The sequence below is a fragment of the Mesoplodon densirostris genome, chromosome 10, assembly GCF_025265405.1.
Source record: "Mesoplodon densirostris isolate mMesDen1 chromosome 10, mMesDen1 primary haplotype, whole genome shotgun sequence".
Classification (NCBI taxonomy): Eukaryota; Metazoa; Chordata; class Mammalia; order Artiodactyla; family Ziphiidae; genus Mesoplodon; species Mesoplodon densirostris.
Window position 1 is genome coordinate 54,461,803 of NC_082670.1, and position 1,148,724 is coordinate 55,610,526.

A 1,148,724-nucleotide genomic window follows, 5' to 3' on the forward strand; every position below is an offset into this window, starting at 1 on the left:
TTTTTCCATTAATTAAATGTGAGCTAGGAGACCACCAGAGTTTTTCCTTTAAACACAGAACTGATGGCACATTGTGGTTTCAGTCATCATGATTACGCAAATACAAACCTCTTTAAGAGCATTATAAATAGTGTGGCTTAGAAAGAAGAACCTCTTGACTTTTTTCCTCACAGTTCTTTTTCTTTCTCCAATGAGTTCTTGACCGTGTAAAATATTACATCCTGATTTCCTAACATGAGAAGCAAGTATATTTCTGGATCTTGTTTCTTGCTTATTATGAGTAGTATTTATATTACACCCAGAGGATAGTTTTTTGTGTGTTATTCTTATAAATGACTTGAAAGATCCAATAAAAATGGGAAAGGATTTCAGGATAATGGTTCCTTTTCAAATGGAGATGAAGCTTTTTGATTACACAGGGTTGCCTTTCTCTGTTTACAAATACTTTGTCCTTTATCCTTGCCCCTGAACTTCTGTTTGCAGTGATCCTGTATGTAATGAGGCCCGGCATGCCTGGTGTCAGGGAAAGGTCCAGATAAGGGAGAGAGTACCATCAGATAGTCCTTGTCTAACATACAGTATTTCCCTCCATTATCCTTATCTTCATACTTACTTCTGTTACTACACCTTCTCCTGTTTTCAGAATCAGCATGAAACCGTGGAGCTCTTATTCTGCAATGACATATTTTAATGGCAAGATCTGTTTATGTATATTCTGTGAATTAAAGAGTGGAACAGTTTTCATTAAATTATCTAAATACATTTCCAAGATTTAGAGTCAACTGATTTGTAGGGACACTTGCCTTCCTTATCTTCTTTGAGGTGACTTTCAAAGTCTAGCTCTAACTATTATATAGAGACTAGGTAACTATATTCAATATCTTGTGATAACCCATATATATATATATATATATATATAAATAATATATATAAAATATATATAAAACTGAATCACTTTGCTGTACAGCAGAAATTAAACACAGCATTGTAAATCAACTATACTTCAATAAAATTAAACAACAACAACAAAGGCTAGCTCTTACTACACTTTGTATTTATATCCCTTTTTTACCTTTCCAAACTCCCTAGCATACACTTCCTAAATTTTACTCCTAGATTTGCTCAGAGTGTTATTTTTTTTAATTTATTTTTTAACATCTTTATTGGAGTATAATTGCTTTTCAGAGTGTTATTTTAATAACACTGCTTCTGTTTTTAGGAGAATAATTTCCCTGGCAGATTTATTATATTCATATGTTTGAACAAGTTCATAGAAAGGCAAAGTCTTAAAACATGAATAGTCATTTATTTTTATTTTTATTCAGGCATAATCTACATTCAGTAAATATCACCCTTTTTAGTGTCCAGTTCTGTGAGTTTTGACAAATATACACAGTAACATAACCATGGTCACCTCCCAATTTTCCACAGCCCTCTGTAGATAATGCTGCAGTGAACGTGGGGGTACATATATCTTTCTGTGCAGGTGTTTTTGTTTTCTTCAGATAAATACCCAGATGTAGAATTATTGGATCATATGGTAGTTCTATTTTTAATTTTCTGAGGAAGCTCCACTGTTGTGCTTGTACCATTTTATATTCCCGCCAACAGTTCACAAGGGATCCCTTGCCTCCACATCCTCATCAACACTTGTGATTTCTTGTCTTTTTGATGCTGGCCATTCTAACAGGTGTGGGGTGATATCTCATTGTGGTTTTGCTTTGCATTTCCCTGATGATTAGCATTGTTGAGAGTCTTTCCATGTACCTGTTGGCCATCTGTATGTCTTCTTTGTAAAAACGTCTATTTAAATCTTCTGCCCATTTTTTAATTGATTTTTTTCTTCTTTTTGTTTGCTGTTGCTTTACATATTTTGGATATCAATCCCTTATCAGACATATGATATGAAAATATTTCCTTCCATTCCTTCCATAAAAAGTAGGCTGCTTTTTATTTTGTTGCTGGTTTCCTTTGTTGTGCAGAAGCTTTTTAATTTCATATAGTCCTACTTGTTTATTTTTGCCTTCATTGCCTTTACTTGTGGTGTCAAGTCTGAAAAATTGCCAAGATTGATGTCAAGGAGTTTATGGCCTATGTTTTCTTCTAGGAGTCTTATGATTTCAGGTCTTACATTCAAGTCTTTCATCCATTGCTAATTAATTTTTGTTTTTGGTGGAAGACAGTGGCCTAGTCTCACTCTTTGTTGTCCAGTTTTCCCAGCACCACTTATTGAAGAGACTATCTTTTCCCCATTGTGTATTCTTGCCTCCTTTGTCAAAAATTTTATGGTATTAATAATTTCTCTTCTGTCTACCAACATTTTACTAAGTCCTTTTTATATACTATTTCACCTAATTCTCAGAGAATGCTATGACACTTTTCTGAATATCCCATTTTCCTGAGGAGGCAACTGAACACCCCTGAGGTTAATAGGATTTCATGGGGCAACATAGCTAGGTAGAGACAGGAGATTGGCCTATTTTCAGGGCTATCCTACCTCAAAGCCCTTGTCCATTTTTCTAGGCTTATAACCACTTCTCCAACCTGGCATTTTAAGTCAGGAACCCAGAGATATTGCATTCAGTCAAGTTGACGTATTTAATTACTGTTTTTTGAGGATTTTTAAGTTGCTTGCAGACATGTTATGAAGCATCTGTAGACAGCATTCTTCCATCAGATGAACTTTCCCAGCTGGAAGGGTCTTGCTGATATTTTCATGGATCTGTCATAAAACAATCTCTATTTTCATAAGAGTCCCTGAGACTTTTTCTTCCGTGTTCATTTCTGTTAGGAAGTGGTACAAAGAGCTGCTAGGAGGATCAGAGGCTGCAGATTTAAGTTTGGGGGTCTTTCATCATTGAGGAAGGCTTTCTTTGTTGAGCAATGTTTGGCTTTGATTTGCATCCACAAACAAACACACGTGCATACACGCATGCATCCCCACACACACATCCGTACATACATGCCTGGGTATACCCATATTACCACCACCCATGTCCAGATATTAAACATTTCTACCTCCCGCAGGAGGCTCCCTCATCCCTTCTCTAGTCTAAAGGGACCCCTCCCACCCTCAGCCCCCATGTATACATATATATACACACGTAGAGGTGACCCAGTCATTTCACTTCTATCCCCATATATTAGTTTTCCATGTTGTATTGGGTGAAAGTGGAATTATGTAGAGTGCATTTTTGGGAGTCTGACTTCTTTCACTAAACATAGTTTTGAGATTCACCCATGATCTTTTTCAGTTGTTATTTATTTGCTTTTCATTTTCATAGCTTTGTAGTAGTTCATTGTCTGAATCTCTTCCAATCTGTTTATCCATCTTTCTGTGAATGGATACTTGGATTAAAGCTGCTAAGAACATACTTGCCATGATCTTCGTGTGGACATAGGCACTCATTTTTCTTGAGTATGTACCTAGGAATGGTATTTTGGTGTCATAGGGTCAGGCTTGTATTTTCAAAAAGTGATTTGGAATTCTGTTCAGAGTGAAGGAGCACAGCAAATGATTAAAATGAAGTGAAATAGTACTTATGATTGGAGAAAGAGGAATTAGGGTTACTCAATCTAGAAGATATGGCTGAGAAATGATTTCCTAATTCTCTTGAAGTATATAAAGTCTAAATTTAGGGAAGAAAGGAACACAATATCAATTTATACAAAGTACAGGGAGAGAGAAAATGGGATTAAATTTTAGCAAAAGAGTGCTTAGGCAGAGTATTATTATAATTAACATAGAAATAGGTTCCCCTCCCCAGGGTGTCTTCAGAGAGAATGCTCTCTCCTATGGTAAAAGGTAGATAGAAACAAACCCTTCCTGCTATCTCATGAGTCCTTATTCTTGATTTGTCTTCTGGAAGATACAGTTTTCTTGCTACTGTGTCTTATGGGTAGGGTGACGATATTTTTTTCAATTCTTGAAGCCCAAAAGCTCAGTACAGTAAGATGTTAGATTGGATCGTATGCCAGGACAAAGGCTTCAATCTGGACCCTCGGAGTGACACCTGGACACATTTGACAGAAGTGAAGCTAGGGATGATTTCTGCTTCCAGTATGATAGAGCAACTCATATTAGACCAACCTTTCTACAGATAACACTAAACTCTGGGCAAAATGTAAAGAACAGCTATCAGAAAGCACTGAACAGAGACCCAAAACAGGGAAATTCTGGAGGGGAGTCCACACTTAGAATAAGGGAATGGTTCTGGGTGGATTTTCCATTTTCATGCCTTCTAGCTTGAGAAAGACTGTACCATGCACTGTGGAGGATGCCTTAAACTCCTGAAATTATATTTGGGTTCTACCTGGGACAGAGACTTAAGACCTCCATAGGGTTTTTTGAGAGTGGGACACTGAGACCACTTTCTTTTCCCCACAAACTCAAGTTTAGTGTCCTTTTTTACTTTTCTATATCTGGCTACAATAACATAAAAAGCAAACACATATTTCCTCTATGAGGCTGAACCAGAGCCACTGTTAGCATATGTGATGTCATTACAAGAATTAGAAAACACTAACCTTCTGGGGGAAGGCAGCCTGCCTGGAGAGTTCTAGGCAAGCACACAACAAAACTACATCTAGGGCCACTGCATAGCACATCTTCAGGTGATGCTGTTCTTGCAGTCGACTTTGTGAAGTTGTACCTTACATAATCTGTTCAGCCTTAGGATGTTGCCATCAGGAGGCCCCTTCCTCTGGGAGGTCACTGCCTCAGGCCACAGCACATGGCTTGGTGAGCAGGTGTGGCCTGCATTTTAGCTACAACTTGCCCATTGTGATCTACACAGATGTAAATGGCAGCCTGGTGCCAACTTGTTCTTTCATGGCTAAGGAAATTTCCTATTTAATTCATAGCCTTGTGCTTCCTTACATGCTTTTTGTTTAGTTGAAATATAGTTGATTTACAATGTTGTGTTAGTTTCAAGTGTACAGCAGTGATTCAGTTTTTTATGTATATATATAAATTCAAATTCTTTTCCATTATAGGTTATTACAAGGTATTGAATATAGTTCCCTGTGCTATACAGTAGGTCCTTGTTGTTTATCTATTTTATATATATTAGTGTGTATCAGTTAATCCCAAACTCCTAATTTATCTCTACCACTTTGGTAACCATAAGTTTGTTTTCTATGTCTATGAGTCTGTTTCTGTTTTGTAAATAAGTTTAATTGTATCATTTTTTTAGATTCCACATATAAGCGATATCATATGATATTAGTCTTTGTCTGACTTACAAAATGTCATTCTTGGGCCATTGTTTTGTGGTTCTTTTCTGCTAATCTCTGGACTGAGAAGAAAACTGTAACTCAGAATCTCCCTGGTGTCAAAGTTAGCCTTCAAGGACATAAAAATTTGAAAACACATTTCAAAGGCTACTTATATAGAGATTTTTTTTAGTACAGCTTGATGTCCTAGGACACTAATGATTCAATAAGCCATCGTCATTTTGGAAAATGGTTTACCTAAATTCGGTTTTGGAAGAACACTTTTGTTTTATCTGGAAATGTAGCTAATTTTCTGTGTATGTCCTTTGCAAGAAATGTTGAGATTGTACTGTCAGAATTTCAAGGATGATAGTTTTCTTTTTGGTCACGGGAACCCAAGGCAAAGGTTCACTTTGGCCAGTCTTCCAAAGATATGGCGAGTTCTGTATTGGTTTTCTACTGCTGCCATAACAATTGCCACAAACTCAGTGGCTTAAAGCAACACAAATTTTGTAGGTCATAAGTCTGATAAGCATCTCAACAGGCTGAAATCAAGGAATTGTCAGGGCTACATTCCTTCCTGGAGGCTCCGTTTCCTGCTCATTTGAGCTGCTGGCAGAATTCAGTTCCCTGCAGTTAGCTGTAGGACCCGTTTTCTTGTTGACTCAGCCGAGGACTGTTCCCAGCTTCTAGAAACCTCCACATTCCTTGGCTCTTGTTCCCATTCCTCCATCTTCAAAGCCAGTGATGACAAATTGAGTTCTTCTCAAGTACTTTCTCTCTGACTCCCTCTTTTTCCCTCCTCTTCCACTTTTATAGGCTCATGTAATTAGAATGGGCTCCCCTGGATAATCTGGTATAATTTCTCCCTCTCCAGCTTCCTAATCTTTAATCACATCTGCAAATGTTTCACCTTTATCATGTAATGTAACATATTCACTGGTTCCTGGAATTAGGATCTGGTCATATTTGGTGGGGGTGGGGTGGAAGATTATTTTGCCTACCACAGCCTTCAGACATTCTGCCCTAACTGCATTCTTAGCTTAATTTATTTAGTAAACATTTAATGAACACTTAGTTTGCAACAAAGGATATACAGATCAATGAATTATGACTCTGCTTCCTACAGAAACCAGAGTGATACGTACAGATACACACTGAATTCATTAGAAATGTCAATTTCACTGGCCAGCTCCTTAAAAATAGAGACAATGGCTTTCATCACAGATTCCCAATGCCAGGCTCTCTATGTCACACATAATAAGCACTCAGCAAGTTTGCTGAATTTATTAATTCTAAAAATATCGGTTAAGCATCTACCTAATGCCAAATATGTGTCGACTGAAAAAAATGCACAACCTAAAAGTTGAGAGTTATGTTTTATTTGGTGGACAAAACTGAAGGCTTAAGCCTTGGACACAGCATCTCAGATAACTCCAAGGGACTGCTCCGAAGAGGCAAGGGGAGAGCCAGGATATACAGGAGTTTTTGCAACAAAGATCAGGTAGAATATCAAAGATTACTGTTAATTAAAGAAAACCAGACATCTCAAGTTAAGGAATTTAGCACTTTTCTATGTATAGCAAGATTCAAGAGGCTGGGCTCACTGAAATCATTCCTTTGAAATGTACCTCAGCTATCTGGGGCCAGTATCCTGTGCTTTCTCATCCTGAGTTTCCTTAGGTGCACCGTGGGTTGGGGGGTGGTTGCAGTGTCTGATGATTTGATGGTAGGCATTACGTTTCTATCCTGAGTTCTCTCAGGGCTCACCGTAGGGGTGGCTGTAATGTGATGGCTTGATGGTTGCAATATGCTTTGTCTACTGATATGACAGGCAATATGTTTCATTCACATAGTGTTCTAGATGTTTAGTAGACATTAGTGAAAGAAATAATCCGAATCCACACCCTTGTGGAGCTTACATTCTTCTGGGCAATAAATATTTTAGCAGGGGCACTTTCATCCTATTGCTGACTGATGAACACACAAATGGATGAGGCTGAGTAAATAAATTAACAACAGGTTATCAGAGATTTCGAATGCCATGTCTGGGTGTTTGAATCTTTTTTCATAGTTAGTGAGGGAAGAGGGAATTTTCTTAAGCAGAGGTGAATTGACAAGATCTATGTTTTAGAAACATATGATGGTAGAGTAGAGGATAGATCTGAAGATGGAAGGTGTAGAATGGTTTGCCAAAGGTTTAAACTGAACCAATGATATTTGGAATAGAGCAGAGGACGTGGGCTCAAGAGATATTTACAAGACGTAAATCTGGAGAAGGGAAGAAGTTAGGGAAACTAACCTGGTATACGGTAGACTGGTAACAACAAAGGACATACTTTTACAGTCTATTTGAATATAGGTGATAGTCACTCTCCTTAAATTAGTTTAATGAACAACAGTTTTTCCTGTTAACGTATTATAATGTACATACACAGAGACACCTCCATGTAAAATATTTTAGTATTTTGTATCATACTACTAACATGACCAATAATGTGTTGAGCATCTGTGGAACATATAGCATCCTTCAGCATTCAAACAGGGAACTTAAACAATCATTCTTTTGGAAAGCAATAGAATTTATGTGCAGAGCCATCAGAACTGAAAGCTTGACATGGGAAATTCAGCAGTTGAAATGCAACCAAGAACACATCAGAGGTGACCTACATAAAGAAACTTAGTACGAATGATTCCTCCTTTGGGGAATCTACTTTTGTTCTTTCTTGTTCAACTGGAGAGAGAAAAAAAATTCTGTCTGTAAAAATGCTGAGGAAGAAACTAGGGTGGAGAATTGTTTGAGAGAGCCCATTTTCACTGTGTCTGTGAGAATTTCCAATAGTTAGGTGTTAGAAATTATTGACACCATCTGAATATATTTCTTTCTTTAATGGCTTTGCAACGATGGCTCTCTTAGGACTGTCTGGCCAGCGTCCTGCAAGTGTGAAACCATTGATCAGGAAATATTCCTGCAGCAGAAAGGATCTGGAGGCATCCAGAAAGTCCAGTGGAATCTTTGAAATAAGAACCTGTCTCTTGACCCCTCTACTGACAATTCAGAAACTTTTCACGCTAAAAGAAAGAAAGCAACCACTTTTGACTTTATATTTGCTTAGGTAAATACATACATACACTCAGATATATTAGTAAGATCCCAACATAGCACTGTAAGTGGTGACCAAAAATTCAAATGCACAAAGTGTTTGTTCATATTATTGAGAGCTTAATGAGATGTTTGGGATGACCTGGCTCAGCTGGCTGACTGGGATTTTTAGGGTCCAAGAATCAATTACCAAAGTCTTATGTCCAAATTAAATTTATTGCAGGATAAGAGATGGTAAGTTTTTAATATTTTTCATACAAAGCTACACACAAACACACACACAAACACACACATACTGCTTAAGAAATAAGCACATAGAAAAGGAATTTAGCTATTATTTTAAAAATTATAAAGCTGTGTCAGATAATCTCAGCTTCTTCCTAGGCCATAGAGATACTCTATACCCAGTAGCAATGGGCTACTGAAAAGTTCTCTAAACTTCCAATCATGGAGTTGTGAAATCTTCGAGCTGAATAGAGGTTAGTCCAATCCCCTCATTTACAGAGGAACAACAATTACCAGAGAATTTTCCAAATTCTCAGAAGCTGAATGATTTCTGAGCTGGAATAGAACTCAAAAATTTTCTCCTTTCTTGAAACATGTCCATTCAGTTTTCTTGTATTTATTCATTTTTCAAATGGTGTTAATGTTTATAATGGGGTAGGAAGATGGGCATTTCAGGAATTTAAAGTACAGAATGAAATCAGGAATCCATCTATCTTTCTCTGGTCTTTGTCTCTTGCCCTTATTCTCTCCCGCTGTCATGCTGACTATTATGTCATTCTGGGAAATTTTATTCAAATAGTCTGCATATCTAAGTTTTATCCCTCCCAAATATCAAAACCCCTGGTCTTTTGCTTATCAAATAAAGACATTATGATAACTGGAGAGTCAATTTTTTAAAGAATTGGAGATCCTCCAGGGAAAATTCCTGTATTTTTAAATTAAATATTTTATAAACACTTTATCTACTTGCTGATCTTAATGCTTTAAGGAAGACAAACAGTCAAAATAAGCAAAATCAAAACACTGCAAAGCATCAATTTTCTAAAATTGAAAGGTGAGTAAACTTGAAGTATGAGGGTTACTTTTTTTTCTTTGCCTAAAACTGCTTATTGTTGTTGCATTACTCATGAAGCTGTAATATTCCAGACAGGTTAGAAGGTGATATAAAACAAACAAACAAACTGATTGCACTAAGAAAATATTTATTCATCTTGTTTTTATATTTCAAGTCTTCCACTTTCCCCACTTGCTTAAAATTTGTCTTAAAAGGCACAGTTCCTGAGAAAGTTGAGGATGATTGAAAAAATGACCTGGTATGTCAAATGGAGGGGATTTTGTCCCAACATAATGTGTTGAAAGAAATGTTGTTGAAATAGTTCTTGCTATTATTCCTGGATCAAGAAGTTAAGGGCTAAATAGATTATGAGCCACTTAAGGATAGGAGCTGTATCTTACTCAATTCTACTTAGTCTTAGGATTTTTAGAGAGAATGTTCAACAGTTATTGTTATTCTCAACTGTAATTAGCCTGTAGTTCAGTGGTAGTAATTGGAAAGAATGAATATATACTATTCTGCCAATTTTTCCATTGCCCTCAATTGTATGGACCAATTTTCCATAGACCAGTCAATGACTTTGGATTTAAGTACTAAACCTTTAAATGGGCTTAACAATACCAACCAGCCATCAAGTATTGCTTCTATGAATTAAAAGTTATAGGAAAGAATTTTACAGAGAAAACTGTGAAAAAAAAATTTAAGTAACACTTGCATTCATTATATAACTAATTTTAACTTACATTCAGATTTTAACCACAGTGTTATATTTCCAGTTCTCACTGACTATTTGTAATTTTCCAGAAGGTATTATAGTTGAAAGGAAAAAAAGAAAACAGTATCTTCTTCTCTTCCCACCTTTTTTTAAAGGATGAGATAAAAGTGAGGTGTTTTTGTATTCTAATTAATTTCTTAATTTATTTCCATCCTCTTTCAGGATTATAATCAAGGAAAAGTGTGATGACTCTTAACATTGTTGTTAAAGGATATGCTCTGTGAAGCTGCAAGGCTTGGCTGGAAAGTATCTGCATTTTAGACATAGATTCAAATGATAAATTGGCACATATTAACCTTGAGTATTTGAGAAATGATACTGAGAATTACATTTGAGAATTTGAGCTCCTGAAACTTAAAGGATCTTCCTGAGTCTCCATCGCTCCTTACAAAATAATGAGGTTTTCCTGAGGGTTAACTGAGAAAACAAATACAAGAATATCCAGCATTTTGTCTGGCATAAATATTTGCTCATTACATGTAAGTTTCCTTTCCCAGGATTAGCTGGGGACACTTATTTAAAGCAAATGATTGACACTATGCATGGAAGAATCCACTTTCTTTGATCACTGAAATAGAGGTCTGTATATCATGTTCTACTCACACTATGTTCTAACTCTTCTCCAAAGAGTTATTGCTGATGGAAACTGGCCCCAGTTGCTTGTTTAAGATGAGTGACACACACAGTGTCTTCTTTCACTGTCACTGTTACTGATGTCCCTATGGTTCCAGAGAGCCATCCACCTTGAATGTTCCTAAAGGGAGTAGACATTTTTTATGCACATTCTGTAGAGTGGCTACTCCCACATTTTAAACAGCAATAAGAGATTAATGTAGAGAAGAATTAAGGATGGAAGAAGCTGGCAAAGGCTGTTAAGAATTGTGTTGGTTAAAACCAAAAGCCACTTTCTTAACTAAGTGATCAAACTTAGCATCACCCATAATCAGATCCAAGTGCCTCTTGACTGATACCCTAAGAAGGTAATGGTATCACCTAGGTAGTAATCCTGCCAAAGTTTGCCTTCAATCCAATCATGAGGAAACAATCAGACAAATCCCCATTGAGGAGCTTTTAACAGGTTTGTACTATTCAAAAAAAGTCAAGATTGGGACTTCCCCGGTGATCCAGTGGGTAAGACTCCACACTCCCAATGCAGACGGCCAGGGTTCAATCCCTGGTCAGGAAACGAGATCCCATGTGCATGTCGCAACTAAGGATTCGCATACTGCAACTAAGAAGCCCACATGCCACAACAAAGATCCTATGTGCCACAACTAAGACTTGGCACAGCCTAAATAAATAAATGTTTTATTTTTGATTAAAGGAGACTACAGATACATGAGAAACAAATAATCCTTCACTACTGGATACTGGGTTTCCTTTTTTTTTTTTTTTTTTTTTTTTAGTGCCCTAAGGGCTATGAGAGACATTTTTTTTTTTTGGAGGAATATCAGGGAAATTTGAATAGGAGCTGTTTATGTTAGCTAATAGTGTCACATGAAAGTCAAAATTCATGGGAATTTTGCACAGTTCTACAGGAGAAGATCCTTGTTCTTAGAAGATTTATGCTGAATAATCAAGAGGAGAAGTGTCATTGGCTGCTTCTTTCTTATAAATGTTTCAGTAAAAATCTGTGTATGTACGTGTGTGGGGTTATAGAGAGAGAATGTAAGACAAAACAGGTGTAGCAAAATGTTAAAATGGGTGAATCTAGGCAAAGTAAAATGTGGATGTTTATAACACTGTCCTTATAACATTCCCAGAGGTTTGAAAGTTTCAGACTAACACATTGGGGAATGAAGCAAATATTTATTTATACTTTATAATGGTTAATATCCATGTATGAATACTTCTCAAGAAAAGAAAGTTAACTCAAGTAAGGCAACAGAAATATGTTGAGGAGTGGTTTTTGGTTTCAGTATCCATCTAGCTGCTCAGACATCACAGTCATTTTGAGCTTTTCTATATAGAATGGATAAACAAGGTCCTACTGTATGGCACAATAAACTATATTCAATATCCTATGATAAACCATAATAGAAAAGAATATGAAAAAAAGACTGTTTATCTATACATAACTGAACTACTTTTCTGTACAGCAGTAATTAACACAAAGTTGTAAATCAACTATACTTCAATTAAAAATGTAGAATAAGAAAGTGGATTGAAACAAACAAACAAAATAACAAAAAACCACATCACAGTCACTTTGTTCTTCTCTTTTTCTTACCATCAGCATCCTGTCTGCTGCCCCTTCTGACGGTGGTTAGACAGCCACCCTCTCCACCCTCGTCCAGCCATCACCACCATAGTCACCTGGCAACAGAGGTGATTCCTCTCTCTGCAGTCACACTGCCCTCTCTGAACCCACTCCCCAAAACACAGTCACAGTGATTTTCTAAAACTGTCAAGTACTCATGACCCCTACTGCTGCTAAAACTCTCCAATGTTTTCCAAACCCACTTAGAAAAATAAAATTCACACTCTTACCTCCATGATCAGCCTTCTCCCTCCACCCTGACCTCTGCCTGATCTTCCAAGCTTTCCCTTCCCTGCTCCTCTCTCGCTCCACTATTCTAAGCTCCTTCTGCTTGAGTTTCTTTGTCTTTGCCTGGAATATATTTTCTGCTACGTAGCTAGGCCCCTCTCATCCATCACATCTCAGGTCAAATGGAGTCTCCTCAGAAACTCTTGCCCTGACTCTCCCAGCTAAAGTCGTGCTCAGTTCCACCCTCGCATCGCCTGGTGTTCCTTCTCCACCCTTCACAACGATTATCTATTATTCTACATTTTTTGTTTTTTGCCTCTTTTCCTGGAACTTATGAAGCTTCATGAGAACAGCCACTGCAGGATCTCTAGCAACTAAAATGGTACGTGCCTCATACAGGTACTCAAGAAATGATGAATGAATGAAGGAAAAATGAGTAGTCTGTCAGTGACTATGGAGCTGTGTCAGTGAAAGTCCAGCCAGAAATACAGAATCTATGCTAATTTAAAAAAAAAAAAAGGAATGTGATGTAGGGAATTGTCCACACAGATGATGAAGGAACTGAGGAACCAAACAGGGATCCCTGAGATTGTCAACAGCAGGAAGCCACCATCCCCCCTGCTGAGGCAGATGGGAAAACTTATGCTGCTGTGGCCTTGAACCAGTGCCAAGTGGTAAAAGCTGAAACTACTTGCTGACGGAGAAGCCTCCAAAAGCAGGGAAGAAGGAGGGAATAACGTTTTCCTTCTCCTTGCTATCCTGTCTCCAGCCAGATGGAAACCAGGTAGAAGCCAGCAGGCCCAGGAACCTGGGAAACACAAGGAAACTGGGAACCTGTGCACCAAGGCACCTCTCTCGTGGGGGATGGGGGAGGAGGGGCTGCAAGGGACAAACAGGTGGGCAACCTGACCAGGGACCTACCTGCACAGGAACCTTTCACTGAATGAGAAAATGCAAATCCACTTAGGAGCATTTGTTCTCCATCAGTGCAGCTCTGTTTATACTTGGAGGACCAGGAACACTTGAGAGTTTCCAAAGTATCTGGTAATGGGGAAATGGTATAATCATTGTGCTTTTTCTGGAGGAGCAATTGACTCCATTGTTTTAAATTTTGAACTAGTTCCCTGAAAATGTGTCTGGAGGTTAACAAAAATCATAGTTATCAAATTATTAAAAAATGTAATTCATATTTTAAATCCTGTTTCCTGACTTGTTTGGTACGCTATGGTGTTCTGGCCCACATGTTTCTAAATCTAAGTAGCATCATCATTAGCACGTGAAAATCACCGGGTGGGGATTATGCTTAATCATATATTGCATTTATTCCAATCTATTTAAACACTGGAATTTTTTTAATTAAATTAATTCTTTTATATACAGCAGGTTCTTATTTGTTATCTATTTTATACATATTAGTGTATATATGTCTGTTCCAATCTACCAGTTCATCCCCTGCCACTTTTCCCCCTTGGTGTCCATACGTTTGTTCTCTATGTCTGGGTCTCTATTTCTGCCTTGCAAACCAGTTCATCGGTACCATATCTCTAGATTCCACATATATGTGTTAATATACGATATTTGTTTTTCTCTTTCTGACTTACTTCACTCTGTACGACAGTCTCTAGGTTCATCCACATCTCTACAAATGACCCAATTTCGTTCCATTTTATGACTGAGTAATATTCCATTGTATATATGTACCACATCTTCTTTATCCATTCAGCTGTCGATGGGCATTTAGGTTGCTTCCATGACCTGGCTATTGTAAACAGTGCTGCAATGAACATTGGGGTGCATGTGTCTTTTTGAATTATGGTTTTCTCTGGGTATATGCCCATTAGTGGGATTGCTGGGTCATATGGTAATTCTATTTTTAGTTTTTTAAGGAACCTCCATACTGTTCTCCATAGTGGCTGTATCAATTTACACTCCCACCAACAGTGCAAGAGGGTTCCCTTTTCTCCACGCCTTCTCCAGCACTTGTTGTTTGTAGATTTTCTGATGATGCCCATTCTAACTGGTGTGAGGTGATACCTCATTGTAGCTTTGATTTGCATTTCTCTAATAATTAGTGATGTTGAGCATCTTTTCATGTGCCTCTTGGCCATCTGTGTGTCTTCTTTGGAGAAATGTCTATTTAGGTCTTCTGCCCATTTTTGGATTGGGTTGTTTGTTTTTTAATATTGAGCTGCATGAGCTGTTTGTATATTTTGGAGATTAATCCTTTATCTGTTGATTCATTTGCAAATATTTTCTCCCATTCTGAGGGTTGTCTTTTCATCCTGCTTATAGATGAAAGTTTTTGCTGTGCAAAAGCTTTGAAGTTTCATTAGGTCCCATTTGTTTATTTTTGTCTTTGTTTCCATTACTGTAGGAGGTGGGTCAAAAAAGATCTTGCTGTGATTTATGTCAGAGTGTTCTTCTTATGTTTTCCTCTAAGAGTTTTATAGTGGAATTTTTTTTCTTATAATTTGCAAAGACAAAAGTCAGCAGTTGAAGGAGGCCATGTGGATCCTGCCCATTTCGTATCCTTGAATCCCCTGGCCCAGCTGTGAGGTCGGAAAGGGACCCCTAGCTCCTTCTAACAGCTTCACACCGACTCCCATCTTCCCTCCCTCTCTCTCCATGCCTGTCCCCCATTTCTCTCACTGCTCCCTTTCAGATACCAAAAGAAATAGAAAGTGCAGGGTCTCATTTCCTCCTCATGCCACTTTTCCCGAAGCCACTCTCATCTCTCTCAAATATCATGAAAGAAAGCAAAACACAGAAAACATCCTGGAGAAGCAGCTGTTCTGAGGGAAGGTACACTTCTACAAAAAGAAAATAAATGAGTTTATATTTTGGTACTGAAACCTAATCCGGCCTCTGTACCCCAACACTGAATTAAATCTCAGAGACAGAGTTTTGGGTGAAGTAGAAGAGAATAGCTCTATTGCTTTGCCAGGCAAAGGAGGCCACAGCACGCTAATGCCCTGAAAACTCTGTGTCCTGACCCGGAGAGGGTAGTGAGGAGTTTTATAGGAATGGTTCAAAGAGGGCATCATTAGCTCATGGACATTCTTCTGATTGGTTGGTGGTGAGGTAATTGGGAGTCAGCATCATCAACCTTCTGCTTCCAACAGGTCTGGGGTCTATGTGCTTGTGGGCAGCATACAGTTAACTTCTCCCACCTGGTGGGGGTTTCAGTATCTGCAAAACAGCTCAAAGATATTGTTATGCGTATCACTTGAGGGGGGAACCAGGACCCTGCCCCAAGGCTGCACTACTGTTTCTCTTGACTGCTCCTCCTTTGTCTCCCTGTCCCCTCCCTTCCCTGATTAACAACTGTTTGGACCTGCCCTTTGGAACTCAGGGAAGGTCATGGAGGCTGAATGAAGCCTATTTCCTGTAATCAAGAAATGGGGGACACAGTAAAGCTTTTGTGCCCAGGAGACTCACAGGGTCCTGTTCAGTTTCAATACCCTGTGATGTTATACAGAACAGACACAGATTCTGTTTAGGGTTCCAATTCCCCTGGCTCAATAAGGAACAGAGGTGGGCAGATAGAGGAGACACTGTTGACAGGGGACATTAATGTACTTTTTAAAGTAATGGGTCAGACATATGTAAATCATGGGAGGAATGTCATACAAAATAGTGAGTGAAATATTTATACATTCCACTGAAGTTTAGTGTATGTTCCAGAGGGAGTTGCCCTAGAGAGACGGGTCTCCCCTTTGTTCTGAATCTATTTTTTCACTTGCTCTGACATAGCTGTCGACTTCACAGTCATTCTGAAGTTGATTAGATCAGAAGGCAGAGACCGGCCTGCCCAGCATGACCAATGACAAACATCAATGTTGTGGGGATTCCAGGCTTGTAGTCTGTATACTGAAGTTGTTTTTGGTGTTCTGTGGGCCTCTAAGTGGTTTGCTGAATTTTAGTGCTGCTGTATTTGTTAGTCATCTGTGTTCCAAACAGGGCAGCATGATGTGCATACACTTCCCTAAAATCCAGCTTGAAATTGGCTGTCAGATTCATGGAGCTTGATTATAATTATGTGCCCACCAATGCTCAGCTAAATGCAGAACCTTATTACCTTTGTTTTGCTTGTTTTAATAAAACCAAACACTTTAACTTTAAGGAAGTAAATTGTTACCTATTGAGAACATCTTTGGACCTGCTGTTGAAATGATTGTGTTTCTAAAACATATGGTATAGGTGGACCTGCATGCAGATTCTTTTCTGTCTGAAAGTCAGAGAGATCTATAAAAACTGCTAAAAATGATGAGATATTATGCTAAGTGATTTTCAACCACTATTTAACTTTCACAAAAACCCAAGGAGGTGTATGGTTTTCAGTGCCATCTTATAGATGTGGAGATTGAGGCTTACAGATGTCTTCCCCACATCTGGGTCGGCTCTCAGTACAGGTTCTGATCCTATATCCATCTGAGCACAAAGCCATAGGGCAGCGTTTTAGTGAGCATTACCCTCCTTCACAAGGACTTCTGAGTGTTGGTCTCTGGGTCATGTGACTATGGGCACAGCCCCGGATGCCTGGGGGCCTCTTCGATGGAGAACCATCGTGCTTCTTTACCAGCAACATCAACAATTCCCCTTGGCTTCCTCATCTCACTGCCAGCTTGGCTCCTTGAAAGCTTTATCTTGCCAGAGGTGCCAGTAAATATAGACTCCAAAGCCAGCCTCATTTTAACTATGTAATTAAGAGTAGACAGCTGAATTACCGAGTCATACAATTTTAGAGTTGGAAATGACCTTCAAGTTCATCTGATCGGAACCTCTCTTTCTCCAGGTGAGAAGGCTGACCTCCAGGGAATTGGAGGAATTTGCCAAACAGGTAGGGAATGTGACTATACGTGAATGAGAAAGCACATACATTCATTCCCAGTCCTGAACTCTTTCAACCATGGTATTGTCAGAACACAACATGTAAATTCCCTTGGCCATAGATAGTGTCCTTTTGATACTAATATTGATATTAATATTATTAATATTGATACTAATGCTGATATTATATTATAGAAATAAATATTGAATATCCATGATGTAGTCTATGATAAGATTTTATTTTTTAACATTAAAAGAAAGAGCTGGTTGTTCAACTATTGTTTTAAAATTCATACCTGAAAATTATCATCTCTTGTCAAAGAGAGAAACAGAAAACAAAATCATTGTCTTAGAATATCTAATAATAAAGATAAGCTTGTAGGAGATCAAGATTAGTCCTAAGTTTTTCTTTCTCCAGTTTTTCAAGTGCTACCTCTTTGTAGGAATTTTGGCTAAGAATCCAGAGGCCAAATCTAGGTGCACAATTCCTTTAAACTGATAGAATTGCAACAAAAATGGGAAGGGGATACTGAGGGGAATATCATATCCTAGATACTGACTATTCAAATAGGAGGATTCTCTTCACAAGTGTAGATCCTACCCCTTAGTGCATTCTGAGAATCTGACATTAGATTCTTTTATGGCTCTGAAAAAACTCTATTTGGAACCAACAGAATGACTTTAGAAAGCACACCATTTTTTTTCCCTGAAATGCTCAGAGACTGTACCTCATGTTTTGTAGTTTCCAGAGGCATCCTGCCTGAATGTGGTATGTATGAGTCCTTTTCATTCAACAAGGGAAATAAGTGAACATTTATGTAAATGCCTCAATGTATGTGGCTATTGTATTATTTTCCATTTTGAAAAACTGGCTCTTCAAATTGTTTTCTACATAGGAAAATTTTGTTTCAGATATGTGATATGTCTAAAGCCCTCTTTAAAAATGGTACTGTTTCTGTGTTTGGAAATAGTTAAAGTGGGATTTGGGAAAAGCAATGAGCTCTTTTCAAGAGATTGAATTCTAAAGAAGGAGCAAGAGTACAAAATATCATGCAAAGTAAATTCAGTCTTCCAAGACCATTCTCCGGAGATTAGGTTTGGAGAAGTGAATGGAGAGAGAGTGTGAGGAACATTTCCTCCAATCTGTAATATTGGATCAGGCCCATTTTAAACTGCACTAATTTATTTATTCTTCATTGGACCATAGAGATTAATTAATCCTTTGTTTTGCTGGAGTAATGAGTAATCAATATGCCAAAGGGGAAAAAAGAGAATGATTTCTTCTCAAGGAACAAAGCATATCAGGTAGCCAAGTCATTTTATCTTTTATGTTTACAAAGCACACTGCAACCCACATAAAATGTGTGGCTTCGAGGAGATTTAAGATCTTTTTTTAATACTAAGATATCCTGTGTTTGTGTGTTTCAGATAGATACAGGCCAGTGGGACACATACACTAAAATAACCAATGCATTGTGGCTGTATTTTGGTGGCCTCTGCTCTTCCCTCCAATTTTAAGTCAGTTTCTATAGTTCTTTGACACCTTTATAGGATAAGAAAGTCACTTCCCCTGAGAGTCCCTCCCGAACTACCAAACTTAATTCTGACCATCCTCTTTGGTCACCAAACCAGCCCCTTTCAACCAACTCATCTTACTTATTTTCTTCATAGTGCCTATGACTACCTGAAATTGTCTACTTAGCCTATTTATTTACCTGCTTCTTGCCCATTCCTTCCCCACCCCCACAAATGTAAGAGTCAGGATTCTGTCAGTTTTGTTCCCCATTGTATTCAGTGAGTCTAGCTGGGATCCTTGCACATAGCTGCCAAGCAATACGTGTCTGAATGAACGAATATCAGTGAATGAATGAGTTTGCAATGGAATGGACTTGACCTGAAGTGGTTTCTCTAAGAGAAACAGAAGACGTAAGGGATTGGGTAGGAGAACTTGGAGCATAAAACCGAAGAGAGAGATACTGAGAATGTCACAGCACCTTAGAAACCTGTACTTGGTGTCCAGAATACCATGGGCTTTCTACATTTCCATGGACCAGGAACATTCCTGCTGAATGTTCCACGGAGGCCCTCGTGTCTTTGTTGCCTGTCTAGTCTAAGCATATTTGCATGCAGCCCAGTGGTGGGATTGCATGTTGGCAATAAGGGTGGGATGGATGGAGGGCATGTTTGGACAGATGCTTCTCTTAACTGTGAGAATCATCCAGGTACTAGTCGGGGTCTGCTGCTACCATACTAATTCCTATTTGGCAGATTAACAATAGATACTAGGACATACCCTGTAAAATAGTGCATTGTTAGCTTCCTAGGAATTCATCTGTAATCATAAGGTCTGCGATAGTCTTCCATTCTGCCATAACTTAGTTATAATTTGAAAATACCATTAATATTTGTATTTCTAACCCCAAAGGTAGAGATACTAAAGTCTGTTAATATATTAATTTTTAGATTGAGCAGGGGCTTATGTTATAAAACATATCAATGGAATATAAAAGGGGTATAAAGTGGTACCTGAACATTTATATAATATATTTCTAGTGTCAAAAAGGTTTAATTAAGATATGTAATCCATTGGCATCAGAACTGGCAAGTGATTCTGTACATCATATATATTTATGAATAATTATGATATTGATCCCTTCAAGTAAAATTGAGAATGGTCTCTTCATTTGCCTTTTCTTTAAACCATTCCCCTTTAGAATGTGAAGTCATAAGTCCCTCTTTAAAGACTTTTTGAAATTATTAGATTTTTTTTTTTTTTTTTTTTTTTTTTTTGCAGTACGCGAGCCTCTCACTGCTGTGGCCTCTCCTGTTGCGGAGCACAGGCTCCGGACGTGCAGGCTCAATGGCCATGGCTCATGGGCCCAGCCGCTCCGCGGCATGTGGGATCTTCCCGGACCGGGGCATGAACCCGTGTCCCCTGCATCGGCAGGCGGACTCTCAACCACTGCGCCACCAGGGAAGCCCAAATTATTAGATTTTTAATTTGAGTCATTGTAGTAGGTCTTTTGGTTGCAGGCAACAGAGACTATCTCTGTCTAATAACAACAGAAGCAATCTATTGAAATGATATGTAGATTGAAAAACCAAAGTCCTGCCAAAGAAGAGCTGAAATTGAGAGATCAAGGAACAAAAAATAATGAGGACTCCACTCTCTTCTGGGCATTACTGTGGTCAGGAAGAAATGCCACATATTGTCCATGATGAGGTCACCCAAGACAAGCATTTTTTTTTTTTTTAGACAAACATTTTTGAGAAATGAATCTGACTGATTCAGTTGAGTCAGTGCTCAACCCTCCTGTGAGTAGGAGACCATCTTTAATAAAAATTCATAAATGCAGAGGGACTGTTTCACAGGGAAAAAATAGGATGCTATTACCAAACAAACAAACAATAAATAAAAAGGATGCTGGGCAGGTAAAAACACAAATATCCACTACAGTAACTGATCTAATCCCATCCCTCTCTAATGTTGGTTTTGTTTTGTTTTCCCGGAAGCATGGGAAGTAGTCACTCATACTGATCACAGCATCTTCAGCAATGACAAAAGAATAAACTTGGATTAAATCTTAGTGTTGATTAAGGTATAATAAGCCAGCACATTAAAAAGAAATATTAATTGATGGTGACAAGGTAGGTGAGTGGAAGGAAATTAATATTTCAAGAGAGCCAGGTACTATGCTAATTGCTTTTCAGGACCCTCTCATTAATATTCATCCTGATCACAGGAGGAAGGCATTCTTATACTGATAGGGAAGCTGAAGATCAGAGAGTTTATGCAACTTTTTTTCAAGGTCACATACTTAATGACATACAAATATGATGATGTGGTGTATTACTGGGAATACAATTCCAAAGGAAAACAACATGCAATTGTTAGTTGGCTTTGCTGATGTAATGTTGCTGTTGTCACAGATAATTAGTACATAACGCCTCTCTGTTGGACCATTATGTTCTCTTGAGACCTAATAAAATAGAAGCATCTCTTTTTCTACCAGTATTGTTAGGATTATGAATATTATCACTAAATAGTGTTCTCTTTTCTTGCTAAAAATCTCAGTTGACAGTTTTTATTTGAAACCAGTCATCTTGGTTTTAACCCATTTGTCTTAGGTCAGATTTCCTATCAGATCTTGAGGCAGGGGTTTGGGTTTAAGTGATTTATGTTAGGAGTGCTGTTCAGGAAACAGACAAACAGAAATACTTGAAAGGAAGTGAGGGAAACAATAGGAAAGAGGATGTGCTCAAGGGTGGAAATAATGAGCCCTGACCTCATCCTCAAGGGACTCCAGAGCTTAAGTCACACTATGAAGTCCTTCTCCCTGACAGCAGGGTGTCACCTGTGGGCAGTTATGCAAAGCTGGGCAACTGTGAGTCCTTAGCAGATGGCATGCAGAGGAGCTGGAGGATGGGGGTTACCAGCTCTGTATAAGGGATCTGGGCCAGCTGTGAACAGTCAACTCTCATTTGACATTCAGGAGTTGAGTCATTGCCAGGTGCAACCCTTTGGTCAAAGGGAGGATAGGTCTTTGCTGGCTCTTTCCTTGCAACAAAAGTTTTCACACCTCAGCAAACCTCCTTCCTAACAGAAAGAGCTCCTAGCTGAGCCTGCTCATTTTTGGCAGGAGGGTGTGTGTCATTGGATACTTAATGACAATACTTAGCCATTGGCTAGGTTCGGACCTGCTTTCCTAATGTCATGGGATGTGGCTTTGCCAAGAGGAGACTGGAGTAGCATCAATGCCATGTAGCTGAAACCTCACTCCTTCTTGGGTGGGACTTGAACCCAGCCAAAACTCAGATTGGGACTCAAACCTACGAGTTGGGACTTGAGCCCACTTGCACCTCAGATTGGGACTTGAACCCACAATCCCTGACTAGGAGAGGACTCGAAACCACTGTCGTTTGATTAAAACTGCTCACCTGGTGTCAGGACTTACTGAAGCTCAGGTCCTTTTGTCTCGTTGCAGAAAGAATTCAGCATGAGGCAAAGATGCAGGCAAAGAGTGAGTTTATTAGTATAGGATGCTTGTGAGAGATAGAAGCAGACAGGCAAGGGAGCACAGCACCGAGAACAAAAAGGGCTACATTTTTATAATCAAAGAAAAAGTGGGGAGGGGAGAAGGTCACCTTCTTCCTCATTTTTAGGTAGACATCAAGGTTTACATGATTAATTCCTCCTTTGACCCTATATGGTCTAACCAGGACTGTCATGGTGCTATTTAAATCATATGTGTATTAGCAGAAGTGTGGTCACATATACTAAAATATGGTAATTCATCTTGGGCTCTGGTATAATGTCCCCTTTCTCCTATATTTCTGTCTTGGCTGCATGCAGAAATGCTAGTCTTCAAGGACTATCAACTCTGACTTCATGTAACAAGATTCAGACCCTGTATCTGTTGTCTTATGTTTTATCAGGGTTTGTGACTTGAGTGTGTCTGGCACTTGGATGCACCTGGTCTTCCTTCAAAGTAGTGTAGATTGTTGCTAGGTTACTGGATTCTTGAGTGGTCATTAGTTTACAACAGTCTCCCAAACTCCCTTAAAATTCCCTTTCTGTCCTTAATCCCCTCGTGGGATTTCTAATCTGACTCTTTAATTATCCTACTCTATGCCTACCATAGCTGTGATTCACAACTGTAATTAGTGCACCAGTAGTTTAATAGTGAAATTTTGCATGGGAAAAATAGTACCTTTCTGTTTGTTTTCCTAGTTTGCAGGTCTAGCTTAAACATTTGTATCTTGTTTTTATGCCATAGGTAGATAGCTCTTGTTCTATTTCCCTTTTCCTTATCTGCCCCTCTTGAATTGAGTTTTGTGAACTGATACACTTTTGTGATTTAACAAATGTTAGGCTATTTAATATCATTTTAGTGGATGAACGCTGAGGCATTTTTAAGGTGGCATAAATAGGTATTTGCTGCTTTCTTCTATCCTTCCTTCAAAGGATAGTCAATTTTGCATTTATTTTATTTTTACCAAATAAATCTTCCTGTGTCCTCCCTATACCCTCACCCCTTTCTCCTTCAGTAGATCACTGTCTTAGTTTAGACCTTTATCGCTTCTTCTCTGGGCTCTTGTTACATATCTTGCTATGTGCTCATCAAAAGCGTAATGGTGATTTACAGAGAAATCGAAAATATGTGACTCCGTCAATTTCATGGAAATGGCTTTACCGAGCTGAGATTCAGAAACATCCACTTCAGTGGAGAGACGAGTATCTCTTATCTTCACAAAGGGACCTGACACCCATTACAGGGCCGAGGGATGTGTGAGCCCATCTATTCCTTGAGAAGTTATCCTGGGCTTTCTCCATGAAGTTTTATAGCCTGACCTTGTGTGTCATAGAGGGTCTGTCTATGTGCCTGCCTGCTTACCTAGTAAGTGCAAGAGACAGAACAGGCCCAACACACAATGAGTGCTTGTGACCAGAATGAAGGACAGACCAATCCCCCAGGGGCCTGTGCTCCCCTCCCTCCTGAGGTTTGGGTACCTCCATTCTTGCATCTCTCAGCTGGCTGCCCTCCCCACAGCATCCACTCTCTTTCCCCAGATTCTCTGTGCTGCAGTAGAGTCCTCTTTATCAAACCCAATTTTTATTTCTTTTTATACCTTTTGAGTTCTTTTCTTATGCATACTTCACATAAAGTGAAACAATTACAGTTTTTAAAAATCGAATGATGTCCTTTTCCTACTTACATTTTACTGGTTCTCCATCATGTGATTGATCATGAATTGTATATAATTCTGTGTGTGTGTGTGTGTGTGTGTGTATTCACACACTGATCTCATACCAGTTTGTGTCTTTACATCCTACATGCCAAACCACTCGCAGATTTGGGAACACAACATGCTTTCTCAAACCTCTGAGTGTTACCACTTGGCATTTTCTCTTTATTTTAGAAATTCAGCATATGAATCTAGGGGAACCCATTTCAGTTCATAACACACTTGTTAAAAACATTTCTGCCCAAAGGAAAAACAAACATTTTAACGCTTTTCTCAACTTCGCTCATTTCCACTCTACTTTTCCCTGACAGATTTCCTTGAGAGTTTTCGATTTCAATTTCAATAGTTTATGAATATCCACTTGCTTTCAGAGTCCTAGCAAGTGATTCAAAGAGTGCGGGATATGTACTTTTCCTTCAGTTGGACGATAATTTTTCAAAGCGAGCTCACGTATTACGTAGGCTTTTATTTTTTATTGATTTCTTTGCCTTTTCCCTCTGTCTACCTGAGCCAGTCTCATGTCTTCATGAATGAGCTCACATTTCACCTCCTCGGTGCAGTTTTCAGTGGCATTCTGGGCAGTGTTATCACTCTTTCTCCTGTGTTTCTGTAGCATCTCTTACATGTGTGCCTTTTACTATTTGTGTTTGCCTATATATAAAACAGATATTTACATATCTGTTTCTCCTCTGAGACTTTGAGGGCAGACGTATAAACACATACGGTTCCCCAGGGTTCAACTGGTTGTTTTCACAGGATTATGTTGGCCAAACACCTCATGGAAACCAGTAGAAATCCCACACCCAGCTGAAACAGGAGGAAACAGACTCTTAGGTGGGACTCTCTCCAAGCAGACTGGGCAGTTCCTCTGTGAGTGATTTATTGAAGGCAGGCTCTTAAGAGAAACCTTTAAGGGGGTGAGGGGAGCCCAGTAGGAAACGGACGGAATTGGAGAGGTGTGGTTTCAGGAGTCCAGCTTCAGCCTGGTCCCAGGGGAAGCTCTGGATCGTGAGAGAGCATTGCCTGCCTTTAGGCAAATGAGCTGGGCTTTTATGCCTTTGGTCATGAGTCACCCCAGGAAGTGGGTAGTTGTAACCTCCCAGCAACTCTGGACAGGGTGCCTTCTGTAGGCTAAAGGGGAGCCTCCAGAAAAGGTGGGGGCATGGGAACACTGGCTTGGTAAAGGAGATCTGGGCAGGGGACAGAAATAGCATCTGCTACTCATACTCAGATATTTGATGGCTATCAAAGAGAGGGATAGTTCACATGCGTTGAGATCTCACTTTTTGCAAGTGCTGTGCTACGTGACTTAAGTGTGAGGCTTGGGCCACTTGGCTATCTATCCTAGATTCTATTTAACCAGCTTTCAGTCAGGGATAATATCATACTACAGATCTAGGTATTGAGCCAGGGAAACAATGTCTATTCCTGTGTTTCATCGAATTCAAGAAGCACTGATTGCAAAACACGTCTTTATTTTATATTTCACTGTTCTACTATGAAGGAAAACACAATAATTCCTATTAACTTATAATGCAGTGCTTTCTTATCTTCCATTTTGTGACACAGCCTGCTTTCAGAGATGTTCAAAAACCAAAGTGTGCATGAAATTTGGAAATATATAAATCTTGATAGCTAAATGGCAAGTAGGAAGAAGTTTGTATTCCAACTTTTACAATATTAGATTATTAACTTAATTTCTAAGATTAACTCACAATGGGTTATTTTAAATGACTTTAACTTTAAAGTAATACAGTACATACAAGAGTTTGTAAGAATTATTGTACTTCTAAGTTGATCATAAGGATGGACTTTTGATAGAATCTGCATATACTTTTTTGAAACTTACCTTTGGTCGAGGACAAGTATATGGTATTCTCATACATAATCATTATGTGTCATATCTGAGAAGAGGTTATTAACTACATTTATCAATAGTTATTCAGTGACTACTATGATTTGCTAGAATGGTATATACAATATTGAAACTAGTGTTTTCTTGTGCATATATATTATATTTATATATATTCTTTTGAAGTATAGCTGAGTTACAATACTATGTTAAAGGAATGAAATTGGGTCATTTGTAGAGACATGGTTGGACCTAGAGACTGTCATACAGAGTGAAGTAAGTCAGAAAGAGAAAAACAAATACCGTATGTTAACACATATATTTGGAATGTAGAAAAATGGTACAGATGAACCTGTTTGCAAGGCAGAAATAGAGACACAGACCTAGAGAACAAATGTATGGACACCAAGGGGGCAAAGTGCGGATGGGATGATTTGGGAGATTGGGATTGACATATATACACTAATATGTATAAAATAGATAACTAATGAGAACCTACTGTATAGCACAGCGAACTCCACTTCGCTGTACAGTAGAAAGTAACACAACATTGTAAAACAACTATACCCCAATTAAATAAATAAATGCCTGTTGAAAAAAAAACAAACAATACCATGTTAGTTTCAGGTGTACAGCACAGTGATTCAGATTCTTTTCCCATATAGGTTGTTACAAAATATTGAGTGTACCTCTCTGTGCTATACAGTGGGTCCTTGTTGGTTCATCTATTTTATATATAGTAGTGTATATATGTTAATCCCATATATTTGTTAATCCCAAACTCATAATTTATCCCTTCTCCACCTCCCACTTTGGTAGCCATAAGTTTGTTTTCTATGTCTGTGAGTCTCTTCCTCTTTTGTAAATAAATTCATTTGTATCATTTTTTTAGATTCTACATATAAGTGATATCCTATGATGTTTGTCTTTCTGTGTCTGGCTTACTTTATTTAGTGTGATAATCTCTAGGTCCATCCATGTTACTGCAAATGGCATTATTACATTCTTTTTTATGGCTGAGTAATATTCCATTGAATGTATGTACCACATCTTCTTTATCCATTCATCTGTCATTGGACACTTAGGTTGTTTCCATGCCTTGGCTATTGTAAATAGTGCTGTAATGGACGTTGGGGTGCATGTATCTTTTCGAATTATGGTTTTCTTCAGATATAGGCCCAGGAGTGGGATTGCTGGATCATATGGTAGCTCTGCATTTAGTTTTTTAAGGAACCTCCATACTGTTGTCCATAGTGGATGTACAAACTTACATTCCCAGCAACAGTGTAGGAGGGTTCCCTTTTCCCCATACCCTCTCCAGCATTTGTTATCTGTAGACTTTTGGTGATGTCCATTCTGACTGGTGTGAGGTAATACCTCATCGTAGTTTCAATTTTCTTTTCTCTAATAATAGCAACGTGGAACATCTTTTCATGTGCCTTTTGGCTATCTGTGTGTCTTCTTTGGCAAAGTGCCTATTTAGATGTGCATATATTTTTTAATCTTCAGCACAAAGTATAAACTAGTGAGGCTATTGACAACCTCAAAAGATGAGGCTCATCCACATGACCTGGTATGCTGCATCGTCTTCAGTCCCCACCCATTGCTTCCTCAGCACCTGTCTCACTTCAGGAGGTAAAAAGCCAAGGACAAAACCATTAATTCAGTGAAAACAAGACTTTTTTGGCTGATGTAATGGGTCATTCTATTACAGACTGATGTTTTTCTAATTCTCCAACATTAGTGTGAACATCATAATATTAGTGTGAACATTATACATATTAACAATGAATCATTTTTAAATGAACCTTCTTTGAGCAACAGCCAAGTGAAATGAAACAGTCATACTCATTATGGTTTGGTTTAGTTCGTTAGTTGAAACATGAGAGATTTCTTTATTTAGTCTGTGATAGAAAGGGCTTATTGCCTTAGCCAGCTAGTCGCTATTACCAAAATTAAAAACTGTATAAATTATACAAAGCTATTCACAGAGGCTAGCATCAAAATTACTGTCCCTGCTGAGGACAAAATGATGTCTTCAGTTGAACTTCCAGATACAAAATAGCAGCAAGAGATAAATCAATTTCTGGACCATTATTAAAGGATTAATGGTGGGTCCCAAGTCTCTGTTGACCAGACTTATTTTCTCCTTTACGGTTGGTATGTCTTTGCTTGGTTTTGAGTTGTTATTACAGAGAAAATTGCTGCCATGTTAAAGAAAGCTAAGAGCAGCCAAAAAAACAAATATCATTTATTGTTTTTTTGTTTGTTGGTTTGGTTTTATGTACCATTGTCGGACAGTCAGCTTTGAGATATTTTACAAAATAACAAAATTTTCAGTTGGTTGGTGTCTAAACTGATAAAAATAATATTTTAAAGTAGATTTAAAGATAAGTTCAAATTCACTTGCAGTCATTAACATTTTTAGGACTGAAAGTATAAGTCTTCAGAATTGTTTCTCCCTTGGGTGAAGGTAACAGAGAAAAGTTTTCATCTCATAGTTTGGTCCTCATATATAAGTTTCAATTTTTCTCCTATCTAAGAAACAATATCTCAAAGAAAGCCAAAAGGATAACCTTTTAAGAGAATGTGAGAACATCTCTCCGCTGGACCATTCAAGTTGGCTCAAGATGGAATTGTATCATAGAAAAATTGAATAGCTTCAGATGTTATGAAACTGGGTCATCTCCCACCATCATGATTGATCAGAAACTACACGAGAATCAGTGGGAGTGGGAAAACCTGTGGAAATAACCACAGAGCTTAGATGTATTTTACTGGGAGTTTGACTCAACAATAGTTTAAACAGGTATTCTTCTTTAGTTTGAGTTCAGGAAATTTATTTTCCAAGCTAAGAAAAGGGGCAATGAAAGGGTCAATGTTATACAGTTTTTTACTTTTTATATTTTTTCTGGTTTTAAAAATAATAGAGAAAATATAGCTCATTGATGGAATAAAAGAAAAATCACTTTTATTTCTACTACCCTGTGATTCATTCATTCATTCCATGTACTGTGTGCCAGGCACTGGTCTAGGAACTGAGGCTCTAGCAGTAAAGTGACTCCTACCCTCACAGAGCTGACAGTCCCATAGGGGGAGATAGACAACAACAAAAGTAAAGGATACAGTGTGTTAGAAGGTGATAAGAACGATGAAGAAAAGCAAAGGATGGTCTTCGTACTGCACACAACTTCAGAGTGTACCATCCACATTCTATTTTATGAGAATCTCATTTTCTGGAACAATACCACGTGGCCCTAGGAAGGAAGACTGGAGACTCTTGGTGAGAACAGAAGGAGGAGGTGGGGTTTGGGGGCAATGGCAGGATTGCTCCAGAAGGTAACATGAAAATCTTGAAGGGGGTACTATTTAAAGGAAGAGGGTTCCAGGCCATGGAATCAGCCTATGCAAAGAGGAGAGGGTGTTCAGCAAGCATGAGGCCCAGGAGGGAGGCCAGTGTGATTGGACGAGCGTCAGATGAGGAGAGTAGCTGGAGATGATTTCTGGAAAGTACTAGAGAGGCTTATGAAAGGAGTGTGAGATGCAGCCACTGGAGAATCTGAGCAGGGGAATCTGACATTTTCCACAGTCACACTAGATGCTGTGTGAAGAATAGACAATGGGTCACTGGGTAGCCAGGAAGGAAGCCAGGCACCCTATCAAGAGGTGAATGAGGGGATCTGATGAGGATGATGATGATCTAGGAGAAAATGATGGTGGTTCAGACCAGGGTGGGGACAGTGGTGGATAGTGTTTGGATTCTGGATATATTTTGGGATAAAGAGCCAATTAAAATTTTTTTCATACAACATATGATGTAGGAGAATAAAAATAACTTCAAGTTTTGGGGCACTGTTACCATAATAGAGTATATTTATCTAGTACTTTTGTATGGATTAGTGTATGTGCTATTTATATAAAATATTTTAAGTTTGTAATTCTATACTACCTACTAGTGCATAAATTTTTCGCTTAATATATGTTATGACATAAGGATATATTCTACATTCTTAAATATTAGTTGAGAATATGATATTTAGAACAAAAGTTTTATAGCATTCCAAAAATAGAATATATTACCCAATGTACAGAATTGAGAATTGGGATGGGGTCTGTCAGAGGTTGGGGAGCAGTGGGCAGAAGTCTTTCAGGAAGGGACCTGTTTGGGTTTGCTGTTTTTTCATCTTGTCATTTCAGAGCTCCTTAGCTTGGGAGACTCACCAAAAAATTTCCTCTCTGAATTTGGTATGGGAGCCAACAGTTAGCTGGGCAGAACTCTGCTCGTTGTCAGGAAAGGGTGCCCTTGTTCTAAGTTGGAGGTTACCCGATCTTCCTCCAACCCTGCCTGGGCTTTGCTCACCTAATGCAGACCTAGAGAGGCCATTCATCATGCTCTCCTGTATCCCGTGATCTCCCCAGAGATGCTTGTGGGTTCTAAATATATACACACTGACCACCACTGTCCCCGTGCACAGCACAGTGGGTGTTACCAGGTTCTGCTGGAATCTCTTCCATGTTTATCTCAGACAGGCTGTCCCCTCACCTGTCTGTCAGTGCTGTCTGGTTGCCTTCAGGTCCATCCGGTATATTTATACCACAACTAACAGAAATCACTTCTGCTCTTTGGTAGGTAGCTGCAGTTCCTAGTACATCCTTTTCTTTTTTTTTTTCTTTTTTTTTTTTTCTTTTTTTTTTTTTTCTTTTTTTTTTTTTTTTTGCTGTACGCGGGCCTCTCACTGCTGTGGCCTCTCCCGTTGCAGAGCACAGGCTCCGGACACACAGGCTCCGCGGCCATGGCTCGCGGGCCCAGCCGCTCCGCGGCATGTGGGATCTTCTGGGATCAGGGCACGAACCCGTGTCCCCTGCATCGGCAGGCGGACTCTCAACCACTGCGCCACCAGGGAAGCCCCCTAGTACATCCTTTTCTGAACTCTAATATGGGCTTTTTCATAGTTCATGGCGGCGATCATGTCCATGTGTGCATGTTGTCTGAAAGTCTCTGAAACATTGTGTGTGTGCGTGTGTGTGTGTGTGTATGTGTGTATCAAATACAACATCAAATGGAAACTCCAACTCATACAGTAACTTACTTCTTATATTACTGTTGTATCCTTATATTTCTCATGGCCTTGAGATATGGTTTTATGACTATTTTTGGCATGCAAAATAAATTTTAATCAGAGTTAAAACACGTTTTATTAATTAGATAGTATTACAATTGTATGATGTATCTCATTTCTCTAAGTTGGAACTCACTTTTTATTTCATGTTAGATAGATACTGTGTAGGTTTCAAAATATACAGATCAGCCTAGAAAATGAAGGCCTTGCCTAGAGGGAAGTAGGTTAAATAAGGGAAATCTTGACTAACTTGGACTTACGGACACCACTGGTTATGACAGAGAATGATGCCTGTGCAGGATTAGGTCTTACTTGACTTCTGCTATGATCCAGGTTAAGCAAGAAGATGACCATTTAGTTTCGTGTTGCCAAAGTATCCATCCAGCCACCAATTTTTTCTCCACAATTTTATGGAATGCGTATGAGGAGCCAACAGTAAAAAAACAAAAACAAAAACAAAACACAACAACAAACATAAATTCCATCCTCATAGAATTTACTCTCTACTTAAAAGAAAGACAATAAACACAGATATACCATGTCAGGTGGTTAGTAGTGCCATAAACATGCATAAAGCTGGGTAATAGGGTAAAGAATGAAGTGAAGGTGCTATGTTATGTAAGATGATTAAGAAAAGCCTCTTTAATAAAGTGGCATATGTGCAGAGAGCTTTAGAAGTGAGGGATTAAATCAAGTGGCCATCCAAAGAAAGCCTGTTTTAGGCAGAGGGAAGCAAAGTGCAGAGGCTCCAGGACGAGAGTCAGCTGGCCTATTGGTGGAAGGGCAGGAGGCTGGTGAGCGGGGCAGCAGGAGAGCAGTCAGAGATGAGGTGAGGAGGGCCTTGAGTCCTTCAGTGCCTGCCAGGCCCCATTCTTTCTTTGTTCTTGTAGATCTTGAAGATGTTTTTTGTTCTTGTAGATCTTGAAGATCTTCCAGAACTTCCTTTTAGAACAGAAATGCCCCCAAGGAGAGCAAGATCTCAAGCTCATTATCATTGTCATGTTCATTTTTCTGTTAACTTCTTGAAGATCCGTGGAGAACCAGCAAAGGTCTGATTTAAGGAAAACAAAGTGCCTAGGTGGTGAATTAAGGAAGGTTAATATTATCAGAGAAAAGAGCATTATAATGTAGGTGAGAGGGGAACAAACAAGTTTATTTGATGTTGGAGACAATTGTGTTTTGCCTACCCAAATTAATTCCCCTTAAATCCCTCTTTCTTTTCTGGAGGGCTCTAATTTTGATCTATAGTACATGCTCCATTCTTAAGCCATATGCAGCCATTTGCTCTGAGAAAATGACCTTTCTCCCATGCTCAGGACGGTAGTATGTCTTGTGTGGTTTGAGCCAATCATTGTAATTCCCTTTTCCTCATTAGTGAATGACTTAGGAAACAGTATGTGACCAATTCTGTCCAATAAGACATGAGGAGAAGACTGCTTGAGGCAGGAGCTTCTAGTAAAAGTTATTTAAAAGGTACAGGAGGAAAAGGTAGCTAATTCCAGATATTGGCGGGTGAAGATATCTGTAGCCATCTTGTGACCATGAGGACAGCTATCAACATGCTGAGGGTGGCTTGCATTGTTATGTGACTGACCCTGGCACTGTCCACTGACGGGCATTTTCTTTGCCTCTTGCTACAGCAAGGAGCTCCAGAATCCACACCAAAAGGGAATAAACCCCAAGAATATATATTATATATATATTTGTGATAACAAACATATGAAACAACCTATATATCTATCAATAGAGAATCATAAAATATTATAATTAAAATTTATATCCCCGTTATATGTTGTTTTCAAAGAAAATGCTCACCATGTATTGTTGGAAGAAACAAGTACAAGAAGATATAAATACAGTATTTTCTCCAGATGTCACATATGTTGACAGAGAGTCAGAGAGATAGACACAGAGAGAGAAACATATATTCACTATTCATAGAGAAAAGAAAATCCAGAAACAAATAGACCAAATACTAATAGCAGTTGCCTCTGGGTTGTAGAATCAGATGAGATCAGATATGTGAATTTGTTTTTATACAATTTTGCATTTCAACATTTTACAGGAAAAGATAGAGCTTTTATAGTCAGATGAAAACTTACTAATTTTACAAAAATCGAAGGATAATCCATGTGCCTCATAGGCCTTCTCTAATATAACTTTTAACCTGTCAGAGTCTTTCCCATGAACTGAGAACCTCTGCGCCCCTTTGTCCAGCTTTGCCTCAATCTGGCTGCTACATCAGGCTCTTGCCTCAGTTTGAATACATTGCGGCAGGCAGGGGTCTAAGCACCAGTGTCTCCAAAACTGATGAGAATTCCTTGCAATCCACCTGTCCGCTACCTTCCTCTGTCTCATGTGGCCAGTGGGGCAGGCCTGCAGCAGGTAGGACACTGGTAACTCCCGGGTAGTCCCCTTGGGCGACACCCTGCCCTTGGTTTCCGCAGCTGCCTGGGTGTACGATGGTGGCCTCTGGGCTTCATCCAGCCCTCCTCTTTGGTGAGGGCACTACACACTGATGATCTACACAAAGCAGGGATGCCAGTGACTGGTCCTACTACATAAACCTTCCACCCCATGGACCAGGGCGGTGTGAGACCAACGCACGCATGCAGATGGCATCGGCAACATTGCTGCATAGTCCAAATTAGGATGCAAGTCAGCTTGAGCCATTACGGAGGCTTGGGGCTTCTAAGCTAATTCATGGTGACCTGCAGAGGCTAAAATGAGGCAGAATCTGGATTGTTCCCCTATTATGAGACTCTGGGAATGACTCCTACCTCATTGGTAAGACAGGATATTTAGAGCTGAAATCTTTAATATTTCAGAAGACATATCAAGGAACAGTCTTAGTGGACCCCCTATTTCCCGGCATCAGCATCACCTATAATCTGTCAGCCTATATGTGTTGGGGTGCTCCTCATATTATTTTTCTGTCCTATGACAGGGAAAGGAAACGGAGGGTGGAGGAATAGGTATATTACATGTGCACACGTGGGTGGTGTGACTGTCAGTGTGGGGATGCCCCAAGCTGCCACCGTTCAGGTTCCCCCCCAACTCAGAGACTGAGGCAAGGGCTTGTGTGCAGAAAGTGTGTCTGGAGGTGATTTCCTGAAGCAAGAGGAGAGTGGAAGGAGGAGAGTCCACGGTGTTATCAAGGTCACGCTAAAACGTTTACAGGGGAAAAAAAGGCTGAAGTTGGTCAGTGGGGATCAGTTTCACTGAGGCATCCTGAGAAGGGACAGAAAGGCTTGCAGATTGTCTGCCTGAAGGCTGAGAGGCAGGAACGTGTATCTACTAGCACCTGTCCTCCGCTGGTAGCTCAGCGCAGCCTTTGTGCTACCACCTGGCCCTCGGCTTCCCTGGTCCAGCCATTGGTGCCATTTGCTGGAGGAGGGGCCCTCCATGCAGAGAACCTGTGCTGGCAGGAGCTGTTCCCTCGAGCAGAGGTGGCCACGACTATGTGACATGGTGACCTGGACCACCAAGTTCCCAGGGTTTCGTCCAGGTGTATGAACCTGAAAAAAACACACCTTGATTCACAGCCCTTAGAAATAGTATTTTCTGGATCAGAACTGAAGACTAATTAGATTTGGCCTATGCAGTCTGTATTTAATTCATTTATTAAGCACCTATTATGTTTTTGGTGCTGGGGTAACAAAAATGGATGGGGTAGTTTTTAGATTCCAGTTTGGTACAGGAGATAAGCTCATTACGATTAAATGTGTTACCTACTCGAAGGAGGTATGCATAGGGCACCTAATGTGGTTTCCTGGGGAAACCACATTTATTCCAAACTGAGGAAGACTCCAGACGGAGGTAAGAGCCGGGACATACGTGTGTGTGTGTGTGTGTGTGTGCATAAAATTCTTCCTTTCAGAAGAGTTGTCTGCTTTATGTGAATTATTTCTTCTTCTTGTCAAAATTCAAATCTAGAAGAATGGTAAGATTCATGGAGTCCAAAATGATCACACAATAGACTGGTTTTAGTGAGAGTGTATTTTCATCCCAATTCATATTTATGCTTTGGATACTTTCATATTTTTGGTTTCCCGGTAGTTACTTAAGACGCAGATGTAGAGAATGGACCTGAGGACACAGGGAGGGGGAAGGGGAAGCTGGGATGAAGTGAGAGAGTGGCATGGACATATATACACTACCAAAAGTAAAATAGATAGCTAGTGAGAAGCAGCCGCATAGCACAGGGAGATCAGCTCAGTGCTTTGTGACCACCTAGAGGGGTGGGATAGGGAGGGTGGGAGGGAGACAAAAGAGGGAGGGGATATGGGAACATATGTATACATACAGCTGATTCACTTTGTTATACAGCAGAAACTAACACAACGTTGTAAAGCAATTATACTCCAATGAAGATGTTAAAAATAAATAAATAAAGAGCATCCATGCAGCTCATTCCTAGGTTAGAATTTGTATTCAGCCAAAGAAAACCTTTGCACCTGCCACTAAAATACGTCCACTTCTGGGTGGAATGCACCAGCTGCTCCCCAGCCTCCGACGGCACGCCAGGCAGCTCAGGGCTGAGAATGAGGCATCATATCCCAGGCAGATGAAACTGGTGGGGAAATTTCAAGTCAACAGAATGCAATTACCCAAACTGAAAGGAGGCCAGGGGCATATCAGGAGGCCCATCCCATCTGTTGAGGAGAAGGATCACCAGATATTTAACAAGGGCAAGTGGTCAGGATCTTAGTTCTAGGAGTCATTTAAAAGACAGGCACTTACACAAAGACTAAAGGAAAAGTGCACCTGGTATGCAAATCATATTTCTTCATTTGAAAAGAAATATCATAAAAAAAAGACGACATTCCCCCGCCCCCCCAAAATAAATAAATAATTTTTTTAAAAAAAGAAATAACATTAAGACCTAGAAGATCAGCCCTTTCTTGCTCTGGGAGGAAAGAAATGTTTATGGATGGGGAGGTGAAATATTTCTACATCAGCTCCTCTTAACAAGGACAATTGGTTATCCTGGAACTGACAGAAAGAGATTTCCCAAACCAAACTTATTGGATCCAATACATTTATCCCTGGTTGTAATGGACAGGTCCTTCCATTACCAGCTTATGGAACAACACTGTATGATTTTTCTAGGGGTCTTGACACAGCATTGTTTTTTACCAAGAAACAAACCTACTTTTTAGACTTTGCAGCAAAAAGAAATGAGCTGGGCTTGGACAGCAGCCTCTAACAGCTGCTGTGTGATGGTTGCTCATCGGAAACGTGTAATCCATAGGTCCGTTTCAGCACATGGATCCCCTGCCTGTCTCCCCGTCCTGAGTAACATGTGTATCTTTCTCCCGGAGAGAACAGAAAAATCTGTCTCAGTCTCCAAGCCAATATAAACCCAAGTATTGCTACAAGCCCCCCACACCCCTTGTCAGATAGAGATGAAGAGTGAGGCATCTTGTACCAAATCTGGTTTGATGGGAATCCATCACACTGAGAAATAGACTGGCTTTCCTATTTTCCTCTTAATAATCTGCCCTCTTTGTGGACCAAGAACTCAGCATTTCCAACCTAAGGGAGAAATAACAGAAGGCATCACTGGGCCAGATGTCTCCTTTTCCAACCGTTGCTTTGTGGAGCTGTGCTGTCCCCAGGTTCCTTTGTGCTGCTCCCCAAAGTGAGGTGCTACGAGCCATCTCTGTATCCTCACTCAAGGGACTGTTCGATGCCATGCTGCTGATCTGGCAACACTCACTTCTCTTACCCCCTGGAAGTAGAGAGGAAGGAAAAGAGATGAGCTGGTAAGGGATCTTATTCAGCATTGGAAAAAAGAAACTTCCTTTGTTGGGGTGGTTCGCTTTTAACTCTGTTTGCAAAGGCAGTGATCTGGGGAACCTGAGAGGTGGCCGGGGCTGGAGGGGCTGAGGCAGTGAGCTGTCATGTTTCACACGGCTTCCACCGTGGGAAGGAAGGTGCCACAGGCGCCCTGACAGGCTGAGTTATTTGCAGCATCTCTCTGTGTCGCCCCCCACCCCTCGCACCCACTGTGGGACAGCACACAATGTCATCATTTACCTGTCACAGCGGCAGTTAAGGTAGGAGATCAGGGTCCCAAAGTCCCAGGGTCTTCACACTGGTTTCTCCACCCTGCAGTGCCAAAGCTTCCCAGAAATTCTCCTAAGATGAGCCCAGTCTGACCCATGGCCCATCCGAGCCATAAATGAGCACTGTTCTTAAATTCCTAACTCTGAAGAGGTGTAGGTATTTGATGGCTCTTGCTAAATTCTGACCTGAGCTTTAACCACTTTTCTTTACTAATTGGCCAGAACAGATTTCTTAACTTCATTCATTCTTTCTTTTTTTTTTTAATTTCTTGATAATTTGTAACAACGTTTATCTCTCACAAAGGAAAACAGAGAATTTATTAGTAAATGTTGACCTAGGGCTCTGCAAAAGTTAAAAACTTGGCATTATTACTTAGAGGTTTAGCTTATACTAATTACCTCTGAGTTTTACTAGCCCTATATAACAAGCTACCTTTTGCACATTTTATGTGAAAGCTGCTTTTCTGAAAGGATGAAAGTGGTTAGAGCCGGGAATGAATTAGGTGCTAAGTTTTATTTCCGACTAAATAATTCTCCAGGTGGGGAAACTTTTAGTAGTTAAATTGCTAAAAATGAAGATTCTACACGACAAAAACAAATCTCCAAGCAACAATTATTTGTCTGTGTTCTTAGCATTTATGAGTCTCAGTAAGCAGTCAGTATGTTTATGTTCCCCCCATTACCTTTGGTCATAAACTTCCTTAAAGAAAAAACGAATAATTACATTTCCTGACTGCAGAATGAGCATAAACATTCAGAATAGTGAAAAACCCTGGGTGGGACAGTTGGTGCATCTCGACTTCCCGGGATTAAACTATTTTCGAGGCATTGACTAAAGAGTCAGGTAACTGTTTGGCCTTATTTTAGTTCTGCTCAGGGATGTCATCTCTAGAAGGCAAATCATAATCCGTGCGGGGCTGTTACTGAATGCAAGTTCATGCTCGACACACAGTGAGGCCAAACAAACCGAAATGTTTGGAGCAGAGAGAAGTTTATTGCAGGGTCACGCAAGGAGAATGAGAGGAAACCCCAAACTCCCCGAAGGGTTTCAGCAAAAGGCCAGGTGAGGGAGAGGCGTGGTTAGTTGTTGCAGACTTCTTGGTGTCAGAATCCTTTGTTCTTGCATTGGTCCAGGTAGGTCAGGTCATGATGTTCCTGTAAACCTCCAACAAGAAAAATGTTATTTTTCAGTTCTGCAACTTTTTGTCTCTGTATGAATAGAAAAGAGTTAAACCCTTAAAGGTCAGAGCCTTGAGAACGGGCTATCCTGTATATTTCAGGTTATACACGAGGCAAAGTCAATCAAATACAAAGGTTAAAGTAAAAGAAACAGATCTAATATGGAGTCAGATTTGTTCTTCCCTATGACAGGGCAGGCTGCTTTTGGATTTGGTGTCTCCCAGCACACAGCTGCTGGGAATGGCTGGGAGTCACACAAAGCCTGTGGCTCAGGTGTGTCAACCTCAGGTGTGATGCTGGTGTGAGTCTCCCATCCACTCTGGGGCCAGCCAGTGTACCCCTGCAGCCAAAAAGATGTCGTCGCAACTTGGTATAACAAGTGTATCCTGGGACCGTGGGATACTGGAGTCAGAAAGGGACCTTAAATGACCTAATCACAACCTTCATTTTACACTTGGGAAAACTGAGGCTCCAGCTAGGGAGTTGATTTCTCCAGGGTCAGTCACTCACAGTCAGAAGCCCTGCGTACCCTGGGTTTGGTACTCTTAAGTGTCATCCCTGGGGTCAGGAAGGTGGCATAGGGTAGAGGGTAAGGAATAGACAAAGAAAAGAGAGTGAGTTAGGAAATTTGCAGGAATGAATATTTTCCTTTGTAGTTCATGTGGGTTTCATTATTCTTTGTATTGCAATTGGAAAAGACATCAATGCAATGTTTTCGCCACTAGAAATGTGCAAATAGAAATGAGAGGACATAAGACAATTGTGTATTTCCTAGATCAGCACTTTTCAAACTCTCCAGTGAGAGACTGGTTTTTGTTTATTTCTGACTAGCTGATATTTCTGTAAATTACTAGAAAAATGAAATGCAAAAAGCAGACTTTCAAACTACAAGTCCACACTTTCATTACTTAGAGACAAGAGACATAAGATTCTTCCTATAAAGTTGATGGACACTCAGCCTCAAGCCCTGTGCTCAGTGGACATGGTAGTGTCTGCCCATCAGCACTTGTCTGGGGACCACACTCAGGTAGCGCTGTTCCTGACCGCCTTTTCCCTTGTATTTTGCACATTTGTCTGGTTTCTCTGAATTGGACCTTTATGATATCAGGGATGGGGATCTGGGCATGTGTTATTCTGGACAGGCACTTTTTGTGCTGAATAACAATTTAAGAAAATAAATATTTCCTTATGCTAAAAAGACACAAGTTCATAATTATTAAAAAAGACAGAGCTCTTGGAACACTGTATGGATTCATATTGGGAACATAACTGTGGTTTAAGTCTCTTGAAGGGAGGCTCAATTTGGGGACATGTTTGCTTTACTTGGTTTGAGTGTAAAGACGATTGAAAATATTAGGTGTTGCCAGTTGTCTGTAAATTTAAACTCTATCAATCCTTGTGTCCTCTGAAAGGCCTGTGAACTGTGTCAGTGCATCGGTTAGGAGTAGGTTTGGACAGATTTAGGAACTTAAAAATACAGAACACCCAGATAAATTTGAGTCTCAGACAAGCAATGAATAATTTTTATAAGTATGACCCAAATATTCCATAGGACATATCATATGCAATATTTGGAATATAGTTATATTAAAAACGTACTCACCATTTTTCTGAAATTCGAATTGAATTGGGTGTGCTGTATTTTATATGGTAACTCTAGTTAGTAGTATCCTTTCAGCTTAGACTTCTGCAACTCTGGATTTTTTTAGCAAGAGAAATCAGTCTAGCCAATCAAATCTGGCCATATCAAGCCAATTTGCTTAGCTATTGGCAGGTGGAAGCTGGACGGTTGATACAAAGTGATGATCTTCCTTTTAGAAAAATGTGTTTCCCATGTAACAAAGCAGCTATTCATCCTTCTCTACTTTGAGGCTTTTAGTTTGGGGTTTTCCAAAGCTCTGGTCCCACTAATGACACAAGTCATGGCAGATGGTATACTTGTAAGAACGGCCTCTAGAATCTGCCAGTTATATCAAGACCAAATTGACTCAATGGACTGGAAATAGTGACATTCTTTGCATGGAAATATACAGGGAGGCATAGTGATAAACCAAAATAAAAAAACATTCTTGGTTTCTACAACATATTGTAAACAAGCTGGCAGAGCTGCATCAATATTTTTTACAAATAAATTCAATGAGAAACTTAGAAGTACAAAGGCAGAATTAGTTGAAGATAAAAATAAAATCTTAGATACGATGCAGTTTTATTTTAATCCTTTTGAAGCTATGTCCTCTGCCTTAGGTTGCCGTTATTTTTTCATTATCCTCATTGAATAAGAGAATAGGTCTTTAGGTCTTTTTTTTTTTTTTAAGACAATGGCTTTTTAATATTTTAAAATTAAATTATTTTTAAAATATTTATTTATTTATTTGACTGTGCCGGGTCTTAGTTGCAGCATGTGGGATCTTCATTGCGGCATGTGGGATCTTTAGCTGCAGAGTGCAGGATCTAGTTCCCTGACCAGGGATCGAACCCCGGACCCCTTGCATCGGGAGCACAGAGTCTTAACCACTGGGCCGCCAGGGAAATCCCAGTCTTTAGGTCTTAAATGAGAGTTTTGAACTTTTTTTAATGTAGAATTGATGCTTCCAGACTTTAAAGACTTAAACTTTTCTTAAATTGCTGTCTCAGGTAAGAAGTAAATGGCTACTTAAAATACACATGTAATTTATTTTGATGTTGTCACTTCTGGGAGTTTAAAAATTTCCTCTCAACTAATAATAAAACCCTTACTTAGAAATACATATATATATATATATATATATATATTTTTTTTTTTTTTTTTTTTTGCGGTACGTGGGCCTCTCACCGTTGCGGCCTCTCTCGTTGCGGAGCACAGGCTCCGGACACGCAGGCTCAGCAGCCATGGCTTACGGGCCCAGCCACTCCGCGGCACGTGGGATCCTCCCGGACCGGGGCACGAACCCGTGTCCCCTGCATCGGCAGGCGGACTCTCAACAACTGCGCCACCAGGGAAGCCCTAGAAATACATATATATTTTAAAACAATGTTTATTTCACTTAATGAAACATATGCTGATTTTAAGACAAGTTGGAAAATGCCAAAATTTGTCAAAAAGAAAAGTAAAATCACCAATAACCCCACCAGAAAGGGAAAGTTTCACTGTTGCTATTTTGATGCAGTTCTTCTATTGTCTATGTGTTTATATTTCATAGTTTAAAACCTACTGCATGTACAATGTTCTGTTTTTTTCTGAATTTTTATTTTTTTCCATTAGCTATTCAAGTTAAGCATTTCCCATATTGTTAAAATGTTTTCTAAGGATCATTTTAATGGTTGAATTATACTTTATACTGTAATTTATTTAATCACGTAGAGTTGGACATTCAGGTTTCTCTAGTTATTTACCATTAAAATGCTATGATGGGGCTTCCCTGGTGGCGCAGTGGTTGAGAGCCCGCCTGCCGATGCAGGGGGCGCGGGTTCGTGCCCCGGTCTTGGAGGATCCCGTGTGCCGCGGAGCGGCTGGGCCTGTGAGCCGTGGCCGCTGGGCCTGCGTGTCCGGAGCCTGTGCTTCGCGATGGGAGAGGCCGCAGCGGTGAGAGGCCCGCGTACAGCACAAAAAAAAAAAAAAAAAAGCTATGATGATCTCTTTTAGATTCTTAGAACTGAAGTTACTGGGTGAAAAGGATGGAGGTTTTTAAGGCTATACATTTTGTTCAGTAGACATTTAATAGAAATGTATGAGTGTCCATTTCATTGACCTTCACTGCTGCCATATTTTCTTTCATTTTATTAATACATTCTCCAGAGAAACACAAGTAGTCAGATGTGTATTTGCATATATATATATATATATATATATAGAGAGAGAGAGAGAGAGAGAGAGAGAGAGAGAGAGATAGCAAATTATTTTCACGGATTGGCTCACATGAGTGTGGGAGCTGGCTAATCACAAAACTGTAGGGCAGGCTGGCAAGCTGGAGATGCAGAGAAGAGCTAGTGTTGAGTCTTTAGTCCAGCTGTAGTCTGGAGACAGACTTCCTTCCTTCTCGAGGGACCTCAGCCTTAACTCTTAAAGCCTTCAACTGATTGGATGAGGCCTACCCACATTATGGAGGGTAATCTGCTTTACTTAAAGTCTACTGATTTAAGTGTAAATCATGTCTAAAAAATACCTGGCAACAACATCTAGACTGGTGCTGACCAAACACCTGGGCACCATAACCTTGCCAAGTTGACACATGTAACTGTGTATTAACCATCACATCTGTCATCCAAATAGAGTTTATGCTGTATGACAGACAGCCATGCTCTTTCTTTCCAGTTTGCTATGAAGACATAAGTGACTTATTTAGGATGTTTCTGTATACTGTGAGTTTTATGTTTTAAACACAAAGGTTTTCTCATCCGATTTTGGAGTAAAGCATTTAAGATTTCAATCAAGGACACTGAGGAAAGAGCCTGAGTTTGGACCTTATACAGAAATGAGGCAGAAGTGTTCCTCTACTACATGATACCTGGGTGAGTGTGGATCAGGTAGTTAAACCTGATCCTTCTCAATTTTGTAAAGTGAGAAAAATCATACCCAGTTCCCAGGTACTTGTGCGTTTTCACTGAGGAAACATTTATAGGCATCTCCTCCAATGTCTATTATGTAGTTGGCCATCTATATCTGTGTTGGTTTACTTCTTTGCCTTCTTTATCTCTTAACTAGTTAACACCACACCCCAGTACTTACTCCAAATAGTCAGTGAAAGAATACTTTCCTTCTTCTGAGTGTTCAGTATGATAGCAGTTCTCCTCGTATGAAAAAAATTTTTTTTTAATTTTATTGAAGTATAGTTGATTTACAATGTTGTATTAATTTCTGCTGTACAACAAAGTGATTCAGTAATATATATATATATATATATATATATATATATATATATATATAGACATCATTTTTCATATTCTTTTCCATTATGGTTTATCACAGGATATTAAATATAGTTTCCTGTGTTATACAGTAGGACCTTGTTGTTTATCCATTCTCTATATAATGGTTTGCATCTGCTAATCCCAAACTCCCAATCCTTCCCTCCCTCCCCCTTGGCAACCACAAGTCTGTTCTCTATGTCTGTGAGTCTGTTTCTGTTTCATAGATATGTTCATTTGTGTCATATTTTAGATTCCACATGTAAAGTGATATCATATGACACTGGTCTTTCTCTGTCTGACTTATTTCACTTAGTATGATAATCTCTAGGTCCATCCATGTTGCTGCAAATGGCATTATTTCATTCTTTTTTATGGCTGAGTAATATTCCATCATATATATGTACCACATTTTGTTTTTATGCTATGATGGTTAATATTTATTTATATCTTATATTCTACCAATTTCCAGAACATTTTTGAGTTAGGTTACAGTAAAAACATACACACAGTTATTTAAAAGTCATGTTTTGGAAAAATATTTAAGGATATGGAAAGGTAATTGTTATATTTAAAAAGTTACAGAGTTTCCACAATATTCTCACAGCTTTGTAAAAGAGAATACATACCTAACCTGGAAGAACATATACCAAAATTTTAAGAGGAATGATTATCTTTGAATTGTAGTATTTAAAAATTTTCTTTTCCCTTTTCTGCATTTCAAAAGTAAAATGTATATCATTATTTTTGCAATCAGAAAAACATAATGTTATAAACGTACATGCATACATATAATAGGATAGAGGTGGGAAATAGCATAGAGAAAAGAAATTCAGTATATTTTGTTCTCCTGAATAAATGAATCTAAAATTTACAAGACTTGTTCATTTCCTGAGGCTTATAAAACAGCTACAAATTGTTCATGCTTAGTGCTTTAATTAATACATACAAATATTTTTTAACATCTTTATTGGAGTATAATTGCTTTGCAATGTTGTGTTAGTTGCTGCTGTATAACAAAGCAAATCAGCTATATGTATACATATATCCCCATATCCCCTCCCTCTTGTGTCTCCCTCCCACCCTCCTTAACCCACCCCTCTAGGTGGTCACAAAGCACCAAACTGATCTCCCTGTGCTATGTGGCTACTTCCCACTAGCTTTCTATTTCCCATTTGGTAGTGTATATATGTCCATGCCACTCTCTCACTTTGTCCCAGCTTACCCTTCCCCCTCCCTGTGTCCTCAAGTCCATTCTCTACGTCTGCATCTTTATTCCTGTCCTGCCCCTAGGTTCTTCAGAACCACTTTTTTTTTTTTTAGATTCTATATATATGTGTTAGCATACTGTATTTGTTTTTCTTTTTCTGACTTACTTCATTCTGTATGAGAGACTCTAGGTCCATTCTCCTCACTACAAATAACTCAATTTCATTTCTTTTCATGGCTGAGTAATATTCCATTGTATATATGTGCCACATCTTCTTTATCCATTCATCTATCCATGGACATTTAGGTTGTTTCCATATCTTGGCTATTGTCAATAGTGCTGCTATGAACATTGGGGTGCACGTATCTTTTTGAATTAGAGTTTTGTGCAGATATATGCCCAGGAGTGCGATTGCTAGATCATATGGTAACTCTATTTTTAGTTTTTTGAGGAACCTCCACACTGTTTTCCGTAGTGGCTGCACCAATTTACATTCCCACCAGCAGTGTAGGAGGGTTCCCTATGAAACTTCAGTTTTTACTTTTTGTGAATATGTTTCATTTCACCTTCCATGATTTCCTAAAGTAGCATGCATTAAGCACTGATAAGTAAATGAGATGATTTTAGATAATCATTTTATTTATTCATTTATTTAATGCACATTTATTAAGTGTGTATTAAATTCTAAGGACTGCTCTAGGTGCTGGGGATATAACAGGGAACAAGACAAATATGCTCCTTTCCCTTGTGGAGCTTAGATATTAGCGGGGGTGCTACTCAAGCAAGGAAACCAATGAATACAGAATCAAACGACAAGTAATGTTGGATTAGTCAGGGAAGGCTAGGTGATGCTGTGGTAAGTCACCAAATCTCAATAGTATAATCCAACAAAGGTTTACTTCTCATGCATGGTAAATCAGTGGCTGGTCTAGGTGACTATTCAAGGCAGCTGTTCTCACCCCTCTGAGATGCTTACTCCATATCAGCACATGCTTGCCTCAGAGAAGAGTGGACTGGAGAATTAAACAGCAGCAGTTAAAGCTTTTGTGGGTGTCGCTCGTAAAAGCTTCATATTTTATTGGGCATAGCAAGTCATGTGGCCGTTCCTACTTTCAATGAAATGGAGAAGTGTGAGTCTTGCTAATCCTAGTGGTAAAGGAGATCCAGATGTGCCCGCCACAGTATTGAGTGCTACGAAAAATGTATATAGAGAGCTGGTGGATAGTGTGCATTTTTTAAAAGATAATAGAAGCAAAATAAACAAAATATACATAAAGTATATTATTGCTTAGAATTCTAATAAAGTTCACATGGATTTCAGGAAAAATTGAGTCAACTTAAAGAAAATTATTTTTATTGTTTCAAATTAGTACTCAGATATGAGAAAAAACATTAAGGTCATTTGTGAATGGTTGAAGTTTGAGACATACTGATTTGTTAAATCTCCTTGAGGACATGGATGATGATACCGTATTTATACTGGTACCCTCAATTTTTTAGGCCCAGAATAGAGGCTCAATAAACTGTTGTTGAAGTTAATATTGTTTATTGTTTTAAACTGCTCTTGCTTTTCTACTTAACTGTTTTGAACTATAGTCCATTGTAGTTTTGTCTTGAGGCTTGAAATTTTCTTCCAAGGCCAATTTTTATTGTCTTTATATACATTAATATTTTTACATTCAATTATCATTTAAGTTTGGGCCACACATACTTGAACAGTAGTCTCTTTCTTCTCATTTGTCTCAGACATTTTCTTAAACCATTGTTAAGGATTCAGTAGGAGAAAGGAAAGTTGTAACATTAATGTTGGAATTTGCAACCTACCATCTTGTCTTTAAGAAAACAAACAACTTTTATGTTTCATACTCATGTGGCAACTGCTGGGTTGGAAAGAGGTTTCACAAATTTGAATAAAGTGGGCAGGAAATGCCACAATTTTTGCCTTTTATGTTTTACTCAAGGTCATGGATGTCTTTCTTAAAGGTAAAATAGAATACTCCTTTTGAAGATAGTATGATTATGGTTTTTCCTTATATCTCTACTGTTCTTTTACTTTTGACTAAGTCTTTGTAATTTACAAAAATAAATCAGCCAGGGCTTCCCTGGTGGTGCAGTGGTTGTGAATCCGCCTGCCAATGCAGGGGACACGGGTTCGAGCGCTGGTCTGGGAAGATCCCACATGCCGCAGAGCAACTAAGCCCCGGCGCCACAACTACTGAGCCTGCGCTCTAGAGCCCGTGAGCCACAACTGCTGAAGCCTGTGTGCCACAACTACTGAAGCCCGCGTGCCTAGAGCCTGTGCTCTGCAACAGGAGAGGCCACCTCAGTGAGAAGCCCGCGCACCACAATGAAGAGTAGCCCCCCGCTCGCCGGAACTGGAGAAAGCCCGCGCCCAGCAATGAAGACCCAACGCAGCCAAAATAGAAAAAATTAAAATAAATAAATAAATAAATAAATCATCCAGAGAGGGGACCCAGTTCTTCTCTGAGTGGCTAGGTCAAGGGCAAACCAAAAGACTTTCTGCCTCTGTCCAATTGCCCCTTATTTCAATACCATCACTTCCCCATCTCTGGATGTATGTCTGAAACATCCTCTCAATTCTGTTAGCCAAGAACTTGTCTTAAATGAGTGCCTCTCCAGTCTGTGCTGTGAATCACGTGAATCTATAAGAGTCCATGCCCTTTGATGCAGTTTGCTGCTTTTGGATTTGTACAAAATTTGTTTATTTGGCAAATGGCACACAGCTGGCTTCTGATTTAGAGAGTGCCTTAAACTAGTTCCCTCCTACCTTAACTTGATCATTTAAATGGAAAGTGCTGCAGCTCCAACAGAGTAGACACGATATAAAAACTATTTCTGACATGACTATCTTGCCCCCCAAATCTCCATGGCTACTGGGATCTATGAGGGAAAAAATAAATTAAAAAATGAATAAAACACAGGTTTTACCATCCTCACAAGGGCTAAACTGTCTTTACATTATTTAAGAAAAGCTTTAAATGTTCAGTGAATGTTCTTAAGCTATGACAATTAATGCCCAGAAAATACCGATAATCCAACGGAATAGAATAGATTTTGGGAAGTGGCAATTTGTGTAGAAATTGCTCATAGTATTGACACATACTGGGAACTTTGCATATAAGTGGGCTATAGCGTGCACTGAGAAGAGTTATTTATTTGGCTTTTTATTTGTAAATAAGACAGTAGTCCTTTCCCTTTAAGGAGCATCTTAGCAGTTATGAATGAAAGAATACTGACGTCCTTTGTCCAAAGTGGCCACGTTGGCAGAAGCATCTTGGCAGTTATGGAGGAGCATCCTGGCAGTTATGAATGAAAGAATACTGATGTCCTTTGTCCAAAGTGGCCACGTTCGCAGAAGCCATCTAGGATCCTGATCCTAGGTGTCTTATAATTTGGAGGAACCCCAATCTTTCATTTAGGAAGACAGCATTCTGTAGTTGAAGATGATTTGGATAGAGTCCTGGCTGTACTGTTAACCATCACTAATTAGCTTTCCCCACCAAATTCCACCAAGGCTTGTAGATCTTGTCCCAGCCTCATTCTCTACTCTTTACTCCTCTACTCTTTACTTGCTCCCTTCCAGCCCCTGCACTATATCTGGCACATTCCAAAGACACATGCTTGCTGCCAGGCTTTCCGTTCTTACTGGTCCCTCAGCCTGGGATGCTCTTCCCCAGGTGCAGGCTTGTGTTTATTGAGCAGATCCAATAAGTACCAAGGTGTTATCAATGCTTCACATGTTTAACTCAGTGAATTCTCATAATAACTATGAAGTGGGCAGTGGCATCGGATGGATGAGGCGCCTTGTTCTGATCTGTGTAGCACTATATCCCCTGCACCCAGAAATGTACTGAAAGATGGATATGAGTTGGGTTAGAGTTGTTTCTGATATTTAAGATGTCTTATTCTTCAAACATTTACGGAGCAACCATTTGGTGCCAGATGCCATGCCAGTTTTAAAAAAGATGAAGGTAAACAAGAATGATGGGACCTCCTCCTTGCCTGCTTTTCCCGATGCTTTTAGAGCATCGTAGAGAAAACAAGCAATTCATAGGCAGTGACATAGGATGAACATTATATTAGGGTAAATACAGGTGCTGTGGGAAAGCCAGAGTGCATAGGAAGCCACTGGGTGTGGGTGGTGCTGAGACCAAAGGGCGGGCTGGAGGATCTGCTGAAGGTGGGTCTGGGAGAGCCCCGCTGGCAGAGGGGATGACCAAAGACTGAGAGCACAGCCCAGACCTGAAAGCAGGGCAGTGTCACTCAGGCATCAGATGTGGGGGACAGGGTCTACTGCCTGCCTCTGGAGAAGGAAGTTAGGTTTTTAAGTGACTTGAAAAGTATACCAAAAGTCAGGACTCTATTGTCTGAGCAGTGAGATGCTGCAAAGAATTTTGAAATCAATGGGATTTTTATTTAGCATCTGATTCAGTTGACTCTCTCCAGCTAGGTAAGTTGGAAGTAGTTCCATTTTCTAGATGAGACCTCTGAGTCCCAGAAGAACACATAGACACTGGCAGACTTGATTTAATTTTCTCAGTGACAGGACTTCTACCTCCTACCCTCCACCCTCTCCCCTTCCTTCCTTCCGATCGTCGTTCTTGTCAAAAGTCAAACATAAAACTATGTGCCCACCATCCTGATTTGTCTCCAAGGAACCTACCTGCACTCACAGGGCTCCCAGAAACCAGAGCCCTGCAGGAAGCCCATTGCCCCAGGGGTGGTAGGGCTTGTACATGGGACCACATTCTCTGGTCTTCTTGCCTAGGAAGCTGGATTTGTACCAGGAACCTTTTATCTGAAAAGGCGACTCAGGGCTGGGGAGAATACAGCCGACTTGACAAAGTCGAGAGGAGTTCAGTGCTGGTCTGCCCACGCTCTGGGCATGCGTGAGCCCTCAGCAAAACACAGCTGGCACGTCTAATTTTAGCCTCGCCTGCCTTGAAAAGGGACCCTTTAAGGAAATATATTTCCTCTGAAACAATCTGTATTATAATGTAGCAGCTGATAGACACGTCAGAATACTACTTATTATTGGTGGAGAAACACCCTGCCAAGTGATTATGATTTTTGTTCTTTGTGTTTGTATATGATGATGTCAGGAAAGTGATTAAAGCCTCCATGAATCATAAAGAGATAGACAGTGAGAGAAACAGTGATTTTATTTATCAAGACGATCATACACGGAAGGGGACACCTCTTTTGATTTTTACAAAATGGATGTAATGATCAGATTGATTATTTCTGCTATGATAAGTTGCTAATTGTGATCTGATGATGCCTGGCTTGTTACGAGCAGTCCTGGAGTAGAATACAACATTTCTTCAATACTTACCATCCTCCACGTTCTCCGAGAAGTAAAAGGTTAGTTTCTAAAGCAGGTCTTGGATTCCTTCGGCTTTAGTGCGTTCACAGGTTTTGAAAGCATCCGGGACACACTTTTTCCATTTTCTCCAGCAAGCTTAGCCCGTCTGCCTTGATTTTTTCCTTTCTCTCCCTTCCTCCCTTCGTCCTCCTGTCCCTCCCGGGGTCTGCTGTGTTTTGTTTCGCAGTGTGGCTTACCTTGAAACTTGGCAAGCAAAGCAAAGAAGGCAGCTCTTGTGCGGGGTTGATGGAGGGAAGGATAAGGAATCATCCGCCGCCCACATTTGAGTTCCCCGGGATCAGCGGCAGCGGCAGCAGCTTTGCTGCAAAAACCGCTTTGCTATTCGAGATAGCCAGTAGAGGGAATCGGAACTTTGCTTGCAGCAGGGGTTGAAGCAGCCTTTTTTTTTTTTTTTTCTTGGAGGAAAGACTGCAGCCTTCTGGACTGCGTACGCTGCTCCCTGGAGGGGCTCTCCGGGTCCCACCCACTGGCTGGAAGGAGGGGACGTGAATGAAAGGACAGGACAAGCACCGAACACCATGTCACTCTGGGAGGGACACAGCGGCAACTGAGCTGTGAGAGGTTTTTTTTTTTTTTTTTAGTTTTTCTTTTCCCCTTTCTTTTTCTTTCTCCCCCCCTTTTTCTTTTTCTTTTTTCTTTTTCTTTCTATTTTTTTTTTTTCGTTTTCTTTAAGGTGGGGAAAGAGACACACAGGAGACAGGAAGCTGATCTGCAAGATTTCCGAGTTGTGCTAAAAGGACTTTGATTTTTTTTTTTTTTCCTTTACAAACGCTGGCAATTGACATCACTACGGACAGCCGGGTGGAGAACAAACTGCCTCATCCCAAGTGGACCCCAGGCGAGAGCTGGGGAGGCTGTGTGGGGTTTTTCCTACAGATCCCCCACCTCCCTCTTTTTTTGGTGTGTTTCTTTTTAAAATTCTTGCTGTGTTGGAACTAGTGAGTGGTGGAAGACTCTCCGAAGCCTCATCAGTCATCGGGACTGTCAGGAATAGTGGTTCCAGAGGAAGCTCGGCCTGGGGCACATACCCTGTCATCCAGTTCCCTGCCTCGGAGATAGAGATTCCAGCTACATGGGCAAACGCCTGGATCAGCCACAAATGTACCCCCAGTACACTTACTACTATCCTCACTATCTCCAAACCAAGGTATGGCTCGCTCCACAGTCTGGCAGCAGTGGGGTGTCCTTCTGCACTTGGGATGGGAAACAGACAGGCATGTGAATTATTATTTACCGCCTCCCTCCCCTTACCCCATCACCTCTTCCTGCTTCTTTGAAATTAGTAACATAGCAATGGAGTTAATGAAGCAGAGAAGGATATAGGAAGAAAGCAAGCCTGGAACTGGTGCTTTCCCTTTAAGAAGAGATAATAGTTTTACTTGAGTTCCTTTGTTGTTATTTGGCTGCCTAGGTGTTCCTGATATCCATCAAGTCCTTGGCAGATGGGCAGGGTTGTTAAAAAGGAGATCATAACAGTGATGATCAGGCACAAGAATACAATTTCAGGGGCTTTTCTGGTGAGCTGTTCTTTGTTTGTGGCTCTAAAAGGTTTTTTCCCACTGGATAGGACACGCCGGGGTGGGGGCGACTCAAACTTTTAACCGCTGAGCGTAGAATGAAAGACGGGTGTGGGAAGGGACACGATATCTAATTCAAGTCTCTTAGAGTTTGTTTGGGTGCATTTTTGTGTTTTTTTATGGCCTTATTTTATACTGAGGATGGTCAGGATGCTAGAGAGTGAATTTAGGAGCTTTACAATAGATGTTCTTTACTTTTAGAAGCTAGATGTTGGCTGCCATCAGGAGGCCTGGGTCTTGAAAAAGGATGAACTATACTGATGATAATTGGACATGAATTGGTTAAATACTTTAGGCTTTATGTGTGTGCTCAGATGATCATGAGGGGGCCAGTGGCAAGACCACGTCACTGAACAGTGGGTCATGCCAATCATGAACTTTATCCTGCAGTTCAGACATGGAAGACTCTCAGGTGTGAAATCACTGCTCCAATTTGTCAATTACATCGGACTTAATTTTGGGGGAAAAATGTTGGTTGTTCCCCCTTGAATGCATGGATTGTATTCCTTTATGGATGATATTATTTTATATTGCATTAGCCAGACTCTACCGTGTTCTTGGTAAATACGCCGGGAGTGAACAAGGCATGCCTGAGTGATCTGTGCTGTCACCAGGACTGGGTGCTGTGATTTGGGTTTGGTAATTCAAGCCGTAGTTAGCTCTCATTTATTCTCTCTCACCAAACAATGCTGATTTGTAAACCAGATCAGGCAGCAGACTTTCAGTATTATATTAAAGATTGTTCTTTTTTTCCCTTCCTTTCTCAGTCGCTTTACAATTTGCCCTGCCCCTCCAAGGTCGACTCACACTGCTTTTTGCCTTTGTGAGCATTTAGTTTGGGCTGCTGCTGAAATAAATAGACCAGCCTGCCTGCTCCAGTGGCTAGAGTTTTAACTCTTTGGGGGATTGGGAAGAGAACGCTGCCTGCCTTCCTCAAAGAAATGGCAAAGCAAGGACAAGTTAAAAGGGGAAATTTATAGTCATTTCTCATCCCCCAAAGAAACAGAAACAACAAACAAAGGTTGCATGAAAAATATCACACATTCCATCCCCTTTAGTCATTTGGCTAAATTTTTCCAAATGTTTCAAAATTCATGCTTTCTTTTTGGTTCTTGTTTTCTCCGATGAAGTCTATTCAGAAAAGAAACTTTAGATCAAAATGAATGGAATAATTGCTTTTTGGTTTGAGATTTCTTTTAACCTATTGCTAGGGGGAAATAATGTCGGGCACATTATATTAAAGACACAGGACCAGCTACACTGGTGGGAAGTTTGTGTGTGTGTGTGTGTGTGTTGTTAGGGGTAAAGAGGAAACATGGGGTGTTGAGGGAAAAGAGAGCTAGAAAAATAGAGAGAGAATTTAAAAATAAATCTGTTTTGGGGTCCTATGTAGTTTAGTGTTGTGTAGACAGGCAGCATCTGGATCTTGTTACTTTCAAGCTAGTCAAAGCCATCAACTTCTGGAACATTTTTAAAGAAGTTAGATCCATTAGGCGACCTCAGCTGATATTTGGGTAATCAGATCAGGGTGGTAGGGAGTATAAGATCAGCTACTTTGGCTATCATGGTAGTTCATATTGATTATTACGTTGTAAAATTTCGACAGTGCTGTGAAGTTGTCAAATATCATTACAGGGGCTCTGAAATGACAGACATTAATGACATTCCTGGAAGCTGAAGATATGAAAATGTGCCCTGTTTGGGAACTTAGACACTCAGGGAATGGGAGGAAGGGTCAATGTGCAATATTTTAAAATACGGGAACTTTCTGACAGCGTTCGCACTGTACAATAAAGTCCCATCACACCCCAGCATAGCATGAAAACAACTGGGTTGTTTCGGTAGCACTTTTTGCTCCTTTTACACTTATAGCTCAAAATATAACCTATAGTAATTTTGAAGGAAATGCATGCTGCTTAGATTTATTTGCTAAGCCTAGGTGGAATTCCATAAAATCCACTGTCCTTCCAGCCTTGGCTTGTAGTTTTAATCCAATTTTTAAATCATTGCTTTTTAAAATGATGCTGATATGTAAAGAACATTTATGGTTGATAAAAATAGAATTCTGTGGTTGACAACAAAAATCATATTCTGGTGATACCCCATGCCTTAAACTGTTCTCTAAATTCAGGTGTTTTTAACTCACCCACAAAAGCTATTTGCTGACATTAGTTTTGGTTGGAAAATCTTCATGGGATGTTTATTATTGTATTCATTCAGAAAATGCCAAAATACTGAGCCTTCTCTTTCTACCTAAATATGTGTGTTAAATGCAGCTGCTATTTTCTTATGATAAAACAAAATGAAAACGGAATTTGAAATAAATGCAAATGTCTTCCATTTCCTCAAATGCAATTTAAGTTTTAGAAAAATTTGTGACACTTCCCTGCTTTGTCTGCTCCCCTTATTACCCATCATATTAGAACCAATCTCTTCACTTTGTTGTTAAAAAGAAAAAAAATAGAAACAAGATATTTATGCTTTTGTTTCTTTGAATAAATTTCCAGATGCTTAAAATGTTATATTAGAAAAATGTATGGGTAAGTCAAATAAAAGGAAAACCCATGGCTGACTTGTAGCTGTTGTACCTTGTAGTAATGTGGGTATAACATGCTTACTCTCCCAGACCTCACATTAAAAGTTGTCACTTGTCAATTTTCCTTTTTACCAATTTTGTTTTCCTAGCCAAAGAAGCAATTTCTAAAAAGAACATTACTTTTATTTAGAAGTAATGAAGAAATTTTGGTGACATGTCATAATATTTCAATAAGAGACATATTGGATTTTAAAAAAAGTTTCATCAAAATGAATTTGCTGTTGGAAAAGCCACCCATAATAATCAGCAAGTTTTGGAGAAAGGAGACCAAAAAATAGTTTCTTAGCTTAATGATAATATATGTAATGATGTTTGCTTAAGTTGTAACATAATATTTCTCAAGAATTTTGTTACAGCCAGTCCAAATAACCAACCTGTTGCTATTGCATTATGAGACCCAGGGTGAATTTCAATCTGAATTTGAGGTACTTTGGGGGGGTCTTCTTGGAAAAACAAATGAGTTGAACTGGGAAAGCTAAAGAGTAAAACGTGGTCACAGCCTGATGAGTTGATATTTTGCAGTTGAGAAATAGATATTTCTCTCATATGTGATATTTAGAAAACTTTAGTCATCTTCATGAAACTTTAAAACTCACCCAAGCACACACAGCAAGTTTGTCTTTTCTTCCTTTCCACGCCCTTGCCAGATCCCTCTATTTCTCCGAGTTCAGTGCAGTTTCTAATCACTCTGCTTTTTCATCAGTCTGCTGCCTGCCCTTCTTTGGCCATCTGCTTCCCCAGAAAACTTTGAAGAAAGGGGTTCAGACCATGGAACCCTGACCAGGTCTCCCTGGCTGGTGGTACTCAAATTCTGTTCAGAGCCTGGTGTGAAGTTGGGGTCAGGTGGAGGAATAATTCATCACCAGCACACTGATTTCAGGCTGAATTTCCAGCCATCTGCAGCTGGACAGCCGCCCGGCTCTGAAAGTCTAGCTGGACCCCAGTTGTGCCATGAAAAGAGCAGACACTTGAAAACACAAGGCCAGGGTGGCCTGCAAAGGAAGAGGGAGCCTCCCGTGGGGCCAAGGGTATTCTTAAAGATGTGAATGTACAGGTCTTACAAAAGCAAAACAAAACAACCCTTCACACATTCCTCACACATGAAAATGTAGAAAATCTTGCAGAGGGAGGGAATGAGTTTAGAATTTCCTTAGTACTTCCTGCCTCAGATTTGCATTGATAGTCAGAGTTGGTAACTTGCCAGTTACCAACCAGTTTTGTATGTTTCAGCCTTGAAAACTTCCAGGTACTGTTTTCCTTTGAAAGACTGAAATATATAAAACTAGTTTTCTGAAAATCTTCCAGCAAGAGAATTTTTAGGAATAACTCCACATATTTCTTTTACTGCAGGGGGGTTATATGATAGCATGAAATGATGATCGATCTTATCTCCTGTTAGAATGTATTCTATTTTAATTGGTTTTAAATGAGAGAAACAGAAACAACAGGCTACCTTGCCTTTTCAATTTGTTTTTTTTTTCATTACTTCTCCAAATCTTTGTTTGCATTGGGATTTTCTTTCTCTAATGTCGTCACTGTTTTCACAACACTAAGTTTGGTGCCTACTAAAAGGAGTAGAAATGTAAAAAGTTCATGTTTTTTTTTTTTTCCGGAATAATTCCAAACTTAAGGGAAACACCATGTATATTTCTTTGAACAGTACCTTTCCAACACATTTTCCTTTCACTTTCTCTCAATTTGGAAAAAGAAAAACAGAATTATAACTCAAACCTATTTCCATGAAGTACTAAAATGTATTCAAGGGTTGGAGGTAGGGGCCACGTGAAGGAAGAGGCCAAAGAGAAGGAAGGATGCACATCATTCCAGGTCTTTCTGGCTCCAGGAATTCTGGAAAGCTTCGTTTTTGCACTAATATGATTTACACAATCCTTTTTGACATTATCAGTCTTTTTGGCAGAGAGAAGTCTCAGTCACAATGATGCCCATGCCAAATTCTAAGAAAACCAGGGTTTTCCTTTAAAAGAAAATCTTTGGAGTGTTGGACTTCTTATTCAGAGTAAATGGTTGATGTTTATCCAAAATTGACTTCAAGTACTACATTAAAATTGTGTTTTGTAACAGCCTCATAAGCCACAGCTGTATGTGATTAAATAGTGTAATATCAAAAGCATGTGAGAAGAGACATTTTTATGCTATAGCTGTTCACAGCAAGAGTACAGATGGGGCTGAGGGGAGCCCAAGAGCAGAAATGTGTGTGGTGATGCGTGTGTTGTTGAGGATATGTTATGATACGTTGTGTTGAGGGTACGTGTTGCTATTTTTGGCAGTAGTGGGAAAAATGCTGAACTATTTTGGATGTGATTAAAAATATGCTCTTTGAAAATGGAAACCAGCATAAAATACCAATTTTTATTTTAAATATGGAATGCCATTTCATTGCAAAACACATAGTTACTGAATGGATCTGAAAGAAATACAGATGGAAAGATGAAAGTTATTCCCGTGAAGCACACGTTCAAAAAGCAAAAGTGAAGTTTTTCCTTTCTGTTTTGAAATTTTAAATGGTTTTCTTCTCTGTTTCTTTGCTACGTTAATCTATGGAACTATTGTAAGAAAACCTTCAGGCCATTTATCCCTAAACAAAAGAGTGATACATAGTAAGGATCAGTGACATAGAGCAAAATAGGTGGCAGTGTGATTCTTTTTTAAGATGTTTGAGAATATGATATTCAGTTTGGTATGAATATTAATATTTTGTTGCTGCTGTTAAAAATTACATAGTCACACAAGGAGACAACTTTTGTTTCTGTTTCTTTAGCAGGGATGTTATAGTAAAGAGGCTTTAACTACAATGTTTTTGAAAGACTGTTCATGAAAACTATAATCTCTCATCTTCTAGAGATTATCAATCTATAGGATTACTAATACTAAAGATTTATTACTAAGTGATCATTTTCAGGGCCTTGAAAAAGCCTATAGAATTGGCTATTTATTTTCAGATTTCAAACATTCAAAAGCAATTTTCAAAAGGCAAGAAGAGGTGTGGACCGAGGTAAGTTGGATTCTGTTTGTTTTGGTTTTTAATTTTTCTTCTTCAAGTTGATATTGGCAGGGAATTTGTTCACATAACTTTATTTTTCCATGTAGATTTATTGGTCAGGAAATATATACCATGTAGAATCAGATATCTGAATGAAGTTTTGCTGCTCAGAACATCAACCTCTAACATACATCCAATTTCTAGAGGATGGAGAGTAAATTATAAGACATTCATTCTGCTTTTCTCTGGGAGAATTCTCTGATTTGTGTGTCAGTAAGTTAGTTTCTAGGACAAGTTCCCTAAGATCCCTTCCAGTCTTAGCATTTGTAACTCTTGCTTTGAGATGGATGAGGCTGCTTTGATATATTAGGGATATTTGGGAGATGACCTAGGATTTGTGCCACTGATGAGTTTTTGTTCGGGTCCTCAGCACTTTCTACAGAGCAGATCAAGCGCTGCTTTGACGACTCTGGAGGCTTGACACATGAAACTGTCTGCATCCTTCACCACATCTAAATCCAGGGCACCCAGCGAAACACCCCCATCACCCAGGAGTGGGTAGAGGGCAGCTCCCAGGGGTGAGGCCAAGTGACAGGCACTCTTTAATCATCATTGCTGGCTTTGTCGTGGTTCAAGTTTTCTTCCTTGAGTGGGTAAAATTAGGCCTTATGCAAAGACTTGCTCTCTCCAGGTGGCATAAGAGCTGAATAGTGATGCATGTGTTTGGCTAAACCAGTTGATCTCATTAAGATCCTGACAGCCCTAGTTTCATGAATGAATCTAAGAGCTCGTGTACATGTGGAAATAACAATTGATAGATGAAATGCTATTCTGACTGGAGTTTGCAAAACCTTCAAATCCCTGAATTTCTGTATAGTAACCTTTAAAGTGCAGGGGAAAAAATACTCTAGTAACCAGAGTGCACAGTATTGTAGGAGAAAAATAATATCTTCTCCAGGACACATGAACAAAAACATTCTCTTTTCCTCTCTTTCTCACTAGGTACTCTTCTTGGTCCCCCTCAAAGCCCCTGTTACCTGAATTAATGAAAGTAAATGGAACCCTGAATTTTGTTTTTATGAATGACTAACAAATACCAAAAATAAACTAGACTACATACACAGTCAAGGCAACCCTGATAATATCCTTTCCTGTTGTGTGGAAAGTAAGTCATAATAGAAGTAAAATAAATCTCATGATATTCTAAATATTGGTAGTAAGTGTTTTGGGGAACTGATTTTTAACTTGTTCTAGAATTAGTTTTCCTATCATTATACCGTAGGGTTAAGAAATTGGCATGTATTGCCAGATGCAGGTGACCTTCTGTTTATCTCATTCTTAACTGGTGGTTTTCAAGCTGAATATGGATCATGTATAGAATTTAATGAGAATTTTGGAGAAGTCTTCCTATTTTTATCTAGGAGCTGCTATTTATCTTAGTCATATTTCTGATTGATGACAATTTAGTGAAAAGGAAAATGGGAAACAGAATGCTATCTGGTTTTCTGGAACTGTTTAAGATTTCTTAAAAGGTTTTCTTATGTATACAAGTCATATTTGAGGCTATTACTGATGACTGTAAACTCTTAGGTTGCCCCTTTTAAAACTTATTCACACAGATTGGATGGTGGCATCCTGAATATAACTTAGAACTAAGGTAACTTAAAATTCAAGCAAATATACATTTTTTCTCTCTTTCTTTATTTTTTCATTTTTTAAGCAAATATACGTTTAAAGTCCCAAATAGTTTTTTAAGATCTTTCTTTCTTTCTTTCTTTTCTTTCTTTTCTTTCTTTCTTTCACTATGCCAGGTCTTAGCTGTGGCATGCAGCATCTTTTAGTTGCAGCATGCAGGATCTTTAGTTGTGGCATGCGGGATCTACTTCCCTGACTAGGGATTGAACCCGGGCCCCCTGCATTGGGAGCACAGAGCTTAGCCACTGGACCACCAAGGAAGTCCCCCAAATAGTTTTGAGTAGATAAAGTATTTGAAGAAGTGTGTACAAAGCTTGGAAGAACATTTTAGACTGTTTTCAGGGATATCATACAAGAGAACCATATGACATACCCATGAGGTTGAATTTCTTCTTGAGAGATGAGAGAAGCAGATTTTTTTTAGCTTGATGCTAGTCTCTTGAAGGGTTGTGACAGCTCCTGTGTTAGCCTTGGTCTTGGCTTTCGGCCCCTCGGTCTCTTGTCCATTGCCAGGCATACCAGTCGAGACTGTGCCTTCAGAAGTAGGGATGTTGTGTTGTAATCTAGGTAGGCAGGGAAATCTGAAAAGAATAAAGTTCCGATGTTCTTTCCTCAATTTATTCCAAAAAGTTAACCAATGACTTTATACTTTATTATTCATCTGTTAGGACAACTAGACTTATGTTAGCAACAGGGAATTTTCCCTTTCTGGCTTGTTCTTGTGTTTAACTTTGTTGATAAGCTGGAAAAGGATGAGGAAAAAGTGCAAGGGAATAGGTCAGTGAACAGGGAAGAATTCTGATCTTTTAAACTTTTTTATTGAAGTATAGTTGATTTACAAGGTTGTGTTAATTTCAGCTGTACAGCAAAGTGATTCAGTTATACATATATATATTCTTTTTCACATTCTTTTCCATTATGGTTTGTTACAGGACACTGAATATAGTTCCCTGTGTTATACAATAGGACCTTGTTGTTTATCCATGAACAGGGAAGAATTTTTCTCCAAATTTAGTGATGTCCTTTAACAATGGGAGAAGTAAAGGGTCACTCTAAAACCTCCATATTTTCTGAACACTTTAGGAGCCTCCCACTTCTCAACAAATATATTAAACATATTAAAGTGTACTCATATTCCACATAAAATTATGTTTTTTGCAATAAAATATGGGAAGAGTTTTTATTATTTTGCCACTAAAACTCTCTGAGTATGAGTAAATTCATTTATGTGTGCTTGTGAATTTATGTGCACTTACCATCTTGCATATGTAGGTGTTCCTGCAAATGAAAAAAATCTAATCTATAGATCTTCTTGAGGTACAAAGATTATTTCGGTCTCTACTAAATAGAACAATGAATAAAGTTGGCAATGTATTATGCTTTGTAGAAACAAGTGTTTGCTAATTTTGGTTTCACAGTTTTCTTTTTTGTTTGGATGCAATACATTTTTCTCATCTTGTCAGTGCTTTTGTGGGTCCCTAAAGTGGTCGGAGAGCCTGAAAAGCTGGCCATATCTCTACCTACTGTGACATTTTGGCATTCAAGATATCTCTGTATTTTAGTAATCCCAAATTTCCAGGGTGGGACATGTGTTAGAACAGGACAGTGTATTGGAAAATGTCATTAACATTCTTTGGCTAAAATATGTCACAAGCAGATACATTGGATTGACCTTTGGTGGTGAGAGCAATTGAGAGTTCCAGATCTGGGTGCCAGGGTCACAGAATTTTTTCATTGTGCAATTGGTAGAATTGTTTACCAATTGGAAAGAAAAAGAGCTTGACTGTAACAGGTGTTTCCCTGGACTCTCAGCTTAGGGTCCAAGCAGGAGGCAAGTTCCTGGCACAGTACTTATTTTATGGCATAATCTTTCTAAATTCTTCTGTTTCTAAATAGGGTCATGGGTTTTTTACATGTATTAAAATGGCCACCTCCTCCTGTTCCCCAAGTCCACGATTATTCACCTTGGATGACTTCTCTTGGTTTCCAGAGGTCCCTGTCAACACTGCAACATCTGTGTGCCTCTGAAAGCAGACATGTCTGCACATATGCACACCCCAGTCAGACCCACCATGACTCTCACAAGTGGGTGAGCACCCTGAAGATACTGCTTCTCTAGCCCTAAGCCAAGCACGATGCTTCCTTCATTTTTATTCTGATTTTTATTATTTTCAGTAATATAAGAAAACAAGGATGCCAGGTCCAGAGCAGGGCCTTCTCTCCCCACCTCAGTCAAGAAGGACTTTTCTCTGTCTCTCTAGACCCCTGCATATGCTCACACCCGAAAACTCCCTCCCCTCCCACAATCTTGAAGGGAGAATTCTCATAATTACCCAATGTTTTGATTCTCCTCCTAATTACTCAGTTTTCCTTCCCAGCCCTCTAGCCAGATCTCACCAAATTTCATCAGCAGATTCAATGAATAAGCTTTGATTTCTCTTTCACAAACATAAAACACACACACACACACACACACACACACACACACACATTTCTGGAAACTTTAAGAATTGTTTCGATGGTTCTGATTTTCTCTGAGGCTAAATGACCACTGAGAAATATGGAGGGGCAAAGTGGTCTTAAGGAGACATATACTCATTCTTTTCAGGTCTAATAAGTGATTTGCTGCTAGCTGATGGCAAAAAGGGACGAGTCTCACCAAAATACAGATGACTAATAACTTTTACTTTCTTTCAAAAATGTAGTATCTTCCCATGATCTGAGATATATTGATAATGTATTATGCAAATTAGATATATATTCTTTTTCCTCCATTATTCTTGATAGAAATTTTTAGAAATCTTATTGATAGATTGACTCTAATTTTTCCCCAATTTCATTGTTTATTGTTTATATTGTGGAAATTCTAATGATCCTCAAAGCTTGTAATGATGAGGCTGTCAATAGCATGGTAGAAAAAAATGGCAGTTCCATGATTTTAATTTTACAAGTGATTTAGGAGAAGCACCAAGAAAGATAAAACAAAGAAAAGAAGAAAGAGAAAATAAGAGGCTAATGTTATCAAGTTCTAATTTATTTTTGAAAATGTCTGGAATTTGACTATTTTCCTTTCCAAAGGCAAAGGATAAGAGCTGTTTGCAAAGAAAGTGATAGTTTAGGAATCAAAGAACCATCTTTGGGAAAAACTTTGATGTGAATATAGAACTTGATTTGGAGGAGCCATATAGTTGAGACTTTTGGTGTCTTGTGAAAAAGTGAAAAAATCAGTGCTTCTGAGGACAGCTTAGTGCTTTGTTCTAGGACAGCTTAGTGCTTTGTTCTGCTTCCACATATCAATGCACTTGATAACTTCCAGCACCTGCTTTTCTTGTTCTGGTTTACCCATCACTCGTTCCTACCAATGACCTGGATAAAAGCCTTATTGTTTTTGACTGGAAACAAGGGTGTTTTATAGAAGGATATTGAAATAAAAGTTTTACACATATTTGAAATTTCTATGTATAAAATGTTCATATAAAATTTTTATCTGCTCAAAAATATAATCATGAGTGAAGCTCTGCTGTTCTATGTAGAAAGGATCTGGCTTTGAGTGGGGTAATCCAATAGAATAAGTTATAAAACCAGCAAAGCTGTATTGGCATAAGAATTGTACAATGCTAACCAGATGGCAGTGATGTTTGAGGGCCACTGATGTGCCCAGGGATCCACAGAGCAGTTGAATTGAAGATATGAATGCAATCGTGCTTAAGTGCCCTGGCTCTCAGCACATTCATATGTTAGAGGGTGGATCCTGGTGAAAGAGTGTCTAGATTTCAACATGGTCATTGCAGTTTAGGTCAATAGAGGTCCAAGAAAAGTTAGCTATTATTGTTATTATTTTCATGGTCTGTCTTTTCTGCCAAGTTCATTTTACTGACTTCTCCATCCTTATTCCATTTAGGATGTCTGTCTGCAGTGACCTCACATTTACACTGCATCCTCTCCATCTCTCTGCCTTTCCCAAATTGTCCTTCCTGAGAAACTAACTCTTTTCTTTCTGTTTCACAACTTCCACTCCCCTTCCCCTTTCCCTCTCACCCCTTTTCTCCTATCCTCAACTTGTCTGCTATGGATTTGCCTTCTTTGCCTCCCTGCCTTTAGCTCCTAAACTTCTTCCTACTTTTTGTTCTCTTTGCTCTCAGTTTCCTCTTATCTTTTTAGTTATTGCTTTTTATTTTTTCCCATTTCTTTCCAAGGTAGAGTGGATTGGATTTTGACTTTCTTTTCTTGCTTGGTTGTAAATCTATTTTTGGCTTTCAAATATACCTTTACTTATCAGGATCAGATTTGTTTCAGAGTTAGTCTGTGAACCCCCTGAAGACTAGGACCACGGGGTCTTCATCTTTGAATGTCCCGCAGGATCCAGTAGAGTGCCTAGTGAAGGCTGAGTGCATAACAGAAGGTTTTTAGCATGTATTAATCCGTGTTGTTCAGTGTGTCTCATGCAGCCCTCTGTTGCTGAAGGCAGTGATTTTTAAAACCAGAGTTGCTGAACGTTCCCTTCACCTCTGTGATGCTTTTTGTCAAAAGGCATTTTGTATAGCAGAAATAAGTCTTACTAAATTCTTTTACATATACCAACTGATATATCACTCCTTACCCCACCTTTATCCCCTGAAACCTGTGGGCCACTAGGACCCCAGGATTGTTGGTTAGAGTTAGGTTATGTACGCAGCTAATGGGACACACTGTGATAGCAGGTGAGCTAAGTCAGAAACTGCAATAGGAAAAGAAGAGAGAGAAGGGAAGAGAAGAGAGAAGAGAAGAGAAGAGAAGAGAAGGGAAGAGAAAAGAGAAGAGGAGAGAAGAGAAAAACTGACACAGTGTTGCTTCCCAAGATGCTGGCAAGAACATCAGAATGCATGCCAACTTGGAAGGACAGAAGTGGATTTCAGAGACAGCCAGTATTTGGAAATTGGGGATGAGAACAAGCAAGGAGGTCAGGACTAAATGGCAGTGGTGGTGGTTTGAGGGGACGGGAGAGGCCATTCTTGAGCAGTTGCCAAGACTGTCAGCTTGTATATGCAGCTTCCTTCCTTGGGTTGGCGGAGAGTTGGACATATCAGGAGGTGAACTCAGAAGACACAGCTAGGAGATGGATTGAGTGCTAGGCCCATCTTTTTGTCTATTTTTCTTATTTGAGACAGAGGATCTTGAGTATATTAGTCATATATTATCTCCCTATGCCATGTAAATATCCACAGCAATATGGATTATTTAACTCAAAATTTTGAAAAGACAACTTCAAAGATCAAATAAGACTGACAATGCCTATTTTGGGAAAAGAAAGCTCTAGTTTCCCTATACAATTAACTAAGCAGGTATAAAGATACGTCCGAAGTAGTGATAGATGATATAAGATGGGATTCTGATGTCAACTTCAAAGGCTTCCCCACTAAGGAATGTATGGAAACAATAGCCCAGTTGTGGCTGCAAACTGTGTTTTTGGTTTGGATGCCTCTTGATTTTTCCAAGTTGTGTTGAATCTCTTATGTTTGTTTTACAGTTTTGTATTTTTTTTCTCTACCATGTTCTTTTTTTGCATCAAGGCTCTTATTACCATTTGTAGAAAATATAGTCTCTATATATGTAATTCCTCAACATTTAGTAAAATTTTCTATTGCAAAGTAATCCAGACTAATCGTATCTAGTGAAACAACTCAAGATGTATATTGAAAATATTAATAATCTTCTGCACACCACACTGGTCTGTGAAGAACTCTCAGAAATAACATATGTTAATAAAAAAATCATATGTGCCCTTCTATAACATTCTTTATGCTCATACAAACATACAATCAGACCTATGGTATCTGAGATCAAACTGAGCAGGTTATTTTACTCCTTTTCTCAATGGAATACATACTTTGTGCATTCTCCCCAGTTCACGAGACATGTCCTTTTTATTAATTGTCAGGGTAATTGTTTCTAGTGTGTTTGCATCACATTTTATGCAAGTGTTGCCCGTCGATGGGCACGGATTTTTTTTGCCACCATTTTGCCATTATGAATAATTTTACAATAAATGTATAAGGTACTAATTTCAGTACTGAAAATTGAATCATTTATCTTCTAAGCAGGTTTGCTTCCTTTCAAACACTGAAAAATGCCTTGATGAGTTCCTTATTACACAAGGATTGACATCAGTGCTTGGATTCTTTTTTTTTTTTCATTAAGCAATACCCACCATCATTTCCTCATTTCTTGGCATTGCTCTACCCTTGATCATTTTTTTAACATCTTTATTGGAGTATAATTGCTTTACAATGGTGTGTTAGTTTCTGCTTTATATCAAAGTGAATCAGCTATACATATACATATATCCCCATATCCCCTCCATCATGCGTCTCCCTCCCACCCTCCCTATCCCACCCCTCTAGGTGGTCACAAAGCACTGAGCTGATCTCCCTGTGCTATGCAGCTGCTTCCCACTAGCTATCTGTTTTACATTTGGTAGTGTATATAAGTCCATGCCACTCTCTCACTTCGTCCCAGCTTACCCTTCCCACTCCCTGTGTCCTCAAGCCCATTCTCTACATCTGCATCTTTATTCCTGTCCTGCCCCTAGGTTCTTCAGAACCTTTTTTTTTTTTTTAGGTTCCATATATATGTGTTAAGTGCTTGGATTCTTTTTTTTTTTTTTTTGACAATTTTGGCTTTTTCTAGTTTATTTTTTTTTTATTTTACAAATTTAATCAGTTATACATATACATATGTTCCCATATCCCCTCCCTTTTGCGTCTCCCTCCCACCCTCCCTACCCCACCCCTCCAGGCGGTCACAAAGAACCGAGCTGATCTCCCTGTGCTATGCGGCTGCTTCCCACTACCTATCTACCTTACGTTTGGTAGTGTACATATGTCCATGCCGCTCTTTCACTTTGTCACAGCTTACCCTTCCCCCTCCCCATATCCTCAAGTCCATGCTCTAGTAGGTCTGTGTCTTTATTCCTGTCTTACCCCTATGTTCTTCATGACATTTTTTTTTCTTAAATTCCATATATATGTGTCAGCATACAGTATTTGGCTTTCTCTTTCTGACTTACTTCACTCTGTATGACAGACTCTAGGTCCATCCACCTCATTACAAATAACTGAATTTCATTTCTTTTTATGGCTGAGTAATATTCCATTGTATATATGTGCCACACCTTCTTTATCCATTCATCTGATGATGGACACTTAGGTTGTTTCCATCTCCGGGCTATTGTAAATAGGGCTGCTATGAACATTTTGGTACATGTCTCTTTTTGAATTATGGTTTTCTCAGGGTATATGCCCAGTAGTGGGATTGCTGGGTCATATGGTAGTTCTATTTGTAGTTTTTTAAGGAACCTCCATACCGTTCTCCATAGTGGCTGTACCAATTCACATTCCCACCAGCAGTGCAAGAGTGTTCCCTTTTTTCCACACCCTCTCCAGCATTTATTGTTTCTAGATTTTTTGATGATGGCCATTCTGACTGGTGTGAGATGATATCTCATTGTAGTTTTGATTTGCATTTCTCTAATGAGTAAAGATGTTGAGCATCCTTTCATGTGTTTGTTGGCAGTCTGTATATCTTCTGTGGAGAAATGTCTATTTAGGTCTTCTGCCCATTTTTGGATTGGGTTGTTTGTTTTTTTGCTATTGAGCTGCATGAGCTGCTTATAAATTTTGGAGATTAATCCTTTGTCAGTTGCTTGATTTGCAAATATTTTCTCCCATTCTGAGGGTTGTCTTTTGGTCTTGTTTATGGTTTCCTTTGCTGTGCAAAAGCTTTGAAGTTTCATTAGGTCCCATGTGTTTATTTTTGTCTTTATTTCCATTTCTCTAGGAGGTGGGTCAAAAAAGATCTTGCTGTGATTTATGTCATAGAGTGTTCTGCCTATGTTTTCCTCTAGGAGTTTGATAGTGTCTGGCCTTACATTTAGGTCTTTAATCCATTTTGAGCTTATTTTTGTGTATGGTGTTAGGGAGTGATCTAATCTCATACTTTTACATGTCCCTGTCCAGTTTTCCCAGCACCACTTATTGAAGAGACTGTCCTTTCTCCACTGTACATTCCTGCCTCCTTTATCAAAGATAAGGTGACCATATGTCCGTGGGTTTATCTCTGGGCTTTCTATCCTGTTCCACTGATCTATCTTTCTGTTTTTGTGCCAGTACCATACTGTCTTAATTACTGTAGCTTTGTAGTATAGTCTGAAGTCAGGGAGCCTGATTCCTCCAGCTCCATTTTTCGTTCTCAAGATTGCTTTGGCTATTCGGGGTCTTTTGTGTTTCCATACAAATTGTGAAATTTTTTGTTCTAGTTCTGTGAAAAATGCCATTGGTAGTTTGATAGGGATTGCATTGAATCTGTAGATTGCTTTGGGTAGTAGAGTCATTTTCACAATGTTGATTCTTCCAATCCAAGAACATGGTACATTTCTCCATCTATTTGTATCATCTTTAATTTCTTTCATCAGTGTCTTGTAATTTTCTGCATACAGGTCTTTTGTCTCCTTAGGTAGGTTTATTCCTAGATATTTTATTCTTTTTGTTGCAATGGTAAATGGGAGTGTTTCCTTGATTTCACTTTCAGATTTTTCATCATTAGTATATAGGAATGCCAGAGATTTCTGTGCATTAATTTTGTATCCTGCAACTTTACCAAATTCATTGATTAGCTCTAGTAGTTTTCTGGTAGCATCTTTAGGATTCTCTATGTATAGTATCATGTCATCTGCAAACAGTGACAGCTTTACTTTTTCTTTTCCCATTTGGATTCCTTTTATTTCCTTTTCTTCTCTGATTGCTGTGGCTAAAACTTCCAAAACTATGTTGAATAAGAGTGGTGAGAGTGGGCAACCTTGTCTTGTTCCTGATCTTAGTGGAAATGGTTTCAGTTTTTCACCATTGAGGACGATGCTGGCTGTGGGTTTGTCATATATGGCCTTTATTATGTTGAGGAAAGTTCCCTCTATGCCTACTTTCTGCAGGGTTTTTATCATAAATGGGTGTTGAATTTTGTCAAAAGCTTTCTCTGCATCTATTGAGATGATCATATGGTTTTTCTCCTTCAGTTTGTTAATATGGTGTATCACGTTGATTGATTTGCGTATATTGAAGAATCCTTGCATTCCTGGAATAAACCCCACTTGATCATGGTGTATGATCCTTTTAATGTGCTGTTGGATTCTGTTTGCTAGTATTTTGTTGAGGATTGTTGCATCTATGTTCATCAGTGATATTGGCCTGTAGTTTTCTTTCTTTGTGACATCCTTGTCTGGTTTTGGTATCAAGGTGATGGTGGCCTCATAGAATGAGTTTGGGAGTGTTCCTCCCTCTGCTATATTTTGGAAGAGTTTCAGAAGGATAGGTGTTAGCTCTTCTCTAAATGCTTGATAGAATTCGCCTGTGAAGCCATCTGGTCCTGGGCTTTTGTTTGTCGGAAGATTTTTTATCACAGTTTCAATTTCAGTGCTTGTGATTGGTCTGTTCATATTTTCTATTTCTTCCTGATTCCGTCTTGGCAGGTTGTGCATTTCTAAGAATTTGTCCATTTCTTCCAGGTTGTCCATTTTATTGGCATAGAGTTGCTTATAGTAATCTCTCATAATCTTTTGTATTTCTGCAGTGTCAGTTGTTACTTCTCCTTTTTCATTTCTAATTCTATTGATTTGAGTCTTCTCCCTTTTTTTCTTGATGAGTCTGGCTAATGGTTTATCAATTTTGTTTATCTTCTCAAAGAACCAGCTTTTAGTTTTATTGATCTTTGCTATCGTTTCCTTCATTTCTTTTTCATTTATTTCTGATCTGATTTTTATGATTTCTTTCCTTCTGCTACCTTTGGGATGTTTTTGTTCTTCTTTCTCTAATTGCTTTAGGTGCAAGGTTAGGTTGTTTATTCGAGATGTTTCCTGTTTCTTAAGGTGGGATTGTATTGCCATAAACTTCCCTCTTAGAACTGCTTTTGCTGCATCCCATAGGTTTTGGGTCGTCGTGTCTCCATTGTCATTTGTTTCTAGGTATTTTTTAATTTCCTCTTTGATTTCTTCAGTGATCACTTCGTTATTAAGTAGTGTATTGTTTAGCCTCCATGTGTTTGTATGTTTTACAGCTCTTTTCCTGTAATTGATATCTAGTCTCATAGCATTGTGGTCGGAAAAGATACTTGATACAATTTCAATTTTCTTAAATTTACCAAGGCTTGATTTGTGACCCAAGATATGATCTATCCTGGAGAATGTTCCATGAGCACTTGAGAAAAATGTGTATTCTGTTGTTTTTGGATGGAATGTCCTATAAATATCAATTAAGTCCATCTTGTTTAATGTATCATTTAAAGCTTGTGTTTCCTTATTTATTTTCATTTTGGACGATCTGTCCATTGGTGAAAGTGGGGTGTTAAAGTCCCCTACTATGATTGTGTTACTGTCGATTTCTCCTTTTATGGCTGTTAATATTTCCCTTATGTATTGGGGTGCTCCTATGTTTGGTGCATAAATATTTACAATTGTTATATCTTCTTCTTGGATCGATTCCTTGATCATTATGTAGTGTCCTTCTTTGTCTCTTCTAGTAGTCTTTATTTTAAAGTCTATTTTGTCTGATATGAGAATTGCTACTCCAGCTTTCTTTTGGTTTCCATTTGCATGGAATATCTTTTTCCATCCCCTTACTTTCAGTCTGTATGTGTCTCTAGGTCTGAAGTGGGTCTCTTGTAGACAGCATATATATGGGTCTTGTTTTTGTATCTATTCAGCCAGTCTGTGTCTTTTGGTGGGAGCATTTAGTCCATTTACATTTAAGGTAATTATTGATATGTATGTTCCTATTCCCATTTTCTTAATTGTTTTGGGTTCGTTATTGTAGTTCTTTTCCTTCTGTTGTGTTTCGTGCCTAGAGAAGTTCCTTTAGCATTTGTTGTAAAGCTGGTTTGGTGGTGCTGAATTCTCTCAGCTTTTGCTTGTCTGTAAACCTTTTAATTTCTCCATCAAATCTGAATGAGATCCTTGCTGGGTAGAGTAATCTTGGTTGCAGGTTTTTCTCCTTCATCACTTTAATTATGTCCTGCCACTCCCTTCTGGCTTGTAGAGTTTCTGCTGAGAGATCAGCTGTTATCCTGATGGGGATTCCCTTGTGTGTTATTTGTTGTTTTTGCCTTGCTGCTTTTAATATGATTTCTTTGTGTTTAATTTTTGACAGTTTGATTAATATGTGTCTTGGTGTATTTCTCCTTGGATTTATTCTATATGGGACTCTCTGTGCCTCCTGGACTTGACTGACTATTTCCTTTCCCATATTAGGGAAGTTTTCAACTATAATCTCTTCAAATATTTTCTCAGTCCCTTTCTTTTTCTCTTCTTCTTCTGGAACCCCTATAATTCGAATGTTGGTGCGTTTAATGTTGTCCCAGAGGTCTCTGAGACTGTCCTCTGTTCTTTTCATTCTTTTTTCTTTATTTTGCTCTGCAGCAGTTATTTCCACTATTTTATCTTCCACCTCACTTATCCGTTCTTCTGCCTCAGTTATTCTGCTATTGATCCCATCTAGAGTATTTTTTATTTCATTTATTGTGTTTTTAATCGATGCTTGATTCATCTTTAGTTCTTCTAGGTCCTTGTTAACTGTTTCTTGCATTTTGTCTATTCTATTTCCAAGATTTTGGATCATCTTTACCATCATTATTCTGAATTCTTTTTCAGGTAGACTGCCTATTACCTCTTCATTTGTTAGGTCTGGTGGGTTTTTATCTTGCTCCTTCTCCTGCTGTGTGTTTTTCTGTCTTCTCATTTTGCTTATGTTAATGTGTTTGGGGTCTCCTTTTTGCAGGCTGCAGGTTCGTAGTTCCCGTTATTTTTGGTGTCTGTCCCCGGTGGCTAAGGTTGGTTTAGTGGGTTGTGTAGGCTTCTTGGTGGAGGGGACTAGTGCCTCTGTTCTGGTGGATGAGGCTGGATCTTGTCTTTCTGGTGGGCAGGTCCACATCTGGTGGTGTGTTTTGGGGTGTCTGAGGACTTTTTATGATTTTAGGCCACCTCTCTGCTAATGGGTGGCGTTGTGTTCCTGTCTTGCTAGTTGTTTGGCATAGGGTGTCCAGCACTGTAGCTTGCTGGTCGTTGAGTGAAGCTGGATGCTGGTGTTGAGATGGAGATCTCTGGAAGATTTTCGCCGTTTGATATTATGTGGAGCTGGGAGGTCTCTTGTGGACCAGTGTCCTGAAGTTGGCTCTCCCACCTCAGAGGCACAGCACTGACTCCTGGCTCCTCAATTTGGGATGATGTGTTGTCTATTCATGTATTCCACAGATGCAGGGTACATCAAGTTGATTGTGGAGCTTTAATCCGCTGCTTCTGAGGCTGCTGGGAGAGGTTTCCCTTTCTCTTCTTTGTTCTCACAGCTCCTGGGTCTCAGCTTTGGATTTGGCCCCGCCTCTGCGTGTAGGTCGCCGGAGGGCGTCTGTTCTTCGCTCAGACAGGACAGGGTTAAAGGAGCAGCCTCTTCGGGGGCTCTGGCTCACTCAGGCCCGGCGGGAGGGAGGGGCACGGAGTGCGGGGCGAGCCTGCAGCGGCAGAGGTCGGCGTGACGTTGCACCAGCCCGAGGCGCGCCGTGCGTTCTCTCAGGGAAGCCGCCCCTGAATCCTGGGACCCCGGCAGTGGCAGGCTGCACAGGCTCCCGGAAGGGCGGTGTGGACAGTGACCTGCGCTCGCACACAGGCTTCTTGGCGGCGGCAGCAGCAGCCCCAGCGTCCCACGCCCGTCTTTGGGCTCCGCGCTTTCAGTCGCGACTCGCGCCCGTCTCTGGAGCTCCTTTACGCGGCGCTCTTAATCCCCTCTCCTCGCGCACCAGGAAACCAAGAGGGAAGAAAAAGTCTCCTGCCTCTTTGGCAGCTCCAGAGTTTTCCCGGATTCCCTCCCGGCTAGCTGTGGCACATTAGCCCCCTTCAGGCTGAGTTCTCGCCGCCAGCCCCAGTCCTCTCGCTGCGCTCTGACCGAAGCCCGAGCCTCAGCTCCAGCGCCGCCCGCCCCGGCGGGGGAGCAGACAAGCCTCTCGGGCTGGTGAGTGCCGCTCGGCACCGCTCCTCTGTGCGGGAATCTCTCCGCTTTGCCCTACCCAGGTATGTGGGGAGTTTCTTGCCTTTTGGGAGGTCTGGGGTCTTCTGCCAGCGTTCAGTAGGTGTTCTGTAGGAGTTGTTCCACGTGTAGCTGTATTTCTGGTGTATCTGTGGGGAGGAAGGTGATCTCCGCGTCTTACTCTTCCGCCATCTTACCCGGAAGTCCTGTGTGCTTGGATTCTTAACCTGAAGATTCTGTGTCCTGTGGGACTGACCTGCCCCTTTGTGTTGGAGTGATAAGGGTTATTAAAGTCTGTTCCTTTTGGTGAGAAGATGAACTTCTGGATTGAGGTTTGAGCTGAAAGGGAACCTCTCACATTTGGCAGAAAAAGAAATGTCTCTTTTTTTGTATGTGTGACACCCTCATGGGGATCCCAGCCATGCTTGGGGTGAGCAGGGCCAAACATTTCTTTGCTTCTTGTCCATCCCATGGGGCCACACTTGTGTTCCACGTTGATCTGCTTTGTCTGCCACTCATATTCCAATTTGAAAGAGCAATAGCAGCCGAGGACAGCTTCAAGCAGCCCAAATCTTCCGAAGTGGTTGGAATCTAGCTGAGGCCTTTTTGTACTAGAGCAAATATTCGTGTCCCAAGAGTTTGGACATCAGGATTTTCCTTTTTATGTTATTATCTTGGGAATACTGCAAAATTATATTTCGTGATAGCCCTCATCTGGTGCACTTGTTTGGTGCTCCTTGACCATAGGAGGAATATCCTGGTATATTAACTGAGCTGGAAAAGTGACTCTGGAAAATCTAATGAACCTCAGTGAAATCTGATTTTGTTTCTTTTATCCCCCTGTACTTGTCCTGTTTCTCACTTCCAACATAAATTTTAATTAAAGTTAAAACATGGCAATGAAAAGAAGAGAGCAAAAGATGCAGAAGATGCTATGCTGGGCTGGTATAGAAATATTTACCAACTGAAATCCATCTAGAAGATAGTAGGTCATAAAGCCTCAACTGTTTGCTCTTCCTATAAAAAAAGTAAATCGAGGACATGTATTTCTAATAACACTTAATTCTATTTAATGTATTTATATTTCATAGCCTTTTAAAGTTTAATGATCAAGTTCCACATGCTTCTTTGGAACCTCAGGGAGTATCCTAAACATAGACCTGCAAGGATGACTTTTTTCTCTTATTTTGTGTATGAGATGAGAAGGAGAGCTTAGTTCAACACAGGAAGGCCAATTTAGCATTTTCTCTTTTTACAACTAGAATACCGACCTTTTTTTTTTTTTTTTTGAGGTACGCGGGCCTCTCACCAACGTGGCCTCTCCTGTTGCGGAGCACAGGCCCCGGATGCGCAGGCCCAGCGGCCATGGCTCACGGTCCCAGCCGCTCCGCGGCATGTGGGTCTTCCCGGACCGGGGCATGAACCCATGTCCCCCGCATCGGCGGGCAGACTCCCAACCACTGCGCACCACCAGGGAAGCCCCCGATCATTTTTTAACCCATGCTTAAAAAACAACAGTATACCATACTTCATATATATTTAATGCGAGTTGAAACATTTTAACCAAGTCTGGAAAAGGAATTTAATAATCAGAAATGAAAACAGCGCTTTGGTTAGGTGAAAGGATTCTGAGAGAGAGGTCTGGGAGGCCAAATTTTTTGATTCTAGAACTTGCTTTAATACCATATCCCCAGGGTTTCCTGACCTTTTTATATTTCAGTTTCCTGCCACTTCTTCCCATCATAAGAATATTTAGTTATTTGGTAAGAATGTCCTAATGATCAATATTAGACTAGTAGTAATGTGTTTCAGGGTTCTGTAAAGAATGCCAATATATTAACATATTATGAAAATGATAAAATATAAATAAGAACGGTTAACTCCAAGAGATTGTTATAAGTGATAACGGTAAGAAGAGGGGGACTAAGAGGCCTAAAATTGACTTGATACATGAATATAATGGACCACAAATCCTTACAAGAGCTCAGATCAATGCCCTTCACTGAAACATTTCTTTGCACTTCCATTATGTTTCTCCGGCCTCCATTTCTGCCATCAGTTGGATTGAAATCATGTAGAGAGATTTGCTTTCAGTATTTCTCATACTTCTTCCATGATTTTTTTTAATTGTGGTTTTGTTTTGGAAAGCAATGCAGGTCTGTTTCAGTGCTTCATAGAAAACTCACCCTGCAGTCTGAGATGAATCTATTGAGAAATTGTCTGGTTTTTACATTGCTATATTTCACAATACTTTCACTTTTCTCATTTAAGTTCCCAGGATGCTTTTTGTCCCCAAAAGTAACTAAATTAGAGGAGGGAGGGGTGTCATTTTCTTGTAGCCAGCTTATAGAGTGTCAGCCCTTGCTTCCCTAGAGCTATAGCTCGTGTTTAAAAATGCTTTGAGTGAGGCCAGCACTGGCTCTGGGTGTGGTATTGGGTTTTAACTAGATAATTTTCCAGACTTGTTCATTGGGGAATGAAGGAATTGAAGGTTTTTAGTTTCTCCAGCTTACACTGGGCTTTCAAATATTCTCAAACTTGCTCACATGTAACATCACTGAACTTAATTGTAATTACTTGTTAATCTTCACCCAACTGTAACGGCTTCCCTCACCTACATCTTCATGCTCAAAACCCAAGGGCCATCTCAAAGGTCTTCCAGCTGGGTGACCCTCAGTCCTTGCCCAGCATCTGGTAGGTGCTTGATAAGTGTCAACTGATGACATAGAAGTTGTTACATATCCTGAACTCTAGTAACACTTATTGATAACACTTATGCTTTCTGGGCACTTAACCAGTTTTTCTTCCCTTTGTTTTTTTCCAAATAATTCATCCCCCAGAGGAAAGAATCCTTGTGCTCCTCTTCCTTGTCTCGCTCTCAGACCCTACAACAATGACCTGCATGTAGGCCGTGCTCTCACTCTCTAAACATCCTTTAATTGATTGTAGAATCTTCTGGAAAGTTGAATGAAACTACTCCATATTTATCTGTGCTTCTGCTATAGTTTTCTTTATTCCTTTTTAATTTCAAAATAATACCACACTTTCAATTCCAAAGATACATAACACTAGGAAGGAAGTATAAAGGTGAAATTCTCCTCAAGGTGTTTGGCTTTTTTTTTTCTGTAAAGTATTTGCTTTATTCTTGCTCATTCTCATGCTTACTCTCAAGTCAATATTGACTTAGCAAAAAAAAGGTGTCTATGTACACCTGCTGTCTCCCACACCTTCGTGTATGTTTGGCTTGAAGATGCTTTGGAAAAGGAGGAAATAAGATTTTTCAGTGTTTGTGCACTGTTGAATTATAATATCTTATAGTCCAGTGCTGTGCCAATTTATTTCGTATCCTATAGTTATTAAGAAGTGATTTGGAATGTGGAATTTCTGAATGTGAAATCCAAGGTGTCAATCAATGCACGTTCATAGAGCTCTTCCTTAGGCTGGCCCTGTATAGGGGGTTTTGAGACAGTCTGGGACCTGGGACCCTTTACAACAGTGCTTGCACATGGACAAAGGTCTTCTTAAGCAACAGGATACAAAGAAACTGTACGTGATTAAAAATAATTGCATGCGTGTGCTGTTGGGGCAAATTATAAACAAGGTACAAAACGGCCACAGATCAACTGCCATTTGTGAGTTGCTGGGAGCCAAAGCAGGGTCCTGTACATGATCCCTGCACCACCGGAGCGGTGGGCAGACCATCTAAGCCACACCTGCTGCCCCACCCACCAATCTGCCCCGTTGTTACCCCACTTAAGGACCCAAGCAGGGGAGTGGGCGTGGGCACCTGACTCTTGCTTCTGCTGTCTTGAGCCTTGGCCCAAGTCCCCATAAAGCTTTGCCTGCAATTCTCTGGTGGCCTCTCATCAGTTTCTATTGATTAGAGAGTCTAAGGACTGGGGCTGGTAACAGTCTGTTCAAGACAGAAGGAGGTTATACTATGATTCTTGCTCTTCAGACGACCATTTATTTGAGAAAACAGAGGTGACACATGGAACAAAAGGGAGTAATTGAGTAATTAGATGCTAAATTGTGTGACACTGACTTAAAGAGAAGGGACAAGGGCTGTTTGGGCAAGAAGAGCCATGAAGGGAGAAGAGAGTTTAGGGTGAGTCTGGAAGAGAACAAAGGAATTGGACATTTGGCATATTGGTGAAGTCAGGGAAGGATGGGTGGGCACTCCTGCTAGAATTAGAGCCGGAACATAACATAGGCATGAGGTACAACTGGGGGGATAACAAACAGTGAGGAATCAGACTTTGCCGGAACAGAGAATGGGTGGCAGAGGGAATTGGTTGGGTTCCCAGAACACAGCAATGACTGAAAGTCCTTCGAGGTCAGGAAAGAGAAACGTGAACTATTGTTTAATCTTTGTAGAGGGAGTAGATTTATACGATTCATTCCAGAGGCATAAACTATAAATGAAAAGAATGATAGACTTAAAATTCTTTATTTTTAATGCAATTCCCACATTATGACTACAGACATATTTATGCACCTTCATCTAGCACAACCCTACCATAATTTAAAGTAAAAAGCAAGTAAACAGTCTTATAAAGAAGGTTTGCAGTATAATATTACTAAGGTTGAATACTCTGGGTATAAAACAGGCTCCTACTATTCAGTAGGACAAAAAGAAAATGAAAACACTCCAATAATAAAAGGGAGAAAAATTCACAATGAAAACAATAGAAATAGCTAACAAGCACTCAAAAGTATGTCACTAATAATCAAAGAAATGGTGACTAAAATAACAGTGAGATATTATTTTCACCGGCTAGATTTTTTAGAAGTTAAACATTTCTTAACAGCCAGAGTACATTGAATTATAGGGAGGCAGTGGCTCCCAACACACTGTTCATACTCAAGGGAATATTAACACATAGGTACCTTTTGGATCTCAGTTTGAAAGAATGTATCAAAAGCTTTCAGAATGTACATGCCTTGTTATACAGCAAGTTCAATTCTAGAAATACCTGCTAAGGGATAAAAGTATGGGTGTATAAAGGTGCTTATTGCGGAACTGTATTTAATAGAGAAGATTGTAAGCAATCTAAATGTCCATATATATGGTGTAGCTTAAATAAATGCTGTTATATCTTTACAAAAAAACACTTATGCAGCCATGAAATCTATGCATATGGATATATTGACTAGGGAAGATGACATATTGTTAGGTTTTAAAAATAAGGTATAAGACAGTGCTATTATATGATTCCAAACCTATTTTTAAAATCCTGTATGTCTGTGTGTGCATGTTTATGCTTGTCCTGTGTTCACCTGTTCCTGAAAAAACATAGGAATGATTTTGTCTGGGTTTTTGGATGACATATTTTTTAAGGCTTTTGAGTATGAGTTGATGATCACTCAAACAATTAACACTGGAAATTAAGTTGTTTGCAAAAAACAATGATGACAAGTTAAGAGGGAGCCACCCAGTTAGTAGAGGGAAGCACTTACAAATTGTTTCACTGGGAGGGAAGAAACATTCATAAAAGGAGTATTTTGGATTGATTACTAGTATGTTGCAAGATGTAGTGGCGCAGAAGGGTAACATTTAGGATATCAAGCTAAACCTGGGTGAGCATAGACAGGAAAGCAAGAAATATCAGGGACTGGAAAAAGGGCAGGTGTGGTGGGTGACACGGAGGCTGGAGAAAGGGGCTGAGAGTGACCTGAAAATAGACTATGATCCAGTTTGAAATGTAACTTCAGGGTGACAGTGGGACTCCCAGATGAAGATGTGCTGTAGACAAGGAGGAAGAGCTGAGCATGAAGTGAGTCCAATGGCAAACACAGATTTAGGTGTCACCTACACGGAGGTGACATTTGATGTGGTATGCGTGAGTGAGATAACCAGAAGTGAGGACAAAGCTGAGATTGTAGAACTAAACAGAGTTCAGGCTCCTTCCTCCCTACCTGTGCCCCGCACGTACTTCTGGGTTAAGGTCATCTTCCGTATGGCAAAGCTCTTGCAAAGGTTAAGAAGAGAATTCGTTACTAGCAAGAGTATTGAAGTGATAAACCTCAGAGAGTTTAGGAAACGGGGCTGGCAGAAACTCAACCTATCTTAAAGTCTGAAATTGTCTTTGCCAGGTTTTAATTTTATCTTTACATGCAGTTGTCCTTGGCCATTCACTTCCTGTTTTGTTGCAGTGATTCTTTTGTGTGGACCTATTTTTGAAAAGTTTTATTTAGAGAGCATGAGATAGTTGGCGATGTTTCATTTGTTTGTGGCTTTGCTTAAATGATTAGTTTTTATTTATTTGTTTATTTTATTTGTTTGACTGACCAACTGATTATTTTGTGGGATTTCTTTCTCAAGTTGTACTTTAGGGTACTGGTTCTCAAACTTTAGCATACATAAATAATCCCCTGGTGGATCTTCCTTCCTCCCTCCCTCCCTCCCTTCCTTCCGTCCTTCCTTCTCAATAGGTTTGGGGTAGGGCCTAAGAAATATTTCTCATGATCTCCTAAGTGAAGCTGATGCTGCTAGCCTGCAGACCACACATTGAATAACACTGTTCTAGGAAACATGATTTTGAAGCCCACTTTCATTTTCACTTACCGTCCTTTCACAAAGAACCAACCAACTACAACACCAAATAGTCTGTTGAAATGTATTGACGGTGGCACTTCCTGATTATTATAATGTACTCTGTAGCCATTTATCCAGATTTAAACTTGCCTGTAATTTAAGTAATTAAAATTATTTTTGTGGTTTACCTCTCCTGACCCTGGTACCTTCATACATTCATGATACGATTGGAAAGAGACTTCAAGGGAAACACAGTGAGTTATCCCCAGGATCTTGGCAAAAAGAAAGACTAGTTTGCCTTCTGATAGTTAAAATTAACTGACTTTGCCAGTACATATGGAAAAGCAATATTTATGCAAGAATGTATGAAAATCTAGTTTAATCAGTGAGTTATTAAAGCTATCTAGAGAAAAAACTATGTTACAGAAAAGACTGACAGTTGAACACATGTGTGGTGCCCTGTCCAAGGGGAAGGAACTTTGTATCCTGAAATCCAAGCATTCTTGCCAATACAGAAGGGGTCTCTGCTATGTGACTCAACCTGGTCTGGGGAAAAACATCACTTTTGCCTGTTTATTTCTCTGTTGTTTTTTTAAATGTATTTATTTTTATTATTTATTTTATTTTTGGCTGCGTTAGGTCTTTGTTGCTGCACACGGGCTTTCTCTAGTTGCGGCAAGTGGAGGCTACTCTTTGTTGTGGTGCGCAGGCTTCTCATTGTTGTGGCTTCTGTTGTTGTGGAGCATGGGCTTAGTTGCTCCGTGGCATTATTTCTCTGTTTTTAAACTGCATTTTATTAGCAAGCTTCCCATGTTATTATTTCTGCAAAATGTGAATGTGCTGATCATAATATGTGTGTTATCTATGATAAATTGGCCTTCTGGTTTATACGTTAGTCTCATGTGAGTTGAGTTAGGTTGCATCTGTCCCCAGGATTCTGCTCATCTCAGTGTGTGCTGAAAAAGTCCAGTTCCTAAATCTGCAAGGCTGGGGAACAACCATGATCCACCATAAATTCACCAAGACAGCAAAATGCTGGGTCCTATGAACAGCCAACAGCCAGGCCTAAATGGACACTCCTCTGCTTTTCTGAGCACTTTACCTGCAGTGCATTTGTTCATTCACTAGGAAACAGAACTAGAGAATTTTATAAAACTGAAAGGAACTTTGAAGTCATTAGGGCTAGCCCTTTCATTGTAAAGTTGAGACTATAACCTTCCACTGGAGTCCGATTATCTCTTGAACCTGGCAGTTGACAGGATCCAAAGGCTAGGTTCACTGTCAAAATATTCCACTGCCTGTGGGGTGTTTCTCCTTTGTGGTGTCTTAGTCTGAAGTGTGGTGCTTGGCATCGGGTTCTGGTGCTAAAGTCAGAGTGAGAATTGATCAAACCTTAACCTCGAGGCCCCTTCCTTAATTTAATTTAAGAAGCACATATTTGCATTAGAAAACCTGTCTGTTTTGCTTACCTTTGAAAGTGAACTTCACTTTCACTGAATTTCTCTTTTTAACCTTTGTAGCACAGGATGACACTTCTTTATAAAAACCTCAAAGAATAAATCCTGGTGATGTGACTATATTCTTAAAAACGTGCCAGAGGGAAAATATACATCAGAGTTCCAAATAAGGCTGAATGGATTGTGGGCCTATTGTACTAGGTCCATACATTTAAAATTATACTTTCAAATATGCATTAGTTGATAGAGGGGAATAGAGTAATTTTTTTTTCTTTTCATAGAGAACTCCATATATGTTTGCTTTTATGTTCTGTCATAATGGGAAAAAGTGATCATAAACACTTGATTCTAATCATTTACTATAATTTTGGGGTTTCAGTTTTTTTCCTCTCTGTAATTGGAATCAAGGATTAGGAATAATGTTTGCAACTTGCCCAGTATGTGGTTCTTTGTATGTATTTGAGTAATGGTAGTTATTCTTAAGGAATATTTTAAATCTAACTGGTATTTAGAATGGGTGGTAAGACTCCAAACAAAGGCACTGAGAGAATGTCTGGACTCACCACCCTTTAGTGCTTTCTCTGCCTTCTTCAGCTTCTTACAGTTGGATCCACTGAGATCATTACCCTGCAGACAAAGCCTGACCCAATCTTGGCTCATGTAAGAGGGCTATCATAGCTCTCACCTCACCACTTGGAGGATCCTGGGAATAAGTTGCCCACCCAAGTATGGGATGTGGTAACCTGACCACAGTACTTCCAATGCCTGGCACTTTTGCATGAGACCACCTCTGGGTAGCATGCAGAGCCATGCTTCTCCCTCACCCCAACCTCACTAACTGTTCAGTTATTCTGTGGGACCTTCCTGTCCTGATGGTGCACCATGTGGTTTCATGGGGAGATTCTGGATCCCCAGCAAGATTCAGACCCATCCTCTTCCTCCTTACAGAAATCTAATCTTTTGCTGCATCCCAGGGACCTGAACCCTCCCTTACATCACTTCCCAAATTCCCAGATATGGCTCTTTACTGACTTGACTGCCTTCCTGGTTTCCCCACTATCCTAATAAACATCCACAGTGACTGCTTCTGGAAACATCCTCTGAGTTTTCCCTTTAGAAACCACCCTTATGACCAACCGCCCACCTGGCCCCTGCCCGCCTCTATGAACTCATCGCCTACCCCTCTCTCCCTCACCCTTTCCTATTCCAGCCACAATGGCCTTCTTTCTGTTATTCCAACACACCGAGACCTTGGCAAGAGCTGTTCCCTTTGCCTCAATTCCTCCCTTACTGTGCCCAATCTGAACAGGAATGGTTTCTTCTTGATGGTCAGATCCTAGCTTAAACCACCCAGTATAAAAGCATCCCCCAGTCAAGCTTCATTGCTTCACCATATTTTCATTCCCTGCAACACACAGAGCTCTTACCGTTACTGGATATTTTTCTTCTTTTTTTTCTTCTTTGTTTACTATCTGCCTTCCCTATTAAAATGTAACCTCTGCAAGAACAGAGATCTAGTCTCTCTTGTCCTATGCTGTATCCCCAGAGCCCAGAACAAGGGTTGGCACATAGTACGTGCTCAATAAACATTCACTAAGTGAGTAACTGGCTGCCGGTCAGGTTTCTTTCTGTATCTGGCTCTGTTTTCCCAGTGCCTGTGCTAGATTATAGGCCAAGATCATGCTTCCTTTGTCTGATAACAATAATGAACCTACGTACCTCAGATACATTGGCCAGTTTCACCATCCCATCCTTCTCAGCTAGAAAGATACAGATAATTGATAGCGGTGCCTGCCACCTCCTTGGGACCCTCCTAGTTTTCCAGGAGGCTCCACCAGCTGACCAGAGCATGAAATCAAAGCAGCATGTCCTCTTTGATTCTTGAAGTTGTTTCTGAATTTCCATTCTACCAGAATTGGATTGATGGTACCTACAGTGGATTATCCACATTCCTTTTAACTAAACTGGCTTTTCAGAGGAAATTGTTTAGGGAAAGTTTGCTCTTCTTTTTAAAAACACCTGAAGGTACTTAGCAAAAGATAAAATGCAGAGATGCAGAGTTTGGGTCCCATTAGAACTCAGTGGTCAGAGTGGTCCAAAGGAAGCAAGAACCTCAACAGATCAGGGGGGTGTTCACCAGCTGGTCTAAAAACACATGAGGGAGCAATTGCACAAATGTGTGTGCACACTCCATGCCAGTGTGTTGTTTGACACTTCTTTCCTCTTCTCTATGCTGAAATCTGCATGCCGTGAACATTGGATTTCACTAGCCCAGCACCCATTCTTCCTTGTTTTTATAATTGTACCCCAGTTTCTTGGGAAACTAATCTATTGGATCTAGTTTTGGTTAAATTACTTATCATGGGGCAAGGCATCTGGACATAAGGAAGACTCTTGACCAAATCTAAGAAAGCAGATGTTCTTTCCCTAGAAGATGTGTCTTGATTTGTTCATGTTGACTGTAGCTAACTGTCCATCAGCTTCTTCAGCTTAGATTCCCGCAGCTTCTCTGGTTCCTATCTTAGATGCTTGCTTCTTTAGGTTTGCTTTTGCTCTAGTCAGTCAGATGTTTCTGCTTTGACAATAAGAATCAATCACTGTTACCTGCAACCATGGAACCCTAACTCATACAGAGTAAGTATTTAATAAATGTCGACTAATAATAAGACAAAGAATTGATATTTCATATTATGGGGAAATAGAGCAGAACCTCAGATTTATCCCTCCCTTCCTTGTGATGTGAATGTTTATATAAGGAAGAAGCAGTCATTACTTCTAAAGAATGCAGTGTCTCCCTTACCAGAAAGGTCCTTTCAGTTGATCAAGTTGGGGTTCTATCTGCTTGACCTTGCTGCACTGTCTCCTTTGTTTGGAGTCTTCCTTAGGCCTTCCTGCCCCAGCTTCATCTTCTAAGTCCCGCTCACATCCTACCTCCTAGGATAAAAATGAATCTCCTTTTCCCTTCCCCTTCTTTCTTCCCCCTGCCCTTCACTGAGTCTTGTTGGTTTTATAGCAGATACAGTACATAACCACGGGCCTTGTGTCTTGCTGCTAGACAAAAAGCCATATATTAACTCAATCGTTAAATAAAGAAAACACACAGTTAAGAGGAAACTCATCTTTTAACAATATATTCACCACTACATGTGGTGACCTTGTTTAAAATAGCTGCTAGTTCTGCTGCCACTATTTCCATTTCATTCGTCAAACTCCGGCAGCCTGAGAGCATCCTCTCCTCTCTCTCTGAATCTACTCCCCTCCGCAAATGTCTCCACCTGCATTCGTGTCCTTTCCATGACTGGTCACTGAGCTAAATGACACATTGTACTTTATCTAAAGAAATCGTAAGTGGAGGATTGCAGGAAGGTCGAGCTCTCTCCAGTGTCAATATTTTTGCATTGCTTATAAGCAGTTATGCATGTGTGTTCATCGTATTTTGAGTAATTCATTTACAGCTGCGGCTGCGAAGAATAGGCATGTGATTCTCTATTTATAAAGTAGCTCACAGTCCCTTCCCGTGCTTGGCTAGAAGTGGTGGTCTATATTGGGAGAAGGGTTTTCTGGAGGTCAGGATTGTGCTGGGAATGAACAGGGAAACCCAGAAGGATTGGGGTGACTCATCACTGCACTGTTTGTGTTTCCTGGGATGGTGATATTGTTCAGTGCAAAGGTGAAGCCTGAGCAGAACAAATGAGATGCCTCGGGTAGAGCACTGAACACATAGATGGTGTCTGTCTTTGGGGGTGAAATTTTAAGAGAACATTAAGGGGAGCAGGCCACCTACAGGGTAGAAGAATAAGTGAATTAATAAATCATTAAATGTATAAATCAATTAAATGTATAAATGTAGAAAAATACGTGAATTTATAAATCATTAAATGTATAAATAGGTAAATTATATGGATCAAGAAAATTACAACTCATACTTTGCTTTTGCATTAGATTTAATGAAAATATGCCAGATTCTTCACTGCTTTAAAAATGTAAGCCTATATATAGGAAACCCAAGTTTTTGTGTAATAACATTTTTGTAGACCAGTAAAGTAGTGTAAAACTTTTTATAAAACTCTTTTTTAGGGCCTCCCTGGTGGCGCAAGTGGTTGAGAGTCCGCCTGCCGATGCAGGGGATACGGGTTCGTGCCCCGGTCTGGGAGGATCCCATATGCCGCGGAGCGGCTGGGCCCGTGAGCCATGGCCGCTGAGCCTGCGCGTCCGGAGCCTGCGCGTCCGGAGCCTGTGCTCCGCAACGGGGGAGGCCACAACAGTGAGAGGCCCGCATACCGCAAAAAAAAAAAAAAAAAAAAAAAACTCTTTTTTAACAGTTGTGGGATGGCATGCTCTGGCAATTGAAATGAATAGATAAAACTGATAAATGCAGAGTTCCACTAGTTACTAGCTTGTCAGGAGATTCAGAGAAGTCTTTGAATTCACAGTACCTTTATTTCACCTGTGAGGTTAGGGACAATTCCATTCTACACATATTTACTCAGCACCTGCCATCTCCCAGGTACCCTACTTGGTTGAAAGAGTTGGCTCATTGGAGGAGATAAAGAGATTTTCATATTGCATTTCCAGGGTCTGTCATGGAAAGCACTCTGTCAATACTGAATGAATAAGGGGGATGAAATTACTAAATAAGATCTCAGTCTATAATTTGGGAAGGGATTTAAGACAGGAGCATATTGCCTAGTATGTGATATAGAACGTGTTCAGTCCTACAGTAGGTACAGAAACCTGCCAGGGCCAGAGTTTATGATTATGTCAATCCAGAACCATTGGTGAAAACATCATGGAGGATGTGTTATTTGAGATGCGTTTTGAGGAATGCCTAGACTCCTGTGGCAGTGTCTGTAGGGCTGGCATTGTTGGAGGTCTAGAGTTGGAAAGGATGCACTTGAGAGGAATAGAGGATAGTGGTGGAAAACAGGGAGAAAAAACTGGAAAAGAAAGTTTGGTCGGAAATCAGGAAGACTTTGAACGCTACAGTAAGGATTCTGTATGTTCTCATGAAGATCATGAGCTGTAGTCTTGTTTTCAGTGTGGGATGATATTATCAGACAACAATTGTTGTGAACAGTTACTCTATAATTGATTAGGATGGAGATGCTAAAGAGAGCTTGGAGGCAAGAGGTCAGGTTGGATGTTATCAAATTAACCCAGGTAACAGATTATGAACTTCTGGCTTCAGAAAGTTCTGTTGGAAGTGAAGAATTGTCGAGGGAGTGTTGGCACACATTGGGTTCGAGGAATGGGGGTAAGGGGTAGAGAGGTTTCCAAGGTGAATCTAATGCTTTATTGCTGGTGTGACCCTGAAGATGGGACATTCTCACCTGAGGAGGAGGCTTAGGAGGAAGAGCAAGTCCTGGGGAGGTGACAGTGAGCTGAGTTTTGGACATGCAAGCATGGAAGTGTTTGTCGGTTTGTTGGCTACCTGGAGCTGCCTCCAAGCCTGTTAGAAATTTGTACAGAGACAAGAAAAAAAAAGTACTGAAGCTTATAATAAAGATCTGGAATAAAGATTCAGATTTAATAAAATTAAGAATAATACCAGCAACAGGGCTTCCCTGGTGGCACAGTGGTTGAGAGTCCACCTGCCGATGCAGGGGACACGGGTTTGTGCCCCGGTCTGGGAAGACCCCACATGCCACGGAGCAGCTGGGCCCATGAGCCATGGCCGCTGAGCCTGTGCGTCCGGAGCCTGTGCTCCACAATGGGAGAGGCCACAACAGTGAGAGGCCCGCATACCCCCCCCAAAAAAAGAAGAATACCAGCAACAGCTAACACTTTTTCAAGGGTTTTGTGTTGTATTGTATTGACTCATTAAATGCCTACAACAACCTATGAGGTAGGCACCAGAGTTATCATTTTACTGATATTTGGGAGTCATCAGCAGAGCTTTTAGAGCAAACAAGATTAGAATGGAAATAGAAAAACAATTCAAGGACAGAATCCTAGGGAATATTAAGGAGCTAGTCAGTGAAGTAGCAAGAATTGGTCAGAGACATACAGAAAAGACTTGTAGTTGCCAAGGAGGGTGGTGGTGGGGAGGAATGGATTGGGAGTTTGGGATGAGCAGATGCAAACTATTATATATAGGATGGATAAGCAACACGGTCCTACTGTATAGCACAGGGAACTATATTAAATATCCTGTGATAAACCATAATACAAAAGAATTTTTAAAAGAATGTATATATATATATATATATATATATATATATATATATGTGTGTGTAACTGAATCACTTTGCTATACAGCAGAAATTAACGCAACATTGTAAATCAACTGTACTTCAGTAAAATAAATTTTAAAAAATAATTAGTCAGAGATTGAAGAAACAGAATTGAGTATTATGATAGCAAAGGGAAGAGGAAATGTCATAACAAGAAAAGTATTTAGTTAGTTCATGTATTAGAAAGAGTTTAAGGTATGATTATCCCTCTGTATCTGAGGGATATAGGTTCCAGTACACCTCACCCCTTCCCCGCTGGGCGGTGGATACCCGGGATACTCAAGGTTCTTACAGTTGGTCCTCTGTATCTGCCACTTCCACATCTGAGGGTTCAACCAACCATGGATCCAATATTTTTTCTTAATGTCTTCCACCCAAGCCTTGATTGAATATGGAGAGCCGACTATATTTGAAGACAGAAAACAATGCATTGCATTTAGTAATTTGAGGTCATTGTTGACTTTTGGGAAAATAGTTTCAGCTGGAGGGCAGGTGAAGAAGACTTTGAAAACTTAGTGGAAGGCATTAGTGTTGTCCACGCTTTCTAGAAGTTTGAGACTGAAAATTGGGAGATAGGCAAACCCTAAACTGGAATCATGTAATTAATGGAAGGTGTTTTTGAAATCAAGAGGCTTGAGAATATTTGTGGTTTCAGTGAAGGGAGGAGGTGGCCGTGAGGGATTGGAGGTGAGAGGAAGTAGGTAAGAGATGCCATTAAACACACATCCTGAATCCAGGGGGCAGATAATGAACAGATCATGGGCACCAGTGGGACAGTTGGTCTTAGAAACCTAATCTATAATCACTTCTTCCTCCAAGAAAGGAGGAAAGAAAGGGTAGATGAGGACAGAGATAAATTTTGCGTTGGGACAAAGTAGAAATAGATCATGTCTGAAAATTTTAATCTCAGAAAAGTAGGTCATCTTCTGTGAGAGAGCCAGGAGGGCCTGAGAGAGGTCATATCTGCAGAGGCAAAGGCAAATTTTTCTTCCTAGTAGAACTTCTTGCTTTACAGTTCCAATAATTGAGGAATTTTCAAATAGAGGAAACTATTACTAAGTGTACAAGAAACATGTGTGGTGGAATTGGATGCTTTCCATTGGAATTCTTAAAAATACTTGAATCCAAGAATTTCGGCTTCTGTATTTTTTTAAAAGCCTTTATTTTTAGTGAATTCTCAAGACCACGATTGAAAGGCTTAGAAACCATATTTGTGTGTGAACAAGTTTTTGTTTGTTTGTTTTGAATTTTATTTATTTTTTATACAGCAGGTTCTTATTAGTTATCCATTTTATACATATTAGTGTATACATGTCAATCCCAATCCTTCAATTCATCCCACCACCACCAACAACAACAACCCCACCCCCGCTGCTCTCCCCCCTTGATGTCTGTACGTTTGTTCTCTACATCTATGTCTCAATTTCTGTCCTGCAAACTGGTTCATCTGTACCATATTTCTAGGTTCCATATATATGCATTAATATACGATATTTGTTTTTCTCTTTCTGACTTACTTCACTCTGTATAACAGTCTCTAGATTCATCCATGTCCCTACAAATGACCCAATTTCATTCCTATTTATGGCTGAGTAATTTTCCATTGCATATATGTACCACATCTTCTTTATCCATTCGTCTGTCAATGGGCATTTAGGTTGCTTCCATGACCTGGCTATTGTAAATAGTGCTGCAGTGAACACTGGGGTGCATGTGTCTTTTTGAACAATGGTTTTCTCTGGGTATATGCCCAGTAGTAGGACTGCTGGGTCATATGGTAATTCTATTTTTAGTTTTTTAAGGAACCTCCATACTGTTCTCCATAGTGGCTGTATCAATTTACATTCCCACCAACAGTGCAAGAGGGTTCCCTTTTCTCCACACCCTCTCCAGCATTTGTTGTTTGTAGATTTTCTGATGATGTCCATTGTCACTGGTATGAGGTGATACCTCATTGTAGTTTTGATTTGCATTTCTCTAATAATTAATGATGTACAGCAGCTTTTCATGTGCTTCTTGGCCATCTGTATGTCTTCTTTGGAGAAATGTCTATTTAGGTCTTCTGCCCATTTTTGGATTGGGTTGTTGTTTTTTTTTAATATTGAGCTGCATGAGCTGTTTATATATTTAGGAGATTAATCCTTTGTCTGTTGATTCGTTTGCAAATATTTTATCCCATTCTGAGGGTTGTCTGTAGTTTCCTTTGCTTTGCAAAAGCTTTTAAGTTTCCTCAGGTCCCATTTTTTAATTTTTGTTTTTATTTCCCTTACTCTAGGAGGTGGATCAAAAAAGATCTTGCTGTGATTTTTGTCAGAGTGTTCTTCCTATGTTTTCCTCTGAGGGTTTTATAGTGTCTGGTCCCTCATTTAGGTCTCTAATACATTTTGAGTTTATTTTTGTGTATGGTGTTAGGGAGTGTTCTGATTTCATTCTTTTACATGTAGCTGTCCAGTTTTCCCAGCACCACTTATTGAAGACTCTGTTTTTTCTCTATTGTATATCCTTGCCTTCTTTGTCATAGATTAGTTGACCATAGGTGCGTGGGTTTAATTCTGGGCTTTCTATCCTGTTCCATTGATCTGTATTTCTGTTTTTGTGCCAGTACCATACTGTCTTGATTACTGTAGCTTTGTAGTATAGTCTGAAGTCTGGGAGCCTGATTCTTCCAGCTCCGTTTTTCTTTCTCAAGATTGCTTTGGCTATTCGGGGTCTTTTGTGTTTCCATACGAATTGTGAAATTTTTTGTTCTAGTCCTGCGAAAAATGCCATTCATAGTTTCATAAGGATTGCATTGAATCTGTAGATTGCTTTGGGTAGTAGAGTCATTTTCACAATGTTGATTCTTCCAATCCAAGAACATGGTATATCTCTCCATCTGTTTGTATCATCTTTAATTTCTTCCATCAGTGTCTTATGGTTTTCTGCCTACAGGTCTTTTGTCTCCCTAGGTAGTTGTATTCCTAAGTATTTTATTCTGTTTGTTGCAGTGGTAAATGGGAATGTTTCCTTAATTTCCCTTTCAGATTTTTCATAATTAGTGTATAGGAATGCAAGAGATTTCTGTGCATTAATTTTGTATCCTGCAACTTTACCAAATTCATTGATTAGCTCTAGGAGTTTTCAGGTGGCACCTTTAGGATTCTCTATGTATAGTATCATGCCATCTGCAAACAGTGGCAGTTTTACTTCTTCTTTTCCAATTTGTATTCTTTTATTTCTTTTTCTTCTCTAATTGCTGTGGCTAGGACTTCCAAGACTCTGTTGAATAATAGTGGTGAGAGTGGACATTCCTTTTCTTGTTCCTGATCTTAGAGGAAATGCTTTCAGTTTTTCACCAATGAAAATGATGTTTGCTGTGGGTTTGTTGTATATGGCCTTTATTATGTTGAAGTAGGTTCCCTCTATGCCCACTTTCTGGAGAGTGTTTATCACAAATGGGTGTTGAATTTTGTCAAAAGCTTTTTCTGCATCTATTGAGATGATCATATGGTTTTTATTCTTCAATTTGTTAATATGGTGTATCACATTCATTTATTTGCATATATTGAGGAATCCTTGCATCCCTGGGATAAGTCCCACTTGATCATGGTGTATGATCCTTTTAATGTGTTGTTGGATTCTGTTTGTTTTTATTTTGTTGAGGATTTTTGCATCTATATTCATCAGTGATATTGGTCTGTAATTTTCTTTTTTTTTGTAGTATCTTTGTGTGGTTTTGGTATCAGGGTGATGGTGGCCTCATAGAATGAGTTTGAGAGTGTTCCTTCCTCCGCAGTTTTTTGGAAGAGTTTGAGAAGGATGGCTGTTAACTCTTCTCTAAATGTTTGATAGAATTCACCTGTGAAGCCATCTGGTCCTGGACTTCTGTCTGTTGGAAGCTTTTTAATCACAGTTTCAATTTCATTACTTGTGATTGGTCTGTTCATATTTTCTGTTTCTTGTTGGTTCAGTCTTGAGGGGTAATACCTTTCTCAGAATTTGTCCATTTCTTCCACGTTGTCCATTTTATTGTCATAGAGTTGCTTATAGTTTTCTCTTAGGATACTTTGTATTTTTGCAGTGTCTGTTATAACTTCTTCTTTTTCATTTCTAATTTTATTGATTTGAGTCCTCTCCCTCTTTTTCTTGATGAGTCTGGCTAAGGGTTTATCAATTTTGTTTATCTTCTCAAAGAACCAGCTTTTACTTTTATTGATCTTTGCTATTGTTTTCTTTGTTTCTATTTCATTTATTTCTGCTCTGATCTTTATGATTTCTTTCCTTCTGCTAACTTTGGGTTTTGCTTGTTCTTCTTTCTCTAGTTCCTTCAAGTGTAAGGTTAGGTTGCTTGTTTGAGATGTTTGTTGTTTCTTGAGGTAAGATTTTATTGCTATAAAGTTCCCTCCTAGAACTGCTTTTGTTGCATGCATCCCATAGGTTTTGGATCATCATGTTTACATTGTCATTTGTCTCTAGGTATTTTCTTATTTCCTCTTTGATTTCTTCATTGATCTCTTGGTTATTTAGTAACGTATTGTTTCGCCTCCATGTGTTTGTGTTTTTTACATTTTTTCCCCTGTAATTGATTTCTAATCTCATAGCCTTGTGGTCAGAAAAGATGCTTGATATGATTTCAATTTCCTTAAATTTACTGTGGCTTGATTTGTGACCCAAGATGTGATCTATCCTGGAGAATGTTTGTGCACACTTGAGAAGAAAGTGTAATCTGCTGATTTTGGATGGAAAGTCCTATTAATATTAATTAAATCTATCTTGTCTATTGTGTCATTTAAAGCTTGTGTTTCCTTATTAGTTTTCTGTTTGGATGATCTGTCCATTGGTGTAACTGAGGTGTTAAAATCTCCCACTATTATTTTTTTTTACTGTCGATTTCCTCTTTTAGAGCTGTTAGCAGTTGCCTTATGTATTGAGGTGCTCCTATGTTGGGTGCATATATATTTATAACTGTTATATCTTCTTCTTGGATTGATCCCTTGATCATTATGTAGTGTCCTTCCTTGTCTCTTGTAACATTCTTTATTTTAAAGTCTATTTATCTGATATGAATATTGCTACTGCAGCTTTCTTTTGATTTCCATTTGCATGGAATATCTTTTTCTATCCTCTCACTTTCAGTCTGTATGTGTCCCTAGGTCTGAAGTGGGTCTCTTGTAGACAGCATATAATGGGTCTTGTTTTTGTATCCATTCAGCGAGCCTGGGTCTTTTGGTTGAAGTATTTAATCCGTTCACGTTCAAGGTAATTATCAGTATGTATATTCCTATTACCATTTTCTTAATTGTTTTGGGTTTGTTTTTCTAGGTCCTTTTCTTCTCTTGTGTTTCCCACTTAGAGAAGTTCCTTTAGCATTTGTTGTAGAGCTCGTTTGTTGGTGCTGCATTCTCTTAGCTTTTGCTTGTCTGTAAAGCTTTTGATTTCTCCATCAAATCTGAAAGAGATCCTTGCTGGCTAGAGTAATCTTGGTTTTAGGTTCTTCCCTTTCATATCACTTTAAACATATCATGCCACTACCTTCTGGCTTGTGGAGTTTCTGCTGAGAAATCAGCTGTTAACCTTATGGGAGTTCCCTTGTATGTTATTTGTCATTTTTCCCTTGCTGCTTTCAATAATTTTTCTTTGTCTTTAATTTTTACCAGTTTGATTGCTATGTGTTTCGGTGTGTTTCTCCTTGGGTTTATCCTGTATGGGGCTCTCTTCACTTCTTGGACTTTGGCAGCTATTTCCTTTCCCATGTTAGGGAAGTTTTTGACTATAATCTCTTCAAATATATTCTCCAGTCCATTCTGTCTCTCTTCTCCTTCTGGGACCCCTATAATGCAATTGTTGTTGCATTTAATGTTGTCCCAGAGGTGTCTTAGGCTGTCTTCATTTCTTTTCACTCTTTTTTCTTTATTCTTTTCTGCAGCAGTGAATTCCACCATTCTGTCTTCCAGGTCACTTATCCATTCTTCTGCCTCAGTTATTCTGCTATTGATTCCTTCTAGTGTATTTTTCATTTCAGTTATTGTATTGTTCATCTCTGTTTGTTTTTTCTTTAATTCTTCTAGGAGTTTGTTAAACATTTCTTGCATCTTCTCAATCTTTGCCTCCATTCTATTTCTGAGGTCCTGGATCATCTTCACTATCAGTATTCTGAATTCTTTTCCTGGAAGGTTGCCTATCTCCACTTCATTTAGTTGTTTTTCTTGGGTTTTATCTTGTTCCTTCATCTGGTACATAGCCATCTGCCTTTTCATCTTGTCTCTCTTTCTGTGAATGTGGTTTTTGTGCCACAGGCTGCAGGATTGTAGTTCTTCTTGCTTCTGCTACGTGCCCTCTGGTGGATGAGGCTATCTAAGAGGCTTGAGCAAGTTTCCTGATGGGAGCGACTGGTGGTGGGTAGAGCTGGCTGTTGCTCTCATGGGCAGAGCTCAGTAAAGCTTTAATCCACTTGTCTTCTGATGGGTGGTGCTGGGTTACCCCCCTGTTGGTTGTCTGGCCTGAGACGACCCAACACTGGAGCCTACCCGGGCTCTTTGGTGGGGCTAAAGGTGGACTCCAGGAGGGCTCATGCCAAGGAGTACTTCCCAGAACTTCTGCTGCCAGTTTCCTTGTCCTCATGGTGAGACAGAGCCACCCACCGCCTCTGCAGGAGACCCTCCAACACTAGCAGGTAGGTCTGCTTCTGTCTCCCCTGGGGTCACTGTTCCTTCCCCTGGGTCCCGATGCACACACTACTTTGTGTGTGCCCTCCAAGAGTGGAGTCTCTGTTTCCCCCAGGCCTGTCGAAGTCCTGCAATCAAATCCCGCTAGCCTTCAAAGTCTGATTCTCTAGAAATTCTTCCTCTCGTTGCTAGACCCCCAGATTGGGAAGCCTGATGTGGTGCTCAGAACCTTCACTCCAGTGGGTGGACTTCTGTGGTGTAAGTGTTCTCCAGTTTGTGAGTCACCCACACAGCAGTTATGGGATTTGATTGTATTGTGATTGCACTCCTCCTACCATCTCATTGTGGCTTCTCCTTTGCCTTTGGATGTGGGGTATCTTTTTTGGTGAGTTCCAGTGTCTTCCTGTTGATGATTGTTCAGCAGTTAGTTGTGATTCTGGTGCTCTCACAAGAGGGAGTAAGAGCACATCCTTCTACTCCGCCATCTTGAACCAATCTCCTGAACATGTTAATATTAAGATTCGTTTTGGGGACTTCCCTGGTTGTGCAGTGGTTAAGAATCCACCTGCCAATGCAGGGGACATGGGTTCGAGCCGTGGTCTGGGAAGTTCCCACATGCAGTGGAGCAGCTAAGCCCATGTACCTCAAGTACTGAGCCTGAGCTCCAGAGCCCACGAGCCACAACTGCTGAGTCCTCATGCTACAACTACTGAAGCCCGCACACCTAGAGCCCATGCTCTGCAACAAGAGAAGCCACTGCAAGGAGAATCCTGCACACTGCAATGAAGAGTAGCCCCCACTCACCACAACTAGAGAAAGCCTGAGCGCAGCAACAAAGACCCAACACAGCCAAAAGTAAATAAATAAAATAAATTTATTTTTTAAAAAAGATTCGTTTTTTCGTTTGTTTTGTAGGAAGATTTTTCTCTCCCTGGGGAAATGAAACAAAGGAAAGTCACAGGACCCATCTCCTCCTGCCCCATCTTCTCTCATTGCTATTAGGCTAAAGCTGGAGGGGAAAATCCCTCAAGATAGACTCCTTGGGGTGACTTCATGTGATGAAAATTTACTGTCATGTGGCATTTTGAGAAGCAGCATCTGGCATATTTGCTCATGTTTATGGCTCTGATGGTCATGTGTTATTCTGTTTGTTTTATATAAACTAATGTTTTATCTCCACTGAGTTTTTCTGTTATTAAATAAGAGTGAAGCAAAGCAAAACAATATATAAAACCTTTTACTTTGCATTATGCAACTCTCAGTGAGTCCAAATCCATGTCTGATGTTACATATCGACGGTGCCCCTATGTTAGTACACCTGAGTGCTGCCTTTTCTGTGGTCCATGCCATAGGCACTTTTCAATCCTATCCCTGATTCTGTAGGTTAAGAAGGCTGCTGAGTGTGGTCCTGGTTGATAAACAGAGCTAATAAGCAAAACTAGACATTACCTGTTATGTGCAAACAGACTCGAGCTGCATTTCTTTGTTGGGTTCTCTTATTATCTTTAGAGAGCCTGGCCTGTTCTCTAATATGGCTCTCCTCTTAAATGAAATTGAGATCGCTGATCAATCCGGGTTGGAAGAATGTAATAACAGTTTCTGTAGACTACTTTATGCTCCATAGCCAGGCCTCAAGAAGGAAGGACACAGGTAGGATGGAAAATTGGGCTGACAGGTCATGGAAGCAACCTAAATGCCCATCGACCGACAAATGGATAAAGCAGATGTGGTGCATATATACAGTGGAACATTACTCAGACATAAAAAGGAACGAAATTGGGTCACTTGTAGAGATGTGGTTGAATCTAGAGACTGTCATACTGAGTGAAGTAAGTCAGAAAGAGAAAAACAAATATCGTATGTTAACGCATATATGTGGAATCTAAAAAAATGATACTTGCCAGTTTGCAATGCAGAAATGGACACCAAGGAGGGAAAGTGGTGGTGGGGGGATGAGCTAGGAGATTGGGATTGACATATATACACTAATATGTATAAAATAGATAACGAATAAGAACCTACCATATAAAAATAAATTTTAAAAAGTTTAAAAGAAAAAGAAAAAAAAAGAAAATTGGGCTGAAGTCTGAGTGTGATGGGCACTGGCTGCCAGATTGATTGAGGAATAGGTACTTGTTATTCTGAATGTGTCTCTCATATCATGATATACAAACCATCAAAGGAAGCTGGTATTGAGCCAGAAGATTTGTGAAGCCAGAGAATAAATATGGAATATGTTCCTGGGTTGTCCGTTATTCCAGGTGTTTAGGGAAAGTTTGAGATTTATAGTTTTAGGCAACTGGAAACCACAGTAGGGTATGAAGCACGGGAACATGCAATGAAATGTCCATTTAGGAAGATTTGCTTGACGATGGCATATATACTTGGCTAGCAGAAGGCAAGAAAAGGGGACATGAGAGGGCTTGCATTGGATCAGAGATTCCTAAAGTGTGCTCCACAATGCACTTGTACTCTGAGGTGTACTTTGTAAAAGAAAGGACTCTCCAAGTCTGCTTGGGCAAGGCTGCACCATCCACTGACATCATGGAGAACTCAGTGTCCATCAGTGTATACCAGGCTCTGAGAAGGGCTGAAGGGAGGAAGCCTGTTTCAGTTGGGTGAACCCACCATTTCCTAAACATTTTGTCCACATCACCTTGTGCAGAATAACACCTCCAGGGTTATAGTCTAACACTGGAGTCACATTCTAAATTATAAGACAGTGATCAGAAATTAACATCCTAAACAACCAGCTACGTTTTTTCCTCTAGAATTCTATTTATTTGGTTGAGCATAAGATAAAGTGATTAATTTGCATTTAGGGAACCCGTTTTTTGAACAATATATGCTCTAGTTTAAAAAACCTGAACTGCTCAACTTACATAGAGACATAAGGGAACCAAGGATGACCAGGGGAACAGAAATTCCTCTTTCAGGACCAGAGCTCATCCTCTATTATAAGTTCCTGGTCGTAGCAAGTGGCCACAAACGTAGATCACTAATCCCTTCTCACTCTTCCTGCTTCCTCTCTAACTCTCTGCATTTGTATTTGTGTGTCTTTTCTGTCTCGTGTCCTGTATATTTGCATGTCCTGGTTTATTTCTGTCTCTTCATCTTCATCTCTTGACCCCTTTCTCTCTCTCTCCTTCTTTATCTTTCCCCCAAACCAGCACATTGACAAGCATAGAGTTGAGTTCCCATGAATTAAATGTGCATGTGCTGTGTCTCCCTGCACTTACTTTTTGCTAAACTGCTATTCCCTGGAAACCATGGAATATTCTAGGTGCCTTTGATCTGCCCCTCTCGTCGGCTCTGCTTTTCTGGACCCTCACTCTGCACGTGTCATTCTCCCATTTCATGACAGAGGCATCAGAGGGTCGAGAGTCCCCCCCTTGTTCCAACCCCTTTGCAAATAATCTCCACATTTCTCAATGCTGACCTGGAAGGCATTTTCTCACCATCTGTGGATCATATAATTAATGACACTTTTGAAGGAATGTCCACATTTCTTATCTCACTTGTTACACACATCATTTTTAAAACCTTGGAATGATGAGCTGGCATTTCACGTAAGGGTGGTCCCACAAATCAAATGCAGGGTGACTGGTTTCATTTCTTTGTTGAAACATCTGGTCCTGTTTAGTGCATGACAAGAAAGAGGTAGGAAGCATGTAAAGGCTCTCACTGTCCTCAGCACTGATGTCTTTCTCTTTCTGCAACTGTATTATGAAACTTACTGCCTCCAGAAGAGAAAAGAAGTTAAGTCTATGACCATTACATTTATCAAGACTCATTTTCAAGTCTGTGGGCCTGAAAACTCTGTGTGGCCAGCTTTTCCAGACTCCAGTCTGGGACCCCTGCCTGGAGCGAGGAAAGTTGGGGTACAGGTCATGGGTGTCTGTGGGGACGTGGTTTACTTGCAGCAGTGTCACATTAAATGTCATGATGTTAATAACGGAGATGTAAACCACCACCACCTCCCAAATTTCCTAGCTACAAAGCAATACTTTCCCCCTCAAGGATCCTACAACTCTCTCATGGGAACATCTGTAGCTGCTGGTACATAGACATCAGGTAGACAGTATTTTGTTAGAAAGGCACAATGCCCATTGGAAGGAGAGCATCTGTCTCCAGAGCAAGCAGTGGGTACCAAGCAGGTGATGAGTTTATAGATGGACAGTGTGCTTAATATCCACCCAGTCTCTTTTATAGAGACTCCCTCTTAAATGCCAACCTCAAGTCTTGGCCCTATTCCCTCCCAGAGTTTGTTTATAGTTTTTGGCAAAACGGAAAATTCAGCATAAGTGGAGAATAGTCAGTAAAACCTAGAGGAGTTACCCTTGAACAGATACATGGAAATCTCCTTTCTGCTCCTTCTTGCCATCCTCTTGCTGCTTTGTCATCGGCAGATTCTTTCTTTGGTTTTCTCTACTTGGTGGTGCTGCAGCAGCGGCTGTGTAGGGTCATAGTCATGGAAGGAGCATACATAGCAATAATAGCAAACATTGTCTATGTCACTGACTCCATGACAGGCCCCGCTCTAGGTATTTGACATATTAACTTTGTCCTCACAGCAAGATCATTGCCGTGACACTGTACCCTACAAATTTGAACCTCGTGTAATGGGGAATTAGCTCCAGGATCCCTGGAGCTTTCAGCCAGCTAGCTAACTCTAGTCATCCCATGACTCTCACAAAAATGCATGCTCATATTTTACTTTTCTTTTTTTTTTTTTTTGAGGTACACGGGCCTCTCACTATTGTGGCCTCTCCCATTGCGGAGCACAGGCTCCAGACGCACAGGCTCAGCGTCCATGGCTCACGGGCCCAGCCGCTCCACGGCATGTGGGATCTTCCCAGACCGGGGCACAAACCCGTGTCCCCTGCATCGGCAGGCAGACTCTCAAACACTGCACCACCAGGGAAGCCCCCATGCTCATATTTTATTGGATTGAATATTTAGATCCCATTTAAAAGGGTACGACAGGGGTTTACTATCCTGTTAGTATCCTTAGCTTACAAATGAGGAGACTGAAGTACAGAGTGTTTAAGTAGTTTTCGATGACCACAGAGCTAGAAGGCAGGAGGCCTATTGAGTCGTGTGGCTTCTGAGCCCAGTCCGGTACAACCTGAGGTTTATAAAAGGTGTCTAGGGAATCAAGTTGTTGCCTAAGAGTCAGGAGACCATGGCCATGATCTTGGTTCAGTTCCAGGTACCCTGTGTTTCAGCCTTGTGTTCTGCTTTTCCCCAGGTGCCTGGGGGTGGAGGGAGCCAGGTGTGCATAAGGCTGGGAGCTGGCTCGTTGAGGGACCTCCAGTTTGAATTCAAGTTTCAAGTTTTATCTCAAAATGAGTTTTATGAACTGGAGGGGTTATATTAAACCTAACTTCATGTATCAACCATGAATGTTGTCTTATGTTGCATTTTTCTGAATTAGTCTTTCTTTCCTAAAGTGCCACAAAAGGCATGCGCTTTTCTTGGTAAAGTGATTCCAGTAGCTGGAATATAAGATCAGTAAGAAATATACCAAAATAGCATTATATCGTCTATCTGGATTTGACTTTGGGGAATCCAGGACTGGGAAAAATTCTAAATGCCTTCAGTCAGAAATATAGAGCTTGAATGTTTACAGTTGGAAGCTTTTAGGCCTAGGAGCAGGGCCATCTCTGGTCTAATCATAGCCCTTGCTAAAATCTAACTTGAAATTTAACTTGGAAAAGAAAACATACAAATTAGACTCTATTGGCACTATTACAAAGCAATGTGGCATTATTTATTAAAACCTTAAAATGTTCATAAGCTTTTATCTAATTATCCTGTAAGTAGAGATGGAGGAGGCATTTATATTCTATATATCTATGTATCTATCTATCTATCTATTTTCTACCTCTCTATGTATTTTCTATCTATCTATTTTCTATTTTCTTTCTATATTCTATCTATATTTATTTTCTATCTATCTATCTATTTTCTATCTATCTATTTTCTATCTATCTATCTATCTGTTTTCTTTCTATCTATCTATCTATCTTGCTAAGCAATAATATTCTGGTTGAAAAGTAGTCAAACAGAAATGTATAGAATAAAATGTCAAAATGCTCCTTACTCCCATTCTACTACCCAAAATTCAACCACTCTTTTTTTTCCCCAGATTTATTGAGGTATATATAAAGTTGTATATACAATGTGATTTTATATATATATATATATATATATATATATATATATATATAAAATGTGATATATATATAAATATATAATGAATTAATTACCACAATCAAGCTATTTAACATATCCATCACCTCACACAGTTATATTTGTGTGTGTGTGTGAAGAACATTTAGGATCTATCCTAGCAAATTTCAAGTATACAGTACAGTATTATCTTCTATTCTGAACTATACACTTCTTGGAAATGAGCCTTGTGTAAATGGCTATGAGGATTAAATTTTAATTCCTATGCACTCAAGAGATGTTTATTGAATGAGTGAAAAATACTAATACCATTATTACTCATCTGTAGAAATGTTAGTGATTCTAATGTGAACAATGAATATTGATATATTGACACACCAAAGTAAAGTCGGTCTAAGACTCTAATTTGGTGTACAGTTTTATACTTTCATTGCTCTTTTGGTCATGTACCAGATTTAGTTTATTCTTTGAGATTCACTCTTTTTTCAAAACGTTTTTAGAGATAAAAGGAGTTTAGAAAAGACTCAGTTCAACATTTGAGAAAAGCCCTAAATCAAAATACAATAGGTCTAAAAGACAGCCTATTCAGTTTGAGTATGGTGACATTTATTCTTGTTTAGAAAGGTTTATGTCTGTTGCTAATATGTTTTTGGCTTATCTAAACTAAGCTATGATAGATCTGAACAATGATATATTCAGAAAGCAAATGCAATATAATGAATAAAATTATTTTTTTATCCTTATATTTCAAAGAGTAAAATGGGATGTCCATTAGGAGAACTACAGTAGCATGTTGAGTTTTGTTCATTCTGTCTCTCTGGTTTTAGGTTTTATCTGAACCTGAAAGCTTTAAATCATCTATAGTGGAAAAATCTCACCTGTTGTGTCCCTAGTGTGATAAGCTGAGGAATGTGTAATGAATTTGCAGCCATTCAGAAGCCACAGAGGCAACACATAAAAGCTAAGGTTAATTGGATAGAAAAAACAAGAATCAATAAATACATATAATGAACACATACACACACACAGAAATACATGAAAATAAAGGAAACTAAACATAAATAATTAAGGTATTTAAGAAATTAGGAAATGTGAAAGGGATTTTGTGTTTATGTACTAAAGATTTGAGAAGGAATACTTCTCCCTAATGACTATAAAAGGTCCAGAACACAATGACGTCATATCAGTTAAACTACAGAGTTCTTCCAGAGGTAGTGGGACTACGTTTTATATTCACCTTTAGTTTTCTTCTTACAAGACTACACTTGTTCCTTCCACTCATGGAAAGAACAACTTGTCTTATTACCCTCCAATGGAAATGAGTTATGAACCTTTTATCTGGAGATTACAAGACAGCTTTAACCTCTTTATAGTTGAATTTCAGTGATGAATGCAGTATCTTATTTCATCTTAGTTAATTTTTTTTTTCAAGAATTCCTTTTCCTCTTCTGATTTGTAGGTACATACAAGATAATAATGGGAAAGATCAAATTACCCTGTTTGGGATCCTGTTAAACACTTTTCTTTTGTCCTGAGAATCTTCAGCATTAATTTCCTGTTTTTTCTTCTGTATATGTCAATCCAACTAGAAAAGCAGGCATTTGTGACATTCATAAAAATTTGGTGTCTTTACGAGATTGTAAGCAAAGCTTATATTTTATGCCGTACCCATCCCTCCTGATTAATTTTACTAACTTTTTCTTAGGTTAGTAAAATAGGTAGTCAGGAATCCTGTGAATTAGGACTATAGGAACTGAGGTCACTTAGGCATCAGTTGCAAGTTGAAATGAAGATTCCTAAAGATGCAAAAGGTCCTAACATGGGTACCAGAAACAGCACCATTAGGAGAGGGAGATGCACTGTGCAAGAAAGATGGATGCCCCCGTGTGTCAGCTGGCTGGCCAACATCACACTTTTTGAAAGCCCTCAAAAGGCAGGTCCTCATTGTTTTAGCTCCTCAAATACAAGAGCCCCTTACCTTGAAATATGTCATCCTCTGGCACTGATTCATGATTAATTCTGAATGATGACCTTTGGATGATTGGATAGAGTTTGTGACTTGCCCAAAGTCAAACCAATGTAGACAATCATGGACCAGCCCCTTCCCTTTGGACATTTCATTAATTCATTGACACATTCATCATTTATCGAGTGCCAACTGTGGACCAGGTATAGTGTTATGTGCCAGGGATATGAAGTTGAGTGAGACAATATCCCAAACCTCCAGAGGCTTAGAGTGAGTAATAAATATGCAAATCAATGATTACAGTTTTATCAGTGCTATAATAGAAACATGATCAGAATACTAGGAGAGCGTAAGGGCATCAAAATCAGGAATCAAGGAAATTACCCTGGAGAAACCTAAATTTAGACTGAATTTTGGAGAAAAACTGGAATGTCTAGTTAAAGAGGCAATGAGACAGCCCTGAGACCTGTAAGAAGTCAAGGAGAGGGCTTCCCTGGTGGCGCAGTGGTTGAGAGTCTGCCTGCCGATGCAGGGGACACGGATTCGTGCCCCGGTCCGGGAAGATCCCACATGCCGCGGAGCGGCTAGGCCCGTGAGCCATGGCCACTGAGCCTGTGTGTCCGGAGCCTGTGCTCCGCAATGGGAGAGGCCACAACAGTGAGACACCCACATACCAGAAAAAAAAAAAAAGAAAAAAGAAAAAGAAGTCAAGGAGACAGTAAAGTGTTTCAGGTATTTGTGGAATGGCAAACACTTTCACTGGACTTGAGCCATGGGAGCTGAGGGTAGGGGGTAGGTGTGGAGGCTGTGGACAATGCCAGAGGCCAGATCGCAAAAGGTTGGGATGCTAAGCTAGGGGATGCTGCCCTAACTGGGAGCAAAGTGCGTAGGTTAAGGGAAGAGTCCACTCTGCCCATTCCTGAACATCATGCAGACCCCAGAGCCTCAAAACTCTTCCCTTGCCTCATTCAGGGCATTTCCTCGGGGTCTGGCCTTCAAAGTAAAGGCAGGCCTCCTCTCCCTAAATGGAATTCCCATGCCAACTGCTGAGAGATATCTCTTCCTTTCATTTCGCTTGTATCTCCCCTCTGGAAGTGAGCTCTGGGGGCCTGCACTGCCTGCCTGGCTCGTGTGATCAATTTCCCTTGATTGATACTCATTTGACTGTATATGAAAAGGGGCAGAGATGCCATCAGCATAGGTATAGGAGGTAATGACTCAGTCCCCATCAAACCCTGCCCTCTGAAACCTCCTCCACAAATACTCAGGAAGGCACACTGTCAGAAAAAGCAGCTTTGAGATTCTGAACACTCAGGTTTTAAATCTGACCCTGCCCATGACAATCTCTGAGATTGGACTCGATTCAATCCCTACTGTGTAAAAGGATCTGACTTACCTCATTAAGTCAATGGATTTTGTTTTCTCAGATGAGACATCCAATTGTCTATCTAGATGACCTTTGCACAAGATACTGAGTTATTTTTAGATAGCAAGGAGATAATCTCGTGCTGGGATTAGACTTAAGTTGACTGTGGATTGGAAGGGATGGGGGTTCTACCAAATAAGAGGACTTTGTAAATTCAGGGTTCTCTGAAAGGTTCAAAACGCCTGGTTTTGTTTTAACTCTTAAATATTAAACTCCTTAAAAATGTCTTCAAGGGGGCTTCCCTGGTGGCGCAGTGGTTGAGAGTCCGCCTGCCATTGCAGGGGACACGGGTTTGCGCCCCGGTCTGGGAAGATCCTACATGCCGCGGAGCGGCTGGGCCCGTGAGCCATGGCCGCTGAGCCTGCGCGTCCAGAGCCTGTGCTCCGCAGCGGGAGAGGCCACAACAGGGAGAGGCCCACGTACCGAAAAAAAAAAAAATGTCTTCAAGGTATGTCATGAAAAATGTTCTTTCCAGAGGTGAAAGGAGCCATTCATTGCTTAATAAACTGGATCATCTTCCTTCTTAGAAATATTCTGTGGCATATAAATGGAGACATTTATACTATCACAGAGGAAAAACTTACAGTCATGACATACATCACTTCAAGATGCTTAATCCCTGGGAATCATAATCAGAGAGAGTTTTATTTGCTTATGGAGGAATATTTTTAAAAGAAACTTTTGCTAACAGGTGGATTTTCTATTTTATTAACTACTTCTTATCAGTCATGATTTTGCTACTTGGGCAACTCGGAGTCACCTGAAATGAACTGGAGAAAGGATATTAGTTTTAGTTATGAATTAAGACTTTGAATAAATAACTTTTTTTTAAAGTAGGAGGCTTATAAGAGTTTCTGAAATGCCAGATAAAAATAGCCTTTCATAGAAAGGTGAGGTAAATGTAATGTGACATAGTGAAAAGAATAGACTTTGAAGCAGAGAGGATGGAATAGGAACCAAGGCTCTGGTGTTCTTTATTTCTAAGACTTTGGGAAAATCTTTGAGCTTTGTCCTCTGTCCTGCACTACCGGTATGTTTTGAGGAATAGATTGAGTTAAGATATAAAATATTTAGCCAGTGCAGGTGCCAAATGACCCCTAGATGTCCTATTCATGTCATAGGTCAAGAATCTGAAGAGAGAATTCCCTTGAGCTTTCCCTCATTTACAACCTGAATAGGCACCTAGCAGTCACTTGAATTAAGTGTTTTATTGTACCAGATAAAGGTTTCCCAAACTTTTTAATACAATAGCCCATTTCCTTGAATAAATGATCCTAGGAACTTCCTTATGAATTAAAAATAATCATTTTGACATGATTATCTGGGGCAAAATAAAATGAAATAGCCAGACAATTTTTTACTGTTTCCCATTTAACCAATGATGTACACTGGTCAGTTACCTCAAAGTTAAAAAATTTTTAAACTTACAGAAAATAGGAAAATATAGGAATAATTTGACCACAAGAGATTTCTGATGGTAGCGTGTTTTGTGTGGCTAAATTATGTAATTTTCACAAGTTGTTTCTAAATGATGAGATAAGGGACACATTTTAGTTTGTGAGCTTTTTTCAACTTGTGAAATATTCCTGGCATGTGTAGCTTTTTATTCCTTACAAATGAAGATCCAAATTGGAAATAGCAGTATATCAACCTGTATTTTTTCTTCTTACAGTTGACTATGGACTACTAATATCATCTTGATGTATTATGTAACATGATAGCAAATTGTATCTCAACACCAGTACTGATTCCATATACTTCCTGCCATCATGGATACAATAATCAGTTACACGGCTAAAAATGAAAGCAACTTACAAATTTATAAAGGTCAAAGCCACCCAGCGGCTAGAGGTGTTCAGCTTAGGGCTACAACTACTGCAGTCTGAGTCCTGGCAGCTTCCTCCCTCCTCTGTTAACTGCTCCGTTCCTCTCAGTAACTCTAAGTGGCTTTGCATGGTTTCCTTTTAAGAAAAAAACAAAACATGTTTAATGCCTTATTTTATTTATTGACTTTTAAAAATTAGATATTATGGTGGATCCCAGTAGTGGTATATTTTTTCCTTTTTTTTTTATTGGAGTATAGTTGATTTACAATGTCGTGTTAGTTTCTGCTGTACAGCAAAGTGAATCAGTTATACAGATACATATATCCGCTCTTGTTTAGATTCTTTTCCCATATAGGTCATTACAGAGTATTGAGTAGAGTTCCCTGTGCTATACAGTAGGTCCTTATTAGTTATCTATTTTTTTTATAGCTCTTTGTTGGAGTATAATTGCTTCACAATACTGTGTTAGTTTCTGTTGTACAACAAAGCGAATCAGCCATACGCATACACGTCCCCATATCCCCTCCCTCTTGAGCCTCCCTCCCACCCTCCCTATCCCAACCCTCTAGGTCATCGCAAAGCACCAAGCCGATCTTCCTGTGCTATGGTTCTGCTTCCCACCAGTCAACTATTTTACATTTGGTAGTGTGTATATGTCGCTGCTACTCTCACTTCACCCCAGCTTCGCCCTCCCACCCCATGTCATCAGATCCATTATCTATGTCTACCTGTTTATTCCTGCCCTACAACTAGGTTCATCAGTACCTTTTTTTTTGATTCCATATATATATGCATTAGCATTAGGATACAGTATTTGTTTTTCTCTTTCTGACTTCTCTCAGTATGACAGACTCTAGGTCCATCCACCTCACTACAAATAACTCAATTTCATTTCTTTTTTGTGGTTGAGTAATATTCCATTGTATATATGCACCGCATCTTCTTTATCCATTCATCTGTTGATGGACACCTAGGTTGGTTCCATGTCCAGGCTATTGTAAATAGTGCTTCAGTGAACATTGTGGTGCATGTCTCTTTTTGACTTATGGTTTTCTCAGGGTATATGCCCAGTAGTGGGATTGCTGGGTCATAGGGTAGCTCTATTTTTATTTTTTTAAGGAACCACCATACTGTTTTCCATAGTGGTTGTATTAATTTACATTCCTACCAACAGTATAGGAGAGTTCTCTTTTCACCACACCCTTTCCAGCATTTATTGCTTCTAGGTTTTTTAATAGTGGCCGTTCTGACCAGCCTGAGGTGATACCTCATTGCAGTTTTGATTTGCATTTCTCTAATAATTAGTGATGTTGAGCATCTTTCTGTGTGCCTCTTGGCCATCTATATGTCTTCCTTGGTGAAATGTCTATTTAGGTCTTCCACCCATTTTTAAACTGGATTGTTTGATTTTTTGATATTGAGCTCCATGAGCTATTTGTATATTTTGGAGGTTAATCCTTTGTTGTTTCATTTGCAATATTTTCTCCCATTCTGAGGGTTGTCTTTTTGTCTTGTTTATGGTTTCCTTTGCTGTGCAAAAGCCTTTAAGTTTAATTAAGTCCCATTTGTTTATTTTTGTTTTTATTTCTGTTACTCTAGGAGGTGGGTTGAAAAAGATCTTGTTGTGGTTTTTGTCAGAGTGTTTTTCCTATGTTTTCCTCTAAAAGTTTTATAGTGTCTGGTCTTATGTTTAAGTCTTTAATCCATTTTGAGTTTATTTTTGTGTATGGTGTTGGGTAGTGTTCTAATTTCATTCTTTTACATGTAGCTGTCCAGTTTTCCCAGCACCAATTATTGAAGAGGCTGTCTTTTCTCCATTGTATGTTCTTGCCTCCTTTATCATGAATTAGGTGCCCATATGTGCGTGGGTTTATCTCTGGGCATTCTATCCTGTACCATTGATATATATTTCTATTTTTGTGCCAGTACCATACTGTCTTGATTACTGTAGCTTTGTGGTGTAGTTTGAAGTCGGAGAGCCTGATTCCTCCAACTCCATTTTTCTTTCTCAAGATTGCTTTGGCTATTCGAGATCTTTTGTGTTTCCATACGAATTGTAAGAGTTTTTGTTCTAATTCTGTGAAGAGTGCCATTGGTAGTTTGATAGGGATTGCATTGAATCTGTAGATTTTTTTGGATAGTATACTCATTTTCACAATATTGTTCCTTCTAATCCAAGAACACGGTATATTCCTCCATCTGTTTATGTCATCTTTGATTTCTTTCATCGGTGTTTTATAGTTTTCTGAGTACAAGTCTTTCTCCTCCTTAGGCAGGTTTATTCCTAGGTTTTTATTCTTTTTGTTGAAATGGTAAATGGGAGTGTTTCCTTAATTTCTTTTTCTGATTTTTCGTTGTTGGTGTATAGGAATGCCAGAGATTTCTGTGCATTAACTTTGTATCCAGCAACCTTACCAAATTCATTGATTAGTTCTAGTAGTTTACTGGTGGCATCTTTAGGATTCTCTATGTGTAGTATCATGTCATCAGCAAACAGTGCCAGTTTTACTTCTTCTTTTCCAATTTGTATTCCTTTTATTTCTTTTTCTTCTCTGATTGTTGTGGCTAGGACTTCCAAAACTATGTTGAATAAGTGTGGTGAGAGTGGACATCCTTGTCTTATTCCTGATCTTAGTGGAAATGCTTTCAGTTTTTCTCCATTGAATATGGTGCTTGTTGTGGGTTTTTCATATTTGGCCTTTATTTTGTGTTGAGGTAGGTTCCCTCTATGCCTACTTTCTGGAGAGTTTTTTTTTTATCATAAATGGGTGTTGAATTTTGTCAGAAGCTTTTTCTGCATCTCTTGAGATGATCATATGGTTTTTATTCCTTAATTTGTTAATGTGGTGTATCACCTTGATTGATTTGCATATATTGAAGAATCCTTCATCCCTGGGATAAATCCCACTTGATCATGGTATATGATCCTTTTAATGTGCTGGATTGAATGTGTTGGATTCTGTTTGCTAGTATTTTGTTCAGGATTTTTGCATCTATGTTCATCAGTGATATTGGTCTATAATTTTCTTTTTTTGTGATATCTTTTTTCTGATTTTGGTATCAGGGTTATGGCAGCTTCGTAGAATGAATTTGGGAGTGTTTCTCCCTCTGCAATTTTTTTGGAAGGGATTGAGAAGTATCAGTGTTAGCTCTTTTCTAAATGTTTGATAGAATTAACTGAAACCATGTGACCCTGGACTTTTGTTTGTTGGAAGATTTTTAATTACAGTTTCAATTTCATTACTTGTGATAGGTCGGTTTATATTTTTTAATTCTTATTGGTACAGTCTTGGAAAATTGTACCTTTCCAAGAATTTGTCCATTTCTTCATGGTTATCCATTTTATTGGCATATAGCTGTTTGTAGTAGTCTCTTATAATCCTTTATATTTCTGCAGTGTCAGTTGTGATTTCTCCTTCTTCATTTCTAATTTTACTGATTTGCATCCTCTCCCTGTTTTCCTTGATGTGTCTGGCTAATGGTTTATCAGTTTTATTTATCTTCTCAAGAACCAGCTTTTAGTTTTATTGATCTTTGCTATTGTTTATTTTTTTCTATTTCATTTATTTCTGCTCTGATCATTATGATTTCTTTCCTTCTACTGCCTTTGGCTTTTCTTTGTTCTTCTTTGTCTAGTTGTTTTAAGTGTAGGGTTAGATTGTTTATTTGGGATTTTTCTTGTTTCTTGAGGTGAGATTGAATTGCTATAAACTTCTCTGTTAGAACTGCTTTTGCTGCATCCCATAGGTTTGGGGTCGTCGTGTTTTTGTTGTCATTTGTTTCTATGTATTTTTTTCTTTCTTCTTTGATTTCTTTAGTGATCTCTTGGTTACTTAGTAGCGCCTTGTTTAGCCTCCATGTATTTGTGTTTTTACAGTTTTTTTTTCCTGTAACTGATTGCCAATCTCTTAGTGTTGTGGTCAGAAAAGATGCTTGATATGATTTCAATTTTCTTCAATTTTCTGAGGCTTGATTTGTGACCCAAGATGTGATCTATCCTGGAGAATGTTCCATGTGCACTTAAGAAGAAAGTGTATTCTGCCACTTTTCGGTGGAATGTTGTATAAATATCAATTAGATCTATCTTGTCTATTGTGTCATTTAAAGATTGAGTTTCCTTATTTATTTTCTGTTTCGATGATCTGTCCATTGGGGTAATTGGGGTGTTAAAGTCCCCTACTATTACTGTGTTACTGTCAATTTCTCCTTTCATGGTTGTTAACCTTTGCCTTATGTATAGAGGTGCTCCTATGTTGCATGCATAAACATTTATAATTGTTATATCCTCTTCCTGGATTGATCCTTTGCATTATGTAGTGTCTCTCCTTATCTCTTGTAACAATCTTTATTTTAAAGTCTATTTTATCTGATATGCGTATTGCTACTCCAGCTTTCTTTTAATTTCCATTTGCATGGTATATCTTTTCCCATATCTTCACTTTCAGTCTGTATGTGTCCCTAGGTTTGAAGTGGGTCTCTTGTAGACAGCATATATATGGGTCTTGGTTTTGTATCCATTCAGCCAGTCCGTGTCTTTTGGTTGGGGGATTTAATCCAGTTACATTCAAGGTTATTATCAATATGTATATTCCTATTATCATTTTCTTAATTGTTTTGTGTTTGTTTTTGTGGGTCTTTTTCTTCTCTTGTGTTTCCTGCTTAGAGAAGTTTCTTTAGCATTTGTTGTAAAGCTGATTTGGTGGTGCTGAATTCTCTTAGCTTTTGCTTGTCTGAAAAGCTTTTGACTTCTCCATAGAATCTGAATGAGATCCTTGCTGTGTAGAGTATTCTTGGGTGTAGGTTTTTCTCTTTCATCACTTTAAGTATATCCTGCCACTCCCTTCTGGCCTGCAGAGTTTCCCCTGAAAAATCAGCTGATAATCTTATGGGGATTCCTTTGTATGTTATTTTTTGTTTTTCCTTTTCTGCTTTTAATATTTTTTCTTTGAATTTAATTTTTGTTAGTTTGATAAATATGTGTCTTGGTGTGTTTTTCCTAGGGTTTATCTGTATGGGACTCTCTGTGCTTCCTGGACTTGGGTGACTACTTCCTTTCCCATGTTAGGGAAATTTTCAACTGTAATCTCTTCAAATATTTCCTCAGACACTTTCTTTTTTTCAGACCCTTTCTTTTTCTCGCACCCCTATAATTTGAATGTTGGTGCATTTAGTATTGTCCCAGAGGTCTCTGAGATTGTCCTCAATTCTTTTCATTCTTTTTTCTTTATTCTGCTCCTCGGCAGTTATTTCCACCATTTTGTCTTCCAGCTTACTTATTCATTCTTCTGCCTCAGTTATTTTGTTGTTGATTCCTTCTAGTGTATTTTTCATTTCAGCTATTGTTTTGTCATTTCTGTTTGTTTGTTCTTTAGTTCTTCTAGATCTTTGTTACACATTTCTTATATTTTTTCAGTCCATGCCTCCATTCTATTTCCAAGATTCTGGATCATCTTTACTATCATTATTCTGAATTCTTTTTCAGGTAGATTGCTTATTTCCTCTTCATTTATTTGATCTTGTAGATTTTTACCTTGCTCCTTCATCTATGACTTTTTTTTTTTGGCCATCTCATCTTTTTTTTTTTTTTTTGAGTGAGATTGTGTTCCTGTCTTACTGGTTCTTTGACCTGAGGCTTCCAACACTGGAATCTGTAGACTATTGGGTAGAGCTGGGTCTTGGTGCTGAGATGAGGACCTCTGTGAGACCTCACTCTTATGAATATTCCCTGGGGTCTGAGGTTCTCTGTTAGTCCAGTGGTTTGGACTCAGAGCTCCCACTGCAGGAGCTTCTGCCCGACCCTGGGCTCACGAACCAAGATCCCACAAGCCTCATGGGGTGGCAAAAAAAAAAAGAACAATAACAAAGTAAAAAATAAAATTAGACTAGGAAACTAACAGATATGTTAGAAAGAATGTAAAAATAAAAATATAGATGAATCAATAACTGGAAGGTACATGAGTACCACAATATTAAAAAAAGAGGAGGAGGGAAGAGAAAAAAAAGGGGGGGGTGGGAGAAAGGCCTTGGCTGTGGAGGGCAGGGCCTAGGCAAGGGCAAGGTTTGGGTGGTGGGCTACCAATACTCAGGAACCACCGGGCTGTGGGGGGTGGTGCTTACGCTCAAGGAACAGAAGGGGCCCAGGCGTGCCCCCCATCCCTGGTCTCAGAGGGCAGGGGACCTCATCTGGGAGCCCAGGGCTCGAGTGGGCGGGGCAAACACCCTCCTCTCCTCTCCTGCTCCTCTGGTCTGGGGTCTGGGAGGGCCTGTTCCACCTGCCTCTCCTGGTCTACCTGGCCTCCCTCATATGCCTCCAAGGACCCATGCAGCCTGGAGGGGTCTTGGAGGGCAGGGGACTGGACTGGGAGCTCAGCAGTCTCCCTGTGCCCGAATGGATGGGGCAGTCACCCTCTACTCCTCTCCCACTCCTCCCGAATGGCTCCTCCCACCTGCCTCTCCTGATCTCCCCATCCTCAGGGGCGCAGATCCTCTGTCCTCCACCTCTCCTCCCCACCTCAGTCCCCGTACATCCTACCACTTCACTTTAGGGTTCCTCCCCTCTCCTTGGGTGTCAGAGTCCCTCACCAGCTGCCGGCAGGCACCCTAAGTGTGGGGGGACACTAATTCGTGTCTTCCCACACCGCCATCTTGACTCTGCCTCCCCAGTAGTGGTTTTTAATTACAAGATTGTCCATGATAAAACGTGGAAAAAGAGTTAACAGTGATTTTGCCAGGTACTATGGTTAGTGTTTTATAGAATTTTCTATGGGATACTCCCTTTGTGGAGAGTTCTTCTCCTACCTTTTCTTCTTTTCTTTTCTTTTCTTTCCTTCCCTTTCCTTTCCTTCCTTCCTTCCCTTCTTTCCTACCTCCTTTCTTCTTTGAGTCAACCAATATTTACTGTATCCCTACCAAGAGCCAGACATACATACAAGGCACCAGGGAAATGAAAAGTTAGAATTTCTAATCTAGTGAAAGTATTTTCTGTTTCTTTGCTTTGAATTTACCCAGAGTTGTCTTTATTTACATATAAACATATAAATTCTAATTAAGCTATAATCATATTGGATACATTACAATACAGTATTTTGGAAACTTTATCAATTAACCTAAGCCTCCACATGCCATAGAGAAAATTAGAAAGTTCATTCTTAAAAAATAAAAGTAAAAGACAACAACAACAACAACTAAAAAAGTTCATCCTTTAACATTCAAATAGATCTGGTGAATATAAGAGGTACATTTTATGAGTAGAAAATCTGAGTCTTGCAATTTCTTGATTGCAGTTCTCTTAAACCACCTAGTCCAAACAAAGGCAGTTGCCTTGTTAATCATTTTTCATATGTGGGGGGGAAAAATGGCCACACTCCAGCTACTGGTCTTTGTATTTCAGGAAATATATCATATAAGGAAACCCCACTCTATGCAAAGGATTTGTAGATAGTTCCTTGGAGTTAATTTTCATGAGCATTAGAAGGTACTTAAACTCCATGCCAGGGAGAAGGTTTATTTATAAATGATTGCCATAAGCTCTTTAGCGACTTTAGTTAAATAGAGTAGCACCTCTTTGCCACTGAATGAGTAGTGTGCAGAATTGTTGGGACCACTTGGAACTCTGGAGCAGCCCATTGTTTGAAGATTATGTTTTTGATGTTTCTTGCTAAAAGTCATTCATTCATCTAATAAGTATTGTTTAAGAGCATACAGTGTGCCAAGATGTAGACTTGGCATTGCCATGGAGACCATCAAATTCCAGTTTCATTTTTCAGAACCAAGCAGGAGTTGGTGCTGGCAAGTCAAGAAGGACTGAGGCTCAGACTGAATGTCACTCATGAAATATCTGGGTTTGAATATGCAAATGTCATACGTAAATGTCAATGGTGGTCAAAATAACAGATATACAGCTTATATGTATATATAATATATACATAAATTATATATATATAATTTATATATATAAATTAAATATATATAAATTATATATATATATAAATTATATATATAAATTATTTTTCTAAAGAAAAATAGAAATATACTTCAGTTTATTTTTTCATGTAAAGTTGACTTTTATAATAGGCCTGCGTGACACAATGGAATTTACAATAATTGCAGAATTATGCACAATTACCACAGTGAACAAATCAAAGCCGTACGCTAGCTCATGTTACTGCCTTGATCTTTTGAATTTTGTGACAGAGCAGTGTTGATCATTCGGTGAACTGGCGACTGATGTAACTGAAGGTTGGGAAATGCTGAGATTCGAATCTTCTATGTTTTTTCCATTATTCTCATCTTTACATGACCTAAAATGCATGCTTAACTCCAGTATTGAAGTCAAATTAACAACAGAAAGAAACGAAAGTCAGAGGCCACGTGTAACATGTCTGTTATACACTTGGATCCCTTCTTCTCTTCTCTTCTGAAATGTGTCTCTTCTTAGATGAATGAGTTTGAGAGGAAATTTTTAAAATCAGCTATTTAGTATCTCTTAATATCATCCACATCCTTCCTTGGCATTTCCCCCATGGTTTTCATTTAAGCATATTTGCAGTCTCAGACATGAAATACACTTTTTAAGGCATTTGGCTGTTGGAGGCATTTTGGGAAAATGTGAATGAAGCCAACAAAATGGCACAGCTGGTCAGAGATTCCCCTTGTTCCAACAGGGTTCTGATATAGGGATTGTTTTCTAGGATTTTCCCAGTCTGCTGGAAATACATTCACTGCAAGAAAAATCACTATCTTTAACGATACCTATAGATTTCTTTAAAAAAAATTTTTTTTTTTAACTCTGGACTTTATTAAGAGGACAGAGAAACTCAGTGGAGTGGGATGATGTAGATGTTACTGTGTGCTGAACTTAAATGCACTCACTTCTATAAAGCAAGTCATGAGCACTGCCTCTACCCTCTCATTGCCTCTGGGGGGACCCAGTTGAGAGGATTAGCCACTGATGCTGAGCAAAGAGGCACAGCGTTTTGTTCTGGTCTGGGTTCTTCTTTCTCCCTTTCTATGTGCACTATTCTTGCGAGCTTCTTTTATTTTTTATTTTAATTTTTTTAGAAAATTGAAGCAGTGAGTAACTTTTCAAAGGCTGCATGGCTTGTAAGTGAAAGTTACTAGTAGAATGTTAACCTATTAGTGGGTTTGGAACCAACGGAAGTAGTAGAACTTGTGAGATTGGAACTTAAAATTCTGTTTCCATATTCCATACTTTAAAAAAAGTTATTACTGTTATTTTTTAAGTTTTCTTTTATATTGGAGTATAGTTGATTTACAATGTTGTTTTAGATTCCGGTATAGAGAAAGTGATTCAATTATACACGTACATGTATCTAAAGAATATATACTTGTGAGCTTCTTTTAAAACCTCTTAACTATTTATAGATTATGCACCATTTTGGCTCTTATGATTTACAATGGCCTCAAGAGCCAGGTCTTTACATGTAGTTGGTTCTTTTTCAAAGCATTTGGCTTTTGTCTGGAAGGCTCACTCTTATTGCTGTATAACCTGGAGTGGCCACATCTCGGGTTCTGTGCGCTGTATTTTTTTAGCCTTGGGGTGTATTTCCCTTGTGTTGCCGTAGTGGGTGGGTTGTTTGGACAGGAAGAGCGGCTTCCTTGTTCTGTTCTCCCAGCATTGAAGGGCTCCCTGACGTTTCCCATTAAGCCCTCCACCCCCTGAATTACAGTTGAATCATTCCCCTCCTAGAATCTTGCAGAAGTCAACAGCTTTCCCCTCTCTTCATTCTTTTCTTCTCTCCTTTTTCTCCTTTCTCATTCCTTCCTTCTTTTGGTTTTCCTCATCTGCCTGTCTTCCTTCTTTCCTTCTTCTCATTATTTCTTTTGTTTTCTTCTTGTCTCTCTGTTATGATCTTTCTTTTACTTTTATATCTTTTTTGTTATGAAAATGAGATCCCAACTTATGGAAATTTATCCCACAGATCTGTTTGCACACAGGTGAAAGGTTGCATGCTGGTGATTATGAATGGCAGCATGGTTTGTAATAAGAAAGATTGCAAACAACTCAAAGGTCCATCAACAGAGGACACGTTGAGTAAACAATAAATATTCATATAATGAAACATTATGCAACTCTAGGAAAGAATCAGAAGGTGCTCTGTGTATTAATTTGGAAATATCTCCAAGACATTTTGTTAAGTGAAAAAAGCAAAGTGCAGAACAATTTGAATTTTATATTTCCTTTTGTGAAAAGAAGTGGTGGAGAATCAGATTCTATTTTTGCTTTTATTGTAACTAGTAAACACACAAAGAAATCTGTATAGGAAACCCAGGAAGCTACTCATAAGTGACAGGGGATGGGTGAGCTGAAGAATAATGGGAGGAGGAATTTCATTGTTATACCTTTTTGTAATTATTAAATTTTAAAAACATGTTAATATATTATCTATTCCAAAAATTAAATCTAAAAATGTAAACCTCAAAAGCCAAAGTAAGATTCAGTTGAAAGAAAACTACTGACCCATTAAGTGCTAAAAAATATATAAAACATTGCCATGACTGGGACATTTGTCCAAACTCATGGGTGCCCTTCTAGCCTCTTAGTTGCTTATGGCTTGAATCATGTAAAATTGTCATTTTCATAGACAAAAACGCTTTTGAACATTGGCAATTTCATATATTTCAATAGAATATTTATCTTAGTTAAGGCATCAAAAATCTGCCACCAGATTGCCTGCGCTATGATGCCCTTAAAGTATTATTTTATTTCTCTTTTGTGCTCTAGACACCCTTGAAGTCTTAGTTCATTCACTTTGCTGGGCCACCTGGGTAGTACTGTGTGGTGGGGCATTTCTCTCTGGAATTACCTTTCCATCCAAGCTTTATGAACTTTGTGCACAGCTGTAGGTTAAGCCCTCATGATCTACCACTGGGATTATAGCCTTCTTCTGAAAAGTCACTCTGAATTCCAGGCTTTCCTTGCGGGTCTAACGTTCTCACTGCCACCAAATTTATCTTCCTACAAGGCAGTTTGGATCATGTTTCTCCTGAGTAAATTTATCCTGTGTTAATCAGGGTTCTCTGGAGAAATAGAACCAATAGTATATATAGAGAGAGACATAAGAGGAAGTTTATTACAGGAATTAGCTCAAGCAGTTTTGGAGGCCTAGAAGTCCTGGAGATACAGGAAAGCCTGTGGTATGATTCAGTCCTAATCCAAAAGCCTGAGAATCAGGGAAGCCCATGATGTAATTCCCAGTCAGAGTTCCAAAGACCTGTGATGGAGTCGGGGGAGAGACATGTAGGTCAAGTAGAGAAAGAGAGAATTCACCCTTTTCCACCTTTTTGCTCTATTCAGGCCCTCAAAGGATGGAATTATATCCACCTGCATTGGTGAGGTTGGATCTTATTTACTCAGTCCACTGAGTCAAATGCTAACCTCTTCTAGAAACATCTGCACAGACACACCAAGAAATAACCTTTTACCAGCTCTCTGGGCATCCTTTCCTCCACGTAACTTGACCTATAACAGTAACCATCACAGATCCCATCTCTCTTCACTGCTTATAGACTAAATACGGACTGAACTCCTTAGCAAGGCATGTCATTCACCTCCAGTCACTGAGTTTTTTTCACAAACACCCTATACCTGTTCTTTGCCCAAATTGCCCTCCCCTGTAGGTCATGGCTTTGAGAATTACATTGTTTACCAAGAAGAACCTTCTTCAACCTCCGTACCTTTCAGACATCTCATTACCAAGTAAAGTTTCCACACAAGTAAGTCTTTTCTCTGTAGCTCTGACCCCAGCCATCCAAAATTAATTTTCTCCTATTTATGTTTCCATGGTCCCGTGTACCTACTCCTATTTTAAAGGTACTTATTATAGTGTATTCCAGATATTTGTTTATGTGACTGTCCTGCTACCAACTAGTGAGCACTTGACATCAGAAACCCAGGTCCTGGTCACCCTGTACTCACTCTCCTTAGCCCAGTGTCTGGGCTACAGTAAGTCTACAGTAGTTTTATGCTTAGTAAATATTGTCATATTTAGCAATGCTTCAGTCTTACTCTTGGACTCCTTTTCTATATGGAAGAAGGTTTTTATAAATCTTTTTTAAAAAGATGGGAGACTAATGTTCAAGAAGATCTTGAGAGTGGGGAAAGAAGTGCTTATCCACTATGACCTGAAAGTTGAAAGTCTAAAGCAAACTTTCCAATTTCTTTACTATTTGCAATAAGGTTAAGATTTAGTCTTGAATGTAGTCTACACGTTCTCTTTGATCATCTCCTTTGCTTCATATTTGTGTTGATTTTGATGATGATGAAAGCAATAGACTCACATGAGTTGAGTCTTTTTTTTAGTTATGCCTTTATGTTAATTGATCTTTTCTGTAGTTTTGAAGGCCTGTGCTCATATTTAATTGTAAAAATTCAGGCTATCTCAAGACCATAGACAGAATTGTGTGTTCTCCAAAAAATAAATCTAAAACTTTGGAGTGGAGGATAAATGAGAGGTTTTGTTCCTCCTACTTCTCCCCCTCCTCCTTTTCCTTCCCTTTCTGTTTACTTAATATTATTTCTATTTTTATTATTTCCTCTAATCTGGAAAAATAATAGCCTGTTAGCTTAGACTATCTAAGTGGGACTTTTACCTTTGTTGAAAAATATTAAATTATCCCAGTGGAGTAAATACTCGTCCTGGGATGTGAATTCTTTGTTGGTGTGTGAGTACTGTTGATCACACAGATATTGGGTTGGCCAGAAAGTTTTTTCAGTTTTAAGTAAAAATAAAAGACATTTTTCATTTTCACCAAGAACTTTATGAACAACGTATTCACTAACCGAACAAACTTTTTGGCCAACCCAATATATTACTAACCGGTACTCGGGGTTGGAGAGTTTTATCACAAGAGGGTGTTCTAGTCATTGTATCTTTATCTCACCTGAGGATTGGGCTCCCTGTTTTGTAGCTGATAATAAAAGCTAATATTTATGTGTGTAACTCACTATTGCCTTTTCAGTTAATCAAAATTAGCACCAAAGAACTATCATTCATCACTTTGGAGTGTTTTTTAGAGTATGAGAGAAAGCAATATTAGTCCCTGAATCTTGATTCTTGGGTGCTTTCCTTCTTCTTTTATCAATAAATGATTATTCATGAACAAAGAAAGAAAAGAGAATGGCATCGTTCTGTAGTGTGCTCACTTAGTGGGACCTACTCTGATATCGTCTATTATAGCATCAGTATGGCTTGCCCATGGCCCCTTATACTGCAATCACCCTTCAACTGTTTTCAGAGTGCCTCTCCAGTTAAACAGTGAGCACATTCAAATGGTTTCATTGTACTATAAAATCTTTGGCTTACTGGACGTAAGATTTTTTAAATTAGCAAATTTTCTATTGAACCCAGGAGTATATGAGAGCAGGCATGACTTTGACTGTTGAAATGAAAAGTCTCTAAGAACAGTGAGATCATGATTGTTAGAAGTGGTTACTGTGATTTGTTAGAAGTGTTTACTGTAAATGTGAATAAGTGGAAATGAAAACTGAAAGCTTGCAAGATTAACACAAAATGGATATTTGGTATTATTCACTTCTTTTTAAATTCCATCATCCCCTACCACCCAATTCTTCACCCCAGAATTAGGGTGACCTGTTGCTTTCCACAGATTCCATGCAATAGGTAGATGACTTAAGAACTCTGGGATCTGTCTTCCTTTCCCCCAACATCTAGGTAAGTGTTTTGGCAGCTAATGCCACCAGTATGTTAACGGCCTAGAAAGTAATCTCTCCTTCCTTCACTTGTTAGCATCTCTATCCTTCTAGTCTCAGTTCGGGTCTCCCGTGCTCCTACAAGCCTTCCCTGCCCTCTTTGGTTTGGTCAGACTCTCCTGTGTGGTGTTCAGAGCACCACTTCCTTCCTAACACTTGTCACAACTTCAAGTTCACAACTTCAAGTTCACATTCGTTTACATGATTATGTGATTCCTCACTAGTCTAAAACCTGTGAAGCTGAGGACAGTGTTCGACTCTCTATTGTATCATTAGTCCCTAGTCTAGGGCTTTACACATAATAGGTGTTTAATCAATTTTTATTAATTTTCTGAAATTTAAACCAAAAGCATTTCTTTACTCTGAAAAGTAAACTAATGTTTTCAATGCCAGTTTGTAGGTAATATAGGTATTTTTAAATTTTTTATTTTATTGAAGTATAGTTAATTTACAATGTTGTGTTAATTTGTGATTCTGTTATTCATATGTATATTCTTTTTCATATTCTTTTCCACTATGGTTTATCGTGGGATATTGAATATAGTTCCCTGTGCTATACAGTAGGACCTTGTTGTTTAGCCATTCTAGGTATTTCGGGTTTTTAATTCCACAATATATTATCTCTTTTCTCCCTATAATAAAATTAATATTTCTCCATGTTTTTGAAGGTAACCCTACATCCACATCTTCATGAACCAATTACCAGTGTAAGCATACGGACTTTAAAATGTATATACAATCCTCCAGAGCTCATGGTGTAATTAAAATTTGGAAGGGCAGGTGGCTGAGAGGTTTCAGTAATTTATTGTGTTGCTCTAAGATCAGAATCGAAAATTTTAAAATCACAGCAGATTCTATACTTAGCTTGTGTCTGACGCATATACAATGAAAGCCACAGAATTAGTTCCCCAGCAAGAGGATTTAGCGAAAGATTTAGAATGAAACTGAAAGAAATAATTTATTGAGTTGAATCATAGAAGAGCATCATAGAAAAAGTGGATAAAGGGTAGAGAATCTCTTAGTCTCTGTACTTCGTTTGGCCAGAGGTCACTTCAGAGAGTTAAACAGGTAGATTTATCATTGTCTCAATTCACTCATTCAAAGAAAATCGAGTGCTTCAGTGTGCCGAGCTCCAAGCCAGACAAGATGCCTAATTAACCAGACCCAGCATCTCAGTGGAAAGCTGGCCTTCTACTCCCTGATGGAATTTTAAAATTTTGTTCCTGACCTAAAAAGACCATGATCAAATCTGGAAACTTGAACCCCTTCTCACATTCCCAGAATGCTGTAGAAGTGTGTTCATTCCTCCAACTTCCAGAACCATCTGTCCCATGTAACCCTTCTGATCTTTGTGAAATTTAGCTAGCCCTCTATGACATTACTAGGCTCAGTTGCCAGGATAGACTAGGTCTTCAGAGCTCTATATCTGCATAATAGACATCAGTGTTTGAACAAAGCACAGACTCAACACTTGAAACTGTTACTTCAGGTTCCAAATACCTGAAGTTCAAATACACCACAATGTGGTATTTTGGTCTCTATTTCTCCATGGTAGAAACCTGCCTTCCTGGATTCTCCTGGTCCTGTTTTAAGAGTGGGTGTTTGTTTATAGGTGCCAGCCGGGGTTTATCGTTCCAGCTATATGTGTCACTCAATAGCTTCTGCCTTCCACCACCCCTGTACTGGATACACTTTGGAATAAGTCCTACTTAATAAGTGCTATTTTAAACTAAATGACTTTATCTAATTTATGAAATCATTTGGGCTGGAAGAGACCTTGAGTGAAACACATAGCTCATCTCCGTTCTGAGAGGAGCTGGATAGATTTTTATTGTTCATGAAATCCATTCTGGGTGGGTATCTATTCTCAGCCTTCATTATCTCCAGTGTAATAATCCCACAGCCTCCTTGGCTATCTTCCCTATTGCTGAACTAGCCTTGCTTATTAATCCTGTAATGATACCTTCTGTCTTGTAAATATTGCAGCTGTGCTGAAGTTTCCCTTGATAACTTTTTCCTCCCTGCCCACCCTGTGGAATGCTTCTAGAAGGAGGGTAATTATGGGAGCAAACAGCACCAAATGCTGTGTTATGCAGCCTTATCCTGAGCCTGCTAGGATGGTGCTGTCAGTCCTTAGAAAATTAAGCTATTAAATCTGCCGCCCAGGGTGGTGATTGAATTGGTAGTGCCACTGGCATGAAATTACTTCGCAGATGTGTGAATTTCATAGCCAGTAATGTTCCTCCCTACCTAAGTGTTCTAACTGTAGCATTACATTAACACAATGATTTAGGGGCTATCCTGGCATGCTTGTGGTAGTGTTGGGACAAGGACATTGGCTGGACAGGCCCTAGGAGAGTGTGGCTCAGGAATTGTTCCAGAAAAGAACTGGCTATGGAGACTGGATAAGGAGCTTCCTCACCCATTTTTTCATCCACCTGTGCTACCCAGCATTGGCACCGTACCCACATCTCCTTGATTTCGTTTTACCATTTCTGAGCTCCCATCACCCAGGCCCTGGATGCTTTGCTTCTGCTGGCCAGCATTTGGGACTTTCTTTAGAGTGCTGCCTTTGGGCTGCTGAAAAGCTGAGGTGCCTAAGGGTTCATGTCCTCCCTGATGTGTATGAAAGCCCAGCTCCCTTGCTTTTAGGTGGGACAAGCCCTAACATGCAGCCTGCAGTCCTTAGGTCTTCAGTGAGATCAAACTGAAGTTACCCCTTGTAGCATTTCACCTTGCTTGGTTTCTTTTCCTTCCCTGGCAGGTTTCCCCCACTCCCTTTCCAGTTTATCCTGGGAACACTTCTTCAGTAAATCGTGCCCATCCTTGTCTTGGATTTTGCTCCCGCGAACCAGGCTCAAGTTGTTGCTCTGTCATCCACTGAGAATGGGAAGTCAGGCTTTTCCACCTCGTGTGGTAAATGAGCTGATTTCCATGCATGCTTTTTCGTAACAAACCCATCTGATCCTGCCCACGGAAATCACAAGTTTTTTCCAAGATTGAAAGGGGCTTGTCTATAATATTGCTTTGCATTTTTTGAAATAGCAAAGCTTACTTGGTATTCAAACCCATAGTGGGTCCCCTTTCCTGGAGTTCTCCTCAAGTGCTGCATCTCTCGTGCTCCTTTTGAAAGCAGCTCGTCCACCTATTAGAGCACAAGCTACGTGCTGCCTCCAACTACAAGATTTGTCCTCAAACTCGACTGTGAATTCCTAGGGGGTACCAGCTTGTCAGAACCCATGACAAGCAACTCATACATATGGTGTCTTCTACTCCAAAGCTGCCCAATAGTTGTTTGTTGCCTTCTACTGATGAAAGGACTTAAGTGTATCCATACTGATGGTAAAGTCCCCATGGCTGGGTCACTGATTTGCCACTTTTGCTTCAGTTTACTTAGCTCAGCTCCTGCAACACTGTCTGACTTATCTCTTCTAAGTCCAATAAAATTTTATATCCCCAATAAATAAATATCAGAATATCAAGGGTCAATGGCAAGGTAGGAAGAAGTGATGCATTTGGGGACAAAACAACAAGAACAAGTCATGATCATTCACTCACCTCCTTTGCTCTTTCCTGTGGGTCTTTATCCACAAATAGAACTTTTTTTTTCAGCCTATTCTCCTCTCTCTCTCTCTCAAATACTTTAGGAATATTAACTGAGAAACATGCTTTATCTTAGAAATGAGTATCTTTCTGAGAACGAGAGCTGACCTGACTGCAGTGTTGAATTAGCCTGGAGGCACCAAGGATAGCTTGTCTGTTCATGAATGTTCCAGAAGTTTTTGCTGCAACTGAGAACAACACATTCATTGTGGTGTCAGTCTCCTTCTGTTCTCAACTCTTCAAACATCTCCTACTGTTCTCTACTCCCTAACCCTAACCCTAGCCCTATCTGAAACAGCCAGTTAACCACCCTCCTTCTATGTGTGTCTTGCACACAGTTGGAGCTCCATAAATATTTTTCAAATTAATATTGAATAAAGCAAGGAGCAAACGAACTTGGGACTGCATTTCTTGTAAGCACAAAAAGCTATTTTCAGAACCCATAATTGATAACACTGAAAAATAAATAAGGAGGTTGTATTTACGTTGCATGTTCTTGCAATCATTAGCAGGCTGACACTGAAATGAGAATTCAAAGTATAATTAAATCATGACATTATTCTAGGATGACTTCATACCCTTGCTGTAGACTAGCACATGATTTTGCTTGTTATTATTTTCTCAGCTACTCTTTTTTTTTTCTTTTTGCGGTATGCGGGCCTCTCACTGTTGTGGCCTCTCCCGTTGCGGAGCACAGGCTCCGGATGCGCAGGCCCAGCGGCCATGGCTCACGGGCCCAGCCGCTCCGCGGCATATGGGATCCTCCCAGACCGGGGCACGAACCCGCATCCCCTGCATCGGCAGGCGGACTCTCAACCACTGCGCCACCAGGGAGGCCCTCAGCTACTCTTTTAAATATGAAAAAAAATTCAGTAACAGAAAATAAATATTGAAAAATTTTAGTAGCAGGAAAACCTAACCTTTTACTCAGTGACTATGTATTTTTTTCATTTGGTTGATATCCTATTAAATTTGTATATGTGTATGAATATGAAGTCTATGTGTATAGTAATATTTACATATGCTGCTTTTATATCAGAGAGAGATTAAGGAAAATGGTCTTGGTAAATATGGTCTAAAATTGCAACTTGGACTATCTTCAATCTCTTGTCTGCCCCTTTCATGGCATGATAGTACTTGGTAGATTCTGTCCCTTATTCTTACGACCAAAGGTGAGATAGTCCATGGCCACTGGCATCCAGGATGCTCTCAAGGTTTTCTGCCCAGGTGGAAATCAACACATGTAACATTCAGTGCTGAGGAGGTGGTCTAAAGTCACGGGTCTACATAAAAAATGTTCATTTGAAAATTCCACCACATGAACCCATTCTTCTTGAACTCTAGACCATATTGGATAGAGAGAAATCAAAACAAAACAAAATGACTTTCAATCTGTTGGATAATTGACTAGCTGTGTCTCCTCAGGGTCATTGTAGAATAAGAGCAGAGATGCAAAGTTGTCTATGTTATTTTAGTATGACTAGGTTAAGATCTTTGATAGTCTGACAACCCCATCTAGTCTTCATTTGTGTGAGGAAATACAGTAAAAGAGTAGTTACGAGGTCAGTGCTTCAGGAATCAGAGGGACTCAGGTTTGCTCTTAGCCTGATGGCCTTAGGCAAGTTGTATAGTTTATGGGGTTTTTTTTTCTCCCTCATCTGTGCAATGGCTCTGCACTAGAGAGTTGATATAAGAATGAAAAAAAATTGTGTCCAAATTTCTTAGCTTAGTACCTGACACCTAGCAAATGCTTATTAGTGGAACTAGTTCATGATATTAATAGTAGAGTCCTAGTTGTCATCTTTTTGTTTTTATTATACATGATTAAGCTTTTTACAATTCTTGTTTGCAATACAAATATAACTTAGTGTTTTTAGTTCATATCCAGATTGAGCGTAAATGTGTCTTCAAGAATATGAGGAAATTAGGAGGCTAGTCTGCTTAAATTACTTTCTACACTTGATCTTAGCCAAAAGGGCAAGAAGCGATGCTTGAATTACTTTCTATTCCCAATTTTGATTACATACACTCTTAAAGTAATCTTTTGCATTATTTAATAGTTTGTTTTTTCCCATCATATGAGAAGGTTTGTAAAGTCCCTTATGTCTCTATATTTTTAAGAAAAAGTGGTCTGTTTTTATATCCAGTTTAATAGCTTTTTTGTTTTGCAGCTGTGAGGCAGTAAATGATAAATCAAAAACTAATATTTCCAACTACCTCAAAAAATTAAAGTCTGTGACAGACTAAATATGGGCTCAATGAGGCTTATGGATGATTTGTTCTAATTAGATATAAGGTAAATGTTCCTGCAATTGTGACTTTTATTAAAGTCAGAACATGTGGTTGTTCTGGCTTTCCCACATTGCCCCTTTAAAAAATCATTTGAAAATATTTGGGGTCTGCTGTTGCTGAGACAATATGGCTTGACAGTGTGTTGGTAACTTAATAAGCTTGCCACATTTGTCATGCAGAAACTGTTCTTTATATGCAAAGCTGTCAGATTGAGTATATAAGTCTTCTTCGCATGAAATAATATGATAAAACTCCAGTATCAAATTGAATGCTGTACTAGCATTTGGAATCTTTCATGCATAGGGTGAAATTGTTTTACAATGGAAGCATTGTTTGATGACAAATACTCTTTTTGTAACATTCATCAGTTATGTTTTAATAGCAGGCATTATCCTCCTGACTGTAGGTCCGCCTTTCTTGCTGTTAACATACTGGAGAGTGAGTCGGCTTCTAAGTTATGTTTGGCATTTTTTAAAGAGTTCATGGCTGCAGTGAGACTCCACTATGGGTGTCGTAGGTGTTTTCATTCTTCCTTTTCTGCCAGGTTTGTGATAGAGCCGACAGTATTTTCCTCCTTCCTGGTTTTGATTTAATTCCCTACGAGAATGCTTACTAATATAATATTTCAAGGCTCAGCTCCCCACAGTGGAAAATGTGGGATATACACCTATAAGGCATGTGGGCATGAAGAGCAGGAGAATCGGTTAGCAGAAATTGTGGACACAGCCCATGGGGCAAATTCTAGAAAGTCAGGCTTTTGCTTTTTGTTCAGTGGTGGACGTCCTCAGAGAACTGGCCCACCCATGTCAGTTTCAAGGGGCTGGAAGGGAAAGAAATGGCTCCAGATATACACACAGCAAATGTGTTTCAAGCAGCTCTTTGCCAAGCAAGTTCCTGTTACAGGGTGGCCCCGAGCCAAAGCTCTTCCAAGCACTCCAGGGCTACTTCATGTATTTGGTATGTGGGAGAAACTCGTAACTCTGGGACTGCCCATTGTACAGCGCCTGTCACGTCTGAAGTGTGAGCATTCCAAAGCCCCAGTGGGGCAGTCACCAACCCAGAGATCGACAGAGAGATGCGTTTTCACCAGGAAGGGTTTAACTGAAGGTAGATTAGACCAGAAAGCCCTGAAGTTCTCTCTCTGTCTCTCCCCCTCTACCCCTCTCCCTCTCTCCCCTTCTCCCTCTCTCTCTCTCTCCTTCTCTCCCTCCCTCTCTCTCTCTCCCTCCCCCTCCCTCTCTCTCTCTTCCTCCCCCTCCCTCTCTCTCTCTTTCTCCTTCTCTCTCTCCCTCCCTCTCTCCCTCCCTCTCCCTCCCTGTCTCTCTCTCTCCCTCTCTCTCTCTCTCTCCCTCTCTCCCTCCCTCTCTCCCTCCCTCCCCCTCCCTCTCTCTCTTTCTCCTTCTCTCTCTCCCTCCCTCTCTCTCCCCCTCTCCCCCTCTCCCTCTCTCTCCCTCTCTCTCTCTCCCCCCTCCCTCTCTCTCTCCCTCCCCCTTCCTTTCTCCCTTCCTCTAACTCCTCCCTCCCTGTCTTTGATTTTGTGTTTTCTTTTTGAAGGGAGCTGTTTTCTAAACGTATGAAAAATGATTATAAAATATTCATGGACATTCTCAGTCCTGTGTTGGCCAACCTGAATTTTTCAGCTGATCAGGCTTTCTGGTTTTTCTTAACAAAGGAAAACCAGCTCTTTGCAGCCCGTCACTTCACAGTGAAGCCTCCATCTGGAATGAATTCGGCGTCTTTAACAAATATGTGTTCTCTATTCAAAAACCATCTAAAAATAGTGCTCCAACAAGTAGGAAAAAATATTTTGACATTTTCTTCATGTCTTGTGGGGTAAGCACAGTTGGAAACAGGCTTTCTGTTAATTTTCACAGGCTTAAGAGTTGATGTACTTTTGTGTACAACTTATTCTGCTCAAGGATGCTTTCTGATCTGAAGTATTATATAGTAAGTATGTTTGTTATCAGGGCCCCACTTATGTTACCGTAAGTCAACCTTCACATAAAACTCTAATTCAAGGAGTGAAAATGATCAATCGAGGCCTGCTGACCTATGCCAATGCTGACTTTTCTTACGTAGTTTTACATGAAGAACTACACAGCCAGCCTGTAAGGTTCTGTTCACAGCCTGATCTGCAAACAATCCTGGATGGCACTGACTTCGGTCCCAAACCAAAGGATTGCCTTCTAGGAGAGCTGAGCCCTTGTAAGAACAATAACCACGCCTCTAATTTAGTAATTGACTACCACAAGTTAGGTTCACAAAAGGGACTTTATATCTTCTCATTTAATCCTATAAAGATTAAATTATAGGATTAGTATATCCAAGTAATCAGTTACTCTAACTTGAGAAAACGGAAACTCAGAAAGTTTAGCAAATTACCAAAGGTAAACTGGCTGATAAATACTAACAGACATTCAAACCCAGGCCGGACACCTTCTACTTTGCCTTTGTGTTCACCCTTAGAAGAGGAAAAAATGGCAAAATCTTGATCTTTTTGGTCAAATTCATATTTAAATAATTTGAAAAAAATGAAGCTCAAATTCTGTGTACCTTCTTTTTCCAAGCCTTCTAGCACTATTTGGTGTTTTAATGTACAGAGTTTCAGAAAAATCTGAAGCTGTTTTTAAAAAATGCTATCACAATAGTTTCATGGCAACATGCTTATTCTAAAATTAACCCTGGAACAATAGTATAGATAATATCTTTGATTATTCTTAACCCCCCATACCTATCCTTTTCGTTATTTTGTGGAGATGATTAAGGAAAATACTTCAATCTAAAGTTGATAGACATTTACAGAGGTGTTTATAAATTAATGAAACCATTGTTATCTCAGGATTAACTTCTAGCAATCCAGCATATGATTTTAGGAATATCTGATAAAAAATGTTGAAAACTTCTCCCAGATGATCAACATTATTTCTTAGAGAAACGGTTGCTGCGAGGCCCAAGTTATCCATAGTCTTTAGGGACACGCTAGGGAAAATTCTGTTGCAGATTTCCACATGTGTTCTGATGTCATATGTAGCTGCACAGAACCAAGGACTGATGTGATGTTAAAACCACGTTATAAACCTAGGACACAATTACGAAATGACCTCTCAACACTGCTTGTCTCTACTGATGCTTTGTGTTCCAAGGAGCATAGTTAAGGGACAGGTCTGGCAAGACTGACCTTTCCAAATTACATTTATGGTACAAAATAGTATTTGGTCATTGTGCTTTAGGAAAGAGCAAGCAATTTGAAAAAACAGATAGCTCCAGTGACAGCCGGTGTCCCAGGTTAGAATGGTGCACGTGGAGGGAACTTAGTTCTTCTGCTCTGGCCTTCCCATTTTTTAGATGAGAAGACTGAGGCTAACAGCATGAAGTGACAGGCCCAAGACCTAAGGCCAGTTTACAATGGACAGAGTGGAACAAAATCCATGTGCATGGTCTGTGTTCTTTTTCTTTGAGTCCTGATTGGCCCTCCTTAGGCTTTTTTGAACAATCTTTACATCTATTTTGTCTTTCGTTTGCATTCACTTTTATGGTCCAGCTATAAAATATCAATTCCAGCATCTTAACTATCATAAATAAGGCTTAGCACATTTTAAACTTCATCTGTGAGTTATATAAAAGCAAATAAAATGTTTGGTACTCTGCAGATTGACATCGACTGAGGCACAAAAAAAGAGTAATTGGCTTGCCTTCCACCCAACAATATGTCCTTTGTAAACTAGAAGATAATCTTTCCTATAAAGGTTTAGAGTGGTGGTTCTCAAAGTGTGGTCCCTGGACCAGAAGCTTCAGCATCACCCTGGGAACTGGTTAGAAAAGCAAATTCTCAGACTCCTCCTCAGACCTACTGAATCAGGAAGTGTTGTGGGGGGCCCGGCAACCTGTTTTAAAAGGTCTCCAGGTAATGCTTATGCAGCTTAATGTTTAAAAACTACTGGTCTACTTATTCAGGTTATACAGGTCTAACTTCCTTCCTTCCTTCCTTCCTACCTTCTTGCCTTCTTCCCTTCCTTCCTTTTTTACTTCTTTTCTCCCTCCCTCCTTCCCTCCCTTCCTTTTCTCTTTCTTATTACATAAGTACTTTAGTTTTCATTTTTTCATAAATTACTACCTTTTAAATCTAGAGTTATTAAGCAACCACCATATCAGCCATTATTCTGGACTTCCAATGCAGTTTAGAGCCAGTTTTATCACCTCTTTGTGGATAAGTGGACCAGCATTATCAATTTCGATACGATTCTTGGCCAGTGTTTCCCTTGCAAATTTCAAATGATTGTGTCTCTGCCATGCTTGTTGCTAGCTGGCATCTCTTTTGACAAGCTCCCCTGCGAGGCCAGCCATTGCAAGCTCGGAGACTCTGAGCTCCTCTCTCTCTTGTTTCCCTCTCATTCTGCCTGAGACCCCTCCCGGGCAGGAGTGTGGAGTGGGGTTAGTTGGTTGGGAACACCTGCTTTCTCTAGAGCCCAGGCCATAATTCTTCTGGAGATGAGTAGGGAAGCCTCATTCCTCTAGCTCTAGACCTGGATTCCCTTTTTGCCAACCCTAGATTCACTTCATTATCTCTGTCTGGCAGAAGTCAAGACTAAGACAAATGGCATTTGCAAATGAAACCATCTTGGGGACAAAGGCTCTGGAGCATGCCTGATAAGAGATCTGTTGTTCTGTCTGGTTTCAGGTGCTGATGGGGGCACCTGGAAGTGACTGCAGGTCCTCACAGATGCAGAATTTCTGACCTTTTGTTGTTCAAAAATGTCTGGAGAGCAGAGTCATGAATCATGATTATTAAGCAATGGTGGGGAAAGCTGCGTGACTGTTATTTAACTCCTGGCAGCGCTGTGAAATAGATGGGCTTCCGGTAAACCTTGTTACTTTTTAAAAAAGAACAGCAAGATGTTATCAGGAAAGTCACATGTCTCGAGTGAGGGGACCAGTGGTATTAAGTAAGCAGTTGCCTTGCAACTACAATTCCAAGAGTTCTCGCAAGAATCCCTATCTAGAATAATACGTTCCTGATACATCACAGGTGCCAGAAATTTCTTTTACAGAGAAAATAACTTAAAAAAAACTTTTATTGAAATATAGTTGATTTACAATATTGTGTTAATGTCTGCTGTACAGCAAAGTGATTCAGTTATACACATATGTATATTCTTTTTCATATTCTTTTCCATTCTGGTTTATCACAGGGTATTGAATATAGTTCCCTGTGCTATACAGTAGGACCTTGTTGTTTATCCATTCTATATATATAGTTTGCATCTGCTAACTCACTCCAAACTCCCAGTCCTTCCTTCCCCCACCCCCCTACCCCTTGGCAACCACAAGTCTGTTCTCTCTGTCTATGAGTCTGTTTCTGTTTCATAGATAAGTTCATTTGTGTTGTATTTTAGATTCCACATGTAAATGATTTCATTTGGTATTTGTCTTTCTTTTTTCTGATTTACTTCACTTAGTATGATAATCTCTAGGTTCATCCATGTAGCTGCAAATGGCATTATGTCATTCTTTTTTTATGGCTGAGTAATATTCCATTGTATATATATACCATATTGTCTTCATCCATTCATCTGTCGATGGACATTTAGGTTGTTTCCATGTCTTGGCTATTGTAAATAGTGGTGCTGTGAACATTGGGGTACATGTATCTTTTTCAATTATAGTTTTGTCTGGATATATGACCAGGAGTGGGATTGCCGGATCATATGGCAACTCTATTTTTAGTTTTTTGAGGAACTCCATACTGTTTCCATAGTGGCTGCACCAGTTTACATTCCCACCAATAGTGTAGGAGTGTTCCCTTTCAGAGGAAAGAACTTTTAATAAATTCGAGGAAGACCTGAAGTAGAAATACCTCGAGAAGACACAAACTATTGACTGCATAGCACAAAATGGTGCAGAGTTCTGATTTCAGGTGATGCTCTGGGGTGGGGTGAGGGGCATATTGTGTTGGTTGCAGGAAGGAGGGAAATAAGAGCCCCTAAGAAGATGCACCAGGGGAATGGTGCAAAAAGATGAGATAGAGCTGATGTAAACATAGTCTTGCGTTTTTGTTGAGGACTGGTCTTTACTAACAGATATTTTCTATCAAGGCAGTGTTCTCCAACAATCCTAGATAAGAGAAACTTCAGCCCCATCTAAGGAGAGATTTTAGCAGTTTCTCTGTCTTCCCTCAGGACTGGTTAAATAATTTGAAAGGTGCAGTGCAAAAGATAATATGAGTCCCCTTGTTCAAAAATTATTAGGAATTTCTAGACAGCAGCAGCAGAAAATTAAACCAAAGGCAGTGTCCTTCTAAGTCATAGCCCTGTGCACAGGTCTTGTGCCCATGGAGACTGTCTTCCTTTATTAATCTTTTCAAAGTATTTGTCCTCTTTTTTGACCAGTGTGCATCACCACTGGACTGCCACCTTATGAAAGAATGCAATTTTGTAAAGTCTTTTTTCAACACTGTGTATTGAAAGTTCCCTCTTGACTTAATGGAGGATTTTGAGAATGGAGTAATACCTTCTTTAATGGCCAAATAAATTGAAAGTTGAACGTGTCTCAAAATCTATCCTTTCTTCATAGTCTTTCTAAGATTAATTCCAAGTTTGTACTAGGGAGATTTGGTAAAACACCAGTTATTTTCTTCTGCTCCAAAACGGTGTCCTTAGAAGAGAGAATGGCTTTTGTCTGAATCCATCATATCAAAAGCAAAGATGGTTTTATCACAAAATCTCTTGTAAGCAATTCTACTTTTTAGGAGATATCAAGTATCTCAGTTTCTTCTATGTGCTTTTGTTTTGTTGTTGTTTTGGTTTGGCAGGATAATTATATCACAGTATTTCAGTGGTATAACAAAAATGGTAGCAAATAAAGTATATTTTGTGTTTTTGATCATCCTGTTCCTTTATATATATATATATATATATATATATATATCCTTAAAAAATTAGATTAAGGGCTTCCCTGGTGGCGCAGTGGTTGAGAGTCCGCCTGCCGATGCAGGGGATGCGGGTTCGTGCCCCGGTCCGGGAAGATCCCACGGAGTGGCTGGGCCCGTGAGCCATGGCCGCTGGGCCTGTGCATCCAGAGCCTGTGCTCCGCAACGGGAGAGGCCACAACAGTGAGAGGCCCGCATACCGCAAAAAAAAAAAAAAAAAAAAAAAAAAATTAGATTAAGCTAAATCCTTTTTGAAAAGATAAAAGGTGATCTTTATTTGATGCTTTTTAATCATATTCTTCTATGTTTTATTAGTTTGCAACCTGCGAGGTATTGTCATAAGCTCCACAGCACTCATGCAGTGAATAGGAAGAGCTGACCACTGGCAGTACTCCTATTGGCTTGTTAGAGAAAGATAAATAAATTACCTATCCCTCCATGCATGCATCATGCATGCATGCATCCATCTACAACACTTTTATACATATGCATATATAAAATAAAAGAATAAACAGTAAAATCTTTCATTAATAATATATGTAATTAAATTAATAACTAATAATTACATGAGAGCGATATTAAGAAATACCGAACAATCAAAATGTTTCAAATATTCTCTCCTTTAATTGTTAACAGCTCTGTAGATTTATCACCCTTCATTCAAGTAAAGGAAAATTCAGGAAAATTAAGTTATGTTGCCCATTTTCACATATTGGAGGGTTCAAAGCACAGATCTGTATTAATTTTAAAATCCATGTTCTTTCCATATTACCCTGCAGTCTCAAGCAAAACATTTTGAATTTTTCTTAGTATGTTTATTCTATGATCTTTCTTTATTACTAGTTTTTTATATAAAGTAAGCCATGTAATAACTATTTGATTTGATCAACAAGATTATTACAGCTCAAGAAGCTAGGCCGACTTGCTCAGTTCAGGAACCCATTAGAGACCAGGACACTGCACCAGTGACCCGGGTCTTATTTCTTGTCCCTGGACTAGCCTGGCTTCTCCTGTGGTCACTACTCTCAAGTAACAGGATACATTTATCCTCAGTAGTTTATGATCCTATATAAATCTCTACCTACTTAACAAGTGTAGAATTATGATTTTCCATCTCTGACCATCTAAGGGCTTCCCTGGTGGTGCAGTGGTTGAGGATCCGCCTGCTGATACAGGGGACACAGGTTCATGCCCCAGTCTGGGAGGATCCCACATGCCGCGGAGCGGCTGAGCCCATGGGCCATGGCCACTGAGCCTGTGCATCTGGAGCCTGTGCTCTGCAACGGGAGAGGCCACAATAGTGTGAGGCCTGCGTACTGCAAAAAAATAATAATAATAATAATTACCCTTAAACAAGGAAGTAAACTAGTCATTTTCATTCTGAGAATGTAGAACTCAGCTCTTCATTTTAGGGACCATGCCAAACACTGCTAATTGGATTAAAACCAAAGAGGCATTTTTTTTTCTTGTCTGTGGAGCCTCACCTCTTTGGTTTAATTTTCATAAAACATCATGTGTTTGGTAAGATTGCATCCCTGGGGATACAGTTGGGGTAGCTGGGGTCTAGAGAAGGCTGAAAGCTGAAGGATTCCAGTGTGATAGGGGAATGCGTTTCCACAATAATAATGTGTAAAAATCGAGAAGAGATTCTGCTGAGTTCTGAGTTGTTTCCTAGAAAGGAGGCTTCAAATGTGAACAGAAAATAGATACTTGTGCTCTTTACAAAGGACTAAGTGGCTCATCCATGGGGATTTGAGACCTAGTTCTTTTTACCACTCACTGGTATACTGAAAAGCTGACCAATTGTAAAATCAACTTTGAAGGCAATTTCCAATGGATAGAAAATAATGAATCTTTTCTTGGTTTTATTATATTTTTACCTGGTTGCTTTTCTGGATTTGGAATATGCAAAAATTAATTTTCCTGTGCATTTCCCAATGTTGTCTGCTAATCTGCACTTTTGTCTCATGTCTATTTGCCTGAGGTATTGAAAGTTAAGAATCAATGAAAAAAAAATGTCTCTTCAAGTTTTTCTTTAAGGATCAGAGTACAATAAATAAATAATTTAAGATTTAGATTACAAAACCATAATGGATCAGTTAACCATGCCTCAGTATTACCAAGTGTGTGAGGAATTTATTTCCATAGTTGTCAAAAATATAGCATCGAACCTTATGTTCTACTCATAATCTGACCAATTGCTTAGTTAGGTAAGTGTACATTAAAAATTTACAAATTGTGATTAAATCAGGAAGGTTTCCACACATTGTAGAAACAGCTCATGCATTTGAGGAAGAGTTGGAGACAATTCGCCAAAGACCCTTCTCACTATAAAATTTTACTGCAATGATTCTAAATTTGTAAGATGAAGAAAATGTTGAGAAGCCAGTAACAAATTTCTGTTGGGCTAATTTACTGGTGGGAAAATTGATTTATTGGTATGTGTAAAGTGGAGACTGAAATTCTAATCAGAGGAATGTCATATAGTATATGTTTAAGCTGTATATGTTTATGTTTAAACATATATGTATATGTTTAAACATATACTGGTTTCTTATATAGTTGCTATTCAGTAGAAGAGCAATTTCTGAAAAGGTGAAAAGTTTGTATCTGTATATGTAGCTAGATTCAATAATGTGCTTGCATTGATGTTTTTAATCTAATAACGTATTGAATAATATATATAAACAACTTAGGGCTACCCTGGTGGTGGAGTGGTTGAGAGTCCGCCTGCCAATGCAGGGGACACGGGTTCGTGCCCCGGTCCAGGAAGATCCCACATGCCGCGGAGCAGCTGGGCCCGTGAGCCATGGCTGCTGAGCCTGCGCGTCCGGAGCCTGTGCTCCGCAACGGGAGAGGCCACAACAGTGAGAGGACCGGGTACCGAAAAAAAAATAAATTAATTAAAATAAATAAATATATATCTATATATATCTATCTATATATATATATAGATATATATAGATATATATACACACATATATATAAACAACTTAAAAAGAGCATGTGTGAGTCCATTCAATAGAGGTTATGATTTCTGGTCTGAGTGAACTATCTTATAGAAATGGACATAAATAATGCTGTAATGAGACTTCTGTTTTTCTTAAAAAATGCAACCAATTACCTGAGGAAGCCATGTGTTTTCTGCTTAAGTCTACTAATACCAACGTTGATAAATGTAGCTAAGTCTAAATAAACCACTTTAATAAGCAAAGAAGGACACTGATATTTAAAATCTTAAGTGTTTTAGTCTGAGTGAATAATTTGAGAAACTTTCAAAATAAAACTTAAGACTTGAAAATAATTTTACACATCTGTATAATTAATATTTTGTAGTTTCTCTTAAGTAGATGGCTCATATATTCCCCTTACTTATGAGCAAGGTTTTCTTTTGTATATAATACCAAATTGCAGAAAGATTTTCGTAACTTCAAAGGTAGAAGATGATGTTTCCTGCACTGGAATAGCACTTAGGTCTTGGTAGGAATGTTGATGAATTGAAAGCACCAGGAAAGCTGATTCTAACTCTCTGCCCCTCAGAAAACATCTCTATTTTAATGGTTCCTTCACAAAACAAAGAATCCGTTATAGAGGCATAAATTTAATTTCTCTGCTGCCTTTGATCCAAAGGTCATGGCTGGTAAGCGGCAGAGCCCAGATTTGAACTGGGACCACCTCTCCATCCCCAGTTGGGTGTACTAGTAGTGGGTCCCTTTGTCTCCACTGTTCTTGTTCTTTACTAAACAAGTATGCAGTGCTTCAGAACTACACTGCAGGCATAGGCAACAGTGTTCCCATTTCACTGGGGGTGTGTATGGTGAAGGCACGTGTCTAAGGGACTTGCCCAAAGGATGGGTGGCAAACCTGGGATTGATATCACCTACACTAATCCCAGACAGAAAATCACATTTTTCTTTCCTCCCTCCCTCCTCCCCACTTCCCTCCCTCCTTCTTTTCCTACCTTCCTTCTATTAAAGCAAAGAAACTAAACTCAGTCATATTTGTAAAGGTAAGTCTTTCTTATATTTATCCATCCATTATTTTTTTACTGAAATATAGGTTATTTACAATGTGTTAATTTCAAGTGTATAGCAAAGTGATTCAGGTATATATACATACATATATATATGTATACATATGTGTATCCTTTTTCAGATTCTTTTCCATTATACGTCATTACAAGGTATTGAATAGAATTCCCTGTGCTATATAGTAGGACCTTGTTGTTTACCTATCTTATATATATTAGTGTGTATTTGTTATTCCTAAACTCCTAATTTATCCCGCCCTCCCTCTCCCCTCCTCCACCCCCTGCTATCCCCTTTGGTAACCACAAGTTTTTTTTCTATCTGTGAGCCTATTTCTGCTTTGTAAATAAGTTCATTTGTATAATTTTTTAGATTCCACATATGTGATATCAGATGATACTTGTCTTTGTTTGAATTCCTTCACTTAGTATGATAATCTCTAGGCCTATCCATGTTGCTGCAAATGGCATTATTTCATTCTTTTTTATGGTATCCATCCATTATTTTTGATGGCATGATGTAGACCAGGTGCTGTGCTGGGCCCCACAGAGGCTAAACAGTTTCGACCATACAATGTGGTCAGTAGAGTTTTATCACACGATAACAGTTGCTTGATTCCTGGAAAGTATAATGACACTGTCTTCTAAAAACTTTCCCTTCACTAAACAAGGGCAACTGGAAATTGTCCTTGGTTTTGCTTGGGTTCACCAGTTCTGAATCTTCTTTTGGGAATTGCTGGTAGAGAGCAAGTTCCCAGAGCTACTATTTTTAGTTTCATAAGGACTGTCATGTCTATAAACTGTATTCCCTTTGTTGAGGCCAATGTCTTAAATGCAGTCCAAAATCAATGAGCTGTTATGTGCAAGAAGGCTACTGATTCGAAGGGTAAAATTTCTGTTTTGTGTATGTTACCAGTATTTGGTACCTTTTCTGGAACTAGTTTAAGCCAACGATTTTTATGTATGTGGTTTCCTTTCTCTCTTCCCAAAAAGGATAATTTAAAATTTTAAACATGTATTCACAGAGGAAATGAACAAAATAGATTATTTTGCCATCCCCCCATAAGGGGCTTCTCCAGAAAATAGAATACAGACACCGCCAGTGACTGTTGTCTCTGACTCCAAGCCCAGGACCTGAAGATTTCTCTTTGAGAACTTCAACCCCAACCAGAAGTCTTTTCACAAAGGGCTGTAGGATTGTTAGTTATCCAATGTCGAATTTCAACCATCCTGCAAACACCATCTAGCCAAATGTGATGTCAGTGATATTTGTCTTGTTAAAAACCTGAAGTGAAATCATTGGTGCACTATTTTCCTTCCAGGACAGCCTCTAAGTTATGGTGGAAGTGAGCTATTGACTGGGGCCTTCGCATCCATCTAGACTTCCTTTATGATGATAAATGATCTCATGTACTGAGGGACAGCAATTTCCATTCTTCGTTCAATGAATTCTACCTGAGAATCCTGTCTATAATTTTCCTTGTGAGAGGAACAGAAGGACTGAGAATGATAAATTGTCCCCTGAAAAGTCATGGCTTTATCTAATTCTATCACAGAAAGCTATAGATTTAAATTTTCTTGACTGAGGAATGTTTAATAATAGGAAGTACTATATTCTAACATTTTTGGAGGAAGAAGGATATTTTATCTCCCATGCATCCTCTTTCACTCTGTCTTGCTTGATCTATGCTTGATCTAAAACCTTGGTTTCTCCTCTTGCTTTGATGGAGATTCCACTAAAATAATAAAATGCCTCTCCCCATAGGAAGCCCTTCATCAGAGACAGCCCTTTCTGTCTGTCCTTTTTTTGACTTGCATGATTTTCTCATCCAAATATAAAGCTCATCACGCTGTAATGCAACTTACTAGAATATCCCTGAAAATTCATGTTATCCAGCATATGTGTGGGTCTGACGTTTTAAGGGACGTGCTGGCAGTCCATGGCCAGAGGGGACCATTAAGGAAACAGGTTTGATGGAAGTCTTGACACAGGCGTTGACAGCAAAATCAAATGATTAATTTGGAGTAAGAGAAGTGTTTCAAACTAATGAGAAACATGGTTTGGGCATACCTGCAGACTGTACACGTGGCCAGGGGAAACCAACTTTTTGATACAGAGAGGGGAAAATGAAGATGTATGTTCAACTTGGGTTATTCTTTTATGGAAAGGATGCTACAAAGTGAAAAAGTATGTTATTTTTATCCTGGTGATTTTTCTGTGAGTCTTTGGGTCTCTCATCCAAGCCTATTTTGCAAATTTGCTGCCTGGGATGACAGGTACAAAAACAGAGAGAACATTTGTAAACCTGGAGTTGGCCATGTTAATATAAATTAATTCTCAACCAAAAGGACCACATATTTACTTGCTGCTACTTAGAGGAGTAAATGGAATACAGAAGCACCAGCAGAAGACACAGAGTAGGAACTCACTATTTGTGTGGGTGTTGAGGCAGCTAGAGCAGTGCTTCTGAATATGGCAAAGTGAAAAGACTATGAAGTTTTGCTTTCTGTTCACACTTTGGTTTTATCGGCCTTTTCTATTCTATGAATTCTGGTGAAGGCAGTTCAGTCTTACGGGTTTGGAACTCCTGAATTATCATAGACCCATTGGTGTGTGGATTACTAATAAGCATTAATGGAACCATATTTTCAGGCCTCTTTGCACACATAGCTTAGTTAAAATTCTTAGCTTCTAGAAAAGCTGATTTTTGACACTGTGGGGATGGTGTTCTTACTGCAGGAAAAAAATATTACCAGAAAGAATTTTGGGGGCTTCAAACATAACATGTCAGTAGCTGTTGACTGGAACTTTCTAACCAGAAGTACATGAGAACTAAGTTCATGCCAGAATTCAGGCTTTCCTGCTCTTTGTGTTCTGTAAAGCCTAGTGGTGGATTTTCAGTTAATGCCTCAGGCTACATGAAAAAGGAGTTCCTCCAAGAATGTCGGGAATTCCTTTGGTGCCCAGGAGGAAATATGAGGACTCTGGACGCCAGTGAGAGAATGGAAAATGAGGATGGGTGCCGTAATCATCATGCCGACTCCTGTAGTTTACTTCGTGTTCTTTTAAAATAAGATCTTAAAGTGTTTGAGAATTTTTATAAAGCATAGGTCAACTTTCTAGCACTTTCAAGCTGAATGCAAGTTTGTGTTCTTCAAGTGACAAATAAGTGTAGGTAAGGCCACTCACTCCAGGTCTGTAATTTTTAAAGATACTTAATAAATGGGTTCTATTTGTTACTCGCAAAATGCAGACAAAAATTCATAGGAGAAAGAGTGGTTTAGGGATCTGTTTGTTTTAATTGAATGTAACTAAACACACTTGTAATCCTTTTAAACTATAGTCTATTTGTATATTCTTGATAATTAAAGTTATCTATGGTATGTTTGTGTGTGAGTGTACGTGTGTGTTCATGATGGGGGAAAAAATGGCCTCTTGGGAAGAATGGCATTTTGATGAATCACAGGAAATAGTAAATTATGCGGATTCCACACAGTTCCCAAGGCTGTGACCATTTTACCTCTGAAATTCATGAACCAAGGTCTGAAGGGAGATTGGCTGGAATTACAATTCAGATGCTTTACTTTGGGAGGAGTGCAGGGTGGGGACAGAATTAAATTTTCAGTTTATTTCTCCAAACAAAACCCATTGTGACGGCCGCCCTTAAGGGGGAGGGAATGCATACTTTTATGATAAAAATTTCTAGCAATGTGAAGCACAGAGGCATTTATTTTAGATGATACTGGCTTTAAAAATGTTTAGATTGATGGTCATAGTAATAGCCTATTCAAAACATTTCAGGAAAGAACATAACTGCACAGGGTAAGGTTGACCAATTATGTGAAATGCTAATGAACTCAGTAATAAGTGAACGTTCCAGATTTGCACGTTCTTGCTACACACTGAGTTTCAGGGGCTCTTTATAAATAAAGTGGGAAACCTTATTTTTTTTCTAAATATTCTTGTTTTTCTCTCATTTTAATTCTCTTGGTTGCCTTGTCAATTAAGTTAATTAAGGCTGAAAATAATTCCCCCAAGGGGGCATTGAACTAAAACATTTCAGGCAAAATCATCTCTAAGACTTTTAATCTAGTCAGGAAATATTAATAATATGCAAGTGGGGTTATGCATAAAAGGAATGGTATAAAACGTTGCATTGTTCATGGTGCATATATTCAGACAAAACACTGCATTTACTGTCTCCAGAAAATGAAAGTTAATTTGTGCGCTTCATCAACAGGCTTTATTACAGTGCCACATATTTGTGGTGGCCCTCAGGCCATGGGAACTTTTCACTCTTGACTCCTCTCATTTAAAAAAAGGTCAGACTCTTAAAAAGAATGGATATATGTATATGTATAACTGAATCACTTAGCTGTACACCTGAAACGAACACAAAGTTGTAAATCAACTATACTCCAATATAAAATAAAAATTAAATTAAAAAAAAGAAAAAGATACAGATTGGTTTTAAAAAAAAAGCTAAAAAAAAGGTCAAATCAAATCACTCTTTATTTTTTAAAAGGGGTTCCATACAATAATGGAAATGCAGTTGAGAGTGTTAGCTTTTTGTTAGTCAGTTGAAGAGTAATTGGCAAAAAAATCTTAAACTCCCTGAGCTCCAGTTTCCTCCTTATTCAGTGAGGTCACAGGGATGTGGGATGGATTTTAGCAAATTGAGGCTTGATTCAGAAATTAGAATATATAGTTCCCACCCAAGAATTAATCTTTAATAAAAATGTAGATTCACATTTGATTGCATCCCTTCCTCCAGCTCAAGTCTGTAGTGGAATGGACGCTTCAGAGTAAAGAAGGAGGCACCGTGTTTCTCTCTGCCTTTCCCTCCAGCAGATCCTTGCTGTCCTGACCCTGGTGGGGTCAGCGTGAGAGGGAAAGGTGGGTGAGAAAGACAGAGAAGTTCTCACTTGACCTCTGTCGTAAGATGGCTCTGCATTCTCTTCCCAAGTCTCTTTCTTTCTTGGGAACGTTCTTAGTATCTTCAGAGGCGTCTGAAAGCCCGACTGTGACACTGATGATCATTGTTCTCTAGCCCTGTGCTCCCAGCTCAGCCCCTGGAGGTCCAGCCTGTCCAACATGGACAGGAGACAGAAATGTTTGCACTGGTTCTGTCCCCCTCTCCTCTGTAACCCATATCTTGTCCAGGGAAGACAGGCAGCCTTGGCCCCAACAAAGTCTGAGTATGCAGGGCCACCCCCAGACCACCCCCACCTTTAATCTGCACCCAAAGCAGTTTACCAGCTGTTCACTTTCTCCATTTTCTAAGTAGGGACTAAGCACAGTCCTTCTGGCCCTGTTAACTTAGAGCCAATGCACTCAGCCCTTGATGGGTGCTTCCAAGGCTCCTCTGTCTGCTTGAGTTGAGGGGTTAGCGCAGAACTACTTTCTCCAAACACATCTTCTCACATGTCCTTCTTCGATCTCAGTTTCCTTGGCCCGCACCATTTTTTTTTTTTTTTTTTTTTTGTGGTACGCAGGCCTCTCACTGTTGTGGCCTCTCCCATTGCGGAGCACAGGCTCCGGACGCGCAGGCTCCGGACGCGCAGGCTCAGTGGCCATGGCTCACAGGCCCAGCCGCTCCACAGCATGTGGGATCTTCCCGGACCGGGGCACGAACCCGTGTCCCCTGCATCGGCAGGCGGACTCTCAACCACTGCGCCACCAGAGAAGCCCCCGCACCATTTTTTAACACTCAATGTACATTTAAGCCCATCTAACCAGCTTCCTGTCATTCTGTTCTGACATTTCCTTTTTTATATAAATTTATTTATTTATTTATTTTTGGCTGCGTGTGATCTTCATTGCTGTGTGCGGGCTTTCTCTAGTTGTGGCAGCGGGGGCTACTCTTTTGTTGCGGTGCGCAGGTTTCTCGTTGAGGTGGCTTCTCTTGTTGCAGAGCACAGGCTCTAGGTACATGGGCTTCAGTAGTTGTGGCACATGAGCTCAGCAGTTGTGGCTCATGTGCACTAGAGCACAGGCTCAGTAGTTGTGGCACACAGGCTTAGTTGCTCCGCAGCATGTGAGATCTTCCCGGACCAGGGCTTGAACCCGTGTCCCCAGCATTGGCAGGCGGATTCTTAACCACTGTGCCACCAGGGATGCCCTGCTCTGACATTTCACAAATGTTATTACAACTTGCTCAGCGGTCTGCTATCTATTTTATCTTTGTACCTCGGTTTTACAAGAATATAATTTTTCCCTTTAAATTTATTTTTTATTGAAGTATAGTTGATGTATAATATCATATGTAACAGGTGTACAATATAGTGATTCACAATTTTTAAAGGTTATGCTCCATTTATAGTTATTATAAGATATTTGCTATGGCCCCCATGTTGTACAATATATCCTTGTACCTTATTTTTTTGTGGTAGTTTTTTTTAATTTAATTTTTATTTTATATTGGAGTATAGTTGATTCACAGTGTTGTGTTAGTTTCTCCTGTATAGCAGTGTGATTCAGTTATATGTATACATATATACGCTCTTTTTCAGATTCTAAAATAATATAATTTAACATACCATTACAAATAATTTAAATTCTAATAGCTTTCAAAACTTCTTATTCCATTCTGTCTTTGTGAAGCCATCCAGTGAATCCCTATTTACTCATATAATTCTAACAGTTCATTTTAAACATTTTTGAAAGTAAAGGAATTTTTAAAATTGTCATTATAAAACTGTGGCTAAGAATTAAGGGATGCATGTTCCTATTCATTAACACTGTTGATTATTTGTTTTGTTTTTATAAATTGAACAATTGATTGTTTTAGGACTGATTCACTCTGGAGATTACTAATTTACTTACAGATGTTTCCAGGTCTGGATTCATGGAACAGAAAATTCTATAGGTAGATTTCAGTTAAATGACCACATATAGAATAAATGAAAACTTAATACATTCTTAAAATGTCTTCATTTGACAAAATTGCAATGAGCATCTTATATCTGCAAGGCAGTGTAGTAGATGGTACAGAGGCCATGAAGACGCATAGAACAAATCTCATAGTCTGCTCTAGGACAAGGTGGTTGCCTAGGATGAGCCTTAATCAATATCACAAAAGAGAAAGACAAATACCGTATGCTAACACATATATATGGAATTTAAGAAAAAAAAATGTCATGAAGAACCTAGGGGAAAGACAGAAATAAAGACACAGACCTACTAGAGAATGGACTTGAGGATACGGGAATGGGGAAGGGTAAGCTGTGACAAAGTGAGAGAGTGGCATGGACATATATATACTACCAAACGTAAAATAGATAGCTAGTGGGAAGCAGCCGCATAGCACAGGGAGATCAGCTTGGTGCTTTGTGACCATCTAGAGGAGTGGGATAGGGAGGGTGGGAGGGAGGGAGACGCAAGAGGGAAGAGATATGGGAACATATGTATATGTATAACTGATTCACTTTGTTATAAAGCAGAAATTAACACACCATTGTGAAGCAATTATACTCCAATAAAGATGTAAAAAAAAAAATCACACATGTGGAGCAGCTTAGTTTCATTTGGACGGTAATTGATTATTTGGAGAATTAACTTCAAACATAATATTAAGTAGTGTGTTTAATATTAAGGAATTTAAAGAGAAAACAAAAAATGGTCCATAATCTACTGCACAGATAATGCCTTTTGACAAAAAAACAAAAACAAAAAAACAAAACCAAAATATAAGTGCATGTTAAGAAAATTTTAATAGGATGGAAAGCTATGAAAGGAAAAGTGAACATCTTCTATCCTGTGTCCTGTTTCCTCTTTCCAAATCTAACTATGCACTTCTAAGAGTTCTTGCCTGTTCTTCTAGAGAATTTAATGTGTACATATTTATATTTACATATATGTATACAAAGCTATCATTAGAGATATGTAGATACCAGCTACTTCTTCTTTCCCTCATTTCTTCACCTTTTCAATCTCTCCTACAGCTCTACCTCATCCCTGTTAATAGCAATAGTACATTCCTTGTAATCTGGGTATCAGAATGTCGTCAATCAGTGCATTCTTTTTTTTTTTTTTTTTTTTGCTGTACGTGGGCCTCTCACTGTTTTGGCCTCTCCCGTTGCGGAGCACAGGCTCCGGACGCGCAGGCCCAGCAGCCATGGCTCACGGGCCCAGCCACTCTGCGGCATGTGGGATCCTCCCGGACCGGGACACGAACCTGTGTCCCCTGCATCGGCAGGCGGACTCTCAACCACTGCACCACCAGGGAAGCCCAATCAGTGCATTCTTGATGACTGCTTTCATTGCTAATACAAACAATGATGTGATGAATGTTATTATGCATATATCTTTGAACCTTGTGATAAAATCCTACGTCTCAACACTAGATCAAAGGAACCCTGAGGTTTCTGCTATTTCAGAGATTGCCAACTTGCCTGTAGGAAATGATCCATACATTTATATTTTAACGAGTAGCATCTGCTTTTTCTCATAACCTCTCTAGCATTTGGACTGCTGAACTTCCAAATTTTTTGCCAATCTGAACTGTGAAATATGCAACCTCATTTTTTATACATTTCTTTCATTATGAAGGAGCTTAGATCGCCTTTATCCATCATTTGTATATTTTTCTAGAAACTTACTCTTTTTTTTACAGATTTTTATTTTGGATTGTATATCTTTTTACTGACATTTTTGAGTTCTGTATAAATTAAGAAAATAACATTCTATCTGACGTAGCACATATATTCTCCCCAATTTCTTTTCTGCATTTTGATTTCATGATATTGTTGCCATACAAAAGTTTAAAATATGTGTGTATAAAATCTAACATTTTTTTTCTTTTGAGCCTTCTAGGTTTTTAGACCTCCTTAAAATAGCTTTCCCACTAAAATATTATGAATAAATTCATCCATACTTTCTTCTAGACCTTTTGAATTTATTTTTATATTCTAGTGTAAAGGGTAAAATACACAAACACATATGCATATACACACGTACATTCATGTTTATGATATATATATACACAAATATACATTATAGTTCATATATGTAAGTTTAAAAATCCAATCAACTGGATCTACAGTCCCAACATTAATTATTGAATAATTCTTTCCACAGAGATTTGAAATTTAGTTGTACCATGGATTTTATTTCCATATGTTTTTGCTATATTTTTGAATTCTTCTAATTTTATTCCATATACTATAAGTCCATTTTTTCTCCCCAAAACAATTTTAGTAATTATTATTTTGTAATTAATTGTATACCATTTAGGTCTATTCTCCTTTCTTTAATCTTCATTTTCAAAAATTTTCTTCAAGTTTTTATGTCTTTTCTTTGAGATAAATATTTTGTTCATTTTCACTAACAAGTGTCACAGTGTTTTATGGGTCTTTTGGGGGACTCATTTGTATTCATAGGTTAATTTTGAACAATTTAACCTTTTTATACTATCCTGTTTTCCTTTTATAGTTCATGGCATATCTACCCACTCACCAAATTTTGCCATGGTATGTAGTAGAATTTTAAATTTTCTTCACATAAGCAATGTGGATTTCTTTTAGATTTATACCAAGTATTTAATATTTTTGTTTACTATTAAAAATTGATTTATCTCTTCATTATATTTTCTACATTTAGATTATAACTTTACATATCACTCTCTTACAGAATTCTCCTAGTGTTCCTAATATATTTTTAAATTAATATTTCCTTGAAGCATAATCACATTACCTAAGATTAATGATAAACATGTCTGTTGATACCCTATTTTTATAATTTTTTCTTTCTCTTATCTGATTGTATTATCTAATACCTACAAAGCAGTTTAAAATTACAGCATATTCTTGTTATATTCTCAATTAAATGCGACTGATTCTTTTTACCCTATCAACAGTGATGACAGCGTTCGACTCTGTGTGTGTGTGTGTGTGTGTGTGTGTGCGCGCGCGCGCACACGCATATGCGTGGGTGCATTTGACTTGGTGTAAAGAAAGCAGATATTTCTATTGTTCAGGTTATTTTAGCATCAGTATTGGACTTGAACTGTGCCTTTTTTGTGTCGATTAAGGAATATAGATTCATAAGAGCATTTATTTCTTAAATGGCCACCAGCTTCTTTTTTTTGCTTGACTGCAGCTGGGCATTTTTTTTTCTTCCTTTACTTACTATAATTAGGCTTGCGGGAAGGAAGATTTTGAAATCATGCTTCATTCTGCCATCTGAAACCAGAAGTCCTGGTGGGGATGCTTTAATTATTCATCATGGAATCTCTGTATAGCAAATCAAATAGAGTTATGTATTTTTCACTTGATGATTTTGCTAATGGGTTTCTAATCTTCACAACTTAAGACACCCAAAACAGCCAATAATGTTTTAAACAACATAATTAATTATTGCCTGGAAGTTTCTACCAAAGGGCATGTGGACTTTGATGAGATAAAATTATAAACCAGAAAAAAGAGATTAACACTTGTATTTTAATACATATGCAGTTTCTTATTAGCAAATCTCATTGATAAACGTATGCAGAGTTATTTTAGGTGTGAACCAAAGTCCTTTAGAAGTAGATTAGCTCTTCATCTGGACTCTACAACATTTGAAATCCTGTTACCTGACACAGATTAGTATGAGATCCAGATGCTTTGCCAGCAATCCTAGTCTCCAGTAAAAGTGAGAGGGGTTTTCATTTGTTTTTGGTTTCTTTCTGTTTCTGGTTTTTACTTAATGGTAAGTTTTCTTAGGAAGTATGCCTTAAAATTGCTCTTACAATGTGTTGATTAGTCATTGACATTTTCGACTTTTCTTAGAGTTATTATCCCAACTCTAGAATTAGGAAATACTCACACATTTGAACATCCCTTTGCTCTCTTTCTTTCATTCCACATAGATGTTTGTGAAAGGTATATGTACCTGTTTACATGTGTGTGCATATTAATTTCCACAATATTTTTGCCAGATATTCATGCCATAGTACAACTTTGTTCATTTATGGTGTGAAATATAACTCTCAAGCAGACCATAGCCCTGGTTCTCACAGTCACACCATGTCTGTTTGTCTCTTTGTCTCTCTCTCGGTGTCTGTGTTTCTCTCTGTGTGTCTCTCTGTCTCTGTCTCTTCCTCTCATTCTGTCTGTCTGTCTCTCTCTCTCTCTGTATATATCAGCTACATAGTGATTCAGATTTTCATGGATTTCCATGGAGTTAATACAAGAGGAGATAGATTGTGCTTCTGTTGAGCAGTATCAGGCTATGCAATCATGATGCATTCATTGCCAACATCAGGACACCTGGCAGAGTGGACGCTGACCAAGAGGAAGTACCCTTGGCGGCCACGTGTTTCCCTGTTACTTACATAGCACTCACTCTCTGCCAGGTTGTGTTCTAAGAACGTTACATCTGTGAATTTACTTAATCCTTCAAAACCGTGTGAGATAGATACTATTTATCCATTCCATTTTCAGATGTAACACTGAGGCACAAGGTATGTAAACAACTTGTCTAAGATTATACATCTAGTAAGTGCAAACCAGAATTTGAACAGTTTGGTTCCAGAGCCCATACTTTTATCCACAGCAGCCCTGCCTCAGTTTTTATCTGTGTTGTAATTATTCGTTTCAGGGCCTGGGCTCCTGCCAGACTGGATATTCTCTGACTAAGGAAACACACAGACTTGTCTACCTTTCTGTTCCTGGTGTCATCACAATGCCCACCGTGTATAGGGAATACATAACTTATTTTGTTTTAAATTGAATTAAAATAAAAATTTGTCTCTGTAATATCCCTTCTCTTATGCCTCTTCATAAACAGCCTTCATAATAAACTCTGAAAAGATGAAATTTGGTTAAGAAAAAGCAATATAGAAAACTACTGTATGTTTTTCTAACACATGCTTCATTTGGCCTACTGCTTAATTCACATTTGTCATCAGTGCACTTAGAATGTTCATTACAAATGGCCATTCTCATAACTTGGAGCTTCCTAACACCTCACTCTTTAGCCAAACAAGGTAACTCTTATGGGGAAACCTGCACATTAAAAAAAAAAAAGTAGATGTTCTGTTCATCTTCTGATGTCACATCCCAGAAAAAACATACTCCTCATTACAGCAACATTTAGTTTTCCAAAACATCAATGACTACACAGTGTGCTCCTTTGTTTCCAAAATCAAAGGGAAAGCTTTGGATAAATGGCAATTGCTTTTTTTTCCAAAGAAGAAATCCTAATGGAAATTACACTGAAGAAAAATTTACGTAAAACAAAAAGCACAGATCTTAAGTCTACAGTTCAATGACTTTTGTAAAAGTATATACCCTTAACTATCACCCCAATCAAGATATAGAACAGTTCTGTGGGTCCAGAAATTTCTCATATTCCTCCTTCCAGCCAGTGCTCCGCACTCTCACCTTTCAGCAGGCCCTGATATGATTTCTATCAAGATATCGTAATTTTGTCTGTTCTTTCTAGAATTTTATGTGAACCTTGTAAAAACAAAAGTTACTAAAAAGAACTGTAATCATGATCACTTTTATTTTTGTAAGGTCCACTCATTGGTTGCATGGTAGGTACGTCATCCAGAGAAACACGCTGATGAAGTAGGACCAGTACAAGTTGAATTCACAAGTCAGATGATGTTGAACACAGACATTTAAGTGTGTTTCAAGATCATTCTTGAGAAGCAGGCTTCACACTGACAGTTTCTCTCACCTCTGTTACGTTGTCTTTTTATTTCACAAGTCTCTCAATAAAGTAGTGATGGGAAAATCCATTTACTCTATGTTTTGTTGCCCTAGTGGCAAATTTTGTGGTGCTCAGATCTCAAGCAATTAGATCGTAATTATCCCTCAAGAGGCTATTTTCTTAAGGCAGTTTATTGGGCCAAAAAGTCCTCTGGAGAAATAACAGTATTTCTTAGTTTCAGAGAGCATGGTTAACCTCCATCTAAAATGTGATCTTTATGACCTTCATTCTATTAAATAAATATTCATGAGTGTTCTGGCCATTATTGCTAAATATGCATATGAAAATATTTACAAATAACTGTCATTGTTAAGCATATCAATTTTTCTTTGTGACTGTATTGCTTTAAACAGTAGGTAATTTGTACACACTCCTGTGATCAGTCTGAAGTTTACATAGTAAATAATATTTACTGGGAAATATATGTGTGTGTTTCAGTGAGTGTGTGTATGCGTTCACACGCCTACTACCTCCTATGTGAAAAGAGACCATTTTCCCCCAGAAATAGAGAGTTAATGATAGCACTTATGGCATCAAGCTCCTTGGAGGACCAAATGAGATAGTATACTCAAGAAAAGCTGGGTATTATTTGGTTGGAAATGTATAAAGAGGGGTGGTCTTACATTGGATACAGCCTTTACAAGATCTTACACATGAGTGGTTGCATACAAATGTCCAGTTTCCAAAGGGGAAAATAGTGGGTATAGTGACAATTTTAACCTATATTGTTACTTCCCAAATGCTACAGCTATTTTCCATGTTGGACCATGTACAGTGTACTGTACAAATAACATCAGGTATTTTTAACATTTAGTTTTGACTATAGTTGGGCCTTAATATTGACTTTAGAACCTACTTCCGGGTAAGGAGCAACTCCACCCCATTGCAGTTCTTTGGTCCTTTGGGCAGTGTCCTGTTTGGAATGTCATTCCAATATCAATACTTTCTGAGATCTTCCTGCAAGCAAAGGAATAAATAAGTGGTTCCCATTCTTTTACATCCTGGGCCACATAGAAACTCTGCCTCTCTCTTGTCTTCCCTGGAGACAAGTCTGTTCCAAGCACCTGATAGTAGCTTCAGCTTCTAATTCTGATTTATGTTCTTACCTGCTAGGACTTTTGGTTGAATTTGGTATGTCCTCATGCTCTGGCCTAAATCTGGGACTGCCTCATTATAATCCCTGAGGCAGCTTACGACTTAATTCAGAAGCAGTGGGACAAGAGGGAGGAGATATGGGGATATATGAATATGTATAGCTGATTCACTTTGTTATAAAGCAGAAACTAACACACCATAAGAAAAAAAAAAAGAAGGAGTGGGACATGATACATTTAATTTGGAGTACACTTGGGCAGACACGAGCCTGGAAAGAATTAGGAGTAGACTGTTTCTTATTTGGGTTTGCCTACTTTGTGGACCAGGATCTTCACTGTGAATAATCACAAACACATTAGCGAGACCTGATGACTATATAAAGTAATTCCTACTGAGGCTTTCTAACCCAAGGTTTCATGAAACATCAAGATGTAAAATGAATGATTGAGGTTAAGTTCTAATCTAAAACAACAATGAGAAAACTTTTTTGCTATCAAATGGATTAAAAATATAAGACCTGTATCACCTCACATGGATAATGATGATGTCCAGGAACGGTTACTTTCACAGACTAAATCAGAAAAGCCACTTGGATGGCCACTTGGAAATGTCCCTCAAAATATCTTAGGTCCAGAATTTCTACTTCGAGGAATTATGTGCACGTGGACAAAATGATATATGCACAGGGATGGCCTATGTAGACACATTGGAACCTACTAAAGGCCCCAAGTGGAGGAGGTTTGGTTAAATATGATACAGCTACATATATGACACTGGAAAACCTCAGGTATATCATTTACTGAAAAAAAAAGTACTAACCTGGCAAAACAATGCATGTAGAATAACACATTATTATATACAAATATATTTATGGGTATATGTCCATAAACATTTATAATTGCATAGAAGGGCTGGTAAAGTGGAGAAGGATGAACTTGGAGGGACGTAGATGTTGTAGACCCAGTTATATACGCCATGGAAGTGAGACATTGCAGCGAGCCTGATCTAGGATTTCTCGTGCTTCAAGAACAAAATATGAATAAGCATTTAAAACAACCTAAATATTTTAATTAGAGCTTGCTGGCCAAAATTGGCTTCATTTCCAAGGAATACATGTGAGGGTAGCTAGCAGCAAAGCAGTGTAGATAGTAGCAGTCCTGCACCCTTTTCACATACTTTGTGTTTTCCCATCTATAAAACGCTGCTTTGGAAAGAGCCACGGGAGTCCTTCAGGAATCCCCGATCTCTATGGCCTTATTAGATGCACAGACATGTGTCTCCTGGTGAGAGTCTCATGCTGGGAAAGTCATTAGAATAATAAATTTCACTTCTCTGTGCACTGGCTTTCTGAGCTTCAGGTGCATATGCCTTTTGTGCTTTTTCCATTTTCCTGTAGCTTGAAGTATTGGGATTGCCAACCTATCCCTTCCTGCAAAGTTTTGCCAGCATCATGAGTTCATGGAGTCACTGATGCCTAAAATAATTTGTGGAGTTCAGATTGCCATAGCCTTACACAGTCCTGTTTATTCTCGATTTTGAAGAACTCAGTGAAAAATAAGACCTATTTAATGAAAATAGACTTCACAAGGGCTATTAAGGAAGATCCCATAAAATACTTTTCGATATTTTGTATTAGAGTCTGACCCCAGCTTCCATTAATACCACTATCAAGAGCATCTGATAGCATCTATTTATATGGATGGAAATTATTACATTAAATTGCAGTTTTCAAACAGAGAGATTCTGGAAAAGGCCTTGCCACACTAAATGGCAATTTCTATGGGTGGGACAATGGCAATTTCTGTAGGTGAGGAAGGCTGCAGAAAGCAATAACATGTAAATTCACCATTAAGCTTTGCTTTTTCAATGTAAGGATATCAAAAAGATTTAGGAAAAGTATATTGTATAGTAGATATTCCTTTTAGAATTTTAAGGAATTGCCATTCAGTTTAGAAATTTAGCATAACAGCATTTTCCCATAATTCAAATATTGTTAGAATTGGTTAATCCTCCTGTCTGTATCAAACAAGGAAAAATAAATAATACATATAAGTGGCAATAAACATTTGGATCTCCAAAAATAATGCTAGGCTGGGACTTCCCTGGTGGTCTAGTGGTAAAGAATCCGCCTTACAGTGCAGGGGACATGGGTTCGATCCCTGTTCGGGGAACTAGGATCGCACATGCCACAGTGCAGCTAAGACCACGCACCACAACTACTGAGCTCTCGCGCCTCAGCTAGAGCCCATGTGCCGCAAACTACAGAGCCCACACACTCTGGAGCCCGCATGCCACAACTAGAGAGAGAAAATCGGCACACCACAACTAGAGAGAAGCCCGTGCACCACAACAGAAGATCCCACACTCCTCAGTGAAGACCCCGCCTGCCACAACTAAGACCCAACACAGCCAAAAAAAATAAATAACATAAATAAATAATAAATAAATCTTTTTAAAAAAAGAGAAAAAAAATGCTAGGCTGAAATAAGAGTTGAACCAACTTTCAGCTTTAAGAATATTCCTAACTGTCATATGCATCTAAATTTGGGACAGGTAAAGAAATCACTCTTTGTAAAAATGTAACTGAAGTCAGGTTTATTTCTTTTAATATAAAAAGTAAAATAGGATTACTTAGGTGACAGTTCTGTTATTAGTGATATGCAGACATTACCTAACCACACATATCTATATTGATCTATTTGAAAAATATTTAAAAAGAAAAACAACTTAGGGTAATGAAAGATTTCTCCAAATTTGTTTTTCTGGCCTAACTAGAGGGAATTTTTTATTTTGCGGGACAAGAATTTTCTAAATACCCCACAGAGCAAACCAAATACTTTGACACAAATAAAATTAAGCTCATCTCTTTACAGTCTTTTATCCTTTATCTAGTTGAGCTGTGACATTTGTCGATGACTTCTTTGCCATTGTTTCTGTATCTACAGCTTTAAAAATGAAAATGAAAGTCAGTCTTTACTAGAAAAGCATGTTCATCCTTGATCAAGGAATCAAAAACAATTGTAAAGGTTAATTAGCAACCCAGATGTCCAATAGTGGTGGAACTATTTTGTAAAAAATAAAATGATATTTGGAAACACATGGAAAAGCTGAAAGAGAAAAATACTATATATTTGTATGGACTTTCTGGTGAAAATTGTGTAAAAGCTTTCTGTTGAAATATGTGATATTTATGAGAAGTCTTCAACATGCTTAATAATTTGATGTGGTATTCCATTTTACGGATAAAGTTATAGTGTAATTTTTTTTAAATTGATGTTTATCCCATCAATAATTACAATAGAAAAATAATTTAATTCTAATATGTAAGCATTCCATTACTTTACATCTATATGGTGAAATATTGTCTCCACTAAAACTTACCTTTAAGAAAATCATTTAATAACTTAAAAAACAATTGTGATATGTTAAGAAAGCAACATACAATGTGTGTGTGAATGTGTGTGTGTGTGAGAGAGAGAAGAAACAAAGAGACAGACAGAGGGAAAGCAAGACAAAAATATTTTAGTTGATGTGGGAAGGCAATGTGTCAAAACAAGAACACTGCTAGAATCAAATAATGTATCTTTAATAGAATTCTGTATATTCCAAATTTTCTGTTATTAACATTTATTACCCTTATAATCAGGAAAGCACCATAAATGTTATTTAATCACCAACAAAGCATAGCAAAATTTAAAGGATATACAGCTTTTAAAACTTGTGGTTGTATTTGCTTGATAGGAATATAATTACTTTTTATTTCTTTCTGACTTTCTATGTTTTCCATTTTTTCCTATAAAGAATATGTACTGTTCTTGGAAGAAAAGATAAGTTTTTTGTTTTGTTTTTTACAAAAGAGGCAAATAATATTTCCCCATTCTTAATCAAATATTTTGGTGAAACTAGAAAATAAAGGACAGTAATGCACTTTCTCTACAACTAGATTATAACTAATCAGGAAGGACAAGAGTGCACTTGATTTTATTATGTTTCTTCCTCTGTTCTAAGCCAGTAAATGAAAAGAAATATTGAGGGTGATATGTTGAAACATCCATAAACCAATGATCAAGATGTCACCTTGGATGAAAATAAGAGAGTCACTGTGGCATCTCTCTTTTAGACACTGAGACTACTTTGTGCGTGGAATTAATTGAAACCGTAACTAATTCTTCAGACCCTGTGCTAGTCATAGAATTGCAAAATGTCTCTTTGTATGTGGATTCCGGATACTTAGACGGCCATCAATTGAGTTAACTTTTTATTAAAATAGAGAAGTTTCAGCCTGAACTAGCTTGCCATTAGAAATTAGGAAGGAGTCTAACATTGTATCATTTAGTAAAAAAGACCACCAAGGTCCATGGAGGGATGTATGGAGTGAAGCTGGTTCAGCAAACCCTATTGTTGGTACTTGGCCTGATCACCCAGAGAGATGGAAGTGTTTATACTGATATGTGGAAAGCCAAAAGAGCAGATTGATCTATGTTCATTGGAGTGACGGCTAGGGAGCAAATTTGTCATCACTTTTCGCACAATGCCTAGTACATTGCCTGGCACTTAGTAAGTGCTCAATAAATATTGTTGAATGAATTAATGAATTCTACAGCTTCAATCTGAGCTATCTTTCGCATCACTAATGAAAAACAGGAGTTCAGTAGAGGCTGTTAAAAAGTAAAGCTTCATTGAAATTTAAACAGAACAGAAAAAAAATACGAGAATTGTTCTAAATTTCTTGAATCAGAGATATCCCCAATTTGTTTTTCTCTTTTACAATCTCACAAGTGTTTGTAGTAGTTCAGATGAAACTTCTTAAGCCACTGTCCTCGACATACCCACACACAGTTTGAAGATGGGGAAGAGAGAGCGGGCAGTGAAGAAAATTATGGTGTGTAAATTAAGAAAACTGTTGAAATTTCCTTTTGGCTTGTTTTGTTGATGGTTGGGACAGGGTCAAGGAAGGAGGGAATATTGGCATAACCAGCAGAAACGTGTCCCAGCGTCCAGAGCTAAGGGGCAAGAAAGAGAGAAATATGGGAAACTAGTGTAGAATGGATTATTGGACCTAGAAATGAATGTAGCTGAAATTATTCTTTCTGTCCAGTAAAAAGGTCCCCAAATGGTGACAGTGAGGACTCCCCAGTTCCAACCCTGATTTACAGAAATAACTTTGCTCAGTAAAAAGGCAGCTCTTTCTGAAACTTCAACGCCAAACCTCCAAGGCTCTGGCTTAATTAATCTGAGGATACAATGCAGGCCCAGGTCTTCTTTCAGATGTCATTTTCTTGAACCCTACAATTACGTCTCTCTAACAAATAGCCCAGAGAAATGGCTTTGTGGTTTTCCTTTCATACATTCGGAGATGATGGACAGACAGGCCTTATGACATGCGATTCTGGGAAGTCTTTTTAATTGACTTGTTTACAGATGTAAAGAACTTGAGCAGCTAAGTGGTCTGCTGTTTATTCTATTGCTTTCCTGATGGGCTTTTCTCAAGAGAAAGTGAGTAAATCATGACATCATTTGTTGATTTCACCTGGGCATCATTGAGTCAGGGTGGAGTATAGTCGTAGTTGACCCTGCATCTCATGTCTTAGGTTAAAATTACAACTTACATAAACATTTTATCAAAAGTTCCCTGCAAGTTGGACATTCATTTTTATGTTAGATAACCTATTTAAGAATTCCTGACTCCTGCTAGATATATTGCTTTGGATAATCTGTTGGACTTTTTTAAATTTCCGTATTTTATGTCTCTTTGAACTCAACTATGCATACTCCTTGGATTTTAGTATTTGGTTTTTAGTGCATTTGCCGACCAGAATGTTTCTGTTGATTAATGGTGATATAAACCGGGATCTTCCACTCATGCAATTCCTAGATTCAGGCTGTCTAATAAATTACCAGAGGAGGAATAATTAAAAGCTTCTTTCAGTTCTATTATTAAGTTACCAAGGATGCCTGGATGCTGCTTCTAGATGTGCTATAATTTATACTATTAGTGTGGATTGTTTTGGTTTTCTAAAAATAATAAATGACCCAGTGAATAGCATTTGGCTAGAGACATACAAGAAAACAATCCATAGTATATAGATTTGTTCAATGGCACTTAAAAGACCTTGATTAGAATTCAGTCTGGGCTGGAGTGATGAGAATGCTGTTTACTGATGGCTGTTTGAAGTCGTCCTCCGTGGCAAAGGCAGAAGGGGTTCACAACTCGAAACATTTCTTACGTCCAGTGGCTGGATGCAGCTGTCAGGAGGAGCTGACATTTTAAAGAGAGGAATAAAAATGTCTGTGTGTCCCGATCGCTGTTACCATTTCTGTGTTTTGGTTTTTATGCTACCTTTGTTGGCTCAGAGCTCCAGCAGTGACCTGAATGGGCCTCTTCCCAAGATGCTGTGTCCTCATGGTTCCTTGAGCAAACGCTGGTATTTTGTACGTGGAGCAGGAAGTATCTTCTCTGACATAGTGGTTCCCCTACACCTGTGTTCCTTTCAACCACCCTAAGAATCATCTCAGCATGCTTAGTGTTTGGGGATTGGGAGGGTTTACTTGTATGGTGCAGGGATGTGGACTGGAGAAAGGCAGGCACAAGGTGATACGTTTAAATAGTTCATCTTTGAGATGGAAACAGACATTTGATTGGTTTTGCCAGTGGGGTGGGGCAATCTCTGGTGTTAGAAAGCCAAAAAATTTGCCAGGCAAATTTATTCACCAGGTTCTGGTTTAAATATCTCTCTGTAGAATTATGTTGGAAACACATACACACAGCATTATTGAGTGAGCAAATGTGGTCAGTGCTGTCAAGAAACTGAGAGGTAATATACACAAATGAATGCCATTACATTAAAATATGACAGTGATTTTATTAATTCTGTGTGTGTCTGTGTCTGTGTGTGTGTGTGTGAGAGAGAGAGAGAGAGAGAGAGAGCATCATACAAAACAGGGGCAGTAGACAGCACAGATCATTTTGCCATGGTAGATTCAAGGAAGGCTCTACATTTGATCTAGGTTTTGCAGGAAAGGTCCAGCCTGAAGATGGAGATGATGTTCTGAAGGAGAGAGACCAGAAAACTTGACTAATCTAGAGTTTGGAGAATCAGGCTGCGTTTCAGTCAGTTCTAAGTACAAAAGGTCTTACTGACTTATTTTCCCATAGCCTCATCACCTTTAAAAGATTTCTTGCTTCTTTCATTCATTAATCCTTTAAACATTTTGTATATAACAGTCATATATCAATATTCTCTTAGGTGTGGGGGATTCAAAGAAAAGTATACAAAATCATGGAATAAAAAACACTGCCCAGGGCTTCCCTGGTGGCGCAGTGGTTGAGAGTCCACCTGCCGATGCAGGGGACACAGGTTCGTGCCCTGGTCCGGGAAGATCCCACATGCCGCGGAGCGGCTGGGCCCGTGAGCCATGGCCGCTGAGCCTGCACGTCCGGAGACTGTGCTCCGCAACGGGAGAGGCCACAACAGTGAGAGGCCCGCGTTCCGAAAACAAACAAACAAACAACAATAAAAACACTGCCCAAAAGCATACAGTGGGGGTGAGGTGGGGGGCACCAAGGAAGCAGTTGTAATGTTCCAATGATCACCACTAGTACTCACAGTGTATTAAACAGTTAAAGTATGAAAGTTAGCCAAAACGATGCTTTCATTTTGAGAGAAAAGATTAAATACGTTGTTTAAAAAAACTTTATTAATTCTTGGTTGTATGTGTTTGTAATAACATAAGCTAGCTAAAGTGCCCTTATTTTCCTTTTCTGACAAATAAGAAAATATTCTAGTAAATAATCAAACAGGAATATTTCAGAAATTTAAGTTGCAAACTATTGTGAGAAAAAAATTTAAAATGCCTTCGTTGGGAGCCAGAGTTTCCAATGTCACCATAAACTGATAAGCAACAAAATAATTCTACTTGCTTCTTTTAATTGTAGTGTTTCTCAAGTATTGGATTTCTGTTTCTTACTCCCAGTTGTACTGTGGTTCCTCTAGTAATAAATGTCTTGGGGAAATCAAGCACATCTGTCTTCCCAATGAGAAAAGAGAAACTATTAATGGGCCTAGAATTACTATTGCAAAAACACAAAAACAAAAGAGATTTGTCTTCAAGTTTACCCATCTGTAAAATGGGAATGATAACAGGACCTACCTCACAGCCTTACTGTGATGTTTCAATGAGAAACAAAAAATTCACTTGAAGCCATTAGAACAGTGCTCGGAATATAGTAAGAGCTCAATTATGTTCCTTCTATTTTGTGCTTATACATTAGTAAACCTAATTCTAAATTTTAAAAAACTAGCAGGCAAAATTCTAAGATATAGGCACATATATAACTTCCTCTGAATGTTTAATTCCATAAGGCAGGATGCTTGGACTTATTTTCTGAATTAGTGTCTGGGGTTTCTCATGTTAGAGTGTCTTCTGGAGGCCACATGCCTGTAGTGGTGATGTCATGGCCCCTTGTGGGTTAATATTGAATTTGTTCTGTCTGTTTAACCCAGTGAATCACAGCACTGCTATTCTGGGTATAAGCAGCTTCTGAAACTAGGCAAAAAGTTAAAAAAAAAAAAAAAAAAAAGAAAAAAAAAGAAAAAAAAGAGAAAAGGATAATGTTGGGTCACACCAAGGATAATCTTCCCCCTAAAAGAAATTCTGGCTTCCCGATAATACCAGCTGGGTGTTCTCCCTAACCTCCTGGCTGCACATATGTGATGAATAATTGTGATTTAGCAAAAGAAAGTGAATGGGAATGGAACAAATTGAAGCAATTAACTAAAAGATGTAAAAGGGAAACAAGAGTCAGACTTGGCCCCCGGACCTTGTGGGTAGGAAACCCTCGGTGTTGGTTAAAGGAATGGTAATGATGACTTTCCCTGTTTGCAGACTGTTATCAGTGGTTAAGGCCCTTATGATTTTCGCTGGAGACTGCGAAGGAATGCTAACATATGAAACCAAGCAAAGAAGTGGCAAGTAATTGAGCCTTGAGGGATCCTTTGGAAAGCAGCTATCATTTAGGGGAATGCACTTTTGATATTCATCTAGCTGGTTTCAGAGTGCCTGTTTGCAGGAAATGAAATTCTAGACTTTGCTGTTTGAAAAGGGGAGGAGAGGGGTGGGTAGTGTTCTCAGAAGTAATCAAAGCCTTTTTAGCATTAAAAATGACTGAGGAATGTTTGGAGCTGGAGGCACAATGATGCAAATCAAATGCTGTATTAGTATCCTGCCTGGTGACCCTGGAAACCTTAAAAATTCTGCCTGGAAGTGGGTGGTTAGCATCAGAGCATTAGACTCAATGCACTGAGGCAAGGAAACCCAGGGTGCTGTTCACTTTGCATAGAGAGAGGGTTTAGTGCTGGGGCGGTGGGACACCAAGTGCTTACAGGGAAGAGAGAATGAGTGAGGGTGGACTAGGGCCCTTTTGACTCACCTCCGTCTGAGTGTAGCAACCAGTCCAAAATGGCAGAGGGCAGCAAGAACAAGACCATAAACTTGTGAAGGTGGGTCTTTCCCGACCTGAATCAAGAGCCCTTCAGTCAATGTGAGTTGCTTTACTTGTTTTATTTTTTTCCCATCTGATATTTTATTTTTTTAGTTTTTAATTTTTTACATTTTATGGAAGTGTAGTTGATTTACAGTGTTATGTTTAATTCCTGCTGTACGGCAAAGTTACTCAGTTATACGTATATATATGTGTGTGTGTATATATATATATATATATTCTTTTTCATATTCTCTTCCATTATGGTTTATCACAGGATACTGAATACAGTTCCCTGTGCTATACAGTAGGACCTTGTTGTTTATCCATCCCATATATACTAGTTTGCATCTGGTGAGTTGCTTTATAATGAGAATACATCCCTGAAGTTGTAAAAGGTATCGATGGTATCCTACAGAGAGCTCCACCTGGCTTGTGTCAACTACAGTTGGCACTCGCCATGGGCACTTGCCATCTACCTCTACAAGGATTAAATCATGTGCTGCTGCAGCTGCTGATTTTCAGCACCGCCCTGAAAGGAGTTCAGGGTGGAGAGCTGAAATGAGACACTCTGTGCTCTGGGAAAACAGGTCTTCAGATAGTTAGATATTTTCAGGAGCCAATTTTATGAGCCCATTTCTTGTATCTCCTCATATCTAGAAAAACACTAAAATCCTTCATGGTGACGACTGCTCCTCGTGACTAGCAGAAACCTTCTGCCAAAAAAATATGTGCTTGATTGCATGTACTCCCCCTTCACCGAAGTCACGTATATACTGATCTACCCCCCTACCTCTTTGGAGCAGTTTCTCAGAGCTATCTGAAATGCTGGCTCCTGGGTTCCAGTCCTCATTTTACCCCAAATAAAACTAAACTCGCACTCTCACGTTGTGCATTTTTTTAAGTTGATACTTGTGAAAACCAATTTTTAAATTTTCTAGGAATTTCGCAAGATGGTTTTTAAACACAGTCATTATTTGAAATCACACCATAGAAACTTGTAATTAAATAAATTATAGTTTAGAAAGGCAATACTCAAAATTCACCACTTCGTAATGATTTTACTGGGTTTTGCTATTATCTGTGCTCTTGAAGTTCTTAACATTTATTATATCCATATGGTAAAAATATCATAAAATGGGGTGCAACTGCTCATTTCTCCCAACTGCATTTTGTGATGTGATGTTGGTAGCTTGAAATTGGCTTCAACTGGCCTTACTCCCACCCACAGGAAAGCAGCAGCAGGACAGTGATTCTGAAGCCTTCACAGGAGCAGTTGAAAAGATACAGTGTGTTAAATGCCATGCTATTTGGGTCTTCTGCCCATTTTTTGATTGGGCTGTTCTTTGTTGCTGTTGTTGTTGAGTTGTGGCAACAGACTCACAGACAAAGGGAATAGACTTGTGGTTGCCAAGGTGGGGGTGGGGGAGGGATGGACCCGGGTTAGTAGATGCAAACTATTACATATGGAATGGATGGACAATAAGGTCCTACTCTATAGCACAGGCAACTATATCCAGTCTTCTGGGATAAACCATACTGGAATAGAATATGCAAAAGAGTGTATATATGTATAGCTGGGTCACTTTGCTGCCCAGCAGAAACTAACACAACATTGTGGACGGCTATACCTCAATTTAAAAAAAAAAATCGTGGGCTTCCCTGGTGGCGCAGTGGTTGAGAGTCCACCTGCCGATGCAGGGGACGCGGGTTTGTGCCCCGGTCCGGGAAGATCCCACATGCTGCGGAGCGGCTGGGCCCGTGAGCCATGGCCGCTGAGCCTGCGCGTCCGGAGCCTGTGCTCCGCAATGGGAGAGGCCACAACAGTGAGAGGCCCGCGTACCACAAAAAATAAAAATAAAAAAAACAAAATAAACGCAGTGCTATCTGGTAAAGTCCGCCTCTTGATCAGCCCTCTGCTGGCTTCTTTCTTAGTGGCTCCATTTCTTAGTGTTTAAGAACCAACTTCTACTACTACTGCAGAACCTCTGCCAAAGCCAGAAGACCTCGGGCACCACTGGTGGTCAGATGTGCTGCCCTTGGGCAGGAACGTGGACATGGGTAGAAGCAAAGTCCTGGTTTAGCTGATCCGGGGGGAGGTTTGGACAGCGGGGGTTTGTAAGACTCCCCAGGGATGCTCCTATGGAGGCAAGGTTGAGAACTACTAGTCCAGGGAAAACTAACATTTATTTTCGCTTTTCTCCTTCCTATGGATTTCTCCTTCTCCCAGTTATGCAGCTGCCTACGTGACTCACCTGTGTCCACTTTCTTAGTAATTCTGCCCTCACCTCTGTGTTGATGGAGTGGCTTCAGTATTGCAGAAGCCCCAGAGCTGCCCATCACCAAACCAGACAGTGACTCTTTCCCAAAAGTTCCATTAAAAACCTCGGGAGAGGGGCTTCCCTGGTGGCGCAGTGGTTGAGAGTCCGCCTGCCGATGCAGGGGACACGGGTTCGTGCCCTGGTCCGGGAGGGTCCCATGTGCCGCGGAACGGCTGGGCCCGTGAGCCATGGCCGCTGAGCCTGCATGTCCAGAGCCTGTGCTCTGCAACGGGAGAGGCCACAACAGTGAGAGGCCCGCGTACAGAAAAAAAAAAAAAAAAAAAAAAACTCGGAAGGACTTGAATGGGTGTGGTTTGGGGCGTGTGTGTCCACCTCCCAAGCAATCTCTGTAAGCTGGATGGTCACCTCCCTGTCCAGTGATGCTCCTATACCATGGCCAAGCCCACCGAGACAGGTGTCGAGCACGCTGATGTACGTCTGCTTCACTGGCTTGGATGACCCTTGTTGGAATCATGTGTTAAAGGCTTCATTCTAATCATCAGCAAAAAAGTGATGGTAGTCCTAAAATTGTTACCAATTTATTTCAAGTCTGGCCTTTCTGCAAGGATTTTACTAGAATAAAAGTGACTCTTGTTGCATATATTTTTGATCAGCATATATAGATTGATATAATTTCAAATATTGTAACCTTAACACGCAGAAGTCTTGATTCTGTTTTGGGCTTTGGTGGCCAGGGAAAGCCAAAAGTTATAGTGGAATAACTGCTGAGATCTCATCTCTGATCTGCCTCTAGCTCGCTTTGCAGCCTTGGACGAGTCCCTTAACACTTCTCTATCAGCTGACTTGTCTGTGAAATAGAGATTAAAATACCTGTCATTGTACCTCACAGGGGTATTATGGGGATTAAATGAGATCATGTTGATGAGATAATTTTGAAAAGAGTCTCATCCTACAGTTGTAAAGTATTATTCATATTTACTGGCTAGCCAAGTGGTGTTAGCTGTTACAAGTAAAGATGATAAACATGCAAATGCGTGTGTTCAGCTGATTATTTGTAACATAAATAAGTATTCTCCTGATATATATTCTTTTAGTTACAGCTCTGATTTGGTTGCAGATGCTGTCTTTGCTAAGACAGAATTTTACTGAAACTCTTAGAATGATTTTTTGTAATCTTATCATTCTTAACTGTTAAGTATGACACCAAAATTAAAACAAAAATGTATAAAATCAAAGTGCAGGCATATAGGAATAGACAGAATTTATTTTCCAAATAAGCTCGATTGGGATTTGGAATAAGATCGCTCATTTATTTTATAATTTCTTTGAAATAGGTGTCCTGGTTTAACTATTTCTCACCTTCAGAGTATCATCTTTGTCTTGTATGCCTAGAGACTTTCTCTCAAGGTCAGCCTCAAATTTGTAGCCTTTTGTGAATCCACTGTGATAAAATTCCTTGTGCCATTCTCTGTGTTTTTCTCTCAGTTTTCTGAGCATCACACACACACACACACACACACACACACACACACACACACAGACACATATAGAGCACATGTCAGTTTTTGTTGTTGTTTTTGGGTTTTTTTTTCGGTACGCGGGCCTCTCACTGTTGTGGCCTCTCCCGTTGCAGAGCACAGGCTCCGGACGTGCAGGCTCAGCGGCCATGGCTCACGGGCCTAGCCGCTCCGCGGCATGTGGGATCTTCCTGGACCGGGGCATGAACCCGTGTCCCCTGCATCGGCAGGTGGACTCTCAACCACTGCGCCACCAGGGAAGCCCACATGGCAGTTTTTATAAGGTTTATTTGTTCATCATTTTCCCCTAATCCTTAAAAGCAGCAACCCAATGTATTATTCCATCCCCCTTGCACCTAAGGGTGCTGGTATGTCCCTGTAACCTAGTAAATACTGAATGAGTGATTGAATGAGAGTACATTTTTTGAAGGTGGAGAGAAGATAGAGTAACAAGGAAAAAAGATCAAAGGGAAACTACTAAATTTTATTTCAGATTCATAGAGAAATATACTTCATCGATTCAACAGGTTTTTACTGAATATTTACTACATGTCAAATATCAGGGTGCAGATGAGGGTTAGCAGTGAAGACTACAGATATCGTGTGATCCACACCGAGGTAGACAAACACATGATAAATCATTTCAAAATGGAGAAGACTTGATTCAGAGCGGTCAAGGAAGGACACAGAAGAGACAGCCTTTCATCTGAGACCTGTGGAAACAGGAGTAAGTTTTACAGGGACCTAGAGGGGAGCATTTTCAACAGAGAGAAGGAGCAAGAGAGCAAGGGGACCAGAAAGAAGAGAGAAGGAGGGAACAAGAGACCCCCAACTAGTGGTTAGAGTCCTGCCTCAGGACCTCTCAGGCAGGTTACAAAGGACAGACCGTGGGGATGGACTGGGCTTTCAGTTGGGGAAAGACACCCACCCCGTGTGTGTGTTTGTGTGTGTGATAAATATGGCTTGTTCTGACAAGTGGCAAGGGCTACTAATATTCCACCATCTTCTTTATGGCTCTACCCCTTTTGAGGTGTACAGGTGGCAAAGCCAGTTGGGCTATGGATGAAAACACACAAGAGAAATAAAATCTCACACAGAGGGGCTCCTGTGTGCCTGGTATTGTTGTAGCTGTCCTGGTGGCTTTGTGTATGTTAACTCATTTCAGTCCTCACCACAAGCCCATGAGGTGGGTATTGTTTTCATCCCCATTGCACAGATGAGGAGACTGAGGCACAGAGGATTAAGTAAATTGTCCACGTCACACACATTGGCAAGTAAGCTGCAGAGTCAAGGTCAAGGCCAGGCAGTGAGACTCCAAATCCCATATTCCACATAGCGCGATGCATCTGTGAACTGCTTGTTCTAGGTCTGCAGTGAGTATGGAATTGGGAGCAAGTGTGTGATCAATGGTCTTGTCCCCTTGAACAAAGTGTTGTGAAAGTTGTGTGGGCTTGCATCTGACCTGCGTACAGTCCACATTATGTTTCCATGATGGATTGGGAGGAAAACGGTCCTTCAGGTAGTTCCAAAAGCACAGGTCTGAAGTGTACACTGTCCTGCCCTAGATGAATTATGTGGTAAATCTCCTCTTTTGTGTCTCTTGGTAGCCCACGCGATACATCATGTGCAAAAGTGTCATTTGTCATTTACCTTGTGGAAGCTTGTCTTATTTCCTTCCTGCCCCTTGGGCCTCTGAGGAAGTGTGAGAGAAAGGTCCAGAAGGGGACGAGGTCATGTGACCTCCTGCTCTTCACTGTTACTGCTAAGTATGACTGTCACCTTGCTACAACCATCCTGCAGCACCTCTGGAAATTGTGAGTCTATGGGAGGAGCAAAGTGGTCTGAGTGCTGGGTGCTTATCAATGTTCTCTCTGGTCACGTGGTCCGGGAGATTGGTGTTAAGTGGACCAATGGTCTGTGCTGCCTTTTTTCTCTACTAAGGCAATAACCGGAAGCAGCCACAACCTACCAGCCTGGTTAAATGGGATTGGTTATGAAATTTGGATGGATTCCTATAATGTCACCTCCATGTGGTGAGGGGCAGGAGGATACATTGTTTTGACAATAGTAGAAAAGGAACTGAAGTAGTAATGTTCTTAACCTTATACAGCAAATCAGTGCCAGCAGCACATTGCCCAGAAATCTTTATCTTTTAATCCACGTGATAACCCTTGAATCATATCTCCCCCCTCCGCCCCCCACCCCACCCCAGCTTTAACTGCAGAGGTTCATTTTGTTCCTGAGCTAATGACTCTCTGGGTCAGATATCAAGCATGTGGTACCTGGGTGGAAGGGATATGTTCATTTTAGTCTTAGTTGTTGTTGTTATTAATGTTACCTCATGTGTTTGGTATTCTGTGTTGGCTGTGGAATCAGATTCCTTTCTCGTTCCTGAAAGAAACAAAACAGTGCACACAGCATATGTGGGGAAACTCTTGTCCATCTTCCCTCCCTCCCTCCCTTTTTCTCTCTCTTTCTTCCTTCCTTCCTTCCTTCCTCTCTTCCTCTCTCCCTTTCTTTCTTTCTTTCTTTCTTTCTTTCTCTTTCTACTGGTGAATTAGAAAAACTTATGATAAAAAAATTGTTAAGTGAATGTTGCCATTACACGGGCATTTCTCTGCAGTTTTGAATAAAATCAGAGCCGTGGTAAAGATGTCTGAAGGCTCACAATACTCACAAAGTACAGATGCCTCCACAAACAACTCACACACAAAGAGAGATGTGGAATTTTTAGAAGACATTTAGTTCTCATGTTGTCATAGTCAAAAACAATGCCAATTTCATTTCAAGTAAATCACCTACTTATGCCAACAGAGGACAGAGTATTTGCCTTGACTGGCTTGCTTCATGGATAGTAAATGGGAACAGGGAAGCAGTCGCTGTATGGTGCACGGAGACATGAATGGCCTCACATATATGATAATGTACATGGAGAAGCATAGACCTGTACTTTATTGATCTCTTCCTTAATGTGTATTACTTCCTGCATCTTCAAGGTTGCAAGGTATCTGTTGCTTTATCTAAATTGTCTTGCTTAAGAAATTTGCCTACTGTGTATGGGGCTGGGGAAGGGGTATATGGGGTATGTGTGCTCTGAAGTATTAAAAGTTCTTCAGTTAACTCTTGGGAGAACTAAAAATCAAACAGTTTTCATCAGATGACTGCTCTGTTCATTGAGGTCCTGGAAACAACACATTCTTTTGACTTGAGGAGGCAACACCTAAAGTACAATCCACTGAAATACCTTTCCAGTTTTACTATAGACTCTAGATATGTGGCAATACGGGTTTAAAAAAAAATTATACCCCCTTTCTGTTCTATCATCATTCAAACAAACTAATACAATCATTTACAATTTAACATAGAGTTTAGATAGATAGCATTCTGAATTTTGATATTTTTCTCCTATTTCTTTTACTAACCCTCTTTAAGCAAATAAACAAAATCTAGGGTTGATTAAAGAAAAAAAATAACACACACACATTCATTTACACACATTATTAGATGAGCCTTATGATGAGAAAACAAAACAGGATGTTTAAGGTACAAGGTGTTGAAGAGAGAATGGCTTAGTGAAGCCGACCTTCACTTGTACTCAGGCCTCTAGGCTGCAGTGTCATAGATGATATATTCTGTCAAAGTAACAATGCCTTTAATTGGGGGATGTTACGTATAAAAAGATGCTACTTATGAAGGGAAGCTGATCTCTGCCATGGCAGCTGTTACATTCTGATTTCATAAATAAGTCAAGGTTGTGTTTTTCTTTTGGTTTAGTGTGTTTCAGTAAGAATTGAAACTTAAATGGAAATAGTCCTTTTTTGAGGATAGCACGTGGGCCTCTCGCAGCTCATGGTTCCCTGTAGAAGACAACCTGCTCTGTCCTACTCTGGCTCTGGACGCCCATCTCTAGGATCTCCGTGTTTGCTGATGCTGCTGACTCCTTTAAGATGGGGAAAAGGCTGCAGAAAGTTATTTCTCTAACACTAATCTTTCTTCTATGACACTTATAAATTGATTTGCCAAGAAAGATTCCTCTCAGCCTACAAGCATGCTTTAAAAATCAATATTGGTGGCTAGTTACATTTATGGTGATTCAAAATGTTGTGTGTGGGTAAGCACCTAGGCGTCAGATGATAGCATGATATTGTTAGCATAAAATATCTAATTCCATACTGGACTGTGAGCTCCTTTAGGTCCGTTGTCTTAATCAGCTTCCCCACCCAGCGCCTAACTCAGTATCTGGCAGTGTATTGTAGTAGCTAAGAATATGTATAATCAGGAATCAACACCCAAGTTCAAATCCTGGCTCTGCTACTTACTCTAGGATCCTGGGGTCATAAGTTTTCAATATTTTCGTGTCTCAACTGTAAATTGTAGGCAATATTACCCCTTACCTCCTAGAATTATTATAAAGATCTAATGGGATAATGCATGTAAGGTACTTAGCCCAAGGTGAACAACTAATACATGTTAATTTAACCATATAATACGTATTATACCCACCAAACTTTGAGGTAAGCCATTACCCTGAGGTGGTTGGTAACTATGAAATTACAATGGAAAAGAATCTAAATGTGAGATGGAATTCTAACTTTGCTTGGAAAGTGAAAACACATAAGCCAGAAAGATTCCAGACGTATTCTATAACCCCTGACGGGATTTGAAGGAGGGTCGTGAGTGAGACAGAGGCCAACAGCTACTGCTTTCTGGTCTGGAATGTTTTATTAAACCACCCAGGCCGTAAAACTAGGAGGGAAGTTTTGCTATCAAGGACAATCATCTGACGTCTTGACCGTATTAATATATAAGTGTGATTCTGTGCCGGTGTCTGGAGTCTACGTTGGAAAGTCTGGAAGGAGATGGGCACTTCAGAGGGTAGCGCTGGCAACCAGCAGGCAGTCTCCTTCCTCTCCACGCTGCTCAGCATCACCATCCTGCTCCCGAGGGCCTCGGACATTCCTCAGTGTTGTGAGCCGGCAGGAGAGACATGCTTTCTAGCTGGCTCAGATTACCTTGTTCTGGTTAAATGAAAAAGTATGAGCATACGTTCCTTGTCACCACAATTCCAGCTGTCCCAGGCAGTGCTCTTGGAGCGGAGATATACGATCTGGTAACTCCTGAGGTTAGAAAACAGAAATGTTGTGGTTGCCAAGGGGGAGGGGGGTGGGGGGGAAGGATTGGGAGTCTGGAGTTAGTAGATGCAAACTATTACATATAGAATGGATGGACAACAAGGTGCTACCGTATAGCACAGGGAACTGTAGTCAATATCCTGTGATAAACCATAAGGGAAAAGAATATGAAAAGAATGTATATTTATGTATAACTGATTCACTTTGCTGTACAGCAAAAATTAACCCAGCATTGTAAATCAACCACACTTCAATAAGAAATAAATAAAAGTTTTTTTAAATGTGTTGCTGGACAGACCTTCCCATCTCTGACACAGGGCTTCCTGCCTCCTGTGTGGGACAGGAAGGTAAAGAGGGGAAAATCCTAATAACAGGCGGTCTTCAGTGTGTGCTCAGCCCAGCCCAGCTGAGGGCACAGAACACTGCCATTCAGAAGGACAGGATCAGAAGACAGGCTCCTTCAGGAGAAAAATGAGCCAGAGTGTTTGACGTGTTGTCCCTGAGCACATGTTGCAATGACCTCAGTTGTTTGTAACACCCAGCAGACCTTCAGGGCTAATGCCAAGCCACACGCTGCCCCAGGCTGTCTGGTTCACACTCACACCCTTATCGCTCATAGCTTTGTCCACTCCTCCTTCTGACCCAGATCCAACTCCTTTTCCTGGGTTCTCCAGAACTCCAGAGTTGTAGACAACATCTCGTTTATCCTCAAACTCTTCTTGGTCTCTTTCACTTTCTCACTCACACTCAAACCTGATATCCCAGAAGACACTGCTTCCCTTCAAACCACCTCAGATCGGGAGACTGCACTCCAGTGGTGCCAGAGGGCCTTCCCAGGTGCCATGTTCACATCATTCTCACTCTCTTTTCTGTAACCACCTCCATTTTTGAGTCTCATGAGTCTTCAGACCATATCACCTACCTCCCCTCCATCCTTCACCCACACCCCTTCCCTTCCAGGTCACTCATGTATCCCACATCGATCCTGCCATATTCTTGGTGATTTTAGGACCCTGGCCTCTTCTCCAATGAGTTTCCTCTCTCTTCTCCCTCAGCCACTCATCCAATGGCCATATCCCAGATCTTGTCATTACCAATTACTAAAACCCATCTGTAATCCCAGTTCCAGGGGTCCTACACTTGGGTAATTTCTTCCTATTTGTCTAGCTCACTACTTTGGGGATTCTGATTCTAACCCTTAAAAAAAAATCTCATTAGGAGCAATGAGCCATTGCTTCAGTAGTTTTTTCTTTGTCACTCATTTCCTCATTCCCCCTCATCCCTCCATCCTCTGCTTAGGCTTCATGGAAGACCATTACGACTCTCTTACATATAATTATATAAATTTCCTTATCCCATACTCCCTCCTTTGAACGACTCTGGTAAAATTCTAATCCTGGCTGTCTCCAGCTCTCTCTCTTTCTCTCTTTTAACTCTCATGAACCTGACAGGAGAAAAACACTCTACCTGCTACCTGGTCTCAGCTGAAATTCACAACCCCTCCCCTCAAACCATCCTTTATTACTACCATGCAATATTGGATTTCCCTGTTGTATTCAATGGTCCCACTCCTCCTGGATGACGAGTTGGTACATTTTCTCTTCTCTTTCTTCCTTGCTTGCTACTTCATTGAAACCATAGAAACAAACAAGCAAACAAAAGAAAAATTTTTAAATGCTCCCACCACCATATCTTCCAATGGAGTTATTCCTCTCAGCTCACAAACATGCTGTAAGTTTTCTCATTTTAAGAGAAAAAAAAAATGGAAAGTTCTCAACTTCACTCTCTTTTCAGTGACTGCCTAATCTCTCTGCCCATTTATTTATTTATAATTTTTTATTTAATTTTTAACTTTTAAAATTTAATTATTTTTTAATTTCAATTTATTTTTAATTTTTATTTATTTATATATTGTCAAGTTTTAAGTAATTTTTAATTTTTATTTTGTATTTTTTTTCTCTGCCCAATTACAAAGTAGAACTCCATAAGAGACAAGTCTCTTCACTGTTTCCACTCGCCCTCCTCCTGCTCTGTTAAGGCCACTGTCATCGTGTCCTAATCACCCCTACTTTGTGAGGGTCACCTAGGATGTCTTGTTGCCTGGTCCAATGGGCCATTTCCATCTTATTGTACTGTTAATACTGGGCAACATTTGACACACTCGACCCACTCTTCCTTCTTAAAACGAGGATTGTTTGACACTGTTCTCCTTTGTGCCCCTACTAGCTCACTATCTGCTTCTTCTTTTTTTTTTTTTTTTTTTTTTTTGCGGTATGCGGGCCTCTCACTGTTGTGGCCTCCCCCGTTGCGGAGCACAGGCTCCGGACGCGCAGGCTCCGGACGCGCAGGCTCAGCGGCCATGGCTCACGGGCCCAGCCACTCCGCGGCATATGGGATCCTCCCAGACCGGGGCAAAAACCCGCATCCCCTGCATCGGCAGGCGGACTCTCAACAACTTGCGCCACTAGGGAGGCCCTATCTGCTTCTTCTGTGTCTTCCTGGCTAGTTTCCCCTTATTTCCATACTAGAGGACTCCAGAGCTCAGTGCGGGAATTTCTGAATGTCTTGATCATGTCCTTAGTGAGCTTATCAAAATTTGCATCTTTAAACATCATCTGTATCTTGATGATTCCCAAATGTATATTGCTAAGCTTGGCTTCTCCACTAAACACCAGACTTTGTAGAAAACTGAAAACCAGCATTTCCACTGTGGATATTAAATAGAAATTCCACAGTTAACATGTTCAAAACAAGTCATTCTTTGCCTCTCAAACTTGCTTTATCTTTAATCCTTACAACCTCCATAAAGGGCAACTCTGTACTTCTATCTGACCCAGGTACAACCTTGACTTCTCTTTTTTTCTCATATATCACATGAGCAAATATTAATGGCTCTATTTGATCATTTCTCACCATTTTCACCTCTATAAGCCCAGTCCAAACCAACTCTTTGCCTATATTATTACAATAACTTTTTAACTAACGACCTCGTTTCATTCCTGCTTCCCTAAGGTCTGTTCTTCACCCTACAGCTAGAGTAAACTTTTAAAAACACATATCAGTTCGTGTCATTTTTCTGCCCCAAAGCTTTCAAAAGTTTCTCATCTCAATCAAGGTAAAAGCAGAATGTTTTTTCTTTTATAAACATCTGTGAGGCCCTGTTACGTTTCTGCCTTGCCTTCTTCTTCTCTCCTAGGTAATGCATCTTAGCTACGCTGGCCTCTTACCTATTCCTCGTGCTAAGAGGACCCCAATCCCACCCTCTTGCCACCCCCACTTCCAGTTATGCTTGTTTATTTCTTCAGGTTTCTGACAAAATGTCACCCTTCAGAGAGAGCTTCCCCAACCGAACCATATACAATACATAGGTATACATATATACATATATGTTTTTGTATGTGTGTGTATGCACACATACATATATAACACATATGTCACCTTTCTCTCTACTCCTAGCTTCCCATATACCTTTCTCCTAAGTAGTAGGTAAATAGTTTATTATCTGACTCTCGACGATAGAATGCAAGCTTCAGGAATGTGTGCTTTGTTCCTTGCTGGATTTCTAGCACCTAGAAGAGTGCATGGCACAGAGCAGGTGCACAATAAATATTTGTTGAATGAATAACAAACATTTTTGCATAGCTTTGACTTTTGTCTTTAAATCACTTCAATATTTAACCCCTATTTGCTTTCCAGGAAGGCCAATTAAAGAAACACCATTTCGAGTAAACACCATTTTGTGTCCCCTGTTCCCTCCTCAATCTGTAGAGTGGTAAAATTTTTCTGCTGCAACAAGGTACCATTTTTTTTTCCTACAGAAAGAGCTTGCAGACTGGATGTCTCCCTTCCTTTTAATATGGACACATTGTTAGGCAAGTTCCTGCAGTGCTGGTTGGTCTGAGCATTTGAGAGGAATTGGGTAGAGGGGGATAGCGCTTACCTAAAACTTAAATCCTCTCAATTTTTAAAAAATTTAAAAGTGTTGTTTAATTGAATCCCTTTGGGGAATTATTCTACCTCATGGAGAATAGTGATGTGATCACAACAGAATCAGTTTGACTCTCCCTCTGGATAAGAAAAAAAATTAAAATGTACAAAAAGATCAACTCTCTGCTTTCTTTCCCCCCAGTGCCCAGGTATGCCCCTAGCATGGCTTGTTATTTCCCCTCCTTGCCTTCAGCTTAGCTTTTTATTTTCTATTAAAACAGCCTACTTTTGAGATTGCTGGAACAGTGATTCGAATCTCTGATAAGACAAGTTTACAATTTAATAAGAAAAAAAATGGCGGAAAAGGCCACTCTTGAGCTACAGAGCTGCTTGGCTCTGTGATGGCTGCCTGTACATTGGTGTTTAAATACCTGAATGAGAGTTTTGTCATAGAAACTGAACTGTGGAGGGGTGTGCGCAACCCTCTGAATGTCCTCAGGCATAATTTAATTGTGGGCTGACACCCTTAAAGACATTCCAATTTGAAGGTCAGATTAGCAGGCATTGCAGGTCTTATTTCAGCATCACTGGTCAAGTCAATGTTTAAATTTCACATCGAGTTGGATGGTGATAAACATATTTAGTGAAAATGTCTTTCTTGCTTCTACAGTTCTCTGTAGTGACAGACACCGGGTAGGACCAGAGAAGTGCACCAAATAAAATAAGAGCCATAATCCTCTGAGTTTTGAGTAGTTGCAACCTTCATTCTTGTCCACAAATGGAGGCTGTAGAGTAGTTTTGTTTCCTGCTTTTGGGGCTTCACCAGGGGTAAGTAGATCCTTACTCAATTACAGGCTCCAGAACTGCTCCCTGGGGGTGGGAGTGGGAACTGGAGTGGAAGGATGGGTGGGGGATTTCTGGTGAAAGTAGCCGGCTCACTCTCTTTGCTTACTTTCTCGGGGCTTTGGTGAGAGTGTGATGGAGATGGAGAGGTTTTAAGGGACTCCTATAAAAAGTCCCCTCGATTCCACCCCTGCTAAAAACTAAAGTTTTAATTTATGTTTGCACAGCTTTCTCTCAGATTCCATTCTGAATGAGTAATAAAGCTATGGAGATTTTTAAAATTCTTTTGAAAATTGAAGATTACAAAAATCCCTCTGCCACTGTTTTCCCCTGTCTTGGTAGATAGGTTGGCGATTTCCAAATTCAGGATAAAATTTCACTGCTCCAAAATAAATAGATTTAGCAAACATGGCTTTTACACAATATTTCCCAAAATATGTTCTGTTGCCACACATTCAAAGAGATATTGGGTTGGCCCAAAAGTTCATTCAGGTTTTTCTGTGTGATATTATTTTTTGGCCAACCCAATATGTTATGATGTAATAAAATTTCCTGGTGAAATAAGCTTGGAAGACACTGCCTATTACTATGTTTTATTAAATCTAAGATGCTGTTGACCTTAATATCGACCACTTTTTAATGTACAGCCAAGAAAAAAATTCCTGCCAATTAAACTATGATTTGATTATAGAAACATCTCCATCTCAAAGGTCTTTTTTTGTAGGAAAAAAATGCATGTCTTCGAGTTTATGAAATACAATGTGTACAGCCTTTTTGGAGAGTACTGGAGTATACTAGTGTACGATAGATGAGAGATACCACAGTAAAATTCTCTGCTGAAATTCTTTTAAACCATCTGAGTCTCTATCACACCACTCAACTTTATATTTGTTAAAAATTATTTGGTGGAGTATTATCCAATACAACATGGCAAAGACAGGTGATCTATTGAAAGATTTAAAGAAATAGTGAGAAAAATAAAAGAGGAAATCAAAGGTGACCTTGAAAGAAAATAGATGCAACAAGTCCAGTAGAGAAATTGTTAAGTATATAGAAAAAAATGAAAAAAAATATTTCGAACAAGCTATTGAATTTGAGCAAAAGCTGTCTTTGATTTTACTAAGAGGAGTTCAACTGGAAAAGGGACAGAAAGAAGGTCGTCTGAGCTTGTGATTGGTGAGAGTGTATGGGGAGAGACACAGATACAAATGCTGTTATTGCCATTGATATAATCTTAGTTACGATCATAGAACTTTTCTTGAAATGCTGTTCAAATCTAATGCCAGTTGGTGGCCCAATATACTTGTGAACATTATACGGGCAGGTTTGGGGGAGGAAGAGGTACGGTTCAGATCCTTAGAAGAAGATGTTCAACTTTGCAGTCACTGCTTCCTCAACGGTCAAGAGGGAGGGATGAACAAAATCAAGTAACTGAGGACCTCAGTGTGTAACTGCTCAGTGACTTAGGCACTTCATATTGTCATAGTCTGTCATTCTGGAGTGTGTAAAACTATCTACAGAAATCTAAAGTAATGGAATTATGCAATTCGCTGACCACTGAATGATAAATATAACTATGAGACTGATGTTTAGCAGAATAAATGAGTTACACCTATGACAAATACAATTAAATTAAGAGAATATAGAGAAAAATAAAGAAAAGATTAGGTGGACCATGAGACATAACCAAATGGAAATGTGTATTACTATATCTGGAATATTTTGGCTTACTTGTTCCTTCTCTGTTTCATCCATTTGGAAGGTATCACTCATGAGAGTAAACTGTCTTTTTCATCATTGTATCCTGGCTCTTATGTTAATGGCTGGATTATAGGAGTCACTCAGTAAATATTACAAAATATTTACAAAGTGGATGAATAAACAGAATGTAATTTAATCCATCATATTCACTCCTAATAATTAAATAGTGTATCATCTTTAAAGCTTTTAAACCTTTGCCCAGTGGATAATAGTCTTCTAGGTAATTTATTAAAATTTCAGATAATAAAATATTTTAGACAGCAAACTATGACTGCCACAGTAGGGGAAATATTACATGTGTATATTAATTGGCTTAATGTGATCAGTCATGACTACATGTCTATGCTGGCAAGGGTAACAGAGAAGGATCCTTCTGTGACCTTTCCTCAGGTGGAAAGAGGTCCTGCCAGGCATCAGTGTTGCAAAATGGCACAGTGTCTGCAGAGAAACCACAAAGGAACCTTCTCTTTTCCCTGTTAGAACTTTTCTTCCAAAGCTTAGCTTTAAATTCACCCTGATGACATTTTTCCTCTTTTTTTTTTGAAAGAGCCACTATTTTCACAGATTCCTTTAACAAAGAGTAAACTTTTGCTGTTTTATGAGTGAAAACTACACTACAAAGGTGAAGCAACATCTTTGATGAACATGAAATGATGTCTTGGCATCCCAAGGATAGGAGCCACTTTTTTTTATCATTAGACTTTGAATTGTAAACTTCTAATACATACCTATGTGAGAACACATATAAGGGGATATATTGAGATCTCTGTCACTTTGCATTCTAATGCTGCCCCAGAAGAAGTCAGCCTTTTAAGAGTTTTCCTTCCTTTTTACAAAACCTGAAAGTTGATTTGAAATTTAGCATTTTTCAGGAACAATCCTCAAAATAATATATATTTTTTAAAAATATTGATGTTTTTATTTAACACTTAGCAGGACAGAATCTTTTCCATGGCTTGTAATATAATATACCATGTGATAATATGTACAGATATATCCTCTTTCTTTTTTATTGAAGTCTAGTTGATTTACAATGTTGTGCCAGTCTCTGCTGTACAGCAAAGTGACTCAGTTACACACATACAGACGTTCTTTCTTATATTCTTTTCCATTGTGGTTTATTACAGGATATTGCATATAGTTCCCTGTGCTATACAGTAGGACCTTGTTGTTTATCCATCCTAAATGTAATAGCTTGATAGGTTGCATCTACCAACCCCAAACTCCCAATCCATCCCTCTCCCTTACCCCCGCCTCCTTGGCAACCACAAGTCTGATCTCTATGTCTGTAAGTCTGTTACTGTTTTGTAGATAAGTTAAATTGTGTCATATTTTAGATTCCACATATGAGTGATATCATATGGTATTTGTCTTTCTCTTTCTGACTTACTTCACTTAGTATGATCATCTCTAGTTGCATCCATGTTGCTGCAAATGGCATTATTTTGTTCTTTTTTATGGCTGAGTAGTATTCCATTGTATATATGTACCACCTTTTCTTTATCCATTCATCTGTCAGTGGACATTTAGGTTGTTTCCATGTCTTGGCTACTGTGAATAGTGCTGCTATGAACACAGGGGTGCATGTATCTTTTTGAATTATAGTTTTGTCTGTATATATGCCCAGGAGTGGGATTGCTGGATCATGTGATATATCCTACTTCTATGTGTAGTCATTCAATCAACATTATAGAGACCCATTCTGTGACCTAGAAACTAAGAATTAAAAGATGAATGGGACTTCCTTCAAGGAAATTATGATCGCAGATATAACACCAATATGTAAATATACACAGTATAATGTAGGAAGGAAAAGGAGTGGACCTTTTCAAATTATTGTTGATGAACAAAGGAGAAAGTTGAAGAATGAAATAATTCAAGTGGAAATGATTTATGAGGCATATATCCCAAGTTTTACATACATACACACACATACAATAAATTAAATTAAATTAATTATGGAATGCAAAACCATCAGGGTAAAGAGAGAATAACAATTAGCTACCCAGATACCCATTTAATAGTATCAGGTTTAGCAAAACCAGGTTTACCATATAGAATGAAAATATCAACCCTACTGGTCCTACTAAAATGTAAGTCATCAGGTCGTGTGACTTTGGTACCCCAAACCCTTTAATGATTCCTTATCACCCTCACATTGGCCTCTGAGACACCCCCCCACACACACTGCAGGCCCGTGAGCTCTCCATCCCTCACCTCTTTGCATCTCCTGGTACTTTTCTGGTCCATCCACCCTGTTGCTCCAGCAACAGTGGCCTCCTTGCTGAGCCTCAAACATGGCCTGGCTGCAGTTCTCTCGCACTGTCTATTCCTTCTGTCTGAAATGCTCTTCCTTTAGGTAGTCATACCTCCTTCAAGACTTTGTTTAAATGTTAACTTATTAATTAAATCTATCCAGACCACCCTGTTTTAATTTATGAATTGCCCCTCCTGCGCCTTCCCTCAATCCCAACTCACACTGAGGCCACAATTTACCAATTTACCCTTAGCTGGCTCAGAAAGACATGTCTGAGAAAGAGATGGTTGGATGAATAGAGAGGTCTAGATAGAGAGAAAAGCAAATTTAAGGTAAGTGCAGTAGAATGTGACAGGTGAGAATGAGGAAAAGGCAGGGGTATCTTGGATATTCTTTGTACTATTTTTGCAACTTTTCTATATTTGAAATTACTTCTAAAAAAAAATTAAAAAATAATGAGGCACTCGCTTACCACCTAGGGCCACAGTGGAGACTTCTTGACTCCTCTGAAGGAGATTATTTTCTTTTCTAAATACCTAACTTACAGTCAGGCAGGGACTTGGTCTTTTGGGAAGGGAAGATGTTTCGTGCATAAAAATAGCACCATGGAGGTGTTTGATATGTTAATATTTTACTGCGTCTTCATTTTTATTATTTATTATTAATGAAATGCAGTTGTCTTTGAAGCCTGCTGAGTGTTTAATAATGAAATTGTACAAAGTTCATTTTCAAATGTCTGCGTCCCATATGTGTTAGGAACACAAATGCAATATGTGCTTCAAACCACTTTATAAGGGGAGGACTGCAGGCAGAGTAAACCAACTGATGCTTTGTAAATTCCTGTTTACATACACAATGGCCAGGTTGCCTAGGCACCTTATGAGTTTGCCTGCTATACACAAAGTGCCCATTCATTCACTGAGCTTTTGGTTATGTGGTCTAAGACATACACTTATAGGCTCATACTATAGCATGATTTGGTAACATGTTTCCCGTGGTCCGCACTTAAATTTATTCACTTTCAAATACTGATTATATTATTCTTTAATATCCCAGGGTTCTTTGCATAAATTAGAGTCAATTAGTTCTCAATTTGTGGTGGTGCTATCACGAAAATTGACCTTGATCTTAAATGGTTCCTGTGTTGAATGTTTGCCCACAACTTTTTACCATTTCTGCTCAGCATGTGCAGTGCAATCATTGGCTTGGGCTAGTTTGGAAGGAGGGAGGCAGCCTAGCTTTAGTCAAGAGAAGCATGAGCTCACCTAAGACAGCCGTGCCCCTAGAGTCCTATCCCTCACTGGCCGCCTTTCTCTCTCCTTCCTTCACACCCTCTAAGCTCCCCACTTACAACTCTTCTCTTCCAGGCTTTTCTCCATTTTGGCCACCAGAGAGTTACAGGCAGGCAATCCCATAACCGCAGGGTCTTGCTCTGGGATCAGTGACAGAATAAATAGAAGAAATGCCTCCATGATGACCAAGTCCTGGAAGTGTAGTGAGAAAGGAAGGATGTGGGAGAGGCTTTGAAATCTCCTCGTGGCCTTTGGGGAATTACACACGCAGCTACTCTCAGCACCATCAATGAGAGTAGAAAGTCTGTAGACCCAAATGGACCTGAGTTTGTCTCTTCTCTACCCCCTGTTAGCTGGGTGAGCATCATAAGCCAACCTCTGAACCCTGGACTCCTCATCTGTCAAAAGGAGGTCATTACAATACCATTCAGAGGATTCTTGTGGGGATGAAATGAGATGACACAGATACAATAACTCCTGCTGTGGCTGGCATGCTATTATTTTATTCAGCAGTGTTATTTCTTTAATTTTTGGAGACTTCACCCTCCAGCTCTAAGATGGTCTGTCCAGAGCTTTTTTGGGTTAGTGAAGGAGCTTATGGACCAGTGAGGCACATCTCTCTCCCATCTCTTCAGTCCTCGAGATGTCAGTGGCCAACATCTCATCAACTGTACTTCCTAGAACCATGTGACAGCTATGGGAGTAAACAAAATCGTCTTGTAACTGACAATAACCAGATCTTAGGCTGGCAAAAGCCAGAATTACTTTTGTGACTTGAAAATTCTTCTGAATTAGAGATGAAAAGATCTTTCTCAGCTCTTTCCTGTTGGCAGAATTCCAGAGAGAACACATGGCCGTTGCCCATATGACAGTTTGTGACTAGGATTCTGGAAATGCTGTTAGATGGGTACACAGTAAAAGAGTGCTTTAAAGACCCTCGCCTCCCAAGACCATCATGTGCTGCAAGTGTCAAGTGACCCGAGAAATGTTTACATAGCATGAATAAAGCCAGGCACTGTGAATCTCCACCAGTCTATTTTTTTATGGTGTGTCACCGTGCAGGAAGACACTTATAAAGGAGAGAATGTGATTTAGGCTCTTGGAACTCAGCTTTGAAGAGAAGGGCTTTGGTGTTTTTGTGACAATTTTCTGCTGTACATCTGGGAAATGTTTGTTGAGGGTGTGAATCACTGTGTAGATCTCAGAAAGGCGTTTCTGTTTTCTGTGCTCCCAGGCTGCCAGTGCTAAGGCAGTGTTTCTGGCTGACTGCCAGCCTTGGAAATTCACTTCTTTCTAGATCAAGCCTCCTCGCTCCTTCTAGACCTGCCTCATCTCCTTTTCTTGTCCCCAGAAATTTGAACTTCTTTTCATAAATTACAGGGCATAATCATTTGGAACAAATAAACAGACAAAGGCCAAATCTCAAACAGCTGTGGCCCCATTCATATACATATATGTATATGTTATGTACATATACACGTAAATATGCACACACATTGCTATATATTTTCTCATCTCACAAGCTCAGATGAGTAATAATTTAGTAGTAAAGCACTTGAATTTGAAGGTCGGCTTAGATGCAATTTAACTGAGCATCCTGCTTAAGAAGTAAATGCTCTTGCTTATAAGTAAAAGAATGTTTATCAGGAGCTTTAAAAATTGTGGTTTGTTTGTCTTTTATAAAAGAAAGCTGAGAGAATCACTCTAGGAGTGAGGAGATGCTCAGAAGTTTCAGACACCCATAGCCCCTTGGCTTTAGCCTCATGGTCTCAAAACAGCTAAAGAATCTCCAGCCATCATACCCTGATGACATCAGTATCTCGAAATGACCATGTTCCAAGGCCCCACTTAAGCTGAGAAGAGAGGAACAAAAGCCAAAAATTTGTGCCAGATGAGTCTATTATCTTGATTAGAGAAGTAAGAATTTTCCTGAATACTTGCTCAGCCGACTTCCACTTATACCTTTTTGGCCAGAAATATCCTGAAGCCACTCCCAGATGGAAGGCTGCTAGGCAGGGAAAGAGGTAGAATGAAGGATGGAGGCTGCATCAGGGAACCAACTGTGTTTGCCAGATATCCCAAGAGAATAGCGAATTTTATGTATATATATATATACATATGTATATATATATTTTAAAGAATGGTTGGGTGGAAAGATTATAAAAGGGAAACTAATCTGTGGGGGTCCCTATATATGCACCAGGTTATTGTATTCAGAAATAGAGCAAAGGATAGCCCAATTTTTGTCAACTCAGAAGCAGAAAAGTTGTACAAGCAGAACACTTAGCTATTAGCAATAATTAAAATGTTTAAAAGTCTAGTTGCCATCTCTTCTGGGGAGAAAACTTGATAAACCTACTAAGTCAATGAAATGCTGTTGTCTGTAATTAATTCTGAGACAAATAGTGAATTCAAGGAATATTTATCGGGTATCTACTAAGTTCAAAACACTGTGCTGATGCCATAGGAATTCTGACATGTGCTACAACATAGATGAACCTTGAAGATGTTATGCTAAGTGAAATAAGCCAGCCACAAAAAGGCAGATATTGTGATTCCATTTATATAAGGTACCTACCATAATCAAATTTATAGAGACAAAAAGTAGAATACTGGTTACCAGGGGCTGGGAGGAAGGAGGTTGAGGAGTTTTTGTACAATGGGTACAGGGTTCCAATTTGGGATGATAAAAATATTTTAGAGTCAAATGCTTCTGTGTACTCACAACAATGTGAGTATACACTTAAAATGGTTAGAATGGTAAATTTTATTCTATGCCTATTTTACCATAAAAAATTAAGTCAGAAAACCAGAAAAAACCCAAAACAAAAGCAAATTACCTGCTGTCAAGGACCTTACAATTGCATGGCAAGTAGGAGAAGTATGCTACTTAACTTTAGACCAGATGAAGAGTAATACATAGTCCAAAATGGAACCAATGTCTGTAGGGATCAACAGGTTGAAAGATCCTATTTGGTCAGCCAAATGAGGTCATTCTTCTCCATTCCTATGACCTTTCATCATTTAAGATGTTTCTCCATGGATGTGTTCAAGTTTTATGGGGAAAAATGGTAGGAATCATGGTGAAAAATACAAAGAAGACCATGACATTTCTAAGGGAGAATTAGTAGATGCATTTGCCCGGAGCATGGGGTATGGACTATAAATAGAAGAGTTGGGACTGGAAAGTTCATTTTGGAGAATAGGTGAATACTAAAGTAAAATGATCTATGCAAGTCTTTGTGTCATTAGAAACCACTGAAGCTTTTGGGGTAGGATATTGATGTAATCAGTATTGCTCTGCACTCAGAGAAGAAGCAGGGCACACAGAGTGAGGGAAGGAGAGCAAGATGGTGTTACAGCTCTTGATTTTATCTGCTGTTGTCATATGGGGTCAGACAGTGAAATTCAGTGGTGATTCAGATTTGAGTCCAGTTGACTGGTCTTGTTCTTCCTCCCCCCGCCCCCCAGTAGTCATACCTGAGGAAGATAGTATGTTAAATTCTATTTATTTCAGTAGCATGGCAAACAAGTAACAGGAAATACCAATCTGCTCTGGATTTGGTATTGGGAATCATTGTCCCAAGCATTACAAGCAGGAGAGAGAGAATTGAGAAAGGAGCCTTTGAGATATGCCTTCCTGGATCACATGGCGGTGAGGGAGGTGAGGAGCAAGCATCCCCAAAAGGACAGGGTTGGGCAGTCAAACACATTGTGGACAGAAGGTAGCAGAATGGAATGTTGGAAGCCGCAGATGTAGTTTCCAGAATGTCGAGTGATATGGAGTGCAACCACTTCCAAAATCTGAGAAAGATGACAACCGAGAAAATCCCACTGGCTTGGGTGATCAGAGATCTCAGATCTCACCGTACAGGGCAGGGTGATCCTAGAGTGCTTACAGCACAACTCAGATGAGGGGAGTTTGAGAAGGGGAGCAGATGGAGGGAATAGAAGAAACACATGGGGATGACCCTTTAAGGAAGTTCAAAAGTTAAAGAGAGAAGACGAAAACAGAGCCTTGGGAGGAAAGCAGGATCCAGTGAAGGATATTAAACACTGGAGAGACCTGAGCATTTTGCCAGGAGCCAATGTAGGAAAAGGGAGAGATTAAACATTATAAGAGAGAAGGAGGGCAGTCAGAAGGGGCAGGAATATTTGTGGGAGCATGAGATGAGGCCCTTATAGCCCTACACTGGCCAAGGTTGGAAGGGACCAGGGAAAATCAGAGGAAGAGTTAGGAGTTCCAGGTGGAAGTGTAAATGTCATAATGGCTGAATAGATTGCTTTAAAACCCAGGTGAAAACAGCAGAGTAAAAACAAGCAAGGAAAACCCATAGAAGATAATATGAGGAAGGATAATAACTTTCACCATTTATCTTCCAATGCTTGTGTCACTGGGTTTCTGCCATCTCTTTTATTTTTCCAGCTTTATTGAGATATAACTGACATGTAACATTGTGTAAATTTAAGGTGTGGAACATGACGATTTGATACACGTATATATTGCTAAATGATTACCACAATAAAATTAGTTAACATATCCATCACCTCACATAATTACAATTTTTTTGTGTATATCATGTGAGAACATTTAAGTTCTACTCTCTTAGCAAGGTGCAGGTATATGATGTGGTGTTGTTGACTGTAGTCACCATGCTGAATATTACATCCCAGAACTCATTCATCCCTTTCGGCAACTTTGTTATCTTTGTCTTTTTGATAAACAGCTATCCTAAAAAGTGTGAGGTGATATCTTATCATGGTTTTGATTTCTGTTTCCCTTATGATTAGTGATGTTGAGCACCTTTTCATGTACTTGAGGACCATTTGCATGTCTTGTTTGGAAAATTTTGTATTTAGGTCATTTGCCCTTTTAAAAATCAGAATTTTGTTGCTATTGAATTGTGTGAATTTCTTATATATTTTGAATATTAATCCTTATCTGATATGTAGTTTGCAAATATTTTCTGCCATTCCTTAGGTTGCATCTTCATTTTGTTGATCACTTGATCATTTCTTTGGCTGTGCAGAGCTTTTTAGTTGGATGTAGTCCCACTTGTTTTTTTTTTTGCTTTTGTTGCTTGTGCTTCTGGTGTCATATTCAAACTTGTTCTCAAGACAAGTGTCTAGGAGATTTTCCCCTATATTTTCTTCCAGGAGTTTTATAGTTTCAGGTCTTACCTTTAAGTCTTTAATCCATTTTGTGTTAATTTTTGTGAGTGATGTAAGATTTCATTCTTTTGCATATGAATATCCAGTTTTATCGACACCATTTATTGAAAAGACTGTCTTTTTCCCACTTAGTATTCTTGGATCCTTTGTCAATATTAGTTGACAGTATGCGCATGGGTTTATTTCTTCTGGGCTCTTGATTCTATTCATTTCCATTGATCTATGTGTCTGTTTTAATGCCAGTACCATACTGTTCTGATTACTATAGCTTTATAGTATAATTTGAAATCAGGAAGTGTGATGCCTCTAAATTTGTTCTTCTTTCTCAAGCTTGCTTTGGCTAATTAGGGTCTTTTTTGGTTCCATATAAATTTTAGGATTGTTTTTTCTATTTCTGTGGAAAATGCCATTGGAATGTTGATAGGGATTGCAACAAATCTGTAGATTGCTTTGGGTAGTATGGACTTTTTAACAATATTAATTCTTCCAATCCACAGCACAGAAAATCTTTCCATTTATTTGTGTCTTTTTCAATCAATATCTTATAGTTTTCGGTGCACAGATCTTTCACCTCCTTGGTTACATGTATTCCTAAGTATTTTATTATTTTTAGTACTATTACAAACCAGATTATTTTCTCTGTTTCTCATTCAGATGTTTCATTGCTGATGTATAAAAATGCAACTGAGTTTTGTTTATTGATTTTGTACCCTGCAGTTTTACTGAATTTGTTTGTTAGTTCTAACAGTTTTTCCATCTCTTTAAATTCAGTGGAAGGTAAATGTTCTCAGTGTTTTAATCATTTCATTAATTACAGTTAAAGAAACTCTGAAATCTCAATAAGAACTGCCAAGAAAAATGAAAGAATCCATGACTGAATCCTAGCTGAAAAAAAAATTAAACTAAACAAACAAATAAGTGAATAAAGAAAATGCATAAATGTCTATAGCAACTTTATCCATAATTGTCAAAACTTGGAAGCAATCAATGTGTTGTTTGATAGGTGAATGGATAAATAAATTGATACATCCAGACAATAGAGTATTATTTGGTGCTTTAAAAAAATGAACCATCAAGTCAGGAAAAGACATGGAGGAACGTTAAATGCATATTACTAAGTGAAAGAAGCCAATCTGAGAAACCAATTATACTGTATGATTCCAACTATAGGATATTTTGGAAAAGGCAAACTATGAAGATAGTAAAAAGATCAGGGATTGAGGGCAAGGAGGGATGAATAGGTGGAACACAGAATTTCTAGGGCAGTGAAACTATTCTGTGATATTACAATGGTGGATATACATCATTAAATATTTGTCAAAACTCATAGAATATAGAACACCATGGGTGAACCCAAATGTAAGCTATGGACTTTGAGTGACAATTACTTGTCAACTCAGGTTTATTGATTGTAACAGGTCTCTCACTGTGGTACAGGATGCTGATAATGGGGGAGGGTGTGTGTGTGTAGGGCAGGAGGTATGTGGGACTCTCTGTACTTTCTGGTCAGTTTTGCTGTGAAACTAAAATGCTCTAAAAATAAAATCTATAATAAAATCTATTATAAATAATACATAGTACTGGATATAAATAAGTCAAATAGAGTTTCCAGAAACATCTATCACTCATTGTTAAAAATAGCCCATATTAATTACAAATGTTTAAAAATGTTATGTTCTGTATTTAACATTGGTTCCACAAATATTTGAGCAAGATTCCACCATATCACTGGTAAAGTTAAGTTATAAACTATTATGTGTACTTCTGTGAAAGAGGCATGAAATCTGACTCAGGCCTCTGCATTTACAGTATGTGCATCTTCAGTCTAACATTTGTCAGGCAAGGTGGAGGGTTGCAGAGCAAAGCACCTTTTCATCATGAGAGAGTATGTGATGCCCTCATGGATGCAGAGCTTCAGGAAGGAGGATTGCTTATGTTTACTACTGCTTATTTAAACCCTGGGCAGAATTTAAGAAGAAAAGTTATAACCCAACTAGGTTGGCTTTTAATTTAAACAGTGATAGTCACTTTAGTGTCATAAAGGAGCGTAGATGTGTAATAATGACATCGTGGGAAGTTCTAAATGAAACTGAGGGATAGAAATTTTTCCTTCTTTCAGAGACTGCTTATAAGTAAGACTGAACTTGAATTTATCCTTTAAACTTTCTTAAACAGAGAAACTCCCTTTACAGAAAAACTTCTGCGTTGTGGTTTTATTCTTCTCAGTGTTCGGACAGCTGCTACAGTTCTTTTCTCTCTTGTGGTCATGGTATGACGATTGATGTTTTTAACCTGGAAAAGGGGAAATTGCTTCAAATTAAAGAAAGACAGCTTTGAACAAGTTGCCCCAGAGTGAAACATTTCAAACATCAAGCACGTTAGTGTAGCTGCCTATACTGTAATTTCGATAACAGCACAGACACCAGGCTGGTGTGTGTTGCTTGTTGGATGATAGCCACTTTCAGTGTGCTCCATTTTATGCCACAGTGATGACTTTACAGTGACAATGATGAAAAGAGCTCTTAGTAGTATACTGAAGACTAGGCTTTTAGACATATATCTGAAAAAAATAGTAGATGCTATGGCCCTCCAATCATTAAAGACAGGGGTGCAGGAAAAATTATTCTAATGAAGGAAGAGGTTATCTGGAATGTCTACAACCAAGGATTCAAGTTAGGACTGAAGATTCCAGCAGAACTGTATATAGCCAAATATACAAACAGCTCAACTGCCTGTGTTCGAAATCAGTCAAAATATTTCAGGGCATTGCATCTTATTTATTTTTGTATTCCATGCAGAGAGTTTTGTTCAATAACTGTTCCACAAGTGAACAGATTAAGCAATGATGTAGGTTTTTATAACACCAAAAACCAAAAATGTGACTAACATAATAAAGTAGTTGTGAGATGTGCTTTGACTATCTTTTTTGTTTTCTAATCGTGCTAGCCGTGGGTTAACTATATTGATCTTTTCAGAGAGATCTTGGAACTATTTTCCCGTTTGATGGCAAAGTAGTCTTGAATAGAATTATAATTGGTCAGAGATCAGTTTGGAGGCCCCCCTGTATAACCTGTACTGACTCCGAAAAGAAGCATATTTATGGATTTGGAAGTGAGATTAAATTTTATATTTTTCACGGGGTGGGGGCAGTGTTCTACATACACGGTTTGCAGTCTGTAGCACAGAACTTTACAGCAGAGGATATTCAAGCTGGGTCAATAAAGAATTCAGATGGAGGGCTATGAAAATGAATGTGAATGTATTGACAAAGTAACTCCACGATTCCAAACAGAGGGAGACAAAAGCCACTATGATCTCCTACAATAGCTATTTATACTTTATTTACTGAGCATTTAATTTGTACAAGGCCCTGGAACAGTGAAGAAAAGTATAAGAGGATACTTTAATGTTTTAAAATAGGAGAATTTAAAAAAAATAAAATAAAATAAGTAAAAATAAAATAGGAGAATAAAAGGGAGGGGGGATTGAGCTGTTGATCATAAATCAATCAGATATGTCCTATTCTCAAGCAAAGTAAAAGATTACAAAGTTAAAAATTCAGACAAACAAACAAAGAAGCATACCTAATCTCCTACTTTCCTATAATTCTTTCAGAATCATAGCTGTATTTGAATGTATTTCCTTATCCTGACAGGGGAGTGCCCAGCTGTGCCAAAGCTGAAGTTTGGGAGGAAAGGTCAAAGGAAATAAATGACATGACATGAATGGATTCAGTTCTTTTCCTAAAAGCTATTGGTCTCATACATTTAAGGTACTTGTTTAGAGCGAAACATGTGGAGCATCTTCTGTCAGTTTAAGTTGAAGGGTGGGTGAAGGAAGTGAATATTGTGTGTATCCGACCAGATCTGGCTCTAGGTAGAAGCAGTGGAATAGCTCTAGGGGTCAGCTTTACCTGGTTACCTGAGCTGGAGAAAGCTGATCTATGACTTGTAAGAACGGTACCTCCAACTCGAGGCCCAATCCATTGTGAGGTTCACAAGAAAGGCCAGACTTGAGGAAGCAATGGGATTTCTAGAAGGACATTCCAGGGCTGTTGAAAACTTTTTCCTGGGCAGTATGATGGTCGCTGGAAATTCTCTGGAAAGCCCGTGGTGACGTGGCTGAAACAATGAAATGCAATTGAAGTTGGGGAAAATCAATCATTTTTACTTTTCTCCTTTTCTGTCATTAATAAAATATGATTGCAGATATAAGATTAAAGATCTTAATTGGTAAAGAAATAAGTTCCTTATCTCTGCTTCTAACCTAGGAAAACAATAACTAATCAAACACATTTTTAAAGGTATACAAATCTGACCCCAAAGACAGCGTGATGTAGTTCCCAAACTGCTCAGTGATTTCTCCTTTCTCCCACCTGAAACTTCTCAGTAATAGACATTTGGATTAGTTTTATGTTCTTTTCCTATTGACATAAAGTTATATCTGATATCAGCATTCTTCTCAACTGGACTATGCAGTATCGTCATAGCCCAAATTGCAGTAAAGACCAAGAAGGTGTGGTGGAGACACTAACATCCCAGAAGTTAAGAGATGCTGATTCCCAGGGGTGCTTCTTCAACGACCCACAATGAAGATGGAGTTTTTGTTTATTTCTAATCCATTGCAGCCTGATGCTTTTGTAAAGGATGAAACCAGACGTTTGGATGTTGTGACTATCAAACTGGCATCCACATTTGTAAGCATTCTCTCTCGATTTCTGTAATTGAACTTGTGGCAGACTGGACTCAGCTTGTAGACTGGCACCTGCCCACGGACCACACTTGGAGCCTAACTCATTTAGAGTTCTCTGTGGTTTGTTTTTGGGATGGTGACTTTCCCTCCCTGAAATTCTTTTCCCTATTTATAAAATGAAGTGGGAATACACTGAAATCCTACGATTCTATCCGTTTTGATAGAATTTTCTTTTTACTAGTTGTGCCATCCAGTCTATTATCTACATGGTCTCTGTTAGGCCCCATGTAAACAAATGAGCAAAGAGCATGTTTTAGTTGAGGGTTTACAGGCTCTATTTTTGCAGAGTTGTCACTTAATTGTCACACCATCTGCAGGGTAGTGGCTCTTTGGACCAGCTACATTGAGGGAGAACATGACTGCCTGAGTAGCTCTGGACTTTCTAGGGACACCCCCTTATGCCCCCTGCTGTCCCCTGAGGGCTCCAGGTGGCATAGGATAGTGCCTTGGCAGGTCAGCCCTGAGTGATGAAACTTCCATTTGCTTCACTAACCGAAGTGAGAGTACTGAGTTACAAGTAGGTCCGTTCTGAAGATGGCAAAGCGCCTACAGCCTGAGGTCACTGGCTCCCTCTTCTCTCCCAAAACCTGTAGTGAAAAATACACACCCAAAGGTGGCAACAAAACCATCACTATAAAAGCTGTTAACTGTTGTAGTCTTGGATAAATGTTCAACTGTGGAATGATTTTAATGCTAGACTGTTCCCTCACCCTCTCTGAATTTTAATGAATGATAATAAAAGGAGGAATGGAAGAAGACATTTATCTAGACTTAAAAGTCACAATAACCATGGGTGAATGATTGTGCTTAGTCATTTTGTGTCTAGAGTTTATGTTTTTAGGATGTGTTTTAAATGCTAGGACCAAAATCTAAGTTTTCATGGATTTTAAAGTCTTTTTCAAAAGAAAATTAGATCATAATGGGAAAGTTGGTGATTCTTCATTAACAAGTGATTTGGAAGGCTCCATGCTGTTTCTAAGAATTCAAGATGGTCACAACTTTCTGTGAGAAAATAGATACTGCAGATAGGCGAACCACTGTTGGTGCTTTTGGTTACTGACTTCCAGACTTTGTGTATGGTCCTGCGCCCACATTAAAAAAAAAAAAATCACAGAAAATATATATGTCAGGTCATGCTCTTAAAAATTCTTTATTCTTAAGCATCTCTAAGAAAAGAAAAAAAACACCGACACTTCTTAATCCATAAATCCTCTCATTTGTTTTTTTTTAATTGGTTTTGTGGCAAATCAGGGTACATGACTTTCATACTGAGCCTCATTGATTTTTGGTATATTGCAAGTACCCTTGGCCACACGTGTGGTCATCATGTATGTTGGGTAAGGTAGGAACAGGGGGAGTGTGTACTAATTAGATGAATGAGTCGTGCAGGAACACACACACACACACACACAGAGATTTGCTTAAACACATCTTGCTTAACTCAATCTGCAAATTGTATGGCTATTGTTCAACTGTCTGCTTCATTTGTCACTGACAGCAGTGGGGAAAATCCAGCCCTTTCAGCTATATTTGCAATCACTCAAGATGTACCTGGTCAGCTACTGATTGATTTGGACAATATACTTTGTTGTTTTGGTTTTCCGAGTTTCCATTCGGAAATAAATTTTCTTCCTGTTGCATATCCTAGTTGTTGAATTTTAAAAAAAGATGTAATTTCTAGACTATTTTCCAGAGAGAGGCAAATAAACACCAGACTATATTTAACAAACCTTCAAGTTACACTGTCAGTCACTGTGATGTTTGCCTAGAGGCAAATTAAAGTAAATATCTTCAGCACGTTTCTGAAGGAGACATTCAATCAGCATCGTGCTCTGCTCTCGATGTGTTAAACAGTTGAGGCTCATAGTTATGCTGTCTTCAAATTCATTCTGCTGAGCCTGACCTTAAGAGAATGTAAAAAAGCAATTAGTTTTAAACAGTGGGAGTGCCATCAGTGTGAAGGAAACAAATTACACAGTGGGGTGATATTTTTAGTGATTTTTAAGGAGATTATTAAAAATGAAATCTGCACTAAAAGCTACGATTGTAATCTTTAAAGGTGGCACAGAGCAATGCATTATTTTCACACAGCTACACTCCCTAAATGGCACTCCTAGCCCCTTTCTGTGTCCTAATGAAAGGTGGTCTGGCTCGTTAAACCACATCACGACTCCCCCTGGATAATCAAGCCAAACATTTCTTCCACATGATTTGTTGAATTCAACCCCTTTGCCTTGTCATTCAATTTTAGCAAACATTTACAGTGCATGCATCAGAAACCAAAACTGGGCTTTGCATTCAAAAATGTTGTTGATAACCCTTAACTAGATGTCTAATTGTGTTTAGAATTTATGGTTACCAAACGGGAAAGGTGGGGCAGAGGGATAAATTAGGAGTTTGGGATTAGCAGATACACACGACTATATATAAAATAGATAACCAACAAGGACCTACTGTATAGCAGAGGGAATTCTACTTGATATTCTGTAATAACCTATAGTGGAAAAGAATCTGAAAAAGAATAGATATATGTATATGTATAACTGAATCAGTTTGCTGTACACCTGATACTAACACAACATTGTAAATCAACTATACGCCAATATAAAATAAAAATTTAAAAAGTCACATCTTTGTGTATTCACACACGCAGACATGCACACACAAAAATAAAACATTTTGTTTTATTTTTACTTTTTGTTGACAGGATTAGCAAAATGTCATTCTATTGAAATTTCACTTCTTTTTCTTTAACTTGTAGAGCTATAGCTAAAATCGGCAGAATTTTTAAATGCTCAAATTTGCTGTCTGTGTGTTATAGTCACTTACCTATATGCAGGTTTCTAATGCCAAGGAAGAAATTATCTTAATGTTAAGTATGATCATCATAATAATCATATTTATGAAAATCAGACACATGCTATTCTCGTAGTGTCCTGAGTGGAAGCTGTCACATGGAGAGCTGCCTGGTACACTCCGTAGAGCCAATGTAGATGCCAGTGCAGTTCAGTAATAAGTTTATGAGCAAGAACAATACAAATGATCATGATAACTAACAATTACACGTGCTTACTCAGTCCCAGAGACTGTTCTAAGTCGTTCACGTCTGCTCCATTCACTGAATCATCCTAGCAGCTCTAAGAGGGGTGTACTATTTTTAACCTTAGTTCTCAGATGTGGAAACTGAGGCTCAGAGAGGTTCAATAACCTCTCCAAGGTAGCATGACCTTGAGGAAGCTTGTATGCAAACCTCAGCAGTTTTCAGGGTCCCATTCTCTGCCACTGTGCTCTATGGCTGAACAGTAGGGGCAATTTTGCTCATCAATATACTCAGCATAATTTGATTAAAATAGGAATAGTCAAAGGATGTTAGTACAGGCAGATACTATATACTAATTATAATTTGATTCAAATATGCAGATTTAAAGAATTATAATATAAGCCACTGCGATATCTGAGTGTGATTAGGTTACATAGAGTCAAAGATCTCAGTCTAGGAAGATGCTTCCAGGGTCTCCATTTAACCAGGCACTTAAGCACTCCTACAGCCTCCTCCCTTTTCTCTCTAAGAGATAACTGAGTTAGACTCGGGCATCACACTTGCTTCTGTGGCTGAAATGACTCTTAGCACAGTCCTCTTTACAGTGGGTACAAATCAGTGTCCCCAAAGCTAATCTGAATAAATCAACATCATGAAATTAGGTTGTTGAGATTTTCTGGCATGTGTGTAAATATTCTCACTTGGGTAATAATAGGATAATTCACATTATGAATGGAAATAAAATTAGTGAATAAATATTAATGTCTTTAAGAGACAGTGCAGAACTTAGAGAAAGCATTTCTAAAAATAGGTGCCTTTTTGAAGACTGAGTAAATAAAATATTTCGGTTTAGTTTGCATCCACATTACAGATTTGTTTTGACTTAAGTTGGTCTTTGATTTTTCTGTAATATCTTCATATCTCTAAACAGTTCTGCCATAATTCTTCAACGTTTTAAATATAACTATCATGTTAATTAGCTCACGCGGTCAGAATTTGGTTTAAATAACAACATGATCTTGGGTTTACTTCTCATATGGGTCAAAACAGTACATTTATGTGTAAGGATACAGAATCCGGAGCCAGACTTCCCGGGATATAAGACCAGCTCTAACACGTCAACTGTGTACCTAATGTTTATATGCTTCAGTTTCCTCATCTGTATAATGTTTGGAACAATGTATGACACACCACAAACACTATAAAAATGATGATTAAGGGAAAAAAATGTCCTCAAGTTTAAAAAGCAATCATAATCTCATTCTTGGTACTAAATTGGTACAGAATAAACTGTTTGATAGTGGTGTTTAAATTACCCTTAGGGAAATTATATGTGTAAATAGGTACAGATTTCTGACTCTCTAATGTCATCATATACATTATATTTTTATTCCTTTTCTTTCTAAATAGTGGAAAGAACTTACAGCAGCAGATCCTAGCTCTTTTGAAAAGCACACATCTCATATTGTGTAATCACTAACACAAAACAATTGTTTTCTTCAGAATATATATAATAGAGAGTTGAAGAATCTACATCAAAAATGCTCAGCTATGATGAGGCTGAGATTGAAGCCCTTTTCACAAAGGATGTTTTGTTATCTGGTGGATTTATATTGGACCAGGATTGCCAGCTAAAGTCTCTTCCCTTGAAGGTTGCAAGGTTGCATAATTAGTTTGCTGTTGCAGTCAGATGGCTAACAACCTTTATTCTAATCCCAGTGCAGAATGAAATAGACTCTCAGAGCTGGAAGGCACCTTGAGGTCACCTAGTTCAACTTGCTCATATTATAGATGAGAAAACAGCCGCTGGCAGATTAAATGTCACCCAGCAAGTTAGTTAGCTGTCCATCAGGATCTCGGAAAAAAGTTGCATTTTTAAGTGGTTATTTCAATTATCTGTTTCTGCATAAAAATTAGCAATAGATAACAAAGTGGCTAAAAGCAAGTATGATATATTGCTTATTAAGTTGTTGATTTTTTTGAATAAGGTTGTGATTCTCTGCATTGACCTGGTAGGCTTTCTGCTCCATGTGGTGCCACCTAGGGTCACTTACACAGATCTGTTTATCAGGAGCTCTGTGGAGAACCCTCAGTTGGGGCACCTCAGTTCTCCTTTCCATGGCCTCTTTCTCCATATGCTGTCTTGGCCTCCAGGGAATCTCCATGGAGCCTCTCTCTCCTGCAGAATATTCTGTGACTGAAATGGTACATGTTTTAGCCTTAACTCTTAACACAGTCTTCCTTTCAATGACTACACATTATTGTCTTTAAAGCTTATCTGTAAAAACCCATTTCAAGAAATTATGCTGTTGGAATAATTTCCTTACAGGATGGTGGCTGTGTTACATGACAATGCATCTCAAGAGAATAAATCCCAATGTATAAGTGGTTATCAAAACGACTTGTGTCAAACTCATGGATAACCATTCGTGAAAGAAAAATATTATGGTCCAGACCAGCATAATATGAGACAGCGTTATAATAGAGTGTAAATTATGGAAGATGTGTTCATTTGGAGTTACCCATGTGCCTTCCGACCATGGTGGCAGATAATTTATGTGGTCAAAGTCAAAAGAGCAAGTTGTGAGAACACAATATATTAACACATAGAACTGACGCTTCTCTAATTAATTTCTTGCATTGCTTCACTGAAACAATCCTACAGTAGACTGTAGGATTAGGATGAAACTTTCCAGAATATGATAAGCAACAAGAATATGCACATTGGCTTTGGCAGCTACTGTTTCTATTTTAATTGAAGTATAGTTGATTTACAGTATTTATATTAGTTTCAGGTGTCTAGCATAGTGGTTCAGTATTTTTATAGATTATACTCCATTAAAAGTTATTACCAGATAATGGCTGTATTTCCTTGTGCTATGTAATATATCCTTGCTGCCTATCTATTTTATATATAGTAATCTGTATCTCTTAATCCCATACCTGTATCTTGCCCCTCCTCCCTTCCTTCGCCCCTCTGGCAACCACTAGTTTGTTCTCTATATCCATGAGTCTGTTTCTGTTTTGCTATATACATCCAGTTGTTTTATTTTTTTAGATTATACATATAAATGATATACAGTATTTGTCTCTCTCTGACTTCTTTCACTGAGCATAATATTCTCCACATCCATCCACATTGCTGCAAATGGCAGGATTTCATTAATTTTTATGGCTGAGTAATATTCCATTGTATATATATACCACATCTCCTTTACCCATTCATCTGTTGATGGGCATGTGGGTTGCTTCCAAATCTTGGCTATTGTGAATAATGCTGCTGTGAACATTGGGGTGCATGTATCTTTTCAAATTAGTGTTTTCATTTTCTTCCAGATATATACCCAGGGGTGGAATTGCTGGATCAATCATATGGTAGTTCTATTTTTAGTTTTTTGAGGAATCTCCATACTGTTTTCCATAGTGGCTGCACCAATTTACATTTCCACCAACAGCATGTGAGTGTTCCCTTTACTACACATCCTCAACAGCATTTGTTATTTGTAGACTTTTTGATGATGGCCATTTTGACAGGTGTGAGGTGATATCTCATTGTGGTTTTGATTTGCATTTCTCTAATAATTAGCAATGTTGTGCATCTTTTCACATACTTGTTAGCCATCTATATGTCTTCTTTGGAAAAATGTCTAGTCACGTCTTCTGCCCATTTTTGATTGGATTGTTCATTTTTTTGATATTGAGTTGTGTGAACTGTTGATATATTGTGGATATTAACCCCTTGTTGGACATATCATTTGCAAATATTTTCCTCCTATTCAGTAGTTTGTCTTTTTGTTTTGTTGATTTTTTTTTAGCTGTGAAAAAGCTTTTAAGTCCCATTTGCTTATTTTTGCTTTTATTTCTTTTGCCATAGGATGATGATTCAAGAAAATATTGCTACAATTTACAGCAAAGAGTGTTCTGCCTATATTCTCTTCTAGGAGTTTTATGATTTTGGGTCTTAACACTTAGGTTTTTAATCCATTTTGAGTTTATTTTATATATAGTGTAAGGATATGTTCTTATCTCATTGTTTTATATGTAGTTGTCCAGTTTTCCCAACATCACTTATTGAAGAGACTGTGTTTTCCCCATTGTATATTCTTGCTTCCTTTGTCAAAGATTAATTATTGTAGCTGTGTGGGTTTAATTATGGGCTGTCTGTTCTATTTCATTGATTTTTTTTTGTCTATTTTTGTGCCAGTACTATACTGTTTTGATTACTGTAGCTTTGTAGTATAGTCTGAAGTTTGGGTGGGTGATAACACCAGCTTTTTGCTTTTTTCTCAAGATTGCTTGGCAATTCAGAGTCTTTTGTGGTTACACATGAATTTTAGGAGATATTTGTTCTAGTTCTGTGAAAAAAATTCATGGGTATTTTGATAGTGATTGCATTAAATCTATAGATTGCTTTGGGTAGCATGGACATTTTATCAATATTAATTCTTCCAGGCCAAGACCATGGGGCATCTCTCCATTTCTTTGTATCATCTTCAATTTCATTCATCAGTGTTTTATAGTTTTCAGTTTCACCTCCTTAGTTAAGTTCATTCCCAGGTATTTTATTCTTTTTGATGTGATTTTAAATGGGATTTTTAAAACATTCTCTTTCTGATAATTCATTATTAGTGTATAGAAAAACAAAAGATTTCTGTATAGTTCATCTTGTATCCTGAAACTTTACTAAATTCATTTATTTGTTCTAATAGTTTTTTTTTGGTGGAGACTTTAGGGTTTTCTATATAATGCATCATGTCATCTGTAGATCGTGACAGTTTACTTTTTCCCTTTTAAGTTGGATGCCTTTTATTTATTGTTCCTGTCTGATTGCTGTGGCTAGGACTTCCAATACTATGTTAAGTAAAAGTGGCAAGAGTGGTCATCCTTGTCTTTTTCCTGAATTTAGAGGAAAGAATTTCAGCTTTTCACCATGAAGTACGATATTAGCTGTGGGTTTTTTCATAAATGGCTTTTGTTATACTGAGATAAGTTCTCTCTATATTCAGTATGATGAGAGTTTTTTTAAATCATGAATGGATATTGAATTTTGTCCAGTGCTTTTTCTGGATCTATTGAGATGATCATGTGATTTTTATCCTTCCTTTTGTTAATGTGTTGTATCCCATGGATTGATTTGAGAATATTGAACCATCCTTGCACTCCTGGAATAATTCCAACTTGATCATGGTGTATGATCCTTTTAATATGTTGTTGGATTTAATTTGCTAATATTTTGTTGAGGATTTTTGCATCTATACAAAATTAAAGATATTGGCCTGTAATTTTGTTTTTTTGTAGTGTCTTTGTCTGGGTTTGGTATCATGGTAATGGTGGCCTTGTAGAATGAATTTGGGAGTGTTCTGTCATCTTCAGTTTTTTTGTTTGTTTATTTGTTTTTCTGTGGTATGTGGGCCTCTCACTGTTGTGGCCTCTCCCGTTGCGGAGCACAGGCTCCGGACGCGGAGGCTCAATGGCCATGGCTCACGGGCCCAGCCACTCCGCGGCATGTGGGATCCTCCCAGACCAGGGCACGAACCCGTGTCCCCTGCATCGGCAGGCGGACTCTCAACCACTGTGCCACCAGGGAAGCCCTCATCTTCAGTTTTTTAAAAGCAGTTTGAGAAGGGTGGGTATTAGCTCGTCTTTATATGTTTGGTAGAATTCGCTTGTGAATCCATCCAGTCCTGGACCTTTGTTTGCTTGGATTCAATTTCAAATTCAATTTCACTACTAGTGATTGGTCTATTCAAATTGTCTGTTTCTTCTTGATTCAGTCTTAGCAGGTTGTATGTTTCTACAAATTTATTTACTTCTTATAGTTTGTTCAATTTGTTAGCCACTGTGTCTTTATTTCAGATAGTGAGATTCGATAAACCAGACAGCTGTCAATATTTCAATATTTAAATATTCAACCATAAGACTAGAAAAAATATTTCCAATGCATATGTAATAAAAAAGTGAAGGCATGAGAACACAACTTTGGGTGTGATTTACCAAAAGAAAGAATGAGACTTCAGTGTGTCTTTTATTTGGGATGAAGATTATTCTGGCCTTGACCCTATAGTGAACTGCTGCAGCCAGTAACTCAGAAAGGAAAAAAAAAAGTTCTTCCATTAAACTGGCAGCCTCCTAACAAATTTTGCCAATCAGCATGCACACGCATCAGTGATGAAGCCATGTCTTCCATGAGGCTTCTCTTGGCCACTCTCAAGTCCTTGACACACACATTGTCACTGACAGCTAGTGTGCAAATTGCCTAAAAGCTCCATTAGGTTGATCTAGGCAAGGGAAGCCCATCTGTCAGTTCTGTGACACTTTCCCTTTTGGATCCTCATGTGGGAATATGTTCTTGAGACACCCAGTTGGATGAATTTGTGACAGTGTCTGGAATCACCAACCTTGGAGGAAATTGTCACTTCTACTTTTTTTTAATAGACTTTAATATTTGATCTCCTCTTCCCCCTGTTACTAAAGAATAAAATTTAAATGGATGGGAAATTTTTCTATTCTAAATAAAAAGGACACATTATTATTTTATGCACAGAAGAAGGAACATGATGAGCCCTCTGTTTGGGAAATCATGGTATTACTGGGTGTTTTCCAATGCTGTGTGTGTGGTCTGATCTTCACAGGAGAGAACACACAATTTCAAATTAGCTGGAACTTGTCAGCTGTTGCTGATAGAGGTTGGAAGTTTTGGGGAAAAACAGTGGCATGACATTATTTCAACAGGCCTGCCTATTAAAGGCATTGATTGGAAATGGCCTCATGATTCCTATCCCCTCTTTCTTTTTTTTTTTTTAAAGACAACAATTACATGTAAGCAATTGGAAAAGAAAGTCTAACCCCCTTGTTCCAATGGTTTTATGAGCATACTCAAGTCTCTTGCCCATCTGAAGTTGAAATTCCAAGAGAAAAGTTAGAATTGGCAACAGCAGATTCAGAAAAGCACCTATAACTATGATCATTGGTATCTGTTCATTATAAACAAACTTTTATCCATCTGGTCTACCAGAATGGTCCACTCATTTTTCTTTCTAAATGAAGGTAGAGTGGCATAAAAGTAATGTTGGCCTCACCAAGCTGGGAAAGAAAATATTAAGGATCAGAAAATAGTTCATAGAAATGTACAGTAAATTATAATCTAGAACCAGAAAAATAAAATATTTCCTCTTTTTGAAAAATTCACAATTCTATGTCAAGCGATGTAGGCAGGTATATGAAAGGTTTACGATGGGACAGGACTGATGCTTTTGATCATTTTGGCACCTAAATGGTTAATTTCATCAGATTTAGAGTCTGCTTTCTATTTTTCAGGAAATGGTCCAAAAAACGGACTGTTGTTATTGACAGGACTACGAAACTAGTTATTATTTGCTAATAATGTTGTGTTAAAAGTCTAAGCAGAAAAAAAAAAAGTCTGAGCAGAGCATCTTGCCAGAGAGAGAGTAAAACTTTTATGCCCAACAGTGTTTGGATGAGCAAGATAATTATACCCTTGTCCACAGCAGATGCTCTGTTCTTCGCTTTGGCAGTTTCCCTGTTCAGTGTGCAAATAATTTTCTCCACTGAAGTTGGTGGCTATTTGTGACAAATATATTTCTTTTCCAGTAAAGAATGGATCTTTTCCATCATCACTCACAAATTGCCACTGAATGGAGTTTTTATTGTTTTAAACACACACGCAAATCTGATATGAAGCAGAAAGAAACTTATGTTCATGTCCCGTAGCCATCAGAGAATGTGATATGAAGAAAGAAGTTATTTACCAAACTAGTTGTAAAAATACATTGTAACAATTATTTCAATATCCTTAATAAAATCAAAATTTAAAAATCACGTCTCAATGTTGATAGACAAATGAATTTTTAATTCAAGTATACACAAGTTCAGTTTATAATGGAATAGACCTTTATTTACATGTATTGATATTTACAAAGATCTTATGAGCTCTCTCTATCTCTGTATTTTTGTAACAGGCAAAATTTAGTTGATACATATATAGTGAGACCTAGAATATGAAGTTCACTTCCCTCACAGTTTTGACAGACATGTGTGACTGTCCTATGTTTGAAAAGATGAGCGTATTCTTGGCCAGTGATGAGTAAATATATTTCCATAACTTCTCTTGGCTTAGCCCAGCTGCTATAACTCTATCTATAAGCAGCAGGCTAGCAGGTGTTTGGCAGAGAGCTGCAGTAGGAGAAGAAAGGAGGAGATCTATTTTCCATATCTCCTTTTTTCTGTTCTTCACACAGGCCCCCATCAGTAGAAAGGCAAGCACAGCCTCTCCTCAAGATGCTATGTTTTCACAACCATATAGCACAGCATACATTTATCTCATAAAACTAAGAATATAATTGGGGGCTAAGTTTCTGGATTATCCCTGGATCTACCAAGAACAATCACTATTGACAAGATTTTTATGGTAAAATTCAACATCTAGCAAATGATTAAGTACCAACTGAAAGACTGGTCCTCAGTACAGTAAGTCTCCTACATACGAACGAGTTCTGTTCAGAGAGCACATTGAGTCCAATTGGTTTGTAAGTCCAAGAAAGTTAGCCTATGTACCCAGCTAACACAATCAGCTGTTTAAGTTCACACAAATAATACATAAAAAGCACACAAAAAATAAAACATTTTTAATCTTATAGTATAGTACCTTGAAAAGCACAGTAGTATAGTACAACAGCTGGCATACAGAGCCTGGCACTGAGTGAACAGGCAAGAAGAGCTACTGACTGGAGGAGGGAGAAGAGGTGGGAGATGGTAGAGCTGAAGGATCATCAGCTATAGGAAATGGAGAGTGAGCTGCAATTCCACTCAGACCTGACGTTGATGGCACAGGTTCTGGTTCCTTGCTGGAACCAGCTACACATTCGCCTCTTTGAAAGGTCACAAATTGAAGGTTCGTATGTAGGGGACTTACTGTGTATACGTAAGTGTTGAGGGTCAGTGCCCTATGCCCTGTCCTCAACTCTCCAGTGTGCCAAGTCAGGGATAGCTACTAAAGGATGAAATACTGCACAGAATATTTATCACCATCAGAGGCAGGAGGAAAAGGGCCCCTAGATAGAGCCTTAAGCAGGGAGGAGATAAATCTGCCTGTGATACAGGTTTCTCAGAGGAGGTGGAATTTGAATCAGGATATGTAGGTTTTCTCCTACCAGTGGGAGCCAGGAGGAGGGCATCCCACATAGAACAAGAGCACTGATTTGGAGTCAGTAGATTCCACTTTGCCAAACTCTCAAACACCACGATTAGGTGAGATGGCACAAAAAAGGATAAGTGGCCTGTTTGAACATCGACATCATTTCTCTCCTCTTCGAAGTTGCAGCTGAAAAATAAGGAACAATCCAGTATAGTCTCGAGAAGATACTAGACTATGATGTACAGTCCTATGCTAATAAAGATCTAATAACTCACATACTTATAAATATAGTTCTAGTTGTATGTAAGAGTCACATTGAGATATTATTGAAGGTGGTATCAGGACACTAGGATTCTAGGTGTGTGCAGGGTTAAATGAGATTAGTGATAACTTCTACTCACATGACACTGCCAGGTCATTGTTATCTTAGATCTTCAATGTGAGATTTTCACCTCTGTTTCCAGATGAAGAGAATTGAGTGTGCGTGGACCATTCACAGAACTGAATTGCTGCTTCAAATGGCACATCCCAAGTTATAAATAACTGAGCCAATCGTGTGTAAAGTTGGGAACTTCCTTCCCAGTTGAATGATCAATGAGGAACCAGGGACGTAGTCCTCCTGGTCTCCTCCTTCCTTTCACTCAACCTTCCCCGTACAGGCTGCACTCTGTCCTCTCGTTTCTTTCTTTTTTGAATTAATTTTTACTGGAGTATAGTTGATTCACACTGTTGTGTTAGTTTCAGGTGTACAGCAAAGTGAATCAGTTAAACATATACATATATCCACTCTGTTTTAGATTCTTTTCCCATATAGGTCATTACAGAGTATTGAGTAGAGTTCCCTGTGCTATACAGTAGGTCCTTATTAGTTATCTGTTTTATATATTGTACTGTGTATATGTCAATCACAATCTACCAATTTATCCACCCTGCCTTTCCCCCAGTAACCATGTTTGTTTTCTACATCTGTGACTCTACTTCTGTTTTGTAATTAAGTTCACTTGTACCATTTTTTTAGATTCCACATGTAAGCGATGTCATATGGTGTTTGTCTTTCTCTGCCTGACTTACTTGTCCTCTTGTTTCTAATCACGTATCTGACATATCTATCCTTTCACACCCTTCCTCTGTGGGAAGGAGCTTATATACCTTCAGTATAAACAACCAACTTGAGGATATTATTTTCTCTTTGTTGAGAATTTTTTCAGGTTTTAGGATGAGGTCCATTTCTATCAATGTTGAAGCATTTTTAGTGGTTTCTGGGTTTATCCTCATGTCTGGTTTTTGTAATAAATACATACAAAAATGGGACTGTAATCATGTAAAGAGGAACTACCTGGTTAAGCAAATTTTACAAAATATTACAGAAAAAAAAAATCCTTCTCATGAGATAGCCCAGAAAAGGACCACACACTTTTTCCATTATGTGTGTATAGCTGAATCTGTTTCTCACCTCACTTTCATTGTTTAGGAATTACCACCAGGGTCTCTTGGTTAAAAAAAAATGAGTTCGAACCCCAAACAAAGGAATATCATTCTCCCTCAAATAACTTAATTACACAGAAATGCTTTTTGGCAAAACGCAGTTTCTAGCATCTTCCATCTCCCTGCAATTTATCCATACTCTGGATTACCTCATTCATTCATTCTGACAGGGGACTGTATTTGTATCATTGCCTGACAGATGTGTTACATGTTTCAGTCTTAAAATATTCGACTCTGAGCTCAGGGCTGCATACTTGGGGGATGATGTTAAATCAGCCTCGGCGTCGCACTGCTGCCATTGCACCAAATAACTCAGGGGAAAATGATAAGGGTATAAAGAGATCGGTAAGGCAAGAGAATCTATGCTTTCAAAAGTAAGGCAAAATAGGAAAAAGACTATCAGTCAAGCACTGGGAAGCAAGTCAAGCAAGAGCAGGCCATGTTTGGGACACCCTTACACCGCAGTGAGCCATTACCCTGTGAGTAGTAAATTCTCTTACGTTTGCCTAACTCCTGTAATATAAGTCATGCTAAAATACAGCCGTAAGGCTCACCGGCACATCGATCAGCCTGGCATTGCTCTCTCTTCTCTCCTAATAGAATAAAATGAGGACATGCCTGATGAATGCTGTGCAGGACAATCCCAGGTCATTTCTATGGGAGCCATCACAACGGAGCAGTCTCCCTGCTTAAAGAAGATCTGTATGACTCATATCTTTGTAAATGTGAAATATGCAAATACGCTTCTGCCCTTTGAGATGATATCACTCAATGGAGCTCTCATAAGTGCCTGGTTGTGTTGGATTTTTTGGTGGAAAACCAGCAAGCCATAGAAACTGGCAGTCTGGAAATGACATCCTTTATTGAGTCATAGGTACTCAGATGTGAATCAAAAAGCAATCATTTCTTTTTTTTAGCAAAGGCATTGCATTATTCTAAATTTGAAAAAAAATGAGAATCACTTGCAGACAGAAGAGAGTAAAATTTATGAACAGTTGGAAATAAGAATTTTTTTGTATGCTAATGATCATGGAGACTGTGTGAAGATGGTCCAGCTTTCCTCAGCTGCCGCTAAGGTGCTTGGTCCTTGGGGTGAGGCCCTCACTTCATCCCGCGACTAGCACTGAGTCCGGCAGCCCCCGCCTAGCACTCGCCTGCACCATGGCCTCCGTCTTGGAGCTCGCCTGCATCTACTCAGCCCTCATCCTCCACCATGATGAGGTGATGGGCACTGAGGGTAAAATCAATGCCCCCGTTAAAGCAGCCAGTATAAATGTTGAACCTTTCAGGCCACGCTTGTTTGCAAAGGCTTTGGCCAATGTCAACATCAGGAGCCTCATCTGCAATGTGGGGGCTGGTGGGCCTGCCCGGCAGGAGGTCCTGCCCCCTCTGCCACTGATGCCCCAGCTGAGAATAAGAAAGTAGAAGCAAAGAAACAAGAATCTGAAGAGTCTGATGGTGGCATGGGCTTTGGTCTTTTTGACTAAACCTCTTTAGTAACATGTTCAATAAAAAGCTGAGCTCTTAAAAAAAAAAAGGTCCAGAGCCCTTGAATATCAGTTGAAGGAAGATACTCTTTAGCATTTCATGATTTTCTTTCTTTTTTTTTTTTAACATTTGGATAAAGTGTGAAAATTAAGTTTTGTTTTAGGAAGATAAAGCTTAAGGTTGTTTGCAGGACAGATTACAGTATCAATACTTGGAGCTTGGGAACAGGAAACACAATTTGGAGACAGGAACATTGATCCATATGTGAAGTGAACTGCTCCCAGACAAGAGCGGAGGCAAGGGAGTGAATGGAAAAAGACAGATGTGAGAGGCACAGTGAAGGAACCATAAGCAGGACTTGGTTGCCCAGATGAGACAGAGCCATGAAGATCAAAAACAGATGTATCCAGATGTTAAGTCACCAGAGCACAGTTGATCTGTGAAAAATGGCTGCTAAGTTAAAGTTGAACATTCAAGACATAATGTGTTATGAAACATTGCTGCCGTGATTTGGGGCAACACGTGGAGATGCCCGGAAGTACAGCAGGCATCTGGAAAAGGGCACCAGGGGTTGCAGGCTGAAAGCAGGCTGTGGGCGGAAAAAACAGCATGTGGAAAAGCATGGGTGCAAATGACCACAAAGGACTCACATCTGAAAGTGGAAATCCCTGATTGGTATGGGGAGGGGTGGAGGGGAGGCTGGGGAGGCTGGTGGAGAAGAGATGGCAGCAGGTTTGCTTAGAAGCTGATGAAATGTAAGCTTTAGGGTCCCTCCTCTTCTCCACCCTTTTCAATAGTCCTATATCTAATCTTATATCTTCATTCTGTATTCTTCTTCTTAAAAAGTCCAATGACCATCCAAGTTGGACACATCAACTTTAGCCCCACAAAAGCCACATTCTTCCATTGCCTAGAAGTGTGTTCACATGGTCATATGGGCTTGGAAAATTTGCAAAAGATATTTTGATAACAGCTGGTTAAGACCCTGTCCTTTTCCATGTCAGCTGCCCCATCCTCACTTTTCCCAAGTGGTGGTGGTATTTTGGAATTCCGCTGAGGGGAGGCTGGTAGAGATGAACTTAGTCTGGATACATGCATGTTTGTGTTAACACTAGCCGTCCTGTGGTAAGAATGGTTTCCAAGAATCTCAAACTGCCCACCGTGTGATCTTCTGGGCATTGTGGTAGTCATACACGGCCACGAGATCCTAGCGTGTTAGGTGTGTTGCCTCTGGCCCTTAACACTGCAAGTATATGGGAAGGAGGAGAAAAAGATCTGAAGCCAAAAGATAAGTCTATGCAAAATTCTTCCCAATTTTTTGTCCCCAAATTTGTCATCCCAACCATTTATAAGCCATTACCATTAATGAGTTGTGAGGCTGAAGAAAAAAAATATTCTAAACTATCGACTAAAAATATGTATAACTCATTCACTTGGCTGTACATGTGAAACTAATACAACATTGTACATCAACTATACTCCAATAAAAAATAAAACATAAAATAAAATAAAATAAAAATAAAATCTATTCCTAAAAAAAGCCTCTCTATCAGCCACTAGAGGACAGACAGAATTACTTTTTCATTCTCTCTACAGAAAATATTATGAAATTACTGTCATATGATGAGAGAAAGAGTATGCAGACAAAAAAAAGAATTATTTTTGAAGTGTGTCAGGGAGTTAACATTGTTATTTCAACACTTTCAATGCTTTTTTTGTGTGTGTGTGGTACGCGGGCCTCGCACCGTTGTGGCCTCTCCCATTGTGGAGCACAGGCTCCGGACGCACAGGCTCAGCGGCCATGGCTCATGGGCCCAGCCGCTCCACGGCATGTGGGATCCTCCCGGACCGGGGCATGAACCCATATCCCCTGCATCAGCAGGCGGACTCCCAACCACTGCACCACCAGGGAAGCCCAATGCTTATGTTTTTTTTTTAATTTATCAGCTTTTTAAAATTGGTGATTTGTTGCAACACTTCTTCATTCTAAATGAATATTCATTTTTGTAACCAATTTTATAAATTTTATTCCTTTTTTAATGAATCCTCCTGCCCCCAGTTTGTACTTTTAGGTACTACAAAACCTGGATCTCTCCCTGCATTGGGGGGTTGATCTTAATTTCATAATGAAGTACATAATCTTAATGTCTGGCCCAACCACGCAGACCATTTTGGAATTAAACACCTGCTGTGATCTGAATGTTTGTGTCCCCTCCCCCCACCAAATTCATATGTTAAAATCCTAATGCCCAGTGTGACCGTATTAAGATGGGGGAGCATTAGGGAGATGCTTAGATCATGAGGGTGGAGCCCTGGTGAATGGGATTAGTGCTCTCATAAAGACCCCACAGAACACCCTTTGCCCCTTTGCCCTGTGAGGATACAGGATAATCTGGGACCTGGGAGAGGGTCCTCACCCAACCATGCTGGCCTCAGATCTTGAACCTCCAGCCTTCAAAACTGTGAGAAATATAAAATTCTGTTATTTATAAGCCACCCAGCCTATGGTAATTTGTTATAGCAGCAGGAAGGGACTAGCAGCATCTGTTGCTTTCAGCTTTTGTGTGTTCACCCTTTTTACGTTCTGTCATCTAGCTCTACTCTATAATATCCTCATCCTCTAATTCTTATAATTACAGAATGTCTTAGTGGTTTATATATTAGTGGAACACATTACTATTCCCTAAAACTCTATATCCCAATGCAGTTTAAAAATAGTTCCACTCTCTGCATAACATAGTATTTGAGAAATATATTTAACCAGAACTTTAATACTGGTTCAAATCATAGATAAGTGGTTCAAATCAAAACTGCAGAATATAAACCAAAGTTAAGAAGATCTCGACCTGTAACATTATTCCATGTAGAGCATTTCAGGAATTATAACTAGTTTATTTAGTAAAGTATTGTCAGAAGTACACAAATGATCTTGAATGGAGAGAGATTATCTACCACCTATCATTACTCCATTAAAACAAATGTTATATAATTAAATATTAAATGCTAAATAATAATGGAGTCATTTTGTAACAGAATATATAAGATGTATTCTAGCCCACAGGAAGACCACCCACTGAAATTGAAGTTTATATAATGAACAAATTTGGAATGTCAGTGATCATTTTTCTGAATTTTCCCAATCCCTCTGTGTCTTTTATGAAAAAGAATCTGCAAGATTCGGTAGAGATAAGACATGAGGATATTGCTTGGTCACTAGAAGTAATGTATCAGCTACAGACCTAATTTTCATTTTCTTCCATGCATAAACAAGTCTTATCTTTACTTGACCAGCCAGGGTATGATAAGTAGCTCAAAGTAGATGGAACACATCGGGTCACCCCATTTTCAGTCTTCTCATCATGAGGAAGCAAATGCAAAGCATGCATCTTTTTGTCATTATCTCTGTGCTCACACAAGATGGTAGAGTGTGTCCACAACAGTAACTGGTGGCCAAGATTAGAGGTGTGTCTGTCTGTCATTCTCAAACTGCTAACATATGACACTAACTGGCCTTGCCAGACACCTTAGTACTGATTGAAATTAATGACTAGTGGAATCTAAGTAAATAAAAGGAAACCTGTCTTTGCACATAGCACAGCCAGCTTTGAGGTGAATAAAGTCAACAATGTAGAATATTGTAGTACAGTCGTCCCTTGTTACCTGCCAGGATTGGTTCCAGGGCCTCCCTCAGATACTAGAATCCACAGATGCTCAAATCCTTTGTATGAAATGGAAATGGGGTGGTACAGTCTGCCTCCGTGTCTGAGAGTTCGGCAGCCTTGGACACGGAAAGCAGACTGTACCCCAAACAGTGCTTCTCGGCTAGTGGTGGGTGTATTAGGGTCTTATTCTTCTGTTTGCCTAAACTGAAGGACTTCAGGCATTAAGGAGTTCTGCCACTGTGGTGTAGTCTGCACTTTGGGCATCTTTACTTTCCTCTGTTGAAATCAGAAACCAACACCAGAGGATGCTGGATTCTACTGGTTAAAAAATATTCCTTTGCCAAGAAATGTCTTAAATATGGCCATAACTCATTTGAGTAAAAGTCACCACAGTGGTAGAGAAAATTCCATGTGGTTAAGTACCTTCTCTCATTTTATTTTATCTCTATTTTTATGAAAGTAATTTTCTCTGATTTCTGTAAACCACTAGAAAAACAATCAAATTAATTGCATTTATTGTCTTTGAGAACTCTGGTTATAAAAGTTAACCATTTCACAGTTCAATTCATTCCCATACTTAAAACAATAACCTGAGTAGTAAAATATGTTTTTTTTTAATTTATTATGAGAAGTGTAACTTACAATAAAAGAAATAGATGTTCTCATAAGAATTATCCATTGGTACTGTTTCTCTTATCCTTTAATAGATGTAAATATTGACCACATTTTGGTGTATATCAATTTTCCTATCTTTTATTTACTTTCTATCCTGCAATTATATGTGCTCAGAACTCTGTGCTAACTTTACCTGCCTGAACTGTTTCTCTATTTTTGTCTCTTTAACACTTAAAGAGTAATTGTCACTGGTTATATTTTATCTTTTAAAATATCTTCTCATAATAATATTTACTTTTATATATTATTGTTGCACTTACACAGTGAATTCTCATATATTCTGTTTTACATATGTAGCGCAGATTAAATTTGTACTGGTTATCTGAGAATTAGAACTCTTTGGTCTTTCTTTGGTATAATACAAACTTTCTCTAAATAGACCCTTTCTTCAAGTCAAAATTCTGGACAGAAATTTTAAAGCTAGCAACTTCAGGAATTCTACATATAGGAAAGAAATAGTTTATTTGCAAAACTATAAGGAAGTGTAATTCTAGGCTGCTTTCCTGTCCATGTCTTCTAAACTTGAACAAGTTGCTTACCCATTATCTGCCATAGTGTTGGGTTCTGTATGAAGTTGGTTATAAGCAGAAGGGGTACTGAGATACATTTGTGTTTTATGTTACATACATAACTTAATATGTAAAGCTGGCTTATTAAAATGTTTAACTCCACACACTCTTCATTAGACCCATTTACTGAATTACAGAATCCTTATGAAATTACAGATATTATGATTTCAAGGAGGCAGCTTTTATCACTACTGCAATAGTTAGTACTATAGTTAGTACTATACTTTTTGCTTTGGTAATAGATGTTGTCATAGTTTAGCTTCTTACATTTGATTGTCTCTGTTTTGATTCTGCTTAAGATGTGATCAGATTCATGGAGTTAATGGTCTGCCCTTAAAGAGTTTAAGTGGGTCTTGAGTGTTTGTACATCAAGGGGTGATGACATAAAAATATTTTCTTTTCAAGGAGTTCTCTGTTGGCTAATGAGAGGCAGGTTTTTTTTGAGTCCATCATTCTTCAAGGGATTCTTATGTTTCCTGTACTGTTACATCATTAGATCATGGAGATTCACTAAATCTGTCTGCACATCCTGCCCTCGCACCCTCTCAGGGTGCCCTCTAGTCCTAGAAGCTGAGACAAAACCACCAAGAAATCGTTACTCTGTCTTCCCAGGATACTCTAGCTCCTTCGTTATATGCATATAAACCCTTTCCTTTGTTTATGTCTTCTAGGATGTTGGGCGTTTCATCTGTGGTCACATCTGTTTGTGATGCAGTGGGGCCCTGGCATTGGCTGGTACCATTTGTGAAAGCTGATGGCTAAGTTTTCAGAAATTGTGTCAGCCAGTTGTTGAACTGTTAGTAGGTTAAAATCAGCCAAATAAAATTGCGTATATGACAAAAATCAGCAAACCTATACATCAGGGCTTTTTCGGTTTTTGTTTTTGTTTTTGTTTTTTTCCTTAGAGACCTGGAATACCAGCAGAGTACTAATTCTGAGTTAGTTTTCTGTTTTGATCCTCACTCTGGCCAACTTGCCTTCTATGGAATAGAGCAAGAACTGTGGCGTCTTTTGGAGAAGCAAAGAAATGGTCACTCTTCAAAAACTCTTTTAGTGATTATCCTTTAGAAAAGGCTCGTATCTCTGTTTGCCAAGTAACACATAGGATTCTCCAAACCAAAGCAAAACTAAACAAAATAAAATCATTCTCTGGAATATTGGGGATGTGTAGTAAGTACTTCGGAACGTAAATATGTATGATTATCCCATTTGTGTACAATAAACTATTTGCTAGAGTTACCCTAAGGCACATATCATACTTGTCAGAAATGAAGGAGATAATTAAACAGAAATAAGCAGTTTAAGCAATTGTTTACCCACAAAGTCTTCTTGTAGGGCAACAATTTTAAAAAACCTAATTATATTTAGAGTTGGAAGCTATGAAATTGGTACAGTTTATTTTGTGTATATAAAATTCCTTGGAAGAGGGTAGACATTTAGTAATTAGTGTGTTATTTAACCCATAAGCGTTTTTCCACAGGAGATAAGATAGATCTTATTTTAATGAGCACTTTCACAATTTGTAGATATTTTCTCAAAATTTGTATATTCTGAAAATGACTTCCCTTGTGAAAGTTTATGTTTATCTTAAAAATTCTTTTGAGGGTCTTGTCATCAGTTTATCTGAAGGCAATTAGTATCAGTAGCTGAAATAATACTAACTGAACCTAATTTCTCATTGAAGAATGACATTTCTTGGTTTCTAATGGAGAGAATTTCAGTTGGGCAAGCATCAATGGATTGTTTACTTTGCATTGGAAGATTTCAAACCAGGCAAACCCAAGTTCACTAAACCATTCAAGAGACCAACCAGTACACATCTTACTCAACAGATCATGATTGTTTATAATAACAATGAATATTGTAAAAGTGCTTTAAGATTGATGTAACAATAGTAGCTAGCCCCTGAAGAAGGCTTACTGTGTTCCAGGTTTTATTCTCAGTACTTTCCACATAATTACTCATTTGAAATGTTTATAGTCTTCTAAGGTAGTTATTATCCCATTTTCAGATGAGGAGACTGAGGCAAAAGCAGTTAGGTAATTTGCCCAAGGTCATACAGACAATGAGTGGTACAGCAGAATTGAAACCTGGGTGGTGTGGCTTCAGGAACTAGGGTCTTAGTGGCTGTACAGTGACAATAACACTTCCTTCTTCATCTTGAGTCTTTGGAGAGTCTCCCAATTAAGGGCAAATACCCTTTTTTTGCCAGTCTCTGAAGCCTTAATCACTTATTTTAAAAGGCCAAGAGTAATTTGGAGAAGGAAAAGCAGGACTGTCTTATCATTGGGGATAGTTCATTCTGTTCATTATGGAGAATATCCCTGTGCAAAAAAAATCTCCAATAATCATACAAAAAAGAACATGCATCAAAAATTGGATTTGGTTTCGGAAACTCTCTAAAGCACAAAGTAGATTGACTGAAAATATACTGGGAAAAGGAGTGCTTATAGAGGTTTATGATCATGAGAAATAGAAGTTTGAATATGTAAATATCTATATGTTTCTGATTTTAAAATTATCATAAATTTGATAACCATATAAATGTGTAATATTCATTTTATTTTCAGATCATTTTTTTTCTTGAACTTGAGCATTAATTTATTCTTATAGTTACCATCTCGGCCCAAAATACCATAAATGTTGAAAATATATTCATAGAAAATTATCCACAAGTGTTCCTTCCAGTTTTTATAATGAAGCAATTACTTTGTCGGTATTAATTGCTGTCACAGTTAATTGATCTGTGCTCTTTGTCTTCTTGAGGAAATTGTTGTGTTTTATAGTCTAAATTTCTTAGATTTAGGACTTTCAAAGTGTTGGTTCTGTTCCCATTTAACTTTGCTGCAGCAATAAAATATGAATGAATTGGCTAATAAAGTAACAAAATTATGTTATGTCATGGAATATGGGTTATTGTTTATGAATTTGCTGAATTGCCCCAGTAGTTCACTATATGAAAGCATTCTTGTTTTTCGCCTTGGTCTAGTTTAGAGAGAAATAAGGTTGGTAGAATAGCAGACAACATGGGGTCGGGGTGTTCTTTTTGGGGGATGTGCAGGTGAAGTAGATGATGTCATATTGAAAATGCAAAGCTTCCTTCTCAGACATGAAGCTTGTCTGCCAAAAACAGAGACATTTATTCTGTACCAGCAGTTTACCTCAGTTGCTTTCTTTTCTTGGTATTTAGCAATTTTGCAATACAGATGAAACTTTGATTATTAATTAAAAACAGATAAAATACATCTTGTCCTTCCCACAGATTATATTTGACCTCCTGTAGATCTCTTTTAATGATGACTATTTGGGTCAGGGGAGGTATCAGTTGAGAGAGAGATTTTAGATACCAAAATCTGGACCCACTCAGGAGGGAGAAAAAACTGAAATGTGGTCTCTACTGAAAGGAGATCAACTGCACTTAAAAATGTATGAGGAGCAGCATAGGCATTGCGACAATTTTTCTGCTCAGTGCGTTGAGGTGCTATATATGTGTAGGGTATTGTGGGAGGCAGGGCCTTGGAATTGCCAGAATGATCTCCATCAGCACGTGCAGTAGAACTTCCTGCCATCACCATGTTCTGTGCCTGCCTGTTCGACATAGCACTTAGTAGCCAGTGGTCTTGAACATTGGAAATGTGACTACTGTGACTGAGGGATTGAATTCTTTCTTTCACTTTATTTGAATTAATTATCTTTACATTTAAATAGCTACATGTGACTAGTGGCTACTGTCTTGGACTGCACATATCTAAGGTTAAATCTGGGATTAACTGGAATGAAGACCACCCAGCTTCAGGTCCTGGATGTGCTGCAGGGTAGCTAAACAGCCTTGGAAAACCCTGTAACCTGCCCAAGCCTCAGTATTCCCAGCTCCAAGGTGGGCATAATAATAGGATCTACCTCTAAAAGTTCTGATATCATGAAATAAAGCAGTGAATATAAAGCTCTTTGAATTGTGCCTGGCGTAAAATATATGCTCAACGAACATTAGCCTGTGTTATTCTTTTTCATTATTTTGTGACCTTTTGTAGATTTTAAAAATGTAGAAACTGAAAAAGAGATAGAAGTGAAATAGGTCTAAAGTAATAAACAAAAAAGTCCATGACATGGGATAGAATTTTAGGTTATACTGGAGGAATATGTGAGATGGACATATAGAGAAAGTAATTATAAGGTGACTATATATTCCAATTTGCTTTGGACGGTTTCAATTTATACCTTGTGTCCTTGTTTAATTATTAATATCTACTCTTTTGTTCTCAAAAGTATCCCAAAGGTGTTGTAAGGTACATTTTTAGAGTCACCCTGGAGGAAGACATAGGCATGCAGCCCAGTTATTCCAAGTGGAGGGAAAAAGATGCATGCACATGTGACTATGAAGGTGTGGTCTGGAGGGACATTATAAAGGTGGGATGGGAGCTTGGACGAGGAAAGTAGATGTTATTTTATGTGGTATTTATGCTGTTATTACATTGCTCCCAAGTCATCATAGATCTACTTTCAGAAAAACTAAATTCTTATTTAATTGGACAAAATGATTTGGTGTGTCAAAAAAGCCTTACATTATTTGATGTTCTGACTGGCCTTCTGTTATCGATAGCAATTTTTGTTACACAAAACCAAAGTTTGAAACAAACTGCTTTCTTTTTATCACTGATTAGCTGCCTCATTCTATCTGTTTTCATGACTGAAAACTTTGAAAGTGTTTACTGGGTTGCAATAAAGTACCAGGTTGACATAACTTACGGTGGGTGTTCTTTAAGCTACGTCTATTGGTCTCTATTCTATTTAGGCATATATTAGAAAGCTAGAGAGTTAATTGTTGGCAATATTGCTAATTGTGATTTTAGGGAAACAGTGTATTAAACTGTGAAACATAGAATATTGTAAAAAAATGAGGAAAACCTTCAAAATTAGAGATTATGGGGGGAGAACTAAACTAAAAATTTAAGTAAACATATAAGGTACAAGAATGTGACTCAACTGTAATTGTTTGACTCTCCCCAAGTCCCTCCCTTACTCTTCATCTCTGATGGCATTCTGAATCAAGGTGCTGACCATTGGCTCTCCTGGAGGTCTCCATCAATAGCTGATGGGGACCTGTTTTGGATTTTCACTCTTCTCCCAGTGATTCTAGCCCATCATGAAAGCAGACATTAGAGTTTATCTCTGAAGTATTCCCCAGACAGAACAGAGGTACCATACAGGGATTAGTTGCTCTCAGGATTTCTGGGGAATTCTAAAAATTATTGTTATACTGTAGTGGACTTTGTAATCTCCACCTGGGGAACCAGTCATGGCTCAATTTTTGCAGGAGGAACCAATCATTATCAATATAGGAATCATGAGCTGTTTCAGTTATTTGCAAAGTGTAGACTTGACTTTTTAAACTAAGTAAGCACCTCAAATTTCAGTCTGTCTGAATTTTGTTTATTTTTCCTCAAAAAGATCAAGAGTTGGCCACGTTAAAAGAAGGGTTGGGGCAGAGACCAGATGTCACTGACATTTGGAGAATTGAGCAATCTTTATAAAAAGTCATTCCATCATTTATAGTAGTCACTCTTCTCAAGCTTGTAAATTTATTAATGAAACTGGGTTATAGCTGCTTGAAATGAACAATAATTATTTTACTTGTGTTTCCAAGTACCGTGAATTTTAAAATGTCATTTAATATTGAAACCTCTGAATGGAGTTCAGTGACTTCAGATTAAGCCTATTTGTAAATAGCACAGAGCAGTGTGTGATGATGCAACTACTGGGGTTTTCAAATACTAATATTTAGTGCAAAAGTGAATCTCATCCTAACAGGTTTTTAATCAAACCTCGGTAGTAGTAGTGATGTGTAAATACCTTGAAATTAATCATCCATTCCATCCACAATGATTGTTTCATCAGTGCTTAGTGCTTTTTGGTTCTTGATAAAAATGGCAAACCCCAGTTCTAATGACATAGTTTCATCTCAAGAATAGTGGCTGCCATACCTAAAAAAAAAAAAAGATGGACTCTTGTAGCTCCCGCTTAAAGGTAAATTACTCCAACTGGGACTGAGAGATCCGTGTTCATTTTAAGGATCTGCCTCATGATGATGATGCAAATGTTAAGAACAAAAAATAATTTATTTAGTATTGACTCTGTGCCAGGCACTGTGTTAAATATTTTATGTGCAATTTATAAAGTAAGGTCTCACAACTGACCTCTGAGGTAAGATCATCATCATCCGTCTTTTACTCATGACTAGTTAGTGGTGGCGTGGATTCTCGGCGGGCAATCTGGAGCTCTTAAGCATCCTGTTACCACTGTTGACAGCAGCTATTACGTAGGCCAGTGGCCAGAATGTGCAAATGAATGCCTTTTGTGGGGAATTTTGTCCTTTAGAACTCATTTCTGTATCTGAGCTCTGGATAGGCAAAGTGAAGTGGGGCAGGTTTTCGCCAAACTCTGTTATAAAAGGTATAACTGAAGCGATTGTTTTCTACAGTCGTAGTCTCCAGAATGGAGAGGCAATTGCCTAGCATAAAATTGCAAAGCCATCCTGTATGTGGTTCATGAAACGCTGGCTACAGTCGCATGGCTTGCCTTAGATATTAATTTAGCCACATTCTTATTGCTTCCATGGACAATATTCTTCTTCACCCTCATTGGAGACTATTACAGACACTACAGTGATTGCCATGATTCCTGTCACATCCACAGCAGCATCCACCGAGCAAAAGATTGCATGCGTACGTGCAGGCTAAATAATGTATGATTCAAGACAGGAATGTGGTCTGTATTCATTTTTGGAGAGTAAAAGAGTTGCCATGTCAGTCTCACGGGAGACTTTATCCAGGGCTTTACCCTTGAGTGGATAAAAGAGTACAAATTCTCTTGCACTGGAGATGAATAAAAACAAATTGGGGAGACCATCAGCAGAGCAGACTGCTGCATGATGGAGTCCAAGGCTACCCAAAACCACCGGACCAACTGCTTCAGGATCCTGCCAGCAACCAGACGCTGGGAAGAGGATTGACTGCAGTTTGGCATCAAGGCCTTGTGATTCCCAGACGAGGAATTGCATGCAGAAAATATTTAAAATTCTCTTTGTAAAAGAGTTATGTTTTCAATCACAGGGAGAAGTATGTTTCAGACCTAGTCTGCTGCAAAGGAAATGTGGCAGAGGGTTAGTTACAAAGGGTGAAGGTACTGGGGAAAGAAGTTGAACTTTGGTTAGGTGAGGGGTATTTCAATGAATAGTTTTAGGCCGTTGAGTTATTGTCATTATTCCACAACGGGGACTGTATTGGCCTTTCAAGGCGAGGGGATGGATCTCTATAAAGCAGTGCCTCCCAACCAGAGACGATGTCATAACCCCAGGGCACATTTGACAATATCTGGGACATTTGGGGTTGTCACAGCTTGAGGGGAGCGTAGCACAACTGGCATCTAGTGGTAGAAGACAGGGGTACTTTTAAATATCCTACACAAGACAGCCCTCCACAACAAAGAACTATCCTGTCCAAAATGTCAGTAGGGCCAAGGAGGGGGGACGCTGGTTTAAAAGGACCTGGTTAATGTCTGTGCATAACAACACGGCCTTCAGACAGGTGTTCATCCAAGGTAGCCTGGCATTGTATAAAAGACGATTTTTAATGATTTATTTTATTGATGTGTGAACATTTATTTGATGTACCAAATGCTTTCTGTTTAAAAAAATAAACAGGAAAACAAACAAACAAACAAAAACACAACTCACATCCCTCTCCAGTTTATCTCCAAATTACCTAAGGGTTAAAAACACAAATGGGCCGCCCTCCAAACCACACATTTTCCAAGAATGTAGGAGGACCTGGTTGATTCACTTTTCAAACTTGAAAAATGAGGCATATTAACAAAGCACACTAAATGAATCAGCTGCTTAGGATGATCTACAAGCCACTTCATTTTTCTGTTATTAAATAACAAACCATGAATCTTGACAAATGAACCCCCTTGTTTGACATTATTTGAAAAACTCATAACACACTCTCTTCTGATGGTGACTTCCCCTTTGAAATTAAATTTAAGATGGACGTCATTTAAATTCTGATAGAGGGAAAGGGCTTGTTAACCTTCCTTGTGACTGTATGCTGTTAATCATCTTCATTCTTTTCCTCCCCCTTTATACTTGGATGGGCCAGAGCTCCAGGCAGGGTGTCATCCTGCAGAGTTCATTGCAAGGAAGCCTTTTGTGTTTATTGGTGCCCATATCATGAAGAGGAGAGGTTATGTATGTAGTGTTGTGTGGGGCTGTGTGGCTTCTGGGGTCAGATTCCCTAGGTTCAAACTGGAGCTCCAGCTGTTCGTCCTTGAGAAGGTCATTTGCCCTTTCTGTGCCTCAGTTTTCTCATTTGTAAACCCAGAAGAAAATGATTTGCCTCATCGGGCTCTTGTGAGGATAACATATAACATGCTTAGCAAGCAGATGGCAAATGTTACCTCTAATTATTTGAATAGTTATTTTAAATATAGCATCTTCCAAAATGGATGCTAAGTCATTTTATTTAATTTCCTAAAGAGGACGCTGGTATGGATTGGCTGATTTTAGCAGCCCCGACATGTGGCTAAGAGGGCTTTAGCCCCCATGTAAGAATCCCTAACAAACCCTCCAAGCATTGCCACCATGAATAAACATCTAAGAAAAATCTGCATACTTGCCAAGCATATGCAGCTTCAAGACAAGCCCTCTATCCCCCTCCTCAATCCAGTACCATCTGAAGACCCTCTTCTGAAAGTCTGCTGTTCCTACTGGTTTTAACAAGCTGATGCTGCAAATTCATGGCAATGCCCTGCGCTGGTACAATTCAGCATTACAATGTTCTGTATCCCCAGACTCTTTAAGTCCTCACCTTTCCTAAATAGGATTTATAAAGTGTGACTTTGATCAATATAGCAAAGCCAATGCTATGTGAGGGGAATAATAGTTTTAACTAACATTTTAACATGTCTTTCTTAGTACCTCAAAATGATTTAAACGTTAATCAATGATAAAATCACAAATCCATCTAAAAACAAAGAATTGAGAAATCACAGCCACTTTTAATCAGGAAAGTGGCTGCTGTGACCCATTGACCCCTAAAGGTTATCGTCACTCCTTTTTTTCTTTTTTTTTTTTTTTAAGAGATGCCATAGTTCGGTCATTTGTCTTTGGCAGCCAGAGTATGCAAAACTGCTTTTGCTTTTCACGTATTAATTCAAGCCTATGCATTTGTCAGACATTCTAGGAACCTTCTGCCAACGTTTTGTTGATTACGGAATGTGTATTTTGAAAATGAGTAGAAAGGAAGCAATTTATAATTCTTAAAACAAAAGAATGATTTACAATGTAGACTGCTACCTGAATTGTTCAGCGTATCATCAACAGATAAATGAAATATTAAGGATTAGCAAGAGTGTTGGCACTGACTCTTAAAACCTGTGAAGTGATTGGTTCAGTAAGACTGAGAAAGTCTACATCTTTCAGTAGAATTTCTAGAACTCACAAACAAGAATAGGGCATAGAAAACCACTTTTCACTGTATGTATTTTTCAAAGGGCTTTTGAAATACATCCTTCTCTACAAGAATCTGGTGATTCCACTACTATTTTTAAATTATATACCTCCTTTCCATGCATACAAGTTCCCTATACTCATCCTAGCTTCGATTCGCTTTGACCGTTTTGTTTTAATTTTTCCCACTGGGCCCTTTGGAGGGCACATTTATTGTTTTAGGCACCATGCAATTTACTAAATGGTGTCCGGTTATGGAAATGCTTGCAGAGACCCCTGGGGCAAAAAAAGAATTAAGTCAACACAGATTGATCATCCTGTAGTTGGTGTTTTCTTATTTGATCAGTCAAGGGCTCACTCGGTCTGAACTGGTCCATCTGATCTGTGACACATAAAGCTAGACGCATTTTTCTGGTTCCCTGGTGGTTTTAAAGGCTATGCAGTGGGAAAAACTGCTTTAAACAAAGCCTCATTTTAAAAGAAGCCTGAGTACAGACTGGAATTCAAAGAATTTGGAGAGAGGGGAGGTGAAAGTGGTAAGAAACAGCTTGAAAAAAGCCCTGGGAAATTTAAAAGAATAACGCACAGGAGGGAAGTCAAAGATAAATCCCATCTGTTCTGTTGTGAGATACACAGACCAGGACACTGCTTCAGCAAGGCCGTATTGAACACCTACTAAGTGCAGGACTTGTAAAGAGGTAGAGCTTAAGTGTTCTGGGGTGTCGGAGGAGAGAAGCAGAATTCGTAGGTCAAGAAAGAATATTTTTTTAATCTCAGCCAAGAAACTTTATTCAGCTTTATGCAGATATGACATTCCAAAAGGCAATGAATACCCGTTATTTTATTCAAGTATTGAGAACGGAAGGTATTCTCCCGTGTAATTCATTTCAAATTGTATGTTAAAAATGTTGGTCATAGATTAAGTAATACTGATTAAGTGGCTGAATGCAGCTAACACCAAGGTTTCTAGCATGGAGGCTGCAAGAATGACAGAAAGACGGAAAGCAGTGGGTCTTTGTGAGGGGTGGGTGGCTGTGTGGGGAGTGGGCGAGAAGAGACCAGAGGGAATGAGTTACATTTTCACATATTGCATCCAAGAGGCATTGTATTATAGCCAGTTGGGAATATGGACTGGGGCAAATCTGAAATCCTGGATGGTATAAAATGGATTATTATAGCAAGAAACAAAACTGGACACAGCCTCCTGTCTTTATGAGCTAACTGCTGTGATCAGTCAGTTTTTATTGTGTGGGATGTAGCTTGAGTGTTTATGAAGCTTCCACTTGCTATTGGATAAGTACTCACCTCCTACCCCTGATAAAACAGCTAATGAATCTTCAGGTTAGAACTCAGCCAAAGTGTCCCCACTGGAATCATGCTTGATGCATTCATTGTGTATTTATGTAACATTCTAGATTATAGTTGAGAAAACCTGGGATAGATTTAAATGCTAATATCACTTGCAAGACACATATGAATCACAAATATTATCATTATTATTATTATTTCTTGGCCGTGCCACATGGTATGCAGGATCCTAGATCCCCAACCAGGGATTGAACCCACCCCCCCTGCAGTGGAAGTGCAGAGAGCCTTAACCACTGGACCGCCAGGGAATTCCCATGATCATCATTATTTCTTGTGTTTTTGTTATTGCTAACGCTTATTGTGCACTTACTATGCCCAGGAACAATTTTGTTTGCATTAACTCATTGAGTTTTTGTAAAGACCCTATGATGTAGGGGAGTACTAATTTTATCCTCCTCATATTAATGAGAATGCTGCATCTCAGAGAGGTTCAGGCACCCCAAAGATCACACAGCCAATAATAAACACATCACGGACTCAAACCCAGACAGTCAGTGTAATTTTAGAACTTTTGAAGAGATGCCTGTATGAAAAGGAAATAAAGGATAAAGTGTAATATATCTCCTAATTCTGGCCTGTATAATTATAAAGATCCTCACATTGCATACTCCAAGTCACTGGGGGTCATCTTATCATTTACATTTTGTAATAGCACAGTGTGACAGGTTAGACCAATGGTTCTTTACTGGGAGAGAGTTCCCCGCCCTAGGGGACACTTGGCAGCGTGTGGACGCATTTTTGGTCCCACAACTGGGGGATGGGTGCTACTAGAATCTGGTGGGTATAGGCCAAGGATGCTGCCACCAGCCTACAATGAACAGAACAGCCCCGGTGACGAAGAATTATCCTGTCCGGTATGTCAGTAGTGCCTCAGCTGAGACTTTCAATCAGAGTGATTCAAGGAGGAGAGAATAGTAGCTCAGTTTGCAAATAAAGGGCATTCACCACGAAGGAGCAGATTTGGGAATGGGAGAACGAGATAAGATGGAGTCGTTCACTCATTGGTTCACTCATAGCATCGCTATTTATAGAGTGATCACGCTGGAGAGTAATGGTGAGGAAAGCAATATGAGGAAGTTTCTCTGGAGAAAAGGAGGGAAGACGGAGTAGAGGCAAGGCAGAGATGCTTGGCTGTCACAGGTGAGCTGGGCCAGAGCTTCGGTGCACCCAGGAGAGAACTGTGCTAGGCTGATCCAAATGCAGGGCCAGATGGGGGGAGAGCAACTGATGTTCTCAGAAGTACCCCAGAGTAGGGACATGAACACGAGTGTGCATGTGTGGATTGGAGACGCTGAGAAGCTTGCATTGCTTTCAAGTTGCTCTGCTGGCCTGGGAATAGGTTGCTGGCTTTGTTTTTCCAGTAACAGCCTTTTCTGTTTCCAGCAGTCCTATGCACCAGCTCCCCACCCCATGGCTCCTCCCAGCCCCAGCACAAACAGCAGCAGCAACCACAGCAGCAGCAACAGCAGCGGGGAACAGTTGAGTAAAACCAACCTGTACATTCGAGGCCTCCCGCCAGGCACCACTGACCAGGACCTAATCAAGCTGTGCCAACCGTAAGTGCCCCCCGCCCTCTGCACCATTTCCAACCTCATCCTTGCCCACGTGGGCTCGTCCATATGGGGTTGGGTTTTGCACCCAATGTACCCAGTGAGGAAGACTCTGCTGTAGAAACGGGACTTAAATTTAAGATCTGAGTCCAGCTTATTTTGGGAATGGAGTTTGTTTGCCTTTTGCTTTGAAAGAGAAGGTTCTTGAACAGAGAGACATAGGGATGCTGGCTGATGTGCATGTATTGACCAAGAAGATGAGGAGCAATCATGGAGTTGGGTCCTCATACCTTGTGGCCGGTGGGTTCTCACACCTTGTGGTTGGTGGGTTCTCACACCTTGTGGCCGGTGGGTTCTCATACCTTGTGGTTGGTGGGTTCCCACACCTTGTGGCTGGTAGGTTCTCACACCTGTGGTTGGTGGAATCAATGATGAATCTCATGAAAGAAACTGTGCTCTTTTTTTGGAAAGGTATTAGTGATGGGGATCACAAAAACTCAGAAGTGGTAGATTTCAGGATGGTCACCTGCTGTGTTGCAAAGCTCTTCTGGTCAGTTCTTGCTTGGTAAATGTAAGTTCAGCCAGGACCAGGTAATTGGAAAATTAGAAGCCTAATCCTTTTGTTTCCTTGAAAACATCTATTTCCAAGTCCAGTGAAGCTATTCCCACCAAAGCCAAGAACCGCACTCACCTAGTTTTATATTTTCCAGGAAATACGGTAGTGATTAAATGCCCTTCCAAAATGTTTTCATTCATCTACTATCTACCAACACTTATGTTATTAACTCTCTTATTTCTGTGCAAATCAATTAAAAGTTTACCCTCCAAATTAAATGAATAGTGGATAACAAATTAAGAACCATAGGCCTGGATTTTTAGATTGCTGTCTGATTATTTTCAAAGTAATATCAGTGCAGCTATTTGTCACTTGACTGTGCATTAGCTGGGTATTTTTAAGTTGGGGGAAACTATTACTCAGTTTTTCTTTTGCTGTTTTGCAATGCTTTTATAAGAAGGTTGAGAGGATATTTACTTTGTAAATTTTCCAACCTCTAAAATATTGGAAGAGGAAAACAAAGCAGATAGTATTTATTTGCTTTTGTTCTGGTTTTGAAGATTGGGAACAAATATCAAAACAACAGGAAGTGGCAGATTAAACAAAATACAAATACATAACTATATAATCAGTTGACAAGGCAGTATGTAGACTAGAGTAGGGGCAACCTGCTCGTATCAACTGCCTTGATTTGTGAAAGATTTAAGACAGAATATTGAAAAAGAAATATTTATTTGAAAGCAGTTAAAAAAAAAAGAAAGGTTCCAGGGCTAAGATATACAAGTATGTTAGGTTTTGGTCTATAAAATGTTGAGGTTGAGAATTGGAAGGTAAATCACTCAATGTTTTTTAATTTTTTTGTTAATGTTAGAAAATTCTAAACTATTTTGACAAACAAGGGCTTTGAAAATGTGAAAGATGATGGACTTTATGTTAGAAGCTTCAGATGAATAATCTCCTGTAATGGGTACTGATGTGAAAAAGAAGGCCAGCTATTATCTTTGTGTGTGAATCTTACTCATAAAAAATATTGGTGGGTTTTAAGGAAAGATTCTTTCCCACTTGTTGAGCTTGTTGAAACACAGATTTCAGGGCCCCTGAGATTGTGATTTCACTAGGTCTGGGCTGGAGCCAGAGAATGTAAATTTCAGCAGGTTCCCTGGTGTTGTCATGATGCTGCTGCTGGTGTTTTGAGAAGTACTTCTTTTTTTTTTTTAAAAAGGCACAACTTAAAGGTTGAGAATTATGCTTTATTGGGCAGACCTGCTGAGGGCTTAAGCCTGGGAGGCAGCTTCTCAGACAGCTCTAAGGGACAGCTCTGAAGAGGTAAAGGAGGAACCAGGAGATACAGGAGTTTTTGCAACAAAGACCAGGTAGTCGGAACATCAAAAGATTACTGTTAATTAAGGAAAACCAGGCATCTCAAGTTCATGAATTTAGTGTTTTCCTGTGTATGGCAGATTCAAGAGTCTGAGCTCATTGAAATCATCCCTTGGAGATGTACCTTAACTATCTAAGGCCAGTATCCTGCTTTTCTTCATCCTGAATCTCCTCAGGATGCACAGGGTGGCTTCAATGGCTGATGGCTTGGTGTCCGCAACCTCTTTTGTTTACTGATGTAGCAGGTGACCTTTTTCATCCACATATCTCTACATTAATATAAAGTCCACTGACTATTCCTAACACAGAAAATCTCATTAAATATGTGAAGGTATTTGAGGTGGTGTATTATAACCTGCTTGGCCACCGTGTGATCTTGTGGCAAATCATTTACTGTCTTTGAGCCTCCGTCTCCTCGTATAAAAGAGTGGTCTGGGTTTGATTATTTCTAGCTTTACTGTAGTACCAGGGGTGTACTGCAGCTGCCTCTGACTGAGGCACCAGAGCCAGTGGTTAAATATTCAGGAATTCCTGAGTGATTTGTTACAGACTCAGTATCTTGAAATCGGCCATGGTGGGAGTATTTATATCACAGGAATCAGCAAGACCTATAAATGAGGGCTTTTAAAATTCTATGTAGTTTTGTTTTTTGAGAACTGGTTTATGAACATACCACTGATGTAGCATTATACTATGAATTTCTGTATCAGTGTCCATTTCTGCCAAGATATAGCCAGAAATTTATAAATGGAAAGGGTTACCTAAAGTCTGCATTGGCATTTTTAACTCAGGAAAGAGATTTAGTGGCACAAGAACATTATGTTTGAGGGAAAAAAATGTTTTGTTTGTGTTTCTTCTGTTTATTTGAGAAATTTAAAGAATGCCAAGGGCACAGAGGGTAGTGGTTACTTGTTCATATTAATTTTTGATGGCTAATAAGATCTGGCCCATGTTATTGTTATTGTAAAAATGTTTGTGGGTTCTTCAGTTATTGAAGTGGTCTGGACCTGAGGTTTATTGCTGAGATTTGCTTTCCGGGAGACTGAGAGGACTAATGTGACCGGGCAGCATAATGTAGAGGAAATAGCCATACGCTGAGAGTTTGGGGTTTCATTCCTGGCTGTGCCATCACCTGGGTATGTGGCCCTAGACAAGTGACTTGTCCCCTCTTAATTTTGGTTTTCCCATGTATAAAATAATTTGTTTATACATGATAATCTTTTAAATATTTTCTACTTTAAAAGTCTGATAGTTCATTGAGGCCCTCACTAGTTAGCAGTAAAACCTACTCTGGTCACCTTTCACCAATCCCCTTTTACAGTGTTGGCAGGGCCACTGCCTGAGCTGATTCAGCTGCATGAATATGACCTGAGAGCTGGGGATGCCTTTGTTAGGGACCATTGTAAGTCCTTTGTAAAATCCTGGTTTCCTCTCTTGTAGTGGTGATGTCTTAGAGGGCTCCTTGCTCTTTTAAATTAGCATTCTTCTAAAGATTCAAATCATCTTGCATTCCTATGACTCATCCAACACTTTAAAATAATGTTACCTACAAAACAGATAATATTTGTAGGTTTCAATTATCTTGCCATCGGGATAAATCTTCCATGGTTATTCCTATGAAATTATAAGAACTTTCAGAGTTACTATTCCCTTATATTATAAGAAATGCAATATTTACTAATATCCATAGTAATAAAATAATAGAAAACAGACATATATTAAAAAGGCAGAGACATAGCAAATTATCTGGCATTAGAATACAATATCCATATGAATACTAATGAACAGCAAGGAAATGATATTAAAGGAAAGAAATTGCATTACTTCTCAATGTATTATCTGAAAGCAAATTCTTATTAAGAGATTCCATTCACATTTATCATCAAAGCTCCTATGGTTGGATCACATGTAAAGTCAAGGAAAGAAGGCAAGACTAAAGAATAGACATGAAGAATGATTTTACTCTATGGAAAATCTCTCTAGTTATACCTATGTTTTGGATGGATACATGGCATTGTGTGTCTTGTAGGAAATACTAGTGTTAAAGACCTTGTAATGTCTTTTTTTAATTTAATTTTATTTATTTTTTTATACAGCAGGTTCTTATTAGTTATCCATTTTATACATATTAGTGTATATATGTCAATCCCAATCTCCCAATTCATCCCACCACCACCACCTCCCCCTGCCACTTTCCCCCCTTGGTGTCCATACATTTGTTCCCTGCCTCTGTGTCTCTATTTCTGCCCTGCAAACAATACCTTGTAATGTCTTTACCTTGAAAAATTTCAAGGAACTTTATTGTGTTCTCAATCAAGAAATTTTCACAGAGCACCTATGTTGCATGCCAGATAGTGTGCTAAATATTCAGTGGTGAGTACATTTAGATAAAGGTCTTGCTTTAGCAGAGATTATATTTTGATAGGGAAAGTGGAAATCAATGAAATGATCATGTGATTTGATATAAAATTGCAACTACAAATGCAAAAAAAAGAGAGGAGCGTGGAAATAAGAGGGTTTGTAACACGGGATGAGACCTTGTTAAGGCAATCGGCAAAGGAATCTCTGAGCTAAGATCAGAAGGAGTAGGAATAGGTTTACCTAAATGAGGAAGGAAGGGAAGAGCATTCTAGGCAGAAGGAACTCCATGTGTGCAGAACCAATGGCTGGAGGGAACATGGCAAAGACAAGGGGCTGAGCAAGGGTCAAGTTGTTATAGCAGAGAGAGGGGGTGGAGCCTGGGGCAGCATGACCTGGAAACATGGAGGGGGTATGGTGATCCCTTTGTATGTCACATTAGGAGCTTTGTTTCAATGAAGGAAATCATTGAATTGTAACAAACGGGAAGGTGACAGAGTCAGATTTTTGTTTCAAAAAGATAATTCCGACTGCCAAGTAGAAAAGACCTTACGAGATCAAGGAACAGAGCAGGACAGTTGAAGAGCGAGCTGGAAGCAGAATAACTAATGGTCAGAGAAGAGGGTGTGAGAATTAATATTTGTGGTGGGGGAACAATTACGTGTGGTGAAAGATGTCTTTTTTCATATGCATTTGTTTTTCTATTAAAAAACAAGGACATTAGAGACAATTAACCAAACGAACTCCAAAAGAAACAACAAAGTAGCACAAAAGAGGACCCAAATTAGTTAATTTTTAATTCTTTTCTTACCCTGTCATGAATGGGTCATCAATATACTATTAAATATTTAGTGGCTGCAGTATTTAAAACATGCAAGGCTGATATAGTGAAAACTGAATATCCAATTGATTATACAATTATATTCATAAAATGGGTTATCAGTTGGAGACTCTGGGTGGAATACTTGAGTTATGCACCATTTTTGCATATCTCAAAAGGGGGATATGGAAGTGAGGGAAGATAAATTTGGCTTAATAAAGAGAGAGAGAGAGAGAGAGCATTGCAACTTCTTTGGACCAAATAAAAGTTTGGTGGTGTAATGATTTTTCACATATTAAGCTCTGTTTCCTACCTCAGAGAAATTGATAACCTCTATTGTGTGATTCTAAACATCCCCTTGAAACACACTGAGATTAGTCTTGAAAAGTAAAGGCACATATTTAACATAATGGACAGAATTTTTAATGGAAAGTAAAATCATTAATGTGTTTATGTTTTCTACAATCTACCTTTTATCTAACCATTCTCATAACTTATAAACTTTAATTAATATAATGCTTTCAGAAAGCCCCGGCCAGATTGCCCTCACTTCCAAGTGATTAATCTGGAATTAAGGCCAGCACCATGCAGGTACAGAGTGAATTGTTCTTTTATAAAGTGAATGCGCTGCTGACAAGGCCGCTTTAAGCAGAATAAAGGAAAAACCAGGGAACTCTAGGGTAGGTGCACACATACTTCCAATCATTACCTGAAGATCAGGAAGTCAGCTGCCCCAGCCTTCATTTTTCTGGGTAAATGTTTTCCTCGCTCAGGCTCTGGCATCCTAGCATTGCTCCCTTTAAAAGGAAGCTGTAAATGTCACTTTAACATTTAACGAGAGAGGAGAAGCTCCCACAGTGAAAAGCCAGGGAAACAAAGTAGGAGTGTTTGTACCCACGCTCATCTCCCAGACTTTGACCCAACCCTGCTGGATGTCTGGTTAGGTGTGGACTGAACGCAGAATAGTAAAAGGAGACTCAAGTGCCATTTGGGCTCTTAGTGCAGAGTCCATTATACATGGTGTCAGACAGTTTTGACAAATGCACTGACACAATCAAACCTTTTATCAATTTAAAAAGTAACCTTGTCACAGTAATATGTCAAACTGTTCAGATACAACTAAAGGAAAACAAGTCGTCACACACTCCAGAGGAACCGAGTAAATAAGAAAAAAATGTGACTGGAATTTTTTTTGAGTTCTTTCTTCCCATGTCAATGAAGATTTTAAAATTCCCTCTAATAAAACCTGAGGAAATTTATGAGTAGCTTTCACCTGCAAGTCAGGCTCAAATGATGCAGCTGCTTTGGAGGTGTCCTGTATCCGTTTGGTGGCAGGTATGAGGAGAAGGTGAATTTGAGGCTCTTTGAACTCTGCCTTTGTTTCATTTAAATGAAAGAGTGCTTCTAAGGCCCAAATTGGTTGCCTGAATTCAGTGAGTCAGCATAGATGTGATACTTTGTTACATATAATAATTCAGGTTTAAGTACAGTTATGTTTGTGAAGTATGTATTAGAAACCACACAGAGTATTTGGTTTGTAATTCATAAATAATTATCATTAATAACACAGTTATATTTATATAGATTATTAGCATTTATTGTGCATTATATACCATGTGCTCTGCTGAGTTTTTATATTACCTTATTTAATTCTCAAAACAACCCTACAGAGTGGGAACAAAAATTACTGAGTAATAATTGAGTAAACTGAGTCTCAAGCATATTAAGGGGGTTGTCCAAGTCTATACAGCCACCAGGATTCCAAATCTAGCTCTGGCTTCAAAGCCCTTATTCATAACCACTAAAACATTCATTTAATGAGAAGGGTAGCATAAGTCCTGAGTTCTCAAATCCATGGCTGTCCAGGAGAATCCTTGAAGAGGTTTAAAAAATACTGATGCCTGGGTCTCACCCCCCAGGGATTCTGATTTATCTAGTATGGGGTCAGCTTAGACACTAAGATTTTTAAAAGCCTGCTTAGGCAATTCTATATGTAGCAAAGCTTGAGACTCATTGGAGTAAATAATGCCACACTAACCACAAAACATAAGTGAATCCTCTGTTTTAACTTCCTTACTCTGACTTTTGGAGAATCTAGAAATTTCATAGGACCTACCAATTTACTTTCAGTTAACCAAGAGACTTAAAAATAAATTCTAGGGACTTCCCTGGTGGCGCAGTGGTTAAGAATCTGCCTGCCAATGCAGGGGACACGGGTTTGATCCCTGGTCGAGGAAGATCCCACATGCCGTGGAGCAACTAAGGCTGTGCGCCACAACTACTGAGCCTGCACTCTAGAGCCCACAAGCCACAACTACTGAGCCCGTGTGCCACAACTACAGAAGCCCGCATGCCTAGAGCCCGTGCTCTGCAATGAGAGAAGTCATTGTGATGAGAAACACACGTGCCGCAACAAAGAGTAGCCTCTGCTTGCAGCAACTAGAGAAAGTCCATGCATAGCAATGAAGACCCAATGCAGCCAAAAATAAATAAATAAAATATAAATAAATTTATATAAAAATTCTATTAAGGTAATTGGAAGATGAGTTGTATTTCGATCACAAAATGGGAATTTTAAATTAGGCATATGAAAAATCAAGGTCTGGAATAGGTACCTAAAAGTGCTTTAAAGAATATACTATCCTTCACATAATTTTCATAAGTCAAATATTTCTTCAACATTTCAGTTTTTAATAACGTTTTCACTTAATTGATAATTAAGCAATAAATTCTTCCTATTTTTGACTCGTGTTATTAATCTTCTATATATATTTACTTTTTCTTGCTGCCCCATAGTCTGCTAAATGTAAGTCTACTGAATCTTAAAAAGAAATCAGCATTTTCCAGCATTTTGGGGGCATCCTGGAAATTATTGTCCCACTGATTCATCGACTATCCATTCATTATTGTTTTAATTACTTTGGATGAAGACGATTCTGCTGAATTTTTGAGATTTATTTGAAAATATATTTATTTAAATTGCAGATAGCTGATAATACTTTCTTCTTATTTATTCTACAGATAGAGAAGAGAAAAAACAATGATTAAACCATTGAAAGCACCAGTTAACTTAGGTTACTATGTTGCTGGCAGCACAAAAATGTTGGAGGTGCCAAATCAAGGCTTAGAGGTCTGGGAGAGGTGGAATTCCAGACAGATATTTTGATAGTGCTTGAAAATTTGAGGGACTTGGAATTCAAGGGCAGGAATCTGGCAAGTTCAGATGGCATCTTGGTTTTCAATTTGCTCAATGATCTTCTAATTGCTAAATACAGCTGACTGTTTTTAGTACTTATTTTATTTGATCTCTCTGTTACTTGATCATGTTGACTTCACCTTTATTCTAGAAATTACTTTCTCCTTGGCTGGCATACTCCTCCATCCTGGGTCTCCTCCTAGGATTTTGTCTTCCAGCTTCTCCACTATCTGCCTCTTGAATATTTTGGTGTTTTAAAAGTTTAGACCTCCTCTCTTCTCACTCCATAAACTCTCTGTGCTCCTCTACTTAAATGTCAGCTATTCTGATGATTATTAAAGTTATATGTCCAGCCCATAGAGGTATACTTTTTTTTAGTCCTAGATACATATCTCATTATTCCTTGTACAATTCCAAATTTGTATCCCAAGAGCTATCAAAGTCATTGTCCAAAAAGGATTATTCCTAGACTTGTCCCTTCTTCAGTGTTCTCTTTCTCTCTGAATGACAACATCACCCATCTGGTCATGCAAATAAATAATCTTAGGATCACTCCTTTCCCCAACCTAGAAATGGTTTCCAAGGCAAATAGATTTCAACTGCTGGTCTCTTTTGTTTCACTACTGTCATAGTTTATTTACTTATTAATTCCAAAGTATTTATGGAATGTCATCTATGTGCCAAGCATTGCAGATACCTGAAGACCTGGTCTCTGCATAGAACTTGCATTCTAATAGAGAGAGATAATATAAGAATGAATGAATAAAGAAGAAAACATCAGAATATGCCGTGGAAAGGAGGTTGAAAAACCATGAAAAGAAGGTTGTACATAATGACAGGGAGGTTACTATGAACTGAGGAACCTCTTTGAGGTGAGATGTCAATTTCAAGAAGCAATCAGGCATATGATATTCAGGAAGAGTGGCATTACAGATGAATGTGGGAGCTTGTACAAAATCCCAAAGGTGGAAATGAGCTCGGTGTTTTCAAGTAACATAAAGAAGGTTGGAATTGCAAAAGAATAGTGAATAGGGGAGGTGGGGGCGGTAAAAGATGAAGTAAAAGAAAGTATACCAGGGCCAAATCAACAGAGTTTTCTAAGTCAGAGCATGGACATTGGATTTTATCCAAATTTACTTTTTTTAGAAAAGTTATTTTGACTACTGTAAAGAATGAATTTTAGGGAATGTGAGAGAAGAAGCAAGTAAATGAGCAAAGATGCCATTGTGGATTCCAGGAAGGAAATGGTGATGGCTTGGATTAGGATCATAGTGGTGGAGGAGGTTAGATGGATGGCTTCACAGTATATTTTGGTGAGAGTTTTGATAGAAGTTACTGATGAATTGGATCTGGCAGGAGGGTTAAGGGAAAGAGAAATTAGGGATAATTCTTAGGTTTTGGCTTTAGCATCCAGCTATAGAGTCACTTAATACAATGGGGAGGATTGTGGAAGGAACAGTTTTGAGTGGAGAGAAATCAAGTGTTCTTAGTTTTGTTATTTTTGAGATGCTATTAGACATCTAAAATGAGATACAAGTTCATAGCTTAATATATGACAAGTTTTCAAAGCAGAGGTTAGAGTAAAAGACACAGAATGCAAGTCCTAAGCATTATAGATAGCATTTAAACACATTGTACTGATAATACTATCATGCCTAATATGTGTTAGATATTATTCTAAGTATTTTACATGTTAAGTACTTCATATCACCTGTGGTAATTCATTTATACTTCATGATAACCCCTATTTTAGAGGTAAAAAAAATGACACAAAGAGGTTAAGTGACTTTCCCAAGGTTACATAGGTGGTAATTGGCAAGTCCAGGATTTAAAATAAAGAGTGTGGTTTGAATGCCCTCTCCTAACCATGATTCATACAGAGGGTGTGCACAAAGCAGGAAAAGAAAAGTGGTCATAAACTCAACATTCTGAGAGGAGGAGAAGCCAAGAAAGGAGTTTATAAAGGAACCAATGAGATAGAGGAAATCAGGAAAGCAAGAGAGTGATATTATAGAAGCTGGGAAAAGACAGTACCTCAAGAAGTCAGAATGATCGAGGGTGTGGAATACTGTTGAAAAGTTAAGAAATGTAGAAGAAAGAGAAATAGAGAAGTTACATTTGGTTTTGGCATTGCCAAGGTCATTGGCGAGCTTGACCAGGGCTGTCTTTGTATGGGGTAAAAGCTAAAAGCCATTTGGTGGGCCTTTCTTTAGAGTCATCACTCGACAGTGCTTCCAAGTGAAAATGCCTCTCTCTCCTTTGTGCTTGAACTATGCCTAAATAGTCATTTTCTCCACTGATCCTCTGGTTATTCTCTCTTTATCTTTCTTTACCTCTATCTCTATTTCTGTCTCTTTAACTCTTTCTCATTTTCCCCTTACCTTCTTTCACTATAAGCTTTTGATGTCAGTAGATTTATCTTGCTCATTTTTTTCACTCCTGGTGCTTAGTACAATTTCCGATATTTAAGTGGTAACTAATAAATATTTATTGATTGAATAAAGGCTGAATGCATCAGTGATATAAAATGATTTTATTGGATTTAATCATAAAACTTGTTTCAGGGTAGACTTTGAGTTTATAATGCGAGATACTGGAAGAGGGGTTTTTCTTAGACACTGCGTTTAAACTTGAACTACTGGAAGCAGGAAACAAGGAAGTACCTGGCTTCAGTTAATTGATTGGGGCTTCATATCTGACTGTATTTGAATAGATCAAGGAACAAGAAAAGCTATTTGGCTGACAGGGTCTTCATGCTCCGGCCACGTGTCAGGCCTGAGCCTCTGAGGTGGGAGAGGTGAGTTCTGGACATTGGTCCACCAGAGAACTCCTGGCCCACATAATATCAAATGGCAAAAACCCTACCAAAGATCTCCATCTCAACACTAAGACTCAGCTCCACTCAACAACCAGCAAGCTACAGTGCTGCACACCCTATGCCAAAGAACTAGCAAGACAGGAACACACCCCCACCCATTAGCAGAGAAGCTGCCTAAAATCATAAGTTCACAGACACCCCAAAACACACCACCGGACGTGGTCCTGCCCACCAGAAAGACAAGATCCAGTCTCATCCACCAGAACACAGGCACCAGTCCCTTCCACCAGGAAACCTACACAACCCACTGAACCAACCTTACCCACTGGGGGCAGACACCAAAAACAAGGGGAACTACAAACCTGTAGCCTGCATAAAGGAGACCTCAAACACTGTAAGTTAAGAAAAATGAGAAGACACAGAAATACACAGCGGATGAAGAAGCAAGGTAAAAACCCACCAGACCAAACAAATGAAGAGGAAATAGGCAATCTACCTGAAAAAGAATTCAGAGTAATGATAGTAAAGATGATCCAAAATCTTGGAAATAGAATGGAGAAAATACAAGAAACGTTTAACAAGGACCTAGAAGAACGAAAGAGCAAACAAAAAATGATGAACAACACAATATATGAAATTATAAATTCTCTAGAAGGAATCAATAGCAGAATAACTGAGGAAGAAGAATGGATAAGTGACCTGGAAGATAACATAGTGGAAATAACTACTGCAGAGCAGAATTCTAAATAAGAGAATGAAAAGAACTGGGGACATCTCAGAGACCTCTGGGACAACATTAAATGCACCAACATTCAAATTATAGGGGTCCCAGAAAAAGAAGAGAAAAAGAAAGGGACTGAGAAAATATTTGAAGAAATTATAGTTGAAAACTTCCCTAATATGGGAAAGGGAATAGTCAATCAAGTCCAGGAAGCACAGAAAGTCCCACACAGGATAAATCCAAGGAGAAACACACCAAGACACATATTAATCAAACTATCAAAAAGTAAATACAAAGAAAAAATATTAAAACCAGAATGGGAAAAGCAACAAATAACAAAAAGGAAATCCCCATAAGGTAAACAGCTGATCTTTCAACAGAAACCCTGCAAGCCAAAAGGGAGTGGCTGGACATATTTAAAGTGATGAAAGGGAAGAACCTTCAACCAAGATGACTCTACCCAGCAAGGATCTCATTCAGATTTGACAGAGAAATTGAAACCTGTACAGACAAGCAAAAGCTAAGAGAATTCAGCACCACCAAACCAGCTTTAAAACAAATGCTAAAGAAACTCTCTAAGCAGCAAACACAAGAGAAAGAAAACACGTACAATAACAAACCCAAAACAATTAAGAAAATGGTAATAGGAACATACATATCAATAATTACCTTAAACGTAAATGGATTAAATGCTCCAACCAAAAGACATAGACTGGCTGAATGGATACAAAAACAAGACCTGTATATACACTGTGTACAAGAGACCCACATAAGACCTAGGGACACACATAGACTGAAAGTGAGGGGATGGAAAAAGATATTCCATGCAAAAGGAAATCAAAATAAAGCTGGTGTAGCAATTCTCATATCAGACAAAATAAACTTTAACATAAAGAGTATTACAAGAGACAAAGAAGGACACTACATAATGATCAAGGGATCAATCCAAGAAGAAGATATAAAATTGTAAATATTTATGTACCCAACATAGGAGCATCTCAATACATAAGGCAAATGCTAAGAGCCATAAAAGGGGAAATCAACAGTAACACAATAATAGTAGGGGATTTTAACACCCCACTTTCACCAATGGACAGATCATCCAAACTGAAAATAAATAAGGAAACACAAGCTTTAAATGATACATTAAACAAGATAGACTTAATTGAAATTTATAGGACTTCCCATCCTAAAACAACAGAATACACTTTCTTCTCAAGTGCTTATGGAACATTCTCCAGGATAGGTCATATGATGGATCACAAATCAAGCCTTGGTAAATTTAAGAAAACTGAAATCATATCAGGTATCTTTTCTGACCACAATGCAAGAGACTAGATACCAATTACAGGAAAAAAAATCTGTAAAAAATACAAACATATGGAGGCTAAATAATGCACTACTAAATAACAAAGACATCACTGAAGAAATCAAAGAGGAAATCAAAAAATACCTAGAAACAAATGACAATGAAAACACGACGACCCAAAACCTATGAGATGCAGCAAAAGCAGTTCTAAGAGGGAAGTTTATAGCAATACAATCCTACCTTAAGAAACAAGAAACATCTCAAATAAACAACCTAACCTTACGCATAAAGCAATTAGAGAAAGAAGAACAAAAAACCCTCAAAGTTAGCAGAAGGAAAGAAATCATAAAGATCAGATCAGAAATAAAAGAAAAGGAAATGAAGGAAATAATCTCAAAGATCAATAAAAGTAAAAGCTGGTTCTTTGAGAAGATAAGCAAAATTGATAAACCATTAGCCAGACTCATCAAGAAAAAAAGGGAGAAGACTCAAATCAATAGAATTAGAAATGAAAAAGGAGAGGTAACAACTGACACTGCAAAATGCAAAAGATCATGAGAGATTACTACAAGCAACTCTATGCCAATAAAATGGACAACCTGGAAGAAATGGACAAATTCTTACAAATGCACAACCTTCCGAGACTGAACCAGGAAGAAATAGAAAATATAAACAGACCAATGACAAGCACTGAAATTGAAACTGTGATTAAAAATCTTCCAACAAACAAAATCCCAGGACCAGATGCCTTCACAGGCGAATTCTATCAAAAATTTAGAGAAGAGTTAACATGCTTCCTTTGCAAACTCTTCCAATATATAGCAGAGGGAGGAACACTCCCAAACTCATTCTACAAGGCAAACATCACCCTTATACGAAAACCAGACAAAGATATCACCAAAAAAACTACAGGCTAATATCACTGATGAACATAGAAGCAAAAATCCTCAACAAAGTACTAGCAAACAGAATGCAACAGCACATTAAAAGGATCATACACCATGATCAAGTGGGGTTTATCCCAGGAATGCAAGGATTCTTCTATATATGCAAATCAATCAATGTGAATCACCATATTAACAAATTGAAGGATAAAAACCATATGATAGTCTCAGTAGATGCAGAAAAAGCTTTGGACAAAAGTCAACAGCCATTTCTGATAAAAACTCTCCAGAAAGTAGGCATAGCGGGAACCTACCTCAACACAATAAAGGCCATATATGACAAATCCACAGTGAACATCATTCTCAATGGTGAAAATCTGAAAACTTTTCCACTAAGATAAGTAAGAAGACAAGGTTGCCCACTCTCACCATTATTATTCAACATAGTTTTGGAAGTTTTAGCCACAGCAATCAGAGAAGAAAAAAAAAAAATAAAAGGAATCCAAATCGGAAAAGAAGTAAAGCTGTCACTGTTTGCAGATGACATGATACTGTACATAGAGTATCCTAAAGATGCCACCAGAAAACTACTAGAGCTAATCAATGAATCTGATAAAGTTGCAGGATACACAATTAATGCACAGAAGTCTCTTAACATTCCTATACACTAACAATGAAAGATCAGAAATAGAAGTTAAGGAAACAATCCCATTCACCGTTGCCACAAAAAGATTAAAATACCTAGGAATAAACCTACCTCAGGAGGTTAAAGACCTGTACTCAGAAAACTGTAAGACACTGATGAAAGAAATCAAAGATGACACTAACAGATGGAGAGATATACCATATTCTTGCATTGGAAGGATCAGTATTGTGAAAATTACTATTCTACCAAAAGCAACCTACAGATTCAGTGCAATCCCTATCAAATTACCAGTGGCATTTTTTACAGAACTAGAACCAAGAATCTTAAAATTTTTTATGGAGACAGAAAAGACCCTGAATAGCCATAGCAATCTTGAGGGGAAAAAGCTGACCTGGAGGAATCAGGCTCCGTGACTTCAGACTATACTACAAAGCTACAGTAATCAAGACAGTATGGTACTGGCACAAAAACAGAAATATAGGTCAATGGAACAGGATAGAAAGCCCAGAGATAAACCCACACACATATGGTCACCTTAACTTTGATAAAGAAGGCAAGAACATACAATGGAGAAGACAGCCTCTTCAATAAGTGGTGTTGGGAAAATTGGACAGCTACATGTAAAAGAATGAAATTAGAACACTCCCTAACACCATACACAAAAATAAACTCAAAATGGAGTAAAGACCTAAATGTGAGGCCAGACACTCTAAAACTCTGAGAGGAAAACATAGGCAGAACACTGTATGACATATATCACACCAAGAACCTTTTTGACCCACCTCCTAGAGAAATGGAAATAAAAATAAACAAATTGGACCTAATTAAACTTAAAAGCTTTTGCACAGCAAAGGAAACCATAAATAAGACCAAAAGACAACCCTCAGAATGGGAGGAACTATTTGCAAATGAAGCAACTGACAAAGATTAATCTCCAAAATTTACAAGCAGCTCATGCAGCTCAATATCAAAAAAACAAACAACCCAATCCAAAAATGGGCAGAAGACCTAAATTGACATTTCTCCAAAGAAGATATACAGATTGCCAACAAAAACATGAAAGGATGCTCAACATCACTAATCATTAGAGAAATGCAAATCAAAACTACAATGAGGTATCACCTCACACCGGTCAGAATGGCCATCATCAAAAAATCTACAAACAATAAATGCTGGAGAGGGTGTGGAGAAAAGGGATCCCTCTTGCACTGTTGGTGGGAATGTAAATTGATACAGCTACTATGGAGAACAGTATGGAGGCTCCTCAAAAAACTAAAAATAGGGCTTCCCTGGTGGCACAGTAGTTGAGAGTCCACCTGCTGATGCAGGGGACACGGGTTCGTGCCCTGGTCTGGGAAGATCCCACATGCCGCGGAGCGGCTAGTCCCGTGAGCCATGGCCGCGCGTCCGGAGCCTGTGCTCCGCAATGAGAGAGGCTAAAACAGTGAGAGGCCTGCATACCGCAAAAAAAAACCCACAAAAAAAAACTAAAAATAGAATTACCATATGACCCAGCAATCCCACTACTGAGCATATAACCTGAGAAAACCATAATTCAAAAAGAGTCACATACCACAATGTTCATTGCAGTACTATTTACAATAGCCAGGATATGGAAGCAACCTAAGTATCCATCGACAGTTGAATGGATAAAGAAAATGTGGCACATATATGCAATGGAATATTACTCCGCCATTAAAAGAAACGAAATTGAGTTATTTGTAGTGAGGTGGATGGACCTAGAGACTATCATACAGAGCAAAGTAAGTCAGAATGAGAAAAACATATACCATATGCTAACACATATGTATGGAATCTAAAAAAAAAAAATCCAATGGTTCTGTAGAACATAGAGGCAGGACAGGAATAAAGATGCAGACATAGAGAATGGAACTGAGGACACAGGGAGGGGGAAGGGTAAGCTGAGACAAAGTGAGAAAGTGGCATGGACATATATACACTACCAAATGTAAAATAGCTAGCTAGTGGGAAGCAGCTGCATGGCACGCGGAGATCAGGTCAGTGCTCTGTGTCCACCTAGTGAGGTGGGATAGGGAGGGTGTGAGGGAGAGACAAGAGGGAGGAGATGTGAGGATATATGTATACATATAGCTGATTTGCTTTATTATACAACAGCAACTAACAGAACATTTTTAAGCAATTATACTCCAATAAAGATGTTAAAAAATAATTTGTACTACTGGAATGAAAGAAGAAACGTTTTGGATATGAAGTGTTTTTTTGTTTTTGTTTTTTTTTTAACATCTTTATTGGAGTATAATTGCTTTACAATGGTATGTTACTTTCTGCTTTATAACAAAATGACTCAGTTATACATATACATATGTTCCCATATCTCTTCCCTCTTGCATCTCCCTCCCTCCCACCCTCCCTATCCCACCCCTCTAGGTGGTCACAAACCACCTAGCTGATCTCCCTGTGCTGTGCGGCTGCTTCCAACTAGCTATCTATTTTACGTTTGGTAGTATATATATGTCCATGCCACTCTTTCACTTTGTCACAGCTTACCCTTCCCCCTCCCCATATCCTCAAGTCCATGCTCTAGTAGGTCTGTGTCTTTATTCCCGTCTTACCCCTAGGTACTTCATGACCTTTTTTTTTTTTTCCCTTAGATTCCATATATATGTGTTAGCATGCCGTATTTGTTTTTCTCTTTTTGACTTACTTCACTCTGTATGACAGACTGTAGGTCCATCCTCCTCACAGGATATGAAGTTTTTTCACACTGTAGATCCCAAGGAGATTTCTAGAAGGAAGCCTCAGGATAACCTGAGACACATGTGTGGAAGTAATCAAATAAGGATTGATACTTTGATTACTCACTCAGTATTGCTACTGAGACAGGAAATAACCATTTATTCTGGCCTGAACTATCAGGTCTCAGCTGTCAGACAGGTCACAGTCTGCCAACTGACTGCTAATTCCATAGCTAATGCAAAGTAATTTGGGCTCATAGAATGGTGTTTGCTGAAAATTTTTGGTTCTGGAAGTTTTCTACAGATTGATCTTTGCAACCAGTGACTTCTGAGGCTACCATATTACAGACTATTGATGAAAAAAACACACGAAGCAAATCTGTGTATTTGCCATATTAAATATCACAGCTTTTAATCTGAAAATTGGCAAAAGTATGATTTGTATACATTATTTAATCACGATTGTGAATGTTATAGTTAAAATTTATTCTTTTTTATTAAATTATAGTTGATTTACAATATATTAATTTCAAGCATACAACATATTGATTCATTATTTTTAAAGAGTATACTAAATTTAAAGTTATTATAAAATATTGGCTATATTCCCTATGCTGTACAATATATCCTTGTATATTACTTATTTTATACATAGTGGTTTGTACATCTTAACCCTTTGCCCCTCCCTCCATCCCTCTCTCCACTGCTAACCACTAGATTGTTTTCTATACTTGTAAGTCTGTTTCTGTCTTGTTATATTCATTTGTTTTGTTTTTTAGGTTTCACATGTAAGTGAAAACACAGAGTATTTGTCTTCCTTTCTCTGTCTTATCTCACTCAGCCTAATATTCTCCCAGTCCATTCCTGTTGTTAAAAATGGCAAAATTTCATTCTTTTTTATGGCTGAGTAATATTCCATTGTGTATATATTACATCTTCCTTATCCATTCATCTGTCGATGGACACTTAGTTGCTTCCATATCTTGGCTATTGCAAATAATGCTCTTATGAACATTGGGGTGCATGTGTCTTTCCAAATTAGTGTTTTTGTTTTCTTTTGATATATACCCAGGAGTGAAATTGCTGGTTAATTGGTAGTTCTACATTAAATTTTCTGAGGAACCTCCAAACTGTTTTCCACAGTGGCTGCACCAATTTACATTCCTGCCAGCAGTGTACTAGGGTTCCCTTTTCTCCACACCCTCTCCAGCATTTGTTATTTGTGGTGTTTTCTACAATAGCCATTCTTACAGGTGTGAGGTGATATCTGATTGTGGTTTTGATTTACACTTTCATGATGATTATCGATGTTGAGCATCTTCTCATGTGCCGGTGGACCATCTGTATGTCTTCTTTGGAAAATGTCTATTCAGGTCTTCTGCCCCCCCCACCTTTTTTTTTTTTGCGATACGCGGCCCTCTCACTGCTGCGGCCTATCCCACTGCGGAGCACAGGCTCCGGACGCGCAGGCCCGGCGGCCATGGCTCACGGGCCTAGCCACTCCGCGGCACGCGGGATCCTCCCGGACCGGGGCACGAACCCGTGCCCCCTGCATCGGCAGGCGGACGCTCAACCACTGCTCCACCAAGGAAGCCCCTTTCTGCCCATTTTTTAATCAAGTTGTTTGTTTTTTGATATTGAGTCTTGTCTTGTTCCTGATTTTAGAGGAAAAGCTTTTAGCTTTTCTTCATTGAGTATGATGTTAGCAGTGAGTTTGTCATAAACTGCCTGTATTATATAGAGATATAGTCCCTCTTTACCAACTTTGATGAGAATTTTCATCATGAATGGATGTTGAATTTTGTCAAAGGCTTTTTCTGTGCCTATTGAGATGTTTATGTGATTTTTGTCCTTCATTTTGTTAATGTGTTAATACTTGTTGATTGTTATAGAGGGGATAGGTTACAGTTTATTCTTAAAAAGAAAATTGAAAAAAAAATTTTGCTTTAGTGTTTATCTGTTATCATATTCGTTATATCTCTAACAATGTGGTATCTCTTGACAAATGAGGACTTCATTCTACGGTTTAAATATGCCTCTGAAAATTGTGTACATATGTTTGTTGTTTTCATTTTAAATCAACATTATTTAGGAGTAAAATTAAATACACTCATTTTAAGTGTAGTGTTTGATGAGTTTTGATAAACATATGCACCTATGTAGGCACCACAATAATCAAGATATAAAAAATTTCCATCATCCCTAAGGCTTCTTAACAATATAGTCAGTGTGCTAAGAAGTTCGCAGTATAAAGCCATCCTACTTAAGAAAGCAAGGGGTGACATCAGACCATGAGAGTATCAGAGAATTTTTAATCAGTTGTGTGTTCTCATTAATCACTTAGAAGTGGTGTAAGCTTGATAAAGTCATGTAGCCCATCTGAGTATATTAGTGACTGATACATATTAAACCCTAAATAAATTCTAGTTATTGTTATTCACTTACGCAATGGAAAAATCTTTTTTGTCATTTATGCAGTACTAAATTAAGTAGAGCTCACCTGTAATTTTAAGGGTTCTGTGTTCAAACAGAGCACATATTTTGGTTTTTGCATTATTCCTGTCTTACTTATCTCTATGTAATCATAACTTCTTGTATTAACTTGTAATATTTTGTATGATTGTTGCTATCCATTGTTCAGTGGTACAGTCATGCTATAAACAGTCACAGTATCAGGATAAATACATACAATTTAGGCTTGATCTAAAAGATTAAAACAGTGCAAAATAAATTTTAAAACACCATAATGCTTCAGTATGGCATAATGATATGCTTTAACAAATAAAATAGAAGTTTTTGAATCAAATTGATGCCAAGCATCTTAGCTCTTCAGTATAATTAAGTGGTTTAAAACATATTTGATAGTCTTAGTCAATGTGTGTATATTGATGATATTATGATCTCAGGGTTTATTGCTGAATCAATAGGTTGAGTTGGTTTTAGCTTGAATTAGTTCTTACCAACTAAATTTTCTTCCAAAGTATATATTTAAAAAGTGTTTCCTCTGCTTCTATTAAACAATGTTATAGAAAGCTCTTTTGTGTTTACTAGAAACTTCTATTTATTGAAACAATTACACTAAATTTAGAATTAGGGAGACAGATATTAAATAATATCAATTATTGAAATATTCATTGTAACCATATAAATTCAGATGCATTTCAAATATGGTTTAGGTTGAGTTCTTTCTCAGAAAATCCAGAACCTGTGACAGGTCACCTTTTTTCTGTACATCATTATGAGGACCACTCTGGGTACGAGTTTCAATCTAACTTTATCAGCTCTGTGTTCTTGGACAAGTTACACTACCTCTCTGTTCCTTGGTTTCTCTTTCTATAAAATGGACACAGTAATGATACCTCCCTTTTGAGGTTGTTAAGAGAATTAAATGAGTTAATACATGAGAAGCACTAAAATAGGGCCTGGTATGGGTATTACGCTTACAAGAACTTACCAATATAAACTGAAATAAGTTTGCTCCTAATCTAAACATTCCCTGTGAAGTGAGTGGTCATGATTTCTAGCTCTGTGTTGAAACTGCATATGACAACATACTACCCCAAGTCCTTTCAGCTCTGGAGCCCTGTGATTCTTCACTTGCAGGCTTTATCTCTGTGAACACAATTGCCTTCATTATTCAGGACACAGGCCTCAGTTGTTGGTAATTATTGCCCTCCATACCAGAGTTTTCAAAGGCACTGAGCCTAACATTGATTTGTTACCTGCAGGATTGAGCCTTGCTGATTCTTGCACAGGAATCTTGGGAAAGCAACCAAGTTTAAGACAAAAAGCTGAACTGTTTCACTGATTCATGCTTCAACATCCCAGGGCAAGGCAGAGACATAATCTCTGGGTGATCGGCATGTCTCAACACAGAACCAGGGCATGATCACACAGAGAACTCCCTGAGCACTACAATTACCTGCATGCTTTATTGGATAAAGGGTCTTTAGGATACTTTCATGACCACAGACCAGAAAAAGGCTATGAGCAGTTCAAGTAAGAACTAGAAATGAGGTTATCAGAGAACTGTAAAAGGCTCCCCCCAGTTTCAAATTTTAAGAGTCATCTGGCACTAATAATGAATGACACCTCTGAGAGAGGGAAGGAGGCATATTTCCAGGGAATGCTTTCATGTCAGGATCATTTTGTCTGAGTGGAAAGTGATTTGCTGTGGGCCTTTACATAAATAGTTCCTGGGTCTCTGCCTCTGTATGTGACTCGGTTTGCTTTAATCTAAAGCAAAAGGGTAGTATTTATGAGGTTACAACTTCAGGCTAATCCTGTGGACCGTGAATTTGTTCACGTTCATTTCATGTTAGAATTCCAGTGAAATGAAGAAAAATGACAGTGAAACTGACATCTCAGTGAGTGCTGTGTACCAGGTACTGCTGCAAGCACTTTGCAGGTAGAGTTGAGACAGGCTGGGACCTGGGACCCTTTGCTGTAGTGCTGCAATGCCTGCACCTAGACAAACCTCTCCTCCAGCAACAAAATACAAAGAAACTATATGAGACTAAAAATAATTGCTTGCATATGCAGTTGGGGCAAATTATGGACAAAAAGATAAAAAGACCAAAAAACTCAACTGCCACTTCTGAAGAGCCAGGAGCAAAAACAGGGTGTTGGGAGCAAAAGCAGGGTACTGCACATACCCCCTGCACTTAACACCACCAGAGGGGTGGGCAGACGACCTAAGCTACCCCTCTGGCCCAACCCCTGGACACACCCCTACCCTCACCCCATATAAGGAGCAAGCTTGCCAGCCCTCCAGGGAGCGAGCAAGTAAGGGAACCTGTTGTTTGTTCTCGCTCCCCCCTGCTGCAGCAGGGACCCCAATAAAGCCTTGCCTGAATTTCTTGTCTGGTCTCTAGTCAATTTCTATTGATTGGGGAAGGCCAAGAACCCTGGTCGTTATCAGAATGGTCAGCTCTTTCTGGCTTGTCAAGACTTTCCAGGTTTCAGCATGAAAGACACACATCCTGGGAGCCCCCCCCCCCCGCCCAGTTCCAGGCAAAGTGGACTCTACTTAACAGGTATTATTTCACTTAATTACCAACCTCTTCCACTACCAATGAGCAACTGTTACTCTCTTTTGCCACTAGGGGAACTGAGATCCAGAGAGGTAAAGTCATTTTTTGAAGGTTCTAGAACCATTGACACATCCTACCAGTGGCTGAGTGGGAATTCAAACCCAGACAGTAGAGCCGACTCTCATTCTTCACCTAGGTTTAGGTATTGGAATAAGCGCATAAGTTGCTGAAACAGACCCTTTTCACCAAAACTTGGCCTAGAACTTGGGTACTTCAATGCCTGTGGGTGTAGGGAGAGGAAGACAATTATTTCTATGCCATTCTTTGGTGACACCAAACCATATTGCAGACTCAATCTCAGAAATGCCTGTCAATGGGCATGAAGTAAGGACTTTCTGAGCCACCATAGAAAATTGATTAATGACTTGCAAAATTCTGCCAAAACAACACACCTGTACTGTACAGTCCTGTAGTGCCTTGCATAGTAACTACTTAAGGAACAGTTTTGAGTGTCTAGTTTGGGGAAAAAAGCACTTCAGCAAAATGTGTTTTGTTTACATTAAGGTCCTTTTCCCCTTCTTATAAAAGCATGAAGAACTCTTTAGACAAATTATGATAAAATATCTGAAAACATCAAACTGTGTTTCGAATGGAAGTTACTATTTCCTGGATATTACTGTGATATAAATGCTCTTTGATAGAGTTTTATTTCTTCTATCATTCACTACCTATATGAATTGCTAAATGTTCTGAGGAGAGTAGTATAATAGCTCCCAGATTTTCAAGTTTAAAAAAGTGATCAAATAATAAAAAAAGGGAGATGGGCAATGTGGTATTACCAACTTTTAAATTTATTAAACAATGATACTAAATAAAACACCTACTACTGGTAAATGATGATTACAAGCATATAGATCTAGTGGCACAAATTGTCTATCACTAGCACATTTGTTTTTCAAAATTTCATTTTAATACCAGATGGGCCATCATCTTAGTTTAAGACAAGAAAGTTTATCTCAACATATTACAAAAATAGGTGTTATGTTGGAAAAACAACTTGTCTGTGCTGTAGCATCCCAGGCACTTCTTTTGGGTACCAGTGTGTCAGCGTTCAGTGCAACTCTGTTCAGTGCAACATGACACCAACTGCTCCAACAAAACAGTTCCCTTTTGTACCACAGTCATTGTAGAATTCCAGTTTCACATCCCTGTGTTGACAGAAATGGGAGCAGTGTATTTCATGCTGTTTCACTCAACTGAGAGTTTTCTGGGCAAACAGAGATGCTGAGGAACCACAGCCCTCAAGCCAACACCAAGAATGGAAGAAGCTGCGACAGGCTAGCATAGCACACCCCAGGCGGGGGTGGTCTCAGCTCAGGATGCTTACCCACTACCCAGAGCTCCCAACTCACCAGGAAGGAGCAGTTGGGGATGGATGTGAAAGGCATAGGTTGGGTCTGGAAAACATTGTCGAGGATTGTCCACTAGTGTGGTGACTGGGAATTGGGAGACCCGAGTCACTTCCTAGCTCTGCAGCCAAAGAGCTCCATGGCCCTGGCAACTCCCTTTACCACTAAGCCTCAGGTGCCCCTATAATTGTATGACCTTCCAGAATCCTTCTGTTATAAAACACACAGCTGTTTAATTTCCAGTTCTCCGGGATCCCCGTTTTCTGCTAATGGACAATACGTCCTAAAGCATTAATCAGCCTTGCTCATAGAGGTCATTTTGCAACCCGATGGAACACAGATGCCCTAAGCCTAAAACCATGGTGATAAATAGAAAACAAACAAGCAAATCAAATGTCGAACGAATAAGGAAAGCATGTACTAAATACTGTATTCCAAAAAACAGTGGGGCAGATTGGAAACTTGTGGCTGGTTTTCCAAAGCAAGTACTATGGCCAGGACGTATCAGCACATCACACACACACACACACACACACATACACACACACACATGGTGTCTGTACGCTTATGAGCACTTCTATATTTAGAGATAATTTCCTTGAGAGCAGGAATGGTTTCTTTTTCCAATCCCCAACATTTAGCTCAGTGACTGCCACATTCCCAGGGCCTAGTCACAATTTGTGGCATGAAATGTTGTTATCTGTTGGGGACTAATTTCCAGGTCCTGTGAATACTTTTACATCTTAAATTCTTATTTTCACTCCTTAGGGCAGAGTGGGAAAAAATGGCTTTCTCCAGAACCAGACTTCACAGAATAATATTTGTTAATATATCCCTATGGATATTAAAACTATAGGACCAACATTTTTATACCTGCAAAATACTGAGTAGGTATTTGGAAGGGTGTAGGTGAGGGTAAAACAAGAAAGAAATTCTTTTTATTTTTATTTTTAATTTTTATTGGAGTATAGTTGATTTTCAATGGTGTGTTAGTTTTAGGTGTACAGCAAAGTGAATCAGTTATTATATATGTATATGTATCCATTCTTTTTCAGATTCTTTTCCCATATAGATTATTACAGAATATTGAGTAGAGTTCCCTGTGCTATACAGCCCTTTTTAGCTATCTATTTTATGTATAGTAGTGTGTGTATGTTAATCCCAATCTCCTAAATTATCACTTCCCTCAATGTTTCTCCTTTGGTAACCATAAATTTGATTTCAAGATCTGTGGGTCTGTTTCTGTTTTGTAAATAAGTTGATTTGTATAATTTTTTATTAGATTTCACATATAAGTGATATCATATGATATTTGTCTTTCTCTGTCTTACTTCATTTAATATGATAATCTCTAGGTCCATACATGTTGCTGCAAATGGCATTATTTCATTCATTTTTATGGCTGAGCAATATTCTTATAGGATGTTGTCACAGATACTTTCAAAAATCAGTGCCAGCTCCCCTCTCTGGGCTCTTTAAAATAAAAAGGCAGTAAAGACAAGCATTTCATGACGTCAGAAGAGAATAAATAGACAAAGGACACCTCCACCAACTTTTTAGTCTCTCTCCATATTGAATATTGAAACAACATTCAATATTACCCACAATGGCCTCAGCCCCCAACTTATGAGGGGTTTTGTTTTGTTTTCTCCAGATTGTCAAGGACATCAGGATTCCTCACTTTTTGAGAAGGCAGACACAGCAGGTTTTGCACAAAAATTCTCTAAGAGGAAGGTTGCTGGTATTTCCATGCTTTTTCCTCCTTGGATGGAAAGTGATTGACAACGTGCCAATCTACAGCCTCATTTGAGATGGACTACTAGATAGGTACCTGGCTGTTCTTTTCTAGGCAGCTTAGACAGGAAATGCACAACTGTTTTTTGTTTTTTGTTTTGGCTGTGTTGGGTCTTCACTGCTGCACACAGGCTTTCTCTAGTTGCGGCGAGCAGGGGCTACTCTTCGTTGCGGTGTGCGGGCTTCTCATTGCAGTGGCTTCTCTTGTTGTGGAGCATGGGCTCTAGGCATGCAGGCTTCAGTAGTTGGAGCACACAGGCTCAGTAGTTGCGGGACATGGGCCTTACGGTGTGCGGGCTTCAGTAGTTGTGGCGCATGGGCTTAGTTGCTCCACGGCATGTGGGATCTTCCCAAACCTGGGGTCGAACCCGTGTCTCCTGTACTGACAGGCAGATTCTTAACCACTGTGCCACCAGGGAAGTCCCATGCACAACTGTTTTTCAGAAAGTTTCTCCTAGAGAGTCTGCAAGCATACCACAGTCAGGCTGTCACACAGGATATGACAATGGTGTGAACAAATCATGGTGTAACTCAAGTGCAAGAACATCATGTGCTAATCCCCTTTGTTTACCCTGAAAAAAGAAAAAAATTAATTGCATAATGAGTGTTAAGGATAACTTGGGCAAACAAGGACAAATTGGGCCATGAGTTTTTCAGAGGAGATGTTTTCTGGATCCAGATGTGTTCATTATGTTTACAGGATGTCAAGTTATATGTGTAGGCGAGACCTCAGACCAATGCGGGGATTTTCCTTTGTAAGGAGCTAATAGCCTTTAACTGCGATGTGTACAGTATTTAGCTCCCTAAGAGGAAGCGTACCTCTTAGTTGAATCTTAACTTATTTCCCTCTCTGTTGCATCTCTCATTTACTGTAACCCTCAGGGGTGTGTGTGTTAGTCCTAAACAGGCAAAGTATAGATCTTCTTTCTTGCAATCTGTACCAATGGAAACAAACTCAGATGAGACAGGCCAGTGGCTTATCAGCTGCCTCCTGTTTTTAGAGTCCTGGACATGCCTTTATGATGGACGGCCTCCTAGAGTTTACTCCGTGATCTAGAATCAACCATTTCTGTAAAATAGACATCAAAGTTCAGATTTCTTGAAGCAACTGGAAAAAGGGAACTCTATGGTTCCAAGTATCAGCATGATGAACGATTAAGTTTTTCTGACACCTAGAATGCCCTTAAGCCAGTGTCAGTAACACAATGGATGAGTAAACTTCAAGTGTTGTGCAGAGAATTGAAAGCAGTCTAGGAGAGCCAGAGAGAAGGAGCAGTTCCAGCTGTTGAGCCAAAATCATCGTTGATGTCCCACCAAATTATTTGACCTTTGCTTGATTTTCTGGAGGGGATCTAGGTTACAGTTTACAAAAACAGGTAGTAAATATGGGATGAAAAAGAGAGAAACGTACACTGGCACTCTCCTTTTCAAGAAGTTCAAACCAAGGACTTAATATTGAACAGAAGAAATAAAGCTGGGTTCTTAATTAGGGTTCTAAGAAGCCACTAAAATGCATGCAAGGGCTTCCCTGGTGGCGCAGTGGTTGAGAGTCCGCCTGCCGATGCAGGGGACACGGGTTCGTGCCCCAGTCCGGGAGGATCCCACATGCCGCAGAGCGGCTGGGCCTGTGAGCCATGGCCGCTGGGCCTGCGTGTCCGGAGCCTGTGCTCTGCAACGGGAGAGGCCACAACAGTGAGAGGCCCGCATACCGCAAAAAAAAAAAAATAATAATAATAATAAAATGCATGCAAAATTTTGAAAATAGGCTTGAGTGTACATTATTCTGGGTGAAATTTACATAGCCTGAAAATGTTTAAAAATTGTTAGGCAGTTTAATAGGTTCTTGGATATATAGCAACCCCATACGTGTAATCTTGCTGTTAATATGTTTATAGATGGGAAGAAATCTACATATTCATGCGGGTTCCACTGAAAGCTCTTTGAATTCCTCCTGCTCCTCTTGCTCTAAAACAGAAGCCTTGGGACTATGGCAACTCTTGCAGGTACACCAAATTTAGCTCGTCTCACATGTTTTACTTTCAACCCATTTGGAAGAGAAGTTTTAGTAGGTAGCACTGGCTTTTCAGCCATTTTCTCTGAAATACTTTTACTCCACTTAGTTAGGGAACACTCAGACTTAAAGCTTCCCCAGGAAGTACATAAGCACTGGGCTGGCTTGCAGACAAGGCAGGTCTCTATATCTCTGGGTTGGCACGTCCTGGCGAAAATCGTTGAACTGCAGCATTTCCATCACGGTGCCAGCTCGATGGATGGCTAGACGCCAAGATTGCTATTTGGCAACAAGCGACTGGACAAGCAGCTGGTTATTGCAGTGAATCTGAGCAGCATGCATGGGGCCCTGACTCTGGTGCCATACCCTCCAACCCAGTTAACAACTGAACCCTGGAGGCATTTTCTGACTCCCTTCCCATCTCATCTTGGGATGGGCTTTGCCCTGGCAAGGGGGGTCTCCAGCAGTTTGCCCCTGCCTGGTCCTGAGCTGGGGCGTCTGGCTGGAGAAGATGCTTACAGACTCCCGAAGGCTGAGGGAACACTGGGCAGCCAGGGCTGGCTCTGCGGGCGGGACTGGCCAGAGCATGATTTCACTAGAGGCTGGCAGGGAGAGGGCAGAGTCAATGTGAGCTGCTGGCATTCCACTCTAGCCAGGGGCAAAGAGGTGACAGCCTGCTGGCATCTGCCTTTGGCCCTGCTGGCATCTATTTTGCACTGAGTTTTGTGAAAAGCGCTAACACTAAGGGGCCTAGTGAGCAAACTTGTCAAGAGGAAATTTCCAGGAGGAGGAAAGGGAAGAGAAATTGGCCCAGGAGACACAGCCATGATCAAGGCATAGAGTGACATTAGCCATGGGTGAGCAGGATCTTACTAAATTTTCTCTTGAGTTACTAAAGTGGAAAAAAAATCCCTTACTTGGGCTTTTGAACTCCCTGTTTCTGCCAGAACTTCCGGACCTTGAGACTAGTTTGATCTTAGGCTTTTGGAAGGGAGAAAGGACCACTTTTCAGGATGCTCCGGCTTCCGGTAGGTGTTCCTCTCCTGGGGTCTGGCACCATCTGTAAGTTTGCTGCAGCTGCTGATGAATTCAAACTGATTGAGCTGGGCTCAGCATACCTGGAAAGCGCTCATCCCTCTTTTTTATTGTTGGGGTGAGAGTGCAGAGAAAGGACTCTGGTAAGATGCTTTTCTGATTGTTCTCTAACCAACACCATTATACAGTTTGGAGCACTGTGCCCTCCATGGTAATTCCCTGGAATTCAGAGAACTATTCAGAATGGTTCAGGATGAAGCCTGACAATTGGAACATAGATATTGGGTAATTCTCAGTATCTTTCAAAGGACGACTGTGATTTCTCCTAGGGAAAGTTGAAGTATACTACAATGGCTGGAATTAGTAAAAATGTTGGCACAGAGGACCAAAGACTCCATGTGTTTAATTTCTGGGATTCCCGCCCCACCACATAGGACAAGTACCCATGGGATAACTTCTATGAAACTTGTCTTTTATTTGTAATATTTGGTCACTTTCTGGAGCCAGGCTATCACTTTATTGCATTTGTTTACTTTTTTTCTGGATTTTTGAATTTTATTTATATTTTTTATACAGCAGGTTCTTATTAGTTATCCATTTTATACATATTAGTGTATATATTCAATCAAAATCTCATTTATTTACTTTTTAAATTGAACTATAGATGATTTTAAATGTGTTAATTTCTGCTATACAGCAAAGTGATTCAGGTATATACATGTATATATATATATATATGTATATATATATATATACACACATATATACACACACACACATATATATATATACATTATTTTTCATATTCTTTTTTTTAACATTTTTATTGGAGTATAATTGCTTTACACTGGTGTGTTACTTTCTGCTTTATAACACAGTGAATCAGTTATACATATACATATGTCCCCATATCTCTTCCCTCTTGCGTCTCCCTCCCTCCCAACTTTCCTATTCTACCCCTGTAGGTGGTCAAAAAGCACCAAGCTGATCTCCCTGTGCTATGCGGCTGCTTCCCACTAGCTATCTATTTTACATTTGGTAGTGTATATATATCCGTGCCACTCTCTCACTTTGTCCCAGGTTACCATTCCCCCTCCCCATATCCTCAAGTCCGTTCTCTAGTAGGTCTGTGTCTTTATTCCCGTCTTGCCCCTAGGTTCTTCATTACCATTTTTTTTCAGATTCCATATATATATGTTAGAAAATAGTACTTGTTTTTCTCTTTCTGACTGACTGCCCTCTGTATGACAGACTCTAGGTCCATCCACCTCACTACAAATAACTCAATTTCATTTCTTTTTATGGCAGAGTAATATTCCATTGTATATGCGCCACATCTTCTTTACCCATTTATCTATCGATGGACACTTAGGTTGCTTTCATGTCCTGGCTATTGTAAATAGAGCTGCAATGAACATTGTGATTCATGACTTTTATTGAACTATGGTTTTCTCAGGTTATGTGCCCAGTAGTGGGATTGCTGGGCCATAAGGTAGTTCAATTTTTAGTTTTTTAAGGAACTGCCATACTGTTCTCCATAGTGGCTGTATCAATTACATTCCCACCAACAGTGCAAGAGGGTTCCCTTTTCTCCACACACTCTCCAGCATTTATTGTTTCTAGATTTTTTGATGATGGCCATTCTGACCAGTGTGAGATAATATCTCATTGTAGTTTTGATTTTCATTTCTCTAATGATTAATGATGTTGAGCATTCTTTCATGTGTTTGGTGGCAATCTGTATATCTTCTTTGGAGAAATGTCTATTTAAGTCTTCTGCCCATTTTTGGATTGGGTTGTTTGCTTTTTGATATTGAGCTGCATGAGCTGCTTGTAAATTATGGAGATTAATCCTTTGTCAGTTGCTTCATTTGCAAATATTTTCTCCCATTCTGAGGGTTGTCTTTTGGTCTTGTTTATGGTTTCCATTGCTATGCAAAAGCTTTTAAGTTGCATTAGGTCCCACTTGTTTATTTTTGTTTTTATTTCCATTTCCCTAGGAGGTGGGTCAAAAAGGATCTTGCTGTGAATTATGTCATGGAGTGTTCTGCCTATGTTTTCCTCTAAGAGTTTAATAGCATCTGGCCTTACATTTAGGTCTTTAATCCATTTTGAGTTTATTTTTGTGTATGGTGTTAGGGACTATTCTAAATTCATTCTTTTATGTAGCTGTCCAGTTTTCCCGCACCACCTATTGAAGAGGCTGTCTTTCCTCCACTGTTTATTCTTGCCTCCTTTATCAAAGATAAGGTGACCATATATGCATGGGTTTATCTCTGGGCTTTCTATCCTGTTCCATTGATCTATATTTCTGTTTTTGTGCCAGTACCATACTGTCTTGATTACTGTAGCTTTGTACTATAGTCTGAAGTCAGGGAGCCTGATTTCCTCCAGCTCCATTTTTCTTTCTCAAGATTGTTTTGGCTATTCGGAGTCTTTTGTGTTTCCATACAAATTGTGAAATTTTTTGATCTAGTTCTGTGAAAAAAGCCAGTGGTAGTTTGTCCAGGACTGCATTGAATCTGTAGGTTGCTTTGGGTAGTAGAGTCATTTTCACAGCGTTGATTCTTCCAATCCAAGAACATAGTATATCTCTCCATCTGTTTGTATTATCTTTAATTTCTTTCATCAGTGTCATAGTTTTCAGCATATGGTCTCTTGCTCCTTAGGTAGGTTTATTCCTAGGTATTTTTGTTGTTGTTGCAATGGTAAATGGGAGTGTTTTCTTAATTTCACCTTCAGATTTTTCATCATTAGTGTATAGGAATGCAAGAGACTTCTGTGCATTAATTTTGTATCCTGCTACTTTACCAAATTCATTGATTAGCTCTAGTACTTTTCTGGTAGCATCTTTAGGATTCTCTATGTATAGTATCATGTCATCTGCAAACAGTGACAGCTCTACTTCTTCTTTTCCAACTTGGATTCCTTTTATTTCTTTTTCTCCTCTGATTGCTGTGGCTAAAACTTCCAAAACTAAGTTGAATAATAGTGGTGAGAGTGGGCAACCTTGTCTTGTTCCTGATCTTAGTAGAAATGGTTTCTGTTTTTCACCATTGAGGACGATGTTGGCTGTGGGTTTGTCATATATGGCCTATTTTATGTTGAGGTAAGTTCCCTCTATGCCTACTTTCTGCAGGGTTTTTATCATAAATGGGTGTTGAATTTTGTCAAAAGCTTTCTCTGCATCTTGAGATGACCATATGGTTTTTCTCCTTCAATTTGTTAATATGGTGTATCACCATAATGTGTTGATTGCTTTCCGTATATTGAAGAATTCTTGCACTCCAGGGATAAACCCCACTTGATCATAATGTATGATCCTTTTAACGTGCTGTTGGATTCTGTTTGCTAGTATTTTGTTGAGGATTTTTGCATCTATGTTCATCAGTGATATTGGCCTGTAGTTTTCCTTCTTTGTGACATCTCTCTCTGGTTTGGTATCAGAATGATGGTGGCCTTGCTGAATGAGTTTGTGAGTGTTCCTCCCTCTGCTATATTTTGGAAGAGTTTGAGAGGGATAGGTGTTAGCTCTTCTCTAAATGTTTGACAGAATTCGCCTGTGAAGCCATCTAGTCCTGGGCTTTTGTCTGTTGGAAGATTTTTTAATCACAGTTTCAATTTCAGTACTTGTGATTTGTTTGTTCATATTTTCTATTTCCTCCTGGTTCAGTCTTGGAAGTTTGTGCATTTCTAAGAATTTGTCCATTTCTTCCAGGTTGTCCATTTTATTGGCATGTAGTTGCTTGTTGTAATCTCTCATGATCCACTGTATTTCTGCAGTGTCAGTTGTTACTTCTCCTGTTTCATTTCTAATTTTATTGATTTGAGTCTTCTCCCTTTTTTTCTTGATGAGTCTGGCTAATGATTTATCAACTTTGTTTATCTTCTCAAAGAACCAGCTTTTAGTTTTATTGATCTTTGCCATGGTTTCCTTCATTTTTCATTAATTTCTGATCTGATCTTTATGATTTCTTTCCTTCTGCTAACTTTGGGGGTTTTTTGTTCTTCTTTCTCTAATTGCTTTATGTGTAAGGTTAGGTTGTTTATTTGAGATGTTTCTTGTTTCTTAAGGTAGGATTGTATTGCTATAATCTTCCCTCTTATAACTCTTTTGCTGCATCCCATAGGTTTTGGATCATCGTGTTTCATTGTTAGTTGTTTCTAGGTGTTTTTTGATTTCCTCTTTGATTTTTGCAGTGATCTCTTAGTTATTAAGTAATGTATTGTTTAGCCTCCATATGTTTGTACTTTTTACAGATTTTTTCCTGTAATTGATATCTAGTCTCCTAGCATTGTGGTCGGAAAAGATACTTGATATGATTTCAATTTTCTTAAATTTACCAGGGTTTGATTTATGACCCATGATATGCTCTATCCTGGAGAAAGTCCCATGAGCACTTGAGAAGAAAGTGTATTCTGTTGTTTATGGATGGAATGTCCTATAAATATCAACTAAGTCCATCTTGTTTAATGTATCATTTAAAGCTTGTGTTTCCTTATTGATTTTCATTTTGGATGATCTGTCCATTGGTGAAAGTGGGGTGTTAAAGCCCCCTTATGTTTGTGTTACTGTCGATTTCCCCTTTTATGGCTCTTAGTATTTGCCTTATGTATGGAGGTGCTCCTATGTTGGGTGCATAAATATTTACAATTGTTATATTTTCTTCTTGATTTGATCCCTTGGTCATTATGTTGTGTCCTTCTTTGTCTCTTGTAATAGTCTTTATTTTAAAGTCTATTTTTTCTGACATGAGAGTTGCTACTCCAGCTTTCTTTTGATTTCCATTTTCATGGAATATCTTTTTCCATCCCCTCACTTTCAGTCTGTATGTGTCCCTAGGTCTGAAGTTGGTCTCTTGTAGACAACATATATACGGGTCTTGTTTTAGTATGCATTCAGCCAGTCTATGTCTTTTGGTTTGAGCCTTTAATCCATTTACATTTCAGGTAATTTACATTTCAGGTAATCCATTTACATTTCAAGTAATCCAGTTAATCCATTTACATTTCATTTTGTTAATTGTTTTGGGTTTGTTATTGTAGGTCTTTTCCTTCTTTTGTGTTTGCTGCTTAGAGAAGTTTCTTTAGCATTTGTGGTAAAGCTGGTTTGGTGGTGCTGAATTCTCTTAGCTTTTGCTTGTCTGTACAGGTTTTAATTTCTCTGTCAAATCTGAATGAGATCCTTGCTGGGTAGAGTAATCTTGGTTGTAGGTTTTTCCCCTTCACCACTTTAAATATGTCCTGCCACACCCTTCTGGCTTGAAGAGTTTCTGCTGAAAGATCAGCTGTTAACCTTATGGGGATTCCCTTGTATGTTATTTGTTGCTTTTCCCTTGTTGCTTTTAATATTTTTTCTTTGTACTTAATTTTTGATAGTTTGATTACTATGTGTCTTGGTGTGTTTCTGCTTGGATTTATACTGTATGGGACTCTGTGTGCTTCCTGGACCTGATTAACTATTCCGTTTCCCATATTAGGAAATTTTCAACTATAATCTCTTCAAATATTTTCTCAGTCCCTTTCTCTTTCTCTTCTTCTTCTGGGACCCCTATAATTTGAATGTTGGTGCATGTAATGCTGTCGCAGAGATCTCTGAGACTGTCCTCAATTCTTTTCATTTTTTTTTTTCTTTATTCTGCTCTGCAGTAGTTATTTCCAATATTTTATCTTGCAGGTCACTTATCCGTTCTTCTGCTTCTATTCTGCTCTTGATCCCTTGTAGAGAATTTTTAATTTCATTTATTGTGTTGTTCATCACTGTTTGTTTGCTCTTTAGTTCTTCTAGGTCCTTGTTAAACGTTTCTTGTATTTTCTCCATTCTATTTCCAAGATTTTGTTTTTTTTTTGGGTTTTTTTTGTTTTTTTTTTGCGGTACGTGGGCCTCTCACTGTTGTGGCCTCTCCCGTTGCGGAGCACAGGCTCCGGACGCGCAGGCTCAGTGGCCATGGCTCACGGGCCCAGCCGCTCTGCGGCATGTGGGATCTTCCCGGATGGGGGCACTAACCCGTATCCCCTGCCTCGGCAGGCGGACTCTCAACCACTGCGCCACCAGGGAAGCCCTATTTCCAAGATTTTGGATCATCTTTACTATCATTATTCTAAATTCTTTTTCTGGTAGACTGCTTATTTCCTCTTCATTTGTTAGGTCTGGTGGGTTTTTACCTTGCTCCTTCACCTACTGTGTGTTTCTCTGTCTTCTGATTTTGCTTAACTTACTGTGTTTGGGGTCTCCTTTTCGTGGGCTGCAGGTTTGTAGTTACTGTTGTTTTTGTTGTCTGCCCCCAGTGGGTAAGGTTGGTTCAGGGGTCTGTGTAGGCTTTGTGGTGCTGGTGACTAGTGTCTGTGTTCTGGTGTATGAGGCTGGTCTTGTCTTTCTGGTGGGCAGGTCCACGTCTGTTGGTGTGTTTTTGGGTGTCTGTGGCCTTATTTTGATTTTTGGCAGCCTCTCTGCTAATGGGTGGGGTTGTGTTCTTTTCTTGCTAGTTGTTTGGCATAGGGTGCCCAGCACTGGAGCTTGCTTGTTGTTTAGTAGAGCTGGGTTTTGGCGTTGAGATGGAGATCTCTGCGAGATTTTAACCATTTGATATTATGTGGAGGTGGGAGGTCTCTTGTCGACCAGTGTCCTGAAGTTGGCTGTCCTACCTCAGAGGCACAGCACTGACTCCTGGCTGGAGCACCAAGAGCCTTTCATCCACACGGCTCAGTATAAAAGGGAGAAAAAATAGAAAGAAAGAAAGAAGATGATAAAATAAAATAAATTTATTTAAAAAATTATTAAAAAAATTTTTTTAAGTAATAAAGAAAAAAGAGAGCAACCAAACCAAAAAACAAATCCACCAATGATAACAAGCGCTAAAAATTATACTAAAAACAAACAAACAAACAAAAAACGGACAGACCGAATCCAAGGACAAATGGTAAAAGCAAAGCTATACATACAAAATCACACACAGAAGCATACACATACACACTCACAAAGAGAAAAAGGGGGGAAAATTATATATCTTTGCTCCCAAAGTCCACCTCCTCAATTTGGGATGATTCGTTTTCTGTTCAGGTATTCCACAGATGCAGGGTACATAAAGTTGATTGTGGAGATTTAATCCGCTGCTCCTGAGGCTGCTGGGAGAGATTTCCTTTTCTCTTTGTTCGCACAGCTCCTGGGTTTCTGCTTTGGACCTGGCCCCGCCTCTGCGTGTAGGTCGCCTGAGGGCGTCTGTTCTTCGCTCAGACAGGACGGGGTTAAAGGAGCAGCTGACTCGGGGGCTCTGGCTCACTCAGGCCGGGGGGAGGGAGGGGTATGGATGTGGGGCGAGCCTGCGGCAGCAGAGGCCAGCATGACGTTGCACCAGCTTGAGGCATGCCGTGCATTCTCCCGGGGAAGTTGTCCCTGGATCATGGGACTCTGGCAGTGGCGGGCTGCACAGGCTCCCGGGAGGTGAGGTCTGGGTGGTGTCCTGTGCTTGCACACAGGCTTCTTGGTGGCGGCAGCAGCAGCCTTAGCATCTCATGCCCTTCTCTGGGGTCCATGCTGATAGCTGCGGCTCGTGCCCGTCTCTGGAGCTCCTTTAAGCAGCGCTGTTAATCCCATGTCCTTGCCCACCAGGAAACAAAGAGGCAAGAAAAAGTCTCTTGTCTCTTCGGCAGGTCCATACTTTTTCCCTGGACTCCCTCCCGGCTAGCCATGGTGCACTAACCCCTTCAGGCTGTGTTCACACCGCCATTCCTCTCCCTGCAATCCAACCTAAGCTGGAGCCTCAGCTCCCAGCCCCCGCCCGCCCCACCCCGGCAGGTGAGCAGACAAGCCTCTCTGGCTGGTGAGTGCTGGTTGGCACTGATCCTCTGTGCGGGAATCTCTCCACTTTACCCTCTGCACCCCTGTTGCTGTGCTGTCCTCCGTGGCTCCGAAGCTTTCCCCCTCCGCCACCCGCAGTCTCCGCCCACGAAGGGGCTTCCTAGTGTGTGGAAACCTTTCCTCCTTCTCAGCTCCCTCCCACTGGTGCAGGTCCCGTCCCTATTCTTTTGTCTCTGTTTATTCTTTTTTCTTTTGTCCTACCCAGGTACGTGGGGAGTTTCTTGTCTTTTGGGAGGTCTGAGGCCCTCTGCCAGTGTTCAGTAGGTGTTCTGTAGGAGTTGTTCCACGTGTAGATGTATTTCTGATGTATTTGTGGGGAAGAAAGTGATCTCCACGTCTTACTCCTCCGCCAACTTGAAGCTCCTCCGCCTCATATTCTTTTCTCTTATGGTTTATCACAGGATACTGAATAAAGTTCCCTGTCCTATACAATAGGAACTTGTTGTTCATCCATCCTATATATAATAGTTTGTATCTGCTAATCTCAGTCTCCCAATCCATCCCTCCATCACCCCCCACCCCCTTGGCAACCACAAGTCTGTTCTCTATGTCTGTGAGTCTATTTGTTTCATAGATAAATTCATTAGTGTCGTTTTTTAGATTCCGTATATAAGTGATATCATATGGTATTTGTCTTTCTCTGTCCGACTTATTTCACTTGGTATGATAATCTATAGTTGCATCCTTGTTTCTGCAAATGGTATTATTTCATTCTTTTTTATGGCTGAGTAATATTCTATTGTATATATGTGCCACATCTTCTTTATCCATTCCTCTGTTGATGGACATTTAGGTTGTTTCCATGTCTTGGCTACTGTGAATCGTGCTGTTGTGAATGCAGGGGTGCATGTATCTTTTTGAATTAGAGTTTTGTCTGGATATATGCCCAGGAATGGGATTGTTGGATCATATGGTAACTCTATTTCACCTTATTTATATGTTGATTGTCACATTTAGTGCCCTGTGTTGTAATTCATTCCTTCCTATCATCTCTCCCACTAGATGGTGAGCACGCTGAGGGGTGAACTGTCCCTTATCCATATTTGTATGCATTTAAATTTCAGCGACACTGAATTATATGGAGAAGTGAAATGACTGCCGTTTACAGCAAGACCTTCTTTATTCTCCAGATACAGAAGTACAGTTGATTCTTGTTATTTGCAGTAGTTATTCTATAAAGTTACTTTAAATGCTGAATTAGCAAATAGTGAACGATTGCTCCTAATAGAGAGTTAGGTTTCTGCAAAACTCTGACTACAACATTTTTATCAACCAATCAATACATAACCTTGTTTTGTGTGTTTCAAGACACCTGTTTAATATATATTGTTAATTCATTAGCGTTAAACTGGTGGCTAAAGCACTATAACTCAGGCCTGAACAAATTCACCTAACACATATTTTCTCCCTGAGGCACTGTCAAAATCCAGAAATAGCAAAATTTAAACTACCCAATCAGTGAAACAGTATTTAGGAAGAGTTGATTGTGCAAGTAAGAACAGTTTATGAATTGGGAACTTTCAAATTCAAAACTGGTAGGAAGCTCTGAGGCCTGACATGACAAGATGGCTTATAAAGTCACAATGAGGATGTTGTGTAACCTTTACAGTGATGGGTTATTTTGAAGGAGCATTTCCAGAGGCAGGGGTTAGTTAACAGTGATGATCTTATACCACTTCTAGGAAAATGACTTAAGTGTCTTTTATGATTATCAGAGGCATTTCCAAGAAATCACCTTAGTGATGTTTCACTCATGTTTATGAAATAAGCTAGATTTAGCTTGTGTCCATGGCTTAAATGGTTTTATCTGCTTGGAAGATTTTCAGTCCCTGGCTCCACTTTATTTTAACAGCACGTGGTAGCCTTCTTGCACTCAGGAACACTAGAGACCACTTCAGCACTAGGCTTGGGGGCCATTTTAAATAGAAGAAAAAAGAGACACAAACGTGTGAAAAATGTGCACTAAACAGACAGCCAAAAGGACACCTGTTTCCAGGATAAGCTAAAGCAAGAAGGTAGAGTGTGGCCCTGTTCAGCTTCAGCTGAGAACATGTGGGTCAGGAAACTCCATTTTCTCACCTCATTGCACATTTCCACAAACGACCAGGAAACCACTGTATAGGAGTTACCAATACATCTTAGTGAATAAGTAAATTCACAAATACTGAATCTGTGAAGAATGAGGATGGACTGTATTATATAACACTACTGTTTAATCTGATAGTCACCATTTTGTTTAATCCAAATTGGGTGTGTGGTGGAGTGTAGAATTAGAAAACTGGTGGTGTTTTATAAGTCCTGATTAGGAAATTTTCATTCTAAGTAGGTTTTATTTTTTATTTATTTATCTTTTATTGAAGTCTAGTTGATTTACAATGTTGTGTTAATCTCTCAGGTACAGCAGAGTGTTTCAGTTATACCTATATATATATTCTTTTTCATATTCTTTTCCATTATGGTTTATGTCAGGATATTGAATATAGTTCCCTATGCTATACAGTAGGACCTTGTAGGTTTATCTGTTCTCTATTTAGGGGTCCCCAAGCCCCAGGCTGAAGACCAGTAGCAGTCCCTGGCCTGTTAGTCTGTGAAAGAACCCTTTCCTTCTTCTGAGTGTTCAGTATGATAGCAGTTCTCCTCCATGAAACTTTATTTTTAAAAAAAAAAAAGTTTATTGAAGTATAGTTGATTTACAATGTTGTTAATTTCTTCTATACAACAAAGTGATTCAGTTATATGTACACACACACACACACACACACACACACACACACATATATATATATATATATAATGGTTTGCATCTGCTAATCCCAAACTCCCAATCCTTCCCTCCCACACACCCTCTCCCCCTTGGCAACCACAAGTCTATTCTCTATGGCTGTAAGTCTGTTTCTGTGAAGTAGATTTTAAATTTTTTTTAATTTTATAATTAATATTTATTAATTTATTTATTTTTGGCTGTGCCATGTGGCTTGCAGATCTTAGTTCCCTGAACCTGTGTCCTCTGCAGTGGAAGTGTGGAGTCCTAACCACTGGTCTGCCAGGGAATTCCCAGATTATATTTTTAAATAAGGCACTCATTTTTATCGGAGTGTTTAACTCCAAAAGAAAACTGAGAATATGTAAAAACATGTGTTTTCCAGAAGACACTCCATACCCCCTATAATTTGCTCTAATCTAGAAGTGAATGCAATATTAACTAAACATAAAGTATTGAATGCATAAGGACCCATCCCAAGCACAAATATCTGCACACTGGATTTTCAGTAGCAGCAATGAGTTTAACTCAGAATAGAATATAGATATGCATGTATTATTGATGATAATTCACTCTGGGGAACTTCCATCTGCAATGTATCTGATCCACTATGTACCACTCGCTACAGTACATGCATCTTTTTATTCATCTTGTGTGGGATTATGAACAGCACTGGAAGGATGTGTTCATTAAGACTCATAGGATAGGAAAGTAATGACCATTTTCATAGTAAAAGATCTTTTTCTAATAGAAAAAAATGGATATTATACTTCCAAGACATTATTCAAATATGTGTGCATGTGTAAGTATTTGAAGAAACTCAAAAAATTTAAACTTTGACATCTTTAAATAAATACCTTCACTTAAAGAACCAAATGTTTGTGTATGGAAGGTGGTATAAGAAATACATGAAAAGACATCTGCCTGCTCTGTGAGCACAGGAATTAAACAAGTATATATGGGTACAATGTGGGAAGGGCATCAAAAGACTCCTTGTTATAAAATAAATAAGTCCTGAAGGGACCAATCATAAGCATTGAAATTGAAACTGTGATTAAAAATCTTCCAAGAAACAAAAGCCCAGGACCAGATGGCTTCACAGGCAAATTCTGTCAAACATTTAGAGAAGAGCTAACACCTATCCTTCTCAAACTCTTCCAAAATATAGCAGAGGGAGGAACACTCGCAAACTCATTCTACGAGGCCACCATCACTCTGATACCAAACCAGAGAGAGATGTCACAAAGAAGGAAAACTACAGGCCAATATCACTGATGAACATAGATGCAAAAATCCTCAACAAAATACTAGCAAACAGAATCCAACAGCACAATAAAAGGATCATACATTGTGATCAAGTGGGATTTATCCAGGGAATGCAAGGATTCTTCAATATATGCAAATCAATCAACGTGATACAGCATATTAACAAATTGAAGGAGAAAAACCACATGATCATCTCAATACATGCAAAGAAAGCTTTCAACAAAATTCAACACCCATTTATGATAAAAATGCCCCAGAAAGTAGGCATAGAGGGAACTTACCTCAACATAGTAAAGGCCATATATGACAAACCCACAGCCAACATCATCCTCAGTGGTGAAAAACTGAAACCATTTCCACTAAGATCAGGAACAAGACAAGGTTGCCCACTCTCACCACTATTATTCAACATAGTTTTGGAAGTTTTAGCCACAGCAAACAGAGAAGAAAAAGAAATAAAAGGAATAAAAATTGGAAAAGAAGTAGAGCTGTCACTGTTTGCAGATGACATGATACTATACATAGAGAATCCTAAAGATGCTACCAGAAAAGTACTAGAGCTAATCAATGAATTTGGTAAAGTAGCAGGATACAAAATTAATGCACAGAAATCTCTTGCATTCCTATACACTAATGATGAAAAATCTGAAAGTGAAATTAAGAAAACACTCCCATTTACCATTGCAACAAAAAGAATAAACTATCTAGGAATAAACCTACCTAAGGAGACAAAAGACCTGTGTGAAGAAAATTATAAGACACTGATGAAAGAAATTAAAGATGATACAAACAGATGGAAAGAAATACCATGTTCTTGGATTGGAAGAATCAACACTGTGAAAATGACTCTACTACCCAAAGCAATCTACAAATTCAATGCAATCCCAGACAAACTACCACTGGCTTTTTTCACAGAACTAGAACAAAAAATTTCACAATTTGTATTGAAACACAAAAGACCCCAAATAGCCAAAGCAATCTTGAGAATGAAAAACGGAGCTGGAGGAAATCATGCTCCCTGACTTCAGGCTATATTACAAAGCTACAGTAATCAAGACAGTATGGTACTGGCACAAAAACAGAAATATAGATCAATGGAACAGGATAGAAAGCCCAGAGATAAACCCATGTGTATATGGTCACCTTATCTTTGATAAAGGAGGCAAGAATATACAGTGGAGGAAAGACAGCCTCTTCAATAGGTGGTGCTGGGAAAACTGGACAGCTACATGTAAAAGAATGAAATTAGAACAGTCCCTAACACCATACACAAAAATCCTCAAAGTGGATTAAAGACCTAAATGTAAGGCCAGAACACTATCAAATTCTTAGAGGAAAACATAGGCAGAACGCTCTATGATATACATCACAGCAAGATCCTTTTTGACCCACCTCCTAGAGAAATGGAAATAAAAACAAAAATAAACAAGTGGGACCTAATGCAACTTAAAAGCTTTTGCACAGCAAAGGAAACCATAAACAAGACCAAAAGACAACCCTCAAAATGGGAGAAAATATTTGCAAATGAAGCAACTTGCAAAGGATTAGTCTCCAAAATTTACAAGCAGCTAATGCAGCTCAATAACAAAAAAATAAACAACCCAATCCAAAAATGGGCAGAAGACCTAAATAGACATTTCTCCAAAGAAGATATACAGATTGCCAACAAACACATGAAAGAATGCTCAACATCATTAATCATTAGAGAAATGAAAATCAAAACTACAATGAGATATCATCTGACACCAGTCAGAATGGCCATCATCAAAAAATCTAGAAACAATAAATGCTGGAGAGGGTGTGGAAAAAAGGGAACACTCTTGCACTGCTGGTGGGAATGTGAATTGGTACAGCCACTATGGAGAATGGTATGGAGGTTCCTTAAAAAACTACAAATAGAACTACCATATGACCCAGCAATCCCACTACTGGGCATATACCCTGAGAAAACCATAATTCAAAAAGAGACATGTACCAAAATGTTCATAGCAGCCCTATTTACAATAGCCCGGAGATGGAAACAACCTAAGTGTCCATCATCAGATGAATGGGTAAAGAAGATGTGGCACATATATACAATGGAATATTACTCAGCCATAAAAAGAAACGAAACTGAGCTATTTGTAATGAGGTGGATAGACCTAGAGTCTGTCATACAGAGTGAAGTAAGTCAGAAAGAGAAAGACAAATACTGTATGCTGACACATATATATGGAATTTAAGAAAAAAAATGTCATGAAGAACATAGGGGTAAGACAGGAATAAAGACACAGACCTACTAGAGCATGGACTTGAGGATATGGGGAGGGGGAAGGGTGAGCTGTGACAAAGTGAAAGAGCGGCATGGACATATATACACTACCAAACGTAAGGTAGATAGCTAGTGGGAAGCAGCCGCATAGCACAGGGAGATCAGCTCGGTTCTTTGTGACCGCCTGGAGGGGTGGGATAGGGAGGGTGGGAGGGAGACGCAAAAGGGAGGGGATATGGGAACATATGTATATGTATATCTGATTAAATTTGTAAAATAAAAAAATAAATAAATTAAAAAAAAAAAAAAAACTACAATGAGATATTATCTCACACTGGTCAGAATGGCCATCATCAAAAAATCTAGAAACAATAAATGCTGGAGAGGGTGTGGAGAAAAGGGAACCCTCTTGTACTGTTGGTGGGAATGTAAATTGAAATAGCCACTATGGAGAACAGTATGGCGGTTCCTTAAAAAACTACAAATAGAACTACTATACGACACAGCAATCCCACTACTGGGCATATACCCTGAGAAAACCACAGACAATGTAAATTGAAATAGCCACTATGGAGAACAGTATGGAGGTTCCTTAAAAAACTACAAATAGAACTACCATACGACCCAGCAATCCCACTACTGGGCATATACCCTGAGAAAACCATAATTCAAACAGAGTCATGTTGGGTTTCCCTGGTGGCGTAGTGGTTGAGAGTCCGCCTGCTGATGCAGGGGACACGGGTTCGTGCCCTGGTCCAGGAAGATCCCACATGCTGCGGAGCGGCTAGGCCCGTGAGCCATGGCCGCTGGGCCTGCGTGTCCGGAGCCTGTGCTCCGCAACGGGAGAGGCCACAACAGTGAGAGGCCCGCATACCGCAAAAAAAAAAAAAAACCAAAAACAAAGAGTCATGTACCAAAATGTTCATTGCATCTCTATTTACTATAGCCAGGACATGGAAGCAACCTAAGTATCCATCAACAGATGAATGGGTAAAGATGTGGCACACGTATACAATGGAATATTACTCAGCCATAAAAAGAAACGAAATTGAGTTATTTGTAGTGAGGTGGATAGACCTAGAGTCTGTCATACAGAGTGAAGTAAATCAGAAGGAGAAAAACAAATACCATATGCTAACATATATATATATGGAATCTAAGAAAAAATATGTCATGAAGAACCTAGGGGTAAGACGGGAATAAAGATGCAGACGTACTAGAGAACGGACTTGAGGATACGGGGAGGGGGAAAGGTAAGCTGAGAGAAAGTGAGAGAGTAGCATGGACATACATACACTACCAAAACAGATAGCTCTTGGGAAGCAGCCACGTAGCACAGGGAGATCAGCTCGGTGCTTTGCGACCACCTAGAGGGGTGGGAGGGAGAGAGATGCAAGAGTGAAGAGATATGGGGACATATGTATATATATAACTGATTCACTTTGTCATGAAGCAGAAACTGACACACCATTGTAAAGCAATTATTCTCTTATAAAGATGTTAAATAAATAAATAAATAAATAAATAAATAAAAATAAAATGTATGCACCCACCAAAAATAAATGTCCTGAAGGTGCACAGCATTTAACTTTAGGTAATAACACTGTATTATATGTTTGAAAGTTGCTCAGAGAGTAAATCTTTAAAGTTTTTATCACACACACACACACACACACCAAAGACAAGTATAGAAATAACTTTCATATGAGGGTAATCAGTTTTTGGGTGTGATAAAGACGCCATCACACGAGAGGATCTAGAAAGTCTCTTTTGAGACGGACCTTGCATGGACAGTGTTGTGAATGGGACAGCACAGAGCACACATGGAGTCACACCTCCGTCCAGGCTGACCCATGCCTGGGGAGCACAGGGCATGAGTTCCCACAGAGGTAAATTTAAGTCACTCAACCCCCAGAATCTGGGAGCCATCCTTGACTCTGTCTTTCTCTACCTCCACATGCAGTCAGTTGCCAGGTCCTGCCACGTCTGCCTCCTGGATTTCTTCTGAGTTTGTTCATCCTTTGCTCCTGCATCCTTCCTACCACCGCTCTCATCCAGGTCCTGCTGTCTCTTATGGAAAGGCCTTCCTGAAGGGCCCTAACAAAGGCCCTTTGGCCTGTCCTCTGCATTGCAACTAGAATCAGCTTCACATTAGGTGACCCAGATAAGGTCCTGTCTCAGCCCAGAGCCCTCAAGCATTCCCACCACCCTTGCCTGCCATCAAGTCTTCTCAAGGTCAAGGAGCCCCCATTTCCTGTCTCAGCCTCGCTTCTGACCACTTGGCACCTTCACTCTCTATGTCAACATTAATGAACTCACCTCAAGTCACTAAGACTGCCCTCCAGGCTTTTATACCTGCTGTTACCTCTGCCTGGAGCCCTCTCCCTTCCTCCTGCCTGGGTAACTCCTAGGCACCTGTTCAGGCGTCAGTCTATGCCAGTTCTTCTAGGAAGACCTTCCCAACACCTCTCAGATTAGACCAGATGGCCTTCTGAATTTCTCACAGAGCACCCTGTGCTTACATAGAATGAATACACAGTGTATTATAATGACATTTAAAAATCTTTGGCCTACCCTCCAACTAGACTGTAAGCTCCTCATAGATAAGGACTACATCTTATTTACCATTCTATATTTTCCAGTGTAAATTGAATGAGTACAGTAATAGATACACAGGCTAGGGAAGATTTTTGGAGGAAAAACAGCTACATAGCCAGAGATAAACATATTTATCTGTGTAATTTATATTTATACACTCATGGTTCATGGTTACTCATGGTTAAGTCTTTCAATTATGTAGAAGAAATATATAGAAATAATGAAAAACCGATTAAAAATCTTGACAGGACAAAGGCAGAAGAGCTTTCGTTTAAATGGTTTTTCCAAATATATACATTGAGTATTGACTGTCTTTTTTGAGTCCTTGGGTGGAAAGGGGTTAGGTGGGATGAATATTAGCACCATACTCTAAGCTAAGCATAGCATATTTTATAACATCTCAAATAGGGCTGTGTCTTCTCTTATTCAACTTCCTTAAAATGTTTCTCTATAATTAATTAATTTCCCTATTACATCATGATGTGAGGGATCCTGGTGAAGTGAACAGAGCGACACAATCAGGAGATTGTGTTTCTGAGCCTGTTGCCTTGGATAAGTTATTTTGACTCTCTGGGGGAAAAGAGCTGCTGGAATGAGTTGATCAGAACTTGCAAGTCATTTATTCCCACAGACAAGTGAGTTATTAACACTCTTTTATGTGCAGGGCAATTTCCAAGGTCCAGTGATAAACACACATCATCTTTTCTTGAGGAAGTAAAATTGACAGGGTTAGTTTGCTTGGCTGAAAACTTCACTACTGTCCCTCCCCACCTTGGTTTTCCAGCCTCAAAGCACATGATAGTATCATGAGATACTATTAGCAGGAGGAGTACTTCTCATCAGCAGTGCCATCAGGCAGAGCATGTCTAGAATTTGAAGACTTGATTTGTACTGTCTTTTTGTCCTACTGCCAGCTGAACAATCACATAAGCATATAACATTCGTCTACAATAATGATGGCGTTATTTGTCATCTACCTGCTTAATATGTCATAAAGACAAATTATATTCTTCTTTTAAACCATCTTCTTGCTTCTTAGGAATCGGTGCTTATTATCATGAAAGATATTCATTCCTTCAGTCTTTAACTCATTTAGCAAACTCTGACTAATCTCCAGCTATATTTAAGCTGCTGTGATAGGTGCTGAGAATAAAAAGCCTTTAGAGCAAAGACTCAGTCCATGAGGACCTTACAGGTGAGTGGGGGGACCAGGAGAGGAAATGATTACAGCAGTGTGCTAAGTGCATGACTTCTAACTTAAAACATTTCAGCTTTCGGTGCATTTCTGTTATGCAGGCCCTTTGAGAAAGTGCAAATAGAAAAATTAGACCATAACTGTGCTAGTGTGAAGCAAGGATCCAGAATTAAGAGAACCATAGAATCATAGGGTTAGAGTGGGCGCTAAAACACAAGTCTGAACTATTTTCTAAGGCTTGAGTTCCATCTAAAACACAGGTGCCAAGAGGTTCACTAGCTTACCTTGAATATTTATAATGAGATGGACTCCCCACCTTTTGATGTATTTCATGTCACTGTTGATCAGCTCTCATTGTTTATGAGGTATTTTTTTGTAACAACTAAAAACACATCTTGCCATACAGAGCAAAGCTAATTCTATTCAGGGTAACAGCCTTGAAAATATAGCAAGGTAACTGTCAGTGCCCTTGTGTCTTTTCTCCAGGCTAAATAAAAATCAATACACTATTGGTAGAAGTCTGTTAACCATCCCAAAGTCTTTTCTGAATATAAAAGGTAGAATAGTATTTTTCAGTGTGCCAGTTACAATTCGTGGCTGTTGAGATCAGTCTGGCAGGAAAGAATTAGAGTAGAATAGAATAAAATACAAAATGTCAGAGTGTTTTACACATAGTAAGCCTAAGTATTGTTTCGTGAAAGGTTTATTTCAGGTGTGTGTGCATGTCTGTGTTTCTGTATGCCAGTGTTTGTATATATACTGAATCCCAGATTAAAATTATTTCTTTTTTTAATTGAAGTACAGTTGATTTACAGTGTTGTATTAATTTCTGCTGTACAGCAAAGGGATTCAGTTATACATATATATATGTACATTCTTTTTCATATTCTTTTCCATTATGGTTTATTACAGGATATTGAATATAGTTTCCTGTGCTATACAGTAGGACCTTGTTATTTATTCATCCTGTATATACTAGTTTGCATCTGCTAATCCCAAACTCCCAATCCTTCCCTCCCCCTCCCCCTCCCCCTCCCCCTTTTCAACCACCAGTCTGTTTTCTATGTCTGTGAGTCTGTTTCTGTTTTGTAGATAAGTTCATTTGTGTCATATTTTAGATTCCACATATAAGTGATATCATATGGTAGTAAAATTATTTCTTAATGTGAATCACAATAAATAAATTGAATTAAATTAAAATAAAACCATTGATACTTCACACCTCAGGAGACTTCACATACTTTATTTATTTATTTTTTAACATCTTTATTGGAGTATAATTACTTTACAATGTTGCGTTAGTTTCTGCTGTATAACAAAGTGAATCAGCTATACATATACATATATCCCCTCCCTCTTGCGTCTCCCTCTCACCCTCCCTATCCCACCCCTCTAGGTGGTCACAAAGCACTGAGCTGATCTCCCTGTGCTATGCAGCTGCTTCCCACTAGCTTCACATACTTTAAATAAGGATTTCTGGAAGTCAATGTGCATAAGACTCACCTGGAACGTTCGTTAAAAACAGATTATGTTCCATTCCCCTCCTCCCTCTTCTCCAGATTCTGATTTGAAGTGTCTTGGGGTGGGATGAGTTGCATTTCAATTTTAATATGAATTCCATTTTTATAAGCTCCTGGGTTCTGCCACTGCTGATCTATGGAGACCACCCTCAGTCCCACTGCTCTTAGTGGCACTTAACTAACTTACAGGAGAACTAAGTGAAGGTCCGAGTGTGTCAATCTATAGAGTCAATGTGCAGTACCACTTAATTTCTTTTATATTTTAAAATCAAACTAAATAGAAATTATTAATAGTTTCTTCTCACAGCCCACTTTGGAGACAGTTGGAGAATTGGGAATAGTGCTTGCAGGGGAGACCAGGGTTAGAGACATAAACTCAAGAAGGACTTAGAGAGAAGCGTGTCTGATTCCGAGCAGTCAACTCATTTACACTGGCTGAGCTCAGCAAGGGTCAGGCCCATCTTAGTTCCCTTAACACATCTTCCCTGAACTGTCCTTACATCGTCTGGGGAGAAAGATGGGTTCAGTGGGCTCAGCCTTCTTTTATGATCTCAACATTTGTTCAACTTTTCCAGTCCAAAAGCGATTTTCCTTAATAGAAATCCCCAGTGCAAAGTAGCCAGAAATTGTGCTTCTTATTTGTCATTTCCAACTGGACACGAAGTTTCAAGTGGATGTCCTGTCTTGATTTTCTCATTTTGTTGCTGTTTCACCTGAACATGCAGTTTTCTTTTCTTCCTTTCTTGCATTTCTTGTTTTATCTTAGAATTATCTGAAGACTCCCTTTGAGAACACTCATCGTATAGTTTTTCAGTCTTGAGGGATTTCCCCACCCTCTAAAGCTGTCTCTGTCTTCAGAGACCCATGCTTCAGCATCATGCCCATGCCTTTCTTCTTACTGTCTTCTTGTCTCCCTTCCTGAAACCCAGAGCCTCACTTGGCTTTACCCGTTCCTGTGGCCCCTCTCTCCAAGCCTCTCCTATCATGCAGACAATAACGGCAACAACAACAACAAAATGGCACCCCTAGTTTCACAGAATTCCAAAAAAAGTGTTGAAAAAGTCTAACAATTGCAAAAAGAAGTTTTGATACACCCAGATCGGAAGAGTGTACATCTTGGTGATATTGCAACATTGTGTGTGAGGACCTCTTGAAATGTGGAGGTAGGAGTGGGAAGTGATCTTCTCTGTGTGAGACACTCATGAGTCTTTAATATTTTGCATTAACAACAAGAAGTCTAAATATAAAAAGGGAGTCTAACATTTTGAGTTTAAATCTGACCCTTTTTAGCTTTGTTAATTTGGGGCAAGTTACTTCATTTTCTGAGTCTCTATTTCTTTCTCTTTAGTGTGGGTGATAATACATCATGAAGTAGAGCGATTTAAATGCATGATCAAAAATAAAGAATTACCCTCATGGAAGATTCTGTCCTAATTACCACTGTTAATCTGATTCCTGAGTTACAGCTTCATTTGTTAAGTCCCATTTCTCTACAGACCCTTTCTCAAGGGTGCTGACATCAATGTCAGGTTGGGCCTCCTTTTAGGAGAGGCTGTCTTGAGGCTATGACATTTCTTCATTTCCTATTGTTTGTCAATTCAAATATTTTTTTAATTAAAATATAGTTGATTTACAATGCTGTGTTAGTTTCAGGTATATAGAAAAGTGATTCAGTTTTATATATATTCAGATTCTTTTTCACTACAGGTTGTTACAAAATATCGAGTATAGTTCTCTGTGCTATACAGTAGATCCTTTGTGTTCACCTATTTTATGTATAGTAGTTTGTATCTGTTAATCCCAAACTCCTAATTTATCCCCCCTCCTTTTGCCTTTGGTAACCACAAGTTTGTTTTCTATGTCTGTGAGTCTGTTCCTGTTTTGTACATTTGTATTATTTTTTAGATTCCACATATAAGTGATATAATATGACATGTCTTTCTCTGTCTGACTTACTTCACTTAGTATGATCATCTCTAGTGGTATCCATGTTTGTGCAAATAGCATTATTTCATTCATTTATGGCTGAGTAATATTCCATTATATATATGTACCACATCTTCTTTATCTATTCATCTGTCGATGGACATTTTGGTTACTTCCATGTTTTGGTTATTGTTAACAGTGCTGCAGTGAACATTGGGGTGCATGTATCTTTTTGAATTATAGCTTTTGTCTTTTCCAGATATTTAATGATAAATCACTGGTTACTTTCTTGCATGTATACTATTATATATCACCTCCTAATTGGATGGCATTACATATTCTCATTTACTTCTATTGTCCATTTATTCAGCTTTCTGGGCAGTCGGTGCCACATTGTTGGCAGTTACCTGTCTTCAGCCTCAGAGCTGCACCTCACTTTCCTTGGTTCTTTTTTGTTTGTTTGTTTTTTTAGAGATTTAATTTTATTCATTTTTGGCTGTGTTGGGTCTTTGTTGCTGCATGCGGGCTTTCTCTAGTTGTGCCGAGTGGGGGCTACTGTTCGTTGTGGTGTTCGGGCTTCTCTTGTTGTGGACCATGGGCTCTAGGCATGCATGCTTTGGTAGTTGTGGCACATGGGCTCAGTAGTTGTGGCTCACAGGCTCTAGAGCGCAGGCTCAGTAGTTGTGGCTCACGGGCTTAGTTGCTCCACAGCATGTGGGATCTTCCCGGACCAGGGCTCGAACCCATGTCCCCTACATTGGCAAGCGGATTCTTAACCACTGTGCCACCAGGGAAGTCCCTCCTTGATTCTTAAATGTCAGCTCTGGGACAAAGCCACTGGCTCTGCTTTCCCGAATATACTCAGCCCTTACAGTGAATGTAGCAGTTACTTTACCCCAGCTTCTCCTATTTTAGCAGTTTCAATGAAGCTATTTTTTGATGCTGTGCCAAACGTGTATTCATAGATTGCAGCCATGGCTAGGCTGTTGGGAATGGTAAATCTGTAAGCTAAGAGGATGGATTGTGCCCATCAGGGCTCTTACTTATGGCTTTTTCTTAGAAACACAAAATGGCTTAAGAAAACTAAGAGTGGAATTGCAAAATTCAACCTATTTTTTGTTTTTTCAGATAGCTACAGTGTTTTAGATACAGAGCTCAGTCACCAATTCAACAAAATCTTAGTAAGTGCTCATTATGTGGCTGGTGCTATGCTAGGTATTGGGGTATCAAAGGGCAGCAGAATAGATATTATGATGTCCTTATGAATCTGTAAGTGTAATGAAGGGAGTGAACTTGAAACCACCAAAAGCTGTAGAAGAAAAGTACAGGGTATTGTGAGAGTTGATGTTAAAGGGACTTGATTTAAGCTGCAGAGGATAGGAACCTCGAGGAAAGGCTTTCAGAACAAGGAGACATTTGGGTGATTTGTGTTTCCAGAGCTCCTATGTGGTAAATCACAGCGTGGCTTTTAGGTAAATGTTTGGGCATCTTTGGTATTTTGATCAAGAACCAAGGAACACATGTACTTAATCCGTATCACTTAACATTAGCAAAGTCAAATGGTGAATGTGCCACTTTTCCATAGCCCTGCCTACCTGGGAAATGCCTTTCCAACGTGTAGGAATGTAGCTTTGATGTGGTCGGGGTTAACATGTTGGAATTCTAGAATCGTTCTTCATAGACCAGTTTCTTCCCAGGCCTGGAATCTCACCATTCCTCCCTTGGAAATAGTGCTGGGTCCTACGAGCACAGTTCTCTCAGGGACCTTTGGTCACAGAAAGATTACAGGCCCACTTGTCAAAATACCAAAATTCCAGGATTCTGTGTTTGTAGTTAGTAAAAGAACAGCCTGAAAGAAGAAGTGCTCTTGGTTCACAGAAGGGCCTCTGGGCACTAGTCTTGGCCATTGCAGCCAGAACACGGAGACTTATTCCAGGGCAAAGCATGTGGACTGGACACCTCATTACCTAGAAATCCTCTGTGGCGAGGACTCTGTACATTTGCCTCCTTTGCTCCCTAACCCAGCTCCCAAGTGTTCTTTTATTCACATATTACATTAAACTATCTTGTGGAACTTAGATGAGTAAAATGAGAAGATAGCGTATATCCTGTTGGCTTTTTTATTCTTAGGAGACTAGATGCAGCCACACCTACATTCCACCCATCAAAGTACAAAGTGCAGCCAGCCAGGTCCCCTCACTGACTGTGACGCATTTCCGACATAATGCATAGTTGTCTTCGAGACCTTCCGCATCTGTCGTGATCTTGTTTTTCCTTCGAAACCTGCAGTCCTGAAACAATTTAATGTGAAAATGGACCACAGCTCAGTGGAAAGTCAGCCTGGCCACTACATGGGGCTCTAAGGGTTTCTCAGATATAAAGAACTCTAAGATGAAGGAAGCCAAGTACATCTGTGGTTACAGCCAGTGAGGATGGCGGACAGAAGGGGTGGCCCCATCTATCAGGGTGAGTGGCCACGTGCAGGGCGTTCGTCTGGTTCAAGATCATCACAAGGGCCATTTGCTCAAGACAGCTGAGTTTAGACTGAGGGTCGCTCTCCTTCTCTGCTTTGCCACACCCCCAACCCCTCCTTTAAATGATCAAATTGGGTCTTTATCAGCCTGCCTAGGCTTTCAAGTGAGTTGTTCAAGCCATGGTTAACTCTCAGCTGGACTAGAAGCAAGTTAAAGCCAGGACCTTGAACCTTAAAAATATTTTTTTCCCCGAATGTCTTCTATGGCACTTGTTGTACTTAACAGGCACCAATAAACGTCTGGCTGATGGATTGAGCTCTCTGTGACTGCTGGAGTCCACAGGCTTTCAGTGAATATCACGGGTTGAATGTTGTTTGTCAGAAAAACAAATGAACAAACAAAAACAAACACGGCTCTGAGGTTCAGCTCAAGTTTACTTCCTCTGGGAAGGAAGCCTGTGAGACTCGTCTTCCACTGCTCACCCCACCCATCCCTGGCTCACAGCAGAGGTGTGTCCTTTCTCATCCACATTCCTCGTGATGTCTTAGTGTGGATGCTTGAATCACAGCCACTTGGTACCACTGACACTGTATTGGATGGATTTATTTTCATGTCTCTGATGCCGCATTAGTCAGTGAGCACTTTGGAGACAGAGCTTACACTTGATCCATCTCTCTAGTCCCAGGACAGTGATTGGAACACAGAAGCAGCCAGATACATAGTTATAAAATCCATACCTGAATAGTAAATAATAAATATGACAGTGATAAACACCTTCATTTACCTGTCTAGCTCAATCTCATTTCTCTAAAAGGGTGTGCCAGGTCCACAAAACAAGGCAGACAGCAATGAAGGGTTTTCAAGACAGGAAATGGAAAATGAAAGTTTGGCTTCTTCTTTTCCTGCTTTCTGAAAAGCCACAGCACAAGTCACGCGAATAAAAGACATAAATGTCAGCGAATGGATTTATTGGTGGTAAGCATTCCAGCTTCTCAGTGCAATGCGCCAGCATTAGTAGTTGGGCAATATATTTCAATGACTGCTTCTAGCATACAAGTGTATATTTAGAGATGGGAACACAATAGCACTTAAATAATTAATAATAAATAATTAATATATTATTCTAGAGAGATCACTTCTATTATTTCTGCCGAATTGGTGGACTCCATTTATCTTTTCAAAAGGCTTTATGGGACTTAAGAATCCACCTGCCAATGCAGGGGACATGGGTTTGAGCTCTGGTCTGGGAAGATCCCACATGCCGCAGAGCAACTAAGCCAGTGCACCACAACTGCTGAGCCTGCGCTCAACTCCTGAGCCTGTGTGCCACAACTACTGAGCTCACACACCTAGAGCCCGTGCTCCTCAACAAGAGAAGCCACTGCAATGAGAAGCACACGCACCACAATGAAGAGCAGCCCCTGCTCACCGCAGCGAGAGAAAGCCTGCGCCCAGCAGTGAAGACCCAATGCAGCCAAAAAACAAACAAACAAACAAATAAATTTATAAAAAAGCAAAAACAAAGGCTTTATGATTTGGGACCAGCATAGAGGGAAATGTGCATTTCCTTTGAAACATTTTTTTTTCCTGCATATCTAGTGAAACCCCGAGCCTGGAGGCCTTTCAGAAACACACACTTTGTATTTATAGGTTCAGGTATCTATATGGTGAAAATTTTCTTTAATTGTAATACTTTATGTAAAGTCCTCAAAAAGGTATGTTCAAAGACAGAAAGCCTTGCTATTCAGAGGATTGACTTTTCCAAAGCGACTCATTCATATTGTTGACTTTTTAAAGTGAAGATTCCCTAAGTGTTTGTTCAGCCCTGCAGATTCTGAAATCACAGGAAGAGTGCTGTACATATATGCTTTGTGATTTTACTTCTTGAATTCCATCCTAATTCAGGTCTGGGCATATTTTGGTGGAGTTGACTAGGAGAGAAAGATTTGGTCACTCTGGTTTGCCCTGGGCCATCTGAACAGCTGTGTCAGGAGCAGGTCCTGGAAACACTGGGCTCACTGAATTTTGGATGTCATTCAAGAAGCAGTGTGACTCCATGGCAGGATCTCACTCACTGCCTGTTAACTGTTCCTCTGTGGGCACTCTGGAAGTCAAAATTCAATAGGAAGGCCACTTGAGAAATGCTTTTAATGAACTATACAAGTCAGTCGTCTGAAGAGAAGGCCGGTTCTGATACAGTAATGACACACGTTTCCTCACACCGATGCCAATTACAGGTCATAGGTATATGACAAGAAGGGGACACAGCTGTTGCAACCACAGCTGAATTATAGCGACTGACAGAAAACACACCTGGAAGTGGGTGTTTTCTCTGTGAAAAGCAGAGTGCAGCCTCCCGTGCTCCACAACACCCTTTTCAAGTGTCCTTTCCATGAACTCTCCAGATGCTTTTATTTTCAATCATTATTTTGAATTCACCAACCTAGTGATTGTTTGATTATCTTTTTTTCTTTTTTTTGGCTTCCTTTTGGAGGATGAAATATTTAAGACTATTTTTTTTTTAGGTCATGCATTTGCACAACTTTTGAATTCTTTGGAAATAAAATTACTCTTAATGAAACATCTGAAAACATGAACAGTGAACAAGCAGAGTTCTCCAGAATAATGGTGCTATTGTTAGGTGATTGAATACTTGGGAGATTAATATCATGGTGTACTGGCATGTTGGTTAATTCTAGCCATAATTTAACAGTAAAACCTACTTAGGAAAGCAGGAGGCTGAACAGCTTGTCAGACATACACACACACACACACACACACACACGGAGCTCACACAATGACAGATTAATTACTGTTTATACACAGACAGTGTTGGCCTTATTTTTTTCGTAATCTGTGATTTAGGTAATAATGGCACTGTAATTTTAACTCTCTGTGCAGTTTGAATGTTGCTTAATTGTTTTATTACCATTGTATTTAGTGATACTAATGCAGGGTGCCAGCAGAATTTGGCTCTGTGTCCCTAAGTCTTTATTTACATAAGGCTGGCATTGATTTAGACTTGATAACACAGATCCCATTGCTACTAGATTACTCTCAAATTGTTTGACCAAAGGCTATGGGGACATTTTAGGCCAAGTGAAATATAATTAAATTTCTGAAGAGTTTTCACATTCTCTAAGCCGGGATTTTCTTTTCTTTACAAGTTTTACAAATTTCCCCAGATGAGACCAAAGTGCCTTTTGCTGCAATTTTGACATGAGTTGTCTGCATGTATTAGCTATAGACTATGAGTACATGGCAGATGACAGTGTACAAAATCTTGCAAAAGGAGAAGAAAACCAGAGCCTCAAATAAAGTTCAAATCTACCTTTTTCAACTAGTCAGCTTTGGCAAAGGCAGAGTTTTGGTAACTGGAAAAGTTACCTTGACTCTTAATAGAAAGTTAATTTCTTGTAGCTCCTAGGTTCAACAAAAATGCATGGAATTTCATGACTTTTGTGTGTGGATGTCATTAAACTGTGTGTTTACGACAGTGATGTGTATAAGAAATCCTTGGGGATCTAGTTAAAATGCAGATTCTGATTCAGTAGGTCTGGAGCTGGGCCTCATGTTCTGCATTTTTTTTTTTTTTTTTTTTGGTGTGTGTGCGGTACGCGGGCCTCTCACTGTTGCGGCCTCTCCCGTTGCGGAGCACAGGCTCCGGACGCCCAGGCTCAGCGGCCATGGCTCACGGGCCCAGCCGCTCCGCGGCATGTGGGATCCTCCCGGACCGGGGCACGAACCCGTGTCCCCTGCATCGGCAGGTGGACTCTCAACCACTGCACCACCAGGGAAGCCCTCATGTTCTGCATTTTTAAGAAGCTCAAGGTGATGTCTGTGCCGTGTTCCATAGACTGTACTTTGAACAGCAAGGTCACAAATCAAGAGAATTAAGCATGTGACATCTTTTGTAGGTGAAGAATTAGGCTTCAAAAATATGTACAGGTGTGAGACTATTAACTTAAGGAACTGAGAGTCTAGTAGGGCTTTTATCAAGGGAGAGGAATAAATATTGTTTTACCTCTTTGCCTTTTAGCTAAAGTTTAACCTTTCAAGGAATGCTATGCATACCTTCAGCTATTTTGTTTCTCTACATTAATGTGGCTTCGTACCTGTATAATACAGAAATAGGTATGACAGTGGAAGTGACTTGAGGGTCATAAAAGATCCCATAAATTGGGTTGCTTTTGGTGAGTTTTTATTTTAAAATGAATTTGAGTCGGCCAGCAGTCTGCATGCTACATTGTTGATGTTCTTGAAATTTTCCATCCTTCAGAAAGGAGGGGTGGACCAGAAATCTGCATGTTCTTTGGCTTCTGTGGTGCCAGATCCCCCAGAAGGCTTGTAGCTTGATAAAACGTAAGCTTGGTTAGCTAAGCACACAGAAGACCCATGTGTTACCTGCCGAAAGCCTTGGCTTTTTATACGACATTACACTTGGAAAACATCATGTGGCATTAACCTAATCTGGAATAACCTAAATGGCTGATCTGAGTACTTGGTGAAATACAGTAACTTTGTAGGACTTGGGTTTTGGGCTTTTCAGTATAGAAAGTACTCTAATAGCTTATGTAATATTTGAGAGATGACTGGAAATAAGAGAAACATTTACTTCAGCTCTTAGTTTTGTCTCTGTGGTAACACCAGAAGACTTAGTTTTATTTTGACTGTCAACTACTTACTACTGGGATTATTCGAAAACCCTCTTAAGTAGTTTATTTTGTAGGGCATCAGTTTTCTAAGCTACAAGAGTCTTCTCTAGACCTAATGTAAACTGCCTCAAATTGACCAAAGTCTTGTGGAGACAGAACCTTCTATGCAGTATTTGGAAACATGGATGCTCTCTAGATAATGTCATTCTGAGTTGCTGACATTGCCTGTTTTATATTCAAAGACACACACACACACAAACACATACACATACATACATACACACATACACACAGATTCAAGATCCTACTTCAAATTGTGGTGAATTATAGAGACATAGTGAGACAGAACATTACAACTATTTACCTCTTCTAAAAATCAGACTGTGAGTTGGACATAGTTCATGACGCAATAAAGTTACAGTATATTGACTTCTCATAAATAGCGGGAAGGCATGCCTGGAAACCTGGCCTAATTTAGTCCATCATGTTTCATTAAGGCACTGCTTACTAATCTGTAAAACTTAGACATTTTATTCATAAAGAATGATAATATTTTAAAATCAATAGTTTGAGAAATATTAGAGAAGCCTGCAACATGAAACATTGGTAGGGTTGTGGAGAAACCACTATTCTGCGGGCGATACACCACTTTGGGAAACAACATGTGTTCTACATGCCTCAGCTGTTCCCCTCCCAAACATCTGCACCAGTGAATATGAAAATATTCATGATAGCTGTGTTCATAGTGTCAAAACTGAAGGGATGTGTATGGATAAACCTAAGTGAAAATAGATAGGAACTGTGATAAACAATTGTGAATTACCTGTTCAAAGGAACACTCTACCCCAGTGAAAATAAAAGAATCCCAGTCCCTTGCACCAGCTTGGTTGAATTGATGACTTAAAATGTGAAATAAATGAGGTGCAGTAAAACATGTAAACTATGATTCATTGAAGTAAAGTTCTAACATGAGTAAAACAACCAATATATATCATATAATATGATAAAACAGTAGAGAAAAACAAGGGGTACTTTATTAGAGAATTCAGGGGAGTGGTTATCTATAGAAGTAAGTGCAGGAAATGGGGTTAGAAAGAGGGAAACAAAGTATTTGACAATTATAAGTGATAATTTATTTCTTCAGCTCTGTGATATATGTTCATCTAAAAAGTTTTTACATCTTTTCCATATGTTATAAATAACCTTTCACATATTCAATACCCATTTATATATAAATACTTATTAATTTATTTATATAAATTAATATATAATTAATATATTTATTTATATAAAGTAATATATAATTTAATATAATAACAGTATATATATAATATTACATAATTCAATGTATAATTTATTTTTTTTATTTTTATTTTTTTAAAAATGTTGAGCCTTCTTTTAATTAATTAATTAATTAATTGATTGATTTTATTTTTGCTGTGTTGGGTCTTCGTTTCTGTGCGAGGGCTTTCTCTATTTGTGGCAAGCGGGGGCCACTCTTCATCGCGGTGCGCCGGCCTCTCACTATCGTGGCCTCTCTTGTTGCGGAGCACAGGCTCCAGACACGCAGGCTCAGTAGTTGTGGCTCACGGGCCCAGTTGCTCCACGGCATGTGGGATCCTCCCAGACCAGGGCTCGAACCCGTGTCCCCTGCATCAGCAGGCAGATTCTCAACCACTGCGCCACCAGGGAAGCCCTCAATGTATAATTTAAATAAACACATTTATTATTTTCAATCTGAATTATTAAAAATTCAGTATGCTGAATTCTAACACAAGCAAAGCAAGACAGGGTTATAAATAAGCTAATATTAAAAAAAAAATCCATGACTATCCCCAAACTTTTACCCTTTGAGTACAATATAGAAAATGTCAAAAAGCAATGCATATTTTAAGTGTTAAAAATGTCTGTTTGTCTTTAAACTGCAGTTTGATAGTAAATACTTTAAAATACTCAGCTACCATAGAATAGGAAATTGAAGCTTCATGGTTTCAAAGATTCCTTTGAGTGTTTGGAAGGCCTGTCCTTTATGTGCAGTGAATGAATTTTCTCAGCATAGCGACAACTTGAAGTAGAAATATTAGCTATTGCTCAAACAAGATTAAATCTTTTCTCTTAGGGACTCCGCTGTAGGGGCTGTAGGAAGAGACCTCTCTATAAGTGCATGTACACAATGACACACATACAAACACACACAGGTCTGTATGCTTTCTAATGTTGCTATTTTCTTGAGAAGCATGTAATTTCCAGGAGGAAGCAGTGAATGTTAGCTCAAAAGATACGTGTAGGAAAATCAGTTCTAAAATAGGCAGGAGATCCAATGCAGGGGGCACATGTTTGATCCTTGGTCAGGGAACTAAGATCGCACATGCCCCGTGGCACAGCCAAAAAATAAAAAAATGAAAAATAAATAAAATAAAATAGCCAGGAGACACATATATCGGCAGGTGTCAGCCATCCGCACCTTTATTCTTTTGAAGTTCCTTAATATGATGACATACCCTGAAATGATGATATATTTGAAATAAAAAAGGCAGTAGAAATGCAGTAAATGAACTGTGACCCTTACATTCCTGAGGACATCCTTTGGTACTTGGTAACATTCACTAAAAATTAGATAATTAATTAATTTAATAGTAATAACAATAATAATAGTAATAATAAAGATGCCTTTGTAAGTGTGTACATTGTAAACGACCTAATGAAGATCACTACTTTTACATACTTGCTTGTTTGTGTGTGTGGCTTACACTGTTCTAACAGTACTGAAATAATTTTTATGTTATATACTACATTGATTTTGGCATTGCTTATACTTAATAGTCATATAGAAAGTCTTTGAAAGTGTTAGTGCTGGATAAGGAATTATGTAAGTGGTGTGATATGTGAAACCCATAAACAAGAAAACCTATATGTAGGAAAGGAAATTAACCTACTTAGCAAGAGTTTGTGTGGTGAGATTATGAATAATTTCTGTCTTTCTATTTTTTTCTTCATTTTCCAAATCTGATTTTATGAGATATAGCCCCTCTATAATAGAAAAAAATAATCACTTATTAAAATGTCAGTGCTCAAGTGAGGAGTGGGCTGAAGACTGTTAGTAGAATTTCAATCTTATGGGCATGAAATGTGGCTTTTCATTACATTTAATGTTAAGGAAAGTGGAACCAGTTATGTTCCCATGGCACATGAAAGTTCATACCATCTAAACACATCAACTTTTACTTTGGTTTACCAGTGGTTAACTTTAAGACAGAGGGGACAAGAGGCCACCTCCTGAGCAGAATATATTACTTCCTCTTTGTGGGTGAATTTCTATTGTGTAACACACATCTGTAAGCAGGGTACAATGAAACCCACACTAATCCAATTGGGAAAAATCATGTAGCTTCAAAAGGAATCCACCTGGCAATAGAATCAGGCTTATTTGCAAGACATAAATATATGTATGTGGGGATACAGAGCATATGTTATAATATTTTCTTCTCAAAACTACTATTTTTATTGCTATAATGAATTTTATGTCAGGGGCCTTAGTTTGTGTTTTGTTTTGTTTTTTTCCAAATTACTATGCTATGATATAGGTAAAAGTCTCTTTACACAATAAAAACCAATATGTTGCTGATAATTTATTAGCACCTCTATTTATATTCTGTTTGTATATTTCTTCTTTATTCAGCCTGTGCCAAATGGTTCTAAACTAAGGCTCTTAGAGACTCGAAAGAAAACAGTAAAATTCCCTCAGAAAATGGATGGATGGGAAGTATTTTTTGCTGCTCCATGTCTGTGTGGCTCCTTTTTATTAGAAATATCATTAACTTCTGCCACCATGCTATTATTTTCTGAATGTTTTATTGAAAAACGCTCTCTAGTAGAAAAGTGCACTAATTGTCAGTGTACAGCTTCTTGGTGTGTTTTCACAAACTGAACATACCCATGTCACCAGCAGCCAACTCACAGAGCAGGATGTGACCAGCACTATAAACCCACACGCCCCTTCTAGTTACTAACTCCTTCCAAGGATAACCCCCATCCTGATTTCTAATACATAAACTTATATAAATAGAATCTTTTAATATGTGCTTTTCGCTGTCTGCTTCATTTTGCTCATCGTTGGAGATTCCTCCACATTGTTGCTTATGGCCATTGTTTGTCATTTGCATCACGGTGTAGTATTTTATTGTCTGAATAAATCCAATGTATTTATGCATTATATTATCATTGGCCATTTGCATTGTCTCCAGTTTGGGGCTGCTGATGAACGTTGTTATAAACCATTTTTAATACAAGGAAGAAGAAACACAGCTTCTTTAGTAGTAATTTCATATGTTGTGGGTCTAACAAAAAAAAGTTTCAAGTTTGTTTTCTTGTAAGCTGATTTTTTACATAGGAATTAATATCCTCATCATTGTCTATTCAACCACTTTTTCTGAGCATCTATTCTCTGCTGTCTTCCGTATGATGGCTGGGTGATACAAACAAGGAAGATGGTTTCTGTTCTCAAGTAACTCTCAGTAATAAGCCTGTGCTTACGTGCAGTGGGAACAGAGCTACAAGGAGAAAGCACCAGCCACCCTGGGAGAGGGGATGCTCCTAATTCATCTAAAAGAACAGATGATTATGGAAATCTTTCTGGAGGAGACATACCGATAGGAGGCAAAGGAAGTTGGGAGTAGAGAGGCAGGGGGAGAGGAAGACAATTCTTGGCTGGCGGAATTGCATTTTAGCAGTGAACATTCTGGAACCTTTCAGGAGTCAACTTTAGTTGGATTTGGGGGCTCACACTGGGAGATGATGAGATTGGAGACCAGAAAGAGAAACTGAGCTGTCTGTCTTCCCTGACGGATGTAGTAGAAATGAGATATGCAAAACACTGTGGGGCAAAGAACTGTTGAGCGCAAAATTATTCTTGGATTTTTTTACTGAGGTGATACCGCAACCCAGTTGAGTAACATTATACATATAATATAATGGAAGTGAAGAGTTTATTTTGGTGTGAGTAGTGTCTGTAATGGATTATTAAGGCACAAGTAAACACAGGGAGTAATGAGAATAGTTAATCAAGCACAATGCATTTGCCAGTAAGTGATTAACTTTGATAAGTTTTTCCTATTTTAATTTGCACCACAGTTTAGAACAACTGCTTTTATCATTCCTGGAGGAACATTATCACATCATCAGATGTTTACTGTGTTACTACTAGGTGTAGATGGTCTGCACCATGAGTATGTATAAAGCATGGAGTCTCCCCTTCAGTATTATGGGACATGATCTGTGCTTACACACAAAATTCATAGTCATAGGTTTTTCAAGAAAGTATGCAAACAAGACTTTGGTTGTGATAGTATAGATATTATGTTACACTGAGAGCATCTTAAGGGACCTTATAGTGGACATTAGAGACCATATATTCAAGCTTTATTAAATAAGAGTTGATCAGGTAAAAAGAATCTATAAGAAGACATGATAGTCTTCCTGACATGGGGAGCAGCTGAATTTTCCTTGCATTTTCCCTTTAGCCCTGGACCTCCCTAAGTGGAATGGACTAAAAAAGTCTCAGAGACATGTACCTTGTCATGCAAAACATTTTTCCAGTGGAAAGAAAGGAAAGCACTCAGAGGTGTGTGTACGCCTGCAGTGATGGTGGGAAGGGTTAAGACAAATGAACAAGCAGCCACTGATAACTGAATGGAGACAGCACTGCACGCATTTTGCCGTCTACTCACTTTCTTAATTATGTTTTTCAGAATGTATTTATAATATCAGCTTAAATTGTCTGACTATTAAGTAATTGAAAGATTGAACATCACTCCAGCAACTACTGTTTTGGAGAATCAACTGCTATAAGCTTATTACTAAGCTGGAATGCTTAACATGCATTCTTTTATTGTCTTCTCACTTACCTGGTGTGATAGTTATATATTTTTACATATAATTTTTAAAATACTATGACTAATACAGACAATCTATAAAACAAATAATCTTCACAGAGGTAAATTTACTGCATCATTGATTTATGTTATCATGAATTATTTGAATATCCATTGGACAGTGAGCTTTCTGCTATGGTAACACAAGGACTGAATCTTTTGGAGTGATACAGAAGAGCTTTGTCCAATATTTTATATTTCTATTGGAAAGTTTATAACTTTCTCAAAATTTTATGTGAAGAGAGTGATGTGTTGACAAAAATGGCTGTGTTCTCATCCACTTGGGTACCTTGTTTTATAAGTTTTGAAATTAAGGATATGAGATTTAAAAGTTGGGCTTGATTTTCATCTTTTCTGCTTCTGGTATGTGTGAGCTTCATGGGACCACTTCTCTCTACATGATATCATTTTGTCTATTTTTCTCACTGCAAGTTCTGATTCTTTTAAATGAAGCAGTGGCATTCTTGTAGTAAAAAAAGCTTAGAGTAGCTGCTCTACTATACAAAATTCCTCATTGAATATATTATGTCAGTTCTTTTTCTTGAGTGTCGTTGTCAATTTAAAATAACATAATGCCATAAAACATTTTACAACAAAGACTTTACAACTATTTCATATTTTGGCTCTTGAATGGTGTTATAACTCACTCTCTTTTTGAATGAAATGAAGTGAATGTGCTCAATATAAGATCTAAAACGTGATAGGTCACTGTCAGTAGGACATGCACTTTGTCACATTGCAAAGTGGAAGATATATCTGTGCCTAGATATACTTACTCTTATTGACACTCTGATTGTCTTCTCTGATTTCACAACCTTTAGCCCATTCTTGTACAACTGTGACTCTAGTGTGAACCATATTCATAATGCAAAAATAACTTTGCATCAGAATTTACATTCTGATGTTGGGGATGTGATATACGGTATTCACTCATTTATTCATTCATCCAACAAACAATTATTGAGTGAGCCCTGCATGTAAGTCTAGGGGTATAAAATAAATAACACTTATGCCCTACCCTTGAAGAACTCATCTTCAGTATTAGGATGGTCAAAGGTATAGTACAGCACAGTACAATGCAGTATTGATAAAGTATTGCATTTTTGTCATTGACACAATTGATGATACAATGCTCTTTCTAATAGAGATATGCTCAATGCCATGTTGGATCATAACCAGAACTGAAATGAGCTACTTGGGGAAGAGAGAAAAGGCATCAGAGAGAAGATGCCAGATGAGCTGGAGGAGGAAGGGTCGTGACAAAGAAAATCTGCGTGGGAATTAGAAAGAAGCTAAGTAGCCTAAGCGAGGATTTGGAGCTACTACTTTATTAGTAACAACTCCATCACAAAACTTTCCTGAGAACCTGATTTTGTGCTTTGGTACTGAGGGATATCATGGAAACTGAGCATGTGCTCTGAACAGCTGATTCCACTGCTACTAAAACACGGCTCTCAAAATGGTCACATATGCTACATATTTGATGCAGTTTGTTTTTTTAATAGTGTTGAGTCAATAGATGATGTCAGGATTTTCAGAATCTGAGGTTTGATGTCTTCCCCAAATAGCAAATGTCAATTCTGCTGTGAAGCTATGTTTTACATTATGCATACAGTTCACATTAGAGTCACAGATGTACTAGAATGGGCTACATGTTGTGAAATCAGAAGCTTCTTTAAGAAAGAAGTTTCTCTAGAAGTGAGTTCTAACAATCTATGATGAATGTCCAGCTATACTATGTCCAGTGACTTTTGGTCATTTTTGTGCCTTTTGGAGCTGAAGTCATCTCCAACATGTACAGAAGACTTACAAATGTTTTTGTGACCCCAGGACTGGCCAGGGGACTGACTTTTACCCAAGTTTATTCATTATGCTTTAAGGACAGTGTGATTATCAAGGAAAGAGTAGGGATTTTGTAGCCAAACGCACCTGAGTTCACATATAAGCAATGCAACTCAATAGCTTTGTCAACTTGGGCAAGTCACTTAAGGTATCTAAGTTTAATTCTTCATCCTTAAAAAATGAGAATAATAATATCAGCTTATTAGGTAATTGTGAGAATTTGGAATAAAATACCTAATGCACTCTGTGTAGTGACCAGCATATAGCAAGTGCTCAATTAATGGTATATACGAATTTATTTGTGTATAAGTGTAGTTCAGTCATTACTAGGTGTTTCTGATGTGGAAAAAGTTGTCAGGTTCATAAAATTTACTTAAAAATCAGAAGATTTCCATAGACATTTATTATTCATCCAACTCTGTCCTGGATATTTCAGGGATGTCCACAGAAGCATAAAGCATTATACGGACCCCTGAAAAATCAAGATCTGGTTGAAGAGACAATCTCATGGAGAACAAACAAATAATACCATAAAACAGGAAAAAAAATAATAATGCTAGATGATTTTATGCAGGCCATGAGCACAAAAGCTATGCAGATTTGGGAGAAAGAGCTGGCAGACAATGTGTCAGAACATGCAATTTGCCCTGGAAGGATCTATATTATTTAGAATGAGAAGGGGCAGCTGGAGGACATCAAGGCAATGTCACAAACTGGCAGCCATCAAGCTCAGTCTGCCTAGAAAAGTGTTTTCACATTGTTTTATAAAAACTCTAAGACAATCTTGAAAAATTGAGAAATATTGCCTGAAAATCCAGATTTCTTTCAGAAACAATCAGAAGGCCTTGCAACATTTGGATTCCATTCCTTTGTGGTAACAATGGCCAGAGACAGGATGCAGGGCCCCTCCAGCTGGGGCTTGAGTTGTCCAGGTCGTCAGAGTCTCCACCCTGTACACACATTACTACCCAACTAGCTTCTGCCCCAGAGATGTTTTCAGAGAAGGGAGAAAGGGGAAAACAGCGAGTTCAATTTTGTTGCATTTTTGAGATGTTGCATTTTGCATTTTGAGATGACCATTCCATCCAAAGGGAAATATCCGATAATTCTAATTTTTCCAAAGGGAAATAATTAATAACTCTAAATATCCAATAACTCTAATTGGAGATTCCAGACTGAGGTTTGAGGGTGAAGGCAGATCTAGAGAAAGAAATATGAGATGGAAACACAAAGAAATGGAAATTCAAAATGTGATAATGAAGGAGATTTCTAATCAATGGTTCTCACAGTGTGGTTCTTGGTTCTAACTTGTGAGCTTGTTAGACATTCACTTTCTTGTACCTCATCCCAAACAATCAAAACTCTGAGGTTGGAGCCCAGAGTTGTAAGAAGCCATCCAGCTGATTCTGATACATGTTCTTTCTGAGAATTAACAGTCTCATGGATATTGTATCACTAAAACAAAAGTGGGCTAAGGATTACACTTGAGGTGCACCCACTTTTAGGAATCTAGAGGAGGAGAAAAGCCAAGTGAAAGAGATAAAGGGATAACTTGTCTGCAAGAAAGGAAGATAAGGACCAGGTTAGTGTTCTGCGTGGAACCCAAGGGAAGAATGTTTCAAAATGAAAGTTTTCCAGGAGGTTAAATGGTAGTGAGAAGTCAAAGATGATGATAACTGATTTTTTTACTTATTAAGAAGTTACTAGTTAATTTTCAGTTATGTTCCAATAATAGAAGTCAGTATTTAGAATGTAATTAGAAATTAAGAAGAAAGAAGTAGAATGAGCAGAGCAATCATTCAAGAACACTCTGTCAAGGAATGAAAAGAGAGAAACTTGATGATAGCCAATGTATAGGAAGAAATGATCTACAAATGTTCAAGGGCAGGCAGATGGGAAAGAGCCCTGGTGCTGGGGAAAAAAGATTAAGTTTCAGAAAACATAGATGACATATAGGGAAACAAGGGCACAGACGTGGCAGGGATGAATGGGAGTTGGAAGAGAGAAAAGGAGAAGCAATGGCTTCCTTTTTGAGACAGGAGGTTGGCAGGAGGCACTAGAGCTGAGAGGCAGGCCCCATGCTCTGAAGCCAGACAGCCCAGGATTCTGCTTTTGCTACTTCCTAGTCATGTGACCTTGAGAAAGTTACTTCAGGTGTTTCTGTCTTAGTGTTCTTGTCCATAACACAGCTAGTGACCACATTCAGGGCTTGTTGTGATGACTAACAAGAGCGGATATACATAGAGAGCCTAGAAGAGGGGCTGGCCCATAGAAAGTGTTGTAAAAGTGTCAACTAAATAAAACAAATAGGGATGGACATTAGAGGGGTTTTGAAGGGAGGACCCATGAATCCTGGTAGGATCCTTTGCTTCTGGTAAAAGAAGTATTTAAAATCTCTGAAATCTAAAATCCACTTACAGAAGACCAGGATTGGGCCCTTGAAGACCAAACGGCCTTGGGGTGGGATACTATTGACAGTCAGCCATGCGTGGATGAACTAGGAGTGGACAGCAGTGAGAACCAAGGAGGGCCAGGGTCAAGACGTGGTCCACCAAGTACCATGACTTGTTGGCTGCTGGCTGGGAAAGGGGGAACTTGAGAATGAGTGGGCCTGTGGTAGTAACTGGAGCAGTGGGTACTGGTGGGAGGTTAGAAGGCAGATGCATATGGAAAGGTAGTGGGGGCTGCATGGAAGGGGCTGAACTTTGAGATCAGACTGAGCAAGGAGTTAGGTGTTGCCAGGAGGAGACTGGGTGAGTGGAGGAGAAACTGTGAATTGACTTGGAGTATAAATGAGAGGTCATATGAGTGTCAAAGCATGTGCTTCCTAAGGGGCCTCTGCCAGCACAGAGACTGGCTGTATCAAATAGTCAAGAGATATTGTTGTCCAAGTTATGCATGGACATTTGTATGCTACACGGTAAATGTATAGGTAATAAAGCATAAGGCAGGCTTTAGTAAGACAATGGAAGAAATTTCAACGGGTCACCCATTGTACTAGGAAGTTTAGCACACACTATTTTATTTCATCTTTACAGGCACTAAAAAAGCAGGCCTAGTGATTACACTATACAGATCAGCAAACTGAGGTACCAAGGTTTTGAGTAGTTTGTTTGTTTCACATCCTATGTGTGGTACAGGTCAGATTCAAGTCCATATTTTTTTTAACTTCTTATTTTATATTGGACTGTAGTTGATTAACAAGGTTGTGTTAGTTTCAGGTGTACAGCAAAGTGATTCAGTCATACATATACATGTATCTATTCTTTTTCAAATTCTCAAGTCCATATTAATTGGTTCCAAAGCCTATTCTCTTTCCTCATTAGCACAACAATTATTAAAGGATGTTAAGCATGCTGAAATGTGCTATGATTGGTTGTAGAAAGTACCCAAAAGGATGTGGTTTGCCATCCCATTTGTTTGCATGGAAATCTCTTTCTCGCAAGCTTTCTCTAAGATGACAGGCTATATACCCTAACTACATAACATAAATACAAAACCTAAAATGTAACCCAAGAGTTAGCAAGTTAGTGATTTTTGTTTTGTTTTGTTTCAGAATTTGAAAGTATTCATTTTCAGTCTAGTATATTCATTCCAGCTTTACATCCATTTCTCATTAAAGAACCAGCAAAGACACTAACCGGTTACTAATCATTATTTGCCTGCCAGTTATTTTTTTCATATTAGTACTCTAATTCAATCAAACTAGGAACTAGCAACTAGTTATTTCAGATGAAGGAAGAGAGTTACATAGACATTGCCCATGTGTTTTCTTTGGACTTTCTAAAAAGTCCCTGACAAAAATTTCAAAGCAGCTGTCTTTGAGTTGTAAGTTGTCATTATATGAGGTAGATGAAAAAATATTATTAAGCAAAAACTCTGAAAACATTTGTAGTCCATCTTTTTCAACATAGAATATCATTTGATCAAAAGCAAATGCTGTTTGCAGTTTTGAAAGTAGTTCTCCATGGCTGTAGAAAGTTCCCTCAGACTGTGAATTTTGCAGATAACAAACCACACATGCTTTGGTGTTTGTATGTCATTCTCTTTCTTGAAGTGGTGGTTCTCATAACACTATCAGCAACATTAGCATCACCTGGGATCTTATTAGAGCTGCAAATCCTTCAGGCCCACCTCTTACCTGCAGAGTCTGTATTTCTGGGAGTTGGGCCCAGCAATCCGTGTGTTAATAAGCCCTCCAAGAGATTCTGGGGCACATCAAAGTCTGAGAACCATTGTCTTAGAGTTGGTCAGATTGTAAATGCAGCATGACAGCCCTAGGATCGTGGTGAACCTATTTGTAGTGTGAAAACAGTAATTTACTAAATAGTAATACATCTGTCTCAAAAAGAAATTTTTTTTCGAATTGTTTTTCTTATCCCTAAGGAGTATAAAAAACATTTCTGATTGTCAAAATGTTACCCCTTCTTTAAACACTTCCTCCTCCTTGAAATTTTCTTCAATTCTCCCAGCTAGAAACTCTTATTTTGTTTTCTTTGGAGTGTGCTAGTCCGAAGTTGTAAATTTAAAAGGACATTTCGGGCTTCCCTGGTGGCGCAGTGGTTAAGAGTCCGCCTGCCAATGCAGGGGGCACGGGTTCATGCCCCGGTCTGGGAAGATCCCACATGCCGTAGAGTGGCTGGGCCCGTGAGCCATGGCCACTGAGCCTGCGCATCCGGAGCCTGTGCTCCGCAACGGGAGAGATCACAGCAGTGAGAGGCCCGCGTACCGCAAAAAAACAAAAGGATATTTCAGTTTGTGCAATAAACTTGTGACATTTATTTGGTGTGGATTCAAGAGTATGATTATCTCTGGGGGGATAAAAAGAATGCCCAAACTACAAGGCCAAGAACCAGGTTCTAGAGTATTAGTTGTCTGTTCTGGGTGATACTTATTGGCCTCTGTTGTCACACACACATGTGGGTGACAGAGAACTTGGAGGTGTTAGGTGAGGGCTTGGTGGGACCCACTGCCAAATCACTGTGTCAAGAATTTAAGGAGGTCTCATCTTCATTCCCTTTATCAAAGCTCACCAGACCTTGGATAAGAGGTTATTGTGTTAGTTTGCTAGGGCTGCCATAACCAAGTACCCCTTAAGCAACAGAAATTTATTTTCTCACAGTTCTGGAAACTAGAAATATGAGACGAAGGTGTCAGAAGTGTGATTTCTTCTGAGGCCTCTCTCCTGGCTTGTAAATGGTCATCTCTTCCCTCTGTGCCTTGTGGTCTTTCCTCTCTGCCTTTGTCCTAATTTATAAGGATGTCAGTCGTATTGGATTAGGGCCCATGCATAGGACTTGGTTTTACCTTACCTCTTTATTTTTTTTTCATATATCCATTCTTGATCAAATTCTTTTCCTACTTAGATTGTTATATAATATTGAGCAGAGTTCCCTGTGCTACTATAAAGTATACCTTACTTCTTTAAAGGCTACCTGCCCAAATATGGTTACATTTTGAGGTGTTGGTGTTAAGCCTCAACATATGAAATTTGAGGGGACATAGTTCTGCCCACAATAGTTACTCCTGGCTTTGACCACTTGTTTGTAGAATGAATTTTTTAATGACTCAGAATGTTAATGGGCTGTAGACTTGTTCTCTTGTAGATGGAACCTGGATGATGTGGTCCCTCAAAGAGATAGTCCCACCACATTCCTACTGGATCTCAAAAGCCATAGATGTACCCCATTAGCATCCCCAAGTGCCAAAGAATGAATGAGGCTTCTAGAAGTAGGCAAACAATCACATTGGCTAAAAGGATAATATTCCATCCAGTAAATAAATGTAATACCTTTGTTCTTGTCTTGGTATCAGTATAGAAGGCTTGTGAAAAATGAGTTAGCTGGGAGTTGATTGACTGTGGAAACTATTTTCAGTCTCTGCCTATATTACTTGAATTAATATACACAGTGGGTGATCCAGTAAAAGGCTTTAAAAAGAAATTCTTTATAGAAAAATCCCACCGAATTGATGTCTTCATAATTGATGAAGAGTAGACCCATAATTGCTCTATTTTCTCCTCACTTTTGGAAAATAAAAGATTCCATTAGTTTAAATGAGGCTTGTATGTGGAATAATCAAGGGTATCCGCAAATGACTCAGATGCTATTTAAGAATAAGAATAAATGTCAGAAAGAATTGACTATTTCTTTAAAAAATTAAATGTAAATATTTTATTGACAAGCTCAGGTAAGCGTATTTTTTAGAGTTGATAGACAACACATGAATTATAAAACTCAGTTGTGAAAACTCAAAATGTAGTAAGTGGGTGGTTATTGTGCATTGGCTTCTGTTTGTGATCACAAAGTCCTCTTAGACTATAAAGACAATGTTATTTGGAACCGGGCTATGTTTGGAGAATTTATGGGCACTCAGGATAGTTGGTGACTTTGTAGATATGACATGGAATTGTTTATTTTTATATAGAAAAGTGCCCAAGCAGTGCTGTCTTAGGTGCTTCTCATACTGGCTAGAGAAGGCACTGAGCCCAGATGGAAAGAATTATGGTTAAAAAAAATGTGTTCATTTATTTGTTTCCCCCAAGAAGTTGAAACCCCCCCAGGAAGTTGACTGTGGGTGATATTTTATCTCTTCTAGTTTCAGGAAGTGAAAACATAGAAGAGAGAATTGGGGACCCTGCTGAGGTGTCTACTTCCAGGCATTGTTCAGTAATTGGGTCACATATTTTCCTCTAATATCAGATTTTGCTTTCCACTTGTGGGTGGCATAAAAAAAAAGAAAAAAAGCTTTCTAAACACTTAAGGTCTTGATCTAAACTCCAAAAAGGGGAAGAATAAATAAATAATATAATGTAAGTTTAGGAATAATTTTACCTGAGAAATATTTTTTTTTCTTTAGAATATAAAAAAAATATCTTTAGTCAGTAGTTTTTACTCTACTTTGACAAGACATGAGAAATTTAATACAATTCTTCACAGGTACATTATATGGGTGGTTTTTGTCTTTATGGTGGTTTTAGGTCTTTTCAAAAAAAAAGTCTAAACTTGATTTACCTACATCAGTGGCTGACTTTGCAGGGCAGGGAGGATACAGCACCAGTCATGCAGAAAGTCCCTGTTTGTCATCGTGAGAGTTCAGACATGAACTAGAACCAATGGCCCATTAAATACCTTCTCTTGTTGTTTAAAGCATATTCTAGCTTTGTGAAATAATTGTTAATGCAGAATCTTGTAGCTGAGCCCAGGACTGAAATTCCTGTAACTCCAGCCAGAGTAGAGGCTGAATTAACAAGTTGTGTTCTATGGTTTTGTGATTCTGGACCATTGGAAAGTCTCTCCTAGAGAGTAATTAGATATAGGGAAGTCAAGAAACAGCATACTTTGCTTTTTGGCATGTGTGTGTGTGTGTGTGTGTGTGTGTGTGTGTGTGTGTGATTTTTCCATGTATAGTAGTATTGTAATACTTTCTGAATAATAAAATTATTTTTTTAGGAAAAATGTTGCTTGCTAAAATAGTCACAAATGTTTTCTACAAGAAAACATTTCACTTTTGTGGCTGTAAAAGACTGATAGTCATCTTTTCCATATACTGCATTTTATGAAGAAGAAATCCTTGTAACAGTGATACAGTAGGACAACATGGACACCATAGGTTAAGAGTCCCATTGTGAGACAGAATTCACTATGACATACAGTAATTTTCAATTTCCTCTTTAAGAGACAGAGCTAAATTTTAATTTAGAAGGTACTTATGGAAAAATTTCAGGAGTGGCTTTAGAAACAAAAGAAGAAGGAGTTTTGTCTTAAGGGTTTATGTGCCTAATGTGAGATGGTTATAAATGTTCTAAATTCTTTTTCTTCCTCTGGTTTTTACTTCTTCCATATTGTATTGATGGGTGCTTTGTGTGGGGAAAAATGTTTCAGCAAATGTTCCCTTTTTTCTCCCTTTTTGTTTTCTTCTCTAAGTTCCATATAATTTTGCAAATGTTTACTTGTCTGAATAGTCCAAACCTAGCAAACATCACTGTAGTTAATGGATACGTTTATAGGTACCTTTAAACATTGTCTACTGAACACACTGTTCAAATATATTATTGTACTGGTTATTTTCCTAAAAGAGAAACTCTTGGGATGAAATAGAGCTCTAAAGAGAGGCTGTATGTATGTCCTGGGGGTTGGGGAAGGTGGAAGGAGGAAGAATTTTGGGGAGAGTGGGCTTGTATATACAAGGTGTTAAAACCAGTTCAAAGAGCATTTGAAAAGCTAGATATCTGTAGGCAACTTATAAAGGAACATTAGGATAAGAATGTCGGTTTAGATACAAAACTAATTAATGTTGAACATGGCAATAAGCTGTAACTTTAGGGTTATCTTTTCCACTGGACAGAAATTATTTGCATCTCTGCTCAATAAAAATCTACAAGTTAAAAAAGAATGAGGCAACAAACAGTTTGTCATACTAAATAAACCATGAAAAGATTTGAACCTATGGGTAATTGTATGATTAAGTACAGTGAGAATATAGTTAATAAAATCCCAAACATTAAAAATAACAATATAAATGCAAATTATTCTTTTAGCAAATAACGTTACCTTCCAAGTTTCTTAGTGGAAGATTTTGACAGTCTAAGTAGTAGTGTTTTAAGCTGAGATTTGGGACAGAACCTTAACCCCCTTCCACTTCTTATCTACCTCAGAGAATGCCAAGGACTGGAGACAGTTTTATGTAGCAGATAACAGCAAAAAAGTGATTGTAAGAAAAGCTAATATTAAATGAGCACTTTCTCTATGCCAGCCAGTGTTATCAGCACTCTAGGCGAACCCCACAACCTTATGAGGTAGAGACTGTTATCATCATTTTATAGGTTTACAAGTAGATGTACACAATTTTAAATAAATATCATCTAAATCAATATAAAAATAGATTGATATCATTATAGATGGTGAAATGACACAAAGAGCACATAAGACTTAGTTAATCAAATATACCCTGGCTGAACTGAGATTCGAGCCATGGAAGTTTATTGCCACAGTATATTCTTTTAATGACTACATTGCGTTGCCCTGGAGATCAAATACGTGGATCCCCAAGGATGTGAAGGTTGATTGAGCAAGACGATTTGATATATGTAGCTTTTCTACTTTAGAGGCTGCATGCTATATTAGTTAAGCACTGCACCAAACTCAAAAATCCCATATTCTAGTCCCTACTGGAAGTTTCACAAATTATGTGATTTTGATCAAGTTAGTGATCTTTTAGAACATACTTTCTTCATCTGCAAAATAGTAAGAGACACTTTCAACCCTAGCTCTCTTCGATTTCATTTACTGTAGGGTTATCATCGTAATGGTGCAGGAAGGGCAGGGGTACTAAAGATGCAAGTAGCTGAAGCGTCAGGTTTATGCTCCTGAAATCTGCCCAGTTCAGCTTTGGACAGCTCCAGCCCAGTTCGGCTGACTTAAGAAGGGTGGAGCTTATAGGTGGGAATCATCTCAGACTCCTTCCACTGATCTCATACAATTATTCCTGTTTCTATTGTGGCCTACCAACAGCTCAGCTCCTACTGGAATGATTTCCAAGGCTGTAGGTGATATTAGTATAATGATAGCTGTTCCACTGGGGAAAAAAAAAGAGGCAAAGGCATTTCTAGCACTATGCTATTTTCAACACTAGAATTTTAATAAATGACCACTACAAGAATTTAATGCTCCAAAGAATTAATGGTATAGTACAAGGTGATTACAAATGGAAAAGAAACATTGGTGGTAGGGAACCTAGTTCATTAATACACAGAATGTTTAATATTTATCCTATGTTCTTATACTTCCTTAGGAACATAGAATTAAAGGAAAACTTGCCAAATATTTTGTGACCATAGCTGAAATCTTGAACATAAGATGAGTTGTTAATAACCTTGGTATTTAAATTTGCATTATAACTTCTCCATGTTCTTATGTTGATCTAGAAGCATCTTTCATGAATCCTAAAAAAGGACAGGGTCTTAGGACTTATCTTCTTCAGTCCTATCATTTATACCTCATAAATAGGTTCAACAAAATTATTTCATTCCCCATATTACCCATCTTTGGAAAAAAAAAACCTAGACTAGGTCTTCTGCAAGAGATGATAAAATAATTAAAACATTTATGATGTAAATATATAGATAAATTATGGTAGAAATTTTATTGTAGAGGAAGCACCATGGATAACCTATATCATTGATTCTTTACAGCAAACCTTTATTTAGCTTCTCCATGGTGTTAGGCATGGAGAATACAAAACTCAGTCCTTATCCTCAATTAACTTACAGTATAACTAATACCTTTTTAGTAGCAAAAAAAAAAAGTCCTATTTATCCTACAACCTGCTCGCAACATTTCAACTTAACCCTCTCCCAAGTCATGAAAAGTGATTGCTCCAATTCTCATTTTTACAAATGAGAAAATGGGCTTGGATAAGTCGTGCTGACTGCTCAGGGTTACAGCACTAGGTAAGTGCCCGAGCTAGACGCAGGCCCTGATCAGCCTGGCTCCAAGGCCTGTGCATTTTTCCATGAATCCACAGAGTGTGATTTACTTTGATCACAATCACACACAATCCCCTCTTAGCCACCTATGACAGCCTGACGGGTTTATTTTCAAAGGCTCAACCCGGTGATTATGTAGGGGAGGAAGCCCATTCTCTAGTTATAAAGAGGAGCTGGTGAAAAGAGGTCATCCAGCTGTGAAATGGGGATTCAGAGCTTGTTTTCTTGGTTTATTCCTGCTCAATTGTGTGTGCACCGATGTTTATTATGGTGTTTTAAGTGTCTTCATTGGGCTACAATAACGTGGATTTTTTTCTTTTTTTCCTCTCTCTCTCTCTCTTTCAGGTATGGAAAAATCGTATCCACAAAGGCAATCCTTGACAAAAACACAAATCAGTGCAAAGGTATGTGTCAGGGTCTTGATACCTGAGCTTGCGCCTGTGTGTTCCACTGATGGCTCCTCCTAGGCGAGGCCCAGGCACCAGCTGCACAACGATCCCAATGTACAGTATATGGCAACCTTTTTAAGCACGCCGAGGCTTTGATGAGTTGTATTTCTAGTAACATTGCTCATTAATTTTTTTTCATTAACAAACAAAATGAAAATCACAAATCAGAACAAGTATCAAATTGCTTCAGCATAAAACTAAATTACCTCCTAACAACTTTGGGTTGTCTGATTTGAATGATATCATCAGTGATGCAAATTGATTTCCTATATAAAAATGAGGAACTCTGGGGAAAACTTTCCCATGCAAAACACGTTCTCATTTATCTGTTGTTTAAAGCTTTAGCTACATTGGTTGATTAGGAATGAATTTACTGATGGGCCCATTGTGTCTCAGTTTCAGCTGTAAGCATCTCACAGGATCTCAGAATTTGTATCTTATCAAGGCTTCTTTTTTTTTCCTGGAAATGTTTCTGAAGTTATTTGACTATATCTGTGGCTCATGATTTTTTCATGTCTGGGAATCCAGTACTCTTTTAAGGGCTGCATTCATTTATTTGTGAAATCTATATGGGCTCTCTTGCATGACTGAGTTCATACTGGAAAATTGAAATCCTTTTTGTAACATGTGTTATTTGTTGTTTCTCTAATCCAGTCATTTTTATAATACCAACATCAAGAAATATGGTAGAGCCAAGATCATTCTAAACACTGCCCATATTTCATGTACAAATATAATGTGTGCACGTTTTTGGAACACATACACTGAGAGTATATCCTGGCTTAATTGGGTAATGGTCAGATTCAAATCAGCAATTAAAGAAAAAAACAACATTCCTTGTGTCCTGTAAACTCACAAATGCCCCAGGTATTTAGCTACTACAAGATAAAAATTAATAAGACATCATTTCTATCATCTAATATTTCAATTTCTAGTTGAAAAGGAAACCACCAAGAAAACCAAGAAACTAATCTTAATATATGTGTTAGGATCAGTATATCAGCCTAATATATGTGAGAGTGTAACAGTGATGTCTATAATACAGGGATCCACAAAATACTCTGGGAGGAGAATATGGAGATTCCCTTTTGGGAATGAAGTTTATAAAGGCAAGGCAGAATGGATGGCCTTGGGAAAGGTTGGTGTTCAGGAGAAAGAATTTCAGAATGTAATCGAGCAGACCCATATAACTAGAATAGAAAAAATGCCCAGGTAAGGATATCGGTAGAAAAAAGGAAGGGGCCAAGAGTTTGGAGGCATTTATAAAGTTATCCTGGACATTTTGAACTTAATTCTGTACACAACCCTCATATGTTTTTTTGAGCAGAAACGATATGATTCTACCTGTGTTTTAGAAAAGTTATTTTGCCAAAGTGGGTGAAACTGAGTTACAAGGGGGAAGAAACTGGAGGCAGAAAAAAAGCAATGCACAGTTGAAATCCATAGATCACAAGGAAAATGAGGAAAGTCCCTCAGGCACTGTTAGAAAAATGGAAAGGGGGTCACGTGAGTTTTCAAAGGTAGAATTAGATATTTTCTATAAAGGTGAAAGGATGCTAGCAATGAAACCCACATGTTGAGCTCTCATTGTTGGGGAAGAGGGCTGTGTCACTGACTGAAGTAGAAAGTCCAGAAGTAGTAGTAGTGGGTTTTCGGGAGAGGTGGTGAGTTATGTATCGGACATCCTGAGCTAGAGGCCCTGGTGTAGCATCCCTGTGGGCAAGGGCAAGGCGGAGCTACAAGAAAGCTCAGAGCTACAATGATGACCATAACCAAGGGAGCAGATAATAACACTAAGGGTAACTTGTAGGGGAGGTGGTGGAGTGGGGTCCATTAGGGTAGGCAGCTGAAAACTGCACCTTGGAGGACATATATGAACAACATTGGGCCATGACTGTGAGATATTCTTCACTCTCAGCCCGTGGGAAGCATGTGGTGTGTGAGAAGCCTTAGACTATTAATTGTCACTTCCAGACATGCCTGACCGATTCCCAAAGTTTGGGGTAAAAATATCTACAGGAGCAACCAGAGACAATTGAGGCACCCAACTCAGGCAGTCAGTAATATTGATTGAGCCCCAGTCATGAAGGCAGATGCTTCACAGACAAGCAAGCCCTTTGAACCTCAGTGGATCCCATGACTTGCCTGATCCTTGGAGTGGTCCATATGGAGGGACCCTCCATTAGGCAAAGGTTTGCTCGGGAATGCAAGTATCTCTTGTCACTGTACAACACTGGTGAAACCAAAAGGGTCCATTGCTAACCTGGAAAAGCTGTATCTTAGACTATAATCATAAGGTTTGAAGAGGAAGGGAATGTAGCTGAAGCGGATTGTCAGAGTTTCCATAAGCAATTATCTCTTACAGTGGGGTGCTGATCTGGACAGATGTGGTGGGTATACTTACCTCAACCCCTAACACTCCTGTCCACATCTTCTTGTAACTGCTTATTTAATTTCCTCTCTCTCTCCAAAGAAACCTTTAGACTCAGTGAAGACAGGACCTGTGTAATCTAGAAAATGTATCTTCAGAGAAGGGAGTTGCAGGGGAATGCTTGACTGTCTATTGGAAATACTGGAAGAAAATATTAGAACATATCTCTGTTTTGATGTCAAGTTTCTGTGTGTTTTATAAGGTACCTGTTGGTATAGTTTTATAAATGCTCATGTTTTAAACACATAAATATATAAATATTGAGTTTGCTGCTCTAAGATATTTTTATTTATAATACTATGGGTGTAAAAAGTAGTTTGGAGACTACTGGTCTCAAATGTAATAAGCACTGATAAATTTGGAAGGAGAAAGTGGAGGGAGGGAAGGAGGGAAGAAAGATAAGGAGAAATAAACAGAGGGAGGGACCACAGAACCCCCTCGGGGCATCCTTGAAGGAAAGGCAGTTAAGGATGATTTTATGTGAGGCAGAGGGCTGTTAGACTTTTTGCCTTGAGGCTTATGTCAAAGAGGCAGGTGATCACACAGTCATTTCACACTAATAAAAGCCTCCAGTGGAATTTTCTGGCCTCAGCGTTTGGAGTCTGTGGATGGCAGTGGTGACTGAATCACACCTTTCACCAAGCACGGGGGGCGGGTACCCTAAAAGTAAGCCCCTGTGGTCAGAGAGATACTACGCCACTTCCATGTCTGGGGGAAAATACTACTTTAATGATACTTTAAGTCCTATTTAGAGTATTATTATTATTTTCTTCAGAAAAACGGCCCCTGAAATAGTTACAGGTAGAAACGCCATACAATTGGGAAGAGAGAGCAATTCCATTTATGGAAAGTTGTTTATAGTCATTGATGAGTGTGTGAGCGTGTTGCTGAGGCTGGAAAGAGGGTCACTGTGAATTCAAGGAGCTGATGGGACCAGGCACCAGAGCAGCATTGAAGCATTGATTTAAATAGCCAAGAATTGGAGCAGGAGTAGTACTGGAAAAATGGACTGATGCAGAAGGTATTTGTGGGGAAATAGGAGGAATGATACCAGGATACTATAGACCATGGTGAAGATGAAGGTGCATTGGTTATAAAATGTTGTGAGGTGAGATTTACATTGGAGATTTTAGGTAGGAGGGAAGCCATATGGAGTTAGGAGCAAGGGGGACTCCCCACTTACACGTCCAGTGGGAGAAGGGATGGTAGGGGGAAAAACACACTTGGGAGGGCTACAAAGGCCCAGTGTCCCCAGAATAAATCAGTTAATGATTGGAAACATGCAAATGGAAGCAACTTGCAGTGATAGTTTATATCCACTCAGGATGCAAACGTAACATGTGGGCCTTCCAAGGCTGGTTACTGTGAAACTAACTCACCCCTTCTTCATTAGGACTATGCTAATTTGGTAGAGCCTTTTTTTTTTTTTTTTTTCCCGGGCCTCTCACTGTTGTGGCCTCTTCCGTTGCGGAGCACAGGCTCCGGACGCGCAGGCTCAGCGGCCATGGCTCATGGGCCCAGCCGCTCCGTGGCACGTGGGATCTTCCTGGACCGGGGCACGAACCCATGTCCCCTGCATCGGCAGGCGGACTCTCAACCACTGCGCCACCAGGGAAGCCCGGTAGAGCCTTTTAAAAGTCAATATGGGGTCCTGTACGAACTCTCCCCCCGCCCCCCGGCCCCGGGGAAAACGCTTGCCGGGGTTTGTCTGTTTTCACGCCTGGTGTGGCTGGAGGTAACAAGATGCAGTTTCTTGGAGGAAATCGGAGGAAACTGAGGTTGGCAGATGACCAGAGGAATGCTTGCTACCCACATAGCCTTCTGTTTTACTTGCAGCCGCCTTCTGGAAACATATCTTTGATAGAATTTGAAAACTTGGCTATCGATAGAGTTAAATTGCTAAAAGCAGTTAAGAATCTTGGTGTGAGCTATGTGAAAGGAACCGAGCAGTACCAGAGTAAGCTGGAGGCTGAGCTTCGGAAGCTTAAGTTTTCCTACGGAGAAAACTTGGAAGATGAATATGAACCCCGAAGAAGAGATCACGTTTCTCACTTTATTTTACACCTTGCTTACTGCCAGCCTGAAGAGCTTAGGCACTGGTTCATTCAACAAGAAATGAATCTCCTTCTATTTCAATTCAGTATTTTACCCAAGGACACAATTCAGAGTTTCTTAAAGGAGAGCCATTTGCAGTTTGAGGCTATACGTGATGAAGAGAAGACTCTCTGAGAACAGGATATTGTGGCTTCATCACACAGTTTAGGTGGGGTTCAGTTGGAGTCAGTTTATAAGAGCCCTTTTGCTGATGCTCTGGATTTGTTCCGAGGAAGGAAAGTCTATTTGGAAAATGGCTTTGCTTATGTACAACTCAAGGACATTGTGGCGATCATCCTGAATGAATTTAGAACCAAACTGTCCAAGGTTTTGGCTTTAACAGCCAGGTCCTTGCCTGCTGTGCAGTCAGGTGAGAGACTCCAGCCTCTGCTCAGCCACCTCAGTCATTTGTACACTGGTCGAGACTACAGTACACAGGCAAATGTTGGGGAGGTTTCTTTAGATCAGATCGATTCGCTTTCTACCAAATCCTTCCCACCTTGCATAGATCAGCTACATAAAGCCCTGTGGGAAAATCACCATCTTCGTCATGGGGGCCTCATGCAGTACGGCCTCTTCCTGAAGGACATTGGCCTAACCTTGGAACAGGCATGGCAATTCTGGAAGCAGTCATTTATCAGAGGAAAGATGGATCCAGATAAATTTGATAAAGGCTACTCTTACAATATCCGTCATAGCTTTGGAAAGGAAGGCAAGAGGACAGACTACACACTTTACAGTTGCCTGAAGATTATCCTAACCAATCCACCAAGCCAAGGGGATTATCATGGGTGCCCTTTCTGGCACAGCGATCCTGAACTGCTGAGGCAGAAGATGCAAGCGTACAAGATCCCTCCCTCAGGGATCAACCAGATTTTGGATTTAGTAAAAGGGACACATTACCAGGTAGCCTGTCAGAAGTTCTTCAAGATGACACATAATGTAGATGATTGTGTCTTTTCTTTGAGTCATCCAAACAGTTCTTTTTTGAGAGCCAGCAGATCCTCAGTGGAGGTAAAGACATCAAGAAGGAATCCATCCAACCAGAAACGCCCCAACCCAAACCGAGTGTCCAGAGAAGCAAGGATGTGTCATCTGCTCTGGCCTCACTCATCTCCTCTCTGGAAATGGATCTGGAGGGACTAGAGGAGTTACTTCAGTGAGCAATCCCTGGGCAGTTGGTAGCCCGTCTTCCTCACTGGCTTTTATTTCCTACTTTATGATTTTATCTTTTTCTTTTTTGCCTGCCATCTCCCTCCATCCGACCCCGCTTCATCCATCCACACATGCATGAGCTTCTCGGGAAGGCAGCCTTGCAGGTAAAAACAAAGACCTCAGGTATATTTTGCTTTGACAAAAGAGAAGAGGAAGAATTTCTTTTGAAATCTAACGCTTGAATGGTGTGATTTAAGTCCCATTTTAGGAGATAAAACAGCTTTCTGTCCCCTAGAAACAGTACAACTGAGAACAGCTTTTATTTTAACGCTTATCACTGTAATGTTGACCCAGGACTTTTCTGGACCATTTTTGTTAATAAATATCAAAATGTAAAAGAAAAAAAAAGTCAATATGAAAAGAGCAATCGGGAATGTACTATGATGCTACTAATTCTACTGAGAGATTTTATTCAGACATATTTTTAAAGTGTTTTATATGCTCACGCTTAGCACCACTTTATTCTCTATATGGGTACCACTGTTATACAGCCATTACCATGACAGTCGAGAGGACTAAACTACGACAAACCATGCAATTGTTTATTAGAGGAAGTTCAGTGAGTATGGAAGAATATAAAATCATGTGTACCATAAACATGGAGCTATGGAAATATTTGACAGTCAGTAGTGCTCATGGTTATGTCTGTGGGTGGCCAGGATGCTTGGTGCAAACACTGCCTTTCCACTTCATAGATGTGTGACCTGTGGTCAATCCCTTAACTTTGCTGGGTGCCTCAGTTTCCCCATCTATAAAATGATAATAATAATAGGGCCTGACTTGATAATTAAATGAGTTAATACATAGGTAATGCTCAACAATACCTTGTGCTGACTGTATAAAATGGCAATACTAAGCAAGGAAAATCTTTGTGTTAAGGTGATAGATTATTATTAACTTCACATTTCCCCAAACTTGTGATATTGTCTTTTCTAGGAAAAAAAAAAGGCAAAAACAGCTCTTGGAAAAACTAAAGTGGTTTCAATTATATTTATATTTTGGTTGTTCTTTCTGTTAAACCTTAGTAGCACCTGCCTATGTTTCTTTGTTTTTGTAAATTAATGTTAGCTGAAAATAGCAATGAATTAAGAGAGAATGTTACCCTTTGCTTCTTTAACGAAAAGGTAGAAGAGAGTTCTTCTTGACCATTGCTTTCTTAAGGAGGGAAATGGAAATGGAAATGGTGCCTGAGATGGCTTTTTTAAACAAAATCACTAAGGGCATTGAGCCTGTCATTAAAGAATGAAAATTGGATTCGGTCTTCTTGGAGACCCTTGCTTTTGAATCATTTGCAGTGTGGCCTCTGGACTAAGGCTATGCAACTGAAACCAAATATTATGGAGACGGAATTTATTGATTTTGTTTTTAGAGACATGATATGAGTTCAGTTTTTTATGAGCTGTTGCAAGTGAGGTATGAGAAAGTACATGCACTAGTCTCCTTAGAGGTGAAAAGAAACGGCATCAGAATTAACCCAACCCTGGACACTTCCTGGGTCTTAGCATCTGAAGGAAAGGCTTTTGTTCCCTCCTGCACCCCACCCCACCCCCAGGCCTCTAAGTCTGTATGGTAGGCAGGCCCTCATAAACACACTCACTCTCTATTCCGGAAGGGGTCGTGGGGAGCTCTTTCAACATAACCTCTCGTTTTCAGGATTGTTCTTTCTTGGGTGGTGGCTGCGGCAGCTTTCATTCTGTATAATACGGCAACATAAAACAAAACAGTCACCAGCAGGCCCAAATGACCAGAAATTGCTGAACAAAGCAGGCCGCAGCTCCAGATGGAGGGTAATGAAAAACAGATCGCAGTTCATTCAGCCACTCAAACACCAGGACCCAGTAAGAGCTATTGTACAAGTCACAGAGATTTGCACTGCTTTGTTTTTGTTGTTTTGTTTTTCCCCATGTGTTTTCCTCCTGGGTCCAGTGTATTTGCTAATTTTAAAAAGTCAGGGGAAATGAAATGAAAGAAGCCATTGAAAACAAGGTGTAAATCTTCGTTGAATTGACTTGTCTCTGCCTTTTCCTGCTTTTTAAGTTTGGCTTCCTCTGTACCACCTCCCACCCCCGCCAGCCATTTTTTTTCTGACAGGCTATGAGTTTAGAGCAGAGGGAATGAGTAATGGATATTCCATAGAAAGTTTCCATGCTTAACAGCCAAAGGATATAAGAGCCATTAGAGTGTGCCAAGCATACCGACTTCTAAGATCTTGAAATACTCCCTTCTTGCCTTTGTTGTCACAGGCTGCTTGAATTATATTTATGGAAGATTATGTTGCCCTTACCATTTCATTGGACCCCTAAAACCAAAGTTGAAGACAAGGATCCAAAAGTTCTGAGATCATCCATGAAGGGTATCATTAATTCTTTATTAAATGAAACCATAAATTGTTATTCTTCTCTAAGAGAAATAATTCTGCATACTAGATTCATTTCTATAGAGAGGGATAGAACCCACCTAGATTGTTTCACGGAGGGGTGTGAATGAATCCATTTAGCAGTTCTAGATTCATGGCCCTGTTATATGCTTTTTAAAAGTATTTCTGGATAACTAAGTAGGAGGCAGTACACTTAGACAAATTTGGAATTAATCCATTTAATTTATTTTTTAATTTTCTCCTTTAGTCACTAACCGGGCGTATTTAAATAGCAAGTGAGGAAAGTGTGGATTTCTGTATTAAATCCCATGAACCTGGAGGGAGGGATGGATACTCTAGTTTGTCATATTTTTCTGTAGTCTTTGCAGGGTATGCAGTAGCCCCTACCTACAGACCGATCCTAGTAAGTGACACTGACATGCACCCGGGCAGAACGTGTGTGTAAGTAGAACCATTTGGTTTCCAGAAAATAGCATACCTACCCGGGCCTAGTCCACAAGGAAACTAAGCAAGTAAAGGAAGAAACTAAACACCATGAAAAGCCTCTTTTCAATACCTGTTATTTCCCCAAAACAGTGAAAACTAAAATAAATATTCTGTGAAATTTATGAGTCTGAGGAATTACATTTTGAGAGGAATAGGCTCCTCCTCCAGCTGGGCTCACAGCCTCTAGAGCAAGGAGCCCAAGATGCAACGAGACTTGAAAAACACATTTATTTAATTTTCAAATACTGGAATTAGGTTACCAAAAAAAAAAAAGATGAAAACAGTTCTGTTTAGACAACTAAATTTCCCATTTCCCTTTGCGGTATGAAGTGTGTGATTTTTCCCTGAACTTTTGTGAATTTTTCTCTAATCTGGTACAGTATTAATTTTGCACCTAGGCACAGGTGATCAATATATAAACATATATTCGCTTCCTTTGGTACTGATACTGAGTTTTGTTTTCATTTCAGAAACAGTTAGTTTGTGTAGGAACTTTGGTAACTTCAGTCAGAATTGTCCTGTAGGTACCTTTTACATGAAATTTTCATCCTGGGCCTCTTTTGAGAAAACTCCAGTGTTTATAGTCTTATAGCCAGAGTTAGGAAAGAACACTTACTTTGAAGGTAAATGGTCGCCATGTGTTGTCTCCAACTCAGCCATACAACTGCAGCTAAAGACACTTCTCCTGTCAAGGATAATCCTTTCGAAACTGTTTTTCTCAGTTCAGTATATTCAGTATTTTAGAGGGTTCTTTTATGAAGATGATGATGATGATGCGATGGTGCTGAGTTAACTTTGAGAAGACTTTGAGATAAATGTAAAACAAAATATCTACTCATGTTTTGGGAGTCATACAACTGCACATTTTTCTTCAAGAGTGTCTTATAGCTCTATATTTACTCAGTATTTGCTTGTAATCACTGTGAATATACACATTAGGTGAAAGTAAAACTCTCCACCAACACTAAATTTAATAGGTAACAGTACTTTTTTTTTAAGTTTTTTTTTTTTGATGTGGACCATTTTTAAAGTCTTTATTGAATTTGTTACAATATTGCTTTTGTTTTATGTTTTAGTTTTTTGGCTGCGATGCATGTTGGCTCTTAGCTCCCCGACCAGGGATTGAACCTGCACCCCCTGCATTGGAAGGTGAAGTCTTAACCACTGGACCACCAGGGAAGTCCCAACATTGCTGTTTTAAAGCATAAATGTATATTTGACATCATTTAATACTATAACCTATCTCCCTAGCTCTTTTGCATGTGAAGAGATTATTTTATTGGAAAAAAATAAATAATTTGTGTGGAGTTTAAAATCATTTAAAAATAAAATGGTAGCCTAAATGTGAAAAGAATTTGAAAAATAGGGGACTTCCCTGGCAGTCCAGTGGTTAAGACTTTGCCTTCCAATGCAGGGGGTGTGGGTTTAATCCCTGGTCGGGTAACTAAGATCCCACATGCCTCATGGCCAAAAAAACCAAAACATAGAACAGAAGAAATGTTGTAACAAATTCAATAAAGACTTTAAAAATGGTCCACATCCCAAAAAATCTAAAGAAAAAGAATTTGAAAAAGAATAGATACATGTATATGTATAACTGAGTCACTTTGCTGTACACCTGAAACTAACACAGCATTGTTAATCAACTATACTCCAATATAAAATAAAAATTAAAAAATAAAATGGTAGAGTTATATTGCTCTCAGCCATAATCTGAATGTGACTTTTGCTAACGCATGTCTTCTAACTTCACAGAAATCCTTTTGTCCAGATATCCTGTTTGTTCTCCTGCTCCTGTCCTTCAACTCCCTATGTTTAGAGTTTGTTAAAATATATAAAAAATGCTCACTCTTCTTACCTCTGCTAGTCTGTTAATGATTTCTTCCAGAATTCACCTTCCCAAGAAGTCCTCAGTAGACTCTCCTCATCCTATTTACACACTTTACAACACCACCTCCTCTGAGTGTCATCTGGGAGCAAAGATCTTACACCCCCTTATCTCTTGGGCTTTTGTGATTAGTGTGTGTCTTCATCTAGATTATAAACTCCTCAGGCTTCTCATGGACCTTATTTTCTACTGCCAAAGTGTTGAGGAAACAGGACGGTTCAGAGGGATCTTAGATTCCACGGGCTTTATCTTTCTCTCTGGGAGTCTTTTGATGTCACATCAGGAGAAAGATCAAACATGGCTGGGTATATGTTCCAAAGGCCTGTAAAATCACCGAGGATACCAGAGACAGAGCATACATACATTTCCCAGTTATTCTTTAAAGGTAAGCACTTATAACTTTATTAGTGTTATAGAATATTTATTAGTGTGTCATTATCCCTTTGACTTGTTTGAAGTTAGCTATCTTCATTCATCAATGCTTTCATAAATATGTGGGAAATCCAATATATATAGCAATATTTCTTTTAAATAATATATGAACTGTAATGACATAGAATGGATAAATATTATATCTGTGTGTGTCCAGTTTACTAAAATTCATGTAAACTTGCAATACCATGTAAAGTCCTTTCAAATATAGGACTTCAAAAACATATAGATTCCCCCCCACCCCAAATAACCCTCTTAGTCCTTCAAGGAGTTTTCAGATGAAGTCTACACTGAGACAATTTCTAAGTAATAATCTTAGTTTTCTTGGACAAGTTACATAATGTCTCTAAACATCTGTTTCCTTAACTGTCAAATGAGGTTATTTATACCTACAATGAAAAAAGTATTTTCAAAATTACACGGAACCCTGTTTGTAATGTGTCTGGCACATCTGTCAGGTAAATTTTTCTGTGGTCTTTCACTTGGATTTCTTCTTGTAGGAACCATCTTGTCTAGAGCACCATTATATCTTACACAATTTAATGCAGTTATGAGTACTTTTGAAGTGTTCAAGGAATGTGTATTTCATGAATTGACATGTGTTTATTGAGACTGGCTTTGTTTTTAATTTAATTTAATTTATTTACTTATTTTATTGAAGTATAGTTGATTTACAATATTGTATTAATTTCTGCTGTACAGCAAAATGACTCAGTTATAAACATATATACATTCTTTTTTATATTCTTTTCCATTATGGTTTATCCTAGGATATTGAATTTAGTTTCCTATGCTATACAGTAGGACCTTGTTGTTTATTCATGAGACTGGCTTTGTTAATAGCAAAAAGTATTTAAAGGACATTTTTTCATACGTTTTTGTGTTGGCTATACGATAGCCCTCAGGATTTTTCAAGGCCTATAAACTTGATGTCTTTGAAGAAAAGTGCATTCCATCACAGTGGCAGGTGGTGGAATTCATTCATTCTGAGTTGGGTAGGTTCTGAAAGAAAAAAAAAGTGCTCCTTTGTTCACCCTTTGTCGTGATGTTCACTCCATAACATTGTTTTACAAGTTCAAAGGGAAAAGGGAAAAAAGCCTAAAGATTCTTGCTTCCTTAGCTTTGAAACCATAGTAAAAGCATATTTTGTTTAAGGGATGGTGAAAAGTCATATGATTTGATGCTTGTTCTTATTGACTTATTGGTTATTCATGCTGCTCTTAAAATAGCTATTTTTCCTTTCCTTTAGTTAAGAAATGAGAACTCTGGAGTATGAAAGAGAAAAACTCATGCACATGACTGAAAAAAAAAAAAACCCAAACTATAAAAACCAAAATTGAATTTGAAGGATGAATGTATCATTTGTTATAATTGTAAGTGGCTGTAAGTGGGCTCACATGTCTATTTATCCATAAAATATTAGTGATATAAGGTCTCTATTTCATATGATCATTTTAAAAACCAGCTTGGTTTCCCCATTGTGTTGTGAAATAAGAGAAAATAGCAAGGTTCACATTTAATTTGTACTACTTCTCTTAAAAGGTCAGTTTATTTTAATTACTAGGCATCTGAATAGACCTATTGGTCATTAAGCTGACATCAGCCCTCAGTTGGAAGAAACCTGTATTCATGGAGCATCTTTGGGACACCTTCTCTGTGCCGCTTTTAAAGATATAGTTTCTCTCAAGAAGAGATAATAAAACGCTTAAGCTGCAGATATAACAGCTTTTCACATCCTTGGGGCTTGTCCACTCTGGGAAAAGCAGGAGCTGAAACAAAAGATTTTAGGGAAGCAAATGCTCAAAAACACACTAGGCTTTGGGCTTAAAGGTGATGTGAAAAATAACCATGTTTGAGATTGTACTAAATGAAACCAAGTGGCAAAATTCCATGAGACATGGACTACAAGGCATTGGAGTTTATGTCTTTGGAGTACTTTTATTATAATAGATAATTAAAGTGAAAATTGTAGCTTTTTATTGAAGAGTGAAAGAAAAGAAATTTTTTTCTTAAAAAAGAGAATTATGTGAGGTAGAATTTAGAAGCTCATTAAAAAATACTGTTAAAAAAACTGTGATTAAAGAGTTTCTCAAAGGTTCTCATGAGATATTTTTGAGTAACAAGGGGTTAAAAATCAGAAAATCTCTGATTTCATATATACAATATAAATAAATTATGGCTAATACTATATTTTTCATAGAGAAGCAGGTGATGAAACAGAATAATTTGAGTAGGGGAAAACTTAAAATTTTGCTTTTTAAATAAAAATTGCATGTGTTTAAGGTGGACAGCATGGTGATTTGATACACATGTAGGCAGCGAAATGATTACTGTAGTCAAGCTAATTAACATGTTACCTCACAGAGTTACCATTTGTGTGTGTGTGTGTGTGTGTGTGTTTGTGTGTGTGTGTGATGAGGGTGCCTGAAATCCACTCTTTTAGCACATTTCCTGGATTCAGTTCTGCAGTATAAACTATACTCACCATGCTGCCTATTAGATCGCTAGACATGGTCAACCTACGTAGCAGCAATTTTGTACCCTTAGACCAGCATCTCCCCATTTCCCCCCACCTTTCTACTCTCTGCTCTTGTATATTTGATTTTTTAAGTTCCACATATAAGTGATATCATGCAGTATTTGTCTTTCTGTGTCTGACATTTCCTTTAGCATAATGTTCTCCATATTCATGTATGTTGTTGCAAATGGCAGGATCTCCTTTTTTAAGGCTGAATATTATTCCATTGTATATATATGTACATATATATACACCACATTTTCCTTATTCATTTGTTGACAGACACTTAGGTTGTTTACATGTCTTGGCTATTGTGAATAATACTGCAGTGAACAAGGGGTTGCAGGTAACTCTTTGAGGTACTGATTTTTTTTTCCTTCAGATGAATACCCAAAAGAGGTACTGCTGAATCATATGGTAGTTATATTTTTAGGTTTTTGAGAAACCTTCATACTGTTTTCCCACAGTGGCTGCACCAATTTGCATTCCCACCAGCAGTGCACTAGGGATCCCTTTTTTCTACATCCTTGCCAACATTTCATATCTTTTTGATAATAGTTGTCCTAACAGGTATGAGGTGATACCTCATTGTGGTTTTGGTTTGCATTTTCCTGATGATTAGTGTTGTTGAGCATCTTTTCATTATCTTTGGCCATTTGTGTATCTTCTTTGGGAAAATATTATTCATATCCTTTGGTCCTTCACCCATTTGTTATTAGGGTTGTTTTGGTTTGTTTGCTATTGAGTTGTATGAGTCCCTTATATAATTGGGATATTAACCAACTTTATCAGACATATGGTTTGCAAATACTTTCTGCCAACTAAAGGAAAACTTAACAAACCAAAGATTCCTATATGAAAAGCGGAATTTCCTTCAGTGTTACTCAATTTTAACCATTGTTTTAAACAAATGAGAATAACTCCAAGTGAAATATGTATGTACACATATAACTTTTATATGTATTAATATATTTATTTATATATTTATTATACATATTATGATATATGTATGTTAGAGTGTGTGTGTGTGTGTGTGTGTGTGTGTAAGACAGGGAAAAATATTTATGAGACACTTGTATCCTAAGAGAGTTTTAAAAATCATTCTATAAAGATTTACATCAAAGTTTGTTGTAGTTTAGTAGAACATAATTTTCTTAAAAGAAGCTTGAAGCGAAATCCTCACCATTTTTGTAACTAAGCATCTGCTGTGTTACATAAACCAAACAAGTCCAGGGGAAGTTGTTATGCCTTAGATAGTGATCAGGTGCTTTGCGATTTTCTTCTATTGTGAGAAGATAATATGACAAGTTATAAGGTATTAACATTGCTTATACAATGATCAAAAAGCTTGATCAAGCATTGATACAATGTGTATATGTTACAGTTAGGGTGAAATCTGTGTAAAAATTTAACATTTCTACTTGCATCATTGTATTTCCACCTATTATGTCCTATTAACATAAACTGTTAATACAAATAACACATCCTATTATGTTGTCCAAGTCAGCCTATCTTTCCTCTCTCTATGTCTTTTTAAAGTTACTAGTCTGGAGCCAGTCCTTTGGCTCTGCTTCTTGTTAGGGAAATTATTTTTTAAAATTATATGAAGTATAACTTTCCAGATAAGACAGTTCCAATTTATAAGTGACCTTCTGTGGAAAATCAAAAGCCCATATTGTCCATGCATGGGTGAAAACGTCAGCCATGATGGCAAACTGAAGGGTAGTTGGTCTGTGTGGTGAGGAAGACAGATGGTTTCTCTATGAACCCACGGTCTCTTGTAGTGTCAAGGGCTATCAGACCTATCAGCATTCACCAACATTTTTATCTTGTGTATCCCATCTGAATTCCGTTAAGGGTAGGAAGTAAAGTCTTCAACCTATTTCCCACCAACCAATCAATGAGTAAACCAAATAAAACAGACTAAAGGACTAAGACAGAAAAAAAAAGAGGAAGTGAAAAGTGAATCCCAGTGACAAGGGTCAGGAATGGCATCTTTGATTTGTTTGTCCAAGAAGGAAACCCTGCTTTACAGAGTGAGCTGGCGAATGAGTTGATGATGCCCTGTGGGATCCTCAGAAGTACGGTAAACAGTGGCTATGGGGCAGGAGATGTATTTGTACTAATACGCTGTGCAACTCAGCCTTGGTCAAATAGTTGTTCAGCATCCTGGAGTCTACAAATCTCTTAGAACATTCCTGTAAGTCATCAACAGGGCAAATCTGTCTAGTGAAGGATTGTTGTTTAGCTCCAATACTGCTTAAAAGTATTTAGATGTGAATACTTTTTAGTGGTGCCTAAACCACTCTGCTGTTTTCATAAAAGCAGCCCACTTCACTCACTTGTGTACCTGCTTGGCCCCAGAAGGCACGCATGGCTTCAATTTTTAATAGCTTGTTGAGTGGATATCAAATAACTCAGAATTATTATTATGTCCGTTTTACTGCAGAGGAAATGAACCTGGAGATGGTGGACAACTTGTCGACCACTATTGCCAGCATCCGGTCATAGTCTGTCAAATCTTTGCTCCCCATTATTTGCAATTCCTCCCTCAAAATAATCCCCATAAGTAAGACTAGCAGGACAGATCCTGGATGGTAGTAATGACAAGCAGACGCAAGCACAGTGTTTTAAGTTTGCGTGAGGTGAACAGTTTGAAAGAAACACGCCGTGGTTCTCACCCGCCCCCTTGCATCCCATTACAACAGTATTGATGGGGATTATAGCTCTGTTATGTCACCTAATATAGATGTAAAAGAACCTGCAGGTTGTGCCTTGAAAGCATAGTACCTTTTGAAAATATTTTGATCATTTTGTTTCATTTAGAGCTATTTTCTTTTTTTAAATATATTTTGGGAACCATTTTCTGTTCACTTCAATTTTGCACTTAAGTGATATTGACCAACGTCTAGCCTTTCATCTGTGTTGAGTTCAATGCGAGTAGCAGTTTAATCAATTTTAAGTGGGGAAATATCACAGAATTATGGATGGTGGTAGGCAGGCACAGTGCTGTTGATAATTTCTTTTACTCTCAGGATTCAGAATGAGGCATGTGCTTCCTTAAAGGGCCCGTGTGGTAGAGTTTCACAGCAAACATTCTCTTTCATCTTGTTTAAGTTCTGTTTGGCTGGCCTCCCATGTTTGCTCGCGGGGATAAGGTTAAGACCTCTGAAGAGGCCACTCCATCCCAATTACTTACCCAGCCTTCCTTCTTTTCTTTAAATAGCTTGCACTTAGTTGTAGAGAGTGTTTTGGTGTCATTATCTCTTTGATGGATGAACCCAGGGATAAACAACTATTTTCTATTTGGATTCTAAAGGTACGATCAAGTTTAATCAAAAAGACTATTAATATTTTGAATGTATCCATGAACCAACTCTTGCAGCAAAATACCCAAATGCCTGCTCACGTCAGTCTTTCCTTTTTCAAGCTGGTTTTTCTCCAAAGATTCTTCCCCCATCCACATAGTTTCCTATTGTCTTAAGTTGCCTTCAAGTCTCCACCTCTACCCAGAAGCTGCCTCGTCTTGAGCATCGCCCAGTTTTGACAACTCTTCTGATACGTGCTTTTAACCTCACTTTAGAATCCCCTGCCCAAATTTGAGTCTGAATTTTTATAATGTTTGGATTGTAACTCTGTTTCTTTCTGGTCTAGTCCTTGAGGGTTACATGTCTCAGGCCTGACATTCTCCTTCCGGTTGCTGACTTTATAACTAGATCCTACTTACTGGAACTGTTGAGAGAATTATTTCACTTCTCTAACACCATCATCTGTACTTAGTCTGTTTTTGCTGCTGGGATTTTTTGCAGGAAGGGTAGCCCTTTCCTATTTGTAACCAAAATTAAATCATTCTGAGGCAGGGCATGAATGTGTTTTGTGGGGTTTCTTGTCAAGCTGAAGATTGTTATAATAGGCAAACAGGAAGTCCTCATGCACTGGAAACTATAACATCCTACCTTAGCGTGGCATCTGTGTTCTTCCATAATAACCAGTCAGCTTGGACATCGCCAGAGTTCCTTGAATTTTTTGGACAATGGGAGAAAAAGGAAAAGCTTTCTCATTTGGATTTAACTCAAGAATTAAAGCATTGCCTGAAGCTCTGTGCTGCCAGTGGTTTTATTCAGGCTTTGTTCTCTGAACAATTTGTAGATAGATGGTTGTGTTCTGAATTCCCAGCCCTCATTAGCTAACTGCACACATGTGGAAACACAGAGGCTGTGACCTTCAGATCCACTCCGGAAATACAAACGTGGCCTCTAAGTTTAGAGAGGAAATGCTTCCCTCTCTCTAGCCAGGAACTGGGACTGATGCTCTGCCCAGGTCACATAGACGTCTGAGCTGTCCCAGCCAGCAGGGAAAAAAATGACCTCCCGGGTAATATGTGCGTCATTACGACTTGACCATGTCCTTGATCCAGTGGACGGTAGCTCACTTAAAGCGTGTAGACCTGTAGGACTCTTTTAAGTCATAAAACATGGACCCAAACAAAGTGGAAATGACTGATAATTGGTGAAATTATTGATAATTTATCTGTGAAAAGTTAACCAAGAAAATAAAATTAATTTAAAGGGGCCATAGAGATGTCTTATTTTTATCAGCCCTGTTTAAAAGCAAAAGTTGTTTGTTTTATTCTTTGATGGCTACATTTCAAGAGTCACTAAACTTTCCAACCCTTTCAGCAAAATCAACTCAGTCTTGTCATTTTTTCCTAAAGATGTAATCTTTGCATTGTATTACTGAAAATTTGGAAATAATCTAAATATGCAAAAATGGAGAATGACTAAACTCTGGTTAAAGCAATGGAGTATTTTACAACCATTTAAAAAGATAATTTTTAAGACTTTGAGGCCGCATGGGAAACTAGCTGTAGTATGACGTAAAGTGGGAAAAAGAAAAATAGAAAAGTCTCTGTATGCTCTGCTAATAACTAGGTCAAAAGATGATGCATGGTGATTATTGAAGATAGTTTTGCTTGGTAGGTGTAAGTATTGGTTGACATTTATGTCTTCTCTGAATTGTGAATTCTTTGAGGGAGGGATCACATTTTCCTATATCTGCAAAACCAAGACCTAGCATATAATAAGGGCTAATCAGTATTTCTCAGTTAATCCATTAAAGGATAGCCAGGGAAAGCAAATTATAAAATTGTATCTAAAATCTGAATATAATTCTGTAAAAATAATACATTCAAAAGGCTAAGAACTTGAAGATATCATGGAGCAGTGATTACAAGGATTCTCTGTATAGTGACATATTGATTTTCAAATCTCCATTTTATATGTATGTATATATATATATATATATACTTTTTTTAATGTGCTATCTAGAAAAAAAAAACAATGAGTCGACTAGTGTCAGCATAACTTAACAGTATTGAAATGCCACAAGAAGAAAACGTTCATTTATTCGATAATGAGAGTTTAAAGATATGCATCTTCATTAAAATTCAGTTATATGTGTACATTTTTGAATCTCTGTCATTTGAATGAGATGTCATAAATGATAAACTTCTAACTACTTATCGTAGAATACACAGCCTTTCATGGTCTGGACTGTACTCTCTAACATTAGGGCTACTGCACTTTTTGTAAAATGTGAGTCCTGCCAAGCTCTGGGACTGGGGAGCACTCACATGGTAATTCCCATGAACAGCCCTACTGGTGTAATGAGCAACTTAGGCGGCCATACTGATGACCCTGATCAGTTCTTATCTCTTACCATGTATCTAATCATCCCCAACTACTAACACGCCATATGTAAAGGCACTTTGGTGCCTATTCCCTTTGCTTGGAACAATCATAATACCTCTTATTTAATAATAAAGTCTTGTATTTATTGAGCACTTACTATGTACAGAAATTATACTGAGAGCTTTATATACATGATGGCAGTGTTTTTCAAATTGTTATAATTATTACCTCTATCTTATAGGTGTGAGAGACAAGGAACTTGCCCACGTCTCCACAACCACGAAATAGCAGATGTAGGATGTAAATTCAGGGCTGCTTTGTTCTAAAGCCCAACCATTTAATCTCTCACATCCCTCTCCTGTGCTGCCTGTGCTCTTCCTTGACTTGGGTGACTCAGCTGATAAGAACCAAGTCTTCAAAGCTTTCTTTCTCCCTCCACCCATGCCCGAGCCAACCTAGACACCCTTCCTCTGTCTCCGTTAATAAAGCTCTTTGTTTTCCCAAAAGTCTCCCCAGCACTTAGAAAACTGGATATAATCAGTGATTTTTTTTGTACCTCTTATGTGGTGGGCTTATCATGGGCAAGTATTTTACACTTATTCAGGAAAAAAAAACAAACACCTAACTGTATCTTGTTCATTTCTTGTTCACTTGTACTTAGCACCTGCTTGACACATGAAGTAGTTATCCCAAGAATGGCTGGAAGAATAAGATAATGAATGGCTGAACCACATCTTAGGTTCTTAATACATGGATGTAGCACCAAGAAATCATCATGCATGTGTTTTGGTTGTGATTAGAAACCGGGATAAAATTGTAGCCATTTATCACCCAGCTGCACTAAGCTCAGGGTCTTGTTAAGAACATTTGGACTCAGAGTACTTTTGCAGATTCATTGTGTTCTTTAAACAGTGCTTTAATCATGCCCCTTGCCTGGTTAAAACCTGTCCATGACTTGTTATTTAGTTTCCTATCAAGTCTGAATTCCTCAGGATGGCTTTAAAGGGCCTCGTAATATGAATCAACTCACAGTATTTTTCATTCTGTTTCAACATATACCTGTCAGGCTAAGCAGGCCAGTCACTTTACTCTCCCAACACATCATGTTTGTACTACCTTGGGGTCTTTACTCAACTCATCGCCCTTCTCCAGAGTACATCTTTCTGGAATCTTCTTCAATTCTAAACCAGACTTAGATTATTGGTAAATTAAAATTCTACTTACTAGATGGAAGCTTTCCTATCTACTTTAGCTCTTGGTAAAGTCTCTTTTCTACGAATTCTCTTTGCTTCTGTCAGATAATTTACCACTTAATAATATCACTGACTAATTTCAGCAATACTTTAGTTATGCCAGCATTGTTGTCCCTGCAAAATTATTAACAGATACCACGTATCTGTTCTGTTGTTTCAAACTACAAGATATTTAGTTTCCACTATGGGCTAGAATCTATTTTGCATGCTTTATGAACATTTTATGAGGAAAAGATTTGTTTCCCTTTGGTTAATGACAAAGGAGAAAATCTTTCAATAGACAGAGGGAATTGATTAAAGTCAAAAGTTGGGTTCTAAAAATAAGTTTGACTCTCAAATTTGTAATTTGAGAGGGATTCTAATGATACACTATTGTATGTGAACAGATGAGATCATGAAACTAGTTTTGTGCTTGGGTGTCTTGTGTGACTTTAATATTTAGTATGTAACATATGTGGAGAACAGTTTTTACTGTCCTCTGATAGCTGTTGGTGCCTCTGTGAGTTGCTATGTTTGGTCTACTGACCACCCCATGTCAAAAGACCTCAACCCTATATTTAGCCCAACATTTGGCCAATGTCTACTGTTGGTTATAAAGGGAAACCTGGGAAATGAGTTTGAATGGGTAGGCAAATAATGAAAGAAAGCATGGGCCCTCCTCATAAGACCATCATATATAAAGAATAACACCCTTTTGCCTTTATTTGGGGAATATGCCTCCATCATTTCACTGTTTATAAGAGTAATAACCAAATGGGATTTTCATATTATGACTTAAAAGTTGAGGGGTCCCACTGTGTCTTAGGAAAGAATGAAAACACATGTGTCATAAGACTAACTGAAAACAGAAATCTCATATCTGGTCATATTCAGTCACTTCACTGACACTGTGCCTCCTGAGTTTGGAATTCCTTGGAGAACAGAAGTTGAAAAGGAAATGGCGAGCTTTTCCAGTAACATTTGGTTTAAATTTACCTGCAATTAAAATTCTTATGTTATGGTACTAATATTTTTCTATTTCTGGTTTCAGAAGCATTAGCTGTTTTAGATACATGTAGCAAAAGCCTCCCTTTTGCGATAATTTCTAACAATTCATTAAGATAATTAAAAATAAAAGGCAAGAGAAAGAAAAAATGGAAAAGTCTACACCTTCCCTATCTCTCAAGAGATAGTCATTAGAATTTTTCAGCAAGTGGAGGATTGCCCTGTCACTTTACATTATGCTGGATAGTAAATAAATACCTCACATATTTCTAAGTTTGGGATATGAGCATTTGAAAAAAAAGTAAGAAAAATAATTTATTCTTTAGCTGCAGCATGGTGATGAGTGCGGAAAGGGGATTTTGATTCACCTGACATTACAGTTAGAATTAAATTATTATCTAGAGACTATAAATATTGCATGATTCCTTCTTAAAGTTGATAATTAAAATTTATAAGACTGTCCATGAGAATTCCTAGAATAAGGAACTTAAATAGTCTTAAAACTTTAAGATTTGATGTCAAGATATAAAAGTAATTGCATTTCTTTACATTTTCCATTTGATATTTGATCCAACTGCTTTATGGTTTCACCAAGAAACTGACCCAAAGACTTGAGAATTAACACCAAGGACCTTGCAGGGGAAATAAAAAAGAGAACACACTAAACAAAACAACAAGCGGTGGTGAGGAGAGCTGTAATACTCCCTTGCATATCCATCTTGGACAAAGGCTGTCTAATATTTCAAATGGTGTGGCATGTGAACCATGCTGCATGCATGGGCCTTTAACTTTAGCATTTAGAATGCATGTATATGAACAGAAGGGTATTCTGACAATCTATCTTTTCTTTATAATCTCTGCAGCAGTTCCAAAAGTCCTCAGCTGGAGGATAGATTTGGAAAGTGCTGCTTTTCTGCTCTCAACACATTCGGGTAACCATTCCAAAGCTGCCAAGGTACCACTTCAGAGGCAACCTGCTATTACTGAAATGGAGTAGGACCCTGTGGTCTGTCCCCACAATGTACTCCGCCTGCCTTTTGTCTGTAGAAAAGCTTTAGCCAAAGAATAAGTTTAATCAGAGATGTGAGAAAATGCAGAAATAAATGAAAACATTTCAACAAGACTAAATAATAATAGTTTAGTCATTAAGCAAAGTCAAGGGCCTTTAGTTCCTCTTCATGGGCTATAGATAACACTATGACCCATATCCTGTGAGCTGTCTTATAGAGACTAAAACTCCCACCAGGTGGAGGAAGTTTAACTACACGATGACCCGACTGTAGCCATGACGTAAACTGCCAATGTTCCAAGAATTGGCCTGAATGAAATGGGAACAAACCGACCCTGGAACTGAAGATTAACAGCACTTACAAAAATCAAGATGACGCTAGTCAGACCACCACATGACCAGTTTCAAGATGAGCGTCAGAGCTGACTGCTGTTTCTGCATATAGCTCCCTTCCTCTGCCTATAAAAGCTTTTGCCCACTGGTTGTCACTGGGGGGAGTTGGCCTTTGGACAGGAATCTGCCCCTCCCCCCGCCCCCAGTTGCTGGCCTCCAAAATAAATTAAACTGTCCTTTCCACCAACCTTGCCTCTTGAGCAGTGAGCACCTGGACCCACTTTCGCAAACAGATTTTGGCTCCCAACGTGAGGCTCGGCTCTCGCGATATCTGGCTCCCGGGGGTGGGTTTTCCGGAGCGGAGCCGCCGCCTTGATGACACGCTGGGATGGCTGCAAGGAGACTGCTGCTCGTGGCTCTCTGGCCCCGGGAGGGGATTTGGCGGGGACATTCCTAACAGCTGCCCAAAACATTTGTTTCGGGGGTTCTCCCTGTTTCTCCCCTGCAAGGCACTGGCTGCCAATGTACGCTTTTCCTTGGTGGAACGGAAAGATGCCTCTGGAAGAGGTGATGAGCTCCAAGACCAAGTAAGTCCACCAGTGTGCACCCGGAAAACGTCTCTTTTGAGTACAAAGTCCTATTTGAGCATTTTGCCAATTGTTTCTGATGTGTTTCTGACGTTGAGCACCCTTTATGAGCACTGAGCGTCATTTGGGTATTTTGCCAGCTGGTTCTGGCCTGTGTCTGACATCGAGGCCCGTTTGTGTTGGGGAGTGTTTGGGACTCCGTATAGGTCATCCTCTCAGAGGGTTTGTGACAGTTCTGTCTTCTGGTGTGTGTGTGTGTTCCATTTGTGTGATTGGTATTCTTGTTGCCTTTTGTAAAATGAGAAATTCAGGTTCAATTCTTCTTCAAACTCTGAAAAAATTGATTAAGATGAAACTCTTTTAAAACACCAAAACTGGTTCTTTTTGCATATGCAGTTAGAGAAAGCTAGCTTGATAAAATGCTTTTTTCAGAATTCTGACCCTGAGAGAAGAAAAATATTTCTAGGAGAAAGCTTGAAGTTAACTCTTATCAGGGCTTTGAAATAAAAACATAGCATCTCCCCCTCCCCCCAGTTGCTGGCCTCTGACATAAAGCAAATTTTCCTTTCCACCAGCCTTGCTTCTTTATTGGCTTCAGAGTGGCGAGCAGCCAGACCCCACTTTTGGTAACATTACCATGTGTGCTGTGATTCATAAATGGACCCTATTATTTTCCACAAGACCCCCTTAGCAGCAGTTCCAAAGGAGCGGGCTCGAGATTTGATTATCCAGGTCCCTCTCCTGAACACATCTTTCACATCTGACATTTACACTGGTTGCACATTTTTATGGAACTCGTTAGGAAGCAGTCTGAACCTTAAAAAGGTGTGCATCTTCCTAGAACGTTCTGGACCAGGAAGGTCTTTTATTGGACTTCATGCTTTAAGTTGAAACCTGTCCTTGTCTGATTAGAAAGTGTTTCGGGGAACAGATTTTGTTATTTTTCTAAGCCAGGCTGTAGGAATTGAGCTGAAGATATCACTAACCAAAAGGAATTTTTTTTTTTCTCAAAGAGCTGAGAACCAAAGGAAATGACTCCAGTGTTGAAAATCCTTTTATTTCCTCTGTGGACGATATCTGTGCAGCTGAGACAAACCTTTCCAGTTGGCCCCCACCCAGACTTTATGGGTACTGAGATTAGGAAGTGGTATGGTCAAAATAGTCCTTGAACAAATTGCCTCCAGTCTACAAAACCTCAAAGTTCTTGACAAAGCCATGATTTCTTGCCACATTTTATTTTTTCACATGGGTAACTGACCTGTCATTCGTTAATTACCTTGCCAGGATTTCTGCAGTTCTTTTAGTAACCTCTATCATTTTTTTTTCCATTTCTTTTGGGAGGAGGAAGCAGACTTTGTGAGAGAAGTGTAGGGTGTCTGTAAAATTTCTCTTTGTGAGACACCACACGTTTTGCTCATTTCCCTTGCCTTCCATTTGAGATAAAATATTGCCAGGCCACAGTCAAGCTTATAAAAATGTGCTTTCTTCCTTCCCTGATGTCATTCTACACTTTTCTTCTTGCTTTGCTTTTCCATATCTGAAAATAAGGCAATGCTGGATGAGGCTTCAAAATTCAACACCCATAACTTCCTTTGACACGATCCTACCCCGGGGAAAGAGAAAGGTATTCATCACTCTATAAAATATGCTGTACCCTCAGCCTCCCTACCCGGTCCTGGGATCTGACTCATCTTTGCACGTCTGGTGACCAGCATAGTGTTGACATGTTCTAAGCGTTCAGACATATTTACAAAGTAGGCTCGAGTGGGCAGTGTGTCATGGCATCAGGATACATACAGCAGGTTAAAGAGGGATTTATGACATACTTTACAAAGTCAGGAACTGTTCTCTGAATTAAAAACTGTGCTGAGGGACTAGCAGTGGATACAATTAACTGTTCTTCTAAAAATGCTTAGTTCTTCCCTGTATCTTATCTACTCCATGGGAAGCTATATGGCAGACACTCCCTTGCCTGCATAGACAATTTTGTACCAACTTAAAGCCACTCAGACCTTCACGGAGGTAGTTGTTCCTCATTGCAGTAGTTCTTTTCCTAAGAAGTCTTCGGATTTGATGGGGACTAGTGGTAGTTCTTATTTAACATACATGATACTTTATTAAAATGAACTTTAGTAGACTGACATTTAGTATTAAATGGGGTTTATAAATGCTAGTTACTCAGTCTAATTTGATGTGAACCAAAATTTGTCAAATATGGTTTTATTTTGCATTTTTCCTTGAAGTATAGTTGATTTACAATGTTGTGTTAGTTTCAGGTGTACAGCACAGTGATTCAGTTAAATATATATATATTCTTTTTCAGATTATTTTCCCTTATAAGTTATTACATAATACTGAATATGGTTCCCTGTGCTATACAGTAGGCCCTTGTTGTTTATCTGTTTTATATATAGTAGTGTGTATATGTTAATTTCAAACTCCTAATTTATCCCTCCCTCCTTTCCCCTTTAATAAATATAAATTTGTCTCCTAAGTCTGTGGGCCTATTTCTGCTTTGTAAATAAGTTCATTCATATCATGTATTTAGATTCCACATATAAGCAGTATCATATATTTGCCTTTCTCTGTCTGGCTTACTTCACTTAGTATGATCATCTCTAGGTCCATCCATGTTGCTGCCAGTGGCATTATTTCATTCTTTTTGTGGCTGACTATACTTCAAATATGTAATTTGGATAGATACTGTGCTTGGCACTGGGGTAAGAAATAGGGAAGGTGTATTGCCTACAGTCAAGTACTCAGAGGGTAGGAAAGACAGATGCTATATACATATATATATAAAACTAAAAGATAAGATGAACACAATAGCTGATTATAATATGTAATGGCCAGTGAGTGCTTTATACATGTCAGATCTTCTAATAAATCCACTTATCTGAGTTCATTTAATCCTCCCAGTGACTCCATAAGGTAGGTGTAAGGGTCATTAGCATTTCACAGGTGAGGATAGCCAGGCACTCTTCTCAAGATCACTCAACCTCCTACCCACAGAGCCTGAGTCCAGATAGTTCCAAAATATATGCTCTCACCTGCCACGCAATAGTGCTACAACTAGAGTGCTCTTAGGCAAAAATGAGGAAATGGTTACATTTCCCCTCAGGTTAGAAAAGGCATACAGGAAACAGGAAAGCTTCAGGGAGGACGTGATAGTTGAGCTTGACTCCAAAGAGTGATTGGGAGTTTATGCAGCAGAAATGGCAGAGAGAGATTTACCTGGAACAGGAAAGACCTGGCAAAGGCCAAAAGCTATAGAAGAGCATGGTGTATTCTGATGGCTTAAAAGTTCAGTGCTTGCATGTATGAAAGCAGGAAGCTATATAACCTGAAATGCAAGCTCAAGTCTTATTTGGAAGGTTTTTTTGTAAAAGCTTGAGTAAATAAACTATTACAAAGGCAGTGGGGACCAAAGAGATTTATAGGTAGAGGAAAATAATGTGGTCAGAGCTATCTTTTGGAAAGTCAGTTCTAGCAAAAGAATTGGGGATGAGAAGATGAGGACAGCTAGATGCAGGAGCACAGGAGGATGGATCCTTTCCCTCGCATTCATCTCCTAGCAACAGAAAACATGGCTGAACAGGGATGTAAGCTGTGTTTCTCCACAGCATAAGGCAAAGGCTGAAGGAAGATGGGAACCCAGAGACAATACGGAGACTCCATCATTAGGAACCTGTCCTTGGCTTGTGACTCTTATGTTCAAGGCTTTTGCCTGTGGTTGCAGACCTACCCCCTTCCACTTTATCAGTATATTTGCATTTCAGATAGGAAGAATGACAGGGCTAAAGGGCAAAGGATAAGTGACAGCTGAGTGTGTCTTTGTTCAAGAGCTTTCCCTTATGTGTCATTGGCCCCAGACTGTAACACAGTCATGGGTGCAGGATACTCAGGTGAGGCTGGAAATTGTAGTTCTATAGCTAGGCATATTGCCAGCCATTGATAAATAGAGTGCTGGTAGGAAGAGAATTCTTTCAGAGTGGATATTACAGTTGTCTCTGTGAGGGTTTTTTTTTTTTTAATATGTTCTCTTTATACCCACTTTGTTCAGACCTTTTTTTTTTTAAAGGCTATTCTTTTTTTTTAAGACCATACTTCATTCAGATTTCTTTTGCTTTTTTTTTAAATTTTATTTATTTATTTATGGCTGTGTTGGGTCTTCGTTTCTGCGCGAGGGCTTTCTCCAGTTGCAGCAAGTGGGGGCCACTCCTCATCCCGGTACGCAGGCCTCTCATTATCGCGGCCTCTCCCGTTGCGGAGCACAGGCTCCAGACGTGCAGGCTCAGTAATTGTGGCTCACGGGGCTAGCCGCTCCGCGGCATGTGGGATCTTCCCAGTCCAGGGCTCGAACCCATGTCCCCTGCATTGGCAGGCAGACTCTCAACCACTGCACCACCAGGGAAGCCCCCCCTTTTTTTTTATCATAAGCAGATGTTGAATTTTGTCAAAAGCTTTTTCTGCATTTATTGAGATGGTCATATGATTTTTATTTTTCAGTTTGTTAATGTAGTGTATCACATAGATTGATTTGCAGATTTGACCATTGTGTATGGTTATTTTAATGTATTGTTGAATTTGGTTTCTAATCTCAATATTTTGTTGAGGAATTTTACATCATATTCATCAGTGATATTGACCTTTATTTTTCTTTTTCTGTGATGTCTTTGTCTAGTTTTTTTTTTAAGATTTCTTTTTTTGATGTGGACCATTTTTAAAGTCTTTATTGAATTTGTTACAATATTGCTTCTGCTTTATGTTTTGATTTTTTGGCCCCGAGGCATGTGGGATCTTAGCTCCCTGATCAGGGATTGAACCTGCAACCCCCTGCATTGGAAGGTGAAGTCTTAGCCACTGGACCTCCAAGGAAGTCCCCTTTGTCTAGTTAGGGTTGTTGCTGGCCTCATAGAATAAGTTCAGAAGCATTCATTCCTCTTCAATTTTTGAAATAATTTGAGAAGGATGGGTGAGGAGCTTTGGGAATAGAAAAGGTTAAGTGGAGACAAATTTTATGGGTGAGAATCCAGAAGACCCAGGTACTAATAAGATGAGGCAGGCTGGGGACCGGAAGGCATCAAGGAAGATGGTGTAATTTCTGACTTTGGCAACTGGGTCAGTAATAATAGTTTTAACCGAGATGGGGAGAATAAAGAAAGATTAGTTTTATGGACAAAGTAATACATGTGATTCAGATATATTGAGTTGGATATAGCACTGGGACATCTCGTGAAAAATTTGGTAAGTTGCTGTAAACAGACCTAAAGTTCAGGAGATGATGAGATGGGTGTCAGATCATCTAAACCACAGCAGCTGATTAAATCACCTAAGCAGACTGAATGGGATGGCAGATAGCACAAGACCAAGGACAGGGACTCTTTAAGGGCAAGCAGAAAAAGTCAGGGAAACAGACAGGGTGTAATGACATAAAAGTGAAGAACAGCATTTCTAAAAAGAGATGCTCAGCAGTGTTGAGTACCTTGAAGATGCCAGACTGCAAAGAAGATACTGGGTTGGCAATTAGGTCATTATTAGTGTTCAACAGATGTTGAAAAAATAAGTATATTAATACATACACTTCTTAACTTTGTATGTAGGTTGATTTCATATTCTTTCAGGGACTAGCTGTGTTTAGAGAAGAAACCACACAGAAGTCAAGGCAGATCCAAAATGGTGTTAGGGGATAAGAAACATCAAGGAAATATGGGCACCTTCCACAAGTCAAGTTCAAGTGAAAACATTTAATTTTATACTTTATTTCTTTCTTAGAATCCTACATGCCCCAGTTTTTTCTAAACACCCATTTTTTTAAATTTATTTTTTATTGAAGTATAGCTGATTTACAATGTGTTAATTACTGCTGTACAGTCATATATATATATATATATATACATAAATACATATATATACTTTCTTTTTCATATTCTTTTCCATTATGGTTTTTCACAGGGTATTGAATATAGTTCCCTGTGCTATACAGTAGGACCCTGTTGTTATCCATTCTATGTATACCATTTTGTATCTGCTAATCCAAAACTCCCAATCCATCCCTCTCCCACCCCCGCTTCCTTAGCAACCACCAGTCTATTCTCTATGTCCCTGATTATGTTTCTGTTTTATCGATAGGTTCATTTGTGTCATATTTTAGATTCCACATATAAATGATATCATATGGTATTTGTCTTTCTCTTTCTGACTTACTTCACTTAGTATGATCATCTCTAGGTCCATCCATGTTTCTGCAAATGGCATTATTTCATTCTTTTTATGGCTGAGTAATACTCCATTGTATATATGTACCACATCTTCTTTATTCCTTCATCTGTCAATGGACATTTAGGTTGTTCCCATGTTTTGGCTATTGTGAATAACACTGCTATGAGCATTGGGGTGCATGTATCTTTTTTACTTAGAGTTTTGTCCAGGAGTGGGATTGCTGGGTCATATGGTAATTGTATTTTTAGTTTTCTGAGGAAGCTCCATACTGTTTTCCACAGTGGCTGCACCAACTTACATTCCCACCAACAGTGTAGGAGGGTTCCCTTTTCTCCACACCCTCTCCAGTATTTGTTATTTATGGACTTTTTAATGATGGGCATTCTGATTGGCATGAGGTGGAACCTCACTGTAGTTTTGATTTGTATTTCTCTGATTATTAGCAGTGTTGAGCATCTTTTCATGTGCCTGTTGGTCATCTGTATTTCTTCTTTGGAGAAATGTCTTTTTAGGTCTTCTGCCCATTCTTTTGACTGAGTTTTTTTGTTGTTGTTGTTGAGTTGAATGAGCTGCTAAACACCAATTTTTGCAGCTTTTGAAAACTATGACTTCTAGAACATTTGGGGTAACTAAAAGGGCAGAAAGCAAGCCTGTTGTGCATAAGTCAAAGTAACTTGCAATGCTTACAGTTTTAAATAGTGCTTGCCTCTTATCTCTTTCTGACTGCAGGGCTTTTCATCCATGCGTCCACAGTGTATGCTGAGTGACCATCCTGTGTCTGCCTGCACCAACATTATGGATGACTCAGTCAGACTCATTGTAGATCATTTCTGAGAAATACTAGACACATGTCTACTTTTCTTACGTGGACCCACAGCCACTTAGAAATGAGTTCTTATTTGAATTTTAAAGACAGAACAACCATTGTCTTATGAGTTATCATATCATGGTATTGGGCACAATCTCATGCATCTCCTGGCTATCAAACTGCTGTATCCATTTCTTGTTTTAGGCTATAAAGTAGCCACCTCCATGCATGGACACATGCAAGTAATGAAAATACCTCAGGAAAAATACAGGAAGATTCTATGTTAATAATGTGTATGACCTCTTCCATCGCAAGGGAGGGCCATGATTAAAGATGTATCCTTTAACAGAGATGAGTATGAAAACATTTATAGTTTTCAGGGGCAACTCTCTTTTCACCTTAGCAGGAAATGTCTAAAGTTTAAGTGACCATTTTCATCTCATCAACACACTTCATACCACTTGGTTTGTTCATCTTTCAAAATCAGTAAGAGTTTGTAAGCTCATTCACCGTTTGTAATTCGCTGAAGGCAGGGGTCCACTTATACACTGTGTGTTACAATGTGGAAAAGATGACATTTTAATTTGGTGTCTCAACTAATAAAGTATTCAGTTCTTCCTTAAGGAATTTATTATGATATTTACAAACACACAAATCAAACAGAGAATGTTAGGGGTACCTAACCTATGTGAGCAAGGTTGATGGGGGACTGGGGTAGAGAGGTGGGAATGGAGTGGTTGCCTTACATACGCCTTACCTATATTTCTGTGTTCCCTAAATAATAGCCTAAACTGGCAGTGTTGTAGGGAAGTTGCCATAGCTTTTATCGATAGTTGCAAAGTACATCGGTACAACTCTTCTAGAAAGCAATTTGTCCATAAGTTTCAGGCCCTTATTTACTACTGGGAACTAATCTTGGGACAGAAATTAATCCAAGAGAAGAAGAAATTCACCTGAAAACTAAAAATGAGAAATTATGAAGGCTGAATAAGGCAAGGGCTTTGTGAATGGAGAAGATGTAAGAGATTCAGGAAGTGTTAGAAGGTCAGTTTGACCTAGTCGGGTGATGGAGGGGATGAGTGGAGGGTAGGAAGGTGAAGAAGAAGAGAGAGCCTAGAATGACCTTGGAGGTTTCAGACTCGGTCAGCTGTCTTAGCTCACTCTTTTAGAAACAAAATACACAAGCAGAAAAACATACTAGAAGGGTTACCCAGGGTTTGCATTGAGTACTGTTGCATTTGAAAGGTCTGTGTGACAAAGATGCTGAGTAGACATAAACAAACAAACAAACAAACAAACAAAAACAGGTCTGGGATTAGAAGATATCCAGGCTAGAGATATAGATTTGGAAGTCATAAGTGGTCATTGGGAAGCAACCCAACAAAGAAGTAAAAATATATTTAGAGTAGAATACTAATACATAGTAATCATTGTGAGGACTGTGTTGCATCTTGGGAAAATTCTCATAACATTAAGTAAAAAATGAGAATGAAATACATCACTGCCATGATTATAGTTTATATGCATAAGGACAAGGACTAGATGGAGATAAAAAATGAAAATATTGTAATTTGTGTGGTAGGATGATGAAAATGCTTTCTTTCATTTGCTGTTAATACTATTTTTACTATATTTGTGCAACAAGAGTCACTTGAAAGCATTCCCACATTTAACCTGCACGTTGCTGTAGAGTTATGAAGTTGAGGAATGTTCTTAGAAGCTAGTGATTTTTAAATTTTTTAAATCTTTGTATTTAATAAAGTAAAAGTTTAGATGGACAGACAGAGCATATCTGAAACAAATAGAAATGGAACGCCATTACTTGAAGCTTTGAGGAGAATCTGTACACCTTTTTCTTCCCAGCTTCCCGTCCCCCCCACCCCCACCCCGTCCCAGGTACTTCCCTTATCCCTTAGGTGAGGACCACAGTTGGAAAACCACTCAGTCTATGCTTTTCTCCTCAGATGACAGTATGAAACTCAGAGGTCAACCAACAGAGCTCAAATCAAATCAGTTGAACTGCAAGGCTGGCAGTTTTTGGCCCTTTGGTTTCTATCTGAAAATTTCCTCCTTTGCCTTCACACTTTCTGTCAGCTAGATCAGTTAGGATGGGTTTATGGGGTAGATTTTACTGCTGCAGTCCCAAACTTGGACCTGATTTATCCCCTCAAATGCTATCAAACTGCTGTATTGTTATTACAATGGAAGCTTTACAATGCATTCTAAGGTATGTTTTTTTGTTGTTGTTGTTCTTGTTTTTTTTGTGTGTATTTGATAACTTTTTCTGTGATTTATTGAGTGAATGGCCAAAAGTTTGACCCTTCTGTTCTTTTTTTTTTAATTGAAGTGTAGTTGATTTACAATGTTGTGTTAATTTCTGCTGTACAGCAGAGTGATTCAGTTATACATATGTACATTATTTTTTATATTCTTTTCTCTTATGGTTTATCACAGGATATAGAATATAGTCCCCTGTGCTGTACAGTAGTGGGACCTTGCTAGTTATCCATTCTATACATAATAGTTTGTATCTGCTCATCCCAAACTCCCAATTCATCCCTCCTTCCCCATCCCTCCCCCTTGGCAACAACAAGTCGGTTCTCTGGTTGTGGGTCCGTTCCTGTTTCATAGATGGGTTCATTTGTTTGACCCTTCTGTTCTAATCAGAGTTGCCAGATAAAATATAGCAGCTCCAGCTAAATTTGAATTTCAAATAACCAACAGATACATTTTAATAAAATATGTTTAGTATATGCATATTTTAGTATATGCATTTTTAGTATATGTCCCATATAATTTTTCACTCTTTATCTGAAATTCAAATTGAATTGGACATCGTAGTGTTTTCTTTGCTAAATCTGGCAGCTGAGTCTCAATATTAAGAAGGTACTTTCATTCTAATGTGGAGACTTAGTGGCAACAGCCACTGGCCAGATGTGACACCTGAGCACTTGAAATGTGGCTCGTCCACATTGAGATATGCTGTGGTGAGTGTAAAATACACACTAGGTTGTGAAGACCTAGCATTAAAAAAGAATGAAAATACTTCATTAATAATTTCAATATTGATTAAATGTGGAGATGATACCATTTTGGATAGGTTGGGTTCAATAAAATATATTAAAATTAATTTCACCTGTTTCTTTTACTTTTATTAATGTGGCTACTAGAAAGTTTACAGTTACACTTGTGACATACATTAGATTTCAGTTGGGCAGTACTGATTTTCTAGGCCTGGAGGAAATTCTGGTTTTTAGCTGTTTTGCAGAAGATATTTCCAAGAAGCCAAATAAATACTATCAGCAGAGTAGGCTGAATGAAAGTAGTACAAGATTTATGCAAAACACACCTAACCAAAGTCAAGTGAGAAAAATGAGAATATATCTTCATGTTGGTGAAAGTAGTTGGATTTGATAAACACTCCATATCAGTGGATGCATATGTACTCTGCACATTAATAGAAAGGGTGTTATCCTTTATTGCTGTTTCTCAGCAAAACACTGAAAGTGCTGATTTCTCTGTTACTTCAATGATACAATGCAGTCTTTCCCTAGGGAGTTCACTATAACTCATTGGTGTTTAATTCTATCCAGTGAAGTTAGAGACTCATAACGCAGACATCAAAATTTGGAAGGAATCACAAGGTATTACCTACTGAGGTCAAGGTTCATGTCAAAACTAATATTAACTATTCCATCTGCCTGTAACGTACTTTGCAGAGAGCCCCTGGGTCAGTCCTTACTGTGTTAGGTCTCTGCTCAAATGTCATCTGTTCAAGAAGGCCTCCCATGACAGTATTATCTGAGATGGAGATGTACCCTTTAACTTTCTCGTGCTTACACACTTTATTTTGTTTGTAACACTGGCATTCTATTTTATTTCATCCCATCCCTCATAGTACTGAAGATTTTAAATTGTTTTAAGTAGTATATGTTACTTTCTGTCTTCCCAACTAGCATAAAGCTTCATGATGGCAAAATTGTTTACTGCAGTATCTGCAGAACCTAGAATAGTGCCTGGGTCATAAGTAGGGGGGCTGTGATCCTGTGGCTTTCTGATATTTCCTAGTATGTCTATTTCTTCTTGTTCCTTGTTATTTAATAACTTGTTGATATGTCAAAAACCAAGTTTGAATTGGTCTTCCGCACTTTGGAAGTCAGCAAAACAGCTCCTGGATCTCTGCTCCCTCACTTCCTCCTATGGGGCTCCTACACTGAGGCACATAATAGCTGCCAAGAATACAGTAGAATTCGTGGAGCCAGAGCTCCACCCCTCAGCAAGCTTGCTTCCTAGGAACAATCTCAATCTCAATGGTTTTAAGCTTCCTTTTTGAACTGAAGTGCCAGAAAATTGAGTTCATGATGTATCGATCTATGATGACAAATTTGTTTGCTAAGTTTTAATGGAATCAACAAAATATGGGTCACTTACTTTGCACGGGGGTGGCCAGTTCTCAGCTCTTCATGTGGATGAGCTCAGTTATCCTCACTGTAACACCAATGCTATTATTACCCTCATTTTTTCAGATGAGGACACTGAGACAAGGAAAGGCACACAATCAGTGAGACAGGCTGGCTCCAGGATATTTTAACAACTCGATACCTAAGGTCGATGCGGCTAACCAAAATAAAACTACTGTTGACCTCTTCCGTGAAGTTTAAGATCCCAAGTTGTTTCTTCTGGTTTGGGCATGATGTTAATTTGGAATGCTCTTCATCTCCATCTTAGCGTAACCCAGTCTTACCCATTTTACAAGACTAAGCATACTGTAAAATCTGGGCCAGTCAGGAAAACAGCCATGCCTTTAGGCTGTTCAGAAAGAGGGATTGTTTGCATAGAGATGGAAGAGCCAAGAAGCTGAACACAGCCTACAGGGGAACCCAGAGGTGAGGACAGCAGGGAACTGCCAGCACATCCAGGTCTGGAGGGAGAGAGGGGGAAGCTGGTGTTACCATAACCAGAAATCGGGCCATCCAGTGAAAACCAGGCCCACAGAAGGGGCTACCTGGTGGGAGCTGAGCCAGGAGGAGACACCGTAGCAGAAATACATTGTATTCTCCTCTGCTGCCTATTCTTCTGCCAGGGCCTCCCATTGGCCAAGCCTACTGGAACGTAGTTGGCAAAGGAGCCTGGGAAGTGTAGTTTCCAAGGATACAGAGCAGAAGGATAATCTGCCGGCCGACAGGCAATTGACCCGGACACATTAGGTGTCCTCTGACGTCAGAGCTCCCACGGCCCAATAAGGTAATAAGGTAATAAACCTTTCCTCTTTTGTGGTAGAGGCATGATAGATGTTAGCTTAGTACAGCACTGTTGTACACTGTTGTACTATCTATTATGTAGTATTATGTACAGCACTGTTGTTAAGTGCTGTTCACACAGCAACTCCACTCTACCCTCAAAAGAGCCCTATAGAGTAAGCAAACTAGTATCCCCATTTTCCAGATGGGGAAACTGAGGCACAGTAACTCCCAGCATTGCATAGTAAGTGGCAGAACCTGGATTCCACTCCAGGCTGTCCAGCTTCAACGTGCATTCTCTTAACACCGCACTCCTCTGCCTCTCAAGGTTCCTGCTGTTCTAGTTCCTGAGCATCTAGTGCAGGGCTCTGCATGAAGCAGGGACTCATTAAATACTCATTTGAAAAATAATTTCCTGATTTTACCACTTAGATTCTTAACTTTTATAATCACATGGGTTGGTTTGTTTTTCAAATTGTTACTTCCTTTGTTTCTTACATTTCAGTAATCTCATCTCCCATAGTCTTAACTGTCCTGTGCTTTTTCATCTCCACAACTGCATGTTATTTTCTGGAAAGCAAATTCCTGGGGTCAGATATCCAGATATATCTTCTTTAGAGTTCTCCAGTGTTATAAACCACATTCTTGGGAACATAATCAGTTTGATTCCTGGAAAGTGAACTCTGATGAGGCAAAATTCTTACAACAGCTGCTTTCTATTTATCAGTCTGCCATTGCTGGCTTACTGTACTTAAGAAGCTTCACATACATGATCGTCTTTAATGCACACAGCAACCCTGTGAGCATTCTGATAAAATTTTCCAGTGCCTTTATTTTGCATCCTTATTTGTTACCTATTCTTTTTCCACTATAATCATGTCCAGTTTCAATATGAGGACATTTGAAGATGAGGAAACTCAGACTCATGGGTCACACCCAGTTAGCAGCAGAAAGGGGGTTTGAACTGTATCCGTCCAGTACAGAACTTACAAAGGTTTCAGTGATGACACACAATCCCATACGAAATGAAAGCACACAGAGATGAAGGGGTTGAAGGAAATGTAGATGCTCCTTCTGGTGCCTGAGGAATGTGGTTGTACCTTTAGAAAGCACATGCTGTACACTGATTTCATAAAACATTTAGGCCTGGAAAAGATGGCCTTTTACTTTTTTTTTTAAGGGAATTTCTTTTTCACTTTTAATAAACAATTTTAACTTAAAAAAAAGTTTTTTTTGGCCGTGCAGCATGGCATGCGGGATCTTAGTTCCCCAACCAGGGATTGAACCCGTGACCCCTGTGGTGGAAGCGCAGAGTCTTAACCACTGGACCACCAGGGAAGTCCTGGCCTTTACTTCTTAAGAATGACCTCTTGTGACCACCAGCCACAGAAGAAAGTACCTGAAGAATGGATTTCTTTTAGTGAGCAAAACCTAAATAAGCATCTATTTTAATAATTGGCAAATCCTTTAATTGAGGCACTCGCATCCTTGTCTTTCTTCTGGCCTTTCTTCCAGTTGGATTTCTGTGTATGACTATTATGGGGAACTGTGACTTTAAAAATATATTTTAAAAAGCCCACAGTTAGCCTGTGAGCACATTTTTATTCTGACTCTGGCTGCAGGAACTGAGTTTGACTAGGTTCTGAATCCAAAGAAAATCCAGAGAGGCATTCCTAAACTTGGACCTTTTGTCCAGGCTCACTTCCTATTGACCCCGTGACAGCCCTTCCGCTGGCCCGTGGTCAAGCTGTCCGCACAGAATAGGGAGCAGTGTTCTCCAGGGCAGCAAGATCATCCAGCTGATAAAAAGGAGCATGAGATGCAACCAAAACGCCAATTCTCTTTCCTTTCTGGGTTTGCTTGAGTCCAAAGGTCAAAAGGAAGACAGAGCAGTGCAGGGTGTTCGTTGGTAATTCCACGCTTATGAGGGCTCAATAATGCAATCCGTTCCCATGCCCATCTCCTCAAGGAGTCCTTCAATCTCCCATCTTCATCCCCTAAACACCGGCTTGTGTGAACATGCTATTAGCTGGCATGGTCCAATTTCAATATTAGCAGTTCCATTCAGTTTCAAGGTCCTCACAGTTGTCTACGCTTGCGTATGAACCTGACACTGCGGCCAGTTTTCTTTGAGGGCATTTTAGTATCATCTCAGTGCTTATGTTATTATCTCTGGAAGTGTTGTTTTTCAGCTATTTTCTGCCTCTAAAAAGACAGGGTCGTTTAGCTATTCTGTCAGTGAAATTTGAGCATGTAGTGTCGCTAACACTTGACTTGTGATTTTCTTGATTTCTTTTATGTCACAACCTGACCAGGGAAACACAGTAGTTTCAGTGAGAAGCCACTTTAAGGATCATCTGTTCTCTAGTGACTTAGTGTGTGTCCACCCAGAAGCAGCGTGAGCATCTCCCGGGGCTTGGTAGAAATATTCAATCTTAGCATCACCCCAGATCTGCTGCTCAGAATCTGCATTTTCTCAAGAACCCCCAATGCTTCCTATGCAAATTAAAGTTTGAAAATCTTTAAAGTTTGGCCCAGATCCACACTACAAACACATCTTGTCAGCAGTCCTGTGAGGGGTTTTCCAATCTCTTTTGATCACTTCCAATAATAGGGATGTCACTTTTGCAAGAATTATTGGAGAGCTGAACTCTGCCTCCTTGTGATTTCCACACTTAGACCTTATTTCTTCTCTTCAGAGCAAACAGAATAGGTCTAATCTGACCTTTCAAATCGTTGAAGATAACTAACCTGTTTCTCATCCCTTTTCTTTGTCTCTCTCTCTCTGTCTCTCATCCTCTCTCTTTTATTGGCTTCTACCCACTTGCTCTATATCCCTCCCCTCTTATCTCTTTTCATGCTAAGTAGATTTTCTACTGTTCCTTACCTTGCCTGCTTTCCACATTTGTCAACAATAATCATTACTGTCTCACTAATGGTCTCTGGATGTCCAGTTTCTCTGAAGATGTGCTGTGTAAAATGGGATATAATATATATAACATTCCATGAGATGTATCAGTAAGTATATTTATTGTATGTGTTTATAGAGAAGTACAGGGGATTTTTTTGGGGGGGTGGCTGTGGAACAAAGACAAAGATGCAACTGCTGACTCAGAACTGTTCCCAGCACCCTCCTGGAGGCTACCTGGCCACCATGTCCAGGAGGATCCAGAGAGTGGCATTATTGTTCCGCACAGTCATCAGTAGGTGGAGTAAAAAAAGGGGGCTCAGTGGGTGTGAGGAGTATCAGCATCCTCTGTGTCTATGAGTCTGCTTTCATTTTGTTTTGTTTGTATCTTTGTTTTGTTAGATTCCAAATGTAAGTGAGATCTTACAGTATTTGTCTTTCTCTTTCTGACTTACTTCACTTTAGCATAAAATCCTCAAGGCCTGTTCATGTTGTCGCAAATGTCAATAGCCCATTTTTATGGCTGAGTAATATTCCTTTGTGTGTATATAGCACATCTTCTTTATCCATTCATCTATCAGTGGACACTTAGATTGCTTCCAGATCTTGGCTGTTGTGAATAACGTTACAATGAACATCAGTCTGCATATATCTTTTCTAATTCGTGTTTTTATTTTATTCAGGTACATATCGGAAGTGATTTTGTTGGATCCTATGGTAGTTCAATTTTTAATTTTTTTTTTTTTTTTTTTTTGTGGTACGCGGGCCTCTCACTGTTGTGGCCTCTCCCGTTGCGGAGCACAGGCTCCGGACACGCAGGCTCATCAGCCATGGCTCACGGGCCCAGCCGCTCCGCGGCATGTGGGATCTTCCCGGACCGGGGCACGAACCTGTGTCCCCTGCACCGGCAGGCGGACTCTCAACCACCGCGCCACCGGGGAAGCCCCAATTTTTAATTTTTTAAGGAAGCTCCATACTGTTTTCCATAGTAGATGTACCACTTTACAATCGCACAAGCAATTCAGGAGGGTTCCCCTTTCTCTGAATCCTCACCCACATGTTATTTGTTATTGTTTTGATAATAGCCATTCTGACAGGTGTGAGGTTGTAACTCTTTGTGGATTTAATTTATATTACCCTGATGATTAGTGATGTTGAGCATCTTTTTAGGTGCCTGGTAGCCATCTGTATGTCTGTTTTGGAAAAATGTCTATTCAGGCCCTCTCCCCATTTTTTTAATCAAGTTGTTTTTTCAGTGTTGAGTTTTATGAATTCTTTGTATATTTTGGATATTATCCCCTTATCAGATATATCATTTGAAAATATCTTCTCCCATTCAGTAGGTGGCCTTTATGTATTGCTGCTAGTTTTGTTCACAGTGCAAAATCTTTTTAGTCTGATGTAGTCCCATTTGATTATTTTTGCTTCTGTTTCCTTTACCTGAGAAGACAGATCTAAAAAAATATTGCTGAGACCAATGTCAAAGCACATACTATCTATGTTTGATGTATGGTTTCAGGATTACATTTAAGTCTTTAATGCATTTTGAGTTTATTTTTGTATATGGTGTGAGAAAGTTCTCCAGTTTGATTCTTTTGCATATAGCTGTCCAGTTTTCCCAACACCATTTATTGAAGAAGCTGTCTTTTCCCCACAGTATACTCTTGCCTCCTTTGTCCTAAACTAATTGACCATAGGTGCATGGGTTTATTTCTAGGCTCTCTATTCTGTTCTATTGATCTATATGTCTATTTGTGTGCCCGTACCATACTGTTGTTATTACTGTAACTTTGTTATATAGTTTGAAATCAGGGCACATCATACCTCCAGATTTGTTCTTCTTTTTCAAGGTTGCTTTGGCTATACAGGGTCTTTGTGTTTCCATACAAGCTTTAGAATTATTTGTTCTAGTTCTGTGAAAAATGTCTTTGGTATTTTAATGAGGATTACATTGAATCTGTGGATTGCCTTGGGTAGTATGGTCATTTTAACAATATTAATCCTTCCATGATCTTGATATATAATTCCATGATAATACATGAGCACGATAGATATTTCCATTTGTTTGTGTCACTTCCAGTTTCTGTCAACAATTTCTTATAGTTTTCAGAGTACAAGTCTTTTACCTCTTTGGTTAGATTTATTCCTAGGTGTTCAATTCTTCTTGATGCAGTTGTAAATGGGACTGTTTTTTTCATTTCTCTTTCTGATAGTTCATTGTTAGTGTACAGAAACACAACAGATTTATATATGTGTTAATTTTTCATCCTGCAATTTACTGAAATTATTTACTATTTCTAATAGTTTTTCGTTTTGTCTTTAGGATTTTCTATATACAGTATCATGTCATCTGCAAACAGTAACTTTTTCCTTTTCAATTTGGATTCCTTTTATTTCTTTTTCTTGTCTGATTGCTGTGGCTAGGACTTCCAGTACTATGTTCAATAAAGGTGGCAAGAGTAGTCATCCTTGTCTTGTTCCTGATCTCAGAAGAAATTATTTCAGCTTTTCACTGTTGAGTGTGGTGTTACCTGTGGGCTTTTTGTGTATGGGCTTTATTATGTTGAGGTATATTCCTATGTACCCATTTTGTAAAGAGTGTTTAATCATAGATGGATGTTGACTTTTGTCAAAAGCTTTTCCTGTATCTATTGAGATGATAATGTGATTTCTATTCTTCAGTTTGTTAATGTAATATATTACATTGATTGATTTACAGATATTGAAACATCCATGCATCCCTGGGATAAATCCCAGTTGATCATGGTGTATGATCCTTTTAATGTATTGTTGAATTTGGTTTGCTAATATTTCATTGAGAATTTTTGCATCTATGTTCCTCAGTGATATTGGCCTGTAATTTGTGTGTGTGTTGAGGGTGTGGGGTGGGTGTGGGTGTGGGTGGGTGTGGTGTCTTTGCCTGGTTTTGGTATCAAAATAATGCTGACTTTGTAGAATGAGTTTGGAAGCATTCCTTCCTATTCAATTTTTTGGAATAGTTTGAGTAGTATAGGTGTTAACTGTTTACATATTTGGTGGAATCCACCTGTGAAGCTGGCCAGTCCTGGACTTTTGTGTGTTGGGAGTTTTTGATTACTGATTCAATTTCATTTGTAGTAATTGGTCTGTTCATATTTTCTGTTTCTACCTGATTCAGTCTTGAGAGATTGTACATTCCTAAGAATTTATCCATTTCTTCTAGGTTTTCCATTTTATTGGCCTACTATTTTTGTGGAACTCAGTTTAAATTTTAAGAATTTAACAAAATGAAAATTTAACCTTAATCACCATCCCACTAAGAGATGAACGCTGAGTAGTTTGTGGCCATTATCTGGGGAATGTGTTCCATTCTCTTGCTACTCAAAGTGTGGTCTAAAAGCCAGCAGCCATGGCATCATCTGGGGGCTTGCCAGAAATGCAAAATCTTAGTACCAAACTAAAGCTCCAGAATCAGAATCTGCATTTTAAGCAGGTCCCTGTATGATGCACATGCACGTTAAAATTTGAGAAGCACTAGTCTGTTCTAATGCTTCATCAGACAGGCTTCAACTATGGGCTCTACCTGGATTGTTTTCATTTGTTTGTTTAAAACTACAGACTGCATGGTGACACCACTCACCTTTATGCTTATACAAAGGGATACGTCTTTTTTTCCTCATTTATTCTCTTTTCCACTTCATTTAGAACATAATGTAATTTGAAAAGAAAACCTGTGATGTCTCTTGGAGCTGAATTTTCTTTACCAGGATATTTATAGAATAAGGGATTCCAGTGTTCCACGCATGCTCTGTTTCAGCTTCTGATGTTTTTGTTGTTAATAAGTGCCCTTCCCTTGGTGTTTGAGCATCTCAAGTGTTCTTGCTGAGGCAGCAAGGAAAACGCAGTTCTCTGCTCGTGCAGGATGTTGTCCTGGTAATGCATATGATGCTAAGTCTCTGTGCCTCTCAGCATTTATCAAATTTGGACACAAATTTTAGGAACAAAAATAGAACTTGGACCACTAGAGTCTGAACTCAGCCCGGTGAGTTCATTGGGGGATCATTGTAAACTGTCTCTGATCACGTAGCAATCCCCTACTATTTTTCCTCTTTTTCTATTGCTTGTCCATTCTTGTAGAAGCCTGGTCCACAGACTATTTTGGTCTCCAATCTGTTTACTATATTCCTTGGAATAGCAGAAAGAGTACCATTCTGAGTCTCAGTAGGCCTGCCGGTACTGTGCCTGCTAATATTGCAGGCTTTCAATAAATGTTAGATCATTTCCCTCTTTCTCTTATTATTAATAGTTAGATATAGGACTTTGAGGTACTACTTAGCTCTTTCAGCTTGCATTTTCCTCATCTACAAAATAAGATTTAGACTGAAAGACCATCTCTATACAGAAAGTTCATGCTTTTCAGGCTGATCTATCCTGAGAGAAGTATCGCTTGGGCTCCGGCTTTGATGGAGGTGCCTTAGTGCCATTATTCATCCAGGGAAGCTGAGGGTAGGGGGTCCAGGCTCCCTGTTTTTGGCACTGGGTCCCCCATACCTATTGTATGTACTATATTTCTTCATAAAATTTTTATTGAGAAAAATTTCGAAGCTCTTAAAAAATGAGTGTGATCCTGTAAGAAATAAAAATAATTGATAGTGTGCAACACATCAATGTCACTCTAATGGGAAGTAATAAAGTGCATTTTGTCTATGACCTAGTTTTCACATTGTGCTGTGGCAAAAACCAGAGAAGCATGGCTCCTAAAAATATTTTGTGTGAATTAAGTCACTGCTCACCTATACAAGTTTACTCTCCAGATTTGGGGACTTCTATTTAGATTTTATTTTAAAAGTTACTACCTTGAAGGCTTCTGATGATTACTTTTCTCTCAGGTGCCTTTGTCTGATTTCGAGTTTTTAAATGGTTGTATTTTATGCCAGTCAATCATGAAGTCACCCTGTACTGGAAACATTTAGGCCCATGTGGTTGGATGAGATATCCTCATGCCAGTATCATTTTATGCAGTTTTTTAAAAAACTACTATCATCTATTAAATACCCCTTTTGGAGCTTCTACTTTTGCTCAGTTCTCACTATGGAGATTAAAAAAAATCTGTTTCTGATCTGTTCGTTCTGTCGAGCATTCTATGTCCTGTGATTAAAAAGCCCAGCAAGTATTTACCAAGGGTTTCTTGATAAACATTATGGGTCATTCTTTAGGTCTCTCATATGTGCTATACTTCCATGTTTTTTATTTTTTATTTGTGAGGATGTAAATGGAAGAGCAGTTAACTCCAGGTCTTAAATTAAGAAGAGACCGGGCCACTGTCCTTGGACCTTGGAGTTTTGTTTCCTATCTTACCATGATATGATCCATCTTCACATAATATCACCTGTCAACTGTAGACGCAGCACATGTTGCCCTGTATGGGGACAAAGGTCATGGTCCATCCACACCCTGAGCAAGCTTTTACCCGCCAGCACTTTGAAGTATAGTTGATTTACAATATTGTGTTAGTTTCAGGTGTACAGCAAAGTGATTCAGTTATACATATATGTATATCTATTCTTTTTTCAAATTCTTTTCCCAGTTAGGTTTATTACAGAATATTGAGTAGAGTTCCCTGTACTACACAGTAGGTCCTTGTTGATTATCTATTTTATATATAGTAGTGTGTATCTGTTAATCCCAAACTCCTAATTTATCCTTCTCACTCACCTTTCCCCTTTGGTAACCATAAGTGTGTTTTCTAAGTCTGTGAGTATGTTTCTGTTTTGTAAATAAGTTCATTTGTATCAATTTTTAGATTCCACATATAAGTGATACATGATATTTGTCTTTTTCTGTCTGACTTACTTCACTTAGTATGATAATCTCTAGGTTTGTCCATGTTGCTGCCAATGGCATCATTTCATTCTTTTTTATGGCTGATTAATATTCCATTGTATATGTGTACCATATCTTCTTTATCCATTCATCTGTTGGTGGGCATTTAGGTTGCTTCCATGTCTTGGCTATTGTAAAGAGCAGCACATTCTACTTTTGAACCCAACTGATTATCTTTAAACAAGAAATCTGAAGTTTCTGCAGACAGAAAGGAAAGTCTGGCTGGACCCCTGTGTCTCACAAAGTGGGCAACTAAGAAGTGGCTGGAGTGAAACAAGGCCACGAGTTCACCTCCTTTTACGAAATATCTCATTTTGTAATTACATATAAGTTCATACTCTGTAATAGGGAAAAAACAATGTAAATGTTGTCTTTCTTATAGACATGTCATAGGTGAGAGATGACCCACATCTGTTCAATGTGAGAACATGTTTTCTAAAGATTCTCTGCACCTTGAATTAGCATTAAGAGATTTTAGATGACTAATTTCAGTTTTATAGATTTTGCTGGAATGAGTTTAACCTCTTGGATCATGAAGATATTTAGCACTGGGAATTTAGAAGAATTTATTTCAAATCTTCTAGGTGGTGACAAATTAATTATACTTTAAACAAGACTTGATTATCCATCACCCTTTGAGTATGGCTCCAGGGCTTTTAGCAGTACAGTTGACATATTATTCATTCATATTATATGTCATCAGGCAAACTTGGTGAAGAATTATAACTGTAATACTTTAATTAGTTAAAAGTTTTTTGATGAGAGGGATTATTGATTCAGTGGAAGTATTTGAAGAAAAGAAAGCCCAGGACAAATCGAGAAAATAAAAATCCAGTCAACATGATGATGTATGTTGGCAGCTGATTTTATGGAAACTGCCAAACTAAATATCAAAGGTGTATTTTATTCCTATGAATGAAACCGACTGCAAATAATGAAGTAATTTAGCACACAACATACAAGATCATTTACCTAGCGATTCCCTATAAAGGACATTTCATTGTCAGACAAAGGGGTTCATACATTTTGCTAACTTTCCTTAGGGGTTTTCAGAGCAATTTTGAATTTAAGCAATAAAATACACCCTCTTTATATAGCAAAGATATTTGTTTTCTAGATGACGATGAGAATATCCTGATGTTGCAAGTGTCACTGAATGATTGTTTTCATCTTGACAATTTGTTCTCATGACTGTAAATGTATCACTCTGTAATCTCATTTGCTGAATCTTAAGATCACTTCCATTAAAAGCATTTCATTGCATGACACTGTTAAAATTCTTTGGCAATGGTTAAAGAGGAACTAAATGCCATCTCCAGTAAGTTCATTTTGCCCTTTGAATATGCAGTTCTTCTGGTTAGCTTTTTCTAGCCTCTGGAGATCTCTGAAGATTCAGGATAATGGCATTTCTTCAGATCTGGAGTCCTCAGAGCTGAACTTTGACAAACCTAGTCTGTATCCTTGTTCCTTCCATAAGCTTTCCCTTGATGCTCTAGTCAGAAGCATTTGTGACCCCATAAAACAGACGCATATCTAATAAGGTATTTAGGTATAAGATTAATGGTCGATGTCATTGCTCTTTTTTTTTTATTGCTAGTAAATAGCAGTTGAATTGCAACTGATCAAGAGGTATCCAGTGTGGTGGGTTTGGATTGCATGACTCATCTGATGAGCTGATTTAAAATCCAAAGAAGGATTCTACTGAGTTATTTCTCTTGGATTAGCAAAGTGATCTACTTCTGGTTTATTCGTAGTCTATTGGTTTGACGTATCAGCAACGTTTGATTATAAACCTTTGACAATAAGCAACAAATAGTTGCTCTAATAGTTTCCAAAGTGTACTAATCTTATTCCTCTTTAATTCTCATCTGAAGTTTGGAATTACTACAGAATTAGCTAGACATAAATAGTCCTGCCAAGGAATGACCTCCGAACCTCTTAACAAGTGGGAACAAAAGACCTGAACAGTTAACATCATTGGTAGTCTCAAATTTCCTTCTGATTTGTATTACTTTCCCAAATAGAGAATACCTGCAACTGGCAATGCCACAAATCTCTTGGTAGGCATGCACACACACAGAGTAGGATCTAGGCAGTCATTATGGTAATCTCATTAATAGGAAGTATGGCATTTAAGGGAAAGAAGTAGTGTGTGTGTGTGTGTGTGTGTGTGTGTGTGTTTCAATAACCGAGTGACACTAACATTTACAATATACTAGATTGGCATATTTAATTTTTTCAGACTAGCCACCAAAAAAAGAATCTCTTCCAGGATTACTGACTGATCATTAATATTGCTTCTCTTTACTTTTCTCAGCATTTGCACCACATGTTGTGTCAGTTTTGTTGTAGTTACATGTTCTGTTCTGATAGTCACTGATTTGGAACATATGCTGGTTTAACTGTGCCACGATCTCTGTCATATTTCACCACTGTGACCTTGCAAGGGCTTAGGAAGCCTTGGAGCTGTGTCAGAAGAGCTTCCCAGCCTCATACATTAGGGGCCGCCCAGCTGTGCCACAGAAGTGAGCTGCACACTCCAAGCAGCCCAGAGTGTGTGAGTGTTGTGCTCTCTGGCCAGGTCAATTTGTTAACCTCACTGTGATGCCACCCTGAATTGCCATAGAAAGAGAGAGAAAATGAATCGTCATGTTCTGCACCTGTCTCTCTTACCACTTAGAATGAAAAAAGCAGTTTCTCCCCTGAGTCCAGGTGCTCATCAGAAATATGAGGATTGGGCTGGACTCAAAGGTATTGGTCAGTGTATCTCAGAGATTCAGTGTGAAATGACTTTAAAAGTATTGTACCAACACTTTCACAACCTGTAGGTTCCTGAAAGAGTATTTGTCTTTGTCAGATTGGGCTACTATAACAAAAATACCATAGACTGGGTGGCTTAAACAACAAACATTTATTTCTCACATTTCTAGACGCTATAAAGCCCAAGGTCAGGGAACTGGCGGATTTGGTGTCTGGTGAGAGAACTCTTCCTGGCTTGCAGGTGGCTGTCTTCTGGTGTGTCCTCATGTGGCAGAGACAGCTGGCTCTAGCCTCTTTCTCTTCTTAAAAGGATGCTAATTCCCATTACGGGGGCTCCACCCTCATGACCTCATCGTGATCTAATTATACCCCCAAAGACACTATCTCCTAATACCATCCCACTGGGGCTTAGGGCTATCACATAGGAATTTTGGGGGGATACAAACATGCAGTCCATAACACTAAAAGGCAGGGAAACGGAAAATAATTCTTATTTCATACTTGTTATAACATGTACTTCCTTTCTTGGAAACACAAGGAATGACAACTTTCCTAAATTTTTCAAATTTATTTTTCCAAATAGATTTGGATTAGGTATTGTATTAATTTAAAAAGGTGTTTCTAGATCTTTTGCTGAGGGGAGAACAGGATAAGAGGTAAGAAAGACAAAACTAACACAGGCGGAAAGTGACAGCTTTTCTAGTAAAAAGATGAAGTGTCTAGATTATTCGTCACTGAATCACTATCCCTGTAACATTTGCAAATAATTTCTCTTTTTCCCAATTTGAAAATATATTTAAGTTGGCAGAATGGACCACTGGCATGTTTTCATTTCAAGTGGAATTTGAAATGGTTTATCGGGACCTTAACTTTGGCCCCAAAGGCTGTTTACTAGGTGAAATACTATTTTATTGTACTTGGAAAGAATAAGTATTTCAATAGAAGAACATTCTGGCTTCCAAATCTGACCCCTTGGCAACAGCAATTTCAAGTCAGTGTATGCTAGTGAATACAATGAAATCCTAAAAAGTTACCAAAATATCTTAAACTAAATTTCTTGGTTGAAAGTTGTTTCCAGAAAGTCTTGTACCATCTTCTCAGGAACACTCAGGAGCCCTCATAAAAACAAATTGTGCCTCTCACACTATGAGTTTGAATCTTTTTCTATTTCGTCTTCATATCACGAGTCATGACTGGCTGTGAACACATCGCATTGGCAAGTGTTTCAAGTCTTCCATTTGGTGTGTGTATGCATCAAAGTTTTACAACATTTGAAAATCAGGGGGCAGATAATTATGATATCTGTGATCCTTAGGATACTTAGGACCTGTGATACTTAAGATCTATGGTACTTAGGAAAATAGGCTGTACCTATGATGTTAACCCCTTATAAATGCTTGGGTGTTACTTGAGGAAGGTGAATACAGATAAATGTGAACTCATAGATAGTCAACCAGGTACTGGAGCATTTATGTTCAGTCAAGTACACGGACACATAAACTGTCTCAACCTCTGTACAATGATGTACCCAGGATTTTCCCATAAAAGATTAGAGGTGACTTGTAAAAAAAAAAAAAAAAAAGCTTTACAATGAATAGAATAAACTTGAACTAGAAACAGAAAACCAAGAGCATTGACAGGAAGTGGAAAGAAGTGTAGACTACTATTGAATGCTAAGCCTCCTGGTAACCCAAACAGAAAGGGACGCAAATAAGGGACATCCTTATCCTTATTCCAACTGAGGAAGCTCCTTGGGAGAGGCCAGAGTTTTTTCTGGCAGAAAATTCTAAAAGAAGTGTTCTTAATTTACTTAAGAATTGCTTAGAAGCCAGCAAGTTTGAATTTGGTGGTTAAAAACAGTACTCTGGGTATATTTATATTTCCAAATTACAAGCTTTGGTTTTTTTCAGTATTACTTTGATAAGTGTCATATTAGAAAGAGGAAAATAAGTAGCAGGTGGTTTACTCTGGTCGACTTTGTCCCTGTGGTCAGTAGAGGCGCAGGCTGACCGGGAGGCAAAGCAGTTCCCGCCAACCTGGATTTGAACCCAGCTTTGTATCCTTGGTCAAGTTCTGTGACCTCTGTTACCTTCCGGGTTTTTTTCCATCTATAAAATAAAAATGTTGGGGCTTCCCTGGTGGCGCAGTGGTTGGGAGTCCGCCTGCCGATGCAGGGGACACGGGTTCGTGCCCCGGTCCGGGAAGATCCCACATGCCGCGGAGCGGCTGGGCCCGTGAGCCATGGCCGCTGAGCCTGCGCGTCCGGAGCCTGTGCTCCGCAGCGGGAGAGGCCACAACAGTGAGAGGCCCGTGTACCGCAAAAAAAAAAAAAAAAAAAAACAAACAAACAAACAAACAAAAATGTTAAATTGCATGGTTATTGAGATTCATGAGAAAATAGATCTAAAAAAATCTAAGATTGCCATAGTACTGTCTCAAACATTGATGCTAAAGATAAAAGTATATATTTTCCTCATTTTTTGTGCTTTCCAACTGGTCAATAATTTTCACTTCCATAATTGAGGAATATGTTACACAAAAAAAATGAGTATAGTCACAGAAATTATAACTGACTCGGGTAGTTCTATTCGGCAGTCAATGCTATAGTTACTTGGGACTTGCAGGAAGTGAATTATTATGGATACTTGGGCTTCCAAAGCTATGGGTCTACCCTTTGGGGAACAAAACATACTATTGTTTCAAACAATAAAGTTAACTATTCATAATGAAAATCTTTCTCAAAAAATTGGATTGCTTTTTAAAGGTGAATATGCCAAATAAAAATAAACTCTCAGAGCGATTTAGGATTATTAGACTTTATTCTGCTTTAATACAATGCTAACTCTGGGGGGCTTTGTGGTCATTGGAATGTTTGTCCTACACAAGGAGCTCCAGCCTCCTGGGCATTTGGAATCTGTTCCTTTTACCAGCCTTGTGGCCCCTTGATCTCCTTCTAATTCATGACATCTAATCTGCTCAGATTTAAAAATCAGATAATCAAAGCTCGTTTTAACTTTGAGTAGAATAAGAATAAATAGAATCTGGTCATCTAGGTATCAAGTACCTGGGTTTTTATACATGAACTCTGTGCCTTGTCTTTTAGTTCCTTGGAGCTCCTTTTGATTTAACTGCTGGTTTACACTGTGTTCTGGAAAGTGAAATGTTACTCTTTTCTCCAAGTGTTATCAAAAATGACAAGACCTTGGGAATGCCACACATGCCCAAAGTTCAAAGTCATTAAAATTCTTGAATACTTGAATGTTCAGTTATATTTGCTAATGGAGAATCACAGACCTTTTCTCAGGTTTCCTTTGGAATTATTCACAAGAGGTAATTGTTTATTCCTTAAAAGAGTTTGAGAGAGGGAAACTTCATCTTCTTCTCCGTAGGTGTGGTCCAAGGTTTAGACACACTCATCCTTCAAGCAGCCTCCCTTTGTCTCACCTGCATGCCTCTGTCTTTTTTCTTTGGGTTTCATTCATAGTGAAAAGAAAAAACATTCTAAAACAACTACTCAAGTATTTTAAATTAACTTTTAAATACCTTAAAGTTTGAGTCTTCATTTCAGCTAAATTACATTTAAATATTTCCGTGTCCATAGGCCATAGTTCCTAGTACATTGCAAAGGGGATATTTTTATTTCCATTTTTCCTTAAAGATAAAGTGACTAGAAACAGGAATAAGTGCTTCCCACATGACAAACTGGAAGGAGAGCTTTGCTTTATACTTTCTCTGATATATATGACTGCAGAATTTTCTCTTTCTTTAATTTGGTTATGTACCACCTTTATTGAAGTTCCCATTAGGCAGTTAATTTACTTCTTTTCCTTTGACTCCACTATTTGACTCTGAATTCTGCACCACATTTGTTTGTTAACAATCAATAGTTCCACCTAATCTTTCTGTTGTGTTTGTAACACTTTGAGTAGTATCTAGAATGCTTCTATCAGATCTACTAGGTGACATTGTGCTCCTAATCTGCCCTGACTTCTAGGATCAAAACTTCACACACATGATCTCGTATAGCTCCATCATAACTCTTTGACACATAAAGTTATAATCCCCACTTTACAGATGAGAAAACCAAGGCTGGGGAAGTTAAGTTACTTGCCTCAGTCAGCTAGTACAGGGGTCCCCAACCCCCTGTTAGGAACTGGGCCGCACAGCAGGAGGTGAGCGCAGGCTAGCGAGCAAAGTTTCATCTGTATTTACAGCTGCTCCCCGTCACTCAAATTACCACCTGAGCTCTGGCTCCTGTCAGATCAGCGGCGGCGTTACTCTCATAGGAGCACGAACCCTACTGTGAACTGCGTATGTGAGGGATCTAGGTTGCATGCTCCTTATGAGAATCTAATGCCTGATGATCTGAGGTGGAGCTGAGGATGTGATGCTAGCGCTGGGGAGTGGCTGCAAATAGAGATTATCATTACCAGAGAGGTTTATTTGCACAGAGACCGTAATCAGTCAATTGTTTGCAGACTCATATCAATCCCCTCTCAGTGAGTGGCAAGTGAAAACAAGCTCAGGGCTCCCACTGATTCTGCATTATGGTGAGCTGTATAATTATTTCATTATACATTACAATGTAATAATAATAGAAATAAAGTGCACAGTAAATGTAATGTGCTTGAATCATCCCGAAACCATCTCCTCACCCTGGTCCATGGAAAAATTGTCTTCCATGAAACCGGTCCCTGGTGCCAAAAAGGTTGGAGACTGCTGAGCTGGTAGACCTGTGAACCAGAATTGTATGCAGGCAGGGTGGACTTTTTTTTATTTGAAGTGTAGTTGACTTACAGTGTTGTGTTAGTTGCAGGTGTACAGCAAAGTGATTCAGATATACATACCTATATATCTGGTTTTTTTCAAGATTCTTTTCCCTTATAGGTTATTACAAAATATTGAATAGAGTTCCCTGTGCTATACCATAGGTCCTTGTTGGTTATCTATTTTATATATAGTCGTGTGTATATGTTAATCCCAAACTCCCAATTTATCCCTTCTCCTCCCCCGCTTTCCCTTTTGGTAAACATAAGTTTATTTTCTATGTCTGTGGGTCTATTTCTGTTTTGTATATAAGTCCATTTCTATCATTTTTTATTTTTAGATTCCACGTATAAGCAATATCGTATGATATCTGTCTTTGGCCTCATTCACTTAGTATGATCATCTCTAGGTCTATCTATGTTGCCACAAATGTCATGATTTCATTCTTTTTGATGGCTGAGTAATATTCCACTGTGTATATATATACCACATCTTCTTTATCCATTCCTCTGTTGATGGATATTTAGGTTCCTTCCATGTCTTGGCTATTGTAAATAGTGCTGCTGTGAACACTGGGGGCCATGTATCCTTCTGAGTTATGGTTTTCTTCAGGTATGCCCAGGAGTGGGATTGCTGGATCATATGGTAGCTCTATTTTTATTTTTTTTGAGGAACCTCCATGTGCTGTTCTCCATAATGGCTGCACCAGTTTACATTCCCACCAACAGCACTCTTCATGGCAGTACACTTACACAGGGCCATGGTCTGGGTTGATGCCTGGGAGCAGAAAACTTCTATCCACACCCATGATATTTCTTTCAGAAGCAGTAGAGATTCAGACTTGAGCTCATCTCCATTTGCCATAGAGATCAATTTCTTCACAATCTGTGAAGCTTCTCGGAAGTGTTTCCCTACTATGCCAAATTGCATTATTACTCTCATGCAAATTCCAGCAACTGATCTTCCCTCAGTTGCCTGCTCTTGCCCATGATCTCAGGGAAATGAGCTGGGAAACAGATAGAAAACTACATAGTTTTGTGCTCGCAGGGACATGAACATTGCCTGACCAAGTTTACCCCCATGTTTACCCCCAAGTTTACCTGTACTTGCTTTAAGTGGGTGGGCTTAAATTTCATACTGCTAAGCACCAAATGAATATAAAATGTGGCTTTAAGTACCACCCAAATGTGAAAAACTTGCAAAAATGTATTCTCAGCTCAGATCCCTAAAAGTGCAGCCTCACCTAGCCAACTGCCTGTCACTTACTCTAATACGTAGGTGGTATTCTTTGCCCAAAATCAGGAATTAACACACCCGATTTTTACATGGCAAGAGAGGTGACAGTTTTCTCCCTGGTAACCACTCTGTTCCTTCTAATAAGTGTTGAGCCATTTCTATGTTGGCTGACAGTTAGTTGTAATGTTTGAATAACTCTCTCTTCCTCTTATTTTACCATTCCTGAGGGGTATTTATGTCAAAAGACTAGCTTCTTTTCTTGCCTTTTATAAAAAGATCAGAGAATCTCTTAAGTCATCTATAAAATACCATTCACCATCTTTGGTAAAGGTAAAATTTAATAGTCAATAAGAATTTTCAGGAGCAATAAAAATATTTTTAAATGATTCAAGTTTAAGAAAAATGATAAAGCTTCAGTATGGTCATGGTGAGAAAGGCTCCTCTGGGCAGTGTCCCCCCTCTGGGTGTTGGAGACTTTCTGAGATAATCCACCACGTGGCAGGAGGGGAACAAACAGGTTTAAAACCATGTTTTTCCTGGATCTCTGAGAGGCGTGTCAGTCAAGCTCTGGATTAGAGCTGAGTGTTAGTATCAAAAGATAAAACAAAGTCCTGCTACACATACTAGGCAAAAGCTGACATTTTCTGAACTCAGTTTGAAGTAAAAACAGAAAAGAAAACTATGAAGCAATATAAAAGGCCTAACAAAATCCACAATCCTTAAACAGTTTAGAATGTCTTTTGAAAAAAAAATCACATATGATATGACAATTTATATTTATCAAAGAAGTAAAAGGACCCAAAAACACTTAGTTAAACCTCTGCCTTGTCACAGAAAATGCTGCTATGCATTACTTCAGACGTGTTCTTTCTTTCATTCTCCCCTCCCTCCCTCCCTTCCTTCCTTCCTTCCTTTTGTATAAGTATGTCCCATGCAATACTTGGCACATAGTTATACTAAAAAGTATTTTCTTTTTATCTGAAGTTCAATATTTTAGAAAAAATTAATATAATAATAGTATATGTTTTCAGTATCCAAACAGAAATAGCGCAATAGTATAATAATTTAGCATATAGTGTATAACATCTTTTGTATAGTATTATAGTACTATGGATGTATAGAGTAGATAATTTACAGTATAATATTCAATAGAATAATAATTTTGTATAATAATTTTAGTATAAGTATGTCCCATGCAATATTTGGGACACACTTACATGAAAAATTGTTAACAATTTTTCTGAAATTTAAGTTTAAATGAGAGTCCTGTATATTATCTGGCAACCCTACACATTTCAGCAAATGCCATCCAAGGTGATAGCAGCCAGGAGAAGAAATAAATGGAGGGCATCCCTGAAGCTTTATCTTCTTGGCCTGGAAGTAACACACATCATTTCTGCTCACAGTCTGTTGGCCAGAACCCATCACATGGTGTCAATTTGACTGCAGTGGAGACTGGGAGTCAGGGATGGCTCATGGATAATTGATGACCACTAAGTGCTCTGTTGTATTCACCCAATGATACTTGTGCATCAGTGAAGCCAAAAGGATGATTACATAGCAGTAGAGAGCTCTGGAAGTACTGTGGGCAGTTAACGGAATGAATGATCTCTTTTACCTGGGAGTGCCATGTTGGAGATGGAATCTAACCTGAGTCTTGATGGGCACATAGAGAGAAGTAAAAGGGCATTTTATGAGCAAAACAGCATAAACATTACCATGGAGGTAAGAAAGCCAGAGCGTAAAGTAGATGAAGTTGACATCGTTCTACTGGTCACACTTTGATTAGCATATAGATCTCTCAAGTTTGTCCATCATCCCTATTCTTACCTTATTAAAAAGAGGATTTAATTTTAAATTGATATATGATATCCTATGAAGATGATCAGAAAGACTGGGCAGAAAGAGGGATGTGGATTATGGGCACATTTGCTTAATGAGTGGTCCTATATAACAAATAAAATTAGATGGTAAATCCTCAAATTACATGATTAGCTTATAGTTCTGTCTATAAGAACAAGAGAAGATCTTGTCAGATTAAGAAATCTAAAGCTTCTGGAAGTTTTGGATAGATGCTTTAAAAATCATAAAGGTTTTTATCTTTATGATAAAAAATAAGCTCTTTGCTTCTGGAAAAGAAAGATTTTGATTCCCATTCACTATTGCAGACTCAGTACTTAAAACTGTTAGTTTGCTTTAATGAGATATATTTGCAATATCCTCAAATAAAAAATTGTTCGAGTCCATAAAGAAAAAAGAATGAAACACTGTTTGACAGATTTGCTTCTAGCTTTGGGAGCCAAATTGTAATGGTGAGTACATTTCAGGGGTAAATTTTTGAGATTCTGAATATCAGAACTGAAAATCAAACTCTTGACACAGCACACCATGGCTTTAGGGAAGGAAAGGAATGTTTACTCTTGCTAAGGTTAGTGGACAAGTCTGGTCAGAACATCATGAGAAAACATACTTCTCTACTCAGGACCATGTTATCTCAATGTTTCACATTCCTGTCCTTTCTGGAAGCTAGAGTTATTATTCCAAAGTCTCAAGAGGTTTGCTGTAAACTCTAAATTGCTCTACTTACCCTTCCTAACTAGGCATCCATAGTCAGGGCATACATTAAAAAAAAAAAAAAAAAGACATGTTAATGAAAAGATTTGTACTCTAGAATCTTTGTACTCTAGAATCTTCCTTGCAGCATGACTCTGAAAATGACCTGGTCTTCTTTTTACCTGATTTTTGCAATCCCTGAAGCCAGCAGAGGAACTGTTTTATTTCTTTTTAAAGCATACCAAGAATAAAGTCAGCTGGTAATAAAATGCAACAATAGTCATCTCTAAGCAAAAAGTAAATAGCAGTAGTGTTGTTCTAATGGTTTTGCTTTGAATCTTTCCTCCCTTACAATTTTTATTCTATATTTTCCGAAGAAAAGAATAAAAAATCCCACTGCTCAACATCTCAGAGCTGAAGGATCTTGTTTATTTCTAGGTGGTCGTGACACCAAATGGGAATGGGAAATCTATGATTTCTTTTGTGTGTTCAGTTTCTTAGGGCACCACGCTCAATGCATAGCACAGGGCAGAAGCTCAAGCTTACATGCCCGAGTTCTTCCACTAACTAGCTCTTAGGCAAGTTATTCTAGGACTCACTTTCTCATCTGCAAATAGGCCTGATAGGGAATAGAATCAGCCTCATAGGGTTATTGTGGGCATTTAATATGTTAATATCTGTGAAATGTGTGGCACTCACTGTGCCTTGCTTGTAAGTTCTTAGAAAATATGAAAGAATATTGCTTTTATTTACAAAAGACTAAAGAACATCTTACAGAATATATTTTGTTTATATCTGACTATTTCCAGTGTTCTAGGTTTTAGGCTGATTTAATTACAAAGGCAGGCCAAGTTTCCTGGGAAAGAGGTTATGAGGTGGAGATGTGCAGGCACAAGGTTGTTAAGGGGTGGCCTGGGGATCAATGAGAGTGGGGAGTGAAGGAAGCAGGAACAGGCAGAAGAGCAGGTCACAGGACCTGGCCAGCACCTGGGTCTCAGGGAAGTTCTAGAGCTGGAATGGTCCTTCAGGTTATCCCAGTTTGCAGAGAGGGGACCAGGCCCTTGTACACCCCTTCACACTGAGGAGTCCTTGAATGCAGACTGCTGCTCTGCGGGGGAGGGGACATGACCTCATCTCGAGCCAGGTGGCTCTTTTGGGCTTAGAGTGACTCACCTGGTAGCTGACAGTCACCAAAAGAGGGGGGGCCCCACAGTATTGAAGCGCCATCAAGTGACACCACTACAGCCATGTGTGCACTGTAATATTCATATTTTCATGTCACCAGTGTCTTAATTTGCTTGAATATAGATCTTGCATGCTCAGATTGAGAATAATGGAAAGTAATTTTCTAAGAATACCAAATAACTGACTAATTTAATGAAAAATAACATTTCCCCCCGGGCACTTGTTTCTTTATAACCTGAAAATTCACCCTGTGAATTTCGATATTTCAACTTGTCATCTTGTTAGAGTATAGATACAGTTGAGTTTGTAAGTAATGTTTGAACATTTTAGAATTATTATAATCTTCTTGCAAGCCTAGTTCCCTATGCGCTTTTTGTTTTCATTTCCATGGCATTAATCGCGTTATAAGAAAAATGAAGGAGATTTTAAATGTGCCCATCATTATTCCATACTAAGAATATCAGCTGTATATATTTTTTTCGAATTGCCATATTACCCTTCCTAATATGCAAATGTATTTTACATCAGCCTATTTATGGTAGGTCTATATTTTTCATTATCTTTTTTCTTTAACTTAACATTGCATTATAAATATCTTCATGTAGCTACTCATTTTCACAATTATAATGTAATAGAAACACAGGTTTCTAATGAGAAACCATACTGTAGGTTTAGTAATGAGAAGTACATAATAATGAGAAACGCTATACTGTAAGTCGCTGTATTGTAAAGTGTTTGGCTTTCAGCTTTATTCCACGTTTTCCCTTTCAAATCATTCTATAAATTATAAAATTCTGAACTTAGCAAATCATTTCAATTAAGTAAACAGTCACGGTCGATGCTGGCTTGCGTTAAAGGGCAGATATAACAGTGACGATACTCAATCTGCACCTGGAAACAGTTTAGGGATGAAAGTGTGGTCCAGTCATATAAAGGAGTAGGCACAGAATAAAACGTAGTCAGTGACGCAGTGGAGAAGAGACAGGAGTGATGATTTCTAACTGTGTAGGAGGGAAAGATTCATAGAAGAGGAGGATTTTAAGCTAGGCTTTGCAGGAAAAGTAAAATTTAGACAAGGGGAAAAATGATTAGGATGTTTTAAGTTAAAAGTAACAGCGAAGGAAAGATGTGAAAGTAACTTATGAATATAAAGAACTGTGAGTCATCTGGGATGGTGACTTTTAAAAGATGAAAATGTGGGGCTTCCCTGGTGGCGCAGTGGTTGAGAGTCTGCCTGCCGATGCAGGGGACACGGGTTCATGCCCTGGTCCGGGAGGATCCCACATGCCGCGGAGTGGCTGGGCCCGTGAGCCATGGCCGCTGAGCCTGCGCATCCGGAGCCTGTGCTCTGCAACGGGAGAGGCCACAACAGTGAGAGGCCCGTGTACCGCAAAAAAAAAAAAAAAAATGAAAATGTGATGGAAAAGATCATTTAGAGTCATGTATTCCAGGTACATGGCGTTAACAGGAAGTAAGAACTAGTAGGAGATGTTAACAGGAGACTCACATCCCAGGTGGGACGATATTGCACTAATTCAAGGAAAGTTTACTAACTTCTTCTTGCATTTTTTTTCTTTCCTTCATTCATTCATAATTTATGAATATATAATCATCTTCCAGGCTGTTAGGGCTGGGACTGTTAGAATAAAGATCAAGATGTATTTAAAATTATACATTCACCCAATAAATATGACTTGAGAGCTTACTTTGTGGAAAAGGGGTAGTCAGAGCTGAATTCATCTCAAACCTTAAACTTGAGTTCTCAGCCGGGTTGTGAATAAGGCATCACATTTGGTGATTATAGGCTGTCATATTAGCAATATGAAGAGAACACTGAAGTTCTTACCAAGTACCATTCCACAGAGGAGATGAGATGGACTCTCTAAATGATGCTTCATCCTGACTCTTGAAGAGACAATGGATCACTCTGTTCTCCCATATTTTCTCCTCAGTCTACACACAGAGAAGCAAAATCCAAACTCAAAACAATACACAGGCCAAGTCATCTGGCTCTTTGTGGGTCAGGAGGAATTAGAATACCTTGAAATATTTTATGTTAGTTTCCTGAGTTTTGGGGACATTCTCACTTCTGTGAAAAATACAGGGCTTTGAGATGCCACCCTGCAGTTTTTTTTTTTTTTTTTTTTTTTTTTTTTTTTTTTTTTGTGGTACGCGTGGGCCTCTCACTGTTGTGGCCTCTCCCGTTGCGGAGCACAGGCTCCAGACGCACAGGCTCAGCGGCCATGGCTCATGGGCCCAGCCGCTCCGCGGCATGTGGGATCTTTCCAGACCAGGACACGAACCCGTGTCCCCTGCATCGGCAGGCGGACTCTCAACCACTGCACCACCAGGGAAGCCCACCACCCTGCATTTTAACACTGCTGTTGCACATAGCATGAAGGATTTGGTCCTTCCCCGCCCCTCCCCTCTGCGGGTTGCCCTTGACCTTGCTCTCAATCAGGCACACACCATGATACCAGGCTGTGGTTACTGCATCACTTAGATTTCATACTCACAGATGAGCCACTGCTCTAAAGAAAAATGCTTTGTTTGAAAGGACAAGACATATTTTCCAAAACCTTTTTCAGAACTAATGTAATCATAGTATTAAGTCTTATTTATACATTACCTATTACAGCTCCATCGAGCACTTGATAAAATATAAGAAAGATAAAACCAGATTACACTTGAAATGTATCATTTGTGAAAACATGTTTTAAATTGAAGACATGTTGAAAGTCATTACTTACATTAAAGATTTCCAAATAGGCATTTTATGATTCTTCCACAATCAGAAGTTGTCTGTCAGCTAATATAAACTTAAATCAAGAAAAATCTTATCACCAGGTAAAACATCTTCTGCTTTCAGAGGACAAAATTATATCTCAGGTACCATCCTTTAATCAATGAACTGTTACTTGATGGTTTGAGGCAGGAGTTAGCAACCTTTGGGTGGGTTTGGTTAGCTTCCTATATCCCTGGTGGGGCGGGGTGGGTGTAGGTAAGGAGCAAATTGAAATTGGCAAGGTGTTTAGACAGGACACTGTCAGTGCTTGGCCCATCCCCCTGGCTCCCTTTTCTCTGTTCTCACACCTCTGCCCAGACTTGGGTGTGCTTATTTCCAACTGCTAGTGTCTCTGACTCTCCTCGCTGGTGTGGCCCTGAGGCTACTTGAGCTGCTTTGCCTGCAGGTGTACAAGCCAAGTGCCTGGACATCTGAGGGGCCCCCTTCCCCACCAGGGGCTCATACCCAATGCCTATCTGCTGTCTGAATATGAAAGCCCAGCTCCCTTGCTTGGGTTAGGACAACTCCGAGGTGTAACTTACGCTCCAGAACTCCCCTGCAGGGTTAGGCTGATGTTACCTTTCATAAAACTTTCTCTGAAATCGTATACTTGCTCGGTTTCTTCTCCTTTGTCTGCTTCTATCACTCCAAAACGGGATTGCCTGGGAGTGCTTCCTTAATAAACAGCTTTCCTATAAAGACTTGTCCTAGAGTATACTTCTAGGGAAGTTGAAGACAGTGCTTCTGTATAAAGCATCTCTTTCCTATAGTCCACCTTTTAGAGATGTATTCTGGGTTAATACATCCTCTCAGTTGTACATATAACCCTGACAAAGTTAAGTATAATGAAACAGAGCATTCCCTAATATCTGAAATGGTGTATAGATTCAGTAACCAGGATTTACAGAAATTAAAAAAAAAAAAACAGTTGCCTATGTGGAATTTGCTTTTTGTGGTACCCAACGCACTGTGACTATTTCTACCAACCTTGTTCTTTCTACATCCAAACAATGGTTGTAATTGCAAAATGCAGAAAGAGCTGCTGAGACCAAGCTCTGGCTGGAAGCCAGTTCCCATAAGTAGGATGCTGTAGGTAGGAAGAAGAAAGGGAGCAGTCGTACAGGGCATCCTGGGAACTGAAGATTTTAGTGTGTTTGATGAGTTCAGAGACCCTGATGAACAGCAGAGGGTGGATGAGCCCACCTCTGCCCAGGACACCTACACAGACTGACTGTTAGACACCAGGGTTGTCCAGCTAGAGTCCAACTACAGATCTGATTGGGATTTTAACCCAGATATTTTTAAAATAACCATGAAGCAAAGGAAGTCCACTAACTCTACTTATAAACACAAAATATGGGTAATTGTCTCCTTCTTTTGGGTCAGTAGCAAAAATGTAATCTACAAAAATGATCCTGTGGCAGAAATGACCCTGAAAACCAGAGGAAGAGCAGACCTCTGAGCACCGTTTATAACAGGAACCAGAAAAACTTTAGAAGACTATTTGTCTTACTTAATCTGATTTCAGAAGACATCGCCTTTGGTAAACAGGAAAAGAAAGCCACAAAATAGAATAAGCTGAGATGAAGAGACAACAGGATGAGATGAAGAGAGGACAGGATGTGAGGGCAAAGAAACAAGCCGGGATGGGATGGGAGCCCAGTGAGATGAAGGAGGAGCACGTGGAGGCCAGAACAAGATCTTCAAAATTAAAACCACGCTGTAGTCAGCGCTCCACACACATGGAGCCCATCACAGCATAGAGAAGAACGGAAGAAAATGATATTAGATGAAGTGAAAGTTATACAGGATAAAGGAGAAGATACAAACTCAGAATAAGTGTTCTGGAAGCAAACTAGATTATTTGGAAAAGTCACAATTAAAGGACCCTCCTCAAAGCTGGGGGGTTGGGAGGAAAGGGGGGTGGCTAGAGATGCAGATGACAGAAGTTTGCCATAATCCAGGCAAAATTTAAATAATTAGACACATATCCTGATATATTTTATTTATTTTTATTTTTTTGTTTTCCATTATGGTTTATTACAGGATATTGAATATAGTTCCTTGTGCTATACAATAGGACCTTGTTGTTTATCCATCCTGTGTACAATAGTTTGCCTCTGCTAATCCCAAACTCCTACTCTTTCCCTCCCCCACCCTCCTCCCCTTCTAATATATTTTTAAATTACAAAGAGAAAAACTGACAAACAACCAGAAGAAAAATGCAGGTTATCTCTAAAGGAATTAATATTAGTTTGGCCCCATAGAGTTATTTGCATCACAGAATTTCAAAGGATGATGAAGCAAATTTAGGGAAGCTGTCCTTTAATTCACTTACTTAGAAAATAGTATGCTCCTACTATGTGTCTAGCATTGTGTTATATACTGAAAATACAATTTATGTTTATAACCTGAAATGATGATCCTTGTATGGAATTAAAAATAATTGATCATCACAATTACATTCAAAAGCTTATGTAAAGCTATAATCTTCAAAATGATTTATACACTGGGCTCTCCCCCTGGAGTTTCTGATTCAGTAGGTCACAGGTAAGTCCCAATAATTTGCATTTCTACGGAGTTCCTACTAGATGCTGATGTAGCTGGTCCAGGAACCACACATCAAGAACCACTGATTTATATTAACTGGAATTTGGGAAGGAAAATAACAAAAATGTTCATCTGCCTTGGAATGATTACATAGTTGTAGTGGCTGAAATAGTTTTTGAAGATTATTCAATGCCGTAGAAAAATCCCAACATTACAGTTCTGCATAAAGTCAACATAAAAAATGCAATACCGGGGCCTCCCTGGTGGCGCAGTGGTTAAGAGTCCGCCTGCCGATGCAGGGGATACGGGTTCGTGCCCTGGTCTGGGAGGATCCCATATGCCGCGGAGCGGCTGGGCCCGTGAGCCATGGCCGCTGGGCCTGCGCATCCGGAGCCTGTGCTCCGCAACGGGAGAGGCCACAACAGTGAGAGGCCCGCATACCGCAAAAAGAAAAAAAAAAAATGCAATACCATGTCCTTTATATAAAGGATACAGTTAAAATGGAAGAGGTAGGTGTCAAACAGATTGTCAGGAATTTCAAAACTAGTAAATAGAGATTCTCTCTAGGCCATGTCCTCAATAGTTAATTTTTATTTTCATCTTTATAGCTTTCTGTATTTTCTAAATGAATATACATTAATTTTATGTTGAGAAAAAGGAAAATAACTCCCCCCAAAGTCCTAGTTCAAATGTTGTCTTCTTGGTAAAGCTCCCGCCAGCCCTCATCTGAATGCCATCTGTGAATTCTTCTGTCAGCGCCTCCTGAAAGCATTCATCACCTTTTATATCATTCATTAAAAACTGGCTATGCACATTAGCATTTTTAAAGGCTCTGAAATGTCTCAATGTTTAAAAAAAACCTTAATATCATTTACTTCAGGATTTTCCAAACATATTTGTCCATAGAGCAGTGCAGAACATCTATTACTGTTCTCAAGAATAAATGGTCCACACAGTGGCATTAGCAACTCTTTGACATTTATTGAATAAATGGATGAAATCAATGAATCAATGAATTATTGGCTAATATGTTACTTATTAATAATTTTCCAAGGGGTGAACCTAAACTCAGAGTGTTCTTTCAAAGGCCATTAGCATTTTAATTTATATGTACTTAAACTTCGAATTCTCTAGGTACTTAACAAACTTTATAAATTGCCTAATGGGTGCAAGGCACCCTGTGACATGCAAAGGTATATTTTACATGGTCAGGTCTCAGCCCAGTATTAATTCACTATTTCTTCACATATCCCAGCCTTCAAAAATATTTAAATCACTTTTCATAGTTGATTGTATATCTACATGATTATTATTTAAATTTAACCAACAGTGAGAATTTCATTCAATATGAGTTAAATCGACAATGGGAGAATCCAAGCATCCTCTCAAAGAAAAGTACAAATACCAGATGGAGTTTCCTGCTTTTTGAAAGTGGATGACACTGTCTTTCCAAACAAATATCGTATGCCAAAAATAAGAACCCATCTGTATTTTATAATTAATTATTTTCTGTGCCTAAGAATTTTTTTTCTTCTGCAATGGCTACATTCCATCCTATTAGTACCTTAGATTGTGGGATTTTTTTATAGCTCTTTATGTTTTGCAATTATATGTTATATAAAAATATGCAAAAATGTTTGGAAATACTTGGTAACTTAGCAATGAAAATAGTATGAAATGTACTCACGTATAAACAGTAAACTTCCCAGCACACATACACATATCACCAAAAACAAAAAGTGGAAACAAAAATATCTGAAAGAAGGGAAAAATCAACCATAAAATTTAAATTTGTTATTTTCATGTGAGGATTGCAGAATGCTTTCCCTCAAAGCTGCATATATGGCAAGTGCCCCAGAATAGATTGTTCATGCTCAGAATTAAAAGATGTTGTGATTTTGAAAGGGAAGGAGAATCTAAGGGGGGTGACTGGAGTTAAAGATGGCATTTTATTATATATATATTATATATATATATATATATTTTTAATGTATCTATTGCATAACATCTTATGGGAAAACCCAAATGAACTTTTTTGGCCAACCCTATTTAAAATGTCTTAGTGAGTACAAACACTTCCCCTATAATGAGATGAGGAAAACCAAATATTTTAATATGGAATGCCATGCTTAAAATAATCAGACACTTTTAAAACATGACTATCTTCCTTTAATAAATGTAAAAAATAAAACATAGCCCCAGTAGGTTTAGAGTGAAGATCAAGATCACTCAGTGAATTAGAAGAGAAGAGAGTACAGTTGAGCTGACTGTCTGCTCATGTGCATAAATACTGGTCTTGATATGTTGATATGTCAACACAAGCATCACTGTGACTTATCCTTGGGCCACACCTCTTTGTAGTTGAGAAAGTCATTAAAAATATGGCTTTTAATCAACAACATTTGAGGTCTTTACTGACAAAAATAATAATTGATTGCTTATTTTAACAAGATGTCAGGCACTATTTTAGGTGACTTACATATATTAATTCATTTAATCTTCACAACAGTGTAGTGAATTGTAGATAGGTACTGTGATTATCTTCATTTTCTGATGAGGAAATGGAGATTCAGAGATTGATAATGAGGATTTGATGCCACACCTTCTGGACTGAGTGCCAGTGCTTAACTGGGCTGCTCTGCTGGTTGTTTCTCAAACAGTGATATATATGTATTTGGGCAAGAAATTGAAATCCACGAATACTATTCCTATAAAATAGATTGACTCAGTGCATGGGGAGGATGGTGTATTATCAACTGATAATAAAGAGAAGTCTGTGTAAAGTTCCTTTTCTTCTTGAACATGATTCAATTATTCTTAATTTTATGAGCTGGAGGCCTTTGAATATCAGAAATCCAACTTTTGGACTAATTTTTGTTTGTTGGCATCAGCCAGGAGTATTCCAGGCAAGACATGGAAGTACAGTAAGTGGAAGGAAGTGTGGCTAGATGGGCACTGTGGAAAATGGATGCAATCGTGACCAAACTAAAGAAGCTGACAGTTAACTGTTTTCACACAAATCCAGTGCTGCCCAATCTTCTGATTATTAAAGAGAAGCTGAAAAATCGGATTCTTATCTGAAATAACTCAAATTGGAAAACATACTGCAATGAACTAAATGAATTTAAAAAAAAAAAAAAAACAGTAGAAACAGAGCAACTCAAAGAAATCACTTCCCTGGACTGGCACTAGTCTGTACGGAGGAAGTTGTGATGTTGATTGTGGAGCCAAGTGTGTGAAGTGACGACTTGTTCCCTGCGGGGATGTTCCAGAAGCTTGCCTGAACCACTTCTCTATCCCTCTCCACACAACCAAGGAACTATTTTCTCCCTTCAGTCTACCTTATACTACTTGGTGTAAGGTTGCTTTGGGTACAGAATTTCACATATAATGTTAGAACTTTCAATGTAAGGAGGGTCTTTCTCCATCCCCCTTTCTCCATCCCTCTTTCTCCATAGATTTTACTTTGTAAAAATATTCCAGCTCAGCTCTGTCCTCTGCTAACCCATGCTCCCCCATCATGAGCATCGGCCACCTTTGAATAAAACACCAAATCATTTTCTAGGGAAAATCATCCCATGTTACAAATAGTGTTCCTTCAGGGAAGCCACTCTTGAGATTTCTACAACTTACCTAGATAGTTTCATTTGTGATTTGGGCTTAAAGATGTGACTTAAAGAACTGGAGGACGGAGACATTTCTTGAAGAAAAACCTAGAAGAGAGGAAGAAAAAAGAGCCAGAAGAAACAAATCAAGGGGTTCATAAGGTTGTTGATTTTACAGTTTGATCCAAGAGAGATAGTACAGCACCAGGTCTTCTATAGGAGGTGATCAGATAAACCTCTAGAAGGGCAAATCCTTGTAGAGGACCCCTTTTTCCATTAATAATCTCTCCTCTTTCCCATTCCTGAGAGGCTTCTTGGAAAGGAAGCTACAGGTCTACAGGAAGGAATGCTGTCGATTTGTACATCTGAGCCAGGACTATGCCTGTTACTTTGGAAGATCTAGAGGAGGAAAGAGACATATCAAATGATAAAATGCCCTCTTAAAACTCTCAGGGATTCCATGCTTTAACCTACTGCCAATTATCCAGAATGCCTGGTGACCATCCTGTGTCTGTCTCTCTTTTTTTTTTTTCGGTACGTGGGCCTCTCACTGCTGCGGCCTCTCCTGTTGCGGAGCACAGGCTCCGGACGCGCAGGCTCAGCGGCCATGGCTCATGGGCCCAGCCGCTCCACGGCATGTGGGATCTTCCCGGAGCGGGGCACGAACCCGTGTCCCCTGCATCGGCAGGCGGATTCTCAGCCACTGCGCCACCAGGGAAGCCCTGTGTCTGTCTCTTTTACCCTTTCGAGGGTCATTTATTAGTTCATTTGTGCAATCAGTGTTTCTCGAGTGACTGTCACATCCCTGCAGGGGTGAGGATATTGTAGGAAACCCACACCTAGTTGAACCCTCAGCCAGGATATATCAGTAGGAAATCCTCACATCTTTAATCTTCATTACTACAGGGGGAGCCTCTGGCACAATTACACAAGAAAAAAAATATTTTAATGTCATATTTTCACTCATTTTTTCAATTTATATATATATTATCGAAGTATAGTTGGTTTACAATGTTGTGTTAGTTTCAGGTGTATAGCAAAGTGATTCAGTTATACATATGTGCATATCTATTCTTTTTCAGATTATTTTCCCTTATAGGTTATTACAAACTATTGAGTATAGTTCCCTGTGCTGTACAGTAGGTCCTTGTTGGTTATTTTTTTTACATATAGTATTGTGTATATGTTAATCCCAAACTAGACATTGTTGACCAATGGATGAATTTTTTTAAAAATCCTTGAATATGTCATGTATAAGTATTATAACTGAAGCACATTTCCTATAAAATGTTTCTGACTTTATGGTTGTTACTTAAAAATATATATATACCTATTACACAGAAGCCCTGCTGCACAACTTCAGGATTCTTATGCAACTCATTTATGTGACAATGAGAACATTTCTGCTCACTGAGACTAGGTCACCTCGTGTGCAAAATAGGAGCAGTAATACTGAACTTAGAAAGTGTTGGGAGATTTTCCTGAGGTAAACTGTGAAAACAACTTAATGCTGTGCCCAGCACAGAGTATGCCGTTTTTATTTTTATTATTATGTAAATTTTGATATGTATATTTTGGACATTGTAGTGTTTCTTTAATTCAGGAGGTTTAAACCACCCTGCAGAACTTGCCAGAGGAAAGAGGTGGACCACTGATCTCGGAGGTCTGTGGGATGTGGCAGCTTGAAACAGGACCTTAGTCCTTGTCTTCTTTCAAGAAAGAATTCAGCAAAGAGACAGAGAGTATGAAACAAATAAAGCATTTATTAGAGACAAGGTCCTCATGGAAGAACACACGGGCAGACTCAGAGTGAGTCGCTCCAATAGGGGTGGCTAAAGTTGCTTATATGGTGGCAGTTTTCTGGGTGCCCTCTGGCCAGTCATCCTGCTTGTGCCCACATTTGGTCTGACACAGGGCCCTCTCCCATGTGCAGGTGCATCTTTCAGCCAAGATGGATTCCAGCATGAGGGTTTCTGAGAGGTTGGCAGGACATATTAGGGGCTGGTGCTGAACCCCCAGGATCTCTTTTGTACATGTGTGGTCTGGGAGGTGTCCTTGACCACAAGAATGAGAAAAATGTGGTCTCCTTATCTTTTATTCAAGCAGAGCTCTGTTCCTGCCGTTATCTTTGTCTTGAGTGTCAACAGGAGACTGCAGCTGCTCAGCCTGGGGCCCAGCTATCACCTGCCTCACTACTACTCTCCAGCCCCACTTTTTATATTCTAGGGTAGAAGTCACCCTCTGTAATGTACTGTCAGCTGGGCAAGTCAGCTTCTAGAAAGACAATGCTATCAGCTTGGATCTAGATACAAGTCAACTCTATCATTTCCCAGAAAAGAATATCTTTCAAAAGTCAATCTTAAAATATCTGATGTTACTGAAACTGTCGCTGCTTCACTTTCTAGAAGAGGGTGCTTTGGGCAACAGGAATTTCCTGTAGTTTTTTTTTCCATCCTTTCCTTCTTCATACAGATAGAAATCAAGCTCTCTTAGGTCAATCTTTGTGTGTTTTTTCCATGTGTATTTGAAGCCCAGAAGGAATTCAAAGCTTCCTGTTCATTTGCAGAAGAAATTGATACAAAATGAGGAAGAGGGAAATATATTCTCCCCTCACCAGCGATTTGGAAAAGGAAACTTAACTTATGTCCCCAAACATTTATTTACCTCGTATGTGGTATTTGTTGAATGGCTAGAGGACCTTAGGGTACAGGGAAAGGAAAGCTTTTAGAAGCTTACAGAAAATGAGTTCTTATTGTAGTATTACTGTGTCAGAAAGAACAAATAAAAATGTTTCTGGCTTGTGCCACAGTTTGTGAATTTTTGAGAACATTTTCAAGGTCAAGTTTCTAAGAGCAGGACTTGAAAACGGTTATTTCACTACCTTCACCATGGTCCTGCTTCAGTGCGGGTTCTGACAGCCTCTCAGCTGCACTTCTTTGTGGACATCACTGGTCTTGGTGTTTCTTGGTCCCCTCAGAGGAGCCATCGGTTCACTTTTTTTCCTCCTGCTGAGCAGTGTTTTTCCTGGGCCCTTTTGTTAAGTCATAGTAAACGAGGTGAGGAGCCAGCAGGCCCGTGACACTAAGTCGTTTATTGATTTGAAAACAGCACTTGTCTCACCTCACCTTAAAATCCTAGAGCACAAAACTTCAGTTCCTCAAAAACAGGCAAATCATTAACACCAAAACACTTCAGTCCTGTTCTCAGGGCACTTTGGACATAATTAGAAAAGAGAACCCTACCTTATTATGATAACAATAATAACTCTTTTTAGTCATGGTGACTTTGACATCCAGCATCTTCCAGGTCTTTCTGGAAGTTAAATATTTTGTCTTGTTGCCCCAAAATGCATAATCACAGATCAGGCCAGTGCTGCCATTTGGGGGTTGGTGTGGCAAATTTACAAGACTCTGTTGCTTTTAAATTATATAATGATGAAAGGGCATTTTATTTATTTATTTTTAATAAATTTATTTATTTATTATTTAGTTTTGGCTGTGTTGGGTCTTTGTTGCTGCGCCAGCCTTCTCTAGTTGCGGCGAGCAGGGGCTACCCTGCATTGCAGTGCGTGGGCTTCTCATTGCTGTGACTGGTGAAAGCAGAGGTATTTAATTTGTATGAATTTACCATTCATTCTTTCACTCACTCATTTCCTCATTTTTTCAGTGGCTAATCTGAGCCAGAAAGTGTCGCAAGTCTTGGTGATTTGTCCAGTTATGAGCAGAACCATCCTGTTCTCTATTATCTTGTCCCTAACAGTCTGTTAGGATAAAATACACAAATAAAGTAATCCACAGATTGTGTCCAGCACAGCGAAGGACTTTAACAGCATGTGGTGATAGAGGCTCATGGAGGAAAGGGAGAATCCAGGTATGTACAGTCTAGGAGAGGAGCATTCCAGCCGGTGGGAACAGCAGGTTCAAAGGCCCTGAGGCAGCATGGCCCGACTATCATGAGAGGGCATGAAGTTGGTGTAAAATTGTTCAGAGGTTCCAGGCTGTGCAAGGTCAGATCAGTCGTTCATGCAGCTCCTTCCCCAGCCCCTCCTCTTTGGTCTTTGTTAGCAGTCCCAGAAAAGTTTTTGAACTCACCCTTTACTTACCTGGCTCCAAATCTTTGCTCAAACTAGAATGCCCTTTCCTTCTCATCTCTAAATGTTTTCATTATGCTGAGCAAAAAACAAAAACAGAAAAAGGGTGCACACTTGTGACTCTGTTTATATGAGATGCTGGGACAGTCACCATTCATCTCTACTGACAGGAAGCAGATCAGTGTTTGGGAGGCTGGCACCTGGTGAGGGGTGACTATAAGGGGGAAAGGGGAACTTTGGGGGATGAGGAAAGTGCTGAATCTTGATTGTTATGGTGGTTATACAGGTGAAAGTATTTGTCAAAACTCATCAAACTGTACACTGAAATGGGCATTTATCATATGTAAATTATACTTCAATAAAGTTGAGTAAAAAGTTATAAAATAAGAAAAAGGAAGGTATTAAAAAGCTCCAATTCCATCTCCCTTGTCTCTCCCCTCAGAAATAAGCTTTCCTTTTCCTCCAGCATCGTGCTGTATGCCATAGGTTTTTGTGCTTTGATACACACACCACGTACAGCCCTTAAGGAGTATGGGGGTGTCACACAGGCTGGTTCTCCATTGGGCTTGCTTGTCCCCTTAGGAGAGAATCTGCATCTTGTTTGTCTTTTTCTCCTCATATCACCTTCCTCAGAACTCAGAAGAGGACCTCACTGAACACTTGGTCAATCAACAGCAAAATTTTCATATTTAAGTCCTGCCTGGTTCCTAAAAAGGATGAACAGAAAACAAAACTGATTTCCAGAGTTTGATGAATGGATGGGCTGGAGCCCACATCCTGGCTCCATGTATAAAAATTGGGGGCATAATGGGTATTCGACTCACCTTCTTCACACCCGTACTTACTGATTTAGTGAGATGCTTGTGACGGCTTCTCTGTCCTCCAGTAGGTAAATGCTGTGTTGACTGTCTGCATTATGCTTCTTAATGGTCCATTATTCCTCTTCGGAGAGTCCAGTGGTAGAATCAGTGTTGGCAAGCGGCACAGAGTGGACACGACAGTATAATAGGAAGAGAGCTATTATGTCCCATTATGACATCGAGTGAAGGGTAATTGAAGGAGCATGTGGTCTGTCACAGAGCTGCCACTTGGGTTGTTATGGGGAAAGCTCTTAAATCAGCCCTCCTGTGCTTATTCTTCAGAAATCTTTTCCCCTTCCCACTTCCCCTCTCCCTATGCAATTTTTGGTGTTCCAAACTGGCTGATAACCTGGAATATTAGCTTTTCAAAATGTGACACAGAAGTTCACCCATTCCTTCCAACTCATAACACTTTAAAATTGTGACTCCAAATTATTCCTGTAAAAATAGCTGATCTTTATGACTCCTGGGGGATTTCTTATTTTAATCTGAAACCTTCCAAAATGGTTCAGTTTTGTGGAAATGATGGAGGAATGTCTGCTCTTAGTAGTTTTTGTGTTCAAGGGCAAATCAACCTCTGTGCTCGCTAACTCTAATTTTCCAAGGGTTATGAGACTTTAATTTGATTCTTTATCCAGTGTGCATAAAATGTTCACTGGAATTTGCATAATACATTTATTGTATAATCACTCTTCACATTGGTTACCTGCTTCTTTAAATGAACAGTACTTTTTAAGGGAATATATTAATGTAGGGCCAATTTGAACTTTGTAACTGAACAGAATTAAGTATATCTCTGAAGGACAAATATATGGGAGAGAGAGGGAGGGCATGCAGTTGTGCTGAACATGGTTATTATATAAAAATAACCCCAATCCTATATTTTCAAATATTCATTTTGCAAATATAAGCAGGGGCAGCATTGCTGTCTTTAAAAATATAAAAAAATGTTATGTGGAAAATGTAATACACCTGCCAGGCTTGTGTCTTAGAATGTATTTAAGGCGAGTGGATTAAATCAGTGTGCAGATTTCAGCACAGTCTGAGAAGGTGAGGGCGTTGGAGAGAGAGGATGCTTAGGCAGTAGGCCAGATGCTTTAAAGGCATTTAAATTTATTCAGTTCCCAGAGCCAACATTTAATTAAGGTAATATTATTATTAACCTTAATTTTTTGTTGTGTGTTCTGTGCCTTTGGACTCAATGCTATCACATAGCATATTTGAAGATTAGGTAGAAGTTGGATGAGATGATCCCCATTTTCTTCCATTTTATGAGAATGGTGTGTGCAGTCCTGACTTGACCAGTGGCTGGTTGCAGACCAGGGTGTCTCGGTTGTTTTTTCTTTGTCTTTTTTTTTTTTTTTTTTTTGCTGTACCACACAGCACATGGAATCTTAGTTCCCCAACCAGGGATCGAAACTGTGCCCCTGGCATTGGAAGCATGGAGTCTTAACTACTGGACCACCAGGGAAGTCCTGGGTATCTCAATCTTTAATGTGCATTCAGGTACCTGGAGATCTTGTCAACATGTAAAGCTTGATTTAGTAGCTCCATGATGGGCCTGACATTCTGATTTCTGACAAACTCCTAAGTGATGTTGTTGCTGCTGGTCCTCAGATCCCAAGTAGAGTAGCAAAGTAGAAAACCTCTCAGGGGGCAGGTTGAAGATGGCGAAGTAGAAGGACGTGCACTCACTCCCTTTTGCGAGAGCAGCATAATCACAGCCAACTGCTGAACAGTCATTGACAGGAAGACATTGGAAATCACCAAAAAAGATACCCCACATCCAAAGACAAAGGGAAGCCACAGTGAGATGGTAAGAGGGGCGCAATCACAATAAAATCAAATCCCATAACCACTGGGTGGGTGACTCACAAACTGGAGAACAATTACACAACAGAAGTCCACCCACTGGAGTGAAAGTTCTGAGCCCCATGTCAGGCTTCCCAACTTGGGGCTTCAGCAACAGGAGGAGGAATTCCCAGAGAATCGGATTTTAAAGGCTAGTAGGATTTGATTGCAGGACTTTGACAGGGCTGGGGGAAACACAGACTCCATGCTTGGAGGGCACACACAAAGTAATGTGCGCATCAGGGCCCAGGGGGAAGGAGCAGTGATGCCATAGAAGACAGAACAAGACCTACCTGCTAGTGTTAGGGGGTCTCCTGCAGAGGCGGGGGGTGGCTGTGGCTCACCGCAGGGACAAGGACACTGGCAACAGAAGGTCTAGGAAGTACTCCTTGGTGTGAGCCCTCCTGGGGTCTGCCATTAGCCCCACCAAAGGGCCTGTAGGCTCCAGTGCTGGGTTGCCTCAGGCCAAACAGCCAAGAAGGAGGGAACTCAGCCCCACCCATCAACAGACAATTGAATTAAAGTTTTACTGAGCTCTGCCCACCAGAGAAACACACAGATCTACCCACCACCAGTCCCTCCTATCAGAGAGCTTGATAGATAGCCTCTATCAAGCTCTTAGATAGCCTCATCCACCAGAGGGCAGACAGCAGAAGCAGAAAGAACTACAATTCTGCAGCCTGTGGAACAAAAACTACATTCACAGAAAGACAGACAAAATGAAAAGGCAGGGGACTATATACCAGATGAAGGAACAAGATAAAACCCCAGAAAAACAACTAAATGAAGTGGAAATAGGCAACCTTCCAGAAAAAGAATTCAGAATAATGATAGTGAAGATGATCCAGGACTTCGGAAAAAGAACGGAGGCAAATATCGAGCAGATGCAAGAAATGTTTAACAAAGACCTAGAAGAATTAAAGACCAACACCTAGAAGAATTAAAGAACAAACAAACAGACATGAACAATACAATAACTGAAATGAAAAATACACTAGAAGGAATCAATAGCAGAATCACAGAGGGAGAAGAACGGATAAGTGACCTGGAAGACAGAATGGTGGAATCCACTGCCGTGGAAGAGAATAAAGAAAAAAGAATGAAAAGAAAGGAAGACAGCCTAAGAGAACTCTGGGACAACATTAAACACACCAACATTTGCATTATAGGGGTCCCAGAAGGAGAAGAAAGAGAGGAAGGACCTGAGAAATATATGAACAGATTATAGTCGAAACTTCCCTAAAATGGGAAAGGAAATAGCCACCCAAGTTCAGGAAGCACAGAGAGTCCCAGGCATGATAAACCCAAGGAGAAACACACCTAGACACATAGTAATCAAATTGAGAAAAATTAAAGACAAAGAAAAATTATTAAAAGCAACAAGGGAAAAACAACAAATAACATACAAGGGAACTCCCACAAGATTAACAGGTGATTTCTCAGCAGAAACTGTACAAGCCAGAAGGGAGTGGCACGATATATTTAAAGTGATGAAAGGGAAGAAACTACAACCAAAATTACTCCACCCGGCAAGGATCTCATTCACATTTGATGGAGAAATCAAAAGCTTTACAGACAAGCAAAAGATAAGAGAATTCAGCACCACTAAACCAACTCTACAACAAATGCTAAAGGAACTTCTCTAAGTGGGAAACACAAGAGAAGAAAAGGACCTACAAAAACAAGCCCAAAACAATTAAGAAAATGGTAATAGGAACACACATATCAATAATTACTTTAAATGTGGATGGATTAAATGCTCCAACCAAAAGACACAGGCTCGCTGAATAGGTACAAAAACAAGACCTATATATATATATATGCTGTCTACAAGAGACCCACTTCAGACCTAGGGACACATACAGACTGAAAGTGACGAGATGGAAAAACATATTCCATGCAAATGGAAATCACAAGAAAGCTGGAGTAGCAATACTCATATCAGATAAAATACACATTAAAATAAAAAATGTTACAAGAGACAAGGAAGGACACTACATAATGATCAAGGGATCAATCCAAGGAAAGATATAGCAATTATAAATATATATGCACCCAACATAGGAGCACCTCAATACATAAAGCAAATGTTAACTGCTATAAAAGAGGAAATCGATAATAACACAATAATAGTGAGAGACTTCAACACCTCACTTACACCAATGGACAGATCATCCAGATAGAAAATTAATAAGGAAACACAAGCTTTAAATGACACAATAGACCACATAGATTTAATTGATAGTTATAGGACATTCCATCCAAAAACAGCATATTACACTTTCTTCTCAAGTGCACATGGAACATTCTCCAGGATAGATCACATCTTGGATCACAAATCAAGACTCGGTAAATTCAAGAAAATTGAAATCATATCAATCATCTTTTCCAACTACAATGCTATGAGATTAGAAATAAATTACAGGAAAAAAATGTAAAAACCAGAAACACATGGAGGCTAAACAATGCATTATTAAATAACCAAGAGATCACTGAAGAAATCAAAGAGGAAATCAAAATATACCTAGAGAGAAATGCCAATGAAAACATGACAATCCAAAACCTATGGGATGCAGCAAAAGCAGTTCTAAGAGGGAAGTTTATAGCAATACAGTCCTACCTCAAGAAACAAGAAAAATCTCAAGGAAACAATCTAACCTTACACCTAGAAGAACTAGAGAAAGAAGAACAAACAAAACCCAAAGTTAGTAGAGGGAAAGAAATCATAAAGATCAGAGCAGAAATAAATGAAATAGAAACAAAGAAAACAATAGCAAAGATCAATAAAACTAAAAGATGGTTATTTGAGTAGATAAGCGAAATTGATAAACCTGTAGCCAGACTCATCAAGAAAAAGAGGGAAAGGACTCAAGTCAATAAAATTAGAAATGAAAAAGGAGAAGTTGCAACACACACCGCCGAAATACAAAGCATCCTAAGAGACTACTACAAGCAACTATATGCCAATAAAATGGACAACCTGGAAGAAATGGACAAATTCTTAGAAAGGTATAACCTTCCAAGACTGAACCAGGAAGAAATAGAAAATATGAACAGACCAATCACAAGTAATGAAGTTGAAACTATGATTTAAAATCTTCCAACAAACAAAAGTCCAGGGCCAGATGGCTTCACAGGTGAACTCTATCAAACATTTAGAGAAGAGCTAACACCAATCCTTCTCAAACTCTTCCAAAAAATTGAAGAGAAAGGAACACTCCCAAACTCATTCTATGAGGCCACCATCACCCTGATACCAAAACCAGACAAAGATACTACAAAAAAGAAAATTACAGACCAATATCACTGTTGAATATAGATGCAAAAATCCTCAACAAAATACTAGCAAGAGAATCCAACAACACAGTAAAAGGATCATACACTGTCATCAAGTGGGATTTATCCCAGGGATGCAAGGATTCTTCAGTATACCCAAATCAATCAATGTGATACACCATATTAACAAATTGAAGAAGAAAAACCATATGATCATGTCAATTGATGCAGAAAAAGCTTTTGACAGAATTCAACACCCATTTATGATAACGACTCTGTAGAAAGTGGACATAGAGGGAACCTACCTCAACATAATAAAGGCCATATATGACAAACCCACAGCACCATCATTCACAATGGTGAAAAACTGAAAGCATTTCCTCTAAGATCAGGAACGAGACAAGGATGTCCACTCTCCCCACTATTATTCAACATAGTTTTGGAAGTCCTAGCCACAGCAATCAAAGAAGAAAAAGAAATAAAAGGAATCGAAATTGTAAAAGAAAAAGTTAAAGTGTCACTGTTTGCAGATGACATGATACTATACATAGAGAATCCTAAAGATGCCCCCAGAAAACTACTAGAACTAATCAATGAATTTGGTAAAGTTGCAGGATACAAAATTAATGCACAGAAATCTCTTGCATTCCTATGCACTAACAACAAAATATCAGAAAGAGAAGTTAAGGAAACAATCCCATTCATCATTGCAACAAAAAGAATAAAATACTTAGGAATAAACCTACCTAAGTAGGTAAAAGGCCTGTACTCAGAAAAGTATAAGACACTGATGAAAGAAACCAAAGATGACACAAACACATGGAGAGATATACCATGTTCTTGGGTTGGAAGAATCAGTACTGTGAAAATTACTATTCTACCCAAAGCAATCTATAGATTCAGTGCAATCCCTATCAAATTACCAATGGCATTTTTTCACAGAAGTAGAACAAAAAATCTTAAAATTTGTATGGAGACAGAAAAGACCCTGAATAACCAAAGCAATCTTGAGGGGAAAAAATGGAGCTGGAGGAATCAGACTCCCTGACTTTAGACTATACTACAAAGCTACAGTAATCAAGACAATATGATACTGGCACAAAAACAGAAATATAGATCAATGGAACAGGATAGAAAGCCAAGAGATAAACCTACGCACCTATGGTCAACTAATCTATGACAAAGGAGGCAAGGATATACAATGGAGAAAAGACAGTCTCTTCAATAAGTGGTGCTGGGAAAACTGGACAGCTACATGTAAAAGAATGAAATTAGAATGAAATCCCTAACACCATACACAAAAATAAACTCAAAATGGATTAAAGACCTAAATGTAAGACTGGACACTATAAAACTCTTAAGGGAAAACATAGGAAGAACACTCTTTGACATACAACACATCAAGATCTTTTGACCCACCTCCTAGAGTAATGGAAGTAAAAACAAAAATAAACAAATGGGACCTAATGAAACTTAATAGCTTTTGCACAGCAAAGGAAACTCTAAACAAGACGAAAAGACAACACTCAGAATGGGAGAAAATATTTGCAGGCAAATCAACGGACAAAGGATTAATCTCCAAAATATATAAACAGCTCATGCAGCTCAATATTAAAAAAACAACCTAATCAAAAAAGGGCAGAAGACCTAAATAGACATTTCTCCAAAGAAGACGTACAGATGGCCAAGAGGCACATGAAAAGCTGCTCAACATCACTAATTATTAGAGAAATCCAAGTGAAAACTACAATGATGTATCACCTCACACCAGTTAGAATGGGCATCATCAGAAAATCTAGAAACAACAAAGCTGGAGAGGGTGTGGAGAATAGGGAACCCTCTTGCACTGTTGGTGGCAGTGTAAATTGATACAGCCACTATGGAGAACAGTATGGAGGTTCCTTTAAAAACTAAAAATAGAATTAACATATGACCCAGCAGTCCCACTACTGGGCATATATCCAGAGAAAAGCATAATTCAAAAAGACACATGCACCCGAACATTCATTGCAGCACTATTTACAATAACCAGGTCATGGAAGCAACCTAAATGTCCATTGGTGAATGGATAAAGAAGAAGTGGTACATATATATATAATGGAATATTACTCAGCCATAAAAAGGAACGAAACTGGGTCATTTGTAGAGACCTGCATGTACCTAGAGACTCATACAAAGTGATGTATGTCAGAAAGTGACAAACAAATATCATATATTAGCACATATATGTGGAATCTAGAAAAATGGTACAGATGAACTGGTTTGCAAGGCAGAAATAGGGACATAGATGAAGAGAACAAATATATGGACCCAAAGGGGGGAAAGGGGGTGGTGGTGGTGGGATGAATTAGGAGATTGGGATTGACATATATACAGTAATATGTATAATATAGGTAACTAATAAGAACCTGCTGTATAAAATAAATAAATAAATAAATGGAGGAAACCTCTCATGGGAGGCCACTCTGGGTTCCCGCTTGTAGAGCCACTTCCCTAGTGATCCAGGTCCTGATCCTACTTAGGACCATTTTATATCCTAGTCACTGTTCCCTAAATTGCATCTCAACCCGCATCTTCTAGGATCATGAAATCCTAGTTTCTTTAGACAACCAGGATTCTTCAAGCAGGCTCTGCCTGTAAGAGGAAAGACCTCAGCTGTAAGTCATGGATCACCAGCTATCAGAGGGACTCAAAAGAGTTGGTGCAATCAGCTACTGTACCAATTTACAAATTATGGTCAAATTACCTTGGGAAAAACATGTCTTTGATTGTTGAAAAAGATTACACGTTCAACTTATAAATGAATGTGCAGTCATGAGTATAATGGCATGACTATTCAAACTCTTGGCATCCTTTCTGAACCACAGAGCTGTAATTTTGCCTCATAAGATCCTGACATATTTCCAAAATTCCTTTGAGATAGATCCAACTTAATTGCAATGAGAAAGAAAACGTGCTTCCAGTCCCTATATTTCAGGAGGGTATCGTTTGAATTTGATTTGACTGGTTTCTGATATCTTTGGTTTGTAATGTCTAAGGGTCTTTCTTTGAAACATCTTTGAAAGAATCAAAAAACTTAAGAAAAACCACTCTCTAAAGTCTAGGAGGCTTTGAAAGTATTGCCTATTACTATTTTATTAATTTAAAAAATCTTTCAAAATATTGGAATAAAATCAGTTTTGCAAAGTAGGAAACATTTGGCTAAGGCATAATGTAGAGCTCAGAAATCTTTAAGAAAGAGTTGGTCAGTTGGGATGCTGAAAATAAGATATTAATGGTATTTTAGAGGTCCACATTTATCGACCAGGAAATGTAGCCACATGTGTTATTAAGAGAAGAAAAACACATAATAATGTGTGTATAAAGTGGCACCATTTTCGTTAAAAATAAAGGAAAAAATAAGGTAACAATTTACTTAGCTTTAGGAGGTGGCACCATGGCTAATTTTTCTCTATATCAACTGAAATTTCCAATAAAATTGTATGACTTTTAAAACTAATAAAAAACAACACTCCTATTTATTTTTAGGGGAAAATGGACAATTGTGGAGCCATTTACAAAATCTTACAAATGTTTTTCATTTCATGATTTTTAATAGCAGAAATTATTTTATTTCTCTATAAATCCCTAAGTGCTTCTAATACATACAAAAGTAAGAGCTCAAGAATTAGTTCTAGTTGTTTTTTCAAGTTAGAACACAGACAGATTCATTGGACAACTTCTTGGGAAGTTGGACCAGAGCATTAAGGTCTAGGTAGAAAAGAAATTTCATTTCATTGAATAATGTTTTGTTTGGCATGATTTTTATACTTTATTTTTAATCTTTTTAATCACATGCATGTGTTATTTTCAATTGCCTACATGTACACTTAAGTTTCTTTGTTTTCTAGATTCTAATACAAAACTAGAATTGTATTTGGTATATCAGGTGGGTTGGAGAGAAGTAATTTAGGGTCCAGGAGGATGTCAAAGCCACCACTTATAGTGACAGAGACAGTACTTGTGGACATTTATTTTAAATATTTGGAATTTGGCATATAAATACATGACTGAAGACTGTTTCCAGTAAAACATGGGTATATGTTAGGAAATGCATGACTTATTAGACAGAAGCTCCCCGAGGGTTTCAAAGTGAGTTTTGTCAAAGATTTGGAAGTAGGAAATCATGGATGGAACCCTTTCCCAGGAAAATAATGGTGTTCTAAGGGACCCAGGGCTTGGTACAGAAATAAGAGATGGATTGACAAGTCTGTGGAGGGACTAGCTAGATTGTAGACTGTGACAAAAACGAAGGCACACATGTGCATGCCTCTTCATAGGGTTACCTGTATGTAGGATTCACTTTCTCTTCCTTCCTTCTTGCAGTGAGCTGCTTAATGCATCCTTCTGGGTGGTTACTTAGTTGCACTACAGTGTCCACCCTCTAAAGGTGAATGTGCCATAGGGCAGGAGATGTCTCTGCTGTAGAAGGATGTGTAAGACTACAAACAAACTTTCCAGGCCATTGGCTGGAGGCATTGAGTGAGCGTGGATTAAAGTACTTGGGGTGGGGGGGAAGGGGAGATTGTTCTTCCATTGATCCTCACGCACTGAGGCCATCAACTCTGCTCTTCTGATGGAGGAATAGTTTACAGTTCTACCTTCCTGTAAGGCCAGAGCAAAGAGAGGGGGGGAAAGATGGGCACCCAGGAATAAAACCATAGTTTTGCCTACTGTGGGCTAGGATTGCAGAGCTGTAATTAGAGTATTCAGTTACAGCTTGCTTCCATCATACTTACAGACTCAGTGGAATTGTTTTATCAATACCCTGGCCTGCTCCTGCGGCCACAATGCATTATACACTTACACATCCCACTGCTGTTGATGGCAGAGACACTTAGGAACAAAGGTTCACATGAGACATATATTTTATATGTGTCCTTGAACAAAGGAAAGGAAAACTTTGCAAGATGATTCACAGAGGTTAATCTGTCCATTTACAGCCAAGCAGACTGCTCCCTTAATCTCTACAATATTATAATAAAATCATGGCTGGTTTAGTCGAAAACCTTGACAAATCAGTGAGTTTCTTTAATCTCAGTAAAGCATAATGATCTCTCTAAGCCCATTAAATAATGATCCTGATCCTAATTTTGACTTTATTCAGTAGAAAGAAGCAATTTCTCTCATTTAAAAATCATTTGAATAGGGTGACAAGGGAAGTGAGTTTTGGGTTTTGAATTTGTGTTTGGTTTAATAAGACTCTCTGTGCACCATAACTGGAATAAGAAGTGTCCCATTTTCAAGCGGCATGCCACTAAGTATGTTGCTCCCTAAATTCGTCGTGTCTTTTGTAATTGTCTTATTCTGTAGGGAAATGCCACTTGGGACCTAATTTCTTTTCCCTAGTCCTCACTTTTGTCGTTTGCTCTCAAAGTGTACTGAGTTTGCCCCCACCTGGAAGAAATATTTGCTATCTTAGAACACTAGCACTTTCTTTTCATCTTTTATGTGATACTAATTCCTCCCTATATTTTGTATTTAACTTAATGTGTTTCTATTATGCACAAAAACAGGAAAACAGAAACATTGACTAATGCACACATAAATGTAGAATGTGGATAGTTTTACCATCATGCTGCTCAATGAGAAGGGACCTGACTCAGGTATTCAGCTCTGATGAGCAGAGCTGTGCACACAAAGCCATGCATATTATACTCAGTGAAAACATGCCATTTTGCATATGCTCACTGACGTAACCCCATGCATAAGAGGACCTTCCACTATATTTAAATGTCTTTATCTATCCTACTAGACCATGAACTCCCTGACAGGAAGGGCCATGTCAGAGTATCTTGGTTTTCCCTGCAGCACTGAACACACTATCTTCTTTGCACATAGTAGATGTTTAGTAAATTAAGTGATAGTAATATATACCACATCGTCTTTATACAATGGACTATTACTCAGCCATAAAAAAGAATGAAATAATGCCATTGACAGCAACATGGATGGACCTAGAGATGATCATACTAAGTGAAGAAAGAGAAAGACAAATGTCATATGATATCACTTATATGTGGAATCTAAAAAAATGATACAAATGAACTTATTTACAAAAGAGAAACAGACTCACAGACATAGAAAACAAACTTATAGTTACCAAAGGAGAAAGGGATGGAGGAGGGATAAATTAGGAGTTTGGGATTAACAGATACAAACTACTATATATAAAATAGGTAAACAACAAGGACCTATTGTATAGCACAGGGAACTATATTCAGTATTCTGTAATAAATTATAAAGGTATATATATATATTCTGAATTACTTTGTTGTACACCTGAGACTAACATAACATTGTAAATCAACTATATTTCAATTTAAAAATAATAAAAATTTAAAAATAAAAAAAATTAAGATTAAATAATAATATTAGGAAAGTCACATCATGGTTCAAAAGTGTCCCATATAGCAGGTCAATTCTGTTCCCAAAACTGATGTCTTATTTTAGTGTTCCTGGCACTAGAATATCAGAATGTTTAGGTAATTAAGCTCAGAAGTCAGGGGAAGGGAATGAAGCAATCTGTTTCCTGTATGGTGGACCCTGTTACCCACCTTATTTGCCTCCGTTTGCTAAGTGTCTGAAGGCTGCAGCCCTCTGCATAAGTACAGACACTGTTCTTTTCTGTATAAAACAGTTCCATCCTTTTTCCAAAGATGCTTCAAAGTGGAGGTAATTTCAGATTTTAATGGTTTGGATTCTTTTCCTCGAAATGAGCACTCTTGTCTTTGGCCTCTGCATTCTAGCAGGATTTGTCTTTTGCCTTTTTTTTTTTTTTTCCACCCATGTAAGTTAGGCTGTAGGGCTATTGCATTGTAGCATTCTTGCTTCATTGTAATGGTCAGTCACAGGACATCAGTGCGAAAGGGAATACTGAAGAAATGATTGGGTTTCCTTGTTAGTTTGGTTTTACAAGCATACATGTAGCAAAGAATTTATCAGTGCTGTCCTTCAACTACCTCCTTTGATCAACATAATGCAGAGAACTAGGAAATCCAATAATAAGAGCAGACATTTGGCAGTCATTCAACAGTTTAGGGATGTACAAAAAAATCGAAATACAGATGCCTGGAGGCAGCCTTGAGTCCAGCAGACTTCCAGGAAGGCTGCAAATCACTCTTTCCTTCCTGCAGGCCACCTTCTGTCCATGCTCTGAGCTCAGATGACAGCCGCAGAATATTCTTAAGCCTAAGTAGAAAGAGGGGGGATTTATGGAAGGGCGATTCTTAAACATCTTCAGCTGTTAAATTTGAGTGGAACTTCAGTGGAACCTGTGATTCCTAGACAAAGTGTTCACTTCTGTTTAAAAATCGTATTTGACTCACATCTGGATCGTCTTTGAAAGAAGTTGGGTGTTAACATCAAGCCATCTGTGTTTCAAGTGGGCTTTTATGACAGTCATTCTGCAGAAATATGAAATGTCGTGTGAGATTACACTCTGAGAGCGAGTCTCACTCAGCTCATGCCACCACACATCTGAACCAGGAATTCTGGTTTGTATCATTTCCCTCACATAAAGAACCATCCAAAGTTGGTAAATATGTAAGCAGTTTACATAGAGAATTTAAGGATCCAGTTGCAACACAGAAGTATAAACTTAACTGTTAAAGATGATAAAGATGATACCAAAGGGGAAATGTGGGGGAGGGATAAATTAGGCATTTGGGATTAACCTACACACACTAATATATATAAAGTAGATAACCAACAAGGACTTACTGTATAGCACGGGGAACTCTACTCAATATTCTGTAATAACCTATATGGGAAAAGAATCTGAAAGAAAATGGGTATACATATATGTATAACTGAATCACTTTGCTATACACCTGAAACTAACACAACATTATAAATCAACTATACTCCAATGTAAAATAAAAATTAAATGTAAAAAAAGATGATAAAGAGACTTTTAACAAAATTCAAATGAATTGTCACACAGGGGTCCAGCTGAATGGCAAAGGTCACAGAGAAGCTGCCTACAGATAACACTGAAGAAAACAAAAAACGCTCTGGCGGTACCATTGTTTGTAGAACTCTGTCATAATTTCTTAATATATATATATTTTTTCTTCTTTTTATAAAGTCACCAGGCTTGTAGTGCAATAAAAATAACAAAACTTTAAATTAACGCACCAAGTTTAAAGCATCTCAGGAAAGTATTGATTAGCTCTGCCAATGGAGTGAGTGCATTTGGCGAATGACCTAATTAGCATGGAGATGGCTCTTTCTTGCTGCTCTCTGCTTCCCGCTAATTGCAGAACTGCTGGCCTTATCCCCCTGACAAGGAAGGAAAACAAGGGCAGGGGTGTGTGGAGAAAACAGTGACATTCAGTTTTCATTCATTTGAACCTGCTGCCAAACTTAATTATGTAATTGAGGCAGACCAATGGCCTTTCAGTCACTCAGGCTGGTGTTTCCAATGGGTCCCATTTTATGGAGGATTTTAGCAGTTACCATAAAGCATTATTAGCTGGAGCTGAACTAATCTCCCTACCCTGCCTCTCACCAGCTGTAGGTACAGAGGTTTCTCTTCCCAGGCTTGATGATTTGTAGTTAAGGAAAGCAAATTGAAACCAAATTGGAGTTGCTTTATTCCTTCGTAAAGGCATCATTATTCTCTAGGGGTAGCTTCATATTTAATTTTGTTCCTTTCTGATTGCTATGTAGTATATGCTGTCACATAAAAGTCAAGAATACAATGTTTATCCAGAATTGTGGTGTTTTTTTTGGGGGGGGGGCGGTGCTTGAGACATTTTACCTCTGCTTGTTCATTTTAATTGGTGAAAGTTTGTATGAAAAACACAGAACTCAGTGAAACGTTGATTCTTTATTTATAACTTTGCTTCCCAGGAGCCTTCAGGAGAGGAGATATTTTGTACTTAGGTATTTTGTACTTAGATATTTTGTACTTAGATATTGTGTATACTCTCCTTGCTGGCATGATGGCTCTTTGGAAAGACACTCTTCTTGAAGTTCACCCATAACTTCTCCAATTCAGGCAAGGCTCAGGGTGTCTCCTGCCCTCACAAGGATTTCTTCTGTTTGGATTGGAGTTCAGCCCTGGAGAACAGCATCTTGATTTTGTAATATCCTGTGTGATGTGTGTAGTGGAAAAAATGGAGGAAGCCACACTGTGATAGAGGCCGAGAGTCATGAAATCCTTGGTGGCATCACTGGGTGGCAACGTGGCTAAGCCAGAACCGTGGTTGCTTAGCATTTATATTGTTCTTTAGAGTCAAAATGTATTAACAGACATTTTTATTAGTTAATCTCCTCTGTAGTCCCATGAAGTAACTTAGCATCTTTTAAACATGGTTTCAATTAATTTCAACAAATGTTTATTAAGCTCAGGCTATGTCCCAGAAACAAAGATATACAAAGAAATAACACCTGGTAGTCGAGACTGCTCTTTTTTTTCTTCCTTCCAGTTACAATGGGCAAAGGGCAAAGTCCCTCTTTTAGCAAAGGACAGCACTTCATTCATGTTCTAGAACCCCTCACACTTCCACCTTCTCAGGAACATTGCCCTATAAATTATCCCCTTATCTGCCTGAAGCTTTAATCACTTGACTTCTGCTTGATCTTTCTTATCAACATTCAAAAGTGCCAAGAACAGTATCTATCTCGTAGTAGGGGCAACAAATAAATATTTGTTGAATAACTTGAATGAATATTCAGCAGTACTGTACCCTGGCTTCACACTGAAACCAGCCGGGGAATAGACACACACGTATGTGTGCAAACACCTTGGCCACATTCCCAAAGACACTGATTTCATTTTCCTGGGGGCAAGAAATGAGCATTGGTCATTCTTTTAGCTCCCAAAGTGCATCTAGCATGCAGCTAAGGTTGAAAACCATAGCATCTCCTATCTTACAACCAACAAACACAAATAGCTCCTTTGACCTCATATCCCCCTTGAGCTAAAGCTGGCTATTAATTCTCCTTCCCAGCAGCATAATGACAAAGAAGACTGTAAACACTCTCTTTACCTCCCTGTCTTAGTCTTGCTCTTCAACTACTCAAGCAGACTTCAGTCGCCTCCACTGGCCTGTAGCCAAGCATGAAAAGAAGTCCATGATAATCACTACTGTATATAAAATAAACAGCAAAGACCTATCTATAGCACAGGGAAATATACATTACAGTGTCTTGTAATGGCCTATAATGGAAAAGAATCTGAAGCTGTACACCTGAAACTAACACAATATTATAAATCAACTCTAGTTAAATAAAGAAGTCCACGCTCCTAAAACATTGGGTCTCTCAAGCTCCCATCTTGCTCTCACTCAATGGCATTGGACACTGTCAGGCTCTCTCTCCTGCTTGGGAAGCTTTCTTACCTTGGCTATGAGACATCTTATTCCCTTTGTATTTCCTTCTTTCCCGCGGATTCTCCTTCAGCCTCCTTTGCAATCTCATTTTCCTATCTGACACTTCAGTGGTGAAGTTCAGGCTCCAACCCTGGACTCTTTGCTTCTACTTACACCAGGCACTTTTGTCTTTTTCTGTTTCTGTAAATCATGCTGTCGATCTCCTAGTTTACATTTCCAATCTTATTCCCTTTTCTGAGCACCGGCCTAATATATCCAGCTGCTATTTGACATTTTTACTTAGATGTCTCACAGGCATTTGTGGCTCACCATGCCTCAAACCAATATTTTAATTTTCCTTCTCCCCTGTTTGTTCCTCCTCCCAGCTCCCCATTTCTATAGACCACATCTCCACCCACCCATTGGCTTATGCTGAAAAAGCAGTAGTAGGGGCTTCCCTGGTGGCACACTGGTTGAGAATCCGCCTGCCGATGCAGGGGACACGGGTTCGTGCCCCGGTCCGGGAAGATCCCACATGCCACGGAGAGGCTGCACCCGTGGGCCATGGTCGTTGAGCCTGTGCGTCGGAGCCTGTGCTCCTCAACGGGAGAGGCCACAGTAGTGAGAGGCCTGCGTACCGCAAAAAAAAAAAAAAAAAAAAGCAGTAGTAATCCTTGTCACCTGTATCTCCCCTACTCCCACCCAGTCCATCCATCACTGGGTCCTGTTAATTCTGCCTCCAGAATGTAACTCAGACCATCCATTGCATCCTGTCCATTTCATGGCCAGCTGTCATTTGTCCAGATTGCTGTAATAACCCCTAAGGTATCTCCCTGGTTCCACTCTTGCTACCTGCCTCCCCCAAAACCAATACCATCTTTAAGACAAGCCAGCTAGAGTGATATTTTAAGAAATGTACCATCTTTAAGACAAGCCAGCTAGAGTGATATTTTAAGAAATGCAGGTCATCCCATACCACTGCTTCCTTAAAACTTTCAATAATGAACAATCAGTCATCAGATTCTGTGGTATATGATCTCATTTACTTTCAGAGAAGGCATACCAATTTGTAATTATAGACTCATTTTTATGGTTATTTGTTTTATGTCCATCTCCCAACTCAACTATAAGCTGCGTAAGGGTGAGAACTGGGTTTTTTTGTTTGTTTGTTTTCACTACTCTATACCCTGTACCTGGCAAAATGCCTGACATAGAATTTCCTTATTGAATGAAAGAATGAGCCTGCAAACAGATGAGGAAGACTGACCAAAGCATGAGGTGGGAGGAGTTCCTTGTCAAACCTCATGTAGCCCGTTCTGCTGAGAACTCAACCACTCCATGAATAAGGGTACTGACTGAATGAGCTGGGTTGAATTCTTTTATGGGATTGTTTTATTTCATGTGCTAACCTCAGAGTCTAAGGGATTTTCAAGAATTGTGTCCTCTCTCTGGTGGGTTTTAGGGGCTTCTAGAAATAGTTTACAAAGTAAGATTATAAAGCAGTTCATAGTACATTATATTTGGAAAGGGCCTGTGTGGACTTTTCTTCACATCCTGGCTCTACTGATTAAGCAGCTTGTGATTTGGGACCAGTCTTGTCACCTGGCTTAAGCTTCGTTTTCTCTATGTATATACATGAACAGGCATGAGGACAGTAGTACATGTATTATTATCATTTCATCAGGTGTCAACACATCACCCACTCAGGGCAGTTGCTGGAACATAGGAGATAAAGTCTTCATTTTAGTTTTATCTTCCTCTCCCTCTAACTCTACTTCTTGACTTATTTTGTTCTTTTTCCTCTTTTTCTTTCTGCCTTTTCCCTCATCTTACTCATCTTAGCAGGTGGTAATACTCATATTAGTCACATAGTTTGAATTTTGTGGGAAGAAAGGAATTAGCAATACTGACAGAGCAGGCTTCCTTTTGGATTTGAAATACAAACTTCCCAGCTTCTCTGCCCAGCTTTTCAAGAGCATTTGATGGTACACTGATGTGTAACAAGTTCATTTTAGGTTAACATGCTGGGAGGGAGAAAAAGAAGAAGAGATTCAAGGGGAGAAAATTAAAAAGTTAATTACAAGAAACAACTTGGTAATTGAATTCCCTTTCACTTTTTCGTTATTTTAGTAGGGGTGGGGCATGGTCACAGTGCATGGTTAGTAGGTTTGCCTTAGCAGTTCCCCTCAAAACTTCTAAATGAGAAAAATACTGGAATACAGAGCAAATCCCTGCCTGACAGCTGAGGAGAGGAGCAGGATACGTATGGTGGGCATTGAGTGCCAAACACTCATTCTTGAGCATTTTTACTTTGAAATATTCTTGGCAGCTGAAATTACTGTTAGGCTAAGCCCTGAACTAATATCAGCTATTTTATGGGTATGCAAAATCCCCTTTTCATTTATTCTGTTTTACTGGCTGTTTCTTTGGCCTCATTCTGTACACACACACACACACACACACACAGGCACACAATCAGAGAACAGTATAGGCAACTCTTGTACCCTTTTCAGATTATACTTAAGTAACAAATAAGTGACATGGGTCTTTGTTTCTTATTTTATTTTTTATTTATTTATTTATTTTTTTCAGTACACGGGCCTCTCACTGTTGTGGCCTCTCCCGTCGCGGAGCACAGGCTCCGGACGCGCAGGCCCAGCGGCCATGGCTCACGGGCCCAGCCGCTCCGCGGCACGCGGGATCCTCCTGGACCGGGGCACGAACCCGTGTCCCCCGCATCGGCAGGCGGACCCCCAACCACTGCGCCACCAGGGAAGCCCTGTTTCTTATTTTTAAAAGACGCTTGAATATTTCTCTATTTACTCACTCCTTATCACAGGTTCCTTAACAGTCAAATTGTTTATTTAGGATGTTATGTTTGAGAGAGACGAGGTCTGTAATGACTTAACACAAGCTTGGAAATCAACTGCAACTGGTTTCGAACCTCCCTGGACTCATTCACAACCTTCATTCATTCATGTAGTCAACATGCATTTATTGAATGCCTACTGAATACCAGAAACTGTTGAGGTTGCTTATACTAACTTCATGCTGGTTCTATCATGGCTTTTATTACCATCAGTTTTTTTGAGGTTTAGAAAATTAACTTTCAAGATAAACTTTTCTGTATTTTTCAGCATTTTGTGTTCCTCATTCTTGCAGCAAATCCACTGAAGAAAGAAGAACATGGTTAAATAATATATTACCTTACTCACCAAATTAGTCTAAATCAGCTTGCTGATTACATAGCCAATCTCAAAAGCAACCTCTAGAAAATAAGCGAGTTACTATTTTATGTTGAATGATATTGTGGTATCTTTCCTGACATATTAAGGGCCATAGATTGAGGTCTATGGTTCAAACAGGGTCATGAGTGCAAGTGTGACCACAAACACACATTCTATTGGTGTGACAGAGATGCAGCTATTTGTGAGTACTAACCAGGGTCTTTGTGTTTTCACAGGGTATGGTTTTGTAGATTTTGACAGTCCGGCAGCTGCACAGAAAGCGGTAGCATCTCTCAAGGCAAATGGCGTGCAGGCACAAATGGCCAAGGTAAGAATGGTGTTTCAATTCTGATTTTTTTTTCTCTTGTGATCATATATTTTTCCACTGCCCTGAGCTGAATTGAATTGGAGTTTGCAACAATTTAGATTATGTTTACTTGTTAGGGAAAATAAGAAACCCCATAATAGACCTGGCTTGGAAGAACCTGGCTAGTTTATTTCATTAATTCTTTGTGTATATTTATTACTGTTCTCCTTTATTATGGTAACCTCATTAGTGATTTAAAGGCACTTGTGAAGTGCTCTGTTTTACCCCAGACCAGAGCGGTGTGTGTATGCGCATGTGTGTATCTGGGGCTTTCACCAGTAAACAGTTTTGGAGGAGTACAGTTCTCAGTAAGATGTCTTTGATAAACTACATGTTGAAAACTCGCTCACATGCTGCGGAGAGCCAATCGCTGAATGATGTGGTGGTCTAATCTGTGCAGGGAAATAAGTTTAACACAAATGTATGTTGTCTGTATTGCTAGAATTTCACTTTGGCCTTTATAAATAGAGTTTTCTTAGATAATAATTTCCTAAATATTAATAATTTTCAATATGCTGTGATTGTTTTGTAAAACAAGTAGTTTGGAACTTTCTACCTGAAATTATAATGCATTTTTATATTCAAGAAAACAAATAAAATCATTTATAATAGTTTCGTATCCTGATTTCAGTGGTAATTACAAGAATCTACACATATGATAAAAGTGACATGCACACATATTGTGCACACAATGTCAGCTTCCTGGTTTTGATATTGTACTAAAATTATGTAAGATATAACCTTTGAGGAAACTGGGTGGAGGGTACAGGGGATCTCTCTATACTATCATCCTGTAAATCTATGATTATTTCCAAATAAAAAGTTTTAAAAATTTGTTATAGCATAGGCATGCTTGGTACATATTTGTTTTAAAATAATGGTCATTTTGGACCATTAATTATTCACATGCAACTTAAGTTTTCTGATTACTACCAGTGAATGTGTTGATCTTTGGATTCTCAAAAGTTATGTAGAAAAGCCAATAGATCTTGAAATCCTGATCTAATGCTTTTATGCCATATATATATATATATTTTTTTCCGGTATGTGGGCCTCTCACTGTTGTGGCCTCTCCCGTTGAGGAGCACAGGCTCCGGACGCACAAGCCCAGCGGCCATGGCTCACGGGCCCAGCCGCTCCGCGGCATGTGGGATCTTCCCAGACCGGGGCACGAACCCGTTTCCCCTGCATCGGCAGGCGGACTCTCAACCACTGCGCCACCAGGGAAGCCCTATGCCATATTTATGTATACACGTACTCTTAACTATTCCCACAGAGAGCTGAGTTATATTGACTAAGTTGCCAAATTTTTGGTCATTTGGATTTTATTATCATGGCTAAAATTCTCTGATGACATTTTCCAATTTCAGCATCCAATAACTAGAGGTGGTATATTTGGTTTTCTTCATCTTCACTTGTCTTCTAGCAAGCTGATACCTCCCCTATCTGTTAACCTTCTGTTGTGGGTCACTTCCCATAGAGATTACTTTGGAGGACTCATTGCCCTTTATGACACCTTAATTGTTTTTCAAGGTGGGATAAATTAGAATTTGAAATCTTTCAGCTGTGTATTTCTAATCATGATTGTGCCTGGAAGTTTTGAATTTGGTCATGAACTAAGATTGATGAAGTTAATCTTTGTAATTAATAAGGGAATTACATACATGTCTTGGTTTAAAGGTTACTTGACAAGAGTCAAGTTACTTGGCCACTTAAGTAGTGGTTTCTTATGCCCAGCAAACAAGTGATAAAATTACAGTGGTTAGGTGTATGCAAAATATAAATTGAATTTCAACTGAAAGGCAGAACCTATTGACAAGAAAATGATGAAAAACATGCTCAAGAAAAACCCTTGTTATTGACATATCTTTGATCTAGTCTATGGATACACTGCCAAATTTTGGAAATTGCTAGATTGTGGCAGTTTAGAAATAATGATTACAGTCTGTATAATCTCTTCTGTTTCAAATGTCCTCAGAACACACACACACACACACACACATAGTGTTATTTGTTGGATAAAAACCACTTTTATCTTGTGCAAGAGGAAAAGAAAGTTGTGTTTGATTTTATAACTACTGAGGATCCATTGTGAATATTTTCCCTCTGTTTCTGAGCATTTTGGTACATAAGGAATCTCTCTCTCTCTCTCTCTCTCTCTCTCTCTCTCTCTCTCTCTCTCTCTCCCTCTCTTTTTATTTTTCACATACACACACACACACACACCAACCACTGACATCTCATCTAGACAGAAAACTATCAAAGGGAAAATATTTTAAAGAGCTTCTAAAAAATCATTAGTTATAGTCAGCATCTTGACCCTTGCCCATGCCCACTATACACAGTAAGGAGATTCCAACTGGGATGCTTAAAGGCACTTATTTTATTTCTGGAGTTGCTTACAGATCTCTACCTTATCAATTATGCTGTCTGTGGAGGAGATTCTTATTCCCTTTTTTCCTCACTGATTTTGAATGTAAAGCCCAGAGCTGTAGATCTACATCTGCCTACTGGAAAACTTTCAGCAGTAAATGACTCTGTAATTGAACTACCAGAAGCAAGTAAATAGCCTCCCTTTGACAATGAAATGGAACAAGCTTGACCACCTGTATTAGTAGATTTCTCACTGCGCTATTGGATTTCATGGCCTTTTTCCCTTTGTCCTGGTGATAATTGTTTATTATCATATAAACCTGCAGTCTGCAAGGTGTGGGAAACTTGCACTATATTTTTTGCTGTTTAAGTATCTACTGAATTGCCGCCTGCATCCTTTTCCTTATCAGTATCCTACTATGCAGTCTGTGGGGCCAGATTTTAATGACTCCAGGATTTTCAAGCAAAAATGCCACAAATAACCGAGGTTCCCAGTAGCAACCTGGAGCAAACATGAAATGCTCCAAGTGAATCACTTTATTTAGCTAACTTACTCCAATGTGTGCATATGAAAAATTCAACTGATTTGTCAACCAGGAGGAATTAATAAATCATCCAGTAAGTGGTAATTGATTAATAATGTATAACCATTAACACAGACTGACATTTTCTGTGTACTTGCTGTTCTGCCAGAAAGGGTTTTTAGGGATCAAAGCGTGTTTCTTTTAGGAGAGCAGATTTAAAATATTTTATTAATACATAGCGATTAAGAGCATAGGTTTGGAGGGAGATATACTTGGCCTTGAATCCTGGCTCTCATACCACCTGGCTGTGTGACCTTGTCTAGCTTATTTAAATACCTCTGAAATTCTCCAATAATAATACTTAGTTTATAGGACTGCTGTGAAAATTAACTAAAAATAAACACAAAGAATTTAGTATAGTGTTTAGATTACAATTCAATACATGTTAATTATTCAATAAATATTGTTATGCATTAAATTCAAATTTGTTACTGAACTTTCTGTAAATCCTGATGTATGCTTTAAGTGTTACTTTATTTTAAAAGTTTTCTAAAAAATACAATCAATAGGATCAATCAACAAACATTTTTATTGCTTGCTAAGTGCCAGGCACTGTGCTAGGTGTTGGAGATCAACATTGAATAAAACTTCTTTCTTATTCTGGATTTTCAGCATATGATTTATCTCCTGGGATTGCTACAGCTCTGGATTAAAAATATTGGTTGTTGCTACTCTTGCCAATTTTAAGGGATTTAAAAGATAGTCATTTGCCAAGGAATATGTCTCAAGCATAAAGAGAAAAGAGCTGAGAAAAACCAACTAATGATAGCTTACCTTGTAGGTGTTTATTTTACTCATTAATAAGAAAGCTGTAGATAAGCAATGAAGGGTAAATGTTTTGGGTGCCATCAAGGGTCAAGGCTGCTCTGTGATTCTTTATATGTGGCTTTCATCCATACATTTACATGTTCTTTTCTAAAGTGCCACTTATTATATCCACATTTAAGCCAGGAAAAAGAAAAGGGCAAAAGGCTGAAGAATCATAAGGCTGATTCTGAAGTTTTAAAAGCTTTTCCAGAATCCTAGCTCAGGAACTTATGTTTACATCTCAATGGCCAAAACTGAGTCATATGGTTTCCCCCTTAGCTGCAAGAGATTCTAGGATGATGAGCATTTAACTTCTTGGCCTATAGTAGAGAAAATTAAGAGTCATTTATCTCCCTGGCTCTCCAACATACACAAACCCGTTCTTCCCATTTATACATTTTGGGTGACATGCATTCATTCTTTCCTGAAGGGAGCCCCCCTCAAAGCCTCACCTTGTAATCACATCTGGGGATGACATCATCTCCAACAGACCCAGACTCAGCTGCTCCTCTTGGCTTAGCAACTCATAGCTTTAAAAAACAAGTTATCTGTCTGTACTCCCACGATATAGAACGACAGAGAAACAACAGGAAGCATGAATCCAAGGGAAAACTACCACTTGGGAATAGAGAGAATGGAAAACAAACAGAAATCGCTGATACTAATACATATCAAATTCTACTGGGCGGGAGTAGAATTCTTGGTTTGTCAGTGTAGGATGTTCCTTGGTTAACCAGTTGCATCACCCATGTCTGCCATCCAGATGGGTCTTCCTTGCCCACTATTCCCCAGGGTCTCATGGTGGCCTCCCTGAAGGGCTGCATAGTTTTAGAAACTGAGTTTTTCTGGATGTAAATTTGGAGGCTCTGGAATGGCTCTACAGTCACCAATTATCACCAGCCAAGCCTTGAGTAACCTTGGGCTTAGCAGGCCTCTTTCTTATTTGCTTTCTGTCAATTCCAAGCATGAGAAAACAGAATACATCTCTTTCCCCCCCCGCAGGGAAGGAGTCACCCCCTCCTCAGGGCCTTTAGATAAGGCTTTATCAGGTCTACAACAAAGACCTCCATTCCAGTCACTAACGGTGGTTCACTCCACTGTGGTATATGTAGAAGAAATCAAAGTTAAATGATCACCAAAGGGACCAAGTATCCAAGAGGATTTCAGACCATCGGGAATAATATAAAGATACTGTGTCAACCATTAGGATAATAAAATAATACCATGTCAACCATTGTAGCGAACCAGATTGGTACCAGAGGAAAGGAATTCTTTTTTATAAATCAATGACCTTAATAATAGTTCTTTTGGGGAAAAAAATCATTTATTTTGAGATCAGAAGAGATCATTAAAAAATCAATGAACATAGGAAAATAAATTCTGTAAGTTCAAATATGTGTATGCATACAATTAATTTTTAAAAATGCATCACCTCTGTGGAGTCCTAACAGTTATATTCCAGTAGGAGAATTTTAGCTAATGAAGGAAGGACCTATTCCATAGAATATTCTAGACTTTTTTTCTGAAGTTCAACCACTAGCCTCATGATGTTGTCTATCAAAGCTACTCTTCTGAATGTAGAGGCACATACTAGGCTTCCTCAGCCAGATTCTTTCGGCCTATGACAATATTAATATTGCTTTTACTCTGGTTTTATTGCTTGGCTTTTATCATTTCCAGGTATATGAGAGTAAGAAGGCTATTTGGTGTCCAGGGGTCACTACATTGGTGGGGCCTGCTGGTAAACCAGCCAAACAAGGAAATTTCTCAAAGGCTTTCACGTACGAAGGAGAGAGGCATTGTTCAAGGGAAATTTTAGTAACCATGGAAGATGTTGCTTCCTGTGAGTGGGTGGAAAAGTCAATCAATACATTTTGTTTATTCCTAAGTATTGCATTCTTTTTGATGCTAATGTGAATGGGATTGTTTTCCTTATTTCTTTTTCAGCTATTTTCTTGTTAGTGTATAGAAAAACAACTGATTTCTGTATGTTCATTTTGTATTCTGCAACTTAACTGAAGTCATTTATTAGTTCAAACAGTTTTTTAGTGGAGTCTTAGGGATTTCTGTATATAACATCATATCATCTGTAAACAAAGACAATTTTACTCATTCCTTTCCAGTTTGGATGCCTTTTCTTTTTCTTGCCTAATTGCTCTGTCTAGGACTTCTAGCACTGTGTTCAAGAATAATGGTGAGTGTGCCCACCTGTGCCTTCTTCCTGATCTTAAAGGAAAAACTTTGAACCTTTATCATTGAGTATGATGTTAGCAGTGGGCTTGTCATATATGACCTTTATTATGTTGAAGTATGGTCCTCCTATACCTAATTTGTTTAGAGTTTGCCATGAAAGGATGTGTATTTTGTTATTATTGCTATAAACTTCTCTTAGAACTGCTTTTTTGCATCCATTGAGTTTTGGCCTACTGTGTTTCTCTTCCGCTTTTTTTCAAGATATATTTTTTTATTCTACTTTTGATTTCTTCTTTGACCCATTGAGTTTTCAGGAGTATGTTGTTTAATTTCCACATATTTGTGAATTTTTCAGTTTTCCTTCCATTACTGAATTCTAGTTTCATAACACTGTAGTTGAAAAATATACTTGGTATGATTTCAGTTTTCTTAAATATGCTTAGATTTATTTATTTATCTGACGTATCTTAGAGAATGTTTCTTGTGTGCTCGAGAAGAATGTGTATTCTGCTACTGTCAGATGGAATATATTTGTTCTATATTTGTCTGTTAGGTCCATTTGGACTAAGGTATACTTTAAGTCACTGTTTCCTTATTGATTTTCTGTCTGGATGATCTATTTGTTTTGAAAGTGGGATAATACAGTCCCCTACTATTATGGTATTGTACCTATTTCTCCCTTCAGAAATTAGGATTTGCTTAATATAATGCTGGTGCTTTGATGTCAATGCATATATATTCATGATTGTTACATATACTTGATGAATTGACCCCTATTTATCATTGTACAATGACCTTCTTTGTCTCCTCTTACTATTTTTGACTTAAAGTTTACTTTGTCTGGCATAAGTATAGATATTCCTATTCTCTTTTGATTTCACTTGCATCAAATATATTTTTCCATCCCTGCACTTTGAGAGTATGTGTGTCCTTAAAATTGAAATGAATCTCTTGTAGGCAGCAGTTAGCTAGGTCTTTTAATCCATCCAGCCACTCTATGCCCTTTGATTAGAGAATTTAAACCACGTACATTTATAGTAATTGTTGATAGGTAAGGACTTACTGTCATCTTATTAATTGTTCTAGCTGTTTTGTAGTGCCCTTGTTCCTTTCTTCTTCTCTTGTTGATGAATTGATGATTACCTCTAGTGGTATGTTTTGATTCCCTTTTCTTTATCTTTTGTATATCTACTAGGTTTTGCTTTGCTTTGAAGCTTACATAAACTATCTTATAATAGTCTACTTTATCCTGATAACAACTTAACCTCACTCGCACACAAAACCTTTTTCTCCCTTCCTTTTATATTTTTGATGTCACAATTTACCTCTTTTTATATGGTGTATTCGTTAACAAATTACTATAGATATAGATGTTTTTAATACCTTTGTTCTTTAACTTTTATACTAGAGTGAAGTGGTTAACACACCACCATATTATAGTATTATTCTAAATTTGACTATATGCTTATTTTTACCAGTGTAGTGTATATATTCATATGTTTTCATGCTACTTTCATTTCAGCTTGAAGAACCCCTTTGTGCATTTATTGAAAGACAAGTCTAGTAGTGGTGAACTCCCTCAGCTTTATTTTGCGAGGAAATCTTTATCTCTCTTTCATTTCCAAAAGACAACTTTGCCAGTATAGAGTATTCTTGACTGGCAGGTTTTTATTTCTTTTACTACTTTGAATATATTTTCCTTCTCTCTCCTGGCCTGTGAGATTCCTACTGAGAAATTTGCCGATAGCCTTATCAGGGTTACCCTGTAAATTACAAGATTCTTTTTTCTTTCTGCTTTTAAGGTTCTCTTTGTCTTTGATTTTTGACTGTTTCATTATAATGGTCTTAGAGAAGATCTTTCAAGTTAAGTTCATTTGGTGACCTATGAGCTTCATGAACTTGAGTATCCAAATCTGTCCTCAGATTTGGGGAGGTCTCCATCATTCTTTCTTTTTTTATGAATTTTATTTTATTTATTTTTTTGTACAGCAGGTTCTTATTAGTTAACCATTTTATACATATTAGTGTATATATGTCAATCCCAAACACCCAATTCATCACACCACCACCACCCCTGCCACTTTCCCCCTTTGGGGTCCATACGTTTGTTCTCTGCATCTGTGCCTCACTTTCTGCCCTGCAAACCATTTCATCTGTACCATTTTTCTATGTTCCACATATATGTGTTAATATATGATATTTGTTTTCTCTTTCTGACTTACTTCACTCTGTATGTCGGTCTCTAGATCCATCCACGTCTCTACAAAAGAATCAGTTTCGTTCCTTTTTATGGCTGAGTAATATTCCATTATATATATGTACCATATCTTTAACCATTCATCTGTCAGTGGACATTTAGGTTGCTTCCATGTCCTGGCTATTGTAAATAGTGCTGCAATGAACATTGGGGTGCATGTGTCTTTTTGAATTATGGTTTTCTCAGGGTATATGCCCAGTAGTGGGATTGCTGGGTCATATGGTAATTCTATTTTTAGTTTTTTAAGGAACCTCTATACTGTTCTCCATAGCAGCTGTATCAATTTACATTCCTACCAACAGTGCAAGAAGGTTCCCTTTTCTCCACACCCTCTCTAGCATTTGTTGTTTGTAGATTTTTTTGATGATGCCCATTCTAACTGGTGTGAGGTGGTACCTCATTGTAGTTTTGATTTGCATTTCTCTAATAATTAGTGATGTTGAGCAGCTTTTCATGTGCTTCTTGGCCATCTGTATGTCTTCTTTGGAGAAATGTCTGTTTAGGTCTTCTGCCCATTTTTGGGTTGTTTGTTTTTTTTATTATTGAGCTGCGTGAGCTGTTTATATATTTGGGGATTAACCCTTTGACCGTTGATTTGTTTGCAAATATTTTCTCCCATTCTCAGGGTTGTCTTTTCATCTAGTTTGTAGTTTCCTTTGCTGTGCAAAAGCGTTGAAGTTCCATTAGGTCCCATTTGTTTATTTTTGTTTTTATTTCCTTTACTCTAGGAGGTGGATCAAAAAAGATCTTGCTGTGATTTATGTGAAAGAGTGTTCTTCCTATGTTTTCCTCTAAGAGTTTTATAGTGTCTGGTCTTACATTCAGGTCTCTAATCCATTTTGAGTTTATTTTTGTATATGGTGTTAGGGAATGTTAGTGTTCTAATTTCATTCTTTTACATGTAGCTGTCCAGTTTTCCTAGCACCACTTACTGAAGAAACTGTCTTTTCTCCATTGTGTATCCTTGCCTTCTTTGTTATAGATTAGTTGACCATAGGTGTGTGGGTTTATCTCTGGGCTTTCTATACTGTTCCATTTATCTGTATTTCTGTTTTTGTGCCAGTACCATATCATCTTGATTACTGTAGCTTTGTAGTATAGTCTGAAGTCAGAGACTCTGATTCCTCCAGCTCCATTTTTTCCCCTCAAGATTGCTTTGGCTATTCAGGGTCTTTTGTGTCTCCATACCAATTTTAAGGGTTTTTGTTCTAGTTCTGTAAAAAATGCCATTGGTAGTTTGATAGGGATTGCATTGACTCTGTAGATTGCTTTGGGTAGTAGAGTCATTTTCACAATGTTGATTCTTCAAAACCAGGAACATGGTATATCTCTCCATCTGTTTGTATCATCTTTAAATTCTTTCTTCAGTGTCTTATAGTTACCTGCCTACAGGCCTTTTGTCTCCCTAGGTAGGTGTATTCCTAGGTATTTTATTATGTTTGTTGCAATGGTAAATGGGAGCGTTTCCTTAATTTCTCTTTCAGATTTTTCATCATTACTGTATAGGAATGCAAGAGATTTCTGTGCATTCATTTTGTATCCTTCAACTTTACCAAATTCATTGATTAGTTCTAGTAGTTTTCTGGTGGCATCTTTACAATTCTCCATGTATAGTATCATGTCATCTGCAAACAGTGACGGTTTTACTTCTTCTTTTCCATTTTGAATTCCTTTTATTTCTTTTTCTTCTCTGATTGCCATGGCTAGGACTTCCAAAACTATATTGAGTAATAGTGGTGAGATTGGACGTCCTTGTCTTGTTCCTGATCTTAGAGGAAATGCTTTCAGTTTTTCACCAATGAGAATGATGTTTGCTGTGCATTTGTCATATATGGCATTTATTTTTTTGAGGTAGGTTCCCTCTATGCCCACTTTCTGGAGAGTTTTTAAAATAAATGGGTGTTGAATTTTGTCAAAAGCTTTTTCTGCATCTATTGAGATGATCATATGTTTTTTCTTCTTCAATTTGTTAATATGGTGTATCACATTGATGGATTTGGGTATATTGAAGAATCCTTCCATCCTTGGGATAAATCCCACTTGATCATGGTGTATGACCCTTTTAGTGTGTTGTTGAATTCTGTTTGCTAGTATTTTGTTGAGGATTTTTACATTTATATTCATGAGTGATATTGGTCTGTAAATTTCTGTTTTTGTAGTATCTTTGTCTGGTTTTGGTATCAGGGTGATGGTAGCCTCATTGAAGGAGTTTGGTAGTGGTCCTTCCTCTGCAATTTTTTGGAAGAGTTTGAGAAAGATGGTGTTAATTCTTCTCTAAATGTTTGATAGAATTCACCTGTGAAGCCATCTGGTCCTGGACTTCTGTTTGTTGAAAGATTTTTAATCACAGTTTCAATTTCATTACTTGTGATTGGTCTGTTCATATTTTCTGTTTCTTCCTGGTTCAGTCTTGGAAGGTTATACCTTTATAAGAACTTGTCCATTTCTTCCAGGTCATCCATTTTATTGGAATAGATTTGCTTGTAGTAGTGTCTTAGGATGCTTTGTATTTCTGTGGTGTCTGTTGTAACTTCTCCTTTTTCATTTCTAATTTTATTGATTTGAGTCCTCTCCCTCTTTTTCTTGATGAGTCTGGCTAATTGTTTATCAATTTTGTTTATCTTCTCGAAGAATCAGCTTTTAGTTTTATTGATCTTTGCTATTGTTTTCTGTTTCTATTTCATTTATTTCTGCTCTGATCTTTATTATTTCCTTCCTTCTACTAACTTTGTGTTTTGTTTGTTCTTATTTCTCTAGTTCCTTTAGGTGTAAGGTTAGATGGTTTATTTGAGGTGTTTGTTGTTTCTTGAGGTAGGATTGTATTGCTATAAACTTCCCTCTTAGAACTGCTTTTGCTGCATCCCATAGGTTTTGGATCATCGTGTTTTCATTGTCACTTGTGTCTAGGTATTTTTTGATTTCCTCTTTGATTTCTTCAGTGATTTCTTGGTTATTTTGTAACGTATTGTTTAGCCTCCATGTGTTTGGGTTTTTTTTACTTTTTTTCCCCTGTAATTGATTTCTAATCTCATAGCATCGTGGTCAGAAAAGATGCTTGATATGATTTCATTTGTGACCCAAGATGTGATCTATCCTGGAGAATGTTCCGTGTGCATTTGAGAAGAAAGTGTAATATGCTGTTTTTGGATGGAATGTTCTATAACTATCAATTAAATCTATCTGGCCTACTGTGTCATTTAAAGCTTGTGTTTCCTTATTAATTTTCTGTCCGGGTGATCTGTCCACTGGTGTAAGTGAGGTGTTAAAGTCCCCCACTATTATTGTGTTACTGTCAATTTCCTCTTTTATAGCTGTTAGCAGTTGCCTTATGAATTGAGGTGCTCCTATGTTGGGTGCATAAATATTTACACTTGTTATATCTTCTTCTCAGATTGATCCCTTGATCATTATTTAGTGTCCTTCCTTGTCTCTTGTAACATTCTTTATTTTAAAGTCTATTTTATCTGATATGAGTATTGCTACTCCAGCTTTCTTTTGATTTCCATTTGCATGGAATATCTTTTTCTATCTCCTCACTTTCAGTCTGTATGTGTCCGTAGGTCTGAATTGGGTCTCTTGTAGACAGCGTATGTATGGGTCTTATTTTTGTATCCATTCAGCAAGCCTGTGTCTTTTGGTTGGAGCATTTAATCCATTAACGTTTAAGGTACTTATCGATATGTATGTTCCTATGTCCATTTTCTTAATTGTTTTGGGTTTGTTTTTGTAGGTCCTTTTCTTCTCTTGTGTTTTCCACTTAGAGAAGTTCCTTTAGCATTTATTGTAGAGCTGGTTTGTGGGTGCTGAATTCCCTTAGCTCTTGCTTGTCTGTAAAGCTTTTGATTTCTGCATCAAATCTGAATGAGATCCTTGCCAGGTAGAGTAATCTTGGTTGTAGGTTCTTGCCTTTCATCACTTTAAATATATCATACCACAGTAATTTTTCTTCTTCTTTAATTTTTGCCAATTTGATTACTATGTGTCTTGGTGTGTTTCTCCTTTGGTTTATCTTGTATGGGACTCTCAGCGCTTCCTGGACTTAGGTGGCTATTTCCTTTATCATGTTAGGGAAGTTTTCAACTATAATCTCATCAAATATTTTCTCAGGTCCTTTCTCTCCCTCTTCTCCTTTTGGGACCCCTGTAATGCAAATGTTGTTGTGTTTAATGTTGTCCCAGAGGTGTCTTAGGCTGTCTTCCTTTCTTTTCATTCTTTTTCCTTTATTCTGTTCCATGGCAATGAATTCCATCATTCTGTCTTCCAGGTCACTTATCCATTCTTCTGCCTCAGTGATTCTGCTATTGATTCCTTCTAGTGTATTTTTCATTTCAGTTATTTTATTGTTCATCTCTGTTTACTTGTTCTTTAATTCTTCTAGGTCTTTGTTAAACATTCTTTGCATCTTCTCAATCTTTGCCTCCATTGTATTTCTGAGGTCCTGGATCATCTTCACTATCATTATTCTGAATTCTTTTTCTGGAAGGTTACCTATCTCCACTTCATTTAGTTGTTTTTCTGGGGTTTTATCTTGTTCCTTCATCTGTTACGTTGACCTCTGCCTTTTCATCTTGTCTGTCTTTCTGTGAATGTGGTTTTTTTGCCACAGGCTGCAGGATTGTAGTTCTTCTTGCTTTTGCTGTCTGCCCTCTGGTGGATGAGGTTTTCTAAGAGGCTTGTGAAAGTTTCCTGATGGGAGGGACTGGTGGTGGGTAGAGCTGGCTGTTGCTCTGGTGGGGAGAGCGCAGTAAAACTTTAATCTGCTTGTCTGCTGATGTGTGGGGCTGGGTTTCCTCCCTATTGGTTGTTTGGCCTGAGGCTACCCAACATTGGAGCCTACCTGGGCTCTTTGGTGGTGCTAATGGTGGACTCTGGGAGGGCTCACGCCAAGGAGTACTTCCCAGAGCTTCTGCTGCCAATGTCCTTGTCTTAATGGTGAGACACAGCCACCCCCCGCCTCTGCAGGAAACCCTGCAACACTAGCAGGTAGGTCTGGTTCAGTCTCCTATGGGGTCACTGCTCCTTCCTCTGGGTCCCGATGCACACAGTACTTTGTGTGTGCCCTCCAAGAGTGGAGTCTGTTTCCCCCAGTCCTGTCTACGTCCTGCAATCAAATCCCGCCAACCTTCTAAGTCTGATTCTCTAGGAATTCCTCCTCCTGTGGTTGGACCCCCAGGTTGGCAAGCCTGATGTGGGGCTCAGAACCTCCACTCCAGTGGGTGGGCTTCTGTGGTATAAGTGTTCTCCAGTTTGTGAGTCATCCACCCAGCAGTTATTGGATTTGATTTTATTGTCATTGCGCCCCTCCTACCATCTCATTGTGGCTTCTCCTCGTCTTTGGATGTGGGGTATCTTTTTTTGGTGACTTCCAGTGTCTTCCTGTTGATGATTGTTCAGCAGTTAGTTGTGACTCCGGTGCTCTCACAGTAGGGAGTGAGAACATGTCCTTCTGCTCCGCCATCTTGAACCCATCTGTCCATCATTATTTCTTTGAATAAGCTTTCTGCCTCCTTCTCCCTCTCTTCTCCTTCTGGAACTTCAGTAACTTGCAGATTGTTTTTCTTGATGGTAATCCATTGTTTACTTATTCCATCTTTACTTTTTAGTCTTTTTTCTTTCTTCTCCTGGATAATTTCACAAGTCTTGCATAATTCACAGTTCAATTTCACAGATTCTTTCTTCTGCTTGACACATTCTGCTGCTGGTAGTCTCTACTGCATTTCATTTCATTTATTGTATTCTTCAACTCCAGAATTTCTGTTTGGTTCTTTTTAAGTGGTTTCTATATCTTTGTTTTCTCATTCTGTTCATGTATTATTTTCCAGATTTCACTTAATTGTCTTTCTGTGTTTTCTTTTGGATCATTGATCTTTAAAAGAGCTATTTTGATTTTTTATTGGGTAAATTGCAGATGTACATATTGTTGGGATTGGAGATTATTGTGACCCTTTAATGACGTCATGTTTCCTGGATTTCTCATGTTCCTTGATGTTGTCTTTTGCTGTCTTTGCATTTGAAGTGGCAGTCACCCCCTCTAGTCTTTACTGTCTGATTATGGGAAAGAAGTACATTCCCTCAGCCCTATTAGGGATTCTGAGGCTTTTTTGGACTTTCTGTGGATATACCTGCCCACACTTCTTGCTCCCTCTTTTGGCAGAGCTCTCAAGCTTGTTGCCTTCTTTTGATCCTACAGCACACTACCTGGGTGCTGACATACTCTCTTTTGCTTTCTCCAGTGTGAGGCTAAAGTTCAAGTCTGTGGTGTCTTCCTGGCTTGCAGGTTCAGGTTTACTTTCCATCTGTGCTCACTAGCCATTTTCCAAAACTCATTTTTACCACCACCAGGAGTGCACAGTGTGGGTGTGGGTGTGGATGAGATACTCAGAGTTATGGGCCAAGCAGGGTGTCCCTAGTGCCTTGCAAGTGGACCTTTGATGGAGTTCACAGTGCCGTTAGTAGGATCCTCATCCCTTTTAACACCCTTTGAAATTCCTATCTGCCAATCTCCCAGCCTCTTTCACACCCCAGTCATGCAGCTCAATAATCTGGATGTGACAAGGGAGAAATGTAGTGTCCCCCACAGCTGGGGAAGCTGGGCATTCACACGCATGCTCATCTCCTTCTTGGGTGAAATCGCAGGGCAAGATGGTCTCTCTTGGCACTAAACTGTGCCACCTTAGGGGAAGGCTGGCATGAGTAAAGTCAAACTTTTTCTCTCACCCTCTCCAGTACATCCAAACTTGTATTCTTTGGCTCCAACTGTGTGCTATAACTTTTCGACTGGAAACCTGGACTTCAATAAAGGCTCTCTCATTCGTGAGTGATTGTCTAAGACATTGTCCTCTGGGGCTCCAGGACTATAGCTGAGAGGGACTGGTGCCAGTTCATGAGCCCTTGCAGCATCTACAGCTGGGATTGGGCTCTGTATTCCTATTACCTGATGCAGAGCTGGGTGAGACTCCTTTCAGGTCCTTTGCTGGATCCCACAGCTCCTGCAAAGGCACTTTTGTCTGTGGATGGATGCCAAATTGTTGTTGAGAGGGTGATACGGGTGAAGGATATCTTACTTGGTCATGTTGTGATGTCACTCTCTGGCTATTTAATTTTTAAAGTGAAAAATCAGACTGGAGAAAAATCATTAATGCAGTGGACTTCTGAGTCCTTTAGAGTTTCTGACTTACATAGTAGTAACTTAATGAATTTTTTTGAATGAAAGAATGATTGAATGAACAAATGAATAACCAGTGTTGTTTATTATAATAATTTTCAACTCTGATAAATCCTTGTGACCTTGAACTAACTTTTGCTCTGGAATATTCCTTTAATTCATTTCCCAACCAGATATCTGGGAGGACGTAATTCCTGAGTTCACCAAAAATGGTTTGAGGTAATCATTCCAACTATGGATTGGGGGTGATGGTGTTTATTGGATACAATGGACATCTTTGTTTCTTAAGAAGACATATGCCAGGGATTTGAAAATGAAGATGAATAGCTCTTACATTTTAAAAACCTTAAGGAAATTGGGTATGCAATTGCATATGCATACATGCGTGCACATACATACATCTACAAAATACTTATTTATTTTTATTCTTTTAACATCTTTATTGGAGTATAATTGCTTTACAATGGTGTGTTAGTTTCTGCTTTATAACAAAGTGAATCAGCTATACATATACATATATCCCCATATCTCCTCCATCTTGCGTCTCCCTCCTACCCTCCCTATTCCACCCCTCTAGGTGGTCACAAAGCACCGAGCTGATCTTAAAGGTGTTTTATTAACATCATTTTCCCATGCAATTACTCAATAAATACAAAAATATGTGACAGCTTCATAGCCTGTCTACCCTTTGCTTGAAAGTGGAGCTTAAAGTAATAACAAAATTAAATAATAGGCCTCTGCAATCTCTGATTTTCTGTGCATCACATGATTTGAATCACTTCAATATTTATGGGAACTATTCATGAATGCATTACAGAGGGGAGAGATAGAAACTTGAGTGTTGTGAATGAGCTAGCATCATATCCAGCTGGACTCCTTCCCCCCCAACTCCAGGACACACATTTTACCCACTACTTGAATTAATCAACCACACCATGAAACTCAGGGTCTCCTGGCCAAATCAGTTGGGGTTGACATTCCAACTACGTGAGCACATCTGCTCATGCTCCATATATATCTAAGAAATATTCCAAACAAAAAGGAAATGTCCAACTTCAGGAAAATGGTGAAATTCAAAACAAATACAAACTTTCTTTCCCTACTGAAATTTTTTTTTTCTCTTAATATCTCTGGAAAAGTGACTTACGCAACTTCTTGTGCCTTTCAATAAAAGAAACTTTTAGGTGAAGCGATACTAAGGGCTTATTTTCTCATACTGATAAATAACTTTTATCCTTTTTTTTTCTCATACTGCTGAAAGACTTTAGGCTTTTAGGATCCATTTGGTAATAATATTTTTATGTCAGACATAGACTATCTTCCCTGTTATTTACATTTAAGATAATTGAAAAGAACTGCTGGATAAGCCCAGTGCAAAAGAAATTTTACATAAAGATATTTACTAATTCGAAGGTAAATTGCTCGAGAGGTGATAGACTTCGCTGAAATTATTGTTATTCAAAAATATAGTTCATATTCTGTAAGAATAATGGCATATTGTAGGGGTACTGACATTCACATTTATATTCTTAGGGATCTGGCTTTAGAAGGAACCCTGGTCAGTTATTTGTGTAAGAAATTACACCAATTTTTAAAGATACAATATCAAACAAAATAAGAGTATTCTTGTTGGAGAATACTTTGGTGTTGAATACAACACACAGAAGTCTGTATTCTAAACTCCCAGAAAATAAAAATTTTGATTTACTAATGTGGAAGTCATTCAAAGTATCTACCCAGTTCTGGTTTCATAATCCCTGAAGTAGCTACTCCAAATTCCCCCATGAAATATACAAGATAGAGGAAAAAATAACCAATACATAACTTTGAAAAACCAAGATTAACAGAAAACAAATTTCTAGAAACACTCAAGAATACCATATTCATTACTGACACCTTGGAGCAGAATTGAGATTCTTAACACCCCACTACATTATTATTAATTAGTTTATACAACTAAGTCTAGTTTTCCTTGGTTCTCTCCTTGCTTAGCTTCTAGAAGAAGATATTACATGCAAACACACAAACAAGCCCACATCACACATAACATGTTGTCAAATACCGGCATCTTCTATTTTGATTGTGCTTGCTGAGCATCATATTCATCTGAGGAGATTTTTTTCATTCTTTTTATGTTTTCAATAAAGAGTATCTAAAAGCAGAATCTGGGAATGTGTATTTTTTAAAAGTTTCTTCAGTGATTCTGAAGGTTAACCATATTTGTGATCAACTTCTCTAGAAGATGCCAAATGTGCAGTAAAAGGAACAAAAATCTACAAGGATGGGAAAAGGTTGAGTCCAAATTCAACAGGATAAAATCCAGAAACATTAAGCTAAGGAGAAAAAGGAACTTAGTTAACTGAAGAAATATTACAAAGAAAAGAGTGCATTAACAGAACTAGATTCCAAACTGGTGGTACTTAGGGACACAGTTGACACCATAGAAAATTAAATCAGTCTTGAAGATTTGATTAAAGAAGCTCTCCCAGTATGCAGAAAAACAAAATTGTCAAATTTTGGGAAAAATGAGAGAGAATATGATATACATGGAGGGTGGAGGGTGGAGATCCAGTGTAACAATGAGCATATCATCCAGAAGGAGAAATAAGCTGAAACAGAACCAATAACCCAATATGTCAATTGAAGCCATCTTTCCAGAGCTGATGCATCCTTTCATGGAGATTGAAAGAATTGAAAAAATTCCAAGCAAAATGAAAAGACATAATAGCTATAGATATTTTGGGATCATTTAAACAGTTAAATAAAAAAATTGTAAATGTACATACATCCATGCAGGGGGAAAAACTTGGTTACCTAAAAAGGGCACAAAAATTAGCTCCTTTTGGGCTTTCTTGGTGGCACAGTGGTTAAGAATCCGCCTGCCAATGCAGGGGACATGGGTTTGAGCCCTGGTCTGGGAAGATCCCACATGCCGCAGAGCAACTAAGCCCATGCGCCACAACTACTGAGCCTGCGCTCTAGAGCCCGTGTGCCACAACTACTGAAGCCCGCACGCCTAGAGCCCATGCTCCACAACAAGAGAAGCCACCGCAATGAGAAGCCCACGCACCACAACCAAGAGTAGCCCCCACTCGCTGCAACTAGAGAAAGCCCACGCACAGCAACGAAGACCCAATGCAGCCAAAAATTAAAAAATAAATAAGTAAATTTTTTAAAAAATTAGCTCTTTACATATTTACTATGAGGCTAAAAATTAGGAGACAGTGGAGTAATGATTACTTATCGTTGGAGGTAAGACCACAAAATTATATGTTCAGTCTTCTAAATGAAGCCACAAAAACACTATCTAGCTGAAGTGTAAAGCTGATCTTCTTAATATACATAGTGATTACCTCACTTCATAAATATTCTTAAATTCAAATTTAGTAAATAAGAAAAGACATGAGCTGACAAGTCACAGATGAAATATACATGGCCAATAACATTAAAAATAATTATAAATATTACTAGTAATGAAATATAAACAAAAATAAGATATTTTTATTATCAAATTTGCAATGATTAAAGCAAATAGAAGTATCATATTTTGGCAAAGTTACTAATTGTTGAAATGCAGTGGACTGACTTTTCCAGAAATTACTTTGTTGAGTTTGACCTATTCATTTCCTTCTAGAAATCTAGCTTTAAAATAATACAACATGCAGACCAAGACCTATTGTAGAAATAATTTTAAGTGTGAAAAATTTGGATGAGATCAAATAGCCAAGAATAATTGTGGTAGACATAGTCTTTGTAGAATAGTGGTTTGATAGGTTATAGCAAACCTGTCATTCATCTACTAAAATGGTATTTTTGAAGCATATTTAATATTAAGAGAAACACACTCTGAGTTCTAAAGAAATCTCAAAATGCTGTGTAAAAGCTCTTTGGTGATTTGTTCTGTTCCATACTGCTCTAAGTTCCCAAAATTTTAATAGTTTCACCAGCATAATTACACTAGTACACTGTTAGCTTTCCTTTTTTACACATTTCCCTTCACTTGAACTTTCTGGCCCTTTCTCATATGTATTTGACAAAAGAACTACAGATAGAGAGTGTTATTATATCTTAGGTGGAGGAAATGGTCCATGGATTAATGTCTGCAATGTGCAATTTTGGCAATCAAGGCTCACCTCAGCCTTTGCTGGGACACAGGAAACCAGCTAATGGCTGATAATGTCCAGGAAATTAGTAACTCGTGCATATGGTAAACGCTCTGTTCCCAGACAAATGATTTGTTTAACTGATGGCTGGAGTTCTCACAGGAACTGTTAGCAAAGTGGAATAGTAGGGCTTTATTAACCAGACTATGTGCTAATCCTTGTTTTTCCCTGACTGAAGAATTTTACCATCATATCCAATACAATGGGAAACTGTATACCCAGTCAAGGTGTTAAAGGCGCCAACATTCTATATTCAAAAAGGACCTTTTGGGCTTCCCTGGTGGCGCAGTGGTTGAGAGTCCGCCTGCCGATGCAGGGGACACGGGTTCGTGCCCCGATCCCGGAGGATCCCACATGCCGCGGAGCGGCTGGGCCCGCGAGCCATGGCCGCGGAGCCTGTGTGTCCGGAGCCTGTGCTCCGCAATGGGAGAGGCCACAGCAGTGAGAGGCCCGCGTACAGCAAAAAAAAAAAAAAAAAAAGGACCTTTTTATTTTAACCCTACTATTATCATAGTTTTCTTGTAACATGTTTTCTTAATTAGTGTAAAATTCTGTAAAGTGAATCATGAATATTTTTTAGTTGTGAGAAAGGTATTAAATCAGATGACTTTGCTTAATGTCCTGTTACTGTCTGTTCGTTTTGTCAGTGATGGTGCTGATTATTTATGATCCGTTGTTTGCATTCATTGATTTTCCACAGAGCATCAGGCCAGCCTCATGACCTATGTTTTCATGTTCATATTATCTCATTTAATCTTCCTACCCTTCTCCTCCTGCCCCCCTTTCATAGTCAGCATTCACATTTCCCTCAAGCCACAGTTCAAGGGCTAGTTCCTCGGGAAATCCTAATGACACCCTAGTCTTTTAATATGTTTTCATAGAACCGTGTTCAGCTTCATAGACTCTATGTTCACAATTTTTAATTTAAATCTTATATGGGAGATAGTTGGATACAGTCCCTCTACCACCCAGAGTATAAAATTCATGGGGGCAAAGACCATAACCGTGCCACCGTTGCACAGTATCTGTCCAGCAGATAGCACAGAATAGTAAACATTTGTTGAATGAAAGAACTGTGTGGAGTTATCATTATTTGGGTTTTACAAGTGAAGAAATTAAAGCTCAAAATTTTAATTTAACCAAAGTCATACAGCTATTAGTGCATCAGAGTGTTTTTGATTGAGTAGGACACTGAAAGCACTGCAAAATCTATTTGCTTTTTATTTCAAAACTGAACTTTATTAAATATTTACCACTTCTTTGTAGAGTCTTCTAGAGCACTGATTCTCAGCTAGAGACAACTTTTCACCCACAGGGACCATCTGGTGATGTCTGAAGATGTTGCCAGTTGTCACAACTCAGGGTGCTGCCAGGATCTACTGGTGTCCTATGGTGCAGGAAAGGGCCCCTCCCCTCTGCATTGGCCTCTTCAGCTACCTACCTTCTTCCTTTCTTCCTTCTTCATTGATTTACTCAACATATTTGCCTAGGCTTATTGGTATGCGGAGAACCAATGGTGAATAAAACACAGTTCCAGATGAAAGTAAACTTAACGGTCTATAGAGAATTGCAGATAAGTGAATAGGTAATTATTGTATGTGGTAAACAGTTATCTAGAGGTGCATACAGTGGCACATAGTGGAGACAACATTGCTCTCCCGGAAAAAGTAGCATCTAAGCTAATGTCTAAAGGATGATTTAGAGAAATGGTTCTCAATGGCAATTTCTAGAAAATTTTTGGGTGTCACAATTGTGGTGAGGGGTTGCTATAGTATCTAAAGGGTAGGTATAGGCCAGGGTTGCTGCTAAACATGCTATAGTGCGTGGACATTACCTCACCACCACCCCCACCAGTACATACACACAACGAGGAATTATTTGGTCCAAGATATCAATAGGGTTGAGGTTGAGAAATCCTCTTTTAGAACGATAATGCCAGGTCATTGTGATGTCATCACTACATTTTTAAAATCCCACTAATTTTGTTGTCCTCAATTAATATTTTTCTAAGTTGAAGTTGGCAGTAAAATAGTATCTATCTATCTATCTATCTATCTATTCATCATCTATGACTTTTCATCTTATAAGTGATGGGAAACTATGTGATTACTTAATGGAAATAAATTTTAATATCTTTAATGATATATCATACTTAATAATTTATCATACCCCCTTCCTTTTTAATTTCTATCACAGTCCAATCTTAATCATCTATGGCACTTCCATTTTTAGTCTAGTTCTATGACCACACTCTTTCTTGAGGCCAGAGTCCGTGTTTGATTCAATCTTCATATTTCCCTCATGGTGAGCTTTCAGATTTTTTATTGGAAAACTGCATGCAAGTTAATTCTCTTGGAGAAGCTGAACAATTAAGTCTACTAAAAAGTAGAGATCAATGGATTAAAATACTTATTATACTGTAGTACCTGCAAATGGGCCCACATAATAAATTTTTGATCACTAAAAATTCTTTCAGTTAGGGTTCTGAAGTCACATATGATTAAGCTCCTTCTGGATAATTTGCTCTGAATGTTAGAATTTTTTTCAGGAAATACCTCTGTTTCTTTATTTTTTTAAGATCCATCTTAGTTGTTGGAGATCATTCATTTTCCTTCAGGGGTAGACCACTAGAAGAGTTGAAATTTGATTGGCATTTGCCTGTCAGCATGTCCTTTTAAAATGGATAGAAAATGATGATTAATTAAAATTCAGGTGCTTTCAGATATATTTTGGCATATCGGCTATGCTGACATACTCTCCCAAAATAAAGTAAAGATAAACCATATAATGATTTTATTTCCTTTTTACTTTCACGTTGATAACTTGATTTTGAGATTTTTTTCCCCTCTGTGCAGGCACTACAACTTTCCCATAGCTGGTTTTTATAACTTGCATTGAAGATGATGATTCTGTTTCTTCTCTAAATATTTTTAGTGTAATATTTACATTCTGCTTATATTTTTGTAAATTGTTTATCCTCATTTACTTTTTCTTCTTTAAAATACAACCTGAAAAACACGTTGTGGATTAAGTGGGGCAGCTATACAGGATATAAATATTTAAGCTGAAGGAAAAAAAAAGCACTACAAATGTTTATTGTTGATGACATTGATGTGGTGGTAAAAAGGTCAATGCACCAGCATAAGGATGCAGAGTTTCTTTTGTTTTTTTGTGGGTTTTTTTGTGGTACACGGGCCTCTCACTGTTGTGGCCTCTCCCGTTGTGGAGCACAGGCTCTGGATGCGCAGGCTCAGCGGCCATGGCTCACGAGCCCAGCCGCTCCGTGGCATGTGGGATCTTCCCGGACTGGGGCATGAACCTGTGTCCCCTGCATCGGCAGGTGGACTCTCAACCACTGCGCCACCAGGGAAGCCCAGGATGCAGAGTTTTTAATATAGGCAAGTCCCCACCTCTAGACTGTTGTACATTTCAATCGACAGGATAATAATGTGTAATTTTATAGGGATTCCTTTGCATTTTCCAGAATTCTAAATGAATTCATAAAAGCTCTGAGTTCCTCTTAACACTGATGATTCCTAATTATAGCATGGATTGGGGAATCATCATTGTACCTCGTGTACTTCATGGCAGACCCTCGTAGAAGAGGAAGTGGGGTTGAGATGGGATGCAGATAACAAGGGTTATCCAAGAAGAATATAGAGAAAATAGAAGTGAGATAAGATATAACATTGCTTCACAAGTTGATGAACTAACAAAAATAAATCATGGATGTCTCTTAGCCTTGGTCTTGGCAGTTCAAATTCTGCAAGGGGAAAAAACAGTGCAGCTTTCTGATTCCTTTTCCATATTCTCCCTAATTTGATTTTAATGGGTGGACATAGTGTGTGTGTCTCCTGCAGACTCCAGTGACTTATGTCCTTTCACACTAATACAGCTAACATGTTCATTGCACTTCCAAAGATTTTGTAATAACTAGTTAGGAGCTGGTCTGCTATAGCAAGTTAGGTGTGTTATATGGTCTTCTTGCTGTTTGCCCCTCTTCTTGGTTTTGTTAAGGTGTGAAACAAGGCAGGTTTCCTTTTTGCTGCTTGTAGGTATCTTAGGAGTTAAGATACTAGCTTTGGTGAAACTCACAATTTTCAGTTTCTGACTTACTAAAGCTATTGCTAAGTAGGAATTTTGTTGATTCGTGCATCAATACTATGAAGTTGTGAATTACCTGTCTCTACTATCTTTGAGTTGTACAATGATAAATTAGATCACAGATGACTGTCTTTTCTCACTACTAGTTTTTGTTCAACACAAACTCAGTGGTCTTATAACACTCCTTTTGGCTGGCTGTGTAATTGATGGTCAAAGACTGTATTGTTGGGATCTGACTGACAACAAGGTGTGTGCAAATATAAATGGATCAGGGACTCCCCTGGTGGTGCAGTGGTTAAGAATCTGCCTGCCAATGCAGGGGACACAGGTTCAAGCCCTGGTCTGGGAAGATCCCACATGCCGCAGAGCAACTAAGCCTGTGTGCCACAGCTACTGAGCCCGCACTCTAGACCCTGCGAGCCACAACTACTGAAGCCTGTATGCCACAACTACTGAAGCCCGTGCACCTAAAGCCCATGCTCCGCAACAAGAGAAACCACCACAGTGAGAAGCCTATGCACCTCAACGAAGACTATTTCCTGCTTGCCACAACTAGAGAGAGCCCATGCGCGGCAATGAAGATGCAATGCAGCCAAAAATAAATAAATAAATTTAAAAAAAAATCATACCGAAGTCCAAAGTCAGGGACGAACCCACAGTGAAAAGGAAACCTGTGTGACCACCACCCAGATATATATAAAAAAAATTCAAGATACAAAACATTTCCAGGGACTTCCCTGGCAGTCTAGTTGTTAAGACTTTGCCTTCCAATGCAGGGGGTGCGGGTTCGATCCCTGGTCAGAGAGCTAAGATCCCATGTGCCTCGTGGCCAAAAAACCAAAACATAGAAAAGAAACAATATTGTAACATTCAATAAAGACTTTCAAATATATTGTCCACATCAAAAAAAAAAAAGGCAGAAAAACCAAAATGTATAAGGACTTGGCTTACAAATTGATAAACATTCTGGCCAGGTCATTTTTCACACCAAAGGGTTTTCTTCTCAGGGGTGTTTAAGTGTGTTTAACTTCTTTAGATCATCAACGTAAATCTTCCTGGAGCCCAGAGTACCCAGAGTATTCAGTAACCCATAGACTCTTGCATCAGAGCTAGAGCAGGGGATGGTTTGCTCATATCATAAGAATCTTTCCTCAGACTCTCAAAGTACAAAGCATCTATGAGAAGCTGCCATGTGTAATTTCTTATAACTCAGTTTGATTTTATAAGCAGAACATACGACTATGTTGTATGTATGCGATCTAAAATCACAACTCGGCATAAGTTGATGTGAGAAAAACCAGCAGCCAGATTAAACATTCACATCTGTTTCTGACTTTTTCTTTACTATTCCTTTTCTACTTGTTTATTTATTCTTTCATCTTCTAGAGATCACTTACAGACAAATGTTGTTAATGCCAATGTTTAAGAAAAATACATGGGCAGAAACGTTCTATCCATTTTTTCTTTAAATTGTATTACTTTCTTTAAATTGGGAAAATAATCTTCACTATATCAATGGAGAGCAGAATCCTTTCACATGAAGCACAACTTTTCCATAATATTCAATCCAAGCAATGACAAATAATACAAGATACAATAATTTTTAAAAATCTGAAAGAGAAAAAGAACATTCTTCTTCACAGCTTGACTCAACATTAAGTATTCTGTTAAAGTCTGTGTGGTAAGTTGTTTTGGAAAACAGCAACCATCCTATTTGGGATTCCAGAATTGCTGTGTTTGATACATTTTCAAGATACTGTAAATTTAACTTGTCAATTTATTACAAGTTTTAGATTCATGAGATATTTATGAGTAGAAGATATAAATGGTAAACCATTAAAATTTTCATTAAATTTAAATTTAATTTCAAGGTCCCCTTTTATTTGCTATATAATTGGCAAAAAAAATTGCCTATTTTTAGTTTTCTGGATTTTGAAGTTTTTCCCAAACACCTTTTTGTAAAGAAATAAAGAAAATTTAAGCACTTTACATTTTTACTCCACTTTCAGAGAATTCATATCTTACTCTTGTATTTTTCACATGTTTCTGTGCCTGAGGTTACCAATCCCATTATATTAAAACTGAAATTTATAAAAATTCATTAATGGTTTAAATATTGTACTCATAAATTTTAGTTTATCATTATTTATGATATTAATTCCTTGCTGCTGGTTTCATAGGAAAAATAAACTTTGTTGAAAAAATATGCCTACAAATATTTTATGTATTTTTCACCTTTATTTTAGAATTCCTCAGAAGATACACAAATGCAGAGAAAATAGTATAATAATTTGGTATAAGGAGCTTTAACGTGTTCATCCCCTAACTACAACATTTCTCCTACTGTCAGTCCTATTCCATCCAAGCTTTCTCAGTTTCCTCACACCACTAGATCACGTCCCAGACATCATATCAGGTTATCTCTAAATATTTCACCATTTACCTCTACCAGCTGAGGATTTGTATATACTCATGAAACTACTCCTGAGTGAGCTATTTTTTAAAAGCTGTTTTAATTTTTGTGGAAATATTTTAATATGTTTGATAGGGTGCTCTCAGTTAAAATCAAATTTAAATCTTTCCAACAAAATAATTGAGAATTATCTGGAAAGAAATGACTTAAAACTAAGTGTAATAATGCTAATGGAATATTAAAGGATAAGGCAGGATATATTTCATCTTGAATTCTTGGCTTCATTGTTTCTGAGTCATATGCTGCTTAACTGTCAAGACTATACAGTTTTGCAGAAAACTTCTCAGGCTAATCCCCTTGGGGTGGGTGTTTTAGTTCTTCTGTGCTATTGTTTAGATGAGAGAATGTTCTCTGTCACTTACATGTATCACTCACCTAAGTTGTATACATGTTTTTATATATATATAAACTGCTAAGACTAGAAGAATGTGGTCAAGGCAAGAATGGTTGAATATATTCACCAAAACTGTTTAGGGAGAGTACTGCTTAATTACACTTTAACCAGAACAGCTGAGAGGCAGAAGGTCCAAATGTTTCCTGAACCAATGTAGAGATTCAGTGTGTATATGTCTCTCTTTGGTCTTCCTTGCTTGGCTTGGGGAGAACCTTAGAGAGCAGCCAGGATTCTTCTCATATGCTAATAGAATGCTTGGGCTGTGTGTTTTTATATGTTTCATTCATATTCTTTACATGTAACATTCACTGCAGAGTTGGTATTAGCAGAGTACCTGCTTCTCAAAAGTACTCTGTATATTTCAGGACCAGTGTTTTTTATTTCAAACCTGCTGTGGATTGATGCTTTTGTAAAATATAATAAAAATGAATTCAGAAAAATGAAATAAAAGAAAGCAGAGACAAAATACAAACCTCATTTTATTATTATTATTAATTAGTTTTAACATATATAAAACTAGTTTGTCAAATTGCTATAAGTTTTTTCTCTTTTTAAAAAAATTTTATTGACGTATAGTTGATTTACAGTGTTGTGACAATCTCTGCTGTACAGCAAAGTGACTCAGTTTTACATATATATATATTCTTTTTAAAATATTATTTTCCATTTTGGTTTATCCCAGGAGCCTGGATATAGTTCCCTGTGTTATACAGTAGGACCATGGTGTTTATCGTTTCTAAATGTAATAGTTTGCATCTACCAACCCCAAATTCCCAGTCGGTCCCTCTCACTTTTCCCCCCTCACCCTTGACAACCACAAGTTTGTTCTCTATGTCTGTGAGTCTGTTTCTGTTTTGTAGATAGGTTCATTTATGTCAGATTTTAGATTCCATATATAAGTGATACCATATGATATTTGTCTTTCTCTTTCTGACTTACTTCACTTAGTCTGATAATTTCTAGTTGCATCCATGTTGCTGCAAATGGCATTGTTTTGTTCTTTTTTATGGCTGAGTAGTATTCCATTGTATATATGTACCACCTCTTCTTTATCCATTCATCTGTCAGTGGACATTTAGGTTATTTCCATGTTTTGGCTATTGTGAATAGTGCTGCTATGAACACTGGGGTGCATGTATCTTTTTGAATTATAGTTTTGTCCAGGTATATGCCCAAGAGTAGGATAAATTGCTCTAAGTCTACATTTTTGTTCCTTACTTCTTCGCAGACAAGTAGCAAACATTTTGTGTTGTGGCCCTAGTCTGCAGACTGGACTGGATTGTGACAGTCATAGTATTGACCTGCCAGTATGGCACTGTCACTGACCAGCAAGCCCAGACCCCAGCCAAAGGCCTGGAGAGGGGTCCTGGATGCCCCCTTATCTGTGCCAGGTTTTAACTGTATTGCGAGATTATTCTAAGGATCCTGGAAGAAGAGTCAGGGTAACCAGGGTGTCTGGGTAAAACTTGTCAAGGCTGGGGTGGGGGTGTTCAGTAAGAAACTGTTTTCCAGGAGTCATGGCAGTATTCCAATACTTTAACAACCAGTGTAACCGAACGCAAACCTTGCCAGTACCTATTGGTCCTGTCATCACCTGGCAGTAGTAGTAGATGATGGTACACATGTGTTGAGTGAATGGGTGACTGATTGAACGAGGTTTGTAGAAGGAACACGTCTCCTTTAAAGTTTGTATTAATAGTAATTCAGACACCAAGATAAGATGTGTGTATGTCAATTACAGGGCATGCAGGGACATCTAATTTCTTTCTAATTAGATGTATCAGGGCCTAAGCACACACACACAAAAGGGGCATGGATCATTTGGGAACCCATGTCCAAGTCAAAGAATCCTTAGAGCACTTTTGGTTTGAGCTCACATGGAGCTTGTCTCTTTAAATGACCTCATCCTAGTTGCATGTTTGCAGCTGTAACAATTTGGCTTTCTTCTCATAAGTAGAAATTTTCATTGTAAAAAATCACATTGACTATGACTCAAGAGCTATTCTAAAAGAAGTTATTTTTAAAACTTGAAGTATTTTCTTGATGATGTATTTTCTTTATTTGAGAACAACCACCGAGGTGGGTATGGAATGTTAACTGATGAAGGTGGGTACAAAATATGTGAGGACTCAATCATTAACACATATACATTCCAGAATGGAAATGACAGATTAATGCATACACATCAGCTAGAGAACAGGGACAAAGCAATATAAGGCTAAATGCCCACAAGAATTAGATTTTATACAGCAGTCACCACAATTTGTCATGTTCTTTCTCAAGTCCTGGGTTATGCATGAGATTTGCTCTCACCATCCACTCTTACCACCCACCCCTCCTTGGTGAAGTGATACAAAACCGTTTTTCAGATCTCAGGGTAGATGACACTTCTTTCAGAACCACTTTGATGGACAGTGCCTTCACCCATCTTTAGTTATATGTCCCTTCCTTGAGTCTTTCCAGCCTCCTATAATTATCCTGTCAAATGACTAAAACATTGGACACTGGCTGTTTACTTCTGATCTCTCCCATAGTATTAGCCTCATGTCTGGCATGTAGGGGCTCAAGAAATAGATGCTGACTCATAAAATAAACAATAGATTGTTGATCTCTTAATGAACATTCAGAAACCAAGCAGTCTTATTTAAATTTCCTAGAAAACACTCCCTGCAATAGAGCATGGCATCGTATTTTGGAAGGAGAAATGATTCTGTAAAGAATTCCTGCATTCTGGTGGAATTCTACACATATATTTTTAAACCTTTTTAAGAGCTAATGTTCTTATGCAGATATTTTCTACCCTACCTCTCTGACCTTTCTGTCTATCTTTCAGGTAAAAAAAAATCCATTATTCTTTTTGTATATTTAATGGGATTTGTCAAGTCTTGGGTGCAGACATGTTTTATTTCCTGAGTAATGAGATGCTTCCGTTTGTGGTAGGACATCTTTTCCTGCCCTGCGTGAGATATGCCAACCCAAACATGAATTGGAACACCAAATACGGTGTCTTGTGTGTTTGTCAGTTGTGTGATCTATTTCCGAAAACCAAGTGCAGTGCAATGACGTATTTTACTATTTGTGAACTTTGCCTTCTGTTAATATGATTGAAGCAACTGGAAATGGAAATTGTCAGGGCAGTTTAACAAAGAAGCCCTGTAAAACTTATAGTTCAGGTAGTAAAAATCAGTTTAGAAGGCATATTCTTCTTCAAACCTGAGTTTTATTTGGTAAAATACATTGGTGCCTGACCTTTCCAGAAACATACCAAAGAGGAGTCATTTAGAGGTCCCTGTCTTAAACTATAAACAGGCTGATCAAATTCGGCTGTATTTTGTTCACAGTATATGACAGAATGCATAAGTACACCACGTAGACAGCTAAATGACTGGCTATTTGGATGAGTTTGATGTGTATTTTATGAAATTGCACACTCTACCAAGCAGTAAAAAGTCAATCTTATGCACTAGAAGAATCTAAGGATTGAGTAAATCAAAGAATCTTCACGTTCATCTTTCCAGGCTGGCACTAGAAAGCTCTACACTCTTGGGCAACTTTTAAATTCCTGCAATTGCGGTTTCAGGGTCGAAAACTGGAAATGTTACACATATTGTACATTAAAGTATATTTTTAGGGAGTGCTTTTTCAACATAAAAAAATTGAAGTTCCATAAAGTGTGAAATATAAAGTAAGCTCTGATTCCTCATCCATCCCAAGAGGTGGTCACTCTTAAGAGGTCCCATATATACATCCAGACATTTCCTGTGTGTATTCAAGTGCAGGTGTACCCTCTACCCTCTGCGATGTATACACCTGAGAGGCAGTGTAGCTTTCTTCCCCTCAATTTCTACATTTCCTCCCTTGTAATTTTAGGATGATTATAGTACCTGTGTCATACACTTGAGGATTAACTGGTATTTTAAGCTTAGAAGAGCATCTGTCTTATTGAAGAAGCTTTCAAATTTAACTGTTGATTATGTTTGTTATTATTGTGAATAAAAATTTAATATCTATTTAAATCAAAAGAATGAGCATGACATATATGTATGTAAATAGATACTTGCATATATTTTTTCATATCTATACAATGTCTTCCTGTACACACTGTTTGGCATATATCTTGGACACATTGTCATGTTAATATATATATAAAGGTTTGCTTCTAATCACTGTATAGAATTCTATTTCATGGATATACTGTAATTAATTTATGAGTCCTCTATTGATAGAGATTCCAATTTATTCCAATCCTGTGCTATGAACAATGTTGTCATAGCAGATTTGTTTGTATATGATTGTGTTCTTACAAAGCATTATCTATAGGATAAATGGATGAAGGTTGGCCTGAGAACATTTACATTTAAAATATTGGTAGTCAATGACAAATATACTGCAGAATTTTTGCCAAGCTTTTCTTCTACTAGCAAGATAAGGAAGTTGTCATTGTAAGGGAGATGTTTTGAAGACTCTCTATTTAGGGCCGAATCTTTAAAAAAAAAAAAAGAAAGAAAGAAAGAAAAAAGCTCATGAAAGGGACACCAAGATAAAAGGCACTACACTGGAGTTGACAAAAATGGTTTAATTGGTAGCAGGTAGCTTTTGCTTTTTTGAACAGTAGTCACATATCATAAACCAAAGATGAAGTAAAGAATTACAGTCCAAAAATACAACTTTATTGAATTCTAAAAGAAATATTGCAAACAATTTTTATAGTCTTATTTTGAAATTATATAGTAAATGATCAGATTAGTTTCACAATGTAATTATTGTAATTAATATGAAATTTGAGCCAAGTCAATTTCATCTCCTCCTCTTATTAACCCTATTAGCACCAAAGCCCCCTCCATGGCTGTGTAGACCTGTAGAAACACACAGGACCCCATGCTCAGTAGGTCCCCATGCAAGGTTGACACTCTATTGTCTCCATCTTGAAATTCTTCACAGTTTTTGAACAAGGGACCACTTATGTTCATTTTGCACTGGGCCCCACAAATTATATAGCTGGTCTTGGTGAGCAATAATTATATTCTCTGTTAATTAGGCTGGCTGAGTTGAAACAGTATATTTGTTTGTCTGTTGGGAAATGCCTCACAGTTGTGCTCATGCCTTATTTCTGAGAAGATGCAGTGTCTAACAGGATGTCAGCCAAATATCTGATATAGAGCTCTGAGAAAATAATTATGAATGAGACTTTGATACAGGTCTAATTCAAAGGGATCTTATTTTCTGAACAATAAAAATGCCTTGCATTTATATAAATGCATATCCTGTAAGGCTGTGGTAGAATTTCACTAAACAGAGACAGAAGTATTTTCCCACGCGAAGTGTTAGGTCAAATGGGAAGTTGCTTATTTTGTGCTGATGATGTATACTTTAGAGATCTAATTGCCTGATAATCCCAATTTAACAACAAAAGTGAAGCTCAGGCAAGATTAATACTTGTGTTCAATGACACTGACCTCACTAACCGATCCTGAACTTGAACTGTTGAGGTGGTGTTCCCACCTGCTCCTCCTTTCCCAGTCCAGAATTTTCTTCCACATTTTGATAAATGGTTCTAATTGCAGGCAATTGCCATGATAATATTCCATGATTGGGTTCTCCACCTGACAGAGAAATCAAAACCAATTAAAAATGGATTTTCTAAATAGCTGTGGAAGAGGAGACCTGCTCAAATCCTGGTATTAGACTACTTGGCTTCAAAGCCTGAACCCTGTGACCTTTAGCCCTTGAGAGCATCTCTGAGTTTGACTTTCTTGATGGTAAGATGATAATAAAACCTATGTTATAGAACATTTTTAAGACTAAATGAGATTATCTGTGAAGAACCTGAACCATGGTCAGAGCAAAAAAATAATAATAATAAAGAAGCCAAAAAAATGATGTTTCATATAAATGGATTTACATACATTTTATTGGTATAATACAGTAGGACATATGTATTTTAAATAAAATTTTATGGTTTTAATAATATATCTGATAAGTCTGGGGTAAACAAATGAAAATATGCACTGAATTATAAATTTCTGGTTTTATCACAGTGTATAATAGTGGATGCATTTGGATTAATAATGTTAAGATACTATAAAAAATACACAACTGAATTAGCTTTAAATTACCGTGTTTGATTGACATTTTAGAATATGTATAATATATTAACTTCCCTACACCAATATTATGTTGGATGAACAGAATATCAGTCGACTCACATGATATAGAGCTGCTGGACAAAGAACCTATGCTTAGGGGGTCACAGCATTTTCTTTAGGATGAATTTTTATTACAGTAAAAGACAGTATAGATTATTTATACCAGAATCTTCATTTATAAGTGAGAAAACTGAGTCCCAGAGTGATTGTTCAAGTATTGAATATTGGATCACCCATGAAGGTTATGAGAATTTTTATTCAAAAACCATGGCATTGTTGTAAAGTAGGTATTTGGACTACATTGAGTTCATTGTCATCTTTAGCAATAAACACAGAGTTCCGTCTTTCTGAATTCCATCCTACTTGACCCAGCGATGGGCAACAGGAAAACTCATGAGAACCAAAATCAATTCTTACTTTCTTTTACCACTTCCTCATATAAATGAGAAGTCTGTCTTGTGTCTTTACTTTTGGCTTGTTAGAATTTTAAGAACAATAGAATGATGGGAGAGAACAATAATGTTCAAGATGAGCAATAGAAGTACTTGTTTTGGGGATTTTCAAAGTGAGGGTTTAGGGAACTAAAGCAGCTTTGGCTGAGGAAAGAGAGATGGAGCAGCTGTAGGAGCCCTGGTTCTTTTCAGTGTTCGGGATGAGTTGACCATGCAAGGAGAAAATGAGAGGCCTTTAAAGGAGGGAAGTGTAGGAAAATTGAGCTTGTTCTCTGCTCTTCCAATTTTCTTTCTTAAAGTCAACTTTTGTGAAGTATAATTTATGTACAACAAACTACATCCATTGGAAATGTACAAAGCCATGTGTTTTGATAGGTGTGTACAACTGTGAGGCAGCCCCACAGTCATGCAGGGCTCAGGGCCTTCTCTCACAGATGGGCTTCTGCAGCCCATCCCCCTCACTGAGGGGCCACAGCTACCCACCAGGACTGGAGCCTTGCAGCCTGATCATACCTCTTCCTATATCCCCAAATAAGCTTATCTCCTATGTTTCCCTAGAGACTTTTTTTTTTGACATTTATCATGGTTTATTTTATTTTTTAATATGTTTGCTTTTTTTTTAACATCTTTATTGGAGTATAATTGTTTTACAATGGTGTGTTAGCTTAAATAACTGTATTTGCACTCTATATTCCTGGAAAAATAGATAGAATATATTTTATAGTTAATTAGCCAACTTTATTTAATAATTAAAAACAATTATGTACAAGAAACAATATTCAAAATTTTGAATGTGCAGTAGTAAAGCCAAAAAGCTAGGTTTACTCTGCAAAATCCAAGCTGATATATGGGGAAAATATACACATGGAGAAGTCCCAGGAAGACCAATTTTTAAACGATAGCTCTCGGATTCCTGCAGGTCTGTCAGGAGTAAAAGTCATTTTCATTTTCCCTGTAGTGCATGTCCAAGGGTGGAGGGAGGGGTGGGGGGCGCGTGGATCACTAAATGGAAGGAAATATGGGTAGATGGCGGAAAGAAGGAAGGTAGACGGTCAGGGGAGACCACATCAAGGTCACCCACAGGTAGTAATTTCAAAAACTGAGGGGCTGGAGAATGTTCTTGTATGACTATGCTGCCTGGTAATGACATAGGTTTAGAGCTGGGAAAACCCAGATTTTAGTGCCAGCTCCAGCACTGGTGTATCATGACATGGTCCCTTTTTTCAACCTTGTTGAACTTAATTTCTGTGATTTTTAAAATGGGAATGATATTATCTATGTTGTGGAGTTGGTTTAAGAATTAAACGAGATCATACACTTTAAGAAGTTACAATAAGTCAGACACAAAAAAGAATATACATTATGATTTCTGTATATATTAAGCTGAAAAACAGCTAACACTGAGCTATGATGATGACAGTCAGAATAGGTGCCACCTTTGGGTGGAGCGTGATGACTAGGAAGGAGCACAGAGGCTTCTGGGTCACTGATCATGTCCTGTTTTTTATCTGGGGGGTAGTCGTGTGTGAGTGTGTGTGTGTGTGGATTCATTACTTAAATGATACAAGCCACTCTTTTATGTTAGTAAGGGCAGGAAGGAGATATTCACATTTTCTTGTAGGATGCTGTAAAACTGCCTCAGAAATGTTTTTTTAAAAAATGTACTGGTTACTGTTTGGGGTGGGGAGATGGAAGATGAGGGTGGAGGGCTTTACACAGAATATCTCCTATTACTTATTTTTTTAAAATTTTTATTAGAGTATAGCTGATTTACAATGTTATGTTAATTTCTGCTGTACAGTATCTCCTATTATTAATTTTTAAAGTGTATAAATGTGTTAGCTATTTAGGAAATTAAATACATTTTTAAAAATATCACAGATTTAAGCCCAAGTTTCCCCACCTTGTCATTTCTCTATAGGTCCTTGGTGATAAGGGATTGGGTGATAGCATGATGATGAGACATCTAAGATTCTCTAGTCCAAAAAGTCAACTTTTAGCCATAAAATAAAGGCTTATTTTCCTGTGATCCATACTATTACCAGAAATACGTTGATTTCTAGGAATTTCTATTCACGTCAGTTAACTTACCAAGCATTTTTAAATACCACAATAATTTTAGCAATTACCTACCATTGCAGTCTATAGCCAGCAGCTGGATGCTGCTTGAAGTTGCTTTCTTTCCCTCCTTTCCCAGCAAGAACATGACAACAATTAACTCAGAGTAGTGTCTGCTAGAGGAGTGGTGATTTCTTCCAAGCCCAAACAAAATTAGATAGGGAAAGAATTATGAGGAGAAAACAATTTTCACGATCTTATTGTAAAGTGTGTAGGAAAGTATGTGAGAAGGAAAATGCACATGTAAATACTTTTTTTACATTATACTTTGAAAAGGATAGGGAAGCAAGAGTCTGAAAACACAAACATAGTTTTCAGGGAAAAAAATTCCTTCAAAAAATTGTGACATACTTAGTATGATGGGGGATAGTTGTCAATTGCTTACAATCACAATGACAGACATGATATTCTCACTTTGTGATGGTGAGGACCATGTTTTTTATTTCTTTTGTGTCCCTGCTAGTACAGACAGAGGCATGTAGTAGGGAGATCCCTATGAAGACCAGATGGGCTGTGTGGCAAAGAAGAAAGCAGGGGGTGAAGAAGGAACCTCTCTGTGCTGACCTGGGCCAGTTTCTCATCTCATCAGGCCTCAGTTTACCCATCCATATAATGGGCACATTGCTCTAATTAACCTCTGCCAGTTATAAAATACAACTCACTTGATACAGTTGAATACTCCAAAATTTCCATGCTGGAAGATTTGGTAAAAGGGAATATTGCTCCTGGATGATATTATTAATAAGGCAAAGTTTAATGTTTGATACCACCTTCCACAGACCCCTTTGGATTATGTATCCAATTTAAGGTTAAATTGCTAAATGTAGTATGTTCTGGCACAGTGAAGTGTTTTTGCACTTGAGACTATTTATTCTTGCCTTCTTGATTGCCTTCCTGAGTATCATCTGTTGAATGTTTTAAACTCCCTAGAAACTGTGGTATACTGAGTTGTATTTATTAAAAGCCTGTGAACACTGGATCTTAGAAAATGAAAACTGAACATAGGAAAATAAACTTACAAATGCTTGGAACTCTGAGAAAATTTTGCTGTAAGTTAAAATAAGGCTGAATAATGGTGAAGAGAGATTTAATGATTCCAAAAAAAAAAAAAATGAAAATGCTGAGTATGCCAATGGCAAGAGTGAATTTTATAACTTTTTTCAACACCATGAAATTTTATCTCCTGAATTGGACCCTTTAGTAGTAAGATTTGCAGGTCATCGTTCTTATTTTTATTGATATTCATATGCATGCCCCTTATTAAGAATTGTAGGGTGTAAAGCAAATGTATTCATACATTCTGAATCTCCTATTTCATGTGATCAGCTATCTTCTAGTGACTTCTATGTACTATTTTTGAAAAAGTTTTTACTTTTGCTACGAATGATTTCTCGTTCATATATTCAAGTTTACAGCTTACATCTCACTTTCCACTGAAGCCAAGCGGGGGTCACCAGTTACCGTGAGTCATAGTAAAAAACAATTTTATAGGCTATCATTAGGATAAAGTTCATGTGACATAGGCCTTTGTTCTTTAACTGTGGTGGCCCGCCTACAGTATAAATGCTGTAAAAAGTCAATTAACAGAAAAAATTGTAAGTATATTATCTTTGTGTACCTGATTTCCATATCTGCATTTAAAACACTGTGACTTAAAAATTTTTTTGACAAATGTGTAAGTAAACTTTAGCATTCTATTTTTTTTTAACATCTTAATTGGAGTATAATTGCTTTACAATGGTGTGTTAGTTTCTGCTTTATAACAAAGTGAATTAGCTATACATATACATATATCCCCATATCTCCTCCCTCCCATCCACCGTACCCCATACCCCTAGGTGGTCACAGAGCACCGAGCTGATCTCGCTGTGCTATGCAGCTGCTTCCCACTAGCTATTTTACATTTGGTAGTGTATACATGTCCATACCACTCTCTCACTTCGTCCCAGCTTACCCTTCCCCCTCCCCGTATCCTCAAGTCCATTCTCCATGTCTGCATCTTTATTCCTGTCCTGCCCCTATGTTGTTCAAAACCATTTTTTTTAGATTCCATATATATGTGTTAACATGTGGTATTTGTTTTTCTCTTTCTGACTTATTTCACTCTGTATGACAGTCTCTAGGTCCATCCACCTCACTACAAATAACTCAATTTTGTTTCTTTTTATGGCTGAGTAATATTCCATTGTATATATATGCCACATCATCTTTATCCATTCATCTGTCGATGGACACTTAGGTTGCTTCCATGTCCTGGCTGTTGTAAATAGAGCTGCAATGAACACTGTGGTACATGACTCTTTTTGAATTATGGTTTTCTCAGGGTATATGCCCAGTAGTGGGATTTCTGGGTCATATGGTAGTTTTATTTTTAGTTTTCTAAGGAACCTCCATACTGTTCCCCACAGTGGTTGTATCAATTTACATTCCACCACCAGTGCAAGAGGGTTCCCTTTTCTCCACACCCTCTCCAGCGTTTATTGTTTGTAGATTTTTTGATGATGGCCATTCTAACTGGTGTGAGGTGATACCACATTGTAGTTTTGATTTGCATTTCTCTAATGATTAGTGATGTTGAGCATCCTTTCATGTGTTTGTTGGCAATCTGTATATCTTCTTTGGAGAAATGTCTATTTAGATCTTCGGCCCATTTTAGGATTGGGTTGTTTGTTTTTTGGATATTGAGCTGCATGAGCTGCCTGTATATTTAAGAGATTAATCCTTTGTCAGTTGCTTCACTTGCAAATATTTTCTCCCATTCTGGGGGTTGTGTTTTCATCTTGTTTATGGTTTCCTTTCCTGTGCAAAAGCTTTTGAGTTTCATTAGGTCCCATTTGTTTATTTTTGTTTTTATTTCCATTTCCCTAGGAGGTGGGTCAAAAAGGATCTTGCTGTGATGTGTGTCATAGAGTGTTCTGCCTATGTTTTCCTCTAAGAGTTTTAGTGTCTGGTCCTACATTTAGGTCTTTAATCCATTTTGAGTTTATTTTTGTGTATGGTGTTAAGGAGTGTTCTAATTTCATTCTTTTAAATGTAGCTGTCCACTCTTCCCAGCACCACTTATTGAAGAGGCTGTCTTTTCTCCATTATATAATCTTGCCTCCTTTATCAAAAATAAGGTGACCATATGTGCGTGGGTTTATCTCTGGGCTTTCTATCCTGTTTCAGGGATGTATATTTTTGTTTCTGTGCCAGTACCATACTGTCTTGATTACTGTAGCTTTGTAGTATAGTCTGATGTCCGGGGGCCTGATTCCTCCAGCTCTGTTTTTCTTTGTCAAGATTGATTTGGCTATTCGGGGCCTTTTGTGTTTCCATACAAATTGTGAAATTTTTTGTTCTAGTTCTGTGAAAAAAGCCAGTGGTAGTTTGTCTGGGATTGCATTGAATCTGTAGATTGCTTTGGGAAGTATAGTTGTTTTCACAATGTTGATTCTTCCAATCCAAGAACATGGTATATCTCTCTATCTGTTTGTATCATCTTTAATTTCTTTCATTAGTGTCTTATGGTTTTCTGCATACAGGTCTTCTGTCTCCTTAAGTAGGTTTATTCCTAGGTATTTTATTCTTTTTGTTGCAGTGGTAAATGGGAGTGTTTCTTTAATTTCTCTTTCAGATTTTTCATCATTAGTGTATAGGAATGCAAGAGATTTCTGTGTGTTAATTTTGTATCCTGATACTTTACCAAATTCATTGATTAGCTCTAGTAGTTTTCTGGTAGCATCTTTAGGATTCTCTATATATAGTATCATGTCATCTACAAACAGTGACAGCTTTACTTCTTCTTTTCCAATTTGGATTCCTTTTATTTTGTTTTCTTCTCTGTTTGCTGTTGCTAAGACTTCCAAAACTATGTTGAAATAATAGTGGTGAGAGTGGGCAACTTTGTCTTTTTCCTGGTATTAGAGGAAATGATTTCAGTTTTTCACCACTGAGAATGATGTTGGCTGTGAGTTTGTCATATATGCCCTTTATTATGTTGAGGTAAGTTCCCTCTGTGCCTACTTCTGGAGGGTTTATGTCATAAATGGATGTTGAATTTTGTCGAAAGCTTTTTCTGCATCTATTGAGATTATCATATGGTTTTTCTCCTTCAGGTTGTTAACACGTTTTATCACATTGATTGATTTTCGTATATTGTAGAACCCTTGCATTTCTGGGGTAAACCCCACTTGATCATGGTGTATGATCCTTTTAATGTACTGTTGGATTCTGTTTGCTAGTATTTTGTTAAGGATTTTTGCATCTATGTTCATCAGTGATATTGGCCTGTAGTTTTCTTTCGTTGTGACATCTTTATCTGGTTTTGGTGTCAGGGTGATGGTGGCCTCATAGAATGAGTTTGTTAGTGTTTTCCTCCCTCTGCTGTATTTTGGAAGAGTTTGAGAAGGATAGGTGTTAGCTGTTCTCTAAATGTTTGATAGAATTTGCCTGTGAAGCCATCTGGTCCTGGGCTTTTGTTTGTTGGAAGATTTTTAATCACAGTTTCAATTTCAGTGCTTCTGATTGGTCTGTTTATATATTCTATATCTTCTTAGTTCATTCTGCTATTGATTCCTTCTAGAGAATATTTAGCTTCATCTATTGTGTTGTTCATCATTGTTTGCTCTGTATTAGTTCTTCTAGGTCCTTGTTAAACATTTCTTGTATTTTCTCCATTCTATTTCCAAGATTTTGGGTCATCTTTACTATCATTATTCTGAATTCTTTTTCAGGTAGACTGCCTATTTCCTCTTCGTTAGGTCTGGTGGGTTTTTACCTTGCTCCTTCATCTACTGTGTTTTTCTCTGTCTTCTCATTTTGCTTAACTTACTGTGTTTGGGGTCTCCTTTTCGCCCGCTGCAGGTTTGTAGTTCCTGTTGTTTTTGTTGTCTGCCCCCAGTGGGTAAGGTTGGTTCAGCGGGTTCTGTAGGCTTCCTGGTAGAGGGGAGTAGTGCCTGTGTTCTGTTGGATGAGGCTGGATCTTGTCTTTCTGTTGGGCAGGATCACGTCCGGCAGTGTGTTTTGGGGTGTCTGTGAACTTATAACTTTCGGCAGCCTTTCTGCTAATGGGTGTGGTTGTGTTCCTGTCTTGCTAGTTGTTTGTCATAGGGTGTCCAGCATTGCAGCTTGTTGGTCATTGAGTGGAGCTGCATCTTAACGTTGAGATAGAGATCTCTGAGAGAGCTTCTGCCATTTGATATTATGTGGGGCCGGGAGGTCTCTGGTGGGCCAATGTCCTGAACTCGGCTCTCCCACCTCAGAGAGTCCTGACACCCGACCGGAGCACGAAGACCCTGTCAGCCACACAGCCCAGAAGAAAAAAGAAAGAAAGAAAGAAAAGAAAAGAAAGTTATTTTAAAAAATATGTTTGTAGTTAAAAATTATGCTACAAAACAGTGTGCTAAACTTTAATAAACAAAATATTTATGTATTTAAAAAAACTGGAAGACAACTGGAGTTAAATGTATATTTGGTGATGGAATTATACAAATTTCCCTTTCTTCAAAATATTTTCCAAGTTTTCTGTACTATGTAATTAGAAACAAACCTAATAAAAAAGTTAAAGCATAAAAAAATTAAATTAAAAAATTCGTAAGTAATTTAAGAAAAGAAAGAAGAGAACAACCAAACCAAAAAACAAATCCACCATTGCTAACAAGCACTAAAAAGTATACTAAACAGAACCAAAAACAAACAAACAAAATGGACAGACAGAACCTTCAGACAAATGGTGGAAGCAAAGCTATACAGACAGAATCACACAAAGAAGCATACACATACACACTCACCAAAAGAGGAAAAGGAAAAATATATATATATATTAAAAAAAGGAAGAGAACAACCAATCAATAAACAAATCTACCAATGATGATAAACTCTAAATACTAAACCAAGATAAACATAAGACCAGAAACAAATTAGATGCAGAGATCAAACCCCAAGTCTACAGTTGGTCCCAAAGTTCACCACCTCAACTTTGGAATGATTCATTGTCTATTCGGGTATTCCACAGATGCAGGGTACATCAAGTTAATTGTGGAGATTTAATCCACTGCTCCTGAGGCTGCTGGGAGAGATTTCCTTTTCTCTTCTTTGTTCGCACAGCTCCTGGGGTTCTGCTTTGGATTTTCCCCACCTCTGCATGTAGGCCGCCCTCTGGTGTCTGTTCTTCGCTCAGACAGGACAGGGTTAAAGTAGCAGCTGATTTGGGGACTCTGACTCACTCAGGCCCGGGGGAGGAAGGGGTATGGATGCGGGGTGAGCCTGCGGCGGCAGAGGCTGGCATGACGTTGCACCAGCCTGAGGTGCGCCGTGTGTTCTCCTGGGGAAGTTGTCCCTGTATCGCGGGACTCTGGCAGTGGCTGGCTGCATAGGCTCCCGGGAGGAGAGGTGTGGAGAGTGACCTGTGCTTGCACACAGGCTTCTTGGTGGCAGCAGCAGCGGCCTTAGCGTCTCATGCCCGTCTCTGGGGTCCGCGCTGATAGCCGCGGCTCGCGGCCATCTCTGGAGCTGGTTTAGGCAGTGCTCTGAATCCCCTCTCCTTGTTCTCCCGGAAACAATGGTCTCTTGCCTCTTAGGCAGGTCCAGCCTTTTCAGACTCCCTCCCTGCTAACTGTGGTGCACTAGCCCCCTTCAGGCTGTGTTCACGCAGCTAACCCCAGTCCTCTCACTGGGATCTGACCTCCGAAGCCCGAGCCTCAGCTTCCAGCCCTCACCCGCCCCAGCGGGTGAGCAGACAAGGCTCTCAGGCTGGTGAGTGCTGGTCGGCACCAATCCTCTGTGAGGGAATCTCTCCGTTTTGCCCTCTGCACCCCTATTGCTGCACTCTCCTCCGTGGCTCCAAAGCTTCCCCTCCGCCACGCCCCCGTTTCTGCCAGTGAAGGGGCTTCCTAGTGTATGGAAACTTTTCCTCCTTCTCAGCTCCATCCCAGAGGTGCTGGCCCCATCCCTATTCTTTTGTCTCTGTTTTTTCTTTTTTCTTTTACCCTACCCAGGTGCGTGGGGAGTTTGTTGCCTTTGGCGAAGTCTAAGGTGTTCTGTCAGTGTTCAGTAGGTGTTCTGTAGGAGTTGTTCCACATGTAGATGTATTTCTGCTGTATTTGTGGGGAGGAAGGTGATCTCCACATCTTACTCCTCCACCATGTTGAAGGTCTCTCCAACTTTAACATTCTTAAAAGGACTTTCATCTAGGAGGAATAAAGGTCCTTAATTAACCTTTTTCCTAGAGATGTTTGTTAACAGGTCATCCTAGGAGCCAGTCCCTGGCTATTTTGAATTGCTTTTTCTCAGTAATGTAAAGCCACCAGTTCACCCTTTTTAAAAAGGTCATTGTTTTAGGGCAGGGGTCCCCAGCCTCCAGGATCTAATGCCTGATGATCTGAGGTGGAAGTGATGTAATAATAATAGAAATAAAGTACACAATAAATATAACGCACTTGAATCATCCCGAAACCATCACCCCACCCCTGGTCTGTGGAAAAGTTGTCTTCCATGAAACCGGTCCCTGGTGCCAAAAAGGTTGGGGACTGCTATTTTAGGGAATTAAATTGGGTGGCTTTACTGATAATTGAAATACTGCAACGAACCAATTATTTCAGTATTATTATTATTTTTTTAATTGTGGTAAAACACATATCAATTTTCTAAAATATCTGAATGTGTCTATTAAGTCTAAGAAATCTAATAGTACTTTTTTTTTTTTTTTTTTTTGGTACGCGGGCCTCTCACCGCTATAGCTGCTCCCACTGTGGAGCACAGGCTCTGGACGCTCAGGCTCAGCAGCCATGGCCCACGGGCCCAGCCGCTCTGCGGCATGTGGGATACTCCTGGACCAGGGCACGAACCCGCGTCCCCTGCATCAGCAGGCGGACTCTCAACCACTGCGCCACCAGGGAAGCCCTAATAGTACTTATTTTTAAACGAAGTGCTCCCTCCAATACCCCACAAATATACCCAGGGACCCACAGCTGTTATGGGCTGCTGGAAAATGCTGGCCCACATGAGAGTCCAGTATCATGTCCCTGAAACTCTGGTCCTTGTCCTGGTAAGCCTCCTGTGGTTATTTATTCATGTCACCTTGCTCCAAATGCCTGCTTCTTTATGCTCCTATTGGGTGAAAGAGAGCACGTTAATTCTGTCTCTTTAAAATGTAACTGATGTAACACATAGTGGAGTGGAATTTTAAACCCTTGCATACTCCAAACTCATTGCAGAGGCTGGAATGGAAACATAAATCTGTAGGTACTCATGTAGTTATAAATGCTGAACTTTAGAAAATTTAAATAGTCTCCATTTCAGAAGGATGCTCAGGCATCAGTGGGAAAGATGGAGGCTACTGATTGTCGTGAAGACTGTAGATTCATTTTGATGGTCTTTATGTCATTAGTAAAATAATAAACAGAAAGGTAGGGGTTGTATCTATAGAGAGCCTACAGTATTTTGTGTTAAACTCTTTAGTAAACTTGACTAGAGTTTTACCTCCATTCATTAGGAAGGACAAATTTTAACCTATCAGAAAAGTCTTCTGACAACTTACCGTCTAGTTCTGGAGTGAGAATAATATGTGTTTTGGCCAAGATTAAGGTTGCCTGATTCAAGCATTTTACTTTGTTGTGGCAGTAAAAAGTATGCCCTGTGCCATTTTTAAAAGAAAGAAAGAAAATCTGTCAGATAACAGAGGAAATCCTGACTGAAAAAACATCACGTACCTGTGAAAAATAGAAAATGTACTTTATGGAATTAGTTACAGTCTTGAAGTTGGGACCCTTGATTTAGCTTTGGCTTTGCCATAGTTAAATGTAAATACATTTATAGAACACCTATCTTGTGCCAGGCACTGTACACGATCCTAGAGATAAAGTAAAAACTAAGATACACCTTTCATGTTCTTTATTTACCAGAACGTATTTCCTTCATTCATAAAATGAAAGAACCTGATGATCTCTACACGCTTCCAGCTCTGATGTTGTATGTAAAAATCAATGAAAATATTCATTATTCTTTCTACAAATGTTTATTATGATTTAGCAATTGTGCCGTAGGTACTGGTGATGGGGTGAACAAGACAGAGAATGGCTTACATCTGAGGAAGGAGACAGAACCTGAAAAAAGTAAACAAATAATAAAGTATAATTCCAGGGAGTAATAACTCAGTGAAGTAACAGAAGCACACAGAATGACATGGTAGTGCCTGGGAGAGCTATGTGTATTATTAGAACAGAGCTCAGAAGGCAAAGTGATGTTGAGAGTGTGCATATGCAGTTAGTTTCATAATATGAATCTAAGTACCGTTCATACAATAAACGCACCAAGACATATTGGGAGACAGCTTTAAATATTGGGCTTACAAATATTATCCAATAGAACAATCTTCTATCAGCTGCAGTGTGCAGTGAAATTGACCTGTTAACATCTCTGTCCCAAATCATAGAAACATACAAAGTGTAAAAAATTAGCAAGTGCCTAGGATGGAACCTAAAGCTTAAATAAATAATATGTACCATCAACACTGACCACAGAGAATCCATGGATCGTGACGTAGAGCACCGATTATGGAGCCAGACACCCAAGTTCACATTCCAGCTCTACCATTTACTGTGGAAACTTAGGCAAATTACTTCATTTTCCTGTGTTTCAGTATCCTCATGTGTAAAACGGAGTTAAAGAGTAGCCCCTAGTCTATAAAGTTGCTATGGGGATTAATAGGGTAATCTACTATTTTAGGGAATCTTTTATTATTATTATCCTATTTTAATATATTTAATTTTAAGCTGGTCCTAATGTAATAAAATCACTACCCTTAATTAGGCACTGAATACTAGACAATGAATAAACATAGAAGTCAGTTCTCTTTTTCCCTCCTTCCACAGTGACCTTGTACGTTAACACAAGTCATTTTTTGAAAGGCTGTGTTCAAAGCAAATGAGTTATGCTGGAGAAAACAATGAAAACTCCACCTAGAGGAAAAATAACCCAAATGCCCTTCATCACCTTATTGGAAAATGGAATGCTTGCTTGGTGGTGGGTGCCAGTGGTGTGACAGACGGATGGATGGAGGAGAGTGGGCTGTACAGTGAGAATGAAGGATGTTACTGCTGGAACAAATCAGTGCTTTTATGTGATATGCCTGGTAAATTAATTTTGTGGAGGGTAGTTACTGAAAATTTGCTTTTGAATATTCTGAAAATAGAGCCTGTAAACATCCATTAACCTTGACTGGCCAGATTCCCTTTCTCTTCCTCTTACTAGGTTTTAGTATTATGTTTTAAATTCTTACTCTGACTGCTGGGAAGAGGAGGGAGGTAAGAGAAAGGGACAATATAAGAAGCTGAGAGACCCAACGGGCTACCATCCATTTTTGTTTCTGATGGTTTCATATCTCTTATCTCCATTTAAAAACTTAAAGATAAATAGAAAAACTTAGAAAAATAAAAGGAGCACATATATGAGCATAAATAAATAGGAACATATTCTCTTGATTCCTCAAAAATGTTCAGTGTATGATGATATCTTTTGACGGAAAAGAATATATTTCCTGGTCCCATCAGGAATTCCCTTGGCTTAGAATATTGACTACAGATTATGTAAATTTCTCAGCACTTAAGGCAAACTGTGGCACTACTGAACACAGTGGTTTTTGGTTTTCTTTTTTTTCAAAATTTTTGTGGTATTTGTGTAACAGACCCTGTGGAACCAACTTAAAACAAGTGTAAGCAAAACCTTTGATCCTTGGGGAAAACAATTTGATGCAAGACGTTTTCTTGGTGACACCTCTGTAGACCCACCATTCATCAGCTTTGACAGCATTCAGTGATCTATGGCCAATAATCTCTTCTTAGTCTATAGAGTGTAAACTCTTCCAGAGCTGCAAATATGCTACCCAGGTGTTAAGAAGGTCACCAAACCAGTTCATTTGCTGAGATACAAGAAGACAGCCATCCTGGAATATGTTCCCCCACCCCAAGTCATTGGGAAGAGAATCGTTTAATTACAGATTTTAATGATAAACAGCAACAGAAAGCCCTTAAAAATATAATAGTGTACGTGTATTGGGTGCCTTCATACGCCTGTGCTTAAATCACATGATGATTTATTCTCTACAATAGCAATGAGACAGCCAACTCTTTCCTGTGCGTTAGGAACTGTTCCAGGCACTTTGCATGTATATCTTGGTGTGGTGCAATGTAAACCAGGCTGAGCAGCCCTTCCATCCGCTAGCTATTTGCTCTTAAATAAGTCAAACTCTGAGTTTTAGGGTATTGGTAAAATGAAAAGACCAATATTTGGCTTACTCCCCTCTCAAAAATTTGTGTGTAGTTCCAAGAAGAAAGAACGTGAGGGTAAAAATCACAGAAGACATAAAAGTCAGTAACTTCTGCTTGAAAGTAAAAACCTTTGGATTTTGACAAAAAGTGATCAAGCTCACTTAAGCCTAGACCTCAATACAGGTCTCCCCCACTTTTTGAAAATTCTCTTTATGCTGCTTCGCTTTTATGAAAGACCTACATTAATACCTACTTTTTGCTAACCAAAAGAAATCCAAGGAGGATTTTTGCTTTTATGGAAAAGGGCAAAAAGCAAAAATATCCTTCAGCATTTGTTTTGCAGGGAGCTTTTACAGAGGCAGCCACCCACCCACTCCCCTAGCAGTGAGAATGACCTCACTAAGCTCCTTCCTGGGAACTACACTCAGCGTCTCAGCATCAAACTACCATAGCTTTGAACTGTGTCTCTAAGCATCTGTGCTTGATCTCAATCGATATTGTGCACCCTTAGCAAGATGTGTCCTAAGGTAATTGCTTCTTCGCTTTATGTCATTTTGACTGATGAATGGTTTCATAGGAATGCTCTACCTTGAGATAGAGGGGGAAACCTGTATTAGCCCACGGGAGATACAATTTGAAGTGCGAGTCGTGCAGGTGACCTACATCTAAAACATTAGAAAATAATTCTTTACCCAAAGTAGTGGTCAAGCAGATTTACTGTTAGTTATGAGTGGTATTTTGACCATTCTTGTTTGGTAAACACTGAGCAGTAAGATGTGAATATACAAACATCCTAATAGTAACATCAGTATGAGGAGTATAAAACACAAAGCACATGCAGTATCAATAGATCTGGATGTCAGTGCCAATGTTTAATAAATGTCACCAAGAGGAATACAGTGACCAGAGCAAGGGTGTGGTGTTGAGATGAAGGGCGTAAACCCTGGAGCCAGAGCATCTGATACACCAGCTTCACCACTAACTGAACCAGGGATCATGCTACTTATCTTTCCGTGTCTCAGTGTCTTTATGTGTATAAATGGGAACACTAATGGAACTTTGTAAGTTAATACATGCAAAGTGCCCGGAACAGTTCCTAACACACAGGAAAGAGTTGGCTGTCTCATTGCTATTGTAGAGAATTAAAAAGCCCGGGCTGCTACCCTAGTGCTGCTACTTCTTTCTCTGAGTCTCAACCTCTTTATCTGAAAAAAATGGTAGTAAGAAGATTTACCTCTCTCTTTCTGAAAAATTGAATGGGATAATGTACCCTCAATTGCATTATAGTTTTCAGGAACTAATCACGTGTCAGGAGTTGTTGTTGTTTTTTTAATTTTAATTTTTTTTTAACATTTACTGCAGTAACTTTTAGTAAAGTGCTCCCTGAAGTGTGTTAGCCACCCCTCCCCACGTATGCACATCTCACCTGTAAAAATGTGTCTGGGCTTTCCTGAGTATCCCCTGTGAGGCAAAATCACCCCCAACTGAGAATCACTGCTCTCAAGCATTGTTCAGATGCCACTGCCTCCAGAAAGCATTCCTGGGCATCCATTATGGTCTCTCCTGTTGTGCTCATGAATGTCCATCCCCAGGTAACTGTTGACTTTGTGTCATAATTACCCATTTACTTATCCATATCCCCCTATGGACTGGAAGTTTATTTTGGCCAGGAATTGTGTCTTTCTCACCATTGGTTCTACATAGTAGGTGCTATCGCATATTTGTTGAAGGAAGTCAGAAAGGGAGGGAGGGAGGGGGAGGAGGAGGGAGGGGAAAGGAGAGGAGGGGAGGAAGGATGGATGACAGGTATATGATCGGGCCATGGCACTAATTAGGATTCCTGAAGGAGTCACTCAGTCTTTCTGGTCTCTGTTTGTTCATCTGGAAAATGGGATGTTGGCCCTGACATTGTCTAACATCCATTGCATACCTTTCCGGGCCCACTGCTGTGCCAGAGATGCAGGGGTAACTAGGTTCCTGAGGAATTAAGGTGCAGAGCCAAGCCCTCCATTTACTCCCAGGAGAGGCCCAACTTCTGCAAGAAACCTGGCCCATTGTTGTTACATGAGCATCAGTCCTCTGAGACACGTCCCATCCCTGGATAGGACAGAGCAGAACCTGGAAGCCGCCCTTGTTTTGGAGGGATGTTCAGAGAGTAGCACATGTTTTATGAGGGAACTCCCAGCATAGCTCAACCGTCGTTGCTGGATTAATGCTCACCAGCAAGATGAAATGCAGGGGCTGCCTCAGCTATTCCATGAGTCCATGTTTCTATCAAAACAACAATTTTTTAAAAAAACGTGCTGAAGTCCACAGTCCATGTCGATGCAATTGGAACATTTGTTCCCAGAGAAAGGGAAGGACTGAGGTTCTTCTCACACAGAGCTGGGTATGTTAGTGATTCTCTCCTCAGACTAGTGTCTCCACCCGCCTTTTAGAATGGACCTCAGTGGGGATGAACTTGAGAGGGGCCTGTGGTCTCTCTAGGGAGATGGTGCTTTCACATCCCAGCCATCAAAGGGTACCGAGAACTTAAACGCACTAGCATCTCTCCCTAAACCCTCTGTATTTAAGGACTTAAAGAGTCTGATTAATGTATTTCCTCTAGTTTAATAGAGATCATTATTTCATATACCACAAGGAAAGAAAAAGCATACCTTTTAAGGTGACAACACTATCTTATAACATAGATTATTTTCATATAACTCTTCAGACTTATTTCAATGTAGATTTTTTTAAAAAATCATTCTTGTGCATTCATAAAAAGGAAAATATAAGTAAATTAAACTGTTTATTTTAAACAGTTGTTCACAATCCTCATCTAACTCTGAATGACTTTATGGCTGAGAATCGTCATATCCCTTGTTTTACCCCACACAGCATGCTCCTGTCTGCCATCAAGAGCATTGGTGACATAGCATTGCTTAGAAGGATGCTCCACTGATGTCCTCTCTTCTAAGTCACCTTTCAAAGTTCACACTTGGGCAAAAATGGTTGCATCCTGATTGTACATGGCTGACAACTACTTTAAGAAGGATCCTAATTTCAGAGCCATTAAAATATGAAAAAAATGTGCATTTTAGAATTGATGAAATAAGTAATTCACACCTTAATGATGAGAACTGTCTTCTTTCTACTTTAAAAACGTGACAAAGTTCAGAGTGGAAAGTACCTAGGTGTTAGAGCCAGGCAGGGCTGGGTTCATATTCCTCTGTGTACTGGCTATTGTAATGAGGGCAAATTATTTAACTCCTCCAAGTCTGTCTCCTCATCTGTAACCTTGTCTTAAAGGATTATATTTATTGGAGATAATAAATATAAATAGACCTCCTTGCCCTAAGTAGTTATACAAAAATATATTCTCTTCTTTCCGTGAAACAAGAACTTAAACTGGTGTTTTCACTGCATTTGAACCTTTTGTGTGTGATGTTTCCAGGTTGAAATTGCTAAAATGGGTAAAGTAGTTATGTCTTAATAATGAATTGGGGGACTTCCCTGGTGGTGCAGTGGTTAAGAATCCGCCTGCCAATGCAGGGGACACGTGTTTGATACCTGGTGTGGGAAGATCCCACATGCCATGGAGCGACTAAGCCCATGTGCCACAGCTACCAAGCCTGTGCTGTACAGCCCGTGAGTCACAACTACTGAGCCTACACATCACAACTACTGAAGCCCGCATGCCTAGAGCCCATGCTCTGCAACAAGAGAAGCCACCGCAATAAGAAGCCTGCGCACCGCAACGAAGAGTAGCCCCTGCTCACCACAACTAGAGAAAGCCTGTGTGCAGCAACGAAGACCCAATGCAGCCAAAAATCAATCAATAAATAAATTATTTAAAAAGTTAAAAATTAAAAAAAAAAAGAAATAATGAATTGGTTACTTTTTGAAGATGAAGGGCATATTCTGATAGCTTGGTTTGTAACATATTTCACTTAACAGAGAACCCATCCATGGTTGTGTTGTCAATTTTTTAAATTCCCCCTATCAAGAATTTGAATTTTGGCTGAGGTAAAATGTTGAATCAGCAATAGATGAAAGACTTGATTTTATGCATTCTCCTCTACCCATTTTCAGTCCAGCTGTTAGATGTTAACTCAGAGACATGGTTTAGTATCCAGTTGACTTGCTAAGGTTGTTATTTATTTGACACTAACATGTATCTCCTAGTGCAATGCTAGGAGATACATGTGACCTCCAGTACACAGCTTGAAAATTCAAATCGAAGAATTAGTATTCTCATTCCTGGTGATAATTCTGTATTAAATTCATAGTAGGTGGCAGGAAGTCATCTTTCTCATTTTATGAAACAGAAAAGGATAGGAAGGCAGAAACTAAAAGCAGTATATGGCTTCTCCCAGGAGGTGACTAAAACTTGGGAGCCACTGGCTAACCTTGGCGTTTTTATTTTTCTTCCTGATTTCTGTTGCTTCTTCATCTTGCCAACACCTGAACAATCTGGAAAAAGCATCTCATTTTTCCATAGAGCAAGACACAGCTTCTAGTTTCCTTCATAAAATATAAAGTCGGACTTATATTGAGCACCATCTTCGTTTTGTTTGTCTTCTGTCTCCTGGGATAGACAAGCTGGTGAACGTCCTTATAGTCACTAACAGCTACTGTTCAAGTTGAGAGAATTTTGGAGAAATGGACTTTAGCATCATTGATTCACATGCATTTTATTGTGCTATCAGTTTTCATCATTCCTAGAATAGGCAATGACCAATCTAGAAGCAAGGGTTGGATACAGATTCACTGTCAGCTTCCCCCAGCACCTAGTTCAGGCCTGCCATGCATCAGGCATTCAGTAATTCTTATTCCCTGTCAAGAAAATTAGTAAGAATAGGATGGGAAATGGAAGAGAGAGGAAATTAGCTATTCAGAGAATATTCTTGAATTCTTTCTGAATCTCACCAATAGGGCAAAGCAACTGCTTAATCATATGTACCATCACCTGAATTTATGGTTAGAAATGATTCTTGAGCCCCACCCCAGGCCCACTGAATCCAAATCCTCAAGATCAAGCCTTGGAAATCTGTAACTTATAATCATCACTCTTAATGCTGAAGCAATTTTTTTAAATACTGAAGGATGATCATATTTTTTTAAATTTGCTTAAGTTGATAAAATAAATTATGATTCATTTCAGACCAGTGTAGAACTAGGGGCATGGGAATGTGGTACTGGGCAGCAAAATGATTGGGGAGGGAGTTCCCTTGTTTTAAGTTTGGTTCCCAAACCATCATTTTACTCTGCTTCCTGAGTTGTCTATTCTTTCTCTTTGGGCAGCAGAAAAACACTCAATTTTATCCTTATCTGAGGACCTAATATTCTCCAGTGCTCAGGAACCTGAGTATTTTGAAAAGGAGTTAAATGGTTATTGATTCAGAGAAGTGATTCAGAAAGTCAAAAACCTTTTCTATATGCTAATTATATTATACCTATTACTGTACAGATAATAAATAATAAGAAATTATTTTAAAATAACATAAATAGATATGATCACATAAAAATGAGAACATTCCTTAAGGCTCTACTTGGTAATAGCTCTTCATTGCAGTGTGATAGACAGGCATAGTCACCTTGCCAAGCTCTATTTGTGTATGTTTCTGTCTCCAGACACATACAACTTTGGTGCCACCATTTCATCTCTTAACTGCTTCTCTCTGTTATTATTAGGGTCTGCATCAGATAAAGCATTATAAATACTATTATAAATAGCATTATAAATACTAATATAAATAGTATTATAAACATTATTGACTGAGCTGATTGCTCAATCACAGAGGAAATAAGAGGTTCAAATTCCCACGTAAGATTTTGATTAACATTTGTATAAATATAAGTAGAGATCTTTTCCAGTAGTTTTGGAATATTACTACTTTCTCTCAGTAAGGCATGCTGATCCACCATAGGTCAAACACCAGAATCCCACTAGAACAAAAATTGATCATAACCAAAATAATCACACGTGTCGTGTATCATGAGTGGCTCATTGATTCATTTATAATGAGACTTTCTGCAATGAATAGCCCAGTTTGAATGTCATTTTTCTAGTCCTTGTAAATCACTATTTGTCTGTCTGAAAACCTATTTTGTTCTGTTTGCCGAGCACCTTTTACTTGCTAATGATCTGTGCAAATTAAACAGTAAAGGAGAGGAGAGGCAAGGTTAGCTTTTCAAAACTTCTTTACACTGGGTGAATGGTAAGCAAGAAGCAGTCATCCTATGACGCTCCTCCGTCCCCACCAACAACATTCCCACTCCCCAACCCCCAAGAAAACTTCTGAGCCACAGAGAAGAACAACAGATACAGACACACGCATGCACATGCCACCCAGAAGAGCAAGTGGGTGAGAAGGAAAGTCTGTTCACAATACCTTCTTGCAAAAGACTAGCAATTAGATAAGATGCTTTCTTGATCCTGTACAGCCTGGTGTCTGTTCTATTTCTCTCTGGAGCTGCTTCAGTTCAGACCCTGAGCATGTGCTTTGATGAGATTTTTCCCAAAATAATTCCAGTAGATTAAAATTCCACATTAGCCAAATTTTGCATAGAGGGAGGCACTGAGGATCCAAGGAGTTAGCAGCTTTCCCAAGACTATTGATCATTTAATAGTATGAGAATTCACCCAGTATGAGAAATACAAATTTTGATCTTTCATGGAATTACCTTTGTTCTGCATTGCTTCTTGTTTTCGTGTTAGTAAATTTCCTTAATAGTCTTAGTGGGAGAAGAGACTAAGAAAAATAGAGAAGGTCTTAATGTTTGCAACGGAATATGCTTACAGTTTTTTAAGATTTATTGGTTGATGATGACAAGTTATCTTTTTTAACTGACATAATATAGAGTCTTCGAATTCTGTCTTTCATTTCAAAACTGAGAACTGCTAGACACTTGGGCACTTGAGTATCTTGGAATTTCAGAATTCTATTCTTCCCTTATGGAGTGTGGCTAGGATTTTTAATGATAAATGTTAAGAGGATTTTGTCATGGCTTTGAAAATACTCAGTGCTGTAAATAGCATTTTGCTATCCAAAAGCCAGGGGAAATGATTAAGTGGGTCTTTGCTCATTTTCAAGACATTGCAAGGTAACTTCTCTAAAATGAGATTTATGAATGTATAAAGCTTAATAAGCAAAGAATGGATCTTTATGTGCATTCTTCCCAACATTGAATTTAAGAGGTTTTCTCTGGACAATATAAGAACAAAGCTGTGGATTTTTCTCTTTGCTGATTCCCCAATACCTTATGTAGTTGCTAATGACACTTTTTATTTTCTTATGAATAACTGATGTAACTGTTTTTATTTTTACTCCAATGAGATTTACAGTGTGCTAAAAGCAATGTTATAAAGATCTCCAAGCAAATCTTATACTGTGTTTCTATAAATCATACTTGAAGACATTCCAGGGAAATGTTACAGTTTTTCACTGTACTCATCTTGCTAAAGCATGATCTCTGCCTCTGCTTCTTATCCATATTCATGATATCCACTTATCCATAGCTATTGTTTCAGTCCATTTGAGCTGCTATAACAAAACACCACAGACTGGGTAGCTGATAAAAAATAGAAATTAATGTCTCACAGTTCTGGAGGCTTGGAGTTCTGAGATCAAGGCACCAGCATGGCCTCATTCCAGTGCGGGCTCTCTTCCTTATTCATAGCCTGTGCAGAGGAGGCTAGAGAGCGCCGTGGGGTCTCTTTTATAAGGGCACTAATCCTATTCAGGAGGGCTTCACCCTCATGACCAAAGTACTTTCCAAAGGCCACTCCTCCTAATACCATCACATGGGGCATTAGTATTTCAACATATGAATTTGAGGGCGGGGAGGTCACAGACATTCAGACAATAGCAGCTACTTTCACCCCCTTTTGTCAAATCACCAAAAAGTGAAATTTCTATGTGGCTGTCTAAAAATTTGAAGGTTCAAGATGGAAGAAATAAAAGTCAGTTTTCTCCATGAAACTCGTGGTCAGATTTAGAAATACACCTTTATTCCAGTTTTCTACTTAACCTACAGATAACCTTCTCAAGGGAGTTATCTGTTCTACAGGAAAAAAATGCAGTTGGACAATAGCAGGAAAATAAATAGAGTAGGCAGAAGGCATTATACTTCATATCTCCTCTAGATAACAGTCTTAGAGTTTGGATGGTAGGATTATAGCATACTAAATTATTTTTACATAATATAATATTACTGTTTCCTTTCCAGTGTCTTGTATTTTGAAATCCAGAAACAAAATTAGTGCTAAATACAAGTTTACTACTATCTTGGGCATCTGGATACCATTTTGCTATTTTTGCTCAGTGCTGTAAACCACCAAAGGATATATTTTGGGTTTCCAAATTGTTTTTTCTTGAGCAGTTGCTGGATTGGCCAATGAAGAAACTTGATTCTGACCCGAAAAGTGCCTTGAGCCATAGATCTCCTACTCAGAGTGCAAGTCGAGGGAGAATTCTTTCTCTTCTCGAGTTCCCTGGAGCAGAGGGAGAAAGATGAATCCACAGATGAGTACCCCAAGTCCCTGCCACATTCCTATAATCAGATGAAAAATCCAGCTTGTACTTTTGGCTGATTTCCTGGCTGAATGGAGATTGGACACAATAGTTTCTGACTCCCAATCCACATTTTATCTGCTGAATATTAATAGCTCTCAGGATCCAAAGATATAAATTTTCCCACTCAATAATCTCATTTGTTTTTCCTACGAGAGCATTGGCAAAATGGAGACAACTAACTTGCTAATATCTCATAAGTAAATTTCATAGCAGTGTTTTTTTTGTGTGTGTGTTTTTTTTTTTTTTTTTTGCAGTACGCGGGCCTCTCACTGTTGTGGCCTCTCCCGTTGTGGAGCACAGGCTCCGGACGTGCAGGCTTAGCGGCCATGGCCCACGGGCCTAGCTGCTCCACGGCATGTGGGATCCTCCCGGACCGGGGCACGAACCCGCGTCCCCTGCATCGGCAGGCAGACTCCCAACCACTGCACACCAGGGAAGCCCCATAGCAGTGTTTTAATACCTACCGTATTAATTGTCTCTGACAAAGGAAGATGTCTATATCACCAGAATAACTAATATCAAATGGTCTAATAGGTAATCACCAACAGTGTTTTAGCATTGTCTTAGTCATTGTCGGGGTGCAAAAGAGGGAGAGAGATGCATTCTTTCTTTGATGCTGCTCTTTTTGAGGTGGCTTTTTACTAGCTGACATTTGGGTATATAGTAGTTTGTCCCACTAATGGAATTGCTTTAATATGCAGAAGCATATTATGTGTAATTGCCCTTGTTAACGCAGACACTTTTCTCACCTAGAAGAGAGATCATGGGGTACCTTCATCAACCAAATTTCCCTTCTTTTCCTGCAGTTTAGCAACCTAGCAGGCACTGCTGGTGCTTTATCTATACCTTGTCTTTTTTCTCTGTACACCATAGGCAGCTTTCTGCACATACCTCTCCACCTGCAGACTTTTCCCCTGGAATCAGTAACCCTCAGTCACTAACAAATGGGGAACAGGTAAGTAAAGACTCAGACCTACTTTGGGACTATTCTCAGACGTGTGTTCTGTACCAAGTCCCAGAGCTCCCCAGTTTCTCAGAGTGGTGACTCGCCTGATAATGTACTTTTTATTGACTTCCTTTCCTTGCCTGATTTTCATCCCCTACCTCTGATAGGTGTTTCCTGGTTTCACCTCCCAATTCATCTACTTGTACTTACATCCTTGTCTCAGACTCTGTTTCTGGGGGAGCCCTAAACAAGATAATAGCCTTTTCTAATACAACCTGTTCATTTAGGTGAAAGAATGAGAGTTCTTCCAAGACCTCACCATTTCCTTCCTTCCCCGTGCTCCCTATTCAGCTCATCCCTAATATTTGCATGGTGAGTTCACCTTGCCACAGTACACCAGTTATGGTCTTCTTCCATGTATGTCTGGATTACTTCAGCAGTATTCTAACCAGAGTTTCTACTTCCAGCTTTTACACCTTCAGATAGTCTTGAAAACTAATCATCTATTAGTTGCATGGTCCCAGCATTTGAGAATCTTCAGAGGTTCCTACACTCACTACTATAGTGATATGATCCAGGTTTATGGCTTTCAATATCTGTATGCCACTGACACCCAACAATTATATCTCCATATGGAACCTGTCTCAAATGCCAGTCTTTTGGGCACCACTGCTTACTTGACATCTGCACTTGGATGTCTGTCAGACATTTCAAGTTCAAAATGTCAGAGCTGAACCCCTGGTCTCCCCCTACAAACCTGCTCATTCTGCAGCCTTTCTCATTTCAGCAATGGCAGCTCCATCCTTTTTATTTCATAGACCCAAAACTTCAGAAATATCCTTGATTTATCAATTTTTCACCTCTAGCCCATTAGGAAATCCTCATGTCCCTAACTTCAAAATATATTCCAAATTTGATCACTTCTCACCCTCTCTACAGGTAAAATTCTGGCATGAGCCAACCTTATGTTGACCCAGATTGCTATGCCTCCTGGTTGTTCCCCTTGCTTCTTGCTCTTCCTTCTTCTCTGTTTTCTCAATACAGGAGACAGAGTTCCTTTAAATCTGTTGGGTCAGATCATGGCCCCCAGCTGCAAAAAGCCAATCAAGGGATCCCCCTCTCACTCAGGATAAAAGCCAGCATCCTTACAGGGGCCATAAGGGCTGACTTGAGGAGTCACTCATATCTCCCTGACCCTCGTCTTTAACGTCACTACTGTCACATGAATTAATTAATCAATCATCGTATTCACTCAACAGATATTTCTAAGCATTTGTGTCTGCAATGTTCTAGGCCTTGGGGATGAATATTGAACAAGAAACATATGGTTCCTATCCTCTTGAAACTTAGGTTCTAGTAGCTTTTAAAGTGTAGTGTTTTTACGGTATTATCCTAATTAATTATATATCTCAGCTTTTTTCTCCACTATCCTGTGTATCAAACCTCCTATCTGTAGTTCAGGCTGGGGGAAAAAAAGGAAAAGCAAAAAAAAGTCATTCCCAAAGCTAGAGAGAACAACTCTTGGAAGAATTCCATAACCTTTTGGCTTGCTCCTCATTGGCTAAACACTGTCATTTGGCCACCCTAGCTGTAAAGGATGCTGGGAAATGCAAGTGTTTAGAAAGGTATCTTGCTGCCATGAAGAAAATCAGGTGTTTTGGGTTTTTTTTTTTCTTTTTTTGTCAGTTAAGAAGAAAGGGAGTGGGGAAAAAAAAGAAGAAAAGAGGGAGAATGTATACTGTGTAGATAACTAAGTACTTTCTACCATAGCTGGTATAAAATTACCTGTGGTTTACACTGGGTCTAGGTCCTGCCCACTTCTGAACATTTTAATCAGAAAAGCATTACTACACTCACTTGTTTTTATATTAGAATAAGGGCTATTTATTACCATTGGCTCAGGAAATGACCCAATGTGGCCTTGTAAGACAGAATTAATTTTCAGTGACTCCAGCAGAAAGTTGGCTGCCTTTTAACTTAATAACTTGAGAACTGTCAGTATCCTTTGAAGTTAATGATAGTTGTAAAGTGCAAATAAAAATTTTCCTAAAGGAAATCAAACTCACTAAGACTCGTAAATGAATACTCTGTCACTAGAACTACTAATGTGTACGTGAACGGGTGGGTGCAAGGGATTGGGGCGTGTTTAGAATTTCGTTGTTTTTTGGTCTGGTTTTGTTTTGGCTTTTGAGTTATAGAGTGTCTAACAAGTTTTCACCTTGGAAATAAAATGTAAAGCATTTAATGGATTTCTTCTGGTTGTCAGGTGGAATATTAGAAGCAAAGATATTTTGTGTGAACATTTGTGTTGGAAATACTTAAAATGTGATTGTCACCTCCCATGTATCAGTACAGCAAGGCCTCACCAGGTAAATAAACACAGTTTCTTACTTCAGTCTTTCTGACCTGGCAGGCTATTTTCTGAATTGGTATATGGATCCTCATTTTAATTAACTTTTATTTTCTTTAATGAGTAAAGTTACTGGCCAAACCAAGCATGAATGAGTCATCTGTGCAGAAATAGCAGGCACCTCTTGTCCAACTTATGTAAAGCAGCAAACAGGTCATTTCAAGGAAGTATCAAGCGACATGGTGTATATGTGTAAAATGCAACTCATTTCAGTCCCAACTTAAAGTAGTGAGGAGGTTACAGCGAGGATGGGGAAGCTTTCTCTCATTGGTGCATTCCTGCCTTTCATTTACAAATCAAAGTTTGTTTCAGCAGGAAGTGGCATTTTTTCTTCTTGTTGCTCATTTGTGGGTTTATTCCTACTTAATTTGCTGATCCAAAGATATGCCAGATTGACATCCTTGGGGACTACAGTTTCCTATTGGTGCCTGGCAGATGAAGGCAGCAAGCAGGAGCTCTGTGTTTGCTGGAATTCTTGGTAACTTCAGGTTTCTGGAGGCAGAAATTTAAAAACCCTCCTGAAACCTTGGTTGGTACCTTCTGCTCACCACCCCCCCCCAAAAGACAAAGCAGTCAAGTTAATTTCATTAAGGTTGGTTAGAAGATATTAAAGGATTCTTTTTCACTGTGCCTTTCTCAAATACAATGTTTTCAGGACCTCAATTTTTTCTATAACTCAGTGCTTCTAAAGTTGCCTGATTATAAGAGATACATGCTTGGTAGAAACATGTACATTTAAGATTCTTCCCTTGGAATCTAAAAAAAAAAAAGTCGTTCTGAAGAACCTAGGGGCAGGACAGGAATAAAGAGGCAGATGTAGAGAATGGACTTGAGGACACGGGGAGGGGGAAGGGAAAGCTGGGACGAAGTGAGAGAGTGGCATGGACATATATACACTACCAAATGTAAAGTAGATAGCTAGTGGGAAGCAGCTGCATGGCACAGGGAGATCAGCTCAATGCTTTGTGTCCACCTAGAGGGGTGGGATAGGAAGGGTGAGAGGGAGACGCAAGAAGGAGGAGAAATGGGGATATATGTATATGTATAACTGATTCACTTTGTTATACAGCGGAAACTAACACACCATTGTAAAGCACTTATACTCCAATAAAGATGTTAAAAAATAAAAATAAATAAATAAAAACCATTAGGGAGGTATATAAAATGTGCTGTGGATTAGAGATGAAGAAGAAAATGATACTATTAGGACTTGGGGAGAAAGGGAGAAGCTTCTGGGGCAGGTGGTATTTCAGCTAGATCTTGAGGAAATGGGACAAAAACAAAATTAAAGAAATGGGATTCCAAATGGAAGATATAACATGATGAGCCATGATACCTCTTTTATGAGCCTCAATTTCCTCACTGTAAAAAGTGCATAATAATACTTTCTTACAGAGTTGTTATGATAAATAAATGTGAAATGGATGTGTAAATACTTTAAAAAAAATTCTTCCCTTGGAAATTCTGTTCATTAAGGCCTGGGTGGTACACTTCTAACAAGTATTTCTGGTTGTTGTTACCATCAAGGCAAGTTGAAGAAGGCTCCTCTTGTATGAATGAGTATGATGCAACTTAGACTTAAAACACTAAGTTTAGGATTATCTTTAAAAGTCCCTCGTTTCCTCATTATGCAGTATTTATTACTGGAATACATTTATAAAGCATTTAGTACTCTTAACAACATGGGCACCGGAGTGGACCATTTCTCTCTTCAAGAAATGGAATAGCTTTGGGCTTCCCTGGTGGCGCAGTGGTTGAGAGTCCGCCTGCTGATACGGGGGACACGGGTTTGTGCCCCGATCTGGGAAGATCCCACATGCCGTGGAGCAGCTGGGCCCGTGAGCCACGGCCGCTGAGCCTGTGCTCCGCAACGCGAGAGGCCACAACAGTGAGAGGCCCGTGTACCACAAAAAAAAAAAAAAAAGGAATAGCTTTAAGAGCAATACAGAAACTTTCTTAACAATGCCAAACTCTGCAAGTATTTAAAGGCCCCTAAGAAACCACTGGTGATAGTTAGATGCCATCTTCTTTGTTCTTTGCCACTAGGAAAAAAACAACTATTTGAAACATTCATACCATTCAGAGGAATTGTGAGTTTCGGAAAGATACCTTTTCTTAGAGAGCTGGGTTTATTTTATTAGGACCCATAGGGAAAGGTGCATATGGGTATGTAAGCAGCTTTGGATTGTGTTCTTGGAAAGCACAGGGAGATAGAGTAGCCACCTTCCACTCCTACCAAATAAAAAGATACCAGAGCCTAATCACAGTTTAATATGACTACAAACAGTATGCTGCTAAGTTTCACAGTAGTCAATTTCCTGCATGTTGTAACTTCTTGGAAAACTTGCCAGGACAGTATTGTGAAGCATGTGGTTCTCCTGGAGTAAAACCATGTATTAAAATTAAATCCAAGTTAACAATAGACTATGAGCCTGTCTTATAGTACGTGATGGATACCTATTTAAAATCACTAATCCACAAAGGCTGTAACTCATAATTTTTGTACTCTGATATTATCCTGAGAATTTCATGTAATCTCTCTGGATCATGTGGCTTATAAGATTTTCCCACACAGCTGCAAAATTACTTGTTAGTTTATCTGTCATCATACTCTGTTACCTCACACATCTCAGAAGTTGTTGATGGGTGTCTCATAGTCACTACTGGACTATAATTCCCAATTTATTCCTCATCCTGGAACTACCAAAAGATAGCATCAATCCTTAAATATTCAATGGCCTTTCAAGTGAATGATTTGTGAAGCATTTGAATCTGCAAAAATCTGCAAGGAAGAGACAGGCCAACACATTCCATAGTTTCTCCTACTCTAAAATTTCTTGACATTTCTTGACTTGAAATATAGTAAGAAAAGTTGAAAACTGTGTCATTTTTTAGACATTTCTAAATTAGGTCAATTTTGAGCCAAATAAGGCTAGACTATTTGGTTGTTCATGTCTCTTGTTACAAATTAACCCCAAGTTTGTTGCTTCAAACTTGGAAATTTTCTTAATGTATATCAGTGTAAAATAAGACCACATTTTTTTAATTTCAGAAATTGGAAAACACTTTCAGATTTCTGTATGATCAGAACAACCTCTGGCCCAAGAGTTAAAATTTTATTTTATTGTCTTTTATTCTGAAGTCTTATAGATTTCCTTTCAAGTTATTTACTCCAGTTGATTTATAAAGACGCAAAAGTGCCATTGTAAGGAAGAGTCCAATTTGGGAAAAGGGGCCTGGGTGAGACTTGGGACATGTTTAGATGGTCTACCACAGCTGAATTCCAAAGTGATTTAACTTAATCTCTGCATGAAAGGCTATATTTATCTACTTTTGCAAAAATTTGGAAATGATCTTCATGTCTAAAAGAAAGGAAATGGTCATACACAAGAAAGATAATTTGGAGGCACTTATTGAAAAGTACAAACTCCTAGATTCTATTTCAGACTACCAAATAAAAGTATCCCAAGGGAAGTTTCTGGAAATTGTCATTTTTATAAATACCCCTGGTTATTCTTACATTTATGCAAACTTTGGAAACATCACACTATTACGTTTGTAAGGTAGAATATTATTTGACCACTAGATTCTGCTTCCAAATAATTCGTAAGAAGATGAGGAAATATTCACAATAAAATACATAGTGACAAAAAATAAACTAGTCTATATATAAAACTATATAGAGATTATGATCAGAATGCAGCCCAGAGTAAATAAAAAGTGTCATTGTAAAAGCTGGCCTCAGGTGTCCGCTTTTCATTCAGGAAGATACCCAGATGTGAATGTGCTTGAGAGAAGGACCAGCATGAGATAAAGCACAACCAAAAAGGTTGCAGAAAAGGGGCAGGGATTTTTAGTTCCTTGGGTTTCACCTTGGGGCAAGAAAAGATATGTCTAAAAGGAAAAGAAAGGGAGGCTGAACAAGAGATTAAAGACTGAAGAGACAGATGAGTTAATGAGTCAATGAGTTATTCCAGATTTTGAGGATAACCAAGACACAGCGCCAGGGATGCCCATTACTGCAGTTTAAACTCTTTGCTGTACAGCACTGTCCTGAACCTTCATGGAATCCCCTCCTATACCCTGACCTTTGGGAAGCATGCACTGGGGAGATTTAAGAGAAAAGGCACTGCTGTGACCCACAGACATGTGGATGCAAGGCAGGAGGAAGAGAACACTGACAAATCAGGATGACACAGGGATAGATGCAGAAATGTTAGGCATCTCAATGATTTTCCCAAATATAAGAGTGACACCAGAAATCTGGAAGACCTGGGTAGTCCCATGAAGTTGGCATATTGGTTACACGCACACACACACACACACGTACACACACACACACAAACAAGAAAGAACTAAACAACAGACAGCAAAAGGTAGAAGTGTTATCTGCATGTTGAGATTAAAATTGCTTCATATCTTCTTTTGTTGCTGTCCTGCACTGGACATATATGATCTATGATCTATATAACAAAGGAAAAAGTGGTTAAACGGTGGTAAATACCGATAATTTTTAGAAGTCTTTCAACAAAAAAGTTCTAAATGTGGTAGAAAATCAGCCAAATCTAATACCTAATTTAAAATCCTGCAGTATCAAGAGCTATGCTACACTAGCTAACATTTTAGAATGACCTACATTGGTCTGTCTGTCATAAATAAAATCAAACTCCTGAGTTCTCAAAATATGATGTGCTACACAAAATAATTTACACTGAACTATTGCATCATGCATGGATTCCACTGGTTCAAAGTGGGGAAAACATTTTAATGATTTTATATTCATCTGTACAGTTCTTTTTGCTGTCAATCATACAGTGATGCATGGCTCCTTTTCCTTCTTTTAAAGATAATTATTTTCTCTATTTAGAAAATAATACTTATGAAACAATATTGTGTATAGCCCATAAGCATGTAGTTTGTGCTGTCAGTTAAACTCAGTTTGAAAGCTACCTCTACCCCTACTCCTGTGTGACCTTGGATGAGTTGTTTCCTCTCTCTGCAGCTGTGTTTACCTGTGAATAGAAATAATGATGCCTCTTACTTCGTAGGACATTTGCGAGGATCACATGAGTTAATGCATGTAAAGGGCTGACCATACTCTGCAGCCAATTGTGCAAAATAAATTAATTAGAATTGGTATTTGCTCATAATAGAAATTTTAGGAGGAAAAACATTAAGAAGGAAATAAATATGATCTAAATTCTTAAATCCAAGCCAAGAGGTACCATCATTTTAGTGACTTTTTATCTTCCTCCTTTGTTTAAACAAAAAATACAAAAATGGGCCCTCTTACATATATTATAATATAATCTGATTTCTAACGTTATATAAACTAACTCATTTTCTGTCTTATTAAATATGCTTCCAAAACATTATTTTCCATTTGTAAGGAAGCATTATACTTTATTTAAATATCATATTGTTGGACATAATGGCTGTTTCATTGATATTTTAAGAAAGCTGCACTGACTCTCCTCAAAACTAAATACTTGTGCATATCCATGATTATTACCTTAGAATCAATTTCTAGAATTAGAATTACTGAACAAAATGGTATATTTTTAATATGTGTTTAATACATGTTTATTATATATTCCTAACATGCCTTCCAGAAAGTCTGTGCCAGACTTTCACGAATATACACAAATATTTGAGCCTTTTAAAATGTTTCACTTCCTAAGTTGTCTCACTCACCAAGGAGACACTAGTTGAGCACCCACTGAAAGTGGGCACTCTGCGGGGTGGGCAGCAGACACCCCAGGATGCTAGTGCTGAGTCATGGTATCTAAGGGGAGCGAGGGCCCACTGCACCATGCCTGGGACCTCTGTGGCCTTGGAGATGCGTATCAGCCTTTAGAAGCAAAGGGATCCCTCTTGGAGAATCTAGAAGAGGGAAGTTTGACAAGTCCCACCTAAAGGGAACTGACTTTTTTTTTTTTTAATTGAAGTGGAGTTGATTTACAATGTAATGTTAGTTTCAGGTGTACAGCAAAGTGATTCAGTTATACATATACATACATTCATTCTTTTTCAGATTCTTTTCTCATATAGGTTATCCCAGAATATTGAGTAGAGTTCCCTGTGCTATACAGTAGATCTTTGTTGGTTATCTATCTTGTATATAGTAGAGTGTGTATGTTCCTCCCAAGCTCCTGATTTATCCCTCCCCCTTCCCCTTTGGTAACCATAAGATTGTTTTCTATGTCTGTGAGTCTGTTTCTGTTTTGTAAATAAATTCATTTGTATCAGTTTTTTAGTTTCCACATATAAGTGATATCATATGATATTTGTCTTTATCTGACTTCCTTCACTTAGTATGATAATCTCTAGGTCCATCCATGTTTCTGCAAATGGCATGATTTCATTCTTTTTCATGGCTGAGTAATAGTCCATTGTATATATGTACCACATCTTCTTTATCCATTCGTCTGTTGATGGACATTTAGGTTGCTTCCATGTTTTGGCTATTGTCAATAGTGCTTCTATGAACATTGGGGTACACGTATCTTTTCTAATTAGAGTTTTCTCTGGATATATGCCCAGGAGTGGGATTGTAGGATCATATGGTAGCTCTATTTTTAGTTCTTTGAGGAACCTCCGTACTGTTTTCCATAGTGGCTGAAACAGTTTAAATTCCCACCAACAGTGTAGGGGGTCAAAGGGAACTGACATTTCTAGAGCATTTTTCATAGAGAGAAAACATCCAATTTCTCTTACTAAAAACCATAACTGCTTTCATCTGTTGAACTTGCATACTTTGACAGGCATACTGCTGATGTTTTACTACCACCTGTAATCAGAATGGGGATAATGCGTGGGGGATAATGCCTGGGAGCTGCCAGTGAAGTGAGTTAACTTGCCTAAGAGCTTGCAATGTCAAGTGGATGTGCTGGGTTCACCATCAGCTGTGACTCCCAGCTCTCCACTCTCATTTACACCTGGGTTCTCAACCTTCAGTCTTTGGTACAATTGTGAGTTTTGCTGTAGCTGTATGCTCCTCTTCCTTAAGTTGATCTCATATTTATTTTTGAAAGTGTTTTTAAAGGAAACTTTCTATTTCTATCATAAAGGGAATATTAATAATTTTTACTTCATATAAGTAAGATAAATAAAAATATACGCTTTCGGGGCTTCCCTGGTGGCACAGTGGTTGAGAGTCTGCCTGCCGATGCAGGAGACACAGGTTTGTGCCCTGGTCCGGGAGGATCCCATATGCCGCGGAGCGGCTGGGCCCGTGAGCCATGGCCGCTGAGCCTGCGCGTCCGGAGCCTGTGTTCCTCAACAGGAGAGGCCACAACAGTGAGAGACCTGCGTACCGCAAAAAAAATATATATATATATACGCTTTCATGTGTACTACCTAAAATCATCTTACCCCTCCATCCCCTCCTCATACCTCCTGCCGGGGACCAGAGGTGATCACATCTGGGGACACCACTCCATGCCCTGCTTCCCTAACAGGAAAAACGCAATCTCTATAGATGGCAGGATAAGACCAGGGACCTTGCCTTTCTCCTACTGGTTTCTTTGTTCTTGTTCTATTCCGTGTGGTCCGGGAGGAACTGGGAAGACATCTTTACAGTGTGAAGGGTGAGTGTGCTTGTCTCAGAGGAGAAGAAAGAAGGGCCCCAGAGGTTCTGCTCCTGCTCGGAGAAGGTGCTCAACACACCCTGTTTAACTTCCTTTGAACAAAGGCCTAGAGACTCAGAGCATCGAAACAGAACCAGTGGCTTCGTTCTCTGGGTAATTCAGGCTTCTTTCCATCCGTAGATCCCAGACGTGGCTGGTCCAGCATGGTGACTTGCAGTTACCAGCACAGGTTAAGCCTGTCTGGCCAGGCTTTGTCTCGTAGCATTTTCTTCATCAAATATAATGACAATTTGAATAAACCCTTATGTCCAGGGAACATTTCTCATAACTTATTATGGAGAAAATAGAGACACTTGGATTCTTTGAACATTTTTTAAAAAGATCCTCACTGTGTCAGCCTCTGTTTGTTTTTGCAGGACATGACAGTTATCTGAAGAGAACCAGCCAGATTTAATCTGACAGCTCCAGTCAGGGAAGAGTGCTCCCAATCTAATTACTCAGTAATCTAGTCAGGACGGGAGTAATTCTAGGCCTTTCTCAGGCAGCTAATCACATTGCCCAGGCGTTGGCAGCCACTCATGGGGAGCTTTCAGGAACAAGGTTTGGGGCCTGCATGGGCTTCGCTGTGGTGAGATTTCTTTGTCAGCCTCCCCCAAACTGGATTCTTCAGGTTGGTTGCTATTGTGTTGTTGTTGCTGTTTTTCTCCTCCTTACTCCTCCCCTTCATGGCTAAGATGGTCTCAGTTCAGCCTCAAGTTCTAAGTTGGACAAGACCTTCCTTTCTGAATGTCATAGGGAAGGGGGCTGACTCTCAGGTCCACTTGCTTCTTTCCTTGTGCAGGGATAAATGAAGGATGCTATTGCAATTTTCAGAGGAGAAGAAAGATGAAAAAGTTCTTTTTCTACAAGGAAAGCACTGTGGCTTGTAAACTCTTCTGCATGTCATTTCTCTATTGATGTGGGCAATTTTGGAGAGAGGTTTTATGGAGAAAAGAGACAGTGAGCAGATATTTAGTATGTCAGTGACTCTGAATGTCAAGCTCTAGGCAATATCGATCGTGAATCATTTCCATCATCACAATTTTAATACAGAATGTGAAGATTGAAAAAAAGGGAGAGAAGAAAACACATCCACTGAGCAGGGGAACTTGTGTCGCCACAGTAATTAATACCCTGCCATTTTCTTTCTCTGAAAACCCTCAGTTAGGATAATTTCATATTATTCCTGTAAATCAGAATGTTTTTCCAGTGCATGGCCTTCTGACACTCTAAAAACTGAGGTGTCTCTGAAAAATCATTATACCAGCACCAGACCTCTTTTCTTCTACGCCTGTGTTTTGAACATTTCTCCAACTTTGCATAATCACTGCTTGGTCATTCTGAATCCAAACATATGAGTCTAATAGAGGGGAATTCCAGGCACTAATAGGTTTATAATGTAGTAATTTCCCCCAAGTTATCCATGATAAATGGGCTTCCCAAAAAGCCTCTAGCAGTCATAACACAACATATTATGCAGACACGAAAAAGAGGAAATGTAAAATGCTGTGTTCAATTGTTGTAATTTTGAACAGGTTTCAACCACAGTTTGTACTTTCTTGCTTTCAATTTTTTATGCACTTAAAAGTGTTTTTATTCCTGTAATTGTAGGTGGTATAGGCCCCTAGGGGTCGGTTGTTTGGATGTGCCTCTATGTACACACAGAAACTGTTGCTGAATCACAGGTATATTGGGGCCTAGAGTCTGAAGCGTGTGGGCCTGGAGGCTGGTGTGTCTGGGATGGAGCATGCAGACTGATCTCAGTACCCATCATTCTGCTCCTAAGGATGTCCTCTCTTCTTTAGTTTTGGGTGTAGATTCCACAAAATCTGTCACTGTGAGTTTATCTAAAGAGTTCACTCAAACTATAAATAAACCCTAGTTTGGGACTCTTATCTAATATAATATGCACATTTTAGTCTCTGATTGCAAGTACTATAATTGTTTGACTCCAAAGTACAGATGAAAGTAGGGTTACTACATCTGAAGAGTAGTTCATGCCAGGCATTTATATCAATACTTCCATGAGTCAGAATGTGTGTTTCCATCCAGATGAAATGTATTCTCTAGGTCACTAATTGAAATGTTTATGCAATAATTTAAACATGTCAATTCTGTATTACTTTGTATAACAACTTTCATCTGAAAATGTGAAAGCATTCATGAGAAATTAATGCCATGGTGGTTAATCCTTACAAAAATGTTGCTTACTTCTTACAGAATCAAAATGAAAAAAAAAAAAAAAAACATTATAGCGATGACTTGTAATGATCCCACATCTCAGTGTATAATTGGCACAAATAAAAAAACAGTGGTTCTTTTTCTTAAGGCTATTTCTCTGTACAAGTTAAAAAGACTCGGGAATACAGGAGACTCACAAAGGAGACTGCAATATTAAGAGCTTATCTGAGCAATGGAACCTCTAGGTATTTGCTAATGTGGCACTCTTTTCTCTGCTTTAAACACTAGATCTTGAATTACACAAGTGATTGTTATCTGAAAATCAGTATACATTGTTGATTCCTCTGTTCAAATTAATATCTGCTGAATGAGTTTGGCTTTGGAAAAGTTCAGCTTTGTGTTTTATTCATTCCTTGCTAGGGTGTCTGATGCTGTCTAAGGAATGTCCCAGGACAGAAGCGTCTTTATATAAAGAACAATAATAAATTCCTTTATTACCGTATATGAATTATCAGCCTGCCCTCAATCAAGTTAGATTTTGAACTTTAGTTAAATCAAGATGAGGCAGTTATTTCAAGTTTTGATCCCATGTACAGGGATCTTACATTTCACTGTATCATTTTTACTACTGTTTATTCCCCATCACATTTGTTTCGGTTTCTTTTTTTAGAAGTCAATTCATTTAACATGTTTTAGCTTTGAGTCAAAATCTCCTTCAAGCTGGTGATTGTTGTACTTCCCTATACAATTAGAAACTTGCAAGGTGATATTTGGTGTTTTGCAACATGAAAGGCATACTACCCGTACCCGTATAGGAATCATTCAATGACTTTGATGAGATTTTAAAAATCTGCAGTTTGGGTGAATTATTGCTGGCTGTTATCCAAGCCCTTCACCTCCTCCCCAAAATATAGTCTTTTAAATTTATATTGTCTACTTTTGTGCACCTTGCCATGGCTTACATTTGGGGATTCTTGCAAAGCCCCACATTACTTTTCATCTGTTGAGTGTGCCGGGTACAATTTGCTGGGTGTGCCTCATACTTTATGTTGGTAACACACAATTCTGCTGTCTTCGTGACGTTCCCTTATATCTGTGCTGTCCAATAGAGTAACAGTTTGCCACATGTGCCTCTTTAAATTGAAATTAAATTAATTTCAATTTTAGAAAATTAAAAATTCAATTTCTCAGTTGCACTAGTCACATTTCAAGTGCTCAAGAACTCTGTGTAAGTAGTGGCTTCCCAACTGGACAGGCAGATATAGACTATTTCCATCATTGTGGTTGACAGACTTCCAGAGGAGAAGCCTACATTGACTCAGAGGCAGAGAGCAAGTGTGACCAGACAATTCCAGGTTCAATACCAGAAGCAGCATAGTCAATACAAGTAGCTGAGACTCTCAAAGGAACACACGTGTAATTACACCTCATCATGAGTTCTTATTGCAATTATAAGAAATCATTCAAATGTTGGTTTTATTCATTCTTTAAAAGGAACAGGGCCAGCAGCCACTTGACAACTTTGCCTTTTTATTTCACTACTATTAGCCTGTCACCTAAGGACTCTTACAAATATGTCCACTTTCAAATACTGGTTAAGGTTTCTTAGAGATGCTTTTGTTTTCTGTTCATTCAAAGTCACCTCTATCCCACACCAGCCAAGGGCTCATTTTTCCTCTTCTTCCCTTTCCCTGGTCTTGCCCTGTTCCCGCAATTCTGCCTTGATGATGTTTAGTTATCAGAGGGAAGAAAGGGAGGAGACTTAAGTGTGTCTTTTAAAGTAGATGTTCTGTTTTTGGTATCTCCCACTTGGTTTAAGTGGAAAAGGCTTTGAGGCAAGTCAACTATCTTTTGCGCTCCCATCCTCTTTCTGAATGTGTGTGTACATAGGTAGGATTATCTGGGAGCAAACATCAGGCTTCTGAAATAGCCTTCTTCTCTTCTATCAAGTGCTAGACCCTGAATGCCTGTGGGGTTGTGGCGGCCCCTGCCCCGAAGTGTCCTCACTGTCTGTGGACACTTGTTCTCCTTGAATGCTGGGACTCATCAAACTCCAAAAAACTGGTCAAAGTTTTCCCATGAAACGATCACAAGAAAGAAGTCTAAATGTTCCATTCTCAGGTTTCTAAGTAGAAGGGGAAATTCATAATAGTAATTCAGTGTGAAACAAATGCACAAAATAAAAGAAGTTATGTTACTCCCTAGTGTCTTCAAAAGCTTAGGATTTTGAAGAACTTGAGATGATTAGGAGTATATTATATTTGGACCAGACTGTGTATTCATTGCTGGAGGTAACCTCTTCCAGAAACATGCTTTGACAATCCTAAAAGGGTAAGATTTGGGGAATTCATAGCTCTCTGATATAGATATATGAGTTTTTAAACTGAATTCTTGCCATAGTTTTTTAACTGATCACACCCATTTCTCTGAAAATATAAAGGTTATTACATACGTTTTTTAAATCCTCAAGTCTTTTGTGAATGTCCTACTGCTTACCATTACTGTCTTATCTGCTACCTCTCTCCATAAGCATCTCATCTTTTAGTGATATTTAGCCTACTGCAGCTCCCGGAGCAAGCTGGGTACCTGCTTTCACTATAAATACCAGTAGAATGCACTCCTACCCATCAGCTACCTGGAGAACTTGGACTCATCACTTACCTTTGCTCAGATGCTCTATCTTTAGTGAAGTGCCATCACCCCTGGATCAGCTGTCCATAGCTCCATGACAAATGACCCCAACACTTGGGGGCTTACAACAATATTTTTGATCTCACAGTCTCACTGGGTCAGGAATCCTCAGGTGGCTTGGCTAGGCCCTCTGGCTTAGGGTGTCTCACAAGGCAGTACTCAGAGTGTTGTCCAGGACTGCACTCAGGGGAAGAGCTGCATCCAAAATCACACACCCAGTTGTTGGAAGGACTCAGTTCCTCATGGGCTCTTTTACCAAGGCCTCAGATTCTTGGCACATGGGCTTGTCCATAGGGCAGCTTACAGCATTGCAAGTGTGCGGAGCCAGACAAAATGTAAAGAAGACAGGATCACAGCCTTTTATAACCTGATCTTGACAAGGACATCCTGTCTCTGCTGCATTCTGTTCATTAGAAACAAGTCACTAGTTCTAGCCCACACTCACAGGGAGGGCATTACACAAAGACTGAGAGGGAGGGGCCTTTGGCAGTCATGTCAGAAGCTCCTTACCAGACACACCCCTGGCCCAGCCAATCCCAGACGCACTAAGCACTGAGTCCTGATACTACCTATGCCTGCACTTCCCCATTCAGTTCCAATGACCAGTTTCCATGTCTTACTGGTTTTCATATCTTTGGTGCAGTGGCTACATGGGGAGAGGGATGTGAATACTAGTTGAAGACTGAATGAATGAGTCAGTCTCCACTGTGAGGATTTATATAAGGATGGCTGAAATCCACTGGATCTACTGAATGGAAAGTCATACAGAGGGTTTTCTACTCTAACAGCACATATGAGTTCCTTAAGGATTTCATGCTCTGCAAAATCATGCACTAAAAATAATGAAACTTGTGGAAAAAATAGAGATAGTGCAGACTCCACAAAACCTATGAAAATTCATAATCCCAACACTTACAAAAAATACTAGCAATGCAAGTTTACACCCTGAGGTTAAGTACTTGCTCCTTCTGGATGTAGGTGTGGGAGGGCATTCAGTTCTCCTAGAGACTCTTTATGATAGAATTTTAAAAACTAAATTCAGCTGCATTTTATTAATCAGTTGTTTTAACATGAGAGAAATGTCTTTGCAGCTTCTTGACCTGCATTCACAGCTTTGTCAGATATATTAGCGGAGTAGAAAGCAGAGAGGTTCTTGAAGCTTCTAAACCATCCTGCATGAAAGGAAGGCAATTTTGCAGAATTCTGAAGCTTTTCCCTAAACATCTGGAAATGTCTACTATATATTTTTGGTTGCTTGTTTTGCTTTGTTTTGTTTTCTTTTATTTTTTTTACTTGTAAGAAAGCTTACCTCTGCCTACTTCAAAACATTAGCATGCTTGGAAGAATCTCAGAGGAACCAACACACTTCCATGTTGTCCTTACATCAGTCTCTTAGTTTTCAATTGCATATGAGTTAATTCATGTCACTGAAACACCCAGTACAGAAGAACAAACAGTCTCATTCTTCTCAGCTTTAGGAAAATCCCCTAGGAACCATAGAACTTCACCACTTGTTTTGAGAGTATTAAAAGGTGCCCTGAGGCCTTTGGGCACAACTAACATGGTAACTTATCCTCATTTCCAACTTCAGAACTAATTGTGATTTTAAATAAGCATAACTTCTTTGGTCCAAGGTTCTCAAAGTCTGTTCCTCCCTCATTCTCTCCTCTCCTTCCTCCCTTCTGTTGCCACGTTATTTTTTCTTTACTTTTAATTAATTTTAAATTGATATTTTATTTACTTTTTGAATAGGTAATATGTTCACATGGCAGTAAATATAAAGAAGTATCTCCTTCTCATCCCAACCATCATTAAGATAATTTCCCTCCTGAAGTCCAGGGAATCTTGTTATATGGCTTATCTCCATTTGGAGTTACACAAAGGCCATGTTAACAAATCAAACTATGTCACCAAATTCTAACACATGGCATTTTTAACTCATATAAGCACGTTCTTGTTTTACTTTAGCTAACTAGGACATCATTGATTCCAAACAATCGAGAAATATAGAAATTTCAGTGTATTGGCAAATTCCTGTCTTGCTAAACATGTGACACACATAGGGATGGACCTGGCCATAATTTCCTTGCTGTAATTCTATCCTGTTTAGTTTTTTTTTTTTTTGCGGTATGTGGGCCTCCCACTGTTGTGGCCTCTCCCATTGCGGAGCACAGGCTCCGGATGCGCAGGCTCAATGGCCATGGCTCACGGGCCCAGCCACTCCGCGGCACGCGGGATTCTCCCAGACCGGGGCATGAACCTGCGTCCCCTGCATCGGCAGGCGGACTCCCAACCACTGCGCCACCAGGGAAGCCCCTGTTTAGTTTTTATAAATATAAATTCTCATTCTAAATTTTTTTTTTACCCAAACCTGTAGGTTTTCCCACAATTTTGTATCCTTGTAGGGAGTTGGGAGATGACGTAAAGAGAAAGCCAAAAACGCATATAAATGGCAATTACCTAAAATATCACCTAGGGTGCTTGTCAAAGTATATGGAGCCCAGATAAACACTGGAGATTAAGTAAGAAATCAAAAAGTATTTTAAATGTCTATGACTTCCTTCAGCCATTTAATATTTAATCACAAATCAGTGGTTTTTGGCTCTCCTGTTAATGATCTTATAATTACATGCCTGACGTGCATTTGAGGAGGAATTCACTAAGAAGATGTGGCAGAATTTTATTGCTCACATACATGGAACAAGAGACAAAACTAAAATTTCTCAAAGGAAGGTCTTTTGGGAAGTGTCTAGATTAATACAGGTGAACAAAAAGGGGATTAATGGTGTTTAACAAGCAAAATATTTGGAATTTGTTTCTCAAATATTTCCAATGTTTGTCCTGTGATGGTGCCCTCTTATCTCAGAGGTGTCAAGGGAACCTCTTTACCAAGTCAAGTGCTCTCTTGTGAATTTCTGAACTCAATGGAAATGCAAACTTCATCATATTTTCTGCTCCTAGAGGCTGACCTCTAAATCCCAAAGGCTATTTTATTCCCTTTGGTCTGAACATATGTGAAGGTTAGAAGAGTGAATTTGTAGGAAGCAAGGAAGTGGACAGCAGAAGGATTCATGTACGTGGGCAGGTGGACTAGAAACAGCCTCTATAGTCAAATTCCGTAGGAAGGAGTGGATTAAGAAGAGGACAGGTATTTGGAGATATTGGTTAGATAAGAGTCATTAATTGGAAAAAGAAAAATAAAAGCCCTCATAAAAATTACTTGTTCAGATTTGCTTAGAAATCTTTGTGATAGCAACATCGTGGCAAATCTTTAGATCCGTACAGACCTGATGTTTAATTCCAGATCTGTTGCTTATTAGCTATGAGATCTCAGGTAAGCTACTTAAACTCTCTGAAGTGACATGTCCCCATCTGTAAAATTGGGATAAGTATACTTACATTTCATGGTTGTTCTGAAGACTACTGATATCGAATAGCAAACTTTAATGTAAAACCTGGAAAAGACTAAGTTATAACTTATCCTCCTCTTCATCATCACTAGAGAGGCATAATTCTGTTTAAAATCTAAAAGATGTTACAGAGCTGAAGGCAGACATCTCTGAAGCATGTTTTACTACTCAAGGCCAGAGATGCAGTAATTTCAGGACTAGTCTTGTTTCCCTGTAGCTAAAGGATTCCAAGCCATGGACCAGGATGAGGATGTGTTTATGGGCTTCTAGGTGATAACAGTCTTTGTGCCTAAATCTTAATTAACATAATCATCCTTTCATAGTGATAACACTTTCATTGTGGTATTTTCACATATCATTTGGGAGTATATTTTTTCACCTAAGAAGCCTGGTAGCTACTTCTCCAAACCACCAATATCAAACGCCATTATGTATCTCTGGTAATCATCCTGTTATAATTCTACCTGTTGTGACTTGGCAATGAGTCAAATTTCTTGACCACAGTACCATGCTTGGGAAGGTCTAATGTTTTCCATAAAACAGAAGTTGTTCAGTCTTCAACTGCAAGGTATGCTTGGCCCCATTTTCAGTGTCTTCATCAACCTTGTTATGTGTTCACTTATTTGGTGCATGTTTACTGTTCTGTGCTCAAGAATTCCTGTAGTGTTTTGCATCCCTTGTGAGTGGCCTTCCTCCCTGCTCCTTCTCTGCAAGAAACAAAGATTGGCATTGAGTCCATTTGTAGGTGCCACTTAGCTGCTACCTCTGCTAGGTGTAGACACTAAGTCAGACAGAGAAAGACAAATATATCGCTTATATGTGGAATCTTAAAAAAGGGTACACATGAACTTATCTACAAAACAGAAATAGAATTACAGATGTAGAAAACAAACTTATGGTTACCAGCGGGTAGGGGGAAAGGGATAAAGTGTAAGATTGGCATTGACACATACACACTACTATAATATATATAAAATAGACAAATGATAAGAACCTACTGTATAGCACGGGAAACTCTACTCAATACTCTGTAAGGACCTACATGGGAAAGGAATCTAAAAAAGAGTGGATATATGTATATGTATAACTGAATCATTTTGCTGTATACCTGAAACTAACACAACATTGTAAGTCAACTATACTCCAATAAAATGTTTTAAAAAAGAAAAAGAAAAGGGGGGGGAAAGATTGACAAAAGAGACATTGCACATAACCCCACTTCTGATCATTTTAAACCCATTTTTCAAATGATAAAACTTGCATGTAGTAAGGGAGGGAAATAGTGATGGAAGAATCGAGATTTCTTACCTTTTTAATGACATGTAGTAAATTTAGGGGCACAGACTCATATGTCTTCAGGGTCACCAGTAATTTATGGGCCACAGGTTGTCATGTGGACACTGCAGCAAATCAAAGAGAGTAAACCTGGAGGACAGGGGAACACCTCTACTGTAAGGGGCCCTGAGATGTAGGAATATGGGTTGGGTGTGACCCCATCTTCTGATTTTCTAAGAGAAGTCAAAATACATAAATTGGGGTGTGGTCCCATCTTCTGATTTTCTAAGAGAAGTCAAAATACATAAACTGGGGTGTGTGTGTGTGTGTGTGTGTGTGTGTGTGTGTGATTTCTAAACATTAACAACCATTTTGTTAAGGCAGTACTAGTCCCCCCAGACCTGACCTCATTGACTGTGGACTCAGAAGATTGGAATTTTGCCTCTAGCTCTACCTGCTTTACTTCATGTAGCCACTAAACTGCAACCCTTTTGTTTTATTCTGAGGCTTTGCCTCACACTCCTTCTTCCTCAGTGTCTGGATCTGTGAAGTAGGGGTAAGAGCATTTGTTTTTCTGCCTCCAGAAAATCAAGGACCACAGCACCTAGGAAGATGAATGAGGTCATTTGGTTAAGCACTCCTTGCTGGGTGGAAGAAGGATGGCTTATGAATACTAACAGCATTTGAATTATGTGAGCTTTCATGGAAAGAGAGTTGGACCATTTAGCTCCCCCTCTGCAGGGAGTTATAAGAGAGGAAACCAGGGAGGAAGAGGCTGGAAACACTTCTTCATGACTACCTCCTGGGGTGAACTACGAAATGGCATTGGGGATGCTGAGACTTTGTCCGCATGGTACTGTAGACAATGCAGCGTAAGCTGAAGAGAGCAAAACTCTCACTATGTGAGTTTGTGACTTTGTTATCTGTTGGAAAAGTGTGAGCAAATGCGGATGAACTGTCTACCTAAGGCTCTGGCTCAAAATCTGTTTTTATGTTCTAATCAAATTGTCTTTTTATGGCTCCCTCCCTCCCTCCTACGTAGCTAGGGTAGACTAACTACTGAAACAAGCCCCAGCATATCACTGTATTAACCCAATGATAGCAGATGTTTCTCTGAGATACTCCCAGTTGGTGGGTGGCATTTCACATAATGATTCAGAAAACCAATGCCCTTCCATCCTATGGCTCTCCATCCTCTGGGCTTCCCCACTAGCTGGCAAATGGGGTCAGAGTGCAATGTGTTACATGTGGATGATGATTATGAGCCACACCTGAATGAATAGCTGTGCTGTCAGGAAGCGTTGGCAGCCACTCACATAGCCTGCTACTGTCTGCTCTGTCCCTAGCTATGGCTCCTGGTGGAAGTTGTTGATTCTTGGGTAGAAATAAAAATACATGTTTGTTATTTTTAGTGTTTGATTCTGAGACTGTCATGGGAGGCAGGGTTCTATTTTGAGTGATGTGTAATGTAAAAATAAAATGATTGAATATTGTGGAATTACACAGTGACTTTGATTAGTGTAAGTAGTCAATACTAATCAATGCACACAAAACAATACAAATGGTCTTGCTCTTTTAGCACAATGCAGCTGTTAATGGTTGACAAAGGGATAAGGGAAAAGAAGATAGACACATATTCATCCAAGCTGGTGAATGTTATGAGGATTGAGAATCTAAGAATCTATGAAAAACATAGGTTTAATTAACCTTTGACAGAGCTTCTCTTCAAAATTCATGACAATGGAAAGCTTCAAGATACTGAAAGGTAAATAAGTGACAAAAAATATCCTCTAGGGATTCCCTGGTGGCACAGTGGTTGAGAGTCCGCCTGCCGATGCAGGGGACACGGGTTCGTGCCCTGGTCCGGGAAGATCCCACATGCCATGGAGCGGCTGGGCCCGTGAGCCATGGCCGCTGAGCCTGCGCGTCCGGAGCCTGTGCTCCACAACGGGAGAGGCCACAACAGTGAGAGGCCCGCATGCCGCAAAAAAAAAAAAAAAAAAAAAATCCTCTAGTAATTATATATCTGTAGGCAGTTGAGTATAGGAGTTAAGAGCTCTAGGAACAGACTCCCCAGGTTTCAATTCTAGGCATAGCAGATCCTATTTGAATTTCTCTGCAAAAAACTCTGTTTCTTCTTCTGTAAAACGAAGATAACAAAAATGGAACTCATGATGTCTTAGCAAGGATCAATAAGAGGATGTTTGTGAAGAGATTATGGCAAGTAGGAAGCACTTGTTAAGGTTAGTTGTTATAAGCACACAGAGAAAAAAAAAGCATCTTCTTAAAGAGAAAAATGGTTTAAAACAATACTTTTCAAAATGTCATGGGCATACCAGTACCTAAATATGAAGTTACTATGGAGATTCTGGTTCATTAGGTCTGTCAAGGAGCCTGAGATGATGTATTTTTTACGAGTTTCTAAATCACATTGACCTTGCTCATCCATGGACTATGCTTTAAATATAAAGAATTAAACTTTATAGTTATATCCTTATCTAAATTTTGAGTTGTCTGTTGCTTATCTAGGAATGTGATAAATTGATTCCTGGTATATGATAAGAAAGAAAAATTGCCCTTCATGGTGTAAAATATCTGAAAAGCGTCCATAAATGCGCAAGAGATGCTGTTGAATGAGATGCCTGAGGAGCAAAAGAAGTAACCCCAAATTTCATATATGTCACATTTTGTGTCAGGAATTTTTATGGCCCAGAAATGTTGTCTTAAGAGTCAGTGATACAGAGTTGATGGACTTCAACGTTGATGAGACTTTTTGCTCTTCTGATTTGTTGGGTTTTTTAAACATGATTTCCTTGGGCTATTGTCTGCCATTGGCTGATCTGGCATTATCATTTCTTCAGTATGCTAAAGAAAAGACTAAAAATTTAAATGGAAGACAGTAATTGACTTCTAAGTTTGTCTAGTGTTTTTTGGCTCTTGTTTCTGGTACAGTTTGTTACATTCTTTTTCAGAGCAGTGTCTTGGGATTCCTGCTAGATTACTTAATTTAGATCACTACTCTTTCCATTAATACCATCTTTTCCCCTTAATTGTCCACTTAGTAATGCATTATCCTGCTTCATATATGTCATTGTTAAAGGTTCTCCTTTATTCAGATTCTGAACTTTTTCATATCTGTTGGTCATCTTTCTAGATATTCCATTTTTCCTCTCTTCCTTTATCGTTATTTTAATTGAATTGTACAGCTGAGTCAAGGTTTTTGGTGATATTGGCAATGACCTGCTGCTGGACTTTGAAGAGACCCTGTATAGAGGGTTGAATTTCCACTTTTCCCTTTGCTCTCCTTGCATCTGTCCTTCTGCCATATTTCCGTGTCAAATGGTACAAGCCTATAACTCAGAGATGAACAAGGAAGCTCCCAGGAGCTAGGAACCCAGAGCACTCATCTAATAAAAATCTCAGTCCCTACTGCCTGTCACAAGGCCCTGTGGCCACTGTGCACCCTCAATGTACATATTTTCTGTCTTTACAGCCAACTGTTGTATTTATTACTTTACATAATTATCAACTGAGTGGTCTACACATCTTGCAACAACATTTGCATCCTTCTATACTTAAGGGTTTACTATGTGGGATTGTTCTGTTAAAAATACAACATGGAAAAAAAGAAAAGGCATGTGATAAATGTGATTAGAATTAGCCTTGTATGTATAGATTTATGAGTCATGACTTTTTTTAAATTGAAAGCATTGAAAGAGAGCCTAATTATATACTTTGACATGTTCTTGTGTTTTCAACAATAGTACCAATTTATATTACCTATGTCTAAGTATTAGAAAGAAACAGAGAACATTAAGATTAACTGACAATAAATAAATGTTTTATTTTTTCTGGAGTAACAGGCAATGCCTTATATATATTAACTTAGCCCATTTCAAATGTATATAGTAAAGGAAACCCACATTCTTGGGGTACAAAATTTGACAATGAAAAACAAGCAGGCATTCCCCAAGTGACCAAAAGTTGATGATGGGTCCAAGCTGTCAACATAAACTGCGAACAGGCTGAAGTCCAACACCAGGAGAAAACTGGGGTTGTAAGTAAATTTTTCATCCCCCACAGTTCTCTGACCACACTAGTTTGTTTGATGGCCCTACCCATCTCTAAATGATTGTTATCTCTGACTTCTACCCATATGATTCTTCTCACTTCTCAAACTGTGCATCTTGAGGTTTCCTCTCCTTGGGAAGCCAGGAATGAAAGACATGGCAATGATAAGATATTTCAAGAAAAGGGGTAATCCACCAATGGGTTGGCCATACAAAACTTGTGCTGCTAAGACACCAGCTTTATACTTTATTTATTAGTATAAATGATATAAAACATCTGATCCTTCCAAGAATATCTTTAGCTGTGACTATAAATCTGACCTAGTTTTAATAAATGTCTGGGGTTTTTGTTGGTATAAGTTTGCTATCTACCAAGATGGAAGACAGTGGGGTCTTTCTGAGCAGCAGTTCCTGCCTGATGGATAGTTCTTTGGAGACAAAAGCTGTGCCTTATTTTAACAGCCTTGGTCATACAATGCCTCTCATAAAGTAGGAACTCAAAAAAATGTGGATTGAATTAATGTTGTCTCACCACACTTTTCCCTGTGATTTATAATGTAATAAATAAAAAATAGTCTCTAGTTTTGAATTGTGTCCGTGAACATTTCATGAGAGAGAGAGAGAGAGAGAGAGAAAGAGGGAGATAGATTTAATGCCTATCATCCCTATGAAGTACACAAATGGCTGATGACTTTAAAAATTCCTTAGTAGCCAAAGATAACATATTCCAAAAACTGTAATTAATTTTTTGCACATTGAAGATTTCTACTCTGGATTATCTGTAGTGCCATTTTTGGAGGTATATGAAGAAAAGCAATTTTTCTATAGTTTTGGTTAGTAGAGTGGCTATGATATTTTTGCTGCCTTTAATGAAACCTTTTTTTCTGATTCTCCTAATAATGTTATGGCATTTTTCCAAAAGGGAACAACAACAACAAAAATTCCCTCTCTCTTGGGGCCTGGAATAATGCAACAGCCCTGAGCAGTCAATTGATGGACTAAAGGTTGGGTAGTCACCAGAGGCAATCTTGGGAGATGTAAGGGGTCCAGTGGCCTCAAGAGTTCAATACTACCTAAGACCTCTTGTGATTAGTCTGACAACACCATGGAGAGCTCCTCACAATAGTTTATGGTCAGTGATAGTCATAGGTTATTTCTTTTTAAAAACTGGTATTTCAGATAAAGAGAATATTAAGGTTTTGGTTAGTTGCTTGAGAGGAAAGTCTTAATTGGTTTAAGGCTGTGTTCCCAGTGCCTAGAGTGTACTCGGAAAAGTAGGAGCTCAATACATATTTTGGATGAATTAATGAATTAATTACTCAATTGGATAATTTCTGTGGCTTCATCTAATTTTGATAAACTTTTAAAATCTGTTAAAACTGTTTTCTACTAAATACTGCAATTGAATTGATCTATAAGTAAACATAAATCCCCTTGAAAATGATGAAATTACCTAGAACTCTCTTTGACCATGAATTTCACCACTTTTAAGACAGAAAGAGGATAATGTCTCTAATTCGGATTCAGAAATTTGATATTTAAGGGGACTGGATGCCAGCTGCATTTGTTCAAGGTTATTCTTAGCCTATATGTTTATTATAACTTGTCATTTTTTTCTGAAGTTGAGGCAATGGTTCTTTATAAATATGTATCCATCCCAATGGAATTGGGATGATACAGCATTATCCAGAGAAATAGAATCCAGCCAGGAAAGAGTCTCTTACCAAATATCAACAAATAATAGGCTCAGATGAGAAGAAAATATTTTATGTTCCTTCGGAGCCAGACTTTAAGCTAAAAGCATCTTTAGAAGATACTTAAACATTTTGAACAATAATCTTGCTAATTGAAGCCGAGCTGTATATGTGGATTGAAGCATCCTTTAGAACACTTCCAGGTTAATGGGGTTCATTTCTGAGCACCAAATAAGAAAGAGTTCATAGAGGCCGCATTGACAATCATTCCAGATTTCTGTACAATGTAAGAACTAACCAGGTAGGAAGAATAAGAAAGAAAAAAGAAAAGAAATTGCTATTTGAGATGGCTAGAGGAAAAAGAAGGGAATAATATTCAAAGCCCCAGTTTAAGTAGGAAGAGTGAAAATAATTTTGAGGAATAATGCTTAGTGAAAATAACATTCCAGTTCTCCAGGTTGTACTAGCTAAGGAAATGCATAGAATAAATGATGAAGATGCTAGTGGCTGAAATTAGGCATATCCAGACTTTTGGAAACAGTTGTTACCAGATTTCTGAAAGATAAATATTCAGTGATATTATTTCATGTGTGAGAATCTAGGTAGATTGGACCTCTTCTTTACTATTTTTACTGGTGTTTTTTAAACATGAGGCCACAGAAGAATAAATAAATTCTATATTGCCCCTAAGAAAAACACAACACATTATATATCAGTGACTTATGTAATAACTGAATTCTCTCATTTGTTCTTTGTAAAACATTAATATATGTTGAAAGTTAAATAGTTTGCATATTTTAGCCTTAGCTAGATTTGATGATTCTATTATTTTAATGCCAAAGAAATATTTCAGTATCTTAGGATTCCTTTTCCTCCTCCCCTTTCCATCCTCTGTCCCTTTCTTCCCCTCCCAGCCTAAATTAGTCAGTTTTTCAGGAATGATATTGTGAACATAAACTTTCTGATAATAGCCCTCTTCTTCACAAACAGAACTGATGACAATGTAAACAGTTGCTCTAAATAAGTAAGCCTTGAAGTTCATCAGCATTTCTTTTTAGGTTTTATATCTTAGAACATATTTCATTTTGAGTACAACTTCTTGGTAACCAATTATAAACAGTCTGATCTTTTTCATTTTGTATGTTTTGTATGCTCAAAGAAGAAAAAAAATATTAATTAATTATCATTCACATCTGGTACTGTGGTAGGGATTCTATACGAAACTTTCCAACTGTATGGCACAGATAAAGTTTCTAATCTTAATTAAATACCAATGCCATTATCTGAAACTACCAGCTATATATCATGGTTAATAAAATTCCCATCAATGGCTCTCCATCTCGCTCAGAGTAAAAGCCAATCTTTAGAATAATCTACATGACCTTGGAGTATTGCTGGTCCATAGCTAACCCTCTCCTCATCTCTCCCACTGTCTTCCCTCACTTACTCTGATACAGTCACTCTGGGTTCTCTGCTGTTTGGGTTGCTCCATAAATCTATGCTGGCATCAGGGCCTGAATATACAGCACTTCCTCTTCCTGGACCTATATTCTCCCAAATATTCATTTGCCTTCCTTTTCTCTATCAAGTGTTTCTCTATCAAGTGCCTTCCTTTTCTCTATCAAGTTCACATGTCACCTTCTTAATAAGGTGTTCCCTGAATGCCCTTTGGAAATTATAATTCCCTACTCCCCATCCTTACCTCCACTTTATTTTTCTTCAAAGCATTTGTAATATATTAACTAATTTACTTTTTACTTGTTTATTTCCACCTACTAGAATGAAACCTTGCTGAGGGCATTTGTGATTATCACTACTGTATGCCCAGGGGACAGAACAGTGCCTGGAATCCAGTGGGTATCCAGTATTTGTTTAGATATTTCTTCAATGAATGAATAAATTTATATTTACTGCATTTTATATTTGCACAGGGCTCTTGAACTTATTCAGCATGTCAGTAGAAATGTGTATTTTTTAGTTCTAGAACCTTACATGGCAAATAGGTGGACTAGAGAAAAAAGTCAACTCCTTTTTATAACTTGAATGGAGAGGAATGTCACAGAAGCAAGTATATGATTCTGTAAAGCCAATACTATCTTTTAATCATTCTCTATTTGTTGAATATTAATATAATTGAATATGGTGTTATTTACCTCACTGGCATTAATTTCATAACTTTTTATTAATAGCTATATAAATCTGCCAAGAGAATATTTTTTTCAAGTTAGTTACTTTGTATAAAAATACTTTTAATATTTAGCATTCTTGTATAAGTAGAAATTAATCCATTATAATTATTAATTATTAGCTCTCAAAACATTCTTTAGCTTTGAAGTTCAATATTTCACCTAAACTCTACTGACCTGTCCAATTTAATAATGTACTAAGATCAAGGATTATCCTGCTTGCACTGAACAGAACAGATAAGAACAAATAAGATTTTAATGCCCCATCTTGCACTCAGTAAGTCAGTTTTTGAAATTATCTGAACATGTAAATTAATGTTTAATATTTAACCAAACATTTCCCTTGCCTCAAAAACTCAGGGAAATAATGTGCTTGTCCCTCCCCACTCTCAAAGGAATTGAGAAGGTAAAACAAGTAGAAAACATCAGTGATAAATGGCTGAGGTCTGGCAACCTGTATATGATGGAATATAGTTTTGAAATAATAGAGCTTCTGCCTATTATCAGGTTGGCACTGACATAGGCTGGAAATATCCATTTGTCTTGGGTAAGAACTCATCACTTGGATATGTTTAACTCTCAGAGGGTTCTATAATCTGTCCCAGTGGTTCCCAAAGTGAAGCGTGGACCAACAACATCAGTATTCCTGTGAACTTCTTTGAAGTGTCAATTCTCAGGCCCCATCCCAGACCTCTGAGTGTGGGCCCCAATCACTCAAAATCAGTTTTTTCTTTGAGGTGATTCTGATGCAGCTAGTTTGAGGAATGCTGATTGATCCTATTTGGTTAATATGTATAGAGCCTTTATTATATAGAAAACACTGATTCAATATCCTATAAAACCATTATGGAAAAGAAAAAAATAATACCCTGTGTGTGGTGGGGCAATAAAGATGCAACACGTACATTCTCCCACAGAGGAAATTATGCTGAAGGCACTAACTGGCAAGCCTCTGACGAAAGTCTTCTGAAGTGTCTGGACTGGCACACATGGAAAGTCTTGGTGGAGATCCACAGCTTGACGTGGTCTTTCTCTGATATTTGGTTTCATTTTTATCTGCAGAAATTAAGTCCACATTTGTAATTTTTAATTTGTAAAGTGAAAGAGTGTTACATTAAATAGAAAAGTTTAAGTAATCTTCTATGGATAGCAAATTATATTCATGGAAAATTATAACTCAAAACAAAAGCAGTATTCGTTTTTAATGACATCTATATAAGTTTTGACTCAGGAAATGGGGCAAGGAGTAACCTATTAGAATAAGGATAGCAGGTACCACCCCTCCCAAGACACTCCCTTTATTGTTTCTGAGCTCTGCAACTAACCACCTACTCAGTGTCTTTGATGTCATTCTTATTGCAAACCATATTAGCTTCTTTGTGGATAGGGAATCCTATCCTGTTTATCCAGACAAGAAAAACAGAAACCACTCTAGGTATTTCCGACTGAGGGCCTTTAATACAGGAATTGTTTACAAAATGTTAGAAGAACTGAAGAAGAAACTAGAGGAGGCGGATACAGTAACACAGAGATTAATGATAACAAGAAACTGCTGATACCCCTCAGGCTGGCCAAACAAAACCGAGGAGTGGTGTCACCAGATGACAGGGCACACTGGTCACTAACACTGCTAGAAGACTCTACTTCTGTTGAAAGGGCCACCAATCCCACTGCAAGAGCTGCCAGACACTACTGCTAGCCTGGCTGGCCATGCCATTTCCTGCAATAGTGCTGGAGCCAGCAGCTGAACCAGAACTTCTGAAGTTGCTGGAACATGTAGCTGCCTGCCAACACTGGTGACACCTCCTAAAGCCAAGAGAAAGTGCACTTTCCCTTTCTCCTCTCCTCCAGTCTCCCACCAGCCCCTCCTATGGGCCGACCTAACCAGAAGTCAGCTGGAAAATCCAGGAAATGTAGTTTTCAAGGTCCTAGCATCTGGGATACTGAATAATACACAAAAGGGGGGCATGAAGCTTAAAGAAAGGGGGCAAATGACCTGCCCAGACATGAGGATGCATCTTAAAACAATCACTTGGAACTCATGGAATCACAGAGTTTCAGAGCTTCAGGGACACTTGGCATTATTCTGCATGTGTTTTTTTTCAAAATCTGTGGACTTGTTCATTACAAAGTAAAGGCAAAGCTGTGGCAAAAGATGGTGTTGGAAGATGAGCTCCCTACCTGCAATGGGTTGTTCTCCATCTCTCTGCCAGGCTAGGACACCCTTCTCGTGGCTGGCAGTGCTGCTTGCTACTGGCTCTGGACTGCCCTGTTCTCTGGAGCATTGCCCTGGACCAGAGTGTGGCCTCCCGCCTACTACTAGGGGAGCCTACTACTGTGACCAGTTGATAAGGTGTACAAAAAGCCATCCAATCGTATCAAGGCAGGACAAGCCCAGTAGTGTGGAAGATGCTCCAGAGCCCTCCATGGAAGAGACCAGGGCCGGACTTTGCCTGAGCCCACAGCTGTGCCCGGCTCCTCCTTATCTCCTCTCCTGTTTCACTTTCCTTGCACTGGCCCCTCAGTAAATCATGGGCATCTGGATTCCTGCCTCAGGACTGAGTCTAGGGACACAACCTCACCCTAACCCTAACCCTACCCTAAGACATTGCCAATACTCTTCTCTTCACTCTCATCTTTTTTTTTTTTTTTTTTTTTTTTTTTTTTGCGGTATGTGGGCCTCTCACTGTTATGGCCTCTCCCATTGCGGAGCACAGACTCCGGACACGCAGGCTCAACAGCCATGGCTCATGGGCCAAGCCGCTCCGCGGCATGTGGGATCCTCCCAGACCGGGGCACGAACCCGTGTCCCCTGCATCAGCAGGCGGACTCTCAACCACTGCGCCACCAGGGAAGCCCCAGTCTCATCTTTGAGCTGCACTTGTGTTGGCAGAGTGAGTCCCAGGAAGCCATCTATCTGAGTGGGAATAAACCTGATGTTCTGATCCTGGGGTCACTGACCTGGTAGTGCCTGACGCAGTAGTCCCTGTTACTGCTTTCAGAAAAATTAAACAATTCATAATCACTTGACTATTTTTGCAATTTCCCTTAGGCCCCACCAAAGTGGGAGTCCAGAGCAGCTGGTAGATAAAAACTAACAATTTAAGAACAGAGATCTCACTAGGGTATTAGTGACTCCCAGACCATTTCCAGGGTTCTGTGGGTGATTTGTTAAGCCTTGACATGATTCTAGTCTCTCCCATCATTCCACTTTCTTCCTCCTTTTTATTTTCTTCCCACACTCAGTGTTAGTTTTTTCTTTTTCTTTTTTAAACCACCTGTGCCAAAGAATAGAGAGCAGGCCTCTTCCTGAAGCTGACTGGACATATCAATCTCCTTTCGTCCAGCACTTTCACATGGAGTCAGATGGTGAGGGCTCCTTCATAGTATCATGTCTCACTGTCTTTCTGAAGACATTCTGCAAGGGTTTTCCTTGCCAAGCTTCAAATGACAGGGTCTTATAAAAGGCCTTTTAACCTGCCATTTGTCAGGGGGTTTTTGTTTTGTTTTGTCAGCTTCTGACCTTTTCTAACATAGAAGAACCATACAGTCATTGCTGGCAACTGCTCCTTGGTCTCTGGTGTTGGCCAAAATCTTTCATTCACAGTAAATAGTATTTAATATGTTTCCAACTGCATAAAAGGCTGAAAGGGACCTTATTATGGGTGAATTGTGTCACCTTAAAATTTGCATGTTGAAATTCTGACTTCCCAGTATCTCAGAATGTGACCTCACTTGTGAATAGGGTTGTTACAGACATAATTAGTTAAGTTAGTGTGAGGTTGCGCTGGAATTGGGCAGGCCCTTAATCCAATATGACTGATGTTTTTATAAAAGGGGGGCATTTGGAAACAGCCATGCACACAGGGAAAACACCATGTGAAAATGAAGGCAGAGATTTGGGTGATAGTTCTACAAACCCAAGAAGTGGCAAAGATTGCCAGGAGCACCCAAGAGCAGAGGCAGGGAACAGATTTTCCCTCAGAACACTCAGGAATAGCCAACCCTGCTGACACCTTGATCTTTAACTTCTAGCCTCCATAACAATACATTCCTGTTGTTTAAGCCATACAATTTGTGATACCTCATTATGATAGCCCTAGAAAACAGGGCTGGGGCTAGAGCTTCAAGATGGTAGAGGAGTAAGACATGGAGATCACCGTCCTCCCCACAAATACATCAAAAATACATCTACATGTGGAACAACTCCTACAGAACACCTACTAAATGCTGGCAGAAGACCTCAGACTTCCCAAAAGCTTTGATTTTACCATTTGTCCTAGGGTGCTGTCTGTATTTTTTGTTTTAGTATAGTTTTGGGTGCTTGTTTTCATAGGTGGATTTGTTTTTTGGTTTGGTTGCTCTCTTCTTTTTTTTGTTGCATGTTTTTTTATTTTTAATAATATATTTTTTATTTTAATAACTTTAGTTTTTCTTTCTTTCTTTCTTTTCCTTCTTTCTTTCTTTCTTTCTCCCTCTCCCTCCCTCCCTCCCTCCCTCTCTCTCTCTCTCCCTTTCTTTCTTTTTCTTTCTTTCTTTCTTTCTTTCTTCCTTCCTTCCTTCCTTCCTTCCTTCCTTCCTTCCTTCCTTCCTTTCTTTTCCATTTTCTTGTGAGCCATGTGACTGACAGGGTCTTGGTGCTCCAGCTGTGTGGCAGACCTGAGTCTCTGAGGTGGGAGAGCCAAGTTCAGGACATTGGTCCACCAGAGACCTCCCTGCCCCATGTAATATCAAACACCCAAAGCTCTCAGAGATTGCCATCTCAACACGAAGACCCAGCTCCACTCAACGACCAGAAAGCTACAGTGCAGGACACTCTATGCCAAACAACTAGCAAGACAGGAAGACAACCCCACCCATTTAGCAGAGATACTGCCTGAAATCATAAGAAGCTCACAGACAACGCAAAACACACCACCGGACATGGTCCTGCCCACCAGAAAGACAAGATCCAGCCTCATCCACCAGGACACAGTCACCAGTTCCCTCCACCAGGAAGCCTATACAACCCACTGAACCAACCTACCCACTGGGGGAAGTCACCAAAAACAACAGGAACTACGAACCTGCAGCCTGTGAAAAGGAGACCCCAAACACAGTAAGTTAAGCAAAATGAGAAGACAGAGAAACACACAACAGATGAAGGAGCAAGGTAAAAACCCACCAGACCAAACAAATGAAGAGGAAATAGGCAGTCTACCTGAAAAAGAATTCAGAGTAATGATGGTAAAGATGATCCAAAATCTTGAAAATAGAATGGAGAAAATACAAGAAATGTTTAAAAAGGACCTAGAAGAACTAAAGAGCAAACAAACAATGATGAACAACACAATAAATGAAATTAAAAATTCTCTAGAAGAAATCAATAGCAGAATAACGGAGGCAGAAGAACGGATAAGTGCCCTGGAAGATAAAATACTGGAAATAAGCACTGCAGAGCAGAATAAAGAAAAAGAATGAAGAGAATTGAGGACAGTCTCAGAGACCTCTGGGACAACATTAAATGCACCAACATTAAAATTATAGGGGTCCCGGAAGAAGAGAAAAAGAAATGGACTGAGAAAACATTTGAAGAGATTATAGTTGAAAACTTCCCTAATATGAGAATGGAAATAGTCAAGTCCAGGAAGCACAGAGAGTCCCATACAGGATAAATCCAAGCAGAAACACGCCAAGACACTTACTAATCAAACTATCAAAAATTAACTACAAAGGAAAAACTTTAAAAGCAGCAAGGGAAAAGCAACAAATAACATATAAGGGAATCCCCATAAGGTTAACAGCTGACCTTTCAGCAGCAACTCTGCAAGCCAAAAGGGAGTGACAGGACATATTTAAAGTGATGAAAGAGAAAAACCTACAACCAATATTACTCTACTCAGCAAGGATCTCATTCAAATTCAATAGAGTAATTAATTAAAACCATTGAAACAAGCAAAAGCTAAGAGAATTCAGCACCACCAAACCAACTTTACAACAAATGCTAAAAGAACTTCTCTAGGCAGGGAACACAAGAGAAGAAAAACACTTACAATACCATTTTCTTAATTGTTTTGGGTTTGTTAATAGGAACACACATATGGATAACTACCTTAAATGTAAATGGATTAAATGCTCCAACCAAAAGACATAGACTGGCTGAATGGATACAAAAACAAGACCCGTATATATGCTGTCTGAAAGAGACCTACTTCAGACTTAGGGACACATACAAACTGAAACTGAGGGGATGGAAAAAGATATTCCATGCAAATGGAAATCAAACGAAAGCTGCAGTAGCAATTCTCATATCAGAAAAAATAGACTTTAAAATAAAGACTATTACAAGAGACAAAGAAGGACACTACATAATGATCAGGGATCAATCCAAGAAGAAGATAAAATAATTGTAAATATTTATGCATCCACCATAGGAGCACCTCAATACATAAGGCAAATGCTAACAGCCATAAAAGGGGAAATCGACAGTAACATAATCATACTAGGGGACTTTAACAACCCACTTTCACCAATGGACATATCAGCAAAAATGAAAATAAATAAGGAAACACAAGCTTTAAATGATACATTAAACAAGATGGACTTAATTGATATTTATAGGATGTTCCATCCAAAAATAACAGAATACACTTTCTTCTCAAGTGCTCATAGAACATTCTCCAGGATAGATCATATCTTGGGTCACAAATCAAGCCTTGGTAAATTTATGAGAATTGAAATCATATCAAGTACCTTTTCCAACCACAAGGCTATGAGACTAGATATCTATTACAGGAAAAAATCTGTAAAAAATACAAACACATGGAGGCTAAACAATTCACTACTAAATAACCAGGAGATCACTGAAGAAATCAAAGAGGAAATCAAAGAATACCTAGAAGCAAATGACAATGAAAACATGATGACCCAAAACCTATGGGATGCAGCAAAAGCAGTTCTAAGAGGGAAGTTTTTAGCAATACAGTCGTATCTCAAGAAATAAGAAACATCTCAAATAAACAACCTAACCTTACACCTAAAGCAACTAGAGAAAGAAGATTAAAAAAAACCCAAAGTTAGCAGAAGGAAAGAAATCATAAAGATCAGATCAGAAATAAATGAAAAAGAAATGAAGGAAACAATAGCAAAGATCACTAAAAGTAAAAGCTGATTCTTTATCTTGTTTGACAAGATAAACAAAATTGATAAACCATTAGCCAGACTGATCAGGAAAAAAAGGGAGAAGACTCAAATCAATAGAATTAGAAATGAAAAAGGAGAAGTAACAACTGACACTGCAGAAATACAAAGGATCATGAGAGATTACTACAAGCAACTATATGCCAATAAATTGGACAACCTGGAAGAAACGGACAAATTCTTAGAAAAGCACAACCTTCTGAGACTGAACCAGGAAGTAATACAAAATATAAAAAGACCAATCAGAAGCACTGAAATTGAAACTGTGATTTAAAACCTTCCAGCAAATAAAAGCCCAGGACCAGATGGCTTCACAGGCGAATTCTATCAAACATTTAGAGAACAGTTAACATCTATCCTTCTCAAACTCTTCCAAAATATAGCAGAGGGAGGAACACTCCCAAACTCATTCTACAAGGCCACCATCGTGCTGATACCAAAACCAGACAAAGATGTCACAGAGAAAGAAAACTATAGGCCAATATCACTGATGAATATAGATGCAAAAATCCTCAACAAAATACTAGCAAACAGAATCCAACAGTACATTAAAAGGATCATGCACCATGATCAAGTGGGGTTTATTCCAGGACTGCAAGGATTCTTCAATATACGCAAACCAATCAATGTGATAAAACGTATTAACAAATTGAAGGAGAAAAACCATGATCATCTCAATATGATCATCTCAATAGCTGCAGAAAAAGCTTTTGACAGAATTCAACACCCTTTTATCATAAAAACCCTCCAGAAAGTAGACATAGAGGGAACTTACCTGAACATAATAAAGGCTATATATGACAAACCTACAGCCAACAGCATTCTCAATGGTTAAAAACTGAAACTGTTTCCTCTACGATCATGAACAAGACAAGGTTGTCCACTTGCACCAGAATTATTCAGCATAGTTTTGGAAGTTTTAGCACAGCAATCAGAGGAGAAAAAGAAATAAAAGGAATCCAAATTGGAAAAGAAGAAGTAAAGCTGTCAGTGTTTGTAGATGACATAATACTATACATAGAGAATCCTAAAGATGCTACCAGAAAACTACTAGAGCTAATCAATGAATTTGGTAAAGTAGCAGGATACAAAATTAATGCACAGAAATCTCTGGCATTCCTATATACTAATGATGAAAAATCTGAAAGAGAAAATAAGGAAACACTCCCATTTACCATTGCAACAAAAAGAATAAAATACCTGGGAATAAACCTACCTACAGAGACAAAAGAACTGTATGCAGAAAACCATATGACACTGAAGAAAGAAATTAAAGATGATACAAACAGATGGAGAGATATACCATGTTCTTGGACTGGAAGAATCAACATTGTGAAAAAGACTGAACTACCCAAGCAATCCACAGGTTTATTTCAATCCCTAACAAACTACCACTGGCATTTTTCACAGAACTAGGACAAAAAATTTCACAATTTGTATGGAAACACAAAAGACCCCGAATAGCCAAAGCAATCTTGAGAGCGAAAAATGGAGCTGGAGGAATCAGGCTCCCGGACTTCAGACTGTACTACAGAGCTATAGTAATCAAGACAGTGTGGTACTGGCACAAAAACAGAAATATAGATCCCTGGAACAGGATAGAAAGCCCAGAGGTAAACCCACGCACATATGGTCACCTTATTTTTGATAAAGGAGGCAAGAATATACAATGGAGAAAAGACAGCCTCTTCAGTAAGTGGTGCTGGGAATACTGGGCAGTTACATTTAAAAGAATGAAATGAGAACACTCCTGAACACCATACACAAAAATAAACTCAAAATGAATTAAAGACTTAAATGTAAGGCCAGACACTATAAAACTCTTTGAGGAAAATATAGGCAGAACACTCTATGGCATACATCAAAGCAAGATCTTTTTTGACCCACCTCCTAGAGAAATGGAAATAAAAACAAAAATAAACAAATGGGACCTAATGAAACTTAAAAGCTTTTGCACAGCAAAGGGATCTATAAACAAGACGATAAGACAACCCTCAGAATGGGAGAAAATATTTGCAAACAAAGCAAGTGACACATGATTAATCTCTGAAATATACAAGCATCTCATGCAGCTCAATATCAAAAAAAGAAACAGCCCAATCCAATAATGGGCAGAAGATCTAAATAGACATTTCTCCAACGAAGATATACAGATTGCCAACAAACACATGAAAGAATGCTCAACATCACTAATCATTAGATAAATGCAAATCAAAACTACAGTGAGGTATCACCTCACACCAGTCACAATGGCCATCATGAAAAAATCTACAAACAGTAAATACTGGAGAGGGTGTGGAGAAAAGGGAACCCTCTTGCACTGTTGGTAGGAATGTAAATTGATACAACCACTATGGAGAACAGTATGGAGGCTCCTTAAAAAACTGAAAGTAGAAGTACCATATGACCCAGCAATCCCATTACTGGGCATAAACCCTGAGAAAACCATAATTCAACAAAAGCCATGTACCACAATGTTCATTGCAGTCTATTTACAATAGCCAGGACATGGAAGCAACCTAAGTGTCCATTGACAGATGAATGGATAAAGAAGATGTGGCACATATATACAATGGAATATTACTCAGCCATAAAAAGAAACAAAAGTGAGTTATTTATAGTGAGATGGATGGACCTCATACACCTCACTACAAATAGGCTGTGTCATACAGAGTGAAGTCAGTAAGAGAAAAACACATATATATGGAATCTAAAAAAAAAAAAAAAAAAGGTTCTGAAGAACCTAGGGGCAGGACAGGAATAAAGTCGCAGACTTAGAGAATGGACTTGAGGACACGGGGAGGGGGAAGGGTCAAATGGGACAAAGTGAGAGAGTGGTAGGAACATATACACATACACACACTACCAAATGTAAAATAGATAGCTAGTGGGAAGCAGCCACATAGCACCTGGAGATCAGCTCAGTGCTTTGTGTCCACCTAGAGGGGTGGGAGGGATTCGCAAGATGGGGAAGATATGGGTATATATGTTTATGTATAGCTGATTCACTTTGTTATACAGCAGAAACTAACACACCATTGTAAAGCAATTATACTCCAATAAAGATGTTAAAAAAAAAGAGGCCTGAATTCATCTCTCCTTCTACCTACATCATATATGAAACTCATTTTATTTAGTAAAGTTCTACTCCAGGATGTTGTTTTTCAATAGAACATCTCAATTTTTATGCATGTCTTCATGCTTATGTTTCCTGTTTTTAAAAGCCTTTGTTTGATATATTTTGTACTTTGTATTATGTATTTTTTAAAATTTTTGTTGTTATTCTTGCTTATTCTGATCATTTGTAAGTTTTTTTTAACTCTTCTATACATTGCTTTTTAAAATTAAATAATAAAGATACATTTGTTATTTAGTTGAAAAATTAGCAAACTTACTTTTCTAGCTGTTACCGCTCTTCTCCAGATTCCAAATTTGTTTATTCATATTACTGTTTTTATATCCAGCTTCATAATATTTACATTTTGTTACATAACATAATTAAAATTATTCAACTTTAGATCTGCATTTAAACAAAATCAGTATTCATTTTCAATCATTTTATAATATGGCTATGCAATTCTTGAATTTTCATTTTTATTTATATCACAATTTTCTGAATTTCATAAACTGGTAGTTTTTAGAGAAGCCATTGTGAGTGTTATAGTACAATATCTGTGCATATATCAGCATGTCTATATTTTACATTCATATGTAAATGACACCGATACATAGGGTATAAAATTCATGTCACTTTCCCCCTTCAAAACTCATTGCACTGCAATTCTTTGTTTTGTTTTCGTTTGCTTTGTTGTTTGTTTTTTTTTCCAATATTGGTGTTGGCTAAAGTAATCCTGATTTGCTACCTGATAGCTAAATTTCTTTTTCAGTATGGATGCCTCAAGGATTCTTTCTACCCCTGAAATTCATTTGTTATTGCTTGTTTTGTAACACATTTTTCCTAAAATGTGATATTCCATTTTGATGTAGGTTTATGAAAGTCTTTATTAGTTTTTTAGAAACATTTAGTTCAACCTTGAATATTTTTGTTAGGTGGATTTCCCCAAAGCCTTTCCAACAGATCTGTGACTTGGTTTTCGGAAATACCTACTCCACTTCTCATTCCAAATTTCTCTGTATTTGGCAGATATACCTCAACATCTGCTGTCTGGAGTTTTAGTATTTTCCCAGTCTTGTTGTATAGCCTCAGCTTCTCAGATTTTTCTTATTATTTTCATTTCATTGGGTTTTCTGGAAAAGATGCTTATTTTTCTACAGGCCGTCTGGGATGGTTTTCCTGAAAATTCGATCTAATGAAGGGTAATCCTGTAAGAGTTGTCATACTTTTGGGTTAGTATGGGGAATAACCCAGCCCCATAGTGGGAGTCAGGCCCAGGTTGAACCAGGGCTCTGTCTGTCACACACCAGCTCTGTGGCCCCCATTAGACAACCAAAACTCTCTAAATCTCTGCTTCCTTACAAGGTTGTCTTGCGGATTAAATAAGCAACCTACTTGAAGTTATGAGGAAGTTACCTGTATACCCACTATAAATAGAAGTGCAAGCTACTATTATCGTATTTATTGAAAAGCAGCCATCAGGCTATATAGAAAGTAAGATCCATCCATGCAGGACCAGACAGCAATCCTTCCAGTGTGCTCAGCTCTTTTTAGGACTATTTGGAAGTTCTCTTTTCCTGTTCTTCATCCCCTGCCAAAATATGCATTGCAGCTCTGGTTGGTAGAAAGTATTCTGTTGGATTGGGGATGGTGGGAGAGAGGTAGAGAGAAAGGTTTTTAAAAATATATCACATTGAGGGCTTCCCTGGTGGCGCAGTGGTTGAGAGTCCGCCTGCCGATGCAGGGGACGCGGGTTTGTGCCCCGGTCCGGGAGGATCCCACATGCCGCGGAGCAACTGGGCCCGTGAGCCATGGCCGCTGAGCCTGCGCGTCCGGAGCCTGTGCTCCGCAATGGGAGAGGCCACAGCAGTGAGAGGCCCGCGTAACACAAAAAAAAAAAAAAAAAAAAAAATCACATTGAAACTTGACTTTAAAGTACTTGGATGCAATCAATTTTAAGAGGATTCAAAGGCGAGTTATAAATATCACTAGGGGTTAGGAAGCCATTCTTTTACCAAACACTAAAGAAGCTAATAGGATTTTCCTTGGAGAAGAAAGTCAGCGGGGAGATTTCATACTCTACCACTTGTGATACAGGTGAGATTAATAGCCAACTGAGATTCTTTGTCTCCAGTGATAATGGGGCAGATGAAAATTGATTTTAGTTGCATGATGATAATCTCCACACAGTGAAAGCAAGGTTAGGCTTCCTTGTAGGGAGGGACCACCCCCTTGGGATATGGAGAGACTGGGAATGGCTACTGGAGAGGCAATAAGATACTGGGTTCTTCAAGTGGGAAGAAATTTACATTACCTCCTAGGGGAGTCTGGGGGCCCACCTGCCTCTCCATTTTATTGCGACCCGACCCTCCACAGGAGCTCTTAGCCATTGACTTTTGGGTGGGATGATGAAGTCACCTTTCTGGATATCTTTAAAAGCTGGACACATGATTTATGGTTACCTTACAGTATTTCCTGAACTTTCTGACAGCCACTTCACTGTGCTTGCACACATTAAGCTCTGCTCCAAGTGGTCCTGTGCTCACAGCATCAGCATTGCTTGGGAGCTGGTGAGAAGTGCAGATTCACGGGCACCGCCCAGACCTGCTCAATCAGTGTCTCTAGGGTTGGAGTCCCAGGATTCGATGTCTTCACAAGCTCTTTGGGTGATTTTTATACATGATCAAATTTGAGAATGACTGAATTTGATTGCTTTTTACTGGTTAAGAACCCACATGAGCTTCTTGTGTTTATTTTCCACCTCTTGGCAACACATGCCCACATGCAAACAAGTCAAAAGCAGGGTAAAGTATTTCTTTGCAGGATCCTTACATTGTTTTATTTGTCAGCTAATGTTTTAATAGTATTTCTTAGAGTCCATTTTTCCATATGATAGATTGCCAAGATCATGATTAAGAAGCTTATTCAAATGTATTTAAAATGTTTAAGTGGAAATAACCTGGAGATATAATTGCCTAAATTTAATGAAGGATTTAATTTGTAGCTCAGACCAGCCAAATGGATTTTCCTATTTTTCAGTTCCCTGCTTGTACAAAGAAATTAAAAAGTATGGAATCATAGACTGAGCAGTGACCCTTTGAAGCATATTGCAGTGTGCCCACTTATTCTCATTAGCTGTATTATCTCAGTATCATCCTGTTCCTTGGGACTTGTAGTTCCCAAAACCAGACTAGAACAAGTGGGGGAAAAAAAGATAGCAATATCTTTTTTCGGTCAAGGGTTATAAATTATTGCCAGGCATATTAGCGTACACATTGCTATGAGAATTAATAGAATAGGTTAAACATCCTGTTCTTGATTCTGTTTGTTAAAAAATGCCCTGTTTTAGCATGCCATGTCCAGCTGCCCTCAAACCACTAAACTGGGGAGAAGTGTGATTGAGAATTGGAAGACATTTCATGTAAATTTGATGATGGCCACTGCTGGTGAAGGACCATTTTTGTTGCCCCCTCCATTCTACCAGTGGTGATAGGTTTTCACTGAGCTCTTTGCACTAGTTTTACACAAGCCCGAGCTCTGAATACTTTGTGCCCCATGATGTCCATCTTTTAGACCCTGAAATCTCCAGGCTAGGTTTGACAGAGCAGCAGTTTATCAACCATGGTTTGCCAAGTCACCATCAATGCTCACTCTGAGAAAAAGATGAACAGAAAAGCTTGGCGATGTTCTAATCAAGGTGGGAAATTTGCATTTCAGTGATGCTTTGCCTATCGAAAATGCTGGATTAGGATGCAGTGTAGTGGACCACTTCCATTGCCCTAGGTGTGATGAGGATAGCAGAGTCTAAGTAAAAATGTGTGTCTTCTTCTCCCCTGGCTAGAGTTACGTGGGTACATCCGAATTCTTCTTTATGTAGACAGTCAAGACATTTCAGTAACACATCATTCCATGTAATCGCATCTTGTGCAGACTGGGCTGTTTCTTGCTTCTAATCAGAAAGAAACAGGAGAAAGGACAGCTAGATTGCACACTATTCAGAATAAGATAAGGTATGTGTTGTAGTTTTTCGCCAACATTTTATTATGAAAATGTTCAAACATATGGAAAAATGGAAATCAGCTTATAGTGAACTCACTATTCTAGATTCTACAATGTATCTTTTACTGAACTTGCTTTACTCATCCCTCTATTCAGTCATCAATCTATCTTATGTTTTTCAATAAGACATCAGTTGCAGACAGCAGTACACTTTATTTCTAAATGCTCAGCATGCATGTCATTAACTAGAGTTCAATACTTGTTTTATTGGTTTTGGGGTGAAACTTTCATAAAATGAAATACACTGACCTTAAGTATGTCATTCAAAGTGTTTTGCCAAACGTATCCATCTGTGTAATCCAAATCCTATCCACATATAGAATATGGCTCACTACCCTAAAAATTAATTAATGTATGTGTTCTGAATTGATGTATACATATTGCTAGACCTCTGACACTTTTCTTAATTTAATGAGGCTCCCGTAGGGCTTCACATGGAAACTCTGGGGGCTGACGTGTTTATCTTCTCTGCTATCTTTCTCTACTCTCTTACTTAATGAAAATAACATGCTACTCAGTCTAATTGCCATCCTACATATCCTACACTTAGCTCATGGTTTAATTTTCTAATGTTCATCTGAATTAATAGAAGAATGCCAAGATACATGTTAACTTTATTCAGCTTCCTCCCCTCACCAGCCACCTCCAGTAAAAGTAAATAAACTCATGCTAATTGATCCACAACTTTCTCCATGCTCATTGCTCCTCAGGAAGGATGGCCAGATTCAGGAAGGCAATCTGATGTTATTTTTTAAACCAATTCTGGTTCATTGTTAATGACTGCTGGTTGCTGGGAGTGCTGTGTTAGGAAGGATCCTGAGGCTCTGTCTATACTTAGTGAGAAAGTACCACAATTGCTTAGTGCTGCCTGCCACGGGTAGAAGCTGGGGCTGGGAAGCAACAGCAGGTGTGTTATCCCTTTTACATACTAGACTTGTGTGAGCTCCTGGTCTATTCCGTGTAACCATCCGAAAACATGTCTAGATTGAACCAGGCAACTGAAAAGGGCAGAAGGACACTGAATGCCAGTCTAAAACATCTGTCCTAGTTCATATTTGTATCTTATTAAAATAATCAGTGTTGCTTTGAAACAGTTCTACCCACAAACAGGATGTCTAAATCGGGTTTAAAAATACAAGGCAGGGGGAATTCCCTGGCGGTCTAGGGGTTAAGACTCTGAGTTCTCACTGCTGGGTTTGATCCCTGGTTGGGGAATTAAGATCCCATAAGCCCTGGGGTGCAGCCAAAAAAACAAACAAGGCAGGGGAAAAAGCAAGAGCGAAAGGCAGGGACCGATGTGTTCTATCATTCTAAGCATGAAAATGTGTCACTATTTGCCTTAAGGCTGATATACTCCAGGAGTCACCCTTCTTATGCAAAGCATAAAATTCTAAGTAGTGAACTATTTGAATCACTGCTACTGTGAGAACATAATGCCCAGTTCAACTTTTCTGCTTTTCTCTGAGAAGCAAATCGATATGGGGCCAGTCAAGATTATTCTTTGTGCATGGGGGTCAGGAAAGTAAGGTGAGGAATCCAGCTTTGCTTTCGTCTTTTTACTCGCCAGCTTTATTTATAACACCTCAGCAGATGCCAAGACAATGTGTTTTGTTGCTCGTAGCCTCCATGCTCTCCCTCTTCACTGCAGTGTTCCCCACATGTGAGTTGCTTGGCTCAGAAGCATTTTTTGAAGACTCAATTTTCAAAGCAAATACACCCACATAAGTCAGTAGTACTTTCGAAAACAAAGGTTATCACCTTTTTCCAAGGGGGATAGATGAGAGAAGGGAGGATGCTGAGACAGAGTGTGAGTTTATGTTGAATGGCAGGTCTCATAAAGATTACATCCATAGTGCACTACCAAACTGAACAACAGCAGAGGGGAAGGGATGTGGGGCTGGGGAGGGAGGGCTCAGATGAGAGCAAAGTTAAAAGAACCATTTTAGCAAGGTGTGAAGTTTAAGGGGCATGCCTGGAGGGTAGGTTTTCTTACCAAGTCTCCTGTGAACGCCTGACCAGAAATACACAGGCGGGGAAACACACAGACACCCCACCTCCTTGAAGGGAGAACATTCTTATTTCATCAGGATTGCTGAGGAATGCTGCTGATGATAAGGCTACAGAAAATATTTCTGGGAGTACATTTTCAGAACTTGGGAACAGAGACAGTCTGTCTGAACCCAGCTCAACTTTTCTTTCTTATCACTTCTTAAAAGCATGTTATCTTTAAGAGCCAAATTAACATTTCATGATATGGCTTCTCAGCAGCTGATACGTGGGCATCCCAGGGCTAGACAGGGATGACTAAGCATTTCTGGAAAATGACTATCCCCAGAGCTGCTGGCTTGACAGTTTCCTTGTCTATCACAGATGGAGACTATTTGTTCCTCTCTAGATATAAGTGGCTCTGTAAGCGGAGGACTCTTTGCTCCAGGAAAGGTGTGAATAGTGTAATAAACAAAAGGAGCCACATAGTATATTCTTATGAGAAGCCAGTTAATTATCCACATCAACATGGTCAAAGTATGGTTCATTTTCTCTTTTGAATAGTGCACAACATAGAATTTTCTCAATGCGTTCAAAGATACACTTAGTAACATGGCAGGCAAACATTCTAATAGTAGGGTGCTCTGCTGGGTAGTCTGCAAAGTAAAACTCAAAAATAAAATAAAATAAATGCAATCCTCATTCCTAGAAGATGAGTCCCAGTGTTTAAATTTTGACTTTTGATATTCTGTTTTCTTGACACCTTGAAGAATTTCAAGTGCCATATTAGAATGCACTTTAATGTTTTAAAATAGAGTTTTTCAAAAACATACAGCTCTGTGAAGTGAGGTATATCAATGTATTTTTGTGAGTGTATGATAAGTTTCATCACATGGTTAAAGCATTATAGAATCAAATAAAACTAACTGTGCCTGGTAAAAGGTCACTTCTAGTAGATTTCTTTAACTATGTATAAAATTACATTAGAGAGTTGTAGGATGGCCATTTTTCCTGGAATGCATTGTTAGCTTTCTGTCTTCTATTATTAGATAAAGGCACTTTGAACAAAAGTTTTTCTCATAAATTCTGGGATATTAGATTCTTTTCACATATGATTTCTCCCTTCTATTTTTATTATCATAGGGTAACTTTTTAAAATATTGCTTGTTATACAGAATTTGAATGTCATTATCCTACATGGCTTCTGATATCAGAGGATATCAGAAAAATTTAGAGAGGTACAGCTGTGGACCAAAATTTGAACAGCTAAAATTCAAGGTTCATTACACACACACACACACACACACACACACACACACACGCACACCCCCAATGAGGTAAGTAGGCTGATTTTTATGTACTTTGAGGAATAACAGTTCTTTTTCTTACTGTTTCCTGATAAAACCAAATACGATTCTCTTTCATTTATTTTGCAAGTTTTATTTTCTTAGACTTTGGTTTTTCTTTTATTGCGTGTGTGTATATGTGTTCATCTAACTGTTTATATCTTTCGGTGGTAAAAACAACTTGTGGCATTTTTTTGTAAAGGAAGTTTTAATATGTTTGATATGAGTTTTTCTGTTGTTTTTCTTCTATACATTTGATAAAATACTCAACTACTTAAACTCTATTCCAAGTTTACTTTCCCCACCCCCATGGGAGTTCACACAAACAAAACCCAGGTTTTTTTTATTCTATTCTCTAAAAAAGGAAACAGCATTAGCCGCAACCATTCTTTAGCCATTATTTTAGCCATCTCAGTCATGGAAATAGACAGATAAGGAGACAGAGCAAGAGGTATATACATATATTTAGAAAGAAATAGTTCACAAAAACAGGCATGAACCACAGGGCTGGATCTTGAACAAGCAGGCATAATGACCAGGAAAAATTTAGGTTCCTTAAGTGAGGTTTCTTTAAGAGGTTTTATGCATTATTTTAAGACGTACCTAAGTCTTGCCTGCATCTTCATTTTGATAAGGACTCCAGTGACCTTTCCTGGCAGTCTTCAGTGGGCACGGTTACCCCCACTTCACCCCCACCTGCACGACTAGCACCATCACCATCACCCCACTTCTGCAGCTGGGTGACTCAGGAAGACTTCTAATGTGGGTTTTCCGTCCGATGTACTTTACTGACAGTCCTTCCAAAGGAGTTTAGTGGTCCCAACTTTGAACTGGGTGGCATTGCTGTCCCTGCTTGGAGCTTCATTTGGAGGTGGAGGCAGGCACTATGCCATGGCAAGCACTCTTGCCCTCAGATAGGCAGATCTGAAAGGTGATCACCAACTGGGACTTAGTACATATTCAGGAGGGCTCTCATCCCAAGCCTTTCTCTGGGTACTTAGGCAGACAAAAGAGATTTTTTCCTTTGAGCTCTCATTTGCCCATCTTGACTATATTTCTGTTACTTTAAAGAGCACTTTTTTTTTTTTTTTTTTTTTGCGGTATGCGGGCCTCGCACCGTTGTGGCCTCTCCCATTGTGGAGCACAGGCTCCGGACGCACAGGCTCAGCGGCCATGGCTCACGGGCCCAGCCGCTCCGCAGCATGTGGGATCCTCCTGGACCGGGGCAGAACCCGCATCCCCTGCATCAGCAGGCGGACTCTCAACCACTGCACCACCAGGGAAGCCCCTAAAGAGCACGTTTTAATCCAGTTGTTTGCATGTCTCCCAATGAAAATATTTCCTTGAGTCCCTCCATATCAAGAAATATTTCATTCCATCTTTGCAAGTTCCTTGTGTCTGTGAGTGGGCTGGTATACATATCTATTCTTGGATAGAATATTATGGACAATTCTAATATCTTAAGTAAAAATATGAAAAAGAATAGATAACAAATTAAATATAAAAACATGATTGCTTACGTTAGTACATATACCTTCCTTTTATTTTACACAGCCTTCTTGGTACATACAGACTCCAAAATAATAGGGTGTAACTTTAAGCAGCTTAATTTGTAATGTTTATTATTTACTTTTTTCTTCCATTTCTTTATTTTTTCTTCAATTTCTGTGTGCAACAAAATTCTAGGGTTTAGGAGAAATTGACTCATTCTTTTGTTTAAGGAGTAGGGGCCTGCTATCCTTAGTAAACCTGGCTATTATATTTCCTTCTCTGAGATAAAATGGCAGGCTCTGCCTAGGTGTTCCCCTCTACTAATATATGTCATCGGTTTTATTTTGCATTCCGTGTAGTACTAGGAAAGAATGAGGTCATACGTTTTGAAAGTGCAGCATATTTTGTGGATTTTCTTTATGCATGGCTTCTTCTTGAGTCTGATTTTTTTCTTTTCCTTTTTAGGTCTCACTTATACCTTTATGCAGAATCTTATACATTGCATCAATTGAGGACATGGTTACAGATAATATAAGTGATTTTAAAAGCCACCAAACATAAAGGGATTTTTCTAAGTCCCCAGAACAGCTAGCTTTCTGTTTAATTCAGTCCCTTCAGAATGTATCTCATTTCCCTGATATGTAAAGCCATACAATCATCTGCAAGTAATCAAAAGGGTAGAATCTTTAAAGAATCCAGTCCATAGGCAATATGTATTATGTTATTTAGTGAGATTTGACAAAGTCATCTAGGCATTTGAACATTATTATCTACAGGAATTCTTTTTCTTTCAACATAGAGACATTTAGTTCAGATTTGTAGAGCAAAGAATGTCTGTTTCCCATGTGACATGAAGTGTCTCAATTTAATCCCCATTTTACTTCATTATGAAGGCACTGAGCTAATTATTTTTTGAGAAATAAACGATAAATAACAACTGACAATTAGACACAAATGCTTTGGAAGAATACTGTGTTGGCATATGTGGGAAAATGTTTCTTCTTTTTAAATGTAAAACATTATAAGGGATTTGAGGGAAAAAAATGAGGCTATCAAACTTTGCATTCCCATTTTTTGGGCTGCAGGAAAAAAATACCAATTTTTCACAACTGTAATTTGCTAGAAATAAGTTGTGAAAGATGATAAAATGATATGCTCCCTTTTTAATTGTGGTGACAACTAGCCTTGAAGAGATTATTAGCTCCATGAACTGAAGTCAAGTCTGTAGAATGTTGATTAGTAATTACGCATATTAGAACATTTCCAAATTAAAGGTGTTTTAATATTTTCTTGCCAGAAAAGACTACAGTCACATTACTATTTAATGGTACTTGAGAAAACTGCATGGAGTAGAAAAAATAAGTACAGTCAGTTTCATGGAACATCCAAATGGATTTGGTTTTCACTCAGCTCCACCGTTGCTATGCAGTGCTTTTCCCAGAACAAGGACCATCTTTCCATTTAATAAGATGGTTTCTTCAGGCTTCACTTGTTTTTTGTTTGTTTTGCTTTTGTTTTTCTTTGCGTTTTTTTTTCTTTTCTTCTCCCATCTCCCATTATACTTAGGCAGTGCCACATTCTCAAACAATGAATAGTCTTCCAATGATTGCATATGAATTCATTTCATTTCCCCATTTTCTTGAGGATGGAGAAATCATTTACTTCTTTGGTAGTTTCCTAAAATTCTTACTGCAGTGAAGGACATAATGCATTCCTGTTGATAAGAGTTCTTTTGTCAGTTTGGAAGAGGACAGAGGAGACATCTTCCTGTCTTCAAATTGTAATGCTTTAAAAGGCTGCTTACACTCTGGAAGAGTACATGTTTCCACATTTTAAATTTAATCTTTAGTTTGATATATTTACATTTTTCCATATGGATTAATGGAGATAGTCAAGTCAGGCACAGGAAGTCACAGGATGTTTCTCGATGAAGATTTATAGGAAGATATGCTCCTTAAAGGGAAATCAGAGAACTGAGAATTTGTGAAGAGGAGATCCTGGTTCAGTCTTTACATGGGACAGTCTCACAGCTCTGTGGTCTATGAACCCTATACCAAAATTCCTAGAGCTGATCTTTTGGTTTTTATTTATATTGGTTTCCTGTCTCTCTTAGAGTTTGTGAGTTTGTTAAAGGAATATTTTTCTAAAGGATGAATTGCTTTAGTTATTTAAACGTATATATTAGAATCCCCCTTGGATATTCTTCTTGTCTTACAGCAAAATGCATAATTTTGAAGGAGAACCGACATCTTGTTTCTGTCATTGCTTCTGTGCTCTCCATGACTACAGAGAAGAATTTAGGTGGAAATTATTTAGGATTCTTTTTTTAATGGTTTTAAAATACACAAATTAACTTATGTGAAAACATAGCCTTAAGCTTAATTTTATGACCCATACATTTTGAGTATTCAAAATTGGGCTAATAAAAAAAAGCAGTAGATATCCTCAGGGGTTTAATTTTACTCATATGGTGAGAATTGATGGTTTATGAGTTTTACAACATTTCATTAGGGAAGTTTTACCAGGGAAGCAGGGTGGAATATATACAAGGTTTATCCTATACTGGCAAAATTGAGCCCTCAATAGAGTTTGTTTACACATCCTGATTAACTTGATTGCCTACCTTGTCAGGAAACACTATGCAAATGATTTTATTTTCTGGGTTATTAGACCAAGAAAGAGACAGAAAATCACTTTTATTACAGAGCAATCTTTGCATGCACATTTTACATGTTTATAAGAATCTCTTTAAAGGGAAGTGGTACAAGATGACTGCTTCTTTGACAATCTAGCTGCTAGCTACCCAAAAGAAATGACACATTGCTTAGGATGTTGACTTTATGGTGCATTTTGGGAGTGTAAATTTTATTTTTCATGTCTCTCACTATATAGAGAACATTATAAGTGATATATTTATAAGATATTAGTAGAGATATTTAAGGGAAAGTAAAATAACATGATTTTTTTAATTTTGTTCATTTTGTTTTTATAAATTTTGATTCAAATTACCTTTCACCTCCTAGGAATCTTTAATGAATTGATTTTTTTGTTTGTTTGCTCTGTCTTTGAAATTGATTATATATATTTATGGCTCATTTTTTACAATATTCAAGTACCAAATCATCTCTATTCACATCGCCAAAAAGTTTTGAAAGTCATTGCTACTAGTTAGTGCTATCCTGATCAGAAATGTTAGAAGCCCAGAATCCTCTTTCAATTTCTGTACTTTCCATACCAGTATTTGAATTTTGTGTTTTTGTTTCATCTAAGCACTTTGACTTTTGTGCCCTGTCATTAAACTTCTGTGTATATTTTTCTGCCTCTTTGCTACAGTTTGATTATCTGGGCTAATTTTAACACATGCACATTGACTAGAAAATGATGTTCTTTTAGGTATTTTTATGTCACTGTAACTCATTAAACTAAACATCTCTCTCATTTCTCAATCCAAAAGAATGGGAATATATAGTTTTTTAAGGTTCAGAATTTGCATCTACTTTAAAGGGTTTCTGTGTTCTTCATGTGCAATGTTTAGCAAGGTTTGTATATGTGTAGCGGATTGGGTAGCAGAAAATACAGTCTACCAGAGGGCGTTCTGTTATCTTGTGGTTTGAAAGGCAAGTTTAACTCTACAGAATTGCAGGCAGGAAGAGACATTACACAAATAAGCCAATCATATTTTGACATCAAAGTCTTGTGTTGACACTTCCATCAAAACATGAGACAATAAAACATTAATCTTGACACATAAGTTCTTGTAAGTGTTGTGCAGAGCAAAAGTTTTCTCTTGTATTTAGACTGAGTCTTCTAGGTCACAAAAGCACCAAGAAGAAAATGGACCAGATGGTTAGAGGTTCTGTACCTCCTCCCAAAACACCTGCCCTTGACCTGAGGAATGACTTTCTCGCCTTGTAAGATCAGCCCAAAATACAGCTTGAAGGTGACCTCTCTATCTGCTCTCCTATTAAGAAATAATCACACATGCCCTTGTTACTTCTCATGACTTGTTTGTGGGTTTCTGGCAACACCAATCAAGCAGTTCTTTATAATAGCCAACCATTTATTTAGTGGGTTCTTTATTTCTACTCATCTAGGGAAGAAAAGTCTAGAAGTCCTTCAGAAATACCCAAAAGGAGAAAAACAAAACCAAACAAAATGGCTGAATTCTTGACACTTGTGATTTAAGTATCAAGAATTTGTGTCACTTGTGATGAAAGGAGAGTCTCCTTTCATCTGTCATGTAAGAAGGATAAGTGCCAGGTTAAATTTTTATTTCTGGTCTGGTTTCTCTGACAGAGACTCATACTTCTGCCCTAGAGTTAAATCTAATGGAAAAGACACCTATTGAAAGTAAATGGCTTGGGACTTCCCTGGTGGTTCAGTGGTTAAGAATCTGCCTGCCAATGCAGGGAACACGGGTTTGAGCCCTGGTCCAGGAAGATCCCACGTGCTGCAGAGCAACTAAGCCCGTGCGCCACAACTACTGAGCCTGCACTGTAGAGCCTGTGAGCCACAACTACGGAAGCCCACGTGCCTAGAGCCCATGCTCCACAAGAGAAGCCACAGCAATGAGAAGCACACGCACTGCAATGAAGAGTAGCCCCCGCTCACCACAACTAGAGAAAGACTGCGTGCAGCAACCAAGACCCAAAGCAGCCAAAAATAAATAAATAAATTTTAAAAAAGAGAGAGTAAATTGCTTGTTTTTATCTCTAGAAACTGTCTTCTCTCCAACACAAATCAGTGTGGATTTTCACCTAGGAGTTTCTGTGGATAGCCATCAAATACTGGTAGTGATCAAACAAGTTAAAAAAAAAGTCTTATTTATGTGTGACCCTTAGTTATACTCTTTAAAATGCCATGTTTCTATTTTAACTTTACTAAAACTTAAAAAGGTATAATTTTTACTCTCTGGTACCTCTTGCCAGTATTTATTGTCTGGGTCTCATTTGCAATGAGGTATAGCAATAAGCATTAAAAGCTTTAATGAATCAAATATGAATTTGTTTGAATGTCCTGACTTGCTAGCACTAAAAATGGAACAACAGAACAGAGGAATTATACCAGAACCATCTCAAGTATTCATGAAACCTCTACACTAAGAGAACTTGTTTGGTAGCCTAATTAAAGAACTGGCTATTTGTGATCCCCTCCTGTCATTTCTTAGACGTTAATCAATGTGATCCTTAGCCTCCTTTTCAATCCTTCCCTCGGGGGAGACAGGAGGAGAGAAAACAGTATATAATAATATAATTTCTCTGATCCTCTACACAGACCACCTAGTAATACTGTTGTGAAGCACATGCAAATGCAAATAGCTATATTGCTTCTGCATAATAGAAACTAATATACTAGTAACTCCAAAGGGGACAAATGTTAAGGTGGATCTTTTGCAAAGCAGACAACATAATATAACACTGAGAGTAATTATGCTCTCTTTAGGGTAAGTGATGAATGTTCAGCTTCAATACTTAATATTTGCTTTATAAAAAGTGCATTGTGCTCATTTATTTTTTTGGCATGGAAGGATGCCTTAGAAGATCACTTCATTCAATATTTTTAAAATCACTGACTAGAGATCATGATTTACCTGTATATTTTCATAAGCATATACCATAACTCATTCTGTTTAATGGCTAAAACACTTCCCTATAATCATCTTGAGACTAAAGTGATCTTCTGTTGAGACGCTTTCCTCCATGACAAATCAGCATTCTGTTATCTGATAAAAACACAAGGCCCTTCTTTTCCATCTTCCCCAAATTTAGAATGAATTAACAACATCTATTCACCAGAAAACGTTTATTAAGAATGCATGATGGTAATGTTTGATGGCAAATTCAGACTAATACATGGATCTCAGATTCATGAATATAATTTTCTCTGGATAGTTAGATATTTTAAGATGGCTTAATGCCTGAGGAATAATGGCATTTATTGATTGCATGTTCACATATACACACGTGAGTGCCTTTGTGGGGATGCTTATCTATGTGCAGCTCTATATAAATGAGTACAAATGTTAGCTCTTTGACATGAGATATTGAAACTATTAGAAATGGTCTACACAGAAGAGTCTAATTACTTTTGTTTCAAAAGTATATCGAGGAGTATTTAGGTCAAAAAAGAATTTTTAGTCAATTCATTCACGTGCTTCAAATGGTTGAATCCTTGGTCCTTCAACTGTGATCAGGTTGTATATAACCACCATTTGCAGTCCTAAATCTAATGGATAGCCCAAGTCATGAGCAAATAAGTGTCCAATAATAAGGGTGGGGGACAAGAAAAAGACACAGATTTTTTTCTGTTGAGTCATTTATTGACTGTGATCTTATACAAATGACTTTGTTTTCTTGGATCTATGTTTCCTTATGTATAGAATAGACTGTGTTACTTCACAAGATTAGTGCAAGGATTAACTGATATTGACATATATGGAAGCCTAACATACTTCACTTGTATATTCACTTCGCTTTATAAATCTTCCCTTCTTGGTGAAGAAAAAGGTGAAATCAATGACTTAGTAAGCCAAGACAGCCTTTGGAGAGTAGAGAAAAGGTCCTTGGGTTGTCATAGCTGTCCGGGTAACCTCTGCTTCTGATATCCAGTTTTCAATAAATTTTGATTAATTTTTTCACCTGTTTGTCACATACATTTTAACTCAAATGTAAAACTATGTTTGTCTTTCATTTCTAAATCCCATCCCCCAAAATCATTCACAAAAGCCTTCGTCTTTATAACAAACTTCTACAGATTGGGAGAGACAGCTTCATACCATAAGTAGGCAACTCTCTTACCACTGTTAATCCATGAGAAAAAAAAAAACTACCTTAGAAATATTTTATAGGGCTGACTTAGCTAATCTTATTAAGAAGTTATGACTGTAGAACTAGTTAGAGAGAGGTACTCTGTTCTGGGTTAATTGGGACGCATTGTTAGCAAAGGCTGGAAATCTGTGTATAAATGCAAGTGGCCAAAGTATTTTCCTGCTTGAGTTTTTAAAATTCTAACGAATATGGGTGGTTTCTGAATTTCTAGGCAGTGCAGGATTTTCATGATGTTACAGTTCAGTTGTCTTTCAAACTAATTCTCTATGCAAGTCACTGTCCCAGATGCTGTGGCTACAGAAGAGGAAGTATTAAAAAAAATAAAAATTTCTGCCCACCCCAAACCCCTGAATTAAAAATATCTAGTAAAGTGAAAAAGATGCATACAAAAAACAAACAAAAAAAGAAAACATAGCAGATGACTTTATATTCTTGTAACAATCATTGGACGCATAGAGTATATGGGTAGCACTTCCTGGTGTTTATCCCTGCCCTTTCAGTGGTTGGGAGCCTCTCTGTGCCCACGGTGACTTTTTCCACCTGCTCACTTACCCCTTCACTTCGAGAGCAAGTTTGGCAGTTTGTTTGAAATAGTACCTTTGCTCAAAGGAAACAGAAAATTCCTTTTTTGAGTTTTACTATGACTAGTACCAAAGTAGAATTTGTTCATATTGGGATCCTGGATGGTATAGGAGGAATGAATTCTTACTCCAGCTGTGCAAAAGTTTAGTGTAAAGAAGAGTAAATAAAACAAACTTGTAGAAGTCAAAAATAACACAGCTCTAGCACTTAGATATGTGACCTTTTCTTTATTATAAAAGATGGTTAGTCCTACCGACTTTAGTGGATTCCCACAATGGTTCAGTAAAATAATGTGAGCAATTGGCTGGACACATAGAAGGCATTCTATAAATGCATGTTCTTATCTAACTTCTGAGAACCCTGTGTCGACTATGCTATTCCTAATGTCTATTAAGTAGGGAGCATTTTACTCCATGTGTAGAGCTTACTCTTTATTATTATTTTGACTCTTGAATTTTAGTCCTTCTCTTCCAGAGTTTTTATTCTACTGGATTCCCTTTCTTCCCTTCTCCTTTTTTTCCCCAGTGCAAAAATTTTAAGCAAACCCTCAGTCTTCAGGTAACAATTTCATGTGAAAAATTAATAATGTCATATCAGAGTAATGCCAGGAAGTTATGAAACTTCGCTGTTACTGACAGATGATTAATTTTCTTTTTATTATTAGGAAGTTGTTTGTAGGCAACAGTAGAGAACAAACTCTGCTTGTATACATTGCCAGCTCTTGCTTAACTTGGCTTCCCAAACAAACCCAAACTTAATTTTACCCCAAAATATAAGCCAGTTCCCATAGCAAAAATTTTACCGATTTCCAGTTTGATTTTTATTTATTGTCCATTTCTCTGTTGATTGAGCTCATCAGATTGAGCAGCAGGATGGTCATGGGACAAACAGTAGGGCCCAGGGGTCACTCGCTGTGGTGTTTCCCCTAAACCAAGACCAGTCTCTAGGATTTCAGTGTTTCTTTCCTCCTATTTGCCTTAGATAAAAATCCCCTAGGCACTGGTGTTTTTAGAATTCTCCTTGTTCTCCATTAAACAAGTCCCTTAGAATCTTGACCCAATAGTGACTGATGGTGATCCTTGATTATGGAAGCTTGTAGGCATCCAACTCAAGCAGTCCTGCCTCTAGGCACAGCTCTGCCCCTTACTGGCTGTGTGGCTTCCCGTGAGTTAGGCTCTCCCTTTTTTTCATCTTTAAAATAGGACTATAATAGTTCCTGTCTTATAAGTAAAATAAACTATCTTAGTATACAGAATGGAGCATAGTAAGTACTAGATAGATGATACCTGCTATTGTGAGCTAATTTATGGCACTCATTGAAACTATTCAGCAATTAAGCTTTCATTGTGGACAGGCCCTTACAAAGCATGTTACACATGGTATCAGAACATGGAAGGAGGGATCTTTTGTTATATCAGCCACACTGCATCACAGGTGACTGCCAGCTCCTCCTTTCTGAACAGAAGCCGGGAGAAGATGGAAAGTTAGGTGTTCACAAAACAACTTCATTAATAATACTTGAGAGCTGATGGTTTTATTTTGTTAGCTTGGGCTCTCCAAGAAGCAGACCCTGAAATAGAGATTCAAAAACAAGTATTCATCTGGGAAGTAAAGGAAACATCAGAGATGGAGTGGGGGACTGTGACAAGGAAGAATGCCTCATCAAGCTAGCCACCACTGTACGTGATGGGAGCTTAATCCCACTAGGGCAACTCCATGACACATCTCATTGTCATCACATTTAGGGGCGAGGGAGCTGGGGTATTTATACACCAACCCATGAGAGTCACCAATTAAGGTTCACACCTAGTGGTTTGTTAGTTCTCCAGCTCTTCTAGGTTGCTACAAAGGGGGACAATGTAGCTCTGGCCAGCCAGGGAAGTCCTTACATAAAGATATGCAGGGTCTGTGTGCCCTGTGGTGGGAAAAACAAGGGCATATAAATGGGCACCAAAAGCATCTGTTTCAATTACTTATTTGTATACAGTTTTAATGAGAACCTTCCTGAATATATATTTTTGAGGATACAGTAGGTTTATATTGAAGTTTGATTTAGAAACACATGTAGTTTGCATAAAGAAAAGCTATAACATGCCTACGGAGTTTTAGACAATTTCTTCCAAACCATAAATCCTTGAGCACTTGCTCCTCAGTGGACCCACTGCACCATCATCTTTATCAGTTTTACTTCACATGCTTGATCTCTCTGAAACTTTGGGGGAACATGACCAGAGCCTCATACAATTTCCCTTTCTTTTCATTCTCTTTTCTACCCTTCTTAACTACTTTGCATATCAATATGTTATCCATGAACTGGCAGGGTACAGTTTATTTCATCTATTATTCTGCTTCACAAAGGAGGAATTAATAATAATTAATTATTAACACAGAAACTTAGATAACTACTCTGCTACCTGATCCACCTGGTAGTGCATTCACTTGCAGATTCTGCCAGTTTCTGTCCTTTTATTATATTGCTGATAATTGTTATTCCTCTGAAATGTACCATGTGCACCTCAGTCCTAAAAACTACGTAAGAAAGGCAACACAGAAATCATCGTACCTGGTGCTTCATTTTATGTGGGCTACCTGAAGTGACAAGCTTGTGGCTGTGTCCACATTCCTGTGAAATTAATGTTCCTTCTTCAGACACCTCTTATTCTATTTATAGTCACAGGGCTTCAGTTTTATAAGTGTCCAGAAAGTTCTGAGTAATGCACGAATTCTACATACACAGCAAATGCAACCTTGGCAAAATGTAATCCCTGGTGAGAGAGAAAAACAGAGAATCAACAATCCGTTGCTTTTATTGGAATAATAAAACTGGAGCAGTTTGTGTCTGAAAGTGCTGTAAACTAGATTTTTTTCATGTAAATTGCATAGCCAGGATATAATGGGCATTGTCATGAAATTGGCAAATGGAGAATTACAGTTTTTTGGAGAAAACTTGACTTCCTCTCAACACTCTTTCCTTCTTTGTTTACTCATTGAAATACGCCTGTTTTTATGGATGGTTGGTCAAGATGTGGGCTTAAATGGAACAGTATTTCATGTGAGTGGGAAGAGAATTTGTGTATGTCTACCAAAACATTAAGGAAAAATGAGTACAAACATTTACTGTCTTCCCATTCATTTTTTTCACCATATTAAGAACTTTAGAAGTACTCCATATGGACTATGCTGTTCTTAAGACTTATTAAGGAGGGGACATTTTGCTTAATATATAGAACCTACTCTTAATTATTGTTTTGAGCATTTAAATGTAATTACATATCTTTGTTGTAGGAAAAATTTATAGAATTACATAACCATATTAAAGAATATTATGAAACTTCTGTCTTCAGTTGCTACTGTATTTGGCTTAGGGATAATAAGAGTTGAACTTTCAAGATACACCATACAATGGGATAAAGCCTGATAGAATATAATGAAATGACCTTGACATACCTATAAATGCAACCAACCAATGAAAAAACTCCATCGTTCACAAGAATGATTGTGATTGATTCTTTGAATCCCATTGGTCCATGGATCTGTGGCTGGGCTGTCTGTGCTCTGGTAGCTCTTTGAGAAAGATTAAGGGTTCAACATTATTTAAATTTCTCTTTGCCTCTCACTCTCTCTCTCCAATATCGTAGTATGGCTAGTTCATATTTCTGTTCATTACATCATCTTAGAAGCCTTCAGAATCAAGTCATTCATCATGAAGCAACAAAAAGAAAAATATCCCATTTTCAGCAAGTTTGAGTTAAAGCTGGCAAATTATGTAAAGTAACACTTAAAAAGGGGACCCTGGAGAGGGACTTTGTGGCTATTTCAGGACTCATATTTGTGGTGGAGTGGACAGTCACTCAGAACCATGTTCATGATACTGGTTATTTCCATCCCAATGTGGCCTTTAGGTCTTCATTCAGAAGCAGCTTGCTACAGCACGTGTATCATAGAAAAAACTGAGGTTTGGTTTTGTTTTCATATCTTAGGCTAGTAGATTAAGTAACACAGAACCTAGCTTTGAAACCTTCCTCCTTTTTTGTTTATATTAACCTTATAGGTGAAAAATAAGTTCTGGTTTTAATTTATACTTTTCTGTATACTGGTATTAATCTTCTAAAATATGTGAATTAGCCATTTTGATTCTGTGAGTTGTCTGCTCATTTCACTTTTCTATTGGTTTTTTACGTGTCTTCCACTTTTATTATAAAAATGTCAAACATTCAAAGGCAGTGAGTGTAGTATAATGAAGACTTTGGTCTCCATCACCCAACAAGTTTCATTTATAATTCCAATCATTCCTGTTCCTTCCAAGTTATTTTGAAGCAAATTAGAAATTTATTGTAACATCTGTAAATATTTCTGCATGCATTTCTTTTTTTTTTTTTTATACACCAGGTTCTTATTAATCATCAGTTTTATACACATCACTGTATACATGTCAATCCCAGTCACCCAATTCATCACACCACCACCACCACCCCCCGCGGCTTTCCCCCCTTGGTGTCCATACACTTGTTCTCTACATCTATGTCTCAATTTCTGCCCTGCAAACTGGTTCATCTGTACCATTTTTCTAGGTTCCACATATATGCGTGAATATATGATATTGTTTTTCTCTTTCTGACTTACTTCGCTCTGTATGACAGTCTCTGGATCCATCTACGTCTCAACAAATGACTCAATTTCATTCCTTTTTATGGCTCAGTAATAGTCCATTGTATATATGTACCACAACTTCTTTATCCATTCATCTGTCGATGGGCATTTAGGTTGCTTCCATGACCTGGCTATTGTACATAGTGCTGCAATGAACATTGAGGTACATGTATCTTTTTGAATTATGATTTTCTCAGGGTATATGCCCAGTAGTGGGATTGTTGGGTCATATGGTAGTTCTATTTTTAGTTTTTTAAGGAACTTCCATACTGTTCTCCATAGTGGCTCTATCTATTTACATTCCCACAAAGAGTGCAAGAGGGTTCCCTTTTCGCCACACCCTCTCCAGCATTTGTTGTTTGTAAACTTTCTGATGATGTCCATTCTTACTAGTGTGAGGTGATACCTTATTGCAGTTTTCATTTGCATTTCTCTAATAATTAGTGATGTTGAGCAGCTTTTCATGTGCTTCTTGGCCATCTGTATGTCTTCTTTGGAGAAATGTCTATTTAGGTCTTCTGCCCATTTTCGGATTGGGTTGTTTGTTTTTTTACTACTGAGCTGCAAGAGATGTTTATATATTTCAGAGATTAATCCTTTGTCCATTGATTCGTTTGCAAATATTTTCTCCCATTCTGATGGTTGTCTTGTCGTCATGTTTTTGGATGAAATGTCCTATAAATATCAATTAAATCTATCTGGTCTATTGTGTCATTTAAAGCTTCTTTTCCTTATTTATTTTCATTTTGGATGATCTGTCCATTGGTGTAAGTGACGTGTTAAAGTCCCCCACTATTATTGTGTTACTGTCGATTTCCTCTTTTATAGGTGTTAGCCCTTGTCTTATGTATTGAGGTGTTCCTATGTTGGGGGCATATATATTTATAATTGTTATATCTTCTTCTTGGATTGATCCCTTCATCATTATGTAGTGCCCTTCCTTGTCTCTTGTAACATTCTTTATTTTAAAGTCCATTTTATCTGATATGAGTATTGTTACTGCAGCTTTCTTTTGACTTCCATTTGCATGGAATATCTTTTTCCATCCCCTCACTTTCAGTCTGAATATGTCCCTAGGGCTGAAGTAGGTGTCTTGTAGACTGCATATATATGGGTCTTGTTTTTGTATCCATTCAGGAAGCCTGTGTCTTTTGGTTGGAGCAGTTAATCCATTCACCTTTAAGGTAATTATCAATATGTATGTTCCTATGACCATTTTCTTAATTGTTTTGGGTTTGTTTTTGTAGGTCCTTTTCTTCTCTTGTGTTTCCCAGTTAGAGAAGTTCCTTTAGCATTTGTTGTAGAGCTGGTTTGGTGGTGCTGAATTCTCTTAGCTTTTGCTTGTCTGTAAAGCTTTTGATTTCTCCATCGAATCTGAATGAGATCCTTGCCACGTGGAGTAATCTTGGTTGTAGCTTCTTCCCTTTCATCACTTTATCATGCCAATCACTTCTGGCTTGTAGAGTTTCTACTGAGAAATCAGCTGTTAACCTTATGGGAGTTCTCTTGTATGTTATTTGTCTTTTTTCCCTTGCTGCTTTTAATAATTTTCCTTTGTCTTTAATTTTTGCCAATTTGATTACTGTGTGTCTCAGCGTGTTTCTCCCTGGGTTTATCCTGTATGGGACTCTCTGCACTTCCTGGATTGGGTGGCTATTTCCTTTTCCATGTTAGGGAAGTTTTCGACTATAATCTCTTCAAATATTTTCTCGGGTCCTTTCTCTCTCCCTTCTCCTTCTGGGACCCCTATAATGCAAATGTTGTTGCGTTTATTGTTGTCCCAGAGGTCTCTTAGGCTGTCTTCATTTATTTTCATTCTTTTTTCTTTATTCTGTTCTGCAGCAGTGAATTCCACCATTCTGTCTTCCTGGTCACTTATCCGTTCTTCTGCCTCACTTATTCTGTTATTGATTCCTTCTAGTGTAGCTTTCATTTCAGTTATTGTATTGTTCATCTCTGTTTGTTTGTTCTTTAATTCTTCTAGGTCTTTGTGAAACATTTCTTGCATCTTCTCGATGTTTGCCTCCATCCTTTTCCCGAGGTCCTGGATCATCTTCACTATCATTATTCTGAATTCTTTTTCTGGAAGGTTGCCTATCTCTACTTCATTTAGTTGTTTTTCTGGGGTTTTATCTTGTTCCTTCATCTGGTACATAGCCCTCTGCCTTTTCATCTTGTCTCTTTCTGTGAATGTGGTTTTTGTTCCACAGGCTGCAGGATTGTAGTTCTTCTTGCTTCTGCTGTCTGCCCTCTGCTGCATGCATTTCTAAAATATAAAGCCCCAATGCCAAAATTAAAGCCTAAATTAATAGTCCATTAATAACAATTAAATATTCAATATTCAGATCATCTCTTAAAAGTTTCAATTTGTTTGAATCAGCTTCCAAAGAATGTCTCTACATGTGATTAGATGAAATATTTCTTAAATCTTGTTTTACTTGTAAGTCATCTCATCTCTCTTTTTCCCCCCTGAATTTTTTTAGAAGAAACCAAGTTATTTGTCCTGTAGAGTTTACTATAAGCTGGATTTTGCTATAGTATTCATGTGGTGACATTTAATATGCTCCTCCGACCCTGTGTTTCCTGTGGATTGTTAAGTAGACTTTGTGGTTTGGAAAGATTCCTTCATAAGTGGTGTCAGGAGGGATGTGATGTCTGGTTATCTGAATTTCTTGTGAAGTGACAGTCTGATGATTATTGTCAAATTCCATTAATCCATTAGGAATGGCAAAATGGTGATGTTCCAGTTCTGTTATTCCTGTCTTGTTTATTAGCTGGGATGCTTGTATAAAGGCCGTGTTTCCACTATTCAGTGACTCTGTAAGATCAAGATCGTTTGTATAGGAAAGGCAAGATAAAGGCTTAATTCTTTTTCTTTGTAATCAAATGTAACAATTTCCTTCCCTAACATTTTGTAATGGTGACTAGTAAAGGTTCTTTTGGTTATGTGTTGTTTTATTTTGTTTTAAAGATCATTATGAACTCACAGAAATAACTAAATTTACTATGTTTCTATCCATTCTAGTTATATTTTCTTAATGATGCTTAAATTGTCCCACTTGAGAGATCAGCGGGAACCTCTACAAATTGGCTTCTGAGTCTTCATCTTAGTCGGCTCAGGCTGACATAACAAAATAGTATAGCCTAGGTGACTTACACAACATTTGCTTCTCACAGTTCTGGAGGCTTAAAGTCTGAGATCTGGGTGCCAGCATGCTTGGGTTCTGGTGAGAGCCCTCTTCCTGGCTTGTTGATGACCACTTTTCACGCTATGTCCTCATGTGGCAGGGGGAGAGAAAAACACAAGAGCTCCACCCTTGTGACCTCATCTGAACCTAGTTACCTCCCAAAGGCCTCTTTTCCAAATTCCATCACATGGGGGTTAGGGCACAGTTTAGTGCATAGCAGTCATTTTGACACAATCTTAGGAATCTCAGTTTCTTTGCTTTCAGGTAGGACAAGATAATCCAAGCTCATTTTACACTTTTCCTATCCCAGCACTGGAGTCAGCTAATTTTTCAAGGAGCTCTGGCTCCTTTTAGTGGGAAATGGTCATTAAAAACCAAAATCTAGGCACTAAGAGTGCTCATTGCTTTTGTTTTTGGTCCTTATTTCTAGGCATTTTCAATGGACAGAAACAGGATTTTTTTTCCAAGATAAAACATATTATGATTTTATAAATACACTTCCAACTCAAATTCAGGATTATTGGCATTTTTTTTAGCCTCGTTGATTTTATATCTGTATTCCTTTTCTTTATATCAAAAATCTTTGTTTTTAAGGTGACCATTAGCTTATTACTCATTTATAAAATGAGCTTTAAAACAACAATAAAGTCTTGCTATGATATTGGAAGTTTAAAATACGTTTGCAGTTCTTTTTTATTTTCCCTAAGGTATATACCCCAATGGAGATTTATAGCCAAATTACTGTGTATTAAAAACACCCAGAGATAATTACTATTAACCTTGTCTTTCCAGCTTTTGTTCTGTTTTCAAAGACCCACAACCCTAAGAGCACAGGAGACTAAGATATATATAGATTTCTATAGCCTTTTTTTTCAGTCAACATTGTGGTTTAAGTATTACCTATGCCAAAACCAATTCTCCATAAACATTATCTTAATGTCTGCATAGTGTCATATTGTAATTACCTTAACAACTTTTCCATAATATGTAGACACATGACACCTTCTGATACATATTGCTCTGTTACAATTAAGGAAAGACATTCTGATTTGTACTCTAAACATCAGTGCATGATACCTATGCTACCTGTCCAGGAGACTGTAACTCTGATTGTAATTCAGTAGATCTGGGACAGAACCTGAGATTCTACATTCCTAACAAATGCCCAGGTGAACCAATGCTCCTGGCCCTTGAATAGTATTTCAAACAGCACTTGTATAAAGGATGATGATGGCCCAGTAATTTATTTATTTTACTTCCTCTAAGACTGAACAAGGGGGCTGAACTTAGCAGGTGTAATTAGAGCAGATGAATAGATACCCTAGTACTTATATTTACTGAGTTTCTAAGATACCTTCACAGTAAAAACTCATTTTAGGGTATTTTAGCCAAATCCTAAATAAAGTCATACTACTGGACAGTGTGACCTCTGGATGTTCTTTCTTCCTTCTGAGACCTTTAACCCCAGGGACACTTTTGTCTGCCTTTTCTGCCCTTAGGCTTATTTTAGATGTGTTATAGTTCAACATAAAAATATGGAGGTTCTTTACTGTGATAAGCTAGGGGGTAACCTCTCCCTGTGAAGGCAGGGATAGTAAGGACTGCTTTCTCATTCTGTTCATGTGATGTTGAGTTAACCCCAATGTTGTGTTTGAGGCCCTTCCAGTGAGGCAGGTGGTGGGACAAGATCTGATGAGACTTCAGAATTTCCCCAGAATACATGTTTTCTACATCTCTTGCAAGGCCCATGTTCCCAGATTTTTATTATCCTAATATTTGGCTGCCTGGTTCTAGGAATACAACTGTGAATAGCAAATATACCTGTTCTAAAGGATCTTAGAGTTTAGGAGGTCAGACAGGTGAGATACTTGGTAATTATAGAGCTTTATGGATGGTAAATGTCATAGTAAGTTATAAGTAGGCACAGAGGAGGGAATCATAATTCACTATTGTAGATTTTTTTTCCAGGAAAAGTGAAGACAAGGTATAATTAGCCAAGGGGGAAAAAAGAGAGGGGGTCCTGGAAGGAGGGAATATCTTGTAAGAAGGTTTAAAGGTTCAAAAGAGAAAGAAGGGGGAAAAGGCAAATGGGGAACTCCGAGTAATCTGGTCTTGAGGATACCAGGGGAGATTATGAATGTGTGTGTCTCTGTGTGTCTGTGTGCACTCACGTGCTGGGAATGGAGGCATCATTTTGTTGAGGAGGATGAAGAAGTTGTAGAGGTAAGTCAGGGCCAGCTAAAACCTTTGAACTTAATTCTTAAGACTATGGAGAACTGTTAAAAAGTTTTAGGTAGGGAATGTCAACCTGCCCCCCCTCCTCACCAAAAGACACAAGAACCTTAAACAAAAGCCACTCACTGCAACTTGAAGAATGAATTCCTGATGAGCACATGTGAAGGATGAAAAGACTGATTCAGAGCCCTGGAGAGTTTAATAATGACTAACATTTATGAGTGTTTATGTCAGTGCTAGAGGCCAGCACTAGACACAAGCGCTATTTTGAGACATTTTAAATGTATTATTTAACAATCCAAACAACCTGTTGAGGTGTATATGTTTACTATCATCATCCCCACTTACAGTTCAGTATGCTGCATCAAAATGTGGTTGAATTACACTTCTACAGCTGTAGAACTACACAGTTCTAGAAGCATGACCTGAACTCAGGTGGTTTGGTCCCAAGATTCACTCACTTCACTACTGGGTTGTACGCACCTCCATGGAGACTAAGATGAAGTAAGCAGGCATAGCTCTATTGCTTGAAGTTGGTTAATATGTGTACATATTATTCTAATTCAGTGGGGGAGAAGGGACTTGACACAAAGGCTGGTGAAATTATAAAAAACATTGACTATAGCAAATATTCTGAAGAGATCAGATACTTAATGAATGCTATTTAAGAGTGGCATCTGGTTGTCACCTGGGAAGTCTTATGAGTAGGAACTTTCTGTCTTCGTTCATGTAGGTAGGTACATGTATGCTAACATTTCCACCATGCCCAGAATATGTGTACACGTGGTTGGCTTAAAGTTCTACCCAGGTAGTGCCATGTTATAGCAAGGTATTATTTTTCATCATTCCATGTCTAGCAAGTTAATCAATATTAAAGTAGGTAGAAACTCACCTCATTAGGATACATTTAGAAGATTGAGAGTCAAGATTCCAGATTCCCAGTCAGAGCCCGAAAGACCTGTATAACCTTTAAACATTAAAATAAAATAAAATACGTGTGTATGCTCCAGGAAAGAATTGGCATATATAGAGCTATTTATTGACTAAGTGTTCCCAGTATAGAAATACAGATGCATTTTGGCACTTACCACATTTTCTTTTAAATGCCTCACCATTTTTCAAAAGGTAAAAACAGGTCGCCAAGAGCAACAGAAGCAACCTATTTCTGCCAGCTTGGGCAAGTGACTTATCCTCTTGAAGTCCCCATTTCCTCATCTGTAAAATGGCGATAATTATGCCTATTTTGCAGGAATATTGTGAGAAAATACATGTAAAGTGGCTGGCACCTAGTGGCTATCCAACCAATTTAAGATTGGTGCTTTTTTTTTTCTTCCTTGGCAGTAGAGTTGCATTGTCATTATTTTAAAATGCTGAGATTACTTTTCAAATTGCTGTGCTGATTACAAGCTTTCTGAAAGAAATAATTACTAAAAAACAGATCTCAGTGAAGAATTTAGATTTTTGAGAGGAATAAACAAATATGCCACTATACTTTATCTCTACTCAAGAGTTAGCAGAGTTTACCTGTTAAGATGAAATATATCTTTTTCATAAAAGAGACCAACTTGGCATTTCTTAGCTTTGACCATTGCTTGGCAAGGCCAGGTCCTAATTCTAGATTTAGAAAATTAACAAGACTCTTCATGTACCACAGTGTTCATTGCAGCTCTATTTACAATAGCCAGGACATGGAAGCAACAACCTAAGTGTCCATCGACAGATGAATGGATAAAGAAGATGTGGCACATTTATATAATGGAATATTACTCAGCGATAAAAGGAAACAAAATTGAGTTATTTGTAGTGAGGTGGATGGACCTAGAGACTGTCATACAGAGTGAAGTAAGGCAGAAAGAGAAAAACAAATACTGTATGCTAACACATATATATGGAATCTAAAGAAAAAAAAGGTTCTGGAGAACATAGGGGCAGGACAGGAATAAAGATGCAGACATAGAGAATGGACTTGAGGACACGGGGAGGGGGATGAGTAAGCTGGGACGAAGTGAGAGAGTGGTATAGACATATATACACTACCATATGTAAAATAGCTAGCTAGTGGGAAGCAGCCGCATAGCACAAGGAGATCAGCTCAGTGCTTTGTGACCACCTAGAGGGGTGGGATAGGGAGAGATACACATGAGGGAGGAGATATGGGGATGTGTGTATATGTATAGCTGATTCACTCTGTTATACAGCAGAAACTAACACACCATTATAAAGCAATTATACACCAATAAAGATGTTAAAAAAAAAAGTGAGCAAGACTCTTGTCACATGACTGTTGGTTTAATTAAAATGTGACCCCACAGTTTTCCAAGGAGACATGTTTCCTGGTGTCAAGTCTCATGTGTTTGCTACTAGACAGTAGGTTGCGACTAGGGGCTATTCGACTCAGCAAATAAAGATACAGCTTTCTCAGTCATATCTGGAGTGAATGGCAGTCCTGTTGCCTTTGAGTCAGTTGAAGGGTAAGGAAGTGAGAGATTTCCTAGCAGCTGTGATCATTTAAATCACAGTGGGTTATTTAAATCTAGTATCTTGTATAAAGCTTAAAAAAATAATTTCCATGAGGACAAAAAACTATATGGGGTAAATCCCCCCATTTTTCCTTTGGATCAGGGCATTTTTTAGAATTTTTTAAATTTATTTATTTTAATGAAGTGTAGTTGATTTACAGTGTTGTTTTAGTTTCAGGTGTACAGCAAAGTTACACACGTATGTATTCTTTTTTCGGATTCTTTTCCCTTGTTGGTTATTCCAAAATATTAAGTATAGTTCCCTGTGCTATATAGTAGGTCCTTGTAGGTTATCTGTTTCATATATAGTAGTGTGTATATGTTAATCCCACCAGGGCATGGTTTTTAAGAGTAGCCCATTTTACAAATATAGTTCACTTTCTCCTGTTTCTTCACTCTTGTAACAAGCAGTCACATGTTGTAGGAGCACTACATTTGCTTTGAAGCCAGAATCAGAGAAGTTCCTCCAGAGGATAAGAGAGTGTAGCACTTAAGCACAAAGAGTGAAAGCAGGGCTTCCCTGGTGGCGCAGTGGTTGAGAGTTTGCCTGCTGATGCAGGGGACACGGGTTTGTGCCCCGGTCCGGGAAGATCCTACATGCCGCGGAGCAGCTAGGCCTGTGAGCCATGGCCGCTGAGCCTGCACATCCGGAGCCTGTGCCCCACAAAAGGAGAGGCCACAACAGTGAGGGGCCCGTGTACCACAAAAAAAAAAAAAAAAAAGGAATTTCATTAATGTAAAAATTTAGCAGAGTTTATTTTTCTTGTGAATAATTATAGTTTGTTTTACCCTTTGCGTTTTCTTTAGCCATCTCCTACGTTGAATCACTCCACATCCTCCCATTCATTTCCTTTTACTTATAATCCCTATGCAAACCTTAACTCACAGAGAAGCATTATCATAGCACAATTATGTCACAAGGTTGTGGGAAGGATGGACTGAGATTCAGGAATTAGTGTTGTTATTTAGATTTGAGAACAAGGGTGATGGTAACACTGCACAGTTGATGTTGCTATTAGCATGAGGAATGGTGGTCATTCCAGGTTTGTTTACTACTGGAAGACAGGAGAGGGAGGGCTCCTGGTTGAGTTTTCACTGATCCTTCAACAAAGCAGCAGGTGTGCCATCAAGGGCTCTGCCTTCGCTTCGTGGCTGTCCTTCCCATCAGGCTGGTTCTAGCAATTGTGAGCCACTGATGCTCCAAGGACATGATGTCACCTGCTGAAGGCTTCCAGTCTGTTGTGACAGAATAACTGGTCCCTGGTACAAAAGAAGCATATGCTGTTGATTGTGAGAACTCTGCTGCTTGATGTCAGGAAGCGAAGTCATCAACAGTGGTGAATCCACTGTGTGCCTAAAATTGCCATGAAGATCCCTCTCCGTGAACCATTCTAGTCCTAACATTTATAATTACTTGCCTTCTGTAGCAAAATCCCAGCGTTGTATTTTCCTGCATTGATACTTGTGGTTCCCCCGCCTCTAGTAAAATCTCTAAAAATATTGAAGCATCTATAACCCTGATTTGCTCTGTTCTGCCAAGGGTGCTGTGATATTGTCACGACATCTAGCAAGAGTGACATGTAATGAAGACGTTCTGAATAGGTCTGAATAGGCCTGAATAGGTCTGAATAGGCTCCATTGTTCTGCTTTATTGTTTATGGCACAGGCAGCAGTGGGATGGGGGTGATGGGGGAGCTGTCTACAAAAGCATCTCCAAGGATGCCTTTGAGTGAAGTTGAGACTCAGGATTTGGCAGAACTCATCCAGTGTGAAGACATGTACCCCAGTCCACCACTCTCCCACAAGAGATTCTCCAAGCAGAACAACCAGTGACATCTTGAAGCATTTACAGATCTTCAGGGATGGAGCCATGAACAGAAAGGACGATCACACCCTCAATCACCATCATTTAGATGCTCTGGATCTAAGAGAGAGGGATGTCTTAGGAAAACCGCAGTGGCTCATGTATAGCTCCCAGAAACTTCTGCATGCAAGACATTTCCCGGACTGCTTTTCCAAATCACCCTTAGAACAGAAGGTCGCATTAGGAGAGCTGAAGTCCCCAGAGTTATATCCAGTTTCTTGGATAGGAAGGGAAGAAAATGCAGACTTTTTCAGAGATGGTTTGCTATTTATCTGTTCTTGACATAAACCTGAGGCCTCAGAGAGTTCACTGATGCATCTCTTTACCATGGCAAATGAATAGTGAAGGGAACATTGTGTACTTGTAAAATCCAAGGTGGGGATGTTACATGAGCTGTCTCTGCCTTAAAGTTAATGTCTTTCAAAAGGTTAGTTTTTTTACATCTGGAAAATATTTCTCTATATTAATGTTTCTGTCTCCAAATCACCATAAAGTTTTATCATGCATATTTTAAACAAATTATGGAAATGCCTATTTAGAGTCTCTTTTAAAGATTATTATTGCAAGATTATTATTATTATTGCAGTGAATTAAGTTGTAGGAAGTAAGAGTCTGCTTTTGTGCCTGGGTAGATTGTGCCAGTTGGGCTAATAAACACTTTCATCCTTAGAGCTAGAGCATTTGGATGGAATATCAGGGATGAATGACATTTCTATAACGTTTTAATCAAAGAGCCATCTTTTCTGGACCTGTTTATTTTGGAAAACAGTGTTAGATGTTTTTTTCAGTTCAGTGTGAAAATGCTTTTTCATAAGTATAGCAATGAGTTAATAATCATCGTCTTCACTAAAACTAAAAGAAACATCCAACAAGAAAAGCTGCTAAACCAGTCTTCCCCTACCCTGCCCCCCACCAAGAAAAAGCAGACTGTTTTTTTCTATTTTTCCCACACAAAAACAGTACGCCTTGGTTTTTTGTTGTCTATTCCTTCAAACTCAAATAAGGCTACACTAGACACAATTCATGTTTACAGAAATCAGACAGTTTTGGTTTTGTTTTTTTTTTTTTGGTCCCCTGCCATTTCTCTCCTCCATGGGACAATTTCTTACTGGATTTCTTGCCAAATGAGGGTAGGAATGGAAAGGCTGTCAGGAGCCAGTGAGCCCATTTGAGAAAAGACAGGTCAAGGTTTTTCATTTTAGAAAGCCTACAAAATACAGAACAGCTTACAGATATGTGCTGGGATGCTTCCAGCTGACACTTTTATTGTGATCTATTTTATGAAGTTCCACTGATGGGCCCAGCCTGTGGGATGGCCCTCAAGTATGACAGTGTCAAGTGCTCCTGGTGGCAGGCTTGACGGGGGCTGATGGCTCCTTCCATTGAGAGAGCATCAGCCTTTCGCAATAAAGAGCAGAGCAAAGCCCCTACTGACTGGCAGCCCTGTGAGCTGCTTTTATTTTGCATTCTTTAACACTCGACACCCTTAGAGGGTAGTTTATCCAAGGAAGTCAGATTCCAAAGCAACCTTCCTTTAGAAGTCAAGAGGCAAGGGGATCGACTGAAGATGAACTTACTGATTATCACTACTCTCCATTTTAATAGCAGATGGAAAGGTTTTTTTTGTTTGGCTTTGTTTTTATTTTAAGTATAGCCGATTTACAACGTTGTGTTAATTTCTGCCATACAGCAAAGTGACTCAGTTATAAATATATCTATTTTTTTTCATATTCTTTTCCATGATGGTTTAGTCACAGGGTATCGGATATAGTTCCCTGTGCTATACAGTGGGACCTTGTTGTTTATCCGTTCTCTATATACTAGTTTGCATCTGCTAACCCCAGCCTCCCAGTCCTTACCCGCCTCAGCCCCCTCCCCCTTGGCAACCACAAGTCTGTTCTCTATGTCTGTGAGTCTGTTTCTGTTTCCTAGATAAATTCATTTGTATCATATTTTAGATTCCACATATAACTAATATCACATGGTGTTTGTCTTTCTCTGTCTGACTTACTTCGCTTAGTATGATCATCTCTAGGTCTACCCATGTTGCTGCAGATGGCATTATTTCGTTGCAGATGGAAAGTTTTGAAGCCTGCTGATTACGTTACTAAATAGTCACTGACCTAAGTCTCAAGAGATAAAGTAGCCACCACTTTAGAGGCATGGCTATTTCTGGCTCTAAATGTATACAAAAGTATTAAGAATTTAATCCCAGTTTTGACTGCAGTAGGTGTTCTTTCAGAGAAAAAATGGAATCATAAACAGTGTAATCCCTACAGAGTTGAAATTAGATCTTGTGGGAAAGGAATAATTTTCCTTGTTTACATATTAAAAGCTGTGCAAATTTAATTTCTTCTTCATTGTCATTATCTGGATTTGATACTCCCACTGGGCTGTCAAGAGAAGTCTCAGGAGATGGGGATGATTCTAGCAGTGGCCAGTGTTCTGTCAGTGGTGGGATGGATGGATCCAAGCCAGTCATCTCTGATGGGAAGCAGAGACTGTGGGTGGCATCCCCACCCCATTTTTTCTAGATCTATCAGGAATCATAATTAGGGAACTAACTAACCTTGGAAACACTGAAGGGTGTGGTGACATTGTGACATGCCACCCGAATGCCCCATCAATGAAGAACTTGTTGCCCCAACTACTGGGAGGGCTGTGGACAGACAACGGGGTTGACAGGAATGGTTGCAGCTGCACAGGACCACTGGGTCCAAGGTTTTGCCTTTCTTGGGAAGGCCACATCCAAGGACTGACCCATGTGCTAGTATGAGTGCCTGGCCATCTAGGCCCAAATCAGAACAACTAAGGGCCATTCTAGCTCTGGGACCAGCCAAGGGCGAGCCTGCATCATGGCTCAACTTCCCCCTCTGTCCACTCCTTTGCAGAGGAGACCATTCCAAAGTCTGTCCTTAATACACAGGATGCTCTAAAACTCCATCTCAGGGTCAGCTTCCCAGGGAGCCCAAGCTGCAGTCAACAGACAACCAGACACACTGCAGATTCTTTACTGCATGATCTGCAATTACAATTATAAGTGACTTTGTAGGATTGTAACCCTGTTTTATGTGTGATGGGTCTTGTTAGCAATACAAGCAACTTCACAGCTAATACTAAGAGGATAGAAATGTGATGTGAATTTATGGAAAGAAGGTCTCAAGCCTTTATCTTTACATCTAGGATCAAGCATCAGCTCCTGACGGAATTGGAGAAAATCAAAAGATTCTACTCCGTTTCGTGAGAAGTATACTGGTTTTAGTCTATGAAGAAGTTTTTACAGTTTTTGAGTTATGTGCATGGTCCTATGAATTTTTCGCTTTTAAAAAACTTCCACCCTTTTGATTTAAGATTTTGAAGAATTATTGCCTTCATTATCAGGACTCAGTGATGCTGCCAATTCAATTATCTATAGTGGAGGGCAGCGGTGGCCAAGATAAACGAAAACAATGCATTATCCAGAATCATTTATGTTTTTCCCTAACTACTTTTTCTTACATTTGAATACAAATACCTTATAGAATGAAGTTTTAAATAATCTGCCTGTGGACAATTGAAAAAAAACTATATTTATATTTGATTTATATTTGATTCTTTCTCTAAGAAAGTTATAATCAATATAGTAATAAAGATGAAGCATTACCTTGCATAAAAGTCATTCTTAGTATTTTATCAGTCACAAAGGATACTAAAAGGCAGTAGAGGGGTAATGGGGTCAGTTGAGTGAATGGTTAGTGGAAAGATACTTGCGGGGGAAAGCAGGTTGCCATTTTTCAGATTGCATTCAGCCCCCCTTTTCAGAATTTCCTTAGCAATTGCAAACAGAATGGAAGGAGATGATTTGTGTGAGAAACTGACCTTACTTGGTTGTTACATGTATGAAAAATTTTAACAAAGCAATCCTTTAAGCCATTTTGATTTTAAAAGTTCACCTATCTTCTATTGGAATTTTTATTTATTTGCCTTTTAAGACTTGTGAATAAAAAGGACTCAGGCCATATAAATTTATATGGGCTTTTTTTTTAATTGAAGGGAAGCTAAATATTCTCTTTCTTTGCTCTGTCAGCAGTAAATAATGATATCTCTGTGATAATAAGAGCTAAGTTTCATTGCATATGTTGCTGTTCAGGCACTATACTCATGCATGTACATGTATTTTCTCTTTGTTTCTCCAGAAATCTCGGGAAGCTCACATTAACCCCATGAAATGCTAAGGCTCAGAAAGTTGAATAAGTCACCAAAGGTCACAGAGCTAGAAAGGAATAGACTTAGTGTTCAGGGTCAGACAGCCTGACTCTATCATCCATACTTTTTCCAAAATACTGAACAGCGGTGGATGTCAGCTATGTGTTGTCAAAAGAAATAGGATCCGCTTCAAGTAAAAACACAATGTGCCAGCTCAAAGATGGAAAACCGTCACCTGTCTCATTTCAGTGAATTCTCTTCATCCAGTTTAACTGTCAGACCATGCAAGTCACCACTTTTGTTTCTAGAACCTCTGAGTCTGAGTTTAAGGAGTTACTGTTCTCTTTGGAGGCTTCTAAGAAGTATCAGCCTGCCTGTTGCTTGGTTTTTATTTCTTGGCATGAGTTAATGCTATGCTTTATGGGAATGCCTTAATTTCTCTGTTTCAGTATAAACAATTACTTATGTAACCATTCTAATATATGCCAAGGAACACTAGTTCATCACCCAAAAATATTGGAGCACCTACTGTGTGTTAGACTCTGTGCCAGGCACTGAATATAGAACAGTAAAAAAAAAATAGATATTGTGCCCACTTTCATGATGTTACTTCCTTATTGGAAAAGAGGCAAGCAATATGAGTTCTAGAAGCCAGTTGATTATAATTTGGTCTAATGAATTCATCCATGAGCTGTTAACATTCTTAACCTGAGCACATTTTGAAATAGAAGGGATTTACTTCTAAGGAAAATATTTTCCCCATTTCTGCTTTGAAAACAATGAAATGTGTATTTTTTTTAAATGCATGAGGCAGTATAAAGTACTATGCAAATAATAGGATTTGAGGCCTGTATTTGCCTATTAACATGGCCTAAAACTTTTTTTTTTTTTTTTTTTTTTTTTGCGGTACGCGGGCCTCTCACTGTTGTGGCCTCTCCCATTGCAGAGCACAGGCTCCGGACGCACAGGCTCAGCGGTCATGGCTCACGGGCCCAGCCGCTCCGTGGCATGTGGAATCCTCCCGGACCGGGGCACGAACCCGCGTCTCCTACATCAGCAGGCGGACTCTCAACCACTGCGCCACCAGGGAAGCCCCATGGCCTAAAACTTTTAATTGTTGTAAATAGCAGTGATTATTGCATATATTTTATATAAAGTTCTAAGATACACAAATGATGCTGTGTACACAAATGATTGTATTCTGAGAGACACAAGTGATTATATTCCCTTTTATAGTCCACCCTTTTTTCCCCCCAAACTTTGGACCTCCATGTGTTCAACCCCATTGATATAAGATCCACAAAGACCTAGAAACCTTAAGCCCTAAGCTTTTGCATAACTGTTCCTAAATATTGGGTCATCCTCCTCAGCATATTAGCTCGGATTCCTGCCAGGTCTGCAAAGAACAAATTCTCATTAGAACCTTGTCCAAATCTCAGTGTCATCCTTCCTATTTACCGGAGTTGGATTGGATTCATGACCGCTACCCCTACCATCTTGACATGTAATTTTGGCCCCTTGTTGAATACACCCCTGAGACTGTTCCTGGAAATGATTTTCTCTACGTTTGCTGGATCTCTGGGCTGTCCTGAATATGTTTGGGAAGAGAGTTTCTGTTTTGGGTCTGTGGATCTAGCCTGAGTGTGAATAACTGGGTCATGTTCCTGGCCTCAAAGGAACTTGGAGCCTGGCCTATGAGGTTGCCTGATGAATACAGTCATGGAATTTGCAACTGAAAGAGGCCTTAGAGACCACCTACTCCAACTATCTCAAACAGGCACAGAAACTCTAGAGCCAAGAGGGGTCAAGTGACTAACCCAGGGTCTCAGAATGAACTCGTAGCAAAAGCCAGACAAGAATCCAGTTCTCTCCTCCAAAGATCACCCTCTTCCCATGGCTCCGTATACAGGCTCTAATTTTTGGCTTGCCTTGGTCTTAATCTAATGAATAGGATGGACCATTTGTAAAGTTTGGATGGGTTTAAAATAAGGATTAGCTATTGTCTTTTGTGACTGAACAAATATCTGGCTCAAGTTAGGGACTGAAGAAAAGGAAAATAATAAAGCAAAGCAACTACATTATTTACAATGTAAAAGTGAACAGTAGCAAAACTATTAAAGGAGTTAAAAATTTATATATCTTTGGGTGGTTTGTAAATAAGAGTCACTGGGTTCTTTTTCTATTATTATTGATGCATAGTTGATTTACAGTGTTGTCTTAGTTTCTGGTGTACAGCAAAGTGATTCAGTTTTATATGTTTTTTTTTCATATTCTTTTCCTTATGGTTTATCACAGGATATTGAATACAGTTCCCAGTGCTATACAGTAGGACCTTGCTGTTTATCCATTCTATATATAATAGTTTGTATCTGCTAATCCCAACCTCCCAATCCTTCCCTCCCCCACCCCCCTCCCCCTTGGCAACCACAAGTCTGTTCTCTGTGTCTGTGAGTCTGTTTCACAGATAAGTTCATTTGTGTCATATTTTAGATCACATATAAGTTATATGATATTTGTCTTTCTCTTTCTGACTTCACTCAGTGTGATCATCTCTAGGTCCATCCATGTTGCTACAAATGGCATTATTTCATTCTTCTTTATGGCTGAGTAATATTCCATTGTATATATGTGCCACAACTTCTTTTTTTTACATCTTTATTGGAGTATAATTGCTTAACAATGGTGTGTTAGTTTCTGCTTTATAACAAAATGAATCAGTTATACATATACATATGCTCCCATATCCCCTCCCTCTTGCGTCTCCCTCCCACCCTCCCTATCCCACCCCTCCAGGCGGTCACAAAGCACCGAGCTGATCTCCCTGTGCTATGCGGCTGCTTCCCACTAGCTATCTACCTTACATTTGGTACTGTATATATGTCCGTGCCTCTCTTTAACTTTGTCACAGCTTACCCTTCCCCCTCCCCATATCCTCAAGTCCATTCTCAAGTAGGTCTGTGTCTTTATTCCTGTCTTACCCCTATGTTCTTCATGACATTTATTCCCCTTAAATTCCATATATATGTGTCAGCATACAGTATTTGTCTTTCTCTTTCTGACTTACTTCACTCTGTATGACAGACTCTAGGTCCATCCACCTCATTACAAATAGCTCAATTTCATTTCTTTTAATGGCTGAGTAATATTCCATTGTATGTATGTGCCACATCTTCTTTATCCATTCATCCGATGATGGACACTTAGGTTGTTTCCATCTCTGGGCTATTGTAAATAGGGCTGCTATGAACATTTTGGTACATGACTCTTTTTGAATTATGGTTTTCACAGGGTATATGCCCAGTAGTGGGATTGCTGGGTCATATGGTAGTTCTATTTGTAGTTTTTTAAGGAACCTCCATACTGTTCTCCATAGTGGCTGTACCAATGCACATTCTCACCAAGAGTGCAAGAGTGTTCCCTTTTTTCCACACCCTCTCCAGCATTTATTGTTTCTAGATTTTTTGATGATGGCCATTCTGACTGGTGTGAGATGATATCTCATTGTAGTTTTGATTTGCATTTCTCTAATGATTAAAGATGTTGAGCATCCTTTCATGTGTTTGTTGGCAGTCTGTATATCTTCTTTGGAGAAATGTCTATTTAGGTCTTCTGCCCATTTTTGGATTGGGTTGTTTGTTTTTTTGTTATTGAGCTGCATGAGCTGCTTGTAAATTTTGGAGATTAATCCTTTTTCAGTTGCTTCATTTGCAAATATTTTCTCCCATTCTAAGGGTTGTCTTTTGGTCTTGTTTATGGTTTCCTTTGCTGTGCAAAAGCATTTAAGTTTCATTAGGTCCCCTGTGTTTATTTTTGTCTTTATTTCCATTTCTCTAGGAGGTGGGTCCAAAAGGATCTTGCTGTGATTTATGTCATAGAGTGTTCTGCCTATGTTTTCCTCTAAGAGTTTGATAGTGTCTGGCCTTACATTTAGGTCTTTAATCCATTTTGAGCTTATTTCTGTGTATGGTGTTAGGGAGTGATCTAATCTCATACTTTTACATGTCCCTGTCCAGTTTTCCCAGCACCACTTATTTAAGAGACTGTCCTTTCTCCACTGTACATTCCTGCCTCCTTTATCAAAGATAAGGTGACCATATGTGCGTGGGCTTATCTCTGGGCTTTCTATCCTGTTCCATTGATCTATCTTTCTGGTTTTGTGCCAGTACCATACTGTCTTGATTACTGTAGCTTTGTAGTATAGTCTGAAGTCAGGGAGCCTGATTCCTCCAGCTCCATTTTTCATTCTCAAGATTGCTTTGGCTATTCGGGGCCTTTTGTGTTTCCATACAAATTGTGAAATTTTTTGTTCTAGTTCTGTGAAAAATGCCAGTGGTAGTTTGATAGGAATTGCATTGAATCTGTAGATTGCTTTGGGTAGTAGTCATTTTCACAATGTTGATTCTTCCAATCCAAGAACATGGTATATCTCTCCATCTATTTGTATCATCTTTAATTTCGTTCATCAGTGTCTTATAATTTTCTGCATAGAGCTCTTTTGTCTCCTTAGGTAGGTTTATTCCTAGATATTTTATTCTTTTTGTTGCAATGGTAAATGGGAGTGTTTTCTTGATTTCACTTTCAGATTTTTCATCATTAGTGTATAGGAATGCCAGAGATTTCTGTGCACTAATTTTGTATCCTGCTACTTTACCAAATTCATTGATTAGCTCTAGTAGTTTTCTGGTAGCATCTTTAGGATTCTCTATGTATAGTATCATGTCATCTGCAAACAGTGACAGCTTTACTTCTTCTTTTGCGATTTGGATTCCTTTTATTTCCTTTTCTTCTCTGATTGCTGTGGCTAAAACTTCCAAAACTATGTTGAATAAGAATGGTGAGGGCCTCCCTGGTGGCGCAGTGGTTGAGAGTCCACCTGCCGATGCAGGGGATACGGGTTCGTGCCCCGGTCTGGGAGGATCCCATATGCCGCGGAGCGGCTGGGCCCGTGGGCCATGGCCGCTGGGCCTGCGCGTCCGGAGCCTGTGCTCCGCAACGGGAGAGGCCACAACGGTGAGAGGCCCGCATACCGCAAAAAGAAAAAAAAAAAAAAAAAGAATGGTGAGAGTGGGCAGCCTTGTCTTACTCCTGATCTTAGTGGAAATGGTTTCAGTTTTTCACCATTGAGGACGATGTTGGCTGTGGGTTTGTCATATATGGCCTTTATAATGTTGAGGAAAGATCCCTCTATGCCTACTTTCTGCAGGGTTTTTATCATAAATGGGTGTTGAATTTTGTCGAAAGCTTTCTCTGCCTCTATTGAGATGATCATATGGTTTTTCTCCTTCGATTTGTTAATATGGTGTATCACGTTGATTGATTTGCGTATATTGAAGAATCCTTGCATTCCTGGAATAAAGCCCACTTGATCATGGTGCATGATCCTTTTAATGTGCTGTTGGATTCTGTTTGCTAGTATTTTGTTGCGGATTTTTGCATCTAAGCTCATCAGTGATATTGGCCTGTAGTTTCCTTTCTTTGTGACATCTTTGTCTGGTTTTGGTATCAGGGTGATGGTGGCCTCATAGAATGAGTTTGTTAGTGTTTTCTTCCCTCTGCTATATTTTGGAAGAGTTTGAGAAGGATAGGTGTTAGCTCTTCTCTAAATATTTGATAGAATTCGCTTGTGAAGCCATCTGGTACTGGGCTTTTGTTTATTGAAAGATTTTTAATCACAGTTTCAATTTCAGTGCTTGTGATTGGTCTGTTTGTATGAATGTGTTACTGTTGATTTCTCCTTTTATGGCTGTTAGTATTTGCCTTATGTATTGAGGTGCTCCTATGTTGGGTGCATAAATATTTACAATTGTTATATCTTCTTCTTGGATCGATCCCTTGATCATTATGTAGTATCCTTCTTTGTCTCTTCTAGTAGTCTTTATTTTAAAGTCTATTTTGTCTGATATGAGAATTGCTACTCCAGCTTTCTTTTGATTTCCATTTGCATGGAATATCTTTTTCCATCCCCTTACTTTCAGTCTGTATGTGTCTCTAGGTCTGAAGTGGGTCTCTTGTAGACAGCATATATATGGGTCTTGTTTTTGTATGCATTCAGCCAATCTGTGTCTTTTGGTGGGAGCATTTAGTCCATTTACATTTAAGGTAATTATCGATATGTATGTTCCTATTCCCATTTTCTTAATTGTTTTGGGTTCGTTATTGTAGGTATATTCCTTCTGTTGTGTTTCTTGCCTAGAGAAGTTCCTTTAGCATTTGTTGTAAAGCTGGTTTGGTGGTGCTGAACTCTCTCAGCTTTTGCTTGTCTGTAAACATTTTAATTTCTCCATCAAATCTGAATGAGATCCTTGCTGGGTAGAGTAATCTTGGTTGCAGGTTTTTCTCCTTCATCACTTTAAATATATCCTGCCAGTCCCTTCTGGCTTGCAGAGTTTCTGCTGAGAGATCAGCTGTTATCCTGATGGGGATTCCCTTGTGTGTTATTTGTTGTTTTTCCCTTGCTGCTTTTAATATGTTTTCTTTGTATTTAATTTTTGACAGTTTGATTAATATGTGTCTTGGCATATTTCTCCTTGGATTTATCCTGTATGGGACTCTCTGTGCCTCCTGGACTTGACTGACTATTTCCTTTCCCATATTAGGGAAGTTTTCAACTATAATCTCTTCAAATATTTTCTCAGTCCCTTTCTTTTTCTCTTCTTCTTCTGGAACCCCTATAATTCGAATGTTGGTGCATGTAATGTTGTCCCAGAGGTCTCTGAGACTGTCCTCAGTTCTTTTCATTCTTTTTTCTTTATTCTGCTCTGCAGTAGTTATTTCCACTATTTTATCTTCCACGTCACTTATCCATTCTTCTGCCTCAGTTATTCTGCTATTGATCCCTTCTAGAGTATTTTTCATTTCATTTATTGTGTTTTTAATCGTTGCTTGATTCATCTTTAGTTCTTCTAGGTCCTTGTTAACTGTTTCTTGCATTTTGTCTATTCTATTTCCAAGATTTTGGATCATCTTTACTATCACTATTCTGAATTCTTTTTCAGGTAGACTGCCTATTTCCTCTTCATTTGTTAGGTCTGGTCGGTTTTTATCTTGCTCCTTCTCCTGCTGTGTGTTTTTCTGTCTTCTCATTTTGCTTATGTTACTGTGTTTGGGGTCTCCTTTTTGCAGGCTGCAGGTTCGTAGTTCCCGTTGTTTTTGGTGTCTGTCCCCAGTGGCTAAGGTTGGTTCAGTGGGTTGTGTAGGCTTCCTGGTGGAGGGGACTAGTGCCTGTGTTCTGGTGGATGAGGCTGGATCTTGTCTTTCTGGTGGGCAGGTCCACGTCTGGTGGTGTGTTTTGGGGTGTCTGTGGACTTTTTATGATTTCAGGCAGCCTCTCTGCTAATGGGTGGCATTATGTTCCTGTCTTGCTAGTTGTTTGGCATAGGGTGTCCAGCACTGTAGCTTGCTGGTCATTGAGTGAAGCTGGGTGCTGGTGTTGAGATGGAGATATCTGGAAGATTTTCGCTGTTTGATATTATGTGGAGCTGGGAGGTCTCTTGTGGACCAGTGTCCTGAAGTTGGCTCTCCCACCTCAGAGGCACAGCACTGACTCCTGGCTCCTCAATTTGGGATGATGTGTTGTCTATTCATGTATTCCACAGATGCAGGGTACATCAAGTTGATTGTGGAGCTTTAATCCGCTGCTTCTGAGGCTGCTGGGAGAGATTTCCCTTTCTCTTCTTTGTTCTCACAGCTCCTGGGTCTCAGCTTTGGATTTGGCCCCGCCTCTGCGTGTAGGTCACCAGAGGGCGTCTGTTCTTCGCTCAGACAGGACAGGGTTAAAGGAGCAGCCGCTTCGGGGACTCTGGCTCACTCGGGCCGGGAGGGAGGGAGGGGCACGGAGTGTGGGGTGAGCCTGTGGTGGCAGAGGCCGGCGTGATGTTGCACCGGCCCGAGGTGCGCTGTGCGTTCTCCCAGGGAAGCCGTTCCTGGATTCCGGGACCCCGGCAGTGACGCGCTGCACAGGCTCCCGGAAGGGCGGTGTGGACAGTGACCTTCGCTCGCACACAGGCGTCTTGGCGGCGGCAGCAGCCCCAGCGTCCCCCGCCCGTCTCTGGGGTCTGCGCTTTTAGCCGCGGCTCGCGCCCCGTCTCTGGAACTCCTTTAAGCAGTGCTCTTAATCCCCTCTCCTTACGCACCAGGAAACAAAGGGGGAAGAAAAAGTCTCTTGCCTCTTCGGCAGGTCCAGACTTTTTCCTGGACTCCCTCCCGGCTAGCTGTGGCACATTAGCCCCTTCAGGCTGTGTTCACGCAGCCAACACCAGTCCTCTCCCTGTGCTCTGACTGAAGCCCGAGCCTCAGCTCACAGACCCGCCCACCCCGACGGGTGAGCAAACAAGCCTCTCGGGCTGGTGAGTGCCGGTTGGCACCGATCCTCTGTGCGGGAATCTCTCCGCTTTGCCCTACCCAGGTACATGGGGAGTTTCTTGCCTTTTGGGAGGTCTGAGGTCTTCTGCCAGCGTTCAGTAGGTGTTCTGTAGGAGTTGTTCCACGTGTAGCTGTATTTCTGGTGTATCTGTGGGGAGGAAGGTGATCTCCACGCCTTACTCTTCCGCCATCTTCCCCGGAAGTCTCGAGAGGTGTTTCTTTTATGCCTTCTCAAATTGTCTTCTGCCACATCTTCTTTATCCACTCATCTGTCAGTGGGCATTTAGGCTGTTTCCATATCTTGGCTATTGCACCTCACATTCTCTTTAACCCTGCTAGCTACAGCATGAGTAAGAAAATGCTCCCCACCTTAATGCATGTTCGTATACAGGATCCTTGCTTCCTCCAAGTATGTACGCCGTCTTGAGAGCAGTTCAACCAGCCAATGCTCCAAAACTTTGCTAAAAATCTACTCTTTCTTTCAACAAACATTTACTGAGCACCTACTGTATGCTAGGATGTCTTCTAGGAGCTGGAACCATGTGAATGAACAAGGTAAACAATATCCTGCTCCACAAAACCTGCAGTTTCATGGGCGAGAGGGAACCATGTTGTTCTGGAGAAAGGCAAAGCATGGAAAGGGAGGGAAGTAAAGGCAGATGTGTGCAATTCTAAACAATGTTGTAAGGGGTGGCCTCTCTGAGAAGGTGATATTGTACAGAGATGTGAAGGGGTAGAGGAAGAAATCTATGTGATTTTCTGGGAAAAGATGATTCTAAGCAGAAGGAACGGCAAGTGCAGAAGCCCTGACTCAGAATCACGCCTGTGGTGTTTGAGGAACAGCAAGGAAGCTGAGTGAGCAGAGCAGAGAGAGAGCAAGGAAGAGGAAACAGAGTGGGGAGGAGTTGTAGGTCATTCTATGGAGATTTGCATTTATTCTGGGTGAGATGGGAAACCATTTCAATTTTGAGCAGGACCACGACCTGACCATATTTACAGCTTTGCAAGGCTATCTCAATCTGCCAATGGTCTGAGTTGAGAAGGTTCTGTATTTGGGCAAGTGTGGAAGCAGGGAGACCAATGAGGAGGCTGTTACAATAACCTGGAGAGAGATGCCCCTGGGCTGGACACTGGGCTTCACACACAGAGGTGAAAAGAAATCTATGAATTCTGAATGATTTTGAAGGCAGGATTAATAGGATTTAATGACTGAATGCAGAAGGAAAAAGAAAGGAGTCCAGGATGACTTCAAGTTTTATGACCTGAGCCAGTGAAGAGTTACCATTTACAAGATGGAGAAGACTGGGAAGGGGTGATTTGTGGTGGGGGGCAGTGGCTGTGGGATGTGCAGGTGGAAATGCTGAGTACAGGCAGTTGTGCACCCAAGTCTGGAGATGAAAGGAAAGGACAGAATTGGAGAGATGGTTTAGAGGTGGAATTTAAACTCATGAGACTTGATAAGATTTCCTGGTGAGGACTGCATGTAGGGGAGGGAACACAAGATTTAAGTGAGAGTGAATATTCAGCTCTCTTCTCCCTAGAAGCACAAAGATCAGGTATATATAGTAAGTAACTTTAATTATTTTATTTTCATTTCACATGGAAGGTAGAATTAATTATTTTCTTAACATGCAAGGTAGAATTAGGTTGTTGAAAGTTAGGATTAGGGTTAGTAAGTAAGTAAGTTTAGACATTTAGGCATGCACATGCACGCAGGCATGCATACGTGCACTCAGATGATAGCTCAGAAGAAATGGGGGTAATGTTGAACGGGCTCTTTTTGAAACTTGGCCCATGATGAAGATAAAGATAACAGCAGTTACAGGCCTTGAGGCAAATCTTCCTTCCTGGGCCTAAGTCTGATTATTTGGGGAGCGTGCTGTCTGTTTTCCATGTTACAGAGCACAAAGGGAACTAGTGTCATTTTATCAGCTAGATAATTGAGAACTGTTTTAATTTTTCGGGAAAATATAAGAGTAGTACTTCTTGAAGATAATTTCATTCCTCTGTGTTGTCTCCCCCCACCCAGCTTCTGCCCAATTATTGTTTTGTTTTGAAACTTTGGTTTGAAGAATATTTTCTGGAAAGTGATTTCACTGTCCTTTGTAAATTGTAAAATGATGTCCTGCAGTCAAGTGAAATTTTCCTTTAATGAACATGTGTGAAATCCAGGGGCTGGTTGAGAGTGCCTATCTATGCCTAACCATGTGCTGGATGTTTCATAAATGTTCTCATCTTATTTGCTTAGTAGCCCTGTGATAATGGTATAGTGAGCTCCATCTGTGTCCAAGAAAAGTGAGATTCAGAGAAACTAAGCAACTGGTCAAGTAGTAAAATGAGTGTTGTAACTCAAATCCTGTGCTCTTTTCTCTGTATATCATACTGCATCTTTTTACAACTCTACCAAAATTTCCACCTAAGCCTAAACCAAGCAGATCTTTCTAAAGTTGAAAGTGTACCTGCTATTACTTCCCTGGAGTCAGTGCTTAGTCTCTTCTAATCATGTGACTAAGCACATTCACAAGTGATCTGTGTTGACAGCATCTTCCCTTAGAGAATTCCCCTGGATGTTCAATGTGCAACTGCCCTAATCCTCACTGCACATCAAATGGCTGTTTCTATTATTAGCTTTATTCATAGTCTTGGTAACTGAGAGATGAATAACCAATCTTAAGGTCAGAGGTGAAACCACAGGCCCAGTTTTCTAGTAGCAAATCATTTCGTTTGGGGGTAGACTACCTGCTGGGGCATTGTATGTGTTTGATGAAGGGGCTGTTTAACTTGGTGCATCAAATTGCCTTATCATATTTGTGCACATTGCTTCCATGCATGCTCATTTGTCCTGCACAAATCCCAAACCAGTCTTTTACCCTTTGATGCTTTTTCATCTTTTGTTCTGCCTTATTATTCCTAGGAAGTAAAAAAAAAAAAATCCCAAAATATAAAGTTTGAATTTCAATGACTGTAAGGACAGAAGGCATAAGTGGCCCCTAAATTTAGCAAATAAATTGGCAAAGATGAAACAGATGGGCCACACTACTATAGTAGATGTGTAAGGAAAATGGAACTTATATACACTCTTGGCAGTTGTAAAAATTGGTACAAATTTTATGGAGTACCTAGAACATAATAAATTAGTATTTATTTTGATATAGAAATTCTACTTCTGGAAATGTATACTCTAGATATAGTCACGCAGCTGCTGGAGTTAAGATACCTGGGCAGAGATAACTGGACCAAAATATTTGCTTATTGCACTATGCTTGAAAAGCAAAGACTTGTCGATGACTTTCTAAAAACCAAAACAAATTTAGCTCTGAATCTATATTAAGTTTATTATTTTGGTAATGTAACAAATCTTATCCTTTCTATATAAAAATTTTGAAATCATGGATAAGTAAGAAAAAAGAAGAAGGAAATTATATTCAGGGTGCCACCAGGTAACCATCATTAGAAAGTGAATGTATTTCCTTCTAGTTCTTTTTTGTGCAAATATGTTATGTGCCAACATGGCCTTTTTCCTACTTTCCCTATATAGCTTGATAACATTGATAATTTCTTTTATCAGAACTTTCTACAAAAATCCATTTTAATAACCACAAGATTCCCCATTTTATGGAAACATTGTAAATTAAACTTTCCCATTGTGCAGGAAATTTAGTTGTTTCCAGTTTTGCTTTGAAGTATTCTGATAGTAGCAGGTCAAAAAGTACCTACACGTTCCTTTTTTATTATTTGATTTATTTGCCCCATGTTATCCTCATTGGTTCTGGTTTTGCTGAAGCTCTGTTGACAGAGTCTGGGTCAGTATGTATATTCTAATTTGTTTCTCTCTTGGTAAATCACTTTTATGGCTGGTATAATAACTCAAGAAGTTACTATATGTATATAATATATGTATATATGTGTGTGTATATATATCTATATCTCACATCTATAACACATTATTCTTTTAATTTCAGCCACAGCATTTGATTTTAACGCACACATATTTTTGGATTTGGGGTGGTACAGTTATGTCATTGGTGGTAGTCTGGTGTTTTTAAAGAGCCTGGGCTCTGGAGTCACCAGCCTGGGTTTAAACCTTGACTCTGGTGGCTGTGTGGTTTTAGACCAGTCCTTTATCCACTGTTTATGCATCTGCAAAATAGTGGTGACAATAAGATCCACCTTGAAGGCTAAATATAAGTGTTGGAGACAATGCAGGGCAGGGCTTAACACACAGCACATGCTTGATGAAAGGCAGCCATCATCACCCCTGGTACCTGCTGCTCGTCCTTCGCTCTGTTCTTTTGATATTATTGTAGTTTTTGTTCAGCTTTTGCCACACACTTTCTCTTCACTTCCAGTCGGGGATCTTTTCCTCAGCTCTGCGTTGCATTAGGCTTAGGTGTTCATCTCTGTAATAATCACATTTCCTCTTTTCCTGTCTCCTCTGCCCCTCTCCTCACACCAAGTATCGCTAAAATATGAATTGTCAATTACTAGCATGAAAATGAAACTGATGATAAAATCATGAGCTCCAGTTTTTTGGGTATCTCTATGGGTTGGTAGCTTTTAAATCGGAACTACTAAATTGCTGATTTTTTAAAATCTTTTAACATTTTTGTACAACGAACACAATTTGTGTACAGGAATGGGGCTGTTGACCTATTAGGACTGCAGAGAAATGTGGGGCTTGAACTCTTATAATCCTCTCACTCACCTCATGAACACAAGACATGACACTCGGGGAATTTAGTGCAGGCTTCAGAATGAAGGAGGAGAAGCAGAAAAATGATTTAGTGGCAGGGCCAGTTGATGATATCCTGTTCACATCTCTTCATTATGCCCTGTGACTTTTCTGGATCCTTGACTTGGGATATTGCCATAAGCATTTTGTATGTCTCAGGGGAAAAAAAATCATAAAAATCATGAAGAGTCACCCTTTTGGAAGGGACCCATTGTCATACTCAGTTAGATTCTTGTGGGAAATGGAAGCCAGGGAGGACAATCATCAGTGACAGTTCTTATTATGTAGTTTTGTGTACACCGATGTTTTCTGCCCTGTCTTTAGTATACAGAGGAAAAGATATCCTCTCTCAGAGAAAGACAACTATCGCATGATATCACTTATATGTGGAATCTGAAAAAATGATACAAAAGAGCTTATTTACAAAACAGAAATAGACTCACAGACATAGGAAACAAACTTATATATAACAAATATATATATATATGTTCACTTGGCTGTACACCAGAAACTAATACAACATTGTTAATAACTATACTTCAATTTTTTAAAAAAAGATCTCCTTTTCTGATTTAAAAAAAATTTTCCTGTAGTTAAAAAAATAACATTCAATGTAAAATAATAATAGAGAAATATCTGGGATAAAATTCTCATGAACATCTGCCCCAGAGACACACATTATCATTTTTGTATATAAACCTTCTTATCTTTGTCCATGCACATACACGCATTCAAGTCTACATCCTTGTATATTTCACTTATCTGTATTACATACACTTTAAAAAAATAGCATTAGTTTTCTTCCCCCCCCAAAGCAGACCCTGAGGCAAGAATTTGAGTGTATTTAGTTTATTTGGGAAGTGATCCTGGAAAACAGCAGTTAAGGAGTGGGGAAAATGAGATAGAGACAGGAGGAAAGTCCAACAGGGATGTTCTAACAGGCAGATTTGGGCTGTGGGCGGTCGGAGCTCCTGTTTGCTAGGATACCTCCCAGGAACCAAGCATAGTACACATCAGATGAGGGGGCTATAGCATTTATTGTCAATGTCCATACCCCATTGTCTGACGTTTGCCCCCAGGCTGTAAACTCCCCTGCAGCTTGACTTGTGCCTGTGCCCGGACTAGCATCCTTCTGCAGATCTGGAAAAGACAGAGCAGAGAAACCCTGCACGTACCTTACCTGGGAGTGGCCATGGTGCCTGTGAGTGTCTACCATGGTCGTGTGCTAATTAGATGGGCCAAGGATGCTGTGTGCACTGCCAGCACCGAGCATCATCTCCAATCCTGTCCTGCATGTTGTTCTTCAACTAGCTTTTAAAAAATTCAGCAATGGATCTTGGATACATCCCCAAGTCAGCACATGCACACATATTTACATACCCTTTTGTGTTTTATTGTTATTTATTTATGTTGAAGTATAGTTCATTTACAGTGTTGTGTTAGTTTCAAGTGTGCAGCAAAGTGATTCAGTTATTCATATATTTTTTTTTCAGATTCTTTTCCATTATAAGTTATTATGAGATACGGAGTGTAGTTCATACCTTTTGTTTTTAATGGCAGCATTTCTCCCTGAATGCGGGCCAGCTAATCACTTGAGTGAGAACAACGCCAGTTTTTGTCCTCATTTTACCTTGTGAACCTAGAGGTGTGCCAAACAATCCTCCCTAAAACCAAGAGTGATTTCACTTCTAAAACAGTGCATCTCAAATTCTTCTGTACACATGAATTACCTGGGGAACTTGTTCAAATACACATCTGATTTAGCAGGTTTGGGGTGGGGCTTGAGATGCTCCATTTATAATAAGTTCCTGAGCAATGCTGATCCACAAACCATGCTTTGAGTTCAAGGTTTTACAACCAGATAACTTGAAGGGGACTTGTACGTTGTAAAAGTACTTCTTATAAGAGTCTGGAGAATTTGCATAAGGATAACGTATTGAACTAGGAGAAGAGAGACTCTAATTTCCCGCTGTGAACTTGCTTTGGACACGGTTATCATGCAGGTGCTTGGTTCCGGTGTAGAATTTATGGTCCACTGTGTGCATTCCTTTGCTTGCAAAGAGAACAGGCTTCTCATCTGCTCAGCTCTGTAAATGTGTTTGGCCAAGATGGGCTATAAAACTGGATTTGGAATATTCCAGGGTTCCTGAGTGTTTACATTTACACATCATCGCTACTCTTATCAGATCACAAACCTGAATGTCTTATGGATAAATCAACTTAGAGGATCCAAAAGAGAGTTTTAGATTTTTCCCTTCAAATTTGGTCCTCCATGCTTCTGTTACAATAACTAGTAACTGTGTGGGTGAAGATGCAAATCAAAACCCTGACATAATCCTTGAATCCCTTCTCAAATTCCTCATGTCCAGCCATGAGGAAGTATGTAGAATGTACCTGAAAAATGGGTTTTTTAAAGTCCACTTTTCTCCACCACCTCCACTGTCATCTCCATCACTCTCATGATCGACTGCACAAGCTTCCCAGCCTATGGGAACCCTCCCCTATGTCTTAGCTCCCCATTCCCTTAGAAACAAATCGATTTTCTCAACAAAGCAGATCATGTTTTTCCCCACTTGAACACTTCAGTTCCTTCCCATTGCATATTAAGAACAAAATCCTAATTCTACTCAATATTCTGTAATAACCTACATGGGAATAAAATCTACAAAAGCGTGGATATATGTATACGTTTAACTGAATCACTTTGCTGCACAGCAGAAACTAACACAACATTGTAAATCAACTATACTCTAATATAAAGTAACTTTTTCAAAAAGAACAAAATCCTGGTTCCCAGTGCATAGACCCAGCAGGGCTACAGTGCCCTCAGAGGTCTGGGCCCTGCCTACCTTTCCAGCGTGATTTCCTGCCCCTGTCTCCTGGCTCACTGTGTCCCAGCCACACTAGCCCTTTTCCTTGTGCACAGGAAGTGCTTTCCTGCTGAGGAACTTGGCCTTTCTGCCTGCCTGGAAAATGTTTTGAATTCTATGAATTTTGTAATTTTTTTTCAGTTAATCTGATATGCACCAATCCTTTCTCTATGTAAATCTTAATCTATTTTACTATTGTAGGTCTTAATCTGCCACTCTTTTGAAGGTTCATAAGGAAACAGTGAGGGAAAGAAAAAAAAATCAAAGAAAGCCTTGATTTCTGTCCTTGCTGCTCTTCCTGCCTGTCTTCTTTGATTTCTGATTTCCTCTATGCTAAAGCAGGCAGTTTTCACTGAATAGCTAATAAGTGAAATGCCATTACCTGTAAATAGATACATTTTGATTTAGTGTATTCTTTAATGTAAGCTTCCGAAATTGATCCCGTTACCTGTTCCCTCAAGTGCTTCATTTTATTTTGTTTCTCATTTACTTAAGAAGAAAACAGAGGCAGGCACCAAGTGAATGTGTACAGCAGCTTAGATGGGGAAAAGATACAGATATTAACCTCTGTGGAGTGTCATTTAATCCTTACTGTGAGAGCCTGTGATAGCAGTATCCTTCTTTTAAATAGCGAGGAGACAGTCAAAGAAGTGAACTCACTAGTCCAGAATTATAGAGTGTGTGTGTTTGCATGTGCATGTGTGTGTGTGTATACACATAAACTTATACGTAATATAATATGTAACTGCTTCTGGATTTGAAACTAGATCAGCCTTGGAAATCCCTGGTGGTGTTTCATTATATTGGCATCTTTCTCACTGGAGTTTATGGAAATATTTTTAGGTCTTCATGACTTTCCTATGAGAATTTATAAATTTGGGACTTTCCATTCTATGATAATCTTTGAAATGATTATGAAAGCATATTTGAGGTCATCTGGTTGACCAGCTGATGTCACTGCCTGTGTCTGTGTTTGTATCTATAATCGCATGGTGCCAAGGAGACCTACTGTCACTGTCTGGGGCTAATGAGGAGAAACCAAGGCAGACGTAACAAGTAAATGATGCTTTTAGGCCAAATGAAAGCAGTTAGCCTGGCAAGCTGTGCTCAGATGAAGGTTTCATAGCAATTCAAATAGAGAAATTGATGGGAGAATCAGAATGTCGCCTGGCAAAAATAACATAGCCCGTGAACTTCAAAAATACCTGCTGCAGTCAGTAGCATGTTCATGTGGCAAGTGGCAAGTTAGATTTGGCAAAATGACATCCTCCATGATATCACATTAATGTTTTAATTGTAGTGGTTATATAACTTTGCTTTTATGCAATTTTAAAGTGCACTTGGTTTACTAGTTGTATTGGAGCTATAAACAGAGGTATATCAATATACCTCATTGATTAAATGTTTGCACATATTTAAGTTCTCCTTAATAAATATAATCAAATCAACACTGGGAGTCTATTAGGTATATTTATATAAACTATATAATGATACATAGTGATAGATATGTAATGACAGTATTTTTACACCACACACACACACACACACACACACACACATATATATATATAATTGTTTTTTCCACTTTAAAGAGGTTGATACCAGGGTATCTCAAGTTTGGTATGACAGATACTGTCTTTCACAGACCATTCTTTGCGGAGGGCTTTCCTCTGTGTGATGGGATACCAATATCAGCTTCCTCACTGCAGTTGTGGCAGATAAAAATGTTTTTCCAGATATTGCCAGATGTCTCCTGACGGCCAACATTGCCTCGTTTCAGAATCAGTGATCCATGCATTACTCATCTACGGTGACCACTGCCTTGTCCCATGCGTGTTTGAGGTTACAAACTCTCAACAGCATCGACTTTGTGTCTGCGAATGAGGGAAGGGTCCTGATGGTGCATATGTGGGCTACACTATGGGGAGGAAACCTACCAGCGTCATGGAGAGATGGTGGTGTTGGCAAAGAATTATGTCTGCCTTGAAAGAGATTTTATCTAGCTCTTCTTTTATGCTGTATTGTTTCTAGATTCTTGAGATCCAGTTTGAATCTCCATCTTCATTCTCTCTGTTCAATCACCTAGGCAAACATTTTACAAAATCCTTTTCTTGGAGACCAGGAGCTAGGAGTATACATGTGAGCCAAACAGATGGGCACTGTACAGGGTGTTGTTAATTATAAGAATCACATTGTATTAGGGGAAACAAATGCTGAATTCCACGTTTTTTGTTCTATCTTTAGGGAGTGTAGTTTGGATGCAAGACAAAGAATGTATACTGTCTTATATTTCTTTTGTAAGGTGAAGTACTTATGATAGATATTTATTTTTTTGGATTTTAGCTATCAAGATTAATAGCTTGTTTATTTTATTTTTACAGCTGCTTAACTTTCATTTTCAGATAATTTCAAAGTTACCAAAAAAAAAAAATTTGCAAAAGTCGCATAACACCTTCCACCCAGATTTTCCACATATTAAACATTTTCCACATTTGCTCTATCATTTTCTCTATAAATATATACATAATAATATTATTATTCTAAAATATTTGAGACAAAGTTAGATTTGATGCCCTGTTATCCTTAAATACTTCAGTTGTACTTCCTAATAACAAGAACATTCATACACAGTAAAATGATCAAAATCAGAAAATTAACCTCAATACACTAAAAACATCTAAAGTCCCACTAATGTCCATTATAATAAGCAAGCATTTTATCAGGGCAGGAGCTAGGATTCAATCCAGCTCAGTCCCTACATGGACTTGTCACGCCTCTTTAGTGTCCTTCAACCTATCATACTTCTTCAGTATTTCTTCATCATTTCTTCATTTTTGAAGATTAAAGGCCAATTATTGTACATTGAATGTCCCTCAGCTTGGGGCCATCTGATGTTTTCCAATGAATGGGTTCAACTTTTCACTGTTGGAAGGAAGGCTACAGAGCAGTCCTGTCCTTCTGGTGGATCACACAGGGGGCGGGGTGGGCAGGACCTGATGTCCACCTGCTTCATGCTGGTGATGTGACTGATCAAAAGATGTTGTCAGCAAGGTATCTCCATGGAAAAGTTACTATTGTCCTCTTGTAATTAGTAACCTTTGGGGAAAAATTCTTTGAGACTATGTACAGTTCCTAGTTCTCATCAAATTTTCACTCACTTGTTTTGACATACACTGATCGTTCTTGCATAAGTCAATTATTACTATTATTGTTACCAAGTAGTGATTTTGTAATTCCAGCATTCCTTCCACAGTTTTAGTTTGCATCCTACTTTAAAGATGCCTCATTTATTTAGTTAATCACTTACATAAGAAGAGTCTCATGGAAGCAACCAAAATGTCCATCAACGGATGAATGGATAAGGAAGATGTGGTACATATATGCAATAGATCAATGGAGTATTACTCAGCCATAGAAAAGAATGAAATAATGCCATTTGCAGCAACATGGATGGGCCTAGAGATGATCATACTAAGTGAACTAAGCCAGTCAGAGAAAGACAAGTATCATATGATACTGCTTATATGTGGAATCTAAAAAAAAAGATACAAATGAACTTATATCCAAAACAGAAATAGACCCACAGACACAGAAAACAAACTTATGATTAACAAAGGGGAAAGGGGGAGGGATAAATTGGGAGTCTGGGATTAACAGATACACATTATTATACATAAAATAGATAATCAACAAGGACCTACTGTATAGCACAGGGGACTCTACTCAGTACTCTGTAATAACCTACATGGGAAAAGAATCTGAAAAAGAATATTTATGTGTGTGTGTGTGTGTGTGTGTGTGTCTATCCCTAACCCTAACTGTTGTATATATCTGAATCACTTTGCTCTACACCTGAAACTAACACAACATTGTAAATCAACTATACTTCAATTAAAAAAAGAGTGTCATAGATTCTTATTTTATGGGTTAAATCCTAACATTTTGAATATTTATTCCTGAATGTCTTAAAGAGAGTTCTGACAAGGTAAAGATAAATGGTGGCCATAAACTCGCTACTCTTTTGTCTCCTCTTGCACGCACCATATGAGCTAACTTTGCAGTCCTATTCAGGTGTTAGGGTCATCCAGCAGAAGCAGCCACTGCCTCAAAGGGTGGGTGACAGTTCTGCCTCAGTGATTCATTGAAGTGAGGCTGCAGGAGCACAAGTCACTTTCTCCTTGGAAGCCTGGAGCACGTTATTGTTCTTAACTGTGCTGAGAATGCCAGTGACTCTAAAGCTGGGGGAAAAAGACGCTTAATGAGTTTCAGCATGTTAATGTACTGCAGGTTCCCAATTGTATGAATTTAAGGACCTTAGCAATTTGGTATCTTCTGAATAATAGCATTTATTTTATACTCTAAGTACTCCTGGGGAAATCTGAATAACACTGCAGCTTCTTTGGTGTAATAGCTTTGGTGGGCTAATTGACTTCAACCATGGGATTGCTCCTTACAAAAAAAAAGCCACAGTTTTGATTAATGAGCCTAGTAATAAATCATTAATCTTTTTAGCTCATAAATGATAGGAACAGTGCTCCACAATATATTTCTAGATTCTCCTTGCTGATCCAATGGCCACATTTTAAGAATCTTATCATCAGTTTAATATGACCACCTCCATGTAATTTAATATAATATCTAGTAAGTTTGCACCCATGAGGAATGCAATGGGACAGATTCTAAATAGCAATAATCGGGACTTCCCTGGCAGTCCAGTGGTTAAGACTTGGACATACAATGTAGGAGGTGCAGGTTCGATCACTGGTCAGGGAGCTAAGATCCCATATGCCTCGGGGCCAAAAAAACACAAAAACATAAAACAGAAGCAATATTATAACAAATTCAATAAAGACTTTAAAAATGGTCCACATTAAAACATCTAAAATAAATAAATAAATAAATAAATAGCAATAATTGCTCTTTTATGAACATGACTTACATTTAGTTAGTAACTGTCCTTCTGCAATGTCCTAAATTTCTTTATTTCTATAATTACTCATAATTATAGAAAGGATAATGAGTTACTGAGCTTCTCCTATGTGTCTGGAACTCCACTAAATATTTAGTATACTGTGTCATTCAATTCTCATAACAACTCTCTGAAGTAATTAGTATTATTTCCCCTTTACAGTTCAGGAAATTTGCTGAGCAATGATAACTAGTTAATGTCATAGAACTGGTAAATGCCAGAGTCACCATGTCACTATCTTTTACAGATTATTCCTACACAACATTTTCTGGAGGTTTATAAGTAAATTTGTTTTTCTTTTTGTTAAAATTGAAATATATAAATAGTTGAACCCACATTGAAAATTTTGGTTGTCTTAAGGCTTAATTTATCCTAGGGGGTTATGTATTTCAAGAATTAATTTTTGTGTTCATAACATAGCTGAGACACCATTTAGAAATAATTTAGACTGTGTAATCACCATATTGAAGAAAATAGAACTTCAAGTTGTGGACAGTAAGAGCATAGGAGGCAGATGTCTACATCCTTGCCTGCACTAATGTGTTTGCTAATGAGAAATAGCTTTTATTGGTGAAATTTAGCTGTAAACTAGCCACGAGGCCGAACTCTCTGTGGCAGGTGAGAATCATGGCCCATCATGTCTCTGTTGTCAGGATTTAGCTCAGTGGCTGGTATAGACTAGAGGATTAAATGTTTGATGAGTGAGTGAATGAATGGTCAATAGTATAAAAAATAAGAGGATGATCCATTTAGTAAAGTAGCTTGAGTCAAGATATGTAAATCCACAAGTGGCTTTGACTGGGATCAGTATTGTGACCCTGTGGGCCCCCAGTTGCTGAGGTGTGCTGGCAAAGAGCTCAGGACTCCTGTAAACAGAACTGGGGGAAAATGGAGATGCATGCATGCTTTTCTCATCGATCTTCCAGGAAGTCCTGGTGACATCATTTAACTCGATGTTGAGTCACATTAAGAATAAGACTTATCTCTTTCCTCTGGTGAGTTTTAAGAAAATTGCAATTAATATATATGCCAAATAAAAGCTGGCATTGATGATGGAAGTTATGCTTTTCAAAGATAAAGTGGTTTATCTCATTTGAACATCTACAACCTACTATGCACCTCTTGTTTGCTATTTCTCTACCAAGGTCATGATGTTAATACCAGAAATGCAAGAAGTGAAGCTTCTAGCACCCAGTTGGCTTCCTTCTCCCACCTCCTTCATTCCTGCATTGATAGATCAGTCTTCATGGTGGTAATCAAACACACACACACACACACACACACACACACACACACACATTTTCTCCAAGCTAATGTTAAGGATCGTAGGCCACCACATGTTCTGCAACCTTTTCCAGCTCTTTTCAGAAAGGCTAGGATTAAATAAACCTAGGATATGCCATCCTTCACTTAGACTGGCAGGATTTAAATTTATAGCTGAATTTGTTTTCTAAAAAAAGGTGTTGGTGTAGAGCTGACTGTGTCCTCTTTCTCTAGTCCATGTGAAATACGCATGGCTTTACAAAGCCAGTTTCCTGTGAAATTGACATTGGACAATTTAGGAATAAAAGTGGGTTTAAGCAAAACAGCAATGCAACTTCATATATAAAGCTGTAATTTTTCACTTTCTATATATGCAGCATATACGTTGTAAATGTATCCATATGTAATAGAGGTTAGAGGAAAACTAGCCAGGTGTGTTTTTCTTAGCAACTTGAGAAATTTTTATTGTGCCAGCTTTGAAAACAAAACTTAACTTTGGGTCTTTTGTGAACTCATTCCCTCAGTAGGATGAAGGGATTTCCATTCTTCGCAAGGTGAATTGTGCTTCCAAGTAGGTTTTACACGCTGAACACCTGTAGGAATCCAGCCACTGTTGGCTCCTTCCCCTTGATCTATCAGAAAAAGTTGTGAGCCAGCCATTAAACACACTGTGTTATGTTGAAATCTCAGGTCTCCGAATCAAATAGATCGGGATTTGAATTCTCATTGGATTTAACAGCTGTGTGACCTTGGAAGATTGCATATCTTCTTAAGACCTCAGCTTTCTCACATGTAAAATAAGGACATTAACCATATCTATCTCAAGGACTGTTTTAAGGAATAGAACCATAATGAATTTAAATAATTTTAAAGCCTTGTGTGTGGCACACAGTAAGCTTAAAATAAATATTAGATAATATTGTGCTATACAGTGCTAATAACAAATCCTATATAACAACAAGTAAGTTATATGACTTGATAATAATATTAATCCTATGTAGCAATGAATATTTTAGTATGACTATGTCCTGTGCAATATTTGGGACATACTTATGTTACCGAGTCCAAGCTCATACTGCTCACCTCAGGACAGGCCAATAAATCGAGATGAGTTGTTGGAGCAAAGAATAGTGACTTTAGGGCTTCCCTGGTGGCGCAGTGGTTGGGAGTCCGCCTGCCGATGCGGGGGACACGGGTTCGTGCCCCGATCCCGGAGGATCCCACATGCCGCGGAGCGGCTGGGCCCGCGAGCCGTGGCCGCGGAGCCTGTGTGTCCGGAGCCTGTGCTCCGCAACGGGAGAGGCCGCGGCAGTGAGAGGCCCACGTACAGCAAAAAAAAAAAAAAAAAAAAAAAAAAAAAAAAGAATAGTGACTTTATTTGGAAAGTCAGAGGACTGAGAAGATGGTGCACTTGTGTCCCAAAGAACCATCCCTGAGTTAGAGTTCAGTTTCTTTTATACTGAAAGGGGAGTGGGTGTGGTTGGTTGTCATAAACTTCTTGGTGCCGGAATCTTTTGCTCTTGCTGCTGTTCCAGTTGATCTGGTCATGATATTCCTGTAAACCTCCAATAAAACAAAGGTAATTCTCTATTCTGCAACTTTTTATCTCTGTATGAATGGAAAGTGTTACAACTTTAAAGGTCAGAACCTTAAGAATGGACTATCCTGTATATATCAGGCTACAGGTAACATTTTTAACTTGTAGCAAAAGCAATAGCATACAAAGGTCAAAGTAAAAGAAACAGATCCAATATGGAGTCTGATTTGTTCTTCGCTATTACACTTATACTAAAAAATTTCTTGTGGTTTCACACAGAAATTCAAATTTAACAGGATGTCCTGTATTTTATCAGGCTGCCCTACTCTCAAGGGACATAGTGTTTGCCGCCCAAGTTCTGTTGCACAACTCCAGGAGTTACCATTGGTGCTGGGCTCTGGGGTATCGTTGACATAGAACACAGTGGGAATGGTTGCCCTTGAGTGGAATTCTTTGTCCCTAATTTCTTTATACCTCGCTCAGCGACCACATTTGTGCGTGCTCCCAATATGCCTGTGAGCCTCAGCAAGTCTATGCTGTCATATTCTGGGCAGAAGACACGGAAATGGTTTGCATCTGTTCTGTCTTTGTATGTGTTGTGATGATTATTCCGGAAGAAGTTAATAGGGTGCCATAGCAAATGTATGGCCATGTTCATGCCGTTTCCAGAATTCCAGTTGTCTGAGGGAGAATTGTGGTCACTGTCAACGAATCAAGTGACAACTTTGTATCCCAGAGCTCATGGCAGGGAGACCCCCTTCGGAGAGGTGAATGAGACTGAGGAAAGGGGATGAGATTTGTTTACAATATTGAGTTTGTTTCTCTATAGTTTTGTTTCCTGTTCGCACTTTTGACCATCAGGACCCTGAGTACAAAACCATATGTCTTTGTGATATAGCAGTACATTACAATAAAACTATAGAGAGATCTCAATATTGTAAAATGTTAATTTAGCATTTTCTCACAGGAGAAACCATCCCATCAGGTGATACTGGGCTGAGCTCATGAGGTCATATGGAGGGAGAAGTCAAGGAGAGCCAGGATCCCACCTGGCCACCTGGCCCAGGACCACAGGTAACTCTAATTCAGTCATGGAGACTCAAGTGGCTCATAACACTTCACTGCTTGTCTCAACCCAAGGGCTGCTTTAAGCCTGCCCTGCCTTAAAGAATAACATACACAACCCAGTGTTCAGGTTGTCCTGAGCACTAGAAACAATTTCTCTTTCTTTGCGGAGTGTGTTATACAGAATTAACACCCCCTCCCAGATTAAACTTGAGGATGAAAATGCCAGTTGCCAATGCTGTGCTTACATGGAATCTGAAACAATGAAATCCTTCTTTTAAAACATGTATTCCTTAGGGAAGTTGTTCTTATTGGTTCTTATTTTAGGGAAATTGTTCTTATTGGTGCTGTGGGAGGAAAAACTGGTAGAGGTTCTCCTCTGACTCCATCAATATGTGAAATCAGGGGAAGAGAAATCACCTTCTCGCTTTTAGCGGAGTGAGAAGACAGTTGAAAACAGAGGGCAACCCCCTTCATTGCTTAGCAAATAAGACAGAGGACACACTTATTGGGCACCATTTAGGGGTGAAAGACTACTTCTTGGCAGTCTTTCTTTATTTTCCCTCTAATGGTCTTTAATGCATTACCTCAAATGAATGCTTCTAGAGCCCCCATCGTAAGGGAAGGCTCTGGCTCTCTCTTTTTACCGGGTCCAAGGCCATGACTTTGTAGCTAGGGAACACAGAGGTCCAACTGTGAAGGACAGAGTTGAGCATATGCCCTTATATATTTATGGCAAAACAGATTTGAATCTCCAGAGAAACAACCAGTAAGGGGTGTGTGTGCATGTGTGTGTGTGTGTGTGTGTGTGTGTGTGTGTGTGTGAAGAGCTTTATTTCCTGGAATCTGCCAGATTATGCAGGCTGACAACTCCCAAGATCTGAGGTCAGCAAACTAGAGACCAAAGAAGAACCAGTGTTTCAGTTTGAGTCCAAAGGCAGGAAAGAAACAGTGCCCCAGCTTGAAGGCCGTCAAGTTTAACTCAGGGGAGGATCAGCCTTTTTCAGATCTTCAACTGACTGGATGAGGCCCACTCACATTAGAGAGGGCAGTCTATTTTACTCAGTCAATGGATGAGTTTAAATGTTAAAGTCGTCCAGGAAACACCCTCACAGGTAGAACCAGTATAATGATTGACCAGCATCCTGAGCATCATGTGGCTCAGTCCAGGTGGCAAATAAAATTAATCACCACACACATGTATGATACTAAAGCAAGTATGTCCAGAATGGCCGGCTTCCTCCAGATCTCACCTAGAGGAGCTGTAACTCCTAGAGCCATGCAACAAGCGTGCTGATGATGTTACTAGAAGAGTAAGAGCATCTGTGTACAAAGTTAGTGTTCAACTAATTCTAAAACCTCCGATGCCTTTAGGGCAGCTTATTAATGCAGGAGGCTCTAACTCCCTGCTTCTGTTTTGGGGGAGAAGTAAAACATTTCATTTTTATTATTATTAATTTTTAAATTGCTACAGCACTTAAAATAGGATATCCCATTAAAAAACAATTGTGCCTTTGTCTCCCCATTGATTTTTCTTACTACTGGTGCTATCCATGGACTAGCAGTATTTATAGGCAATCTCCAGAGTTGGTGTACTGTAGTAGAAAGGGTATTAGGTCAAGAGTCAAAAAATATCACTTCTGTTGTCATTTATTCACTTACTCACCATGGGATTTTTGTATTCCTCTTAAGATCTTAGAACCAATCTTCTCATTGGTAGAGGGGGGTTAATAACTCTTGCCCTATCTACTGCCTAGAGTTATTATAAAGGGCCATGCAAAATAAAATAAACATCCATGAAACACCTTAAGTACTGTAAAACTCTGCTGCATGTAAGGAAATATTATTATCTTCAGTCTGTATGAACACCCCCGTCAATTTGTTTTTAAAGTATTATAGTCACGAGGTTGCTTTGGAGTTGTTTCAAACATCTTCAGGATATTTCAGGATATTTTGTCACCACTGCTCAGGACAATTCATCTTGAGACAGCTTTGTCCACCTAACAGTTAAAAGTGACTATAAATTGATTACACATAATTTTGTGATTTAATAAAAACTTGATAGTATGTAAAGTAAGCAAAAACTAATAACTTAGAAAGACCCATAGGGTAATATATTATCGTGGAAAAAAATAGGAACTAGTCCCCTAAAACAGTGTTAAAATTTGGTCCACCAAATGGTACTTGTTCACAAGGAAATACATACAGAAATAGAGAATAAGCATTTAAAACCTTTTATAACAAGTTCACATTAGCATGACATTTAATCCAAATGTAATTTTGGTTTGTTTAATGTAGTAATAAAAAATTGAAATTTGCATTTTGTATGTCTCTTAATTTTTTCGATTAACTTTGAAAAATGTAAATATTTTGCAAATGTTGGTTTGTGACAGATTGGAAATAAAAATGGTCCCCACCACAGGTGGCTTGAGAAACATCGCTCTAAAATTCCTAATGCCAATAACTACTTCCTGAATATTTAAATATAATTTCATCAAGCATGAGTGTTGTCAGATTGAGTGTTGAAATCTTCTTCAAACATAGTTACCTTTTCCAGAATCATGTATATATTATAGTCATAATGTGTATCCAAAAAACACAGCCCCAGACATAACCTTTGATCTATATATGAGCAATAATTTTGCCCTCCGTTCGTATTCATTTGCTAAGCTTCCTTGAAATGTTCTGACATTGTCTTCAACTGTAGTAAAGCAAATGAGTACCAATAAACCTAACACTAAAAATCTGAGAAAAATGAAGTCATTTCAGGAAAAAAATTTTTATATTCTTATGTAAAATGACAAGGTCTCTGCTCCCATTAACAATGGAGAGGGTACTGTTCTAACTTTTTCACAATCTTTTGACAAAACTAAATAATAAATCAAGAAATCCCCATACAGATGAAAAGATACAGAAACAGAGCAAAATGGTGAGATGGTCAATTAAATGTAATAGATGTATGAATTGTAGTCATATACTTTTACAGACTAGCATACACTGCAGAGTGTTCACTCAGTTGATGATGTGTGAACTGCTGACTAAGGCTAGGAATCCTCTTTTTTTTGTAGCCTTACCTCTGTAACTAAAGATACTTCATGAATAAGCAAAAGTGAATAAAATAAGGGATTCAGAGATATTTATTCTTGTATGTGCAAATATTCCTTTGAACCACAATTTGCCATCTGTTATTCATTGATGTTTAGGAGGAAAGGCAGTGTTAAGAACTGGGAAGAACATTGGACCAGGTATGAAAGGATATGGGTTCTATCTCTAGCCTGTTACTATTTAGCTGAGTGGCCTTGAGTAAGTCATAAGCACTATTTTAGCTTGTTTTCGTTTTTGTTTTTCCCATCTGTTAAATATCAGATTGGACAAGATGCTCCTTTAGGTCCATTCTGGAACTAAATGATCATGAAAATTTAAGTTAAAAAACAAAAAGATTTTTAAAAGATTCTAGATTGCAGGTATCACATGAGTTATTTTTCTGCAGATTTAAAAGGCACATTCTTTTAGGTTCATGGTGCCAAAGAACCTTTTGAAAGAGCCCATCTATTAACATAAATGTGGTACATAAATATAAAAGTGAAAATAAAAATATAAATGCATATATTACTTTAAAGTTCATTCTATGCAGAAATTAAATTCTACTGTCATCAACAAATATGTTCAAGACTTATATTGTATTTCAAAGGAGAGAATTACTTACTGAATAACACTGCCCAAATGCTGTATTCTTCCTATAAATACAAATTAAGGAATGACACTCTCCAATTCTGTACTGTCTCTGTGAATACAGATTAAGGAGTTGGCCTTGCTGTTTGAATTTGGATTCAGAAAATAGCTACTGGGCAATCTCTTGTGTATTAAGCTCTGTGTGTTAATTACACACCATTTTGAGAAGTTGCAGTGCATTCTATACTTGCAGAATTTGGAAATGGATTTGAATCAGTATACACTGGTGTACTGCTACTTAGATCTGTACACTATGCTTCACTAGTGGGATTGGTTGCTTATGGTTGTTTAGCCTCATTAAGGATGAAGGTATACAGAATGTTGGGCAAATGCCAACCCATTCATGGGACTGCCATGTTCTGCAGCCCACTCTCTGGGTTAAGCAGGAGCTCCCACTGGAACTTGAGTTGATCTAGGGTATAAGCTCCAGAAATCACATCATAGGAAAGTTTTTCTTCTCTCAACTCTTTCTCAATTCTGATTCTTCACAGGAAAAATACTCTGTCTGGTCCTAGTGTGCTTAATACCTCTCTTAATTACGAATCTCATTTGTAACTAAGAGAGAGTCAACCACCAGGGTCACAATCTTCTGTGAACAAACAGTAGCTAATATAATTTAATCACATGAATTTGTTGCCAATTTTGATAGTAACCTACTTATGCCGAGTGATACTGGCTTTTTAGCTATGGTAACAATATAATGTTATCTTTTTCAATGGATTTACTTAAGCCCAACGACATTTTGATTTAAAGAAAACTTTTAAGGACTTCCCTGGTGGCACAGTGGTTAAAAATCTGCCTGCCAGTGCAGGGGACACAGTTAGATCCCTGGTCTGGGAAGATACCACATGCCATGGAGCAACTAAGCCCATGTACTCAGCAGAACTACTGATCCTGTGCTCTAGAGCCCACACTGAAGCCCACCCACCTAGAGCCCATGCTCCGCAACAAGAGAAGCCACCACATTGAGAAGCCCATATACCACAATGAAGAGTAGCCCCCACTCGCTGCAACTATAGAAAACCCGCACGCAGCAACAAAGAATCAACATAGCCAAAATAAATAAATAAATAAAAATTAATTAATAAAAAAGAAAACTTTTAAGTAAATAAACTTATAGTACATGGCTGGCAAATTTTCTAAGATGATATGTGAATGATTGAAGCTTGGGAAACATTGGGCTACTGGAAAAATACACTGAGATGGAAGATAGAAAATCTGACTAAATTTAATTTGAACCCTGTCACTAATTATTGGATTGTGCTCAGGTGAGATGATGAATTTTTCATGCCTCCATTTGCTCATTATCCAATAAGTATGATGATATTTGCCTAGCTACCTTTGGAATGATGATGTGAAGATTAAAATTAAAGGATGGGTAGTAATATAAAGTCAAAAGTCATATGTACATAGGTTTGTTATTATGTATCTGAAACACCACTTTTTCTTTTCTTTTAGGTTTTTTTTTCTTTTTTCGTCACCCCAGCGGTTGGGTGGGGGATCATGTCCACTTAGGAAAAAAATAATATCATCTCTGTTTTCTCTCTAGGATCATGCCATTAATTAGTGGGGTGTGCATGTGTATGTATGTGTGTGTGTGTGTGTATGTCTGTGTGTGTGTGTATGTCTGTGTATGTGAGTGAGAGAGAGAGACTACAGTTGTACAGTTTCTACATATACACTATTCCCAAATACTAAAGCTGTGTTGTCTTTTCCTGACTGATTACCTGTTTATTTGCACTGTTTTTCGTGGTGATCACAAAGTTTGAAAACTAAACTATGTTTCAAAAAGAACCTAATAATAGATCTTATTCATCTCAAAGCTTAATAAAAATATTATGGCCTGTCTGAATATTTAGAGCTGTTAAAAGTAATGGAGCTTAGTTCCATGCCAAAACTATTTCTTGATCTGTAATAATATTTGGAATTTTGTTTATTGTATTTTTCATTTTGCTTAAAACCTCAAATTTGCTATGGAATATATCATCTCTTCACAAAAGATATTTTACTATTACATAATGTCATTTCCTATAGACTTCAGAATTACTTTTCCCAATTTAATCATGTTTGTTCTTGAAGTTAAAGTTGTTGTGTTGGTTAAAATATAATAGTTCATTTAAATATGGGATCTATTTTGATATTAATGATCAGTCATGTCAGGCTTTTGTCTGTGCTTTATTTTGAGACATGCATACAACTAAGTTCCAACTTATTAATTCATTGTGTGAAATAGAAGATATTCATGCACTTACAAATAATGCTAGAAGTTGTTGTTTGATTTCCCATTCTATTAAGCAAAGCTTATTTAAGCACTACTGCTTCATAATCTCATTCATATATAAATATTTAACTGTGGTCTATGGGAGTGATTGCCAAACTTGAGCAGTCATCAGACTCACCTGGAGGGCTTGTCAAAACACAGATCACTTGGCCCACCCTCAAGTTTCTGATCCCAAGGTGGGGCCTAAGAATTTGCATTTCTAGAAAGTTCCCCATTGATGCTGAGGCTGATGATAAATGCTGTCCTAGGACCACACTTCTTTTCTCCCCATTGGTGCAGTGGAAGGCACTATAGCAAGACAGGGAAGCCCATGGACTTTGGTGATACCCCCAGGTTTCAGCCCTGGCTTTGACACTTAAGAGCTGTATAACTTAGACCAAGTTAGGGATCAATTCTGTCCACTGTAAAGTAGTAACAATTATATGTACTGGAAATATTGAATGAAATAATGTATATCAAGTGTTTAAAGCAATGCCTAGCATGTTATGAACACTCACTAAATGCAACATTAGTAACTAGTGGTGACAGTAGTTAGAGTGGTAATAGAACCACTAGTTATGGTCATAAAATATACATACTTACCTTAGTTCAACTGCAATAAAAGTTTATTAGACTATTCTAAGGAAGGCTAGACAGAAAGTTTGGTTTTCACTGATGACATTGCTTCTATGAGAAGCATTCTGGCAAGAAGGAATTCAGTGAAAAGAAATACCACCCTTACTGAAAGAACTTCCAAGAGCATGCTAGAGATTGGAACCTAGATGGCAGTGTAAGCAAAATGTATAAATTTGTGCAATGTTGCTCAATATTCAGAACTTACTGCATGTGTTTCTTTTTTCCCTTAGCAACAAGAGCAAGACCCAACAAACCTATATATCTCAAATCTCCCCATTTCTATGGATGAACAGGAGCTTGAGACTATGCTGAAACCATTTGGACATGTCATTTCCACAAGGATACTAAGAGATGCTAATGGAGTCAGCAGAGGCGTTGGCTTTGCCAGGTAAAACACCTGCTCTTTCCTTGTATTCCGTTTAATTCCATCCCTTTCTAGCACTACAATAGTGCTGGAATATAGAATATTCAAAGAAAAGTAGCTTATCAAACTGACTGTATCTTTGCTTTGAGTCAGAGAATTCCAGTGTAACTAGAAATATGTTGTTCTTGCTAAAATCTGTACATAGAATGTTTATATCTGTCTCAAGTCGTAATGGTATGCATAACCCCTTCCCAGTCCTCTCTATGCCTGTAGATCAACAAAATCAGATGCCGTCAGTTTCTACTAGGGATAATAAATGCCCAGCACCCCAGAGCTAAAGACCCCATGGGGTGAACAAAGCATCCACATGTTTCAGCATTGATTTCTAAAGAGCAAGATGGCAGAATTTCTCAGTCAGCGGAAGAGAGAAGAGAGGAAAGATTTCGAGAAACAGGAACTGTTGGGTAGTCGCAAGGAACTCAGAAAGCTAAGGGGAGGTGAAGAGGGCATTTGCATTTAAGAGGCCCTGGCTGTGTGTTTTTGATGTTTTAAACAAAACAGAAAAGAACAAATTGCACTTTTCTCATTGTTGGAAAAAGATGAGTAGTTTTCTTTTTAACTTTGAGAGAATGTTTACAAAAGAGGATCTCAGCCAGGAATGGAGTTAAAATGGCGGTACCTGCTGTGCTTTCATGAAGAAACAAAGTTAAGGAAACTACAGGGAAAATGAAACTGCTCAATAACAAAGAAGAAAAGGAAAAGCTATGTCTCCACGGTTGGGTGTGTTTATGCGTCTTGAGGTCTTGAGCCGACTCAACATGAATGAAATGGATGGATGTTAATGTCATCTGGAAGGCAGCCCCTTGCAGGCAGGTGTTTCCCCCAATGGGGAACCCTGCCATCATTGGAAAAACCATCCCAAACCAACCTCTGTGAACCCACTTGGAGAGATATGAAAATGCATTGATGAACTGACCTCTAACTTGACTTCCATGAGGTCATGGACCATGTCTTAAAATTCTTCTTCTCCACAATGTTCTACACATACTAGACCGGGAGATGTATGCAGGATACAGGTCTGAAGATTTGAAGAGAAGTCAGCAGAATGAAAAACATCTCCCAGACTTGAATGTATGCATGAGGCATTCAAGTTTTCAGAACATTGTTAACTGTTGATTGTCATGGTGAAGGCAGAGCTAATTGCAACACCTGGGTCTCTGAAATTTGCCACTTACTCATTCTTGGAGACTGTACAGCCTGCTATTGGAGGCCTAGCCAGTGCAGGAGGCACTAAATGCCTGCCATGCTCCACTTCACGCTGCGTGTACACGCCTTTGGCTCAGCACCCACCTCCTGCCCCGCAAAACCTCTCTCTAACAAATTAGTTTCTCCTTCATTTACGCTCCTGCTGAGAAAGGAACATGTTTCAAATTCATCAAGAGAACACATTTTCTAAGAAGATCTATGTTTTGTTTTTTAAACAAAAGATTTTTGGTACAAAGTATCGATATATTAGTTTGCTCAGGCTGCCATAACAGAATTCAACAGACTGGGTGGCTTTAAACAACAGACATTTATTTTCTCCCAACTCTAGAGGCTAGAAGTCCAAGATCAAGGTGGCAGTAGGTTTGGTTTCCTCTCTGTGTCTTGTAGATGGCCTTCTTTTCCCATATCTTCACATGATCTGTCCTTTGTGTTTGCTCCTAATCTCTTCTTAAAAGGGCATCAGTCAGATTCGATTAGGATCCACCCATTATATATACACAGAATTTATAATCCAATCTCCTGGGATAAACCATAATGGAAAAGAATATTAAAAAAAGAACATATCAGGGCTTCCCTGGTGGCGCAGTGGTTGAGAGTCCGCCTGCCAATGCAGGGGACACGGGTTTGTGCACTGGTCCGGGAAGATCCCACATGCCGTGGAGTGGCTAGGCCCGTGAGCCATGGCCGCTGAGCCTGCGCGTCCGGAGCTTGTGCTCCGCAATGGGAGAGGCCACAACAGTGAGAGGCCCGTGTAACGGAAAAAAAAAAAAAAAAAGAACGTATCAATACATATATGTAAAACTGAGTCACTTTGCTGTACAGCAGAGATTGGTACAACTTTGTAAATCAACTATACTTCAATTAAAAAAATAATGAATGTAATATAAAAATATATATATACACAACTTCTTTATTCATTCATCTGTTCATAGACACATAGGTTGTTTCCATGTCTTGGCTATTGTAAACAATGCTGCTATGAACATTGGGGTGCATGTATCTTTCTGAATTAATGTTTTCGTTTTCTTCTGATATATACACTAGTGGAATTGCTAAATCACATGGTATTTCTCTTTTTAGTTTTTTGAGGACTCTCCATTCTCTTTTCCACAGTGGCTGCACTAATTCATATGCCCACAATAGTGTACAAGAGTTCCCTTTTCTCCACATTCTTGCCTGTCCCAGTACTGGTGCCAACAGACTGGTGGGTGGGGATGAAGCTGGGTCCTGAGACTAATAAGCTAGAGGGAGGATTCCACGATGGCACTTTCCAGCACCAGTGTTATTATGGCAGAACGAGCTCCCAGAAATGACTGCTGCCAGCATCTCTGTCCCCAGGGGGAGTCCCAGTTGCCTCCTGTCTCTCCAGGAGACTCTCCAAGATTAGCAGGTGGGTCTGACTCAGGCTCCTTTCAAATTACTGCTTCTGCCCTCATTCACGGAGCGTGTGAAATTTTGTGTGCCTCCTTTAAGAGTAGAGTCTCTATTTCCCACAGCCCTCTGGGTCTCCTGAAAGTGAGCCCCCCGGCCTTCAAAGCCAAATGTTCTGGGGGCTCATCTTCCCAGTGCAGGACCTCCAGCCTGGGGAGTCTGATGTGGGTTTCTGACCCTTTGCTCCTTGGGGAGAACCTCTACAGTTGTAATTATCCTCCCCTTTGTGATTCACCCACTGGGGTTGGCGGGGGGTCGGGGGGCAAGGGCCTTGACTATACCATGACTCTACCCCTCCTACCTGTCTCATTGTGGTTCCTCCTTTTTTTTTCTTTTTGGCTTTTTGAGTTAATTATTATTGTTTTGTTATATTATTATATTCACATTTTACAGTTATAGAAAAAATGAAGGCAAGAGAAGTTTAAAATCCTGTACAATATCTCACAGAAGATAAGCAGGAGAACCCACTTATAGGTTCGGGTATAGGTGAACATAAGCTCATGTTCTCAAGATCACAAGGGTTATAGCCAAACAAATAATGATATATCTTTAGTTGTGGAAGATCTTTTCTGGTAAGTTAGTCTTTTCCATTGATAGTTCTGTAAATAGTTGTAATTTTGGTGTGCTCGTGAGAGGAGGTGAGCTCAGGGTCTTTCTGCACTGCCATCTTGAGATAAAATCCCAGGTGTGGCTCTTGGTTCATGTGCAAGAGATCCTGAAATTCCTTTGACTCAAAAGAAAACCCCCATTATTATTTTACTTGTAAGCTATATTCATCTTCTTTGGTAATCACCTCTTCAAAGTAAAGGTGGTATCTTCGTTTTATATTTATATTAAATAATATTTATATTATTTATAGACAGCACAATTACAGGCTTTTTAACGTTCCAGAGGCAGTAGATAGTGTCTGAAATTACAGACTTTCATTTTATTTTATTATTATTTTTTTCCTCTCTTGTAACATAAAACAATTTTGTAAGATCCACCCCCCTGCAGGCAGCATTTTATAGCCAAGTCATAAACCCTGAAAAACAAAAGTTTATGGTGGGAATGCTGACATTCAGACAGTCAGACCCACTACTGCAGAGCTCACGGGTGCCAACAGACTACCTTGCCTTCCAGCGTGAGGATCAGAACATAAATCAGCCTGAGTCTGGAGGGACAGGACTGCATGTTCACGTTATCCATTTCCCATTCCCAGAAACATAAGACCGTTTGTCTAACAAAAATCACATTGATGAGTGTTATGAGAGGCCGGTAAAGAATGACCCAAAGTGGAGAAGGGATGAGGGTAAGCGTTCACAATTACTCCAGCTTCAACATCTGGGAACATAGAACCTCTTTAAGCAATGCATTTACTGTCCCCTGGTGAGCTAAAGGGCGTGAGAGACCGCTGAGCACAGAGACCTTTGTATTCTGTAGTTTTTTTCACCTCTCTTCAGTACTCTTAATTTGATTCTCATGGAGTTTTGTTTGAATGACTTTTAACATCTGGGCAGTGTTCTACCACTCCCTACCAAATGGGCAAGTTTTCCAAATAAACCATTTCAGTTCTTCTTTCTTTTCACTAAGTAAAAAAATTAATCACAGTTACAGGAAGACAAATATCAGCCTGATTATTAAAAATTAATTAAAATATTATTTTTGTATTTTCTTTTAATTACTTTAAGTATCGTTACAATTTTATTCTTTAACTTTCCACTGCCTGACATTTCTTGCTGCCTATATCTTCTCCCACCTCCCGAAATGGAAAGAGAACTTGGATTCAGAATAAGCATAAAGAAAATATAGAAATTTTTAAAATTATAAGGCAAATGCCAATACTTTCTTTGTAGGCAACTATATGATGCTTTAAAATGACCATCAAGCCTATCTAAATGTGATATTATTGTTTGGAATGTGTTTCGATTCCTGTCTACCTTAAATCCATCTTTAAGAAATGTTGTGTTAATATGTCTCCCTTGATGTTTTGGCAGTTCATTTGCCATTACTGTCTCAAATGCATGGGACTAGGAAATCAAATGTGAGCAAAGAAAATCTCTAAAATGTAAACTGAGTGATTAGTAACCACGAAACTACAGCTGTGTTTGCACAGAAACAGGTTACAACTGTGTTTGCTGAGATTGAAAAGAAGGTGGACTGTTATTCCTTTTAGTAATTTTAATTCCTCTCTCAATTGCCAGCAGATGTGATCCACTAAAGAGAAAACCCCTGGTCCACCCTGTAGCTTCTTTATTCTTGTTTTATGTGTTTATCTTCATCGTTTCTTTATGTTGCCTCTTTGTCTTTCTGTCTTTTAACATCAGAAAGTCATGGTCATGGCTAGAAAAGGCAGAATACTCTACTTTCTTTTCCGTGTATTAGGAGCCCTGGTTTTCAAAACCCAAACCAACCAACCAACCTGTCAACCAACCAAACAAATGAATTAAATTGCATTGAATAATCTATTATTCTGAAATCCCCTGGTCTTCAATCTTTCTGTATACATGCTTTTATAAAAACGTAGAAAAGGAGAAAAAACATACAGTTTATTGTTCTATTATTTTGAAATTGGAATGGCATTATTCCAAAGTCAGCCCTCTGTGGGATGGGAGGAGAGTTCTGAATATTATTTATCCTTGTGAAACTGAAATTGGAGAACTTTGTTACCTTGCAATTGGAAATAGAGGCCATTCCCTGTGCTCAGGGTCTGTAAGATCTCTTTACCCTGTGCTTGCCCTAAGTACAAACCATGACAGGGACTCTTGGGCCCTGAAGGCTGTGGGGATTTCAGGTAGGTTGTTGGCTTCCAGCCAATAAAGAGAAAGACTTCGAAATATCATTTGGAGGGCACATATGAGCCTCTTTTATTTAATATCTTTCATACATGCTCTGCTTTCTATGAATTGGACCAACCTAACATCCATCTATACCCATGTGGTTATAAATATGGCTTTATGGTCAGAAATAACTTAGCTTTCATCTTAGTTCTGTTCTTCCTATCTGTGTTCTTGGACTAGTTACTTAAACTCTTTTAGCCTCCCTTCCCGATATGTAAAATGTATTTTTTTTTAATTTTTATTGGAGTATAGTTGATTTACAATGTTGTGTTAGTTTCAGATATACAGCAAAGTGAATCAGTTATACATATACATATATCTATTCCTTTTTAGATTCTTTTCCCATATAGGTCATTACAGAGTATTGACATCTTGATTTTATTTATTTATTTATTTGGTTGTTTATTTATTTATCTTTGGCTGCCTTGGGTCTTTGTTGCTGCGCGTGGGCTTTCTCTAGTTACGGCAAGTGGGGGCTACTCTTCCTTGCGGTGCGCGGGCTTCTCGTTGTGGTGGCTTCTCTTGTTGCGGAGCACGGCCTCTAGGCGCACGGGCTTCAGTAGTTGTGGCTCGCGGGCTTAGTTGCTCCGTGGCATGTGGGATCTTCCCAGACCAGGGCTCGAACCCGTGTCCTCTGCACTGATAGGCAGATTCTTAACCACTGCGCCCCAGGGAAGTCCCATAAAATTATTCATCCATGCATTCATTCAGTTCACCCAGTAAATATGTGGGCACTACTAATATGCCAGTAATTATTCTACATGTGATAATTAGAGATGTGCATACACACACACACACACACACACAAGTATCTGCTTTCATTGACTGGCATTCTACTGGATTGGGGACACAATAAGTATGTCATCAAACATAAAATAGTAAATAATGAGTATCAACAATATCAAATAACTAAAGTGCTATGAAAACAAAATAAAGCATAGGGGTGCTATAGAGAATGTGACAAAATGAGAGGTTTGAGGTAAAGGACAGGAAAGCCCTCTGAGGAGAGAGCATTTAAACTAAGGTGCACATGATAAGAAGAAACCAGCATGAGACTCCCTGGTGGGCCTGGAGAGGGAAGAGAGCTGTCCCAGCAGAGGAAAAGAGAGAAGGAGAGCTAAGCTGGGGCCAGTTCCTCATACTTGGGAAACAGAAAAAAAGGCAAGGTTGACATATTATAGAAAAAAGAAGAGAGATGTAATAGATAGTAATATCTAATAATGAATGAAATATGGCTGCAGCTCAAAGAGATTGATTAAAACTGATCAAATGAGTTCCAGTTGCATTGAATGGTGAGATTTTTCTAGACCTGAACATATACTTATTGATTCCTTCTTTATCTCAGTTTTAATTTTTGAATTGAATGTTTTTCCATTTCTTTACCAAATTCCCTTTGAACACAATTAATCTATGGTTAAAAGATAGATTTAGATTATGATGCATCCAGACAAGGATGTCAGCTGGGGGTAGGTAGGTAGTCTGAAAGAAGCAGTTCCCAGACTAAGTAAGTGTAAGTAAACTTATTTTTTCTTACATTTTTCTTGAAATACACAGCCTCAGAGATCATTTTGTTCCTTGGGTATTGATAGTTTTATGATGAAGCCGTCAAAGTGCTGGCTAGAAACATAGTTTCACCATAAATGATCCAACTGAAGAGGCTAGCATGGAGGAGGAGTATTTACAGAAGTGTGGGCAGAGTTAAGGGAACTGATGAAGGGATGCTGAGATACCCAGAGATGAGCAGCAGAAGGAAGCCTTTACCCCTGAGAGCAGACAGCAGGTGAAGCCATGTGCCCAGAGCCCAGTGAGACCAAGAGCCTTGGAGGAGGGGCCCCCTAGAGGCGCTGTAGACAGGGAGGGATGTAACCCTTGCCAGACAGACGTGGTGCCAAAGCAGAGAGGATGAGGAGGACCGGCCAGATCTCTCTGTGTTTCCACCAGGCCTCCAGTGGTGACACCAATAAAAACCATCAAGTAACAGAGCAAAGGTGATACAGTCCATGGAAGGGTCACTTCTTTGGGGCATAGAGCAGAGCAGAGAAGGCATATGGGGGAGGGCTAAGCAGAAAACGTCAGCACACATAGATGATTTAACTAATTTTCTTTCCTCTTGACTCCACTATTAAAAAGTAGAAATAGAAAGCAGTGCAAAATCAGCAATAAATACCACCTGCTACTTCTCCTTCAGACTGTCAATGGATACAGGTAGGTTGGAATGATGGCAAACTGGCTCTGTTTACAGAAAACAACTGCTCAAATCTAGAGTAACTTTGCTGTGATGTCTTTTTTCTGACATAATTTCTGACACCAAATATGTGGATTTTTGTGACATTGAATATGTGTCATTTTTCCATACTAATTATCCAATTCTCTGACTCCAGCTGGGTGTCCAACAATTCATTTCAGTTTTAACACTAACTACTCAAAGTTGTCATCAGGCTGCACAGGTTCAAGGGCTCAGTCCCACAAGACTATCCCCACTTCAGACACCACCACAAATGGGGTACCAGGCTACCCACAATTCTGCCCCACCCACTACAAATTCAGGGGTTCCCTTGACACCCCTCAGGCTTGAAAATTCACTAGAACTATCCATAGAACTCAGGAAAACACTTAAATATTTACCTGTATGTCATAAAGGATACAGCTCAGGAACAGCCAAATGAAAGAGATGCATAGGGCAAGGAAGGGATTGGGAGAATGGCTCAGAGCTTCTCTGCCCTCTCTAGGTGTCCCGCCCTCCCAGCACATCAGTGTGCCCACCTACCCATCAGCTCTCCAAACCCTGTTGTTCAGTGGTTTGAATGGAGGTCTCATCACATAGGCGCCATTGATTAAATCATTGGCACTTGGTGGTTGCACTCAAATCTCCAGCCCCTCACACATCCCCAGACACTGAAGAGTGGGCCTGACAGCTCCAGCCCTCTAATTCTTTGGTCTTTCTGGTGACCAGCCCTATTCTGAAGCTATCTAGGGGTCTCACCTTGAATGACCTCATTAACATAAACTCCAGGTATAGTCAAAATTGATCCATGACAAATAACAGAAGACATTCCTTTCACTCGGGAAGTCCGCAGAGTTTTAGGAGTTCCGCGCTAGGAACCCAGGACAGAGACCAAATTTATTTTTGTTATACCATAGTCGCCATGCAGAAAACACCTTATCTCGTCTTTCATCTCATCTTTCAAGAGGAATCAGAAATTCACACTTTCATGTGAAGTCTCCCAATCTCTAAATGTTGACAACCATTTCAAATTTTTCAAAAACTCTTTGCAGCCCAAGCAAAACATTCGTGAAGGCTGGATGTGGCCCATGGTTTCCAGTTTGGGACACCTGACAGAGAACTCCAGAACAGTGGTTTTCAACCCTGACAGCACACTGGCATCACCTGGGCAGCTTTCAAAAATATGTGCCTAGGGCTTCCCTGGTGGCGCAGTGGTTGAGCGTCCGCCTGCTGATGCAGGGGACACAGGTTCATGCCCCAGTCCGGGAAGATCCCACATGACGTGGAGCAGCTGGGCCCGTGAGTCATGGCCGCTGAGCCTGTGCATCTGGAGCCTGTGCTCTGCAACGGGAGAGGCCACAACAGTGAGAGGTCCGCGTACCGCAAAAAAAAAAAAAAAAAAAAATGTGCCTAGACTTCATGCCAAAGCAGTTAGGTCAGAATCTCCTGAGCTGGGGCCCGGACACTGGTATTTTTTAAAAAATAGTTCCCTGATAATTTTAATGTACCATCATTTTGAAAATAAGCTTTTTTATTTTGGAATAAGTTTAGTTTTACAGAAAAGTTACAAAGGTAATACACAGGTTTTGTACACCCTACATCCAATTTTCCCCATTCTTAACCCTTTGCATTACCATGACATATTTGTCAGAATTAAGAAATTGACATCAGTACATTATTATTAACCAAACTCCAGGCTTTATTGGAATTTCACCAATTTTTCTACTGATATCCTCTTTTTGTTCCAGAATCCAGTCCCTGGTACCATTTTGCATTTGGTTGTTTTTCTCATCAGTCTGCTCTGGTCCCTGACAGTATCTCAGACTTTCCTTGTTTTCCATGAGTAGTCCCAGCCAGGTATCCCGGAAAATGTCTCCAGGTCTGCATTTTTCAATGTTTGTTTCATGATGGGATCCATGTTATGTCTAAGTTTTGGAAAGAATACCACACAGGTGAAGTGCCCTTCTTGTGATATCATATCAGCGTATAATCTCTATTTCTGAGAACACCTACTCTAGTTAATCATGGCTGAATGAAATGGAGATGGCCGGCCCCATCCAGCTTCAACACAGATGAAAGCAGATCAGGGCAGGAAATCAGGAGTGATGACAGGAGGCCAGCAGTGGAGCCCCATCCCTTCCAAACAAGCCAACGAACTCAGCGTCAACAGACAAAAGGTTCCATTGCAGGCTCCTCCACCAACTCAACTTTAGAGAAGCCACTGCTTTCTGGTGTTATTTTCTTCCTCTGTACCATGTAGAAGTTGGTATTTCCAGTCCTGAATATATGTGATTCTAAAGTTTTGGAGTGGGTTTTCATGAACCAAATATTATCCATAGCTCCATTTCATAAGAGGAATGTGCTTCCGTGCTAAGCAAGGGGCCACCAAAATGTCAGAGTTTCTGCAAAGGGAGGTGGTAGGAAGTCCAGTCTACTGCCCTACTTGGCATTTATGACACTTGTCTCCTAAAGATGTCAAGCCCCTCGAAGGAAGAAAACAAATTGCAAAAACTGAGAAAATTCAACTCCTTCACTCCTCTTTCTTGCTGAAATTCACTATTATTCCTTCTGTTACCATGGATTACGAAGTCAATGACATAATTTGTTTTTTACAAAATCTTTTCATGTTGACACTTTCCACAAATCTTACCGGAAGCGAGGATGAATGGCTTGCAAAGCTGTCTGTTCTAAGTCGCCAATAATTTGTACGGAGCCTGTGATTGTAAAACCACAAAAATTTCACAATAGTGGAAACCTTTCATTAAGCAACATAAATGACGGGGTGGATTTGTTTTAACTATGTGCGTAATCATGCTTATTGCTTTAAGATCATAAACTGAGAGATTCTCCATGGAGGTGAGACAGGTAGGCTGCAAATCGTTTTACACAATACTTTGCCACTTCTGTGTGTTAAGTCTGACCCAGAACATTCTCCCGGTATTGGATCAGGCTCTCATCTGGTGTAATTTGCCCGTGGAGATTGTACTGGCTATGAAACTAGCACCTATTAGTAGCCATTGTAAAAAAGAAATTTTCTCTAAATCACAATTCAGTGGTGCGTTTCGAATGACTGAAGCCAGGTTCCTAGGCACGGAGACAAGAAAGAATGTCAAGCAGGACCTTTAATGCACGTTTGTATTTAAACATCAGACCTAACAGAAAACCCTGAGACTTTATACAATGGTTGGAGCGTTGTAGGAACCTAATTAATGCATCGCATTGTCGGGTGAATGGTTGGCCAGGCACACGAGCTCTTCTGAGGGATGTGAGAGGGTTCACATACCGCCTAGAAAGAATGAGTGCCGTTGTAGGGATTCAGTGGCCCATCTGAAGGGGCCATGGAAAGGCAGCTTTGTCTGGCACGCTGCCTTTTCAGACCCACTTGATAATATTAGTGTCAGTTTCAAGTGGAGCGCATGCCAGATTGCAGATAGCTTGGGCTGGCATTTCAAATAGGCTAATTGTGAAACTGGAGAAGAAAATGGTCACATTCTTGCTAAGGTGGCCATTCAATGCAGTCTCTCCCCCAGAGTTCCATGGGTCTCACTCTGAGCCTTTCCCCTTGGCAGCTCCTCAATTGCCCTCTTTGCTGGGATGGCTTGGCCTTGTTAAAATGTGCCCTGTGTATTAAAATGAAATTGTCACTGCTGGGTAGTGCCACATAACATGGTTTGACACTAAGCACTGGCAGCTACAGAAAACAGACTTTTATTGCATTTATTCTTTCAGAGATGAGAGTCTCTAAAGGCTCCTGCAGACATATACTTAATTAAATCTGAATGAAGCCAGAGTGAACACTCTACGCTGCTGTCTGGTGTTCACAGAAATGGCCTCCACTGGGCTTGGTGGGGCTGTAAACCAGTCTTAACAAAAGATGATCATACTAGAATCCAAAAGGGAAGATATGGGGCTTTCAAACCAGGACAAAAATGTTTTGGGTGGATGGACGAGATGAAGCCACCAAGCACACACACACTATCCCCCATCCAGTTTCAGTGTGCGTTTAGAACTCCATGTCGTTTTAAAGACAAAAGGGGAGGGATTTGATTTGTAGGACTCTGGCAAGCAAGCTTTAGATTCTTAACTGCCTTTTATCTAGACGAGTACCCAGAGAGCGACTGAACTGGGAGGGGGCCCTGGGGCATAAGCTTTTCATTCCATAGCTCTCCTGGAATCAAAATTCCATAAAGCAACATCTGTAGTAATTAAGGGCGCACGTTTCCTCTCTCATTCATGTCTCTGCTAGGAGGGAAGGTTATCTTCCCTAAGAGACAATGGATAGTGGGTCCTGTGGGAAAAAGAGCAGAATTTGAATTCTTTTGTTCCTAGAAATGGAAGTTTCCTAGTTAAAAAAAAATTAAGGGATTTCCCTGGTGGCACAGTGGTTAAGAATCCACCTGCCAATGCAGGGGACATGGGTTCACGCCCTGGTCCAGGAAGATTTCCACAAGCCACGGAGCAATGAAGCCCATGCGCCACAACTACTGAGCCTGTGCTTTAGAACCCGTGAGCCACAACTACTGAGCCCACGTGCCACAACTACTGGAGCCCACATGCCACAACTACTGAAGCCCACGTGCCTAGAGTCCATTCTCCACAACAAGAGAAGCCACCGCAATGAGAAGCCCGCACACCATAACAAAGACCCAATGCAGCCAGAAGTAAATAAATAAATTTAGTTTAAAAAAAAAATAAAAACTAACAAGTTGGAAGATGTAAAAAGTTCCTCTGGAAAGAAAATGTGAAGGAGTTAGCAAAATTATACTTAGCTGCTCCTCAATATTTGGAATGGGAAATGATTCATCTTATCTTTCTAATCCAAATATCCTCTGATTTGGGGGAATTTGTGATTAAGCAGTGAATGAAATGCTATTTTTGTTTTTATTTTATTTATTAAAAGTGGGTATTATTAAGCTTAAAGAGTTTTAGTTTTGCATTTCGACACAAAAGTGAGTCACTCTTCAGATGTTCTTCAAAATAACACTGTGTGGATCCAATGAGCATCTAATAAATGAACATTAACCTATTAATGTCAGATTAGTTTCCTGCGCTTTCTTGTCATATTAGGACCAGCTATGTAATTTGTGGGATCTAGTGAAAATTAAAAATACAAGACCCCTTGTTTAAAACGTATTAAGAGTGTCAAGATGGTGATAACAGAACTTTAAATCAAGTGCAAGGTTTTTCTCAGCACAGGGCTCTGGTACTGCATGTGTACCCCCGACATTGGTCCTGCTCTGCTTCACCATCATATCAATGCAGAAAAAGTGTCCATCTGTCCCATGCTTCCTAGGAATACACATTGGAAAATGTTTTGTTTTGTTTTTTTAATTTGAGTCATAAAATAATTATAGCTCCCCAGATGGAACGTGCTTTTGAAACCATCTTCAAATAGAGCAACCATATGATTCTGCAATCCCACTCTTGGGCATATATCTGGAGCAAACCGTAATTTGAAAAGATACATATATCCCAGTGTTCATAGCACTATTTACAGTAGCCAAGACATCAAAGCAACCTAAATGTCGATCAACAGATGAATGGATAAAGAAGATGTGGTATATACATACACAATGGAATATTACTCAGCCATAAAAAGGAATGAAATAATGCCATTTGCAGCAACACAGATGGACCTAGAGATTATTATGCTAACTGAAGTAAATCAGACAGAGAAAGACAAATATATGATATCACTTATATGTGGAATCTAAAAAAAATGATACAAATGAACTTATTTACAAGACAGAAAGACTCACAGACTTAGAAAACAGACTTATGGTTACCAAAGGAGACACATGGGGGTAGGGATAAATCAGGAGCTTGGGATTGGCATACACACACTATTATATATCAAATAGGTAACCAACAAGGACCTAATGTATAGCACAGGGAACTCTACTCAATATTTTGTAATAACCTATAAGGGAAAAGAATCTGAAAAAAATAGATATATATGTATGTATAACTGAATCACTTTGCTGTACACCTGAAACTAACACAACGTCGTAAATCACTATACTTCAATAAAAAAAAATTTTTTTTCTTAACCTGATAACTCATATGCTCTTTACTGCACCCCTCAGCTTACCTCCAAGAGTTTCCCTGAGTGAACCTTCCCCTGGGCCACAGTGGTCTACTCACTCTACCCCGTCTACAAGGACACAGCCTGCCCCCTCCCAGCCTGGCCCCTACCCTAGTTACTTCTGCAAAGGCCTTTCTGTCCTCCTGGGCCCACTTCTCAGAGTTTTCCTGACTTCTGCAATTCCTCTCACATTTGAATTCCTCTCAGTGTAATAAATATATAACTTATTTGGCATTTGCTTATATATATATTTTTTCTTTTTCTTTTTTTCTTTGCATGTAATATGAATATGAAAACACACATAAAATTTGGATGTAGGAAAGTTTTACAAATTGTGTCAAAGGGCTCCATTCCAAGAAAGTTCATATTAATAACAGAGCAGAAAATCCAAAATTATACACTTTGCCTTTTAGACAAAAAATTTCACACATTTCATACACATTCTTTTATATGTATGTGTGCCATTTCTTAAGTCCGTTTTTCCTCTAGTGTACCGTTTGTGGGAATTAATTTCTTCTGATCACAGTTGACCCTTTAATTTTTATCTTCCACACCCTGTTTTACAAAATAATAAAGTCCAGATATAGTTACTATTTAGAAAATGTTGCTGATACTATTCTACTTAGGAGACAGCAACGCTGCTAATGTTGGCAGTATGATGCTATGGCCCCGAATGTTATCCATTAGCTTGTATATGAGATGCCAAAATTTGGCACAAGAAACCCAGTCTAGGAATATTGATACCCAGTTTGAAAAAATAGAAGATTGTCTGAAATTGAAAATTAAGAAAGTTCAGGACCTGAGGTTTGTGTATATATGTTCTCCTCACACATTTGGGACCCCAAATAACTCCCTTCTATCTCACACCCAGTGAGTTTTCAGTAAAGCTGTCACGATGCTGATGACAACACCATTGCGTGAATCTCTCCTGTAGGCCGCCAGCTGTTTAAACGCAGTGCATCCCCTCCCCTTGTTTTGTGGAGACCCTTGAGGTACAGCTTAGTAGTTCCTGTGCAGGTTGGTGTCACCCAGGCCTCAGCTAAAAGCCCGCCTCTACCACTTAACTGCCAAGGTGGTTCATTTCGCTAAGCCTCGCTGCCCTCACTAGTGTGAAGGGCAATAACGAGACCTGCCTCTCCGGTTTGCTAACTCAGACATTCAACACACATTTATTGAGCACTTTGAAGTGTCGAGAATTGCTGTGTGGATTAAGTAAGATAATGCCTCAGGATTACGTCTGGGTGATGACTCTGCAGTGCCGTCCACGGTGGCAACATTCAGTAGAGTAAGTGATGCTCTCAGTAGTGATGAGTTTGTGGTGTTCTATCCACCTGGTCATGGTGGTCATGGCAACAGTTGGTGGTTCTGGTAAAATTCTGAAATCAAGCTTTTCTATGGTTTTCTTAATTTCCTTTTCTTTTTAACTTATTTTTCCTGGATATGTACAACTTCATGAAAGCATATGATCCCCTGTTTACTTCTTTTCCCAGAATGGAGTCTACTGAAAAATGTGAAGTGGTAATTCAACATTTTAATGGAAAATATCTGAAAACACCACCAGGCATCCCAGGTAAGAAATACCATAAAGTAGTTATTAATTAATATCCAGGCTCATTGCTGTTATCAGAATGAGTATATAGTAAAGACCATGGTTGGCCACTGGGAGGGAAATTTTTGCCTTTAAAAATATGTATTTTTTAATACTATGTAACAACGCATCTTTCTCAAAACTACCAAAAGCTTCTTGGTGATTGTTCTTTGGCCTGTCTTTTGAATCTCTGCTGCTAATTCCCCAAAGTGAATTAGAAGAAAAAGATAGCAAAGAATAGGTTAAAATGCACTTGAAGTGAAGAAAGTTTGTGACTCCTATCATTAATATTGGTATCCTGATTTCTAATTTGTAACATATCTAAACAGTGATATATTATAAATAAAATGACAGTGGCATCCATAGATTGAGGCCAGTTGACAAACATTTCTTACAAGTCCATGACAAGAAGAGTACAGAAAAGGAGAGTAAGCATTTAGAAACTTTTATAGCAATATGACATTATCATGAAATCTTAGTGCATAACTTCATATTTTACAAAAATATCAAATGCACATTGAATTTATTTTAAGCTGTCCATGCATCAGAGGTAGTCTAGGAAGCACCAATCTAGGCTACCTCAGGGCATTTCACATTTCCAAAGGCAAAATTCTTAAGATTTGACACGTGTTATAAGATGATACAACTTTATGCTATTAAGAATTACAGTCAATGTAAAAGAATTGACTATATCACATGTATCAGGATGTGAGCTAGAAATACCTCAACATGATATTAATTTGGAAGCAGTATATATGAAAAGTATTGAATATTAAGTGAGTAAATTAAAAAATATATCTTACTCATATGTCAATAAAACTGGAAGAAAAAATATATCTTACTCAGGCATAAAAATATTAAATGTTGAGTGAAGTTCTTAAAAAAAATATAACAAATAGATAAGGAAATATCTGACTATACATGTTGGTTTATTTGTTGCTTTTCGATTTTCTGTGATTCTCAGGAGAAAAAATGTGAAATTCTTCAGTCTTACAATATTTTTCCTTTTGATGATTTTAAGCTGCCTCTCTGTAGTGTTTGCTACATGAAGTATCTACTATTTAAAACCCATGGCTAGAGAGTTCAGGGGTTGAGCATTTTGGTTCCTTAAAATATATTGAGGTTATATAGAAAAGGAAGTCTGAACAAAAAGAGAAATATTTTTGTAGCAGGATCAGGTTCCTTTTATGACTCACTCAGTTTTGGGAGGATGCTGGGAAAGGAGAAAGGCCCGTCAGACTGACACTTGGATGATCTGGAAAATCCCAAAGTAGGGCCCCTGGTTAATCACGAGCCAGCAGTGAAGTTGTACCTCAATTTGGTTAGTTTCCATGTGTGACGTTCCCTTGAGAACCGGCTGCATTATGATCCAATTGGAGACATATGGTTTTGTTGAGAAAAGAGTTAGCAGTTTTCATCTCAGAATGTCAGCTGCCCTTGCATTTTAAGAGAAATACTTTTTTTTTTCTTTTAGCATAAAGGACATTTTAAGACACTCTGCGCAGACCCATCACTGAGTAAAGGAATTGCATTGTTAAAGGATTTTCCCCTTATTCATCTTATTTTAATCCAACAGATGGCTACTTATATAGAAGGCATTCAAACTAGATGTGAATTACATGGTTATAGAAAAAATTCAAGAATGAACAAAATAGGTGGAAATTATTGTTGATTGAAGTTTTTTTTATTTATTTTTATTATTTTTTTTATTAGTTTCTGCTTTATAACAAAGTGAATCAGTCATACATATACATCTGTTCCCACATCCCTTCCCTCATGCATCTCCCTCCCTCCCACCCTCCCCATCCCACCCCTCCAGGCGGTCACAAAGCACCGATCTGATCTCCCTGTGCTCTGCGGCTGCTTCCCACTATCTATCTACCTTACGTTTGGTAGTGTATATATGTCCATGCCTCTCTTTCGCTTTGTCACAGCTTACCCTTCCCCCTCCCCATATCCTCAAGTCCATTCTCAAGTAGGTCTGTGTCTTTATTCCCATTTTACCGCTAGGTTCTTCATGACATTTTTTTTTTAATTCCATATATATGTGTTAGCATACGGTATTTGTCTTTCTCTTTCTGACTTACTTCACTCTGTATGACAGACTCTAGGTCTATCCACCTCATTACAAATAGCTCACTTTCGTTTCTTTTTATAGCTTGAGTAATATTCCATTGTATATATGTGCCACATCTTCTTTATCCATTCATCCGATGATGGACACTTAGGTTGTTTCCAGCTCCAGTCTATTGTGAATAGAGCTGCAATGAACATTTTGGTACATGTCTCTTTTTGAATTATGGTTTTCTCAGGGTATATGCCTCGTAGTGGGATTGCTGGATCATATGGTAGTTCTATTTGTAGTTTTTTAAGGAACCTCCATACTGTTCTCTATAGTGGCTGTACCAATTCACATTCCCACCAGCAGTGCAAGAGTGTTCCCTTTTCTCCACACCCTCTCCAGCATTTATTGTTTCTAGATTTCTTGATGATGGCCATTCTGACTGGTGTGAGATGATATCTCATTGTAGTTTTGATTTGCATTTCTCTAATGATTAATGATGTTGAGCATTCTTTCATGTGTTTGTTGGCAGTCTGTATATCTTCTTTGGAGAAATGCCTATTTAAGTCTTCTGCCCATTTTTGGATTGGGTTGTTGGTTTTTTTGCTATTGAGCTGCATGAGCTGTTTATAAATTTTGGAGATTAATCCTTTGTCAGTTGCTTCATTTGCAAATATTTTCTCCCATTCTGAGGGTTGTCTTTTGGTCTTGTTTATGGTTTCCTTTGCTGTGCAAAAGCTTTGAAGTTTCATTAGGTCCCATTTGTTTATCTTTGTTTTTATTTCCATTTCTCTAGGAGGTGGGTCCAAAAGGATCTTGCTGTGATTTATGTCATAGAGTGTTCTGCCTGTGTTTTCCTCTAAGAGTTTGATAGTTTCTGGCCTTACATTTAAGTTTTAATACAGGTCTCAGTTTTTTATGATTCTTCCTTTTTGGAAAAAGACAGTGAAATCCTTCTTGACCTGATTGATTTGAAATTGTTTTAGGTTAACCCATAGAACATACAGCTGACTAATAGAATTTAATGCTAAAGACAAAGTCACTACAAGTCCCCCAAAGATCTGAGCATCCTTCCTTGAATAAGCAGGCTGTGATATTAACCTATCTAATATCATAGCTACAACCCAATGAAAACATTGTGAATAGCAAGAACTTAGTTATGGGTTTCTCTCTCACTTTTATCATGTGGGACCATGAGAGGCAGAATAATTATGCTCAGTTAAAAACTCTTAAGAGATACAACTTTATGCTTCTGAGATTAGCCTTCAACATAATAGAATTAAATATACAATATCGATCATCATCAGTACTTGAATTTGCTTATATATGCTTACTTTGGAAGTCAAATAGAGTTTAATAAAGGCTTCAAATGCTAACAGAAGACATATAATTTTTTAGTGAAGTATAGTGGATTTACAGTGTTATATTAGTTCAGGTATACAGCAAAGTGATTCAGTTATAGATATTCTTTTACATATATATATATATATTCATACATATTTATATTCTTTTTCAGATTCTTTTTCCTTATAGGTTATTACAAAATATTGAGTATTGTTCCCTGTGTTATACAGCAGGTCCTTGTTGGTTATCTATTTTATATATAGATAAAAACATATAGATATAGCATATAGTGTGTATATGTTAATCTAACTCCTAATTTATCCCTCCCCCTTCCCCTTTGGTAACCATAAGTTTGTTTTCTATGTCTGTGAGTCTGTTTCTGTTTTGTAAATAAGTTCATTTACATCATTTTTTTTAGATTCTGCATATAAATGATATCATATTATATTTGTCTTTCTCTCTCTGGCTTACTTCACTTAGTATGATCATCTCTAGGTCCATCCATGTTGCTGCAAATGGCATTATTTCATCCCTTTTTATGGCTGAGTAGTATTCCATTGTATATACGTACCACATTCTTCTTTATCCATTCATCTTTCAATGGATATTTAGGTTGTATCTGGAGAAAAACATAATTTGAAAAGACACATGCACCCCAACATTCATTGCAGCACTGTTTACAATAGCCAGGACATGGAAGCAACCTAAAGATACATAATTTTTGATATTTAAGTTTGATGTGGAGTAAAATGACATAATGCAAGAGGCTGGTATTTTGGAAATCACTGCAGTAAAATGACTGCTGGGTTCATTTACTCCATCATGACAGGGATAATTAAATTTGCGTGCATGCTGTTTGCCTTTCTTGGTCCTCATTGCTTATTTCTTGTAGATGGTTGAAGTCTTATTTTCAGAAACTCATATCTTAATCCTATTTTCTGTTCCATCTTGAGGCATGTGAGTGAGATGTCACAGTGAGCCCTGATACCTAGTGATTTCTTTGATATTTTCAAAAGAAATGATGAATTCCTCACTTTTTAGATACTAAGATAGCTTTAGAGAGATGGTCCTTGCTTGTGGGTATTAATTAAAATCATCTATAATTGATTTGACCACTTGCAATTAAAATAGAACTTTAAAAATTGTAAAAACCTCAGTGTTTCACTTTATCAAGATTTGGCATTTTGAACTCAGAAATTTGTGGGTTTTTAGAACAGCACATGGATGGTTTCAATGCAGTGCTTTAAGGTTGTGTGAACGAGAGGCCCACAAGGATCCAAAAATGACCTAAGATCTTTCAGACCCTAAGACAGCTGTGGAAAAGAGTGAGCCTTGCTTCTAACCTCCCTCTAAGCAAGCAGAGAGAAATCGGTACCATATTCACATCCCTTCCTTCTTCATTAGAGATGACTTGGGGAAATGTGCCATTTTTGTTCTGTCACTCTTGACAGTGATTCCTCTTAAAGTAAATGCAAAGTTCATTATTTTCCTGAGATGATGATCTAGTTTCCAAATCCCATCCTGTGTCATTTCTATAGAAGAACAAGATAAAAATCTACATCAACCCAAAACTTTGACATTGATCAGGCTTTCTCTCTCTGAGTTCCTCATATTTGTTCATAACAGATTTTATTTTAATGAATACATCATGGATCATTAATGCCTATTACAGCCTCCCAGAACTAGCTCTGTTCACTTTGAATTATAGCGTTGTCCCCAGATTTTGGCTACCTGGATCACTGAAGCTAGACATACATCAAAGAAAATCTAATTATTTGAATTCTGGTATGTGAGATACAGGAAATTAACTAAGACCATGTGGCCGTGTTGCTACCAGCAGGTGGGAAGCAGCGACCAAAGACATGTTAAATAGCGTCAGTCATGTCATTGCTCTGCAGAAAGGGATCATCCGGTATTTTCTCCCTCCCCTAGAGGGAAAAGAAAACACGTTCCATAAATGTCGCATGTCGTACATATTGATCTTGATGTTTTCTGGACAAAATGAAGCATCATTAGTTGCTTGCTTGCCTGACCCCAGACATTTCTTTGTTCCAAAACAAATTGCACAGCAACTTGTGCAGCCCCAAAGCGTTCCATTTTAAAACCTCTAGCAGAAAGGGTAAGTTCCCGGGCACTTAGGGATCTGTAGGGCGTGAACTAGAAAAGCTCACGTTCAAAGAGCCCGGGAGCACCACGTGGAAAGGCTTCGGCATCTAAGAACATGTATTGACGAGCAGAACATTCAGACTGGTTTGATGAAAAAGAAATCACGTTTTGCTCTTAAACTAGGCTTTTGCCTGTAAGCACATGTTCCTATCAGTGGAGCAGTCTTTTCAGAAGACAATGGAATAACCCACTTTTAGTATGATTTTATTGCTCTTTGGATAATTATATCTAATACCAGTTGAACTCCAAAAAGTAGGGAAGGGTTGAGAGAGACCTCACCCTATTTGGGGATCTTTTCAATTTTAGCAAATCTTCTGATCAGCAGAAATTTGGACAGATACTTACATGACAGAGGAATCATGTTTTCCTAATCAGTAAAGTAAAACTGTGTGCCTTCTTGATCCTTTTTTTTTTTTTAAGTCATTTTTGGCTGCATTGGGTCTTTGTTGCTGCGCGTGGGCTCTAGGTGCATGGGCTTCAGTAGTTGTGGCTCACAGGATGTAGAGAGCAGGCTCAGTAGTTGTGCTGCATGGGCTTGGTTGCTCTGCAGCATGTGGGATCTTCCCAGACCAGGGCTCAAACCTGTGTCCCCTGCACTGACAGGCGGATTCTTAACCACTGCGCCACCAGGGAAGTCCCTGATCCTTTGATATATAATTTTATGATTGTATGTTTATGTAAATAAAAAATGTGTAGGATTTTGGATGTGTATGTGTATTTAGGGGAGCATTCAAGGAAAAATATTTACAGTCTGATAATTTTTTAAAGAAAATAGAAAAAATTAATGTTGTTTGCATAAATTTCAAACTTCCCTCAGAGTAAAGTATCAACAATGTACTAAAATGAAATTTAGATTACAATTCTGAATATTTGAGCAACAGACACATTTTTATCAGGGAAAATGTTGTCAACTCTCACAAGCAGTGTTTCCTCAGTGGTACCAGTCTGATAAGTCACAAATGCAACTATAGTTGAGTAAAAGGCAGCAAATAGAAAAGTATTATTGTGTACAGTTTAGTAAAAATATATCTCTGATTCTACTCATGAGAAGCACGGCCTAACTCTGAGTTTTTCCTCTTTGTGAAACTAAAGCGTCATTTGCATAATAAACTTTGCGAACACCTTGATCCCCAACTGGGCATTGCCTTAGATTTCTCGTTAATAAGAGGATTTTTGCAACACTTAGGAGGTACTTTCTGTTGAGCTCTTCATCTTTAATGTTAGTGATGCTTTCTAGATTATTTCTATCTACCAAACACATAGTTGGTTGCTTCATGATGAAACACTGCTGGAGTATTATTAGTGAACTTCACAGAGCAAACTGACCACTTCATAGCCAATAGTCTTAGAGGCTGTGAAGTCTATGTTCTTGGCCAATCATTTCTCAGCCTTTCTATGGAGCCATACCTGATATGGTGAAGGTAGTTTGTGAGTTGGTAACTAATTAGATAGGGAAGAAAGGAGACAGAGATTATTACATTTTGAAATCTGGATAGTGAGAGGCCTGATAGAGAAGGTACAGGGGATCGTCTTCAGGAGATTAAAAATGATTGGAATGGGTTTTGAGTCCTGTGCTATAACCCTCTGCCTGTGATTACAGCTGAGGAAGAGGGGTGCATCCAGGAAGCATCCCACATCAAGCATCCAGCAAATCTCTCTGCTTTTGTAATTCAGGGAAAATCTATAAAATCTAAAAATCTATAAAACCTCACTCAACCTGATATGGGTTTTCTGAAAATTTTGGGGGAGTTATCACTCCCTAGTACAACTCTCAATCAATGGGAAATGAGAGTCAGCAGATTCTAGGATTTTCCCACAGTGGTGACAAGCTCAGTGAGGCACCTTTTATTGGCTTTTCTTTCTTCCCTGACTTTCTTTTCCTTTCCTATTATGTTTCTGCTTCCTGAAATCAGCTCCCAATTAAACTATCTTGTTCCAGGCTCTGATTTGGGGGAACTCAAATTAAGGGGGGTGATCCAGCAATTGTGGTAGAGAATTATGTTTTGATTTAAAACTTCTGGCCATAGAAGAAGAAAGGAGATACAGCTAAAGTAGTGAAGTGAATTTCATTGACCAAATATATTGTTTTCATTACTTTATTTTAAAAATTTATAGCAGCATTTATGAAGCATGTATTAGGGATGATAAAGGTGAATATTAGTGATCCTAGACAGATGGTAGTCAGAGTTTAAATTTAGCAAGAGAGATGTGTAAGACAATGAGGATGAAGTGCCACCGTGACATGGCTGAACTTAGAAAAACTGCAGACATGAAGAGGTAGGTCATTGATGAAAATGGGGAGAGAATGAGGGCCCAGGAAATAGTCATAATGCCAGCAAAGTGAAGGTGAGGGGCGGGCATAGAAAATCGTGACACAGAGAAAAGAATTTGTGAGATTTTGGTCTTGGATAAAGGTAGAGTGGTGGCCAATGATAATGGGTCCAGTGTGGGAACATCTGGAGTTGATGGAAGTGAAATGATCTTTAGTTGAACAACTGGGCCTTCTGATTAGTATGTTGGGAGGGTTTTCAACAAGGTTGTAGATTTCCTCACTAACCTTTACTCTTCCCTTGATCTTCCCTAAAGTTCTAATCTTCATAGGAGAAGGTTAGGGAGGGTAAAGAGTGATTTTTTGTTTATGGATTTGATTCTGAGTTTTCTGAACCAGGGTTTTGTTTAGTTGTTTTATTTGTTTTTATTATTGTTGTTGCTTCAAGTGCTATTGTTTAGCTCAGTGTAGATTCTCAGTAAATGTTCTTTGAAGTTGATGCACAATTCCATGAATTGAATAACCCTCATACTTATATTTGCTTTTAATGGAATTCCTGAGGACGTATGGGAGATGCCCACCTTCTGTGTCATCAACAAACTTGGAGGAAAACATTGAGAGAAATCTTCAAATCTTTTCTTAATTTCTGACAAAAATTCTCTACAACACATTTGTTATCTAAATATACAGAGAGAGAGAGAGAGAGAGAGAGCTACATATTCACAAGAAAAAGAAACTTAATTTGATTGAGAAAGATTCTAGTTGCTTTTTAAAAAGCCTCATTTTCCAGGACTGCTTTCCAAGGTGTTATGCTGGTAATCAAATTGTTATTTCTTTAAAGAACTCATTCTTGAATGGGACAATGATGAATTCTGCTTTCCGACACAGAAGATAATATTGCCTAAGTTGTATTGAAGTAATGTCTAGATCTTAACTTCTTGCCACTGGATCTAGTTAGGCACTATTACTATGCTGTACTTCTTTTTTTTTTTTTCTTTTTTTCCCATAGAAATGTGACTATCTTGAGAATAAACAGAAAAGAGAGTTTCTTGGTCTATGCTTTTATTCCTTTTGGCATAAAGTCACTTCTATCTGCCTATAGGAAGTACTGCATTGGCTTATTATTCCTATTATAATGATATATAATACAATATGTAGTGTTTAATCAATATGATATGGACAATATGTTTTGCTGGCCATATATTTTCTATAATTATGTATGAGCACCAATGAATAGTAGCAGAATTTGTCTAGAGTCTGCACTTGGCTCCAGAATCTGATTTTTTTTAAGCAATCAAAATTTCATGGAACTGAGAAGAGGGATGAAGAGGTTTTCTATACATCTCCAGAATCACGAACCATCTTCATCTATTTTTATGTAAAATAATAACTCCATTCAGGTCTTCAAAAATTGCACTGAAGATTTCACAGTAAAGACTTACAAGGGAATTCCCTGGCAGTCCAGTGGTTAGGACTTTGCACTTAGACTGCAGGGCACCCAGGTTCCATCCCTGGTTGGGGAACTAGAATATCACATGCCACACAGTGCAGCCAAAATAAAAACCTTACAAAATAAATTACAAAGCCTTAATTTTATTCCTAAGATGATGTTGGGCTTTGCCTTCTCTCAGCATTACTAATGAGTAGTTAAACCATGAGTGTCTGTCCGAATGAGTCCTATTAGCAAGCAAAGAGGTTTGAGTAGCTTAAGACCAATTAAGACACAAACCATAGAAACCAAGCTCTGAATAATTAAGTGCTTAGTGCATTTCCACATCTAGAGTTTCATTTAATAGGATTGATTTAAAAATACATTCTAACCAATTTTGGGATAAATGGATAGTAGCCTGAATTAAATTCTCGCCACTCTCTCCTCTCGTAACTATCAAGAAGCCTGCCATGTACACAGCTCAGTATTTATGATCTAATTTTTTAGAATGTAAAGTCTGCAAAGTTTAAGAAAATATTTTAAGAGGAATATAAATGAAAACGCTCATTAAGAGAGCTCTGAACCAGCCATCATTTTTCTTATAACTATTTCCTCTGATTTCTTACCTCTTTAAGCCTATGAATGATGAATCAATTAGTTTATTTATTATTTTAGTCATTTTTCATTACAAAAGAAGAAATCTTTCAAAGGATATTGGCATGTTTTTGATCTTTTTTTTAGAATTCATATATTTCAAAGACATATTTATCCAATTAGATTGTATATTTTTCTAAGAAAAAACTTTAATGTTTATCTTTCCCTTTTCCTCAAACAACTCATAAACTATTTGAATGTAAAGACTGCACCTTGGTGTTCATGTTTCAAGCATCTAACCCAATGCCTATCACAGAAGAATACCAATAATTATTTGTTAAATGAGTCAATATCTACTTGTGATAGGCAGAATCATGCCCCTCCTCTGCCAAAGAACTCTAAGTCCTAATCCCCATTCCCTGTGAATATGGCAAAGGAATTAAGGTTGCAGATGGAATTAAGGTTGCTAATAAACTGACCTGAAGGTAGGGAAATTATTCTGAGTGGACCCAGTGTAATTTGAGTGGGCCCAGTGTAATCACAGGGGTCCTTAAAAGTGGAGGAGGGGCAGGACAGGAGCTCAGAGGGATGCAGTAGAAGGATTTGAGCCACCACTGCTGGCCTAAAGATGAAGCAATGTGGGCAGCTAGCCTCTGGAATATGAAAAAAGCAAGAAATTGGATTCTCCCCTAAAACCTCCAGGAAGGAACTCAGCCCTATTGACACCATGATTTTATCCCAGTGGAATGTGTGTCAAACTTCTGACCTACAGTAGTATAAAGTAGTGAATTTGTATTATTATATACCCCCATGTTTTTTGTTAATTTGTTATAGCAGTAACATAAAACTAATAGAATAGTATAGAACTCATTTCAACTGAATATCATCCAAACTGTTTCTAAATTACATTATAAACAGCCTCTGGAGAAATTTCTTAGTTTCTCATACTTTTAACTTTCTTTGTATTATTTGGTGGCTTGTATGTTAAACAGGAAAAACTATCTTGTTAATTATTTTGACTTTAGAGTTTCTTTATACCTTCTCATAAAGATATATTAGAATGGAAGACTGTTAAACATCCGAAAAGAGAGTCTTTAGAGATGGGTGATAAGGTATCAGAGAACATTTTCATTTTTTATTGAAGTATAGTTGATTTGCAATGTTGTGCTAATTTCTGCTGTACTGGAAAACAACTGAGTTATACACATATATACATTCTTTTTTATATTCTTTTCCATTATGGCTTATCCCAGGAGATTGGATATAGTTCCCTGTGCTATATAGTAGGACCTTGTTGTTTATCCATCCTATGTATAATAATTTGCATCTGCTAACCCCAAACTCCCACTCCATCCCTCCCCTCACCCTCTCCCCCTTGGCACCCACAAGTCTGTCCTCTATATCCACGAGTCTATTGTAGATAGGTTCATTTGTGTCATATTTTAGATTCCACATATAAGTGGTATCATATGGTATTTGTCTTTATCTTTCTGACTTACTTCACTTAGTATGATAATCTCTAGTTACATCTGTGTTGCTGAAAATGGCATTATTTTGTTCTTTTTCGTGGCTGAGTAGTATTCCATCATATATATGTACCACATCTTCTTTGTCCATTCATCTGTCAATGGACATTAAGGTTGTTTCCATGTCTTGGCCATTGTGAATGGTGCTGCTGTGAATATAGGGGTGCAGGTACAGAGAACATTATTTTTGACCTAAAGAAATCAAATATCATTTCAGACCATCTGTTTCCATAAAATGTGCCAGGAAAGGTACACGACTGTAATCTAAATTCATGCAAATGTGTACCTCTTAACTCTCAACCCTAATGTTTGCTTTCAGTAATTGCTGTTATTAAAAAAATCATTAGGGGGCTTCCCTGGTGGCACAGTGGTTGAGAGTCCGCCTGCCGATGCAGGGGACACGGGTTCGTGCCCCGATCCCGGAGGATCCCACATGCCGCGGAGCGGCTGGGCCCGCGAGCCGTGGCCGCGGGGCCTGTGTGTCCGGAGCCTGTGCTCCGCGGCGGGAGGGGCCGCAGCGGTGAGAGGCCCGCGTACAGCAAAAAAAAAAAAAAAAAAAATCATTAGGTTTAGAAGAGCTCAAAGAGGTTATAAAGCTGATATCAGCCTTGTGTTTTAGGTGATTATATCTAAAGCATATATGATGCCCCATTCTGCCTCACTGTCCCATGAAATGAAGAATGCCCTAAAGCTCTGAATAGGTGAGTCCCATAGGAAAGCTTAGTTTTGAGACCTAAGTAGAAGTTCAGGGAGATAATTATCAATATTTATTAAGTGTTAACACGATATACAGTTGGCCCTTGAGCAACCCCCGGGGTTGGGGCACTAACCCTTCTCGCAGTTAAAAATCCTTGTATAACTTATAGTTTGTTCTCTGCATATGTAGTTCCTCCATATCTGCAGTCCTACATCCATGGATTCAATCAACCTCGGATTGTGTAGTACTACAGTATTTCAATTTACTATTGAAAAAATTCCAAGTATAAGTGGACCTGCCCAGTTCAAACCTGTGTTATTCAAGGATCAACTGTATATTCTTATTATTCAAGTGCTTAAATTCGTATTGATTTAAGTGCTTCTTTTTTTTTTTTTTTTTTTTTTTGCGGTATGCGGGCCTCTCACTGTTGTGGCCTCCCCCGTTGCGGAGCACAGGCTCCGGATGCGCAGGCTCAGCGGCCATGGCTCACGGGCCCAGCCGCTCCGCGGCATATGGGATCCTCCCAGACCGGGGCACGAACCCGTATCCCCTGCATCGGCAGGCGGACTCTCAACCACTTGCGCCACCAGGGAGGCCCTAAGTGCTTCTTATTATTCACAGGGTTAAAATACTTTCAGGGAATTTACAAAAATATATTTCTCAGCCAAAGATGTATTACAGTTCTGTAGCAAGATTAGGGGGCTGTAAATAGGGTCATTTTCTCTTGAACTGAGAGTGGGACTTATTTCGGACCGGAAGTTGATCAAATAGTGTACTGTCACTGAAATGTCCTAAAGTAAAAGACTCAACAATTTAAGTTGATTTCTAGCTGTTTGGTGTTAGAGCAGATGTTAGCCCTCCCAGGGTGCTTGCCAGACTTCCATCAGCCAGCACCTACATCTCTCTTTCTAGGTGGGCTGCCCTCAGGCTGGGGGAGCCTGGTTTGCTGATGCACAATGAGAGTTAGAAGTATCTAGGAAGTCCCATCCCCCTGATGGGGGCAGCCCTTAAACAATGATTGACAGGAGTTGAGCTCTCTGCATCCCAGTTCTTTTGCTCCTGATGAGAACACCCTGATGTACTCTATACTATCTCCACAGTTTCCCTGACTTACCTGGACATACACATACTAGACACACTCTAAGTAAGGTAGCAATTGTTGATAGTTATCAGGCTTCTCTGCAAAAAGCAAAGACAGTTTGACTATTGATAAGACCTTTGTAGTGGTGGATAGAATTGCAATCCTGTGTAATGTGAGTGAGTAGGTTACTGGTGGGTAGCACGATTTAGCTGATCCCACTGTGTCTCGATAAAGGTACATCCAAAAGAATCAAAATTATACCAATATAAAAGATAATGGGGTTTTAATACAAGCATTCCTAACAAAGCACAAAAGCATAGAACTCAAATATTTAAACTATTTTTTTATGAGCAATGACTTTAAGATGGTGTGGTGTATTTGAACCAAATGGTGGTCCAGAGACATGTGGGGTCCCTGAGATTCTTTCCCTTTCTGGTGGTCTTCAAGGTCAACATATTTTCATAATACTGGCATATTGTTTACCTTTTTCACTCTGATTCTCTCATGAGCATGGAGTTGAGTTTCCCAGAGGCTACGTGATGTATGATATGGCAACAGATTGAATGCAGAAGCAGATACTAGAATCCAGCTGTCTTCTATTAAGCCCAAAATTACAGAGATTTGCACAAATATAAAACAAGGCCACTCTTGTGTTTATTTATTTTGTTTATGAATTTTTTTAATAAAAGTATATCACTTGTGGTATCATGTGATTTAAAAAAATTTTTTATTGGAGTATAGTTGATTTACAATGTTGTATCAGATTCAGGTGTACAGCAAAGTGAATCAGTTATACATATACCTATATCCACTCTTTTTTTAGATTCTTTTCCCATATAGGCCATTACAGAGTATTGAGTAGAGTTCCCTGTGCTATACAGTAGGTCCTTATTAGTTATCTGTTTTATATAGTAGTGTGTATATGTCAGTCCCAATCTCCCAATTTATCCCTGCCCCCCCTTACCCCCTGTTAACCATAAGTTTGTTTTCTACACCTGTATTTTAAAGTAAATTAATAAGGAAACATCTAAAGTTCTGGGTTTTTTAATGGTAAATATAAATAGATTTAACCTATGTAAGCAAAAGCTCTTTGGAGTCTTTAATAATTGTTAAGAATGTAAAGAGGTCCTGAAGCAAACATAAACAATCAACAAACAAAACTTAACTTTGAATGTCCCTGATATAGAGTGAAACTCAAGATTCAAGTCCTTTCATCTTCTCAGCATTAGAAAAGACTAAGGAAGATAGCCATGATAAAGATGAAGTTTAAAATATCCTCTCATCTTTCTAATCCTATGTGGAAAAACTGGATGTGTTCTGGAATGCTGTTTTAAGTGGAATGATTAAGAAATACCCTTCTATTAAATGAGTTACACTATTACTTTTTGGAAGCAAGCATACAGATTCCTTAATTTATAGTGAGTTCTTTTGTTTTTCAAATGCAGAGGCAATGGTTATGCTTCTAAACATATGCTTCATCATTTTATTAGCAAATAGTATATTGTTTGACCGAGTACATGAATGTTTTGTTGGAACAATGTGCATACACAGGATGTGTGGTGTGCACAGTTGTGGTAATGGAACTGTGTGATATGTGAGTGGCACATGAGTCTGTCAGAACTTAGGGAGAGTTTAAGGATAATATTTAAGAGCCAGAAGGCTAACCACAGATATGAGATAGGAGTTCTGTTATCATCATAAGAACTGCTAATTTCACATAGTGCTTGTCTTCCAGCTGGACTGTACTTTGGAGTTCTACCCACCATGTGGGATGCACCTTACAGACTTCCAGGTTTGCTAGTTGAAGTAAATAATAACAGTAGTTTAATAATAATAAACAATAACACATAACTAATTGAACACTGTATACTTTTATTTTTCACATAATTTTTTTTAATTTTCAGAAATGGTAGTCTCCTGTTCCAGAGTCCCAAAATAATGATTCTTTTAAACTTATTACCTCTTAACCTAATATGAAAGATCTCTAAGGAAAGTAGTTACCTAGTCATCTTTAGTAACTGGTTATCATTTTAACCCAATGAATTCATATAAGAGATAAAAGAATGTAAGATACAATTTCTCCTGTAATTTATTTTGAAAAGACAACTTAATATTTGTTTACATCCTTTGACAGCCACATCACTTTTCTCATCCCAAAGACAAGTGTTTTTCCTTTTTGCTGCATGTATGATGGTAAAGAAAAGTGCAACGTCCACTCGCTTGAGAGCCTCCTGGCTGGCATGCTCTTTTTCCTCTGTGAATTTAATTGGCGGGAGAACATATTCTATAGAGAAAACCATCTTCTCCCTTGGAGACTAATGGATCTCAGTTTAACTTTTGGTTCTGTCTCTTGTTACTTTTGAATATGGGCAAGTTATTTAGTCTCTTGCCAGGCTCGTCAAAGAACCTAATGTTTCCATTAGGTGTTTATAATGCCTTCTTTACCGAAGTGTTGCTAGAATTAACTGAGAGATTTTGTGCAGCTCCACAAAAGCTCTGGCAGGAAATGGTAGATATTCCCATTATAGGTAGCATCTGTTTGCATCATAAGAATCATTTCATCAACATCCACTCCCTAGGCTGGAAATATAATTTCACTTTTGAAATCTATGAACTATAATCATTGATGGACGTTATCCAGTACATGGACTGTATAAGGTATACCTCTCTTAGAGCTAGGTTAAGACCACCCTTCAATTTCCAAACTTTTTCACACATATCTCATTCTAGAATACTGTCCAATTAATTAAGTGTCTCAGCGGGAGCTCAACAGTTCTCTAGGAAGGTTAGAAAGAGTAGCGCACCAGATATATATTTACCTGAAATTTGCTGTGGTGACCCCCAATTCATAAATACTGGTCACACTGCTGATAGAACCAAGACAGTCATGTTAATGCAGAGGGTCATTATTTTAGGTAAAACAACTGTAAAAACACGAATGATCTCAAACCTCTTGTAATCATTTCTCAGCATATCTTTGCACCTCCAGTTCACAGGTCCTAGGATCCCCCTCTACCCTAATTTCCCAAAGAAATCCTGCTCAAAAGTAAATATAACATTTTTCATGTAGATTTTCCTGATTTCCAACTTCTCTGCTCTTAAATTGCACTGCATCCCATTGAATTGTTTTCTCCTATATTGGGTATCCATTTGTGATATAAAGCCTCGTGTGACAATTGCTGTCTACTTGCCTTATCCCACTGGATGGCAGAATTATGCCTTTTTTAATCCTTATATCTCCTCCAATGTCTAGCATTTAAACATAGGAGATGCTTAATATAGATACACTGAATTGAATTTTAAATCATTGAGCCCATTATTCCAGTGTGATTTCTTAATACTGTCTTAATAATACATTCGATCAGTAAATACTTATAAAGTGAATATAGAAGCTATCAACTACGACAATTCCATATAGAAATATTTTGCATAATATGTTCCTTTTTGTAAATTTTAAAACATTTAAATCTCAAAAGCTTTCACTGGATGGAAGTCAGTGTTCAAAAATACAAATATCCTTTTCTTTCTCATAGAGGTTAAATTATCTCTCCATTCTACACCCTACTGTCCATTGCTCCCATCTCCTGATTAAAAAAAGAAAAAAGGAATGGGCTATGAAATATAAAAGAAGCAAAAAGAATATAAAATAAATATGTTAGAACACCAAACATCCTGTTGGTTTTTACAATTAATTCCACAACTAACAACTGACCTACTGTCTTTTACTTACAATCCTTTGAGAACACAGCTGTAGCCCTTTCAAAGGTTTCTCTCTTCCTAAAGTTCCTGCAGGTTCTGTCCTTGTCATGCATAGGGGCCACAGTGCCCCATGCCATCAGCAGAATGGACTCATTAACCTTTCCGTTGATTTGAACTGTCGTTTGAATAAATATTTATACCCTTTTCCCCTGATGGCTTAATGAAGTCCTTTATCAATAGCACGAAGAGCTTCTCCCCTTGACCTTTGTCACCTGTTCGTTCAGAAAATTTTTATCAAGCTGTTTTGTTTACATTGTTAATCCCTTGCTGCCTTAGGTTTGGCCCAGAAACATATTCATTCTGGATTTAGTGGAATTATTTTTCACTCTTTTGGCTTCTGCAAAGAAAATAATTTCTGTCTTTGGGTTTCCTGTTTTAACTTTAGGATATAAACATTTCCAATTTCTGAATATTTGTCTTTCTGTTTCTTGTCTGCCTGTGGAGTATTTCTCTTGATATTCTTTGTATGTGATTACTTCAATTTCACTTTTTGATAACAATATCTCCTACAAGGTACAGTTAGAGGAGGTGTTAGCTAACACTATGGAGGTAATCAAACCAATATATGTGTGTATCAGACACTTTGAACACCTAAGCTACATTTACATGTTACATGTCAATTAAATCTCAATAAAGCTGGGGGAAGAAAAGATAGAGCCAAGAAATGCCTCTGTTTCCCTGTCCCCACGTTCTATCAATGAACACTTCTTTTATGAGGAGAATAAAGGGGGGTTACTATATGCCAAACATTGTGCTTAGTGCATTACGGTTTATTCTATTTTATTCTCAAAGTGCCCTTTGGAAAAAGGCACTGTTCCATTTTGCAGACGAGGAGGCTGAGACTTACAGAATTTATGTAAATTGCTCAGACTCACACATAGTAAGTGGGATGATTGATCCCAGGATTAATTTCTGCCACTACTGGATATGTGACTTGGACAAGTTACTTAACCTCTCTGTGCCTCAATTTTCTCATCAGCAAAATGGAGATAATCATAGTTCCTTTCTGTACTATCATCGTGAGGTGGCTGTGGATTAAATAAGTTAACACCTATATATTGAACTCTTGGAATGTTCCCGGTAAATACTAAGTGCTTTTTAGGTGTAAGTAGCACTTAGTTATACTGTCATAATGTTTTTTCTTGGATGGAAAGGGGAAGTACTATAGGAGAGGAAATCCCATAGCTCTTCCTCTACGTATGTTTACCTTCCATTCCCAAACTTGGAGGACCATGTTTCTTCTTTATTTGCTAAATAAGATGAGTATTAATATTCTGTATTGGGTTAAGTGTTTCATTCCTTTAGTACATTTGCAGCCTTCCTCTTTGAGATTCAGTTGCTCACTTCAATACTTATTCTGGCTTTTAGAGGAGTAGAAATATTTGGCCATCACTTTCAGCAAACCATGTACTTCATTTTTATACTAGTGGTTCTCTTGTTATAAAGGAGAGGTAACCTATTTATAGAAACTTCCTTTGGAGAAACCATCTTTCTTCAAAAACTAAGCTGTAGAATGATTTTTTTCTTTTATTTTTGCTGTTTTGAGTTGTATATAAAGTTTGAGAGCTGGGTCCAGAAGAAAAGGCAGATTGCTAAAAAGCCTCAATTAGAGGAATTACAGACTTGTGTTTTTCTCCTTCTCTATGGTATCCTCTCATTGGATGGACCAAAGAAGCAATGGAAACTGAATGAGACCTGCTAATGCTTTTTATTCCCTGTATTCCAAAGATACTGGAGAAAGTATCTTGCTTTCAGTACCGTTTCCAGGCTGAAAAGTACCACTTAGAAAAGCAATTACTACAGGTACCTAATTCAGAGAACTGACTAGAATTCCTTTTGTGGTTACAAAGGGGCTATGAATCTCAAAGTCATAAAGAATATCTACTGGATTGAAAAAATTTCTAGCAATCCTAGATTAAGGCCAAAAAATCAAAATCTCAATGACATGTTAGAAAATCTGTATAGTTTAATGACTGGAGGCACAAAAAGATGGTACTTTAAAGCCTGGTTTATCGGATGGTAATTCAATGTCCTTTACACTAGTAGACATTTAATATTTTTTCTTTATTTATTAAGCAAATATTTTTAATTTGAGTGTAAAGTAGACCTAGGAATACGTTTCCAGGGTGAGGAATAAACATACAGTGGAAGAAGAGTAATGAAGCGGCCAGAGAACGGGGGTAAAAGGAGGGAATGAGCAATTCCACATGGAGGAGAGATGCCCAGATCAGATCTTGATGAATCCTTTGAATTGAATAGAACTAGTTGGGGCTGGTTTGGTCTGGTTGGGCTTAAACTAGGTACTTGGGTTAAGTTCCATACAGTTAGATTTTTTAGAAACCTGAAGTTGATCAATTTTATTTTTAACTAAGTGCTTCTATATTAAAGATATTAAGCATTTGTCTATCACATTTCTTACAAGTGTTTTTACCTAGTTTACTGTTTAACTTCCATTTTAAAAAAATAGTTTAATTTTTATGTGAAATAAAGTAATCTTCTCCATTATACCTTTTAAAAAAAACTTTGAATGTAAGAGATTTCATTAGCATTCACTTCTGTAGCTTTTACTTTTCCTCTACATTTAACTTGTTAATGTATTTGGTATCAACTAAGTATCTAAATTGATTATTTAATAAGGTATCTCATCAGTACTTAGAAATTAATGCATCCCTTGCACATATTTGATATTACCTTTCCCTGTACTAGGTTAATTACCTGTGATATGTGTGCTTACTTTGCACAAGAGTCACAACAGTACACGTATCTGACATTATACTGTATCTCACAGAGCTAGACCCTCCTCTAGATCTTACTTTCAGATTTTTATTTTTTATTTATTTTTATTTATTCATTTTTTTAAACATCTTTTTTGGAGTATAATTGCTTTACAATGGTGTGTTAGTTTCTGTTTTATAACAAAGTGAATCAGTTATACATATATACATATATCCCCATATCTCCTCTCTTTTGCATCTCCCTCCCACCCTCCCTATCCCACCCCTCTAGGTGGTCACATACTTGAGGACACGGGGAAGGGGAAGGGTAAGCTGGGACGAAGTGAGAGACTGTCATGGACGTATATACACTACCAAATGTAAAATAGATAGCTAGTGGGAAGTAGCCACATAGCACAGGGAGATCAGATTTTTATTTTTTAGTTTTAGCTATTTTGCTTCCAGACCTACTTTAAAATCAGTTTTGTCACACTGTCTCCAAAATGAAAATGACATACATATTTCCTGAAAACTCCCTTACGCTGCCCCTTTGTAGTCAAACCCTCCCTTTCACCTTTAGTCATTGGAAACCACGACTTTGTTTTCCATCCCTATAGTTTTGCCTTTTGGAGAATGTTATATAAATGCAATCATACAGTGTGAAGTCTCCTAAATCTGCCTTCCTTCTCTTAGCCTAAGGATTTAAAGTCCATGCATGCTGTTGAATGATCATTAGTTCACGTCTTGTTATTGCTGTGTAGTATTTCTTTGAATTGTTGTGCCTCATTTTGTTTATTCTTCAGTTGAAAGGCAGATAAGTTTTTTGAAACTAGGTATGACAAAGTACCCATTTTTGATGCCAACTCAGTGTCTTTTTTGCGGGGGGAGGGGGGTACTATTAATTGGGAGTGTATCCTGGATTTTATGTAACACGTGGAGTAATCACTATCTAATCCTTGACTTGTTGTCTCTTACGTAGCTAAATTTTAAAATACTAAGCTGTTTATTTTCCTGGAAAATTTAAAACTTGACTATGATGGATTCTTTTTTCAATGTACATTTGGTTTATGTTATATTTTGAGTTGGTAATATGTACAAATAGTTACGACATTCAAAAGAACTTCACAGTGAAAAATAGTTTCTCTCCCTTTCCTGCAGTGGTCACCCTAGTTTTCTCCCTAGAAGAACCGGTGTCAACATTTCTTGTGTTTCCAGAGGCTGTTCATGAATACCAAACATTTAGATTTTCACTCCAATGGTAGCAAGTAGACACTCTCTTCTAAACCTTGATATTTTTCACTGAACAAGGTACCTTCAGGTTTATTCTTCACAGTGCAAGGAAAACTGTTTCACTATTTTTGATGGTTGTATAGTATCCCGTTTTATTGATACACAGTGCTTTTTATAAAAATGTTCGAAGTTCCTTACTTATGAATATCTAGGTTGTTTTTTTAATCCTTTTCTATTACAAATAGCACAGAAATGAACATTGATATTTGTACCTTTTTCACATAAATGCAACATATCTACAGGAAAAATATGTAAAGTGGACTTGGTAGATAAAGTAATACTTTCTTGCTTATTAGATTTTGATAAATTTTGCCAAATTGCTCCTCTCATAGGTTATCCTGAGCCCCACTCACACCAGTCAGTATAAGAAGTTCTTTCTCCTGACACCTCGGCCAGTATAATGGTTATGAATCTTTTTCTTAGCTAATATAACAGGTGATGTTTTACCATATTGTAGTCTTAAGAGTAATAAAAGAAATGTAAATGAAGGTTGAGCATCTTTGCATGTGTTTAGAGCTTTGATCTTTCCTCTTTTTGAACTCTCTGTTCATATTGTTTGTCCAGTTTTCAGCTGGCCTTCTTCTTATTCATTTGTAGGTACTTTATTACAGTAAAGAAAACTGGTGTTTGTCAGTGACTTATCTTTTGCCTTCATTAAGGGTGGGTTTTTTTTTTCCATTTCAGATTCTTTTAAGATTATACACGCACACACACATACAATGCCCACTCTAAAAATATTAAAATATCATTGTTTTCTCTACTAATGGTATCATTTCATCTTTTAAAATCTAATTGTGAAATCATCTAGAATTGATTTTAGCATAAGTTGCAAAAAGGGAGAAGCGAGCTTTATTTTTCTTTATTTCCTGATAGTCAATTATTCCAACACCACTTATTGAATGATACATTCCTTCCCACTGAATTCAAATGCTACATTTTTCATCTATTCAATTGCCATGTACATTTTTTAATTTCCTTGAAATTTCTATTTTTATTGTTCTGTCAAATCATGTGTTAACTTACAACTTTAATAGCAAGTAATTTCTATGATGTTTTAATACCTGGAAGGGCTATGCCCATCACCACCTTGACAATTTTCTTCTTTTTAATAATATTTCTGATTTTTTTTGACACTAACTTTAGAATTCATTTTATACCTGTTCCCCCCCAAAATATATGGTCATTTTATGACTTGTTCATTTGTGAGACAAACCTATTGTTTTCAAGAGGAGACTTTCAACTTTGAGGGCTAGTTACCAAAGGAAAACTATGACATCACCTGGCAGCCATTCCAAATTATAGCCATGTGTTCCAGAATGGTTTCTTGCTGTGCTAGACGGTGTGACATAAATCACTTCCACCCCATACGCAATGCTAACCATTTTCTGCCTCTTAAAACTCACAATTTTAAAGGCAGAAGGTATTACAATACCTTATAATTCTGCATATTTACAAGTGATTCAGCTAAGAAACACCAGCCATGATGAGATCCTTTTCCATTTTCTTTGACTGTGAACACATTTTTACTGAAATGAATAGCTCTCTTCTACACTAATATTGAGAAAAATATTTCTTGCCCAATATTTCAAATACAGTTAAAAAACCCACTCTGGAAACAGTGGTAGAAGAAAAGCAATATATGAAAGTTAAAACATTGTATCAAAACAAAATATAATTGTGCTGTACAGGTTAGATCTCATATTTAAAGAATGAAAATGCTTGCATTATACCACTTGTTTCTGAAGCATCTTTTGTAAAGTACAGCAGGCCACTAGGAGGACTCCATTACATAGTTTACCTTAGTGTAGATGGGACTTAGGAATGTATTCTGTGGATTTTGGCTCTGTGACTTTCCAAAGAGCATGATTCATTCCTGAGTAATCTGTAACCCATACTTCTTGTATAATCATTAGAAAAGCCTGCCTTGATGATTTTTCATTGAATATCAAAGCTCTCAGAAGTATGCCTCTGGGAATGACCCTACACAGATGGAGGAGCTTCTCCAGAATGACCCAGGTGTTACCCCCGCTTTCCTCTCTCTGGTATTGTGATTTACCAAGTGTTTTACAGGAAGAGATTAAGCCTTCTGGAGAATTGCTTAATTTTCAAAAGAACTGCTTTTTTTGTGTGCCTGCCCCATTTTCTTGCTTTTTGAGTCAGTTTTAGGGATTTTGAAGTTGAAAATACTGAGCTATTTTATAGCCTCCACAGTAAAATATTTATACTTTGATATGGAGTGAAATTTCCCCAATTGCATGATCTTTGAAATACAAATTTGATTTACATTTACTTTTCAAAGCTTTTAATTCTTTTTTGGTGAACATCCCCTGACACTGAGCTCTGCAGACCTTCTGTTTGTTTAACTTTGTCTCCTCCTTTCCAAGTGATCGTTAGACTTGGTGGGAGACAGTCAAGGAAATCAGAGGGAACCCTCACACCAGCCCCTGGTAGAATATGCACCTTATTCCTCTGTAAGGACATTTACAGAGGAAATTGTGTGTTTGTGAAATTATGTAAGAAATCCTGCTTTCAGAAGGCCTTTTATTTATTTTTTAAAGCCTCTCACACCTAAGTGGGGTGAGTAGGTGAATAACATTGATTTCTTTCGAGAGGGGTGTTATGTAAATGCCACCTGGTAGAATTGCATTTTCATTTCCTACATTTATCTCATCTTAAAGCCTTCAAGTCAACCCTATTTTTTGTGTGTATTGCTGTTTTCAGAGAAATTCCATGTTGCAAAATGAAAGTGACTGACCAGAGATGTTGAAATCATGCTTAAAAGCCTCTTAACTGTCATCTTTGGAGTTTCAGAATGTCATTTAAAAAAAAAGTCCAAACAAATAAATGATAAAAGGAACAAATGGTTGTGTACTTTAGCTGACATCATTATTCAAATAGCTTCTCTGTGGTTTCTTTTTTCTCTTTTTTCTTTCCTTCTAGAGAATCCATTTTTGGAAGATGGCTTTGAACTAGGCCCAATCTATAAGGAATAGATCTTACTGTTTATCATTAAAGGTGCAGGATTTTCTTACCTTAGAGATACCACAGTTGAGCTCATCATTAAATGGCTAGAACTGCCCTCTAGTCTGAAACTCCATCTACTCAGCTAGGAGAACCAATACAGAACTTCCTCCTCTTCTAAGATAGCATGGTGGGATCCACTAACAACTTGTTAGTGGATGTCCCAGAAAAGACTCCCATTAATAAAGCACTGACAGGTATGTCAGTGCATTTTGCATTTATATGATAATATCTTGGACACATAAATAGGAAACTTGAATTGGCAGTAGCGTGTAATGGTTATTCCTGTACTTAATCATCACCAATTCATTTTTTCCCTGAAATGACCAGTTTCTACTTTTTAATTTAAAGATAATGGCACACCTTAGTTTCCAATTTGTTTTAAATCCTATCGTAGTTTATTGAATATATTCAGTTAACTAGAAACATCACTGAGCTCTTTCTTGAGTGATCTAAAGTCTGATGACCTATTAAAGTAAATTTTAGTATACTAACCAGAATTCAGTGTTGTATCATCATAGCTGTCTGTTAACCATATAGTGCTATGATTTCTCTTTTGGGCCTCTGCTATTCTCAGTCTAAAAGTAACAGAGCATTAAAAAGAGGAGAGAAAATGGATTTAGAGCAATATCCAAACCTTGGTTCCCTGCTTCATCCATAATTATCATTCATTTTTCACAGTCTCAATTCCAGTTATCAAAAAATAGGTGTTCAATCCAAATTCCACTTCAGTTTCTAGGACAGGAATTCCCATATGTCTTATTGTTTTTCATAGTCCAGCTGAATACCTTCCTTTCAAATGTAGGGCCCCTTATGCTTTGGCTCCACACTCTGACACTTACCAAGGTTCCTAGCCTTGTCCTCTACCACCATGGCTGCTCAGAAAAACAGGGCTGCATGAACTGAAATTGAACCAGAGATCAGAATCCCAGCTCCACCACCTACTGGTTGTGTGACCAGGGGCAAGTGACTTAACCCCTCTGTGACTCAGTTTCTTCACCTGTATAATGAGAACAATAATAGCATCTACCTCAGGATTTTTAAGTTAAATGAGGTTTTAGATGTAAAGCCCTTAATGTAGAGTCACCTCCCAATAAGTACTCAGTAATAATATTTATCATCATCACCAACACAAATAGAGGTCAATATTATTTATTCACTTTCACCTTGCTTTAGCACATCCTAAACTCTGCCATCAGGAGTTTTGGAGTGGGAGACAGCTATTCTTGTTAGCAGCCCTAATTATATTCTAGAGTAGCAGCACAATTCAACAAGAACAACAACAAAGAACAAGAAGAGAGTATCTAGGGAAATTGCTTGAGGGAAACTGTCTGTCCTGGCATTTATTCTTTACTCAGCAAGTACTTATTGAATCTCTACCATTAATCAGGCAGAGTGCAAGGCCCTGGAAATATGGTGGCAACCAAAATAGTTATGGGCCCTGAACTCATGAAACTTAATGTCTGGGTGGGAGACAGTTGATAATCAGATAACCCCCAAATGTGTAATGCCTATAAATTAAAGAACAGGATGCAATGAAAAGAATAAGATATGACCTATTTTAGTTATCAAAAAAAGCTTTCTGGAGTTGACTGTTTAATTTGAGACCTGAAATGGACATAGGAAGGTAAAGAGTGGGAGGTGGGGGCATTACAGGCAGAAGGAACCCATGTGCAAAAACCCTGAGGCAGAAGGAGTGAGGGGTCTGAGCAGTTGCAGGACAACTGATGCCTGTGGAGCCCAGGAAGGAGAGAGCAGGGCTCAGTCATAGGCCAGGATGGGGGGCTGGTCTGATCCCTCAGGGCCTCAGAGACCTCCTTAAAGGTCAGGACTGGATTCTAAGTACACTGGGAAGTTTTTAAGCAGGGCAGGGTGACATAGTCCAATTTGTATCTTTAAAAGATTGCACTGGTTCATGTGTAGAAATTGGACTATAGAAAAAACTGAGTGGAAACCAGGTGACCATTAGAGCTATTGCTATGCACAGGAAAGAGCTAAAGATGGCCTGGGGGTGGGGGGTGGATACGGTCTTATCCCAAATTGCATTTACTTATTTTTAATTACATTTACAGTTACATTTTGGAGGTAGAAGAGGCAGGACCTGGGTGAGATATTGTGTGTTAGTTTGGGGGGAAAGGATGGTTTCCAGGATGAATCCCAGATGACTCTTAGATTAATGATGTGAGTAACATTACTTCACATTACAGATGTAAATAGGTGGCGTCATCATCTATGAAGGTAGAAAAGATGAAGAATGCTTTCAAAGTGGCTGAAGAGTCTTGTGTTCATTTCTGATCAGGAGTCAGTATAGATGCCTGCTAAAGATTAAATAAAATAATTCATATAGGGCTTCCCTGGTGGTGCAGTGGTTGAGAGTCCGCCTGCCGATGCAGGGGACACGGGTTCGTGCCCCGGTCCGGGAAGTTCCCACATGCCGCGGAGCAGCTGGGCCTGTGAGCCACGGCCACTGAGCCTGCACGTCCGGAGCCTGTGCTCTGCAACGGGAGAGGCCACAACAGTGAGAGGCCCGCGTACCGCAAAAAAAAAAAATAATAATAATAGTAATATAATAATAATAATTCATATAAAAAACAGTAAAATACCTGCATATAGCAAGTGCTCAGTAAAAACTTAACTATTTACCTATAAGATTTAGGCTGGGAGCTTGCATGTTTGACATGGTACATAGAAGGGCCTGTTAGCATCTGAGACTCTCCGGTCCACTGTTTTTGTTTGTTTTGAGGTTTAATGGGGCCCTTTACTGCGATGGCAGAGGTAAATTTACCTCATTTGTTGGGAGCACAGCTAATACAAGCCACTGTATTTCACAGCTAGTCACATGGCTCTGTTGATTTACAATACATGTAGATCGGGAAGAGTGAGGGAAACAGTAGCCTGCAAGTTCATGTTTGAGGACTGACTCTTGTCTTCCCCTTCTCTAGACACATGCAGGCAAGTACTTCTCTCATAGGTCCAGCAGCTGCTCCTCCAAGCCCCTGTCTGTACCAGGCGCTAAGCCTGGGATGCTGTTGCCCAGTACTCATTTGAACTGTCTCTCTGACAGTATCCAAAGGAATTTCACGATATATGCAAAGTTTTCTCTGAGAAAAGCTTCTCTTTCCACATGGAAGGGAAATTAGCCTTTACATCCCTTAAGGATGCTCTCTTTTTTTTTTTTTTTTTTTTTTGCGGTACGCGGGCCTCTCACCGCTGTGGCCTCTCCCGCCGCGGAGCACAGGCTCCGGACGCGCAGGCTCAGCGGCCATGGCTCACGGGCCCAGCCGCTCCGCGGCATATGGGATCCTCCCAGACCGGGGCACGAACCCGTATCCCCTGCATCGGCAGGCGGACTCTCAACCACTTGCGCCACCAGGGAGGCCCTGGGATGCTCTTTTTAAAAAATGAAAAATAAATACTTGGAGAAAATATTTTCTCCTATAAATGATGAGGGAATATATGAGAGGTTTAAAACATCAATTATTTTGGTTGTGTGAAGGGTGATGCAAGGGGAAAACACAGGCATCTCAGTCATTTATTGTCACCTCCAGGGATGATGGTAAAGTGCCATGTGAGGAGCAACTCTCTAGAAACCAGTAACACTACCCCAAGCACACATTGGATTGTATGATCCTTAAAGTTATTATCTGCTGTTATATTTTTCTTTAACTTTTTAATCTATTTAACAAATGTTTCAGACAGGTTTTTCTTAAGAAATGCCATTGATTTACCAATACAGCAGCCAATTCTCATTAAGGAAATAATGATGAGTTCCTGTCAACTATTCATAAATGGAGTTGACTTAATGCTAAACTATGTTCCAAGATTAGAAGACCACTGAAGAAACTTTGAACACAGGTGATTAAATGATTCAAATTTTATATAATCCTCTGTCTTCCTCCACCAAATAACCAGTTTCCAAATTGTTAAGCCTTTTACTTTTTTTTCTGACTTATCTGAGTGACATGATATACTTGAGTTTCTCACATTTCAAAATTTGTCTTAAATGCATGATGGATGCTCACACACCTGCACTTAATAAATATTCTCTTCAACTTTCTTAACACATCATGACAAACTATGTTAATACTATCCTACTTAATGCCAATGGCACATCAAAAAACAATCCTGGAAGGAAAGACTTTTTTCTCCCAGTCAATTTGAAACCTCCTTATTCATGTAAAATATTTTATTGCATTAATTTTTCAAAGCAACAAAACAAACATTCATCAAGTGAAACTAAGCATGACCCCCCTCAGCTGGGTACATCTGTTGCTTTCCTGCTGTGTCCTTGAATAATTCATGTTAATACATTTAAAGTATATACTTCATTCAAATGAGCAAACAAAAGTAAAAGCTGGGGGCTTCCCTGGTGGTGCAGTGGTTGGGAGTCCTCCTGCCAATGCAGGGGACATGGGTTCGTGCCCTGGTCCGGGAAGATCCCACATGCCGTGGAGTGGCTGGGCCCGTGAGCCATGGCCGCTGAGCCTGCGCGTCCAGAGCCTGTGCTCCGCAACGGGAGAGGCCACAACAGTGAGAGGCCCGCGTACTGCAAAAAAAAAAAAAAAAAAGTAAAAGCTGGTAGAAAGCTGACCCTGGAATTCTGTGATTCCATTTGCCTCTACAAGGAGGGTGTAGCAGCATCTCCACACCCCTGGGCCCCTTGAGAGCTTTATTTATATCAGCAAATATATGGAAGTTGCTAGCCAGGATATTTTGATACCTTTTCCCTGTAGCCTGCTTTCCTTGTGAATACCTTTAACAAGATTTGTAGTCACTGTTTGTCCCTTTTAGCTCTCTCTGCTCACATCACATGATAGATGGTCCAGGTACACTGAATGACATCTAGGAATCGAAGCCAACACAGAGAATACTAATCAGCTTTAACTTCTGGAAAATTAATCAATGGGAACTCATCTCATGCAGTGCAGGAAAAAAATCTTCAGTTGTATTCACTCCCCATCCTTTTGAACTCTGTTAACTGATGCTTTGAATGGTTTTGGAGGAGGGGATAATATTTTTCACCATTATAGCATTTTGTCCCTCCCCCATTCATCTGGTTATGTGTTAAGCCTAGAAAAATTAGATAAAAAAAGAAAGGGGAGGAAAAAAGACAGTCTAGCAGTTAAAGACCCAATGTTGGGTCTTCTCTTTCAAGGGACTTGCTTTCTATAATTTTTATTTAAAAAAACCCACAAAACTATCTCCTATAAGTGTAGCAGGTAAAATTTCAATGATATAGAATACAAAGAATAAAATAATCTATGAGATGTTTTCTACATAAGACTTTATCACGATATTTGGCAATCATCACTATTCCTGCTTATTTGAAAAGAGTCTCTATAGCATCAGATCATCAGATCCCAAGCGTTATATATCAGAACTACACTACAAAAGATATTTTTATATTAGTAATTAATCATAATAATACAATTTAAATATTCTCTAATATAATTTCTGAGGAGCCAGAAAAATTTGTATACATTCAATACTGCCCATTTTTTAAATAATGGTAAAGTTAAAGTATAGTAAAAAATTGTTTAAACAGTGACGAGTTGACACTTACTTTGTGAAAATTACATGAAGAACACACAGATTCTTCCACATCACAAAATTTTGATCTTTTACAGGGTTTGTCAAACATTCCCAGTCCCTGGGACCCTTTTGTTAAGAGAAAAGTGTCCTAGAACTACCTACCTAACATCTCCCTGTTCACTTGCTTACCTGTCCAATCTCTTCCTCCCCTTACCTAACCAGAATAAAGAAATTAATAGGCTGTTATAGTCTTGCTGTTGAAAAATAGTGTAAACTAATAGGTGGGTAATGAAAGATAATAGAAGCCAGTTTTACATTATTTATTTAAAGGCAAATTAAAAACTGAAGCTTTAATGTATCTTACATTAAGTGGTAATGTAGATCAGTGCACAGATCATTTGGAGACCCTGCTGTGGTTCATCTGTGTTACAGGTACCACAGGACCTTTGCTCTTAATCTCAATTTCTTGTATTCTTTTCTTTAGACTGAAATTTGATGATGACTGTAAAGATGCTTCACAAAAACCTAAAAACTACTGAATAAATGTAAAACATTATCTTCAATGGCAGCATAGAGTACCTCCACCCATCCCTCACCATAGGGTTATATGAATGATATCTATGGAGTGGAAGTTAAGGACAAAGGAGTGCTGAAGATGAAAGCTGCAGTTGATAGGAGCATCCATCCACCTTAATGTGGTCTTTATAGTTTGCAAAGTGATTGGCTGTAGTGTCTTAGCATACAGCCAGAAAGTGAATTTTATCAACATGTTGAGACAATTTCATATATAAATATACATACAGATATATATACGTATACACATATAACAATCCCAAGCTACAGAGAAATTGCAAATAAAGAACAAAGAATATATTTTTAAACTAAGCATAAGTTGTTGTCATGGTACATTCTCTATAAATGTTAATTATTGTAATTACTATCAAATGAGTAATTATTATTGAGTAGAATAACATTTAATGTGGCAGTATTTGTATACATAGAGTGGACGTTAAGTTCTTTACTTTTTTTTTTGATTTTAGCTCTTTTTATTAGGAAATATTCTCAAAGATAAATGTTGTGACCTAGAACAGAACCATTTTCTTCCTTAAAAAAAATCTAACTTCAATCATGTGTGTTTTTCTTCTAAACTACTTCTGAGGGCCTCCCTGGTGGCGCAAGTGGTTGAGAGTCCGCCTGCCAATGCAGGGGATACGGGTTCGTGCCCCGGTCTGGGAGGATCCCATATGCCGCGGAGTGGCTGGGCCCGTGAGCCATGGCCGCTGAGCCTGCGCGTCCGGAGCCTGCGCGTCCGGAGCCTGTGCTCCGCGACGGGGGAGGCCACAACAGTGAGAGGCCCGCATACCGAAAAAAAATAAAAAATAAAAAAATAAACTACTTCTGATTTCTTATAAAAGCATATAAGAATCCTTAAGGAACATCTAACTCAAATCCATCATCACAGATAAGGAAATCCCTATCCAGTTAATTCATTTGCCCTGGACCACCAGGTTGCACATAAATTTCTTTATGATGGATTTGAGAAAACCTGGTCTTTTTACCACTGCTCTCAAAAAAAAAAATGCAAGACTGAAATGCTTTATATGACCTTTCTATTCAGAGAAGTTTGGTTATATTCATGTTTGATATAAAACTATTGAGAAGAAAATTCTGACAGAAAAGATACATACATAGATATCAGTCTGGAAGCCATTTGTTTCAGATCTGCTTTTGACTTGATTTGAGAAATTAACACAGGAATAAAACAGGATCACAAAACAGACCTGAATAATTTATAATTAGCTTCACAATACATAGACAAATATTCTATTTGGGTTAATGTTTTTTGAATACATGCCAAGTAATTCAAAGACAACCTAGAGCTTAGTAAAGAAACCTATGTTTTAAGATCCATCACAGAAACTCTCCAAATTAGATAAACCATATGCCAATAATTAAGAAGCAAGTCTACTATTGTATTACTTTTAAGAAATAGTAAAACTTGTGATACAAAGGCTGCTCTTCTAACACTCTGAGCTTTATATATTTTTTTAAATGCTTCTTTTTTCTTACTGTTTATTTCTAGAAACTAGAGATAATCCATGTTTTTCATAGAAAGTCTCTATTTCTGATTTCTTCCTTGTCAAAAGCCAGTTTGTTCACTTACAGAGCCTGTAATGAAACCTCAATTTACATTATACCTTAAAGAAAGGACAAGATGAATCTGTGATGTTTTTCTCCTCATATATGAATGAAGATGCCAGTTGCTTTAACTATTCTAATTAATAACATACCTTACTACAGTGTATCAGGCTTTCTTGGCAAAGACAAGTGTATTCGTGTGTGTGTGTGTGTGTGTGTGTGTGTGTGATGTTTGTGGCAAAATCCTGTTGAAATTTTGAAATTTCCAGGAATACCTCCTGAATCCATTTAATTCTCTATTCTAAAACCACTAGTAGTGTTAAATCCTTTTGTTTATTATCTGGTCTGTGAATGGATTGTTGGATTTCTAAGTACATTAAAAATGGACAAATAGAGATTTTTTTTCCCTCGTATATTCAAACTTGGCTAAAAGTCCTCCCCCTCTCACTTTAACTGCCTTCTAATATCTGGTATTAGCACAAATTTGTCTTCCAAATGTATGAGGAGTAAGAATGACTCTGAGACATAGCCTGTTCTTTTTCATTCTGCAGCATAATGGATTTTTAAAAACTAAAGCTTTGATCCATGAGCCGTATTTCTCTTCTCAAACAGAGAATTGAAACCTACAGACACACAAAAAAGAACCTAGGGAAAGAAATAGCACCATATTTTCAAAAAAGCAGAATTTATTTTTTCCACCACTGGTTTATTTCCTGTCACTTTGATATCACCTTGTCACCATGCAAGTGTCTCAAACCAGGCAAATGACAGTGTTTCATCCACGTGCTCTCCTCCTGATAATCTAAGTCAGTGAGGAAGAAGATAGGCACAGAGAGTCTGGTGGGACAGACAGTCCAAAAGTCACCCAGGAAGTGTGCTGTATGATGTATGATGTTTTGTGGAAGGGTTATCCTGCAAATCTAGAATCATTTTATACTTTCTATTGACCATACCAGCTGGCAGAGTTTTGGTGGGTAATGAAGGAAGCCAGCCCAGTTTTCAAACCTACGTGGGTAATTCTCACATCAGGTGGAAGACTTAACACAGAGTTTACAAGTAAATGTGAAATGTCATGGAGAAAGAGAGAGTAGTGAAATCATGGTTGCTTTAGTCCTTCACCGCATGAGTTTGTAGAATCCAGCCTAGAATGGCATGGATCTTTAATAATTATTACAAGGTAATGTCAGATTTCTGGACGTCTGTGTATTATCTCTCACTTGATTCAGGTACATCATGAATTCTATTTCTTTCAGCACCTACTGATTATTCTATGTTGAGTCCTGAAGGATCTACATGCTTTTTAAGCTTATTGCTTTTCACAAATTAAGTATCTGCAGTTGCTTTTTCCAAAAGGATTTGGATTCTTTTGCAGTGCAATTGAAGTGGATTTGTTTTTTGAATTTTATAAATATCTGAGTCATGAACATCTGTATTCACTTTCAAATGTCACAATGAATCAATTTTGACTATCGGCATTATTAAGCTATAAGTTGGGTGTGTGTGTATGCTTTAATTTGTTAATGGACAATTAAGCAGGAAAACCTTTAGAAGCAGAGAAATAAATGATGTCTTACTTCCTTAAGGGACAGTGTTAAAGAGTGTCTGAAGGAGGGGGTACCTACAATCACCTGTAATGAAATAGTAAGAACATAAAACTGTCAGCATCAAGATTGCTTTTTCATATCAAACCATGGCAAAAATGCCACTGCCTCACTAAGCCACTGCCTTTTTCTGCTCTGCATACATCTAGCCTCTCAGCTTCCCCAAATCCTTTTCAGAGTGAAGCAGGGAGCCTAATACATTAATAAACAAAATTAAATGAAATAAAATATTTTCTATGATCTCTGTTAGACATAAAACCTTACTGGAGGGTGATCTTCTACTGTGCATTAAAATAAAAAGCATGCATAATCCTGTATGGAGCATATATGCATACAGATATTTGTACAAAGAAATTCATTGCTGCATTGCTAGTAATATTTTTTTAAAAAACTGGTATTATAATTCAAACATCTCTCAACAAGAAAATGATTTTTTAAAATTATTTAGAAAACCTTACAATGTACAATGGAATACTATGCAGACATTAAAAAAAGATGATGATGTGATGACTTGTAAAGATGTTCCACAGAACATTTTTACATGAAATAAGCAGGTTTCAAGATCACTAGGTGTAGCTCAATCCCACTGTAAAAATAAAATACCATGTGAAGGGGTGTGTGTGTGTGTGTGTGTGTGTGTGTGTGTGTGTGTAATATCTAAATATATCGCTTTGGGCAATGGGAAAAATAATATTTTCCCATTTTCAAATTCGAATCCTTTTCTTCCTCTTCCCTACAGCTTAATTCCAAATTTCAGTTTTTGTTTAAGCCAAAGCAAATGCAGTTTTTTTTTCCAAATTAGGGTCAACAAGTTTTGACTCAAAGCATAATACATATCACATTGATTTTATTTTTAAATATAAGTGGATAAGTTGCTCTCACATAGTTTATAGTATAGAAGTCCGTGGTTTGTGTCACTTTCCTTTAAAGCACAATTAACAGGTCACCACTCTGTTTTCAGCACAGTTCAGGATCTCTTGCTAGTTGGGAGCATTGTTGTTGTTCATCCCTTTTGTTGGCTATGTCAGCAGATAATATTCATATTTTAATACCTCTGTGGTGAAGCAGCAAAGCCCCACAACTTCTCCAGGGTTTCTCCTTCCTGCCATTGCTCACTGACCTTTTACAAATTTAATTATTTATACTCAATTTGGCTTCTTCTCTTTCCTTCTGCCTGCTAATGTATCGAATGTAGAATTGATATTGTTAACCATGCAATGGAATATGCTCCAGGAAATCTCTCGCCTTCTAAACCCCAGTGACAAATGAAAAGGAAAATTCCAAAGGAGCTTGCAATTTGAAACACAGAGGGTAAAATAAGAATGCATTGCTGAAGTTACAGTGTAACACATCACTTCCTCCCAGGAAAGAATTTTATACAATACCTAGAGCAGATCTTCTGATCAGCTGTTCAGTAAAGCAGCCAAGTGTACGAATGATCCTGTAATCCCACATCACTATAAGGATGGGTTAAATAAGTTAATGTCTGCTTGACCCCATACCTTATAATAAGACATCACAGGGACTTCCCTGGCGGTCCAGTGGTTAAGACTTTGTGCTTCCACTTCAGCAGGCATGGGTTTGATCCCTGGTCGGGGAACTAAGATCTCGCATGCTGTGTGGCACAGCCAAAAAAAAAAAAAAAAAAAAAAAAGCACAGTGGGGCTTATTCTACCTGTTCAACTATCACTTAGACCTGTTCGACTCATTTTGAAAAGAATTAAATTATAAAGGAAGAAAAGTGTGAGAAATGGGAAGGATCAGTACATTGGATAACATGCTTTAAAAGCGTTATGATGATGACAATAGCAATTCTGATATTTTCATGAAGTGAAGGATATTTTAAAAGGTATTTTAAATACCATATGATATGACTTATATGTGGAATCTAAAATATGACACAAATGAACTTATCTATGAAACAGAAACAGACTCACGGACATGAAGAACAGACTTGTGGTTGCCAAGGGGGAGCGGGGATGGGGAAGGGATGGAGTGGAAGTTGGGATTAGTAGATGCAAACTATTGTATAGAGAATGAATAAACAAGGTCCTACTATATAGCACAGGGAACTATATTCAATATCCTGTGATAAAGCATAATAGAAAAGAAAATGAAAAAGAATATATGTGTGTGTGTATATATATATATATATGTATATATATATATATATATACACACACATGTATGTAATACTGAATCACTTTGCTGTACAGTAGAAATTAATACAACACTGTAAATAAGCTATACTTTAATTAAATAATTTTTTTTTATTTCCTACTGAATTCTGCTGAATAAAGAACATTAATTAAATGGTCAGTGAGGAAATACTGATTTTTAATGTGATTTGTTACAGTGACAGAAAAGAACCTAAATGTAGATTCTTCTTATTTGTCCTCTGATTTACTTTCATTTCCTAACAGTCAATGAAGAAGATAAAATAAAACTTAAAGGTCAGAAAATAGTTATTTGCCAATATCTCAGACTTCAAAAGTTGAATAAAATAATATTGAAAGAAAGAAAGAATCAACCAAGTCTTTGTTGTGGACCAATGAAAGAAATGAGGAATTTATCTAAAAATCCTTTTTAAATTTTCAGTTAATGTTCAGAAATTGACTAGCTTTATTTTTTCATAATATTTTTGAGTCATAGGAGGTATAAAATAAACTTATCTTTTTTCACATAATTGATTTTCTTGTTTTCTCTCCCCCCAAAAAAAAAAAACGTATATGATGATGGTCCTGATGTAACATAAGTATTTAAATTTCCACTTCTACACCCTAACTTTGATGATTTTTCCTCTTATTTCTCCTGAGTTGGAAATAGAGGAATTAGTGTTTAAAAGATATGTAAAATAATATTAAATGTATATATTTTAAAGTATTAAAGAGAATACATACTTCAGTTCTTTTGTTTTTTTAAAATATGGGTATGGGGCTTCCCTGGTGGCACAGTGGTTGAGAGTCCACCTGCTGATGCAGGGGACACGGGTTCGTGCCCCGGTCCGGGAAGATCCCACATGCCGCGGAGTGGCTGGGCCAGTGAGCCATGGCCCCTGAGCCTGTGCGTCCGGAGCCTGTGCTCTGCAACGGGGGAGGCCACAACAGTGACAGGCCTGCATACCAAAAAAAAAAAAAAAAAAATGTTTGGTTCTTTAACTTTAGAGAATGTCATTCTTGTTATCCTTCTTATTGTATCAGTAATAAGAACATCTTTTACAAATACCTAGGTGTTAAATTTGTTTCATTTATCCACATGGACACACTGTGTGTGTGTGTGTGTGTGTATGTGTGAGTGTGTGTGTGTGTGTGTTATACCAGCTTACATTTGTATATGCACATGTGTGCATAGCTTTTTATTCTGGGATAAGACAATAAATTATCAGTTTATTACTAGGAATATAGGTCTTTGACTATGTCAGTAGTTCTGGCCAATTTTCACTACTAAAGTTAAAAGTTTATCTCATTTGATTGATTAAAGTTTTGCGGATTTTTTTTTTTTAATAAAAGGTAGCAGGGAAGCAGCTCATTTCAGAGCTCACATTTTCTGTTTTTCCCTGAGTGTTCCCGTCTCTCACAGATTTTTGAGGGATTGGGAGAGTGCTCTCTTTCTGGAGATTCCTCTTTAAGGTTTGTTTACTGTGATGATTAATATAGTGGACTGCTATTTCCTGTGAAGACAGCAATGTTAAGCTGAAATGCTTTCTAGTAAATGAAGAAAAGAACTTTAACCTCAGGAGTTTTGGAGGAAGAAAAAAGTACATCAGTAACATCTGTTTAAAATCAAGATTCCATCACTGCTCTCACCCCCATCTTGGTTCTTTTCTTCCATTGGTTAGACATGTTCAAATTTTGTTTTATTTCATTTTACCATAGTATTGACATAGTGTTTAAGGAATCTGCTTTTTTTTAATCCAGGAAACATCATTTTCAATTTCTTTATCAGTATCAAATAAGCCATTATGTTAGAAATGTAAAGAAACAGTATAGTCCCTAGATTGTTGTGTACACTTAGTTAATAGAAGTAATTATTTTCATCCTGGTGATAATTAGCACAATGTTTCCTTATAAAGATAGTCATCTTGACAAGGTCATTTGGGTGGATAAGAACAAGAGATTTGATGAGTAATGTCTAATTAAAGACAGGTGATCCCTTTAGCGCTAATATTCTCTGGATCTCCAGTTATAATTCTTTTATTTCTAACTTAAAATTAAAACTTTCTGGACTTCCTTTGTGCTATCCAGGAAGCATTAGATATTTATGTGTCATAGTAGGTTATTTCTGTTTAAGTGAATGGTTGAAATATAAAAACAATCTTGGAGCTCTTTTTCATTTCACACGTCTCCTTCAGGTGACATTTCAAATATACATACACACACACAGGTAGGTGTCTATATACACACACACACACACACATATATATACACACATATGTATGTATGTGTGTGTGTGTGTATATATATATATATCACTTTTTATTCTCAGAGAAGACAGTAATAAGGATTAAAGTAAGCAAATTCATAATTCTCGTCTCACTCTTGGAAGTTTTTTTCCCCCCAAATAACAGTCATGGTGTATTGAGCCTTATTTTTGGTTCCTTTTGATTTTTATAACATCTTAATTATTTATTTTAGATACCAATAAAAAATATACCTAAGTAGTAAAACAAATTCTCCCCATAAAAACGCGTTACTTATTTCCTAGTGCATGTTTATCTTCCTGAACTCATTTATTTGATCGTGAATATTTTTTCATATATACACGCATATGCATAGGTATAAATAGTTTCATATACTATATATTGTTGTACTATCTGCTGTCTTCTTGAGGTAGTTTATCATGAACTCCTTTACATATAAATATGTCTCTTAATAGTTTCATGTGCCATAGCATTTAACTAATTACCCTGTTATTGGACCTGAATGCCGTTTCCAGCTTTTATTATGAATAATGCTGCAATAAGCATACTTATGGTTCTCCCTTTCTACAGATCCTCAATTATTTGCTTGGGGAAATTTTATCAAAGTCACCCTTTGAGTTTAATATGTTTTATGGGTCATCGTAGATACCTAGTTCAAAATGTGGTACATCTTTTACAACCAACTCTAGAAAGCTTTATTTATGTTGTTAAAACATAATATTTCCATAAGATTCTTGGCATAACAGCCCCAAAATGGCATGAGTTAGGAAATCTTCCTAGAAAGTTCCCTCAGGAGATCATGTTGTGCTCTACAGAAATTCAAAATTGATATCTCATTTTCTGTCTTTTGTGAAACAGTTTCCCATAAACCAAAAGAGCTTAGAAATCTCTCATGTTAGTTTAGAAAGCCCTCTTTTATGTGCTCCTCCCTGTAGAAGAGTTTCAGAATGAGTGTTTCCTTGAAAAATTCAAGTGGCTATTTGGAAAGTAGGTCTGCCTGGTTGCCAGTTTAAAATTAAAGCAAGGGGACTTCCCTGGTGGCGCAGTGGTTAAGAATCCGCCTGCCGATGCAGGGGACGCGGTTCGAGCCCTGGTCCGGAAAGATCCCATATGCCGTGCGCCACAGCTACTGAGCCTGCGCTCTAGAGCCTGCGAGCCACAACTACTGAGCCCGTGCGCCACAACTACTGAGGCCCGTACACCTAGAGCCCGTGCTCTGCAACAAGAGAAGCCACCACAGTGAGAAGCCTGCACACTGCAAGGAAGAGTAGCCCCCGCTCGCCACAACTAGAGAAAGCCCACCCGCAGCAACGAAGACCCAACGCAACCAAAGATAAATAAATAAATACATTTATTAAAAAATAAATAAAATTAAAGCAAGATGAGCTTGGAAATAAGGCCCTAATATTATAATTTTAAAGAATTCTCTTTTATTTACATAATTCTCACTGTAAGAAATTAAAACATTAGGTCATATATAAAATATATACCCCAATTTTTTCTATGCCAAATGAAGCACATAGATTTTAGTTATAAATGGAAAGACATTATAAATATTTTTGGCAGCTTGATTTTTGATTGGTGTTGTGTAATACAGATCCGATTCGTTTTTTAAAATAGTTTCATAGTATTCAGTTGCATGCATATACCATAATTTACTTGACCATCTCCCTATTTTTACTATAATGAAAATAATTTGTATTTTAAAAACATTAATTTATTGAGGGCTTATGTTCTTTATATGTACAGTTGACCCTTGAAGAACACTGGTTTGAACTGTGCAGTTCCATTTATATGTGGATTTTTTCCACTAAATACATGCTACACAATCTGAGGTTAGTGGAATCTGTAGATGCGTACCCACATATACTGAGGGCTGACTGTAAAGTTATACGGGCAGATATTCCATGCTTCCAACCCCTGCATTGTTCAAGGGTCCACTGTATGATCTCATTTAAACCCTAGGAGGAGGAAGCAATACTTCAAAGGATTTCTTTACATACATATGATGATATATATTTTCTATTTGGGGCACTGGGATCCCAAGGTAAGTGCATCTAACATGTAGATAGATATGCTGGTTTATGCCTCCAATTTATAGAAAATTTAAAACTAGAATATTTCGTTTCAGAGAAATTTTTTTCCTTTTACAGATGAACATAGAGATGATTTTTTCAGGGTCTTTTCCATCATTAGAAATTCCTTCCAAAAGAACACTTTAGCTTTGATGCTTCCCCAATAAAGCAGAATAAAACGACTTCCTGGGAATATTTGCCATTGAGGGTTTGGTCAGATATTAGTCATAACCCTAAAAGCTCTTTATCTCTTCTTCATTGCACTTACTATCCACGTGTTGCCAGAGAATATCTTGTTTAAAAGATTTTAAAAGCATTGGTTGAATCTTTTTGTGAGAATTGATGTTGAGAAAAAGACATGGTGAGAAGTAGTGTAACAATAGCTCTCGTAATGGCAAATGAGATGTTCTAGGCAGGATTGAGTAGACATCCACTTATCCCCATTTCCCATCTTCCAGGCACTTCTCTGGGGCCCTGGGGTCTCATCTCCAACTGCAGCACAATTAATAGATTTAATTGTCACTTTACTTTAGATGCAGGGAAGCATCACCCCTGTTCATGTAAGATAATTCCCAGGTTCCTGAGCCTCCCTGCACTGTTTCCCTTATATGTCCCAACCCTGAGACCACCTGCCTCAACTGCCCTGCACAGCTGTTAATTATAGTCTCCTCTTTCACAAATTTAAACACTGAAACCATGGTTGTATCTCCTTTCTCTTCCTCACATCCACATTTCTTCTTAGGGAACAATACACGACAATATTGAACAATACAGGCTTTACACTGACATGTGGTTAGAAGTTGAAGGCAATTATTTAACCGCTCTAAGTCTCAGTTTGTTCTTTACTACAAGAGGGTTAACATTAAAATGAAAAACAGGGCGTTTTGAGGATTAAATAAGTGTGTTAGCTATTATTGTAGCTACTATTGGTTCCCTGTCATAACTCAGTAGAAGTTAATTTTTCATTATGTCATGGTGCAGTGTGGTCAGAGTGTAGGGTATGTGGATTCTAACCCACGCCCACATTCAGGCATTCAGGCCTCTGTCATCATATGGCTTGACCATTTTTAGGGCCTCGGAGTCCTCCACTGCGTGCTCTTCTATTCAGAAGCAGGCAAAGGAAGGGAGAAAGCACAGGAGATTGCCTGAGTAGCAAACCCCAAAGTCATGTACATTCCTCCCCATGTTTCACTGGACAGAGCCCCGTCCTGTGACTTGGCCCCCTAAATGCAGAAGAGCAGGGAGATGTAGTCTGTTTGTATGCCCAGGAGAAAGAGAATACAGATGCTGGTGAACATTTCAGCTAACCTCTGCTACGATTATCATTTGGGGATAAAATCAACATATTTCTGTGAATTGGCACAGCCTCTAAGCATTCCTCCGATGGTGACTTGCTTCGTTGAATTTAACCCAGCCCAGCCCAGAAATCAAAGTTTTTTTGCAGTGATTGGAAACAATTTCATACAAAGATATTATTATAAATCTTCATGATTTACAGTTTTTTTCATTTTTAACAAAAAAAAATGATCCTTTGAAAATAGTCATTTCTACACCTCCAAAACTGTTGTGAGCCATTAAAATTGGCACAGAGTACATAAGTCATGTTTGGTTTCAATTGACGTCTAAATAGATATATATATATTTTTTGTATAAGTGGAAAATGAAGCATATATCACATATCTCCTATTAGCCATCTTTTTTATTACTCTTAATTTTTTGAATTAAAATGTGTTGCATTTAAAATTTTTAAGAGATACATTTTGAAAGACACACATTGAGTTTAGTAATTGTGCGTTCGGTCAAGTTTTCCTTATTTCTGATTGAATCTAAAAATAGAAGTCAGCATGCATTTGGGAAAGAAAACATCAGGAACAAGAAATGTTCTCGGATAACATACTTAGTATAGGAAAGTAGATTTATGAATGCAATGTCATCTTCCATTTTGGAAGATGATATCCTAGTGAGAACTAAGTCTGTGTGGGCCAGTGGGGAACAAGAATAAACCATTTGAAAGTTTTTTTAAAAGTAAACCGAATCCTAAAAAATATAGAGTCGTAGACGCAACGGTCTACTTCAGTACTGTTCCCAGAGTCAATATAGTACTGAACCACCAGGGATGTTTGCAGTTACCATTAAGTTCTTGCCTTTATTTTTTTTTCTTTCTTGTTGCTTCTGGCCACATCAGATTTTGATGAAAGTGGATCCTTTGTAATTGTCATCAGGAAATAGAAACCTGAAAACAAGTGATCAGGAATAGACGATGTCTGACTGATTTTCTCCAAACTCAACTGTCACTTGACTCCTAGGGAACATTTTTGCCCCATTAGATGTTCCTTCATGAGTCAGTAATTCAAACTCATATATATGATTGGCCTTTTACCAACTGCACTGGGTGATACTCCTTAAGCTTTCTTGTGTGCATTGTGTCAGGTTGGTAGGTGCTTTTCTCTTTTTCACATTTGCTCCGACATACTTCATTTGTCAGGGCATTCGGTGCCCTTTGCCACTTCCTCAGTCTGAGTGTGTGACGGCAAGTATTTGAGAGTGTTCTTCCTCCCTTCCTTCAGACTAGTGAATGCCTAATTTTAGACAAACTATTTCTACCGGTTTCCCAGTTTAATCCCTGTTGCCATGATTAAGTCGTCCAAAACATTCTTCAATGACATCTGAGGCTTTGGAATTTAAAAGTAAATTGCTTCTGGGGAAAACAAATCAAACTTGCATTGCAGACCTACAGAAAGTGCATTAAAACATATTACGTTGCACTTTTTTGGTGGAATAAATTGAGAGTCGCAACAGTGTTTCTTCTAGCAATGTCAGATTCTGAGACACTTCAATTAATTTTGGCTTTAGATTGAGTTTCTCTGCAACACTCCACTCTCTGTGTGATGTGTCTACATTTTTCAGTGTATCCAGTGACAGTGTATGCCATAAATTATTGGCTTTGGGGCCCAAAACTCAGAGTAGAAAGGTAAAGCAATATACTAGAGAGAGTACATGAAGGAGATATGGATTTGATTTGATTTTCCATGACTGATTTGCTCTGTGACATTGGACAAACTGTGTAACCTCCGTGGGCCTTCATCTGTGTCACCATTCCTGCCTATCTGTGAAGGTGTCATGGCTGCTATATTACATCTGAGATATTTTCTGGTGCAAAGTGGTGGGTTTGCTGGTGAGAAATACTCTAAAATCCTCCACTGTCTCAGAGGCACCTTGCATGCCCCATTTGAAAACATTAAGAAGGACAGATCAGACAAGTGTGGTACCTGGAGGAACCCACTGTGTTTTGTTGATCAATTCAAGAAATTAAACACCTCACTTTTTCTGGCAATGAAGAGAGGGTGAATATTTACATTTTTTAACTGAATTTTTTATTTTATATTGGAGTATAGTTGATTTATAATGTGTTAGTTTCAGGTGTACAGCAAAGTGATTCAGTTATACATATATCCATTACTTTCCAGATTCTTTTCCCGTATAGGTTATTACAGAGAGTTGAGTAAAGTTCCCTGTGCTATACAGTAGGTCCCCGTGGATTATCTATATTTTTAAATTCACACTAAAATTTGTTACAGCTTAACTTGAAAAAATTCTTTTTATTAAAGTATAATATATATATATATGTATTATAAATAGCTTGATAAATTTTCACAAACTAAACAGCCACATCACTGAGCAAAATGTTACCAGTTCTACAAGGTACTCCTCATATTCTCTCCCACTCACTACCCCTCCACCTACTAAGGATAACCACTGTCCTGACCTTTAATACAATGCATGAGTTTTACCTGTTTTTGTACATTATGGTGGATCTTACAGTCCATATTCTTTTGTGTCCAACATTTTACTCAAATATGTTTGTGAGATTCACCCATCCTGTTCCCTATAGGAGTAGATTATTTATTATATTTGTTGCATAGTATCCGTTTGTGTTAATATGTCATAATTTATTTATCCATTCTAATGTGGACAGACTTTTAGGTAGCTTCAAACTTTTGTCCATTACTAACAGTGTCACTATGAACCTTCTAGGATTCCACAGTCCAATAGAACTTCCTACAATGATAGAAGCATCTTATGTCTACACTGTCCAATATGGCAGCCACTAGCCACATGTGGCTATTGAACTCTTGAAATGTGGCTGGGAGGAAATAAACTTTTAATTTTAGCTAATTTTAATTAATTTAAAGAGTCACATTTGGCTAGTGGCTACCATATTGGATAGCTCAGTTCTAGAACATGCCTTTAGGTAAATGCATGTACTTATTTCTATTGGGAATTATTTCTATTATATCTAGGAGTAGAATTGCTTAGTCATAGGGTATGCAAATGTTCAGCTTTAGTATTTCTCCACCAATAGTGTTCAGATGAGCCAATTTGCCTTCCCAGAAATGTATGATACTTCTACTTTCTCCACATCCTTGATAGTACTTCATATTTTTTATTACATAAAATTAGCCATTAATAGATTGACGTTTGTAGCTGCCCTCATAGTCTTCCCACTTCCATTCTTGGCTCCTTCCAATCTAGTCTTCACAAAAGAGTCAGATCCTTTTAAAAATACAAATCAGTTTACAGTAACTCTTTGCTTTTTAAAAATACAAATCAGTTTACAGTAACTCCTTGCTTTAGGTTCGTTACCCATTTCCCATTGTATTTCCAATAAAAGCCAGGTTCTTATCAAAGTGATGTGGTCCTGGTTATTTTCGTAGGATTAAAGCCTCCTACCCTCCCCTAAGCCTATTATACTCTAGCTCCATGGACTCTCTGTGGTTCATTAAATGAACAAATATCTCTCTTTTGCCTTTTAAATTTTGTACTGTGGTCCCTCCTGCCTGGAAAGCTATCCTTCATTCCCCTCCCAGCCTTTCCTGACTCTACTTTGTCTGCCATTCACATGAGCACCAATCTCCTCCTTCAAATCTCAGCTTCAGTGTCACCTTTTTAGTGATGCGTGCCCTGACTGTCTATCTATACAGGTCCTCCTCTCACAAGTTCTAACAGTTCATCTGGTTTATTTCTTTCCCAAATATTATCGCTACTTATTGTCATTCATTGGGTTATTTGTTTACTTTTCTTACTTGTATCTCACCCTCACCCCACTAGATTATAATTCTATAATGGTAAGGACACGCCTCCTCTGCTAATGACTGTGACAGGCAGAATAATGCTCCCCCACGCCCCCCAAAGATGTCCAAATCCTAATCCCCAGAACCTGTGAAGATGTTATGCTATGTGGCAAAGGGGAATAAAGGTTGCAGACAGAATTAAGGGTGCTAATCAGCCGACCTGAGTGAAATTATCCTGGGTTACCTGTTTTGGCCCAGTATAATCATAAGGGTTCCAAAAAGTAGAAGAGGAAGGAAAAAGAGAAGGTCAAAGTGATGTTATGAGAAGGACTTGACCCAATGACACTGGCTTTGAACATGGAGGACTGGGGACCAGAGCTGAGGAATGTGCATGACTCTAGAAAGCAAACAAGGCAAGGGAGTGGATTCTCTCCTAGAGCCTCCAGAAGAGAATGCAGCCCTGATGACACCTTAATTTTAGCCCAGTGAGACCCATGTCAGAATTCTAACCCACAGCAGTATAAGATAGTAAATTTGTATTGGTTTAAGCCACCACGTTTATGGACTTGTTACACCAACAGAAAACGAATACAAACGCCTAACTAGAATATGTAAAGTTAAAAGGCAATGAGGGAGAGAGCCTAACAGATGGGCTGAACAGAGAAGTTTTCAGGAAAGAGGCCTATTTTATGGATCATGAGAGATGAGCTGTATTTGCTCTTATAGAGAGCGTAGCAAGAACCATTTAAGCCAGAAATACAGTGTGTGCAGTAATTAGACAGAAGGACCCATGAAACATTAAGGTGAACAACAGCTGTAGTAGACTCATGACTTGTGACAGTTAAAGTTGCAACCAGCATCTTAAACTAATGTTATTACTTCAAATTAAAGTATCTAGCTAAAACTAAAAGTCATCATTCTAGCCATCTAATCACTGAGGTTGACACCATCAATATATACCATGGACAAGCCAGTTGGGGTCTTTATGGCCAATTGACTGATACCAAGATGGAAGAAAAGCCCTTAGCTTTCAAAATTTTCCCAAAGCATTATACGAACAAGTATAAGAGTAAGACCATGCAAAAGAAAAGAAGAAGAAATGTTTGATGTTTGCTGTGTGTAAGAGACAGTGTTTTCTAAGCACTCTGTTATTTAATCTTCAGAACGCCTCGCAACAGATACTATTCTTAATCCCATCTATAAACTAATAATAGTACTGAATATTAGAACAGTTAAGTAAACGGCCTAAGGTCTTGCAGGTGGTAGGTGACAGAACTGGGATTTGAACTGATGTTTTATGATCTTGGAAGGCAAATTCTTAACCAGTTAATATCTTTCATGTGCAACAAATTAGAAATGAATGATGATACAATTTATCTCAATTTCAACAAAGTTTGAAGACTCCAGGGCAACAGAGAGTGCCTTAGTTCACTATCTTCCAATTGACTAAAAATTGATAAAGTGTGTTTAGTTCATATTTCTTTGGATTGTTTTTAAAGAAAGCCTAGTAACAGAAAGGGCCAACTCAGAATAAAAGGTGAAACAGAGAAACTGTTTTGTGCTCTCAGTACTTTCACACCATCTTGCCAAAGGAGCCTCTCCCAGATCCAAATTTTACATTGGATCTAGAATCCTGTAAGTTCATTTCATGTTTTCAAACTTGATCCAAATTTACATCCTCAGAGGCCAATTTAAGATCTCAAGACAAGTTGCTTTATGGGATAAATTAGAAGCAGCTTAGTAAGAGTTTTACATTTTACAGAAGAAGAAGTGGTATCTGGAGGAGTGAAAAGATTTCCCAGGATGCCCACTTACCATCACGCTGTGCTAAATGCCAGGGGTCACTGTGCACAGGCCTGTCTTCAAGATCCTTATACTGTGGTTGATCCTGAGAGGACATCCTTTTCAGAACAAGCTAGAGAAATATAGCGCAGATATCAAGTAGAAACAATTTTCCCCTATACGATTCATTTATTACCCCTATGACAAACTGTAAGAGAACCTAAAAACATCCTGACTGAAGCCCATTGGTACCCCAACCCAGACCCTGTTATCAGGCTGTATCATCCCCCCCCAACCCCCCGCCCAGCCTCTGTGGGGGCTGACAGCTTGTACCTGTGCCCTTCTCTTAAGAATTACCTTTGGCAGCAGGCACCTACGTTGACCAGAAATTCCTTGGAGATTATTTTCTTCTCCTAGGAAAAGTCAACAGCCAATGACTGACCTACATAGGATATAAAAGACCAGCCGTCTTGCTGCAAGGAAGGACACCTTGATGGTGCCATTCCTGCTCTCCAGCTCCCCCAGGGACCAGGTTGAGGCTAGACTCAAGCCTGAGATAACATCCTTGCTTAGCTTCTCCCCTGCTCCGCCCTGCGACCCTCATTTCTGTACGGGTTTCACTTGGAGGCACTCACTTGCTCTGCTCCTAGGAAATGTCACATAGCTATAGTTTTCCCATATGACTTCCAGATAAAACTTTTTTTGAGAAGGACCTCGTTTCTTTCACTTGTTCTAGAGAAGGTGTATTGCTATGTTCTAATGTCACTTCACTAGACATAGCACACTTCAGAAGAAGACAATACTTTGGGAAAGAGATAAAACCAGAGGAGTTCTAGGAAAAACCATTATGGAAGGCACTGTGGCATCTGGATACCTGAGGACTTTGGAAATTCAGGGAGAGGAGCTGGATCAATGGTCTCCTGACCCTTGGTCCAGACCTTTTCCCTCAGCTTACTGGCTGCCTCTTTATACCTTGTTATTAGGATTTAGTGTGATTCACTGAGTAGTTCTGAGTAAAATGGTTGACGTGGTAAGAAAGATTATTGCCAAACTGTTCCCAGCCTTATGGAACAAAGTTACAGGAAACAGAAAAATCTGCCCATGAAACACTGGCCCTAATCAGAGACTGGAATCTTCACAATTAAAATTATGCTGCAGCAACGTGATTTTTTCTTCAAGGAGGTGCATTGGCCAGAGTAAAAGAGAAAAGATACAGCCTCCTCTCTTGAAAGAATGGACACATGAATAAATGAGTGACTGCATGGCTGGAAGGCTGGCTGGCTGGCTGGATGGATAAACAGATGAATCAGTGGAAGGATGAGTGATTGAATATTCTTGCCGCAGTGTCCTTGAGGAGTAAGTTCTTTGCTTTTGTCTGTTCTTCAGTGATAAAAAGGTGTTACTAAAAACCTAACTCAAAACACAGAGGAGAAAGGCAAACTAGTATCTTTTTTCTTTCTCTTCACTCTCTCTTTTCTTTCTTACCCTCTTATGATAACAGAATGTGTGAATTATTTGGGGATATTCATTAAGAAAAATGTTATGCTGGGACTTATTCTCTTCTCAAGATGATGACCGAGATCTAAGGAAGTGATTCACACCAGTTTCTTCAGAGACAAGATTTCTGTTCCTTGAGAAACACATTGTTTTGAAAAGTTAGCAAGTTTGAGAAGGAAACTTTTGCAGCTTCCAAGCAATTGGAGAGGTATATTTTATTTAAAAAGTGGTATAACTTATATATGTTTGCTTATAGCCAGAATGATGAAAATATATTTATATATGAGGTTTTAACATTATATTTGAAATCACTGATTAGCATACCTAAGAAACTGATGGTAAGTTAAAACAATTTATTACTTTTGAGTGAAGTATTATGAAATGAATGAAAGATTAAACTAAGTAAAAATATATGCATAGAGGAAATTCATGTTGAAGCCAAGGTAGCCTTGGGTTTTATAGAACTGTTGCTACCACTATACTTGGAAGACAGAGCTACTTCACAGTTGTTTAATTCTTAAAACTTCCTTGTGCTTTATCATATTGCCTCTGAGATGCCATAGGTCTTACTCTATAATTTTTAAATTACTGACTTCAAGAGCTCAGGGAAAAAGTGAGTGTTAGGACCAAATGACTCTGATATATCACTAAGGTAAAATGACTTAAAAAGAAAGTAAAATATTTAGATAAAATTTTAGAACATACAAGAAATGACTTCAATTAAAAGATATGTGTATTATGGCACTTCTATATAAAACACTCCCTCTCTATATATATTTATATTTATATGTGCGTATATATATATATACACACACACGCACATCAGAACAAAAATGACAGGGTAAGTTCATAGCATTGTTACACACAATGGGAGTCAGAACAAAAATGACAGGGTAAGTTCATAGCATTGTTACACACAATGGTAGAATTCTCATGAGTTTTAAAAGGCAAGCAAGGTCTGAGGAAACACAGCCAGACCTTCTAGTATGAGTCCTCATGGGGTCCTCAATTCATTTATGCTTTCATTTTGTTCATTGTCATTAGAATGAGACACCCAGATTTTAATGGCCTACTTCGTTGGCAAATGATACTATAAATGAATAAACTGTCTTACTCTGACCTTTCCATTTACCTCTAATTTGAATCACTACTTTAAGATGTTCTACCAATTACATCACTGACAAACAATAAAAAAAAAAAGGATCAGAATGGACAGCCATTCAAAACAAGAATGTTTAAAGATACTGGAGGGCCTCCCTGGTGGCGCAGTGGTTGGGAGTCCGCCTGCCGATGCAGGGGATACGGGTTCGTGCCCCGGTCTGGGAGGATCCCATATGCCGCGGAGCGGCTGGGCCCGTGAGCCATGGCCGCTGGGCCTGCGCATCCAGAGCCTGTGCTCCGCAACGGGAGAGGCCACAACAGTGAGAGGCCCGCATACCGCAAAAAGAAAAAAAAAAAAAAAAAAGATACTGGACTCATAACCTTATTCTCAGAATCCATGTTATAAGAATAGCATGTGCTGTGGAAATGTATTGATTTGAGAATGAACAGAGTAAGGAAATGGAGAATAATGCAAGTGTGCTTGCTGCACTACCATAATTGAATTTCAGAAAAGACTAAGTGAAAATTTAAAATGTTCTTTGTCTATTTAATCACACAGTTTTTGATGTGAATTTTTGGTTTCTTTGTTCATCGGGAATCAGTAGATATATCTGTACAAACACATATAGCATCCTCTTCTGTAAACTAGGATGTTTTTATCCTGTTTGGCTTCTGAGCTGAATTTCTTCAGAATTTGTTATATAGGGTTATAATTGCAAACGTTTATAATTTGCAAACTTTTCCAACTTTGCCCACATACAGCCTACACTAACCGTAGATATACTGGTAGCAACTTCAACCAGGGATAGATTATCTGATGCTGAAATTGGTGTGAAGTTACCATGATAAAGAAAGGAATGGGTTGGCATATTTCTCCTTGGAAGACTTCTGTGTTTCCCATTTGGGCAACTTACTTACTTTGATACTTATCTGAGTTTGCGAAGGATAGGTGTTAGCTCTTCTCTAAATGCTTGATAGAATTCGCCTGTGAAGCCGTCTGGTTCTGGGCTTTTGTTTGTTGAAAGATTTTTAATCACAGTGTCAATTTCAGTGCTTGTGATTGGTCTGTTCATATTTTCTATTTCTTCCTGATTCAGTCTTGGCAGGTAGTGCATTTCTAAGAATTTGTCCATTTCTTCCAGGTTGTCCATTTTATTGGCATACAGTTGCTTGTAGTAATCTCTCATGATCCTTTGTATTTCTGCAGTGTCAGTTGTTACTTCCCCTTTTTTATTTCTAATTCTATTGATTTGAGTCCTCTCCCTCTTTTTCTTGATGAGTCTGGATAATTGTTTATCAATTTTGTTTATCTTCTCAAAGACCCAGCTTTTAGTTTTATTGATCTTTGCTATTGTTGCCTTCATTTCTTTTTCATTTATTTCTGATCTGATCTTTATGGTTTTTTTCCTTCTGCTAACTTTGGGGGTTTTTTGTTCTTCTTTCTCTAATTGCTTTAGGTGCAAGGTTAGGTTGTTTATTTGAGATGTTTCCTGTTTCTTAAGGTAGGATTGTATTGCTATAAACTTCCCTCTTAGAACTGCTTTTGCTGCATCCCATAGGTTTTGGTTCGTCGTGTCTCCACTGTCATTTGTTTCTAGGTATTTTTTGATTTCTTCAGTGATCACTTCGTTATTAAGTAGTGCATTTTTTAGCCTCCATGTGTTTGTATTTTTTACAGATCTTTTCCTGTAATTGATATCTAGTCTCATAGCGTTGTGATCAGAAAAGATACTTGATACGATTTCAATTTTCTTAAATTTACCAAGGCTTGATTTGTGACCCAAGATATGATCTATCCTGGAGAAGTTTCCATGAGCACTTGAGAAGAATGTGTATTCTGTTGTTTTTGGATGGAATGTCCTATAAATATCAATTAAGTCCATCTTGTTTAATGTATCATTTAAAGCTTCTGTTTCCTTATTTATTTTCATTTTGGATGATCTGTCCATTGGTGAAAGTGGGGTGTTAATGTCCCCTAGTATGATTGTGTTACTGTCGATTTCCCCTTTTATGGCTGTTAGCATTTGCCTTATGTATTGGTGTGCTCCTATGTTGGGTGCATAAATATTTACAATTGTTATATCTTCTTCTTTGATCGATCCCTTGATCACTACATAGTGTCCTTTTTTGTCTCTTATAATACTATTTATTTTAAAGTCTATTTTGTCTGATTTGAGAATTGCTACTCCAGCTTTCTTTTGGTTTCCAATTGCATGGAATATCTTTTTCCATCCCCTCACTTTCAGTCTGTATGTGTCCCTAGGTCTGAAGTGGGTCTCTTATAGACAGCACATGTGCGGGTCTTGTTTTTGTATCCATTCAGCGAGTCTGTGTCTTTTGGTGGGAGCATTTAATTCATTTATATTTAAGGTAATTATCAATATGTATATTCCTATTCCCATTTTCTTAATTGTTTTGGGTTTGTTATTGTAGATCTTTTCCTTCTCTTGTTTTTCCTGCCTAGGGAAGTTCCTTTAGCATTTGTTGTAAACCTGGTTTGGTGGTGCTGAACTCTCTCAGCTTTTGCTTGTCCTTAAAGGTTTTAATTTCTCCATCAAATCTGAATGAGATCCTTGCTGGGTAGAGTAATCTTGGTTGCAGGTTTTTCTCCTTCATCACTTTAAATAGGTCCTGCCACTCCCTTCTGGCTTGCAGTTTCTGCTGAAAGATCAGCTGTTAACCTTATGGGGATTCCCTTGTGTGTTATTTGTTGCTTTTCCCTTGCTGCTTTTAATATGTTTTCTTTGTATTTAATTTTTGATAGTTTGATTAATATGTGTCTTGGTGTGTTTCTCCTTGGATTTATCCTGTATGGGACTCTCTGTGCTTCCTGGACTTGATTAACTATTTCCTTTCCCATATTTGGGAAGTTTTCAACTATAATCTCTTTAAATATTTTCTCAGTCCCTTTCTTTTTCTCTTGTTCTTCTTGGACAGCTATAATTCGAATGTTGGTGCGTTAATGTTGTCCCAGAGGTCTCTGAGAGTGTCCTCAGTTCTTTTCATTCTTTTTTCTTTATTCTGCTCTGCAGTAGTTATTTCCACTATTTTATCTTCCAGGTCACTTATCTGTTCTTGTGCCTCAGTAATTCTGCTATTGATCCCTTCTAGAGAATTTTTAATTTCATTTATTGTGTTGTTCATCACTGTTTGCTCTTTAGTTCTTCTAGATCCTTGTTAAACGTTTCTTGGATTTCTCTATTCTATTTCCAAGATTTTGGATCATCTTTATTGTCATTATTCTGAATTCTTTTTCAGGTAGAATGCCTATTTCCTCTTCATTTATTAGGTCTGGTGGGTTTTTACCTTGCTCCTTCATCTGCTATGTGTTTTTCTGTCTTCTCATTTTGCTTAACTTACTGTGTTTGGGGTCTCCTTTTCACAGGGTTTGTAGTTCCCGTTGTTTTTGGTGTCTGTCCCCAGTGGCTAAGGTTGGTTCAGTGGGTTGTGTAGGCTTCCTGGTGGAGGGGACTAGTGCCTGTGTTCTGGTGGATGAGGCTGGATCTTGTCTTTCTAGTGGGCAGGTCCATGTCTGGTGGTGTGTTTTAGGGTGTCTGTGGCCTTATTATGATTTTAGGCAGCCTCCCTGCTAATGGATGGGGCTGTGTTCCTGTCTTGCTAGTTGTTTGGCATAGCGTGTCCAGCACTGTAGCTTGCTGGTCGTTGAGTGAAGCTGGGTCTTGGTGTTGAGATGGAGATCTCTGGGAGATTTTCACTGTTTGATATTACATGGAGCTGGGAGGTCTCTTGTGGACCAGTGTCCTGAAGTTGGCTCTCCCACCTCAGAGGCACAGCACTGACTCCTGGCTGGAGCACCAAGAGCCTGTCATCCACATGGCTTAGAATAAAAGGGTGAAAAAATAGAAAGAAAGAGGATAAAATAAAATAAATTAAAATAAAGTTATTAAAATAAAAAATAATTATTAAGAAAAAAATTTTTTTAAGTTAAAAAAAAAAACCCACGGACGGACAGAACCCTAGGACAGATGGTGAAAGCAAAGCTATACAGACAAAATCACACACAGAAGCATACACATACACACTCACAAAAAGAGGAAAAGGGCAAAAAATAATATATCTTGCTCCCAAAGTCCACCTCCTCAATATGGGATGATTCATTGTCTATCAGGTATTCCACAGGTGCAGGGTACATCAAGTTGATGGTGGAGCTTTAATCCGCTGCTTCTGAGGCTCTGGGAGAGATTTCCTTTTCTCTTCTTTGTTCGCACAGCTCCCGGGGTTCAGCTTTGGATTTGGCTCCGCCTCTCTGTGTAGGTCGCCTTAGGGCGTATATTCTTTGCTCACAAAGGACGGGGTTAAAGGAGCCGCTCCTTTGGGGGCTCTGGCTCACTCAGGCCGGGGGGAGGGAGGGGTACGGATGCGGGGCGAGCCTGCGGCGGCAGAGGCCGGTGTGACGTTGCACCAGCCTGAGGCGCGCCATGCATTCACTCGGGGAAGGTGCCCCTGAATCACGGGACCCTGGCAGTGGTGGGCTGCACAGCCTCCCTGGGAAGGGGGTGTGGACAGTGACCTGCTCTCGCACACAGGCTTCTTGGTGGCTGTAGCAGCAGCCTTAGTGTCTCATGCCCATCTCTGGGGTCCACGCTGATAGCCTTTAAGCAGCGCTCTGAATCCTCTCCCCTCGCGCACCAGGAAACAAAGAGGGAAGAAAAAGTCTCTTGCCTCTTTGGCAGATCCAGACTTTTTCCCGGACTCCCTCCCAGCTAGCTGTGGCGCACTACCCCTTCAGGCTGTGTTCACGCCACCAGTCCTCTCCCTGCGATCTGACCGAAGCCCGAGCCTCAGCTCCCAGCCCTGCCCGCCCCGGCGGGTGAGCAGACAAGCCTCTCGGGCTAGTGAGTGCCGGTCGGCACCGATCCTCTGTGCGGGAATCCCCCCGCTCTGCCCTCCGCACCCCTGTTGCTGCGTTCTCCTCCGTGGCTCCAAAGCTCCCCACCTCCACCACCTGCAGTCTCCGCCTGCGAAGGGGCTTCCTAGTGTGTGGAAACCTTTCCTCCTTCAGAGCTCCCTCCCACTGGTGCAGGTCCCGTCCCTATTCTTTGTCTCTGTTTTTTTCTTTTTTCTTTTGCCCAACCCAGGTACGTGGGGAGTTTCTTGCCTTTTGGGAGGTCTGAGGTCTTCTGCCAGCGTTCAGTAGGTGTTCTGTAGGAGCAGTTCCACATGTAGATGTATTTCTGATGTATCTGTAGGGAGGAAGGTGATCTCCGCGTCTTACTCTTCCGCCATCTTGAAGCTGCCCCCAACACACATACTCTTCTGAAAGTTGCTTAGCACTAAAATGACTTGGAACATAGAAAATAGTGCATCGAGTACATAGTATATTATCATTTTTTCCCAAGCCCTAAGTAATACGAGAGCACATGATATGTATCTTTCCCTCAACATTGTCTTCCACATAACCTCGTTCCCTAAATAAGATACATGTTTAAAAATTATATAACATTCAAAGAATTAAAGTTATGAATTTTACGTAGTGCTAGACAGTCCTTAAAAAGAACAATCTCTGGCAGATCACAGACTAACAAAGTTAACAGATGTTGGATTGAAACCTGCATAGTCTAGAGGAGGAAAATTAATTTGTGAAAAAGTAGCTTTTTTTTTCTTGTGTGTATTTTTAATGGCCTTAGCAAAGCAAAATGGAAATATTTGCATTCTCTGCAATCAGTTTACATGCTTAAGCATTTGTTTTTCTTCCCATCCTAAACATAATTGTCTATTCAGTAATAATCCACGTAGTAGGGAGCAGAATCAAGAGATGCTGTGCCTGTGGCATCAGCCCGCTGTTAGCGAACACGTTTCTTAGGCTACAGTGCTAATTGGAGTTTCTTTTCTCATTTTGTGATACAAACTTGCTGACTATCCTGCTAAGATAAAATAGATATGTTTCCCATCTCGCTGGTGGAATTTCCTCTCCCTCAGCCACCGACTCCAATCTGCCATCTCAGTTCTCCAGAGCTGCTGACACAACAGTCTTCTTTCCATCTTCATTGTATTTTGGAGTATTGTGAAGATAGCCAAGGCAGAGTGAGAGTGGAGATGGTGGGGAATAAAAAGAAATTGTTTAAACCAAGCATTGAGCATGGTACCTTTTTTTGTTAATTTTTATCATCTGCTTAGAGTTGATGCTGACAAAACCTTGTAGTTTGACAAAGCGGTTGGGTCTAAAGCCATTTACAACAGATTTCATACAAATTCCTATAGCAACCCCTATTCCAGTATCAGACATTAAGATGGAATATGCATCCAAGATTGGTTTCCAAAGGAAACTGGAAAGGAAGAGTAAGAGGAGACTGCCTCTGCTCAGAGGGATTTTCTGTTTACATGAATTCTGGTCCCATTTCTCATGCTCAGATCTCTAGCATGTCTGATTAGAACTTGCAGAATTAATAGAGGGCTTCCTGCCTCTCAGTCTCCCTTCGATACTTTAGTCAAGGGAATTAATTTTTAAAAGTTGCTTTATTTTTGAGCAGCTTGTGAAAGTTTCCTTATTTCAGTTAAATAGAAGTCAATTTTGTTAGCAAGCTGTGCTATTTCTTTGGGCTACATTTATATACGCGTATCCACTAATGACATAGTGCAGATATTTTTAGCAGTTGACAATCTTTTGCTCCACTTGTGACTTCTGTCTTGGGGCATTTTTGAGAAAGTTTTGCTGGGAGCAACTTGAAAAGGATCATTTTTCTATATTAAAACTTGTTTAAACAATTTGACTCAATGAAGTTGTGCGCATGAAGCTAAAATCAAAGATTTCTTTCAAGAAGAGAGCGTTTTAGTTTTTACATAGAAAAACTTTGTTCTGGAGCAGATATCAAGCAAACAACCCACTTAATCCATCTTCAGCCCTTCTTTGACCACATGCTATGCTTTTTAACACTTATCTCACAGATAAAGTCAAGAGTGCAAGAGATGATAGTGAAGATTCAGGGCAGGCTGTAGCACTGAAAAACAAAAGAAAGAAATTTCAAAACACGAGTACTTTTGATTGTGGTCAATAGATCACTTTGTTCATAAAGCTTTGACAAAATATAATATATAGAGTGGTTGTGTATGTAATATATGCACAGGTTACAAGAGCCCCCTGGAAAGTTTCCCTTGTTGAGAATTTTAGTATTTAACTTAAAATTATGGCTTTTGGACTCTTTCATTTTTTATTTCTGGTGAACACATCAAATAGAAAGCAACTTGTTTAGCTAACACACTGCAGTTCAGACTCTGCCACTTGTGTATTCATTTCCAATAATGTTTGCAATAGCCTTAGTGCTTAAACACCCAACAGAAAATAGAGGTACAGGGAGGTAGAAATTAGCTCAATAAGTTTGGACCAGAAAGAATTAAATTGACCTTCAACTTCACATTTCTCTGTCCTTCCTTAAAGTAGGGATATACAGAGGTGCTAAATTGATTTATGTTAAGTTAAAACCATTTCAGTAAAGCAATGACCTTGTACAAATAAATGTTTAAGTATCTAGTTCTTCAGGGATCAGTGAAAAAATACCATTCTTAAAATAACACAGATCTTCTGTGAAAGCTTTTGACTGCCAAAAGATTGACTCGAGTGTGTTTTAAACAGCCTTCCTACATGAAAAAACTAAAACATGGCTGCTATGTGCTTTTACTTTATTTACAGGCTGAAATGGTGCAAAGATGAATGAAAAAAAGAAACACTTGAGAGCAAGATATGTTTCTTTGCTCATAATTTTCACCTCTTATGAGGGCTGGATAGGTGTTAAGGGCATGGGTTCCCATCCCACTTTTCTTCTAAAGTTACCTTGGACCCTGCCCCTCCTGGTGGGACTTCTCTGTACCTGGTTTTCTTGGCTACAAAATAAAAGTTGAGGACAAAATGATGTGCAAGGTCTTTTTAAGCTTTGAAAATTCTGGATTTATATCTCAAAAAGGATTTTTAAATGATACATAATTCAAGATACATGTACAATAAGATCTTTAATACAGGCAATTTAAAACTATAGAAAAGCGGACTTCCCTGGTGGCACAGTGGTTACAAATCCGCCTTTCAATGCAGGGGACACGGGTTCAAGCCCTGGTCCAGGAAGATCCCACATGCCGTGGAGCAACTAAGCCTATGTGCCACAACTACTGAGCCTATGCTCTAGAGCTCACAAGCCACAACTACTGAGCCCGCGTGCCACAACTACTGAAGTCCACGCGCCTAGAGCCCGTGCTCTGCAACAAGAGAAGCCACCACAATGAGAAGCCTGCTTACCACAACGAAGAGTAGCCCCCTGCTTGCCACAACTAGAGAAAGCCTGAGCGCAGCAACGAAGACTCAACATAGCCAAAAACAAACAAACAAACAAACAAAAACTATAGGAAAGGAATATAAATTAAATAGATGAATAATCTGACTTTCGCATAGTTACTGTAATTATTATAATTCACTCAAAACTTGCTGATATAGAAAGTAAAATAAATATTTCAAAATCCTTCAAATACTTTGACTAAGAAAAAACAGAAATGTGTAGTAAATCTGTTAGAGTATTATTCTCTTCAAAATTCTGTATAAGATCCTCAGGCTTCCCTGGTGGTGCAGTGGTTAAGAATCTGCCTGCCAATGGAGGGGACACGGGTTCGAGCCCTGGTCCGGGAAGATCCCATATGTCGTGGAGTAACTAAGCCTGTGTGCTACAACTACTGAGCCTGTGCTCTAGAGCCTGCGAGCCACAACTACTGAGCCTACGTGCCACAACTACTGAAGCCCACGCACCTAGAGCCCATGCTCCGCAACAAGAGAAGCCACCACAATGAAAAGCCTGTGCACCGCAACAAATAATAAACCCTGCTTGTTGCAACTAGAGAAAGCCCACGTGTAGCAATGAAGACCCAACACAGCCAAAAATAATAAATAAATAAAATTAATTTATTTTAAAAAATCTGTATAAGATTCAGATTTTCCAAAGCCCACTTGACTGATTTTGTTTTTTCCTCTTGTTTCTCTAGGGAGTAAATTGATATTGAGTTTTGTTTTTAATTTTTTTAATTGAAGTATAGTTGATTTACAGTGTTTCAGGTGTACAGAAAAGTGATTCAGTTATATTTACAAATATATACATACATTTATATATGCTCATTTTCTGATTCTTTTCCATTATATGTTATTGCAAATTGTTGAATATAGTTCCCTGTGCTATATCCTTATTGTTTATCTGCTTTATATGTAGTAGTCTGTATCTGTTAATTCCAAATTCCAATTTATCCCTACCCCCTTTCCCCTTTGGTTATAACTTATGGTTATAAGTTTGTTTTCTATGTCTGTGAGTTTTGTAAATAAGTTCATTTGTATCATTTTTTTAGATTTTTAGAAGAGTATTAATGCTTTTTTGATTCACCTTGAGAGTAAACCTTCACCTTAATTAATAAATTAAGGTGGGAGAATTGACACCGTAAGATGTAGTCTTTCATAGATGATAAAGGTTATCCTGAATCAGCTGTAGTGGGGATGGTAAACCACTAGTTCAGCAGTTAAGGTTCTGTTGTTCTAGAATTCGAGGACTGAATATACTGGTGCTGCTTAAAGCCCAATAGGTCAGAATTCCATATTTTAGACCTAGTGTTGCCTTTATCCTAGAGGTCTTCCCTGAGGTCTCGTCTTGAAGTCATCGGTACTTGAGGTATAATATTCATTCTCCATGTTGTTTGTCCTCTGTTATCTACCATTCCATAAAATTGTGTTCTCCCTTTTTGATCTATCCCTGGATCCACTGTTTCACCATCAGCAAAGACAGTATACCCTCAGCATTCACTTAGAGTTTCTGCTGCCACCCTGCCAGCATCAAATCCAGGCTCTTCCCCAAAGAAACTACTTCATTCTAACCTTTCTGAGCTCTGCTTATTCTCACTGGGGTAGTGGCTTTCACGCTCTTTTGTGGCTTCTAGATGATGGTTCCTCTTCCTATTTGTAAACACTCTGCTTTGTTTGAGTCTCACACAAGACCACCCTCTTCACCCATCATCCACTGGCCTTCAGGTAATGTGCTCTGTCACTGAAGTTTTGGCATCTGGATAAGTTTCCATTTCTAACAAAGTTCCTGCCAATACTCTAAGTGTTGTCAACAGTCATTTGTTATATTGAACCATCCTGCCTAAATACCTGGCCTCTTGATGTTTTTACCTCATCATCTGCCATGACTCCCTCTTCAATTTCTTCTCAGCCACTCACTCTCAAACTCAAGATCACACAACCTCGGGAAACTGCTCTCTCCAAAATCATGACGTCAACTTCCTACTCTCATCTTGTAACCTTCTATTTTCCAGGGTGGTTGTTCAGTTAACGATCTTTCTCCAGCCTCTTGGGAATGTCTGGTCCACTGGCCCCTCTTTCTTTATCCTGTCCCCTAACTTGGACTTGTCATCCTTTGTGATTCTTATCTGATTAAATCCCAAACTTCGATGCACTCAACTGGCTGCTTTTTTTGTGTCTCCAGATAAACCATAAATAAAATAAATCAGAAGAGAAAAACAGATTGCTGCACTATGATCGCCAACCTCAACTGCATCTCTGGAATTCCTCTAAAATCCGCCTACTTTCACTGTTTAACTTAGTCTCCAATTCACAATGGCTATTGCAAACAGTCTTCACCCTTCTGAAATTGCTGCTGCCATGCCTCTCCAGACATTCAGCAAATGACATCCCTTTTCACTTAATTTAGAAGGTAGCAGTTATGTGATGGGAACTCCCTTAACCTGCCACCATCAAACTTACAAATCTATCATCAGAACACAGCTGTGTCCTTCCTTCCTATTGCAATAAAAGAGGTGTCTCTCTTCCTCTCAGAGGCTGTTTTCTTTTTCTTCACACCTTGGAATCCACCCTTCCCTGTTCTCTATAATTCTCATTAATGATTATCCCTTTGATCACCTGTTACTTGGCTCTTCTCTCTCTATTGGATCTTTCTCAATAGCATCCATATCTATACAGGAACAATTTTCTCCAGTTAAAAATCAGGCAAAGCAAAACAGACATCTCCCTCCATCTCTTTTTCCTCTATTACAGCTCTTTTATAGCATAACTTCTTGAAAGTTGTGAAGAAACTCCTATGCACATCTCAGCCACCTGCCTTCCACCCCCACCAGTTTGCTGTGATATCTCTTGTCAATATCATCAATGGTCTCATGCACTGAATTCATTGCTCAGTTTTTGTTTTTTATTTTACTTAACCTCTCACTAGCATCCAATCACATTATCCATTTCCTCCTTCTTTTCTAGGTTTCTGTAACTCCATACTCTTTTACTGGCTTCTCTACTTCTTCATATAAATCATGGCATCCCTCCAGGTTAACCCTCAAAACTCTTTTTTTTCTTACCATATACTGTGTTTCTAAACACCTGAATCTATGATCAGGCTTCAGTGTTGATTTATATGACTCTACCATTTCTCAGCTCCAGTCCAGCTTTGAGCTCCAAATGTGTATGAGCAACTACTTATTTAATATCTCCTTTTAGACATTTCAGAAGTACCTCGAAGCTTGAATTAAAATAGAAATAATTATCCTCCTCCCTCCCCAACTTTCTCTCAAGTTGTCCTTACTTTATTTTCCACACTGGAACCAGCCTAATCTTTAAAAACAAACAAACAAAAACAAATATGATTCTTAGTCAAATACTTAAAAATCCTTAAAGACTTTCCAAATATTTAGTTGTAGGACCAACTTTATTTACCAGAGTCTAAAAGTCTCTATAAAATCTAGTTGCCCCTACTTTGCTGTCTTAACTTACTCCCTCACTTCCCATCATTTAATCAGGTGGATCATTTTCCCTCCCTTTGAACAGTCTATGTTCCTTCCTTCATCATAGCTTTTCATGTGCTGAACCATTTGCTTAGAATCCTCTTTCCCTTCTTTCATCCTTTTAATTTCTGCTCAAACTTCAGCAGAAATTTGAGTTCAGCTGAAACTCCCATCCTCCTGAAAGCCTTTCTTGGCCTTTCCATGACCAGATCAGACTGTTTCATTGGCATTTTTGACATATCACAATTTCAACAAAATGATAATTTATGTAATGAATTATTCCATGTCTTTCTTACCTATTAGAATGTAATCTCTACTAGACAAAGGACCATGCCTGCCTTGGTCACCTTTGTATTCCTAACACTTAGCAGAGTTTTATTTGTTCCTAATGGATATTCAGCAAATATATTTTTAATGGCATGAGTGCTTTGGTACCTAACCGAAATCTCTAGACTTTATTAACACATAGCTTTTTAGTACCCTTTCACTGAAGTGCAAAATTTCTTGTTGGGAAAAAAAATCCATTTTTAATTTAAAACTTTAGTGGGTGATCACAAACTTAATAAGACTTAAATGACTTATTTAATTGTTATATGATCCACCTTTTGTTTTCTATAATATTCCTTTGTGTTTTTCTATCACTTTCTACACCAGGCACAATGCCATGGAAATTAATACCCTGATCTCTTAGAAATATTTACCAAGGAAGGTAGATAGATTTGAAGGAATTATGTTGTCTGTCTATTCAATGCCATGTTAAATACTTAAAATGAATATGTCTTTTTTTTCTTATAGACTCATAGGCTGACTGTATGATCTTTGTTTTGTGAAGTAGAACAAGCATTACTAGATTTTAACCCAGTTTAGAATCCTGACTTCTGTATTTACCCATAAGTTTAAGTGGGTTACTTAATCTCTCCCATCCTCAGCTTTTACATCTGTGGAATGGCATGAACACCAGTGAGATTAATTAACTGATTGTACTCAAATGTCTTCCATCCCCACCACTCATCCACTACTTTCTTTTCCTTTGTTAATATTCATACTAACAATCCTTGAGAGCTCACTTGAAAGTAATTTAATGAATATATTCCTTCAAAATTGTGGAACAGGGACTAATTGAAAAATAGAGGAATATAATGAGAAATTTTTATCTTTACACATCTTGAAATAATATTAAAATTGAAACTGGTGACTACAGTTAAAGTACTATCTCTTTGGCTTAGATATGAAATCTTTTGATATACTTCACTGCAAAGGAATCTAACATATTGACGACAAGTTCAGGCTCTGGAGACAGACAGACCTGGGTTATAAACCATGATATTGGTCCTACTAAACACAAGACCCCGTGTAACCTCAGTTTCTAAAAGTCTCTATTTCCTCAGCTGAACAATAGAGGTAATGGTTAAATATTCCTCATAAGATGCTGGTAAAGACTAAATGCAATAATACTAATAATGCATTAAACACTGTGCTTGGCATATAGAAGCCTTCAAGAAATGCTATCAGTAAGTTGAGACAGAGAGAAATATGACTTGTGATATATTTTTGCCTAATGTGAGTTCTTTCTTTTACACCAAGTAGATGGTCAGGTGATAAATTTATTAAACTCTAATGATGAACTTACATATAAGATGAAGATCTAGCCTATCCTTTCTGATCTCATCAAATGGCCTCATCTTTGTCCTCCTAATATCCCCAGATAATTGTGACCTTGCCCTTGAGTGGGTGTAGAACCAAGAGAAATGACCTTTCAAATCTTGCCTTTGCCTTGGTATCTAATCCTTGAATAGTGCTGTCCTCAAATGATGGTTTTCATTACATTGGAAGATTGGGCCAATCATCATTAGCGCAGACACTTTAGCAATTTTTCATCCCAACACTGCTATAATGATAGTTTCAGCACAGGTGATTCTTCTCCTTAATCATAGTGATTATGAATCTATTGAATAGAAGCTGTATCTTAGTGAGCATAGAGTAATTTTTTTTTACTGTTTTTCTGTTGTTGCTTATTAATATTTCTTAAATCCTTATGGTGGGTTGTGTACTTTTTATGTCCTTGGTGTTCAGATTTAATATCCTTGCTTTTCTTCTTTATACTTTAATTAAAATTTAATTATAAATTATAAATCTATACCTGGTGTACATTTGGAACATTAAACTCTGATTGCTATTTTGTTCACTTAAACCTGTCGAACTTTCCAAGGATTTTAGGCCTGTGTCCTTCTTACATACAGATCTGAATCAAGGTTGGATGCAATGCTGTACCACTTGCCCTGGCCTGGTATGAGCTACTCATGCATTTAATTAATGCCACTAATGAATGGTATTTTTGTTCCAAGAAAGTAAGTAAAATTGTTGCAATGGGGAGTTCTGCTTCCATATTTTATGAAATCAAAATAGAATAGTATTTCATTCCCTGGTCGTCAAAATTGTCCGTGGACCTTTTGTCAACAAAGCAGTGGACATTTAATTTCAAGGAAGTGTGAAATCTAAATCCATGATGATAGTGACTGAGACGCCAAAGATTAAATTAGCATTTTTGTGATTCCTTCATTTTGTGGCCCTGTGGTCATATATGCTTCTGGGTCTATCTGGTGAGGCATATTCCACTGAATGATGTCCTCTGTCATTCCTTCATCCTGCCAGAGGTCTTCCAAGTCATAGACACAGGACTATATGATCGTGCTCTGATGAAGGCATCCTCCACAGGCTTCCCTGTGAGGTGTGACAGATGCCAAACTGTCTTTTTCTAAGTTTATGTCACAGAGTAGGTGTTGGATAATCTCTCCCTTCCTTCTGAATACTTGAATATTGAAACAGACCACTTTGTAGAAATAAAACTAACACTTTCTACTATAAATTTATCTAATATTTATGATTAACACTTTGATTATGGTGAGACCACTTGACCCTTAAGTAACAGTATATTCTTCAATGTTTTATTGATTTTGGCCCCACCTAAATAGGGTATTTCAAACACAAATATTAAAGTGGAAAACCATAAAAGAAGGCTAACTAATAATAGTAAGAAGCATATTACATTGTGAATTTCCCACTTACTTTTTCAAAGTGTGTTTTGATTTATTTTGTGCCATGTACTCATATTTTTATCTCAGTCACTTTGATGTAGTTTATCGTTGGAGGGTTTTAAATGCTGGGTATTTGCAGAATCCAGTATAGCCAATTATTTTTTAGTTCAAATTGGCAATTAGTCCTGGTTTTATGCATTAATTAAATCAACTAACCAGAAAGATTTAATACAAATAAAGGTACCCATTAGTGTCAAGTTTATATTCCTTTTTTAAACATTTAAAAATGTGATAAAATAGTTATCAATATTAGCACAGGAAATTTTTCAATAGAAAATAGTAACTAATATACAGTAACACATGAGATTGCTTCAGATATTTCACCATTTTAATATGTTCTCAAGTGAAATATTTGGGGTTACTTGGAGCTTTTTTTCCCCAATTTTATTGAGATATAATTGACATACATCACTGTATAAATTTAAGGTATACAACATAGTGGTTTGACATATATTGTGAAATGATTACTGCAGTAAGTTTAGTGAGCATCCATCATCTCAAATAAATACAATAAAAAGAGAAAGCACAAAAAGAAAAAAATTATTTGTGTTGAGAAAACTCTTAGGTTTGATTCAAGTTTATATTTCTGTTGCCAACTAGAATGTTTTTGTTACATAAAAAAATCTAAAAAACAGGTTCATAAATTCTGTGAGATTGGGTTTCATGAGGTAGCTCTCCAAATATAGGGTAATCAAAGAGGAGGAGAGTATTTGAAACTGACTAGTTTATGTTCATGAACATCCTTATAAGGCTGCCAGCTACTATTGGAAATATATTTTGTGAGTCCTCCTGATTAATGGCTAAGGTTTTACTAAAGTGAACGATTGTCCCTTATTCCAGAACTACAGTGTCAACAGTAGTGAGCAGATTTGTAAATACTTTCTTCCAGGTAGCCCAAGCCCTTCATCTGTAGCCATTAATTTGGTGACAGCCAATAATTATTTTAAGTGGCCCCTGATGCTGAAACGCACAGGTGGCTTTCTTCCTGTGTGGTGCAGGGAATACTCTAAATTTCTGAGAGGTTTCTGTCACTACTCAAAGAATTTCCTGTCAGCAGTGACATTTGGCCTAATCATTTATTCTCTGTTATAAGGCCTCCCTGCAGTGGCTCTCAGAGTCTGGAAAGCTTCTGTTGTCTTCAGAGCCACTGCTGTCAACATCTGCTAACAGTATTTTGCTTGAAGTGTCCCAACTTCTCTTAAAAAATAGGATCCCCTTCATTCTTAGGGCCCCCTGCTGGGTCATTTTCCTGGAAATAATGTCAGACTCTTATGAAATTTCATAAGGGCACAATTCTCAAAATTATTAATGAGGAAGCATTTTAAGATATAATTGGAATGACACTGAAAAAGTTTATAAAATGTTACCCAAAAAGTAAAAAAAGAACTCATTTTTATTTCATAAATAATTCAATCATAGTAGGAAAACAGTCAGATGGAATACACCAACATGATGGCAATGATTGGTCTTAGCAGTGGAGTTACAGATTTCTTCTTTGTGTTCTGCATTTTGCAAATATTATAAAACAATTATTTTTGGGAAAAAAATCTTTAAAATACTAAAATAATGATTATATCCATGAATAATAAACATAATGAAAACTATTACAAAAAAGAATATCTTTCAAAGATTTTTACCATATAATGTTAGTGTAATACTAATTTTCTCTATGACACTTACACCACCTACCTATTACTATTCAATATACTTTGAAAATTATATAGGAATACTTTTTACTTCTTCATGACTTCAATTCTTCTGTATGTGTGTGTGCTTCTTATTTATATCCATCTCCCTTACTCTTCCTCCTATATATCTGTATTTTAATATGAAGCTGTAAGAGAATGAATAGAGTGGAGAATTCTACTGGGAAATAGCAAATTGACAGAGTTTAATGGTTTTCAAGCCTTTTGGTTTCAGGACTCCTTTACACTCTTCAAAACTATCAAGAATTCCAAAAATTGTATGTTGGTTATACTTATCATAATTTACCATATTGGAAATTATTTAATTTGTTTAGAATAATAATAAAACTATTGAAATATTAATCTAAATGATATTTATGAAAATAATCATATTTTCCAAACAAGCAAACAACTAGTAAGAAGGGTGGAATTGTTCTATATCTTTGAAACTATCTTTAATGTTTTATCTATTAGAACATGGCTGAATTTTCATATCTGCTTCTGCAGTTGCTATATTACACGTCATGTAACCTGTAAAATAAAACTACACTGTACCTGTTGAGAATGAGGCCTAAAAAAAGAGTGAAAAAATACCAATAGCATCTTAGTATTATGAAATAGTTTTGACCTTGTAAGCTCCTTGACAAGTCTCTGAAACAGACAAAATTTGAAAATTGCTAGCCTAGGATAGACATATTTTATTTTTGTAGCTGTATAGTGTTCCATTTTAATGAATGTACCGTATTTATAAAGTTGCTCTGCAGATGAGTATTTGTATCTCTTTGAGATTTTATTTTCCTTACAAACAATGCAGCAATGAATATCTTTATAAAGATATATTTGTCCACATGCATGGGTATATGTAAAGGATGGATATTTAAAAATGAATTACTGTGTTAAAAGTTATGCATACTTATTTCACTTAGTATGATCATCTCTAGGTCCATCCATGTTGCTGCAAATGGCATTATTTCATTCTTTTTTATGGCTGAGTAGTATTCCATTGTATATATGTACCACCTCTTCTTTATCCATTCATCTGTCGATGGCATTTAGGTTGTTTCCATGTCTTTGCTATTGTGAATAGTGCTGCTATGAACATTGGGGTGCACATAAGCCAGACAGAGAAAGGCAAATATCATATGATATTGCTTACATGTGGAAACTGAAAAAATGATACAAATGAACTTATTTACAAAACAGAAATAGACCCACAGACAGAAAAAACAAACTTTTGGTTTCCAAAGGGGAAAGGGGTGAGGAGAGGGATAAATTTAGAGTTTGGGATTAATATATGCACATTACCAAATATAAAATAGATAACCAACAAGGTCCTACTGTATAGCACAGGGAACTATGTGCAATATCTTATAATAATCTATAAGGGAAAAGAATCTGAAAAAGCATATATATACATATATCTGAATCTGAACAAGCATATATCTCTCTATATATATATAGATAGGTAGATATAGATATCTCTGAATCACTTTTCTGTATATTGAAACTAACACAACATTGTAAACCAACTACACTTCAATTTTTTAAAAGTTATGCATATTTTAAAGTATGATGTGTTGACCCTTTAAGGAAAAGGTTTTATAAATATTTAATTCAAGCAAAACAATATACACTCTTGTTTCCTAGCTCTCTGAAATACTAAGAAAGAATAAATGTTGTAGATGTATGTCCCATAAATATTTTTCCCAATCAATACATTCACAATTTTTAATAGACTTTCCTCAATCTGATGATTTGGAATTTCAATACTGTCTAAATTTTATAGACTATGTCCCTCGTCCATGGTTTTTAATATTTTGGGAGCTTCTACAGCGATGTTAATCAAACACTCTTTTTCTCCATTTCCATCTACTGGAAATTCCCAATATAATGCATTTAGATATAGAAATCTTTTAAGATTGCTGTGGTTTTGATAAACTCATAAGAAAATGATAGTTTCCATAATTGGAATAATGTATCAAAATAGATGAATTCCAAAATTTTAATAATTCCTGAAATTGTCCTGAGGCAAAATCTGTTCTACTTTCGTAAGTGTTTCCATTTTCTTGTTAAGAAGAAGAGTCACAATCTGAAATCCAGCTCTGATTTTCTCCAAGACGTAAAAGAGAAGACCTTAGTAATTACTTGTCTTTTTCATCTGACCACTTAGTGTCTTCTTTTCTTGTTTTTGCCAATGAATGCAAAAAAAGAAGATTCCCCATAAAAAAAAATGTTCTTCTCGAATGGCTGTTCTTAGACCTTCAGTTGTACTTTACCTTCAACTCATTCTTTGCAATATTACACATCTTTTCACAGTAAAAGAATGTTCCTCAGTTAAAACTTTTTAAAACATATTATTTTGAATTTGCTGTTTTTTCTGAGCACTACCCATGTTATGTCATTATTGAAAGCATCCTGGGACCAAATCTAGTTAAAAATATATTTTTATCACATTTTGAAGAAACTGAATAAGCAAGTTCTTATTCAGTTATGAAACTTCTTTCAGAAGTTATGAAACTTCTTTTAAGACTTGTCTTTGAAGCTTTGTTCACAATATGACTTATTTCTCAATACTCTGGACATTCAGAGGCCATAAGCATTTGAATAGATGACCAGTGTTGTTAATGGGGGCTAACTATTTTAGAGTGTGTCTACCATCTACCAGATCTTATTTGATGTGATTTAATGGCTCAAATAGATATTTGCTGAATGAATGAATAATAATTACTACTACTACTACTACTACTACTACTACTACTACTACTACTACTACTACTAGTGATATTATTATTACACCAATACTTGAAAATTCTCTACCTCTTTTGCTTTTTCTTTCATTTACTTTCCTCTGAAGTAGGCTGAGTAATAGCACTTCAGATATATCCATGTCCCAATCTCAAAAACTTATAAACATATTACCTTACCTGGTAAAAGGGACTTTGCAGATGTGATTCAGTTAGTATCTTGGGATAGGGAGATTATCCTAGATTGTTCTGATGGGTCCCATGTAACTGCAAGTGTCCTTATAAGAGAGAGGCAGGAGGATCTGAGGATTAGGAAATGTGAGGGAGGGACCACAAGCCAAGGAATACAGATGGCTTCTAGAAGCTGAAAAGACAAGAAAACAGATGTTCCCCAGAAGCCTCCAGAAGGAACCTAGTTCTGCTAATTTTAGAGTTTTGACCTTCAGAACTGTAAGAGAATAAATTTGTATTGTTTAAGCCACTGAGTTTGGAGAAATTTGTTGTAGCAGCAATGGCCATCTAATACACCCCTTTTGCTTCCATTTCTTTCTATATTTCATGCCATTAGATGTTGCCTCCAGAACCAAACATCTGTGGCAGTGCTTAGCACTTAGATTGGTGATATGTGGAGTTCACATTTTAGTTCAACCCTTTTGCCATAGCAGATATTCTCTGTTTGTATGAGTGAACTATGCCTTCTGTCAGCTTAAAGGCCTTTCGTGTCTTTGTCACATGAATGTAAACACATTCAAATCAAAGTATACTGCCCACTTTTAGAAGAACAAATTGTCCTTTAACTTTGCACCTGCAGAACTTAACCTCATATCTTTAATGGAAAATAACATTAAATTATTTAAAGATACAGGGTCATGAAGATAAGCAATGCAGGACTCCAGTGATTTTTATGTTATCAGCATAGGTGTGATCTTAAAACATTGAAATTATTGAAACAATGTTCATAGCTATATATTTAGTTTATGTGTGTCTATTCCAATAGCCACTGAGGTATATTTCATTGTTCACAATCTATAACCAAAATCCTTTTGCTATAGCGTAAACATAATTTATCAAACCCATGGACATTAACTAGGGTTTTGTTTTATTTCTTCATTAATGGAAAATGAATTGTATCTGCTTTTATTTATCTTATGCATCTTGGACTATAAAGAGCCAAATGTTAACAATTGGTCTCAGTTAGTCCGCTCACAGAAAGTATAATTGATACCTCTGAGGCGTGGGAAAACTAGCGACCAAAACAATTGGAGACGTTCTTCCTTTGGTTCATATTTAAAATATGTCATTTTACATTTTCTGCTCTTCGTAGTCATTCTGTCTACATCAGGAAGAATGCAAATAGATGTGGTACAAATTCCCTGGTTATATAAATATTGTTCTAACTGTAAAATAACTGACCATCTATACTGATGGGCTAAGAAGTCTCTTTGAATTGCTTTGCTTATAATTGGTCCCCATGGGGACCTGCAAAATCCACAATTTCTGATAAAGTGGAAAGCTGTGGGGGAGTTATAAATTATAATGTAGTTATGACTGGGCTAGCCAATACAATCTCACAATCTGTTATTAGAGCATTGTGTCTAAGGTTTGTTAGGAAACACGAGTCCAGAAATGTCACCATTAACTAATGTGTGATTTGGTCGCATTTCTTGGTAAGAAAATAAGATTTTAGTTGTCCTTTAATCCAAACTTTATCTAGGAGGTTATGCAATGTAAGCCAATATGATTAATATCACCATTGAATAATTTAAAGTTACTTTCTCTAAAGAGAAGAATCCCACTGTAGGACCAAACACAGTGTAAGGTTCAGACTTCAGGTTCAGATAGCCTGGCATTTCCATCCACTTACTGATTATATGGTTTTGATGATGGATTGATTTGTCACTAAGACTTACTTATATAATCCATAAAATGGAGGGAGTCATGTAGTTCATTGAATTGTTTTAGAAATTAAGTGAGATAGTGTATCTGAATTGGTCCAAGTCAGATATAGCATAAAGTGGTAATGAATAAGTTCTCAAATATCAGTGGCTTAACTCCTAAAAAGTGTTATTCCTTATTCACATTATAAAGTCAGTTGTTGGGGACTCTGCTGCAAAGTGACTCGGAAAGCATTGTGAGAGGACACTGCACCACCAATAGAACCCCTGGCCTCCAAGGTCATGATGACAGGGGATCAGAGATGGGAGGGGCACACCAGCCCTGGAGGCTGTCTCAGAAGGCACACAGGTGTCATTTGTTGGTACATAGGCCAGAGACACTTGGAAACATAAGGAAGACTAGGAATATGGATATTTACAGGCATGGTCTTTCCCACAGCATCTGAAATGCTTAGCAAGATGCCTGGCACATAATTAGAATAGCTCAATAAATGTTAGTGATTGTCTTTGCTGCCATCATCATCATCATCATCACAATTACTTTAGAGGCAGTACGTTTATAATTAAGAATCCACCACCAACTCTATGACTTTGGGCAAACTTTTAAAACTCTCTGAACCTCCATTTCTTCCATTGTAAATTTGGTTCACCTCATCAGATTGTTACAGGGACTAACTGAAATAAAGTGCTCTCCCTCCAAAAAGATGGGGGTTTTGTTATCACTGCACATTTTTACCCTTCGTTGGATCTACCAGTTGATTCAAACCATTTAAATGCCTATTTGTGTGTGTTTTTAATGCAATGGTGTTAAGATACCTTGATTCATTTTAGCATTTATATGCTAATAAAATACTGATTTTTCCATTTGTGACAGATATATACAATTATTAATTATATACTCAGCAGGTGTTTATTAAGTGTCCACCGAATTCTAGAGGCTAGGGATGAGCAATAAACAAGATAGGCAAGGTCTTTACCTTCATGGAATTTGGATTCTGGAACAGTGACGAGGGAAACAGGGAATAAACAAGCCATGGTAAATGAACTGTGTAATTTCAGATCATGATAATTCCTATGAATGTACAAAAACAGAAAGATTTGGTAAAGACTGGTGAATATTTCATTTTGTAAGATCAGAGATGGCTCTGAAGAAGCAACATTTCAGCTGAGATTCGAATGACACCAAGGTATTTGGTAGAAGAGGCTGCCTGGCAGAATTCCAAGTACAAAGCACCTTGACTCATTAAATGTCATTAGAGCAGAGTGAGCGATGGGCAGAGTGGTTAGAAATGAGGTCATAGAGATAAGGAGGGACCTTTGCTATGAAAAGAGTTTGATTTTTATTTTTCTAAATTTGATGAAAAACTATCAGAGGTTTTCAAGCAAGAGAAGGACTCAACTTGATTTTTGCTTTATTTCACTGACTACTTCACAAAAAAAAACCAGTAATAGAGGCTATTGCAGAATCCCAGAAAGAGATAGTGGTACTTTTTCTTTAATTGAAGTATAGTTGATTTACATTGTTGTGTTAATTTCTGCTGTACAGCAAAGTGATTCAGTTATACATATATACATGTTCTTTTTTTTATATTCTTTTCCATTATGGTTTATCATAGGATATTGAATATAGCTCTCTCTGCTAGGACCTTGTTGTTTATCCATCCTATATATAATAACATACATCTGCTAATCCCTGGTACTTTTGAACAAATTAGATGGGTGGGGAGATGGACAAAAGTGGAAAGATTTGGGATGCATTTTGAAAGTAGAGCTAAAGGTTGGTAAAGATGTGGAGGTAAAGAAAGGAAACCTCTTAGATTTATGAAGTTAGAAGTTCATAAATGCCCTCCAAGGAAACATCTGATAGAATTTACAAAGATGACTTACTGATGGAGGCAAATACATTTTACTTCAGGGTCAGAAACGGGGAAAATTCATTTTCTTTTGAGGATTCATCCATGGCCCAAATGCCAGGAAGAGTAGTTTTTACTCATAACAGGCTTATATAGCTCCCTTATTTTAAAAATAACTAGGTCAGGTTTTTTTCTAATGAAATAAAATATTAGGCTGAAATTTTGAGTTAATTAAGTATGGGTTGCTGTAATCTACTGCCATGCCCATTTGATGTTGTATCCAGGAAGAAATGAGAGATACAAGAGGTTTATAGTATGACATACATGATAACAAGGAGTATAGAGTAAATATATTTGTCATTTCAGGGAAGCTCTTACCTGACATAATCTTGGGAAAGCCTGCTTTGGAGAGATAAATGGAGAAACCATTTAGAATGATGAATTAAATCTGCCTTTTATCTTTTCAATCATGTCCAATAAAATAGTTTATATTGAGCAGGAGGTTCTACCCCCCTGATCTAAGATATACTGTTGTACAAGATACACATTGTGTGGATAAATAATCTGACCCACGTTTGTTTCCATGTTAAGTCCTGCAAGTACTGAAATCTCTCTTTGAGCTTACTGGTTATGACTTTTTATCTCAGGGTCAGAGTTCCAATTTCAGCGCACAAAGCCCTTGCCTTTGGCAGCTGAAGGCCTGTTATTATGGGCAGAGATGAAAATTTCCCTGGGCCAAGATCTGTAATTTTCTATGTTAAGTCTTGAACCAGTAAAGTGAAGTATCAGTGACTCATTTAAAATTCTTTTTCTCATGAAGCAGATTAGTGATTCTATTAAGTCCAGTAAAGGGGATAATCTGGACCACTCTAGTTTTTTTTTTTGTTTTTTTTTTTTGTTTTTTTTTTTTTATGGTACGCAGACCTCTCACTGTTGTGGCCTCTCCCATTGCGGAGCACAGGCTCCGGACGCGCAGGCTCAGCAGCCATGGCTCATGGGCCCAGCCGCTCTGCGGCATGTGGGATCTTCCCCGACCGGGTCACGAACCCGTGTCCCCTGCATCGGCAGGTGGACTCTCAACCACTGCACCACCAGGGAAGCCCCCAGGAAAGCTTTTATATATCCCTGGTTGGTGACTGCTGCTACAGGTTTTATATCTAATCACCATGTCCAGGAAATACATGCTGTGTTCGATACAAAATGTTTACTTCTTTGATTATGATTATTTTTAAGTTAAAAAAGAACATATTATCAAACCACAGTTGCTTACAGTAGCCAAATTTGAAATAATCTTTAAGAAACCAGGAAAAGTTTTCCATGCCTAATTTAGATAAAAAAGCCTTCCTTGCAGACTTATTAAACACCAACTGTATTATTAAGAAATTTAGAGACTCTTCAGGCAAAAATATTTTAAAAACTTGACAGATATTATCCACTGCCCAACTGGACTGAAGAACAGTCTTGGCTTATTTAGCTGAGTAGATGCAGAAGGAATGATCCTCCGTGCTTTCTGTTGTCAAGTCATGGGACAGTTTTCTGGGTGTCTTCTGCCCTAAAAATGAAAAATAGGCATGCTTACTAAAATTGTGTGTGTGTGTGTGTGTGTGTGTGTGTGTGTGTGTGTGTGTAATTGACTATGTTCCAGAAGCTACATTATGCTTGGGGAAAACAAAGATGAATAATCCAGGGAGCTTACCCTCAAGAGGTCTTTGATTTGGTAGAGAAAGACATATAAACCTGAGCGAGCAGCAGTGTTTTACACATGCCAAATTAGATGTCTATATGGTAGATGCACACAGGAAGAGATTGGAATTGACTTGCGATTTTTTTATCACTTGTTTAATGTCTATTTTGCTATCAGAAAGAAAATTCTTTAAGGGCTAGAACTGTGTGGGAATAAATGTATCCATTTTATTCCCTGTTTAAATCTTTCATGGATAGCACAATACCTGGTAGATAGCACTTATGTTTCAAATTAATTTTGAAAGTATTTCAGGAAAGGTTGGATGAATTAATTGAATGAATGTATTAAAACATTAATTAATGCTAAGGTCTCTCTATGGGAACTTGGGGCAGGGGATGTGGATAAAGAGGTCAGGAAAGATTCTATGAAAATGATTAAGTGGGAAAAATGGGAAGCCAGTCAGGACAGAAGGATCAGTATAAGCAAATCTAGGAAGGTGTGAAAGGTCTCAACCCTTTCTGAGTAGTCCTGTAAGTGGAAATAGAGATGTGTATATTTAGGTCATGATTTTGGATAGCATTTTGTGCTAAGGAGTTTGGACTTTATCCTATAGGTGGACATATGGAAGATTAGCATGAAAAAGTTTGCATTATATGAAGATCTATAGGCAATAGAAATCCATATAAAATACCTTTAATGTCCAATCCCAATGGAAGAATTGATACCTATTTAAGAAAAATGAATTTAGGATAGTTACTCAGTCTTCCTCTGGGGTAGTCTAGCCCTAAACTGTTTTATCCCTTTGCTTCTGTAGCAGGAACAAACGGATATTCTATTTTAGAGCCATTCATATGCATTGTTTTTACACTCAACTCCTCCATAGCGAGGACTGATTCCTTGTATGACTCCTTAGATAGATTTATCTGTAGACATTTATGGCACATATGGTCTTTGACACATCTTTTTTTTTTTTTTTTTTTTTTTTTTTTTTTGGTACGCGGGCCTCTCACTGTCATGGCCTCTCCCGTTGCGGAGCACAGGCTCCGGACCGTGCAGGCTCAGCGGCCATGGCTCACGGGCCCAGCTGCTCCGCGGCATGTGGGATCTTCCCGGACAGGGGCACTAACCCGTGTCCCCTTCATCGGCAGGCGGACTCTCAACCACCGTGCCACCAGGGAAGCCCTGACACATCTTTGAAGAACGCAGTTTCTAGTGTCTCGGTTAAATTTACTTAGTATCGATTAGTAAGTGATTCAGGCTCCATGAAAGCAGTCTTCAAATTGTCACAATTTTAGTTCCTTAAATCCTGAGTTAGAAAAAGCTCGGTCTCAAGCCATTGCCCCCGTAAATCCTTCATCCACTGAAGGGACGTTCTCCTCCCAGCTGATGCCTGGAGCCCTGTAAACAGATACCTACCCAGTTATATACAGCTTTCCCTTTGAAACTGGGACATATTTATTTCTACTAACTCAGTTCACTGCATTTTGGGAATTCTTTCAGTCTCTAGCCCAGGTAATATATGCTTAGAAACAGCATACAGGAAATTGACCTATGTTTTCTTGACCTGAGTTTGGGTTCAGTTTGGGGGTGCATATGTGTTTGCTTCCTTGGTGGAGGATTGTAAGTGGATACTGGGAAAAATCCTGATGTTTTTCATTATAAGATTCCTCACTCTGGTTCCCCCTCCATTTGTTTTTAGGGCAGGTAACATGAGCTCCATGTGAAATTAGAGTTATACCTGGGACTAGGACTTGAAATTCTCTCTTGTTTTTTGATTTTTCAAGCAGGCTGGCTAGGTATATTTAAATATGGAAATTATGGGACTCTATTCTCTCTTAAAGGAGGAAAAGGTTGTGCTCTCACTCTTAAATCCTTAAGAATTTCATTAATGTAAGGAATCTTAAGTTTTCTTGTCTATCTGTCTGCATGTATTTAATAATTTGATCAGCAGATAGTGAATTGTGTGCTTCTGTCAGACAATTTGCTAGGCCACTGGGGTGGATGCTGGGCAAAGGTGAATATGACCCAGCTCCCGACTCCAATCAAATCAAATTCTCCTAATAGTGGAGAAGAACATGGACACGCATTATGGAAATTTAATGAGATTTAGCTGGTCCCCTATTGATGGACATTGATAAATTATGGTACATGATAATTATGCTACAATACTGAGCAGCATTTCAAAAGGATGATATGTGCTGACTCTTCATATATAATTAAACAAACAATAAAACCCACATTCTGAGTGTCCCCTTTGGAATTTAAAAAAAAAGAACCAGATAACTGGAAGATGGATTAGTAGGTATATATTTATACATTTTCCTGGAAGGAATTATAAGAAAATGGGGGGAGTTGAGAGGGGTCTTATACTTTTTGTTTTTCACCTTTGTATAATTTGAATTTACTACCAAGAATGTCCTTCTTTTGTTTATGTGTTTATTGATTTTTAATATCAAAGGGATATCTGTACTATAAGATTATTGCTGTATGTTTTTTCTTCTTTGTGCCTCTTTCTAATAAAAAGTGCCATGTCACATAGAGTGTGTAGTAATCTATAAAGATTACACATAGTATGCAAAGAGGTCTATCAGGGGCAAGTACAGCACCATGGAAATATGAGGGAGGGGAGGAGGAAGACAAGACCAGATATGGTCCATCTTGGTCAGTAAATAAGATTCTCCTTGTTTTAAAGACTCTTTATCTTAGAAACATTTTCCTTTGATGTTTTGCCTTCCAACTACACAAGCTTCCCCTCTCTGTTTTTGGACAGGTAAGTCAGCCAGTTGTAGATTAGTCAGTTGGTGCTTCTTGGAAGTACCTGTGCTTTGCACTTTCTTGGTGTCTTCACTCAGCACAGATGAGGTTTCAGTCAGAAGGAACCAATTGTACCTCCAACATGTACATTGCGTCTCATCTACGTGAATCATTAACTTTCTCTCTTATGTTATTCCCCTAAACAAGGTTTGGTTTTTCTTCTAAGAATAAATTTTTCTATATGAAAAGAATTATCAGAGAATTGTTACAAGTAAGAAAAAGATGGTGCCTTGCTTGTTTGTTTCCTTTTTTTTAATTTTTAAAAAAATTTTTAATTGAAGTACAGTTGATTTACAATGTTGTTAATTTCTGCTGTACAGCAAAGTGATTCGGTTATGCATATATATATTTTTCCATATTCTTTTCCATGATGGTTTATCATAGGATATTGAATATAGTTCACTGTACTATACAGGAGGACCTTGTTGTTTACCCATTCTATATATAAAAGCTTACATCTGCTAACCCCAAGCTGCCACTCCATCCCTTCTCCAATGCCCTCCCCCTTGGCAACCACCAGTCTGTTTGTTTTAATACTTGAAACAGAGAGGTGAGTTTGAGATAATTACTTAGCCATAATATGATTTATCAAAAAAAAAAAAACCATACTATGTTTTTTCTCTATTTTTTTCTAGTCAAACAGCTGTTCCGCTTTTGTTGTCACTCTGGAGCATTTTCTTTTTCTATCAGCCTGCTTTCCATAATAAAGAATTTTATTTGCAACTAAATATAAGCACTAATCCATTTCAGAAAGATAAAATTGGGAGTGTACATGCAAGTTACACTTCCTTTAAGTGTTATTAACTTTTTATTTGTTTCCACCATTTTACATTTCTTTGGCCTAAATGATAGGAGTACATATGTGTCTGACATTTGTAAATATTACCCATGGTAAGTCAGAAAGAGAAAATCAGGGGCTTCCCTGGTGGCGCAGTGGTTGAGAGTCTGCCTGCCGATGCAGGGGATATGGGTTCGTGCCCCAGTCCGGGAAGATCCCACATGCCGTGGAGTGGCTAGGCCCGTGAGCCATGGCCACTGAGCCTGTGCCCCGCAATGGGAGAGGCCACAACAGTGAGAGGCCCACGTACCACACACACACACACAAAAAGCTCAGAAAGAGAAAAACAAATACTGTATGCTAACACATATATATGGAATCTAAGGGAAAAAAAAAGAAAGGTCATGAAGAACCTAAGGGCAAGACGGGAATAAAGACACAGACCTACTAGAGAATGGACTTGAGGATATGGGGAGGGGGAAGGGTAAGCTGTGACAGTGAGAGAGTGGCATGGACATATATACACTACCAAACGTAAGGTAGATAGCTAGTGGGAAGTAGCCGCATAGCACAGGGAGATCTGCTCAGTGCTTTGTGACCACCTAGAGGGGTGGGATAGGGAGGGTGGGAGGGAGGGAGTCACAAGAGGGAAGAGATATGGGAACATACGTATATGTATAACTGATTCACTTTGTTATAAAGCAGCAACTAACACACCATTGTAAAGCAATTATACTCCAATAAAGATGTTTTTTAAAAATAATAAAATAAAATAAAATGTGAAAAAAATATATATATTACCCATGTAATTTGTTTATTCTGTTAAAATAAACTTATTAGAATGGCAGTACAAATCATCTTAGCAGGTCTCATTGAATGCTTGGTTTTCACTTCTAATTCTAACCTGTGCTCAGAGAACCACAGTAATCATATCTTAGTGAATATTCAGTCTTTTTGCTCCACCCCAAAGTTATGACTCAAGCACAAGAACTTCCCAAAACTCATTTCTTTTTACCTCTGATGGGGAAGGTGGAAGGTAAGCAGTTGGAGAGAGTGTTTGATTAGAAATCCAGAATACACGGTTCTGGGTATGATGTTTCCATCAGCTACCACAATTTAGCCAGCAATTCATTGAACTTTTATCTTCCTTATTGGCAAAATAAAGAGTTTAAATTAAATACATTTTAAGATCAAACGATAGACAGGGACTATAGGCCTTCCAGGATGGCAGTTTAGTACAACTAAGAACTGTCCAAATAACTATACCTCATTTAGTATAAAAAACATAGTTAAATGGTAAACAGGCTATAGAAGTTGAAAGGAAATGGAACCAAATAGCCCACTTTGCCATATGCAAAAGGCTTTCTAATTCCAAAATATAATAATCCAGTGTTGTAACCTTCAAGTAATGTTTGTCATGTCAATTGTGGTCTAGAGTTGGGACTTGCTGTTTCTACATCTAGGAAGATATGTAGCTATAGATATACATGTACATATATGCATATGAACTTTATCATTATAAAGCATATGTGGGAGAGAAAATAGAAAATCATTTGCATACAAATCAGAGGAATTCATCTGCAAACTTTCCTGGATATAACAGCAAGTATTTTATTTTATTTTATTTTTCTACTGTAAAGCACTTTTTTTTTTAAATTAATTTTTATTGGAGTATAGTTGATTTACAATGTTGTATTAGTTTCTGCTATACAGCAAAGTGAATCAGTTATCCATATACATATATCCACTCTTTTTTAGATTCTTTTCCCATACAGGTCATTACAGAGTATTGAGTAGAGTTCCCTGTGCTATACAGTAGGTCCTTATTAGTTGTCTGTTTTATATATAGTAGTGTGTATATGTCAATCCCAATCTCTCAATTTATCCCTGTCCCCCCTTTCCCCCTTACTAACCATAAGTTTCTTTTCTGCATCTAACTGCAAGTATTTTAAAGGTAGTATTAAAAAAATAAGGACATGGGTTCTAACATAGATTTAGAACCAGACTTATATCCATAACTTGTACATCATTATTATTTATCCCATATCAGTACAGGCTACTTCTGTCTGCATGTGAAGGAATTAGAGATACTGATCAGGCAGAAGACAGCAGGAAGCTTAAGGACCATGGAGAATTATAGTAAGGGCTGAAAGTCCAAATACATTGTTGTGTCAACTTAAAGAAAAACACACAACGTAGGAGTCGTTAAAGTTTTATTCAGGGACCTTACTGAGGACTGTGGCCTGGGAGACAGCCTCTCAGAAGCTCTGAGGGAATTATTCCCAAAAGGTAGTGGAGAAACTAGCTTACGTATGATTTTTGGCCTGGGAATATGTGCAGTCAACCATACACCTTGATACAAAATTACTGCTAGTCACAAAGAACAAATATCTTAAGTTAATGATTTTAGTGCTTTTCTATCAATGGGAAGAAGCAAGAATCGGGGCTCATTAAAATTCTCCCTGACCTCTACATCTAACTGTCTAAGGGGCCTGTTTGTCCAAAGCACAGAGTGCCGCATCCTGTTTTTCATCCCAAATTCCCCTGACAGTACCCTGTTGGTGACAGCAGTGGCTAAGGACCTAGGGCTGGGGGCTGAGCCAGGCTCTTTGTTCTTTGTTCTCAGTTCTAGTGCTGGCAGTTTTCATCTGGAATTCTAAAAGTGTTTCAACTATATTCTATCATTGTATCCATCTCATTTATTAATATTTTCATTTAGCAAACATTTGACAGAAGCCTGCTTTTAGCCAGACTTGGTATTAGTCCTTCCTGTGCTCAGGTCATAATCTGGCACTTGGCATGAGAGAACCATGCATGTGAACTGTGACGTTTCCAAGCTCTGTGGTATTGGACGTGATTTCTAAGCTAGAGGATGTTCTATGGCTATCATGCTAGAGGCAGACATCCATTCTCTGTTCCCCAAATACCGATCCATATTTCTATTATGACAGCCATTGCCATCCATTAAAGTATTCCTTTTACTTGTCTTTTTCCCTCTAGACTGACCACTTTTTCAGGTACAGAGTCCAGGGTAGTGAAACATATATGTATACTGAATAGCTTTCAGATTCCTTTTATTAATGAATGAATGTGTTAAAAATGTTTCTAAGTTTAACATCCTTTGATTAGTATCGTTTTTGAATTCATTAGTATGAACAGCTTTTTTTTTTTTTTTTTTTTTTTTTGCGATACATGGGCCTCTCACTGTTGTGGCCTCTCCCGTTACGGAGCACAGGCTCCACACTCGCAGGCTCAGCGGCCATGGCTCACGGGTCCAGCCGCTCCGAGGCATGTGGGATCTTCCTGGACCGGGGCACGAACCCACGTCCCCTGCATCGGCAGGCGGATTCTCAACCACTGCGCCACCAGGGAAGCCCTGAAGAGCTTTTTAATGTACAAGTCACCCTGAATATCACAGGGATAGTTCAATTAAAAACTAATTCATATCCATACCTGAAAAAAAAGATAGTTTCTAGATTAAAATTTTATCATATTTTATCTTAGTTCTTGAAATGTTTTTTAATTTGTTTTCATCTCATCCCTCTACTCTCACACAAAGATTTTTTTAAGCTCGCCGCCAATAAACTGCTTCTGTTGTCATTAGCTTACTCTCTCTACCAGCTCCTCCCACTCTACTTTTTTTTTTCTGAAGTAAGATTTATAATCTATCCGAGGTGAGAAATTTTTAAATTTAATATTTAAAACATCAGACTTGTAAGTTATGATAATAAAGAGATATTTTTTTAAAAACATCACCACAAATCCAATATAAATACTAGAAGAATTTAAATAAACTGAATGCTAAAAATGAAAAATGTTCAATTTCTCTAAGGGACAGCAGGAATTCTGCTATTAATACATATTAACTGAAATGTATGTCAACATCTACTTATAAGATACAATGTTAGAAACATTTTTAGTGAATCATAAAGCTGAAGTTGTGTTAAGTTTTAAATAAAAATCAATATATAGTGTTTTACATTAATTTTTCTAAGCAAAATACTTGTCATCTGTTCATTTGCTTAAAATAGCAAATCCTGGGCTTCCCTGGTGGCGCAGTGGTTGAGAGTCCGCCTGCCGATGCAGGGGACACGGGTTCGTGCCCCGATCCCGGAGGATCCCACATGCCGCGGAGCGGCTGGGCCCGCGAGCCATGGCCGCGGAGCCTGTGTGTCCGGAGCCTGTGCTCCGCAATGGGAGAGGCCACAGCAGTGAGAGGCCCGCGTACAGCAAAAAAAAAAAAAAAAAAAAAAAAAATAGCAAATCCTGTAAACCATTAGATTATTTCATCAGTTTATGCATCCGATGTTTTATGTTTAATGCAGAGTTTGGAAGACTAGAAATACTCCACTAAGCAAGCAAATTGTAATTACTTTTTCATAATTACCATGCAACTTTATTGCCATGCATTGTTATAATTATATTTTAAATATTCCCCATTTACATGAGAGACCGTAATGTCTTCTAGCACATTACAAACGGTGGCTTATAACTGCATCTCACTTGCACAAAGGCCTTTTCTTCATTTAGCCTCTATTTCAACTACTGTTAAAAGAGACTAAACAAAATCAATTGGCATCATAATACTGCAATAAGGAAATTGTAGACAATATAATATTTCTGTGCTACTGAAATCATCTCATTATTCAGAGGATTCATGTTTAACATCTAAGGTATATTCCTCCTTCCTTAAGGATTCAGTCATAATCACATCAGTGCTTCTCAAACTTAAGTGCGTACAGGAATCACCTTGGGATCTGGTGCAAATACAGATTTTAATTCAGTATATCTGGGAAAGGGCCCTCAACTCTGCATTTCTAACAGGCTCCCATGTGCTGATACCACTGCTGCTGGTCCTTGGGCCACACTGAATAGCAACACTGTCAAGTATTATGTATATCTATGTGCAAAATGCTGTTAACAATTTTTACACACACACACACACAAACTTCACCCAGAACTCTGTTATAATCACTTTCCACCTTCAAGCCTGGAAATTACTTATTACTGTTAGAAGACTTAACAGAAACTGTTACCAAAATCAGCTTCCGCTGTTCACCACTCAAAAGCCAATACTTGGGCTTCCCTGGTGGCGCAGTGGTTGAGAGTCCGCCTGCCGATGCAGGGGACACGAGTCCGTGCCCCGGCCCGGGAAGATCCCACATGCCGCGGAGCGGCTGGGCCCATGAGCCATGGCCGCTGAGCCTGCATGTCCGGAGCCTGTGTTCTGCAACGGGAGAGGCCACAACAGTGAGAGGCCCGCATACCGGGAAAAAAAAAAAAAAAAAAAAAGCCAGTACTCAAGAGACAAGTGTTGGTTGAAAAGAAAAGATTGCTTTATTCAGGAGACCAGTAACCTGGGGGGAAGGTGGACTTGTGTCCAAGAACCAACTCCCAAGTTTCTGCTCAACCATGAAAGTTTTTAAAGGAAGAATCATTTGGGGAGGGGGTCAGAGTCTTTGTTATCTTCCGCTGTGTATAGACCTTCTTCTGATTGGTTGGTGGTGAGGTAGCAGCGTGGTATCCAGGAATTTTGTGCTTGGCCTGAAGTTATCATCCTCCACCTGGGTGGGGGCCTTAGTTCCTGCAGAAGAACTCAGAGATATATTGTTCCGTATATTCCTTGAGGAGGAACCAGGACCCTGCCCCAGGGCAGCTGCACTACTGGTTCTTGCCAAGAACAAAGGTTCTTGCTCCTCCTTTGTTTCTGCATTCTCTCCTCTCTCTGATTAGCAACTCTTTGAATCTACCCTTTGGAACTCAGGGAAGGTCAAGGAGGCTGAATGAAGCCTATTTCCTACAAAGAAGAAACGGAGGGCACGGAAAGGATTTGTACCCAGGAGGGCCCCACAGGGTCCTTCTCGGTTTCAAAACATCATTGAACCTGTGAAAAAAATCTGCCAAGTAAGCATTAGGGAATTTCACTCTTAAGTGACATGGGGTAATAAGAGACAGCTTCCAGAAGAATGTGACATTTGAGCTACATTCTGAAGGTTGATTAGTAGTTTGCCAGATGGAGGGTATGGGTCCAGGGGGCGGGGTAGGAGGGAGATGCAAAAGGAAATTTCAGGCAGGAGGAAAGGCATTTAGAGGTGAGGGGACTGTAAACCACTGGGGGAGAGGAGGAGACTGATGAAAGGTAAGATTAAGGGCACAAATTCTTATCTTCTAATTGAGGAGTTGAGATTTTATCTTACAGGTGTTTAGAAATTACATGAGAACTAGAAGATTATATAAATCTAATTAATATAATTTACTAATGTTTTCTCTTCCACTCTGAATAAAATAGTCCCCTGGGAAACTAACAATCAGAATGACATGCTTACAATTCAAGGGTAATATTATGGATACTCCATCTTATTCTAATGACACATTTGAGCATTTGTTTCTGGTTTGTTTTTTTTTTTAATTCATTTAGTGAAACATTGTGGCCCTATCTTCTTTCCCATCATAATCATCTTCAAATTAAGAAAGTAACAGATGTTTCAACTTAGCAATGTCAATAAATACAAATAGGTCATTGTCAACCTCCATAGCCTACCAGTTTATGAAGATCCTTGAATATCAGGGTGGCAAATATTTGAAGCCTCTAAGACACTGCAAAACACAATTTGCAAAGATATCTCAGTTAAAAGCTAAGAAAGTCTCACCCCATGACTTTTAAAATTTCCCCTAGTGTTAAAAATAATTTTTTGAAAGTTCTCTTTTCAATAATGGTGAACTTCAAGATAGGTTTAAAATCCAGAATCTCCTAGTCTATCTATATTTGATCCTTGGCAAGCTAGACTATTGTTATCTGGTAATATTTGTTTCAAGGATGCTTCTACACAATTTTTTATGCTAGTGGGTAAAAGAAATCTTAAGGTTAATTGTTCATTCAATCTTTTCTTTTCCTGCCAGTGCTGCTCCCCAATTCTATAGCTTCCAAGGTTTCACCAAAAAAAGACTTTTAAATGTATATATACACACATACACATATGTATAATAGGAGAGGAAAAATAATTTTCTCTCTACTCTTCTAGGTCTTGACTGAGACACCCCCTGTAATAAATGACAGATTAACAAGAGAAAAACAAACAGGAGTTTAATAACATGTATACTTCCTATATACATGGCAGGCACTCAGAAAAACTGAGCCCCTCAGTCAGCAGTCATTCATGGCAAAAGACAAGGATACAGGGAAGGGTAAAGAATTAGGCCCACATGTGGGAGATCATGAATTGGGCAGCATCCCAGCCAGCAGAGAGAATGGAGCTCCCAGGAGCTGTACAAAATAAAAGACTTTTATAGGCAGAAAAGAGTGGGACAAGAAAGGCTTACTAGCAAAAAGTGGATTGGTTGTGACAAGGTCCCTTTGCTTTAAGGGATGCAGGGGTCTGTTAGGCAGGTTACCTCTCTAGTGCTGACCAAGGGATTCCTGATGGACTGGTTTCAGATTCCATTTCTCAGAGACGCTGAAACTATAAGTCTCTGTTTGGTGACATGGGGCTTAGCATAAGTGACTCCATTTAAGGCTTATTGTCTTGTTTTTAACACCAACATAATCGGAAGGGGTTGATTCTTGTCTCTTTACTTCTAAGGCAAGTTCACATTCTGCTTCAACTGATTATTTTTTCAACAATATTTGTTATATTCTTTTATGGTCTGCCAGTACTTTTTTGAAGCCCAGTTAGTTAGAACAGCCGCCAACAGAGTTGAAACTAAAAGGGGGCCAAATGTCTCTCCAGAAGCAAGAGGACTTCAAAAGATATGCATTACAAAGCACTACTGTGACTCACATAATCACTTATATTTAAAGGGGATTTGCTAATGTAAAATTGGTTTCTTATCTTCCCAGCCCCTAGTGAGCCTTTACTGTGCAAATTCGCTGATGGAGGACAAAAGAAGCGACAGAATCAAAGTAAATACACCCAGAATGGAAGGCCTTGGCCCAGGGAAGGAGAGGTGAGTCCTGACTGACCTGTGCTCAGAAATGTGGCCGCAGACATCCCTCAGGAGGGTGGCAAGACAGACACATGGGGCTGTGAGAGAACCAGGCCCTGTAGAAAACCAGATGGCAAATGAGCAGGCCTATATTGATTTAATCAGAATAAAATTAGTTCAGGAGGAGTATAGGACTTCCAAATTGACCTCAGTTCTGCACTACAGTAAGTCTTCTGTCTTTAACCAAACTTGAACCCTATAATACTCACTGAAAGACTTAGCCACAAAGAATTGATCCATAATTGTGTCATAGTTATAAAATGAGGGTATGATTACTTAAGAAAATATTCTCAGTGAAAACAATAGAGTTAAATGTTTGTGTTTGAAAAAAACAAAAATTTAGATTTCTTTCATTCTACTGTTGAGATGTTCCACTTGCACATACATGTGTAGTTACGAAATGCCCATGTGCTCATAAACATGTTGATATGTGTCTTATATATGTATATATCAATATAAAATATGACATTTTCTGTTGGTCAAGGAGAAAGAAACGCAGGCACACACAAGGTTTTGCTTTTCCCAACAAGGAGAAAAGCATTTAACAGTTAATTATCCCTTACTCTCCTAACACGAAACAGTAGAAAAGCAAGCTTATGGCTCCAGTGCCACTTGGGAATGGATTCCTGTTGGTTATTTTTGTTGTGAGAAGACAAGGAAAAGGTGTCTGGGCTTCCAAGAGGTCTTTTTATTCTTTGTGAAATAGAATGGAGTTGTTTGAATGCCTTGAATAAATGCCATTTTGTACCAAGGCCATCATTTCAACAGAAGAGCTTTATTTAGTATTTCTATTCAAAGCATCTACTTCATCCATTTATCATTTAAGAGGCATCCTACTTGATGCAGCATTTTATACTTTCAACACTGAGATTACAGTTGTAAGGAAAGAAAAGAGGGTGGGATTTTTTACTCAGCAAAACCTTTAGCCATTTTTCAGTTTCTAAGACTGTAGTCTGTTTTGAATATTTCCATGCAGATCTCAAAACCCCTTGTAAAGTGGATAGCTATGTTTAAGTACTGTATAATCTATAACTCATGACCTTAAGGAAAAAGAGAATCACCACTGAACACTTGAAGCTAATTAAAAAAACCCAAGAGTTTCAATATTTCAATTTTAGAAAAGTAGTCAAAACAGAAGAGGGCAGGGTGTGACCATGTTTTTTTAGTGGGCAGTTTGTGATTAGCAAGTAGCCCACTGCCCCCAGAAGAAAGGTGATTTGTGATAGCACTCATTTTCACAATGGTCCCATGCCAGTCATCCATGGTCTAGAAAGACTCATTTGATCTTTCAAAATTTACTTGAGTCAAATGCCTGCTGATTAGAGATTTCTGGATCACAGACCATAACTGCAAAGCCTCAATATTTAACTAGGTAACTTAGCAATGATGACTGAAATTTCAGTTCCTATTATTATTACATTCACTGAATAGATACCAACTGCAGCAAGACACCTCACTTGAGTCTACACTTCTTAGAAACCAAACCAATAAACATAAAAGAAATGTAAACTTAGAGCGGCCACCCTGCTACTGTATACAGAATCCAGGGCTCTGGGTTTAGAGCATGATAAAGCATGTACTATTGCCATGGAAGCATGTGGAGTCAAATTTAGGACCCAGGCACCTTGTAATTTAAATGTAGGTTTTAAACTATATTCTTAATCTTTGTTTTCAAAAGTTGCTTTTTAAGAGCTATAGGTTTTCTTGTTCAATATGAAAATCAAGGGACCATCATAAATTTATCTGTGACCAATAAAAACATATTCCAAGTATGCAGATACATTTAAGAGGAAAGAAATCAGAAAAAGAAATGGCATGAACTGAAAATACATTTATCAGATATCTTGGTTTTGAGATGAGCATGTTAACTTTTACTCTGTGATTATGTGATTATGGTCTTAGAAGTAGACACACCAAGAATATTGGATAACTTTGCCCATTATTACATATATTTTTTCTTCTATTTCCCCTTGCATAGTACTTGCTAGACTAAATAAAAGTATGTATATTAGTATGGTGTATAAGGTATGACATCATACAAATTAATCCTATGTAAGCAATATTTAATCATTTCTTATAAACCAGTCAGTTCTAGTTACTGTACTTCATTGTTTCTAAGACACACATTTTTGTTGTTGTTGTTTTTCCACATTTTGATACTGCTGAAATTGACTCTCCTCTTATAATCAATGGCAAGACAGTTTGTATTTTCTCCTGTTAAGTCACCTGGGGGTACTATCTACATTCTCTGCTTTAGATCTTTGACCGCATAGATCTTATCAATTGAAACTCTAACCAAAGCAAGGACTGTGGGTCAGATTCTTAGAAAGAAGTTTTTGCTTCCTTCCCTCACCCAGATTGGGACATGCATCTTCCCTTGAAGTCCATTTCTGGTGGGTGGTTTTGTGTTTTATTCACCTTGTAGCCCTTTGGCATTCCAACTTTATAAGGCGATCATTTGGGCTGCTTGTTTTTGCTTATTTGTTTTGTTATATAAAATAATGGTAAACCTTTCAATCATCGTTGCCTTAGATAAAATAAAAAATGATAATTTAGATTCTGCTGCTTCACAACCTGAGATCATCATAGCCCAGAATGAGGCTAATGTTTACTTGTCCTCTCTCTTGAGTCAGGTGAAAAATGATAGTGTGAAAAAGATTTCTGAGGTAATGCTTCAGATACAAAACCAGTGGCTTGCAAGCAACTTTGAAGTACCTTAAACATGAAAATTGATAGGCTAATTAAAATTTTAATTTATTATGTAAAGCTGTTTTATTCTGGGTGGCATTTTGATAACAGTTCTTCTAACATAGTTTGGTGAAATGCTATTACTGAACACGTTATACACATAAATTAGTGTAAATTAACCAGGTTTTGAAATATAAGTATATGCTGGCAGACATATTTTTGCATAAGTGAAGAATACTGGAATATTTTAAAGTTATTAACTACTCTCTCAAGTGACACCAAAAGCTATGAGCAGAAGGGCCAGGGATTGGGGCTGTGAGCCCTCTCTTTCCAAGGACTATATAACAGTCTTATCATTTTGTTTCTTAATGCAGCCTTCCTCAAATTCTTTGGCCTTTGTTTCCCTTTATACTCTTAAAAATTATTAGTTATTAGTTCATTAAAAAAATAAACCCATCACCTGTTAACAAAAATCATACTTTTTTATGGAAAGTACTGTATTTTTCAAAGCAAAGATTTTTTTTCTTTTTTTGAAGAAAGGCACTGTTTTACATTTTTGCCCATCACTTAAATGTCTGGCTGAGTAGAAGATGACTAGACTTGCATTCAGGCAGACCTCGTTTTACTGCACTTCCCTTTTCTGCACTTGACAGATATTGTGTCTTTTACAAATTGACGTTTGTGGCAACCCTGCATTGAGCAAGTCAATTGGTGCCATTTTTCTAGCAGCATTTCCTTACTTCCTGTCTTTGTGTCACATTTTCATAATTCTCACACTATTTCAAAATTTTTCATTATTATTATATTTGTTATAGTGATCTGTCATCAGTGATCTTTGATGTGATTATTGTGATTGCTTTGGGGCATCATGAACCGTGTCCATATAGGATGGTGTGTGTGTTCTGACTGCTCCACTCACTGGCCATTCCCCCATCTCTCTCCCTCTTCTTGGGCCTCCCTGTTTTCTGAGGCAATGCTGAAATTAGGCTAATTAATGGTCTCTAAGTGTTCAAGTGAAAGGAAGAGTCCCACATCCCTCACTTTAAATCAAAAGCTAGAAATAATTAAGCTTAGTGAGGAAGGTATGTCGAAAGCCCAGATAGGCTGAAAGTTGGCCAAGTAGTCACTACAAAGGAAATTAAAAGCACTACTCCAGTGAACACATGAATGATAAAAAAGCAGAATAGCCTTATTGCTGACACAGAGACAGTTTTAGTTGTCTGGATAGAAGACCATACCAGCCACAACATTCCCTTAGGCCAAAGCCTGATCCATAGCCAGGCCCTAACTCTCTTCAATTCTAGGAACGGTGAAAGAGGTGAGGAAGCTGCAGAAGAAGAGTCTGAATCTAGCAGAGGTTTAAGGAGGTTTAAGGAAAGACTCCATCTCCATAACATCAAAGTGCAAAGTGAAGCAGCAAGTGCTGATGTAGAAGTTGCAGCAAGTTCTCCAGAAGATCTAGATAAGATAATAAAAGTGGCTACACTAAATAACAGATTTTCAGTGTAGATGAAACAGCCTCTTTCGGGAGGAATATGCTATCTAGGACTTTCCTAGCTGGAGGGGAGAAGTCAGTGCCCAGCTTCAAAGTTTCAAAGGACACGCTGACTTTTGTTAGGGGCTAATGCAGCTGGTGACATGAAGTCGAAGCCAAAGTATCCAAGACTGTATACTATAGACATGATGGAAACATATAGACAGACTCCCTACCCCCTTGGAACCTAAAGTGGCAAAGTAGGAGATTAAAAGTAGAATTGAATACAATTTAGGTTGTAGAAATAAAATCACTGACTGTAACTGACTTCGTACCTACACAACAGTTAAAGAAAGCCAAAGCCAAAATAACAGCAAAAATAACAACAAAAACAGCAGCCGCAGGAATATCAGCTCACATTTGTCATGTTACTAACCATTAAATGTTCATTTGATTGGTTGTTTGTTTTTCAGGGTAGGTAGCTGATTTGTCTACATTTAAACCCCACCCCACCCCCAATTCTCCTGAAAGTTGGAAAGCTCTGCTTTGTCACCCATCCCGTAGAGGCATCCATGCTCATGGGTGCTGAGTGGCTCTGAGAGAATAAAGTTAAGAGAAGTAGCTTGAGCTTTGAGTTGTTATTTAATAAATCTTGAGTCCTCTAATGTGCCCAATTGAGAATAATAATTCTTTCTGAACTTTAAAGAATCGTGTGTCAACGTCAGTGATATGCTCAAAATTGTTTGCTTTTGATTGTAATTTACCAGGCACTCTACTTGAGTGGCTAACGGGGTCAAACACTGGAGTTTAAGTCACAAATCCACAGCTTTCAAGCTGAATGACAAACTTTGACCCACGTTTTGTTAATGTTTTTATAAGATCATATCCACAATCGTTATTTGCATTCCAAGCATTATTTGGCACTGAACATTACGTGATTTTCAAATTTCTAGCCAATTTTCCCTTGAAGGTCATGTAATCAAAAAAGCCAAGAGCTGGCAAGGAGAGGGGGACTTGGATGGAGAAGATGAAAGAAAAAGAAAAAAAGTAAAAGAAAAACATGAACTCTTGTAGACATCAAGGAAAAGATTGAGCTTCTGATGAATTACGTGGTTGGTGTTTTTAAAGGGAAAGAAGATGAATTATTAACCTACCTATTCTGGCAAATCATGACGTTTACAAAAGTGCTTATACAACCTCCCGTGGCTATGAAAAGTACTCCTCATGGTCAAGTACTTTCCAGTATCTTTCAAAACTATTATCTTTGACAGAAGAAGCATTCTGATGCCACGACTGGTGACTTTCTGGATTTAACAAAGAATTAGCAAATGAATTTTCTTACATATTCTACGGTTTAAGCTTCTGCATCCTAGTCTATTTCAAGGGTGAGGTTACCAAATTCTTCTGTGTAAGGAATTTTTAGAATCCTTATAAATAGTGCTATTAATTTATAAAATTTCCTATTGTTTAATGAAAGCCTCAGACTCACGAAATAATCAGTTTGAAAAAAGGTACAGTTGATCTTCATTATTTGTGGGAACCAGATTTGTAAATTTATCCCACTTGCTAAAATTTATTTGATACCCAGGATCAATACTCAACGGTGTTTTTATGGTCATTTGAAGATGTGCAGAGCAGCAAAAAGTTTGAGTCACCAAACACATATCCCCCAGATGAGGTTGAGCACATGATGCTTTGCCTTCTTGTTTCAGTTCTTATACTATCAACTAATGTCCTTTCTTTGGTTTATTTAGGGTTACAGGTTTTGTTTGCTCATGCTTTTCACTGTTTAAAATGGCCCTCAAGTGTAGTGCTGAAGTGTTTCTATGTGAAAGAAATCTATAATGTGCCTTATGGAAAAAATATGGAAAAGTAAAGATAAGCTTTGTTCAGGCATGACTTAGAGCACTGTTGGTTTTGAGTTCAATGTTAATGAATCAATAATATATATTAAATATCGTGTCTTTAGAGAAAAATAGATATAAAACAAGGTTATTTATTGATCAGTTGGTGAAAATGTTGTGACCAGACAGGAACCTAACCATATACTTCCTCTAAGAGCAGTGACTCAGTATTCCCTAATTCAGTGTTCATGGTGACTTAATAGAATAGAATTACTTCAAATAACAAGATTCAATTCTATCTTGTTTTATGATCACTGCCATTGAATGGGATCCAGTCTCTTGGTTAAGTTTATGTCTCTCCCACTGATGTAAAAAATAATGTGCATGGGTATCAAAAGTAACTGTTACCAGCATATGAGCCAACTGTCTTAATTTGAAGAGCTGTGTTACAGTCTATTGTCAGTCTTTATGGATTTAAAGACATTAGTTCTTACTCTACTCAACCAATATGTGTAAAACTTTCTAAGGAATTTGGAAAAAGCTCTGATCCTGTTTTCATTAATTTAATGAGTCCATGAGTGACTAGTAGACCTGGAATTATTTCATAAAATCCTTAAACATTTGACCCAATGTAAAGATTCACGTATCTTCCTTAGCAAGAAAAAGTCATTAGCCTAATACATTGAATTATTTCTACTACATTTATATCATTCTTATTTACACACCTCTTTGCATCTGAGAAGAAGCCATTTTAGCTCTTTAGGAACCAAACTGGGTCACATTGATATGGACATTATTGATGCTGAAGGGCATGTAGATGTCTGTGGAAGTAACAGCAAACATGCTCCATAAAATCTGGAGAGAAGAGGCTATCACTCCAGTCACAGTTCATAGGGAACCCTAGCAACAGAGTATTTTGTTGAGTTTTTTGAAAACATTTGGCTGTCAGTAGTTGTTACCAATGTTACTGTAAAGCACATGCTTTGAGACATTCTTAGCAGTGAGGAAAACAAGGCACAACTCAAACACTTGACCCTCTGTCCTTCAGTTGGATCTTTTCTGACTAGTGCATCCTGCTTCCAAACTATTTGATCAGTCACCAGTCAATGTCCTTCGTATTAAGTATGAGAAGGACCTGACAACAGGCCCAGGAATTCATCATTTCTGTTAGCTTGGGAGCCATATTGACTACAATTTTATTTTACAATACTGAACATTAGAAAATTTGTTTCATAGATACAGAATTGACATCCTTCCCCAATGAGCCATTAGAAGTAATACTTTGGGACTTCCCTGGTGGCGCAGTGGTTGGGAGTCCACCTGCCGATGCAGGGGACACAGGTTCGTGCCCCAGTCTGGGAAGATCCCACATGCCGTGGAGTGGCTGGGCCCGTGAGCCATGGCCGCTGAGCCTGCACGTCCGGAGCCTGTGCTCCGCAACAGGAGAGGCCACAACAGTGAGAGGCCCGTGTACCACAAAAAAAAAAAAAAAAAAAGAAATAATACTTTGAGGAGAAACTGAAGCACAGTTTCTGATGAAATAATATAGCTAAAGAATTATCTGAAAATCTTAGTAATAGTTGCATGTAGATTGAGGTTATCTTCAACCATATTCCATGGAAGTAGAAACATCATCTGTATAGTTTGCTACTGTTTCCATTGGATATATCATAGTGCTTGGCAGTTAGTTGTCCAATTCTTTTCTTTAATGAGACCTTGGGAAAAAAGTTAAGATTTATCTAGCAACATGGCCAGGTTCTTCAAATAGTCCTTTTAACTTTGAACTGAAGGAGAATCTTTACATATGTGATCTTGAAAAGAGCAATTGGCTGTTATGATACACGACAGCACTTGCAGTTAAGTGTATTAGCCAGCCCACCAGATGTAGCATTTTCATTTCATGCGCTTTGCCTGCAATTTCGAAAGCAGACTCAAGGTGAATGACCCTTCTAATCTCAAAAGAAATCTTCCCATTGGCAAAAGAACTTAAATTCTTAGTAACTCAGCATGAACGCTTTCTTAGTTAAGTGTTTTTTTTTTTTTTTTTTTTTTTGGGGGGTACGCGGGCCTCTCACTGTTGTGGCCTCTCCCGTTGTGGAGCACAGGCTCCGGACGCGCAGGCTCAGTGGCCATGGCTCACGGGCCCAGTCGCTCCGCAGCATGTGGGATCCTCCCGGACCGGGGCACGAACCCGTGTCCCCTGCATCAGCAGGCGGACTCTCAACCACTGTGCCACCAGGGAAGCCTAAGTGTTCTTATTTTAAAGCTGCTGGGTCTAATATTTACTAACCTATGATCACTAAAGGTAAATCTTGTAAATTCCTGTAATAGTGTAAGTTTGGATAAAATGTGATTGATGACAAGCTCTAGTCCTCTGTCTCCTCTCCATTCCCAAGGAGGAGAATGGGAAAACTTACTTATATTCTTGGGGAGGGGATAGTGCTGGGAGAATTAGGAGGGGCTGAAGGCTGGGAAGATTACATCAAGCAATTACAAGGAGAAAGGCTGATGGTTGATCTCCATGTCTCCTCTATGCCCTTGACCCAGTCTCCATGGATCAGGGCAGCTAAGTGGGGCATCAACAACCTGGGGGATTTCTGGAGTTGTTGGCACTGTCTTCGCAACCCACCTGTCACAAGATACAGAATCATCCCCATCAATATTTAAGCTGCAGCTTATGACCTCAAGGTAACATCAAACTATAGCTGGGACCTGGCAGAATACGGATCAATTAGCTAGATACCTGGGGCTTTCAGCTGTCTAGCTGCACAGGCTCGCCCTCAGCATCTGATACTTTTTACCCTATTTACCCATGTTATGGTGGAGATTAACAGTATATACACTACATCATTGACTCTAAGACACAATCAATTAAAGATAAAGTATTATATTAAATACCACTAAAAAAGAGGAGAAACTTGCCAGACTCTCAAATGCCATCAAGTATACTGTGAGCCCCGATTTCATGGATATTAAAAAGTGAAACAAAACTATGTCTTGGATTGCTGTATGCCTGGAACTAACACAACATTGTTAATCAGCTATACTCCAATATAAAATAAAAAACAAAAAACAAAACTATGTCTTGGAATCTACAAAGATCAGTCATTTAGACAGAGATAAAAACAGAAGTACCTACATTAAATATGGCAATGTTCTCTTATCTCTTTTATGATTATCAATCAAGGCTTCATTTAACTTTGGTTTTAATGACGAACTCAGACTAACACTTTTTTTCCCCAAGACTTTGAGACCTTTAGCTTCATGGTATAATGCTATGATACCTTTTCTTCTGCTTCCTTCTTTTTAAAAAAAAATTTTTATTTATTTATTTATTTTTATTTTTGGCTGCGTTGGGTCTTCGTTGCTGCGCGTGGGCTCTCTCTACTCGCAGAGAAGAGGGTCTACTCTTGGCTGTGGTGCCCGGGCTTCTCATTGCGGTGGCTTCTGTTGAGGAGCACAGGCTCTAGGCTCACAGGCTTCAGTGGTTGTGGCTTGCAGGCTCTAGAGCACAGGCTCAGTAGTTGTGGCTCACGGGCTTAGTTGCTCCGTGACATGTGGGATCTTCCCGGACCAGGGTTCGAACCCATGTCCCTTGCATTGGCAGGCGGATCTTTAACCACTGCGCCACCAGGGAAGCCCTGCTTCCTTTTTAACAATGCTTTTTTGTGTGTGCCGCCATAGACTTTCTCAGCCTTCCAGTCTTAATTCGGTCTGCATCTTTTTATCTTGTCCTTCTCTATGGTAAGATAAGGGAGAGCATCTCTGTCTGACAAGAATGCTGTAGCGAAAACCAAAAAGGGAGAAATATCGAGATGACAGAGTTCATAAACAATAGCATAACTCTCCTTGATGTTCTTTCCCCAAACACAAGGAGGGAAATTATCTCTATTCTCTGCCTGTTTTTACTATTTCTTTTTAAAGTGATAAATCCCCTGCATTTCATTTGCTTGATCCCTGACAAACCCCTGGAGATTTCAAGATGACTTTTAATGATCTCCTCTTCTCTGCACTTGGAGTCAGATGCCTGGGTAAGGAGGGGCCTCGAGTTCCTCCTGGGCTCCCACTCATGATATGGTTCATGTGCACGGGCTGCCCTGTTACATCGGGAAGGTCTCCCAATGACCCCAAAAATCATTTTGCTTCCCCCCATCTCTACTAATCAATCAAGGTCTTAGACATTGTCTTTAGACATTTGAGTGAGTTCACTTGAAATTTTTTTAAGGAAATTTTGCTAATAAGGAAAATCTAAAACACTCCAATTCCATTTTCAAATACAAATTTGGGAATTCCCTGACAGTCCAGCGGTTGGGGCTCCACATTTCCACTGCACAAAATTTCCATTCCCCACAGTGGAAATACATTCATTTACTAATTCATTGAACAAACATTTACTGAGTCTGTTACATTCCAAGCACTGGTTCGGGAAGAAGAGATACCAAGATGGAAACAGTCAGGAGCCTGGTTAAGAGAGGCATACGCATGGCAAACTGTGGTCATGTTAGCTCCCATCCTGCATCATGGGGGCAGAACTAAGGCAGAGGTTAATGCTTCATGGAGAGAGAAATGGCTTTTAGAGGCTATGACATTTAGCCTGAGGCTGGGAGAAGAGCATTGCAATATTCCCTCAGGCAATGATACAGAAAGTTTCCAGCCAAAATCTATAGCAGGAAAGGTTAACAGAGGTTAACACTATAGGGCAGGGTGAGTGTATGTCTGAGTTTGGTGAAGGGTGGGGTCTGGGATTGCACAGGAAAGTTGTGGAGGTCAGGAGGTACATACACATTTGATCATGAAGGGCTCTGTAAGCCATGTTTTATCTCAAAGGTGATAAGATGCCACCAATGTGTTCAGATCTGCCTGTCATAAGAACACGTTTCACAGCATGATGGTATGGTTGGTGGATGTAAAAGAAGGTGCAAGCAAAGGCTGGAGAGGATATTTTTATCAAAGGATAGTAGTAAACACCCAAACAAGAAATGATAACCTAAAAAAGGATACTGATGATACATAAACTTACTAATTTAACTTGGCAATAAGTATCTGGAACTCAGTATGGATACTTGAGTTTGAGACCAAGATTTGGGCATCACTTGGACATAAACAATAGTTGGGATCAGAAAGTGAATGTCATCGTTGTGTAGAAGGAGAGAGAAGGAGGGAAACCCTAGTCCTGAGCACTGGCACCTCAAAGGCAGATTGAGCAAGAAAAAGCCCTCTGAGAGGTCAGAAGAAAACTAGGGGAGAGCCTCACAGAAGCAGAGGGAAAGGAGTTTTGAAAGAAGAAGGGAAAAAAAAATCCCTGGTCAAATGATGCAAACTAATCAAATACGATTTGGAATAACAGTGATTTGGAGGTTCAGAAATTATGAAAGTCAGGGAGTGTACTGTAAGCCAGTTCACAGGTCGGTTGGCATCTTTTGGGACAGTGAGCTAGGATTTCTGTCTTATCTTAGGACCATGCAGTATTGGCTCCCTTTTGTAGGCTTTGGACATTTCCTTGTCTCCCGTCTCATTTGTCCCTCATCCTCTCTTTAGAGGAGGGACTGGCTGCACAAAGCCCAAGGAGGGTCCCTCCAGCAGGTGAGAGCAGAGACCTGCCTTACATGGTTGACTGCCTCTCCCAGGAGACACAGACCACTTAGTGGTCACGTATCCACGCCAGAGCCATTCCCGGTAAAACCCTACCACTTGCCTCTTCTGAAGGCCAGGAGTTCAGGCTCTCATATCCTCTTCAGCAAGCACACTCTCTTAACAGGAAAGAGGTTAAAAGCCCTTTCTTTGGCCAAAAGCTTGACGGGGTATTGATCATTTTGTGGTTTTCTGGTGATTTTTATTGATTCCTCTGAATGTCTTGGATATCCACACTTCGGGGATCACATATGAAACCTTCAATTTCTCAGCCAGTTTGGCCTTCGGATTTATAAATTGTTACTAGTTTCCACTACTAGAAACCCTGAATCATTAACCCTGGATTTTCAGTCTTCATTCTTGACCCCCTGCTCATTCTCACCTTGACCCTTCTGGCTGTAACTATCCTTCCCAGCTTTCTGTATTCTACTGACCCAGCAAACCCAAATGTCTCCTGACATTTTCAAGCTTACTTCTGAATCAGGCCTCTGATCTGTATGACTTTTACAAATAGTATGCCTTTTTCTACCCTCCTGAATTTATAATTTAAAAACAAATAATAGAAGATATAGTATGTTTCTTTGGTTTTTCCTCCATTATAAAATATTTCTCATCATATACAACTTAAAAGAGCCAGAAAAAAATATGAAAGAAAAAAAAGCCATTTATAGTTACTACTTATCCCAATATTGAACATTGTTGACAGTAATTTTTCCTCAGTAGTTGAAGATTTTTTTAATTTTTAAAACTTTTTTATTTGTTCACACATATTGTACACGTAATTTTGTATCATGATTTCTTCACTAAAAGGCGTGTTTTCTAAAGAGAAAGGCTGGTAAATAAATATAAACAAAGTTAAATGAGGTTTCATGACAATAGCAGTACCTAAACATTTATAACGCATTATACTTTTAAGCCCTTTTCACATATCATTTTTTAAGTCATCTTATTTCATTTATTGAATTTTTAACCATAACCAGCTAACAGTTATAAAGATTGTTTAATTAGTTGCAAGAATTAAACTCTTTAAAAATAATATCCAGAAAACCAAGTTATCCTTTTCTTCGTTGGCTTCCTGAACTCATCTTGTGCTAATTCAGTACACAATATTTTCTAAAATATACAATATTTGCTACCTATTTATTAAAGTGTTGCCTGAAATCTGATCTTAGAAGATTGAAAAGTTTTGTAATTATTCGTTTGTAACTCATCCAATCATGATGTATTGTGTGTCAGGGCAGAATTTAGAAAAAGGAGAAACATTAGGCTACAACATCAGTGTTTCAGTTTTCCAGGAATTACAGTGTGTATTTGTCCATGTAATCAAATGTTTTGATTCCCATTCACATGACACTGTAAAAACAGTTTCAAAAATGATAGAAACCATTCTATCAGCTATCTTTTCAGTGGCTTTGTTAGAGTCAATGACACTCTGCTCCTCAGATAAGACCAAGCATTCCAGTCCAGAAGGTCTTCTTGAAGTGGTAATGGCTTCTCTAGTGAGAACATTTTAAGCAGTAGTTCCATAATTATTACTTCTTCATTTAAAGTTATGGTTATCAAATATCTAGCCCCTAAGTCAAAATGATGTGTCTCAATGGAATCCCCTATGTTTATTGGAAATAATTTTGTGTCCCTATGTCGACTGAAAAAAAATGCACAACCTAAAAGTTGAGAATTATGTTTTATTTGTTGGACAAAACTGAGAACTTAAGCCTGGGACACAGCATCTCAGATCACTCTGAGAGACTGCTTCCAAAGAGGTAAGGGAGGAACCAGGAGATACAGGAGTTTTTGCAACAAAAACCAGGTAGTCGGAACATCAAAAGATTACTCTTAATTAAGGAAAACCAGACATCTCAAGTTAAGGATGCATCTTCCTATATATGGGAAGATGCAAAAGTCAGGGCTCATTGAAATCATTGCTTTGATATGCACCTCAGCTATCTGAGGCCAGTATCCCGTGCTTTCTCATCCTGAGTCTCTTCAGGGTGCACTGTGGGGTGGGCGGTGGCTGCAGTGTCTGATGATTTGACGGTGGGCATCCTGTTTCTATCCTGAGTTCCCTCAGGGCTCACCAGAGTGGCTGTAGTGTGATGGCTTGATGGCTGCAAATCTTTGTTTACTGATATGGCAGGCAACATTTTTTCATTGACACCTAATTACTCCAATAAACCATATTTTAAAGTTTTTATTTAGCTCTTATAGATTCTATCTGAAAGGACTAGAAATACCCCATTATGGCTGAAATATTAAGCCAAAACTCAGCTGCTGCTGGAAAATGACAAAAATGTCCCCTCTTTGTTTTAAATAAATCATAAATGCCTTTAATCCACAAATAATGTGAATTTTAAAAATGGAAAATATTTGTGAATTTAATAAACCCCTTTCAAAAGAGAGTGACGGGATTAAACATCACTTTTCTATTTATGTGGTGTGACATTTTCGTTTTGTTCCAAGTTACTTTACTTTTTGTGTGACTCTGAAGTTTGTAAACATGCCATAAAATTTGTTAATTACATAATGACGATTTCATGGTTCTAGCTCAGTATAAAGGTGGCTAGACAGAGCCGCAAAATCGATTTTCTTTTTTACCTTGTGGAAAGAAACAAAAGGAAATGGAATGCAAAATCTGCATTAAGACCATATTAGAATTATAACTCAACAATCTGTTACACATTAAATGAAAACCAGGTGCATCCCAGTGTTAGTTATTGTGCTGTGATATTCAGCCAGCGGTTTAAGTTCAAACACCCCTTTGTTTAACCCATGCCTTGCTTTGTAAACCACAGTGTTCCAAATGCAGATCTCTGGTTGTCTTCTCTTGCCAGAGGTCCTCAGAGGCACGACTGGCCCCAGGCCAAATCATGAAGTAGATGAAACTTGGCTTCATCCTCTCCTTAGTTTCTCTCCACCCACCTGTCCCCCAGTGCCTACCCTACTCACCCATCACTCTGGTTCTTCCCTCTGTTTTCCAGGGGGCTCATGCTATTTCTTGTTGCCAAAGCCCTCTTTGACTATATCATATTCCTGCTTGAAAAATGATCAGTGGTTCCCCAAGAGGAGCCAAGCAATCAAGACCTTCCTCCTTTCCTTCCAAATCTTATTGTCAACTGCTCCCTCCAATGTTCTACTGCAAGTGGATCGTCCGCCTTGCCCTTTTTATTCACACGCCTTTTCCATGCTATTATTCCTTCTGCCTAAGCTGGCCTCCGCCTCGCATCTCCATCTATGGAAATCTCTCACCTGTACCTCCTCCAAGTGCCTTCCCTGACCACCCTGGCCTCTCCCCTACACCTCATGCATACCCTCACAGGGCACTTACCACGTGTTGCTTTGTGTTATAATGTTTATGTATGTGCCTTGTCTCCAGGCACTGTGGTGGGCATTGCACAAAAGTAATATCTTTCAAATTTCACAACAATCATCTGAGGTAGGTATTACTATACCACTTGACAGTTAAGGAAAATGAGGCTCAAATAGATTAAGTAACTTGCCCGAGGTCACAGTGCTAGAGAACAACAGAGCTAAGACTTGGACCCAGGTCCAAAACATATATTCTTTCCACTAAACCATATCATCGTCTATTTAGTTCTTTCCATTTTCTGAAAGATGAGTGGAGGTTTAAGATGGAGGAAGAGGCCAACTTAGGCTTTCTGATTATCAAATACTATTCAAGAAAGAGAGAGAATTTTTGTGATAATTACCGTATTCCTGGCTAGACCTGATTGGTTAACTATAATCCATGAGGAATTCAAGTCAAATGTGAAAGAAAAAAAAATATTTACCTGACATTGCCAGAACAAATACACATGGCATAAAAAGAGAATATTGAAGACCTATAATTCAAGAAAGGCATTGGTCTCTGAGCACTATTGGCAAATATGTTCAAGGAAAACAGTTAAATGTGGCTTCCTACAAGTCCCCTGGGATTTAAACAATTTGGGGGTGAACAGGGGTCTGAAGATACAATGATCATTTAAATCTCTTATTAAATAACAATATCTTTATTGAGTACAAAGCCTGTTTTTTTCATCCTGTCTTTGGTGTGACATCTTGGATAAGTTAGGGGAGAGAAGCTTAGGGTTTCTAAGAGGGAAATCTCATCCCAGATGGACAGCTTTTCCAGCTGCCCTCTCCGGGACCCAGAACCATGGAGTCCCACCTGGACAGGTCCCTCCTGGGGAGTCTTTGGCCTCGGACCAGCCTCCCATTTGTCACATGGCAGAGACCCCATCCAGGGAAGAACTTAGACTTAGAATCTACGTGCTTTGACATCACTACCTTTGCTTCTCCCATGGGGGGAAAGTAATCTGTCTTCATTTCCACTCTTCTATTCTCATTTTCCAGACCCCAGCTTGTCACATTATCATATCGTATTTCTTCAACGTGAGTGATGGGCAGTTATCATTAAGCCTGTATTCTCAGTGCATCTCCATCTCAGCTTTGTTTGCAAACTTCCTTTCAATTATGTGTGCTCCCTGTATGCCAGTTTCATTTATAGATGGCTCTACAGTTCAGTTTTGTTCCTCATACCAATCTTAATAATAATTTTAAAATTACTGTTTAGGGAAAACAATGCATGTAAGCTTGAATGTAGCAGGCCATCCTGGACTTCAGGCCCTATCTTAGAAAGCCTGAGAATTTTCATTTCAGTTATGTGTTAAAACTGAGGAATTAAATGAGCTTATCAGAAAAACCACCTTCAACCACACTGGAAAAAAACTGAAACATGAAAGCTCTTTTTTATTTTCTCTAAAGTTTTTATGTTTTTTCTTATCCTCTACAAAAGTCAATTTATTTTTTTCTTATTTTTTTCTTACTAAAGCTAATTTATTTTTTCTTATTATTTTAAAATAATTATATATTCACAGGAAATTGCAAAAGACATCTACAGGGAGGTCCTATTTACCCTGCACCCCGTCTCTCCCAGTGGTTACATCTTATATAATAATAGTGCATTATCGAGCCAGGAGATTGACATTGGACTAATTTATTTTTAAGTTTCAAAAAAGAAAAAAATCCGACCTAAAGACAAACTAGTCAGCTTTATTTCATTCTATTTCTGTTTCTGCTCACAAGCAATAACCAGGCTGACAGTTCTGGAAAACAAAGGGTGGTAGACCCATGCGGCCACAGAGAAATGATCTTCGAGGCTCATTCAAAATCCTAGTCAATGTCATGGCTAGTCTGGGTTGGAATCTGGTTCTGCCTCCACACATGTGACCTTAACCAAGTCACTTGATCCCTCCAAGTTTCTGTGTCTGCATCTATCAAATGGAGGAAATATTTCTCCTGCCTACTTCATAGGGTCCTTGTGAGAATGAAATACGATGATGTGTAGGAAAGGAGGTAGGGTGTCAGTCAGCGATCATCAAGTTGATATTCTTTTCTGCAACAACTGCCAGTTACAGAAATGTAGTTTTTCAGTGGTGGTTTTATTCTTAGAAAAAAAAACTAAACCATCTCCTTATTAGCCACAAGGCCTAGAATTTCCATCACATGTAAATGACCTTCCCTTTCTACACTCTTAGTGGGACAGGTACCAGCAAATATTGGACAGCACTCTGTGATTCATTGCCTAGACACCCCTGAGGCTTGCAATATTTTAAAATAAATGTTTCTTAACATTTTCTTCTAAAAGGTCAAATGCGTTTTAAGTAGCTTTTATTTTTACTCTGACCCCAGCATCTATCCTTTCCTTTTTTTCATGCCATGAGATATACAATAGGTATTCTTGAAAATAGCGAGAAATTATAAGGATACCAGATTAGACAGTGCATGGCTTATGAATTAGAAATGCAAATCATCCAAACTGCATTGTTCTTTGGTTTGTCTGGATATATAATATAAACTCCTAACTCACTGGTGGATTCTGGTGTTCAGATAGTAAAAATGCTAGTCTTGGTAGTAAGGGAGGAGAAATATATAGGATAAAGTAAACTTAAATCATAGAAAGTAAAGATAAAAGCATTGTGCATACTGAATGCTTCGGACACCACCATAAAAATGTTAAGATCCATTTTCTCCCCTCTTCCTCCCATATACAGGCTGGCATGGCTCTGACCTATGACCCCACAGCTGCCATACAGAATGGGTAAGTAGACTACGTTTTCTCTATTTTAATTGCTAAGGTATCTTTGAACTCTGAAATCAGTACTGAAGAAAAATATTCAAATCTTTCTTTTTGTTTTAAACCTTTCTCATCATTGTATTTTTTTCTTCCTGTGAGTGACTCTTATTTCATGGCAACCCCATGTCACCCATTCTCACAATGCTTCTGCCCACATTCTGTCTCTCCCTTTCTCATCTGAGAAAGAGTAAGGAGTAGGATTTGAAGGGGGGTGTATGTAGATAGACTGGTCTGGGAGAAGTGTCCGTGTATCTCTACGGTAAGAGTGTCGCTCCTACTAATAACTCTAGAGTTTAGATTTCAGTAATTTTAGCATGTGCCCAGGTTCATTTTGACATTAATAATGCTTCCACTCTTGCCTTCTGGCTATCAGGGGAAGGGTAACGGACAGAGTCAAGTTAGTAGCTTGGTGATTGCATTTTCATTCTTCATCGTAATAAGCACCTGGAAACTTGCAGCCTCTTACTTAGAACAAGTCACATAGCCTAAAATTCTCCTCTGAAAAATCAGACTTAAGCTACATGATCTGGCCTCTCTAAAATTCTCTCATTCTGAATATTCTTTGGTTGAAACTTTCTTCTTACTTTTCAATTTCTTTTCTTTACTTTGGCCGTCCTGCAATGGACCAACAAACCAAAGAATAAATATTATTTTTATTTTCACAACCTTTTATCTTAGATTTCTCCATGGCTTTCAGTTTTCTGTCTTTCAGTCTCATTAAAGAATCAATCAGAATGAAGGTCTCATTTAAGATCAACTTAGAGGATAGAAGGAATTAAACTCCATTTTTCTATTTAGTCAGCTGCATCTAATGAACACCTGTGGGATGTAGAAAATGTTTAGTACCCTCTTATTTTTATAGTTATTCGTTCAGGGGGTCATTTATCTACTCATTCAATAAACATCCAATGAGTCTGCCAAGCGTAGTACTATGCTCTGTAGGTTTAAAAGAACAACGTATGAGACAAGGGCTTTGCCCTCAAGAAACTCATGGTCTATCCTTCCATGAAAGAGTCAACACAGTTGGTAGTCTAGGGTAAGAGTCTAGTCCTTTGTCCTTTGTTGATTAAAACTTCTCTAGGAGTGAAACTTAAGAATATACTTTCATTTATCCAATAAGCCTTCTCTTATTTCCAACAAGGCACTTTAAACTTGGTGGTCAGAAGAACAAAAGACAAGATGTAAAGACATGAAATAAAGTCCTCTAGAATCGTACTGTATAGTTGAGAAAATAAAATAGTTAACTCAAAAGGCATAGAATAAGGCATTATATGCTCAGCAACAGTGACAGAAAACAGGTATTATAATGTAGGGGAATGACATTTGTTGAACACATACTAAGTACCAAGTATTTTACATTTGCAATTTAATGGTACATGGTTTCAGAGTCTAATACATGTAAAAATACATGTAATTACAATTAGAAATTTATTCGCACACTAGAAAGTAGAAATAATAATTGAATGAATACCTATAAGTTAATTAACTAGATTCAACAAGTGTTCATGTTTCGATACATGTATATGGGTGTATGAATATATGAATCATCTACCTATCTGTACTATATATCTATCTGTTTATTATAGAGATCTCCTTGACCAAGCCTCTAGGTCAAGGATTGGAGATGCCCCAGTGACCTAGGTCTGGACTGGAGAGAGTGAATGCCTTGCCTTAGTCAGTCATCTTTCCAGTGCACAATTTAAAATCTGAATTTGTTTTCCCAAAGACCTAACTTTCCAAGTTTTCATCCTGATCCATTACAAAACTACAGAGAAAAAAATTGAGATTTCAGCCTGCAATCTGAGCAGCCCTAAGTGAGCTTTGGGTGGTGCCATATTAGAGGCAGTGAGGACTGCCTAGTACACAGGGAGCATGTCTCCCTTCCCAGGTCACCATCTATGCCGTATAGAGGTCGACTGCAAGTACATATGTCTGCTTTCTGTGACATCTTTGTCTGAACCTTATAGTAACAGTATAACATTCTATTCTTTGAACTATTTCAACAGTTGCAAAAGTGTTTCATCCTCTCCACTGTCCACTTAGACATTTACAACAATGAATATTTTCCTCAGGAAACAAATTGTAGTTAAGATGCTGAGAATACCATCTTCTTTATTTTATCTCCTGTCATCTGATAAAGAACTTTGTGTCATCCAGCAGTCCCTGTTTTCAATACTGTCTTGTCTACTGAATATTCCTTTCAGCCTGTAAAATACTTGAGTCTCTCCCACCTATAAAGAAGGTAGAAGCAAAACAATCCTTTTCTGCCCATGAGATCACTTCTAGTGACCACACTCTTTTAGCTTTCTTTTCACTGGTAAACAACCCCAGTTTTCTATACACACTGTCTTCCCATATTGTCTCTAATTAAGCCCATTAAAGTGTGAATTCTGGTCTCAGACTTGACTGGAATTTTCCCTGTTGGTGTCTCCAAATTTGAGAAAAAAATTTGTCCAAATTTTTTTGTCCAAATTGATCTCCAAATTTGTCAGTTGTAACTGACGCACTCTTAGTCCTTATATTGTTTGAGATCTTGCATCATTTGACTTTCTGTTGTTGTTGTTATTGTTACCATTTACAGCTTCATGAAAATTTGTTATTTCTTAGATTTTACGACTCCATCCTTTGCTGATCCTCCTTGCTCTCCCCTTGCACTGCTCACTTGGTGTCTGCGGATTCCTCCTCTTCTGCCCACTTTTATTAATCTTTCTCAGGGTTTAGTCTTTTCTCACTCTGTGTTCTATCCAGTTGATCTCATCCACTCCTCCTGCTTTTAGGAACTGAAGACTCCCAAGTCCATACTTCAACTTCATAACTAGATGCAAAAATAATCGCCTGTGTGTCTAACTGCATTAGGTGCTGCTCCTGGATATCTTTGTCCCAAAGTGAGGTCATTATCTTCAATCAATCTTTCATCATACAAACCAAATCAAATGAAAAGCAAGATCAAATTACTTGTTCCTTTTTTAAAAATACACTCTAAAGCCATTTAAGCCATAAATTCTAGTTCTCTGGGTATTCTCTCCTAAAACATTCTTTATAATAAAATTGGTCCTTAAAACTTACTCCATCTATCTTTGAACTGTATCTTCAACCCAGCTCTGCGTCCCTGCCACTGGTTGAGTTTATTCAATCACCATTCCCTACCTGTACTAAGCTTTTACTTGCTTCTAATATAACTGACCTCCAAACCATTTTCACATTGCTTTTTGAATAATTTTTTAAAGCAAAAAGCAATCAGTAATCATCTACCTGCCTGGTTTAATGTACTATGTAGACTTTACTAACTGCAGAACAGAACTCAAACTTCCAAGAATGGCACAAAAAGAACTCCGTGATTTGGTTCCTGCAACTGAACTGGACCTTCTTTGATTCTCAGAGAATCCCAAGCTACTTTAACCCATGTGTCTGTTGCTCATGGAATTCTCTCTGCCTGGAGAGAATGGTGATATTCTTCCTTCCTTCCTTCCTAATTCCTTCCTTCCTCCCTTCTTTCCTCCCTCCCTCGCTCCGTCCCTTTCTTCCTTCCATCCTTCTTTCTTTCACTGCTCTCATTTAAAGAACACCATTAGGGACTTCCCTAGTGGCACAGTGGTTAAGAATTGAGCCCTGGTCTGGGAAGATCCCACATTCTGTGGAGCAACTAAGCCCGCGTGCCACAACTACTGAGCCTGTGCTCTAGAGCTCACGAGCCACAACTACTGAGCCCACATGCCACAACTACAGAAGCCCGTGCACCTAGAGCCCATGCTCTGCAACAAGGGAAGCCACTGCAATGAGAAGCCCGCCCACCACAATGAAGAGTAGCCCCCACTCGACGCAACTAGAGAAAGCCCATGTGCAACAATGAAGACCCAATGTAGCCAAATAAAATAATAAATAAATAAAATAAAGAACACCATTAAATCATACCAGGCAGAGCTAATTAAACAATTAATCGTAAGAGACACAGTTTAAGCAGTGGTTAGGAGTTCAGACTCCAAAACCAGCCTTCCCAGGTGCACATCCAAATTCTGTCATTTACCAGACATGGGCAAGTTGTTTGTGCTTTAGTTTCCTCCTCTGTGGAGATGATAGTAACAGTACCTTTTCATAAGACTTTGTAAGGATCAAAGGACCCCTGCATGGCACAACGTGATCTTCATTGTCAATATTGACACTATTGTTACACTACATTTCATGTGACCATGATACACAGACAGTCTTTTTATCATGTAGCTGTTGACATCATATTTATTTCCTTGATGGACTATTAACTCTGAAGTCATGTTCCATGTCTTATTCATCTTTACAGACTGTTTGACTTAGTACTATGAATGCCAAATCAGATACAGAAAATGTGACTGATGACGTCTGCTTGGCTCCAGCAAGGTGGCATTAGGGAAACCATTCCCCTTCCTGGCATCAAGCCACTCTGTCCCCATGTAACACCCAAATCTGATCCGCTTTATTATTTTTTTAATTGGAGTATAGTTGCTTTACAATATTGTGTTAGTTTACACAGTACAGCAAATTGAATCAGCTATACATATATCCCCTCTTTTTTGTATTTCCTTCTCATTTGGGTCACTGCAGAGCATTGAGTAGAGTTCCCTGTGCTATACAGTAGGTTCTCATTAGTTATCTGTTTTATACATAGTATCAGTAGTGTACATATGTCAATCCCCATCTCCCAATTCATCCCATCCCCCACCCCCCACCTTGGTATCCATACGTTTGTTCTCAACGTCTGTATCTATTTCTGCTTTGATCCTACTTAAACGCAACCTGCAGTTTCACCCAAAGGAGCCAAACTGCACATGAGTTTCTCATGTCCTGAGTTAAAAATGGAATTTCGGAAGGCTTAGACTATCCATTGTGTTGTTGGTGCCAAGAATGTAGAAACTTTATTTCATGAAATGGAAGAGATCGGAAGATTGTAGCTCACTAACCTTATTCACTTGATATTTCTTCATGTAGATGGTTTTTTAAATGTTTTGTTCATCTTTGGTTTTATTGCCTTATATGGCAACATTTAAATAATGGGGAGTAGAAGAATAGTCATTTCTATGGATGTTAAGATGCCAAAATAACCACAAATGTTTCCTCAACACACTGTTCCTTGAGTTATTGTCAGCATGTACCTCTTTGAAGTGGGGAAGCTGATTTAGAAAATTCACTGAGCATATGAAGGAATGGAACGTGAACGTCCAGAGTCAAATATTTACTCCTGATTACATTGCTGTATTCGATCCAGTAGGCAAACCTAACTCAGAGAGCGGTAACCTAACAGAGAGATAAATATTTATTGCTGTAGAGAAGAAACTGGTCCCATTTTATGTAGAAATGTATCCAAAGATACAGTTGCAGCTGACTCCAATACAGTTAATATTGTTAAAGGTCGCTTAATGCTGACTCAGATCAACAAATTTTATCATTTGAATACTTATCTGTTGTACCATTTAAAATCATTCTGGTGATGCAAATTTGAAGAAAAATATTTCCCATCCTGTCAGGAACAATGGGCACGCATGCAAATTCTAGACACAATGCAAGTAGTATTGTGACAGAAGCACAAAGTGCTATGAGATTTATGTATGTATTAACTTTCATATGTATAAAATATTTCTGAAAGAATACACAAGACATGGTGACAGTGGTTCTCTGGGGAGAGCCAACAGAGTACCGAGAAGTAGGGGTGAGAGGGAGACTTATTTTTCACTGTTTATATTTTTCTATTCTTTTCACAAAGAAAAATAAAGAAAATTAATGTCGTAGGACTACAGAGAAAAGGCAGTTACATTCTAATGAGGGATTCTGAAGGCTTCTTGATGGAACAGTGACATGAGCTTGTCCTCTTGGAGATGTGCTATGTCACCACTAAAGATCATATTTTATCTTTCTGAATCATAGTTTTGTCTGGATATATACCCAGAAGTGGGATTGCTGGATCATATGGCAACCCTATGTAGTTTGGGGTGAGCAGATGCAAACTATTATATATAGAATGGATAAGCAACAAGGTCCTACTGTATAGCACAGGGAACTATATTCAATATCCTGCAATAAACCATAATGGAAAAGAATATAAAAAAGAATGTGTGTGTGTGTATATACATGTATATATATATATATATATATATATATATATATATATATATATATATATAACTGAATCACTTTGCTGTACAGAAGATATTAACACAACATTGTAAATCAACTATACTTCAATTAAAAAAAAAAGAACATATGTTATGATCCTGTGGCATCCCTTAACTGCACTCAGCCATAGGGGTTTCTGAGTATCAAATCCAAATATGCGTCTCGGGGATAGCTGGTAGCTCAATTGTGTCAACAGTTAAATGTTCTGAATTCTATAACCTCAACCTGAATACAGCAACATAAAACTGAAATACGTACCCCAAATTAAGCTTGATGTTTCTCTAATGAAGAACAAACACTTGTAAACATGGACCATGGTGTATCTGAGCTGCTTGCATGTAGGCAGTAAAAAATGTCGGTTGTGTCATCTGCTTGAATCTGCCCAAATTATCACTTAAAAAAAATTAATTCGGGCCTCCCTGGTGGCGCAGTGGTTGAGAGTCCGCCTGCCGATGCAGGGCATACGGGTTCGTGCCCCGGTCCGGGAGGATCCCATATGCTGCGGAGCGGCTGGGCCCGTGAGCCATGGCCGCTGAGCCTGCGCGTCCAGAGCCTGTGCTCCGCTACGGGAGAGGCCACAGCAGTGAGAGGCCCGCGTACCGCAAAATAATAATAATAATAATAATAATTAATTCAATGTCACTTTTATCTAAGGCTTTGAAGGTTACAGTGAAGAAATTTCTGGGTCACAATGGAAAAGTAAAACGCTTGGTACTTTTTACTATAGGCTAACTTAGGAAAATAAAAATGTCCATTCTTCTTTCGGAGCTATCTGGCATAACTCTATAATGTGTTATTACTATTGCCCTATTGCTTTTTTAACAGTCCAATATGAAGTTCCATCACTTTCAACTATGAGCATGGGAGGTGGGAAATAATTCCTCCCCCATAGTCAAAATCGCAACTTTCCTGTTATCTTTTCACTAAGGGCTGCTGTGTAAAAGCCTTTTGGATTGTTTTATTTGAAGAAAATGGATTCTTGGGAGAGATGTGAAAAAAAAATGTTTTCTGTAGCCTTGGTTTGCCAGCTGTTTTATATGGGCATTTGATATTAAGTGATACGGAAACCTTATCTTATTACACTAGGAAAGGAATCTAGTGTGAAGGATACGTTGGCATTACAATAAAAATAACCAATAACTTATTAATCTTGTGCTATAGTGTTGCCCTGAGGATGGTATTTGTGGTTCTGACTCCAACAAAATTGCCTATGGACGTGAAAGACAAGGCAGGGCTGTTTATTTCAGTGGGCAAATAGGATTGTGTGTGGTTTTCTGCATTAAAAAACATCCTACCCTGGGATTATTGATATATACATGTTATTTTTATTGTCAGTGAAATAAGATTTCACCATATTACTACTGACTGTCAAATCCCCTGAAGATGACTTTTCTGCAGGCAAAATAATGTCCTATTAGTGACCTAGACTTCCATTTTCTGGACTTCTGGAGCCCACTTGCTTTACATGCCAGAAAACCAAACAACCCTTTGCGTTCCTTAAAAATATTACTTTTTTCAGAGGCTGGCTTAGAGTTCTACAGATAGATCATGCTTAGTTAACCCGTTTAGCCCCTTTGGCATTTGGAATTTTGTTCATGGGCAACCTCTCCAGAGATAACTAGTTCACATTCCTGCAAAAGTTTCTCAACCTTGACACTAGGGACATTTTGGACCAGATCATTTTTTGGGTGGGAGCTGTACTGTATTTAGCAGCATCCCAGACCTCTACCAAATGGATGCCAGTAGCAGCCCCCTGACCCAGTTGTGACAACCAAAAATATCTCCAGATCCTGCCAAATGTCCCCTGGGGAGCAAAATCCCTTTTAGTTTAGAACAAGGTAGAAAAGGAATACTTGTACACTTGTGGATTCACTATGTACATTTTGGCAAAGAAATATCTTAGGGGAGTAAACTCTTCCCAGGAGAATGGTTAGCTAAAAATTCATTCCCAGTTTTCTATAATAGCATTTGCAAGGCATAATGCATAAATAATCAAATACAAAAACATAAAGTCACATGTTTAGAATGACCTTAGCTTTGTTATATGGCCAAAAAGTGCTGTCAATTTCATCTTTCCTGTTCCCCCAAAACAAGACACCTATTCTTGAAGTATTTATTTGGATGTTCTTTCTTTCTTTCTTTCTTTCTTCTTTTTAAATGTGATGGCCATGTGAGAGTGTTTTTAAACCATGAAGGATACATGGCAGGGACTGAGAAAAAGTGAAGAGATTGGGAAATTCATTCTGCACTTCTCTCTTTGGAGTCTGGCTAGGTGCATTTTCTTTAGATATGGTGCCTTTAAGCCTCAGATTCAATAATATCCTCTCCTGTCATGGTTTAAGCAAAGGTTTCTTGTGAATTCATCTGGTTTATGTTTGGATTTGGGGAGAGCCTATTTCAGAATACCAGAATTAGGGGATCAAGACAGTGTGCTGAGTCTGATCTTCTCAGTACATTCTCTGCTCTAAATGACTCTCTGATTTGAGGGGCAGTACTGGATCTTGCTGGGAAGTATGAAGTATTCTTGTTTGATGGATAGGATTAGAGTAGACAGAACAAAAATGCCTGAAAATTTCCCCCAAGGGTGCCCTTTGTTAGTATCCGTTTACTTGGCTGTTTTCTTTATGTTTCTGCTGTTTTTCCCATAAAATTTCCTGTAAACTTTGCCAGTCCATCCTATCCTTACTGCTTTCATTTTTAATATGACAGTTGGTACATTTCGCAAAATAAACCAGCCACTCTAAAATGTGACGCATGATTTGCTCTGTTGGTACAAGAGGCTGAAACTGGGTTTCTAAGAAACTTGCATGGTGAATGAAAAGGGCCGTTTGTGGAGTGGTCATGAGTACCTGCTATGTTATTATGAGCCCCAAATAAGTCTTTCTGTTCACTGACTCATAAATAAAATCTGTCAAAGATAAGACCTAAAGCGTTTTTTTTTTTTAATGCAAACCATGATTTTTGTAGAAAAGGTCTGTTTTCCCTGGTTGTCAGTACCTTTGCATGCTTAGAAAACACGCATTAGTTTAAGCTTCCACTGAGCATTTACAGTGGAATAATGCCAGCCAATTTTCTCTGGGTTCTCACCTCTCAGCTTCCTGTTTGAACAGAAGCCATCTTCTGTGCCTCCACCAATTGGACATTGGCGGCCTCTACTGTAATCACTACTTATCTCTCTAAACTGCTCTGCATTCATTTATTCATTCATTCAACCTACAGGTATTAAGCAAGACATACCTTGGAGATATTGTGGGTTCAGTTCCAGACCACTGCAATAAAGCAGATATCTCAATAAAATGAGTCACACAATTTTTAAAAATTTCCCAGTGCTTATAGAAGTTATGTTTGGACTAGACTGTAGTCTATTAAATGTGCAAAGCATTATGTCTAAAAAAACAATGTACATACATCAATTAAAAATATTTCATTGCTAAAAAATGCTAAGCACCATCTGACAATGCAGGGTTGCCACAAACCTTCAATTTGTAAACGTTGCAATATCTGTGAAGTGTAATACAGCAAAGCACAATAAAATGAGGTATGCCTGTATTTACTATGTCCCAGGCTCTGTTCTAGGCAACAAAGTCAAGATGTCCTCAACTCTCTTGAAGCTGACATTCTAGAGGGAAAAATAATCAATAAATACATTCCGTTAGTCAACTTGACTGCTGTAACAAAATGCCATTGATTGTGTGGCTTTAAACAACAGAAATATATTTTCTCACAGTTCTGGAGGCTGGAAGTCCAAGATCAGGGTCTGGCTGATTTAGTTTGTGATTTAGTTCCTGGCTTTTACAAGGCTGCTTTCTCATTATGTCCTCACATGGCCTTTCCTCCATGTGAGCATGTGGATAGAGAGAGAGCAAGCACTCTAATGCCTCTTCTTATAAGGACACTAACCCTTTGAGGTTAGGGCCCCACCCTCATGAGTTCATTTAACCTTAGTTTCTTCCTTAGAGGCTCCATCTCCACATACAGCCACTTTGGAAATTAGGACTTCAATATATGAATTTTAAAGAGACACAAACATTCAGTCTGTAACATATATAAAGACATTTTTTAAAATGATTAGTTCAGATAGTGATAAGAACAATGAAAAAGGGCCTCCCTGGTGGCGCAGTGGTTGAGCGTCCGCCTGCCGATGCAGGGGACACGGGTTCGTGCCCCGATCCCGGAGGATCCCGCATGCCGCGGAGCGGCTGGGCCCGCGAGCCATGGCCGTGGGGCCTGTGTGTCCGGAGCCTGTGCTCCGCAACGGGAGAGGCCACAGCAGTGAGAGGCCCGCGTACCGCAAAAAAAAAAAAAAAGAACAATGAAAAAAAGAAGTAAAGGAAAGGAATAGAGAACAGCTGGGGCAGAGATGGTGGTTGCTACTTTAGCTAGAGACTTCTGAAAAGATGGGAAAGTTGAGTGAGACCAATAATGAGAAAGAAATAGTTCTAGGGTGATTTGGGGAAATAACCATTCCAGATAGAGAGAATTGTAAGCGTAGTGGCCCAAGATGAGAGTGAGAATGACAGGCTCATGTGACAGAAGAAGGTCAGTGTGGTTGGATCCTAGTTGGCTCTGGGGAGAGAGGTGGGCAATAGCCTGATTGTGCTTGTCAATATGAGGAATTCAGATTTTGTTCTCATTGCAATGGAAAGCCATTGACCTGCTTTAGGCTGGTTAATGTATAGATACGGTTCAATTTAAATGCTTAAATAGAAAGACTCAAAGGAATGTCCTACCCATCTTTGGTATACATAGTAAATGTTCAATACATTTTTTTAAAGTGGAAGGATGGATGTTTTCTTACATAGTAATTGACTTTAAAGTCAAATTTATTAACTGTAATTTATATTGAGTATATATTCACTCTTAAGAGTGTACAATTCTATGAGGTCTGACAAGCACACAGTTGTGGAACCACCAAGCAATGAAGATATAGAACAGTTACATCACTTTCCAAAATTCCCTCAGGTGTCTGTGCACTCAGACTCTTCTCCCAATCCCAGCCTTTGGCATCCATTATTTATTTTCAGTCTTTAAAGTTTTGCATTTTCCATAGTATTATATAAATGGATATAAAATATAGACTTTTGAGTTCGACTTCTTTCATTTAGCATAATTTACTTAAGATTCACCATGTTAAATATATCAGTAGTTCTTTCCTTTTAATTGTTTAGTTGCATCCCAGTGTATGGATGGACCACAGTTTATTAATTCAATTGAAGGATATTTAGCTTGTTTCCAGTTTTGGGCAAGTATTAAATAAAGCTGCTATAAATATTTGCATTAAGGTTTTTGTGTGAACTCAAGTTTTCATTTATCTTCAGTTACTATGTACCAGTGGGATAGTTGGGTTATATGCTATGTATATGTTTAACTTTATAAGAAACTGCCAAACTGTTTCCTAAAAGGGCTGTATCATCCTGTATCTCCACCAACAATGAAAGAGTTCCACTTTCTCTGAATCCTTGACAGCTCTGATTGTCTTTTTTTTTTAATTTGGCCATTTTAATGAGTATATAGTCAATATTCTTTTTTTCTAAAATTTTAGAGGTATTGTAGGTATAGGTATGGATAGTAAGGAGGATGCAATGTGTAATGGTGTAATTTTTTCAGCTACATCTTTTTTAACCAAAAGACTATGACCTTATAATCCTTGTTGAGAGCTAGATCAATTTAAGACTCTAGTTCCCCAATCCTTGCTTGAAGACTTGTATAGGATCTAAGCTTAAAGAATTTACTCTTTGAAACCTGGCAACCTTGAAATCCAGCCCCCCTACACTCATTGGGGTTCTCATGGAATGCTTCTTTAGAAAGGTGACCCATGAGATCCTCTGTTCAAAATATCAATGACCCCTGAGAGATGATGAAGGTTTTGTCTCCAAAACTCCAACCTCAGTCATACTATTTAAAAGAAAGAAAGAAAGAAAGAGAGAGAGAAAGAAAGATTACTAAAAGTTATTACTTTTAAAAAGTAATACTTTTTATTACTAAAAGTAGTAATTGACTTTTGCTAAGAGTATGGCAAAGTGAAGTAATGATTCCACGATCCCTGAGAGACATTTTCCTAATCTATCCTGATAAGAGTATGGCAAAGTGAAGTAACGATTCCATGATCCCTGAGAGGCATTTTCCCAATCTATCCTGATATCAGTGAAATACTCCATCACAGCCCACCTGGTTTTGTCTGTACGATGTGTGGCTGGTCACTCTAGCCTTTCCCTTACCAGTGAGACATAAAGAAAAAACATGATTTAAAATTCTGCTGAGGAATTTGAGCATTAGGTAACTTGTGGACTCCAGGGTATAGTCTGAGCAGAGATGGCCTGTAAGTATTTTTGATACCCTTTAATAGATCTCTATTAAAGCTGTCCTTTAATAGATCTCCAGAAGGATCATCCCTCCTCTGATTTGTGAAGGTCTGATCTTGCCCAGTATTATTCTATAATTGTTCAATGAAGGACCCTGGAAGACCAGAAAACTCAGTGCTTTTTACAGCATGTACAGTGGTATATCACATAGGTCCAGAATCTCCATCAGTTCCCTGGCTGAATCCAGAAAAGATTCCTTTCCTCACCTAGACCTAAATTGTCCACAAATTGTCCTTCTCTTTTCATGGAGAAAGAAAGTACTTCGCTTAGTTTCTGCCTGAGGGCATGGATTCATGCCTAGCACAAATGATCCAGAACTCTCTGTAAGCTGATCCTCTTTCTTGAATGAAGGGATAGATGCAGTTTCTGTCTGTGTGACACCAGCCACCTGTATAAAGCTTGGTGCAATGGTTTTGCCTTTCTTTCAAGGAGCTTTAGAAACAATGCCCATGGCTTTTCTCTGCTATTGGTTAAACATACTATTACACTCACCTGGCCTAAGAGATTTTTGTGCAGCCAATTTTATAAGAGGACTCAAAATTGTCATTTTATTCAGAACAACTTATTTCTTGTGGAATCAGAGACCATCAGTCTCCTGCATGATCCTGTTAACAGTTGGTGGGCAACATGAGGGTGGGTCTCTGTCTTCTCCAGACGTGTGTGGTAGCGTTTGGTTAGCAGCCAGGCGTGCATCAGCTTCATGAATCTATGAATCTTCTTTTTGTTTTTCTGTTTGCAGATTTTATTCTTCACCGTACAGTATTGCAACCAACCGCATGATTCCACAGACACCCATCACGCCATTCATTGCTGCTTCCCCTGTCTCCACATACCAGGTATGTCCGGTTTACCTGCACCTCCCGGGAAACCTTTCTTGCCAGGAACAGACTAGATCAAGACAAAAGGGACACAGTAGGATTTTTGTTTTAAGTTGTCTTCCCTTCAGTCATATCATAATGTCATAATACTCAAACTATCCACTGAGCCTACACTTTCAAGGGTTTGTTTGCATCTGTTTCACTGAATGATAAAAACCCACCGAGCTTTCCATTCTTCCTGCTGAGTTTTCATGATTTTGCTACTTTCCAGCCAACATTAGTGCAGCTTTCTTACCACTGAGAGGTTATTTTGTGTGTTGTCTGTTATTTTGGTTGTTGTTCCCTAGGGTATCTTTTCTGAGAACACATTTCTGGCAACTCCCTGCACACCCTCCAGGATATTGTATCATTGTCATCTCATTTTGTCACAATTGTTCTGTGTATCCATGGAAAGCTACATGGATGGATGCAAAATCATTTGCTCCAAGAAATAGGGAAGATTATCAAAGGGGTTAAAGTAATTCCTACTTCCTCCTCTTACTTCATTCTCAGTTCCAAAGAGGCCAAAAGAGACCTCGGGGGTTCTACATGTTGAAACACAAGAAAATCTGAGACTCAGTGTGTGTCCTAAACCAGATGTTGTAGCCAGTTAGTAATGCTAAGTCCACAGGTGGATTGAAATAGCCATCCTTCTCCCTCAAACAGTGCTCCTTATCTTATTCCTTTGAGTCATCAAAGATATGATATTTCTCCCTGCTTCTCTTTACCTCATGTAGTTCTTCAGACAATTCTTCTAATTCAAATAGAAAAAAATGCCTATGAATGCTACCTAGAGTGTTGAGTGTCACTGTTTAAAGCTTTGGAGAGAGAAAGAAAGAGCAAGAGTGCGAGTGTGTGCCTGCGTGTGTTTCCCTATATTGTGCAGATGATGGGTGGGTGGGGGGTTTACAACAGGGAAAACTGTAATGTTGCTGACTGCTACGAATTCAGTGAAGTTTCACATTATTCATCCACTACATACGTCATATCAGGAGGTCCCAGCTGTCAGAGCATCATGCTTGAGACTATGCACTTTTTTCCTTAACTGATTCCCCCTAAAGCAAATCATTCTCATTCTGTGTCTGCACTTAGATTCTTGATACCTGTCGGGTGAGCGGAATAGACTTTTGTGTGAATTGCATTAGAGGGTCTCAGAATGGCTGATTTCTTAATTGCCTTTCCTTGGGACCCATGAGGCTAAGTGCAGATGCTGTTCAGTTTTTGTTCTTCCTACAGGCCTGCCTGGTTGTAATGTGTGTTTTTTGGTTTTTTACCCATTTTTTTCTCATCTTGGCCTCTGTTTCAGCCAAGACCACCCACTGAGCTCCACTGTAGAGCACTTTGGTGACATGAATAAAATCTCCACAGAACAGTCATTTCTTTTGGGAGGGCTCATAAGTGGAATTTAACTCTGGCTCTCTTTTCTCAAAAAAGGAATTAGAGCAATTTCTTATGTTGTTGATTCTTGCTTTTCACCACTTCTTTTTTTTTTTTTTAATCTAAAGTTCATTGGCAATTTCATTGATGTGAGTATATTGAAAACAAAATCTTTGGGGCTCTCTATGTCACAATCAGCTCTTAGAAGCTGACTTTCTCATTTGGCTGATGGCGAACATTCAGAACACTTGGCTGGCTCATATACTCATTTTTATTTGCATTACCAATTACCATGAGCGAGAAAAATCACAGACTTGCTTAACTTGGGTTTAACCCAAAACATACCCCCAAATTTCTGGTTTATCGCTCTAATTCTTCCCCAACTTTTACCACTTGGATTTATTTCCAAGATGGGATCACTTGAGAGTATGAAGTTAGAACCAATGACAGAAAAAGAGGAAGTCTTAGCAGTCATGTTAAGTAATGCCTCCTTCCTTATTTGCCCGGGTCTTCCCGGAAGTTGACCTACAAACAGGAGATTCCTGAAGCCTCCAAATGTGCTCCATGGCCCAGCCTGGCCCATGTGGGCACTACAGCCAGCTCCAGGGAAGTAGGAATTTGCTTTACATTGTACCATGTTTCAGGGACCAAATGAATCAGGTCCAAGAATTTCCTTTGTACCCTTAGTTTTGAGCACTGATTCGCTGTAAGTCAGGTGGACTCCACTTTCTTATGACCTAGTGTGACTCCACTGAACGCAAGAACCGAGTTCTCTCTGTGATTGCTTTCTTCTAATAAATGCTGTTTGATGCATAGGTCCAGAGTACTTCATGGATGCCTCATCCGCCATACGTTATGCAACCAACAGTAAGTGTTCTCAGTCACCTGAGGCTCGATGTTTCTATTATCCGAGTGCAAGCTTTTGTAATGCATAGAAGCTTTGGGGTAAAGCTTTTGTTCTATTCCATGCCTCTTTCTGGCAGCCCTATTTTCCAGATACAAAGCTGTTCCTGAAATTCTATAAAAGTGTATACAGTAGATAGCGTGATAGTGATGGAGAGAAACAGAGTTGAGAGAGGAAGAGAGAGAGAGAGGGAGGAAGAGAACAAACTTGATTGGAGGAAATAGCAATCAAACTCTCCTGTTGCTGTCTACCATTTGTTATGAAAGGAGAGTGTCTACTTCATGCAGAATTGTGAACTCTGGACAGTTAAATCCATTATAGGAGGAAAGCCTTTCTGTTGTCCTTCTCCTCCTGTTATGCTTTGTTTTCTTCGGATGCAGTTGGGTGTGCATTGGGAACGATTTTGTGTATCATGGCTAAGTGTTGACTCAAAGCAATATATTTGAAATAGGAAGGTATTTGTCTACTAATAGATGCGGATAGATAATAGATAGCAAGGTTGGTAGATGACTTTTATGTTAACTAACTAGAGCCATTCTCTTCTTCCTTTAGTGGAAAATTTCTTCCCAAAATATTCAAACTCTATTTTCTACTAGCTAGCTTTCCCATTTTGTGGTACAATATTACATTAGTCCCAAGGGAAATAATATTACCTATTCCATTAGAATCCAGGCTGAAGGCTACTGATTCCATGTATCTTTGTCGAGGTCTTCCATGTTTTTGAGCTCTATAGAGGTACTAGTCAGGGAGATTTCAAGAGCAATATACTCATGGGAGTGTGAGATAGGGGAAAGATCCCCAACAGAAAGTTGTGTGACAAGGTCTCTGGTGTACTCTCCTGGGTATGTTCAAATCTGTAACTTTGTTTCCTTTTCTGTCACTATACTTAACATGGCTTTGGGGAGGATCAAAACAGAGAGAATATGTGAAAACAGTGTTTGAAGTATGACATACTATACCTTATTATTATCATTAATCCTTATTATTGAATGTATTAGTTGTTCAAAGAAGAAGCAGTGCTACATTTTAACACTTTTCAAAGCTAAATATAAATAAAGTAGCACATATTAAAAAAACAGGGAGCTAAATACACAGACATCTATTTCCTGGACTCAAAGGATCACAACACCTGGCTTTCATATTTGAGCTTTGTCCATTTTCTTAAAAAATAAGGAACACTCCATGTTGCTCCTAGTGTTTTGATAGTTTGCTTTTTATTTAAAGAATAAAATATATGTAGCTTACTAGAGCAGAACTTTAGACCCTATTCTGAAGATCCCCATATTTACTCTTATTCACATACCTTGGGGGCTTCCTGAGTTTATCTGATCTGTGTTGTGTAAATCAGACCAACACATAACAAATCTGAGGCTGTTCTTTTCTGTCCAAGTTGTGAGGTAGAATTCAACAGATGGAAACAACTACCTTCTAAAAAAATATTGTGTGTGTCTAAAGAGCATTGAGGCTAGCTTAGTCCTCACACTGAGGTCAAGCATCATCTCATCATGGCCTAAAGGAATGCACATCTGGCAAAATCTGAATATTTTTCTAGATACCAAAGTATGGAAGATTCCACAATATTTCTGGAGCTGTGAGGAGATGGGAAGATATTTGTATGTGTTTTTTTCCGACTGCCACTCAGGGCCTTAGCTAAGTGTTTTATTAGCTCCTCCTCCTCCCCAGACCAGCTTCACCCATTTTTTGGATGTATTATTTCTTGTATATCTTCCCCTAACAATAGTTGTGTGTGTGTGTGTGTGTGTGTTCATTTGTCCCCCACCAGAATCTTTCTTGTGATGGCTTTTGCTCCCTAATATCTTTTCACCTCCCCTGACTAGACTCTGTATGATGTTTGAGCTTAGGTCACCCCCCTTAAGATGTAATGCTTGTGGCTGGGACAGATTCCTGGGGAAAGGAGTGGCTGGGGCACCCACCACCTTGTTATCTTTAACATGGAAAAATTGGCTAAACCGCATCATGGAAACACAATTTGTAGCATCAATCTGTAGCAGTTTTGTTGGTTGTCTTTATTGTATAAAGAACCTTTACCCAACTGGTCTTAGTTTCATCATCAAAGTGGGGTTGGTTAAATTAATCACTCTGTGATACTAAAACATAAAAATAATTAGGCAGTCCAGGGTGGAGAAATAAAATACCTGGATCTGAAGGGAAGGAATGAATGACTTGGTGATTAATAGCGTGGACTCTTTTTTTTTGGCTGCGTTGGGTCTTCATTACTGCACATGGGCTTTCTCTAGTTGCAGCGAGTGGGGGCTACTTGTCATTGCAGTGCACAGGCTTTTCATTGCAGTGGCTTCTTTTGTTGCTGAGCACGGGCTTCAGTAGTTGTAGCACGTGGGCTCAGTAGTTGTGCTGCATGGGCTTAGTTGCTCTGCAGCATGTGGGATCTTCCCAGACTAGGGATCAAACCCGTGTCCCCTGCATTGGCAGGTGGATTCTTAAACACTGCACCACCAGGGAAGTCCCAATAGCATGGATTCTTGGTTAGGCTCTTTGAGAGAGGAAAACCTTTCTGTTATAGGACTTTGGGCAATTAAACTTTCTGAGCCACAGTTTTCTCATCTGTAATATGGATATAATCATGACTAAATTATTATGGTTTCGGTTCATGAAATGAAGCAAGGCTTTAAAGCTCTTAAAATAATGCCAGACAAATAGCAAACACTCAGTAAATTACTGTTATCATTATTCAGTTATATGAGTAGATGACTGCACATTGTGCTTTAGATTAGCCCAATTATATAAAATGAGTGTTGGTATAGGAAGAAGTTGAGAAAAAGCAATAATCACCCATTTCTACCACATTCATACTGCTTATTTAGCATACTTTCCTAATGAGTTTGGTGGAGATAGCCTCTTTGGCTATAAATAAGATAAATTGCTTAGATTGGTGTTTATCTCATTTACTTCCTAAATCTTTCAACACCTATAATAAAAATAATGAAAATAAAGGCCCATTGGGCACCTCTTGTATGTCAGTAACTGGAACCTACTTTACAAATAAATTCAAGGTGTCCATAGCTACACATCTCCAATATATTGCCCATAATAATGATTTGCTTACAACTTTTCTCCTTTCTCATGTTTTCTCTTCCACTATTTTGAGAAAACTGCACAGATAAGCTCTGTGTATAGGATGCAAAGGCATGCTTCCCCCATCACTGTGAATCACACGGCCTCCTACACTGCAGCAAGAGCCCTTCAGGTTCTTTTTAGGCTCGACTTGAGGGCCCCAAGGTCTCAACCAGGCTTGTTGTATCTGAAGAGAAAACAGTGCTTCATTCAAATCTGAAAGTAGAGCACAGTGCCTCTAATCTTTCCCTACTAGGGAGGGGTAATGATCTATAAGAGAGACATGAATTGATGGAAAGAAGGGAGGGGAGTAGTAAAAGGACGAGAGGAAAACAGAAAGCATAAGCGTAAAGCTGAAGTTGGTCGTTTATGTTTGCTTCTTTGCAGATTGAAATTTCTGAGTTGTGTGCAATGCACTTTTTTGTAAACTTAGAAGAAAACTCTGAGAGGCTTTTCACTTTTAAGGAAGAGGGAATAAAATTCTCCCTGCCTTGGTCATATCTCTCGTACTGGTGTTTCTGCAAGGAAACCATTCTCTGTCAGTTGTCTGACTCTGGGACTTTATCAGGCCAAACCCCACTGAGGACAGCAAGAGCGTTTCTATTTGCACTTTATTTTTTTTTCACTGAAAGAGAGCACTCTGAGACTAAATCAGGAATTCACTCTTTGCTGATGTTGCCAATGCAGTTGGGTACGTGTTGCTGTTTCCCAGTGCAGAGTTCTGTCCTAAACTCTGAAATCTCACCACGACACTGACAGGATTTTTTTTTAAACATCTTTATTGGAGTATAATTGCTTTACAATGGTGTGTTAGTTTCTACTGTATAACAAAGTGAGTCAGCTATATGCAGACATATATCCCCATATCCCCTCCCTCTTGCTTCTCCCTCCCACCCTCCCTATCCCACCCTTCTAGGTGGTCACAAAGCACCGAGCTGATCTCCCTGTGCTATGCGGCTGCTTCCCACTAGCTATCTGAGAATGGACTTGAGGACACGGAGAGGGGGGAGAGTAAGGTGGGACTGACAGGATTTTAATAGAGGATGGATTGCACTAAATATCTACTCTGTGTGGCAGCTTGTCACACTGGAATCTCATATGAATGCACAATTGAAATCCCTGTGTTATGATATGTCAGGTATTTTGTTACATCTGTACTGACAGGGAGAAAAGATGATAGTTCCCAAGAAGAAGTAGAGTTCAATTCTCTTACATTTTATTTAGGCTCATGTGCATCATAAATCTTCTGTTCTTCATGTGGTTAGCATTAATTATTCTCAAGGAGAAAGGTCAACTTTCATTTTTACTTAATTACAAATAACTTATCTAACTACAGGATTCTAAGAAATGCAAGATGCTCTTATGGAGTCATTGGATGATTTGTTGCTATGCATGGCTAAATTATGACTTATGATGAATAAACCTTACATTTATATCTAAACAGTCAATATAAACTTTCCCTCTACAACAAAAGAAAAAGTTCAAAAAAGCCCCAGAATACTTGATTTGGTCATTCTTTACCTGCAGGTAGGTAAGACCTAAGGCTTAATTTTAGGGGCCATGTCCTCCAAATTTGCAGGCATGTTTTTCCTAAAACACATCACCGAATTTGGAAAGAACATTTAAGTCATTAGAATTCTGTTCAGAAAGCAAAGTTTTCAGATACTATCATTTTATTCCGACCGCTGAACTGAGCAAAAATTCTTTGTAAGTATCATTGTCAAAGTACCAAACAAAGACAAAGTGTGTTTGCTATGTAAGGAGTTTACCTGGTGGATATAGATCTACAGGCCAAATCTTTTTTAAGTAACCAGCAAACACAAAACAGTAACTCTAGCCCATTTATACTATTTCTACCAGAAGAGAATTAAAAAAAATATGTGAGAGTAAGTTTAGAAGGAACAACTTCATTTGGGTGTCACCTCCCTATAAATATACTCCTGGGGTAAAGTAAATACAAAGAAGACCACTTCCACAGAAAGTCTCTTCAATACCTTAACATTTAAGTTCTACTCTCTTAGCAAATTTCAGTTATCCAACATGGTGTTATCAACTGTAGTCACCATGATTTACATTAGCTTCTCAAATCTTATTTATCTTATAGCTGAAAATTTGTACTCCCCACCACACCCCCAGCCCTTAGCAACCACTTTCTTCTCTGTTTCTATGAGTCTGACTATTTTTGTCTTTCCCTAGATTCCACATGTAAGTGGTACCATGTAGTATTTGTCTTTCTCTATCTGGATTATTTCGCTTTGCATAATGCTCTCAAGGTCATCCATGTTGTCACAAATGGTAGGATTCCTTCTTTCTGCAGCTGAATAATATTCCACTATACACACACACACACATACACACACACACATACACACATAACACACACACACACATATATACGTCACGCTTTCTTGTTCCATTCATCCATTGAAGGAGACTTAAATTGTTCCATATCTTGGCTATTGTGAATAATTCTGCAATGAACATGAGAGTGAAAGTATCTTTTTCTCCTTGAAATGGTCACTTGATTAAGTCTTTTACTGGGCCCTTAGTTATACCAGACATCGACTCTTCATTTCAAGAAACTGAGAACATTGAGTTCAATGAAAAAAAAAAATCAACAAATAATAAACAAATATTCTTGAGCATTAAATATGCACAGAATATTCTTCTAGGTATTGTTGGAAATGAGAGAGAGTAAGAAAGAAACAGTCTGTCCTCAAGGCACACAATCTCTCTGTGGAGATAATTATTATATGTGTAGAATGATTCAATTAAAAATCTACAGCAGAAAAGGTGTGAAATGCTTAGCATTTATATAACACTGAAAATGACAAAGTATCTATGAACAGCTAAGGACATGGAAGAACCAAGATGAAAGCATGAACTTAAAGGATGGGTGGGGTTGATGGGGATAAAGAAAAAGAAGGAGGGCATTTTCAGTGAAAATAACACACCAAAAGTACTGAGGGGGTCCTCAGATTATTTCAGGGGGCAGCAACGCAGGTAGCCTGCGTTAAGTGAATTGTTTGTGTTAGGGAAAGGTTCGGTTGGAAAGGTAAATTGTGGTCTATTGAAATACAACTTTTATTCATCAAATCTGGCACACTTTCCTATACATTTTTTATTAGCTTGGTGGTCCCAATGCTGTTGTCTAGAATTTAGGCTTACTTAGGAAAATATAAAATAGAAAGGCTAAATTATGTCACTGATGTGTGTGAAAAAGTTACAATTTCCAGGGGCATCATGGATGAATCAATCATGAATGGACAAAACTTGTCAATTTGGCTGCATTATGAAAATGTCATCATGCACAGCCTCTTTTTATATCCATGGAATTATTTTTGGAGGTAACAGTCATTTTTCAAGTAGAGCTTCTGAAAGTTTCTTGGAGAGATCATTTCCCAATGTCTAAGATCCCTGCCTTCTAAGCACAGGAATGGTGAGAATAAGCAGTGAATGTGGAGTCTTTATAAATCCAGATGTGTGCATATCACTTGCCTTTTGCCATGCAGTTTTATGTTATTTTAATATGGACCTTTAAAGAGAAAGAATAGGTCAAGGAATAGTGTATTACTTTTTAGAACTGAAGGTGCGTCATTCTGAACATAAGATTGACAAGGTACTAAGAGATAAAGTTCCAATGGTACATTACCCCCAGTGTGTCCTTAGATAGCACTTAGAATTTCTTTGTCACGGCATCATCAGTAAACCAGAATTTGCGAGTTCCTTTGTAAAGGTGTTAACAACATTACATCCTTAAGAGCTACTTAACATATGAAATATAATTAGATATGTTATAAACATAGGATACAAATTTATCAAATCTATTAAAGCCCTATTTTCTATGGATTATCTCTAGAGAAAGCAAGTATGTAGCTAAAATAAAATCCATGTCAGACTTTCTAGAAAACAGCCAGTTACCAGGGCAACACAATCATATTGAGATAGGGTAAATAATTTATTTTATAAATGCTACCAGGGCAACAGAAACTACTTATGAAATCAGTGGAGGATTGAGGATTAGTGTACAGATAATCTATGGAACTATTTGTTCTTTTGTAGCACACTGGAATAAAATGTTTATTTTATTTATCTTTATATATGACCTTAACAGTTTAGTGACGTATGTGGATATTCATTAAACAAATGGTAATGAACGAGTTCAAATATTGAGAGTATTTCTAAATATTCAAAGATATTATTCACTATTTCTTGCCCCTCAGAATGTCATAGGGATACCTTATTTTGCTTTAAAGATTAACCTTTGCTGGGTTAGCCCTGGAGAGCCCAGGTATTTCTACCTAGGTGGTATGTTTACAATTTAGGGTCAGGGCTTACTGTGTTGACTAGCTTATGTTTTGTTAAGCCAATAATTAAGATGCACCAGGTTGGGGGAGGGGATGTAATAGATACAGAGTCACATATGATCTAATCAAGTATGCTTTGAAAAAAGAGACATCATTTTAGCTTCAGTAACAAATGTAAGAAGTTACACAATTTACAGTAATATTTGTCAAAATACTAATGCAAATGCTAGTAAAGTGCCTTCAAACTTTTCTCTTCTACTGCCTAAGAGGAATATTTACCAAAGGTAGGACTTGCACTCACATTTTCTCCCTGTTTTAATATTGTTTGCTTCTCTCTTGTTCAAACTCCCTGTTAGAAAATAAATGCTTATAGTATATTCAGCTATGGGTAGCAGGGAAAATGTGTGCAAAGTGTAGAACTGGTAAAGAGGGTGGGGTTATTCATTGTACCAGGGAGTAAAGGAGTAAGAGCAGGCTTCACAGAGGAAGTAACTTCTGAACTTGGCTTTGAAAAATAAAGGAGTTTTTCAGGCAGAGTTGTGGATGTCAGGCAGGAACGGTATTCTAAGTAAACACCAGCTCACAGCTAAGGCTTTGGTTTATATACCACATGTTACAGCTGGTGAGCATCTGAGATGGCAAGGAATTTCCAAAGGCTACCAGGTGCCTCTAATGCCGCATCTGCCATGAACATAGCATCTATGTGACCTTCAACAGTGATGCCACAGAAGGTGTCACTTAATCATGAATTAGGGCTGTCATATCATCCCATTCAACACGGCATCTTCTCCTAGAGATGTGCCTACACCTCCGGACAAAGCCTTACACCAGACCTTTCACAAGCTCTCCACTCAGAGTTGAGTGAAATATGCAGGGCATGTGTTTAATATCACTTGGGTGTCATAAAATAATCACTGCACTTTCTGCATTAGGCTGTCTTAGGTCCAGTCTCTGAGCACCCCAATTGGAAGTGGGATACCCACCCTCCTCAGAGCCCGGAGAGTGCATAGTGTCTCATCACTTGACTGTCCCAAATGCTTCATTGTTTAGTTATTCAAATGATAAAGTGAGAGGGTTGATACGCCAAGAAAAAATAGCAGGACTTATATGTCTACATGAGGGGTTTTTGTTTGCCTTTTGTTTTGTTTTTCATTTCATTGTTTCTGCAGTGGAATCAATTTGGGAGGCATTTTCTAATGATGTCATCTTAGAACAGAAAATTTTTTAAATTTCCTCTTGGGAATAATTTTCAGAGTAATTTATTAATCACACAAGAAAAACAAGTTAATCAGGTAATATTCACAAAATAGATTGACAGATAGTGATGATAGATTAGATAGATAGATATAGATAGATAGATAGATAGATAGGAAGATACATAGATAGGTAATCGTTACTTTATCCAGAGGCATTTGACTAGTTCTTTCTCAACTGGAGTATAATTTTACTATTTGAGAGCGTATCACATATAATTCACAGTATCTCTCCCTTTTCATTTATTTTCTGGCACAGATTAGGTACTAACTAAATATTTGTTGATAGACTACACTGCATAGGCTATTTCTGCATTGACAAATATTGATACACTACAAGCAACCAGCTTCTGTTAGACAGGGTTGCTGACAGCATTTCTGAGGAAAAGCAAAAGGGTGCATCGTCTTTGAATCCAAGCCTAACATTTAAGGGAAATTGATGCTGCTATCAAATTTGTCTCTGTATATTTGATTATTAAATCTTGTCATTGACAGTCAACAGGTTTGTTCAAAACAACTTAGGAAAAACACTTCTGTGTTCATAATGTAGAAGTCTAATGGCTTTTCAGTTATAGTTTTGCTTATATGAGCTTAAGCGAACTGTGTTATTCACCAAGTGTATTTGTTCCCTAATCTCTGCTCTCATCACTTTCTGGGAAATTTGGAAAGAGTTTGCAGAATTTCGTTTGTCCATTATGAAGCTCCAGAATGCAGTGTTTGCAATATATTTATGCAGTTGTTGGCCATGGGTGATCATTATAGGCAAAGGCTGTATATAGTGAAGGTGATTCTTGCCAACCTCTTCTCCATCTTCTTTTACGTCTTAAAAACCTGAAAAATCAGTAGATCTACTTGTTAGGAAAAACAGCAACCCTCATTTTCACTATGATATAGGAAAACACTCTTCTCAGATCAAATAAAAGAACGAATTTGGAAGAATTTGTACAGTTTGATATCTGAGCAAGTTTAGTTTTTCTGCTTCCTGTGTGACCTAATTTTCTACCAGCAAATCTCTTTCTTTTGATATTGAGATTCATTTGAATAAAAATGAGATATCCACCCCCTTCCATAACCAAGAAGAATGAGTAATAAGGATTTCTACCTTGCCCACTCTTAGAAAAGAGCTGAGGTTACTTAAAATTAAGGACACACTCAAAAAGACAGTTAAACAAAAAGGAACACATGTCATATAGCAGAGGAAATAAATTTATTAAAACTTTAGGCTGTCTGTGGGTAATTTACTATAATGGAGTATTCAGATTTCGTCTTGAGTTTTTAGAAGCCAAGGCCAAATGGCTAAAAAGAAAAAAAAAAACTGGTTATATTGTTTCTTTCTCTGATAAAAGGAAACATATCATAAGGCCAGGGAGAGAATTTTTTTTTCTTTTTCTGCTGCTATATTCTAGAAAAAAATTTATAATGGTATCATGTTATTTCCCAACTCAGTGTCTTAGCAGTTTTACATGCTGAGATAATAAATGTGGCCATTTAGTTTATTAACTCTCAATAAAAACCAAGCAAATGTTAACTTTCAATTTTGTAATGAAATGTCTAGAGCAGCTAAATTAAGATTTTTCAGATATATAAGTTTCTCATGACCTAACTTGATACAACCATGCCACTTAGGAAATCTAATTGGTTAGAATTGGGCTTGTTTAGACTTTCAAATTTCCTTCACCTCAGCCAGGATTTTATGAAAATTATGCCATCTGACAGACTATCATCCAGATAAAGCTGTTTTTCTTCCTCATTAAAGGGGGCTGCAAGATTATCTGTAGTTTGTGCCATAATTCTCAAGAACATCTTTTAGAATAGCCTGGCCATATACTCAATTAAGATCCTGTGGTTCTGTTTCTTTGAGTGTTTGAGAGGCAAATTTCACCTAAAATGTTGATGGTAGGTGTGAGACCCACTGGCCATCATTACTCAGTGACTTATGAAGTATTCATGATTTTTAGTAGTACTAGGTCCTGATGTGTTGCCAGGATGAGTGAGGTGTAAAATGTAGCAAACTGAACCAACAGAATTGAATTATTTGGTATGGATTATGAGATTTTTAGAGTATATGCATAGATTAATGATTTAGCTTCAGCCAAATCAAGCCATTGTATCTTATAGTCATTCCTCAAGTTTAGCTGACTCTGAAAACTACGCTTGAGAAATGACAGCAAAACCAGATTATCAGCAGAGAAGACAAAATGTACCTTCCTTCTAACTTTGACAGGAAGACACACAAATAGTTCTGTTGGCAACACACTATTTATATAAGACATTTTAAAAAATTACTATGGCACTTGTTCCTTTTTACACCACATAATGTAAGTATAACTTCATTGTACATAATGGAAGCTAGGAACAAGATGGGAAATCTGAAAGCAGATTTCAAGAAAGAGGATTCATCCTTATCCATGTTAAAAAGCATAGTGTGTTCTTGGCTTCTTAATTCTCATTTAACACAAAGGAAATCAGATTAATTATGAAGTTGAGCTCTGAACAGTAATCTTAAAACTTCTATTCAGAAGAGAGACTTTTTATCAAAGAGTTATCCTGAAAGTGTTTGATCAATACACATTAGAACCACTTCTGCATAACAATAGTGTATATTAAAAAATCAATCCTTACTTTTCTATAAAGCCGTCTATCTCTCAGTTTTGTATCTGGAATATTTTCAATCAATACTAAAAAATCATTATAATGCTAAGTTTCTGTTACATGCTACATGCAGAAATCCTTAGATTCTTGTCACGCTCTAAAATTATTTCTGTAACTTCCTGAGATGCATACACAAAGTTTACTTCAAAGAATAGTTTATATTATACATGGCATGGACTGGTATATAGATGGATGAATACCACGAACATATTTCTGTCCACATATGCTGATCTCCACTGTAAATATTATTTCCAAAACACTGACCTATACATATAATACAAATAGGTAGATGTTTATATGACCGTGTTCAAAGTCACACTTGCATGATACAAAAGAAAGACTAAACACTGTTGAAATTCATGGTATAAACTAGAATGAGAGGAGAAAGAATGAAAGGTATGAAAGAGATGAAATAGAAAAATTGAAGAAGAGAAAGAGAATAGATATGGAGGATGCACAGGTCAAATCTGACTCTAGCTGATTTCAGCCTAGATGGCTAGGTAGAAGGTGATGTCCTTAAACTGAATAAGTGTGTGTAAGAAAAGAATTAAGTTCAAGATCAGGGACACAGAGTTCCTTTTGGGCATGTTGAATTTGTGGAACCAGATAAAGGTTTTCAATATGTAGCTTTTGGCATACAAAAGTGTCAGTGATAGACTTGGGAGTCGTTCACTCACATTGGAGAGAACAGGTGGGATTTCTAGCAATCCATTTACTTTTCACTAATAATTACCTTGCTTGATCTATGCAATAGCTCTTAGATGTAGAAATATGAAATAATATATGTATGATGACATAATATCTAGTGTACTAGTCTAATGTACACTAAATCAAATGCTTGCATATACCCCTTGCAAGCAAGATTATTTAGCAACTTACTTATACTTTTGCTTACAGCTATAATTTTAAGGCTAATTATGTATTATATCATATATGACTTTTTGTCAACCAAAGTATATGCACCTGATGTTTCCACTTAGGGAACTGACTACAGTGATAAATTGGAAAAGAGAGATAGATACTTTCAATTAGAAGAAATCTTAGAGGCTATTTAATCCAACCCCCACTGAAGTTTAGGAGTTGATATAATGGTTTGAAAAATCATCATACAAGACTGTTTTATTCCAATTCCATGTAACAGTTTGGGAAGGTATTTTTCATTAAATCACCTTTCCTCTGTAGCCACCAATCCAGCATGAGGAAAATCGACAAAATTTGAAAAGCACAGAAGCAATCCCTGCCTGGTACAAGCCAAGGAAGCAGTCAACCCTTTGCCAAACATCCAAAGGGGCCTCTGTATATTTAGATTTATTTATCTCATTGTTAGTCATTGTGAATGTAGGAAATCTTTAAACTCTAAACTACTATGATTGGAGGGTCTTACCACTTTTAGCATAGGATGGTCTTTCTTTATGTTCCTGAAAATGTTTCATTTCTTTTGCTTTATTGACAAGATTAGATTAATTCAGGCTTTTCTGGATTATCCTATCCTTAGCCCTGGGGGTTTTCAACTGTAGTTTTCTCTGACATTATGCTTGATGCTGGTAATAAGAACCACTTTTGCTGATCATAAAAGTATGAGCTCAGAGTGACTCAATAATTCCAGCGTTCCAAATGGCCAACTTGAAAGGACACAGAAGGGGGTTGTGAGAGCTAAGTTATTGAAGAACATAATATTCTCCTGTGGGGTTTTTCCATGCCCTGAGGATTTCATACATGCTGTTCCTTGGGCTTTTCTCTCCTCGCTATTTGACATTTTAAAGGGTAGAAAGTTTAAAGTACATTTCTTAAGAATCCCTAGCATATGTCCATATCTCTTGACAGTGTTTACAAATAGGATTGTGGCTCAAGATTTAACTTTCCTTCATGTCTTTTTCTCAAAATAAGGTTCAGTCTGAAATTGGCAAGAGTGATGATTCATTGGCAGCCAATCAGCAGGAGGGTCCTTTAGTGGAATATTATGTGAAATATAACAGGATTAAATGTTTCACATATAAACCTTTCGTCTCTGTACCATCTAATTACTAACATCGGAACTGGTGTCTAAGATTTTGTCAATTTTTTTTTCCTTTTGTAATTCTAATAAGAACAACAGTAAAACAAGAGACTCTCAATTTTGCATCTGGAATAAACATCTAATGCAAGAACATGCAGCTTCAGCCTTTTCTCTTGAGACAGATTAGAATATATCTCCAGTACTTCATGATTCTGGTTTGCCTGGTTCAACAAGGCTGCCCTGTTAGTTGCAATCACCCTCGCTTATGAAGTTTTATAGACAGTACCATGTAAATCAGAATGGTCCAGTCGTTTGATCCTGTCCATTTCTATTACACATGGCCAGGCATATGATGAGAAGTGTTCTGGCTGACACAGTTTCTTCTTACAACTGTCCTAGAAAATGAAATAAATTGTTACAGCATTGATTTCCTAGCAGAGGCAAAATTATGTAAGAAGGAAAGTCCTGCTTTTACTTATATTCCTTTACTCTCTGATCTTTTTCTCTCCTTCCTTCTCTCTTCATTTACTTTTGATGTGATACAGATTAAATTCATTAGACAATTACTAAATCTCACCACACTTTTGTTTAAGGTACATTTTCTCTTCTTGATTTTACTAAGTTTAATAAACTCCAGTGAGTATCCATTAGAGATCATATACTTTTTTTCATTTTGAATGATTAAACTTCCTCAGAAATCATGATTTTTGAACCTATCTGAAAGTGGTTAGATATCCCTTCTATTACTTTCATTTGAAAACTTGTTTATTGATTGTTCAGGAGAAACACATGTTTGTCTTAAAGTAGGCTTTTCATTATCACATGTCTAACTAAAATTGTGATAGAACACTACAAGTGCAAATGAATCAAAAACATGTAGATTATAATTCCATGAAAATACTGTGCATTTGAAAATTAAGGAGATTCCTTAGGGAAAGAACATGTGTTTTAAATTTTATTAATCTCCTGATATGTAAGAATCCTCCAAAGAAACATTCAAGGGCTTCAGATTATAATTATTGTGTAATTAATTAACTTCTGGAACAGTTCCAGTAGAATCAAGAAAACTTCTGTTGCCTGTATCTTGGAAGAATAACAGCAATGAAAAAGTAGATACTCCTTACCCAGTCTTTCCTTTTGTAACACTAAAGATGCTAGATTTCTTTTAAGGCAGTAAACTTATTGGAGAAATCAAACCAGAATCATTTTTCCATCCATGTATTCATTCATTCAACAAACATTTATCAGGTGTCTGCTTTGCACTTGGAATGCAGAAGTGAACCTAAAAGAGATTTTTTTTCCCAAATGGAACGTACATTCTAGCAGGAAAAAAATAATTAAATAACAAAGAATATGCTAAGCAAACGATGTTAAGTATTCGAGGCCAGATTTTGATGAAATTATCAAGAAGGTATGATTTGTCTTTGGGAATCTCAGCCATTTATTTTCAACACCCACTCCACCCCCAACCCCACCATGATGCCCTTTCTTCAAGACACTTAGATATTCCAAAAGCTCGTTCTTTCTCTCTTTTGCTTTTTTATTTAAATAATATTTATAGAGAACTGACTATGTGCCAGAAACTGTTTGCTGTTCCACGTTCATGCCTACAATGCAGGGTGAACAGGTGTGGTCCCTGCCCCCATGAAACTTAAAGTGTGTCTGGGAAGAAAGAGAAATCAAATGAGTGTCTTAAGGAACATGAAAATAAGCTGGTTATAAATCCTATTAAAGAAAGATTTATGAGATTCTGGTTGTATCTATCAGTGGGCACTGACTCTGTGTCTGTGTGTGTGTGTGTGTCTGTCTGTCTGTCTGTCTGTCTGGTGGAAGCCAAGAGAGGGACGATGGGAAACATAAAACAGTCTTTCAAGCCAACTAAACTAATAGAGTGTATGCTTCTTTCAAAGGCTTTTCCGAAGAATTCAGTTTGGTTATTAACATCTTAGTGTGGATGAGGTTATCAGTAGGCTTGGGTATGTGCATTTTTTTCTATCACTACATAAATGAAAAGTTTAACTCCCTAGAAAATTCCAGGCATCAGCATACAGGTGCATTGGTCCTTGGATTTAGAATTTCCAATCTCTGAAATAATACCCTCCCTGTTCAGTTTCCATAGAAGTCCTTTGCTCTGTCTTTTTATGAGGTGTTTTATGATATTACATGTTATCACAAAAGATAAACCTGAATATTATAGAATAATGTTTTTATGCATGAAGAAAGTGAGGCTCAGAGAGCTTAATTGACTTTTCTAATATCACACAAGTTGCTGGCAGAGCTGGGACAGGTATATTTCAGTCCAGTTAACACCAATTCTATTTCATTACATCTGGCTTGATTCTTCATTAAATTTTTATATTTCAGGTTATATAATTTAACCCAGAGTAAATCAAGTTGACAGATTAATAAAAAAAAATGTGATTGGGTCCTTCTCTACATAGAACATGAAATACTAGTAATTATGTCCATTAATGCTGAATAGATTAGCATAAGAAGTAAGAAATTTTTAATCTTTTAGCTGTCCCATCATTACATTTTAAGTGGAAAAGAGTTCATATAATTTAGTTAAAAGTTTTTATTTTGACAGGCACCTTCATCCAAATACATATCATCATCATGTAATGCTTTTTGTCTTAAAACTATATAATGCTAGATGATATGTCTGAGGTAAATTTATCTTAATTTTAGTCTGCATAATCATTGAAAATGGCTCATATTAACATAAATATTGTAGATATTTCAGCTTATCAATTTAAAGATACTTTTTGCACTTTAAAAGAGGTAGATTAGATAAAGCACATAATAAATAGAGAAAATATCATGAAAGCACAATACCAAAAAATGTGTTATTGAATTTTCTTTAAGCCTGTGTTAACTAGAGCACTGTCTGAAACTATGTGCTAAAATTCTTTATAATTTCTCCACACAGAAGATAGCTTATTACTGAAGCACCATAAGTAATTTGAGAATTGTATAATAATTTTGCTTTGAAGACCAGACTCTTACTTTTTTCAAAATCCCACATATTAATTAAAAAAGATCAAGGAGTTCTGAATTAAACCCAAATCGAATAATTGCTTCTAAAGTAATGATATTTTGTTAAATTACTTATATTAGGTTCTATTTCATAAAGTAAAAACAATAAATCATTAAAAATAAAACCAAAAAAGAAGTTCCTTTTTTTGTCTTTTCATATAAGCTCACATTTTTTTAAATGAGAAAAATAACTATTTGTAAACATGGACTATCTCCTACAATTTTTAGGTTTTTTCCTAATTCATTTTTAAAATGACTTAGGAAGTTTTGCTAAAAATCCTACATTCATGTAATGTCATTGAGAATAATTTGCCAAACACAGAAGTTTTAAAACTACAGAAACAAACTCAGCAAGTTTCATTGACCTTTTTCTGACTCACCAAAGATGAAAGACAAAGATGGGGACAAACTCACTCCTTTGGAGAGAGAAAGTCAATATTGGATTTGCATGGGGATTGCAAACTCTCTTCCAGGAAGTCAGGGACAGCTAAAGTAAAGGACCAGAGAAAGGCAGAATTTCTCAAAGAAGAAAAAAAAGGAAGGAAGCTTTCATGGAGAGGGGGAGGGGTGGGGAATGCAGCTCTCAAAACTGTAGAACCTCTAATTCAGTTCATGCAAACTATCACAGCACCCTCCTACACAAGTGAGTGTGATGCCTGCAAGCAAGTTTGTGGCATCAATAATTTCTGCAGTTGCTAATTCTACTTAATAACTTTTTCAACTGTCCATCTTCCTTTTCATTGTAATTCCCTGTCTCTTCGTAATTATTATCACAATATTCAGGTTTTGGATGCAATTTTATTTTAATACCATGGATGCCTCCATGGAGCAGGCTTAGGGGATCCCTCCCAGAACCAGATTCAGGGGCCAGCAATTCTAGAGAACTTCAGGTATTCTAGAAAGCTCCATGCAGGCCCCACTGCACAGTGCCAAAGCCATTGCTGTACTGGCTTCTTTTAAACTCTGTGGATTTTCAACTTTTCTGCCACTACATCTGGGAATTTTGTTCTCACATTTTCCACCCAATGACCTCCCTGCTTCTCCCCACTGCGGATTCTAAGAAAAAGATTGTGGACTAATTTGGTTGATTTGACATGATCTTAGAGTGTTAGCCCTAGCACTCCTCAGAAAGCTTGGTTCTTCCATTACTGACTTATTTTTTTAGCATACCTATATGGAAAATGTCCCACTACCTCTGGGGGTCTGATTCATGAAATTTGATCATGCATAACAGTAACAAGACGCAAAATTTTCATTGATCTGCTGAAAATTAGCCACATAGGTTAAAAAAATCAAATCAGATCCACAAAGGTAAATGAGACCAAAAAAGAAAGGAAGGAAGGAAGGGAGGGAGGAAGGAAGGAAGAAGGAAGGAAGGAAAGTTGGACTGTCCTTTGCTTTTTGCTGATAAGTTTTGGCATTTGAAATGGACCTTCTTTTCTGTGTCTGAGCAGACTCATTTATACTTTGGCTTTTGAAATTTTATGACGGGAGTAAATTGACAAATATGATTACTGGTCTTCACAGTTTAGGTGTTAAAAGAATGCCAAATTAAACATTGCATTTTGCTGTTGTTTTCAAAAAGAATGATGAATCAAAAACAGTTCTCTCTCCTTTTCTGAAATTTTTGCAGGCTACCTTCTTGCAGACTAGCTTCATCCCAAAAATACCTTTAAAAGGTCATTTTACCCATCTGAGTCCACAATAGAGCTATAGCACGTAGTATGGGGTGAAATAATCTCTTCTTATCTGGATACAGTCTTGGAATATAATTTTTATTTTTAGCTTTGATCATTGATTTCCTGAGTCATAAAGTCCCCAGACGAATGTTTTATCGGAGAAATAATTGTTTTCAAAGCCACAGAAACTATTATGAACCAATGATGTTTAATGATTTTTGTTTGAATTTTATACATTGTGTAGAAATAATTTCTTAAAAGTTAGGCCTACACCAAGACCACTGGATATTAATATTTGTTAGCCCTATCCTATAAGAAAACCACTGAATTATAATTAGATTTGGGTTTTTGAAAAAATTTTATTAAATGCCCACCATAGTCAGAATAGGTAGGTGTGGGGTAGTCATGCTTGCTATTCCGTTACCATGCAAATACTAAAAGCTATCAATTGAATGGTTGTTTCTGGGGTGCAGGCAAAATTCTTAGGAGGAATAACACAATACAGTATTACCAGTCAGTTAACAATGGTCATTAATGAAAGAGCTAAGTGAGCTGTGATTGACAATAGAAATGAACACATCTGAAATTACCACCAACTCTTCTTCAGGGATGAGCCATCCATCCCGAGAAACCTCAGCCTTTAAGGGCATTTTTGACCCTGATAACTAAGATAAACATTGAGTTATTTTTACACACACTCTACTGTGTGTCTAATCTATAATTCTCTTTCATTTTTTAGAGCTGTTTCCTTCTCACATTCAGTCTGGTGCTTGGTGATCTCAGGCTGTTTCCTAAGGGCCCATGGCCTCCTGCTGTAGCAAAACCTCCAGGCTTTCTCAACCTGGGCAATGCCTTAACTTATAGGGGAGACACACATCCTGGGCCTCACCTGTGACCCCAGGACTTTAGTGTTAGCAATCAGTCAGCCAACACTGTAGACAAACTGAAGACAGAAATTGACATGGTATTGCCAATGATGCTTACCTCTCTGAGAAATTGTAATGCCCTTGATCACTTTGTCCACATTACATTTTTGAAACTTGGTTTTTCTTACATTTCATTAAAGTTATTTAACTACTAAACACTAAGTTTTTTCAGGGCAAGACATAAGAGTACCTCAGTAAGTATTAGTGAATGAATCGATTAATTAATGTTCTTGTTCCTAAACTCTAAATATCACCAAAATATCTTTTAAGAAGTTATTAAGGCCCTAACACTGCAGACATTTTGGCATATATACTGTAATTTAAGCAGTCCCCTCAATATCGGGAAGTGATATGATTCTTATACTAAAAGTTTTGCTTTGTCAGTTTCAAGCAAGCCAAGACAGACTTCTTAAAAAGCATAATAATTTTTGTTCCTAAAATATATTCTAATATCGGAGTGTAACTCTGCCACAGAGAAATTCAAGTTAATTGTCTGTCCATCTAAGAAATGATATCGTCTTTTCACAGTATTTCAAAGACTTGGATGAGTTGGGGTGTATACATTTCCTCATGGGAACTTTATACAATCAAAGAAAAGAAATGAATGATTGATATGCACCTAGGCTAATTGAAGTGGTTCTGAGTCAACCAGATGTTTTCAGCTGAACTATGCCCACAGATGCTATTGCTTCATTATTCCTTAATCTGGGGATTACCCCAATTGGCTAGCCTGGTGACATTTGAGTGTTTCCAATAAGCTTTCCTCTCTTTTGTTACAAACTTTGTAAAGGGCCCTTATCTGGAGCCGGCCTATCTCCTGCCCTGGAAATGTTTTGAAGGAAGTTATCAGGGATGTTTGTTTTTCCTGCTCTTGGATGTGGTCTTTGGTGAGGTCAGAAGAACGGAATGAGTGTTGCCACAGATGACACTGGGGCTGTTTCCACAGCTGGCTGCAGAGAGGGGGTGGGCAGACCCTCACAGATGAGTTAGCCTGTGGAGGTAGATGATAGAAAACATCTGTCACAACGGGAATGAGCAAAAACAAGGTCCCTTTGAAGATTGCCTTTGAATGATGAGGTGGGGGCTCTGCCTCCACAGTGGAAATGAAGGATGTAGTTGTTGGCAGGCAGATGGCTTCGGGCCTGCTCTTGCATGAAATAAAGCAAACGTACGTGTTGAAAACCCCTGAGTAGTCAAATTGCCTGATTTTGCCGAACATTTATTTCCCCACCTATCGCACACACAATCTATGAGAAAGAGAAGGCATGCCAAAAGAAAGGTGGGAGTAAATCTAGGAGGAAAAACTGGTTATGAATATTTTCTCTTGAATAACTTCAAAACAATAGTATAATTTTAGCTGGTGGTCAAAAAGTCAGAAAGATCCTTTTTGCTATAAGTTTATTTTAATGTATTTGCAGCCCCACGTTATCTTTCACAGAAGTTTTGAAAAGTAATATAAAGATGGTATATCATCAAGGCCCTAAGATGATAAACACTTCAAAATTTGAACACCAGTTAGTATATATATATATATATTTTTTCTTTTTGCGGTATGCGGGCCTCTCACTGTTGTGGCCTCTCCCGTTGCGGAGCACAGGCTCCGGATGCGCAGGCCCAGCGGCCATGGCTCACGGGCCCAGCCGCTCCGCGGCATATGGGATCCTCCCAGACCGGGGCACGAACCCGTATCCCCTGCATCGGCAGGCAGACTCTCAACCACTGCGCCACCAGGGAGGCCCCACCAGTTAGTATATATAAAGACATGTCTGTTTTCCTTCAGGGAGCAGTAGGAAATAATAAAACAAAAAACTTGGTGAACAATTTTTAAAAGAATAATACTAGTTTATTTTCTCACCCCCTCTACCTTCAAAAATAAATTAAATACAATGAAATTAGCATGTTTTTATTTCCTAAGTAAAGTTGCTATAGAAAGAAAAATTCTGACAATAGATTAGTCTGATAGCAAATAAGTACTGATGATTAGCAGATAAGAAATTTCTAGATCGCTTGTAACGTGACCCAAAGAGGTGCTACTGCCACTATCCCCCAAAACCACATTGCTGCAAACCATGAACTCATGCTGCTTCTGCCCCCGCCTGGATTGCAAAATGGATGCCACAGGCCCTGGCCACTTCTCATTTGTCATCATCTTCAAAATCTAAGTGCTTCACAGGTACTTCTGTCTAACACTAGTCGTATATCTACATCTTACAGCGAGGGAGTCTAGGAAATGTAGGGTTTTTTTTTTTTTTTTCAATTCTATATTGAAAAGGCAGGATTCACTTTGGGGGAAACTAATAATATGCCAAGAGAGTATTAAAAAACAAATGTCTCCAGCCATGACTGACGGAGGCACCACAGGAAGTAGCTGGATAAAGCCAATGAGGGATAACCTAGCTAGTAGCCCTGAACAGAAGAGAGAGGATCTGGAGACATTTATGATGTGGGATTGGCAAGACTTGACTGTGGTATTGTTATGCGTGACGAGGGAAAAGAAGGCAAGGATGGCTTTGAATTTTACGTATTATTCCAAGAATGGAACAGAGGAGAAAGAATATGCTCTGAGGATAGAAAGAGGGAGAGAGAATGTTCAAAATGGGACAGGGTAGTTTTGAGGTGCCTGAGATTCTAGGTTCAGTGAGCAGCTGGAAATTTGGGTTAAGAGTTCAGAAAAAAAGCCAAGACAACAAATAACTTTTCAAAAACTTTCATTTTTAAACTACCTTTAGCACTTTAGACTAATTCCATAAGGACCTAGCAAGTAGTAATATTTTGGAATTTTACTTCTGACACCTAACCCCTTGTATGTAGTTGTGATATGTACATAGATGCTGACTCACTACTTTACAGGGCATTCAGCATCTCTTCCAACACTTGCCTACAGTAGCCATTTCAAACTCATCAATGGACAGACATTATTTGGAGAGAAATGGAGGTTTCCATTTGAGGGTTGCCATGCAAATATGTCATGAGAAAAGAAAGGAAATTGTTTTGGAGAGGAGATTGTATGGATAAAGGCAGAAACCCTATGGAGACTATTGAGGAGATGAACTAAATATGACTGGCTGTTCGTGGTTATAACATATTTGCAGGAGGCATATTAATGTTACAAAGACTATTTGAAGCTGTGTGGCCCTCAAATAGGAACCGAAAAGGGAATTAACAAAATGAGTAAGAAATAACATGAAGAATTTCTTTAGAAGCAATGCAGTAGAATAATTACTCAGCTAGAGCCATGGCAGACATATAAAAAACAGAGCAAAGTTTCTCATACTTGACCTTGAATATAACTCACCTGGAAATCTTATCGAACTGCAGATTCTGATTCATTGGGGCTGGGGCTGGACCAGAGATTCTACACTAGGCTCCCAGATGGCACTAACTGTGCCTGGACCACACTATGAAGAGCAAGGTACTAGAGAGTTTAAGACCATTCTATTAAACAAAGAAAAAGCCACACCCACTGATACAGTAATACTGTTTAGGAGAAATGGCAATAAAATCTAAGTGCAACTAAATTCCTAGCACAAATAATACAAAAAATAGAATATTGAAGAGTAGAAACATAAAGTTGGCTTTCATCTCATCTACTGGACAACTTTAGGTACATTAACTAACATCTCGCATCCCTCAGAATATATCTTGGTTGGATGCTGCTAATATGTAACTTTTTTACCTTAGGATATGGCCATGCCACCAGGACGTATTTTATATCAGCGTTAGGTTACAAAACATTTCACCAACAGTGTATATACTAAGTTTGAGGTGTGTTAGTGACAATAGTACTGATAGAAAGTGCACTTTAAAGGGAGTAAATCCCTTTTTGAATAGGGTCATGGCTTCATACCTGTATCTTAGGTCTATTCAAGTTGGCAGCTTTAACCAGGCAAATTCCTAAAAATGTCTTAAAGGAGAAAACAAATAGCTCAGAAGTGTCCTCTGAGGGACCACAAAATAAAGTGCATTTTGTAACAAATTGCAGGATGAGGAATAGCAGCTTTCCTAGTAATATCCAGAATCAAGGTGCCTGTGACATACTTCGGTAATTTGCACTATAAGCAACGGCCATAAGTAGGGTAACAGACATCCTTTCTTCTTGATCACCCCTGTGGTTTAAGAAATTATCTCCCAGGCCCCTTCACCAATAGGATGCTGCATGACCTTGAAAATGAGTTGCAGCAGGGTTTTTTGGCTTATTTGTCAGCAAGGAGGAGTTTTTAATGAGAAGTTTTATGACAGCTCACAATCCTGAGCGCTAGTTAAAGCGAGACAAACATCTTACCAGACAAAAGACGCTGCCCATAAATATTCAGACCTCTGCTGGGAATCCTGTTTGCCTTATCGTTTGGAAGAAGACTGGCCTGGAATCCTGCTTCTGATGTGCATTTTAAACTTTCTGTACGTTGAAAATCTGCTTAGAGGTATACAAAGTGATGGCAGTACAAGTAAATAAAGCATTTCTTCTCCATCACATGGCAAGGCTTGACAAGAATCTTAGGCAGATATATGGCTATTAAAGCAGTGTGTGGCATGTGAAAGCCCTCATAAAAAAACCTTATACTGTGATATATAAAGGACATTTTGCAGCATTTGATTGGGTCCATCTAATTCTTGCATAAAATGGAAATCGTGCAGTGGATCCAACCTTAGAGTTCCTTGGGTGGTGTGCAGCCTTTAGAATTAGAAGCCCAGAAATTCTCTTGGTAAATGGCAAGACTGGCCAGCTGGCAGTGGTCAGACATGGGCACTTTTAAAGGAAAGCAGAGCAACTGAATGAATGGATTTTTAAGACCATGCTGTTGTCCAATCAAGAAAGTGCTTTTGTGATTTCAGTTGAATCACCTTGTCCAGTTAGAACATAGAGTTGCTGTTATGTTTTTCATCTTTTTAAAGTCATGGCAGCCCTGTCAGATGAGCAAGTACCCTTCACTCATTTAGAAATTCAGCACCACTATGACCCATTTCATGAAAGACACTGTGCTGGGCTCTGAAACCCTTAAAAAATAAAGTATCATGAATGGCACAATGAACTAGAATTCAGGGGAGAAATAAAGTATAATCATGATCAGATGTATGCCAAAAGCTAGGAGACAAGAGAGGAGCAAATGACCAACAACCTGGGTCAGACACAGGAGCTGTTCCCTAGAATGGTGCATTTGATAAGAATCTTAACACACGCATGCAAATCTGCTGGAGATGCCCAGGCCAAGACACCAAGGATGGGAGAGCAAGATGGGTCGGAGACAGTTGAGTAGTTCAGTGTGCTGGAGGAGAGGCTTCATGTGGATGGGATTTAGATTAGAAGGATACATTGTAAGCCATGGGATCTTAATGGAACATGTGTACCATGCTCAAGGGGCCACCTTGGATCTACCTGCAGGGACCTTCTTTTGGAGATAAAATGTAGAAATGAGTAGGAAGGCACAACCTCATGGGTGACCCTACTGCTCATTCGATCTAGATGGGACAAGCAAGAATGGAAACTATTTTGATCATCCTATCTACCCTTATACTCAAATATAACTTACAGTAGCCATTGGCTTATCAGTGCCAGTGTCCTAAACATGTGACATTTCCGCTATAAGAAAATATTTTTCAAGATGCTAACTCAGTTGTAAGCATGCAATCTAGGCTGTACTTTGGTAGAGAAGATAGTTTAACACAGTTTCCTTTATATCCTGTCTTGGAACAAAAATTAAAGAAAATCGGTTTTGCTCATCTTTAAAGTGACAAGTGTATTTTTTTTTAAGGTAGGAAAATGGTTGGGAGCTGTTATCCATATTGATAGTATAATTTTCTATTATGTAATATATGTGATGAGTAGATATCAGAGGCTTTTTTTGTTCTTAAAAAATAGGGAAATGGTGAAATATAATGTGACTAACCCATTCATTTGATAAGTGCCACAGCTTAATGGTCCTTAATATTTATTTATTTTTATTTTCTCAAATCTCTTTTTAAAATTTTTTTCTTATTAGAAAAATTATGGAGCCTTTTACATCATTTCCCTGTTCATGCAACTTCTTTTTTTTTAATCGAAGTATAGTTGATTTACAATGTTGTGTTAATTTCTGCTGTACAGCAAAGTGATTCAGTTATATGTATATATACATTCTTTCTTCATATTCTTTTCCATTATGGTTTATCATAGGATACTGAATATAGTTCTCTGTGTCATACAGTAGGACCTTGTTGTTTATCCATTCCATATATAATAGCTTACAAATCTCTTTAAACTGATTTTGGAACTGTGCAATGCACCTGGGTGAGGAAGCCATATACCACAGGGGCCCTGCAAATGGAGACAGAGGACTTAGGTTACACCATTAGTTTTCCCACACAAATAATGTGATTCCTTCACATCGTCTACCTCACACTGCATGGGTTTTTATGGCACATAGGTTTGTGTGTGGTGGATCTCGTGGCCGAGAGCCACACATTGATTACATGGTTGGAATGGGAGGTGATGAACACAAATCCACCCTTTGTTGCTGAAGACATAAGACTCTCTGAGAAGGCCCTGGGATCCTTCTGTGCACACTTAATATTTCCATTGTCTCAGCAATGATCATTTCTTTAAGTAGAAATATGAAAAGAAAAGATTATATAGTAACCCACCTGCATGATGAAATTCCTTTTATAGTTTTAACCAGGTATAGGAGTTTAATGATAAAAGAACTAATTGGTCTACTGCACATTCAGTCAACAAAACCATTTGAGCCTTGGGCCCCAAGGTCTTCAAAATGTCAACTCTTCCTCAATTCTGTAATACATCTAAAAGCCATTGTACTCGATTAGAATTCTAAAGAAGCTTGTTAAAACATCAAAAGTCACTGCTACACAAATTTCTTAATTTTAAGCACAGAACTCTAAAGGATTCAATAAAGCATTGTTGAGAATACTATTATCTATATACCTGCTTTGGTAAAAAATACTTCCATGTGACATGTTTACTTAAATTCTCATTCAAAATGACACTCTTGTATAAATAAGCACTTAACCAGTGGTTGAAACCATTATTCACAGTTGAATAAGCATGGTATATAATTAGGATTCTTTTAAAGGGGACTCCATGGTTAAAACGAATTTGGCTTTAGTGACTTTTAATATTACATATTTTTAATAAAACACTTCCAATTAATGGCAACTGAACCCAAAAGCAACATGAAATTAAGAATGTTTATAAGACTGTAAGAAAAAACCCTCTGTTTTTACAGTTAATAGATATTCTCTCATTAGATAAACTATGTACAAAACTCTTCTAAGTTTACCACATAACAGTGGAAGATGCCCTGCTTCTAAACATGATACCCCAAACCCACAGGTACACACCTCTAGGTAGCAGTCCAAATATACCAATCAAATCTAATTTGTCTAAACTTAGAAAAGAGAAACCCAGCTCTAGTTAGCTGTGTTTCCAAAATAAATAGCAATATACATTTGAACTCAAAACTAACCATATAGGCTCTATAAAGTTACATAACATAAAGTCAATAATAGTCTTGCTTCCTTTCATTGATAAATTATAGGATTGGGGCAATTGATTTAGATATCAGGTGTTTAAGAAACTGGTTTATAGCATAAATAGAATCTCAGTATAGAATCTAAGGTCTGCTGTTAGATGTAGGGTGCAGAGAGTGGATGGCTACTTTGTGCCATTTTCTAATGACTGCAAGTTCAAATCTTTCTCATTTTGTGTAACTGGAGCTTATGAATATATATTTGTGTATACCGGGATTTCTGAACCCTAGCACTAGTGTTTTGGCTGGATAATTCTTTGTTGTGGAGAACTGTCCTGTGTGTTGTAGGATATTCAGCAACCATAGCCTCTACACACGAGGTGCCAGTGGCACCCCTTCCCCAGTTTGACAACTAAAGATGTCTCCAGACATTGCCAAATGGCCCTTTTAGCCACTGCAGAATCACACCTTGGTGAGGACCACTGATGTATGCACATACACAAATACTTTTTATTTGGGTCATTTCCATAAATATGCGATGGTGGCATTAGTAGAACTTTTTACATCAGGTGAATTTCAGATCTCATCGCTAAGGGTATGGTGATTGAATATGTTAATAAATGCACACATACGTGAGCACAACCTTGGTTTTGAAACTGTACTGCCCTTTGTGAGAATGAGATTTTTCAGAATCTTTGGATTGCTTCCTTTTGACTATTAATCTCAAAATAACATCTGTAAGGACCTTTTGATTTGAGTTTTTCTCTTTCATCATTTTCCAACCAATATTTATGAAACATATATTACATGCCTCCTACTGTAGACAGCACCACAACACTGTAAATAGACAGTTTGAACAAGCAAACGTGATTTCAGCCCTTTTAGAATGAACAATCAAAATTTTAAAGGTTGGTAAATGTTAGCCATTTTTAATTTTACTGAACAATTTGTGGTGCCGATATATAAAATTAATTCACAAACACTGTTTCAAGTATCTACTGCATGTAATTCATAATTAGAGGGATTACAAATTATGTGTAAACATTACCCTCGCCCTCTTGGAAGGTATATTGAAAGAAGCAAGTGGAGAATAATAAAGGGAAGGAAGGATAGGGGCTAACATGGGGTCCTCAAGGCAGCCAGGCTTCCACACCTGGTTATTCACGATTCTCCCAAGCCTCCAGTGTTTGTTGGAGATCATTCCAAAATGCTTCCAGAGTGGAAGTCATATCTATCAGCTTTGCCACAGCTTTCTGGGTTTCACATATATATATATTTTTAAGACAGACCGTCTTCTGCAAGTTGGACATCGATCAAGGTAGTTGAGGATTAATGAGTGTTGCTGAGGATGGGGAAATCTTTCCCAATCCTTTTTTATCTCTCCCTAGGCAGCCCTATGTAAACCTCACCAAGCACCCCTGCAAACAAAACAAAAGAAAACAAAACCCACGCCAACATCAACAAATGAAAAGGTGAAACATCTCTACATACAGAGCATGGAGTGTCACAAACTCATATAGCAGGGCACCGCATTTGGTTAGCTATTTCCCAAGTTAAGTGAAATAACTTTATGCCATTTATATTATGAAAACATCATTGCTACTGGAAAATCCGTTACACTAACTAGTTTACTTGTAAGGGCATATCATTCTCTGTACATCACGTGCTAAAAATAGCCTGGTGTACACAAACTCCACTAGATACTTATTCTAGAAATATTAAAAACTGAGAAGCAGAAAACACACAGATGAGAAAGAAGACAAATGACCTTAAACCACATTTTTTTAAGTCGTGTTGAATGATTACTACTAACAAGTCCTATGGTTTTGCATAAGTGACCATAGGAAAAGAGTACAATATGGGCTGCAAACATTTTTTTCTTTTTGGAAGAAACATTTCTTTTTGTTTTTTTCTTCTTTTTAATTTATTTTTTATTGAAGTATAGTTGAATTACAATGTTGTTAATTACTGCTGTACAGCAAAGTGACTCAGTTATACACATATATACATTCTTTTTCATATTCTTTTCCATTATAGTTTGTCACAAGATATTGAATACAGTTCCCTGTGCTATACAGTAGGACCTTGTTGTTTATCCATCCTATATATACCAGTTTGGGCTGCAAACATTTTGACCTGAGGCATCTAGATTGAACAAGAGGAAAAAGAGGGTGATATTTCTTTTCCTTTTTTTCACTTATGTTATAATTTTCCTACCTTTTATTAATACTTCTACATTTCTGTGATTTCAGATTCAAGGCTCCCTAAGATTCCAAACAGGAAGGAATTTTAAGTGTGCTCCAACACAAGCACACTGATCAAAAAGAAATGTGTCAGATCATCAGACTGAGGCCTGAATTACTCAGATAATCACCCCATTTCAGCTCATCAAAAATGCAGGCTTGACCTCTTTGCATTTTTAAACAAAATGTAATATAATTATTACACAAAGGCTCATACCCTATCACAAGTTTGGTTTAAAACAAATAATTGAGAAACAGTATAAATAAAGTAAGACCAAGTATTTGTAACACTGACTTATACAATGGCCGTTTATAGACAGAGCACATGTCTCAAATTTAGAGGGCATCAGAATCATTTGGAGAGTTTATTAAAACACAGATTCCAATGACTGAAGCCCAGAGAGTCTAATTTAAATTCTTGATCATATTTGGAGTGGCACTGGTCTAGAATATTGACATTCACTGGAACATTCATACAGGTAATTCTCATTGTGGTCCATATCATGGCATTAATGTAGGTTTTAAACCAGCTATGTGTGTTCTTGATGGGAGAGAGCCTTGCTGGTGTTTTCCCCAATTTGCCAATGATCCTATATTTCTGTTAGAAAATTAAAATATCAGTGAACTCTCCTAGACTTAAAATTTCTTTCAAATATTGGCAGGAGGTTAACAACACAGATGCTTTTGTGGCCTTAGGTCAGATATATTTATTCCACATCAATGATCTTTGGAAACTTTATCCAAAATCCTGTTGAAATTGTTTATTTCAGAATTAGGGCAAACGGCTCCACCCTATGACACTTGAGTGTGAACAGCTTTGTTTTGCAGAGGCCATGGCTAAAACAGACCAGACAGTCCCATCAGCTGTCTGGTCATTGTGCTTTTTAGTGGAATTACAGCATGTTAACAGTATTTTTCTTTGCAGCTTAAACATTGAGCAAACCCAGACATCCGGAGATGCTAAAATGAAAAATCTGTTTCCTCTTGCTTTGCCATTTGCCAAGCGAACTCCGTCAGACAGCACATTCTATACCTTTTGAGTATATGAAGTTACCCTTAATGTGTTGGCAACATCTGTCACAAAACACTCTTCAGTCTATGGCTTAAATGCATCAGATAGGAAGGGATTTGACAGTGTATTTAATGAGGCACGATTATAATTTTGCCTTAACAACATAGATTTTTCTCTTCCTTTTTTGTTATTTTTTCTTTCTTTTTTCTCTCCCCCACACTTTTTCATGTCTTACACAATACAAAGGAGATTCTATAGCTGAATTGCAATTGATGAACACAGTGACTGGCAAAGCCCAATCTTTGTTGTAGATAACCAGCACTTCAAACTCCCTAAGTTGTCTGTCCCTGCTAAAGTGCCATCAAGACAATGTGTTTCCCCAAGGGGTTCCTGTCTGCTGTTCCCAACTTACTCACTGCTTGTAAGTTTCTTCCATCCCTTGAGATTCTTAAGAAATGTATGATCTTAATCATTTGTTGGAATCCTGTGCTTCTTGAACATTTTTACTAAACTTGAATAAGAATGTATGACCTGATGTGTCCTCCCCCAAGAAGCCTTATTTCGTTGTTCATTTTATTTGCAATAGCTGGCCTGGTTTAGGAATGTTTCTCTTACATTGTCTTCCACTCTGTGCCTAGCGCTGCTATTTCCAATTCTAAATGATGACACATCCCTCCCCCCACCACACACACACACACACACAAACACACATGCTCTTCCCTTTGATTGTCAGCTTTCTGGTTTATACACAGAAGCAGTGCTCACTCTGTGGCATCTGTAATCAAATGAGTCCCCAAGCACTTTCCATGAAAAGATTCTCTAAAGAGACTAGACGATCCTTCTGAAATTAATTCCAAATGCAGACATTCAATCCTTCTATACTTATCGTGCATGGATTTTGATTTATCTGTCTGTCACAGGCTCACCTTATCTCATTTACATGTTGCCACCCAAAAAAAAGACTTAAGACTACCTCTCACACTGCTGGGGAGTGAGGTCACCCCTAGGGCATTGGGAAGAAAGTATCCTGACCAAACACAATTTGGTCTTTATCTCTGATATATGATGAACAATTCTTTATGCGACTAGGGCAATCTGATTAGAATTGTGGGGTTTCCAGGACTGTCACAAGTTAGCTGTGTGTCAGAACCTCTAGGGACAAATATTCTAAGAAGATAGCCTAAATCTCAAGTTCAAGAAGAGTATTGAAGTCTTGCACCTGCTAAGGATTAGAATGTTGTGTAAGTGCCACATTTTGGCTAAAAAAAGAATGCTTCAGAACTTCTGTCTTAACTCTGAGATTATTCTATAGTTTATCCCTAAGTGATTTAAGAAGCGTCTCAGTTCTTCTCAAAGTATTTACTGCTGGTTTGATATGACAAATACCTGAAATAAAGGCTGGTAATTTTTTTTTTAAGGAAAAAGTAAAGATGCTTTTGTTAAATTCAGGCAGCAGGAAGAAAAAGTGTTGTGTCTCTGAATTATAATTAAGTAAAAGCTTATCATGTCTCTCATTTGAGAAGCATTCTGATGAATGACAGTTTATGGAAGCATCAAGAAATTCAAGCAATGCAAATGCATGAGTATGTCTATTTACAAGCTACAGATTATAAAATAACCTATGCGTTTTGATTGATTCTAGCTCAAAAGTCCAAATGTCTTTGAGAACAAAACTAGCTCTGTATATCAATCATTTACAAATATGTGGTTCAGTTTCTATTTTCCTTCCATATTGATGAGGAAGAGCTCACAAGGAGCCTGATCTTTTAACAGGTACAGTCAGGGAGCTGGATTTGGATAATAGCATGAGAAACTGATTATCCTGAGCTAAGGCATTTTAGGACATATTTGCTTGTGGGTAATTAGTTTGGGTGCTGAGATCCTACCATCCACATGAATCCGACTTATTTTTTTTTCTTCAAAATGTTTATTTATATGAAAAAAGTCACATAGAAAAATAATGTTTACAGAAAAAAATAGCATTCAGATTCATAATCATTTTTCTACCACTGGGTATTTAAATGAGCTTCTGCCTTTATTACTATCTTTAAAATAAAGCACTGGAATTATAAATTATACAGTCTCAAAGATTCCATCCAACCCTAGCTTTTCAATTAAAAAAAAAAAATCTTTCCATTCTCTAAGTTAGTCAATTAAGGTGGAATAGTAAGATAGTGGAAAGGAAAAGGAAGGGAAGGGTAGTATGGCCTGGCTCCAGGCTTCATGGGCCATGTGACACTTTGTATATGGACAGAATTTTTTTTATGTCTATTATTTCTTGCATTTCCAACAGTTATGATAAATCAAAAAGCATATTCTAGAAGTAGGCCTTTCCATGATGAAACACTTGATATTTTTGCATTTAAAAAAATTTCAGTGCTGTTTCATTTGACCAGCGTTTAGCAGAGTTTAGTATCCTCTAGGCTTGTGTCAAAAGCACAGATAGAAAGAAAGTAGGTCAAAAGCTTAGGAGGAAAAAATATGGGAAATAGTAGCTTTAATTTTTATAACATTTGTGTTAGATTTTAATATGTCCTTTAAAGGTATCCCGTCAAGAAACCCATCTGGACCAGCATTATCCCCCTGGGGGAAGGTTGTATTGAGGTGATCAAGAATTATCTGTATAGGGCTTCCCTGGTGGCGCAGTGGTTGAGAGTCCGCCTGCCGATGCAGCGGACACGGGTTCGTGCCCCGGTCCAGGAAGATCCCACATGCTGCGGAGCGGCTGGGCCCGTGAGCCATGGCCTCTGGGCCTGCGCGTCCGGAGCCTGTGCTCTGCAACGGGAGAGGCCACAACAGTGAGAGGCCCGCATACAGCAAAAAAAAAAAAGAATTATCTGTATAAATCCTGGGTGAATGACAAAAACAAAAGTTTTACTCAATATCAAGAACAATTAGAGAATTTCCATAGTATTTATATTTTTCAGTCAGAGAAGTTTGTATGTAGAACAGTGAGAGAGGATATATCTGATGTCTTAGAATACATTGAATATTGGAAGTATAAATGACAATGACAGATAAATCACATCAGAGATAAAGTCACTAATGTTACATATTTAGACAGGCACAAAATGAAATGAATGGATGTAAAAATCACTCATGGCTCAAGTTAGCCTTTTTAGTGAGAAGTAAGCATGTATGGTGTTAACACAGTTTACTGTGTTTATTTTTTTAAAGTTTCCTTCATTGTGGAACATGTTTTCAGATGGACATTGTGTGTGCTTATAGGGTGCTGTGATTACGCCAACAATGGACCATCCTATGTCAATGCAGCCAGCAAACATGATGGGCCCCCTAACACAACAGATGAATCACCTTTCGTTGGGCACAACAGGAACGGTGAGTTGAAGAGTTTGTTTCCTTTTGTTTTCTTGGACTTCATCAATATAAGGTGCAATACTCGCTGTTCTTACTGGCATCATCAGCAGAACTGGTTCTGCACCACTGACTAACATGCCTTTTAGGTCCCACTGTGAATAAACTGCCCTCTGCATGCACAGTTCCAGGGCACATTTACTCTCATTGACAAGGCTGAAGGTTTACCGCGTTGCATTTAAATTTGTGTTACTTCTGGTTCCTATGATGCAATGTACCAGGTGTGTCAATTTTAGACCTTGTAACTTTATACACTTGAGCCTAGTTTTTCTCTCCCAGATATTTACCACTTCAGCTCAGAGCATCCCCAGGTTATTCACAAGAGAGGGGCCAACCTTGATTATGACTAATATGCAAGGCTTTTTATTTACTTTCAATGTTTAAAGCAATGAACCTCACATAATCAACTTATTCTAATCTTTCTTTTGAATATGTCAACATAGATGATGTTCAAAAAAGGAAAGGAATCTAATGTACCTGATTTTTTTAATAGGTAGGGATATTTTTGATTAGCCATTATTTTTCCTTAGGGCACAAAAGTATATTCAAAAATGCCCACTGCAGCCTTGCTTTTATATCAACAAGGCAGTTGAAATCATTGGCAAACCTTTGTTTTTTAAAAAATCTTTTCAAAGACAGTTCCCCAAATGGTCAGGAGGGCAAATGTCTAATACAACATGGAATACTGCAACTTTATTATAGAGAACAATGAAAAATGTCAAAACCAATATCCCATGTAACAGTGTTTATTTTTCATAAATGTTCATGTAGATAATTTTGTCATTTTTAAAGATGGAGAGAGGAAAACATGTATCTTCTTCTGAGTGAGACAGCTTTAATACTATAGAAAGCCTGATGGAGCCCTATTGCTTCTGTCTGTCCTTAGGAAGATAACATCTCCTGGTCTCAATGCCCCTCTCCATCCAGTTGAAGTAATGAACATGGAGATCTATGGGACCCCTTCAACCATATGCCTCTATGACTTTATGCCTATATGTCTCATAGTCACCACTACTGTGATTCTTCTCAGTTATGCTGGCAACATCTCCAAACATCTAAGTACACTAGATACATTAGCTATATATTGGAGATTTTACCTTAAAGCAATGGCTTGCTTGCTGCATAGATGTGTTGACTCACAGGCTTTTGAGGATTTGAGGAGTTTCTGACATGTCCACTGAGGTCTCAGTAATCTGCTCTAAACAGGAGGAAAGTCTGTATACCTAATGGAGAGAGTCCCATTGTTTCAATAAAGAAATTTAGTGTTATGAACATAAACAAAGTACCCATCTAGAAGGCCTCAGTTGCTGAACCTATAAAAAGCAGTTGATGATACCTATGTGTCTGAAAGCTTAGACTAGATCAAATGATTCTTTAGGTCTCTGAACTAGACTTTTAAAAGTCATATCTAAGACTATGTTTAATTTTACAGTGTGGTACAGCTAATTTTCATTAGAATTTGAAGATACTATTTCTATAGCTTTTAGCAATGTGTGAAGATTATCTGTAGTCACTTTTCTCATTTATTAATAAAGCAGATCCCAGGACAATATTGGAAGACTTGAAGTTTCTCATGTCCCACTACTGATTTCCCTTTATATCTGCTTTCCCCTACTTAAATGATCACAAATTATGAATAAATGAAGTAATGCACTTTTACTGTATTGAATGACAATTTGTAATCTGATAAAGGAGGGAGTTCTAAGGCAAAGCATAAAGAGAAACACTTTATAAATTCTACTCATTTGAATCAAAAGCAAAGCCAGCTGACTTACTGAAATTCAAATTTGGAGGAAACTAGGAAAAATATGACCTAAGTTAATTGAGAATATGACTGAACCCTTTAAGAAATTGAAAAATAAGCTCAATTATATAGAACAGTGTCAGAAGTACAATACTTATTGATTCAATAATGTCTGTTATGACTAGTGTTTGAGTATTTTCAAAAAGGATACGTTTATACAAGACCACAATTTTTGCCCAGCTGGTAATAGCCAAATTATTCAATAATGATATATCCCCTTTTCTTTCTCAGAAAGCAAAAGTTTTAAGCATGTGGCTTATATTTAACATCAAATTTCTTTTAGCTTTTTTTTTTTTTTTTTTTTTGTGGTACGCGGGCTTCTCACTGCTGTGGCCTCTCCCGTTGCGGAGCACAGCCTCCGGACGCGCAGGCCCAGCGGCCACGGCGCACGGACCCAGCCGCTCCGCGGCATGTGGGATCCTTCCAAACCGGGGCACGAACCCATGTCCCCTGCATCGGCAGGCGGACTCTCAACCACTGCGCCACCAGGGAAGCCCTCTTTTAGCTTTTTTAAAAATTATTTTCCTCCTTCACATTTGTACTAATGCTTAAAAACATTATAAGCTTTATGTAAATTGATGTTTTGCAAAGGTTTAAAGTTTCATAAGGTTCTGAAAAGGCAGAGAGAAAACAGTATTAATTTTTAGATTTATTCAACAAAATATCACTGACAACGTTGAGTGTCCAGCAGGAAGTTATACTATTTTCTTAAACTGTCACTCTTACACTTTGATATAATATCATAGATTTATTTTATCTGAATTTTTGATTGGCATTTGGAGTGGCTCTTATTGATTCTTTTGATTCTTTTAATCAGATTTCACCACCTTATTACATCTTTTCAACACACTTTATCCATTGCTGGGAAGGTGGCCTGGTATCATGGAAAGAACAGTGGATGTTGAATTTGAGTTTAAAGCCTGGTTCTGCCCCCTTATTAGCTGTGCATGTTTAGGCAGGTTACTTGACCTCTCTGAACTTTTATTTCCTCGTTTGCAAAGTAGGAAAAGTAATGTTTATATCCCAGGGGTGTTGTGACTGTTAATGGCATGAGATATGGAAAACTTGCAGTTTTTCAAGATAAGCTACTTGGATTTTAATGGGAAATCTCCCTATGTTTGAATATTGCACCCAATTTTCCTAAGAGCTGTCAGTTTGTGACTCCTCCCCAAGGTTTTCCTGGTCCTCCTCTGATCTCTCTGGCCACTGCTTCTTTTCTTTCTTAGGCTGCTAAATAAGTTTTTAAACTTACTTCTCAATCGTACATGATTTCCTTAACAAGCTCCTCCACTTCGATGGTTTTGAACTCTGCCTTCTATGACGAAGACTCTTATATCTGAGTCCTCAGGGCTAACCTTGTCTTAGAATTTTAGACCATTTTAGAATTTTAGTCATTTGTCCAACCACTTGCTAAATGTTTCCACGTGACTCTCCCTCTGACATCTCGAAGTCAACGTGACCCAAACTAATCTCATGAGCTTCCCAAGCTTTCTCCCCACTGACCCTTGCTCTTATAGGGTCCTGCTCCTGTTCCCTCTCAAGCTGACCCCACTACCACTCACTCGGGGAGTCCAACACTACACTTAGGACCCAGTGTAGACCCTTTCCTTCTCAATTCCCACTACATGCAGTTACTATTCAAGTCCCATAGACATCTGTGAAATACATCCCTTCCTTCATATTCTAGAGTCTCTGCCCTGGGCCTTGTTTGATTAACTGTAATAGTCCCCTAACTGTTCTTCCTGTTTCCCACCTCAATTTACTCCAGTCTGTTCCCCGCCATATTGCCACAGCCAGTCAATCTAAAACTCTCCGACCACGTCTCTCTCCTACTGTAATTTTCCAGGGCTTTCAGACATCTGAGCTCACTGAAATTCTGCAAAACAAGGTGTGAACAGTGACAAGTCAAGATTAAGACAGGAACCTCAAGTCCAGAAATAGTTTCCAACGGCAGAGCAGAGAGATCCAGGGAGTAACCAAAGTAAGCAGGGTTCAGGGCTAATGGGACCTGGAGCTAGATTAGAATTTTCCATCTTCAGAAGGGGTGCCTTAGGCCATACGCTATGTCCTGCTTTCTTTTCTAAGATCCCTGAGTAAAGAAAGTGTACTGAGCCAAAGCCTCTTTTTCATCTTCATAAAATTAGATGTATTTGGTCCCCCATGACCCCACATTTTGAAAGGGATGCCTTGTAGGTTAATTAACCATTCTTTGCCACCTCAAATGTTTATTGTTCAATTCTTTACCTATTTTTAAGCTGGACAGGATTTGCAGTGCTTAAAAGAAATGAATTTTACGCAAGCAGTATAACGGTTTTATTCCAGGGCTCTGCTGACCTTCAAGAAGTATCTAGCTTTTCTGCTTTTGTTTATTTTTTGTCACAGGATTCCCTCAAGGACCAAAGCCCTATTATCCATAATTTCTTATCAGTCTATTGTAAGCTTTAGCAAAAACCACTGGGGATTTTACTGTGTTATGAGAACCTCCAAATTGCATGACAATCTGGTTTTACAAGTTTCTTATCTCCTTTTCATTTGTTCAGTTGGTGGTCACCAGTGGCTTACAATGTCACCAGAATCTGTTGAAAGAAATAAAAAGTTTTTGTTCTGCAGGCTCCTTATCTGCAGTTCTGTTTGTGTCTCCAGACCACTGGTGATTTGTGACATCATTGGATTCTGGTGGTGTAACCATAGCCGCTCACAGAGATAATCTTGTAATTGTTCTTGACTTGTTCAACATAGTTCTCTCACAGTTTTCAATGGCACCATCCCTCCTGTATTGCTTTGAAATTCTGATGGTATCAGGTGAAAATCCTGAATTATTCATTTTGCTTAGAGATTGTCTATTTTCAACTATTATTCAGGAATATAAGTATTAAGACAGAGTGATAAAAACCAATACATTATGTTAAATGGACTCATGATTAGGAAACAGTATCATAAATTCATAAGTGGTCATGAGTACATCTCCTGAAATGTTTTTTCAGGAAAAAGTATCAATCAATTAAAAATGGTTAAATACAAGAAAGAAAATATAGATGAAAGGGAATCGTTTTTAAAAATGTATTTAGTCTCGTTGTACGATAAGTGAATTTTTGAAGTTAGTACAATATAAACAATAAACAAGTAGGCATTAAGTGAAAGTCTAGTATTATGAAAGTTTATTTGCAAATAGTAAGCTTTTGCTGTTTAAAAAAGAGATTCTGAATTCCAATAAATTAGCAAAAAATACAAAAGTACCAATGTATAAAATGCCAAAGAATATGAACAGATAGTTGATAAAGGAGGAAATAGAAAGCCAAAAAACATATGAAAAATGATCAACTTAAGAGTAAATCTAATACACACACAGACACACACATATAACCCATTAAATAAAGTTATTAAAATAATACACATTGCTGACGAAGGTGTGGGAGATATACATTCTCAAGCATGGATAGTGTGATGGTAGGAATCCAAATTTGTGAAAGTGTCAACTGGATAGCAGGGTGGGCCTGAAAGACATTTCAAAAATAGCTCCATTCCCCGACCAAATAGTTATAGTTTTGAGGACCTATTCCCTGGAAATATTCTAGAATAACAGAAAATATATCTTAAAAATATTCAGCCCAGTGTTCTTTATAATGTCTAATAAGGAAGATTAAATAAATCATAATCCATCCATAAACTAGAATGTAATGCAGCATGAAGTTATAAGTGTATAAAATAATTAGGAAGGGATTAACTATCATGTTAAATCAAAAGAGCAGGATGTAAATTTGCATGTGTGGAGTTCGTATCAACTATGAAAAAATATTTATGAAATAAGGCTATAACAAGTACAAACAAGTGTGATGGTTTCTAGATGATGGGATTAGGGATAATTTATATATTAATCATGATACTTTTCTATATTCTCCAAGAATTCAACAATGAGCATGATTTTTTATAAATTCTAAAATGTTATAAATATATTCTTGGAAAATGACTAGTGTCACAGTCTTGTTTATTTGTAGTAATAATGTGTGCTTAGTTTTTTAAAAGATAATCAGAATTACTACCACTATTAACAAAATATTTGGAGACCCCTTGAAAATGATTTTATATATTACAGATTTGGGGATTATAATCAAGTCACTAGTTTGCATACCTGTCGTGAGAAACAGAATAACTCATGCCTAAGGTTTACTTGCATTTGAATCTTTGATCAATGCTTGCTTGGCTGGCCTTGCATTGTTCAAGTTCTAATCTGTCTTTTCACACACCATTCACTCATGGGAGAGTGATCAACATTGTCCTTTTGTGGCAAGGAGATGAAATGGATAAATTTGTGATAGTCCAAATTAAGTTACCAAGTAGGTGGACGAGTGAAGTTTGAGGTTTTAGTTTTTAAAATGGAATAATGATCATATGAATGGAATGAGGGTCATGCAAAAGCATCCTTTTAACCATGTTTGGGCAGTTTATTTGAATATGAGCAATACCCGGTTCCTTTTACACAGTTTACCCCTCCAAGGGGAGCTGGAGAAATTAGAACTTTCCATTTTTAGAAGTGGGGCCATGTCCCACTTTCCTTTTTAAGATCCCTGGCTAAAGAAATGATATTAAGCCAACGCCTCTTTTTCATCTTTAAAAAAGCAGTTATACTTGGTCCCACATCACCCCAACTTTTGAAATGGATGTCATGTTGTTTAATTAACCTCGATCTACAATTTGCCACCTCCAATTTTATGACACTTTGGAAAAAGACAGCAGCCATCTGTTGAATACATTTTGTTCTATTGATCTGTGCAAAGTTTTCATTTATCTCTTTTGAAATTGTAGTTATTTCTTTTGTTCTCCAGGACTGGGGTTTCATATTACACTTTGGTCCCCTTCCTGATGGGCCACTTTGTAGAACTTTTGTGTCAGCCAAAGAGGGTACATATTGCAAGTTGATGACCCAAGGGAGGGACCAAAGTTATGAAAGATGAGGAAGATGACAATATCTAGGACAGATGATGCTGTCCTTGCAGGTCACATGGGGCCTAACGACACATCCAGAGTGGTGGTTGTGGGGACCATTGTGTCAACTGTCAACTGTCAAGGGGTCAGAGTGCCTCCTTGAGTGCTTGAAGGCAGGAGCCTTAGGTACCATGTGACATACAGTGGGCACTTCCAAGTTTTAGAGCTAAAATTCTATTTTATTTTCTTTTGTACTTCATTGCATTCTTTCTCATGCTCTTTTCATTCAAAGATTCAGTCCCAAGACAGGATTATGATACTCCACCAGCTGTTGTGTCAGGTAGGAAAATTCTAATTCCTTTAAGACTTGATTGGATGGGAGAGAGGGAGCTTGCCTGGTATTTCTCCAAAACTCTTTAAAGCAGTGATTCTCAAACAGTGATTCTAAGCAGGCCATTTCAATTTCAGTTCTGGGGTGGGGGGTTAGCATATGTGGTTCAAAAAAGGATATTTAATATTACAATCCAGTTTTGTGTATGGAAAATAAATGTGTTGCTTTTGAAATAAAAAGTAAAAGCTCAAAGACTTTTGGTCTATGAAGGATACACAGAAAACTGAGTCTGTGTTCTGTGTATCAGTAATTCTTAGTGTTGGAAGCATTCATTAGACTTTCTGGGAAATTGGAGAAGGATACTTGTGTTTGTCAAAAGAGGGCACAGAAGAATAAAAGTAGTTTGAGAAGCACTGCTTTAGAGACTGGAATTCCTCTGAAATCAGAAAATCATCCCATTTTGCTTGCTCTGCACCCACCGTAGTGTCTGACACATAGTAGGTACTCGATATAATTGTTGAATGAATCAAAACTTCAAATTTGTTCCAAAAATGGTGTTTTGGATATTGAAAGAAAATCTGCCAATGTTCCATTTGTACAACAAAGTGGCAGAGGTTGATTTGAGAATTCGTTAATGTCTCGAGCATTTTAATTAGCAATATTGAAGTAGTTTCATAAAATCCAGTGGTACAGTTTGTCACAGAGTATACATATGTGAAGACATGAGTTTTAATTTTGAACAGCACAGATCTTCTTGTGCTTTCATATTGATTTTGCATTTTGGTTTCTTGCAAAGAGGAAAATGGGCACAAGTTTTCATTTTTGTTGATTTTAACTAAATAAAATACTGGCAGCATGAAGGGCTTTGAACTCTTTAATCCTTTGATGTGTCAGATGATGAGGACATAAAATCTAAACCAAGAAAGGGCACTGGAGAGAGAGCAAGAGACAAAGGCCAGAAATAGAATGGGAGAGCCCAGAGAGCAGCAGAGTCTGGCAACTGAATGGTGGTTTTCAAGCAGAGAACATCGTGTTCTTGGCCACCTGGTTTGCCTGACCCAGCATATTCAGGGTAATCCTTTTCTCATGTCTTGTGGACTTGTTTAATTATGCTCATGGCTGAATACTCCTCTTAGAAGTTCAGTTGAGAAGCAATGAGTTAGCTTTCAGCTGTGAAGTTACTTTGGTCCTCCTGGAAATCTCTATAAGTTGTCATTAATGAAAATACCACTTATCTTTCCCCAAAGTGTATTACCTGTCGTATCTTCATGTGCCTGTTTTATTTAGGATATGGGACCCCTGGAAAGATGCTTTCTCTAACGTATGTAGCCTTTACTTTGTTTACCGTGTGGCATCTTTGTTTAACAAGACGCATCTACTCTGAAAAATTTGCCAGTATTGATAATAATGAAAGACACAAAATGGAACTTTCCTTCAACTAGGTTTTCTGATTTCACTTTCAAGAACACAATGGAAAAATCAATGAAAACATCAAAAGCACTTACTAGATGTGTGTCATGGGTCAGGCTCTACACAAATCAATTGTGGCAGAACATCTGGCAGCAAATCTGGACTCAGAGTTCCCATCTAATTCCATAGTCAGGTGCCACTGAGAGTCCTTGAGCAGAGAAATGACTTGATCAAAGCAGTGCTTTAAGAAACTTAATCTGGCAGTTTGGTGTGTGCTTGAGGAATAAGACAGAGTAATTATGTAGAACATTTAGAAAGCTCAGATATGATATCACTAAACTGAAATAAGTGCTAAGACCCCAGTGAAATACAAAGGGACTAAAATAGAAGTGACAGGAAAAATAACACTTTGGGAGATTTTACAGTTGTTTTCCCCTTACAAGATTGGGTTGGTGGTTTAACATCTTATAAATTTGCACAGACTTCTTTGGCCTCTTTAGTCTATCTATAAATGAAAATAGACTTGCCTTCCTAAAATGTTTGTGACTTTCTGGTGGGCACAACTTGAATGACATTTGAAAAGATAACATATCCTTTGCCAAACCCTTGATCAGATCAGGAAAGTGAAACAGGCATAAGGTATTGTGATATCCTCTTCTCACGTCTCCCAATATGCCAGTGTTGGACAACTCCAATAGTAATCGATTCTTGACCATTGTAGGAGCCAACTAAACTGCCATGATGTATCGGAGATTGAGATATCTCCGTGGTAATCTACAGAAACCAAACCCAACCTAATTCTGTTCGATCAATATATCAAACATTTTTGACCACCCTCTGAGTGCTGGGCACAACACTGAAGTACTAGAGATACAAAGATGAATAGAAAATGGACCATTGGTTTAAAAAAATATGATGGTCTAAATTAATGTTGTTGTTGTTGATGATGATGATGTTGAAATGTATAAAGTATGGAGGAACTAAAATTTAGAATCTACAATGAAGATTGGGAACCCTCAGGAATAAAGTGAATTCTGAGCTTGATGTGGAAGGATGAATATGAGTTTACCAGTTGGACAAGAGTGGGAAATGTACATGAGGTGAATGGGACAGGAAATGAAATTCTATGGGGTGATTAGATGACAGCAAGTTATTTGGTATTCTTGGGGCAAAACATCACGATGGCAGACACTGAAGGTGAACTCAGGGTAATCAAGGTAAATCTGATTTTAGGCAAGAACTCTTTCCTCTTTGAGCCACATGCCGCCTTGTTCTTTTAGTTATTCAAATAGTATTTATTGGGAGCACACTTTGTGACAATCACTGTGTCGGGTGCTAGGGATACAACTTCCTTCTAAGAACTTAGGGTCCAATTAGGAAGTTAGGCACAAACAAGTGATTACACGTTTGTAAAATCTTCAGTAAGATGCCTGAGTTCAGAATCTACTGTGTCACTCATTAGCTGTGGAACCTTGGGAAAATGATGTAACTTCTCTGTAGCTTGGATTATTTATCTGAGGAAATATTAATTACCTCGTAGGGTTGTTGTGAGCATTAGATGAGTTAAGATATGTAGCCTGCTTAGCACAGGTTCTGGCATCAAATAAGTGCTCAAAGGTTATTAGCAGCAGCTATGCTAATCATCCTTGTTACAAGGCGCTATGGGGGCACAAAGAGAAAACTGACCCACGGTAGGAGTCAGAGAAAGTCGAAGAAACCTCTGAATGGAGACATAAGGACACATGGGAATTAGCCAAGTGAAAAATAAGATGGAGTGGGGAGTTTCAGACTAACAGGGCAGCATGTACAAAGCTCATGGGTAGCAGGATATGGCAAATTCGGGGAACTACAGATGGTTCAGTAGGACAGGGATTCATAAAGAGTGATGAGAGTAGAGAAAATGATCCTGGACAAATAAGGTGGAGCAATGTCACCAGCTATGGTAGCTGGGACTCCATCCTGCTGGCAATAGACATAAACAAAAAAGTTTAAGTTGGAGAGTGACATGATCACTCTGGATATAGGTGGAGAATGCACTGGAGAGAGACAGAACTGGAAAATGGGGACCAGGGGAATCCTGTGATAAAACATCACAGGATATTGAATATAGTTCCCTGTGCTATACAGTAGGACCTTTCTGTTTATCCATCCTATATATACTAGTTTGCATCTGCTAATCCCAAACTCCCAGTCCATCCCTCCCCCCAACCCCCTCCCCCTTGGCAACCACCAGTCTGTTCTCTATGTCTGTGAGTCTGTTTCTGTTTCATAGATAAGTTCATTTGTGTTGTATTTTAGATTCCACATATGTGATATCATACGATATTTTTCTTTCTCTGTCTGACTTACTTCACTTAGTATGATCATCTCTATGATACTACTTGTTTTTTTGTGTGTGTGTGTGAAGTATTAAGTGCCATCTTCTGAGAGTGAGTGGGAATGGCATGGTAAGGGACTGAAGGAGAACAGAGATTTGGAAAAAGAAAGCCAACTAGCAATACACAGGAAGCTTGAGGGGCAGCCCTGGGAGGCCATTTGAAGCTACAGACTATAGATTTTTGTTATACCAGTCTGTAAGAATGTTTGATTTTTCACTGTAGTGATCAGTAGCCAAGAAGGCAGACAGGTGGATTAATCCAGGGCTAAGGTTTCACTGAGTGGAGTGAGAAAAGGAGCAGTGTGTGCTGACATTGGCAAGAGAGTTACTGAGTGACAAACTAGTTTCCAGGATGGATAGAAAAAGAAAAGAATGCAGTAGAGTGTGGGAGAAAAGGAGAAAGCAAGGAAGATAGAGACTAGAGGACTCAACCAGGCATACGAAGTGGTCAGAAGTACAATACTTAGATTTAGGAATGTGGATAATGAACTAATATTTCTCAGCAAAGTCAAGGTCATGGGAGCAGATGGCCAAAGTGGACTTGAGGTGAAGGTGACGGAGGTTAAGAAGTTCATCAATATGAGCATAAGAAGGTGCTATTTCAGTGGGGTATTTTTGTATGTCTAGATTTTGTTTTGTTTTGTTGATTTGGTTTTTGACACTAATAAGATGTGGGCTAATCATCAGGAAGAATGTCCCCAGTAGAGGGGATCACTGATAGAACATATTTCTGGAACATGTGACAAAGACACTGAAGACTTGACCTCACAGAATGGTTAAGAGTCAAGTTTTTTCCTGGAACATTTGGAATATACATCTAATTAAAGGCAGGAAAGTATATCAGAGTAGTATTTTTCAGAGTGTGATTTGGGTATCACCATGATACTTGAAGTGATTTTAGGAGTATAGGAACCAAAACCTTTTATTTTGACTTCAGCAGCTGTAGAGTTACTTTAATGTGAATTTGAATTAAGTTCGTCAAATGCATGGCTGAAGATCTCTTTGCTTAGGAAAAGTCTAAGGTGAATAGTTAAACAGTGAATACATTTAAAAAACAACAACAACAATAATTCAGGAAGGATAGAGCTAAGGCCAGAGTGGTGATGTCCAGAGAAAGTGGTTGAGGTTTGGGAGATGGGGGTCTCTGATTTATTTCCTCTCTCCTCTCCAAGTCTCTGCTACACCTTATCCAGCTCATTTCAACGACAGAAAACAGGAGGTCTGGAACTACCCTCCACATTTTCATGCAAAATCACGAGTCTATTCTCTTTTTAGTGTTTCTTTTCCATACAATGATGACTCTTTAGAAGATCCTCCTATTTGAAAATGAAAAGTAAAACATTTTTTTTTCTGTTCATAGTTGGATTTTATGAGAAACATATGAAAACTACAGATAAATGTTGTCAAATGTTTATCTCAGTTGCTTTGAACTTAATTTCCTCAATGGTCATCATGATGAAATCAAGAAAAAGACCACAATGGACAGAGAACAAACTGAAGTAGAACCAAAATTCATTCTCCTTTTCTGAAAACCTTAGAATTCAGAATTTGAATCTGTGTTTGGAAAAAATGAAACAAAGGACCAAAAATGCATTGACAGCAACCCATAGAGCTTCTGAACATACTTTCATCCTCTGCCATATTCTTTCTACATACTGGCTAAAATAGGTTGAAAAGAGTCAGTCTTATCATCAGTACAACTTCAGGTCAAGAATGAAGTCTTCACCATGGTACTTGCCCTGATTCAGACAAAATTCACTGTTAAACTTATGCAGTTTTTCCACATTGTTTTGCTAGTCAATAATATCAGTTTGCATTGGAAAGCCTCCCTAATTTGGAATCGGTGATGCTCTACCAAAGATTTGGTTGAAACCCATCTTTGTACTAACTCTTCTTGAGTGGGTATTACTTTATAAAACTGTTCCATAATTTGGCAGGGATGAGGGGTGATGTTTAAGCTACTTCAAAGAGCAAAACCATTTTTCAAATGGGGGGGGTGTTTAAGCTACTTCAAATCATTTTTAAAGCTCTAAACATTGGTTTTCATGGATACCATGAGCTAATTACAAATGATCTCCATCTCTTAATTAAAAATTAGGTCCATTAGTACCTCCAATTAGCTACAATTAGTCATTAAGTTGTATTTACTGTAAAAGACCTGACACAGAGTTATATGTGCTCCCACAAAGCATGCATGAAAATCAGTTTCATGTCTTTGCTCAGATTCTGTGCATCTACTTTGATTATCAAACTGCATTTGTTTAAATGTACTAATGAATTGATTTTTTTCTTTTTAATAAGTTCAATAAGGAGACTTTCTTTGTTTCATTCATTCAACTAATATTCATTGAGCTCCTAGAGTGCTACAAGGAACCAAGGCTAGATGGTATAAAATAGAGATACATCCCTTGCCTTCAAAGAACATAGATTCTAACAGCAAAGGACAGAGTTACAAAGAACTGTCACAAAACACAGCATGTGACAGATATCCTAAGAGCAGTACACAGAGCGAGACTTTGTACAAGCATTTGACACACAGGCCTGTGCATGCTGTTACTGTGATCCTGCTGGTGCATTTGTATTGTTCACTACATTACAGAAATGAAGTTTTAGAAGACTTTAACTGTGGGACCACAATTTTTAGTGCTCTATTCAAGAAACTGTTAACTAAAGAGAACTTATGCACATAGTCTTTTCTGATATCTAAACATCACTGTTATTTAGCCCAGTTTCTTTTTTCCGGGGTGGAGGGAGAGGAGAACATGGGATAGGAGGATACAAAATACTATGCCTTACCTTCTAATCCAGCGAGCTTTTTTTTTTTTTTCTGTAGAGGTCCAGAAGTAAACATTTTAGGCTTTGCCAGCCATTGGCTCATGTCACAACTACTTTTGCCTTTCAGGATGAAAGCAGCCACAGACCATGTGTAAATGGATGAACATGGCCACATCCCAATAAAACTTTATTTATAAAACAAGGCAGCAACCAAGATTGGCCTGTGGGCTACAGTTTGCCCACCTCTGCTCTAATCAATGTATTTTCCTAAGTATTCCCAATTAAATACTATTACTGACATTCCTTACAATAAGAGCATGAAGTTCTTTACCTTTAAAGCTAGCAGTTGTGTGTGTGTGTTTAATTTCTTGAAAGGCAGATGAAATGTCAGAAAGGCAGAGGTGGAGAGACGGAAATGAGGACTGAGAGAGACATTTCTTAGCGTTTTACTTTGCACATGATTGATTGCAGTTCCGACGTATGAAAACACTTCAAGTATATTTATATTTTTCACGTGCTCAGCCTATATTCGTTTTCTGGGATGTATCTGTATGTGCCAGTAACAGAGGATCATCAACCAGGAAAATCAATATATATTCTGTTAATATCCCCTTGGCAGCCTTTAGAATTCTGTACGTTTAGCAATTTAGGGAAAAGGGAAAAGATACATCATCTCAATAGATTTGTAGTAAAAATGTATTTTACATCTTTGTCCTTCCACCTGGGCTGGGACTGTTGTTGCTGTTGTGGTTGGTTTGAGTCCACTGAAGTTGTCCTTGACCTGTCAGCGCTAGTGATTCTGTGTTCCCGGGTGGCTGCTTTCTCTGAGCATTGTGTTCTGCTTGGCACACACATCCAATGGAAAGGCAGTATCCACAGTGTCTTCTCCGTGGTAGAATCCTTCAGCGGGTGGCAGCAATGGGCTTAGGGCAGCCATGGCCGCCACACACGTGTCCTGAGTACTTCAGTCAGCATTTTCAAGACGACAACAGATTTTAAAGGAAGCTAACTGCATGTGCAGGCATCAGCCCATCTGGCACTAACACCACATTGTTCCCTTTTTAATCAACTGCACCAAGTGGGCACTTGAGGTTCCTGTCGGAGAATCCAACCATGAATTGACTACAATGCAGCCCTTGCCAGAGGCATGCTTGAGACACCTGACACTGGAGAGAGACTCCCTCACAGATGCACTAACATTTCTCTAGACTCTATGTTAAATTGGTTTATCAGATAGCAAAATATCTGAACCATATAATTGCACATCCCTGTAGAAATGCTTTCTCAGGGTGAATTTTAACATTTTAACCTCTTCTTTCTTAGACAGGTGATAATGACACACACATTTAAGCAACATCTAGCTTTTTTAAGATGCCACAGTGGACGTAATTATCCATTATTTTACCCAGCATCCTTTATAAAGAAACAAATGATGAATCGCTCCTTGAGTTCAGTGCCTCGGCAAGTATCTCTCTCCATATGAGCGGATATACTTCTTTTGAACTGGCAATGTAAAATACATAACTTAGCCTTTAATTAGATGTATATTCCAAACGTTCCAGGAAAAAACTTGACTCTTAACCATTCTGTGAGGTCAAGTCTTCAGTGTCTTTGTCACATGTTCCAGAAATATGTTCTATCAGTGATCCCCTCTACTGGGGACATTCTTCCTGATGAATAGCCCACATCTTATTAGTGTCAAAAACCAAATCAACAAAACAAAACAAAATCTAGACATACAAAAATACCCCAGTGAAATAGCACCTTCTTATGCTCATATTGATGAACTTCCTTAACCTCCGTCACCTTCACCTCAAGTCCACTTTGGCCATCTGCTCCCATGACCTTGACTTTGCTGAGAAATATTAGTTCATTATCCACATTCCTAAATCTAAGTATTGTACTTCTGACCACTTCGTATGCCCGGTTGAGTCCTCTAGTCTCTATCTTCCTTGCTTTCTCCTTTGGCCTTGGTTGTCAGGACAGTGGGAATCAGATGTACTACACTGCAAACTTTCCTGGTATATCATGTTCTCTCTCTTGCTCTCAGCTGTTTGTTGATTTGCTGGTGTTTTTCATTGTGCTTTTTCATACAGTGCTTAATTTTATAAATCCCTCACAAATTCCACTTGGAAGCACAAAAGCTCAAATTCCTATGGTAAAAAATAAATGAAACAAATGGTAATGGGCTCAGGGAAGTTTGCGTGCTCTAAAGTCTCAGTGGAAAGATAAAATGAAAGATGATCATGATTATGTGTTGATCTGATAGAAAAAATTGCCAGCAGGCACTGTTTTTATTCATTACACATGCAACTCTGAATAGGAATAAGTATGGTATAATAATTGGAAATGGCTTTTAGAGTCAGGAGTATGTATGTGATTCCTAGTCCAACTAGTTAATAATTATTTAACAATAGCAGCCACTTAAGTTTTCTGAAGCTAACTTTTCCTCTCTTTAAGTATAGATGATAATGCATTAGCATCTCTATATGTGTATTAATAGAAGGATTTATTGAGGTGACACAGCTAAAGTATGTAGTAAGTGCCTAACTCATAATAGATATTAAATTATTATTGAGCCTTCTTTTCCTCTTCCTTTCCTCACATTCAGGGAAGTGTGTTAGGAATTTTGAAGTGTCACTAACCTTACATTTACATGATAGATGGACTGAACCAAAATAGTATTTTTTTTTTTTTTTTTGCAGTACGCGGGCCTCTCACTGTTGTGGCCTCTCCCGTTGCAGACCACAGGCTCCAGACGCACAGGCTCAGCGGCCGTGGCTCACGGGCCTAGCTGCTCCGCGGCATGTGGGATCTTCCCGGACTGGGGCACGAACCCGTGTCCCCTGCATCGGCAGGCGGACTCTCAACCACTGCACCACCAGGGATGCCCCAAAATAGTATTTTAAAAGAGAATTTCCAAACTCAGTATCTAAAAATAGAAGAAATATTAAAGGGTTTAAATGTGTATCTTCTCTATTGGCTGAACTATTACAATATTATTAACTGAATTAATATAATAAATAAATTATAAAGCTTTTTTAACAAGATGAAAAATAATCTTCTTAATGGAAGGTGAAAAAAGGTAACAAAAGTAAATAATCTTTAGGATTTTGGGTCCTAAAACATACATATGAACAGAAGCTAGAAGAGAATGCATTAAATGATTATCATAAGTGCTTTTAATTTTTTTCTAAACTTTTAGATATGTTGCTTTGCAGCTTGTATAATTTACTAGAATTTTAACAGCACAGTCTTTGAATATACATAATTTTAGTATTTTAATATACATAATTTTATGTATGTATGTATACATACCTAATTTTAACAGCACAGTCTTTAAATATACATAATTTTCTTTCATTTATTTTTTACCATAGGAATTAGAGTTTTTGTGTTTCCAAGTAGAATTTGTGAGGGGTTTATAAAATTAAGCACAGTAGGGGCTTCCCTGGTGGCGCAGTGGTTGGGAGTCCACCTGCCAATGCAGGGGACACAGGTTTGTGCCCCGGTCCAGGAGGGTCCCACATGCTGCAGAGCGGCCAGGCCCGTAAGCCATGGCCACTGGGCCTGCACGTCCAGAGCTTGTGCTCCGCAACAGGAGAGGCCACGGCAGTGAGTGAAAGGCCCACGTACTGCAAAAATAAATAAATAAATATTTTTTTAAAATTAAGCACTGTGTTAAAATGCACAATTTATATACCAGGGAAACATGAATATATTGCTGTGAAGATGAGGATTATGGTGATTGTGATGAGTATATTGATGGTAGTGGTAGCAGTGGTGACCTCTAAAAAGGTCCCCACTTCCATTCATTATATCTCAACCCTATGGCATTTAAGGCAGAATTACAAGAAACATATCTTTCTATAGAGGTGGCATAGAATTTTTGAGCAATTCTATTGTCTAAAGTCACTGTTTAAATCAACTATACTTCAATAAAAAAATTTTAAAAATAATAAAGACTTATTTTTTTGGGGGGGATTTTTTTTTAAACATCTTTATTGGAGTATAATTGCTTTACAATGGTGTGTTAGTTTCTGCTTTATAACAAAGTGAGTCAGTTATACATATACATATGTCCCCATATCTCTTCCCTCTTGTGTCTCCCTCCCTCCCACCCTCCCTATCCCACCCTTCTAGGTGGTCACAAAGCACCAAGCTGATCTCCCTGTACTATGCGGCTGCTTCCCACTAGCTATCTATTTTACGTTTGGTAGTGTATATATGTCCACACCACTCTCTCACTTTGTCCCAGCTTACCCTTCCCCCTCCCCATATGCTCAAGTCCATTCTCTAGTAGGACTGAGTCTTTATTCCTGTCTTGCCCCTAGGTTCTTCATGACCCCCCCTTTTTTTTTAGATTCCATATATATGGGTTAGCATATGGTATTTGTTTTTCTCTTTCTGACTTACTTCACTCTGTATGACAGACTCTAGGTCCATCCACCTCACTACAAATAACTCAATTTCGTTTCTTTATATGGCTGAGTAATATTCCATTGTATATATGTGCCACATCTTCTTTATCCATTCATTTGTTGATGGACACTTAGGTTGCTTCCATGTCCTGGCTATTGTAAATAGAGCTGCAATGAACATTTTGGTACATGACTTTTTTTGAATTATGGTTTTCTCAGGGTATATGCCCAGTAATGGGATTGCTGGATCATATGGTAGCTCTATTTTTAGTTTTTTGAGGAACCTCCATACTATTCTCCATAGTGGTTGTATCAATTTACATTCCCACCAACAGTGCAGAAGGGTTGCCTTTTCTCCACACCCTCTCCAGCATTTACTGTTTGTAGATTTTTTGATGATGGCCATTCTGACTGGTGTGAGGAGATACCTCATTGTAGTTTTGATTTGCATTTCTCTAATGATTAATGATGTTGAGCATTCTTTCATGTGTCTGTAGGCAATCTGTATATCTTCTTTGGAGAAATGTCTATTTAGGTCTTCTGCCCATTTTTGGATTGGGTTGTTTGTTTTCTTGATATTGAGCTGCATGAGCTGCTTGTAAATTTTGGAGATTAATCCTTTGTCAGTTGCTTCATTTGCAAATATTTTCTCCCATTCTGAGGGTTGTCTTTTAGTCTTGTGTATGGTTTCCTTTGCTGTGCAAAAGCTTTTAAGTTTCATTAGGTCCCATTTGTTTATTTTGTTTTTATTTCCATTTCTCTAGGAGGTGGGTCAAAAAGGATCTTGGTGTGATTTATGTCATAGAGTGTTCTGCCTATGTTTTCCTCTAAGAGTTTGGTGGTGTCTGGCCTTACATTTAGGTTTTTAATCCATTTTGAGTTTATTTTTAAGACACTATTATTTTTATGTGAATTAATTATCCACCTATCAGAAGGTGCATCTCCGCAACCAAGTGACTGCCGCCTTTAACATTTTTCATATTGAAATCAAATTTGAAGTGATATATACTCTGTTCCTTGCATATAGCACTTGGAATAACCTAAAATCTTCCCAGTTTTCGGGGAGGGCGTTTAAATAAATTTATTTATTTATTTATTTGGCTGCATCAGGTCTTTATTGCTGCACACGGGACTTTCTCTAGTTGTGGTGAGCGGGGGCTACTCTTCATTTTGGTGCACAGGCTTCTCATTTCTCGTTGTGGTGGCTTCAGTAATTGCGGCACATGGCCTCAGTAGTTGTGGCTCGTGGGCTTTAGAGCGCAGGCTCAGTAGTTGTGGCGCACAGGGTTAGCTGCTCCGCGGCATGTGGGATCTTCCCAGACCAGGGCTCGAACCCGTGTCCCCTGCATTGGAAGGCGGATTATTAACCACTGCGCCACCAGGGAAGTCCCCTTCCCAGTTTTTTTTTTTTTTTTTTTTTTTGCGGTATGCGGGCCTCTCACTGTTGTGGCCTCCCCCGTTGCGGAGCACAGGCTCCGGACGCGCAGGCTCCGGACGCGCAGGCTCAGCGGCCATGGCTCACGGGCCCAGCCGCTCCGCGGCATATGGGATCCTCCCAGACCGGGGCACGAACCCGTATCCCCTGCATCGGCAGGCAGACTCTCAACCACTTGCGCCACCAGGGAGGCCTTCCTTCCCAGTTTTTTAAAAGTGAGACTTCCAGTCTCTTGTTTTTAATGGGATTGATGTCATACATTTGAAATTGGGATCATATATAATATACTTTAATTACATATGATATTAAGTCTAACTTCCACAAGTTTTATATCTATATGTATATATAATTATTTGTGTGTATTCATATGTGTGTGTGTGTATACATGAAATCTCCTAATATTGGAGGTAATTTATTTTCCCAAGCTGTAGATAACAAAATATTTATTCCTACCAAAAGTATATCATTTCAAAGTCCATTTGCCACCCAAGATATTGCTTATTCTTCTCTCTTTTCTACCACTAACTTTTATTCATTTTGATAATGCAGACTACATTACAAACAGTATATTATTTCTTATCAGGCCAGTCTTTTTTTTCCCCACTTGTCTGAACCATGCACTCTGGTGTAATCACTGTGATTTAGCTTTGATAAAATATTGATTGAAAGGCCATCAGCTACCTGGCCTGAATATGACATATAAAAACTAGAATCACTTCCAATCAAGTTTCCTTAAAAATGGAAAACAAAAAGGTGAAAAGACTTTAAACCAATGATGCTCTTTAATTTACATGCAATGGGCATATTTCTGTTGGCAGCAAAACTATGTTGGATTCAGAGTAATGGACTGTGGGTCCCTATAAGACATAAATTTAATTACTTTATGTGCCTGCTCTGAGTCCAGCCGTCTGCCCAAGAGGATCAAATCTGGGAAAGCATAGGACTCCAGATTCAGAGAATAGAAATTGCATTCATAACTGAGCAGTTACTTTAGCAAATTAAATATGCAGAGTTAATTAAAAGAATAGTTATTGAGATTTTTGAGATGCTTGTTTTGGAAGGGTAAAACCTAGTAGCCAAAAAAGACCAAGAACCAACTATAGTCAAGCAAAGTTAGGTTTACTAGCCTGCAGAAACGAGGGAGAAGTTACATCAGGTGAACAATGGAACATCTAAGAAGAGGAAATTTGGAGGGTCTTATTTAGGATTTGAGCATGCAGTGTGACTTTGGTAAAAGCTTAAGTGATGGTCTTTTCTGCATTGGGTGCTATCAGGAAGTGGTGGGGGGCTTCCCTGGTGGCGCAGTGGTTGAGAGTCCACCTGCCAATGCAGGGGACGCGGGCTCGTGCCCTGGTCCGGGAAGATCCCACATGCCGCGGAGCGGCTGGGCCCGTGAGCCATGGCCGCAGAGCCTGCACGTCCGGAGCCTGTGCTCTGCAACAGGAGAGGCCACAACTGTGAGAGGCCCACGTACCGCAAAAAAAAAAAGGAAGTGGTGGGGGGCTTGAAAGATTGGGCGTCCTCTTAAGCGTCATCTAGTAGGTGAGAGGAACGAAGCAGAGCTTCATTGGTAAAGATGCAGCAGTCACATTAGACTGAAAAGGGAGGTGTTTCATTGTTTTTAGGTTTTCAAAATGTCCTTTCCTCTGTCTTTTATCTACCCTACTCATGGTGTGTTCTTGTCTGATAATTGTTGATAATCTTAAAAAGTTTAATTGCGAATACTATGACCTGCCTAATAGCTACCAGCTAATTAAAGATAATTTGGAAGATTTCCATAAATTATTTCTTTATCTAAAGAGCAATTATCATGTTGCCTGACAAAAATATAACTGAACATTGAGTGGCCTTGATCAAATGTAAACACAGATGTGGGATAGGTCAAATGTGATTTATTAATCACATACATTGAGTGTATATGGAAGGTATTGTGAATGCAAAGGTGAATATATGTACTCACAGAACATGCTATGTTCAGGGCACTGAGCTGAGGGCTTCAAGTGGGTCCATTTGATACATACAGTAGTCACAGCCACCCAGTAAGGAAGCTTCTATGTCCTCTACAAATTGATTCTTTATAAGCCTAGCTAGACCCTCACTTACATTTATGCTCCTTTGGCTGTTTAAAACTTTTTGCTCTTCTCAAATGCCAAACACAAGCCCTGCTTTTTATTCTCAGAAAATGGCGACCTCTTCCTTGATGAGAAGATGGGAACCATAGTTGATCTGATCTCCCACAAAGGTGTTCTCTTTACTTCAAATGTCTGCTTCTTCATTCCTCCTCTCTTCCTATCCTCCTATAGTTTGTCAGGTCATGGCCCTCTCTTTGTCAATGTTAACCCTTCCTCCTATATTCTTGATTTCTTTTTTTTTTCTTTTGGTTTACAGCATTGACTATTCTCTAACCCACATGCATCTTCTTCATTATATACTTATCCACTGGTGACTTGACTCTGCTTTAAAAAAAAGCATAGATCCTTTCTATCTTGTTTTCATGTTTCTCAGGGTGCTGGTCTCAGAGAACTTTACTTTGCTCTGTTTTCTCCCTCAGTGAAGCCATCTACTTCCTCAGCTCTAGCTGTCATAGAGATGACCTCCTTATCTCTATTGCTCATCCTGCCTCTGTTTTAAGTTCCACACCTGTGTTTCCAGCCACCTTGTAGGTGTCCCCACCCTTGGATAGCCCCATGGAAGTTCAAACTTCATATTCACAATTTGTCTCATAATCTTTCCTCCCGATCCAGTTTCTTTTCCAGACCTCCCTAGGGTTTGAGCAAACCTCTATAAATATTATTTCTCTAAGCCAAGATCTTGCAAGGAAAGTGTAGCTATGAGTTTAGGATTATTACGGTCTTTGACAGTGGTTTGGAGTATAGCTCTTCTTTCTGGGTGAGAGCTATATGATTTAATATGCAACTGAGCTTGGAGTAGAAAGGATAGAAAATCTCTTATTCATTGACAGGTGATTTTTATTCCAGGCAGTTGTGCTCAGAACCTCCGAGATGTTTTGGCTCAGTCTACCCCACACGCAAGCTTCCTTTTTCTTGTAAATTCTACTTCTACAATATACTTCTACTCTGTCCTACCCATTCCATTCCCTTACCTCCATCCAGGTTGTACCCTTGTTACCTTTTAATTTTATTATTGCAGTGTTTTCCTAGCGTCAACACCTGGCCCTTCTCTTTCTTATTTAGCCTTCCCCCAAATACATGAATAAAATTTGAGATTAACATTGTTTAAACTTTATTTGCAAGGATATGGTCTTAATATAACAATTGGGAGTACCTTAGTAGGTAACTGTCCCTACCATATGATTATTGCCAGAAAGAGGGTACAGATTAGATCTCTGAATCTGAAGTCATTTTTTTAATAGCAAGACTCAAACTTGCCTGCCCAGGATATACCAGAACTACTTCACTACTCAAAGCTGTGGATGGCTTATGAAGATGTTGTACTGTAGACCCACAGTGTGATGATGTCTCTGTGTGTATACAGACCTAAAATTTTTCTGAGAAGAATTTATCCTCCAAATAGAGGGGGTTTATTTCATATGGAGTGAGTAGGTTCTCTTAAATTCTTTTTAGCTTCCTTAATTTGACACTATCCATCAAATGCCAAATGTGGCTGATGGTTAAAACATAGGAGTCCATGTGTAACCAGCAGCAAAGAAAGCTACATTCCAAGTCCTTGTCAAGAAGTATAACAATTCCAAAGTCACTGCTATTCCTACCTTTCAGAACCTTGGCTAAGAGAAAATAAAATTTTGGGAGGAGCATTTGGATAATGTGCAGTATATCCATTCTCTTTGGTTCATCTAAATTATATCCCTGGATTAACCTGCGAAAGCCGTCTTACTTGGATGACTGTGTCCCACTGACCCCCTGAAAAATAGCTTTTCCTTAAGTATGCATTGGCATAATGCCATTCACTTACATTTGAAGGAATGTATGATAAATAGCCCTTGGAAACTTGCTTTCTTACTTTAAGGCTGTTGTTCGTTAAGATTACATAGTATCTGCTCCTTTCAGACTTATGGGAGAAATATCTCTCTTGCCTCCATATTGGGAATTATTTTTCCATGCATCTGGTTTATTTTCTTACCTAATGAACACAGGGAATCATGTAATTTATTGCTAAATAACTCTGATAATTTTTTAACATCTTTATTGGAGTATAATTGCTTTACAATGGTGTGTTAGTTTCTGCTTTATAACAAAGTGAATCAGCTATACATATACATATATCCCCGTATCTCCCCCATCTTGCGAAACCTTCCCACCCTCCCTATCCCACCCTTCTAGGTGGACACAAAGCACTGAGCTGATCTCCCTGTGCTATGCGGCTGCTTCCCACTAGCTATCGGTTTTACATTTGGTAGTGTATATATGTCCATGCCACTCTCTCACTTCATCCCAGCTTACCCTTCCCCCTCCCCGTGTCCTCAAGTCCATTCTCTACGTATGCGTCTTTATCCCTGTCCTGCCCCTATGTTCTTCAGAACCATTTTTTTTCCCTCTGATAAATTTTAATGGCATTTATTTTATTAGCCTCGCTGTACTTTCTTTCCCTTTGTCTCATTTTTCTCACTTATTGGTACTACAACACTTTATACAAGTTTGGAAGCTGCCTAAAATCCTTTTGGGGAGCAAGGTGAGCTATACTTAAATTCTGCAAAGGGAGACTCCTAATATATTATTTTCCCAGTCAAAAGCCACAACACAAAGACCGCAAAAATTAAAGACTCATCAGCCTGTGTTTGAGTCTGCCGCCGTATAATCCTCAAGCTACTTTAACCAACTGTTATTCCTACTGTCTACCTCCATAACTCTATTCTTTCACTGGTCATAATTATTTGTAGTATGTGTTTGGCTGTGAGAACTTTCTTTCTTGCCTTGCTCTTGCGGACTTTCCAGCTCTTGCTGGAATTTCTTCCCCGTCACACCTACAGTTTCTGTTGGTCAAACCTTACCTATCAGTAATGGAGTATCTCTTCCACCAATCTCTTTCTGATTTGCACAGCCAGATGTGATCTCACTTTATTTGGAAAACTCTCAAAGCCCTCTGTGGGCTCCTGTTGTATAGATACTGGTACATTCCTCACCACTCTCTACCCCATTTTTAGATTGTAGGTCCATGGAGGTTTGGAGGTCAAGGACTGTGCTATTCCTATTATTTCTGGTGGCACTAAAGCTCAAATTTTTGATGAAAATAAAACAGTATTTTTTTCTTGAAGTCTAGTTGATTTACAATGTTGTATTAATCTCCGCTGTACAGCAAAGTGATTCAGTTATACATAGATATACATTCTTTATATTCTTTTCCATTATGGTTTATCACAGGGTATTGAATATAGTTCCCTGTGCTATACAGTAGGACCTTGTTGTTTATCCATTCTCTATACATTAGTTTGCATCTGCTAACCCCAAACTTCCAATCCTTCCTTCCCCACTCCCCTTTCCCCTTGGCAACCACAAGTCTGTTCTCTATGTCTGTGAGTCTAAAACAGTCCTTAAATAAAGACTCACCCTCAATTAAAGAATTCAGCATTGGCTCTCACTCCAAATCAATGTGGAAGACAAAATGGGGAGACAATACTAAGCTCGTCAGATGCCTGCATTTTCTCTAAAAGGTCTAAAAGTTTGGACATTCTCCCCCAGAAAGTCACTGTAATTAACAGTCATCCATTGCAGGCTTAGCGCAGCATCCATCTGATGGGTTTTGCAGATCCAAGTCTTCACCCACCCTAATCCATTCTCTCCATAGCCACCAGAGCCATCTTTCTACCACGCACATGACCTGCCTCCCATCCTTCCACAGCCTTCCAAACATCAGCCTCAGTCCTTAGCCCATGTACACAGCCCTTCCTGAGCCTGGCGCCTGCTGCTGCAGACTCACATCTTACTCCTCCTGTGCTCCAGGCAGAGGGCACTCCTCTCAGCTCCCAGGATGGGCCAAGATGCCAGGGTCTTCATATAAGTGAGAGTATGGTAGCCATGAGCAGTCCCTCTGGCTAGAATGCTGTTTCCTCCATGCTTCAACTTGATGCTTTCTCAGCAGGGATCTGTAGCTGGTTTTGCAGGGCTTGTCTCGATGTTTCCTTCTCCTTAGAAGTCTCCCTCATCCTTCCATCTTGTCCTAGAGTTGCCCATTTTTCTTATTCCCTCAGATCCCTGGGAATATCTCCATCATAAAATTTAATGCACTAAATCATCATTTTCTGCTGAATTACCTTTCTTTCTCTCCAGAGTCAAGACTGTAAACTCCTTTAGATCAGGGACTACTTCTATTTACCTTATTTCTCTATGACCCAGTAGTATCAGGGTAGGTGTTTAACAAATATTTGTTTATTGAATAAATATACCTACTTGTAAGAATGCTGAATGGCAAGAAACACATTGTGTATAATCCTAACCTTAACTTCAAAAGGTGAAAATAGCAAGAGGAAAACAGATTCTGAATTCCCAAGAAGTTTGGAAATTTGAATGAATAAGTGTAGAGGGCTTTCTGAATGGGATAGAAAAATCTCATGAACAAAAAAGTAAGAGAAAAAGTGAAAGGATTTGGAGAAAGCAGAATTACTGAGAGGATCTTTATATGAAATAATTTAAAATATTGGTGGAAATCTACAATGTGTCTGTTAGAACTATAACTACCCTTTATCACTGCCACTTATCTGGAAGGTTTCATTTTTGTTAGTTGTTTTCCCTAGATAGTCATCACATTTATTTATCTTACCAACATCATTATAATGGATTCCCCAGTCACCTTCTGAAAGTACTTTTATACCCTTTTCATTGTCCAGGTCTCTCATATGGACACCACTGCAAACATACTGGTCTCAGTGATGTAGCATTTTTGCCTCATTTCTTAAATCAATTATTCAGTGGCGTGTGTCATGCCTTTTGCAGATTCTCTGGAAGACATGCATCCAAGTGCCCCACCATCATTGTGAATGGTAATCAGGACAAGTAATGGCCTTTAGCTTTTTTTCATTAATGAAATGGAAAAGCGCCATACCCAATCCATTAGTGACGCACTATTATATTGAGAGCTTACTGAAAAAAGGCAGCCAGCCGGTGGACATAAGGCTGTTTTCCCTTAAGTAGGATTTTCAACCAAGATCAAACAAGGCACCCTTTCATCTAGCAGGAAAGTTGGTGCTCCCCTCCCCTTTCTCCTTCTCATTTTGTTTTGTCCCAATTTGTCCTGACAGTCCATAAGGAATCTAACTGTTTTCTAAATGACATTGAAAATTCTTGCAGATTAACAGTTTCATAAAGGAAAAAAAAATCAATTCGTCTTTTGAAAACCTTTCTGTTTGTTTCTGTGTGTGGATTTTAGCTTCTTGAATTTCTTACTCTCAAAGAGATGTTTTCCCCTTGATTTTTTTTTCATTATAAAACTGGATATAAATATAAAATATGTAGCCATTCTGTTTTTTTTAAATTATTATCATTCTTTTAGCAGTCATGTAGTAAACCCCCCCTGTTATTTTCATTCCTTTAGAAAATTGTTTGATTGATGGCCTTGAACTCAGCTAGTTCAGGCCAAACTTGAGGTTTTTTTAATCCCCTAAACTCAATTGAATTATTTTGCCCTTTGCTGATACTTTATAAGGTGTCTGCTTGCTTTAAAGCTTACACCTCTGGCATTTGTACTTACCACCCAAGCCACTTAGACTTCAAGTTTATTTGAAGGGCTAATTCCACACGATGCTAAAGTGCACATGTGTGTATACAGCCCAGTTCCTAAAATACCTTTCCTTAGGAATCTCATGAAGAGTGGAATGCAACCACTGAGCCAAAGCAAAGGACATCAGCCTCACGGGCCTTTTACTACAATCGCTAGGTTATGTGTTACGAAGATGAGTATTGAAGCATGTGATACAACCGATGCATTGAAGCCTGGGGAAGGGCAGTGGGTGACCTTCATCATCTCTTCTGCACCACAGTCCACTCCCAGGGACAGAATGAGAATACGAGAGAACCTTAGAAATACAATTCCCAGGCCCCACACCAGACATACTGAATCCAAAACTGGCCATGGACCCAGAACTATCGTCTTTAACAGCCCTCCAGGTGGTTCTGAGGCACAGTCAAGTTTGAGAACCACAATTGCCAGCCAAGCAGCCAATCACAGGCATGCATGTGAATGGGGGAAGGAAAAAACCACTTAAGACAATGGAGGATTAAATTTATGATAGAATAAAAGTAGAAATGCTTATTATTCTCTATTATTCCAACTTTTTCCTTCCTTCCAGAATTCTGTCATATATTGTTGTTGTCTTGTATGATTTCCTTCCTTCTGCATGATGTGTTTTTAAAGACCAACAGAACTGGACTTAGGTTGGAATCTGAGTAGAGTGGGTCCTTGGGGAGAAAGAGATGAATCCCTAATTGAATTTACGCACTACACTCAAAACTATCAGGGCTCGTGGCCCGTAATGATATATTTAGGAACTCCCGGGACAAAGAAGCCGTGTGAACTGGCACATGGATGTAGTGTATGTATTCACTAGGGCACGGTTATTTCCCAGGGGATACTTTTAGGATTATTAAGACCCCAAACCAGAATGGGAGCTCAATCCTCTCTCTTAATGTGGAGGGGAGGGAACCAACGTTGTTTACAAACATAACAGCAGTAATTCCTGGGTGTGAAGTGCTTATGGTCTTCTTTTCCCCTTTCTATTATATTCATACTCATACTTCATACTTCAGGGAGGTCTTACTAATGTCAAGAGTTTTCACTCCATTTTTAAAAGGACCAAGGACATATATATTATAATAAGAGTCTTGATCCTTTTAAAGAACTCATGGCAGCCCATGAGTCCGGGGAAGGACTCATATATTGTCAACAAGCATCTTCTTCCCCAGTACATTCCTTTGAGCCTCTAGTAATTAGGACAGTAACTAAATTGGTCTTTTTTATTTTCCACTGGTATGAAATACAGCTAAGAGGATTACTCCGTACTTGGATATTAAAGTTCTTTTTATAACTGGCAGCATCTAATCCTGATTATTCACTGTTTGTATTTCTAAAATACATAAAACTAGAAACAAAGCTTTCAACTGAGCCCCTAATTTCACACCCAAGTTGACCTTGGTTGTCTACAGACTCACTGAGGACAGTTGTACTTTTCTCTCCTCCTCTTCACCCTGCCCCCAACTCTTTGCCAGTGCCTGCAGAATCCTGGGTAGAATTGGGAAGAAATTTTATTGGGCATATATTTACTTACCTCCCGTGCCTTTCACAATTGTTTTCAGTTCCTTTGGGGATATTTTTTTTTCTGTTTTATTTTCCTTTTCTTAATGCAAGATCCTCCAAGGTAGAATGATAAAAGTTCAGAGTACGCAACATAAATCTATCATTTATACTTAATTAATCTTTTGATCATTTATGTGAATTATAGATTTCCTTGGGGAACATATTTAAGCATAATTTTCCAAACAGCCCCTAGGGTAGCAAATTTAAATTTTGTAGCATATTGGAATTACCAGGTGAGCATTAAATATTAATGCCCAGGCCACACTCCAGGCCAATTAAATCAGGTTCTCTGTAGGTGGGCCCCAAGCATCAGTATTTTCTTCAAATGGCTCAGGTGATTCCAATGTAAAGCCAAAGCTGAGAACCAGGGTCCTAGAGACTGTGCCTCCACCTCATGAGATGTTACTGTACTTAAATATTAAAAGTGCTGAGGTCCAGCACTTTTGGGAAGTATAACAAACTGCATTTGTCTTCTTAGAGATGCTTGTAGATTCACAATAAATATTGCAAACTAAAGATGGAGAAGTACTGCAGGGGAAAAAACAGTGGATATAAAGAAGGAAGGAGGAAAAAGAGAGAAAGGAAACCTCATCTGCAAGAAAAATGAAAATACCTGCTTAGCTTGGTTTATTCCATCATTTTTCAAATTTTTTGACTCGGAGTAAACAAGACTGTGGAACAGCTATAAAAAAATCCTTGGAAGAGCCTTCCATGGAATATTATTTGGAAGATACTGAGTAAAAGAAATCCAGGGCAAAGTCTTCTCTTGCAATGCTCACTAAAAACCTACAGATATCCAGATTTGTTTTACCCTCATGAGGTATTTGTATTTAAAGTAACTTACTGAGGTTAGCATACAAGTTCAGAATTTACACAAGGTGTCTGATAGAAACAGGATACTTGGGTCACAGGCAGTAAACAAGATTTAGTTTAGGAAAGTCAATCTCCCCAAAATCCACAGAACAAACAAGTTCAATGAATGGTACCTGGAGAGATCCCACATGTAGTAAACACTGGAAAAGTTTGGGAAATCCAATCAGGTAAGAAAATGAAGTGATAGGATAGCAGAAATATGCCAGAATACCTGAGATCTAGCTAGTACTTGGTGGCCCATTCAGGGTCAATACAAATAAAGCGATAGTTTGGGACTATTCCAGATCCCCACACTCCATTTGATATTCTCTTCTCCTAGGCTTTTCTAAAAACCTCAGAACTTTATACCCCCGGGGCATGTCCCATCAACTCTAATCCTATAGTTTCTTCTTCCCTTCATCAAAACTAGCCTCAGTCTCTTTCTCAGGATTCTCCCAGCTCCTTCTTGAGGGCCAGTTATATGGTAAAATACCAGTTTCTGACTGAGTTAACATTTAATCCCAGGGTGGAATTTTAGGCACTGTGGTAGATTGTTTCCATTTTAGTTGCAGGGCCGTTGCAGAATGATGTTGGGCATTCTCCATATGAGTTTCCTCAGAAATCTCAAAAAATTCTGCTAATTAGTGTCTCCTAATTAGGAAAAGTTCTTGAGATGCTGTAAATAGTAATGAAAAATATTTAAAGTAATTAGGCAAACTGGATTCGGATAAACATTTGAAAGGGAGAGCCAACTCTCAAATGTCAGAGAAGGCTCTGTAAGCAGTTGAGTTTTATTGACAGAATAAGAGGATCAAATGCCTAGTAGGCAAGGTAACAGAGGCCTGTGCTACCCCTGACCTGCTGTTCTGGGCAGTTCTATCAGAGCTCATGATGTTGTGTATTTGTTTGTTTGTTTGTTTGTTTTGTATTTTTGCGGTACGTGGGCCTCTCACTGTTGTGGCCTCTCCCGTTGCGGAGCACAGGCTCCGGATGCGCAGGCTCAGCGGCCATGCCTCACGGGCCCAGCCGCTCCACGGCACGTGGGATCCTCCCAGACTGGGGCACGAACCCGTGTCCCCTGCATTGGCAGGCGGACTCTCAACCACTGTGCCACCAGGGAAGCCCTATGTTGTGTATTTTTTAAACTCATTTTCTCATTTGCCTAATTTCCCCTTTCAAATTCATATGACCTCCTCAACCACAAGGAATAATTAAACACTCAGCTCAAAAAGATTTAATTTAAAAATAAATGTATTGATTCATGTACCTGAAAAGCCATAGAGAGAACTGGCTTAAATGATATCTCTAAAACCTGTTTTCTTTCTACTAAGCTGTGTATCATCTTCACAGCCTCACGTCTGATGAACCCAGCCTACCCGTTCCTCCCCGTCATTGTCAAGGTAGCAATGATGCCCTTACATGCTCACACTTACATGCCAAAGGAAGAGAAAAGGTAATTTCTAGAAGTTTCTACACACAAAAAAGAATATTTTCCTCTCCCAGAATTTCTAATAAACATCTTCTCTAGTTTCATTGGTTCTGCGAGGGTTATTTTCATCCATTTCTGGACAGGGGATCAGGGTATACTAACTATGGAGTCAGTCACATTCTAATTATATGATTGGGGAAGCCGGGGGGCATAAGAATTCCCAAAGGAAATACAGGTTACATTGGGAAGGGAAAATGGATGTTGAGTGGTTGAAAATAACTGGTCACTGCACCTGCCCTCTTACCATTCTTCCTGCCCTGCTGTCTAGAATCTACACTTACTATAGACTTTGATTTTTCACTTTTGATCTAGGGTCATGGTTTAGTCATTGATCCCTCTTTTTAAGTTTCTTTTCTTGTTTTATAAATATTCTTTAGATAATAATTAAGGATATTTGTTAGTAAATTAAAACCCATGTATTTTTATTTTCTATAAGAGTGCCTGAAATTCATCAAGGAGGAGATTGGTTTATATCTGCCACTATAAGACTCATAACACCTTTTTTTTACATTCCCTATTTTTTTTTAATAAATGTATTTATTTATTTATTTATTTTTGGCTGTGTTGGGTCTTTGCTGCTGCACACAGGCCCCCTCTAGTTGCGGTGAGCGGGGGCCACTCTCGGTTGTGGTGCACAGGCTTCTCATCGCAGTGGCCTGTCCTGCCCTGGAGTACGGGCTCCAGGTGTGTGGACTCAGCAGTCGCAGTATGCAGGCTCAGCAGTTGTGCTTCATGGGCCCAGCCACTCCGCGGCATGTGGGATGCCCCCGGTCCAGAGCCCAAACCTGCATACCCCTGCATGGGCAGGCGGACTCCCAACCACTGCACTACCAGGGAAGCCCCATTCCTTTTTTCTTAATATTCTTTCCCATTACGGTTTATCATAGGATATTGAACATATTGATAGTTCTCTGTGCCATACAGTAGGACTGTGCTAACCCCAACCTCCCACTCCATTCCTCCCCCAACGCCCCCCACCCCCACCCTTGGCAACCACAAGTCTGTTCTCTGTGTCTGTGTGTCTGTTTCTGTTTGATAGATAGGTTCACTTGTGTCATATTTTAGATTCCACATATAAGTGATATCATATGGTATTTGTCTTTCTCTTTCTGACTTACTTCACTTTGTATGCTAATCTCTAGTTGCATCCATGTTGCTGCAAATGGCATTATTTCCTTCTTTCCATTGTATATACATACCACATCTTCTTTATCCATTCATCTGTTGATGGACGTTAGGTTGTTTCCATGTCTTGGCTATTGTAAATAGTGCTGCTATGAACATGTGTGCATGTATCTTTTTGAATTATAGTTTTGTGCAGATATATGCCCAGGAGTGGGATTGTTGGATCATATGGTAATTCTATTTTTAGTTTTCTGAGGAACCTCCTCACTGTTTTCCACAGTGGCTGCACCAACTTACATTCCCACCAACAGTGTAGGAGGGTTCCCTTTTCTCCACACCCTCTCCAGCATTTCTTATTTGCACACTTTTTTAATTATGGCCATTCTGACTGGTGTGAGGTGGTACCTCACTGTAGTTTTGATGTTCATTTCTCTAACAATTAGCAACGTTGAGCATCTTTTCATGTGCCTAATCTGTATGTCTTCTTTGGAGAAATAATACTCATAACGTCTTAAACATAGTTGGCTTTCATAAATATTTTTTAATGATATGTGGGAAACACAGTGCCTTGGTCATGAGAAAGAAAAACAGGACCTAAACTCTAGAAAAACCTATAGTTAACATTCTAGGAAAACAGTGTCCATAGTAGCCTGTGAGTTTGTGAAGGAGTGTTCCCAGGCCCTAAACAGAAGCTAACGTCTCCTGGGATCTAGAAATCAAGGTCAGATGGTAGGACCAGGCCAAGGAAAATACGGAAATGAAATTAAGAATAGTCTGTATCCATACTGATTTTTCTTTCTGTTTGACTTTTACTACCTAACTTCTTCTATACCACCACCCTAAAAAGTGCACTTCTGGTCTTCCTGTTTATATTTTTTAATAACCATTGCTTTTATTTCTTTTTGGAACTGCTTCTTAGATGCTTCTCTCAGTGATCCAACCCTTTATTTATTTCTCCAGTAGATAGAAAATACTAAGATTTGGGGCAACTTTTCAGTCTTTTAGAGTCAACTGTATCCAAGTCTATTTTCTCTGTTTAAGAATGTAACCCAGATGTCACTGGATCCTGAAATACTATGAAACCAGATAAGATTGTGTGGAACCCCCAATTCCATGCCCTTTAGAAGTCCAAGGCTTTCTGAATTATGTATTTACGTTTTTGAGACCCTATAGTCACCTGTGTCTGCTCTGTCTACTCCACACTGATTCAGATGTGAAATTCACCTTTTTTCCAGTTTTCCCACAAAAATCCTACTCAGAATAACATTAGGGAAGGCTTGAGTCATATTCAGTAATGGACATGTAATGGACATGTAAGCAATTTCAGACTGAATATAAAGATTCATCCCTGTGCTTAAAATGCCCTTCAGCGCCCCCCTGCACAACCATGGGATTCCGCCAGCCCTTCCCCTCCACGTGCTCCTGGCCACCTCTCTCCTCCCACTTTCCTCTAGCTCCTCCAGTCTTCCTCCCTCTCCCTCTTTCTCAGAAACACAAGTTCCCTCCATTTATAACTCTCTCTTCATGTACGTTAAAGTGTCTGTCACCCAATCCTTAGGAGCCTCTGTTGATACCAAGCGTCTTATCAATGTAATTTCCAAGAGAAAGAAATGAACATTTCCTGCCTAAGCTGATTTCTGATCCTGCCAAACTATTAAGATAATGACATTTCCATCTTGTCATCATAATAATATCAATAAAAATAAAACCAGGGGCTTCCCTGGTGGCACAGTGGTTGAGAGTCCGCCTGCCGATGCAGGGGACGTGGGTTCGTGCCCCAGTCCGGGAAGATCCCATGTGCTGCAGAGAGGCTGGGCCCGTGAGCCATGGCCACTGAGCCTGCGCGTCCAGAGCCTGTGCTCCACAACAGGAGAGGCCACAACAGTGAGAGGCCCACGTACCGCAATCAATCAATCAATCAATCAATCCAATAGTAATGACTGTTCCTGTCTATTAGGTTGTTAGTATATACCCAGCTCTATGCTAAGAGCCTTGTATGCATTATTTGACTAATATTTCTCAAAAAAAAAGCTTTCGAGTATGAATATTTGACTCCATTTTACAACGCACTAAGAGATTTACAGCTACAAATTGAGATTTTTCTTAACCATCATGCTAAACAACTCAAGTAAACTGCGAGCAGGTGGATTGGGGTAAAGCTGAACATCAGTGAGATGGTGCAGTTCACGATGATTCTTAAGGCCTCAATGGGAGTGGGTTGAAATTTACCCCAAGATGATGTGTCTGTCCATTGTTTGACAGCTGTTATCAAACAAGTTTTTCTTCAATCTTTGTGGCAAAAAGTGGAATCTGGACTCTGGTACCAGAAGGTCTCTTTCCTGCTAGTCCTCCTATCCCTTGCCCTTAACTCTTTACTTTGAACACATCCTTGGAGGCAAGAATGGTAATATCTGTAGCTCAGCAGAATCTCCTCTATTATGCTTTTGTGTTGCCAAAGTTATATATGCTCACATGGATAGGGTAATATTGTTCCAATCTGGTTTTTTTCCCCCTAAATATGTACAGTTCCTAGAATTACTTTTCTCAAATAGCTTTATGCTCTACTTTTGCAGTTTTCAACTTGTTGCTTTATATATTTTTCCTCCTTATTTAGAACATTACCCCATCTTCCCTGCTTCTCCCCACTTCCTTCTTACCTTCACTTGTTCCCCACCCATCTTAGATCAAACTCTAATGTGAATATTCTATCTCGTCGAGTAGGTCAGGTTCCACACCTGAAAGTCTCTTGACTCAAAACCAAACGCACACAAAAAGTATTTGTGTGTTCACTCTTGTAGAGACTGAACTTTGTTTTAAAGGACAATTTAAAGGGCACCCTCAACATTTCCTCTTGTTGACTTTCATTGTCTACTCTAGTTCACTGGAATGGCTAGAATTTATGAAGAGTGGGTCTGAGATGGTTGAGCTTTAGTCACAGACTTAAGTGGAAAACAACAAAGCTTTGAGGCACATTGAGGACTTGTCTATCTTCTTGACAAAATCCCTCCATTCTTTCATTTCCAAAACAGAAGCAAACTCCGTTTCCTAGAGGAAAGACCAAGCGAGCCTTGAGAGGCTGAGGGTGTTAGTTGTTGGCCTGTGTGTTCATGTAAGTTTCTGAAAGTGCTATCCAGGTAATAGGTCAGTCAGGTCATTTGTTAAAGTGATTTTTTCTTCTTGAAACTTGCAGATTTAGAGGCAGATTTAAGTAAATGTTGATTTGACCTCAACAGCCTCTCTCATTTGAAGAGGTCATTACTTTACAGAGACTCTTAATTTTTTTCAATTAATAAACCATAATAATAAGCAAAAATAATAGAGAATGTTAAGAAACAAAAAGGATGGTATAAACAGGAAATTTAAATACAACAAGGGAAGACTAACAAGAAAGTAATAATACAGTAAACCAACTTAATCTGTTCCTGGATACTGTGGTAAATGTAAAATTGTCAATAATGAATAATATATCAAATTAAATAGCTTTATATATGTCAGATGATAAAGGAGAAAGGAACTATCCAGGACATCCAGTGGGTTGGTAATGAAATCTGTTTTTTCTGGGCTCTATCACGTCCTATTGCCTAACTCATGCTTTAAGACTATAGTTTATTCTTACTTAGTATTTGGCACTTACTAGGGGCTCAATACAATTTTACTGAATGTTGCTAATTATTGGAATTTTACAATAGAGCACCATCACCTCTCAGTTTCCTTAATTTCTCACTTCTGGTGATCTTTTCTCTTTATGCCTCCCATTTCTTTTTCTTGTCTTAATGCACTGCCTAGAATCTCTAAACAAAGTTAGAAGAGATGATACTGAACATCTTTATCTTATTCCAAAATTCAAATAGAAAGCATTCAGTGTGTCACCATTAACTGTGAGGTTAGCTGTAAATTTTTGTTTACAGACTTCTATTCCTAGTTTCCATCTACTCCTAGTGTGCCAAGACATTTCCTCATATGCAGACATTAGATTTTATAAAAGATATTTTAAGTCATTACAATGATCATATAATTTTCTTTGTTCTGTCAATATGGTGAATTATGTTGATTGACTTTCAAATGTTAAACCTACCTTGCAATCCTGAAATAAATCACTTGAACATTATATATATTTTATATATATATATATATATATATATATATATATATATATATATATATATATCTCACTGAGTTGATAAATTTTATTTAGGAAGTTTTTGTAAATATTCATGAGAAACATTGGGCTGTAGTTTTTGTAGTTTTTTCTTCTCGTAATGTCCCTTTCAAATTTTGATATAAAGAATATGTTACTTCATAAAATGAGTTGAGAAGTGTTCCTTCTTTAGTACTCTCTGGAAGAATTTATACAAGGTTGCTATTATTTACTCCTTAAAGGTTTGGAAAATTCACCAGAGAAGCCAGTTGAAGCTGATAATTTTATTTTGGGAAGGTTTTGGATTCTGAATTTACTTTTTTTTAGTAAATGTAGACTATGCAGAATTTTTTTTTTTTTTTTTTTTTTTTTTTGCAGTACACAGGCCTCTCACTGTTGTGGCCTCTCCCTTTGCAGAGCACAGGCTCCGGACGCGCATGCTCAACAGCCATGGCTCACGGGCCCAGCCCCTCCGCAGCATGTGGGATCTTCCCGGACCAGGGCACGATCCCGTGTCCCCTGCATTGGCAGGCGGACTCTCAACCACTGTGCCACCAGGGAAGCCCTATGCAGATTTTTTATTTCTTTTTGCATCTATTTTACTAAATTTTGCTATTCAGCAAATTTATGTATTTTATCTAAGTTGTCAAATGTATTGACATAATTTTACTCATAATATTCTTTTACAATCTTTTCTACTTACCTCCCCTCTCTACTAAGCCCAAGGAGTCTTTCATTCATGCTACTCCACTGTGAATATGCTTTCATAGTTGCCTCCACTCTAGTTCCTAGTTTTATTTGACTTACTTTTCTTTATCTCCTGAGTGGTCTTTGTGGTTCATGGAATCTCTCTTATCTTTCTCTATATTTCATGTTACCCATCACAGAAAAATTGAGGAGAAGGGAGGAAGGAATTCATGATATCTATATGGAGTTGTTTCAAGTTCAAATTTTAAGACATAGTTTCTTTTTTTTTTAATTGTTTATTTATTGGCTGCGTTGGGTCTTCGTTGCTGTGTGTGGGCTTTCTCTAGTTGCGGTGAGCGGGGGCTACTCTTTGTTGCAGTGCACGGGCTTCTCATTGTCGTGACTTCTCTTGCTGCAGAGCACAGGCTCTAGGCGTGTAGGCTTCAGTAGTTGTGGCACGTGGGCTCAGTAGTTGTGGCTTGCGGGCTCTAGAGCTCAGGCTCAGTAGTTGTGGTGCACGGGCTTAGCTGCTCCGCGGCATGTGGGATCTTCCCGGGCCAGGGTACACACCTGTGTCCCTTGCATTGGCAGGCAGATTCTTAACTACTGCACCACCAGGAAAGCCCTGACATAGTTTCTTAATCAGCTAAATTTCCATAGTATTATCTTTTATTTTTATTGCTACCACGTGATCTGTGCACATGCTCAAACTTAATGGGCTTTGGTTTTTTCCCATACATTCGTGAAAATTGCTTTTTCTGCACAGTTGAAGGCCTCCATAGACTGTGATCCCGTGGGAATGATAACTTCTCCCTATATTGCAGTGGGTGAGGTTTTGTAAATTTCCAATCTAAGAAAAACCTCCAAGATTCTTCTTTGTTCCTCTCTTTGCTGTATGGCAGCAACAAATAGGCCTCACCCCAGAATACAATGACAACAGTCTGTATTTTTTGTTTAATAGTTTAATGCACACCTCTCTGGGCTATGTTTAGCACTATTCTGGTGAACTGTATAGGATAACATAGGCTACATACTCCTAAAAATTCTGGGCTCCCCTTTCTATCAAGCCTACTAACCGGTCTTCTTCCCTTTTCAGGTGCTTTTACTTCTAGTAGGTGAAGTCTATGCTGCTATCTATATTCACATCTACCTACACTTTAGGGACAATTATTTCATCACTCATAGATGTCTACTTTGTTATTTCTGCATTAGTACCTTAAAAAGTAAATAGGCTATAAATTAACACTAACATAAACCATTATGAAAGCCTACACTATTACTATGATGGGGGTATCCACTTACTCTCCAACATTTCATTGGCAGAAGTGGAAGAATATAGGAAGAACTGAGCAGTAGAGGTCCAAGTAGAAGTTCAGCCCTAGTGCCCTAGTGGGGGCACTCTTTCCTTTCAAGGAGACCCTCTTCAGCTCTATTCTTCTCTATGGATGGTCTCTCATCCACTGAGTGACATGGAGACTTAGAAGGCATTCTTAGAATTATACTCCAGGCAGCTGTTACTACTTAGCCAATGTAAACATGTGAAATGATACTAATTTGCCACCCCAACTACACCAACCTCTCCCTAGCTCTGAGATGACAGAATTTTGCAAATCCAAGAAATACAATCCTCAAAACCCCAGAATACCTCTACCTAAGGTAACTCCGTGGCCTCCTCCTGAGCCGCTCACCAGATACTGATGAATCATAATTCAGGTTGTTCCCTATACCCACAAGCTTCCTTTATGAAAGGCAACTTTGTATTAGATGGAACTCATAGTAATTCACACTACATGCTGTTAGCATCGTCCAGCATAATTTCTGCTTTCTCTGCTCAACTTCCTTTCCTATATCCTTCTCAGTGACTTTCTGGGTTTGATAGGACCTGGACAACTACTCTTGCTGAAATTTGTTAAGCCGATTTTTGAATGTTATAGCAAGGACTAGACGCACCAATTTAAAACCTATGTAGTATAACAATAACTCCAAATGAACAAGTTTGATCAATTATTTTATTTTATGAAATTCCAAAAATTGAAATGTGGGGATTTCCTTGCCACTCCTTTGCTCTACAGATAAATAAAAGTTTGCTCAAGGGAAATATATAAAACGTTTTTTATTTGTTTTGCTTTGGCGGGGGAAGAGAAAGTAAATCAGGAACTAAAAATTTGGAGTTTTCACTTTCTCTTTCTTCAGAAATAATCAATGAGTCCACAGTAACAGAAACAGTTTGTTCTAAATTAAATAGACAAAAACACAATTCCTCTCCAACTTCACCATTTTTTTTCCTCTCTTCATGTAACTGTCTTGGTGATGCAGTGTCTAGACTTCTTGGAAGAAGTGATGGAGTCTGGAATTTATTCTGTGGGTTTGAAAATGGCTATTTGCATCTCCTACATACTTCTATGTGAAAATCCATTGCTTTCAGAATATGTAAAAATCATTGAACTGTTTACCAAAACAGAAAACTTACCCATGAATGTCAAAACTTTAAGCTGCCAACAACGGGGAAATATTATATGGATTTATCCATTTTATCTACATCATCTCATTGTAATATGGGTCCCATCAGCCATTATATCCCCCCAAAATGCAAAATAATGTGTACTCATGAAAGAATTATGGAAGACATTTTCTAGCTTTTGAGAAAAACCAGTAAAATAAATTAGTTTAAAGGATAGAAATCCATTCTTGTTTTGGTTTTAATAAGTAATTCACAGAAATTTATCAACTCAAAGGGCAGTTTTTTTTTTATATCATAGGTCCTTCTTTAGGTTTTTGTCATTTATTAGCTGGATGAAAAGATAGCAATCTTAGGCACTGAGATCTAAACCATGTTTGTACAGCCTGCATTATTAAGTCTGACTGTAGTTTATCTTTGCTCTTAAGGAAATCATACTGTATGCTTAGAGAAAGTTCAGAGTTATTTGTCACCAATTACCTAAAGCTGAGAGTTGATCTTACACATAGCTGTAGCCATTTCCTGTAAGTTCTTGTGCCTTATTTTACAAGGCTGTCACTTCTTGAAGCTTTACCCTAGAAAATATATGTCTACCACAGAAAAGTTTCATTGTAAACGTTTATCAAGAGATAATAGCCTTACGGGGTATAAAACTCCATAGCACTGACTTGTTTAAAATAAGCCTATCCCTAATTTTAAAACAACATTCTCCAGCTCTATTAGATTTTCTGTGACACCAAAAAAAAAAAAAAGAGCAGCCAGAAGGGCGTTTTTTTTAATTAAAAAAATATACATAAACAACACATTGAACTGAGCTGATCTCATTTATACTATAAAATCTCTATTAGTTCTGAAGAATAGCATAAAATTAAATTATAAAATAATAACACACAAGGGGTAGCCTTTCTAGATGAAAATGAGGTATTCTGTGTATATAGTGAAAATTTAAAAATCTATGGAAATGAAATGACAATAAAATGTTAAAACCAAGGCATTATTATCAATATTTCTTAATTGGAACTCCAATTATTAAAGTCTTATTTTTTTTAAGTTGATATTATTTTGCATGGTAATGATCATAAAAGCTCTTAGGACCTTAGTTATTTTATTTCAAAAGTACTGAAGTAGACTGAAAAGTGGGCTGAATCTTGTGTCAACAGAACTGGAGTTATTCCAGTATATCTCAGTTTCTCAGTCTGTAAAATGGGTGAGCCATCCTGCCTAACTCACAGCATTGTTCTGAAGAGATAACTCTGAATTTATGCTATAAGCAGTTCAGTTTGGGCCACTTTCACAACTTCATTGAATGCCATAGAAGGTATGAAGATTTACTGATTTTACTGAACAGAACACAGATGGGTTTTGAATAACTCAGAGTCATTTGAAGAAGCTTAGCTAAGAATGACACAAAATGCTTTTCATTAACTACACTGCTTGAGAACTCTAGTTTGACAAGGGAGGTCTAAAACTGAGGTGGATTCTCATGAGAAGTCGTGAATGGTGCTACGTGTGGCCCCAGCCCACGTCCCTAAATCTAGTTCACAGAAAGGTCTCCTTAGCAATGCAGACCGTGGAGCAGGGGTGGGTCGAGCCATGTCCAGTGACATTGTCTTACGTCGAGGACGCGCACACTCACTGATGACAATTGCAAAGTTTGGAATTACTAACTCAGGAATAGAAAATACTCAGATCAGTGAGGGAGCATCCTTTTACTGGTGTATTATACATCTTGAAAAACCATGACCAAAGGGGAGAACGTGAGCCACAAGAGCATTAACTCTGTTGGTGAAAACACATTCCCACTTGCTACAGATCTACTAGGATTTTTGATATTCAATTAAAGAAACGTTTTTCAAAGTATATTCTTGAGAGTACTAGTTTTAAGCAAAATCAGTAGGTGCTACCAAAAACAGTTTTAGAAACACTGATTTAAAATCTCCTTTAAATAGGCTTCTGTAAAACCTGATTTCTCAGAGTTTTAAAATTCTATCTCTATAGCAAAGAGGATACATTGTGCAGCATTGCTCTGGAACACAGAAAGCTTTTTTTCTCAATTGAGCTAACATTCTAAAAAAAATACATTGTAGGGAATACTAAATTAAGGGATGTTTAAAACCTATATGACATAAGCAAACCACCTGTCTGAAATGGCCAAGAAACTGTTATCTCCAACATACTTTCTAGAGCAGTTTTGTTGGCAAAGCAGACACCTTCCATGGGTACCAGATATGAAATAATATTTGCTGAAATGTGACTCCAGAGTTCTGTACTTATTTGAAAAATTGATAGCAGTTGGATACCTGAATAATCATTGTCTGCTTAAGGACACAGGATAATGATGAGCAGAGGGGGCTAAAGTATTTGTTTAAAGGTTATACAAACACTTTATAGGGGTGGGGAAATTGATATCTATAGAGAACTCAGAATTATTGACAGCTAAGAGGCATACAAGATTTGTAATTGGAAATGGAAGGCTTTCTTCTTGTGTCCTTTTATTCAGCCATTGAGTAATTATTTACTAGGTACCAGGCATTGTGTGGAATGTTGGAAGATGCAGACATGTAACACTTGGTCCATGCCTTTAGAGAGATGAGAGTCTGCACAATTTTAATAGAAGAGTGATGAACACTCTGGGACCACAGAGGATGGGGCACAGAAACCTCTGCTAATTTTCAACTATGAAGCTAAGTTAGTAATATCCCCAATCATTGCAAACAACTGCCCTTGGTACACATTACAAGGCTGTTTTTGTACACATAGGAATTGCACACAGTTGTTATCAGCAGTAACACATGGATTACAGGCAGCAGTTTGGTTTGTTTGATTTAGTGTTGTTTCACTAAGGCTGTCTCTGTTTTTAGCAAATAGATGTAGTAAGACAGTGCTTAGTTTAGGATGGAGAAGCACTTATCCCAGAGTTGCTCTATTGCTGTATTTCTCTATGAATAGTAAACAACAACAACAACATCTGATGAATCAATCTCCATTCAGATATTTCCCTCGATTCAGAATTATCATGCCTCTTGGATACTGAAAGTACCGATCAATGCACAACTTTGTAATTTAGGTTTTGCATATTTATGCATGGCCTTAATACATGAACTCAGCGAATTTAGAAGAATAAAGAATCATGGGCTTGTAGTTTTCCATAAAAAGTGTTCCTCTAAAGCTTTGTGTATTGAGAAACCTTGTTTTCATTAGATGGCTCTGGTTCTGAAATTTTGTGATGTTAAAGTTTAGAAACTCAGAAATACAGTTGATTTCATAGAAGATTCCATTCTCAAAGAATAGAACTTCGACTTTTCAGGGGGTATGTGTATTAGAAATAGGAATATAGGTCATGCTTTTTGCTTATGGTAGTGGGCATATAATTTTTCTGGGGCTTCCGTTTTTCGTTGCCAAAATACATGTTATCCACAATACATATTTTACTGACTACTACAATGTAGTGAAGAATGATTGGACTGTTGTGTTGTTCATCTGGATGAAGAAAATTTGGAGAATTAAAGGAGTGGAAAAGGAAATACAGTGAAATGAACATGGAATGGGGGGAAGGAAGAAAAGCAACTTCAACATTATCTGGAACACTCTATTTCCTTTATATATAAAAAAGTGATCAAATGACAAAAATGGTAACATTTACCTCTTTTGATTGTTGCTCGATAAGTATTTCTTACATTATTCCTCTCTTTTACTTTAGTTAGAAAAGAAATTATTATTCACAATATAATGATTCATTCATTCAACAAATAATCTGTTGAGAGCCTACTATGTGCTAGCAATAAAATGGAGAAAAAAACAGACGTCATCCCTGCCCTCCAGGCATTTGTGTTTTAGATGTGAAAGTGAAATTTTCGGGAGCTGATGTAGAATATTCAAAAGGACAAAGTGAGGGGATGGGGTGAATGAACTTTTACTGACATCGGGGAGGTGGGCTGCTGTTGGTACTGAATCAGTAAGCGATGACTATTCTATGCTGGTAGGAACTGCATTATTTTTGGTCAAAATAAAGTTTACGTTTCATCATGCATTGGTGGGGGGCCACACATCGAAAACAGTCTTATGTGATATCACTTTTCTCACTGGTTGCACGCCCAAGTTCACCTGCATTTTTCTTTGATTCCCTCTAGTATATGACTGCCGCCGCTCCTATGCAAGGGACCTACATTCCCCAGTACACGCCTGTGCCTCCGACAGCTGTTTCCATTGAAGTAAGTCTGTCTCTTCTTACAGAACAAGGTTAGGGCAGATAAATCTCAGCCACATGCACTGGGGTCCACCATAACCCCCCAAATCCTTATTTGTGACTTTTGTGCTGCTTGAAAATTTGAAGTTGCAAACTCACTCAGTGAAAGTATGTACTTTACTTGAACATACCTATGTTTTGCTTTGCATATGACATAAGCAAAATTTGGTATCCAGGTCTGAGAGGAGTGCCATTTTTATGTTTAGAGAAAAGATCAGAGATCAAATAACTACCTCATGAAATGTTAGCCACAAACACTCAGAAAGAAGAAGGCAAACATGTGCAGCTATTTGAATGAGCTAGTTCTCTGATGCCTTGTTTCTCCAGTAGTGGTCCCTAGACCTGCATTATCAGTATCACCTGAGAGCCTGTTAGCAATGCAGATTTTCAGACCCCCACCCGGATCTACTGAATCAGAGTTTGCATTTTAACAAGATCCCTTAAGGATCGAGGCGAACATTAAAAGTTGAGAGGGACTGGATTAGAGAACTGGTTGTCAAACTTTTCTGCATATCAAAATTATTTTAAAAATTAATACTTTAAAAATAGTGATGCCTAGGTTCTATTGCCAGAGAGTCTGATGGGGTCTAGGGTATGGACTGGACACCAGGATTTTTAAAAGATGCTAGGTGATTCTAATGTGTACCAAAGATGAAGAACCACTGCTCTCGCCAATGAACCTTGACAGGACTGTGGCATCCTACAGACAAGAGAGAAAAACTTGTACCACTCATATTGCTATAGATACTGTGAAAGATAAAGTCATATTTTCCTTACTGGAAGCTTTGTCCCTCCCTTCTCTCTTTCCATTGGGCTGAATCCATTTCCTCTATACATTATTTTACTGGACAGAGACAGCAAGATACATAGGAAAGGAGCGGGGCATAGGGCTATGTGGATGATGGTAAGACACTTAGAGGTGTACACTTCTCTCTGGTTCTAACCATTATTGTTTCTTGCCCGCCCCCCCTTCCCCTTCTCCGGATGCGCATTTGCCGTTATGGTCACAGTGCATTTCTTCCATCAGTTGGGACTCCTTTGGAGTTCACGCCATTGCTACTCCATGAGTTGGCCAACCAACTCATGTTGGTACCACTCATTGTGGGAGACCACCATGACTCTTCCAACCTCTGGAGCCACAGAGATTGGGTGAGATCTTTACAGACCAAATTAGGTCTTTTGAAATGTTTGTTTGTTTGCTTGTTTTGAGTGTGTGACAAATATTTGCTCATACCAAGGTTTGGGAAGCACAGACATTTAAGAGGACAGTGTCCTGTCACTTAGGAAACCAAGGAGGTCCAATTTTTAAATCTTTTATGTGTTCCAGACCTATGGTCCCCAAGGAATGTTTCAGTATTAAAGAGGTTTTAATTGGCTTTTCAGAATTTCAAGAATATGTGATTAAAATGTATGTTCTTTGCTATATTTAGCTATCAAAACCCATCTAGGCCATAAGAAAATTATGAATCTAGACATTGTAGGTGACTTTAAGCATAAATCTCTGCCACATATCCACATCTCTCTCTCTGGACCAAATGTGTGTGCTTATCTGCAGAATCTGAGCTATTTGAGGACTATAAAATAAGGAGACACATATGACAGTGTTGCTTATTGGCAATAGTCTAATTACAGTTAAATCTAGGAATTATGTAAGTATATGCTGATACATTACCTTGAATTTGTGCTTATAAAGGAAAGCACTGGTTCATTTTCTATGTAAAAACACTCACGGAAAATTAACCAGTATCCACACACATCAGTGTGGGTGGGAGGTTCATCAAAATGCACATAACAGGGCCTCCCTGGTGGCGCAAGTGGTTGAGAGTCCGCCTGCCGATGCAGGGGATACGGGTTCGTGCCCCGGTCTGGGAGGATCCCATATGCCGCGGAGCGGCTGGGCCCGTGAGCCATGGCCGCTGAGCCTGCGCGTCCGGAGCCTGCGCGTCCGGAGCCTGTGCTCCGCAACGGGGGAGGCCACAACAGTGAGAGGCCCGCGTACCGCAAAAAAAAAAAAAAAAAAAAAAAAAAAAAAAAAAAAAAAAAAATGCACATAACACCAAATAGTATATTAGGAAAAAAAAAGATTGAATTCATAAAGGGAGAATTTTCAGATTCTGAGGAACAATTTCAGGGAGCTTTTGTTAGGGATAGGGAGTTGACCAAAAACCTATATCCCTGCAGAAGCCCAAGGCTATAATATAAGTAAAACCAGGAGAATGTATTCAGATAGATTCCCTCCTTAGGACTACTAACTACCAAACCTCTCTCAGAACCAAACACATTCTGAATGATGACCAACTCAAGAAATCCATTCTTGTTGGCCAAAGCCATTCAAATGATAAGGGGAGGAGTGAATCAAAATTAAGGATGCTTGTTTCTTTCTTTCTTTTTCTGAAATGAATTCCAGTTCACGTCAAAGAAAATGAAAATAAATAAATAAAACAAATCAAATTGCTTAAGGGAGACCCTGCTTAACAGTGTCCTTTAAAAGAATTCCAAACTTGGATGTAGATTTTTATGAAGGTCAAAGTCCATTGTTTTGCCAGATCATAGAGACAGGGTAGACTACTTTACTCCCAGGAAAATGCTCAAATATACACGTTTTTATATGAATTCTGCGTGAATTTTTTGATTAAGGAATCATTATTTAGTGTGGCTGTATGCAACCATGATTTAAAAGTTCTAACTATGGGCAAAATGCTTTCCTCATCATTTGACTGCTACAGGGTCTTCTGATGGCAAGGTTTCTTGGTGACACATTGAGGTAAATTCCTCAGCCCTTATCCAAATGTGATCTGTGTTTTTTCTTCAGGTTCTTACTGTGGCTTTATATAGCTGAGTGCAGCTCTACTCAAGCCATATGGAAGATGGGTATGCCCTACAGTCCATCTGCAAGAAGCCCTTTTGCTAAAGCCAATAAGACTTTTGTGTTCTTATTGCCTCCGTAGGGTGTTGTTGCTGATACCTCTCCCCAGACAGTGGCACCTTCATCCCAGGACACAAGTGGTCAGCAGCAGCAGATAGCAGTGGACACATCCAACGAGCATGCATCTGCATATTCTTACCAACAGTCTAAGTAAGTTCAAGCCATACTAAACTCTTTCCCTCCAGGTCAGCCATCTGGGCATTACTCTCTTATGTGGCATCTGCTATCTTTTGCTGCAGTACAGACCATTCCTAACTCAGTGACAAACATATATTTAGTTCATTATTCTGTGGGTTAGAATTTGGGCTGACCTCAGGTGAATGGTTCTTCTGATATTGACTGGACTTGCTTGAGCATCTGGGCATAGCTCCTGGGCATCTTCACAGTTCTGCTTCTGGGTGTTAGTTGTCTGATGGTTGAGTGATGGACACCAATGAGCCATGTACTGCTGACCCTCTAGCAAGCTTATTCCCATGGAAGTCTCAGAATTCAGAGAACAGCAAGAGAGGATACCCAAATGACCAGCATTTTTTCAATTTTGTTTATGACTCATTTGCTGTTGTCCCATAGGTCAGACGCAAGTCATGTGACCAAGCCCAGAGTTAATGTAGGAATTCACTACCAAAAGGCTTGGATACAGAGAGGGGCATCATAGACATTGTTACCAAAAAATATTCTACCACACATATTTTTGGAAAAACTCCAATATTCACACTTGAAACTGGATAGTGTGCCTGCATTTTGGTCTCAGTGACTTCATTCTTAAATGAAGACAGTAACACTCCCCTGGCAAGGGTGCTTCAACCTCACCCAGTAAAACAGTTTATGAAAAAGAGTATTGTTAAATATAAAACAACATGGAGTACAGTCTTATTCAGGAATTAAGTGGCAAAGCAAAAATCAGGGAGTCAGAATTACTACTGAAAAATCCTTAAATCACTTAGAGAGCAAAGTTCAGTTAGCTTTGTGTTGAGTAATTATGGAGATAAAATTTTGAAAGGTTTTGATTGAAACCAAAGGAATTAACAAAAGTTCAGTCTATATACAGATGTCTTGTCATGCTAACTATTTTACTTTATAGGTAACAGTCAAAGCCCTGGTGAATAGAAAATTCCCAAAAGACTCTTCCTGTTTTCAGCGTGCTGTTCCATTTCTTGATCATCAGTTTTCCTTCATCTCAATACACATTTAGAGATTTGTTTGTTGTTGAAAGATTAATAATGGTAATGGAGTCTTCAGTATGTGCTTTAACTTCTAAAGTCAGTCCTCCAAATTAAATATGCTAGAACATGACTTAACCTTACAAATACAAGGTATTATTATTACTATTATTATTATCATTACTACTACTACTACTATCATTATTACTATTACACAATAACTTTCAGGAAATATCTGTAGTGAATAAGGCATTTTTGTTTTTTATTTGTAAGTTTTTTTATTTTTATTTTATATTGGAGTGTAGTTGATTAAAAATGTTGTGTTAGTTTCAGGTGTACAGCAAAATGATTCACTTATACATATACATGTATCTATTCTTTTTTCAAATTCTTTTCCATTTAGGTTATTACAGAATATTGAGCAGAGTTCCCTGTGCTATACAGTAGGTCCTTGTTTGTTACCTATTTTAAATATAATAATGTGTATATGTCAATCCCAACCCCCCAATTTAGCCCTGCCCCCCCCCCACTTTTCCCCTTTGGTAACCATAGGTTTGTTTTCTAAGTCTGTGAGTCTGGTTCTGTTTTGTAAATAAGTTCATTTGTATCATTTTTTTAGATTCCACATATAAGCCGTATCATATGATATTTGTCTTTCTCGGTCTTACTTCACTTAGTATGATAATCTCCAGGTCCACCCATGTTGCTGCAACTGGTATTATTTCATTCTCTTTAATGGCTGAGTAATAATATTCTGTTGTATATATGTACATCATCTTCTTTAATCATTCATCTGTTTATGGACATTTAGGTTGCTTCCATGTCTTGGCTATTGGAAATAGTGCTGCAGTGAACACTGGGGTGCATGTATCATTTCGAACCATCATTTTCTCCAGATATATGCTCAGGACTGGGACTGCTGGATCATGTGGTAGAACTATTAGTTTTTTAAGGAACCTCCATATTGCTTTCCATAGTGGCTTTAGCAATTTACATTCCCACCAACAGTGTAGGAGGGTTCCCTTTTTCTCCACACCCTCTCCAGCATTTATTGTTAGTACACTTTTTTTTTAATAAATTAATTTTATTTCTTTATTTATGGCTAAGTTGGGTCTTCGTTGCTGTGCGCGGGCTCTCTCTAGTTGTGGCGTGCGGGGGCTACTCTTTGTTGCAGCGCGCGGGCTTCTCATTGCTGTGGCTTCTCTTGTTGCGGAGCACAGGCTCTAGGCGCGCGGGTTTCAGTAGCTGTGGCACACGGGCTCAGTAGTTGTGGCTCACAGGCTCTAGAGCGCAGGCTCAGTAGTTGTGGTGCACAGGCTTAGTTGCTCCGCGGCATGTGGGATCTTCCCGGACCAGTGCTCGAACCCGTTTCCCCTGCCTTGGCAGGCGGATTCTTAACCACTGCACCACCAGGGAAGCCCTTGAGTCTTTATCCACTTGAATCATTCAGTAATTATGGATTGAGTAACCATTGATGTCCTGGTGCCTTTCAGATTCTGATAGACTTGTTGTAAAGGTTAAAATGACGTGTCTTAAGACGTGTAAGAGGCACTCGGTGAATAACATTTAATTTTTATTAGGAGTGTGTCGGGAGTGAGCACAGGGCCAAATGTAATCACGGCCAGAACAGCACTCTGTTACCTATAAACACTATAAGTACAACGTGCTGATGTGTTTATAGTCGATAACTTTTTTTGTCAGCTTTTTTTTTTGATTAAACTTTAAGTGATTTTTTTTTTGCTTTATAACAAATATAATCAGTTATACATATACATATGTTCCCATATCCCCTCCCTTTTGCGTCTCCCTCCCACCCTCCCTATCCCACCCCTCCAGGCGGTCACAAAGCACCGAGCTGATCTCCCTGTGCTATGCGGCTGCTTCCCACTAGCTATCTACCTTACATTTGGTAGTGTATATAAGTCCATGCCGCTCTTTCACTTTGTCACAGCTTACCCTTCCCCCTCCCCATATCCTCAAGTCCATTCTCTAGTAGGTCTGTGTCTTTATTCCTGTCTTACCCCTATGTTCTTCATGACATTTTTTTTTCTTAAATTCCATATATATGTGTTAGCATACAGTATTTGTCTTTCTCTTTCTGACTTACTTCACTCTGTATGACAGACTCTAGGTCTATCCACCTCATTACAAATAGCTCAATTTCATTTCTTTTTATGGCTGAGTAATATTCCATTGTATATATGTGCCACATCTTCTTTATCTATTCATCCGATGATGGACACTTAGGTTGTTTCCATCTCCGGGCTATTGTAAATAGGGCTGCTATGAACATTTTGGTACATGTCTCTTTTTGAATTATGGTTTTCTCAGGGTATATGCCCAGTAGTGGGATTGCTGGGTCATATGGTAGTTCTATTTGTAGTTTTTTTCTTTTTTTTAACTTTCTTTTTTTTTTTTTGCGGTATGCGGGCCTCTCACTGTTGTGGCCTCCCCCGTTGCGGAGCACAGGCTCCGGACGCGCAGGCTCCGGACGCGCAGGCTCTGGACGCGCAGGCTCCGGACGCGCAGGCTCAGCGGCCATGGCTCACGGGCCCAGCCGCCCCGCGGCATATGGGATCCTCCCAGACCGGGGCACGAACCCGTATCCCCTGCATCGGCAGGCGGACTCTCAACCACTTGCGCCACCAGGGAGGCCCTATTTGTAGTTTTTTAAGGAACCTCCATACCGTTCTCCATAGTGGCTGTACCAATTCACATTCCCACCAGCAGTGCAAGAGTGTTCCCTTTTTTCCACACCCTCTCCAGCATTTATTGTTTCTAGATTTTTTGATGATGGCCATTCTGACTGGTATGAGATATCTCATTGTAGTTTTGATTTGCATTTCTCTAATGAGTAAAGATGTTGAGCATCCTTTCATGTGTTTGTTGGCAGTCTGTTTATCTTCTGTGGAGAAATGTCTATTTAGGTCTTCTGCCCATTTTTTGATTGGGTTGTTTGTTTTTTTGTTATTGAGCTGCATGAGCTGCTTATAAATTTTGGAAATTAATCCTTTGTCAGTTGCTTCATTTGCAAATATTTTCTCCCATTCTGAGGGTTGTCTTTTGGTCTTGTATATGGTTTCCTTTGCTGTGCAAAAGCTTTTAAGTTTCATTAGGTCCCATGTGTTTATTTTTGTCTTTATTTCCATTTCTCTAGGAGGTGGGTCCAAAAGGATCTTGCTGTGATTTATGTCATAGAGTGTTCTGCCTATGTTTTCCTCTAAGAGTTTGATAGTGTCTGGCCTTACATTTAGGTCTTTAATCCATTTTGAGCTTATTTTTGTGTATGGTGCTAGGGAGTGATCTAACCTCATACTTTTACATGTCCCTATCCAGTTTTCCAAGCACCACTTATTGAAGAGACTGTCCTTTCTCCACTGTACATTCCTGCCTCCTTTATCAAAGATAAGGTGACCATATGTCCGTGGGTTTAACTCTGGGCTTTCTATCCTGTTCCATTGATCTATCTTTCTGTTTTTGTGCCAGTACCATACTGTCTTGATTACTGTAGCTTTGTAGTATAGTCTGAAGTCAGGGAGCCTGATTCCTCCAGCTCCATTTTTCATTCTCAAGATTGCTTTGGCTATTCGGGGTCTTTTGTGTTTCCATACAAATTGTGAAATTTTTTGTTCTAGTTCTGTGAAAAATGCCAGTGGTAGTTTGATAGGGATTGCATTGAATCTGTAGATTGCTTTGGGTAGTAGAGTCATTTTCACAATGTTGATTCTTCCAATCCAAGAACATGGTACATCTCTCAATCTATTTGTATCATCTTTAATTTCTTTCATCAGTGTCTTATAATTTTCTGCATACAGGTCTTTTGTCTCCTTAGGTAGGTTTATTCCTAGATATTTTATTCTTTTTGTTGCAATGGTAAAAGGGAGTGTTTCCTTGATTTCACTTTCAGATTTTTCATCATTAGTATATAGGAATGCCAGAGATTTCTGTGCATTAATTTTGTATCCTGCAACTTTACCAAATTCATTGATTAACTCTAGTAGTTTTCTGGTAGCATCTTTAGGATTCTCTATGTATAGTATCATGTCATCTGCAAACAGTGACAGCTTTACTTCTTCTTTTCCAATTTGGATTCCTTTTATTTCCTTTTCTTCTCTGATTGCTGTGGCTAAAACTTCCAAAACTAGGTTGAATAAGAGTGGTGAGAGTGGGCAACCTTGTCTTGTTCCTGATCTTAGTGGAAATGGTTTCAGTTTTTCACCATTGAGGATGATGCTGGCTGTGGGTTTGTCATATATGGCCTTTATTATGTTGAGGAAAGTTCCCTCTATGCCTACTTTCTGCAGGGTTTTTATCGTAAATGGGTGTTGAATTTTGTCGAAAGCTTTCTCTGCATTGATTGAGATGATCATATGGTTTTTCTCCTTCAATTTGTTAATATGGTGTATCACGTTGATTGATTTGCGTATATTGAAGAATCCTTGCGTTCCTGGAATAAACCCCACTTGATCATGGTGTATGATCCTTTTAATGTGCTGTTGGATTCTGTTTGCTAGTATTTTGTTGAGGATTTTTGCATCTATGTTCATCAGTGATATTGGCCTGTAGTTTTCTTTATTTGTGACATCCTTGTCTGGTTTTGGTATCAAGGTGATGGTGGCCTCGTAGAATGAGTTTGGGAGTGTTCCTCCCTCTGCTATATTTTGGAAGAGTTTCAGAAGGATAGGTGTTAGCTCTTCTCTAAATGCTTGATAGAATTTGCCTGTGAAGCCATCTGGTCCTGGGCTTTTGTTGGTTGGAAGATTTTTTATCAGTTTCAATTTCAGTGCTTGTGATTGGTCTGTTCATATTTTCTATTTCTTCCTGATTCAGTCTTGGCAGGTTGTGCATTTCTAAGAATTTGTCCATTTCTTCCAGGTTGTCCATTTTATTGGCATAGAGTTGCTTATAGTAATCTCTCATGATCTTTTGTATTTCTGCAGTGTCAGTTGTTACTTCTCCTTTTTCATTTCTAATTCTATTGATTTGAGTCTTCTCCCTTTTTTGCTTGATGAGTCTGGCTAATGGTTTATCAATTTTGTTTATCTTCTCAAAGAACCAGCTTTTAGTTTTATTGATCTTTGCTATCGTTTCCTTCATTTCTTTTTCATTTATTTCTGATCTGATTTTTATGATTTCTTTCCTTCTGCTAACTTTGGGATGTTTTTGTTCTTCTTTCTCTAATTGCTTTAGGTGCAAGGTTAGGTTGTTTATTCGAGATGTTTCCTGTTTCTTAAGGTGGGATTGTACTGCTATAAACTTCCCTCTTAGAAATGCTTTTGCTGCATCCCATAGGTTTTGGGTCGTTGTGTCTCCATTGTCATTTGTTTCTAGGTATTTTTTAATTTCCTCTTTGATTTCTTCAGTGATCACTTCGTTATTAAGTAGTGTATCATTTAGCCTCCATGTGTTTGTATTTTTTACAGCTCTTTTCCTGTAATTGATATCTAGTCTCATAGCATTGTGGTTGGAAAACATACTTGATACAATTTCAGTTTTCTTAAATTTACCAAGGCTTGATTTGTGACCCAAGATATGATCTATCCTGGAGAATGTTCCATGAGCACTTGAGAAAAATGTATTCTGTTGTTTTTGGATGGAATGTCCTATAAATATCAATTAAGTCCATCTTGTTTAATGTATCATTTAAAGCTTGCGTTTCCTTATTTATTTTCATTTTGGATGATCTGTCCATTGGTGAAAGTGGGGTGTTAAAGTGTCCCCTACTATGAGTGTGTTACTGTCGATTTCTCCTTTTATGGCTGTTAGTATTTGCCTTATGTATTGAGGTGCTCCTATGTTTGGTGCATAAATATTTACAATTGTTATATCTTCTTCTTGGATCGATCCCTTGATCATTATGTAGTGTCCTTTTTTGTCTCTTCTAGTAGTCTTTATTTTAAAGTCTCTTTTGTCTGATATGAGAATTGCTACTCCAGCTTTCTTTTGGTTTCTATTTGCATGGAATATCTTTTTCCATCCCCTTACTTTCAGTCTGTATGTGTCTCTAGGTCTGAAGTGGGTCTCTTGTAGACAGCATATATATGGGTCTTGTTTTTGTATCCATTCAGCCAATCTGTATCTTTTGGTGGGAGCATTTAGTCCATTTACATTTAAGGTAATTATCGATATGTATGTTCCTATTCCCATTTTCTTAATTGTTTTGGGTTCGTTATTGTAGGTCTTTTCCTTCTGTTGTGTTTCTTGCCTAGAGAAGTTCCTTTAGCATTTGTTGTAAAGCTGGTTTGGTGGTGCTGAACTCTCTCAGCTTTCGCTTGTCTGTAAACGTTTTAATTTCTCCATCAAATCTGAATGAGATCCTTGCTGGGTAGAGTAATCTTGGTTGCAGGTTTTTCTCCTTCATCACTTTAATTATGTCCTGCCACTCCCTTCTGGCTTGTAGCGTTTCTGCTGAGAGATCAGCTGTTATCCTGATGGGGATTCCCTTGTGTGTTATTTGTTGTTTTTGCCTTGCTGCTTTTAATATGATTTCTTTGTGTTTAATTTTTGACAGTTTGATTAATATGTGTCTTGGCGTATTTCTCCTTGGATTTATTCTGTATGGGACTCTCTGTGCCTCCTGGACTTGATTAACTATTTCCTTTCCTATATTAGGGAAGTTTTCAACTATAATCTCTTCAAATATTTTCTCAGTCCCTTTCTTTTTCTCTTCTTCTTCTGGAACCCCTATAATTCGAACGTTGGTACGTTTAATGTTGTCCCAGAGGTCTCTGAGACTGTCCTCTGTTCTTTTCATTCTTTTTTCTTTATTTTGCTCTGCAGCAGTTATTTCCACTATTTTATCTTCCACCTCACTTATCCGTTCTTCTGCCTCAGTTATTCTGCTATTGATCCCATCTAGAGTATTTTTTATTTCATGTATTGTGTTTTTAATCGATGCTTGATTCATCTTTAGTTCTTCTAGGTCCTTGTTAACTGTTTCTTGCATTTTGTCTATTTCCAAGATTTTGGATCTGGGAAATAGCATCTTGGATCATCTTTACCATCATTATTCTGAATTCTTTTTCAGGTAGACTCCCTATTACCTCTTCATTTGTTAGATCTGGTGGGTTTTTATCTTGCTCCTTCTCCTGCTGTGTGTTTTTCTGTCTTCTCATTTTGCTTATGTTACTGTGTTTGGGGTCTCCTTTTTGCAGGCTGCAGGTTCGTAGTTCCCGTTGTTTTTGGTGTGTGTCCCCAGTGGCTAAGGTTGGTTTAGTGGGTTGTGTAGACTTCCTGGTGGAGGGGGCTAGTGCCTGTGTTCTGGTGGATAAGGCTGGATCTTGTCTTTCTGGTGGGCAGGTCCACGTCTGGTGGTGTGTTTTGGGGTGTCTGCGGACTTTTTATGATTTTAGGCCACCTCTCTGCTAATGGGTGGCATTGTGTTCCTGTCTTGCTAGTTGTTTGGCTTAGGGTGTCCAGCACTGTAGCTTGCTGGTCGTTGAGTGAAGCTGGGTGCTGGTGTTGAGATGGAGATCTCTGGACGATTTTTGCCGTTTGATATTATGTGGAGCTGGGAGGTCTCTTGTGGACCAGTGTCCTGAAGTTGGCTCTCCCACCTCAGAGGCACAGCACTGACTCCTGGCTCCTCAATTTGGGATGACGTGTTGTCTATTCATGTATTCCACAGATGCAGGGTACATCAAGTTGATTGTGGAGCTTTAATCCGCTGCTTCTGAGGCTGCTGGGAGAGGTTTCCCTTTCTCTTCTTTGTTCTCACAGCTCCTCTCTCAGCTTTGGATTTGGCCCCGCCTCTGCGTGTAGGTCGCCAGAGGGCGTCTGTTCTTCGCTCAGACAGGACAGGGTTAAAGGAGCAGCCTCTTCGGGGACTCTGGCTCACTCAGGCCGGGCGGGAGGGAGGGGCACGGAATGCGGGGCGAGCCTGCAGCGGCAGAGGTCGGCGTGACGTTGCACCAGCCCGAGGCGCACCGTGCGTTCTCCCAGGGAAGCCGCCCCTGGATCCCGGGACCCCGGCAGTGGCGGGCTGCACGGGCTCCCAGAAGGGCGGTGTGGACAGTGACCTGCGCTCGCACACAGGCTTCTTGGCGGCGGCAGCAGTAGCCCCAGCGTCCCACGCCCGTCACTGGGCTCCGCGCTTTCAGTCGCTACTCGCGCCCGTCTGTGGAGCCCCTTTAAGCAGCGCTCTTAATCCCCTCTCCTCGCGCACCAAGAAACCAAGAGGGAAGAAAAAGTCTCTTGCCTCTTCGGCAGCTCCAGAGTTTTCCCGGACTCCCTCCCGGCTAGCTGTGGCACATTAGCCCCCTTCAGGCTGAGTTCTCGCCGCCAGCCCCAGTCCTCTCCCTGCGCTGTGACCGAAGCCCGAGCCTCAGCTTCCAGTGCTGCGCGCCCCGGCGGGCGAGCAGACAAGCCTCTTGGGCTGGTGAGTGCCGCTCAGCACCGATCCTCTGTTTGGGGATCTCTCCGCTTTGCCCTACCCAGGTATGTGGGGAGTTTCTTGCCTTTTGGGAGGTCTGGGGTCTTCTGCCAGCGTTCAGTAGGTGTTCTGTAGGAGTTGTTCCACGTGTAGCTGTATTTCTGGTGTATCCGTGGGGAGGAAGGTGATCTCCGCTGTTAGTAGACTTTTGATGATGGCTATTCTGACTGTTGTGAGGTGATATCTCATTTTAGTTTTGATTTGCATTTCTCTAATAATTAGTGATGTTGAGCATCTTTTCTTCTTTGAAGAAACGTATATTTAGGTCTTCTGCACATATTTTGATCGGGGTTTTTTTTTATTGAGTTGCATGAGCTGTTTATATATTTTGTAGATAAATCCTTTGTCAGTTGTATCATTTGCAAATATTTTCTCCCATTGTGTGGATTGTCTTTTCATTTTGTTTATGCTTTCCTTTGCTGTGCAAAAGCTTTTGAGTTTAATTGGGTCCCATTTGCTTATATTTGTTTTTATTTCCATTACTCTAGGAGACAGATCAAAAAAGATATTGCTGCAATTTATGTCAGAGAGTGTTCTTCCTATGTTTTCCTCTAAGAGTTTTATAGTATACAGTCTTATATTTGGGTCTTTAATCAATTTTGAATTTATTTTTGTATATGGTGTTAAAGAATGTTCTATTTTATTCTTTTACATGTAGCTGTCCAGTTTCCCCAGCACCAGTTACTGAAGAGACTGTCTTTTCTCCATTGTATAGTCTTGCCTCCTTTGTTGTAGATTGACCATAGCTGCTGGGTTTCTATATTTCTCTTTTTGAGCCAGTACCATACTGTTTTGATGACTTGTAGCTTTGTATTGATAGCATAGCCTGAATCCAGGGAGGCTGATTCCTCCAGCTCCATTTTTCTTTCTCAAGATTGCTTTGGCTATTCAGAGTCTTTTGTGTCTCATACAAATTTTAAGATTTTTTTGTTCTACTTCTGTAAAAATGTCATTGGTAGTTTGATAAGGATTTCATTGAATCTGTAGACTGCCTTGGGTAGTATAGTTATTTTGACAATATTGATTCTTCCAGTCCAAGAACATGGTATATCTTTCCATCTGTTTGTGTCATCATTGATTTCTTTCATCAGCATCTTATAGTTTATTGAGTACAGGTCTTTTGCCTCCTTAGTTAAGTTTATTCCTAGGTATTTTATTCTTTAGGGTGTGATGGTAAATGGAACTGTTTCCTTAATTTCTCTTTCTGATCTTTTATTGTTAATGTATAGGAATGCAACAGATTTCTGTGTATTAATTTTGTAGCCTGCAACTTTACCAAATTCATTGATGAGCGCTAGAGGTTTCCTGTTAACATCATTGGGATTTTCTATGTATTGGATCATGTCATCTGCAAACAGTGATAGTTTTACTACTTCTTTTCTAATTTGGATTCCTTTTATTTCTTTTTCTTCTATGATTACTGCAGCTAGAACTTGCAAAACTATGTTGAAAAAAAGTGGCAAGAGTGGACATTCTTGTCTTGTTCCTGATCTTAGGGTGAAAAGCTGAAAGCATTTCCTCTGAGTATGATGTTAGCTATAGGTTTGTCATATATGGCCTTTATTATGATGATGTATGTTCCCTCTAGCCCCACTTTCTGGAGAGTTTTTATCATAAATGTGTGTTGAATTTTGTCAGTTTTCCTGCATCTATTGAGATGATCATATGGTTTTTACTCTCCAGTTTGATAATGTGCTGTATCACATTGATTGATTTGCATATACTGAAGAATCCTTGCATCCCTGAGATAAATCCCATTGATCATGGTGTATGACCTTTTAATGTGTTGTTAGATTTGGTTTGCTAGTATTTTGTTGAGGATTTTTTGCACCCATGCTCATCAGTGATATTGGCCTGTAATTTTCTTTTTTTGTGATATCGTTGTTTGGTTTTGGTATCAGGGTGATGGTGGCCTTGTAGAATGAACTTGAGAGTGTTCCTTCCTCTGTAATTTTTTGGAATAGTTTCAGAAGGATAGGCCTTAAGTCTACTATATATGTTTAATAGAATTCACCTGTGAAGCTGTCTGGTCCTGGGCTTTTGTGGAAGATTTTTAATCACAGTTTCAATTTCAGTACTTGTAATTGACCTGTTCATATTTTCAATTTCTTCCTGATTCTATCTTGGGAGATTTTACCTTTCTAAGAATTTGTCCATTTCTTCTAGGTCGTTCATTTTATTGGCATATAGTTGCTCATAGTTGTCTCTTATGATCCTTTGTATTTCTGTGGTATCCACTTTAATTTCTCCCTTTTCATTTCTAATATTATTGATTTGAGCCCTCTTCTATTTTTTCTTAATGAGTCTGGCAAAAGGTTTTCAACTTTGTTTATCTTTTCAAAGAACTAGCTTTAAGTTTCATTGATCTTTTCTATTGTTTTCTTCGTCTCTATTTCATTTATTTCTGCTCTGATCCTTATAATTTCTTTCCTTCTACTAACTTTGGGTTTCATTGTTCTTTTACCCTAGTTGCTTTAGGTGTAAGGTTACATTGTTTATTTGAGATATTTCTTGTTTCTTGAGGTAAGATTGTATTGCTATAAACATCCCTCTTAGAACTGCTTTTGCTCTGTCCCATAGTTTTTGGATCATCATGTTTTCATTGTCATTTGTCTCTAGGTATTTTTTGATTGTCTCTTTGATGTCTTCAGTGATCCATTGGTTGTTTAGTAGCACATTGTTTAGCCTCTACATGTTTGTGGTTTTTAGTTTTGACTGTAATTTATTTATAATCTCATAGTATTGTGGTTGGAAAAGATGCCTGATATGATTTCAATTTTCTTAAATTTACCGAGGTTTGATCTGTGGCCCAAGATGTGATCTATCCTGGAGAATGTCCTATGTAGAGTTGAGAAGAAAGTGTATTCTGCTTCTTTTGGATGGAATGCTTTATAAATATCAATTTAATCCATCTGGTCTAATGTGTAATTTAAGGCTTGTGTTTCCTTATTGATTTTCTGTCTGGATGATGTGTCCATTGGTGTAAGTGGGGTGTTAAAATCCCCCACTATTATTGTGTTACTGTTGACTTCCCCTTTTATGGCTGTTAGCATTTGCCTTATACATGAGGTGCTCCTATGTTGGGTGCATATATATTTATAATTGTTATATCTTCTTCTTGGATTGATCCCTTGATCATTATGTAGTGTCCTTCTTTGTCTCTTGTAACAGTCTTTGTATTAAAGTCTATTTTTTCTGATATGAGTATTTCTACTCCAGGTTTCTTTTGATTTCCATTTGCATGGAATATCTTTTTCCATCCCCTCACTTTCAGTCTGTATGTGTCCCTAGTCCAAAGTGGGTCTCCTGTAGACAGCATATATATGTGTCTTGTTTCTGTATTCATTCAGCCAGTCTGTGTCTTTTGTTTGGAGCATTTAATCCATTTACATTTAAGGTAATTATCAGTATTTATAGTCCTATTGCCATTTTCCTAATAGTTTTGGATCTGTTTTTGTCAGTCTTCTTCCCTTTCTCTTTTGTTCTCTTGTGGTTTGATGACTCTAGTGTTGTGTTTGGGTTACTTTTTCTTTTGTGTGTTTGTATCTATTGTAGTTTTTTGGTTTGCAGCTCCCAGGAGGTTTTGATATAGGAGTCTATATATAAACAAGATTATTTTAAGTTGCTGGTCTTTTCATTTCAAATGCAATTGCCATTTCTTACGTTTATACTCTTCTCACAGTTGCTGGTTTTGATATCATATTTGTTTGTGGATGATTTCCTACTATTACTTTATGTTTTCCTTTACCGGTGAGCTTTCCCATTTGTGATTTTCTTGTTTCTAGCTGTGACCTCTTTTTTTTCTCCCACGTAGAGAAGTTCCTTTAGCATTTGTTGTAAGGCTGGTTTGGTGGCGCTGAATTCTTTTAGCTTTTGCTTGTCTGTAATGCTTTGGATTTCTCCATTGATTCTGAACAAGAGCCTTGCTGGGTAGAATATTCTTGGTTGTAGGTACTTCCCTTTCATAATTGTAAATATATAATGCCACTCCCTTTTGGCCTGCAGAGTTTCTGATGAAAAATCAGCTGATAGCTTTATGAGGATTCCCTTTTATGTTATTTGTTGTTTTCCCTTATTGCTTTTAATAATTTTTCTTTGTATTTAATTTTTGTTACTTTGATTATGGTGTGTCTCGGTGTGTTCCTCCTTGGATTTATCCTGTATCAGGATCCTGTATTCTACATTTCCTGGACTTGGGTGACTGTTTCCTTTCCTGTGTAGGGGAAATTTTTGGCTATAATATCTTCAAATATTTTCTCAGGCCCTTTCCCTTTTTCTTCTTCTGTGAATGTTGGTGCATTTAACATTGTCCCAGAGGTCTCTGAGACTTTCATCATTGCTTTTCATTCTTTTTTCTTCTTTTAAATAAATTTATTTATTTGTTTGTTTGTTTGTTTTTGGCTGCATTGGGTCCTCATTGCTCTGTGTGGGCTTTCTCTAGTTGCGGAGAGTGGGAGCTACTGTTCATTGCAGTGCATGGGCTTCTTATTGTGGTGGCTTCTCTTGTTCCAGAGCATGGGCTCTAGGCATTCAGGCTCAGTAGTTGTGGCTCACAGGCTGTAGAGCACAGGCTCAGTAGTTGTGGTGCACGGGCTTAGTTGCTCTGTGGCATGTGGGATCTTCCCAGACCAGGGCTCGAACCCATGTTCCCTGCATTGGCAGGCGGATTCTTAACCACTACACCATGAGGGAAGTCCCCTTTTTTTTTCTTTATTCTGTTCTGTGGCATTGATTTCCACCACTCTGTCTTCCAGTTCACTTATCTGTTCTTCTGCCTCAGTTATTCTGCTATTGATTCCTTCTAGTATATTTTTCATTTCAGTTATTATGTTGTTCATCTCTGTTTGTTTTTTCTTTTTCTTTAAATCTTCTATCTCTGTTGAAAATTTTTTGTATCTTCTTGGTCTATACCTCCATTCTTCTTCTGAGGGTTTGGATCACTTACTATCATTACTCTGAATACTTTTTTCAGGGAGATTGCCTATCTCCTCTTTATTTAGTTGTTCTTGTGGGTTCTTCTCTTGTTCCTTCATTTGCAACATATTTCTCTGTCATCTCATTTGTCTGTGTATGTGGTCTCCTTCCCACAGGCTGCAGGATCATAGTTCCTCATGCTTCTGGTGTCTGCCCCCTGTTGGGTGAGGCTGGTCCAGGGGCTTGTGTAGGCATCCTGGTGGGAGGGGACTGGTGCCTGCCCTCAGGTGGGTAGAGCTGGCACTTGTCCCTCTGGTGGGCAGAGCCATGTCAAGGGCTGTGTTTTGAGGTGGCTGTGAGCTCAATATGTCTTTAGTCAGCCTGTCTTCTGATGGGTGGGGCTGTGTTCCTATCTTGTTGGTTGTTTGGCCTGGGGATTTACAGCACTGGAGCCTGCAGGCTATTGGGTGAAGTCAGGTATTTGTGGCGTAATGGGGACTTCCCAGAGAGCTCACGCTGATCAGTATTACCTGGGACCTCTGCTACTTGTGCTCCCACAGTGAGCTACAGCTGACCTGGCCTCCCCAGAAGACCCTCCAAGACGCCTAGGTAGGTCTATCCCAGGTTCCTATGGAGGTACTGCTTTGTACTGGGCCCCAGTGCATGTGGGATCTTGTATGCCTTCCAGGAGTGGAGTCTCTGTTTCCCCCTGCCTTGCAGAACTCCTGCACTCAAGCCCCACTGGGTGTCAAGGCTGAATGCTCTGGGGGTTCTTCCTCCAGATACCAGATGCTCAGACTGTCTTGGAGGGCTATTTTTATGTGGGAATGTCCCTGCATAGCCTATATTGGTTTAATATTTTTTGGTGCAAGAGGTGTTTTTATTATAGATGTCTGCCACCTCTTTTCTCAGTGTATGCTGGTAGTTAACCCCTTGATACAGTAGGTGTGACTGGTGTTGTGGTGACCAGAGCCTGCCCTGCATATTTAGTGGGGACTCCCCTTTGCTCTGTGGTTGTCACTGCCCTGTTTGGATCAGGGTCTGCTCCCTAGTTGTTGGAACAGAGGCCCCCAGATCTGTTTCTTAGCTGTGTTTCTGATCTGTGGTGTGATGTAGACAGGACTGGAGCATTCCCACTGAGAGAGAAGCCACTGAGTATTCCTCCTCTGGAACTGTTCACCTGTGAGTGTGCTCTGTTTTGTCACCTTTCACCCGTTGTGGGGGCACTCAGATTACACTGTTATTGGCACTGCTGTCAGCCCCACCTTAACCATAGGTATGCCAGCAGTTGGCCCTGGTGTCTCTCAGGCATTGTTTTCACCAAGCCACCAGCACAGAGCCACTGAAGTCAGGTCCCAAGATTGTAGTAATCATGGATCTGGACAGGCTATGGGCACTATGGAAGCATCTCAGACTCTGGCCTTGCCCAACCCCCACATGTACCTGCCCACAAACTCCACAGCTGCTAAAGCTTGACCCATCTTGGCTGTGGGAGCACTCATTGTCGGATCAGATGTTCTGCAGGTTCTGAGTTTACAAAGCTAGTTGCAGGGTGTAAATCCAGTTTGTGCAGCTGTGAGGAGAGATTTCAGCTCTTCTCCCATCATCTCTCATGGCCCCTGGGGCTCAGCTATGGTTTCAGCCCCACCTATCTGTATCGGCCACCCACAGGCATCTGCTCCTGAAGCTGCCCTGGAGCACACAAGCCTACCCTGGCAGGAAGGGGTGGAGTAGGCGGCAGCCAGGGGCATAAGAGCCTGCCCCAGTGGGAGCCCTTCCCAGTGCCTGGGGAGGCAGGGGCTGGTGCATGGGGAGAGAGGCTGCATAGGTGGCCTGCCCTTTGTACATCACTCAACAACGGCACTTCGCTTCTATGGCGATCTGGGCTTGCTCTCCGAGCATTCTCCATTGTGGAGCTCCTCACTCCCATCCCCTCAGACTGTCTTCTCACAGCCAACAGCAGTCCTTTCCACACGTCTGCTCTCCAAACCCAACATTCTAGCACCCTGCCCCTGTATACACCAGTGGACACACCTCTCAGGTTTGGGCGTGCAGGGCTGTGGCATGGACCATCTGTGTAGGTTTCACTCTGTCCAGCCTGCCACAGACCAGTTGCTGTACTCTCTTTCAAGCCCCCAAAGCTCCCCTCTGTCCCAGCTGATCTCCCCACCACTAAGGGGGCTTCCCTGGACGTGGGAAATTCTCCTCCCCTTCAGCTCTCCGCAAGGGGTGCAGGTCCCGTCCCACTTCTCCTCTTCCTTTTCCCTTCTTCTTTCTTTGATCCTACTCTGTTATGTGGGGATCTTTCTGGTCCTCTTAGTTGTCTGAGGTCCTCTGCTAGTGTTCAGCAGGTGCTCTGTGAGAACTGTTCCATTTGTAGATGTATTCTTTTTTTTTTTTTTTTTTTTTTTGGTACACGGGCCTCTCACTGTTTTGGCCTCTCCCGTTGCGGAGCACAGGCTCCGGACGTGCAGGCTCAGCGGTTATGGCTCACGGGCCCAGCCGCTCCACAGCATATGGGATCTTCCCGGACCAGGGCACGAACCCGTGTCCCCTGCATCGGCAGGTGGACTCTCAACCACTGCGCCACCAGGGAAGCCCTGTAGATGTATTCTTAATGCATTTGTGGGGAGAGTTGAACTTTACGTCCTCTTACTCCTCCATCTTGACTCCCCCTGTAATTTAATTTAAAATACCTTTAGTATAGATATAAATAGACATTATGATATTAAATGTATGTGTGATGGGTTAAACTATTTTTCAGGGGCACTCAGTGACCCTAATCAGAATTTCACACCCCACAGGAGGTCAGCTCTCATTTAATGAGAAAGGCCAGAGGGTTGTACAAGTATTTTAAGCTATCCATATTTCAATTAGCATAATGATTGTTAGAAATGAGTTGCCTGATGAAAGCAGTGCCATGTTAATTAGCATAATGAAACTGGAAATGAGCTCCCATTTGTGAAATTTGGAGTATTCACGATAGCATGCATTGGCTAAAGTATTTTAGAGATACTCCCCACTCTACACAGGAAAGATAGAATAAGACTGTAGGGAAACTTGTAGCCTATAACTTTAGGGGTGTTGCTTGTGGCTTATTCTCAAAACAAGACTGTTGTAAAGTAGATTTCTCTCTAAGGAAAATGTAGTCCCACCTCTAGAAAATGGTCAAGATACAAACCCCCTTCCTTGCAACTGTCCAGAATCTCCTCTTCTCCCTGCCTGATTAAATCAGCTTTAGCTGCCTCCACTTGTAAGCCCACAGTGAGATGCTCTCCTTTCTCAGGGTTGTCCCCACCTTTCATGGTCACTGTATGATGTGACAGGGATGGGGGTCTCTGCCTGACCCAGAGGGAGCATCTCTGCCTCTGATAGATTCTAGCAAGACTGTCCCCATCCACCTTTACACCTAGACCCCGATTCACTTGCAGTATCCAGAATCATGCCAGAATCTATGCTAGGACACATACCCCTGCCCTCAAGGATTTTCAGTCTAATATGAGAACCTGAGACTGGAGTGTGGTTAACTAGGCAGGAAAGTTGTAAGAGAAGAGACCAGCTTTATAGAGCCTTTGGTCCTTGGATTCTTCTTAGCTTTGTGTAGACTAAGTATTCTCACTTTTATTCTAGGGGAGCTGCAAAACCTTTGGAGGGCTTGAAGAGAAGGAATGATGGGATTTGATTTACCTTAGATGACTCCAGCCTCAGGTTCCCACCTCCAGATTTTTGAACTTCCTGTTTCCTCTACCTAGAGTGCTTTTCCTCTAAGTCTTTCCAAGATTAGCTTATAATTATCTTCCACATCCAGACCTACATGAGAGACCTTCCCTGATACCAAATCTTAGGTATTTATCCAGCCACTTTCTATTACAGAATATACTTAAATATTCTGTTTTGAGATTCTTTTTCTTTTTGATTGTTTGCTGATTGATCCATTGATTGTACATCTACTCCTTGTGGGAAGTAAAATCCAAGAGAGTAGGGGAGGTATCTGCCTCTTTCATTGGTCTTTCCTTAGCATCTGGAATACTGCCTGCCTTTCTCATAGTAGGCACTCAAGTCAATAATTGATGATTGGATGAATAAAGGTGTTATTTTCATTTATCCAGACATCATTAAACTGTTAACAAGGAAGGTGTTGAATCACTTATTTCCTCATTATGCTTTAAAACAACCAAAGCCAGTTTCACCTACTCACAAAGCCTTGACAGATGCTTCTGGCCACACAGTATCTCTCATCTCCTACCAGTGTCTCTCACTGTGTTCCCACATAGCTGATCTCTGTTCCCTTCTCATATATTAACTAACTCACTGAGCATACTTAAAAACTTCCAATCTGCTTGGAACAGAGTGCCAGAGACTACCATATTATTTGATGGGATTCACAAAGGCGTTTAGCTAAATTTAAAAAATAAAAAACAGGGCTTCCCTGGTGGCACAGTGGTTGAGAGTCCGCCTGCCGATGCAGGGGACACAGGTTCATGCCCCGGTCTGGGAAGATCCCACATGCCGCAGAGCGGCTGAGCCCGTGAGCCATGGCTGCTGAGCCTGTATGTCCAGAGCCTGTGCTCCGCAATGGGAGAGGCCACAACAGTGAGAGGCCCGCGTACCGCAAAAAAATAAAAATAAAAATAAAAAATAAATAAAAAATAAAAGAGGAGGCAGAGACAAGATGGCAAAATAGAAGGACGTGAGCTCACTTCTTATGAAAACACCAAAATCATAACTAACTGCTGAATAACCATTGACAAAAAAATGCTGGAACCTACCAGAAAAGTTATCCTACATCCGAAGACAAAGAAGAAGCCACAATGAGATGGTAGGAGGGGTGCAGTCATGACAAAATCAAATCCCATACAGCCAGGTGGGCAAGCCACAAACTGGAAAATAATTATACCACAGAAGTTCTCCCACAGGAGTGAAAGTTCAGAGCCCCACGTCAGGCTCGCCACCCTGGGAGTCTGACAATGGGAAGAGGAGCCCCCAGAGAATCTGGCTTTGAAGACCAATGGGGTTTGCAGGAATTCCACAGGACTGGGGGGAAAAGAAACTCTCCTCTAGGAAGCCACACACAACATCTCATGTTCATTAGGACCCAGGGAAAAAATGTAATGACTTCATAAGAACCTGGGACAGACCTACCTGCAGGTATTGGAGGGTCTCCTGCAGAGGTAGGGGATGGCTGTGGCTCACTGTGGGAATAAAGACACTGGTGGTGGCAGTTCTGGTGAGTACTCATTGGCGTGAGCCCTCCAGGAGGCTGCCGTTTTCTCACCAAGACCTGGCCCCTCCCAACAGCCCATAGGTTCCAGTTCTGGGACACCTCAGGCAGAACAGCCAAAAGGCCAGGAACACAGCCCCAACCATCAGCAGACAGGCTATTTAAAGTCTTCCTGAGCACACAGCAGCCAGCTAAACACACCCCCAGACAAAGCCCTGCCCACCACAGGGACAAGATCCAGCTCCACCCACCAGTGGAGATCATAAGAGACTACTACAAGCAACTATATGCCAATAAAATGGACAACCTAGAAGAAATGGACAAATTCTTGGAAAGGTACAACCTTCCAAAACTGAAACAGGAAGAAATAGAAAATATAAACAGACCAATCACAAGCACTGAAATTGAAACTATGATTAAAAAACGACCAACAGGGGCTTCCCTGGTGGCGCAGTGGTTGAGAGTCTGCCTGCCGATGCAGGGGACACGGGTTCGTGCCCCATTCTGGGAAGATCCCACATGCCGCAGAGCGGCTGGGCCCATGACCTATGGACGCTGAGTCTGCACGTCCGGAGCGCGTGCTCTGCAACGGGAGAGGCCACAACAGTGAGAGGCCCGCGTACCGCAAAAAAAAAAAAAAAAAAAAAACCAACAAACAAAAGTCCAGGACCAGACAGCTTCACAGGCAAATTCTATCAGAAATTTAGAAAAGAGGTAACAACTATCCTTCTGAAACTCTTCCAAAAATTTCAGAGCAAGGAACACTCCCACACTCATTTTACAAGGCCACAATCACCCTGATACCAAAATCAGACAATACCACAAAAAAGAAAATTACAGGCCAATAACACTGATGAACATACATGCAAAAATCCACAACAAAATACTAGCAGATGAAATCCAACAACACAGTAAAAGGATCATACACCCTGATCAAGTGGGATTTATCCTAGGGATACAAGGATTCTTCAACGTATGCAAATCAATCAATGTGATACACCACATTAACAAATTGAAGAATAAAAACCATATGATCATCTCAATAGATGGAGAAAAAGCTTTTAATAAAGTTCAACACATTTATGATAAAAACTCTCCAGAAAGTGGGGCTAGAGGCACCCTACCTCAACAAAATAAAGGCCATATATGACAAACCCATAACTAACATCATGCTCAATGGTGAAAAACTGAAAGCATTTCCTGTAAGATCAGGAACAAGACAAGAATGTCCACTCTCGCCACTTTTATCCAACATGGTTTTGGAAGTTCTAGCCATGGCTATCAGAGAAGAAAAAGAATTGAAAGGAATCCAAATTGGGAAAGAAGTAGTAAAACTGTCACTGTTTGCAGATAACATGATACTTATACATAGAAAATCCTAAACATGTTAACAGAAAACTAGCTCATCAATGAATTTGGTAAAGTTGCTTGATACAAAATAAATGCACAGAAATCTGTTGCATTCCTATAAACTAACAATGAAAGATCAGAAAGAGAAATTAGGGAAACAATTCCATTTACCATCACATGAAAAAAATAAAATACCTAGGAATAAACCCATCAAAGAAGGCAAAAGACCTCTTCTCAGAAAACTGTAAGATGTTGGGACTTCCCCGGTGGCACAGTGGTTGAGAATCCTCCTGCCAATTCAGGGGACACGGACTCAATTCCTGGTCCGGGAAGATCCCACATGCCATGGAGCAACTATGCCCATGCGCCACAACTATTGAGCCTGTGCTCTAGAGCCTGAGAGCCACAACTACTGAGCCCACGTGCCACAACTACTGAAGCCCACGTGCCTAGAGCCCGTGCTCTGCAACAAGAGAAGCCACCGCAATGAGAAGCCTGCGCACTGCAACAAAGAGTAGTCCCTGCTCGCTGCAACTAGAGAAAGCCTGCACACAGCAACAAAGACCCAATGCAACCAAAAATAAATAAATAAATTTATAAAAAAGAAAACTATAAGATGTTGATGAAAGAAATCTAAGATAACACAAACAGATGGAAAGATAAACCATGTTTTTGGATTGGAAGAATCAATATTGTCAACATGACTATACTACCCAAAGCAATCTACAGATTCTATGCAATACCTATCAAATTACCAATGGCATTTTTCACAGAATTAGAACAAAAAATCTTAAAGTTTGGGGATTCCCTGGTGGCGCAGTGGTTGAGAGTCCGCCTGCCGATGCAGGGGACACGGGTTCATGCCCTGGTCCAGGAAGATCCCACATGCCACGGAGCAGCTGGGACCATGAGCCATGGCCGCTGAGCCTGCGCGTCCGGAGCCTGTGCTCTGCAACGGGAGAGGCCACAGCAGTGAGAGGCCTGCGTACTGCAAAAAAAAAAAAAAAAAAAAACTTAAAGTTTATATGAGACACAAAAGACCCTGAATAGCCAAAGCAATCTTGAGAAAGAAAAACGGAGCCAGAGGAACAGGCTCCCTGACTTCGGACTATACTACAAAGCTACAGTCATCAAAACAGTATGGTACTAACACAGAAACAGAAATATATATCAATGGAACAGGATAAAGAGTGCAGAGATAAACCCACATACCTATGGTCAACTAATCTATGACAAAGGATGCAAGAATATACCATGGAGAAAAAACAGTCTCTTCAGTAACTGGTGCTGGGAAAACTGGACAGCAACATGTAAGAGAATGAAATTAGAACACTCTATGACACCATACACAAAAATAAAATGTATTAAAGACCTAAATGTAAAGCTGGATGGTATAAAACTCTTAGAGGAAAACATAGGAAGAACACTCTCTGACATAAATTGCAGCAATATCTTTTTTGATCCACCTTCTAGGGTAATGAAAATAAAAAGAAAAATAAACAAATGGGACCTAATTAAACTTAACAGCTTTTACACAGCAAAGGAAACCATAAACAAAATGAAAAGACAGCCTAAAGAATGGGAGAAGATATTTGCAAATGAAGCAACTGACAAGGGATTAATCTCCAAAATATACAAATAACTCATAGAGCTTAATGTCAAAAAAACAGACAACCCAATCAAAAAATGGGCAGAAGATCTAAATAGACATTTCTCCAGAAAAGACATACACGTGAACAAAACACACATGAAATGATGCTCAACATCACTAATGATCAGACAAATGCAAATCTAGACTGCAGTGAGGTATCACCTCCCACCAGTTAGAATGGCCAACATCAAAAAATCTACAAAAAATAAATGCTAGAGATGGTGTGAAGAAAAGGGAACCCTCCTATACTGTTGGTGGGAATGTAAATTGGTACAGCCACTATGGAAAACAGTATGGAGGTTCCTCAAAAAACTAAAAGTAGAGTTGCCATATTATCCAGCAGTCCCACTCTTGGGCACATATCTTGTGAAAAGCATAATTCAAAAAGATACATGCACCCCAATGTTCATCACTGCACTATTTACAATAGCCAAGACATCAAAGCAACCTAAATGTCCATCAACAGAGGAGTGGATAAAGAAGTGGTACATATATATACAATGGAATATCACTCAGCCATAAAAAAGAACAAATTAATTCCACTGGTAGCAACATGGATGGACCTAGAGATCGTCATACTGAGTGAAGTAACTCAGACTGAGAAAGACAGCTATCATGATATTGCTTATGTGTGGAATCTAAAAAAATGGTACAAATGAACTTATTTACAAAACAGAAATGAAGTCACAGATGTAGAAAACAAACTTATGGTTACCAGCGGGGAAAGAGGGAGGAGATAAATTGGGAGAACACGATTGACACATACACACTACTATATATAAAATAGATAACTAATAAGGACCTACTGTGTAGCACAGGGAACTCTACTCTCTACTCTGTGATGGCCTATATGGGCAAAGAATCTAAAAAAAAGTGTGTATATTTATACGTATAAAACTGATTCACTTTACGTACACCTGAAACTAACACAATATAAATCAACTATACTCCAATAGAAAGTAGATAAATCAATAAATTACAACACAACAGAAGGTTATAGGACAAAATTTAGAGAAATATTTAAAATGTGCATGTGAACAAAAAGGTTATATTTGGAATCATGGGTATTCCAAATTACACTTTCCAAGCTAAAAAAACATTACTTCCCATTTTGTATTCATGCTTTTTTTTCCTCCTATTGTTAGAAGAGGCTGTTAATGCAAGAGACTCTGATTACTCTTAGCCCAAACGGGGGAAATGATACCTGTGTTTTATTTTGGAAGTTCTTTGGAAATTCCTGTTCCTGCTTAGGTTATTCTCAGTTTTTCTTTGTGCTATTTAGGAAATCTTAAAAATAACTAGGGGCTTCCATGGTGGCGCAGTGGTTGAGAGTCCGCCTGCCGATGCAGGGGACACGGGTTCGTGCCCCGATCCCGGAAGATCCCACATGCCGCGGAGCGGCTGGGCCCGCGAGCCATGGCCGCGGAGCCTGTGTGTCCGGAGCCTGTGCTCCGCAACGGGAGAGGCCACAGCAGTGAGAGGCCCGCGTACAGTAAAAAAAAAAAATAAAAAAAAAAAAAAAAAATAACTAGGACTTTAAAAGTATGAGTCTTCAAGCAAAGTTACATTCTAATAAGCAAAATCAGAAGTCCTTGGTTCAGATTCCATCTTTGCCACTTGTTGTCTCCTCAAGGAGCCTCCCTCACATCTTTAAAGTGAGAGATTAGATCAGTGTTCTCCAAAAAGTATAAATTAGGTATCCAGTGCTGAGCTAGGATTTACCACCCTGCCCTGGAACACTAAGCTAAGTGAAATGCTTGCTTAATTGCAGCTCTCTTCAAAGCCGTTAATATGCTAGTGGCCGTGACCTCCTAGAGGGCCAGATAGATAGATACTTCCTGAAAGATTTGAGGAGTGTGTGCTGCCCTCCTCCTTTGGAATGCTAAAGAAACAAACAAAAAATTAACAAATTATTAAAGAACTAAACAAAAATTTTATTGTCAGCATGATGATTATTTTGATACTAATTTAAAAGATTACATTTTTTCAGAACAATTTTTTTTCTATTGATACCTTTCTTTGTTGGTGCCCTAACCGCACATTTAGTTTATAGTGGGTAATCCAGTAGTGGGAGTATACTGTGCAGGTTTTCCACACTCTGGATCACAGAATCCCTCTTTTCACATGAAAATTTGTGAAGCTAATCTGTTAGAAATGACTCTGGGGAATACAGCATCCTTAGATCATCTTTAAGAATTCTTCTAGCCTAAAAGTCTAGAATTCTAAGATGATGATTTGCTACTTTTTAATATATTCACTCTGCTTTTTGGGGGAGTAGGCACGGGGAGGATGGAGGATGAGAGTATTCAGAATGACTCTGTGATCTTAAATTTGGTCAAACTCTCAGTCTTCCAACCTTCACAGTGACCTTAGAAGGCCTTTATCTCAACCCCAATATTGTTGGTCTTTTTAATTCTTCAGGTCTTCTCTGTCTAACTGAACTATCATGACACCAATTGCCTTTAAATTGTCAGTACGGTAATGAGCAAATTATATGCCCTTGATTACCATCCTTACATGTCCTTTAAGCTTGTGAATAATAATATATTTCTATTTGCACAGTACTTTACAGTTTGCAAATGATTTTCATAATCATGCTCTCATTCACACAAATTTCTCTTTTTACATTGCAATTCATTTTATTTTTAAAATAGTCTCACTGCACAACTTAGAATGTTCTTGTTGCTCCCGATCACAGCCTTGACACTTTGAAAGCCTACTGTTTTTATGAATGCCAGTGCATGACATAAGCATTATGTAAATGTGCACTTTCACACTTCATTAGGACAGAGAAGGTGCACAGGAGTGAATTCAGTTCTATTAAAGAGCAACACCTTTTTCCTTCAAACTTCAGCTAGTCATCATGAAAATGTAAAGCACAACCATTTATTTCTCCTCATTTGTTTTCATGTAGCAACGAGACCACTTGAAGGATGAAGCAAGTGATGGTAGGAGGCTACTGGAAACATTTGTGTAAGGTTATAAAACTTGAAAGTAGCTCCAGCCTCACTCATAAATACGGATGCTTAGATACCAGCCCATGTGACACACCTGAGCAGTGAGGGGGTTCTGTGTCATGTAGTCCATTAACTAAGACAGCATTCACTGAGCAGCTCTGATGGAGATTCATGCTGTATTAGGCATTTTCTGCTCAATGCCCAATAATACTAGGGTAGAAGATGGGAGTGGGAGCAAAGAATAGACCAAAAAACAAACATAAAAACACACACAAAATTTTGTTCCCATAACAAGATAGATTTTTAGAAGTAAATGGCATAAACCTAAACTTTGCAAAGATGTACAGAGAGATCAAATATATACCATGGTTCCCATGACTACTACTACTAAAATTTCCCTTACTGTTGCTGCTATTATGAAAATTTCGATTGCTTTTATTCTTAAAAGGAACCCCACTTTCTTGCATAACACAGAAATAATATGTATTTCTAGAGACTTAAACTCTTGGTTAAAAATGGAAATATTCACTCTATCAATGAGTTGCTTTCCTTACATGATTCTAGTAACAAATTACCCAGGTTTCTAACAGCTATAGCTGAGACATATGAGAGCTTTTTGCAAATTAGGAAAAGGAAACCCTCAGGCTAACTGTCAAAACATCCCAGGCTATTTCAAAACATTGTTGAGGGCTTTTTGTGAATTTGAATAAGGGCCACTTGCTCAGGGCAAATGCAGCCCTGCACCAGAGTACACAACTTGGGGAACAGACCATGGGCTAAAATCAGCCCCCAGGCACTCCTTCGGCCAAGCATCCTGTGCAGTGAAACACCTGGACAACTCTACCCAGCAGCACTGAGGTTTCTTTACTAAATTAAGCAACTGGGCACCAGAAGAACCCACAGAACACTGAGGGAACAAGGCTTCATCTAAATAGGACCTACAGATAGTTTGAAGCATCTTCATTTTAAAAGATACCCCTGAAATTCTTGAGCTAAATTCTGATCTGTGGGTGGAAGAGATAAGAGTAAAGATCAACCCACTATTAGCTCAGCCCTGCCATATAGATGGGGCAGAATCAGAAGAGATTATGTGGGCTGGGCTGGCAAAGTGACATATAATAAAAATAGCATTTGTCTTGTTAAACACCTACAATGTGCCTACCAGTCTGCCAGAGTCCTGAAGAGTAAAAAGTAGAAGTAAAATATAGTCCCTGCTCTCAAGAATTTAAAACCTTGTTGAGATAGAGAAGCAAGGAAGAAGAAAAGAAATTGGAAAGTGAACAAAACTGCATTGCCCTCTTACCTGTCTTATTTACATAAGCCTTCTGCTTATGTGGATACACTTGATGGGCTCCATGAGGTAACAAAGAATCAATTGCTGCAGATGTAAGCTCTTATATACAGGATGGATAAACAACAGGGTCCTACTGTATAGCACAGGGAAGTATATTCAATATCCTGTGATAAAGCACAATGGAAAAGAATATTAAAAAGAAGTATGTGTATATGTATATCTGAATCACTGATTTCTGCTGTGCAGAAATCAACACAACATTCTAAATCAACTATACTTCAATTAAAAAAAATACAACCCATTGCTATATCCTGGGTACATAGTAGGGAATCACAGATTGTTTGACTGAGTTTGTGATGAATCTCATGGAAGTTCTGAAAGGACAGAACTACTCAAGGAATTTCTGGAGGAGCTAAAACATAAGCCAAGCATTGAAGAATACATTCCATGAACATAGGAAATATTGCTTGTCTAGATATATTTGTATATTTACAACTTTACAACTGAAAGATATTCTTGATCTATTACCCATGCTATTTAATATAAACAAACTCCAGCTCAAATAGATATTTGTGTGAAAGTGGCAGAATTTGACACTCTCCTAAGCCCAATGTGCTTTTTTAACTGTTATATTGAAAGAGCTTGGTAGCTTTTAAAGAGTGCTCACTGGAAAAGAGCACAGAAGGTGATTTCAGAGTTGTTTTGGTGTAATGACCCCTCTTATTCCATTGTTTTCACAGACCATAAACAAGACCGAACGAAGAATGTCCGTCTGAAACTCTGCCTTGAATGAAGAAACTTCATTGAACAAGAAGTTGGCTTCCAGTTTTGCACAGGCGTCGATGGAATGCTTTTTTTTTTTTTAATTTTCTACTTTACCCAATGAAAACAACATGTTTTTATGTGCTGTGCAAGTGGTTCCTTCATGTGGTCTGACAGTTTATTTTTGCCATCATTCTTTTTAAAGAAAAAAAAATCCCAGAAGAGGACAACAACAACAACAAGCAAACAAAGCAAAACATGGAAGGTTGACATTTATCTGGAAGAACATTTGAATTCAGAATTTATCTGAAGGTGTAGATAGATTTTTTTTTTTAATGGAAAATCTGATGTCAAGAGGTGGGCAAGCAGAAATGGAAACAAATTGTCTTCCTCAGTAATTAAGCTACTCTTTCTTTTTCCCTTCTTGTTTAAATCTAGTGGGTTGGTTTTTTTAATTTTTTTTTCTTAGAAATATTTAGGTAAGGTTTATCTTGAATCTTAATTGCCTTAATTTTAAGGACGTCAAAGGCTCTCGAGGCAAGCTCTCAACGTCTTGTTTAAAAAAAGAAAGAATTGAAATATTGTGCCAGCTTTCACTGGTACAGAAGTTTAAGACTATGAGTTTTTAGGGTGAAAAAAAAAACTGTACAGTTTAAAAGAAAATGTTTTTCTTCATTTGAAGAAAATTTGTTGATAAAAGAAACCATGGCAACTGCAAGAATTGGGAAAATGCTGGGACTTCTCATGAACTTTGTCTTAAGTGTTGAATCATTCTAGAAGGCTAAAACATTTTACGGTAAAGTTATTAACGTTGGTTTCAAAACAACTGCATTAGAAATAATGCGTGTCTGGGGGGCAGAATGCAGATTTTTTTATTTCTGAAGCGTGATGGCTAGCAAAAGCTTTAGTGCTTTTTATCTGCAGTCTTTTTTATGAGCTTTACAAACTTTTTAGTCAGCTTTGCTTGTCACATTGCAAAACCTAGCTTAAGAGCATTTAAAAAAAAAAACAAGTAGATAGGAGCTTATGGTCAAAAAGTGAAAAAAAAACACAAAAAAACAAAAAAAGCAATAGATAGAGAAATTGTTGACAATTTCTGTAGTCTTTCCTAGTTGTGATCAAATTCAGCCTATGGATGGCCTATTTTATACCAAAGATGAAGTGGCACCCTATTGCAGTCCAGAAGATAGAGGTTGTTTTCCTTTTCTTCTCTTTTCTTTTTTAAAATTTTATTTGACCTACATGGCCGGACCAGTTCTTACTTTGTTGTTTGTTTAAACTACCTTCCACTGGTGTTTTACATACTGCAAAAAAAAAAAAAAGTTTTTATTTTAAATGTATTTTTGTTGATAGTAGAAGCTTGTTCCTGTGTGGTCAGCAGTTTCAGTACCAAGAGTTCTGGATTCCAACCAATAGAGCCAAATGGCTTTAAATTCCATGTGCTTTTCTGGTTCCTTCCTAGCTCTCTTGAATTGTGAAGCCTGTATTGATGGCCACCAATGAGCTACAACACTTGTTTAACAGGTTGAAACTTCTTTATATGAATTTTGAACTCAAGATACTCCCTGAACTGGTCTGAAAGATCACTTGTCAAAAAAGCTCAGTGATACCCTGTTGAGTGGTGAGTGGTCTCCTGAAAAAGTCTCACTGTATTTGTAACAATAGTCTTCCTTCTAAATTCCTGCACTTCTAGATTTTTGTCTTCTCACCTCAGTCTTTGTCATCATCTACCTTGACTCCGCAATTGGGGAGGGGATATCTTTTTTTTTTCTTTTTTGCCTCTTTTCATTGTATTTTCATATCCTGGTGTTGTCAGAAGAAAGAGAAAATAGACTTTTTAATTTCAGTTTAGCTCCTTGAGGCAAATAGGACCAATAAGATTGAGGATTCTATTAGTGGAATTTAGGTAAGCTTTTAATGCTAGTTGACAATCAAGAAATTGTCTGGTTTATATGAATAAGAACCCAAATAATTAGATTTGATCAATTATTAAAGCCAAAGGCGATATATTTGCATTGAGAATGATGCAAAACATTGTTTAAAATGAATTAAATTGACTTACCAAACATCTTTGCATATTTGAGCCATGAAATCCATGTTCAACCTATACAGTTTTACCTGAAATGAAGGACAGTGGAACTTTGTTAAATGACCCATGTGGTAGAATGGCTTTCTAATGTATCATTAGAATCAATAGGTGAAATTCTTCTCACAAAGTCACAGGAACCTGTCTTAGTCCAGAAGGAAGAGGGTAATGCATACAGTGCACTGTAAAAGAAAACAGCGTAGGTGTTTAAAAACTAAAATATTAAAAAATAAAGCGTATTCCCATTAGGTCAACATGGGTAATGAGTTTGACTCATAAAAAAATAATCAATATTCTACTATTTATGACCTGTAAACAAAGGCCTAGTGTTGAAATAAATCCAATTCTCTTATTTGAAAAACCCCATGAATTGAAAGCTCATTATCTAGAGAGTGATTCCATATCTTTGTGGTCCAATTAGAGGCAAAAATATAGCTAAGGCAATGTAGCATGTGCTACGAAAAAGTTTCAACTGGTCACAGCCATCCTTATGGTTTTCCATACTTTAGAGAGAATCCTGAATTTATACTTTCTTCTGTTCCATTTTTCAGCTTTTTTCTGTTCCATTTTTCCGCTTCTCATGTATTTTAAGGGTGGCACTTAAGTTTTCTCTTTGAGAAATGGGCCCCCAAGTTACTGGGGGATGAACAAACCTGTATAGGAACTGTGCTTTTTGTTTCTCTTTTTCAGTCTCTGAACTCTTTGTATAAATAAGGATTATCCTGGGCATAATTCATTTGAATATGAAATCAACATGCTTTCTTTTTCTTCTGTAAAAAAAGAAAACAAAACAAAACTTAATGTGATACAAAGAAAGTCTCATTTACACAATCAACAATGAGACTAAGAGGTAGCTACCATGTGGCTGATGAATGTGCCTAGGTAACTTCCTGTTTCTATTCAAAACTACTGCTTTATTTATACATTCAGCAACATTTTTTTCAACTATAAAATTTCAATAATCTCAATTTGTTTAAAACCACTTCAGGCAAATCTTATCACTTTGCCTGTGTCATTTTATGTGTCCATGTGTGCTTTGTGTTTGGATTTTTTATATTAGGCCATTCTATAAAATATTTTAAATCTAAAAGGAAAAAAAAGAAGGAAAAAGTGGCACATGTTCAAATTTACACATCATCTCACCTAAAAATTGTTTTTAAGAATCAAGTCTGGGGAAAAAATAAAAGCATCAACAGGTAAGCATTGTATGAAAAGTAAAACAAACTTTACTTTTCATACTTTACATTGTATGAAAAGTAAAACAAACTAAAACATGTGTTCAGTACATACAGACATCAGAGTCCTAATTTAATCAGCAATATAGATTATGGTGACTTTAACCCAATTTAGGACTACAATCATTTTTTAAAGTATTCTGTTTCACAATACTTCAAGCATTTATTCAGATGTTTCCATTTTTCCTTTCAATTGTAATTGCCAAGACTTAGCCTAAATGTCAGGAAACAAACTAAAACCACAATCCAAATGGGATAAAAATCATCTCCTCCAAACTCTAGTTCCATGGTCAGTGGAGGAGTAGGTATTCTTTTAATAACGAGGAGGTGTTGTCAGGAAGGAAGTCTGTATAGTGACTGGGAGCTCCTCAGAGCATGGCCATGTCTTCTGAAGACATCACAGAACCTAGGTGAACTAAAGGTAATACTTGCAGGGTGGGCGCCTGTTTGTCCTTCAACACAGGCATGTCTTGAATATTGCAAGTCACATGCTATTCTAAAAATAATCTACCTGATTGCAGTTTGTTCAGGGTTAGTTTGTTTCCTTGGTAGATTTCAATCATTCAGATGTTGTCGCCATGCTTCACTTGAATCAATTCTCCTGTGACCTTAACATCTGCCACATTTGACAGCATATAAGACTCACTTCCATCTCTCCTAATGAAAAACTACATGGTGTTAAAAGCGTCTGTATCAGAGATGGAAAGCCCAGGGCAGGAGAAAGCTAGGTGGAGCAGGAAGTTTGCTGTACCTACAGAGTCCATCAACCCCTTGCAAAACTGTTTTATAATCATTTTCAGTCCACTTATGAGAAAATAAAACTACTAAAAGTACTTAGTTTTTTTAACCTTATTTGAATAATTGGGGTGTCTATTTTATATATATATATATATAAATATATATATATATATACACACACACACCCACACACACCCATGCCCACCTATGAGTCTTTCACAGTGGCCTAAAATTCCAATTAATGAAAGTTGAGATGTGATTACGACCTTTGCAGTCTTCTTCAAGCTTGAGAAAAAGTTTCAATGGACTGTCTAGACAGATGATAATCTTAGTAGGAGACTGAAAATACATTTGACAATTCAGGCTCATTCTTAATCTGAGTGCAGGAACCACTGCAAGATGAGCTGATCAGCCGAGAGAAATTTTTAAGTGGGTTTCAGTGATAAATGTTTTTTATATGATATAAAACCAAATGAAAGTATAATATTTATGTAGGTATATAACAACATTCAGCACATTGGAAGAATCACACTTCATAATCAAGTTTAAACATGTCATAGAGCCTTGATCTATATTCTCTTGTCCACAGTAGGGAGTAAGGATGAGATTTTGTTTTTCATGTTATTGTGACTGGCATGCTTCAAACTTCTGAGCTCGCTGGGACTGACATCCCCTCATTCCAATTTGAGGGACTGACGGGCTTGAAACAGGCTCGTTGATTCTGTGTATGATACCCCTTCTGTGAAAGAGTAATAATGGGATTTCATTAGTGAATCAATTTGTTTTGCAAATGACACCTACTGTGGCACTGGAAGACAGCTGAGTCTGACTCAAATTGAACATTTCTTACAAAATATTCTGAAATTTGAAATTGGTCCCTTAATCCAAGTGCTCTTGTTCATGGCTCTCCTCTGTGGAGTACATAGAGTTCAGGAAAGTACAAAAGCTAAGAACAAAATCCCTGAGTGGCCCAAATGATCTATGTTGATGTAAGGCAGGGGAGCTCAGCCCCGATTGGTGATTTCTTTTATCTCTGGTTTTATACCTCATTACCTATGCTGTCACATAAAAAAGGCTGGATGGCTTCTCCATATTTATTTCTTTGTATTTCTGGGAGGGAAAATAAACTTTTTAGAAAAGCATCTTCTACGCAGAAGCTCTAAAGTTGAAGCAGGGGTGAGATTGATCTTGGAGTCTGCAGGAAGAACCACTAGGCCACTGGGTCATGCTTTTCTTCCACTGTATTCCCTCCAGTTAGTGACTGCCCTGAAGCCCCAGTCCTGCAGAAATACAATACTCCCAAATTTTGAAGGGCTAATCATCTACTTTGTGCACCTGTTTTGTCTCCTCTTTTCAACTATTAGGACTTGGGCTCTATTTCCTCCTATTAGCATTTCACCCTGAGGATGGAAAAAGAAACATTTGGAAATAATATTCAAATCTATTTTGTTCCTTAGGTATTCATTTATTGAAGCAGTTTGAAATCATTGGTAAAATTAATGTCAGCGCATTATATTCTGTGGGATTTTTAATATCCATAATGTCCCTTTCCCATCCACCACAAACAATTGAGAGTTGGCTGTATTCTTACAGAATATAAAGGAAAAAACTGTAGCAAAGAATTTGGCTTCCCTCAAAAGAAAGCTATTTTGGATTTGTTCACTATTGAAATTTGAACCAGTAGAACAGGTCAACTCAAAATTGAGTTACGAGAATATAGTAACAGCCCTTGGTTAAATATGCACTCTTATCCCTATCTTAAATCTTGGACCAAAAAATTGCAGTGTTTATTTTTTAACTTTGCATTACAGTATTAAGGCTTTAATGACCTTGACACTCCGGTGAATTTTTTTAAAATAATTATTTCAAGTTTAAATAGTATCCAAAGTGTAATTTTAGGATTATACTGTGTATTTTAAACTCTCTGGTCTTACATTATTAAGAAAGATGCTCTGTCCTCCTCCCCAAAATATGTTATTTCCTCATATATAAAAAAGGAGTTATTCCATAGTTTTCAAGAACTGTAAAAACTATTTCAAAAGAGACACTTGAAAAAGTTTTCACCATTCTGAGAATTATTGCTTCCATTTATTTAAAAAGAATGTAATTGGAATCTTAATTTTAAAAATATATATGTAAAAGTGTACTTGCTATGAAATAGTTTATAAAAAAGAAAAAGGGACACAGCTTCTTTTAAAACCCTTGTTTCAGGCCATATATGACTTCATAGAATTTCCAAAACGTCATTCGAGTTTGAATTTTATTTAAGAGCATTTTGTACTGCTGTCTCTGTCATGGAAAATTCTGTAATTCTACAGTGTTTCTGGCTTTATTTTTAATTTTTTCATCTGTACCACAGTCAAATTAGCTACCATTTTCCCCATTCCTTGGGCTTTCTGTAGATCAGTGGATGTTAGGTTTAAACTTCTGTTTTCTTTGATGAAGCTTTCAATAAAAAATGAAAATAAAATCAACCAAGTAGGGCCGTTGTGTTTTTCTTCACTCTACCAGAGATGGATTGAGGGAGGGCATAGTGGAAGGAACAGTGTCTGTATTTAATTGACTTCCTACAAAATTTCTCAAAAAAAGAACCATCCCTGGTAACAAAACGTGAGAGAAGAGGGACCACTGTATTCATGCAAGGGAGCTTGGAAAAGCCATTGTTTAGGAGCTTTGGGGGTATGGACCACTTAGGTGTCCCTAGGACCTCACACACTCTTCCCAATTTTTACGCTTAAGGATTCAGAGATCATCCACCTCCTGTCTAACAAACACGCCCAACGTCTACCAATAACGCTGTATTTAAAGGGGTGCTGACAAAGATAACTCTTTTAGCTGCAGTCCAACATTAGTACAGTGAAAAGTAATATAGCTCAAACTTAATCTCAGAGGGTTTTTATTCTGGATTTTTTTATAAAGGAGCGTCATTTACGATAAAGATGAAAAAGTCTCTCAGCTATCAAAAAGTCTGTCTTTTCGTTTAAGTCCCAAGAAACGGAGCAGTCTTCTCTCCCAGGTTCTTTCTCCTACCCTTAGGAAGTTGCAGGTTACTTCTGTTACAAAGTGGTCACCAGGTGGCACTGCTGTATTAGTCTCTAGATGATTCCAAACCCAAATTCCAGGTCTTAAACAGAAGCAGTAGTGTGAGGGATGGCTGTAATAGCAAGAGTCACAACTAACGGAGCTGAGCCTTTGCCAGAAAGTGTGTCAGGCCCCACACTTGAGTTCACACAACCCCCATACACATGCTCTCAGATGGGTCCTGCCATTGCCCGCATTTTCCAGATGAGGCTTGGAAAGTATGGCAAACCCCCCATGGACCTACATCTTAGAAGGGCTTCTCAAAACAGATTCAAAATCTCAACCCCTAGATTCTAAGGTTTTTTCTTCTGCGAGGGCTTTGAGAAATGCCAATGTGGAAGGCACCTTTTTTTTTTTCAATATTTTTTTTTCCAAAAGTTCATTTGACCTGAGATTTTGTGGTTTCTGTTGAAGAGGGCATTGGACAGTCATTCTGATCACTTGGTCACAATTGACATTTTCCATCCCAGAAATAACTTGCTGTTTCCATCATCTCTGTGATTTGTTCTGGAAGGAAAGGACCTATTTACCAAATAAGCATAACTTTTCATTGACTATTTCATTTAACAGTGCCCAGCACACAGACACTCTGTAAACATTCTAATGATAAAAAGATAGACGCTTCTCATTTACAAGGATGTCATATTCTAGTAAGCACTGGTTTGTGATAACATTTTAGCATGAAATAAGATCAGGAGGTTTTATGAGCAATACACTTAACCCTTCCATGGCTTGATGCAAAGTGGATGGAGAGACTACCTGGTATGAATGCAATCATATCTTCTCTCATCCACACACAGGGAGGACCTTCAGACCCTTCAATGCTGCCTTTTCCTAATTCAGAACCTTAGCAGAGCAGCCGGATATTTCACTGTCACCCTTTCCCCAAATCATCTGGGACATTTAACTCTATTGACAGCAAGGAGGGTGGGATCGGCCATTCTGAAATTGTTCTAATTCTAGTTAGTAGCAGCTGTTAGTATTCTAAATCCTGTGTTGCCATTTCAGCAATCTTCACAGCATCTTCACAAGGAATAGATTCCATCTCAAGAAACCACTTTCTTCATGCATCATAAGAAGCAACTCCTGAGATGGCAGAGTAGAAGGACGTGACCTCACCTCTTCTTACAAAAACACCAAAGTCACAACTAACTGCTGAACAAACATTGACTAAACAAAAACAAAAAACACACCACTGGGACCTACCAAAAAAGATATTCCACATCCAAAAACAAGCCACAATGAGATGGTAGGAGGGGAGTAATCATGATAAAATCAAATCCCATACCTGCCAGGTGGGCAACCCACAAACTGGAAAATAATTATATCACAGAAGTTCTCCCACAGGAGGGACAGTTCTGAGCCCCACATCAGGCTCCCCAGCCTGGGGGCCTGGCAACAAAAGGAGGAGCCCCCAGAGAATCTAGCTTTGAAGGCCCATGGGGTTTGATCCCAGGAGCCCCATATGATTGGGGTAAACAGTAACTCCACTCTTCTTGTGGCACCAGGACCCAGGGCAAAAAATCAATGACCTCATGAGAGCCTGGGCCAGACCTACCTGCTGGTATTGGAGCATCTCCTGTGGAGGCGGGGGATGGCTGGGGCACTGCTGAGACAAAGACACTGGCAGGAGTAGTTCTGGGGAGTACGCAGGGGCATGAGCCCTCTTGGAGGCCACCATTTTCTCACCAAGACCTGGCCCCTCCCAACAGCCTGTAGGCTCCAGTGCTGGGATGCTTCAGGCCAAACAACCAACAGGGTGGGAACACAGCCCCACCCATCATCAAACAGGCAGCTTAAAGTCTTCCTGAGCACACAGCTCCCCACGAAACACACCCCTTGACATGGCCATACCCACCAGAGGGACAAGACCCAGCTCCACCCACCAGTGGGCAGGTACCAGTCCCTCCCACCAGGAAGCCTGCACAAGCCTCTTAGACAGTCTCATCGACCAGGGGGAAGACAGCAGAAGCAAGAAGAACTACAATCCTGCAGCCTGTGGAACGGAAACCACAATCACAGAAAGGTAGACAAAATGAGATGGCAGAGGAATATGTCCCTGAAGAAGAAACAAGATAAAACCCTAGAAGAACAACTAAATGAAGTGGAGATAGGCAATCTACCTGAAAAAGAATTCAGAGTAATGATAGTAAAGATGATCCACGATCTTAGAAAAAGGATAGAGGCACAGATCAAGAAGACAGAAGAAATGTTTAACAAAGACGAAAGAAGAAAAAAGGAACAGAGATGAACAATACAATAACTGAAATGAAAACTACGTTAGAAGGAATCAATAGCAGAATAACTGAGGCAGAAGAACGGATAAGTGACCTGGAAGACAGAATGGTGGAATTCACTGCTGTGAGACAGAATAAAGTAAAAAGAATGAAAAGAAATGAGGACAGTCTCAGAGACCTCTGGGGCAACACTAAATGCACCAACATTCACATTATAGGGGTCCCAGAAGGAGAAGAGAGAGAGAAAGGACCTGAGAAAACATTTGAAGAGATAGCTGAAAACTTCCTTAACATGGGAAAGGAAACTGTCACCCAAGTCCAGGAAACACAAAGAGTCCCAGGCAGGATAAACCCAAGGAGGAACACACAGAGACACATAGTAATTAAATTGACAGAAATTAAAGACAAAGAAAAAATATTAAAAACAACAAGGGAAAAGCAACAAATGAGGTACAAGGGAACTCCCATAAGGTTGTCAGCTGATTTCTCAGCAGAAACTCTGCAGGCCAGAAGGGAGTGGCACAATATATTTAAAGTGATGAAAGGGAAGAACCTACAACCAAGAACTTTCTACCCAGCAAGGCTCTCACTCAGATTCAACAGAGAAATCAAAAGCTTTACATACAAGCAAACGCTAAGAGAATTCAGCACCATCAGACCAGCTTTGCAACAAATGCTAAAGGAATTTCTCTAGGCGGAAAGGAAAAGGCCATAATTAGAAACAAGAAAATTATGAATGGAAAAGCTCACCAGTAAAGGCAAACATACAGTAAAGGTAGCAGCAATCATGAGAAGAGAGTACAAATACAGGATATTGGAAATGCATTTGAAAATAAAAGATCAACAACTTAAATCTTTATATATTGACTGCCATATTAAAACCTCATAAGAAGCAACTCCTTATCTGTTAGTTTATCATGAGATTGCAGCAATTCATTCACATCTTCAGGCTCCACTTCTAATTCTAGTTCTGTTTCCACCACATCTGCAGTGACTTCCTCCACTGAAGTATTGAACCCCTCCAAGTCATCCATGAGGGTTGGAATCTGTTTCTTCTCAACTCCTGTTAATGATGATATTTTGACCTCTTCCCATGAATCACAAATTTTCTTCATGACATCTAGAATGATAAATCCTTTCCAAAAAGTTTTCAATTGACTTTGCCCAGATCCATCAGAGGAATCACTATCTATGGCAGCTATAGCCTTACAAAAATATATTTCTTAAATAATAAAACTTGAAAGTCAAAATGGCTCTTTGATCCATGGGCTGCAGAATGGATTTTCTATTACCAGGCATGAAAACATCATTCACCTTTTCTGTACATCTCTATCACAGCTCTTGGGTAAGAGGTGCCTTGTCAATGAGCAGTAGTATTTTGAAAGGAATCTTTTTTTTTGTTGTTGTTCCTGAGCAGTAGGTCTCAACAGTGGGCTTAAAATATTCAGTAAATCATGTTGTCAACAGATGTGCTGTCATTTAGACTTTGTTGTTCCATTTATAGAGCACAGGCAGAGTACATTTAGCATAGTTCTTAAGGGCCCTAGAATTTTCAGATGTTAAATGAGCATTGGATTCAACTTGAAGTCACCAGCTGCATTAGTCCCTAAGAAGAGAGCCTTTTGTTTGAAGCTTTGAAGCCAGGCATTGACTTCTCCTCTCTAGCTATGAAAGTCCCAGATGGCATCTTCTTCCAACAGAAGGCTGTTTCGTCTACACTGAAAAATCTGTTGTTTAGTGTAGGCATCTTCATGAATTATCTTAGCTAGACCTTCTGGAGAACTTGCTGCAGCTTCTACATCAGCACTTGCTGCTTCACCTTGCACTTTGATGTTATGGAGATGGCTTCTTTCCTTAAATCTCATGAACGAATCTCTGCTAGCTTCAAACTTTTCTTCTACATGTTCCTCAGCTCTCTCAGCTTTCAGAGAATTGAAGAGAGTTAGGGACTGGCTCTGGATTACAGTTTGGCTAAGGGACTATTGTGGCTGGTTTGATCTTCTATCCAAACCATTAAAATTTTCTCCATATCATATCAGCAATAAGGCTGTTTGGCTTTCTTACCATTCTTGTGTTCACTGGCTTAGCACTTTTAATTTTCTTCAAGTACTTTTCCTTTGCATTTACAACTTGGCAAACTGTTTGGCCCAAGAGGGCTAGCTTTCAGCCTGTTATGGCTTTTGACCTAGCTTCTTCACTAAGCTTAATCATTTCTAGCTTTTGATTTAAAATGAGAGGCATGCAACTCTTCATTTCACTTGTACACTTAGAGGCCTTGTGGGATTATTAATCAGCCTAATTCTTTTATTGTTGTGTCTCAGGGAACAGGGAGGCCCAAGGAGAGTTTAAGAGATGGGGAATAGCTGGCTGGTGGAGTAGTCAGAGCACACACAACATTTAAGTTTTGCCATCTTATATGGGCATGGTCTGTGATGCCCAAAACAATTACAATAGAACTTCAAAGATCATGAATCACAGATCACCATAATAAATATAATAATAATGAAAAAAATAGAAATCTTGCAAAAATTACTACCAAAATGTGACACAGAGACACTGTTGGAAAAGTGGAGCTGATAGACTTGCTCTAATCAAGGTTGCCACAAAGCTTCAGTTTGTAAAAATGCAATAAATGTGAGGCACAATAAAACAAGGTCGACTTGTACACAGCTCAAAGCTTGAGAAGATATCAAAGCTGAAGGTAGAACAGGGTAACTCATGAGGTGGCAATTGGCAGCTAAGAGCATGGGAGTGGATGAGATGGCTCAGGAGAGGATGAGTAATGAACATAAACCTGGGCAAAGAAAGAACAGTGGTCACTCACACAAAGTCCAGACAGAATGAAAGGAGCAAGTAAGGAAGCAGAGAAGAAATTACGTGTGGCTAGATGGAGAAACATGTATTGAGACAATAAGAGAGAAATGAGTTTCAAGAAGAGACAGAACTATGCTAGGGGATACTGCTGTGGGGGGGAGTGGGGGAGGGCGGGTGGTGTCCAAGCTGGGTTGCAAGCCAGTTGAGTGGTGAATTTGAGAGGAAACTCTTATTTTTGTCGGAAATTTATCCTTAAGCTAATAATTACACTCATGTATCTCAACCACAAGCAGACCTTAATGGAATACGCAGGACTTAATGCATACTTAATGAAGATTAGTTTCCTAATTAATGGAGTAGCATATATAATGGAGATGCGTTTCCTCTATTAGAGTCATTTATAATTTTCTTTAAACAAAATCTTATGGATTACTTTAACACCCTATATATGAAATAAAGTCTGTCTTCAGATCCCCTTACATACCTAATATCTCATTCTTAAAACAGTCATGAACATAGAAGCAGCAGATGAATTGGCATTCAAGCTCCGACTTTAAATTTGGCATCAAATCCTATCATTCCTTTAGCTAAGTTACATCATATTGGTAACAGCTACAAAGGAGAATATCAATTGTGTGTGAATGTGTTTCCATGCCTCAGTATCAAATGAGCCCATTTGATCTATGAGAATCACTTCAGATGTTATTGAAGGAAAATAAGAGACTCTTGGCAGTAACTCTCTTTTATGGCGTCTGTTAAGCTGAAGTTTAGGTAATTCAATATTGACACATGGCAAAACGTGTTTCCAACTCTGTGTGAAGCTTTCTTATGCTTTGCCTAAATGTTTAAAAATGTGATGTTCTGGCAACATTGGATTTAATTGAAAATTCTCTAATGAAATGAATCCAGTCAAAAACAATTTGTAAAAGTTGTCGAGAGACCGTGGTGTTTACATTTATAAGTGCTGAAATTCTGACAGAGAGTTTGGAGAAAAAAGAGTAGGAAAGTTCAGAGTAGGAAAAGGAATATTTTCACTTCTTTTTCTAATAACTTTCTGGCTATGACATTATTTTCTGGTCATGACCCACCACTCTATGACAACTAATGCTAAAATATTGGTACATGTTGGTGTATGTCCTTTCCATTTTTTTTTAGAATATTCATATATAATAAAAAATTTTAATACAGAAAATTTATTTTCTGAGTTACATTTAAAAGAACATTTTCTACTCTATTTAGTTTTTTTACATAAGTGCTTCTCAAATTATCTGCAGCAAAGAACCAAATTTTTGGCTTTTTAAAAATTTTTAGTCTACTGAAAATCAATACTTTAAAAAACACAAGAAAGACTTATTACAAGAAGAAATAAAATTAAAAGGACACACAAAATGCCAATCCCAATTTTAAATTGTTAATTCAACTGATACTAAATTACCCTCAAATTACTACAAAAGTTTTAAAATCTGATTCTCACATTTTGTACTTATGATAAGCTAGTAATAAACAGTTCATCAGCATATCCCTAGACCACACTCTGAGTAGCCTGACTTTACAACATCATGTACGACATTTTATATACCTTATTCCACTGTTCATAGTTACCAAAATTTGTTCCACTTGTCACTTTTGCCTTATTTCCTTCTTATTGGATCTAGGCAGGGACAAGTTTTGTAAAGACTGGAGTCAAGGGAGTAGTTATCATTGGAGATGGACTCTATTACATTGGAGGTGAGCAAGGTGTGAGATTTAGTTAGTAGAAATAAAATAAGTAAAATACAGAAATTTGGACAAAGTGTCAAAATCAATGGGTGCTTTTGGAGAGACAGCCAAAACAAGGAGGAGAAGCTGGCAAAACAGTAGAATGGTTTCCATTCTTCGAGCTCAGAAATGAGAAGGGCCAAGAACACAGTCTATGACCAGAGAGAGTTGTCTATTTCATAAAACGTTTTCACCCAATCATTGTTTTCCAAACTGGGATACATGTAACACTGATAGTAAGCAACCTGTTATTTGGTGATACTTAGATAAGTATATTTTTATTTTTATATGTATGAATATTCATGATATTAGAAAAATCAAACTAAGCATCAAAATTCTGAAATCATGACTAGCATCACTTAAGATAAGGCTATATAATAAAGAGAGTTGAAAGAAAATAATTAATAACTGTATAGATGCTTTGCAAATATACCTTTAGGGACACCACTCAATCTGGGAGAACTCTGAATTCAATATAATTTAATATCAATATAATTTATTCTCAGTCAACATTCTGTATATTTTCAGCAATTGTTTTGGAGCATAATATATATCATAGAAGAATGCTGGGCCATGGGAAAATGAGTAGAAACATAAAAGAGAGAGAGCTTGGGTTACTACTGTTGTAAAACAAAGCACCTTAAAATTAGTGGCCTAGAGCAACCACTTTATTTTGCTCGTGGTCACAGTCACGTGGGTTGGGAATTCAGCAAGCCCAGCAGGAATGGTTTGTCTTGCTCTCTCATTTTCTGGGAACTCAAAGATGTCAAGCACCTGGGCCAAGAGGATTTGAAGACCAGGAACCACCCCAGGAGCTCTTGATAAAATGTACTATCTGTACATTATTCAGTGGGTCCAGATTAGGGTGTGGGTTGAGGGTGGCCTGAGACTCTGACAGCAACGCTGCTGGTCCCAGGAGTGCACTTTGCGGTGCCAGGACAGGAAGATACAATATATTCTTGGGAAGAATCTCAAAAAAAAAGTACTAATTATAATTGGCTTTACATAATGTTTTTCCACACACGAATTTGTTCAGATAACTACTATCAGTCCATTCAAATAAAGTCAATTTATGATCAAGTTAAAACCTTCCAGTCTTTTACTAGAAACCCAAAGATTGACAATATTGAGAGAGATTACAAGGAGATGTGGGGTAAGTGAAATTAATGAGAAGTGGCAAACTGAGTATAGTGATTACCAATATTTGATTGTTTCATTTGAATGCATAGTTTCGAGTTTGCAAGGCTAAGTTTCCTGATCTATGTCTTCTCCTTACACACTGGCCAGCATGTTCTTAACCTCAGAATCAGAGACAAACTGAACATTCAGAGCAGCCAACCACACATACGCACACACACACATACACATACACACACACACACACACACTGAAGTAAATTTACTCTGAGCCAACAGCATCCCCAAACGTGTGTGAAGAAACCATTGTAGACATTTCTATCAGAGTCCCAGCGCTTTGCTAATTTTCAGCCTCTTAGGGGAAAGGAAAAGGCAACAGTATGTAATTAGAGAAATCTGTGATTTACACATTAACAAACAAGGCAATGCAACCCACAAAGGAATGAATAAAATTGTGGATAGCTAATAAGTGTCAGTACTTATTAAGGCTAAAGAAACCACGTATGAAACAAATCTAAGCCTTTCCCAAATGGTGCAGGGCAATTATATTTGGCATAAGTCCCACGGGGAAGATGCAGCTTTAGAAACATAAAGAACTGAGAAATTAGAGGAAGATAGTCAGCTGAAGATACAAGGAAAACATTTTTCAGATATATCACAGGCAAGGGAAAAGACAATGGTGAGAAAAAGGAGACACTGGAGGCCATGGGGAAAAGGAGAAAAAAGTGAAATATGCCTTTTTAACCTCAGCCTTCATTCTGGAAGATAATGAAAAAATTTAAATTTCAAAGTCACCCACAAGAACTTGTAGAATAACCTTGATGGAAATTTCGAGCAGCACTACAGAGACCTTTAATGCCCAAAATCAAAAGAAACAGATGAAGAGTCCCTTGAAGAATGTATTCCTCTCCTGATGGTAACTTTGTTAAACACTGACTCTTTCACTAGAAATGATGAAACAAAGATTATTTCTGCCTTTGAGAAGTTTCCATAGAATGGAAAGTCTACACATACATGAGCACACACTCCAGCAGTTGTGTATACAAGTTCAGAAAACCTCTGGGCCTTTTTCTCATCAAGACCTCTGACTTTTGACTCCAGATGCTCTACTTAGGAGAAAAAAGCGTGACCTTTGGCCAGATACTTCACTTCTTTGAACCACTTGTTACTGGCCTTTAAATGGAAATGATAATATGTATAAGTGAAGGATGTTGGGAGAATTAAATATGAGAATGCCCACCTCATAAATATATAATACTTGTTTTTCTTTCTTTCTACCTGAAATAAACATGCTGCAGAAGGCCACAGTTAAGGATGATGTCTGAGACATTCAAGGTGGTCCATCTGCTTTGCTAGGTCCCTCCCTACCTCTTTCCCTCTTGCTTGCAACATTATTGAGCAAATCACAATAATGAACATAATTCCTGGGCTTGAAGATCTCATAGTGGAGAAGAAGAAAAAGAATTGTAAACCATTTCAGTGCAATGTGATAAGTTCTGTGTCAAGGGTAAGTCCAAGTTATTGGAGGAGAATCAAGGGTGACTCTTAATTCTGGGCAAGAGAATGCAATGTTAAAGCTAATGGCGATAGAAGTAGTCAAGAAGGGCTTTCTAGAGGCAGGGCATTCAAAATAAGTTTAGGACCTCCAAATGGACCTCATCCTGTTCATTGTCACATCCCCAGTATCTAGCACATTGCCTGGTATGTAGTTCATAGTTAATAAATTTTAGAATAAATGGGTAAATGAAGGTGGAGGGCAAGGACAGGAGAGGAAATTGAACTCTTGAGAACAATGTTTTCAATCATGGTTGAACATTAGAATGACCATAGGAGGGACTTCCCTGGTGGTCCAGTGGTCAAGACTCCATGCTTCCAATGCAGGAGGCGTGGGTTTGACCCCTGGTCTGGGAACTCAGATCCCACATGCCACACAGTGTGGAAAAAAAAAAAAGAATGACCACAAGAGTTTCTGAGACCATACTTTGGGGATGGGGTAAGGGACAATACATTTTTATAAATCTTCACAAACAATTCTGTTATCCATGCTTGAAAGGGGGGATTGTATGTGTTGAGGCCCAGTAACACAAGATGGCTTGTTATCAGCAGATAATTAAGACATAAGTAAGGAGAAGCCAAGATGGTGGAGTAGAAGGATGTGAGCTCATCCCTTCTTACAGAAACACCAAAATCACAACTAACTGCTGAACAACCACTGACAAAAAAAAAAAAAAAAAAAAAAGCAGGAATGTATCAAAAATGAAACCCTACATAGAAAGACAAAGAAGAAGCCACAATGAGATGATAGAAGGGGTGCAACTGCAATAAAATCAAATCCCATACCCACCAGGTGGGCAAGCTGCAAACTGGAGAGCAATTGTACCAAAGAAGTTCTCCCATAGGAGTGAGAGTTCTGAGCCTTACATCAAGATCCAGAGCCTATGGGTCTGGCAACCTGAGGAGGAGCCCCCAGAGAGTATGGCTTTGAAGGTCAGCAGGGTTTGACTGCAGGAATTCCACAGGCCTGGGGTAAACAGAAACTCCACTCTTGGAAGGCACACACAGGGTCTCGTGCACACCAGTACCCAGAGAAAAAAGCGGTGACCTCATAAGGGATTGGGCCGGACTTACCTGCTGGTGTTGGAGGGTCTCCTGTGGAGGTGGGGGGCAGCTGTGGCTCACTGTGGGGACAAGGACACTGGTGGTGGTAGTTCTGGGGAGTACTCATTGTCATGAGCCCTCTTGGAGGTGGCCATTTTCTCACCAAGAACTGGCCCCACCCAACAGCCTGTAGGCTCCAGTGTTGGGATGCCTCAGGACAAACAAACAACAGTGTGGGAACATACCTGTTGTTTGTTTGCTCTCTCATTTGCTGATGCCCCACCCATCAGCAAACAGGCTGCTTAAAGTCTGCCTGAGCACACAGCCACTTCTAAATACACTCCTTGACATGGCCCTGCTCACCAGATGGAAAATATGCAGCTCCACCCAGCAGTGGTCAGGCACCAGTCCCTCCCATCAGGAAGCCTGCACAAGCCTCTTAGACAGTCTCATCAACCAGGGGGCAGACAGCAGAAGCAAGAAGAACTACAACCCTGTAGCCTGCAGAATGGAAACTGCAATCACAGAAAGGTAGACAAAATGAGATGGCAGAGGAATATGTCCCAGATGAAGGAACAAGATAAAACCCCAGAAGAACAACTAAGAGAAGTGGAGATAGGCAATCTGCCTGAAAAATAGTTCAGAGTCATGATAGTAAAATGATCCATGATATTGGAAAAAGAATGGACACACAGGTCAAGAAGATACAAGAAATGTTTAACAAAGACCTAGAAGATATAAAGAACAAACAAACAGAGTGAACAATACAATAACAGAAATGAAAAATACACTAGAAGGAAACAATAGCAGAGTAAGTGAGGCAAAAGAAAGGATAAATGAGCTGTAAGACAGAATGGTGGAAATCACTGCCATGGAACAGAATAAAGAAAAAAGAATGAAAAGAAATGAGGACAGTCTCAGAGACCTCTGGGGCAACATTGGCACCAATGTCTGCATTGCAGGGCTGCAGAAGCAGAAGAGAAAGAGGAAGGACCTGAGAAAATATTTGAAGAGATTATAGCTGAAATTTCCCTAACATGAGAAAGGAAACAGTCACCCAAGTCCAGGAAGCACAGGGAGTCCCAAGCAGGTTAAACCCAAGGTGGAGCACACCAAAACACATAATAATCAAATTGACAAATATTAAAGATAAAGACAAAATTATTAAAAGCAACAAGGGAAAAGCAACAAATGAGGTACAAGGGAACTCCCATAAAGTTATCAGCTGATTTCTCAGCAGAACCTCTGCAGGCCAGAAGGGAGCAGCACTATATATTTAAAGTGATGAAAGGGAAGAACCTACAACCAATGATATTTTACCCAGCAAGGCTCTTATTCAGATTTGACAGAGAAATCAAAAGCTTTACAGACAAGCAAAAGCTAAGAGAATTCAGCACCACCAGACCAGCTTTGCAACAAATGCTAAAGGAATTTCTCTAGGCGGAAAAGAAAAGGCCATAACTAGAAACAAGAAAATTACAAATGGAAAGGCTCACCAGGAAAGGCAAACATACAGTAAAAGTAGGAAATCATCTGCACACAAATATGATATCAAAACCAGCAATTGTGAGAAGAGGAGAGCACAAATGCAGGATATTGGAAATGCATCTGAAATTATGAGACCAGCAACTTAAAACAATCTAGTTTATTTAGAGACTGCTATATCAAAACCTCATGGTAAGTGCAAACCAAAAATCTACAATAGATACACACACAAAAAAGAAAAAGGAATCCAAACACAACACTAAGTTAATCAACAAATTGCAAGAGAAGAGAACAAAAAAAGGAAGGGAAGAAAAAAGACCTACAAAAACAAATCCAAAACAATCAAGAAAATGGCAGTAGGAAAATATGTATAGATAATTACCTTAAGCATAAATGGATTAAATGCTCCAACTAAAAGACACAGACTGGCTGAATGGATACCAAAAAGAAGAATGGTATATATGCTGTCTACAAGAGACCCACTTCAGACCTAGGGACACATACAGACTGAAAGTGAGGGGATGGAAAAATGTATTCCATGCAAATGGAAATCAAAAAAAGTGGGAGTAGCAATTCCCATCTCAGACAAAATAGACTTCAAAGTAAAGTCTGTTACAAGAGACAAGGAAGGACACTACATAATGATAAAGGGATCAATCCAAGAAGAAGGTATAACAATTGTAAATATATATGTACCCAACATAGGAGCACCTAAATATATAAGGCAAATACTAACAGCCATAAAGGGAAAATCGACAGTAACACAACAATAGTGGTGGACTTCTACACCCTGCTTGCACTAATGGGCAGATCATTGAGACAGAAAATCAATAAGGAAACACAAGCCTTAAATGACACATTAGACCAGATGGACATAATTGATATTAATAGGGCTTTCCATCCAAAAGCAGCAGAATACACATTCTTCTGAAGTGCACATGGAACATTCTCCAGGATCAATCACACTCTGGGCCACAAAGCAAGCCTCAGTAAATTTAAGAAAATTGATCTCAGGTGAAGCATCTTTTCTGACCACTATGCTATGAGATTAGAAATTGACTACAAGAAAAAACATGTAAAAAACACAAATACATGGAGACTTAACAATATGCTACTAAACAACCAATGGATCACTAAAAAAATCAAAGAGGAAATCAAAAAATACCTAGAGAAAAATGACAATGAAAACACGACAATCCAAGACTTATGGGATGTTGCAAAAGCAGTTCTAAGAGGGAAGTCTATAGCAGTACAATCTTACCTCAGGAAACAAGAAAAATCTCAAATAAACAATCTAACCTTAAACCTAACACAACCTAAGAAAGAAGAACAAACAACCCAGTCGGTAGAAGGAAAGAAATCATAAAGATCGGAGCAGAAATAAATGAATTAGACACAAAGAAAACATTAGAAAAGATCAACGAAACTAAAATCTGGTTCTTTGAAAAGATAAACAAAATTGATCAACTTTTAGCCAGACTCATCAGGGAAAAAAAGGGAGAGGGCTCAAATCAATAAGATTAGAAATGAAAAAAGAGAAGTTACAACAGACACCACAGAAATACAAAGGATCATAAGAGACCACAGCAAGCAAACTATATGCTAATAAAATGGACAACCTAGAAAAAAATGGACAAATTCTTAGAAAGGTACAATCTCCCAAGACTGAACCAGGAAGAAATAGAAAATACGAACAGACCAATCACAAGTACTGAAATTGAAACTGTGATTTTAAAACTTCCATCAGGGCTTCCCTGGTGGCACGGTGGTTTAGAGTCTGCCTGCTGATGCAGGGGACACGGGTTTGTGCCCCGGTCCAGGAAGATCCCACATGCCGTGGAGTGGCTGGGCCTGGAGTCATGGCCGCTGAGCCTGCACGTCCGGAGCCTGTGCTCCGCAATGGGAGAGGCCACAACAGTGAGAGGCCCACGTACTGGGAAGAAAAAAAAAAAAAAAAAAAAAAAAACTTCCATCAAACAAAAGTCCGGGACTAGTTGGCTTCAGAGCCTAATGCTATCAAACATTTAAGAAGAGTCAACACCCATCCTTCTGAAACTATGACAAAAAATCACAGAGGGAGGAATACTATCAAACTCATTCTATGAGGCCCCCATCACCCTGATACCAAAATCAGACAAAGTCACCACAAAAAAGAAAATTACAGGCCAATACACACTGATGAATATAGATGCAAAAATCCTCAACAAAATACCAGCAAACCAAATCTAATACTTCCAATCTTGAGTAAGAAAAATGGAGCTGGAGGAATCAGGCTCCTTGACTTCAGACTATACTATAAAGCTACAGTCATCAAAACAGTATGGTACTGGCCCCAAAACAGAACTATAGATCAACGGAACATGATAGAAAGCCCAGAAATAAACCCACACACCTATGGTCAATTAATCTACAACAAAGGAAGCAAGAGTATACAATGGAAAAAAGACAGTCTCTTAAATAATTGATGGTGGGAAAACTGGACAGCTACATGTGAAAAAAAAAGGAATTTGAACATTTTTTAACACCATACACAAAAATAAACTAAAAAGTGCTTAAAGACCTAAATGTAAGACCATATACTATAAAACTCTTAGAGGAAAATGTAGGCAGAACACTCTCTGACATAAGTCACAGCAATACCTTTTTCAATTTGTCTCCTAGAGTAATGGCAATAAAAATAAAAATAAACAAATGGGCCTAATTAAACTCAAAAGCTTTTGCACAGCAAAGGAAACCATAATCAAAATGAAAAGACAACCCACAGAATGGGAGAAAATATTTGCAAACAATGCAACCAAGAAGGGATTAATCTCCAAAATTTACAAAGAGCTCATGTGGCTCAATATCAAAAAACCAACAATCCAATCAAAAAATGGGCAGAAGACCTAAATAGACATTTCTTCAAAAAAGACATACAGATGGCCAAAAAGCACATGAAAAGATGCTCAACACCTCTAATCATTAGAGAAATGCAAATCAAAACTACAATGAGATACCACCTCACACCAGTCAGAATGGCCATCATCAAAAAGACTACAAATAATAAATGCTGGAGAGGGTGTGGAGAAAAGGGAACCATCCTACACTGTTGGTGGGAATGTAAATTGGTGCAGCCACTACAGAGGTTCCTTAAGAAACTAAAAATAGAGCTACCATATGATCCAACAATCCCACTCCTGGGCATATATCCAGAGAAAATCATGGTTTAAAAGGATACATGCACCTCAATATTCATTGCAATGCTGTTTACAATAGCCAAGATACAGAAGCAACCTAAATGTCCATTGACAGATGAATGGATAAAAAGATGTGGTACATGTTATACAATGGAATATTATTCAGCCATTAAATAGAATGAAATAATGTCATTTGCAGCAATATGGATGGACCTGGAGATTATCTTACTAAGCGAAGTAAGTCAGACAGAGGAAGACAATATCATATGATATCACTTACATGCAAAATCTTTAAAGAAAAAATAGAAATGAACTTAATTACAAAATAGAAACAGACTCACAGACTTAGAGAACAAAATGGTTACCAGGGGAGAAGATTTGGGGGGAGGGACAGACTATACACACTGCTATATTTAAAATAGATGACCAACAAGGACCTACTGTATAGCACAGGGAACTCTCCTCAATACTCTGTAATATCCTAAATGGGAAAAGAATTTGAAAGAGAATAGATACATGTATATATATAACTGAATCACTCTACTGTACACCTGAAACTAATACAACATTGTTAATCAACTATACTCTAACATAAAATAAAAATTTTAAGTAAACAATGAATTTTCCATTGCTTTTACCTTATTCAATAAAGAAACTAATAATAATCTTTAAAAAAAAAGAATTAAGAAAAAAAAAAAAACCTAGGGGTTTTCAGCAGAGATACTACCAGAGCAAAGCAAAGGAAACTCTTCTCCACCATTTAAAAGGAGGGATGGGACTTTCTGATAGATGACTGTTCTAGTCTAGGTTGCCTTCCCCCAACCCCTAAAACAGAATCTGTAGAAAAGCCTTTCGTGCAGGTAGTTTATTTGGAGTTGATTCCAGGAAGCAGGAGCTATGGACTGGGAAAAGTACAAAAGGAAGGAAAGAAAAAGTGTGCAGTTGAGTTGATAACCAGCATGTCAACTCCATCCAACCAGACATTCTGAGGAGCCCCTAAGACAACTTTCATAAATGCCCTCCAGATGACCTACAAGGAGAAGCATTTCTCAGCTCCTGTATGCCAGGGGTTGAAGTTGGCCCTAGGGCATGTTACCTCCTTTCAGACATGCCAAACAGAGAAATCCTGGGGCAGAAAGTGAAATATGTGTTTACATACTTGGGCTGAGCTAGCGGCAGAGCTAAGGTTAGTTGAATTTCATATGGAACTGGGGTAAAGGCCACAGCTGGAATCAGAGAGAGGCTGAGAGCGGGCGTGGAAGGGATGCAAGAGGAAGCTGATACATTCGGCAGCAAGATTCCTTTTAATGAACTATTTCAACTTATTCAACTTATTTGCAGCACACATCATCACCCCCCTCTCAAAGCAAATCACATATTTCTCTGGTTGGTGAGTGTTCCATTTAACCTGTTATTTGGGCTGATGTATAGACTTTAGCATGTTTTCCTTTTTTAAGTAATGGGTTAGATCATCTATAATTGTTTGCTTAAAAAATGATTTATCATGATTTTGTTACTCTCTTTTGCCATCAGAAAGCAACAACAAAAATAGAGAAATTGGATTTCATGAAATATTTAAAAATATGTGCATCAAAAGACACTAGAAATAAAAGAATAAAAAGGCAACCCACAGAATGGATAAAATGGATAACCAAAATACAATGGAATGTTTTTTAGTCTTAAAGAGTTAGGAAATTCTGCTGTAACATAAAAGAACCTCATGTGGAGTGAAATAAGCCAGACACAGAAGGACAAATACTGTATGATTCGACTTATATGAGGCACTTATATGAGTAGCTAAAATCATAGAGACAGAAAGTGGAATGGTGGTTTCCAGGGTTGGGAGAGGTTGGGGTGGGGGGTTAGCTTTATATGATGAAAAGAATTATGGCGACATGATGGCTGCACAATGCTATGAATGTATTTAATAACACTGAACTATATTCTTAAAATAGTTAAGAGGGTAAATCTTATCTGTATTTTACCACAATATTTTTATTGAGATATGGTTGATTTATGATATTATATAAGTTTCAGATGTACAACACAGTGTTTCACAATCTGGAAAGATTATACTCTGTTTATAGTTATTATAAAATATTGGCTATATTCTCTGTGCTGTACAATATATCCTTGTAGCTAATTTATTTTATACATAGTAGTTTGTACCTCTTAATCCCCCAGCTCTATCTTGCCCCTCCCCCATTCCCTCTTAAAAAAATATTTCTAAAGAATAAAGAAAGGGTTGGGGACAAGGATGAAAGAATAGTGCATAAATGTTATTTGTCATAATGACATAGAAAAAACAAACTAAAAGAAGAAAGAAGGGAAAATTTGAATAAATGTCTTGATTGCTAATAGGTAACATGTGGGAGCCAAAGCACATGATTTAAGTTTTGTAAACCAAAGAGTAAATTCTGTACTTCTCCTTTGTTTCTGTAAGGAAATTTATAAACGTGTTTCCTTGTTTCCCTTCACCATCAAGCTTTCCCTGTCACAGCTCTGCCTTCCAGAAGCAATACTTCTCAAGACTGATACTTTTGATTACCTGCTCCCTTAAATCCTTTCCAATTGATCTGCCATATATTTGTTGCTTATTTCTATATAACAAATTGCTCAAAACTTAATGGCTTAAAACAGCAAACATGTATCATATTACTGTTCCAGTGTGTCAGGGATTCAAGAGTGGCTTACTTGGGTTATCCTTGTGCAGGGCCTTTCACAAGGTGGCAGTGGTGTCAGATAGGGCTGCAGTGGCCTGAAGCCTTGATTGCAGCTCATTACTGTGGCTATTGGCAGGAGGCTTCTGTTCCTCTCCTGGTTATTGACTGGAGGCCTCACTTCTTTACAGAGCTGCTTGTGTATCTTCACAGCATGGCAGCTGGCTTTCTCAGAGTGATCTGAGAGAGAGAGAGAGAGAGAGAGAGAGACACGGAGAGGAGGATGTTACCTTGTTCTAAAACCATTGCTTTCCCACTGCATCCTCCTCTTTTCTTTGTAATAACTGCTCCTGAAGTACTTATATGTAAATTGAAAGTTGTAATTTCTTTTAATCTCCTTATGAAGTTATATGATACTGTAGGGATGCATTATAATTTTGCCTTTTTTTTTTCCCTTCCTAGATGATCTATATGGATTTTGGAGGTAAAGTAGAACAATTTGTATTCAGGCAGCATTATCCTAAAGGAAATAGGAAGTTTCCCAATAAATAATTTTTGAATGTGAGAATGAATGAATAAATTGATATGAAACCAGAGGGCTCATTTATTGACTGATCATGGAGATTGGATTTTCATGACCATATTGTCAGACTATTTTGCTTCTGGAGAAAATAGGGGCTGGTGTTGTAACTGAAGTGTTCTTGGGTAAGAACAGAATGTGTAAAAGTGGAATCAGTTATAAAACTGGAAAGTTTAGTGGCATAAAACCTCCTTCTGTGACCTGTGGTTGGCATGAGGGCAGCCTGGCATGGTGGGCTTGTAAACAAGGTAAAACTATAGCTTGTTGAGTGAGTAAGCCAGAGTCCTCAGCCTTCTCTGCATTGTGTTATACGATCTCAAACACTCATATTAGTTAGAAGTATGATTGTCTTTTCACGCACACACACCAGGAAATAAACAATGGAGATGGAGCTCATGTCTGCCAAGATATATATTCACCCTTGCAAAGAGAGGCTTATGCACCTGCCTATTCAAATATGCTCAGCCTGGGGTCTTACTGAGAGGAATACTGGCAAAGTGAGGAGTACTCAAACATCAGTATTACCCCTGGGTGCCACATCCCATAGTGGGCTCTCCGTGGAGAGACCTTCCCCAAGATCTTTACTTCTCTGAATCTCAAGTTATTTGTCCAGACCTTTAAGACAACTTTGAATTTTTCTGTCAACATTTTCTTATTAACACTTTTGTTTTAGGAGGTGACCGTTTTTTGTATTATTGACTTCAAATATTTCCAAGTATGTTTGGTCAAACTTCCTTATTCTCATAAACTCTCAAAGACATACTTTGCATTTCTGAGGTCATTCAGGATGTCATATTCTGTTGAATCCTTTCTGATCAGATTGAAAGATTTTAGAAAGTAGACAATTTTCTCTTAAGCTAGGCAGTATAATGGAGTATGTTTTCTTTAATAGTGTTTCAGAGGTGTCATTCTGTACATAAAAATGGCTGGCTTGGGGTGAATAAATGAGTATTCTATTTTTCTAAAGCATGTCTTTGCTCCTGAAAATAAAAGTTAGAAAGAGAGTAAGAGAGAAAGACAAAGAAAGAAAGAAAGAAAGAAAGGAAGGAAGGAAGGAAGGAAGAGAGAGAGAGAAAGGAAGAAAGGAAGGAAGGAAGGAAAGAAAGAAAGAAGGAAGGAAGGAAGGAAAGGGAGAAAGAAGGAAAGGGAGAAAGAAAAAGAAAGTATTATTTATTTTTTTATTTTTTATTTTTATTTTTATTTTTTTTTTTGCTGTACGCGGGCCTCTCACTGCTGTGGCCTCTCCTGTTGCGGAGCACAGGCTCCGGACACACAGGCTCCGCGGCCATGGCTCACGGGCCCAGCCGCTCCGCGGCATGTGGGATCCTCCGGGATAGGGGCACGAACCCGTGTCCCCTGCATCGGCAGGCGGACTCTCAACCACTGCGCCACCAGGGAAGCCCCGAAAGTATTATTTATTGATGGACCCCAAACCTACAATTATTGTGAACATGGGAAAACACATTGCAAATCAAGGCTGCAAACACTCATGGTCAGGCTTTTGTTGTCATTGTTCTATTTGTTTCCTTGTACACCATCATTTCCTAAGGTTCCATTTAATTAAACATTTCTTTTATTGGTAGTGATTTTAGATAGTTGGTTAATGTACCAAAACAAATCATAAGGCTAAATTACCAAAAATCACTTTTCAAACTATGATATTTGAGATTATGGAAATTCTTTTCAATGGAATAACAAAGCGGGGAGCATCTCAACAATCTTTCTATGACAGAACAATCAATCTGTCTTGAATTCTACACAAATCAACATAGAAAAAGAAAAGTGTATTCAAAAGTAAGGGACTTTCTACATATATACAGTAATATGTATAAAATAGATAACTAATGAGAACCCGCTGTATAGCACAGGGAACTCCACTTCACTGTACAGTAGAAACTAACACAGCATTCTAAAACAACTATACCCCAATTAAAAAAAAAAGTAAGGGACTTTCTGGCCATTGGAGAAAAAAAGAAAGGAACCAAAAACTGTTTGCTTTCTACCTCCTGGCAGTGTTTCAAATCATGGGGCAGGTGTGTGACCTGAATCTAAACTTTCATGAGAACACACTTGATTTTAAGAATTAGGGATCATGATATTGATTTCTTTCCACCAGAGGGAGCCATAGACTATGACTTAGCAACAGTGCCTGTGCTTCTGGGCACACAAACACAATCATCTAAAGTAGCTCCTTTTAAATCAAGATGGTGGAGGAGTAGGAGGATGTGGAGTTCACCTCTCTCCACAAATCCATCAAGAATACATCTACAAGTGGAACAATTCTCACAGAGCACCTGCTGAACTCTAGCAGAGGATCTTGGACAAGTTAAAGGACAAGAAAAATCCCCTTGCAACTGGGTAGATGAAAGAAAGAAAAAAAAAAGAGAAAATGAAAAAAGGAAGTGGAATGGGATGTGCACCCCTCGGGGGGAGCTGAAGGAGATGAGAGGTTCTCGCACTCTGGGAAGCCCCCTCACCGGTGGGACAGAAGGGGAGTTTCAGGGGCTCAGAGGAGAGCACAGCAACGGGTCTGTGGCAGGCCGGACAGAGTGAGACCTACACAGATGGTCTGAGCCACAGCCCTGCACGCCCCAGCCTGAGATGTGTGTCTACTGGTGCAGACGGGGGCTGGGTGCTGGAATGTGGGGTTTGAAGAGCAGATCCGGGGAAGGGACTGCTGTTGGCTATGAGCAATCAGCCTGAGGGGATGGGAGTGAGGAGCTCCACAACCGGGAATGTTTGTAGAACAAGCCTGGGCCACCATAGAAGCAAAGTGCCATTGCTGAGTGACGCATGAGGGGTGGGCCCGCCATCGCAGCCTCTCTCCTCGCACTCTGGCTCCTGCATCCGCAGGCACTAGGAGGGCTCCCACCTGAGCAAGCTCCTGCACCCCGCCCACCACTGCCTCCACTCCTCCCACTTGGGCTGGTGTGTGTGCTCCAAGGCAGCTTCAGGAGCAAACGCCTGTGAGTGGCCCACACATGGAAATGGAGCTGAAACCACAGTTGAGCCCCAGGGACCGTGGACTAAGGAAGAAGAGCTGAAATCTCTCCTCATGGCTGCGGGAACCACGGATTTACACTCCCGCTGCTGGCTTTGTAAACTCAGTGTCTGTGGAATATCTGAATGGATGAGCGCCCCCACAGCTGGAGTGAGTCTGGCTCCAGCAGCTGTGGGCTTTGTGGGCATGTACACACAGGGACTGGGCTGGGCCAGAATCTGAGCTGCCTCCATAACTCCCACAGCGGGTCCAGGTGCGTGACTACTGCAGTCCTGGAACCTGACTTCAGAGGATCTGTGCTGGTGACCTGGTGAAAACAATGCCTGAGAGACACCAGGGCCAACTGCCAGTATACCCACAGTTGAGGCGGGACTGAGAGCAGTTCCAACAACAGTGCACTTTGGGGGCCTGCACAATGGGTAAAAGGGGACACAACTGAGCACATTACCAGGTGAACAGCTCCAGAGGAGGAATACTCAGTGGCTTCTCTCCCAGTGGGAATGCTCCAATCCTGCTTACCTTGCACCGCAGATCAGAAACACAGCTAAGAAACAGATCTGGGGGCCTCTACAACAACAACCAGGGAGCAGACCCTATACCTGACAGGGCAGTGACAACCATAGAGCAAAGGGGGGCCCCCCGTTCAATACCCAGGGCAGGCTCTGGTCATCACAACACCAGTTAAACCCCCTATCAAGGCGATAATGGCCACCATACACTGAGGAAAGAGGTGGCAGTCTATAAACAGCCCATGCACCAAGAAAAAAAGAAAATTAAGCCCATGCAGGCTACACAGGGAAATTCCCACATAGAATAGCCCTCCAAGATAGTCTGAGGGTCTGGCATCGGAAGGAAGAACCCCCAGAGCATTTAGCTTTGAAGGACAGTGGAGCTTGAGGGCAGGAGCTCCACAGGATGAGGGAAACAGAGACTTTACTCTTGGAGGGTGGACCTAAGTTCTCATATGCACTGGGACCCAAAACATAGCAGTACCTCTATAGAAACCTGGGCTAGACCAACCTAGGGGTCTTGGAGGTTCTTGTGGGGAGGTGAGGGGTCAGCTGTAGCTCACTGTGGGGGCAAAGAAACTGGTAGCAGAGGGCCTAGGGAATATTGATCAGCGTGACCCCTTCTGGAGGTCCCCATTTGGGCACCAAGACCTGGCCCCAACTAACAGCTTACAGGCTCCAGAGCTAGAACACCTCAGGCCAAACAAAGAGCCAGAGAGGAACACAGCCTCACCCATCAGCAGACAGGCTGCCTAAAGTCATACTGAGCTCATAGCCACATCAAAACACACCCTTTGACATGGCCTTGTCCACCAGACCCAATGCCACCTACCAGAGGGCAGGAACCAGTCCATTCCACCAGGAAGCCTTACACAAGCCCCTGGACCAACCTCACACACCAGGGGGCAGACACCAGAAGCAAGAGGGACTACAGTCCTGCAGCCTGAGGAAAGGAGACCACAAACACAGAAATTTAGACAAATGAGATGACAGAGTAATATGCTGCAAATGAAGGAACAAGATGAGAACAACTAAATGAAGAGGAGATAGGCAATCTACCCAGAAAAGAATTCAGAGTAATAAAAGTAAAGATGATTCAAAATCTCAGAAAAAGAATGGAGGCACAGACTGAGAAATTATAAGAAATGTTTAACAAGGAGATAGAATATTTAGAGAACAAACAACCAGAGAGGGACAATACAATAACTGAAATGAAAAAGACACTCAAAAAATCAATAGCAGAATAACTGAGGCAGAAGAATGAATAAGTGAGCTGGAAGACAGAGTGAAGGAAATCACTGACACAGAACAGAATAGAGAAAAAAGAATGCAAAGAAATGAAGACAGTCTCGGAGATCTCTGGGACATCATTAAATACACCAATATTTGCATTATAGGGGTCCCAGAAGGAGAAAAGAAAGAGAAAGGGCCTGAGAAAATATTTGAAGAGATTATAGCCGAAAATTTTCCTAAGTTTTGTGAAAGGAAACACTCAAGTCCAGGAAGCACAGAAAGTCCCACACAAGATAAACCCAAGGAGGAACACTCAGAGACACATAGTAATCAAACTGATAAAAAATTAAAGACAAAGAAAAAATACTAAAAGCAACAAGGGAAAAGCAATAAATAACATACAAGAGAATCCCCATAAGGTTATCAGCTGATTTTTCAGCAGAAACTTTGCAGGCCAGAAGGGAGTGGCATGATATATTTAAAGTAATGAAAGGGAAAAACCTACAACCAAGAATACTCTAACCAGCAAGGCTCCCATTCAGATTTGACAGAGAAATCAAAAGCTTTACAGACAAGCAAAAGCTAAGAGAATTTGGCACCACCAAATGAGCTTTACAACAAATACTAAAGGAACTTCTCTAGGTGGGAAAGAGACAAGCAACTTAAAACAACCTTGTGTGTGTGTGTGTTTGTGTGTGTATGTGTGTATAGACTGCTATATCAAAGCCTCATGGGAACTGCAAGCTAAAAAGTACAATAGAAATACACACAAAAGAAAAAGCAACCCAAACACAATGCTAAATAGAGTCATCAAATCATAAGAGAAGAGAACAAAAGAGGAAGGGAAGAAAAAGACCTACAAAAACAAATTCAAAACAATTAAGAAAATGGCAATAAGAATATACATATCAGGCTTCCCTGGTGACGCAGTGGTTGAGAGTCCGCCTGCCGATGCAGGGGACACGGGTTCGTGCCCCGGTCCGGGAAGATCCCACATGCCGCAGAGCGGCTAGGCCCGTGAGCCATGGCCGCTGAGCCTGTGCGTCCGGAGCCTGTGCTCTGCAACGGGAGAGGCCACAACAGTGAGAGGCCCGCGTACCGCAAAAAAAAAAAAAAAAAAAGAATATACATATCAATAATTACCTTAATAATAAATGGATTAAATGCTCCAACCAAAAGACGTAGACTGGGGCTTCCCTGGTGGCGCAGTGGTTGAGAGTCCGCCTGCTGATGCAGGGGACACGGGTTCGTGCCCCAGTCTGGGAGGATCCCACATGCCGCGGAGCGGCTGGGCCCGTGAGCCATGGCCGCTGAGCCTGCGCTCCGCAACGGGAGAGGCCACAACAGTGAGAGGCCCGCGTACAGCTAAAAAAAAAAAAAAAAGACGTAGACTGGCTGAATGGATACAAAAACAAGATCTATATATATGCTGTCTACAAGAGACCTACTTCAGACATAGGGACACATACAGACTGAAAGTGAGGGGATGGAAAAAGTTATTCCATGCAAATGGAAATCAAAAGAAAGCTGGAGTAGCAATTCTCATATCAGACAAAATAGATTTTTTTTAAAATATCTATTTTATTTATTTATTTTTCTATATTTTGGCTGCGTTGGGTCGTAGTTGCGGTACACGCGATCTTCATTGTGGCATGCGGGATCTTTTGTTGTGGCGTGCAGGCTTCTCTCTAGTTGTGGAGCGCAGACTTCTTTCTAGTTGTGGCATGTGGGATTTCTCTTTCTAGTTGTGGCACATGGGCTCCAGAGTGTGTGGACTCTGTAGGTTGCGGCACGTGGCTCTCTAGTTGAGGCGCATGGGCTCAGTAGTTGTGGCACGCGGGCTCAGTGGCCCCGCGGCATGTGAGATCTTAGTTCCCCAACCAGGGATCAAACCCACATCCCCTACATTGGAAGACGGATTCTCTACCAGTGGACCACCGGGGAAGTCCCCAGAATAGACTTTAAAATAAAGACTGTTGCAAGAGACAAGGGATGACACTATGTGATGATCAAGGGATCAATCCAAGAAGGAGATATAGCAATCGTAAAAAATATATGCACCAAACATAGGAGCACCTCACTATATAAGGCAAATGTTAACAGCTATAAAAGGGGAAATCAACAGTAACACAATAATAGTGGGGGATTTTAACACCCCACTTACACCAATGGACAGATCATCCAGCCAGAAAATCAGTAAGGAAACACAGGTCTAAATTATACATTAGACCAGATGGACTTAATTGATATTTTTAGAGCATTCCATTCAAAAGCAGCAGAATACACATTCTTCTCAAGTACACATGGAACATTCTCCAGGATAGGTCACATACTGTGCCAAAAATTAAGCCTCAGTAAATATTTTTAAATTTATTTATTTAAATTAATTTATTTATTCTTTTTGGCTGCATGGGGTCCTCGTTGCTGAGTGTGGGCTTTCTCTAGTTGCAGCGAGCAGGGGCTACTCTTCGTTGTGATGTGTGGGCTTCTCATTGTGGTGGCTTCTCTTGTTGCGGAGCGTGGACTCTAGGTGCACGGCTTCAGTAGTTGTGGCACACAGGCTCAGTAGCTGTGGTGCACGGGCTTAGGTGCTTTGCGGCATGTGGGTTCTTCCCAGACCAGGGCTTGAACCCATGTCCCCTGCATTGGCAGGGGAATTCTTAACCACTAGCGCCACCATGGAATCCCACCTCAGTAAATTTAAGAAAATTAAAATTATATCAAACATCTTTTCTGACCACAATGCTATGAGATTATAAATTACTGGGGGAAAAAATGCAAAAACCCAATCACTTGGAGACTAAACAGTATGTTACTAAACAATCAATGGATGACTAAAAAATCTCAAATAAACAAATTAACCTTACACTTAAAGCAACTAGAGAAAGGAGAACAAAAAAACTAAAAAGGTACTAGAAGGAAAGGAATTATAAAGATCAGAACAGTAATAAATGAAATAGAGATGAAGAAAACAATAGCAAAGATCAATGAAACTAAAAGCTGGTTCTTTGAAAAGATAAACAAAATTGATAAACCTTTAGCCAGACTCATCAAGAAAAATAGGGAGAGGACTAAAATCAGTAACATTAGAAATGAAAAAGGAGAAGTTACAATGGACACCACAGAAATACAAAGGATCATAAGAGACTACTACAACCAACTATACACCAATAAAATGGACAACCTAGAAGAAATGGACAAATTCTTAGAAAGGTACAATCTCCCAAGACTGAACCAAAAACAAATAGAAAATATGAGCAGACCAATCACAAGTACTGAAATTGAAACTGTGATTTTAAAATTTCCATCAAACAAAAGTCCAGGACCAGATGGCTTCACAGGCAAATGCTATGAAACATTTAAGAAGAGTCAACACCAAACCTTCTGAAACTATGCCAAAAAATTGCAGAGGAAGGAAAACTCCCAAGCTCATTCTACAAGGCCACCATCACCCTGATACCAAAACCAGACAAAGATACCACAAAAAAAGGGAAATTACAGACCAGTATCACTGATGAATATAGATGCAAAAATCCTCAAAAAAATACTAGCAAACTGAATCCAAAAACACATTAAAGGATCATACATGATGATCAACTGGGATTTACCCAGGGATGCAAGGATTCTTCAATATATGCAAATCAATCAATATGATACACCACATTAACAAGTTGAAGAATAAAAACTCTATGATCATCTCAATAGATTCAGAAATAGCTTTTGACAAAATTCAATACCCATTTATGATAAAAACTCTCCAAAAAGTGGGCATAGAGGGAACCTACCTCAACATAATAAAGGCCATATATGATGAACCCACAGTAAACATCATTCTCAATGGTAAAAAAATGAAAGCATTTCCTCTATCATCAGATTTAAGACAAGGATGTCCACTCTCACCACTACTATTCAACATAGTTTTGGAAGTCCTAGCCACAGCAATCAGAGAAGAAAAGGAAACAAATGGAATCCAAATTGGAAAAGCAGTAAAATTGTTACTGTTTGCAGCTGACATGATACTAGACATAGAAAATCCTAAAGATGCTACCAGAAAACTACTAGAGTTCATCAATGAATTTGGTAAAGTTGCAGGACACCATATTAACACACAGAAATGTCTTGCATCCTTATACACTAACAATAAAAGATCAGAAAGAGTAATTAAGGAAACGATCCCATTTACCATCTCATCAAAAAGAATAAAACACCTAGGAATAAACCTACCTAAGGAGGCAAAAGATCTATACTCAGAAAACAATAAGATGCTGATAAGAAATCAAAAATGACATAAACAGATGGAAAGATATACCATGTTCTTGGATTGGAAAAATCAATATTGTCAAAATGACTATACTACCCAAAGCAATCTAAAGATTCAATGCAATCTCTATCAAATTACCAATGGCATTTAGAAGTAGAACACAAAATTTTTCAATAAAACAATTTGTATTGAAACACAGAAGACCCAGAATAGCCAAAGTAATCTTGAGAAGAAAAAAAAAATGAAGCTGGAGGAATCAGACTCCCTGACCTCAGACTATTCTACAAAGCTACCATAATCAAAACAGTATGGTACTGGCACAAAAACAGAAGTATAGATCAGTGGAACAGGATAGAAAGTCCAGAGGTAAACCCATGAACCTATGGTCAACTAATCTATGGCAAAGGAAGCAAGGATATACAATGGAGAAAAGGCTGTTTTTTTCAATTAGTGGTGCTGTGAATACTGAACAGCTACATGTAAAAGAATGAAATTAGAACACTCCGTAACATCATACACAAAAATTAACTCAAAAGGATTAAAGACCTACATGTAAGGACAGATACTATAAAACTCTTAGATGAAACACTGTCTGACATAAATTGCAGCAATATATTTTTTGATCCACCTCCTAAAGTAATGAAAACAAAAACAAAATTAAACAAATGGGACCTAATTAAACTTAAAAGCTTTTGCAAAGCAAAGAAAACCATAAACAAAACAAATGGGAGAAAATATTTGCATATAAAGCAACTGACAGGGATTTATCTCCAAAATATACAAACAGCTCATTGAACTCAATATCAAAAACACAAACAAACCAATCAAATAAAGGACAGAAGATCTAAATAGACATTTCTCCAAAGAAGACATACAGATGGCCAAAAAGCACATGAAAAGATGCTCCACATGACTAATTATTAGAGAAATGCAAATCAAAACTGCAATGAGGTATCACCTCACATCAGTCACAATGGCCATCATCTAAAAATTTACAAACAATAAATGCTGGAGAGGGTGTGGAGAAAAGAGAACCCTCCCACACCGTTGGTGGGAATGTAAATGGGTAAACCTTTATGGAGAATCATATGGAGGCTCCTTAAAAAACAGAGCTACTGTATGATCCAGCAATCCCACTCCTGGGCATATATTCAGAGGAAACCATAATTTCTAACAATACATGCACCCCAGTGTTGATTGCAGCACTATTTACAATTGCCAAGACATGGGAGCAACCTAAATGTCCATCAACAGATGAATGGATATAGAAGATGTGGTACATATATACAATAGAATACTATTCAGCCATAAAAAGTACCAAATAATGCCATTTGTAGCAACATGGATGGACCTAGAGATTATCATACTAAGTGAAGTAAGTCAGATGGAGAAAGACAAATATCATATGATATCACTTATATGTGGAATATAATAAAAATCAACTTGTTTACAAAACAGTAAACGTCTCACAGATCTCGAAATCAAACTTATGGTTACCAAAGGGGAAATGTTGGGGGAAGTGATCAATTAGGAGGTTGGGATTAACATATACACACTACTATATACAAGATAGATAATTAATAAGGACCTACTGTATAGCACAGGATGCTCTACTCAGTATTCTGTGATAACCTATATGGGAAGAGAATCTGAAAAAGAATGTGTGTATATATATATATATATATATATATATATATATATATACATATAGCTCTGTGTGTGTGTGTATAACTATACACCTGAAACTAACACAACATCGCAAATCTACTATACTACAAGAAAAAAAATTTTTTTAATTGGAGAAAAAAATAAAGTAGTTCTTTTTAGGTTTCATATTTTATTATCAAAGAAAGTTTTTTTAAGATCAAATAATCACTATTAATTTTCAATAAGGTAGGATTTATGATTTGACTCTATACCCTTCTGACATTTTTACCCTCCAGAATGAAAAAAAAGAAAAGCAGAGGCTTAATCTTTTATGTACTTCCAAAGGTTTATTTACTTAGAAATTGGCTGATGGAAAACTTTTTGCTTCAGGAACCTAAGGACGAAGTCCACCTACATTTTGCCTGTTGGGATTCATCTGGGACAAGTATTTGGAATTTGTGCATCCTGTGGAATTGTCCTACGTTCTGATTTCCAAGAAAGCTACAAGGAAGCAAGGCCCTGGCCTCCAGGTGTTTCTCTAGTTCTTATAGTTGTGTGCGTCCATTCACTTCCAGCCCAGTAGTGCAATCCCCGCCCTGCTCCACAAGGAAGATGCTCCAGCTCTGAGTTACTATCTATTGAAAACCCAAGCTTTACCCTGAGTCTCTGACACTCTCATGCTTGCAAGCTGCCCTCTAGTTGCTTCAAATGCTGGGCTTGTAAAGACAGATTTACTTGTACTCCTTTTGTACTTTGAGGGACAAATATTATGAGCTGAAAGCTGAGTGGCAGTCTCCTATGAGTGTTCAATAAGGCAAAGTGCTTGTGAAGTATCACCCCCATGGCTGCGTTCTATCTGCTGATTAAGACTAAAATAGTGCATGTGGAAATGGAGAACCATTGGAAATTCATGGGCCAGCCGAGATCACAGCCCATCATAATTTCTCATGTGAAAATGTGATTTCCCTACCCCTGTTTCCACTGGTTACTCTGCTGAGAAGCTTTAAATGAGTTTCCCAGCCTGTGACAAGGGACTTCTGCCATGGCATTGCTTGGGGGGCACAATTCAGAGTAACAAAGGCACCAGGTTTCCAGAAACTTAGACTGACCAAGGGATGGCTTTCAGGCTTATGGAATGATGACTCCTAAATGGGGAAAAAGCAGATGTTTCTGAACAGCTTAAGCCACTTCCTGATTTTAATACAGTTTCCACAATCACTTTGTATCTGACAATTGTACCTGATGGAGAGAGCACAACATGACAGCTGTGTGGGCATTTGAGGCCTAAAGGACATGCCTACCTTCCCAGGACTCTGGATAGTGATTATACTTGTTTCTATTTTCATATAGGAATTAAGGCATTACTAAACCATTTAAAAAATAAAATTTTTTAAATAAATAATTTCACATAGCATGAATTATTTTGTTAAGCAAATGTAACTTTTCTTGTAGCTTCCTTCCCCTACCCCATTAATATCATGATTTCCTTTTTCTAATCCTAGACTATTTTATGTCCCCTGCAAAGTGTAAATCGTCCCCCTACAGAATTTAATTAGGATAATTCATTACAGCCACAGGTTTGAGCAATTTACTGGGAAATGTGGACTTTCAAACTGGGGGCCCCACTTTAACACAGTTTAATATAAATAGTAAGGAGAATGGACAAATTGTAATCAATAGTTTAAAACTCTTGCTAGGGACATTCAGTCTGAATAAAGCAGTATATTCTTTTTCACTGGAATTACACCAACCCAGTGTGGTTACATGAACCAGAACTTATTTGGCAATTAGGTATTTCTGACTAATAAAAATAGGAAATAAAATGGTTTCTGAATAAAGACATGGAGTTCTCCATCACCCAGGACCCCTGCTCCAATCACTGCCTCCTTCTCTCCTTCCCTTCAAAGCACTTAAGGTATCCAAATAGATATTGTTATTCATTCTTCTCATTTCCCATTTCCTCCACAACCCCCAATTATTGTTTCCTGCCTTCAAACCTTTACTGAAACTGCTTGTGTTAAATTTATTGATGTCTTTCTGTTTGCCAAGGTCAACAGAAGCTTTAATGCCTTAAGTGATTCCCCTTTCTGACTTCCTTCTTTACTCACATGGTCTCCTGTCTGATTTAACTCCATCTCTAGCCATTTCCTCTCTGCCTCTATTCTGTTCCTCTGTCTACCCTTACACACTCTCTCAGCTTTCATTCATCTTCCTTCTTTCTTGGTCTCTACTTCCCCTAAGTCTCCTCATCCTGAATTCAACTACCATTTACACAATGATAATTTTTTAGTCTTTTCTCTGGTTTAGACTTCTAAGATCCAGCCTCTCATTTCTGTCTCCTGAGCTTCCCCACCTGGGTGACTGGCATGGAGATAGTACTACATGGCCACCCAAACTGTTGTTTTCTTTTTTTGTATGTTACCAGCCACATAGTTGCCAGCCTTCTCTGCATTTATGTGGGGCCATGTGATAGGCATATGGCCAATGGAATATGGGTGAACTTGACACACATCGCTTCCATTTCTGGTCCCTGTGATGCCCTGCATGGTCCTCTAAGCTCTTTCTCTTCCCTGACAATGTTGGAGGATGGTAGGGCATGAGGTCCACCAGCCAAGAACATTCAATCCATGTTTTGCTGAAATGAAGAACACTGTTGTCTTAGACCCCTGAGAAGTGGGGTTGTCAGTTACAGCAGTTAGATTGCCCTGGTTATTATGGTGTAATGAAGGTACACCGGTAACTCCTTGGTACCTCCAAAAGGAAACTCAGCTTGTTCCACAGAACAAATTCCCCATCTCAGTAAATGGGACCCCATCTCACACAAACCAGGAATTTTAAGTCTCCCAGAACTTATCCTCCGACCTTATCCCACATCCAGTCTCTCCCCAGGCCATGTTCACTTGACCTCTTTCACATATCCATGGAATAGACACTCTGGTCCAGCCCCTCGTGGCTCCCAGCGCACACAATTACAACTGTCTCCTAATTGTTCTCTGTTTGTCTCCTCCCATCCTTTCCAGCTGGTTGCCCACACCCTTTGAAGGATGATCTTGTTCTCCATCCTCATCTCTTTTTCATCTTAAAAATGAATGACACCAATTTTCTGCTCATAAATGAATATATATATATATATTTAGAAATTTTAGAAAACTCAGAAAAGTATTAAATAGAAAATAAATGTCAATTACAATTTCATTACCTCAATACAAACACTGTTAAACATTTGCTTCACAGGCTTCCTATGTCATTTTTTATGTGTGTGTTTATAATTATTATCCATAGTATTTTAAACTTAATTTTTATCTTTATCAAAGCAGTACATATATGCATTTTAAAGGTCGCTTACTAATACTACATGAAGCAGAGCAGAATATACTGACCCAAAATATACCTCTTTGGCATAGAATTATTTTAGGCTAATTATTTTTATGTAACAGAAGACACAGCAGAAGCTCTGAGAACCAAGGAGAAGTTGCCCTTTTGTAAGAGACATTTACATTTATAAGGGGAATTATTATAGGGTGGTCTCAGTCAAGAGCCTAGAAGGGTAAAGAGAAAATTATGTTCCTTCCCGCACATACATATATAGTGAAAAACAGCAGCTCCCTGTCTCAGTCCTCTCAATTTCCAGCTCCACCCCTCAGAAGAAAATGCTTTCAAATAGTTTAGTGATTTATTCAGGGGTTTTTCTCCGTAATTTTAAATGACATTGTTGAACTGCTATTCCTTGATTTCTAAATTATATATGTTATCAACTGACTTTGGTACTATCGAAAATGAAGATTAAGTTTTATATCCATACAAACTTTCTACTTGATAATAAAATTATGCCACCCTTTTGGTTAAACAATAATGGTATTTACATAATTATTACTCTGCAAATATTACTTAAAATTAAACCTCATATTTCTTTTCCTGTTCAAGTTTCTTTTTTCTGGAGTTTAGTAATTGCCTTTATTTATTGTCTTCTTAGTTTTCTCTACGTATCGCAAATATATATTCATATTCTCAAAAGAATCCAATATGCTTTTCCCTACATAAAAACACATTAGACATTCAGTTAAATACATTTTGGGGCACTTTCCCCATGAAAGCTCTCCACATTCATGTTCCAATCTGGACTATATTTTAGTATCCAAAATGTATAAATAATGCTTAAAAGTCAAAAAAAAAATTTTAAATGAGAAAAAATGGGGAAAAAAGATGCAAAAAGGCTATTCACAAGTGAGGAAAACAATGGCCATTAAACATGTGCAAAGTGGTTCCATTTCATGGGTACTGGCAAAATTAAAATGCTTGATGATTCTAAGTTTATTAAAAAGTTAAAGTGGTACCTTTTGGGAAAGTGTGTCATAATCTAATGAAGTTGCAGACATGCGTGACATACAACACAGCTGTTCACTAGAAGTCATGTACCTTAAAGTAACTTTTACTCACATACATGAGTGGATGTGTACACTTATGCATTTTGCAGCATTGTTCTTAATAGCTCCTGAGGGCAATAGTTCTGATGTACATCAAGAGGACGATGGGGCTTCCCTGTTGGCGCAGTGGTTGAGAGTCCGCCTGCCGATGCAGGGGACACTGGTTCGTGCCCCAGTCCGGGAAGATCCCACATGCCGCGGAGCGGCTGGGCCCGTGAGCCATGGCCACTGAGCCTGCGTGTCCGGAGCCTGTGCTCCGCAACGGGAGAGGCCACAGCAGTGAGAGGCCCGCGTACCGCAAAAAAAAAAGAGGACAATGGATACATGAATTATCATGTATTCACACAGTGGACTGCAGTACTGCAGTGAGATTATCAAAGTGCTTATCTATATGGATGAATCTCATATAACAGATGCCATGAAATGATAAAACGTCCATTTCAATATACTAATTATTCCTGGGAGAAAGTGTTGGGGAAGTGATGGGGTAGGACTACACAGAGGGCTATAAACATATTAGCATTTTCTTCTGAAATTAGCATGGTGACTACTTTATACTATTTATTCCTCTTTATCTGAAATGTTTCATAATACATGAAAAAACTGGAGTCAAATACATTGTAAGAGAGCATATTTGTTTTGACTTTTGAGTATGTAGAAATTGGATAATTCATAAGTTGTAGAGTCCCCATTGAATGATTTTCCAGAAACAGGATCATAAAAATAATGTTATTTGACAGAACAGAAAGGAAAGGGCTTGATTTTTTTCCTTCTCTCTAAACTGCTCTTAGAGATTAGAGGTGCTGCGCTTGAGTGGTATTTTAGGACTGAGTCTCCTGGCTAATGGGCAATTTCATTTTGACTCAAGGGAACTTTATGCCTAAAAGTGCATGAAACAGCAATTAAATGCCTGACTAGAAAAATGAGCTTTGAATATGTTATTCTGTCATTATAACTGGGAAATACCTTCAGAACATTTCAGCCTTCTGTGACACCAAATCTTGCAGACTTGTATGGAAATGTTGAAAGCTTTTCCAGATTTGCAGCCACTTTAATGTTGTAGGAGTTTGACTTGCTAATTAAGCTAACGTACTCTGCCAGTGATGTTTATTAACATAATTTCTAATTCAGTCCTGATTTTTCTGCATGTGTTTCATTTTGGATTGAACACATCTCTGCCTTGGACTGTCAATATTTCCACTGTGATGACAGAAGAAGGGCAACAGGCACACAAGATTAAAAGGAGTTATGTCAAGATCCAGATCTCATCACAATGCTAGGGGGTCCTGTGTGTTACTCTGTCCACCATTAAAAGGGATTCTATGCAGTTCTGCAGTGAAAGCAACACGCTGAAATTAGAGGTCTTGAATTCACTCCAGGTTTTACTAACTCGCTGTCTTGTGGTAAGTAACCCCGAATCTCTTGGCTTTACATACTAAACTGCTAAAAGATTTACAGCACTCACAAAAGTAAGTCTTACTAGACGTTTAGAAATTTCCACTAATAAGTTGCCTTTCTTCCAAAGCATTCCAGATTCTAAAACTAATTAGGTGCTGTCTACTTATTAAGTGCTAGATGATGAATGTTTTTACTGAGTTTTGAAATTCTGGGGAAGGAATGGTGAGGCATAATCATTGTTGGCAGTGAACCGTACACACGATGAACAGCATGATAAAACCTTCAAGTCATTACTGTAGCAGAGTTTTAGCTATTTCACTGGTGGGACTGGAAACAGGTACTGTCTACAACCAACATAAAGAAACATTGATACATCTGAGCTTTCAGGATGGATCCCCAGGATGTCATGTGAGTTGTGACTAAGGAGAATGATAAGTTTCTTTATTAGCTAATTTGTATCTAGAAAAGCCAATTTCCAGAACCATAGTTAGTCTGCCCTAGAAATATTCTAGTGACTCAGGAGAAGACGTATAAAATCTGCCCTTTGGTAAAGGGAAGAATGGTTAAGGACTTGGAAAAGAATGAAACACTGCACCCAGATTTCAAAGCAGCACTCCCCAACATTTTTAGAGCTATTCCCTGAAGTCTGTAGACAGTGCCAGGGCACTGAGGCAACAGTCCTGGGGCCCTCCTCTACAGGCAGCTTCCATAGCAAGATGCGTGAGCTCTCACCCTGATCATGCTGGTACCCACCGCCCACCCCCCGAAAACTATGAACTTTGTTTTAGAGACATTTTTCTCTTTCTTATGACTAGATGGGTTAACTACAGCCTACCTTACCAATTATAGGAAGCAACTTAAGAGCACTAGAAAAAATAATGCATTTCAGTGATTGACTACAGCTGCTAGGTAAACCAGAAAATGCTTACCCTTTACACTTAGAAATGTTTTCATACTCTGCTGATTCCAAAGTCAGAGACCAAAGACCCATTTTTTACAGCAGTTTTTCCAGATAAAGGTATATTTGTGGGGTTTTTTTTTCAAAGTGGCTTCTGTATGCTAAGAATCATCGAGGTCTCTCCAAGTCTTAGGTTCATCTTTTAAAACATTAAGGAGTGGAAAATCCAGAAAATTTGAAGAAGTCTTGTTTGAGACCTGTGTTATTTTGATTCCAATGAATGAAAGTCAATTTTATATGGCTTAAGTGCAAAGGGAGGGAGATAGTTGGGTTAAAATCAAGCTGTAGGCAGGGAAAGGATGTAACTGAGCTCAGAAACATCTGAAACTAGGAACTTGAAAGCCAACAGGTCTTTCACTCTGCCTCTCATTTTAGCTTTTCTTTGAGTTCCAATTTCATTTTCTCTCCTATTAGGCCACACTGCTACACGGCTGACTTATGTCTAATTCCTAATTTAAAAAAAAACATACCTAATAGATCCAGAGGAGGGGCTTTGATATGGTTAGGGTGAGAAGGGAGATGAGAAGAGTAAGAAAACCCAGCACTCCCATGAGAATCAGATAGTTACCGTACAGAGAATGAGTGCTGTTCTCAGAAGAAATAGGGTTTGGAGCAGACAAACCAAGAGGTGTCCACAGTGAAATCTCATTGAATCCTTTAACATTTGCAATGTGTAGGTGATAAAACAGATTTAGAGCAGGGCAGTGATTTGTTCAAGGTCATGCAACTCCTAAGTGGAGGAACTATGACTTGAATCTGGACTTTATCTCCCAACCCCTTTCTCTTCTCTAATATATATGATTTAATCTACTGGTTGGCAGCATATGTATGTTGGTGTATGTCAGATGACACTGTGATATCTGTAAGATTTGGGAGCGGGACACAGGGAGGTTCTCTGTGCTCTAAGTTTTGGGATTTGCCTCAAGGAGCCTATGAGCAATGCCGGTGAGTCATTCCTTCTCTAAGATGTGGGCTGTGTTAGGCTTTTGAATTACAGAAAGGAGAAAAAGAAATGGTATGACTAATTAACCAATAATTATAAAACATTAAATGTGCAAAAAGGAAACCTACCTGATGAGGCCATGAGAAAATTGTGTAATAGAGGGTTGTGTTTGTTTTAATGAATGGGGATACGCATTTATGGAAGTTTTCCTTGTGGAAGATTCTAAGGTTATTTAAGTCAGAAATTGGTTGATTCTGAGAGTCAGTTCCTAAATGTGTGTACATGCTCTTGGTTTTCTTTCTGGGAGTCATCTAATTTTGGGACTCATACTATGAAGTGTGAGAAACTTGAATTAATTTCAGAGGAAATACGTTCATTAAAGGCCAACGAATGTCAGTTCACTGTACCAGCTAGCTACTGCTGTGTGACAAATCACTTCAGTGATTTAAAGCAGCATGTGTGGGCTTCCCTGGTGGCGCAGTGGTTGAGAGTCCGCCTGCTGATGCAGGGGACACGGGTTCGTGCCCCGGTCCAGGAAGATCCCACATGCCGCGGAGCGGCTGGCCCGTGAGCCATGGCCGCTGAGCCTGTGCGTCCGGAGCCTGTGCTCTGCAACGGGAGAGGCCGCAACAGTGAGAGGCCCACGTACCGCAAAAAAAAAAAAACCCAAAAAACAGCATGTGCATCCTGATTGGTGGGGTTTTGCTGATTTGCACTGCCCTTGATCGTATAGGGATATTTCAAGCAAAGGATGCAGCTGGGCTTGGCTTCTTACTGCCACTTGGCTCAGACTGCTTTATGTGTATTCATCTTGGGGCCTAAGCTGAGGGGACAGCAGCCACAGAAGGGAACCTCTGCTCATGACACAGGTGGAGATGTGAGAGAACATGCCCAATCATGTAAGCAAGTTTTAATCTTTTGATTGTGTCATGTTTGCTGGCATCCATTGGCAGAAAAATGGCCAAGCTCAAAATCAAAGTGTGAAGAAGAATGTCCCTCTCATGGAGATGGTGTGGGGTGGAGTGAGTGAATAGTTCTAGACAATAATCCAATCCACCATAGAGTCCAGAGCTAAAAGTTTATTTTTAAAAAGTACATTTTAAAAGTGCATTCCCAGGGCTTCCCTGGTGGCACAGTGGTTAAGAATCCACCTGCCAATGCAGGGGACACAGGTTTGATCCCTGGCCCAGGAAGATCCCACGTGCAACGGAGCAACTAAGCCCTGCACCACAACTACTGAGCCTGCACTCGAGAGCCCGCCAGCCACAACTACTGAAGCCCGTGTGCCTAGAGCCGGTGCTCTGCAACAAGAGAAGCCACTGCAATTAGAAGCCCATGCACGGCAACGAAGAGTAGTCCCCACTCGCCGCAACTAGAGAAAGACTGCACACAGCAAAGAAGACCCAAGGCAGCCAAAAAAAAAAAAAAAATGTGCGTTCCCAGGTGATTCTAAAGGAGAAGCACCACATATTGTGAGAAGGTGTTGACTTTTAAGAGTGGTGAGCAGACCGGCCGGAGCAGGTCCGGGGTGAGGCGGCGGTGACCCTGGGCCTGGCCATGGTGCAGGCCTGGTACACGCACAAGTCGGGCAATGACCCGCAGTGGCCCCACCGCGGGGAGCCCGGGCGCCTGGTCGCCCTGGAGCAGCTGCGCGGGCTCGGGGTCCTTTACTGTAAGCTGGATGCTGACAAATATGAGAATGATCCAGAATTAGAAAAGGTCCGAAAAGAGAAAAAACACTCCTGGATGGACATAATAACCATATGCAAAGACGTACTACCAAATTACAAAGAAAAGATTAAGATGTTTTATGAGGAGTATTTACACCTGGACGACGACGAGATTCGCTACATCCTGGACGGCAGTGGGTACTTCGATGTGAGGGATAAAGAGGACAGTTACAATCAAGACTTCAAATTTTAACAGAAAAACTTGTACATTGTTTTTTTTTAGTTAACAATTCTGAGATTCAATTATACCTAATTTGTTATAATCATAGAAAAACCCTAAATTAACCTCATATTTGAAAGGCAGTTTGCTTTAAGTTTTTTGTTTGTTTGTTTAAACTGGATTAAAAATCTTTATGTCAAAAAAAAAAAGAGTGGAGAGTATATATTTTTGCCACCAGAGGAAATCAATGGTTTTCTTTCTTTCTTAAAGTTAACTTTTCTATATATTGAACTTCTACTCAATCTACTATTATTAATTTCATGTCAGCCAAGTATACAAGTCAGGGTTTTCCAGAGATAGAACCAATAGACCATACATAGATATATAGAAGGAGATTCATTACAAGGGATTGGCTCACACAATTATGGAGGATGAGAAGTCCCACAGTTGGCTGTCTACAAGCTGGAGGTCCAGGAAACCAAGTGGTGTACATCCAGTCCAAACCACACGGCCTGAGGACCTGGGAGAGCCAATGGTAGAACTCCTAGTCAGAGTCCACAGGCCCAAGAACCAGGAGCCCCAATGTCCAAGGACAGGAAAAGATGGTGTCCCAGCTCAAGCAGAGAGCAAATTTGCCCTTCCTTTGCCTTTTTGTTCTATCCAGGCCCTCAGTGGATTGGATGATGCCCACCTGCATCAGTGAAGGTGATCTTCCTTAGTCTATGAAATCAAACGCTAATGTCTTCCAAAAACACAGACACATCCACAATGTTTTACCAGCTATATGGGCATCCCTTAGCCCACTCAAGTTAACACCTAAAATTAAGTATCACACCAAGTGATCATCTGATTTTACTGTGTCTTCATTGTATCCACTGTAATTTTGTGTGGGGGGGGGGGGAGGGGGGGTTAAGATGGCTAGAATGTGATTTGGCCCATTTTTTTCCTTTTTCAAAAGTTGGGTTCAGAGTTGAGTTAATGATTATCCTCAGTTTGGGCCACATATTTATCATGAGTCCATGTAAGTCCTCTTTTTTTTTGTATTTTTTAAAAAATGTTTTCTCTATAATCCTCATAACCTAGTCTCCTTCTGTTCCCCTTCTGTACCTTTGGCAATGATTCTGAATCTTTAAATGTGTAGTTGTCCTTTGGTATCTGCAGGTTCCAGGAGCCCCCTTCAGATACTAAATTCTGAGGATGCTCAAGTCCCTTATATAAAATGGCACAGTATTTATATATAACCTATGCACATCCTCCTGCATACTTTAAATCATCTCTAGATTTCCTATAATAGCTAATACAGTGTAAATGCTATGTAAGTAGTTTCCAGTGAATGGCAAATTCAAGTTTTGCTTTTTGGAGCTTTCTGAATTTTTTTTTTTCCTGAATACCTTTGATTGCTCGTTGAATACTTGGATGTGGAACCCCTGGATACAGAGGGGCAACCGTGTATCTTTCTGATTGTATGTGTTCTTTCAAAGTGTGTATTGATAGTTTTGTGCTATTGTATTTTTAAATTATGTAAGTAGTACTGTGTTATAGATCTCATTTTATTCCTTATTTTTGCACTCATTAATTCTCTAATTACACTCATTCATGTTACCATGCATACCTATTATCCATTGCTTCTCATTGCTATATAGTACTTGGAGGTTTGTATCCACCATTGGGTTTGTTTCCTTTCTCCCAAGGATGGAGGCTCAGATTGCTTCCAGTTCTCCATGACTACCAATAATCCTAAAAAGAAAATCTTTATACCTACTCCCTTATGTGCCAAATCTTATGCTACCATCCTAGACAGTCTGTTACCTCAATTTGTCATTAATATGCTATTTAAGGGCTTAAAGCAGGGAAAAGACTTGACCACATTTTGTTTTAGAAAGGTGACTAGATGTCATGTGTAAATGATGTTGAGTTTGGATGAAAACACTGAAAGCAAGGTGGTCAGTTAGGGTTCTGTTGATCATCCAGGCAAAGGCTGAGACAGAACCAGACAAAGTGAGAGAGAAGGAAGAGGGCAGGATGGGAGGAACTGAGGGCAGTTCAGGGACTAAAATGATGGATGTGACATCTTCTCTTGCATAGAGAAGGAAGTGAGAGCTTGGATCTAGAACAATTCCCACATTCCTGGGTTGTATGATTGGGTAAAATGGTTGCATTCCAGGATGGTTTCCCTCTAAGATGAGGAATGCTGGAAAAGGAGCAGGTTAGGGGAGATGGTAAAGAAAACAAGCACATCCATCAAGGACTTAATGTCAAATGAAAGCTCCCAAATGAGCTGTGTGTGTGTGTGCATGTGTGCATGTGTGTTTTAATTCCTTTTCTCCAAAAGCAGTGTACATTTTCCCTAATATATTAGATCTGAGCACCTATTTTATTTTGTACTTGACACCTAATATATGTATGTATATTTGTATTAAATTCTAAGTATATCCAGAGGGCTTGCTTATTAATTGAATTTCCTGAGGCATAACTCACTCCCATGAGGTGCTAATAATCTGATAATTTCAGGTCTTTAATGCTAGAAATATTGATGAGAGCAGTTAAATAACTTCTTAAAGACTCTATTAGTCATATTTGTCTTTTAACTTGGCTAGAATATGTGTTTCTTTCATTATCCCTGTCACACACACACACATTTTCCTGTTTTAGGAAACCTTCAACCATGACCATTTGATGTATTATCCTTCAAAAGACAAACTTATCAGATCTAAAAGTATCACCTCAATCACCTTGCTTCTAGTAGGAAGACACTTGCCCCTGGCTTTTGAGAGAAGGTTAAATGAAGCCAGAAGGCTCCTGTGTTCTATCTCATTGACCTCCCCCCAAGGCTGTTCTCTGTGTCTTCCCACTGGGTTGAATCAGTGCCCCCCATTATGCAAGCGCTCAGATGTGAAAGAAACAGCAGCCTCTTTCAAGGAGAGGAGCAGACAGTGTGAAGCCACCATCCAGCATCACGGGGAGCAGACTGCCTGGGAAGCAGTGGTGAGGCTGAGCCTGCTGGGCCCCTGGTACCCAAGGCAGAGCATCACTCCCCAGAAGAAGAGAGGATGTCGAGGAAAAAGGTAATAGGGTCAGCATGACAGAAGAGTGACAGCAATTTAAAGAGGGGTGACGGAATGAAGCCACAGAGGAAGCTCTTCTCAGTGCAGCTCTGACAAAAATTCAAGCGGTGCAGCTCTTAGATTTCTGTAACATCTGGGAAAATTTGAACATTGTTTGGTTTGTTTGATTTGAAAATTGGTTAAATGCTATAAGGATGGAAAACCTCCAGCGTTTGTATTAATCATGTAATTGTCAGATCCATTCCAATGGAGTTTTGTGTTATTGTTGCTATTTATAGCATTTATTCTTTCTGGGTGACTTTGGGTGCATCTGATGGTATAAAACCAACTTGGAAATCTACCACTACATGAAAATTCTGATGAGAATGATCGTTTTCACTTACAGGGAGTTATTACATGTCAGATTCTAATTAATTCACATAAGAATACTATAAGTTATGTATGGTTACAACACTTTTGAAAATTAGAAAATGGAGCTGCTAGAGGATGAGGAAGTTGTCCAAGTGTTCTGTTTCTATCATATAATAAAATACTGGAGGGCTTCCCTGGTGGCGCAGTGGTTGAGAGTCCGCCTGCCGATGCAGGGGACACAGGTTCGTGCCCCGGTCCAGGAAGATCCCACATGCCGCGGAGCGGCTAGGCCTGTGAGCCATGGTCGCTGAGGCTGTGTGTCCGGAGCCTGTGCTCCGCAATGGGAGAGGCCACAACAGTGAGAGCCCCGCGTACCGCAAAAAAAAAAAAAAAAAAAAAAAAACACTGGAGCTGGGACTTATTGTCTGGCTACAATTGTTCTTTGATTTGTCTTCCTGATTCTTACATTTCTAAAAAAAACAAGTTTGGGTGATTTTAACCTTTGTAGTGAGCATAAAACACCTGGGAACATCAAAGTCAAGCCACGCTTAGAACTTCTTCCTGGGATGCTGAGAACCTGCATGAAAGTTTTCAGATATAGCATCACACCTTTAACAACATAGCTTGATCAACTTGGGAAACAAATTCATCTTGGGGTCGGAAATGTATGTCAAGGTTTATATATGAAAGCCAGGGTTTTTTTTTTTTGAAAGCCAAGATTTTTCAAGCTTGTAAATAGATAGATCCAAATAGTGTGGCAACTTGAAAAATCATATGATTAATTCTTTAGATAGCCACTGAAAAGTCCACGTGAATATAAACATGGAAGAGGAGAGGTATTTAATCAGCCCTGGAATCTAGAAAAGTGATCTCAGGCACAGAATAGAAACTTCGAGGAATTTCTACAACATAGAACACAGATCAAGGGCAGACCTGGGCATATGATAACCATGAACAGGCTGGTAATTTAGTGCCGCTTCAAATGCATGTTCTCTAGTATCTGGTAAGCACTTATTCATACATGACATGAAGGACTGCCTGAGATGGGGGCAGGGGGAGCTAATCAGTGCCCATGCAGGGTCTTAATGTCCCCTAACTTGTGCTTCCCACTCAGCAATTAATAGGAGCCTCCCCCCAAAGCCTTCCCCTCCCCAAAGCTCTTCAATGATAATCTCTTATTACACAAGCAGGTTTCTCATGGGTTTAACCCCACTTGAAGCCAAGTATTCCTTCTCACCACATAGAGTTGGTCTTTCCTGCTGTATCCTTCTATCTCTGAGTAGTTAGATTAGTACTGTTTACTACATTTCTGGTAAGCAGTACTGTCTCCCCAGAGGAGCATGGGTAAATACAGTTTTCTTCTTTTTCATGTTTCCAGTAATATTTTTGTTCCACAATGATGGACCCCCAGCTCTTTTCTGAGCTTGGTGATTCCCTCAATCTACCTCTGATCCAAATGACACTAATTTGAAAGAAAATACAATCTGTGCCCCATCTCGCTGCTTGCCAACAGCAAGCAATTGGAAAATTACTCATCTAAAAGCTATTGTCTTCCCTAATTTGAAGCAAACAAGCATGGAAGTGAGGTGGAGCATGAAGGGGAGGACAGTGAGGCACATTTCAATCGCACCAGGTCCTGGGGACATATTACAGGTGCCTTAGGGCTGGAGGAAGTTGGGACCTGGTGTGTCACACACTGTGCATTTGCATATGGCACCACAGGAGCTATCTAGACAGCCTCCAGGAAAGGAGAGCATGCAGGCGAAAGGGGTTGCCCTGCCTACCTACCTCAACGCTGCCAACACACAATGGAAAAGTCTTTTACAGACGCAAAAAATTTCCTACGACCAAACCAAAACAATTCAAACAAACAAAACCAAAATACCTCTCTTATCCTTTCCTCTACCTTCTGGCTGCTGAACCAAATCAAAAAGTCCAGTAAAAATAAACTTTCCCTTCTACCTCCACATTTAGCCAATGATTGAACAAATGGCCCCCATCATTTATCACCTCTCCTAGAATCCATCTCTAATCCCAGTGCTGAAAAAATCTCTATCAGTAAAAATGAACAAATAGAAGGAAAGGTCATACATTTAAAAACTGTTTAAATTAATAAATACTTTAATTAATGATAATTAATTAAGATAATGAATCAAAGCAAATTTATTACTATCATTAAGAAGTACTGTAAGAAGATATAGAGAACAGACTTGTGGTTGCCAAGGGGGAGGGGTGGGGGAGGGATGGGTTGGGAGTTTGGGACTAGCAGATGCATACTATTATACATAGGATGGATAAACAACAAGGTCTTACTGTACAGCACAGGGAAGTATATTCAATATCCTATAATAAACCATAATGGAAAAGAATATGTAAAAGGATATATATGTATAACTGTGAGTTACTTTGCTATACAGCAGAAATAAACACAACATTGTAAATCAACTATAGTTCAATAAAATTTTTTTAAAAGTACTGTAAGAAAAATGAGACAAATTTGAGAAAAATCTCTAATAAGTATTCATAGATATTATATCTATGAAATTTGAACACAAAAAGGAAAAAAACAGAGTTAAAAATGTTCATGGTGATAACTGATACAAGAATATGACTCATAAATTAAAAACTATGATGGAGGCAATGGAAAATATATTGGAATATTTAGAAATTTGAATCAGTGAAGAAGAAAAAAAGCACAACACCTCTTCTCTAAGTCATAAGGAGAAAGGGAGCCTATAGCAGTCATTAGTGCTCTTTTCTAAATATTTTTAATTCTTTGCTCCTATGGTGCTCGGGTTCCAAGATAAAATCAAGAACAGCCAGTTAAACTTGAATTACAGCTAAATTATGAACTTTTTAAAATATAAATATGTCTGAAATATTGCATGGGGGCATATTTATATTAAAATTTATCTACTTATATGAAATTCATGTTTAACTGGGCATTCTGTTGTTTTATTTGTTAATTTCTGGCAACCCTACTCTGTCTTTGGGGTATGATAGGATTGTGTTTCCCTACCTACTGAAGAAGCTGGGTGTGACCATGCTGCCTGCTTTGGCTAAGAAAATGACAGTGGCAGGGATCTGAGTCACTTCCAGTGGGAAAGTGCTAAGAGCCAGTGAACAATCTGACAGAGTAGAAACCCCAATGAACCCACCTAAAACAATTAGTATGAGGAGGAAATAAACTTTTGTGGATTTAAACCACTAAAATCTGAGGATTATTTGTTACTGCAGCATAATCTAGTCTAGCATACCAGATAGATTATGACTGAATACATAAGTAAGGATACAGTTGGGAAAATAGACAGACATATAATTAACATTGAAAACACACTTCCACCCACAATTTATTAAGCAAACCTAGTCACAGGCCCCACTCAGGAGTAACAGGAGGTACAATCCTACTATGCCCTTGAAAGTGGGGAGAACAAGTAAGGAGGTGAAAAATACTAATATACCTACACAGAGATAGAAGGATGCAGAGGAAAAGAAAATAAATCTCTAAATGAAAAGGTTTATAAATTTGATAGCAATAGTAAAAGTTAAAAAAGTAGAAGTCTAATTATTAATAAATATATTTTAATAAAACTATAAATAACATTTATGAACAAAAGATAAAAGCTAATTATCTTCAGTATGCAAAAACATTTTGAAATTATGGCCATTACTGATGGCCATCCTATATCAATTGTTCTTCCTTATAAGAAACTTGGTTTTCTTTATTTGTTTACTTTGGGGGTCCTGGGAAATGTGTACATCTAGTTTTATTTCCCAGCCTCTTTTTCAGGCAAAAGTTGCCATGTGACATAGTTCTGACCAATAGGAAGTGACTGGAAGTCACTGGGGGTGGGGCCTCAGGAGAATGGCACAAACTCCAGCAGACACAAGCTTTTTGCTTTTTGTCCTTTCCCTTCCTCTTACCTGGAGCATATCTATGATGCTGGAGATGGCACAGCCATTTGTGACAGTAAGGAAATAAGCAAGAGGCTAAAAGCTGTGAGTTAAGGATGAATGAGTGGAAAGACAGAAGGAGCCTAGATGTGGACTTCTTCTTAGTTGATTAAAATAAAACCTCTCATTACTAAAGGCGCTGTATGATAAATAGTCTTTCAAAAGAAGCCAAGTTATAACTGTTAAAGGTGTTTCTCTGGTCCTTAAAGGAGCTTAAACTAGAAGTTTATACTAGGACCCCACTATTTATCCTTTATAAGTTATTTCCTATAGTTATGTTTACATAAATTTTTGAGTAAATTATTCCTAGTTCTTATTACAGAATGTTGTGTTATTCATTTTCAACCAATCTTTCTTAATATCTCTATAATGTCTACTTTTGAAAGAATTCTTGTAGATGTTGTAAGTATAATTTCACCCCAAATTAAAAAAAAAATCAAGTGTGTGTTGGTAATGCTAAAAAAATAAAAATAAAAGAAGCCAAATACAATTCTTAACATATACACACGTCAGAAAGAAAGAAATTTAAAACACTAAGCTAAAGTGGGTGAAGTATATCAGTAGACACATTTGTCTTCATAAAGACAAATTCAAATTTATAATAAAATGAGAAAATAGCCTGTATTGATGTATTGATAGCTGGGGTGTGTCTTGGAGAATTATAGCCATGCCTGTGTTGGGAGTATAATTTGGTTTAATGTTGGTGAAAATTGTTTTGGGGAGTACATGGAAGCTTTTTATAATCTGCATAAGTTTCTGACAAGCAATTTCACTTCTAGAAATTTATTCTATGAAAATACTTGGGATAGGTGTGAAGAGAATGTTCTGAAGGTCTTTATTATAATAATGAAAATCTTAAGATAAATTTGCCAAAAATCCAGGTCTGTTAAATCAATCAGAATCATTTTATCAATAAAGTTATTCTAGAATCTTACATATAAATAATTAAATTAGAAAAAGTTACAACTACTGTGTTTGCATTAATATACAAAAGTCCAGGCTGTAAGTGGCATATATCACCGATAACACACACACTTAGGCATGTATGTAATTTTTAAAGTACAATCATACTATATGTACATTGTTTTTTAAAATTAAATAGGATACTCTGTCATTTAGTACATTTACATTTACTACATTCTTTCTTAATAGCTTCCTAGAATTCCTTACAGTTTTTCATGAAGAGAAGTTTTACAGTTGTTTATCTTATTTAATCTGTTTTTTTAAATTAATTTTTTATTGGAGTATAGTTGATTTACAATGTTCTGTTAATTTCTGCTGTACAGCAAAGTGAATCAGCCATACATATACATTATATCTGCTTTTTTGTGCTTATTTCTATTGCTTTTAATTTTACTTCCCCCTCCCCATCCTGAGGTTAGATACATAAATGTATTTTATTCCTTTTAAAACAGTTTCATTTTTGACCCCTAATCCTTTCATACTTCTAGAATGTAGAGTATGGTGCAAGGTAAAAATTAAGATTTTAAAAATTAATTTATCAGCCAACTGTCCTTACTCAATTTTCTGAATGAAATATTTTTTGTACATGTCTTTGTATGGACATATGTTAAATTGGCCACACATTTGGAAATCAGAAATCCAAGTAGAGTAATATAACCTTCCAGTGTTTCTCCTAAGGGACTCTAGGCAGGTATATCACTGGTCAGGATCCTCCATTCCACATTTGTAAGATTAAAAACATCCCTTGCTTTTTTATCTGTCAAGGTTACATGAAATAGAACACTAGCTGCATTTGACTAGAACTGTCAAAACAAGATAATGGATGGCTTATTTGGACAGATCAAACTGTGGTAAGATTTCCTGTCTCCCCATTAGCTACCTTTCTTTCCTCCATTCTAAAGCTCAAGGGATGCATTAGATTGGTGGATGGGAAATAATCAAGGAAGAAAGATTGAGGGAAGGTAGGCTGAGGGGAAAAATTAAGACATATTCCCAAGGATGCCTTTGATGTTTGAGAAGCTTAAGCGCCCTCTGGATCAGCGAGCTGGAGGGCAAGACTTCAGAAACAAAGCCCAGACAAACCAGCTGCCACTGGTGTGGGACCAGGTGGACCACTCCAGGTATATTCAGAGCTGCCTCTCCTTGCTATTCAGAAAATATTCTCTAAAAAGTGGTGGAATTCTCATTTTCATTTTTCTGTTCATGTCCAGCCTTATGACTCTTAACTTTTGATTCTTGTGTGGCCACAATTCTCCCTCTGGCCACAGAGGTCACCCACATAAGCCTGAGGTGACCTGATGAGACACCATTTGGAAGTCATCTTTCTAACTGAGAGCCCTGCCATAGTCCCAGTAAGCCCTGACATCACAGGGTATGAGGGAGGAGGTGCTCTTGAAGTAGCTGAAAGTTTATTCCTTCCTACACAAGGCTTTCTGAAATTATAGCCTGGGAGGAAAATGGCTTCTCGCCAATCCTAATACACGTTGAGACTCGAGGTGCAGCCTCAGAGGGCCAGAAGATAGAAAGAAAAAAAAGTACTTTTGTTGACTGTTCTTCTTTTTCCTTTTTGCCTTATTATTTTATTCTATTTAGGAAATGATTTCTTACAACTAACCACAGAGGAAATGGTGAATATATAGTGTTACCATTTTTTATTTGGGTTTATGGATTTTGCTACTTCAAGTTTCAATGATTAAATTTTAGACAACTGAAGAAATAACTAGAATAATTACATTTTAGTATATAGGCAGTGCTTTTAAAGGTACTAAATTTTCATTAGATTGGTCTTTTTTTTTTTTTTTTTTTTTTTTTGAGTACTAACATATGGCCAAATACTATACCTGGAGGAAAGAAGAATAAATGAGACATGGTTCCTGTCCTCTCAAATATTTCAGTCTGGTAGTTAAGGGAAGAATGTTAAATTGAGTATCTTATATGTTAGTTAAATATGAATGTTCCATATATACACTACCAAATGTAAAATAGAGAGCTAGTGGGAAGCAGCTGCATAGCACAGGGAGATCAGCTTGGTGCTTTGTGACCACCTAGAGGGGTGGGATAGGGCGGGTGGGAGGGAGACGCAAGAGGAAGGAGATATGGGGATATATGTATATGTATAGCTGATTCACTTTGTTATAAAGCAGAAACTAACACACCACTGTAAAGCAATTATATTCCAATAAAGATATTAAAAAATAAATAAAATAAAAAATTTTTTAAATATACGAATGTTCCTGTTGTTTCAGAGTATCAGCTAAGGGCCCCAAACTAAGAGTCATAGGAGCTAAGCAACCCATTATAAAGTAACTTACAAGACCATCTCTGCCAGTGTTTGGAAAACTAGCCATTTCTTTGAAAGTTAAACATACACTTACCCTATGATCCAGAAATTCCTCTTCTAGTTATTTATCCAAAAGAAATGAAAACATATACCCATACAAAGACTTGTGCCTGAATGTTCATAGAAGGTTTATTCATAATAGCCTGAAAAAATGAAAACAACTCAAATATCCACCACATGTGGATGGATAAACAAATGATAGTATATCCATACATGGAGCACTACTCAGTAATAAAGATGAACAAACCACTGAAAAATGCAACAACGTATATATGATTCTTTTAAGGTAATGAAGACAGACTCGAAAGAATATATATCCTTGATTCCACATATATAAAATTTTCTAGAATGGGTACCTTCAAATGGGCACATTCTACTGTATGTAAAATATACCTTAATAAAGTTGTATTTTTAAAGATCCATTATGCCAAATTAGTTCTCCCAATTATGTAAGAAAAATACTAAGAATTCAGAGAGACAAACATATTTCTCAGAAGCCCCCACGATGACCACTGCTCAGCTCTCATCCTGATATCACCCTATAACTGCAAGTAGAAGTGAGAAAGTGAATATCTGGCTTTTTTTTTAAACACAGGTCATAGGCATTGGGTACAGTAGAAAAGGTTGGAAATGGCTGTTGGATTAGCCACACAACAAGGTCTTACCCAAAAGATATTCCCATAGCCTCAGAGGGAGATGATTAAGGCTTGAAAGGGGGTTGTGGAAACTGAGCAAGAGAGTAGGAAATATGATAAAGGTATATTTGGACGGTAAAATGTGCCAGATTTCATGATCGGAAGACGTAGGTTGGCTAGAAGAAAAAGCCAATGATGTTTTTTCAAGTTGGGCGATTGTTAGATGATGATGACATAAAATGAATTTAGAAATAGAAGAGTTAAAACATTTTGGAAGCACGGGAAATCAGAGGTAAGTTCAAAGTTGAACATGGCAATTTTGTCATGATAGAGGCAGAAACAAGCAGACAGCATGGAATTGTGAAATATCTATTATTTTATTATTTTTTATCATTCATAGTTAAAATATATTTGCATGGATTTTTAAGTTTCTGGAAAAAAAACTAGTAGTTACAATACAGTTTAAGATAACAAAAGGAAATTTTGTGGATTAAATTTCCAGAAAATATAGGAGGGGGTGAGATCAAAAGTTCTGATAGTAAAAGTAGCATTGAACAAGAGGAAAGACAGTGTCCCTTAAACCACAGCTAAAACCAGTAGAACCCCCAGACTGTACGGTTATATGAGTCAATAGTTTTCCTTGTTTACTTAAACCATGTTTTTTTAAAATATTTATTTATTTATTTATTTATTTATTTTTATGGCTGCATCAGGTCTTAGTTGTGGTACTCAGGATCTTTGTTGAGGCATGTGGGATCTTTCATTGCAGTGTGTGGGCTCCTTGCTGCGGTGCATGGACTTCTCTCTAGTTGTGGCACGTAGTTTTTCTCTTCTCTAATTGTGGCGCATGGGCTCCAGAGAGCATGGGCTCTGTAGTTGTGACACACAGACTCTCTAGCTGAGGTCCACGAGCTCAGTAGTTGTGGCACATGGATTAGTTGCCCCGCCGCATGTGGGATCTTAGTTCCCTGACCAGGGATTGAACCTGAGTCCCCTGCACTGGAAGGCGGATTCTTTACCACTGGACCACCAGGGAAGTCCCAAGCCATATGTTTTCATGGTGATAAAAGATTGCCCCCAAAACATGTACCCTGGTTTCAGAGAGAAGACAAAAATGTTGGCACTGCCAGTTAAGAGGTAAGTGATCCAGAAGTCATTTAAGTTCTCAGAACTACTGTTTCCTCATCTGTGTCACGGTGGCACTAGTACTTAACTCAGAGAGTTTATGTCCAATTACATGAGTCATAACATCCAACCAGAAGTATGCTCAGTGAAGCTTAATTATCTTTGTTGCTACTCTCTGTCTTCACTCATAATTAGACCTGAAACATTAAATAGAACTCAGTACCTCTCAGTTGCCCTATGTAGAGAAGCGTCATAGTTCTGATCACATAGCTTGACAATGATGGAAGAAAATATGTGAAAAGCTCTCAGAAAAATGCCTGAAATGTTGTTAAGTACGAGGCAGTCACTATTATTGTTTTCCTAAACTCCTCTCTCCTCTTCTGAAGTCCTGTCCTTCACTCCAGACTTTTAAAGACATATGGAATGAAGCCATTGTCACTACTTAAAATCTTCAATACCTTCTCACTGTATTAGGAGGAATACCTAAAGCCTTAACGTGGCCTAAAGAGGCCTGTAAGGATTCAGAGAAGCAAGTGCAGGAGAAAGCAGGCTGCAATCTTATCTCTGGGACTTGCTGACTCTCTGGGCTTCTGCCTGCTCAATGTCATGAACAGACCTGTTCTCTCCTGCCCTACTTCCTTTCTTTGTATGTGCTGTTCCAGCGGGGGTTGTGGTGTAGACTAGAGAAGGCCTAGTTATCCTAAGGTATCAAAACTTAGAGATTTGTGAAAGGGGTTGGCGTTTCTGTGCAGATGAGTGGTTTGTTCCTAACAGCAGGCATCGCTTTCAGAGCACGGATTCAAACTGGAATGAAGGACTACAGGAACCAAAGCTGAATATTGAGGGGTTTTCCTGAAATCAGATCTAATAATAGAATGAGCAGGGGAGAATTTTGTTATCAGTTTGTTTTATTTTTATCTTTCTCTCATGTATTGCTTCCCCCTAAACATTTCTTGGTATTTCAGTTCTAAGTGTGAGTATCTAGGTGAAATTTTTCTGGTGGGACCAGAACCATCTGTTTCTTGATATGTATGCTTTAGAAGATCACTCTTTACCTGTTAGTCCTTAATTTAAGCAGAGATTATTTCACTTGTGCCAGGTCATGGCTTCTGTTACTGGGGTGACCCACTTTTGTGCCAGCTGCCAGAGATGTTTCTCTTTATCCCTTTTCTTTTTCTTTGTTTTTCCTGTAGCAGTGTAGCAATAATCTTAATGTGCTACTGTGTTTTAACAGTCACTTTAGACTGACTATTAAAATAAAATAGTGTAGTATAAAATTGCGGCATAGATGAGCAACCTCCAAAGGATAGATCCCAAGGAAATGGTGTTATTTTCAAGGGACAGCAGAGGGCACAGAGTGTGATAGAGAAGGGAGGGTAGTCTGTCCTTCCTGGGTTGTGGCCCTAAAATTCACTCTGTAATTTACCTTTCATGTTGGTTTCTGTTTGTTTGCTGGGATACCTGATTCAAGTGTCAAAGAAAAATCACAGACTCTTGTTAAAGCAGTAAGGAAAACTTGGTCCAAAACTATTGTGATAAGAGTACTGCATTAGAGGAGAGAAACTGAGTTCAACTCTGAATACAACAAAGACAGATGGATGTTTATAGCCAAGAAGAAGGGTGAGGGGATCAGTGGATGGAAAATTACTAAGAAGAGATGTCAAGTGTTGGGGGGAGGGTCCCTGTTAAACTGACCTCACAGGATTCTGACCTTGTCCTGACAGGTGAAGGACATAGACATCTAATGAGGGAGATCCCATAGCACAGAGGTCCCCAACACCCCAGGCCGCGGACCTGTGCCAGTCCTGGCCTGTTAGGAACCGGGCTGCACAGCAGGATGTGAGCGTGGGTGAGGGATTGAAGCTTCATCTGCCACTCCCCATCGTTTGTGTTACTGCCTGAACAGTCCCATCCCCCCCACCCCCACCCCCACCCCGTCCATGGAAAAATTGTCTTCCATGAAGCCGGTCCCTGGTGCCAAAAAAGTTTGGGATCACTGCCATAGAAGAAGAACTTGATCCAATGAGAAGGGTGGGGAAGACTTAGGAGACTCTTTGCAAAGACTGTGCTGGACAGGCCAAAGGCAGGACAGAGGCGAGGTCGGGCCAAGTTGAAACGAGGGCTCAGAACCTGACTGAAGTTTGATCAAGGAGAGCCTTTGTCACCAGGCGGCCTCTAAACAAGACACCACTAAATGAGGCAACATAAGCCTGTTACCTGGTATGGAGTCATCTGTATCCCAGCTCAGTCCTGCCTAGAAAGAACTGGAGAAACAATTCCATAGGGAATCTCCAAGATTGGTATGCCCTTAGGCAGAACACTAGAACTGCCTTAATGTTAATTTAGACCTAGGAGACCCAGCGGTATCCTTCCCTTGCTGGTTCTAATTAACAACCCAAGTAAGAAGGGACCTTTAGCAAAATTTGGAGTAGAGTGTGTTTTCAACATCTCTAACCAATTTTTGCATTCCACTTTCACCTAAACCCTGACCAAGTCCCCTTTTGACCTCACACTGCTTCCTGACTGCTTCCCAAATTTTAGATTTCTCTCTACTTCTCCTTCCAAAAATTTTTAAAGAATTTTTCCACAATCCCTCATGCCTCCCAAGTGACGATTTGCATATAAGAACTCCCTGGGTGTAATGCTTGGACCACAAGATATGTCCAATGGAGTAGTTTGGTAATATTGTCGGGGAAAAAGCTTTGGTCCTGGGAAGAGGGAGGGCTTTGGTCTCCTATAAATCATATCATATAGGTTGTGAATTTACAAAATTGATCTTGACCCTCGACTCCTGAAGTCTTTATATCAGAGAAGGTTGGACAGTTGGGAACCTTCAGAAAAGATAATTTTATACCTTCATCTATGCTTTTTTCTCTAAAATCCTGGCTCAGGCAATATCATATCCAGAGTTAATAAAAATAGACAGGAATCAGGGAAATTCTAGACAAGTTCACACTTGTCAAATCTGAAATTAACTGGCAAGACGCTTTTTTATTAGAATATTTTTCTGAGTTGTAATCCAGTCTCTCAATTCTAAATTTCATCAAGATGCAAGACTTTGCATTGAGTAAATCTATAAGCCAGACTTTACAAGAAATCTGATAGAGCTTGTATGTGACCCTATGTTGATTTCTATACAGCCGTGTTTATTTATGCTCAATGAGGAAATGCTAACTACAGATTTTAAAAGTAGGTCCTCAGAGAGGAGCAACTTTGGACGTGTTCACAGTCTTCATCTTAAGAAAATGTCCTTCTTTCAGAGATGGGACATGCTCTGATTTCATATGCCTGCCCCTCTCTGTACAAGTCTGTTTTCTCAACCCACTTTCTATGAATAGTTCTCAGTCTGCTATAGTCCATTTGAGAGAAGAGAACATGAAAGTTCAACATAAAGTGAGGAGAAGCTGAAAATGTCAGTGCTAGAGTGAGAGGGAAGAAGAAAACTTAAAAGCAACTCAAGAGGTTTCCACTAGCTAATGTTGATACCTCCAGTGCCCCTAATGGGCTGTGGATAATTCCTATTGTCTACACAAGGCGTGTTGGTGCTTCTCCAACAGAACACAAATGAGTAAGAGTCAACTCCATATGGAGAGACTTTAAATGCTGACATCCTAATGAGATTTGTAAACTTCAGAGACAGGATATGGCTTCTCCTATGCAAAGTACTAGCCATGCTCTCATGAGAGATTTAGCAGTTAGCAGTTGCCAAATAGGATGCTTTTTGACTGTGCTTTGTTTCCTTTAATCTTAATAAGATGGAAATTGTGGGAAAACGAAGAGCAGAGAGCAGTCTTTCCCATGGCTTTTATTTCCTATTAAATGCAGTGAAAAGCAATATCCATATATTAGTTGTTCTGCCTGCAGCATTTGGCTTCAAGGGGGTCGCTTCAATTCTCTATGTGACCTAAAGCCCAGGGCTGGCACTTCCCATTCTGTGATCAGGAACAGAAATCATGAGACTGTGCCCAAAGCAGACTATGGAACCCCGTAGAGTCATTGGCAAAGGGACAGCCTGTTTCTAGCAGAAATTATAGGAGCTACAGTAAAGTAGAATTACAACTTCCTTTTCTCTATTGAAATATTCTCCCCTAATTTATCAGGAAGTTCAAGCAAATAGGAGTACTATGCAAACAGGTGCTTCCTGGATCTGGGTGTCTGTTGCTTTTCCCAGGTTAGATATGTTTTCAGCTATTGTATTCAAATATGTTCTCGACCTTTTTCTCTCTTCTCCTTCTGGGACCCCTATAATATGAATATTAATGTTCTTAATATTGTCCTAGAGCCTCTTAAACTAGCCTCATTTTTAAAATTCATTTAAAAAGTGTTTTGTTCTGCTTGGGTAATTTCTACTAATTTTTACTCCAGTTTGCTGATCTGTTCCTCGGAATTATCTAATCTACTGTTGATTCCTTCTAGTGTATTTTTTGTTTCAGCTCTGTTTAGTTTTTCTTTATATTTTCCAACCCCTTGTGAAACTTCTGACTGTGTTCATCCATTATTCTCCCAAGTTCATTGAACTATTGATTATGATTTGATTTTGATTTATGATTATGAATTTGAACTCTTTATTGGATAGATGGCTTATCTCCACTTCACTTAGCTCTTCTGGGGTTTTGTTTGTTCCTTCATTTGGAAAATATTCCTCTGTTACTTTGTGCCTAATTCTCTTGTTTATTTCTATGTATTGGAAAACCTCAGAGAAGGGGCCTTATGGAGGAGATGTTCTGTGAAATTCAGCAGCATGCTCTCCTCTGGTCACCACAGCTACATGCCTTAGGGGAGCCCTCCATGTAGTCTGTGTGGGCCTTTGTGCTGTGATGAGGCCAACTTCTGTGGGTGTTCTGGTGGGAGGGACCAGCCCCTGGCCTGGTTAGCTGCCAGTCTGCTGGTGGGTAGGGCCAGGTCCTTGTGCAACTGGCTGTAAGTCCAGGGGAGCCTGAGTTTGTGTTGACTGGTAAGCCCCTCTTGCTAATAGGCTGGAAAAAGGAATGCAAAGTAATGTTTGCCTGCACCAGTGTTCGTGTGGCAGAAAGCTTCCCCAAATGGCTACTGCCAGTGTCTGTGTCCCAGTTGCCTCCTGCCTCTCTGGGAGTCTCTCCAAGATCAGTAAGTGGGTCTGACCCAGAGTTCTTTCAAAGTACTGCCTGCTATGCTGGGACTTGAAATGTGTGAGATTTTGTGTGAGCCCTTTAAGAACAGAGACTCTGTGTCCTACAGTTATCCAGCTCTTCTGTACACAAGCCATGCTGGTGTTCAAAACCAGATATTCTGGGGGCTTATCTTCCCAGCGCTGAACTCCCAGGCTGGGGATCCTGATGTGGGGCTTGGACCACTTGCTTCTTGGGGAGAACCTCTGCCATTGTGATTATCCTCTCATTTGTGGGTCACCTTCCCAGGGCTGTGGGTCTTGAATCTACTGTGTTGCTGCCTCTCCACCCAACTCGTATGGTTCCTTCTTTTATATATTGAGTTTTGGAAACTCTTCTCTGCTGGTCTTCAGATAGTTCTCATTGATAATTCCCCTGTAGATAGTTGTAACTTTGGTGTGCCCATGGGTGGAGATGAGCTGAGTCTCCCTACTCTGCCATCTTGGTTATTGCATTTGCTTTATTTTCCTTCCTGTACTTCACCATCAATGCCAAACCAGCTCAAAGCTCTCTTCATTGATTCCAACCTAATTTGACATCATTCTAGATCAAGCTCACTAGATTCTTTTCCTGTTCAATGAAGGTAATAGTGGCAAAGCATTTAGTAAATTTTAAAGTGCTATAGAAACATAAGAAATTGTTATTTTCTCTGGGCTCGACTCCTAAGGTTTTTATTTCAATCTTGGTGCTACTGTGAGACAATCATGTACCATGATCACACAATTCTAAACTGGAAGGCACTTCCTTTTCCTGAGAATTAGGAGATAAATAGAATTGAGCATACATATATGATTTAAAATAATCACAACTGAAGTGACTTTTCCTCAGAGCTAATAAAATAATTAAAATTTCTCAAAGACACATGTATATCTTTTCTTAGTAATTCCATAGAGAATCAAGTGCATTATTGACTGCCTCCAACTTTTAGTGAATCTTAAACTCTGTCTCAAATTATTTCCAAGAGATTTGGCCCATAATTCTGGTCTAGAGTTTTAAAAGTCTGCTCATGTCCCTACTGTTAAGTTTTAATTACTTCCTGCAGGGGGTCCTTCTCCTCTTAGTCCCTGAGATTATTCAGAAGAGAGACAACTGCTCGCTGCTAAACCAAAATGAACTTCCAGCCACAAAGATTTTTTTCTCTCTCATTTTATTTTTTCCCTCTAACCAGTGAAGAATAAGGTTTGTTTTCTTTCTAGGGGGGAAAAATACACTTGCTTTGCCTCTGAAACAATAAAAACCCCTTACCTATCTTCAAAAACCCCCAAGAGAAATTTTCTTGATATAATCTTAGAAAAGTGGGAGGTTTAATCTGCATATGATGGCTCAGTTTAATTAAATAAAACGTCATGGCCAGATTTCCCTGGAAAGCTGAGAAAATGATATCTTTTGCAACCTGGATCATCAGTTAAAGAAGTAAAGTGATGGACTCTATTGCAACAGAAAAGCTAATTAAACTGGAAATACACTACTTGCACCCCAACATTGTTTGCAGACATGACAAAGTACTAAATAGTTCTGCACAGGCAATTAAGAGACAGGACACTCCATAATGTTTTAATTCTTTCAAAAATATAATCTTTACAAGAAAATTCGTGAAGGAGGGTTGGGCATGGGATAGAGTCATAAAGCTAGAATTCATTGAGCATTGGGCGAGGGAACTTTAAGTGTCAGAAATGACTTTGCCCCTTTCCTGGCTGGGTGACCATGGGCAAGTCATTTAAAACTCTGGCTCAGTCTCCTTGTTTCTAGATAGGGATGGTATAGTGACCACTTTCAGGTTTATCACAAAAATAAGATATACACAGCTTTTGATAGTACTTTGAAAACTGTCTAGCATGTAGGAGATTTGAGTTCTGGTTTTTTTATAGTTCTCCATCTCTGTTTGCTTTGGATTCTTTATTCTCTATCAAAGACTTTATTCAAATGGTTGTCATTTCTACTTCAGACCCAGATACCCAAAAGCCGTCTGGAAGCACTGTGTGCAAAGCTGGCTTCAAAATAAGGTGATAGCTTTGGACCATCTTTTGGCCAAGAGATGCTCAAAGGTCCTGACTGAATCAGAGTGGGAGGTGGCAGATGCCTAGCAGCTAGTAATGTGGGCTCAGGAGACTTAATCCTCATGTTTTTCATCTTATGTTCCATGTCCATCCTCCATTTTTCCATAGTTCTCAACTTCAGGGCATCTGCTCCAGAGAACAAATTTGGGGTCTCTTTTGGGGGAAAAGAAGAGTGATAACCTGGTTAACCGGGGTCAGAAATGTACCCAAGTTTATAAATAATTTATATAAAGTCTTAGCTAATGATTTGGTCCAATTTTGATTTAGGCATTCAACTAGCTTGCTTTCACACATGGGAAATGCTATAATTATTATTTTCCTCATATTTACTATTTTAAGAAAATTCTGGTCTAGATTCTCATAATTGCATATAATTTTTATAATTTTGTATGGGGGAGGTGAGAGGAAGCAGGATTTCCAATATCTATGGACAAATAAAGAGAATTAGAGATTAGCTCAAAAACACGTGTAGAAATTTGGAGAGTGTTATTACTTTAGGCCAGGATCTAAGTAGATGCACTCTCAAAATCCATTATTATTATGTTTTTTCATGAAAATAGACCTTTTTAAAAAAATAAATTTATTTATTTATTTAATTTTGGCCACGTTGGGTCTTCGTTGCTGCACGTGGGCTTTCTCTAGTTGCAGTGAGCAGGGGCTACTCTTCATTGTGGTGTGTGGGCTTCTCATTGTCGTCGCTTCCCTTGTTGCAGAGCATGGGTTCTAGGCATGCGGGCTTCAGTAGTTGTTGTGCAAGGGCTCAGTAGTTGTGGCACAAGGGCTCTAGAGTGAAGGCTCAGTAGTTCTGGTGCACAGGCTTAGTTGCTCTGCGGCATGTGGGATCTTCCCAGACCAGGGCTCGAACCCGTGTCCCCTGCATTGGCAGGCAGATTCTTAACCACTGCGCCACCAGGGAAGTCAGAGACCTCTTTATAGTGGTCCTTTACTTTGATGAATTTTGTGTTATGGTGGTTTTATTTGTTTGTGAAGTCTTTGACACTCAGCCCATTGAGAGGTGGTGTCTAATTCTCCTCCCCTTGAATATAGATTGACATTTCTGACATGCTTCTAACAAATGTAAGATGGAAGGAATGACACATAGTGACTTCAGAGGCTGGGTTATAAAAGGTGATTCCAGGTCTGCCTGGCTCACTTTCTCTCTGGGACATGCACATTTGGAGTGTGGAACTATCCTGTAAGATGTCTGCCTACCCTGAAGAAGCCATGTGTGACAGATCACAAGGGAAGACAAAATAGAGATAAAGAGAGATGCTGAAAGAGCCCCAGCTACTGGGGCTCCATCTCTTTATGACTTCTCAGCTCAGGCACTATGTATGTGTGTACCTCTCTGGTGATATCCAAGTGAGGAAGCCTTCAAGATTACTCCAGCACCAGCAGCTGTATGTCAAACACAAGACTTTAAGTAGATCCTCCTATCTGAGCCAAATCAACCTCCAGAAACCTGAGAAATAATACTAATAATTGAGGCTGTTTTGCATCACTAAGTTGGGGGTGGTTTGTTACATAATAGTAGGTAACTAGAACACTTACAGTGTTGGTCCAAGTACTCAACCTGTGAAGACATAGCCATGGAAGTCAGTTCTCTGTAAGGAGGTCTTGGCTCTGCCCCCATTAGCTTCTCAATCTTAGGGAAGATACTTTAACAAATTCTTCAAATCACAGATTTCCCATTTGTAAAACGTGAATGGCGATACCCTGTAAGCAGGGCTATCCTGTTAAGTGAGAAAAAATCTGGGGGAACTCTAGGTACTGCAAAACACAACATAAAGTTGTGAGTTGTTAGTGAAGTTTTCATGATGAGCAGCATTTCCCATGAGTGAGTTTGCTGAGGGGTTTTCAAAAACTTGGCTGAGGCTATCTCTGTTGGGTAGTTGAGGTTTGGGGGAAGGGCGGATACTTCTGTCCATGTAATCAAATTAATATCTTAACATTTTATTGTATGGAACAGGATAGAAAGCCCAGAGATAAACTCACACACATATGGTCACCTTATCTTTGATAAAGGAGCAAGAATATACAATGGAGAAAAGACAGCCTCTTCAATAAGTGGTTCTGGGAAAACTGGACAGCTACATGTAAAAGAATGAAATTAGAACACTCCCTAACACCATACACAAAAATAAGCTCAAAATGGATTAAAGACCTAAATGTAAGGCCTGAAACTATCAAACTCTTAGAGGAAAACACAGGCAGAACACTCTATGACATAAATCACAGCAAGATCCTTTTTGACCCACCTCCTAGAGAAATGGAAATAAAAACAAAAATAAACACATGGGACCTAATGAAACTTAAAAGCTTTTGCACAGCAAAGGAAACCATAAACAAGACCAAAAGACAACCCTCAGAATGGGAGAAAATACTTGCAAATGAAGCAACTGACAAAGGATTAATCTCCAAAATTTATAAGCAGCTCATGCAGCTCAATAACAACAAAAAAAAAACAACCTAATCCAAAAATGGGCAGAAGACCTAAATAGACATTTCTCCAAAGAAGATATACAGACTGCCAACAAACACATGAATGAATGCTCAACATCATTAATCATTAGAGAAATGCAAATCGAAACTACAGTGAGATATCATCCCACACCAGTCAGAATGGCTATCATCAAAAAATCTAGAAACAATAAATGCTGGAGAGGGTGTGGAGAAACGGGAACACTCTTGCACTGCTGGTGGGAATGTGAATTGGTACAGTCACTGTGGAGAACAGCATGGAGGTTCCTTAAAAAACTACAAATAGAACTACCATTTGACCCAACAATCCCACTACTGGGCATATACCCTGAGAAAACCATAATTCAAAAAGAGTCATGGGGCTTCCATGGTGGCGCAGTGGTTGAGAGTCCGCCTGCCGATGCAGGGGACACGGGTTCGTGCCCCGATCCCGGAGGATCCCACATGCCGCGGAGCGGCTGGGCCCGCGAGCCATGGCCGCGGAGCCTGTGTGTCCGGAGCCTGTGCTCCGCAACGGGAGAGGCCACGGCAGTGAGAGGCCCGCGTACAGCAAAAAAAAAAAAAGAGTCATGTACCAAAATGTTCATTGCAGCTCTATTCACAATAGCCCGGAGCTGGAAACAACCTAAGTGTCCGTCATCGGATGAATGGATAAAGAAGATGTGGCACATATATACAATGGAATATTACTCAGCCATAAAAAGAAATGAAATTGAGCTATTTGTAATGAGGTGGATGGACCTCGAGTCTGTCATACAGAGTGAAGTAAGTCAGAAAGAGAAAAACAAATACCGTATGCTAACACACATATGTGGAATTTAAGAAAAAAAAATGTCATGAAGAATCTAGGGGTAAGACAGGAATAAAGACACAGACCTACTAGAGAATGGATTTGAGCATATGGGGAGGGGGAAGGGTAAGCTGTGACAAAGTGAGAGAGTGACACGGACATATATACACTACCAAACATAAAATAGATAGCTAGTGGGAAGCAGCCACATAGCACAGGGAGATCAGCTTGGTGCTTTGTGACCACCTAGAGGGGTGGGATAGGGAGGGTGGGAGGGAGGGAGATGCAAGAGGAAAGAGATATGGGAACATATGTATATGTATAACTGATTCACTTTGTTATAAAGCAGAAACTAACACACCATTGTAAAGCAGTTATACTCCAATAAAGATGTAAAAATATATTTTATTGTATTTAAGTGTTTTTTTCTAAATAAATTTATTGGCGTGTAAAATCACAATCTCCATACTAAGGAAAATGTCAGTAACATGTAGGAGTGGAAAGATAGGGGCATGTAACTTCATTTGTTTTGGGAGCTCAACAAAGATTTGTGATTGAAGATTGGATGTGTTTTCAATGGAATATCAGCATGTCACAATGATATTCATTCCTAATGATCAGATCACTTGCCATCACATTCATACATTGCTTTTATTTTTTGTTTGTTTGTTTTAAGTAGAAGAAGGGATAAGCAACAATTTAAGAACAATTTATAGGGCTCAGCAGCCTTAGTGACCAATAAATAGGAGTAACAATATAGTGTGGCAGGTTTAATCTCAATCTACAAAATTAGATGTGCAAGAAGCAGTCTTTTCTTTTTCTCGCACTCAATTTAATTTTTATTTTGAGCCCTCATTCTACCCTGCATGTGATGGTGGAAAGTTAATCACAGTCAGTTTGTGCTTTCCCCCCATTCAGGATTGCAGCTAATTTCTGTATTACTTCTCTCATCTTAGAATACTGGGAGAGTAATGTGTTCCTTTATGTCATCTGTGGTTGACAGACCTTGTATCTCACTTTTGGAAAGTGACCTTACTGCCTAAAATGCAGTGATTCTTAAACTTTAGTGGGCATCAGAATCACCTGGAAGCTTGTTAAGACACAGATCCCTGGGGCCCACCCCCAGAATTTCTGATTCAATAGATCTGCATGGCTTGAGGATTTGCCTTTCTAATAAGTTTCCAGAGGATGCTGATGCTGGTGATTCTGGACTACACTTTGATGTCCACTGACCTTAAGATGAAAAAGTCAGATCTGCCTACTTTACTGAGAGCCTAACTTATCTTAGGAAAGCCTTCTCGACAAGAAACCCCATCGCTCTGTATCACACACCAACCAAATGCGAAAGGTGATTCCAGAAGGATTTCAGAGAGAGGGGTAAGTGCATTTCAGGATTTTAGCTTTAATAAACCTTGTCATTTATTCTTTCATTCTTTCAATCATTTGCTATATATTAGTTTCAGAAGCTATCAAACAAAAAATTAAAATGTGACCTGGATAGAGAAAGAGAGAAACAAAGCTTTTCTCTCTATCTCCCTACTCACAGGATGGATCACATGTCCCATCGCATTAAGAAAAAATATAGGTTTTTCCAATGATTTGAATAAATGAAATCCATCTCATTACCCTTTCCCGAATCTGAAACAACCACCATCAAATGTGTCATCTCATTTTGCTTTGTATATGCAACTGCTGGAGAAATCTTGAACAGTCTAGGAACAAAGTCATTTTTAATTACATATACTTTTGGAACTTTGCTTCTTTCAAGGTGGGGAATACTGGCCACCCCATTTGGCTATGAATGCGCTCTCGCTCTCCCTCTCTGTCTGTCTCTCTCATTCTCTGCAGTCTACAGGCTGCATATTTTATAATTCCTTTCTGCACATCCAACCCTTTTATTTGGTGAGATTTCTGTGGAATCTGTTAGGTGTGTGTCATGTAGTTTACTGGCTTGAAATAAACTCGCTTTTAAGGTGTTCTGTTTGGGAGACAAATAAAAGGAGGAACCAATACCATACCTGCTTGATAATGAAAATCGACAGTGTCTTTCTGAAATAAAGAGCTAGACACCCCTTAGACCATCACGCACACAGGCGCATGCACGTGCGCGTGTGCACACACACACACACACACACATCAGAGTTCCTCAGTGCTGACTCCCAGGTCCTCTTTTCACTTTAGTTGGTCTTATTGTTAAGCTTGGTGACTGACCATGTATCATATGACTTGATTTCAAAAAAGATCCCAGAATGTCCGGCATCCATGTGTTCAAGAAGCAAATGTATTAAGGGAGGAGAGTGCTGGCTATGGAGTCACACACTTGGGTTAAAATTCTGGGGCTTCCCTGGTGGCGCAGTGGTAGAGAGTCCGCCTGCCGATGCAGGGGACGCGGGTTCGTGCCCCGGTCCGGGAAGATCCCACATGCCGCGGAGCGGCTGGGCCCGTGAGCCATGGCCGCTGAGCCTGCGCGTCCGGAGCCTGTGCTCCGCAGTGGGAGAGGCCACAACAGTGAGAGGCCCGCGTACTGTAAAAAAAAAAAAAAAAAAAAAAAAAAAAATTCTGGTTATGCCACATTCACTATGTGAGCTTGGTCAAGTCACACAGTTTAGATACGTGACTTAACTTCTCCTTGCTTCAGTAAGATGGGGATGGTGGGAATGATAATTCCTGCCTCCCAGGTGTGGGGACTGGCAATGCATGTGAAGCACTTAGCACAGTATCTGCACACTCAACAATTCATAGTTGTTACTCCATGTGTTCTGTTGCCCTTTCTTTCCTGCCATTTTCTGTCTCTGTAGAGATGAAAATCTTTTTTTCTTGGCCACTAGGTGGAGAAAGCAAGCTTTCTACACTATTTGAATTAAACACAAGGCCAAATCATCCTGACCAAAATACTGCAGACATTTAAGGGAAAGTTTTTGTTTTTCCTTCCTCTTCTTTAGAACTTCAGACAGCATGAACAGGGTGTCTGGAGAGATGTCTGGAGAATTCTTGAGCAGCTCACAATGAAATGTTTGAGTTTTGAGTGTGGTCCTGCCTCGAGGCACTAGATTTTACCCAGGGATGGTCCAAGGCAAATGATGAAGTTCACAATTCAGCTTTCCAGAACCTTCTTATCCTCCATGCCTTAATCTCTTCTCACTTGCATTTCAAGCAGGTACCTGCTCAGTACTTTTTTTTTCCTTCTGAGGTATTATATAGCTACTGATTCCCATGGACATTTGCATTTTGACATGAACTCCCTTGATACGTTACCTTTCTTCAGTCTAATATAGTAGTAATGGGAACCCATTGGACTTATTTCACAAAACTGTTGGGAGGATCATTTAGTTAATACATGTGCAATCATGTGTGAACTCTAAGTTCTCTACAAGTAAGTTCTTTTTATATTGAGGATATAAATTTCTGCCTTTAAATAAATAAGTTGAGAAGTCCAAAAGATTCTTGAGAAAGAATCAGGTTTTCAAGGGGATGAGGTTACCTTTCTAGGTGAAGGCACTGTGGTGCCCTGCACATAGGCCAGGTATTACTCCAAGCTCCATATTTCCTGCCTTACACTCCTCATCTCTCCTTCTCACCTTGTTTCCAAAGTCTCTTTTCATTTGCTTTCATACCTATTTTTACCTTCCCAGCACTGACCCTTCAGATGAACAACTATTTGCAATGTTAATCCATGCTATTGATTGGTATCTTCCTAAGAATTATCTCATCGGCCCCAAAAATTGAAGCTACACCTATATCCCTAACCCAACATTCAATAACCCATACTATTCCAACAAGTACCTCATGATCTCTGTGTATATAAGGATATTCTGGCAAGAATCATCCCAAGAGTTTTCATTTTTACACATACTTTCACTTACAGTGCAAATTTTATTCTTTCTGTGACGGAAAATAACCAAGTTCCATACCAAATTTTTAGCCTGTAATTCATGTAATTGTATTGTAAAAAAAAAAAATTATCTCATACTTTAAAAAAGTAGTCCCATTTGCCTTTCCACTAGTGTTCCTTGCAGGCATTTTTGTTGTTGTTGTTATTTTCCTATATTATTTAAGGAGGGAAAAAACTAGGAAAAATTTTAGTTTATGTTCAGTAAATTTCCACTCTAGGACTTGAGGTTTCTATAGGCATCCAAGAGCATAGCTGGATCCCTGAAATGCTATTCCATTTAAATGTGGTTTGAAATAGCACACTTATTTCCACTAAATTTACTTTAAATGCATCTCACAGAGTGATCATTTTTGCATAATACACACACACACACACACACACACAGGCATCTAGGGCCTAAATGTAAGTGTAAATTCCATACTTTTCCCTTATAAAATTTTCTGATTCTCAATTTATAGTGTCAATTTGCAATCACTACATTCCATAAGCATAAGACATTCATATATATTAAATGTCTTATAAGGTGCTTTCCCCCAAACAGACTCTGAGACAAAGATTTGAGTGCAAGCAGCTTCTCGGGAAGTACAGGTAACATTGGTAGGTGAGAGGCAAAGAAATACAGTGAAGATAAGCAGACAATGAAGTGTATATTATAAAGTGGGCTCCCGTATAGACTGGAGCTTAGTCCTGTGTGGAAACTCTGGAAATGATGCAAAATACAGTCCTTAGTATTATCGAGTGAAGAGTGAGGAACAGGGGGTATTGATATCCCTATACCTGTCAGTCATTTGTTACAGACTTCTAGAGGAGGGAAGATCTTAATTCTCAGCCCTTCCCATAAGCCTTGCATGTGAAGCCCTCCAACAAAGATGGAAGTTCTGGCCATTTCTTCTGCCAAGCACAGAAATGGTAAGAAGACCTAAAATGAAAGGGGTGGAGGATTGATCTGCCTGTTATGCCCACCTATTAGCAAAAAATTGCTACTCATGTACCACAATCCATGTTCATGCCTACATTTATATCAAGTCCCCAAACTAAAATTCAATAGTCAGTTATAGCTCAATAAAGCTGGAAAAAATTAATTCATAACCCCCTGAAAAATAAATCTCCAGGCCAGATGTTTTCATTGGAGAATTCTAGAAAACATTTAAAGAAGTACTAAAAACAATTTTACACGATGTCCTCCAGAAAACAGAAGAGGAGGAAACATTTCCCAGTGTATTATTTTATGAGGCATAATTGCTAATATCACAAAAAATAATCATTCTCTATACTAACGATGAAATGCAGGAGTTGAAATTAAAACACAATTATCATTACAATTATTTCAATACTTAGATATACACTTTAAAAAGTGTATACCTTTAAAAAACGTCCAGGTTTTGTATGTTGAACATTACAAAATGCTGTTAAGTCAAAGAAGAGAACATAACTGTTCATGGATTGAAAGACCCAACATATTAAAGATGTCAATTCTCCAAGGTGATCTGTAGGTTAAGTACAATTCTTCTCAACATCCTAGTGAGATTTTTTTCTAGAGATAGTCAACGTTATTGTATAATTGTACAATAGTGTACCAAGAGTGGTATTGGTGGAGGAACAGGCATATAGACCTATAGAACCAAACAGAGAACCCAGAAATAGACCCAAACAAAAATGCCCAGTTGATTTTATACCAAAGTGAAAGAGAAATTAAGTGAAGAAAGAATACCCTTTTCAACAAATGATGCAGGAACAATCAAACATCCATAGGCAAAAAAAAAAATCATGAACTTAAAGGCAAAATGTAAACATATCAGTCCTTGGGAAAAGCAAAATTATTCTTCTATTTTATGTTGTGTAACATACGTCACTTCCCTGTCTCTTGACAACAGTTTATTTGATTTCATTTCTTTTGAGAAGCAGGATAGAGTCTGAATGGGAATAATAATAACAGCCCCCAATTCAAACGGAAGTTAGAAGGATTAAGTCAATCAACATGGGAGCCTGAGGAACAGTTCCTAATACCTGGTAAGAACTCTAAACGTATTAGGGGTTTTCTAATATTTAATTCTGAATATTCTCTTACAATTATCATTAGGAAGGTGTTTCCCAAATCTACATGTTAAAGGCCTATCGATTAAGAGAAATCAGAACCCGCAATTTCGATCACTCTTATACACAGAGAAGTGATGCAAAATAGTTGGATGCTTTTTGTATTTTTTTCCAAGGGAAGCTTGTTTCCAATCCTATTTTGCCCATGAAATACCATTTTTGGCTTATTAGAATGATGTAATAGACACCTATCTGAAATCTCAGCTTGGTACAAAGAGTAGAATTGGTTTGCAATAGAACCAGAGTGGAGATATAAAGTGAGTAAAAGATTAAATACAGATACTATTATGAGCTAGGATGAAAACAATACCAACAACAATGGTTCCTCAAAATATGGATTTTCCCACTCATATTGGAATCCCTAAAGTTTATAATGCAAGACATGTAGCCCCCAAATTAAATATTTCCCTCCTGGTTCTGAGAAGTTTTGTCTTTAAATTAGGGATTTGTTTCCCTGAAATAAGCTGTTCTTTTCAGTAGCCATCAAAAACTATGAAAAAATGTAGTTTATTCTCATCACATGGTTCAGTCAATGAATTTAAAGATTTTATTTTATATTTTCTTTGGCATCTATCTATTCAAATGTATGCCCTGATTTCATGCATATTTTGAAAATTAAAGGTAAATTTCTACTTGTATTTTACATAATGAACCTCATGCCTAATCCTTGGTGGTCTTTTTGGTTTTAACATGGCATTTCTTTTTCTAAAATGCTGATCAATTTCAAAATTATCTGTGAATTTTCCCAACTTATAAACTTTATATCCTACTCATCTATACTGCTATCATTGCTAGGTAAGAACACATTTTAGAATTGGCATGATGTTAACAACAATTAACCATTTTGTAGATTCTTGCTCCAATTAGAATTCCAAGACTAAATTAGATTATCTATTGTCAGTTTGGTACTGTCACCACTACACTCTAAGGGTAGGAAATATATTTCCTGGAATCCTCTTCAACATATGGTTCCAGGCTGGCATTTGCCAATGAAAGGAACTCATGTCTGATTTGAAAGGTGGTGGCAAAGCAGAAGGCATTGCCTTCTCTGCCTCTGGAGGCTGGTACGGCCAGATGTGCAGAGAGATGAGAGTTTACAGCAGCTTCCTGGTGACTCCAGAATATGACCCACTTTTCAGATAAAACAAATGGTGGGAGCTTCTCAGTGATTCTCAAAAGTTATAACAGCCTCTAGGAAAATGTTGAAAAATCACCGAATTTAGTGTTTCATCCTGAAATCTTCAGCATCAATTCCTCTGACTTCTGTTAGTAGCTCCCCTGTCCTTCTATAGTAGCTTTGCTGTCACTCTTCTAACTGCCACATAAATCCCTAATTCTGTATTAAATCTGCTATGCCTGGAATACATAGAGTCATTCTGTTTTCTTAACTGAACCCTAACTGATACAAAGACTTTCAACACCTTGAAAATAGTATCCCAAATATATCCACAAGTCCTCATCAAGTATCCCAACTGAATTCACTGAAAAATATTCTCTGCCGCATGGCACCTGCCATGTTGCTCTTCTCTGAAGATTACTCCATCATGTCCAAGATTGCCAGTGCCCATGAGTATGTCCCTGGACCCCAATGATGCCAGTGCAAAGTTGACCATCTCCAGATAGCTCTAAACTGCTGAGAATGACATCCTGAAAATCTGAGGAGTGCCCAAGTTAAATTACAATTTGGGTAGAAGTGGAAGAATGCCACGGTTCCCCCATTTAGGGTCAAACTTAAACACAAACATCCAATTCAACATCAAACGTCAACTCCTAAACCCTGCCTATGTCCAGTGTTTCTTAGAGTCACTCATGATAATATCAACTTTGACTTCTGTCTGCTGTTCATCACTTTTGTGGGCTCAACATGTATGGAAACCCAACACTGTATTCTCAACCCTCTCTCTTGAGCAGATCTCCCCCCACGCGATTCCTTTACTCTTGGTAGCTACCATGCATGGTGACTGTACTCAGAGGATCTGCATCAGTTGCACTGTGTGGTTAGACATGTCCGTCCCACCCTTGGGCAGAACTTAAGCTAGAGTGGTGATTCCACTAAGTGAATATAGATTATTATTTTGATTTAGTGTTCAGAAAAGTCAGGGGAAATAGTGAAAAGAAACCTTTCTGGAACCTGCCTCTCAGGAAGAGCATAATGGTTAAGTCTGGAAACTTTAGAGCAGACTGCCAAGGCTTAAATGTCACCTAAAGCACTTACTCATTGTATGTCTTTGTTAAGTTACTTAACCTCTCTGTCTGTAGAAAGTATAGAATAATAGTATGCACATAGTAGGGTTGTTATGAGGACATCTTAATTACGATGATACTTTTTTGTGTGTTTGCACTAAGTAACTTTGGCAAAATCCCTTTGCGTTGACTTTGTTTCCAAATCCCCCAAATGGAAGCTCCATTAACCATTTTAGCTCTACTATTCCATGGATCTACATGTATTTTCTTCATCAGCATGACTTTAATCCAGTTGGAAAAACAGCAACAATAAGAAACCACACTGATTTTCTCCATGGCCAGGGCAAGTTGCATTGAAACCACTAACCCTTTCAGTGAACTGCATGCTGGGCAGTAAATTCTGAGAGTAAATCTTAAATAGTGAAAGAAAAAAAGAAAAACAAGAATTCTCTCAGTTGAGAATGTCCTCTGACATTAAGTGGTATGTAAAACTGTTATTTTTCTAACTTCTGATGCCCTCGATCCCCACTTCCAACTATGAAAATTGTTAAGTGTTGACCTTATATCCACTCAGACCAGTGCAGCCCTCTTGATAACTGTGGTCAGAATTTGATTTGTTCTAACTGCGGACATACATCATTCCTTGCATTTTAGCTACTTAGAAGACAGCTAGATTATTAGCTCTGTGGGTCAAAAAAAAAAAGGGGGGGGGACTTATATGTATTTTTTCCCCTTCAGTATAGTTTACTTATGAATCAGAAACCCAACAAGAAGTTATAAACTGCTAAGTTTAAGTGGTATCCTATAGCTTTGGTTATGTCAGGCTTCAATTACACAAAGCACAAGCCTCTGTAGTTATGTTAAGCAGAAAGAAATTTAATACAGAGAATTATGTTGAATCAGAAATTAGTAGAAGGACTTGGATCTTGGGCTGTGCCATGAATACTTCTCAGAAAAACATTGTGGAATTAGTTCATTAGGGAAGCTGTAACTTCTACCAGGAAGGCACTCATGGGAGTGTGAGCTCCAAAAGCAAATCCCCCTGCTATGTCCCTAGAGCCATGTCATGCTTACTAGATATCTACTGGGAAAATAATGGATGCCCCATACTTGGCCTCTTGGCATGCATAACAATGGTGAATTTCAATGCTGTTACAAGAAAAAGTACCTCATTCCAGCTATGTCTCAGCCTCACTTTTTGTGTTCCAAATCTCATGGAAGTGAGTCTGATTCACTGAAACTAAAGATTTGGAACTCTAGCTATAAAGGAGCAGAGAAATGTAATTATTGGCTAGTCAGGCTCTGTAGTACACTGGGGCATTCTAGGAGGATAAGATTCTTGTTGAAAGCTAATCCACCATAGCCATCACAAGCATTTATGGAGGACATTTTTTTTCCTGATTGCAAAAGTAATATGGTCTTATTTAAAAATCAGAAAAGAATAAAGAAGAAAAAATAAATTTCTACTTATACTGAGAACATGTTAATATATATTTTTCCATGTAGAATTTTTCTAAAACTTTGTCATTAAAGGCTCTTACATTTATTTGTTGTTTTTAAGGTCTTTGCCTTTTGGGGATTTCTGTTACGGAGGGAAAAATGGTTTTAGTGCCTATCTCCAATCAATCCACATTGTATTTCAAAATGTCACTTAGAAAAAAAACTTCAGTTTTCAATTCACCTGGAGTCTCTGATGTAAGTCAGAGCAACTATATCCAAATGGTCATCAACTACTTTTATTTCCACAATGGATTAGATTCATAACCCAACACTTTAAATTTGCTTTGCAAAGTGCTACAAAATACAGAAAAAATATTAAATGATCTATATAGTATTGTATATTTTGATTAACATATATAATGAACAGTGTGTGATGTATTAAAAAAATAATAAAAGTCTGTTGCCTAAAGGAGAGATGATTAAAATAAATTGTAAAAAGTAGAATTCAAGAATTTCATCATAACAAAACCCAACCTCCTAAACTTTTGATTGATATTCCAAACTTGCTGCAAATATTTGTGAAAACAAATAAATGCTCCTATTTCACCAGTATGAACTGCAAGAGAAAGAATATTTGTAAAGAACCTAGCATGAGGTAATACCTCTGGATAATCAAGTCTCACAGTGATTCTGCTATAATCAATGAGAAAATTCTGATCTATAATTAAAATGCATTGACACAATGAAACATTCATTAGCTGGCTGTACCACAGGGGCAGAGGGGTAGGGTGGAGGCAGTGGGGTGGGCTGAGAAAGCCAAGCCTGTGATACCAGCTCTCTCAAACTCTCTCAGGATAGGTGTTTTTTGTTTTTTGTTTTTTCCAGGAATGGAACTGCTTGTCACCAGAATCCCCAAACAATACTTGATTTTTCAGGGTAGGGGAGTGTTAGGGACTGAAACTTGTGCCCCTACACCGTCCAAATTTGTATGTTGAAATTCTAAACCCCAGGACCTTAGAATGTGACTATATTTGGAGATGGGGCCTTTAAAGAGGTAATTAAGTTTAAAGGAGGTGGTTAGGCTGGGCCCTAATCCAGTATGACTGGTGCCCTTATAACAAGAGATTAGGGAGCAGAGTCAGCCTCCAGGGAGCCTCATGTACAGAGAAGGCCAAGTGAGAACACAGTGGGAATGACACCATCTGCAAACCAAGGAGAGAGTTTTCAGGAGAATCCAAGCCTGCCAACACTGTGATCTTAGATTTGGCCTCCAGAAGTATGAGAAATAAATAGGTAGTTGTTTAAACCACCCCTTCTGTGGTATTTTGTTATGGCAGCCCAAGCAAACTAACACAGGGAGAAAAAAGTGAAATGTATAATTTAAACAAATAAGTTTGATGCTCCTCTTGGTATAGAAAAGTTGTTCTCAAACAGGAAATTCTTCTCCCCCTAGGGGACATTGGGCAATGTCTGGGGACATTTTGATTGTCACATGGGGGGTGGGGGCAGGGTCTACTGACATATAGTGAATAGAGGCTATGGATACTGTGAGACATCCTACAGTGCACACAACGGTCCCCCTCCTCCAGAACAGAGAATGATCCAGCCCAAGAACTGAGGTTGAGAAATTCTACTGACTGTAATGGCATGAATTTGCCTCACAGGTTTGTGATTTGGGAATGAGGAGATGTAACTTTTTTTTTTTCCTGGTTGGGCCTACAAAGTAATTTCTGCAACAGCTAATTATCTTGTCCTAGCCACTCTGAACAGTTAGCTAGAGGATGTTTCACTAATGATCCCCATCAGGCCAGTTGGCCCTACCTGTGATGAACATACTAGACCTGGGAACTTTCCACTTTACTATTAGCAGAATGGAAACAGTTCTGCTATTCTGTTCTCACAAAATGCAGAAGGCAGAAACTAATTCCACAGATCAAATGTTTCTTCCTTTAAAGATGAAGGACAAATAAGACCATTCTTTTTGCCCACAAATGTACTGGACATGAATTTATTAAACCAATTAATTATTGAAGTGAATTTTTAAATGCCTTATTTAGTGATAAGGAATATTAAAACTGAGTTAGGACGTGTTTTTTTTTTAAGACGATGAGTCACTTGAAGCTTAACTTCTATCATTTATATCCTCTGACATTGTTTTCTTTTTCTCTTTCTCCTTTACCCTCATCCGTATCTAGTCACCAAGAAAGAGCAAGAACGGCAATGATGTTCAAACCTGAGCAGATGGATTAACGCAAGGATGCTCTCCTCCTCCCAAGATTAAGCTGGACCTCTTGCTCTTATGGGCTACTGTGATGCTCTTTGGATAGAATAAACATGTAATGTTCTTATGCTTGGGGACAAATAGGGAAGATGAAGGACATCTAGCTCTACTGACCCCTCAGAATTCTGCAGTGTAGGATTTTTTTAAAAAAGTCTTTGGGGATCACAGGATCACATAACAATGGAAGGCTCGGTGAATTCAGGAGACGCAGTAACTCCAGCTGGTATCATACGTCTGGCTTTGACATGGTAATGGTTATTTAGGTGATTTAAGTGATGAGAGAATCTGCAGATCACCACCTCTGCTTGTTCCCTGCTTCTTCCCCTCATCCAAGTGCTGGCCTAAATCAAAAATTTAAGATTCACAATTCATCAAGATGACTGTGAGTGCATGATAAATTGGGTAGATTAGATTTTATATATCTTTAGCTCCACAAATCATCATTTATGAGTCTCACTGTTGGATGCAGAGTGAGAAGAGAAATATGGGGAAATATGGGAACCAGGGTGTGATAATCTCATTTGAATTAGACAAATGAGGCCCTGCTGGAAAGGAACACCCAGGGTCTCTGAACAAATTTATGAAGTCAAAACAAAAAATAATTACAGTGCAGAAATGGCTGGTGCTGGATGAACCCACTTCATTCCTAATGTTGGTTGGCAGCTCTTCATCCTGATTATTCCATCTGGAGATAATTGTGTGATATCATGCATAAAATTAAATCATAAATCAACCCAACTAGTGAACAGGCCAGCAAGCTGCTGAGAAAGCCAAGCGTAGGGGAGGTGAGACTTCTCATCTTAGTGAGAGATATAGGAATGAAATTAAGAGAAGACCTGTAGGGGGTGACCCCCAGCAAGTCTGCAGGCTTGCTTGCTGACAACTGCCGCCAAAGTCCATGCCTCAACAGAACAAGGACAGCCTACACAATGATGCGTTATCCATTTGCTGATGAGGGAAGAATGTTCCGTTCATGAAAGGAACTATGTACTGCTTTTCAAGGATCTCTGTTTTGAGTTGGGGATGTCCAACATGCAATACTTTATTTCCTTTCCTGATGAAATGTTACTAGTGATAGAAAGTTTATAAACACAATGGAAGTCTTAAACAATAGCATAAAATCGAACAGCCTTCGAGGCTTAATGTTTAGAGAATTAAAGAATACACCATGGTCTCTGACTTAGTAAGTAAGCTGTGGTTAATTTACAGGTTATATTTGGAAAGGGTTTTTCAGAGGACAAGGTATGGTTTTAAAGCAGTGGCTATGATGCATATAAAAGAGTAAAGTAATTAGGATAAAGACAAATGTATTGTTTAAATGGTGACCATTGATTTCTATAAGTGCTTTTGCTGTGGCCTGTAAGTTGGAGGGGGTCAAATCTCAAAGATGATCCCAGACTCCTTAAGAGCTCAGGCTGGAGCAAATGGCCGAAGGGCATTTAATACTTCTTTCAGCCGAATCATTTGAGATGATAAATCTCATTGGCTTTGGAGATTCCATTTGTGACCATAATAAATGGAAAGTCCAGCTGTACGTTGAGTCTCTGAGCTTTCAAGTGGCAACAGTAGCAGATGTTGGGAGCCTGGGGGCTTGTGAGCATCTGCAGGAGGACGGTCACGGGGCCGCTCAGAAGAGATGCCTAGTAGAAGACGATAATGAAGATAAATTCTTTCTTGTCCTTTTTTCCCCCTCTGAATAATATCGGGAACAGTAGAGCAAGAGAAGCCACCAGTTCTGAAAAATGCTTATTCTTTTGTTTCATTCCCAATTGTATTGTGTCCATATAATGCATATATACTGAACCCAAATATTTGTAAGTATAGGAATCTGGTTGGTTTTAGACAGTTAGAAAGTGTGGGCAAACCAAAAAAATGAAAAACCTTCATAGGAATAAATACTATTTACCTGCCTTTAATGACTTCCTTTCCCCCATCTCCTACCCCCCAAGAATGTTTGTTTCCTGTTCTTCATTTTGGCCAAACTCAACCAGAAACCAGGAAACCACATACATATAACAGTGTTATGATAATGAGCAGCATTAGAATTCTATTTTATCAGGTTTATTTAATTGGCCAGAAGTCTTTTAGTTGCAAACCTCAGAAACCCAACTCAAACTAGTCTATGTAAAGAGAAGAAATTTATTGTCTTATGTTAATCTATCTATCTATCTGTCCATCCATCCATCTTATCTATGTATGTATGTATGTATCTATCTATCTATTCATCTACCTATTATCTATCCATCCAGCTATCTATCATCTATTCATCTCTATTCATCTATCCATTTGGCTATTTATCTATCTATCCAGCCATCTGTCTATCTATCTGTCTGTCTATCTATCTATCTATCTATCTATCTATGCACTGGTTCAGGCAAGACTGCATCCAATTCTCAAATAGTCCTCTCCTATATTCTCTCTCTCTTTCTCCCTACCTCTATCTCTTGATTCTACTTTTTTCCTTGGTTTTATTCTCAGTTATGTCCTCTTTCTATAAAAACAAAGTCCCAGTGGCTCCAGACATATATATTCCTTGGGATCCATGATTTCCCAGTGGAGGAGAGTATATCTTTCACAGTGATTTTAGCAAACTTAGTACAAAATGGTATATGCGGAGGAAATTGTGACTAGGCACTCTGATTGGAGCCAGACTGAATGCCTTGCATTTAGCCTACAACCGGAAGTTTGCTAAAGTTTTAAAGCTGGAAAATAAAAGACCAAATCTTTGTTTTAGAAGGATTACTCTGTCACCAATGTGAGAAATGACTCAGAATTGGAGAAAACTAGATTCTAGAAAAGGAGTGCAGGCAGCAGAAGGTGAGGGGGTACTGGCAGAAGCTTTAGAAAGGATAAAAAGCAGATCGCAAAGGCCTCTGAGGAATATAATTGGAATAACTTAGCAACCAATTCAATGTGGACAAATGAAGAAAAAGGAAAAGTGAAAGACAGCACAGATGTTTCCAGTTTGGAAGACTGAGTGGATTTTAAGGTCATTCACTGATATATTGAGACAGCTCAAAGTAGTGAGTTTGAATGCATTCTTTCCTTGCAGATATTTTAAAGTAGTTTTTCTATCCCTTAGGAAGAAATACCAACAAATCTAATACCTCTTGCATTCTGCTCATAGCAGAGAAATTGTGAACAGATTTTAGGCAACGTTCAAGATTGGAACTAGGGTAATGTTTTTATCAGCAGGGCCATTTAGTCAATTCTTCAGGCTAATTCTACTAAAAGTAATCAAAGTTTAAATATTACTTTTCAGCTTTTAGTAATTCACAGTATTAATGTTATAAATATTTGATTTTTCTCAAAATAATATATACTATGATTTAAAGATTTTTTAATGTTAGTTTATTGAAGTCTGCTTTTAACAATTACCTGGAAGAGGGCACGTAGGAAGTGACAGATAGAGCCCACAGGTGCTGCAGTGCCCACAGGGTAGGCAAGGAAGAATATTGGGGCCAATAAAACTTTATTTACAAAAACAGATGGGCAGATGTAGTAATTTTTTAATATTGAATTATAACATTATCTATCTAGATTCCTGAGTTTTTTGTCACCTTTTTTTTTTCTTTTTGGCTCAAGGATAATGCCTCAATTTAGTCCCATTTAGATGGTACTAAGCCAACAGGAGTTTGTTACCAAATACAAGCTCAGAGCATTGTATTCAGGAGGGAAACTATGGGCAGGAAGATTGAGGGAAAAAAAAGAGTTTCTCCATCTGATGATCAGCCTATAAGCCCAGATTTGGGGGAGCCAGACTCACTTGCAGAGTGTCAGAAGAACCACAGACCTATTTTGGGTCATCATCTTTCAAACAAAGCCCCACCTAATGACAGCGGCATGTCTATGAAGCTTTCAGTAGGTTTCCCTGGGCCAAAAATGTTCTCTTAAATTTTCTGAAATGTGTTAATAGTTTATAAAATGTGATATTGGATTTTGAGTCTTGCTACTAAAAATGTGGTCTGTGGATCAACATCTCCTGTTTGCTTGTTAAAAATGCAAGTTCTCAGGCCACATCCCTGGCCCACTGGATCAAAATATGCATTTTAATAATATCCCCAGATAATCTGTATACACATTAAAGTGTAAGAAATGGCCTCCAAACTGGAGTACAAAATTAAAATAATAGAACTTTTATTTATTGTTGTTTATCTCATACTCTTACCAATTCAATAATATGTATATATTTCATAATTTATTATGTCACTATAGTAGTACATATCTATTATTATTGGGGTTATATTTATAGACCTTTTTTCTTTAATAGACAGAAATACATGAACAGAAATTTTTGGAGATCACTTCTTGGAAGGTTGCAACTCTAAGTCCTTGAAGAGAGAAATAAAAGAGGAAGGAACAAAACTTGGAGTATTCTTATTTTCTGGAGTGACCTTCAAGCTTAGTCTGTTATCCCAAGGTCATGATGACTAATTACTGCATCTATGAATTCATTAAAATGCTCATAGAGCCCTCCAGGAAACTTCTTAACCTAAGCCATCCTCAAGTGGTTTATTCTTTTCCTGTAATACTTACTACCTGATCCCGGAACATAAAAGCAAGTTGAATTCACAAATCAATGCTTAAAAAATTATCTAGTGATAAAGAACAAAGCAAATTCAGAATTTGCACAATCCTTTCTTAGTCTGATTGAGGGGAGTCTTAACTATCCATTTAAAATTTTTTTTATTTCAGTATATTTTTTTCTGGATAAACAATGAAATGCAAATACCATGGTCATTAATGACCTGATAAATGTTTCATCCCCTTGGAACAGGGAAGTTCATGCTTGGTCTGGCCCATTTCTGAGATGTACCCTCCTATGTAATTAGTGATGCTTTGACTCAACCACCTAGGCCCAAGTCAGTTTCTTGTTTCTTTCTTACTTCCTGTATCTCTATCCTCTCTCTTTTTTCTGTCCTCTTTGCCACACATTTCAGGTTATATGTGACTCACATTAATAGAGAAAATAAAGAGAAATCAGTCAAAGGCTTTGAAAAGATGTTAATAGTAACATTTAACTTGAGAACTACCTGAGGTTTGGATAAGTAGACATTTTTTTCAAGTAATGTTTAAATTTATTACTTTCATATATCTGAATGAGGCATTTGGGGGAAATTCAAATTGGTCAGGTCCTAGGCCAAACGATTTTCTATTCGGCCTTTGCATTCAAGCTGCTCAAGAATGTATGTTTATAGTGCAGAGAAACCACATTTAGAAGATTGTCTCTGTTCTCCCTTCCAATGTTCCATATCGTGCTTGACTCTTAAAGGCACCTGGGTCCACACATGACTTTTGTTTATGGAAGCTTCCCTTTTTCAATGTTTTCCCTGCATCACTATCCCAATCCATGAACTGAGGATATCCATTCATCCAATCCTCTTTTATTAAGCACTAACTATGTAATCGTAGTCAGTGTTAGGCTCCACCTATACAGAGTAAAAACCCTCAATGCCTTTTACTTGAATTTTCCCAGAAACAGTCCGTGAGGAAAGGATTTGGATGCAGGCAATATCTTGAAGGTGATCCAAGGAAGCACAAGCAGAGGGGTGGGGGAGGTGAGGTGAGGAATTTGTATGTGCATATTTATGAATGGGTCCTTGCTGTGGGTAGCCAGGACTCAGTCCTACTGGGGACACTTAAAAGAATCATGTAGAACACACCTCAAATTGTCCCAGTGAGGGACAAGGAAGTGGGGTGTGGCATATTTCCCTTCCAAATACGCCCACAACAATATCCCCCAGGCCATAACCTCTTCTTGCAATGTGACCTTGAGGTTCCTTTATTCAAGGGCTTGGGTGGATTTGCGACTTTGGTGGAGGTGGTTCTGTATGATATTAGAAGCTTGGACTTAAAGGGCGATACAGTTTCTTCCTGTTTCTCTTGGGATGCTCATGCTTGTAGGAAGCCCTAATGAGCCCTCACAGAGAAATTATATGGTGTTCCAGCCATCAGACCCAGCTGAGGACCCAGCTACAGCCAGCACCTACTGCCAGAAATGGGAGTGGGCAGTTCTTCTGATGGTTCCCAACTTCAGTCAAGTCACTCTGAGCCTTTGCATCTTCCCAAATGTGGCCCAAACATCACAGAGCAGATGCTCTATGCTCCTTCCAACCCCTCATGCCCAGACTGGTGAGCTCCCAGGTAAATCCCTGTGGTCCTTTGGCTCTGAGTTTGGGGTGGTGTGCTATGCGGCGGTTGATAACAAGACACTGGGGCACTCATCCATCAACATCCAGCCCTTGTCAGTTGTGATGCGCTAGGTCCCCAACACACTCAGGCTGCCCTGCATGGCCAAGCAAGTTCCTGCAGCCTTGTGGAAAGTCCACAGGCAGAGAATGACACTCAAAGTGGGAGCTGCTAGCTGTACTGTCCCTGCCCCTGCAGTTACAGGTGAGTGCTGAGTGGACCCAGGGCTCAGGGGCTGAGCAACACCACCCCTGGTCAAATGGCTCACACAGCAGGTGAAAGATGAACAGTTAAACTGAAAGGGTGGAATATGCTAAATCCAATGACAGAGTTAGCACAGGGCGCTCTGAAGCTCCAAGGAGACCCTCTACTCCAGGACACTGAGGACCAGGAAGGTTTCCCGGAAGAACAGTTTAAGTGAGCAGTTTAGCCTCCAAGGCTAAAAATTGGAAACCTCTCCAATATGACAAAACTCTCTGGAGAAAAACATTTACAAAGACATCTGTTTGGGGGATAGTATTATCTTGGCCAAAAAATGAAATCCTCGTAGGTTACAATTAAATATATGATCACTGTTGGCTCCCCTTTCTAAGAGAATAAGGTCTCAGCATGTGCGAAACTGATTTAATGACCTGCCTATCCCTAAGACAGGGAGGGATACCTTTGCTGTTTTGGTAAGTGAAGAAAATATGCTCTTTCATATTGATATTCTGTAAATTCCTACTTAATTCAAGAAGATATCATTTTCCAAAATGAAGATAGAGAAGGGGAAATTTTAAAATATCATTATCCTTTGGCTTTCCATCTGAATATGATGGCTTTGTTAAACACTGCTTTTTTAAACTAAAATTCTGACCCCCTACTCACCCAATTTTTCTGACAACTTCCATGATGCTGAACAAACCTTTCTCTGTGTCATCTCTGTGTGAATACATTTCCTAGTGGGTTTTTTCTGTTTTTTTTTCTTTTTTGCGGCACGCGGGCCTCTCACTGCTGAGGCCTCCCCCATTGCGGAGCACAGACTCCGGAAGCGCAGGCTCAGCGGCCATGGCTCACGGGCCCAGCTGCTCCGCGGCATGTGGGATCTTCCCGGACCGGGGCACGAACCCGCGTCCCCTGCATCGGCAGGTGGACTCTCAACCACTGCGCCACCAGGGGAGCCCTTTCCTAGTGTTTTTGATTTCTTGACTCTTAGTGAACTCTCCATTTGAGTCTAACGTACAGAGAAGTACACAAATCATTTTAGCTCAATGACTTTTACAAATGTACACACTCATGTAACCAACACCCAGGTGAGTAAGAATAAACAGAACATAATCCAGCACCTCCAGAAACAATGCCCCCAGAGTTAATCACTCCCCTAATTTCTGACACAGACTAGCTTTCCCTGCTTTAAGCACTTTATGGAAGGAATCACACTGTGTGTACTGGCCTGGGTCGCCCTTCTTTTTGACTCAGCATTACTTTAGTGAAATTCATCTATCTTTTGTATAGTTGTTTATTTTGATTGTTTGATTTTAACTGCTATTTGTTACATTTTTCTGTTACTGGGAAAAAAAAACAGGAGGTTCATGGTTATCATCTGACATCCTGACATTCTGCTTCCAACTGAGGAAAGCCTTTATTAGCAGGGAAAAAAAAGAAAAAAGAACTTTCTGAAACACACTGCATGAGTTAGTGTTTCCTCTGAAAGTTTGGCAAGGGCGTGGGAAGCGGACTATATTAGTCATTCAGAGGATTTTGTCCTCAGATGTCCCGATTCGGAGGTTGAACAATTCCCATTGTAAGGTAGGATTAATGCTGTTACACGCTCTCTGTGCATGACTCCATATTACAAATGTAAAAGTTACATTTTAAGTTCAAAGTGCCACCAGTGATGTTTATCTGCTTGCATTATCATAGTTGGGTTCACTGTCTCTTTTAGGGCTGGGAATTTGGGGCCAAGGGTATGGGAAAGTTCCTTTCTAGTAAGAAACATGTCAGTGCCTAAAAAAGTATATATGTATAAATTATATATATATATATAAAGATAATCTTAACCTAGTGATTTTATTGCTAAGTTCTATGACACTGCAGTAAAACTGTAGAAGCTTCATTTTCCTTGCTCAGAAAGCAGCAGCATGCTGGGTTGCACATGCCTCCAAAGAGGAAATAAACTATTTTAAATGCGCAGACAATTGAAATTGCAAAAGCAATTCCTCCAGGAAGTGGGTAACCGTCACCCATGAGGTGTGAGCAAGACCTTAGTTTAATAACAAATGGGTAAGAGCACAGGCCAACAGCTCGGGCCACATTTCTTGTGTCCCTGCATTCCTAAATTGCTTTTGCAAGGACACCCCAGACAACTGTAGCCTCTGTATGTATCTAGAGTCTGCTATGAGGTTCTGAAAAGCTAGAGCACGCTGGGGCTAGTTTAACAGTGGGAGCTATAAGCCAAGGAGGAGACTGAACCGCTCTTTTTCGTGTTGGTCAAACTGCCCCTGGTACACTGGGTTTCATTGTTGGTGCCCTTTGTAAGACAGCTAAACTGAGTAGCTTTATGAGTAACCAACCACAACAGTGAGAGGCCTTGAGGCACTCAATAATGGCCATTAGCATTTATTATGCACTCAGCATGCCAGACCTTCTCCAAGGATGCGATGGCATCTGAACCTCCTGAGAGCCCCCAGGGTGGTCACTATTACTATGCCTGCATTTTCACACCCAGGAAAGTAAGACTTGGAGAGATCTGTCAGAGTCACAGAGCCGTAGAGCTGGCTTTGAACCTTAAGTGGTCTGACTCCAGGGTCAGTGCTCAGAGCAGCACACCACATGACTTGTCACTAAAGGACCCTATGACACGCAGAGGGGATAGGTTCACCCCTGCCTCATAGGGTCCTTGAGCCATTGACCATGTACAGGGCTCACCTGAGGTCCTGACCATAATAAAGCCCTCCGTAAATGTTGGCTACTATTACTATGAACAGAATGGTAGTGAAAGAGTGATTAACCTGGAGAATTTAGTGAGGACACGGCAGTGGTCTTAGAAGTAACTTCCTGTGGGTGGTGATGTGTAAGATGGCAGACAGCATGGCATCTTGGGAAGGGCATTCATTGCTTTAGAACCAGGGCACTTCTGTTTCTTTTTATAACTGACTTTTGGCAAATCACTTAACCACACTGAACCTCTTTCTGCATGTCAGTGATGGAGACAATAATTACTACCTTTCAGAATTCTTATGAAAGACATGTAAAAAGTGCCCTAAAGATGTCTGGCACATAATGGAAACCTTGCAGAGGTTAATTTTCTTCTCAACAACCTCTGTGACTCAAGACTAGAGGATGGAATTGTGATCTATCAGAGGAAGTTTAGACGTGGTCCAGAAATCATTATCTAAATGGGCTTCCTCAAGAGAAGGTGCTGGCTCACAGTGGAAGTTGCTAAGTATTTCAGAAGAGGGGTGGGCTAGTGAACTATTTGACCTTTAGTCCTTCAACTATTATGGAACCAAGAAAATATTCACACAGCCTTTCAGAAAACTCCCTTGAGCACACTCATGCTACAAACAGTTCTTAGTAAATCTTAGGATCCATTAAGCTTGTTTATGGCCAACAACAGTGATGGGAAGATGCATCAGAGCCTCCCAGGCCCTGCTCACTGGTGTGCTTCTGGCAAAGCCTTGTTTCCTCTGCAGTTTGAGGTGGTGGTGGTTTGTGTTGGTTTTCTTCATGACAGCGTTGAGGATGATGCTTTATTAAAATAATTTTTAGGACCTTCTGTTCATTCTAAAACTTTCCTTTCTCCTTTTCAAACCAGGAGCCAGGGCCTTTACCTTTTCTTTCCTTAGACTTTTGCTGAGCAAAGGTAACGTGAAGGAGGGAGGCACCTGATGGAACGGTTTTGGAGGTAATAAAGGAAAGAAGAACGATGTGTCTCAGTCCAGGAAGGGGTTCGAAGGCCTCCATCCTGTGAGCAGGGAAGACGTACCAGCCCCTCTGCTGGGAGCAGCCCTGGGGAGACAGTGAGACCTCAGAGGGTACTGCCTGGTGGATGCAGAGAACGTGGGGAGCTGAGGTTTCCTAAATCGGCCGACATCACCACGAGCAGATGCAGCAGTCAGCAGGCCTGGAGGAACCAAGCAGTGGGCATCTCACTGTGAACTGGGGAGAGCCAGTGACCCAGGACCACGGTGGATGTCCCTCCAGCCCTGCCTCCCTGGAAATTCCTGAACACTAAGGGGGGGGGGGAGGGGCGGGGAGGGCAGAGAGCAAATCTTCCATCAGCCTCGGGAGTCTGGAGTCGGATTTAGGTTGATCCGTAAAAAGGAAGGAATTGTGATTATTTCTGCCACATCTGATTTGGTAGGGCAAGTTCCACCTTCCACGAAAATAAACCCATTTGAGAGTTTCGATCTAAGGTCATAGCATCTGGGTCTCTCATTATGATTAGAAAGTGCTGCCTCATTAACCCAGTCAAAGGTGAGGACCAAGGGAACCTCAGAGTATTAAGTGATTGATCCAGATGGGTCCAGGTGAGTGAAATCTGTAATTCTCGATTTCCTAGCTCCTAACTGCTCCCTCTTCAGGTTTGAGGAATGCTGTCTCAACATGATATCCATTATTTCAAGCAAGATTTTATTTCTGCTTGTGATATTTATGGAAACCAGGTGGAAGAAAGAAATGCAAGGGTGCCCCCCCGGGGCCTTTTAGAGCCCAGCCCCCACCCTTCTGTGCACAGCTCTCACGTTGCTCCTGCCCGGTGCTGAGAGCAGGGGGCTTAGAGAAAGCGCTTCATGATTGAAAAGGACTTGAGCATCCTGAGATGAAAGCAGTCTGTGAGCCTGAAGTGCCGCTCCTTGAAGGATTACTTCTGTTTATGTTTTGGCTGCCACTTGGTTATGTTGAAGAGAAAGAATGATTTCAGAAATTGATCCCTTTACCCTTTGAGCAAGCCGAAGTGGGCAGAATTGAAAAGGGATTTCAGGCTGCTGTTGGTGGCTTTGCTGTGGAGGCTGTTATCACCCCCTTGTGGGGACAGTCTCCGGGGCTTGGCTGGCCTCCAGCAGTTAATGAAGGCCCCTGGAGAGTCACCTCAGTCTCTTTGCTGCTGCAGCTGGCACACTTGAAGGTGGGTGAGAGAAGAGCTCCTGAGCAGGAGGAAAGGGGGCACCTGCCCAGATGCCCACTGTCAGCCCCTCTGCCCCACCTTTGGTCAGACTGCTTTCCAGACTGAGATAATCAGGCAGTGAGTGCCCGCACCATGGGGCTCAGATGGGATGGAGACTGGCTTAGCTTGGGTGGGGGCAACAGGAGGGGGAATGGACTCCAGGAAGATGCTCCTGATTCCCAGTCACTGCAGGGGACGCTCCTGTCTGCAGTCTCAGGAGCTGAGGTACCTAGGAGGCTGCACCTCCCCGTCTTTCTTCTGCTTTATCATCACCCCTCATCCACACTGGTTTCCTGGTCTTGGACAAACTTTCTCCTCGTGTAATTTTTACTTTTTCTTCCTAACATCTCAATAGAAGTAGAGATTGTTAGAGTTTGAAAGGATTTCAGCAACCATCTCTTCCAATTTCTCACTTTATAGACGGGGAAACTGAGGCATGTGAGTGACTAGCTGAGCTGATGACAGAGCCAGCAGCAGGAATCTGGGCATCCTGTCCCCTCTCCAGGCCTCTTCGTAGGGTGTCCCGCTGCCTTCTCCCCTCTGCCCCCTTCTCTCCCCCAAGCAATGGTGTCAGAGAGTGGGAAATCAGAGTTCTTGTCCTGACTGTCACCAAACCACCATGTGACTTGCTGAAAATCACCCAGTCCCAGGCCTTCTGTTCGCCCATCTGTGAAATGAAGGATCAGATTAAAGGGCCTCAGTGACAATCCCACGTGTTCACCAAATCCAGCTTGTTTTCCTTCTGGGCATAGGGGAAGACTACATTTTCCGGCCGCTGCTCCATCATTTTGAACAGAGGACTGAGTTCAGAAAAGGTTGGAAGTGGGGTGTCTCACTCTAAGCCTTGGTCAAGATCCCCCTCATCACTCTTCTTCCACTTTGTGGTGACCTTGAGGCCCCCAAGTATGTTGATGGGCTTATAAGAAGGAGAATGACCCTGCAGGGCATTACGCTTCCACCCTCCTCACATCCCCTACCTCAACAAGGACATGAACACACTGAACCTTCATCACGTGACTGAGAACTGGGGATTGGTAGTTACTGCAGTTTCCTACCCTGGCTAATAAAATCTCGCAGACCCCTTCAGCCACAATGTGCTAAGACTTTCCTGATCATTGTTAGTTTATTTTATTCTCCTTTATTCAGCATTTATTAAGCACCTGTGATGTACCAGAAATCGTGTTATGATCTAGTTCCTTGTCTCTGTCAGGAGCCTCAGCCCCAAATCTAATTCAAACATGATTGTGGGGGACTCAGCGTACAAAGCATAACCTGCCTTTGATTTCTCCATCTTTCTTCTCACCACAGTGGTACAGAGGACCCTGGGAGGAACGGCTTTCAATTGCCATCACCCAGTGCCATGGTAAGGAAGTCTCAAAGCAATGATTAAGTACCAATGGGCCAAGTTACAAAGGAATGAGAGTCAGAGGTGTTTCACATGATGGGGCTGGTGGGGCTGAGTTGAAGTGATTCCACAACATTCACTCCAGGGGACTGGACTGTGTGACCACCATTTAGAAATACCTGTATTGGGCCTTATGGGTTCTTTTGAAAACATCTTTAAATCAGGCCCGCAGACAAGCACCATCTATCCTCATTAGAACTGTCTGTTTCCTGCTGGCCGTGGTGTCCACTGCCGCTCTCAGATTCTTTAGGTACGTTTTTCTTCTCAGCATTGAAGCTGAGCACACCCATCTGGCTGGTGAAAGAATATAATAGGGCATATTTTCAGCATGACCAATTAGATGTGCAACTCCCATGAACAATAACAGGACTTGCGCTCCAGATTCTTCCTCAATAAATCCGGCCTTTCCCCTTATGAGCAACAGATGGGTTTTTCACAATGGCTCATTACCTCCTGGCTCGGCTCTGTTGCCAGAAGTGAAGTATAAAGTTATTTATGGGTGGAGAAAGATACATAAGTCACCGTGGATTATTTTCTGCCATCCTTTTCGTTTATTTAGTTAGAGTTTTCTACCGCTCGAGATGAGCAAGTTAGAGAAGATGGTGGTGTCCCCACTGGGAATGGAGATGGATGTCCCTTCAGCCTCGTTACTTTTCCTGATGGCTGCGATCTCTGAAGGTGACGCTGTGTTTCCCACAAGAAATGGTAATTGGGATATTTCAATAGAGAAGATACCCATTCCTCAAAAGATTCTCTAGCCTTTGACAGGCCACCGCTGTGAGATTTGGTCAGTGGGGGCACAAGTCAGTGCCACTTAACCGCATGTGATACGTTTGAGAAGAGAAAACAAATTGCTTCTTTAAGAAATGCCAATATTTTTCAGTGCTTGACATCTCAGCCAGATAGAGAGTATTCCTCTGTCATTTGGGGGGAGGACAGGGAAACAGGCCAACAGACTGCCAGGCTAGACATTATATGGGAAATACACAGTAAAAGTATAAACATACATGAGGGAAAGAGGGGGGAGGTGGGGAAAGGATTGAGAAAGTAGCACTGAGTCCAGTGATCTCAGATTTGTGAGTGTGGAGGAGACTATGCCCTGTGAACATACTTCTATTCTGTCCAGTTCCTCCCTGGGCAATTCCTTAAATGATCTATGCCTCAGTTTCCTCATCTCTAAAATAAAAATAATAAGAGGATGGCCTAGGATTGATATGAGCATTAAATGAATTAATATTTGTGACAGTGCCTACCGTATAATAAGTACTGTAAGTTTTTATATAAAGAAACTCAAGCCAGCAGTTGTCATGAATTGACTTGTCTTCCCGGGTTGTTCATTGGGGTTGCCAATTATGGGAACTTTCTTCCCTCTCAGGCCACAGGAATGGATGCGTATCCAGTCCATGTTCTTCCTGAGGATTTTTTAAATGGGTACAAAGGAAAGATGGTCAGTTTCTCTATTAAGGGTAAGGCTCTGAGTTATAAATCTAGATGCTTCCAGGGGCTTTGTGACCTACTCTGTTGACAAAGCTGATTAGCAATAGGAGAGATGAATCCAGCACAGAGGGAAGCAGAGACAAGAGATGGAAAGTCCTAAGCTGTGTTCCAGTCCCAGGTTCATTGGTTTCTAAGCCAGCCATACACATGCCTTCCTGCAGTTTGCTTACATGAATAAAGATGTTCCCTTTTCTGGGACAAGAGGAAGGGAATAATCACTTCAAATTGGGTTTCTGTCACAGCAACAACAAACCAAAATTTAGTGGATAAAGACCAACATTTACCGGAAAATACAATTCTCTGTGCTTCTACACTTCCCCTCTCCAAGGAGTTCCCCTCTCCATATATGTATTTGGAGAGAGAGAGAGAGAGATCGTGAGGTATGGGGATGATAAAGAGTCATTTTTAAAAGACACCTGAAGAGTCATTTTAGAAAGACACCTAGGGTTATTTCTACAGCCCAAGCATGCAGATCACAGAATCACAGAGTCCCAGAGTTCAGAATTGCCTCCCAGATTTTATTCAGATGATATGGTTTCAGACTTTTCCTGTTGAACACTGGGAAGCCAGTTCTTCTGAGTTGGGCAATAGCTCTACTGATGAAGACAGTTATTTGAGCAAATCTGACTTAGCAAAGTGTTCCCTCATCATTTCTAGTCCTTCCCTCAGGAAAACTACTAGTCTCCTTCCTATTCACATGAGAGGATTAAAATATTTGAACAGTTTTTATTTCCTTGTAAGTCTTTTCTTTCTTGGGACAGACATGTCTACCAGAAACATTCCATTAAATAGTACCGAGAGAGAAACTTTAGGATACTCGAGAGTCAACAGAGTTGGTAGAAAGAATGTTTGCTTAAAGTCAGACTAGTGCCGTGTTAAAAAGTGGCAAGGCTTGTTGGAGTCTATCATGTGAATGAAAAAGAAAAGATCACGTGTTTGGGACAGACTTTCAGCAGGAAGGATGTGTAGCTTCACGGCACAGTTGTGCTTCCCAGGACTCGTAACCTGACTTCTGCAATCACTAAACCAGAAAAGCATTGGTAGCACATACTTCTCATTTCATTTTTTCCTAGGTTGATTTCCTTTGGAATTGATGATAATTAAAACAGACACTATGTTAAATGGTATCCTGTGGTTGGTACTTAGAGTTTTCATTTAAAACAATACATGCAGCAGAGAGGCTACTAAAACACCACCCACCTTACCTGTACAACAGTTTTAGCTGAAAGAACACATTTCTGAAACCTAATTTCCCTGGAATGGTGAAGGAGAAATTAATACTGGAACAGAGAAGATGCCTCTCCTCCCCACCTCAGGTTTCATGCCATGGGTCCAGGAGGTCTGAGGGCAAATTACTGATATAGGCAACACCATGGATGGATCTCAAATGCTCTGTGCTAAGCAGGGACAGACACAAACTACTATGTACTCTGTGACTCTGTTTATATGACAATCTGGAAATGGCAAAACTACAGAGACAGAACAGACCAGTGATTAACAGAGGCAGGGAGGGTTGGAGGGGGATGACTGCCAAGAGGAATGAAGGAACTTTGCGGGAGATGAAAATGTCTTATGTCTTGACTGTGGTCATGGTTTCATGCCTGTGTGCGTTTTTCAGAATTCATAGAATGGCAGACCTAGAAAGGTTGACTGGCATTGCGTGGAAATTATATCTCAATAAATGTCCATCTTAAAGTGCTATACAGCAAACCACTCTAAAACTCAGTGGCTTAAAAATACCATTCATGGGGCTTCCCTGGTGGCGCAGTGGTTGAGAGTTCGCCTGCCGATGCAGGGGACACGGGTTCGTGCCCTGGTCCGTGAAGATCCCACATGCCGTGGAGCGGCTAGGCCTGTGAGCCATGGCCACTGAGCCTGCACGTCCAGAGCATGTGCTCCGCAATGGGAGAGGCCACAACAGTGAGAGGCCCGCATACCGCAAAAAAAAATACCATTCATGGTCAAGGCCCTGTGGGTTGTCTGTGGGGGTGGACAGTTGACCTGGCTGGACACAGCTCTGGCAGAGCTCTGCTTTCTGGAGGCCTATAGGTCCGGGTCTGACCTACTAGTTTCTCATCTCCCTGGAGCCTGCAGCACGACTGGGCCACGTTCTTCTCATGCTGATAACGGAGGCGCAACAGAGCAAGTCCAAACACAGAAGGACGTTCCAAGTATTTGCCTGTGTTCCATCTGCTAAAATGCCTTTGGGAAAAGGAAGTCATGTGACAGCCCAGATTCAAGGGGTTGGGAAGAAAACACCTCTAGTGGGAAAAACTATCTGGAATACGCAGAAATGAAGTGTTGGAACAATAACCCAACCTTACAGAAGGCTCTTTACTGAGCTACAATGGAATGGCATGCCTCTTGCTTCTTTAAGGGTGGTAAGAAGCAGCGGTCATATGAAGATCATTTTTACTTTTTCTGCATTATTTATGTTGAAGATTTGTTTTTTAATTTAGTGTTTCAATTATGAGGTTCCTCACTATAAATTCTTAGAATTTAGACCAGACACTCACACTCTGTTTTCTGGGGGGGGGGGGGGAAGTATAGTTGATTTCATCAGACCATCAGAAATCTGTGATTCACCTTGATGTCTTTTCACCTTGGTAACCAGGAAGCTCGATGCCAATGGTTGCTCAGTGGAGACAACCATGCTATTCCAGGTTCCTTCCATGTTTATCCTCTCTCTGCAGGACTATAGGCTTTTTTTACATCTTTATATGTATCCACCTTATTCTCTTCATGCTTTTTGTTGCAAGATTCACAAATATCTTCTGAAAATAGGTGGAAGGAGAAGGATCACAAATAATGCAAAGAACAGTGGATGAAGAGGTAGAATAATATACCCTAATCATTTCCCTGGCACTTACTGTGTGAGCTTTGCAAATCTCTTGATCTCTCTAGGCCTTGAGTTTTTAATCATCTTATAAGGCCAATTACATCTCTCTCTACTTACTGTTCAACATAATGGAGAAAACATGTGAAATCACGATGCATTTTTAGGCACCACTGACTCTTTGGTTATAAGCCATTTTCATCAAGCGAGTACACAGGTGTGACTTTGGCTCTAGAGGAAGCCCATATTGTTCTATAAATGGAACAAAAGCCTCCCCTTGATTTCTTGCAGTGGCTTTGCCTGCCAAGTGGTTTAGGAGATTTGTAATAGCAGGAGAAGGCACAAATTCAGTTCACTGGCAGTTTCAGACATGTACAGAGGAATGAGAGTTCTTCAAATGCTGAAATGAGCCAGTGGTCTCAGGGTGATTTTAAGTAGAAAAGCTGCCACAGTCCCAGTAAGATCCTATGGGATTTACGGTGTCAGAACCAAGGTTGAATAAAGTGCAGGGATTAAAGGAGCTTGACTGGCCACAGAGGGGCAGCTTCTAGGTCAGTGAGTCATTGAAACTGTATAGATGACAGTCCTTTGGTGAGAGGGCAGTGAGGGGATTCCCGGAAAGAGTATAATTAGTTCTCTGACTTATTTGTACTCTCACCCTGACGCACACTGCTTCACTGGGCAAATGTCACAACTTCTTGGAGTCATTTTTTCATCATAAAAAGTGAGAAGAAAGTGACTTAAATGGACAATTATTTAGAATTTTTAGAGAAATTTGAGCCATAAAATTTGTAATCTGAGCTCAGAGTACATGTTTGATTTCATCAAAGTTTTAAGACCCGTGTGTTTCCGAGAAGACTTGAGTCTGTGCAAAATTACTTAAAGCTCGGGGCAAAATTACACCTTGGGGTCTATTTCTCAAAGAGCCCAACAGGTACGAAAAAATCATTCAATCTATGCCTGATAATTTGAGTGTTAATTGACTGGGAGTCTCCCTTTGCAGAAAGACACATGTAAAAACATAAACCTATACCAGAATCACCTAAATTGTGTATTGTAAGCACTAATTAAGGGGCCCCCTTCAGACATCCTGAATTAGAATGTCAAAGGTGGGGCCCTGCCTGAAACTTTAATTTTAAACTGATGCCTCAGCTGACTTTAAAAGATGGTACCATGAGAACCAGGGTATTTAAGCAGGGACTACCCTAAGTCATGTTTCATGAACCCAGGTTCTTGCTTCTCAGGTGCACAAAACCACAGAATAAACATGCAGCACTGCCCCATTTCTCTTCACTGTTAAAGTAGTTAACTTGGTATCATTAAGCACTGCTATATTTAAAATAGATAACCAACAAGGACCTACTGTAGAGCACAGGGAATGCTGCTGAGTATTCTGTAATAACCTAAATGGGAAAAGAATTTGAAAAAGAATAGATACATGTATATGTATAACTGAATCACTTTGCTATACACCTGAAACTAACACAACATTGTTAGTCAACTATGCTCCAACATAAAATAAAATTTTTTTTAAAGAATTTTTATTTTTTGTCCATCAACAGATGAATGGATAAAGAAGATGTGGTAAGATTCAAATGAGGAAGCTCTGCCAACGTGTCTCACACAAGGGGGTGTCATCCTTTCCAAGGATGTCTGGCAACTTGAATCCTCCAATTTCACAGAACCATTTAGAGGTTAACTCATGGCATCATCCCTCCTGTAAAGGCTACACACCTCACTGTATTCCTATATCCTGTTCACATAAGGATGGGGAGGGACCAGCTCTCAACAGCCAATCCATTGATCCCGAATACCTTTTATTTCACCAATGCAAACCTATTCCCAGCATTTGTCATGGCATCAAGATACTAGTTTCATAAATAAAAACTAACTTGCCATAGTTACACGCAAATTTTAAAACCTTTGGTGTTGGCTGAGGTAAAGAGAGCAGAAACATGTGAACTAATGGCTTCTGCTGATAGGATCTCAGATTAGCCTGCTAGCTGAACAACCCTGGGTAAGCATTCTTGAGTACTATGCAGTCTGTACCTGGGTTGTAGATTTATCCAACCAACATTCAGAGAATATCATTCTTTCTATGCTAAACTATTTTCATTAAAACAATACATATCTTGAACCTGGTCCCAGGGACCTTGGTAAATTGGACGTTGTAGCCCTGAACTTTGCACTGTGTCATACAGGCGATGCCCATCCCTTATTTGTTGAATTAACTAATAAGTAACTGTATGACTGAATGTATAAATCAATCAGTGACAGCATTTCATCCTTACCACCACCCTGTGTGATATCATCACCAGTTTATAGGTTAGGAAGCTGACACTAGAGCACTTAAGCAAACTTCCCAAACTCCGTCCACTTCTAAGTAGTGGAACCATTGTGCTGAGTCTTGCCTCCTTACAGCACAGGCTCACCTCCCTGTGCACAGAGGTATGGAAACCCACAGTATGTTTGAGAAATGCAGGAAGTTCGATTTGGTACAGTGTGAGACCGTGAGAGTGATGAGGGAGATTATGTGGCAAGATAGGTATGATGTATCTGAGAGCCACATGCTTTATTTTATAGATAGTGGGTGATTCATCAAAGGTTTTTTTTGATAGAATAGTGACCTAATTCCAGCTATACTTTAGAAAGATGGATCTTTCTAAATGCAGAGGTGAGTAGTTACTTTAGAGACCATATGGTCTATAAGTCTAAAATATTTACTATCTAACCCTTGACAGAAAAACTTTGCCAGCCTACTCTAGAAGAAGATATTCTTAGTTATTTTAGGTTGGCTAGCACTATTAGTGAGAGAAATCTAGATCCCAGACTTGTGAAAGTACAGAGGAAGAAAGGAGGTTTTGCTGGTCTACTCAGTATGAGCAAGCATGACCCAATCATCCTGGTTTGCCCAGATTTTTTTTGGTTTTAGCACTAAATATCCCATAATCCAGGAAATCCTTTAGTCCTGTGCAAACTGGGACTGTTGATCACCATAATAATCAGAGCAAAGTCATGAAAAAGCAAGTCAGCAACTTGAGAACAGAGACATAAAGCCCCATTTGGAGATGAAATCAAGTATGAACATTTGAAGAACCATCATGGTCAAAGTTCACAGGGTGAGTTTGGTTTATGAAATATGTAACATGCCCAGTCTATCAGTTAGGATTAAGTTCAGCTGTGAGTGACAGAAAACACAGAAAGGCAAAATAAAATGAGAGGTAAGTAGTTCGGGACTTGTATGACAGCCTCTTGATCATCAGGGACCTAGACTCCTTCTACTCGATTGTATTACCATCCTCAAAATGTTGCTAGAACTTTCTGGACCAAGGTGGCTGCTTGAGCTCCGGCCATCACAGCTACATTAAAGTCAACAGAAAGGAAGAAGAGGTGAAAAGGGGAGCATCCTTATCCCATAATGACTCTTCCTCAAAGTTGCATACCTCACTTCTGCTGTTATGTCGCCATACCTACACACAGGAGAGGCTGGAAAACATAGTTGTAATTCCTGGAAGTCAGATGCCCAGCTAAATATAGAGAAACTTATTACTAATGAAGAAATAAGGGATGGATATTGGGGGACAGCTAGAACTCGCTGAAACATTTAGATAAGTATAGTTGTTATAAATTCATAGCTAATATTGTTGGGCTGCCTTTATTTATCAGGCACCATGCCAAATCCTTCTTATAAATTTTCTCATGTAATCCTTCCAAAAATGTGTAAGTTAGATATTATCATTATTCTGTATTTGATATATGGAGAAATGTAGGCAAAAATAGGTAAAATTAATGTTGCTAGATTACACAGCTACGAGGTAGAGCTAGGACTTGAACTCAGATTAGAACCATGAGCTTAATGGCCTTGTAATACTGCCCCCCAGAGCACTCTATAAGGCATGATTTTTACCAAGATTTTGCCAGCCCATAGACCAAAATCTTGAGCATAAAATTCACATGAGGTCAACCATTGGATTGCTACAGATTTCTAGAACAGGTAGATCTCATGTCACTAATATGGCTCCTCAAAAACAAAAGAGAATATATACATAACTATATCTAATCTATATATACATATATTTACAATAAAATTTACTAATAAAAAGGAAGAGTAGCACACAATTGTCAAATAATAAATATATAGTTCTCTTTACTGTAAATTCTACACAGCCAATTGATTCCCACTGATTACTTCCTTTGATTTTTACCAGACTCCCATATTCATAGCCAGACTCCAGTTGTAACTGACAAACGAGTAGCTCTGCCATGAATGCAAGTTGATATTTTCATTTCTGTTAACCACTGAGATGGCAGGAAAACAACAAAGGTGATGGAACCTTATTTACTCATCAATAATGTGACTTCTTTGCCAAACTAGATAATAATTTTCAAATAATAGAAAAATATTTACTCAGTTTTTGTGTTATTAATAATGTAACAGCTATAGACACAGCACACTTTTAAGTATAGTCTGCATTACCAACATTTTCTTCATTACTTTCTTAAGTTTAGAACAGGGATTGAAAACTATGACCCTTGGGCCAAATCTCCCTCTACCCATTTTTGTAAACAAAGTTTTTTTGGAACACAGCCAGGCCTATTCACTTACATATTCTCAATGTCTATATTATTTATATGTATCTATGTCTATAATATTTACAGATTATCTGATTTTATGCTACATCAGAGTTAAACAGCTGTGACTGAGGCCCTATGGCCCACAGACTTGAAAATATTTTACTATCTGCCTATTTAGAGAAAGAGTTGGCCAACCCTTGGCCTAAATAAATGAAAGAAATCTGTATTTTCAGGGAAAGAAATCAGGCCTTTCACAAAGATGAGAAGCTGTTTTGAGAAAAGAGATCTTAGGACACCTTCAGAACAACAACAAAGGTGGGTAAAACACGTTGGGTTGATCCAAGTAAGAATCTTGGAATTTAAAGGAATGAGGCAGAACCTTTTGTCCCAGCAGAAGGTATTCATTGTATTTTCCCTAGATTCTGATTAAAAAGAAATTACCGATGGAAAGAGATGTTGAAGAGGAACCAAGCCAACCCTGGATGGGCACCAGTGGTGTCCCTGCCTATAATTTCATTACATCAGCATCTGAGTTTCGTAGCATGAATGAATTGAGCAACGGCCAGAAGCAGAAGCATGAAGCAATCACCAAAGAGTATCCTCTCCAAAAATTCACCTTTTCTCTTCTGAAGCACAAAGGACTTAGGTTTCAAAGATGGCTGCAAGTCATATTTCTGCAGTTCTTTTTCAAAGTTTATAATGCCCAGACAAGAAAAAAATAAATAAAAGAAGATTGCAAGAGCAAATGAGGGCATGTGTGAGCAGCAAAAATAGCAGATGTCTTAAAAAGATAAATGATATTATAGGGGAAAACTGACAAGGTAATTCTCAAAATGCAAGGCCTTAATTACTTATTTCTATTCTGGGTATCCAATCCAATTATTGCTGGAATCAGGAACGGAAAATTCTTCATTGCGTATTTAATATCATTACTATGCAGCATATTTAATATGAACCAATCCGTATTTATACAGCTAATAAACTGTTCTAGGGTGGTACACTAAAATGAGAAGCCAACCAAATCTCCTCTCAGGGTGAGTACTGGACACTTTGCTGCAAAGCCAGTTCTTCTGAGGTTAGCATCATCTACTTCTGAGGTGAGCACATCTACCCTGTGTCTCATCATGCCTCAATTCTCTGATCATTTTTCTGTTTTGGAAGTGCTGCTGAAATATAATTTGTTTTGATTCCAGAGCATCATGTAATTTTAGCAGAGGCCTGAATTAATAAACACAAATGGAAACTTCAACACTGAAATACTGTGACAAAGTTTCATTATAAGGAGGTCATATACATCATCCAGGAAATGTGAATTTTTTGATGATTATTAAACTAAAAATACAGAAACAGAAAGTTTAAAAAGTCTTATAGAGAACTCCCAGAGCACTGAGATTATGTCCAAGGATGCTGAGGAATCCATTTGAAAAGAGTCAATAGGCAATATTTTTCAAATGCATTTGACTTTACTTATTTTATTTTTGGCTGTGCCGCATGTCTTGTGGGATGTTAGTTCCCCTGACCAGGGATTGAACCCGCGCCCTTGGCAGTGAAAGTCCTAACCACTGGACCGCCAGGGAATTCCCGAAATGCATTTGACTTTAAAACCATGTATTTGCGGAGCAAATGCAGTACAAACGCACTTTGTAAAAGATGGGATTCATGGAAGAGTCAAATTCTGTTCATTGGTGTCACCCCCATGATAGGACAGCTAACTGGAGAAGCAGCCTGGCCTGGGGGTTGTTTTCTCAAGGTCTGGGGGAAAGCCAGTTCCATACAAAGCTGGACCACCACCTTTACACAGCCCAAAACATTTTTAAGTTTGAAAAGTAAGAAAGAGATCACTGCACACTCTGGGTCCTGAGAGGACAAAAGCCAGGTGCCGCCTTCCTGTAGAAGGAGAAGCTCTTCTGGTGATTCTCTGACGTGGCTGGAACTCGGGAGAGAGCCTGTTCTTACGAAACTTCGAGATGAACTGTGCAGTCTTCCTAAGTGTGGATAAAGTCAAGTCCCTTTCAGACCCTTTAGGGCTTTCTCATGATTATGTCTGTACATTGATAGAGCATTTTTAAAGGGCTTCAGGCATTTTTATCAATTATGAGAGAAAGAGAGAGAAAATGAGCTTTTGTAAACATAATACATGTATTAGTCCATTAGGGCCGCCATAACAAAACAATTCTGGAGTCTGGAAGTCCATGATCAAGGTGCCGGCAGGGCTGGTTTCTCCTGAGGCCTCTCCTTGGAGATGGCTGCCTTCTTTCTGTGTCTTCATGTGGTCCTTGCCCTGTGCACACGCATCACTGGTGTCTCCTCCTGTTCTCATAGGATTAAGGCCCATTCTTATGACCTCATTTATCCCTAATTACTTCTTTAAAGTCTCTATCTTCAAATACAGCCACATTGGGGGTTAGGGCTTCAACATATAAATTTTGGGAGAACACAGTTCAGTCCATAACAATGCTTGATCATGACAGAGTGCTCCAACAAATATCAAAGTATGAAAAAGAGAGTGAATTTTTAAACATCACTCAAAAATAACAACTTTAGCTTTAGGTAAACATTATTCCACACATCTCTCCAACCATTTGGATGAATCACTAGCTTGATAGACTGAAAATGAAGTGAATAGATTCCAATCTATGTAAATGGATTCATAGTATATAAATTTATTTTAATTAAATAATTTGAATTTTTAGTGGTACGATATTTTACCTGGCAGTTGATTCTAAAACTAGTGTGTAAGGTTACTATTTTTCCTATAGAGTTTTAAATCACCTATACAGTATACTTTTCGTGTATACATGCTGTTCGCTACTTCCTAGGAACATTATACTTGAGATCCTTTAAGCTAGACTAAAGGAAAGAAAAAAAAAAGGAAAACCAATTGTGTATATCTAGTCATTTAAGCCATTCAATAGATGTAAAAGAAAGGGTGAAATATTATGAAGCGCTCCTACTTGCTTGCAAGGGTCATTTCTGCCTGTTTTAATATGGTCTCTACAAATTTATAAGTTGGTTTATTGTTTAGATTATTAAACCAAATAATATATATGACAGCACCTAGCAGAGAACCATAACAGCTACTCAGAGTGGATACTCACTAAACATTTGTTGAAGTAAATCTAAATTCTACTTAATCAGAGCCACAAGTATATTGTTTTTCGAAAAATCACTGAGAAGAATGGCCACCTTTCTTCCAAATTTGGCATTTTGCATTGGAGTCTTATTGAATAACTGTCTCTCTTATGCCCCAAGACATTGGTCTAATGGAATGGGATTTTACAAAGATGTGAAGTTTTATAGTCATCCATAAATTAAATGATGCAATTATATTATACTTAATGTAGCAGAAAAAAACATAAACACAATAAACTCTTTTAAAACTTAGAATCGATATTGCTTAAACTCAACATATATTATTTCCTAAAATATTTCTTAAACATTATAAAAAATTTAGATTATAAAAACAATTAAAATTTTGGTGTCATTATTGTATTTTTACAGTGCATGCTTCTCTTTTAGATTCCTTGCTATAAATGATGATAAGATTAGGCTCTTACAATTCCTCCTAATTCCTGTTCTCAACACTTAATTTTTCTTATGGGCATATGCGTACACAGATTCGTGAGTTCTCGCAGTGAGAATTACACATGTATTCCATTCCTGGACCATAATTCCCACTGTTTCTTAGTTCCATTTCTCTGTGAATTTAATATTCACCAACAGTCTTTTTCCTTCATCTTCTGTATTTCCAAGTTCATTAAATCTTTTTTCTTAGTGATTGGAAACTCATAAAGTACTTTTATTCCATAAAGAATTCATGAGTACCGTGTGGCTATAGTTCTTGCATGTTTAAGAATGTATTCATATGACCTTTACTGTACAATGACAATGTGATTGGGTATAGTATTCATGGCTTGCATTTTTTTCCTCTCAGACTTCGCTCCTGTATTCTAGCTTTGAATGTTGATGTTGAAAAGTTTACAGCCAGAATAACATCTCCCTCCTTGCTGTCTGAATGCCTGAAGAATTTCTTTTTTTCAATGAATTTTCAAAGCTTAGGTGAGTCTGAGTGTCAATCACTCTGAATCTGATTTTTCTTCTAAAACAAATTGCTTTTTCCCAATTTACAAATCAAGTTCTCCTCACTTTTCAAGGCAGTTCTTTGAATGCCTCACTTTTTCATTTATTATGTGTTCCTAATCTTATCGAGAACATTCAGGGGTAGCAATTTTCCTTGTGTTGAGTTAGTTTCTCCACCTTTACACAATATTTTCTTTCTAGAATTGGTTTAGTCATTCTGTCATTTTTTATGCAATTATCTCAATACTAGGCAGGTGAAAACTAAATATAAAAACCAATTATTTGTTAATATTTGTTGTTGTAACACCCAGCACAGGACTTTGGGACTCTAAGATGATTCTATTTATTGTGAGAGCAACAAAAATACTGGTGATTTAAGTGTAAGAGTTTCAGAGGGCTCCAGAGGCACTGGCAGTGAGCGTTGCCATTTTCTGCAGATAGGAAAGCAGATGCACGATTGCAGTATCTTGCTCAAGGTCAACAGCTGTAGACAAAGCATTTGAGCTCCTGTTAGCACTAGGACTGTGTTTTTTAAAGTTCCTTAGGCAAGAAATATTAAACAATGATCACCGCATTGACCTCCTGACGGTACAGAACCTGAGGCATGCAGAGGCCCACCAGCTGACCCAGGCTCTGAATTTCCAACATGGAGTAGTCAGTTTCCTATGGCTTCACAGAGGTGTGAGCATTTTTTCCCACTCCTGTTGGTTAATACATTTCCTCCTTTCACTGTGGAATTATACTGGCTTAGACACTGCCAAGTTTGTGTCTCTTAAGAAATTCAGCACACACTCTCAGTCATAAAAGCAGAAACCCAACTGATTCCTCCCCTAGTGAATTTTAAGAGCTGATTGAAACTATCCAAAGAAGTCACTTTAAAAATTCAGCTTTATTGCATGGGGATGAAGAAACGCAAGGGGACTATCAGGGGCCCCTCCAAGATGGGAGGGAGGCAGGAAGAAAAAGGAGTCTCCTCCTTCATTCTTATCTAGGAAACCCCAGCAAAACAGAACCAATACCTCTAGACATCCCCCCAACTCCACTCTCACCTCAGAGTCGTGACCCCAAACCAGCAGCTTGTGAGAATGCAGGACCCTCCCAGTATCACAACAAACTTTCTTTAATCACATGGATTTTTTTTTTAATGAAACTTTAGGTCCCTTCACTGGGATAAGTAGAATAGGCACTTTAAAAAAATTGAATGGCATGGTAGAAAGACCAATGTCCTCCCCAAAGATGTTCATATCCTAATCTTCAGAACAGGTGAATATTTTACCTATATGGCAAAAGGAACTTAGCAGATGTCATTAAATTAAGGATCTTGAGATGGGGAGATTATCCTAGATTATCCACGTGGGTCCAATGTATACAAGGGTCATTATAAGGGAAAGGGGAGCAGGGGGACCAGAGTCAGAGAAGGAAATGCAAGAAGCAGAGGTCAGAGGAGAGACTTAAGATGCTGGGGCCATGAGCCAAGGGATACAGGTAGCCTCTAGACACTAGAAAAGACAAGGAAATGTTCCCTAGAAACTCCAGAAAAAATGCAGCCCGGCTGACACAGTTCAGAATCCTGACCTCCTGAACTGTAAGATAACAGTGTTGTTTCAAGGAATTCTTTTTGTGTTAATTTGTTACAACAGCAAAAGGGTGGAAGAACTATCAGATATTAGTTCAGGTGGGTAGTTTGAAAAGAACACAAGTCAGTATATTCAAGTCTTGTCTCATCCTCTGTTTTCACGGTGGTGTTTAAATTATTACACCTTTCTGACCTCCAGTTTCCTCTTTATATTTTAGATAAAAATAATAATGAATTAGTCATGATACTTTGGGTTGCAATGCACAGAAATGTGATTTACTTTGGATTAAGCAGAAAGGGACTTTTTAATCTCATCTAATTTAAAGAGTAACAAAATAAGTACACCTTCAGGTACAGCTGGATTTGGGTAAACAAATGATATCAATCTCTTTATTTATTGGCTCTAATTTTCCCCTGTGATGCCTTATTCTCAGGTAGAGGTCCCCAGCTGGCAAATACCACAGGTGTGATTTACCATAAAGTCTGTTCTTGCCCTCTTATATGTGACTGCAAGAATCAGATAGCTCTAAAAGTGCTTTGTGTACAGAAATGACCATCTGAATATTAGCTATTATTAAAATGCCCAATCAGAAATGATAACTAGTTGCCATCCAAAGCATCATTTAACACTACAATCTGATTAGAGTAGTGAAATCACACCTACTGTGGCAAAAATTCCTTGGAACAGATTTACTACCTTCAGGATTTCAACTCTCATTATAACCTGGATATAGCCTTTTGAATTTAAAAATATTCCTTCCAGCCCTAGAAACTCAGTACCCTTAGAGACAGCACATCGCTGAGGGTCTTGCCAATCCCAATTTAGTAACTGAAGGGTGTTGAGATGAAGCTAATTAGATGATGGCACACAGACAACCAGAGCCAGGCAGGATGAGGAGGAAGGGTTTTCTGCTTTCCAGACCACAGTGTTGAAGGATCACACTTTTCTCCATCTCAGGGCAGTGGGAAGGGCGGTTCACAGAACAAATCAAGTTGATACAGGGCAGAGAAGTTCCTCTTCAGGTCTGTGTGATTTCCTTCACCAAGAGGTAGAGCATTCCTTGAGTTTGGTACCAAAATTGTGACCCTGCCATTTTTGGAGGACAAACTTGAACTCAAAACAACTTCTGTCTCCATTTTCTCATGCCATTTAATTTTGATGTCTACCTAATAGTAACTAAAGTATACCATTTACAATAACTAGTGGGAGTTTTAGAATCCTCACTTCAGGGATAGCCTTTGTCTGACTTATTGGTCTTCCCCATGACACAGACATGAAGGTACTTACTTATGCTGGTCAGGGATGATGATGGGGTCTGAATCGGGTGTTGCTTTAGGGAAATGTGGAGAGGTGAGATGTTTCCACCTGCTTCATTACCACACAGATTTCTGTTTCTTTGAGGAATGCAAGAATTTCAGGGTTTTCTGAAAAAAATGTATCTGGTGTTGCTGTCACTGTGTGGGAACGGATGCAGTAAGAGGCTGGGGAGAGTGTCGAGGAGAATATGGGATTGCTGCTTAGGACAGACCCATCCCCTTGAACTTCAGACAGCCTAAAGCCAATATGAAGCAACTTATTTTAAAGAAAGCCCTGGCTCCTTTCTCCCTCTGAAACGCTGCTGTCCCTGTCACTGTGATCCATTTCCCTCCATAACCTTTGGTAAACAATCCACTTCTCAACCCAAGGATTTCTGGAATTCTAAATGTCAAAAATGTCCCCTTCCTCGTGGCTCCTGGGAGCTGGAATCCAGCCAGTTCTTAGAGATTTCCAGGGAGAACTGGCATAGTCAGCATATATCATGGTGAAAACCATGTCCTTTTGTGGATTTGCACTTGAAAACTTCTTACCAGTATCTACGACCAATACAGTGCTTGTTTTGAAAGTTAAATACTAGGAAAGCTGTGAGGTTTTCCCAGGCCATTTCTTATCAAATCCATCTTAGTCTTACCTGCTTATAATGGGCAAACAGACGCCCAGGGTATTAACAGCATCACTGAAAGTAATCCCTGCTACTAAGCACACACTGCATCTGCCTTCTCCACTTTGCCCATAACAATAGATAATAGCATCACTGTCAATAACAGCAGCCTCTCACACAAAGAACAACCATCGTGAGCATTTATCTTCGTCATTTACTTGTCATGCATTTCAATCCACTCATTAGTTCTTTCTGTCAGATTAATTATAAAGATCTCTTTCCATTTTTTTGCCCCAGATCTAGGGTTTGATCTCTGAATCTACAGATTCTGTCTTTCTAGTTGTACCCTTCCCTGTTGGGAACATTGGCCAGATGACTCCTAAAACTGGCTGGGAGTGACTATTGCTGGTCTGAAAAGACTGGAAGTCTGTTAAATCCTGCCCTTGCTCAGGACCTTGGTGGCTGTCCTATGCCCACCAACCTAGGTGGGCTCAGAGTAAGAGGCTCACTTTTTTCTAAAGAAAGGTTTCTTATCTCTGGTGGAGTATCAGAATCACCTCGGCAGCTAAAAACAAGACAGCAAACAACAATAACAATAAGAACAATAAAATCCTGCCTCGGTGACATCATAGATCAGTTAAGTCAGAATCTTCAAGACTGAGCCCAGAGCTACTGAAAACCACTGTTCTACAGTTGTAAATGGTCACAATGCACAGGTCTCACTGCCTTTTCAAATGCTGGACTATCTATTGAGGTGAAGAAGCAGAGTAAATCTGCGAAATCCCAGCATGATATAGTAAAGCAGTGGTTTTCCACCAGGGGTGTTTTGGCTGCAGACATTAGGTAACGTCTAAAGACATCTTTGGTTGTCACAGAAGGGGAAGGGAGTGCTGCTGGCATCGAGTGGGTAGAGGACAAAGATGCTACACAGCCTCCAATGCACAGAACGGCCTCCTGCAACAAAGAGCTTTCTAGCGTGAACTGCCAATAGTCCTAAGGTTGAGAAAGCCTGCCTTAAAGGGAGGTGACTTTCTCCTTTTGTCAGGACCCTGTCTATAAGATCTACTGAACTAAAATTCAAAGCCCCCAAAAGGTCAAAGGAGGCTTCGTCCATTTCTCTTTGGGGTGATTAGTACGGTAGGCTGCTGATTTCTTTAAATCATCTTCATATTCTCCTTTACTCTAAGAGAAGGAAGGTAATTTTAGTGAAGGTGGGGACGATCCAGATTTCTTTAAATCTATTCTTCAGTTGACTAATGGGAAATCTGTTTCTTTTCCAAACACCAGTACAAAGACAGGGGAAAGCAGAAGGCTGCTGCCATCACTCTGAAAAGTTTTTACTCTACTAATAAAAAGGACAAACATAAGTCCCTCCACTTCCTCCTGCCCTGAATGCAGACATTTGTCTAGTATGCGGGCAGCCATCTAATGCGCAAATCTGAAGACGAGGCTGAGAGAGTGACCACAGTCAGCACTGGCACCTTCAAGCTACTGAACCCATACCAGCAACTGCCTGCATCTAACCTACATGCCACATGAGAAAAATAAACCCCTTGTAGCTTAAGTTAATAGGAGTTTTCAATCACATGGGGCCATGAACATTCTTGACTGTTACAGAATGTATCTGGTAAGAAAGCAGAGAAAAATCTTGAAACGAAATCACCTAAATGGAAATTCACATCTGAGTTGAAAAATAATCACCATTTTTCTTTTTGCAGTATAAACATTTACAATCCACATCTGCGTGATACTTTCCCCAGGTGCACAAGGCAGGGAAGATGGAAAGTCAGGTTGCTCTGGTTTTTTACTTGTGTTTGGGAACAAATACAGAAAAATGATTCTCCATAGAGAAGAAAAAGCCAGGATTCAAATTTCCAGTGCCGACTTTCCTCTGTACCCAGTGCCCCAAGCCTGAAGCTGGACTCCCCACTCAGGTTTCATAAGCCCACATGCCTGATTTTGAAAAGCTGCTTTGTGTTGTAACAATGGAGCTATGCATGCTACTTCTTTAATGTGTTTAAATTGTTATATATGTCTTCAGTAAGAACACAAGAAATTTACCAAAAAAGAAATACATTAATGAAAGAATACATCTTAAGGAGTTGTGGCTTAGCCTAAGACAGCTGGGCTTAGCATTAAAAATTTTCATATTCTTCTAGATAATTACGCTTCCAGGCTGTGGTTATATATTTGAGTCAGCTTACAAGCAAAGAACACCAGCACTGGAGTCAAATGAACTTGAAATTGAATCCTAGTTCCACCATCTATAGTGGTAGAGGTACCTGCAGTTAGCACACTGTCTACTTATTAAGATTATCACTTCGGACACGTCATTTAGTCTACCTGAATCTCAGTGTTCTCACCTGGAAAAGAAGTTATTACTACCTGTCACCCAGGTTGTGGGAAGAAGTGAAGAAATACACCTGACCTACAGTAATCAGCTATTATGATTATTAACCAGCACATGACGGGTAAAGATCCTCCCTCCCGGCACAACCCTCTGCAGGAACTTCCCACAGAGTCGCTTTGATAACCTGACCCACTACTTAGATGTTCAGTTCATTCTCTGCAACATTCCTGAGCAGCTGCTTAAGCCACGTGGACCAAGTTCACCTTAATAAACAGACAGGTTCATCTGAGTGAAGATGGTCTGTGTTACCCTCTCTCCAAGGCCCTCACTGTTGGCAAGGCTGAAAGTCAGAGGTAGATGGGAGGTCAGAACCAGTCCTGTTTGGAAGTCTGGACTACAGATCCACTGGAGTAAGTAAAAGCCCAGGAGTTCCCTAAAGAGGCCCTATTCGCAATGACACAGAGAGGAAAAGCAGATGTTTATTCATCCTCTCCCTGCACGGCTAGCTCCTCTGTAGATTAAAGGCTTACACAGCCGCACACTTCGTTAGTTTATAGATCTTGAATAAAGGAATTCCAGACAAGTTCTTTATTCAGTACAACTTGTCCAAGAGGTATACAGTATGCCATAAAAGGGTGTCTGCCAGATTGTTTCACTGAATTGTAAACCAAGCTGATTTCTTATTCTGACAACTATAGAATAAGAGTTTCCAATGCTTGAAACCTATCCCAGTGAATATGAAATGCAAGAGTCAGGTAAATTACAAACAGACAGACACAGATAGATAGACAGAAAGACAGATAGATAGATTTGTTTATTTATTTCAATGAGTGGGAAAACTGAGGTTTGGGGATTTGCCTGAGTCCAGAACTTACTCTTGAATGAGCTAATGTTCTCCAGAGATCACATGGACTTGGGCCAGACCTCAATGATAATTTTGGATCTGCTATTAAATAGTCATGGTTCCTTGGAGGTCCCACTGCATTTCTAAGTCTTTGCTACCCCATCTGTCATATTAGTTTATTTGGATTCACATATCACCAAGGACAGTACCAGATCTAAATATCATGATTCTTTGATTAAAAATGGTAGCTTTGCCAAATGCAAAAATGGATGCCATTTGGCAGATGCAAACGGTAGCTTTGATTAAAACTGGTAGCTTTACCGACTATATAGCACAAGGAACTATATTCAATATTCTATGATAAACCATAATGGAAAAGAATATTTTAAAAAGAGTGTATACTAAATCCTCTTATTAATTCTAAGAATCTGACATGGATTTAAATTTTTTCTGTGTGTTACTCAATGTAATGTGTGTGTTTCATGAGCCAGTGCTAGTTCCTGAACTGTGTGTTACTGGTCTGCAATGAGATAAGAAACTGAGAGTAAGAGGTAAGAAGCTTTCATAGTAATTTGATAGGGTAATTATATATCTGCAGAATCTAACGATAAAAAGTTTGGTTTGTAAAAAAAGAAACAAAAACTGTATATATATATATATATATGTATAACTGAATCACTTTTCTGTACAGCAAAAATTAACACAACATTGTAAATCAACTATATTGCAATAAAAAAATTTTTTTTAATGGTAGCTTTGCAAAGTTAGGTGAATGGTGATGATTAAATAGTCGTAACACCTTTCCTGATCCCCATCATGCCATGTATGGAATCATGTTCTACGTTCTGGGGCTGGGATGCTGCCTTTTCAGGTACACAGATTTTGCCTTTCAATACACACATGATGCATAAAAGTCAAACTTGCGGTAGAACTTCTTGTGGGTGTGGGGTAGTGGGAAACGTCTTCTCCACCACAGTCAGATTCATTTGCAAGCAGCTAACACATATTATTGATCCTTAGGGTTTATAAAGATTGGAGCCTATTAGGCTATTTCACTGGGCACTTTGTATTTCGAATTGAAAATATGCAGAGGTGCAGATATTCTATTACCATAAAAAGAACAGGAAAGTCGGCGACTAGAGTTAAATTACACAGGCCTGCAGCCCCACCTGTTGGCTGCTGTGTTAAAATCACCACAGAGTCCTAAACTTTCAGAAGAGGAACAGAGCTGATCTCCAAAATACAAAACAAGAGGGCAGGTTATGTGAAGGTCAAATACTAGTTAAACTCACTTACAGTTGAAAAGAAAAAGCATGTCCCTAGAAAATGGGTGGCGCATCTTAATTCTAGATGGCCATGTGGTAACTGCTGATTTTCATTCACTTTATTTTTGATGAAGCACTAGAGAAAAATGAAGAGATAGAATGATAGGATTTCAGAACTGGATAAGTCTTTAAATAATAGCGTAGCCTATTCATTGTGGAGATGAGAAAACCAAGCTTCTAGGACATTATATATTTCAGAGCCACAGAGCTCAGGAGTGTGAGTACCAGGACCAGAACTCACTCTTCAGATGTTTAGTTCTTTATGGTTGACTTTCTTTAAGAAAATTCATTTTCATAATCCAAGTCCACTTTCAAATAACACTATGTTACTTCATGGGTAGTACTTTATAATAACAAAATAATCCTAATTTCTCCCTCCAGTCTCTTTTATCATTGCTGTCATTTACTTCACTTACACATAAGCATACATAAACACATTGTGGACAAATTATTATTTTTATATCAACTAAAGAAAAATGTTTTAATTTTACCTTTAAAAAAAGAAAATTCATTTTTTGAGATCTTTATATTCTCTATTTTTAATAGCATGCTATTGAGAACCAGAGGCAGTTCTCACAATATTACTTATTTAAATTTACACCATTCAGGAAGCAATCTCAAAAATAACCCCTGGGCTTCCCTGGTGGCACAGTGGTTGAGAATCTGCCTGCCAAGGCAGGGGACACGGGTTCGAGCCCTGGTCTGGGAAGATCCCACATGCCGCAGAGCAACTAGGCCCGTGAGCCACAATTACTGAGCCTGCGCGTCTGGAGCCTGTGCTCCGCAACAAGAGAGGCCGCGATAGTGAGAGGTCCCCGCACCGCGATGAAGAGTGGCCCCCGCTCGCCGCAACTGGAGAAAGCCCTCACACAGAAACAAAGACCCAACGCAGCCAAAAATTTTAAAAAAAATTTAAAAAATAACCCCTATTTCAAGCTCCTGGTCAAAAACATCCACTATGTGTTGTGGTGATTACAGAATCAAAACTTAGCACAGAACAACTTCTTTCCTTCTTCTTCATCCTTCTCAGCAATACATTCATTTTCTTCCCACTGAGTTTATGGTGCCTGATGAGGGGTTGTGTTTCCCATGAGACATATGACTCCTAGGTTGTGGTTCCCTGGGATGCTAATGACTCACTTGAGACAACCAAGTCCAATAACGAGACAATTCTCTCCTCACTCTCCTATCGCAACCACACCTTCGTGTCCATCCAAAGGGGATGGAAACTCAATTGGGAAATAGGTCATCAAAGCACAGACAGGATGCATCAGGGAGAAAGGTTAGTGAATGCCACCCTCAGTGATCAAAGACCAGCAAGGTCTCATAAGCGCCATCTTGGACAGAAGTTAGGAAATATCTACCAGGATCTCTAATTTTTAGGACTTTGTAGTCTTCCAAATGTAAAGAAACTTATCTCTATTCCTTACTCAAAAAAAATAATTAGCAATTAACAGCACATTCCTTAAAGAGAAATAATACTTACACTCCCTTCCTGAGAGCAGCAGGGAGGAAGAGACCTTGCGAGACAAGGTCTTGCTTTCTGGTTGGTTTTGAGGGTACATGGTGATGAGGAGGGAGGCTTTAGGGAGGAGAGGAAAGCAGATTGCATCAAATTGGATCAGCTGAATACTGCCTTAGGGCCTGCAAAGTGGCCCTAAGGACTTAATATTGGAAACATGTATGGATCCCCAAGCTAATTCCCCATTCGGTCCATTGCCCAAACCAGAAGGCTGAGGGTTGTCAATAATCTTCCCTCCCCTTGAACCTTTATCATTCGCATCACTTCCAAAATATCTGAATCTGCCCCTCCCCCTCCATTCGGACCATCACTCCTTGGCACCTGGGACATATTGCCCTGCAGCTCCCTCCAAACTAATCCCCTTCCCCTCAACTCCATTTTCCACACTGTCACCAGCTAATCTATCTGAAATGCAAATTGAACCTTGTCTCTCCTTATTTGAAGCCATTGAGCAGGGACAAAATTCAAGCTGCTTCTTTTTTTTAATATTTATTTATTTATGTATTTATTTGGCTGTGCCAGGTCTTAGTTGCGGCATGCAGGATCTTCGATCTTTAGCTGTGGCATGCAGAATCTTTAGTTGCAGCATGCGAACTCTTAGTTGCAGCATGTGGGATCTAGTTCCCTGACCAGGGATCGAACCCGGACCGGACCCCTGCATTTGGGGGGCAGAGCCTTAGTCTTAGCCGCTGGACTACCAGGGTTGTCCCAAAATTCAAGCTTCTTAACATGGCATATAAGACTTCCCAGTTTGGCTCAAACTTTCTGTTCAACCTTATTTTCTGGCTCAACACCTCCAATTTTTCCTAAAAATTCAGCTCCCTTTTGCCACACACTTGTCTGTATTGACAGTCCACTCCTCCAGCCTGTCATGTCTTTCACTCTCATCACTGGGCAAATCCCTACTCATCCTTCAAGGTCCATTTCTATTATCACTGCCACTGAAGAGCCTTCTCTAAAGTTTGCAGGCAGGGTGATTCTCTGCCCTGTGTCCTTGTACTCTGTTTCCTTATTACTTATATGTATTATAGCCTGAAGTTCACTGTGTTATAACCCCACTAGCACATTAGTCTTTTTTACATAGACAATGAGTTTCTAATAGAAAGATCCTGATAAATCTTTTTAGCAGTTCAAATTCCTATCAGGTACAGTTCCACAAATGTTCACTGAAGGTTAACCATGGATCTACCACTGCGCTAAATACTAGAGACGCAAAGATTAGCCATAAATGGTGTCCACTCTAATTTCACTCAAGGCCTGTCTCCTTTGCATCCTAAGTATACAAACAATTGGAAAGCAGAGAAAAATTTTGAGTGCTCTACACTGGCTAAACTCCTCTGCAATGTGGTGATTCTCTGGTACACCAAAATCAGTGGTGAGACATATCACACGTAATATGTGCAACTTTAGCTCTTACCAGTGCTCTGGTCCCTGGATAGAACAGATGACATCATTGTTACCCCTGTGCCATACACCAGGGCTTGACAACCACTGAATTCTCATGACATGTTTGTGGTATGAGTAAAGATTGGTTGGGTGGATGCATGGACAGATGAGTTAACGGATGAGCTACTGGGATGATGGGCATATGTATAAATTTGAGTTCCTGATCTTCCTCCCATGAGTATCCATTGCACTTGGCAATTAATACTGTGGACTTCCTTGTGGTTGCCAAGGGGAAGGGGGTTGGGGGAAGGATGGAGTGGGAGTATCTGTATGTATAACTGAATCACTTTGCTGTACAGCAGAAATTAACACAACATTGTAAATCAACTATACTTCAATTTAAAAAAAACTGTTGACTTTAAGGTTATACTATTTGCTGATTCTTAAAACCATCACTGTTTTTCTGGGCTGCTCCCTGTTGTGTGTATGTATAAAGAATGGAAACTACATTTTTCGGATGTCCCCTGCCAGCGTGAGTCTGGTTAGATGCCACCAGTGAGAGGCACTTACATGAGATGCAAAAACAGAATGGGATTTGCCTGTGGCTTTCAGACATCTTACAAGAAATTACCCACTGGTGCCATAGGCAAATGAGTAACTGAGGGTGGCTTTGTTGAAATTCCTGAACTTCTGAATTCCCCGCCTGTTACCCCAACTGGAGTATAGAATTCATAGTTCACGAAGCATTGGGTAGAATACCAAGAAAAGTTTTGCCTCTAATTTTGCCTACCAAGGCTTGAAAGCAAGACCTAAATAGATCAAACTGTTTTTAAGTAACTTAACTGCATCCAAGAACAAGTCCTGAAATATTTATACAAATACAAAAATATCCAACACCTATAAAGGTAAAATTCACAATGTCTGCATACAATAAAAACTTACCATGTATGTAAAGAAACAATAATGCAACGGTAATGAGGAGAAAAATAAATCAACTAAAACTAACAGAGATGACACAGATGATAGTTAATCAACAAGAACATTAAAACAGTCATTATAACTATAATCCATATGTTCAAGAACTAGAGGAAAAATTTAATATGTTAAGTAGAGACATTAGAATATGTATTTTTTAAAAGACCCAAAATCAAACTTCTAAAGATGAAAGTTGCATTAAAGGCAGATTAGAAATTACGAAAGAAAATATTAGTGAACATGAGAACCTAGACTCAGAAACTATCCACAACGAAACTCTAAGAAAAAAGTACTGAGAAAAGAATGAACAGGGTATCAGTGAGCGGTGGGAAAACCTCAGTGGCCTAACATACATGTAATTTGTATTCACAATGGGAGGAGGGACAGAAAAAATAGTTGATGACATAGAGACTGGAAATTTTCTAAATTTGAAAAAAATTATAAATCCACAGATCCAAGAAGCTCAATGAACTACCAGGACAAGAATTCTGAAGAAAACTTCATCAAGGCATATCATGATTTATTTGCTTATGACCAGTGCTAAAGAGAAAACTCTTAAAAGTTGATGTAGAATAAAGAAACACTATATACAGAGGGGAAAAAAAAAAGATAAGAATGACAGCAACTTTCTTGTTGAAGACAATGCAAGATAGAAAACTTCGTTTTAGTAACATTTTTAAAGTACTGAAAGAAAAAAACACCAATTTTGAAATCTCTTCCCACCAAAAATACGTTTCAAAAATGAAAGTGAAATAAGGACTTTTTCAAATATATCAAAGCTGAAAAAATTTATTTCTAGCAGACCTAAACTATAAAAAATGCTAACGGAAGTCCTTCAAGCAGAAGAATAGTGATACCAGACAGAAATCTGGATCTGTATAAAAGAATACAGAGCACCATAAATGTCAACTATGTGGGTAAATACAAATATTTTTGGTTGTTATTTAATTCTCTGTAAAAGAAAATCAACTGTTGAAGCAAAATAATAATGTATTGTAGGGTTTATAATATTTGTAAAAGTAAAATGTCTGACAACAGTAGCACAAAATCCAGGAAAGGAAAAATAGGTATAAAATGTTCTAGTACAAAAGAAGATGTGTTGTAATATTACATAAGGACAGACCCTGATAAGTTAAGGATAGATATTATAAACCCTGAAGAAAACACTATAATAACATAAACTGAAATCAATAAGCCAGAGATGAAATAGAAACATAATTAATCCAAAAGAAGTCAGAACATTTTTTTTAAATTGACAAAGAATAGGTTGGACCAAAATAAAATGAATAACAAGTTGATATATTTTAATGCATTCACATCAATTATAACATTAAATACAAATGGTCTAAGTATCTCAAAGGTGGAAATTGTCAGATTGGATAAAAAGCAAGATTCAACTCTATGCTGCCACATGAACCTCACATTAAATAAAAAGACACAGCAATTCTCCAATAAAATGATGGAAAAAAGATAGACCACACTTTCAGAAGAAACCAGGAGTAGCTTCTATATTAATATCGATGAAGATTTCAGAACAAAGGATATTATAAGGATAAAGAGATTAATTTCATAATGTTAAAGGTATCAATTCATGAATAGAACATAAAAATCTTAGACGTTTATGCAATTAATATCAGAGCTATTTCTACATACATGAAACAGAAACTGACAAAACTGCAGATATATGGATAAATCCATAATTGTAGTTGGCAATTTCAAAAACACTCTCGACTACTGATAGAAAAAGTAGTCAGAAACTCAGCAAGAGTAGAGATGTTAATAAAATTTTCAACTATCATGACTTATTTGATATTATAGATCACTCCACCCTGAAACCACAAAATACACATTTTTTGCAACTGTACATCAAATATTTACCATGACAGACCACATTCTAGGTCATAAAAAGAGTCTCAACAAATGTAAAGTATTCTAATCATACAAAGTATACTCTTTACTGCAGTAGATTTAAATTAGAAATAAATAATAGCCCATGCACCTATGGTCACCTAATCTATGACAAAGGAGGCAAAAATATACATGGAGAAAAGACAACCTCTTCAATAAGCAGTGCTGGGAAAACTGGACAGCTACATGTAAAAGAATGAAATTAGAACACTCCCTAACACCATACACAAAAATAAACTCAAAATAGATTAAAGACCTAAATGTAAGGTCAGACACTATAAAACTCTTAGAGGAAAATGTAGGCAGAACAATCTTTGACATAAATCACAGCAACATCTTTTTTGACCCTCCTCCTAGAGTAATGTAAATTAAAACAAAAATAAACAAATGGGACCCAATTAAACTTAAAACCTGCAGAGCAAAGGAAACCATAAATAAGATGAAGAGATAACCCTCAGAATGGGAGAAAATATTTGCAAATGAAGCAACGGACAAAGGATTAATCTCCAAAATATATAACCAGCTCATACAGCTCAATATCCAAAAACAAACAACCCAATCAAAAAATGGGTGGAAGGCCTAAATAGACATTTCTCCAAAGAAGACATACAGATGGCCAAGAGGCACGTGAAAAGATGCTCAACATCACTAATTATTAGAGAAATGCAAATCAAAGCCACAGTGAGGTATCACCTCACACCAGTCAAAATGGCCATCATAAAAAATCTACAAACAATAAATACTGGAGAGGGTGTGGAGAAAAGGGAACCCTCATACACTGTTGGTGGAAGTGTAATTTGATACAGCCACTGTGGAGAACAGTATGGAGGTTCCTTAGAAAACTAAAAATAGAACTACCATATGACCCAACAATCCCACTACTGGGCATACATATACCCAGAGAAGACCATAATTCAAAAAAACACATGCACCCCAATATTCATTGCAGCACTATTTACAATAGCCAGGACATGGAAGCAACCTAGATGTCCATTAACAGAGGAATGGATAAAGAAGATGTGGTACACATATACAGTGGAATATTACTCAGCCATAAAAAGGAATGAAATTGGGTCATTTGTAGATATGTGAATGGACCTAGAGAGTGTCATACAGAGTGAAGTTAGTCAGAAAGAGAAAAGCAAATATCGCACAATAATCATATATGTGGAATCTAGAAAAACGGTATAGATCATCTTATTTGCAAAGCAGAAATAGAGACACGGATGTAGAGAACAAATATATGGATACCAAGGGGAAAATGGGTTGGGTGGGAGGAATTGGGGGACTGGGATTGACACATATACATTATTGATACTATGTATAAAATAGACAACTGATGGGAATATCCTGTGTAGCACAGGGAACTCTACCCAAAGCACTGTGGTAACCTAAGTGGGAGGAAAGTCCAAAAGGGAGGGGATATCTGTATGTGTATGGCTGATTAATTTTGTTGTGCAGTGGAGGCTAACACAACATTGTAAAGCAACCATACTCCAATAAAAACTAATAAAAAAATTTATAGGTTAAAAAAAGTAAATTGCAAACATCATAACATTTTACTCTTAAAGACTTTGGCATGCCTCTGAAGACATGAAGAATGAAGACATTTTCTTGCATAACCACAAAAAAAAGAAATAAATAATGGAGGATCTTGGAAAAATCTTCATATATTTTGAAACAAAATAACAAAATACTAATTAACCCACAGGTCAAATAAGAAGTCAATAAAAGAAATTAGAAGATAAACGAACTGAATGCAAATAAAAACAAGACATTTCCAAATATGTGGGCTGTAGTAAAGGCAGTAATAGAAACAAATTGATAGCTCTAAATTCCTATATTTGAAAATAAGAAAGCCTCAAATCAATGACCTATTTTCTACCTTAAGAACAAGGAATAAGAAAAACAAATTAAACCTAAAGTAAGGAAAAGGAAGGAAATAAGAAGGAGCAGAGAAGATATCACTGAAATAGAAAACAGAAAAATAGTAGAGTAAATCAATGAAACGAACAGCAGTTTCTCTGAGAGCATCAATAAAATTGATTTTAAAAAATTCTAAACAGGTCTTCCCTGCTGGCACAGTGATTAAGAGTCTGCCTGCCAGATCAGGGCACACAGGTTCAAGCCCTGGTCCGGGAGGATCCCACATGCCACGAAGCAACTAGGCCTGTGCACCACAACTACTGAAGCCCATGTGCCTAGAGCCCATGCTCTGCAACAAGAAAAGCCACCGCAATGAGAAGCCCGCACACCACAACAAAGAGTAGCCTCCACTAGCCACAACTAGAGAAAGCAACGAAGACCCAACACAGCCATAAATAAATAAATAAATTTATTTATTTATTTTAAAAAAATTCTAGGCAAATTGATTAGGAAAAAAGACAGCAAACACAACTTATAAGCATGAGGAATGAGAGAGGTAAAATTACTAGATAGATTCTACAACTATTAAAAAGGATAACAAAGAAATATTGTGAGCACCTTTATGCCAATACACTCAACATCTTAGGGGAAATGGGTGAATTCCATAAAAGGCAAAAACTACCAAGCACACTTAATAAAAAACAGATACCTGGAATGTACTATATAAAGAATTGAATTTGTACATTAAAAACTTCTCACAGGGCTTCCCTGGTGGTGCAGTGGTTGAGAGTCCGCCTGCCGATGCAGGGGACACGGGTTCGTACCCCGGTCCGGGAAGATCCCACATGCCAAGGAGCGGCTGGGCCCGTGAGCCATGGCCGCTGAGCCTGCACGTCTGGAGCCTGTGCTCCGCGACAGGATAGGCCACAACAGTGAGAGGCCCGCATACCGGAAAAAAAAAAAAACTTCTCACAAAGAAAACTTCAGGCCCAGATGGCTTCCCTGGGAATTCTTTCAAATATTTAATGAAGAAACGATATCAATCGTGCACAAATTCCTCCCAGAAAATTGGGGAGTTGAGCATTCTTCCCAACTCATTTTACTGAGAATAAAAATATTACTCTGATATCCAAACTAGGCAAAGATATTACAGGAAAAGAAAAATATAGTCAAATAGCAGTTACTATAAATACAAAAATTGTTAATGATTTAGCAAATCAAATTGAAAAATATGAAAAGTGTAATATATCATGACTGTGTAGGAAAGAATTTCCCCTAGCCAAAGAGAGGTCTAGCCTTTACCCTTGACCCTTGTTTTCATTGTCATTTGTCTCTAGGTATTTTTTGATTTCCTCTTTGATTTCTTCAGTCATCCATTGGTTGTTTAGTAACATATTGTTTAGCCTCCATGTGTTTGTGGTTTTTTACAGTTTATTTTTTCCTGTAATTTATTTCTAATCTCATAGCATTGTGGTCAGAAAAGATGCTTGATATGATTTCAATTTTCTTAAATTTATTGAGGCTTGATTTGTGACCCAAGATGTGATCTATCCTGGAGAATGTTCCATGTTCACCTTAGAAGAAAGTGCATTCTGCTGCTTTTGGATGGAATGCCCTATAAATGTCAATTAAGTCCACCTGGTCTAATGTGTCATTTAAGGCCTGCATTTCCTTATTGATTTTCTGTCTGTATGATCTGTCCATTGGTGTAAATGGGGTGTTAAAATACCCATTATTGTGTTACTGTTGATTTCCCCTTTTATGGCTGTTAGCATTTGCCTTATATATTGAGGTGCTCCTATGTTGGGTGCACATATATTTACAATTGTTGTATCTTCTTCTTGGATTAATGCCTTGATCATTATGTAGTATCCTTCCTTGTCTCTTGTAACAGTCTGTTTTAAAGTCTATTTTGTCCGATATGAGTATTGTTACTCCAGCTTTCTTTTGATTTCCACTTGCATGGAATATCTTTTTCCATCCCCTTACTTTCAGTCTGTATGTGTCCCTAGGTCTGAGTGAGTCTCTTGTAGACAGCATATATATGGGTCTTATTTTTGTATCCATTCAGCCAGTCTACATCTTTTGGTTGGAGCACTTAACCCATTTACATTTAACATAATTATCTATGTGTATGTTTCTATTGCCATTTTCTTAATTGTTTTGGATTTGTTTCTGTAGGTCTTTTTTCTTCCCTTCCTCTTTTGTTCTTTTCTCTTATGGTTTGATGACTATCTTTAGTGTTGTGTTTGGGTTGCTTTTTCTTTTGTGTGTGTGTTTCTATTGTAGTTTTTTGGTTTGTAGTTCCCATGAGGTTTTGATATAGCAGTCTCTATATATACAAGGTTGTTTTAAGTTGCTGGTCTCTTAAATCAGCTCAGTGCTTTGTGACCACCTAGAGGGGTGGCATAGGGAGGGTGAGAGGGAGACACAAGAGGGAGAAGATAATGGGGATATATGTATATGTATAGCTGATTCACTTTGTTATAAAGCAGAAACTAACACACTATTGTAAAGCAATTATACTCTAATAAAGGTGCTAAAAAAAAGTTGCTGGTCTCTTAATTTCAAAAGCAATTTCCATTTCCTGCTTTTGTACTCTCCTCATGATTGCTGGTTTTGATATCATATTTGTGTGTGGATTATTTCCTACTTTTACTGTACATTTGCCTTTCCCAGTGAGATTTCCCATTTGAGATTTTCTTGTTTCTAGCTGTGGTCTCTTCTTCCCCACCCCCAACACCTAGAGAAGTTCCTTCAGGATTTGTTGTAGAGCTGGTTTGGTGGTGCTGAATTCTCTAAACTTTTGCTTCTCTGTAAAGCTTTTGATTTCTATGTTATCTGAATGAGAGTCTTGCTGGGTAGAGTATTCTTGGTTGTAGGTTTTTCCCTTTTATCACTTTGAATATATTGTGCCACTCCCTTCTGGCCTGCAGAGTTTCTGCTGAAAAATCAGCTGATAACCTTATGGGGATTCCCTTGTATGTTATTTGTTGCTTTCCCCTTGTTTTTAATATTTTTCTTTGTATTTAATATTTGTTATTTTGATTACTGTGTGTCTCTGCACGTTCCTCTATGGGTTTATCCTATATGGGACTCTCTGTGCTTCCTGGACTTGGGTGACTGTTTCCTTTTACATGTTAGGGAAGTTTTCAGCTATAATCAATTTAGGAGGGCCTGGGTAAGGGTACCTGTTTTCAACAATTAAAATGATTCATCCATACCTTCTCCCCTCATCCAGTGGCCAGATCCTTAGTCACTCAAATCTCTTTTACCACAGCCTCAATCCAAGCATAATGTCCTGCCACCCTGCAGGTGGGCCCAAGGTCCTCTACACTATATTCTCCAATTGGGGCAGAACCCTGCTAAAATCTTTCATGGTTCTCCACGGCCTGCAGTTAAAGACCCTCCCTTAATGGAGCATCTAAAACCCCTGGTAATCTGGCCTTTCTCATCATGTCTTCCTCTCTCAGCTCAAACTGCTCACATTTCCCCAGGTGCCCTGTGTTCTTATGATCATTTATACCTTCACCCAGACTCTTCCCTTTGACTGGAATGTCACCCACCCCCCTCATCTGCTTAAAATTCAAATCTCTGTGTTATGAGATTCTTGGTAAAAAGGCTTCGTTCTTTTTGCAAAGGAAAATTGGGGTTTTTTTTCCCTTATGTTCAGGTCTTGTTCATAACATCCCTGTAACTCTTGTCACAGTGCTACGTGGGCTTTCCCTGTCTATGGGACCCCTCTTCTAAACTCTAAGCCACTGAAGCACCTGGATTGGGTTCTATTCAGCTCATTCCCAGATTCTAGCACAGTGCCTGGAACATATGAGGCACCTCTCAACGTCCCTTAAGTGGCTGATTGATATTTTATTTTCTCTCTCTCTTTTTTAACTAACTGAAAAAGATGGCTTAGAATAGAACGCAACAATGTTGGCATGCCCAAAGCTACATGAAAAAAGATCTGTATCATTATTAACATAATGAAAATGTGTGAAAGTATTTGCCTGTACAAGGACATCTGAGCAGGGATTTTTCATTCTCTGACATTGCTAGATAAAACAATTTTGCTGGACCCTAAAACATGATTTATTTTCCCCAAAGATGGCTGGGCTCCATGTGTAGATAGGCACGGAGGATTTTGGAGACCAAAACATGATCAGATTATTATTATCTGGATGGTTTTGCTTATTATTTTTCTCTGTAGTCATAGATAAAGAGTCCCATAGATGAGGGACAAACTTACTTGAGACAAAGAAACTAAAGCACCCATTTTGGATTTACAGTGTCCTGTGTTTGTCACAAATTTCTCTCCTAGTGGGGACAGTTCATGGAATTTCCATACTTGAAGCCCCTGGTTTAACTCTTGTTAATCCAGAGTTCACAGAAAGAAGAAAAGAAAATTGAGTAAGGGGTGTCCCTTCCTATTTTATCTTCATCTCAGTAAGAAAGCTCGGAAATTTTATAATCACATGTTGTGATATGAGTACTCCATCCTGTTGACTAATCTGCAGACATGACATGGTTACTTGACCCACACCAAACCTACTCCCATGCATACAACATTCTGTGATCTTTCTGTGTTGCTATTTCTTTCCTTCTCCGCTCCTATTCACTTATTTCCACAAACCAACTCTGTAAAGTATGTCACTTAACTGTCACAATCAAATTACTGTGTGGCAGGAAAAAAAGCCACCCATAAAACAAGAGAAACATGCTATAAAGTCAGTTATCTTAAGGAGTTTTCTCTGTAGGTGATTTTGCAAATGCCCTAAAGAGTCTGAACCTCTATGAACACTGTGCTAGTTTTGTTACTCAATATATTTTTTTAATCGATGGTGATTACATGCATATTTCTCCCACAGTTTCTCCTCAGAGTTGAAATATTTTCTGGTTGGAGGACAAGAGTGGTAATTAAATTATTACTTAACCGTCTCCTCAAGAAGGTAACATTTAAATTTATTGGCATTGAATGATCCTCCATGAGAGAGACCAACATCAGATTTTAGCAATTGGTTATATATTCAGAACAGAAATACTAGAGTGGGTTCAGGAGGGAGGCAATGGTGACCATGCAAGTGTTAGAAAGCAGAAAGGAAGATCAAAGCAACTGCAGTTCCTTTATCTGATCGGGAGGCATGGGAGAGCAGGAAGACCTTTCAAAGTAGCTAAACAGACTTCTTGGGATTTTAGAACCATGGTAGAAGGAAAATTAGGTAACTTATCTAGAATTAATACACTGAAGAAAAACAGAGACTTGACAGATAATATTTCATTTACTTAAATGGGGTGTTATGTTAGAGAGGCATGGAGACTAGAGGGGATGCAAGGTCAGAGAGGTGTGGGGACCAGAGGGGGTGCCAGGTCAGAGAGGCATGGAGACCAGAGGGGGTGCTCAGTTAGAAAGGCATGGAGACTAGAGGGAATGCCAGGTCAGAGAGGTGTGGGGACCAGGGGGGTGCCAGATTACAGAGGCGTTGTGGGCCAGCTAGTCTCTGTTTTCACAAAAGATCAGATGAGAAGAATTTAGGTCACCTCCCTGGTCATTTAAGGGCACTGAGGCTTTTCAGCATTGTATGAAGAGTGGTGAACAAGCGTGTCTTTAGAGTTTACTATTATTTGCAGAGAACTATGCAGAAAAAAGATGAAAACACTATCTGAAGTTTGGGGGAAAAGTAATGTTCTCTTTAGTCTGAATTGATAAAACGTGTCCTATTCGTTGATAACAGGTAGGAAGAAAAGGTATGACCGGTGCCTTCTGGAGTTTCTACCATGACTTCCTGCCCATCTAGCTCAGCACTGCTCAGGCTTGTAGAGAAGGCCGAGAGTGAGTTTGCTGCCTGCTCTAATTTGTCTTCCCAGCTTCCCATGTGACATGGGAATATCTCATTTCCTTGGAATCAATGGAAAAGTCCATCACTGCCATTCTAAAAACACATTCTACATAAGTGCCTATCAAAATCAAGGAAGCCTCTTTAAGTCTCTCAAAGGCTACAAGAAGGACATTTTGCTGAAGAACTACAGAGCTTCAAAAACTATCACAAGAATGTTCTTTGTGGTTGCCATTTTAGATTCCTTAAATCTTCATCATTGTACTTGAATCTCCTCTTTCCTCTTGAGCACTGATAATTTGCCAAGACATGTCTAAGAGCTGAAAAAGAAAGAGATGGAAAATATGGCACCGGTGATAGGGTGTGTATCACAGAGCAATGAAGCATATTCCAAAATCCGGTCGGCATTGAATTAAGAACACTGTATCTGCACCTCCACCTTTCCAAGATTATTAGCATCCCAGGGCTGAGCTTCCTGGCACAGTCCAATACCCAGGAGAATGAGGCTTCCATTTAGTGTGTGGTGCCATAAACACTCTGGCCATGAAATAAAATATTGACAGTCTGTCAAAAGAATCAAAATTTCCTATTTTTTAACTGTCAGGCTGTATGTGGCATTTTAGCTGAGTCAAGAAAAGGTACACTGATATCGTAAAATGAGCATGGGAGGATTTTGGACTCCAAAAGAAATCTGTTTTCCCTCACTGATAATGATATGACCTTGGCTGTGTCATTTAGCATCTCTGAGGATCAGTTTCCTCAGTTGATAAATGGAAATGCTTATGTACATTCACATAAGAATTGTAAGAATTAAGTAATATAAATAAATTAAAATATATTCATTTTTACATAATATTGATAAGAACGCAGTACAACTTATTTTACTTTCCCCTAAATACTTTCCTGAAAACACTTTTCCTGCCCTAAAAGTTTGACAATTTATTCATTCATTCATTCACTCATTCCTTGGATATTTATTAAAGACCAATTCTTCCCAGGTTCAAGGCTAATTTCTGGCTATCCCACTACCAGTAACACATAGTTGGTGTATCTAAGGGCATTTGGTGTAGTCAGGATAAGTAAAGCAGGGGTTGCAAGCTGGCAACTGAATTAACAGACTTATTTGTCTTTGCTTATTTTTTTTTTTTTTTGGCATACACACTGTTTTGTAATATTTTAGATTTGAGTGCTTTTGGAAGGACATTTGATCTTCAATTAGCCAAAAGTCTACTGTTTTCTACAATTTTTACCCTGGTTTATCTCTCATTTCTTTTACTTTTCTGAATCCTAAAAAGTTTTTTGTGTGTGACCTGCATGTAAACAATAATAACTATAGAGTAGAAAGAAAGAGTATTAATGCACACAGGTTCAATGTGTTAAAAGAAAACAGGATAACGATGTTAACTTTAAAGTGAATAAAATAGAGGAAATGGTCCCTAATGTGTCTCATTGATGGGATCTACTTTGGCTTCCTGTCATCTAGATCCAAATCCCATGAGAGAAGAAAGCAATCACATTCCACTATATCTCTGAGAAACATCTGCCTCTCGTACACAGATACAAGAAAACTTGGCTTGAACTCAAATTTCAAGATGAATAATTCAAGTGTAGTACATTTTGAATTATTTTAACTAAAAAATTCATTAACTTGAAAACAATCTTAAAACCATATTAATAAAGGACATTCAATCATCTAACAGCATTTGTTTGCATTTTAATTTCATTTTCTTTCATCTGTCATATATCTTATTTGGACTACAGAATGATTTTGCTTTAAGTAGTAAAAAAAAAAAAAAAAAAAAGACAGAATTTGCCTAGGTGTGGGCAGAGTTGGAATAGGAGTCCTAGTGTGAGGCTGAGATCCACCCTGGGCCTGGGTGCAAGTGTGGCTGTAGGTTCCGGCCTAAATCTCAATGGGGAAAATTCTGGGTCATACAGCTGACTGGCACATCCAGGACAGTTAACAGCAGTACTACAAATTTCCAATTAATAGCTCCCAGTTATCACCTGGAAGAATACCTGGGATGCAGGGGTAACCAGCACTTCCATACCTGCCTGACCATTTCCTTGCCCAGACTTACCTGCCTCTCTATGTCCACTTTTGCCCATCCCCAGGTGTGAGAATAGGTGCTACTTGGAGAAAAGAGGCCAATCATCAGTTATATTGTATACAAATTTTGTTATTATGGGGCATTCTCACAGGACTTTGCTATATATATATCATGTTCCCTTAGAAGTTAAGTTGCCCTTGTGCTGTCTTTCTGAGACTATGAAGTGTCTGATGTCAGGGATTCTACCTGGCCTCTTCTTCCCAATGCATTAAATATAGCATTAATTATAGTAGATACTCAATAAGTGTCAGTTTATAAATAAGTACAGTTGATGAATGATCAATATAGAATTAACATCAGCAATCCTCCATCCATGACTGTCTTTATGACCTGGGGAAGTCACTCAATGCCCAGATTCTTCCTTTAAAAAGTAAGGATCAAAAGGAAAAAAAGTAGGAATCCTCATACCCTAACCACCACACAGGGCTGTTGTGAGGACCAAATCAGACAGCTGGTGTGAAAGCACAATTGCAGTCATAACACTATAGAAGTGACAGGTGGACTAACAATTTTAATACTTATTAACAAAAACAAATTCTTGTGAGACTTGGCAGGCGATGTCCTCGTTCACTGGGGCCACCTCACAGGCATGATGTTTATGCAATGTCTTCCACCATGATTTGTACTCTTTAGGGATAAATAATACAGATGGTCTTTATGGTGGAGTTAGTCCTTCAATGTATGTTTTATTCTAGTTTAAAAGTTAAAAGCTAAAATTATTCCTGGAGGGATTACCCATAATAATACACAAATACGGTCTGTGGTACAGAGCAGAGATAGGTCATAGACATACAGAGGTGATATGCCTCAAGCCAGGATTGCTTTGAGGATGAAAGAGTGTCTTTCTCTCATTTCCACTCTTACCCTCTCCTGATCTTTAGAGAAGGTATTCTTACATTATCTTGCCTCTTCCTCTTTGCTTTCAGATCATTAACAAGCTACCAGGTGAAATCTGTACACTAGGTATATCAGTTTCTAGGACTACCATAGCAAATTACCACAGATGGGTGGCTTCAAACAACAGAGATTTATGAAGTCCAAAATTAAGGTGTCAATAAGGCTGCACTCTCTCTAGGACCCTAGGGGAGAATCTGTCCTCTGCCTCTTACAGCTTCTGGTGGCTCTAGGCATTCCTTGGCTTGTGGCCACATCACTCCAGGCTCTGTCTCTGTCTTCACATGTCTTTTCTCTCTGTGTTTCTTTTTTTAATTTGGGCCTTTATTAGGACACTTGTCATCAGATTTAGGGCCCACTCAGTAATCCAGGGTGATCTCATCTCAAAAACCCTTAACTATATCTGCAAAGATCCTTTTTCCAAATAATATCACATTCACAGGTTCCAGGGATTAGGATGTGGACATATCTTTTGGGACCCATCATTCTACCCACAAGGCAAAGAACTTAAAAGTGGATTGGAATTCCTCAAAGCCAAGATAATTCTGCTAGCTCGTCTTTTGTTTAGAATAGATAAAATGCTCTGAACATAAAGATGGTAGAAAACCCCTAACTTTCTTTTAGTGAGGATAATCCTTTACCCAGCCTCTTTGATGATTTTATTTAGGGATTATTGTCAAAATCCAGACTATCTTCCAAGCACTTTCTGGGACAATCAGTAGGGTAGAACCATGAATCTCCATGAGCCCCAGTGATATTAATAAACTATAATAAACACAGAAGATTCATGAAATGAAATGAATGCAATTATACTGTAAGAAATGAGACTGGTTTTCTCTTTTCCACACTCCATTGAGTGGGCAGCATATATTAGGCAGTAGAAAGGCTTGAAATCTTTACACTCAGACTGATCAGAGCTCAGACTCTCATTCTGCCACTTACTCAGTGTGGGCCCTGCAGGCAAGTTGTTTAACCTCCCTGAATCTCAATTTCCTTGACTATGAAATTAATAATATCAATAGATAATATTTATAGAGTACACACTATGTGCCAGATAGTCTTTTAAATGTTTTCACATATGTTCATTCTAAATCTTTATAATAGCATTATGTAGTAGAGCAAACTTCTAGTGGCCCACCCATTATCTCTCCATTTTTCTTCCTCAATAATGAAGTTTTAAATGGGCTTAATGGCCACCCAGACAGGGGCTACAGTGGCAGAAATATGTGGTCATGTGAGTGAGTTTCCTCTCAAGTGATATGAGCATATCCTGTATCACTTCCCTAAAAGATAATTCCTTGCTTTGGTTTTTCACCAACATAGCAGTGACTTGATATCCACCCCCTGGACAAGGACAGTACTCAGCGATTTATAGTAACCACTTCTACAGATTAGTTGGCATTTCCTAATGTACTCTGTTCATCTGGCTATTTTCACTCAGTATAGTTAGAGATTCATCCTCATTGTTGAGTACCAATACCTCATTCCTTCCTATTGATTAGTACTAGTCAATTGTATGGATATACCAAAATTTGTTTATCTGTTCACCTGTTGATGGATTGTTGGGTAGTTTCCAATTTGGGGCTTTTACAAATAACGCTACTATGAACATTTGTGTGCAAGTGTAGGCTTTCATTCCTCATGAATAAATACCTAGAAGTGGTTGGGTTATATGGTGGGTGTATGTTTTACTTTTCAAGAAACTTCCAAACTGTTTTCCAAAATCATTGCACCATTTTACTTTCCTCCCTGCAGTGTATGAAAATTCCAGTCATTCCACATCCTCACTGACACTTGTTATGATCCATCTTTAAATTTTAGACATTTTAATAGATGTTTGGTATCTCATGTGGTATTATTTGTATTTCCCTAATGAGTAATGATATTGAGCATATTTTTATATATTTGTATATGTTTATGTAGATGAAGTACCTATTCAAACATTTTATAGGCTATACATTTTTTCAATTATACCCAATCGTCACATAAATATTGTACATGTGCTTTAAGCAGTAAACTTAAAGTCAGAAGTGATACACATCATGAGTAGTTATACTCTGTAACAACTTCATTAAACAATTTTTTCCATCCTGAACATTTGAGTCAAAAGTATCATTAGAAGCAAAACTTTTTCTAATGCAAAGCATTCTTTCCATTAGAATTTTTAAATTTTCTTATCAATATTTCTCTCTGAGACACCTCAGGGGCCCTCTGGAAAACTCAAAGTTAGCTAGAGAAAGAAACTTAAAATCTGTTATCAAGAACAGTTTAATATTCCAGGAGAACTTTGTTCTCTTAACAGAGAGAAAAAAACAAATTCAGTCTTGTCTCAGTTTACTGTTTATAACAAAATTCATTTATCTAATTAACTTCAGTCTATTCTTAATCCTGACAAAGTACAAAATTCTTTTCTCAAAGTTCCTTTTTCACAAACCTTTTTTCACTTTCTGGATCCTTATTAATTTGTCCCTTACTTTCCCCATACATAAGCTACCAGCTCTAGAGCAAAATTATTCTTGTTTTTTTCCTCAACAAAAATATCTCCAGTCTTTATATAACTTCTCTCACTGGCAACACATATCCTACTTGTTTTACATACTGAAATGCTTCCTTTATCATTTTTACATATCACAATTTTTAACCCTTGAAAACCTTAACAAAACCAAGAAACAAGTAATTGAACTACTTGTTACATCATCATTTTCTGATTGGCAAACTTAAGAACATATTCCATGACCTCTAAAAACATACATTTTTCTCATAGCACAATTTCTCTTTAACGTGGAAAAAGATACAAGTTTAATAAACCCAAACCCTCTTCCCCCTTCCCACCCCCATGCTTGAAGTTTTACTAATTAACCCAAGGCTGAAGTCTCAGGCAAAGTGTTTGTATTTCAAGGACATGATAAGTTAACTTCAAGCTTTCTCCTAGGTGTTTTTTTGTTCTCTCAGGGTCAGAATTCTGAAAACAGTATTTTATCAATCTAGCTTTCTCTGACTGCACGTGTAAAAAGAACTAGTTTTGGAGTTTCAAAAGAGTTTCATCTTAACCAATTTTCTCTGGGGTGTGAAGAATATTATTGGTGGCCACCCAGTGTTTTTGTTTTTGTTAAATCATCTTTCTTTTCCTTTAGTTAAATTTGCGGTACGCAGGCCTCTCACTGTCGCGGCCTCTCCCGTTGCGGAGCACAGGCTCCGGACGCGCAGGCTCAGTGGCCATGGCTCACGGGCCTAGCCGCTCCGTGGCATGTGGGATCTTCCCGGACGGGGGCACGAACCCGTGTCCCCTGCATCGGCAGGCAGACTCTCAACCACTGCGCCACCAGGGAAGCCCTAGTCATAGTTTTAAAGCTAAAAGTTTTCTTAATGAATTGAACCTGAATTTCCCATTTTACAAAAGGCAACAAGAATACCAATCACACAAATGGAATACACACACACACCAGAAGACAGGACTGTTACAAACCCTCCAGAGGATGACTGATATGGAGTCCCAAACGAACGAAAGAACCTCAATGTCAGACACATGTCAGAACCAACTGGCAAAATGTCCAAATAGAACTTCATGCTCAAAAGAGAAGTTTGCCGGGTGCACACCGGCGGACTTACTTGGTCTTGTTGCTCATCGGCTCTTCCAGAGGCATCTTTCTGTTCTACCAAGGAAAGCATACGTTGGCAGCCAGTGTCGAGCCGGGGAGAAACAGGGAAGAGCCCCGAGACAAATGGTTCCGGCAGCTCCTAGGAACATCCCCCTAAATCCCCATCTCGGGGCCAGCAAGCCAGAGAAGCAGGCTCCTCGCCGCCATCCCGGCGGCGTGTCGTCAGGGCAACGGCTGTGCTTGGAAACCACCCCCCCCCCCCCCCCCGGGAGCCAGATATCGCGATAGCCCAGCCTCACGTTGGGAGCCAAAATTTGTTAGCGAAAGTGGGTCCAGGTGCTCGCCGCTCAAAAGCCAATAAAGAGGCAAGTTTGGTGGAAAGGAAAGCTTGCTTTATCTCAAAGGCCGGCAACCTGGAGGGGAGGCAGACTCCTGTCCAAAGGCCGATTCACACACACACACTGACAATCAGTGGGCAAGAGCTTTTATAGACGGAGGGAGGGGGCTACATGCAGAAACAGCACAGTCAGCTCTGACAGTCATCTTGAAACTGGTCAGGCAGTGGTCTGAACACCATCATCTTGATTGTTTTAAGTACAGTTAATCTTCAGTTCCAGGGTTGGTTTGTTCCCATTTCTCTGAGGCCAGTTCTTGGAATTGTGGCAGCTTATGTCATGGCTACAGTCTGGTCATCATGTAGTTAACTTCTTTCACCTGGTGTGGGTTTCAATATCTATAAGACAGCTCACAGGATATGGCTCAGAATATTATCTATAGCCCACGAAGAGGAACTAAAAGTCCTTGACTTTGCTTACTGACTAAACCGTTATTGTTGTGTCCTGTTTGACCACTTTGTTTCTCCATTTTCTCACTTCTCTGTAAACTTATTCTTTGGCTAACGTTTTTCTACAGGCAAAAAAGGCAGGCTGAGGACATGGGGGGCAAGGACAATAGGGTCCTGCTCCATTTCAAAAGTGTACCTGAGAAACTACTAGAAAACTCCCTTTAAGAAAGAAGGAATTGTTTGCATAAATCTAAGTGTTGTAACCTTCCCCCAATTCTATTGTTTTATAGAAAAAATTGTGCCTTCCCCAGAAAGCCCCCAAATTCTCCAGCAGTATACAGCTGTTGGGTGTGAGTCAGTCTATGCAGATATGAACTACCTGGGCTTTAGCATGTGTGCTAATTAGCATGTTAGATCATGGGGCACAAGGATGAGCCATTCACAGGTTCAAATCCCAATTCTACAACCTACCATTATGTGGTTGCCTCATTTATACAGAGATAATATATTTTAGGGTGGCCCTGAGAATTCACACATGTTAAACACTTGTTTCTGTCTTGTCCAATTAATGGTAGCTGCTAAGATTATGAATATCAATATCTACTGAACCCAGGCATCTACAAGATTCTAGAAATCACTTCTATAAACTCCTGGACCAGAAAATGTGTCCTACTAGATGGTAGGTAATACTGTGAGGTCAGTAGGTGAGCATGGAGACAATAATAGTAAGAATATTAGGGGGTTTTGAGCATTTACTAAGTACCAAGTCTGGTGCTAAACATTACACATGTGCAATATCTTTTTTCATTGAAGTATAGTTGATTGACGATATTGTGTTAGTTTCAGGTGTACAGAAAAGGGATTCAGCTACATACACACATTTTTTCACATTATTTTCCATTGTAGGTTATTACAGGATATTGAATATAGTTCCCTGTTCTGTACAGTAAATACTTGTTGCTTATCTATTTTATGTATAGTAGTTTGTTAATCTCAAACTCCTAATTTATCCCTCCCCAACACTTCCCCTTTGGTAACAATGTTTGTTATCTATGTCAGTGAGTTTGTTTCTGTTCTGTATATAGATTCATTTGTACTGTTCTTTACATTCCACATATAAGTGATATCATCTAATATTTGTCTTTCTTTATCTGATTTACTTTACTTAGTATGATAATCTCTAAGTCCATCCATGTTGCTGAAAATGGCAATATTTCATTCTTTTTTATGGCTGAGTATTATTCCATTTTATATATTATACACACAACACACACACACACACACACACATATCACATCTTCTTAAGCCAATCATCTGTCAATGGACATTTAGGTTGTTTCCATGTCTTGGCTGTTGTATACAGTGCTGCTCTGAACATTGGGGTGCATGTATCTTTTCAAATTAAAGTTTTCATCTTTTCTGAAGATATGCCTAGGAGCGGGATTGCTGGATCATTTGGTAACTCTATTTTGAATTTTTTTAAGGAAGCTCCATATTGTTCTCCATAGTGGCTGCACATGTGCCTCCCAATGACCCCAGGAGTGCTAGTGTTATCCCACTTCACAGGTAATGAGACTGAGGTATAATAATTTAAGTAAATTGCCCAAGATCACAGGACTAGAAAGAGGTGGAGCTCAGATCTGAACAAAGGTCTAACTCTGTGGCTGACCTCTTCACCAATGACGTATAAGAACAAACACTTGTAAAGCATTTGCTAGATGTAATCTCTCGTTACTAATTCAAGAGAGATTATTATTCTTGCTTTTAGTCTTAATGTAGTTCTATAAAATAAACACTGAGTATTATCTCATATCACTGAGATATTATCATGTGAGTGAAAAACTATTACCTGGACACTCAGAATGAAGTATGGCCCTATTTCCATTAGTTATATGGATTGTTGGAAGCTGTTATTATGAAATCATCCCCACTCCATTTAAATAGGACAGACTGTAAATTTGAGTGATCTCACTGTCTCTACTTAGACAATATCCCAGTGTTTAGTGGGGGTTGGTCAGGGAAGGAAGAGGGAGAGAAAGGGGGCCATAGTCTAACAGATAAATCTGTCCCTTATTTTCGCACCACTGGTGGCTGGAAGCACTGCAGGAAAGCCATCTAGGTTGGACCAGGTTTGGAGTGGACAGAAGACTTTTTACAACTCTGCTGTTTACCTAAGAGAAGCATCCTGTGGTCATCCCAGAGGAATTCACTTTCCTGCTCGGTTTGCCATGGAAGAGAAGGAGGGTCTTACAAACAGAGCCCTTGGGTTTGCTCAGCTGTGAGATTTCCATTAACCACCCAAAAATTCGCCTGGGCACACCGTGTATTTGCTCAGCCCACAGTGGCATCTTCTCAAGACCCATTGTTGTCTGGAGAGCCTTCCAAAGTCCTGAGTCTGTAATAAAGCAAACAGCTTGCACAGTCATTACTGTCAGGCTCTGGTTGTATTACACAGCCTCTGAATATCACCGGTTGAACTAAATCTCAAGACCAAACACCATGCATGATAGGTAAATATGTTCTCATACCTGTGGGCACCTTAGCTACTTCCTGCAAAATATTTCCTCTCCACCAACCTACTGGAAATTTGATTATAAACTGCAGATAGGGAGAAATTCACTCTCTGAGCTTTATTGAGGAACTTTTCCCTAACTAGTAACTGTAAAATATTTTCCCATAAAAGTTCAGATTAGGGTACATAGTAATCCTATGTATGTGTGTGTCTGTATATATATATAATATAGCCTATGTATATATCCTATGTATGTATATATCTCCTACGTATGTGTGTGTATATATATATATATCTTATATCCATAGCTAACAATTATTTACATGGCGTGGCTTTTCAAAATCACTTGCCTATGTATTTTTTCATTTGCTTGGAACAAGTCTCATTATTATCTCATTTTATTTATTAGAAAACTACTGCTCAACATGGTTCGAGGATTTTGCTAAGATTTGTCATCTAGTGAGTGGGGGAATCAGGGTGCCTGTTGTTCTGCCTCCATCTTTCCACTCCTCATCTCCATATACAAACCCACTAGACCTTTGCTACTCAAAGTGTGGTCTGTGGAGCAGCAGCATCCCCATCACCTGGGCACTTGTTAGAAAGGCAGAGTCCCAGGCCCCATCCAGACCTACTGAATCTGAACCTGAATTTCTAACAAGGCCTCCAGTTGACATTAAGTTTCAACTGGAGATCTTGTTAGGTCTAATCATCATACAAATGCCTAATCATCCTACAAGTGACTCACAAGTACAGCATGTCCTGTCTCCAACTGAACAATATATTACCACGTGATGGCATTTGAAATCATGTGTATTGAATACCAACAGGGAAGCTGACATTATGCCATTTCTTAAGATATTATACAGGCTTAAGGTCTACAATTTTATCTCCACTTCTTGAAAATCCCACTTTTGGTACAACTACAATTGTATCAACAATTGCCTGTGTACCCACGTAAGCAAGGGAATGATGCTGTGTGTCTCTCCCTGCTTGGGTAACAACGCCCCTTGGCATTAGCCTGGTATAATATGGGGGTAAGCCACATGAAGATTGAGCCAGATATTCCATTATGGGCTTTCTACTCGATGCACACTTTTAAATTAAAAGATCAATGCCAAGTAAAGGCTTGTGAAATTGTAGTCCTCCTGCCATAAATTGTGCTGCTTCATAATGGATTATATTTGATGTTCCTAAGACAAATTATCTATTGGAAATCAATGCTATGTCCAATAGCTTTGCTGATAACCAGTTAAAGGAGCTCAGATAAGTTATTTAAATTCCTTGGTGCTTATTTTTCTTGCCTGCAATGTTAGATCAAGTAATCTCTATGCATCTCATCCAAGCACAGACTTGGAATTTTAAATGGTACTGAAGATTTATAGAGTCTGGAAGAACAAAGTGAATTCACAACCAAATAATATCTTTCCCCTCCTGCATTCTTTCGTGAATGGAATCTCCCTGGCCCTTCATTAATTACACTTAAGGCAACCATTTCCTTTCTTTTCCCTAGCAGGAGAGAGCTTCTAAAATCTCAGCAATGTAGAGCTTGGACCTCAAATGAAGTCTGCATGATTGAATGCCGAGGAGTTGCTGAAGCACTCCAAGGAATTTGTAGTATAATCACAGGGCCAGATGCTGGAAAGCTACAGTAAGTGGCCCAGGGGAGGAGATTTTTGGTGAAAAATTACACAACAGCAGAACCTGGATCCTGAGAAGTAGATAATACTCCTTTATGTAATAGGAATATTCTTTTAAAATAACTTCCAGAAGAATGGCTCATTTTCAGTGTTCAAAGTGATCTAGGCCCTTTTGTTCTTAATCAAGGATTTCCCTCTCAGTTTCCTGTGCAAACATGGCTAGTCCATGAGCAGACATTTTAGATGAGACCCAGATTCCTGGGATGAGGGGATGCTGCCCAGCTGGTGCTGGTGTCTGAGGTCACCAGCCTCCTAACCTCAGACTCCCGTCACCTGGGATTGTAATTAAGGGTGTGTGTGTGTGTGTGTGTGTGTGTGTGTGTGTGTGTGTGTGTGTGTGTGGTTAGTAGGGATAGAGAGAATTTTAGAAAGAGAAAACTAATCCCTGAAGTCCAGGAAACATTGCATTGAGTCAAGTCCAAAAATAATTAACAAAGGGCCTAATACATTTCAATGACGTGTTTCTAAGTGGAACAGCTGGTATAATTTTGCTTCAAATGAGGTGGTAGATTATGACCCCACACTCATTTTAATGAGCAGGGAGGGATGAGGGCATGAGTGTTCCAATGTAGAGCAAGAATGGGAGAGAACAGTAAAGCCAGCAACGCCTGTAACAGACGGCAGGCAGGGTCCAGGGGGCCGCTGCCTGGTCATGGGTGCTCACACCTTCCTGGACCCTCCATTTCTCAGGTTTGGGGGAGCCCTAGGATTTCCTACTGGGAGCCCTTTCCATGAATGAAGAGCCCTTAAGACTGAGTAATTGTATGGACGTTTGTCCAGATCACTCTTCTTGGAATTAAAAAGCACACACGTCTCATGGTTTTACACGAATCCCTAATGGCAGCCTCCCTTTTCCTGCTCTTTTCTTTTATTCCAGACCCATATTTTTAAAAAGCATTTTATACCAGTACACACACACACACACACACACACACACACACACAAAAGTTTCACATATAATAAGGCAATGTCCAGAGATATTTTTCACCATCACAATGGAGGACAGGTGATATTGGCCTCTAGAGCAGAGGTCAGGGATGATGCTAGACATCCCACAATGCACCCACAGACCCAAACAACAAGGAATTATTCAGCCCAAATGTCATTAATGTTGAGGTCTAGATACATCATAGAATCGACTCCACAAATGACACCAGGGTTTTATGTTATTTCACAGAAGTAGCTGGGCCTTACAGCATAGCCACACCACTGCTCTCTAAAGAAATGTTCCCCCAGCACTTCCCTGGTGGCACAGTGGTTAAGAATCCACCTGCCAATGCAGGGACATGGGTTCGAGCCCTGGTCTGGGAAGATCCCACATGCCACGGAGCAACTAAGCCCGTACGCCACAATTACTGAGCCTGTGCTCTAGATCCCACGAACCACAACTACTGGGCCCGTGTGCCTAGAGCCCGTGCTCTGCAACAAGAGAAGCCACTGCAATGAGAAGGCCACGCACCACAACGCAGAGTAACCCCTGCCCGCTGCAACTAGAGAAAACCCACATGCAGCAACGATGACCCAATACAGCCAAAAACAAACAAACAAATAAATAAGTAAATTTATTTTTTTATTTTTATTTTTTTATTTTATTTATTTATTTATGGCTGTGTTGGGTCTTCGTTTCTGTGCGAGGGCTTTCTCTAGTTGCGGCAAGTGGGGGCCACTCCTCATCGCGGTGTGTGGGCCTCTCATTATCGCGGCCTCTCTTGTTGCAGAGCACAGGCTCCAGACGCGCAGGCTCAGTAATTGTGGCTCACGGGGCTAGCTGCTCCGTGGCATGTGGGATCTTTGCAGACCAGGGCTCGAACCCATGTCCCCTGCATTGGCAGGCAGATTCTTAACCACTGCACCACCAGGGAAGCCCCAGTAAATTTATTTTAAAAAACAGAAACGTTTCCCATCATGCTAACTTCATTCTTGCCATGATTGATCCCGTTTATAGGGTGAGAGTCTTGAGATTCTGTCTCAAGACTGGATCAGAGGTAACTTGGTTGCAGTTCTGCTTTGGTGTCTAACCCCACGCTTGGAACATGGACGTATCTGACAGGTTCATACTCTGATGCTTTACAGGCTTCAAAATGATGTGTGGTCCATCTCTGGAAATGTTCAAGAGACCCCAGGAGCATCTGTCAGGGAAGAAAGTGAGGGGAGCTCTTTGCAGCCTAGAGGGTTCCCTCCAAACCCCAGGGGTATCTGACTGCACTCAGAAGAGGTCTCTGGAACAAAATGTGAGTCAGTCCATGAGCTGGAAAACCAGTGGTCACCGGCAGTATTTTCTTACTGAGACTAGAGTGTTGGTTGCTCTTGCTGGGGCCAAGGGCCTCTCACTCCCTCAGACCTGCCCTCACCCTGTTGCCTGTTCCCCTAGGGCCCCCTAGTCCTGGGAGGGTTTCTGGGCTCCTGGGTCTAAAGCTGCAGCACTGTGCCCCTGTGAGCACGTGTAAGGCTTGGCAGGACTAAAGGAAGGGTTGCCTGCTAACCCTGCCCACCCCGACATTCCTGTACATCCCACCCTCACTCCTGGCCAGTATTGCTTGGGTATTAAATCAAGAATGTTTGAGGGGCCTCCCTGGTGGCGCAAGTGGTTGAGAGTCCGCCTGCCGATGCAGGGGATACGGGTTCGTGCCCCGGTCTGGGAGGATCCCATATGCCGCGGAGCGGCTGGGCCCGTGAGCCATGGCCGCTGAGCCTGCGCGTCCGGAGCCTGCGCGTCCGGAGCCTGTGCTCCGCAACGGGGGAGGCCACAACAGTGAGAGGCCCGCATACCGCAAAAAAAAAAAAAAAAAAAAAAAAAAGAATGTTTGAGAAATAGCTTTGAAACCAGCCCCGAAGAAATCGAAAGTAAAGTCGACGTGTCTCTGAGTGTGTCAGTCACATGAAGAAACTCTCTCCTGAAGGTCTCTACCTGCCTCCAGCACAGGGGCTATTGGAATGAAAGCCTTTGCCAGTTAGAAATCAGGAGAGTCTGGGGGTTGGGAGGAGCCTGTGGCTTAATTTCAACCCTTGGCCACTTTCCTCTAGCTCATTTCTCTGGGAAATAGTTGAGGTTGGGGTGTGTTTTGTATAGATCATGTGGAATTCAGCAAAGAAGGGAAAAAGGCAGTGTTTTAATATGTTCCTTACACAAAGGAATAAATTCTGCTTTCTCTGTTTACAAGGTGGGCAACCTGTTAACACAGTGCAGGCTGCATAATCTTTGGCTTAAAACACCTGAAGGTCATAAAACATCCAGGCTTCATCAGGTGACTCATAGGAAGAGCACAACCCCCTTCCCTTCACCCCCACTAGTTCCTGAGTGATCATCTTAATCACCTGGAGGGTGGATTACACGGACGCTGTGTTTCTCCCTTCATAGGTCTGGGTGGAGCCCCAGAATCTGCATTTCACACATGTTCCGAGGTGACGCTGATGCTGCTGGTCCGGGCTGATCCCTCTTTAAGAACCATTATACTACATATAAAATAGATAATCAACAAGGGCACACTGTATAGCACAGGGAACTATATTCAATATTCAATATCTTGCAATAACCTATAATGGAAAAGAATCTGAAAAAGAATATATATATATAAAGAACATATATATATATATGTACATATCTGAATCACTTTGCTGTACACCTGAAACTAACACAAAATTATAAACCAAATCTACTTCAATTAAAAATAAATAAGGGGGGCTTCCCTGGTGGCGCAGTGGTTGAGAGTCCGCCTGCCGATGCAGGGGACACGGGTTTGTGCCCCGATCCCGGAAGATCCCACATGCCGCGGAGCGGCTGGGCCCACGAGCCATGGCCGCGGAGCCTGTGCTCCGCAACGGGAGAGGCCACAGCAGTGAGAGGCCCGCGTACAGCAAAATAAATAAATAAATAAATAAATAAATAAATAAATAAATAAATAAATAAATAAATAAGGGGAAAAGAAAAAGAACCTTTATTCTAAACAATATGATCAGAGTTAATGGTTTAATTGGTTTAAAAAGATTATTATTCATGTGACCCCCACTTTAGGAACCTTCCCTGGACCCCATTTACCTGTTGAATAGAGTTCATAATCTCAGTCCAACTTTCAAGGCTCTTCAAAATAGACCCATTTCCCACCACCTCTTTCCAAGCTCCACTCACACTCAGTTACAAGGCTGCTCTCCATCCCCCAGGACATTGGGACCTTTCATGCAGCATCCTCTTCCACCACCTTTGTCTGAGCTGAGTCCTACAAATGCATTTACAAAGAGATTCAGCAACCCACCTCTTTCCCTACCCAGCAGAAACCCTGGTTTTGTCACCCTCGTGACCCTACTCTCTTAGCAGTTGGCTCCTACCTATAGCAAAGTTCTGCTCATTTCATTAACAAAACCACACCACCTGCATGGATGCCTACTTTATCCATTGTGGGACAATGTCTCAGGCCATGTGGAGGTGAAAAAGCCATGGAAGGAAAAGAGCAAGGAGTCTGCTCTGCCGTTGGCATGGTCTCTGTTGAATAATTCAGGTGTGCAGGAAATATCACATTTCTGCTTTTTACATGTTAATTGAAGTCTAACGCCAGGCCTTTACTGAATTCGGTTGGTAGGAAATGTAAGTGCAGTCACTTGAGAGCTGTCCCCTCCTCTCAGGCTCACACCAGAATCCAGGAGGTTCAGGTAGTGACTGGAAGGCAAGGCAGGGCTTGTAATGGACGGTTCCCAAGTGTGCTGACCATCTCATCCTCCAAGCCCACAGTGGTGGATCTCTGCTTCCACCACAGGCTGGAGCCAAGGGAATCACTGCTAAGTCTGGAAACTTCACACCTAGGGTCTCGTCCCCTGCAGCCAGCCTTCATGAGCTACTGTTGCTCTTGGAGCCCCTCGATTTCTTTCTGTTGAAAAACTACCATAAATAACTACAGACAGAAAGGATCTGAATCTATGGGGCTCTGCTTTCCTGTGTGTTTACCTTATTGTTTACTTTATTCTCCACTAACTCTCCCTAAGTGATGGCAAAGAGAGCCATTCAGCAAATCCAGACTGACTTTCTACCAGTTTGCAGCCTGAGTGGAAAGAGACTTTTTCCCAAGCAGGGTTCTCATTGGCTGCCTTGAGTCACATGTCAACCCTGAACCAATCAATATGATCAAAGGGATTTGGCGTTCTGATTGGCCAGACCTAGTTGACACACCCAGCCCTGGGACCAGAAGTGGGGCATCCCCACACACGCTGCCTGGTGGACAGTGAGAAAGGTATAGTTTCCTCAAAAGGAAGGCATGGGCTGTATGGGCAGAGAGAAACCATGCATGCCCACTGCAGGGTGCCAGAACTTATAGATGGGTCACCTATAAGATCTTTTTTTTTTTTCTTAATAAATGTATTTGTTTTATTTATTTATTCTTGGCTGTGTTGGGTCTTCGTTGCTACACGCAGGCTTTCTCTAGTTGGGGCGAGCCGGGGCTACTCTTCCTAGCAATGCGTGGGCTTCTCATTGCAGTGGCTTCTCTTGTTGTGGAGCATGGGCTCTAGGCACGCAGGCTCACTAGTTGTGACTTGCGGGCTCTAGAGCGCAGGCTCAGTAGTTGTGGTGCACGGGCTTAGTTGCTCTGCAGCATGTGGGATCTTCCTGGACCAGGGCTCGAACCCGTGTCCCCTGCATTGGCAGGAGGATTCTTAACCACTGTGCCACCAGGGAAGCCCACCTATAAGATCTTGACAAGCAAAATGATCCTGAAGAAGACACAGCCTCTTCTAGGTGCAGTGAATGAAACTAATGTGCAGAGAACTTAAGAAACTTGCCCAGGTTTGCACAGTAAGTTAGAGGAAGAATGTTCCCATGTTTGTATTTTTCATGCTCTGTAACTGTTCTAGGTCCTCCGCTCTGGGGGACCTGCCTGAGCCTGTCTTGCTAAGACAAACCTCAAAGTTCAGAACTAGTTTGTTTCATCTCTGCAATCCTCCTCTGTTCTTCAGAGTAGATGCATTAGAGAATTAATTTAATACACCTTTTGGGGTACTATTTGCATAAACATCCATGGATATCCTTCTTCTCCAAAAAGGTAGCAATTAAAAATAATTAATACTGTAGTGGACATTTCAGATGCTGTTGGCAGAAGATGCTACTTTAAAGCAGGAGGTACTTTTGATCAGTATAATACACTGAACATCTACCCAACCACTGCACAGCATCTGCTCTAGTCAAGGAAGATGCTGGTGTTTTGAATAAGAGAAGGTAATATGGAAAATATATTCATGAAGCATTACCATGTAAAGATAGTAGTTTATAAAACTAAATGTATTATACGATCATATTTATGCCAATATATATATATATATATATATGAGTATACAGAGAAAGATGTTTGGAAACGTGTTAAAATATTAATAGTACTTGTATTTGAATGTTAGGATTATGGTTGATTTTTTTCATTATACTTTTTGGATTTTTTTAAAAGGAAACTTTATAATAAGCACATCTTGCTAGTATAATGATGCATGCATTTCCTTAATTTTAAGACGATTATAAGAGTACCATAGAATTAACAGATTTTCAGTTTAAAAATTCACTATTACCTTATTACTATACATTATTTTTTATCTCAATGAAATGTCTGACTTGTTCATGGAGGGAAATAATAAAAACTTAGTTTTTTTCCAATAAAAGGGAAAAGTAATAATATGAGATCATACCTTGGTTACCCTTTATATTATACACGACATTGGATGTGTCAACATTTAAAAATTTTAACACTGAGATGGACCTCTGCCATTAAAAGTAAACACAAATCCCTTGCCAAAGTTGTAAATTCACAGACACTGAAATAAATAACCAAAAAATGAGTATGGTTTAAGCACTGAAGTTTCTTTGCAATGTTACAAACCAAACCAAATGTCGAGTACAAATAATGAAACAACCAAAAAATGACCTGCTAAGCTACTTTCCACTGTACTTCATCAAAACGTGGCTGTTGGGTATTGCACATGGGTATTGCAAAAACTAATGACAAGTCACTTTTAGCAGCCAAAACCATCGACAACGTATCTCAATAATGATAATGTTCATGTGTGTTTGTTTTTAAAAAAGAGTATTTTATGCACAGAGATGAAAATTTGCAAAGTCTGGTGGTGGGTGCCCTAGTTTGGCTCCCCAGAAGCAGACTTGAGACAATGATTCGGGGTAAGCAATTACCTGGGAGTTGCAGGGAATGATAGTGGGAGGGGGGCAGTGAGAGAGGAAGGGGTACATATTGAGACACCTCTCCTGTGGACAGGTGGAGCTCAAGTCCATGGGGAAATATTGAGGAGCAGAGAACACATACCTTGGACTGAGCCCATCCGATGGGTGAGGGTGAGGGAGCTTGTGTATTTGTCCATTTACTCAGTTACTGGTTGAGCCCTGCTCCCAGGCCTTGTTAATTTCCTGGCATTTCAGGCTTGCTCCTCAGGCTTCTGGAGAGAGCAGCAGTCTTCTGTGATTTTGAGGCACAATGTGCAGAGACCAGCTGATGGCTGATGGCAGGAGCAGACTGAACGGTCTGAGGGATGTGGCCGCAGCCCTGAGAGCCTTTCCCATGGCAGGTCCATAAGGTCAGTTCCTTCACCCTCAGCTCATAGAATATAGTCAAGTTTCTTGTCACAGTGTATACATTTCTCACAGCCTTCATCTCTAGGCCTTCCACCTCCTTATTTCAAACAGTCACATCACCACTAGTCAGTATCCCTAGTCAGTATCCTGGAAGCCACTTCTGGAAATAAAGATTCAAATTCTCCTTGTAGCAGCTCTGACAGATTTGGATTTGTTGGTTTACAAACTGGCCCCATACACGAAGGGCAAGGAGAAAGCGGAGAAAGCGGCAGACCACTCCAGATGGGTAGGTGGCAGGCGTCACAAGCACAGGAACTCACATATCAGGCTGGTCTGGAGTGCCGCAAGCCGAGCGGATCCCCACACCTGCTTGCCAGAATCTCAAATAGTTATGTGGATGCCTTAATGGGGTTCAGTCAGATAAGCCGTCTAACAAGGTCTCAACACCACATTACTCTCTCAAGGCTGCGTCCTTGAGACTGGCTCCCTTGGTGGGAACAATGGATGAAATGTACATTCCAAGGTCAGGGCAGGTGGCAAGGAGCATCCAGGCGCCCTGGGTCAGCTCTCAGGTCAACCAGCGGTCATGTTCTCTCCACGACCTGCCCCAACAGAATTGCACGTTCCACTTTGGCATTTTCTACATGAGTTTCTGCAACACTGATTTCTGGTTGTTTCACAGAAGCTTCACGGCCCTAAAGTTCATCCACATATGGATTGACTTTTCTTCTCTGAAACTGCCACATTGAGGTGAGTGTCAAAACCTGTGTTATCAGGCAGCTGGAACGCTTCACCAGTGATGCCGTATTTTCATCAAGCTGTAGTGTCTGGGCGCGTATGTGCAGATGCAATGCCGCGTAAGACTCAGAACTACAAACCCAGCAGTTGACAAGATGGCCATTAAGAACCCTCCCAAACCAGAGGTAACTACCCTTCTGTATAGGAGGAAACTAGCTTAGCTACCTTCCAGCCCCAGCCCCATATTTGTTTGATTGTCAAAATAGTTCACTATTACTGTATATACACACTCAGTTGGGTTTCAGGAATGCTAAAATACGAGGAGAGATGTACATCTTAGAATAAAAAGGGGGGGGGGAAGCTACGCAGAGAGATAAATAATTTTTTAATAGTGCACAACAGAAGTCTTTTGGGAGAGAATTATCTTCATCTGGCAAATGCTTTGATAACCCTGAGTGAAATAGGAGACTGGGTGTGGGTGTGGATTATGTCCAGATACCAAGACCACAGCGGTGGGCTGGGGCTGGGGATGCTGTGTTTAACGGCAGGTGAAATGTGATCTCCTTAGTAATGCAGAAAGGAGGGCCTGAGGAGCAAAGCCAAGAGGAGCAGAAAGGAAGAGAGAAAGCAAAGGGATGAACAGAGGCCAGGACTGGGTGCGGCCAGTAAAATTCCACTATGGTGGAGCAATGCCTACTTGTTCCTTGAAAAGTTGTTTTTGTCGCTGAAAAGCAAATTCCTAATCTTCTGTTCTACACTTTCTTCTTCTTTCCCGGTTTAGGAAAGTCCATTACTCTCACGAATAATTTGATGTGTATAATTTTTTCAAGACGGAAAAAAAATGAACTGGGATTTGAGTCAAGATGCATGTGGCGGGGGCAGAGACTCCATAAGAGGTCCAAGGACCTGAAGGCTCTAGTTGCTCTGAGAACATAAGCCCACCCTAGGAGCCTGCAGCAACAATGCCATGAGGACTCTACCTTCTCAACCAAGGCAACGGGATGGGGTTAGGCTAGTCACACTTACTAATTAAAGGTCTAAGTGAACCTTAACTGAAATCTGACATGCGTGTTTGTACGTGTGTGTGCTGCTTACCAGACATCTTAGAACATCATGGCCAGTCTTCCTTTATCTTTAAGAAACCTCTGCAAAAATTCATACCATATATTGATTTCATTTAAATACATATGTATTTTATATACTCCTGTATAGTCAAGGTTGTATTTTTGTCTCTTTTCTTTTTTTTTTTTTTTTTTTTGCGGTATGCGGGCCTCTCACTGTTGTGGCCTCCCCCGTTGTGGAGCACAGGCTCCGGACGCGCAGGCTCCGGACGCGCAGGCTCAGCGACCATGGCTCACGGGCCCAGCCGCTCCGCAGCATATGGGATCCTCCCAGACCGGGGCACGAACCCGTATCCCCTGCATCGGCAGGCGGACTCTCAACCACTTGCGCCACCAGGGAGGCCCTTTGTCTCTTTTCTTGAATTATCATGCATCTACCTTTGGCTTTTAGTATTTGATGTGAGGCAAACTCATTTGTCAATCAACAGCACTGGGATAACACTGGATAAGAGAAGGAAGAGAGGAGATGGCCCCTGGTCTGCTTTAAATTTTTAAACTGTTGTGGGTTCCTTATTCCCAGAAAGAATGAAGACGCCATGACCCTGTCAACATTAAGAGTCTAGAGAGAAACCTAGATGCCAGTATGATGCCAATTTTCATGAAGATGTTGTATTGCTTACAGGTAATACTTATCTGTTTCATCTTATAAAAATATGAGTGCTTAGATTGCATATTTACTAGCTTATATATGAAGTCCCATTATGTCTGAGTACTAAGTATCATTGCTCATTAAACTATTAATAATTTATAAATTTTTAAAATTAAGTGGATTGTCTGTGATAAAAACAGCATATTAATAGGAACAGGGTGAACGAGTGTACATTTTATTTATCATTTATATTGATTGTTTTTTACAAAAGACCACTGTCCATGTAGAAGTACAGAATATCTCTGAAATGCTACCTTGTTACCAGTAGTTATCTTAGGAAGTGAACATCTGCATGAGAATTCCTCTTTTTTGTATTTTCTTTTCTTTTTTTTTTTTTTTTTACAATGTGATTTTTTTTTTATTTTACAAATTTAATCAGTTATACATATACATATGTTCCCATATCCCCTCCCTTTTGCGTCTCCCTCCCACCCTCCCTATCCCACCCCTCCAGGCGGTCACAAAGAACCGAGCTGATCTCCCTGTGCTATGCGGCTGCTTCCCACTAGCTCTCTACCTTACATCTGGTAGTGTATATATGTCCATGCCGCTCTTTCACTTTGTCACAGCTTACCCTTCCCCCTCCCCCTATCCTCAAGTCCATGCTCTAGTAGGTCTGTGTCTTTATTCCTGTCTTACCCCTATGTTCTTGATGACATTTTTTTCTTAAATTCCATATATATGTGTCAGCATACAGTATTTGTCTTTCTCTTTCTGACTTACTTCACTCTGTATGACAGACTCTAGGTCCATCCACCTCATTACAAATAGCTCAATTTCATTTCTTTTTATGGCTGAGTAATATTCCATTGTATATATGTGCCACATCTTCTTTATCCATTCATCCAATGATGGACACTTAGGTTGTTTCCATCTCCGGGCTATTGTAAATAGGGCTGCTATGAACATTTTGGTACATCTCTCTTTTTGAATTATGGTTTTCTCAGGGTATATGCCCAGTAGTGGGATTGCTGGGTCATATGGTAGTTCTATTTGTAGTTTTTTAAGGAACCTCCATACTGTTCTCCATAGTGGCTGTACCAATTCACATTCCCACCAGCAGTGCAAGAGTGTTCCCTTTTTTCCACACCCTCTCCAGCATTTATTGTTTCTAGATTTTTTGATGATGGCCATTCTGACTGGTGTGAGATGATATCTCATTGTAGTTTTGATTTGCATTTCTCTAATGAGTAAAGATGTTGAGCATCCTTTCATGTGTTTGTTGGCTGTCTGTATATCTTCTGTGGAGAAATGTCTATTTAGGTCTTCTGCCCATTTTTGGATTGGGTTGTTTGTTTTTTTGCTATTGAGCTGCATGAGCTGCTTATAAATTTTGGAGATTAATCCTTTGTCAGTTGCTTCATTTGCAAATATTTTCTCCCATTCTGAGGGTTGTCTTTTGGTCTTGTTTATGGTTTCCTTTGCTGTGCAAAAGCTTTGAAGTTTCATTAGGTCCCATGTGTTTATTTTTGTCTTTATTTCCATTTCTCTAGGAGATGGGTCAAAAAGGATCTTGCTGTGATTTATGTCATAGAGTGTTCTGCCTATGTTTTCCTCTAGGAGTTTGATAGTGTCTGGCCTTACATTTAGGTCTTTAATCCATTTTGAGCTAATTTTTGTGTATGGTGTTAGGGAGTGATCTAATCTCATACTTTTACATGTCCCTGTCCAGTTTTCCCAGCACCACTTATTGAAGAGACTGTCCTTTCTCCACTGTACATTCCTGCCTCCTTTATCAAAGATAAGGTGACCATATGTCCGTGGGTTTATCTCTGGGCTTTCTATCCTGTTCCATTGATCTATCTTTCTGTTTTTGTGCCAGTACCATACTGTCTTGATTACTGTAGCTTTGTAGTATAGTCTGAAGTCAGGGAGCCTGATTCCTCCAGCTCCATTTTTCGTTCTCAAGATTGCTTTGGCTATTCGGGGTCTTTTGTGTTTCCATACAAATTGTGAAATTTTTTGTTCTAGTTCTGTGAAAAATGCCATTGGTAGTTTGATAGGTATTGCATTGAATCTGTAGATTGCTTTGGGTAGTAGAGTCATTTTCACAATGTTGATTCTTCCAATCCAAGAACATGGTACATCTCTCCATCTGTTTGTATCATCTTTAATTTCTTTCATCAGTGTCTTATAATTTTCTGCATACAGGTCTTTTGTCTCCTTAGGTAGGTTTATTCCTAGATATTTTATTCTTTTTGTTGCAATGGTAAATGGGAGTGTTTCCTTGATTTCACTTTCAGATTTTTCATCATTAGTATATAGGAATGCCAGAGATTTCTGTGCATTAATTTTGTATCCTGCAACTTTACCAAATTCATTGATTAGCTCTAGTAGTTTTCTGGTAGCATCTTTAGGATTCTCTATGTATAGTATCATGTCATCTGCAAACAGTGACAGCTTTACTTCTTCTTTTCCCATTTGGATTCCTTTTATTTCCTTTTCTTCTCTGATTGCTGTGGCTAAAACTTCCAAAACTAGGTTGAATAAGAGTGGTGAGAGTGGGCAACCTTGTCTTGTTCCTGATCTTAGTGGAAATGGTTTCAGTTTTTCACCATTGAGGACGATGCTGGCTGTGGGTTTGTCATATATGGCCTTTATTATGTTGAGGAAAGTTCCCTCTATGCCTACTTTCTGCAGGGTTTTTATCATAAATGGGTGTTGAATTTTGTCAAAAGCTTTCTCTGCATCTATTGAGATGATCATATGGTTTTTCTCCTTCAACTTGTTAATATGGTGTATCACATTGATTGATTTGCGTATATTGAAGAATCCTTGCATTCCTGGAATAAACCCCACTTGATCATGGTGTATGATCCTTTTAATGTGCTGTTGGATTCTGATTGCTAGTATTTTGTTGAGGATTTTTGCATCTATGTTCATCAGTGATATTGGCCTGTAGTTTTCTTTCTTTGTGACATCCTTGTCTGGTTTTGGTATCAAGGTGATGGTGGCCTCGTAGAATGAGTTTGGGAGTGTTCCTCCCTCTGCTATATTTTGGAAGAGTTTGAGAAGGATAGGTGTTAGCTCTTCTCTAAATGCTTGATAGAATTCGCCTGTGAAGCCATCTGGTCCTGGGCTTTTGTTTGATGGAAGATTTTTAATCACAGTTTCAATTTCAGTGCTTGTGATTGGTCTATTCATATTTTCTATTTCTTCCTGAGTCAGTCTTGGCAGGTTGTGCATTTCTAAGAATTTGTCCATTTCTTCCAGGTTGTCCATTTTATTGGCATAGAGTTGCTTATAGTAATCTCTCATGATCTTTTGTATTTCTGCAGTGTCAGTTGTTACTTCTCCTTTTTCATTTCTAATTCTATTGATTTGAGTCTTCTCCCTTCTTTTCTTGATGAGTCTGGCTAATGGTTTGTCAATTTTGTTTATCTTCTCAAAGAACCAGCTTTTAGTTTGGTTGATCTTTGCTATCGTTTCCTTCATTTCTTTTTCATTTATTTCTGATCTGATTTTTATGATTTCTTTCCTTCTGCTAACTTTGGGATGTTTTTGTTCTTCTTTCTCTAATTGCTTTAGGTGCAAGGTTAGGTTGTTTATTCGAGATATTTCCTGTTTCTTAAGGTGGGATTGTATTGCCATAAACTTCCCTCTTAGAACTGCTTTTGCTGCGTCCCATAGGTTTTGGGTCGTCGTGTCTCCATTGTCATTTGTTTCTAGGTATTTTTTAATTTCCTCTTTGATTTCTTCAGTGATCACTTCGTTATTAAGTAGTGTATTGTTTAGCCTCCATGTGTTTGTATGTTTTACAGCTCTTTTCCTGTAATTGATATCTAGTCTCATAGCATTGTGGTCGGAAAAGATACTTGATACAATTTCAATTTTCTTAAATTTACCAAGGCTTGATTTGTGACCCAAGATATGATCTATCCTGGAGAATGTTCCATGAGCACTTGAGAAAAATGTGTATTCTGTTGTTTTTGGATGGAATGTCCTATAAATATCAATTAAGTCCATCTTGTTTAATGTATCATTTAAAGCTTGTGTTTCCTTGTTTATTTTCATTTTGGATGACCTGTCCATTGGTGAAAGTGGGGTGTTAAAGTCCCCTACTATGATTGTGTTACTGTCGATTTCTCCTTTTATGGCTGTTAATATTTCCCTTATGTATTGAGGTGCTCCTATGTTTGGTGCATAAATATTTACAATTGTTATATCTTCTTCTTGGATTGATCCCTTGATCATTATGTAGTGTCCTTCTTTGTCTCTTCTAGTAGTCTTTATTTTAAAGTCTATTTTGTCTGATATGAGAATTGCTACTCCAGCTTTCTTTTGGTTTCCATTTGCATGGAATATCTTTTTCCATCCCCTTACTTTCAGTCTGTATGTATCTCTAGGTCTGAAGTGGGTCTCTTGTAGACAGCATATATATGGGTCTTGTTTTTGTATCCATTCAGCCAGTCTGTGTCTTTTGGTGGGAGCATTTAGTCCATTTACATTTAAGGTAATTATTGATATGTATGTTCCTATTCCCATTTTCTTAATTGTTTTGGGTTCGTTATTGTAGTTCTTTTCCTTCTGTTGTGTTTCTTGCCTAGAGAAGTTCCTTTAGCATTTGTTGTAAAGCTGGTTTGGTGGTGCTGAACTCTCTCAGCTTTTGCTTGTCTGTAAAGGTTTTAATTTCTCCATCAAATCTGAATGAGATCCTTGCTGGGTAGAGTAATCTTGGTTGCAGGTTTTTCTCCTTCATCACTTTAAGTATGTCCTGCCACTCCCTTCTGGCTTGTAGAGTTTCTGCTGAGAGATCAGCTGTTATCCTGATGGGGATTCCCTTGTGTGTTATTTGTTGTTTTTGCCTTGCTGCTTTTAATATGATTTCTTTGTGTTTAATTTTTGACAGTTTGATTAATATGTGTCTTGGTGTATTTCTCCTTGGATTTATTCTGTATGGGACTCTCTGTGCCTCCTGGACTTGATTAACTATTTCCTTTCCCATATTAGGGAAGTTTTCAACTATAATCTCTTCAAATATTTTCTCAGTCCCTTTCTTTTTCTCTTCTTCTTCTGGAACCCCTATAATTCGAATGTTGGTGCGTTTAATGTTGTCCCAGAGGTCTCTGAGACTGTCCTCTGTTCTTTTCATTCTTTTTTCTTTATTTTGCTGTGCAGCAGTTATTTCCACTATTTTATCTTCCACCTCACTTATCCGTTCTTCTGCCTCAGTTATTCTGCTATTGATCCCATCTAGAGTATTTTTTATTTCATTTATTGTGTTTTTAATCGATGCTTGATTCGTCTTTAGTTCTTCTAGGTCCTTGTTAACTGTTTCTTGCATTTTGTCTATTCTATTTCCAAGATTTTGGATCATCTTTACCATCATTATTCTGAATTCTTTTTCAGATAGACTGCCTATTACCTCTTCATTTGTTAGGTCTGGTGGGTTTTTATCTTGCTCCTTCTCCTGCTGTGTGTTTTTCTGTCTTCTCATTTTGCTTATGTTACTATGTTTGGGGTCTCCTCTTTGCAGGCTGCAGGTTCGTAGTTCCCGTTGTTTTTGGTGTCTGTCCCCAGTGGCTAAGGTTGGTTTAGTGGGTTGTGTAGGCTTCTTGGTGGAGGGGACTACTGCCTGTGTTCTGGTGGATGAGGCTGGATCTTGTCTTTCTGGTGGGCAGGTCCACGTCTGGTGGTGTGTTTTGGGGTGTTTGCGGACTTTTTATGATTTGAGGCAGCCTCTCTGCTAATGGGTGGTGTTGTGTTCCTGTCTTGCCAGTTGTTTGGCATAGGGTGTCCAGCACTGTAGCTTGCTGGTCGTTGAGTGAAGCTGGGTGCTGGTGTTGAGATGGAGATCTCTGGAAGATTTTCGCCGTTTGATATTATGTGGAGCTGGGAGGTCTCTTGTGGACCAGTGTCCTGAAGTTGGCTCTCCCACCTCAGAGGCACAGCACTGACTCCTGGCTCCTCAATTTGGGATGATTTGTTGTCTATTCATGTATTCCACAGATGCAGGGTACATGAAGTTGATTGTGGAGCTTTAATCCGCTGCTTCTGAGGCTGCTGGGAGAGGTTTCCCTTTCTCTTCTTTGTTCTCACAGCTCCTGGGTCTCAGCTTTGGATTTGGCCCCGCCTCTGCGTGTAGGTCGCCGGAGGGCGTCTGTTCTTCTCTCAGACAGGACAGGGTTAAAGGAGCAGCCTCTTCGGGGACTCTGGCTCACTCAGGCCGGGCGGGAGGGAGGGGCACGGAGTGCGGGGCGTGCCTGCAGCGGCAGAGGTCGGCGTGACGTTGCACCAGCCCGGGGCGGGCCGTGCGTTCTCCCAGGGAAGCCGCCCCTGGATCCCGGGACCCCGGCAGTGGCAGGCTGCACAGGCTCCCGGAAGGGGGGTGTGGACAGTGTCCTGCGCTCGCACACAGGCTTCTTGGCGGCGGCAGCAGCAGCCCCAGCGTCCCACGCCCGTCTCTGGGCTCCGCGCTTTCAGCCGCGACTCGCGCCCGTCTCTGGAGCTCCTTTACGCGGCGCTCTTAATCCCCTCTCCTCGCGCACCAGGAAACCAAGAGGGAAGAAAAAGTCTCCTGCCTCTTCGGCAGCTCCAGAGTTTTCCCGGACTCCCTCCCGGTTAGCTGTGGCACATTAGCCCCCTTCAGGCTGAGTTCTCGCCGCCAGTCCCAGTCCTCTCCCTGCGCTCTGACCGAAGCCCGAGCCTCAGCTCCAGCGCCGCCCGCCCCGGCGGGGGAGCAGACAAGCCTCTCGGGCTGGTGAGTGCCGCTCGGCACCGCTCCTCTCTGCGGGAATCTCTCTGCTTTGCCCTACCCAGGTATGTGGGGAGTTTCTTGCCTTTTGGGAGGTCTGGGGTCTTCTGCCAGCGTTCAGTAGTTGTTCTGTAGGAGTTGTTGCACGTGTAGCTGTATTTCTGGTGTATCTGTGGGGAGGAAGGTGATCTCCGCGTCTTACTCTTCCGCCATCTTACCCGGAAGTCTCTTTTTTGTATTTTCTTAATTTCATTCCAGTTTACAGTAGGAGAAAATTAACATTGGAGTTTTATTTTGGTTGTGTTTGTGTTAAGTGTGGTGTATGGGAAAATGCCCTGGCATAAGATTGGAAAGAGGAATCCAGTCACTGCTCAGCAACTCAGGAGCAAGTCATATAAACCCCCTGTGCTGGAGTTTAATCATCTTCCAAATGGAGAAATGACATTTATTTTATTATAGCTTCCCATGGAAGAAAGGAAAGGACCATGTTTCTCTATTCCTCCCCCTCCCCCTCCCCCTCCTCCCCCTCCTCCTCTTTCTTCTTCTTCTTCTTCTTCTTCCCCCTTGTAACCCTGTTGTATACCACAGAGCCACACTTGTGTTTAATAAATGCTAGGTGTTTCATATATAATAATAGAATAATAATTAGAACATACTATTAATGTATAATTTATAATTATTAATAGTAAGTAAAATATATGCTTGGTATTTAATAATATTTGTTGGCTGGTTCAGGGAATGAGGAATGCATGAGTATTTTTAATTATTCAGCAAGACATCAAGCTAAGAGATAATTAGTATATAAGCCAGTATGGAATGGCTCCAATAACTAGACTGCCAGGAGATTCCCTAAGTCAAACCTGTTGGCAAAAAGGGAGAATCATCTATTCTCTGTTAGGGGTGCAAGTTGTGACTTAGAAAACTCTAAAGATCTCTTAAGTTTCAAAGCTTAAGTGCAGAGCAATTGACTCCTTTAATTAATTAAGTGTTTATTATTTAAATATTAGTGCATAAATGATGATGTTTATTAAATAAAAGTCTTAAAATAAGCATAGGTATAAGGAAGATTATTAAAATCACCCATAATCCTACCACCCAGAGATAACTGCTATAAAGATTTTGGTGTATCTGTATAGATCTGTGTGTGTGTGTGTGTGTGTGCCCATGTGTACACACAAACGGGATGGGTGGAGAGAGAGAGAGAAGAGAGAAAGGAAATACATCTGCTTGTATTCATATATCATCTATTTTACTATGAAGACTGGATCATGGCAGTTATACTCGTTAACATTAATTTTTCATCTGATATGTCATATGCATCTTTCCACATAAACACATTTATTTCTACCACATCATTTTAATAGTCACCTAATATGAATGGATCTTATTATCACGTTGTATTTAACTAATTCTTTTCAATAGGTTATTTAGTTTATTTCCTGTTTCAAATCCTTTCTGGATTGAAAACCCTTGCATACCCATCTGGGCCTTTGATTAAATATCAGTCTTTCGGGGCTCTTCTTTGCACATATTTCTGCCCTCAGACAGAGGCTATTGCCTGGTGCTGCTGGCAATCAGGGAATCCAGCAGACAGAGCAGATGTCTTTTACGTGTCCACGCGTGCAGTCACATGGTATTTGACCAAACCGAATGGCCAATTAAATTCAGAATTAGATTGCCTTTTTCCTCTCATCTATTTGATTTACTATCAATCAATGTGGATTAAACAATCAATTCTCATTTTTAGGCAGACTTTGCTTTCTTTATGTATTCTCTCTTAACCTTTCTCCACATAAAAATCCAACAAAAGGAAATATCTATGTAAAATAAATATATTGAGTATAAATTATAAATATATTGAATTATAAAGTCTTAAATATATGACATATGCAATTAAATTATAAATATCTTTATTCTGGAATTATTCCTGAGGCAACAACTCACTACGTAAACCCAGAGTTAACCTTGCTGCCAGGAGGGATTAAAGAAATTATGGGTCATAAAAAAGGTATCCTAAAGTAGGTGACAAAGAAATAATGTGATTTTTTAATTGAAGCCAGTGGCTGAATGGACTCCCCTGGAGGGAAGTGGGAGGGGCTGGTGGCTTGCATTCTGTCACTCCCCTTTCAGGAAACTCCATGGACTTAGGATGCCATGAGCTCATTAATTTCTTTCTCTAATTGAAAATCTGGTTGATCTTCTCATTTCCTTTTTTAATCTTTACTATTTAAGTACCAATTGATAGAATTCTGCAGTGTCTGGAACATAAGAGATGTTCAATAAATATTTCTATGATTGAAGAATGAATGAATAAGTGAATTATTGAGTACCAAGTGTTTGCAGACATTGTCTTAGGCACTGGGAACACAACAGTGAAAAGAACAAACAACAATCCCTACTCTTAGCAAGGTGACATCCTAGTAAAGAAAAAAGGGCTATACATAAATAAAAAGTAAAATGTATAGCAAAATGTATATGGATAAGGGCTTTAAAGAAAAGCCTGGGAAGGGGAAGATATGTATGGAAGGTGGTGATGAAGTTGAAATTTTATTTATTTATTTTTTAAAATTTAATCTTTTCTTTTAATTGAGGTATACTTGATTTACAATATTATATATGTTTCAGGTGTACAACAGAGTGATTCACAATTTTTAAAGGTTATACTCCATTTATAGTTATCATAAAATATTTGTTATATTCCCTGTGCTATACAATATATCCTTGTGGATTATTCATTTTATACATAGTAGTTTATACATCCCCTACCCCTATATTACCCCTCTACTCTCCTCACTGGTAACCACTAGTTTGTTCTCTATATCTGTGAATCTTCTTCTTTTTTATTATATTTGCTAGTTTTGTTGTATTTTTTAGATTCCAGATATAAGTGATATCATACAGTATTTGTCTTTCTCTGTCTGACTTATTTCACTAGGCATAATACCCCCCTGAGTCCATCCATGTGGCTGCAAATGGCAAAATTTCATTCTTTTTATGGCTGAGTAGTATTCCATTGTACACATATACCACGTCTTCTTTATCCGTTCATCTACTGATGGAACTTAGGTTGCTTCCACGCCTTGGTTACTGGAAATAATGCTGCTGTGAATATTGGGGTACATATATCTTTTCAAATTAATGTTTTTGTTTTCTTTGGATATATACCCAAAAGTGGAAATGCTGGATCATTTCGTAGTTCTATTTTTAGTTTTTTGAGGAACCTCCATACTGTTTTCCACAGTGGCTGCACCAATTTACATTCCCACCAAAAGCATAGGAGGTTCCCTTTTCTTCACATCCTTGACAACATTTATTATTTGTGGTCTTTTTGATGATAACTATTCTGACAGGTGTGAGGTGATATCTCATTGTAGTTTTAACTTGCATTTCTCTGATGATTAACGATGTTGAGCATCTTTTCATGTGCCTGTTGGCCATCTGTATGTCTTCTTTGGAAAAATGTCTATTCAGATTTTCTGCCCTTTTTTAATTGGGTTGTTTGGTTTTTGTGATGTTGAGTTGTATGAGCTGTTTTAGATATTAACCCCTTATCAGTCATATCATTTGCAAATATTTTCCCCCATTCAGTAGGTTGTCTTTCCATGAACAAATAATTTTAAAATTTGTATGGAAACACGAAAGACCCCAAATAGCTAAAACAATTTTGAGAAAGAAGAATAAAGCTGGACGTATCAAGCTCCCTGACTTCAGACTATACTAAAAAGCTACAGTAATCAAAACAGTATAGTACTGGCACAAAAAAAAAAGACATATAGATCAATGGAACAGAATAGAGAGCCCAGAAATAAACCTACACACTTACGGTTAATTAATATATGACAAAAGAGACAAGAATATACAGTGGAGAAAAGATAGTCTCTTCAATAAGTGGTTTTGGAAAGACTGGACATGTTAAAGAGTGAAATTAGAACATGTTCTATTCACCATACACAAAAATAAACTCAAAATGGAATAAAGACCTAAATGTAAAATGGCCTATGGAAACAATAAGACTCTTAGAAGAAAACAGGCAGAACATTCTTTTACGTACTGGTAGCAATATTTTTTTGGATCTGTCTCCTAAGGCAAAGGAAATAAAAACAAAAATAAACAAATGGGACAGTTTAAAGCTTCTGCACAGCAAAGGAAACCACTGACAAAGCAATGATGTTGAAACTTTAAATAGGTTTATCAGAAAAGGCACAATTGCCCCTAATATTTGCAGGACCTGGATCAAGAATACCAGTGGGGTCCACATACTAAATATTCTAAAATTATAAGTAAAAAATACTGTTAATTAGAATACATTCTATTCTCTTAGTTTGACATATATCTTCATAATTACAAACTTGAAAATTATGTATAAAGTTATGGCTTTTATATGACAGAAAATACCAAACCTTACTAATTTATTATAGTGTGTTTCTGGGTGTTGTGTTGATGGGCTAGCCATATTTAAGTGAATGATCAAATAGAGACATATATAATTCATACTATTGTATATATTTATATAGTTTAGAAAAGTTTTTTTCCTGCTTTACAAAATTTTTTGGGGAACCTCATAAAATTTTAGGACATCAAATTTGAGAAAATGTCCATGGAGGTTCTTTCTTGTATGAGCTGTAAAATTTGGAAGACTTTTCTTTATAAGGACTAATTTCTGTCTCTGGATATTTTGAGCCTGTTTCTCCTCCACTACTTATATATTCCTTGTGTCAGGTGCTGTGAGATACCTTTATTTTGTAATACAACCTCTGGATCCCAGGCATCTGTGTGCCCTAGCTCTGGGGGAGTTGGCACAGTTGAAGTAGGAGTATTTCTAGAAGCTATTCCTACAAGGAGACAACTATCAATAAACACACAGCAGTGTCAGCAAATTATATAAATATGCTTTACTAAACTACCTTTCTGCTGAAACCCCAAAATATATGTGGCCACTTGCTATAAGGGACAGTATGATGGAGGGGACCTCAGAGTGGAAAGAGACCATGGTCTAGCTCTAGGGAAAATAGAGCACTTTCAGAGCCATGTGACAAAACCCCAGCGATGATGAATACGTGGCTTCTCCAAAGCCTTTCCCATTGTTTTGAAGAAAGTCTTTTTAAAAAGTCTTCATCTGTTTCTTCATAAATCCACCTCATTTATCAACAAAAACAAGCCGAAGGGGGAAAAAACCCATGTGAAGTATATGTAGTTCTATACAGAGCAGATCTTTCCATTTTCAGATTTCAATAGATATTGAAGTTATTCTTGATTAAAAATGTTGTCACTGGGTGGCCTCATCTTTTCTGAGGGAAAGAACTAGGATCTGGATCAGCCTGTTCCCCAGTCTCCTCCAGTTCCTGGGATTCTGTGACTGTCTTTGAAAGTATCTTTGGCGCATTCAGTGTCTCAGAAAAGCTAGTGGAGACAGATTGCCCACTCGAACCAGAACTGGAGGAAGGTTCCCACTGTTAAAAGATCATTGATAGAGAAAGGGAAGTTGGCTCCAGTGCTGATAACAAAGCAAGGATAGTAGTGGGGGCTGGGGAGGGGGCGCCTGGGAGGGGAAAGCTGGGGTGCCCACCCAGAGGGGGCCTCCCACACAGGAAAACTTCTGCATCACAATCTAGATCAGACTTAGTTTCTGCTCTGAATCATAGCTGGACTCAGTTCTTCCTGCTTAATTTGATTTGGATTATTTATCTCTGTTTAACATGGTGTGCATGGATCATTTTCACTCAGATGGTACCATGCTCCCCAAACGAAGCCTTAACTGTAAAGGACAAAGAATTCAGCAATGACATCTTTCATGCTTTAATTAATGAGAATGCCCCTAATAAGACCCAGAAGACCACATATCACATCTGAGCACAATTACATTATATCTGTACAATGCCTGAACTTAGCAGTTCTGGGCTTCCTGTTTCTCCATACAGTATAGAGATAGAGTCACAACTCCAGTCCATGTTAGATTATAGGAACCAAACTTAAAGGCAGGCTTTGGAATTCAATTCTGCAAATTTTTTTTTTCTTTGCGGTATGCGGGCCTCTCACTGTTGTGGCCTCTCCCGTTGCGGAGCACAGGCTCTGGACACACAGGCTCAGCGGCCGTGGCTCACAGGCCCAGCCGCTCTGCGGCATGCGGGATCCTCCTGGACCGGGGCACGAACCCGTGTCCCCTGCATCGGCAGGCGGACTCTCAACCACCACGCCACCAGGGAAGCCCAATTCTGCAAATATTCAGTGGAGAGATTTTTTTCTGTTCACGGAGGTTAAAAAATAGCTCAGTGGAAACCAACAAAATTAGGTGTAGGTCAGGGAATTACTTCAATATTTTGTGGCACAATCGGTTTTACTAAGTCCCACATTAGCCTAAAATGTCCAGAAGTTTTTTCAACAGTCCTGGTTTCAAATTTACTGTGTTATTTCCCCACTAGGGAGGCTCATGATTGTCACTTCATGGTGACAGTATCTTTGGTTTAGAAAATATTAGGCAAAAGAGAATTTTGCTTTACTTCATTTTCTTAATTGCTAAAGCTGCAAAGGTGAAAGACAGAAAAGTTGACATCAATACTGCAAATTTATAGGCATCCCAGTATCTCTCTTATGGCATTTAAACTGTGTGCATACAAGAACTTCAGTACAAAAAGAAAAGTAGCCATTATGTTGGATAGCTTGCGTCTGTTATTTATTTTCAAGGAAATCTATACTTGGTCTATCACAATATTTATTAACCTTTATTAGTTTTGTTGCTTAATTGTCTGATTTTCCTACTAAACCATAAGTTTCAAGGAGGTAAGAATCGCATATATCATTGTAATGTATGCCTTATTCCATTCATAATTCTAATTGGGGAACACATACTTTTATTAATGACAACTAAAAAATAGAATTCCAAGTATGTACCAAAGGCATTCTTGTTAATAATGAAATTCAGGAAGAATCTTTAAATTGGCTTTTAATAAATTCACCATAAGATGAGTCAAATGTGAGTAACAATCAGTACAGGTTGGTTTCTGCTGCTGTTTTTACTGGCAAACAATGGCCAACTGCCAAAAAGCAGGTCAATCCACACAGCTGTTTTCAGTGATTCATTTCCCCTGATTTCCCAGCTGACCCATTCGGGAGAATAGCAGGCTTTAAGCCCTAGTTACCAGCCTCATGGTTGCAAGGACCTCCCTCCCCTTCAATTGTGGGAGCATTTTAAAGGCTACAGTTGAGGATTGGTCATCCTGGGAAACAAAGTCGTTTCCATGCCTAGAGTGTAACCAGGCAAGAATGGTCCAGAAGAAAGTGAAATGTTGATTTTAGGGTGAGATGCTCCCCCATGGCTCTGACTCATAACCTGCCTCCCTCCCAGCTTTCTCTCCCACCACACCCAGACATGAGCCCCACTTTCCAAACACTGCCAGTTTCCAAAATACGGAAGTTTCTTTCACCTACTGGTCCCACTGCTATTGCCACTGGCTGGAATGCTCTTCCCTCTTCTTTGTTTGAGAACCTCCTCTTTTCTCCAAGGTGCAACCCAAGTATTACAGTCTCTAGAAACTTCTCATAAACCCTCCAAGGTGTATTAGATACTCATTCTTAATGGGGGGATATTGCCCACAAGGGGATGAAAATTGGCTGTTGGAAGGCAAAAAAATTCTTACTCTTTTTATGTATAAAACACAGACATTAATGTAGTACATATATAGACATACAATGTATCTGTAATATGAAATTTTCACTTCAGGGGCAGTGATTAGAAGAAAATATTTAAAAAGTCTCCTTAAGTGGGTATTAGTGAAAATAATTTTGAGAAACCCCAGGCTACATGCTCCTTTGACTACCCCTGTGCCTACTATTTAGCTGTTTCAAATCACTGATTTAGAACAGTTTGCTGCCCAGCATTATTGCAGCAAGAGCTGACTCATCCCCCTTTGTAAACCCTTCTCCCACTCCAGTCGTGGCTATAAGCATCTTAAGAGCTGGGACAACTGTCTTGCTCTCCATCGCCCCCTTAGGACCAGGCGCAGTACTGCAACGCAGTGGACGCTAAGAAGTTTGTTCAACAGCTTTGAGGAGATCATGGTTTCTCAGCCCTACTCACAACTTTTACACCCGTTGTGCCGTACAAAGAAGCTTTGATTCCTTCCCACTCTTTCAGCACCTATATTTGATGAGATGGTGTGTCATGAATTTTGATTCCATCTGCAACAACCAAAGAAGGGATGACTCCAATCTAGTATCTACAAGGGTATATTATAGTTTCTATTAAAACTATTTTTCTCTCTAAAATCACCCTTATTTCTACCAAAATAGCCAAATAAAGACTAATTTGTTTGGGGAAAAAAAGGAAATAAAAATTTCTTGTAATCTTAAAAAAAAGAAAAAAAAGAAGTGATGACTCCAAGTTGAACTTACAGTGTGGATGTGTCCTGTACAAATGTCCGAAGAATGTTTTGGCTCAGCTGTTGTTTGACATGCTCTATTTCCAAAGGTTTCCATCAAGGAGGGCATTTTCACTGTGACGTCAGTTGAATCAGAAGTACTGGGTGAGAATTTGCAAACATGTTTGCAGCTTTTTGTAGTGGCACAGATCCCTGGGACGACTTCAAATTCCTTGAAAAGTCAGTATCAGAAAACTGTCCTTAAAATGAATTGTACCTGTCATTCTCCTATTTTATCTAGCTCTTGTATTAATATCCCACCTTATAATGAAGAAGGAGAAAATGACAGGGAATAGCTAACTTTATTGAGTGTGTACTATGTTCTATCTGTTTTGCTAAGTATTTTCCATACATTGAACTCTCCCAATAGTCCTATAAGTATTATTGTTTTTCTGATTTACAGATGAGGAAACTGATGATTAAAGCAGTTAAGAAATTAGCTCAAGGACTCACAGCTAGAAGTGGAAAGCTAGGATTTAAACCCAGGAAAATCTAACTCTAGAGTCGAAGCTTTTAAAGCACTATGCCAGTTAAAAATCTGTTTCAAAAGTACATAAATAAAGAAAAAAAAGATCATTGATTTAACTATTCTTTTTTATTGGTAGGCACTTTACCAAATATATCATATGTATTCTAAAAGCATCTAAATGGTGACGATCATGATTGCTGTTAACAAGATTAAATAAATGGACTGGGCATTTAAGTTTGCAAATAAAGATGAAATTTCCACTTGGGATACATGCATAGCAATCTCAGCTATGGGTCTATATATGGAAAATGGACTGTTCCCAGATAGTACAAAGTTGAAAAATAGATTCCAAGTAAAATATTGAGACATGTTGGAGAATTTGCATACCACACTTGTTGTTAGAAGTTATCATTGATAGAAAAGTGTGAGTATGTTGGGGGGTAATGGGGGTGGTGAAAGGAGACAAAAAAGGGAGAAACTGGAAAGACTAAAAGAGAAAATTCAGGTTCTGTGTTGTAAGCATCTCCACTTCCCTCCTCCATTCCAACTGACAGCATGAAGGAATTCTTTTCATAGCAATTTGGCATTACAATAGGACATCAGCGACTAAAACAGAAAAAGAGAAGAAAAGAAACTCCTGAATGTGGAAAGCAAGTCCATGGTTCAGAAAGCATGAACTTAGAACAGACCTTTTCCATTTCTAGGAGACGTGACATTCCCTGTGTGGCAACATTTCACTCGGCACCCTTGAAAGATCCAGCCACATTTTAAGGTCTTTACAAGAATACTGAGAGAGTAGTATTCTTTAAACTTAAGTGGATTTTTTTTTAAGTATATCCTTAAAACAGAGGGGAAATTGTAATAAGGGCAAAATAGAATTCAATTCTTTAGCTAAGAAATGTATCCCAAATGAAATTTCAGATTTTATTCTTGTCCGGAAAACTTCCCCAAAAGCCCTTTTTTGTGAGCAAAAATTTTTTTCCTAAGACTTACCACTGATGCTGATTTACTCCTACTCATCAGCTATTTTGTTACTGGAAAAGCACATAGTCTAGTTGAAGATATGGTCTCTGGAGCAAGATACACTACTGTGTTCTCGGGCAGGTCACTCACCTTCTCTGACCCTCAGTTTCCACACCTACCAAATCAGGTTGTAATATTTACTTCTAAAGGCAGCAATGAGTTGAATGAGGAAGCATATATAAATGTTCAGCTTAATTTTTCCCCCCTTCATTCTTGTCCTTTCTTCTTTGGTTGTCAATGTTTTCTCTAAGTTTTCTTCCAACCTTTAGTTCTGTGGTAGTTAATTCCCCTTGTAAGAAATATTTTTATAATACTCAGTTGGTTTTCCTGTAAAATTTTCACAGGTAATCAGAGAGTAGAGACAAACAGGAAAAATGGTGTGGAGGAAATATCGTGGTGTGGTTTCATGTGTACAGCTCACCACTGCTGCTTGTGGTCTTAATTAAGGAAAGCAACCCAGTCACCACTGGAACAGAAAATTTTAAAGTCACTCAAGGCAAGGTCTAGCTGAACAGACATTTCTCAAGAGTGCCAGCTGGCAATGATTATAGAAGGCTCTAAGGGATACAGAAAAAAGGGCACAGTTACAAAGAAAAAAAAAGAGATCATTGATTTAACTATTCTTTTTATTGCTAGGCATTTTACCAAATATATCATGTGTATTACATTGTGTGATCTTTTCAATAACATAGGACAGAAACATTTAACCCCGTTTGCAGATGAGAAAACTGAGGTTCTCAGAAGCTAAGTTAACTTCCACAAGTTTAATCAGCTAGTAAGCATCTAGGCCAGAGTTCTAACCCAGTCTGGGGGCTCCAAAGGCTGTCCATGTTACCTGCTGATTCCCAATGATATAAGAACCAGGATGTATAATTCAAATTAGTTTAAGCAAAAATAGGGACTGTATTAATTCCCATAAGCAAGTCATGGGGAAGAGTAGAAAGAACTAGTCCCAGAAACAACTAGTTCCAATTCATATATATATATTATATATATATATATATATATATATATATATATATATATATATATAATATATATATATATAATATATATATAATATATATATATATATATATATGCTGTTTGGTTGCCTGTACTTCCTTCTTACCTCCATCCTCCTAATATTAATATAACTTTGATCTTTAACATTTTCCTTACCAGGGCTTGTGATTTTAGAACTCCACACCCCCCAACACATACACACACACACACACACACTGTGGCCACTTTCCCCAGGCACTGTTTTCAAATGGACTGTAAGCTCCTGGAAAGGAAGAACAGTATCTTCTGCACCTTTTGTGTTCTCAGGGCACCTACAAAGGGCTGGGCATAGTCCTGTGTCAATAGCACTTGTTTAAAAAGTACCTGTAAAAAAAATAAAATAAAAAATAAAAAGTACTTGTTAATGTATATCATTGAAAAGATTTACAGATTAGTCACATTTGGAGTCCATACTCAGATTTAGCCCTGCTTGTGTTAGTGTTCTAAGTCCTGTGCAAATGAGTATTTCTGAGAATAGGTATTCACTTTTATTTAAAACGTGCAAATGATGACATTCTCTCAGTTTTTTTCATCTAAAGTTGCAAGGTTATATTAAATCGTTTTCATATTTAATGATATTGTTGCCTTGAAAATGAGGTATATTATGAATGTTAAGCTCTTGCAACCTGCCTTGCATGAGTTTCCCTTATTTAATTCTATTCTTCTCATGATCATTTTTCATACATTTCCATGTACTAATTATGTTCACACTGATGTCTGAAATAACCTCAGTCAAGGTCATTATATATTTTGATGGAAAATCACTTCAATCTCAATGACAATTTACATTTCCCTATCTAAAGGAAATTCGTAATGACTGTTGAAGACTTTTCTGTAAATAGAGTCTGATTTTGAAATTCTAACTGAATTTTATATTTTGTCCCACAAAAAATAAGCACATCATTATTTTGGCTGAAATTACGGGGTGTCTCACCCAATCATTCATGGCTTGGAACATGAGTTTCTGTTTCTTGTCCTTTTGCCGGTGGGTTGAAAACTGTCTTCCAGGAATGCCATGAATTGTGGATGAGTAATGAGGACACATAGGTGATTTAAGGATACCCAGGGTTTATCTGTATGTGAGTGTAGGAAGTTCAAGGGCTAAATGTGCTTAAACATTCATTGGGATGTCAGAATTTCTTTTGTATGAAATGGGAGGCATGACTCTCCTATCATGCATTGCAAATCATGCTCTAATTAGTTTATCGCTTTTCTTCTAATTACTTTTTTAGTAAAGCCTTTGTAGAGCTTCCAGTTACTCTAGAATATAGTCCAATCTGCTTAAGGTTGCCCTCAAGAACCTGCAGATTCCAGCCTCTGCCTAACTCCAGGGACACATATGCATCCCTCTCCCCCATCCCTGCCACGCGGCAGCCACACCTTCCAGTTTCTCTAATGAACACACCCTGTTTCCCACTATTTAGCACACAGTATGTTCACGCATCTATTCCTCCTGCCTGGAATGCTTTCCCCTCCCCTCCTTCACCTGGCTGATGCCCACCAGCTCATAAGTTTCTACTTAAGTAGCATTTCATCCCGACCTCCCAGACCACATGTGTATTTTCAAAGGGCCATGTATTTTAGGTTTGAATTCTGAAAGTCTAATTAAGGTTTCTAATTTTTCCCTTAGCCATGGACAGTTCTGTCCCCAGGCTGGTGGGAACCAAGAATAAAGATCTGAAGAGCAGAAACATTTGGATTCCTTAGATGTTTTTTGTGTCCTTTTCCCCATTCTGGGTCCCCAGAGAATGAAGTCGAAGAAACAAGTACTGAAAGCGCCAAAGCCTCCAAGGATGGAGTCGGCCACAGACAAGTCAGCAAATCCAACAATTTTCCTGGGCTTGTCTGCAGATGACTGAGGTGCTCTCCATGAACCACAGCAGGGAAGTGGTCCACGAGACTCCTCCATTCAGGCAACACCAGCCCCTGCTGCCCGCAAAGTCTCCCCGCAGGGCTCTGTGTGCTGGGCTCCTTCTGTGAGCAGTGACACCCAGGGCACGTATGCCCAGCATTCTGAGTCAATGCCCTCCTGTCATTACTCTAAATAGTTTACAGAAATGATGAGTGTGTGTGCATGTGTGTGTCTTCTGATGACTGCAAACATACTTCAGCTTTCTAATTTTCATGCACAATATTCCATACTCACAAATGATATTCCATACTCACAAATGACATTTTCACTTTGTTTCCGAACTTTCTGAAATATAACTGAACTATAACTTTCTGAAATATATAAATTTATAAATATATATATTTATTAAAAAATATAAATATTTTTTATATATAAAAATATGTTTATATAAATATAAATATACTCTAAACACCTGTGAGGAAGCCACTGCTGTGTGGAAGACTGATCTCAAACTAAATACAATTTCCTACCTACCACACAACTCATACTTTCCTTAGTAGCAGCATCATGATCATTAATTATTTTAATTATTTAGTTTTCTAATTATTTGTTCGATATTGTTTCCTCCTTGTAGTCTGTACATTTCATAAGGTTTGGTACTGTCTTCCATATATATATATGTATGTAGGTATATATATGTATATATGTATTGTGTGTGTATATTTATATATGTATATTCCTTTTCAGATTATTTTCCCTTATAAGTTATTACAAACTATTGAGTATAGTTCTCTGTGCTATACAGTAGGTCTTTGTTGGTTATCTATTTGTGTATATGTTAATCCCAAACTCCTTATTTATCCTCCCCCCCCTTTCTGCTTTGGTAACCATAAATTTGTTTTCTGAGTCTGTAAGTCTGTTTCTGTTTTGTAAAGAAGTTCATTTGTATCATTTTTTAGATTCCACACATAAGCAATATCATATGATATTGGTCTTTCCCTGTCTGACTTACTTCACTCAGTATGATCATCTCTAGGTCCATCCACATTGCTGCCAATGGCATTATTTCATTCTTTTTATGGCTGAGCACTATGCCATTGTGTGTGTGTGTGTGTGTGTGTGTGTGTATGTCATATCTTCTTTATCCATTCATCTCTCAATGGACATTTAGGTTGCTTCCATGTCTTGGCTATTGTAAACAGTGCTGCAATGAACATTGGGGTACATGTATAATATCTTTCTGAATTATGGCTTTGTCTGGATATATGCCCAGGAGTGGGATTGTTACATAATATGGTAGGTCTATTTTTAGTTTTTTAGGGAATCTCTATACTATTCTTCATAGTGGCTGCACCAATTTGCATTCCCACCAACAGTGTAGGAGGGTCAACATGGAGGCTTTTTAAAAGGAAGGATGCTTATCTCAATCTGAGTAAAACCACACAGATCAAGCCATGCCCCGCACAACTCTAACAACTGGTGTTAGTACATCAACTTTTCAAATAATTAAGTTAAAACACTTTCTTGAATACTTAATTATGAACAAATAATCTTGACATAATGAATGCCAGCTCTTTACTGAACTTTGACAACACCAAAAGATATAACAAATTTTCCCTATTCATGAAGTGACCTGGATTTGTCATAAAAAATGCAAAATATACTCAATCCAGAAGGGGATATAGACCATGCACATAGAAATGTCCACCCGTCTTTTTACACTTCAGCAAATACTACAACTGCTTTTATTTAAAAGTATATTTCCTCACATCTCCATTCTTTCCATGAAATGAAGAAGTTTGTTTCACACACACACACACACACACACACACACACACACACACAAACACATGCTTGTCTAAACGTATCAGAACACACAAAACACAAAGGTGGCAGGGTGTGGGGCTGGGACTTTATATTTCAGCCCTAGCTTCACAAGAGGTTATTTTGCAAATGGATTTCAAAAAATAATTACATTTATCAAAACAATATTTATTCTACTACACCATTATTGATTTCACCTACACTTATCAAATTTATCTTCTGCCTCTATACTTGCATGCCTCTCACTTCTTTGGGCTAAGAGAGTGTGTATATCTGTATGCTCAGGGCTCCCCTTTGAAATAAGATGTCTGTGAAACCCAAACACAAAGCAGCAGGAATTAGGCTCATTTTTCTTGTCCCTGTTTCATTAGACCTGCTCCTGAAATTCTTGGGTCTACCCTAGTTTTTTTTTTTTTTTTTTTTTGTGGTACGTGGGCCTTTCACTGTTGTGGCCTCTCCCATTGCAGAGCACAGGCTCCGGATGCACAGGCTCAGCGGCCATGGCTCACGGGCCCAGCCGCTCCGTGGCATGTGGGATCTTCCCGGACCGGGACACGAACCCACGTCCCCTGCATCGGCAGGCGGACTCTCAACCACTGCGCCACCAGGGAAGCCCTACCCTAGTTCTTAATTTACCTTTGCGGTATAAGCAAATAATGATTGCATTATATTTGGTTCACTGAACATAGATAAATTACATCATTCTTGTCATGACACTTTAGACCATGAAAATTAAATGGCAACTAATATTTTTAGAAGCAGTTTAAAAAGCTAACATTAATGTGTCATGAGATATCAACAATGTGTCTATAATTCAAAAGGGTTCCCTTTTCTCCACACCCTGTCCTGCATTTTTAAGAAAACAGGTAAGATTTTAAATGACGATGATCCCAGGCCATTTAAGATGGTGACTACGTGGTGTGATTTTTGAGGAACAGGGGGTGATTAATGAGACCTCCAGATAAAGTGCCCAATACAAACCCATTAGACAACATCCCAGACCAAAGCTCAGCCAACTTTAAAACACACTCATCTCTGAGGAGTAAATCCTGTTTAAGATCCAAATAACTCCAAAATCCAACACCCATCTTCCAAGTCATCACCAGCAAAATAAAATGCAAAAGAAAATAAAATAGGTAGGCTTTCAAATGAATTTTGCTTTGAACACAATTCCAGCCAGTATCAAATATTCTTGCTTACCATTATCAAAGGAGCAAATCAAAGAAAAGCAACCCAATTTGCAAGCCACAAATTGGCAGTCTCATCCATGTCATACTTGTGATCAATGCTTTTTTCCTAGTTACTGGGCATTTTCATGAGGTCAGCTGTACAGGGGAAGCCCATCAGGCATCCACCACCCACCAGCAGCACAGCCGTCCACTCACAACTCTCCCTGGTCACCAGGGTCATTTGCAACTGTGAACATGGCATCACACAGGGACATGCAGGGGATATGAATGTGACCTCTGCTAAGTTTCTTGGTCCTTCACTCGTTTCAACATCGTGGCGCTTTATGACTTCCCTCGAGAGACAATTCCAATTATTCTCACAGTTTATCTAGGTTTCTGGAAAAATCTGTTTGCAAGTTGCCTTCCTCCACCATGTCCCCTGGCAATAGGCTTACTGAGGAATATATTTTACCTTTACATTTTTATTTCTGAGGAGAAACTACTAATTAGACATTTGTTTTCCATGTGTTTTCCACACACAAACAGGAAGACTGTAAAATAGCATAGGATAAATTGGGATGCTGAGATAAACATGTACTTCAACTCTGATATCCTGACCTATTTTCAGAAGCTAAGGGAAGAACAAATTCTGTTTCTCCTCCTAAGTAGCTCCATGGGAATTCTCTCAGTGCAGTGGTAATGTAGAGCAACTCTCTCTATTCCTGGAAGGGAAGTTCAGCTTTTTAAATTTCCAAAAGAAAAGATTAAAATTGTTCTGTACTTCTCAAAAAATATTCTCTTTCATTACCTCAGTGTTGACAGCAGCTGTCATACCTTGGACTGGAATACTATTGGTAGAATCACTATATTTCTGAGATTCCTTAATTTTCTGAAAGTTTTGAAAATAAAAAAGACAGGATATATGACCTTTCAAACTCTCTTCATTGCCTGATTGTATGGAAGGGACACCTTTTGAGGAGGGAAACTGGGAATCATTTGGAATACAATTTTAGTGTCATGAAGAGAATGCAATTTATTCCAAAGAATACATTCACCCAAAACCTATCATTTGCAGTCAATTCCAAATTATCCATGAACAACAGGGACAGAGAGGACAGAGCCAGTGAAATTCCAAGGTTAATCTGAATCCTCCTTTTACTCCTTTCTTCTTGCTCCTTTCTGCCACAGGGCCTTTGCATATGCTGTTCTCTGTTGCACACTAATGCTTTATTCATTTTTTCCTAATTTCTTTTATTGTACCTGTATTTAAGTCTTACTGATGATTCAAAAAAATTAATCAACAAAAAGGGCATTTATTAATTCAACAACTCCTTATGTGGCCAATAAGGGGCAGTATTTTGTTGGCATTTGGAATATAGGAATTAGCAGGATAAAGTCTTTGCAGATAGCAAAGGAGATAGCCACAGACCTGAACTATAATCTAGCAGATTCAGCACTCTGGTAGAGGCATGTGTTGGAATGGGAAGCAGCATAACATGGTGGGTAAGAACAGGTGTTCTGGGGCCACAGTTCCTGGGTTTGGTCCTATTCTATCACTTACTAGTTGTGTGACCTTGGACAAGTGACTTACCCTCTCTGGGCCTCAGTTTCCTCATCTGAAAAATAAGGATGATGATAATACTGTATCTACCTCAAAGGACTGCTTTGATGATTAAATGAGGTAATACATGTAAGAAGCTTAGAAGAACATCTGCATCAAGCAGGGTTTGTTCTTACTATCAGGGCTCCAGGAGTCCATAGGAGTACATGACAAATTCTACTGGAGACTTTTCAGGAGACCTGGCACTAGAATTGCATTTTTGAGGGCAAAGAAAAAGCATGGACTTCTCTTTCAAACATCTTGGCAACAGCAGACAGCATTTCCAGATTTCAAATTCCTACCCCATGGTAACTGTACAGGTTCTAAGTTTCAACCCAATATTCTGCCTCGAGGTTTTTTTTTTTTCTTACTCTTTAAAGATATCATTACTTCCTATTTTAACAAAGGCCATGAAATCATCTCAGAACTTCCTCATGAACGATCCTAGTTCTGGAGAACACGTTCTCAAGCAACATGTTTGTTATTTCAGTGTAAAAACAACCAAATTGTATGTCCTGAATATCCCTGGACCATACCTGCAGAATGCAGGAAGGTGGGGATCTAACTGTGCCTGGGACATTCTGAGACAGGCCACGTCCTCAAACTGGCTTGAGGCACTTGCTGAGAGTAAAATATGTCTTGGCTGGATTTATTCACTATGAATTATCACTCTCACTGTCTACTCAAAGATTTTAGACCATGAACAAATTACTGTAAGTGATTTCTGGTCAACTCCAACCAACAAAAACTGTGTCTTATGTATCAAGAGAAAGGCAAATCTCAAGTTTGGTGAGTTATATTTTCTTGGATGTTCCATGTTCTGTGATACCTGAAAGATCAAAGTGAGATTGTATTGAAGATTGAAGCTACCCTATATTTCTGTAAATTGTAAACATGACAAAAAAAACCCTGAAAATCCCCCATATTTAAAATCTTAAGTTTACATTGGAATTTAAAGAACTAAAAATTATCTGCTATGATAGACATAAAAGGCTGCCTTGTTAAGAGAAGGAACAGTATAAAGTGATCAGGTGAGGACAATAGGATGAGTATGAATGCAATGTATTTCCCCATAGAAAAGTTCAAAATCGAAGCAGTACCATAAACCTTTTATTTTTCCATAAACTGATAGCCTTTGAAATTATTTCTGGACATTTATGAACTCTCTCAAATATCACTTAAAATATTTTTTAAAAATTAAAATGTGGCTTGGGGAGAGGGCACCAAAGACATGGATTCATCATTTTGTGATGAAGAAAAGGGAGTTTGAGTTCAAAGAGCTTTGACAAGGTAGGAAGTGGTCATCCCAGGGATTCAGTCATCATTTTTTCACTCACTGAGCACACTAATTCAGGGCCCACTATGCAGTAGGATTTTATATACAAGGTTGATTTATTTCCGTCCTTAGGGAGTGTGCCAGGAAACAGATGGCTAAATATTTGCAGAGGACACAGCTTAGGAAATAGTGAGATAGAAATGTGTCTCAGGTGCTGGGGAACCTTAGAGGGATCTAACTCAGCTCATGTGGGGAAGAAAAGTGGTCAGGAAATAAGCACTAGAGAAAGCAATGCTGCACTCCTGCTCCTCTAGAAGGTAAAATAGGATCAGCAGATGGAGGGTACTGGGAAGGGTCTCCAAGCATGAAGAGAAGAAGCACAGCCCCAGAGCAGTGAATCCAGGATGCACTCAGGGAAGGAACGTATTCCTGCTGGAAGTGCAGTGTGGTGATGCATTATATATGTTGCTTGTTTGCAGGGTTCATTTTGTGTTCATTGGTATAAGAAGGTTCAAATGCCCAAGTATCCTGTCTATAATCTTAATTTTGAATTACCGTCCTAAGCAATTAAATATGCAAAACACACCTGAAGAATTCAGAAGAAAGGATGAAACAACTGTCTCTGGTACTTTGCTGAGTTGACAACAGGACCATCTCAGCAACTGATTTTATCACATAATTAAAGAGGGATCCTCTAATTAAATTGAGAGGCAAACTCTCTTAAACTGCTGATGAGATTGCAATACTTTGCTTGAGCAAAAATAAAGTTGACTTTTTGTTGACAAATTTCCAGTACTTACAGATTTATTCAGACCTATCAAAGGCCTGAAAGCAACCAGGAATTGGAATAAATATTTGAACAGAGAGCTGGATGTTTCAAATGCTGAGTAAATCATTAGAATCAGAGCTAGGGCACCAGCTGTGTTCATCCTTTGTCCCTTGCTCACTCTGTTGACACTTGCCCTTATGACCCGGCCATGGTAAACCCTTCACTGGGTGAGGAAAGCTTTATTTTAATTTTGAAGCATTTCTTCTCATCCAGAAAAGCAACAAGTAGGAGAAATGTTTATGAAACTAGTAAATTAAAAAATTTCCCTAATAATCAGAGTTATATCACCCATCATTACTACTTCTGTGTAATCAGTCAGCTTGGCATTGCAGGTAGAATGGTTTAGTCATCTAAAACCATAGGGAATAAACTGTTGGTTCCAGTAGCCCCTTTTCTAAAGGTTTCAAGATGTCAGGACACACCTGTAAGCCACTGAATCCTGTCCCTTTCCACAGCCAGGCCCCTTTTTTCATTTCTCACGTGCTGAAGGGCTCCGATACACTGCCCCTGAATGGACAGGATGTAGAAGATTTCCTTTCTCTGACTGTCCACCACCACCCAGAATCAGGCTCCCCACAGCTTTTTGTTTCTAGGTGTTGCTAACGATTTTTAACCTAACCTTTCAGGTCATAAATGGCCATAGAGATCTGTTCACCATTTGTATTACCTGTGCTTTGGGTTTGTATTCCCAAGATTTTGACCTGTTCCTAAAAAGGAACCCTTCTCTGCCTTGTTAAATACAATATAATTATGGGCAAGAAAATAAAGGTCCGTAAAATAAGCCTTTAAGGGATATGATGGAGAGAGGAAGGGTCTGTTTGGCCTTAAAAGATAAACCTGGGCATGTCCCTTATGTGTGTGTGACCAGAGGTTAAAGATAAGCCTGCTTTGGGCTTGGCTGGTGGAAGACTGCAATATTTCTCTTCATTTATAATGACTGACATGTTTGTAATGAATTCTCCTAGTCCAGATTTTTGTCCCTGTTTCCCTTTTCCTAAAATAACTTCCATTTTTTCAATTCCACTCCACTGCCCTCTGGCCTTTTCAGTAGCTCCCATTGGTAGCTTATGAGGTGTTTTAAAACCAAATCATACTCCTTACATTCAGTAATGCTTCTCTCTTTTCCTCTGCAATTTTTCTAACTTACTATCAATCTTCATGTAAGGTTTCCAGCAAAGTGTGAATAAAAAATATCCCCTTTCTAAGTGACTTTTTCTATTAACCTGGCTCATCCCACCTTGTCAAAACACTTAGTAACTCCTGCAAAGTCCTGGCTCAGATTTCAATTTACCAGTGACCTTGGGTGGATGAATTACTTTGCCACTGTGACAAAGAAGGCTCCTCAGGGAATATGGGAATATTCATTCTCTGCTCAGCTGCAAAGTGAGAAGTTGATGATTTCTTGATATATGAACAATGCCCTGTAGTTGAAAAGAATGATAAAAACAACCTCTTTGGTGACCTTAATTGGTTAGAGACACAGGGGAAGCCAGTGTTCAGTAACCCCTCAGAGCTCAGAGCATCCCCTAAAAAATCAGGACTCCACCATGTTTCCTCAACTGCCCCCGCATTCCAAAGTCAGCATCCCACCCCATGGGCCACTCCCCTCTCCCCCATCCCTCCAGGCTACTCCACGATAAAAATATGGGTCATCTCTTATTGGATGCTTACCATGTGCGTAGTTGGTCCACGGTAGTCCATTGTTGGTCCACTGTTGATCCATTGTCGGTCCATGGTGGTAGGTTGCATAAACAGTCACAGCTGTTCACACCTCCAGGTTTCCATGATCCTTGCCATGTGACTTTGCAGTTCCTCTCATGGAGGCAGAACTTCCTACTTCCTACTTCCTGCTCCATTGATATTGAACTTGGTCATGTTATTTGCTTCAGCTAAAAGAATATGGTATAAGTAGTGATGGGCCATTTTCAAGCCTAGGCTTCAAGAAGCCTTGAATATATTCACTTTGCCTCTTGGACCTCTGTCTCTGCTCTGAGTGCAAGCCTGAACTAGACACTTGGAAAGTGAGAGAATGTGGCCTCGTTACCTGAGTTACCTTAACACCAACCAACATCTGGTAAACCCCCAGGCCTGTGGGGAGACCGTCCTAGACCAGCCAACCCACATCTGACTGCAGAGATGTGAGTGAACCAAGTGACAGGCACAGCAGTGTCAAGCCACCCACAGACACTGGATAAATAATAGTTGGTTTTCATTTTTTTGCGGTACGCGGGCCTCTCACTGTTGTGGCCTCTCCTGTTGTGGAGCACAGGCTCACTTGCCCAGCCGCTCCGTGGCATGTGGGATCCTCCCGGAGCGGGGCACAAACCCATGTCCCTTGCATCGGCAGGTGGACTCTCAACCACTGTGCCACCAGGGAAGCCCAGTTTGTTTTCATTTTAAGCCATGAGTATTGAGGTGTGTGTCATGCAGTAATAACTAACTGGAAAAACATTTTGTAAAGAATAGTTTATTTAATCCTCATAATAATCTTAGTAGATTCTATTACTATTCCCATTTTATAGAAGAGAAAACTGAGATTTAGAGAGTTTTAAAGTCGCACAGCCCTGAAGTAGCAGAGCTAGGATTCTGGACCCAAATGTCTAAGAATTCAAAATCTGACATGTTTCACCATATATCCTTGTGGACACCCCATTCCTTGCTTTTCTGTACTTGCTCATTCTGAAAGGGAAGGGTTCAACTGTAACCAGTTGAAATTTGCTAAAATTCAGGATGTTTAAGAAGAAGAAATTCTTTTCATTTGACTAAAAATGAGAACTTCAGGTAACTGACTTTCCTGGGGGTCTCCGTTGTCTTGTGAAGCTTCTCAGAAGCAGTGTCCGTGAAGAAATAGGTGCAGGGCATTTCTGGACACTTGTGGAAACATCGTTTATGGTAAGAACCTATTTATGCAAATAACACTGTTGCCTGCTTTAAAATTTCCCAGTGCTCCTTCCTAATGAGCTAAAATAATTACTGTTGCTCAATCAGAAATAAGTTTATTCCCATGCAGAATAACTAATTGGACAGGTCAATACATAGATGATGATAAGGGGTAGCTTTGTGAGGATGAAGGGATGAAAGCTGGCCGGAAGCTTCTGTGATTTCAGAGAGGTGATGGAGTCAAGCCCACCATATTGCTTGGTAAAAACTATACTTGTTCTCCATGAAGTCGTTCTTTCAACAGAAAAATGGAGTGACTTTTCTACTTTTTTTTTTTTTTTTTTTGCGGTACGCAGGCCTCTCACTGTTGCAGCCTCTCCTGTTGCGGAGCACAGGCTCAGCGGCCATGGCTCACGGTCCCAGCCGCTCCGCGGCATGTGGCATCTTCCCAGACCGGGGCACGAACCCGTGTCCCCTGCAGCGGCAGGCGGACTCTCAACCACTGCGCCACCGGGGAAGCCCAAGAGTGACTTTTCTTTATTCTTATGTGATACACGTAAGAAATGCTTCCACTCTGAGGAAACATGAGTTGGTTTTATTCTTTAGTAGATTCCGATCAATAAACTACGCTCTTGTCAAGCAGTCATCTGTTGTTAATTTGTTTTTTTATTTCCCAAGTTCGGTATTAAGGTTTTCTTTATTTCAAGCAGTTTTTGTTTTAAACATGCAGTAGTTGCTATTCCATCTTGTTTGAGCAGTTTATAAAAGTGCAGACAAGAAGTTTCAACATTTCTAGTATGTCATGGAGCTTTTCTATGGCTTAAAGAGAATAAGGAAAATGGTGACTATTTTTCTGCTCACAGCCAGTAAATCTGCTATATTTCCCATTGTTATAATTACTTTCCAAACAACACAGCTGAGAGTGTGAAAAAATTGAATGCTGTGATGCCTGAATCATTCAGAGCCATCCTGTTTGTTCCATTGACAAGGACAATTGCCTGACATTTTTTCTGATTTTCCATTCTATACAAAGTTGGGAAAGTTGACATTCTTCTTTTGACTCATTCTCACAAAATGGGAAGAATTCCTTAATGGGACCTTTTCTTGACAGATTCATGGCTTCAGTGTAATTAAATAAGTGAAAATTAAACATAGTTCTTAAAAGCTATCTTGTTTTATGTTGAGAATACTGGTATGCCAAATAATCCTACAAGGATTAGAAGTATGACATAATTTAAACTGTATTTTTCTGCCTTGTATTATTATTTAACTTTTGTAAATATATGTTGATACAAGAATATAATATTCTTTCTATGTTATCTTGCTAAAACATTCTCTCGTATTTTCTGTCAATCGCTTCCCCTTCACTTATTTACAGGTTCCTAATATTTGTTATACAACATTAACAATTTCAAAAAACATTGTTAATTATTGTAGTATTTTATGCTTGAAATGATAAATGTACATTCAGATGACCTATATCTTAGTTTCCTTATTTGTAGAATGAGGAAATAATGTCTATGTCTCAGGATTCTTGAAAGAGCTCCATGAGATCATGCTGGTGAAAGCACATTGTTATACTGTAATTCACAGCCTTCATTTAAAATAATCATCACCGGGTAAGATGGCGGAAGAGTAAGACGCGGAGATCACCTTCCTCCCCACGGATACACCAGAAATACAGCTACACGTGGAACAACTCCTACAGAACACCTACTGAACGCTGGCAGAAGACCCCAGACGTCCCAAAAGGCAAGAAACTCTCCACATACCTGGGTGGGGCAAAGCGGAGAGATTCCCATGCAGAGGAGCGGTGCCGGGCGGCACTCACCAGCCCGGGAGGATTGTCTGCTCCCCCGCGGGGGCGGGCGGCGCTGGAGCTGGGGCTCGGGCTTCGGTCGGAGCGCGGGGAGAGGACTGGGGCTGGCGGCGGGAACTCGGCCTGGAGGGGGCTGGTGTGCCACGGCTAGCCGGGAGGGAATCCGGGGGAACTCTGGAGCTGCCGAGGAGGCAGGAGACTTTTTCTTCCCTCTTGGTTTCCTGGTGCGCGAGGGGAGGGGATTGGGAGCGCTGCATGGAGGAGCTCCGGGGACGGGCGCGAGTCGCGGCTGAAAGCGCGGAGCCCAGAGACGGGCGTGGGACGCTGGGGCTGCTGCTGCCGCCGCCAAGAAGCCTGTGTGCGAGAGCAGGTCACTGTCCACACCGCCCTTCCGGGAGCCTGTACAGCCTGCCACTGCCGGGGTCCCGGGATCCAGGGGCGGATTCCCTGGGGGAGCGCACGGCACGCCTCGGGCTGGTGCAACGTCACGCCGACCTCTGCCGCTGCAGGCTCGCCCCGCACTCCGTCCCCCTCCCTCCCGCCCGGCCTGAGTGAGCCGGAGTCCCCGAAGAGGCTGCTCCTTTAACCCTGTCCTGTCTGAGCGAAGAACAGACGCCCTCCGGCGACCTACACGCAGAGGCGGGGCCAAATCCAAAGCTGAGACCCAGGAGCTGTGAGAACAAAGAAGAGAAAGGGAAACCTCTCCCAGCAGCCTCAGAAGCAGCGGATTAAAGCTCCACAATCAACTTGATGTACCCTGCATCTGTGGAATACATGAATAGACAACATGTCATCCCAAATTGAGGAGCCAGGAGTCAGTGCTGTGCCTCTGAGGTGGGAGAGCCAACTTCAGGACACTGGTCCACAAGAGACCTCCCAGCTCCACACAATATCAAACGGCGAAAATCTTCCAGAGATCTCCATCTCAACAGCAGCACCCAGCTTCACTCAACGACCAGCAAGCTATAGTGCTGGACACCCTATGCCAAACAACTAGCAAGACAGGAACACAACGCCACCCATTAGCAGAGAGGTGGCCTAAAATCATAAAAAGTCCGCAGACACCCCAAAACACACCACCAAACGTGGACCTGCCCACCAGAAAGACAAGATCCAGCCTCATCCACCAGAACACAGGCAGTAGTCCCCTCCACCAAGAAGCCTACACAACCCACTAAACCAACCTTAGCCACTGGGGACAGACACCAAAAACAACGGGAACTACGAACCTGCAGCCTGCAAAAAGGAGACCCCAAACACAGTAACATAAGCAAAATGAGAAGACAGAAAAACACACAGCAGGAGAAGGAGCAAGATAAAAACCCACCAGACCTAACAAATGAAGAGGTAATAGGCAGTCTACCTGAAAAAGAATTCAGAATAATGATGGTAAAGATGATCCAAAATCTTGGAAATAGAATAGACAAAATGCAAGAAACAGTTAACAAGGACCTAGAAGAACTAAAGATGAATCAAGCATCGATTAAAAACACAATAAATGAAATAAAAAATACTCTAGATGGGATCAATAGCAGAATAACTGAGGCAGAAGAACGGATAAGTGAGGTGGAAGATAAAATAGTGGAAATAACTGCTGCACAGCAAAATAAAGAAAAAAGAATGAAAAGAACAGAGGACAGTCTCAGAGACCTCTGGGACAACATTAAACGCACCAACATTCGAATTATAGGGGTTCCAGAAGAAGAAGAGAAAAAGAAAGGGACTGAGAAAATATTTGAAGAGATTATAGTTGAAAACTTCCCTAATATGGGAAAGGAAATAGTTAATCAAGTCCAGGAGGCACAGAGAGTCCCATACAGAATAAATCCAAGGAGAAATACACCAAGACACATATTAATCAAACTGTCAAAAATTAAACACAAAGAAATCATATTAAAAGCAGCAAGGCAAAAACAACAAATAACACACAAGGGAATCCCCATCAGGATAACAGCTGATCTCTCAGCAGAAACTCTACAAGCCAGAAGGGAGTGGCAGGACATAATTAAAGTGATGAAGGAGAAAAACCTGCAACCAAGATTACTCTACCCAGCAAGGATCTCATTCAGATTTGATGGAGAAATTAAAACCTTTACAGACAAGCAAAAGCTGAGAGAGTTCAGCACCACCAAACCAGCTTTACAACAAATGCTAAAGGAACTTCTCTAGACAAGAAACACAACAGAAGGAAAAGAACTACAATAACGAACCCAAAACAATTAAGAAAATGGGAATAGGAACATACATATCAATAATTACCTTAAATGTAAATGGACTAAATGCTCCCACCAAAAGACACAGACTGGCTGAATGGATACAAAAACAAGACCCATATATATGCTGTCTACAAGAGACCCACTTCAGACCTAGAGACACATACAGACTGAAAGTAAGGGGATGGAAAAAGATATTCCATGCAAATGGAAACCAAAAGAAAGCTGGAGTAGCAATTCTCATATCAGACAAAATAGACTTTAAAATAAAGACTATTACAAGAGACAAAGAAGGACACTACATAATGATCAAGGGATCAATCCAAGAAGAAATATAACAATTGTAAACATTTATGCACCCAACATAGGAGCACCTCAATACAGAAGGCAAATGCTAACAGCCATAAAAGGGGAAATCAGCAGTAATACAATCATAGTAGAGGACTTTAACACCCCACTTTCACCAATGGACAGATGATCCAAACAGAAAATAGATAAGGAAACACAAGCTTTAAATGATACATTAAACAAGATGGACTTAATTGATATTTATAAGACATTCCATCCAAAATCAACAGAATACACTTTCTTCTCAAGTGCTCATGAAACATTCTCCTGGAAAGATCATATCTTGGGTTACAAAACAAGCCTTGGTAAATTTAAGAATATTGAAATCATATCAAGTATCTTTTGTGACAATAACGCTAAGAGACGACATAAATTACAGGAAAAAATCTGTGAAAAATACAAACATATGAAGGCTAAAAAATACACTACTAAGTAACCAAGAGGTCACTGAAGAAATCAAAGAGGAAATTAAAAAATACCTAGAAACAAATGACAATGGAGACACGACGACCCAAAACCTATGGGATGCAGCAAAAGCAGTTCTAAGAGGGAAGTTTATGGCAATACAATCCCACCTTAAGAAACAGGAAACATCTCGAATAAACAACCTAACCTTGCACCTAAAGCAATTAGAGAAAGAAGAACAAAAACATCCCAAAGTTAGCAGAAGGAAAGAAATCATAAAAATCAGAAATAAATGAAAAAGAAATGAAGGAAAAGATAGCAAAGATCAATAAAACTAAAAGCTGGTTCTTTGAGAAGATAAACAAAATTGATAAACCATTAGCCAGACTCATCAAGAAAAAAAGGGAGAAGACTCAAATCAATAGAATTAGAAATGAAAAAGGAGAAGTAACAACTGACACTGCAGAAATACAAAAGATCATGAGAGATTACTATAAGCAACTCTATGCCAATAAAATGGACAACCTGGAAGAAATGGACAAATTCTTAGAAATGCACAACCTGCCAAGACTGAATCAGGAAGAAATAGAAAATATGAACAGACCAATCACAAGCACTGAAATTGAAACTGTGATAAAAAATCTTCCAACAAACAAAAGCCCAGGACCAGATGGCTTCACAGGCGAATTCTATCAAGCATTTAGAGAAGAGCTAACACCTATCCTTCTCAAACTCTTCCAAAATATAGCAGAGGGAGGAACACTCCCAAACTCATTCTACGAGGCCACCATCACCTTGATACCAAAACCAGACAAGGATGTCACAAAGAAAGAAAACTACAGGCCAATATCACTGATGAACATAGATGCAAAAGTGCTCAACAAAATACTAGCAAACAGAATCCAACAGCACATTAAAAGGATCATACACCATGATCAAGTGGGGTTTATTCCAGGAATGCAAGGATTCTTCAATATACGCAAATCAATCAACGTGATACACCATATTAACAAACTGAAGGAGAAAAACCATATGATCATCTCAATAGATGCAGAGAAAGCTTTTGACAAAATTCAACACCCATTTATGATAAAAACCCTGCAGAAAGTAGGCATAGAGGGAACTTTCCTCAACATAATAAAGGCCATATATGACAAACCCACAGCCAACATCATCCTCAATGGTGAAAAATTGAAACCATTTCCACTAAGATCAGGAACAAGACAAGGTTGCCCACTCTCACCACTCTTATTCAACATAGTTTTGGAAGTTTTAGCCACAGCAATCAGAGAAGAAAAGGAAATAAAAGGAATCCAAATGGGAAAAGAAGAAGTAAAGCTGTCACTGTTTGCAGATGACATGATACTATACATAGAGAATCCTAAAGATGCTACCAGAAAACTACTAGAGCTAATCAATGAATTTGGTAAAGTTGCAGGATACAAAATTAATGCACAGAAATCTCTGGCATTCCTATATACTAATGATGAAAAATCTGAAAGTGAAATCAAGGAAACACTCCCATTTACCATTGCAACAAAAAGAATAAAATATCTAGAAATAAACCTACCTAAGGAGACAAAAGACCTGTATGCAGAAAATTATAAGACACTGATGAAAGAAATTAAAGATGATACAAATAGATGGAGAGATGTACCATGTTCTTGGATTGGAAGAATCAACATTGTGAAAATGACTCTACTACCCAAAGCAATCTACAGATTCAATGCAATCCCTATCAAACTACCAATGGCATTTTTCACAGAACTAGAACAAAAAATTTCACAATTTGTATGGAAACACAAAAGACCCCGAATAGCCAAAGCAATCTTGAGAACGAAAAATGGAGCTGGAGGAATCAGGCTCCCTGACTTCAGACTATACTACAAAGCTACAGTAATGAAGACAGTATGGTACTGGCACAAAAACAGAAAGATAGATCAATGGAACAGGATAGAAAGCCCAGAGATAAACCCACGGACATATGGTCACCTTATCTTTGATAAAGGAGGCAGGAATGCACAGTGGAGAAAGGACAGTCTCTTCAATAAGTGGTGCTGGGAAAACTGGACAGGGACATGTAAAAGTATGAGATTAGATCACTCCCTAACACCATACACAAAAATAAGCTCAAAATGGATTAAAGACCTAAATGTAAGGCCAGACACTATCAAACTCCTAGAGGAAAACATAGGCAGAACACTCTATGACATAAATCACAGCAAGATCCTTTTTGACCCACCTCCTAGAGAAATGGAAATAAAGACAAAAATAAACACATGGGACCTAATGAAACTTAAAAGCTTTTGCACAGCAAAGGAAACCATAAACAAGACCAAAAGACAACCCTCAGAATGGGAGAAAATATTTGCAAATGAAGCAACTGACAAAGGATTAATCTCCAAAATTTATAAGCAGCTCATGCAGCTCAATAGCAAAAAAACAAACAACCCAATCCAAAAATGGGCAGAAGACCTAAATAGACATTTCTCCACAGAAGATATACAGACAGCCAACAAACACATGAAAGGATGCTCAACATCTTTACTCATTAGAGAAATGCAAATCAAAACTTCAATGAGATATCATCTCACACCAGTCAGAATGGCCATCATCAAAAAATCTAGAAACAATAAATGCTGGAGAGGGTGTGGAAAAAAGGGAACACTCTTGCACTGCTGGTGGGAATGTGAATTGGTACAGCCACTATGGAGAACGGTATGGAGGTTCCTTAAAAAACTACAAATAGAACTACCATATGACCCAGCAATCCCACTACTGGGCATATACCCTGAGAAAACCATAATTCAAAAAGAGACATGTACCAAAATGTTCATAGCAGCCCTATTTACAATAGCCCGGAAATGGAAACAACCTAAGTGTCCATCATCGGATGAATGGGTAAAGAAGATGTGGCACATATATACAATGGAATATTACTCAGCCATAAAAAGAAATGAAATTGAGCTATTTGTAATGAGGTGGATGGACCTAGAGTCTGTCATACAGAGTGAAGTAAGTCAGAAAGAGAAAGACAAATACTGTATGCTGACACATATATATGGAATTTAAGAAAAAAAATGTCATCAAGAACCTAGGAGTAAGACAGGAATAAAGACACAGACCTACTAGAGCATGGACTTGAGGATATGGGGAGGGGGAAGGGTAAGCTGTGACAAAGTGAAAGAGCGGCATGGACATATATACACTACCAAACGTAAGGTAGATAGCTAGTGGGAAGCAGCCGCATAGCACAGGGAGATCAGCTCGGTTCTTTGTGACTGCCTGGAGGGGTGGGATAGGGAGGGTGGGAGGGAGACGCAAAAGGGAGGGGATATGGGAACATATGTATATGTATAACTGATTAAATTTGTAAAATAAAAAAAATTAAAAAATAAATAAATAAATAAATAAAATAAAATAATCATCACCACCGCATGCATGTATGTATGCATGTACGCTTGTATGTAGAGTCTAGTGCGCTGGAAAGCACGTTGCTCTAGGGACCAATACACTGTGTCCTACTGCCAGCTCCACTCCTTGTAAGCAGCTTGCCATGGACACAAATAAGCCCTTTTTCATCTGTGGAGCTCGGTTTCCTCATCCATAATACAACATGGTTGGATAAGCTTAATATATGGTTCCTTCATGACCTAAAAACCTTTTTAAATGTTTTTTATAAATGCAAATGTTGATTTCTTCCCAGTTCTATCCTTCATCTCAAAACAAACAACTCAATGACATATATACCTGAGTAAAATCTCTGCATGCTTGTTCTATGGCCAAACACCATTAAAAAATATACATAGATAGATAGACAGATATAGATATATATACATATATATTGATATTCCTCCTTAAATGACCAGAAACAATCCAGAGTGAGTGATTCCGAAGTCTTAAGATCTTGGCAGTGTTTTAAAGGTAGCAGACACTACATAAAAACTTTAAAGCAACTCAACAGAGACAGATTTGACTAAGAAGCATCATTGTCACTGGTGACATCTCATTACCAATTCAAGGAAGCAGTCTCACCTAGACAGAAACATATTTAGCATTAGCTACAGCATTATACTATTATGAATTTTAGGTCAGAAGATGTGCACTTGTTATGTGTATGCCCAAGGCAAGAAATAATTCACAGCGTGCCAGATAAATGTTTATTATACATTTTTATTTCCTTTATTGTCTACACTCTATTTTAAGTTCCTTGAGGGCCAGTGCCATGTCTCTGATATCTATAATAAAAAACCACAACATTTATTTAGTGCCTACTAAGGCTTCATATATATAGTAACTTTTTTTATCTGTACAACTCAAAGAAGAAATACAAAGAAAGCAGTTAGGCTTGTATGGAGGCTTTACTGCAGCCAGGAATCTGGGAATACTCTGTCTTTCTGCTTTGCCATCCTAGGGTGTGACTTCCATTCTTAAGATCACCTCATGGTTCAGGGTGCCTGCTAGGGTTCCAGCTAACATGTTCGTACTTCAGGCTAAAACAGCAGAAAAGAAAGGGATATAACGCCCAACTGTATCTGAAACTTTAATAATCCTTTCCAGAAGTCAGAAAGAACACTTAGTCTAACCTCTCATTGGTGAGAACTTAATCACAAGAAGACCGAGCATCACATATATTTCTGGAGACAATATCCTCACCTAAACGTTCGGAGTCTGTAACCACGGAAGGGAAGACTATTTAATAGGCAATTTATACAGCTGTCAACTCCATGTTACAGATGCAGACATTAAGGCTGATTTTGGTCAAGTATGTGCGCAATCGTAAGATACTACAGTTAGTCACCTACTTCACCCTGAAGTGTGAACTCTTCACAATGTGGTATTGCCATCAGTGTCACCTCACAGGGGGCTGCCATGTAACAGGCGTCAATACCAGCTTCCTGCAGTGAGACAGCAAATGGGCGCCCTGGACCAGGAGCAGTAAAATGGGGAAGAACATGGACTCTTGAGCAGTGCTTTTCAAATTCTAATGTGCACGTGATTCCCCTATGCATCTAGTTACAATGAAGATTCTGATTCAGTAGAAATGGGGTGGGTCTGAGAGCCTGAATTTCTAACAAACTTGCAGGGAATAGTTATGCTGCTGGTCCATGGACCACTCTTTGAGAAGCGCACCATCCAATAAAATAGGCAATTACCATGTATGGCTCTTGGGCACTTGAAATGTAGCTTTCCTGAACTGAGATGTACTGTGTAGTACGTATAAAATACATAGTGGATTTCAGTGATTTAGTAAGAAGAAAAATACACAATATCTCATTAATATTTTACAGAGATTTCGTATTGAAATTATAGTATTTTGTTATACTGGATTAAATAAGATATACTATTAAAATTAAATTAATTTCACCTATTTCCTTTTAATTTTAAAATATGGTCAGTAGAAAATTTTAAACTGCTCACATTATTTTGTTAACATCTTTATTGGAGTATAATTGCTTTACAATGGTGTGTTAGTTTCTGCTGTATAACAAAGTGACTCAGCTATACATATACATACATCCCCATATCTAGTCTCTCTGGCGTTTCCCACCCACACTCCCTATCCAGCCCCACTAGGTGGACACAAAGCCCCGAGCTGATCTCCCTGTGCTATGCGGCTGCTTCCCAGTAGCTATCTGTTTTACATTTGGTAGTGTATATATCTCCATGCCAATCTCACTTCGTCCCGCTTATCCTTCCCCCTCCCTGTGTCCTCAAGTCTATTCTCTACATCTACGTCTCTATTCCAGTCCTGCCCCTAGGTACTTCAGAACAATTTCTTTTTTTTTAAATTCCATATATGTTAGCATACAGTATTCGTTTTTCTCTTTCTGACTTACTACATTCTGTATGACAGTCTCTAGGTCCATCCACCTTACTACAAATAACTCAATTTCGTTTCCTTTTATGGCTGAGTAATATTCCATTGTATATATGTGCCACATCTTCTTAATCCATTCATCTGTCAACGGACACTTAGGTTGCTTCCATGTCCTGACTATTGTAAATAGACCTGCAGTGAACACTGTGGTACATGACTCTTTTTTGAATGATGGTTTTCTCAGGGTATACGCCCAAGAGTGGGATTGCTGGGTCATATGGTAGTTCTATTTTTCGTTTTTTAAGGAACCTCCGTACTGTTCTCCACAGTGGCTCTATCAATTTACATTCCCACCAACAGTGCAAAAGGGTTCTCTTTTCTCCACACCCTCTCCAGCATTTGTTCTTTATAGATTTTTTTGATGGTGGCCATTCTAACCGGTGTGAGGTGATACCTCACTGTAGTTTTGATTTGCATTTCTCTAATGATTAGTGATGTTGAGTATCCTTTCATGTGTTTGTTGGCAATCTGTATATCTTCTTTGGAGAAATCTCTATTTAGGTCTTCTGCCCATTTTTGGATTAGGTTGTTTGTTTTTTTGATATTGAGCTGCATGAGCTGCTTATATATTTTGGAGATTAATCCTTTGTCAGTTGCTTCATTTGCAAATATTTTCTCCCATTCTGAGGGTTGTCTTTTCGTCTTGTTTATGGTTTCCTTTGCTGTGCAAAAGCTTTTAAGTTTCATTAGGTCCCATTTGTTTATTTTCGTTTTTACTTCCATTTCTCTAAGAGGTGGGTCAAAAAGGATTTTGCTGTGGTTTATGTCATGGAGTGTTCTGCCTAGGTTTTCCTCTAAGAGTTTTATAGTGTCTGGTCTTACATTTAGATCTTTAATTCATTTTGAGCTTATTTTTGTGCCTGGTGTTAGGGAGTGTTCTAATTTCTTCCTTTACATGTAGCTGTCCAGTTTTCCCAGCACCACTTATTTAAGAGGCTGTCTTTTCTCCATTGTATAGTCTTGCCTCCTTTATCAATGATAAGGTGACCATATGTGTGTGTGTTTATCTCTGGGCTTTATATCTGGTTCCATTGATCTATATTTCTGTTTTTGTGCCAGCACCATACTGTCTTGATTACTTAGCTTTGTAGTATAGTCTGAAGTTAGGGAGCCTGATTTCTCCAGCTCCATTTTTCTTTCTCAAGATTGCTTTGGCTATTCAGGGTCTTTTGTGTTTCCATACAAATTTTTTGTTCTAGTTCTGTGAAAAATGCCATTGGTAGTTTTATAGGGATTTCACTGATTCTGTAGATTGCTTTGGGTAGTATTATCATTTTCACAATGTTGATTCTTCCAATCGAAGAACCTGGTATATCTCTCCATCTGTTTGTATCATCTTTAATTTCCTTCATCAGTGTCTTATAGTTTTCTGCATACAGGTCTTTTGCCTCCTTAGATAGGTTTATTCCAAGGTATTGTATTCTTTTTGTTGCGGTGGTAAATGGGAGTATTTCCTTAATTTCTCTTTCAGATTTTTCATCATTAGGGTATAGGAATACAAGAGATTTATGTGCATTAATTTTGTATCCTACTACCGTACCAAATTCATTGACTAGCTCTAGTAGTTTTCTGGTAACGTCTTCAGGATTCTCTATGTATAGCATCATGTCATCTGCCAACAGTGAGAGCTTTACTTCTTCTTTTCAATTTGGATTCCTTTTACTTCTTTTTCTTCTCTGAATGCTGTGGCTAAAACTTCCAAAACTATGTTGAATAATAGTGATGAGAATGGGCAATCTTGTCTTGTTCCTGATGTTAGTGGAAACGTTTTCAGTATTTCACCATTGCGAACGATGTTGGCTGTGGGTATGTCATATATGGCCTTTATTATGTTGAGGTAAGTTCCTTCTATGCCTACTTTCTGGAGGGTTTTTTTTAATCAGAAATGGGTGTTGAATTTGTCGAAAGCTTTTTCTGCATCTATTGAGATGATCACATGGATTTTCTCCTTCAGTTTGTAAATATGGTTTATCACATTGATTGATTTGCATATATTGAAGAAGCCTTGCATTCCTGGGATAAACCCCACTTGATCATGACGTATGATCCTTTTAATGTGCTGTTGGATTCTGTTTGCTGGTATATTGTTGAGGATTTTTGCATCTATGCTCATCAGTGATATTGGCCTGTACTTTTCTTTTTTTGTGGCATCTTTCTCTGGCTTTGGTATCAGGGTGATGGTGGCCTTGTAGAATGAGTTTGGGAGTGTGTTCCTCCCTCTGCTATATTTTGGAAGAGTTTGAGAAGGATAGATGTTAGCTCTTCTCTAAATGTTTGATAGAATTCAACTGTGAAGCCATCTGGTCCTGGGCCTTTGTTTGTTGGAAGATTTTGTTTTGTTTTGTTTGCAGTATGCGGGCCTCTCACTGTTGTGGCCTCTCCCGTTGTGGAGCACAGGCTCCAGACGCACAGGCTCAGCAGCCATGGCTCACGGGCCTAGCTGCTCCACGGCATGTGGGATCTTCCCAGACCGGGGCATGAACCCATGTCCCCTGCATCGGCAGGCGGACTCTCAACCACTGCGCCACCAGGGAAGCCCCTTGTTGAAAGATTTTTAATCACAGTTTCAATTTCAGTGCTTGTGATTGGTCTGTTTATATTTTCTATTTCTTCCTGGTTCAGCCTTGGAAGGTTGTGCTTTTCTAAGAATTTGTCCATTTCTTCCAGCTTGTCCATTTTATTGGCATACAGTTGCTTGTAGTAATCTCTCATGATCCTTTGTATTTCTGTGTCAGTTATTACTTCTCCTTTTTCATTTCTAATTCTCTTGATTTGAGTCTTCTTACTTTTTTTCTTGATGAGTCTGGCTAATGTTTAATCAACTTTGTTTATCTTCTCAAAGAACCAGCTTTTAGTTTTATTGATCTTTGCTATTGTTTCTTTCATTTTTTTTCATTTATTTCTGATCTGATCTTTATGTTTTCTTTCCTTCTGCTGATTTTGGTTTTTGGTTGTTGTTGTTCTTCTTCTTTCTCTAATTACTTTAGGTGTAAGGTTAGGTTGTTTATTTGAGATGTTTCTTGTGTCTTGAGGTAGGACTGTATTGTTATAAACTGCCCTCTTAGAATTGCTTTTGCTGCATCCCATAGGTTTTGGGTTGTGTTTTCATTGTCATTTGTTTGTAGGTATTTTTTGATTTCTTCTTTGATTTCTTCAGTGATATCTCGGTTATTTAGTTGTATATTGTTTAACCTCAATGTGTTTGTATTTTTTACAGATTTTTTTCCTGTAATTGATATCTAGTCTCATAGCGTTGTGGTCGGAAAGGATACTGGATACAATTTCAATTTTCCTAAATTTACCAAGGCTTGATTTGTGACCCAAAATATGATCTATCCTGGAGAATGTTCTGTGAACACTTGAGAAGAAAGTGCAATCTGCTGTTTTTGGATGGAATGCTCTATAAATATCAATTAAGTCCATCTTGTTTAATGTATCATTTAAAGCTTGTGTTTCCTTATTTATTTTCATTTAGAAGATCTGTCCATTGCTGAAAGTGGGGTGTTAAAGTCCCCTACTATTATTGTGTTCCTGTCGATTTCCCCTCTATGGCTGTTAGCATTTGCCTTACGTATTGAGGTGCTCCTATTTTGGGTGCCAAAATACTTACAATTGTTATGTCTTCTTCTTGGATTGATCCCTTGATCATTATGTAGTGTCCTTCTTTGTGTCTTGTAATAGTCTTTATTGTAAAGTCTATTCTGTCTGATATGAGGATTGGTACTCCAGCTTTCTTTTGATTTCCATTTACATGGAATATTTTTTTCCATCCCCTCACTTTCAGTCTGTATGTGTCCCTAGGTCTGAAGTGGGTGTCTTGTAGACAGCATATGTATGGGTCTTGTTTTTGTATCCATTCAGCCAGTCTATGTCTTTTGGTTGGAGCATTTAATCCATTTACATTTCAGGTAGTTATCGATATGTATGTTCCTATTACCACTTTCTTAATTGTTTTGGGTTTGTAATTGTAAGTGTTTTCCTTCTCTTGTGTTTCCTGCCTAGAGAAGTTCCTTTAGCATTTGTTGTAAAGCTGGTTTGGTGGTGCTGAATTTTCTTAGCTTTTGCTTATCTGTACATTTTTAAATTTCTCCATTGAATCTGAATGAGATCATTGCTGGATTGAGTAATCTTGGTTATCAGTTTTTCTCCTTCAGCACTTTAAATAGGTCCTGCCCCTCCCTTCTGGCTTGCAGAGTTTCTGCTGAAAGATCAGCTGTTCACTTTATGGGAATTCCCTTGTTTGTTAATTGTTGCTTTTCTCCTGCTGCTTTTAATATTTTTTGTCTTTAATTTTTGATAGCTTGAGTAATATGTGTCTTGATGTGTCTCTCCTTGGATTTATCCTGTATGGGACTCTCTGTGCTTCCTGGAGTTGATTGACTATTTCCTTACCCATATTAGGGAAGTTTTCAACTATAATCTCTTCAAATATTTTCTCAGTCCCATTTTTTTTTCTCTTCTTCTTCTGGGACTCTTATAATTCTAATATTAGTGCATTTAATGTTGTCCCAGAGGTCTCTGAGACTGTCAATTCTTTTCATTCTTTTTTCTTTATTCTGCTCTGTGGTAGTTATTTCCACTATTTCATCTTCCAGGTCACTTATCCATTCTTCTGCCTCAGTTATTCTGCTATTGCTTCCTTCTAGAGAATTTTTAATTTCATTTATTGTGTTGTTCATCATTGTTTGTTTGCTCTTTCGTTCTTCTAGGTCCTTGTTAAACCTTTCTTTTATTTTCTCCATTCTAGTTCCAAGATTTCAGATCATCTTTACTATGATTACTCTGAATTCTTTTTCAGGTAGACTGCCTATTTCCTCTTCATTTGTTTGGTCTGGTGGGTTTTTACCTTGCTCCTTCATCTGCTGTGTATTTCTCTGTATTCTCATTTTGCTTAACTTACTGTGTTTGGGGTCTCTGTTCACAGGCTGCAGGTTCATAGCTCCCATTGCAAAATATATAAGCAGCTCATGCAGCTCAGTATCAAAAAAATAAACAACCTAATCCAAAAATGGGCAGAAGACCTAAATAGAGATTTCTCCAAAGAAGATATACAGATTGCCAACAAACACATGAAAGGATACTCAACATCACTAATCATTAGAGAAATGCAAATCAAAACTACAATGAGGTATCACCTCACACCAGTTAGAATGGCCACCATCATAAAATCTATAAAGAATAAATGCTGGAGAGGGTGTGGAGAAAAGGGAACCCTTTTGCACTGTTGGTGGGAATGTAAATTGCTACAGCCACTGTGGAGAACAGTACGGAGGTTCCTTAAAAAACGAAAAATAGAACTACCGTATGACCCAGCAACCCCACTACTGGTCATATACCCTGAGAAAACCATCATTCAAAAAGAGTCATGTACCACTATGTTCACTGCAGGTCTATTTACAATAGCCAGGACATGGAAGCAACCTAAGTGTCCACTGACAGATGAATGGATTAAGAAGATGTGGCAAATATATACAATGGAATATTTCTCAGCCATAAAAAGAAACAAAATTGAGTTATTTATAGTGAGGTGGATGGACCTAGAGACTAACATATAGAGTGATGTAAGTCAGAAAGAGAAAAAGAAACACCATATGCTAACACATATATACGGAATCTAAAAAAAAAGTGTTCTGAAAAACCAAGTGGCAGGATAGGAATAAAGATGCAGACAGAGAGAATGGACTTGAGGATATGGGGAGGGGGAAGTGTAAGCTCGGACGAAGTGAGAGAGTGGCATGGACATATATACACTACCAAATGTAAAATAGATAGGTACTTGGAAGCAGCCACATAGCAGAGGGAGATCAACTTGGTGCTTTGTGTCCACCTGGAGGCGTGGGCTAGGCAATGTGGGAGGGAGGTGTAAGAGGGAGGAGATATGGGGATGTATGTATACGTACAGCCGAGTCACTTTGTTATACAGCAAAAAGTAACACACCATTGTAAAGCAATTATACTTCAATAAGGATGTTAAAAAAGAAAAGCAAAGATAGGAAAATGAAGACTTTAAAAAAAAAAGTTAAAAGTTGTTGTACAGAAAGAGAAGTTGGACTGATAAGAATGTTAACAACTTTGTGAAAAAAAAAAGAACAGGGAGGGAAAGAAAATAAAGAAAGATCAAAAAGAAAGTAAAATAAAGTTTTTAAAATAAAAAAAATTTAATTATTAAAAATAAAAAATAATTCAAAAAAAGAAGAGAGCAACCAAACCAAACCAATAAACAAATCCACTAATGATAACATGCACTAAAAACTATACTAAATAAAGAAAAAAAAGGACAGACAGAACCCTAGGACAAATGGTAAAAGCAAACCTATACAGACAAAATCACACAAAGCAGCATACACATACACACTCACAAAAAGAGAAAGGAAAAAATATATATTTTTTTTAAAAAAAGGAAGAGAGCAACCAAATCAGTAACCAAATCTACCAATGATAATAAGCTCTAGATACTAAACTAAGATAAACATAAAGCCTGGAACAAATTAGATGCTGAAAGCAAACCCCAAGTCTACAGTTGCTCCCAAATTCTATTGCCTCAATTTTGGGATGATTTGTTGTCTACTGAGGTATTCCACAGATGCAGGATACGTCAAGTTGACTGTGAAGATTTAATCCGCTGCTCCTGAGGCTGCAGCGAGCAATTTCCCTTTCTCTTCTTTGTTCGCACAGCTCCCGGGGCTCAGCTTTGGATTTGGTCCCGCCTCTGCATGTAGGTCGCCTGAGGGCGTCTGTTCTTCGCTCAGACAGGACGGGGTTAAAGGAGCAGCTGATTAAGTGGCTCTGGATCACTCAGGCCCGGGGGAGGGAGGGGTACTGAGTGCGGAGTGAGCCTGTGGCGGCAGAGGCCAGCGTGACGGTGCGCCAGCCTGAGGCGCACCGTGCGTTCTCCCGGGGAAGTTGTCCCTGGATCACGGGGCCCTGGCAGTGGCGGGCTGCACAGGCTCCCGGGAAGGAAGGTGTGGATAGTGACCTGTGCTCGCACACAGGCTTCTTGGTGGCGGCAGCAGAAGCCTTAGTGTCTCATGCCCGTTTCTGGTGTCTACACTGATAGCCACAGCTCGCGCCCATCTCTGGATCTTGTTTAGGCGGTGCTCTGAATCCCCTCTCCTCATGGACCCCAAAACAATGGTCTCTTGCCTCTTAAGTAGGTCCAGACTTTTTCCCAGACTCCCTCCCGGCTAGCCGTGGCGCACTAGCCCCCTTCAGGCTGTGTTCACGCCGCCAGTCCTCTCCCTGGGATCTGACCTCTGAAGCCTGAGCCTCAACTCCCAGTCTCCACCCGTCCCGGCGGGTGAGCAGACAAGCCTCTCAGGCTGGTGAGTGCTGGTCGGCACCGATGCTCTGTGCGGGAATCTCTCCACTTTGCTCTCTGTACCCCTGTTGCTGCGCTCTCCTACGCGGCTCCGAAGCTTCCCCCCTCCACCACCCACCATCTCTGCCAGTGAAGGGGCTTCCTAGTGTGTGGAAACTTTCCCTCCTTCACAGCTCCCTCCCAGAGGTGCAGGCCCCATCCCTATTCTTTTGTCTCTGTTTATTCTTTTTTCTTTTGCCCTACCCAGGTACGTGGGGAGTTTCTTGCCTTTTGGGAGGTCTGAGGTCTTCTACCAGCGTTCAGTAGGTGTTCTGTAGGAGTTGTTCCACAGATATATGTATTTTTGATGTATTTGTGGGAAGGAAGGTGATCTCCACATCTTACTCCTCTGCCCTCTTGAAGGTCCTCCCTCACATTATATTTTTATTGGACAATGCTGGTCTAGATTAAGTGATGCTACTTAGTTTAAATCCTGAATCCCCATTTACTAGCAGAAAGACAATGGGTAAATTGACTTCACTAAGTTCAGTCTTCCCTTGTAAACTAGGGGTAATAAAAGTGTTCCCTTCCTAGGGTTGCTGTGATGATTAAGTAAGAGAAAGAAAATAAAGCACTTAACACATGGTAACTCTTTGAAGCTGAACTATAGCACTGGGATTTCAACAAGGACCACTAAACAAAAATCATTTGATGCCTCATATTTTAAAAATATGCCAGGCATAGTAATCAGGCACTTTAATAATCATTGTTGCCAACTATCAATACTTTAAAAGGGATGTTGGTCTTACACATCACATAAACCAACTCATTCTCCTAATTTTCTAAATTCAATAAAATTGATGAGATTCCCAGTGAGCCTAAAGACATGAAGTCACATTCAGTCATCAGTTTTGGATGGAATTACGGAACCTACACTTGCAGGTCAGCTGATTCATGTCAGTGTTGCTCGCACAGAACTACATTTTACTGCAGGTCCCCAAAACAATTTATACACAAAAAATGTATCTCTTCCGAGCTCCATGTTTTCACTGGTCCACCTCTTCCCAGAACACGCTGGGTCAGGTGAATTCTCCAGAAGTCAATTCGCTGAGTGGGCAATTTGCCTTAAGCCATTTAGTGGAAAGGCCAATTCACCAAACCACTGATTCATCACATTTACTTATTTCAACTATTTCGTTGTGGTTCGTGGGTTGTGATCGTGTCCTCATTACAGCATTTTAAGGAATGTTTAATTTGTTTCCGTCAGAGTCCCCTACTGTTCCAGCTGAAGCAAAAGGGCCAAGAGAGGAAGAGGTTGAAGAAAGAGCAGAGAAAGGAGACTTGAAAAGGGGAAGCTGCGGGGTGGAGAGGAGAGAGACACCACAGAGGGTGAGAAGAGTGTGATGACAAACTATGATCTCAAATAGGGAGCAGTCTTAGCAATGCATTTTTCAAGATGATTATCGGTCATGCAAGCAAGCAACTATTACAATTGTAATAGTTTCTGATACTCGAGAAAGTACTCCAGAATGTATATCTATTGACTATGTGAAGAATTCTTATTAATATAATCTCCTCATGCATAATAATACATTCTTATACTCAATTTTCATATTCAGTAATTATCCATGGGAAACATCTTCCTTGTGTCCCCATCTCTAGGATCTCTGCCCCTCATTCTCTCACTCTCCAGCTGGCAGTAACAGGAAGTGGGGGCAGAAACGTACTGAAGATTCTTAGCATGCTGTTACCCATGCAAAAATGAAACGAGTTTTTTAAAACGTAAGTTAGGTAAATTGGTCATTGAACACACTTGCCTTTGGCAAAATGGTCATTTAATAAATCAGCTTCTAGAATATATATATACCTGAATCACTGTGCTGTACATCTGAGACTTACACCATACTGTAAATCAACTACATGTCAATTAAAAAAAAATTTTTAAGAACTAATTAAAAAAATCAATCAATCAATCAACCATTCAATCAGTCAGTCAGCTTCTAGGAGCTGGCCTGCTTCTGGACGTGCAAAGAAAGCTCATGATGGATGAATTAGGAGGCAGGAGTTAAAAACTGGAGAGGTTTTGTATTCTGCTTTCTACTTCCGTAAGAAAAAGCTTTAGACAAACATTGATCAGGTATATACAATCCTTTACTTTAAGGGCCCTGGCTATTGTGTCTAAAGCAATGTCAACAAATGTCAACAAATATTTGTCCCTGAGCCCTGCCCCCTCCTCACCCGTCCTTCACTTATCAACCATGCTGCTGCTCCCTGCGTCAGTGGATGTGACTAGAACCTTTTTAGTCACCCCAAGGTCAGTGCACGTTTGGGTATGTAACGGGAAATGTAATTGCCAACCCTAGTCTCCCAACTATCTTAACACATACAAGCGAACAGAGCTGTTCTTCCCCAAAAATAGATTGAAAAAGAAATATACCACTATCTTAATGAGAGAGCATAATTCAAAGACCAGGAAGGCATGCCTAAACGCAGACTGAAGGTCTTAGAGTAATTAAAGACTGTGTCAGGGAGAAGGGGTGCTGAGAGGTCTGAAAGGAATTACTGATGATGTTTACCTCAGATTACGGATGCCTTTCTCCCTAAATCCACCTGTGTGGGCCTGGAGGAAGCTATGTTTATCTCCTGAGACGGGAACATTAGGTTGTCATAATCTGGCTCATTTAAAATTTCCATACTAGATTTGACCGTCTCTCCTCGTCTTCTGGGTTTGCACAAGAAAGTTTCTAAATATAATTTGACTTCTGTGAGCTACAAGTATCTGAGCCTCTTAGCAAATATATCTCTTTCTATAAACTCTGCTTTATAATCATTCTTAGGATAATCATAATTATCATTTTTACTCCATCTTACCTGCTATATGTGTGTGTATATACATGAGACTCTTAGATCTTTACAACGTTATGAGGTAGATATTTGGATCCTCTATAAAAGATTATAGAGGAAATAACCAGATCTCAAATATGTAAGGAATACCTTCAGCTCTGGAGACCTCAGCTGGACAAAAACCAAAGAAAGAATATGTTTGACTCCAAAGTCTGTGGTGCTCGACCCTTGCATGCTAGAGTCTTCTGAGTCTAAAAGCCACTAAGGGGTCACTCTTGAGAGGTGAAAAGACCAGGTATCTGAACCAGATTCTGAATTATGGAAAATCCACACTTTTACAGGCAGTCTCTCCTGGGCGTAATGGAATAATACTGTCATAACTGCATCAACTGTTTGCAACTTCCTGGTTTTCTTATTATTTTGAAAGTCAAATTACTATGTAATAATAACCATACGCATGTGCTTAATATTTTTCTCATATATGTGTGTGTGTGTGTGTGTGTATATATATATATATATATATATATATATATATATATATTTAGATTACTGTAGTAGAATAAAAGCCATTGTTTTTTGTTCACAGAATATCTATTAACGCCTCACAAAGTAAGAGCACTCTTAGTTAAACAAATGCAAATAAAGTGACCTAGACTCAGGCTCCAGAGATCAATTCTTTGGGTCAGGATCAGCTTTTGGCTGAAACAAGGCAGTACACCTTGCTCCCCAACAAAAATATAATAATGACAATGAGGCCAACCAAAACCTGACTAGCACAGGAGTCCAGCCAGTAATGAAAACCAGAAATTCTAGAGCTGCCAGAAGTTGACGTCAAGATGAAAGTCAAAAGTAAAAACAAAACAAAACAAAACTAGGCTCAATGCAGAAACAGCCCTATGACGAATACACTGGAACAACTTGGAAAATTCTCATTCATAAAAGCTTCCTTCTTTTCCCTTATAATTTAAATCTCCATCTCTCACAATTTGTGAAACATCGAGCCAATACTTGGATCCCTTGGATGAGGACAGTTTAGAAAGCAGTGAGGACAGATGAAGGGTTTACCTCTTTCTCGGGAGGGTAGAAGGCTTCACAGTGGGAACCTTGATAGGCACCTATGATAATTCTCAGAATATTGAGTTTATCAGAACATCCTGTTCTTTGGTAAAATAAGGCTTTCCGGACACAAATATTCCTGACCTTGGGAAAGTATTTATGAGTGTTATGTACAAAAGGATGTGTTTTTGTGTTTGCCATCTGTGAAATGAGAGCAGTGAATGATGCTCGGAAATGGCTGGAACACAATCCATTGGTTGGGAGTGCTTCCAGTATTTTAAAAGGCTCAGTTGGCATTTGAAGAGAACATGAGAATTTACCTTCACACCACTTAAGTCTTAACAAAAGAAGAATGACAATTAATATAGGGAAAAGGAGTTCCTTTCAGAACACAGGAAACTGAGTCAGAGAAAAATCCAGGCCTCAGATTCCAACTCCACTTTTGGCCTGAATGAGCTCACTGGGCAGTAAGGGCATATGAATGGCAAACTTTCATTTGAAGGAAAGGTAGGGAAGGGGTGGTCCAGGGAAGCCCCATATCATTCAACCTACAATCCCCCTGGTTCTTAAATGTTCAAAGAAATGACACAGTAAAAATAAGCAAGCAAAATACCCACCAAACAAACAAAAAAACAAAACAAAACATTGTAAGGGCATGGTTCTAAACATAGCAGGATCAAATAACCCGCAAGATTTTCTTCAGGCAGGAAATGAAGAAACAAGTACCTGGAAGCAGGAAAGAGGTCTGAGACCTACAAGATCAGATCTATAAGAGCATCAGCAAGATGCAAGCCTCGCTGGATACATACTGACCGTGACTCTATCGGATTCCTTTGAATCGGAAAGGGGAAATTAAATTTCAGTGTACATCCATTAGTATAAACCACAAACCCTTGCTAAAAAATAAAAATTCTCACCTCACACCATTGGAAGATGCTCAGGTCAATGGAAAAGTGGCACTTGCTTTATCATTCTGCTTTACAGTTAAATTTCCTGAAATAGATTGTTTTTGTGTTAAGTCAATTGTGTCATTCACAACCATCCTACCTTTTTAGTAAATAAAGTAACTTCCATTTGTTGGTGGTACGTGAGGGCTATTGGCCTCTCTTCCCTACTATCATGACCAGATTGCAATGAAAACAGGTCTAAAACCAAGGTTTTTTTTGCACATACAAACATTTATTACCAAACAGGTATGACAACAGTTTATTAGCTAGCAAGTAAACTCAAGAAACACCAGCTCTCTGTTCTAAGTGCTCTGACAGCTCACCCCAGGAAAGATCTGCTCAGGACAAATGCAATAAGGTTTTACTGGCGGGAATAAGGCAATAAAGAACCCCAGAAATCTGTGTCTGTACATAGACCATTTTGTTTTCTACTTGTTTGCCTGTCTATCTGTCTATCTATCTATCTATCTTTTAGAATCTAAAGTTCCATTCTGAAGCATACAATCTAGATTTATTGGATTCTTGTTCCCTGTTCACATAAGATTGCAAAAGCCTTTAGAATGCCACATATTCTAAGGTGTAGAATAAACCCTACTAATGTAAATGTATATCTACCATGCCACCTCGATTGAAGTGCTTTAAAGTACAAACAACAATAGAAATAACTCAAGTGTCCATCAATAAGGGGGCATATTCTGCCCAGTGTCACAGCCTAGACAGCTGCAGTGTCAGCCACAGACCCAGGGGTTTTTGTTTAATTGCAGAAAGTTCCAGCCTACATGGCAGGTGAAGGAGGTTTCCTTGGACTGTCATCAGAGTTCTGCAGGATGCCTATCTGGCCAAAAGCAAGAAGACGGAACTGTTAGGTAGCGGGAGGCTATTAAAATGTAGACCAAGAAAGGAAGAAAAGGGCAAAGGTAGAAAAGAATGGTATTGATTTCCTGCAATGAGCCCTTATAAAATGCTTTCTCCTCCCTGGAGACCCAGTAGAATTCAATGCTATCAAACCAAACTAAAATTATGAAACAGACTCTCTTTCTTCTTGCATTGTAATAAATAACTTCTCGTGCCAATTTCAGGTTGCTAGAGAATTTTTTAAATTATTATTTACAAGTAAGCCAGTTCTGATAGGAGATGAGTTTCTATTCTTAGGGTTATAGATCACTTCTAACGTGTTCAGCTAATTGGGTCACCATTATTTCACCCTGCTCATTTATAATTCCAGTTCTGTTCTTCCCCAAGATGTTTTACCACCTCCCCCAAACACCAAACAAAAAACAAAACAAACAAAAAATCTCCTAAAATTTCCAGTTAGTATTACAATTCAGTTCATAAAAATAAAATCAAGGGAGGTTCACTTTTTTCTTTTTTACAAAGTGGGGCAATTTTTTTTAAAAGGTAGAGCACAGGAAGATATTCAAATAAAGGAATAATCTTACCAGTTTCTTTATTTAGTCTCGTTTCATATTTACTAAACTAGCTTCATTTTGAATGACTTCCCAAGAAACTAAACAGGCAAGCACACTGCTTAGACCAGCCCTGGCGTGTCCAGGCCTGTGTGAGCCTGCGGCAATCTTTAGCTGTCTAACTTGGTCCAAGCTTCTCCAAGGAAGAGATTAGAACTAGGATATATAGTGGGAGTGTACATTGGTAATGGCTTTAAAGATATATATTCAAAGGTTCTGAATGTTCTGGCAAGGCTGCAGTAAGGATGATTGCCCTTCTCTGCCTTTCTCTGTCTTCTATTCTTCCCCAATCCCCATCTTGTACATAAAAATCAAGTGCTCACACATACCCCTACACATATTCAACATTCTGAACCGAACTGCATGTCCACAGGGACAAACGAGCAGTATTAGAAGCTCTGCTGACCCCCTCACACTGTCAGTGTGCAGTGCTGAACTGACAATTTATGCCTGCAGGTGGCTGCCTGCAAATGCGATTAGGCCCTGTTCTCACTGGGAGGGATCAAGTGCACCTCATTAGCTCGTCCAAGATGGTATTAATACTAGTAACTTTTTACCTGCAAGAAAAATGGACGACTTATGCCAAAGGAAGTGAAATGTATGACCAGCCAAGGTTATGCAGCCAATGCTACTTTGTACAGAGAAGTATTCAAGCCTCAGTCCATTATGTTTAGATGGAGTTGGATCATCCTGGACTCATTAACAAAGCTTTTTCTCAACAGAAAGAGAAACCCCCTTTTCCTCCTTGAAACTTCTGAAAAAATACAGTGCGTGGTCCTTCCAAAGAAACGTGTTTGCAGTTTAGTGGAAGGAACACAGGCTTTGGAGTAAGACTGACCTACATTCTAATTATATCTTGAAGGTGTTAGCCCATCAATGAGTAGCTGAGTCAGGGTTTGGACATGGATTGCTTGATACTAGTCCCTTTCTTTTCTTTCTTTTTTTTTTTTTGCGGTACGCGGGCCTCTCACTGTTGTGGCCTCTCCCGTTGCAGAGCACAAGCTCCAGACGCACAGGCCCAGCAGCCACGGCTCACGGGCCCAGCCGCTCCATGGCATGTGGGATCCTCCTGGACCGGGGCACGAACCCGTGTCCCCTGCACCGGCAGGTGGACTCTCAACCACTGTGCCACCAGGGAAGCTCCTCTTTTCTTTTTTAATGTAACTCAGGATCCAGGGCACACAATGAAATGAGTAAATGTCATGTCCCAGGAAATTAATAATTGAGACCTTGGCCGGTTTCAATTAACCTTTTAGAAAACACAGGTTTATAAAGGCAGGTTATGTTATTTTGAAATAGGATCTTAGGAGATCTTTCTGGGATCAGGATGTACCCTGAGACATCATTCTCAGGTGCCACATGAAGCATGTCCATTATGACTTGTGGCTTGAGAAAGTTCATGCTTCTGTTAGTTGGAAAATCAAACTTGAACTAAAAACCACTGGAATATTAATCTCAGATGACTCCTAATGTGAATCAGATAAATAAAAAAGCAGGAGGCCTTGAGGTGAAGAGCTGGGGCAAGAATTAAGTTCTTATGGTGTAGTAGCAAGAGGGGAGAAAGGGGGTCTGTTGATGATGAGGAGCATGGAGGGAGGAGAGACGATAAAGTGAGTCACTCGATTCCACACCCAGGAAACATGAGTGTTCTAGAGGATAAATGAGAAGCCATAGCTTGGCCAGAGCAAATTTCAGATCTACCTGCAATGGAATGGCAGTCATTGCATGCTCTGTTAAGGCAGGAGAGGAGCATATTTAAGAGTTCAGTCTATACATAGCAGCATTATTTACAATAGCCAAAACATAGAAGCAACATTAGTGTCTGTCGACAGATGAATGGATAAAGAAGATGTGGAATATATAGACAATGGAATATTACTCAGCCATGAAAAAGGATGAAATTTTGCCATTTGCAGCAACATGGATGGACCTAGAGGGCATTATGCTAAGTGAAATAAGTCAGAGAGAGATAAATACTGTATGATATTGTTTACATGCAGAATCTAAAAAATACAACAAGCTAGTGTATATAACATATTGTACAAGACGTGACTCACAGATATAGAGAACTAGTGGTTACCAGTGGTGGGGGGCAGGAGGGGCAGTATAGAGGTGGGGGAGTGGGAGGCACAAACTATTGGATGTAAGACAGGCTCAAGGATGTATTGTACAATACGGGGAATAGAGCCAATATCTTGTACTAACTGTAAATGAAAAGTAACCTTTAAGAATTGTATACATTTTTTTTTAATTTTAAAAAGAGTTCAGTCTCCAGACTTAAGACTGCCAGCATTTTAATCCTGTTTCATCACCTACTGACCATGATGTCTTTTGCAAATTTTCTGATCCCTTGAAACTTCAATTAGATATATTAACAGTATCTCCTTTGCAGGTTGGTTGTAAACGATAGCTCTGTGTAATAGATCGTGGACATCATTATCACCCTACGCTCTGATCTATATAACTTGGCTTATAAATACACCCCAAAGCAGTGTTCTAACATGTTCCAATACAAGAAAAAGATGATGAAATGTCTATAAAAAATGAAATGAGAGCTCTCAGTCCAGTCAATGGTAATATGTTTCTCTAAACCAGTTTTTTCATCTCTTATCTCCTTTCTATTTATCCTTCAAGGCTCAGTTCAACTCAACTTGACCTCAATAAATCTCCAATCCCCAAAATCAGAGCATTAATTCCTCCTTTCTTTAAATTCCCAAAAATCATTGTATTGACTCTTACTTGCTGCAGTTAGTTCTTTCTGTTTGGTACCCTGGTAATTGCATGTCCCTCTCACCAGCTAATTTAGCAAATTCTTGAGGACTCATTTCTGATTCCAAACAGAGCCTCATGCTTTCAGCATGGGAAATAATTCTATTAATACCAGAAAATATTTTCATGGACAATAAGACACTGAAAACACACACACACACAACTGATTGTGGTTCACCAACTTTGTCTTAAAAGTGAAAATGTACACATAGCCTCACTGTACAATGCAATTTTTGGAAAGAAACAATACATGATTCTAATCAGTGAAAGACACAGAGCAGCTCCACCCTCTCCACAATTCTGTAGCCTTCATTAGCCTCACAGAAAAGATCAAGGAAGGAAAAGAGACCCATAGTCCTGTATATAGAATTGTATTATTGAGAGGAAATGCCCACAGCTCTTTGTTGCCCTCTGTTATGAATGAAAGGGAAGATGGGAAGCCATCTAAATGCCTGAAAAAGACAGTTGAAACAAAGAGTTAATGACAAATTTCCTTGCAATTGCATATATATATATATATATATATATATATGTATGTAAACTTCTTTCTCACAAAGGTCATTGCCTGAGCCTAGGACCCCCTCACACAAATAATTCCTGTGCAGAGATAATTTTTAATTAAATTGCATTTAACTGCCCATTAAAGTTTATCATCAAAACCCTGCACACCTCAACCAATACAAATTCCCAGGCTATTTAAAACAATCAACGTAGGGCAGGTGCTTGGAAAATAGTTCAAATTCTCTCTCTCACTTTCACACACATACACACACAGAAAATATTTTGAATGCACAGAGTGATTCAAAATGTACCACCCATCACCACTAAAATAGCCCTTTCTCCTGCTATGTAAGAGGAATTTAGATGATTTTTTAAGTCAGTGTTCGGGTCCAGAAAGGCTTTCCTTTTTAGTCTCAAGAAACACAATAATCCATTCCTATAAGAGAGAAAAATATGTTTTTCCCAAATATGTTGCACAGAAAAGATAAGAGGACTTCTCCCCAGGGAGATGGGAAGAACAAACAGTGTTGTCAGCACAGGAAGGCTGCTGCAGAGGTGGCCACATCCCCCTGCCACCCTGATCACAGAAAGCCAGGAAGTAGGCTGTTTATTTGGGAACCACCATGAGAACCATGCTGCAGCCCCGACCCCGAGGAGGGCGGGGGAGAAACAACGGAACCTGGGAAAGGCCGTGATTCCCACACAGCGTCCTTTTCCATCCCCCAGAGCATGATCTGCTTCTGAGCCTGAAACCACAAAGCCAGGGGATCGGCTGTCACACCTGCCCTGCCCAGGACACAACGGGGAAGTGGGCCGGAGGTACCTGACAAGGACAGGAAGGAAAACCACAAAACTATTAATTCAGATTGTCTCCAGGGGAAAACGAGTTTGAGAGGATAATCTGTATGGCAGATAATCTGTATGGCTGCCGTGTCAATTTAGCTGAGCAGGAGCATTGTTTATCAGGATTCCCTCCCCTGCATAATTCCAGCTTATCCTGGGCCATAAGAAACATATATGGTGGGATTTGCAAGTTAGGCTTAAACCATACTCTTCTCGGGCTTCCCTGGTGGGGCGGTGGTTGAGAGTCCGCCTGCCGATGCAGGGGACACGGGTTTGTGCCCTGGTCCGGGAAGATTCCACGTGCCGCGGAGCGGCTGGGCCCGTGAGCCATGGCTGCTGAGCCTGCGCGTCCGGAGCCTGTGCTCCGCAGCGGGAGGGGCCACAACAGTGAGAGGCCCGTGTACCGCAAAAAAACAAAAAAACAAAAAACAAGGAAACAAAAAAACCAAACCATACTCTTCGCAAGCTCTGAAGGTCAGTGCAGGCACCCGGGCGCCATCATGACTCACTTGTGTGATGGCTGCCCCGGACTCACCTGGTGGGTGTGGGCGGAGCCAGGCACTCAGCTCCTTCTCTCTCCCAGGTGCCCTCCTTCAGGTTCCAGCTCCCATGCCAGGTGCAGGCTCAGCAACCTTGTGAAGCGGCACTTTCTCCTGCAGGCCACTCGCATCATTGAAGTTGGAAGCTTCCAGACAGAGGCTTATGGGGCTTCCAGCCCCTCCTCCTGGATTTGCTTGTCTGTTTTCTCTCCCACTTCACATCTATCTTTCCTTCTTGCCTGCCTTCCCTGCTGACTTCAGACTCCTGTGCCAGAGTTAGAATCAACACCCATACATAACGTCTTACCTCCCTTAACTGTGAATGGTCAAATCTCAGTGAAAAAATAGTTTATACTATACCATTCCTAGTGATTCTGTTTCACTGATCAAACCGCGCCTGGTACTATCTAAAGTCCAGGAGACAGTCTGCCCATGTCCTTGGTGCTGGGGTTAACCTTGTTATTAACCAGATGATTTGATATAGGCAAGCCGGAGCTCTTGAGATTTCTGATAAAATTAAGTCATGGGGCTTCCCCGGTGGCGCAGTGGTTGAGAATCTGCCTGCTAATGCAGGGGACATGGGTTCGAGCCCTGGTCTGGGAGGATCCCACATGCCGCGGAACAACTAGGCCCGTGAGCCACAACTACTGAGCCTGAGTGTCTGGAGCCTGTGCTCCGCAACAAGAGAGGCCGCGATAGTGAGAGGCCCATGCACTGCGATGAAGAGTGGCCCCTGCTTGCCACAAGTAGAGAAAGCCCTCACACAGAAACGAAGACCCAACACAGCCAAAAAAAAAATAAATTAATAAACTCCTACCCCCCAACATCTTCTTTAAAAAAAAAAACAACTGATTGAAATTGACAGATTAAAAAATACAGATTAGTGTTTCTAACCAACTCTTTCAATTAAAAAAAATTAAGTCATGAAAATATAATTGTAGAACTGAAAAATGGGACAGGAGCAGATGACAATAAACGCCCACGAAAGCAACGAAAATGATGGTTGGAAATCCTGAGAATTCTAAATTAGAGACTAGTTCAATAAGTGTCTGTTCATTTAATATGTATAGACCTATATATAAATATATACACATATATGCGTGTATATATACATACACACACACACACACAGAATTATGACAAACAACATGTTACCCAGCACACATCTCCATGGGACACATTTCTGTAAACAAATATGAACTGACAGGCTGCCAAAGGAATACTGAAATGTGAATCCTTAATTCAGGCTGGTTTGGAGAAAATAACATTGCTTTCTGTAAGTTTGAGAAATAAAAATGATTGGTTATAGTGTCTTCTATGTTACTTCTTTATACTCCATCTCATTTCCAAAAGTATTTGAGGCAGCTTGCAAAATATGTACACTAAAGAAAAATAAGTCGATGATGAAAGTGGAGCAAAGGAAAACTATGGCTACAAATATACAACAGAGCAGGTTTGAAATGAATTCACAAACATGTACAAATTCAAAAGAATGCATACAATTAATTCCTGTGCAGTTGTGTATAACACGTATCTGCAGTGGGGCCCAGAGACCTGAAAAACAAAGGCAATATTAGACTAAATCAATCAAGATTTAGTATCCTGTATGTGGAAACTGATCATTTAATTTTACTCTATACTGATCGGGTCTTTCCTATAAGGTTTATTCAATTTATGGTTCCAGGTCCTAAAAGATTTAGGCAATCAGAAAATGTTCAGTCAAGACTAAGAAAATAGTGAAAAGACTTGAAATAATGCCCTGGGAAGAGTGGCTGAAGGAGCTGACAGGTTTAACCTAAAAGAAGGAAGTTTTTATGAGATAGAATAACTGCTTTCAGTGTAAAGGACTCCTCAGTAGAATAGGACAAATATGAATGTATTACCTGGGGATAAATATAAAGTCAGGCTAAGGGAATAAATGTAAGCTGAATGCAGTATTTGCATTTATACAAATGTAAACATGAAATCAAAGGCTTTGAGGGTTTTGAGCAGAAATCTTCAAGCAAGTAAGACTCCTCCTTGCCAGGGATGTCACAAAGAAGAGGCAAACCCGGGTGTGAGACTGAAAGAAGCTGTCAGCTGTCATTTCCTGTCTTGATCCCTATCATAAACACTACCCCAGGACTTGTAGTACATGCTTTTCCCAAAACTCATAGGCCAAATCCTTGCAGTTTAAGAAACAGAACAGAGCCCTAAATGTGACAGGTGAGAGCTTTGTCCTTCTTCCTGGGGAACTGACCAGTTCCCCAGAAAAGTGGCCACACCTGAGACACACCTGTTACTCAGTGATGCCCTCCTGGTTCTCCTTGGTTGCTCCTCCCACACTCTATAACCCTTCCAATGCTGTCTCTCCCTGACTGGACTATAAGCCAGAGGTTGCATGGACCACTTCCAGCCCACAGGCTTAAGCCTACGTGGAGTTTAAAGTTTTAAAATTAGTTTCCACATTTAAAACTAAGGAAAATTCACACAGAATTTGAGATTGGCAACTAGTCTTGAAGAATAGAAAGATCTGGGACTCCTGAGCCCACTTTCCTGCTTGGCACTGTCAATGCCAAAGCTGGATTGAACCGCTCTTTAGATGAAGCCTGGTCCCCAGTAGGCACCCCTCCTCATTGGCTCATATGTTTACACGAGCTGACTGGCCCTGGTGGAATGTGGAATCCCTGTATGGTAGACTTTTTACTTTTATTTTGTTGGACTGGGAAATTTTTAGTATTTATCTTCTTAATAATGTCTTAGCCAGGTTCCCCAGAGAATAGAGCCTGAGGAAAGGATTAAGTGCATTATGAGGGAAGTCCAAACCTAGGGCAACAAGAGTACAGAAAAAGGAAAGTGAGACACGAAGTCATAGGAAACAACTGCTGGGAACTCCATAACATTTCTGGGCATTGCATCCCACTTAATAGGTGCAAACACTCAGCCAGGTGGGATGTCTCAGAACAGTTTGTACAAGAAACTTTGTTACCATGGACAGGACGAAGAGAGGGATGTGCTCCCTTTGATCTACTTTTTCCCATTGGTCCAAGGTTGCCTCATTGGAAATTAATCTCTCTATGCTTCTGGATTGTATGACCTGATCCCCTTGACGGGCTTTATGATGCCAGACTCATGCCCCAAGGTGTGGTGGTTCTACCCTATTTCTAAAAATGGGAGGAGACAGAAATCCCAGGTGTGCGACTGGTGGGGCTGGCTGGGGGCTGGCTGTGTGCTGGCAGCCAAAGGCAGCAGAATAGGTGCTTGATCCCCAGTAGTGGGACTCGCCATGGTCTGAATGGAATGTCAGCCACTGACAAAGAGCAAGTGAATGAGAGTCATTGGAAGTGAGGTTGAGGGGGTCTAATGCAGGGGTTCAGCCAAGCTGCCACCTGTTTTTTGTAGAGCTGTGAGCTAAAAATGACCTCATGATTGCAAATGTAACTGCAGTCTGTGAGCGACTGGAAGAGGCTTCCATGCTTAATGCCCTGTCATCTATTTGTGGAATTACCTACAAAAACACAAAATAGCTTTCATGGCTTTAACCCCAATAGCAATATAGTAACTCTATTCCCAGATGAAACTAATCCCAGAGCATCATCCTTAAATACAACAGGGCAAGAAAGAGAGCTAATATTATTGATTATGTTTCTAATTCAAGTCACGTTTTTTGAATTTTAAAATTCTACATGGGAAAAAAACCCCATGTGCACACACACAGCAACCACAGCCCTGAGCAGCCTTCTGTGTGTCCCAGGGGCACGTTTCCTGTGGCTATCATCTGACATGAGTTAAAGGCTTGCAGTGAGCCAACTCTGGGCCAGGTGAAACCATACAAAGCCAGGCTAATAATAGGCCGATTTTGCTGACAGCTAGAGCAGAGAAGTAATCTCTGTGACTGACTATATTAAGAACGCTGTATGAAGAAAGATTTTGAGCATTTTGAGGATATCTTTTATTTGGACACTAAGTTCTATTTATTCATTCACTCAAAAAGCATCCACTGAGAACCTAACTGTACTAGGTGCTCGGTGAGACGCTGAGAATACTTAGATAAATAGGACACAGATCCTGCCCTGGCACTTGGGATCTTGTCAGCCAACACTCTGGCCCCCATTGCCTGGATGCTATCAACTATGCATTCCCTCCCAGAATAGCCTTCTCTGGGGACCTGGGCTCCCAGGGGAACAGCATCTAACTATTCTTGGCTCCACTTCCCAGGCCTTTCGTGGCAGCTGAAGAGCATGCCAGCCTGCCCCAGCACATGTGCCTCTGAGCCAAGCATGTGCAGGGCCTGCTTTCCCAAGAGAGGACCCAGCCCAGGCCCCAGGGCATCAGGACACCTCCTCTGCACAGCTATGGAAGCAGCCTCTCTGCCACTCAGCTGCTGACCTACTTTGTGAGAACCAAGCATTCCTCCAATCTGTCTAAAAGTGGATTTTCCTTGGGTGTCTTAGGGGATCTTGGGACACGAAGCTGGAGTTTGATTCCTTTCTGATAGGACTCACTAGGCATGAGGAGGGGGCTCTGAAACAGCCACTGATGACACTGTGTATATCACAAATGTCCTCAATAGTGCCTCCTAAGGAATAGCGTTTTAAAAAACAAAGAAAGAAAAAAGTAGTTCCATATGAGGCAGCATGGTGTACCAGAACCCACGGAAATGTTCTTTGATTACTTTCCACCATTTTTGGCCATTAAACCTGAAACCTTATTCGCACAGCTCTGCTCTAAAGGTGCAGGAAAGCTGTATTTCTGGTGAACTGGAGTAAGAATTCTGTCACTTGAATATCCTTCAAAATACTGGAAGCATTTTATCTTACTTAAGAATTTTAAAAAAGATGTGGTCGTGACATTTTAGAAAACTATGGAGACAATAAAAAGATCAGTGGTTGCCAGGGTTAGGAAGGAGAGAAGGATGAACGGGCAGAGTACAGAATCTTTTTAGGGCTGTGAAGAAACCTGCATGATACCATAATGGTGGAGAGATGTCATTTTACATTTGTTCAGGACCACAGATTGTAAACACAACACCAAGAGTGAATCGTCATGTCGACTGTGGACTCGGGTGATAGTGATGAGTCAATGTAGGTTCATCAGTGATAACACATGGACCACTCCGGTGGGAGATGTTCCTAGTTGGCAGGGGGGGGGGTGCTGTGCATATGTAAGGGCAGGAGGCATATGGGAAATCTCTGTACCTTCCTCTCCATTATGCTGTGAACCTAAAGCTTCTGTAAAAAAAAAAAAAAAAGAAAGAAAGAAAAAGGTAAAAAATGGTGGTAAGGGAGAACACCTGATGATACTGAACTGAAGAAATATAAAAAGATGTTTCCAGATAAAAGTATAAAAAAATCTTTCTAGGAAACAAAGTCTTTGCCTTCAATTGTACACTGATGTCCTGAGTCTAACTGGGTAAGTTCTGGCCACTTTGGGCTTTAGTGTCCTTATTTTTAAAACAACAAGGTAGGACAAGTTTCTGGAAGCTAGAAGAGTACCTGGTATACAGCAGGCACTCAACTATTACATTTCATAGACTATCAATTTAGTTTGTTGAATTTAATCCAGCTCTGATTTTCTATGATTGGTCATTTATTTGCTCCCAGAATAACTTAGGCTAAACTAGACTTCCTTTTAGCTAACCACCATGCATGGCCTGCTGCAGTCAACTCTCTGCTTATCTGGCTTACTTGACCTTCTGTGGTTGGCTTGACCCATTCCAGAGGCCACAATCTTGAGCCTAAAGAAAGTGCATTGAGGAAATCATCCCCCAGCATCTTACAAGGAACCTACACACACTCCATGCCCTGCTGAGCAGAGCTGCATCACACAAACAACTGGCAACTCAGAGGGTCCTGGGAGGAGGATGGGAGTGTGAGTCTCCACCCACATCACACCTACAACCATTAGGGGCATGGCCTGCATAAGAACCTTCAGGAAGGATGGGTCAGTAAAAACCTAGAAATATTTACAACAGATTCATGCTTTATACCAAGGAGTAGACTCTAAACTGTAAGACAAAAAAATCATATACAGTCAAAACAACATTAGAAAACACTCCAAACTTCTAGTATGGTATATAGTCAACAGATGCCCCTCCCCTGCCATTTTTTTCCCTCAGCTTTGGAAAAAATCATTCTTTCTTTAGTTAAATGCCAGAGGAGATACCTGGCTTACATTTAGTGGACCACATTATATATAAATATGTATATTATTTTTAAAATGCAAATCATAATTAGCACCACAAGATATTCCACTACAGGAAGTGTGTCCACCCTGAGTCTTAACACGTAGTCAGTGGAATAGCAAGTGAAAAATAAGCTGTTTTTCTTTGCTGACCACTGAGAGTTAGATTTTTGTGGTAAATGTTCACATTATGGCACTCCCCAGCACCTATGGAAAACCAACATCCAACTTAACCAGGGTCGATACATGGAAGGGGATGTGTGCAGGGGGTGGAACCTTCACAGTGAAGTAGGTCCCAAGAGCAGGACAAAGGAGGTTTCAGGCAGGAGCTAATCAGTGACGGGTGCTCGGCTCAAGCTTCCAGAGAGCACACATTATCCTTCAGAGGATCTGGAACTGGCTATTAGAAGCTGTGACACCAGGACCAGGGTAGAGTGGGAGGGTCCTTAACCCCAGAGGACAATGGCAGGAGAGATGAGCAGGCCCCTGTGGGTCCAGAGAGCACATTTAAGTGAATTAGCATAAGGCACTCCTTTGACAGACAGCCCTGCACCAAGGGGTGCAACTTGGCACCAGCTGGTGGATTGGATTTCTGCCCCCGCCCACTCTCCCAGCCTGGAACATTTGTCCAGCGCTCAAGCTGTAGAGCCTACACAGTGGTCCCGAGGATGAGAGCTGCACCAGAGGGAGTATGATGGTCAAGGTCTGCCTTAATCCTCTCACTTTGTGAAACTCAGTTGGCCCCAGGGCTTGGGTCCTCTCAGCAGGTGGGCTCTGCAGGCAGCCAGGACTCTCATTATGTGTGTTGGGCTCCAGAAAATCCTTTAATCCCACCAACAAGCCCTGCAAGGATAAACACTGATTCTCCTTTTATTTAATTAGAGGACTGTGGTCTCAGAGCACCGCTGCCTGATCCACGAATACCTATTGTTCAAAAGGTAACTGCATGTTCAGCACTGCTCGATGGAAGCAAGACCATGTGAGCTTGTACTGTTTGCTTTCCATTTTGAAAATCCTTTGCTTAAGCGTACAGAATTCATTTCCTTATGTTGCATACAATCAAGGCATTCCAGGAGGCACTGTATGATTATGTGTTGTTTTTGATCATTGCTGCGACTCACGGAGAAGGCTGTGCCAAGCCAGCCAGCACTGGGCCGGGGCCGGGCTGCCTCTAAAGCCTTGGCATACAGAGTAATGACCAGGCTAAGGCTGAAGCTCCAGGGCGCCCACAACCCGTGAAAAGGAGATCCACTTTGAATAAAAATGACTGGACCATGCTTTCAAGCGTGTGTGGCCTCATGCTTGGCCACACAATAGCAATTGGATCCTGCTTTCCCCAGATATACTGATGTTCTCTAGATACGCAGATACCTTTTAGAGAAAACTTTGCAGGTTTGGGGAAAACTGTATAGACACTGCCATGGGGCCAGATCATTTCAATGGCCTTCACTGTGGCCTTACGAAGTGGTACTATGAAACGCAGGCCGGGGGAGCTGATGGAAGGCTGTAGTCATAGTCGATGTTCCATATCACCCGTCTGTCTTACCCCAACTCCGTGATTTCTACCCTGGTCCATCATTAACTCCGCCCCCACCCCCTTCAGCCAAGGGAGCCCCTTACTCACTCTTCCCCACACATTCCCAGGCTGTCCCACTCCCTTGCCTTTGGCCGTATTATTTTTCCTGCCTCATCTCAGTTCCCAAGGCAACTAGAGAGACAAAAATACCAAATAGCCTAAGACTTATTGTTGCATTTAATAGACATGAAATAAGAATGTTGGCCACACCCTAATAAGATCATCACCTTCTCAGAGAGCCAAACATTTCTCCCAGTCACCAACAGATATCTACGTAGCATCTGTTATGTTCTAGGCATTGTTCTAAGCACTAGAGACAGGGCAGTAAACAAAAACTAAAACCCCTAAGGATCCTAAATAAATTTCTTACTGTTTTACTCTGAGAAAGGCATCAGATTTCCCATTATAACACTAAAGATGTATAAAATTACACAATTAACCTGAAATTACTCAATAGCCAGAAACCATTTGTAGTTGGCATTCTGTTCAGAATGTCTTTTTTAAGGGAAGAATGTGTAGAACATTCCTCACAGTTCTAGTGGAGTGGTTAATAGTGCTTCCCATTGTCTCTAGGATAATTGTACACATTATTTTTATTTATTTATTTATTTATTTATTTTTGCGGTATGTGGGCCTCTCACTGTTGTGGCCTCCCCCGTTGCGGAGCACAGGCTCCGGACGCGCAGGCTCCGGACGCGCAGGCTCAGCGGCCATGGCTCACGGGCCCAGCCGCTCCACGGCATATGGGATCCTCCCAGACCGGGGCACGAACCCGTATCCCCTGCATCGGCAGGCGGACTCTCAACCACTTGCGCCACCAGGGAGGCCCTACACATTATTTTTAATTAAAAAGACATGTTTTGATTAAAAAAACTAAGTGTTAGAATATTTTTGACCACTCAATTTTTTAAAGTTTTCTTGTTAGTCTGTTAATAAAATGCACATACAGAAAAGTACAGAAAACATAATTATGCCGTTCAATGAATCACACAGTGAATTTCTCAAAGCAAACACCTGTGTAACCACCACCCAGATACAGAAAAAGAATATACCCATAACCCCCAAAATACTGCTTATGCATTTCAGTCAAAACACCTATCTTTCTTCCCACAGAAAGCCATGATCCTAACTTCTAGTACCCTTGTTTAGTTTTACTTATTTTTTGAACTTCATATAAATGGAATTTAAAAATCTGTGTTCTTTCATGTCTGGCTTTCTTTCACTGAACGTGGTGTTTGAGATATTTGTCCATATAGTGGTATGTGGCTGTACAGTGTGCCATTGTATGAATATACCATAATTAATTAATCGATTCTACTCTTACTGAAATTTTCTGCTTCACCCCAACACTAATCATATAGAATTAATTCCTCCTTCAAACTTACTATCTACATGAAGACAAGGTTTCATTATTTTACTCATATTCTGGTCTCCTGATTACCTCAATCAAAGAGTGAGCCTCTGGACCCTAGAGTGTCAATCATGCCTCTGTGCTTAGGCTGAATTCATGAAAGTATGGTGTGTTTGTGTGTCTGCATTTTAACTACCCTAGATAATCAATCACTTTCCCTAAACACAGTAAACCCCCTTCACCATCTCATCCCACACTTCTCAATAGCCTCTTCCTATGCCATAGGGAATAGTTCAGGTTGATTTGAAATATGCTTCCACCTGAAAAGGGGTCACATCTGTGGTTTCCAAAGGTCATCCACTCTTGCCCTCTGTTTTAGAGCCCTGCTGCCCTTGCTGAGTGGCTGATCACTGCAGCTGGCAGCATTTTAAAACAACAGCACAAGTGAGGAAGGGAGAACACATTCTATTTGTCAAACTTACCATGGTCTTCTGAGTTTAAAAGATGCTATCATTATTTCCTAAATTTATCACAATCTTTCAAGTTTTAAAGTTCCATTTTTCCCCTTTTAGGGATGACTTGGATAACTTAGGAGAAAAATGACTGAAAATCACTTTTCTTAGAAACATTTTAATGTTTCTGCCTATCATCCCATATTATTGCCTGATACAGAAAGGTCTCTAAGATATTCTATTTAAAAAGGAAAAATAGGACCCTATATTTTTGTTGCCTTGAATAAACATAAAGTACCTCTAGAAAGTAACAGTGATTACTTGGTTGGGGGTTAGTGGATGGGGATGAATGGCCAGCACATAAGGTAAAGATTTCACTGAATTCCTTTTAAAATGTATTAGTTTTGGCACAGGTTAACATGTCACAAATTCCAAAACTTAAATAAACAAACAAACAAAAAATCACACATTAAAAAGTCCTCAAAATGAAAGAACCTTTACCCCAATAAAACAAAAACAATTACCGTTAAGTATATTTTTATATAGTAGTATTTTTTTTTAGACGTTGTGGGTAGGAGTTTATTAATTAATTTATTTATTTTTGCTGTGTTGGGTCTTCGTTTCTGTGCGAGGGCTTTCTCTAGTTCTGGCAAGCGGGGGCCACTCTTCATCGCAGTGCGTGGGCCTCTCACTATCGCGGCCTCTCTTGTTGCGGAGCACAGGCTCCAGATGCACAGGCTCAGTACTTGTGGCTCATGGGCTTAGTTGCTCCGCGGCATGTGGGATCCTCCCAGACCAGGGCTCGAACCCGTGTCCCCTGCATTAGCAGGCAGATTCTAAACCACTGCGTCACCAGGGAAGCCCCTATAGTAGTATTTTTATATAGTCACACTATGAGAGTTGAGAAATAAACCAGGTAAAATTATGTCAGCATGCCAAAAATCTAAAAATAGAGTAAATAAAATAAATAGATTATTTTACCATAATCTTCAAAAGGGAACAAACTTTTGCTGTTGACCGCAATGGAGGAAGTGGGGCTGGACTTGTCTGTTCACCATAAAAACTAGAAAACTGGAAAATATACATGAAACTTCTTTCAAACATTGGGCAACGGGAAAAAACAGGTCATGATTTCTGAGATAAGGGAACTAACGACGGAAGCCCTAGAATCACCCCACTTTCTGCCTAAAAGCACATTCCAGGCCACAGTGCAAAGTAGGGAAATACAAGTGTATCATGGCATTTGGGCTGAGCTAAGGAAACAGAGCTCAGAGTTCAGGGAGGCTGAGGCAGCTGGAATTTGGAAGCAGAATTCTAGAAAGGAGGAAGCTATGCAGAGAAATCGCTCCCGATCTACATTAGGGTCAGGAGTCTGTGGCTGAATTCCAAGCCATATATATATAGGCTGAAATCCATGAGACTGGGCAAAAAAGATGGGAGGTCTGTCACCTGACCCATTTCCAGAGATCTAACTGAGCTGGGAGAGGTGTGAGCCAGCGGGGGAGAGTCCTAAATGAGTGCAGGGCGTTCCACAGATGCCCAAGAAGGGTGAGGGTGATGGTGTAGTAACAGGACCAAACTAGTCCTAGAGTAAAGGCTACTTTAGGTCAGCTCTATCCAACAGAACTCGCTGCAATTATGGAAATGCCTTGCATTTGTGTCATGCAATACAGTAGCCACAAGCAACATGTGCCTTTCCAGTACTCAGAGTATGGCTAGTGTGACTGAGGAAGTTAATTTTTCATTGTATTTAATGTTAACTAACTTAAACTGAAATGGCCAAATGTTAGCTTCAGATTCACCATAGCAACTTTAAAAAACTTGAAAACAAACTTCAAAAGGATCAAGCTGATTCTAAAGTAACTCAATTACCTTTGAGAATAAAATCTAACACTCCTTAAACAAACACAACAAAATATGAAATCAAGGCTTCCCTGTGACCAACAGCAGACTGTGCCAGTGACAGTGTTTGACCTCCAAGGCTGGACCAAAAAAGGCATTGGAGCTGCCTCCTTAGTCCCTTGAACTTCTTTAAGAGAAGCCAAATGCAAGGCTGGGTAACTCTCGAGCCACCCTGTGAAGAGGCTGAGCTGGGAAGTAACTGAAGCCTCCCACCAAAAGCCAGCCCCAGCTGGTCAGCCCTGAGGGCGAGCTTGTGGGCAATAGATCCTCCAAGCCCAGCTGTGCCATCACGCGACTGCTGCATCAGCCACAACCAACCACAGCCTGGTGAAACCCTGAACCAGAACCAGCCATGCCACTCCTGAATCCCTGGACCACAGAAGCCACGAGAGGTGTAAATAATATATTATTGCTATTATTTAAAGCTAACGTGTTTTGAGATAATTTTTTAAAACACAGTATTCAATAACTAACACAATTAGGAATTATTTTATGACAACAAATTTGACAACCAAAATCTAAAAACACAAATTCCTTAAAAAATACAAATAGGGACTTCCCTGGTGGTCTAATGGCTAAGACTCTGCACTCCCAATGCAGGGGGCCCGGGGTTCGATCCCTGGTCAGGGAACTAGATCTCCCATGCCGCAACTAAAAGATCCCACATGCTGCAACTAAAGATCCTGCACGCTGCAACGAAGATCCCACATGCCACCACTAAGACCTGACACAGCCAAATAAATAAATAAATATTTTTTAAAATAAAAAATACAAATAATCACAACTGACGCAAGAAAGACTGGATACCTGAAGAGCCTGTGATTTATTAAAGAAATTGAATGTGTAATTAAAATATTCCCACAAAGAAATTCCAGGCTCTGATGACTTACTTAACTGTTGAATTCTCTCAAAGTTTTAAAAATTATATCATTTCCACACACACTCTTTCAGAAAAAGAGGAGGAAAAAACACTTCCAAACTCACTTGACAAGGTCAGCATAACTCAGATACCACATCCAGGAAAGACAGTAAAAGAAAAGAAAGCCACAAACTTTCCCTCATGAACAGAAATTCAGATACTCTTAAGAAAATATTAATATATTGAATTAATTTATAAATAGAATAATGTATCATGACAGAGGGAATTTTTCTCAGGAATGCAAAGTTGGATTAACATTCCAAAACCAATTAATGGAAAATGTTTTAGAATTAGATTTTGGTTATGGTTGTACCACTGAATTGTATACTTGAAAATGATGAACTTTAATGGTATGTGAATTATATCTCAATAAAGCTATTATAAAAAGTTCAACTGGTGTAAATCACCAAATTAACTGAAAAAGAAAGAAAACTCAAGTGATTATCATAAAAGATAAATAAGAATTATTTAACAAAGTTCATCTCATGAAAAATCTCAGGAAACTACAAGTAGAAGCTCAACCTGATAAAGAAAATCTAAGAAAAGAAACTACAGATAACATTGTACTTGACAGTAAAATGCTGAATGCCTTCTTTCTAAGATCAAGAACAAGGCAAGGATATCTTCTCTCGCCATGTCTATTCCTTATTGTACTAGAGATCATAGATAAGACAAGAAAAATAAACAAAAGGAATAAGGAAGATTGTCTTTATTCAGAGACAATATATGGTCTGTATAGAAAGCCCCCAAAATCTACAAAAAAAATCTACAAAAAAAAGCTGCTACAACTGAATTTAGCAAGTTTTCAAAATAAAAAGTTAATTCACAGATTAATATATTTTATATATTTATGTATTTATATATATTAGAAATAAACAACTGGAAATTGATGCTGAAAAACAAAGCGAATCCATTTCTAATAGCAGAGGCATTCAGTTTCAGCCAAGATGGAATAACAGGAACCAGATTTGACCTTCTGCCTGAAAAAAATTTTTTAAATGGACAAAATATGAAACAAAAGTTTTCAAGATATTAGACATCAGATAAAGAAGGACGAGGATTCCTGAGAGATGGAACAAAGGAGGTGAGCCATACAATGGCTTCATCTTATTGCCAAGAGAGAGTTTACAGGCTTTGGGAAGGGAGAGGAAACCCAGGTAAAGCTTGGTGAATCCCTGAGTTGAGAGGATGGATATAGGCAACTCGGAAAACCGAGGCAGACAGACTCTTCGGGACCACGTACTAGAGAGGAGGTGACCACACAAAGACAGAGCACAGGATTCCTGCAGAGGGCTCCCCTGAGCACACAGTAGAATACTGGTCAGTGCGTGCTTGTGAGGAAACTACCAGAACCCAGGAAAGAACCACAGGAAGAATTAGAGGTAAGAGTTTCCAGCTCCCACGCAGGTTTAGGGAGGTGCCAGTCCCCACCCACCAGAGTGGAAAACCTCATGATTCCCAGGGCATTGGGTGGATGCCCAGGGGGTCTGGTCCCAGCTGTGCCTTTAGTCTCCCTGCCCAGCAAAACTTGAAGAGTCTAAAGGACCAAACTGTTTCCAAGACATTTAACTGCCCCCAGTACAAAGCTTAAGAATATTTATAGAGATGCAAATATATCCAGCTCTAAAAAGGTAAATTTCACAGCAGCTGAAAGTTAAAGAAAAGTATTTACCAGATGTGCCATAATGGAGTACTATGCAGCTATGGAAAAGATGTAAGGTAAGGAAGATATCATCGAACTAATATGGGGTTGATTTCCAGGACATACTCTAAGTGAAAAAATGCAAAGCCCACAAAAATTGTCCATAGTGTGTTAACATTTTATTTAAGAAAAGAATATAGTATACCAGTATCTGATTATTTGCCTAATAATGATTCTCTATTTTTCTTTGTTCCTGAAGAAGGAAGTCAGCAGAGAGAAACTAGAAACTAAAGAGGTTGATTACCTCCAGGGGTCTGTGGGAAAGGGTTAGGAGTAACGGGATGAGGGGATAGGGCAGCAGGCATGAAAAGGAGGGCACTTCCTTGAATGTAACTTTCCATATAACTGACTCTCAGAACCATAGTACTGTTCACACAGCTTTCCCATAACCCCAAATTAAACAAAGAGTTAAACACACCCCGAATATGAGGGTAACTCAAAATGGAATACAAACACTAGCAAAGGAACCTAACTGTATTACAAATAAATAATGACCACACTGATGGGTATGGTAGAAAAAGAACTATCCATGGAACTTTGGAAAACTGTACCTTGATTGGATACTGTAGGCTAACAACAAAAACTGTAAAAATTATAATCCAGTTAGTAAAAGGTTTTGGGTTTCTTTTTACACAGTGGTTAAGTCTAGCAATTGTGAGACTACTTTCTGTTTATACTAGACTTGAACAAAAAAGTGAATAGATCATTGACAATGAGAGTCAGGGTTTCTTAGTGTTAGAAAAAGAATTTATAAATAAGGAAAAAGGGAAGCCTAAAATAAACCACATGGTTATCACATTAGAACCAGAGAGAGCAGTATGAATTCGAGAGTGTTCCTCTAATCCATGTAGATATGTGCGTAAGTGTGGATTAGTATACATGCATAAAGTAACTAGTTCTGCCTGCTTGGAGGTCAGAGCGATGATGCCCCAGTAACCATGAGAACAGCTAACACCCTGATTCTGTATTCAAATGAAAGGAACCAGGGCTCCTGGGAGAAGTGACTAATTCCAGGGCTGGGCCAAAATAAATATAAAATGAGCCACAAACATCATGTGGTGCCAGAAAGTAAGGGGATGCTCAAAAAGTCAGGGGAGTCTTGGTAAAAGAACACAGGAGCCCACCCAATGGAGCACTTCATGGCCAAACTGGAAAAGTGTGAGCAACAGAAATGTAACAACAAGATTGGACTTTAACTCGGGAATAAACATCCATGAGTCCAAACTGATGTAGATAAATAATGGAATAAATAAATATATACATACAGGAGAAGAGATAGTTCTTCTGCAGAGCAGTATTCGTATGAATAAATGTAGAAGGAAAGAATCATCATTAGGGAAATACCATAGAAATAAAGGATGAGGCAAGATCTTGTAAATATTAGCTGCTATGAGCCCTAGTGTAATTTGCATACAATAAAATGCCCTATTCTATGTACACAGTTCGATGGCTTTTGACAAATATATACCCCTATGTGGCCATCACAAAACTCATGATTTGGAATATTTCTATCACATGAAAAAGGTCCTGCCTACCCCTGTGCAGTTAACCTCTCTCATTCATGGCCAAAGATATCCACTGTTGGCTTTCTTTCACTATGCAAATTAGTGTTGCTTTTTCTAGAATTTTGTATCATATTATTCTAAAAGCTTTCTGACCTGGACTGTAAAGTCAATCAACACACTCTAAAGAAAAAACACAAATGTATGAAATCATCACATGTAATATCTAGGTCTCAAGCTGGGCTTCATTTGGAACTAGATCCTCCCTGTATGAAGTCAGGATCCGGGGAGAAAAATGCAGTCTGTGTCATGTTGTTTATTAGATGAAATTTAACATTGGAAATATTAGCTGTTACTAGCCCTAGGGTGGGAAGTACAGCAGGGGGAGAGGCCATAGCAGAGCTAGATTGAAATTGGATCCAGGGCTAGAGTTGCAGGGGAGGGTCGGGACCAGGCAGGAGATGCTGCTCAAGCACAGATCTGGGGAAGTTTCTCCCAGCTGCTACCTCTCCAGTGCCAGGCAGCCAGGCAGGCTCAGCCCCTTTGGGGAAGGCCAGGGAAGGCCAGGAGGTGGACCTCAGGGCAAACAGGTAAATGACCAGTCCCAGTATGAGATGCTTCTTTGCCTTCAGCTGTGGAAAACTGAAGGGCAAATGGGCTGGTGTGGAAGGTCTGAGGTTCTAAATTTTATATCCTGACCTTCCTGAGCAAGGTGAACGGGGACGAATCATTTGGTTTCAAAACACCTCCCAGGGGTGTTTCGTAAAATAATGAAAATCTGCCAAGAACTTATCACAGAATCCGTGCCAGATAAACATGGAGTAATTTCTGGGCTTCAAATCTTACCTTGGTGGGTCATTCCATTTTGTGTAGAAAATGAAGTCAATCGTAAGTGAAAAGAGAACAAATATGTTAACATCGGAGCATTCCTCTCTGTAAAATTAAATAGAGCAGAGAGATGGATAGAAGCCCAGCCAAGGCATTTATCTTTCAGAAATGCTGAAGTATCACTAAGCAAATAATAAGCCAGAAAAAGCAAACATTCATTTTCTTGCCATTTCGGGGTGTGATCCTAATTCCTTCAATTCAGCATATTTGTGAGCTGCCTTGACCTCCTTCCTGCATTCTCCCAATTCCTGCGTCCTTGCAGGACTCCATCCTTACACACGTGTTGTTCGTTCTTAATAAAGTCAGAGCCGACACTGCCCGCCCTCTCCAGGGAGTAATCTTGTTAGCTGTTGTTATTGATTCCGTTGCTAAGGTCTGAGAATCGCTGATGCTCCCCTGTGGGAGTGGAAGGGGGAGGGAGAAGCATGTTCTTATAATTTTCCCATAAACCAGATGTTTTCTTTAACTCTTGTATCTTTAAAATATTTTCTCTTGAGAAAAAAAAAAAAAGGATTAGAACAAACTTGGGATGCCAATTCTTATTTTCTCAGCATACCATGAGCGCACGCCCAGATGAATGAGAGGAGAATTCAGGCTGTGGGTGCTTGTGTACCTGCTACTCCTCTGATAAGCGACATGCTGAACTGAAGGAAAGCCTGTTTCTGTAGTAAACTATATTCCTCCCATTTTCCAGTGATTCTGTTTCAATTACCACTGCTGATTAACATGCCACACCAAACTTAGGTAATACAACAACAGTCTTCTTATTTCACAGATTTTGGGGCCAAGATTTTGGGTAGGGCTCAGCCAGGGCGGTCACCTGGGCTTAGCTGGGGTTGCCACCTACAATGTGTACACGTAGCCTCTCCAGAATGGCAGCTTCAGGGAAGTTGGATTTCCATCGTGGTTGGCTTCTCCCAGAATGAGTGTCCCAAGAGAACCAGAATTCTTCGTGGCCTTTTATGGCCTGGCTTCAGAAGTCCCATAACCTTATTTCTGCCATTGCAGTTGTTCTCAAACCAGGGCCGCCATTTGCCCCCAGAGAACGTTCGGCAATGTCTGAATATACTTTTGGTTTGCACGACTGGGACTGGGCAGCTCCAGCCCAGGGATGCTGCTAAATATTCAGCAATGCACAGGGCAGCACCCGTACAGCAAAGACTCTGTGGCCCAAAACATCAACAGTGCCGAGGTTAAGAGACCCAGCCATGGCGGTCAGATTTAAGGAGAGGGAACATGCATCCTAATTCTTGATGAGAGAAGAGTGAAAAACATTGCAGACAGTTTAAAAAAAACTACCACAAAGTTGTTAGTTTACATTTTTCCTAAATCAAATGCCAAGTCTTCTAGTAATTCAATTCATGGGAGGTAAGTTAGAGAAAATAAAAGCTGTAATAGTTCGAAACCATGAAATGTAAATGTAAATTCCTAGATCCAGTCACACAGTCAAGCAGGCAACCCGAGGGCCAGGTATCAGATGCATAATGTGATGTCCCCAAGCCATTCTGTGCTCTTAAGTCTCATGTTTCTACTTCCTTTCAGTCATTCCAATATTGCCTAGCTTTAGATGTATTATTTTTAGATGTTAGTGTGGTTTTATTTAAACTATTTTCAAACTGACCTGCCTGAAATCTAGAGAATATTTGTAAGCTCCAGGGGAGGAAAACAGTATCCCTGGAAGACGGGGAGGAGGCTCTGGGCTCAGAGGAGCCCTGCTGGACCTCAGCATGCCTGGGAGCTGTGGACAGTTTCCTCTGTCCCTCCACGCTGAGGAATGGCTGGAGCAAGGACAGAGTCTCTCTCAAGATGGTCCCCTGACCCAGGGTGACATGTGTGGCAGCAGCCATTGGCGGCAGCAGTGTCACTGAGCGAGCTCACGAGTTTTGCACAATGGGAAAAGCACTAATGGCACCAACGGGTTATCCTGTTAGTTGGTTTCCTTTTATTCTTTTCTTAAAAATGTGCACTTATGCTCCTTTACCAGCTCCGAGTCTTTCCTACTGTCTTCAGTTAAAGCACTCGACGTCTTACTGCATCTTCTTCAGTTGATAAGAGGGGAATGACCTGATTTCATTCCCACATTCATCAGATGTTTCTGGAGCAGCTCCTATATTCCAGGTTCTGCACTGAGTGTTAAAGAGTGAGGTAGTGACAGACAGACCCAAACTCACTGCAGGAGCCCCTGGGGCTGCCTGCCTCACATGGTCTAGTGGGAGGGAGATAAGCCCAACTTATGTTTATATTACATATATATATATACATTATATATATCCATAAGTATATAATTACATGGGTTATAAATGACAGAAGAACCCATCAATGCTAGAGTCCAGAAGCCTTCCTGGAGGAAGAGACATCTAAATGGAGAGCGAGCGCCCGGTGGACACAGTTGGGGTAAAGCAAGGAGGGGGTTTTTCCAAGCCAAGAAAGCAGAGTGGATGAAGTCCCCTTTTCAGGTCCAACATCGTTGTTTCTATTTGTTATTGGATTCTCTACCTGCTTGTGTACAGGTTTAAGATGTAAAGACAAATTCTTAAATCTTTGCATAAAAGTGGCAAGTAATTTGGAATAAGCTACTGGGTATAAGCTCTACAAATCTCTATTTTTCTGACTCTGGATATGTGCCATTTCCATATCGTGTCCTTTTTACTCGTTTTGCACTACTTATACAACCCAGGAAAAATTCATTTTATCCTTCTTTATTTCCAGTGTTGTTTTTTATTGGCAATCAACCTGACGCTCACTGATGACCTAAGATGTGCCTTTGGCCACGCCTCCCGAGGCAGATCCCAGGCCCTGAGCACTCTGAGTTATCCATCGCTTCCAACCGCTCCATATGCATTTGCAGCAGAACAGACACAGAGCTGTTTAATTTTCAGCTGATAATCTACTGAATAACATATTTGTTGGTAATGTGAACAGTGGCAAGTTTGCTAATTGTCTTCACTTTTCAAATGCGGCCCTCATGAACTGGGCTTTGTCTCCCTGCATAGTACAATCACTTACGTGCAGATGGATTCGCTATTTGCCATACTTAATAAATTTTTCCAAACTGGCTTGTTTCTAATTTCAGTTATATGGAGAGAGCCCTCCAAACTGCAGGACATTCATGCTCAAAGGATCATTATAAAAGAAGGAAGGTTTAAAATGAGAAGGAAAGATACAATTTGACAATAATCAGGGTTTTCAAAAAAGATCTCTCTTCACCTTTTATCACCCCAGCAAGTACAGTGAGAACCAGTAAATGCCCAGATAGAACCATCCTCTTTCTGTAATAGCTCTGAAGCTCAAGATTTTTCATCAGTTACGTGGGCCCAATGGTCCAGCCCAGGGCTATTCCCTTCCACTCCCTTCCGCACTTTCCCTCCATCACAGCCTCTGATCTGAGCCCTTAGCACTCACTCACCCATCCCTCACATCTGACTACCACCCTATTGTTATTTTTATCCTCCTGACTTCTGATCTCGTCTTTGCTCCTATTTCTGTCCTTACCTCAAGCTTTCAACTTGACATATTATAAAGACATCATAACTATAGGTTTGGCTTCATCACTATCAAATATACCATTCTCCGTTCCAAAGCATGTGGCCTCAGGCTACTTTGGGTCCTCATTATTTGACCACCAGGACTATTGTTCCTAAAACTGCCCCGGCCAAGGGTAGAGACTTAATATTTGTCGTGCAGACCCCAAAGTGGAAATTTTTCTGGAAACAGTATAAGGCACTACTTTACACTGTAGACTCTAGAGGCAGATATACTGGATTTCAATATCAGTTCCATGAATTACCAGTTATGTGACATTTACAAGTTTAGTTGCAATCCTTTAGATTTAATTTCCTCATAAAATGTTGATATCGATAAACATAAAATGTTGATAACTCCTGGGCTTGACAGAACTAAATAAGATAAAGATAGAAGATGATTAGTCTACAGGCAAATAGATACCATTATTAACATTACTGTTATCATTAATGGTAGTACTGTATAAATAATAATGAATTATAATAAAGTGCTTTTTAAATTATCTTATGCGGAGATGGAAACAACCTAAGTGTCCATCATCGGATGAATGGATAAAGAAGATGTGGCACATATATACAATGGAATATCGCTCAGCCATAAAAAGAAACGAAATTGAGTTATTTGTAGTGAGGTGGATGGACCTAGAGTCTGTCATACAGAGTGAAGTAAGTCAGAAAGAGAAAGACAAATACCGTATGCTAACACATATATATGGAATTTAAGAATAGTAAAAAAAGGGCTTCCCTGGTGGCGCAGTGGTTGAGAGTCCGCCTGCCGATGCAGGGGACACGGGTTCGTGCCCCGATCCGGGAAGATCCCACATGCCGCGGAGAGGCTAGGCCCGTGAGCCATGGCCACTGAGCCTGCGCGTCCGGAGCCTGTGCTCCGCAACGGGAGAGGCCACAACAGTGAGAGGCCCGCATACCGCAAAAAAAAAAAAAAAAAAAAAAAAAAAGAATAGTAAAAAAAAAATGTCATGAAGAACCTAGGGGTAAGACAGGAATAAAGACACAGACCTACTAGAGAATGGACTTGAGGATATGGGGACAGGGAAGGGTAAGTTGTGACAAAGCGAGAGAGTGACATGGACATGTATACACTACCAAATGTAAGGTAGATAGCTAGTGGGAAGCAGCTGCATAGCACAGGGAGATCAGCTCGGTGCTTTGTGACTGCCTGGAGGGGTGAGATAGGGAGGGTGGGAGGGAGGGAGACACAAGAGGGAAGAGATATGGGAACATATGTATAACTGATTCACTTTGTTATAAAGCAGAAACTAACACACCATTGTAAAGCAATTATACTCCAATAAAGATGTTTAAAAAATTATCTTATGTTTCTTTATAATTCCCATAGTGGTTATCACATACCACCTACAGGGTACACATTCAGTAGAAACAAGTAGCTTGATTTGATATGTTCGCAGAGAGTTAGTGAGGGCATTTCAAACTGGGGAAAGAATCTGCGATGCTGACACAAACTGTTGCCATCAAAGATTTTACCTGAAGTGGAAACTGTACCATTATTTAACAGCTGTCTTTTGTGTAGGCATTTCACAAATATTTCATTGAAACTACAAGTGAGGAAATCATCATTTAATAAAAAGTTCAAACTCAGTTGTCCACCTTCACAACTATACACCTTCCCCTAAACCAACGAGTCTCAAGCTTCAGTTTGCATCAGGATAACCTAAGATTGCCAGAACCTGCCCCCTAGAGGTGTGTCATGAGCCAAGAGTCTGCATTTTTAACAAGTACCCCCATACTGTTCTTTTTTTTTTTTTTGCGGTACGCGGGCCTCTCACTGTTGTGGCCTCTCCCGTTGCGGAGCACAGGCTCCGGACGCGCAGGCTCAGCGGCCATGGCTCATGGGCCCAGCCGCTCTGCGGCATGTGGGATCTTCCCGGACCAGGGCACGAACCCGTGTCTCCTGCATCGGCAGGCTGACCCTCAACCACTGCGCCACCAGGGAAGCCCCTCCATATCGTTCTTATTATGGAGCTGCCCAGACCTCAGACTTCACAACAATTATTCTGAATAGGGAAGAGCAGAAAAACAAATCTAAAAAAAATCAGTTTTTAAAAATTGAGATATAATTGACATATTAGTTTCAGTTATACAACATGATGACTCCATAGTTATATATATTTATATATAGTGAAATGATCACAATAAGTCTAGTTAATTATCTATCATCATCAATAGTTACAAATTTTTTTCTTGTGGTGAGAATTTTTAAGATCGCCTCTCTTAGCAACTTTCAAATACACACTACAGTTTTATTAACTAAAGTCACTGTGCTGCGCATTACATCCAATGACATTTAATTTATAACTGGAGGTTTGTACACTTTTTCCCCCTTCATCTGTTTTGTCCACTCCCCACCCCACCTCTGGCAACCACCAATCTGTTCTCTGTATCTATGCGTATTTTTAAAAGTTTTGATCATCAAGTTTTGCAACTTAATTATCTTATTAACTGTTGAAGTCTTTCTATTTTGTTCTTGTCCATGTAGATAAGCTGGTTGGCCTATGGCAGAAAGAGGTATTTTGTTGCTTCCCAGACTTCCTTAGTTAAACAAGTCATTTGTAATTCAAATAATGTATTGCTATGACCTCCTTGGACTTGTTTCATATCTAAGTCATGGGTCAGAAGCACAGTCCCTGTCATGAACAATAACTGCCATTTCTCAATAACTGCCATTTCTTCATGTTCTCTTACATCCCAACTGCATGTCTCAAACTCCAAACCCAGAACCAGGTTACTATCCATAACCTAGCACCATTTTCCATGAGAATGGCTTCTCTGTGTAAGAACCTGAAAAAAAAGTGTCTCCACAAATTCAGAGAAAATTTGTATGCTTGGGCAGCAAATAAGTCCAAGGAGAAAAATGGAGCAAGAGGCTACTGTGTGTCCACAGCCCATATTTCAATAGTTAATGAATTTGTTGGACACTTTATCTATGATAATACATTCCCTGGAGGCCACCAGATATCCATCCAGTACCTGGGTCAGGTCAAGGACCTCAGGGATTGTCTGGAGCTTTACTGAATAGTAGGAACCAAGCAGAAACCTAGTCTTAGATGAGGCAGAGATGAATTTAGGAAGGAATTAAATGTATTTTTCTTTTTTGGTGCTGCAGTCAAAAAGATGGTTTAAATCTGGAAGGGGGCAGACAGCACAAATGGGAAAACGTGGGGAGAAGACCTCACCCTGGTCTCTGAGGGCAGTCAGGTGTCCTGAGTCATGTTCCTAAGAGTTACGATTCTATACAGTAAACGGGTTGGAACAAAAAGACACAGGCCCATCTCATGCAGCCCTGGGGACTTGTTCAGGGCTGACTGAAGGAAGATTATAAGAGCAATTATGATGAAATCCTTATATAGATGCATTCCTACATGCTGGATCTATTACAAATGTAATTAGGTGCTTGTTGGTTGATGGCTTATCATCTGGGCATCCTTGGTATTATTCGAGTGGTTGGCACAGCCAGGCCTGGAGCTAACCCACATTCTCTTGATATTTACCTGTCAGAGTGTAGCAGTAGTTAAAATTTTAGTGCCTTGGGCTTCCCTGATGGTGCAGTGGTTGAGAATCTGCCTGCTAATGCAGGGGACACGGGTTCGAGCCCTGGTCTGGGAGGATCCCACATGCCACAGAGCAACTAGGCCCATGAGCCACTACTACAGAGCCTGCGCATCTGGAGCCTGTGCTCCGCAACAAGAGAGGCCGTAATAGTGAGAGGCCCGCGCACCACGATGAAGAGTGGCCCCCACTTGCCACAACTAGAGAAAGCCCTTGCACAGAAACGAAGACCCAACACAGCCAAAAATAAATAAATAAACAAATGTGGGGTTTAAAAAAAAATGAAAAAATTAAAGAATAAAAATAAAAAAAAAAAAATTTTAGTGCCTTGCAAGCACTTTATTCATTGGAATACTATCACGGTTTCTAGTTTTTGGTCCTTTGGAAAGCAAATCATTTGCACACAGAGACCGCCTTAGGGAAGTAAAGCAAATGGTTTGGCCAGCATAATAGACTGAAGAATGGTCCCCCAAAGATGTCATGTTCTAGTCTCCAAAACCTGTGAATAGGACGTTGCCTACATGATTAAGTTAAAAACATAACATGTGAGATTACCCTGCATGATTCAGGTGGGGCTAATGTAATCACATGGGTCCTTATAAGAGGGAGTCAAGAGTATCAAGGTCATAGAGAGGAGACTTAATGTCCAAAGTAGAGGTTAGAATAATGAACATTTGAAGATGAAGGGAAAGATCACAAGCCAAAGAATACAGGATGACTCTAAAAGCTGGAAAAGGCAAGGAAATAGATTCCTCCCAAGAGATTCCAGAAGGAATACACCCCTGCTGACACCTTGATTTCAGGTCCAGAGGACCTATTTTGAACATCTTACCTCTCAAACTATCAGATCATAAATTACGTAGTTTTAAGCCATCACGTTTGTGGGAATTTGCTACAGCAGCAACAGGAAACTAATACAGCCAACGTGCCTTAAATTGAGAAGTGCATGGTGTGGCATGTTATTGTTCACAAGACAGATGCTGTTTTGGTTTACAAGTCTTGGAAAGAATTATTGTTCTGCAGGTGATGATAACTGAGGTATGCTTGTAGAAAGAAATGAGGTGAATACAGCACTAGGGAAGCAAACAGTGGAAGAGCTATTAACATACAACAACCAGAAAGACAAGAAAGGGCCAACAAGGATAAAAGTAGTTTAGAGAAAAGTTTATTACAAGCATTATTGGGTAGAAGTTCTCCAACTGTGTCACGGGGTGGAGTCAAGATGGCGAACTAGGAGGACGCAGAGTTTGCATCTCCACGACTAGGGCAACTACCAGGCACTGGTGGGGGACCACGGACACCTAAGGGGATGGGAGGAACCCTCAAGCGACCAGGTAGGACGTGGTGGGGAGTGAGGGGGGAGGAGAAGTGGAGGTGGGATGGGATCGGTGCCCCTGGGGGTGGCTGGGGGAGGGGAGGGGTTCCCACACCCGGAGGTGCCCACCCACAGTTAGGGGATTAACAGGGACGGGGGGGGGAACACTTGGGAGAACGGAGGATTGGAATGGAACATGGCCAGTGTTCCCCCTGCCCACTTTGGCCCAGGGAGCCTGCTGAGGTCCTGAGCCTGACCCCCTGCCTACCAAGGCTCCCTCCTGCCGCGTGGGGCCTGAGGGAGTGGGAGGCAGGGAGCGGAGAGGAACAGTAGAGGCCAGACAGATGGGACCGGTGCCCCTGAAGGGCAGCTGGGGTAGGGGAGGGGTTCCCACGCCCGGAGTGGCGCACCCATGGTTAGGGGATCAGCAGGGACCTCGGGAGAGCAGATGGTTGGAAGGGAACACAGTCAGCATTTCCCCTGCCCACCTGGGAACCCTGGAGAGCCTGCTGAGGTCCTAGGCCTAATCCTCCACCCTCCGAGGCTCCCTACAGCTGCCTACACTGAGCCTAAGCCTTGCCCCCACACCCCCCTCCAGGGCCTTACCTCCATACTCCACACTCCAAGGCCCCCCTCTGGCCTTGCTGCCTTTGCCAGCCACGCCTAAACCCCGCCCCCACCTAGGCCCCATCCCCCAAGGCCTTTTCCAGCCATGCGGGTCCTGAGGCTAGGCCTCACTTCCCATACTAAACCCCGCCCCCTGCCTAAGCCCCACCCCCCACAGCCAAGGCCTTTTTTTCTTTAGGTTGTGGTTCTGTTTCACCTTGTTGTAGTTGTTTCACTTATATTTTTATTTTTCCTAATACATTCTTTACTTTTCTAATTTAATTTTATTTTTTATTCTTTGTTATTGTACTGCTCCTTTTTTTTTTCTTTTCTTTGTTGCACCATGTGGCTTGAGGGATCTTGGTTCCCAGGCTGGGGGTTGGGCCTGAGCTCCTGTGGTGGGAGGGCTGAGTCCAAACTGCTGGACTAACAGAGAACCTCAGACCCTAGAGAATATTAATCAGAGTGAGGCCCTCATCTCGGCACCAACATCCAGCTCTACCCAACTGCCTGCAAACTCCAGTGCTGGACACCTCAGGCCAAATAACCAGTAAGACAGGAATACAGCCCCACCCACAAAAAAAATGAGACCACAAAAAATTATGTTACAGACAAAGGAGCAAGGTAAAAACCTACAAGGACAAATAAATGAAGAGGAAATAGGCAAACTACTCTGAAAAAGAATTCAGAGTAATGATAGTAAAGATCATCCAAAGTCTTGGAAATAGAACGGAGGCACAGATCAAGAAAATACAAGAAGTGTTTAACAAAGACCTAGAAGAACTAAAGAACAAATAGTGATGAACAACACAATAACTGAAATGAAAAATACACTAGAAGGAATCAACAGGAGAATAACTGAGGCAGAAGAGTGAATAAGTGAGCTGGAAGATAGAATGGTGGAAATAATTGCTGAAGAGCAGAATAAAGAAAAAAGAATGTAAAGAATTGAGGAGAGTCTCAGAGACCCCTGGGACAACATTAAATGCACCAACATTCGAATTACTGGGGTTCCAGGAGAAGAAGAGAAAGAGAAAGGGTCTGAGAAAATATTTGAAGAAATTATAGTTGAAAACTTCCCTAACATGGGAAAAGAAATAGCCATCCAAGTCCAGGAAGCGCAGAGTGTCCCACACAGGATAAACCCTAGGAGAAACACACCAAGACACATACTAATCAAACTAACAAAAATTAAACTCAAAGAAAAAATATTTGAAGCAGCAAGGGAAAAGCAACAAATAACATACAAGAGAATCCCCATAAGGTTATCAGCTGATTTTTCAGCAGAAACTTTGCAGGCCAGAAGGGAGCGGCAGGATATATTTAAAGTGATGAAAGGGAAAAACCTACAACCAAGATTACTCTACCCAGCAAGGATCTCATTCAGATTCAACAGAGAAATCAAAAGCTTTACAGACAAGCAAAAGCTAAGAGAGTTCAGCACCACCAAACCAGCTTTACAGCAAATGCTCAAGGAACTTCTCTAGGTGGGAAACACAAGAGAAGAAAAAGACCTACAAAGACAAACCCAAATCAATTAAGAAAATGGTAATAGGAACAGACATATCGATAATCACCTTGAATGTAAATGGATTAAATGCTCCAACCAAAAGACACAGACTGGCTGAATGGATACAAAAACAAGACCTGTATATATGTGGTCTACAAGAAACTCAGTTCAGACCTAGGGACACATACAGACTGAAAGTGAGGGGATGGAAAAAGATATTCCATGCAAATGGAAATCAAAAGAAAGCTGAAGTAGCAGTACTCATATCAGGTAAAACAGACTTCAAAATAAAGACTGTTACAAGATATAAGGAAGGACACTACATAATGATCAAGGGATCAATCCAAGAAGAAAACATAGCAATTATAAATATTTATGCACCCAACATAGGAGCACCTCAATACATAAGGCAAATGCTAACAGCCATAAAAGGGGAAATTGACAGTAACACAATAATAGTGGGGGACTTTAACACACCACTTACCCCAATGGACAGATCATCCAGACAGAAAATAAATAAGGAAACAAAAGCTTTAAATGACACAGTAGACAAGACAGATTTAATTGATATTTATAGAACATTCCACCCAAAAGCAGAATACACTTTCTTCTCAAGTGCACACGGAACACTCTCCAGGATGGATCACATCTTGGGTCACAAATCAAGCCACAGTAAATTTAAGAAAATTGAAATCATATCAAGCATCTTTCCCAACCACAATGTTATGAGATTAGAAATCAATTATGGGAAAAAAAAAAGTAAAAGCACACACACATGGAGGCTAAACAGTACACTGCTGAATAACCAAGAGATCACTGAAGAAATCAAAGCGGAAATTTAAAAATACCTAGAAACAAATGACAACTAAAACACGATGACCCAAAACCTATGGGATGCAGCAAAAGCAGTTCTAAGAGGGAAGTTTACAGCAATTCAATCTCACCTCAAGAAACAAGAAAAATCTAAAATAAACAATGTAACTTTACACCTAAAGCAACTCGAAAGAACAAAGAAAACCTAAAGTTAGTAGAAGGTAAGATATCATAAAGATCAGAGCAAAAATAAATGAAATACAAATGAAGAAAAAAGCAAAGATCAATAAAACTAAAACTTGGTTCTTTGAGAAGATAAACAAAACTGATAAACCTTTGGCCAGACTTATCAAGGAAAAGAAGGGAGAGAACTCAAATCAATAAAATTAGAAATGAAAAAGGCAGGACTTCCCTGGTAGTGCAGTGGTTAAGAATCCGCCTGCCAACGCAGGGGACACAAGTTCGAATCCTGATCTGGGAAGATCCCACATGCCAAAAAGCAACTAAGCCCATACGCCACAACTACTTAGCCTGTGCTCTACAGCCCACGAGCCACAACTACTGAGCCTGCGTGCCACGACTACTGAAGCCCACATGCCCTAGAGCCCACTCACTGCCATTACTGAGCCCACACACCACAACTACTGAAGCCCGTGCGCTCTAGGGCCAGCAGGCTGCAACTACTGAAGCCAGCGTGCCAAGAGCCTGTGCTCCACAATGAGAAGCCACTGTAATGAGAAGCCCGTGCACCGCAACAAAGAGTAGCCCCTGCTCAGCACAACTAGAGAAAGCCTGTGCGCAGCAATGAAGACCCAACAGAGCCAAAAATAAATTAAGAAAAAAAAATGAAAAAGGAGAAATTACAACGACACCGCAGAAATACAAAGGATCATAAGAGACTACTACAAGCAACAATATGCCAATAAAATGGACAACCTGGAAGAAATCAACAAATTTTTGGAAAGGTACAACTTTCCAAGACTGAACCATGAAGAATTAGAAAATATAAACAGCCCAGTTGCAAGTAATGAAATTGAAACTGTAATTAAAAATCGTCCAACAAACAAAAGACCAGGACCAGACGGCTTCACAGGTGAATTCTATCAAACATTTAGAGAAGAGTTAACACTTACCCTTCTCAAACTCTTCCAAAAAATTGCAGAGGGAGGAATATTCCCAAATTCATTCTATGTGTCCACCATCACCCTGATACCAAAATGAGACAAAGATATAACAAAAAAAGAAAATCACAGACTAATATCACTGATGAAAATAGATGCAAAAATCCTCAACGAAATACTAGCAAACAGAATCCAAGAGCACATTAAAAAGATCATTCACCATGATCAAGTGGGATTTATTCCAGGGATGCAAGGATTCTTCAATACCTGCAAATCAATCAATGTGATATACCATATTAACAAATTGAAGAATAAAAACCATATGATCATCTCAATAGATGCAGAAAAAGCTTCTGACAAAATTCAACATGCATTTATGATAAAAACTCTCCAGAAAGTGGGCATAAAAGGCATAATGGTAAAAAAAACTGAAAGGATTTCCTCTATGATCAGGAACAAGTGTCCACTCTTGCCACAATTATTCAACATAGTATTGGAAGTCCTAGCCATGGCAATCAGAGAAGGCAAAGACATAAAAGGAATACAAATTGGAAAAGAAGAAGTAAAACTGTCACTGTTAGCAGATGACATGATACTATACATAGAAAATCCTAAAGATGCCACCAGAAAACTACTATAACTAATCAGTGTATTTGGTAAGGTTGCAGGAAACAAAATTAATGCACAGAAATCTCTTGCATTCTGATACACTAACAACGAAAGATCAGAAAGAGAAATTAAGGAAACAATCCCATTTACCACTGCAATGAAAAGAATAAAATACCTAGGAATAAACCTACCTAAGGAGGCAAAATACCTGTACTCAGAAAACACACTGATGAAAGAAATCAAAGATGACACAAACAGATAGACATACCATGCTCCTGCACTGGAAGAATCAATATTGTGAAAATGACTATACTACCCAAAGCAATCTACACATTCAATGCAATCCCTATCAAATTACCAATGGCATTTTTCACAGAACTAGAACAAAAAATCTTAAAATTTGTATGGAGACAAAAAAGACCACAAATAGCCAAAGCAATCTTGAGAAAGAAAAACGGAGCTGGAGGAATCAAGCTCCCTGACTTCAGACTATACTACAAAGCTACAGTAATCAAGACAGTATGGTACTGGCACAGAAACAGAAATATAGATCAATGGTACAGGATAGAAAGTCCAGAGATAAACCCACGTACCTATGGTCACCTAATCTATGACAAAGGAGGCAAGAATATACAGTGGAGAAAAGAGAGCGTCTTCAATAAGTGGTGCTGAGAAAACTGGACAACTACATATAAAAGAATGAAGTTAGAGCACTCCCTAACACCATACACAAAAATAAACTCAAAATAGATTAAAGATCTAAATGTAAGACTGGACACTATAAAACTCTTAGAGGAAAATATAGGAAAAACACTCGTTGACATACGTCACAGCAAGATCTTTTATGACCCACCTCCTAGAGTAATGAAAATAAAAACAAAAATAAGCAAATGGGACCTAATTAAACTTAAAAGCTTTTGCACAGCAAAGGAAACCATAAACAAGAAGAAAAGACAACCATCAGAATGGGAGGAAGTATTTGCAAATGAAGAAACGGACAAAGGATTAATCTCCAAAATATACAAACAGTTCATGCAGCTCAATATCAAAAAAACAAACAACGCAATCAAAAAATGAGCAGAAGACCTAAAGAGACATTTCTCCAAAGAAGACATACAGATGGCCAAGAGGCACATGAAAAGATGCTCAACATCACTAATTATTAGAGAAATGCAAATCAAAACTACAATGAGTTATCACCTCACAGCAGTTAGAATGGGCATCATCAGAAAATCTACAAACAACAAATGCTGGAGAGGGTGTGGAGAAAAGACAACCCTCTTGCACTGTTGGTGGGAATGTAAATTGATTACAGTCACTGTGGAGAACAGTATGGAGATCCCTTAAAAAACTAAAAATAGAACTACCATATGACCCAGCAATCTCACTACTGGGCATATACCCTGAAAAAACCATAATTCAAAAAGACACGTGTACACCGATACTCACTGCAACACTATTTACAATAGCTGGGACATGGAAACAACCTAAATGTCCATTGACAGATAAATGGATAAAGAAGAAGTGGTACATATATATAATGGAATATTACTCAGCCATAAAAAGAAATGAAATTGGGTCAATTATAGAGATGTGGATGGACCTACAGTCTGTCACACAGAGTGAAGTAAGTCAGAAAGAGAAAAACAAATATTGTATATTAACGCATATATGTGGAATCTAGGAAAATGGTACAGATGAACCTATTTTCAGGGCAGGAATAGAAATGCAGATGTAGAGAACAGATGTGTGGACACAGCAGGGGAAGGGGAGCGTGGGATGAAATAGGAGATTAGGTTTGACATAAATACACTACCGTGTGTAAAACAGATAGCTAGCGGGAACCTGCTGTATAGCACAGGGAGCTCAGCTTGGTGCTCTGTGACGACCTAGATGGGTGGGATGGCAGGGAGGGAGGTCCACGAGGGAGGGGATAAATGTATACATATAGCTGACTCACTTCATTGTACAGCAGAAACTAACACAACATTGTAAAGCAATTATACTCCAATTAAAAAAAAAAGTTCTCAGACTGTCCCAGTATGAAAATTTGAGGTGCAGAGAAAACGTGCCATTACACAACTGGTAAATGACAACCAGAATTTGCACCCAGGAAGTCCAGCTTCCCAGCCTGTGCTCTTAGCCTCTTTGCTCTCCAGTCTCCCGTATGGCTGTGACATGACCCACAATTGTTTGGATGGGCAAGTTCTTCCAGCACATCAAAGACTAAAGAACTGTGTAGGGGACCACTGACTGCACAGGAGTGCTTTAGCTAAAGATGGTAAACACGGGCAGGAGAGACAAGAAGGGTGAGACAAGAGCAGGAGTAATCTGGACCCAAGGAATGGCATCAGTCCATCAGAGCCAAGAGGCAGTCTGATGAGAGTGGTCATACAAGTCAGATGACAGAGATGAAGACAGTGAAGAGGGCCTGAGCGGCGGGAGGTGGGGGTGGGGGCTCAGAAGAATAGGAGCACAACTGGAGGGAAGGATGCGTGAAGCCCAGGCCAAGCTCTGCCTCAAACAGGATTATCAGGGCAGCCCCTGTGGTTGGATCCGTAACTCTAGCATCTGGGGAATCTCTGAGTGGACCTTCGGAATACAGGAAACTCAATAGATATGCAGCATTCAACTGTGCACCAAAAGCAATTCCAAGAATATTTATAGAAACTTAATAAGAGCTCTACACTGGAAACTACCCAAATGTCCATTAACATCAGGATATACAAATAAATGATGGCACTTTTACACAGTGAAGTACTATTCACCAATGTAAACAGAAGACTTCCAACTACACTTGAAAATACAGTTGAATCTTATAAACATAATGATATGCGAGGGAAACAAGACATAAAAAAGCACATATTTTATGATTCTATATATGAAGTTCAAAAACAAGCATAAGCAATCAAAAGTGTTAAAAGTCATGATAGCTGTTACCCTGGCAGGGGATGGATGGATGTTGTCTGAAGGGGAATACAGAGGTAGCAGGGCTTCTAAGACAGTACAAGTAACCTGTCTTTTAATCCAGGTACTGGTTACATGAGTGTATTCGAGAATTCTATACTTATTTGTGCGCTTTTCTGAATAACAACTTTAATAAACATATGAAAAAAGTAGAAATATAAATGGATCTCTGGGGGTGATAGGAGGTGTTAAAAAATAACATTTGAGGGCATCCCTGGTGGCGCAGTGGTTGAGAGTCCGCCTGCCGATGCAGGGGATGCAGGTTCGTGCCCCGGTCTGGGAAGATCCCACATACTGCGGAGCGGCTGGGCCCGTGAGCCATGGCCGCTGAGCCTGCGCGTCCGGAGCCTGTGCTCCACAACGGGAGAGGCCACAACAGTGAGAGGCCCGCGTACCGCAAAAAAGAAAAGAAAACAAACAAACAAACAAAAAACACATTTGAATCTAAACTGAGAATTAATCATACTGGGCTCAGCATCTTTAATTGGCTGCTGGAGAAAAATCTGATAGCTGGTTGAGAAGAATCAGGGCCCCATGCTGTTGTCAGCTGAGCTTTATTTAATGCCACTTGGCCCTCACATGCTCACTCACTGTGTCAGGGATAAATCCTTGCTGCTTGCTATTACTAATTACTGGCCACAGATAAATTGACTTACCATTACTTCTCACACAGATTAAGTATTTCTTCTGATTAATGGTTCATTCATATCTGTGGATAGATCCAAACACCCATGTCCTAAATATTCATCCATGTCCATTGTAAAAGAGACGGTAGTTTCACAGCTCTGTGAAATAAACCAGGATCTGTGTTTAACTGTCCAGTTACTGGGATAAACTTTCTATCATCTAGATACACTAGATATTATCTAGATCCATTTCCTCTCCTTTTTTTGAATAGCCTCTAGTTCCCTGTTGATGAGCCCTGAATTTTGATTTGTGCTCAGAATCACTTTGTCTAAGAAAATATCCTTTAACAAGATGTCACCAAGGTAATCAAGTCAACAAACTGTTTTTTTATAATGGGGATTACAAGTACAAATCGACTGGGCAGGATGGGTGAAGACAATGGTGATAGTTCAGGATGTGTCTAAGCCAATACTGTTACAGCCAGTTTTAAGTTTTGCAGTAAAAACAGAAAGTCAGAAATCTGAATTGTCCAATTTTTAAATGTTGTCAACAAATTTTGAAAATTTCATTTGGTATAAGCCAAGCAAACCATATCTACGATGGGACTCAGCTCAGGCGTAGCCAGTATGAGCCTTCCACAAGCGTAATTTTTTTCACTCCTCACAAATTCCCCATGATGTGGGCATCATATAGAGAAGGCTCACAGAGGTAACTGTTTGGGTCAAGTTCACACAGCTACCAAGGGGCCAAGCCAGGGTAACATTCAAGTCTAATTATCCAAATTGCTCTTCTCTTCCCCATGAGAAAAGCCCAATTTTGTAGCACTGATATTTGGGCTACAAATCAAAATGATGCTTTTTTACTTACAGGTACAATGAGTGAAATGGTAGAAGAACTATTTGCATTATTTGATAAGGAATTTGTTTTTTGGAAATTGATTGGAAATCCTGTACTACAAATAGAAAAGCATTACCCAGTATCGGATTTCTCATTATGATTCTGGCAAAAATATTCATCATAAAGATGCAGAAAGTAAGCCAATCACTTTATCTTGGACAATTCAATTACCACAAAGGGACATGATTAAAAACTATTTCTGGATAACAAGTGACAAATGTCATTTAGTGGAATAAATTTGTAGAGAGTCAGGATCCCTCTGTTTTGGTTTGGATTGTACCAAGCTTTCTACGTGTTTATCCTCAGTGTGGTTTTCCAGAGAGAAGCCTTTTTTTTAATTAAAAAAACTTTATTTTATAAAGTTTTTAAAAATAAATTTATTTATTTATTTTTGGCTGCGTTGGGTCTTCGTTGCTGCCTGTGGGCTTTCTCTAGTTGCGGTGAGCGGGGGCTACTCTTTGTTGCGGTGTGTGCACTTCTCATTGCAGTGGCTTCTCTTGTTGCAGAGCACAAGGGCTCTAGGCACGCGGGCTTCAGTAGTTGCAGCACACAGGATCAGTAGTTGAGGCACACAGGCTCTAGAGCGCAGGCTCAGCTGTGGCGCATGGGCCTAGTTGCTCCGTGGCATGCAGGATCCTCCCGGACCAAGGATTGAACCCGTGTCCCCTGCATTGGCAGGCAGATTCCCAACCACTGCACCACCAGGGAAGTCCCCCAAGAAATATTTTTTAAAAATTATTTGGAAACAAAAAGTACAGAATTGTTAGGAAATACTTCTCACTTGGTTCGTGATATCCCAAGTTGACCTTAAATGCAATTTGTCTTTGAAGAAAAGTGAAACCATTTGCAAATAATATGAAATGAGGTTGATGAATTACATGTGAGGAGAAAAGATGGCCTATTTGTTTTAAATTATATTTTAAGTTTTTGTTTTCTCTAATATGGAAGGGTATAAGCCACATCTAAGGGGTTCCAGCCCTTTCAGATTGCAGGGCTGGAACTAGGCCTTGATTGTCTCTAAAAATCACAAGATTCTTTTAAAATGAGATGCTTGTTTGCTTCACACCTTAGTATGGCTTTAGCTATTTCAGTTATAAATTTGCATTTGTTAGGCTATTTGGTTAATATATATGGGAGAGTGTTAATATCATTCTTCAGATGTTCACTATTCAGCAAGCCACATGGGGCTGTGCTGTACACAAATTCATTTTCAAATCCTGCTAACCACTGAAATATTCCTTTTTCCTCCTTTTGATACTACTTCTTAGTCTTTTAAACTTTTCAAAAGTATAAACATAACATCTTGCATAAACACCTTGCCACATATACCATCTTCCTTCCCAGGACAATGACTCAGACCTTAACCAAGAATGTTAATTATGTTCTCCTCACACTGTTTATCACATGAACTGGCTTAGACTTGAACATAAAAATACTTGCTGTGAGCATGGCTTCACCTTTTACTCTAGACATTCTATAGTTTCATGGGCAGAGAATATCAGGCATTTAACCTTAAAAAATAAAAGACTTAGGCCCTAAAAGGAGTTTCTACTTGGTTACTGCTTCCCACCAGAGGAAATCAGTCAATACATTCACCAATTCCAAGATCATTATTACATTGGGAGCTGAAGGAAAAAAAGAGAAAAATACATATGTATTTATATATAGCTTACTACTTAGTAATATATATTATTATATATGACAATTCTTATAATTTAATAATTTATATTATATATAATGTTAACATATATATACACATACATATTAATGTGACATTCTATCTTCAGGCGGTTTACAATCTATAAAAAAGTTGATGAAATAAAAAAATATAAAACTATTTTAAATGCAGATACATTTTGCTTACATTTTTATTTAAAATAGCCCCTGGGGCTTCCCTGGTGGCACAGTGGTTGAGAGTCCGCCTGCCAACGCAGGGGACACGGTTTCGTGCCCCGGTCTGGGAAGATCCCACATGCCGCGGAGTGGCTAGGCCCATGAGCCATGGCCGCGGAGCCTGCGCATCCGGAGCCTGTGCTCCGCAACGGGAGAGGCCACAACAGTGAGAGGCCTGCGTACTGCAATCAATCAATCAATCAATCAATCAATAAAATAGCCCCTGATAATATTAACACACTCTTACACAGCTTTGGACACTAAATAAGTATGAGGCAGGTGGTACTGTTAGATTATTTAGGGAATGTGTTACATGCCTATTTCATATAGTTTTTAACCTTGTATATGTCAATTCGAAAAAACAGTGGACTAGGGAATATTTGGACTTAAGGGCAAATTGCAAAATTATTTCTTTTGTTGATAAGTGGTATAGAATAATCACGGAATCAAAGGGCACTCTAAAGAGCTCCTTTCTTCACCTTTAGCCAATACTGAATTTTGTTGTTTTTCAAATGATTATTACAAACACAAACACAAAGTGCCAAATGCTAAGCCAGGTTCTTATGAGAATTATAATGGCAATTGGTAGTCCCCACCCTAATGAAATCCTTCATCCAAATGGGAAGCACAAATGTAAGCAAAATCTAAGTGGACTTCAGGTGGTGAAGAGTGCTGGGTGCTGAGTGCCCGGTCTACGCATTCCAAGTTAGACCCTCCTGACGTGGTGGGGTTGCTTTCAAATCCATTCTCAGTAGCACATGCCATGGGAAAACAGCTGCAAACATTCATCACTAAAACATCGACATGCCAGCAACATGTCAGAGTTTCAAGACAAATTACATTTGTCCTTCTAGATCCTACTATCCTTGGCTTTTGCTCCAAATGCAAAGCTCTCTTCCAATACTGTATCCTTATTGACCCTCTGGGCACTTGACGATTCTAATTTTTTGCTCAGATCTCTACCGGTGTTTCTTTTCTTCCTCCTGTTTATTAGAGACATCCTTGACATATTCTGGCTATTAACTGCTATTTTTTGCAAATATCACCCAGTATGTCATCTGTCAACTTTGTTTATGGTGCCCCTCATTGAATATAAACTTTGAATTTTGATGTAGTCAAGTTCACTGACATTTCCCTTCTGGTTTGTGATAGAGGGAACAGAGCTTATTTATAAAATCCTTCCCACCACATTGTCACAAAGACAAATCCATATTCTTTGTTCTTAATTTTCAAATTAGCTAGGCCTCAATTCTTTGGTATGAATGCAAAAGAAGCTTGTCATTTTCTTCAAAAAAATCTTGCTGGAATTTTACTGAATTTATAGACTAATTTGGGGAGCACTGACATCTTTAAAGTGTTACATCATTGCAAATATAAACAATATTTAGCTCTCCATTCATTCAATTCCTTACCAGTATCCTACAATAGAGCTTACAAATGTCCTATCAATGGTTCTTTTTTCTTTTTTTCTTTATTGGAGTATAATTGCTTTACAATGGTGTGTTAGTTTCTGCTTTATAACAAAGTGAATCAGCTATACATATACATATATCCCCATATCTCTTCCCTCTTGCGTCTCCTTCCCTCCCACCCTCCCCATCCCACCCCTCTAGGTGGTCACAAAGCATTGAGCTATCTCCCTGTGCTATGTGGCTGCTTCCCACTAGCTATCGGTTTTACATTTGGTAGTGTATATATGTACATGCCATTCTCTCACTTTGTCCCAGCTTACCCTTCCCCCTCCCCGTGTCCTCAAGTCCATTCTCTAGTAGGTCTGCGTCTTTATTCCCATTCTGCCCTTAGGTTCTTCATGACCATTTTTTTGTTTTTGTTTTTGTTTTTAGATTCCATATATATGTTTTAACATATGGTATTTTTCTCTTTATGACTTACTTCACTCTCTATGACAGTCTCTAGGTCCATCCACCTCACTACACATAACTCAATTTCATTTCATGACTCAGTAATATTCCATTGTATATATGTGCCACATCTTCTTTATCCATTCATCTGTCGACGGACACTTAGGTTGCTTCCATGTCCTGGCTATTGTAAGTAGAGGTGCAATGAACATTGTGGTACAGGACTCTTTTTGAATTATGGTTTTCTCAGGGTATATGCCCAGTAGTGGGATTGCTAGGTCGTATGGTAGTTCTATTTTTAGTTTTTTAAGGAACCTCCATACTGTTCTCCATAGTGGCTGTATCAATTTACATTCCCACCAACAGTGCAAGAGGGTTCCCTTTTCTCCAATAAATGCCTCTCCAGCACTGTTTGTAGATTTTTTGATGATTGCCATTTTGACTGCTGTGAGGTGATACCTCATTGTAGCTTTGATTTGCATTTCTCTAATGATTAGTGATGCTGAGCATTCTTTCATGTGTTTGCTGGCAGTCTGTATATCTTCTTTGGAGAAATGTCTGTTCAGGTCTTCTGCTCATTTTTGGATTGGTTTGTTTGTTTTTTTGATATTGAGCTGCATGAGCTGCTTGTAAATTTTGGAGATTAATCCTTTGTCAGTTGCTTCATTTGCAAATATTTTCTCCCATTCTGAGGGATGTCATTTCATCTTGTTTATGGCTTCCTTTGCTGTGCAAAAGCTTTGAAGTTTCATTAGGTCCCATTTGTTTTTGTTTTTATTTCCATTTCTCTAGGAGGTGGGTCAAAAAGGATCTTGCTGTGATTTATGTCATAGAGTGTTCTGCCTATGTTTTCCTCTAAGAGTTTTATAGTGTCTGGCCTTACATTTAGGTCTTTAACCCATTTTTATTTTTGTGTATGGTGTTCGGGAGTGTTCTAATTTCATTCTTTTACATGTAGCTGTCCAGTTTTCCCAGCACCACTTATTGAAGAGGCTGTCTTTTCTCCATTGTATATTCTTGCCTCCTTTATCAAAAATAAGGTGACCAGGCTTCCCTGGTGGCGCAGTGGTTGAGAGTCCGCCTGCCAACGCAGGGGACGCAGGTTCGTGCCCCGGTCCGGGAGGATCCCGCATGCCGTGGAGCGGCTGGGCCCGTGGGCCATGGCCGCTGAGCCTGCGCGTCCGGAGCCTGTGCTCTGCAACGGGAGAGGCGGCAGCGGTGAGAGGCCCGTGTACCACAAAAAAAAAAAAAAAAAGGTGACCATATGTGCGTGGGTTTATCTCTGGGCTTTCTATACTGTTCCATCAATGGTTCTTTTATTGTCTTTGTTATTTCCTGAATATTGTAGCACTTTTGTTGGTACTGAGAATATCTTACTTTTGTTTATAATTTCTTGATTATCATTGTGAAATGAACACTATTAGTTTCTAGCTATCTTCAACCATCCTAACTCTCTTATTAATTCTAATAATTTCTTGATTTTGTACAATTCTATGTAGATGGTTAAGTCATCTGAAAATAATAATATTTTTGTCTTTCCTTCTCCTATGCTTATAACATTAGTACCTTAGTTGGACAGAATCTCCAAACTTATGTTGAACAGTAGCGGCGATGAAAGGGTTTCTTGTCATTTTCTGGTCTAAAAGAAAATACATCTAAATTTTTTCTCTCATGTTTTATGTTTGTCTAAGTTTGGAAATGTTTTTATGAATGAAAGATACTTCCCTTTTGATCATCATTTTCTGAGAGTTTCTCCTATAAATAGGTGTTGAAGTTTAAGTCTGTTTATAGAGCAGATGAGATATTCATGTGAATTGTTTCTTCAATTCCTAATGGGGTCCTCAGAGCCAGGACTAAGGAAGGCAAGTGAGGCACTTATCGCACAAAATGTAAGGAGGCACACTCAGCGCTAACATGCAGGCCTCTGAAATATTATACCCTAGATGCCACTCCCAGAAGTGATTAACATAGATCGATCTTCTAATGTTCAACTTTCTTTCCATTCCTTGAAGAAGCCCTAATGGATCATGATGCATTTTTAATACTCTTTCAGATTCAGTTAGTTAATATGGTATTTAAAATGTTTGCATCTATTATCATCAGTTAAGTGAGTTGATGATTTTCTTTCTTTTACAGCCCTCATCCAGTTCTGGAATTCTAGCTTCTGAAAAGGAAAGGGATCATTTCCCTCTGATTCTAACTTTTTGGAAGAATTTGTATAGGATGGTTATCTACCCCTGTAAACCTTTCTAGCTCTGGAACACATTATGTGGGGCCAGTTTGAACAAGTCATTTTCACTCTCTAGACTTCAATTTTCCTCCTTTGTGAAATGGGGATAATGAAACCTGTCTGGCAGGTTTGTGGAGAGGATAAATGGTAATGTAAGGCTGTTAAAGTACAAAGCATTGAGCTTCACCCAACTTCCTTGGGCTTCCTCGCCTTTGTGGACCTGCCCCCGCCCCCCCCAGCTCCACCACTACACTCAAGGTTTACATTATGCTGTTGATCCTTCTCCAGCATTTACTTCCATTTCATTTGTGTCACCACACCTATCGCTCCCTTCCTTGTCAGCCACAGCCCATTCTCGACTCCTTGTGGCTAACTCCTTTATGTTGGAACATGGCAGAATGATGTTTTTGAAAAATTAACAATGTCCTTCCCATCTCATTTATCTCCTGTTACCTCATGATCCTTCTTCACTTTGGGCAGATGTTCAGAGAGCTCCATGATCCTTACATCCAGGAAGGAATGGAAATGCTGAAAGAAATGAGTATATTATTTTTTTAAATAAATAAAGTGTATTTAAATAAATGAGTATATTACTTTTTTCTTTTTAAAAAATCTACATTTTCAAGAGGAAAAAATAGTTATCATAAATAAATATTACTTTTTTCTTTCAAAAATCTACATTTTCAAGAGGAAGAACTAGTTATAAGCATAAAATATACACCAGAATTGGGAAAAAAGATAGATTTTGCTAGAATAAGACTCAAGACACACTACCCTCCCCAAACGCAAACCACCTCAATAAGGTGGAAGACAGGGTTGAAACACTGAATAGTGATAGGGTTCATAGGTTGATATGGTTCATATCAACCATGATATGGTGGAGAGGCAGTGTAGACACTTCGAGGAGGAACAGGCTGAAATGTGCCCCTCCTCTGGGATCCCTTGGGGATACAGATATAACAGGAAACTTAGATAATTCTGGAGATTCCAGTGCATGGGAAACCTATGCTTTCACAGACAGACCCCAGGGAAATGGCAAGATGTCCAATCAGAAGTGTGTGTGTGGTCTATTCAGGCAGATCGCATTGAGAGAGCCTCTCACTGCCCACTGCCCCAGGGGGGCATTGACATGGTACAGTGTGCATACAAGATGAAGCTGGAAAGGACCAACAGGGGGCCACAAGGGGTCAAGCGAACTTTTCCAATCACAGTGTGGCCCAGATTTGGAGAATGACTCCAAATCCTAGGAGTTGCCTGAAAGTTAAGTGAGAGAGAACTAGCTGTGGGGTTGGAGCCTGGGTACTGGGACCAACTCAGGAAGGAACAGCCTGGATCAGCACCTAAAGACAGACAGGAATGAGGACACCTCAGTGGGTCCAGCATGGAGAGCTGATAGCCCAGGCTTGCCTCCTTCCCCCAGGGCCCTGACATGACCATAAAGCCCACCAGAACTCAGATGCCACACCAAGAAATGGGCAAGAAGGAAGAATCTAGAACTGACTGTCCAAAAGTTTTCAACTGGCCAGATGGAGGGTTTATAGTGGAAATTGTGTTCTCTATGGAATCCTGAAGTCATGTTTCTTGCATACCCGGGTTTGTGAAATGAACTTTCTACCTACTACACACCTGCATCTCCCAATTGAAAAAAATGCTTGTTGAAGATGTGGCAATGTGTTCCGTTGGAACATACCAATTGTTATGACCTCTGGCAAATGATTCAAACTCTCTTTGCCTCAGTCTCCGTATCTGTAGATGGGAGTGGGGACTTCATTGCAGCTTGTTTGATAATGAAATGACATAGTGTGTGTTTCCCAGCGCTGAGCACCTAATTAATATTCAGCATTGATCATTTCATTTCCTAACTCTAACTCCAGGGAGAAAACATGGGGAAGGTGGCTACAGATATTAAAAAGAAAACAAAGAACTGGGGGAAGGTCTGTCGGAAGATTATTAATGCTGTTACTACTAATTATGAGTCTGGGTGTGCAGCTCCCGGACAGGGACCACAATCAGCAAAATTTGCAGTTTAGGTCTCACTCCAGTTAGCAAGGCCAGGCCTGTTGATTAGCCAGGAGTCCAAGTTCTTATCAGCCTTTTTCATCCCCATTTGCAGCACCTTGGGCATCAGCTGTGCAAGACCGTACCTTGGTGACCTCCTCCAGAGGACACCCACGATACGTGTTGTTCATCTGAAGGGAAGAAGAAAACCTCCCATGTCTACCCTGTGATAACAGGTATTTCCCACAATGCTCCACCATGAATTAACCCATGTGAAAACAAGAACTGGTTTTGTGTGCTCATTCTTTTAGTCTTTATGAGTTGCTGAACAGAAAAATCTATGGGCAGTCAGCCTGACTTTGTTTTCTTCTGCCTACCAAATGGGTTTCCTGATTCAGTAATGTGCCTGTAATTAAACATCATGTAATTTTCTCTCACTTTGTGTTCAAAATTTCACCATTAGAGATTTATTCTTCTAAGTCCTATATGGTCTTCCAATGTCAAGAGTTCCCTCTTGAAATGTGGTGGAATAACTATCTGCTCTTCCTTGCCTCACATCTTATGGTGATTTGTGAATGGCAGCCTGGAAGACTGTTCCAGAACTGCTCAGCACTGGGGCCTTGGGCCGTGTCTGAGGGCTTTGCCTTTCTCATTGATAAAAAGAAGTGTGAAGTTAAGTCACCTCTGGTTACATGGAGCATATATCATACATTTTTGAAACATATTCAATTTCAAAGATTCTTTCCCTTTGTTCTCATCAGTAGGTTCATTCCTTTTAGACCCAGAGTTCAAAAAAGTATCTCAACTTACTTTCAAGATTATAGCTGATCAAAGTTTCTATGATTCTGTTAGAGAACAGAAAATAAAATGTCTTGGGAGAGGGAAATAGAGTGAGCAAGGGAAAAAGCTGGAAGGCGAAACATTTCAGGAGGGAAGAAGTGAGCTCAGAATGGGAAGCTGGGAATGTACCAAGGTGACTTCAATTTCCTCACAATTTTGCTCAGACTTTCCTGGCTACCCTGCAGCAGACACGAGCTTGTTGACTTCAAGACTGGGGCAATACGTCCTTTCTGTGTAATCATTTCCTTGTTAGTTAGAAACTAAATGTTTTGGTACACGCTTTAAATACAAATGGGGGTATGGAGTGCTCTCAGAATCGCTGGTATATTCAAGCTGCGTGTGACAAAGAATGGACACAATTCATTCAGTGGAACGATGTCTACAAACAACTACGGTGTCTCAGGTGCTGTGTCCATCAGTGGGGCAACAGAGATTATTGAAGACCCGTCTCTGTTCTCAGAGACCTCAGAGTATAGAGGAAGGAACAGATGTATAAGTAAGTACAACAGAAGGAGAAACATGCATCAGCTCAGAGCAAGTGAGTAACTCTTAGAGGGAAATATTAAAGAAGTGATTCCTGCATAAGGGGAGATTTGAGCTGAATTCAAAGGATGAAGAGCACTTCCTCTGGTGATATTACACAGCATTTTGGGAGATATAACAGTATGCATGAATATATTTAGAAGATAGTGTAGACTCTTAGATACTCTAGAGTGTTGATATTTTTAGAGCACAAGGTGTATGATGGGGCAGTGCAGTGGGAGGCCAGAAGAAATGTAAGCTCGGGTAGATTGTGAATGGGTAGGAATTGAAGGGCAGGAATCTGTTATGGCATTTGAACTAGACCTACATGCCCACGAGGAGTCGGTGAAGTCTTTGAAGCAGCGGAAAACAGGACCGGGTTTGCCAGCAGGGTTGGAAGTAGACTGGAAGGCAGTGAACGGTAGCCTCAGGGGGATGTTTTTGAGTATACAGAAATAGTACAAGTGAGATGTAAAGAGGGCTTTATCTAAGACAGTAGTAATGGGAAGGAAAACAACAGCTTAACTTGGGAGATGGTCATGAAACACTCAGTAGAATCTGATGCCTGATGTGAGGGCTGACAGTGACCTCAATCCTCTAGCGCACGTCACTGAGTGGGGTTTGGGGTCATCAATTGAGAAAGAAAATGAGAAGGGGGCATGTGGAATTAACTTGAGGGGCCAAATGTCAATCCAGATATCAGGAGATGATCGGAAAGAGCTGTAAGGAACTCAAGAGAGAAGGCTGGTGTCAAGCTCTGGAGAGCACCACCTTTTACCACTTATGACCTGATGATGCCTGTCACATAGGAGCCACTAAGCTGGACTCAGTGGGCAAATGGAAAATGCCTCTGGCCCCAAGTGCAGTCCCCCTGTCTAGGGGATTTACAAAGAAGGCGGGTGTAGCAGAGGGTATCCAGCATTGTTAGAGGAAAGACAAGGGGTGATGAGAACATACAGAGGGTTGACAGCAGAAACTTGGCCTTGGGTGCTGTTGGGGGAGCGGAGTGGGACAGTCTGCCTAGGAAAAAAAGAAAATGCAGAAGAAACCCCAAGAGTTACTAGAAATCGAAGAGTCGGTGGAAAGGAGGAAGAAAAGCCCTTGCCAAGTGGGGGAGGCTACAGGCACAATGACCAGGAAGCAAGCATGAAGGCGGCCCTCTTGAGGACAGGGAGCAGTCCCCTTGGCTGGAGCATCCAGTCTCAGAGGGGAACGGCCAGGCGGAGGCTGGGAAAGTTAGCTCAGGCAAGAGGTGGCAAAGCTCCTTTGTAGAGCTGAAACTGCATCCACTGTGCAAGAGAAAGCCGCTTGAGGAATTTTAGCAGGGCACTGAGACAATCAGATTTGTATTTTAAAAACTTACTCCAGCCACTGTGTGGAGAATGAGGAATTAATTACAGTACAGAGCCTGGATGTGATTACCCAGGGTACAGAGCACAGTTCCATTCAACCTGATGATGTGCTTTGGCCTGCAGACTGCTGTTTAAAATTTCATTCTGAATTGATTGCAGGCGTCTAAAAACTGGGAGCTGTCCCATAAAATCAGGGTTACAGGCTTCTTCTGAAAATTAGGAGACGTGGCAATGCTGGGTACATATTCCTGACACATCAACAATTGGCTAGAGCATGAGCTGTCTAAAAAGTGACTCTTTCTGGACAAGGTGGGTGCTCCCCTGCGTCCCACAGTCTAATGGAAACACTTAGTTTGGTTTTATTGCTCCTGCCTTACCGGGAGAACATGCAGACCGAGCATGAGGGAACATGGTGCGTGCCCGGCTCAAACCAAACTTGTGTGCCAGATCCCATTCCATGCCCTAGTCACAGACCTCATTCCAACAATTCTCCCTTTCTTCGTTGGATTTTCCCTGTCTACTGGATCATTCCCAATGACATAAAAACCTGTTGCCATTTCTTCCATCTTAAAAATAACTTCTCCTGGTCCACTTTCTTAGAGTAAGAAGGATGCACCAAAACAAAGCTCCCCTTTACACTGTCAGGCATTGGCAGCTGGCCTCCTAGCGAGCTTTTGTAAACATCTCTGTCCTAGGCTCAGACGGTCTGATGCCTAAGAGATCTGTTTATCCTCTCTGGCAAGATTGTTCTCACTCTTGCCTGTAAAAGGGAGAGCAAGAGGGGGCCAAGTCTTTCCCTTCGAGCTAATCCAGCTGCTTCCTGGCCCAAGCACATTCCTTCGCAGACAACAGGGAACTGCACACCCAATGGCCATCTGTCACTGATGCCACTTGAGCTATATGCACATCACCCTTGGCCCTTTCTTATTCTCATATCTCATATCCTCCTGACCCTTCTTTCAAAGTCGTAGCTGACCATTTCCCATCACCTCCACTGCTACCCCCTGACTTAAGCCATGATCATCTCTTAGAACATAGCAATAACCTCTGTATTAGTTATCTATTGCTGTATATCGCGTTTCTCCCAAACCTTAGTGGTTTGAAACAGCAACATTCATTACCTCACAGCTTCGGTAGATCAGGAGTCCAGGTGTGGCTTAGAAGGCTCCTCTACTTTAGAATCTGTCATGGGTTCTGGGCGTCCTCTGGGTTCCCCAATCTGCTCCAGACACACTGGCCTCCTCTCTGTTCTTTTTGTTGTTGTTGCTGTTTTTTTTTCAGTGCGCGGGCCTCTCACTGTTGTGGCCTCTCCCGTTGCGGAGCACAGGCTCCGGACGCGCAGGCTCAGCAGCCATGGCTCACGGGCCCAACCGCTCCGCGGCATGTGGGATCTTCCCGGACCGGGGCACGAACCCGTGTCCCCTGTATCGGCAGGCGGACTCTCAACCACTGTGCCACCAGGGAAGCCCTCCTCTCTGTTCTTTAAATACGCTGGTCATGCTGCTGCCCCAGGGCCTTTGAAATGGCTCTTCCTTCTGTCGGGGAAGTTCTTCCTCCAGATTTCTGTACTGTTGATGCACTAACTTCCTTTAAGACTTCACTCAAATATCACGTCCTTAATGCATTCTACCCTGGCAAAACCACCCCTGTCCCCAGAACTCCTGATTTATCTGATTTTATTTGTTTTTCTATAACAGTTCTAATACACTAGTTAAATTACTTACTTATTACATAACACATAATGTTGAACCCATAAGGGCAAAAATCTTTATGTGTTGTTTCTTGTTGAATCCCGAGTGCTTGGAAAATAACAGGTGCTCAATAAATACTTCCTAAATGAATAAATGAATATGTAGAAGATGGCTGAGGACCAGCCTTAGGGAACTCCATATTTAAGTGACTGCTAGAGGAAAAGGATCCAGAAAAAAAAAAAAATGGAGTACTTAATATCTCCTGTGCCCTATTTCACATCCTACTGGCCCACTTTCTTAATCTTGTCGTTTTTGGAAGGGCAACCAGCTGAGCTCAGCTGTAATCTGAAAGTATCTTGTCTCAGCTATACCAAGTGACTGGGAATTTTTGCTACAGGGATTTGCTGCCATCGGCAGGAAGGGCACGTGTAGGAACCCACTGAACTCTTCTCCCACTCACGCAAAGGTTGGAGTGAAATGCTTTTAACAGCCTGGAGAGCAACCCTTGACCAGTGGGGGATGGGAACTGGTGCGTGAATACTCCCCTCCCCTGAACCTCAGGGGGAACATTCTCAGGTGCATCTTCATACCTCCCTACACAGTTCCTAGCAAGATGGAGTCCTGTGGACGCAGTGGTGATGTTCTTAGTTAGCCAAGGGACATGCCCTCAGACCAGCTTGTTCTCCTTCCCTGCTTTACGGTTCCAACTACCTCTGAACTCATGTTTAGACAGAAATCACTTTCAAAAGAACTCCTGGCACACATCCTTTGTTTCTTCATCTGCTTTCAGGAGAAAGCTATGTTGAGACATGTCAAAGTGAGACCATTAATGAAAAATGAACCCACAGATAATCAAAAAGTGTTGATGAAAACACTTTCAAATGCTACACAAAGTCAAGTGAGATTAGGAAATTTGGAGACTGTTGCTTCTCGGCCTTTTGGCTAAGATCAAGTAGAATTTGGAGAACACTCTTAGTGCACCAGAGAGCTGGGTGGGGAAGCTGTAGTAAAAGACTACAATGAGGTACCACCTCACACTTGTCAGAATGGCCACCATCAAAAAGTCTACAAACAATAAATGCTGGAGAGGGTGTGGAGAAAAGGGAACCCTCCTACACTGTTGGTGGGAATGTAAGTTGGTGCGGCCACTATGGACGTTCCTCCAAAAACTAAAAATAGAACTACCATATGATCCAGCAATCCCATTCCTGGCCAGATATCCAGAGAAAACTCTAATTCAAAAAGATACACACACCCCAATGTTCATAGCAGCACTATTTACAATAACCAAGACAGAGAAGCAACCTAAATGTCCACCGACAGATGAATGGATAAAGAAGATGTGGTACATATACACAATGGAATATTACTCAGCCAACAAAAAGAATGAAATAATGCTATTTGCAGCAACATGGATGGACCTAGAGATGATCATACTAAGTAAGTCAGAAAGAGAAAGACAAAACCACATGATATCACTTATGTGTGGAATCTAACATATGACACAAATGAATTTATTTATGAAACAGAAACAGACTCACAGACATAGAAAACAAACTTATGGTTACCAAAGGGGAGGGATAAATTAGGAGTTTGGGATTAACAGATACACACTATTGTATATAAAGTAGATAAACAACAAGGACCTACTGTTAGCACAGGGAACTAGATTCAATACCCTGTAATAAACCATAATGGAAAAGATTATGAAAAAGAATATGTATATATATGTATAACTGAATCACTCTGCTATACACCTAAAACTAACACAACATTGTAAATCAACTATTCTTCATTATTTTGAAAAAATAAAATAAAATAGATTACAGAGTAAAGGAAGGTAAGAAAATGGAGTCAGTAAATGGAGACTACTGTATTTTGAAGAAAACAGGCAGGCTGGGGTGACAGCTGGAGGGATATACCGGGCACAGTGGGAAAAGACAGATGTTCTAAGAAATAAATACAGTCTAATGAAGTAAGTGTTACAAAAACATGATAACACAGGACTTGTGTGCCACATTTGCTGAGGAAGGAATACAGGAAGGCAGTTTTAAACTGAGTCTTCCAGGATAGCTTTTCTAGGGGAAGGGTTGAAGGGTTGTGGGCAAACCCCTGGGAACAGCTTCTGAAAGGCACTGAATTCTGAGAGGAGTGTGTGTTTGAGGAATTTCAAGTACAGCTGCCTGACTGGAACATATACTATCATGACGGTTACAGGTGGCACTGGAGTCATGACAGGGCCAGACAGTTGTCTACAGTGGCCGAATATCCTCACTCAACGAGCTTTCTTTTATTAGGAGCACTGAAGTTATGGTAGAAATAATTAGTGCCAGAATCACCCTAACAAAAGCGACAATTCCCTGGTGTCATCTAATACTTAGTCCATAATGTATTTGACCCAACTGTTTTAAAAATATTTTACAGTTGGTTTGTTTGAATCATAATCTAAATAAGAGCAACATTTTATATATTAAGTCACTTCAGTCTTTTTAATCTAAAGAAGTAGATCCCTCACTTTTTTTTCCATGACATTTACTTGTTGCAAAAATTGAATTCAAACATTTTAATGTCTGACTGCTGAACAGTCAGACAAGATTGATTTTATAATGTCTGCTTTTTGGAATTATTGAGGTTTTCTTTACTAACCAAACATGGTCATTTTTGGCAAATGATTAATAGGCCCTGGAAAAGGAGGTTTATTTTACATTTGGACAATCATGTTAAGGCTTTTACAGTCCTGGCAGCCCAACAGCTGCAGGCTGTGCTCAGGAAAGGAAAGGTGAAGTCCAGCATCAACAAAGAAGCCATACCTGCCCCGGATCAGCCCATCTGTTTGCTGAACGAGCATTCCTTTGTTTGTCAAGAACATGAAGCTAATTGTCCCCAAGTTCTTCAGGCCCTGGGGTTCTGGGCTTTCCATCAGAATTCTGTAGAATGCACTCAAGATGACTCCATCCATGTGGGGGAGACCAGGAGGAAGGAGTAGATAATGACAAAGGGGAGCTTTCAGCTCACATTTTGCTGCAGATAATTACGGGGAGGACTGCTATACAAATAATGAGGATCCTGAGGGATCTGGCAGACACTTTAGGCTTCCTCTGCCAGAGCCCTACTACGTGACACTCTCAGGCAACGAACGGCGGACGTGTCGGGCCATCAGCAGCTAAGCTGGCAGCTCACTGTCCCTGTCCCTCCATGCACAACCGTGGTGCCCAAGCTCCTTCATCCACAACCCTTGTGCGCATGCTCTTCCCCTCTCACCCCAGTGCGGTCCCCAAAGCTAGGCCCTTCCAGGTGACTACACACTGACCAAACCAGACCATGCTCCCCAGAGGCATCAAAGTTTCCCGGAGCAAACACTCCTCTGAGCCTTATATGACTATATCACATCAGCCTAAAATTGCATTCAGATATTTGTAATCGAGGCCAGAAATTCCAGTGGCTTTAAAAAGATAAAAGTTTGCTTTTCTTTTCAGTGTAAAATAACTCTGAATGAGATAGTATACGAGGAAGGAACAGTGGCTTCAGCATACCATTGGAGGACCAGGGCCCTCCTGACTTCCTGTCATTATAAACCAAAGTTTTTCAGCACTGCAAGTCCCCAAATCTCTGGACTTTCTCTTTTCCCTTCTATTCCTACTTGCAAACCACCCAGTGATTTTTCTGAGTTCACCTCTTTAATGTGAAATTCAGCCAATAGCACCAAGTCAGGCTACTGATATTCTGTTTGCAGCTCCTAAGACCACAAGCTCATTTAGCTCATTATCCGGCTTCCAGATTAGTGCTGAGAGTTTTATCAAATGTTTTACTACAGCATAAACGGGATGCCATCTTTCTGGCCTCATAAGTTTCCTTGCCGTTCTCTGGTCAGACCCAGAGTCAATACCACATATATTGTTTGTGTTCCCTCAACAACTTACTTTTAGATGCAGGTATTTGTCGAGATGGGCTGGCTGTGCTTCTGTCATAAACAACCTCAAAGATTCTGAGGCTTATAATCATAGATTTTATTTCTTTTTCATTCTCACCTTGCTGAGATTCAGCTACATATTTTCTGCATCTCAAGACTCAGACTAAGTGAGCACTTCTGCCAGATGTTGCTGGGTAAAAGGTAAAAGAAAAAAGAGAAGGTGACAGCTCTTAAAGCTTTTGTTAGAAAAAGTTGAACTCATTATTTCTGCTCACATTTCGTTGGCCAAATTCCCATGGCAGTGGAGTAGAGAAACATAATACTCTGATAGAGAAGATGATGCATTACATATTCAAGCTTAAAGCCAATGGGGCAGATGTGCACTCGCTTCCCATGGAGGAGGGTAAGGCAGATGCAGTGAGCCCCCCATGAATATTCCCCTTGGCCTGGCTATTTCGGTACAAATCAGCCTCACGTCCAGCTGCTAGCATGGAGCCTTCCTCGTCCATGTTTAGAACAGGCCCATAATGCCAGGAAATCAATACCTCTTCCCACTGCCCCCTTGGGCAGCCCTCCACCAATGAACATTTCAGTTCTCTCATCCCTCAGATACATGGGAGTGGGATGGAGTCCAGTTGCCCTCCGTGGTAACCTGCTTTATAACATGCCCTTTGTTGGCGTCTGTCCTGTTTCCCTCTTGCTTTTCATTCCCAAGTTTGTTTTTCCTGTGATTGCTTCCCAAATAAACTACTTGCACTTGAATCCTTGCTCCGAGGTCGCCTTCTGGGAATCCAAACTAGGATAGAAAGACAGAAAATATTTAGAGCAATGATACAATCTGCCCAGAAGAGAAGAATGGCTTTGGGCGGTAGTTAGCTGTCTCTGCCAGAAATTCCAGCCTGAGAATGGACCCGCCCGTCGTCTCCACGTGTCTGTCCGCAGATCTGTTCATCTCTTGCTCAACCAGGAACACTGTTTCCCAGAAGTGATAAGGACTCCTGTAATAGACTATTTTCTTCCACTTCTGGACCACAGGAAGCAACAGCGGTTGTTTAAACAGATTTTACTACCTGCCTGTCACAGGGCCTCAGGGTGTTCACACAGGAATTCCTTTATAGGCACGTATGCTCCCTGCCTGCAGCTCTGAGGTCATCTGTACCACACAGAGATGCTGAGAGCAGGTGCATCCCCGTCCTTCTCTGTGTCTCTCCCTCCCTGCTTCCCCCGCCCCCCATATCACAAAGCATTCCCCATCCCCAAAAATCACCTCACCAGTGCTGTCCTGCATCCAACAGGCCTCATGCATACACAAAAAACTCTCTCTATGCATACAAACTAAAGCGGAGACAAGATAATTTAGTTTTCTTTTTTTGGACCAAAAATTAAAAAAAAAACAAAAACAGAAAAAGACTAAAAAAGGATCTTTCTAAATTGCCCACCCCCCCGCAGCAGCCAGTTTGATACTCATCATTCTACCACTGGAAATATTTTTTTAATATAAATTTATTTATTTAACTTATTTATTTTTGGCTGTGTTGGGTCTTCATTGCCGTGTGCAGGCTTTCTCTAGTTTTGGGGAGCAGGGGCTACTCTTTGTTGTGGTGCGTGGGCTTCTCATCGCGGTGGCTTCTCTTGCTGTGGAGCACGGGCTCTAGGCACACGGGCTTCTGTAGTTGTGGCACGCGGGTTCAGCAGTTGTGGCTCGCGGGCTCTAGAGTGCAGGCTCAGTAGTTGTGGCGCACGGGCTTAGTTGCTCTGCAGCATGTGGGATCTTCCCGGACCAGGGCTCATACCTGTGTCCCCTGCATTGGCAGGCAGATTCTTTAACCACTGAGCCACCAGGCAAGTCCCAACGACTGGAAATATTTTGACACTAGGAAGTGTGAGAGCCCACAATTCGGTAGCATATATTTTATAGGACAATTATGGACAAAATGTTTTCTTCCCTTTAGGAAAAAAGTAAATATAACAAGATTTTAAAAGGAAAACCAGAACAAGAGTGAAAGAATTCCTATTCAATCCTGTCCAGAAACCAGAACTCGGTTATAAAATATTTTAAAGCCCTTTAATTAAGGAGGATTGATGTGGCTTATTATTGTAAAAGTCAGAAATCAAACCAAACCTTAGATAAGAATGATGCCATGGGGACTGTGACAAGGAGAGCAGGGGACCTGTGCTAACTGTCATCACTGCACAGCAGCCCACAGGCTGTAGTCGTAACTGACGTGGAAGAGTGAGAGTGATCTTATTTTCTAGTGAAAAGGCACACACATTTACATCCAAAGGAAAAAATGTTCTCAGTTTTTTGTGCCATATTTCAGTTGTCTTATATTTTCACTTCTTTGTATCCTAAGTGTCCTCACTTCTCTCTGGCCTCTGGTCATTGATGCATTGCTGATCCACTGTCAGCTTTCCAGGTGTGGTCCTGAAGGCAAGGGGAGCAGTACGAGGACTCAGACCCCTCCTGGCAGGACAAGCCCAGGGGCGCAGGGGGGGACCTGTACTTCCATCTGTGTGTGACCTTTGACGGAGCCAATTATCATTTCTGTGGAGATGTCCTCAGAGGGGAAAAATCAATAGAGTGACACGCAAGAGACATTTGTGGGTTGGTGACACAGAGCCAGAAGCTAGACACTGAAACTGACACATCCCTTACATGGAGGCTCCCAGACTAGGAATCTAAGAGAGGGAAAGTTAACAATTAAAAACTGGGTGAGGGCTTCCCTGGTGGCACAGTGGTTGAGAATCTGCCTGCTAATGCAGGGGACACGGGTTCGAGCCCTGGTCTGGGAGGATCCCACATGCCGCAGAGCAGCTAGGCCCATGAGCCACAACTACTGAGCCTGCGCGTCTGGAGCCTGTGCTCCACAAGAGAGGCCGCGATAGTGAGAGGCCCACACACCCCGCTTGCCACAACTGGAGAAAGCTCTCGCACAGAAACGAAGACCCAGCACAGCAAAAATAAATAAATTAATTAATAAACTCCTATCCCCAACATCTTCTTTAAAAAAAAAACCAACTGGGTGATGTGGCATAAGACTTGCAACCTTTTAATTTCACCTAGTGAACAGATTACGAAAAACCAACCTACAAACAAATACCACTTATTAGTGACTTGTTAGTGTCACTATTTTCAAAAGGAAGGACATTTGAATCTCTCCTTCCAACTGACTATATGTTGGTTTATAAGAACTGATCAATAGGGTTCTAGTTCTCCTCCAGGTTGACATCTCCAGGCTGGGGAAAGCTCTATGCTGGTCCCACTCTATTCCGAGTATGGATATTAGGGAAAAAACATTTCAGGGATCCCCCTGGAAGAGCTTTTGTCTCCTGGGCAGGAATCTTGACAGGCTTCAGATGCCGTAATTTGGAGCACTGAAGCTTCTGGTTTGTACCTGAATTGCACAAGTTTTTAAAGTAGCTAAATAGTTTGGTAATGGTCTCCCCTGATAGATTTATAAGAATTCATGTTCTAATGACACTTTGTGTAATTCTTGAATTATCAGGTTGACAGGTTTGTACACGTGGGTGCACAAGAATGAGCTAAAACACATTTACTGGGCCAAGTGGCTTACTATAAACAATTACAGCAATTCAGATAAATTATTGGCCAATATTTTTTACAGTGTTTCTTTATCTCTCTGCTAAGCAGAACATGTATTTATTTATTTATTTATTTTTATTGGGGTGTAGTTGTTTTAAAATGTTGTGTTAGTTTCTACTGTACGGCGAAGTGGAGTTCCCTGTGCTATACAACAGGTTCTCATTAGTTCTCTATTTTATACATATTAGTGTATATATATTAATCCCAATCTCCCCAATTCATCCCACCCCCCATCTCCCTCCTTGGTGTCCATACATTTGTTCTCTACATGTATCTCTATTTCTGCCTTGCAAACTGGTTCATCTGTACCATTTTTCTAGATTCCACAAATATGTGTTAATATACGATATTTGTTTTTTTCTTTCTGACTTACTTCACTCTGTAGGACAGTTTCTAGGTCCATCGACATCTCGACAAATGACCCAATTTTGCTCCTTTTTATGGCTGAGTAATATTCCATTATATATATGTACCACATCTTCTTTATCCATTCATCTGTCTATGGACATTTAGGCTGTTTCCATGACCTGGCTATTGTAAACAGTGCTGCAATGAAAAATGGGGTACATGTGTCTTTTTGAATTATGGTTTTCTCTGGGTATATGCCCAGTAGTGGGATTGCTGGGTCATATGGTAATTCTATTTTTAGTTTTTTAAGGAACCTCCATACTGTTCTTCACAGTGGCTGTATCAATTTACATTCCCACCAACAGTGCAAGAGGGTTCCCTTTACTCCACACCTTCTCCCGCATTTAGTGTTTCTAGATTTTTTGATAATGGCTGGTGTGAGGTGAAACCTCGTTGTAGTTTTGATTTGCATTTCTTTAATAATTAGTGATGTTGAGCATCTTTTCATGTGCTTCTTGGCCATCTGTATGTCTTCTTTGGTGAAATGTCTATTTGGGTCTTCTGTCCATGTTTTAATTGGGTTGCTTGTTTTTTTGACATTGAGCTCCATGAGCTGTTTGTATATTTTGGAGATTAATCCTTTGTCTGTTGTTTCATTTGCAAATATTTTCTCCCATTCTGAGGGTTGTCTTATTGCCTTGTTTATGGTTTCCTTTGCTGTGCAAAAGCTTTGAAGTTTCATTAGGTCCCATTTGTTTATTTTTGTTTTTATTTTCATTACTGTAGGAGGTGGGTCAAAAAATATCTTGCTGTGGTTTATGTCAAAGAGTGTTTTCCCTATTTTTCCTCTAAGAGTTTTATAGTGTCTGGTCTTAGATTTATGTCTTTAATCCATCTGAGTTATTTTTGTGTATGGTGTTAGTGTTCTAATTTCATTCTTTTACATGTAGCTGTCCAGTTTTCCCAGCACCATTTACTGAAAAGACTGTCTTTTCTCCATTGTATATCCTTACCTCCTTTGTCATAGATTAGTTGACCATAGGTGCATGGGTTTATCTCTGGGCTTTCTATCCTGTTCCACTGATCTATATTTCTGTTTTTGTGCCAGTACCACACTGTCTTGATTACTGTAGCTTTGTAGTATAGTCCGAAGTCAGGGCACTTGATTCCTCCAGCTCCATTTTTCTTTCTCAAGATTGCTTCAGCTATTCGGGTTCTTTTGTGTCTCCATACAAACTTTAAGATTTTTTGTTCTAGTTCTGTGAAAAGTGTCATTGGTAATTTGACAGGGATTCCACTGAACTTGTAGATTGCTTTGGGGAGTTTAGTCATTTTCACAATATTGATTCTTCCAATCCAAGAACATGGTATATCTCTCCATCTGTTTGTGTCATCTTTGATTTCTTTCATCAGTGTCTTATAGTTTTCTGAGTACAGGTTTTTACCTCCTTAGGTAGGTTTATTCCTAGGTATTTTATTTTTTTTGTTGCAATGGTAAATGGCATTGTTTCCTTAATTTCTCTTTCTGATCTTTCATTGTTAGTGTACAGGAATGCAAGAGATTTCTGTGCATTAATTTTGTTTTCCCTGCAACCTTACCAAATACATTGATTAGCTCTAGTAGTTTTCTGGTGGCATCTAGGATTTTCTATGTAGAGCATCATGTTATCCGCAAACAGTGACAGCTTTACTTCTTTTCCAATTTGTATTCCTTTTCTTTCTTTTCCTTCTCTGATTGCCGTGGCTAGGACTTCCAAAACTATGTTTAATAGTGGCAAGAGTGGACATCCGTGTCTTGTTCCTGATCACAGAGGAAATCCTTTCAGTTTTGCACCATTGAGAATGATGTTTGCTGTGGGTTTGTTGCATATGGCCTTTATTATGTTGAGGTAGGTTCCCTCTATGCCCACTTTCTGGAGAATTTTTATCATAAATGGATGTTGAATTTTGTCAAAAGCTTTTTCTGCATCTATTGAGATGACCATATGGTTTTTATTCTTCAATTTGTTAATATGGTGTATCACATTAATTGATTTGCATATATCAAAGAATCCTTGCATCCTTGGGATAAATCCCACTTGATCATGGTGTATTGTGTTTTTAATGTGTTGTTGGATTCTATTTGCTAGTATTTTGTTGAGGATTTTTGTGTCTATTTTCATCACTGATATTGGTCTGCAATTTTCTTTTTTTGTGATGTCTTTGTCTGGTTTTGGTATCAGGGTGATGGTAGCCTCATAGAATGAGTTTGGGAGTGTTCCTTTGAGACTTTTTGGAAGAGTTTGAGAATGGGTGTTAGCTGTCCTCTAAATGTTTGATACAATCCACTCGTGAAGCCATCTGGTCCTGGACTTCTCTTTGTTGGAAGATTTTTAACTACAGTTTCAATTTCATTACTTGGATTGGTCTGTTCATATTTTCTATTTCTTCCTGGTTCAGTCTTGGGAAATTGTACCTTTCTAAGAATTCGTCCATTTTTTTGAGGTTGTCCATTTTATTGGCATATAGTTGCTTGTAGTATTCTCTTTTGATGCTTTGTATTTCTGTGTTGTCCATTGTAACTTCTCCTTTTTCATTTCTAATTTTATTGATTTGAGTCCTCTCCCTCTTTTCCTTGATGAGTCTGGCTAAAGGTTTATAAATTTTGTTTATTTTCTCAAAGAACCAGCTTTTAGTTTTATTGATCTTTGCTACTGTTTTCTTTGTTTCTGTTTCATTTATTTCTGCTCTGAGCTTTATGACTTCTCTCCTTCTACTAACTTTGGGTTTTCTTTGTCATTCTTTCTCTGGTTCCTTTAGGAGTAAGGTTAGATTGTTTATTTGAGATTTTTCTTGTTTCTTGAGTTATGATTGTATTGCTCTAAACTTCCCTCTTAGAACTGCTTTTGCTGCATCCCATAGGTTTTGGGTCATCCTGTTTTCATTGTCATTTGTCTCTAGGTATTTTTTTATTTCCTCTTTGATTTCTTCAGTGATCTCTTGGTTATTCAGTAGTGTATTGCTTAGCCTCCATTTGTGTTTGTGTTTTTTACAGTTTCTTTCCTGTAACTGATTTCTAATCTCACAGCATTGTGGTCCAAAAAGATGCTTGATACAATTTCAATTTTCTTAAATTTACTGAGGCTTGATTTTTGACCCAAGATGTGATCTATCCGGGAGAAAGTTCCTTGTGCACTTGAGAAGAAAGTGTATTCTCTTGTTTTTGGATGGAATGTCCTATAAATATTGAGTAAATCTATCTGGTCTATTGTGTCATTTAAAGCTTGTGTTTCCTTATTAATTTTCTGTTTGGATGATCTGTCCATTGGTGTAAGTGGGGTGTTAAAGTTCCCTACTATTATTGTGTTACTGTCGATTTCCCTTTTTATGGCTGTTAGCATTTGCCTTATGTATTGAGGTGCTCCTATGTTGGGTGCATAAATAGTTACAATTGTTATATCTTCTTCTTGGATTGATCCTTTGATCATTATGTAGTGTCCTTCTTTGTCTCTTGTAATAGTCTTTATTTTATAGTTGATTTTATCTGATATGAATATTGTTACTCCAGCTTTCTTTTGATTTCCATTTGCATGGAATAACTTTTTCCATCCCCTCACTTTCAGTCTGTGTCCCTAGGTCTGAAGTGGGTCTCTTGTAGACAGCATATATACATGTCTTGTTTTTGTATCCATTCAGCCAGTCTGTGTCTTTTGTTTGGAGCATTTAATCCATTCACATTTAGGTAATTATCAATATGTATGTCCCTATTACCATTTTCTTAATTGTTTTGGGTTGGTTATTGTACATCCTTTTCTTCTCTTGTGTTTCCCGCTTAGAGAAGTTCCTTTAGCATTTGTTGTAGAGCTGGTTTGGTGGTGCTGAATTCTCTTGGCTTTTGCTTGTCTGCAAAGCTTTTGATTTCTCTGTGGAATCTGAGTAAGATTCTTGCTGGGTAGAGTAATCCTGGTTGTAGGTTTTTCCCTTTCATCACTTTAATTATATCCTGCCACTCCCTTCTGGCCTACAGAGTTTCTGCTGAAAAATAAGCTGATAACCTTATGGGGATTCCCTTGTATGTTATTTGTTGCTTTTCCCTTGCTGCTTTTAATATTTTTCTTTGTATTTAATTTTTGATAGTTTGATTAATATGTGTCTTGGCGTGTTTCTCCTTGGGTTTATCCTGTGTGGGACTCTCTGCACTTCCTGGACTTGATTGACTATTTCCTTTCCCATGCAGAACATGTGTTTAAAATACAGCTGGTCTTTTCTCCATCAAAAGAACCAAATGTAAGGGGAATGGCTATCTGGTCAAGCACCTTCCTTGGGAGGATGCAATGTGTATCATCTATGCCCAGTTTAATGAGTCTGGTAAAGGAACTCTCAAAAGAATTTCCATCAGGAAAACAAGGGACTTTGCTGGTTCTTTTCATCAAGGTAATTTTTTGCTTTTCTCCTTTAAGAAAATGTCCATATTTTTAAGTAATATGTACTAAAGTGTGTAGGAGGGAAAGCGACAGGAGGGCTAGAATTTGCATTAAAATACTTCAGCCAGATAAAATAAATGAGGCAAATGTGGCAAAATCTCAGTAACTGTTGAAGTGACAGGTAAATGGAGCTCATTGTATTATCCCCTCTAAATTTGAGACGGAAATATGATCCTACTAAAATGTTAAATTAGTACTTAAAAGGAAAGAGTACAACAGAAGAGCAATTTATGTCATGTTAGGTTGGGGCAAAGCAATGGAAAGGGTCAGGTCATAAGATTCTTTTGGAAGCAGAGGGAAGAGACATTGAGGCCTAGACACTGGCCCATGTGTTCTCTTTAATGTGCAGGTTAAAAGTCAGCTTGTGATGACTGTAGTAAAGATTGGTTCCCAGGCAAGAATCATCAATGGATACTAAATCTAGAAGGAAATTTATGATGCAGAAGAAATTTGCATGGTCTCACAGTGTCTCCACATAGAGGATTTCTTAGTTGCCAGAAGAAAAAAATCCTAAATATACAGTAGAGAAATTGGACAAGCCCTCGAGCAGGTGATCACAATTAATGTCAGACATCAATGTGCCTGCAGATGTGATGCCCTGAGAAAGGTTCATCATCACCTTTGTAGTAATTACGTGGACAAATGTCAAGTCCAAGGGATGTTGGTGCAAAACCTGAGATGAATCTTGGGACCTTGGACAACCATGGGAGGAACCACCTTACTGGCTATGGATCATCTTAGAACTCTTTTTATGTGGAATGGAATTACAGTTCTACCTTTTTTTTTTTAATGTTTAAAGACAACTAAAATCCAACTTAGACACTTTAAAGCTTTCTGCACTCTTGATTCAGAGAGAATATCAAAAGCAATTGTAGAAAACTCACATGTGAACTTGTGGCCTGTTCTAAAAAGTATTTCATTGTTATAAATGCTATAATTATTAAACAAGAAAAATAGCACACATGAGTAAGAATTCAATTCAAGAAGTTATATGAAGAGGAATAAAGCAAATCTAATGAAATGTAGGGAATTAATAAAGTTAAAAGCAGAAAATAAATAATTAAGAGAAACAGACTGCATAAATCAAAGGATACATTCTTGAGGAAGACAATGAATTTTTCTGGCAAATGTAATCTCAAAAACAAATTAGAGAATGTAAATTCACAAAATTAAATTGAAAAATATCATATAACCAGAGAAATGGATATTGTTTTCAAAGTTTAAAAAAATTATATCACCAACTCTTACACAAAACAGTACAAAATTGTACACAGATAAAATAGGAAATGAATAGCTATGGAAGAAATGGAAAATGTTAACCAAAGAATAAGGTTCATGAGAAAGACCAATGTTCAGATATGGTTGTTTTTTTTTTTTTTTTTTTTTTTTGCGGTATGCGGGCCTCTCACTGTTGTGGCCTCCCCCGTTGCGGAGCACAGGCTCCGGACGCGCAGGCTCCGGACGCGCAGGCTCAGCGGCCATGGCTCACGGGCCCAGCCGCTCCGCGGCATATGGGATCCTCCCAGACCGGGGCACGAACCCGTATCCCCTGCATCGGCAGGCGGACTCTCAACCACTTGCGCCACCAGGGAGGCCCTTTTTTTTTTTTTTTTGTGGTACGCGGGCCTCTCACTGTTGTGGCCTCTCCTGTTGTGGAGCACAGGCTCCGGACGCGCAGGCTCAGCGGCCATGGCTCACGGGCCCAGCCGCTCCGCGGCATGTGGGATCTTCCCGGACCAGGGCACGAACCCGTGTCCCCTGCATCGGCAGGCGGACTCTCAACCACTGCGCCACCAGGGAAGCCCTCAGATATGGTTTTATAGATTAGTTATTTCAAAGTATGAAGGGACAGAAAATTCTCATATCATATAAACTCTTCCATCACTGAAAATGATGGAAAGCTTCACAGTTCATTTATGTAAATGAGCCTAATGCTAAGGCTGAAATCTAACAGAGAAGACCAAAACATAACATTTAAAGTTGAAGTAAAATACAAAATAAAAACAAATTTCATGTGATTGTTTCACAATAATTTATGATGTGAACTTTTCTAAATAAATGCTATATTTCAATAAAATATAAAAATATAAATCTCCCTTAATGATATAAACCCTAAGCTCTTAAGTAACAGTTGAATTCAGTAGTTTATTAAAAAAGGGATACATCAGGAGCAAGTGGGACATTGCCTAAAAATCTTATCCTCACATTACGATTTCTTAGTAAAAAATATATAATAATATAATTTATCACATCAAATAAAAAACCATGTAGTAAGTTAAAAAGTCATTTGGTGAATATAAATATACACAAAATCTTGAACTAGAAATAGAAAGAACTGTTAACATGGTAAAAAAAAAAATATCTAAGGCTAGTTTAGCAGGTAAAAGCAAAATACCAGAAACTAATAAGAGACAAAGATTTGAACCATTGCCACTACCTTTTCTTAAACGTTGTTTTGAAAGATTCAATCAATAACATAAAAAAGGTGTAAGTAAGATATTTAACAATTGCAGAGGTGGAGATACAATTACTATATGTAGTTGCTATCATTTGACTTGAAAAATGAAGAGTTGGATCAAAAATTTTATACAACTAATAAAATGTCCAAAGATAAATATGTAAAAAACAATAGCTGCAGTGGAAAAATGATTACTTTCACAATAGAAAATAAAATATTTAATATCTAGGAATATGCTCAACAGAAAAGAATGTGCAAAACAATTCTATAAGACAAATAAAATATGTTGATTTGTACAATATTCTGGAAGGAAAATAAATTCTCACCAAGTAAATTTAAAAATCAATACAACATGTCCTTTAAAAAAATCTCAAGGTGTTTGTTTTTTTTAATCTGGCAAATTGATGATGAAAGTTCATTTTGAAAAATATAGGGATGATACTTGCCAAGAATATTTAGAATAAACATGGAGTATTAAAAAGAAACTTTCCAACCAAATATGAAAATACACATAGACAGTAATTAAGTGAAAGTAATTTAAATCCCAGAAAAAAATGTTTTTTATATATACTAAAAGAAGAATTTCAAAGGTGACATTTTTGTACCAATAAATATTAATTGGACCATTGGTGAACTGTTTGGGGGGGGAAATTTTTGATGCCTACCTTATACAAAACATCTAAATGGATTCCAGAATTAAGTAGGTAAACATCTTCAAACAAAGCCTACAGATAAGCAAGTTGATCAAAGAGTAGATATTTAAGCCCTTCTCTTATAAATTCTAACTGAAATGGTCAAAAATATATAAAAAGAAAATAGTTAAAAAATAATAGAAATAGATCAGCGCTGGAAACAAGGAAAATGTATAACCATACACCCAAAACTTTAAGTGTATGTGAGAACAGATTACAGGAAGGGCAACAAAATTCTCATTTCCCAGCGAGCAAAGCTAAAGTCACCTAAAGAGTAACTGGGGGACACACCTAAGGAAACGCATTCTACAGAATTCTTACTTCCCTAAGCTCGGAGTAAGAGCTGGGTAGAAGGACTGGCTGTTGTGAAAAGGTCCATGGTGGGCATCACTGCCCCATACCCTGGAAGCTGCCCTCAGTGCTGAATGTGGGTCCACAGTGAAGTCGAGGGTTCTGGCCATCACTCTGCCACCTTCCCACACTCTCCACAGACAAAAGTGCTCCAGCAGGGACAGAAAGATGAAACAAGGGCAACAGACAATCTCCTAATGTCTAGTCACCTCTATCCTGGGGCCCGTGTTCAGTGGAAATCTTCCTTTACATTTGGGATCCGAGGACAGAGTGAACTTGTACCCCTGCTTGTCGGAACTCTAGGTCACTAGATGCCTGGAAAAGAGACTGAGAGGATTAGTTGTCTTCTGAGGGCCTGAGAGCAGCTTTACAGCCCCTCCCCTGGCTTCACAAAGGCACAGGAGAATCCCCAACCCTGTCCTATCCCAGAAGGAGGCCGTGGAAGGTTCGAGGGAGGCCAGCTTGGTGGCCTTTGCCTACTGCTGAGAGGGGCAGCCTGCCTGGGCCTGGCAGCTGGAGCTCTGGTGGGGCCAGAGCCACGTCAGTGGGGCCAGAACTGAGGACCCACATCCAGCACAAGACGACTGGACAGTTCCCAGGGGTCCACGGGGATGGGGAGCGTGCCTGAGCACTGGCAGCAAAGGCCATAGAAGGAGCAATGGTCCAACCAACCCACCACCATCACAGACGACATCACCCCTGCACACATACCAGGCACATCTCAGCAGGACGCACCCAAGGCCCTACTTCCTGGAAAAGGAAGGGGTGAAGGGCAGAATGAGACTGAGTTATACTTCTGGATTTACTGAAAAATCACTGGATTGAAGCGAGAGAAACATGCAGTTGGACAGATTCAATTGTCTGCTGCTGGGCAACTTGAAGCTAAAAATCAGGAATTAAAGTGGGTTATGAAACAGATTCTATTTTTACATGCCTGTGACTGAGACATTCATGCCTGTTATACCTTCATCAAGTCGGGTCTCTCCTGGCTCGGCAATCCTCGACAGCTTCCCAGGTGTGCTGGGAATGAAACCCAAGCTGGTGGCCACCAGACCCCAGTGAGCCCCTCCCTGCTTGCTTCCCCCTCCTGGCTCATCTCACCATCACCCTCCCTTCCCTCCAGACATCCCAGCAGCACAGACCTTTCCTCCACTTGAACAGAGCAAGACCTCTCCCATCTGAAGTCTTTTTACCTTCTGGGCCCTTGGTCTGGACTGCTATTCCATCGCTTGGTACGCAATTTTCTTTTAACTTCCTTTTTATTCTTGAATTCTCAATTCCAATGTCACATCCTCAGAATGTTCTGACTTTCCTAAGATAGAGTTTTTTCTATTATATCCCTAATGTACTTTCTTCATACTTTGTAAATCAAATTCTGTATTTATCATCTTTACTCATTCACTGTTCATTATGTGCCTCCTCTCACTGAATGAGAACTTCCTGGGCCTAGACATCATTAGCTTTTTTTTTTTTTTTTTTTTAATTTTGTGAATCCCTATTTCCTAGCATGATGCCTGGGACATAAGATGTGTTTGATAAAACTTTTCTGATTGAATGAATTACTCAATTATTTAAAAATCATATTAAAGGAGATTATGTTCTTTAAAGGGGAAATGTTCATGATATATTAAGTGACAAAAAGCAGATTACAGATAGATGATCTCAATTTTGTTTTGTATATATAAACACATAGCTGAATACCAAAAGAAATTTTTAAGTCTTGGAAGGAAATGTACTGAAAACTATCCGTGATTATTTTGGGGTACTGAGATTATGGATCATTTCTAGTTCCTCTTTTATATCTTACTGGATTTTCCAATTTTTTGACGCTATACATACAGACACATTTTTTCAAGTATTAAATATCTCAAATATAGTAATTATCTGGTGGAATTTTATTTTTTTAGTCTTTGTTCTACTTTATCTTTTAATCCTTTTTAATCCTACCCAAGAAACAGGACATTGCCATGGAAACAGCAGACTCCGGTTGAAATCCATCTACCTCCTAAGGAGCACGTGATTTGGGGCAAGTTACTCAAGTTTTCTGAACTTCTGCTTCATTGTATAATAGTGTTACAGTGAATAATGGACAGTATCTCACAGGAGATGGTGCAGACGACCCCCAGTGTGCCCACCTGCTGTCAGAGAACCAGAGAGGAGAGGGGAGCAGCTGCCCCCAGCTTCCACTCTCCCTTCTCATTGCACTTTTACTTATAGTTCCTCCTTTTCCTATTTGATCCATGTTCCATCAGTTCTGGAATCATATCAGAAGCATCTTCTGGATATAGATGTCTGCTTCATTTATTTGAAAAGCCTTATGTGCTCAATGAAAAATGGACTAGGATGGGCAAGGCCAGAAAAACCCAGAGCAAGAGTCTTAAGATGTTCTGGGTTCTGCTTCTAAATCCTCATCACCTTTTTCCTTTCTCTCACTGCTTCCTTTCAAGCTTTGAAACTCTTGACACCAGGGGGGTGGGGGTGGGGAATGGCAATCTTTGGACTAGAGCTGGAAAACCTCAGAGAAGGAAAAATTATCATACAAATCACATTCTACACAGCCAAAGAAGAGGTCAAGAACTGCAAAATCCAACCTGCAAAATATATTTGGCATAGACCAGGGTGGAGTGGGGTGGGGAGTGGCAGGAATGAATCTAATTCCAAACAAGAGAAAAATAAGTTTGAATTTATTTTCTAACTGACTCAGGAGAGATTTCAAAGTTGAAATGTTACAATTTGGCTGGCTCCTCTCTGCCAGGACCAGGCATTTCCACTCCACATGGGAAGAACAAAATGAGGCAAACACTCTTGGTAAGATTAAATGAAAACAGGTGGGATAGGGAGCTGCACTTACATTTTACCACCTGGAGTAAGCATGTTTTCCTCTTGTGGTTTTTATAGACTTGGGGGCTGTTGAAGAAATCACACTGTCTATAAATTGAATCAACACTCATTAAACTCACTGGGAGAAATTTCTTTAGGAAAACAACCTAGATGGAAAACAAGCCCTTTGTTTTTATTGGATTTTACAATAGGGAGCACTCCAAGCCTTTAGACATTCAGGCGAACAGGAGCTAAGTATAGAAAGTACCCTGGTGTGACTGGACTTTGGAGAGACTCTGCATCTATAGAGAGATGAGCATATTTATCTGAGAAGACTGAGGTTAGACAGATATTTTCTTCAAACCCCCAAATAATAACCTTAATGTGATCTCACCATCACCCCATCCTATCTCCCCACGACCAACAGACTCCATCTCCCACCTGATTCCCCCTCAGTTTCATAGCTCTTCTCTAAACAGCTGGCTTTTCAAAATATCTCACTCTGCAGCCTGATGATGTTAAGGCTACTGCCGAATGTCCAGAAGCAGCAAATATTATATAATCATAAGTGTACACAAGCACTGCAGAATCTTATCTCTAAAACACAGCACTGAAATGGCCACTTAAAACTCAAGTTAACTCCTTTTGCATACCAGACTTGTCTTTCTGTAAAGCCCTTCCAGGATAAAGAAGTCACTCTTCTGAAGTTCACTGCGAACTGGTTTCAGTGTAAACATGTCCTAGGCGCCAGGAGATATGCTGAGCACCGCACGTAATATAAACAAGGGAAAGGGGAAGGGGAAACTACCAGCCTCTTTCTGGGAGCTTTATATCTTACTTTGTTGGTGTACCATTTACTCTCCGTTAAACTGAGTTACAGGGGACAACTAATTTTTACCAGCTAGTACTTTGGAACTGGAATGCAGATATGTTTAATTCTAAAGCTCATGATTTTTCTGCTATCCTAAAGTTTGAGATGACTCAGAGGAAATAAATATTTGGGCTAGGATCAGCCAAAATTCTACTCATCAGAAGTATTCTTGGAAAGAGAGAACACTGTGTTCACATGGGAGAAATTCTTTGATAAGCCCCACCCAGCCACCCTGTTTCTAATAGGACCCTTGGTTCATGATGGGATGCCAAGGACATGATGAACAAGAAAAGGGATCTGTCTTGATTCTGGGAGGGAGAATGCAGGAGGGTGAGAAGGAAATGTCTAAAGTCTTCTGCAGACTCTACAGTGTTTATGAGTGGGGTATATCTTGAAAACAGTTGGAAAATTGAGCTTTGAGTCATGGCTGACCTAGAGATAAGAGAGACAGCTCAAGTGATCTGAGAATTGAAGGATCGGGAGGATTCTACAGATATGTGAATTCAAGGGACATTGGATGAATTCTTTCTGCTGCCTGGTCTTCCTGACTCTTCTGTTAATGAAGAAATCCCCACCTTCCCATAGAAAACTAGCTATTCAGACCAAAGTTCTGTGGCAGGAGAAGCTGAAAACCAACTCCAAAGGAGCAAAAATATATTCTGCCTTCTTTAAAAATTTCCTTTTCAGGTCTGGATGTGCTCGAAGCGACACTAGAGTCAGAGGGCAGCAGGAAAGCCCATGACCCCCAGATGAACTTGAGCTCACAGGGAAAGCTCAGGACCCCAGATCGGAAGGATATTGGTGTGTCACCAGGGACTGAGGCAAGGATGACTTTATGACTTTCTAGAAGCAGAGTGTCCTTTCAACAGTCTAAGTCTGGTGAGAAAACTTCTGCAAAAATCAATTCGATGCTTTAAAAATGTGTTTTTTTCACAGTGAGTCTCAAACCTGGTCCAACATCCTCTCTGAGCAGCACATTGAGAGGCCCCAGATCAACACAACTTAAAATCCCCACCCCAGAGCCAGCATGGACACTTCGAGTTTGTGGTATTCAAGACACTGTTGGTCCTCCCATAAGGTTGGTGCATTTTGTTGTAACCAGTAGTTTCAGGCAATGCCAGGAACTTCTGTTTCATGATCAATCCTTGCATGGTGGTAAAAGGAAAATGCATCATTTCTGTTTTTATCCAAGAATCCCTGGCAAAATTGCAATGTCTTATTTTTTCAATGTCATGCCTTTGTTTGATGCGTTTTTTTCCGTTAAATAATGAAGCTACAAGCAGGCCAAGAGTGTTCTCCAAGTTAAAATGTTAAGGTTATTCTAATTGTACCTAATCTTTATTGTTTCAGAGACCAAAATTAAAAGTGTGTCACGTGAAACCATTAATCAAAATGCAGTCACTGCTCACTACACCACAGAATTAAACGCACCAATAGGACTTCATTTTCTAACCAGGGAATGTACCAATCATTACTTATAACATGGCCCCTTTAAATAACTAAACTATATTTCCAGGTCTTATGTGCTATTTGAAGAGGTACAATGTGGTCTTTAATCACAGAATTTCATGCTTGAATTTTCACATCTTTGGAGAAAAAGCCAATGTTCTGGAGTGAATGGTGGGAATATTAAAGTGTTTCCTGATATAATTGTTGTTTTTAAATAAGAGAACATACTACCATTTCCGTCCTCTAGATTCAGCATATAGTCTTTGCAGAGCCATTTACATCTAACCAAACACTCTACCCACCTCCTTTTTAGTGCCCTGGTGCTGCCAATCCACGTAGAATACAAATGATGCTCTATCTCACTGTGGAACTGAGCCAGAGACTCACACAACAAGAGGATGGACGTGCCAGAGATAAATGCGCCAGAGATAAACGTGGGTGTTAGGGACTGAATTGCGCCTCCCGCGACCCCATTCACAGGTTGCATTCCTAACTCCCACTCGAGGTACAGGCAGGTTTAGTTTCTCCGGAGGCCTCACTCCTGGTAGATGGTGGCCTTCTCACTGTGTCTTCACCTGGTCTTTCCCCTGAGCATGTGCATCCACTGTGTGTGTGTCTCTCTCTCTTCTTGCAAAGACAACAGCCCCACTGGGATAGGGACTCCCCCTTATGACCTTGTTTAACCTTAATTACCTTCATAGAGGCCCTCTCTCCAAACACAGTCACCGTGAAAATACAGATTATGGGGCAATTCATTCTTGTGAGAGTAAGGCAGCAAAGAAAGTAGCAGAGGGGTGGCACTTGGGTAAGGCTTTGACAGATAACAGTGACAACCAGAGAGGGAAGCAGGACATTTCTAAAGTGGAAACTGCTTGAAAAGTTAGCTGATGTGAACGTGTGTGGAATTTTCTAAGAACAATGAGTCATATCAGGGATGAGAATGAGCAATTATTTGATATAACCTGATATTGGAGATGATAATATTTGCTTTCCAATTCCACAGTTTTATGCTGACACTATAGATCAGAGTTTGCAAACTGACTAGCTCTAGTTTAAAGATGTATTATTTAGTCTGCAGTGGTTTAAAGAATTCTAACTTGATGCCAACATTAAATGTCAGGAGATTTCACATATGAAGGTGAATTTCTGACTTTCCTTGAAAAAACCAGAAGGTGGGGCCTCCCTGGTGGCGCAGTGGTTAAGAGTCCGCCTGCCGATGCAGGGGATACGGGTTCGTGCCCCGGTCTGGGAGGATCCCATATGCCGCGGAGCGGCTGGGCCCGTGAGCCATGGCCACTGGGCCTGCGCATCCGGAGCCTGTGCTCCGCAACGGGAGAGGCCACAACAGTGAGAGGCCCGCATACCGCAAAAAAAAAAAAAAAAAAACCAGAAGGTGTGTGTCAAGGCTAGCCTTGTTCCCAGATAGTCACCATGGGCTGAGCTGGAGTGACTGGCCCTGGACAGAGCTCCCTGCCCACTTGTTTCTTCATTTTACCAGCTTGGCACAGTGCATTCTGAGCTTACTGTCTCTGGGTTTAATATATGTACCTTGACAAGAAAAATTATGAGATTTAAGAAAAATGTTCTTAGTCAACATTTTACAGAAGTATAGCACAGATTAAGAGAAGTGCATGAATCAATAGAGCTCAGTGATTTTTTCAAAAAATGAACTCACTTGTGCAACCACTGCCCAGAACAGGAAATAGAATATTGCAGCACCCCAAAGCCACCTTCATGGTGCCCTCCCATCATCACCAACCAAAGAACACAACTCTTCTGACTTCTAAGACTGTAGCTTAGTTTTGGCTGGTTTTATATATGTGTCAATTAGGTCAATTAATAAATCAACTTTTAAAATTTTACTTTTTATCTGTTTATTAGTCTGCCATTATGATTTGTCTATTTCTTTTTAATTTTCTTAATTTTTGCATTCTGTATGTTGATGTTTTCTTTTTGTGTTATGCAAATTCAGTATAGTTATATTTTTCTGGTGTCAGTTTTTTTTAGGGTTTTTTTGCCAGCTTTATTTAGGATATGTACAGATAGTACGATTCACTCATTTAAAATGTAAAATACAATGGATTTAAGTATATTCATATTGCACAATGTCACTACAATCAATTTTTGAACATTTTTATCACTCCAAGAATAAACTGCATTTATTTTAAATTTCATGACTAATAATTTTGATACACGGATCACCTATGGGTCTGTTTCTCTTGACTGCTTTTATTTTTTCTTTCTTAGTTACATTTATTTTGCCCTGTCTCCTGACATATCTGGTAGCTTTGAATAAATGCTGGGCACTGTGAATGAAATACTACAGAGGCTCTGTGGGAAGTTATTTTTTTCAGAGAAAATTTCATTTTCTTCTGATAGGCAGGTAGATTATGGGCAGATCACCTGATCCAATCAAGAACTGAGATGTTTCCAGTTTGAGATTTTGTCTTTGTGAGGGCTGTTCTAGTTCTAATTTCTGATTTACTCCTAGGATACTGCTTCCCAGGCCTCTCAAGTGAGATCCCAGCATGTACACCAGGAACTCTTTTTGAAGTGCCCTGAAATTCAAATTCTCTCACCAGCACCAGCTGTGCTTAATTAACATTTAACTTTTAGCTGCTGTGCTCTGCTTTCCTTGGATGCTTTTACTACGTGCAGTTTACGATTCTGCAAGTGCTTTGAGGGTAAAACCTGAATAAAATTTTAGAACTGCTTCTCTCGATTTCCCTTTCCTCGAGACAACAGACCCCCAAATTCCAGCTATTTAATAACCTTGAGCACCAACGTTGTCTCTTCAAGCTAGTGAGACTACAGTAAGCTTGAGCTATCATTTTTCTGCTTGGTTCTTAGCCCTACACCTCTTACAAATTAGTAAATATATCAAGGAGAAAAGTAACCAGGAGTACTGGGCTCACCATGATGCATTTTTCTTCAAAATCACAGTTGCTTTCCAAGGCCTTCAAGCAGCTGGGGGGGGGGGGCGGGGTGTTGTTTTGTTTTGTTTGTAGTTTACCCAGCTTTTGGAGATTTCTAAGCAGAGTGATTGACCTGTATAAGCTACTTGATCATTACAAAGATCAGAAGTAATATCTATTAAACACCTGCTGATGGAAAATTTTAGATGAGTTTCAGGTCATCATTATTGCCCATCCTAAAATTTTAACTTGACCCCCCATAAAACTGAATCTGATTTGATGCTATGTATCTACATGGAAATTTATAGCTGGAAAGGGCCTAAGAACATATCTCTTTATAATTTCCCTGTTTTGCAAGCAACCTATCAACTTAGTGATGAAGTTGGGGCTAGAACACTGGTCCCCAGCCTCTCAGTCCAGTATGGGTTCCTATACCATAGTGCCTCATGAATAATGCCAGCACATTCTCAATAACTACATCCTCATAACTACATCCTTTCAAAATTCCTTTGGCAGGGTTAAGTTGCAGTGACTTGAGAATAAATGTATTCTTGAAGTTATACAAGGAGTTTCTACAAATATACTGACAAATTTTAGTCAGACCAGTCTCCCAGTAGGAAATGATCATGCTTTCATCCTTCAGCTTTTATCCCTAAATAAAAACAACCCCTGTGCCCCAGATAAATAAATGATGACACCTGTAAGCAGAATCATGCTAGCAACCCAGGGCAGGTAGAATGGTTCCAGCGCTGAAGAAACGTCCACATCTATTGGTGGGGACTTTGGGAATGAAACCAGAGAAGCCCATTAATCTAAAATAAACTGTAGCACCTCAGCCCAGTTTCAGCTAAACAACTCCCCTGCTGCTACTTCTGCTGCTAGCACTAACTGCAGTTAAAGGAAGTTCATGTGCCTCAGGAGGCCCTAGTATAGGAAAGGCATCTTTAATTTTAAAAAGCAGGATAAATCTCTATCTCTCCCTTTCCTTAACAAGTCCTTCCACAAACCTGGTGGTGGGAGTGGAATTCTGTAGGCAGTGTCTGCATATGGCTTTGGTCCCCAAAGTCTGAGCATATTCAGAAACTGTTTGCTGATAAGTCCACACAGGCTCTACCGGGCATTTGGGAGCCTCTCAACAGAACATTGGTTGAGCGACTTTCAGCCTGGCCATCACGTGACCAGGCTACCCCAGGGTGTGAATGATATATTCAGCTCAAAGACTTTTCAAGGGCCAGCTATAAAAGCTCGCAGAATTCTGCCTGGTTACCCATGTGAAACTTTATTTCCCCAGTGCTTTTTCTTCCTGAAATTAAGTTCACTCCTTTGAGAGATAAGGGAATTTGCTTAACCAGCAGGAGAGTCATAAAAAGGCACATCCCAATACTTCCGGCCCTACAGCCCGGGAACTCCCCTGGCATTAGAATCCATTCTGTTTAATGTATAGCAACACATCGCTCCTACAGCAAGTCAAACAAAGGTTTTATGTTGAGAACCTAGGTATTCTGACCATGTCATCTTATTTTCAGAGCTTATATAATATGATCAGTGATAATTACCACCTAGAAATTCACTGAACATTCAATCAGCCAAGGTTACGGAAAGCACTATTGTTTCCGTACTCTTGACTCTGGTATCTGTCAAAGGAGGCCACAAAACTGTTGTCATGTAATGAAGGAAAGTAAATAAATTATTTTTACAACCACAATTTATCCCTTAGGAGGCAGGGGTACAAGAGAATTTTCTGCAAATGGTCTATATTTTAATTGGGGTGTGGGTCAAACAGATGCATACATTTGTCCAAGCTCATCAAATTCTATACTTATGATCTGTACATTTCACTGTATATAAATTGTACTTAGAATTTAAAAGGAGGTGAGGGGAGGGAAGGAAAAAAGACTCCAGTTCTGGCATGAACAACAGTTGCCATTTACTGAGATAGAGAATCAGGAACTTTCTTCAGAGTCATCAGAGGGACCAGGTGGGAGAGGCAGCCTCAGGCACTGTCAGCCAGGGAGCCTGTCCACAGAGAACCCTCCACATGAGATTTAACTTTGTTTCTTGTATGATTCTCTTAATGAATCTGTCTTTTATTACATGTCACCTCACATTCCTTTTGAAAATAGGAAGAACATAAGTCAGCAGATTCAATTATTACACCCTAATATCACCAACTCAACTCAGCATGGGTACCTCTTGACCTCACAGCCGTCTGACCAGCTCTTCCCTCTGTGGTAATGACCCCATGGGTCCTTGCAGAGTGCTGGTCACTTTCTGGAACACAGAGAGTTCAACAAAACTGTAAGAAAAAGTTTCACACCACCAATGATGTTCTCTCTTGCAATAAAAAGGAAGCTTCATTTTAGAAACAACTTCCTGTTCCTTTGCCCCCCAGGAATCTCCCTCTGCTTTCCTTTCTTCAATATTCTAGTCGTTGTCACTAAAGAACAATTAAGAAAAAAATGCCGAGAGATCTAGATGTGATTTTAAAATAAAATACTATTGTTATCCTTCTGAATTGGTAGACATTTTAAAACAACACTTTCTGAGTATATCTTGAAGGGAAGTATTTTTTTTCTCAGATTTCCTACAGTGCCTATAGGATAATAATAAGTCAGGTACTAAAAAATAGTTTTGGCAATTAATAAACATGTCCAAACCTGCTTTTGTTACTTCTTTGTGTAAATGGGTATAACTTATGATGAATAGTTAATATGGTCCTCATTTCCAATGGGACTGTTGTCCAAGTGTTTTCTTTCAGAAAAAAAAAATACGGAAAAATAAATTCCATCAGTGGAATGCCTTGGGAATCTTACTGTAGTTCACCTTGCATCTTACTATTTCCATGAAATATTTCCATTCTATGGCCAGAAATTAGGATGTCATTTTGTAGAATAGCGTCTAGAGGCAAGAAGGTATAATAGCACAATTTTACTTCATACATTTCCTTATTTATTGTTTAAAAAAAAAGTCCAACACCAAGTATGATGGTGGAAGGTGGAAAGACCAGTGGATTAAGAGCCCAAAAATCTGTGTTCTGCAATATGCTGGTTGAAGGACTCTGTGTGCGGGATTGAACATCAATGGTGGTGGTGGTGGAAGTGGAGGAGAGGACTTGAGAATTGAGAAGAAGACTAAGAACCAAGGGAAGTGGGTTCAAGTCACAGTAGTGCTACGGGTTAGGAATGTTACCTAAAGCTTTTCTTTTTATCTTTCAAGAGGCCCATTTCCTTGTCCTTTCAGTTAGAACACAGTTCTGGGTAATCTAGCACTGTGTCTGTCCCTAGGATTCTGTGCAGAGTATTGAGGGGGAGAGGTCCCCTCAATATTGATTTGTGGCATTTTAAGCATTTTATTTTTAATTTTTATTTATTTTTATTTTTTTATTTTTTGCGGTACGTGGGCTTCTCACTGCTGTGGCCTCTCCCGTTGCGGCGCACAGGCTCCGGACGCGCAGGCTCAGCGGCCATGGCTCACGGGCGCAGCTGCTCCGCGGCATGTGGGATCCTCCCAGACCGGGGCATGAACCTGTGTCCCCTGCATCGGCAGGCGGACTCTCAACCACTTGCGCCACCAGGGAAGCCCCATTTTAAGCATTTTAAATCACCTAAGCAACTTTCAACGTAAAAAGTGAATCCATTTACTTCTCCCTATCATTTGTACCTGTCCACAATGGAGTGTCTCCATTTTCATTTCCCAAGTAATAGCCATTTATAGATCAAGAAGTGAAATGAGCAAAAAAGCAGATAGTTTGGCACACTTTCTCTTTTCCTAATACTCAACTTCCACTAACGCAGTGCAAGTCATATTTGCTTAGGGAGTAGGAGATCAGCCTTAAGGATCCTAACTGGCTATCCAGTCAAGGTCATTGAAAGGGCAGAGGCCAGCCAAGGTAAACAATTCAAAACTCCCTAAGCTTATTTTTAGTTTGAAGTATCAGCCTACTTTCTTGTTTTCTTTCCAATGTGCTTCTACATAATCTGATTCTGAATTACTAAATTAATGAGGGAGTTTTGAGGTTTGGCCTTTGTTCATCAATCTTGCTCAGGACTGTCCGATCCTCTGGTCCAACGCATGCCATTTAATGTTCTTGAAATGTTATTCCCTTCTATCTGCAAAATGAGTAGCAATTCTCTATCTGCCAAGAAGGATGAACACATCCTGGTACGTGTACTCTTGCATTATTATTTACCGTCTATATAAATAAAAGTGTCCAAAGAGAAATTACATATTGCACAAATCATAAACTTGCAACTTTAATAAACAAAAAGCACACAGCTGAGAGCAGCTGTTTACAATTTCCTTTGGGGCCCTGACATTGAACCCAGCAAATAAATAAGAACTCAGTGATTTCCCCATAACTTCAACAGTAGGCAGCACTAAAAAATCTATGTTTTCTAAACCTTGTGTATTCTATAGGATGTGTTGCAACCCCACCTCTTGGTCCTGAATCACAGAGCCATCACCTCCTTATGTGAAATTAACACAATTGACTAAATACAACAAGGGACAGGGGTCTTGGTCCCTCACCTGTGCAGTTAATGAGGCCAAGCCCTAGGCTTCAGACAGAGCTAATGATACTTCTTAGAATTTTAAAACTCCTGCCTACTTGCAGTTTGTTCTAAACATAGCACTCACCCTAACCTGCCTAGGAATCACACAGAGTCCTTGGCAGAACTGGTTTGTGGGAGTCAGAGCAGCAGTGTGGATTATCAGCAGGTTGAGAGAGGGAAAAGTGGAGAGTGTGCCCAGGACATGCCCGACTTCTCACTCCTTCCACAGGCATGTCTTTGTTATGACCCTGTGGGTCAAATGTAACTTCTATCGTTAGAGGAGAAAGAAAGCGAGGAAGGGAGGGAGCAAGGAGAGAGAGCTATTTAAAGAAATCTTTCATCAGCCAGGCTCCATGTTAGATCCTAGAGACACAAAGATGGATAAAAGGCATGTGTGTAACCTTGAGATCCACTCGCCAGTCTAATGGTGGAGGCAATATGTGTTCATGACAACTACAAGAGTGTGATCAATTCAGTTAGAGCTACATAGTGACTTCATTCTGTCCTCCCAGCCATATTGGAAACACCACAGTCTATCCATTAAGACCCTGAGTTTCAAGTTCATAAGGCCTCCATCCTGGCCCTGACACTGGATACATGCGTGCCCTTCCTTAATTACCAAATCCCTCTTGATCTTCAGTATCTGTGTCTGTGATATGGGGGTGGAGAAGGGTGTAGCAATAACACCTATGCCATGGAAGTGATTGTAAGAACAAAGCAAAATAATACCTGCCGATGTTTATGTAGGGCTTCCAACAGTAAGGACTCAACAAAATCGTTAGCTCTTTCTATTACCATCCCCACTTCATAGATGAGAAAACAGGCCCAGCAAGCACAGGGGCCTATGGGTAGCAAGAACCGGACTTGAGTCCATATGTGATTCTGAGCCCAAAGCCCCTCCCTGTGCACGATGAAGGGGAAGATTAAAGTGACTCAATCAATTGCTCTATCTGGAGAGACGCATTGCTGTGCTCCAGAGTTTTCTCTCTGCATTTATCATTGGTGTGGAAGCTTCTTGGGGGCTATAGGAGTTCCCAAATATCACAGACTATGTCTTCATCTGCTCGCAAAAGAGCAAGATTTGAGATTGTGTCTAGGGCAGATCTGGTGAGTCAGACCAGCATGTGTTTCTTTCCTCCGTCCACATTCCTTATTCCGTAATGAGATTGGGCACGTGAAATCTCACTGAAAAAGTGTTCTTTCATTCATTCATTAGTCCACACCGCTTTCTTTGAGGACTTACTTTTGTGACAGGCACTGTTAAAGATCATGGACTCAGTAAGATAAAGCCCTTGACCTTGGGGAGCTTAGTTCCTATTGAGGTAGTAAAACATGAACATGTTAACAAATCTATTCTGTATTTTTTAATATAAATTTATTTATTTATTTATGGCTGTGTTGGGTCTTCATTGCTGTACATGGGCTTTCTCTAGCTGCAGGGAGCTGGGGCTACTCTTCATTGTGGTGCACGGGCTTCTCATTGTGGTGGTTTCTCTTGTTGTGGAGCATGGGCTCTAGGCGCACGGGCTTCAGTAGTTGTGGCTCACAGGCTCAGTAGTTGTGGCACGCGGGCTTAGTTGCTGCGCAGCATGTGGGATCTTCCCGGGCCAGGGCTCAAACCTGTGTCCTCTGCGTTGGCAGGCAGACTCTTAACCATTGTGCCACCAGGGAAGTCCCTATTCTGTATTTTAAAGTGTGGAATGGTGCTATAAATAACATAAGGCAGGATGACAAGATGCAGAGTGAGGGTGGGGGCGTTACTGAAAAGGTCTCTCAGAGGTGATGACTTTGAACAGAGACTTAAATGAGACAATGGAACCAGACACTTACATTCGTAGAGAACAAGCCGTCCTCAAAAAAGGAAGTAGCAGATGCACAGAAATACGAACTTGGCTTGTTCAAGGCACAGTGAGCGGCTTGTGGGGTGGGGACAGCGTGAGCTGGGGAGACAGTGGTACCCACTGAGATTCGCAGGAAGTATGAGCTCCACTGAGAAGGGCCATTGGGGCCCCAGGAGAAAGACTGGAGTTTATTCCAAGTGTAATGCCATGTCCTGGAAACATTTAAGCTTGATGAGAATCAATTGTTTTAAGTTGTCTTGACTGCTTTGTGGAGAATGGGCTACAGAAGGGAAAGAGTAGGAAAAGGAAGACCCAGCTGGGAGGTGGCTGAGATAGTCCTGGTTAGACACGCCAGGGACTTGGACTGGAATAGCCGAGTTTTCAAGTTTTCAGTGAATGAAAGCAATTACTTTGCATTAACATTTAACATTTGAGACTTTACTTGAGTAATATATAGAGTGGTATTTCTACATCAGAGATAAAGTGATACTGGCGTCTTCAAGGTTTGAAATGAGGTGATATGTAATCAAGAGTTAAATACCCTTCGAGATTCTTAAAATTTTACTCCCCAAAAACCTACACCTCGGAGAAGCATCTTTTGCAATCTAATCTTCTTAGGCACTAAGATTTAGCATTGTTTTTGTCTTATATTGAACATCTAAATGGTGCTAATCTCGTCCTGCCTGCCTTTCCTCACTTTGAGAAACACAGAATCTCCTACAAGCCACTCATCAACAATCCTAGTTTGACTCATGTACATGATATTCTCTCTTTGTCTCTGTCTCTCTCTGGTTTGGAAAACATCCACAAAAGACCCCTTCTCCAGGAGAAAAAAGATCCATCATGAGGAAAGGTCCACTAAAGAACCTCCGTCGGTTAAGTGACAGAACACTTTGCAAGTGTTCAAAGCGCAGGAGTGACTGTCACACACTATTGCACAGCCTGTAAGTGCATGTGTGAAAAAGGAAATACCTGGTCACTAAAGAAACTAAATCCTCTAAATTGCTACTGTCTTTGGCTCCACTTTGAAGAATAAACCACAGGAACTAGCAATATCCAACCACTGATTTATAGCTCCTACCCACTTTCCAAAGCCATTCAAGCGGCAGGCATACAGCATTTACTACTGCAGGGATAAATCTGGTCAACTACTTGGTTGGCCTCAGGAAAACCATCATGGGAGCTTCAGGATGAAGCAAGAAGATGATGCCGAGATTACTCTTTACAGGTATAAAATCTTCCTCCTTCTAAAAGGTATTAACATTTTCCTCCACTGAAAGACACCAAGATATTACCCATCCCAGTTTCTCTAAAATAATCTTAAACCAAGAGTCATCACAGAGGGGGTCCTTGAAAGCTTTGACATAATACATCAGACTTTTCAATTCTATTCTCAATGGTATCTGTGAGTGCACTTCTTGGTCTAAGGCCCAGAGCTTCAAGGTACATAAGGGTGTGTATCTTCAAAAGCAGCAAACTCAATAATGTAGCATTTTCTTCTTTCTCCCTGCTCCTTCAATCTCTATCCAGTAGAGGCAGCAAAGCTTATTCTGTGGTGAAACATGACCCGAATGATATTCAGAGGTATAAATGCAAAGTCTTCATCTTGTGTCCAAGGCAAACAACTGGGCATGGAGGAAAAAAATTGTAACTGTTGAAGCTTGTAATACCATTTGATGGACTGCCAAAAGTTTTTGCTTTTGAGGTAGATGAGAAATTTGTCTTTGGGGTATGTGCACCCTCTTTGGAGACCACTCTCCAAGCCTTAATATAGAGTGCTTCTAATTAAATGACCTTTAAATCCAGCAAGAGCTATGAAAAAGTGTTTGGGGATACTGCCAGTTTCTGTGATGGACTGTGTCAACTTGGTGTCAAAGAATGTAGTAGTTGGATGAATTTGCTTTTTCTATAATCTTGTAGTTCCTCCCACACACACACACACACACACACACACACACACACACACACACACACTCATAAACACAGGCCAGTCCTACTGGATAGGGTAGGATGGGCTTACCAAGCCCATGGAGCAATGCAGATGTCATTTAAATATATACTCATAGTCCTTGGGAAGGCCTAATGCAGCCCAAGCTATTAAATGTTGTTTAGACTTTAGACTTCTCTTCGCAAGAAAACTGACTGTTCTTAATATGTATGTGTGTTTTGAAAAGTATCCTCTTAATAATTGGGAGACCAAGGCTCATCAGGAGGAATGAAGTGCTGGAGGGTTAGTATCTTCATAGTTTGGTATCTCCCATGGTGTTATTATAACTTGAATCAGCCAAACAGGAAATGAAATGCTAAGGACTGCAACTGCCTAATTTAGACACAGAAGCCAATTTACACCCTTGGGGTAGAGATGGATATTTCCTCTAAAGGAAGTGAACATTCCCATTTCCACAAATCCTGGGGAAGAAAAGCACCCACAAATGTTGATATCTTGAACTGAGGGCGGTAAGAACCTCTTTCCCTCTTGCTGAGCGGAAGGGAAAGCTGGGAGCCTGTCTTCAACGCAGAGTGGAACTGACCAAAATACCTTTGTAGCAAGAAGTGAGGTGGCCCCAATACACCAAGGCAAACTGAAACCAAGGAAAGCTCCTCGTGGCAGAAACCAAAAAGTTGTTCAGGATCCAATGATATTTTCTGCACTGTACTTTCCTGCTCTTGTTCCCAAACCTTGACCTTAACTGTCCTTTTGGGAAATTAATAGAGATGCTAGTCCCCATTGTTAAGGCGAAACAGCACTAAGGAAGGAGATATGAAACAGATGGCTGGTGAAATTGACAAGTGAAAACCATGTGGGAATTGTCCAACCTGTAAACAATCCCCTTGCATTCTCAGATATGCTTGGAGAGGGGATAAAATAACAGACCAGACTTCCCGCAGTCTGTCAGGATGACAACTCACATAGCTGATATTTGAGTATTAAAAGGGAAAAGAGCCCACAAAGACACTGGGTTACGTAAGCACAGGCTGCAGAGATGAGGGCAATGAAGACTCTAAGGCTCAGCTACTAAGGATAACATGTAATCTCCCAAAATCCTCCCTGTGGTACAGCACTCGGCCCCTAAACCATCTCACTCTGTCCTCACAAGAGCACGAGGGGTAGCTTCCAACTGACAGGAAGCAGCCTCAACCCTCTTCATCAACTCTCCTGCATATAACTTTCTAAAACTCAACACTGATGAAATCAACCACAAAAGGGAGCCAGACGTTCTTCAGAGTAGAAACACCAGAGTCCAAATTCTTGCTCTGTTATTCATGGAATCCTGATAGATTGGGTGATAGAATTAAGCTACTTGGGTGTCAGCTTTCCTCTTTGTAGGGACTATCTGCTGAATATTTATTGATACTTTTTTCTTTTTCTTTTTTTTTGCGGTACACGGGCCTCTCACTGCTGCGGCCTCTCCCGTTGCGGAGCACAGGCTCTGGACACGCAGGCTCAGCGGCCGTAGCTCACGGGCCCAGCCGCTCCGCGGCATGTGAGATCTTCCCAGACCGGGGCACGAACCCGTGTCCCCTGCATCGGCAGGCGGACTCTCAACCACTGCACCACCAGGGAAGCCCTATTGATACTTTTGAGGAAAGCAGAGTTAAGTGGAATACTTTTCATTCATTTGCCCTGGGCAAGGTTAAACAAAGGCTTACCGTACTGTTATTTTCATTTATTTTTCCTTTAATTTTGGTACATGTTTTCTGAGTTGATCAAAGAGCACCCATCTAGAAAACTCTGATCACTAATTTGACTGAAAAAAAAATTACTCTTCACAAATGAAACTGATTATCATTCAACATGAGGACCCTGTTAGGAAATGCCACTAAGGAAGCAAATACTAGTCAATGTGCTCAGCAGACAGATATTTTGATGGGTGTCCTGTGATTGTGTAAGCTCTGGAAGTATAAAGTACACTTTCTTGGGAGTTCCTTGGTTGCCTAGTGGTTAGGATTCTGGGCTTTCACTGCCGTGGCCTGGGTTCAATCCCTGGTCGGGGAACTGGCAACCCACAAGCCACTCAGTTCAGAAGGAAGGAAGGAAGGAGGGAAGGAAGAAAGAAAGAAAGAACATTTTCTTGATTCGTGAGAATTTTCACCTTTTAACACAGAGGGGTGAAGCCTTGCTATTTCTCCAAATTTATGGGTCCCTGAGCCTCCTCCCAATGCTGAGCAGTAAATCTATCACACAAAAGGAAAAAAAAGCAATTTGCAAAAGCCATTATCGTTATGCTGCATAAAATCATCAAAATAACGTATGCAGAGTTACCCAGTAGGTTGTACTGCAAATTGCTGGATGATACATATTAATCCAACCCTAGGAGGCCTGTCTAGTGTTATGAAATTTTGTGATTTATATTAGCTATTAAGAAGTATTAGAAAATCTCCAGCTAGGGAAAAACTGTACCATAGCTTGAGGAGTCCCCTGGACATCTTGAAAACGAAAGGGCTTCTCCTGGAAGAGAAGTCCTTCATGTTCGACAGCTGCTGGGCACTTTCTGTGATAACCTTCCAAATATTTCGTGGTTCAAGGTCATTTGATGGCTTAATTACTAAGTGCTGGCTTTTCTAATCATCCATGGTTTGAAGGTCTGAGGAATTTGCTCTTAAGTCCTCTGGTGAATGTTAAGTCTTTGTTGGTGAGTGAAAACTAAGGAATCACTCAGATGTCTGAGAAGCCAAGAAAATCTCAGGGAAACAAAGATAGAGTTTTTGGCCTCCATGGAGCTACAAATGTTAAAGGGGACAAGTGCTGATGTGAATGTCCTGCCGACCCAGCTGCCATTTTCTTGACCCCAAGGAAATGCCCTTCAGAAAGCTCACTTGTTCTGATACTAAAACGTCTTCTTGTCAGTCTCATAAAGCTGTGTTTTCAACTCTTATGAATGCATTCTTATGACTTATATATAGCTCTAGCTCTTGGAATAAGATGGTTGGGTGACAGTAATATCATTGTTGTTCTAATGTATCAAAGCATCCCTTCATGAGAAAAGCCATTTCAATAGACTTACATGTCAAGCAGAATAGGCCCATAAACTGTACTGAAGCCCTCTTTCATCAGGGCTTAATTCTAGCCAAGATCATCAGAAATCTTTCCATGGGAAAAAATGGTCAAAGATACCTTGAATCCGGTGAATTTGTTCTAAATTTCTGAAGCAGAAAGAATATTAAAAGTCAGGTGTGAGGTTAAAAGCCCTATACAACATATGGTGGGTTTTAGGGGCCAAGAGGGCCACATTTTTCAATCTATAAAATGATGATTGACAGAAACATGTGCCTCTATTTTCATTTTCTCCTCTAGTTTTCTAAAGTTTTCAGATTTTTTTGGAAATAATTTTAAAATTGTAAAAATAGTGCAAATAATTCTCATATATCCTTCACTCATATTCCCTCCCCAAAATTAACATTAGCTTTATCTTTCTCTAGAGATAGATATAGATAGATGACAGATAATTAGATACATAGATAAGAGAGATGACAGAGATACATAGGTGATAGATAGATAGATAAACAGATATTTTTCTGAACTATTTGGGAACACACTGCAGACATTAGGTCCTTTTATCTTTAAAAACTTCCCTGTGAATTTCTTTACAGCAGAAGACATTATCTTACATAACTGCAGCAGAGGTGTCAAAATCATGAAATTAATATTGATATAATAATATTAGCAAATCTACAGACCTTACCCGAATTTCACTGATTGTCCTAATAATGTCTCTAATAGCAAAAGGAAAAAATAGTTATTTCTATATCAGGGTCCAATCCAAGGTTACACATTGCATTTCATTATTGTGCCTCTTCAGTCTTTTAAAATCTGGAATAGTTTCTCATTCTTTCTTATCACACAGGGTCCTTGATATAGTTGAACACTCTGGGCCATTTATTAGTTTTTAAACAGTCCCTCAATTTGACTTTGTCTGTTTCTCCATGATTTGGTTCAGTTATGCATCTCTGGTAAAAAGAGCACAGAAATGATGTTGTAGCCTTCCCTCCCTTTGGAAATATGTTATTCCCCAGGCTTTGGTGACACGACGCTCACCTGAATTTCCTCCTGTTCCACTTGCTGTTCCACCCGTTTTCTCTATTAGATCCCAAAATGGCAGAGAAGCCAGAGTATGCCCTCTGCTCCCCTCCCTCCTCCATCCACACCCTCTCTGGGTTGTCTTTTCTAATCTCATGGAGCCAGGTACCACCCAGACTATGCTCTCTCTTCCCTATGCTCCAGACTCATGTACCCAACCTCCAACTCACATCTTTCTTTGGGTGTCAAAGCATCTAAAATTGAAAGAGGGCTGAAACCAAACTATTGATCCTTTTGCTCCAAAATTTACTACCAGAGACTCTGAGTTGAGACCTGAATAATAAGAAGGAGGAATCCAGGCAAAAATGGATCAATTAACCTTTCTAGGATTATTAGAATCAGACAATGGAGAACTGACAATTGCCTTAGAAGTTCTAGCCTAATACTGCCCATTGTAATCAGCCCTTCCATAGGGGCTGTGACCCTATAGTTGTTAGAGCTGTGATCATAAGAAATCTCACTTTACTAAAATAAAAGCGTGTCACAGAAGTGATTAACTGAGCAAACCACAGTTTCACATATACCTCCATGTCACCTATATTGCATACTATTTTTAAAATGGACATAAATCAAGTTAGATTGCAAAAATGCACAAAATTGCAACACAGTTCATGACTGCTGATACTGAAAAAGGAATGGATGCAAAGTAAGCAAGCAGCCACTTGAAACATCTGTGTATTACTATGCTTCCTGCAACATTGTTTTCCCTATGCTATCATGTTATAACTAATAGTGGCCTGCATAATACAGATTGTGTTCCTGAATTAATCAATTAAATTACACATAATTTAGCTTAAGGGAGCACAAACTGTAGAAACAATATCTGTAATTAGCTTCTGCTCCAGTGCTCTTGCTGAGAAGGAGACTGCTGTGTCACAAAGCGGCCCTTTTCATTTTTAAAACATTACCCCATAGTATTAATGACTTCTTCATATTAAATCAAGGCTACCCCTCAATAGTTTTTACCCACTGATTCTAAGATCAGTCCTCTGGAACTACAGAAAAGTCTTGTTTCTTCTGCACATAGCATGGTATGAAAACCATCATGGTACCACTTTATTTGCTTTCTCTATCCTGGGCCAATACAACCCTAGTTGGTAAACGCCTTCTCGATAAAAATGAAGACAAAGAGGTAGGTGTTTCTGTTTGTGGACTGAACCAGAACAAGCTTAGGTATTGGTCCAGGCCGATGAGACTGATCTTCCTGCCTTCCAGGCTCTTCCCAGCATCCCAGTCTCATGGTGATAAATGCCAAGTCCACATTCACCCTTTGAAGTATTCACTGTGTAGTCTTTTCCTACCCCTGACTGCAATTCAAGTCTTATTTATTATAACCAAGGATTTGGATGTCCATAGCAAAGCTAATTCATTTCACTCCGACCTCTCATTTGGTCTCACTATGAAGATTCCAAATCCAGTAGTTCTGACACCTTGGAAACTATTGTACCTTACCTACGGCTATTGCATGGTTGATGTATCACAACGATGTTCTCACCATCTCCATGAAACACATCCTATTCCTCAAGTTGGAAGGCAGTTTTCTTTTCCAGAAGGTCTCAAGGTCAAACTTAATTGTTCTGGCCACTGATTGGGCAGAGTTGTTTTTTTCTAGGTTTGTTTAACAGTGTCACCAAGGCATAATTGGCACATGATATTTAAAGTGTACAATTTGATATGTATGACATATGTATACCTATAAAGGAATCACCACAGTCAGAAGAGCAAAAATATGCACCATCCCCCCAAATTTCCTTGTGTCCGTTTGTAATTCCTCCTTCCCATCCTTCCTTGCCCTCCCCAAATACTCACGCCACTCAATCTGCTTTCTGTCACTATAGTTTTATTTGAATTTGTGGAGCTTTATATAAGTGGAATCATGTAGTATGTACTCTTTTTGTCTGCCTTCTTCCACTCAGAATAATTATTCAGAAGTTCATCCATATTGTTATATCTGTCACTATCTCATTTGTTTTGTTGCTGGATAGTATTCCATTAGATGGATATACCATAATTTTTTAACCACGCATCTAGTCTAGAAAATTGGGCTGCTCCTACATTTTGAATGTTACCAAAAAAAAAACCAAAAAAACAAGTGAGCAGAGTTTTTTTATCTATCTTAGATGGATAGGCTTATCAATGATTATGGTTCTTTGAGGTCTTCCAAGGGCTCAGTGATTCCTTTAAAGATCCTCCTTTCACAAGAACTTACAGTAAGTGCCCCAAAGGCCTGTGCTTATATGAAACATCAGCTAGCACAGCACTGAAGTGTTGTTCACTGCATATCTTTAAACCACTCTCTCCTCAGGAAGATTTTCTGCCCACTGAAAAAATGTGAAATTTCTCTTCCCAAAGATTGGAGAAACCATGTTTCCCCTACTAGAGAGTTTGGGGCTCAAATCTTAGCATACTCATTGTTTGTCCTCAGAGGTCTATGGTCCCTTCATGAAGGGATTCCCAATAACCTACCTTGATGTTTCAGAATCTCCAGGTAAATATTTAGCTTAGAGCCATACCCTGATTCTCCCTCTCAAAGTAGAAGGATATTAGGGAAGAAGAGATTCTCCAATTATCTTTACTGTGTCAAATTCCCCACTTTGAATGAAGATGATCTAGTAGCTCTTCCTCACTTCTGCCACACCTCTTCTTTTTTTCTCTTTTTCATATTCTTTTTTTACATTTAAACCCTGCTTTGGGTCGAAGTTTCCTTTAGAATAAGATGAAGAAGGTTAAAAATTGTCAAGATCAATGAGATGGGTATATTGATTCTATTTCTTTTTCCAGTCAAGATCTGTTCTGCTGCAAACCTTCTAACTTGAACGAAATTTGCGGGAATACAGGAAATGCAGAAATCTTTTTTTACCAAGATATATATATATAAAAGAGGCTGTCATCTCTGGGAACAGCACCGGTTTATTTGACAGCAGTTTCTGGGCTATCACGTGTTTGGAAATGTTCTCTCCTGTCAGGTTGCTTGAGTGACTGCTCTGGATACAACTTGGTCTCAGTCAAGGGCCCTGAGATCATGGAGCAGCTAATGGTTCACCTGGAAACCATTCTGCTGTGCCTTCAACAAAATGCTCTCCCCTTGTCTTTGACTTTCAGACAAATTACCTTTCAACAGCAGGAGGAAAAAGTACCCATCAAAACCAATTCAATTTCTTAAGTTGCTACCATTTAAATTTACAGGACCATATTACAGCTATTCATTCATCTTTCACGTTGAAATTGTTCAGTTCAGAAAAGAGCAGGTAATACCTTGGGTTTTGTTTAGTACCTTGGCTCACTGTAAAGACTTCATCCAGTCAGGAATTACCCTAAATCTGGGAAGCAAATGCTAAGGCTCCCAAACCTGGATTCTCTCATTAAGAACTCTGCCCATCACTGTCACTCAACCCCTCCCAACCTCTTTAGTTTAACTGTAACTAATATGTTACTGAGAATGATTAAACCATAACAGCCTGTGATACACCCGCAAAGGGAATTCACAGGAAGCCTAAGGATGTTCCATAAGAAGTTTTATGGCACTGTGCAAAGGTGGCCTCCATTTCAAGTTCAAGAAGATTTCCTGCACTAATGGAGCTTTCAGATCCCAGATCACCTGGGATGATGTATCCAGGAACCAGGGTCAAAGACTGGGAAACAGTACATGCAGATTAGATAAAGAACACTGACCTGAGCTTAACACCTAAAGGTTTATTAAGATTTCATCAGCACTCTTTAGACTGTTAAGACACTTAAATACAGCTCAAACTGGTTTAGTCAGGGAGGAGGAGGGACTTACTGGCTTTTTGTGTGTGTGTGTGTGGTACGCGGGCCTCTCACTGTTGTGGCCTCTCCCGTTGCGTAGCACAGGCTCCGGACGCGCAGGCCCAGCGGCCATGGCTCATGGGCCTAGCTGCTCCGTGGCATGTGGGATCTTCCCGGACCGGGGCACGAACCCACGTCCCCTGCATCAGCAGGCGGACTCTCAACCACTGCACCACCAGGGAAGCCCCACTTACTGGCTTTTATACTAAAAAGTCCAAGCGTGTCTGGGTTGAAGAAATGGCTGGATCCAAGAACCCTAGCAATGTTGTCAGCACCTTGCCTCTCTCCATCTGTGAGCCCTGTTTTCTTCTGTGCTGGCTCGATTCTATGGTAGCCTTTCCCCTCCTGTTGGTAAGATAGCCACCATCTTGCTCTGAGAGTTCATCTATAGATTCCCGAGAGCATCTCTTTCCTAGTGTTACAATAAGAATCTCAAATGTGCCGGTTAGCAATTTATTGCCTCTCAGCTACAAATCCAGCCTCCGCTGCTGTTCTTGTGATGTCGGAACACTTTCCTCTTGCCAGCTGGAATGATGTTAAGCTTTGTCAGTAGGAGGTGCTGGGGGACCCCGGAGAGGTAAAGGGCTTCTCTTCCTGGTTCCAGCATGCTTGGCTTTTCCTGGCTCCTGTTGTGTTGGGCTGACACACAGGACACTCGGTGGATATCACCCCCTCAAGTGATTCCCAGCAGTGAGATCCATAGAACAGACCCCTGTGGTCGGCTTCCTGGCAAGCTCTGGGGGTCATACAGCGGGCTTCCTAGGAGTGGGCTCCACAAGGGTCATCGCTCACTTATCATCTGCTTCCTGGTGATAGCTTCCCAGTGTCCCCACCACAGGCTCCAAAACCCCACCCGACTCAACTCCAACTTGATTCCCAGCAGTTTCCACGGTGACTCCTATAGGCAGCTTTCTGGGGAATCTGATAAGCACCCCAGCAGGTGGTTCTCTGCTTATTGGCCATGTCCCACTGATGTTGGACCAGCTCTGGTCTGAGCATCCCCAGAAACCTCCCCACCACCTATTGGCTACACTCATACCCTCTCCCAAGGGGTCTGAATCATGGCCTGAGGGAGAACGTCCCACCTAAGTTTGGCCTTCCCTGGGTATTCTCCCTCAGCCCTAGAATATTCTTTAGATTTCTCTTTTATCCATTTTTAGTTAATTCCCTGTAAATCATCAATAATCTTTTATAGTAAATCTTCCTGTTCAAATTACCATGTATATCTGTTTCCTGATTGGACCCTGATCAATATCCCAGAGATGGTGCTTAGTCCCTGACATTGACCAGGCTTGGCCACAGATCAATGGCTAACCTCATACTTATTATCAGAGAAATACAGGGAGCTCACTAGCCAAGCACGGGTCTGCATCCTCTCCTAGAGCCATGGGCCACAGTCAGAGACCCCTACACCACATGGACCAGGAGTAGGAGCCGGATGGTTTCCTTAAGATAAACTGTGAGGGGGCTTCCCTGGTGGCGCAGTGGTTGAGAGTCTGCTTGCCGATGCAGGGGACACGGGTTCGTGCCCCGGTCCGGTAAGATCCCACATGCCGCGGAGAGGTTGGGCCTGTGGGCCATGGCCGCTGAGCCTGCGTGTCCGGAGCCTGTGTTCCGCAACGGGAGAGGCCACAGCAGTGAGAGGCCCGCGTACCGCAAAAAAAAAAAAAAAAAAAAAAAGAGAGAGAGAGAGCGAGCGAGCAAGACTTAATAATGAGAGTCCTGAAGCAAAAAGCAGACATTTCAACTCAGAAGAACACAGTTGACAAAAGTAATGTAGGTCCCACAAGGAAGACTCTAGACCAGAGAAGAGGCCTTTCTTTAGCCCCCAGAAGTAAGGTTCCCAGCAGCTTCTAAGAGAAGAGGAATGAAGATTGGGACCAAAACCACGTACAATCTTGCTGAAACTATAGAGTATACTTTGGTTCACCTAAATAAAAAGGTCAGAATTAGGGCAAAATGTAAGCAAGACTTGATCCCTCAGCTCAATACAGCAAAGATACATTTCCTGTCATCTTTTTGCCTTGTTTTTCATAGTGCTGGCTTCATCCTGACCTTTCCTTCCCTGTTATTTTTCAAAGGGCTGCCACCAGCTCCTGGGTTTCCTTGTCCAGAAAGAAACTGGGAGCATCCCTGACCCAGATTTCCTTGCAGAAGTCCTGTGACTTCTTTTTGTTTGACCTGCCTCATTCACAAATCCATCCCTCAACCACTGATTGAGACCAGGGGCGAGGAAAACATTAATTAGCTTAGCCTGTGTCATACCTTTTGTGCCCAAGACCAAGAATGGCACAATCTGGGATTATGGGAAAGTATAGCACACATGCTAAGAAGTCAACCAACAGATATACCCACAGGAATTAATTAACCACTCCTTCACTGAACACATACCATCTCAAATGAACTTCTAACTAACACCTATTATACTTATTGTATTTGTCTTCACACATACAACTCCTCCACTAGATTCTAGGTAGTTTCCTTCAATGATAAGAAATGGTCCTTGTTTATTATTTTACTGCCAGGGAATAAACAGTAGAAGCTTAATGAAAACTTTGAATGAATAAAGGCCTTAAACATTATGCATGACAAAAGAGTTCAAACTTTACTCTGTAGACCATAATAAAGCACTCATGAAGGGTGTTGATAGAAGAGAATCATATTCTAAGACATTGTTTAAAACCAACAATGTTAAAAAAAAAAAAAGAAAGCTGGAAAATAAGTATGGAGGCAATCATAACTGACCAAGCAGTTGATTACAAGAATAATCTTAGCAAAGGCAGCAGAAATGAAGAACAAGAGATTCTGAGAAATTTCAGAGGTGCAAATAGATAGGCCTTGATGATTAATATAAAGACTAAAATAGAGGGAAAAGTTAAAACAATTCAAATTTCTAACTTGTGTCACTAGATGAATTTACCAAGGAAAAAGCAGAAAACAAGGAACAGATTTGTGGGAGAAGATAGTTTATTATATAAACTATAGAACTCAATACTTGTTCATAAATACTTGAATAGAAGACATTTATTTATAAATAGCCCTAAGATTTTTTCAGCTTACCTCAAATTAGAGAGATAAAGTATTTGTTAATAATTATTACTGCAGTGTATATTATACTAAGAACAGATGGCTCTAATGTGACTAGCCTACAACATGACTTCTTCCACTTACAATAGTTTAGTGGGTTTCTTATTTTGATATCTACGTGGGCTACTGAATTTCCTTAGACAGCTGGCTCCATCAGTAAGAGAATGCAGTGGTGGACAACAGCCAAATCCGCTGCAGCTGCCTGTGAGCTAAGGACTGGGAGTAGGGGCATGAAGGGTTTCGTTTTCCTGCTGTTATGCTTTTCATATCTGAGCAGGGCTGAGTTCAAACCCCTGAACACACTCCTGCAGAAAGGACCTTTGCCATGGGCTTCCTGCCAACGGGCAATGATGGAACCAGGGTATCAAACATGCTGCCTGGTGTCTAGCTTTTCACTCCCTTGTCTCTGCTGATCTCGAAAGAACTGAAGTGGGGGACTCAGAGCAGGGCTGGGCTTTAGAGCACAAGCTTTAAATTAGGACAGACGGACCTTGAATTGTGTATCTACCACTGATTATCTGTGTGATCTTGAGTTATTTTTTTACTCCTTTTTATTTTTTAAACTTTTTAAAATATTTTTTAACATCTTTATTGGAGTATAATTATTTTACAATGGTGCGTTAGTTTCTGCTTCATAACAAAGTGAATCAGCTATACATGTACATATATCCCCATATCCCCTCCCTCTTGCATCTCCCTTGCACCCTCCCTATCCTACCCCTCTAGGTGGTCACAAAGCATGGAGCTGATCTCCCTATGCTATGTGGCTGCTTCCCACTAGCTATCTATTTTACACTTGGTAGCGTATATATTTTACTCCTTTTTAAACCTCAGTCACCTTACCTTTAAAATGAGAATACTAGCTGTTATTAACAATACCACTATAGTTAGACTCAATATATGAAAAGTACTTAGCACAGTGCCTAGTCAAGAATAAACCTAGGGAATGCCCTGGCGGTCCAGTGGTTAGGACTCTGCGCTTCTACTGCAGGGGGCACGGGTTCGATCCCTGGTCAGGGAACTAAGATCCCGCGTGCTACATGGCTAAAACAAACAAAAAAGAATAAACCTAATGGCTGTGTGATAATATTGCTATGAATATTACAACTGTGAGATGTGATTTATCACTCAGTCAGACCACATTCCCTTAATACACACACAACGACCTTACCGTGAAGGCCACCTCTCCATCTCCTCATTCCATTACTCCTGGGAACTAGCATGGAATATGGCACAGTGGGAATAGCTGAGGATTTGGAATCCCACAGACTTGGGTTCAAACATGTTTTCCATAATTTGGGGGCTCATCTAAAATTAATGTTAATGATACATCTTCCCTCCAGGGTTAATGAGTTCAATGAGATTAGAGATTTTGTCTGTGCTGTTCACTGGTATGACCCAAGCACTTCACCCAGTGGCTGGCATGAAGCAGGTAGTCAAACCAATATTTGTTAAATAGTACTGAAGTTATTTGCACTCTGTCCAAACCATTTAATCTTATTTCCTTCATTTTGTGTTCCTCCTTCATTAGCTAACTGATGACTTGGAATCCATGGCAAAGTAACAGAATGGTCAGAGGTGCTGGGCTTCAATAGTTCCATAAGAAAACTGTAGCTGTTTTGAGCCAATTCTACTTTCCAGATGATCTTTGTTCCACATAGTGCTATTTGAATTTGTGCTAAAGAGATCTGAATAAGTTGCTAGCATTTGGGGTAACTGAAGATGCCACATCAATATCCAAATTCCAGCTTCTCCAGAAATTTGGAAGATCTGGCAGTGCATGGCTATATTCTCACCAGGCAACAATGAACAGAGCATCTGTTCCCTTAGACAGGGCACGCATTCCACTGGGCTGCAATCTCTACATCTCCCTATTGTATCTCTGACACTGCAGCTGACTTACTATGTACCATCAACTTTGCTCTACTGGTTTTCTTATATCCAAACACCTCTCTCATATACCTCCCTGATTTCTGTATGTAGCTGAGTTTATCAGTCCTGTCCCATAGTTTTAAAAGGTTATTGAGAAAGCGGTGGTTTAATGCATACTTTTAAGCCTGTGGTGGGAATGGGGATGTAAACACAGGCTGAGGATAAGGTGGAAGAAGGGGTAAGAATCATTTCTCTTGCTAAATCATATAGATATTCAATAGAGCGCTTTACATTTTATGATACGCATTTCCTCAGTCTGTGAATATTGGTAACATTACAGCTATCACCACTGATACCATAAAAATGCCGACATGTTTGGAAATTTCATGAACATTTAAATGAATAACCTTGAATGTTTTATATTAGGAACATGTCTGGAAACATCTGCTGGGCTTGTGCTTTGGAACTGAATCTTAAATGACTTCATGGACAAATGCCATCTGAAGCAGCAGTTAGCTACCAAGAAGACGACAGAAAACATTTGCTGCTGGGATAACCAGGGCCATTAAAATGCCTCCATCATGGTGTGCTTTCCCTAGTCTTTGTTTATGTACGTTAGTGGTTTGTGGGCTTGAGAATTTCAGGATTTATCGTCCTAGGAAAGGATGATGGGAAACAAGAAAACATAATCCTTTGCAACTAACTTTAAAACATCTGGCTCATGGGGTGTGGAATAAATGAAAGAAAGGTACCCAAAATTCAAAGAGAGAAAGAGGTGGGGGAGGAGGATAAGAGGAGAGGGAAAGAGAGGGAGGGGAAAAGAATGGAAAGAAAGGGAATAAAATTCAAAAATTCAAAAAAAAATGAACCCCCCCCCAAAAAAAAAAGAAAGAAAGGGAAGAGGAGAGAAGAGGGGAGAGGAGGGAAGAGGAGGGAGAGGGAGGGGGAGGGGAGGGAGGAGGGGAGGGAAGGAAGAGAAATTCAAGAAGTTTCAGCCTCCCTTTTCTTCTCTGCTAGTCATGAAAGAAGATGACTGCAATCGGAAAAGGGAATGAAAAGGTGGAGGAGGAGAAGGAGAGAGTAATTAACTAGTGGAACTGCCAGGATTTCTATCTTTTCTTTCCTCCTCTCCCTTTTGGAGGCTAAATAAAAGTAGAAAAATAAAGAAATCAAGACCACAGAGAGTTTTTACAAGATTCTCTTATTGGATGGAATATGCTGGCTCATGCCATCCGAGGAAATGATGGAAACTTGAATTCTGAAGGACTCATTCTTTACCTACAATGGTCCCCACAGTGAAAGCTGGTAATAGATAAAATGTATCTTTATTTTCAGCCACTCTCTCTCCCTCACCACACACTCGGACATGAAACCTGTTTTCTCAGGACTCAGTCCTTTAGAGTTTTAAACTGCCCCACAGAGATGTGGTGGTTTTATTCATGAACAAACAGAAAGGAAAGAAGGACATATATATATATATATATATATATATATATATATATATATACACACACATATATATATACACACACACACACACACACAGACACACACATACATATACACATATGCATATACATATATATCTATCTCAGGGAATGTGATTGTGGCCATAGATCTAAGCCGCTTTCTCCTCCACCATAAATAAAGTTGATATGTTGAAGTTCATCTAATTATTTCATTTCTCTATTCCTTATTACTGAACTCAGAAAGACAAGAGAGAAATGCCATTTATTATTTTATAAAACTCCCAATTAGTGAATCAACTGGGAACTATGATAGTTTTAAGTACTGATATTCAGAGGCTGAAATAATCCATGAAATCCATGGAGACACAAAGGTTACTGGTTCAATCAGGGCAGGAAGATGAGGCTTCAAGCTTCAGTATTTCATAAACGGAAGCCTTTCTGGTTTTCGATCATGGTAATTTGTGGCAGGTTTTATGGTGATTATACAGCTACTTTTTAACAGGCATGGGCTGTGGGGACCTCTGCAAATTACCTTGAATTGTTCTCATGGGCACAGATTGTCTTTAGCAGGGATTATAACAACATTTGTTCATTCGGGACTTCCCTCGTGGCACAGTGGTTAAGAATCCGCCTGCCAATGCAGGGTACATGGGTTTGAGCCCTGGTCCAGGAAGATCCCCCATGTCACAGAGCAACTAATCCCATGAGCCACAACTACTGAGCCTGCGCTCTAGAGCCCACGAGACACAATTACTGAAGTCCACGCACCTAGAGCCCGTGCTCCATAACAAGAGAAGCCACCGTAACGAGAAGCGTGCGCACCACAATGAAGAGTAGCCCCCGCTCGCTGCGACTAGAGAAAGCCCACACGTAAATGAAGACCCAATGCAAACAAAAATAAAATTAATTAATTAAAAGGAAAAAAAGAAAAGAAATGGTAGTGACCTGCCCAAAAGCCATTCTATGTTTAAAAAGGAAAAAAGACAAAAAAAAAAAAACCAAACACTAAATTGTTGGAATCCACCAGAGAACAAAGAATAAAGGAGGATGGGGGGATTAGGAATTCCAAGGGTTGGAGGAGGGTTTCCAATGTAAAATGACTTGGTCAGGGGCTTCCCTGGTGGCGCAGTGGTTGAGAATCTGCCTGCTAATGCAGGGGACACGGGTTCGAGCCCTGGTCTGGGAGGATCCCACATGCCGTGGAGCAACTAGGCCCGTGAGCCACGACTACTGAGCCTGCGCGTCTGGAGCCTGTGCTCCGCAACAAGAGGCCGTGATAGTGAGAGGCCCGCGCACCGCGATGAAGAGTGGCCCCCGCTTGCCACAACTAGAGAAAGCCCTCGCACAGAAACGAAGATGCAACACAGCAAAAATAAATAAATAAATAAAAACTCCTACCCCCAACGTCTTCTTAAAAAAAAAAAAAATGACTTGGTCAGGCTAGGCCACATTAAAAGATTATATTAGAGACTTGAGGGAGGTGATGGATTGAGCCAGGTAGCCATGAGGGAAGGGGAACAGAAGAGCATTTCAGACATAGGAAATGGCTTAAAAAAAAATAATGTATTGCAAGGAGGCCAGTGGTGCCAGTACAGAGTGAGCAAAGAAGAGAGAGTGTTGGACAGGTAGGGGAGGTGTGAGGGAGAAAGAATAATATAGAGACCTGTTAAAATCGTGCAGATATGCCTGAGTGAGAGGGAGGTCATCCAAGGGCTTCATAATCTGAATTACGTTTGTAGAAATCTTTGTGTCTGCTGTGTAAGAAGAGAATATAGGGCAAGGGAGGAAGCAGGGGGACCAGTTAGACGTAGGGGCACAGATGAGAAATGATGGTAATTTGGACCAAGGTCACCCAAAGGGAGGTAGTAAAGGGTATTCAATTTGGGGTTTTTTTTTTTTTTTTTTTTTTTTTTTGCGGTACGTGGGCATTTCACTGTTGTGGCCTCTCCTGTTGCGGAGCACAGGCTCTGGACGCGCAGGCTCAGCGGCCATGGCTCATGGGCCCAGCGGCTCCGCGGCATGTGGGATCCTCCCGGACCGGGGCACGAGCCCGCGTCCCCTGCATTGGCAGGCGGACTCTCAACCACTACTGCGCCACCAGGGAAGCCCTTGGGGGTATTTTTTATTGAGTATAGTTGATTTAAAATGTTGTGTTTAATTTCTGCGGTATAGCAAAGTGATTCAGTTATACATATATATATATATATATATATATTCTTTTTCATATTCTTTTCTGGTATGATTTATTACAGGATATTGAATACAGTTCCCTGTGTTATTCAGTAGGACCTTGTTGTTTATCTCTTTTATATATACTAGTTTGTGTCTGCTAATCCCAAACTCCTAATTTATCCCTCCCCCATGCCCTTTCCGCTTTGGTAAACATAAGTTTGTTTTCTAACTCTGTGAATCAGTTTCTGTTTCCTAGATAAGTTCATTTTGGGGCTTCCCTGGTGGCGCAGTGGTTGAGAATCTGCCTGCTAATGCAGGGGACACGGGTTCGAGCCCTGGTCTGGGAGGATCCCACATGCCACGGAGCAACTAGGCCCGTGAGCCACGGCCACTGAGCCTGCGCGTCCGGAGCCTGTGCTCCACAACAAGAGAGGCTGTGACAGAGAGAGGCCCGCGCACCGCGATGAAGAGTGGCCCCTGCTCGCCGCAACTAGAGAAAGCCCTCGCACAGAAGCGAAGACCCAACACAGCAAAAATAAATAAATTGTTAAGTTCATTTGTGTCGTACTTTAGATTCCACATATAAGTGACATCATATAGTATTTGTCTTTCTCTTTCTGACTTACTTCGCTTGCATGTATGGGGCCAGTAATGCAGCCCTGCTGAGATAAAACTATGAATCAGGGTGACTGGGTCGCAAGGAAGCGAATGTGATGAGGCAGGCACGTCTCTCCAGGCACATACTTCAGAGAGGCCAGAAATGAACCACTTCATTTTTATTTTCTTTTTTCCAAATAATGAGATCATTATAAGGGCAGATTCTTTTACCCTTTTTCATAAATGATGCACTCATCCACCCTCCAAATCATCCCCCTCCCCCAATACAGGTCAGGATGTCCTTTGTCTTCCCACCCAAACCCCTACCCCGGGACAAGTTTTGACTCAAATGCTGATCCTACAGGAAGACACCAGTCCTTCTTCCCTGGGGAGGTGATGGGAAGGGCTGGCTGAGATCCACAGAGAGATAATTTTCAGGAATTGGCTGCTGCTAAATAATGCATGGGCTCTGTTTGTGAAGCTAATTAACTGAATTCACTTAATCGAAAAATGGTGCTAGGGCTTCTTTTGCTTTCAGAAAGGGTTGAGGAACTGAATAGGAAAATCATCCCTCAGCAGAGCGGCCCTGCTCTCTGTCACCAGAAAGTCATGTCAAACATCTGAAGGTGCAGAACATATTTTTCCAATTGCGTTTTAGCTCTGTAATTACAAGGATCTAAAAACCTTGATTTGACTTTTCAGTAACTGGCAGTGGAAACCCATAAGCAAAGCCATTTCCCTCATGTCTGTGATGGAACGGATCGTGAAGGAGCAGAAGTGATATTTTTCCCCCCATCTTCTGCAGTGGCCTAGTTTGTCACTCATTTCATTTCCTATTTTAAAATTCTGGCTGGGGAGCATCCAATTCCACATGCAGGGATTGTTTTGCTGATTTCAAAGTCCTGCAAGGCCACATTCAAATAGGAACGGGGACTTATTTCAGTTAAACTCCAGAGAGCATGGCAATGCAAGTGATTTTTGTTTTCCTCCCTGCATGTGTATTATTCATCATTCTCTGCTACTTCAATGAATTATAAGGACAAGGTGATGTGTTGAGTCTGTCTTTCACCACTACTCAAATGCCATTCAGAGGCTTTCATTTTGTTTCTTTTCTGATTTTCTTTGTGTAGAATTTGTTTTTGCTGCTGTTATGTTTCATTTGTTTGGTTGTTTCTTTCGTTTTTTTTTTTTTCCCTGAATAATACCCAGGGTTTGTATTCATCTAAAAATAACTCACACCTCTCAATAGCTGATTAGTCTACTCAGAGTTGACTTTAAGACACAGCACATATACTCAATTTTTAGTCTTGAAATTCAGAACACTGCTTGATAGCTGATAATGGAACCCACCAGCTCTTCAGGGAGAGGAAAGCTATTGGGTTTGTCCCCAGGTTTTCTTCCCCAGAGTCGTCCCACTTGACTACCTTAAAACTCTCTGGAGGGCAATTCAAATACTTGGGAGACATTTCTTGTGACCCCAAATGGGGCTTTGAGTTCAACCCATCCCAGCTTAGCCACAAAGAGCCTCCATCTCCAGCAGCTGTGGGTTTCCCCTGCTCTTGTAACCAAAAGCTGTGAGCAATCAGTCAGCTATGCTGGTCCCAGACCCAGGTGGATTCAAGAACAAAAGATGTGTGTCACATGGCCAGACCCTCTGCATGCCACAGGCCCCAATTTCCCCAAACTGTGGCCATTACACATTTTTGTTCTCAGGAGAAGGTGATATGAATGGAAGATCACACGAAAATCACTGGGGAGGATACAAAGGTCAGATCAAGGGTGGGAATGCTCATCAGAGCAGTGTTCATGGAGGGCAAAGTGGTCACATCTGAGGATGTCATGTGAGAGGAGGGAGGGGAGTCTTGTTCTTACCATGGGCCACGCAAGGGCATCCTAATGGATGATGTCACCTGATATGTCACCTGATATGATGTCACCTGATAGGATGTCAAAGGCCTGGGAAGATTCCCACATGCAGCAAAACTGAGAAAGAAAGGAAAAACAGAGGAAAAGAGCATTAATTAAAGACCTCTAAAATTTCACTAATGAAAGAGCATTAATTAAAGACCTCTAAAATTTCACTAATAAAATGTATTCCTTCCAGTGCTCAGCCTCCTTGGAGAGGTAGGCTATGTCCTCTGGTAGATGTGGTTAATGACTGACTTACTCAGTTACAATCAGGGACAGGAGATTCCTAGTCCTCTGGAGCGAGCAGAGCCAGGGATGGCATGAGGCAAGCCAGGGGCCCACGGGGTGACATTCAAGGAGGCGGACTGGGGAAGAGAGAATAAATATCCAAAACGGCACTGTTCAGAAAATGAATTGGGATACCAGGGAGGAAAGGAGCCATGAGAAAAAAAAAAGGGATGTATGTGATGCATGCAGCAGACTGAAAGGAGAGATGGTGCAAAACACAGATCTCCTGACTTCCAGGCTGGAGGGCTTTACCTGCTTGTTTTTGACTTATTTGGAAACCACAGTATTATTTTATATGCGTTACTGCAGCAATGTGTTATTATCTCTGCATTTTTTTCTGCTTTCTGACTTAGTTGAAATAACAATGGCTTTGGGGTTGGACAGACTGGATTCCAGTATTACCACGTACAAATGTATGCAACTTTGAAGACATTATTTACCACCCCTGAGTCGTAGATCCTCCTCTGTAAAATGGGGCTGTTTCTGGAATTAAATGGGATAATTTATACGAGTTTACTTGGGCATTCATTCAGCAAAGTGTATTGAGTGCCTATCTATTGCCAGGGCTGTGGAGGAAACCAAGATGGCCCTAGGTTTTAATCTAGTGAAGGAAACACAAATAAACATGATCTCTTGAATATATGAGACATTAATGAACACCTGCTCAAGTACTGTTTGTCAAGAGATGAAGTAGATGCTAATATTCGAGGTTCCCTCTTTCTTAGTATAGGGGTGCTAGAATCAGTTCATATAAGGGACTATTTCTTCCTTATTCACAGGTTTCATTTTTTTTCCAGTAGATTAATTTAGCTTTACACCTCACCAAGCAGACATTAGAGCCTACTGAATGGATAATACACATCTCATAAATTCTCTTACACAAAAGACCACAGTGAGTCATGCTTTCAAAAGTGCCTGAAGATGGATTTACGCCCCATGACAGTCATAATGGTTCATTCGGAGCAGTTACACAGTCTGCTGGGTAAATAATGCAAGTTGTATAAATCACATCGATGCTGTGTTTACACAATAGGCTGTTACGACTCCAGAGGAGCTCAAACAACCTGATACAAGAGGATGTTATAAGTGATGTCAATACAGTGCAAGTTTAAGTTAATCAAGGAAGCAGCCCCAAAGGAGGGCAGGTTTGTCAGGGCGGCCTAAAGGAGATAAGATGAATAAAATATGTCTTTGGTAAAAGTTTATATTAGTTAAGCCTCCTGGCTGCCAAATAACTGGAGTTGATTTAAACTCCCTTTATTTAAAAAAAAAATGGAAGAAGAGTAGGATTACCTCTCAAAAATATGCAGGGGTACTTCACAGAACCCCAAAGTCAAACTACAGCTAAGTTTTTTGTTTGTTGGTTTGTTTGTTTGTTTTTTGCGGTACGCGGGCCTCTCACTGCTGCGGCCTCTCCCGTTGCGGAGCACAGGCTCCGGACGCGCAGGCCCAGCGGCCATGGTGCACGGGCCAAGCCACTCCGCGGCATGCAGGAGCCTCCCGGACCGGGGCACGAACCCGTGTGCCCTGCACTGGCAAGCAGATTCTCAACCACTGCGCCACCAGGGAAGCCCTACAGCTAAGTTTTAAGAAGGAACTGAAATTAAGAGAGGGAATGCTGCAAAAATCCAGAAAAGTTTCTCATTTCTGTCTTTTTTTCTCTCAAAAACTTTATTCTACTTTCGAATTACAAATTGGCCTTCTCTGCTTGTCTGTGTGGCCTGTTAGCATCCGAGTTTCCCTGTTAACTCTTCCAGCAGATTCCCTGGCTCTAGGTCTTAGTTTCAATTTCCCAGGTGGGAGATTCTCTTTGGCTCACTCGGGATCAGATCTCCCCACCCCCTCACCCACCCAGGAAGTTATAGGAAAAGGCTGGGGCATATAGTGGAATCATGGCTTTATTTATAAAATTCATTAGCATAACCCAAACGCCTGGGGCACAGGCCTGTAAGGAAGGAGGTGTTTCTCAGAGAGGAGGATGGCTTGTGGAATGTAGAGACAGCCAGATAAATGTCCTCCAGAAGTGCTGTCCCCTTGATAAGACCCAGAGGCAGAGAGAAACACAGAGTAGACTCAGGAGATACTGGGCTGCCCCAGAAACATCCAGGAGAGAGAAAGGATGAGAAAGTTACCAGGATGTTGCCTGTTTTTATAACGGCTTGATTTACCCTATATATATTTAATTCTAATGGAGTACTCATGTCTTGGCAGAATGCATTGCAAAATGAACAAATAAAAAAAAAAAACCCACAATTTGAAACACTAGAAGGATAGGTTTTTGGTGTTCACGCCCTGTACCTATGAAAGGAGCTCAGTGAGTGTTTGCAATTTCTATGCTCTATTTATATGGGATCCAGAGTAGAAACATGTGAATAGTCTAGGCACCTGTTAAATATCATGGGCTTGATATGGGGTTATCATTACAGATTAAAGCTCATTATTTATAAAATTCATTAGCATAACCCAAACGCCCCAGTACACTGTGACTTTGGCTAGTTCCTGTTTTGCCAGGAAGAATGATAGCGGATGGTTCTCATCACAGGAGTGTCAGGATAGTGCTTTGAATTTATAGCATGTATGCTCGCCAGCATTCTGCATCCTCCATGGTAACCCTAGTTCTTGGGATGCCCAGAATCACGACTTTCCTTTCCTTGTCTCTTTCCTTCATTCCCCGTCCTTTTCTAGATGGTTCTCATAACCCAAGATAGGAACTTATTTATCAGCTGACTAGCTGAGCTTGGAAAAGACATTTTATTTGCTTATCAATCAGTCCACTATATGTGTAAGTGGACTGGCAGGCATTTGTGGGGTGTTTGGGAGATTCCTGCTTCCTTCCTTACCATTCAGGATATAATTCAGGGTCAGAAAGGCAAATTCATGTGTTATTTTTCTAAAAGTTTGGGTTTTTAGAAAAGGTAAGAAAGTTTAAGGAAGAAAACAAAACCGAGCCAGAATTCCACCAAGTTTAGCATTAGGCATTCTTCCGCAAAAGAAAGGGAAGAGGGAAATAACACCAAATGGATCCTTCACTGAGGAGTACACATGCTTTGTTGGAGGAGTTAATTAACTCACATCAAGATTAGAAAGATAGGGACTTCCCTGGTGGCGCAGAGGTTAAGAATCCGCCTGCCGTGGCGGGTGGGGGTGATGGTGGGATGAATTGGGAGATTGAGATTGACATGTATACACTAATATGTATAAAACAGATAACTAATAAGAACCTGCTGTATAAAAAAAAATAAAATTCAAAAAAAAAAAAAAAAAAAGAATCTGCCTGCCAATGCAGGGGACACGGGTTCGAGCCCTGGTCCGGGAAGGTCCCACATGCCGCAGAGCAACTAAGCCCATGCACCACAACTACTGAGCCTGCACTCTAGAGCCCGTGAGCCACAACTACTGAGTCCATGTGCCACAACTACTGAAGCCCGAGCACTTAGAGCTTGTGCTCCACAGCAAGAGAAGCCACCGCACTGCGAAGCCCGCGCACCACAACGAAGAGTAGCCCCTGCTTGCCACAACTAGAGAAAGCCCGCGTGCAGCAATGAAGACCCAGTGCAGCCAAAAATAAAAATTAAAAAAAAAAAGTTTAGAATGATAGAGATTGCTGACAACACTTAGTCAGCACTTACTCTTCACCGAGCACCAAACACAGACATCATCTCAGCTCATGGAGATTCTGTAAAGTAGTTAGGTTCCACATGTTCATTTTAAAAGAGGTATTTTAGACTCAGGGAGCTTAAGTGCCCTGTCCAAAGTGACACAGTAATAAACGGGATCATCTGAACCCAAGTCAGAGTTGCTCCAATGCTGACGTTTATCTCCCTGATAAACTACTCTCCCTCTGTAAAAAGGAGAGCATGTGAACTTCTTAAGGGAAAGAATGTAGCCTTGCTCTTCAGATGCTCCAGTCATGAAGTGTCTCCTAAGACACATTCATACAAAATCAGGTGTTTATTCACAATCCTTCCATTTTTAAATAGCAATCCCTGCCCATCCCCCACTTCATCAGCTATGGAAGTTAGACAAGAACCTGCAGCTCCTGATCAAGACACACTGATTGATGGACGCAGTCAGTGGATCACTAATACAATGCATTCCGAGCAAAATATAGTCAAAGGGACCACCTCACTACAGAGTAAATAACTAGGTAAAGTAAGCCATATGCAGAGAAAGAGAAAAGCCACATCCAGCTCTGGAGCCAGGCAGACACTAGGTCTGTAAGTAATTTCTAGGTCTTTGCTATATTTGACAGATGAACTCCAAGCTCAGTGATTAATGCAGCAACTTACCCAACCTGGAAAGCTAGGAGTAAGATTCAAGATGGGTAATAAGTTTAAGAGGAGAGGACATTGGTAAGAGACTTAGACTGTGGTCAGATTATTTCACTACATTATCAACTCCTGACTGGGGTTGGAGAGTGGGAGTGGCCATTCGTTAATTCACATTCATGTTTTTAGTGATGGACAAAGTACAATGCCATGTACTTAATAGGTGCTCGACAAAAAACAGCTGAAAAATATGACAAGGTTCAGGAGTTAAGGGGGAAGATATTAAAAAAAAAAAGAACCTAAAACACTTTACTCTCTAGAGAGACAAACAGCAGATAGATTTCCCAATGCCTTACAAAGAAGGATTGTGGCAGAGCTTTGAGAATAACTCACTTCTTAAAGAAGATGTCCCCTAAAGAAGATGAATAACCTGCTATATAAAAAAATAAATTAAATAAAATTCAAAAAAAGAAAAAAAGGAGATGAATAAAAGATCAGAAAATGGTCCTTTCACTTTGACTTTCAGTTGTACGACAGACTCTGAAGTATACAGAGTTGGTGCCCCACCAGCAGTGGGGTCCAGGCAGTGGAGAAAGCCTGGCCCTTCAGTGCTTTCTCCAGTTCAAGGAACCTCTGCAGGCATCCCATTGTTCTGACCCATTAGTGTTCCAGACAAAGGAGGGACTTTTAGGATCCTAAAATAAAGTTGTTGTTTCTGCAGGGGATTTCTTGCCCTCAGTCTCAAGTTTTTTAGTCTTTCTTGCAGCAGATGCACTAGCATACTTTGGGGAAGTCTCTTCTCTTACCTGGCACTTAAAGCAGAAAGGTTTTCTTGACGACCCAGGGACCGCTCATAGGTGGCATCTCTCATTTTAGGGGGAGCTGAGCTGCCAGTTCAGTTCCGCTACCTACTAGCTAGCTATGTGACCTTGAGCATCACTTATCTAGTGTACTCACGCCTCAATTCCATTTGGTGTAAAATGAGAATCATAATGGTACCAACCTTATAATGTTATTAATGACATTACAGAGATAATGTATGAAAAAGATAAACCCAGTTCAGGCTCTCAATAAATTACTTATTTCTTCCTTTCTCTATGGATGAGGATACTTTGTCATACTCTTTATCAGCTGTCAGGAGTATATGAGATGGTTATCAGGATTCATTTAACAGATATGAGTAAAAGGATAAACCATGAGGAGTCAGTATGGACTTAGGGCAGTAATGCTTATATAAAACCTACATATGAATACTATCAAAGAGTCAAGGTTGCTGAGAAGTCTCTTGAAAGATTAGAAATAATTACCAGTGAGTTAATAGGAATGGGTTCTGTCTGTTTCTCTTTAGTTTTTTTCTCCTACTCTTCCTTTGTCTTTGCTAGCTCAGGCTGCTTTAACAAAATACCATACACTGGGTGGCGTAAACAACAAACATTTATATCTCACAGTTCTAGAGGCTGGGAAGTCCGAGATCAAGGTGCCAACAGATGTGGTTCTTGGTGAGGGCCCTCTTCCTAGCTTGTGGATAGGCCACCTTTTTTTTTTTTTTAATTGAACTATAATTGAGTTACAACATTGCATTAGTTTCAGGCATACACTAAAGTGATTTCAGTTATATATACATATACATATATATATGCGTGTGTGCATATATGTGTGTGTGTATGTGTGTGTGTGTGTGTGTGTATATGCATGTATGTATGTATCTTCTTTTTCAAGTTCTATTCCATTATAGGCTACTAACAAGATACTGAGTATAGTTCCCTGTGCTATACACTAGGTCCTTGTTGATTATCTATTTTATACATAGTAGTGTGTATCTGCTAATCCCAAACTCCTAATTTATCCCTCCCTTGCTTTCCCTTTGGTAACCATAAGTTTGTCCTCTATGTCTGTGAGTCTGTTACTGTTTTGTAAGTTTATTTGTATAACTTTTTAGATTCCACATATAAGTGATATCATATACCATTTGTCTTTCTCTAACTTACTTCTCTTAGTATGATCATCTCTAGGCCACCTTTTTGCTGTATCCTCACACGACAGAGACAGCAAGCTCTGGTCCCCTACTCTTCTTGTAAGGGCACTAATCCCCTCATTGGGCCCCACCTTCATGACCTCTAAACACAAATGCCTCCAAAGGCCCCATCTCCTAATACCACCACATGGGAGTTAGGGCTTCTGAACTGACAGGGGACATAAACATTTGGTCCATGGCACCCTCTTTCCTCATCCACCCTTGCTTGGTCTTTCTCAATGTTTGAGATCCATTTAGCTAGCAAATACCATTGTTATAGAAAAGAGAAATATGAGCAAGATTGTATAGACTAACAGGAATTTTCTGTGATACAGGAGTAGTAGCCTTAATAAACTACAGGAGTCTGGACCTGCTGTCTAATTGCCCATAGAAAGAAGGCACGCAGATCAAATATTCTATAATCAAAATCGTTATTGTGCTTATAATGGCTTAAAGCCAGCCAAGCTACACAGAAGGTGAACTCGGGTGTCTAGGAGTATATTTTGCAACTTATTTGTCCTAAAGATTTTTCCAAAAACCTTGCATTATTTAAAGTTGGATATTTTGAGGGTAAGTATGTCATTTATTGAACTGTCAGGTTTTATACTACAGAGAAGAGGTCAGGAAACTTTCTGTAAAGGACCAGATAGTAAAAATTTTAGGCTTCTGGGGTCATACAGTCTTCGTTACAACTACTCAACTCCACCATCAGAGCACCTAAACCAGCCGGAGAAGGTTCATAAACATGTGAGCATAGCTGTATTCCAATAAAACTGTGTGGACACAAGCTTGAATTTCATATAATTTTACATGTCTCAAAATATTATTCCTCTTTTGATATGCTTTCAAATATATAAATATGTAAAAACTATTTTAGCTCGTGGACCTTATAAAAACAGGCAGCAGGCCAGATCCGGCCCAGGGGCTGACGTGGTTTCCCCTGCTGCAAAGAACAGGCCACACAAACTTTAGCCTCAGAAGTCATTCACGTGGATGCTGCCAAATGTCATTCACTTGGAATCATTCATTTCCCAGCTTCAGTAATGGAGTGGAGACGTATATTATTTAGTTAGGTCACAGAAGACTTGGACTCGTGTTCAATTCTGGTTCTGAGTGACCTTGGTGACGTCATTTAACACCCCAGCAGCCCAGAAGGCACCTACGGAAGCTTCAGACACTGATGGTGAGGGGGGAGATCCACAGGGTCTGGCCCCTGCCTACCTCTCTCATCTCAAGCAATTTCACTCCCCCTACCCCACTACCATTCTCTTTAGGCACTTGGGGTTCCTGGCTGTTCCTCAAATATGCCAAACTCATTTTTGCCTCGAGAACTTCTACTTGCTTTTCCCTCAGCAAGTCTCTTTTCCCAGAGACTTAGGTAAGTGAATCATATACACTGTTCAGCTCTTTACTTAAATATGACTTCCTCCACATGGTCTCCTCAGCCTCCTGATCTAGAACAGCACCTGACACCCACTACACTACCTCTTTGCCTGCTTTATTTTCTACACTGACATTTATTGATAGCAAAATGATCTTGTTCATTAAATGTCTACTTCTTTGGTATCTAGCTTCCTTAATTGTCATGAGGACAAACTGTCCAATCCGCTGCTAGAACAGCACCTGGAATATTGTGGTTGCTTCACAATCATTTGTTGAATGAACAGTGAATAATTAGTATGTGTCTCTGGAAATAAGAAATCTTTGGGGCCCTTATCCTTGGAATCAATTCCCAGAATCCCACTCGGAGTATTCTCTGTAATAGCAGATACTAAACATACCCTGCCATGTAAGGCAAGCTCAGATAAATTAAATAACTTGCCAAGGGCTCAAATGTAGTGTTATGGCAGAGACAATGGGTGTTTGAACCCCACTATCATATTTGAATGCCTGTTCTTTTTGTCCCACTCTTTGATAATGTCTGATATCCTATAGGTATGGTGACCAAACTGTCCATCATTAAAGCCAAGGTATTTCCCCATAAAAAGTCCTGGCATATTTATAAATTAGGATACTACACAGAAGTCAAAGGGAACAAGCTACTGCTGCTTCCAACACAATGGGTGAGTCTCATGGTGAAAGAAGCTAGATCCAAAAGACTCCACACTGTGTGGTCCCATTTATATGAAGTTCAAAACAGGCTAAGCAAAATGATGATAATAAAAGCCAGAAGTATGGCTGTTTCTGGAACTGGGAAGAGGCAAAAGGGAACCTCACTGAAGGCTGAAAATGTTCTGTCTGTGTACATGTGTACAAATCTCAAGATGCACACTTAAGGTCTGTGTTCTTATATGCACGTTTTCCTTTAATAAAGAATCGGAATTGAACAAACATTGAAACATAGAAAGTCAAGATATTTATAGAAACTGCGGGATAGAGCAACTGAAATTAGGATGGCCTAAAAAAATTCAAAAGATCTGGTGCCCAGAGTTATAGAAAACCTAGCAGACCATCTAGAAGGGAATTCACGATGGTCTCAGAGGCTGACAGCTGATGGAAGATGAGACTGACCTCTGCCATCTGTCTGAAACCACTGCAAAAAGAGCTGAGCCAAGTCAAATTTAGGGAAGTGTGTCGTTTTCTCATGTCTGTCTTGCCTCAGCACCTCCCTCCACTCCTTGAATTTCATGAAGCACTTCTTCTCAGATCCAGCTTTTCTCCTGAGTGATCACCCCATTTTCTCTCAAACAGCAGGAGAGATGAGACATGTCCGTCAAACCTGAATCATGTTTGGCAGGAAAATAAGCTTGTTTTACTGCTGTTTGTCTTTGGAATTATCTTCCATTAAAAAGATTACAGTGAAGACAGCAAGTCTTTTCCTTTTTTTTCATAACAAGTCATAAAAACCCCAAGCCATTTAGGTATGGAAATATCCAAGAGCCCGAAGGGGCAGTCTGAGTTTTTATTAAAGAAACACCCGGTCCCTGAGAAGGAGCCCGAGAGGGCGTGACTGTGACGGTGGGGGAAGGGACAGTCACCCCCAAAACGAGCCGGGGTCCTAAGAGATAAATTACAGACAGGCAACCTCCTTGAGCATCTTTGACAAATGACATCTATGCTAAGATGAAATCAAAGGACAAGGTCAGTTTCCCCAGTGAATGAGGCTGAGCGAGTCATACATCTGGGCACCCCGCATGCCTGGTCCGTGAAGTCACCAGAGCGTCGAAAGAGGGTTATGATTAAGGCCGAGGCTTATTTATGGAAAAATGAGTTTCGGGGTTTGGCTGTGCTCAAGCACAGACCTTCTGGGCTGCGGGTACATTGGTTATTCTTTACAAAGTAGTTCTTGTCCTCAAGAACAAGTGTCCTGATTCCGGCCTCAGCGTGGAGCCCAAAGACCTGGCCTATCAGTTTCTTCGTTTCCTGTGGGCTGGGCCACCATCCCCCACTCCCTGTTCTCAAAGGGCAGCTTTGAAAACGATGCCCTCAGCTCACTTGGATGCTGGCACCTCATCCGAGTAACGAAGCCGAGAAACACCAGAAGTGTATATGGGCTGGAAGCAGAAAAAAGTGGCAAAGGACCGATGTGGCCCTTTTCCAGCATAACTGGCTTCATTCCTCCCCCTCCACAAGCAGAGACATACCGGAAAAGCACTGAGTGGCTGACCTCTTCTCTGAGCTTTCAGGACTTAGAGACCATAGGACAGATGGTTCCTCAAACTTGCTGCCGTGCAATTTCCTAGCCCCACAGAATTCTCTATCTGAAGAAACTAATTACTTACTGCTATTTTCTGCTTTCATCACGAGCGTTATGTAAAACCAGGACAAGATGATATGAAAATTGATAAAGGCCTTTAATTATGTTTCTTTGCCCCAAGTCTCCGTGGAGACCTCGGCATTTTCAAAATGAACTTGACGTGATGCTGGGGCACTTGAACTACTATGGATATTTGAGAAAATAAAAGCATGGGCTACACTTACCAGCACTGACAAGGGGGCAACTGGGGCCTGGAGGATGTGGAGTCCTCTAGCAACACGCCTGATGATCTGTAGTCCCCTTTTCCCTCTTTTTACCTTAGAAAACGTTTCTACTTTCCCCGAGGTGTACGCGGTGAGAGCAACTCTAAAGCAACGTCCATTGCTCTGCCCGCTTCTTTAGTCTCTGGTCTGTAAATTCCAGGGGCTGTTTCTAGGGGCAGGGCGTCAGCCAGGATCACTACTCCTGAAGGCACGTCTTGGGACCTTTCCCATCTCCCTTGCTCAGTAACGTGTTGAGTCACCAAAGGAAGGGGCGTGACTGACAAAGGGACAGTGTCTCCCCTCCTTGCTTTAAAACACATGATTTATCCGAGGGAATCAAAATACCTCCTGTCCAGTGAGGCCCACAGTGTGTGCAGACCTGAGGAAGCCTGGCTGACGGCACAAAGGGGACAGAGTTCACTGGACCCAAAATGTCCCCCGGCGTGGACTCTGGCCTCCCTCCTCTCACCCACCCATTCACAGATATTCTGTTACCATTACAAGGACCCTCTTTCCTGTACTGGAACCACTTGGAGGTCCTGAAGACAAATGTCAGTTTCCTGAAGACAAATGTGACCAACTGTAACCAGGAAGATTTCAGAATCCTTGAGACACTATGAGCATATGGGGTACAGGTGCGACAGTGCATCCGTCTTATCTCCAAGGTGTTTTTTTTCTTTTTTTGACTGCAATTTATATGAGCCTAAAAAATCACTTTTCTCAAGCCAGCTCTGCCCAGTATTCTAATACCAGGTCCTCCCACGACAACTCCATATCCATCCTATGTGAGAGGGTAGTAAAGATACTAAGCAAGGTGCTGTGACCTCTGACCTCTGTCTCAGACTTACCCCTTATCCATCTCTTCCTTTCTTGTAGAAACTTAAGATTTTTCAGAAGCCTTCCACAGCACTGAAGGATCTCAGCTTTATCAGACACTTTGACCTGTGGGACCATTCCCCAGGTTCATATGTACAGATCCAACAACCAGTGTTTAAATGGGCTCACTTTGGGCATTTGGGGCAGAAAAAGTCTCAGTCATGGGGGACTGTCCTGCACATTACACTGGAAGATTAGAACACCTGTCTTAGTCTACTTGGGCTGTTCCAGCAAAATGCTACAGACTGGGTGGCTTAAATAACAAACATTTATTTCTCATAGCTCTGGAGGCTGGGAGGTCCAAGATCAAGATGTCAGCATCTGGTAAGAGGCGTCTTCCTCGCTTGTAGACAGCTGCCTTCTTGCTGTGTCCTCACATGGGGGCAAGAGTAAGATCTGGTGTCTTCCTCTTCTTATAAAGACACTAATCCACATGGGGACTCCGACCTTTCCTCAATCCAGTTCTCTCCCAAAGGCGCCATCTCCAAATACCCTCACACTGAAGACTAGGGCTTCAACATATGAATGGGGGGGCACAAAACTGAGTCCATAGGAACACCCCTGGTTTGCACCCACTAAAAACCATCAGTCATCCCAATCACTGTGACAAACTGAAACACTGACACACATTTCCTAATGCTCTCAGCAGAGATCCACTAAATAAAAGCAAACAAAAACCTTAAGACAATGGGACAGGTTGCTAAAATAGGACGGCTTTGTTTACTATATAAGAAAACACATCCAAATCTGAATGTGTACATATATACACACATATATATGTATAAATGAATCACTTTGCTGTACACTTGAAACTAACATAACATTGTAAATTAACTATACTTCAATTAAAATTTTCAAAATAAAGAAATACATAAAACCCATCCAGGAAAGCTATAGCATTGCAGTCATGACACCCGACTTACACTCTCCCACCTACCCCCATCCTGCCAGATGTAATTCAAAAACAGAAGCAAGGCCAGAATAGTAAAGTATAAGAAAACCCAATGTTTTATATTTTTTCCTAAAATAACTACTTTTTACTTTAAAAAAGTACAAACTGTTTCAAAATAAAATAATTGTCCTTCTCCTGACTCCTTGGTATCTAAAGCATGTGCCTGATCTGACCATTGGGAAATCTAGCACTTCCCTGCAGCTAGAGAGAAAGCTCTTCATCATGGACTTCATCATGAAGACCTGGTTTCCGCCTACCTCTCTCCCCTCCCCTCCCACCATCCCACCCCCATGCTTTGTGCTTCAGGCACCAGTGGTCATGCAGATTCTGTATTGTATCCACCCCTAGCCCTATCCTCTAAACACACACACACACACACACACACACACACACACACACAATTCAAGTTCAAGTCTGTGATTCTGTTCATGCTTCCACATTATGTAGAATGCTCCTCCCACCCCTAACACCCAGGTCCTGTTCACCAGGCTAATTCCAGTCATTCTTTGAGCCTCAACTAGACAGCCTCTCCTCCAGGCAGCCCTCCTGACTGCCTCATCCCCTTCCTCATCACCCCTGCAGGCCTCCAGCAGCATATTCTACACTGGTCTGCAGTCATCTTTTGATATTCCTCTTTACCACTAGATTATCAGGGTTTTAACGGCAAAGATTATTTCTTTTTCATCTTCTGTCACTTCAGCTTGATGAAATAAATTATTTCAAGTTCTCTGCGACATAGCCTTTCTAAAAGTTATAAGTAGCTAAAGTCATTCTTCAAAAATCTATGAAACTGTCAGAAAGCCCTCAACATCCTTCCATCTTTCTTTCTCAGCAGAGATGTCTCAGGCCCACTCCCCAGACACTCACACATGTGCTTTGACCAAGGCTTTCTCTAATAGAAAATATCTTCTTGGACTTTGCCATGCATGCCAAGGTTGAGCAACTGACTGAAGACTTTCCTTTGCTCATCAAAATTCCTTCTTTTTTTGTAGCAAGCTCTTCAACCCAGCTCTGTGGCAGTTGATTTGATGAACGAGTCTAGCATTTCCAAGAGGGTGTGGTGAATTATTTAAGGTGGCATTTTAATAGTTATAATTAATTTTAGTATTTTTATAATCTATGTAACTAGTGGATCAAATCAGGAATTTCATAGTTATTATTGCTTAGGAGGAGGCTAAAATTAGAAGGAAATGAGTTACCTTAATAAAAAATATTAAGTAGGAAGATAAGTAATATAAAAATGTGACAAAAATCAAGAAGAATCCTCAACCTTGATGGCCCAAATTAAGTATCAGTCTGGATTAGCTACTGTACCCAGTTATTCAATCAAACACAAATCCAGGTGTTGCTATGAGGGTGTTTTGTAGATATGATTCACATCTACAATCAGTTGACTTAAGTAAAGGAGATCATCCTCCATAATCTGGTTGGGCTTGATTCAATCAGTTGAAAGACTCTAAGGGTAGAACTGAGGTTGCCCTGGCAGGGAAGGAATTCTGCTTGCAGACTGCAGTGTCAGACCCTGCCTGAGTTCCAGCCTGCCCTATGGATTTCAGATATGTATAGCCACGCCCCACATCTGCCAATTGGAAAGCAGATAGAGATAGAAATAGACAGAGATAGATAGATAGAAAGATAGAGTGATAAAGAGAGAGAAAAAAGAAAAGGATCCCATCCTACTGGTTCTGTTTTCCTGTTCTCTGGTGGGATGCTGAATGATATATCAAATGACTGAGTTTTTGCTTGAGTTTCCCACTGCCAGGGATAACTGCATATTCACTCTGACCTTCTGGAAACAATGCTTAAGACCCTCACTTGCCTTTATTGTTTAGGATTGTTGTTGTAAACAAAATCTGAGATATTCATACCTTGACAAGATGCCTTTGCTCTTTTTCCACTTCCATATCCTCTACTGGCTTGTGGACCTATTGTCCCGGACAAATGCATCAACTGGGATTGGAACAGTAATATATTTCAGCTGACATATATCACCCGATTCAGTAAAGCAGTGCTGGTAGTCAGTAAATTAGTGCTGGTACTTGATACTCACATGTGCTGTCAAAATAGAGGTGCTCCTTTGAATCCTGGGATCCTAGAGTAGTCAGGCTCCACAAAGCCCTGGCATCCAAATCATCTGGAGTGTTTTAATTAAAAATGAGATTTCCTAGACCCCCATCTCAGTTCTCCTATATCAGAATATCTTATAGGAGGCCACGGGACCTTAATTCGTACAAGCTCATAGCATGAGACTTATATGAGCTAAGTTTTAAATCCAATGCCTGAGGAATTCCCTAGAGGCCATGCAGAATGGTTGTAGCTTTATATGTTTTAAATTTGGGGAGCCTGTAATAGAATGTATTTGAGAACTCTCTTTTACAGCTATAAGAACCCAAAAGTTTAGAACCCACCAAGCCAGTCTGTGGTAGGTTGAATTACTGACCCCAATTCCCTCCCTGTCCCACACCCTTGCCATGGCCTCTTCATGGATGGGGCATATTTCCACACTCCATGACTCTGGGGTTGCTTATGTGACTTGCTTTAGCCAATGGCAGGTGGGGCAGAATTGACCTGTGGACCCTCGGTATAAAGTCTTACCATGGTGATAGCTAAATGATACATAGTCTAATTCCCTAATTTTGTAGAGGAGAAAACTGAGGATCTAAGATGCAAAGTGACTTTCCTAAGGAAACTTAATCTGAAGGAATAACTCAAAATGCTAGGACTTTCATGGCAGGTCAGAAGATGGACACATGGAGAAGAAGGTTTTCAACACTCTTCCAGTTACACAAAGCAGACCAGAATCCTCAAGTCGATGAACCTGTGGAGTAGCAGCATTGGTCCCTCCAAAAAACTTCACCACAAGGGCTTCCCTGGTGGCGCAGTGGTTGAGAGTCTGCCTGCCGATGCAGGGGACACGGGTTCATGCCCCGGTCTGGGAGGATCCCACATGCCACGGAGCGGCTGGGCCCGTGAGCCATGGCCGCTGAGCCTGCGCGTCCGGAGCCTGTGCTCCGCAACGGGAGAGGCTACAACAGTGAGAGGCGCGCGTACTGAAAAAAAAAAACAAACAAACAAACAAAAAAAAAACCTTCACCATGTCATGCTTAGCCAAGGAAACAGCTGAAGTTCAATGGGCCCACCTTACACTCTGCAAGGTGAGGACTTGGCATCCTTTCCACCTCCTCTGCTCACCTCAGTTACTCTCAAACAATCATGTAAATGCCAACCATTAAGATGTATACATCCAAATGCCTTTATTTACTACTCCAAGAAAGCATCTTGCCTACTGGGCAAGCACCTATAGTAGTCAACTTGACAGGGGGAGAGGAGAGTGGAACTGTTTGTCATATGAGAGTCCAATTAGGACTCAGACTTGGAATTAAATTGCTCACTAAGACTTAAGACTGTCCACACTGGGTGACTGATAATACGTTACATAAGATACCACAAAAGAAATCTACAAATTCATGATAACCTAAAGGACATCATTTTGATGCCTGTACATGTCAGAGAGCATGGTGCTTTGGATTACCACAGAGTTTCCTGGAAACTCTGTTTTGCCAAATATCTTGAATTCGGCCCAAGCATTCTCCCCATTCACAGGCATATGGTGGGTTCAGTTCTGAAGGGAGATGAACTCTGTGTGTCCTTGCAGAAGGCTCAGACTACGCAATATTTAAATTAAAAAAAAAGATAAACATCATTCTAGGCACATTCCGTGCCTCATCTCCATGACCCAGTTCCTGTTATCCATCAAGTAGGTTTTAAAATAGTCCACGTTTTTCAGTCCTGCAAAGTCAACAGTACTGGAAAGTTGGCAGGTCCACTTGTTTAAACAAAGCTCCCAAGTTTTCTGCTGGCAGGTGTTTCCAGAGTTCTTGGAGCACAATTCTTTGGATAGGATATTTGCCAATATACATAGCAACAGGAAAAAAACGTGTTTTCCTTTGCCACAGTGGAGACACCAAAATGCCTTAGATGCAAAGCTGGATATTCAGTTTGGGGGCTTATTTTGGCTCTAGGTCAGGAATAAACAATAATAAAATCCAGCATCTCTCTGTCCAGGTCTGATGGGTTTCAGAGGGGAACAGGGACACTTCTCAGTTGGCGGTGTGGACTCTCCATCCATCTCTGCACAGTTTGACCCAATGAGTTTGGTTCTCCCTTCTTTGTCAATTCCTCCAGACTCCTGAATGTCCCATTCTCAAGCTTTCTAGCTAATTTTGCCTGCAATTGAGGCTGGGGATGGTGGGTTTGAAATTTAATATGATGAAGGCAGAACAGGTAAGACTTTATTCTTCCTCCATCTGTCCTTAGGCATTGATTTCAGTTACTCTTAAATCCAGCTTTCCAAAATTGAAACCTGGGACTGCTTTAAAATCACATGACTAGTTTTATAATCTGTTCCTTGGCAGGTGGACTAATTCATATTTGCTGCCATTCGATTCATTCCTCAGTCATTCAATTAAACTTGACACTGGTGCTGTAACCCCATGAGAGAGAAATAATCCCTTGTCTCTCACCCTGAACTGAATGAAAATAAAGAGAAGATTTTTTTTTAATGCAAAACCAAAGTTTGAGGAGGGGAAATATAAGCATGGAAAGGAAAGGTTTGGGGGACAAGTTTTTAAAACGCAAAGGAAGTCAAAATGTAACTGACTTAGGAGGTACTTAATGGTCATTAAACTGTAACCCAATGAAAATTATGAGTTTCAAATTCTGCTTACAAAAATCTAGAATATTAGGCACTACTAAAAGTTATTTTAAGTCATTTCTTCTTTAGTTACTTGCTAGTGGCAAATGTATTATTTCATGCTTGTGTTAATTGGCCTTATTTTTGCCTCTCTGTGTTACCTGTCTGCCACATCTCCCTCATATTATCTTGTCATTTAGTATCTTTGGAAGCTTCCTTACAAATTTCAAAATGAAGATACAGTTTATCGATGTTCTGGGTTTAGAATGGGCCCTTTCAGTAAAGAGTCATGAACGTAGCCAAGGATCTTATAAATCCATCACTTTCAGGAAAAAGAAATGGACGTTTGATTGTCAGGGGAAAAATCCCATTTTTTCTTTCCTGTTAACTATGGCTACAAAAAGAAACCACATTGATCAGACTCTGGGTTTTTCACCTTGGGAAGATGTCTGAAGGAGTAATAGTAGTGAAAAATATAGACTTTGTTCAGACAGACCTGAGCTCAAATTCCTGCATTGCTACCTACGTTGTCGTGTGGCTCAGCCAAAAAAAAAAAAAAAAAAAAAATGATAAGGCTCTTAATTCAATAACAGTCAAATCATGGCACTGCCTCTTCCTAGCTCTGAGACTTAGGTCAGCTTGTTAAACTCTCTGGACTTTGCTTTCTCAATGGTAAATGGGCAGAATGACTGGATATGTTTGGGAAAATTAAGTATATGGCAAGTGTAAAGCCCATAAGAGCAACTCAAGATGAAAACAGTACCAAACTTTGAGAAAAGTGTATCTGGCTGCAACCTTGACATCACCACACTTTTTGTTTTAACTTTCATTGTGTTTTATCTTATGAGTAATAAATATTTGTTGTAAAAAACACTGGAAAATATAGATAAGTTTTTTTAATGAGAATTGTTTAATGACTTATAGAATCATCTTCCAGAAATAATTCCCATGGAGAGTTTGATTGAATCCTTTCAGACTTGATCATGAGACATCCAGGTGACATTACAATGCCCCTCAAAGGCTTCACTCCCATCTTGGGGAGGATTGGCCAGCTCCCTCGTGGAAGAGTAGAGAAGGCATGGGAAAATTGACTCCTAGGAGATAAATCAGGAGAAAGCATCCTAAGAAAATTTGGGAGGAAATGAACTTTTTTGTTTATTTGTTTCCACAAATGAAGAAATGTTGTGAATTCTAGGCAGGATATTGTTTTTTGCCAGATCGTTTTTTTTGGAAGAGGCAACAGTGCTAAGACAGAGCTCCTCCCGGAAAGATAAAAGACCCAGGAGGATCTCTGCTGGTGAGTTTCAGGAAATACGATGAATCAATATTGTTTTAACTGTTAACTCCCAATGACTGAATGGGAAAGGACTAATAAAGCAATAACTTTTTTACTGAGTTGCCTCACTTTTCCCTTGATTATTGGAAAATTGTGACAACTTTTTGGCTGTATCTGTAGCCTTTACTATCAACAGATCTCAACAAGTATTTTTGAAAAGTTTCTCATAAAACCTGTTTGTTAACAATGTATGTAATATTTATATAGTGCTTCATTATTCATTACATTTGGAATATTAATAGCAGAGCTACCATCTTTGGGGTGCTCTGTTTGTGCATAAATCCTCCAAATCCCATTTTTAAATAAAAAAATACTGAAGCTTAGAGCAGTTAAGTAAATTGATCAAGGTCACAGAGTTAGTGAGTAGTGGACATGGAATTTAAACACAGGTCTCCCGTAGTCCAAAAATCATATTCTATTCCCTAAAATGTGTTAAACCTTATTGTGTGTGTACACACACAAGCTCATACCTGCTCCAGACCACTCACCAGGACACAATCAAGCAACTGCTGATAAAGGAAGATGTGCATAATTATAGAAATATTTGCATGTAGGAATATGCTTTGCAGGGGTTCACTGGGAATGGAACACTATGGCCCTAGACTTATACTTCTATTGGGAACTTCTCTGGTATGTGTGTGGCACAGTTACTAATTTTAATAAGTCAATAAAATCAACTGATAGTCAAGAGCCTATACATATACATGAATATTATACTTGCAAAACCCAGAAAGAGAAAGAAAAGACACCAGTGAGCTCTTCACAGGCTCTGAGATGATTCCTGTAGGACCTATAGTCTCGATATGTTGGCGAAGATGACCACAGGCTCAAACTACCAGCAACTGAAGGGTGAGCACAAGGTCTCGATGGAAAGGGAGGTAGAATGAGGTTGAAGTTAAATGGAACACAGCATTGTTTTCAGTGAGCAGAAGCCAAACCTTTCCTTTCCTTCTATACTTCATAGACTTTTCAGTCCCTTAAAAATGTCATGGGCATCAAAAGAAAACTTCTGGAACCACATGAAGTTTATTTCCTTTTGCCCTTATGTCCTCTCTCTGTTGAACCTCTATTAGCTTGGAATTGGGGAAGAAGCTTTATGAATGAATGAAGATGAAGCCAGAGAGCGAGAAGTAATGTTTATTAAGCACCCACTGAGGGCCAGGCACTCACCCAGGTGGTCTGTATATCGAGTCCCTTCCCCAACACCCCTGCAGAGTAGATGTTATTATCCCATCTTCCAGGTGAAGAAACTGAGGATCAGATAAGCTAGGTAACTTGACTCATTCAACCATGTATTAATCCATGTATGAGAGTTAGGATGCCAGACAATTCCAAAGCCTTTCTACTGCATCGGGAAGAGAAGAAATAGGCCTGAACTGAACTTCCCAATTTCACAGCCATGATGAGACTTATTAATTTTGTTCAGTTTACTAATATCTGAGGAGTGAACATGTATCACATTCTTTGGGTCATGACAATCTTTTATAATTGTGAATTCCAGATAAAGCCCCCAATCATAGTCCAGTCCAGACCTTGGAGTAAAGAGAGGTTCACACAATAACAATAAATGCACATGTCTCTGCTTTGGGGAGACCCAGAGCCCTCTTTACATTCCTTTGCGAATGTCTAGGGTGTTTGAGATACACACTCTGTGAATTGTCTTCTTATGACACTAGGTGTCTGCTGTTTTCCTTCTCTTTTGCTCCATCTCACTGTGATTGTGTCTTTGGCTTTTTACATTATCAAGAGAGGCTGCCCGACTCCAGTGCCCACCAAGATGCCCCCATTGCTGCTAATGCTGCCAAGCCATCACCTCCCAAGGCCACCAGTGCCAGACTCTGTTTCTGCCCAAACTCCTGATATTAATGCTGCCAAGACATTGAGACCCCAAAGCCCACTGAAGCAATTAGTATTTAAAAAATGGAAAACAAACTTTCTTTACTTGTTCATAATGCACGTCCACAGGGCCTGGGCTACAGAATCATTGGGGAGACAGGCCCCAAGGATGCTCAAGACCCCCAGCCCTCCTCAACACCAGCCCACCAATGAACCAAGTTGTCTGCAGCTACCTTGTCTTTCCCTAGGATGTGGTCTTTCTTAGGAGGAATCTCATTCCTTCTTCTGAGGACTGGCAACAGATATATGAGATGCTAAAGATAATCTCAGTTTGGAGCCCACCTGGGATCCCTGCTTTTGACATCTGTATGTGGAAAATGTGGTCCAGGGACATTATGGGTTTGTTCAGTGTTCTCAAGCTTCTTAGTAGCAGAGATGCAACCAGAGTTTGGATATCCTGACTCCTAATTCAGAAAAGTATCATTTTGTTCATTTGTGTATCTATTCAATAAACATGTACGGAGGGCTGGTTTTGTGCCAGCCACACAGGAGGGGTGTACACAGCCTGTGCTGGTCCTTAGAACTCATGCCCTAATGGTGTGAAAAGTCCATTTCTAATGGGTGGTAAGTGCTCTGTAGGGTGACACTCAAGTTCAGTGGTAGTTCACAGGAGGGGCCCCTAATCTGGGAATGGCCCCCAAGATGAGATGAACTTCAGGACAAGGAAAAGGTACCCAGGCTAAAGAAGGAGGCTGACTTGTAGGCGATGGGCTGGGGAGGTTGGGGAGGTAGGTTTTTGATCCACTGAAACCCGTAGATGGTTGAGCTCTAAGCTTTTTTGCCAGTAAGTTTATGTTTTTCCTTTAGAAGTTAAATAAATATCCATTTTCTTTTTCTTGGTAATAACACAGACCTTTAAAAACAGCAACTTTATAACATAGAGGTTTCCGTGTGAATTTATTAGAAGGAGGGACAGAGGACGGGAATTTAATTAATGAGAAGGATGGGGTTGGAAGCAAGATTGTGACTGCAAATAAATTACGCAAAACCAATGTCAAATAACCCTCAGGATCTAGTTTTGGGGGGGCTGAAATTCATATAACATGGCGGACATTTTTTAACAAAAATCATGCAAAAAAAATCTTACCTTTGTACTTTTTTGAAAGATCTGTGAGTACATGAACACACTGTAATTTGGGATGGGTCTTGTGAAAAGGCAGGGTCCTGAAGTTTAAGCCTCATTAGCATCTTTTTTTTTTTTTTTTTTTGCTTTACGCAGGCCTCTCACTGTTGTGGCCCCTCCCGCTGCGGAGCACAGGCTCCAGACGCGCAGGCTCAGCGGCCATGGCTCATGGGCCCAGCCCCGGGCATGAACCCGTGTCCCCTGCATCGGCAGGCGGACTCTCAACCACTGTGCCACCACGGAAGCCCTCATTAGCATCTTAATAAAGCCCCTTCTAAAGGCACCACTTCAGAGAGAGAGAGAGCCTAAAGCAATCATAAAATTCCTCAAACACAGGGCTGGGTTGCAGGCCTGTGAACTACTTATGTTCTTAATTTCAAAACTTTCCCTATTTGAGTGGTCTCAGGGAGTTCATAGATGGGAAAGAGAAGAGGAAAGAGGTAAAGACTGTGTGTGTGTGTGTTCTTATAACTCTGGTCTGCTAAGGGAGATTTTTTTCATGGTCACTTTTTTTTTTTTTTTTCTTTTTGCTGTATGCGGGCCTCTCACTGTTGTGGCCTCTCCCGTTGCGGAGCACAGGCTCCGGATGCGCAGGCCCAGCGGCCATGGCTCACGGGCCCAGCCGCTCCGCGGCATATGGGATCCTCCCAGACCGGGGCACGAACCCGTATCCCCTGCATCGGCAGGCGGACTCTCAACCACTGCGCCCCCAGGGAGGCCCTCATGGTCACTTTTAATAGACTGTGTTCTAGGAAGATTTCAACACCTTCTTAGCAAACAATGGCCATGTAAACCTAAAGTGAGCAGCCAAGAGGATGTGGTCTTTCAGCACTTCTGTCTAAAAAACTCTGCTGAGGAACTTCCTGCATGAAGGTGAAGGAAAAAATAAATCTTCCTGTGGACACACACGTTCTCTGTGTTTCTCACAAGTGTTTCGTTTGGAACACAGCTCTTCAAGGGTGGACTGGGGAACGGGGTGGGAGTGCGGAGGGGCGTTGGAAGGGAAGGATGGGGTCAGGAAGGTGCTGTACTGTCAAACTCACTCTGAAGAAAAGAGAAAAGCCCCGATGTCTAGGCAGTGTCTGTGCTAAAAACACTCTCACTATGGCTGATTCCAGTCCACTGATCTGCCATCACTGATGCGGAGCTGGGAAGATACGGGTCCAACCAGTTTCTGCAGGTCACTGAGACCCACGGCAAGAGAGATGTAAATTTTCTGTGGTCTGGTTGAGGCTTCCTGGGGGCACTCCCAGAACAGATCTTTTAATTCAAATCCTCTCAGATGTGAGAAGCAGGTGCTCGGCTTTGCCTCCAGCACCTGCAATAATACACAGGGTGAGGATGTCGGGTCCCACATGCTCTTGAGTGAATGCTGCTGGACTAAAGGAGATGCAGACCTCGGAGCAGGGCTGGCCTGGGTTCTGTGGACCCCAGATGGGGTCCTGGCACCCTGCTTATCAAGCTCTGCTCTCAGCAGCTGCAGCCTCAGAAGCAGAGGTTCCGGAGGCAGAGGCTCAAGCTCGGGGAAAAGCACAGACATTACAAGAATGGTGCCACCTTTACCAAGGGCTGCTTCAAATATAGTTTAATTTAGGTAGTATATGGTTAAATAAATGTTTTGAAGAAAACATGTTGGTTGATTGATGGGTAAACGTCATTTATTTATATATCAGGAGTACATGTAACTTGCAATATAAATGTTTTTAAGAAATTTCCTTCCTCCCTCCCTCTCCCCCTTCTCTTCCTTCCTCCCTCCCTCTCTTCCTCCCTCCCTCCTCCCTTCCTCCCTCCCTCCCTTCCTCCCTCCCTCCCTTCCTCCCTCCCTCCCTTCCTCCCTCCCTCCCTTCCTTCCTCCCTCCCTTCCTTCCTCCCTCCCTCTCCCCCTTCTCTTCCTCCCTCCCTCCCTCCCTTCCTTCCTCCCTCCCTTCCTTCCTCCCTTTCCCCCTTCTCTTCCTCCCTCCCTCCCTTCCTTCCTCCCTCCCTCTCTTCCTCCCTCCCTCCTCCCTTCCTCCCTCCCTCCCTTCCTCCCTCCCTCCCTCCCTTCCTTCCTCCCTCCCTTCCTCCCTCCCTCCCTTCCTTCCTCCCTCCCTTCCTTCCTCCCTCCCTCTCCCCCTTCTCTTCCTCCCTCCCTCCCTCCCTCCCTCCCTCCCTTCCTTCCTCCCTCCCTCCCTTCCTTCCTCCCTTTCCCCCTTCTCTTCCTCCCTCCCTCCCTTCCTTCCTCCCTTTCCCCTTCTCTTCCTCCCTCCCTCCCTCCCTCCCTTCCTTCCTCCCTCCCTCCTTTCGTTCCTCCCTCCCTTCCTCCCTCCCTCCCTTCCTTCCTTCCTCCCTCCCTCCCTTCCTTCCTTCCTCCCTCCCTCCCTTCCTTCCTTCCTCCCTCCCTCCCTTCCTCCCTCCCTCCCTTCCTTCCTCCCTCCCTCCCTTCCTTCCTCCCTCCCTTCCTTCCTTCCTCCCTCCCTCTCCCCCTTCTCTTCCTCCCTCCCTCCCTTCCTCCCTTCCTTCCTCCCTTCCTTCCTTCCTTCCTTCACACTGAGTGATTACAAGGTTCTACACTAGATGCTTGTATAAAACAATGAATCAGACAAATAGGACGTGGTGTCTACATTGAAGGAGACACTCATGTGAACGCTTACCTGAAGTGCTATGTTTCAGGGGCTGAGAGTGAAGGGTGAGCCAGACACAACCATGGAGGAAGTGTAGATTCTGGCTGGAGCAAGGCGCCAGAGAAGGGCAATCAAAGGAGATTGTGTATTGGGAGTTTGGGATTAGCAGATACACACTACTGTATATAAAATAGATACACAACAAGAACCTAGTGCATAGCACAGGGAGCTACACTCAATATCTTGCAATAACCTATAACGGAAAAGTATCTGAAAAAGAATATATATGTGTGTATATATATATATGTATGTATAACTGAATCACTTTGCTGTACACCTGAAACTAACAACATTGTATATCAACTATACTTCATTAAAAAAAAAAAACAGATTGTGTAGAGTCATAACACAGAAACTCAAAAGGGGAGAAGCCTGATGACCAGGTGTGCAGGGCAGTGTGTAGATGGTGTGAGCGGGGACAGGTGGAAACCCACGTGTTGGTCAAGGCAGCGCAAGGCCCTGAGCCTGCCTGGAGATCTGGGACGAGAGTCGAAAGGGCATGCCAAGTGTGAAAATGCCGGGAAGAAACTTCCCATGGAAAATCTGGAAGAGCGTGCCAGGGTGCTGGGATTGAGGAGCCTCTGTGGGTGTCTAACTGGGGAGTGAGTGGATCGTTCCTGGATTCTGTTTGGGTTTGGTTTGAAGGCTTACTCTAAGGGTGCTATATGAAGAACGGATCTGGAGATAAGAAGCTGGGGTGATCAAGGCAGTTAGAAAAACAGAGTAGTGGGCTCTGATGATGCCATTGACCTTGGGGTCATCCTAATAATGAGGGTGGACAAAGCAGGGGAGGGAACTAAAAAATTGTAAGGAGATAGAATTATCTGCACCTTGTCACCATTTTGAGGTAGGGTGAAGAACGGTTTAAGTTGCCTCCCAGTTGTCTTGTTAGGGGTGAGGGACAGGGCAGGTACTTACTGAACAGTGATGAAAGGGGCAGTGGCTTGAGTAGAGAGTCAGAACTGTAAGAAAGTTAACTAAATTTAACTAAACCCTGGGAAACATAAAGAACAAAGCACAACAGCATCAAGGATTACTTCATAAAATATGTTGAGATGTCTAGGATGTAGGATGTGATAAAAAATAACATCATGGGGCTTCCCTGGTGGTGCAGTGGTTGAGAGTCTGCCTGCTGATGCAGGGGACATGGGTTCTGCCCCGGTCCGGGAAGATCCCACATGCTGCGGAGCGGCTGGGCCCGTGAGCCATGGCCGCTGAGCCTGCGCATCCGGAGCCTGTGCTCTGCAACGGGAGAGGCCGCAACAGTGAGAGGCCCACGTACCGCCAAAAAAAAAATAATAATAATAACATCATGTATTCTTGCAGTAATTATCAATTTACAAAACCTCACTTTGATGCTGACCCTTACATGCACATAAAAACCTGGTGTTACAAGTACAGTAAATGGAATTCAGAGGGATGGAGGGGTATGTTCGAGGTCACACAGCTGCAGCAGAGGTGGGACAAAGAGTCAAACTGTCTCTCAGTCCTAGAGCAAAAATGGAAGGACAGACTGAACACCTATAGAGCATTTTCCTTCTCCTCTAGAGATATTCCTGCCATTGACACTGGGTAAGCTGCCTCCAGCCTCTAGTTTTGTTGGGCAGTTTCCCCATCAGGTCCCCAGGTCACATCAATGGAAACTTGAAGGTCTTATTTGAGTTGCCTAAAATGATGTTCAGCTAGTAAGGCCTTGACATTCCTGAGGCTCGAATGATCCATTCCCTTAGAAGCATCTGAAATATTGCCCTCCCATTTGTCATCCTAAGACCTGAAGCTGAAGAGGAAGAGGCAAATCTATTGTCATCTTTTCCTTTTCTGTGGAAAGCGGAAAGCAAAACACAGAAAAGCTGCCGTTGCCTTCAGGTCAAGTGACAGACACTGACCCTGGACATTCGATTCAGAAAGTTCCAAAACAAACAGAGAATGACGGAAGCCTGAAGAAAAGAAGCCAAATTAGGGATCTCAAACTCTCTCTTGCCTAGACAAAGGACAGCTTTTCTTAGTACTCTAAATAGGGCTCTGGAAGAGAAAATAAAGTGACTTAAAAACTCAATTATAAATTAAAGAGCGCAGAATGCAATGTCCTTTGCAGCTTCTCCGAAGACGGCACTGCACGCAGTTGGAAAATCTGTGTTAGCTTAGCTTTCGTAAATTTCATGAATCCACATCTTCCTCCTATGCTTATTGGCTAGAATTGAGGGAAATGTCTCCTCACACAGTATTCAAACAGGTGGAGAAAAATGTATCATGATTCTTCTCTCATCTCGGAAAAGAGAAAAATACTCTGATTCATTTGCACAGTTAAGCTTAGCCTTAGGAGCAGGTGTTGTCATTCAATACATCTTCAATTTCAAACTGAAGCATTTGAAATTGAGTTGTGTCAGGTTCAGCATTTGACACTACTGAGCCGGATTCCTCCTTCCTAAGTGCTTTTTTCTCTTGATATTCTGGACACCACCGTCTCCAGGTTTTCCTCTTTCCTGCGTGCCCCTTGTAAAAAGCCTTCATTGGGTCCTGCCCCTCCTCCTGTTGTTGCTAGCAAGTCTCACAACTCTGTCTTTCTTTCCTCTCTTTCCTACTCAGACCCCAGTGACCTTATCCAATTCCATGTTTTATAACCTCTATCCTGATGAATTCCCAAATCACTTCACTGGCCCTGATCTTTCCTATAAAATCTATATTGGTATAACCAACAGGCAACCTGACATCTGCACTTTGGCATCTACCAGCATCTTAAACTCATGCACAGACAGACTCTGATCACCCACTCACTCCTACTCTGAAGCTCATGTCCCCGATGTCACCACATCACCGTCTTCCAGTGGTTTAGGGCAAAACCCTCGGAATCACCCTTGATTCACCTAATTCTCTATCATCCCACATCCAACCCATTGGCAACCCACGCACCCCTGCTCTCCTTTCACGAGACATTCCAAAGCCAACCTCTTCTCCTGAGCGCCATCAACTCTCATGAATTGTTGCAGTCACTTTGCAACTGATTCCCTGCTTCCTCTCTTGTCTCCCTAAGTCTATCACCCCTCCTCCTGAAAAAGTTACCTTTTAAAAATCGAAATGAAATCATGTGACTCCTCTTAGAATAAAATCCAAACTCCACACCATGATCGTCACAAGTTCTCCTCTGATCTCACCTCCTGACGCCCTATGTTTCTTGCTCTGCTCTGAACACACCCACTTTCTTGCAGTTTCTGCATATCCGTATCCAAGCACGTCCCACCCAGGGCCTTTGCACATGCCACTCCTCTGGTATTCATTCTCTTCCTGAAATTCTTTACAAAGCTCAGTTGTTATCATCCCTCAGGTTTTGAATTAAATGTGACTTCCTCAAAGAGGCCTTTCCTCACCACCAAACTTTTTGCCTTCCATAATCTGCTCTATTTTTCTTGAAAATGCTATCACTACAAAAATGATACATACCAATTTTCTTTAGTTTACTATTTTTCTTATTTCTCCCCACCGTGTTAGTAGGGAGCATTTTTATATCACCTATGTATCCTCAGTGCTTGAAAAGTGACTGATATAGGGGCTTCCCTGGTGGCGCAGTGGTTGAGAGTCCGCCTGCCGATGCAGGGGACACAGGTTCGTGCACCAGTCCGGGAGGATCCCACATGCCGCGGAGCAGCTGGGCCTGTGAGCCATGGCCGCTGAGCCTGCACGTCCGGAGCCTGTGCTCCACAATGGGAGAGGCCACAACAGTGAGAGGCCCGCATACCGCAAAAAAAAAAAAAAAAAAAAAAAAAAAAGTGCCTGATATAGTATTGTAGTAGGCACTATATAAACATTTGATGAATGAGTTAATGAATGAATGTGTCTATAAGATTCAACCTCCCTAGTAAATAATATTTTTAAGCCTCAATTTGTGTAAGATAAGCAATATGTGTGTGGGTGTGTTTCCTGAAGCTAAAGCACAGAAATGATTGATCTCAACATTTCCAGCAATCTGAGAATTAACGTCGTAAGTTTAGAGACACTGTCTCTTCCAAACATGGGCTGGATGTTATTACTACTGGCCGTCAATAAGAGCAAGTTAAGTATGGAACGACTTTCTCCAGAATATTCTAACTATAATGCAGATACTGGCATTACTGGATGCTCTTGGGTATATCCCTTTATTCCCTCGTGCAAAAAGAGTGACTGAGTGCCTACCATAAGCCAAACACTGAGATGAATACAAAAACACGTGGCTGAAACGACAGGCATAATCCTGCCCTCACGCTGCTAACAGGGAAGCCAGACATTGAAGAAATAATTACAAAGATGCAGAAAAATGTTAGAACCGTAGAATACTAGAGGAGACCATGACAGTCACGTTTATAGACAGGAGAATGCACCTTACAGAGAAAATACGGCTAACTCCAAGCACACCACTGGTTTATGGCGGCCTCACTATACAAACCTCAATCTGCTATTTATCAACTTTTTGCTCTAGGTAAGGTGACATACAACCCAGTTTGGCCAGGACAGTGCTGGCTTATCCCTTCACTCTATTGTTTTTGTTTTTAAATTGAAGTGTAGTTGGTTTACAATAGTGTGTTAGTTTCAGGTGCACAGCAAAGGGATTCAGTATTTTTGCAGATTATATTCCATTACAGGTTATTACAAAACACTGTGCTATACAGTAGGTCCTTGTTGCTTATCTATTTTATATATAGTAGTGTGTATCTGTTAATCCCATACCCCTGATTTGTCTCTGTTCCCTTCCCTCCTCCCTTTGGTAAACCACACGTTTCTTTTCTATGTCTGTCTTCACTCTATTCTTAATATCTCCCTCCTTTCACTCTCAAATGCATCCTGGTTTGGATAATATGGCATCTTAACCCTCTCATGCTGTCTATACTAGAGTAGAACACATGACACTCGAAGAGGCTGCCACACCCATTGGTTTTACTAGAAAACCAGTCTTGCTCCTTGTATAAAATTGCCATGCTTGAGGCCATTTGATTCTAACAATAGTTATTTGGACTAGAAATCACTCCCAGAGAATCCCCACAGGTCAGGTGAGAGAACACCACCCAACGGGTTTTTAATTGGATGGCAGTTAATTGATCATCTTTTCCAGGAGTTCTGAGCTTGAGATCTAGTCACAGCGAGAGCACAGGGAGGCAGGGGAATGGCAGAGACAATAAAGTATGAGTCTCAAAGGAAACACTTCCGAGGAGCAAAATGGCCAGGTCACTAGGGCTGCTGTGCTGTCATGAACATCAAAAAATATCTTACGGTCGACTAAAAAATAAATAAATAAAAATAAGCACAACCTAAAAGTTGAGAGTTATATTTTATTCCAGGGACTTTCTGAGTTCTTAAGCCCGAGATGCAGCCTCTCAGATAACTCTAAGGGAGAGCTCCGAAGAAGTAACAGAAGAGCCAGGATATATGGGGGGTTTTGAAACAAAAAACCCAGGTGATCTGAACATTGAAAGATTACTGTCAATTAAAGAAAACCAGACATCTCAAGTTAATGAATTTAGTGCTTTTCTATGTATGGGAAGATGCAAGTGTCTGGGCTTATTGAAATCACCCCTTTGATATGCACCTTAACTATCTAGGGCCAGTATCCTGTTTTTCTCCATCTTGAATCCCCTCAGGGTGCACAGCCAGAGGCAACTGCAGTGGCTGATGGCTTGATGGCCCCAACATCCTTTGTTAGCTGATATGGAAGGCGACATTTTTTGTACACATTACTCTGTGAAGTGTTCTGCTCAAGTACTAATGTTTTCCTTGATTTCCTTATATTTCTTACAAACCGAAAATATGTGGTACGTTTATAGTTCATGGATACTCTCTCTTTCAATGCCTCCCCACATGATGCAAGCTTGGGACCATCCAGGTCTCCACTGTTGTATTCTAGAGTTCAAGTCACATTGCACAACACACACAGCATAGGTTGTGGAACAGCCTCCACTGGGAAAATTCACACATGACAGTGTCAGCTCAGGTCCATCTAATCCTCACATTATCCTGCAAGAGGCTTGCCTAGGCCAGGATGTCCACATGTGGTATATGTTACATATATAATAAAATTATTTAAATAATAAACACAAATATTATTATGTTATTAGAGCTAATTTTGTGTATCATGGCAATATTTTTATTTTTGTTCTTCTAAAGTACCCAAAAGACTACTACCAATGTCTAAACACTACAGAAAAATATAAAGGCAAAATTGTCTTCTCCCCCTCTACAAATTTTTATCAGAATAAGGATAAGATAAAGAAAAATTAAGAGTTCAGAAATGGATAAAATTTAAATTAAATTTCTTATTCTTTTATTTCTATTTGGTTTTAATAACTCCTCTTCCAGGCTGAATTAGTCACATCAGAACAGTCACCCCATATTCAATAGATATGAATGACACAGATGTTACATTATCCTCAAGTGACCACCATCAAACTCACTTTAACTTCTTAAAGGAAAAGTATTACAAAACATAGGAGGAATAAGTCATCCTTGGCATGAAATTATACGAGAAGGACTGATGAAAGACATCTTTTCTCAAAACTATCTCCCCTTTGCAGATCTAGGCCCTAAAATTCTATTATTGCAAATTCAAGGCGTTTGGTTAAAATTTTCTGAAGCGTCAAATAATTCGGAAAGTTAAAATACATTAACTCCCAACTAACCATTAACACCTCAAAGTGAATTAGTCCAGAATACACTTTTCAGACTGTATTATTCTTAAGTGTCCTAGTATCAATATGCTTTTTAAAAGGGGTTTTGGTTTCTCAAAAAATTAAACATAGGATTATCATCTGATTCAGCAATTCTACTCCTAGGTATATACCTAAAAGGCATGAGGCAGTCAAATAAAAACTAGTACACACATGTTCAAAACAGCACAATATTTTGTGCTTTTTTGTTTTTTCACAGTAACCAAAGATGAAAACTTGAAATGTCTGTCAACTGATGAATAGATAAACAAAATGTGGTATTATCCATACAATGGAATATTACTGAGCCATAAAAAGTAATGAAGTACTGATACATGCTACAATGTGGTTGAACCTCAAAAACATCATGCTAAGTGAAAACCAGACACAGAAGTTTACATATTATGTTGTGTATTATGTTGTGTGATTACATTTATATGAAATATCTAAATTAGGTAAATCCATAGAGACAGAAAGCAGACTGGTGGTTGCCAGGGGCTGGGAGGAGGGGCAATGGAAGTGATTGCTTAATGGATACAGGATTTCCTTTTGGGGTGATGAAAACTACGGGCACCTAGATAATGGTGGTGGTTGCACAACACTATAAATATACTAAATGCCACTGGGCTGTATGGTTTAAAATGATTAATTGTATGTTATGTGAGCAGTTTAAAGACTCTGAGAACTCCTGCAATGACACAGATTTAACTGAGAATTTCTCCATTGCCTTGCAGCACAGAAACCTCAGTGTTTTGTATATATATATGTGTGTGTGTTCAACCAGTCTCAAAGGGAGAGAGGGCAAAGTCCACAGTAGGCAGCCCTTAAATATCAAGGACAGACCAAGAGGAGAAAAAGACAACAGATGCAGGAAGGAGTGGTGGGTAGGTGACTAAAATTCAATTGCAAAGTAACACAGATGATTTAATGAGATGGGAACCAGGAGACTTGTACTCATGTGTCTTAGGTCAGGTTCTCTGGGAAGTAGACTCAGAGATGAGATTTGTAGGCAGAAATCCCCAGGGATTCACATCTGTAAGGGGTGCAGAACAAACGATGGATGGAGGAGGAAGCTGAGCTGCGATGCAGGCTCAAGAAAGATGTTAGCCAACCCCGCAGGAAGCCTGGAGCTGCCTGTCCTTCAGAATGGTCCATGGCCCCTGGTCCTCTGCACCAGAGAGCATGGGGTGCTGGCTGCCCCAAATGTGCAGCCTTGATTGAGGAGGACAGCTCCTGCAGACAGATTTGTCTGTAAGTCAAAGGAAGGAAATGCTCCTGGAAGCTGGGTGATCAATATCTCTGTGCTGAAGTGGGGATCGGGAGGCCACACCAGAGCATCCTCTACCCTAGGCCACGATTTTCTGAAAAGTGCCCAACATCCCACAGAGGTCATTCCAGTAAGACCTCTTCCCACACTCACACATCAAAGGAACATCACTTTCAGGAAATCTGCACTCAGTGATACTGAGAGATTTCCTATCCCCATGCACTCTGATTCAGCAAGCATTTTCACTTTGTGAAGAAAAGGAAAAGTACAAGTCTACTTTCTAGGAGAAATCCTCTAGAAAGTTAGCCCACAGAGTTTGCGTCAACATTACTTCAGAAAGAGTTGTTACAGATGAATCATCCTCAAATTGAAATGATTGTTCCTTGCTGCTATCCCCAGAAGTTTCATTAATTTACATCAAATAATGCCACTGCTTGCTTTTGGTCCCTGCTCCTTTCATTGGAGTTAGCCTGCAACAGGGAAGAGCCCATTTTGACTCCATGTTGGATCTGTTTCTTTGACTTTAACCTTTGCTTTTCGTTGCTTTTGTTATTATAATCATACATAATGGCCTGCCTCGGGGAACCCTGCCCCTCTGCCTGAATGTTAAACTGAAGTGCCTTTGTTCAGCTCACAGGGAGATAATCTGACCCTGCCCACTTGTGAATGGCTGCAGAAAAGAAGAAATTAACACATCCCTTCCGGGATGCTGGCCAAGCCAGGCAAAACTAATGGCCTCTTTACTTCCTCACCTCTTCCCCCTCTCGGTTCTATAAAAGAAACTGGCATCCAGACTCCGATAAGATGGTTATTTTAAGACATCAGTCTGCCATCTTCTCTATCCGCCCGCTTTCCAAATAAAGTCATATTTCTTGCCTCAACACCTCGTCTCCCAATTTACTGGCCTGTCGTGCGGTGAGCAGAGCGAGCCTGGGATCCGTAACAAGCCCACCTTCTACAGTGGAGTCATTTCAAAGAGGTGAGGGGCAATAGCTAAAACTGGAGATTTCTGGTGCCCCTCCAGATGACCTGCACCAGAATCTCCAAGGAAGAAGCACAGCAATCCATCTTTTGTATTTTATGATTCTTGTGGATATAAACATTGGAGAACTGCTCTTAGGAGTTCTCAAACCTATCCTAGTTTAAGCTGATAATTAGGGAGTCAGGGGTTTATGGTCCATCATATTGGCTTCAGTAGCCCTCTTTTTATTTAATTGCACTTTGGCCAGATGCCAGTGTTACCAAACTCAGGTTTGGCTGCTCACTGCTGGAAAGTTGAGTGTTGGTTGGAAAGGAAAGCCTGCTTTATTCAGGAGGCCAGCAACTGGGGGAGAAGGTGGACTCATGTCCAAAAACCAACTCAAAAGACTGCTCAACCACTAAAGTTTTTAAAGGGAGAATCATTTGGGGAGGGGGTCAGAGTCTTCGTTACCTTCTACTGTGTGCAGAATTTCTTCTGATAGGTTGGTGGTGAGGTAAAAGGAATCTGTGTTCAGCCTAAAGTTACCATCCTCCACCTGGGTGGGGGCCTTAGTTTCTGCAGAAGAATTCTGAGATATTGTTCTGTATATCCCTTGAGGAGGAACCAGGACCCTGCCCCAGGGCGGCTGCACTAGTGGTTCTTGTCTGCTCCTCCTTTGCTTCTGCATTCCTTTCCCTCCCCGATTAGAAACTGTTTGAATCTGCCCTTGGATCTCAGGGAAGGCCAAGGAAGCTGAATGAAGCCTATTTCCTACAAATAAGAAACAGGGGACATGGAAAGGATTTGTACCAGGGCCCCCAGGGTCCTGCTCTGTTTCACCAGAAGCCCATAGTATGGCGTGTTGTATGAAACTCCTCTGTACAACTATGTCTGTGCTTACTGATGAGATGATGTTTATGACATTTCATGGTGCCCTCTCTATGAAGACTCATGGGAGAAAATTCTGATCTCAGAATCACACAGAATTGTTCATCTCTTGAGAAACTAGATAGTTTTGACATTATAAATGGTGTGATTCACACACTTATAATGTTTCCTTCCTTTCGTTGGCTAGCAGAAACTTAAAATCAACTTTTTGACACACTTCTGGAAAATATGCGTGACTTCATAGTGTGATTTTTGTGTCCTGACTCATCTCTGCTTCTACTGGACTTTCCTGATTCATTTTTCTCATTTATTTGCTAATTCATATGTATCTTAGTAAGTTGTTTTAAATCCTTTCTGGAAAAAGGATGGGTATAAATAATCAAATGTTCTCCAATTATTAACCAGTGGACAGACACTGGACAAATCCAATACATCAGTGAAACATCTTAACAGTAAAGTATTTCCTGCCAGTATATTCTAAGTGTTTCTGCACAGCAAACTGTGTGAAGTTATTCTAGTAAAGCTGTAGCCAATTAATTGAATAGAATTTCAACTTTTGACACCAAGAACTGGTCTAACAACATTCTGTGACTTGGCACATCAGGGGACATAGAAATAATACACCTTGTACATTTCCAAAGAATTACTGAGGAAGGAATTTAGAAAATGTCCTACAATTTTAATTCTCTTTCCTTCACCCCTAATCTTGTTTGCTTATGCACGTGTAGGCATAAAAATAATACAAAGGTTACAGAACTCCAAGATTTGAGTAAAATATTTATGGTTCTCTGAGCTTTTACACAGAGCAAATTCCCTCTTTTCACCTAGCTGAAATGCATGTATTACACTCTGCTATGGCGTGAGGAAATTCCCAATACATGTTTGTTGCCATGTCTTCATTCACCTTGGGAAAGTAAAAGTTAAACTGAAAATATTTAGAAGCTTGTAGTTAATACACTACAGATGAATTTGCATTTTGTAGTAGGTATTAACTGTAAGAGTATATTATAATTAGTGCTGGATATTTCCTAGAACTATATAAAGTATCTGAGTCTGTCAGAGATGAGCTCATAATTCTAATGACTTAGGAGCTAACGAGTGGATCATGAAACAACCCCCTCCCCCACTTTTACTGAAGTCATCTTGGGAAAGATGGAAACAGCACAGGCCTCTGCTTCCGATAACAGATATGGGAAGGAAAGATGGAGCACAGGAAAATCTCTGGGGCTGTTAGAATTAGCTTTCCACCTCACTGGTGGGTGACATATCACATAGTAGTTAAGCAGGCTCTGGCATCAGATTGCTCAGAGCTAAACCCTGGCCCTATTACATATTAGTAGCAACATTTGGATATTCAACTTAGTCTCTATGTGCCTCAGTCTCTCTTTCTATAGAGTGGGATAGTAATCCTGTCTCACAGATTTGTTTTGAGGATCAAAGGAGCTAATCTATAGAGACCTGGACAATAACACAAGTTTAATAAACGTTAGGCTTGATTTTTTTTTTTTTTTTTTTTTTTTTTTCAGTATGTGGGCCTCTCACTGTTGTGGCCTCTCCCGTTGCAGAGCACAGGCTCCGGATTCGCAGGCTCAGTGGCCATGGCTCACGGGCCCAGCTGCTCCGCAGTATGTGGGATCTTCCCGTACCGGGGCACGAACCCATGTCCCCTGCATTGGCAGGCGGACTCTCAACCACTGCGCCACCAGGGAAGCCCGTTAGGCTTGATTTTAACTCCTCTCTGGATGATGCCTTGAGACACAGATTTACCTGCATTCTTTACTAGGAGATTTGACAGGGAATTCACACCGAAAGGAGCCATTACCACCATAATTGTTACTGGCTCCATTCCTAGTGGAAGATACCAGGGGCAACATGGTAGACATGGTCAGAATGAACCAGCCTTGTATGCTTCACTAAGGAGTTGGAACTTTATCCCAGAGACAAACAGAAGGTTGTAATGAGAAGAATAAAATGACTAGAGTTGGCTTTTAGAAGGATTTTTTGTAGATAGAGATTTGTTAAAGTGAGAGAAGAAACACAAACTAAGAGTGGCCTAAACAAGACAGAAGTTTGTGTGTGTGTTCTGGGATGTGTGGGTGTGTGTATAGTCCTTTCTCTTCCTCCCTTCCTCTCTTTCTCTCTCTCTCTCTTTTTTTCCATGTGAATGAGATGTGCCCAGTCCCAAGCTGGAGGCTCGTAAGGCAAATTATCAAACTCATCTATGACCAAGACTGCTCTGTCCCGCTTCCTCTCCATCCTCAGAAATGTGGACTGCACTTTGAGATTCAGGATGACTACTCAAGACGCAGGCATTGTGTCTTCATTCCAGGCATCAGGAAAGGCCAAAGAAAGGAAGGCTGTGCATTCTTCCTTTAAGAATACTCCCTGGGCTTCCCTGGTGGCGCAGTGGTTGAGAGTCTGCCTGCCGATGCAGGGGACATGGGTTCGTGCTCCGGTCCGGGAAGATCCCACATGCCACGGAGCGGCTGGGACCATGGCCACTGAGCCTGCGTGTCCGGAGCCTGTGCTCCGCAACAGGGGAGGCCACAGCAGTGAGAGGCCCGCGTACCGCAAAAAAAAAAAAAAAGTATACTCCCTTGAAGTTATTTTATTTATTTATTTATTTATTTTTTTTTGCGGTATGCGGGCCTCTCACTGTTGTGGCCTCTCCTGTTGCGGAGCACAGGCTCCGGATGCGCAGGCCCAGCGGCCATGGCTCACGGGCCCAGCCGCTCTGCGGCATATGGGATCCTCCCAGACCGGGGCACGAACCCGTATCCCCTGCATCGGCAGGTGGACTCTCAACCACTGCGCCACCAGGGAGGCCCTACTCCCTTGAAGTTAAACATGAGACTTCTGCTTACTTCCTTTAGCTAGGCTCAGTCACGTGGTTTCCCGAGCTGCAAAGGAGTCTGGCAAATGTGGTCTTAATTCCAAGTGAACATGTAATTTAAAATATCTTATTATTGGGTGAAAAGAGAAAGGTAACTTTAGGGGACAATTAGCAGCTACCACCATTTGGCAATAGCTATTGGAGATGTCAGAAAGCTAGATCTTATAGGACCAGCTTCGTGTAATGGGCGGAGTCAGGAGTGCCCCAGGGTTCTGGGTTTTGTGAAAAGATAGATAGGAAAATCTACTGATCTCAGGAAAAAACTAGTTTGTATGGAAAATCATGTATTCATCTTTGAGCATATTAAGCTTGAGATATTTGTGGGACAACCACATGGAAAATGTATCTGAACAGTTGTACTGAAATATGAGGAGCTCAGAGGATTCATTCCAGCTGGTCATACAGAGTCATTGGTATAGAAGGTGGTTAAGGACAAGATGGTGGGCGAGACAGCACCGGCTCCACCTTCCTTCCCTAATTATGGCCCCAGAAGGATGAGGGATGAGGCCCGGCTGTGACAGACCCCACGTGGCCACTCTGAGTGCTGGGATGACTCTAGACCCTCACACAAGCTGGGAAGGACCCGTATGGAAACAGGAAGCATAGTGAAGACAGACAAATAAAAGCACATTGCATAATTTAGGAAAAAGAACAGGTAGAAAAGAGATTCTATGGAGAGTCTATGGGTAAAGAAGGGTTTATTCAGAAGAGGTGGCTGGATAGGCCACATGATGATGGGCGGCTGAGAGCAGAGGCTCAGATGTCATGGCGGGAGGCCTTGTCTCTTCCCTGAGTCCTGGCAGCTGCTAATGCTTCAGGAAAAGGGTTTTCTCCAGTGATTTCTCAAACCATGGCTTTTGCATAGGTAAACCTGTGTCCTAAATCCAAGCAGCAGCAGAGGCCTAAGGACCCCACAGTCTGAGGTCCTGGACCACAGTCTTCTGCCTGTGCTCAGTGCTTCAAGGAAAGCCAGGACAAGGGGTAAGTCTGAGACTTCCTAAGATGTGGAACTGTTTGCAGGGGTGCATCCTACCTGTCCAGGGGGTAGAGCGAGGGATCTCCTGATTTCTCTATCTCATGAGCAGCTACCTTTAGTGGCTTGGAGATATGTCCTCAGTAGATAAACCAGTTACTTATGAGGATCTGTTTAGATCAAACGTTGGCAAACTGGAGCCCAAGGGGCCAGAACAGACCCACTGCCCATTTTTGTAAACAAAGTTTCACTAAAACATGCCCTTCTTTTAGGATTATCTCTGACTACTTGGGTGCTACAGCAGCAGAGCTGAGTAGTTGTGATGCAGACTGTATGGCCTGCACAGTCTAAAATGTTTATTACCTGGCTATTTATAGAGAAAGTTGGCCAAGCCCTAATCTGATAATATATACAAAGCACTTAATACAGTAATCTACCACATAGTAAGTGCTGATAATTTATAGATGTTTTTATTTTTACCTCTAAAGGCCAAATCTGGATTACTAATGTCTTTGTGATTGGCAGTTTGATTTTAGATGCTCTGGAAAAGCAATCCATCCTTGCTAATTTACATGTTGGTGGTGGTAAAATTTACCTATTTCTCCACTTTCTCTAAAGGCATGGATATATCATTTCAGCCATATGGATCTTTACGAGTGTGGAGACCGTGACTAATTCAACCACATGGAAATTATTTTCAACTTAAAAGCATTTAAAACCAACAAATGATTTCATCTCTTATATATGCAATTATTATGAGAACTAAAATGTCCTACTTTTGGATGCCAGGACAAGTAAATTCAAAGGTCTTTTAATCACTAATATTGACTATAAAAAGGGAAGTAAAAATGCGATTCAATTAATATGTAATATTCATGGTTGTTGCATATGAAAATTAATAATACGCAAGAATAGCAAAGCAAAACAAAATGACTCATGGATCCTATAACCTATTTTCCATTTACTTTAAGCACATGATTAAAAGATTTCAGCCTTGAAACTAAAATGCTGTGATATGGTAAGACACTAAATGTTAACCCAAATGATATTCAGAGTTTAGTGGAAAGAAATTCCTTCTACAGAATATGGGAAATATATCTAGTTAATATATTTGATTAAATTTAATTGCAATCGTCTATAAAATGTAATTTGAGAAGAGGTGGACTAAGTTGACACCTTATAAAGAAATACTAAAAAGTGACTCGTAAAATGAAAGGTAGTAACAGCTGGGCCCCCCTGCAAGGAGACTTTTGAGTTGAGCGCAGGTAGTGATGGGAAAGGAAATGACTCATTTGGGGAAGTCTGGGCGTGTTGTGTTCAATCCTTAGCATCCTGGAGGGGCAGAGAAGTTCATGTCTCATAAAATCTCAGGCCTTGGCCAAGGTCAGATTTGAAGCAGTCATAGGTTGTTTTCAATCCCTGTCCTGCTCCTCTTTTAGCACCTATCTACCTTCTCATGGAGTTCTTTCCTCCCCTGGCCAAGGCCAGGACTGCGATGTTGGAAATGTCCCATATCTGCACTGCCCACATGGTCGCCCCTTGCCACCCATGGCTCCTGAGGGCTTGGAAGGTGGCTAATGCACTGAGGAACTGAATTTTTTATTTTGTTCTATCTAAATTAATTTAAATTTATGTTTACATAACCACACGTGGCTAACAGTTACCACACTGGAATCACAGGTTCTATATCAAATAGGTTTCAGGTTATCTTCAGAGCAAAGAGGAAGGCTGGGGATGTTTTCCATAAGTGACATTGATGGATTGTAGCTAGAAGATGTTTCCTAACATTGTAGGAAACCTGCCAGGTACATTCTGTACCTCTCACTACCTCTCATCCTTCAAAACATACTTACCCCGTGTCCCATTTCTGAAATTCTTTTCTTCCAATCACTTCTCTAATTCATTAACTCAGCAAAAAATTACAAAGCAGAAAGTACTGAGACAGTGTCTTCTCCCCAAAGACTTTTTTAGTCAGTTTTGTCCAGAGATAAATACTACAAATTTTTAAGAAAAAAATTAATCATTAAGGTTAAGATTGAAAAACTCACTTAGAAATTGTGATGTCATCTTGGTAAATATCTGATTATCTAGCATGATTCCAATTTTGTTTGTGTACATGTGAAACAGGAGGGAAGGGGGCAGGGCACAACCTTCAAAAGAATGACACAGCCCGAGGACACGACATAAGCTGATTAGAACCAAATAGGTCCAAGATGGTGGACGAGTCCACTTCCACTAGACCTTGAGCCTCAGTATATGCTCACTGTAACACATCAGCTAAATGATATACCCACAGGTTCCATGATAGTTCCAAGGCCGACCATAAAAGTCAAAAAGTGGGTGGCGGCCCAATTTCTGGAAATCCCCACCCCTTTCCCAGAATAGCTGGAATACTCCTCCCACTCATTAGCCTATGAAATTACCCATCCGTATAAAAACTGACAACCCCATACCCTGGGGCCTCTCTCACCTTCTGAGATGGCCCACACTCTTTCTGTGGAGTGTGTTTCTCTCTAAATAAATCTACTTCTTACCTATCACTTTGTCTCTCACTGAATTCTTTCTTCGATAAGACATCAAGAACCTGAGCTTCATTAAGTCCTGAGACCAGGTGTGTGATCTCAGTTAAAAGAACATGGGCTCGGGCTTCCCTGGTGGCGCAGTGGTTGAGAATCCGCCTGCCGATGCAGGGGACATGGGTTCGTGCCCCGGTCTGGGAAGATCCCACATGCCGCGGAGCGGCTGGGCCCGTGAGCCATGGCCGCTGAGCCTGCGCGTCCGGAGCCTGTGCTCCGCAATGGGAGAGGCCACAACAGTGAGAGGCCCGCGTACCACAAAAAAAAAAAAAAAAAAAAAAAAAAGAACATGGGCTCAAGTCCCAATCTGGGTTTTGACTGGGTTTGAGTCCCGCCCGGTACATGGGTTCAAGTCCCAATCTGAGCTGCACGGTTTCATGTGTATAATCCTTAGATGTCCAGGTTATTAGAGACAATGAAAGTGTTATTTTACAAAAGCAGACAAAAAAGTAGCAAGACAAGACTGACTAATAAAAGAACTTTCTAGAAAATCTGTAAAATGGAAAGATTTATATAACCCTGGACTTTTTTTAACTTTTCTTAAGTAAAGGCCTGTGTCTGTCTATTGGGATAATGTGAGAAAAAATCAAGTCAACTCCATCAATGACTAAAGTGAGTAAATCTCACAAATCGGCCACCAAAACAAAATCTTGTCAATGAGTTTCCTGACTCATACATGAGGAAATTATTTTCTTTTGTTTTCTGAGTTTTCGTTTCCTCCTCTCCAATGGAGATAAAACATGTGAGGGGCGTCCCCACGACTCAGAACTCAGGGGATACACTGCCTGCTGTCACTGGGCAGTTGTGAGAATGAAACCGAGCAGGATACTGTAGGGCTCCTGGGCACAAAAGCCTTTCAAACAGCTGCTAATCAGGGAAGGGAGGGGATGCAGAGACAAGGGAGGAGCAGCCAAGAAACAATAGATCAGCCTTGGGGCAGGGTCCTGGTTCCCCCTCAAGGGATAAACATTAACAATATCTTTGAGCTCTTTACAGAACTAAAACCATTCCAGAGAGAGGGTCACAGTTTGATAACCTCAAAGCTCATCAGGAGACCACTTGAGGCCAGATTAAAGGAGCGAAGGCCTTGCACACACCCTGATCCTTATCAGCAACCCTGCACTTGAACCACTGCTATAAAACTCCTCACCAAGGCCCCCTGGGTTGGGACACACAGTTTGGAGGGCATTAGCTTGCTGTGTCCCCCTTTGCCTGGCAAAGCAATAAAGCTATTATTTTCTACTTCACTCAAAGCTCTGTCTCAGATTCAATTCGGCACCAGCACCGGTGTACAGAGGCCGAGGTTTTGGCATCAAGAGGAAAAGATGCCTGTGTCTTCTAAAGAGTTTTAAAGAGCAGAATGTGCTGTCCACCACGTAGTATTGATTTTCATCCAGTGGTCACATTTACGTTTTAGAGAGATTGTTATATTTCAACAAGGAATTGGAAAGAACTGGCCCACACCCTTCAACGCCCTTCTTAGCTACGTCACTGCTTTTCCTATAGGTAGACCCTACACAGAGTCATCACAGCCCGACACGGGAAAGTGACTTCTCCAGCCAGAGTCCAGCCTGGGGAGAGAGGGAGCTGCATGCCTTTATCAAAGTATAAGGAGTATTCTCTGTGGCTCCCACCAGACCTGGCTTAACTCCCAGGGTAGCTGTAACTCAGACACCTTGCTGCCACTCACTGGCTGCCATGTTATACTATCAGTTGTCTGTATTCTAAATTCTTTTCAAACTTATATACTTAAAATTTTAAAATAAAATTCTTAGGATTAATAGAAAATTAATGCTTGATATGTACACCTGAGAGGGATATTTTAAATCTCTTTTAATATTCATGGGACACTAACAGTGAGAGTTAAAATGAAGGCCACATTTTGATAAACCTAATATTAACAGAGAAATAAATTTTGATATAAGTCACGGCCTTAATTAGATTGAGGTGATATAATAAAAGATAGCAAGAAGTGCAGTTAAATCTTTTTTTTTTAATTGATGTCAAAAGAAAGATGAAAAGGGACAAGTTATGTAGGGAGGGGGAAGTAGAAAATGATGATGTCAAAAATGTAAAGTATATAGGGCTTCCCTGGTGGCGCAGTGGTTGAGAGTCCGCCTGCCGATGCAGGGGACGCGGGTTCGTGCCCCGGTCTGGGAAGATCCCACATGCCGCGGAGCGGCTGGGCCCGTGAGCCGTGGCCGCTGGGCCTGCGTGTCCGGAGCCTGTGCTTCGCAACGGGAGAGGCCACAACAGTGAGAGGCCCGTGTACCGCACAAAAAAAAAAAAAAAAAAAAAAAATTTTCCAGTCTCACTAGCACTTTACACAGAGACCAGCCCTTCAGGCCCCAACCTCATTCTGAAGGAACTTGGAAAAATTCCATTTTAGAGCCTTGATCTCAGGAGGAAGGAAACCTCTGACCTCCAAGTTAACCATGTTTCTCTTGCATGAGGTGAGCCCTCAGCAACATAGGTGAGATTTACAAACCAGATACATGTTCGCCTAATCAGAGCCAAAAAGGGACTCTCTGCCAGTAAGAAGTGGAAAAGGCATTGTTCTGGGCCAGAAAATTCCAAACAGTTTGATTAAGATTACATTTCTAGGGAAGGTCGAAACTGCAATTAAGTAAGGTATTAAATCTAGGTTTGCTTTTAGCCCAAGGGACACCATTTTGGGCCTGTGGATTTGGGTCACTAGGGTGAGCCCTTTTTTAACATGACTGGTATCCTTACAGGAAAAGGAGATTAGGACACAAAGACACATGGAGGGAAGGCCGTTTGGAGACACTGAATGAAGACACCGAATGAAGACCGTTTGAGGACACAAACCAAGGAGAGAGGCCTTAGAAGAAACCAAACCTGCCAACACCTTGATCTTGGACTTCTAGCCTCCAGACTGTGAGAAAATAAATTTCTGCTGTTTAAGCCACCCAATCTGTTACGGCAGCCCTGGCAAACTAATATAGGCACCTTTTCAAAACTTCCAAATCCAGTTGGTACCTAGATCGGATTACACACAGAAGAGTAGTTAAAATGTTTCCTTATTACTGTCGACTGAAAAAAAAGAAAAAGCACAACCTTAAAGTTGAGAATTACACATTTTATTCCTTGGACTTTCTGAGGACTCAAGCCCAGGAGGTAGGCTCTCAGCTCTGAGGAACGGCTCTGAAGAGGTAAGGGAGGAGCTGGGATATACAGGAGTTTTTGCAACAAAAACCAGTAGTCTGAACATCAAAACTATTAACTAAAGAAAACCAGACATCTCAAGTTAATGAATTTTAGCACTTCTCTATGTATGAGAAGATGCAAAAATCTGAGCTCATTGAAATCTTTCCTTAGATATGCACCTTAGCTACCTACATCCAGTGTCCTGTTCATTCCCATCCCTCAGGGCTCATCAGGGTGGCTATAGTGGCTGATGGCCTGATGGCCGCTGTATCCTTTGTTTGCTGATATGGCAGACGATGTTTTTCATTCACGATTCGAAAAGAAGAAATACCATCAACCCATGATCTGACTTCTACTGGTCTACTGGTGCTGAAGCCAAGACTTTCCCACTCCACTTTTAAACACGGATCCTCCCCAGACCTGAGGCTGCTTGCTCATTTTTCTACTTCTAAAATGCTTAGCAAATGGACTAAGTAATTGATAACAGATGGTGAATAGGAGAAGCAGAATAAAAGAAAAAGCTATCTCCCCATGGCACTGTTACCAAGACCTTTCTCCTAGATGGGTTTGCAGCAGAGGAACTACTCCAAACAAGCAACTGAGGAGAACTTTAAAATGTGAGCTCCATGGAATAATCAACCTCCTTCCTGGCACTTGGGTCTTTGTCAAGTGACAGGAACACCAGAATTACCCTAATGGAACAGAACAATGACTTATTTATTCTGATATCCTGTCTCCTACTGAGACTTATGCCAGGTTGTTTTGAGGAAAGGCTAAACACCGCATAAGCACCTATTGTGTACCACTTGCTTGAGTGCGGAGGGGCGTTTTGGGGAGTATGTGAAGGGTGGTTTTCTTCCTGAAGCATATGGGATGTATAAACAGTATCCAATCATCTGTCCTCCTAGTTTGTATTTCTAGGGACCTTAGTGAGCAGGATTTCTGAGCTGCAAAAAATATACTATGAATGGTGATAACACACACACCACTATATATTTTATTATTTTCAATCACTCCTTGGTTTCTCCGTGCCTCACCTTCTTTGATCTCTAAGAGGATCACAGTGCCACCTTTTCTAAGCTTTTTACTTTGACCTTGGGTAAATGTTACATATTCAATTTTCCACTCTTGCCTATGGAATAATAATAACTTCTAGAAATCCATATTGATTAGATCCATTAAAAATGTATGAACTCTAACTTTACCTGGAGCATCAAGACAATTATCCTATTTATCTCTACTCAGTTTGTTTATTTACACAGCTGTTAAAAAATATTGTTTTCACTCTGGAATGCTTTGAAAATCCCAAATGCATCCTTTTTTTTTTTTTTTTAGATGTTTGGGGTAGGAGTTTATTAATTAATTAATTAATTAATTAATTTTTGCTGTGTTGGGTCTTTGTTTCTGTGCGAGGGCTTTCTCTAGTTGTGGCAAGCGGGGGCCACTCTTCATCGCGGTGCGCAGGCCTCTCACTATTGCGGCCTCTCTTGTTGCACAGCACAGGCTCCAGACGCACAGGCTCAGTAGTTGTGGCTCACGGGCCTAGTTGCTCCGCGGCATGTGGGATCCTCCCAGACCAGGGCTCGAACCCGTGTCCCCTGCATTAGCAGGCAGATTCTCAACCACTGCGCCACCAGGGAAGCCCCCCAAATGCATCCTTGCATTTCCTACTACTTGTCTTATTTTTTTAGAATCTAATGTTTACTCAATGAATTTTTTATTATATAATATTTTATATCTATTCATGAAGTTTCAAAATATGCCAACAATTTTCATTTCTTAACTGAGTAGCTGTGTATTCTTATAAGAAGAAACATCAAAGTCTCAGAATACATCCTCATTGTATCAGGGTCCCTGGTTCTGTCTACTGTAGCACTAGTGATGTGATGCCCTCAAACTACACAACTTGAAATCTTTTTTAGATGGTAAGAGCTACAAGAAGATGGATAAAAACTCACAGGAAATGTTATTCCAAAGCAATTTTCTCTGAAAGGAATGCCCTCACCAAAGCGACAATAGAACCCATATGGGAAAATGCTCCATTAGAAGCACTAGGAACTGGGGTGTATTCCGAGCAGCCCACAGGGGTAGATGAAAAATCAGTAGAGGATGAAAGGGCAAGAGCCATTCACATTCCGTTGAGCTTTCACTTATTCTGACCCATCTCCTATTGTCTGGTTCTATAAATTTGTTTTTTTAAAAATTTATTATTTTCATTTTATGAGAAGTAATTTTATTAAACTCAATGCATGCACTGATTCAAAATGCATAAAATACAAAGTAATCTTCCCATATAACCTGAAATTTATAATAATGCAAACACCTTGGGGAGATATCCAGAAAAGAAAATTATAACAGACAAGATAAACAAGAAAAGGAAAAGACCAACAAATGAATCCTGTTTAACTGAATCATCCGTGCTCCAATCAACAGTCCTGGCCCCAGGATACTTTGCAGAAATGGTGGAATAGTTTCCATGTAGTAACGTAGTGGAAGAAAAATCTTTTTCCTTCTGCATTTCTAGGTTCAGTGACTGCGGCATGCAAATTAAACTGGTAACAGACAGACTAACAAGAGAAAACACAGTTCTAATTATAAATGCGTGCGCTAGACTTCACAATGAATGAAAAATGAGGCTCTAGGAGGCAGCCAGGTGATTGAGGCTTGCCATATGGCTAAACAAAGGAAAAGGGCCTTTGGGCTTCTGGGCAAGAGAGGCAAGTTTTGGGAAGTCCAGGGGAAGAAAAGCATGATCAGTAAGGGTAGTCTTGCTATGCAGACTAGAGTCTTTCAGGTGATAAGAGTCTTCTCTCTGATACAGAAACATCTCTACAATGGAAATTTCCATTTGTAATAAGTAAATTTATTTAATTTATAAAAAAGGACATTTATATTTACTTTATTTGTAGACAGTTAGGGGGAGGTGAAGAGCTTTCCCAGTGTCTGCTGGCTCTCAATTGCCTTTCGCTCAAAATATTCCTAACAGCAAAGTGTCATATTTCGGGGTGCCCTATTCTGGTTCCCTTCAGGGACATATTACCACAAATTAATGAAGGTGAAATCCATCACTTCCCACTCTTCTTGTCTATTGGATAATGAACAGACTTCATTTCATCCCAGGAAAACTGCTAACTAATTTAAGAATATAGTGTGCTGCAAATCCTTTTATTTTATAACAAGGATTGGAAAAACTTTGCTCTAGAGCATAAATACACAGCCAGGACTAGGGTAAGGCAAGTGAGGCTTCTAAGGCACAAATTTAAGGAAGCTCTCTCTCATTCAGGGTCATGCAGGTGCCCCTGGGAATGAGTACCTACTTAAATTTTACACCCCAGGCCCCTTCCTCACCTCACCCTCCTCCTGATCCCAAGTCAATCTGTTATGCTTTGCAGGCCAGATGGGCTCCTGCATCTACCCAACTCTGCCATTGTCCCACCATCACACCATAGACAATGCCACATGAGTGGGCATGGCTGCGTTCCAATTAAACTTTATTGACAAAAACAGGCACTGGGCCAGATCTGACCTGAGGGCTCTAGTTTGCTGACCACAGTTTTATGGGAATATTTAAAATTAATATAAATGTTATATTATGTGATTTGCCCATTAAATTTCATCAGTATGGGCCTCCCTGGTGGCGCAGTGGTTGAGAGTCCGCCTGCCGATGCAGGGGATACGGGTTCGTGCCCCGGTCTGGGAGGATCCCATATGCCGCAGAGCGGCTGGGCCCGTGAGCCATGGCCGCTGGGCCTGCGCATCCGGAGCCTGTGCTCCGCAATGGGAGAGGCCACAACAGTGAGAGGCCCGCATACCGCAAAAAAAAAAAAAAAAAAAAAAAAAAAAATTTCATCAGTATGCAGAAAATGTTTTATGTCAGCAAATGACATCTATTAAAAAACAAGTTTCTAGAATACTGACTGGACTTATGTAATGCTGGAAGGAAATATCCAGAATTGGGATCCCAAATGTCACACATCTCTGGGTTAAGGCGTGTGTATATTTTCACCCCTTTTAAATTTTCTTTTAAAAATTTCTTTCCTTTCTTCCTTTTTTTTTGGGGGGGGGTGGCTTTCACCTACCCACCTCCTAGTCCACTTGTCAAAATGCTAATTTTTTTATTTAAAAGCTAAATTTAAAATTTGCTTCTTCTATGAAACTGTCCCTCTTGGTCTCATCTCCTCAAATGCAACATTACTCGCACTCCCTCTTTGATGATATAGCCCTTGGTTTGGAATTCTATACTATAAGTCTTCAAGTGGCCTTGGGTTATAATCTACTATACATGTGTCTAATCCTCACTAAATTGGAATGGCAGGGCTCTTCTTGAATCACCTATTTTCCTAAATACGAAAGCATATTGCATTCTTGGTGGTCTTTAAATATATATCACAATAAAGTGAATTGATATTTTGCTTGATTTGTTCTTAAGGTTTATAAAGCACCACTTTTACAAATCTCTCTCAGACCACTGCCCTACAAAAAGAAGTGCCCTGAAACCATGTGGGAAGCATGTTTGGCAGACTCTTGGCTCCAGACCACGATCACAGCCCACACTTTGTATTTTAACAAGCTGATAAACCACCCACCAGTTAATTATTATACTCTAATTTTCTGATGCTACGTTAACTCAGAATGAGAATACTCTAACAGCCCAAACAGGCTACGCTTTATTAGAAAAAGATTAATTGCAAACGATTTCTCAAAGTTATTCCACCAAATGCTTATGACATCTGGGATTCTCTTTGTAATAATCTAGTGGGGCAGGGGAAGGGAGGGCATAGATGAACCAAGAATGGTCACGAGTTGATGATTTTTATACTTAGGTGCTGGATCCATGGGGGCTTTTGTATATTTCTCCCCAGTTTTACGTATGCTTAAAATTTTTCAGTAATAAAATAATAGCATTCAGCTAAAAAGCAAAAGTCTGCCTTTGCCTTTGGTAAATACATTTTTAATTAGAGGCCAATCCACAGGGAAACAGAAAGGAAGAGAAGGCAGATAGATGGATGGGTAGAAAGATAACGCATTTTCCATTGAACCCATTTTTCTGACTTCATTTGTCTTGCCCCAGTTCCTTCTAGACCTTCATTTATTGGTCTGTGCTTATGTTCGCAGCTCTGGTAGTTTTCTTATTGTCTTCACCAAAAGCAGAGTAATGTGGCCTAATGGGTGGGTGGCTGGGTTCTTACATTAATACCAGCTAAATATTGAATGTGTAATAGAGACAAAACACTGAAATGCTGTGTATTCACACATTTCATACATTTAATCAAGCAGCCTTGTACACCAACCACTGAGTTCAATCCTGTTTATTATCCTATTTTGGAGAAGACACTGTGTAACTTGACCTGTGCAATTCTGCTTATATGTCACTGGTCAAAATTGGGTCACAGAGTTATTCATATTTGCAAAGAAGTCTGGGTCGGTATCTTTATTTTTTTAAGTTTTTATCTGGAAGTATAGTCTCAAGAAGTTGCAAAAATCATACCGAGAGATCCCGTGTAGCCATTACACTGCTTCCCCCAATGTTAACACCTTCCATGACTACAGTACGTTATCAAAATTAAGAAATTTACATTGACAGATTGCAATTAATGAGACTAGACTACTGACCCCATTAAGGTTTCACCAGTTTTTTTCATGAACTCTGTTTTTGTTTTTTCTGTCTGTGTATGTAGTTCTGTGACATGTTATCACCTGTGTAGACTCATATTAACTATGGTCACAATCAAGATATGGAAAAGTTCCCAAACACAAAGGAACTCCAGGAGATGGGTCTTTTTAACTACATACATTGCAGCCCTGAACAAAATCAGGGATCCTGCTAGGAAGGAAGAAGGGAAATGGATTTGGGGTAGGCAGCAAGCAATACCTGCCACAAAGGGCGGCTATTTTAAGCAGAGGAAGTTTTCCATGATCTTGGAGGTATGAATAGATTCTGTCCACCCTCATCCTTCCTCCTGACACATACACTCCTTTTGTTCTTTAGAAATCTCTCAAACAAATGCCATTCAATTTGATTTATCTCATGCTGTAGGGCTGTAATGACCCCATTGAGATGTGGAATTCATGGTTTCAAGAAACAGAAAATATATGTCTGAGTTCAATACCACTAAAACCACCCAAGAGACCAATGAAAGAACAAAGGGTTTTTGTTGTTATTGTTCTAATGAGAATAATTCCTTGACACAAGACCAAAAGGCAACAAGTATAGGGAAATGAAAAACCAATAGGTTCTCAAAATGCATCATGTTTGGACAGGGAGCTGGGAGTAAGGGTGACCTCTTAACTACAGAACCAACCATTATTTGCTGTTCAATTCCAGAATTTCCTAAGTGAAATCCAGCAATTTGATTATCCCAGGACCTGAGGAACATTCAATCTTGTTGACTAACATGAAAGTTCTTAAAGTGCCAATAATGAGGAGAAATGAATATGAAGAAACATGTAGAGAATGTGCACATTCATAGTAGGAAAAAATTATCTTCCAGAAAGTACACATGTATCTAATAAAATAGGATCGTTTATTGAGTGCACTTTGATTGCACTTGCTTCGTCAAAACAAGGGCAAGCTTGATGTGATGTGGTTGATTGGTGATGAACAAAGGCAACTTGGGGACATTCTAATGACTTAGACAAGACTTGTCCTCCCTGTAACTATTAGCTATGAGGGGTCTGCTGCAACCACGGCTAATATAATTAGCAACAGGCTTCTCAGACTCTGGGGAGAATGACCCCACCCAAGTAAAGAAAGAGCAACAGGGAAAGCAGTTTACTACCCTGAGCACATCCTCTTAAAATGCTGCCTTTTCCACCATTTTTGAGGTTGTGATGGAGGTTTAGATGGATGATGTAAGACACCAGAGTAAGCAGTGAGAAAATAAGGGTCAATCGACTCAATACTGGGTTGAAACCTTAGTGTTCAAACTACCAGAGAGCCAGCGAGAGTAACCAGAGGGTGATACCATTGTTACGTGCCAGCTCCCTCAAGATGATAGAGTGATGCCTGTGGCATTCAACCCTACCCCAGCTCACCTGGGCCTCAGTTCTAGGACTTACCGTTAGCAGCTAAGGGTGAGTGATACATATTTTATGTACTCATTTCCCTTCATGATAGAGGTGACCTTCTGAACCAAAAGACCTGAAAGACCAGAGAAGGCCACAGAGCTAATAATGCCTTCTCAGGTTTCAGCCCCTACACCAGTAACATCCCCAAGGGAAGCAGATCAGTGCATTCCCATAAGGAGTAGTGAGGACCATGCCTAAAGGTAGCATGAATACCCGACCAGAGCACGTTCAAAAACACAATAAAAACACAACAAACAAAGAAAACAAACACAAGCACAATGATATGCTCCCTGGATAGTAAGGGACAAATTCAATCTGGGATGCTCCACTATGAGACTTCTGAGTAAAAGACAAATATGAGACCAGTTGTGTTCTTCCAACACTCTCCACTTTTCCTTTATTGCAAAGCTGAAAGCCAATTTTCTGCCTTCCTCATGGTTTCTTCCATTCATAAGCATTTTTCAATAAGTTAAACCTCGATATTTGATTATTCATCTCTAAGGCAGTTGATTCACCTTTCAATTGACCTACTCAGCCTGAAAATTGGCTGATGGATGAGTCTTTTTTTTTTTTTTTTTTGTAGTTTACCTTGGATTACTCTGGTAACCTACTGAGGTTTTTTTTTTTTTTTTCTCTCCAATTTGCGCTGTCTCGGCGCACATACGTGTCATCGGCTCTTTTTTTTTAAATTTTTTTTTTTTTATGGCTGTGTTGGGTCTTCGTTTCTGTGTGAGGGCTTTCTCTAGTTGTGGCAAGTGGGGGCCACTCCTCATCGCGGTGCGCGGGCCTCTCACTATCGTGGCCTCTCCCATTGTGGAGCACAGGCTCCAGACACGCAGGCTCAGTAATTGTGGCTCATGGGGCCAGCTGCTCCGTGGCATGTGGGATCCTCCCAGACCAGGGCTCGAACCAGTGTATCCTGCATTGGCAGGCGGACTCTCAACCACTGCGCCACCAGGGAAGCCCCTGATGGATGAGTCTTGCAGTCTGGATGCTGAGCGAGGATCTCTGGCAGCATCCAATAGCTTTACGGACGTGATAGATGTCTAAGCACATAATTGCCAAGTTCTAAGGGCTTGAATTCTCTTGTGGTTCAATTCACAGAAGAGAAAGTCGAGATAGCCCATCTTAAAATCAAGAAATCCTGCACATGCTTTATAGTACAAAATATAATAGCTTTATTGATACTACAAAAATATTAAAGGATTAACAGCTCAATGGTTTGTGTGGCCCAAAGTCCCCAAACACAAATGTTTCCTAACGCTGTTTAAATTGTGCTGCATCAGCAGCACTGGTGAGGCTGAAGTAGAAATGTGTTTCCAGGCAGTGATGAAGCATACATGTCCTGGGCTGGATCAGGAGGGTATGTACTTGATGAGATAAAGATGACAGCAAATTCTTTACTTTTTTCCCATTGGGACATGGAGTCTGATCCTTTTCCCCTTGAATCTCCACTGGTCTCTCCGTTTGCTTGAACAACAGAATGCAGTGGAAGTTATATTCTGGCACTTCTAAGGCACGTTCTTAAGATGTCTTGCAGCTTCTATCTGGGTCTCTTGGACTACCCGCTCTGAGAAACTTGGGCCACCATGTGAGGACTCTGATTGTACAGGGGCTGCTAATTTGGATAAGTCATGTGTAAGCTCTCTGCAGGACAGTCCCAGAGTTCCAGTCACTACCCCCAGGTGCAAAACATGTGAATAAAGCCATCCTGGGCCCTTGGTCAACTTAGCTCAGGCACCAGTTGAGTCCCAGTGGGTGATCTCAGTCAATGCCTAGATAGAGCAGCAGAGAAACTACCCATGTGAGCCCTACCAAACTCCTGTCCTATATAATTGTGAGATGTAATAAAATGTTTTTTAAAAAATTTTTATTGGAGTATAGTTGCTTTACAGTATTGTTAGTTTCTACTGTACTGAAAAGTGAATCAGCTATATCTTTTTTGGATTTCCTTCCCATTTAGGTCACCACAGAGCACTGAATAGAGTTCCCTGTGCTATATAGTAGGTTCTCACTAGTTATCTATTTTATACATAGTATCAATAGTGTATATATGTCGAGCCCAATCTCCCAACTTAAAATGTTTGCTTTTTAAAGTCACTAAGTTTTGGGTGAATTTTTTTATGAGGAATAGATAAACTGAACCCTAAAAAAGTATGTACCATGGTGTGATATTGTAATTGATAAGAAATATATATGATCATTTAGATGACCAATTATATTTCTCATATATTTGGTCTTCATCCATGTTTCCTGGATCAGAATTCCCCACACCCGTGCAATTTCCTTACCAATGAGAGCTAAGGGAACATCTTTCATTATAATATTTGGTGTCTTGTCCTTAGTTAGTGAAATCTTTTCACAGCCATAAAGGCAAAGTGGGTATCTTATTATTCATAACAAGCCCTTTCCATGAAGGCTGGGTTTATGCTAGTGAGGTGACCTTAGGAAAGCACCTGAGGATGGGGGCTGGTTTCCAGGGGAACGAACAATGAGGAGAGGGTTGAAATCCCCTGATCTCTGAGGAGGGGAACGGGAGTTGGAGGTTGAATAAATTATCAATGGCCAGTGATTAATCAGCCATGCCTATGTAATGAGGCCTCCACAAAACCCCAAAAGGACAGGGTTTGGAGAACTTTCAGGTTGGTGAACACATGGAGATTCTGGGAGAGTGACTTGCAGAGGGCAGGGAAGCTCCTAGCTCTTTCCCATACTGTGCCCTATGCATCTCTTCCATCTGGCTGTTCCTGAGTCCTATCTTTTTCATAATAACCTGGTGATCCAGTAAGTAAAATGTTCCTTTGAGTTCTCTGAGCCACAAGCAAATTAATTGAACCTGAGGAGGGGGTCATGGGAACCTCTGATCTATCGCCACTAGTCAGAAGCACAGGTGACAACCTGGATTTGCAGTTTGCATGTGACAGTGAGGGCAGTCTTGGAGGACTGAGCCCTTCACCTGTGGGATCTGACATCATCTCCGGGTAGATAGTGTCGGGATTGAGGTGAATTTTAGGACACCTGGCTGCTGCAGGACAACTGCTTAGGGTGGGAAACACCTTCCCCCTACCCATCTACATTGGAATTGGGTGTGGAACATTTTAGATGGTTTAGTTCAAAGCCCTACATAGGATAATAACATTTACATAATACTTACTGTGTGCCTGGCACTGTAACACACGCCATTCTCAAAAAACCTTATGAACTAAGTGTTATCATCCCTACGAGGAAACTGAGGCACAGAAGGATTACAGAACTTGTCCGTGGTTACTCCGCTAATAGCAGCAAGGCTAGGGTTCTGAGCCAGGCAGCCTGGCTTCAGAGTTTGTGCTCTTAACATTTATACTAAAATCACAGTGCTTCTTTTTTAAAAATTAGATTCCATTTATTTGAGCTAAGTAAGGATTATGGGAATGTACGCCCTAAATCCTTTTTAGGTGGTCTGTGTAGGCAGACCATCGGTTCCCCTCTACTTTGCTTTGGACCAAGCTGACCAGCTCCAGGAAGGACTGGGCAGGCTGGTGCGATGGCCACTGTCAAAGGGAGCCTCTGCGAACAGCCTGACTCCGTTACAATGCTCCATTTACAAAGATCTTGAGAACAATATTCTTCCTGACATTAGGATCAGGAATAGTTACAATTGTTCTGAACAATTGGTTGGCTTTGAATAACGACTACTTGGTTTAAAAACAAATATATGTCCCGACAATAGAGGATCTCAGGTTATGCATTTTCTCTCTTCCTCTCTCCAGGCTCTGTTGGTCGCCCTAACCTTTGTTTCTGTTTAGATTTCATCCTAATTCTTTTTATTTCATGTGTCTGCAATTTGTGAATGCCTGTAAGTTTTTCTAAACACATTTTAGAGTAAGACAAGGTAGATATCAATCCATTAATAAAATGATGGGTGAGAAAATAGTTTTAAGTACTTGTGTAAGTTACAGAATTTAAATTAGGATGCTCTGATATTTTCATCTTGAATCTGAAGTGTGTGTGTGTGTGTGTAAATTATACCATACGTCGCCCAGTTAGAAACTCTGGAATATTACTAAAAAAAAAAAAGTCCTGGACCAGAGAAGAAGGAAGAGGTTTGCTGCAGACATCAGTTAGAATGCTCTCAGGTAAACGAAACGAAAATCCTAAACTACAAGGAGACACAAAGTTGAAGCCCATTGATCTTTATTTACCAAGAAGTCTGGAGCAGCCCTTCCAGAGTCATTTCATCAGCTCCTCCATGAATGCTTGGGGGACTGGTGTCGGCTGTTCTCTCGGACCCTGCCCTGAGGTGGTAAGGCGGCTTCTGTCACTTCCTACATCACTTCCTCATGTGACTGCTTCCCAGGGCAAGCCAGGATGGCAAGAAACCTCTCCTTGGATACCCTCCTGTTTTCATCACGGAGGTGCAACGCTTCTTAGAAGGACTCCAGAAGACGGCCTCTTCCACCTCCTTGTTCAAAACTATCTGACGTGGGCATTCTCGGCTGCAAAGGAAGCTGGGAAAGGCAATGTGGACTTTTCCATCCTTCAGAGTGGAAAGCAAGAAAGCAGAAATGGGGCTGGGAACAGTCGTTAAGAAGCCAAATACTGCTTCTGCCACAAGAATTCAATAAAAAACACTGATTATATAGAATATTTACTAAAGGGGATGGCCTTGGGCAATGAGTGATCAGAACAGAGGTGGCCTTGAACAGCAGGTTAGACTGAAATGGGGTTGCCCTTTACATATTAGTCTCCATTAGATAAAGTCCCCCAAAACATTAGTGAAATTCTCACAAGAATGTTCATGTTAACTGTGCAGTTCTTCCCAGGAAAGAGATAGAAGGGCTTTTGTGGAATCAAGCTTGAGGAGAGAGGTAAGCTGGTTGTCAGCAGCCCCGGGGATGCTTCCTGGGTCACCTCTGGAGGTTGAAGGGCAGGTCAAGGCTGCCGGTTCTTAGAATGATCACCTGCCTTTGTCAGAGCAGCTCTGTATTTGTTATCTTTCTACACAGAGTTTAAAAAGCATTTAGAGGCTCACAAAATGTCTGATAAACACGGGTAATTTGTTGCAGCTGTAGCGTAGGGTTTCCCAAAATGTGGTCTGCATCAGAATCCCCTAGGCCTGCTTGTCTAAAATTCAGTTTCCCAGATCCTATTCCAGGCCCATAAATCAGATATTCTGATTCACTGATTGGGGGCAGGGACAAAGTTTCTGTATTTCAAGCAAAATCTAAAGTTGGAAACCCACCGAGATTCCCTATAACCAATAATGCCCTAAAAAGACACCTATTTCAATAATTAGGGATGTGAGCAAAGATTAAGTTACAAAGATGATTATCCCCTTGTCTTTGAAGTTGATTTTTTTTTCTTCTTTCCTAAATTCTTGTGTTTGACATTCAGCCTTGAAATTCTCATACAGATTCTGAAATTACATTCCTGGTTTCTCTTGGCTTGTGTCTATGTATGCAAATTAAAAAGTGAAATATTCATTGACAGTGTTATATGTAAGTCACTTTTTGGCTCCTGCCAGGAATGTTTTGTTCATTTCGTCAATGAGGCAATATTTTAGAGTAATTGTTTTAAATGCAGACTTTTTCTTTTCCAGGAGTTAAATAAAAACAGGC

The 1,148,724-nt window shown here is 39.3% G+C and overlaps 3 protein-coding genes and 1 pseudogene across 11 annotated transcripts; all 4 read left to right on the plus strand.

The window, feature by feature from the left end:
* The first annotated feature begins 50,355 nt into the window (after positions 1-50,355).
* On the plus strand, positions 50,356-793,887 carry RBMS3 (RNA binding motif single stranded interacting protein 3). 9 transcript variants are annotated; one of them, XM_060109326.1, is made up of 16 exons: positions 50,448-50,494; positions 50,614-51,087; positions 219,251-219,423; positions 295,212-295,270; positions 384,992-385,083; positions 545,531-545,688; positions 560,980-561,059; positions 646,400-646,506; positions 664,233-664,279; positions 677,558-677,654; positions 679,869-679,919; positions 712,842-712,952; positions 720,008-720,055; positions 756,608-756,688; positions 759,672-759,799; positions 787,368-793,887. In XM_060109326.1, the coding sequence occupies exons 2-16, from the start codon at positions 51,013-51,015 to the stop codon at positions 787,372-787,374; spliced, it is 1,314 nt and encodes a 437-aa protein (XP_059965309.1). In that variant the 5' UTR covers positions 50,448-50,494; positions 50,614-51,012; the 3' UTR covers positions 787,375-793,887. The 9 variants fall into 9 exon arrangements, with proteins under 9 accessions (XP_059965310.1, XP_059965313.1, XP_059965314.1 ...); XM_060109327.1 differs by having other exon boundaries at positions 50,356-51,087; positions 219,254-219,423; XM_060109335.1 differs by lacking the exons at positions 50,448-50,494; positions 50,614-51,087 and adding an exon at positions 124,819-124,865.
* LOC132497535 (large ribosomal subunit protein P1-like) lies at positions 201,738-202,087 on the plus strand (annotated as a pseudogene).
* LOC132496794 (DNA primase large subunit-like) lies at positions 299,459-301,003 on the plus strand. The gene is given in 2 exon segments (XM_060109325.1): positions 299,459-300,816; positions 300,819-301,003. Coding segments are annotated over 2 exon segments (1,512 nt in total). The 5' UTR covers positions 299,459-299,489.
* A 39,017-nt stretch (positions 793,888-832,904) lies between the features above and the next one.
* LOC132497924 (acireductone dioxygenase-like) lies at positions 832,905-833,270 on the plus strand. The gene has a single exon (XM_060111463.1). The coding sequence runs from the start codon at positions 832,905-832,907 to the stop codon at positions 833,268-833,270; it is 366 nt and encodes a 121-aa protein (XP_059967446.1).
* Positions 833,271-1,148,724: the final 315,454 nt, after the last annotated feature.

Excerpts from the sequence above, each read along its gene's own strand:
- RBMS3 (XM_060109326.1), top strand. The coding sequence starts at position 51,013 with ATGGGCAAACGCCTGGATCAGCCACAAATGTACCCCCAGTACACTTAC. Across the intron at positions 561,060-646,399 it reads AACACCACCAGGCATCCCAG|CCCCTAGTGAGCCTTTACTG; the intron begins GTAAGAAATACC and ends TTATCTTCCCAG. Across the intron at positions 720,056-756,607 it reads TCCACCAGCTGTTGTGTCAG|TATATGACTGCCGCCGCTCC; the intron begins GTAGGAAAATTC and ends GATTCCCTCTAG.
- LOC132497924 (XM_060111463.1), top strand. The coding sequence starts at position 832,905 with ATGGTGCAGGCCTGGTACACGCACAAGTCGGGCAATGACCCGCAGTGG.